At 47.4% G+C, this 984306-nt stretch overlaps 1 protein-coding gene across 2 annotated transcripts; it reads right to left on the bottom strand.

Annotated features, from left to right (window-relative positions):
* Window positions 1-194610: 194610 nt before the first annotated feature.
* On the bottom strand, window positions 194611-838292 carry LOC138511692 (survival motor neuron protein-like). Of its 2 annotated transcripts, XM_069627523.1 has the most exons (9): window positions 837975-838292; window positions 739659-739730; window positions 635016-635141; window positions 541594-541794; window positions 494513-494656; window positions 405507-405578; window positions 322274-322384; window positions 196154-196241; window positions 194611-195479 (listed from the first exon to the last, which is right to left on the bottom strand). In XM_069627523.1, the coding sequence occupies exons 1-8, from the start codon at window positions 838020-838022 to the stop codon at window positions 196185-196187; spliced, it is 831 nt and encodes a 276-aa protein (XP_069483624.1). In that variant the 5' UTR covers window positions 838023-838292; the 3' UTR covers window positions 194611-195479; window positions 196154-196184. The 2 variants fall into 2 exon arrangements, with proteins under 2 accessions (XP_069483624.1, XP_069483625.1); XM_069627524.1 differs by lacking the exon at window positions 541594-541794 and having other exon boundaries at window positions 195272-195479; window positions 837975-838115.
* Window positions 838293-984306: the final 146014 nt, after the last annotated feature.

Below are 984306 nucleotides of genomic sequence, written 5' to 3'. Positions count from 1 at the left end.
CACCATGGTAGAATGACTATATAGTCATTGTGTTCACTATGAACACAGTACACTGGCCATAAAATATGTGCCATCTTAATATGCGAGTATAGGGACAGAGAACTCCTCGCTCCACGTTGCATTTCCCTAATTAAAATCATGAATTTCTTTAAACATTTACTTGTGTTTGATTGCGCTAGTGCACCTTTCTATAACATGGGTAAACCTTATCAACCTTGACAAGAATTTTACCCATTACGTCCCTGGGTTTGTAATGTGTTACTCTAAAAGCCAAACACGGCACGACAACAAATTCATAAAACACCAAAGCTCTCCTATATAGATGTGGGACATAGTGCCCTCTAGTGGAGAAAAACTATATCTCTTTTAGTTCAATCTTATATATAAGGCTTTCACATGCTTGGAATAATTTCCATTGTGATTGTATTTATCTATAAAAGTGCATATCCATTTGGATGTTCGGTCTTATTTATATAAAAGACATGTATTTACCACCGCAGTTATAATTGCTAGACGTGACTAATGCATACTAAAAGGGACAATATTCTATTAATGATCCTATACAGCAAACCACAATATATTTACAAAAGCTATTCAATGTGCAAGTGCTCATAGTTTTCAAACTCAAACATCACATTAGATGATAAAATACTGATGTAATGAATCCTGAATTGTAATATAGTACTGCAACAGTAGTACCATATTACTCACTGAAATAGGTAATTCCCTCTTGTCAACAACAACAGCAATAAGGGGATATACCAAACTCGCTAACCAGGGTCCTGTTGTTACATACACTTACATAGACATCCATCCAATCTACTGGAGAAATACAAACATCTCTGAATCAGTGTTGAGTCCATTAGGCCTTGAGGTGTCAAATTTACAGATTAGAGATGCCTCTAATTGCCTAAGTTTCAGTTCTCGGTTACCCACTCTTCTGTGTTGTGGGACATGGGCAAGACCAACAAATGACATTTCCTCCACATTACCACCATGTTTCTCTATGAAGTGTCCTGTCAAAGGATTGGTTATATCTCCACTCTTAATGGCTCTATAATTTTGGAGAATCCTGAGCTTAAGCATTCCTATGGTCGATCCAATATAATGAAGACCACAGGTACAGGTAATAGCATATACTATAAACTTAGTCAAGCATGTGATTCTATGTTTATATCTCCATGATAAACCATTGGAACTGACAAATGGAGTTTTAGATACAAAGCTACACATTTTGCAGTTCGCGCATTTACGAAAACCTCCCAAATCCTGTTTCAAAAAGTGGCCTGACTTGGTAACTTCTGTGACCACCATACTTGGTGACAGTATATTCTTAAGAGTTGGCGCTTTACGGTATGTCACATTGGGAGCTTTATCTAGTACCTTCTCAAGATCAGGATCTGTCAGGAGCACATTCCAATGTTTTTTCATAATTCGTTTAACATTAGTAGCTTGATGATTATACCCTGTTATAAATCTGATCTTCTCCGGTTTCTTGCTAATTTGGACTCCAAACAATTCCGTTCTTTTCGGAACTTCTGCTTTCTTAAAGCAGTTTGTGACTACATGTTTATTGTACCCTCGTTTGACAAACCTTTTACCAATCTGCTTGGCTTCTGTCTGGTAATCTAATTCTTTACTACATGCCCTTTTTGCCCTCAGGAACTCTCCATAGGGGATTGAATTAATTAATGGGGTAGGGTGGTGACTCTTAGCATGCAGAGTGGAATTCGAACTTGTTTCTTTTCTAAATAACTTAGATGTTAAGCAGTTATTCTCCACAATAAATAACACATCCAGAAAGATCAGATCTTTTTTGCTATGTACACATGTCAATTCCAAATTCAGATTGTTAATGTTAAGAATATGGACATAGTTATGTAACTGAGTCTCGGTACCGTCCCATATAATAAACAGGTCGTCTATGAATCGGTACCAGACAACTATGTGTTTAGTAAATTCTTCCATCTCTTCTCTCCAAGCTATCTGTGTCTCCCACCATCCCATATAAAGATTAGCGTAAGTAGGGGTCATACATGACCCCATAGCTGTACCCTGAGTTTGTTTGTAAATCGAGGTACCATGTAAGAAATAATTATGCTCCAAGCAAAACTGAAGCATTTCCAACAACATTTTGTTGTGCTGTCGATGACTAATGGATCTAAATTCTAAATAGAATTTACAAGCTTCAATGCCCGCTTTATGTACGATAGATGTATATAATGAGACAACATCAAGGGAAACCAAAATGTATTGTGGTTCCCAATTGACATTGTCTACTTTAGTCAACAGGTCAGAAGTATCTTGTATATATGAGCTAAGACTGGTAACAAATGGTTGTAGGAAGTGATCTAGGAATTTAGAACTATTTTCTAGAAGGCTCCCTATAGAAGAAACTATAGGGCGACCAGGTGGATTAGTTAAACTCTTGTGAATCTTCGGATTAAAGTAAATTAATGGGGTAACTGGAAATGGATTTTTTAGAAACCAGTATTCCTCATCACTGATCAATTCCAGATCACACCACTTGCGTAACATTGAATAATATAATAAATTGGTATTCAATAATACACTGTTCTCTACCAGTGTATAATTGCTAGTGACACTCAATTGCCTCTTTGCTTCCATATTATATTGATCACTGTCCAAGATCACTATACCACCCCCTTTATCCGAGGGACGTATTACTATGGTATGATCGTCTCTTAGGTTCTCCAATGCCTTGTATTGCCGGTAGTTGAGATTTCTGGATGATGGAGATATCTTCACCGGCAGTTGCTTGAGATCTTTCATAACCAAACTTTCAAAAGTGTCAATCGGGCCACAAATGATGTTGGGGCAAAAAATTGATTTAGGTTTGAACTTGCTAGGGCAAGTGATATCTGTGGGTATACCAAATTCTCTTTCCAATGTTATATTGTCCAATGTTGACGCTAACTCCCATTCTGACTCAGATTGTGATCCCATTTTCGCAAGACATACTAGGCTTGTCATATCTTTGTCCGTGAGGGGAGATATCTCTCTACTGATTGTTTCTCTATTTTTAGTTCCTTCGCTGACCTTTGTTGCATAGAACTTAGTAAGTTTTAATTTTCTCAGGAATTTAAAGAGATCCACCCTCGTAGATGTATAATCATAGGGGTATGTAGGGCTGAAGGATAGGCCTAGGGATAATACCGAGTTCTCATCTTGTGTAAGTCTTCTGGAGGATATGTTGAAAATCTTTAATTGTAGGTTTTCCTGCCTCTCGGTTTCCCCCTCGGATTGTTGCCAGATCGTGTAGTCATGTTTGGTGCATTGCTTATGCTGGCATCCCCGCCTCGTCCTCTTTTTCCTATTCTTCCGGCTGCACCTCTTCCTTGTCCGGAGTATTGGCCCTTTCCCCTCTTGTCTGTCCTGCTGTCCAGATGCAGTAATTTGAATTCCTCTAAAAAATGTAACCTTTTTGAGGTGGCTCCATCTGTATCTGAGGACTCTACCTCTGAACTACTAGGTTCTACTGACATTACAGCCGACGGTTGAACATTTGTTGCCATTTGCTCAAGTCTTTGTCTAATCGGGGCATCGAAACGTTTAGCGAATGTATATATTCTGCCCTGTTCATAATCCAAACGATCTCTTTTGAATTTCTGTTGTTTTCTAATTCTGATTTCACCTTCGTATCTTTCAAGGTTTTCATCCACTCTTGGCATACGTTTCTTACATTCGTCCCCATCTTCAGAGGCAAACAGTTGTTCTTCCATTTCCTCAATGTCCTTTATCAGCTTGACTCTGTCAGTTTTAGCATATTTGATAAGGCTCTCAATCATTTTGAATGAACATTCATTAGTGTGTTCCGTCCATTCCTCTATTAGTTTGGGATCAATGTCCTCGAACGTGGGGATAGTTAAAATTCTTAAACCCCTTGGGATGCGTCGGACTTCCAGATACGTTTGTAGCGTCATCGCTTCCCACCACTTTGAAATTTCCTTTTTCTTTATTCTTTCCAATTTGTCTAATTTCTGCTGTATAGTTAAGCTTGCTGGTAAGCTCCCTTCCGCCACGTCTGCTGTGGCTGCTTTGTCATGGTTAAAAAGAATTTGTGCAGCGGCTCGTCTTTTCGCTTCAACCTGATCTGCCATCTTGGTTGGTTTGCAAGAAAGGTGCTGTTAAAAAACAGAAAACTGAGCAAGTAGGAGCTGAAAAAATCACTCTCCTCTCTATACACTCTCACTCCACTCCACGCGGCTGAGGTGCGCTCGGTCGGTCTCCCCAGTTCCAGATCAAATGTCTCCAAACCTTATGTTTCCTCTTCATAAATCTGGAATTTCATTCAAGAAAAACAGGGGGCTACACCATGGCCAAATGAAATGTTAAATAAATTTTTGCATTTTCACAGACTACGTGTCTTTAGCCATAGGAGGCGGCATCTAATGGCTATATATGTAAAAACAAAGTAGCCAAATTTAGTGCACTGCCTAACTCGTAGCTGGTGCTAGGAAAGGAAGCTTTGACTGAGCTCCTTAATGTATAAAAAAACACATATAAATGGAGGGTTGTAACACTACAAAAAACCCCACAAAATATGCCAAAAGTATTCCCAGCACTCAAGACCAAAACACCTTCTTACAAAAATACTTCGTTTTTATTCATTATAAAAACAAGCAGCCAACTGTGCAAAATATGCAATAAAGGGTAGGTATACATCAAAACCTCCCCATGGCATACAGGTTTAAACAACACTCACCCCCCAGGGTGGAAAATCGCCACGCGTTCCGCCTGGATATACCAAGCTTCCTCAGGCTGATCAAACTCCACATCCGTGTAAACACAACCCATTTAAAACTTAAGGAAAGCAACTCGAGCGAGCAGCTCCTCCCCCCTCTCATTGTCTCCGATCACGTGATCGCTTAATTCCGCATTGAAAAATACATCAAGCGGGCCACCATGGTAGAATGACTATATAGTCATTGTGTTCACTATGAACACAGTACACTGGCCATAAAATATGTGCCATCTTAATATGCGAGTATAGGGACAGAGAACTCCTCGCTCCACGTTGCATTTCCCTAATTAAAATCATGAATTTCTTTAAACATTTACTTGTGTTTGATTGCGCTAGTGCACCTTTCTATAACATGGGTAAACCTTATCAACCTTGACAAGACTTTTACCCATTACGTCCCTGGGTTTGTAATGTGTTACTCTAAAAGCCAAACACGGCACGACAACAAATTCATAAAACACCAAAGCTCTCCTCTGCATGCTAAGAGTCACCACCCTACCCCATTAATTAATTCAATCCCCTATGGAGAGTTCCTGAGGGCAAAAAGGGCATGTAGTAAAGAATTACCAGACAGAAGCCAAGCAGATTGGTAAAAGGTTTGTCAAACGAGGGTACAATAAACATGTAGTCACAAACTGCTTTAAGAAAGCAGAAGTTCCGAAAAGAACGGAATTGTTTGGAGTCCAAATTAGCAAGAAACCGGAGAAGATCAGATTTATAACAGGGTATAATCATCAAGCTACTAATGTTAAACGAATTATGAAAAAACATTGGAATGTGCTCCTGACAGATCCTGATCTTGAGAAGGTACTAGATAAAGCTCCCAATGTGACATACCGTAAAGCGCCAACTCTTAAGAATATACTGTCACCAAGTATGGTGGTCACAGAAGTTACCAAGTCAGGCCACTTTTTGAAACAGGATTTGGGAGGTTTTCGTAAATGCGCGAACTGCAAAATGTGTAGCTTTGTATCTAAAACTCCATTTGTCAGTTCCAATGGTTTATCATGGAGATATAAACATAGAATCACATGCTTGACTAAGTTTATAGTATATGCTATTACCTGTACCTGTGGTCTTCATTATATTGGATCGACCATAGGAATGCTTAAGCTCAGGATTCTCCAACATTATAGAGCCATTAAGAATGGAGATATAACCAATCCTTTGACAGGACACTTCATAGAGAAACATGGTGGTAATGTGGAGGAACTGTCATTTGTTGGTCTTGCCCATGTCCCACAACACAGAAGACTGGGTAACCGAGAACTGAAACTTAGGCAATTAGAGGCATCTCTAATCTGTAAATTTGACACCTTAAGGCCTAATGGACTCAACACTGATTCAGAGATGTTTGTATTTCTCCAGTAGATTGGATGGATGTCTATGTAAGTGTATGTAACAACAGGACCCTGGTTAGCGAGTTTGGTATATCCCCTTATTGCTGTTGTTGTTGACAAGAGGGAATTACCTATTTCAGTGAGTAATATGGTACTACTGTTGCAGTACTATATTACAATTCAGGATTCATTACATCAGTATTTTATCATCTAATGTGATGTTTGAGTTTGAAAACTATGAGCACTTGCACTTTGAATAGCTTTTGTAAATATATTGTGGTTTGCTGTATAGGATCATTAATAGAATATTGTCCCTTTTAGTATGCATTAGTCACGTCTAGCAATTATAACTGCGGTGGTAAATACATGTCTTTTATATAAATAAGACCGAACATCCAAATGGATATGCACTTTTATAGATAAATACAATCACAATGGAAATTATTCCAAGCATGTGAAAGCCTTATATGTAAGATTGAACTAAAAGAGATATAGTTTTTCTCCACTAGAGGGCACTATGTCCCACATCTATATAGGAGAGCTTTGGTGTTTTATGAATTTGTTGTCGTGCCGTGTTTGGCTTTTAGAGTAACACATTACAAACCCAGGGACGTAATGGGTAAAATTCTTGTCAAGGTTGATAAGGTTTACCCATGTTATAGAAAGGTGCACTAGCGCAATCAAACACAAGTAAATGTTTAAAGAAATTCATGATTTTAATTAGGGAAATGCAACGTGGAGCGAGGAGTTCTCTGTCCCTATACTCGCATATTAAGATGGCACATATTTTATGGCCAGTGTACTGTGTTCATAGTGAACACAATGACTATATAGTCATTCTACCATGGTGGCGCGCTTGATGTATTTTTCAATGCGGAATTAAGCGATCACGTGATCGGAGACAATGAGAGGGGGGAGGAGCTGCTCGCTCGAGTTGCTTTCCTTAAGTTTTAAATGGGTTGTGTTTACACGGATGTGGAGTTTGATCAGCCTGAGGAAGCTTGGTATATCCAGGCGGAACGCGTGGCGATTTTCCACCCTGGGGGGTGAGTGTTGTTTAAACCTGTATGCCATGGGGAGGTTTTGATGTATACCTACCCTTTATTGCATATTTTGCACAGTTGGTTGCTTGTTTTTATAATGAATAAAAACGAAGTATTTTTGTAAGAAGGTGTTTTGGCCTTGAGTGCTGGGAATACTTTTGGCATATTTTGTGGGGTTTTTTGTAGTGTTACAACCCTCCATTTATATATATATATATATATATATATATATATATATATATATATATATATATATATTTGTAAGAAGAGAAAAGCCTTTTGAAAAAAGCAAATCTAGTGGCATGCACTCCTGAGGGCAGCCAAGCAGTAACAGTGTCCACTCAGCAATAACGGAACATCACAGCATGTAAAGGTAGCACACACATTCCTACATTATTGCATGTGCACAGTAGAAAAACGAAACCTGGATGAAAATGATGCGTTTCGCGGTATACTAACCGCTTGATCATGTTTGTATATATATATATATATATATATATATATATATATATATATATATATATATATATATATATTCTTTTTTGGGAAAAAATCATTGTATGCATGCTATGCTTTTTATTTTCACGGTTGTTACCCCAGAGAAACACACACCTCTGCTCAATACTAAACTCCCCTCTTTAGCAAATTGACCAATTGACCATCAACATACCCCGGGACTCAACAATGTGTATACCTTTCCAGACCTCTGGGTATGCGGGTACTGTGCAAGCGAGTTTTCCCAGGGCTTCAGGAGCGGTGTGTGCTAGGCAGAATCTTATGCAGTTCCCTTAAGGAGCAGTACAGAAGATTAGTACTACAGGTATATGCAATAAATCCCCTTTGGTATCAGTCTGTACCAAACAGATTTAGTTGGTAGCTGTGGCTGAGCAGTCAGACGTATCTCAAGAGGGAGATGAGCAGTATTCAGGGTTTACACAATAGGACTACAATCCTATGGAAAAAGGAAACACTGACCAAAGCTTTGTATCAAAAAGAATATATATATTTATTTTACACACTCTTAGTTCAACACACAAATCACTATCATTAAAGCAAGTTAAAACAGTAAAGAAAAGTATACACAACTCCCTATTTAAATTGTAGACAAGTTTGAGCCAGAGGGAAAACTGAGCACAACGGCACAGTGTAAACCAAGCAGAAATGGCACTCTAACAATTTCTTCAGAGGGAGGGCAAGGTCAAGTTATACAGGGTTATACTCCTAAACACACCAGCAACACTTCCCAATTGGATTGTGAACAAGTTAGGCAAGGTAGTACTTAAGCAGAAGCAATACTTAGGTGAAATGGCACTTCAACAGTATATAAAGGGGAAGGAAAGGTGGTTATAAGAGTTTAGGTGAACCAACACATTTCTTGATGAAAAGCAATCTAGAGAAGGCTGTTGTAACAGATTTAGCCAGAGTCAATAGGCCTGTGCCAGAGTCAGTGGTACAAGGCAAAGTGCCCAGGATCAAACGGTTCTAGTAGCTGCAGTCAAGTCTTTGTTTAACGGTTAAAAAGGAGGGTGCAGAAGGTAAAAAGACAATGTTAGATGTAAGGGGGTCGGCCAGCCCAGAAGGTAAGTAATGGATTTAAAACACCTCTAGCAGTACCCAACGAAACGGGAGGCCTTTGCGGAACAATGTACCTTTAAAAGTGGAAGAGGCACTGGCGGTGGCGGCAGTTCCTGGCAGGTTCTGCAGTTCGAGAGGAAGAGAGGCTTTTGTCATGGAGGAAGGTTCAAGTCACTGCACTGCCCAAGGATGAAGCCAGCCGTGGTGATGCCAAACCGAATAAAAGGTCGCTCCTTTAAATCGCGGTCGTGGTGGACGGGTGCCTGGCTATCGGGTCTCCTAGTGCTTGGCACTGGCGATTCGACCAAGGCAAATCCTGGAAGGCGATTGGCGAACTGGTTGGGCCCACCAGCTCAAGGGAAGAAGGCTCTTGTAGATGAAGATCTTCTCTGTCGTTGGAGAAAAGTGGTGAGGATCTGCAGTAGGGCTTCACTGGTGGTTCAGTCGTTGCAGATGTCTTCGGCTTCTCTCCTCTTCGGATTTCTCAGTTCCAGTGGCGACGTCTTGTCCTCCAGTCCTCAGATCCCTGCTTTTATGCAGAAAAACCCCCTCTTCGCTCCTCTACCTCCAACTCACTCAGGGTCAGTGTTTTTTCCTAAGAAACGAGCTGGGGGTAGATCTCTGTCTTCGGCTGGGGCCTCCCTCTGGAACAGCCTCCCTGCCACTCTAAAACTTGAGGAGAACCATCTCCGGTTCCTGACGCACCTCAAGACCTTCCTCTTTTCTTCTGCCTTCACTCCCCCTCTCCCCTGCTGATCTGTTCTCTCTTGGCACCGTGCACCTGGCCACCCTCTGTCTTTTGGACCCAGGTACCTGCTCATCCTGCCACCCTCCCGCACTGCCTCCGGGACATCCCTTGCACTGCACTGGGGTCTGTATCTGTACCCATACAGCCCCCCTTTTTCTTCCTGCACTTATCAGACCTACCCTGTCTGCTGCCTTAATCCTAGCACTTGCAAATTGCTGGCTGCATTACCACTGTTTGTTGCCTTCATTATTTATTTATTGTTATTTATCTGTTTCTCCTCTGCTTCGCACTTTCCACCTCCCCCCCTTCCATGCACTTTTCCCCTCCCCCCTCTCCCATGCACTTGCGCGTTTTCAATGTCACTGGGCCTAGTAACATCGCTGTTTTGTTCTCTCCTGTTCCCCTCCCTTGCCTTGTCGCGCTCTGAAACACTTGTGTACGAGCGCGATAGAAATAAAATATCAATCAATCAATCAATCAATCAATTCATACAGCCTAGCTGTCACTCACGCAGTGGGGTGGCTATGCTGGCGGGATAACGCCCCAGCCTATCAAGGCAGAGTGCGACTTCGGTTGTCTAGGTAACCCTGTCCAGGGTGCCTACTCCCCCTCCCACACATCCTGTCTACCCCAGACTCAGTGGGGCCGAAAGGAGGGCTTCTGTGCAGAACCCCGCCAAAAGGACGAACAAAGGATCCCCGACCTGGGCTTGGATTACAGAGCGAGACACGAGAAAGAAATATTATTAAAGATTTGGCAGCAAAAAAAACACTGGATTAAAGTTAATATTAAAATAACCCGGCGGTATGGTAGAGGCTGTCAGTAAAAGTGGTAACCTCGAACAATGGGAAAATCCCATAGGAAAATATTTGCGGTCGAATATTAATGGTAGTAACCACTGCCACCAGCCAGAAACTTTGGAGAGAGGGACTGGACAGTACCCTCTCGAAAATGAACACCAGGAAAAAACTATTAACCCTTTCCAGTACCTCCATACGAAGATGGTTTGTACTGGTTTTGTTCATAACTATGGACTAGTCTCTATGACACCCCTGTTTTACTGCACTGAGGGTGCTGTGTAACACACATGTAAAAAGATGATACCTATGAGGGTGAGAAAAACCCCATAGACCATAAGCACAAAAGATAGCCTAAAACACACATCAGCAATATGTCTACGGGTGGGAAAAAGAGTCTCACTCTTAGCAGGAGAAAAAATAAACCCTCCAAATCCACCAAAGCTGCTGGGGGACTCTATAGGTAAGGGAAATTAGCCTTTTTAAGAGAATTCTCCCTAACAGTGTATACCTCCCTCCCAAACACCTTCTGTATATATACACGCTTCACGCCACACCCCTAAAGATTACCCTGCGCAGACATCTCCAGGCCCCCCGCGCAAAAACTGCGACACACTTCCGGGTCTTTGAGGGGGACATCCAGGGCAGAATGGACAACTCACATCCCCATAACCTCAAAGAGGTGTGTCTTTCAGGCGAAGCACACTAGACCACTTCCCAAATAGTTCACCCATCATGTTTGGACTTCTGGGGCAACCCACGGGGGCCTTAGGGACTATAGGCTTTGTGGGGGCCTTACAGCAGCACCTATGATGTCACATCTGGGGTAACACATCCGCTAGGGCCTAAGTTCCTGTTAACCATCACTGGTTATACCACTTCCGGGATAGTCTTCCAGCTAGGGAGGGACTTCCGGGTCACCCGCATGATGTCACTTCCGGACCGAGACCTCCGCTAGAGTGGGCCTTCCGGGGTCAAGGGGCGTGTCCACCTGTCATGCTTAATTAAGTGCTGATGAAAGGTATCATCTTATTCTACTATGGCCGCCACTGCGGCACCTCGCATCGATGGAGCTGCAGGCCCCACGCTCAGTCCGCCTCTGCCCCGATCTGACAGGCCAGCTGGGCCTAATCATCCTGGACTTCCTGGGAGCCGGCAGGCTTCGCCGGCCCCCACCAAAGGCCCACACTTAAGGTCAATGGTCTCCCCTGTCTGGCCCTGGACGAACCGTGACGGATTAACCCACCTCACAATGTGAGCAGATATTCACAACTAGACATATTCTTACATGCCTTACGTGCCTAATGTACTGCCGGCAGACAACACCATCCCGCCAACCTTATTTCTTTCTGGTGCACTACAAACCCTCATTACGATCCTTCCTTTGGCCACACATTATGCCGATTCAGGTTCCGTTATTCCTAGAGTGTCAGTTCCTTGCTGCTCAACTTACCATAACCTATGTCTTTCTGCCTGTACCACTCCTAACTCCTACCACCCTGCCAAATCCATGCCAACTAATAGGCGCAACAAGCGCATTAGCTCTAGAACAGTGTCTTGCTATAACATGCAACCATGGCCATGCTACACAAGCTCTTGTCATCGTTGCAGCTCCAGTAGTTTACCGAGCCTCGCAACAACCAAGCCCGCTCAAGAATCCTCTGCAACAAGCTGCAGCGACGTCAACATCCGAAGCATGGTCAACACGAACGCATATTCTACTCTAACTGCAACCACTACATCTAGCCTATTCAAACCCCTCCCACTCCCACCTAACATAGGGAAAGTTTGCCATAGATCTTCTCAGCATGCCTTTCTCAGTCAATCCACTTCGAACTATATTGCCGTTAGCAAGAAGTCTTGCCAGTCCAACAGCAATGTCTGCCTGCGCTATACATTCCCATGCAAATGCAACAGCCTGAAATGCCATTGTTATTCTATGTCTGCTCGTAGTCGCAATATCATTGTTTCTCACTGTGGGCCCACTGCTACTCTTGCTGAGCCTAGAATCCCTGCCAGGGCCAATCCAACTACAAACGACCCACCCCGGACGTATACTGGGAAAATGCCCTTTCCTGGGACTGCCCCCACCTCAACCTACCACCAGTCCACTATTATGACTACCAGCCTCGGCCCTAACCCCGCAATTAGGCCCCTCCACCCTAGCACCACCCCTCCTACACCCAACCTGGCTTCCCATAGCACTAAGCTAGGAACTCACAGTCCCCCATGCCCAAACCTCATCCTAGCTCTGGTCAATGCTAGCTCCCTGACTATGCATGCCCTGACATTCACGACCTCCTAACAGTGAATAACCTTGATGCCCTTGCCATTACAGAAACATGGTTGCACTCTGGCCCAACCTTATTCCATGCCCTCGCAACACAATCTATAGAAGCGATAGACTGAACGCTATGGGAGGCGATGTGGCCTTCATTGCGAAAGACCATCTACACATTAGGCAAACCAACATGTTACTAAACAACAATTGTGACATCCTCTCTCTTATGCTGACCACTTCCTCCAACAACACGATCACTGTTCATCTCATCTACCGCCCACCAGGCCCCATCCTGTCATTTGAAGAGGACCTACTTCCTATCCTAGGTGACAACATCAAGCCTCCCTCACAAGTACTTCTTCTGGGCGATTTCAACCTAGGCCTCAATGACTCTACCAACTCACTAGCAAATGCCCTTACCACTCTTGGTTTTAATCAATGCATTCTTGACCCTACGCCCAATAAAGGGCGCTTACTAGATTGGCTAGCTGACATCAACTGCCTCATCTCTATCATAGCTAGCTAACTCTCCCTGCCTGTGGTTAGACCACCACGTCATCACCTTCCCACTCCCCCCTGGCCCACATACCAAACCCTCCATCAAGATGCTTCCACCTTCCCTGGCCCAAAGCTCATGAAAACTTACCAAAGAATATGGCCTTTCCTATTCCTTAGTGTCCTTAATCCAGAGCTCCTGGATACCTCTGACACTAGGTACTTAGTGGATCTATACTCTGAAACCTTGGATACTGCCATAGACACCATCGCCCCACTAGTACTCAAAAAAGCCAAACCAGCAATCCATATCAATTCCTGGTACACTCACGATCTCACGGTCCTCAGAGCCGTAAAGTCTTGCTGAAACCTGTTGGAAAACTAACCCCTCTGAAGCCTCCAAACTAAAATGCTCGAACCTCTCCAAACAATACAAAAAAGCTATCACCCAAGCCAAAGCCACTACCTTCAACACCGGAATAGCCAATGCCAACTCATACTCTAAGGAATTATTCATCATCCTTAGAGAACTGGAAATCCCAGCCCCCCTAGTCTCCACCTTAACCAAAGACACCACTTGGTGCGACAGCATTTAGAAGGCCCTGTTGCTCAAAATTGACACGCTAAAAAAGAAAATACTCACTAAACAGGCTAGCCTTACGCACACTCGCCTGGTCACTCATGTGCCCACCTCCAACACTCGAGGAGCCCCCTTGTTTAGCTTCAGAAATATCTCCACACAAGAGACTCTACGCATCCTACAAAGTCTCAAGCCATCTAGGTGCAAAGGAGATGTCTGCCTGGCCCCCTTGATTAAAGATTGTGCTGAAGCGCTAGCACCCTTTATCACGGCCTTCACCAATGCCTCCTTCACCACAGTTGTGGTACCCTCCTGCCTCAAGGAAGCTTGGGTCCTTCCACTTCTAAAAAAACCTACACTCGACCCTGCCTCCCCTAACTACAGGCCCATCACGACCGTACCCATCCTTCTGAAAATTCTCGATAGAACTGCCTATATTCAAATTCAACACCATCTCGAAAAAACAAACCAAATTCTCGGACTGTGCCAATCTGGCTTCCCCACAGGCCACGGCACTGAGTCAGCATTCCTAGACTTGAAAAATCAGATGGATAAGATCAGAGACCTTCGTCTGCGATCAGAGAAGCTTTCTGTGCTTCTCCTCTTAGATTTGTCTGCAGCCTTCAAACTAGTCACAAACAACATGCTATGCCACCACCTTACATCTTCAGCTTCCTTCTCCCAGGAAGCAGCATCATGGATCGCATCCTTCCTCGAAGGAAGAGTGATGAACGTTTTTGCTGAGAATACCTGTGTGGTACCCTCCCCAAAGTCCCTCTTCAACCACCTGGTTTCTCTCAGTATAGCCTATACAAACTATGCAGATGGCATGCAGATTCTCCTTCAGCTCACTGGCTCCTATCTCGATGATATCACCACCCTGAGCTCTACTTATGCCACCATCCAAGCCTGGCTGGCGACCCCTGGCCGCTGCCTCAATGATGAGAAAACTGAACTTCTATCATTGGTCCTGCATCCGTGCTAGAAAAGTTGGATTCGCAGTACAAAGCCTTCAACATTGATGACTCATTGATCCCAGTTTCTTCAACCGTGAAAACACCTTGACTCCACTCTCTCATGAAACTGCCAAGTTAGTGCCATATCCTCCGCGGCAGCCTACTCAACTAAACTTCTTAACGCTGCAGACCCTTCCTCACCAGCAATTGCCTGACGATCGCCCGTGCAGTGGTGGGTGCTAGGTTGGAATACTGCAATGCCATATTCACCAGCACATCGGCTCTAAAAAAAGTCCTTACCATCCAAAATAATGCCCTGCGTGCTACCTTTAACATTCCCAGATCAGAACATATCTCAGCTGCCCACAGAGCTCTACACTGGCTGCCCATCAGAGAGAGAATCTCATTCAAGACTCTCAATCACCCACAAATGCATCTCCAAATCAGCCCCACCTTATCTGGTGCATAAAATCACTACATCTCAGTCGATCAGGCCCACCAGAACCCCATATAGCCACAGGCTAGTTCAAGCAAAGTTCAAAAATGCAATAGCAGGAGGCTCAAACTTCCCAGTCATTGCCGGAAAGCAATGGAATTCCCTCCTGCATGCAATAAGGGCAGAATAATCTTATTGGGCCTCCCGCAAAGCCCTCAAAACATGATTGTTCGACTAACTTGTTCAATTTGCAGTTCATTGTGACCTTTATGTAACCACTATTCATGCTATTGTCCTTGCCTACGGGCCTCATGTAACTGGTTCTTTAGAACCTTTTCAAAGAAGACATGCAATGATTCACAAAATCCTGTGTGCTCAGAACTAGCACACCCCTTTACCACATTATTATTTCTAATGAATGATCTGATTAATTGTATTTAAAAAAAGGAAATATGATTTAGTAATTCTCAGAATATTTCATATTCATATTAATTAATATGTGTATATAAATATTAAATAAAATGAATTCATATTTTATAAATATTAATATCATTTTTTTAAAGTAATATATATATATATATATATATATATATATATATATATATATATATATATATATATATTCTCTTTTGGAAAAAAGTCTTGTATGCATGCTATGCTTTTTATTTTCACTGTTGTTACCCCAGAGAAACGCACACCTCTGCTCAATACTAAACTCTCCTCTTTAGCAAATTGACTATCAAGATACCCCGGGATTCAACAATCTGCATACCTTTCCAGACCTCGGGTATCGCAGGCGCTGCACAAGCGGGTTTTCCCAGGGCTTCAGGAGCGGCGTGTACCTCCCTCCCAAACACCCACTGTATATATACACCCTTCACGCCACACCCCTAAAGATGAACCGGCGCAGACATCATCTCCAGGCGCTGTCAGCGCAAAAATTGTGACACACTTCCGGGTCTTTGGGGGGACATCCGGGGCAGAATGGACAACCCACATCCCCAAAACCTCAAAGAGGTGCGTCTTTCAGGCGAAGCACACTAGACCACTTCCGGAATAGGTCACCCATCATGTTTGGACTTCCGGGGGAACCCCGGTGGGGACCCTAGGGACTATAGGCTTTTTGGGGGCCTCACAGCTAGAATATATGATGTCACATTCGTAAATGGGCTTTTTGGAAGCCTATTCTTCTGGCACTCCGCTAGTTTAATGTGTGCGCTAAACTAGCGCAAATATACAGTACCCTTTTCGTGCCGTTAAACTGGAGGAGTGCCACAAGAAGCCTTGTTTGGTGTAAATGAAAGTGTTCATATACACCCGTGTTTTGTATATGGACACATTCATGTACACCAAAGCAAGCAGCTTCAATGTTGATGCAACGTTGAAGCTGCTTGCTTTGGTGTACATGAAAGTGTTCATATACAACACACGGGTGTATATAAACACATTCATTTACACCAAACCTAGCAGCTTCAACGTTGCATCCTGTAATGTTGAAGCTGCTCGCTTTAAATGAAAGTGTTCATATACACCGCACCGGTGTATATGAACACTTTCCTATACACCAAAGTGAGCAGCTTCAACAAATGTTGAAGCTGCTCACTTTGGTGTATAGGAACGTGTTAATCTGTGTTCTCGGCAGCATTTTTGTAAAATAACGAATATGTTGTTATTTTACAAAAATGCTGCCGAGATTGGACTGCGCCCGTAACACCTTAAAACAGGCGCAATCCTTACAGATCACTGTCGTGCTCTACGAGGGGTTCTATGTTATTTCGCTGACCTATTTTTCAACGTGGGACTTTTCATCGTCAGAATTTTCATCGCCAAAAACCCTGTTTTCTGTTTTTTTTTATTGTGGGGGTTTCCCCCCCAGGCCCCCTCTTTACTATTATAATCATACCCCAACCCCTACAAAACACCCCCCAAAATGAAAAATTGAAAAAACTGGGTTTTTGGCGATGAAAATTCTGACGATGAAAAGTCCCAAGTTGAAAAATAGGTCGGCGAAATGCGTGTATACCCTACGAGGACGCCCAGGCCCACTTGAGAATAGTGGTGGAGCTTGGTCGTCCTCTTTTGGTGCAGTGAATCGCGCTGTTTAGCACCTTCACTGCGCCAAGTTGAGAATAGAGGCAGTTCACCGTGCATAACGCTAGCAATACAACAAGCAGCACCCCTGGCTGCTAAGAGGCTTTTGAAACAAAAAAACATGTAACTTACAGTTACGAATATTGCACAGCCACTATAAAATAAATACCCACTTCATCACGGGCCTGTCTTTCCTCACCCAATTTTTTCTCTTTTGTCCTCCCTCTTTCTTCCCTGCTCTCTTTCCCCCTATTTGGCGCTCATATTGGAGTCACAGGTATTTTGACAGCAGGGACCTGTTACTTTTCCACTTTAGCGTAGATAGGTCCCCGTCGCCAAATTGTCCTTGTTTGCACGACCGAGTGCAAAAGCTGAGTGCAAAAAGGCGGCGTACACATTTATACGCCGCACTTTTGCACTCCGCCGTGCAAACAGAGTAAACTCTGCCTGCAATGTACTCATAGCAGGCAGCGTTTACAATGGATTCCTCTGGAGTCTGCTTGCTTTTTGAGTTGCAAAAGGCTGGTGGACGCCATAGTTATCACCAGTATTTGCACCAGCATGAAAATCCATGTCGCGCAAATGCTGGAGTATTTGTATGCCAGAATAGAAGGGAGCAGTGGAAACGCAAGTTACGTCCTGCCCCTCCCCTCTTCCAGTACATGAAAATGAGCCGTACTGTAAAAGAAATGCATAAAAGCCTTATGTAAGGCTTTTATGCATTTTGCTTACGTATGGCTCAACAAAAGTGAGCTTCTTGATATGATAGGTTATTTATAACGCGCTAAATACCCAGAGATTTCTAAGCACGGACCGGGGATCGAACCTGTGTTGCTCCGTGTCGTCTTGCTTCCAAGGTGAGCACGTTGCCCCTGAGGTGTCCTCCTGATCTCCCCATGGCTATCTCCCACTATCCTTTCATCTCTGCCCTTCTCCACCTCTGTCTCACTCTTCATCTCTTGCACACTATCTCGTTCTTTTCTTTCTCTTCCCCACTCTGTTTCTCCCACTTCTCATGTTCTCTTTCTTTGCTCCAGCTCTGCTCTGTTTCTCGCTTTCTTCTCTGTCCTTCTCATTCGCTCTATCTTGTTTTTTCTGTCTCCCTCTCTTTTCCCCACCCTCTCCCTCTTTATATATCCATATCTGTGTCTCCCACTCTCTTTCTCTCCCTTTCTTTTTCTTTCCCCCTCTGTTTCACTCTCCTTCTCTCTCATATTATCTCTTGTTCTTTCTCTGTCCATCCCTCTCTTTCTCCCTGGTCTTTCTCATTGCTCTATGTTTCCCTCCTCATCGCGCCATCTCTCTGGCTAACCCCCTCTTTTAAACAGTCATGCATTCATGTAGGTACTGAGCTATCTACGAGACACGCCTGTTGTCCAACAAACTTATCTGCAACTAAATTGCTGAGAGATAGTGTTCCTTGCAATCCTTTACATACTGTGGAAAAAGCAACACCTTATTGTGCGCAGTGCTTAGGGTTTACTACATAGGAAATGGCACGAGCCACTTTCTCTCATGGTTTTCAATGGGGCGGGTCCCTTTTGGAAACTGGCGGAGGTGGTGCGCACTGATATCTGGTGAATAAGGGCCTTCCAGGTCACAGGGTCAGACTGCTGTAAAATATGAGCTGTTTACAATGAGACATGCTTTCTGAGTAAACATTTGTTTCCTGTTGATGACAGTCCCCTGTGTGTATTTTGTCACTTAATCGTTTCTCTGCAAAACCGAATACGAAAATTATACATGGGTATTGCATTTATACAGAGAAAGCATTCTCACCATTCTCACAGAACATGTCAAAATAATGGATTGTACGTTTTAAGTTTTAAAGGAACAATGCGTGCTTGGCTCCCGTCAAAGCACGACTCCCGTAAACCCTGACCTGTCAAACAACAAACACCAAATCCCTGTCGCCAGTGCTTAATTTGTAAAAAAAAATAAGTGCCACGGCCCAAAAATTCTTGCCTCACTAATGCCAGCCACGGCACCAGCGGCCTGGCTCACTGCTAGATCGGCCCACCATGAGCCCATCACACTGCTGCTGCTCCATGTCACATCTTTGGCGCTGCAGCAACTCCCGGCACGGGACAGTGGGAAGGAGCACACATATCTATCTTTGTTTATTACACAACTTCTTTTGTTTCATGTCTTAAATCACTGAAAGTACCATGTGGTTAACTAGATTTTTCAGTTTGGAATTATCTTGCATTCTGGGAGTTATAGTTTACCATTAAAGCCACAGGCATATTCTTTTGGCCTAACATGTTGCTATACGTATTTAAATGCTGTCATGTGGCTTTATTATGCCATTTGTATTTTTTGTAAGGAAACTCTATAATACATCATTTCTGTACAGGGTAGTCCTTGAAATCCCACTATTTGAGCCCATCTTTGTGATCCTGGTCAGACCCCTTCCCCCCTTGACATCCCCCCACCATCCTGGCCATCTCTCCGACTAGCCCATCTCCAGCCGTGCCAGCTCTCCAGTCTGCTCACCTCTTTGTATGGACATGACCCCCGAACCTGTTTAATCCATCCGGCAGCCGACACACTTGCGGGCTCTAGAAGTTGAATATTACGTGTGTGTTTTTTAAATTGTGTTTTTTTTTTTAAATCCAAACACACTCAGCATTGAATATCTATGAACAACTGGAAGATCGGTCACAATACGTTAAGCAAGAGACCAGGTATTAAAGGGGCTGGCAGTGCATGGCCAGGTGTTATAAGGAATCAAATGTCCCTTGCCTTACGTAAAAGGAATATTGCAAGCCACATTTAGAAAATATCAGGTTACATGTATCTGTGACCAAAGGTGTATCCACATTATGCAAAGGAACCACTGAGCAGTTCCCATGTATGCCCTCGTAATGAAGTGTGCAAACAATGACATCTAAAGCGACCAGTGTGCATGTACTCTCGGCTTTACTACACAATGTTTTGAAAAAAGTTCACAACAGACACGCACCACAGTAAATGATGACCAAAGAAAGTGTTAGTTATTAGCAGTAATTAGTGATAGCCAATGATCCCATGTGTCTGTATTCATCGAAACATTTTTCCGAGGCGTCACATAAATATTATGTGACGCCTCGGACTCTGCATGAAAGTTGCACAAAAAGTAACATTTTTAAAACACATACAAGTTACACAAACCCGTTGCTCGCAAACGTTGTCATACAGTTAAGCATTTAAAGTGTGTGCCACAAGTAGAGAAAGGCTCATCTGTACTTACCAACAAAAGCTGTGGGGAAAATAAAGCCGTCCTTTGGATTCTGGGCTTATTTTCCGCACTTGAAAGGGAAGTGTTCCTTTTCCAGGTGGCAGGAAGCTTTTGGGCGGGCTGGTGAAAGGATTATAACACAATCCTTCAGGCTGCATGCAAAACTATTTTTTCCAGTCAGTCTGAGATAAACTGTCCTGTTAAGCAGTAATTACCATTCTGTGATGCAGACCAGGGCTCGGCTTTCGCCGTAAAAAGGAAACAGGCTTATCAGTGCGTTAACGTTCACTGATGCATGGGTCAAAGTGCACTCTAAAGTTATGAGCACGCTGATGGCAGGTCAGTTGATTGAGACCGAGAATTATGCTCTGCAGTTAATAATTGCGTGGCAGGCTTTGGTGCCAAAGACCCATCCTGCACTGTGAAAAAAGAGCCACTGGGAGCAAGGCGGCAGAGCTGCTCACTCGCAGTTCACGCGACCCACCCCCGCCCACAACAATTTGTTTTGGAGAGAGCGTGCTGCCTGAGCTGGGCTGCCTCCTGACTGGCGCCACGCCAGCCCGGCAGGTGGCTGGAACACTGACAGCAGAGCCTCATTCATCACAGAAAGTTAACACTTTGTTAACTTTCTTTGATGAATGCCTCTATCTCCGCAGCAAGCAGTGATTAAGGGCAGCTGTAGAGGGAGTGCCGGTGCCGAAAAAACAGTGCCGGTGTTGGTCACCGGCAAACACCGGCACAAATTAAGCACTGCGGTACCACCGGCCGGATCCATTTTGGTTGACCCTCCCTCACCACCCGTTCCCCGGTCCCCTCACTAATGGGGGTTTCACCCACTACACCACTGTCACCCTCCCTTGTCTGTGCACTAAATGGGGGGCTCCACGTGCACACTACTGCAAGACCCAGGCTGCCCTATGCCACCAAAGCCCACTCCCCCACCCTACCCCACATGCCCACTAACCCTATTCCCAACCCACATGCACCCAAACCCTGTACCAACCCCACTCCTTAACTGCAAGTCCTTTCCGCACTGTGCTTCACTTCCTGTCTCCACACAGCGAACACTGGATATAGAAAGCAGATAACGTTTTCAGCGACCATGTGTTCACTCTGCAGGCCAGTCCATGGCCCATGTCTGTCTGAATTGTGTTCCTTTATCCAGTTTGTGAGTCTCTCCATGTAATATACTTTCCAAACCGTATGCCCCCTGTTAGGGAGATATATCATTTGTATGCTTCATCCCCTCTATTGAGTGAGTGACTAGTGAGACCCCCAGCACCTTTTGCTGTACTTCTGGACCTGTCTCTTTGATCCCGAATGAGTGGAGCCTTTTTCCACTCATTCATTCTTATGGGCTCTGTCTATTGGAACTCTTTCCTTTGTATTTTACTGTCCTATGGAGTCTAGTTTTCCTCCATAACTCTTAAAGGCATCAGTGTTTTACTATTGCAGCACACAGCTCCTTATGGGCAGTGTTGCTGGGGATCCTTAGGGTCCTCCTTTGAGATTATTTTCTTAACCCTCAAATAACTACAGTTCTTAAGGATACTTAGTATATCTCCTAAAAGGTTATAGTCTGAGAAATTGGCACACACCACTTTCTGTGGAGAGCCAAAGGGATACTTACAATTCCCCTTCTCGCTGCTCCTGTGACCTTTATGAATCATAGATACTCTCCCAGTTATGGCTGGTGGCAGTGGATGTGTCCTACCTACTATTGTGTGATTTTACTACTGCAGATATGTCCATAGCGTCGGTGGTGCACAATAGGGGCACCTGAGTACCAACTCGGGCTACCTTCATTTTTCACCATTACTAGAGTGGTTGTTCTTTGTCAGCCCTGTCTACCATTCTAGGGGAGGAGACCTATGTGTGTGCTTTGCATTTTGGTGGTAACCCTTGGGTGTTCCTGCCTTGGCCCCAGAGTATCTGGGCAGGCAGGAAGTTGGGAAGGAGGTTTCCACCCCCCTGTCGTTTGTCTGTCAGTGGTGTGCCTGAATAGGACAAGCTCCCACATGGGGTCTGGATGTATTGATTGGACAGCCACCCACCCCTTTCTGTAAATGACTGAGAGAGATTGCAGAGGAGTGAGTGCTGGAACTCATCCAAATCTTTGCTGAGCCCTCAAGGATACTCCAGAGATCCGATCCAACTTGCATAGACCCCCTGAGCAGAGTGTGTGACTGTGAGAAGCAAAGAAGATTGACTGGATGAATCACATCCTTTGTTGGTGCTGCAGAAAAGGAGCCAAATCCACAGAGTGAACCAAGAAGTTGTCAAAAGCCGTGCCAGAGATCCTCCCTTGAGACTGCTGCTGAGAGATCTCATCCATTGTCCAGCCTTTTGTCATCACACCAAGGAATCCAGAGGTTGGGTCCAGCGCTGCCACATCGAGGAGAATCCAGCCACAATCCTTTCTTCTACCATAAGGTACTATGGTGAGAATAGTATTGCTTACCTTGATCCGTGATGTCGCTCCCAGAGGTGTCCAGGGTACCCCCCTCTTACCTTCGACTCAAGCTGCAGCTTGTTTCACTTTAGCAAGTCCTTAACAGGGTCTCCAATGTTGGTTTAGCCTTCTTGCATCTTATTTCCTAGAGACTAGAACTTATCCACAGAAACCTTTGACTTCTGCTTCTTTACAAGACGTTGAGCCTCTCCAAACTACCTTTTAGCTATGGTTGCGTTTTGGATTTGAAAGACTTGCTGTGTGTAGAAACTGCCTCTAGAACCTGAAGCTCTGCTAGTATAATACTAACCAACTATTTTCCTTCCCAAAAGTCACTATCTTATATGTGCATGCACAGTAAATGTCTTTACTGTATTTCTACTAAGATTCATGAGTGTGTTATTACTGATAATACGATAGAAGTGTCATTACTATCAAAAGTTGAAACAAATGTAACCGCAAGCAACTACAAACTAAGCAGTGGCCTTTGAAAAGTATCTTAAAGTATTCCTAAGTGTTTTGGTTCTATGTACTAAGTATTTAAAGTTGATTCTTGTGTAAAGATAATAAATATATATTTGAATATACATTTACACGTAAGTGTTTCATTGGAACTACATTGCTAAGATTCAGTGTACTTACCTACAGCTCACATCTTCCTCTTAAAATAAGCCTGACTGCTCTGCCACACTACCAAGGTTCCAGCAGCAGTACAGACTAATGCAAAGGGTTGGGGATCTACAAACCATTGGGATAGTTTACTGAAATCTTACTATCAAGTGGGACTTTTAGAAAACTCCCATAATGCCTCCATTCTGCTTCTGATGGGTGCAAATGTTCTCTTCCACACTGTTGCAAGACACTCGCTGGTGGCCAAGAACATGTGAAGGATCATTTGTTGCAGAGGGATCCTCTCCTCCTCCTCTCATAGGAGACCAAACTGCTCGAGCATTGGATCAAATGGCCTCTCTACTCCATCCAACTCCTTCACCCAGGAAACAACCTCAGACAAATAGACCGCATCCTTCCTGCAAGACCACCAGATATGCCAGAAATCAACTGGTTCTCAACAATTTCTCCAAAACAAATTGCTTGTGCCCAGAAACATTTTTGACAGCGTTAGTGTGGGGAGCTTCAAGCAGTGTAGCAGCTTTATTCCATCTACTTTAAATAGAAAAGAGATTGTGGACCAGTAAGCTCTATGACACATATCTCACTATAGGGAATATGGAACCTGGAATCCCAGGTCTGCCTGACAATGATCTTTCAAATTGGATAAGGAAGATTCTTTCCCCTCCAAAATTTTCACATACATCCTAGAAATACACCAAGCACTTGAGTATCTACATTTTTTAAAGGGCTTCAAAAGCTATTTATTGGCAGAATACCACATTTAAGTGTTTTAATCGCAAGTACAAAAATATTAATTATTTTTCAGTATATAGTTCCCTTTCAGGAGTGATTAAATCCAGGAATATACCCTGTTTCCACATCTGATCAGCTCGTTCAAGGCCTGCTTCAAACCAAGGCTGAAATCTTGCTGCGTTAACTACATTTGCCAAGAAATGGAGGAGGAGTGCATAGGGAGCTCAGAAGAGAAGGCCACCTGGAAAGTATGTGGGAAAACCTTAAAACCCAGCAGACCTACCACAGTGTAGTGAATTCAGGATGTTTCCTGATTGTGTTTGTCAGGGCTAACTTAGGTAATGTGGTAGGGCAAGAGAAGGAGACGGACCAAATGGTGGTATTGCAAATGTTGTTTCTTTATTCAAATGATAAGAAAATGGCCGTTCTATCCCTTTTCTACGGATTTTCCCTACCTGATAAATAACTAACTAGGATGTTCGTTATCAACAGTGTAGCCCAAAGCAAAGGTCTGTCCACTGTCCAAAACGAATCTATCCTGACCCTACCACTGAGCAAAAGAACAAAGGAAGTCCAGGAGAATGACCCCCTTTTCCTGGACGGGCTTTGTCAGCTTCAATAGCTTAATTTCAAATAGTTTGTGATAATTTCCTGACCCAGTTCCTTCAATTCTCTTCCACCTTCTGGTTGTCTCCTATTCCTTATGAACAAATTATTCTCAACTTTACCACTTTTGCCCTTATCCTAAACGGCAACTTGCAGTGTCTCTGTAAGATGCAGTGTCTCTATATCCCTTTCTTTACTGCGTCATTGGGATCTGTTATCACTCTTACAGAGTTGGCTCTCTGCCCATTAATATTATCCAGTCACTGGGATGATTATGCTGAGTACCTAAGTGCTCTTCACTTCTCTTGGTACGGGGACACGTATGTTTAACTCAGTAGTTACCTTCATTCTTCTTAGTAATGGGATGAGTATGAATGGCCCAGTAGTTGCCTGAACTATTCTTAGTACAGACACGGGTAGGATTACTACACTCCTTACATTCGTTTTCGTAACTGTGACTAATCCAGTAATTGCAATTATAGTGTTTGCCCTTTTCCCCGGGTCGCCTGCTCTCCCCGTTACCTCATTCTGAATGGAGCTGCGTCACCGTTCACTACTCTTTTCTCGTGTGTGCTCTTGTGGCCCAGCAGAGAAAATGCTTCAGTGGGTTCTGCATAGTTCAAGGACGGCACGGTCCACCTCTCCTGGGTCACTCCATGGCTTCCTGTCCTCTCTGTGCTTTCTTTTCTTGCAGGTTGGCCTAATCCTCTCGACTGGAGATCCCACGGGTTTCAGCAACTTCTTCTTCCTTGCATGTTTGAAACTCCCGGGCTTCAGGTTCCGGTTCTCTGGCAGTTAGTCCTTCTTCCTTTTTAACTTGCAGTAGCTGGGTCCTCCCGAGCATAGGACTATAGTCCTTTCTTCCTCTTTATAGAGCACTCTTATCCCTCTCTCGTTCTTCTTCTTCTCAGTATGGTTGGCTTCCAACCATTTAGCAATCTTTATTCCTTCTTTAATTTTCTTCTCTGTATTTTTTTTTCAACAATACATTTTATTAAGCATTTCAACAAAGGCATACATGTACACTGACAACAACATGGCATTTAGTTAAGCAATTAATTATTAAGCTGGGTCCTCAACCCGCAGTCCACTACAGGATAGGCGACATTAGGGGGTGAGGGGGATTGCTGCACTTCGCCGTGTCTCTGTACATTGTTTTTGGTTACCTCTACATCTCCATACATGCCAACATTCTGTGACCAAAAATCTGTAGGAATCTTAAAGTTTCAAAAATAGTCTGGCGAGTAGGTAATGATAGGAATAGGGCGCGTCAGCAGCCCATTGTCATTGAATGAGCTCGCCGCCGTGGGTGCATTCAATGACACTGAGGAGCCTGCCACGCCTTCTGCCACCACGCCAGCTCCGGGGAGTTCTTCAAAGACTCCCCCAAGCTGGCGTGGTGGGGGGCTAATGGCGCCTTTTGTCAAAGGCACCCGCGCCTTTTACATCAAAAAACCTGCACGCCGCACCTTCTCCCGCTATGCCAGCTCGGGGGAGCCCTTGAAAGACTCCCCCGAGCTGGCGTGGTGGGGGGATAATGGCGCCTTTTGTCAAAAGGCACCCGCGCGGAGCGGCGCATTTAGCATGCCGCCGTGGGCACCTTTTACATCAAAAGCCTGCATGCCGTGCCTTATCCCGCTACGCCAGCTCGGGGGAGCCCTTAAAAGACTCCCCTGAGCTGGCATTTGGGGGGGTAATGGCGCCCTGGGGGGTATGGCGCCCCGGGCGGTAGCCCGGCTCACCCCCCCCACTCCAAGGCCGGGTCTGCACCATAGGATGCTGATCATGCTGTGATGGGCCTCAGGCAGCCAGGCCAAAAAAAAAAAAAAAAATTGGTATTTGTTGCCACTAAATCGATAGGCAGCAGGACTGCTTAAAAAGCACTATCCTACCACCTAAATCGGTAGGTTTGGCAAGTATGCATCTCACGTCCTCCATCTGTGTTATAGTACGGATCGTTTTAGCAGCCAGCGTGTTAGCGGGGGTCTTCTGGTGAGAGCTGGGTATCTTTCTGAGTAGTCCATTAGTGGTGCCCACGTGTTTAGGAATGAGGTCAGATTCCCCCAGCAAATCACTGTAATCTTTTCCGCCACTACGATTTCCCAACATTTAGATCACCAGAGCGGTGTAGAGGGACCCTCTGCATTCTCCCATAACCGGGCCATGACACCCTTTGCTGCCAGGAGGAGGTGTGTGCACAGGGGCGCCATGTGTCCTGACAACGGGAATTCTCCTTCCTCTTTTACCCCCAAGAGTATTATTCCAGGATCCCACGGGAGTGTGAGACTGGTAATTGTTTTGATGTGCTCCACCACCTCTTTTCAAAACCCCTCTGCTTTTGGGCAGGTCCATACCATGTGAAATAGGGTGCCTTTCTCTGCACATCCTCTCCAACAGTTTGGGGGGGATGTCCGGGTTAGATTTGTTTAGTTGGTCTGGAGTGACATAATACCTATAACAAAGTTTATAGCCCCCTTCTCTATTTGAGACGCACTGAGTGCTCTTGTGAAGCCTAGACCAGACCTTCCCCCATTCTTCAATATCTAATTCACGACCCAGGTCCCTCTCCCAGTCGAGCATATATTTCTCTTTCGTGGGATCTGTTCGGTCCAATAGGCGGTAGAGTGTGGATATTTTCCCCGTAGTCGTTTCTGACCGAAGGTTGATCTCTAAAGTCGTCAGAGTTTGGAGCCCTTTTCCCTGACTCTTATGTGCGAGGCCCAGTGCCTCAGCTGGGTGTAATGGAACCTTTCTGCTTCAGTCACCTTAAATTTTTCTTTGCATTTTACAAAGGTGATAGGGGAGCCTCCCTCTAGGAAATCCCCCAGAGTTCGCCGGCCACCCTCTATCCATGCCGCAAAACAATGTGTGGGTACACAAGGTGTGAATTCTGGGTTATTCCAGAATGGTGTGAGTGGGCCTAGTGTGCCCTTACAACCCCATTTCGGAGCTGCCATTTTCCATTTTTAGGTAGTGTTTATTGTTGCTGTGAGGGGTCCCTGATTTGCCAGGGATTTTAGGGTCGTTAGGTGTGGGAGATCGGGCAGAGGGACCTGGCCCAGGCTTCGTCTATTTGTTGCCAGCTTGGCTGATCCTCTGATTGGACACACGTGTATGCATAGGATAATTGTGCTGCTAGGGAGTACCTTGATACATCCGGGACTCCAAAACCCCCAAGAGGCCTTCCGCGCAGCATGATTTTCTTAGCAATTCTAGGTTTCTACCCACCCCAGATACATTTTTGTATATTTCTCTGCAGGGAGAGTAGATCTTTTTCTGGGTTATGGACTGGGAGGGCTGCACAGTAATAGAGTAATCTGGGTAACAGGTTCATCTTTATCGCAGCTATACACCCGAGCCAGGAGATCTCCTGGACCTTCCAGTGCTCTAGGTCGCGCTTGAGCTAGTTAAACACCTGCGACAGTTGCTTTGGTAAACTCGTGAGGTATCCCTGGGGATCTGAACCCCCAGATATTTAATTGAGTCCGCCCACAGGATCGGCAGGGAGGGGCCTAAGTCTACCCTCTGTATATTTGCAGGAGTGACTGCCATAGCAGCTGACTTCGCCAAGTTTACCCTGAATCCAGACAACCTGCCAAATTCCTCAATCTCCACCCATAGGTGATCCAGAGATGCCCTTGGGTTGGTTGCAGTCACAAGCACATTGTCTGCGTATAGCGCAATCTTGTACTCGTGGTCCCCCACTTTGAGCCCCTTTATCTCCTTGTTTTGTCGGACCCTATTTGCAAATGGCTCCATTGACAGGGCAAAAACCAACGGTGATAGGGGGCATCCCTGTCTTGTTCCCCTGGAGATGTGTATAGTTTCTGATCTGATGCCATTGACTCGTAGTTGCGTGGTGGGGTTCTGATAGTTGGCCATTGTCCACTTAATGAAATTCGGACCAAACACCTGATGAAACAGTATGTTACTGATGTATCCCCAGTCAACCAAGTCAAATGCCTTGTGGGCATCCAGTGAGATGGCCAGTATTTCCTCCCTCAACCTACCCGAACCTTCTATGAGATCTATGGTGCGCCTGATGTTGTCGGGTGTTCCCCTCCGTGGGATGAATCCAGTTTGGTTATGGGCTATTATTTCTGGGAGATGTGGTTTAAGTCTGGATGCTAATACCTTCGAAAATATCTTCCTGTCGTTGTTCATCAATGTTATTGGTCTGTAGGAGGTAGGGTGTGTGGGGTCTTTGCCTGGTTTGTGGACTAATATAGTTAGAGACTCCGACATTGATTTTGTTATGGTTCCTGTTTTTAGAAAGGAGTTGAATAGGATTGTAAGGTGTGGGGCCAGTATATGTGAGTACATTTTATAAAATTTCGCTGTTAGCCCGTCGGAGTCTGGGCGGGTGGTTTTCAGTGACTTGATGGTTTCCCTGGTCTGTTCCAATGTAATATGGTCATCTAGGCTTTCCAGTTGTTGTTTGTGTTGTTGGGGGATGGTAGCTAGCAAGTAGTTGGGTAGCTTATCGAGAGGTGTGGGCGGGCCTATCATTACTGTCTTGTGGTGGTTCTCCATCACTTCAAATTTGTCCCTCTCTGTATATCGGAGTTTGCCATCTTCTCTAATTAGGCATGAAATATTGTTCCTGTGGTGTATCCTTTTGAGCTTATATGCTAGCATCCGGTTTGCCTTATTATTTCTACTGTAATAAAACTGCTTTGTGTAGGCCAATGATTCCGTGATCTGTCAGGACAGTGCATTTCTAGTGCTATTTTTGCTTTTTTCAATGCTCTTTCCCCCTTTCTAGACCAGCGGGTTTGTAACTCTTTTTCTAGTGATGTAACCGAACTCTCTAGTTTGGTTCCCAAGATTTTCGAGACTCTCCGCTGTTCGGCCCCTGCACTGATGAGTGTACCCTTAACTACTGTTTTCATGGCGTCCCAATTTACATCTATGGCGGTGTCAGCTACTGTGTTTTCTGAGAAATAGTTAGTGTTTCCGCAGTTTCCCTTTTAATAGCCTCATCTAACAGCAAAGCATTGTTTACTTTCCAGTATCTAATTGGAGCACGGGGGAGCCTTTTATGCTTATAACTGCAGATACAGGGGCGTGGTCCGAGATTGCCCGGGTTTGTATCTTAACATTGTCCAGGCAGGGGTATATTATGTTGGTGACTAACAGTAGATCTATTCTTGAGAATCCCTTGTGCGCGTGGGAGTAGTGTGTGTATTCTCTAGAGCCTATGTTTGCCAGCCTCCACACGTCCACTGTCTCTGTTTCCCTGAACAATTCGGTTAATGACAGTGCTTGGGTGTAATTTAGTCTGGATGGGGGAAGGGTTTTATCTAATAGTGGGTCAAGGACCATATTAAAATCTCTGCCTATAAGCAGGTGTCCCTCCGTGAATGTCAGGATGGTTGGGGTCAGGTTCGCTAGGAATTTGTCTTGAGCGCTGTTTGGGCCATAAACCACCACCAGAGTAATGGGCTGCTCCACCAGTAGACCCTTCACTAAGAGATATCTACCACCTGCGTCCCGCCTAACTGTGATTCCCGTTAAGGTGACATTGTCGCTCAGTAGGATGGCCACCCCTCTGTTTTCTCCCCAGATGTGGCAAAGAATGATTTCTTAAACCTTTTGAATCTGATGCATTTTTCGTCGGCCTGTAACAAGTGGGTCTCCTGGAGCAGCAATATGTCTCCAGCTAGTAAGTTGAGCTTATGCTCCACCGACCTACGTTTCCCCGGCAGGTTAAGGCCCTGGACGTTCCATGTAATGACATTGAGTTCCCTCTCACTATCCGACCCCATGAGGTTCCTTAGTGGGTTTAGTATTGCGTCTCTTCTTGCCTGTCCCAGTGCGCATTATCTGTCTGGTGTTGCTCTGGTTGTATGGTGTTGTGATGTCTATAGATGTCAGTATATTGTTGCTTTCCTTTCCCTGCGGGGGAGTGACCCACAGTATTCTCTCCCCCCTTGTTGATGCCTTTCCCTCCCTTTCCCCTCCCCCCAACCCCAAAAAAATGAGATCATTCTACCCAACGGGGCAACTGATAGCACTCCAACCTCGAGCGATATGGCCAACTGGGCCCAACTTGTCAACAGTAGGACATATTGTCCACTTGTGTTTTATAACAGGTTCTGGAATGTGATAACAGCTTCCCTTGGTCAGTTCCAAATCTGATATTGGGAGATTCTATGGATTCCCCTACAGCCTCCCCCCCGTATTGTGTCACATTTGCTTGTGCTATGCCCCCGGCAGATGAGTGTGTTCAATCGTCCATGTTGTTGGTCGTTAGGGGGCTCCAGGTGGTGTGGGGGATGGGACACTGACCTTAGACATTCATTTTGTTTTGTAGCAGTTCAATCTGGTTTGGGCTTTCGTCGTGGGGTTCCTCGGATTCTACGCTGTCTACCGACTCTGGTCCATGATGCTGGCCCTTGTTTATCGGGGGGGGGGTCTCGAACAGCCGCTTCCAACTTGGATTCCTCGCTTCCTCCTCCGATGCCCATGAATCTTTCTGCTTCCTTTAGGGAATTGATCTGTTGTCGTGATCCTTCCCAGGAGATTTTCACTGATGTTGGAAAACCCCAGTGGTATGGGAGCTTTGTTTCCCTAAGCCAGTCCGTCAGTGGCTTAATGTATTTCCTTTTTTGGAGGGTGGCGTTCACCAGGTCTTGGTATAGGAGGATTTTAGAGTCTCTAAAGGAGATTTGCTGCATTGCTCTGGCCTCTTTCATGATTTCCTCCTTTACCCTGAAGAAGTGAACCCTGGTGAGGACGTCCGGGGGCGATGTAGTAGACTGCCTCTGGATTGTTCTATGCACCCGGTCCAGCTCGAACAGGGATTCGTCTGGGAGTCTTATTATGAATCTGAATAGGTCTCCTACGTATCCTCTCAGGTCCGAATCGGGAACCGTGATAGGTATTCCGGGGAGTCGGATATTGTTCCTTCTTGATCTGTTTTCAGCATCCTCGTGCTTCGCCTCTAGTGCCTCACAATGGGCTTCCAGGGCTGCCATTCTGTCAAGGCCTTTCTCCAGTTCAAATGTCTGCTCAGATAGGGTGTTCTCGATGTCTAGGGAGTTAATTTTCTGAGTTACCTCATCTGTTCCTTTTTGGATTCCTTTCGTTATGGCTGTGAGTAACTCTCTCAGGTCCGATTTAGTGACTGATTGGGCTGGGTTAGGGGACTCCAGACCAGAACCAGGGATGGAGTTTTGCTCCCCTGCTGGGTTGCCTTTCTTCAGTTTCTCAGGGACCGTGCTGCCCATTAAGGTCGCTATGTCCATTTGTTTAGTTGCTTTACCGCTCTTTGCCATCGTTTCCTGTGTTTAAGCGTTCCCCTTTCTGGGTGAGTTATACATTTCTCCTGGATTGAGTGGGGAGTGAAGTTCGAGGACACCGTGTCTGTCACTGCTGTTGGTCCACCTAGCAGGTCGTTGTGGGCGAGCTGTAGCTTGACTCTTCCTTGTTCAAGACCCTAAAGGCGGTCTCCAGGCCCTCCTGGGCTACCGGGTTCCGCTTGCTCAGGTGAGTGTGGGGGCGGGATGTAGCTCGGCAGATCCCCTACACTGCAGGGAATCCTTGGGATTCAGAGTTTCCCCTCGGGTTGCTGTGTCGCTATTATTCCAGACTGATGTGTGCCGTGACAGTGTTAGGGACCAGTGGTTGCATCAATACATAGGTGCTGCCCTCTCATTAGCGTTTCAGAACTCCAGCTCGGGGCGGCTGCCAATTTCTATGAGGCTCTTCATCCATCTCGGATCTTCCAATGGAAAATCTATCTTCCCCACAGAGATTTGGCTGCTGATTTCTCATGCGACCCACGCTCTTTCCCTTCCTCCTTCCGATTCTCCAGCTCTTACTATTTCATGGGCCAGCACTCTGGCGTTAAGATGCTTATTGTTTGGAGTGCACCAGGAGCTTCTAGGGAGCCATGCCACTCGCGGCAGCTCCACAGGACCGAACAGGACCGAACATTTTCACTTTATTAGCCTGGCAACTCCCCAGCTCCACAGTTACCAGGGATTTTGCACCACTTCCGCCACTCCTCAACAGTGTTTGCTTTCAGTGACCAGGCCCTCCGAGTGGATTGTGTTCTCCCACGTTAAAAGTCCCCTCTGGTGATTTCAGCACACTAAGTCTGACAATAGGATGCCCAGGAGTCCATGTGGGACTCCTGGCAGTGCAGCTCTTCCTATTTTTGGTTTGGTGTACCGACCCATGGGATACCCTTATGGCACCCATGGGTGGGGATACAACCCTGTGCCCCTAGTGTATGTTTTTGGGCACCTGTGTGTGGCCCACAGAGCAGGGTATGGGCTGGTGGCAGCTCCATGTTAAATTTGACAGGTGCTCTGAGTATCCTCCATTTTGGGATACCCAGGCCCTGCCATTGGAATCAGTTGATTTCTGATAGGAAACAAGATGGCCCCTGTGGCCCTTGCTTTCTATTGCCTGTTACCTTGTTTTCCCAAAGTCCTGGGAAGCCCTGACTCTGTCCCTTCCCCCTGACTTGCTGTTGGGTGGAAGGTCCATATATGCTGTTGTTGTGAAGTCTAGGCCAGACTGGCTTGCGCCTTCCCAGTGACTGTATGTTGTGGGTAAATCCTGTGAGTGGGACATGGGTGAATGGAGTGTGTGACCAATATGCACTTCTTGTTGAGGATGTCTGGTTTCTGGTGTTTGACACAATGACTGAGACAGCCCTGTCTGATATGAATGCAATGTGTAGTGTTGAATGGCTGGGTACTGGTCCCAATACACATTCCTTGTTGTGAGTGTCTGAGAGGGAGGAGAATGGCCTGAATGCACTGTATGCCTGATTGGCTGACTGACTACTGAATGCCCCTCTGAGTGATTGGTTGCCTGAGTGTGACCCATCAGAATGAATGGGAGATCAACTAGTATATCTGGGGGCCTCTCACTGCTAGAAATCGTTCGGAAGCTGAAGTTGAAACTGACGCTTAATCTCGAAGCCGAGCCTGAAGAAGAAGGTTGACTGCTGTCTCCCTTTGCCGAAATCGAAAGCTGTTGAGACTGATCCAAGAGAGGACCTGGTTAGGCGCCCTCTTCCCGTGCTCCGAGGGACCAGCGAGCACTGCTAACCTTCGCCGAAGCTCCCTGAAAGTCAAACCCTCGAAAGGCTGCCAACCGGAGACAGGGACCGCCGAGGAGAATGAACATCAGTACCGGACATTCCGTCCACCGTCGTCGACCAGGGCTCGTAAGTTTGCTGTAACCGCTGGAGGCCCGTCGAAGCCATGTTGCCCAGAAGCGGGGACCGCTTGATGCCGTGCCACCGACGACCGGAGCCGCACGCTCCTTTGCCTAAGACTTTTGATTCACAGGCGCGCTCATCCGCACCGCCACCCGCCTTATCCTGCCGGAGAAGGCCAGGCTGTCAATGCGCCGAGGAGCAGCCAACGGTGGGTTTCCCGCCACCCAAAGACCGTAGAGACGCCGGACGACTCAACGCCCTTGCTGGGCCACAGTTCTTCACAAACTCTTTGCGGTCCTGAACAATCGACATTGAGGTGCCCCGCACGCCTCTTCCTTGCAGGACGTCTCGGCTTCATCGCCAACGATCACTGCTGGGACCGAAGCTGCCACCTCCACGCCGAGTTCCCATTCTTCAACGGATCGCAACGATCCGTGTCCCCTGCTTTAAAGGGAGCCGCTCAAGAAGAATCTGTCAATGACTTGCCGTCGAACTCTGCTATTCCAGGTACATTGGGGTGGTAGAAACATCATAGAAAGAAATAAGACTTATAGAGCAATATATGGACTGGGCTTGTGATATATCTTTACTTTACAGGTTGCCCTGGTAGGGGGATCTCCACAAGAACTGTGTTTAACGGTAGAGGCCAGTATTCTGCCAATTGTTCTAACCAACTGCGTTCCTCCTATGTCTAGTGTTGGTTACCTTTATTAAGTGATTTGTGTGACATTTAACCAGAGTACATTTGATGCACTTTAATGAAATCTAATAATAATTGTGGTACCACTTAGAACTGTATATATTTGCCATTGTAGATTTACTGAGCACAAAGTGAGTTATTGTGATAGTGTACATAACCTTGAACTTAATTATATAAAGACTATGTTTTAACTAATACAGTGTGTGGACATTCCTTTGTGGGGGCTTGGGGACTACAATGTACTTAACAACCAACCTGCATCACCTCCTGAGAAGCTAGGCCTTGATTGCTCGTCCACTGCTACCACAATAGAGAATCTTGGCTGGGGTCCTCTGTGCCTCTCCTCTACCATATAGAGAGCAGAAGTACAGACACTCCCCTCCAGTCTTTACACGGACACGGAAACTTCCGAACCCCAATTGATGCCAATTGACTTCAACAACTATCGATGTTCAGGCGCTCTCTTCAGGATTCTCAGCGGACCCCTTCTCCGTACACTCACAGAATTGGCTTCCAGGGTGCCTCGATGAAGAACAGCAGTTTTTGCACAATGGTCTCTCGTAGCTCAGGGAGAGGTCCTAGCCAGCTCCTCTCTTGGATCAGTCCTCGACAGACTTGACAGCTCTTGGATTAGATCGAAGGAAATGCAGCAGCAATCTTCTCCTCCAGCTGGGCTGTAAGGATCAGCTTCAAGTTCGACTTCAGCTTCTGAACAAATTGGTAAGTGAGAGGTCCTCAGATATACACATCTGTCCCTCATTCACTCTGGCTGAGTCAGGCTCAGTCAGCCAATCACACAGAAGTGCGTTCATGCATGCAGGCAGCCAATCAGGCTTGCAGGCATTCAGGCCATTCACTTCCACCCAGACACCAATAACAAGGACTGTGGACTGGGGCAAGCACCCAGCCTTTCAGGACACTACACTGCATTCTTGTCAGTTTTGGGCAGGGCTGTTTCATTCATTGTGTCACACACACAGAAACCAGACACCCATAGCATGGAATGCATATTGGTCACACACATTCCATTCACCCAAGTCCCACCCCAAGAGTGCACTGTTACGCTCACCTGGTCTCTGCGGGGGCGTTGGGGCACGGTTGGAGCCCTCCCTGGATTCGGCTCCCAGGGATCGGTTCTCACCCCCAGCTGCTGCCAAGTATACTGCTCTGGATGCTGGTACTGCCCCTGCGGGAACAAGAGAGGCAATGAGAAGGGTGTGGAGGTATTGTGACTCCCCTCTGACCTTTTGTGCCAAAATGAGGTATATAGGCTCACCTGATATATAGTTAGGGCAAGCTCTCCGTCCTGCCTCTCATCAGCATGGGCGCTTCAAGATGACCCAGTTGCTTCACTGGTCCATAGATGTGGTGGCCCAGGCCGGCTGTGACCGAACCACTTTGAAGGTAGGCGTCTTTGTGATGATTATTGTTTATATAAGTATTAATGTCTTGTCACATGATTTAAGTTCATACTAATGTCTCTGTATCCCTTATAGGTGATGGCAGTCCAGCAGAGCCGTTGCGCCGGTGGAGGACTTCGAAGTGTTCCGAAGAAGATGACTAGTTGGAATCCAAAGGTAAGCACTAGATGCGATGGCGCGCGACCTTAGCAAATGTCTCAATTAGGTTTCTACCCTTATTTGATCTTTCCTCCTGCAGGTATAGTCTGGCGGTGCTTGGAAAAGAGTTGCAGTGCGCGGGCCTGGCGGCGGGTGAAGGATGCCCTGCGACCGCGACGAAGCTGGCCGTGTAGAACTTCTGAATTGGTGTCCGAGCTGAAGGTCAGGTAAGGCGTGCAGTCGGTGGTTGTATTCCACGAGCAAGGTAAGTACGCTCTGGTTGATTGCGGATGGAGTCACTGCGTGCAGGTAAGAGACGCTTCAGCAACGATTCAGCTGGTTCTGATGGAGAAAACGGGTAAGTTGCGCCTCCGCAATGGTTTGGCTTGCTATGCAGGTAAGATGCTTCTCTGCAATGGTTTCACTGTAAGAAGCTTCTCCGAGATGGTTTTGCTGGACGACAGGTAAGATGCTTCCCGGAGATGGTTTGCTGGGAGTCAGGTAAGAGGCTTCTCCGAATTGGTTGCACTGGAAAACAGGTAAGATGCTTCTCAGGCGGCGGTGAGCGTTACGCTGCTTAAGCAGAATAACGTGAAGCCTAGGCATGTGGGCGGGGCAGGCTTAAATAGCCTTGTCCCAGCCACGCCCCCTTGCTCTGCTAGATGGTTCCACCCTGCCACTCCCAAATGATGCTGCACGTGCAGCTTCATTGATTCCTATGGCCACGCCCAGCCCAGATACACGTGGTTGACTGATATGAAATGGAATGATACGTGCCCAAGAGAAAAAGAGTGCAGAGCACACTTTCTTATGAACCTGGCGCCAAAGGCGCCAGGACTGGGTCCAACTGGACCCTTTAGGGGATGTGAACTGGGGTTCCTGTCCAGTGGCCATGACATGTACTCTGTACATACAGTCACTGGGAAGGCTCCAGCCAGTCTGGCGTTGATTTCCCCCACAATACCCCCACAATACCATATATGGTTCTTCCAACCAACAGCCAGTCAGGGCAAGGGACAGAGTCAGGGCTTCCCAGGACTTTGGGAAAACAAGGTAACAGGCAATAGAAAACAAGCGGCCCCAGGGGCCATCTTGCCGTCTATCAGGTATCCACTGATTCCTATTGCAGGGCCTGAGTATTCCAAATGGAGGATACTCAGAGCTCCTGTCATATCAGCATGAAGCTGCCACCAGCCCATACCCTGCTCTTTTGGGCAACACACGGGTGCCCAAAACATGCATTAGGCGTACAGGGTTGTACCCCCACCCATGGGTGCCATAAGGGTATCCCAAGGGTCTTTGTTTACCACAAACAAAACAAGGAAGAGCTGCACTGCCAGGGGTCCCAACTGAACCCCTGTGCAGAAAATAACACAGAACACACATAATAAGGGAGTGCAGGACAAGGACAGGGAGGCCCTGCCCCACCAATGTATTTCCAGCATCACAGTCGCCCCCCCCAGACTGAGGTTAGGGTGGTCTCATTTCCTAGGCGATTGACACCCTCATCCAGATGGTCAACATACCTTCTGGAAAGGCCATCTGCATTATCATGACTCTTCTCTGATCTATGCTCAATAGTGAAGTGTAGCCCTTGCAGGTTAATGGACCACCTGAGCAGTTAAAGGTTTTCACCCTTCATCTGCATAATCCACTTTAATGGCTCATGGTCAGTTTGGACCTTGAAGATAGACCCCGTAAGGTGAGGCCTAAAACGCCTAAGGCTCCAAACTATACTGAAAGATTCCTTTTCAAAAGTAGCTCACCTAAGTTTGCTACCTTTGAGTTGCCTACTGATGAATATGATGGGATGTTCAATCCCTTTGTCATCTAACTGGGACAAGACAGCTCCAAATCCGGTGTCACAGGCGTCAGTCTGAACAATAAAGGGTTTGCTGTGATCAGGAGCACACAACACAGGTGCCCTACAAAGACTTTCGTTCAAGCCAACAAAGGCCTTCTTGCAGTCGTCCGTGCAATTAACATTCCTAGGTTGCTTGGGTGATGTCAGATCTGTCAGAGGGGCAGCTATGAAGTTTCGGTACTACCCAGTGAGGCCCAAAAAATCTCTCACTTGGGTTTGAGTAGTGGGAGTCTCCCAGTCATGTACATCCTGTATCATCCTGTATCTTACTGGGGAGAGGTTTGATTCGGCCCCCTCCTACCTCATGACCAAGGTAAGTGAGCTATCTGGCACTTGGTGGCCTTGATAGTGAGGTTAGCTCTTTTCCAGGCCTGCAACACCGTATCCAAATTAGTCAAATGCTCATCCCAGGTGGAACTGTAGACAGCAATGTCATCTAGATAGGCCACACAAAAGGCCTCCAGCCCACTGAGTGGATGATTGACCAACCCTTGGAATGTGGCAGGTGCATTCTTCAACCCAAAAGGCATGACTCTAAACCGGTAAAGCAGCTCAGGTGTTGAGAACGCAGTTTTCTCCTTGGCCTGGTCCATCCAAGCTATTTGCCAATAGCCTGATGTGAGGTCAAAGGTGCTTACAAACTTGGCAGTACCTATGGTGTCCACAAGCACATCAGCCCTGGGCAATGGGCGAGCATCAGTCTTGGTGACTGCATTGACTTCTGTGTAGTCAACACAGAACCTCCAATCCTTGGTACCGGCCTGGGAACTTGCCTTTGGGACAAGGAACACAGGGCTGGACCAAAGACTGGTTGAGGGTTCAATTACACCCAGATCCAACATCTTGGCGACCTCGGCTGGATGTGGTTCTTAACAGTGTCTGACATCCGATAGCATCTGTGTCACCAGTGTCATTTTCGTACCTACACCACGGGGTAAGGCCTGGTGTCCGTGAGAACAGACGGGCATACTGCTGGAGCAAAGCCCAGCAGGCCCTCTGCTGCTCTGGTGTCAGATCGGGAGAGAGATGTACTCCCTTCACTGAGTCGTCCCGGGGTTGCTATGCAGCAAATAAGGAAGGGGCTCATTCTCATCCTCTGCTTGCTCCGAAGCTAGCAGAAGACATGAGACTTCCTCTCTTCTGTGGAAAGGCTTGAGCCTGTTAACATGGAATACCCGAGGGGCTATCTCAGGGACTCCCATGTCAACCAGATAGTTGACTTTGGCCATCTTGGTGATTATCCTGAAAGATCCAGTCCACTAATCTTCAAGAGTTATAGGCTTGGTAGGCTCCGTCACAAAGATCTACTGGCCTGTAATCCAATCCACCTGTGAGGTCTTAAGGTCATGCCAGTACTTATTTAATTATTGGCTTGCCTTAAGACTCACTGATGCCTGGCCCATTGTCTGTACCATCCTCCTTCTAAGGTCTAACACATGCTTGGCAGGACCTGGAGGTGTGGCTTCCAAACCTTCTCTGATTAAGGCAAGGGGCCCCCTCACTGGATGTCCAAAGAGAAGCTCAAAGGGGCTGAAACCAACACCCTCTTGAGGCACCTCTCTATTAGCAAACAGCAGGTATGGTAGGAGGAGATTCAATTTCCTCCTTAGAAGCTCTTCCAAAGCACCCAGCATGCCCTTGAGAGTCTTATTAAACCTCACAACCAGACCATTGGTATGGGGATGGTAGAGGTGGAGAACCTCTATATTACCCCACATTCCTTCCACTGTCCTTTTCAACTAACGCTCTCTACAGCCATGCCTCCCTGAAATAGAACCAGCCCCGCTTCTGACTCTCTTGCCCACGTTGGTCACCTGTCCCGTCTTTTTTTTGTTCCATTTCCTCTGTTTGTGCGCCCTGATGCGTGCGGGCTTCGGCACCCTACAAATAAATAAATACAATAAATGTAACTAGACATGAAGTGGATCCTCTGTCAGAGACCACCTCTTTGGGGAACCCAACTCTAGGAAAAATGCCCAGGAGAGCCCAGGCAACTACGTTGGCAATTGTCTGAAGGGGTATAGCCTCAGGGTACCTGGTAGCATGATCAACCAGTACCAGGATGAACCGGTTTCCACCTGATGTGGGAGGGTCCAAGGGACATACGATGTCGATGCTGACCCTTTCAAATGGTGTGCCAACCACTGGTAACGGCTGAAGCGGGGCAATGACTCTGCCTCCAGTCTTGCCAGACAACTGACAAGTTGGACAGGTCTGGCAGTGGGACAGACTCCACTTCTAATCCCATCCTGGCCCAGTAGAAATGTGCAGAGAGCCTTTGCTTGGTCTCCTTAGTGCCAAGATGACCAGCTAAGGGCACCTCATGTGCCAACTGCAGCAGGAAGGGCCTGTAAACTTTGGGTATCACCAACCTCTTGAGGGCACCAGGTTCAGGCTTAGTGGGCTCACTACAAAGGAGCTCACCCTCCCAATAGATCCTGAATGACCTAGGCACTTCACCTGGTGCCCGGGCCTGTTTCCTTAGACCCTCAAAAGAATGGTACTCCCTCTCTGACCCTTACAGAAGTCTCCCTAGATGGCCCACCTTCAGTCAGTAGGCAGTGAAGGTCAGGGTGATCCTCTGGGTTGAGTACCTCCCCTGAGGAGGGTCTTCTGGCTCTTCTGCCTCTGGAGTTGAGTATAGGGTTACCACTGGGCCCAGCCCATCAGGGGCTTTGACCCCAAACAGCAGGAAGAGAAGCAGCCCCCTTCACAGAGGTGGTCCTCTTGCTCTTCCCTTTTGCCTTGGGTCTCCCCTTTGGCGTGGGTAACTGACTAGCAGTCAGGCCCTGATTTGCATGAGACCTAATGACTGCAGCAGCAGTCAGGGGTAGCCCATCAGAGATCACCCCCAAATCTACTAAGTCATTCCTCAACAATATGTGGGCAGGCACATTGTCCTGAACCAGGACGGGAAGCTTTGCTGTTTTGTCCACAATCTGGATGGTGACTTGGGGTACAGGGAATAATTCTTGAGGCCCGCCAGCTAACCTGGTAGTTCTCAGAGGAGCACCTACATAGTACTCTGGCATGAGCAGGGTCCTGTCCACCACTGTCATGCTTGCCCCAGTGTCTCTCAAACCAGTGGACGGTTGGTCATCCAGGATGACAATTCGCAAAAATCGGCAGGTATTCTGTGGGATGATCATCAGTACTTCTGTGTACTGGCCCCAAGGGACAATAGGGAAATCTCTGCAGGAGCACCGAAGGTGATTCCTGGAGAGGAAGGGAGGACAGTGGCCTCCACCTCAGCCATGAATCAAGGGTATGTCAGGCTAGAAGCCTGGACTTCGAGTGCCTTACCTTTACACTTGGGGTCACCCTTCTTGTGGTCCAGAGCCCTACAGTCCCAACATGTGCCAGGAATGTGAGGTACTTTACTGGATCCACTGGGTGCCTACATTACAGCAGGATAACTGCTACTATTGCTCCTACCCTACTGAGACTTCTCCCCACTAGATATTTGGGTCTTAGGAGAGGGATGTTTAGGCTTATTCGACTGTGAGTGCTTATGGGACTCCTCAGGCTTCTGAGAGACCCCTTTCTCTTTGTCCTTGTCCTTGCCACTGGGATCCTTAGGGGACACCCAATGGGAGACCTACTGGTCAGCCATCCAAGCCACCTTAAAGGGATCCAAAATGTTGTGGTCCGCAATCTACTGACGCCACTCGGGTCTACCGGCTTTAGAAAAATGCGCAAAAAACAAAAAGGTGGGAAAATTCAACTAAAGTTTTCGCCTTTTATCCATCATTCTACCCCATCATGTTCATATGCGCAGCACTCACCCAGTCAACCCAAGACACATTCTCTCTCTTTTTATATTCCCTGAACCTTTTAAGGTATTGTGTAGGTGTCTTGCCAAACTTGGAAATCGAGGCAGCTTTCATGCACCCATACTGGCCTCTTTCTTCCACACTCAGTTTCAGAATACAGTCATAACCAGTCTGAGGTACTCTACTTAACAAACACTTCTATCCATTGGAGGATATCAGAACCCTACACATACACACCAACCAAATCTTTCATAAACTTGGTGGCAGGGGACCCGACACTCTCAACTGGTTTGACTGAAGTCTCCACTCTAGCTTTCTCTAGCTGGATTCTCTGACATTCAGTGTCTTTGTTTTTGAGTTTAAGATCCCTATATTTGAGTATCACTTGCTCTGCCAACTCCCCTTTCTTTAATTCAGCTTCAGTTTCCAACTTTTTGTATTCAAAGGCCAATTTCATCCTTAATAACTCAAGTTCCAAGGTAGTCCCTGAAGAAACAATGCTGGGTTTCAGAATAGAAGTGACAGGAGAGGTGGCAATGCCAGTGGCAACATCTGTGACTCCACCAGGGGCAAGGACCCCATCAGAGCCTACCCCATTTACATCATGTGTGTCACAATCTGCCTGCTAATCCACGAGGGCATCTATAAGTACTGCCCTAGACATATCAGTAAAATCTATTCCTCTCTCTTGACAAGCACTCTGGAGACCCTCTAAGCTCCTATATGGTAGGGTAGAGACACAGAGCACCCCAGCCAAGGTTCTCTATATGGTAGCTATGGACGAGCAATCAAAGCTTAGGCTCTCAGGAGGTGATGCAGGGTGGTTCTTAAGTACAGTGAGTCCCCAAGTCCCCATAGAATGTCCACACACTATGGTATGTGCCATCATAGTTCTTTATATAAAAATAAGGTTCAGAGATACATACACAATTCAATAACACACTTTGTACTCTGGTAATTCTATAATGACAAATCTATACAATTCTTCTTAGAAGTAGCCTATGAGCGCTCTATAAAACATTTGACATAACAAAACCAGCAGCATTAGGGGAAGGATATGTGATGAATCAGCAATGATTCCCCCCTAAAACCTGACCCGGGACCCTTCTCATGTGGCCAGGGAAGGGCAGTCACATCCTGATCCCGACCCTGGGGGTGGTGTTCTGTGGGAGGATCACATGAGGGGGAAACAGCTCAGGAAGACTGGGAAACCCCCTGTTTAACGTTGCCTGCAATCCCACACTTCTAATGGCTTTTCGCCAAGCAGGAGAAGAAAACCTAATTTTGGTAGAGGGCGCTAGAGAGCCGACCAAGATGGCCGCAACTCTGTGAGCTCCTGCGCGGCCCCGAATGAATCCTGTAAAATCCTGCTGATTTCCCGGGACTGCCGCAATCATACGATGGTATTTCACACATTAAAGGTGAAAGACTGCCAAGCGCGATGAAAAATCGGAACGAGAACGACCTCCACAGTGAACGAGGCCCAGTCATCCGACGAAACTCCCGGCGGCCCCTTCGCGGCCTGGCGTAACACGGCGCGGCCTGACCTCCGCCAACCCGCCAACCCCACATCAGACAAAATAGCAGAGCATGCACGAGACTGAACAAGCCTGTGCCAAGGGGATTTAGACGTAACGATCGAACAAGGACACCCTACACCATGCGGGGTTCGTGGACCCCGTGGTCGGGCCAGCTCTGAACCGGCACCCCCAGAACTCGGGGCCCCTGGCGGCAGAAGAGACGCTGCGGAGACAAGGCCAGGCCATCATCCTCCTTCGGTCAATGGAGCTGTAGTCGGAGTCCCGACATACCAAGAGTGCTCTTCAGGCGCCAGCCCAGGTACAGCGCATGCAAACCAGCAAGACAATAAACTAGACAAGCGCACAACATCCTACCTTCGCAGAGTCTCTCGCTTACGCGTACCCACCCAGCGAACATTCAAACGTCACCTCCCTGGCCGCCCAAGCCCTGGCCTCCGGAACTCTCCAAGAGGCGCTGATTAGACCCCCCTTTCAACACTCAACACTCGACACCGCATCCAGCAAGAGCCCCCGACCGTTAAAGTGTTTCCCTGAGGGCGATAAAGGAAACAAGTGCAAAAAAACTCAAAATCACTGGCACAAAACATCAGGACAGCTACGCATGCTAGAAAGCTTGGCGACAGGCGTGAGGTCAAACACTACAGCGAGAATAAACATTAACCCTCGCCTGAAATACTAGCTCATGAGGCCAGCCACCTCCATAAAAGGAAAATGGGGAAAACAGATAAATCCCAGAGGAAGCTGAATTTCGAAACAGGCTCGGCTCCGAAAACACCCAGACTGAACAACAAACAAGACCCCTTGTCAAGTGATATAGACCGAGAAGAGCACAGCTCCCACTCCACAGACATTAGAGAGCTCCTTCTCGACTTAAAAACCGGAATAGGGAACCTCAACAACAAAATGGACGGCCTCTCCTCCAAAGTCGACCAGCTCCAACACAGGCTGGATAACCACACCGAGCGCCTACAAGAGGTAGAACAACGCGTTTCTGGCTTAAATGATGGCACAGCAAGCATGATAGCCAGAGTGACAGCACTAGAGGCACAAATGAAAGCGGCTAATGCGCAGAGCGAAGATTTGGAGGGCCGATCAAGGAGAAACAACAAAAACAGACAAAAATGGAAGAGTACGTAGAAGAAATGTGTATCAAACTCTTGGGGTCCGAAGCCTTCCCATGCATGTTTGTAATAGAAAGAGCTCACAGGATCCCAACGACAAAACCCATTCCCGGAGCCCCGGCTCGCCCAATTATTGCAAAGTTGCTCAGTTACCGGGATCACGACACAATACTTACCTCGCTAGAGAAAAGGGGAACCTGCAGCTCGATGGGGATCAAATTCATTTCTACACAGACTTTTCGCCCACAGTACAAGCCCAAAGAAGATCCTTTATGAATATTAAGCAAAGGCTCGGAGACAACCAGATAACATACTCAATGCTCTTCCCGGCACGACTAAGGATACAGAATAATGGAAGGCTCCAATTCTTTCAAACAGCCGAAGAAGCCAATTCATATCTTGACCAAGCTGGATGCAGCGTACCGGCTAACCAACCACGCCCCCAGAGAGACAGATCCCAAAGAAATCTGCCATAGATAACCAACGGACAATGCAAAATCTCAAACACTCGCTGACAGTCCCAGCGGAACACACAAACTGAAATTAAGGCTGCAGGGCCGCGCACCTTGGGAGGCTCCCAGGGCCCCTTGCACAGCAAAGTTAACATTCACCAGTTAAGGTTAATGGGAGGGAAAAAGAGAAACAAGCAAGTTGGGGGTTGCTCGTGTGTTAGGAGGGATCCAGTTGTTTATGTTGTCCGATGTCAAGCCAAGAAGCCCACCACCTTATACATGTCCTGGCTGTGGCCACACCGGCCCGCACGAGACCCCACCCTGCGCCTCCTCATCGAAACTCTCAAGTCAGATGCCTGGTCGACTCCACGGGACTGGGAGCTGGAAGGCCTGCCTTAAATTCAGTAAACACAGAACCAAAGGCGGCAATCGACCAGCCAAAGTGCGGCAGATGACACAATACCTGCGCCACCACAAAGTTGACATAGCTCTTATTCAAGAAACACATTTGCAACCCTCCTCTGAGAATCGCTGGGCCAAAGACTGGGGATGCCATAGATACTTCGCATCTTTCTCGTCCTACGCTAGAGGGGTAGCGATCCTGATTAGTAAAACGATACATTTCAAACTTATCTCAACACAGAAAGACTCAGAAGGAAGATCCATACTAGTGCATGGAATGGTCAACGGAGCAGAAATACTCCTTGTGAACTCATATGGACCTAATGTAGATGGCACCAACAATTTTGACTGGGTAACAACACATCTAGAAACAGGACGACGGCCCACGATCATATGGTGATCTTAATACACCTCTTGATCCCAACAAAGACAAATCACACAGCAACGGACTCCCATGCTCCAAAGCAAGCCAACAAGTTAAAGAAATATGTAGAGCATATCATCTCATGGATATATGGAGAGAAAAACATCAGGACACCCGCGATTATACCTTCTTCTCCTGGGTCCACAAATCGAGCTCAAGATTGGACTATCTCCTGGTGTCAAAAGAAGCTCACTTACAATGGGGTGACTGCCAGATTCTTCCCAGATCCCTCTCTGATCACTCGGCCGTGACCCTGGAATACATTCTGACTCGAACAACTAATGTCAGACCACAATGGAGATTCAAGCCTAGATCAAGTTTTCACAGATGAACTGTCGAAAGAACTTACATCCTTCATAGAGACCAATCAGGGTTCGGTGGCCTAGGCGGGGATGCTTTGGGAGACCCTAAAGTGCTTCACAAGAGGGGTCTGCTTAACTAAGGAGAATGGCATTCTTAAGCTAATATGGAGAGAACTGGACTCAAGCGAGACACGGCTCAAAGATCTTGAACATTCACTCACTCTTGCAGACGACCCTCAAACACATGCAAAAGTAAAAGAGGAGTTGGGGACATTCAGGGCAGCCACCGAGAGGGAAATTAAATTCCTGACTAACAACTACTGAATCCGATAATATGGAGAGGGGCAAAAGCCTGGCTCGCTCTTAGCCAGGCTTATTTCTCCTGACAGAAAACCTACAGTGGTTGAATCGATCAAGGACCACGTGAGCAGACCCGTCTACGAATCTGAACAGATTGTCGAAACATTCCGGGAATACTACCAGAAACTGTACGACTCATACTTCACGGCAGATCCTCTAGAACTGAAGCACTATCTAGATTCAATTGAGCTGTACTGGGTGGATGCAGGACTTAGGGAACCACTTAATGCACCCATTACCCTTGAAGAAATCCTCGAGGCGATCAAAGAACTCCCTACTACAAAAGCAACAGGCCCAGATGGGCTAACAGGAGAATTCTATAAACACTTTGCAAACCTGCTTGCCCCAATACTACTACAAGTGTATGATGAAGCTTTGGAAAAAGAACAGCTACCATCCACACTGTACATGGCCAACATAATTCTTCTTCATAAACCAGATAAACCCAAAGACAAGTGTGCATCATATAGACCAATATCACTAATAAACCTTGACAATAAAATTCTGGCCAAAATATTAACCAAACGTCTAATCCCGCTGATGCCCGCCCTGGTCCTAGCAGACCAAGCAGGGTTAATTCCAGGAAGAAACACCACCTTTGTAATAAGGAGAATGTTCTGAGTAATCGAAGCCCTTGACCGAGAAGAAGCAGCCGCAATACTATTAGATGCAGAAAAGGCATTCAACTCAGTCAAATGGCCCTTCCTCTATGCAATCCTGGAGCGAATGGGCCTAGGCAAGAGTTTCATAAAACTAGTCTCCATTCTATACAAAGCCCCCACATCTAATATTCTCCTGGGAGCAAATCATTCGACGAGCATACACTTGCGTAGAGGAACATGGCAGGGGTGCCCGCTATCTGCCCTGTTGTTCGCCCTGGTGATGGAACCTCTGGCGTCAGACCTCAGACTGCAACACATCCACCGAGGCTTGACCTTCGGCCCCCACAAGCTGGTCATATCGCTCTACGCTGATGATGTCGCACTCTTCCTCCGAGATCCCAGTGAAAACCTAAACCCAGTGATGCGTACGGTACTAAAATTTGGTCACTGCTCAGGACTGAAAATTAATAATTCAAAATCAATAATATTCCCCCTAACCGCCGCAACCAAAGAGCTTGAGGACGATTTCGGCTTACGATGGCAGCACACAAAAGTCAGGTACCTGGGTATCTTCATGACAAGATCCAGTGGAGATATCCTGCTTGACAACTATGAGACAGTCATCGACACTCTACAACACAAAATAAACAGATGGAAATCACTCCCGCTCACACTCTGGGGAAGAGTGTCACTTGTGAAGATGGTCATCTTGCCAAAACTACTGTATCTCTTCACAAATATCCCGCTGATTCTGACGCAGAGATTCCTGAGACGCATCAAGAGCATGATCCTGGACCTAATCTGGGCGGGAAGGGTGGCAAGGGTAGCTTACAATATCCTAACCCTTCCTGTGAGACGGGGAGGCCTAGAACTACTAGACATGGAACACTACTACTGGGCCGCCCAGGCTCAATTTCTCAGCCACTGGTATACTAATGACTTTGTCAGACCTCATGTCCAAATTGAAAGAGCTCTAGCAACTCCACACTTACTGCGAGCTGTAATCCTGGGCACATTCCCAATGCCCCGAACACCGCTGAATGTGGTATATGTGACACTCTCCATCTGGAAGAAAATGTCGAAAGCAGGAGCAATACAGACCAGATACTCCCAACTCTTACCTGCGAAGTTCATCCCCGGAATCCCCATCACAGGGGAACAAGTCTACCAACAATGGACAGAAAAGCTACGCATCCAATCGATGCATGATCTATTCCCAGAGGGAGAGTTTCTCTCATTACAACAGGCAAAGGACAGGGGCGGCAACAATGCACTAGATACATTAATCTACTTCAGGACAAAGCACGCACTACAAGCTTTCTTTCCTTAGTTCCCGCAGCAACCCCCAGTATGGCCACTCTTGGACAACACGATTCAAGCCCAGGGCGAAGGACGCATAACAACCAATATCTATAAATCGCCACAATCAACCTCAGACTCATATAACATGAAAGCCAAAATAGGATGGGAAAAGACGCTAAATACCGAACTTACCGAAGATGAATGGAACTATATACTGAATCTTACCGAAAAAGTGGCGATAAATACCAAATTCAAGCAAACTCACTTTAACTACCTTCATCAACTATACCACATACCAGTGAAACTCCATTCCATGCACAAATCGGTCTCAGTTGAATGCAACCGATGCAAATACCCAGAAGCTGACTTCTTACATCTGGCATGGAACTGCCCCGCACTCACTACATTCTGGAACTCAGTCTTAGAAAAAACATCCGCAATAATCGACGTGGTGCTGCCCCCCGACCCGAAGTTGACAATGCTGGGATTGACCAGAGACCTCCCAGCCACTACCCGGAAACTAACAGACCTTTTGTTAATCCTTGCCAGACGAAGGATCGCATGCAGCTGGGGGAGAGGCCCACCACCAAACTTACAACGCTGGTTAAAAAACATAACATACTGCCAGGACACAGAAACCAGCTGCATAAAAACACTACCTCTTCATGCGCGACCTCCGGATATCTGGGGACCATATGTCGCCTACCTAATATCATCTGTGGATGAGGCGGGCTCACAAGCATCATCCCAGACAAATAGTCAAAATCCCATATCAGAGTAAAGACCTACAAAACCTGTGATTACAGGTACTGGACCTTCTGACCGGGCGCCAATTAACGGCCAGATGAGAGGACGACGCGGGGATGGAGGAGGGGGATCAGACGGGGAAAATGCCGGATGGCACATGGGGCTGGCTTGCATCATTTTTTATTGTTCCTTTTAATTTCTACTCTAACTGTATGTCCGAGTACTTGTGTTCTTATAATAATCAAAATGCCAATAAAGAAAGTTTAAAAAAAAAGAAAACCTAATTTTGTTGTCTGGGGCTACAAGTCCCATAATCTCTGAATTAGTGGGACGAGCAAGAGGGCTGAAGAGCAGTGTTACAGTAGAGGTCAGCCTATCAGGCTTAATGACCAACACCTGAGGGAAGCAGAGAGGCTTAAAAGGCCCCCTCATTAGCCCCCTCAGGCCATTAGATGGAGCTCTGGCTGGCGTGCTTGCAACAGCAGTAGTAGCAGAAAGAAGAGAGCGCAGTGTTGGCAATCCAGGCAGAAGTGGGAGAACCAAAGGGATGCAGGGATTTTGATCAAGCAGTTTTCAACTGTCTGTCCTGAGAGTGTACCGGTTTTCCAAAACTCTGAATTGCAGAGGTTACGCAGCGGAAGGCGTGAAGAAAGACTGCTTTCCCCATGTGAACCTAATTGCAGGGATTGCACAGCAGGAAGCGTACCAGAGACTGTGGCTAGAAGGTGTTGAAAAGCCGAGGGTCCTCGGATCGAGAGGGACTTCTTAATTCCCTGCCGGACTGAAAATACCTTCAACAAGGAAGGGTGTGGGTCCAAAAGAAGCCAGAAGTCGTAGAAGCCCTGCAGCACATGAAGGAAAGGAATACAGAAGCCAATGAGTGTCACCGAGCATTCTGATCCTTTGCTCAAACAATTGCAGGCAACAGTATCCAAATAGAATCAATTGCCGATGAGTATAAACAATGCAAAACTGACTGTTACTTGTCAAACAATGAAGAACTTGAGAAGTAGCACTCGCGCATAAGCATTATTTCTTTCACTTGCGTAACAGAGAAACGTAGTGAAACCTTCTAATTGAATATTAAACTTGCTGAAAATACACGAAGGAATGGTGATGTGTGCTTAAAAACAATTCTAAGATGAAGGGTAATCTCGGAATCAATTGTGAAGCAGTAGAAAACAATATAACAATAAAAGTTAAGTGACTTAACATTAACATTACACGTTGTAGAGAGCAAGCATTGCCCAAGCCAAGAGTGAACCAAGTGTTTCTCCTGCCAGGAGTGAAACTAGCCTTTCCCAAAGCCAATGCGCGGTGCAAGCATTGTCATACGTTAAAGATAAATACCAGCATTGCCCAAGCCAAGAGTGTACAAGCCTTACCTGAAGCCAAAAGAGACTGACAACAAAGTTTATGAGTAAACTCTTCTGGAGGGCAGAATGCAAAGAGGCAAAGGCAAGGTTGGGAAAAGGGAATCTTGGTGCTTGTGATTATTCTTTAAAAGCTGATACAACCTACTTGGCCAAAGCCAATAAGAGAAAGAGAGAAGTACATCCTAAGGGCAAGTTTGGATTGTTGTAGGCAGACAAGAGATTCAAAAGAGGCTGCCCTTCTGGAAAGTGAATGTTCAGAGGAAGCGTGCCTTGCTTACTTGAAGGTGTTGAAGTGCACTAAAAAGTGAATTGTGTCATACCTGAAACATTGTTCAAAGTCACAAAGATACAAAGTACTGAAGCTGAAGTGGTGCTTTTGGTTGTCAGTAGATTTGAAACTTCAGTAGCACAATTGGATGTATTTGTATTTGTATCTGTATTTATTGATTTATAAAGTACCTTACACCAAAGCGCTGTACAATGGAACAACATAATACATAAAACATAAACAATATAACGGTTGAAGCAATTACAATATGAATCAATCAATCAACAAAACAGTGAGGCTATGGGGTAGACAAGTAGACACTCATGGTGAAATCTTGCAGAAGTTAATCTAAGCTGAGAGTTGCTCAGATGGAAGTAGAAGTACTGTAAAGTCATCCTGACAAAGACAAACTGTAATTATAAATGCTACTAAGAAAGATTTAATAAGTGTTAACCAGAAGTTGTGCTTTATTACCCTTATCAGGAGTTGTGTCTATTTCAGCCTAACAAGGAACTGGGTTTCTTCTTGGACATTTATAAGTTGTGTCAAAGCATCTCGGCCTGAAATAAAACTGATGATGATATAATGGAAAGTCATTATTCAAGCACGAAGAGAAGCTATTCTGTTGTGGTTAACACAAAGTTCTTTTGGAAACATTGAAGGAGCCAAAAACTGAATTTAGACTATTATAAACCCATAATTCCTGATTTCTTTTTGTTGAGCATTGGAACTGAATTTACCTTGAAACCTTGACAAGGTGAGGTCATCCAGGTTACCAAGAAAGACTGTGAATATCATTGTTGATGTTATTGTGAAATGCCATATGTTTCTTTGGTCAAGTGGCACGGCGAGTAGAGCGCTCACTTTGGCATTCGTGCAAAGCTTGCTAACGCAGGTTCGAATCCCGGCAGGGCCAAACTCAGCCTTTCATCCTTCCGAGGTCAATACAAGAGCACCACACACCGTGGGTAATAATAAGCAGCGCTCAGATACCTGAGGGTTCGTAGCGCTACATAAATGCCAAATTATAATAATAATAATAATGATTATTATTATTATTATATAAATGCCAAATTATTATTTGTGTATTTGATGTTTAAGTGTGAGGGCATTATATCCTGTGTTAGAGTGTTTTCCTTTAGTTTTGAGAGGCACATCATCAGAATAGGTATAGTGAGGCATTTGATGAAACGTATACTTTAATAAAATGGCAAAATTTGAGAAATCATCCAAATGTTGTTCGCCTCACATTTCTGACCCCTCACATATGGTGTCAGCAGTGGGATCGAAGTCATTGTTGATTTAAATTGGGGAACCCTCACATTTGAGGAACCTAGCAAAAGAGCCTCTACTCCCACTATAGCTACTGAACAATTTATTGGTTTTGATATTTATAGCAGTAGTGAAGAGTTGATTCAACCAAAGGAAAGAGCTTCGATCCCCACAGATTTGATTTGTATTCCCCCTAAGGGTACTTATGCCCACCTTGCGTCTAAGTCAGAGCTAGCCTGGCGGTATGGTCTGGATGTATTGACAGGAGTGATTGATCTGGACTATAGAAGCGATGTTAAAGTGTTGATGCAAAATAATGGAAAGAAGGGATACCAAATTAAAGCTGGTGGGAGGATAGCACAAGGTATATTGGAACGTGCTATGTTCCCAAAGCCAGAAGAGTTTAAGAATTGTTTACAAACTAGAGGGGGAACTCAGGGTTTTGGAATGGCTGATCTTGAGCCACAAGCCCAAGTACATATAAAAATGGAAGAAGACATTATTCCGGATTTAGCTTTTGCACAGCATAATGATCCTTTGCTGGCAGAACCTTTTTTATAAGGTAACAAGTGAAGAAGAAATTCGGAAGAAAGGTGGTCCATTTTTTTCTCCAAAAGAATGGGTTGTTGTATAGGGGGGATGTGGATTCCTCAGGCAAACCAAAAACACAGATTGTGATCAATAGGAGTCACAAAGATATTGTAATGGAAATGGCCAATGTTCATTTGACTGCGGGACATTTGGGAATAACTAAGACCCAAACTCAAATTGCGAAAAGATTTTATTGGCCAAGTATTTATGCAGACATTCAGAAGTTCATATGTATGTGTGAATTATGTCAGAAGACCAATACTAAAATGCCACCTCCCCCTCCTTCACAACCCTTACCTATTATTGATGTTCCTTTTTCCCGAATCGGGATGGATATAGTAGGACCATTAGAAACATCGAAATTGAGTAATAAATACATCCTGGTTATTCTAGATTATGCAACCAGGTATCCTGAAGGCTTTCCCTTAATGAACAATACCTCAAAGCAGATTTTAAAACATCTACTGCCATTTATTCCCCAAATTGGTTTCCCAAAGGAAATTCTGACTAATCAAAGGTCTACTTTTATAGGTAAACTCATGGCTGAGGTAAATCATATTCTACAGATTAAAACTCTAAGAATCTCTATTTATCATCCCCAGTCTGATGGATTAGTTGAAAGGTTCAACCAAACTTTAAAAAAGATTCTTAAGAAATTAGTTGAGGCAGACGGAAAGAATTGGGATGTTAACTTGGGCTCTGTTTGCCGTTACGAAAACTCCTCAGTCATCTACTGTAGTATCTCCCTTTGGGTTATTGTATGAAATGGAACCCCATGATGTTTTGGATATGTAACGGGAAACCTGGGAAGAAAGGGAGAGGGACACCATTCCATTATCCCAAACGGCCCACAGATTGAAAGAACATATGACAGCAGTAAGAGAAATATAGTTCACCTTAATATGGTTAAAGCTCAGGAACATCAGAAAGAATGACATGATAAGAAGGCTGTGACAAGATCATTTTCCATGGGTCAGAGAGTGTTGGTACTTCTTCCCTCATCTGATAATAAGATACTATCTAGGTGGCACAGGCCATATGAAGTACTTGAACAGATGGGACCCTGTAATTACAAAATATCACAACCAGATCAAAACATTAAAACACATATCTATCATATCAATTTACTTAAAGAGTAGAAAGAACCTTTAGGGAAATGGACCTCTATGCTAACCAGCCCTTTATCAGAAGAAAATGTGAATAACCAGTTAATCTCCGCTGAGTTATCCCAGAATCGAAAACAAGATCTGTTGGACCTGTTACAACAGTTCGCTGATGTGTTTAGGCCTGAACCAGGAAGATTGAAAGGAGTGCACACTCCTCCGGGACATATAGTACACTAAAAGCCCTACCGTATCCCTGAAAGTAGAAAAAAAAACATTCAGGAAGAAGAGGAAACGATGTCGATGGTAGATATTATTGAATCATCACAAAGTCATTGGTCCTCCCTGATTGTTTTAGTTGCCAAGACAGACAATGCAAGGAGATTCTGTATAGATTTCAGAAAAGTTAACGAAGTGTGTTCCAGTTTGATAGCTACCCCATACCCAGAATAGAATATCTGATTGATAAATTAGGAGATGCCAAGTACTTTTCCACCACTGACCTAACTAAAGGTTATTGGCGAGTACTTGTCAATCCAGCCGACAAACCCAAGACTGCCCTTTCCACTCTTCTTGCATTATTTCAATTTAAAGTACTGCCTTTTGGGTTACATGGGACCCTGCTACTTTCCAAAGATTAATGGATCAAGTATTGAGACCTTTGTCATCTTTTAGTGGGGTTTATATTGATGATATCATGTGTAGCAAAACCTGGCCCGAACTTATGTTACATCTATACCAGGTTACCAGAGCATTGAGGAAAGCAGGACTGACAGCCAACGCAAAAGAAATCAGTTTGGCCAGATCTGTGCTAAAATACATTGCATTCTTTGTAGGGAACTGGTTAGTACAGCCCCAACCTGATAAAGTTTATGCTGTAATGATAACCTTACCCCCAGAAACAAAAAAGAATTACAGGCTTTTTTGGATCTTGTTGATTATTATCGAAGAGTTATTGTGAGGTTTTCCTGCATCTCTGCCCTTCTTACTGACAAACCTAAGAATGTAGCTCCACAAAAACGTAATGGCAACCAGAAGATCAGAAATGGTTTGATAAGTTAAAACATATATAGTGTAATGATCCTGTTCTGAAAGTGGCAGATTTCAACTGACCCTTCATTTTTCAAACAGATGCTTCACATATTGGTCTTAGGCAGTATTATCTCAACTCCATGATGGTATAGAACATCCAATCCTCTAGAAAAGTCAAAATGTAATTGATCAGGAAAAAAAGTATGAGAACAGAGTAAGTTCCCTATTAGGGAACTCCCGTCCCCTGCACACTATCTGGGGCTTATGGAGCCAAAGTATTCAAAGAGTATCTAATATAGGTATTTGGTATAGTTTTTGGTTAGACTTAAACCTAGCGCTGATTGAAACAAGTGTTTTTTTTGGCTAACATAGTTAAAACATAGAGACAGTTGTAGAATAGATATTCACTTAAGTACAAAAGACAACTTGTGACTTGATCTTTAGTTCAGGATTTATTGGTCCAAACAGGATTGCCCAACGCGTTTCGAGAGTTATTCTCTTCTTCAGGGGCTATATGCAATTCAAAACTTTAAATCTATTAAAAAAAGTTAAACAATGTTCTAGATTAGTTGAATAATTGATAATAATAATTTACATTCAATTGCAATATTCATTTTTACAAGAAGATATTCATTAGATAATAGAAAACCTCGTTATTTACAATTCCAGTATAAGCATTGATTATCGTGTAACAGTGATCCCACTGTCGCATATGTTCACAATTTTGGCAATTACACCATACCAAACCAAAACAGGTATCCATGATTCTTGTGGAAAAAACTTAGTTCATTGAAACCAATTGGTTTTGTAGCTAATATTAAAGTAACAGAAAGAAAAAGCACTAGTTAATCGCCATTTTCAGAAAGAAGGACATGGAGTAATTCCTAATTACATATTTTATTGTTGCAGCACGAGATCTCAAGGTGGTAAGGAATAGTGGTTGGCTTACCCTGTTTTTAGGTTTTAAACATTAGGATAAGAAGAACGATCCATGATTATGGGTCTGTAAAATATTTCACATCGGCAGTTTCAACAGGAGTCAATACGGTGTATAAGCCTGTGTAAAATAAAGTGATGGACCAGTCTAAGTACATTGGTATATTGATATGATTAAAGACACTAACAATCTAAACTGAGATGTTCACTAATGGGGATACATAATAGACTTACTTAATGGAGTTCAATCTCTAGAGATGTGGGAAAGATGGTCGTGCTCGAAGTCTGTAGGCATACTGCTACGTTACCGTAGTATCCACGGATTCTCCATTAGGAGGAGAGAAATGCCGGTGTGGCTTTTTTCTTTAATCTGGGGAATCGAAGAAACCCAGTTTAGGATCTAAACAGATTCTCTTAAGGTAAAAAAAGATTGGCTGAGGGCCGTTGTCAGCGTACTTACAGGTTTCTGACTGTATGACTCGACTGGAAACAGGTAACGTCCCGCTCCGTACGCTGGGGAATACAGAGTGTGAGACTAGGTTACAAGATGGCCGTATTTGTGGATAATGTAAACGTGACGTCTTCACGCGGCGTGCGTGCATGACGTCACAAATGTAAACAAGGAGACGGGTGCGTGACGTTAAGAAACGATTCAATCGAAACAACATACTAGATTAATATCTTAGTGCCGTGGTGTAATTTGTAGATGCGATCGGATACGACCCTATGGTGTATATCAATATAAGGGGTCTATAGTAGATGAACATTAAAAACAAAGGTAAAAAATAAAAGTACAAAAATGAAGGTAAAAAAATGGCGGACATGGTCTGCTGAGATACAACTCTTAGATGACGAGGACCAACTCTTAGATGTGAATAAGTTAGTTATAGTAACCTTGTCTTGAGTAGAGGAGAGCTACATGGCGATGCAAGAAACTCGAACGGAATTTATTGGGAAATGTGGGAGCAACATGTAGAGTACATATGCAAATTGAACAGATATTAAAGCTTTCATCAGATATTTTCAAATACGATATTTAAAGATATGGTCCACTCGGAGTATGATGGTAAGAGTACCAACACTACGCCAAGGACTATACTGTGATATTTTTGAAAAGAAGAAGGGGTATGGTCCTCTTAGCGAGTAATGGTAGACAGGTCAGGTAAAAAACAAAGTGCAAAATTGACACATATTTGTAATTATACTGCTGCCTCATTCAGATAACCTTCCTTATAGCCAGTTACTCAGATTAAAATGGATCACGTCTGACACAAGCAATCTCCTTGGGGTAGTGTTGGTACTCTTACCATCATACTCCGAGTGGACCATATCTTTAAATATCGTATTTGAAAATATCTGATGAAAGCTTTAATATCTGTTCAATTTGCATATGTACTCTACATGTTGCTCCCACATTTCCCAATAAATTCCGCTCGTGTTTCTTGCATCGCCATGTAGCTATCCTCTACTCAAGACAAGGTTACTATAACTAACTTCTTCACATCTAAGAGTTGGTCCTCGTCATCTAAGAGTTGTATCTCAGCAGACCATGTCCGCCATTTTTTTACCTTCATTTTTGTACTTTTATTTTTTACCTTTGTTTTTAATGTTCATCTACTATAGACCCCTTATATTGATATACACCATAGGGTCGTATCCGATCGCATCTACAAATTACACCACGGCACTAAGATATTAATCTAGTATGTTGTTTCGATTGAATCCTTTCTTAACGTCACGCACCCGTCTCCTTGTTTACATTCGTGACGTCATGCACGCACGCCGCGTGATGACGTTACGTTTACATTATCCACAAATACGGCCATCTTGTAACCTAGTCTCACACTCTGTATTCCCCAGCATACGGAGCCGGATGGCACCTGTTTCCAGTCGAGTCATACAGTCAGAAACCTGTAAGTATGCTGACAACGGCCCTCAGCCAATCTTTTTTTACCTTAAGAGAATCTGTTTAGATCCTAAACTGGGTTTCTTCGATTCCCCAGATTAAAGAAAAAAGCCACACCGGCATTTCTCTCCTCCTAATGGAGAATCCGTGGATACTACAGTAACATAGCAGTATGCTTACAGACTTCGAGCACGACCATCTTTCCCACATCTCTAGAGATTGAACTCCATTAAGTAAGTCTATTATGTATCCCCATTAGTGAACATCTCAGTTTAGATTGTTAGTGTCTTTAATCATATCAATATACCAATATACTTAGACTGGTCCATCACTTTATTTTACACAGGCTTATACACCGTATTGACTCCTGTTGAAACTGCCGATGCGAAATATTTTACAGACCCATAATCATGGATCGTTCTTCTTATCCTAATCTTTAAAACCTAAAAACAGGGTAAGCCAACCACTATTCCTTACCACCTTGAGATCTCGTGCTGCAACAATAAAATATGTAATTAGGAATTACTCTATGTCCTTCTTTCTGAAAATGGCGATTAACTAGTGCTTTTTCTTTCTGTTACTTTAATATTAGCTAAAAAACCAATTGGTTTCAATGAACTAGGTTTTTTCCACAAGAATCATGGATACCTGTTTTGGTTTGGTATGGTGTAATTGCCAAAATTGTGAACATATGCGACAGTGGGATCACTGTTACACGATAAACAATGCTTATACTGGAATTGTAAATAACGAGGTTTTCTATTATCTAATGAATATCTTCTTGTAAAAATGAATATTGCAATTGAATGTACATTATTATCAATTATTCAACTAATCTAGAACATTGTTTAACTTTTTTTAATAGATTTAAAGTTTTGAATTGCATATAGCCCCTGAAGAAGAGAATAACTCTCGAAACGCGTTGGGCAATCCTGTTTGGACCAATAAATCCTGAACTAAAGATCAAGTCACAAGTTGTCTTTTGTACTTAAGTGAATATCTATTCTACAACTGTCTCTATGTTTTAACTATGTTAGCCAAAAAAAACACTTGTTTCAATCAACGCTAGGTTTAAGTCTAACCAAAAACTATACCAAATACCTATATTAGATACTCTTTGAATACTTTGGCTCCATAAGCCCCAGATAGTGTGCAGGGGACGGGAGTTCCCTAATAGGGAACTTACTCTGTTCTCATATTTCCTTCAACCCATATGCCAGGGTTGCTATTTTTCTCCCCCGCACCTTGACTTTAGATAACGTTACAGAAACATAAAAAATAACTCACACAAAAGTCTAGATACATTTAGGTGTGCAAAGGTGTCCTTTTCTCCTTTGGTTCAGGAAAAGAAGTATGCCACTCTAGAGTTGGAAGCACTTGCCATCAAATGGGCTATAACATACTTGAAGTATTATTTAACAGGATGAAAGTTCAAATTGATAACTGGTCATGAGCCTCTTAAATGTTGAGAAAAGATACCAAATCTAGAGTCATGCACTGGTTTCCAAACCTACAGCCTTATTCGGTGGAACATCGAAAAGGAAAGGAACAAGGTAATGTTGATTTCCTTTCCGGATTTTTCTTAGAGGTTGAGTAAACGCTGTCTATGGCCTCTTAAATCAGAGCAGTATGTCGCGCCGGGCATCTCCAGCTTAAGATTCTGCGTAGGGGTTCTGCCTTTTCTGTCTTCTCATCTCAAACCTTTGGTATGGCCTCACTGCTGTTGAGCTGTTTCTACTATTGCAACTCTTTGTTTTTGGCTCAGCCAGTGGGGCTTGTCCACCGGCTTCAGTTGTTGCAGAACTTGGCAGCTAGAGTGGCTATCAACACCCCCCTATGGAACCCACATTACTCCGGTCCTACGTTCCCTCCACTGGCTTCCTGTTGCCAAGCATATTGAATTTAAGGCCCTTTGTGTATTCCATCGGGCCTTCTACCGTCTAGGTGCAGACTATCTTTGGGATACATTTTCTCCTTATCTTCCCACCCAAGGTCTTCTCTCTGGGAATGCCAGTCTGGTTTTTGTCCCGAGGATTCATTTATCAAGAGCCGGGGTCGTGCTTTTTTCGGTGGCAGCCGGCACACTATGGAGTGCACTTCCCCTTGCTTTGAGACATACCTCTGACCTTTTGCAATTCATGTGTCTCCTGAAAACTCTCCTATTCTGAACACAGCAGATAAGTTAGAAATGCTGATGTCTCTAGCTCCAAAATGCCTCCCGGCCTACGAGCCATCTATAAAACTTAACATAACAAAACCAGCAACATTAGGGGAAGGGTATCTGATGAATCAGCAATGATTCCCCTCATAGACCTGACCTGTGACCCTTCTCATGTAGCCAGGGAAGGGCATACGTTTCCTGATCCCAACCCTGGGGGTGGTGTTCTGTGGGAGGATCAAATGATGGGGAAACAGCTTGGGAAGACTGGGAAACCCCCTGTTTAAATTTGCCTGCAATCCCACTCTCCTAATGACTCTTTGCCAAGCAGAAGAAGAAAACCTAATTTTGTTGTCGGGGACTACAAGTCCCATAATCCCTGAAGTACTGGGACAAGCAAGAGGGCTGAAGAGCAATGTTGCAGTAGAGGTCAGCCTATTAGACTTAATGACCGCCACTTGAGGGAAGCAGAGAAGCTTAAAAGGCCCCCTCAGGTGCAGCCCTTTAGATGGAGCTGTGGCTGGAGTGCTTGCAACAGCAGTAGTAGCAGAAAGAAGAGAGCACAGTGTTGGTAATCTAGGCAGAAGTGGGAGAACCGAAGGTACGCCAAGATTTTGATAAAGCAGATTTCAACTGCCTGCCCTGAGAGGGTCCTGTGTTTCCAAACTCTGAATTGCAGAGGTTACGCAGCAGAAGGTGTGAAGGAAGACTGCTTTTCCCCATGTGAACCCAATTGCAGAGATTGCATAGCAGGATGTGTGCCAGAGACCGGGGCTAGAAGCTGTTGTGAAGCCAAGTGTCTCAGGAGCGAAAGGCTCCTTAATAGCGTGGCCAGACTGAAGATAACCTTAAACGAGGAAGGGTGTGGGTCCAAAAAAAGCCAGATGTCGTAGAAGCCCTGTAGCATGCGAAGTAAAGGAATAAAGAAGCCAGTGAGTGTTACTGAGCGTTCTGATCACTTGTGCAAACAATTGCAGGCAACAGTATCCAAATAGAATCACTTGCGTCTGAATAAAAGCGATGTGAAACTGACTGCCGATTGTCAGACAATGAAGAACTTGAAAAGTAGCACTTGCACCTAAGCAAACATTATTTCTTTCACTTGCGTAACAGAGAAACGCAGTAAAACCTTCTAATTGAATATAAACTTTCTGAAAATACATGAAGGAATGGTCGTGTGTGCTTAAAAACGTTTCTAAGATGAAGGGTAATCTCTGAATCAATTGTGAAGCAGTAGAAAACAATATAACAATAAATGTTAAGTGACTGAACATTAACATTACAAGTTGTAGAGAACAAGCATTGCCCAAGCCAAGAGTGAACCAAGTGTTACTCCTACTAGGAGCAAAACCAACCTTTCCGAAAGCCAGGGAGTGGTGTAAGCATTGCCATAAGTCAAACAGAATACTAGCATTTCCCAAGTCAGGTGTTCAAGCACTGCCTGAAGCCACAAGCGTCTGACAACAAAGTTTATGAGTAAACTATCCTGGTGGGCAGAATGCAAAGAGGCACAGGCAAGGTTGAGGAAAGGGAAGCTTGCTGCTTGTGATTATACTTTAAAATCTGATACAACTGAAATGGCCAAAGCTAATAGGAGAAAGAGAGAAGTATATCCTAAGAGCAAGCTTGGGTTGTTGTTGTTGCAGGCAGACAAGAGTGGGACAGAGGCTGCCCTTCTGGAAAGTGAATGTTCAGAGGAAGTGTGCCTTGCTTATTTGAAGGTGTTGAAATGCACTAAAAAGTGAATTTTGTCATACTTAAAACACTGTTCAAAGTCACAAATATACAAAGTACTGAAGCTGTAGTGGTGTTTTTGGTTGACAGTAGATTTGAAACTTCAGTACCACAATTGGATGTGGAACCCTATGGGGCAGACAAGTAGACACTCATGGTGAAATCTTGCAGAAGTTAATCTAAGCTGAGAGTTGCTCAGATGGAAGTAGAAGTGCTGTGAAGTCATCCTGACAAAGCTAAACTGTAATTATGAATACTACCGAGAAAGACTTAAGTGTTGACCAGAATTTGTGTTTCATTAACCTTATCAGGAGTTGTCTATTTGAGCCTTACAAGGAATTGGGTTGGCCTGAAATAACACTGGTGCTATTTGATGAATTCAAAGGTCATTATTCAAGTAAGAGGAGAAGCGTTTCTGTTGTTTGAACTTTGGTTAATAAAATATTCTTTCGGAAACATTGAAGGAGCCAAGAACTGAATTTAGACTATTATAAACCCAGATTTCCTTATTTCTTTTTTTTGAACTTTGGAAATTAATTTACCTTGAACTCACCTGCCAAAGGGTCAAAGGGTTGTTGTGGTAGGAGGTACCTAAGTATCGAATACGCTGATATTCCTATGCGGCAAGGGGATTTCTTGGACTTCGTAAATCATGTGCTTGTGGATGGTATCAGGTAATATTATTCCCGTATATATGGTCGCCTGGAATGCCATAGGCAATATTTTTTGGGGGGAATCATTTGTGGGAGCGGGGGCTGAGGGAGTGTCCCCCGCACATTTAAAAATAATGCAGGGTCCATGCCTCAATATTGCCCCAAAAATATGGGGATATTTTTGCAGGGATACTAACACATGGAACCTTGTGGATTGACTAGCTGTGTTTTGGCACTGAGATTATTACTGTGTGTGTGTTGTGAATTGTGATTCGGAACTTGCAATACGCTGTGGACGTTACACTTACACGTGCTGTGATTTATAAAGCAGCATGTGTCTTTTTTCTTGCTTGCAACAGACAACAGATTGGCCTGCTATTGACTTTGCTTACCAGTTGGTAGTGTGATAACTTTTGCTGATACCCGAGTGCTGATCCTTGTGAAGGCGATGGCTACTGCAATTAAACTCAGGCTGCTGAAAGTCTTTGACCTTGGACTACGTATCCCAGAAGCAACGGCACCTTTCAAATCGAAACGACAGGCGCATCAGCACCGGCGCTTCGAGAGTCAAGCCGGTCTTGCGCCGGTCCACTGTCCGCAGCGTCCACGGGCCAGAACTCTGGTTCTCATCCTTCTCCAGCAGTAATAACCTAAAACACGGTGAGAATGGGTTTTGATGAGGTGGGAAACCTTCTGACCGACCTACACGACCTGCAAGTTATTCAACAGCATGCGTTGCAGGTCATGGAACGGGGAAGATTACAGCCATATGACGCTTTGCCCCACACTGTACTTAAACCTGAGCTCTCCCTGGCGCAGACACTAGCACCTAAACGTCAGATGACAAAGCTTGAAACAAAAAAGGGCATAGACATTGTAAAACCTGTCAACCAGAATTCTACTACAAACATAAAGGCATGCTTGTTGAACACTCGATCTCTTAATCAAAACGCCATATGTATACACAATCTCATACTGGAGGAAACTATAGACATTATGTGGATCACAGAAACCTGGTTGCAAGACCCTATAGGCCCAACCTGCGCTATAGCGGTTCCTCCTGGATACACTATTCATTACACAAACAGAGACTCTGGAAAAGTGGGCGGGGTAGCCATGATAACACGTGACTCACTCCTCATGTTTCCCACACCATCATCCTGTCAAGGATATGAAGTACTACATCTGAAACATCGCCCTACAGATAATAACCGTGTGAGCATAGTTCTTATCTACAGACCTCCCTCCCTCACCTCTGAGTTCAATTATGAACTCACTCAACTGGTAAACCTACTGAAGGTTCCTAACACATCCACTCTGATTTAAGGTGACCTTAACCAGTGGCGAGGGGACCCAGAGGATAAAGAGGCCATAAACCGCAAGAAAGCTTTACACAACATACATTTCCATGTTATGAACTCCAGTCCTACTACGGCCAATGGAAACCAGCTGGATTGGGTAATAACTAACAATCTGGAGACAAATAGTTACACAACCATCCCGTTTTTGGTCTGACCACCGCAGAGTGTCATTCACACTGTTCTTGCCAACTCCAGTAAAGAAATGCGCAAATGAGACAAAGAAAGTTCTGTGTCGGAACTTCAAGAAAATTGAAAGACCGCACTTAGAACTTTGTATTAATGAAATTTGGGCTCACCTTAAGGAAGAGGACACGTGTGAAACTATCATAACTAAATATGATCAGCACGTTACGTCATTAATGGAGCAGAAACTCCACTCTTACCTAAACTAGTTAGACCAAACCCCAAACACCAAAAATGGTACACACCGGACCTCTCGATGCAAAAAAAGGAAAAAAGGCAAAGAGAATCAACATGGCTGAATATTCCTTCTGCTTGCAACAAGGAAAGCTGGAAGTAATCTGAGAAGGCCTATAGAAAGAATATCACAGAGGCAAAGAATTACTTCAATGCTCAAATACAGTCAGCTTCTAATGCGCCAGGCAAACTCTTTGAGATTCTTAAATCCATCGACAAGCTGGCCGCTTTGGTCTCTACATTCATCCCATCCCAAGTAGAGTGCGAAAACACCCAGGCAGCTTTCACTAACAAGATTACTAAAGCAAGGGAACTGATAGTTCATGCCTAACTCAATAAGACCAAATTGAACCAACCACCATTGAGTAGGCCAACTGAACACCCAGATAAATTCCACTTTCATGAGATTTCCATCGAGGACATGCTAACCTCATTGGCCTCAATGAAACCATCCTCATGTGCTGAGAATAAACCTGCCCCCAAAATATATATATTTTTTGATAACTCTGTTTATCGATTGAAGCATAGAAACAGCATACAACTCAGCATACAACTCAAACATCACAACATAGGGTCACATTACAGTCTCGAAAACATCTTTGACATCTCATATCAGATTTAGCTGAGTCAAGGGCAGTGCAGGGGGGACACAGGGGAATAACCTTTGGGGTGTGAAAGTAACATTAAAGCCATGAGCCTCCAGGGGTCGCCTGGAGCAGTACTCGGATCTACCCATTTCCCCCAGATATTATGAAACTTCCCAGGGCAGCCTCTGGCTGTATAAATGTGTCTCTCCAAGGATGCACATCTTTCCACCTCATTAAACCAACTGTTCATGTTCAGCCTGTCAGCCGAACCCCAGGTTGCAGCCGTTTGCCTCTATGTCGCCCTCAGGGCTACTGCTAGAAACGCCTTTTCACCCTTGGTAAAGTCTGATTCTCCCCACACACCCAGCAGCACCAGTTTCGGGTTGTGTGGAACCGGGGATCCCATGACTACAGATAGTTTATTAATGCATTTCCTCCAGAAGCCCTGAAGGACGTTACACTCCCATAGCATATGAAAGAAAGTACTGTCGTCACTCAACACCGAACGCTGCAGAGAAGTGAGAGCAATGCAGGATTGTTTCCCACCCCACAGCAGCTCACAGAGGATGCCATCAATTGCTATGAAGATTGCATGGGGAATGGGAAGCAGGGCATTCTGGAGAGCATACAGGAAATGTGGAAGCGCTAGCATCTTGAACAGAGCTGTCCTGCCTAGAAGAGTTAAGGGGAGGATTAGCCAGTGTGACAAATCAGTGGCTAATCTGTCTATTAGGGGCAGTAGGTTACTTGGGAGTCCTTGATGTGCATGCCAAGGTACGTGAACCCTAGTACCGAAATCTTGTACGGACAATGTTCAGGGATTGCAGCCTCTCCACCCTGAAGAGGAAAGAAGATGGGGCCTCATTACACGTAGTGCGGTAAGGGTTTACAGGTACCGGTAAGGGCACCGGTACTGGTAAACCCTTACCGCCTTACTACGAGGTCCCTTTGCGGGTTGGTACTTTAACGCCTGCTTTTAAGCAGGCGTTAAAAACCAACCCGCAAAGGGACCAGGGTGCTAATTACAGTACCGCAATTTGCGGCACCGTAATTAGCGACTTCCCCATTCCCATAGAGCCCTATGGAGTAAAAATGGGAATGGGGAAGGGCAATGGGGGAAGGGGGAATTACCGACCCGCCAACCTTGGAATAGGGCGGTAATTCCCCTTTCCTCCAAGGCGGTGCCGGTATTTTACCGGCATGGACCAAGGTGCTAATAGCACCTTGGTCCATCGCCTACCGTATAATGAGGCCCATGGTCTTTCGCTTATTCACTCGGAGCCCCCCGAATGTTTGGTATTCAGCGAGAATGCGGCACACTACTGGGCATGATGTCGCTGGATTACCAAGATATATGAGAAGATCATCTGCATTGAGCGAAATGCAGTCTTCTCTTCCCCAAGGCCAGGAGAATCCGAGCCAGTTCCTATCTGTTCTGAGGCGTATCGCCAGTGGCTCGATGGCGAGGAGAAACAACAGTGGGGAGAAGGGGCAACCCTGTCTGGTCCCACGACTCAGAGTGAATACTCTGGAGGATTTGCCGTTAACTTGAACGACTGCTTCCGGGAGTCATAGAGCAGTTTCACCCAAGACATAAACTCTCGCCCGAAGCCCATCTGCTCCATGATTCGCAAAAGGCATCCCAGTCCACCGTATCAAATGCCTTCTCAAAGTCCATGGCAAAAAGTTCCAGTGGGTCCGAGATGGACGAGGCCTGTTCCATGGCGAGGTGAAACCTACGAAGGTTCATCCGGTTGGACCTATCGGGCATAAACCCGCATTGGTCGGGGTGTACCAGGGAGCCTATCACTCCTAGCATACGATTTGCTAGGATCCTGGCCAGAATCTTAGTTTCTCCGTTAATTGATGATATGGGCCTGTACGAGGCACAGAGCTCTGTGTGCTTCCTGGATTTGGGGATTACCACAATAGTTGTTCTCCTGAGGTCTGGGGGGAGTTGTCCCTGTTCTTTGCAGCATATGAACATGCGCTCTAAGTGACTAGATGTGGTGTTCCCAAGTCTCTTCCAGATTTCCATCGGAAACCCATTGGGTCCGTGTGCCTTCCCAGACTGGAGCTGCGATAAGGCCGTCGCCACTTCCTATGCCGTAATCTCAGAGTCAAGATCAGGTGTCTGTTGCTCCGAGAGGTGGGGGAGTTCAATTGAATCCAAGAAGTTTGGGACGTCTCCCGCGGTTCCTTCTATGGGAGGGGGAGTAGAGCCTCTCATAGAAGGCGGCGAATGCCTCAGCGATATCAGAGTCCACCGTTACCTCATTCCCCCCTTCTACAAGTATGGCTATTACATGTCCTTTACTATAACTTTGTCTCTCTAGCCAGGCCAGCATTTTCCCAGCCTTATCTCCTGTCTGGTATATATGACATCGGACCGACCAATGGGAATTGTTTGCATTATCTAGCGCAAGGTTCTTCAAAACCTCCTGTGCCGTTAATAGGCCTTCTTTGGAGGCAGGGGACCCAGACTCTAATAGCCGCTCCTCCGCCCTGACTACCCGCTCCTCAGCCTCCACGATCTCCTGCGCGTGGCATCGTCAGTGGGTGGACACCAGGGAAACAGCCTCACCCCGTAGGACTGCTTTATACGCCTCCCACAGTGTTACACGGAATCCAGCAACCACTCATTAAGTTCGAAGAAGTCTGTGGTTTTGAGGGAGTGGCCCTCCATAATTTCAGGATTGCCCAGATAGTATGCATTTGATCGCCAGGTGGTTTTCGGGCCTCATTTGTCCATCTCTCAGTGTTATCAATAGCGGGGAGTGGGCCGAGATACCTCTCGCAAGGAACCTCGCTGCTAACAATCTGTAGGCAGCATTCTGCTAAATAAAAAGGTAGTCTAGCCTGGAAAATGGTTTATGTGCATTAGAGTAGAATGAAAAACCGGGCTCTGTGCCGTGTAGCGACATCCATGTGTCTATCAGTCCCATTGCTTCCGTAAAGAAGTATAGCTTGGTTGGGACGTCGCCGGTGTGTACTGTCCTTGTCTACCTCCATGACTTTGTTAAATCCCCCCCCCAGGACCCATGTGTCCGCCTGCTCGGCGAGCACTGCTATTGGAGGTCATTTAAAAGTGCCTTTGTGAGTGGAGGAGAAGCGTAAATTGCTATGATACGCCAGCTACTTCCTCACAGGTCACTAAGAATCAAGACAAATCTGCCACTAGGGTCGGTGTGTACTTTCTTCAGCCGGAATGGTATTCTCTTGTGTATAAGGATCATTGTACCCCTAGCACCCCTTGAGAATCCTGCATGATACGCCTGGGAGTAGTTAGATCTCTTAAAAAAATGGCACTCTGGGCCAACTAAGTGAGTTTCTGTGAGAAGGGCGAAATCGGGGGAGTGTCTGTTCAGAAATTGGAGGATCAATCTCCGTTTTATGATGGATCCCAGGCCGTTGACATTCCATCTCAAGATGGAAATTTCCCCTTCAAGTGTCATGTGTGGTCCTTTGGAGTACTGTTGGGCCCTGGGTAGATATCCCCTGTCTCGGATCCTGCCCTTTGTCATTATTGTATCAACGCATTTTGCTCTGCGTTGCCGGCATCCTCTGGTGTCATTGGTGCAATGTGACCAACTCATTTGAACCTTAGGCAAGAGCCGGCTCCTAACCCGGCCGATACCACCTCGCAACCAACCCCCCACCGAACACATCCCCCAAACATGAAGTGCCTATAGCCGAACACATGAAATTAAGAACTTACGTTTGCTCGTCTAAATGAACCAACTCTGAGAAGGGAAAGAGGAAACCAGGGAGGGGGGAAAAGGAAGGGAGGGAGGGAGGGGGCTCTTTCCGGAACCAGCTTGCGGGCTAATACAATGGCGGTCTCCGCTGCATCTTGTTTGTCCGGTATCTGTGTGTCGGCTAGAGTCTCACACAGCCAGTAGATTGTGCCCGGGTCGTAGGTCCCCATTTCAGGGGGTCTCTGCTTGTTCTGGCTCGTTCCGCTATGGTGGTGGTGGATGCCGCTCAGGAGGAGCTCTTCCTGGTCGGCAGCGAGATCTTCCGCTCATCCATTTCAGTTCCGGACCCCAGTCGCCCTCTAGGTGTCGTTCAGCCCAGCCCCACGCCTCTTGACGGTCTGTGAAATGCACCGTGGTGCCATTTTGGTGAATCTTCAATTGGGCTGGGAACAGTAGCCTGTATTTCACGTTCATGGCAAACAGTTGTCTCTTTAGGTGCTCAAAAGATTGCCTAGCTCTTTTTACCTCACGGGTGTAGTCGGGAAAAAAGGAAATCCTGGAGCTATTGTGTGTGATCTCCCCCTTCATGCGAGCCATCTGTAACACTGTGTCCCTATCCCTGTAGTTCAGGAGCCTGACAATCACTGTTCTGTATGGAGAGCTCGGGTTTGGCCTTCCCGTTGGGTTTCAGTGTGCGCTCTCCATTGAGATGAACTTAGAAAAGGATTTCGGAACAAAGATGTCAACGAGCAACTGTTCCAGGAAGAGCTCCATGCTTGGACCCTCTGTTTTTTCAGGGAGGCCGAGGATACGCAATTTGTTTCGGCAAAGTCTTCGCTCTCCGTCATCCACTCGAGCTTCTACGTCTTTAGGCAGGCCAACACTTGTCGGAGAAGTCCGTCCTCTGTCACTGCGATGCGTTGGTCAGCCTCTCTGGTACAGGAGGACAACTTCTGTAGATCGTGGCGGCGTAGGAAGGACACCTATCAACATCAAAAGGGTCACTATTACTCTGTTGACGGAAAAAACCCAACCTCGACCAACATGAACCTGGTAACCTTAGACCTATTAACAACTGCAATTTCACCTTGAAAGTAATGGACAAGATTGCCATTGCGCAATTACAGGCATACGTAGAGACCAATGAGATTTTGCATCCTCAATGGGTTTTCATGCCACACAGCACCGAGACCGGACTTGCAGACCAAAATGCTGGGGTTCATGGATAAAGGTAAGGCAGGTCTTCTTGTCTTGCTGGACCTTAGCGCAGCTTTCAACCTGCTTGACCATCAGTTACTGCAACACGCACTTGAGAAAGTTGCCAGTTGCTCCAAGGAGGCAATTGGCTGGTTGACATCGTTCCTCGCAGACAGAATATCAAGAGTACACTGGGGCAACAAATTCTTGCATGAGTCCAACATCTTCTGCGGTGTTCCCCAAGGAGCTAGTCTCTCACCACTCTTATTCAATCTGTACCTATGTTTCCTCTGTGAGGTATTAGATAACATCCAGGCCTTTTTCACCAACTATGCTGACGACACCCAGCTGGTGGTGGAACTGAGCGGGAATTAAGGACAGCAAATCAGTGAAAGACATTTACAACATCATATAAACATGGATGGATCACAACTGGATGTGTTTAAATGGTAACAAGACCGAGCTGATGGTTTTTGGCTCTAATCAGGCCAGGGTTAAACTATCATCAGAATACGAGTCATTTTCCATCAAAGACACACACATCAAAGTAGTGGGCAAGGTCAAAACCCTGGGCATGGCCTTGGAAGCTTCTATGAGCTCAGATGCTCAAGCCATGTACGTGAGCAAAAATTGTTCCTAATACATTAGGCTGTTGAGAGCAATTAAACCCTTACTCAATAAAGTAGATTGCACCACCATAGCCAGAACAACCATCTTATCCCACCTGGACTATGGTAACGCGCTTTTTCTTGGTGCTAGTAAACAATGTATGACAAAATACCAACGTATTCAAAATAACACGGTCAGAATAATCAAGAAAAAAGCAAGATCCGGCCATATCAGCAATGATAGAAGGGAGCTACCTTGGCAGAAGGTTGAAGACCGCATTTTGTTCAAATCGCTGACACAGACACACAAGTGCCTGTATGGCAAAGCCCCGGTCTACCTTAAATCAAAAATTGTCAGCTATACACCTGTCCGAGCATTGAGATCAGAAGCTCAGGGGCTCATTGTAGTCAACCCACACAAGAAAGCAAATGGCCTAGGAACAGCATTTCCCAACCGTGCAGCCGCTAGCTGGAACAAACTCCCTCTCAACTTGAAATTGGAACCCAATCACCTCAGTTTCAGAAAGAAGTTGAAAACGTTCCTTCTCAAATGAAGATAGCTCCCCTAGTTAAGTGACAGCTCCTCTCTCTGTATTGGCTTGCCAAGTGTCCCGTCCATCTATGTCTTGTATTTCTGTTTCATGTACTTGTCTTTATGTGGGGCGCCCGATGCCTGCAGGCTTTTGGCGCCTAACAAATAAATAAATAAATAAATAACCTTGAAACCTGGGGAAGGGGAGTTGACCCAGGTTACCAAGAAAGACTGTGAATATCATTGTTGATGTTTTTGTGAATTGTCATATGTTTCTTTGTATATTTGATGTTTAAGTGTGAGGGCCAGATATCCTGTGTTAGAGTGTTTTCCTTTAGTTTTGATAGGAAGGGAAATCCCTGTCAGAGTAGGGATAGTGAGGCATTTGTAATAATATGGCAAAAATTGAGAAGTCATTTAAAAGTTGTCCACCTCACATGTCTGACCCCTCACAGAGGAGTTTGGTTGTCTGTTAGATGGTATGGTTTTAGGGGATTCATTGGTGAGGTAAAAGAGGAGTTCCTCATCGGAACAGTTGTCCCTGTGCCCAAGGGGGGTGGCTCTCTCTGTGAGGTGGCGTTTGCCACCACCCATAAGATGAATATCACGTAGTGGGCTCACCTCACTAGCCTCACAAGGAAAGGCCCTCCCGTGGCGAGAAGTGAATGAATCCTGGGATGAGTTTGGCTTCCCCTTCTTGAGAGTTTATTTCTCTCCTTTGTTGTCTGTTTTCCCGAGTCCACATAGATGGTTCTTTCTTTCTTATCAAGTGTGGCCCCTGCGGCGTGCTGGAGTAAGTAGTCGCACAAATGGGTGTCATGTTTACAACAACCTTTATCTAAATATTAATGAAAAACAGCCCATCTTCCCTTGTCTCTAAAGGGTTTTCCCAACCGAACTAAAAAGGTACCTGGGTGCTCGTCAACAGGGTGGTTGTCAAACTCTAAATGTCCGCTCTCTGTCCAACTAACCTACTCTAGCCCTACTACTAACAATAAACACTAATAAAAAGACAATACCATGAACTGCTCCAGTAGAATGCCTCCATTCTCCTGGTGCAATGGGATCAGCCTCTGATAATAATTCAAGTCCTGCACTTGTAGAGAATACCAGGAGAATGACTCACTTCTCCTGGTCCCACAGTTTAACAGCTGCTATCTCCTACTGGTTGACCTGGTCAGCCTCCAAGCTGTTGTTTAGTAACCTTTTGCCTTCATTTCTGATTCAACAAGTTAGATGAAAGAACTAGGAGAATGACTACCTTCTCCTAGTTCAGTTGGTTCAGCCATTTGATTATTTTGAATAGTTTCCTGCAACAGTTTTTATCAACCTTTGCACTTCTTTCCAAGCTTCTCTTAAGCTTTGTTTAAAAGTCAAACACTCCTGTTGTTTCCAACACACAGTTATTTCTTGTCTTCCTTTCCCCTCCTCTTGTTGGGGAAACTGTTCCCGTAGTCCCCTTGATTTCTCCTAATGCATCGGCAAAGGAGATTGTTCTCGTGGCACTCTCTAGTCTGAATGTCTCTTTTGATGATAGAGTTTTTGAGGGAGATTACTCCCAATATGTTCTTGTCTTTCAGTCTGTTTGGCACAACTGCAACGAGGAAGATCAATAATGATGTAATCTTCACACTGGATACTTCTATCCCAACTCTGCAGACGAGGGAGATTACTAGATTACTCCTGAGGCTGTCTTTCCTTTCAATACACTTGATACAATCACTGAGACGAGGGGATTACTCCCCAGGCTTTCTTTCTTCTCAATACTCTTGGTACAATTACTGAGACGACGGAGAATACTCCCAATGTCTTCTTTAGCTTCAGCACCCATTTCTAATCCCCGGTGGGCAGTCATAATTTCGAAAAAAAAATGTCGACAGACAAAAATGTCGACAAAAAAATGTCGAAAAAAAAAATGTCGACTTTCGTTTTTTTTAATTATATATTTATTTTAGGGGTTCGGGATTTAAAAAAAAGGGAAAAGTTTAAAAAAAAATTTAAAAAAGGGGGTTGGGGGGGAACCCCCCCATTTCGAAAAAAAAATGCATTGAAAAAAAAAGTCGACATTTTTTTTTTCGACATTTTTTTTTCGAAATTTTGACTTTCGACATTTTTTTAGTCGAAATTATCACTATAAACCCTAATCCCCTACCGGGTCTCCCGTGACTCCCGTTACCTCTTTGTTGGAGCCATGTCGCTAGTTCTTCCTTGGGTGCTGGGTCGATGTGTTCCCTTGGAACCTTCTCTCTGCTTCTCTTCCCACTCCCCGCTGCATGCTTTGACTCTTTGGGGTCCCACGCCAGATGGTATTGGCACAGTTAATGGACCGCTCGGTCCACTTTCTCGAGGTCATGCCACTGTCGGGTAGTTTCCTGCTTCCAGTCAGGCCTGTTCTGGGTCGGTCTGTCTGTCAAAGACTCCTGCAATCTTCTTCTTGTCAGCGTCCTCCTGGCTGGGGGTTCGCTTACCCGATGTAGCTTTTTTCTCTCAGGTTTGAACTTCCCAGGTCTGCCAGGCTTCATGCCTGCTTCACTTCTGTTTGGGTCCTTTGTCTGTTGTTATTCTATGCAGCTGGTTCCTCCCCAGCGGTGTGTCAAAGTCCTTTGTTTGTGTCCATTGGGTATTTTTCATGCATCCTTGAGGCCACCTCTTCCCAGTAACTTCTGTACTTGCCAAAGGGGTCATTTGTACAACTCCATCAATCTTCTTGTTCACAGTACTCCTGGAAGATAACTTGAGAGCAGACTGTACGTGAATTGTAGTCTTCCTGATCTTGGTAATAGCAATATTTACAGGAAGAAAGGAAGGAGTATTACAATAGCACAGTAGTGCTTTCAGATTGTTTCCCAGCAGACTTTATGGATTTCATAGATTCAAGGGCAAGAGGGTTACAGAGTTCCATCACAGAACAGGAGTGCATATCCCCATGAGGGGACTGTCTCCCTGTGAGGTCCCGCTTTTAGTCACCCCTAGGGGGAATGTTGTGTAGCGGGCTCATCTCCCTAGCCTCACAGGGAAGGGCTCCCTCATGGGAAGAAGTGACGTGATCGCATGAATCATCACATACCCTTTTCTTAACGAGATTGCCTCCACCATCTGCACTTAGGGGAAATCTAGATAGGAAATCTACGTTCCCTTGTTACTTCCCGTTTCTATGCTCAATATGTGCAGAGGAGAATTGCCTAGCATTTTGGTGCTGGACTGCCCCTGGGCAGGACAAAGACTGATATCCGGGGACATTTCTTCTCTGTGAAAAGAACAGTGAGCTAAAGACTTGGTTGAGACTCTCTCAGGGGCCATCCACCCAAGAACAAGTCAATGGGGTGTGTTTGTGCTGGTAGAGAGTTTCCCAGACCCCCCTCTGTTTCAATAGAAAAACAATATTGTTGGAAATCTAAGAACCAACGGATAATACAAGGATTGGTGTCTTTCCTCAGACTTAGCCAAGATAAAGGGAAATGGTCAGTCACTAATCGAAATGTGTGACCTTTGAGGTAGTATTTTAAGTATGCTACAGCTAAGGCTCCCTGTTTTATGGTATTTATTTTCGCACCATTTCTGTCTGTATTTATCCATATTTAATTTTTGGTATTTGTAACTGTATTTATTCACATTTATTTTTTGCTATGTAAATCAATAACCTTTAACTATTATTTTTCCACATTTATTTACATGAAAAAAACACAATTGACACTTGAATACCTATAATAGGAAGCTCTTAGATCTGCTTTCATGTGCAATAAGTCAAGGGCTGCCCATCTACAGCCATTTAAACAACTTAAAAAGAAGTTAATTTCCCTGTTTAATCTCTGTTATGTTACTTTGCACAACCATTGACCTGCAACACATGATTGACAATTTAAAGACCAAAAGACATGAATTTCCGTTTTAATCCCCTTTTTATAAAGAACTACGGAAAGGAAAAAGAGTGATTTCTGTCTATATTTATGTGTGAAAATCAGTAAAAACGGAAAACAAGGAGACTCGTTTACAACCCATTTGATTGCAAAAGCCTCTAACTCAATAGTGGCATATTTCTTCTCATGAGGAAAGAGTTTCCTCCCGAAATACATGATAGGGTGCTCAACTCCTCATACTCTTGGGACAGCCCTGCGCCAAAGCCTACCTTAGACGCATCCATCTGCAGGATAAATTCCCTGTCAAAATTAGGTACTTTAAGAACAGGCTCACTGCAGAGTATGGGCCTCATTACGACCCTGGCGCTAAGTGGTTAACGGCGCCGTAAAATGCTGCGGCGCGGTTAACCCCTTAGCGCCTAATTACCAGGTCCCTTTGCTGCTCCCGACCTTAACGGCTGGTCTGGACCAGCCGTTAAAGTAGGGACCCGCAAAGGGACCTTGGAGGTAATTACGGTACCCCATTCCCATTGAGCCCTATGGGGCAAAAATGGGGAAGGGCCAATGGTGCATGGGGAATTACCGCCCCACCAACCTTGGAATGGGGTGGTAATTCCCCATTGCACCATGGCGGACTCGTTACAAGACCGGCAGTAACCATGGTGCTAATAGCGCCATTGGTTACCGCTGGTGTTGTAATGAGGGCCTATGTGTTTTAACATGTGAAAGGTGGCTTAATGTTATTTCCCCCATCTATGTTTCAGCATTTTTGAGTGTATCCGTTAGACCTTCAGTGATAGTAAAATATCTGGAGATACATTTGCGGTAATATCCAGTGAGCCCCAGAAACACAATAAGATCTCTTAGTTTTAGGGGGAGATGATTGTTGGACAGCCTTTGCTTTTTCCAATTGGGGCTGCACCAACCCATTCCCCACAAAGAACCCAAGGTACCTGCCAGTTGCCTGTGCAAGATAGCACTTCTTGGGGTTTGCAGTCAGATCAGCCTTCCGTAGGGCCCTCACTATTTCATAAAGATGGAAGAGATGTTCTTCCCAAGTCTAGCTATGGATTAGAATGTCATCCAGGTATGCGCCACAGAAGTGGCAAAAGGGTCACAATACCTTATTTATAAGCCTTTGAGAGGTGGCGGGGTCCACATGCAGTCCAAAAGACAGGACTTTAAATTGAAACAATGCCCGGAGAGTAGGAAAAGCTGTTATTGTCCTTGTCGGAGGCACTGGGAGGGACCTGACAATAGCCACTTGTCAGGTCAATCGTTGAGATGCATTTAGCCAGTCCCAGGTTGTCAATGAAATGGTCAATCATAGACGTAAAATCATTGTCAAACTGGACGATGGAATTTAGCTTTTGGAAGTCAATACAGAACCTCCACGACTGATCTGGTTTAGTGACTAGGACTAATGGCGAGGAACAAGGCGCATATCTGCCTGCAAAATGCTATCTAGCTCCCCAAGGATTGTTTCCTTCCGAGCCTCAGGGTTGTGATAGGGCATTAAATTCACCACCTTTCCTGATGGGGGTCTGATGTGGTGCATAAAGTTTTTAACCCTGCCAGGTTTTTCATTAAAGCCCTTGGGAAACGGAGACGATAGATCTTGAATATCCCTCTGTTGGTCATATGTTAAATCATGGGATAACAAATTAGGTTCTGGGCATCTGTCTGTCAGCAATGTGGCCATGGTCACAGAAAATGTTTCTACTGTGTCTACCTTCCACTCTTTTAAAAGATCTAATCTCTGATCAGGTTGGGAGATGATATTTCCAGTATCTCGAGGGGGCGTGGCTAACCGCCATGTGAAGAGGACGTTTGCTCCGCGCGCTCCGCCTGATGCGACCATCATAAGCTGCCATTAACTACATTTTTTGGGGGTCCTGAAGCCCACAAACCGCCTCACCGAGGGCTGATACCCTGCTGCTCCTGCGGGCCAACTCCCGTGGTTCTGAGCGACCGGCTTCGCCTTATAGACCGCGCGACATGATCCAGCGGATCGGAGCCAAAATGGCGGCTCCCTCACCCAGCACGGCGCAGCGGCCCGCACTCTAAGGCTGCATCCGCACCGCAACGCCCAAGCTGCTGGAGGGGAGAAGACCCCTCCGTCGTACAAGAGCGCCCGGCCAGACCGACGAGGGGGACCTGCGAAGCACTCGAGCGGCCGGGTGCGCGAACGAGAGGAGGCGTAACCAGGACGCAGAGCCCAGCCTGATACGAGCCGGACACGTGGGCTACCCACCGCGGAACCGTGAGCCTGGGTGTCGGAGAATCCTCGAGGTGAGCGGGGGGGACAAATCCAACTGCTATATACCGGCTGCCACCGCTGGCCCACGAGAGCGGCCCCCCCTCCCTCTTCCACCCTACATAGGCACAGTGTCCCCCTCCACGAAGCGCCCAGCGAACGTAGTGGTGACTTGCCAGCCGGGCCCTAACCACTACTCCTGAAACCCAGAGGAACGGCCCCGACGCACACTGACGAACACTGCCGGCCTGGCCTCTGCACATTAGCCATCTATCTGGGCCTCCGGAGCGGCCCATAACATACTGCCGCCCTCTACCGCTGCTTCCGTCCGGACCGAGCCGCACAACGGCTCAACCACTGGAGCGAGCACTGGGAACTTACGGCCTCTCCGCCTCATCACACCTTGACCACCCCTAGACCAGTGAAGCGCCTGTGGCCCAGTTGATATGTCCACCAAAAGGGCAAGGGCCAAGCAACGCCAGACCACCATTGATACCTTCACGGCGGCGGGGCCCACACGCCTGAGACCATGAACGGGGCACACGCCGCAGATCTACTCGACCCCTCAGGGCCAACGACTGAACCAAGCAACACACAGATCCTCGAAGCCATCAAACAATCTCAAAAGGCCGTGGAACATAAAATTGACGCAGTCGCCATAGACCTGAGCCTCCTACGCCAAGACGTCCGCTCTTTGGCCAGCAGGACGGATACGCTGGAAGCCCAGGTCCGCGAAAACATCGAAGCCAAAACTGTGCTCCTCAAAGATGTAGATGCACTTCAACAGAAAGTGAAAAACCTGGAAGACAGGGCCGAGGAGGCAGAAGGGCGCACACGCCGTAACAACATTCGCCTTCTGGGCCTCCCTGAGGGCATCGAGGGATCGGACCCCACGAACTTCGTCGAAAACCTCCTATTACAGGAGATAGGTGCAGAGAAACTCTCCCAGGGTTTCACAATCAAAAGGGCTCATCGATCCCTCACCTCGAAACCCCCCCCTGGCAACCCACCCAGACCAGGGATCGCAAAGGTACTTAATTACAGGGACCGTGAAACCATTCTCGCCTTCTCGCGATCAGGCGGCCAGATCTGCAGGGGCTCAGCCAAAATATCCATCTATCCGGACTATACTTTTCAGGTCCAAATGAAGAGAGCACTGTTTATACACACCAAAGCTAGACTGAAGTCTGCCGGTCTACGCTACATGCTCCTATACCCCTCCAGATTGAAGGTGATACGCAACAACAAATCCTACCTCTTCGATACCCCTGCCGAAGCTCGGGACTGGATGGACACCGAGCAGATCCCAGACATCGAAGTTGTCGACAACCACGCTGAGCCTCGTCCCTCAATGGCTATACCTTGCCCCAATGTCCCTCAGGGGCCCCACCAAGGAACGACTACACACACCGCAGCTGACTTGATTCCTCGAAACGAGACGCCCGGACGAACACTCTCCTACCCCCGGAAGCTCTTTCTTGTTAAGGGTACTTAGATACCCGCCCGTAGGGCACCATGCGACCGATTCTCGGTCTAAAGGAGCGGAAACGGGACTGTCATAGTGAGGGAGACCTCGCTTGACCTGGTTTATGTTTGGGACGTTCAAAGTTATGGGGGGGAGGGAAAAAGGGAGTTGGCACAGAAGTTAGGTGCCGGAATCGGGAAAAACCAAGACCACCAACAACCATTGGATGATGCACTTTCCCTATGCTGGATGGGATTGCAATTATCAGAGCTGAAGTCAAAAGACGCAGGCACCCCAATTGGGACCCACATCCATAAACCACCTAGACCTCAAACGAGCCCCACGCACCTCTCGCCAAATGCAATGCCTCCAGGTAAGCCTGAAATAGATACTGGAACCCCTGATTCCCATGGCTGACTCGATAAAAATCATGACATGGAATGTCAGAGGCATGAATAGCTTCGTGAAGCAACGCCGCATACTCGCCTACATCAAAAGAAGTAAAACCAGAATAGCCCTACTTCAAGAAACGCACCTAACGTCGGACAAACTGAAGGCATTGGCCAAAGCATGGCGTGGAACTCTGATAGGATCCTCCTACTCCTCTTATGCCAGAGGTGTCCTAATTTGGGTAGACCCCTCTATCCCCTTCAGATTAGTAAGCTCCAAAGTAGACGACGAGGGTAGGATGGCACTAGCATGCGGCACAATCGAAGGTAGGGAGATACGCCTAGTTAGCACCTATGCACCCAACCACGACGCAACAGCCTTCTTTCATTCCCTATATTCACGTCTCAGCCCTTACAGGGACCAAACCATGATATGGGGAGGTGACCACAACTGCACCCTAGACCCTCAGAAAGACAGGTCAGATGATAAGCAGACACGCCCTTCTCCGCCGGCCAAAATACTGTCCAGGCTGTTACAGCAGTTACAACTCTGAGACTTGTGGAGAGAACAACACCCAGACCTGCGAGAGTTCTCCTTTTACTCCCCTCCACACGCGGTCCACACTAGGCTAGACTATCTTTTCGTAAGCCTAGAACAACAGGCAATGTTTGGCGGGGCTCAGTACCTGCCCAGGGTGCTGTCCGATCACTCCCCACTACTGGCCGCCTGGGAGGTCTACCCGCCTAGACCCCCTGTCCCCACCTGGAGACTTAGAGCTGAGGCCCTCCATGACACAGCCCTCCGCGAGCACATTGCGGACAAGACGGAGGACTATTGGGAAAGAAACCTCAACAGTGTCAAATACATAGGCACCGCCTGGGAGGCATACAAAGTGGTCATGAGGGGTGAGATGATCGCAGCCATGGGTGGAGCACTAAGGTCTGTTACTTCCTCCCTAGAACACTCAGAGAGGGAGCTGGGAGGACTGGAAGGTTGATTAGACCCATCCCCAGAACACTTACAGAAAGTAATTGACCTAAAACAAACCTGCCTTACGCACTGGGAGTCCCTGGGAAGGCTGAGCTACGCCAAACACATTGAACGAACCCATGCCCTAGGTGATAAACCCGGTAAACTCCTGGCTTGGCTATACAAGAGGGAGACCCCCAGAACACCCATTTGCCAAGTACTCAAACCAGATGGCTCCTTAGTGCACACCCAGATAGAAATTAACTCTGTGTTCTCCGACTTTTACGGCAAACTATACGCCAAACCCCCGCCCATGGCCGACTCCGGCATTGAGGATGTCCTGGACGACATCGACCTTCCCAGGCTCGATCCTCAAATGACGGACATCCTAGACGAGCCCATCACCCCAGATGAGGTCAAGGTAATCATTAGATCGCTCCCGGCTGGAAAATCCCCTGGCTCTGATGGCCTCCCCGGGGAATTTTATAAATTCTATGAAGAGACCCTGGCCCCACTGTTGGCGCAAGTGTTTAATGAAGCTTACGAGCGTGGTGCCCTCCCTGACTCCATAAGGGAAGCTGTAATTATCCCCCTCCTGAAACCCGGTAAAGATGGATCGCACTGTGGTTCCTACAGGCCCCTCTCCATGTTAAACGTTGATTGCAAGATCCTAACCTCCCTGCTAGCGAATAGACTGCGAAGGGTGATCTCCCACCTGATCCATCAAGTCCAAACCGGTTATGTGCCCGGACGCTCCATAACAGAGAACCTGCGCAGGTTGCATCACATCATGTACAGCACGGAACAGAGGCCTCAGAGATACGCGGTTGCGTCACTTGACGCCACCAAGGCCTTCGATTCAGTGCGTTGGGAATGGCTATATGCCACTATGACTAGAATGGGAATCGGACCCGCCTTCCTGAAATGGACCCAGCTAGTCTACACCAACCCCACCGCTAGGGTGCGCACAAACAGGACTTTCTCAGACAAATGGTCCCTACACAGGGGTACCCGTCAGGGCTGCCCACTCTCCCCGATGTTATACATCATTGCCACCGAACCCGTAGCCGCATACCTCAGACAAGAATACGGAGATGGGGGGCATCGTAATAGACGGAGTGACCCACCTCGTCTCTATGTACGCGGACGATACACTATTGTACCTACACAACCCCGAACACCTCCTGCCCTACATTCTAGAAACCCTGGACGGATTTAGCAAATACACGGGAATCCAAATTAACAAGGACAAATCCTGCCTCTACCCTCTAGCTGCACTGTATAAAGAAGACCTAAGATCCCTTCCCCCCCTTGACCTAAAATGGCAAGTGACCTCCTTTAGGTACCTGGGAATCACTATACACCGGGACCCATACACGGAACATATACTCAACACGGTGAGAGCCAAAGACACTCTTGAAAAATCTATGGAATTCTGGGGCAAGCTCCCGCTCTCGATGGCCGGAAGGGCAGGTCTCCTCAAAATGGTTGCTCTCCCCCGCTTACTATACAATTTTACAAATGTTCCCTACAACATTCCCCCCTCCTTTTTCAGAAACATTAATAAACTATGTAGACGGTTTCTCTGGCAGGGAGGCAGACATAGGGTGGCGCTGGACACACTCCAAAGACCCTACGAGAGAGGGGGAATTAAAGTCCCCAACTTCGAATTGTACTATCTTGCAAGCCAACTAAGGCATGTGATGCGATGGATGGCCGACGAGATCTCCACAGACACCAGACTCCTCCAACCAGCATTGCCCAATCTGCTCCTAAGGGATCTACTCTGGGTCCAGAAAAGACTCCCACAGCCCTTCCCATACCCAATCAAACTTGGAATAAAGCTCTGGAACAGAGCATGCAGGACAGTGGGGTCAGCTGATCCCTACTCCCCACAAATCCCCATTGCAGCAGTTATGGCCAACCAGCCGTGGGGCTCTCTTGAAGCGCGCCCAGTGGGAATCCTATGGAGTTTGTTTGTTTGTTTATTTTATTTATATAGCGCACCAGACCCTGGAGTATAAGGGTGCTTAAGGACAGGTTAAAGAGGTACAAAATATAAAGAAGAAGCAGCTATACATTATGTAGAGAAGGTGTGCAAACTATGCAAACAGCGAGAATTAGATCATGCAGTTAGGACATTAGGATAGTATGTACAAAATATACAATGGTCGAGGTCTTAGTTGGGTATTGGATTGGATTTAGTTTTGTCTAATAGCCACCCAATGACAAACTTCCTGAACAGATGGAATGAGGTGGCCGATTTGATATTCAATGGCAGGGAGTTCCAAAGTTGAGGGGCGAGGACCGTGAAGCTTGCGCCGCCAGCTCTTTTAGAGGTGAATCTAGGCACAGTGAGGCAGAGAGTGTTAGAAGATCTGGTGATTCTAGTGTTCGGCTTCAAAGCCAGTTTGTTGGTGAGATATTGGGGGGCAAGGTGGTTTAGGGCTTTGTAAGTAAGGCAAAGTGTTTTTAGCTCAATTTTTTGTTGAATGGAGAGCCATTTGCAAGAAATTCTGGAGTGGCTACCCTAGGAGACCTAACACGAGACCAAGAGATCATACCCTTCCCCGATCTCACTGAGACCACGGGATTACCTGCTGGTCAATTCTTGCGCCATAGGCCAGTGATACAAGCCATAATGGTTAAATGGCCAGAGGCTACTACCCCAAAGACGGAAAACGAGGTCATAGAAACATTGTAAAATACAGCCGAAGGTGGCCATGAAACCTCGCGACTTTACGAAACCCTACTTCAGGGCACGACAAGCAACGAGCTCAAAAGCAAAGTAAAGTAGGAAACCGAACTAGGCCAGGACTTTGCGGATGAAGAATGGGAGAAAATAACCCACTACCACAAGAAAGTTTCTAGGAATGCCCGTTTGCAGCTCATTCAATTATACATCACCAACAGAGCCTACCCAACACCTGAGGCCATATCTAAATTCAAGGGGGCTGAGGCCCAAGTATGCCCCAAATGTAAGGAGCCCAGGGCGGGAATGACGCATATGTTTTGGGGCTGCCCAGAGATACGCAATTTCTGGACACAGGTACAGAAGAGGGTGGCGGACGCAGATATTGAGCTAGAAGTGAATAATCCCGCAGCCTGCATCTTGGGCAGATGCAAACGTAACTACAAAAATAAGCCTCAAACAAACTCAAAGATCTGATATACATAACTGCGAAGAGACGCATAGCCTTGGGATGGAAGAGCCCAAGGGCCCCGATCGAGGCACAGTGGTGGGGGGACCTTACGAAATGGATAACGGCTGAGACTGGCGCGTGGGAAACGGCAATCCTCGAACAGAGGCTGGACTCTAGTGGGGAACTGCATCGCTGGGTGGCGTTAACAGTGCCACTACTTCATCCTAACAATACGGACGATACCTCGGACGGTTCGGACTGTCCTAGCCATGAACCCGGTCCAATAAGAATGGACGATAATGTTGACTGTGGTCTTGAGTTGGGGGGGGGGGCGGGACGGGTAATTCTGTTGATTTGCGTTAAATATTACAAGTGATGCCGAATATGTTTGTTACACTGTTAAAACCAATAAAGACATTTTTTTTAAAAAAATGATATTTCCAGTATCTCATATGGCCCAAACCACTTAGAAATCATCTTTTATGTTGGAGGTTGGTTACAGAACTAACACCTTCTGCCCTATCGAAAAAGAGAAATCGACCAACTTCCGATCACATTGTGCTTTCTGTGTTTCCTGAGCCAATTCCTGGTATATGGTGACTGTTTCCCGAACAATGGCCATATGTTTCTTGAGGCGATGGGCCGGGGAAATTTGGAGAATAGCTTCTTCGCACTTCTTCGCTCTTCTCCCAGGTCGCATAAATCATGTCTAACACAACCCTCGGTTCCCGCCCATAAAGACAATGAAGAGGAGCAGACACTCTCTCTCGCCCTCTAGTGACAGACAGGTGAATATGTAATTTAGGTCCTATACCCCTCCCTCCTCTCCAATATTGTAAAGTCAGAAGCATTGTCCATTGAGACAGCCAGGCTCCCCTTATTATAGGCAGGTACATTAGTAAATAGGTGACACTGCAGACATTTATTTAGCATAACATACACAACACAGAATATAGCTCCCTGATGTAAGAAATATTACTCACACTCAATAAACATTAGGAAAACATATCAGAATCACAGCAAAGGGATCCATTCCTTTCAAAATGAATGCCACATTGTGTGTTACAAATAAGCTGCAGGCCTTAATTCAGAAGTGTTGAGCAAACAGAAAATAATAGTGGTGTGTGCAACTCAGGAAGGGAGTTTCTGGGCAACCCAGGTGCAGACAATCTGGCAGCATCTAATACAGAATATATTATTTTTAGCGATGTTGCTTACAAGTGAAACTGGCATAGAGTCAGAAATAGATAAGCAAAGGAGAGGTAACAAATAGAAAACCAAACAGCTTATCTAATTTTTGGACAGAATGTGCTAAGAAACTTGGAGCATGCGTCACGCTCAGAACTGTTTTTTTCTAGTTTAAAGTTGCAAACTATATCCTGTGTTCACTGAAATAGCATGAGTCATTGAGACATATGGAAATTAATGCCAGGAAATGGATCAGGGAGTTTCCATCTTAGAAAATATGTTTACCCAATGAGAAAAGTTAATGCATTTCATGAATAGGAGTTTGACCACTCCAGTGGAGATATTTTGCGCAGTATAAATATCCTTGTTAGGCAGAATCCTGTTCAGTTCCCTTGGGGAACACTGCAAAAAGATTAAGACCACAGGAGTAAGCAGTAAACCCAATTGGTAGCAGTCTGTACCACCCAGATTTACCTGGTAGCTGTGGCTGAGCAGTTAGACTTCTCTGAAGAAGAGTAGGGCAGTATGTAGAGTATACACAATAGGGCCAAAAACACAGTAGAGCAAACAAACACTGACCAGAGCTTTGTATAAAAAGTATATAATTATTTATTTAAAACACACTTTAAGTCATATACTAGCACTCTCAAACAAAAGCAAGTTAAAACACAGTCAGGTAAAGTATACACACCTCCCTTAATAACTAACAGACAAGTCAGGGTTAAAACACTACTATTTGTGAGAACAGAGGTGAGCGCTTAACCAAAATGGCACTCTGATAATGTAGTTAAAGGGAGAGAAAAAGGCAGAGCATAGTAATAAAACAGTACCCAACACTTTTAAGAGTTCAGAACAAGGGGAGAAAGGCAGGTTATGTTGTAGAACCAATGTTCATAAACCGGGTCCACTTTAAATGGAGCAAAGCGAAATGTGCCCAGGATCACACAGTTTAAAGTGCACTAAAAGTCTTTGCAGAGTGTTCAAAAGAGGTGGGGTGATTCAAAAGATGTAGTTAGGAGGCCTGGGGCCAACCCAGTTTAGAAGCCAAAGATTTAAGGGTCACCTTTAGCAATCTGTAGAAAGGGAGCCCAGGCAGGACACAGTACCTTAAAGAGAAAGGAAGCTCCAGCGGGGGCAGTTGTTCCTGGCAGTGATTGAAGTTCATGGTTCCGACCAGGGGAAGAGAAGAACTCGTCGAGGAGGAAACGTGGAGTCGTTGCATTGCACAGGGATGAAACCAGCCGCAGAGTTCCCGATTAAAAGGTGCAGTCCTTTTATTCGCAGTGAAAAGTGGTGAGCTTGGCTATCCGGCCGCTGGGGTGCTTGGCACAGGTGATTCAACCAAGAGACGTCTTTGGAAGGCGAAAAGGGTGAACCGGTTGATCCCACCAGCTCAGAGGAAGAAGACTCGTCCAGCAGAAGATCTTCTCTTGTCGTCGGGAAAGTGGTGAGGTGGCTGCAGCAGGGCTTCACTGGTGGTGTCGTCGTTGCAGATGGCTCAGCTTCTTCCCTCTTTGGATTCTTAGGTCCTGTGGCGACTTCTGAAGCTCCAGTCCCAAAGGCCCTGCTTTTATGCAGCAAAACCCCCATTCATCAGCCTAGCTGTCAATCACACATGCTAAGTGGTGAGCCGGGTGGCTCACCGCTGGGCCAATCAGAGTAGGGTGTGACTTGGGTTGCCGAGGCAATGCAGTCCAGAGTGCCAAATCCAACCTCCACCCTCCCTGTGGAACCCAGACAGAGTGGCACCATTTGGAGGGCTTCTGTGGAGAAGCCCGCCAAAAATTGGAACAAAGGGCTCGACCTTGGTCAGAGTTACAGAGACGGACACAAACGCCATTTTAGAAAAGAGTTCTGGAAAAAAGACCCAACCGGTGATTTAATATTAAATAAATAAACCGGCGGTATCTTTAACATTGCACCAAAAAGTGGTGCTTTTAAAATCAATGGGAAAATCCCAAAGAGAATATTCCGGTGGAATATTTCGCGTGGTACCCACTGCCACCACCCAGAAACTCGACAAGGGGGGACCGGACAGTGCCCCCTTGAAAACAGACCCAGGGGCAATCGAATTACCCCTTACCAGTACTTCCACAATATGATGGTTTGTACTGGTTCTGTTCACAATTTTGGACTAGTAAAGCCAATTGTGACTTTACATGCCCTGGGAGACAGTAGTCAGTCCCAGGGCATGGCGTCTATTTTTGGGGGTCACTGTGACACCCCTGTGTTACTGCACTGAGGGTGCTGTGTAACACACATACCAAAAAACAGATGATACCTTATGGAGTAAAAAGAGACCCCATAGCCCATAAGCACCTAACAAGTCAAAGACATACCTCAAATCATGCCTAAGAGTGGGAGTAAAAGAGTCTCACTCTTAGCAGGAGAAAAAAACAAACCCCAAAAATCCAGAAAAGCTGCTGGGGGACTCACAAGGTTTGGGAAATTAGCCTTATAAGATAATTCTCCCTAACAATCCTTTAACATTAGCAATGAAATTATAGAATTTATGTTAGGATAGAAATTATGTATTGTGTTTTGCTACACTATAAGTGTTGTCTCAAATGTAAGAAAAGCTGAGATATTCTTTTTTCAGCTTGTAAAAGACAGGTGGTTAAACAAAATTGCTCCCAGCCAGTTGTCTTTGTCCCCCTCTCTTGCATGATGTATGTTTTCAAAGGTGGCTGACTGCATTAGGGTATGTCGGAAGAGGCACACCTTGTTAGCAACGTTCAAAAGGGGATAACCCCAAAGAAGCTTGTGGGGATTTCCAAACCACAAACAGCACCCAAGGAATCATGATGTCCCAATTTCGCCCATCTGCTTCAACCAGTTTTTTTTAGGATATTCTTTACGGTCTGGTTGAATCTCTCTGTACGTTTGTGGATGGCACATGGAGGTGCGCAAGGTCTTAATTTGCAATATCTCCTTTACCTCGGCCATTAGTTTGGACACGATGGTACCGTCCTGGCCCATCAGAATTTCACAAGGAAACCCAGCCCTAGATAAAAACTGGATCAGATGTTTCAGAATTTGTTGGGAAGTGTTGTTTTTGAGGGGAAATGTTTCAGGGTGGTGTAATTAGGTATGACTGAGATATACTTATTTCACAATTTAAAAGGTTCTAATGGTCCTATTATGTCCTTTATGATCTGAGAAAAGGGTACCTCAATAATAGGGTACCTGAATAATAGGAAGAGGTTGTAATGTTGCCGGAGATAACAAAGAGGGCAGTTTTCTGACACAGAGAGCAAGTAGTCGCAACATTCTTTACATCTGCATGGACTCCTGGCCAGTAAAACCGTGGTATAACCTGTCCCTGACTTTTTGTAACACCTAAGTGTTCTGATGTAAAATAAGAGTGGGCAAATTCAAAGAAAATTCAGCGATGACTGCGAGGGACTACTAACTGGGTTTTTGATAGTCCCAAAGGGGTCACCTCGCCTCTTTATAGGAGTCTGTGTTTTAAAAAAAGAAAGTACCTACTTGTGCCCGGCCCTCAACCTCGGGGACAACTTTTAAGAAAGTTTCTGCTAAGATCGTATCATTATGTTGAGCAAACGCTAAGTCGGGAATGAGTTTTGTCTCTTCCGAGGGAGGTTTAGATTTTTCCGATATTACTATATCGGACTCACAAAACCTTTACTACCCCCTCTTAGTAATATCATGCTCCTGGATCTCTGCGGGTACGGGAAAAACTGCACCCTCTAAGATCCCTTGAGAAATATTTACTCCGGTTTTAACATGGTATGCCTGTTTCCCATTATTATGGTTTAGGATCTTGATGTCACCTCGTAGTCGGGATCTATTCAGTGGTTAATTTGTAAAAAAATAAGTGTCAGGGCCCAAATATTTTCTAGCACTCCTGTGACACTGCAGGCGGACAGTTCCCCACCACTGCTGCTACCACCCATGGGTGCTCTCCACAGTGTCAACATATATGGGGTTACACTACAGCTTGCACCTGCTTATTGTGGTTGATGGATGCGCTGACTACCATCACTTCATAATTAAAGTGAATCTGGGACAAAAAGTGCCAGGGCTCAAAATAAGTGCCAGGGCTGGGTCCTGGTAAACACCCCCATGAATTAAGCACTGGATATATTACACCGAACATGACATCCAGGCCATATTTCCAATCTAGACCTGACTTTGAGACCAGCCATATATACACGTTCTGGCTGGGGGAGACATTATAAGGCCGGTAGAGACACATTGTTGTTCTCCCACTTCGACAGTAACCTCACTGCTACTACAAAGATCAAAACCAATAGATTAAGTTGTAGCAACTGTTGGATTTGAGGCTCCAGTAGTTACTAAACTGAAGGGTACTGATTTCCCTGTTATCAAAAAAGCGTTTAAATCCAAAGCAAAGAGAATTGATTGGGAGTTTAATTTTACTTGTATGTATGAACTGAAACATTTTAAATATATTGAATGGATTGTACAATAGATTAAGTTGTAGCAACTGTTGGATTTGAGGCTCCAGTAGTTACTAAACTGAAGGGTACACCAATTTTTACCAGTCGGGCCGGATCCCACTTCTAATACCATATGTGGCATGCTGGAGTAAGGAGTCGGACAAAGGGGTGGCATGTAAACAACAATCTTTATTTAAATAATAATAAAAAAGGCCTATCTTCACCTGTCTCTAGAAGGTTTTCCCTACTGAACTAAAGAAGAACTTGGGTGCTCGTCATCAGGGTGGTTGTCAATCTCAAAATGTCCATCCTCTGTCCAAACTAACCTACTCTAGACCTACCACTAACAAAAAGACAATACTTCCAAGAACTACAGTGGGAGGCAAAAAGGAATTGGTGTGGATTTTTCCCTGTTATCAAAAAAGCGTTTAAATCCAAAGCAAAGAGAATTGATTGGGAGTTTAATTTTACTTGTATGTATGAACTGAAACATTTTAAATATATTAAATGGATTGTACATGAGTACTATGAACCTCAAAGATATTTAATACGTTGCCCAGACCGTTGGTCCGGAACTTTAGATTATTAATGCGAACCAACCAACTCCCGGTGAAATCTTCCTTCGGTCACCAATGGAAGATCTCGGAAAAAGATAGATACTGCCGAATGTGCCTGAACGTTGATGAACTAGAAACTGTTAGGCATATATTAACCTCATGTCCTGAAAGACGAAATCATTATATGTTGTATTATGGTCGATTTGTCCATAATATGAATTATGTACAATGAGAGGAATTCTGGAGATGGTGTCTGAATGTGCAATCAGAAGCTGTATATATTGCTTTATATAGAGTATGGAAAACAATTCCGCCTAGAAATATTGAAAGCTTTTAATACAAATTGGCTATTGACATGTAATAATGTATTAAGGAAATGTTCAGTAGCCTTTTAAGTACTGTACGGATAACTGTTCTATATTATGTATTGTATGAATGAGTATTTATTTTTCTATTTTTATACAATCAATGAATCTTTAGATAGTATGTAAAAGTTGTAAAGTTTTATGAACTGAAAAACAACTTAATAAATACATTTATATTAATTATATTTATATTTTAAAAAAAGACAATAACATAAACGGGTCCAAGAGAATGCCTTCCTTCTCCTGGTGGCAGGGGATCAGCCCCAGGGGTGTACTTCTATTAGTCTCTGATAATAGTTCAAGTCCTGCACTTGTTGAGAATACCAGTAGAATTACTCCCTTGTTCTGGACCCACAGTTTAACAGCTGCTGGCCCTCATTACAACACCGGCGCTAAACCAATGACGCTATTAGCACCATGGTTGCTGCCGGTGTTGTAACGGGTCTGCCATGGTTCAATGGGGAATTACCACCCCATTCCAAGGTTGGCGGGGCGGTAAGTCCCCTTTGAACCACGGCCCTTCCCCATTCCCATTTTCGCCCCATAGGGCTCTATGGGAATGGGGAAGATGCCAAGTACGGTACCGCAAATTGCGGTACTGTACTTAGCACCAAGGTCCCTTTGCGGGTCCCTACTTTAACAGCTGGTCTAGACCAGCCGTTCAGGTCGGGTCCCGCAAAGGGACCTCATAGTAAGGCGCTAAGTGTTTAACGGCGCCGCAGCCTTTTACGGCTTAGCGCCAGGGTCCTAATGAGGCCCGCTATCTCCTCCTGGTCATCTTGGTCAGCCCCCAAGCTGTTGTTTAGTAACCTTTTGCGTTAGTTTCTGATTGAACAAGTTACATGAAAGAACCAGGTGAATGATTCCCTTCTCCTGGTTTAGTTGGTTCAGCTGATAACTTTGAATAGTTTCCTGCAACCGTTTTTATTAACCTTTGCACTTCTTTCCAAGCTGCTCTTAGGCTTTGTTTAAAAGTCAAACACTCCTGTTGTTTCCAACATACAGTTATTTCGTGTCTTTCTTTCCCCTCCTCTTGTCGGTGACAACAAGGGAAACTGTTCCCATAGTGTACTTGATTTCTTCTAATACTTTGACACAGGAGATTGTTCTCATGGCACCCTCCAGCCTGAATGTCTCTTTTGATGATAGAGAGCTGGGGGAGATTACTTCTGATATGTTCTTCTCTTTCAGTCTCTTTGGTAGAACTGAGATGAGGAAGATCACTAATGGTCGAATCTTCACACTGGATACTTCTATTCGAACTCTGGACATGAGGGAGATTACTCCTGAGGCTGTCTTTCCTTTCAATACTCTTGATAAAATTACTTAGATGAGGGAGATTACTCCTGAGGCTTTCTTTTTCTCAGTGCTCGTGATACAATTACTAAGATGAAGGAGATTACTCCAGAGGCTTTCTTTCTTCTCAATACTCTTGATACAATTACTGAGACGAGGGAGATTACTCCTGGTGTCTTCTTTAGCTCCAGCACCCTTCCCCAATCCCCTACCAGGTCTCCTGTGACTTCTGTTACCTCTTCTTTGTTGGAGCCAGGTTGCCGGTTCTTCCTAAGGTTTTGGGTCGATGCATTCACATGGAACTGTTCTCTCTGCTTCTCTTTCTGCTCCCTACTGCAGTGCTTTGGCTCTGCTGGGTCCCCGGCCAGATGGTATTGGCACAGTTAATGAACCACTCAGTTCACCTCCTCGAGGTCACACCACTATCGGTAAGTTTCCAGCTTCCAGTCAGGCCTGCTCTGGGTCGACCTACCAAAGATTCCTGCAATCTCCTATTAGTGTCCTCCCGCATGGTGGTCCGCTTCCCCAACGTAGATTCTTGCTCCAAGGTTTGAACTTCCAGAGTCTGCCAGGCTTCACGCCTGTGTTGCTTCTCATTGGGTCCTTTCTCTATTTTTATTCTATTCAGCTGATTCCTCGCCAGAGGAGTGTCACAGTTCGTTGTTTGTGTCCACTGGCTATTCTTCATGCCTTCTTGAGGCCACCTTTTCCCAGTACCTTCTGTACTTGCCGAAGGGGTAGTTTGTATAACTCCATCAATCTTCTTCTTCACAGTACCTGGAAGATGACTTGAGAACAGACTGTATGTGCATTTCAGAGTTCCTGATCTTGGTGGTAGCAATATTTACAGGAGGAAAGGAAGGAGTATTGCAATAGCATATGGTAGAGCTTTCAGATTGTTTCTCAGCAGACTTCATGGATTTCATAGATTCAAGGGTACGAGGGTTATGGAGTTCCATCACAGAAAGGGAGTCCTTGACCCATAAGGGGAGTCCCTCCCTGTGATATCCTGCTTTCCACCACCCCTAAGGGGAATGTTGCATAGCGGGCTCACCTCTATAGCCTCACAGGGAAGGGCTCCTCCCTGGGGAGAAGTGACGTGATCCAATGAATATTCACACCCCTATGTATGTGTGTATGTGTTTGTGCATGCAATAACCTAGGGATTTTATCTTAGGGTCTGTCTGGGTGATCTGGGACAACCACTTATGTAACTTTGAGACATTGCTACCTATGATTAATCTCTTTCCCAAGATGGTTACAGGGATTTTAATCCAAGGGTAAGTCTCAATGTATCCATGGATGCACTGAACTTCTTCCTTTCATGTTCCTTTACATACCAAGGGTATTAATTCTGGACGTATAGCACATCCCTTGCTCCCACTATCTAGCTGGTTCCAAGGTTTCTATTGTTGGATGGTGGCGTGTGCTCTAAAGATGTTTTGGTTTCCCCCTATAGAAGTAGTTGTTTTTGCCCCTTTTTTCTGATTTTCTACCACTAGGGAAAGGATAATTAGGATCCACTTTCCAAATGTAGGGGAGTTTCTTCTTGGACTGCTCTGATCTTTTTGGGACTTTTTCTTGATCGTGAGGTGTGAGGAAAGCTCTCATTCAGGGGTTAGTACCTTGTGAGATGACCAAAGTCCCCACACAAATAGCATGCATGTCGATTGGTGGGAGATAAAGGTGGAGAAGGTATTATATGGTCACTCTCGCTTTCTCCATCAGGAGTATCAATAAGGTTTCGCTATCTCGAGGAGTCCTCGGTGGTTCTATTTCCCCCAGCTGCTTGGTGGTCTCGAATCCCTCTGAGCAGTGTATGGTGTTCTCTAGGCTAAGTTGTTCTTCCTCATCTTCATGTTCCACATCCCAGTGGGAGGACCGAGAGGGGGTGATCTCAAGAGTCTCAGGATTTTCTTTTTCTGTTAGGGAGGAGGTTTCTTTGGGTACTTGGGAATTAGAAGACCCTGGATTTCTCAAGGAGATGGTACATCCTGTCTTTAACAAGGTTAGGGTCTAGCTCACTCTCCAACTTTGTGCGAGCTGAAAATGATCCCCTGGATTTTTCTCTAATAGGTTGTTTTCCCGGGGTTGTTTACAACTCGTTCTCCTGGTTTGGTAGATTTTCCAGGACGGCCTCATATATTAAATAACCCACCAAATATTTCCCCTGAAGCTTAATCGAGTTGGTATAATAATTCAAGAGGATGAACTTCAACTCTCCCAAACAAAATAACAAGGGCAGCAACCTTAGACCGTTCTTCTGCCAAGATTTTGCAGGCTGAGTCACAAACACCACTGAACCGGTGGGGACAGCAACCTGAAGAACTAAAGAAATGATAGCCTTATCTCTACTGGAGACCCAGTAGTCACAGGGACTAAAGAGTTGATCATTATTCCCCTCTACATTTTTCCTAACAGGGAAAATAGCCTTGGGAGTTAAGGGCCTAACTGTTTTATGGCCTATCATTTTGTGCATAATAACAATATTGGTTGTGTTGGTGTTACAGTGGCCTGGAGATCCCATATCCACCTCCAATGGTTGCTATTGTTTCCCATTTTGATATGTAGCACTTCTTGCCCGATTTCTCCTGCTTCTAAGCACTGTAATAAGTGTTATTCCTACCAGATAAGATGATACTAAATTCATTACCGCATTATGATGAAAGGCTGATTTGGCGCCAGGCCACCCAGACACCATTTGTTCTGAGGTTTGCTGGTTAGATGCCGCGGACTGTCTCTTTAATTGTGCAGCATGTGAGTTTTATTCTCTGACCTATACTTTGGGTGTGGAGGTCTTGTTTCGTTTATAAGCAGTTTCAGCAGTGTTCAGGTACAGGAGGGTTGACTTCCTCGTGTTTTTTTAATCAAAAACCGTCCCTTGGCACAGAGTTGGTGATGGCTGTAGAGAGGAGCCGTTCCCCTGTGCACCAGTATTGCCGGGCTGCACAATCTGTTTTATGTAAAGGAGGCTGCCCCTTGGAAAATGCTCTCCAAAGGGCATTGGGACAGACGCTGACCAAGAACCAGTTTTCCTTGTAAGAAAGCTGTGTTGACGGTGGGCAGCACAATAACCCAAACAGATCCCACCGTTATCGTGTTTGTAACGCCCATAAACACAGCTAGATAGGACAACGCACACAGAAGGTGTTTAATGCGGTTTGCCTAATACGCGCCCTCTGCACTACCCAATATATGGTCCTCCAAAGGTTGGAAGGCCTCAGCCCACTCCTTCAGCCCTCTGCACATCCAACTGAGATTCTGTTGCTTCCTTTGTGGGAGAGGGTAAGCAGAGTACACCTCCTCGATTTCAAACAATACATCTTCGCTGTCAAATATGCACCATTGCAGTACCCTTCTAGAAAGCATGGTTTACATTAACGCTTTAAGCGCCATTAATACATTCACCTAGTCATTGAGGGAGCTTCAAGATGGAAATACAGTCAGACAACGACAAGATGCCCGACCAGCAATCGCAGATTGTTGTGGTGTGTGACCCTCCCAAGTGTGTTGCCCCTTTTAGGGGAATGTGTCCCTCCTCTGTGTATTGCCTTTCCACAAGCTACTAAAATGAGCCTTTGCAGACAGATGCACCAGAACGGCTGCAGACTCCCAAAGAGGAACACTAAGTCGTCTCTCATTTATTAGACCTGTGTGGGACCCTCGTGCCAGTACGATGGCAGAGGTCCGCATGGTCAGGGGCATGGCTCGCCCTGCCCCCTCTCCAAAGGGTGCTGGTGTCCCATAGCACCATGGGGCCTGCTGGATGCCCATAGCAGGCCCCAACCCCGAGGAACATTGGGTCTCCAGAGTGCTGATGTCCATATCACAGTGGCAGAGGTCCGCATGGTCAGGGGCATGGCTCACCCTGCCCCCACTCCAGAGGGTGCTGGTGCCCCATAGCACCATGGGGCCTGCTGGATATTAATGTTAATATTAAAGGTTATTTGTACAGTGCACTATCACCACCGGAGTGGTCCCCTGGCGGCTCTGAAAGAGGGAGTGGTGGGGGTGAGTTAGTGGGAATGAGCTGGAAAAGTGCAAGAGAGCAATGATGTGCTGTTGGCAGCCTCAACCCGGTGGGTCCGTTGGCTGGGCTTGGGGTGTTTTACAGTCAGTAGTCGTCGTGTGCTTTTGTGCAAGTCTATGTGTGGTTTGTTTTGTTGTTGCAGTGTAGTGAAGTTTGTGCGGATTGTTGTGTTGTAGGCTTGTGGTTGTGTTTGGTTAGAGTTTTAGAGGTGTATGCAGAGGGGTGAAATTTGTTAGTGGATTGGTTAATTGACATTGCTGTCCTTGAAATTATGTCTAGGTGTGATGCTTGCTATCATTCACTATTCCATCTGAGTGTGGCATTTGCTAATCTTCAATATCCTACCTAGATGTGAGGCATGCTTGTGATCACGATTCCATCTAAGTGTGGCACTTGGTAACATTCACAGTTTCATCTAAATGTGACGCATGCTAACATTCACATTTCTATCTAGATGCGACGCAGGCTAAAGTTAAGAATTCCATCTCAGTGTGGCACTTCCTACCATTCACATTTCTATATAGATGCAACGCAGGCTAAAGTTAAGAATTCCATCTAAGTGTGGCGCATGCTAACATTCCCATTCCTATCTAGATGCGACGCAGGCTAAAGTTAAGAATTCCATCTAAGTGTGGCGCATGCTAATATTCATATTTCTATCTAGATGCGACGCAGGCTAAAGTTTAGAATTACATCTAAGTTTGGTGCATGCTAACATTCACATTTCTATCTAGATGGGACGCAGGCTAATCTTCAGAGTTCTCTCTAGGTGTGCCACTAGTTAGCATTGGTGAGTATGTTAGGGTGTAATGCAGGTACCATTTACAGTCCAGCTGTGAATAGATTTAGACTGGTGGTCACAAATCTCTCTAACTATGCGTGGTGTAAGTCTATGGCAGTCTACGTTACGGAGAGGTAAGGTAGAGTGGCAGGGGCTTTCTGGAGTAGAGTAATTGCTCTACACCTGACTCATGCCACACCTACAGTTTTTGTTGGTGTCTGTTGACTGCTGGCTTTGTTGGCTTCCCCTGCAGACACGTCTTGGAGCTGCCAATGTTGGAGCCGCGCTTTGCGTTGGGGCCCTTAGCCGCAGGGGCTGCCGGGCAGTGGGCTGCCCTGGGAGGGTCAGTCAAAGGAGTCAACTGGCCAATCAGACTACAGAGGAGGGCTGGGAGGCGAGATGAGGGAGGAGAGGGAAACAGGAACACGGGCAAGCAACGCTGCAGGCAGGGTGCGGGGGGCTCAAAGATCAAAACAATGCCCAAATAACAAGGCCCAGGAGGGTCAGGCCTCACCCACGCTCACCTGAACACGCCGGGATGGTAAAGACAGTCAGGAGATGGGACGACGACTAGGTTCGCCGGCTGCATTCAACAGCAGCCAATTAAACCACGGGGGAGGGCTGGGAGGTGGGGTGAGGGAGGAGAGGGGAATCAGGGACATGGGTCGAGCAACGCTGCGGGCAGGGCCCGAGGGGCTCAAAGATTAAAACAATGTCCAAATAACAAGGCCCAGGAGGGTCGGGGCCTCACCCACGCTCCCCTGAACACGCCGGGATGGTAGAGGCGGTCAGGAGCTGGGACGGCGACTAGGTTCGCCGGCTGCATTCAACAGCAGCCAATCAGACCACGGGGGAGGGCTGGGAGGCAGGGGGAGGGAGGAGAGGGGAAACAGGGACACGGGGCGAGCAATGCTGCGGGCAGGGTGCGGGGGGCTCAAAGATTAAAACAATGCCCAAATAACAAGGCCTTGGAGGGTCGGCCTCACCCACGCTCACCTGAACACGCCAGGATGGTAAAGGCGGTCAGCGACTAGGTTCGCCGGCTGCGTTCAACAGCAGCCAATCAAACCACGGGGAGGGCTGGCAGGCGGGATAAGGGAGGAGAGGGGCAGCAGGGGCATGGGGCAAGCAACATAGCAGGCCCCAACCCCCAGAGAAATTGGGCGTCCAGAGTGCTGATGTCCTTAGCAAAACGGGGCCTGCTGAATGTCCATAGCAGGCCCCCACCACAATTGTGCTCAAATGTTTGCCAGTGGCACAAAGAATAAAGTAAGCTGGCTCAGTGTGGGGAAGAGTCCAGGACATGTAAAAAGGCCTGCTTTGCAACGAAAAATACGTTTGGTTCTTTTGTTTTAAAGGGGCAGACCCCACGGTGAGCACCTGTGGGGTGATGCACTTTAAATCTCCTACCTCTCGTCTCCTTTCCTCTCAGCTAACAATCGGAGATTCACAAAGCGAATCCTCTGGCAATGACTCCACCCTCAGAAATCATCACACGCACCTGCAGCAATGCAGTCAAGGAACAAAATCAACAGGTGCCATTTGTGCACTGTGCGGGAATGGTGTGCCTCAGTGAAAAAAGTAAGGGAACAAGAGGAACATCGTTCCCGCCCACTTTTACTTCTGGGGGTGCGGTTGTTTTCTGCTAATGCTTGGTCAGGTGTTGAGTGTCTGGTAGTTTCACTTCTATTGTTACCGAGCTACTGTACAGAAAGCAAAGCGACAACACTTTCAAACAGCAAGAGCCACGAAAAGCCTGTGCAGTCCGCGGGTTTCCATAAATCGAGGGCCACAGCAGCGGCCGTGGAACTAACACATTGCGGCCAAAGGACTCGTTAAATACAGGAAAAGAACAAGGTAAGTGCTGCTGCCGCGAAGCAAGGCAGATACCGGGAAGCTATTTTGAGCCTACCTCCTGGTGCCCCTGAAGCACAATGGCCTAGAGCAGGGCTTAAATAATACATTCACATCCTAATGGCTACCAAAATGTTACATCAGGCTATCAATGTGGTAACGTTTTTTACACCCTGGGTGAAACCAAATTAAATTATAAATGCCACCAGCATACTCCCTGTTGGGGGCTGTCCCGGATCACCGTACTCGGGTCGGGCAGCACCCGACGACACACGCTGCAGTGCGGCGATCACGCCGCTTGATGAAGGGTGGGGGTTCATCCCACCCGCTCCGGGACACCGGAGCTCCACACACGTGGCCAGGTCCACCTGGCCACCGCGGCCCCGGCTCTGGGGGCACCCAGGCCGGGGTCGCACCCCAACCCGCCTCACATGGTTGGGGGACCCACAGGGACGGCGTTGCCCGGCAGGGGCACCGTCCGGACGGCGTTGCCCGGCAGGGGCACCGTCCTCCAGCTGGGCCCCGACCTTGGGCCCAGCACACGTGGCGAGGCACCCCCCAGGCACCAACACAACACACCACGCGGAGTCAGGTTCGCTCGTGACTCCCGAGCCGGAATCGGCTCGGACCTTTTATTAGGTTGGTCACATGGGTAACCATGTGACCACATAACTCCATGGAACGTACCATGGCCCCTCACAGGGGTGCCATGCAACACTCCTCCTTTTTCATAACACAATGCAAAAACTCCAAAATTCCACCACGACTACCACTACTACTACTGGAGCCACTCTACTACTTTACACACCCTTTATTAACCTGGGTGAGTGGCTCTCATGTCCCTGAACGGCACCAGTGAGGGCTACTGGCACCACATAAAGCACTCGGAGCCTACAGGTGCGCACCACACAACACTGCCCACTAACTGGACCATTTTAAGCAAGTCCATGTCTGCCGGCTCACAGTCTTCCGGGGAATGTCACTTATGATGTCCATCTTCAGTATGGAGTCGCCGGAAACCAGCTCGCACCCTCACCAGAGTTCATTTAGGACAGTTACTACGATTACACCCAACACCGGCAAAGCCGCACCTGGGTAGGCCCAGGGGCCACATCGGCCAAGTCCAAAGTCTTCGGAGGAGGCCCCCTCCGCACGCCTCCCTTCCTCTCCTTCATGCCTGCCGTTTATTTGCCGTTGGGGGAAAGCCGGTAGCCCCCCTTGGTTGTTGCAGCTGCAGCCGCCACCACTCATCTTTTCCTTGCTCCTCGGAGTGGGCGCACACACACACACCCTCGCGGGCCTTCCCCCTTCAGATGGGAATGGGGACAGCGGAGGGGCAGCTGACTTCCCCACTGCGGCGGATGCCGCTCCATTGCCAGTAGGGGCAGGGCGGGCAGCTCCTCTGCCCGCTCCTCAGAGCGAGCACTCCCCTATTTATTCTCATCGCGGGCCCAGCTGATGATGGGCCCGCCTCTTTTTTTTTTTTTTTTTTTTTTTTTTTTTTTTTCCGGCGGCGATGTTTGCCGCGGCCTGCGGGTGGGGGGGGGGCAGGCAGCTCTCCGCCCGCTCCTCGGGGCGAGCACTCTATTGTGCTTGCGAGCCCAGCTGGTGCTGGGCCCGCCTCCTTCGTTCCTTTTGCAGGCCCAGTTGGATTCGGGCCTGCAGCACACATTTTTTTTTTTTTTCCATCGCGGGCCCAGCTGGTTTTGGGCCCGCCTCATGTCTCCCTTTACCGCGGGCCGATGGGGCCGCCGCGCGGTGGTGGGCGGCCAGCTGGCATGCTGGGGGAGGGGCCGCTCACCTCTCCATCCGGCGACACCGCGTGTGCTTGTCCTCCACTGCACCGCTCGCGGGCGCCCTCTGCCTTCCTGTTGGTGGTGGGGGAGGGGTACAGCCACCCACGCGGCCTATGCCGCGAACATTTTCCGGGTCCCTCGGGGGACGGGCGGGCCGCTCGCCCACCATGTTCTCCTTGCGGGCCCAGCTGGTGTTGGGCCCGCCTCCTTCATGCGGCGTCCCTCGCCGCTCCCATTTCGGCCCGCGGATCGCGGGCGTGGCGTCGCCTCCTCACTGTGGCCGACGCCGCAGATCCTACTTCCCCCAGATGGGAGGGGGGGGCAGCCCGCGCGGCCACCGCCGCACCCATCTGCATTGTGGGCCCAGTTGATGATGGGCCCACCCGTGCACTCGATCCTCGGGGCACGCAGGGCCGACCTCGTCGCCATTGTTGGGGGCTGTCCCGGATCACCGGGCAGCCCCGTACTCGGGTCGGGCAGCACCCGACGACACACGCTGCAGTGCGGCGATCACGCCGCTTGATGAAGGGTGGGGGTTCATCCCACCCGCTCCGGGACACCGGAGCTCCACACACGTGGCCAGGTCCACCTGGCCACCGCGGCCCCGGCTCTGGGGGCACCCAGGCCGGGGTCGCACCCCAACCCGCCTCACATGGTTGGGGGACCCCCAGGGACGGCATTGCCCGGCAGGGGCACCGTCCGGACGGCGTTGCCCGGCAGGGGCACCGTCCTCCAGCTGGGCCCCGACCTTGGGCCCAGCACACGTGGCGAGGCACCCCCCAGGCACCAACACAACACACCACGCGGAGTCAGGTTCGCTCGTGACTCCCGAGCCGGAATCGGCTCGGACCTTTTATTAGGTTGGTCACATGGGTAACCATGTGACCACATAACTCCATGGAACGTACCATGGCCCCTCACAGGGGTGCCATGCAACACTCCCTAAAACTAAGGTAGTATGACAGAATGACCCGAGGGCACATATGGGTTGCTCAAGAAGCACCCCTGGGATTGGGAGCCTTTTGGACTATAAACTCAAAATGAGTAAAAAAAGGATTGCGATGGCAGGGAGACTTCAATATAGAAGTCTTTCTGATTACCATACAAATGGGTTGGTGATCCAGAAATAAAAATAGGGAGAAATGCAAAAATGTAATGGGCCCCAAGAATTGCTCATAGGAACCCCAAAATGTCATTTCCATTGTACAACACATGCATCATAGTAGTCCTTGGTGTATTCAGGGGATAACCTCTTCAGTGGGCCCATGTTCATGTTGGGTTGCATGAACACCAGGTTTCTTTCACTTTATTTTATTTGTAATGCAGCCATAAACCCATAGGTGTGAGGGCGCAGACCAGACAACCAAAACACAAAACATTCAAAGTCCCAAAGGAGACAAGCGGTGGAGAATACCCACGCGATGCCGCCGGAAGTAGCAGAAAGGTGCTTCATGGAACAACCAAGCCTTGAGCTCTTTTCTAAACATGCTCAAGGACCGGGAGCTTCGCAGAGAAACTTCCAGGCGTTCCATAGTGTCGGACCAATACAAAGGAAGGCTCCTGCCTGGACTTTCTTTGTTTTACATCTGGGCAAAAATAAAATATTTTGGTTGCTAGATCTTGCAAACAGCAAGAGCCAGGAAAGGCCTGTGCAGTCCGCGGGTTTCCATAAATCGAGGGCCACAGCAGCGGCCGTGGAACCAACACACTGCGGCCAAAGGACTCGTTAGATACAGGAAAGGAACAAGGTCAGTGCTGCTGCCGCGGAAGCAAGACAGATACCGGGAAGGCAGGCACACAGGTCCTGCGAGAAACAGAAACCTGGGACTGATTCACAAAACGTTTTTCAATAGGATGTTCCCATTACAAAAACGCTTTTGTAAATCAGGCACACACACTGCAAATTGTGCATAGAACTGTTGCTTTCTTTCCACATACACAATACTCGTGTACTCCTCATACACCACTTCAGACAGGCATGGCTTCTAAAAGCTTGACAGGGTAAAGGACATTACCGGCGTAATGTCGGTACACGCTGCCACGAACTGATTATGGATTCAGGGTTGTAAGCAAGGAATGTCTGGGTGGCTCTAACAATTTGAGTACTTTTAAAACAAGTAATTACTGTATGCAATTATTAATGTTACTGCATGAAGTTGATCTGGCAAGTCACCTGGTGATGCGAAAAACTCTCATGTGCAGATTCCCAGAAAAAGAGAAAATATTCTATTAAAAAAAACATTTAAAACCTTTTTTATTTCAATTTTCAATCCCATTTTGGGGATTGATTCTGCACAGCATTGGCTACAACTATTCTTGTTTTGTAATGTAGGGACGCATCATGTTTACCCTTCTCTTCTTTAATTGTAAAAGGGGGGGTAAGATTTTACCCTTTTACCCCATTGGTGGTCCCAATGTACAAGGTTTTTTTCCTGCTCCCTTCATTCCATGCACAACATGCATTTTTTTTTTAAACAACTTTTATTTATGTTGGTTACAGCATAGCAATCATGATATTCATAATGGAACAGCTCCCGTAATTAGCGATGTGCATGAAATAAATTCAACCTCCCCCTCAGTGGCTCCCATCGTGCCCCCCCTGCCCCCATGTCTATGGTACTCTGATGGTCTGGAGATCTATCAGGGTTCTGGGGTCCCAAAAAGTTTGTCAGCAGGCGTGGCTGGAAAGTCAATGCTGGGAATCTGCTTTGATACTCCAACACTGGAGCCCAACAGTCGGTGAATCGATGGAGGGCCCCCCTCTTTTGCTCTTTTGCTGTTGTGACCTTCTCGGCCACTAGTATTTCCCAGACTTTTATCCACCAGAGGGGCAGTATGGGGCCCTCTTGTGTTTTCCATTTACGTGCTACTGTAATCTTGGCTGCCAACAGTAGCTGCGTCAGCAGTTTAGCAGCACGTCCTGTCTTAGGGTAGGAGTCCGATTCGCCACCATCAGGAGGATCACCTCTGGATCCATTGGCAGTTTACGTTGGGTGATGTCTTCAATAGATTGTATAATCTCCCTACAGAAGGCCTGCTCTGTCGGGCAATTCCACCACATATGGAAGAAGGATCCCCGTTCTCCACATCGTCTCCAGCAGCTCGGGTCTATGGACAGGTTGCAATGGTGTAAGCGGGCCGGGGAGAAGTACCAGCGGTGGAGGAGCTTAAGGGCGCATTCTTTGTTCATGACGCATCTGGAGGCCGAGTTGATCCTGGTCCATATCGCCAGCATATCTGGTCCTCGATGGGGTGTCCCAGGTCTGTCTCCCATCCGGCCATGTATGGGGGTCTGACCTGTAATATGTCTTCTTGAAGGAGACGGTACAGTTTAGTGATCCGCCCGTGGTGTGGGCTTTCCTCCAGTGCGTGTTCAAGGGGGCGCAGGTCTCGGGTCGCCCCTTAGCAGACCGCTGGTTGCAAGATCCAGTGGCGTAGTTGGGCATATGTGAACCTTTCCTTCTCCAATATCTGTAGGCGACTTTTGCATTCTTTGAAGTTGAGCGGAGAGCTGTCCTCGTAGGGTTGCGAGAGGGATCGAAGGCCTCCTGCGGTCCATCGGCTGAAGTTCGTTGCCTCCATACCTGGGAGAAGTCTGGGTTCCTGATGATCGGGGAGAGCGGGCCCAAACCTTTAGGCAGCTTTGTCCTTCGCCTGGCCCACGCCCATGCCTCTAGGGTCACCTTGGTGGTTAGGAGTATTCCTGGACCGCGGTTCCGGAGGGGCCCCGGGATGTGCAGTAGGGAGTGTAGCTGCGGCTGGGACTTAGCTTGTTCAATCCGGGCCCATCTCGGGGGGACCCCTGTTCCGCCCAGGCGGAGGTGCTGGCCAGTTGAGCTGCCAGGAAATAATTTGTGAGGTTGGGTAGACCTAGGCCGCCCCATTTAGCCACCCCTGTCATGACTTTCATTGGTATTCTGGCTCTACGTCCTTTCCAGACGAATTTTGTGAGCTTCTTCTGTAGTTGCTCCAGGGTCTGTTTCAGAGGGGGAACCGGAAGCGCAGAGCACAAGTACAGCAATCTGGGGAGTAAGTTCATTTTGCATGCTGTGACCTGCCCCAACAAGGAGATTTCCTGGTTGTCCCAGCGTTGCAGATCGTTCTCCAACTCCTTGAATAGGTGGGGATAATTGGTTGCTTAGAGTTTTTTGGGGTCTGCTGTGAGCCGTATCCCTAGGTAGTCCGATGAGTCGGAGTTCCATCTCAATGGGCAGAGGGTCTGAAGGGTGGTTATGAGTGGGCCATCCAGGTTGATGCTCAGTGTTTCCGACTTGGAGTAGTTCACCTGGAATCCCGCTACTTTTTCGAACGCCTTCAGTTCGGTAAGAACGGCGGGCAGCGAGGTCTGGCAGTTGGTGATGGACAGCATCACGTTGTCGGCATACAGTGATATTTTGAACTGCTCCCCGTTAATGTCCAGCCCAGAGATTTTGTCATTGGCTCGTGTCCTTTGGGCGAAAGGTTCCATGACCAGGGCAAAGATCAGTGGGGAAAGCGGGCAGCCCTGTCTTGTTCCACAGGAGAGAGGGATCAGGGTGGAGGTTTTTTGGTTGAGCCGTAATGATGTTTTCGGGGCTTTGTAGTTTGCTAGCAGCAACCTTTGGAATAGGGGGCCAAATCGGAATGCCTCCAATGTGAGCCGCATAAAGTTCCAGTCCACCCTGTCAAAGGCTTTGGTGGCGACGCGTCCAGGGTCAGTACGGCCAGTCCCTGTTGGTCTTGGGTCGCCACATCGATAAGGTTAAGTGCTCGGCGAATGTTGTCCGCAGTGCTCCTGCCTCTGATGAATCCCGCCTGGTCTTGGTCTATGATAGATAGTAGTACTTGGGCCAGCCTATTCGCCAGGACCTTTGAATATGCGTTTGCGTCCACATTAAGAAGTGATATCGGCCTGTACGATGAGCATTCCATTGGATCTTTGCCTGGCTTCAGGAGCATGATTGTGGTGGATTCTTGCATGGATGGGGCTATAGAACCTGTGTCTCGGAAGGAGTTGAAACGCTCTGTCAGTGGATTTAGACGCAAGGGGCGAAAAAGTTTATAGAATTTAGGCGGGAATCCGCTTGGCCCTGGGGCCCTGGGACTCAGGGATTTTAGGGTTTCTTCTACTTCTTCGGCCGTGATTGGGGCCTCAAGGGCGGTACTGACTGTTTCGGAGAGCCGCGGCAGATTGGCGTCTGCTATAAATTGTTCCTGGAGAGCCTTTGGGCCGGGGGCGGAGGACAGAGTGCTGGCTAGATGGGCTGCTGCTATTTGGAGTTTAGCTTCTTCTCCATATCGGATTCTGCCCTTCGGGTCCTTCAGGGCAGCCAGTTTACGTAATAGTACTGTTTCGTCCTAATCAGGGACTGCGCCGTGTCCTCGGCATAATAAGCCTCCAGTTTTGTGCGGGCCAGCCTCACCATTTTCCCTTCAGGATCGAGTCTGCCTCCGTCATCTCCTTTTCAAGCTGGTCCCTCCTCACGGCCTGCCTCTTCCTGTATGCGGCTGCCTGAGCTATTCATTCTCCTCTGATTACGGCCTTCATGGCCTCCCATCTCATAGCCGTAGAGGTGAGATCAGGGGGGTTCTCTTTGAAATAGTATTTGATCACTTTGGATATAGCATCACGGACCGACATGTCGTGTAACATCGGCTCGTATAGGGACCATCGGTGCCTTTCAGGAGGGTCCGGGTCAAAGACCCTTGCAGTGAGGAGGATCGGGGAGTGGACAGAGCCCTTGTGCCAATTACCACTTCATCTGTGAATTGTAGGAGCTGTGGGCTTGCTAGGATCAAGTCAATTCGGGATGAGGAGCGGTGGACATGGGAGAAAAAGGAGTATTCAGTTGTGTCTGGATGAAGGACCCTCCAGGTGTCCACCAGGCCCAAGGTTCTGAATAGGTGGCAAAGGCTCAGGGCAATCTTGAAATCTCTGGGCGATGGCGTGCCAGTTCTGTCCAGCTGGGGATTGGGGACCCTGTTGAGGTCCCCACCTAGGACCACCTGGCCCTCAAGGAAGGGGAGAAGAGATGACTCCAGCTCTGCAAAGAAGGTCTCCTGACCATCGTTTGGCGCGTAGACCGCGATCAGTGTGTGGAGCTGGCCATAGAGATCCCCCTTAATCACCACAAATCTGCCATCTGGACTCTGCAAAGTCCCTTTCTCTTTAAATGGGGTACCCCTTGCTAGGAGAATCACTGTGCCTCCTTTTTTGCTGGGTCCAGAGGCCAGGTATTGAGTTGGGAATGCCCGGCATCGTGGCCTCGGGAAGTCCTCTGCTAGGAGGGGCGTTTCCTGGAGGAACGCTACCAAGGCTTGGAGGTCCTGTAGGTGATGAAGGATGGACTTGCATTTTACTGGGGAGTTCAGGCCCCAGACATTCGTGGAGACATAGCGAAGCTTGGTGTGTGGGGGAGGTGGGGTGGAGAGTGCTGGTCACCTTCAGCGGTCAGACAGGCAGTAGTGGAGGGCTACTCGGTCGCTGATGAGAGACTTCCACAGGAGGGTTGTAATTGCAGGTCCGCTGTAACCAAGTTTTAATAGTAAACCAACCAAGGCCCAACGTGGCCTAGCAATTTAGGTGGCCGGACAGGTGGGCCCACAAACAGGCGGGCTGGGGGGTCCCAGCCTGGCAAAAAGAATAGAACCGAAAATTAACCAGTTGAGGCCTGAGAGGCCTCGGGTCAGAGTGGTGTTAATAGTTTTAATAGTAAACCAACCAAGGCCCAACGTGGCCTAGCAATTTAGGTGGCCGGACAGGTGGGCCCACAAACAGGCGGGCTGGGGGGGTCCCAGCCTGGCAAAAAGAATAGACCCAAAAATTAACCAGTTGAGGCCTGAGAGGCCTCGGGTCAGAGTGGTTGTCCATCCACTCGCCTGGGGCATTACGTGGGGCACCCGGATGCCGAGAGCGCGGGTTCCGGCATGGAGAGACAGACCATGGTCAGTTACATTTTGTGTGTGGCGGGGGGTTTCCCTCCCTTCGGGACTTTCATCCAGCAGCTGTGCTGAGGCTTCGGTGTCAGGCTCCGTATATGGTCCGACAGGGAGGTGGAGGAATCCTCCTTGGGGGTAGAGGGTTCACCGCCCATGATGCCATTGGATTCTTCGAGAGCGTGGATCACCCTGGTCTGACCCTCAAATGCGAACTGGAGCGAGGCCGGGTAGAGCCATCGATATTTGATCTTCCGATCCTGCAAGAAAGTTGTTAGCAGCCGGAGGGCTCTCTGCCGTTGGACTGTGGGAGCGGCCAGGTCTCGAAAAAGCTGAATTGTGGCTCCCTGGTATGTAAGGTCACCTTGAGAGTGGCTTGCCACCATGATTTCTTGTTTTCTGGTGTAAAAGTGGACTCTGGAGATCACCTACAGGGAGGCGGATGTCGGGGCATTCCTGCGACCTCGTAGTCTATGGGTGCTGTCCAGTAAGAGCAATACTTTATCACAGTCCGGAAGGACAGTCTGGAAGAGATCCCCGACATAGGTAGGAAGGGCTCGGTCTGGGTTCGAGGCAGGGACCCCTCTGATGCGGATGTTGTTCCTGCGGGCCCTGTTTTCCAGATCTTCCTGTTTGCGCTGCATGCTGCCAGAGTTATCCTCCAGAGACTGTAGTTTCCGTTGCAGGTCTGCAATCTGCGCCGAGTGTTCCAGGACTTGGTCTTCTGTGTCACCGACCCTGTGTTCTACATCCTCCACGCGGTTCTCCAGGCCCTCTATCTTTGTTGTGACCTCTGCCATACAATTGCGGAACTCGCCCTTGATGTCAGCTAGCAGGGATTAGATGTCGTCTTTCGTGGCCCATTATCCCTGGGGTCTAGAGGGCGGGGAGGGTTGGGTCGAGGGGGGGTCCTGCTGCTTTAATTTCTCCCTCAGTTGCAATAAGTTCGCTATGTCTGCAGATTTTGGATCTTTGTGTTTGGCCATTTTGGCGTCGGGCCGTCTGTTCAGGTAGGTGTAGGCTGTAGGCTGTCGCTGAAGGGGGTCCACCGGGCGGTGGGGAGCAAGTGCTGGCCGAGTGTCCTGTCTCCTCCTGGGTGGGCTTGCAGGTCCTTGCAAAGTGCTCTGGCAAGGGGCCCTACCTTGGTGGGGGGGGGTGTGCACGTAGAAGGGTTCGTGGATTTGAGGCACATAGTGTTTGTGGCGGCCTTGGAACATTGAGGGGTAGGAGCAGGGCTGTTCTGTCTCGCTTTCGTGGCCCTCTTATCCAGCTGGGGTGCCGGTGTAGCTAGCTATGGTGCCTTGTTGTGAAATCTACCCTCCCTGTGCGCGCAGCCACCTACTTGGTGTGTCCTGGGCTGCTGCCGGGGAGCTCGCCTGGTGGGGTGTGCTGGGTCGGTGTCTCCTGCAATTCCGGGTGGGAGGGGGGGCGCCTGCTCCTCGGTGCGGTTGCCATATCTACTACAGTGGGGTCCGCTGTGTCTCCGGCGTAGGTGCAGGCCCTCTGATTGAGGCCCGTGGAGCGACCCCGCAGCCGCGTTCCCGTCATGCCTCCCTGCTGCTCCACAACTGATGCTGTCAGTGGTCCGTGCAGGGGGTGGATGCCGGTGCGTGCCCCACTTTCAGAATGTGCAAGCGGTATGGCGGGTGCTTTGGGTTTGCCTCGCGCCAGGTGTGTAGGCGCCCCTCATCCGCTGTTTGTGTGTCGTGGGTCCATCCCCTTCCCAAATGTCATTGGAATTTTGGCAGGAGGACAGTTGGGCCGCTACCCTGCAAGCACTGTCTTCTGCGTTTTTGTTGCGCTTGGTGCCCTCTGGATCCAGGCTACGTTATAAATATTCTGAAGGCGTTTGCATTAACGTGATTGTGATGGAGGTGGGGGTCTCGTTGTTGTCTTTGGGCCTTTTTTAGTTGCCCCTGCCCAGTGGTTGTGATGGGCACCGGGGGTATTGTTATAGGTTAAGGGCCCCCATTGGGGGGTCGTGGTTGTTCTTTTAGGCCATGCCCGGCCTTAATTAGATGTAGGGGCTGTAGCACCCCAGGGTTGGCTGCAGGCGCCGGGAGGCTGGGGTCTGTTCTGTAGTGATCGTCCTTTTTTGTGGCCATGAGCGCATGGGGATTGGTGCTTATGGTGAGACACGGCTGTGGCAGGGACTTCAGCTGGGCACCACTCCGGTCGCAGCGCGCACCTCCTTCTCTCTGCCCCTCAGCAGGGGGCCCCCAGTGCCAGCCGGGTGATGTGGTAGAGGCTGTTCTCCGGGTGGTCTGAGGGCTGGGGCCTTTGGCAGCGTAGCCAGCTGTTGTGGTGGGGGTCTCGTTGCTGTCTTTTGGCCCTTTTTTTTTTGCTTCTGCCCGGTGGTTGTGGTTGAGGGCCCCCTCGGGGCATGACCACTTGTTTAGGCCTGGCCTTTATTAGATATAGAGGCTGTGGCTCCCCTCGGTTGTCTGCGGGCGTCTGGTGGTCGGGGTCTAGTTTGGTGTGATTCTCCTCACTCTGGGCTGTGCGAGCTTGAGGACTGGCGCTGCTCCTCCGGAGCTGGGTATGGGATGCGAGCGTGGGCGGGTGCGCGGTGGTTCTCTGCTGCAAGGGCTTCAGGGCCAGTGGCTGGACATGAGAGTGGGGGTGCGGGCTGTGGCAGGGAGTTCAGTTGGCCCCCCCGCCACTCGCGCAGCGCACTTACTTCTTTTTGCCCCCTGGCAGTGGCCCCTCAGCGCTTGTTGTGCGTTGACTGCCAGCCTTGTCCTCCAGTGCGAGTATCCTTCTTTGGGCAATGGGCTAACCACGTGAGTCTGGCACCACCCCTTTCCCAGTAAATTGTCACTGATGAGCACCTCTATTCTCGCTCCAGCAGTGAGATTGTAAGGTCCTAGCTCCACCAGGGTGAAGATTCTTTGTGCGGGGTTGTCAATGGTGAAATGTGGATTAGCTGCCCTGTGCAGTTCCCAGGGGTGCATGTATTGAATGGGGCAGTGCTGTTTCAATCCACCGTATCCCCTCACCTCCACATGCTCGTTATTGATCGAAGCAGGAGTGCTCTCTATACCGCTGCCCATATTCTCAAGGTCTATGGCGGAGAAAGAACAAGTGTGGCGCCATTCCGTGTCAAGCGTCGAGATCTGTGCTTAATGGGGGAGACTGGCGCATTCAAATTGACCAAAACATGTGTCTCTGTTTAACTGCGGGGCCTGATGTAGACCTCTCCAGAGCACTGCAGGGGTTCAAGGTGGGATCGCCCAGTGCGGTGTGTCTAATATCGTGGCATCCACACGTGTGCTCTTCCAAGTTGTAGCTCACGCGTCAGGCCTTATAGCATTGCTTGCGCCCCAAGCAATCTCTGCTGTTTGAGTGTCCAATATTTCTCAGTGACGCTGGGCCTTATTTCTATGATATGATGTACTGGGGGACCTTGTAGGAACTGCAGTGCGTTTGTGTCGTGGGGTTCCTCCTTTGGAGGGGGGAGTGAGCGACTAGCCCACCCTGCTCCGGTCAAAGTGCCCAAAAGAGTCGGGGTTGAGCCGCCGGGTTGCCGCACACCTCAAATATGCAGCGCGGGCTCAGTCTTGCGGGGCTTACCGTTAACCCGAGGGGGGCGAGGTGTCACCAGCCTCCTCGGCCCGACAAGCCTTAATGTCTGCTAGCACTCGACGGGTCCTCCTGGAGCGTCAGTGGTGGAACAGCCGTAGGTAGAGAGAGTAGCGTGCCACTCGAGTGTCAGCTGCGTATTGTCCTCCGCACAGCCCACTGAGAAAAGACTCCTGAGGGCTAGCGCTGGAGGCGTGTCCGGTTTCTGTGCCCAGTGCCGGGCTCGCTTCTCATCCTTCCAAAGCCCTGGTGGCACGGACTCCTCTTCACCACGGTATAACTCCAGAAATCTTGCACGTACAAGAGTGAGCCTTTTAGACGTCACTCATAACTATTTCATGACAAATCGGGCTATATTCTCAGGATCCCAACGTCTTTGGCCTCAGCCTTCACCGGAGCTCACGCAGGTCACTGCATCCAGCTACGCGCGCAACAGCGCCCCCCACCAACCCCACGCAACATGTATTTTTTACTTCAGGAGACATTTAAAATTTTAACTTTCACCTCTTGGGTGGAGGGCAGCATTGGAGTAAACTATGAAGTAGTTAACCTCATAATATCGATTACCACATTCAGTTAATAACACATAGGCCACAATGTGGAGGACAGTAATACACGTGGTATTTGTAAATACCCCCTGTTTTTATCCTTACCACCATACTCATAATGCAGGCCAAAGAGGCCCCCCGAGACCTTCGAGCACTCTCATGAAAGGTTCTTATTGTGAAATGACACATGACCCAACCCTTGGATTTTAGTGACAATCCTTAAATCACTACTCAGCAGGCACAATTCTCACACACAGGACCAGTTATTCTCACGGATCCTTATAGTTAGCTAGAAGTCTCTCTACACCAGCTTCCCCTGCTTGGGTGCTGAGCTGGAGGCCTGCTTAGTCTCTTCATAGGGGGAGCGCTGGGGTGCGACCGCTTTGCTACACCTCTGCGCGCCTTCTGCATCACTCACTCTCCCTCTCGCTCATCCCGACCTGAAGTCTCGAGAGACCCTTGTTTCCAGACCGCCACACTATGACTCTGCCTACAGGGGCCACTACGCCCAGCACGTCTGACCTTGCCGGGCGCAACGGTCCCGCTATGCACATTCATCACAGGAGCAGAGGCACTGTTAGCAATGGTGCCGGTGCTTCAGTCTCCCCGCTTGCATATGGGAATGGGGACTTACGAAATCCGGCACCTGACTTCTCGCATCGCCAGGACTTGTAATGTCCCGGTGGCACCGGGAAGTCAGGTGCCAGATTCCGTGTTAGGGGGTTGGCTGCAAGCCGCCAGTTGCACCGGCAGGTTGCCGCAAACCTCGTAATGAGGCCCTATGTCTCTACAGCTCTGCTTTTACACAACAGGTAGGATGGAGGCACTATTATAACGCAGGGTCTGTCGAGTAAACATATGCTTTCTGGGCCCCCCCACGTAGGGGTTGGCACCACAGGGGTCCCAAAGGATATCACGAGTAGATTTTCTGCTGCTTATACTTTCTATTAAAACAGTCGCCTTAATCCTTTTTTTATATTAGAAAACAGTCATGTTAATCCTTATTTAAAGAGTCTAGGCATCCTTTGGGCCTCCCTAGCTGGGCCAGCCCCTGGGTTTGAAGACCATTGCCCTACAGTGACCTGTGTTTGACATCAGGATCACGGGTTCTCTCCTGGTAGGACCACAATAAATATCTACTGTCAGCTCCAAGGTGTTTCACTGGGGTTGACACAATCTACTAATACTCCTGTTACAACACTAGGATTCAAACCTGGGGCCCACAAGTGCTGTTGTCCACCATTTTGTCCTGAAAAGGCGGTACCGCAGGACAAGGCCGTGGTGTTGAGCGACACAGGTGTGCAGGAGACGCTGCCCTACTACACGTAGCATGCAACTATACATCCACCCTTCCGAGCCTTTAAGAACCAAGGTTCGGACCCTCAGAGGCAAAGCCCTCACAGGACAAGGCTGCGGTGTGCGCAAGAGACACTGCCCGACTACACGTAACACGCAATGCTACGTCCACGTATCCGACCCTTTAAGAACCGAGGTTCGGATCCTCTGCGGCAAAACCCTCGTGGAACAAGGCTGCAGTGTTGAGCGACGCAGGTGTTTGGCGGTGATGGGGTAGCAAAGCAGATTATCAGAGCGGACAACCTCACCCTCCTTTCTGTGGCTGCAATGTAAGAAGGTGCTGGGAGTGTTAGCACTGCTACACTCCTCACATCCCCCTGACCTTGTGCCCCTTCTCCTTCTTGCATACGTGTTGTTCCCCCTGCTACCAGTCCTCGTCCCCCACCCCACGCTCCCCCGCAATCTACCTAAATCGCACGTGCTCCCTCGCAATTAAACTTAGACCGCGTGTGCCCCTTCGCAACTTTAGATAGCGTGTGCCCCCTCGCCACATAGTCAGGTTGTGCTCTCTCACAACTTTAGGCCACGTGGGCTACCTCGAAAATATAACTTAGGCCGCGTGCGCTCCCTTGCAACTTTACATTTTTTTAAGCTTTGTTTTTGTTTTGGAGTAGGGCGATTTTGTCAGAAAGGGCATTTTGGATGTTAGTGCACCAGGGCTGATCCTTGATACAGTGGTCCGGTTTTGGGGCTGGCGATTCAAGCTCCCATAATATGGAGAAGAGCTCTCTAGTGCTCGAGTGAGTGTTTTCAATTCTCAGATTATATTAGTTGCCCTTTGATTGGATGGTGGCTTCCTTGTATTCCATGGCTAAGGTATTGAAGTGTAGTTTGCGTCAGAGGGTATTTTTTTCCAAGCACACTTAGCAGTTCTTTTAGAGGAGCATAGGCTTTAGGGGCTAGCGGTGAACCAAGAATTATTGTGTGCTATAGGTTTGGCTTTGCGGTCGCCCAGGGGAGCAACTTTGTTGATGGCAGCTTGGACGGTTTGGTTGTAGAGAGTCACCATGGAGGTGGGGTTGGATGTGGTGTAAGGGTGGGTAGTTATTGGTAGTAGCAAAGGGAGCATGTTATCAGGCGTGATGTTCTGATGGCTTCTTGAGAGTGTCACCGGGGTGAGTTGAGGTGGAATATTGGGCTTGGTTATCACGGCGATGGAGAATAGAATGACATTATGGTCTGGGTATGGGTTGTTAAGCCAGTATGTTGGTGAGGCAGTTGAGGTCAGCTAGCCAGTCCAATATTCGTCCTTTGTCATGAGTGGGGTTGGAGATGCGATGAGTGAAGCCTTGTGTCAATAGTGTTGGCAAGAGTGAGAGCCGGGGGGTCTGTCGGGCCATTGAGCCTAAATTGAAGTCTCCCAGAATGACTATTTGTGACATGGGAATTGGTGTTAGTTGCAAGGAGAGAGGCAATGTCTTCTTCGAATGAGGTCATAGGGCCTGGAGGTCTGTAGACAAGGTGGAGGGTGAGGATGGATGTGGCAGAGAGTGAGATTTTGAACGACATCAATTCTCCCCAGGGAAAGGCGTGGTTAGTGGATTCTCTCAGACTGATGTTATTCTTGGCGATGAGCACCACTTCGCCTCCTTTGGAGATTGTTCTATCTTTCCTAAGGATGGTGTATCCCTCAGGGATAGCCATGGAGAGGACAGGGCCGGCTGCTGGGTGCAGCCAGGTTTCTGTGATAGCAAGGATGTCTAGATCACTGGTCCTAATGACGCCAGCGATGTCCAGGGCATGTGCCAGGATGGATCTGGCATTGATAAGGGCTCCCTTAATGTGTGTGTGGTGTCTGTATTTGTAATGTCCACAGTTTTGGTTTTCATGGAATTTTTATTGGCTTTTCCTCATCGGGTGCAGGTGAGCCGGAGTGGGTGACATTGTTTCGGGGTGAAGTAATGCGCGTAGATGTGTGCTGACTTGTTGATAGGCAGGTCTTAGTTCTGGAGGTGAGTAATTCATTTCCTCCGTACGATGGATGGGATGATGTTGGGGGGAGGGGGTGCTTGGGGGTTGAGGGTCTATGGGAGGATAGGCGTTTGTTTCTGTATTCGAGGGAGCAGGATGTCGTGCGGGTGGAGATGAAGGAAAGTGGAAATTCACGCGTGCGTGCGTGCGTGCGTGCGTGTGTGTGTGTGTGTGTGTGTGTGCGCATGCGTGCGTGCGTTAAAGGATGCACCTTTGGAAGAAAGTGAGTGGGTGGAATATCATACGAGTTGGGGAGTATATGTGCCATTTTCAATAGGTATGGGCATGGGAGGAGGTTATTCAAGCCATCTATTTGAACCATGGACTCCCGTGATTGAAAGGCCATTGGGGGAGCAAGGCTGGTCATTGCGTGTAGCCTTCTAACACGTTAGACAAATCACACCCAGATTTAAGAGATACCCAGGGCTTATGGCACATTAAATTAAAAAAAATGTTTAAATCACGCCTAGATTTGAAAGATAGCCAAGGGCTTATGACACATTAAATATATATATCACACACATTTGAATCGTACATAGATATGAATGGTAGAAAATTACTTTTTAGGTAGAAAAAACACACCTAGATTTGAATGATAGCCAAGGGCTTATGAACCTTTAAAATAAAAATCACACAGATATGAATGGTAGCCAAGTAGCAGAGTACTTTTTTGGTAGCAAAATAAAATCACACATAGATATGAGTGGTACCCAGGACTTATAACATGTTAAAAATCACACTTAAATTTGGATGGAAACCGGAGGCTTATAACATGTTAAGTGATCACACAGAGATTTGAATGATGGTCAAGGTGCTTGTGGCATATAATAAGCACAAATGGTTAAACAGGATGGTCTGAAGGTTTCGAAAACCTGTTCCTGCATATCAGCAAAACATGAAGTTCAGTAGGCTTGTGGTGCCTGCGGAGGTAGGCTTGGGTTAGCTGGGGTCGTTGGGCGACCATATTTGGTGTCCAATCATAGTTTCCAGTGCGTTATGGGATGCCCGTAGGCCTCAGTGTGTTTGTTGATCTGACTCAGAAGACCCTGAGGGAAACGTGCAGGTGCCTTGATAATGGCCAAAGTACTTGATGTAGAAAGGCTCTTGCGCGTCTGCACAGAGGTGGTGACTATGGTGGGGGTTTGGTGGGGACTGGGAGTCAACAGACGTTTTGGGGAGGTGGTATTGAACCAGTGACACAGCTCAGGTGACTTACTTGATGTACGTTGCGCCGGACCAGGCTTTGTAGGGCTTAGCTGACATTTACCTCAGCGGGAAGGGAGATAGCTGTGAGAGCGGAGGTGTCTGTAGCACAGCGCTACACACCTCCACGCTCTCACTGGCTCAGACAGGAGCCGTAGGAGTGGGTTCTTGGGAGGCGGGGCGGTATTCGCCTGCCGGCTACTTCTGATTGGCCTAATGTGGTATACACGGCTCAATCAGAAGTCAAGAGCTTTCTCCGGGCCCAGGCACTCCGGTGCCAAGAGGAAGGCAGCCATGATGGAAAGGGGGTGTTGGTACAGCCCATCACGTGTATTTGGAAAAAACACAATGAAATTTCGGATATTACTTGTGAAGAAGTGGACGCGCCTACAACATGCAATCGTCTCGCTCACAAGTGCTCTCTCATAATGAGGGACGGACGCAGGGAGGCCTGATCAAACACGTCTTTATTCAAAGCACACTTCTCAGGAACTGCCCGAGCTTCCACACATCTCGCCCCTCCCCTTCCCGTTGCCTCGTGTCCCTCTCCACGTGACATGAGAGTTGGTGATAACATCACACCCCCCCGATAATAAACAAAGTTCGGGATCATGGCATCTCCTCAATGATGTGTTTTTTTTCGAGTCCTTTGAGGTCTCTCACCATTTCTGTTACTCGATTCCTGCGACGGCCAACGGGGCTCATCTGTGCCAGAATCCTCCATGTCTCCTTCGTAAGGTGCATCTCTTTCCCATGCATCTCTTGGGCTATTAGGGGTATGATCCCTGGCAGTCTTCTGAAGTGAGAGCTGTTTCTTGTCGTGACACGGGTATTGCCTTCAGCCGTGATGAGAGACCCTTTTCTGTGGGTTATGGTGAGGGGTTCTTCGTTGAAGGCCACCATGTTCTTGCGGTTTTGTGGCTGTCTTGCAATGACAATGTCTCCTGGTTCTAAAGCATTCTCTTCGGCCCTTCTTCTCTTGTCGGCCGTTTCTTTCATGTCCATTTTCCTTGACGCATCTTGCTGTCTCATGTCTCATTTCGGCAACACCTTTGTATCTTTCCTCTTCCAGGCCTATGTGAGGAAGTCTGGTTCTTAAATTTCTTCCAAACATGACCTCCGATGGCGATTTGCCTGTGGTACTGTGTGGGGTGTTGCGATAGTCCCTCATCAATTGACACAGTAGTTTTTCCACTGATTCTCCAGTCAGGCGAGCTACCTGCGTGGCGTGCTTAATGTTGCCCATGAAACGTTCAACTGTACCATTTGCTTGGGGGCCACAACAGTGTTATTTTACGGTGATGGAAACCCATATATTCTGCAAAGTTTCTGAAGTCTTGTCCTGTAAATGGTGGCCTATTGTCTGATTTTAGTACTTTTGGAATGCCATATGTGGCAAACATCCGATCCAGCGCAGGGATGGTGTGATGCGCCGCCGTGGATGGTACGAGTTGCACATCAGGGAATCTTGAATATTCATCGATGGCCACAAGGATGTAGTCGCCTCCCTCCAGAGGGCCATAGTGATCTACTGCTATTTCTTCCCAGGTCCCTCTAGGTAACTCAGTCATTCTTAGTGGTTCTGGCCTAGTCTGAGGGTTAATGACCGCACAAGTGGGGCAGTTCATCAGTAGTTCTTCCACCTTGGTGTCCAATTGAGGGAACCACACTCTTTGCGGCAACATCCTTTTTGTAGACACTATCCCTCGGTGTCCTTCGTGTGCAAGCTCAAGGACTTTTTTTCTCAAGGTCTGGGGAGTTACTAATTTGGTTCCCTTGAGTAACAATCCTTCCTCTGTTTTGGCAAGTTCCTCTTTTACAGCCAGTAGGCATGTAATGTCTTGTTTGGTTTCAATTCCAACATTCTCCTTGAGGCAGCAGTCAGAAAGTGGAACAAAGCGGCTCCCCACTCTCCTACCGCGCCAAATCGTAAGTACACACCGGCGAAACATTTGTCATGCCTGATGACTCATCGGAGGAATCACTAACCGTACAGCTAACACCCGCCCGAGTAGCGCGCACAAGCATGACGGACAGCCTTATATCACATCTGCCCCCCAATTTTGATCTAAGTGACACCAGCACTTTGGGGCCCAGATGGAAGAAATGGTTAAGGGACTTTGAAGTATGTCTCAAAGCAGTAGGCCCCCTGGAGGATGAAAGGAAACAAAGCTTACTCACTCACGCCATAGGGTCAAATGTGAGAGACATCCTAGACAAACTTCCTGAAGACAATATAGACACCTACACCAACCTCAAAACGACCCTCACCGACTATTTCACGCCGCACACCAATGTGGACTATGAACGGCACATCTTCCACACCACAAAACAGTTGAAAGGTGAGACGATGGATGCTTTTGTAATGAGACAGAGTAAAAAGGAAACACTGCGACTTCAACAAATATTCAAATGAGGAGGCGCTTCGCTCCCAAATCATAGTGGGGTGCGAAAGCGGTGCTTTCAGGAGACGACTATTGCAAAAGCCAAGAAACCTTGAAGAGATCCTATGTCTGGCCAGATCGGAGGCGGCACTGACAGCACAAGTGGAAGGTCTTGATGGCATCACCATCACCCACGGGAAGCAAGAGATTGTACACAAACTTGAACACACCTCAAAAGGGGAATGCTGATCCATTCTGTTATCGTTGTGGGCATGAATACCCACATCAGGGCGCGTGCCGCGCCATGGGTCAAGTTTGCTCTGCATGTGGTGGGGAAAACCACTACAAGGCTGTATGCTTCATATATCGCAGCAGAATGCGAGGCAGCGGAAGAAACAGACATGCGACACCAGAAAGAGAGTCGAGGCGTCCAAGACCCAGCCGCGACTCATACCACCATAAAGACTCGACACGCCGCAGAAACAGGGAAGAGCCACCAGACCGAAGACAACCAAGAGCAACACAGGAATGGATAAATCACAAGCCCACATCCTCAGGGCGAAGGAGGCGTCCTCGGAGATCCGTCAGATGCTTGGTGTAACAGTCACAGTCAGACAGTGTCTCCAGTACCTCTTCAGAGGATGACCCCAGGAATGAAACGAAGCCAAGAAAAGGAGAACCATGGGTAAAAGGCTAGCTGTATGCACTAGGGAACCCCTCTGCGAAAGAAAACAGCCCCACACTCTTCATACAAGTCAACAAAGTGGCTGCCGAATTTCAGGTGGACACCGGAACCACGGTCAACGCGGTCAGTGAGGAGGTATACAACAATATACCAAATGCACCGCGTCTACAACCAGCCAGAGCGCTCATTTTTCCATACGGCTCCAAGACACCCCTAGCGTGGAAAGGCTTCTTCATGGCATCGTGTAGATACAAAGATCACACAAAAGAAATGCCCATGCACGTTCTAGAAGCTGCCACTGACAGTGGATGCATTCTTAGCTACAAAGCTGCCGTGGACATGGGACTAATCCATGTTCTGTACAGACTCATGATGCACAAACACTTGGATCCCACGGCAAACATTGACCAAGTTTTTCCCGCATTGTTTAAAGGACTAGGAAAATTGAAGGACAGACAGATTGAGCTGCACATAGATAAAAACATCCCGCCCATAGCACAACACTACCGGGGAATCCCCATCAACATACAAAAGCAGGTAGAAAACGAACTGATCAAACTCCTAGAGGCGGACATTATTGAACCCGCAGAGGGCCCCACTCCATGGGTGTCCCCCATAGTACCCGTACCAAAGAAAGACTCTTCAGACATCCGCATTTGTGTAGACATGCGCAGGACAAACTAAGCAATTTTGAGAGAACATCATCAATCTCCCCGGATTACAGATATGGTACATCTGCTCAACGGAGCCACTGTCTTTTCGAAACTGGATCTCAACAAAGGGTACCACCAATTAGAACTCCACAAAAGATCCAGGTACATCACCACTTTTGCTACCCATCTGGGTCTCTATAGATACAAAAGACTCAGCTTCGGAGTCTCTTCAGCAGCAGAAATTTTTCTATCAGAAATTCATAACATCATCAAACACGTCTTTATTCAAAGCACACTTCTCAGGATCTGCCCGAGCTTCCACACATCTCGCCCCTACCCTTCCCGTTGCCTCGTGTCCCTCTCCACGTGACACGGGAGTTGGTGACGACATCACACCTGTTTTCTTTTGTTTTCCTTATTTTTCCAAAGTAAATGGAAAGGTTTGGGCAAAGATTTGCTGCAGCGCCACATGCGCTTGGGTGAAGGTGGAGGGCCCCAGAAAGCCCAGAGGGCTTACCTTCACTCCTGCTTGTTAGGGGGTGAGCTTCCTCTGCATGGAAGCTGGGTAGGACCGTGCTGGCCGGAACTCTCCCGAAATGAAGGTCGGAAGGCTTTTCTCGTTCAATTGGTGCGGGCCCACGGAGGTGGGCCGGCATTCGCCTGCCGGCTCTTTCTGATTGGCCTAATGTGCGATACATGGCCCAATCAGAAGTCAAACGCTTATGAAATTTAGGTGTCAAATGTATTGAGTTATGCAATGTTTTAGATGTCTATACATGGGTCACAGTATGTATGTGTTTTATATGTCTTATACATTTTATATGTTTTGTAAAGGTTCATAAAGAATCAATACAAATAAATCATAATGTATCATCTGTGGGCAAAGTAGGGTGGGTGAACCACAAGCCCCTTTTCCCGTTAGGAATCTAATTTGTCCTTTCAATCGCTCATTGGAATCTTCCAGCCATCTTATCTTTATGCGTTTTGTTTTGATGTTGTCTTGTCCAACAACGGTGCATATGCACCTCCCACTGTCAAGCTTTTCTGCAACTCTAAAGTGGGCCTTAATGCCATCAGTTTATCCAGATTAAAAGTGCCTTTTACCTGAAATTGATTAGGTCTTATCTTGGGTCAACATGTGCCAGACCTTGCAGAACTCGCACGTGGCACTACCGTAATTGGCATACATTAAGTGATTAAGTGGGGCTTCCACCGGTTTACTTTGTTCCATTTGCTGTCCCGGTTTTAGTACCAATCATTCAGTTGCACTCACCCCTGTACCATTCACACTTTGACTCCACTCATGTGCGTCCCGAGAAGGGCTTTACTTAGACTCTCCTGAGGGGTCCTGAAAGGGTTTCGGTATCACTAACCTGTACTCTCCTGTGCTTGCCCTATTTATCTCAGACATTATCTTTACCCCCGTCCTGTATTTTCGCGTTACATACTCCTAGATAACTTTTTCTTTTCCTGTCACTACCTAATTATACCAGAATATCACAAATAGTTTGGGATCCACAAACCTTTATCAGACCATAAACGAGAATACACCAGAGAGCAGACCAGCTCTAACAGACCGGCCCCAACCATCCTAAAAGTCCAAGTATTTTGACAATTCTATATCAGGACATAAATATTTCCATCGTATATTCAAATAACCCTGAAACAAATAGATGTATTGTTTAACCATTGTGAAAAAAACTTGTCTTCCAGAGTTTCCCATAGAAACACACGACTTACAAGTGGCCTCCTCAGGACTACCACCTGGAGTTTTTAACCAAGACTCCTTAAACCTTTTCAGTTGTTCACATGGGGCATTCAAGAGGAGGCCATCGGCAAGCTCTTTGGTGTGCCCACGTTGCACAACTGTTCAGAGTCACAGTCATCAAACTGTCAGAGACAACCAGCCTCTCATTTCAATTTAGGTGGATGCCAAACAGAGGCGATTTATTCATTAGCTTGCACGTCATGGAGCATACCATCCTGCACATAATGAAACAAACCTGGACCTTAGAAACTTCCATTCCCTGACTCTCCTGACAGTTGGCTGCCCTCCTTTCTTCACCGGAACCTGTAAATACTTACCTGGTATGACAATGCAAATGCACCAACTACAGATTGTTTTTCTCTTTCCCATGAGAGGCAGCTTCCAATATATTACGAAAAGGTTCTAAGTAATTGAAAACTATCATTTACCTACAGCTTTTGATGAATATTTTAACAAGGGCTAAAGCTGGAATTTCTAAGCTGGTGGTTAGAAAGTTGTGTGCATGCTTTAGATTTTTTAAGCAGAGTTACTTTACTAACTTTTTCTTAAACCTGCAAACTCACATAGGTGTTGGCCACGTATTATGAATGGTTGTCCTTTTGACACCAAAACCTTTGTATCAATCAATACTTGTGTGTACTTACTTTAAGTTGATCCTGACTATGCACATTAATAGAATATTCACATTGCCTGTATTTACCTATGTGGCCAACACTTTAATTGATTACCTGTATGTGTCAAATATGTAACTTACACCAGTTTCCATGGCTCTGAAGAGTAAAGACTTGCTGATCAGTCAATTTTTATTTCAGATTTTTCCATTTACAAAAATTAAAACAAACATTAAAACACATATTGCAGAGCAATCTAACAATCTCCTAAATCAATACATTTGTAACTTTAAAACTCCAATACTTTCCAATTATGACCAGAAACAATATTACAATTGTTGTCAATTAAAACAACCAGTCCTTATCAAAAATTCAATGAGATTAGTCAAAAATAAATCTTCGTCACAATTCATGATATAACTTCTGCAGCTTTGCACGTCCTTATTCCATTGGCTTTAAAACACAGCGATAGATGCTGATCAGTCGAGCTTACCAGTGAGTTTGACCTAAGGTCAAGGGATAGCCTTGCACACTACGACGGTTGCTCTTTCTGAACCCCACAGCAGTCCTGTTTGACTAAATGTGGTTGCTGCCACAGGAAATTAGCCCATACAGGATTCTCACTGATGCGATCTGCACGATTTACATGGGCTTGCAAACAGGTGGTGCACATATAGCGTAAGCAAATGGCCGGATGGTGCAATGGATTCAACACAGATGAAGGTGCATCTTCTGAAGTGCCTTTCCTTCCGAGGTAATGTGGTACCCTTACCTTGGGCCAGCAGGTTGAGGGATTCCACAGGATGAATGAATAATTTAGGGCTTTCACCCAGCAGGGAAGAGGAGCAATCAACAGAGTAAATCAATTCCTCTCGCTAGGGGCACTTAAGAGCCTGTCTAGTTTAGCGGCCTTGCATCCTTATTTCCACTTCAACAATTTGAATAGAAGAATCCCTGGATTGCATAAGTGATAAGATTCTTGCAGTACTAGGTGCTATTTTGGCAGTCGTGTAGGAGTACCCCAGATGGGCGAGGCAGTACTTGTGTGGGTCAGTTCATGCAAACATGCAACAAAAAAACACTATCGTAAGTATTGATATGATACAAGTAATTTATACTGCGGCTGTACACAAGTGTTTCTGGGCGCGACAAGACAAGCTAGGGACACATAGGAAGGACGAAACAAACTGTTACTAGGCCTTGTGTCATTTAGATCATGCAAGTACGGGGGGGGGACTACCAGTGGGGTAGGGGGCAGGGGAAGGGAAAGGGGGAAGTGCGGTCAGGGTAGCATTGCTCCGGTGAAGTGCAGTCGGAGGAGCCTGCTCGGGGTAGAGCAAGGAGGAAAGGGACTGTAGGGTCACATAAACAACCCCTAAGTGTATAGAGGCCCTGAGGCAGTGCAGGTGCTTGCAAGTCGTGGGGGGAGCATGGTGCCCATAAAGATCTGAGGGTACTCCGGCGACCCATCAGCACAGCAGACAGGTGGGTCAGAAAAGGAGAGAAAGCAGAAGCGAAGAGGAGGGTCTTGAGCTGCTTCCCGAACCTGAGATGGTCCTGCTAGAGTTTGAGTGGGGCAGGGAAGAAATTCCAGAGGGAGGCCACTGCAGAGGAGAGAGATCTACCTCCTAATCTCTGCCTGGAGAAGCATCTGACCATCAGAGAGTTAGAGGTAGCTGAGCAAAGAGCTCGAGAAAGAAGATGTTTAGGAAGCGAGTTGGATGTAGTGCAGGTGCCAGCCCCAGAAAGCCTTGTGGGCAATGCAGAGGGTCTTTTACTTAGTCCTTGCAACCACCACTAGCCAGTGGAGAGATTTCAGGGCTGGAGATATATGATCCCTGAGCTTGAGGCCAAGGACAAGTCTCGCAGTCCTGTTCTGGATTAGTTCCAAAGGGTGGAGAGTAGAGGACGGCAGGTTGAGAAAGAGGCTGTTGCAGTAGTCCAGCCTAGAGAAAACCAGGGCTCTGGATATGTTGAGCTTCTGGGAGAAGGCGAGATAAGGCAGAATACCTCTGAGGAGGGGCAGCTGGTAGTGGGACTTCTTCGAGTGGTCCGTGATGTAAGGAGAGAAGGAGAGAGCAGAGTCAAACATGACCCCAAGGTTTTTCCCTCACAGGCATGCGCAAGGAGAGAGCTCAAGGAGGGCAGCCGGAATGAAAGCGGGAGCAGGGGTCCTAATGATGACCACCTCAGACTTGCTGGCATTGAGGCAGAGATTGTTGGAGGGGCACCATTCCAGAATCGCAGATTGACAGTCCTGAATCAGCGAGATAGGAGAAAGGCAGAGGGGAGCCTGAATGAGAGCAGATTGTCATCCGCATAACACTGCAAATTAGAGAAGGTAGAGATGAGGTGGGCAAAAGGGACCACATAGACGTTGAAAAGCCAGGGTGAGAGGTTGGAGTCTGGGGAACACCACATTTGGAGAGAGGTGGTGGAGAGAAAGGAACCCAGTTGGAACTGAGAGGAACGGTCCAGGTGGAAGGAGGTCAACCATGCAAGGGCCTGATCGGTGATGCCTGGCTCTCACAGAGATGATTGATCAGGATGGCATGACTGACCATGTCGAAAGCAGAGGGAAGATCAAGGAGGAGGACAGAAGGAAGGCTAGAGTCAAGATTAGTGAGCAGGTCGTCACAGTGTTTAAGGAGAGCAGTTTCCGTGCCTTTGGCTGCTCTGAAGCCAGACTGATGGTCATGGAGGCAACAAACAGATTCAGAGTGGAAAGTAAGTTGGGAGACGGTGGTTTGCCCAAGAAAGGAGTGATAGAGATCAGGCAGTAGATTGCCGGACAGGAAGGATCAGCAGAAGGTTTCTTCAGGAGGGGGTGCAGAAGGGAGTGCCTAAGGGAGAGGGGCAGTTCTAGTGGCAAACAAGTGATTCTCGAAATTGGCCAGGGCTGGAGCGAGTGTGTCGATGTGGTCCTTGATGGTTCTGGAGGAGCAGGAGAGCACCTGCTTCAATGACAAAGTAGCAGCAAAGGCCTCCACCGACACACGCTTCATGGGTCGGATGACCGAGAAGGTTGGTGGCAGTAGCTGGGGTAGGCTTCACCTGGAGGAGAGAGCTTCAGGTGGGAAGAGAGTAGAAAGTTATCAGTCCAAGAGAGATGAGTGGTGAGAGGGTTAGAGAGGGGGGTGTCAGAGGTGATGAGAACATCCAAGGTGTTCCCAGCAGAGTGCATCAGGACAGAGGGTAGAATAGAAAGAGTATTGCAGAGATTGCAAAAGAGCCCCGAGGAGGGATTGGAAGCATCCAGATGGATGTTGAGATCTCTGAGTAGGAGAAGTTGAGAGGTAGAGGCAAGGAGAGGAGAGATCATCCCATTCTGAAAGGAAGCGGGTGACCTGGCCAGGTGCCTCTAAATGGTGGCCACAGTTAGAGAGAGGCCAGGAGAGATGGAGAGCCTGCAGACCAGGCATTCAAAGGAAGAGTAGGCCTGCGTAGGGATGACAGAAACAGGGACCCACTCCGGAAAGATCAGGGCTACGCCATCCCCTGGACATTCAGTTTGGTTCTGGGTTTGGAGAGGATCTTGTAGCTCTCTGGGAGGAGAGTGTCAAAACTCGTGACAGAACTGGTCGTAAACCATTTCTCGGTGAGAGCAAAGACATCCAGGTCGAGTTCTTCACAGAGGTAACAGATGTCGGAGGAGTGTGATAGCAGAACGAGAGTTGAGAGTAGCGATGTGGAGCAGGTTGCCACTTTTGAAAGACTTATGTGGAGGGGTACGCCCTGCGCAGGTGGTAGAGGGGCCTGAGGGTGGATTTACGAGGGCCGAGAGGCAGAAGATGAGGGTGTCAGAGAGCTGGCAGAAGGAGTAATAGGTGAAGGGAGGAAGTTGATAAAATGCAGGAAGCGCCCATCAAAAAGGAGGCGATTGGTCTGAGGGCCCTGGACCAAGACGGTGCCATTCAGCTAGACATTAATGATGGTCGTTGAAGGAGGCCAAGAGGACCTCCCACCTAGCATCACCATTAATGGGAGAGGAGGAAAAAGGAGAGAGAACAGAGACCATATGAGGGGTTCATAGGCCTGGAGAGGGAACGACAAAGAGGATGTCGAGTGTGTCTGGAGGAAGCACTGGTGTAGGTATCAGCAATAGGGAGGCCTGGGTTGAAGGCCAGGATGTCCCTTTAACTTCTTCCTTCCAGATTTAGTGAGAGGGATAGTGTAGGAGATAGAGTAGCAGTTAGCGAAGATAGGAGAGACAGAGAGCACCATAGAGGGTGCTAGGAGAAAAGGAGGAGGGAGCACAAGCAGGAAGGTGCACGATGCGTGCGGGGGGTCACACAGTAGGGAACAAGCAGGGCAGTCCAAGGGGTGGGAGACAGCCCAAGTACGCAGATCACAGCAAACAGTTACACAGATGCACCTAAGGAGAGGGCTAAGGCACAGATCACAGCAAAACAGTTACACAGTTCAGGAAGGAGGGGGGCTGGTGGAAGAAGTAGAAGGGCTTGTATTGCCATATAGGCTCTCTAGGGTGAAATAGAAAAAGCAAAAATAAACGAAGAAAATAAGCATTAGCAAAGCCAATGGGTCATACATCGTAAATGAGTTTAAGACTGTTTTCCCATGGGTTTCACAAAAAACAAATTTCTCCCCTCTCCCCATATTTGCAAAGGCAGACCTATTGGGTTTTGCCATGGCCCGTTTCACCTCCCACAGTCCCATGTGATCAAGTCTTGTGTCACGTTTGCTACAGTAGGAACAAGATCACTACTCCCTCTGATAAACCTGGTAGATGACCTGAGCTATTTGTAGTAATAGTAAAAAGCTAGGACGTGACCTGCTTTTACCCAGTACAGCAAACACTAAAGCAACGTTTAAGCAGTGTGCCTCAATTTGATGCAAACCGTTTCCATATTGCAGTGTCTTTAGGTCTCGGACCTAGTACTTGTCAAAGTCTGAAAATTAACAAACAGGATAAACCCAGAAAGAAAACTTGTGGTTCTAGTGAAAAGGAGCTGACAAACTGTAGGCAGAGTTAGCACTTTGAGGAATTGACACTTCAACTTCCATCTTGCCAGCTCCACACCTCATCAAGCTACCCAAGTAGAATGCCTCACAGTGCTTCAACATCCTATTGAAACAAAGGTTGTGCTGCTGCCTCAAAGCAGGGGAGGGGCAGGATGGTGTGGGGTTTAATTGTTGGGCTGTGTATGTGTGTGCTGTGGGCCTGAATCCATGGTTGCTCTTCCCAGATCGCCCGAGTTTGCTCCCAGACTGGCAAAAATTCCAGGTATGCCCAAATGAGCATTTCACTGGAGGCAGTTAGAGTGGGAGTTGAGGTCACTGAGCCTACCACCAAACATTAAGAAAGATCTAGTGAGAGCCTTGGAGTCCCATATCTCAGACAGGCCTTTCTTTGAGGCTTCCAATAGCCCCCATCACTCAGCTCATGGTAATCAGCAGTCACCAGTCTGCCCTTGTCACTCATCTACCACTTACAAGATCCTTGTTCCACGCAGAGCACAGTATAAATTAGTTTTCAAAAATTGATTAGCAGAGTTTGCTAATAACATTATTTTTGATTCGCAAACATGCTGATTTGATTTGCAATTTTGTACTAATAATGTTAATGTTACCAGACGTTATTTGTACACAAGACATAAAATGAGCAACAATACAGCAGTTTTGTGTACCGCTGAAATAAGACAGTGAGAGGAGTCAGGCCTTTAAACTTCAACTAGACCTGCAGGTCGGGTAACTCAGTTTACCTATTCAACCTAAGAGAAATGCACTCGACCCATAGCAACGGAGGACAACACATTTACAATGTGTTTTCTTTAAAACGTTGCAAGTCCCTACAAACCCACTTTATGTTTGGCACACTGCTGCCACCCAGAGGCCAGCCATGCACAGTGAAACTTGTATTTGACATTTTTCTGCAAAGTAAATGTTAAATAAAAGTTTCAAACATCTCTTGCAGATGGTACTCGCCCTTTATAAAAAATTCTACTTGACTATGCAAGTGGGCGAAAAGACTTTGCGAGCCATAGATGACTGTCTGTAAAATGTTAGCTGCATGAATGGACACAAATATATATGATAAAAAAAAGGCTATGAAAACAGTTTGGCCAGCTGTCTCCTGCAGGTAGTAATATATATTACAATCATAAAGCAAAGCGTACTCTGCAGGCCAACCACAGTGTTTAATATTGCAGTAGATCTGTAGATGTACAGACTGGACAGAACTATTGATCACTATTTTGCGTAAGCACCTAGTTCGCTTTATGTATTCATTATCTAAGCGGTAAGAAAGAGACTAAGCAGAGCGGATTGCCCATCAGGCAGAGAACTGGGCAAACTAGGTGGAATATTGTAGTTTGTGGTCATTTCACTTCCAGGGACCTGGTTTAAACCAACAGAGTGATAATGCAGAATTTCAAGGAATATGGGTTTGCCCAATGGTTTGAACACCATTGCAAGATGTTAGAGAACTAGGTTTTCCATCAAAAAAATGTGATCATGTACATTTTCAAAAGTGTTCACTTGTCAATATGATGCATCTTTCCCAACAAAATGAAATACAGTGGACACTATGAAATGCAGATACACTAACCTTTACTGTAACACATGGAGATGATGCAGTGTGTAACAGTATAAATACTGTAAATATGCCTTATGTAATAACTTACATTTTAGGAATGGAATTGGATTAATCATTTTATATAAATATAAAGTTGACACATACTGGTCTTTGCCAGACAAGATATAGAAAGCTTAATAAAAGTATCCTCCTGATTACTTCTGGTTTGCAATTATTTGAAAAAGAAATTCTTGCCTAACACTCCCACATATGCCTTTGGCACTTAAGAGTGGAGGAGAGGATTACTGCTGCACTTTCTATCCATTAGCACTTGAAGTTAACAGAGAGAAAAAGAGGGTGAAGAGAACATCATGGGCAAGAGAGGAATGCAGGGTGAGCTGTGCGTTCATTGAATTAAATAGCTAACTTTGCTACACAAGTTAGCATTTGATTAGCAAACCTACAGAACTGCATAGCAAATTGCTATGCAACACTGCTTATTTTATGCCTTGCAGTGTGGGTGAATCTATTTATCAATACTTATTAGCCTTGCATGTATGATAAACATTAGATGCTCTCAATAACATCCCTACACTGTTTTTATCACTAACCCAACACTTGCGTGCACATACAATATAGTGTATTTTATAAATATATATATAAATAGAAACACAATAATGCGTGCACTCTTGTTTAGCATTTATGTATAATATATGACCATTATAAATAGACAAATATACAGTTCCTAATATTTTCAATAAAGTAGTTGTGTATATAGTGCATGGATACCCAATAACCCCCTTCCTATGCAAACTACACTGGCATCCTTTCCAGGCAAGTATACTGTTAAAGACTGCTGTATCATCTGCACAGCAGTCAAGTGTAGCACTCTAGCCTACCTGGAAGTTAAGCGCCACACATCTGGCGGTACATGCTCCTTGCACAGCATATCGACCAACCGGCACCCACTATTCTACAAAGCTTTCAAAACATGGCTTTTTCAACAATACCTGGCCAAGGACTAATCCCAGAGGATGTACAGACCGCTACTAAAAGTACTCCATTACTGTTAAGCCATCAGCCCATAACGCTGGCTATTGTGACAAATCCAAGGATGTCATTCTTTTTCCCTAGGGTGAGACCTTATCCACACGGACAAGGGTGGTGTGCCCACAGAACAACAGTCCCTCTGTGGGTGGTGCACTGAGGGAGGATCACATGGGAGAAGAAGCCCCTTATGGGATTGGGGGGAAGACCCTCCCCTGAGAATGCAGTATCCCTACCAATCACCTGACCCTAGACCCCTTCCTAATAGGCTCATATGTTGTAGTCAATCTACCATTCCCTTAGAAAGTACTGGGACGAGGAACAATAGGAGTTACCCAAGTGAAGATCGCTTTCTCGGTACTGTGACAAGGAAGATCCCAAGGACTCAGAAGGGAGTCATAAGATCAGTACTGTGACGAGGGAAAAGTACGGAGGAATGAGGACTACCTGCAAGAACCACATTCAGTGGTCTAGTGTTTGCCCAAGTCCTATTGGCCAAAGCCAATACAAAAGGGAAGCCAGGCCCAGGAAGTAAGAGTGAAGCCCTCCCTGGAGGAGCAAGGAGCAGGAATGCTGTGCTGAAGCAGAAGTAAAAGCAGAAGCAGCTGTGGCCGAGAGGCTCTGTCAGAAGGGGGAGGAACCTTTGCACGCCAGCAAAGTGCTGAGGACTGGGGGTAGCCCAGGAGAATTACTTTTCAAAAGGACCCGACGGAGAACCTAACACTGCCTGGAAGAACCAGGGGGACCACATGCTGCGGAGATGCCGGAGCACACCAGAGAAAGGGAAGAACACTGCAGAAGCCCAAAACCAAAGTGGAAAGACCCCAAGGCTGACCAAAGACTACCGGGAGAGACCCCAAAAGGTATAGGGGTGACCGGGATAGTTGGTAGGGGCAGAAGGGAGCAGTGGGATACCGTGACCCAGCTAAAGAAGGGAAACTCAGGGAAGCAAAGTAACCTTCCCAAGCCCCCAAGAAAGAAACCAAGGAAGACAGGTCTGAGAACCATGCCCAGTGAAGATAACCATCATCAGTCATCTTCATAGTTGCAGTACTTGGCAGGCTAGTGAACCAGGTCTGCCACACTATCTGAACTTTACAGGTTTGGGACCCATACTCTAGACTTGAAAGCAATGTGAAATAAGGTGAGAGAAAGAGACAAGGAAGGAGGACGGAAACGTCCTCCCTGGTGTTATGGGCACTACATGAAACAAAGCCTGGGAAAGGGAGATATTTGTAACCACAGTGTGAAGCCCCAGTGAGACCAAGAGAAGGGAACCATTCTCTTGGCATCAACCATTTGAGTTGGAACATCGCTTTTGTTTGAGCCAGAGAACTTTGCTACTTTGTTTCGGTGTGCTTTGGGTATCCCCCTCCCTCATAAACTGGAACTCCAATGTATTCTTCTGGATCAAGAAGATCCACATACTTTCTAGTTTAGTTGAGAAGATAAGGGACGTTAATAGGTTTTCGACACAGGATGGCAGACTATATACTTTTTACAGACATCCTGACATATCCTTAGTATTTGGTTGGAGACAGGGAAACCCCTCTTAGTGATAGTGCTTCATAGGTTTTTTCCTAATATTCTTTTGAATAAAAGTTTATACCAACAAACATGACACTACTGTGAGCTGTGCTTCTGCATCCTTACATAATCTTTACATAATCCACACCCTGTACAGTGCTCCACTGCTCTGGATCTAGTTAGGCACTTTAAACAATAACATTAAAATAAATACTCCACATCCTACTCTAATATTCGCTTATACAATGTTAAAAGGTGATGAGGGGCACAGGGAAGATACTGGAGTATGGGGCGCACGGGGGACCCACAGGGAGGGGGGATGCGGGACTGATGGCACTCCCCCTACGGCCTGCAACATACGCACGGGATATTCAGGACATGTGACAGAGACATTTCTCTGTTGACATGGAATGTCAACTGGCTGGGCTCCAGTATCAAGCGGAGATTGGTCCTCTAATTCCTTAATCAACACTTGCCCAGCATCGCCCTCTTAACAGAAACACATCTAGTCAGAACAGAATGCCACTTTAAGAGATCTAACTATTCGCAGGTAGATATTTCATGCAGGTTTCTCAAGGGGGGTCAAGGGGTACAATGATCCTTATACACAAAAGGGTACCGTTCCAACTGAGGAAGGTCTGCGCTGACCCACAGGGCCAATTTGTCATGGTTATTGTGGAAATGTGGGGAAGTAGCTGGGGCATTGTTGCAGTATAGGCACGCCCACTACTTACGATATGGAACTCCTAAATGATCTCCAAGCCGCAACACTTACCGAGCAGGCAGACTAGTGGGTCCTTGGGGGTGGGGGGGGACTTTAACAAGGTCATGGATATAGGCAGGGACAGATCACGCTGTGGTAACAGGAACCCAGAAACCACAACCAAATTACACTCCTTTGTTAAGGCACTGGGGTTGGTGAACACATGGAGGGTACTGCATGAAATGGAATCTGGGTTCTCATTCTACTCCAATGCACACAGATCACTTTTCAGGATAGCTAAACATAAATTCCACCGTAACATGGTTCACGAGCTGCTGTTCGCCACATTCCTAGTGCTGGTAATTTCAGATCATTCTCCCTAACTGATAGCACTAAAGAGCAGATGACCCAAACCCATTACAACCTGGCGCATGAACGCATATTACCTGGGGATGCCCAAGATAACGGAGGGCCTTTCCAAAAATATGACGTAATATTTCTCCCTCAGCGAGGGATCGGTAGACCACCCCATCACATTATGGGAGGCCTATAAACAGTGCTGCGGGGAGAGGCAATTTCTTTCGTAGCAGCCCATCGCCGGCAACACACACGGAAAATTGTAGAAGCAGAGGAACAGGTGTCTAGGAAGGAGCTGCAACTCCTTGAATTGGGGTCCCGTGCCTCACAGGAGGCTCTGATCATGGCACAAGAGGTCTTGAGAAACACTGCCTTAGATAATGCAAGGGCTGCCCATTGGTCTGCCCGCAGCCAAATATACGAGACGGGGGACAAGGCCGGCAGGACCCTGGTCTGGCTGGAAAAGCCCGCAGCCAAATATACGAGACGGGGGACAAGGCCGGCAGGACCCTGGTCTGGCTGGAAAAGCTGCGATAGGGCTAAAGGATAGGTACAAGCCATCCTAGGGGTAGGGAGGGAACTACTAACTGAGGACTCCGATATAGCTGAGGCATTTGCCACCTTCTATGAGAGGCTCTACTCCACCCAGGAGAGGATGACCGAGATAGCAGGCCCAAACTTCTTAGACTCGATTGAAATCCCCAGTCCCTCAGAGCAACAGACAATGGCACTAGAGACCGAGATCACAGAACAAGTGGTAGCTATTGCGCTGTCCCAACTTCAATCAGGGAAACCCCCCCGGACGTAATGGCTTCCCGGAGGAAACCTGGAAACGGCTGGGAGAGGCAGTGACTGGACACATGCACTACATCTTCCTACAAAGCAGGGAGGGGGGACGGCTCCACTCGGATCTCAGGAAGACGTGTATAGTAGTTATTGCAAAAGCAGGGAAGCGCCCAGAGCTCTGTGCCTGTTACAGAACTATATCATTAATTAACGGGGAAGCCAAGGTAATAGCACGAATCCTTGCAAATAGGCTACTGGGAGTGATAGACTCCCTTGTTCACCCGGACCAGTGCAGGTTCATGCCCGGTAGATCTACCTGGATGAACCTACGTAGAGTACAACTTGCAATTGACAAGGCCCCAGCAATCTCTGACCCAGTAGTGCTCTTTGCTGTGGACTTCGAGAAAACAATCAATTCAGTGGGCTGGGAGGCATTGTGGGACATAATGAGGCGGATGGGATTTGGGAACGGTTTTCTGTCCTGTGTTAAGCTGCTCTATGATTCTCCAGAGGCGGTGGTGCAGGTTAATGGGGTGTCCTCCAGGGCGTTCGCATTGGGCCGAGGGACCAGACAGGGTTGTCCCTTCTGCCCCCTACTATTTACCCTTGTTATCGAAACATTGGTGATAGGACTTAGGGCAGACGGGAATTGGACTGGATTCTCATGGCCTGGGGGAGGACCGGGTCTCACTGTATTGCAGATGACCTCATATCTTAGCAATCCCACAATCTCTTGCCCACTGGTATCCCGTATTCTTTCGGAATACCAACATTTCAGGGGGCTTCAATTGAACAAACAGAAAACTGTTTATTTCCTGCTTCACGGGGGAGACGCCGCAATCCCAGAGCAATGTCCATACCCAGTCTCGATCCTCGACTTTGTCTACCTTGGGATACACATCAGCTCCAGCCTGGATGCGTTTCCTCCGGCTCAACTTAAAACTGGTGATCGACAGATTTGATATGGACGTGTCCTATTGGCAGTCCCTCCCCCTAACACTAATGGGTAAAGCTGTCCTTTTTAAGATGTTGACACTCCCGAGGTTTTTATATGTCCTTCAGAATGCCCCGCTTCCCATCCCCAAAACAATTTTTACGTCCCTAAATAACATCCTCCAAGGACTGTTGTTAGGGGGGGGGGCTATGGGCGGAAGCAACTGTATCGGCCTTAAAACACTAACGCTCGGTTTGGGAGGGGGGCATCGGTGTACCTTGTCTTCGCAGATACTATTGGGCAGCACAGGTGGGAACAGTGAATTCATGGCTTCACAGGGACCTTGCGTTGCGCTCCCACACATTGGGGCTGAGATACTTGGAACAGGCTTGATCACACCCCTTCAGATATTTTATGGCGAAGACACCAAGGATGACACTACATATCCGCAAAACCTGGGAAGAGGCCCACCAGTGTATTGGGTGGGGAGCGAGACCAAAACTAGACAATCCTTTGTGGTACAACAGGTACCTTCCCGAGATCCGGAAATTGGGGCACTTCACAACCTTGTGCTACAACAGGTAACTTCCCGAGATCCGGAAATTGGGGCACTTCATGAGGGCCCATCCCTCCCAATGTGCTGGTTGAAGTGCTGGGACACAATCGTGGCCGAAAAGATCACAGCCACCCGGCTGGAAAACCTGAACAAATTTAACAGCACTTGGGCCGCTTTCCTAGACTACGCAGATAGATTTCCAGGGTTGACTCATCGGCCCACTGTGACTAGGTGGATGAAGTAATCCTACCAGAGCGGCAGAGGCCAGTCCTCCGACTAAGTGAACATTTAGCAATACACCAGTCCCAGTGTGGGCACAGGGATCAAAAACTCAACCCTGACAAAAAACTGCCCTAGAGCGCAGCTAGACCCCCAACAGGAGCAGGACCTAGCATGACCCCAAACTGCCACCTCTTGCCACTACCAAAGAAGCTCCACACCTACGCTCCATGTGCATGTATATGTGTATGGAAATTGTTGATGTTTACTTTGTGGAAATGCTCAATAAAAATGTTTTCTTGAAAAAAAGGACAAATGTATTTTTTTTTTAATTTATTTGTCATAGCTGGAAAACCAACTTTTCAAATGTTTTATATACACTGTTATACATACATTATTCCTCATCTTAAGAAGAAAAAAAAAGAAGAATAATTAAAACAATATTTACAACCCATCAAAGTCAGGACAAATGTGAAACACATGAAAAAAAAAAGTTAAATAACACATTTTTTAGCACTATGACTAAACAAAACAAAATGCCACAAAGTTATTAAATTGTCAACAGATAAGATCCTCCATGTTCTCATTTTGAGTCAACATTCACCGTTCCCTTTAAATTAGTGTGAGCAGTGTTTGAGGTTGAATTCGGATCGGGGAAGATTAGATTTAGAAATTGCACAATTGCAAGCTGTATAGTCAATCTTGGATTAGAAAACAAACAATTCCATATTTGCGCAGAACTGGTGCCATTTTGTACCAACAATTTATCCCAGAAGCATTTCACTCTAATATCATCTAAAATTGGGCATTCAATTATAAGATGTTGTAGTGATTCACATTGTCCATCAACTTTACAGTAACGGCAATAATTCTGCTCCTTTGATATTAACTTTCTTCTGAACAAGATCTCGTTTGTTTCATATTGGTTAAATCTAAATTTTAAATATTTCCGTCTGCATGCATGCGACGGTAATTTAAGCAAATATTCTGCTATTGCCCCATACCTTTTGTGGCCAAAAGCCTCAGGATTGAAGTCTTTGAGATTGTTACAAAGTTCCAGGTTTGAGATCCAATCTGCCTGATGAATTTTATTTTTAGCATGATCAGGGTTATTCAACAGAAGCTCTATTGACACAGAAGCATCAGCAGCTGCATTCAATGTATGATTTTTCCACAACCTTGACATACCCGTTTTAGCAGTTAATAGGTTTTGAGCTAATGCATTTATAAAGGTCGGTTTCCCTAGGCCATCTAGCATTTTTCGTAGGAGGGCACACTGCTTCCATACTACATGGGCATATAGGGAAACCAAACCTAGTTCAAATCTCAGCATCGCAAGTGGAGTTCCTGGGGAAAGTGATAGAACTTTTTTTCCAAAACCTATCTTCTATGCTATCCCAGAATTTGCGATTTTGTGGTACCAAGGCCTCAACTCCATAGAGCAAAATTGGGATTACTTTGGTCTTATAGAATAGCACTATATGTTTAACTGTAAACTTCCCATACCTTCTTAACATAATTTTGGATTGCGATATCAGGGAGCTTAGTTTCACCCGAATTTCAGATGTCAGAGTACTCAAGGTTTTCTTATGTTCAATATAAACTCCAAGATATTTATATCTAGGAACTATGTTTAGTATACAGTTTTGCAACCACCATTCCAAGTGATATTTTTTAGTGAACTTATTGTGGCAAACCAAAATTTGAGATTTGGTCGTATTGATCACAAGGTTATTTGATGTTGCATATGACCCTAATTGAATTAACATGTTCTGTAAACCTATGGGAGTGCGGGACAATAGTACCAAATCATCTGCGTATAATAAATAAGCAACCTTTTGAGATCCTATACGAGGCGCATCTACTACGCAGTTCATTAGTACAGGGCCCAGATCGAAAATAAAGAAGTTAAATAAAAATGAAGCCAGAGCACAACCCTGCTTCACTCCTCTATATGTGTGAATGGCTGGTGATAATTTGCCATTCATATTTAGTTTTACACGCATCGCAGTAGTGGAGTGTAGCAGTGACACTAGATTTACAAGGGACACCGGGCACCGATGTAATCTAAGCTTAGTTATCAGCATATGTCTATCAATGTAATCAAAGGCAGATTTAAAATCAATGAACTCCAAATATAAGGGGAGTCCGCCATCAACCTGCTCTGATTGCATCATTGAGAGTGCTAAGATGTTTGGTATTGTGCCCATGCCCTTTACAAATCCTGACTGGAATCGGTCTCTTAGACTCTTTTGGTCTACCCACTCATTGAGCTCCTTTAATATTATTCTACAAAATATTTTCGCAGGGGCATCCAACAAAGAGATTGGGCGATAGCTCGTTGGTGATTGGCGATCACCCTTTTTGTAAATTGGAACTGTAATAGCTTCCGTCCATGTTTTAGGTAATCTTTGATGTTTGTTTATTGCAGAAAATATTTTGTAGAGAATTGAGCTCCAAACTTCAGGGTGTTTTTTCATTAAAGAGTTCGATATTCCATCCGGGCCCACTGCACATGAATTACTTGAGGTCATAATTAGATGTTTTATTTCCTTGTGATCAATGTGTAGCCAAAACCTCAGTGCCTCACGTGTCTTTAATATCGAAATCGCATTTGGCGGTAAAGTATATACAGATTGGAAGTAATCTACCCATTGATGTGCCTCGACTATCGATGTCTGGAGATCTAATTGTTGGGCATTATTGGTTTGATTAATTATCGCCCACATTTTTGTGATGTTTTTATTCGCTAGAGTCGACAGCATAATTGCTCCCTCTTTTTGATAGAGACTGGCTCTATAACTTTTAACCCAGTTATTATAATGTAGGCAAACTTTTTTAATAAGGGGCAGTCTAATGGACAGAGGAAGTTTTGCCAAACTTCGTACTTCTGCACGATAAATTCTCTTCCGAGTAAATACGGTGGTATCAAAGACATGGATATGCCTTTCTTTTTTGGTATTCGCAGTGTTTTGTTGACTATACGATTACATTGCATTGCTATATGTGAGGCCTATATCTGAAGCTTGCCAGTTGGATGAGGCATTGGAATCATATAAAATTTGATTAAAATGCCACAAGGCATTCTCCGACCATCATAGGCGGTTTTTACCGCTATTTACCACAAGGCAACCACCTTCCAATGACCTGTGTTTCACATCAATAGCATTTACCATGGTTTTCCAAGTGGCACACAACATATTATGACCACTTGTTACAGATGGAGACACACAAAAGGAGCATACTGATGACCATAAAGCACCATTCACATAGATGAAATCAATTATTGATGTAGAGTTTCCTCTTTTCCATGTTGGTGCAGGTGGAATGTCTTCTTTAAAGGCTCCATTCAACATATGCAAATTTCTGTAGGAAATCATTGTGTTCCATTGTTGTAGCTTTCTACTCTTTTGCGCCCCATCTGTTGCAAGACAATTCATATTCAGATCACCCGCCAAGATAAAATACAAAATCTTGTCATCTGCAGATACTATGTCAAATAGTTTGTTCAGATCATTAAAGAAGGACTCAGTTGTGACTGCTACTGGATTCCAGTAAATGTTAAGGATGGCATAGATGTCATCATTGATTACTGCCCTTACAAGCAGCATATGTGCATTTGGTATAGCCCACAGCCTTGACGATGATCCCGGTTCATCTTTTAACGCCACCAATAGTCCGGCAGAAGGTCTGCCTATTATGGGCTTCCGTGCCGGATTCAGGTGTATTTGATAGCCTGCCCAGACAATGGGACTTAGCAACCAGGTCTCTTGCAACAGAATGATGTGAAATTTACCTAGGCCACTCGTATCGTTGTTTAGCAAGTGTTTAAAACCTGTTGAGTTCCAGCTGACCAAGGTAGTGGGAAGCAGTTTTTTCATCTTGGTCAGCTAATTCGAATTACTACTGCAATTGCAAGAACACAGAGATCTATCCTTCGAAGGATATTTTAAATCTTGGCCATTCGCTGTAACAATATTCTCTCTCGGCATAGAGATCGGGTTGCTTGCCATCTCCGGCTCAGATTCATTGTCCATTTCTAATTCGATCAGAAAACCTAAATCAAATAATGAGTTTTTTGCTTGCCAAACCAGATTACGAATTACTCTGGATTGCATCCATACCCGTACTGTGTTTAGGTTGTGATTGGATGTAAATTCCACTAAAGTCAGATCAGCTGAAGTTATGTCTTCCAGCAATGGTATGTCCGAGAAGATCGCTAAAATAGCACTTCGGTTCAGGTCGTATTGTATGCAGGGGGTAGGTCGACATTTCAGAATCATGGAGCACAGTGCAACTCGGGGGATAACCTTCCCCGTGCCCAGGCTTCCTTGTGTTTTGTTGTCCTTAATGGAGGTCACGTTATTTCTTTTCTCTTTTAGATTGGGGACTAAGTCCCCTAAGGCATCTTTGATCAAGGCCAATACGCCTTTTGTAAAGTCACTGGGTAGGCTCAACTGTGATGGTGCGACTAAATCAGAGTGAACCACAGAAGAGGACACCCCTTGGGTATTTGCATCAACATCCGCGGCGTGAACCACTAGTGCTGCTAAACCTTGGATTACGGGGAGAGACCCTCCAATATTGGGCTTTTTCTGGGCTTGTTTTACATTCTCCGCAGCCTTATCAACACCATCAAGTGTATTATAGATGGCGGATGCGGGCGCCGAGGCTATGAGTGGAGGAATGACAAGGCCTTGCATATAAGCATCTACTGCACTCCTAATTTCAGATCTCTGGGCTTTTTCATCTTCCCCACTATTCCGGTTCACATCGATGGTTCCAGAAATGTTGCTTTTTTTAGGAGGCAAATTTGTTCCCAAACACTGTGATTTCTGTAGCTCACTATGTGAGATTTCTTTTATCAGTGCATCCAATGGTGAATGTGGGTGGACTCTGATTCGCTTGTTTGTATTTGTGCTATCAATTGACTCATGATCGCTGGGTGCCACGAAGTGCTGTTGGGCACCATTTGACTTTTTCAAAAAGATAGGCGCGATCCTCAAATTAGAGTTCCTCGCCACTTTGGAAACACCATCATCTAGCAATACATTGGATTTCTTCTTTTGTTTACCTATCAGAAAGATGGGGGCCAGAGGGATTGACTTCCTTGGTCTAGACGAAGCTTGGGCCATCTGCGAACTCTCAAAAAGCTTTTCAGTTTGTGATGCCTTTGTATGCATGCTTTGTTCGACCATCTTTTTATTGGTGCCAGCTTTTTTAATGCATTCATGAACAGATAATTATGTCATTCATGTAATCAGTAGAAATCGTAGAACTGTCCATCCCGTTAACATTTGAAATGAAACCAATATTGTTGTCAATAGTCGCTTACAAATGAACTGACATGTTGGAACAGGATAGGACTTTTGCCAAATGGTGAAAGATGATGTTTTTCATAACAAATCAATTTTAGCTATCAGGCTGTTCTATTTAATTGCACTTGGCTGGTTTGCTTATATTAACTTGAATGTTTTGTATTGTTTACATAAACATCTTTGGATGCAGATCTGTACAAAAAAAACACTATGATATGCAGTCCACTTGCGATGTGATTTTGCAGTGTGCAATTAAATCTCACCACTACAATAATTTTGTATAGCAAACAAATTATTTTGTTTCAAAATGCTCCGTGTTGTGGGATGATTCTACCCACTTGTTACTCTGCCATGCGGCATCACTGTGTTCTGATGGTGCCGGAAACATCAATATGGCAGCAAAACTCTTGTGCGCGTCAAAACCTCTGAAAATCGCACTTTGCAAAGCACAAAAAGATGGCTGCCCAATCTACCATGCATGTTGTCAGCGGTGGAACCGAGATCACACTCCTGAAATATGTCACTGGGCTCCACAACATGTGAAGATGGAGTACAGAAGGAAAAGCAGTGCTTTGCTGAAGGAAACCCCAAAAATCTTGCTTTAAATCCTTTTTTCTTTGTTGCTGAAACTGCAGAATGTTGGTACGAAACACCCTCAAACATCCAAAATTCTTGCTGGGTGCTACAATTCACTTAGTACAAAAAACCATTGTGAATTTACAATGTCCCGAAAAGCTGAAAGCATCAAGGGATTTCCACAGCAAAAGTGGCCTGACTGGATCTGTCAAAATCTGGGCGCAGTATCCTTGGCTGCCTGAATGACAGCTGTCAGGGGCCTGCAGGATTAAAACGTAAAACATGTATAAACTAAAATCAAATGTTTGCAATCTAAGAGGCCTGTATTGAGAGTAACCCATCTTGTAACTGTTTTGATTCCATGGTTTAAAATCTTGAACCAGAATTCTAGCTGCTATTTCGATATCACAAGTTATGGGAACATTTATTGAACAGAATAAACAGTTAAAATAAGTTGGCTAAATCTACCAAACTGGAATAACAGCTTTCCTCACAGAGGTAAGGCCTCTCCCTCCAGTAGGAAGTCACACCCAAGTGATAAATATAGGGTGTGGGAAGAACCTGGTCTGTAGTGGGGGAGGAAACAATGAGCAGCTGCAAAGCAGGAAAGGCTAGGTGTAAGGGCCGTCGTAAAATGGCCTCTGCCAAGAGAACAGGGAGGAGTCTGCTCCTGAACCGAAGGGAGACAAAAACAGGTAGAGACAAACAACCATCTGTGGCTAAACATTCACAAAGAACATTTTGTTTAAATACATATAACTTGCCACTTTAAATTGTCAAAAACACAAAAGTAACGGAATTGTAAACCTAAATTTTGGCTGCACATTTCAAGAGGCGGCAAAATCGTGTGACATAATTTGGAAGGAAATGGTAGAAAATGTGATTTTACACCAAATGTATTTCTGCTAGAAGTATGAAACGTTATACACTTATGCCCACGTTATACACGCACACTTGTAGAAATTTGCTGATAAATGGGACATTGTGTTCCTGATGAAAAGGGTCAAATTCTGGCAAAAGCAGACACAAGATCCCACAGCTACGGGGTTTGGAGGAGTAGCTGCTGTACAAAAGATGTAATCTGTATATGTGGTTGTTATAGAGGTTGCACAGGTGTAAATATGTATTGTGTCAAAAGTAGATTTTGTGTTCAAGAGGCTAGGGGTGGACTCTAAGCCTCATAAACCCACACCATAAAGGTGACACCCTGTTTTCTCCTCCTATCAAGGCAGAGAGGAGATTCTGACCAATCCCTGTCAAAGGGGCGAGCTTAGGCTAAACCAGCACACACACACCCTGTATCATAGCATAAATAGAGACAGCAGAGGGCAGAAAAGGACAGATTCACCCACAATCCGAATGCTGGCAGAGCACCCTGTTGCAGAACTTTCCATCTTCCTTGCTCCAGACTCCAGAAACTTGGCAAAACAGAACCCATTGCATAACTGAACCACTTTCAGCTAGGCCTCAATTTCCAGAACCAGACCCAACCCCACAAACTGAAGGGGAACTAAAATACAGCCGGGCTGCGCTGTACTGCTTGTCTGCTGAAATAATTCTCATCAGAACCAAAAAGGGCAGATCCAATCCAGTCCTGTGCCGTGCTGTGACCAGAGTGCATTGCAGATCAGAACCAGTCCTGTGCCATGCAGTGTCCAGAGCGCCTTGACGCTGCCCAATCCAATGTTTCCAGCAGTCTGTCCTGACCAGAATCCTGACGGTTCAGTTTGAAACATATCTAGTGAGTATCCATAGATAGAACTGTGTCACTAGCATATGTATCCTGCTTAGTCCAATCCCTATCTTAAATCCATCCTATCTTGTCTTCAGAACCTGCATTTTTAGGAGTACTTTTGAATTGCCTGAACTCTCTATCCAATCCCTCCTATCTTACTCCTGTGCTAGTATTGCTAAAACTATCTTTGCGCTGATCTTTTCTCATCTGAAGAAGGCAAGTCCCGGGCAGGCAGTCGCCCTGATCAAGTGGCTGTGTTCTTGTGGGGATTTGTTTTATTCATAGTCCTCCTCTCGTGTTAGAAATCCCATTTGTCATTTTAAAAGCGCTACCCCGTTTTTCCATTCTTGCACTTATCTCGAAAAAATGACCTCCACTAAAAGCACATCCCAAATCCATACAGTTATCCGGTTATCGTGATTATCGCGCAGTGAAAAGTTTGCCGCAAATTTTGTTTTAGGGAAATTCTTACACATGTAAAACAGCTCATGCTTGCTCCCAACTTGAATTTTAGGATTTCAAATTGTTTCTTGGTATTAAATCATTGCTAGTGTTTGTGTGCAACTATCCAAAGCGGCTCCCATAAGCATTATAACAATTTCAGCAATTTAAACCATATTTAGTGTTTTGCCCAATCCATTTTCAAGATAACTTTAAAAGCCATTCAGACAGCTTGACAGTCAATTCTGTTTCCTCTTGTGTTAGCTGGGGGAAAGTGGGATTGCTATTTTGTTTACATTGCCTATTGGGGGTTGAAGGGTGTGCAGGGGAAACCTGTAACCACAGTGCTATCTGATCGGCACACACACACAAAAGTATTATTTCTGTGCTGAATTGTTTTGCTCATTATTACTCCTTGTGTATTAAAGAGATTATTCACTGTTAGATCCCCCCATTGGTGATTGTTGAGTACATATTAAGACATAGTGTGATTAAATTGCAAATACATAAATAAATATTTTAACTTTGCAAACCAGCCTGATTCCTGGTTCAGTGTGACCGGGGGGGGGGGGGTTCCAGTAGAGGGGCGTGATATGAGTGATACATCGTTCAGAATAAAGAACTTTTAGACAAAAATAAATACGTATTTCAGTTGTGCATTACACGCTAGGCGTTGAGTTGGGTGTGTGCCGGATTGAAATCACTTCCAGCTTGGGGGCTCATCACGAGATCCTGAATTAGACATACCACTTGTGACAGTCTAACACAATTGACGGGGTACATACACCTTGTTGGGCTACCACACTGTGCTACACTGTAAAAACACCCTTCAAGGGAAATACTCAAAGGAGTTGGGCCTGTTTTGAAAAAGTAAAATAACCCTGACATAAGTCAGAAGGAAATTAATATTTCCGGAATGGCAACCCGAGTGGAAATTAATATGGCAAAAGAACACCTACTGCACAAATTGTTTGTCAGGGGTGAATGGATTGAGCAGGATGAGAATGTTTGGCTGCAGGAAATCAAACAACAAGCCACTGCCACAGCGTTAGATATATGGCAGGACCAGGGTCCATTACACCAGGCACTTAGTGAACTGTATATGGCCCCAAGGGTAAAAGAAGAGCAATGTAAAATTGCCAAAATAGCGGCATACCTGTACCTCTACATTGGAGTAATACAGGAAAAATATGCTGAAAACCTAGACCTGGCAAAAAGGCAAGTACAATCCCTAGAGAAGACCCAAACTGATCTGGACTCTGCAGAGCAAAGGCTACAAAAGAGCCAAGAATCAGAGAGTAAAGATCTGGATCTCCTGCAGCAAGAGAGGGTAGAGCAAGACACCAAATTACTGACACTGCAAAAAGAGTGCCAACTAAGGTTGGATTCTCTACTACAGAGCCAACAAAAGCTGGAACAGCAATTAAATTATAAAAGGGCCTGTGCAGGGCAGATAATCGCCCTCGAAAATCAGATTGATGAGATAAAGGAGGAAAATACTAAATTAATTGTGAAGGAGTTCCACACTCAAACAGATTTTGATGAGGAGTGCCAGAAATTATGTGTCATTAGAAAACAAAGGGACGACCTGGCTGCACAGAGGGGTACTCTAATTCAGGAAATGGACGCCTTAGGCCAGGAAGTCAGCCATTTAAAAACCAAGGTGGAAGACAATCACCTGGCCCTTCAGGGATGGGTGAACTCAAAAAGGACTATGAAAAGCTGTTAGAGCACACCAGGAGGGTGGAGAATGCTCTGACAAAGAATGACCAGGCCAGTAAGGACAGGACTCAGGAGGTGAGTCTCCTGCAGCAAAAACTGACCCAATACTCCCAAAGCAGGCAGGAAGCACAGAGACAATGAGGCTCTCTGTGAGAAAAATGACAGGCTCCATAGACAAATAGCCATGCAGTAACAACTAATAGAGACCAGTAAGGCCTTAATAGAAGAACAAACGGGTCAGATTCTTGCATGCCATCTGGGAGTAGGGGCTGAGAGAGATGAGGTCAGGTGGGAAAGGGAAACCCCTGAGCATAACCTCAGGAACCCTGACACCAGAGACTTTAATCCTTACAATTCCATGGATTCTGCCACCCCCATGTCCACTGGCTCGCATGGCCCAAGGGCCAGGGGGATGGTAGACTTCAACCCAATGGGGAATATGGGGCTAATAGGTCAGCACCTCCCAGAAATGGAGAAGTGGGCATCTATGTACAGGTTCCCAAGTGCTAGGACCATCTTCTCTGATCAGGGAGACTCCAGTTAGGGAAGAATCAGAGAAATGGATCCTCAGAAATATAACTCATCAAGAGATCAGGCAGTGAAATTTGGTGGGGAATTCCATGAGACTAGGCCCACCAAGAGCATACTAAAAACCTCTTCCCAGCCAGGACAGTGGGGGGTACTCAACCAATCCTGGGAGCAAGGAAGAGTCAGAAGACTTCTGAGCGCCACAGGACCCAAGGAACTATGCCCCCACATTCTGCCAGCCATTCCCAAGCTTGCAGAATCCGGGAGAGTCTAGAAGACCAGACAGCCACCTCTGGTAGCAGTGCCTCTGAGTCAGAGGATGAGTGGACTAGGGTGACCATAACTAAAAAGGCCAACAAAAGTAAGAGAGCGTTACTCAAGGACCCCCTGAAACAAATAAAAGCTATTAGGAACGTCATCACGCCCTACCACAAAAATGCCAAATATTCGGTTTGGGAGCACCTTGAATTATTTGAGCAGATGATGGAGACTTTCCATCTGAAGGACAGCCAAAGCTGTATTCAGTATGTAAAGTGGACGTTTTCTTCCGAGTACTCCAGCATCTTTGCGGGACTGGAGGATCAGAACTATTCCAGATGGTCCACCTATATAGCGGCCATCCTGAAACATTTTTCCATTCATAGGAACCCTCAAGAGGCTCATAAGGCAGCCTACAATTTACAATGTGGGGAAGACCAGGCCCCACAAGAATTTGTTCAGGAATTGAAACGCGCCTTTGCGCAGACCACTAGAAGGGTGCGCACTGACAGTAAGGAATTTGTGAACACCTTCTTTCATGCTCTCCCTAAGTATATTATGACCCAGCTAGTGAGGGACTTTCATGAGAAAAGATCACGAGAATGGGTCATTGAACAAGCAACATGCATCTATGACGTACAAAAGCCGTTGGAAAATAAAAAATAGTAGCAAAAGCCCCAAAACAACCAACACCCCTGCTGCTGCTAAGGTGGCGGAGGTGAAGGTTGCCCCCATTTTAGATCTGGAGATGGAGGGGGTCCTAAGAACCTTCCCACACAGAATCTGCCAACCCCAGACCCAGAAGGCCCTCGGGCCAATCCCAAACAGGGAGCCAGGGAGGTAACAGGATTTTTGGGTAGGGTGGACACCGCTAAGTCTTTTAGGTAGTTCACCAATTTATTTTTTATTTTTTTGATGGTTTAGTTTGTTTGTAAACTTTTTCATCATTTGATCGTTTCCAAGTGGATCTCATGGTAGTTTTTTGTTGAGTTCCAATATAGAGCTTAAAAAAAGAGTGATTGTGTATGTGCATTTGTTGTTATGGCCACTGAGTAGAGCGGCCCATCTTTCTTGAGTGTTCATCTGTTGTGCTGAAAGTTGAAAAAACGCTCCAAATTGTTTACGCTGAGGAGAGAGTGATTGGCATTCCATGACAAGATGAAAGATGGTTTCTGGGATCTCGTGATCATTGCAGAAGCGACAGTAGTTGTTTGTGACGTCAATCTGTCTTGTTGTTGATAGATATGAGTTTGTAGGTAGGATGTTCAGACGTATTCTTGTGAATATTGTTCTAATAGTATTGTCTGGAAAGAGTTGCAGGTATATTGGTAACTCATGAATTTTCCTGTTATCTTTGGTAGACTGGAGATTCTGTTTATAAGTGCTTTTCTTCTGAATGGTCTTTATCCAGTTGTTCTGGAGAAGCTTTGGTTTTGCGTGTTGTGGGCCGAGGGTTAGTAGTTCTTCTGTGATGCCTTCACTTTCCATTTCGTTCCTCATTGTTTGTTTCCATTTTTCCATTACTGTGGTATTGAAGGTGTTTTCTTGAGATCGAAGTATTTGCATGCAGTTATTTCTCACACTTTGTATGGGAGCTCACCCTTTAGCCTAGGCACAATGTTATAGCATAATCCAAAAGAGTAGGAAAGAACAGCTTCCGTTCCTATATGAGCTCAATCACAAGACCCTGTCCGGGGTTCCAAACAATATTTGAATCAATTAACTCGCTTTCATATATTAAATTTGCTTTTAAATCATAAGTTCACGATTCCTTGTGTAGTTTTTCAAATATCGTTATTTATTCCTGACTCGTCAGTGTCACATAATATCAGCCAATGCATTTCGAGTCCGTCCATCATCAGGGCTATTAACACTGCTGTTTTTTCATCAATATGGATCCCTTCATCACAACATTATACGTTAATGTAATTCATTCCCAATTCATCATTTTTGAGTAAAATTCCACAGAAATCAAAAATAAGTAAATTGCACATACCCAATGATTGTTGCAGTGAAAGGTAATATTTAGAATAAAACGGAAAAAAGAGAAATTCATTGTAACACATTATCTCATCATCTGACCACTGTATTAAAGTATATAAATATGGCTTTAGTTCACTACCTGGTCGCCTTTAATCATCCAGAGTGTATTCCCACTCTGCTATGTTTGGAACCCCGGAAAGGGTCTTGTGATTGAGCTCATCCAGGAACGGAAGCTGTTCGTTCCTACTCTTTTGGATTAAACCAGGGAGGTAACCCCATAAATGGGACCCCAAAATCCCCTGACTACATCAGCCCACGCTACAAGGGAAATAGACCCATCCTGGGCTATGTGTGGACTCCTGCAGCCCAAAGGGGGGTGGATCCAACCAGACAGCAGGAAACCCAGGGAACTCCCCTACTAATTTTTCCCAGGAGGGCAGTAATTTTATACCAGAATATAAAATATATATGAAATACCAGACAAAATTTCTTTCCCCAATACCTGCCAAACTTCAACCCCCAAAACAACCCATCCTTCTTTTCCCACTTTCCTGAGCCCAGACAGCCCAATGCGGGAGAGGGGAGGCCAAGGGTGGAGGGGTACCCGAACTTTCCTAACCAGGGGTATTTTGCGAGAAGGGATAGTTACTCTTCCTGGGATCAACCCAGGGTTGACCCGAGGACCCCTGTATCAGCCAGAGCGGGTGTCCCAACTACAGCGCCAGGTCCAGAACATGGCACAGGATATGGGTTGCATGCTGAGGGCTCAACAGAACTCTCAGATGAGCATGGCGGCTCAGAACTCCTCGAATCCGGGGTCTGGTGCTCCAGAACAATGACGGGGGAAGAACCCCGACAAACCACCGGTTCCCTGGGAGGTGGCACAAGGGGAAGGGGGGTGTAAAGCCTTGAAGGAAGCTTCCTTCCCCACTTGTGAAAAGCCCCTGGAAGCCCAGGAACCGGAACCAAAATCTCCTGCCCCTGAAAGTCTCCAACCCCAGGAGCAGAGGGCGGGTAGGAGAAATAAAGAGCCTAAGAAGACCCATTTTGTGAAGGAGGTGCAAATCTTCCAGTTTGAAGGAGAGGGGTCCTCAGAGGATTCTGGGGAAAGGATCTTCTCATTCAGGGATGGGGGAACTCCCCCCAAAGAAAAATGGGTCCCAAAGGATTCAAATCCAGACTGGGTAGATGTGGGGACCGAGCTAAAACCGCCCATCATCCGTACCCAGAATTACCAGCATGAAAATCCCCTGGTTCAAACCCATCCTGCCCATCCTGGTGACTGCCTCCAAAAAGGGGAGGGGCAGAATCAGAACCAGGGGAACCCAAAACCTCCCCCGTATCTAGCGGTCACCTTTTTCTTACAGGGTCGCAAGATCCCAAACAGAATCCTGCCCAAATCCCCTCTCTGTCGGTATCCAAAGCAAGGAAATTAACCCACCAGTTGGCCAAAAATGTGCATTATCTTTGCCCCCTTGAGGAAAAGGACGGAATATTTTATGCCCCAGTCCAAATACAGGGGCAATTTATAATTTTGGCACTGGTGGACACTGGATCCCAAGCTACCCTTCTGTCAAAAAGGGCCTTTGATCAATTGAATTCGGGAAGGGGGGAGAAATACCAAATTCCTCTCACCCCTCTTCCTGGACAACTTCAGAACTTCGATGGGAAGGAAATTCCTGTTGAGAGGACTGCGGATTTAGACATTAAAATAGGGCGACACAAGGTGAAGCACCCGGTCATAGTTGCGACTCCAGGGGGCACACTATGTTTACTAGGGAATGACATCCTGCGTAGATTGTCTCCCCTCATAGTTTGTGTAAACAAGGTCCTCTGGACCCAGACTAACCAACCAACCAATAAAATTGAAACATAGTGTCAACCATGTTAGTTTAAATGTCACATGCCACATGGTTGAACAAAACCTGACCAAATCGAATTCCACTTCCAGAATAACCAAATCCCAGATGGGTCAGTAATTGCAGTAGGACAACAAACTGGTGATGGGGAGTCCTCTCTATTTCTGAAAATCAACCTTCCTTCCAGTCTAAGAAGGCATTCCACACTGGAAGGAAACACTCACATTCTATACAAATTCACAATCAGAAAATCCCATTCCTATAGTCCAAAAAGATGAGAAATCAGCTCAAAGCTTGGCTGATATTCGGAAAATTGGAGAGAAGTTGTTCATTCCTATTCAGTTAAATGAGGGGAAGGACTCTGTTCTCGCCCGAGTATGTGTGAACAACGGTAAGAGCTTCATCAGCGAGGCCAAGTTCCGCAAACTCCCAAAAGACCCAGCCATTCCCACATTTCAACTTTTAGACAAATGGGAAATGGACCTAGAAACACCCAATTCCAAACATCTCCTGCCTAGCAGGTGTATGCTCAAAGTTTCCATAGGCAACAAGAGTATAGTCCATAATTGTTGGGTCGTGCGAGATGTCCCTGCCGTATTTTACTTAGGCAGAGACATTCTCGATCGCTTTGCCATTATTTTGGACCTAATTAACTTCAAAGCTTGGTCCGGATTAGCGGGTAATCCCATGGATTTTGATGACCCAGAGAAAGCATTTCGGTCAGCTCAACTGCTGCCATATGCAGTTGAAATTCAGATTGGAGAGGAAATCACCATCCCAGAACGGACCCGACAATTCTCACTGAAAGTATAAATTAAAAGAGGACAGAAACTGAAAAACCCTGTCGCCTATGTATATCTTAATGCTCATTTCCAACAGCAAGGGTTGGGGGTAAACCCAACACCACTAGTCAACATAGAACACAACACCATTCCAATAGAGGTGGATAACAGCGACTTAAAGAGCATCACTCTGGGCGCAGGCACCATTATTGGAATAGCGGTTGATGACCGCCATCTTTCCATAGATTTAGGTAATGAACTGTTAGGACCAATCCCCAAGGACTGTTTTGACAGTGATAGCGACGATGACAACACCAGACAGGATCTTCACCCGGAATGGGGGGAATTTCCTGGTGTACTCTTCCTGCCCTTATGGTAAGGAAGATGTGACCTGTGACTTCAGGAGGGATGAGGTGATCTTTCAAGTCCATGAGGAATGCCTCCCCCACCTGAAGCCATCAGTCCAAATCAGTACTTTGACCAGGGACTTCTCCACCCAGCCCAGAAGGAGAAGGCCGTTGAGATAGCCAAACCAGAAGTCTTTCCAGGCTTCAGGCAGATGTTGAAGAGTGTCAACCTAGCTGATGCCTGTGAGACTCTGGAGCAAAAGCAAAAATTGAAACAAGTTTTCTTAGATTTTCAAGATCTCTTTGCGGTGGACTCATGACTGTGGTCGCACCGACATCCACACAACAACAATTCCCACGGACCCTGGCATGACTCCAGTGTTTGTGAGGCAATATAGCTTGCCTCTCACATCAATGGAGTCCCTTACTGAAATAATTAAGAACCTTGAGTCCCGTGAGATAATTCGTCCAGTCCACAGCACCTTTAATAAATTCAGTGCTGGGGATTTTGAAACCAAACGGCCAACTGACCTAAGGGAGCTCAACAGACTGGTCCATACTTCCTGATGGCCTCTTCCCTACATTGACCAAGGGCTGGCCCAGATCCAGGGGTCACATGTATTCACTGCCATTGACCTGACCAATGGGTACTGGACTGTACTTGTCAGTAGGGAGGACCAATACAAGCTGGCCTTTACCTTTGGGGGCAGCAGTACACTTGGACCCAGACTCCCAATGAATTTAACATCTTTCTACATAAGGCCATGCCCGACCTGGGTGAAAGGGGTAACCTGGCCTATTTAGATGATGTTCTAGTTAAAAGCTCAACTGTGTAGGAACACATAGCAGAGATCCGTTATGTCCTGACACAGTTGAGGGAGGCCGGAGCAAAACTCTCCTTTCAAAAGGCACAGTGGTGCAGAACCTGTGTCAATTTCTTTGGGCATGAGATAACTCCTCAGGTTCTCTGTCCCCAGGAAAAGAAAGTGGAAGCACTCCAGAAAATAAAAGACCCCCACAACTCTGCGGGAACTAAGGAGCCTCCTTGGACTAACTAATTACAGCAGAAAGTTCATTGAGGACTACGCAGAGATCACAAGACCCCTGTTCCATCTTTTGAAGGGGGGGTCAAGTGGGAGTGGGGTCCAGAACAAGCCGAGGCAGTAAGACAACTCAAAAGAAGCCTCTGACGAGCACCTTGCCTAGCTTACCCTGTCAAAAACAAGGAGTTCTTCTTGGAGACAGGGTTCTCAAATACATGCTTGACTGCAGTATTATATCAAAAGCATGACAAGGTCAATAAAGTAATCTCCTATGTGAGTAAGACTATCCTCTGTGGAGGAAAAATTCAACAATTTTAGAAGGCACTCCTAGCAATGGTGTGGGCATTGAAGAATTACTGCCCGTTTATGCAGGGAGAACACATCATAGGGGAGGCTCCACACCAACCTTTGCAATATCTTCAAAGTGACAGAATCTGGGCCGGAAATGTGAGTGATTCCCGAATTACTTCCTGGATTCTGTCAATGCAAGGCTTTCCTGTGGAGGTCAGATATGGCCAAAACAAGAAGCGTCCCCTCGCGCAAGGTCTGGCTGACTTGCATGATTGTGCCAGAGAAAACTGTCTCGAGGACGAAAGTCTTAAAATCAAGGACAACGTGGAGGCATACCTTAATTCCCCACACATAGTCTATGAAGAAGACCAGTGTGAGGGAATGACCAATGTCTATGTGGATGGGTGCTCCTACCATGTTGACAACAATGGGGAAAAGGAACTTGTGGCCAGTGTAGGTAATGCATGGGTGAATGATGCCCCAGAACCCTCCGTTGGGTACAAAATCGGTCCCCAAAGTAGTCAAGTGGCAGAGCTGATGGCTGTGCTGTCCAACACCAACTCCACGAACTGGTCATAATCACTGATTCAGATTATGTACGGAACGGGTTCGTGGAGCACCTGGTAAACTAGAAATCCAGAGCCATGCTATGTGCTAATAACAAACCATTGAAACATGGGAAATTAATACAAAATATTGATGATCTGGTCAGCTCGACTGGGATGACCATCTACTGGAAAAAGATCAAGGGTCATTCTAAAGTAGAGGGACCAGACAAAACTGGAAATGGCCCAGCTGAACAGCTGGCCAAAACTGGAGCCATCCAAGGGGATCTACTTGAGATCGATTCCCTGTTGGGGGAAATCCAGGTCACGGCTATAACTAGGTCCCAAACAAATGCTCACAATGAACTCTCAACTGCACAATGGAGTAAGGAGACTCCAGATGCTGATTTGATTACAGCTCAAAAAGGGGATCCAATAACTGCTAAGTTTTATCAACACATTGAGGACCCTGAGAACTTTCCCCCGACGGATCCCGATTACATAGGGAAAGAGGACCTCAGAGTGTTGATGAACTGTCCAAAATTGTTCTGAATCCAAGACGGTTTGTAGGTGAGGAGATCCATAGCTGGCCATGACCAGTCGGTGGTCCCCACCTCATTCCGAAGCCTGATGCTTCAGTCACGCCCATGATGCGGCCACAGCCGGTCATAGGGGGTTTCATATGACACTAGAAATCTTACGAGAGGTTGCATACTGGCCACACATGGGGCGGGACCTCGATCAATACTTGAAGGGGTGTCTTGTGTGTGCCCAATTTCAGCCAACATCACTCACAGACCATGCTCCCCTCCAAAAGAGAGCGATGACACTGGCTTGGTCAGATTTACAAGTTGTTTTTATCGGGCCCGTGATTCGCTCCTCTAGGGGGAACAAGTACATGTTGACCGTAACATGCTTGTTCACTAAATGGGTGGAATGTCTCCCAGCCCCAAATTGCAAGGCAGAAACAGCAGCTGCCCTGATGATCAATCACATCTTCTCACGTTTTGGACTACGCCAAAGGATTGAGTCAGAACGAGGTAGCCACTTCACTAGCGAAGTGATGACAAAGATGTGGGAGATACTTGGGGTAAATAGGAAACTACACATTGCCCACCGACTAGCCTCTAGTGGTGGAGTTGAGAAATGCAACAAGACTATTGTGAGCATATTAAAAAAAATGGTGGCAGATTCTGGGCTAAGTTGGGATATTTGATTACCTCTTGTCCTGATGGCCATCAGATCTACCCCTTCTTCTGCAACAAACATTTCTCAGTTTGAGCTGATGACTGGACGAAGGATGGTTCTACCCCAGTATCTGCTCTACAGAACCCAAGAGCAGACCTCGATAAATGCCTCCACAACTCATGAGTATGTTGAAAATCTGAGAAAACACATTCAACATGCTTTTGCCTTTGCTCAGCGGAATCTAGAAAGATCTGCAGACAGTATGAAGACCCACTTTGACCTTAAGAAAACTAAAAAAGAATACCAAGTAGGAGACCAGGTCTACTTGTACAATTTCCAAAGGAACCAAGCCAAACAGCGCAAATTTCTCCCAAGTTGGCGGGGTCCTTTCGAAATTGTAGACAAAATCTCACCAGTCGCCTACAAAATCTGCATCCCCAAGGGCAGTTTGGCAGAAGGGGAAGACAAGTGGGTCCACAAAAACCATCTGAAGAGTTGCCATCCCAGGTACACTTTGCGGCAAATAGAGGAGCCAACCGGAAACCCAGAGGGGGAAATTCCAGATCCCTAGAAGAATCCAACTGTTAAAACCATTCCACCTGCCAAAATCATTAGGAATTACAGGCAGGGAATATTGTAAATTGTATTCAATGTATGCATCTGCCCAACTACATGCTCTGTTCTGTCTCATAGCACTGAAACCAAGGATTCTAAGTACCAAGGAGGACCACTCGGGGACCGGGAGGAAAGATCCAAGGGTTCCAGAGTATTGCTCCATACTCCCATCCAGAACAGGCGAGGAGAGCATGTCGAGCCAACACTGATGGGAGAAGCAGACCATATTCTCCACCTGGACCAAAGAAAGAACATCCCAATCTCCCGACTTCCCCTTGACGGGCGGTCAAACTCAAGTCGTGAGGGGGGCTATGTGGGATGATTCTACCCACTTGTCGCTCTGCCATGTGGCATCACTGTGTTCTGATGGTGCCGGAAACATCAAAATGGCCGCAAAAACCTTGTGCATGCCAAAACCTCTGAAAATCGCGCTTTGCAAAGCACAAAAAGATGGCTGCCCAATCTTCCATGCAAGTTGTCAGCGGTGGAACCGAGATCGCACTCCTGAAATATGTCACTGGGCTCCACAACATGTGAAGATGGAGTACAGAAGGAAAAGCCGTGCTTTGCTGAAGGAAGCCCCACAATCTTGCTTTTAAATCCTTTTTCTTTGTTACTGAAACTGCAGAATGTCGGCACAAAACACCCTGAAACATCCAAAATTCTTGCTGGGTGCTACAATTCACTTAGTACAAGAAACCATTGTGAACTTACAATGTCCTGAAAAGCTGAAAGCATCAAGGTATTTCTACAGCAAAAGTGGCCCGACTGTGGATCTGTCAAAATCTGGGTGCGGTACCCTCGGCCGCCTGAATGACAGATGTCAGGGGCCTGCAGGATTAAAACTTTAAACATGTATAAACTAAAATCAAATGTTTGCAATCTAAGAGGCCTGTATTGAGAGTAACCCATCTTGTAACTGTTTTGATTCCATGGTTTAAAATCTTGAACCAGAATGCTAGCTGCTATTTGGAAATAACAAGTTTGTTGTATGCTAAGGGAATATTCGACAGAATTAACAGTTAAAATAAGTTGGCTAAAGCTACCAAACTGGAATAACAGCTTTCCTCACAGAGGCAAAGCCTCTCCCTCCAGCTCCCTCCACCAGGAAGTCACACCTAAGTGATAATTATAGGGTGTGGGAGGAACCTGGTCTGCAGTGGGGAAAGAAACAATGAACAGCTGCAAAGCAGGAAAGGCTAGGTGCGAGGACTGTCGTAAAATGGTCTCTGCCAAGAGAACAGGGAGAAGACTGCTCCTGAACTGAAGGGAGACAAAAAGAGGCGGAGAAAAACCACCATCTGGGGCTAAACATCCACAAAGAACATTTTTTGTTTAAATACATATAACTTGCCACTTTAAATTGTGAAAAACACAAAAGTAACGGAATTGTGAATCTAAATTTTGGCTGCACATTTCAAGAGGCGGCAAAACCGTGTGACATAATTTGGAAGGAAACTTTATACACTTATGCCCACGTTATACGCGCACACTTGTAGAAATTTGCTGATAAATGGGACATTGTGTTCCTGATGAAAAGGGCGAAATTCTGGGAAAAGCAGACAAGATCCCACAGCTACGGGGTTTGTAGGAGTAGCTGCGGTACAAAATATGTAATCTGTGTATGTGGTTGTTATAGAGGTTGCACAGGTGTAAATATGTATTGTTTCAAAAGTAGATTTTGTGTTCAAGAGGCTAGGGGTGGACTCTAAGCCTCATAAACCCACACCATAAAGGTGACACCATGTTTTCTCCTCCTATCAAGGCAGAGAGGAGATTCTGACCAATCCCTGTCAAAGGGGCAGCTTAGGCTAAACCAGCACCCCCCCTGTATCATAGCATACATAGAGACAGCAGAGGCAGAAAAGGACAGAAAGATTCACCCACGATCCGAATGCTGGCGGAGAACCCTGTTGTAGAACTTTCCATCTTTCTTGCTCCAGACTCCAGAAACCTGGCAAAGCAGAACCCATTGCATAGCTGAACCACTTTCAGCTAGGCCTCAATTTCCAGAACCAGAACCAACCCCACAAACCTAAGGGGAACTAGAATACAGCCGGGCTGCGCTGTACTGCTTGCCTGCTGAAATAATTATCATCAGAACCAAAAAGGGCAGATCCAATCCAGTCCTGTGACCAGAGTGCACTGCAGATCAGATCCAGTCCTGTGCCGTGTGGTGTCCAGAACGCCTTGACGCTGCCCAATCCAACGTGCTCAGCAGTCTGTCCTGACCAGAATCCTGATGGTTCCGTTTGAAACATATCTAGTGAGTATCCATAGATAGAAATGTGTCACTAGCATATGTACCTTGCTTAGTCCAATCCCTATCTTAAATCCATCCTATCTTGTCTTCGGAACCTGCATTGTTAGTATTTTACTCCTGTGCTAGTATTGCTAAAACTATCTTTGCGCTGATCTTTTCTCATCTGAAGAAGGCGAATCCCGGGCAGGCAGTCGCCCTGATCAAGTGGCTGTGTTCTTGTGGGGATTTGTTTTATTCATAGTCATCCTCTCGTGTTAGAAATCCCATTTGTCATTTTAAAAGCGCATTCCCGTTTTTCCATTCTTGCACTTATCTCGAAAAAATGACCTCCACAAAAACGTCCATAACGGCATCCCAAATCCATACAGTTATCCCGTTATCGCGATTATCACGCAGTGAAAAGTTTGCCGCAAATTTTGTTTTAGGGAAATTCTTACACGTGTAAAACAGCTCATGATTGCTCCTGACTTGAATTTTAGGATTTTAAATTGTTTCTTGGTATTAAATCATTGCTAGTGTTTGTGTGCAACTATCTAAAGCGGCTCCCATAAGAAGTATAACAATTTCAGCAATTTAAACCATATTTAGTGTTTTTGCCCAATCCATTTTCAAGATAACTTTAAAACTTTAAAAGCCATTCAGACAGCTTGACAGTCAATTCTGTTTTCTCTTGTGTTTGCTGGGGGAAAGTGGTATTGTTATTTTGTTTGAATTCTGCCATTCCTGAATACCTGCTCTCTCCTCCTATCTCTTTACATTGCCTATTGGGGGTTGTGGGGTGCGCAGGGGGAACCTGTAACCACAGTGCTATCTGATCTGCACACACACAAAAGTATTATTTCTGTGCTGAATTGTTTTGCTCATTATTACTGCTTGTTTATTAAAGAGATTATTCACTATTACATCACCCCATTGGTGATTGTTGAGTACATATTAAAACATAGTGTGATTAAATTGCAAATACATCAATAAATATTTTAACTTTGCAAACCAGCCTGATTCCTGGTTCAGTGTGACCGGGGGTTCCAAGAGAGGGGGGCGTGATATGAGTGGTACATCGTTCAGAATACAGAACTTTTAGACTAAAATCAATAAGGATCTCAGTTGTGCATTACACGCTAGGCCTTAACTTGGGTGTGTGACGGATTGAAATCACTTACAGTGCAATGCCGCTGTATTTTATTAACAATGCTGATAATGTGACCACTCGCTCATTACAATAAAGCAAAGATCATTAGCTTTGAAAAACTATTTTGCAAACGGTAAAAGTTAGAAGACCTGTTGCTTAGTCCAATCTTGTGCAGTTAAAACAGGTTAAACCCATCATGTATTGTGAATGGTTTATTAAAGTTCTGTATAATTTCAATTGTGCTTGAAAAGAGAAGCCTATCAAAGTCAATAGCTTTGAATGTAGTTTCAAATGAAACACTGTAAAATTCAATAAGAAAGCTGAAGACCTATGCAGCTTTGCTCTGTGACTGCCAGCTCCCTTTCATACAATCTGAAAGGTTCAACAGTGTTCTGTATAGGTGTCACTTGTGCTTCAAAAGAGAAAGCTGACAAAGCAAATAGTTGGAATGCACATTTGTGAAATGTATCATTGTCAAAGTCAACTGCAGTGTTTCATGTGTGGCTGCAGTTCCTTTGCAGCGCGGCGTGGCGTTTAGAACTGTAGATCTAAAAATACATTTTATGACAATATGTGGGCTTGATTATTCGCGCCCTTGGCTAACCTGCTCAATTTTCTACTGTACACTACAGTGCTCTCAGGTGCCCCACAGTGATTCTGCTCAGTGTTTTAGTTCTGGGTGTCCCACTGTAATTTTGCTACTGTCGTACTGTGATTTCACCTCCTGGTACCCAATGCAAATAGTGCCCTCCTGTGTTTTTACTCTTTAATGCCATATGTAACTCACTTGACTGGCTCCAACACATGGTAACTTGACATTGTGGCATGTACATTTGTTCCTATGGACTCTGTACTGTCTGGAACCTCTACTCTGTATCCCCCTCAGGAAATATTCCCACTCATTCTTTACTTGGTCTCTTGCAGCATGTTTGCTTATGTCTTCCACTCCGCCCAGTGCTCGTCCACACTAATCCAGGCCAAACTGCTCTAACCTTTCCACTGCCAGGTTACCTTACCAACCGCCTCCAACTGCTTCAAAATGCTGCTGCCCGTGCGGTTATTCGCCCCGCTTTTCGAGCCACATGACCCCGCTCCGCAGTAGGGATGTAACACTATACCGTTAAAGATACCATGAACCACTCAATTGAACAATAACAACCGTCACATTGTTTATACCGGTATACCGTTAAGTGTGCTTTTCAATCTGATTTGGAAAGCTGCAGTAAGCAAGTGCTGCGCAGTCTTGGTCTTGCACTGTTGGATGTGCTATCTGCCAAGTAGTTTCAGTTGAAGCAGTTTTTAATGCCATTCCATAAACTACACGTGCCTGACACAAAATCAATAAGTTAGCAATAGGAAGAATAAATACAGTGCCAAGAAGGAAAAGGGTTTACTTTGGGTTGGCGGCTTTGGGGTTTATATATTTATAATGTATAATGTTTGCTAAACATATGACAATGGGGGATGTCCCTGGTTCTATCATTGAATTAATATATAATAAGTCACACTGCGAAATTCACTCATCTCTGTGGGTATTCCCTGCTGCCATACCAAAGGGTGACATGTCCTTGATTACTGAACACCTTTTGGTCCACAAGTAAACTAAAGGCTGTAACGTAAAGAGAGCATGTGTGCGTGTGTGAGTATGCGCACAAGCTTATACTACCATCAGCCTCCATTAATCTGGGGCATGCATGTTATAAATATGGCAACACGTTCATCTTCACCAGTAGCCAGTGGGGGAGCTAAAAGCCTAAATGACCACTTAAGAAAAGCTATTCAGTTTGCTTTGCCAGTCGCAGCAGGGCTCTCCCCCTCCTCCTCTCCACACGTGTTTGTGTTTGGTGGAAGCAAGGGGTGGCATTTCAGTGAAAAGTATGTTGAAAAGCCCAATTTTGGCTCTGGGTGCCTGGTTTTGTTTGTGATGATAAATCTGACAATTTATGACCTTTTAGAAAATATTTGTTAAGATTGGTTAACTCCACCTGCTATACCGCGATAACCATGATATACCGTCATTTTGCAAGAAGGTTATCGTACCGTCATAAAACTAATACCGTGACACCCCTACTCCGCAGGCAACTTCACTGGCTGCCTATCAAGAAGCGCATTCTTTTTTAAATCCATGTGTGTTGTGCACCGCGCCTTCTACAAGCAGGGTGCAGAATACATCCAGGCTAAATTTCCCTGCTAGGTGCAGTCTCGCCCTTTGCACCTCAGTCTGCTCTCTTGATTTCCATCCCCCTCCCCCACCACCGAGTCAGACTCTCGCGCATTAGCGGCCGCGCCTTCTCCGTAACTGCCGCAAAAACCTGGAACATCATAAATGCCTCGCCAACCAAGCGTCCAGCTATTTGGCCAGTAGATTCTCTATCCATACTACCAACAGACCTCTCAGAAGTGCACAGACCAATTGCCTCTCCATACCCCGTTTCAACCTTCAGAGATCTGGCGGTATCAGTTTCCCAGTCATGGTGGCAAAACTATGGAATTCGCTGTCCAACCCACTTAGAGCAGAACCCTCCTTCCTGGCATTCAAGAGCAAGGTGAAAACCTGGCGGTTTGCCCAAGACCTGCCCTTGACTCAGACCGCTCACTAGAGATCTATCATGCCCCTGCTTGTGGCTTACTCTTGTGTAAATATGTAATTAAATGTCCTTACATTCTGAACCTGTATTTAATTCTGTAAATGCTCTATTTGCCTGCACTGCTTATTTTCCTGTTGTGCTATGCTTATACTTTCTTGTAACCTAAGTGATGCGCCCGGATGCCCTTGGGCCTGGTGCTCTATATAAATAAATAAAATACAAATACAAAAATAGTCTTCCTCTCTCGCTTCGTGCGGTTGACAAACATCTGTCCTCCCGCCAAACCCTAAAGACTTATCTGTATTAGGTTTCTCTTGACTGCTGCTGCCTCCTGCACCACCTAGCGCTAAGATACCTCCGGGTTTACGTGCACTTTAGAAATATGTATAACATAACAGATATCAGGCCACTCCTAGGTGCCTCAAGAGACGTCACTGCTCATCAGGCCCTCCACTAACCTCCTCACACCAACATCTCAACCTCTTTGCTCATTCACAATATAGGCATAACTAAACCACTCACAAATGGCCATTAAATAAACTTCCAACAGCTCTACAATCAACTTACAGACTCGAGTCCCAGGCAATGCATTCTAGTACCATAGGCACCCCTGTGGATACAAATGCCACTATGCTCTTGATACAGGAGATCTAGAATCAGACCTTCACGAAGAACTCCCAACTACGTACGGTCTGCATTCATCAGCACAAAAGCCAAACTATCTTGCATTTTAGCCCTCTACTCACTAATCTAACTCACCCCACTTTTTCAGATCCACCAGAGCGCCTGGAGACCCTGCAAATGACAGTGGTGTTCAGTATAAGTCCCAATAACTATGCAAAATATGATCAACACTACTTGGTTAGTGTTCACCCGCTGGGACCTTTATGCAAACGTACCATGCCACGTCTGTATCCAGAATAAAGAGCATAGTGGGATCCACACAATTCTACAAGCTACTGGGGCAGAACCTGTTCCTGTGCTTTTTCTCTTACATACATTTTTCCAATCTGGCAAATACTGAACATAAATTCTATGTCAAGACCGGAGGCTCACATTATGCTTCTCTTTCTTTATTTTTAACATATGAAAGAAGCTCAGCAGCAAGTATTTTTGTGCACCTGACTGCGAGCACACGGTATGCATAATACAGGTGCAGTAAAATACCAATGAAAAAACCTCAAAGTACTAAAGTTCAGTTTAACACTGTCTCTGAAGGAAGAAAAAACTCAATTTTCCATGAGGCACTCCATAGTTCACCCAAGGTCACCAACACGTGACTACTCCACCAAGGGAACTGAATCCTCTTTGCTTCTCTGTCAGGGAAAGCCATTCGCCAGACACACTTCCTTACTGCTCTCTTTGACCTCATGCCATGACCTAGTGTCACATGGACACTACCATAAGTCAGGCCTTTGTCAAGGTACCGACCACCCTTTATACCCCAATTGTTCAGGCCAAGTGCTAGAACGGTTTACCATTTTGTTCTGCTCCCCTGCCAGAAGCCCCATCTACCCCCACGCACTCCAGTCCTATCAAACCTCTCTTTCAGGGGAATGCAACAGGGCTTCCCCCACCCCTCCCCCCTCCAGCTTCCTGGGAAATACCATGCTTGAAAACAGCTGAATCAGAGGCCTTGCAAGTTACTTACCTGTAACTATTGTTCCCCAGCATGGGTCTGGCATGGATTCACATGCTCATGAATATTCCCCATCATCAGGCTGGGAAGCCTCTGTGAAAGAAAACTTTCACTTAAAAACTGTATTACTCCTCTAAACCAATCACTGTCCTCTGGGTCATACTGCCCCCTTCCAATGACAGTCCTCACCCTAAGCCCCGCCTATGGCAGCAATCTTCAGATTTGGTAAGCACGTAAAGTGGCAGTATGATCAAGAAGAGCCGCACAGGGCCGGAGGGATGGTTTGCATGTGAATCCATGCCAGACTCATGCTGGAGAACAATAGTTACAGGTAAGTAGCTTAAACTTTCTCCAACATGGGGTCTGGCATGAATACACAGGCTCATGAATGACGAATACACAGCAGAACCACATTACACAACCGCGGGAGGGGGCAAGACTCAACAGAAGCAATTAACACTTACCTGTGGAACAGACTCGCCTCAAGCTCTGCCTGGCCAACTCTAGACTCCTCCCTGGGACCCCTGTCGACGCAGCAGAACTTTGTGAAGGTTTGCGTGGACCTCCATGTCGCAGCCCTGCAGATGTTCCAGAAAGGAACGCTGTCGCAGCGATCGCTCTGGAATGGGCTCTTGGAAAGCCTGGCAGAGGCTGGCTCGCCAGCCAATGACTGTGCATGATGTAGCCAGAGAGCCACCTAGAAATGTAAGCCTTGGACAAGGCCTTCCCATGGCTCATAGGAACAAAGCTTACAAACAATTGAGAAGTCTTCCGAAGACTCTTATTGCATGTGACGTAAAACTTCAAGGCAAAAGCAAAGTCCAGCAAATGCAAGGCCCTCTCCGCCGGCGACGAAGAGGGCTTCGGGAAGAAAACAGGCAACACCAAAGGCTTGTTGAGGTGAAATTCCGACTGAACCTTCGACATGAAGGAGGGGTGTGTACGCAGTACCACCCTTGATCCGTAGAAAGTCCGATATGGTTGCTTGCAGGATAGGTGCTGGATCTCACCCACATGTCTGGCAGAAAGCGGTTTTCCACGAGAGAAACTTGAGTGGGGCTGGATGCATAGGTTCGAAAGGTGCCCCCATGAGCCTTATCAGGACCACGTTGAGTTCCTATGCCGGGGCAGGAGCCTTCACCGGCAGGAAAGATCGGAAAAGACCCTTGAGGAACTCCTTCATGAGCCTGTGGATCTACCCGGGGATCTGGTGTAGCGTGAGATGGCCGGCAGGTGTACATTGATGGAATCGTGAGCCAGTCCAGCTTTTGACAAAGACAGCAATTATTGAAGAGTCTGTGAAGCCGTGACCCTAAGAGGGGTAATCTTCTGTGACCGGTACATGTAGTAAAAACTCTTCCACTTATGGCATTAGCACTTTAGAGTCGACAAAGCCCTGGCTTTGGCGAGGACTTCCCTGTAGTCCACTGGACACACATAACCTCCAAACTCGAAGGCTGCAGGAGCCATGTCCTCAGGCTCAGCGATCCTGGGTTGTGATGAAGGATTGCGCCTCCCTCTCTGGTGAGCAGATCCGGAAGTACCGGCAACTTCACTGGACGTGACACCGACAGGCTGAGCAGGTCCAGATACCAAATCTGCCTCGGCCACGCCGGACTGATGAGTATCATCTTGCATCGACACGGAGTGTGTTGATTAAACGGAGCAGGAAAGGAAACTGAGGTAAAGCATACAGAAACAGGCCTTCCCACGGGAAAGACAATGTGTCCCCCAACTCCTTGGTTGGGTGGAATCTGCTGAATTTGGAGTTCACCGCCGTGGCAAAAAGATCGATGGGGCCTGCCCTATTTGAGGAACAGACAGTCCACCTGATCCTGATGAAGTTCCCACTCGTGGCAGAATCTTAGCTCCCCGCTGAGTGCGTCTGCAATGGGGTTCTTGATGCCTGCCAAGTGGAGAGGGACAAGGAAAATTCACTGTGCAATGACCCAGTGCCACACGTCCTGAGCTTCCTCGGAAAGTGCCAGGGGTCGAGGGTGGTGTCCATGAAGATCCTCACCACCTTGCCCTTCAGAGACGGTAGGAAAGACTTGAGGCCCCAGAACACTCCCCATAGCTTCAGGATGTTAATGAAGATCCTTCTCCTCTGGAAGCCACAGACCTCTGGCGTGTAGACGTCCGGTGTGAGCCCCCTAACCTGCCAGCGAGGCGTCTGTGGTGACCGTCTCCTGGTATGGAGGGGTTTGAAATCTCGTCCCCTGGGTGATGTGGGAGCACCCACCCCCCCACCACCACTCTATCGCCTGCCGGAACTCCTCATTCTGAGGGATCTCGTCTGCGAAACCCCCGGACACTTGTATCCAACGTGCATCCAAGAAGTACTGTAGGGGTCACATCCGCAACCTGCAGAGACAGACGAGGTAGATGTAGGACGACATCAAGCCCAGCATAGATTTGATGGCCCACACCATGGCCATCGTTGCACCTCGTTGCACCTCGATATATGATATGGCATTTATAACACGCCTGTACACGTGTTTCTAGGAACATATGTTCACTTGTATAGCCGCTAGCCTCCCAAGGCGACACCAGGAAACCCACCGTGTTGAGTCCGGCACCGAGGAACAGCGCATTCTACGATGGCATCAAGCAGGACTTCGGCTAGTTTATGGAGAGTCCCAGCTCTGTCAGAAGTCGGACGGTCTCTTTTGTGTACTCGTCAGGCCAGATCTCGTGAACGAGCACGTATCAGCCAATTGTCCAGGTATGGGTATATACGTGTATGCCCTGCAGACACAGATAGGCCGCCACCAGGGACAGGCATTTCGTAAGCACCCTTGGGGCCGATTTCAAGCCTAAGGGTAGGGCCTTGTACTGGTAGTGCTGGCCTTGCACCACGAATCGTACAACATTTGATGTTTCCTGTGGATGGGGAAAAAATACAAATAGCAAAAGGTAGAGAAAAATGTAATCAGCTACACCAACATGTTATCACAAAAGACATTTTATAAATCATTAAAAAACATCATAAAAACACAGATGTTAAAAAAGTTTTAAAAAATGCAAGTGACAAAAAAACTCAATGGTAACAAATCAATTGTGACAGTTAAACATCAGTCTTTGGCTAGACTAGAACGCAACTCCTGTGGTACAACTTCATATGACATGTACAGGGGAGGAAAAACTTTATGGTCAATGGAGACCCAGATACACAAACCAGATGTTCAAATAGCTGGTGTAATGCCTCGACATGTTTCAGTTCATTTATTTTCATTCAAACTTTCTTCAGGAGGATGGGGACATGGAAGTACGCGTCCTCTAGGTCCAACGATGTCAGGACATACCCTTCCTCCAGTTGGCCGAGCACGTGCTGCAACGTGACCATCCTGAATGTTTGGGACTTCAGGTACTTGTTCAGACGTCGCAGGTCCAGAATTGGTCTCTAACCCAGTCTTCTTTCTTACCAGAAAGTATCTGGAATAGACTCCAAAGCCCCAGAGTCATCGGGGAACAAGCTCCATCGCCCCTTTCCGTAACATGGCTCGCACTTCTTCCAGGAGCTGAGGGATGTGGAGCTCCGGACGGGGAACCGGTGGGATACGGGGGCACCTGCATTGGAACTCCAAGGTGTGACTCTGGGCGAGAGCGTCCAGCACCCATCTGTCAGTGGTGAACATCTTTCACTCGCTGACGAACCTCATCGGCCGGCATCCCACCGGGGTGCACAAGTGGGGGCCTGCCGTCTTGACCTGTTCAAACCTGTTTGGGCACCAGAGCCCTTCCCTGCTGGCGACGGCGACCTCCGCTACCGTAGGCCTGGGAGCGACCTCTGTAGGCTTCCTGCATGGAGGATTGGGGAGGTTGTCTGTATCAAGAGAAAAAACCTGATCTGCTCGATTCACCCCTGGAGGAGCGAAAAGACAAGCAATGCTGTTGAAGAGTGTCAATGGAACGAGCTGCCTCTGTAACGGCATGGTCCAACGTCACCTCCCCTTCCTGAAAGAAGGTGAGAGCTTCCATCTTCTTGTCGTCGGGGAGGAATTCCAAGATTGGGCCCAGCATGTACCAAAGCTCCCGGTTTTATCGGGCCAAGATGGCCAGTGCTTTAAACGCCTTGATCGTGGATGCTGGTGTGTAAAATCACTTTTTTTCCCCATTGCGCCCATCTTCTTTCCCTCGCTGTCCAGGGGAACTGATGACAAAGTCCGATTTATCATCTGCCACAAAGTCCTCATCTTCTGCTGTTCCCGTGGTCGTTACAGCCGTGTCCTTGCCAGAGTCTGTGTCCACTGGTGGAGTCGGGACTTGACGTGGTACAGGAGGCAGATGTGGAGGAGTCTGATGACGCTTTCTCTTTTTACACGGCAGCTGGTTAGGGGCCTGCAGCACCAACGGTGCCAGTGCTGGGGGCAACCTCTGCTGGATCTCCGTCACCAGGGTGTGGAGAGTTGACAGGATGTCCACGGATATGTCCCGTGGTTGTAAAGGAAACAATGGATCGCTAGGCCCTGCACCACAGTCGTCCTCGTGGACCGCATAGACGACTCCTTGTCGTCTGTGGATGAGCTGTCCACTGGTTGAACGTCAACCCTGGAGGGCTGTTTTGTGGCCTCCTTGCCCCCCTTTTCCTCCCCGAGGGTTTTGGACCAGTGTGCCCCCTCACCCCCCCCAGGGGGGGCCTGCAGCCTTCGCTGTTGCCTCAGCAGCCATTTCGCACCTTGGAGGTACGACATGGCTGCTTTTTTTTTTTACAACCCTTTGGGTCGTAGGAGCCACCCTCGTAGGATCAGCAGCTTCTGCCACCGCGGTCGTCACAGTAGGTGTCGCCAGAGTGGCCGACGAGGACTTTAGCTGCGCTGGTTGTACCTGCCTGGGCTGTGCTGCGGCCGGTCTTCTCTTCCTCCGGCCTAAACTTATCCAATTTCTCCCGTAACTTGGCCGGGGTGGACGACTTCCTCTTTGAGGAGCTCGATGGCAAGCTGGCTATGGAGACTGGAGGCAATATTAATCGCAGCCTATACAACCTGGTACCCGCATCAGAGGAGAACATGGTGGAATCGCGACCTCAAAGGACTTTGATCTATTTCCAGAGGGAGACCGCTCTTCGGACTGGCCAGTCCTGGGCTAGGCATGACCCTGCTCGGAACAGGGAGAAGGGGCCTTGTTCAAATTGAGCCATGCCGTCAGTCTGCTATGCCTGTCTTTCGTTGCCTTCTTTGAGAAGGGCAGACATATCATGCACTCTACCTCCTTGTGGTCCCGGTCTAGGCAGTAAAGACATTGTAGATGTTTGTCCTATACGAAGACGTTTCGTAGCCCGCATTTGGTGCAGGGCCTGAAGAGGGTCCTTCCCTCCTTTGTCTCCTCCGTCATGGTTGGAGGGCGCAAAGACGGTCCAATATGGCCTTCCAGAAACTTCGACGAATCTTCACCCTTGAGGGGCGCAAAACATCACCGAAAATGGTCCCCACTGCCAGCCGATGAAGAAAGAGCACAAGGGCTCTGGTGGAAACAAAAAAAATCGCACTTTCAATGAACAAACATGGAAAAAGCATACAAATAGCTCAGAGAGCAACTGGTGGACTCAACACTGAAGTGTGCGGTAAAAATCTGAAGATGGCTGCCAGAGGCGGGGCTTAGGGAGAGGACCGTCATTGGTTGGGGGCCATATGACCCAGAGGACAGTGATTGGTTTAGATGAGAAATACAGTTTTAAAGTGAAACTTTTTTCTTTTACCAAGGATTCCCAGCCTGACGATGGGGAATAATCACAAGCATGTGAATACATGCCAGACCCCATGCTGGAGAAGATACTAAGCATAAGCTCCTCTCCGTTACCTGTTCTTTGGTCCTACGGGTAAAGAATAACGTCACTCAATTGTAAATTACTTTTTCTCTCTTCCTTCAATGTTTTGGCCTAACATGGGTGTGCTTTATATCCCAAAAAGACGCTGAGCATGGCTTTGATGCATTACATCACCACATTTCAGAACTGAAGACTAGCCTATCTTTAATCACATTTCCAACAAATTCACATACAACACCCTTCAAGGACAGAACATTTCAAGTATGAAATCATACAGTACACAGTGATGTATGGACTGATTTTCAAGACTAGCCATCTAATATTTGATAATAGATAGTTGCCAACATGATCCATTACAATCTGTAGGTGCATATCCAGTCCTGGATTTAACTTTGCACTCTGGAACTTGTAGTCTGAGTTTTGTAACAGGAAAAGCAGCACTGCAATTCCCAGAAGGCAAAGAACAAATTCAGGATTGGATAAGCACCTACAGACTGGAATGGATCATGTTGGCAACTATGGATGATCTACGATTTAATAGACTGCATGTCATGGAAAAGACCTAGTGTAGAAACATGTTGGCAGGATATTTCAATTAGTGACAATAGACAAGTGACAATCCATGACTAATGATATTTATTTATATATTTAGATACCTAGACAAACAATGAATGTATTAAGATGGATGACATGGCGCCTTACGGTATACGATCACCTAACCTGTACTGTATACCCCGCAGCCTCCATGTGGTGATTTCAGAAGACCGGGGGCAATCAAACGATCAGGCATTCACAGCACCCTAAGATCGCATTTCTAACTCATCTACATATAGAAATCGCTGAATGCCAATATCTCCTGCCTGCAACGTCTACTAGGCTAACACCAATATACAATAGGTCACTCAAACACTCTTGCATTGATGGGCTGGCCACTAAGACTTCCACTGATTGCTCCCTCTTGTGCACAGAACCATGTTCTTATTTCATTACTGAACCTGTAAATATACTCTTACTGGGGATGGACTCTTCCTGGCAGGTGATGCTTGCAGCACCCTTGAACTGCGCCAAGGCTAGACCGAAAGGATGGGTGGGTGGGCTTGTGATTCTATTCTGGCAGTGCTACTAGTTCCTTTGAAGCTTATTAGGCCAGTTAACTATCCTCATGGCCAGATATACGGTTCCAAGAGCCTTTCAACCACTCTCACCCTCTGGGAGAAGTACATGAATGGGTAGGAGCTGAAACTACTCTTGTACATGCTGGCTGGATATCGGGATCTAGGTCTTTAGGCTGTGTACAAAAGGTTGCACCTGCGGATTCCAGCGCAAAAGCCTGCATTCCGCAGTTGCAGCCTGTTGTAACCGACCCTCTGCTTGAGTGTCCCTCATCTCCCTCACCCTAAACTCTCAACTGCTACACAGCACCCTCCCGCACTTACCTGCTCCATGTGCGGTCTACATACTACACTGCCAGAAGCCTGGTGCACAGCACCCTGCGCTTTTGTGCACTACCCTTTTTGCCCCGGGGATTCTCGACAGCATCCAGACCGCAAACGGCATATCTATTATGAAACAGTGACGATGCCCTCCAATATGCGTTATCCCTGTAGCCTCGCTAGTTGTTGTGGGCCAGGCCATTATGGGGGTCACTATCCAACAATGCCGTCCCCTCCAAGGTCAAGAAGCAGGGGCACAACCAAGGACACTAATAAACATATAAAAAAGATGTGCATCCACCGGGCTGGCTGGGTTCTATTTATTTTACTGCATTTTTCTTCCTCAGTTTTTTTACCAGCAATTTTTTTTTACAGTTTTTCCCACTCAAAATGCAGGCAGTTGGGGGGAGTGCAAGGGGGTTGCTTGTCCCCCCCTGACTTCAACCTGGTGCCCCCTCCCTAGCTCCCGCTGGGCAGTCGCTCCTACATCCGCCATGAACTTCAACACAAAAAAACTAGGCTCACGGTTGCACGTGTACTGTGTGTGCCTCAAGCCTGTAGCATGGCCCTGCTGTGGTAGCCCTTCCATTTGGAAAAATAGGGTCTCATTGCTGGCAGCAGCAGTTGGTTCGGGTACTGAAAATGTTGCAAATGCAATTGCCCCAGGGCCCACCCGGCCAGCAGCTGCCCAGACTATCTGGAGCCGTCACAGGCAGGCCGGCACCAGGCATGGCACATTTGCTATTATGCAGAAAATGATCAGCCCAGCCCAGAACAAGCAGCTGCCACCACCAGTTAATGTCATGGTACATGTGTGCGCACACGCCGGACAGCCACTCTCAGCCACGCACAAGGGCAAAGCTACGCCCAGCAGTGTCGGAGGAACTTCTTTGTACACGGTGCGAGGGACGCTGTGCTCCAGGCCCCCGCAGATCCCTGGGGCTTCTAGGTGTCTGGGAGTTGGACGCAAGTGGAGGGTGGGGGGGCACTCGGGTAAGAATTCCCCCAACCCCTGGCAGAGAAACTCGCCTTCCCAGTGTGTTGCTGGAAGAGGGTGACCTGGACGACGAGCCTGGACCAGTGAGGTGAATGAGGACTCCTACCCAATAGGGCTGGCCCGTTATGCTACATTTTGTGTGGGGGGCACGGGACACCAACACTTATTTCTTTCTCTCCCCCACTTTAAATCAGTATCTTCCTCTGTCTGTTTTATTTCACTTTCTCACGCTCTCCCGATCAAATTTACTAGGCTTTCACTTTCTTTATTGTTTGTCTCTGTTCATTTTTTTACTCTCTCGCTCTCTCCCTCCAACTGCCCCACACTCTTCTCCATCTTTCATCCCCACTATCTCAGTGGTATCTGTTGCAACTTCCTGGCAACCTTCCCTGCCACATATCCCCCAAAACACCACGGTAACGGTCCTCCCTGTTGCCTTTTCCATGGGCTTGACACACTTTGTTTGCAAACAGAGCTCCTTCGAATGAATTGTGTCCTCCCACGTATTCTCATCTTAGATATATTCGTATCGTCCGCTTTGCTGCTTTGGAAAAAATGTTTCCCACCAGGGAGCACGGTGCTCGAGGTCGCAGTGTCGATGTCCCTTGAGGGCTGCCATCGAGCGTCAACGTCATCCGCAGTATAAAGGGCTCAAGCTGCGCCCGTTGGCTTCAGTTCTGTTTTTCTGACAAAGCTTTTGCTTTGTGTGTGTACGAAAATGGCGCTTCAGTCTTTCGACAATGTCTTCTTCATCAAATCCTTCTACCCACCCCCCCCCCCCAAACTGGCTTTAAAAAGTGTCAGAAATGCAGGAAGAAAATGTCTATTACTAACCCCCCATCGAGTTTGCCTCCGGTGCTTGCGTCCGGACCATCGAGTTGATGAATGCGGTTCCTGTCAAGCCATGACCAACAAAGCTCTCAAGGAACAAAGAGGTAAATTGGCGGTGGGTGAGGAATCCTCAAAGTCATCTTCGAGGAAAAAGAAACACTGTTGAGTCTAGTGGAAAATCCCAACATAAATCTAAGAAATTTAGGTCGAGGAGTCGGTCTCGAAAATCTTTGTTGTCTTCTTCGAAGAAGGCGAAGAAGAGCCATCACCGACCTCCCGCTTCTTCTTCGTCGTCCGATACAGGGGTTATTGAATGTCCATCAAAGTACGATTCCCCTAGGAAATGGGAGGCGTTCAGAGCCTCGATGATGCAAATCTTTGAGAACGCAGCCCAGACCCCCTCGAAGAGATCGCATGAAGACCATGCCCCGGCTCGTTCGAAGAGTGACAGAGGGAGGTCAGAGACTAGACGCTCTAAATCCGGTGAAAAATCATCAAGGGTGTCGTCGAGAGAAACCTCTCCAACACCTCATAAAAAAAAGTACAACAGGCCTACTGGTGCATAAACTGGAAGCAACACAAGACAAAATGGTGTCAGGTACAAAACCAGCATCGAAGTCGGTGTCGAAGGTTTCCTCGACGCATCCGAAGACTTACTCAACGCCAGTGTCTAGGACAGCGTCGCCATCGTTCTCAACGGTGCTTACATCGAAGGCTTCTTCGACTGCGTTAAAGCCTGCGTCGACGCCATCAACGCCAATGTCGAGGTCAACGCCGATTCCAGCACCAATATCGACGCCTTTGATGAAGCCAAGGTATATGCCTCCACAATCCATGGGTAACATTTTTCTCCCTGTGCCTAGACAAGACTTTTTCAAGTCTATGGCCATTTACAAAGAACAATCTTCTGAAGAGATTTCCCCTTCTGAGGTAAAATATGGTAAAAGGGATGTTCCTGAGGAACTAATTGATCCTCACTCCAAAATTGCTGACCTCTATGAATGTCTGCAAACAGCTAGTGGTCTAGACAAGTCTCCTGAATTGGAATTTGATAAACCCGACCCTGCTGACCATGCAGCCTCAGGATATAGGAATCTTATCAATAGATTGGTAGAATTCATGGGGCGGAATAGAAATTCCCCAGTTTATGAGCAAGACGACATGACAGACATTCTCAGTGGAGATCCTCAAAAGAATCTTGTCCTTCCTTTTCACACTGCCCTTCAGAAGGTGGTTATGGCCACATGGGAAACCCCAGATTCTGGACCAGCGGTAAATAAAAAATTTGCAGGAAAATATAGGCCCTCTTCTTCTGACCCTAAATACTTAACTACACATCCTACGCCTGAGAGCTTAGTAGCCAAGCAGCCACAGCCACTAGACAATCAGCATACCCTTCAATACCCCCATATAGGGATAAGAGAATAGATGCCTAATCTGGCAAGATTTTCTCTTCGAGGAGCATGGCCTTAAAGTCAACAAATGTGACTTGCACCCTTACAAGATTCACATACACTCTGTGGGATTGTATTACTGCAGCAGCTGAACACATTCCTGAGGGCGAGAGTGTGTTTCCTCGCGATCGTAAAAGATGGAAAGGAGGCTATGGGGGAATGCCTTCAATCAGGACTGGACACTTCATAGCGTAAGCAGGTCCATGGCATCTAGCATAGTGCTACGCAGGTTTGCATGGCTGAGAAAGTCTACTCAATATGCCTTTTGCCGGCTTGAGGTTGTTCGGCAGCAAGGCGGATGAAAGTTTGGAGAAGCTGCAGACCTCTAAGGCGGCGGCTAAGTCGCTTAGCGCCTCCATACGACAACCTCAGCAACACTCCTACTCGGGATCATCTTCCTGGAGGGGTCGTCCTTTTCGATTCTACTCCGCATTTGGAAGAGGAAGAGGGCAGGCTAATCAAAGAGGACAGCAAAGAAAATGTCCTTGTGGTGGAAGAGGAAAGAGTGCTAGATCAGCCCCAGCTGCGGCAACTGTCCCCTCAGCTGCTGCTCCAGCCGCAAAGCCACTCGGAGGCCTTGAACCACAAAACCCCAGTGGGATGCAGGATCTCTCAGCATCTGAATGAATGGCGGGGCATTACTTCAGATGCCTGGGCATTGGAGACAGTAGCTCAGGCTTCCTTTTCAACAAAGGCCTCGGGACCATCCACCGGGAGACAACTCTGCCAAAATTCCAGACCTGCACCTTGTGCAGGATATTTTAACCCTGCTAGAGAAAGGTGCAATAGAACATGTAGCTGTAGCAGAGTGGAACAAGGGTTGGTACTCCCCTTACGTTCTCATCCCAAAGAAGGATGGAGGATTGAGACCCATCTTGAACTTAAGACACTTCAAGTTCCTCAGGAAGCACAAGTTCAAGATGGTAACCCTTTCTCAGATCCTTCAGGCTCTCCAACTACAAGACTGGGTGGTATCATTATACCTTCAGGATGCTTACTTATTGTGCCGATCCATCTCAAGCACAGGAAGTACCTTAGGTTTGCGGGTTTCATTATCAGTTTCGAGTTGACCTCCGCCCAAGGGTTTTCACCAAGCTGATGGCTGTAGTGGCAGCGAGTCCCAGGAGAGGGGGGATTCACATCTACCCTTACCTGGACGACTGGTTAATCAGGGCACGTTCACCCGAACGGGCCCAGAAACATCTGACCATGACCTGCCACTTCTTACACAGATTGGGCTTCTCCCTCAATTACAAGAAGTCACAAATGATACCATTCCAAAAGCTCTAGTTTATCGGAGCAGTCCTGGATACTTCCTCAGGGAAAGCCTCGCCTCCGAGGTCAGAGCTCTACACATTCTACAGATGGTAAAGTTCCAAAACGCCCAGCATCTGCCGGCCTTTGATTTTCCGAGGTTGCTCGGCCTCATGGCATCCTGCATTTTTCTGGTGTCAGAGGCCCAATTGAGAATGAGATCCCTTCAATGGGCCCTCAGAACTCAAGGGTCTCAATCTTCAGGGGATATGTCAGACCTTCGACAAGTTCTGTACAGAGTGGCTCAAGAGCTTCTATGGTGGACTTGCAAGGACAATATCCTCAAGGGGGAATCTTTTTGGCAACCATGGCCGGGGATAATGGTGGTGACGGATGCCTCACTCACGGGGTGGGAAGCTCACACCAGCGATCAACGACCACTGATTTTCAGATCTCCATCGGCTTCCAAACTACACATTAACCTGTTGAAGCGGAGGGCAATCAGACTAGCGCTGAAGGCCTTTTTGCCCTCTGTACGGAGAAAGAATGTTCTGATAATAACGGACAACACTGTGGCCATGTACTACCTCAACAAGCGAGGGGGTGTAGGTTCACTGCCACTGTGCAGAGAGGCAATGCAGCTCTAGTTCTGGGCAATACAAGAAGGAATCTGTCAGCAGTTCAGCTAGCCGGAGAGAAGATCACGGCGGCGGACACTTTGAGCAGGCAGAGCACAGTCTCCCACGAGTGGGAAATAGCTCAGGAAGTCCTTCAAGAGATCTTCGCCCTTTGGGGAACCCCTCAGGTGAATCTGTTTGCGACCAGTGTCAACCAAAAGTGCGATCAGTACTGCTTAAGGGAATTTCCTCCAAGAGGAGCTGTAGGGAACACGTTTGTAGTAGACTCGGAATTTCCACTTCTGTACACGTTTCCTCCAGTTCCCGTGATTCCTCACATAATCAGGAGGTTGAGAAAGTTCAGGAAAACCATGATCCTAATTGCCCCGGATTGGGCCAGGACGTCATGGTACCCGTACCTTCCAGACATGTCCATCTGCCCTCCAATACGTCTTCTACAAAGAGGATCTCCTTTTGCAAGAGGAAGGTCAGGTTCTCCATCCAGAGGTCAAGACACTCAGCCTTTATGCATGGTTTCTGAGAGGCTGAGATATAAGGATTGGGACCTCCCGGATGACATAATGGAGATTTTGCTTTCGGCCAGCAACAAAATCCTTGTACCGATGACGTTGGAACAAGTTCAGTATCTGGTGCAAGGACAAGAATGTGGACCCATTCCTATGTAATACACCTATGGTACTTTCTTTCCTTTTACACTTGGCCGATCTGGGGCTTCAGATTGGCACAATAAAAGGATACCTGGCAGCGCTGTTTATTTTTAAGCGCTCCTCAGAAGAAGGGTCTTACGTCAAGATGCCTTTGATTGTACAGTTCCTGAAAGGTCTCACTAACGTGTACCCTCCAGTCCCATTTCAATTACCCGTGTGGGATTTAAATTTAGTTTTAAAGTTCCTTACATGCATTCCTTTTGAGCCCTTGCACTCTTGTCCGCTAAGGCTCCTTACTTTAAAGACAATCCTTCTAGTGGCAATTACATCAGCCCACAGAGTGAGCGCGTTGTAGGCTCTCTCTTGTAAGCCTCCTCACACCATCTTTCATAAGGACAAGGTTATTCTTAGAGTCAAACCCTCGTTTTTGCCTAAAATAGTCTGACTTTCACCTGTCGCAAAAAATCACTGCCTTCTTTTTATCCTCCTCCTCATGCAAGTAAGGATGAAGAAAGACTACACAGACTGGACCCCAAAAGTGCTCAGTTTTTATATTGCTAGATTGGCAACATTTTGACAAAGTGACCAACTTTTCGTTGGATATACTGGACATAAATTGGGCCTAGCAGTAACGGAACAGACATTATCCAGATGGATAATTTTGGCAATTATCGAATGCTACAGATTATCTGGAAATGAGTCTCCAGATGGGCTAAGGGCTCACTCAACTAGGGGCATGGCAACTTTGACGGCTCTCCAGAGCTGTGTCCCGGTGCAAGATATTTGTGCAGCGGCCACTTGGTCGTCTATGCACACTTTGGTGAAACACTATTCTCTAGATTCCACCTCATCACAAGGTGGCCTATTTGCTAAAGCCGTTCTTCATACGGTCCACGATTAGTATTATCTAGTACTCCCTCCTCCAAATGTATTCTGCTTTGGGAGTCTAAAATGAGGAATATGTGGGAGGACACAATCCATTCGAAGAACAAGTTACTTACCAACTGTAACGTTCTTTAGATTGGATGTTCCTCCCAGTTATTCCTCATCAACCCTCCCAGCCTACCATGCTGTACAGTTTACATCAATTGCACTCCGAATTCCTTGAGAGCTTGAGGTCTAGAGAACGCATCAGCTCGGTATATCGAAAAAAACAGAACTGGAGCCAATGGGCGCGGCTCACGCCCTTCATACTGCAGATGACGCTGATGCTCAACTGCAGCCCTCGAGGGACATCAACACGGTGACCTCGAGCACAGCGCCCCCTGGTGGGAAAACATTTTTCTGAAGCAGCAAAGCTAAAGATACAAACATATCTAAGATGAGGAATACGTGGGAGGAACATCCAATCGAAAGAATGTTACAGTTGGTAAGTAACTTGTTCTTCTGTTGGGGAAGAGAGGCAGGGGAGGGCGGCCTGGTAAAGTGCTATGGGCTGTAGAATGGGTGAAAACCCCATAAAATAGCTTTGAGCAGAAATCCTCTGCCCCCTGATTAACCTCCCTAGCTTTTCAGACTTGTACTGTTGATTCAGGTAAATTAATTTAAAGCTTCATGAATATTTATAGGTGTTTATATCTATATAATGCACAGAGCACAACATATTTTATATAGTGTCATGGTTTCACTTTCATTTAATATGCTATCAAGCTGGCTGATACGCTATGATTTAGTATTGGTTGCCATCTTTTTCTATGCTGTTGCTTTGCCAAGCTATTCTTTACTATGGTATGTTTTAGCATGCTCTGAAATTCTATGTATGGCTAGGCTGCACTTTGCTTTTGTATGGTATGCTCTGCTAAGCTATGCTTTACTATGTATGCGTAATATCGACCATGACCACCTGAAGCGATTGAACCTTGCATCACGATGACTAATGCTCAATGAGATTCTGAGCAATGACGCTACTGAATACGATTACTAAGTCACTATTAAGCAAGCGCACGCTTGAAATCCAAATAGTTAGCACCTTAGATCATAACTCCACCCAAACACTCACCTCCCATATCACTGTGCTTACTCTCTACTCTACACCATCACAATTAGAGTGCAGTACACCCCTCGATCAATTTCTGCCTAGCTGCTCGCATATATTATCCCATGAACACCTCATTATTCTAATAAAACGCAGCTACATCCCATGATAAACCTGCCTAGCTGCACACAAGCATCCTACACAGGACTAACGCAGCCAGAACCCAGTCCTGGTGTCCACCCTCCAGACTGCACACATTCAACTGATATCAATACCACCACACCTAATGCTAGGATGCAGCTACCATCAGACAATTCCATCAGCTGCACACATAATTGGTGCACCAAAGCACCCTATGACACCTTACTCTCTCAACTGACCTGGACTACAGTCCCCGAGGGCATTCAACCTACCAGCGCTTTGAGGTCAAACCAATGATACATAGAGCGCTATATAAATGCCAAATAACATAACCATGCTACAATTGAGCATGTTACGACAGTCTATGCTATTCTAGTTACTGCTATGCTGTGCCAAGCTATGATTTACTATGCTAAGTTTGACCATGTTATGGCATAATGCGCTATTCTACGTATTGCTATGCTGCACTTTGCTTGTGTATGCTTTGCTATGCCAAGTTATGCTTTACTATGGAAGAAGTGCCCTCTGCAAGACCACTTTATACTATGTTACCACAAAGTATGTAATGGCACAGTATGCTATGCCATCCTATGTATAGCTATGCTGCACATGGCTTTTGTTTGCTATGCTTTGTTATGCGTTGCTAAATTAAAGTATTTGTTACTATGGTATAGTAAATTAGTCTATCCTTAGCTCTGCTAAACTATTCTATACAAAACTGTGCTGTGCTTTACTGTGCTGGGCACTGCTAGGGGTTTCAATGCGTTTTCATGCAATGCTTATACGAAACCAAAAAATAAAAAGAATACATTAAAAAAAATGGCATTCGAAGATTTTTCGTAACTTTGACTGGATACCATTTAGATAGCTCCTGAGGGGACCCCAAATGTCCTTCAGTCTGGAGGAGGCCATTAGTCCCTTAACATAGTACTCTTCGCATTCATGAACATACATTAGATCCTTCAGCCGTGCTTGTGAAGTAGGGGGGAGATTTTGCTTTCACACTCTTAAGTATGTTTCTTTCGCCACCGAAAAGTATCTGCAGCCTTTAACTGGCTCCTTGCCTATGCCCCCCAGAAAATACTTCAGTGGTGTAGCCAGAAAGTGTATGTCTAGAACGTCTCTTCCCAATATTTTCTAATAGGCGGGCATTCCCGATACATATGTATCGAATTTGGTGCTGGGGCATCGCATTTCGTGCTTGCTTAGAGGGATCACATTTAGACACTTTAATGGGAGTGATGTGCAGGTGGTTCAGCATTTTAAACTGGATTTATCTAAAACTAGCACATAAGGAGATGGACTTGGTGTAGTAGGAGTATTTTGCCCATTGTTGATCATCTATTGTGATGTCCAGGACACGTTCCCACTTCGCCCTCGCCTTATTACTGGATGGGGTATGTGTTTGTACCGCCTTAGCCAACGAGGATATACTGCCTATGAATACCACCTGGGTTAAAACATCAAAGAAACTGGTGGGTAATCTGTGCATTCGGGAATGATGGCCATTTATTTTTGCACGCCGCATTTAAGCGATATTGAAGGGTTGTGATAAGGCCTGTGCCCACTTTATCTTGAGCCTCCTCTAGAGTCACAAACCTCGCCTCATGGTACAGGTTTCCTAATCGCATCTCTTTTCCTGGATCCCACCTCCTCTGTAGTATAGTGTGGGTTCGACGCCTGGATAATGCTATAGGGGAGAGTGGGGCCAGTATGGGTCACTGCATTTCACCCTGCTAAATATTTTTGCCCAGGCTCGTACCTTGGAAATTAGCGGGTCTGCCACATCTTCCTCCTTTTTGATTGTGGAAAATATCATGGATTGTAAGCTTATGGGAGCAGCCGCAAATTTCTCTGCTTGTATGAGGGCATAGTGTTTTGTAGAGTCAGTCCAGTAATTTGCGAAATGCGCCTGTGCGGTGTAATAGAGCTGAAAGTCCGGGGCAGCCAGCCCACCTGTATCGTATTTTTCACGCAATGTGGACCAATTAAGTCTCACCATCCCCCCCCAACCCACACAAAACTAGTGGCTTTTTTCTGTAGTTTGTTAAAGAATTGTCGGCCAGGCCATATTGGAATGTTGCTAAATAGATATATCAGCTTGGGTACCACTACCATTTTTAGTAGGGCTATCGGCCCATATGCAGATGTCGGGAGCTTATTTCGGGTGTTCAACTTACATTCAAGCAGCGTTAGGTATGGTTCATAATTATTTGCGAATAGGGTACGTTTATCTGTTGCCATGATTATACCCAATTATCGTGCCGACGTCGGACCATCAGAAATGGGCAGTAACTTCCGATTGTGTTGTGGCCCGAGTTAAAAGAATAATTTCTGACTTAGTTTGATTTATTTTATAGCCAGAATACTTTGCAAATTCATTTATCTCTTGAATTACCGGAGGAAGGTTGGTCTATGGGTCCCTAATGTACAGCATAGTATCATTGGCATATGGCGAGATGAATTGGGGGGGCTCCCCTGATACGGATTCCCCTCCATGCGTGCTTGTATTGCAGTCTCGCTGCCATGCCTTCTATCGTAAGTGCAAATATAAGGGGAGATAAAGGGCTGCCTTGTCGTGTGCCTCTAAAGTTTGAACGAAGGCGATGGGTCTTGTTGGTTCTGATTCTGGCCGAGGGGTCTCGATATAATAGCCATATATAGCTCAGGAATCCCAGTCCGAATCCCATCTTATGTAGGATGGCACACATGAAGCGCCATGAAACGGAATCAAATGCTTTCTCAGCATCGAGTGCGACTGCCTGTTTTAGGGTCCAATTGAGAGGTGATGGCGAAAAATCTACATAAATTTAGGGCAGTGGAGCGAGTGGGGATGAATCCTGATTGATCAGGGTGTACTAGTTTATTCATATAGGGTAGTAGTGATTGGCTATTGCTTTGGTGAATATTTTGGTGTCCACGTTTATAAGGGAAAGGGGTCGATAAGAGGAGGGTTCATGTGAGAGTTTATGAGGTTTGAGGAGGACAGATTTTATGGCCTCTCTCATGGACTCTGGCAGTGTCCCGAGGCTTCTTCCCACACTTCCAACAATTTAGGGGTGAGCTCCATATTAAATATCTTGTACAAGTCTGCGGAGATGCCGTCTGACCCGGGCACCCTGCCCGTCTGCAAGTCTTTAATAGCCTGACCCAACTCCTCAGTACTCAGGGGAAGGTCCAAGAGCTCTCTAACCACCAATTCCAATACGGGGTGCGGGAACAAGTCCATATATTTTTGTAGCTCATCCAGTGAGACTTGGTCTAAATTTGCATACAGTTTAGTGTAGAATTCTAAGAACACCTCATTCACTTTACAGGCGTCCGTGTATACCCTACCATCATAGTTGGTTATACTCGTGATGTGCTTAATCCCTTGTTTGGCTTTGATGCGGTTGGCCAAAGTTTTGCCCTCTTTGTTCCCCTCTCCATACCTTCTGGCCCTCATCTGGTGCCATATAACATAGTGCCTCCCACAGTTCAGACACTATGTCACCCACGTATTATGCAAAGTTTAAACATATGGAACCCTAAACTGTAATTGTATTGGAACTGTCTCTTGAAACCACCATGCATTTCCTCGTTTTCATTGTTTTTTCCTTGTAACCAGCAATGTATATCCTGTAAAGGCGCCACGATGCCCATGGGCTGATGTGCGCTTTAAAAATACGAATAAATAAATACAGAATACCTCACGCTCCGCTAATGATCTAAACTTTGATAATTGGGCCTGTAATGGGGCCAGTGTGTCAGTCCCTGGTGCTCTTATGTGTGAATCTTTTAGCTCTCAGTATGAATTCGTTTGGGACAGCTTTTTACTCATTTCTCGAAGAGTGCCACATGACCGTGACATCAGATGTCCCCTCATCCATATCTTAAATGTTTCCCGGACCGTGCCAACCGATCTCACCGATCCCATATTGCGCTCAAAAAAATCTATTGTGTCTGTTCCCAGCGGTTCTATTAATGATTCATCTTTCAGTAATGCTGGTGGCATTTGCCAGTTATGTGAGGTTTGGTCCGAGTCTAACAGCTGTAAATCTAGGTGGTTTGGGGAATGGTCCAATAGCGTGCGAGGTAGTAAGGTGCATTTCACCATTTTAGGGATGTATTCAGGGGAGCACAACCAATCAATGAGAGAGCTGGATGCGCGCACGTGCAAATGGAATGCGTATTCTTGCTGAATTGGGTGCAACTCTCTCCACGCATCCGAGAGAGGTAGTGTTGCCATGGCTTGAAGGATAGTCAAAGCCGATTTGGTGTGGTTTCTGTGTTCTTTGGGCGACCTATCTTACGACAGGTCTAGTATTGCACTTAGGTCCCCCCCCCCATATTACTCTAGCGTCCCCCACTGGTGAAGTTAGTGCCAAAATCTGAAGGTAGAACTCTGGAGTGCATGTTCGGGCCATAAGTGTTGACTAATATTAGTTCCTGGCCATGTAGTGACCCCCATACAATTGCATATCTCCCCTCCACGTCCACCTTTGACCCAGTCAATTGGAAGCCGATGCACAAATGAATCACCGTTAACACCCCCTCCGTCGCTATTCTTTGCTGGCCCCAATTACGCGCAAATGTTTTGGTGACTTTTTGTGGCAGGAGTTTCTCGTAAAAGAAGGATGTCAATCCTATGTCCGTTAGCGTAAACTAGGATTTTCCTGGCTTTTATGGGGTTTGCCAGCCCTCTGATGTTCCAGGTTAGGAGTCTAATACCTAGGGTCATCCTGGGTGCTGCCATCTATGGTGTTTATCTACGTCTGTCTCAACCTTGTAGGCTTGTCCGGCACTTCAAGCACTTTATAATAGTCTGATTTTTAATACAAACAGTTATCCCTCGCCACCCCCAACTACCCCCCTTAAACTGAGGTACTGAATGCATTCATTGTAAGCACATTGTCTACACCATTGTTCTTCTCCCTACAGGCAACAGGCCCCCCAAGCCCCTCCCTCACCCTCGCCCACAACTGGACAGTGTAGACCCATTCTTTAACTTCAACTGTGGGTGGCTCTGTATGGTGGTTACCATAACGTTCAATTCAAACCGCTCTTAAGAGCCGCTGCGCTAATCTATGCTGGATCGGGAGACCTGCACATTGGGATTCCTACTCGGATTCCCCTGGATTGGTCAGATATTAGGCTGTGCCAGTGTGTCAGATCTGTTAGTGGGCAGGTGTCTCAAAAAAGTGTGCCCTCCCCAAGTACTGTTTATGTAACTTTTCCGGGAACAGCAGAGCGTAAGGTACTGATCTCATTCTAAGTGCCTTTTTGACCTGATCAAATGTGCAGTGGGCTGCTTGGAGTCTGCTGGAGAAGTCGGAGTATATGTAAATCTGCTCCGAGTCAAATGTTAGCGTGCCCTTTTTCACGAAAGAGACAAAGTATTGGGTCTCTGTCTCGATAGTTGAGTAGGCGCGCAATTATCGCTCGCGGTGGTGCACCAGGTTTTGGTGGGGGGCAAGAGATCTATGGGCTCTGCCAATAAGGAACTGCTGAGAAAAATTAGCTTCCGGGAGCATAGACTTATTTATTGCCTCCTCCAAATAGATCTCCATCGGTACATTTAAGGGTTTCTCAGCCATGCCCACCACCCTGTTACGGCGTGACCTGGAGTCTAAATCGTCACACTTTAATTTAACCAATTTCAGGCACTTCTTGATCTCTTCAATATCCTTGTTTTGTATGGTAGATGTGTCTTCTAGCACCCCTATTCTTGTCTCGGCCTTGGTGACCCTAGCATTTACTTTTTGCAGATCAGACTTTGAGGTTATATTGCTTCCAATGTTGTCCAGCCTGCTGTTAACCACTGCAAATCCAGCCTGTAGTGCTGTCAAGTAGGGGTCCATGTCCCTCTCCACCGGTGATGGGTTGCCCGGGGGGGCTCCGTTGTGAGGTCCCTGCCGAGCTAGCAAATGCGTCCATGGAACATCTCGTGTGTCCCTTGTTGCTCTACGTCATATCCTGGATTGACAATGCAGCACTATCCGTTCAAGTGCTAGCTCTGCCTAGTCGTGGGCCCACCACCTCATCCGGGACCCAGCGTTGTGCGACCGCTCCATTTCTGTGGGCGGTAGGTTCTCCGGACTGTCGGAGCAGCAACCCCCGTGAGACCGGTGTTAGTGTATGAGTATTGCTTGCCCGCCTCTATATGTTAAGTTGGAGTCCCTCCTTCGCTCAGGCCCCATGGAGGATGAGCCTGCCTTTATGTCAGTGATACCAGTGATCTCAGGAGCTCCGATCTGATCAGCACGTCACTGGGGATGTGATTGCCACTTACTTGATGCTCGCTGCATCAATTTCACATGACTGAAGTGGCAGGGAGGGCGTTGAGGAACTATGCCGTTTGTGCAGTGATTGGCAGATTATTGGAATTCTCAGGTACTTATCAATGTATGACTGCCCTAGGGATCTCACCTGGGTGTTGTTCCTTTGTCCCTCACTACTCGGGTCTTGTACTCTCCTGCTTCAGGCCACAATTGTAATTGCCATGTATTTTTGGTTACTGACGTCAACTTGTGGAGCGCTGTGCCCAGATCGCTGCATTGATGTGCCCAGTGGGCGTAGAGCGGGCTGCAGCATGTCAAGCCAAAGCGTTCTGCAGACCTTATTGGCTCCTGGGGTATAGGTGGACGCACACCTGCGGCAGGCCCCAAACTATTATGTTATGAGCGCGAGCGCACTTTTCATACAAGGAGTTGCGATTATTAAGTCACTCCGTCCCAGTTTGCAGGATTGTTTTTGCAGACATTGTCCCCAGCTCCCTGGGGGTTCCTACAGGTCACTCAAGTTGTTTTTTTTCAGCACGTATGTGGCTTGGAAGAACAAATTAGTATGCCTGCGGTGCACCGGAACAGCCCAGGCCAGTGCAGTACTCCAGAGACTCCCAGTGGTGACTGACACTCAATTCGACCAAATGCGGCGAAGGGAAGCAAGGCAGTTTGCCGCCCCTCGCAGGGCAACCGTGGCCTCAGCAGGCCTGCAGGGTAGCACAGTTGTGGGCGGTCATAGCTCTTATCGCTTGGGGCCTCTCCTAATCGCCAGTGAGGGCACGTACATTCTCCGATGGAGGTCCCGCTGTGTCTCTGCTTCCATCCTCCACTCCCTGCAGGACTCCATTCAAACTGGTTTGTGGGGCCCGGACCTATCTCACCACCTCAGCCTCTGGTCACCCTGCACCAGCACTTGAGGGGGGCTCAGGACGAGCTCCGAGGAGCAGGCTGGTTTTGGTGCGTGGAGCGCCCACAGGATATCCAGCTGCCTGCTACAACTTGGCCCCGTCGTGAACCTCCGAAGGCAGGGTTGTCTTCTCAGCTTCAGCTGCTTCCGCTCTGTCTGGCACTGATTCCCCTCCACCCCCGCACCTGGTTCTCCTCCAGGAGGGTACTCCACAGCTCCCACGTCATTTTCTTTTGTGATGTCTCCCCTCAGCTCCACCACTCCCCAACCGCCAATATGTCGACCAGCCCTCCGAGCAGGGGGCAAGTTTCGTATCTCAGCAGCTCCAAACCCCCACCCGTGCTGGGGCACCCTGCTCGCACTCAGCACGCACAGGGGATGGGCAGGGTGGGTGTTGCAACCACCGCCTGGATGTTCCGAGCGACGGTCAATCAGCAGGTCTATTGATGGATGGGCCAGCACCGGGTTTCCCACTTTCAATTCTTGTGCCTGTAACCTATACTGATTGTGTTTTCCTCCGCTTACACAACCAGAGCGTGCGGAACTGTCGGGTGCAACCTTGCATGCCAGATCTTGATGAAGGGCTCCGATCTGTGGATGGGGGCAGGGCAGGACGACCGTTACTCCGGATTCCTGCCTCGCTTGAGTACAGCACGTATTTTGTTCCGGACCCTCGTTCTCTGCAGCATGCCGCTTGGAACCGCTGCTTCGTGGCCCCAACGGTGCCCCAGACTTTCCGACACCTGAATCAGAACAAATATTCCGCTCAGGTCTCTCCGACCTGCAGGATTTTAATGACAGGATTTATGAACTCGCGCAGCACTGCTCTTAGGCAGCCATTTTAGTTGGCGCCCAACAGCACCCCCGAGTTTGAAGGATTTTGAAAGAAAGCAGGTAGTTCAATGGATTGTCCAACATGGAACTTGTACATGAACTTAGGTGAAAACCTAGGGTGTGTTCTTCGTACCAACTTGTCTTTGAGGATAACAAAGAAAGGGTCTTGCACAGACAAAGCTTGTAGATCACTGACTCTTCTAATGGAGGTGATGGCCACCTGAAAAGCTGTCTTGAATGTTAGGTGTTTAAGGCTGGATCTGTGCATCGGCCCAAAAGGGGACCTATGAGCTTTGAGAGTACTACATTGAGATCCCACCCTGGAGGTAGGTTGGAAATGGGAGGGGGTGACATCTCTTTACTCCCTCCATGAAAAGGGACTTTCCACCAGGACACCTTGTTTTGTTAAGTGGTGTACGTGGATAGAGCCACTAGGTTAACCTTGGCGTTGAATACTAGGCCAGAGTCTAGTAAGTGTAGAATGTAGTGAAGAATGTGTGATGGAGTATATTCTATCAGGTTTACATTTTTTGACTGCCACCATATCACACATCCCTTCCATTTGTTAAACAGTGTCTGGTGTTAGGTTTACATGCCTCCTTGAGGATTCCCATACATCTTTGAGGTCGTTTTAAATGACCAAACTCTGACTTCAGGAGCCAAGCTGCCAAGTTCATAGATTTGTGGATATGGGTGTAGTGTTTTCCCCCCGTGTTGGTTGAGCATATTGACTGGGCACAGAAGCTGGATTGTGTTGCACATCGCCAGTTTGAGCAGATGCAGAAACCAAGATCGTCTTAACCACATTGGAGCAACCAGGATTAGGGCATTGTGTGTTTTGGTTTGTGGCGAACAAGTCTAGAGGAGGATAGCCCCCGCGGAAAAAGATATTGTCTAAAAATCCACTGTTGAGTTGCCACTTGTGTTGTTCGTGTTGGGCATGTCTGCTAGAGAACTGAGTTCCCCTGGAATGTGTTGGGATACTAGGAACATGTTCCACTTAAGTGCCCACTTCCACATTTTCTGGGCTAGCCTGGACAGACTTGGAGAGTGCGTGCCTCCCTGCTTGTTTATGTAAAACATGGCAGTGGTGCGGTCTGTGAGGACTTGAACGGTTTAATATGTTAGATGTACGTGAAAGTCTTGTAGAGCTTCGAGTACTGCTAGTAGCTATAAAAGATTGATGTGATTTTGGGCTTTGATATGTGTCCAGAGGCCATGCACTGTGTGGTGGAGGTAATTAGGCTCCCCATCCGGAGAGTGGGGCGTCTGTTGAAATTATTGCTTGCACTGGAGGATTTTGAAAGGGTTTTCCTTTTAACAGATTTTCCTTTGTCCATGAGTGTAGAGCTTGAACTAGGGTTAGCAAAACAACTACATCGTCCCACTGACCGCTTGCCTGAGACCACCGTTTCGCTAACCACTCTTGCATTGGGCGCATGCGCAACCATGCGTGAGGAACTAGGTAAATGCATGAAGCCATCATCCCGAGCAAGCGCATTGCTTTGCGTACGGTTATTTGGCGACCAGCTATATATTGAGGTATTTGCAGCAGTACATTTTGTACTCTTGTTTGAAAGGAAGACAAGCGCCTCTTCTGTTTTTATGGTGGCTCGTAGGAACGGTTTGGTTTTGCTTGGAACAAGCATTGATTTTTTCTCGTCGATTAATAATCCCAATTGGAACAGAAGATTGATTGTCCTTTGGATATTTTGCTTGCAAATTTGAGGGGATTCCCCCGTTATCAGTCTGCCGTCCAGATAAGGGTACACTGGGATGGATTCTCTGCGTGAGTGCACCGCCACTACCTTTGTGAATACCCTTAGAACCGAGGCTATACCAAAGGGTTGCACTTTGAATTGGTAGTGTTGATTCATTATTTTGAAGCACAGGAATTTTCTGTGCGCTGGGAACATTGAAATATGAAAGTATGCATCTTTCATGCCCAAAGTTGCCATGTAGTTCCCGTTTTAGTAGTGGGATTATTCTTGTAGCATAGTCATGGGAAATTGCTGAGGCTTGACATGTGTTCGCAGGGCTTACCACTAGGACAGGGCGCATTGTGAGGTCTTTCTTTGGCACAAGGAAGTACATTGACCCTGGTTTACCTGGTTTGCCGGGACGATTTCTATGGCGTCGTTTAGTAACAGTGCTTTGACCTCTTACAGCACAGTGCGCTGTAAGGGAACCTGGAGTGGGTGGTCATTACTTTAGTGGGGTGGAGCCTCTGGAGAAGGATCTCCCTCTTCTCGACCTTCTGTGGCCCCTTTGAAAATGTTGTTGGGAGGATTGCCCCTGCGAGGAACCCCAAGATGAAGTATGCCTGCCCTGATTGTAGTTGGAAGACCGTTGGGAGTTTTGGCCTCTAAAACGGCATTTACTAAATGCACCTCTCTGCACAAAAGGTTTGTGAGTTGTCCCAGGGATTTGAGGGTGTCGTACTCCTCTTAAGCACTTTCCAGTGCGTCCTCAACGGCGTTCCCGAATAAGGCGTTAGGCTCAATTTGCATATTTAAAAGAGTGGCTTGGGTTTCCAGCTTGAAACCCGATTACATAGCCATGTATGGCATTTAATGAGGGTGCCCTCAGCTACTATTCGGCCTCCATTGTCTGCTGCGACCAGATTATTTTTCAGGATGCAGCTTGACACCCGTTTACCTTCAGCTGTTTTTAAAAGCTGTGTTTTTAGGGGCTCCGGGGCAGAGTCCATTTGTTGTGAGATCTCGTCACACTTGTGGCAATTATAACTTGCCAGGAGCGTAGTGTTGTTGGCTATCCTTACTTGGTAAGCAGCCGAGTAAGCTACTTACCTGCCAGTGTGCAAATCTGTTTGCTCTCCTTGTCAGGAGGGGCAGAAGCTAAAAGGTGTGCCAGCTCTTTTCCTTGTAGCGGTCAGCATGACAGAGTCGGGCTTTAGCTGCCCCCTGATGTACAATGGGGGTGACAGGGCTGGTCTAAACATTTTCTCAATGTGAGGGCTGACTGCCTTTGTCAGGTTGGCGGTAAGCAAAGAAGACTGAATGCGCCTTTGGATCGATTGGAGCAGTGGAATGAACAGTGCTGCAGATCTCTTATCCCAGAGGATGTCCTCTGCAAAATCTTTGTAGACTTGAACCTCCTGGCTATCGATTTTGAAATGTTCTGCAGCTTTTAAAAGATTATACTGCAGCTGGTTATTCACAGGGGAATCAGCCACAGGTTGGCCAATGTGGTCTGGAGATTGAATGATGTATAAATCATTACAATATTGCTCTGTATCCTCCATGTCTCCTTGGTCTGCTATCGAGCCAGGGTCCTGCAAACCTGTAGTGTCAAATTAGGATAGGTCATCAGATGCGTTTTGATAGGTAGAGGTACTAGGCTGTGTCACATCTAGGCGGCTGCTTATTAGCTACTTCGCCTTGAGGGAGACCCTGGAGATTGGTAAGTTTATCAGGGTGTTGATCAAAAAAGTTAACAAAGCTAGACATTCTCATATTTACTCTGTCAAACTGAGTGTTCTGTATCCTTTGAAACTGGTGATTTTGAAAGGGGCGTCAAAGATTTGGAGCTTTTCAATGTTTTGGATTTGAGGAGTGTGTCTGGGACATTTTTAATAAGGATCCCATTTTTGAATTAGCAAGGGCCGTTGACATGTCTTGACGCAGTCGCCAGTACCCGAGGACTTGTCTGATTTGCTTGCAGTGTCGGAAACAGACTTCAGCGTCTGTTTTAGGGGCCTGTCATGTGGGGAACGAGAAGCCCAGAGGACAGGGATTTTTCAGACCTTCCCTTCGACACAGCGTGTGGCTTTTTGGTCGACAAGTCAACTGTCGGCCATGGGGGTGCGTTTAGTGTGTCGTGCAGTGTGTGTGCTTGAGCCGCCGGGTGTAGTCTCTGTATCCAAACCGCTGGCCTGCCTGTTGGAGTCAGGGGCTCGCACACAGGAATCAGTCGGGTCCAGATTGCCCTTGGCGTTGCTTAGGACGCTGATGCTGCCATCGCTGGAGGCTCCCTCAACATCCATGGCTGCCTCTACCTGAATCGCGTGGTGGGCCCGGCGTTTTGTCTTTCGGTCCTTTAGTGTCTTGGGCCAAAACAGTTTACAAGACTCACACTTTTTTGGAATGGAGCCTAGGAAGGCAGAGATTACACACCCAGTGTGAATCCTTCCAGGGAAACTTCATATTACAGGAAGGACAATATTTAAAGGGTGTTTTCCATAGTATGGAAAGATGGCAGCTCGGCGATCTAAAAAGAATAGGGAAATGGGCATTCTCTAAATGAGATGAATTAGGACCTCCCACCTCACTCTCCCTACTGTGCAGGGATGAGGCCCGTTGGGGCCTAGATAGGCCACAGACAACATTCGTCGAGACGGGTGAGTCGCTGTTGAATGGTCTTGCCCTCGAAAGCCATCGCCGGAGATCTTGTGGTGTGTGGTGATCGAAAAGATAGGAAGAAAGTCTAAACTTAAATTTCGTATAAGTAATGGCGTTAGCCAGAAGAAGGAACTCTGCAACGTTTGTCCGACTATGATGGCAGAAAAACACAATCTGAGGGATCTCGCTGCGTGAAGGACAATGGGTACAGGAGACGTCACTAAGGATAGTATTACTGGCACGCCCTGTCGACATCCCTTTGAGTTTCAAAAACAAAAAATGTAATACTCTGCGAATACTAATAGATGTCGGCCTATGAATAGCATGTGATGTAAGGAGATCCACAAGCCTCAGATATATGATTGTTTATTTGTATAGCTCCTATACACAATGTGTTTCAAAGCACTTCAAGGAGGGAGGGAAAATGGGGAAATCGTTACATTCTTACAGATCCTTGAAACAAAATCAGAATGTGAGAATACCCATCATATCATAACCGATAGTACAAGTGCACGGCACAATAAGGGAGAGGAAGGAAAAAAAACAGACAATACTAGCAGTAACATTACTATGCCTGACGACAATTGTTGCAGTGCAAGTGTGACAAGAGGAGGGGAGGTGTGAGGAAGGGGAGGGAAGAGAAGAAGAGAGGAACAAAACAAGTGACTATCTTAAAGGGACAACGACTGATCAAGGTAGTGCTGGGAGGTAGGAGGAGAAGACAAGGAGGGGAAGGGGGGACAGACCAGCTGCTGTCAAGATCAAGGGACAATGATAAGTGCTAAAATAGTTGAAAGGTGAAGGGGGAGGGCGAAGATGGCTAACAAACTGACTCAGGGGGCCAGGAGGGGAACACACAGGCACACAGGGGCCAGTGGGTGCACACAGGGGCCAGTGGGCGCACACAGCGGGACACAGGGGCCAGTGGGCGCACGCAGAGGGACACAGGGGCCAGTGGGCGCACACAGAGGGACACAGGGGCCAGTGGGCGCACACAGGGACACAGGGGCCAGTGGGCGCACACAGAGGGACACAGGGGCCAGTGGGCTCACACAGAGGGACACGGGCCAGTGGGCTGACACAGCAGCTTGCGGCATACCGTGGTGGACAGGTATAGACAGGGCCTTTGTTGTGGGCCTTGTTTGGATGGGCTACAATACTCACCGTAATCTTATTTCTGATGCTTGTATCTGCTTATATTCACATGCTATGCACAGGCCGACAGGCTGTCTGTGAGGATCTGTACTGTTTGGCCTGACAGATGCACTTGAAAAGCGTATAGGGCTTTTAGCACTTATAGTAGCTCGAAGAGGTTTATGTGATTATGGGCTGTGATCTTGGTCCACAGGCCATGCGCTGTTTGGTGAAGGTAATTAACTCCCCACACAGTGAGAGATGCATCTGTTGTGACAATCGCTTGCACTGTATGTTTGTAAAAAGGTTTTCCTAACAGATTTTCCTTTGTCCACCAGCGTAGTGCTTGAAGTAGTTAGCGAAACCACCACTAGATCGTCCCACTGACCGCTTGCCTGAGACCACGGTTTCGCTAACCATTCTTGCAATGGCCGCCTGCCCAACCGTGCGTACAGAACCAGGTAAATGCATGAGGCCGCCATCATCCCGAGCAAGCACATAGATTTGCGTACGGTTATTTAGTAACCGGCTCAATACTGAGGTATTTGCAGCAGAACGTTTTACACTCGTTTGACAGAACGACAAGACCCTCTTCTGTCTTTATGACAGCTCCTCAGAACTGGTTGGTTTTGCTTGGAATGAGACTTGTTTTTTTCTAATTGATTACAAATCCCAATTGGAACAGAAGATTGATTGTTCTTTGGGTATTTTGCTTGCAAACCTGGGTGGATTACCCTGTTATCAGCCAGTCGTCCAGATAAGGGTACACTGGGATTGATTCTCTGCTTTGGCCGGCATGGCGGGCCCAGCGTTTAGTTTTTCGGTACTTTAAAGTTTTGGCCTAAACAGTTTACAAACTTGCACCGCTTTCCGGCGTGGTCCCTCGGGAGGCAAAGGTTACACACTCAGTGTGAATCCTTCCAGGGAAACTTCCTGTTACAGGAAAAACAGAATTTAAAAGGAGTATTTTCCGGAAAGTATAAAGATGGCAGCCTGGCGGAATACAAGGAAGTATAGGGGAATATAGATTCTCTAAGTGAGATGGAATATGAACCTCCCCCCCCACTCTCCACACTGTAAATGGCTGAGGCCCGTTGGGGCCTAGCTAGGCCCCAAACCAAGTTAGTCAAGACAGGCGTCACTGTCGACGACAGATGGTCTTGCCCTCGAAAGCTGTTGCCGAGGATCTTGCGGTGTATGGTTGACGAAAGGACAGAATACCAACTTCAAATGTTATCAGCCAAGTACTCTGATGTGTCCGACTACGATGGCGGAAAAAAACAATCTGAGCGACCTCGACGCGTGAAGGACCATGGGTACAATGGACATCACACTGGGGATGTTTGGGAGAATTCTCAGAAATGTGCTCATTCCCTCCACCTTAGAGACCCCCAGCGACTTTGCTGGATTTTGAGGACTTGATTTTTTTAACCTGGAGAGAGACCCTTTTTCCCACTTATGTATTTTAATGTGATTTTGTACAGTGTTTCTTTTGGTTGTGGAGTCAGACAATCTCCATAGGCATCATCTTTTACATTGGGTCACAGCACCTTCAGTGCAGTGGCTCAGGGAAGTCTCAGATTTCCCAAAGTTTTAAATACCTTCTCTTGGATAAACTACTCTTTCCAAGAGCAGTAACGTAAAATTGACTACTTACATTTGTAACTTTCTAGACCCAGCACTTCGACCTAAAAACCCTCTGCCTCACCTACAAAGCCGTCAACCATCTAGCCCCCCCACCTTATCAATAAATTCACCATGAAACCCTCCATCAGAACCACGAGATCCTCCAATACCTTATGTCTTCCAGTACCTAGATTTACCTCTAAAAAGCCAGAGGCTCGAGCTTCACTGTCCTCGCCTCCCAACTTTGGAACGCCCTGCCACTGATTATTAAGTCATCCAAATCCTTCCAGTCATTCAGGAAATTTGCCATTAGGTGGCTTCTGACAAAAAGTCAACCTTCAAGTTAGACTTAGCTACTGTACATATTGCACATGTTTCATTTTAACATTACTGGTTGCTATCACCTCCACTGTCTGTATATTCTTTATATAACTGTTGTTCAACTATCACTGTTTATTACCATGTACTGTGCCTTGTAACTTGTACAAAGCGCCCTTTTACTCCAGAGTCCGGAGCGCTATAGAAATAAAATAAACAAACAAACACACTATCTTACAATAGGGTGATGGAGGGGTTACACCTAGTACCCCTTTTGTCTACCTTCTCATGTAACAGTTACTCTTTCCTCACTGAATGGCCGGTGGCAGTGGTTTTGGTTTAACTACCATGGTGTGCATTTACCACGGGCTCCGTTTGCAGCTGCAGTAAAGCACCCAAGGGTGCCATTTTTGTCAAAATGGCCCCGGTCGTCTTTTTTCACCATTTCTTTGTGGAAAGGTCCTTCTTGAGATTTACTCTGCGTGCCAAACCAGGTTTGGTCCCATTGATCACTTTGCCTTTGGTGTGATTCATGAGTGAAGCCCGCCTCTGGCTCCAGGGTGTCTGTGGTAGGCAGGAAGTGAGGGAGGTGCCTGAAACTCCCTGTGCTTAGTCTTCTAGGAAACCCAAGTGCAATCTGTGGTGATTGGCCGGCTGACTATCCCGCAAGGACAGCCACCCTGCTGGGTGACTGACAGCTAGGCTGGAATGAATGGGAGAGAACTGAATAAAAGGGAAGGCTTTTGGCTTAGAAGGCAGAGTCGACCACTGGACGAAGGAACTGAAGAAGAACTTTAAGAGTCGCCTGCTGCAACTGCTGGACCGTTGGTTTGCCCAGCGAAGCCCTGCTGCAGTGCCGAAACACCAAGTTTGCATCAACAGAGAAGCCCCTGCAACTTCTCCCCTTGAGTTGGTGGGACCAATCAACTACAAAGTAAGCCACCTGGACATCCATCTCAGAGCTGGTTGAATTTCCACAGAGTTGCAGCTGGAAACCATATAGCCAGGGAGAGGAACACCACATGTGTGCGTTGCTTTTAAGCTGGCCAAGAGCACCAGGAAGATCCTCCGGAATCCCATGAAGCAGGACTGACCGTGCCTGAGCCCCCTCAACAGAGTTTTCCCCCACCACCCTGCTGGTCGCCTGTGTGTGCTTGAGCCCCCCCCCCTTCTCACCCCCTGTATCCCTGTGTTGTCCCCCACAACCCCTCTGGTTATACCTACCCTGCCCATGCATTACCTGTTGTCGCCACCCGTTAATACGGGGTTGGCGTTCATGTTTTATGCCACCATTCGTTGACCATTTGCATTACATGTTGTTGCCACCATTTAAGATGGGGTTGGCGCCCATGTTTTATGCCACTATTCTTTGACCAGTTGCATTACCTTGTTGTTGCCACCCTTTAAGATTGGGTTAGCGCCCATATTCTATGCCACCACTCTTTGCATTAGCTGGTGTTGCCACCCTTTAAGATGGGGTTGGCGCACATGTTTTATGCCACTATTCTTTGACCATTTGCATTACCTTGTTGTTGCCACCCTTTAAGATGGGGTTAGCGCCCATATTCTATGCCACCACTCTTTGCATTAGCTGGTGTTGCCACCCTTTAAGATGGGGTTGGCACCCATGTTTTATGCCACTATTCATTTGACCATTTGCATTACCTTGTTGCCACCCTTCAAGATGGGGTTGGCGCTCATGTTTCATGCCACTATTTTGACCATTTGCATTACCTTGTTGTTGCCACCCTTCAAGATGGGGTAGGCGCACATGTTTTATGCCACTATTCCTGGACCATTTGCATTACCTTGTTGTTGCCACCCTTTAAAATGGGGTTGGCGCTAATGTTTCATGCCACCATTCTTTGTCCATTTGCATTACCTTGTTGCCACCCTTCAAGATGGGGTAGGCGCTCATGTTTTATGCCACCAATTCTGGTCCATATGCTTTACCTGTTGCCACCCTTTTAAGATAGGGTTGGCGCTCATGTTTTATGCCACCAATTCTTGACCATATGCTTTACCTGTTGCCACCCTTTTAAGATGGGGTTGGCGCTCATGTTTTATGCCACCTAGTATGACCACATGCATTACCTTGTTGCTGCCACCCTTTAAGATGGGGTTGGCGCTCATGTTTTATACCACCAATTGTGACTATATGCATTACATGTTGTTGCCACCCTTTAAGTTGGGTTTGATCTCATGTTTTTGCTACCAATCTAACCACATGCACTTATGTAACCAAGCAAGTATTCTTAACAGTGCCACGATGCCCGGGGGCAGTTGTGTGCTTTACAAATGCAAATAAATAAATATAAGAGTGCGGAACAAGTCCATCTCGACAGCCAAGAACCGCAGTGGTGCTATTTGCGGTAGACGCGAGGAGCTGAAACACTGAACAGCCCCTGAAAGCGAAGTTTGCCGGTTGCGAGTTTTGACAGGCCCAGTGCATTGCAGCAGTCTCCCGATTTCCTCCCTCGTCCCTATGACTGAGACCCAGGAACAATGATGCCTGCAGAGCTGCACAGGAAAAGGAGTCATCTGCTGCATCTTTTCTTCATTTTAAAAGGTACTGTACAAAGTCTGAGAGAACTTACCTCTTGCTGTAGAGTTGCTTGCATCTTCTACCACTCACAAGTCAAATCAGCTTGTGGCCCTACATCGGATTCTTCTTTTCTTCAAATACTTCTAAAACATTGTGCAAATACTTTTCCATTTACCTACCAGAGGTGCTCAATCCTATATAAGACTTTTGCCCATTGACTTTGGCCTAGCCTAGTGTACTGAATGACTCTTTCTGGGGGGAACCAAAAGTATTTGACTGCTTAATATTTGTGTCCTGGCCTCTTGTAGGTTCCAAATAATCTTTTCCTTTTGACTTATTACCATATGATTGCAAATACAACAGTGATATATTAATGTCCCCAGCACCCTAGCAATTGTAGTCACCTGATGGTGTAGGTAGTGTCTGTGGGCCATCCCAAAAGGTTATCTGAGAGATATTAAGAGTGTGTATTTCATGAAGTGTATTTGGGTGTTATTATATTGCTCTCTTCTGAAGAAGGCTTATTCCAACTGATTGATAAATTGTTTATTCAAGAAACCTTCTGTGTAAGAGTTTATTTGAATACTTGTAACTGTAAATCTCTGTGTAACTCCACAACAGCTCACATTGACCCCTCTCGAGATAAGCCTGGCTGCTCAACACGCTACCGAAACTGTGAAGTACAAGCTTGGACTACACGTATAGGAAACCCACCCTTGGGTATGAGTTGTTTGTAATGTTCCCAGAGGGTACTGCATACAAACTTTGCCTAACAGGATACACAAGTGTCACGCCCTGTCGGCGTCCCTTTTCGAGTTTCAAAAACAAACAAATGTAATACTCTGCGGCTACCACTAGATGTCAGCCTATGCATAGCATGTGATCTAAGCAGACCTACAAGCCTCAGAAATATATCTATCATGTATGTAGGCCTATACAAGTAATCATGGTGACCTCCACAGCACATTTTGAGTGGTGTGTCAGCATGCAAAACGTGGTTAAGGAAACTATAATTACTTATAATAAAGGCCCAGTATACATATGTTGGTACTAGCAAAGATTGTAAACCATAATCTTGTCATTTCAAATTGCAAAGCATCATCCAAAGAATCACAATACTTGAACACATTACAAATTCAATTTGCCTGCCATAGGTATAATTGCACTATCTAAAAAAGGCGAGGGGGAAGCTGGTAATGGAACTTTCTAGGTGTCCGGCTCGAGAACGCATTGTACTGTGATGGCCTGTCCATCAAAAAATAAAAAAGAAGCCAGATCAGCACATCAATCTCCCACAAGTGTAAGGCAAGTAATATGCAGAAACTTTCAATGCACTCAATACACAAACCAACTCATTCCAAAACAGCATACGAAAAGTCATTCTAATTTCTTTCAAATAAATGAAGCCAAGATGTTATACGTTCATTGCAGTTTTAATGTGTTCAGGCTTTAAAAATAACTTCCAATAGTCCCTTCATACCACCTAAGGAAACTTTTTTTGATGATTTACTATAAGCGATTTAAAAAAGGCACCTAAAACACTCAAAGAATTTGCCATTTATAGTTTCCTTACAAAAAGGTATATGTTTATTCAATGTTTATCCAAGTTTAAAAAAGGAAATAAAATGAATAATTTGTATTGACTCCAAACATTACTAAATTAATCGGGCATCTTTCCCAGAGACCCTCCTCCACATCGTCTGCTTTGCACAGAATGTTCATTAGTTTCTGGTAACTATGTGGATACATTTAATTTCTGGCTGTCATCCAGCATGTCGCATGCATCTGCACAAATATTCGCTCCAAAACAAATCAGCAATTGTCCAACACAGGCCCTACAATGAGGTACAGTACGGTACGGTAATACACAGTATCTTGTAAAAATACAATTGAAGCTCTTTATCATTTGAAGTTAGGGCTGAATGTAAGTCTAACAAAACACTATTACGAGACATTGCCAAACAAATGTGAACCTTTAACACTGCATCCTCTGAATATTTCTGTGGACCTTCTTAGCAAATCCATTGAGGTTTCCAACGATGCCACAACATTAGAAGATTACCAAGAATTGGTCATTTATTTTTTTCTTTATCCTGGTCACATGTGTCTCAAGTTTCAGGATACTCTAACGAGTTATGGACCAAGATCAATATACTGCCACTAAAACTGATTTAGCAATCAATCTGTTGGCTGCCACCTAGTCTGTCTTCTTAGAAAAATGAAGTCTTCAGTCACATCAGTCACAGCACAAGTTACATTCCCTCTCCTTGGGAGAGATGTTACCTGTATTTCCAAGAAAAAGAATGACAAAACAATGAAATGTACATTTAGGCTCACATTGACAATCAAAATGACATCACTTCAAACATGACCAGAAATCACTCATAGGTGGTTGGCAAGAGATTTCACCTCCACTTTATGTTTATTCCTTGAAAAACAAACTACTTACGACTGGGCTGTGTGGCACATTTTGGTATTATCAACAGGTGGGGTCCTAAAGCCACAACTGCAGGCTTTCAAACGAGGTGGCAAGAAACAAACAGAACTAGAGACCATCTGCTTTCCTGTATGCAAATTTAACACCATTTGTTTTAAAAAATACATCCCCAACGGATGCGTGGAAATTACACTGAAAAATGTCAAACTCTTTCTGGTAGAAAATAACCAAGTTGTCAGTAATTATTCGATTCTCAAGGGTCAGACCACACTTATCTCCAGAGCACTTCACCATCATCAATTATTACCATATGACATTTGGTATTCAATTTCACAGAAATCTGAAAAGAATTCTGCAGGGTCACCTTTCTCAATACACTAACCTAATTGGTATTTCTAAAACACAAAAATCCCTTTTCTTTGCAAGGCAACCATTGTGCCTGGATTGGATGCAAGCGTGAACTGACCATATACAATTTTCCACCTTCAACATTTAATTAAAAATATAAAATAATACTCACAATTGTCTAGAAAATTTACTCATGGTGGTAATTATTTATGATGGGACGGTCTCGTCAAAGCAGCTTCCATCCGGCTCTGTTTTAGACCCTGTTTAACATAAGGAATGTGGTTTCATTAACTGTTTAATACATAGTGACTGATTATAACAAACCACATTTTTAACCACCATATGCCTCCTGTAATTCTTTAGGATCCGAATTAGACTCAAGATCGCGGACACAGGTTATTGCCCATTTCAGTCCAAGGATGTTCTTGAGTCTCTTAATAACTAACATCATCAATCATGCCACAAGGCAATTGCAGGAATTAAACAATTTGCGTTTGTATAATGTCACTTGTGCCTTAGCCTGCCACCCAATTCTAAGACTATTTTCCATATTACCCAAATCCCTTGAAATATTGGTAACTCCTATCTTGTATTTACACACAAACACACCAAGTTAATTGTTTCCACGACATCTTCACAGCCATCTCTCGTCCAGACTAAACACGTTTCATTCCTTGAACCTGCACGAGTAATGTTTCTCCTGGTAGCTGGCCTCTGCACTGTCTAGAGCCAGGGTCGCCAACCCGTAGATCACGAGCTACTGGTAGCTCGCCTGTGGCTCTGCAGTAGCTTGCTGGCATAAGACACCAAAATAAGCGCTCTGTTTATTTTGGTGTCCGAGGTCCTTGGGCCTCTTCACCTGCAACCCACTCACACCTCTCCCCGCAAAGTCAATATTCAAAAACTGCACAGTGAGCGGAGCAGATTGGCCTAAAGGACTGCAAATAAGACGAGCAAATGGGAAATGGGGGTTGTGGCGATTGCCATCAAGAGGTGCAAATGATGGCCAATTAGAAAGGGGAGGGGTGCATACATCTGCATGCCATGTGAAGCAAAGCTGGGGTGGTGATTGTTTAATTCTCACTGTTTCTTTAGATTTGTTTAGGTTAGCGTTACTTTGCATGCTGGTAATTGCATGCTTTCATTCAGGAAGTGGAAAAAATAAAGCTACAACTGCAATCGGTGTGTGTGTGTGTATATATATGGGATGCATTACTCACCGTAATCGTATTTCTGATGCTTGTATCTGCTTAGATTCACATGCTGTGCATAGGCCGACATCTAGTGGAAGCTGCAGAGTATTACAGTTTGTTTTTCGAAACTCGAAAATGGGCGTCGACACAGGGCGTGCCAGTAATACTATCCCTTGTGTGACGTCCCCTGTACCCATGATCCCTCGCGCGTCTAGGACCCTCAGATTGTATTTTTTCTGACATGAGGTAGCATATGGAGTAGCGTGAGTACAGATGATCCTAGAAGATAGATAAGACTACAAGCAACCATGCGCCTTCTCTCAGAGAGGAGGAAGGGTGGGTCGCATGTGAATCTAAGCAGATACAAGCATCAGAAATACGATTACGGTGAGTAATGTATCCCTTCTGAGGCTTGTGGAATCTGCTTAGATCACATGCTGTGCATAGATTAACGAGCAGTGTTAGAAGGAGGTGGGATTTGAGAAGGGTCATGAGCAAATAAATGTTTTAGAACCACTTGTCCCACTTGAGTATCTGTCTTGGAATGGGTGTCAATGCAGTAGTGCTGAGTAAAAGTGTGAATAGAGCTCCAAGTAGCTGCTTTGCAAATGGTGTCAAGGGGAACATTTGCAATGAAAGCCAGAGTGACCCCAATGCCTCTTGTCGAGTGGGCTCTGGGCGTAAAAGTCAAAGTTTTGTCAGAAAGAGAGTAACACAACTGGATACAGTTGACAATCCACCTGGAGATGGCACTCTTAGAGACGCGATCTCCCTCCTAGCCTGTGGCTACGGAGACAAACGGTTGATCTGTTTTCCTGAGCGGTCTGGTCTTGTTTACGTAGTAAAGGACCGCCCTATGCACATCTAGGGTGTGTAGTTTAACCTCAGCCAAGCTTTGTGGGTTTTGGAAGAAAGCAGGAAGCTCGATGGACTGGTTTACATGGAATTTGGAAATAAACGTAGGTGAGAACCTAGGGTGTGTCGGTAAAACCAGCTTATCCTTATGCACAGTAAAGAAAGGATCCTGCACTGACAGAGCCTGAATTTCACTGACCCTTCTTATGGATGTAATGGCTACTAAGAAGGCAGTCTTATAGGTCAGGTGTTTGAGACTCGTCTTATGCATGGGCCTCGAATGGGGGGGCCCATGCGTTTAGATAGCACCACGTTCAGGTCCCATCCTGGTGGTGGGTTAGAAATCGGAGGGTGAAGTCTCTTTACTCCTTCCATGCAGGCCTTAACTACTGGTACTTTCCATCACAACACCTTGTTATGGGAAGTGGTGTATGCTGACAGGGCTGCCATGTGTACCTTCAGTGAGTTAAAAACCAGCCCCGCATCCAGCAGGTGGAGCATGTAAGTAACAATAGTGGAAGGAGTGCAATCAACTGGGTTGATTTGTTTACTCTGGCACCAGATTACGAATATCTTCCATTTGACAAAGTAGCAGTGCCTCGTGTTGGGCTTCCTAGCCTCTTTTAGGATGTCCATACACCTCTGTGGTAATTTGAGATGTCCAAACTCTATGACCTCAGGAGCCATGCTGCCAGGTTCATTGAGTTGGGTTGAGGGTGCACTGTTTGACCTTGGTGCTGGGACAATAGGTTGTACCAGCTCGGAAGTCTGATGGGTTCGCACACCGCCAGTCTGCGTAGGTGTGGGAACCATGGTTGTCTCGCCCACATGGGAGCAACCAGGACGAGCGCCATCGATTCTCTGTTCATCTTGTTGACCACCTTCCTGATTAGAGGAGTTGGTTGAAAAGCGTACGCAAACATCCCTGACCAGTTCATCCACAGGGCGTTCCCCTGGGAGTCTGGTTGGGGGAACCTGGATGCGAATCCTGGGCATCGTCTATTTTCGCTTGTGGCGAATAGGTCTATATTGGGGAAACCCCACTGAGAGAAGATGTCTTCTACAACTTCTCTGTGTAGACACCACTCGTGTTCCTCTGGGAGGGGGGTCTCTGCTCAGAGCATCCGCTAGGGAATTGAGATCCCCTGGAACATGTTGTGATGACAGGAAGACGTTCCGTCCGAGTGCCCATATCCAGATTTTCTGGGCAAGCCTGGACAGATTTGGCGAGCGAGTCCCTCCTTGTTTGTTCAGGTAGAACATGGCTGTAGTGCTGTCAGTCTGGATTTGCACTGACCGGTTTAAAAGGTAGGGTTCGAAAGCTTGAAATGCTCTGAATACTGCCAGAAGCTCTAGAAGGTTGATGTGATTCTTGGCCACTGCGTGAGACCAGAGACCCTGAGCTGTGTGGTGGAGATGGTGAGCTCCCCACCCCGTCAGGCATGCATCGGTTGTGACTACCGCCTGTATTTCTGGATCGTAAAAGGGTTTCCCCTTGGATAGATTGTCTCTTGTCCACCAGTGGAGGCTTTGTACCAGTGTTGGCGAAACGACCACTAGATCGTCCCACTGACCACTTGCCCGAGACCACTGTTTCGCCAACCATTCCTGCATGGGACGCATGCGCAGGCGCGCATGGGGGACCAGGTAAATACATGACGCCATCATGCCCAGCAAACGCATTGCTTTGCGTACCGTTATCTGGCGACCGGACTGGTATTGCGGAATTTGCAGCAGTATATTCCAAATTCTTTCCTCTGAAGGAAAGGTCAACCCCTCTTGAGTGTCTAGGATAGCTCCTAAGAATTGTTTGGATGTGCTTGGCACTAGACTTGACTTTTTATCGTTTATTGAGAAGCCCAATTCGAAGAGGAGGTCAATAGTTCTTTCAATGTTTGTTCTGCAAATTACTGGGGTTTCCCCCGTGATGAGCCAGTCGTCCAGGTAAGGGTACACCGGGATTGCCTCCCTGCGTAGGTGTGCTGTCGTCACCGCTAGTACCTTGGTGAATACCCTTGGAGCCGAAGCTATCCCGAAGGGCAGTACCTTGAACTGGTAGTGCAGACTGTCCACCTTGAAGCGCAAGTATTTTCTGTGCGCTGGGAACATGAAAATATGAAAATAGGCATCTTTCATGTCCAATGTTGCCATGTAATCCCCTTTTTTAGGAGGGGGATTACCTCTTGGAGAGTTGTCATGCAAAACTTTTGGGGCTTGACATACTTGTTGGCAGGCCGTAAATCCAACACTAGGCGCATTGTCAAATTTTTTTTGGCACAAGGAAGTAAGTTGAATAAATACCCTTGTTTACCTGGTGTCCCGGGACGAGTTCCATCGCGTCCTTTGCTAGCAGATTGACAATCTCTTCTAGGAGGATCTTCTGGTGTTCCAAAGAATGTATTTTTTGTCGTGGAGGATGATCTCGGGGACGCTCTAGTATTCTATACAGTACCCCTCGGATACTGTTGACAGCACCCATCTGTCTGATGTGATCCCTTCCCAAGCTTGGGTGAAGTTGGAAATGCGTCCCCCTACTGGGGTTGCGTGAGAAGGGACCCTGAACAGAGCGTCACTGTTTCGGTGGAGGCATGCCGCCTCCTTTACTGGGGCTGCCTCTACCTCTACCACGCCCTCTCTTATTCCCCTTGCCGTAACCCTGGGTAGACTGCTGGTTATTATTGTTCCACTGTGTACCCTGCCCCTGGGAATAGTTAGAACCTCTTTGGGAATTTTGGCCGCGTGGGCGACGAAAATTGCCATTCCCTCTCTGATTAGGGGGTTTAGTGGTTAGCTGGCCTAGGGATTTGAGTGTTTCATACTCGTCCTTAGCATTCTTTAGTGCGTCCTCGACCGCCTTACCAAACAGATCCGGCTCCACCGGTTTGTCCAATAGTGACGCTTGTGTTTCAGCTTTGAAACCAGACTGGCATAGCCAAGCACGTCTCTTAATAACAGTTCCTTCTGCTATTAATCTGCCTGCGTTATCCGCGGCATCAAAGGTTGCCTTTAAAATGCAACCGGACACGGCTCTTCCCTCCGCTGAAACTCGTGCCAATTGGCTCTTTAAGGGTTCTGGTGCGGAGTCTATGAGTGCCGCAACCTCTTCCCACTGATGACAGTTGTAGCTGGCCAACAGGGTGGTGGAGTTGGCAATCCTTGCCTGGTAGGCGGAAGTGGAGGCCACTTTCCTGCCTAACCCGTACAGTCTTTTGCTCTCCTTGTCGGGAGGAGCCTCGGACGATGAGGGTGTTCCAGCCCTCTTACGGGTGTTAGTAACAACCAGAGAGTCCAGCTTCAGATGCCCTCATATATAGTGGGTCTGATTGGGCCACCTTGAAAAGTTTTTCAATCATAGGGTTCACTGCGCTGGTGAGGTTAGGATTGAGGAGTGACGGGTCTATTCTTCTTTGAATAGATTTTAGGATAGGGATGGCCTGAGCAACAGGCCTCCTCTCCCCAACTAACTCTTCTGCAAAGTCGCTTTCCTCCTGGGCACCCTGGGTGTCGATGTGGAAATGTTCGGCTGCTCGAGACAGCACTTCATTCAGGAGTGGCTGGTTGTTGACAGGGGAGTCGGTAATGGGGGCCTCTCTTTCTACTGGGGAGTCTACCCTGTAGGGGTCTTCCTCCTCCTCATTGTGATCCTCATCATCCCCATAGTAGCCTGTCCCAGTTTGTTCCTCCACCATGCCCAAATCTGGATCCTCAACAAAGGATGTCTCTCCCTGGTAATGAGAGTAGGGCTGGACGTAGACCCTGTTGGTGTTTCAAAGTGGGACCTTGCACTTGGAGGTATAGGATCCTTAGAGCCAGAGGGTGCTGACCCGTCGGGAGTATAAGCAAGAAAGTGTTCTGGTTTTTTTGCATAAAAATCTGCCAAAGATAACATTCTTGACATTACCCTATCTATGTCAACACTGGTCCATTCTCTGGAACTGGGAATGACCCTTTCTGGGAGTTTTCCAAATTTATCCCGAGTAGACTTGGTAGCCTGTGCAGGGGTTTTGGTGTAATTAGAAGACGTGGACTTGTCTGTTTTTGAGGAGTGGAGTGTTCTACGGGCTTGGAAGTGGGTAGAGACTGCTTCCTTTGCTGTTTCCCTCCCTCCTCGTGACTGGAAGAGTGTTTCCCGTGTGTTTTAGGGCCCTCTGAGCTTTTCGACCCCTGGCGTCGAGGTTTGGGGGTCTTGACCCTATCCTTCGAGCGTGGAGGTAGGGGTTCGGGATCTGTAGTAATTCGGTCTGCGGGCGCCGACTCTTTTGAGTGCGGCCTGAGGGTGGAAGTCGGCTTAGTCTCCCGACGATCGAGCTTCTGTGACCTTAGGGAGCGAGGCACTCTTGGCAATAGTGGATGCTTGCCTGGCGTCGTGTGGTGATCTAGATCGAGAGCGCCCAGAGGACGCCGATTCGGACCGTTCTCTACGTGCCTCTTTCCGAGAACTCGACGTGCGCGTCGAGTCTCGGTTGGACTTTGTGTGTTTTGTGAAGGTGTCATGGGAAGCGCTCGTGTCGCCGGGGGTGTTCCCCATAGCCGGCCTGCCAGTCGACCTTCCGAGGTCGGGGACTTGCACTCGGCTGCCTTTAGACACCATAAAGCCCTCGCCGTCCGAAAGTACGGCGTCGCTGCCGTCGCTGAAGGCGCCCTCCGCTGCCATGGCCTCTCGACGCCTGGCGTGGTGGTCCCAACGCTTGATTGAACAGTCCTTAAGTGTTTTAGGCTTAAACCTACTACAGGCTCTGCAATTTGCCTCGGGGTGGTACCTCGGCAAGCAGAGGTTGCACGTGGCGTGCCTGTCGACCCAAGGGTATTTGCGATTGCACTTGGGGCAGAATTGGAAAGGGGTACCCTCCATACGCACCTTGTGGCAACGGGCTGGTAAATGTAGGAATATATAAGTGTGTCTATATATTACAAGAGTGTAGAGTATGACCACCCCCCACTCTCCCTACTTGCAGGGCCTTGGCCAGCGGCCCAGGCCCGGGGCGAGACGGAAGTCTCGAGGCCCAAAGTCGTCGTGCAGTCGACGGTCGAAATCCTCTCCGATCCGGCGTCGAGTGTAGAAATTCGGTATCTCGACGTTGGGGTGGAGAAGGAGTAAAATTATCAATATTTTGCAAAATTATGGCTTAGTGCCAGGAACTCCACAAAATGCTTCCAACCAGTATGGCGGAAAAAAACAATCTGAGGGTCCTAGACGCGTGAGGGATCATGGGTACAAGGGACGTCACACTAGGGATAGTATTACTGGCACGCCCTGTGTCGAGGCCGAGTTTCGAAAAACAAACTAATACTCCGCAGCTTCCACTAGATGTCGGCCTATGCACACCATATGATCTAAGCAGATTCCACAAGCCTCAGAAATATATATATATATATAAAATATATGATCCATTACTGAGTTTGCAAGAAAAAAAACTAACTTTAGTGCTATGCGTTGCGTTTAGAATAGAACTGGGATTTGGTTTTTTATTTGAAGATGCAGAGTTCTCTGCTTTAAGGCAGTAAGTAGTACCCGAATTGTATTAAATGTGAATATGGCATTTGCCGTGATATGGAGCAGTTTACCTCCATGCGTGTCCCAATAAAGGAATTCAAGCTCCGATGTCCATTTTACATTTAAGCAAATGTGGAAAACTACTGGCTGCAAATTCATTCTGGAGCTTGTCTGCCTATATTTAAAACTAAACAGGAATGTAAACTGAATGTGCTGACATTATCCTAATTACGAGTTTGTTAGCAATTTGACGGTAAATCTGCTGAAGTACCAACAAACTATTACCATTACTCCCACTTGGTCTCACGATTACAAGTGGTTGTAGGACAGTGTTAATCCTCAGTTTCAGGGTCTATAGGACTTCATGGAGATTTCAGCAGAATTACCACAGGTAGTAAATGTGCCGGCTGTTATTCTGCCGATTTTGTCGATTTGTGGCAGAAACGAGAATGATTTACCTCCCAGTTTTTCCGGGAGGTAAATCCTCCACCTTACCACCAGACATGTACGGTAATGCAACAGTAACAGATTTACTGGGACCAAGAGAGGCTGTTTACAAAAGGCTGAATCCGCGGAATGCAGCCTTTTGATCTGTATACCAGAGGTTCAGCCTTTTGAAAACTTCATTAGTACCCGGCAGCGACATTCCACGGGATACAGTTAACATGGATTGGCTCGTTTCCGAGCCATACCACAGTGTAACCCCGTGGACGCACTTACGAGCATTGCACGCCGGGTACACTTTTTTTTTCTTTCTTTTCTGGCGACCATGGAAAGGGAGAAGGGACCACACGTAGTCCCTTCTCCTTTTTACCAAGGTGGCCAGTTTTCTCCCATTCATTAGTAGAGAGTGGGCTGGCCCAAAATGGCGCCATGTTGCTCTGTACTAACGAAGCAGTACGCGCGTTCTAGTGTTCCTAGAACTAACACGTACTGCAACGAAACCTTTTAAAGCGGCAAAGGAAAATGCTGCTTGAAAAGGTTTCGTCAGCCATTAGTATTCTGGGGTTGCAAACTCTGGAAAACTACTATCCCGAGCCTGCAGACCTGGAATACTAATGGCATTAAGCCCCTCGACGGCGGGCCAATCCCGCCCACGGTAATGCCCCTGGGGCCTTCCTTAAGGCCCTCGCTACTCTCGGGCCTGTAACTAAGGGCCCCGGGGGCATTACCTTCGGCCGTATTGGCCCGCCGTTTCAGGGCTTATTGCCATACTCGAACATAGATCCATATAAACTACCAATGTTGAAATCATGGATGCAGAATCAAGCACACCATCCAACAAAAAGGTAAAATATTACCATTTACATCCAGAGTAGGAGACTGATTTGTTTTCTTTTTGTGTAAATGGAAAGTGCGCGTCTTTAATCTACAGTGCCCACGTTACAGTGGAAAAAAAAGTAATAACGTTGAGTCATTTTGCACCGATGCAAACAAATAATGGAAATGTTCTGAAATGAATCTATCTGCAAACCTAAAAGAGTAAAATAAACGCTGCCCTACAGGTGCAATACTGTTTTTTTAACAAAGCCAGCAAAGAAAGGACATGCTGCAACAGAGGTATCCTTCAAAGTTGCTAATTTAACGAAAAACTAGGTTTAAGTTACTTACCTGTAACTATTGTTCTCCATCATGGGTCTGGCATGGATTCACATGCTCATGAATATTTCCAGTCAGGCTGGGACTCCTCAGTAAAAGAAAAAAACACAGTTTCACTTTCACGTAAAAACTATTTCTCCTCTAAACCAATCACTGACCTCTGTGTCATACTGCCCCATCCAATGACAGTCTGCTCCCTAAGCCCCTCCTCTGGCAACCATCTTCACATTTGGTAAGCACGTTAAGTGGCAGAATGACCAAGAACAACCGCAGAGGGGAGAATAGTTCCAGGCAAGTAACAAACCTTTCCCAGCATGGGGTCTGGCATGGATTCACATACAACATTACACAAACCCGGAAGGTGGAACAGGCTGCGTAGCACTGCTTTGCCGACTCTGGACTCCTCCCTGGAATCCCCATCGACGCAGTAGAACTTAATGGTGTGCATGGACCTCCACGTAGCAGCCCTGCAGATGTCCAGCAGGGGCACACCAGATAGGAACGCGGTCGTCGCAGCGATCGCTCTGGTGGAGTGGGCTCTCGGACGGCCGAGCAGCAGTTGGTCCGCCAACCGATTGTGTGTGATGCAGCCGGACAGCCACCTTGAAATGGAAGCCTTGGACAAAACCTTCCCATGGATTACAGGAGCAAAGTTCATGAACAGTTGTGAAGTCTTCAGAAAACTCTGTGTGCGTTACGTAGAACTTCAGGGCACAAGCAACTTAGTGCAAGGCCCTTTCCACCGGCGACAAAGGTTTCAGAAAAAAACCAGGTAGCACCAAAGGCTCGTTGAGGTGGAATTCCGACGGAACCTTCGGCACGCAGCACCACCCTCGATTCGTGGAAAGTCAAGTACAGTTGCTTGCAGGACAGGGCCTTTATCTCACCTACCCTTCTGGCAGAGGTAATGGGGCACAAGGAAAGCCGTTTTCCACAAGAGAAACTTGAGTGGGGCCTGATGAATAGACTCAAAGACCGCCCCCCTGACCCTTCAACCCCCCCTCCCCCCGCCATCCCCTCCTGGAGCACCGCCAGTATCACAATGAGTTACGATGTCAGGGCAGGAGCCTTCACCGGCGGGAATGATCTACAAAGTTCTTTGATAAACTCCTTGACGAGTCGGTGGGACCAAAATGAAGATCTTTCTGGGGACCTGGCGTAGCGGGAGATGGCCACCAGATGTACAGTGAGGTGTGCGCCAGTCCGGCCTTGGCCAATTATAGGAATTAATTAAGTGTTAAACGTACTCCAAGTCCATAGTCCCCTTTCCACCATCCTGTATGGGCGTCCCTCGAGAGTATTTTTCCACCAGAAAAATAAGTTTCCCCTTTAAAAATTCGCTGGCGCGCCGGGCGCTGCCCCACGAGCACAGCCTCCCTTAACCGCACCCACCTGCACCACACCTCAGTCCCCTTTTCATGCGTCGGCTATATTATGCTTTAACAACCTTACTGGTTTTATTAGTCTGTTTTGCAGACTACTGGAAGACTGCCTTGATAGAGGAGCAATTGTTTTGCCTGGAATCTACTTCAGCAGCACTGCGAGCCGTGTGGGCTCTTGCTGCATTTTCCTAACGCTTCCTGGAGGAGGCGGGTATAGTCGCGATCACGTGACTATTTCCACGGCATTTAAGCGAGGCATAACCGCCCGTGCGGGGTATTTTGTAGACTACTGGAGGACTGCCTTGATAGAGGAACAATTGTTTTGCCTGGTATCTACTTCAGCAGCACTGCGAGCCGTGTGGGTTCTTGCTGCATTTTCGTAACGCTTCCTGGAGGAGGCGGGTATAGTCACGATCACGTGACTCATCACATGACTATTCCCACGGCATTTAAGCGAGGCATAACCACCCTTGCGGCGTTAAGCCCTGGAGGCAGTAAGGGCTGGAGCCGCTGTTCTGCTGTGACTTGTGATTGTGCTACGGCCTTGTGAGTAACAGTCCTAGGTCCTACGCTCCACTATCAGGCCACTATTAAACAGTACTTCGGGTAAGGGGGGAGAGTAGGACTCTGGCCGCTCCTCGAGCTGTCGGGCGTTCCTTACCCTATTACTGGGAGCTCATCAAGATCTTCGGTACTCAATGGCTTCATTATTTAAGTATTGACCCTTTTATTCGGAACATTCAATTGACATACTTGCTGCTATATTCGCTTCCGATTTTTTATCCCAATATTTGAAGGAGATCTATATTTCATTGTATATTATAGTGTTTTCAACTGTATTTGTTGTACTAGCACATGTATTTTTGCAAATCTCGGTATTCAGTGCAATTAAAAAAAAATTGTTTACTATTTTATGGTTTACAGATTTTATCTCCAGGAGCCCCTCTACTTTATCACCAATAGATTTCTTTATTGTTAAACCCTACGGTTTTCTGCCTTAGTTCCTTTGTGTTCCCCACTTTCTTGAATGACACGTAAGGGACTTAGGAGTCAGGCAGCTATGGAGGCTTCTCTTAATTCTACTCTCCCTGTAGTGTTGGCTCCTTCTCCTTCCTCTATAGATTGTATTTCATCAGGAAAATCTATGTCTATTTCTTTGTGTAAACCACTACATACATCAGTAGAAACTCTAGAGGATTCTGTCTCTAAAAAATGTATGGCTCATGCCCAAATTCACTCGCAGGATAGGACTGACTTACTTAATCTGATAGGTATTATCCCACGTACCCCAGCCAATAACCGTTGCATCGCCAGCTGGGCGTCCTTACCTCAACTTCTCCTGGGGGGAAGCCAAATCTGATTCTGAATCTGAACTCGAATCGAAAAAGAATTGATCTGACGGAGCCTCTCGGGTGAGAAGATTGGGGCATCAAAGTATGATTGTGGGGAATCTGGAACAGTTAATGTGGAGATTTCTTTTTTTTCTACCTTTCCAACTTTGTAAAAATTGTTTTATACAATTAAATCAAATAAAAAAATAAAATAAATAAATAACCGTTGCATCTTTACCATAAATCTATATATTTCCATAGATGCACAAGAAGATCGTCTGGCAGCCACTATAGCTTTAAACTCGGAGGAAGGCGGCAGATGCACACTGATCACCTGAATGTTAGTACGGTGAACCCTGTGCACCCAACCCCTGTCCCACTCCAACCTAGGCTGCCTTTACCTAAGCTGCTGTTGGATGACTCTGGTGTGAATGGTAATGAACCTTCTGTTCTTTCTAAGGAGCCTACTGTCCAACAACTGCCTCCACCGGTGGCTGATAGGAACTCTGGTACTCCCGGTATTAATTTATCACCTGCAGCATTTTCCACAGGTAAGGGGGTTAACCATACTTCCTCTATTCATCTTACTCTCTCTGCTACACCTGTTGGCATTGCCAAAACACCCACAGTGAAATCCTTACTGTTTAAAACTCCACTCACAAAACCTTTGGTTAATTCCCCTAAAATAAAATCTTACACGGGCTCCCAGGGTAAACCTATTCAAGGGAAGAACATTCTAATTTCTTTGGAAAACGGACAGCCATTAGTACCCTTATCAAACCTCCACACTCAGTTTTAACAGTGGCCACCCTGGATCATATGCATTTGGCGGACGTATCAAAGAAGTTGGACACTGAAGACCCCGGAAATAATGATATCGATGATATCAGTATCATAGAGTGTGCAGATAAGGCAATAGCCGAGTCTCATTTGAATTCTAATTCCATTAACATAAATAATGTAACTCAGCAAACTTGTGATGCCTCGTATGTGGGTTCTCCTTCAGAACTCACATTTTATTGATGAGTATACTGAGAAGCAAAATTGGCTCCGAGAAAGGGGTTTACTTTCAGATTCACAAAAGGATCATGCTAGCCAAGTCCGTTATGCACCACACCATTAAAGAAGCAGATGACAGAATAAAATTAACTCAACCCACTTTATCTGCATTGAATATGGTTCTTAGTTCCTTTGTGAATCCTTATGACAATATATGGTCAGAGGTTAGATCACATTCTCTTTTACTCTCTGAAATCTATAACAGGCTGGAAGGTCTGGATAGATTTAAAGAATTGGTTAAAATTATTTAGGAGGAGCATCCATTAATAATAAAACAGTCTTCAGACTCTGCTCTACCTACCCACCCGTTTACGGAAGTGCCTTCGTTAAGATAACTTTAAGCGTTCAAACAGATAGTCTCCCAGTGGACCCCATTAATAGGGCCTCAGGGACTCCCCTTCAAGGTATGGACAGGGGGATTTCTAATCAACTTCCTCCGACCTCCCCTATGAAGGTCGAGTCCTTACAGGTGGGCCATATCCCTGATGTAGATCTTGCTACTACCCCTATAAAAGCAACTACCAAACCACTAGTAGAGAAAGCCCAAGAGGGCCTGATCCCTAAATCTTAAAGTCAAATGTCTAAGGGTTTATCTCCAGGACCTACCATTCAAGTAACGGCTGACTCACCTAAGGGAAATAATATTGTTCCGTTATTTGATCCAAAACTTGACCTTACTTTGGGAAAACCGGTAGATACTATCGACCATACTAAGGTCTCGGTACAGTCAAAGGGTTGTGCTCATATAGTTTAAAAAAAAGTATAATCAACAAATAAAGAAAACAAAAAATCAGAAGAATATGAAACAAATAAACTCTTATACTAATCAATTCTTCAAAAATCTTTTTTTGGCAAGTGCCCCTGCATGTGTAACAAATCCTACCACTTCTAAGGACATTAAGAATCTGGTGGAATTAGCAGTACCTGTGATCGCTACTTCAACTGTAGCTACTGCTTCTGCTGGACCAACCTCATTACCGTCTATAATGGCTATGCCTAGTCAGCCTGATCCTTCGGTACTTAGTCCTATACTAGGGAATAATATCCCTGGGGTGGAGGTTGGCTATAGTGGGCGGGCTGAGGAAATTCCTTTTAACTGCCTTTCAAAAATAGTTTCAATTCAACCGGAGCCCTTAAACAATATTGCTGTTACCTGCCTCCCAAAAATAGTCTCAACTCAATCGGAGTGTATAAACAATACTGCTCCAGTCATATTGGATGCCCAAATTGTATGTAAGCAGACAGCACCCGTTTCGGATGCAGTTCCCCTAGTTACTCTCTGCAATGCTTCATCTACTTCAGTTCCTATTCATCCTGCACCTACTGTCCCTCCGTTATCGGCAAATTTGGTCAACCTCAACATGGTAAAACAACTATTTCAGGAGCTTCTTAATACTAATTCATCTACTGGGGGGGCGCCTATTCCAACTACGTGCTTGGCCCAGGATGGGGCCTCTAATACCTTTCTGTCGCCTATAGTTGGCCTTCCATTTTGACACTCCGATGGTCACGTGACCAATATAGAGTCCACAATGGGGGGCCAGTGTTCTGGGATTTAGATCAGTGGAGGGTCTCTATGTTCCCAACTCTTAATTTAACTAATTCAAAGCCGCCAAATGGAGGTTTAATTAATGGTCATCAAAGCACTTTTACCTGCCCTGAACTCTCCCAAAATGAGAATTCCTCTAATTTGTCTGAAAGATTTCCTTTGGGACCATATGCCTTTCAAATTAGGTCTATATTAAGGGGTGCTAGGGGCACTGATCTGGAAGCTGATTCTTTAACTCAGTTTACTAAAAGTATAACCGATTCTTTACCGCATTCAGTGGAGGCTAAAGACTCTCTAGATATCTTGCAGCTTACTAGCCTTTGGGGTCAGGATATGCTTATCTGTCTCAATCGTGGTAATATATTACACATTTCCCATCAACTTCCCTCTCTTTCACTCATTTCGTGTTATGATCTGGAGAGAATTTCTTTTCCCCATTAAGGGACGTGTAGATTTGAGCAATATTGTTCTGAAATCTAGAGTGGTTTTAGAACTAATTATGGCCCAAAGGGATGGCCTATTGCAGCTTGGTTTTGATGTAAACTTGTTACAAGATAATCATCCGCCTGGTAAATATGGAGGGGGGGGGGGAGAAGAGTATAGGGGAAACCTTACAATGGTGTATCATCCGTGAAGGGTTCCACAGTATCAACGGAGGCAATTTACGCCCAGATATAATGGAAACGCAAGAAGCTGGGCCCAGATTACCTCAGGTCTGTGGAAATGATCTTTCTCCTATGTGCCCCGTTACATCTACTCATGCTCCGGACCCGAAATCGTTTTTTTTCTCTCCTGGAATTCGAGGGGAAGTACTCATCTTTTTACCAACACTGATACAGTATGTAGGATTAGTGCTTCACACTGTTTCTTCTTACAGGAAACATGGTTGCTTCATCCACCTGTAGTTGATGGATTTGTTATACATTCTCAAAGCGCTAAATCCGGTTTAGGAGGGAGGGCCTCTGGGGGCCTTCTTATTGGAACCAGAGCTTCTTTTGGTTTTAGGAGCAAGGTTATTGCGGATACGCCTTTTGGTTCACTTCCCTTGATGGTTTGGTTAATATTTCTTCTAATTAATGTATATTGCTGAACTTGAGTCGTTTTTGGAAAGTCTTACGGATATGATACTTACATGGAGATGATCTTATCCCAGGGGGAAGTTGATCTTGGCTGGCGATCTCAATTCTGATTGTTCCATTTCATCCGAGGCCAAATAGGATGATCTGGCCTTGGCTTGGGAGGACGATAATCGGCGAGGACAGAAATTTGATTGGGGTAAACTCTGGAATCTAGCTCTGGACTCAGTTGGGCTAACCTGCCTCAACGGTTTCTATGATGCTACTCTTCCATCATGCCCTACTTGGCATAGAGGTCTTTCAACGTCTATATACACTGTCTATGTAGACTATTCTTTGTCTTCTCTCTCACCGGAGGTTGAGGTTTCTTTTAACCTATGGAGTGACCATGGGTCTTTGGTGGTTATTTTTCCCTCTCCCTTTCCCATGAAGCTATTGCCCATTGGGGGTCCTTGCCATCTTAAAACAGCGCGACAAGGGACAGGGATACGTTGGTCACCTGCCAATATTAATCTCCTTAATTGTAAATTGATCTCCTTGTTTAACCATACTTCTCTCTCGTGGAAATTGGCAGTATTGAACACTTTACATTTTGACAGCTTTCTCTGTGCTCTCCATAGTATCATCTCTGGCTTTCTTAGGAAGGGTTTCCCTAAAAAATCTCATTCTCATAGGTTTGATCAGGAGTTGGCCAATGAAAAGGCATCTACTCGGAAACTTATTAGAGAGATTCAAGCACTCGACATTGACTGGGATAATAAAAAAACAAAATTAAAACTATCCGCCAAAAATATAAAAACTATTGCAAATCAGGAAAATCTAGTTTGCTACAAAATGATGCGGAGTCTATGCTTAGAGTTCTTGTTAAGAGATCTTAGGGCTTTTTGGGCCACTTTTTCTAGCCAAAATGATGTGATGGTGGCTGACCAGCTGAATGCCATTCCAGAGGATCAATGGGTCGAGCATTATACTGAACTCTATGGGACAGGGGGAGAGGGGCTAGAACCTAGTATAATGGGGCAGAATGATCCAATTGATCCTTGGGTCCCCCTTATTGACTATGAGATAATACTTGGCCTTATTTCTAGAGCTAAGAATTCAAGGGTCCCAGGGCCCAATGGCTTAACAAATAACACTTTCAAAGCAGAACCGGAAATTTGGGCAAAACTATTATGTTTGCTATTCCAAGATATTGTTGATTCTGGCAATGTTCCAACCAGTTGGCAGACGGCATACATTGTCGCCATCTTTAAGAGAGGTCAACGAACTGTGGTCAAAAATGATAGACCAATCTCTTATTGATGCGGACCGTAAGCTCTTTGCCTCTATGCTTCTCTCCCATCGTACTTTCTGGATTAAGGAAAATCATATTCTGCAAAAGCAACAAACAGGCTTCAGGGCTGGCCATTCAACCAATCTTAATGGTTTCATTCTAACTGCTCTCCAAAACTCAACCTGGGGAAAATATGGTGCTTCTCTGTATGTTGCCTCAATTGATTTGTCAAATGCTTTTGACTTGGTAATTAGGTCAAGACTTTGGGGAAAGTTGTCAAAGTGGGGGATCCCAGCAGTTCTTCTCTCCTTAATAATGGCAATGTATGAGAACTCAGGGGTCCATATTAGGATTGATCTTGAAGGAACACTTTACAGAAGGATTAGGACTCGTATCAGGGTTAGACAGGGCTGTTCATTAGCCCCATGCCTTTTTATCCTCCATCTTGCAGATGTTGAGGAATTTCTTGGAAATACAGGCATGGTGAATGCTAGATTGGGGGATCTTAGGCTCTCATGGTTGGCCTATGCCGACGATTTTATTCTTTTTGACCACACTAAAGTCGGCCTACAGAGGCTTATTTGCAAATTTGAAGAATATGCCACCCTTAACGGGTTAACGGGTCAAAACATAATCAGAGCACATAAAATTGTCTATTTGGGATTCCTTATTCTGGCTCAGCCATCGGCCATTGAATGAAGACGTTCCCTTAGACATACAATGTTCCCGCTTATTTCTCAATCGATTAAGCTTGATAAAAAGTATGGTATGTTCTCATTTAAACCTATTGTCGATTTCTTCAAGGGTAAGGTGACACCAAAACTAATTTATGGAATGGAACTGCATTATCTAGCCCTTTTGACCTTTTGGGATACCCTTGAGGGTATTTATTGGAGGAAAATTATGAAATGACGTAATTGTGTCCCAATAGTGGCTATAAGATATGAATTGGGCTTGGTCTCTCTGCGGGTCTCAATTCTTTGGAGAGCTCTAACCCTTTTTTCTGCTTTGCTCTCTCCTAAACTTGACACTCTATATGTTGATGTGGGTAAAACCCTCTTTGCTAAGGGTTCCTTAGATCGTAATCTATATCTTTCTAGTTTCTGTGAACTCTGTGATAGGACGCTATCAGATCTTTCCACACATAGGGATACCCTGTTAACGAACCCCAATAGAGTCAAGGAATCTCTTGTTAGTGCCGATTGGAGTAACACCGTTGAAAAGTTGCATGTTTACCCTTCTCTTAATAATTTACAATTTGACCACAAGAATAGAGGCAGTTTGTCTTTTATATTGACTCAATATCCTAACCGTCACTTTCGCTCACTTCTTCTTAAGCTCAGATGGAATCTTCTCCCTATTAGGGAAGTTCTTCACAGAAGGAAGGAGATTAGTGATTTAGATCTTTTATGCCGGTTCTGCCATACTCCTGGGGTTATTGAATCTACCAGACATCTCTTTTTAGACTGCATAGCTCAGAAAGGTCCTAGGTATCTTTATCTAGGAAGATTCAATACCCTGGGTATTTTGGGGGCAGAAGACCTCATCTGGTCTCAATGTCTTGCCATCTCTAATATTAAAGATGGTCTTGCTGTGGCTGGATTTATCACATTTTTAGATCTGTATGCGCCTTCCCTTTGATTAAACTGTATGATAATCTGTATGATGAAATTTGTAATCCTACTGCTATTTCTCTAAGATTGATGTAAAGGGAAGCTGCCTTTTAACCGGCAAAATTATTTTGCATTTTAACTTGCACTGAATTCTTTTATCTAAAATTGATTGTAATGCGTTTCTCATCCTCAAAAAGGGATAATTGGGTCTTTATGTATCTTTTTTTATATATGAAATGAAATTTTTGTTTTTTATTTAGTGTATTTTGTAAAGGTTTCTTTTGTAAACCATATACAATAAACATTTTTAAAAAACTGGTTGTATTATAGGGGGGTGGATGGTGGGACGTATGGAGGAAAGGGGACTATGGACTAGGAGTACATTGGTCACTAAGGTGAGTAACAATTACTCCTATGTCCCGCCCCCTTTCCTCCATCCTGTATGGGCGATTACAACTGGCACAACGCCCTGGCGAGGAGAGCCTGACCCTCTAAGCAAATGGATTACGCAGCACCGCTTGTCTGAATCCAGTATTTGCCTTGGCACTGGTATCCAAGCAGTAGTGCTTGCAAAACGCCAAAGGGGTGGCCCATGCAGTCGCAGGTAGACGTGGCTCTTAGCGCATGCATGCCCTACGGCAGGGCCTTACGTTGCACCTTGTATGCCTCCTGGATCGTCACCGTCATCCATCGAGCTATGGATGCCTTGGAGGCTTGCTACCCAGGCCTGGAACCTTTAAATGTTACAAACAGTGCATCCGTCTTGCCCTTGGTTCTGTCCAGATAGAATTTCAACGCTCTCCTGACATCCAGGCAGTGGAGTATTTTCTTTGCATCTTCCTTCGGGTTCGGGAAGAATCTGGGGAGCACAATCTCCTAGTTGATGTGGAAGGATGATACCATCTTCAGAAGAAACTTGGGGTGCGTGCGGAGCATGACCTGGTCTTTGTGAAATCCAGTGTATGGCTCTGAGGCGACTAACGCCTGGATCTCACTGAACCTGCGGGCTGACTTAAGACAAACCAGAAGGGCTGTTTTAAGAGTGACCACCTAAATGTGTTCTGTGGCCATGGGGTCAAACGGCTTGTGTGCTATAGCACTTAGTACTACATTTAGACTCCAAAAGGGATGCAGGCGTTTGACCGGGGGTGGGGGGAGGTACACCTAGTCAACCCAGTCGGGTGTTTTACTACGGGATTGGCCCAGAGAGTCAGAGTTCCTGTCCGCTCTGATAGTGGAAAGGTACGTTCTGCAGGTATCGGCCTGGACACCAGACCTGGCGAGATAGGCCGAGAATGATAAGACTTATTCAAGGGTGTATTTCAGTGGGTTCACCCCATGTTCGTGGTTCACCCCATGTTCGTTAGCCCAAAAGCAGAATCTTGTCCATTTACTTTTGTACTGCTTGCATGTAGCCCGACACCTGGCACTGAATGATCTCCAGATTGTCGCTGGACAACTGCAGGTGCTGGAGTGTTAGCTGCTCAGGAACCAGGCTGCTAGGGCTAGCCTCTCCGGAGAGGGGTGTAGCCCTGCTCTTCCCTGCTGTGCTAGTAGAGGGTCCTTCCCGAGGGGGGTAGGGCGGGGAAGAGTAATCTCTGGCTGAAGTGACATCTGTAACAGGTCCAAGAACCAAGGCCGTGCCGGGCAGTGAAGTCCCACAAGGATTATACTGAGGTTCCTGGAGTTCCTGATCTTGCTCACTACCTTGTGCACGAACAGTGTGGGTGGGAATGCATATGCCCACATCCCGTCCCAAGGTATCTTGAGTGTGTCTCCTAAAGTTGCATCCCCTCCCTCCCCAGGACACGAATTGCTGACACGTCCGATTGTGTACTGTCAAAAACAGGTCTGTTGTTGGGTGGCCCCATCTACTGCAAACTTCCTGGAGGACTCTTCCATTCAAGATGCCACTCGTAATTGTCGGCGGGCAGGCGACTGAGCCAGTCTGCTTCCAGATTGGACTCTCCTGCAAGGTGAACCACACAGAGCCACACTTCCTGGCTGATCGCCCATTCCCATATCTCCAGGATCTGGTGCCCCCTTGTCGATCTTGAACATGCAGGTTGTCTCGAGTGTCTGGATGCACAGCAATCTGCCTTTAATGGTTGGTAGAAAGGACCGGAGTGCCAACTGTATAGCCATAAGCTCCAGCCAGTTGATGTGATTCTGGCGGTCGGGGTCCAGAGACCATGCACAGAGTGCGTTCCCACAGAGGCTCCCCACCCATGTAGTGAGGAATCTGTGGTAATGGTGTACACTACGGGGGTGGACGGAACAGTCTGCCCGCTAGAATGTTCTCTTCCTGTGCCACCATCTGAGGTTGTGGTCCAGATGTTGTGGTATGGAAGCAGGAGCCCCCTGATGCCCGATTCCTGGTCCCAAGAATCCACAAAATGGTCTCCTGATGCAGAGTCTGGTATATGGGACTGCCAGTAGACATGCTGCTAGTACACCCAGAAGGTAATACCACCAGGCTCTGGTGATAGGCTTGCTGCAGAATTGGGGGACTACCGATAAAATTGCTGTCACCTTGTCCTCTGTGGGGAAAACCACCTGCTGTTGTGTCCCACAACAGGCCCAGAAACACTAGCGTCTGTGTAGGGGTGAGCTGAGACTTCTGGTAGTTGATCGAAAAACCCAGGTGGAATAGGGTAGAGATGAGCCTGTCTGCTGAGTCTCGAACCTGCTCCGGAGAAGTACCCCTGACTAGCTGGTCATCGAGGTCCGGGTAGACGTGCAACCGCTCCGACCTGAGGAGAGCCGACACGGCCTTCATGAGCCTCGTGAAGACACTCGGTAGCCGAATTTAACCCAAAATGCAAAACCTTGTAATGGAAATAACGACCCATGACCCAGAACCTGAGGAATGCCCGGTGAGGCTGCAAAATGGGAACATGGAGATACGCATCCTTCAGGTCCAGTCTCTCCAACATAGTATCTTGGCAATGAGCGCTGGCGTCACCATCATGAACTTCTGCAAGGGTAGGTAAAGATTCAGGGAAGATAGATCCAACACCACCCGCAGGCCCGCCTGGTTCTTCTGGATAGCGAAACTGCAGGAGTGAAAGCCCTGGCCCTGCTCGGAGAGGGGGGGGGACCTGCTCTACCGCTTTGCTCTCTACAAGGGAGCGAATCTCCCCTAAGAGTGATCGTGTGCCCATCTGTGGGAGTAGGAGGGAACTCTGAGGGGGAGACAGAAGAGGTAGCTGGAAGCCCCAGGACTTCACTGGAGATGACCCATGCATCAGCGAACTTCACCAGCCAAGCCGGTCTGTGCTGGGCCAGCCTGCCCCAACTGGGGTGCTGTGGAACTGAAACAAATGGTAGTTTCTTCTGGTCATAGGCTGATGAAGGAAGGGGACTGGAAGAACCCCTTATTTTATGTTTTGTGGTGTTTTCTCTGGTGCTGACTGGGAGACACGTCTGGCTTTGCAGTCCTGGAACCCGCGGAAGCAGCCAAATGAACACCCCTTGTCTGAGCGGGACGGTCTGTGCGAAAGGTTTAGCTGCCAGTTCGGTATAGGAAGTACGAAATCTGTGTGGCCGTGACCAGCACCAGGCAGCAAAACACTTCCACTTGTGACCATAGAACTTCAAGGTGCACGACGCCCTGGCCTTGGTGAGACCTCCAGGCAGTCCGCTGCATTTGATATACTCCAGACTCTAGGGCTGCAGGGGCCAAGCCCTCAGATTCAGCTATCTTGGGTCATGATGAAGGATTGCGCCTCCTTGTGAGAAGATCCGGATCTACTGGCAGCTTGACCGGAGGCAACTCTGACAGGCTGAGAAGGTCCGGATACAAAATCTGCCTCGGCCACGCCGGGGCGATTAGCATCATCCTCCAATGACACAGAGTGTGTTGATAACGCGTAGCAGGAGAGGGAAAGGGAGGAAACGCATATAGAAACAGCCTTTCCCACAGGAAGGAGAACGCGTCCCCAGGCTCCTCAGCTGGTCGAAACTGCGAGCAAACTTCTTGCATTTGGAGTTCTCTGCTGTCGCAAACCGATCGATTTGGGGTCTGCCCCATTTGACGAATAGGTGGTCCACCTGATCCTGACCAAGCTACCACTTGTGGCAGGAGAGCAGTTCCCTGCTGAGGGAGTCTGCAATGGTGTTCTGGATTACTGCCAGGTGGCGAGGGACGAGGAACATACCCTGCCAGATGGCCCAGCGCAACAAGTCCTGCGCTTCCTTGAAGAGCACTGGGGATCCAGTACACCTTTGCTTTCTGATGTAAAACATGGTGGTGGTGTTGCCCGTGAAGATCCTCACCACTTTGCCTTTCATAGACAGGAGGAATGACTTGAGGACCCAGAACACTGCACATAGCTCCAGGATGTTGATCTGAAGATCCTTCTCCTCCGGTAGTCACAGGCCTCGGGCGTGCAGATGTCGAGTGTGCACTCCCCAACCTTCCAGGGAGGCATCCATGGTGACCGTCTCCTGGTAAGGGGGGGGGGGCGCAGAGGGAGTTTGAAACCCTGTGCCTTGGGCGATGTTGGAGCGGCGGCCCCACCATCCCATCGCCCAACAGAACTCTTTGTTGAGAGAGATCTTGTCTGACACTTCCAGACACCTGTATCTAGCGGGCATCAAGGAATTCCTGTAGATGTCACATCTGCAACCTGTAGACACGGATGAGGTAGATGCAAGACAACATCATGCCCAGTAACGACTTGATGGGCCGCACCGTGGCTCCCTTCGTCGACTACAGCCGTTGCACCTTTACTTGAATGGCTGCTAACCTCTCCTCCGAGGGCGACGCCAGGCAATACACCGTATTGAGTCTTTCGCCTAGGAACAGCGCGATGGCATTATGCAGGACTTTGGATAGTGGACTGAGAATCCCAGATCCGACAGCAGTCAGCCGGTCGTTCCGTGTGTCAGACGGCCAGCTCCCGCGAGTGGGCCCGTATCAGCCAGTCGTCCAGGTACTGGTATACGTTTATGCCCTGTAGACGCAGATGGGCTGCCACTCGTGCCAGGCATTTCGTGAACACTCTGGGGGGGCGACTTCAAGCCGAAAAGGTAGGGTCTTGAACTGGTAGTGCTGTCCAGAAACTATGAACTGTAGAAATGTTCACTGTTTCTTGTGAATGGGATGTGGAAATGGGCATCCTCCAGGTCCAACGTCGTCAAAAAGTCTCCTTTTCCAGTTGGCCGAGCATGTGTTGCAACGTGACTATCTTGAACTTGTGACTTTAGGCATTTGTTCAAATGTCGTAGGTCTAGGATGGGCCTCCAGCGCCCTGTTTTATTTCTGACTTTAAATTATCTGGAATAGACTCCGGAGCCCCAGAGTCGTTGGGGAACCAGCTACATCACCCCTTTTTTCGCAGCATGGCTCGTGCCTCTTCAAGAAGCTGAGGGATGTGCTGCTCCTGACTGGGAACTAGAGGGATCAACGGACACCTGCGTCGAAACTCCAGGGTGTGTCCTTTGGCAAGAGTGACCAGCACCCATCTGCCTGTGGTCATCTTTGACCACTTACTGATGAACCTAGTCAGCCGGCCTCTCACCCGGGTGCAGGACTGGGGGCCCAACGTCCTTGTCGGTTCAGACTTGCTTCGGCTCCGCTGTCCTCTGCTACCGTTGGCTTGGAAACAGCCTCTGTAGGCTTCGGGCATAGAGAATCTGGAAGGCTGTCGGTACGATGTGGAGAACCCTTTTGAAGACCTGCTCGCCTTTCCCCTGGAGGAGCAAAAAAACAAGCAGTGTTGCTGGAGAATGCCCAGGGAACGGGCCGCCTCTGTATCCGTCTTGATGGCCTGGAGGGGATCATCAACGGCCTTCCCAAACAGATTCTCTCAGTCGAAGGGCATGTCCAGCACCTTCGGTTGGACCTCCCGACGGAAATTGGTGGTTTTCGTCCATCCTTGTAGACAAAGGCAGACAGCGTTCCTCATTTACCAGAACCCCTTGTCGGCGACGTCCAAAGCCACTGTGATGACGTGATCCGACACCACTTCCCCTTCCTGGAAGAAATAGATGGCCTCCATCTTATCGTTGGGAAGCAACTCCTGGATCAGTCCCAGCTTGTGATACAATTCCCGGTCGTACCTGGCCAGGATCGCCAGTGTGTTGGCCGCCTTGATAGTGGACGCTGCAGTGTAAATCACCTACTTCCCATGGCGTCCATCCGTTTCCCCTCGCTGTCCGGAGGGACCGTAGAGAACGAGGACGGGTTAGCCGTCAGTTTCCGTGCGGCTGCCAACACCACTGAACCCGGCGATGGTTGCAACCTCAGGCACTTGGTTGTGGAGTCCGGCACCCTATATTTCTTCTCCTGCCTATCCCAATTGGCTGGAGCTGTGCAAGGGATCTGCATGAGGGCCCGTCGTCCTCCCAAACAGAAAAGGCACTGCACTGATAGTCTTTCTCTTGGCCTCGCACCTTTGATACAAGAAGCCATCAGTCTTGGCTTCCTCAGGCACCAGCCGGAATAGCTCGGAGGCCCTGGCGATCATGGAGTGGAACAATCCCACTTCGTCTGGTGAGGACACCATATGTGGAGCATCCAGATGTGGTGATTCACCATCCGCTGCGACATTGTCTTAGTCATCATCCGTCGTCGTGGGCATATCCGTCCCAGTGTCTGGGTCTGCTGGGGAAGAAGGGACCCAACGTAGTAGAGCAGGCCGAAATGGGGGGTGTCGGATGACGCTTCCTCTTTGCTGGAGGCTGATCAGGGACCTGGGGGACCACAGGTACCGGAACTGGAGGCATCCTCATTTGTATCTCTGACACCAAAGTGCGTAGAGTCGACAGAATATGCAAGGAAATGTCCCTCAGCTGAGAAGGCAGAACAGGAAACCTAGGCACTGCGCCGTCGTCGTCCTCTTCAACGTCCTTGTAGACCAAATGTAAGCACTCTTGATCTTCATCGTCCGTGGACGAGACCTCCATGGTTTGGGCGGTGGCCTGGGAGGAGTTTTGGTGCCTCCTCGCCCCCCTTCTTCCCCCCTCAGGGTCTTGAACTGGGGCCTGGGCCAGTTTCATCCTTTCGGGAGTGCCTGCAGACTTTGCCAAAGTCACTGCGGCAGTGTCACGCCTTGGGGCAGGGACACTGAGCTGTTTAGCTTAGCCGGGGTAGATTACTTCCTCTTTGAAGAGGAACTTGATGGTAGGCCGGCAATGGAGGCAGAAGGCAATGCTGATTGCGCCCTATCCACTTTGGGACCGAACCAGTTGAACTCGGACTTGCGGCTCTTGGCCTTCCCAACGGATGAAGCGCCCTCAAAGGACTCCAAAGACCGCACCTCCGACTGGCCGATCGCGGGTGAGGCATAACTCTGCTCCGAGCACGGGTCAGAGGCCTTGGCGTTAAGCCACGCCGCCAGCCCACTCGCCCCGTCCCTCGTTTTCTTGGAGAAACTGAGACACATCTCACACTCTACTTCCTTGTGGTCCGGGTGTAGGCAGTAGAGGCACTGAATGTGCTTTTCCTCCACAAACACATACCGTAGCCTGCATTCGGTGTAAGGCCTGAATAGTGACCTTCCCTCCTCCTCCTCCATCAAGGTTGAAGGGCGCAAAGTAGACCGAAGAGGCCTTGTAGAATCTTCGATGGATCTTCGCCATTGAGGAGCGTGGAACTTCACCAACTGGTCCCCGCTTTCGGCAGATGAAGAAAAGAGCACACAGGCTTCTTTTGAATAAAAATAGAACCCTTTCTGCCGAAAGCACGAAAAAACGTACAAATAACTCAGAGAGCAAACTCGAGGACTCCAAACACTGAAGCGTGTGGTAAAAACATGAAGATGGGGTGTGGAATTTCTATAGCTGTTCTTTGTTGTCAGTGACAAAGATTTCATAAGCATATTGTCCTCTTGGCGAGTAGACAGCAGGAGAAGACTGTTTAGGTTTTTTGACTTTTGTGCACGAGAGAGCATCATAGCTACCAAGTGTGCCTTGGTGACTCCGCTACGTGGCTTCAGCAACTGTGTGCTTGTTGTATTTTGGTGCAAGAGTTCTATTGCCGGAGCAGTCACGTTTTTGTCAAAGGTCTCTGCAATTCAATATTGCAATCATTGTTAACAATGAAATGCTGGTCCAACTGCAGTTGCCCATTAAAATCATTGGATTGAAATCAGATCCTGATTTTCAATGAAGGACAAGTGTGAAGGTCTGATCAATGTAAAGGACTTTCAGTGGGGGTGTTTTTAATACTGGGAGAAGAAGCCAAAATGAGGAGGGGTTAACATAGGTTTGGTCCAGACTGACAAAATCCTAGAGAAAGGATCTAGACTGGTTATCTGGTTATGTCGCAACATATTAGCTGCGAGTAGAATCAGGGGACAATTAAGCAATTCTATTTTAGTGCATGCAAAGGTTCAGTTTCCTCAGAGAATTTGCCTTAATTTTTCAATTAATTGCACTTTATCTGAAGTAGTGATCATGCTTAAACTTAGTGCTGTATGAGTGGTAATAATGTAAAGCTTCTTTCATCTTTGTGCAGACTCAATCCTTTGTTTCGCCTGCAAGACCAGAGTATCATGTTCTCAATTTTTGCACTATGAATCAAACCTGCAAACTGTACTTCGAAGGGTACACTGCATATTTTTATGTGTAGACCTAAAAACTAATTTAAAAAAAATTACAATTAATTACACAATGGAGAATGAACAACTAGCTCCAAACCTGTTTTTTAGAAAAACAAGCAAGCTTGCGTTTTATAATCCTTCCATGTGTCTGCAAACTTCAATGCCCTGATGGCAGTAAACAAATAACGGTGCCTCTAGCAAACTAGTGACAGCAAGCATGCGGGAGGGGGCTTGTGTTTGATTATTCTTGCCAGTGTACTGAAGCATCAGAAACATGGAAGGATTATAAAATGGAAGCCTGCATTTTTAAAAATAAACTTAAAAAAAAGAATAAAGGTTTGAGCAAGTTGCACATTCTCCACTGTAACCGTGAAGCGACCACTGGTGTCCTGGCCCCGTTTCTTTATCGACAGAGGAGCTCCGAAGAGGACAACTCTTTCCCTTTGGTTGGTGGACCAACCAGTCCCAAGACTAACTGCAGATCAAGCCATCCCCAGAGTTACTTTGACGTTCCAGGACTGCAAACCGCAAATACGAGGGGACCTCCGACCCATTTACAGTGCAACAATGTCTTTGCGTGAACAAATCCTCCCAGAACTTTGGTCACATCCAGAGGCACGATATCCCACTCATCCAAGACCCTGCACCACAGTGGAGAACTGCAGAATCGAGGAATATCGACCGGGCAGTAACCGTTCATTGTTGGGGATCATAAAAAAAAAAAACAGACAGACATGGGAGACCAAAGAAATCCTTGCTGAGGGTCCTTTCTCGTGACTGCTGCTGTGACATCCCATTCAGAGTCCTTCATTTCGTCACCAGCCCGAGGAATCAGGAGACTGGGTCTGTCGCTGCTGCACAGGAAAGAAGCCAGCTGCATTTTCTTCAATCTCCCTAAGGTACTGTGGGGCTCAATGTAGAATTTACCTCAAGCTGAATAGTCGCTCCAGTGAAACTGGAGTGTGTTACAAGGTATTTGATGTCCACCCATACCTCTGGCCCAGGCTTAACAGCTTTTGCTCTTTTAGGGAGTACTTTGCAGGGATCTGAATAATAGTATTTTATTTAAGTAACTAAAGTATCCTTGCCTTTTCTGCTGCTGCCCAAAATTTTGCTCCCATCCTACATTGACTGATGAACTCAGTAGTAGTAGTAGGGGATTGGATGACTGAAGCATTAGGAACTTTGAAAAGTGTTGCTAGAAAGTAAATCACTGCTAATTTTGTTGAATAACCCTCCTTTTCCTTCCTACATACTTTGTCTGTGTGACTTTGTAAATTAATCAAAGTCATTTCACTGTAACAAATGCACCACTATTTCAACAGTGGAACTGTCATTACTGTCATCTTTTGTAAAAATTGTAAGCACAAGCAACTATCAAAGCGGTCACCCTTGAAAAGTATTGTTGATGTTTCCTACGTGGATTGGTTAGTCTAAATAGTATTTACTTACCTGCCTTGTGTATATAAAATAAATGTATTTTTTACAATGACCTTCAGTGTGTAAGAGTTTCTTTGGGCTATTGTATTGACTAGGTTCATTGTACTTACCTACAGCTCACATCCTCCACATAAGATCAGCCTGGCTGCTCTGCCATTCTACCAATCCTTTGGGTAGTGCAGCCTTCTACTAAGATTCGAGGACCTGTATACCAAGGGATAGTTTTATAGAGAGTCTTACCTCCAAGTGGACTCCCCTAACAGTAGGCACAATTGAAACAAAAACATTGAGTGCACCCATCCTTTAAATCTCAATGTGCTTTTTTCTTACTTCTCCCACATTCCACCAAGTGAAGCAACAATTGAACTTATGTTATTTTGGTTAACAAAAAATATTTGTTTACGTCTTCCTCAATGACCAATGTTACTTACCAGTAATAGTATTTGTGAGGCTTGCATCCACTTTAGAAACACATGCTTTGCATAGTCCATGGCTCGGAGTATAACCGTTTTTTAGAAGTTGAAAACTAGGGCATCGACAGGGGCACTCCTGTTCCACTGTTAGGAAACTTTTTCTAAATTCCACCCAAAGGGACTTTATAAAACTATACTTTGGGCAATAACAAACTCCAACTTTTAGTATAGGCCTATACCACTCAGTAAAGGGGTAGCTATGAAGGAGCAGCCAGGCTTATTTTAGGAGGGAGAGAGGTACAAACATCTTGTAGCATACATATGGTCCAAAGGACCCAATACACTTTTATAATGTAAATATAATGGCTTATTTTATATGCACATAGGCAAAGAGAATTCTTTAGAAAGTTAAGTACTATTATCATTCATAAACACAATTATAACACTATACTTATGGTATGCAAACCAAAGTATAAACCTTATTTGGAGTAGCAGTATGCAGTTCAAGGTGAGTTAAACCTAGTGATACTCCCAGTGATTGGCATACTGCCATTCTACATGTCTAACGCCACATTGGCAGACTTTTAGGATGCCAGTATGTTATTATAGACAAGTAACCCCTAGTGGTAGACGTTTAAACTTATCCAGTCTCAGGAATAATAAAGTAATAACACTGTTACAGGTAAAATCCGGCCCACTTGTATAGGCTATTCTGTTTCAGGAATAATCTAATTATACCAGCAAGCCAACAGGTAAGCACTTTCAGACATATGTAACATTTTCTTATTTCAGAAATGATAGTTACACCAGATTACCTTTCAGAATAGTGGTACACAATTCTAAGGTAAGCAAGAACTTACCATTTACTTTTCAGAGGGGCAGTATGCACTTCTTGGATAAGTCAGAACTCAGGCTACACATTTAGAATTTCAATAAGCTATTCAAGGTGAGTGAAACCGTATTGGTCATACACTCTTACACTATTTCTATTACAGGAATAGTTAGTTATACCAATGTTACTTTTCAGAAGAGCGGGACACAATTCGGATGTAATCAAGAACTCAGACTTTTTCAGAACGGCAATAAGCATTTCAAGGCAAGTAAGAACCTAATGTTACACATTTAGAATTGTAGTAAGCTATTCAAGGTGAGTGAAACCACATTGGTCATATACTCTTACACTATTGATATTACAGGAATAGTTATACCAATGTTACTTTCTAGAAGAGTGGAACACAATTCAAAAGTAAGTTAATAACTTAATCCATTTCAGAGGGGTCATAAGCAACTCAAAGGTAATAACATAGTAACACTTAGTAACTGATTTGGTTTCAGGAATCAAAGTTACACACCAACACCTTTACAAATAAGTACTTTGCAACACTTATTATATTTTCTAGACTGAGGTCTTACACTTTAAAGTCCTTCCCTATTCTAATGCATGAGTGATCTCAGAGGCAGACTAGGGACACTGGTGGTCCAGAGGCCAACGGTAGGCAGGTCAGTATAGGTCTCGGATGCAGCAAAGTCAGAGTTGCAGAGCATTGCTCGTCTAACAAGTACGTACAGACTTTAGACTTAGTAGAAAGTGTTAAGGGACTTCACAGAAGGGTCCCTAGAAGCATAACATTAGGCCTGGGCGAATGTAATGGGCAATCTCCCAAACACAAGAATCGCCACCCGAGCGACAAAACTTTAGTTATTACCCTCATCCACACAGTACTGCAGCAGTGAAGAAGTGCTTGCAGACAGATCCCTTCATGATGCAGCAGCACAGGACCAGGTCTCTGGATTCTTGGCCGTGGTGACAAAAGAATGGACACTGGATTGGAACTTGCAGCACCAATGACAGAAAAGGCTCCAAACAAAGGATTCTTCGTGCTTCGAGACTCTGGATTTGGCACCCTTTTCAAGGTACCAGATAAAAGGAAAGTCACAGCCGATCGGAATCGCCTCAATATCTCGGCCCAGCACTCTGGGGAGGGGCCTTCAAGTCTGGAGGTCCAGCAGGAGTCCACCAAAGTTTCAGCAGGATTTGTTCTTCGTAAGATGTTGCACAACATTCAGGCTCGAGGTCCCAGGGTATTGGCGATTTGCAGGCCAGGAAGGTCACAGCTCATTGTGGGATGGCTCGAAATGCAGGTCGTCTCAAGACTGATGCGACTTGTTATAACATATTTTATGAAGTCCAACTAAGGGCTTAGTAAAACCATACAACTGAACACAAAACTACACTCTTAGTATAAAAGGCTGTACAACTGGAGTATTTGGTAGCGTATACAGAGGGGCCAGGATTACCTTAGCAGGGAGAGGGGGCTGCAGGAAGGTACAAAGAACCCGTAGCATACAAATGGTTCCAAAGAAACACCCATAAATAATATACAAAATAAAGGTTTATTATAAATACAAGTAGGCCAAGTAAAATCTTGGTGGGTAAGTACTTTGTGTTGTGTTTTTATACTGTGTTTATGATCCTTTGACAAAGTATAAACCTTGTTCAGAATGACCAATTCTAGTTACGTCGGTCCCAATTATACCCATTAAGAAATTTAGAATAGAACACACCTGTTCAGGAAGTTTGGGGGGTGGGGGGTTTAAACCACAATTTACTTTTAGATTACTTTCAGTAATTCAAGGGTAGCGACCCTGTCAGTCATGCAGTGAAACTCGGCAAAGAAATCCATTAGTAAACCAACCCTGTTTCCAAAATACTTTTCTGAATAGTGGAACACAAATTCATGTAACAGTATAAACCTATAACTAACTTTAGGATAACCCTCTTGTTATACGAGGTGAGTAGAACAAGTTACTTACCAACTAGTAACGTTCTTTCGACTGGATGTTCCTCCAACATATTCCACATCTTTGACATGTAATGTCCACAGCTGTGCTACTTCGGACATTTTTCGGCAGAGGGCGTCTTGTGTTGATGGTGTCGGGTCCATGTCCCCTCGAAGGCCTCCGTCGAGGAAGATGTCACCGGATGTTATAAATATGACGCACAGCGCCTCAGATTATGTTCTTTCCTCCATAACGTGTGAACTGCTCTTACACAATGCCTGCTTGACTGCACATAGCCTTGAGGGAACGCAAGCTGCAATAGCATAGGAAATTCTCCAGAGGGGCAGGCCGGGAGGGCAATGTGGAATACGTTGGAGGAACATTCTGTTGAAAGAACGTTACCAGTTGGTAAGTAACTTGTTCTTCAAACGGATTGTGTCCTCCAACGTATTCCACATCTTTGACAGACTCTGAAAGCAGTACCAGAAAATGGAGAAGAATTTAGAATACCCAATCAGATGGCAGAATAAAGAACCGCTTTACCAAAGGCCATATCTTGACCATGGAGCTTATCCAGGGAGTAATGTTTGACCAAGGTGTGGATAGAAGCCCATGTCGCTGTGTCACAAATATTCCTAATAGGAACTCCCCTCTGCAGGGCTGTGGAAGTAGCCACGTCCCTAGTGGAGTGAGCTTGCAAACCCTCAGGAGGGTCCTTGCCCGCCAATCTGTAACATTCAGTAATGGTGAGGATAATCCACCTGGACAAGGTCTGTTTGGTAACAGCCTGGCCCAATCGGTGGCCAGCGTACCCCACAAAGAGTTGATTGTCCACTCTGACCCTGGACATCCCAGAAATATAAAAGCTCAGAGCTCTCCTAAAGTGCAACCTAAGGAGTCGCTCCTCTTCCTTCCCAGGATGAGGAGGAGGATAGAAAGTAGGAAGTACCACTTTATGGCTTAAATGAAAATCAGACACCACCTAAGGTGTAAAGGAGGGACATACCCTCAGTACAACCCTATCCTTGTAGAACACAGTAAAGGGTGGCTCACTGGAATGCCCTACCTCCCACTATCCGAGGTGACGCCTCCCTCTTCGCTTTCCGTAAAGCAATGAAAGCCATCCTCTTCTCATAAGGTCCCTCGTAGCAGCATGAATACTAACCATATGACCCACTGCTTAAGCTGTAAAGACCAATTGCATAAGCTGTAATAACTGTCTGTATCTATCTATAATGTGCCAACGACTGCTACCACGCCAGTAGCTCATGCAAGTAACAGCGCCTCAATGCCCGTGGGCTGTTTGTGCGCTATATAAATATAAATAAATAAGATGAAAGTGCCTGCAATTCACTAATTCTGCGAGGGGATGTAACCGCAATCAAGAAAACGGTCTTGAAAGACAAGAGTCTCAAAGGACAAGAGTGCAAAGGTTCAAACGGAGCACCCATCAGGAATTTCAAGACCAAATTCAGATCCCATACCGGCACCTGAAACGGGGACGGCGGGAACACATTAGTGAGCCTTTTAGAAATTGGGAAACCAAAGGAATCTTAATACAAAAACATTTCTTCAGACGAGTACTTGAAGATGGACAGCACTGCCAGGTAAACTTTAATGGTACTTAGGTGAAGACTCCTGTGGGCCAAAGAAAGCAAGAAAGACAGAACCATGGGAATGGAAGACTAAAAAGTATAGACATCGTGTCCTCTGCACCAGTCGCAAAACTTACGCCAACGGCACAAGAATTTGGTTGCCGGCCACCTGGCCGAAAGCAACACCTCCATCACGTCATCCAGGAGATCCCAATCCTTACAGCTCATCCTTTCAGAAACTAAGCATGAAGGTTGAGAGTCTTCACCTCTGGATGGAGAACCTTGCGCAAGAGAAGATCCTCGGTAGGGAAGATGGCGTGGAGGACAGATGGACATTTCTAGAAGGTCCGGGTACCACGCTCTCCTGGCCCAATCCGGAGCAATGAGTATCATGTGGCATCCGAACCTCTACAACCTCCTTAGCACTTGAGGGATGACTGGGACTGAGGAAACGCGTACAGAAGTGGGAATGACCAATCAACGATGAATGCGTCCCCTCAGGCTCCTCTCTGAGGAAATTCCATTGAGCAGAATCTGTCGCACTTCCGGTTGGCACTGGTCGCAAACAGATCCACTTGTGGGGTTCCCCAAAGGGCGAAGATCTCCAGAAGGACTTCCTGAGCCAACTCCCACTCATGGGAGATCGTGCTCTGCCTGCTCAGAGCGGCGACCGCCGCCTTCTCTCCGGCCAGATCAACTGCCGAGAGTGAAATTCCTTGCGGGATTGCCCAGAGCTGTATTAGCTCTCTGCACAACAGGAGGGACCTTTACCCCCCCCCCTTTTTGTTGAGGTTATGCATGGCCACTGTGTTGTCTGTTATGATCAGGCCACCCCCCCACCCCCCACAGACGGCAGAAAAGCCTTCAGGTCCACCCTGATGGCTCTCAGCTCCAACAGGTTGATAGGGAGTTTGGACTCCGATGGAGAACAACGACCGATGGAAGTCAGATCATCGGCATGAGCCCCCCCATCCAGTGAGTGAGGCATCCGTCACCTCCGGCCAAGGTTGCCAAAACGGCTCCCCGTTAATCAGATTCCCTTTTCTGGCCCACCACAGAAGATACTGCGAGACCGAGAGTGGAACCTGAACGGGATCCGACATCAATTGGAAAAGTGCTGGAATCTCAGGCAACAGACAGACGTCTTGCCTACCACACCAGCACAAAGAGCGACCGCTGCAACTGATCCTATAAACTGTTACACAATGGCCACGGATAAAGAGGAGCTCTTTAATTGTTTAAAAGGAATGGAGGCCAGGCTAACTAGCACCTTTCAAACCCAAAGGGGACTAATGAAGGAGGAACTGAAATCCACCCTTCAGGAGATGCAAAAGGAGGTGAATGAGCTGGGGGACAGAGTGGACACAGTCGAAAGCAGTTTATCAAGAATGGCGGAAGAAGCAAACCAAAACAGTATGCTGCTGGACCAAGTGGCTAGAGCTACGAACTATCTAGAACTCCAAGCCAAAGATCTCGAAAACAGGTCACGCAGATCCAACATCAGGATGAAAGGCCTGGCGGAATCGGTAACGGACGGCGATCTAAGGGCTACCATGCAACAATGCTTCAGCAACCTGCTAAACGACACTTAACCCAAAAAGATCGAATTCGACAGGATACACAGGGTGGGGTCCAAAAGAAATGACCCAGGGGCAAGACACAGGGATGTGTTGGTAGCCATGACCACCTACGGTCTGAAAGAGGAAATCCTGAGATCTGCAAGATCGCAAACCGATCTGACGATCAATGGAAGCCAAATACATCTTTATCAGGACTTGGCCCTAACAACGCTTCACAAACGTAGGCTAATGCATTCAGTCACAAAAGCCCTGCAAGCTAAACACATAGCATACAGATGGGCCTATCCATTCGGGCCGTCCTTCACCTGGGAAGGCAACACAAGGAGAATTGGCACTTGCGAGGAGGGCATGGTACTGTTGCACATGGATGAGGACCAGAACCAAGCAGAAGCTAGGCCAACCCAGAAAACCTTCATTAAGCAAGAGAAGGAGAACGAACCGTGAGTGAAAACTAACAGGCCCCAAAAACATCAAGATTGATTAAGTAGTTGGAACACAGATTCCCGCAGTATTCTGTGGGAATCTAAATGTGGCATGCTAACTGGCGCACCCATACGCAGAGTGTCTCAACTGAAATGAACCCGCACGGAGGTGGGAGGATCTGCCATCATAGAATCTAATGCAGGATATGGGAATGTGTCATGGCACAAGAACTTAGTTGAGATACTGGTGACCCAACGCCCGGGGATATCACAGGGGGGGATAAATACAATCCCTGGCCACAAAGTACCTCGGGGGGAGGTTGAAGTGGGGGGGAGGGACGGGAGAGGGTCGTGAGGGGGAGGGAAACGGGGGAGAGGGAAACAAGGATAACTAGGATAAGGCTTTTGGCTCTGTCACCACTGTAGATGCAGAGGGGAGGACAAGAAGACTTGGAAACGGAACAAGGGAAAGGGCAGGGAGACTGGGCTAATACGCAATGGCAGAAACAACAATAATATACCTCAATATGCAGGGACTGAATTCACCAGCGAAACGATGCGCCATCCTGGGCAGATTGGTAGCTATGCAAACGGCAATAGGGATTCTACAGGAAACATCTCCCGGTCAATGAGAAAAGGTTGAAATATAGGTCATTCCCTCACCAATTCTTTGCCTCAAGTGGCAAAAAGTCCAAGGGAGTGGCCATTTTACTTAGCCGCGATTTAGCGTTTAAAAAAACTACAATTAACCAGAGATCCCGAGGGGAAGCATCTGGGAGTCAAGGGCAGGATCAAGGGACAACTCTCCACGATAGTAGCAATTTATGTCCAATGAGAAGCAAGATCCATACATAACTGGAATATTACAAATACTGGGGGGATGGTGCGAGGGTCAAGTAATCACAGGGGGAGATTTCAACTGTGTGATGGACCCGTCCCCAGACAAAACGCTCCCACCCACAACCACAGACCAGAGAAATAGGCAAGCACTCTGGAAACTCTTCAGGGACTTGGGGGTAATTGAAACCTGGTGGTTTTTTAGGGAGGAAATCACTACTCAGCAGTACACAGAGGTTATTTTAGGTTCCCTGATTCCCAAGGTCACAAAGGTTGAGATAGGTCTCCAATATCTCTCGGACCATGCGCCAGTGCTGGTGAACATTGAGACAACCGGGGAGGGAGGCATCGCGCACACTGGAGACTGAACGAGGTGATCTTAAGGGATATAGCGCTTAGAGCACATATGGAGGGGGCCATAACCAACTACTTTAAGGAAATTGATGCCGGGCAGACAGATTGGAGGGTACTCTGGGATGCGGGGAAAGCAGTAATCTGCAGCGAATTTATCTCGCAAGCAGCAGCATACAACAAGGAGAGGGCCCTTGTCACACTGAAGCTAGAGGGGTTACTAAAAGAGGCGGAGAACCAACATGAGTCCCGCAAAAACACAAAGGTTGTTACGGGAGATGAGGAAAATCAGAGTGCAATTGGAAAACCACACAGCAGATAGGGTTGCCCAGACTCTACTGAGTACCAAACAATCATATTATATTCATGGGGGAAAGGCAAACAAATTTCTTGCAGCAAAACTGAAGAAACAAAAAACTCTGAATTATATCGCTCGTCTCAGGGATAGGCAAGGGGAAACACATACGGCAGAAAGGGAGAAGCTAGAAACAATGGTCCGATTTCACAACGACCTAAGGCCAGAGCTACTTGAACACGCAAACCAAAAAGCTTACTTGGCAGCTACGAAACGTCCTCAGATCACAGAATAGGACAGGGAGATACTGGGCGGGGGGTGGGGCAGGGTGTGGGGCAGGGATAACAGCCCAGGAGATAAGCGATGCAATACAAGCACTTCCGACAAACAAAACCCCTGGCCCGGATGGGCTAGGTAGCGGCTAGTATAAAACATTCCGCACACAGCTGCTAACACCTCTCACACTTATCTTCAACACCATCAGGGAGAAAGGGTCGGTATCGTCTGATATGGGGAAATCAACAACCATACTTTAGTTGAAACCGGGTGAGGATCCCTCAGAATGCTCCAGCTACCGCCCTATAGCGCTTTTAAACACAGACCCCAAAATATACGCTAAGATATTGGCGACCAGGCTGTCAAAGGTACTCCCCGGAATTATACACGAGGACAAGGCAGGTTTCGTTAGAGGTAAGAACACGCAAGATAATATAAGGTGGGTGATTGACGCTATTGAGACAGAGATGAGAACGAACCAGCGGTTCTCAATAGCAGCACTGGATGCCAGAAGGGCCTTTGAAAGCCTAGATTGGGAATATCTAAAACTAGTCCTGGAGGGGTTTGGATGTGGTCCAGCCTTTGTCAGGATGGTGCTGGCAAACTTCCAGCTCCTCTCAACAAATTTTATAGTAAACTGTCATAGTTCGACACAGGTTAACATACGAAGAGGGACACGACAGTGATGCCCCCCCCCCCCCCATCTCTGCTCATTTTTGCCATAGCAATGGAGCCATTTGCAGCGGAAGTCAGGAAGGACCCGGGAATAAGGGGGACACAAAATCGCCTTATACACGGATGATGTAATGATCTTCATGAAGGACAGCTCAACCACGATGCCCAGAGTAATCCAGAAACTCCAGGAGTTTGCCAGCATCTCCAGGTTTACCATAAATTACTTCAAGTCTAAAGCATTAAATATAACAGAAGAAAGAAACGTGATAGCAGCTCTAAAAGATTCATACCCCCTAGAGTGGGAGAAAGACATTTAAATATCTGGGCATAAAACTAACAAGGGAACCGCAGAGGTTATATAGAGCTAATATCACACCCCTCTGGAAGCAATTGCAAGAGGATCTGAACAGATGGGAGACTCGAACTGTCAAGGTTTGCAAGAATTGCGGCAGTGAAAAGGACCCTCCTGCCCCGCCTATTGTATGTGGCGGGGCGGCCCCGACAGATACCACCTAGCGCAATTCAGGAATTACAAAAAGTCATCACTCCTTCATATGTCAAAAGAAGAGACCCAGGATCCAAAGAAGGATCCCGACAAGAGAAACAATTTGGTGGTCCAATTAGCCCCGATACTCAAATGGGAAAAAAATAAAAAAAAATAAATAAATAAAAATCGGACACCTTGAATGGTTGGGGAGGGCTGGAACAAGCAGCCGCGACAATCCCACTGAAAGTGCTACAATCCCTCTCCAGGGGAGCTAGGGAAAGAGGTGGGAGGTTATTGGAAGCCACCAGAGCAGCATTACGTAGCTGGGATAAAGCCCTGGGCATGAAGAACATGCCCAGGGGACTGGGTCCATTCTCACGTCCGGCATATAATGCAGATTTCACCCCAGGTGTACAGCAGAAATTCTGGGAGGGGTGGGTGTGGGCCAGAGGGGACATGCTGACCTTAAAGGATATGTACCAAGAGGGAGCCCACTTATCTTTTATTGAATGTGAAAAATATTTGGTCTAGGTGAAAAAGAAAGCATGAACAAGTTACTCTCTTACCTAGTAACATTCTTTCTATGGGATGGTCCGACGACGTATTCCATATCTATGACATGTAATCACTACAGCTCTGCTGCTTTGGAAAATCTTCGGCGTCTGCGTCCTACGTCGATGACGTCGATACGCCGCCCTCGAGGACCTCCTCCGACGTCACTGGATGTTATAAGTAGGACGCACGACGTCCGAAGCCTCAGTTGTAGTTTTTTCCCAGAACGTATGGCACTAGTCTTCTGCCAGTCTGACACACAAAGCCTTGCAGAAACGTAAGCTGCAACCGCACAAGAAATTCTGTAGCGGGGAAGGCAGGGAGGGAGCGATATGGAATACGTCGTCGGACCATCCCATCTAAAGAACGTTACCAGGTAAGAGAGTAACTTGTTCCTCGAGGGGATTGGGTCCTCCAACGCATTCCATATCTATGACAAACCCCCAAAGCAGTACAAATGCAAGGAGGTGGGAAAAGAATTTAGAAAACAGAAATTTAGAATGCCCAATCAAATTGCGGAGTAAAGGCCCCCCTTGCCAAAGGCCAGATCCTGCCCACGGATGGAATCGAGGGATTAGTGACGTACAAAAGTATGTACCGAAGCCCAGGTGGCTGCATCACAGATGTTACGAATCGGAACACCCCTCTGCAGGACAGTAGAGGCAGCCATATCCCTGGTAGAATGGGCCCGCAAGCCGACCGGTGGGTCCTTACCCGCCAAGCGGTAACACTCAGAAATAGCCAAAATAAACCAGCGAGACAGTATGTTTCGTCACAGCTTGTCCCAAACGCTTTCCAGCGCAACCAATGAAGAGTTGATCGTCCACTCTGACCCGGGACATGCGTGAAATATAAAAGCTCAATGCTCTCCTAGGGTCAAGCTTATGGAGCCTCTCCTCTTCCTTACCAGGATGTGGAGGAGGATAAAATGCCAGAAGAATAACCTTCTGGCCTAAATGAAATTCCGACACCACCTTGGGAAGAAAGGAAGGACGAACTAGGACAACCCTGTCCTTGTGAAACACAGTGAAGGGTGGCTTAACTGAAGTGCCTGTAACCCACTCACTCTCTGCGAGCGGAAGTGACCACAACCAAAAATACAGTTTTAAGAGTTAACAGTCTCAAATGGCAGGAATGCAAAGGCTCAAACGGAGCACCCATCAGAAACTTGAGAACAAGGTTCAAATCCCAACCGGGCACCTGGAAAGTTGACGGAGGGAACACATTAGTGAGCCCTTTTAGAAACTGAGAAATTAAAGGAATTTTAAAATAGGAATACTCTTCAGACGAGCGCTTAAATATGGACAGCGCCGCCAGGTAACCTTTAAGGGTACCCCACATGCAAACCCCTGTGGGCCAAAGAAAGCAAAAAAGACAGAACCATGGGAATGTCACATGCAAAAGGATCCACATTCTTAACCCTGCACCAGTCGCAGACTTACCCAACGGTACAGGGACTTAGTTGCTGGCCGTCTGGCCGAGAGCAACACCTCCATCACGTCTTCAGGGAGGTCCCACTCCGTATACCTCAACCTTTCAGAAAACAAGCGTGAAGGTTGAGGGACCTGACCTCTGGATGGAGAACCTGACCTGTCATGATGCCTACCCCCGGGCATCAGGACCAAGGCCCTCAGCTCCGGGAGCAGGCATCCAGACATTTGTTTAAACCTCAGCAGCCCCTGCTAGGGGCTGTCTGGGTTCGGTCCTGGCGCCATAGGCGCCAGGCTCATAGACTTTACTTACCTGATGCAGACCATGCTGCAAAAGAGTCCAAGCCTACATGAGGCCAGGATGGGACTATTTTGTTACAGGGACAATTTTTTACTCGGGCGTGGCTCTAGGGAACCTCTTACCTGGAACTACTTTGGAGGCTATTTAAACCACACCCGAACAGCAGCACATGCTTTGCATTATTCTGCATCCAGCAGCGTGACGCTCACCGTGCCTGCAGCCAGCATCCAGTCTCCTGCCACGCCCGCGTGCCTGCAGCCAGCATCCAGTCTCCTGCCACGCCCACCTCGAATCCAGAGCTCCTAGAATAAAGAAGAAAAGGACAAGGTTAGAAAACGAACTTATTTCAAATTCCTCACCCAATTCCGGAACCATTTCATCTCCGGACCTGGAAAGTACATCAGTCCTGCACGCGTCGCTTTGCCAGCTCCAGCACGGCGCCATACTCACCAGTTCTCACAGCATCTTTCGATCCGGCACTGTCTCCATCATTTCTTTGCCGTAATCCGGCACCTAGGGGACACAAGAAAAAACAAGGTGAGCCAAGGGAATCAACAAATACAACCTCTTACCACCATAGACTTACCTGATTTACCACCGGCGGTATTATTCCATAACTCTCCACATTTTCATATGCCGCATCTGTAAAGAGGGAGAAAAACAACACGTTAATGCATGCAATAGTTACCGGACAGCGTTGGGTAACACAGACTCTTACCTGAACGCCAGCAGCAGCTACAAGACCTTCTCACGAACTCAGTTGCAACTTAAGGAAGGAAGGGGACAAGAGTGAACATCGGGCACATTGAACTCTTTGAACTTGATACTTACCAATCCCGTCAGGGACTTCAGAGTCAATACTTACCGGAACTCTCCCAAAGCCTTCAAACCAGTGAAGTAACTGGTATCTACGCGCCCCTGCAAGACACGCAGGATGGAGAGCTCATCTTTTACGAACACAAGGTGAGGTTACTAAGGGGATATCAGAGGTGATTAGTGGGGGAGAGCGAGAACAGTTGGGAGGCCATCACTAAAACCCACAAGTGGTTAATCCCCGTCTCCACTTGCAGGAAAATACTTCTTCGGGTCCAGTAGACAAGACTAGGCGGGCCAGTCCAGACAAACATCTCCGCACTACGCATCACGTTGAAGGAGACCGCAGCTGTCCAGGTCCGATCGACACCCCTGTGGGTTCCAGGTGAGCGTAACAGAACCCGATGCCCCTCCCGTGAGAGCAGATGGACAAGTTGAGAAGGTCCGGGTACCACGTCCTCCGGGCCCACGCCGGAGCCATGAGGATCATCCGGAAACCGAACCTCCGTAACCTCCGCAGTACTTGCGGGATGACGGGGACTGGAGGAAACGCGTACAGCAGTGGGTATGGCCACTCCACCACGAACGCGTCTCCTAAGGCTCCTTTTGGAGGAAATTCCCAAGAGCAGAACACCTCTCGCACTTCCGGTTGACACTGGAGGCGAAGAGATCCACTTGAGGGGTCCCCCAAAGGGCGAAGATCTCCAGGAGAATCTCCTGAGCCAACTCCCACTCGTGAGAGATCGCGGTCTGCCTGCTCAGAGCGTCCGCGGTCTCGTTTTCGTCTCCGGCCAGATGAACTGCCAAGATCGAAACTTCCTGCGGGGATTGCCCAGAACCAGAGCTGCCTCGCCTCCCTGCACAGAGGAAGTGACCCTGCACCCCCCACCCCATTTTTGTTGAGGTAGTGCATGGCCACCGTGTTGTCCGTCAGGATCAGGACATTCTTCCCTCGCACAGTCGGCAGAAAAGCCTTCAGGGCTAGCCTGATGGCCCTCAGCTCCAACAGATTGATATGGAGTATGGACTCCGAGACCAACGACCGCTGACTGTCAACTCGTTGGCATGAGCTCCCCATCCCGTGAGGGATGCGTCCGTCACGATCATCACCTCCAGCCAGGGTAGCCAAAATGGAGCCCCCGTCATCAGATTCTTCGACGGCCCACCACAGAAGGTCCTGGGCGACCGAGGATGGCACCTGAACAGGGTCTGACAACCTGCCGGAGGACTGAGACCACTGGAGCTTGAGTGCCCATTGCAAAAATCTCATCCGCAACCTGGCCCTCTGGCACCAGAAGAATGCAGGATGCCATGAGGCCGAGCAATCTCAAGAACTCGAACTCTGGGAGATTCTGGGCAAGCTAAAACTTTTGCACCATCTGCTGAATGTGATGAGCCCTCACCTGGGGAGGAAAACACTGCCACAGGGACGTGTCGAGCACTGCTCCAATGTACTGGAGCCTCTGAGTTGGTGTCAAATGGGACTTCTTTAAGTTGAGGGAGAAGCCCAGCTTGTGGAGGGAGTGCCAGGTGACTGACAGATGATCCAGGACTTGCTCGGGAGAGCGCGCCCTGATCAACCAATCGTCCAGGTAGGGGTGGACGTGAATCCCCACTTTCCTGAGGTGCGCTGCCACCACTACCATGAGCTTGGTGAAGACCCTCGGGCGGAGGTCAATCCGAACAGCAGGACCCGAAACTGAAAGTGCGAGTCGGCAACCGCGAACCTCAGGTACTTCTTGTGCTTTGGATGGAGCGGCACATGAAAATAAGCGTCCTTGAGGTCGAGAGACACCAACCTGTCCTGAAGTTGAAGGGCCTGGAGGACTTGAGAAAGAGTAACCATCTTGAACTTGTCCTTCCGGAGGAGTTTTTTCAAACCGCGCAAGTCCATGATGGGTCTCAATCCCCAGTCTTTCTTGGAAATCAAAAAATAAGGGGAATACCATCCCTTGTTCCTCTTCTATGGCGCCTTTCTCCAGCAGGGATTGAATTTCCTGCGCAAGGAGCGGGTCCGGACTCTTCAAAGAGAGATTCCCCGGTGGATTGTCCAGAGGCCTCTGCCGGAAAGATAGACAGTAGCCGTGGGTTATGATCTCCAGAACCCACACATCTGAAGTAATGGTGCGTCATTCAACAAGATGCTGCGCCAGCCTTCCCCGAACCATGGAACATGGCCTCAGGACTGAGCTGAAGCAGCTGCGGTGTTGCCTGAGGGCAAAGAGGCAACAGCCCGAGTGGCCTTGGCACCTCGAGTACCTTGTTTTCCACCTCTGGCACTCCTGCGGTGGCCCCTTTGATTGGCAGCTCCTATCGCTTTACCAAAGGATGAGTAATAACGAAAGGAACCGCCCCTCCATTGCTGTCCCCTAGGACGAAAAGGCGGAGGTTGGCGAATTGCAGCGCCCAACGACTTTGCTGCAGCTTTTGAGGTGTGCAACCTCTCAAGGCTCTCGTCAGCCTTGCTGCCAAAGATGTTCCCCGTCAAAGGGCATGTTGAGGAGCCGGGCCTGCACATCAGGAGCAAACCCCGACTTCCGCAAACACGCAAACCTGCGTATCACGGTGCTCGCCGCCATGGACCGGCTGACGCAATGTGCCATGTCCAAACCCGACTGAACGGCTTCACACATTGCATCCTTGCCATCCTGAACCATGGCAAGGAAACCATCCCGTTAGTCCCCTTCGGGAATATGTTCAGCCGCCAATGAAACAGTTCCACAGAGTGTGCGTGAAACATGACAAGGCACATACAGAGGTTGGCCGCCTGAAGTGCCATACCCCCTGAAGAAAACACTTTCTTCGATCAGCCGCCAAAACGTTTGTCGTCCCCATCAGGCAGGATGGTAGGATACGACGCCTGCTTTGCCGGGGCCGTAGCCGCCTGCACCACCAAACTCTCTGGAGTGGGGTGCTTGGTCAAGTAGCAGGGGTCGCTACTGGCTGGGCGGTATTTTCGCAGCAAAGACTTGCCCACTGCCAGGAGACTCTCCAGAGTAGTCCAAGCCGCCGCCGCCACCCTCCTCTGTAGAGCCATATGGAACGGCAGTACCAGGTCAGTTGGTAGACCTTGATCGAGGATATCCGTATGGTCATCCTGAAGAAACTCCCCTGGGGGAGCAGACCATCCCAACTACTCGGTGACCCTGGACATAAGGCGCCGGTACGAGGAGTCGGCATGAGTGCCAGGCGCAGGCCTACAAAACTCCACCTCCCAAGAGGTGCCAGCCCACTGGCATCATGCAGGGATTGCCGTAGGTCTTCAAATTGGCTATGACCCGAGAAAATCTCGTCTGGAACCATGCCCTCATCAGAGCCCTCATCCACCTCTGAAATAAACTCAAGCTGGTGGAGAGAAGGCACAGAATGAGGAACAAAGCCAAGCTTAACCTTTGCCAGAGCCTTTCTAGGCGGTTCCACCGAGCCCCGGGGAACCCCCGTCGAAACAGCCTCAAAAGGCGTAGAGTGAATTGGCGTCGACGCCGAACGCGGCACCAACAGCATCGATGGCGCCGACACAGTCCTCGAGGCTGGGGCCCTGAGCGTGTCCCTCACAGCCTGGGTGCCGATGGCGTCGACGACTTCTTCGAAGCCCGGGCCTCGAAAGAGTCCGTCGACGACCTCGGCGCCACCGGCGTCGAGGTCTTCCTTGAAGACACCACAGGTACACACGGTCTCGAGCGCGTCGAGGATCGGAACCTGGAACGGGCATGACGAGAACCATTCCCCTTGTCCGAGCAGGACCTCTCCCGCGAATCGTGCCGACCACCCGAGCCCGAAGGCATGCGAGCAGTGTTTCTCTCGACCGATCACGACCGACCCCACTCGGAGGTGCGGCCGGACCAGTGCCCTGCGATTCGAGAATCACCAACATTTTCTTCCCGAAGGAAGCCCATTCCTTCGGCTTGGTGGGGTAAGCGACCCGCCGACGGGAGGAGTCCTGGGATGAGGACGGTGAAGGCGACCAATGGCACTTCCGGGAGTGCCTCGAAGAGGCAGAGGAGTGGCGGGACTGACTCCGGGACCGAGACCCACTGGACTTCCGACGGCGATGCGGAGAGTCGCCCCTCGAATCGTCGGTCGAAAGCCCCGCAGACCTGGACTTCCGTGGCTTGGACACCTTACGTACCGATAACTTCTTACGCTCCCGCAAGGCTTTGGACGTGAGCGACTGGCAGTCGACACAGTCATCCGTGTCATGGGCCTCCCCGAGGCACCAGAGGCAGGCGTCATGCGAGTCCGTCACCGACATCTTGGACCCGCAGTCCCGCACTTCTTAAAGCCCGGACGCGGGGTGGAAGACGAGGTAGACATCTTCACGAAGAAAACTTCACAAAACGAACAAGTTCGAAGAACCGAGAAAGAACAAACTCCAAAGAGTAGAAGCGCGCCGAGATCTCCGAAGCGAACACGTTCACGGAAAAAACTGCACCGAGGCTACGGGCGTCGTGCGTCCTACTTATAACATCCAGTGACATCCGCCGTCGGAGGAGGTCCTCGAGGGCGGTGTATCGACGTCATCGACGCAGGACGCAGACGCCAAAGATTTTCCCAAGCAGAACAGCTGTGGTGATTACATGTCATAGATATGGAATACGTCGGAGGACCCAATCCCCTCGAAATAAATATACACAAGTAAGGCACTGGATCTCCCATCCACTGGTGAAAAGGGCGGGAACCAGACCCCCGAAAGGGTTACAATTATCCATGCAGGAGGGGTCCAGTTCGAAGGGGATAACAAGACTATACAGACTGTTGAACAACGCACAACCAGAGGACAAACTCTCATACAAGGACAATTGGGAGAAGGAGATAGGACAAGTACTCACGGAAGAGGAACAGAGCCGAATATGGCCGAGAGCACATAAGTCATCCAAGTGCACAGCAATCAAAGAGTCAATGTACAAGTTGGTCTTTAGATGGTATGTGTCCCCCAATCGGACTGCCGGAGGCAATGTGGCGAGAGGGGGGAACTATACCATATGTGGTGTACATGCCCCAAAGCAGTAGCATACTGGAAGGAAATATTGGGACATCGAAAGGAGATAACAGGAACAGAACTACTGTGGTCACCCAAAGTAATTTTACTGGGAGCAGTTGCAAAAGGGTATTTACCCAGCCTCCGGGAATAAAACCGCCTTGATCACACACCTATTGTCAGCAGCAAGAATGACACTCGCCCAGAGGTGGAAGACGAAGGAAGACGAACTGCGCCTTGGTGGTGGGTTAAGGTCTGGGGGTGATGGCCATGGAGAATATAAGTGCCCTAAAAGTGGGACAATACTTGAAATTTCTATCGATATGGGAACCCTTCCAGGACTTTGCAGAAGAAAGAGAAGCATACTTTTACATGCCTCGAATCCTTAAAAACTTTCAAGTACATTAAGGGTCAGACATACGGAAACAGTGCCAAAAAGGTTGCAAAACCGGGATTGTGGAGTTAGGGAGCGGGGAGGGAAGGAAGGGGGTGGGGACATTGCAATAGTTAAATGTTAAAACCTTCGGAAAAACAGATTCCATTTGCACCAAGGGGTAAGCCAACTTTATCGCATACCAGTCGGGGAGGGGTGCGTTTGCTTTGTCTTACATAATTGTACCATGTATAGCCTTCACTAAATAAATGAAAATGGATATAAAAAAAATAGGAAAGCCGGAAGACTCTGGGCATGTTGAAATTCGTCCACCATCTGTACAATGTGAGGAGCCCTTACCTTGGGAGGCGAGCACTTTTCCCAAGGATGTGTCCAACACAGCAGGATGTACTGGAGCTGTTGGGAAGGTGTCACATGCAACTTCTTGAAATTGAGGGAGAAGCCCAGTTTGTGGAGGGAGCGGCAGGTGAGGCTGAGATGATCCAGAGCTTGCTCGGGAGAACGTGCTCGGATCAGCTAGTCCAGGTAGGGTTAGATGTGAATCCTCCCTTGCCTGAGATAAGCTGCCACCACCATTAGCTTGGTGAAGACCCTCAGGCGGCGGTCAATCCGAATGGCAAGACCCGAAACAAACTGCGAGCTGCCAGCCGCAAACGGCAGGTAGGTACATTCTGTGCTTTAGATGAATGGACACATGAAAGTAAGCATCCTGCAGGTCCAGAGACACCAACCAATCTTCAAATCGAAGGGCCTGAAGGAACTGAGAAAGAGTGACCATCTTGAACTTGTCCTTCCTGAGGAACTTGTTCAACCAACGCAAGTCCAAGATGGGTCTCAGTCCCCAGTCTTTCTTTGGAATCAAAAAATATGGGGAATACCATCCCTTGTTCCTCTCCGCTACAGGCACTAGTTCTATAGCGCCTTTCTCCAGCAGGGTCAAGATTTCCTGCACAAGGAGCGGGTCCCGAAGCTTCAAAGAGAGACTCCCCGGTGTATTGTCATGAGGCCGCTTTAGGAAGGGGAAGGCAGTAGCCGTGGGCTATTGTATCCAGAACCCCACGCATCTGAAGTAATAGCTCGCCATTTTTCTAGATGTTGAGACAGTCTGCCCCCAACCGGCGAACAATGGAACATGGCCTCATAGCTGTTTTGGAGCGGCTGTTGCAATGCCTGAAGGCAAAGAGGCAGCTGCTTGAGCAGCTTTGGCACCTCCATTTCCCCAACCACCACGGGTACTTTTTCGTTGGTGCCTTTGATTGGCAGCTCCTCTCGTCCTACCAAAAGAGTAATGAAAGTAGCCCCCTCCCCTCCACTGTTGTACCCTAGGACGAAAAGGCAGAGGTTGACGCACTGCTGCGCTCAAAGCTTTAGCAGCAGCTTTGGAGGTCTGCAACCGCTCAAGGCTCTCGTCAGCCTTGCTGCCAAACAAATGAGAGCAATCAAAGGGCATGTTCAGAAGACTGGCCTCTATATCCGGAGTAAAACACGACTTCTGCAACCACGCAAACCTGCGTATAACAGTGCTCGCAGCCATGGTCCAGCTAACACGGTCGGCCGTGTCCAACCCAGACTGAAAGGATTCACACATGGCATCCTTGCCATCCTGCATGAGAGCAAGGAACCCATCCCTTTCTTCCCCCTCGGGAATTTGCTCAGCCGCCAAAGAAACACTTCCACAGTGTGTGTGAAAATCTTGCCAAGGCACAAGTGGAGTTGGCTGACTTCAGTGCCATACTCCCCGCAGAAAACACCTTGCGTGCCCAACCATCGAAGCGCTTGTCGTCCCTTTCAGGAGGGATGGTAGGGTACGCCACCTGTCTTGAGGTGGCCGTAGCCGCCTGAACCAACAAACTCTCAGGAGTGGAGTGAGTGGATAGGTAGCTGGGGTCGCTACTGGAAGGGCAGTATTTTTTATTTAACGACTTGTTAACTGCCGGAAGAGACTCCAGGGTCTGCCAAGTAGCAGCCACCCTTTTTTTGCAAAGTCAAATGAAAAGGCAACACTTGGTCAGTGGACTGACCTTGATCCAAAATATCAGCCACGCCATCCTGAACAAATGCATCCGGAGGACTAGAACAACCAAGATACTCAGTAAACCTAGCCATCAGTCTGCTATAGGAGGATTCAGCATGAGCACCCGGCTCAGGCCTGCCAAACTCCACCTCAGGAGATGTGTCTAATCCACTGGCATCATGTAATGATTGATATAACTCCTCCAACTGACTGTCCCCAGAAAAGACAGGAGCCACATCCGGCTCAACAGGGTCAAACTCCAAATCTGACCTCTCCTCATCCTCATAGATATCCAGAGGAAGAACGAACTCCTTCCTATGGACAGAAGTGGGTCTGGAGTCCCCACCAGGCTTCACAAACTTGGATTTAGCCTTCCTTGGAGGATCCACAGAACCAGAGACCTCCATCGGGAAAATTCTGGCCAAATGGCAACAAAGGCGTCGATGGCTTCGGCGTCAACGTGGACAACGGCACGGAGGGCTGGAGTGAAGGCAAAGCACAGACCTCTGCATCCGACAGACACGGCACCAACGAAGTCCACGCCGACCTCGAGCCCTTACCAGACTTCCGGATCTAGCACGTCTCTGGCGATCAACCTGAACCTTGTCCGAATGGGACCTCAACGGTCCCCGATGTTTATCGAGCTGAGGATCCGGGCCCGAAGGTGCGCGAGCATCAGACCGAGACCGCTCCCTGCCGGCTTTTTCCAAAGGCGCGGATGGAACTGTGCCCTGGGATTGAAAAATCGCCAGCATTTGCTCTCTGAAGGCCTCCCATTCCGCAGGAGTCAAGAATTTAGTGGGATAGGCCACTTTCCTCGCAGCGCCATCATCTGACAGTGTAGACTACCGTTGACGCCGCTTCCGGGAGTTCCAAGACGAGGACGACAAGTGGCGGGACCCACTCCGAGATCGATCGAGATCCACGGGACGCCTACCAACGAGGAGAGTCGCAACTTGAATTGTCAGTGGACATCCCTTTCGCAGCTTTTCGGGACTTACTGGGTTTAGTACCCTGACCTACCTGTAACTTCCCCTTTATGCTCCCGCAAGGCCTTAGCAGTCAGCGACTGGCAATTCGAACATTTGTCAGTGTCATGACTCTCGCCCAGACACCACAAACAAAAGCGGTGTGGGTCATTAATCGACATCTTAGACTTAGAGTCCCGGCAAGTCTTAAAGCCAGACCGCGGAGTCAGAGGGGTAGATGAAGACATTCACGAAGAATACACAAGGCGCGCAGAATTCTCGAAACAAACACGTTTGCGGAAAAAACGGAACTGAGGCTACGGGCGCCGTGCGTCCTATTTATAACATCCGGTGATGTCATCCTCGACAGAGGCCTTCGAGGGACATTGACCCTACGCCAACTACGCAGGACGCCCTCTGCCGAAAAACTTCAGAAGTCGCACAGTGGTGGACATTACATGTCAAAAATGTGGACTACATTGGAGGACACAATCCCTTCAAATAATTATTATATTGTTTTTTATAACGCGCTGGTTTCTAAGCACAACTCCGGATTTGAACCTGTGCTGCTAGGAGTTGTCTTTATATTCTAAGACACACATGTTGTCCCCGAGCTATCCTCCCAGCCAAATAAGACCCATAAGACCCAATGTTGTAATAAACTATTACAGTTGCTTTTCAGATCATTGGAACACAGTCCAAGGTAAGCAATAACTTGTTACACTAACTTAGGATGGAGCAAGGCATACCAAGGTTAGTAAAAACCCACAACACTTATTTAGAATGGCACACAGCTATTCAAGGCAAGTAAAACCCAAGGCAGCCTTAATTTAAACAGGCTATACAGCAAGTTAGGGGAAACAAGACCCAGTTGGTAAACTTATACACTTATTTCATGAGAGAAATAGTTTGGTGAAGCCAACAGCATTACTTTTGGGAAGTGGTGTAACCAATTCACAGTTGAGTAAAATAACGTTCTATATACGTTTAAGAATGATAAAACACATACAAAACTACTTGCTATAATTTGAAACAGCTCATTCTTCAGAGTGACAGTTACCAACCCAACTCGGTTACAAGTATGTAACTTTTAAACACCCATTACATTTTCTAGGCAAAAGGCTCAAACCTTCCAAGCCCTTCCCCATTCTTGGAGCATGAGTATTCTCAGGGGCAGGAAGGGATCACTCGTCTCTAGTGGCCAAAAGACACGTCAGGATAGGCAGAGATGTAGGAACACAACTATAGCACAGTACAAACGAGAAAAGAATCGTAGCCTCACGCACCCATCATCTCTAAACTTGAGCTCTGAGCAATATTGTAAAAAAGAAGCACAGTATTTGTATATTATATCTTAACCACCTTAAACTCATCAAGGATCAGATCCATCTTAAGGACAACTAAAAGAGGTCCTTAATATGTAAAAAAGATACTCGCAGCATAGGGTCGATTCTTAGAGGTAATATGCTCATTGACCAACGTAATTTACCTTCTGCAATTTCCTAGAAACGTTGGCAAACATACATCAGTGCAAAATTCGATTTACCTTTTCAGTATCTAGCATGCAATTCAGGGATTTTGCACTTAAGACCGACTGAGCGCTATGCCTTTTCTGTAGACATCATTTGGGCCATTGGGAAACTAAAAACAACTAAAGCGGCAGGGCCAGATGCCAAACCCTCTTGTATTTTGAAATCAGATCCACAATTTTGGGCAGAAATTTTGTTCACCAAATTCTATTGCAGCCTTTGATCTAACATCATTCCTGTTTCTTGGTGTGATGCTATAATCATCCCCATTTACAAGAAGGGTGATGCTTACATCCCTGCACATTTCCGCCCCATTGCCCTCATGGATGCGGCTGCAAAGGTGTTTGTGTTTGCAATCTTACTTAGAATACATCTAGAGAGCTTCATCTATGAAAACGACACCTTTTCAAAATTTCAGGTGGGATTTCGTAGGGAAATGGGTACATCTCTTAAAGGTTTCATTGTCGCTCATGTACTTGCGAAGTCGAAAATAACTAACTCGGGCCCCATTTACATCTCTGCCTTAGATCTATCCTCTGCTTTCGACTCAGTCGTCGGGGACCTTCTTTGGAGCAAGATGTTGAGGTTGGGTTTCCCTGGTCGACTTGTCCAGCCGATTGCGATGCTCCACTACAACACCACTTTTCAAGTTGGTGTCACGCAAGCTGGTGCCCTTACTCCACCTATCTCCATAATGACTGGTGTTAAACAAGGGTGCAATCTCGCTGCCACACTTTTTACATTTGTGACATGGACAAATTGTGGACAGATGCTTCTATGTATCCAGTAAGATTGGGCAAGTTAAACCTACATTGGATGTGCTTTGCGGATGATATCCTCTTCGGTGGGACCCCTCATGGTTTTCAGTTGAAACTTAACACATTTCAAGAATGTACCACCCATCACAGCTTACAGGCTAACTCTATTAAATATAAAATCATCATTTTCACCAATAGGAACACTCTTTGATATCCAGGTTACTCTTTGACTCAAATTCAGTCAAATCATGGTCCTCTCGCCTTAAATCTAAATCTCGCCCATTGGCATCTCCAATGAGAATTTTATTTATCAAACACTAGGTTTTCCCTGTTGCCCATCATTGATTTTTATTTAAAGAAGGTGGAACCAATTCTTTTGTTTGGGCTGGACTCATGTCTATTATACTTGGACACAGTTTTAAACTGCGTCCAGTCGCAACCATGGAGAAACACTTTGGGTTTAGCTGCGGCCCTGCCTCATTCGATCATACGGCACAAATTTGGGTTGTCATCTCTCTCATCTATACTTGTATGGCGTAGACTATCAACTTATGCCAACATTTTGGTCCCTTCCCTCAACTCTCTTTATCGAGATATTAATAATCTTTTGCAAGATGGTAATCCACCGTCAATAGTCGGCAGATCAAATCCTAGCGAAGAAAATTAATGCTTCAGCCGAAGACCTTAGCCAAGGTCTCCCAAGTGTAAAACGCAAATTGTATGATTGGGACTGGACTAAGACAATTGTGTCCAAAACTCCTGCAAAACTTATACTGAGTATGCTTTATTCCCAAGAAAAAGAGAAGACTGATCATCTTATATTGCAAAATTTCTGTGCAACAAAGCTAGAATTATTTAAACTAAACCAATTTTCCACCTGTGAACTTTCAAAACACTGAAACATCTTGTTTTATATTGTTATCTCGAACATCAGAGCTACTCTACTGGGCACATTTTATCCTGAAGCCACTGAGTTAGCGCGACAATCATTTTGGTAAAGATGTTTAAGACGAGACAAAACTCGGCTGCTTTTGTCATTAACTAAATTACTGTATAAGATCGAAGAATCACTGGTTGCGGCTAGCACCATCACAGTTTAATGTGTACTGGTATGTCTGCCATGATTTAAGAACTGTATGCAAACTGAGATCTGCATAGAGGTGCAACATGGACATACTTTCACTGTGCAATTTATACTGTATAGAACATTTTCATGTGTATTTCTTTGAATAGGTGTAAGGATGTATTAGTTTTAGGTCTTATGTTTCTTTTTCTATTTAGTCAAAAATCTGTATAGTTTATGTTATTTTGTTATAAATTTTGTTTTATAACTCTATTGTTGCTGATGTTAATTGAACCAATGCTTTAAAAAAGGTTTTGTTTTCTATTACTATTTCTGTAAACAAAGTGTATGTGGTTGCTATATCTCTGGATATGAATAGTGGTTTGGTGTATTGTTGATGCTACTGAAAATCGACTTGTTTCTTACAACTTTCCTAAATGGATAACCTTGTTAATGAGGATTGGCATCTTCATGAATGTAAATATTTGTAGTGGAATATTGAAACCAATATTAGTGGTTTTTATATTTGTGATTAACATGTATGTTTTACTGATTTATTTTTTGAAACGTTTTTCTTTTGTAAACCAGTAAAAAAAAATCCAAATTCTGTAGGAAAAAAGTTAGAGTTCCTGTGGAAAGCTGTTCAAGACAAGTAAGTATTTTACTTTACAGTTGGAGAAAGATTCCAGTGACTTCAGAGAATCAAAGAAGACACCCTAGAGGGTCTGGGTCTCCCAATCACATGAATCACCACCAAAACTTCACACGAATCACAAAAGGCTTAATGTAAGTAGTATCCCAGCCAACACAGTACCTCAGCACAGAAGAGTAGATTGCAATTGAACGTCTTCAGGATCTGCAGCAAAAAACCTGGTTGATGAATTCCTTTTCGTGAAGGCTGAAGAGCAGACACTGGAAGGGAATTTGCAGCAGGGATCAATGGGGAAGGCTGAAGCCAAATATTTCTTTGCGGCTCAGTGAAGTTGTGTGGTTTTGGCGCCCTTTTCAGGAGAAGACTGAATATCGCTGGACAAATTCTCATAACTAATCTGGTGTAGCACTCTGGTGAGGGGACTTCAGGAATTGAAATCAGGTCTCTGGAGGTCCAGCAGGATGTCCCCAAAGTTTCAGCAAAATTCAGACTTTGGAAGACTGTGCATAGCGTAATGGCTCGAGGTTCCAGGTTATTGGGGTATTGCAGTCCAGCAAGGTCTCTGCACACCGTGGGATGGCTCAAAATGCAGGTCGTCTTAGGTCTAGTGGACCTAACAAGGCTCTGAGTACTTTTCATGATCTCTATGTCACTTGGAAAGAAGGGTAACGGTAGGATCCGGTTACACAGCAGGCTCTCCAGTCGCTGGAAATCGCTACATCCATCTTGTCTTAGTCTTTGGTTTCAGCTCCAGTGGTCGACTTGTCAGCAGCTTCCAGTTCGGAGTATTTAACATGAACTACAGCACAAATTCTGCAATCTATCCCTGCATTTTATAGCAAGGGGTGGTCCGGCTGTCCAATCAGGACAACCAGCGCCCCACTGGGAGTTGGTTCCTTTCAGGCAAGGTGAAGGACAAAAGGGCTGCAGAGCTTTGGACCCCTCCCGAGTTTCCTGCCTTCTCAGACACTCTGGAGACTGGGCACCGAAGACAAAAACACCCACTTGGGTCATTTCCACCTACAATGGCAGAGGAAGACCTCAGAAACAGCAAGCACAAAAGAACTGGCAATTTTAACAAGATGGTGGCCCTTCTGTGCATTACAGAGGCTTAATTAACAGCCTGCGAGTAATAAATCTAAAAATCTAAGGTAAAACCACAGGTAAATACACTGCCACCAGCCATTCATGAAAACTCAATTGTAACAAAAATGTTACCAGGCAAGGAAGAACAGGGATAGATTGTATCCCCCCCAGCACTCCACATATGGTGGGGTGTGCTGGCTCACTTGGGAACCATATTTCACCCAGTTACATGAAAGAGAAATTAACAGGGGAGCCCAAAGGGCAACCAAGCCTAAGCCCAAAAGTTATAGGAAATTAACTCCAACCATACACTATAGAGAGACCTACAAAGGTCATCCATAAAAAGAGTAAAAAGACTAGGTGAGAGGGGAAATGGATTCCCACTCAACTAGGGACAAGGTATAGCAAGAGCCCTCATTTTGTCCAGGGTAGACTGCTTAAACATACTCTTGTTGGGTACCACTAAGAAAAATCTACTAAAATGCAACTTTTGCAGAACAAAGCCCTGAGAGCAGCACTTGGAATTACTACAAGGGAAAACATATCACAGTCTAGGAGAAGTGTACATTGGCTGCCCATACAAGCTAGAATACTCCACAAAACACTCACTATCAAACATAAATTTATCACCCTAAATGCCCCTATCTACCTCAACCAATGCCTCACGTGTAAAACGTCAACTAGATGTCTTAGATCCAATTCCAACACCCACCTACTCATCCCTCGCTTCAAGAATTCCAGAACAGGTAACTCCAGTTTCCCTGTAGCATCGGCCAGAATCTGGAACTCACTCTCATCCAACATAAGCAATGAGCCCTCCCATATGCACTTCAAGAAACGACAAAAAACCTGGATTTTTAACAAATTCTAACTCACCTGCGGAATGATTTAGTAAACCATTGTTTCAAGGCTATCGTACCAGAACCACTGAATCGATAATGTCAAATGTTATGTTGCTCTTCTAACCTCGTTTATTTTGTAACCAGAAAGCTTGTACGTAATCTTGTAACCTACGCCGTGACACCCCTGGGTTTGGGCGTATAATCAAATGCAATAAATAAAAGGTAAAATAATTACCAAGTGCAAACAAAAAGGTCTGGGGATGACACAGGTCAGGCAGATTAATTACTCATTTGAAAATCTTACCAAACAGGTCTCAACAGTCACTGGGTCGGAGTGGTCGTCTTCAGGACTCCTCTGTCGCTTCAAAGAAGGGGTCAGCACAGGCAGCGGTTACACAATGTGCATATCTGGTTGCTGAAAGTAGCTACAACAGACTTCTCCCTTTCTTCATCAGATCTTCTCTTCCAGTGGTCGATTTGGCTTCAGCTACAAGATCCAGGCCAGATATACAGCAACCCACACACAACCTCTGCAAAATCAGACTGCAGTTTACAGAAAGTAGCGGGTGGCTATCCAATCAGGACAGCCCCCACCCCCATTGGGAACTGGTCTCTCTCAGGCAAACCAAAAGACAAAAGGTGAGCAGAGTCTGGGACTGCTTACTCACTTCCGACCTTCACATACATGCTGGAGCCTCAACAGGCTACACAAAGGGTTCCGGCCAAAGACAAAAGAACAACTAGGACCACCCCACCCAGGACAGCAGATGAAGGACCAAGAAAGAACAAGCGCACTAAAAATTGTGAAAAAAGAAATATGCCACCATTCTAGCAGAACGGTGACCCTTCTGTGCATTACCACGGTTGGTATGACAACCAGCGAGTAAAAAAAAAAAAAATCAAAAAAAAAAATCACACACAAGTAAGTAAAGTAGGTCCACTGCCACCAGCCATAATAATAAGTTTGTCATTAACAAAAATGCTACACGAGCAGTGAGAAAGGGGAAGCCATGCATCTCCCCAGGACTCCAATAAGGTGGGGTGTGCTGTCTCAAAATGAAATATGAAAGGGGATGCACATCCCTCTCTACCCTTGAGAATAGGTATTCTGCAAGGCAAGTCATGAGAAAATAAAAAGGGAAACCCAAGGGGCTACCCAGCAACACTGCACAGAAAGTGCTGTGCGATGAAATAATAAAATGTAGATGTCCAAAAAGTCATAGGAAAGGATATATTCAAAAAACACATTATGGGGAGTCAGCAAAATGACAACCATAAAGAGTAAATGAAAGGGCGAGTGAGGAAAAAGGTTCTCACTCACTCAGGAACATGGAAAAAGAATCCACAAGTCCAGCAAAAAGTGCTAGGGTGGGGGGGGGTCTCACATGTGATGGTGATTTGGCATATACATGAAAATCTACCATAACACAGGCAAAGACAGCTTTACCTGGTTCAGGACAAGTGCTGAAGGATCCCAGACCCTGCTGTGACTCCAAGAGCTGAAATGCCGAAACAGATTGGATTAATACACTAGAGAAAGCATCAGCCTACAAATTGACCCAGCATCTGCCCACAACGGCCAGAAAATTGAATGAAGTTCAACCATTCCTTATAAAGCACCCAAACAGGAAAACAAGATCTACACTTCTTCGCGCCAGGCTGAATCTACTGCCCACAAACGGGATCCTGCAGATAAGGAGTCTCTGCGACTAACAGTTGTCGCTTTTGCAACTCAAATCAAACTATTGAAATGCTACAGCACCTTCTGCTATCATGCTCGGGCACAAATCTATACAGAACCCCATACATGCTACACCATTTGGAGAAAGCCTACTTGACAAAAGACGACCTGTGGTGGGAGCGATTAATAGGGGGGCCTTAGACCTTCATGGGCGATAGCAGCCACTAAAATTCTGAACCTAATTTTTAAGGACAAAGTAACGGAGCTATTGCCAGAGGCTTAGAGCCCTTTTTCATTCTACGATTCTCGCAACTTTAGAGCGTGCTGCCTCTCCTGTGAACCTCGGATTTACTGTTTTTAAATTGCTACTTATTTTACTACTTCTACTTTTTCCTTCTTTTTCATCACCTCTTCATTTTGGATTGATTTAACTACTAGCTTGTAAAAATCACTTTGGTGATTAAAACTTGTAATAAAAAAAAATGCGAGTGTGGCAAAGTATCCCAGCGGCGAGATTCAGAGTAGTAAACTTGCCTCTAGAACACTCTGGGAAGAAAAATGCAAGTGTGGCAAAATGTCACAGTGGCAAAATTCAACGTAGCAAGCCTAGATTGGAAACATTCTGGGAGGCAAAATGCAAGTGTGGCAAAATAATACAGTGGCGAGATTCAAAGTAGCAAACTTAAAATGGGTCAAAACAAAGAAAGCATTGAAGAGGAGTAGAAAAGAAATGGACTACCTCCCACCCCTCTGGTGAAGGACAGGTTAATATGTCATGGAGGGCCTGTGCCCCGCCATCCTGTCCAAAATAGTACAAGTAAGAAGCATTATTCATTGAGGCAGCCATACTGCCCTTATTCCCTGCAGGTACATTAGGAAATATGCACAATGTGACAAGAATAGGTGACACTGCATACATTAATTTAGGACAACACAAAGAACAAGTTACTTACCAAATGGTAACGTTCTTTCGACTGGATGTTCCACCAACGTATTCCACATTTTTGACATGTAATGTCCAGAGCTGTGCACTTCGGAAACTTTTTTGGCAGAGGGCGTCCTGCGTCGATGACGTCGGGTCGATGTCCCTCAAAGGCCTCCGTCGATGGCGACGTCACCGGATGTTATAAATAGGACACACGGCACCCGTAGCCTCAGTTTATGTTTTTTGACCCAGAAAGTGTGGCACCAACCTGCTGGACTGCACATAGCCTTGCTGTGGGGTATTTTGACCCACTCCAATGTGCCTCACTACATCACTTTACTGCAATGGTGAAAGAAACAGCCCAAAATGACCGCACTGACTTCAGTGCGCGCCAAAATCTTTAAAACTGTGTTTTATCACAACCAGAAAAAGGCTGCACACATCTTTCAGATGGGGTGAAAACCACATTCAACATGGAGCAAAGGAAAGAAGCAGCGTTACTGTGCTGAAAAACCTGAAATGCATCTTTTAAATGTCATTTTTCAACCTTCAAAGTGCTGTTTTGGCGCCAAATCCATTAATTTCTCATAAACCACTATGATCAAAAATGCCCTGAAATGCTATCATCCAGTGTGGCTCAGAGGAACCGGGCCTCATTTGAATGACAGCTCCTGGCAACAGTATCCTTTGAAAAGCAAACCAGGGACTGTGTTTTCATTCTTCTACAGAAACGCGGCTAAAACTTTGCAACAACTATCAAGAATCAGTTGTGCAGAGAGAGACTATAAACAAATGTCTGATACATGTATGCATACTGCCAAAATTCGAGCACTCAAGGGAAGGACTAGGACTGACTAATATGGGTATTTGCTGCAGAGGAAAACCGAATTTAAAAGAAATAAGTTAAATGTGCTTTTTCCTGCATGAAGAGCCAAATCGCCTATTTTAAAAGTATATCATTGTGTAAAGGCTTGATTATTCAAGAAAGTAAAAAGGATTTTCTACTTTTAGAAACACATATAAACTGTTTAATTCTATATTTTTAAAGTTAAGAGTTAAAAGTATACATCAAAGCAAAAACCCAGGCTAATTGTGAGCATGGGGGCTTTGAAACCCAAGTCAATGGGAGGGTTCCCTAGTGCATCAGACATTCGTCTTTTCCTAAGGCTGAGACAATGGCAGGCTAAGACACTCACCCTTCCAGTGGGAGGGGTAGGAAACTTCACTCTCAAGTGAGAGGCCCCTTATTCTACTTCAAAGGAATTGACATTTGCTTACTGTTGGGAAAAAGAAAAAAAACGGACAAGTGACATTTGGTGTTTTAAATGCCTATTTGTAATTGAGCTTTAAAGACATTTAACGTTGCCACAAGAATGAGGAGAAATCTGAAAGTTGGTAGTTTTAACTCTAATTTTATGCTCTTTCTTTGAAGATGTGATGGAAACCTGTACTGCATAAGGAACAGAAGTTGTGAAGAATAACCGTATGGAAATTGCACACATGACATTTTGTACACATATCCCAGGGGTAATTGCGCATCTATGGACGAAATTGGGAAATTTTAGGCCAAATCTTTCATGGTTAGAATTGCCAATATGTCGCAGAAAGCCTAAACCAGGACCCACAGACTGGTGATTTGGATTGAAATGGGACCCACACAATATGTGACCTGTGCATCTGATTTTCTCAGAGGTTATCACTGTATACGTGTGTATTTGTGGGCAAATTAGATTTTGGTTCTAGGAGCTGGTTGAAGTCCCTAGACATTGTGAAAATAACACCATAAAACATGGCATCCTTTTCTGTTATCCAACCAGCAAAGAGCAAGGCGGAAACTATGTTCTTGCCCAATCATAGCATCATGGGTGTGGGTTGTAAGCCTGCCCCCATTATATAATTTAGTGATGTCATTTGGCACGATAAATAAGGGAACCTCACAGCACACAAGACACTGATTCCTGACTTCATCCTGATTTTCTGCGTGGCGCCCTGTTCCTGAATTCTCCATCCTTGTTCCAGATTTCTGATTTTACTTACCAAGCTAATGCCTCAGCATTGCTGAACTCCTTTTCAGCTAGGCCCAAATTCTGAAGCAATCCCAAATATCCAAGTGAACCATCTGACCCAGCTGGCTTGCTACTACTAAAGGCTTGCTTGCTACAAACTCGCCATCCCACTGATCTCCCGTCTCCAGTAACCAGTGTATTCTCCAGTCCGAGGCACCAGTCCAGTTGACCAGAACCGCCCAGCTGACCCTATTCCGCCAGAGGTACCCTGCTACCCTTGGTTAGACTGGTCCGTGTGATGACCAGAACCATTGACGGTCCGAAATATTAAATTAAAGTGGACTAAGTATTAATAGGAAGCATAGAAAATCATAGCATACCTTGTTTTGTTCCACCCCAATCTCTAAACCATCCTATCCTTACCTTAAAAACTTGTCACATTGTCAGAATCCTTATTGCAATCCTGTCTTTGATCCATCTTGCTAAGCGCCATTTCTCTAGTCAGTTTCATCTTGTGCAAATCTTAACCCATCCATCCTAATTCAAGTGATCCGACTGGTTCCGCCAGGAGAGGACACTGGGGATTTTGGTGTTGAAGTCATGAATCAACTCCAGAGCTTTGTCTCTCCTTGGTATTCTAGCCAGAATGCTGTAGTCCGAGTAAAACTATAGTAAATATTTTCTTGTCCAAACTGAGTTCTTTTCTGTTTTCAGTGCCCAATCTTTCTAAAAAAGCACCTCTCATTGAACCTTGCATCTCTTCCTCTGTTTAATAGCTACAGACTTCATTTGAACACCGACTTATGTATAAGACCTGTAGCTACATCCCAACACAAAAACCGCACGCCAAAACCGTTTAGTGAATTTTAGATGGGAATTTGCATATCTGAAAAGTTTTACGTGTGATTTTCAATTATTTCCAAACTTCCATTAAGATTTAAAGTGTTTCATTTTGCTCAAACTATAGCTTATGATTGTTAGCATCTTTTCAATGTTGCTCCCTTAGAAATGTATACTGATTTAAGGATTTTTGCACACTTTTCATTGTTTTGCTAAGCCATTTTCGAATATCATTTTAAAAAGTCTAAGATTGCAAATCCGTTTTTCTCTCTAGTTTGGGGAGGGAAGGTTCTATTCAAATTCTGTTGACTGTTCTTTATTCCTGAATACCTGCTACTCACTTTCATTTGTTTAGAATTGCTTATTTGTGAGCTGAGGAATATCGCAGGTGGAAATTTGAACTCAAGCGCCATCTTTCAAAGAAGCCAACACTGTTCTTTTCTCTGTTTTATATTCTGTGTTGCTAAAAGTGAATTTAACTGCCTTCAATACCTTCTTATATGTTATTGTCACCACATTGGCGATTGCTGCTCCATATTAAAAGTATGTTTTGATTTGAATTTTAAATTAATAAGTATTACCTTAACCAACCAGCCAGATTCCTGGTCCATTGTGACCTGGGGGTATTTTGAGAAGCGGTGTGATATGATTGGTATATCACTCAGAATATTGAACCTATAGACATAATAAAGTAAGTATTTCATTTGTGCACTGCATACCAGGGTGTATCGCCTGACTGAAATCGTTAACATTGCGGAAACGTAAGCTGCAATCACATAGGAAATTCTCCAGAGGGGCAGGTCGGGAGGGCGATGTGGAATACGTTGGAGGAACATCCAGTCGAAAGAACGTTATCAGTTAGTAAGTAACTTGTTCTTCGAATGGATTGTGTCCTCCAACGTATTCCACATCTTTGACAGACTCCCCATCTTTATAATACTGCTTTGGAGGGTAAAGAATTTAGAGTACCCAATCAGATGGCGGAGTAAAGAACTGCCTTACCAAAGGCCATAGCTGTCACGACCCTCAGCCCTGATGCCCACTGGCAAGCCCATTGTCCTGGTGGATTCAGGTCTCAGATCATTAATAAGGCCGGGCATCCACGCTTCAGGCCCTCTTGGGGCCAGTCCTGGCGCCTTTGGCACCAGGCTCCTCAGTTAGGAAAGGCATCTGCTTAAGGGACAATTTATTTAGGCTTTCAGCCAACATGGAGGCATCCACATAGCTGGGTTCCTAGAACCAAGCTATGCGGTCTAGTGTTTTGGGTGTGGTGGCTTGGGGACTACTTTACCTGGACTACTTTACAGTGGCTATTTAAACCACACTCGAACAACACCACATGCTTCGTGTTACTTTGCTTCTAGCAACGTGACGCTCACTGTGTCCAGCTTTCTCTCGAACCTGGCGAATTCCAGACCTGAAGAAAACAAAGAACATCGTTAGCAGCAGAATCGTACCTGCAATCTTCATCCTTCTCTGCTCGCAGCTCCTGGGCAGCTATGTTGGAGGAGTTTGCTGCGCGGATCTAAGGGACCTGAGAAAAGGAGAAAGACATCATTAACGGAGGTACCAGAGACATTACAACCATAAAAGCGCTTAAAGACTTACCTGGCTGGTTGCTTTTCCACCGGCACTGCTCCGGAAACTCCATCTGCGCTGGGTACTCTCTGCGACCTACGAAAAGAAAAAAGCACAGGTCAGTGAGGACAAGGCATTGCTGCGCTACGCAAAGCGCCTCCTCACAGCATCATAGCGCTGTAACGTGCCATCATCTCCCGGTGAGAACCAGCACATCCCGTTCTCCCAGCGGACACTCCGCGCTCCTAGAGGAGATAAAAAGAGACATTAGAACAGACAAAAGGCATGCAGGAATTACAAGGCATCAATCGCAATAAGACCTACCAGAAAGACACTACAAGGGCCGCAGTCAGTGAAGTAACTAGACCGCCAGCGCCCACAAAAGACAACAAACCCCTGCCCAGAGAGCAGGACGGAGAGCCCACCGATTCCGGCAACCAGGCGGAACTCCCTCCACACCGAGACCACCAGGGAACCATTGGGAAGGGCATCAACGACCAGCTGGCTGGGTGGCGGCCCCGTGGATACAAGGTGAGCATAACAGAACACGAAGCCTCACATAAATAATCCACCTGGGCGCCATGGAACCATCAGAAATCGACCAATTGGCCCAATTGTTGGGGGACCTTCGAGCTGAGGTTCATTCAGCCCGACAAGAGACTAATGCACTCATGAGAGACCTAATAGTGACCAGGGAGCGCACCGACGAAATCAGCAGACAATTCTCGCAATCGCAGGCAGGGCAGACTCCTCTGCCTGGAGGAAATCCACTGATGCAAAATCCTGTTCCACCATCTCATACCCCCAAACCAGTACAGATCACGTTGCCTGGAACAGTTCCCCTGGCACCACCAGAAAGGTTTTCGGGCGACCCACGGAAGTGTGCAGCATTCATAAATCAGTGTCGCCTTCACTTCCTTTGTCGCCCTGGGGCATTTCCAAATGACCAAGCTCGGGTAGCTTTCATCTCATCATACTTGAGTGGAAGTGCAGCGGATTGGTCGGTGCCGTTGGTGACTCATAACAATCCGTTGTTACAGGACTATGGGGGGTTCCAGAGAGAAATGGAAAAACTATTTGCTCACCATACCCAGGAACAATCAGTGGATAACAAACTTGTATCCCTCCGGCAGGGCAACCAAGACTTGTTAACATACATTGCAACTTTCAATAGACTGGTTGCTGAAGCCAGGTGGCCAGAAAACAAAAGAACCACGTTATTCCATTGAGGCTTACGAGACGAATTAAAGGACGTCTTGGCCCAGGTAGTTGATCCCCCCAGATACTGTACCGAATTCATTAATCTGGTCGTGCAGCTAGATCATCGCTTGCAGGACAGAAAAGCTGACCGGTCCAAAGCAGACTCTCGAATAGTTTATGTTCAACCTAAAGACATTGCACCACGGGGGAAGAGAGGGTGACAACGCCGTAGAACCCATGCAGATCGGAGGGTTATGACCTCCATTAACAAAACAAGAGCGGGAAAAAAGAAGACAACAGCAACTTTGTTTGTATTGTGGAAAACCAGGACATTTTCTGAAAGACTGCCCAATTAAACCCCTAAGGAGGACAGTCGGGGCCACAGAAAAGGATGAAGTTAAGGAATCGGAAAACTACCAAGCGCGGCAACTATAGAGGTCAGTTTGTCGAGTGATGAGAAGGAGCCACTGACCTCACAGTTTGTGATACCTGTGATCTTAATAAATCACCAACGATCGTCAAAGATGAATGCCGCAGAAGCGTACATAGACAGCAGAGCAGTTGGGAACTATATAGATCAAGAGTTGGCCGCAGAGATGGGGCTCTCTTTGTGTTCCAAGTCTACCAGGGACAAGGTGACGACCGTGTATGGGACAGAAATCACCTCCGGACCAGTAATCCAGTGCACAACAGTAGTAACCTTGCTGTGCCAGGATGGGCATCGGGAGTGTATTTCATTCAATCTTATAAAGGCATCTCCATTTCGGTTGATACTAGGGATGCCATGGTTGGTTGCTCTCAACCCTTTGATAGACTGGTGGGCACGGAAATTAACCTTCTCAAGCAACTGCTCCCTAACTTGCTACTCTCCTGACCCGGAACCCGACTCCTGTGTCTCCAAGACTTCCAATATTAGAGCCTCTACCCTGGGAGTAACTAATACTTTGCCAGATGAATATCGTGACTTTCAGGATGTATTCCAAAAAGACCAGGCTAACACATTGCCGCTGCATAGGCCTTATGATTGTCAAATTGACCTTGTTCCTGGGTCACAAATCCCATGCCGCAGGATCTACGCTCTTACCGAGCCAGAAAACCTTCACCTGAAAATCTATTTGGACCAGTACCTTGCAAACGGATTTATCCGCCCATCTAAGTCCCCAGCAGCCAGTCCTTTGTTCTTCGTACCGAAAAAGGAAGGGGACTTGAGGACCTGTATTGATTACCGTGCAATAAACCAGATAACTGTGAAGAACCGCTACCCCTTGCCTCATATACTGGAAATGCTAGACCAAGTCAAAGATGCCCAGATCTATACCAAATTAGGCCTTTGGAGAGCATACCACCTTGTCCGGGTCAGAAGCGGAGATGAGTGGAAAACCGCTTTCTGTACCAAATATGGCTTGTTTGAGTATCAAGTCATGCCTTTTGGCTTGTGTAATGCTCCTGCAGCGTTTCAATATTTCATGAATGATGTCCTGAGAGAACTGATTGACGTTTGCGCCTTAGTATACATTGATGACCTCTTGATCTACTCAGCCTCAAAACAAGATCATATCAAGCATGTTCGTTCAGTCCGCGCCAAGCTCCGCCAACATCGTATGTATGCAAAGCTGGAAAAATGTTTTTCACGTCACCAAAGTAGAAGTCCTTGGTTTCATCCTTTTGCCGAAAGGCATCCGAATGGACGTACATAAAGTGGACGCAATTTTAAAATGGCCATCACCAACATCCCTAAAGGGGATACAGAGCATGCTAGACTTTGCGAACTTTTACCGCTGTTTTATTCCAGACTTCTCTCAGGTTGTGCACCCGATCACAGTATTGCTATGAAAAAGCAATAAAAAGTTTGCTTGGACTGAGGAAGCAGAAAGAGCCTTTCAGGAACTGAAACAAAGATTCACCTCTGCTCCAATCCTGTGACACCCTCGTCCAGACCTCCCTTATGTCGTAGAAACTGATGCTTCCAGTATGGCGATGGGAGCGGTCCTGTCACAGAGGGACCCAGAAACTGGCCAGCTGCATCCTGTGGCCTTCTGGTCAAAAAGGTTTTCACCCCTGGAAATGAATTACGCTATCACGGACAAAGAACTCCTAACCATCAAGTCTGCTTTCAAGGCGTGGCGACACCATCTTCTGGGAGCTAGACACACCATTACAGTGATCACAGACCACCGGAACTTGCTATATCTCAAAACAGCCAAAGCCCAGTCTTCACGCCAGTTTCGGTGGGCTGTCTTCTTTGCCGAATAGGATTACGTGATCACCTTTCGACCTGGGGTCAAGAATGGGAAAGATGACGCCTTATCTCGAATGGGCATCGATGAAACGGTGTATACAACTCCAGGCCCGGTACCAATCATACCCGAAGATAAACTCTTGGGCACCACAACAGCGTTATCACAAGCCAAACTACAAGAAAATGTGTCAGTCAATGAACCCGGATGCTTTCCTCGCATGCCAAACTCAGGGAGAACAGTATTGCATCAAGGATCAGTTACCTTAGAGATCGGCTATATGTACCTGAGAAGGAGTTACAACAGCATATCATTTCAGATTATGACTCCCTGATCGAAGGACACCCTGGAATCGCTAAAACTTTAGCCAAGGTAAAAAAAGAACTTTGGGTGGCCTACCTGGCGTAAGGATATTGTCCAGTATGCTCAGTCCTGCGGCATCTGTGCACAAAATAAATCACAGAAACCATCAGGTCTCCTACAACCACTGGACATCCCTCCCGCTCCATGGCACACTCTTTCCCTTGACTTTATCACGGATCTGCCACCGAGTCAAGGCTGTAACACCATACTCTTAATCGTGGATTTGTTCTCAAAGATGGCACATTTTATTAAGGGCCTCCCGGAAGCATCCACGCTAGCAGGAGTATTTCTGGAAAACATTGTCAAGCTGCATGGCTTTCCATCAGTTCTGGTCTCCGATCGAGGCAGCCAATTTGTATCCAATTTTTGGAGAAAGTGTTGCGCAATGTGCGCAATGGCTCAGATTGACGTCCGGCTATCCACCAGTCACCACCCCCAGACAGCCGGCCAAACTGAGAGGACCAACCAGACCCTCGAGCAGTATTTACGGTGCATGCTGCACCATGAATTGAGAGATTAGAAGGATTTACTGTGGATAGCCGAGTACGCATATAACAACTCTGTACATTCTAGCACGAGCCAAACACCTTTTTACACCTTGTATGGCAGACATCCACGTACATCAGAACTTGACCTTCCTGCCAACTTGGAAATGCCTGCAGTAAAGACTCTTCATACAACCATCACTCAAGCGTTCAGAAAGGCAAAGGAACATCTTATTCATGTTCAAGAAAAACAAAAACACTTTGCCGACCAGCATCGGAAAAAGGCCCCAGACTTTCAATTAGGAGACCAGGTTTGGTTAGCCGCCAAATACGTACCCATCAAAAGAACTCAGACCTTCCATCCTCGATATTTGGGACCCTATACCATCAAGGCAATTATCAACCCAGCAGCTGTCAAGTTGAATTTACCACCTAATCTACGAATCCATCCAGTATTCCATGTATCCCTTTTAAAACCAATGCAACCCGGTACACGAATCAAAACACCACCTCAACCTACACTAACAGATGGAGAACCAGAGGCACCCTGGACTCCAAGTACTCTAGAGCCAAATTGTCTCTCGTCGACTGGAAGGGGTTTGGGCCTCAAGATAGATCCTGGGAACCCAGTGAGAACATTCATGCACCACGTCTGATCAAGAAGTTTCATCAGAACTTCCCAGCCAAACCTGGATCAGGCAGAAGCCCTGAGGGTCCAGGTTTGCCCTGAGGTAGCCCTGAGGGAACTGCAGGCCAAGGAAGCCCTGCCTGGCCCTTGCGGGCCTCCGTGAGTGGATTTGCCTTTTTAACAAAATATTTGCTTTTCGTGCTCTGAGCGCGTTGTTGTGCCTGCTCCTGCTCCCCCCTCCCACTTCCTGGTCCTCCTCTCCCTTCCTGCCTCCCTGCCTGCCCCCCCCCCCTCTGATTGGCTGTGTGGCTGGTTCCCTTCTGGCCTACTCGACGGCCGCTCCCCCGCTCGCTTCTTTGTTCAGCTGAGCGTGGGAGAGCGGTCGCCCTGAGGGAACTGCAGGCCAAGGAAGCCCTGCCTGGCCCTTGCGGGCCTCCGTGAGTGGATTTGCCTTTTTGACAAAATATTTGCTTTTCGCGCTCTGAGCGCGTTGTTGTGCCTGCTCCTGCTCCCCCCTCCCACTTCCTGGTCCTCCTCTCCCTTCCCGCCTCCCTGCCCGCCCACCCCCCCCTCTGATTGGCTGTGTGGCTGGTTCCCTTCTGGCCTACTCGATGGCCGCTCCCCCCGCTCGCTTCTTTGTTCAGCTGAGCGTGGGAGAGCGGTCGCCGGTAGCCCTGAGGGAACTGCAGGCCAAAGAAGCCCTGCCTGGCCCTTGCGGGCCTCCGTGAGTGGATTTGCCATTTTAACAAAATATTTGCTTTTCGCGCTCTGAGCGCGTTGTTGTGGCTGCTCCTGCTCCCCTCTCCCACTTCCTGGTTCTCCTATCCCTTCCCGCCTCCCTGCCCGCCCACCCCCATCCCCTTCCTCTCCTCCTCCTGGCCTATAACCACCCCCCTCCTGGGCAGCCCTCTGCTCTGCAGCCCCCTGCGGCTAAGGGCCCCAGGCCAAGGGCGACTCCTACAGTTGCGGTTCACTGTGTGTCTGCAGGTGTCCGCAGGGGACGCCTGGCGCCAGTTTCACTTGCTATCTCCACCTTCCTCCGGCCCACCCAACTTACACCTGATCACTTCGTTTGCATGGTGTCTTCACCTCACTGTGTTCCACAGTTGTGGTAAACTAGGGTTTTCTCCCCTCGCAGGATTCTCAAACTTATGTGGCCCTGTACCTAATACGCATTACTGTTTGTTCTGAAATGTGGTAAACTAGGGTTTTTCTCCCCTCGCAGGATTCTCAAACTTAGGTGGCCTCTCCACTGTGTACCTAATACGCATTTTCTTTTTTTTTTTCTTTAATGTGGTAAACTTGTGCTTGCCGCTCACTTCCTGTCTGCGTGCTCTCGTATCGTCTGTCCACCCCCCCCACACCCTCCTACTCCATGGTGCTCTCTTTCTCGCATATCTTCTTCAACTGCTTCTCTATTGACTATCCTGCTCTTCTCATTAAATCTGGTAGGATAAAGTTTAAAAAGGACATCCTGGTCTCCAACCCAGGCCTCCCTATCGCTGACACCTACACTAGTGCCTGCTCCAAGGAAACTCTCACTGACATCCTCTTTTTCATGCCTTCGCTTGACCTATGGACCCTTCATATGGTCTCTGTGCTCTCTCCTTTCTCCTCTTCTCCCATTAATGGTGGCACCCGTTGGGATGTCCTCTTGGCCCCTTTTCCGCTCCTCTAAGGCCATCATTAATGTCTACGCTAATGGGACCGTCTTGGTCCAAGGCCCTCAGGCCAACCTTCACCTCTTTGATAGACGCTTCCCACGCCTCATCAACTTCCTTTCCTCTCCTGCTGTCCCCCCTCCTCTGTCCTCGGCTACCTTGCCTCTACCCTCACTCCCTGCCCCCTCTCGTGCTCCTTCACCTCCTTCTACACCTCCGCAGGGCGTACCTCTGATCTGTACCCCTCCCCGGAAGTTCAAGGATAGCAACCTTCTCCACATTGCCACTCTTAACTCTCGCTCTGCCATCAAGCCATCCTCTGATATCTGTCGCCTTCTTGAGGAACTGGACCTTGACGTCCTCAGTCTCACTGAGACATGGTTCACAGCCAGCTCTGCCACCAGCTTGGACACACTCCTACCTGACGGTTACAAGATCCTCTCCATGCCCAGGCCCAACTGTGCAGAGGGTGGTGTTGCCCTTATCTTCCCTGAGTGGATTCCTGCCACTGTCACTCATACGCAGACCTACTCCTCTTTTGAATGTCTTGTCTGCCGACTTTCTCTCTCTTCTAGCCATTCCCTTACCGTGGCTACTATCTATCGGCCACCTGGTCAAATTTCCTCCTTCCTCTTGGAGTGGGCTGACCTCTCCTCCTCACTCTTGTCCTCAACCACTCAACTCCTCTTTCTTGGTGACTTCAACATCCACCTGGATGCCTCCTGTCCCCCCACTGGACTCTTTCGTGACCTCTGCGACTCTCTCTCACTCTCTATTCTCCCGTCTGGGCCTACTCACTCTGCAGTGCACACTCTTGATGCTCTGATCTCTTCTGACCTTCCCCTCTCCGTCCCTCTCTCCACTCCTCTCTCCTGGAGTGGACACTTTCTCCTATCCTCCCACCTCACCCTCCCTACCCCACAGACAAAGCCAACCTAATCACTGCCACCCACCTTCTCAGTCATCCGACCCATGAACCGCGTGTCAGTTGAGGCTTTCGCTGCCACCTTCTCGCCCCACCCCCTCCCCCTTCGGCTGACTCCCACCCTGACTCAGCCCTCTCCATGCTCCACTCTGCTATATCTGATACTCTTGATATCCTTGCCCCCGTCATGAGAATCCGCCTGAAGCCCAAAGCCAAATGTAACTCCTGGTATGACTCGGATCTCGTCACCCTAAAACGCAAGTGCAGGGTGGCAGAGAGGAAATGGCGTGCTTCATGTTCATCCTCTGACAAACTGGCCTGCCGCCTGCTCCAAAGGCAATACCGGCTCTCCGTTCTCACCAAGAAGAGAGCCCTTATCCAAGCCCAAATCTCTGCGGCATCTAACAACTCGGCCGAACTCTTTAAAATCTGCAAGGAGCTGGCCAACCCTGCTGCAGTCTACCTCTCCTGTGCCCTCCCAGGCCCTCTGCACTGCACTGGCTTCTCACTTCATCTCTAAAACTCAGGTAATCCTGTCCTCACTCTTCTCCTATCACCACCCTCACCTCTCTTCCCGGCTCTTCCTCTGGCCATGCTGCAGCCACCCCTCCTCCCTCCTTCTCTGCCTTTCCCCTTTTTTCTGCTGACGAGGTTTCCAGACAAGTCCGATCTATGAAAGTCTGGTCTAAACAGGTTCACCCCTGTTCCTCCAAAACTATCAAGGACCACATCGACTCCCTGGCTCCTGCCCTGGCTGACTTTTGCAACCACTCCTTCGCCTCTGGAGTCTTCCCATCCCCCCTCAAGCACTCCCTTGTGCACCCTCTTCTCAAGAAACCCTCTTCCGACCCCTCCTGCCCGGCTAACTATCGCCCAATTTCCATCACTCCCTTCCTGGGCAAGCTCCTGGAGAAACTGGCCATCTCCCAGCTTAACCTCCATGCTGAATCTGTTGGTAGTCTTCATGACCATCAATCTGGCTTCAGAGCTGCCAGAAGCATGGAAACTGCTCTCCTGAACATCCGGGAGGACCTGCTCTTGAACCTCGACTCCAACACTCCGTGTGTTCTCATTCTGCTTGATCCCTCTTCTGCCTTTGACACTGTCAACCATGCCATCCTGCTCAACCGTCTCCGTGATAACCTGGGTATCACTGGTCAGGCTCTGGCGTGGCTGACCTCTTTCCTTTCCAATCGACCCTCCCAGGTCCAACTGGGGTCCTTCCTCTCTGACATCTTTTTCTCCACCTGTGGTGTCCCCCAGGGATCTAATCTCTCTCCCTGGCTGTTTAACCAGTATCTGGCACTCCTCGCCCACCGCATCGCCGCTCTCTGCCCCAACTTCCAGTGCTATGCGGACGATACCCAGCTCATTTTCAGGCTACCCTCGGCCTCCTCTCCTTCCCTCATCTCTGACCGTCTGTCTGCTATCCAGGAATGGTGTGCCGCCAATGACCTCTGCCTTAATGCCAGTAAGACTGGAGATCCTACTCATCGGCACACCCACTCCCTCCTTCCCTGCAGCTCTCTGGCCAGCCTCCCTTGGCCCCCTTCCTGCTCCTACCTGCAAGGCAAAAAACCTCGGGGTCATCTTTGACTCCACACTCTCCTTCTTTCCTCCTATATCTGACGTCTCTAAGAAGTCACACTACCAGCTGCACCTCCTCAGAGGTATTCTTCCCTTCCTCTCCTTCCCCCAGAAGCTCACTGTCTCCCGAGCCCTGGTTCTCTCGAAGCTGGACTACTGTAACAGCCTCTATCTTAATCTGCCTCCCTCCACTCTCCGCCCTCTGCAACTCATCCAGAACAGAACTGCGACACTTGTCCTTGGCCTCAAGCCCAGGGACCGTATCTCTCCAGGACTGAAATCGCTACACTGGCTCCCAGTGGCTGCGAGGATTAAGTTCAAAACCCTCTGCATTGTCCACAAGGCCTTCTGGGGCCTGGGGCCTAAATACCTTCAACTCTCTCACCTAAATATCTTCCTTCCCGAGACCTTCACTCATCCGTCTCCAACTCCCTCAGGGTCAGCCGCTTCTCGAAGCAACAAGCTGAGGGTAGATCTCTATCCGTGGCAGGGGCCTCCCTCTGGAACAGCCTTCCTGCCTCCCTGAAACTTGAGGAGAACCATCTCCGGTTCCGGAAGCACCTCAAAACTTTCCTCTTTACTTCTGCTTTCTCTCTCCCTCTCCCCTGCTAAATTCTTCACAGAAACTGCACTGAATCTGCAACTGGGCCACTCTCAGCGACCTCGGTCCTGGGCCCAGCCACTCTCCACTTGCACTGTCTCCCTGACAACCCCTGCACTGCGGGACTGTCTCTGTATCCCTACAGCCCCCCCCCCTTCCCAGAACTTGTCTGCACTTAGCTTGCACTTGCCACCAGCTGGCCAAATTTATTTATTTTTATTCTACTTACTTTGTACTGCACTTCCCCCCCCCCCTCCCCTTCCCTTTGCACTTCTTCCATCTGAATGACACCTGGCCTAGTAGGATCGTTGTCTGTCTTCCCCTGGTTCCCCCCTCCCTGCCTCGTCGCGCCTTGAAACACTTGTGTATAGGCACGTTACAAATGCCATATCATATCCTTGGGAGGGGCCTGGGGGGGGGGGGTGGAGTGCTGTCACGACCAGCGCCCACAAAAGACAACGCGCCCCTACCCAGAGAGCAGGACAGAGAGCCCACCGATTCCAGCAACCAGGCGGAACCACCTCGACACAGAGACCACCAGGGAACCATTTGGAAGGGCATCAATGACCAGCTGGCTGGGTGGCGTCCCCGTTGATATGAGGTGAGCGTAACAATATCTTGACCTTGGATCGTATCCAGGAGTAATGTTTAACAAAAGTGTGGATAGAAGCCAATGTGGCTGCTTCATAAATATTCTGAATAGGAACTCCCTGTTGGAGGGCGGTGGAACTAGCCACGCCCCTAGTGGAACAAACTCGCAACCCTTCAGTAGGGTCCTTACCCGCCAATCGGTAACACTCAGTAATGGTGAAGATAATCCACCTGGACAAGGTTTGTTTGGTAACCGCCTGGCCCAAACGGTGTCCAGCATATCCCACAAAGAGTTCATAGTCCGCTCTGACCCTGGACATCCTAGAAATATAAAAGCTCAGAACGCTCCCAAGACCCAACCAATGGAGTCGCTCCTCTTCCTTACCAGGGGGAGGATAGAAAGAAGGAAGAACCACTGACTCAAATGAAATTCAGACACTACCTTAAGTAGAAAGGAAGGGCATACCCGTAGTACAACCCTGTCCTTGTGGGACACAGTAAAGGGCGGTTTAGATGAAAGTGCCTGCAATTCACTTACTCTGCGAGCGAAAGTAACTGCAACCAAGAACACAGTCTTGAAGGACAACAATCTCAAAGGACAAGAGTGCAAAGGTTCAAACGGAGCACCCAGAAGAGATTTCAAGCACTTAAATATAGACAGCGCCACCAGGTAACCTTTAATGGTACCTACACGAAGGCCCCTGTGGGCCAAAGAAAGTAAGAAAGACAAAACCATAGTAATGGAATACAGAAAGAGATCAACATTTTGTCATCTGCACCCGTCACAAAACGTATGGTAACGGTACAGGGATTTTGTTGCTGGCCTTCTGAGGTGAAAGCAACACCTCCACCACATCATCCGGGAGGTCCCAAATTTCTTATAGCTCAATCTTTCAAATACCAAGCGTGAAGGTTGAGAGTCCTGACCTCTGCATGAAGAACCTGACCCCCCCCCTCTCGCAAGAGCAGATCCTCTTGGTAGGGAAGACGGCGTGTAGGGCAGATGGACATTGAGAAGGCTCGGGCACCACGCTCTCCTGGCCCAATCTGGAACAGTGAGGATCATGTGAGACCCGAACCTCCTTAACCTACGTAATGCTTGAGGAATGACTGGGACTGGAGGAAACTCATACAGCAGTGGGAATGACCAATCCACCCTGAACACGTCTCCTAAGGCTCCTCTCCGAGGAAATTTCCTTGAGCAGAATCTCTCACATTCCCAGTTGCCATTGGTGGTGAAGAAATCCACTTGCGGGATTCCCCAAAGGGTGAAGACCTGAAGGACTTCTTGAGCCAACTCCCACTCATGAGAGACCGTGCTCTGCCTGCACAGAGCGTACGCCGCCACTGCATTTTCGTCTCCGGCCAGATGAACTGCCGAGATCGAAATTCCTTGCTGGATGGCCCAGAACCAGGGCTGCATTGCCTCTCTGCACAACGGGAGTGACCCTATCCCCTCCTTTTTTGTTGAGGTAATGCATGGCCACTGTGTTGGCCGTCATGATCAGGACACTCTTCTCCCACACAGACGGCAGAAAAGCCTTCAGGGCTAGCCTGATGGCCCTGAAAAGCCTTCAGGGCTAGCCTGACGGCCCTCAGCTCAAACAGGTTGATGTGGAGTTTGGACTCCGACAGAGACAAACGACTGCTGGTGGTCAAGGCGTAGGCATGAGCGCCCCATCCTGTGAAGAAAGCATCCGTCACTACAGTCACCTCCGGCCATGGTTGCCAAAACGGCTCCCCCTTCATCAGGTTACTTTCGTTGGCCCACTACAGAACATCCTTGGAGACAGTGGAATCTGAACAGGATCTGACATCTTGCCTGAGAACTGCGACCACTGCATCTTGAGGACCCATTGCAGGGATCTCATTCTCAGTCTGGCCTCTGGCACCAGAAAAATGCAGGATGCCATGAGGCCGAGCAACCTTAAGAATTCAAAAGCCGGGAGACTCTGGGCACGTTCAAACTTGTACACCATCTGTACAATGTGATGAGGCCTCCCCTTGGGAGGCGAGCACTTCCAAGGATGTGTCCAACACAGCCCCTATGTACTAGAGATGTTAGGAAGGTGTCAGATGCAACTTCTTGAAATTGAGGGAGAAGCCCAGCCTGTTGAGGGAGCGGCAGGTGAAACAAGGTGAGTCAATGCTTGCTCGGGAGAGCTTGCATGGATCAGCCAGTCGTCCAGGTAGGGGTAGACGTGAATCCCCCCTCTCCTGAGATACTCTGCATCCACCAGCATTAGCTTGGTGAAGACCCTCAGGGCAGAGGTCAATCCGAATGGCAGGACACGAAACTGAAAGTGCGAGTCGCCAGCCGCAAACCTCAGGTTCTTTGTGCTTGGGATGAATCTTCACATTAAAGTAAGCATCCAGTAGGTCCAGAGGCACCAACCAATCCTGAAGTTGAAGGGCCTGGAGGACTTGAGAAAGAGTAACCATCTTGAACTTGTCCTTCCTGAGAAGTTTGTTCAACCAACACAAGTCCAGGATGGGTCTCAATCCCCCATCTTTCTTTGGGATAAAAAAGGGAATATCAACACTTGTTCTTCTCTGCTACAGGCACAATTCTATAGCACCTTTCTCCAGCAGCGTCAAGATTTCCTGCACAAGGAGCAGATCTGGAAGCTTCAAAGAGGTTTCCCGGTGGATTGTCGTGAGGCCGCTTTAGGAAGGGAAGGCAGTAGACGTGGGCTATTGTATCCAGAACCCACACATCCAAAGTAATGGCTTGCCACTCTTCGAGGTGCTGAGACAGCCTGCCCCCAACCGGCGAACCATAGGACATGGCCTCATGACAGTTTTGGAGCGGCTGTGGCAGTGCCTGAAGGCAAAGAGGCAGCTGCCTGAGCGGCTTTGGCACCTCCATTTCCCCGACCACCAATGTTAGGCAGAAACCTGTGCATTTCCCTTAGGGACCACTGCAAAAAGTTTAAGACTACAGGTGTTAGCAGTAAACCCAATTGGTAGCAGTCTGTACCACCCAGATTTACTTGGTAGCTGTGGCTGAGCAGTCAGACTTCTCTCAAGAAGAGTTAGGCAGTATATAGAGTATACACATTAGGTACAAAAATACAGTAGTACAAGCAAACACTGACCAGAGCTTTGGTATAAAAGTATATAATTATTTATTTAAAAACACACTTGTAAAAATACACTGGCACTAATATGTCAAGCAAGTTCAAACACAGTCACTGGAAATAGATACACCTCCCTGATTAATTATTCAACAAGTCTTAGGAAAAGAACACCACTTATTATCAACACAGAGCTGAGTGCTTAACCAAGATGGCACTCCAATAATTATTTAAAAAAGGAGAAAAAAGTCAGAAATAGGAAAACACACAATACCAACACTTTTAAAGAACCACAGAAAGTCAAGAAAGGCAGGGTCTACTGTAGAGCAAAAAGTTCATAGGCCAGGCCCACTCTTGCAGAGAGCAAAGCGGAATGTGCCCAAGATCACACAGTTGAAGTACACTTTAAAAGTCTTTGCAGATAGTTCAAAAAGGAGTTAGATCAGTTCAGAAAAGTTAGTTACCAGGTCCGAGGTCACCCCAGGATAGAGAGCCAAGGATTTACGGGACACCTTGGACAGTCTGTTGCAAGGGAGACCAGGCGGGACACAATACCTGAAATGGTGAGAAAGCTCCAGCGGGGGCAGTTCCTGGCAGAGGGTGCAAGTCAGTGTTTCGTCCAGGGGAAGAGAAGATCTTGGCGTGGAGGAAAGCTGGAGGTCGTTGCACTGCCAGGGAAGAAACCAGCCGCGGAGTCTCCCGGTTAAAAGGTACTACCCTTTTATTCGCGGTAGTGGTGAAGCGTGGCTATCCGGCCACTGGGGTGCTTGGCACGGGCGATTCAACCACAAGACGATCCAGGAAGGCGGAAAAGGGCGAACTGGTTAACCCCACCAGCTCAAAGGAAGAAGACTCTCCTTGAAGAAGATCTTCTCCGTCGTTGGGAAGTGGTGAGTCGGTTCAGCAGGGCTCCATCGGTGGTGTCATTGCAGGTCGGCTCAGCTTCTCCCTCTTCGGATTCTTTAGGTCCTGTGGCGACTTCTGAAGTTCCAGTCCCCAAAGCCCTGCTTTTATGCAGAAAACCCCCATTCATCAGCCTAGCTGTCAAGCAAACATGCTGAGTGGTGAGCCAGGCGGCTCACCACTGGGCCAATCACACAAGAGTGCGACTTGAGTTGCCAAGGCAACTCAGTCCAGGGTGCCTATTCCCCCCCTCCCACACATCCTGTAGACCCAGACAGAGTGGCACCACTTTTGGAGGCTTCTGTGCAGAAGCCCACCAAAAGTAGAAGAAAGGGCTCGACTTGGGTTGGAGTTACAGAGGCGAACACAAACGCCATTTTAAAATCGAGTCCTGGCAAAAAGACCCAACCGGGGAATAAATATTAAATAACCCAGCTGTATCTTTAACGTTGCACCAAAAAAGTGGTGCGTTTAAAATGAATGGGAAAATTCCATAGGAAATATTCCGGTGGAATATTTCGCGTCGTAACCATTGCCACCAGCCAGAAACTCGACAAGGGGTGACTGGACAGTGCCCCCTTGAAAAACAGACCTAGGGGGAATCGAATTACCCCTACCAGTACTTCCACAATATGATGGTTTGTACTGGTTCTGTTCCTAATTTAAGACTAATAAAGTCAATGGTGACTTTTCATGCCCTGGGAGACAGTAGTCAGTCCCAGGGTATGGAGTCTATGTTTGGGGGTCACTATGACACCCCTGTGTTACTGCACTGAGGGTGCTGTCTAACACACATACCAAAAACACATGAAGCCCCATGGAGTAAAAGACCCCATAGCCCATAAAACACATTACATAGTCAAAGGACATTGTCAAATCCTGCCTAAGAGTGGGAGAAAAAGAGTCTCACTCTTAGCAGGAGAAAAAAATAAACCCCAAAAATCCAGCAAAGCTGCTGGGGGACTCACTAGGTTTGGGAAATTAGCCTATACATAGAATTCTCCCCAACAACCAAGGGTACTTTTTCGCTGGCCGCTTTGACTGGCGGCCCCTCTCGTTCTACCAGAGGAGTCGTAACAAAAAGAACCTCTCCTCCACTGCTGTCCCCTAGGACGAAAAGGCGGAGGTTGACGCACAGCTGTGCTTAAATATTTTGCTGCAGATTTTGAGGTCTGCAACCTCGCAAGGCTCTCGTCAGCCTTGTTGCCAAACAAATGTGCGCCATCAAAGGGCATGTTCAAAAGATGGGCTTGCACATCCGGGGCAAAACCCAACTTCACAACCATGCAAATCTGCGTATAACGGTGCTCGCAGCCATGGACCGGCTAACACTGTCGGCCGTATCCAAACCGACTGAAGGGATTCACACATGGCATCCTTGCCATCTTGCAAGACAGCAAGGAACCCATCCCTTTCTTCTCCCTCAGGAATATGCTCAGCTGCTAAAGAAACAGTTCCACAGAGTGTGTGAAAACCTTGCTAAAGGCACAAGTGGAGTTGGTTGATTTCAATGCCATGCTCCCCGCAGAAAAAACCTTGCGAGCCCAACCGTCGAAGTGTTAGTCGTCCCTATCAGGAGGGATGGTAGGGTATTCCGCCTGCCTCGAGGAGTGGGGTGAGTGGATAAATAGCTGGGGTTGCTAACGGAAGGGCTGTACTTCTTTGACAATGATTTATTAACAGCCGGAAGAGATTCCGGTGACTGCCAAGCAGCCGCCACCCTTTTCTGTAAAGTGAGATGAAAAGTTAACACCGTGTCAGAGGACGGACCTTCGTCTAAGATGTCCGTAAAATAATCTTGTACAAAATCTTCAGGACGACTGGACCAGCCCAGATACTCTGTCACCCTAGCCATGAGCAGCCTGTATGACGGCTCCGCATGAGCCCCAGGCTCAGGCCTGCCAAATTCCACTTCCAGAGAAGTGTCCAACCCACTGGCATCATGGAGAGTTTGCCTTAACTCCTCCAATTGACTGTCTCCAGAAAAGACAGGAGCCACATCCTGCTCAACAGGGTCCTCAAAATCACACCTTTCTTCCTCCGCATATTATGTTATTTTGCATTTATATAGCGCCTTATATACTATTGGTATGGTCTGAAGGCGCTGGTAGGTTGAACGCCCTTGGGAACCGAAGTTCAGGTCAGTAGAGAGAGTAGAAAGTGAGGTGCATGTGAGCACCGGGTATGTGTGCAGCTGGTGCGGTATACGTGTAATAGCTGCTTTTTAGCGGTAGGTGTGGTGGTTGAGAGATCAGTAGTATGTGTTTGTTCTGGCAGGATTTATCCAGACCGAATGTGGCTGCGTTAGGCCTGAGGAGAACACCTGGCTGGGGGTGTGTAACCAGCAGTGTTTACTTAAAATGATGTGGAGTGAGCGGCGGATGTTGGTATGAGAACAGTTATACCGAATGGTGTCATAGTATCTGTGTTCTAGTTGAGTGGTGGTGTAAAGAAGAGAGTAAGCGTGGTGGTGAGATATGAGTTACATGCTCTTTTAAACGTTCTCTGCATTCCAAACCATACTATGTACATTACGCACCATGCATTCATCTGTTTTGCTCACTCACCCGCTCTACGCACTCGTCCGTTTTATGTCGTCACATGCACTATGCATTCACCCCCTCCGCGCTCTCAGCCCCTCCGTGCTCTCAGCCCCTCCACACAGAGGCTATTGGGCACACTTTTAAATTCAGCTTCTAAATGCATATCTAAATTCAACTTTCACAGAGAGGCTATTAGGCACACTTCTAGCTGCGCTTTCCACAGAGGCTATTGGGTACACTTCAAATTCTACTTCTAAATTCAACTTTCACAGGGAGGCTATTGGGCACACTTCTAAATGCACTTTTCACAGAGAGGCTATTGGGCACACTTCTAAATTCAATTTCTAAATGCACTTCTAAATTCTACTTTCACAGAGAGGCTATTGGGCATACTTCTAAATGCAACTTCTAAATGAACTTCTAAATTCTACTTTCACAGAGGCCATTGGGCACACTTCTAAATTCAACTTTTCACAGAGAGGCTATTGGGCACACTTCTAAATGCAACTTCTAAATGAACTTCTAAATTCTACTTTCACAGAGAGGCTATTGGGCACACTTCTAAATTCACCTTTTCACAGAGAGGCTATTGGGCACACTTCTAAATGCAACTTTTCACAGAGAGGCTATTGGGCACACTTCTAAATTCAACTTTTCACAGAGAGGCTATTGGGCACACTTCTAAATTCCACTATCACAGAGAAGCTCTTGGGCACACTTCTAAATGCAACTTTTCACATAGAGGCTCTTGGGCACACTTCTAAATTCCACTATCACAGAGAGGCTATTGGGCACAGTTCTAAATGCAACTTCTAAATGCACTTCTAAATTCTACTTTCACAGAGAGGCTATTGGGCACACTTCTAAATTCAACTTTTCACAGAGGCTATTGGGCACACTTCTAAATTCAACTTTTCACAGAGGCCATTGGGCACACTTCTAAATGCACTTTTCACAGAGAGGCTATTGGGCACACTTCTAAATTCAACTTTTCACAGAGAGGCTATTGGGCACACTTCTAAATTCCACTATCACAGAGAGGCTATTGGGCACAGTTCTAAATGCAACTTCTAAATGCACTTCTAAATTCTACTTTCACAGAGAGGCTATTGGGCACACTTCTAAATTCCACTTTGCACAGAGAGGGTATTAGGCACACATTCTAAAGAGTGTGGCAGATGCTAACATTCATATTTCTATTTAGATGCGGCGCAAGCTAAAGTTAAGTTCCCTACAGGTGTGGCACTAGCTAAAATTGGGAAGTAAGTTGATATGCATCACAAGGCAACATCTACAATCCATTTACAGTGTCTAAGTCTATGGCAGTCTACGCTATGGAAGGTAAGGTAGAGTGACAGGGGCTTTCTGGAGTAGAGTAATTGCTCTACACCATACCCATGCCACACTCACAGTTTTGTTGGTGTCTGCTGGCTTCCCCTGCGGACACCTGCTGACACTTCCTGGAGCTGCCTCTGTTGGAGCCGCCCTTGGCCTTGGGCACTTAGCCGCAGAGGGCTGCCCTGGGAGGACCGGTGGTGAAGGGCTCGAGGCCCAATCAGAGCGGGGATGGGCAGGTCGGGAGGGACAGAGAACAGGAAGAGGGTGCGGGGTGGGAAAGGGAAGCTTGGGTGGGTCTGGGGGCCTAGTCTAGGCCCAAAAAACACGAGTGCCCAGAGATGGGCTGCCTCACCTCACGCCGGCTTCCTTGCAGTGGATGCAGGGGCCGGTGTGAGGAGGGTCGCTAGACCCTTTCCAGCAGGGCTCGAGGCCCAATCAGAGCGGGGATGGGCGGGGCGGGAGGCAGAAGGGACAGAACAGGAAGAGGGTGCGGTGTGGGAAAGGGACGCTTGGGGGGTCTGGGGGCCTAGTCTAGGCCCAAAAAACACATGAGTGCCCAGAGATGGATTGCCTCACCTCACGCCGTCATTCAGAGGGAGGTGAAAACCTGGTCTGGGGACAGAAGAAGGCCTGGAGTCCACCACTGTCCTCACAGACTTGGCAGTAGCCTTCCTTGAAGGATACACGAGATCAGAGTGCTCCAATGGTACATTTCGGGCAAAAATCCACAAAGGCGCTGAAGGCTTCAGCAACGGTGCTGACGGCTGATAAGAAGCCAAAGCCTCGAGGTCCGATTCCGACAGACACGGTGCTGACGGAGTCGACGCAGGCTTCAAACCTTTAGCAGGTTTCTGCGGTATCGCTGGGGACAAGCTCTGAGACCTGGAGACATGCCTCTTGTGACTATCCTGTGCCTTGTCCGAACAGGACCTCGAACGTTCCTGGTGCAAGTTGCGTCAAGGACCCGAGCGTGAAGGCGTGCGAGCCACAGTACGAGACCGTTCCCTGCCAGCTTTGTTAGAAGGCGTGACAGGAACCGTGCTCTGCGATTGGAAAATCGCCAACATCTGCTCCTTAAAGGCAGCCTATTCCTCCGGAGTCGAGGACTTAGTCGGGCATGCCACTTTCCTCGAGGCACCATCCTCCGAGGACAACGGGGAAGGCAACCGTTGACTGCGCTTCCTAGAATGCCGGGACGAGCAAGAAGAATGGCGGGAACCACTCCGGGACCGAGATCCCCGGGCCTCCTCCCGACACAGTCGCCTCTCAAGTCGTCCGTGGAAACACACTTGGATGATTTAGATTTTCGGGACTTACTGGGTTTAGAACCCTTACCCACCTGAAGCTTGCCCTTACGCTCCTGCAAGGCCTTAGCAGTCAGCGACTGGCATTTCGAACAGTCTTTGGTGTCGTGACTCTCGCCCAAGCACCACAAACAAATGCGATGCAGGTCGGTGATCGACATTTTAGACTTGCAGTCCCTGCAAGTCTTGAAGCCAGACCGCAGAGTCAGACAAGTCGAAGAAGACATCACTACGATGAAACACACGAGGCGTGCTGAATTCTCGAAGCAAACACGTTTGCAGAAAAGGCGGAACTGAGGCTACGGGCGCCGTGCGTCCTATTTATAACATCCAGTGACGTCACCCTCGACCGGATGTCACCGATGCAGGACACTCTCTGCCGAAAAAGTTTCTGAAGTGCACAGTGATAGACATTACATGTCAAAGATGTGGAATACGTTGTAGGACAGAATCCATTCGAAATGCATACACTGCGTAAAACATGAATAAAAGAATATAGCTCCTTGACACAGAAATGCTACAGCAAAAGACATCCATTGTTTGTTTGTTTATTCACTTTTTATACGCGCCAGACCCAAGGGTAGCAGGGCGCAGTGGCAAGAGAATGCAAAGCTTACAGGTTACATCATAGCATAACATACAGTATAAAGTACAATAAAGGTCCCTGGAACACAGATAATTTCAAAATATACAAAATTCAAGAAAGGTCAATCAACTTACAGGTTACATCATGGCAAAATGTACAATAGAAAAAACCGTAAGGACATGGAACACAGATAATTACAAAATAAGTTCAAAGTGAGGACAATCATGGTTGTAGGTGACATAGTTCAACTAAGGTCAGCTGAGGTCAGTCGAGGTGAGGAATTGGTTGACATTTTTTCTAAAGCAAGGGTAGGGCAAGTCCACTCATGTCTTGTGGTAGTGAGTTCCAGATTTTTGCGGCCTTTACCGGAAAGCTATTTCCTCCAATCGTTTTGAGTCTAAAGTTAGGTATTGTCAGGCAATTAGAATTGACAGCTCTGGTCGGTCTGAGGGATGTTCTCCTGTGGAATTTGTCAATCAGATATCTGGGGGCGGAATTATTAAGGGCTTTGTGGGTCAGGGATAGCATCTTGAGTGTTATTTTGTTCTCAGTGGTCAACCAGTTGTGATAGCGTCTGGAGGCAGAGATATGGGATCTTTTGTTTATGCCTAGTGCTGCTCTCAGGGCATTATTTTGTAATATTTGCAGTCTTTGAGTTATAGTTTTATTCGCTCCGGAGTAAAGAGCGTTGCAGTAGTCAATTCTAGAGAGTATTAAGGCTCTAGCCAGGATTAAGCAGCTCTTATTGGAAAGGAAAGGTTTTGCACGTGTAAGCCGTGGAGGAGGCAAGGGATTTTAGCTGTTTATCAAGGGATAGGGTAGAATAAAGATAGAATCCCAGGGTTTTTACGTCCTTGGACACTTGGATGATATTCCCGTCTATGTTAAATGAGGAAAATGCCTGACCTAGTTTTTTGATATTAGCTTGGGTGCCCAGGATAATCAACTCTGTCTTGTCATCGTTCAGACAGAGGCCACGAGTGGCCATCCATGCCTGGATGATAAGATATACCTTGTTCACCAATTCCGTGTCTTTGGCATGATCCCCAGAAAGCGGGAGGAGGATCTGCAACTGAATGCAGGCCTTAAGCCTCACGAACATTCAAAATTCTGAAAACACATGTAGGGCTGTGTGGAGTGCAGACAAATAGCAACTCAAGCCAAGGTTATTGGGAACAGGGGGAAGCCTGGGCAAATGCCAGGTGTAGTGATTTAGCAGTATTAAATGGTAGGAAATTACAATTTTAGCGGTGCCATGGCGATGAGGGATTTTTAGACTAAATGTTGGCAGGCTGACGGACGCTCACGTCCTCTCAGAACTGTTATCCAGTTTTTAAAGTTGCGAAACATGTCCTGAGATTCATTGAGAAGGGGAAAACCATGTTTTATGCTGAACAGCATAGGATGAGGTCATTGCAAGAAGAAATCATCATGTCTTTCGGGAAGCGTTTATGCCCAATCAAAAAAGGCAATGCACTTTGCTTATAGAAACATGACCAATTAAATTTTAAGATTCATATTAGAACAAAACATGTGTGATGTCTTTTGTCCATAAATATATGTTGGTTGTAAGAGAATTATGAGACTTTCTTTGGTCAGCCTGTATTGCAGTTGTGAAGAGAAGTTCTCCGGAATGGCTTGTGTCCCCTATACGTATGTCAGCCCGAAGAATGAGAAAAGAGAGAAGCCAGTCACTGTTTGGCCAACCACTGAGGTGGACAAGTGTATTCCGCGTTTGGCAACAGATTCTCTCTTAGACAACGGTTCAAACTATCCGGCCGGTGTCTACGCGGATACAGGTGCCACATCACTAGACCAGATTGACTAATGATAAATGTCCAGCCTTGCCGACGTCATTATTGACAACACGACATAGCAGCGTCAGTCACGAAGTAAACTTGCATACCTGCATTAAGTTATGCAGACACACGCATGCATACATGAAGAACAAGAGGACAAATACATATACATGCTGTCAGAATCCTTTCCTTTTCATCAGCCAAACGCAGAAATGCAAGAAAGCAAAATGCACACAGAGCAAGCTTGTAACTGCTTTATTGCAACTAACCATATGGCGCTAAAGGAACGTATGAGGAACCTGCAAGGGCTTGAGTACTACTAAGGTCTAAAGAATATATAGGGAAACCACAGAATTACTGCATTGAATTTACATGAAGCCACAGGCCTCAAAACAGGGAAGAAGAGATGCAGACTATACAGTGTGAAGCACAGAGCCTGTGCTCGCAGCCAAAGACTAGGGCGGGTGGAAAATTCCTGGATCCCGGGGCAGGGAGCCACCTGCAAAATAAGAATAAAATCTTCAGTAAATGCAGCCCGAAGAGCTCAGTTTTGTGGTCCTCACCCACGTGACTCAGTTGAACAAAGGCCATTTACCTGCGGTGGGAAGAGGAGCTGTTTCCAGCGAAGCAGACAAGATTGTCTGCAGGTTACAATGTACGGTGGACAACACATGTATCACTCTCCCAGGCTAGGTTGCTATATCAGTGGCAACAATGGGGACACAGTCTTTCTCATTACTGTGAAAAGGTACACTGAGCTCTGAATAGAACAGGGTCCCAGGTCTGGGGAGACCCGGTCCAGCCAATCAAGACACTCAAATCCTGGTGTGGTGTGTGATGGTGCAAGGGCCCATGGTAGTCCTGCGACCCTGCAACAATGTAATAGATAGCTTTTGGGGAAGTCTCAGGGGAACCCACCCGACATGGGAAGACCAATAGAACAACCCATATAGGGGATCTCTATAGCGGTTATTACCCAAGCTACCCAATAGATTTGGTTCTTCGGTGTGTAGGAAGAATTGGGGATTGTGACATCACTACTGGATAAAAGTTCATGGCACGAGCTCAGAAGCTGAAATTTCCTGTACGATCCCGGTCCGTTTGGAAAATGAAAGACTGTTCTAACTTGCCCCATGGCTGAGTCCTCCGTCATTGCCAGAGGAGTGTTTGATGGGCCTTGCTAAGATGTGATTCTTCGACCCAAACCACTGGTCCTCTGGCATACCTTACAAAGTGGTAGAAAAGCATGGTTCAATCAGAACAGAGTCATCTCTTCCGTCACAAAACCTGTAGGGCTCTGAGGTGACCCACGGAGAACAAGAGCTACTTTGGAGAAAATTCTGCTCGTGGGACGTCCAGAAGGGCAGAGTGGCAGATTTGGGGAGAGCCGGTGGCCGAGCGACATCAGATCATCATGTAATGTTAGTTTAGACTCTGCCATACAGCAAAGGGAAGTGGTGAACAGATATTCGGTGGTAAAACGTAGAATTGGATGTTAATTGTCTGGTTAGGGAACATTCGTTCTTGAGGTGATCAGCTGCGGCAGTTGGCTTAGACAACTGATTCAAGGGTATGGATGACAGAAGTTTTGTAAATATTGGATTTCCTGTGGGGGTTGGGTGTTGTAGCTCTGGTCATGGATGACGATATCCCTGTGTATAGGACTTACAAGTGAAGCTAGTTTCACAGAAAATGTGTTCTTCTGGTTAAGTCTCATAGGGGTGTTTTAGCTACAAGGCGACGCTGTAGGTACAGATTGAGCACGTGAAGTATTGCTATCCCCTGTTAGGAGGCAGGAAGACAAGCGTGGATATATGTTTATATTTGTCGGGGTCTTGGTGTCACTGAGAAATGTTCATCAACGCTGCGAGTGGGCGGGTATCGACTATTGTTTCTTTATCCTTACGCACTATTGAGGGGACGTCACCAGTGAGGTTTGTGTATAGGTCTTGGAGCGCACAAGGTGGTGCAGAACTTTTTGACGATCAAGGATTGACAGAGTTGTGGTGGTTTGTGGCGTTGCGCAGAAGGCCAATGCGCAAGATTAGTGGGTGTGTTTGAGAAGGCGGAGAGTTGCAGAAGGGCTGTCCGCTCAGCACTCCCAGGATATGGTTGGGAGCCGGAGAGGCTTGTGATTTTGTGGATTGAAATGTTATTTAAATATTTGAGGTTAACATCAAGTTTTGTTTGTTTTATTTGCTTATATAGCACACCGAACCCAGGGGTATCTGGGCGCTTTACTTGAGGAACAAAAAGGTTACAGGTATAGTGCAACATACAGTGAAAATTTACATTAATTACAGTAATTTACAGTAACGGACATGAAAATGTACTGAAGTATACATAATGGAAAACTGGAGAGATTTTCAGTCAAAGCAATGATAGTATACGGAGATATATAACAGAAAATACAGTAAGAACAAAATTCATGAATATAGCATTAGGTCGCAAGCGCAGTGGGCGAAACAACTTTAGGCTAAGTGCGTAGTACGGAAGCTGGGTTCTGGAGTCACGCTTCGCGCCTAGTGGGACTGACTTAGATTGTGAGAACAGCCACAATTTCATTGTGTTACGGAAAGAGGAACATAGGGTCTGTCCTTAGCGTCAGTGGCAGTTTGTTCCAAGCCTTGGTTGCAAGCACCGGAAAGCTAGACCCTCCTGCTTTGGTCAGTTTGAGTTTGGGAATGTTGAGACAGTGGGTATAGTTGGCTCTGGTCGGTCTAGTGGATTAATTCCTGGAGAATTTTCCGTAACATACTTGGGGGCCGTATTGTTTAGGCACTTGTGAGTGATCATGAGTGTTCTGAAGATGATTCTGTCTTGGATGGGGAGCCAGTTGGTATTGCGTCGGATTTGAGAAATAGAATTGGATCGCAGAATGTTTAAGGCAGGTCTAAGGGCATTATTTTGCAGTACTTTAAGTTTGTGCAGATTTCTTTGGCCATCACCGAGGTAGATAGTGTTGCAATAGTCCAGTTTGGACACGATCAGTGCTTTGCCAGGGTGATGCAGCTGCTGGTGGACAGGAAGGGTCTGCAAGCATTTATCAGTTTTGATGTTTAGGCTGTTGTGGATGAGGTGGCGTTATCTTGATTTTGTAGCGTTAGTGCAGAATCTGGATAGAAGCTTATGGTTTTGGCTTCCTTGTCAACTTTGATGAAATTACCATCAATGTTCAAGGAAGAATATTTGGGGCCGAGTTTATAGAGTCTCAACTTTGACCCAATGAGTAAGAGCTTGGTTTTTTCGTCGTTGAGACATAATCCATGATTCGCCATCCAGGCCTGAATTTTGCGGTAAATATTATTCAGGAGATTGGCATCAGTTTGATAGTCACCTGATAGTATGAGTATTTGCATATTGTCTGCGTAGTTTGTGTAGGATATGCCAAGGTTAACTAGAAGGTCAAAAAGGAGCTTAGTGAATATATTATAAAGGGTGAGGGAGACACAGGAGCCTTGTGGGACTCCACATGTGATAGGGGTGGGATCAGCTGAAGCAATAGGGGAGAAGACCCTCATAGATCTATCTGAGAGGAAGAAGATGACCCAGGCTGCGGCTTTGTTGGAGAAGGAAGCCGCTGTGATTAGATGGTTGGTTAAGATATTGTGGTTGACAAGGTCGAACGCTGCTGACAACTCCAATAGGAGTAGCAGCACACGTTTTCCATTGCCACTAGCCTCGTCCATTTGGATTTTCAGATCCAGGAGGGCAGTTTCTGTACCGTGCCTAGGACGGAATCCAGATTGAGGCTTAAGAGATTGTCCTGAGATGATTCTGGCTCTGGATGCAGATTTTTTGAGTAAAGGGCTTTTTATTTATATAGAACGGTGGAAGTGTCGAAAGCCCAGACTCTGGTTTAAGGGAATATTAAGATAATGTATTGTGGCAGCAACGTAGGGGACAAACCCCCCTACAGCACATGTGCCGGTCCCTTCCGCGATATTAGGAAAACATTTCTAAATATAGCGCGGAATGGACACGAAGCATAGAGGGTAAACTGCCTAAACCATAGCCAAAGGTTGTGAGCTTATCCAAATGTGTGCAGCAACCATTACACGTACGTATATACAAGGTCTACAAGGGGAAGTAACTGAATAAGCAAATGGCTATATTCCAACTGTGGAAAATGTTCCAGGACGATGGAGGGGATGTGGCACAGCATCAATGCATGCTGAACCAAGAGGCCACGGTTCGAAAAACCCTCAGCCTCTAACCCTCCTTCTGAACATGGACGCAAAGGGGCAACAGCGAGGGAATTGAGAACAGCGGCAGGGTACACAAATTCAAAAGTTGCACCTGCAGCATACAGCAGGAGGAAAGGGCAGAAAGAAGCTGAACGAGGGAAACAAAAAAAAAAGGGAGAGAGGAAGGACCGAAGAATATAGTATCGAACAAGTGGGTAGGCGGACAAATATTGCTCAAACTAGACAGGAAAGTAGCGGGAGATCCTAATAAGGAAGTAATGGGTTGCAAGGATACGAGTGAAGCAAGGGAGTGTATAACGATAATGGAAGTAGAAAGACAAGAGGAAAAGGAGAGAGTACGAAGGGAGGAACAGAAGGCAGAAGGGCGAGAGCGCGAACTGCAGGGGATGCAGAGACAGAGCTCAAGGATATGGCGAGTAAAAGGGCAGAAGATCGGGAAAAGCAAGTACAGATGAAGAGGAAGTTGGGAGTGGAACAGCTCCTTAAAGAGCCACAGCGCAGGTAGGAGGATGAGCTTGCTGTGAGGGAAGTGCGAGTTAAGTTGGGTTTAGCATGTTTTTATGATAATGAAGGGGGAGGAGAGCGAGAACGAGGCAAGAGATATGGCAGGGCAGCCACGCTGCCAGACAGACAATAGCGGGTCTCCCGTGATGGGGGTGTGAAGCAGCGCGATTGGCACAGAAGAGCAGCAGGAAGGCGCAGTATTAAGAAGACCAAGCTTCCAAAATAATATTGACAGCGATGGTGGAGATACCGGGTTGGACGGAGACTTAGAGAGTGAAGACGAGGAAGTGGAGCGACCTGCCCCATCGGTCTACAGGGAAGAGCCCGGACGAGCCACAATGTGGGAAGCCGACGAGGACACGAGTGGACTACGAGGTGACAAGGTTGAGGGGGCACATTTTAGGGCTATATTGCGCCGCGCAGATAGCGTTACTCCATATACACGGAGGCTCAGGGACCTTCCAGCATGGAGGAGGCGAGAATTGGCGAGGGCGTTCACCACCACCAAAGACACCGGGAGACAGGGTAGGAAGACCGGACTGACATTAACTTTATTGGAGATGGGTCACCTCAATACAGACCATGGCAACAGATTGACAAAGACAATTTGAGGTGGAAGTTATCCTCGTTGACTGCAAGAGTGGGGAAGTGGATATATGTTAGGGAGAATTCTCTCTTTAGGCTGAATTTCATAACCTAGTGAGTCCCCCAGCAGCTTTGCTGAATTTCAGGAGTTTGTTTTTTCTCCTGCCAAGAGTGAGACTCTTTCTCCCACTCTTGGACATGATTTATGGTGTTCCTTTGACGGTTTGTGTTTTATGGGCTATGGGGTCCTTTACTCCATAGGGTCTCATGTGTTTTTACTATGTGTGTTACACAGCACCCTCTGTGCAGTGACACAGGGGTGTCATAGTGACACCCCACCATAGACTCCATACCCTGGGACTGACTACTGTCTCCCAGGGCATATAAAGTCACCATTGGCTTTACTAGTCCCAAATTATTAACAAAAACCAGTACAAACCATCATATTGTGGACGTACTGGTCGGGGCAATTCGATTGCCCCGGGGTCTGTTAGTCGAGGGGGCACGTCTCCGTCCCCCCTGATCGAGTTTTGGCTGTGGCAGTGGATACTACTTTTTATATTCAACCGCGAATATATCCCTATGGGATTTTCCCATTGTTCGAGGCTACCAACTTTATTTAATTCTCATAGCCTCGAACATACCGCCGGTTTATTTATTTAATATTAATTCGCCGGTTGGTATTTTTGCCAGGACTCGATTCTAAAATGGCTTTTGTGTTCTCTTCTGTGACTCCAACCCAAGTCGAGCCCTTTGTTCCACTTTTGGTGGGCTTCTCCTCAGAAGCTGTAACGCTCACCTGATTCCCGTAGAGGCGCCGGTCTTGACTGGGCGTATACCGTATCTTCAAAGGTGATGTGTAACACACGGCCGGCTCTTTGGGCTGGACCTCTGTGCACTGTATGTCTGACTCGAAGGGTAAGATGTCTGCAGATAGAAAATATGGGATTAAGGAACTGGGTTATTGAATGTATCTCTCTTCTTCCCTTTCTCTTCTCCTGTAGAACCCCAAAGGTTAACGCTCTCACCTTAGGTAAGTGAGCGCCGTGCTCTCCATCTGCCTCGGGGCAGGGTGCTGTAACCAGTTTCTTCACTGGATAAGGGGAGCAGGCCTCTTGACTTCAGAGGACTGCTGTCCGTCGTTTACTGCACGAACGGTAAGTTTCGAGTAATTCTAATGTCTTTAAAGTCTTTAGTAATGATGTTTCTTGTTTTGCAGGGTTCCGGCGATGGCGGATGACGGGCTGAAGTGAGTTGAAGATGGAGCCCGTGTGATGAATAGAAGCGCCTGGAAGCACGTAAGTAAGCGCTTGTTGCCTGCTTCACGATGCGCTCTAACTGTCTTTTTATTTTGCAGGTACAAGTTCGGAGCGGCTGCAGGGTGCCGGAATACCCACTGGGTTAGATGTGGAAAGGAGTAATGGCACGTGAGTATTTAAGTTCCCCAATGTCTTTAAACGCACCTTGTTTTGTCTTTCAGATGCGGGATGCAGCGCCGAAGGCCTCCGGAGCGTGCGAAGAGTTGGTAAGCTTTTGTCTTTCAGATGCCGGAATGCAGTGTGAAGACCTCCGGAGCGCACGAAGAGTAGGTAAGCCTTTGTCTTTCAGATGCCAGAATGCACCGCGAGGCGTTGGTGACAGCCGATGGACCAGGTAAGTGAAGAGCTGTCACTGAAGACCGTAATGCTAACCTGTTCTTTCTTGTCTTTATAGGTGTTGCTGAAGACTGGATTCAGGATGGTAAGCCTTTTTCCTTAGGCCCAGGATCAGATGCAGAAGACACGATGAGCGTTCTGCTGCAGAGGATGCAGAATAACGCCAAGCAAGATTCATCCATCGGGTGTGGTTTAAATAGCCTCCTGTAGTGCTTAGGTGTCTCCTTCCACAGCCACGCCTAGGTAAGAAAAGAGTTCCTGCTTTCCAGAAGAGTTCCAGTGTTCTGAATCCAGGGAGTGGCTCCTGCCCCACCCAACAGGAAAAGTAGTTCCAAACAGAAGAGGATCAGAGGCTCAACTGGCAGGCAAGTAAGCAGCATGGTCTGCTGCAGGTAAGTCCACCCAAGCATTATGAGCCCGGCGCATCCAGCGCTGGGACTGGGCATATTTATGAGCCTGGTGCCACTGGCGCCAGGACTGGGTCCAAAAGGTCCCAATTGGGACTGGTTGGCACTCGGAACCTGGGTTATGGATCTGCTTCCAAGGGAGTTGGGAAAACCCCGACCTTTTGGAAGCAGAGATCATGACAGTAGCCTCCCAAAGTGGTGCCACTTTGTCTGGGTACCACAAGGGGTGTGGGAGGGGGTTTAGGCACCCTGGACTGAGTTACCTTGGTAACTCAAGTCACACTCTTGTGTGATTGACCCAAGTGGTGAGCCGGCCGGCTCACCACTTAGCATGTTTGATTGACAGCTAGGCTGAGTGAATGGGGGTGTGCTGCATAAAAGCAGGGCTTTGGGGACTGGAACTTCAAAAGTTGCCACAGGACCTGAGAATCCGACGAGGGAGAAGCTGAGCCGACCTACCACGACGACACCACCAGTGGAGCCCTGTGGAACCAACTCACCACTTCCCGACGACAGAAGATTTCCCGGCTGGAGAGGCTTCTTCTCCCGACTGGTGGGCACAACCAGTTTACCTTCTTTTCCTCGCATCCCAGGACGTCTTGTGGTTGAATTGCCCGTGCCAAGCACCCCGGCAACCGGATAGCCACTTACCACTGGACCGCTCCTTTTACCTGAGAACTCCGCGGCTGGTTTCTTCCCTGGCAAGACAACGGACTCCTGTCTTCCTCCCCGACGAGATCCTCTCTTCCCCCGGACGAAGCACCGACTTGCACCCGCTGCCAGGAACAACTGCCACCGCTGGAGTATTCTCACCACTTTAAAGGTACTGTGTCCGCTAGGCCTCCCTTTCTAAAGATTGCTACAAGGTAATAATAATCCCTTAACCTTCTGGACTGGGCTGGCCGCCTTGACCATCTAACTGGTCTCTTTCTTTGGTCCAACTCTTTCTGAACCTTTTCAAGACTTTTGTGCACTTCAACCGTGTGACCTTGGACACATTTCGTTCTGATCCTCTTAAAGTGGATCTGGCCTTCTGAACTCTAACTTGGCGGTTTTACTTTGCCTTCTTCTCTTGTTGTGTTCTTGTGAAAGTGTTGGGATCTATTTCAAATTATACTCTGCTTTTCTCCCCCTTTTTTAAACTAATTATTAGAGTGCCATCTGCGTTAAGCGCTCACCGCTGTCTGAAAATAAGTGGGGCTTTACTTAATTATTGTCTAATATTCTTTTAAGGGAGTGTAAATCTTTTAGTGACCGTGTTTTTTAACTGCTTTACACTAGTGCCTGTGTGTTTTACTAGATGTGGGTTTAAATAAATAATTACATCTCTTTTACACCAAGCTCTGGTCAGTGTTTACTTGTTCTACTGTGTTCTTTTAACCTATTGTGAATACTTTGTATACTGCCTAACTCTTCTTGAGGGAAGTCTGACTGCTCAGCCACAGCTACCAAGTGAATCTGTGTGGTACAGACTGCTACCAAGTGGGTTTACTGCCAAACATCTGTAGTCTTAAATCTTTTGCAGTGGTCCCAGAGGGAACTGCACAGGTTTCTGCCTAACAATATACGAGATAGAAAGGCTAACAGGCATGATACTAGCGGTGGAGGATATGAAAAGTTTACCTTCAGTGATTCTCAGGGAGGTTGGCGAAGACGTATGTAAAAGGGCACAATGGTTCGCCGTTCAACAACTACCGCCGAGAGCCCGTGTGGCACGATCTGTGTGTACAATACCCAGACACTTCCGACATTAACACGATTATGGCACGCAAAATGGGGGAAGATTAAGACACCTTACAGTACATTCAAGCTATTCAGGAGAAATGCAAACTTGAAATGCGAGAACCGTGGGGCAAGACAGTGGGATTATTCCATCACATATTGTGTCAAGGGTTGCCATAGCAGGTGCAAAGGCAGCTCAAGAAGTTAGTGGGGATGGAAGCCAAACCGTGGTCACTATAATACACTATTGTAGGCCAATGCAAGGAAAAAGCACAAGGAAGAGAAGCAGGAGGCAGCAAAGTTGGTGCAGAAACTAAACAATGGAAGGGACAATGTTAACGAGCATGGAAGGACAAGGTGCCCTGCATGTGCTGTATAGACCACCCCCAGAGGGGAGGTTTCACTGGGCCAGGTGACGCGTATCACAGGTTCAAAGGAAAAGGGGTGCCACCTAGGGGCAGAGGATATGGGCACCAGATGCAGCACGGCCAAGAGGGATTTTCAGGAGGCTGTCCGAGGCCAATGGGGGGATCCAGCCCAGTGCTGGGTTATGTGGACAAATAGTAGCCATTTCCAGGGTGTCTAGAAGCAGAGTGGAATGCAACAGAATGGGGGGATGCAATATCAGTCCACATATCAGGGAGAACAGACGGAGTAATATGCTCGGGACCAAACTACAACAAGTGCAGACATCAGACGCAAACCTGCAGGCATACTAACTCATGGCACAGACACAAAGATGCACCCCCCCCCCCTCACAGCCATACTCAGACACCACCTGCACCGTGTTAGGGAGAATTCTCTGTTAAGGCTAATTTCCCAAACCTAGTGAGTTCCCCAGCAGCTTTGCTGGATTTTTGGGGTTTATTTTTTTCTCCTGCTAAGAGTGAGACTCTTTCTCCCCCTCTTAGACATGATTTGAGATATCCTTTGACTTTGTAATGTGTTTTATGGGCTATGGGGTCTTTTACTCCATAGGGTTTCATGTGGTTTTTGGTAAGTGTGTTACACAGCACCCTCAGTGCAGTAACACAGGGGTGTCATGGTGACCCCCAAACAGACTCCATACCCTGGGACTGACTACTGTCTCCCAGGGCATGTAAAGTCACCATTGACTTTACTAGTCTTAAATTGGGAACAGAACCAGTACAAACCATCATATTGTGGAAGTACTGGTAGGGGTAATTAGATTGCCCCTGGGTCTGTTTTTCGAGGGGGCACTGTGCAGTCCCCCCCTTGTCGAGTTTCTGGCTGGTGGCAGTGGTTACCACGCGAAATATTCCTTAAGAATATTTACTATGGGATTTTCCCATTCATTTTAAACGCACCACTTTTTGGTGCAATGTTAAAGATACCGCTGGGTTATTTATTTAATATTTATTCCCCGGTTGGGTCTTTTTGCCAGAACTCAGTTTTAAAATGGCGTTTGTGTTTGCCTCTAACTCCAACCCAAGTCGAGCCCTTTGTTCCACTTTCTGGCGGGCTTCTACACAGAAGCCTCCAAAAGTGGTGCCACTCTGAATGGGTCTACAGGATGTGTGGGAGGGGGGTTTAGGCACCCTGGACTGAGTTGCCTTGGCAACTCAAGTCGCACTCTTGTGTGATTGGCCCAGTGGTGAGCCACCCGGCTCACCACTTACCATGTTTGAGTGACAGCTAGGACTGATGAATGGGGGTTTTCTGCATAAAAGCAGGGCTTTGGGGACTGGAACTTGAGAAGTTGCCACAGGACCAAAGAATCCGAAGAGGGAGAAGCTGAGCCCACCTGCAACAACGACACCACCGGTGGAGCCCTGCTGAACCGCCTCACCACTTCTTCCAACGACAGAGGAGATCTTCATCCCGAAGAGTCTTCTTCCTTTGACTGGTGGGGATAACCAGTTTGCCCGCCTTTTCGCCTTCCCGGATCATCTCGTGGCCGCCTTGCCTGTGCCAAGCACCCCGGCAACCAGGATACCATGTTTTACCACTACCGCGAATAAAAGGGTAGTACCTTTTAACTGGAGAACTCCGCGGCTGGTTTCTTCCCTGGCAGTGCAACAGCCTTCAGCTTTCCTCCACGTCGAGATCTTCTCTTCCTCTGGACGACGCCTTGACTTGCACCTGCTGCCAGGAACAACTGCCCCCGCTGGAGGATTCTCTCCACTTTCAAGTTACTGTGTCCACCTGGCCTCCCTCGCAACAGTCTGTGTGGGGTGTCTCTTAAATCCTCAATTTACCACTTGGGTTGGCCCTAGGCTGGCTAACTGAACTTTTCTGAGCTGAACTAATTCCTTTTTGAACTCTCTGCAAGACTTTTCAAGCCTTTTAAACTGTGTGATCTTGGGCGCATTGGTGTTCTACTCTCTCTCAAGGGGGAGCCTGGCCTCTGAACTTTTTGCTCACAAGTAGACCGACTTTCCTGCCTTGCTGGGTGTTTCGAAAGTATTGTGTTGTGTGCTTTTCTAATTTCTGCATGTTCCCTCCTTTTTTTGATAACTTATTGGAGTGCCATTTTTAGTTAAGCGCTCACCTCTGTCTGAAAATAAGTGGTGTTAACTAAGACTCGTCTAATAAGGAATTTATATATATTAATAGTGACTTATGAACTTGCTTACAATAATAGTGATGGAGTGTTTAAGTGTGTCTTTTTAATAAATAATTATATACTTTGATACCAAAGCTCTGCTCTGTGTCTGCTTGTGCCACTGTATTTTGGTACATATCTTGTATACTTTATATACTGTCTAACTCTTCTTGAGAGAAGTCTGGCTGCTCAGCCACAGCTACCAGGTAAATCTGGGTGGTACAGACTGCTACCAATTGGGTTTACTGCCGCCACCTGTAGCCTTAAGCCTTTTGCAGTGGTCCCTAAGGGAACTGCACATGTTTCTGCCTAACAAACCAGATGCAGATAAATATGCAGTCACCATACATGGCACAGCAAAACGACAGGACACTGGCATGCATGGATTCCATGGGAATAACTCCCATTCGGAAATTAGGAGGGTTGATTGTGGTTGGGGCAATCGATTCGCAGGGAACAGAATGTCATTATACCCACAATAGGACAGCCCACAGACCCATCAATTACACCCAACCCGGCAGGGGAACCACGTATAGGGGTGACGATGGGTGGCAAAACCTTTCTTGTTGACACAGGGGCAACTAGATCCTGCATCAGGGAAGGTATCCAATGTCAGGTGATGCCATGAAGGCACAGGTATTTTCCGGGGCGATGGATTGGTTTCCTTTTACAGATGATCCTACACTTTCTATATGGGAGCATGACTTAGCTCTACCTCGGTTATATTCCCGGCACACACCAGTAAACATAATGGGGAGAGAAATTATGACCAAACTTAACATGACCATCTCATTCACTGACCAAGGGATAGTGCGTTCCCCACCTGGGACTCACCTCCTAAATGTGAGGAAAATTGTTCAAGCCTATTTCGGAGGAATGGAACAGGAGGGGATGCCAGCAGATTAAGAATTATTTCCGATATGGAGCAAAATTTATAATAGCATGGCTCCCAGGGCTTCAGGGGAAATGATGCTGCCTTCCAAATGAGTACATATCCAAACCAGAACTATAATTAGACGAGCCAGAGGGGAAGGTGATCCCACTAGAAATAGAGGAGGTAATAGTGGGGGAAGGTAGAATAACAGTACACAGGACAGATGACACTGGACGAACATGGAGGTCAATGATTGCAGTGGGAGAAGGGTACAAGTTGACTACTGTGACTGATCACGAGATGGTGTTCGACATTAGCATTACATACTGGGTGAAAACACACTACAGAGAGGTACCACAGAGGGTGGAGATGATGCTACAAGCACCGCCGTCATTTCTCGAGGTCCCCAGTGTCTTAAGGACCACAAGTCTCCATGACGCGGTGCTCTTGAAAAGGGATAGGAGCAGTAAAGATAAAGCTTTAGCAAGGTGCCATTCTACCAAGAGCAAAGCAATACCATCTGTCGAGGGAGGCAATTAGGGTATTTACGAGACCATTGCGGTCCGAGTCATGTGCAGGATATATTAAGCAACCCAAATGTACACTGAAAATAGAGCTTGGGGATATGTGGTGATACGGTCAAATCCAGCTATCAAGGTAGTGAGATGCCGACTTGTGAACCCGAGTCCATAGAGGAGGATGGCAATGCATTACTTACCGTAAAAGCATTTCTGATGGTTGTATCTGCTTAGATTCACATGCTGTGCATAGGTCCGACATCCAGTGGTCACTGCGGAGTATTGCATTTTGTTTTTCGTAGTCGAAAAGGGGACGTCGACAAGGTGTGTCTGTAACACTATCCCTATAGTGACGTGCGTTGTACCCATAATCCCTCACGCGTCGAGGTCACTCCGTTTGTATTTTTCTGCCCTGAGGGAGCCTTCTAGACGTGAGTGAGTACAGAAAAGAGAGATATAGAAAAGGATGTCTATGTTCCTTCCATCCGAGGGGGGAGGAAGGGTGGGCGCATGTGAATCTAAGCAGATACAACCATCAGAAATGCTTTTACGGTAAGTAATGCATTGTCTTCTGATGTTTGTTAATCTGCTTAGAATCACATGCTGTGCATAGACTAGCGAGCAGTAAACGGAGTTGGAGGTGGGTTGTGAGAAGGAACAGTAGAGAAAAGATCTCTTAATACTGCTTGTCCCACCTGGGAATCAGATCTAGAGTGGGCATCTAGACAGTAGTGTTTTGTAAAGGTGTGTACAGAACTCCAGGTTGCCGCTTTGCAGATGGACTCATGGGGAACATTTGCAATGAATGCTATGGATGCCCCAGTGCCTCGAGTAGAGTGTGCTCTTGGCTTGAAGGGTAGTTCTCTCTTAGCAAGAGTGTAACAGAGTGATGCATTGTACAATCCATCTAGATATAGTGGATTTTGAAACTGCATCTCCTTCTCTTCCTGCTGCCACCGAGACAAATAACTGATTAGTCTTTCTCAGTGGACTAGTTCTTTCCATGTAAAACATGACAGCTCTGCGCACATCAAGTGTATGCAGGCTCTTTTCTCCTAGATTTGAAGGATTTTGAAAGAACGTTGGTAGTTCTATAGACTGGTTGACATGGAATTTGGAGATGAATTTCGGTGCGAACCTTGGGTGTGTGCGTAGAACCACTTTATCCTTGTGAACTGTTACAAAGGGGTCTAAAACCGAAAGGGCCTGTAGTTCACTTACTCACCTAATGGAGGTAATAGCTATTAGGAAAGCAGTCTTAAGAGAGATCTTTAAGAGTTGCTTTGTGCATGGGTTCAAAGGGTGACCCCAGGAGCCTGGTGAGTACCACATTTAGATCCCAGCCGGGAGCTGGGTTTGCTATTGGAGGGTGTATTCTCTTTACCCCTTCCATGAAGGCTTTGATTACTGGGATCTTCCACCACGATACTTTGAGTTGTGAAGTGGTGTAAGTAGAAAGCGCTGCCAGGTGTACTTTAATCGAATTGAATACTAGACCCGAGTCCAGTAAATGGGTCAGGTACAGAATAATTTGTGTGGGAGAGCAGTCAACGGGGTTGATACTCTTCCCTCTACACCAGATGACAAATCTTTTCCATTTGCTAGAATAGCAGTGACGAGTGTTAGGCTTTCTGGCCTCTCTGAGGATGTCTATGCACCTCTGTGGAAGTTGTAAATGTCCAAATTCTATGACCTCAGGAGCCAGGCTGCTAAGCTCATGGTCTGAGGGCATGGGTGCAGTGTCCTGCCCCTGTCTTGTGACAGCATGTTGTACGGGCAGGGCAGTTTCACTGGAGGAGATAGAGACATCTCCAACAAGTGAGCGAACCATGGCTGTCGGGCCCACATAGGGGCCACCAGTATCATGGTAACTTGTTCCTGGTGCATCTTGTACACTATCTTGTTGAGAAGGGGAGTCGGGGGGAAAAGCGTAATCAAATTTCCCTGACCATGGAATCGATAGACCGTTCCCCTTGGACTGGTTCTGGGGGTACCTGGAGGCGTAATCTTGGCATTGAGAGTTTTCCAGAGTTGCGAACAGGTCTATTTCTGGGAAACCCCACTGTGTGAAGACGTCGAAGACGATGTCTTCTTGTAACCGCCATTCGTACTCTACGGGCAGGGGGAAGTCTCTGCTGAGTTCGTCTGCTAGCAGATTGAGTTCCCCTGGTACATGTTGTGATAGTAGGAACATGTGTTTGAGAGCCCACTTCCAGATGTTCTGGGACAGCTTGGACAGTCCTGGAGAGTGAGTGCCCCCTTGCTTGTTGAGGTAGTACATGGCTGTGGTGCTGTCTGTGAGGACCATCACTGTCTTTCCTTGTAGGTGTTCCTGAAAGGCTTTCAGTGCTTTGAACACCGCTAGTAGTTCCAGCAGGTTTATATGCTTGGATGCTAAGCTCGGAGTCCACGCTCCGTGAGCAGTGTGATGGATAGGTGAGCCCCCCATCCTGTAAGGGATGCGTCTGTGGTTAGAGTGGCTTCCACTGCGGGTGTGGCAAAAGTTTTCCCTAATAACAGGTTTTCTTTTGTCCACCACCGTAGCGAGAGAACCAAGGCCTGCGAGACCACCACTAGATCGTCCCATTGTCCGCTGGCCTGATACCACTGGCTGTTGAGCCACTCTTGCATTGGGCGCATGCGCAGGCGCGCGTGAGGTACCAAATAAATACATGACGCCATAATTCCTAGCAAGCGCATTGCTTTGCGTACCGTCACCTCTCGACCTGCCACATAATGGGGGATCTGAAACAGCATGTTTTGGACCCTCTCGTTGGAGGGGAAGACGAGGCCGTCCTTTGTTCGAATTAGAGCCCCTAGGAATTGTTTGATTTGGCTGGGTTCTAAGCTGGACTTCTTTTCGTTGATGGAGAAGCCCAGTTGGAACAAAAGGTCTACAGTCTTTTGGGTATTGGAGAAGCATGGTTCGTAAGAATCCCCTGTTATGAGCCAGTCGTCGAGGTAAGGGTATACCGGGATGGATAACCTGCGCAGGTGGGCCGCTGCCACTGCCAGTACTTTCGTGAATACCCTTGGTGCAGATGCTATCCCGAAGGGTAGGCAAACAAAGGGGGGTCTGGGAATCTCTCTACCAGCACGAACACAGCCCAATGACCTGTTCTTGGGTGAATAACCCCTGGGAGAGACTCTACCAAGTCTTTAGCTCACTGTCCTTTTCACAGAGAAGAAATTTCCCCGCATATCAGCCTTTGTCCTGCCCAGGGGCAGTCCAGCGCCGAAATGCTAGGCAATTCTCCTCTGAACAAGAGTACCATCAGTAACCCCATACACGTGTTTCAGCCTTGTTGGGCATCATCAGTGAGGTGAAACTGTTGCCTCTCTAAGAACAGTGAGCAAGGGGTCCACGTCTGGATTGCCCTGTTAACTTAGGGTGAAACCCAAAGTTAATGTATGCAAACAAAGGGGGGTCTGGGAATCTCTCTACCAGCACGAACACAGCCCAATGACCTGTTCTTGGGTGAATAACCCCTGGGAGAGACTCTACCAAGTCTTTAGCTCACTGTCCTTTTCACAGAGAAGATGGTGGTAGAGAGATTCCCAGACCCCCCTTTGTTTGCATACATTAACTTTGGGTTTCACCCTAAGTTAACAGGGCAATCCAGACGTGGACCCCTTGCTCACTGTTCTCAGAGAGGCAACAGTTTCACCTCACTGATGATGCCCAACAAGGCTGAAACACGTGTATGGGGTTACTGATGGTACTCTTGTTCAGAGGAGAATTTCCTAGCATTTCAGCGCTGGACTGCCCCAGGGCAGGACAAAGGCTGATATGCGGGGAAATTTCTTCTCTGTGAAAAGGACAGTGAGCTAAAGACTTGGTAGAGTCTCTCCCAGGGGTTATTCACCCAAGAACAGGTCATTGGGCTGTGTTCGTGCTGGTAGAGAGATTCCCAGACCCCCCTTTGTTTGCATACATTAACTTTGGGTTTCACCCTAAGTTAACAGGGCAATCCAGACGTGGACCCCTTGCTCACTGTTCTCAGAGAGGCAACAGTTTCACCTCACTGATGATGCCCAACAAGGCTGAAACACGTGTATGGGGTTACTGATGGTACTCTTGTTCAGAGGAGAATTTCCTAGCATTTCAGCGCTGGACTGCCCCAGGGCAGGACAAAGGCTGATATGCGGGGAAATTTCTTCTCTGTGAAAAGGACAGTGAGCTAAAGACTTGGTAGAGTCTCTCCCAGGGGTTATTCACCCAAGAACAGGTCATTGGGCTGTGTTCGTGCTGGTAGAGAGATTCCCAGACCCCCCTTTGTTTGCATACATTAACTTTGGGTTTCACCCTAAGTTAACAGGGCAATCCAGACGTGGACCCCTTGCTCACTGTTCTCAGAGAGGCAACAGTTTCACCTCACTGATGATGCCCAACAAGGCTGAAACACGTGTATGGGGTTACTGATGGTACTCTTGTTCAGAGGAGAATTTCCTAGCATTTCAGCGCTGGACTGCCCCAGGGCAGGACAAAGGCTGATATGCGGGGAAATTTCTTCTCTGTGAAAAGGACAGTGAGCTAAAGACTTGGTAGAGTCTCTCCCAGGGGTTATTCACCCAAGAACAGGTCATTGGGCTGTGTTCGTGCTGGTAGAGAGATTCCCAGACCCCCCTTTGTTTGCATACATTAACTTTGGGTTTCACCCTAAGTTAACAGGGCAATCCAGACGTGGACCCCTTGCTCACTGTTCTCAGAGAGGCAACAGTTTCACCTCACTGATGATGCCCAACAAGGCTGAAACACGTGTATGGGGTTACTGATGGTACTCTTGTTCAGAGGAGAATTTCCTAGCATTTCAGCGCTGGACTGCCCCAGGGCAGGACAAAGGCTGATATGCGGGGAAATTTCTTCTCTGTGAAAAGGACAGTGAGCTAAAGACTTGGTAGAGTCTCTCCCAGGGGTTATTCACCCAAGAACAGGTCATTGGGCTGTGTTCGTGCTGGTAGAGAGATTCCCAGACCCCCCTTTGTTTGCATACATTAACTTTGGGTTTCACCCTAAGTTAACAGGGCAATCCAGACGTGGACCCCTTGCTCACTGTTCTCAGAGAGGCAACAGTTTCCCCTCACTGATGATGCCCAACAAGGCTGAAACACGTGTATGGGGTTACTGATGGTACTCTTGTTCAGAGGAGAATTTCCTAGCATTTCAGCGCTGGACTGCCCCAGGGCAGGACAAAGGCTGATATGCGGGGAAATTTCTTCTCTGTGAAAAGGACAGTGAGCTAAAGACTTGGTAGAGTCTCTCCCAGGGGTTATTCACCCAAGAACAGGTCATTGGGCTGTGTTCGTGCTGGTAGAGAGATTCCCAGACCCCCCTTTGTTTGCATACATTAACTTTGGGTTTCACCCTAAGTTAACAGGGCAATCCAGACGTGGACCCCTTGCTCACTGTTCTCAGAGAGGCAACAGTTTCACCTCACTGATGATGCCCAACAAGGCTGAAACACGTGTATGGGGTTACTGATGGTACTCTTGTTCAGAGGAGAATTTCCTAGCATTTCAGCGCTGGACTGCCCCAGGGCAGGACAAAGGCTGATATGCGGGGAAATTTCTTCTCTGTGAAAAGGACAGTGAGCTAAAGACTTGGTAGAGTCTCTCCCAGGGGTTATTCACCCAAGAACAGGTCATTGGGCTGTGTTCGTGCTGGTAGAGAGATTCCCAGACCCCCCTTTGTTTGCATACATTAACTTTGGGTTTCACCCTAAGTTAACAGGGCAATCCAGACGTGGACCCCTTGCTCACTGTTCTCAGAGAGGCAACAGTTTCACCTCACTGATGATGCCCAACAAGGCTGAAACACGTGTATGGGGTTACTGATGGTACTCTTGTTCAGAGGAGAATTTCCTAGCATTTCAGCGCTGGACTGCCCCAGGGCAGGACAAAGGCTGATATGCGGGGAAATTTCTTCTCTGTGAAAAGGACAGTGAGCTAAAGACTTGGTAGAGTCTCTCCCAGGGGTTATTCACCCAAGAACAGGTCATTGGGCTGTGTTCGTGCTGGTAGAGAGATTCCCAGACCCCCCTTTGTTTGTATCCCGAAGGGTAGTACTCTGAACTGGTAGTGTTTGTTCTCTATCTTGAACCTGAAGTATTTTCTGTGCGCTGGCAACATTAAAATATGAAAGTATGCATCTTTCATGTCCAGTGTTGTCATGTAATCCCCCTGTGATAACAGTGGGATTACTTCCTGCAAGGTCACCATACGAAACTTTTGGGGTTTGACAAACTTGTTTGCTGGGCACAGATCTAATACAGGGTGCATGGTTAAGTCCTTTTTGGGTACAATGAAGTACACTGAATAAATACCTTCTGTTACCCGAGATAGGGGGACAGCCTCTATAGCTTCTTTTTTCAGTAGCTCTTCTACTTCTTGTAGAAGAATGGTGAGGTGTTCCGGTGTCATGCGTCGGTTCCGTGGGGGTCTGTACTTCGGGGAACCGTTGAATTCGATGCAGTATCCGTGGGCTATGGTGGATAATACCCAGCGGTCTGACGATATTCCCTCCCATGCTGAAAGGAACGATGTTAGCTGGCCCCGACCGGTGATGCATGGGAGGGGACCCGAATCTTCGGGTCATTTGTTGGTATTGGGCGTGGAACCTTTGGGGCTGGAGCTGCGACCTCTTCCCCTGCCACGGCGTTGGCCTCTTTGACTGAACTGGGTGTTGTTACCGTGGTTAGAGGGCCAGTTGGTAGCAGAGTAAAATTGCTGTTGGTTTTGCTGCTGGCGTTGGCCACGAAAGGAGCGTCTATTGCCATAGTCGCGTCTGTTAGGGGGCCTAGAAATTTGGTCAAGAGTTTTGATGGTATCAAACTCTTTCTTCGCATGTTCTAGGGCCTCATCAACTGCTTTCCCAAACAGATGTGTTTCTTCTATGGGCTTATTTATCAGGGAAGCCTGGGTTTCCGGCTTAAATCTCGAATTGCGCAGCCAGACATGACGTTTGAGAAGTGTTCCCTGAACCAGGGAACGGCCAGCCGTCTCTGCGGCATCTAAGGAGTTCTTTACGATGCCCTGGTTTACAAGAGTTCCCTCTGAGATTGTAGCTAACAGGCGTGAACGCAGGGGTTCTGGTGCGTCCTCTGCTTCGCTGCGCAGCTTGCTCCACTGTGCATCTGCGTAGCTAGCTAGTAGGGAATTGTTATTTGCAATCCTAGTTGAAAAGGCGGCGGACGTCGTGATTCTCTTCCCAAGTGCGTAGAGCTTTTTGCCCTCTTTGTCAGGTGGTGCCTCACTAGTGGATAGTGGTACCCCTGCTCTTTTCCTTGTATTATTAACTACGAGGGTGTCCGGAATAGAATGGCCTCTGATGTACAACGGGTCAGAGGGCGAAGGGCTGAAGAGCTTTTCTATCCGAGGGTTGACCCCTCTGACTAAGGCAGGATTGGAAAGGGAAGGAGTTATTCTTCTCTTTATAGAAGCCAGGAGCAGAATAGACTGACTAACAGGGGCTTTTTCTTTAATAACTTTCTCCACAAAGTCTGTCAGGAAGAGTCTCCCCTGTGTCTATTTCAAAATGCGCTGCTGCCTTGCGCAATAGTGCATTAAGTGAAGGTTGGTCATCTATGGGAGAGGTGTTTCCAATAGGTGAATCCTTGGGAGGAGAAGGGTGAAAGACATCAGGGTCTGAGTGCACTGATGGGGATTGCCAAGGCAGCGAGGTAGCTGTATCTTCTTCAAAAGCTCCTGAACTAGTGTAAGGATCTTCTTCAAACCCCTCTTCCTCATGTTCTTCCTCTCCACCCAAACGCTCATCATCTTCCTGGAGGTATTGCTCCTCTTCCGTGAGGTCATATATGTCTGTAGAAGGGGGAAACAGCCTAGGAATTTTGACCCTAGGGTCATCCTGGGGCCATTCTCTTAGTCTTTTGGGTGTGGCTGGGTATTGGTTTCCCAAAAACCTTTCCATTTTCTCCATACAAGAATGGAGTCTTTCAAGGGTCTCATGGGGGACCCCTGAAAAGTCTAGAGGGGGGAAATCAGTGTTTTCACCTTCCAAACGCTTAAAACGCTCCCACAACGTCGAAGAAAGGTTTCCGTCACCATCTGAAAAGCCCTCCGGTAGTTCCGAAGTGCCCTTAGATGAAAGGGGCAGTTCCTGGCTACTCTTATGCTTTTTCGGCGTTTCTATAGCTTTTTGTGCGGTATTCGACGTTTGTTTCGTCGTCGACTTCACCGTAAACGTAGAAAACCAGGACATCCCGAAGGTAAAGGAGAGCGCACTTGATGGGGGAGAAGTGCTTTATATTGAAGGGTCCTCAACAATAGAACAGACCACAGGAGAAAGACATACTGAGACGGCAGTAGTGAGGGTAAAGGGGGACAAGACAAGCGAGGTGGTAGTGATCGCACGCTTACCATCAAATTTTTCAGCACAAGCTGCCGTCCAAGTAGCTCTAATACTGGCTCTGGAGCAAAGCAAGAATAAGGAAGTGACGGTACATTCAGATTCAGCCTACATGACATCTACAGTGCATTCTGGGCTATCACGCTGGCTAAGGAGGGGCTTCTGCCATGCTGACGGGTCACTGGTGCAGCAAGTGCTCTTATTGGGCAGACAGAGGAGCGCTCAAATTCCCAATGAGCATAGCGGTCGCGAACTGCCAGGCCCAAAACAGGGGGTGGGGGGATCCAGTCTCCAGGGGCAACTGCACAGCAGACACGGAAAACACATTTTCATGACATCTTCGAGATGGACACCCCACCCCAGACACGTAATTATGTACGAACAATGGTGTTGAAGGAAGGGTATAACAGACGCAAATTATGGAGTTGCAGGGAGCTGCGCCAAAGGGGGAAAAGGAATTATGGTTGAGAAGAGGGATGTTCCATATCGCCAACAGACGCACTATGGTGTCAAGGAAGCACAGGGAAGGAAGTGATGTCATTATCATTATTACATACTACACTAACACAGTTACACCATCCTACCCATATGTGGAAAGACTTACTTGCCGCTCATACTGGAGAAGATTGGTTCTGTCCCAACCTGGCGAAACATGTGGCAGAATTCACGACCAATTGCATTGTCTGTAAACGTTTCACAGCAGGTCATACATTGAAGGTAGTGAGAGGAGTCCTACCTCGGCCAACTGGCCCATTCCAACACCTTCATGTCGACTAAGTTGACATGCTCCAAGTATGCCAGGGCTACCGCTACAGGATAGTGGATGTGTGCCCATTTTCCCGATGGATTGAAGCTGGTCCCTGTTCCCATCCCGATGCCATTCCAGCAGCAAAATTCCTGGTTAGGGAAATGTACCCACGACGGGGGGGGGGGGGGGGGGGGGGGGCGGGGAGGGTGTGAGGTCCTGGGGTCCGACGACGGTCCTCCCTTCGCCAATGAGATGTTTCATCACATCACTACTTTGCTAGGAATTCAACACAGATTCTCCTGTGAATATCAATCGCAACCAAACTGGGTGTGTGAGCACCTCAACTGGCTGCTCAAGGAGAATATAGCACAAATGAACAAGTTACTTTCTTACCTGGTAACGTTCTTTCGATGGGGTGGTCCGACGACGTATTCCATATCTATGACAGGTAATGTCCGCAGCACAGCTGTGGACATTACCTGTCAGATATGGAATACGTCGGAGGACCCAACCCCCTCGAAACAGATAATTCTGAATAAGAGCTGGCTACACCGTTTGCCTTAAGCTTTATTCACATTGCGCAAAAACCAGGGTCCGACCACCATTTAAACCCACACGAGGTGGTAACCGGGTGGCGCATGAGACTTCCCCTTGCTCCTCCCACTAGTGCTCTGACAGATGCACAAAAAATGTCTAATGTATTGGGGCAGGAAATGTACGATTACACTGCTGCCTTGATGGCTAGTGCCTCTTATTTCTCGCCAACTGCAGCCACAACGGGAGAGGCCTAAAGGTAAAGAAGAAAGTAACGCAGAAACAAACGAGGAATGACAACCACAACTATCCTGGATACCGTTCTCTTGCGCGATTTTAAGAGCACTTGGTTTAAACCCAGACTTAGGGTCCCCATCAGGTTGAAGAAATAACTGATCGTGCTGTGAAGATAAGGGGTAAGAAAGGTTGAACTACCATGGAGACGTTAAGCCCTGTCGAGCAGCGGCCTCTCCTAGCAATGACAGCGAAGGGGCCAACGTTCCACAAATGGAACAAGATCACCTAGGAGCATCGCAGCCAACCCATGATTACTCGCTCCCGAGCAAGAGAGATGGGGAAGGGACTTCTTACACATTCATAGTGAGGATAAACTTGTTTATTATTTTTATTTTCGCACACTAACATCATCCACCATGAAAGTTGCGACTGTTATTCCTCCATTGTCGCATGCTTCCCTGAAGACCCTCAACCCGCGACCTTCCAAGGCCAATTTGTCCTCTTCTGTAGGAGATTCAACCATGCAAGAAGACCCTCGCCCCAGTTTATTTTTCTGTGTTTTCCTGGCCTATCTGTCCCAAACATAACCACGACTCGAGGAAATTCGTCCGTACTTCAAGTGGTTCGTGACCGTAGAATACGCATTGCGTGGGAACAGTTATTCCCTATTACAGTAGAACAACATTGCGACTGCAGAGCTTAAAACAATAAGTACTAGCAGCAAAATAACACATTCTATTGCGTTTCAGGGAGCTCATCAATATCTTCAAAGCTACACAAGGTTCTGAAGCAAAGTAAGTAATTAATGCCATTAATAAGTGTGATAATGCCGATTTGTGACTTCTTTTCGCTTGCCATCTCTGCCTTCATTTTCTGGCGAATGTCTGTTTACAGAAAATAAGGCTGTGACCCATCCTAACAACCCCAATTCCGGCAGGTGTGGTTACCATGTCATGTCGGGAGGTAAGCACTGTCCAGTAAGCACTAGACCAGTAAGAAGAGGTAGACGCAGTGTTGATGTAGGAGTGGTTGATTCCCATTTCACCAATACTGCTCGACTGTCCAATAACATGTGGTACAAGCACATGACTAAAGTAGGTAAACAGGGCACTGGAGAGAGCTGCTATGTCTGCTCTTTCATCCCCTATGCCATGAGTTCCTCCAGAACATTTGTGGCTACTGAAATACCAGCAGCAAGAGCATAGTGCCTTATGTACCTATCAATGTGTACCACCCGAGGAAGATTCCATGTCCTAAGAAAGGACCAATAGAAATAGGAGGAGAACCAGGATGCTGGGAAAGACCAAAGATGCTTGTATATGGCCAAGTATGCACAGCCTAAGGATGCAAAGAGGGAGTAGTGGGAAACAAGGCGCATACGCTCCTAACCGTTTCAAGTTCGTACGGTACAAAAAGAAAATGACACATGCCAAAAGGAATGGGAAGCAAGTGCAAAACTACTAAAATGGGTCGAAAATGAAGCTGGTCACATAGCCATAATACCACTCAAAAAGGCAGCATTATGTTTCCAGAATGACAAAGCAGCAAAGGTTGATGAAAAAAAAGAATGCAAGCAGACAGTAAAAGCTCCAGGCATGAAGGTTGGGAAGGTAGTACTAATAGATCACTATTGGGCTTGCGGATCCAAGGCCTATGAAAAACTGCCATACAACTGGGAAGGAGTGTGTTCACTGGTGCACATCAACACACCAGCATTGGTAGTTCCACAGAAAGACATCAAAATAGACAAATTCCCCAACATGGACTCTGTCGAAAGAAAGAAAAGGTTTATCGAATTAACTAGGGTAAAAAGAAGAAACTACATATCAGCGATGGAAGACTCTCTGGAAAACATACCACCTGAGCATAGATTTTTCAGCAGACCAGAAATGTTCTTCGTGTCCATCATTCCTGCAGTACAGACATACACAAACGCAAAATGGCTCAAGATTACGAGATGGGAGCTGATGCAAATAAAGACAACTGTCAACAGCTTCAAATCCATAAAAGAGCAGCTCCGGGCAGTAAGGTTGATGGCCCTCCAGAACAGGTATGTTCTGGGTCTTCTCACAGCCATGGAAGGAGGAGTGTTACCAAGATTGGATCTTCTTGCTGCACGTTCGCTCCAGCAAACAATGAAGCTAACTGGACACTCATGGAGGCAGTTATCAGAGTATCGCAAATGCATGCAAAAATGGACGAATAATGAAACGGGCCTGAAAGGATGAAGGTGCGCCGTCATACATATTCACATGGGTACCTACATGGATGCCAACTGACTAAAAGTATTGCTTTCAGCATTAGTACTACTGACACTGTGTTACCAGGATGTCCTTCACACAATGCCAAAAAATGACAGAAAACGGTAAGAATGAAATTATTAGTAGAACCAACTTCCGAAGAAGATAAGATAATAGCATCCCGAGGAACAGAGAGGTGGTCAAGGCAGAACACACTATTGTTTGAGTCTTTCCTCAGTTCTGTTGGCAGTGAATCAGAGTTTTCCTCTCAAAACCCTGCAAGTCCACGGAGAGGAACAGAGGCAGCTAAGGCAGTCTTGGCGAGTTTGGCGCGAGTGTCTCAGTTGCTGCAAGCACATTTACATCTATGTCTACAGTGCTTAACTAGCAGCCCAAAAGATGACGCTGTATGCCTGCTGACATTGTAACTCTTTGAAAGGCCTGCCCCTCTGCCTTATTCACTCACTTACATCATTAACGCTTCCATTGTCGAAACCTCACCAGTTGAAAGTGTTCAAATACACATTAAATTATGCTGTTAAAGTGAATAACTATAGCTCATCACAGAGGGGTGTGCGGGAGTATGGACACAAAGGTGAAGTCTATAGCCTGCGATAGCCTGGGTGAGCGCACTGGTCGAACTACTCAAACTTGGACACACATTCCACAATTTGACACTTTTATTGACCTGGTCAAGTCACGGAATCAGTGGCAGTTCTGATGTTTGTTATGTGTAATCAAGAGGCACTGCAAAGAGATGTGGAGTTAATCATCTTATCTGTCTACAGCCATCACTGAGGTTTAAACACACAAAGAGCCTTTAACAACTCCCAACACAAGTTTATGTCACAAACATTGTAGCATTGTGCCTTTACAGGAATGTGTGCAGGAGTGTGGACTCAGAAGCAGCAAACGCACCGCTGAGCAATCATCACTAACAAACGCAAAGATGAATAATCACATACTATGCCTAGCGCCTCATGTGAATTTAAGGTAATTGAGTATAATGATGAGAGAATCCATCCGAAGGAGATCAAGTGCAAGCCAAACGGCATATGTGATCATGTTGTGAATGATCAGATCAGTGACTTTGAAACTCACAATGTTGAAAGGGTTGAGGTTCTGGCGCAGATTCATCTTAAATCGTCTACACAGCTAGACCCAATACTTAGCTGGACACAAAGGAACAATATACAAATTTGCCTAAGCGGGCTGATCATGATTTCTGTTCATTAACTCAGGCCGACCCGGAAGATCTTTTGACATGTGCAGAAAATAACTGTGTCCAAGTTTGCTGACATCGTTTGCAATGGCTGAAATGGGCAAACGTGTGAAACACTCATTGGGCCCTCCAACACAGCGTGCATTGCTACCTCAGACATTTCATGAAATGTATTTAACAATGCTAGTGCCAGTAAAATTTGCTTGCGAGAGTCAAATCTGGTGACTAGGCTGGTGAACTACTCCTTTAATTACTTAGAAACCGGTTTCTCAAATAAATCCCCCGTAGAACACACCAAGAAAGCCCTATCTTTCTAAATGATCCGATTGATGCTCAAGAGTTCTGCGAAAATTGCGCAATTACCCTCTGATGCTCACAGGAGAACCCCATTATCTACACCATTACCTAATAATAGTTCTTCTCAGGATCCCATTTCCTCTGATCTTTATTCATTTCCAATATTAACCAGAATTTTAAATTTATTGGACAAGGGCCACAATGACCACTCAGTACGAGATACGAAAAGTAAAAACATCTAAGACATTTCAGCCAAAATGTATAAACTGGAGGGGTTCATCTACGCCTGTGATACCCGAATAAATGCCAACCTTGGAAGCAATAAAACAATTGCTCCTGGTATCTTAAAAGCTACTCAAACTGATGTATTGGACAGGACAGTTCATTCCTGCCAAACATCGTTCTCAAGCGCCTCACAATCCTCTTCTACACCGTTTCCATGCAGGAGACTAATCAAGTCTCGGATGATGCTCTCCAGTTAAAATGGCAGAGATTTGTGGGATACCGTTAACATGGCTACGTTAATTGTAATTGAGTAAAGCATTAGATCATTACAATGAACAGTAGATAACAGCACTAAAATCAACGCTGTTATGCCTGTGTCCGATCAGGTAATAGAATATCAAGATTCCCATTCACCTAGCAGTCCCTCACCTTTGACGGACATCATTGAACAAACATACAAAGTGGCCGAACATAGGAGACTGGAGAATCCTTCTCTCTCGCCAGCAATCTCAAGTTCCCCGCCCTCTGAGGCCTTTACTTCTTGCAGAACAAAACTAAAAGAGATCAGAGCTATAAAAAAAAGGGCCAATAAGAACAGAAATAATTCTCTTATTAAAAAAAACTAAAAATAAGAAATCAACCAAAAATACTAGGACATAACTCGGCTATTAAAAACATATGTAAATTACCCAAAGAGGATGAGATAAAAGATCTCAATGAGAAATGCAAGCAGATTCCCAACAAACAGCAGAAGTAGATGGATCTAATTGGACAAAAACCTATTCTTCTCCTATATGTCAACCTAATGTAGCTGTAGTCAATGCAGAGCAACACTCAAACATCTCGTCGGTTGACTCGATGTCTTTGCCTACACAGTTCCTTATGGGAGGTATAGGCACGAAAAAAAGCAAAATGACAAGCTTCTTTTCCGTCGTGAGCAAAAAAACTTAAGGGGGGGGGGAATGTAGTTTCTGCATCTAACATGGAACCTACAACTCAGAACTTTGATACCCTGTCAATTCCAAGTAACCCTTTGTCAACCCAGAGTCTAATTACAAGACGGAACAATCTGATAGAAAAATAGATCTGACCCAAAACCTCTCCACAAATATTGTAGGGTGGGAGAGTGATATCAAAATGAATGTGGTACCAATAGAATCAACAGATCTCATATGCTTGACATATTCAGGCAGATTCCTGCTCTGAGACTTAATTTCCGATGATATGGATTGGGTGACGTTACCTTTGAATAACAATCGTATGATTTGTCAATTCCACTCAATTATAACAAAGCTGGGATCAACGAGAAGATCTATGGACGTTGGGATACCAACTCAGTCTTCTGAATTCGAAGGACAAAGCCCAACTATTAATTGAAACTCATAAAAGTGACTCCATCACTGCAAATGTAATTCAAGCATGCAGTGGGTCCCAATGAAATGCTAATGGCTCAATTATCAACCCTGGCAAATACTGTAAAGGATTGGTCTTGGGTTGAACTACGGATGAAAGCTTTTCTGACCATACAGCAAGGGAATTTACAATCCTAGCATTAAAGCACTAAGCTTCCTCGGTATGCAGTGATAAAATCACGGCAAAAAAAAAAATTAAAAAAACAATCGCCTGTAAAAAATAATTGTGGCAAAAATGGCGTGGTTTGACCCGTTAAAGGGGTACCCCATTACACCATTTAAGGGTTGCAGGGGTGTCCCCCCGCTTCCCTTAAATGGTATAATGGGTCCAGGGGTTGCGGGGGTGTACCCCTGCATCCTTTACATGGATTGCGGTGTCAAAACCACTGCATTTTTGCCGCAATATTTTGTGTTCATGCCCATTTTTGCTGCGATTTTAACACATGGAACCGCTTCCTCTTGTGGAACTCCTGTGGCTTTAACAATATGTATCCATGTTTTCATAATCAGGCGTTTGCCATTAAACCTACTGTCATACTATTACAGGAAACCATGAGGACTAAAAAGTTCAATCTAATAGGTTATGAAACACCTCCTTAGCGACTAGAGGCTTAGCTGGACGTCCTAGCGAGGGTTATCAATTGCTATTTATAATAGTATCAAAGCTAAGAAAAAGTTGATATTATCATCCGATCTGTTGGCCATTGAATTAGAATTAAATGATTCAGAGGACTATTTTTCTGATTAGCTTATATTGGAATCTGACAAAAGTTGAATTGTCCGATTTCCTTGTTAAAATAACAGCATCATTGCTTGAAGACTCGAGTAATACCAACTCCAACTATATATGTATTATAGGAGGGGACTTTAATTGTAACTGTGATGAGGGTGCCAAGATCAACAAGTATTCAAAGACGAAAAAGTTATTAACAACTGCTAATGGCAGGGGACAAATTTGGGACACATTTTTCTCAGAATGGGACATAACTCTGCTCATTTCTAGCAAAGAGACTGTTGTTCACTTGGTGCAGAAGCAGTGTTACATCTCAGATTGATCACTTAAGTTTCTGCAGCAATAATAACTAAGTGTGAAAAGGTTAACATAACCAATCCAGGGCTGGGAGAACATAAGATCATTCAATTTAGTTTTAAGCATCAAAACTTTGGGTTCATAAGATAAAACCCGCACTTGCCTAGCAGGAGCTCGAACGATCTAGGCTATCTGTTAGGTGGAACAGGACGATTAGCAATACATTGATGATGTTATTGAGGAGAAATCTGCAAATACCTGATGTTCTCTGTAACGGAGTTAATTCTTCCTGAAAGAGTAGAACTTATCAAACCATCATGCATGTCTCAGAACCTGTGTTGGTCTTAACCACAAAAACATCAAAGACATACCTACGATCTACAAGTTGCGGAAACTAAGCAATTAAAGAATAAAACAATTAGAGGTCTACTGACCCATAATCTTTCAGTCGTCTAATATCAACACGCAAAAAGGCATCTTGTTCAAACTCATTAAAACCTAGTCAAATCATTAACGATTGGTATGCATATTAGGGATAATCAGTCAATGATCAAACATCTCTGTAGTCATGACAACACATCTTTCTGGGCTTCCACAAGGAACACAGTTTGCAAGAAGACTGTCTATGGACTCAATTACAGTGGAGGCATGGGTTAACCATTTTATATACAAATACCAATTATCTACACCTTTTCTGCATATAAACAATCCCTTTATGGGAATGTCTCTTTTGGGTGCGTGCACATGGGAACCAAAAGACAATGAATGGGCAATTTCAAAATTGAATAACTCTAGAGCCACTGGCCCAGACAGCATACCTGCATGTGTACTAAAATCTGATCCTAGCTTATGGGCCTCCATTCTGAAATTGTACACTAAATTCCAAACCGACTATATTCCCGAATCATGGACAATCTCTCATTGTGCCGCTTAAAAAAAAAAAAAAAAAATAGTCCACTGCATGCCTCTAATTATAGACCAATTGCCCTAACCCATGCTGCATCAAAGGAATTCTCTATATTAATTTTAAAAGATCAAGAATATCATCAAACAATCTGCCACACACTCACGATTCCAAGTAGGATTTCACAAGAGGATGGGTACAGCACTCAACGTCACCATACTGGCTCATTTGTTAGAGACAGTCAAACGCAGCCAAAATGTGCCAATTTTTATGGCCTCTTTAGATATGACATCTGAGTTACACCGTGTTATTCCATCTATTCTATGGCAAAATTTGGTCTCCTTGCATCAGGATACAACATATAGAGGGTGGATTCATCAGGAGGGCTCGCTCACGAGTGCTATACAAACACACATAGGAGTCAAACAGGGATGTAACATGGCATCCCTGTTCTTTACCTCATGTGCTCATTAGGCATGACTTGGGGTCAAGTTCTTTATCAAAGATTCCTTTGGAGGTTATTGCTCAACTACTCCAATGTTTTAGATCCACCTGGTAATTCCTTACCTTGTTTAATATTCATTTGTGTGATCTCGATGAGATTGGGAAGGTCAGAGGATCACCCCAGTAAGATTAGGCAAATTGCGTACAAACTGGTTAGTGTTCACTGATGACTTGATTTTCTTTGATAGAACGCTGAGTGGGCTACAAATTAAACTACAGCTTTTCACGCTTTACACCTTAAAACATAACAGGCAAATGCTGATAAATCGAAAATTGTGTTTTCGGGTCGTAAAAAAATAAATACTATGACCTGGACTTGAACGCATTGAACGAGTATCACAACTACAATACTTAGGCTACAACTTGTGTAATACCTCTCCTATGGTGATGTGGAGGGATTCTTTAACACACAAACTAACACCATTGTTGTACCAGATGAAACTTCTCTTCAACAGGCTCTGTCAATTCACTGATGCCGGAGACTGAATATTGTCCAAGGTTGAACCAACATTGTTGTATGGTCTGGATATGTGCCTTTAGGAAATGGGTCATTTTTTGAATTGTATTCAAGGACGCCTTTGGAAGGAGGTCCTAGGTTTTTCCAGTTCTTTACCTCATGTGCTCATTAGGCATGAGTTGGGGTTAAGTTCTTTATCAAAGATTCCTTTGGAGGTTATTGCTCAACTACTCCAATGTTTTAGATCCACCTGGTAATTCCTTATATGAAGATCTAAATAGTATGCTAAAGGACATCCCTGCCCACTCAGTGGCAAAATTTCAATCAAGAGTGCAATCACTGCTAATCAACATAGGAGCCTGTGAAGATGAATCACACGACCTGAGTGTCAAAAATAAGTTAAACATACATGATTGGTCTTTATCAACTCCTTGGCAGCTATAATCTGCATCAGGAATACGTGTACTTGCCAGGCAAAAGACATCAGCGTTATTCCTATTTGATACGATTACCATGCTATATGAGATTCAAATGTACTCATTTTAAAACAGACAAAATATTGAGCTTCAACAATGAAGTGTGCACAGAAAGCAAATTGTCGATTTTTCTCAAATGTTACTCAATTGTAAACATTAAAACAGCTTGTCATCACATGTCCTCACTTTGAATCAGAAAGGCTTAAAACATTTGGTCTAGAGAATATTAGCAAAACCGAATTCGAGAAACCTTCTCTGAGTTTCATGTGGGGTGAAAACCAGTCGCTGATACTTGCTCTTACACGCTTTTTAACATTCATAAACATGAAACTGTCAATCTGAGGTCGATGATGGATAAATTCGACAATTTGCGCATGTCAACTTGATGAACAACTTTACTTTTGCATGGTGCATGAATGTGTGTAACCATGTAGTGATCACGATGCCTCGTTTTAGAATTACTTCAATTCCGATTAATGGCTTAAAACCATTTAAATTATCTTTTGTAATAATTGTAATCTAAATATGTATGATGTTCTTTTTATGTGGATGAATTTTATCTATTTTAGGTCATAACATTTCCAATGTTTTGTAAAGGTTTTTGCACAAACCAAATATAATGTAAAAATTAAAAAATAGCAGCCTGAAGTACCCAAATAACAGGGTATCCACTATTCCCAACTGGAATAGGGTTCAAGTACCCAAACGACTACAAAGAATATTGTGGGAAAGGGGTGTGGTGCAACCTGGAAGGAGACTGCAGTTACATGACATGGAGTATTGGATATATGGACATCTAGGAGGAGTGACGAAGATTTGGCTCCCGAGAGCAAGGGTGAATAGGTTTGGAGAAATGGCAGACAAGTCGACCAGAGGGGAGACTGAAAAGAGGGTCCGCAGAATGTCGCTCGTGTCCCCTATACGCATGTCCGCCTGATGGATGAGAAACGAGAGATGCCAGTCACTGTTTCGCCAACCCCAGGTGGACCAGTGTATTCCACGTATGGGAACAGATACTCTTAGACAACCGTTCAAACCCTATCCAGCCGATGTCTTCGCAGATACAGGTGCCTCATCACTGGACTAGATTGACAAATGATAAATGTCCAGCCATGCTGACGTAATTATTGACAACATGACATAGCAGCGTTAGTCACAAAGTAAACTTGCATAATTGCACAAAGTTATACAGACAGACGCATGCATACACAAAGAACATATACATAACACTCTGTAGACAGAGGACAAATACATATACATACTTTCAGAATCCTTTCCTTTTAATCAGCCAAACGCAGAAACGCACGAAAGCAAAATTCACACAGTGCAAGTTTACAACTGCTTTATTGCAACTAACCATATGAAGCTAGTGATGGAACGCTACGTGACTCTCTGGTATAGCGGTGAACGCCAAAAAATCATGCATGTTCCCCTTTGGGAGGTACAGAGGAGTCCCACAGGAGAATTTACATATCTTGCAGATAGCCTGGCAGACCAGTACATTCAGATACCTGGGGATTAATATATATCACACAATTGCAGACGAGCACAAATATAACATGGAGAGGGCAGTAGAAGGTATCAAGAGCAGCATGGGGTTCTGGGAAAAGCTCCCCCTAGCCATGGTGGGGAGGGCGGCCTTGCTTAAGATGGTGGTCCTGCCTAGGCTACTATATTTTTTCGTAAATATTCCACACATGCTGCCCAAATGCTTTTTTACTAAACTTCAGAGCTTATGCAGAGGATTCCTGTGGCAACTCCAGAAACAGAGTGGCCCTATGGAAGTTACAGAGCACGTATGACAGGGGGAATAAACCTGCCGAACTTTGAGATATACCACTTGGCAGGGCAGTTACAATATGTCGCTAGATGGCTGTCGGAAGATGAGACAGCAGAATCTAGATTGCTGAGGGGCGAATGCGACCCTTATTTCCTGAAACAACTGATTTGGCTACCCAAGCCAGAGTTGCATGGGCGATCGAGATTGCTGGAACTGGGCTGGAAGACTTGGCGCAAAGCATGTCAAGCTATGGGAAACCCGACCCCATGCTCCTCGCAGGCGCCACTTGTGGCACTACGCGGAGTGGATGAGCAACTGAGGAAATGGATCCTTAAACACTGGGAGCTGGTAGGACTAGCGACCTTGGGAGATATATGGCAAGAGGGGCAGGCTAGAACTAGACTTACAAACGATAGTGGACGAAACTGGAGTACATACGGGACAATATATAACATACTAGAATAGTTAAATGGGTGAAGGAAACGTGGTCCGAAATAGCACTAGCAGAACAACCTGATACTGCCATAGAAGGGAGGGCACGAAATATCCCAGATTTACGAACTGGTGATGTCTAGAGTGGGTAGGGAGCTGCTCCAATTGAGACGGGACTGGGAGGCGGCACCAGGAGAACCTATGCAAGATGGGCAGTGGGAAAGCGCTCAGAGATATCATAAAAAGGTGACTAGGAATGCGAGGCTGCAGCACATTCAGTTATATGTCACCCATAGGGCGTACATGACCCCCTGAAAGATCGCCAGATTTGGGAGTACAGAAGTACAAACTGCCCCAAGTGCGGGGAGGTGGATGCCGGGATGATCTATATGTTCTGGGCGTGCCCGGAGGTGGGAAAATTCTGGGAGGAAGTTAAGCTATGAATATCTGAAAAGGGAATCAAGCTAGATGTGGAATCTTTGTGGGCATGCATGATTGGAGGGGGGGAATTTACCAGACCATGCAACCTGAAACACGTGTACAAACTGAAGGACGTGGCCTACATTCTGGCCAAAAGGAGAATAGCCATGAGCTGGAAAGCACTGGAATAGCCCAGTGACCTAGATTAGAGGTATGGTGGAACGATCTCCTGAAATGGGCAGACGCTGAGACAATAGCATGGTATGAGGCAGCCAGCAGAAGGGAGGATAATGAAGTGGGACCTCTGATAGAATGGAGACAAATGGTAGCCAAATTGTAGGGATCCACCCATGCCAATTCCAGTGAACATGACACGTCTGAGAATGGCGAAGGGAATAACCCTAAGAGAGGGGAAGTCCGAAGAACTGAGGTGGAAGCTCGAGTTAAAGTGGGGGAAGGAGGTGGGGGACAGAAATAAATATGCAAATGTATGCTAAGAAGCTTGTAACTGGAAATGTCGGGTGTGATGGTTTTGTTTGTTGTAAAAATCAATAAAAATGCATTTTTAAAAAAAAATATGAAGCTACAGGAACGTATAAGGAGCCTGGAAGGGCTCGAGTACTACTAACCTCTAAAGAAAATAATAGGATACATAAGGAAACCATAGAAGGACTACTGAATTTACATGAAGCCACAGGCCTCATTACAGGGAAGAAGAGATGCAGACTACAGCGTGAAGCAGAGCTAGTGCTCACAGCCAAGGACAAGGGCGGGTGGAAGATCGCTGGCTCCTGGGGCAGGGATCAACCTGCAACAAAACAAGAATAGAATCTTCATTAATTGCAGACCAAAAAGCTCAGTTTTGTGGTCCTCACCCACCGAACAATGGCCATTTACCCGCTGTGGGAAGAGGAGCTGTTTCCAGCGAAGCAGACACGATTGATACATGTGTTGTCCACCGAACATTGAAACCTGCAGGCACTCTCCCAGGCTAAGTGGCTATATCAATGGCAACAATGGGGAGACAGTCTTTCTCATTACCTTGAAAAGTTACACTAACCGCTGTGAATAGAACAGGTTCTCAGGCCTGGGGAGACCCACTCCAGCCAATCAACATGCTCAAATTCTGGGGGTAGTGTGTGATGGTGCAAGGGCCAATGGTAGTCCTGCGACCCTGCAACAATGTAATCAATATTTCTTGGGGAAGTCTCAGGCAAACTCACCCGACATGGGAAGACAAATACAACAGCCCATTATAGGTGATCTCTCCATAGGTGTTTTTACCCAACCTACCCAGTAGATTTGGTTCTTAAGTTTTTTTGGAAGGATTGGGGATTGTGATATCACTAGGGGATAAAAGCTTTTGACACTAAGCTGTGATTGCCAGAGATTCTGAAATTTCCTGTATGATCCGGTTGCAAAGAAAATGACAGTTCTAACTTTCCCCATGGCGGAGTCCCCCTCCATTGCCAGGGGAGGTTTCCATGGTCCTTGGGTACTCTTCTAAGTTTGCGATTCTGTGTTGAGAACCCCAGGTCCTCTAGCATATCTTACAGTTCATTGAACAGAGCTCCTGGCTAGCCGTGGGGAAGCCAGATAATGTTTCTCTTTCTTGCACAGTGTGTGTCTTTATCCAGAGATGGCTGCATGGGGGTATGTCTAAGGAATGCCCCGCCCAATACAGCACACTACTCCCAACGCATTGAATCTGCGCCACACAGCCTCTCCAATGTCTCAAGCCTGTTTTTGCTATCTTGTTGCAGAGGACCTACTCACCACTATTGAGTCATGCACCCCAACTAGATCTCCATAGATCAACTCCCTTCCAAATACTACAAAGCAATCATGAAATATGGTGAACGGAAAAGCCCAGAGCAGACCTAAAGACTACGCTAGCAACCGCTGCAACAGAATGCCATCTGGTGAGCGCAGGATAGTGCAAGATTTAATTTTTAAAACAAATTAGGCAGGCAATTCAATTCCTGAAAGAGGCCTGCAAATCGGATCCCCTTTCATCAATGCTCCATGCCAAGATTATAGTGTACACATGTGCTTTTGCTGAGACAGCCTCCTGGCACAACCTCTACAGCGGCACAGAGCAAGTGGCTTTTTTAACTGTTTGCACATAATCCTAATGTATAATAATTGGATAATCTAGTCAGACTGGTGGCACGTAAATCTAAGCCATGCCTGGATTAGCATGGTGAATGCTAGAGTCACAGAATTAGAAAGCCACAGAAATTTGGTATCACTAGTGCCAGCTCTGTGAGAAGGGCCTAGCTATAAAAGGAGCAATGTGCATTGTCTGGTCGGACTGTCTCCACTACAGCCATGTGGAACAATGGCCAGGATGATACCCTTCCTGCAGGAGAATCAAAGAGGCAACACCTTGCTCCCAGGGATCAGAAACACTTGCCAATAGACTATCTGGGATCTGGTGAGTCAAAGGCAGGACTGACATTAAGTCTCTCACACCAGGGTGCTGAGCACTGGAGTCTCTTTGAAGTCTGCAACCATGGAAAGGGAGCATAGAGTAGCCAAAAGGGAGAGGTGGGCTGAGAGGTTCCACCATCTTGGTTTCCATTAAGGCTCACTTCCTGCTCTCCCTCCCCAAGCCCCAACTCTGGGTGTGATGTCAGAAGGCAAAGGGCACTTATTAGAGTAGACTTGCTTTGGACCAATTTCCTCTAATATTTTGCCTTTATAAGGGGAGGGACACCCTCCTTGTCCAAAGATTAATCAAAGAATGAGAAGGATTCATTGGACCTCAGGAGTTCAGCCTGATCCGAAGAGAGAGGTGAAGACAGAAGGCAACCAGAGGAGAGCTCTGTCCCCCACACCATCCTCAGGGTACTAGGAGGGTGAACTGCTGTTGGATTAAGGCCTCTCTGCTGGCTGGTCTGGAACCAGATCCCTGTTCACTGGCGGTGAAGGATCCCATGTAGGTGTCAGCCAACTTCCAAGAGTAGAAGTGCACAACTAAAGGACTCACCTTAACCTGGAACAGCTTGCAATCCTGTTTCAACTTCTCAAGACCACTTCAAACCGCCACAGGAACTGCATTGGTGCTTTTGGCACTGTACAAACAGTTTGCTGCATTTCGAGCAATCCAAATGCTGTCTCGAACCCATTGAAGAGACTGTCTCAACTTCGTGGTAGCAACTGACTCGAGCAACGATTAAACTGCTGGAAGCCATCAAACTTGGCAGTCTCGGATCCAGACTCGCCCCACCAGAACTATCATCTTGCCGCCGACTCAACTGTGGTAAAAGGGCCTAGTAACCTAGCTCGACTCTGCTGAGCATCAAAGACAAGAATAAAGGTAATGTGAAGAGGCCTTGTCCAACAAAAAGGACCATAGTGATTGTGAAGTCTCCATTTCTTTACCTTGTTCCTCAAAGACATCCTTCAACAGTGGCATGGATGGTATCTGTTGCCTGAACACCCCATTGCATCTATCCAGAGTGCCCTTTCACAAATTATTGCATGGTCTTTTTACACAGGTGTGTTTTTCTAGTGCTTCAGGACTAGTTTGCATTTTTATTTGACTAAAAGTCTATAAATGTTATAGTAACTTATTTTGGACCATTTGTGGCAATAGGAAATGAAGAGACTTACCACGTGGTCCAATAGCGGTTGCTATAGACTTATGATAAACTAAACACATCTAACCCCAACTCTAAGGGGGTTTGCCTACTTAAACTAAAGAAACTCTGGTGCTCATCAGGAAGTCTGTGCGAGTCAAAACAAAAAGGCACTGCCCCGGTCACAAAGGTCCCTACTCCATCCCTGTCACTATGACAAAAGACCATAAAGGCCAGCTACCATTCGTAATCCAGGAGAATGACTCACTTCTCCTAAATGTGAAGTGTCCAAACGTCTCTCAGGTTGTTCAAAGCAAAAGTACCATAAAGGTTCTGGGTTCTCCGTAACACAACAGAAAGCAAAATAATCACAAAGTTCTCGTTGGGCTAGGAGAAGATCTCCCTTCTCCTAACCAGTTCCCCAATGTCTTTCACAGTCCTTCATAAGGTTTGTAGCTCCCTTAGGGAGGTTTTCAAAATCTCTAGATTTTACACAATTCTTGATCCACCCCCACTGGGACGATGAAGCTGTTCCTAGAGTCCCTCTCGATTCTCCAGTACCACACTTTCGTTGAGCTGGCCTGGGAACTGTATCACAAAATGATTTACGGTTTTCTCTATAGTTCATAGTCTTGTTACTTCCCGTCCCCATCCCAGACTTATGAGTGTTCCTCTTTATCTTCTCGCAGGGAATTCTTCACTGGTTTTGTCAGGGTTCTCGGATCCACACTTATTAGTTCAACTTCTTCCTTTAGTAGTCATCCACGTCTCACCTCTCTCCACCTAGAGTTATTGTGGACCATTGCGATGTAGCTGTTGAAGTCCTCGGTCCCACCCGAAACAGGTTACGCCTCCACTACAGTCTCTCACTCTTTCCTGATAGTCATCTTTGCGGTTCTGCTGTAGGCTACAGTAAGCAGACTCAGCACCGTTGTCAACAGGTCATGCCACCACTGCTCAGTTTCGTCAAGTCTATCATGTGGGTTCCCAACTGACTCACAAGACACTTATCGGGCGTCCCGCTATTTCTCTTCTCAGCCTTGGAGACCAGCGTTTTGCTGCCATCTCCCAAAGCCCTGCACCAGCTTTCCAGGTTTCAATGCTGCCTCCTCAGTCACCCGATTGACCCTCTGGTCATCACAGCTTGGCAGAACCGCACAGGCCATTGTCAGACGGGTCAGAGGATGACTAAGAACACAGTCGCTCTTTGCTGTTCAGTTTAAATAGAGGGGACAGCCCCAGCGTAACATCCTTCCAATTGACAGAAGTTGCTCTACCTTTCATCCCGCCCAGATGTAGCATTTGTGAGCGCTTCTTTGTCTTAGTACTTCTGTTCATCAGGTGGGTTCGATATTTCACAATTCATAGTTTCGGAAGTATTTTATGTTAAGATTTGGGCTTGGTCAGCCTCCGTGGTGGGATTTCATATGGTTTGTGGCTCCCAAATGCGTCCTTGTCCCCACGAGATCCTCCAGCATGTTAACGCCCCTGGGGGACTATTGGTTGGCGGCCTCACCTCCCTAGCCTCATGGGAAGGGGTTCACCCCCGGGTATAAGTGACGCAATCTAAAGGATCGTCAGACATTGTACTAAACATTTTTGGATGCTACGGTTATCAGCTCACACCCCCACTTAAAGATATAGCCAGCCCTCGTCCCGCACCAAGACAACTACTCAGAACCTATCACGCCACCATGGAAGCCCCACCTTCCTCAAGAAGGAAGTTCCATCCCTACACTCCTTCTCAAACAACAATGCTGCGCTAGTCCTTGTCCTAAAATTCAATAAACCACACAAGACAGAGCTTCATTCTCGGTTATGGCAAGAAATGACAACACACTAGCTAAATATCTCCCCCTCAAAGTAAACCACCTGATCTTCAGGAAACTGCTCAAGACGTTTCTCTTCAACCAACTTTAAAGATATGAAAGAAAACTGCAACCAACCAAAAGCTAGGACACAGATACCCTCCGTAATCACACCAGACAAATGGAGAAAGGGTGCAGCATATCGTGCAAAAACGCCATATTGTGAGACTAACCCCTTTTACTACCGTTAATTAGGAGGATTTAGACCTATATTTAGACCTAGAGCCTCGCTGTCTAAAATCAATAAGGTGCAATCTGCTATTATAATACCTCAAAATATTCCCCTGGACCTTCAAATTGGAATTCTATTAGAATCCTGACCTCTCTAGACTGCCATTCATGAAATAACCTGCTAATTTGTCGACCCCGGCTTCATGACATTGAACCACACCAGAATCTCTTGAAGAAATGCTGGTAAGAGCCATGCAGCGACAATACCCCAACCCCTCATCTCTCAACTAGCCCCTCTTTTACTAAAAATCTCACCACCACTCTCCCCATCAATGTTTCACAACCAGGGGCGCTCTTTAGAACAAACCTGCACCCATCCATACCATGACAAAAAACTGTTTTCATAGCAGCACACAAGTAACGGATACTTCAGACTTGCACCGTCAATACAGGTTTTCTGCATATGCCTTTCCTGCTGTCCCAACCCAACTGACTTTCTTATAGAGCAATGCACAGCAAGGCCAACATTACAAGCAGATGGTGCTATAGAAGACCACTAAGCTTAACTTAGGGCAGAATACCATTTTGGGGGCTCTTTTGTCCTATTATTTGGGTCCCCCTAAACTGTGCCCTTTTCCTCCTTTGGTTTCTAGGATATCCAACTTATTTTTGTGGGCAGAGTGACGTCGATAAGTCTACTTGTCTATACAACTCTTCTTGAGCATATGGACCAATGACTCCTAGGACTGTTGTGCTTTTATTAAGCACTCTATTTTAGCAAGAGTGAATTTATCACCCTACATTGATTTTGGCGAGCAGGCTGGTGGCCACCACTGTAATTTAGTCGTCGATTGACCTTGGGTCATATTGGTACACAGTATGTTTCTTCGGGCAATGATGTGGATATAATTTCTAGGTGGTTTCATTATTTTAGCAGTGATATGGTAAGCTGTGTCAGGAAGAGTTTTAGATGAGTGAACACTTCTGTTCTTTAACAGAAGGGGCTGCTTCTCTAATTTTAGTCCGGTGTACCTTTGCAAAGCATGAAAGGTGCATCCACATATGGGCTGGGGGAAACTGTAGCCACCTTGTTAATTTGCTTGTCTGGCCTTATAAGATAAGTGAGCAACAAAAGCCTCTGTATAAAACATGACCTTGAGACGTGAAAAGAGTGGGAAACTAAGCTGTGAAAATCCTGGAGGGGGAAGTTAAGTGACAGAATAAGTGAGATATAGGTGGTTGAACACAGGCATCTTCGAGTGCAAATAAACAAAGTGGGGTAGAGTCAAGCAGTGAAAATTGGGAAACTGAGAAGAGGAATTACCACCCCACAATGGGCCATGTGGTTCATTATGAAAATCTACACTGACAGAAAAATACAAGGCATTGAATAACAGGTCAGTTTTGTGTTGGCAGCATTTGTGGATGAACTCGGACTGCGAAATTGGTCACGATAGATGTTCTTAGCTGTAGAAAGCTCTGCATAACCGGATTCCAAGCAGCAACACACAATGAGTTTGTCATGGCCCGATTCATAGAGAGCAGGCAGCTCAGAATCTATATCTGGACATTTGTAGGAAAACAAATAAGCCCAGTTTTGGAAAAACCTGCATCACATTTTGCAGAATAGTCCAATGATCCTATTGCAAGATCAGTTTCCTGCAAAGCGGGTCCGATTGGGCATTATCTTGAAAATTAATGGATGCAAGGATAAAAATCAAAGATTTAAACAAAACCACAAAAGGCCTTCTAAAAAGACAAGCTGAAACTAGCATCAGTCAGAAACGATTCACCATACTTTGGGCGTCTTGCAATGCAATCACCATGTACACCAGATAACTTGCAATATACTGCACACTATATGATGAAAAAACAGACCCATGTCCATGCCATGAGCTGAATAAGCATAAATACTGGTTCTAACAGGAGGATAAACTGTAACGGATGGGCCCAACTGCATGTAGCGAAAGCAGGCGTCACTTACCAGGTAGTAGCCAGTGTGATATCCACTCATGTACCAGGCAATTAACATGCTGCCAAGTGCCTCGTCATCTTCACTGGAATCTGGGCCCATTGGAGGTGGAGGTGGTATCATCTACAAATAAAAAAACAGGTTTCTTAATCCAAAATGATGTACTTGTCATGAGGTGGGTGGAACAGAACAGTCAGTATAATATAGATCACAAAGATTAATTCACAATTAAAGAAGGGCTTGCAGAGGAGGGACAATCATCAAAGTAATGCCCATATGGCATTTCTGGCTTGGAGCAAGAAAAAAAGAAGAAAAAAAGAAAAAGGTCCCTCCTTCACTCTTCCCAAAAGGTCTCTTTTGTGGGGTTACATAATTTGAGAGGAATACTGCACCCTCCTTTCTATCTGTAGATCATGTTCCCACCCCTCTTTCGTAAGTCAGTCTTCCTGGCTTGAGAATCTCAAGGCTTGTATTATCTTTTCACAAGTCTCAGTAGTAAATAGTTTTATTCGGATTCAAAGTCCATTAAAACACTCCCAAACAATTGCAAAAAATCAGAAATGAAAGTTACCCTATTATACAGTATTTGCTCATAAAAACATTTGAAATGATACAATTTCACATTACCAGTGTCCTGTTTCTATAAACCACCTTCAGGGCTGTCTTGATAAAATGAGCTAAATCATAAAAAGATCACATCTTCACAATCGATAAGAAAAGCCAAACTGTCCCTCCTTCACCACACCCAAGACCACATGGGCAAACCATATCCAAACCCAACCATGGTGCCCTTGTACCAAGTGGCAGGACATTTAGCTTGACCTGGAAGATGTTCGTTTGGCAAACATCAGTCTTTATTTTAGTTATAACAGGGGCATAGCTCGCTTGGGTGAGCCTAGGTATATACAATTTTAGGGAGGGTAAATTAATGCATCTTGCCAGGATAGCCTCAAATACCCCTTTAACACAGTTATGCACTGCCTGCGAGTTGCATCACCCAACACTTTCTTCCCTCAGCCTCCATCTTTTCAAAAGGCCAATTCTGCAATTATACCAACACCTCACGTCCTTACTAACATTTTGCATGGACTCTCTGAAAGCGATCATATTTGGGTTTGTAGAGGTCCTCAATTTAACATTGAGATAAAATTATAAGAACCTCTGCTGAGATTGCAATGATATACTAACGATCCCCAGCTCATGTCTTAATACATCCCCCAGGGCCTGTTTTCTAAGTCTAAGACTTCTTGGTCTGAGAATCGTAAGGCTTGTGTAACCTTTTCGCGAGTCTCAGGGTAAGGCAGGGAGTGGTGGGGTAAGCAGAGAATTCCTTAAGCACAAAACGTGCTGGGAGGGATCGAAAACTAAACTCCAATGAAACTCAGTCTAATGGATTTAGTGCCCCAATCTCAACGTTCATGCCAAAGACAATCATCCACATGGCTCAGATGTTCAAAGTACCACAACGGCAATTCTTGGTTCTGCATCGCAAGGCTTGATCTGGTCACCACTCTTTCCCTTGGTGGTCAGTCAGTGGGTAAACAATCACCACCTCCAGGGATGGGTTGATCATACCCACTGCCACCTTTGGCAAGAACTGTAGTACCTCTTCCATCCATACAGGTTTCAGTTACAAAGGGCAGGGCTGTGTGGCACCAATTTTCCCCATGGGTTCTTTGCAATGATCTGTTTGAAAGAATTACCTGTCCCCTCCCACCTCCACCAGGTATTTGTGGGTAGACTTTTTGCCCAAAGTCCCTACCGGTCTCTCCTTAACCAAACGTTACAATGGATTTCTAGAATCTGGTCTGGACGACAGATTTTAGGGGGCCACCCTGGTCATGATGAACAGGGAGCTCTGAGAGGTTAGCCAAAACCCAATCAAGGTATGTGGATGAGCAGTCAAGGGCAAGACTCAGGAAAATGGGGTCAGGGGCCCTCACAGTATGAAACACAATAATTCAATTTAGACAGTTATAAAAATAGTTATTTATTTTAGGCCTTTAGAATGAAGTGAAAAATAAAATGAGCAGGTAGTACTATCACAACACTAATACAAATATATATAATCACCATTAGGTTCACTTAATACCCATCAAATAAGTTAATCAAGCAATGCAGGTACGTGATATAGATGTGGTAAATGATGGGAACCAATCACAAGAACGGTATTCTAATTTTAGAAGTCCAAACCCCAAGTTGGGTGGGGTCTTGTGCCCAAATGTCACATGGTCCAACACAATGTTTCTCCCAAGTAAATATTCTCTGTAGAAAGGGTTCAATAGGCTTGTGGAAGTGAATAGTTTGAAACTATTTAAAAGTTCTACAACTATTTAGCTGGAGAAGCAAGTCGTTTTCTCCTTTCTTACCAACTCGAGGCTAACCCAGAGGCAGGATACCCAACGCAGGGCTGACGACCAAAGGTGAGCGGAATGGAGATAGGAGACAAAGGGTTTTGTTCCCAATGTTATCCTATGGCGGTCACTGGGCACAGGCAGACTGATACTTATTTCTCCCCCACTGGAGGCTCTCCATCTTCTACGACAATCATTCTTCCAGTTGTGGTCACAGCAGCTGCTCCAAAACATAGTTCCCTTGTGTTGGGGAGAATTTTCATTTCTGTGCCAATTCCCTTAGAGATCCCCAGCTCTTTTGCTGGACTGAGCTTTTTAATTTTTACTCCAGACTTTTTCCCCACTCCCTCATGTGTTTTTCTGACTAGGATTTGTGGTTTGCTACTGTTTAATGGAGTCTGGTAAACTCCATAGGCATCTGCTTTTTTCATGGCGACATAAAACACGTTCCGTGCAGTGCCACTGAGAGGTCCCTTGGACTTAATGTTTAAATACATTTTCTTGGGTGAACTACTGTTCCCAAGAATAGTAAGATGGGAACTTACTTAAAAGACAAGATTTTTGGGAGGAGTCGACCACTGGAGGACAACATTTGACAAAGGAGACGTGAAGAGAAGTCAGCAGCACCCTCCTGGACCGCTAATTGCCCGGTGAAGAACTGCAGCTGTGCTGACCCAGTTTTTGCTTTGACTGGGAAGACTTCCTCCCTCGGGGCTGGTGGGACCAACTAGCCTTGAGATAAGCTTCCTTTTGGCGCAACCCCAGATTTACTGTGAATTTCCAAGGCTGCAGAATCCAAATGCCCGGGGACCCCTGACCATCATCGAGAAGATGGTCTTCAGAAGTGCAAACCCGGGCAAACTTCGTGGGCATCCAGAGGACCCCATAGAGCAGGAAATCATCATCCAGAGTCCCCTTAGCAGTATCCAGGACCGTGGAATCAAGTAAGTTCCAACCGGAGCTGACATTCTTTGTCGCAGAGAAAAAGGCACCAAAACCACAAAAGGCTGCTGAAGCAAAGAGAATCCATTGCTGCAGAGTCCCTCTTTCGAGTGCTGCTGTAGCCTACCAGACGTCCTCCCTTTCGTCACAACAACCAAAGAGCAGGAACAAGGGTCTGACGGCACTGCAACAGGAAAGCATCCAGCTGGAACAAATTATTCATTTCTCTGGTACTGTGGGGCTTGCGGTACATCTACCTTTTGCCATTTGTAGTGCTTCCTAGCTTGGGGAGTATTATTTTAAACACTTTTTGAGTTGACCTCAACTCAGCTGTACTGGCCTCCCAGCGGGTGCTTCTTCAAGGTGGATTCCTATTGAGTTTCTGTGATTTTCTACTGAACTACTGAAAATTTTAAAACATTGTTCTAAGAAGAGTGCATCAGAACTTTGATCAGAATTCAGCGGCTTTGTGGTTTTGGTGTCTTTTTCTTGGCGCCAAGAAGAAATGAAAATCACTGGTTGGATTCTCTTCAATAACTCAGTCCTGAATGCTTGTGGAGGGACTTTTGGAGAAGAATTCCTGCTTTTGAAGGTCCAAACAGATGCCTGCAATCTTTCAACCGGATTCAATCTCCGCAAGACTATGCACTCACAAATGGTCCAGGTAGCCCGAGTATTGGCGTTCTGCAGCCCAGGAAGGTTGAAGGGCATCGGGGGATGGCCCAAATTGAAGGTCTTCAGGCTAGATAGTGCCGCCATGCTAAGGGAGGACGTTGCCCTTGGCAGGTCTTCACGGTCGAACTGAAAATGGGGTCAGCACAGCTGCAGGGCTTCACTGGTACGATTGTTGAAGGTGTTGCTGGCGTCTTTGCTGGTCTTCTACTTCGGATTCCTTGTTCCAGTGGTCGACTCAGCCTGTAGTCCAAAAAGCCTTGCCTTATATGCTGGAACCCATTAATTCACTCCTGGGGGTTGGCTGTCCTCTAGGACAGCCAGCCGCCCAGTTAGAACTGGTATCAACCAGGCACACGTACAGACAAAGGACGGCAAAGTTTCGGGAACTTCCCTCACTTCCTGCCTTACGATACACACTGGAGGCTGGGCAGGCTTCGGGCTGAAAAAGTTCTGTAAAGAAAGTTGATGGCAAATTAGACAAAGTTGTTCCGAGCCAAATGGATGGAGATCAATTGAAAGGTTTGTGTTAAAGCCAGTTTGTGTTACAATAGATACATTGGTCTGTCATGATTCCTGCCCTTCTTGTCCCCAGCCCTCCAAGATGTCAGGCTGGAGCCAGGCCACGATCACCTACATGGCCCTCAAGGGCCTCTCTATCCGTCCAAAGACTCACCTGGAGTCAGACTTGGCGCTTGTGGCACCAGACTCACTCACTCCCATAGGATAACATTGGGGATTGGACTTGTAATGCATTGATGGGGACAAGATGGATGCCCCCACATATTTCGGTTCCCAGAACTGCATGTGCGGTCTAGTCTTTTGGGTGTGGTTCAGCCCAGAGGCACCTGGGATTCCCAGAGACTATTTAAGCCACACCCAGGCTGAGAAGCATGCTTTGTGTTTTCTGCACCTGCAGCGTGACACTCACCGTGTTCGATCGGTCTCCAGTGGGCCTGCATCTTTCTTCTGCGCTCAGCTACTGCAAGAACAAGAACACCGTTAGGAACATCCTTACCTTGCAGCCCTTCTGCCCATCATTCAACGCTCCTTCTGTTCTGCGGGCATCTTCGGCGGTGTCATTCCCATCCCGGCACGCTGCTTCCTAATGAAGAGGAAAAGAACAGAGAAAAGGCATTAGTAAGCATTTTACAGCTCTTTGCTTTTTTTTTTTTTTAAATACTGAGCTTCAAATGCTTACCTGAATCCCAGCCGCTCTGTGGGAACTGTCTCCGGAACTTCTCATCCATCTGCGAGGGGGAAAAGACACTCCAGTTTAGCGTGGAAACATCTAGAGGCGCTGCATACCGCGCTTACTCACCGCATTTGTTCTTCATAACCGGCATCCACACTGACAACGTTGCGGCACCTAAAAGACACAGAAAAAGAACTCAGTTCAATACAAATACGAAAAGGGTGCATCGCACTCTCACTCACCTTCAGCGCCACTCATCTCAGCAGCACGCCGCCATCCCCGGACGCCGGCCCTCATCTAAGGAAGAAAGGAACGAAGTTCGAGAACTGTTCAAAGACTCATACTTACCAGTCGGACTCTCGCCAGTGAAGTAACTAGGCACCAACGAGCCCGCATCAATCAGCGCACCCCTGCGCTGAAAGCAGGACGGAGAGCACACCATCCAAGAAAACAAGGCCCAGTCGCCAGTCGAATAGCCTCCAGGGAAGGGTTCGAGGTCGTAAGAGCCCAGGACCGGCTGAGTGACGTCCCCGTGGATACCAGGTGAGCATTACATGGTCTGAGCCCGGCCGAGGGAGACCGATTGAAGATTTTGTGTTAGAACAGATCTGAGCCCGACAGGGGGGGTTCTGGGGAGTACCGTGAATCACACAAGAAATTGGATACGTGGAAATCCTAAGAAAATGGTGTATATGTGAAAATACAAACTGTGTCAAAGTGGATCTGAGCCCAGCGGAGGGGGATCCAAGGTGAACAGTAAATCACCTGAGAAAAGTGCATAGGAGAATCCTGGAAGGAAAGGAACTTTACTATTTGTTTGTTGCATCAGGCCCTTTGAAAGAAGAGACTTTCAACGGCAAAGAGACTTTGGCACAGAAGGCCATGATGTTGAAGTTTATAACTGCACCCTCGTGCTTGAGAAGGGAATAGTTTCTCATCTGTAACTCCATTACTCCAGCGTTGGTATCTTTCATGGATTCACATGCTGTGAATATCCCAAGTCATCAGGCTGGGAAACCTTAGTCACAGTGTCCTATCAATGTCCTTTTTGGGTGCTTTAGGCCCTACCAATAGGACGTATGGTATAAATAGCCCCGTCCCCACATCATCCCTTCAGATTTTAACCTCCAAAGTAGAGGAAACCCGAACCCGGTTTGCCAGCAGGGGCTGCCGGCGGGCTCATGTGAATCCATGAAAGATATCAACGCTGGAGAAGAACAAGTTACTTTCTTACCTGGTAACGTTCTTTCGATGGGATGGTCCGACGACGTATTCCATATCTATGACATGTAATCCCCACAGCTGTGCTGCTTCGGAAACTTTTTTCGGCTTCTGCGTCCTGCGTCGATGACGTCGATGCGCCGTCGTAGAGGAACTCCTCCGACGTCATCCGATGTGATAAGTAGGACGCACGACGCCCGTAGCCTCAGTTGTAGTTTTTTCCCCCAGAACGTGTGACATTAGTCAACTGCCAGTCAGACACAAAGCCTTGCGGAACGTAAGCTGTAATCGCAAAATAAATTCTGCAACGGGGAAGGCAGGGCGGGAGCGATATGGAATACGTCGTCGGACCATCCCATCGAAAGAACGTTACCAGGTAAGAGAGTAACTTGTTCTTCGAGGGGATTGGGTCCTCCGACGTATTTCATATCTATGACAGACTCCCAAAGCAGTACCAGAGCAAGGAGGAGGGAAAGAATTTAGAATCAAAATTTAGAATAGCCAATCAAATAGCAGAGCAAAGGACCGCCTTGCCAAAGGCCAGATCCTGTGCTCGGATGGAATCGAGGGAATAGTGACGTACAAATGTATGTACTGAAGCCCAGGTGGCTGCATCACAGATGTTGCGAATAGGAACACCCCTCTGCAGGGCAGTAGATGCAGCCATACCCCTGGTAGAATGGGCCCGCAAGCCAGCCGGTGGGTCCTTACCCGCCAAGCGATAGCACTCCGAGATGGCCAAAATAATCCAGCGAGACAAAGTCTGTTTCGTCACAGCTTGCCCCAAACGCTTTCCAGCGTAACCAATAAAGAGTTGATCGTCCACTCTGACCCGGGACATGCGTGAAACATAAAAGCTTAAAGCTCTCCTAGGATCAAGCCTATGGAGCCTCTCCTCTTCCTTACCAGGATGCGGAGGAGGATAGAATGCCGGAAGAACAACCTTCTGGGCCAAATGAAATTCCGCCACTACTTTCGGAAGAAAAGAAGGACGAACTCTAAGGACAACCCTGTCCTTGTGAAATACAGTGAAGGGTGGCTTAACTGAAAGTGCCTGTAACTCACTCACTCACTCTGCGAGCGGAAGTAACCGCAACTAAAAACACAGTTTTCAGAGTTAACAGCCTCAAAGGGCAAGAATATAAAGGCTCAAACGGAGCACCGTAAGAAACTTAAGAACAAGGTTTAAATCCCAACCGGGCACCAGGAAAGGTGACGGAGGGAACACATTAGTGAGCCCTTTCAGAAACTGTAAAATTAAAGGGATTTTAAAGTAAGAACACTCTTCAGACGAGCGCTTAAAGATGGACAGCGCCGCCAGGTAACCTTTAATGGTACCCACTTCAAGCCCCTGTGGGCCAAAGAAAGTAAAAAGGACAGAACTATGGGGATGTCACATGCAAAAGGATCCACATTCTGAACTCTGCACCAGTCGCAGAACTTACGCCAACGGTACAGAGACTTTGATGCTGGCCTTCGGGCCGAAAGCAACACCTCCATCACGTCTTCAGGGAGGTCCCAATCCTTATACCTCAACCTTTCAGAAGCCAAGCGTGAAGGTTGAGGGATCTGACCTCTGGATGGAGAACCTGACCCCCCTCCCGTGAGAGCAGATCGTCTCGGTAGGGAAGACGACGTGGAGGGCAGAAGGACAAGTCGAGAAGGTCCGGGTACCACGTCCTCCGAGCCCACGCCGGAGCAATGAGGATCATCCGGGAACCGAAATTCCGTAACCTCCGCAGCACTTGCGGGAGGATGGGGACTGGAGGAAACGAGTACAGCAGCGGGAATGACCACTCCACCACGAACGCGTCTCCTAAGCCTTCTTTTGGAGGAAATTCCTGCAAGCAAAACCTTTCGCACTTCCGGTTGACACTGGAGGTGAAAAGATCCACTTGAGGGGTCCCCCAAAGGGCGAAAATCTCCAGGAGAATCTCCTGAGCCAACTCCCACTCGTGAGAGATCGTGCTCTGCCTGCTCAGAGCGTCCGCCGTCACGTTTTCGTCTCCGGCCAGATGAACTGCCGAGATCGAAACTTCCTGCTGGATGGCCCAGAACTCGAGCTGCATCGCCTCCCTGCACAGAGGAAGTGACCCTGCCCCCCCCCCCTTTTTTGTTGAGGTAGTGCATGGCCACTGTGTTGTCCGTCAGGATCAGGACACTCTTTCCTCGCACAGTCGGCGGAAAAGCCTTCAGGGCTAGCCTGACGGCCCTCAGCTCCAACAGATTGATATGGAGTCTGGACTCCGACGGAGACCAACGACCGCTGACTGTCAGCCCGTTGGCATGAGCTCCCCATCCTGTGAGGGATGCATCCGTCACGATCGTCACCTCCGGCCAGGGAAGCCAAAATGGAGCCCCCTTCATCAAGTTGCCTTCGACGGCCCACCACAGAAGGTCCCGGGCGACCGAGGGCGGCACCTGAACCGGGTCCGACATCCTGCCGGAGGACTGCGACCATTGCGTCTTGAGTGCCCACTGCAAAGATCTCATCCGCAGGCGAGCCTCTGGCACCAGAAGAATGCAGGATGCCATGAGGCCGAGCAACCTCAAGAACTGGAACGCTGGGAGCGTCTGGGCATGCTGAAACTTGTGCACCATCTGCTGAATGTGAAGAGCCCTCACCTGGGGAGGAAAACACTGCCCCAGGGAAGTGTCGAGCACTGCTCCGATGTACTGGAGCCGCTGTGTTGGCGTCAAATGGGACTTATTTAAATTGAGGGAGAAGCCCAGCCTGTGAAGGGAGTGGCAGGTGACGGACAGATGATCCAGGACTTGCTCGGGAGAGCTCCCCCTGATCAACCAATCGTCCAGGTAGGGGCAGACGTGAATCCCCCCTTGCCTGAGATGCGCTGCCACCACCACCATGAGCTTGGTGAAAACCCTCGGGGCGGAGGTCAATCCGAACGGCAGGACCCGAAACTGAAAGTGCGAGTCGCCAACCGCGAACCTCAGGTACTTCTTGTGCTTGGGATGGATCGGCACATGGAAGTAAGCATCCTTGAGGTCGAGTGACACCAACCAGTCCTGAAGCTGAAGGGCCTGGAGGACTTGAGAGAGAGTAACCATCTTGAACTTGTCCTTCCTGAGGAGTTTGTTCAAACCGCGCAAGTCCATGATGGGTCTCAATCCCCAGTCTTTCTTCAAATCAAAAAATAAGGGGAATACCATCCCTTGTTCCTCTCCGCTACAGGCACCAGTTCTATGGCGCCTTTCTCCAGCAGGGCTTGAATTTCCTGCGCAAGGAGCGGATCCGGACTCTGCAAAGAGAGGTTCCCCGGTGGATTGTCGCGAGGCCTGTGCCGAAAGGGAAGACAGTAGCCGTGGGTTATGATCTCCAGAACCCACACATCTGAAGTAATGGCTTGCCACTCTACAAGATGCTGCGCCAGCCTTCCCCCAACCGGCGAACCATGGGACATGGCCTCATGACTGAGTGGGAGCGGCTGCAGTGTTACTAGAGGGCAAAGAGGCAACAGCCCGATCGGCCTTGGCACCACGGGTACCCTCTCGTCCACCTCTGGTACCCCTGCGTTGGCCTCTTTGACTGCCAGCTCCTCTCGCTTTACCGAAGGACGAGTAATAGCGAAAGGAACCACCCCTCCACTGCTGTCCCCTAGGACGAAAAGGCAGAGGTTGGCGAACTGCAGCGCCCAACGACTTCACTGCAGCTTTTGAGGTCTGTAACCTCTCAAGGCTCTCGTCAGCCTTGCTGCCAAAAAGGTGTTCACCATCAAAGGGCATGTTGAGGAGCCGGGACTGCACATCAGGAGCAAACCACGCAAACCTGCGTATCACGGTGCTCGCCGCCATGGACCTACTGACGCATTCAGCTAAGTCCAAACCCGACTGAACGGACTCACACATGGCATCCTTACCAACCTGGACCATAGCAAGGAAACCATCCCGTTCGTCCCCTTCGGGAATATGTTCAGCCGCTAACGCAACACAGTTCCACAGAGTGTGTGTGAAACGAGACAAGGCACAAATGGAGTTGGCCGCCTGAAGCGCCATACCACCAGAAGAAAACACTTTCTTCGCCCAGCCATCAAAACGTTTGTCGTCCCCATCAGGAGGGATGGTAGGGTACGACGCCTGCTTCGCCGGGGCCGTGGCCGCCTGCACCACCAAACTCTCCGGAGTGGGGTGCCTGGTCAAGTAGCAGGGGTCGCTACTGGTTGGACGGTATTTTCGCGACAAGGATCTGCCCACCGCCGGGAGACTCTCCGGAGCAGTCCAAGCCGCCGCCACCCTTCTCTGTAAAGCCATATGGAACGGCAGTACCGGGTCAGTTGGGGGACCAACATCAAGGATGTCCGTTAGATCATCCTGCACAAACTCCCCTGGGGGAGCAGACCATCCCAAGTACTCAGAAACCCTAGCCATAAGACGCCGGTACGAGGAATCGGCATGAGAGCCAGGCTCAGGCCTACAAAACTCCACCTCCGGAGAGGTGTCCAGTCCAGTGGCATCATGCAGTGACTGCCTCAAATCGTCAAACTGACTATGGCCCGAGACAATTTCATCTGGAACCTGACTAGGAACCAGGCCATCAGAATCCTCATCCCCCTCTGAAATATATTCCAGGTGGCGAAAAGAAGGCACCCGAGAGTGCTTGCTCTTAACCAGAGCCTTCCTAGGGGGTTCTCCCGTGCCACGGGGTACCTCCGACACGAAAGGCGTCGATGGCGTCGAGCGAATCGGCGCCGAGAGAACCGGCATCGAGGAAATCGGCGTCGAGGAAATCGGCGTCGACGTCAGATGCAGCGCCGCCAGCATTGGCGGCGTCGACACAGCCCTCGAAGCCGCAGCCCCGAGCGTGTCCCTCGACGACCTGAGCGTCGACGGCTTTGACGACTTCCTCGGAGCCGGAGCCTCGAGAAAGCCTGTCGACGCCCTCGACGTCTCAGACGATGTCTTCCTCGAAGACCTCACAGGTGCACACGGTCTCGAACGCGTCGAGGACCGGGACCTAGAACGGGTACGCCGAGAACGAGTCTCCTTGTCCGAACGGGACCTCTCCCGTGACTCGTGCCGACCACTCATGCGAGCGGTGTCTCTCGACCTCTCACGGCCGACCCCACTCGGGGGCGCGGACGGCTTAGTACCCTGCGACTCAAGAATCGCCAGCCTTTTCTTCCCGAAGCAAGCCCATTTCTCCGGCGTCGCACGGCTGGTGGGGTAAGCGACATGCCGGGCATAGTCCTCCGAAGAGGACCTGGAAGACGACCGGTGTCCGCGCTTCCGAGAATGCCTCGAAGAGGCTGAGGTGTGGCGAGACCGACTCCTAGAAGGAGACCCACGAGACTTCCGACGATGACGCGGAGAGTCACCCCTCGAATCATCCGTCGAAAGCCCTGCAGACTTCGACTTCCGGGGCTTGGACACCCGACCTACCGACAACTTCTTACGTTCACGTAAGGCTTTGGACGTGAGCGACAGGCAGTCGATACAGTCATCCGTGTCGTGGGCCTCCCTGAGGCACCAGAGGCAGGCGTTGTGCGGGTCCGTCACCGACATCTTGGACCCACACTCCCCGCACTTCTTGAAGCCCGGACGCGGGGTCGAAGACGAAGTAGAAGACATCTTCACACAAAGGATTTTCACAAAAACGAACAGGTTCGAAAAACCGAGAAGAACAGAACTCCAAAGAGTCGAGGCGTTAACCGAGATTCACGAAGCAACACGTTCGCAGAAAAAACGGAACTGAGGCTACAAGCGTCGTGCGTCCTACTTATCACATCGGATGACGTCAGACGTCGAAGGAGGTCCTCGACGACGGCGCATCGACGCAGGAAAAATGTTTCCGAAGCAGCACAGCTGTGGTGATTACATGTCATAGATATGGGATACGTCGGAGGACCCAATCCCCTCGAAATGGAGTTACAGGTAAGAAACTACTCCCTTCTCCAGCATTGGATCTTTCATGGATTCACATGCTGTGAATAGATTACATAACAGGCAAACCAACAATGAACCCTTAGTCACACCCATCAAGTGACAAAGTTCAAAATAAACACCCCGAAGCTGAGGGGCTTACCTTATTGGAACAGGCGCTGCAGAACAGCACACCCCACCTGCACATCATCCACATGCTGCTGCCCCAGAAAGTAATGCCAGCTGAAGGTATGCAGCACCACCCAGGAAACCACCTGGCAAATGTCCACCAGTGGAATCCCAGACCATAACGCCGCCGACAAAGCTGTGTATCTCGTCGAGTGAGCCTTAGGAACCCTCCTCAAAGGCTTCCCAGCTTTCAAGTGGCACAACAGGATCGTAGAGGAAACCCAACCTGAGAGTCCTTGTTTGGAAATAGCCTGTCCCTTGTTGGACGGACCATAAGCCACAAACAGCTGCTTCGACTTCCTGAAGTCTTGAGTGCGAATTAAACAGAACTTTAAAGCCCCCTTAACGTCCAGAGAATGCAGGGCCCTTTCCGCAGGCGTGGATGCAGTAGCAAAAACAAGGGTAAAGAAATGGAAGAGTTTGTGAAATGCCGTCAGCACTTTAAGGATAAAATGCGGGTTAGTGGCCAGAATAACCCTGTCCTTCAGAAATCTCAAGTATGGAGGGTCGATGACCAGTGCCTGCAACTCCAATATCCGCCTAGCTGAAGTAATTGCCACCAGAAAAGCCACCTTCCACGATAGAAACTTTAAGACAGTCGTCGACATAGGCTCAAAAGGCAGTTTCACCAAAACCAATAGTACCACATTAAGGCTCCACACCTGCGCAAACTTCTTCATAGGAAGAAAAGTTCGAAACAAACCTTTCAAAAAATGTTTCACTACCTGATCACTGAACAGAGGAGCCGCATGTCGCCTCCTAGTGAACCTGGATATCGCCTCCAAATGTACCTTAATGGATGACAATGCCATGCTCCCTTCCACCAAATGCAATAGGTAAGGGAGAACCTGAGCCAGAGAAATGGTCAAAGGGTCAACTCCATGGCGGGCCTTACACCATTCGCAAAGTATTTTCCATTTACGTCCGTAGGAGACATTGGTAGACTTGCCCTTGCTGCCTCCAAAATTTGCCGAAGTCCCGGGAAATATCTAAATGTCCGAACTCTGAGTGGTCAGGAGCCAAGCCGTCAAGCTGAGGGATCCCGGATTGTGATGCCAGACCTTGCCCTCGTCCTGAGACAGGAGATCCGGAGCTGCCCTCAACCGAATCGGCTCTTCCGTCAACATATGAAGGAGATCGGAGAACCACCTCTGTCTGGGCCAGAATGGGGCTAACAGAATCACAAGGCATTGGTATCTCCGGATCCACTGTAGGGTCCGCGGAATGAGCAGAAATGGGGGAAATGCATACTAGGGCTCCAGACTCTGGCTAAGCCCCCCTGCTAGCGAACTCCTGACACTGCTTGTTTTCTACCGTTTCAAACAGATCCAACGGAGGATGTCCCCATCGCCGGAAGATCATGGACACTTGCTGCCCGTTCAGCCTCCACTCATGCAGCTGGCCGGCAAACCCTGCTGAGTGTGTCTGCCTGCACATTCAACGCCCCTGGTAGATGATAGGCCACAATGCTGATCTCCTGAGCGAGAGCCCAATGCCAAACGTCCTGTGCCTCCTTTGACAGGACCCTGGAATGTGTGCCCCCCCCCCCCCGTTTGCGTAGATAAAACATTGTGGTGGTATTGTCCATCAACACCCTCACCACCGATCCACATATGCGCGGCAGAAACAACTTGAGGGCCCAGTGCACCGCTCTCAACTCAAGCACATTGATGTGGAACAGAGACTCCTCCCTAGACCACAGGCCCGCACCTGTGACCTGTCGAAATGAACCCCCCCATCCTGTCTGAGAGGTGTCTGCCACAATCGTAAACAAACTCCAGCTCCAACAACGGCATGCCCTGCACCAGATTGGCCATGCATGTCCACCAGCGAAGAGCGTCTACCAGACTTCTGTTGACCACCAACTTGTCCGACCATGACCCCCGAGACTGCGCCCATCGGTCCGCTAGGAACTCTTGCACCGGCCTCATGAAGAGACAATTTGCCAGAAGCGGGATACACGAAGCCATGGCCCCCCACAGCGACATGAAACTTCGGACCGACACCACTGTGCCCTCCTTCCACTCGCCTGCTCTCTCCTGCAACTTCTTGACACGCTCGCTGGAGAGCTTCATCCGATTGTGTCGGGTGAGAAACTCTGCCCCCAGAAACACCAACTCCTTGGACGGCATCAAAAAAGATTTTTTTGAAGTTGATGGTGAATCCCAGCCGTTGCAAAATCTGCATGGTTGCCACAAGACTGTCTTGCGTCCTCCCCGGTGACGAACCCCTCACCAACCAATCGTCCAGGTAGGGGTATACATGATGACCTTCCCGTCTGAGGAACCCTGCCACTGGTGCCAAACACTCCGTGAATGTCCTGGGAGATGACATCAAGCCAAACGGGAGGACCTGAAACTGGTAGTGTTCGTTGCCGACTACAAACCGCAGAAACCTGGTGCCGTCACCACATGGGAATGTGAAAATATGCATCCTGTAGATCCAACGACTCCAGAAACTCACCCGGCTGCACCGACCGGATGACCTCCTGAAGAGTGAGCATCTTGAACTTCAGGCGTTGCAGAGACTTGTTCAACGACCGAAGATCTAGAATGGGCTTCCGCTTGCCATTGGGCTTCTTCACCATGAAGTATCGGGAATAAACCCCTTGGCCCCGCTATGCCACCTGCACCAGTTCTATAGCCCCTTGCTCCAGCACGAGAACCACCTCCTGCCGCAGGATGTGAAGATGCGGCTGTAAGACATACACCGGTGGTATAGGAACCGGGGGACACGAACACCGAGTGGCCTAGACGCACCGTGTCCAACACCCAACGATCACATGTTATTTTGCTCCACGTGCATCGCCACTCTGCCCCCTAGCAGATTGCCCATGAGGCAGTCATTGTTGCGGTTTCGCTGGCCTCCCTTTAGATGCGGAGGACTGCAAACCCCTTTTTTCGCTGAGCCTGGAAGTCTCGATTTCTCTGCACCGACTGGGCTGACAGTCGACAACCTTGCAAGGAGTAACTGGATCGACTGCACCCACATTCCCTGGAGGAAGCAAAGCGGGCATTACCTGAAGCCCCCCGAAACGGGCAAAAGGAGCGAAAAGAGCACCCACTCCTAAGGACTTAGCCGTTTCCGTGTCCTCCTTCATCCCTTTCAGAGCTTCATCGATCTTTTCACCAAACAAGTGCTCCCCTTCACAGGGCATGTCTATGACTTTATATTGTACTTCCGGCCGAAAGGGAGTGCATTTTAACCAGGCCTGGCGTCGCAGCACCACCCCATTATTAATTTGTTTATATCCTGACTCCGCCAGGTCCACGGCAATATTTATGCTGTGGTTGGAGGCCGCCTTGCCCTCACGTACCAACAGCATGGCGTCTTTGCTGGGCTGCTCCGGCAGATGTTCTAGAATTGGGGCCAGCCGATGCCACATTTCGCGGTCATATTGAGCCATGGTCACCAGGGAATTTGCCACCTTGACCGTCGTTACTCCAACAGTCAAAATCTTCCCAAAGGCATCCTGCCTCCGGGTATCATTGTCAGGGGGCGTCACGCACTTGTGTTGACTCCTGGCCTTCCTGCTGGCCGCCGCCACCAACGACTCGGGTGTGGGCTGTGACACCAAGCATTTTGGAGTAGACTCTGGCGCCTTGAAGTTCTTTTCAAGATGACCTTTCACAGCCGGCTCCGAAAATGGATGGCGCATCGTGCGCAGGCCCTCCTGCCATACCGAGCCTTCCTCCTCTTGCCCATATGATCAAATAGGAAGCAGTCCTTCCGCTCCTCTTCTGGAGCCAGTCCAAACTCCACACACGCCTTAGACATCATGGCGTGGAACGCCCCAATATCATCTGGTGGAGAGGGTTGCGCCGGACTCCGGGGTGGCTCCACCTCTCCGTCCGTGTCCCACGCATCGTCCCTCGTCGGCGAAGACGAAGCAGTAGACGTGTCCCACGGAACACTGGCTCAGACTCCGGTAGCTCGCCTTCTTCTGGATGCAACAGTGGACGGCCTACCCCCAACGGCAAACGTGCCGGAGACTTCCTCGGTGCTACAGCAGATACTTCGACTACCGGCACCGCTGGATTCACATTTTGGAGGAGGCAACCTCGCATCCAGCTGCCCCCAACGACGACTGAAGTGTGGACAGGACTTGTAATGACAAAAAGGGACTGAGTTAACCAGCGGATAACTGGCCGGAGCAGCTCCCAGTCCACTTGACGTCGAAGGCCCCACACTTTGTAGACCCAAAGCCGACGGGCCCAGCACCTGGTCCTAGTCATCTTAAGCCGCTGACGAAACCGAAAAAGTCACTGGATCTTGGTGCAGAATGTTATCCAGAAGAAAAGAATCAAACACGGCAGACTGCCACGTCCCGCTCATCAACAATCCTTCCGTGTACCCACGTGTGGACGAGAACAGCATTGGTCCACTGTCAATTACTGTAGTGGCCGACACCGTCAACGACGGGATCGTAGAATGCAGCCCAACTGTCGAAGACGGAACCACTGTCGACGAGGTCGTTGACGGAACCACTTCCTTCTACGACGACTTCAACTGAGACCTGGCCTTCTTGGACGAACTGGACCGGTGTTTGGAAGACTCCCGGCTGGACGATAACCTGTGATAGTCGCCGGACGACAAGCGATTCGATGAAGATTCCTTCAGCTTGGCCAAACCTTTCTCCTGCGTCGTCGACTTCTCGGGCCTACCACCAGACCCCCGGGAATGGTCCAACCGACCATGCTTAGACAAAGAGGCACTTGCACCCTTCGACTGCGGCTTGCTTGATGAAGACTTACTGCTCTTCCCCACCTCCGACGCTGGCAAAGCAGGACAATATTTCTTCACCGGAGGCTCGGCCGATGCCGCATGGCGATGTTCCACGAACTTCACTGCCCGCTCCGAAGATAGACTCCGGACCGACCCCACCTCTGAAGCCGGGTACGCGCCCTCAATGAGCCAACAGATAAGCCGCTGATTGCGGTCCTTCAGAGCCTTTTGCGAGAACCACTAACAAATCTCGCAGGTGTCTGTCGAGTGATAGGGGTATAACTTTTGCATAACATTGTTACCCACACTATTTGTATTTAGAGGTAAGGATTGCCAATATGTTTATTAGTATAGGCCCTTTTATTTTGACAAGAGACCACTAGGACTGTTATTTGATGGTCGCAGCTTGCTCCCATCTTTACTTTTAGGATTAGATGGGCGTTTTTCAAACGCCAATGAAGTTCAATAAACACCCTTGAACTGTGGTCACTTGTGTCTGTCTTACTGTTGATACCATGCCTTTCTAACAGTGCTGGGTGTCCCAAAGTAAAAAACAGATGCCTGTATTAAACATATGGAATTCACCAGACTCCATCCCAGTTAGAGAAAAAGAAAGAGTGGTAAAAAGTTCCACTCACTCAGGAGATTAAAATAAAAAAGTCCAGAGTCCAGCAAAAGTGCTGGGGGTCTCAGGTTAAAGTGAATTCGCACGAACTAAAAATTCTCCCCAACAAGGGTCAACGGTTCTGGTGAGGTAGCCCACAAGAAAGTTGGTCAGTCCAGGGACACTTTCGAAGGCTATGAAGGGCTGGATCCTCGAGAAGGCATTAGGACTAGTTGGTCCCACTGGTCCAAGGCCTGAAGCACTGCAGAGGGTCCATGGGTTAACTGTTCCTGTGCGCTCACACCAGGAAGAATACAACCTGCAAGGGAAAAATGCCCAAGTAACTGCTTGCAAGGACAAGTATTTATTTTGACAAAATATAAATGCAAAGAACACTGCTGCTGCCAAACGTTCTACAAAATTGAGGATATACAGCAAGCTAAAAGGACACCTGGCGTCATCAATGTCGTCATCAGATACAGTAAAAACCTGCGAGGCTGGTTGGAGTGACCTTATGCATGGGTGGCCCACTACATAGGGGATACTAGGCCATTGGTCCCAGCCTTCCCATCATTCTCCGTCCACGTGGGTGCAGCTGGGCTTGTCATCCATGATAAAACAGGGCCTAACAAGCAATTACTTATTCCGAAAACAATGCTACTCTATCACTGTAATGGCGCCCCTGGAAAACAGATGGGCCCAGGAACAGAGCCAACGCCGTAACCAACGTGCATACTTCACTCACTCCCAGATGCATCAGCAGCCTCCAAGATCCTCCACTCTCATTTTGAGCTATAATTTCATCCCTCCCTGGCACCTTGCAGCACAAATCACGTGACCCAAATGTGAAGGCAAGATGGCCTTGCTTTCTAATCGATTACTTACAGCTTTATGTGGGCAGTCTGGGCCTGGCTGGCGACGTGGTATGTGGGGGTACTGCGATCAAAGCATAGGAAGGCTGTAACTCTGACCTGTGGGGTGTTGCCGCTGAGGGTTCATGCTATCTGTATCGTGGAATAGTACCTGCCAAGAGGTGCTATACCCCTTATCGTGGCCTTGTAGATCACATTCTTTGCAGGGAGCGAAGGCCTACAATCTCTAAGAAATGGCAGGCTTTAACTTGCAGAGGCTCACTTGTGGTGGGGGGTTATTTCTGTGTGGGCAATGCAAATCTACTAACACGTTTGTTGCTTTTGGACGCGCTTGGGCCTACGCATCAAAATGGCTGCCAAGAACTGGGATGGCATTTACACTGGTCTCTACTATATAGCTCCTAATGCATGCACTACGCGATCATACACTCGTGTGTACACCCTCCTCCCCTCAGCTCCCTCAATGTGCGGTTTACAATTTGTTTTTCATTCACAATCACTTCAGGGAGTGGGAAGACGCTCCTTCCCAACATATCCCCTTTTCGTTAATTCTAAATTAACTAATTCCCCTGTATTGCTGCCCCAGCCTTATCCCCCAATAATAGTTATTTTCCAACATATGTACTCTTTCTAACCCTCCAGCTTCCAAATAGGGTGGCAATCCCTCCTTAGGAAACCATGCTCTACAAACGCTGCTCAAACTTGCTCCAGACAAGGCATACTCTTCAGGTGTGCAAGTCATATATACATCCCCCATCCTCCGCTAGATCAACCCAATGTTCAGTATAATTCTCAGGGTCAGGTGGGGGCATAGTAATGGTGCCATGGGGGTGTAAGCAATGCTCAAGTCAGACCATGCGCGGCTTATTTGAGTCGTCTGTCTGGGGTACCTCAAGGTGCGTTGGATACCCCAATTGAAACCATCAGTCTAGCACCATTAGGTACTGCTTTGGTGCAGAAAATGACCAACACAAACACGATCACCGGTGCCAAACATCTTTACTATTGCTCCCATCCAGGACGGGGCCCAAGAAAAAGTGCTGTCAAACCAGTCCTCACTTTGTATTCCAGCTTCTTTTTTTAATGCATACTCCTAAGGTGTATACGGCTCCTATTTGCGAGAGGAAGCCATTCTCTGCATTATTAGGAGGAACGAATGTGCAACAGGAATCTCCAATCTTTTTGCACATGCCTCCATCCATCACCGTGAGGTCAAGAACGTAGCGGTTCTGCATCGCCATCAGCTGCAATGCTCAACTCCAGCTTTACGGCTTTGAACCCTTGTTCTGTGTCATTTGCCAATTGTGCAAGTTCCCAGCAGACTATTTTCAGCCATTCAGCGTTGGCCGCTGCTTGGACCCCAGGCAGTAACAGTGATGCAAAGAACGTTCCACATCATTAAATAGTCTGTACTCATCGGGTACCTCACTGAAGTCCGGATGAATCATGAGAAATAGTTTGCTCTTTTCTTCCTCTGCAACATCTTTCTTTCGCTTTCAGGGAGGATGCAGAACTCCAAGGCTTGTAATGGATTTCGGGTAGACCCTTCAGAGGTAGGCTCTGCCATTGGTGCAGAGTCAGCCGGCTCTCCTTGGAGATGGCTCTTCGGGTATTACAAGCAGTGCTGAGTGCAAGGTAGCTAGCGAACAGTAGCACCTCCATTATGGTGCAAGTACGGCTGCTGACGGCACACCCAGTAGTAGTCCATAACTGCTGCTATGCCTTTCTTGACGTCTGGAATGAGCAATGTCTTCTTACATAATTCATTGGCCCCTACAAAAACAGTCCCCTCATTGTAAAAGCATAGTCCATATGTTTCTTTTCTGTGCACCTTCACTGTTTTTTCCATGGCCTCTATCCATGTCAATTTTGCGATATGGTCAATCCAGAATAGTGCACATTCTGCATTCACCTGGGCCAGAACCTTGTCTTCAAACCCTATTAAGCCACCTGCCATACAACTCGTAGTAGTTTCTTGCCACTTATTCACTACGTCTTTAAGTCACTGTAACACCAAATATGGTCTTGGCAAGCACTGGACGCTTTAAGGATCCTTGTTGCATTGTAGTTGATTTGGGTCAGATACTTTGAGCCTTACAGTGTGTGTGTGCGTGGAATGTGCCTCTTACCCTATATAGTGCTAGATGTATTAGGCATCGAGCCAATAGAATGGGTACTTCCTGCGGCACTGAAACCTTGGGGGCCCCTGATGCACGCTTCCATTCACTTTTCTCTCCTCACAGTGGTCATGTCTTTGTACCAGCTATAGGATAATTCTGGGTGGCGTGCATCTTCTATAGCATCTCACCTTAGCTCATGGTAGGCATCATACTTCATCCTTTTGCCTTTTCGTGCACCTAAAGCTTTTTATATATCCATTAATAATTCTACAACTACCAGTACCAATAACACAGCTTGTATCTTGAATAGAATTGGGTAAAAATAAAGTCTAAAAACCCGGAGCCTGTGGGTGCACTTTTAACGGGGGCAGAGCCGAATGCTGCTTTGGAGTTGTGTGTTAGTGAAGATAGAGAACGTTTCATTTGCGTTTGTTGGATACATTAAGAATAGTGGTGTTTCGATAGACCTTGCACCTTCCCTACTAAATATATCCCTAATGCAAACAGTGTACACAACCCTGTAATGTACTGCAGAGCACACAAAGGTTGGGGGTAGTGAGAGAGACCGAGAGAAAGGGAGAGAGGAATAGAGAGAGAGGGCAGAGAGTCACTATGGAGTGCTCAGGGGTGCTTTTTGGACATCCGATAGGTTGGTCCAGTAGCGGAGCTTCCATCCAAGGCTGCTGGGCATGGAGAGTTACTATGGTGTGCTCAGGGGTGCTTTCCAGACATCCGATAGGTGTATCCAGCAGCGGATTCTCCTTAACCTTTACAGCAAAGGGAGTAGAAAAGACGATCCGATATGGCCCGTTATACCTGTGGTCGGTCCACCTGCGAATGAGGTTCTGCACGTAGATCAGGTCGCCTGGTAGCAACGGTTGGGTGGGTGGGGAATCCGATGGTGCAGCAGCTGAGGCGCCCGTTCCATCTGATCGGGGTGGTGCAATCTGTAGAGAGACAAGTTTAATGGCCAGCCTGTGACACGGTGGTCAAGCAGGTGTGAAACTCTGATGCTGCCCTGTGTGCATCTGATGCTCTTCTATCAGGAGTCAGGGGCGTATGCATGAGACGACCAGCGACCACCTCATGGGGTGACAAATGGTGATCTTTGCAGGGTTGTGTGTGCAAACTGAAAAGTGCCAACGGCAAGCAGTGCACCCAGTTTTCCTTCAACATGGTGCTAAGATTGGACAATTTGCTCTTTAGAAGGATGTTTATGCTCTCCACAAATCCATTGGCGTGGGGGTGGTAAATGGTGCACCTCCGATGTTTAATGCCAAGCAATGCTGCAATTTCTTTAAACAATTTGTTTAAAAATTGTGTGCCAAGGGAGACCACTGGGGGGCGCGGAGAGCAATGGCTGCCTGAGCGTTGGCTCCATGACCCATGGGACGAGGAGAGAGTATATCGTGCCGAATAAGCAGCCTGCTCACAGCCAAAAATGCAGGGAGAACTGTGAGATGGTATTGCGAGGGGCAAGTGCAGCACAGCAGCGAAAGTGTGGCTGCAAGGGAGAAGAGTACGGCGGAGTGAGATTGCGGCCTCCTTTGTCGGAGAAGGCAGAGATGCATGCCAGTGGGTCAGGGGAGCACTGCATGTGAGCCACGCCATGCCATCGGTCACCTGGGAGGCCAAGGAGATTGGGAGCAGCGCTGAGCTCCCCATGGCGCAGACCCGCTGTGGCGAGTGCTGTAAGTAGGTCGAGGGCCTCCGGAGCCACCAAACTCAGCCGCCCACAGAAGCAGAAGACCGGCAGCTGCAGTAAGTGAGAAGGCAGGGCAGTGCCGGAGAGAGTTGCAGCCTCCAGCCGAGAACAGCTGGGCCAGGGATAAGGTAGAAGATATCCTGGGCAGGCCAGACAGCAGAAGTCAGTAGTGGGGATAAGGTGGGCAGGCTCCCTCACACAGCCACCACCAGGGGAGGGAGATCCTGGCTCCAGAGGAGGATTGGAGAGCAGGAGACGGGCCCAATGAAGTCGCTACCCCAGGGGTAGTGCAGAGGTGAAGCCTCCACCCACAGATTGCAATGGGGGATGACCTGTCCAAGGGAGGAAAGTAAAGCACCATTGGGCAAGGATTGAGGGGCCCCAGAGGGACAAGTGCACTGCCAATTACAGGAACCCCATGCAGGAAACGAGGAGCACAAGTGGAGGGCTGCTGCAGTGCATAGAGGTTGCGCAGAAGCAGGTGCTCTGAAGGGGAGAGCGTTGAGGACCCAGCAGAATTTGGGGTCTTAGTACTGGAAAGGAAAGGAAGATGGTCGCAGAGCCTCAGGTGGAATTGGTCGCTGCACCACCTGTGCAGTAGGCAACCTGGCAGTGGAGTCGCTATCATTGCCAAAGCCTCAATTCCCATCAGATCCTACCCCTTTGAAATCCTCTCAAGCTACAAACTCCTTCTTGCCAAACTAGAACCTCATCCACAAACTACCATAAACTTCCTCCTCTATCGTCAACCTGGCCATACTACCTCCCCAAAGACAGACAGGACCCCCCTCCTCCTTACTCCACTTATCAAACCCAAAACCAAATTATTACTCTTCAGAGACTTCAAACTTCGTCTCCATGACCCAACCGACACCAAAGCCATTGCCCTCGCCACGTCTCTCTACAAGAGATGAACCTTACTCAAGCCATGAAGCTCTCCCACCCATATCAAGGGCCGAACCTTGGATTGGGTCTCAAGCATCAATCTGCCCAGCTCAGTCACAGCCATTGACACTGTCTTGGACCAACCACTCCCTGATCATCTTCCTCCTACCTCTGGAGCACTCCATCCAATGCCGGCAATCACCCTACACCCCCCCCCCGCCTTACCTCCCGACACACACGTAAACTCACTGCTGAGCTGCTCGAACCTACCATCTCATCCTTCCTCGCCACCTTACCTGCCCAAAACGACACTGGATCCATCCTCACTGCATATAATACCCAATACTCAACACACTTGACTCTCACACCTCTCAAAACTATCCAAAAGAAACCTCGCACCCAAAATTGGTTCTCCAACGAACGTATCTTCCCTACGTAAACACAAACGGGCCCTAGAACACCTATGGAAATAAAGCCCCTCTATCGACAACAAAGTAGCCTTTCACACCGCAGCCAAAACATACAAAACTGCTGTCATCTCGACCAAATCATCAATCTATGATTGCAGAATTAGCAAGGCCAGCTCAAACACTAAAGAGCTCTTCCAAATTTTCAAAGAACTCAACCACCGTCAAAACAGCCCTATCTGACAAAACAAAACATTGCGAAACAAAACCATCTTTAAGAAAACTAAGTTACTGCTGAAGTCATACCCATCTCCCTCCCCCAAGAACCACCACTCCACGCTCTTCCCCCATTCCAGTTCTACCCAGTCTCCCTCCCAAATGTCCTCTACATCATCCACTAACTGCAAGGGTGACCTCTGTCCTGCCCACATCACCAAAATGTGTGCCCAGTATCTGGTACCTATTCATCTCTAATGTCATCAATGCTTCCTTCCAAACAAGCTCCGTCCCAGCCTCTATCAAGGAAGCCTGGGTCACCCCCCCCCTCATCAAAAAACCCACCCTGGATCCCACCCTCCCTCCCAACTACTGCCCAATTATCACAGTTCCTTACCTACTCAAAACCTTGGACCAGATCCTATGCATTCTGAAATCTTAGTGCGGTAGATGCAAACTCCCCCTCCCTCCAGGAAAGAATGTGGGTTAGGATAAAAATGGACTACAGGCTTTCCCGGTTTTCACTAGCACTGGCAGCACACGAAGTGGCTCACCAAGTGTCTGTAAAGGGACCATACAGGCTAAAATGGGATTTACATGCTCTGTACGACAGAATGCAGTAATGGGACATAAGTATTAAGTATGGGGGGAACCTACAGGGCTCAGATAACATGAGTAGAATAGGGATAGAATGAATGCAAATGGTTTATAAATGTTCAGGTTTTCCTGGGGCTAGCCCTCAAAGTTTGTAAAAGTCTGCAGAGCTGCAGTGTGTCTGTATAAGGTAGCAAAATGTAGAATAGCATGTTCTGACAAGAATTGCTGACAACGGAGAAAAGAAGGCTTTGCAGCATCCGTAATATGGAAGGACGACAGTTTGGGATGAAGCTATGGTTCATATCCAGTGACGCCACTACAGCAAAACTGGACTACATAATCCTCTGCCTGGCACCACTTTGGCAGGAAAAAAAGAACGGAAAAGGGACAGGAGAAGACTGTTCAGACAGCAGAGTCCTTTGCTACCATCCTCATATTTGTAAGATTAAACTTGTTATCCTTACAAGATAGACTTTTGGCCTTATTTCCCTAGAGGGGTGTATTTATTCTGGTGTGAGCGTAATTCGAGACACCCTGCATACGTCCAACTCCAAGCATACCTTGAGCCCAACCACCTATTATCATCCACCACCACCACCACCACCACCACCACCACCACCACCACCACCACCACCACCACCACCTTCTCTGTCAAGACCGCCCCACCAAATGTAACTTCTCTAGAGAATCTACCAGCTGGATCGAAGCTCCTCTACCAGCAAACCTTCATGGGTCTTTGAAGGTTCAGAAGCTGCCGACCTCCTACCTGTACCCTATGGTGTCCCTCAAGGTTCCTGCATTTCACCCACCCTCTACAACATGTACACTAAGCCCCTCTTTGAACACCTCGGGATCCTTTATACAAACTAAGGAGACGACACCCAAATTGAGTAGAATGACACCCAAATTCTGCTAACTGGTAACCACGCTGACTCTGCTAACATCGACCAAGTCTATAGCATCAGTGAGGCCTGGGTGGCGGAATGCCATCTCTGCCAAAACGATGACAAAACCGAATTCCGCATAGTAGGCTCCCTGTACCGCCTAAATGGCTAGACCCAGTCGTTACATCCTTCTGCATTGACGGAAACCCCACCAGAGTCTCAAGCCATGTCAAAGCAGTGGGTGTTCATCTAGATGCAGAACTATCTATGCTCAAACACGTTAAGGCCCTCACCACCTCAGCAGCCTGCACCACTAGACTCATCAACCTCAGCAGAGAAGTCCTATCCACTGACAATTGCCTCAGCCTTGCCAGAGCAGTTATAGGCAGCAAACTGGACTACTGCAACACTATCCTTGCAGGCACCTCCTCAGAAAATCTGGTCATACTTCAACTGATACAAAACAATGCCCTCCAGGCTGACTAGGGCCTAAGCGCTCAGACCACATATCTCATGCCAGACATCACACCCGCTGGTTGCCAAGCAAAGCACAGATTAATTTCAAGATTCTCTCCATTACACATAGATGCATCCATAATGTGGCACCCTCCTTACTCACCCAACGCATCTCCAAAAGAAACAAACTCCCCTCATCCACTCAATTACTAGCCACGACGAGTTTATATAGAAAAAGAGCTGGGGGCACTTGCTTCACATTTATTGCCCCCACCTTGTGGAATGCCCTACCTCTCCACATCCAAGAGCAGCCATCCTGCCTCATCTTCAGAAAACTGCTAAAAACTTGGCTGTTTGACAGTTATGACTAACCTGAAACTGGGGTATCCCCACTACCTGACTATTTCGCAAGCATTTACCATCATGCTAATGTGCCTTATTTGGGGTTTTTCCACAACCTATACCACAGCATTTACCACCATACTTGTGTACCTTATTTGTGTTCTTTTTGCTTATCTATCAGCGCTGTGATACTCACGGGTTTGGGCACCGTCAACAAATACAATAAATTATATAAACAGCAAGAGCGTGGGCCCAGGATGCCAGGCCAGTGCCCCAGCCAGGAGAGAAGACGGGCGGGAGGCATGGTGGCCCGAGAGAGGGTGGAGGCAGCAGTCACGTCCCTCCAGAAGTATAGTAGGGTGGAGGCTTGTGGGGGCACAGCAGACATGGCCCTGCTTACGGCAGCCGTGAAGGAGGACATAGCGGGCATGATGGCAGAAATAAGAGCCCTCCATGGAGACATACAGACTTCCATCTCAGAGCTGCAAGAGCAGGTGGAGCGGATGGAAGAAAAGGTGGAAGGCCTAGAGCATAATCAGTTGAATGCTGACATGGTGGAGATGAGGCTAGACGCCCGGATGATGGAACTGGAACAGAGGGAGGAGGATTTCATTCTGAAGCTTGACGACTTGGAGAATCAGGAGCGGGGCAATAACATCCCAATGCTTGGTGAGGCAGCCGGGGAGACCCCAGCACAGGAGGAGCAAAAGGTGCAGGAGATAACCTTCTCTACGAGTCTAAGGGGGGAAGGTGGTCCAGCTGGAAAGAGCCCACAGGGGTAGAAGAGCCTTTGGAAGGAGCCTGCGCTCTTATCGTGAAGTTCCTGCGCTATAAGGAAAAGACAGGGGTGTTGGCCAGGGCAAAGAAGGTGCAGGAGCTAGACTATAAGGGGTCTAAGATAAGATTCTTACAGGACTTGTCAGGGGTGACGCTCGTAGGGAGGAGAGACTGCCACCCCCTGATGCAGTGGTTGACTGGGAAAGGGGTGCAGAATAGGTGCTTAGGCACCTGGAGAAGGTGCCGACTTCAGAGGAAAACAACCGGAATAGGAGCAGGCAGCAGAGTGGACCAGATCCACAGGAGGGCCCTCCAAGACATAAGATGAGTAAACTGGGCAGGCAGTTTATCAAACTGGTGCCTCGCCAACAAAAATCCTTGAAGGACATGGGAGTGACAAACAAGATGCACACATGACCAGTGGGCACTGCGTGCTACAGTGAATGTGCTGTGTTCTGGCGGGTCAGGCCCTCGATAAAGAGGGGAGTCTCAATGAAGGAAAAGTTTGAAAAGTGTTTTATGGTTAAATGTTATTTTGGGGAAAGAGAGGGGTACATGCACGTGGGCAGAAGGGAAACAGGATGAAACATGTAAGGGGACTGAGTTCAAGGGGTGAGGATCACGGTGGGGGCACAGGGGACTGCTACAGCTGGAGTGACCGAAAGATGGAGGGGTGAATGCAGGCTGCAAGTGGGATCTCTCAATGTTAATGGCCTCAACTCACCCATGAAAAGATCCTTGGTGGCGAGGGAGTTTCAGAGAACGGGCCAGGAAGTATTGTTTCTGCAAGAGACACACCCAAGGGAGGGGGGAGGAAATACCCCTTAGGGGAGGGTGGATTGGACAGGTGCACTGGGCATCCGCCACTTGTAAGGGGGAAGTGGGCATAATCATGCACAAACACTTATGTATGGCGGACATGCAGGTGACTGCTCGAATGGAGGGTAGACTCCTCATTGTACTGGGCCAAATAGAGGGGACGTGGATGGTGCTAGCATCTGTCTATGCCCCTAATCAGGGTCAGAAGGCCTTTTATATGCAAGCGCTCAATATGATCCTACACACGAGGAGTGGCATGGTGCCAGTGGGGGGAGATGTCATCTCCTGGGCGGACGCACAATGGGACTGGCTCCCGGGGGGGAGGGACTCCCGACTATGGGTGGATCCCAGAGGATGCTGTTGGGCGAGCTCTGGCCGACAGAGGACTTACGGATGTCTGGCAAGCTTTGCACCCGGGGCAGAGGGGTATACATTCCACTCAAGACCGCACCACCCATACACACACAGACTACTGTAAGGAACTCATGGTGGCAACAGTAAAGACGGACAAAAGTGATCGCAGTTCAAGGGCGTTTACTAAACTGTATAGGAAAGTTGGAAAAACACCTAATCTAAACCTAAATCTAAGATGGGAGCAAGTTACGACCATCAAATAATAATAAGGTAGTCCTAGTGGTGTCTTGTCAAATAAAAGAGCCTATACTAAGAAACCTATTGCGGAGCACAGCACACGCTCGAGCGTTCCCAGCACGAGCCAACAGTTCCACTCTCAGCTATCAGGGCCTCCGGTGGTTAAGTCTCTTTTCTACAAAAAAAAAGTCTCTCGTCTCCAAGGGGCGCTGATGTATCCTAAATAATAAACAAAAAGTACCTTTCCACATATGCGTTGGGTGATGACCTTTACCCCTAGATCCCCATCTTCTGGGCTCAGATCCACAAAATGTTCTTGGCAATATCAAAAAGTCTCTTGCCTCTGAGGGCCTGATAAGCTCAAAATCATAAACAAAAGTTCTTTCCCGATTGTACTTGGGGTGATAATTCCTCACCCCTCACTCCCCCTCATCCGGGCTCAGACCCCTCTCGAATCTCAGCCTACCTCCGTCGGGTTCACTACAGCTTCTCAAAACAATCTCATCTGTGACGTTCACAAATCTTAATGTCTTTTTAAACAGTTCACTGCGGACAACCCTCTGCCGGGTTCACTCTGGTCAACACACTATTCATTGGGACTTCAGGCTTCGCCCCCTTTTCATCTGCATCCCTCCGTCGGGTTCACTCTTGCCAAAACTTTTGACTGTACAGAGCATGCTACTAGACCCCTGTATGACCACTTTGACCCCTTTCTCGTACCTTTCCCAAGGCCTTCTGTTAACAGTAGTTTCAACAATAGGTTAATCGCCCAGAGTTTCCAGATTGAGCACCCACGTGGTGTTTGACTCCTCCATAGCTGTTTTTCCCCTCTCGTATTAACAGTTCTTTGTACTTTCGTCAATTAGCCGATTGCTACCTTTGTTCAACACAGTTCAATTTTTTTTTTCCCTTTTTTTTTTTTTTTTTTTTTTTAATCGGCTCTCCCCTCGACTCGCTGGCTGTGATGAACCGCTTTACTTTTCTTGTCTCTGGAGTCAAGGACATTACCACGGTGGCAAGTGCCGCTTACCGGCTTGGTTATCAGCAGAGGAGGGCTATGTGTACCATCGCGATCTGCTGCAACACACGTCAGCTATTGTTCGCGGTTCAACAATTCCTTCCACAGAGGTTGCACCGGGCCTCTGTTGGAAAGGGCAAGGTTGCGTCTCTCCTAGTCACCCTTTCGGTTGCCTTTCTCCTCCTCTGAACTGCCGTGCTGGGTTAGCTCTCTTGTCGTGCGGTCTGCCTTGCTCATTTCGTACTCTCATGCACAACGGTTTATCCCCCCCTGTGGGCAAGGGCTGTCAGATGTGCCTGATTCTGGTCAATTGCCCAACTTTGCCTGACCCTTGTGTTGGGACATGTCGGGTAAATGGCTCTGGTGTTTGTCCGTCGACTTTCGTGGTGTTATGTTATTTTGCATTTGTTTAGCGCCTTATGTACCATTGGTATGATCTCAAGGTGCTGGTAGGTTGAACGCCCTCAGGAACCACAGTTCAAGTCAGTTGAGAGAGAGAGAGTTCAACAATGGGCTCCTGGTTGTTGGAGCCTATTCTACCCAGAAGGGTTGCTTAGGAAACAAAAATTACAGTTTGTAAGGGATCACTCTGAACAGGAGTTAGGTTAACAAAAATGTGTCTTTATTGACTTCAAAAAATGGTAACAAAAAGAAAATTAAGTTGGGTAAAGAACCCTGCTTAGAGTCCAAAATTCGTTACCAGCAGGCTTGGTTAGAGAATAAGGAAAAAACTGTAGTTTAATCTTCGTATGCCTACTGGAACCTCTCTGCTGCTTCCTCACACTCTGCTGACCTCTGCAACAGAAAGGAAACGAATCCGTCCGCCTTTCCTTATTTCCTCCCTTATATAGGGGCTTAGACATTTCCACCCAATCACGATGCTTCCCCGTCCGAAAGCTTGAAAAGCCCCTCCAAGCCCCGCCCCCTTCCTTGGAGGATCCTGGTCGCCATAATGGAGCCCGCACTCGTGCCTCGTGGAGAACGCTGGTTTTCATTGAAAAAGTACACAGTAAGTTCTGTGATGGAATAATGCTGTCTTCTACAATTTTCTCTGGCGCATTCTTTTGTTTACTAACACGCTCGTATGGTTTTCTGTTCCGCTCATTATAACTGCGGTTTGACTTCGAAAGGAACTTGCTGCCCTTAATCTGAAAACAGTTTAAACAAGTTTCTCCCTCGGCTGCCTGAGCCCGCACGGACTTCAGAGGGAACGTGCTGCCTTTGATGTGTAAACTATTTACATGAGTCATGTCTTTTCCCGTGGCTGGCTGAGCCGGTGCTTTTATGAAGTCTGTAATCGTACAGCCGCGGTCGTGAATATCAGGGCGTGGGTGTGTTTCGTTTTCATGATCCAGCACCGTTTTATTTTCTGTCTCTTGTCCCCACCAACTCTCCTTTGGGTATTCCGTGCCTGGAGCTTCTGTCCGGTTGTCACTCACATTCCCTCCAGTATAAAGCCGATCGGGGGTGGAGATGTGGGGGGGGGGTGGCCATCGCACATGGAGTGAGGACGTGCTTTCCTCGCGCTCCTGCCAGAGATCCTACAAATGACCGAACAGTTCGGCCCACTTAAGTTGAACAAGCACAATTAAAGTAGCTACGGGAAGAAAAACCGTTTTCCTACCCTCGAAGTTTCTGCATGAAAATCGGACTGGGATACAAAATGGCGGCGCCCACGGTTCCTATCTGAGGCGCACTGTTGGAGAGCAGATAGCCTCCGGAAGGGAGAGAGGGAGGCCCGCTGCATCCGACCCGGCGATCCAGCGACACCCCGGGGTGGACTGCCCCCGCTGCAAGCTGCAGCCCAGGTCTCTGCCTCCGGGGCCGCGAGCCGAGGGGAGGAGGCGGAGGAGAGGACCCTCCGTGCGAGACCGCTGGGTGTGCCGTCTCCCTGGACCCCGCGCACGCAGCGTGGAAGAGGGGCCCCGAGCGGTGCCGGCTGGCGGGAGACCGCGAGAGACACGGAGAGACACGGAGAAGGGAGAAGACGACGGGCGGTTCCCTCCGGAACATCCACGAGCTGACGACTCCCAGTTTTCGGCGACCACCCTCGCAATCGACTCTACATACACGTCCCCGCAGAACTTGAAAAGGCTGCGGAATACACCCAAAGACAAGTGATGTCACCCCCCAAAAGCAAACTAAAAACTGCAACCATGGACTCCTTCACCATGGTCAGGGCTAAACAACAACAGTGAACAGAAGCAGCAGACGGCCCGACGACCAAGGAGGACGATCCAACAAATATGCAAGTGCTACAGGCTATAGCAGCGCTACGAACGTCCATCGAAACCAGGATTGATGAAATCAAGTCGGATATGCAGTTGATGAGACAGGATGCCCGTAACCTTACTGAAAGGGTGACTACAGCGGAGGCAACGCTGCAAGACAATGTTAACACCACCACAGAAAACTTAAATCTAAGGTCCAAGACCTTGAATTACAAGTAGCGCGATCAGAAGACGCAGAAGGACGCGCCTGCCGCGGCAACATTCGAATCCTGGGGGTACCGGAAGACACGGAAGGCCCAGACCCGACTGAATTCGTAGAAACTATGCTATTGCAAGAAATTGGGGCCGGCAAACTGACCCAGGGCTTCTCGATAGAACGGGCCCACAGATCACTACAGAAAAGCCCCCGGGCTCCCGAACGTGCCCAATAATTGCAAAAGTCTTGAACTCGCGACAGAGACTATATTGAGATTCTCAAGAGAAGGAGGGGAAGTCGAGAGACATGTTGCCAAAATAGTCATTTATCCAGACTATACCCCCGCGATGCAGCGAGCACGGAACTCATTCGTGCTGGTGAAAGCCAGGGTACGCAAGCTAAACCTCAAGTACATGCTAATTTACCCGTCCCGCCTTAAGGTACTATACAAGGGGAAAGCTATCTTTCTTGAGACCCCGGCAGCGGCTAATATGTGGCTTGAGGACAACAACCTTGCAGATGAAAAGGAAAGCACTGCGCAAGAAGTCACAGGCCATTGAATGCACCAAGCAACGGGAAAGAATAAAGGTTCGCACAACTGCCGAATGAACACCGGACCGCTTGAGATGTACAACTCCATGAACGCTACGATGGGCAGGAGCGCACCGACCCATGCGTATAACGAAGACGACGCACCCCCCTGAAACACGTGGAGGCCGACTGCCGACACACCACCTGCACCAGAAGGCCCGGAAAGGCCGGGAAGGATCGGGTGCCCCCGAGCGCTGCAAGTTTGAGGCAACTGCTGGGGGCAGTTCTGAGTTGAAAGGTTTGTTGTCCTCATTCACTAGAATGAAGAGTGTTAATGTTAATAAGTCTCCAAGTGATACTGGTAGGGGAGGAGGAAGAGAAGGAGGAAAGAAGGTGGCTCGCGCCCCAACCCCAACACAGACCGACCCCTGGATAGTAGGTCCAAGCCCAGGGGCGGCAGAGGCGGGGAAAGGGGAGGACAACGGATCCGTTACTGAACCCCTATGGCTGCGACCACCATAAAAATAATGACATGGAATGTAAAGGGTCTGAGGACTTATCTCCTAAGAAACAGGATTAAAACCTACCTGCACAGAAAAGGGATAATGATAGCATTACTACAGGAGACCCACTGCACGGCGGACTTGGTGACCAAGCTACAAACACATTGGAGAGGACAGGGATTTGGCACCACTTACTCTAATTACGCAAGAGGGGTCTACACCTGGATCCACCCACAGCTCCCATTCCGGGTGGACAAAACAGAGATAGACCCGGAAGGTAGGTTCGTAGTAATTTGGGTATTCATTGAACAGGAAGCAGTATACACCATGAACTCCTATCTCCCTAATAATAACATACCGTCCTACCTGAACACACTGTACCCGATAGTCGCACAGTATAGGAACGATCTCTTTATTTGGGGGGGGAGGAGATTTTAACTGTGTGCACGACCCAAGGCTAGACCGGACCACACCACAGTTGGGAGGCCCATCGACCGCTACGACAGCACTGTCCGCCATGTTGGGGAGGCTGGGCATGACAGATGTGTGGCAGGAAAAGCATCCTGAAGCACGCGAATACTCATTCTACTCATCTCCACATAAGCTACACACAAGACTAGATTGCATACTCGTAGACAGGGAACACTTACCCCGGGTGGAGGGAGCACAATACCTGGGGAGGACTGTCTCTGATCACTCCCCGCTCATGATAACATGGAATCACAAAGGGCCCAGCCCCCCCCCCCCCATTCCCATGTGGAAAATGCCCACAGACGCCCTGAAGGACCCAGTCTTCCGGGAGGAATTGCATAATTCTATTGATGCCTACCTAGAGGTTAACACCGGTAGTGTAGCTTACAATAGCACAGTGTGGGAGGCCCTAAAGGTGGTAACCAGGGGAGAAATCATTGCGAAGGCGGGAGGTATCAAGAAGCTGCTCAGGAAAGAACTAGACCTAGTGGAACTGCAAATTGAGTGACTCGAAACGACCCCCGTAGATCCCCAACAGAGAGAAGAGGAGCTTGTAAAACTTTGAGGAACACAACCGCGTGGAACAGGCTGGAAAAGTTCGACTATACTGCCAGAACAAATAGAGCACATGTTGAGGCGGACAAACCGGGCAGATTACTCGCCTGGCTCTGCCAAAAAGAACACCCCACCACCTCACTACAAGAGGAGGATGGAAACACACACTACACACAGCAGGGTATAAATGATACTTTCACTCGCTTTTACACCCACCTGTACTCGCATGAGGAGCTGGTCCCCCATGACCGGTTGGTAGAAACATTGGAGGAGATGGGCTCCCTAGGCTGTCCCCTGAGCAAGCCGACCCCCTTGAAACAGAAATCACGCCAGAAGACATTACTGATGCAATTAGATCCCTGGCCACAGGCAAAGCACCTGGTACAGATGGGTTGCCTACAGAGTTTTTTAAAACGTACGAGTCCTCCCTGACCCCCCCCTATTACAAGCAGTATACCAGGGGGCATACGAAGAAGGAATACTACCCGAAAGCATGAGGGAGATGCTTGCGATTCCGATCCTCAAGCCCAACAAGCCGGCAGACCAATGTGACTCATATTGCCCGATTGCAATGTTAAATTATGTTAAAATCCTGCCTACGATTTTAGCAAAGCGGCTGTCTAGAATAAAAGGGGATATAGTACACCCAGACCAGTGCGGCTTCGTGCCGGGCCGCAATACATCCATGAACCTACGCAGGCTACAACATATTATAGCGCAAACCGATAAAGACAAGGACTCATACGCACTGCTGTTTCTGGATGCAGTTAAAGCGTTTGACTCCATCTATTGAGAGTGGCTTGTAGCGGTGCTCAGGGAGTTTGGCTTTGGCCCCGGATTTATCAGGTGGATTAATATCTTTTATGCTAAACCTAAGGCAAGGGTGAAATCTGGGAAGTGTGTATCGAAGGCCTGGGATATATGCAGGGGGACTAGACAGGGCTCTCCACCATCCCCAATGCTTTATATACTGGGACTAGAACCCATAGCGGTCTACTTTAGAAAGCAGTTTTTCGATGCAGGCATAAGGCTGGGAGACGTGGATCACATCATCTCGCTCTACGTGGATGACGTTCTCATATACGTCAGGGACCCACACCTCAACGTACCAACCATGCTAGAAGTATTGGACAATTATTCCAAGGTCTCTGGGATAAGCTTTAGCAGGTCGAAGTCTTGCATGTTCCCCCTGGCGGCCCTGAAAGCAGTGAATCTAGAGGCACCCCCTGAGGTGGGGATCCAGTGGCAGAACACGTCATTCCGCTACCTTGGAGTGCACATCATGCATACCCCCGAGTTAATGCACGAACGCAACACAAAGGCAGCACTCCCAGCTCTACGCAAATCAATGACGTTCTGGGCAGAGCTTCGATAATCAAAATGATCGTTCTCCCACGATTCCTTTATGGGTTTCAAAATGTACACTACTATATACACAAACCCTTCTTCCGACTGCTCGAGACCATACTGCGAGAGTTCTTATGGGGGAAAGGTAGGCACAGGATAGCGTTGCAGTTGCTAACCCTACCATATAGCCAAGGCGGTATTCAACTTCCAAATCTAGAAAGATATTACCTAGCAGCACAGCTTAGTTTTCTGACCAAATGGCTAGATGACGAACCCACATCTGAAACACCATTGCTACAGGCCATGCTGCCCCATTTCCACCTGAAAGAACTGGTCTGGGCGCCGTCCAAACTGCTGGGAACTTTACCCTTTTTGGCTGATCAAGGGAGAAAAATTTGGCACCGGGCGAAAACGCTCACTAACTCACGGAACCCCTATTCCCCAGAAGTTCCCCTGATCGCAGACTTATGCACAACACTTTCTGACTTGAAACACATCAGGCTCTGGGAGAGGGAAGGGGTCTACACCTGGGGAGAGCTGTATGATGAGGGTACTTTCAGGGAGTTCATCTCGCTACAGGAGACGGAGGGCATACATACTGGCCAAATCCTACGGTAGCAAAGAACCCGTGCTGTGGCCCGACGCAAATGGGACTCGTGGCCGGAAGAACCAGCTACAGACCCACTCCTCACTCCGATGTACAACTTAGGAGAGGGCGGTAGACCCCATTTCGCAAATATATGGCCACCTGATCGACATACCAAACCCTCAGAGCATGGAAATGAAAAGCAAATGGGAGGTGGACATAGGCCGGGAAATGTCTGAAGGGGAATGGAACAGAGCTCTTACATTCCCCAAAAAGGTGTCCAGAAATCATAGATTCAGACAGATTCAGCTAAACATTCTGCATAGAACTTACCTGACCCCGTGCCGCATAGCCACCTTCAATCCCTAGGCACAACCGACCTGCAACTGGTGCAGGTGGGAAAAAGCGGATCTGATCCACATGTTATGGGAATGCCCCAGAACGAGGGCTCTGTGGGAGAAAGTTCAACAAACCTGCGAAAAAGCACGCCTGAGTAAATATAACTGGACACCCGATGAGTGCCTCCTGGGAACCTACCCCAGACCAACCAAACTCCAGCATGCGACAAGACTCATGGACATATCATGCATACTGGCCAAAAGAACAATCGCAATGGTTTGGAAAAAACCCATGGGCCCTCAGTTCAAACTATGGCACAAAGACTGAACGATGGGTGCTAGCCGAGACCGTGGCATGAGAGGACTGTGTGGCCAGATCCACGGATGACTCCAGTATGTCACTCGAGCCATGGAAGGAACTCGGACACATGTTCCACCCCTCGGATGATAAACCCCCCTGAATTGGAACTCTATCTAGGCCCATGTGGGACCTATCAAAGTCAGCAGTAGCGGAAGTGCTGCAGATGATAGACCTTTCGGAAGCCCTCCCCCTTTTGAAGTTGCCAGATGGTTCCCCTTCGCTCCCACCCTCCCCAGTAGCAGTTGACGATATATGAAACGGATAGAATATGGAGACAGTTATGGTTGTTTTGTTTTGTATTTTCTTGACGTTAAGTTAAACATATCTCTATTGCTATTTGAGAAAGGCACTATCGCACACAACTTGTTTGATATTATTGAAAATGCCAATAAACAAATTTGAAAATAAATAAAGCCGATCGGGCTGCTCTAGAATCCGTGACGAATAGTCGGGGACAACCTGAACCCCAGCTGGTTTGTGTACAATTTTGAAACAGTAAGCTTGGAGTGTCAGAAACCATCTCAGAACCCTCTGATTAGAATCCTCATGTCCGGCTAGCCATTGCAAGGGGGCATGGTCGGTGAACAATGAAGTGTCTTCCCAGAATATAATAGCGTAGACTTTCAATTGGCCATTTTATGGCTCGACATTCTTTTTCCAGTGTTGAATATGCCATTTCGTGTGGTAAAAGTGTACGACTAATAAACGCTACCGGAAACAAATCATCTTCGGTACCTTGTGAGAGTACGGCCCCCAAACCTATTCCTGATGCATCTGTTTGTACGTAGAATTCCTTCTCAAAATCAGGACATCTCAAGACCGGGATTGAGGCTATGTGTTTTTTTAAGTTCCAGAAGGCCATTTTTGCGGATGAATTCTGTGATACATCTTCTTTATAGGAAGACTTCAGGGCCTCTGTTAATGGACTGGCGATGCTGGAGAACAATGCTGGCTGGCGATGCTGGAAACCTTCGATAATAACCCACGAAACCCAAGAAGGCCCTTATCTGCTTTCGGTTGCAGAGCATGGGTAGTCTCATGATTGCCTTCACTTTTTCGATTTGTGGTTTGATGAACCCTTGTCCAACAAGGTATCCCAAGTATTTCGTTTCCTTGGCCGCCAAAATGGTTTTCTTTGGATTTAGATGTAATCCTGCTTTTCCCAACGCGGTGATCACTGCTGTTAGGTGCCTTAGATGTTCTTCCCATGTTCTGATAAATACAATGATGTCATCCAGGTACGCTGAACTGAATTCCTTGTGGGGAGCCAAGACCTGGTTCATCAAGGCTTGGAAGGTGGCAGGGGCCCAGTGCAACCCAAAAGGTAATACCGTAAATTGGTACAATCCTGAAGGTGTGGAAAACGCGGTTTTAATTTTGTCCTCTTCGCGTAGTGGCATCTGCCAATAACCTTTGGTTAAGTCAATGGTACTGATGTAGTGGGATGTGCTTAGTTGGTCTATTAGTTTGTCAATTCTGGGCAAGGGATAAGCCTGATACGTTGAAATGGCATTCAATTTTCTATAATCCATGGAGAACCGGATGCTTCCATCCAGCTTAGGCACCAATACGATGGGTGATGACAAGTGACTGTTCGAGGGTTCGATTACCCCCAATCGTAATATCTCTTCCACCTCCTTTTGAACTGCTGCCCTCTTTGCCTCAGGTAGTCTATAGGGTCTGACTCTCAAAGTTTGAGAGGTGTCCGTGTTGATGACATGTTCGACTAGATGTGTTTTTCCTGAAAAGAACGAGAAAACGTTCTCTAATGGTTGTAGCTGGACCTCCAGTTCTTTCTTCCATTTTGGACTGATTTGGGGTCCCCATTGAACTGCCTGCATTGCTGAGTCTGTTCCAGTTACCTATAGGGTGTTCATGTTGGTTGTCTCAGCCCCCTTCCATTCTTTCAAGAGGTTTACATGATAGTTTTGCTGTTTCTCTCTGTCTGGTTGCTCCACCAAATAATGCACGGGACCCAGAACTTGTATGATTTTGTAAGGTCCCTCCACTGTGCCAACATCTTATTGGATGACGTGGGCAGCAAAACCAACACGATATTACCCTCTTGGAACTTTCTAGCTCTAGAGTTATGGTTGTAGTAATGAGCTTGGGAGGATTGTGCTCTCGCCAGATTTTCTCTGGCCATCTCCCTTAGTTTGTTTAGATGTTCTCTCATATCCAGAACATAGTCCGTAAGGTGGGTTTCCTTCTCTTGTTCTTCCCATTCTTTCTTGGCTATATCCAGGATTGTTTTGGGTTTATGACCAAATAACTCAAATGGAGAAAATCCTGTAGACGATTGAGGTGTGTCCCTCAGTATCATTAATACCCACGGTAAGACTCTGTCCAAGTTTTTGCCAGTTGGTGCCGTGATTCTTTTGAGCATCATTTTGAGGGTTTTTATATATCGCTCCACCAACCCGTCGGTTTGAGGGTGGTATATGGAAGTACGTATCTGTCTGATATTCAGCTGTTGGCAAACTTTCTTCATCACTCCTGAGATAAAGTTGCGTCCCTGGTCCGTTACTATTTCTGTGGGCAAGCCAACTCTTGAAAAGAATGGAACTAATTGGTTGCAAACCTGTGTAGCGCTAATGCCCTTCATAGGAAATGCCTCAGGGTATCTCGTGGCGTAGTCTACTATCACCATGATGTAGGAATATCCATGACTACCGGGTTCCAACTGTCCAACCAGATCTATCCCAATTCTGGAAAAAGGTTCCTTTATAAGTGGCATGGGTTGTAAAGGAGCTTTTTTTGGTTTTATGTGGGTTGGTTTTTTTTGCATATAGGACACTTCGCAATATTTGGCCACTTCTCGGTATATTCCGGGCCAAAAGAATCTTTAGTAATTTCTCCTGTGTTTTCTTCTTCCCCAAGTGTCCTCCTACAGCATCATCATGTGCTATTTGTAGTACGATCTCTCTAAAGACCAGGGGTACTGGTAACTGTTCCAATTCGTCCTTTTGATTCAAGGTTACTCGATATACCAGATCATTCTTTGACTTGAACCACGGATAGACTCCTTCCTCATCTGATGTTGCTTGATCTTGGGCATGTTTTAAAGTCGGGTCTAACAGTTCACTCCGGAAGGACCTGGTCCCCGATTCTGGTAACTAGTCAATTATTCCTACATATCTACGCCTTTCATGCCACAATTTTTGTTTCTCTCTGACTTCTCTTTTTGTCTTCTTAGGTCTTGGATGTGACTTATCTTCGATCTCAGTTTGAGCATAGGGCGCTGTATGTAGCCACTCTTGCTCCCGTACACATTCCTCAAAGAAAGGTAGGTCTTTACCTACTAGCACTTGTGTCGGTAAATGGGGCATTATGGCGACCTTCATCCTCTTACTGACCCCATTTACCTCAAGATCTACTTCCTGGGAGGGATATGCCTTGTATCCCCATGCACACAGGTAATAGGAATAGTTGCTCTACCCTTCCCCGCCAACCCACTTACTTCCGGTTTTATGGCGGTCTGCTCACTTCCTGAATCCAGAAGGGCTTGTCTCGGTTTTCCATCCAGTCGTACTTCCATCAGATACGGATCCTTCCTTCTTTGGTAATCTCGTATTTGAGCATATCCGATTTCCATCGGCTCTGGTTGTCAGGGGCAATACCTGGCAATATGCCCCCATTCGCCACAGTCAAAACATTGTGGTTGACTGGTCGTCGTGTTCCATCCAATTCCTTGGCCTGGTTGACTGCTCTTTACCTCGGGAAGGGCTGTTCTTTTGGGCACCAGTTTGTTGGGGTCTACCGACGGTCGGCTAGCTCCTGCTTTTTGAAATGCTGTTCCGATAACAATGGCCTCTGCTAGGGTGGGCCTATGGTGTTGACGTACCCATCTTTGCATCGCGGAGGATAAAGCCTCTATGAATTGTTCAAGTTTTACCTTTTCCATTATTTCCTGTACTGATCCGGAGGCTGGTTTTAACCATTTGTCACAGAGATCGTGTATCCGGTAATACAGTTGCCTGGGGGTCTCACCGGCTCTTAGGTGGGTATCCCTTAGTCTGGCCCTGTAGGCCTTGTTGTCCACCCCCATTCGTTCGAATATGGTTTTCTTGATCTCCGTGTAAGTAACATCTCCTGTTGGATTAGCCGCCTGATAGGCTCCTTGTAGGGGACCAGTCAATAACGGAGCAATGAAGTGGCCCCATTTCTCCACCGGCCACTGCGAATTTCTTGCCACTCTCGAAGTTGGTAAAAAAATACCCTGTATCTTCACCTTGCTGATATTTTTGTAGTACATTGGTTGGGGCTATGGCGTTACCCCTTGTGGCTGTCAGTCTCTGTGAGGTGCTTGATGGCATCTTGCGTGGCTGCCTGTATCTATAGAGCCTGCTGTAACGCCTGCCGGTCCGTTTGCGCTTGATGCGACTGCTCCTGCATTGTCTGTTGCAGACCATCTGTAAGTGCTTTGATTATGGCCTTCATAGCGTTCTCGATCCCACCGCTGCCACCACTGATTTAAGGGATCACTCTGAACAGAGGTTAGGTTAACTAAAATGTGTCTTTATTGACTTCAAAAAATGGTAACAAAACGAAAATTTAGTTGGGTAAAGAACCCTGCTTAGAGTCCAAAATTCGTTACCAGCAGGCTTGGTTAGTCAATAAGGAAAAAAACGTAGTTTAGTCTTCGTATGCCCACTGGAACCTCTCTGCTGCTTCCTCACACTCTGCTGACCTCTGCAACAGAAAGGAAACAAATCCGTCCGTCTTTCCTTATCTCCTCCCTTATATAGGGGCTTAGACATTTCCACCCAATCAGGATGCTTCCCCGCCCGAAAGCTTGAAAAGCCCCTCCAAGCCCTGCCCCCCTTCCTTGGAGGATCCTGTTCGCCATAATGGAGCCCGCATGTCATGATCTCTGCTTCCAAAAGGTCAGGGTTTTCCCAACTCCCTTGGAAGCAGATCCATAACCCAGGTTCCGAGTGCCAACCAGCCCCAATTGGGACCTTTTGGACCCAGTCCTGGCGCCAGTGGCACCAGGCTCATAAATATGCCCAGTCCCAGCGCTGGAAGCGCCGGGCTCATAATGCTTGGGTGGACTTACCTTCAGCAGACCATGCTGCTTACTTGCCTGCCAGTTGAGCCTCTGATCCTCTTCTGTTTGGAACTACTTTTCCTGTTGGGTGGGGCTGGAGCCACTCCCTAGATTCAGAACACTGGAACTCTTCTGGAAGGCAGGAACTCTTTTCTTACCAGGAACTCTTTTCTTACTTAGGCGTGGCTGTGGAAGGAGACACCTAAGCACTACAGGAGGCTATTTAAACCACACCCGGTGGATGAATCTTGCTTTGCGTTATTCTGCAACCTCTGCAGCAGAACGCTCATCGCGTCTTCTGCATCCGGTCCTGGGCCTAAGGAAAAAGGCTTACCATCCTGAATCCAGTCTTCAGCAACACCTATAAAGACAAGAAAGAACAGGTTAGCATTCCGGCATCTGAAAGACAAAAGTTTACCAACTCTTCGCACGCTCCGGAGGCCTTCGGCGCTGCATCCCGCATCTGAAAGACAAAACAAGGTGCGTTTAAAGACATTGGGGAACTTTAATACTCACGTGCCATTACTCCTTTCCACATCTAATCCAGTGGGTATTCCGGCACCCTGCAGCCGCTCCGAACTTGTACCTGCAAAATAAAAAGACAGTTAGAGCGCATAGTGAAGCAGGCAACAAGCGCTTACTTACGTGCTTCCAGGCGCTTCTATTCATAACACAGGCTCCATCTTCAACTCACTTCAGCCCGTCATCCGCCATCGCCGGAACCCTGCAAAACAAGAGACATCATTACTAAAGACTTTAAAGACATTTGAATGACTCGAAACTTACCGTTCGTGCAGTAAACGACGGACAGCAGTCCTCTGAAGTCAAGAGGCCTGCGCTACCTATCCAGTGAAGAAACTGGTTACAGCACCCTGCCCCGAGGCAGATGGAGAGCTCGGCATTCACTTACCTAAGGTGAGAGCGTTAACCTTTGGGGGTCTACAGGAGAGGAGAAGAGGAAAGAGATAGGGACACCCCAATAACCCCAGTTCATTAACCCCATATTTTCTATCTGCAGACATCTTACTCTACAGTGCACAGAGGTCCAGCCCAAAGAGCCAACCGGGTGCTACACATCACCTTTGAAGATACGGTAGTCGCCCAGTCAAGACCGGCGCCTCTGCGAGAATCAGGTGAGCGTTACACCGCACTGGTGCCTCGTGGAGAATGCTGGTTTTCATTGAAAAAGTACACGGTTAATTCTGTGATAGAATAATGCTGTCTTCTACAATTTTCTGTGGCGCATTCTTTTGTTTACTAACACGCTCGTATGGTTTTCTGTTCCGTCATTACAACTGCGGTTTGACTTCGAAAGGAACTTGCTGCCCTTAATCTGAAAACAGTTTAAACAAGTTTCTCCCTCGGCTGCCTGAGCCAGCGCTGACTTCAGAGGTAACGTGCTGCCTTTGATGTGTAAACTATTTACATGAGTCATGTCTTTTCCCGTGGCTGGCTGAGCCGGTGCTTTTATGAAGTCTGTAATCGTACGGCCGCGGGGGTGAATATCAGGGTATGGGTGTGTTTCGTTTTCATGATCCAGCACGGTTTTATTTTCTGTCTCTTGTCCCCACCAACTCTCCTTTGGGTATTCCCTGCCTGGAGCATCTGTCAGGTTGTCACACAGTTGAATAGGTCCAAGGTAAATTTTGCTCAGAGTATACTCCTACTCCTCGTTACCCTCTGCATAAATAAAGAAAGTCACTTTTTCATACTCTATTTCTGAAGCCAATCTTGTTTTTTATATATCTAAAGTTGTGTAAATCAACATAAAATGGACATTTAAGAGATAAGACATCAAACGGTGCTTAACCGGAAATACAGACAAACATATTTACATCACACAGAGCCATTTTTTGGCACAACAGCCAATTTGTGTGTGCAAGACAAAACCGACCAGTTATGACCAGGTGAATGTACCAATCAGGGCATGATGGAGGAGAAGGGAGGGGATGGGGGGGGGGGGGACAGTGTGTTTCTGGGAAAAGGCCAGACACAAAGGACTACACCCCGCAGACTGCAACCTTTGGATGCAGCCCAGACCAGAAAAACGGCCACCGAAGCCAAAACACACACTAGACAGACACCAGATTAGCGCACAGTGCTCACCAAAAAATATAAATACATAAATGGTTAAGTAAATAAATAATAAAATTTGAAGAGGGAGAAATAAAAAAAAAATATTATAATTTGAAAAAAAACACTCACCACTCCAAAAGAGTGCATAAAGCAGGCCAAAAAGATTACAATCATTGTGAAACTACTCACTCACAATCAACCAGCACCTAAGGTTGATTCCAGACTGGAGTCCCTGCCACATCCTTCCACATGGCTCTCCACAAAGAAATGTTTAAAAAAAAAAAGAAAAAGACTACCCTCTTCTAGCTCTGGGGGGGAGGGGTCCACCTCCAGGGTAAGCCTGGCTCCTGAGTTGCCCTGTTCGGGTCATGGAGGGAGGGCCTTATGGAGAAAGGAGAAGCCACAGGATGGTGTCTGGGTCAGAAGCATTTGTGATATTACTTCAGCAGGGGAAGAGCACCGAAATACAGTGTGCTGCGTTCGCAGGAGGTTGTTACTGCTTGTGCTGGAGGAGTGTCAAGTGCCGCAGATCCCGTGACCTGAAGGAGACTCTAGGAGATGAAAACTCCCCTACAACAGGGAACATGCACAGAAGTGCACGGAAGTGCAGTCTGCCGCAGCCCGCTTGCAGGGCCAATGTCTGGCCCCTCCGGTAAGCGATTATCCTTCCATTCAGTGTAAGGTGGCTCCAGCTTCTTGGTCTGTATATTTAGATCTCAATCAATTTGTAAATGTGGATCTATACCCACTAAACCCACGATTATTTCAGCAACACCAGGCCACTAGGGAGTACACCAGTGGCTTGAAAGGTGTCGTATGCCATGGTAGTCTGGAACTCGAGAAGTTCAAATGCCGTTTAGAACTGCTTTCTTTCCCCCACATCATGACTAACGGGATCTTCGGAATCATCAACCTCGCTTGGAAATAATTAAACAAGAGCGTGGGAGCCCCTCTACTAAGAACGAATATGGATGAAATACCCTGTTCTAAGGACTTTCCTCCACTTAGGGTCTACAACCCCATTTTAGCTCATTGCAACCTTCACAGAGAAGAAATATCCATTCGCATATCAGTGTGGTCCCACCCACAAGGGCAGTCCAGCACCGAAACACTAGGCAATTGTACGCAATACTGGTTTAAATTGAAACACTACATTTTCTTTAAGCAAATCCAAAGCTTGAGTTGTGGAGTAACCTTATTTGAAACTAGGACATTGAGTAAAAACCGGCAAGGCTACCCCCAAACTCGCATCCTGGTCTGGCACCCGCAAATGGGCAATCACAGGGTCATGCCGACATCAGCGGACCTGGTAATTCCCCGTTCGTGGGCGACGGAGCCGGTACGTCCCGATTCCCATTTGAGCCCCACAGTGCTCAATGGGAATGGGGAGCTTGGATGCACCAGCACCGTTCATAATGGTGCCGGTGCATCCAACGAGTTGTGCTCGCTGATGCCGCACCGCCCGCCAGGTAAGACCCAGCGGGCAGTGCGGCACCCACGCACAACTCGTAGTAAACGCGGTCCGGATGAAAGTGTTCATGTCGGAAAAGGGCTAGGGAGGTAGAGTGTTTGAGTATCCTACGTGGTAGGATGGGGAAAAGGTGTTCTAAGAAGGGGGATACAGCGTACAGCGGCTCACCCGTCTGTGTCCCACTTTAACTCTCAGAGCACCCCCAACCCCCATCCAGGAGATCCTCCCGCACTGGTCCACCCCCAAGAACTGGATCCAATAGCGATGGCCGTGTCCTGGCCACTTGGAAGATAGATCCCCGGGGACTAGCAAGGGAGACACCTTCAGGTTTCTCACACTACCTACTAATGGGTTGGCAGCATACCTCAGGTATGCGGCTATGAGATACACCCTGTGGGGTGGTCGGACCATGATGTGTTGTGGGAATGGTTGTGGGCATCGCAGTGATGGATAGGGCAAAGTCTTGGTGGAGGTGAAATGACTCGCTATGGAGGGATATACATTTCACGGCACAGTTCTCCGCATTGGTGGAAGAACATTTTCAGATAAATGAAGCCGGGGACATGGATGACAACACGCTATGGGAGGTGGGGAAGGCAACGTGGAGGGGCCACCTGATCAGTAAGGGAGCCGGAAGTAAAAGGGAGCGCAGGCTGCTTGGCGACAGACAGCGTAAGGAAATTACGAGCCTAGAAGAAAGCATGCACAGGAAAGGAGTTCTAAGGAAACTGAAAGGGCATTCTTGCAGCAGAAGAGGTCAGAACTAAAGACGGAGGGAGTGGAAATGCTCAAGCAGATGTTTTATGAGAAGGGGATAAGACGACCTGTTGGTGGCTAGACAGAGCACAGAGGGCAGAGAGGTGGGTTGATGGGGTTAGGCTGGAGAGAGGGAAGTTTGAAACGGCCTGGACAGGATTGCGAGTGCTTTGCACTCTACTACGAGGAACTCTACATCAGTGGGGGCGTGTAGATCTGGCAGAGCTGCTGGAATACGTAGGGAGACTGGAGCTGAAGAGATCTCCCTCTATAGAAGTCCTGATCATGGAAGAGGAGGTGCAGGCAGCAGTGAACAGACTACCAAGTGGCAAGGCCCCCGGGGAAGATGGATATACTGTGGGCTTACATAAGTTTGCGAGGGTCCTGGTGCTGCACCTGGCTCACTTATATAATCGCATAATGTAGACAGTTGTTTAATGGAGCGCTCTCAGTAATCCCCAAAAAGGGGAAAGACCCCTGCAGTTGTCAATCATACCGCCCAATATCCCTGTTGTACTTCGATGAAAAGATTTTTCACAAGGAGGCTGGCAATGAGGTTGGAAGGCATATTACCCCGCCTGATCCATCCGGATCAGGACAGATTCATTATGGGACAGTAAGGGAGTGATACCATGAGGAAGCCTTTAGACTTGATGGAACACTCACGTATGGAAGGGGTTGAGGGGACACGTGTTGGCAAGTTTGGATGCTGAAAAGGCTTTTGACAGGGTGGAGTGTTGAGGTTCTGAGGAAGCAGGGATTTGGGGGAACGATTCATAAGGGGAGTTCAGGTCGTCTACACAAACTCAACTGCAAGTGTGATAGTCCATGGGAGGGCGTCCAGGGACTTCACCCTGGGGAGAGGTACTAGGCAGGGGTTCGCATTGTCCATTGAGCCCTTGGGTGCACAGATTAGAAGGGATGACAGGATAGAGGTGATCAGGGTAGGAGGGATAGAGTATAAAAAATTGGCATGTATGCAGATTATATGCTCCTCCACCTGGGAAAACCACTGGTCCAGATTCCAGCCACACTATGGGTGTTAAAGGAATATGGGCGGGTCGCAGGCCTGAAGGTGAATGCAGAAAAGTCTGTTCTTTTCCCATACTTTTGGGGGGGTGGAGGAGGGGGGTGGGGAGATGGGAGGGGATCTTCAGAGTCTGTGTATCCTGGTCGAGGAGACCACCCTACAGTACCTGGGTGTGATGGTGCCAAGCGACACCAGATACCTATAAAGGGTCAATTCTCCCCCCCCCCGCCCCCAGTACAGACCCTAGGGACCTGGACAGGTAGTCGGACAGGACCATGTCGTGGTTAGGACGCCTGAACGCAGTTAAGATTACATTGCTCCCTAAAGAGCTGTACCTACATCAGATGCTCATTGACATGCAAAGGGCACATTTAGCAGAGCTTAAAAACTGAATACGTTGTTTTTTGTGGCAGGGGCAGAAACTCAGAGTGGCTTACACGGCACTGATAAACCCAAGGAAAGGAGAGTGGTGGGACTTTTAGAGATGTACGATTACTATAGAGCCATGCAGTTCCGAGCACTGGTGCCGCACTTGAGAGGAGGGATTGAGAATCACCTGATGAGACCAGTAACGGTGGGGGAGTGTCTCTGGGCCCCAAAGGCGGAGATGCCTTGTAAAGTGCTGTAGCATAGAGTGCTGGGCCCACTATGGAGATTGTGGTGGGCAAAGTCCGAAATGAAGGGTGTCACAAGGTGGCCATCACAACATAGCCCTATACGGACCCCCTCACCCCCATTAGAGATGAGATTGATGAGCCACTGGCGCTTCAAAAATGGTTAGAAGCGGGCCTGGAAAAAGTGGTCCAGGTGGTCAAGAGACACTTTCATAACTTGTGAGGGCCTTCACTTGGAAACACTCTCAGTATTTCAATACATACAGTTGAAGGGGGTGTTTATGTCCGAAAAGTGGAAGGAGGGGATGCAAAGGGACTTGGCTGTGACAGAATCTATTCTTAGCGAGTCTACCTCGACGAAGGGCCTAATCTCTAGTTTGTATAGAGCCCTGTTGGTGGCAAGGGGAAGGCGACGGGAACATTAAGGAAGAGATTGGGAAAAGGATCTGGAACGGGAGCTGAGTGAACAACAATGGGAACACATCTGTAAGAAAGCACACAAAACTTCAATTGCACGCCAGTATATGTTACATGGCCTGAAGCTACTGTATAGATGGCAATACGCCCCAGTCAGCTTGTCGAAAATGTACGCCAGGGTGGATCCAACCTGCTGGAGGGGATGCAGTGAGAGGGCAGACTATTGCCATATGTGGTGGTCCTGCCCCAGGGTGCAGTGTTTCTGGAAAGAGGTGTTGGGATGGATCAAAGAGATAGTGGTTAAAGACAGGGCTGGGGATCCAATGCTGATGCCCTTTGGCATAGAGGAAGGGGAAAATAATTGGTTACGTCTTACGCACATGACACTTCCTGCTACTTGTGGCCAGGATAGGTTTGGTATTCAGGTAGAAATCCAAGAGCTACCTAGTAAGAGATGTGGGCCCGTAAAGCAAGGGGAATGTACGAGATGGAGAACATCACGGGGGCCCTACAAGATCTGCACCTGGCAAGGGAAATGGAATGGGCTCCATTTCATAGCAAATACAATGTGCGGCCTGAGGCAGATCCTCTACAGGAGGGCTCGGACAATGGGGGAGTGTGAAATGGGAAGGGCGGATGCATGAGCTAACTGACTATGGGCAATCGCCCTGGGCCCCATTCAAAAGAGAGATATTGAGTCCGTAACCATAAGCGGGTGCTGGATGGTGGTCACATGTCCGTAAAAGGGTTGGGGAACAGAGAAGCATGTTACGCCAGTGGGCGATGTGTTGGGGGCAGGGGTATAGGGGGTGTTAATTTGTTGTAAACCCACCTGCACTGGAGGGGAATATGTCCATACAGTGATGTGCTGTTTTGCAATGCTTGAAAATTTGCAAGGTTAAAATAAAGAATTTAAAAAAAATGTGTGTGCCATTATCTGACCTTAATACATGGCACACAGCCCATTGAGGAAAAACCTCACGGACTAAATATTTAGCTGCGCATTTGGCATTGGGATTCGCACAGTCCTGCCTCCACGCATCGGGAGAACGGACAGACAACTATCAAATATCGGGAACCGCTGCACCTCGCACCCATATCCGCGTAGATCTGTAACTCGCAGAACGGCCCAGAAGGGCGGGGCAGAGTGCCTCTTATTATTAGAGTGTCATTCCTGCACTGTAACTCGGATATGTGGTGCAAATAACTAAGCTTGTCAAGCGTTCCTTAAAATTTGGGACAAACTAGTCTTCCTGGATGTCCGCAGCAAAGTGCTGCTTAGAAACATGCGATGGATGATGAAGCAGGTCAAACGCCATCAGTAACTTGTGTGGCATAACTGTTTTTCCAGTTATCTCCTGTCTCCATAAATCAGGTGGGGATTGTTTGCACCCAGCATTCTTAATCGGGGAAAACTATCCTATGATCTTGGCATGTACGAAATTTATGAAGACATTTTGAATTTTTTTATTGTGTAAATAATTGATCCACAAGGAATTAATATTAGGAGACTGATTAATGCAATATATGTTTTTTAGATTATGTGCAAGGATCAATTGTTATGAAAAGTTTGTACCCAACTAAATCATAATTAAAAAAAAAAAAAAAATGTTAAAAACATTGCGAGTGCCTGTTGACATGCAAATTGTCCCTGCATTACTGCCGCTGTTGTACGCTCATGCTCTTTTGTGTCAGTACTGCAGTCATAAATTGGCCTTTGGAATGAGAAAAGTACAACAAGTCTTGTGCAGAGTCTGGGGTTGCTAGAACTCGGGCAGTAGACATTACTACTTTAAGGACCTCGAACTCGGCAAGAATGTCCTCTGTCCATGCAATCTTGTTGTCAGTCTTTTGGGAATCCTTGAGACCCTGCAGAAGTGCACTTGTGTATGCTGCACAGTCTAGTATCTAAGCCCTACAATTGTTACACAAGCCTTGACATTTTTGCATCTCCTTCACAGTGGTTGCCCGAGGGGTAGCGTGGACAGATCAGGCGCGATCAGGTATTATTCTTTTTCGATTCATGGTTATCCAAATTCTTGCAGTACAATGTCATTTAGGGGATCCAAATTCTGGATCATCCTCCAACTGCCCCACTTTGCCTTTTTATAAGGTAGATAACCATGTTGCATGGGGCCGAGGGTGGCACTATTATCCCCTGGTTCAGTAGGGCAGTGATGGTGTCCATCATCCCTTCCTCCGCCTCCCTTGATGGGAGATACTGTCACACGCGGGTCAGCAGAGCACCTTGCTTCAGTGTTATTTGCACTGGGATCAATCCTCGTAACACCCCTACATGATAGGCATTTGCACAAGTCTTTTGGGTACTTGCTCCAAGTCTCCATCAATAAAGTGGGGCGGTGCTGCAAGGGCCATGAGGGGGCATTCAGCTTTCCTGTACTGTACCATGAACTCACAGGGGATACAAAAAGCCAATACCATTTCACCATTGTACGGTTTGTCTTCAACCAATCAATTCTGTATCAGTAATTTCCCTAAGGGGCACTGTAGGATCAATACAAAGCACTGTGCGCCACCCGCACCCATCACGGTCAATCCCTATGACAATTCTATTTGCCGAAACTACCAGACCTTACAAATCTAGGGACAATATTGTTCCTGCCACTAGCTCGGGGTCACTACAGGGCAAAAAAAATAAAATAATAAGCCAGCATGAGCCAGTAACTCTTTCCAATTTGGGGTAGAGCCTCAAGAAGCACAGTGATCCCATCCCTTACATGAACATGCCTGGGTCCACGGGAATCCCACGAAGCACTGCGTCTCCTCCCGAGGAGGACCATTGCCCTCATAACACACATTCCGTGGGGTAGAACATATAATCCTGCTGTCTGTGAAAGAGATGGTCATGTTCAATTTGCTAAGCAGGTCGCAGCCAAACAAGTTTATCAGGGAACTTATCAGAATATAATAGCGGAGCCCACACCAACTTCCACCCGCCCTATTTTTATGTCAATCTCTTTAGTATATGGAACCGTGGTGGCAGCCCCATAGAAGCCCCATGTGTCAAGAGTTCACCCGATAGAAGAACATTTCCCTCACTGAAGCATGATTTTGTGGCACCTGTGTCAACCATGAAGATGAAGTGTTTGTTTCCCATCTCAACGCCCACCAAAGGTTCCTTGTCACAGTGGACTGTCATGGATAGTACAGGGCACGCAATAGCTTTCTGTGGGCTGTCCCAGTCAGGTTAAGTATTTGTACCAGGGAACAGAAAAGAAAAGGGTTACCTCTCATGACGCTGACCCCCTGGTAGGGTACTGCAGTGCCATCGAATACTGCATCACTTACGGGCATGTGTCCTCTGTGTAAAGTGTTGGGTGGGGGTACACATGGTTGAGCAGCTTGTGGGTTTTGCATTTGTGCACCTGGGGGCCGAGTGGATAGCAGTGTACTTCTGATGCATCTCATTTGATATAGATGTTGGTATTGTGAGTTGTCCTTGCTGCTGGGGCTTCGGCAGTGGGGAATAGTTTCTGTATGAGCTAGATCCCACCCCTGCCCTGCTCCTACATTCTCTTGCAAAATGTCCCCATTTCCCACAGCTCCAACATTGCAAGGGCCCACACCACCCCCTCGTGGTCTGTAAGAAATGCATGGTGGCAACAGTAAAGACCGACACAAGTGATACAAGTTCAAGGGTGTTTATTTAACTGTATAATGGTTGAGAAAAATGCCTAATCTAAATCTAAATCTAAGATGGGAGCAAGCTAAGACCATCAAATAATAAGGCAGTCCAAGTGGCGTCTTGTCAAATAAAAAGGGCCTATGCTAAAAAATGTATTGCCAATCCTTACAACGAAGTTACAAAATAGTATGGGATAATGTTCAAGAAAAGAAAGAAGTATTCACCAAATGATAAATCAGGATGGTATGGCTGGGGTCTCCCTTCCCCCACGTTTTTAGCACAGGTCAAGGCAGGACTCTTGAGCACAGCACACTCCTGGGCCACGCCTGCACAAGGTTATAGTTCCTTGCAATGATACCAGTATCTTCTGGGGCCAAGTTTCTTTTCATGCAAAAATCTCTTGCCTTAGAAGGTCTGGCGAACCACAAACAAACAAAAAGTATCTTCAATAAATCTTCACGTTGGGCGATTTCTCTTCACCCTTGGATCCCCCTCAACCAGGCTCCGATCCTTCTTGCAACCTGGACCTCCCTCTGTCGGGTTCACTACAGCCTTTTGCTCAGAATATTTCGCTTGTATTCACGAGTCTCAATGTCTTTATAAAAAATATTTCACTGTAGACATCCCTCAGCCGTGTTCACTTGTCAAAGTGTTCATGGGGTTATCGTACTTTACCCTGCTTTGCAGGCATCCCTCAGCTGGGTTCTCACTAGCCAGTTACACAATTCAATTTGCTTTACACAAAGCAGGATTTACTTCCCTTTGCTTTTCTCTTGGTTACAGGTCAAAGACTTTCGATTGTTCAAGGGGTTTTACTGAACCCTTGTATAACCACATTGTCCTCTTGCATAGGCTCTCCTAGAGCCTCCCGGGATCTATAGTTTTAACAAACGGGTGTTAGGAAGAATTTTCATTTCTGTGCAAAAATCCTCCCACCTTAGAGATCCCCTGTTCTTTTTGCTAGACTTATGACTTTTTAATTTTAACCCCTGAGTGAGTGGGACCTTTTTCTCCCCCTCATGTGTTTTTACCTGATTTGGATTTTGTGTTTTCACTGTTTTTCCAAGTCTGAAACTCCATAGACATCTGCTTTTTGTGTGAGGAGACAGCACCTTCAGTGCAGCGTCACTGAGAAATCCTTTGGATGTCTCATAAGGTTTAAATAACTTCTTGTGTGAGCTACAGTTCCCAAGAATAGTAAAGCAAAATTGACTTTACTTACCTTTTCTATCTGTAGGTCCAGCACACACCATTTATGTGGAGTGCTGGGGATTACATAGTACCCCCTTATCCTACTTTCCTATGTAACATTTGTATGTTACCCTCACTACTTTAAATGGCTGGTGGCAGTGGTTTAATCTTTCCCACCATTGTGCTTTTCTACCGCAGGCTGAACACTCAGCTGCAGTAAAGCACCCCTGTGTGACCATTTTGTCCAAATGGCCACGGTCTTCTATTTTCTGTTTGTGAGGTCAGGTTTTACTCTGTGCGTTGAAACCGGTTTGAGCCCTTTGTTGGTCTTGCCTTTGGCAGTCTTCAATCCTGAAGCCCACCCCTGGCTCCAGTGTGTCTGGAGGGACAGGATGTGAGGGAGGGTCCCAAAACTCCCCTGCCCTTTGTCTCTAGGAATGCCTGAATGACACTAGACCCGATTCCCTGGATGGCTATCCTTTCAGGAAAGCCACCCTACTGTGTGATCGAAAGCCTAGGCTGTGCATGAATGGGAGAAACCTGCTAAAAAGGCAAGCGTTTTGGGACTACAGACAGAGTTGACCACTGGAAGAACATCTGCAGAAACAAGCGCTGAACGAAGCTCACGGCAACCTCCTGGACCTTGGAATTGCCGGGTGAAGCCCTCCTGCTGTGCCGACCTGGAACAACTTCTCCCCTTGGGACCAGCTAACCCCAAGACAAACTCCACTTGGCACCCTTCGCGACTTGCTGTGCCTCTCCGTGGTTGCAGAAGCCCAATGCCCGGGGTCGAGGGACCATAATCAAGTGCAATGTCTGCCACAAAACGAATCTGGCCAAAAGCTCTAGGAGCCTCCTAAGAATCCTCCAGAAGCAGGACCTTCCAAGCCAGAGCCCCCTCACCAAAGTGCAGGACTGAGGGAGCATGGAAAGTCCAACCGGTGTCCAACGATCTGGATCAGTGCTGTTTAACAAGCAGAAAAGCTGCAAAGTCCTGCAAAGGCGAAAAGAGCCCATAGTTGCCGCCGACCTTCTCAAGTACTGCTGTAGGAACCCTCCAGACGTTCTTCCTCTTGTCTCCACGACCGACTTCTAACTAGAGGTACTGTTTGGGCTTGGGGGTACTTACCTTCTTGCTTTAAGTCGTGCTTTCTCACTTGAGGCTGGCACCTACTTACTTTGAGTTGATTTCAATTCCCTTTACACAGGCTTAACAAGTATGGCCCTACACGTGATTTTTCTGAGCATTTTAACTTTGTAAGAAGTGCATCACATCCATAGACTGTGTCCAAATGAATTTGGCTGTCCTGGCTCCCTAAAAGCACTCTTCTTAATCCATTGACTTTGATATTGCTTCTCCCCTTCTACCCCCGCCCACCCATAGGTTGGCACTGGCACTGCTGGGAAAGGCTTATCTAGACTTTATTGAAGGATTCAGTAGTCCTCACATTCTGAGAATCTGTTCCAATCTTTTTACAACTCTGAATCTGCAAAGTATGCTAGTGTAACATATATATATGTAAATACTATCCTTGTGATTGAAGTCACCTCCGGGTGTAGGAGAAGTGTATGAAGCATCTCCAAAGATTATTGAATGGCTTGTTGGATTCTGTAAAGTTATTTCAAAGTTTATTCGTAATTGTTACAATCTTTTACCTTTTTTAAGTATGCTTCATTAAAACTGACGTTAAATAAATAATTATTTATAACTGAAACCTTGAGTGTAAGTGTTACTTGGCTACTTGTATTTACAAATTTCAATTGGACAGCTCTACAGCTCACATTTACCCCTCCTGAGATAGGCCTGGCTGCTCAGTCACACTACCAACTTGAGTAGTACAGACCTATACCAAAGGTTGGGTTACCTAATACCAAGCAGAGAAGTTTCGTCTGACCTAACAACAGGGACTGGTCAGTCTTTTGAATGAGAGCCCACGTGGCACTGGACGACTCTGTAGCCGGTCGCTCCCTGGATTGTTTCAACTGTTCCGTAATACACAAGGTCTATGTTCTTGATTCACATTATGTGGCCCTTTTAAACCTTCACTCAACACAGTTCTGTTTACTATTGTTTCTTCCTCCTACTCACCAGCTGTGATGAACCGCTTGGTCCTACTCACCAGCTGTGATGAACCGCTTGGTATTTCTCGTCTCTGGAGTCAAGGGTGGTAGGTACCACAGTAGCAAGCATCTCTCCCTGACAACGTTATCAGAGGACTCTGTGCACCGTTGGCATCTGTTATAACCCAAGCTAGCTGTTCCCGGCCTTATAATTCCTTTCACAGAGGCTTTGCGGATGTGGGTCGAAAGGGGCAATGGCACTTCCCTCCTCGTCGTCCTTTCGGTAATCGCTGCATTTCTCCTCCTCTTGAACTGCCATCCTGGAATAGCTGTCTTGTTGTGCGGTATGCCTTGCTCAAAGTGTACTCTCGTGTTCCACCTTTTATCCCAGTGGGGAATGGAGAAAGCAATCAGCTGTGTGTGGTTATTGTCAATTGCCTGGCCCTTGTGTTGGGACATGACAGTAAATGGCCCTAGCATTAGTCTGTTTTACGTGGTGTAAGAAAGTATTTGTGTCGGAAGGGGAGATGGGGGGGGGGGGGGCAGAGTTTCTAAGTATCCTACAGAGTAGGATGGGGTAAAGGAGTTATAAGGAAGGGGGTTCTGCGTCTCAACCATCGGTGTCCCACTTCCACTCCCAGAGGACCCCCCAATCCAGGTGATCCTCCCACACTGGCCCACCGCCAAGAACTGGATCCAATAGCGATGGCCGTGTCCTGACCACCTGGATGACAGATCCCCGGGAACTAGCGGGTGAGACACCTTCAGGTTTCTCACAGGTCCCAACCCTCTGAATCCCCCAAAACCCCTCCTTCCCCCTCTGAACACACCTTACCCGCCAGTGACTGCCTTGCTGCCACTCGGTGCCGGGGTACTGATGCCCCGCCTCCCCACTGTCCTTGTCCTCCTCCTGGCCAAAATGCAGCCATCCTCACATCTGTGGGTGCCTGTGCATTCCCTTTAGTTTCCATCACTGCAGGTGCCGTCCCCATTTTAGCTAGCTTTTTCTGTACCAATCTTGCTTCCTCTGCATGTGTTTCACGCGCCTTAGTTCTTTTACAATGGTGTATTATCGTCTGAATTTACACCCACCGTTTTGCTTCAATGAAAACAAACATATCGAGCGCCTTCTGCACTTCCTTGGGCAAGCCCCTTTTTATAACGAAATAAAAGAGGAACTGATCGGTCCCACTGGTCTCCCGTCTCTGCCCTCCACATATCTTTAAGATTGATAATCTACTGCAATATTCTCTTACTAGGCACCTCGAAATAAAACCTAACCAAACTCCAAATCCTACAAAACAAAGCCCTCAGAGCAGCACTGGGCATAAATAGAAGATAACATATTACACAACACAGAAAAGAGGCACACTGGCTCCCTGTTCACGCAAGAATCCTCCACAAAACACTTAATACTAACCACAAATGCCTCTGACAATGCCCCCACCTACCTCAATGGATGCATTACACGCAAAGCCCCGCACAGAGCTCTCAGATCCAACGTCTACAATGAACTACACATTCCACACGTCACCGCCACAAGAGCAGGCAACTCTAGTTTCCCCATAGCAGCCCCCAGCATCTGGAAATAATTGCCACCAAATCTGTCCAATGAAACATCACTACCCAAGTTAAAAAAATTACTAAAAACCTGGTTGTTCAATAAATACTGAAACTCCAGCACTAGTAAGCCCGCTGAGCTGCAACCTTCCAAGTTCCACCAGATTACTGCATCATCTTATGATAACCAACGCAAATATTTGCTTGTACCATTCCTGCAAATCATAATGTATGCAACCTTGATATGTTAACAGAGATATATGTAACCTATGCTATGATACTCGTAACCTTCAATTACTTTGTATTGAAAATCAATGAAAACTAAGATATATGTAACCTATGCCGTGATACCCAAGGGTCTGGGTGTGTAACCAAATGCAATAAATAAACTGTGCGGGGTCCTCTTCTTCTCCCATAGTGTATTGCGTTATAGACTGTTAGGGACAATACTCTTATAAGGCTAATTTCCCAAACCTAGTGAGTCCCCCAGCAGCTTTGCTGGATTTCTGGGGTTTGTTTTTTTTCTCCTGCTAAGAGTGAGACTCTTTTACTCCCACTCTTAGGCATGATTTGAGGTATGTCTTTGACTTGTTATGTGCTTATGGGCTATGGGGTTTCTTTTTACTCCATAGGGTATCATCTGTTTTTTGGTATGTGTGTTACACAGCACCCTCAGTGCAGTAACACAGGGGTGTCACAGTGACCCCCCAAACAGACTCCATACCCTGGGACTGCCGACTGTCTCCCAGGGCATGTAAAGTCACCATTGGCTTTACTAGTCCAAAATTGTGAACAGAACCAGTACAACCCATCATATTGTGGAAGTACTGGTAAGGGGTAATTCGATTGCCCCTGGGTCTGTTTTCGAGGAGGCACTGTCCCATCCCCCCTCGTCGAGTTTCTGGTTGGTGGCAGTGGTTACCACGCGAAATATTCCACCAGAATATTCTATATGGGAATTTTCCCATTGATTTTAAACGCACCACTTTTTGGTGCAATGTTAAAGATACCGCTGGTTTATTTATTTAATATTAAATCACCGGTTGGGCCTTTTTGCCAGAACTCGATTCTAAAATGGTGTTTGTGTCCGTCTCTGTAACTCTGACCAAGGTCGAGCCCTTTGTTCCACTCTTTGGCGGGCTTCTCTTCTGAAATGCAAAGCACAATCCAGCGTGAAATTGTCTGTTTTGTCAACGATTGACCCAGTTTCCTTCCTGTGTAACCTATAAACAGCTGGTTGTCCACTCTAAGTCTGGAAAGTCTAGAGAAAGCTCTTTTTGGATCCAACCTGTGTAATCTTTCCTCCTCAGTAGGATGGGGTGGAGGATAGAATGCGGGTAAATGAAAATCAGATACTACTTTCGGTAAAAATGATGGTTTAACCCTCAACACAACTCTGTCCTTATGGAACAGAGTATAGGGTGGCCCAGAAGATAGTGCCTGCAATTCTCACTCTTCTTGCAGATGTTAAAGCAACTAAGAAGGCAGTTTTCCATGTTAATAATCTTAATAGACACGTGTGCATAGGATCAAAAGGAGCACACATTAAGAATTTTAGGACCAAATTGAGATCCAAAATCGGTACTTGAAATGTGTGAGGAGGAAACACATTAGTGAGTCCTTTTAAGAATTGTATTATCAAAGGAATTTTGAAGTAGGAGCATTCTTCCGACGAGCGCTTGAAAATGGAAAGCGCCGCAAGGTAACCTTTTATTGTTCCAACATTCAGACCTCTATGTGCTAGTGTCAGAAGAAAAGATGGTACTCCCGGAAAAGAACATAGATAAGGATCGATCTTTTCTCTGCACCAGTTGCAAAACTTTTTCCAACGGCAACGGTATAGAGACTTTGTTGCTGGCCTTCTTGCTGAGAGCAACACCTCCATAACATCATCTGGAAGGTTCCAATCCCTGTATCTCAGCCTTTCAGATACCAAGCATGAAGGTTGAGCGTTTTGACCTCTGGACGGAGAGCCTGACCCTCCATTTGAGAGAGAAGGTTCTCTCTCTGAGGAAGACCTACTGGAGGACAGCTAGACATGTCTAGAAGCCACGTTCTCCTGGCCCAATCTGGGGCAATTAGGATCATGCGGCTCCCGAAGCGTCTCAGCCTCCTGATGACCTGAGGAATGACGAGAATCGGAGGGAACGCATACAATAGCGGGAAATTCCATTCCACCACAAACGCGTCCCCCAGGGCTCCTCTCAGGGGAAATTCCCTTGAGCAATACCTTTCGCACTTTCGGTTGATACCGGTTGCAAATAAGTCTACTTGAGGGGAGACGATCTCTTGAATGACTTCCTGAGCCAGTTCCCATTTGTGGGACACTGTGCGCTGCCTGCTCAGAGCATCTGCCGTCATATTCTCCTCCCCGGCTAGATGAATTGCTGTTAAAGAGATTCCTTCCTGAATTGCCCAATACCAGAGCTGCATTGCCTCTCTGCACTGGAGGTAGTGACCCCACACCTCTTGTTTAGATAATGCATGGCCACTGTGTTGTCCGTCATTATCAGGGCGTCCTTTACCCTGACAGATGGCAGGAAAGCCTTCAGCGCTAGTCTGATTGCCCTCAGCTCTAAAAGGTTGATGTGTAGTTTGGACTCCAATGGAGACCAACGACCGCTGATTGTCAGATCGTTGTCATGAGCTCCCCACCCCATGAGTGAGGCGTCCGTCACTACTGGCATCTCTGGCCATGGTTGCCAAAAAGGTTCTCCTTTTAGGATGTTCTCTGTACAAGTCCACCATAGAAGATCTTGTTGAACTTTGTTCGGAATCTGGAGAAGATCCGTCATTTGACCCGATAACTGGGACCACTGAGTCTTTAGAGCCCATTGACGGGATCTCATCCTCAAGCGTGCCTCTGGCACCAGGAAGATGCAGGATGCCATGAGGCCGAGCAACCTTAAAAAGTCGTAAGCCTTGAGATTTTGGGCATATCGGAATTTGGAAACCATCTGAAGAATGTCTTGAGCCCTCGACTTGGGAGGCGAGCTCTTTCCCAAGGATGTGTCTAATACAGCTCCTATGTACTGAAGCTGTTGGGAAGGTGTCATTTGCGACTTCTTGAAATTTAGGGAGAAGCCCAGTCTGTGGAGGAAGTGGCAGGTGACTTTCAGATGATCCAGTGCTTGCTCGGCACAACGTGCCCTGATCAACCAATCGTCCAGGTAGGGGTAGACATGAATTCTCCCCCCCCCTCCTGAGGTGCGCTGCCACCACTACCATTAACTTGGTGAAGACCCTCGGGGCGGAGGTCAATCCGAATGGCAGGACTCGAAACTGATTGTGCGAATCGCTAACTACAAACCTCGGGTATTTTCTGTGCTTGAGATGAATCGGCACATGAAAATAAGCATCCTGGAGGTCCAATGACATCAACCAGTCCTGAAGTTGAAGGGCCTAAAGGATGTGAGAAAGGGTAACCATCTTCAACTTGTCCTTCCTGAGGAACTTGTTCAAGTTTCTTAAGTCCAAGATGGGTCTCAGTACTCCGTCCTTTTTGGGGATCAAAAAAATACAGGGAGTACCATCCCTTGTTCCTCTCCGCTGCAGATACTGGTTCTATAGCACCTTTCTCCAGCAGGGTTAGAACTTCCTGCTGTGGGAGCGGGTGCGAAAACTTCAAAGGGTGTCTCCCTGGTGGATTGCTTTGAGGTTGCGTTAGAAAAGGAAGGCAGTAACCTTGGGCTATTATTTCTAGAGCCCAAACATCTGAAGTAATGGCTTGCCATTCTTGCAGCTGCTGTGACAGCCTGCCTGCTACAGGTGTTTTGTGATGCAAGTCCTCAAAGTGGTTTTGTGGCGGTTGTTGCAGCCATTGATGGCAAAGAGGCTGCAGCTGGAGCTGGCTTTGCACGTTTTGCTCGTCCACCGCGAGTGACCTTTCTCTGGCCCCTTTGACTGGCCATTCCTCTCACCTTTCCATATGAGGAGTAGCAACGATAGGATCGTCCCCTCCACGATTGTTCTGGCGCACGAAAAGGCCGAGGTTGCCCAATAGCAGCTCCTAAAGATTTGGCAGCTGCTTTTGAGGTCTGCAACCTCTCAAGGCATGTTCAGGGGGGCGCTGTTGCGCACGACAAACATGGCTGCCTGATTCGAGCGCTCCGGCCCGAGAATTGTCCGTTATATGAAAAAATCCTGATTCGGAGCATGCTGCGGGATACCGACCACACCGAGACGTGCCGTGGGTGTTGAAGCACCCATACGAGAAATCCTGGAGGGATAGGTGCCTGGGCTGACGAGTTACGAGACCTGGTGTTCACCGCGAGGAGGAGCGGCGGACCGCGCCGATCCCCGGAACCAGGACATTGTGGCGCTGAGCTGCTGACGCTCTATCTGCTGGGGGCATAGAGAGGAAGGCCTACAAGGACGTAGTGAGCACGGACCAAGACTGCATCGGCCCGCCCCGAGCTGGTCGGCCTATACTCCCTTGCTTGGATATTCAAAAGCGATCCGAACACAGTGGGGCCGGATCGGCGCTACAGAGGCCCAAAAAGAACCACTCCCCATACGCCGTCTTCCCGAGGTGACGCGACCGAGCGCCGGAGAGGTGAAGTCCCCCACACCTGATGGCCAGCGGTTACGAAGGTAGACACAAGGCCCTTCAAAATCCGAAAACAATCCGGACACAGAGGGACAGGGTCGGCGCTGCAGCTGCCGGGGGAGGACTGTTCCCAGTGCGCTGCCTGGCCGAGAGCTGGAGAAGTGAAGCCCCCCCCCCGTGCTTGAAGGACCCACGGCTGCGGAGGCAAACACAAGAATCAGGGTTGGACGGTTTGAGCGCGACGCCAGTGTATCCTTTAACAAGAAACGCGGGAGAGCGCAATCCATCTGAAAAGATAGACGCATGTACTGGACTTGGCGGAGGGCCGTGACTGAGGTGCGGTGGCCCAACGATACATAGTAGTAGGTAATAACTTCATATTCCTACGATACCAAACTACGGCGAAGAACAATATCCCCTCAGTTTGGCCGGAACAGACCGCCAAGAGACAAGATGGTGGAGGGAGCGAGCGCCAAAAAGAAAGGACCGATGGACTCATACACTAGCAGCCAGGCGGGAAGCAGTGAACTTGAACCACCATTGGCGGCTAGCCCTGTGCCCAGTATAGAGGGCGAGGACAAGGTTGAGTACTTGACTAACATAGTCCAAAATGGTTTCCTATCGCTGAATGTGAAGCTGGATGACATCGTAACGACCATTGGCACATTGAAGACTAGAGCTGACAAACATGACCAGAGACTAACGGAGGCGGAGAACAGAATTGGTACTACCGAGGATACGGTTGCTCGCCATGACCAGGACATTGCCCAGCTCAAAGAAAGCTTGAACAAATTACAAAACAAGTGCGAAGACCTGGAATCGCGCTCGAGAAGAAATAACGTGCACATCGTTGGTGTCCCAGAGTCATTTGGTAGAGACAAAATGGAAGTATGGGTGGAAGCCCTCTTCAAAAACCCTGTTTGGAGCGGTCTCCTTTTCAGAACACTTCCTGATTGAACGTGCACATCGAACGCTGGCTCCGGTACCGAAGCCTGGGGCACCGCCCCGCACAATTATTGCAAGAATGCTCAACTACAGGGACAGAGATACGGTCCTTCGGAAGGCAAGAGAACTTGGCACGCTGCAGTACGAGGACAGTCGCATACACATCTACCCGGACTTTGCCACTGGGGTTCAGGCCAGCCAAAGATCGTATGAGCCAGTCAAAAAACTTCTGAGCGTGCAGCAGGTCCCTTATGCACTGATATTCCCGGCCAAATTGAGAATCCAATATGGAGGAAGGGCGCACTTCTTTGAAAATCCTGCTGCAGCCCAAGACTATGTGGAAACCACTATTCCGCTGCACCCGCGGGACCGAGGACCGGATCAGAATGGAAGACGCCCGCCTGCAGTGGAGGACTGAAACTTGGCTGAATAGCCCGGCAAATGCAAGTAATATTTGATGTTTCGGAGGTGGTCGGCCCCGTGGGGGCTCCAAGTAATTCATACCGGGTCGTGAGCCAGGTCGGGTGGCCTCGTGACTGCAATGAAGCACCCTCAGGAATGTTCCTAACGGTTACTAGGGTTCATCGTCAAGTTGGGGTGGATGATGTGGGTGGAGGGGGGTGGATGATGTGGGTGGAGGGGGGATAGGGAATGTGGGGATGTTTCAGGGATTCCTGTGATTTTGACCCTGTGAGCTGCAACGTAAGGGCCTGGGGGGCTATATATAAAAAGTTGAAAATAGAACTTCCATACAACCCTGAAATTCCGCTATGGAAATACCCAAATGTTCCCCCTACATTCAATACCAGTATACAGGAGGCCTGGGACCCCGATATGGAGATGAAAGTGGGAGACATGTTCATAGATGGGAAGTTCGTAACCCTTGCAGTATTCACTAGGGGTGTGGAAGGAGGCCCGCTCCGTACGTTACAATACTACCGGATGAGATCCGCATATCAAGCGCGATGGCCATCCTTCGCTGATGAACCTCCCTCCCACCCATGCATACAAATAGTTACAACCCGGGGAGGACTGGGAATCTCTAAATTGTATAAACAATCCAAACCACACCCCCACGTCCAATCGAGTGAAAGAGAAATGGGAAGTGGATATGAGAATGCAGATACCTGAAGACAAATGGCAAAGATATTGTGCACTTACAAAAAGGGTGTCCCTCAATGCGGGATTTCACCAAATACAGTTTTAAATCCTTAATAGATTGCACTACACCCCTGCCAAAATCGCTAAATTTACACCCGATGATCCAGGCAACTGCCCCAAATGCGGGACACCCCAGGAGGGATCCTATCATATGTATTGGGAATGCCTGGTCGTGGCAAGATTTTGGGAGAGGGTTACAACCATATTGACAGACATCACGCAGATTTCCCCCTGTCTGACCCCACAAAAATACTTGTTTGGGGATATTGGGAAATGCTCTGAAAAAGTTAGAAGACTGTTGAATGTATCATGTGTTATTGCCAAGAAATGTATATTACAAATATGGAAAAGCCCAAACCCCCCACCATGAACACTTATTTACGTGAACTAACTTATATCAATGAATGTGAGGAACAATACGTGCTAACTTTACCAAGTACGAGCCGAGCTAAAGACATTTGGGGCCCTTTCAGGGCGTACCTATGCGATATGCTCTCAGACAATGAAACTACTATGTAAGCTGTAGATTCTTAAACATGTGGTTAAAATATTGTTATATGAAGGACCATATGTTGTGTTAAATGAATGCTGCTGTAACTGTTGAGACCATCAATAGAGCTGCTTAAATAACAAAAAAAAAAAGGCATGTTCAGAAGGCGGTTCTGTACATCCGGTGCAAAACCCGACTTCGGTAACCACGCAAATCTGCGCATTACCGTGCTAGTGTCCATGGACCTGCTTACACTATCCGCAGTGTCCAATCCAGATTGAAGGGATTCCTGCATGGCTTCCTTTCCATCTCGAACGATGGCTAGGAACCCTTCCCTTTCTTCCCCTTCTGGTATGTTCTCCGCCGCCATTGCGATGCACTGCCACAGAGTGCAGGAAGATTTTGCCATGGCACATGTGGAGTTGGCAGATTTTAAAGCCATACTCCCAGCTGAAAATACCTTCCGTGCCCAGCCATCCACACGCTTATCGTCCCTGTCTGGAGGGATAGAAGGGTACACAAGTTTGTTAGAAGCTGTGGCTGCCTGTATGACCAGACTCTCGTAGTTGGATGTTTGGACAGATAGCCGGGGTCGCTACTGGCCGGGCGGTATTGTGAGGTGAGGGATTTATTTACCAGAGGAATAGAATCCGTAGTTTCCCAATTCTTGGCCACCCTATTTTGCAGGGCTACATGAAAGGGTAGTACTGGGTCTTCGGTGGGACCATGGTCCAATATATCTGTCAAATCATCCTGGATGAATTGGGCTGATGGTCTTGCCCATCCCAAGTAATCTACTACCTTCGTCATTAACTGACGGTATGATGGACGGGCATGCTCTCCTGGTTCTGGTCTGCCAAAGTCATTTTCAGGAGATGCATCAATGCCACTTGCATTGTGTAATGATCCCACCAAGTCCCTCATTCTGCTTTCTTCTAAAATTAAGCATTCTGGGACATTTGGGGTGCCATATTCTAGCCCAAAAAGTACATTTTCCTCATCAGATCTCTCCTGTTCCTCAAAAATTGAGGTCAGGGACTTTAAAAACTCCTTCCTGGGGAGAAGCTTGAAAACCTTCTCTGGGAGAGGAGGAGGAAGAGGTGTATTACAGGGCTCTGAGGATATTACAGGTCTTGTAACCTTATCTTTCCCTTTTTCTGGCTGCCCTGGCTTGGCTGGAGACTTTGGCGCCGAGGGCGTCGATAAGGGCGTCGGCAGGTTTGCTTCGAGGGCGTTGAGGCGCTCTTCGAAGATTTTCCTTTTGAGGTGTGATGGATCTCAGATGGCGTCCTCGAACGGTCGACTCAACTGGAGAGTTTTTGGCTCGGCGTCCTGGAAGGTTCTCCCTTTCCTTTTTTGATCACCCGGGCTCGAGGGCACGCAAGTGTCGGAGCGATGACGCTCCTGGCCAGCTTCCGAAGAAGGCGCGGACCGAGGCTTCACTTTCTGAAACACCTCCATCATTTTGACCCTGAATGCTTCCCACTCTTCGGGAGACAAATGTTTTGTGGGGCATTTCATCCTTTTCGGAGACTCGTCTGACAACGAGGTGGAGGGAGACCTGTTGCGTCGTTTCTTCGATTTTTTTTCATCCAAGACGAGCGATGGGAATCGCTTCGGGACCTGGATCGATAACTTTCGTGTCGAGGAAATTTCTCCTCACGGGACCTGGACTCGACGCTAGAGGCTTTACGATCGGTTTTGCGACCTACCTGTAGTTTTCCTCTCCTTTCTCGCAAGGCCTTCCCCCGTCATCGCCTGACACTTCGTACAGGCCTCCATGTCGTGGCCTTCTCTGAGGAACCACAAACACTCGGTGCAGGACCGTGATCGACATTTTTGAACTGCACGACTTGCACTTCTTGAAACCCGATTTTGGGGTCGTGGTCGGTGTCTATGACGAGGACATATTTCGTTATATTTATTATCTTCACAGAGCTCGAGGCGGACCGAATCTTCGAAGCAACGTATACTGCGGAAAAACGGAACTGAGGCCAACGGGTGCCGCGCATGCTACTTATATACCCGATGACGTCACCTTCGATGGAGGCCTTCAAGGGACCATCGACTCGACATCGACGCACGGCGCCCTCTGCCGAAAAGATTTACGAAGAGCAGCAAAGCTGGATGGAATACATCTAAGATGAGGAATATGTTGGAGGACACAATCCACTCGAAAGGGGCTGTTGCATTAGTACAGCCTAGAGAGAACCAGAGCTCTGGAGACAGTGAGCTTCTGGGGGAAGGAGAGGAAAGGAAGAATACCTCCGAGGAGGTGCAGCTGGTAGTGTGACTTCTTAGAGACGTCAGAGATGTGAGGAGTGAAGGAGAGAGTGGAGTCAAAGATGACCCGAGGTTTTTAGCCTTGCAAGTGGGAGCAGGAAGAGGGCCAACAGAGGCCGGCCAAAGAGCTACAGGAAAGGAGGGAGCAGGTGTGCCGATGAGGAGAATCTCAGTCTTACTGGCATTAAGGCAGAGGTCATTGGCGGCACACCACTCCTGGATAGCAGACAGATGAGGGAAGTAGAGGAGGAGGCCGAGGGTAGCCTGAAGATGAGCTGGGTGTCATCCGCATAGCACTGAAAGTTGGGGCAGCGATGCAGTGGGCAAGGAGTGCTAGGTATTGGTTGAACAGCAAGGGGGAGAGGTTAGACCCCTGGGGAACACCACAGGTAGAGAAAAAGATAGCAGAGAGGAAGGACCCAAGTTGGACCTGGTAGGGTCGGTCGAAGAGGAAAGAAGTCAGCCACGCCAGAGCCTAACGGGTGATACCCAGGTAATCACGGAGGCGGTTGAGCAGGATGGCATGGTTGACAGTGTCAAAGGCAGAAAAGAGATCAAGCAGGATGAGGACTCAAGGGGTGTTAGAGTAAAGGTTGGAGAGCAGGTCTTCACGGATGTTCAGCAGAGCAGTTTCCGTGCTTCTGGCAGCTCTGAAGCCAGACTGATGGTCATGAAGACAACCAACAGATTCCGTGTGGAGATTAAGCTCGGAGATGGCCAGTTTCTCCAAGAGCTTGACAAGGGAGTGAGTGATGAGATTAGGCGATAATTAGCAGGGCAGGAGGGATCAGCAGAGGGTTTAAGAAGGGGGTGCACAAGGGAGTGATTCAGGGGGGATGCGAATGAGTGATTGCAGACATCAGCCAGGGCAGGAGCCAGGGAGTCGATGTGGTCCTGGATAGTTTTGAAGGAACAGGGGTGAACCTGTTTCGACAAGACTTTCATGATCGGACTGGTCTAGAAACCTCTCATCTGCGGAGAACAGGGGAAAGGCATAGAAGGAGGGAGGAGAGGTGGTTGCAGGAGGGCCAGCAGAAGAGCAAGGAGTCGAGGGAGGGAGGGGATAGGAGGAGAGAGGACAGGATGTCCTGAGTTTTAGAGATGAAGTGAGAAGCCAGTGCCGTACAGTGGGCTTGGGAGGGGGCATGAGAGGAAGAGACTGCGGCAGGATTGGCCAATTCCATGCAGATTTTAAAGAGTTCAGCCGAGTTGTTAGATGCCCCAGAGACGCTGGCTTGGATATGAGTTCTCTTCTTGGAAAGGACACAGAGCCGGTTGTCTTTGGAGCAGGCGGCAGGCCAGTTTGTCAGATGTACATGAAGCACGCCATTTCCTCTCGGCCACCCTACACTTGCGTTTTAGGGTGACGATGTCTGAGTCGTACCAGGAGTTGCACTTGGCTTTGGGCTTCAGGCAGATTCTCATGACAGGGGCCAGGATATCAAGAGTATCAGATATAGCAGTGTGGAGCATGAAAAGGGCTGTGTCAGGATGGGAGTCAGCCAAAGGGAGGCCGAGGTGAGAAGGTGGCAGCGAAAGACTCAGCTGACGCGTGCTTCATGGGTCGGATGCCTGAGAAGGTGGGTGGCAGTGATGGGAGTGGCTTGGCCTGAGTGGTAGGGAGGGTGAGGTGGGAGGAGAAAGTGATCACTCCAGGAGAGAGGAGTGGTAAGAGGACAGAGGGGAAGGTCTGAGGAGATCAGAACACCAGGGTGTGCCCTGCAGAGTGAGTCGGGCCAGAGGGGAGAATGGTGAGAGAGAGTGGCAGAGGACGCGAAAGAGTCCAGATGGAGGACAGGAGGCATCCAGATGGATGTTGAAGTCTCCAAGAAGGAGGAGTTGAGTGGTTGAGGCCAGGAGTGGAGGAGGAGAGATGCGCCCACTCCGAGAGGCAGGAGGGAATCTGACCAGGTGGCCGATAGATAGTAACTCGAGGAGCCATCATTAGATGTAGTTGTAGATGGGGCGGATTATGTTGTTTTTCGGACCCCTGTGCTGCCTTCAAGCCGGCTTAAAGTGTTGATTTAACAGACAATTTAATTAGCCAAATCGAGTTAGCAATTGCACTCACAACTGGTAAATTGTATACTGGCTTATGTTGGCAGGACATTAGGACAATTGTCCCTTCTTGTTTTTTCTTTTCCGTAGGTGTCAAGTAGATTCAACAAAGTGGTTGTTTTTTTGTGGATGTATACTTTATAGAAAAACTATAGTGGCATATTGACTTCACGCCATTATGTACATTTCTATGTAGATAGAACTGAAATGTTAGAGACCCAATTGATGTGTTGGTTCTTGTGTTTTATCTAACACAGCGCCTTGTGGCGCTATACAGTGCACTATTTGTAGACATTGACGCGACAGTTCCCTGACGAATTTTCCTTTACTTGGCTTATACCCCTCTTTTTGGTGTGGTTGACGGAAAGAAACATGTTGGATGATTGTATGTTGAGAAGGGTGTGTGTCTAATATGTTGAATGATAGATTATTATATTGTTTGAGTAAACCCTGTTAATTTCGCTAAAATTTATTGCATATTTGCACTTGCACTAAGACACTGAGTACAAAATAGCTCAAACCTTGGAGGACAGTTACCTTGCCCTGCGCTCCCCACCCTAGACTGACTGTTTTTTTGTTTTTTCTATGATGTTGCACTGATGTCTTTCTTCTATTTTATTATTGTTGAAACTGAAGAGCAAGGGAGGTCAATAGAATAGAAACCAATTATATTGCTCCTCCTTTTTGAATTACACTTTGCCAGTACAAACCTTACATGTACTGCTCTGCGTGTTGTGTATTGTCCTTGCATATATTTTTATGAGTGACTTTTTGCTTATTAATACAAATTTATTTTATCTAGAAACTGCATGCTAATTTAATGAAATGAGGGTAGTTCTTTCTACAATCACGTTGTCGATCCAAAGGTTACCATTGTGGAATATAAACAAGATGCCTGTTTGAGCCCATTGGAAAGTACTAAAGGTTGTTGACCTCCATGAGGGTGGTCGGTTACGGGCTTTCTTTTCCCCTCTACCTCCTTTTGTGTTTTTGGTCCAAAGATAGTAGCCACAATGAGGGAATGGCTAGGAGAGAGAGTCTGCAGACGAGGCATTCAAAAGAGGAGTAGGCCTGATAGGGGCAGGAATCCACTCAGGGAAGATTAGGGCAACCCCCCCCCCCTCCAGAGCGGTTGGACCTGGGCGCAGAGAGGATCTTGTAGCCATCAGGTAAGAGTGTATCAAAGCTGGTGACAGAGCTCGCCATGAACCATGTTTCGGTGAGACCGAGGACATCGAGGTCAAGTTCTTCTAGAAGACGGAAGATATCAGAGGAGTGTTTGATAGAGCGAGAGTTTAGAGTGACAATATAGAGAAGGTTGCCATCCTTGAAGGACTTCCGGAGAGGGGTACAGATCAGAGGTACGCCCTGCGGAGGTGTAGAAGGAGCCCGAGAGGGGGCAGAGGGGGAAGGGGAAGGCAAGGTAGCCAAGGAGGAGGCAAGGTATTCACGGAAAGGGGATAGGGGATAGCAGGAGAAGAAAGTAAGTTGATGAGGCACTGGAAGCGTCTATCAAAAAGGTGCAGGTTGGCCTGAGGGCCTTGGACCAAGACCGTCCCATCAGAGTAAACATTAATGATGACCTTAGAGGAGAGGAAGGAGGCCAGGAGGGCGTCCCAACGGGTGCCACCATTAATGGGACAAGAGGCGAAAGGAGAGCACAGACCATATGAAGGGTCCATAGGTCTGGCGAAGGCACGACAAAGAGGATGTCAGTGAGAGTTTCTTTGGAGGAGGCACTGGTGTAGGTGTCGGCAATAGGGAGGTCAGGATGTCCTTTTTAAACTTCTTCCTAACCGCTTTACTGAGCAGAGCAGGATAGTCAATAGAGAAGCAATTAGAAAAGATAGGAGAGAGCACCATAGAATAGGTGAGAGAGGAGAGAGGTGGAAGGGAGCGGGCACTAGCGAGGACACGAGTGTAGGCAGACAAGACAGCGAGAGGCAAGCAAGTTGAGCAATAGGACAAGACGACGGAACTCAGGATTAAGGAGCTCACAAAAAGCACTTTATCGTTAAGACAGGTGAGGAGACAACCATGTTTGAGATTCCTGAATTGGGGAGAAAAGGCCTAGTTTTCACAAACAATTTTTAAATACTGGTACAGTGCATTTCATAACAAAAACATGCAAAAACACACCTAAGTTTGAGATTCCTGAATGGGGGAGAAAAAGGCCTAGTTTTAACGATGCAATTTTATAGTATTCGACAGTCACAGTCACACTTACAAACAGCCGGGGAGTGAACCTGCAGGTGGAAGGGGGGAGGCAGGGCAGTTGGAAGGGAGGTGACAGGCAGCTGGCATCCCCTGCAGAAACCTGCAGACACTAGCAGGGAGCCTCCAAGTAGGAGCCACCCTTTGCCTAGGTGCCCTTAGCCGTGGGGCTGCCCAGGGAGGGCCTGTAAGTAGGAAGGGCGAGCCAATCAGGGAGGGAGTGGGCAGGTAGGAAAGCGACCCTGGACTCTTCTCTGGAATGCCTGTCTCGATGCAGTAGAACCTCGTGAAGGTGTGCATAGACCTCCACATAGCAACCCTGCAGATGTCCAGCTGGGGCACACCAGACAGGAACGCTGTCGTTGCAGTGATCGCTTTGGTGGAATGGGCTCACGGACAGCCGGGCAGCGGTCAGTTTGTCAACCGATGAATTTGTGAAACAGCCATATAGTCACCTGGAGATGGAAGCCTTGGACAAGGTCTTGCCATGATTCACAGGACCAAAGTTCACAAACAGTTGAGATCTTCTGACAACTTTGTGCGTACCACATAGAACTTCCAGGCACGAGCAACGTCTAGGAGTCCAAGGCCCTTTCAGCCAGTGACGAAGGCTCAGAAAAAAACACAGGTAACAGCAAAGGCTTGTTGAGGTGGAATTCTGACAAGACCTTTGGCATGACGGAGGAGTGCATCCGCAACACCACACTTGATTGGTGGAAAGTCAGATATGGCTGTTTGCAGGATAGGGGCCGGGATCTCACCCACACACTCCTAGCAGAGGTGATGGCCACAAGTACAGCAGTTTCCGACGAGAGGAACCTGATGCATAGGCTCAAAGGGGGCACCCATGAGCCTCGTCAGCACCACGTTGAGTTCCCAGGCCGGGGCAGGAGCCTTCACTGATGGGAAAGACCGAAACAGTGGGACAAAAGTTAAGATCTTCCAGGAGACATGGTGTTACAGTAGATAGCCGCCTGATGCACCTTGATAGATGCGTGCGCCAGCCCCGCCAAGGACAAGTAAGGAAGAATCTGCGTGGCCGTGACCCTCAGAGGGGTGATCTTCTGTGACCTGCAAAATGTAGTGAAACGCATCAACTTGTGACAGTAGCACTTAAGAGTTGATGACGCTCTGGCCCTTGGCAAGCACCCCTCTCCCTGCAGTCTGCCGGCAACTCGTATCCTCCAAACTCTAGGGCTGCAGGAGCAAAGCCCTGAGGTTCAGCGAACCTGGGTCATGATGCAGGATTGCGCCTCCTTCTCTGGTGAGCAGATCCGCAACCACTGGCAGCTTGACCGGAGGCAGTGCTGACAGGCTATGGTCTGGGCATCAAATCTGCCTCAGCCACGCCGGGGAGACTAGCATCATCCTACATCGGCACTGTTTGAGTTGACTGATGACTTAGCAGGAGAGGCAAGCGGGGAAACGCATACAGAAATAGGCCTTCCCACGGGAAGGAGAACATGGCCCCCATGCTTCTCGGCTGGTGGAACCTGCTGGCAAATTTCTGGAATTTGGAGTTTGCCGCTGTCGCAAACAAATCGCTCTGGGGCCTGCCCAACTTGATGAAGATGCGGTCCACCTGGTCCTGCCGAAGTTCCCACTCGTGGCAGGAGTGCAACTCCCTGCTGAGGGAATCCGCGATGGCGTTCTTGACTCCTGCCAGGTGAACTGGGATAAGGAACATCTCTTGTCCGATGGTCCAGTCCCACACGTTCCGCGTCTCTTTGGGGATCGGGTGCCCCCCTGCTTCCTGATGTAGAACATTGTGGTGATGTTGCCTATGAAGATCCTCACCACCTTGCCCTTCATGGACGGCAGGAATGACTTTAGGGCCCAGAACAATGCCCACAGCTCCAGGATATTGATGTGGAGATCCTTCTCCGGCAGCCACATGCCTCTGGTGTGCAGACGTCTGGTGCGCGCTCCCCAGACCTCAAAGGAAGCGCCTGTGGTGACAGTCTCTTGGTATGGAGGTTTCAAAACCCTGGGCCCAGGCGATGTTGGAGTGTACGCCCAACCACCCCACCACCCAACGGAACTCCTCGTTGAGTGGGTTCTTTTCCGTGAAGCTTCTGGACACTTGGATCCAGCAAGCGTCTAAGAACTCCTGGAGGACACATCCACAACTTGCATAATCAGATAAGGTAGATTCAGGACGACATCAGGCTGAGCAGCGACATGATGGTCTGCACCATGGCGGTCTTCAGTGATAACAGCCGTTGCACCTTGCCCCGTACGGCCGCTATCCTCTCCTCCGAGGGTGACGCTAGGCAGGAGACCATGTTGAGATTGGCTCCTAGGAACAGAGCAGTCTGCAATGATGTCAAGCAAGACTTCGGATAATTGACAGAATCCCAGATCCGTCCGCAGCTGGACAGTCGTTACCGCATGCAACGGCTGCCTCTCTCAATTTTGCCCGGATGAGTCAGTCGTCGACGTACAACTACACGTGTATCCCTCAGACGTAGATGGGCCACCACTGGTGCCAGGCACTTCATGAACACCCTGTGAGCTGACTTTAGGCCAAAAGGGAGGGCCTTGAACTGTTTGTGCCTTCCTTCCACCACAAGGCGTAGGAACTTTCGGTTCTTCCTTTGAACAGGGACGTGGAAGTAGACGTCCTCCAGATCCAGCGATGTCAAGAAGTCTCCTTCCTCCAGTTGGCCACACACGTGCTGCAATGTTATCCTAAATTATGGAATTTGAGTTATTTTTTGAGACGCTGCATGTCTATAATGGGCCTCCAGCCCCTGGTTTTTTTGACTAAAAAGAATCTGGAGTAGTCTTGGAACTAGCTCTATCTCCTTTTTTTTAGCATGGCCTCAAACCTCCTGTAGGAGCTGAGGGATGTCCTGCTCCTGCCGGGTCACCGGAGGGATCCACAGACACACTTGTTTAAACTCCAGGGTATGTCCGTGGGCGAGAGCATAGAGCACCCATCTGTTGGTGGAGATCTTTTCCAACTCGCTGATGAATCCCGTCAGCTGACCTCCCACTGGGGGGCATGGGTGGGGGCCAGACGTGCTTCGGCACCTGCGTTCGGATTGGGGCGAAGACGGTGCTGACCACCTCCACCGAAAGCCTTAGAATAGCTTCTGGAGGACTCCTGGGTTGTGGACCAGGAGGGCGGACAGTACGACGAGGAGCCTCCACCAAAACCTTTTGTTGATCTGCTTGACATTCGGCCGGAGGGGCCGAAAGAAGAGCTGTTCTGTTGAAGTACCCAGGGCACAAGCCGTATCAGTCTTGATGGGCTGCAAGGACTCGTTGACAGACTCCCCGAAGGGCATGTCCAGTACCCTTGTCTGGACCTCCTGGCGGAAATTGGCTGAATTAACAGCCAGCGAGTAATAAATCCTAAAAGGTCAAAGTTAAAACCACTGCCACCAGCCATTCATGGAAACTTGCAATTGTAACAAAATGTTGGCAGGTAAGTAAGAAAGGGGACACACAGCACGTGTGTGTATAGTGAGACTGAGTTGTGCTGGGAAGGGGGCGGGGTAATCGGGGAAATATGATCTAGAACCGCTAGCTCGCTTATACAAAACGTAAAGGGGATGAAAATCCCTCTTTGCTACTTGGGAACAGTAGTTCACCCAAGTACATGAAAAAGAAATTAACAGGGGAGCCCAAAGGTGCAACCCAACCTAAGTCCAAAACTTATAGGAAACTGTTAGGACAGTTTTTCTGAAGTCCAACTAAGGGCTTAGCAAAACCATTAAACTGAGACAGTACAAGACTCCACTCTTAGTATAAGGCTGTACCATCTGAGTATATGGTAGCGTTGACAGAGCAGCCAGGCTTATCTTAGGGTGGCGAGAAGGCTGTAGGAAAGCACAATAAACCTGTAATACACCAAGGATTCCATAGAAACAATGAAACCAGAAGTAGTATACAAAATAAAGGTTTATTATAAAAACAAGTAGGCCAAGTTAAGTCTGGTCAGAGTCAAACACACATGTAAACAAACATACCACTATGCTTGAGTACACAGACCAAAGCATAACACCTTATTCAGAATACCGGACAGTAATTTTAGGGAAGTCAAACCTCTTCATACAAATTCAGTATAGGTGGCACCTATTCTTGGGGAGTAAAAAACATAACTTTTAGATTACTTTGCAGCAAATCAAGGGTAGTAGACCTTGTCATTTATGCAGTGACACTTCGCAAATAAATCACAGTGTATAAAACTTGCAAATACACTTTTCTGGATAGTGGAACACTCATTAAAGGAACAGTAAAAAACTATAACTATTATTCAGGATAACACACAGTTATACCAAGTGAGTAAGATCTTTTGGTGTAATATATAATTGCAGTTGCTTTTCAGCTCAGTGGAACACAGACTGAGGTAAAGAATGACTAACTTATTTTAGGAGGGGAGCTAACACAAGGCAAGTAAAACCAATATACTTTTTAAGGGGGCTATCAGCAACTTAAATGTAAGTATAACCGTAGGCAGACTTATTCTGCACAGGTTAACAGCAAGTCAGGGGAAGCAGGGCCCCATTGGGAAACTCATACATTTATCCTAACAGGACTAGTAAAGTGAAGCCAGCAGCATTACTTTTGGGGGAGAGGCACAACCAATTCAAAGGTGAGTACATATATACATACACATATATATATATACATATACACACATATATATATATATATATATATATATACACCGTAATCGTATTTCTGATGCTTGTATCTGCTTAGATTCACATGCTGTGCATAGGCCAACATCTAGTGGAAGCTGCAGAGTATTACAGTTTGTTTTTCGAAACTCGAAAATGGGCGTCGACACAGGGCGTGCCAGTAATACTATGCTTAGTGTGACGTCCACTGTACCCATGATCCCGTGTCACGCGTCTAGGACCCTCGGATTGTATTTTTCCTGACATGAGGTAGCATGAGGAGTAGCGTGAGTGCAGATGATCCAAGCAGATAGAAGATAGATAAGATTACAAGCATCAATGCTACTTCTCTCAGAGGGGAAGGAAGGGTGGGTCGCATGTGAATCGAAGCATATACAAGCATCAGAAATACGATTACGGTGAGTAATGTATCCCTTCTGAGGCTTGTGGAATCTGCTTAGATCACATGCTGTGCATAGATTAGCGAGCAGTGTTAGAAGGAGGTGGGATTTAAGAAGGGTCATGAGCAAATAAATGTCTTAGAACCGCTTGTCCCACTTGAATATCTGTCTTGGAATGGGCGTCAATGCAGTAGTGCTGAGTAAAGGTGTGAATAGAGCTCCAAGTAGCTGCTTTGCAAATGGTGTCGAGGGGAACATTTGCAATGAAAGCCAGAGTGGCCCCAATGCCTCTTGTCGAGTGGGCTCTGGGCGTAAAAGTCAAAGTTTTGTCGGAAAGAGAGTAACACAACTGGATACAGTTGACAATCCACCTGGAGATGGCACCCTTAGAGACGCGATCTCCCTCTTTGCCTGTGGCTACGGAGACTAAAAGTTAATCTGTTTTCCTAAACGGTCTGGTCTTGTTTACGTAGTAAAGGACCGCCCTACGCACATCTAGGGTGTGTAGTTTAACCTCAGCCGAGCTTTGTGGGTTTTGGAAGAAAGCCGGAAGCTCGATGGACTGGTTTACATGGAATTTAGAAATAAACTTAGGTGAGAACCTAGGGTGTGTCTGTAAAACCAGCTTATCCTTATGAATAGTAAAGAAAGGATCCTGCACTGACAGAGCCTGAATTTCACTGACCCTTCTTATAGATGTAATGGCTACTAAGAAGGCAGTCTTATAGGTCAGGTGTTTGAGACTTGTCTTATGCATGGGCTCGAATGGGGGGCCCATGAGTTTAGATAGCACCACGTTCAGGTCCCATCCTGGTGGTGGGTTAGATATAGGGGGATGAAGTCTCTTTACTCCCTCCATGAATGCTTTAACCACGGGTACCTTCCACCACGACACCTTGCTATGTGAGGTGGTGTACGCTGACAGTGCTGCCGGGTGTACCTTTAGCGAGTTGAAAACCAAACCTGCGTCCAGCAGGTGGAGCATGTATGTCACGATTGTGGATGGAGTGCAATCAACTGGGTTGATTTGTTTATTCTGGCACCAGATAACAAATCTCTTCCATTTGTCGAAGTAGCAATGCCTCATGTTCAGTTTCCTAGACTCTTATAGGATGTCCATACATCTCTCTGGTAAATTGAGATGTCCAAACTCTATGACCTCAGGAGCCATGCTGCTAGGTTCATGGAGTTGGGTAGAGAATGCACCTTCGGACCTTGGTGCTGGGACAAAAGATTGTACCAGCCCGGGAGTTTGATGGGATCGCACACCGAAAGTGTGCGTAGGTGTGGAAACCACGGTTGTCTCGCCCACATGGGAGCAACTAGGACAAGCGTCATCGACTCTCTGTTCATCTTGTTCACCACCTTCCTGATGAGGAGTTGGTGGAAAAGCGTACGCAAACATCCCTGACCAGTTCATCCACAGGGCGTTCCTCAGGGAGTCTGGATGGGGAAACCTGGATGCGAATCCTGGGCACTGTCTGTTTTCGCTTGTGGCGAATAGGTCTATAGTGGGGAAACCCCACTGAGAGAAGAGATCTTCTACAATATCTCTGTGTAGACACCATTCGTGTTCCTCCGGAAGGGGATCTCTGCTCAAAGCGTCCGCTAGAGAATTGAGATCCCCTGGAACATGTTGAGATGACAGAAAGATGTTCCGTCTGAGTGCCCATATCCAATTTTCTGGGCAAGTCTGGACAGATTTTGCGAACGAGTCCCTCCTTGCTTGTTCAGATAGAACATGGCTGTCGTGCTGTCCGTCCGTATCTGCACCGACAGGTTCAGTAGGTGGGGCTCGAACGCTTGAAGTGCTCTGAAAACTGCCAGAAGCTCTAGCAGGTTGATGTGATTCTTGGCCACTGTGTGAGACCAGAGACCCTGAGCTGTGTGGTGGAGGTGGTGAGCTCCCCATCCTGATAGGCATGCGTCCGTCGTGACTACCGCCTGTATCTCGGTATCGTAAAAGGGTTTCCCCTTGGATAGATTGTCTCTTGTCCACCAGTGGAGGCTTTGTACAAGTGTTGGCGAAACGACCACTAGATCGTCCCACTGACCACTTGCCCGAGACCACTGTTTCACCAACCATTCTTGCATGGGACGCATGCGCAGGCGCGCGTGGGGGACCAGGTAAATACATGACGCCATCATGCCCAGCAAACGCATTGCTTTGCGTACTGTTATCTGGCGACCGGTTTGATATTGCAGAATTTGCAGTAGTATATTCCGAATTCTTTCCTCTGAAGGAAAAGCCAACCCCTCTTGAGTATTTAGAACAGCTCCTAGGAACTGCTTGGAGGTGCTGGGCAACAGACTATTTTTTCTCGTTTATGGAGAAGCCCAATTCGAAGAGGTGGTCGATAGTTCTTTGAATGTTTGTCCTGCAAATTACTGGGTTCTCCCCCGTGATGAGCCAGTCGTCCAGATAAGGGTACACTGGGATTGCCTCCCTGCATAGGTGTGCTGCCGCCACCGCCAGTACCTTGGTGAATACCCTTGGAGCTGAGGCTATCCCGAAGGGCAGTACCTTGAACTGTTAGTGCTGACTGTCCACCTTGAAGCGCAGATATTTTCTGTGCGCTGGGAACATGGAAATATGAAAATAGGCATCTTTCATATCCAATGTTGCCATGTAATCCCCCTTTTTTAGGAGGGGAATGACCTCTTGGAGAGTAGTCATGCAAAATTTTTGGGGCTTGACATACTTGTTTGCAGGCCGTAAGTCCAATACTGGGCGCATTGTTAAATTTTTTTTGGCACAAGGAAGTAAGTTGAATAAATACCCTTGTTTACCTGGTGTCCCGGGACGAGTTCTATCGCGTCCTTTGCGAGAAGAATTTCGATTTCTTAGAGTAGGATCTTCTGGTGGTCTAAGGAGTGTATTCTTTGTCGTGGAGGGTGGTTTCGGGGACGCTCTAGGAGTTCTATGCAGTATCCTGCGGACACTGTGGACAGCACCCATCTGTCTAATGTGATCCCTTCCCAAGCTTGGGTGAAGATGGAAATGCGTCCCCCTACTGGGGATGCGTGAGAAGGGACCCTGAACGGAGAGTCACTGTTTTGGTGGAGGCGTGCCCCCTCCTTTATTGGGACTGCCTCTACCCCTACCACGACCTCTTTTGTTACCCCTGCCATAACTCTCGGTCGACTGCTGGTTAGTGTTCCATGTAGTACCCTGGCCTTGGGAATAGTTTGAGCCTCTTTGGGAGTTTTGTCCGCGAGGCCGACGAAAATTGCCATTCCCTCTCTGGTTAGGGGGTTTGTTGGTTAGTTGCCCTAGGGACTTGAGTGTCTCATACTCATCCTTGGCATTCTTTAACGCGTCCTCGACCGCCTTTCCAAACAATAGATCCGGCTCCACCGGCTTATCAATGATGCTTGGGTCTCGGCCTTCAAACCAGACTGCCGTAGCCAAGCATGCCTCTTGATGACCGTGCTTTTAGCAATTAAACTGCCGGCGTTATCCTCGGCATCAAAGGTTGATTTTAAAATGCAACCGGACATGGCTCTCCCCTCTGCCGAAACTCGTGCCAATTGGCATTTTAAGGGTTCTGGGGCGGAGTCTATGAGAGCCGCGACTTCTTCCCACTGGTGGCAGCTGTAACTAGCCAGCAGGGTGGTGGAGTTGGCAATCCTTGCCTGGTAGGCGGAAGTGGAGGCTACTTTCCTGCCCAAGCCATAAATCCTCTTGCTCTCCTTGTTGGGGGGAGCTTCGGACGATGACAAGGGTGTTCCCGCCCTCTTACGGGTGTTTGTAACAACCAGGGAGTCCGGTTTGAGATGTCCCCTTATGTACAGTGGGTCAGAATGGGCTGCCCTGAAAAGCTTTTCAATTCTGGGGTTTACTGCCCTAGTGAGATTGGGGTTAACAAGGGAAGGGTCTATCCTCCTTTGTATTGACTTAAGGATAGGGATGGCCTGAGCAACAGGTCTCTTTTCTCCCACCAATTCCTCTGCAAAGTCCCTCTCTTCCTGAGCACCTTGGGTGTCAATGTGGAAGTGCTGTGCCGCTCTGGACAGGACCTCATTCAGGAGAGGCTGGTTGTCGACAGGGAAGTCGGTAACCGCGGGCTCTTTCTCTACCGGGGAATCTACCCTGTATGTATCTAGGTCGTCGTCCTCCTCCTCCTCCTCTTGGTCCTCATCATCCCCATAATAGCCTGTCCCAGTTTGTTCTTCGAACATGCCCACGTCTGGATCCTCACCAAAGGATGGATCTTCCTGATATTGAGAATAGGGCTGTATATAGAAGTGGTCTGAAGACTGAGTTGGTGCTTCAGCCCGGGACTTCTTACTTGGGGGTATTGGATCCTTAGAGCCTGAGGGAGTTGACCCTTCTGGGGTATAAGAGAAAGTGTTCCGGGTTTTCGCGTAGAAATCTGCCAATGATGACATTCCCAGTTCAAGGGAATGGTCCAGTGATGACAGAGTAATGTCAAGGATAACTCTTTCCTGGAGTGCTTTACCTGTTTTATCCTGACTAGACCTACTGGCCTGAACAGGGGCCTTAGGGACAAGAGACTTGTCCATCTGTTTAGGTGGAGAAGAATGTAGTTTAGGAGTGGAAGTAGGCTGGGACTGCTTACTTCGTTGTTTTCCCCCCTCCCCGCAGGTGGAAGAGTGTTTCCCCGATTTTTGGGCCCTATCAGAGCTTTTCGGTGCCTGTTGCCGAAATTCGGGGGTAGTCTGTGTCTCTAGAGAGTGTAAGGGATTTGGTAGCAGCCTTCGCGCTGCCTGCAGACGCAGACTCTGAGTGCAGCCTGGGGGTAGAGGTCGGCGTCGTCCTCCGACGACCGAACCTCAGTCACTAAGGGGAAACGAGGCACTCTAAACAACAGTGGAGGGTTGCCTGGTGTCGTGCGGCGATCTCGAACGCGAACGCCCAGAGGACACTGACTTGGTGGACTGCTCTCTTCGTGCCTCTTTCCGAGAACTCGACGTGCGCGTCGAGTCTCAGTTGGACCTTTGTTTGCTGGAAGTGGTGTGGGTAGCGCTCGTGTCGCCGGGGGTCTTCCCCATAGCTGCCCTGCCGGACAACCTTCCGAGGTCGGGGACTTGCGCTTGGCTGTCCATCGACGCCACATTGCCCTCGCCGTCCGAAAGTACGGCGTAGCTGCCATCGCTGAAGGCACCCTCTGCGGCCATGGCCTCTTGTCACCTGGCGTGGTGGGCCCAACGCTTTGTCGAACGGTCCTTATGGGTCTTCGGTTTAAACAGACTGCACGCTCTGCAATTCGCCTCGGGGTGGTCCCTCAGCAAGCAGAGGTTACACGTGGCGTGTCTGTCAACCCAAGGTTACTTGCGGCTGCACTTGGGGCAAAATTGAAAAGGGGTACCCTCCATACACACCCTGTGGCAGCGGGCTGGGAGTGTAGGAATATAAGTAATGTACCCATATTAATCAGAGTGTAGGATATGTGCCACCCCCCACTCTCCCTACTTGCAGGGCCGAGTCCAGAGGCCTTCCGAGGCCTAAATCCGTATAGGTGGAATAAACAGGGAAATATATAACAATATTTGCAAAATCTGACTAAGTCAGGGAACTCCGCTCAGTGCTTCCGACCAGCATGGCGGAAAAAAACAATCTGAGGGTCCTAGACGCGTGAGGGATCATGGGTACAGTGGACGTCACACTAGGGATAGTATTACTGGTACACCCTGTGTCGACGCCCATTTTCAAGTTTCGAAAAACAAACTAATACTCCACAGCTCCCACTAGATGTCGGCCTATGCACAGCATGTGATCTAAGCAGATTCCACAAGCCTCAGAAATATATATACACATATACATACACTTTTCAGAATAGTGCAACACACATTCAAGGTAAGTAAGAACCTTTGTAACGGTTCACTCTCAGAGTTACCAACTAACTTCCAGAAGTTAAGTACTTTCCAACACTTGTTATACTTTTCCAGACAGAATCCTTTACTTATCCAGTCCTTCCCTATTCTATTGCATGAGTTCACTCCGGGGCAGTTGAGAGACCCAAGTGGTCTAGGAGCCTGCTGTAGGCAAGGTGAGATGGGCTTCTGTTGCTGGCAAACAGAGTTCCTGTGGAAGACTGTTCAATAAGTAAGACGTTCACTTTAAAGTTAGTTCAGGTCCAGGGACTTCAGAGAAGGCACCCCAGGAGGACTCCAGCAGGGGCCTGGATACACTGGTCGAGAGGACTCCCAATCACAAGAACACCCCAAAGCTTTACAGAAATCACAAAGGCTTCAGGTAAGCAAATACCCCAGTCACCACAGTACCTTAGCACAGAAGAAGCGTTCCAGTCAAAAACCTGGTCATTTAATTCCTTTATGAAGACATGCCACTGGAAGACCTTTTCAGCAGGGTTCACAGGGAAGGCTCTGGGAAAGAGTTTCTTCACTTCATGGCTGGATGCAGCTCTGTGGATTTTGTTGCCCTTTTAAGGAGCCTTAAGAAGACTGAATATCGCTGGTCGGATTCTCGTCGTTTGCAAGGTCCAGCATCTGGCGAGGGGACTTTCCGGACTCAATGCACATCTCTGGGGGTCCAGCAGGATGCCCACAACGTTTCAGCAAGACTCGGAATTTACACAATGGCTCGGAGGTACCAGGGTATATCAGCCCCACAAGGTTGCAGCACAACGTCGGATGGCTCAGAATTCAGGTCTAGCGTCTAGTAGATCTCACCAGGCTCTGGGTCGGGGTCCTCGTTTTCGGAGTCCCACAGGTCGCTTGGAAGGAAATCATCTCAGCCATGGTTTCTTCATCTTCAGATTTAGTTCCAGTGGTTGACTACCTCTTCAGCTTCCAGGATCTGACTTTTATGCAGGAATCCAGCCAAACAACCATGCAACATTCAAACTTGTGAGGTTGGCAGTGCTTTCAGGACAGCTAGCCTCCCAGTTTGAACTGGATTTCTTGCAGTTAGGCTGGAAGACATAGGGCTGTGGAGTTTTGGACTCTTCCCACTCTCCCCTCACTTCCTGCCTTCACAGACACTCTGGAACCTGGGCGGGCTTGACCGAGGTCTCTGGCCAAAAATAAAACTGACACAAAGGACTTTCCCACCCTGGAGGTTAGGGGGAGGAACAGGAAAGAACAAGAAACACTGAAATGGCAGAAAAAAGACCATACTATTTTGGTAAAATGAGCCGGGCTGTGTGAACAGCCCGAGGAAAAGGTGCACCAAATGAGTTAAAAGGTTCACTGCCACCAGCCATTAAAGCTAAGTGTGTCCCTGTAACAGAAATGTTACAGATAGAATGAGAAAGGGGATACACTGCATCTCCCAGCACCCCACATAAAAGGTGGGGGTGCTGGTCTCGACTAACAATGTAAAAGGGATCCAAAGATCCTTTCTATCCTTGGGAACTGTAGTTCTCACAAGCTTAGCCAGAGAAAGTTAAAAGGGGAGCCCCAAGGGGAAACCAGCAACAATAGGCTTTATGTGCCAGTTTTCAGAGGATAAAAACACGATACATTAACAGAAGAGCGGGTGTGCTAAAACACCCCCCTGTCTAATCCTTTTGTCACAGGGAAAGGCCCTAACCACATCTACGCATTGCAAGATGTTCTTCAAACAACCACTTGATCGCTCTCTGAAGGTTGATAGAAGCCCTTAGCAGGCTCATTTATTTCCATAAAAAGGGGTAGACAAAATTAAAAGTAAGCTCCAAAATCAACAAATAACACATAGAAAGTAACAAAACTTAAAATTACAGGTTTGGTAATAAGGCTTTGCAATATAAAAGCCTGATCAAGAACACTAGGTTTTCTTCTAAACCCTGTCTGCAAGTGCCTTAGGATCGGATTCTATTCAGCCCAACACTTTAAATAAACAAAAAGTTTAATTTCGTTATTTTGAGTAAAAGGGATTTTTACTTTACTTTCAGTATTCTTGATTTTTACAGGTACCACATTTTTCATTATAAGTAAACTTTCAGGTTACATTTTGTAGGAAACGTAAAAGCATGCTTTCAGGGCAATTCTAGCAAATACATTGAGTATCCAGTAACAGGCGGCTCAGTCAAAGATACTCAAATGCGCAGTCAGCTATTATATATGCTTATAAATTCTTAACTCACCGGGGGTCCGGAAGGAAAGGGTGGTGGCCATCCAGATAAAAAAGGTGGAGCTTCACTTACTTTCGTTCCAGGCTATTAAAAACAACAAAATAGGCAAATTTTATAACAATTGGTAAAATAAAAATAATAATTTACGTAACAAAAATGAATGTAGCACTTTCTGAAATTATTTATACTAGCAGCAAGAAAATAGAAAGGAGAAAACCTTTTGCACACTTCAGAGAAGTTTACTATAACAAGGCACGTCTCTTCTCGGAACCTACTCCATTTCCCCCATAGCTAATGATATAAACGGTTAACATTCTACTGGTACACAAATATATTTGACTTCGCAGATTAATAGGTAAAATACCTGTTAAGCTTTTATCTAAGAACATGGTTAGGCAGAAACCTGTGCAGTTCCCTTAGGGACCACTGCAAAAGATTTAAGACTACAGGTGTTGGTAGTAAACCCACTTGGTAGCAGTCTGTACCACCCAGATTTACCTGGTAGCTGTGGCTGAGCAGTCAGACTTCCCTCAAGAAGAGTTAGGCAGTATGCAAAGTATACACAATAGGCACTCAGACACAATAATACAAGCAAACACTGACCAGAGCTTTGGTATCAAAGTATATAATTATTTATTTAAAAACACACTGTTTGAAACACTCCAGCACTCTTGTTGTAAAATATTCTAAACAGTTACTATGGTAATATATACACCCCTTTTTCCTTATCAGATAAGTCACAGTAAAACACCACTTATTTTCATACAGAGGTGAGCGCTTAACTAGATGGCACTCCAATAAGTTTGTGAGAAAGGGAGGGGAAAAAGACAGAATATGGAAAGGTACACCACTCTAAGATTCAGGAACACTGTTAGCAAGGCAGAAGAGCAAAAGTCACTGGTGAGCCAAAGTCCAAAGGCTGGGCCCACTCTTAGAGCAGAGCACAAATGCGCCCAAGATCACACAGTTACACTAGGCTTAGAAAGTCTTGCAGAGAGTTCAAAAAGAGTAGAGAGGCTTAGGAAAGTTTAGCCAAGGTGTCCCAGGCTAACCCAGGTTCGGAAGCCGGGGGCTAAATCTACCCCGTACAGTCGGTAGCAAGGGAAGCCAGGCGGGACACGGTACCTTAAGTGGGAAGGATCCTCCAGCGGTGGCAGTTGTTCCTGGCAGTGGGTGCAAGTCGCGTCGTCGTCCAGGGGAAGAGAAGATCTCGACTTGGAGGAAAGATGAAGGTCGTTGCACTGCCAGGGAAGAAACCAGCCGTGGAGTTTTCCGGTTAAAGGTGGTACATTTTGTTCGCGGTTGTGGTAAAACGTGGTATCCCGGTTGCCGGGGTGCTTGGCACAGGCAAGGCGGCCACGAGGTACGTCGGGAAGGCGAAAAGACGGTGAAACTGGTTATCCCCACCAGTCAAAGGAAGAAGACTCTCCGGCGGGAGATCTCCTCTGTTGGGAAAAGTGGTGAGACGGTCCAGCAGGGCTCCACCGGTGGTGGCGTCGTGGCAGGGCGGCTCAGCTTCTCCCTCGTCGGATTCTCAGGTCCTGTGGCGACTTCTGAAGTTCCAGTCCCCAAAGCCCTGCTTTTATGCAGAAAACCCCCATTCACTCAGCCTAGCTGTCACTCAAACATGCTAAGTGGTGAGCCGGCCGGCTCACCACTTGGGCCAATCAGGACGGAGTGCAACTTGAGTTGCCTGGGCAACTCAGTCCAGGGTGCCTATATCCCCCTCCTAAGTACCCCAGACAGAGTGGCACCACTTTGGAGGGCTTCTGTGGAGAAGCCCGCCAAAAAGTGGAACAAAGGGCTCGACTTGGGTTGGGGTCACAGAAGAGAACACAAACACCATTTTAGAATCAAGTTTTGGCAAAAAATACCAACCGGAGAATTAATATTAATTAAATAAACCGGCGGTATGTTCGAGGCTACTGTAAATAATTAAATAAAGATAGTAGCCTAAAACAATGGGAAATCCAATAGGAAAATATTTGCGGTTGAATATGAAAAGTAGTATCTATCCACTGCCACCAGCCAAAACTCGATCAGGGGGGACAGAGACGTGCCCCCTCGACTAACGGACCCCGGGGCAATTGAATTGCCCCAGCCAGTACGTCCACAATATGATGGTTTGTACTGGTTCTGTTCAGAATTTAAGACTAGTAAAGTCAATGGTGACTTTACATGCCCTGGGAGACAGTAGTCAGTCCCAGGGTATGGAGTCTATACTGGGGGGTCACTGACACCCCTGTGTTACTGCACTGAGGGTGCTGTGTAACGCATCACAAAAACACATGAAGCCCTATGGAGTAAAAGACCCCATAGCCCATTAAACACATCTAGATTCAAAGAAACACACTCAAATCATGTCCAAGAGTGAGGGTAAAAGAGTCTCACTCTTGGCAGGAGAAAAAAATAAAAATAAACCCCAAAAATCCAGCTGCTGGGGGACTCACTAGGTTAGGAAATTCAGCCTAAACAGAATTCTCCCTAACAAACATTCATATGCAGATGCAATGAAAAGATGTTTTTGTATTTCTAGTTGGCTTATCTTTAAAATCTCAGATGAACGATGGTAGGAAACATTTTCCTTTTATAATTTTATTTCCCGCTTCATTCTTTCAGACGCGCAGAATTTCGGATGACTTTTTTTTAGTAACCCGTTTTGGAAAGCGAGGCGCTTTTGCTACCCCACTCGCGACGCCAAATTACTTGGTGGACAAGTACTCGTCAATCCCCAAGTCTGCCAGTACAGGGGAAACCAGTCCCCAACCTGCTTGTTTGCAGGACAACCTTTACCAATAGCAGTGCAGAGTGAACTTACCTCTTCCACCCCCCTACCCCCGCCCACATTTCATGGTTTTTAAAGCGTACTTCTCTGTTAGTGTCTCCATGACAAGCTGTGACAGTGGATCATTGCTATATATAGATTACAGGTGCGCCACTGCGCACCTGTACTTTAATCACAAAGGTGCCTTTTAGCAACTACGTGGTCAAAACTGCTACACTTTAGGGCCTATTGCTTTGGGCCACTGCCTTTATTGGCAGCCTTTCTCCAATTCAAGAATATGAAATGGCCATGCTTCTTCGCAGGTACGGACAGCTGCGTACTTCGAACTTGTGAGGACTGATTTATGGTTCAGACGCCCTGATGAATCACGCTCACCGTAGCACATATCACCGGGACACTTACTCTGGATTGAATAAGCCCCCTGAATGGTGCATTGTCCTAGATCTGTGTACTCGGGATGTTTGGCATGCTCCTGCCTCTTTGGGACCCCAGATACTGACAGGATACTGATCATGAATCACGGCACTGAGCTGCTGTACCTGTGGCTCCCTGTGCTGTGCGACACCACACATGGACGTCATGTTTGGCCCCACTGCTGCTCGTGTACTTCAGACCGAGTCTGCTCACCCAAACATTAGACCCTTATAGTCATTTATTCCCTCCTTGCCAGCAGGCCCTTGCTGGTACACCTGAAGGCATCTGCCCTTCTCCAGCATTTTAGAATTTCGCAGAGGCTTTGCAATAGATACTTCTACAGGCACCATCTAGGACTGGGCGCTCTAAATTGGAGACTGGAACAGCCCCCTTCCACACACAATCCTGACTACAAAACTCTCACATACAGAGCCTTCAGTGTAACAAACTGTCCTCCCCAGGGTCTGACTTACCTGGAGTCAGTGGTCGTCCTTGTGTGCGTCTCCTGCGTGTACTTGCATAACCTTTCCATCCCACCCCTCTGACCATGCAAATATCAACGTTCTCCCATTCAGCCATCCCTGGCCTCATGTCTTTGGTGGTGGAACGTGGTGGTAGGAATCTGCTGTGGGGACACCAACTTCCTAGATTACCAGCTGCTCTCCTTTTCCTCTAGGAACCTGCAAGTACTTACCACTGTGAAACACAATAAACAACACTTGCCTATTGACTTTGTCATACATTAGCGTATGGAGGACTTCAAATGGATGAGAAAATCTGATGATGTAAAACTGCTTACATGAAACTAACATATTGTAATGCAATTGCATACTGATTTCAAAGTGTGACGTGCCCTTCAGATAATACCAGATTTATATATTATTAAGATAGGTATCCCAAATCAGCCCTTGGCGGGAGGGGGGGGTAGAGGGATTTTGGGATGCCACCCTATTATGGTGAACAGGGAAGAAACGGAGGTTAGCAAAACCCAACCAAGGTGAGGTAGCAGAGCGGCAATGTTAAGTCTCACGAAGGTTTTGAGAGTGGTAAGAGGGCTGTGTAGCGAAGGCATGGTATCACAGGTATGACACTGACGCAATGGATACAATTTGTAGAACCTTTATTGAAAATGGTGGGGTCGGAGAAACTCCCATTTGGCTGGATAACTAAGAAGGGAGTAGTCTCAACCATCAAACGATAAACAAAACAGTCCTAGTAAAGTCTGTCAAATCAAAATGGCAGGGGCTAACAAAAACCTAATGGCTGCCCTACCTCTTGTACAAAAAGTGTAAAAACGAGAAATGTATGCAAAGGAAAAATCAGTGTTCAAAAGAATAAAGGTAGTTGAACCAGCTCTCCTCCTCACGTTAAACCACACAGAGTAAGGCTGTCCTTGTAGGCAGGATGACACTGGCTCAGTTTCTAACACTAAGCCGTTCCAAAGTGTGGATTGAGGCCCGCCTGGCCTTCCACGTTAAAGTCTCTTTCTTGACTTTCAAAATTGTATTCAAACGTAAAGGTCACCTCTGTCGGGCTCAGACATCTCACGTCACAGTTAAACACAAACTTGCCGGGGGGCTCCCTTCCCCAAGCTTATTGTACTTGGGGTATCCCTCAATCAGACTCTGACCCCTTTCGGATGTCGAAGACTTTCAAATGTATGTGTCTCTCTTTACAGATCACAGCAGGACCACTGACTTGTTCATTTATTCATTTAATCTATTTATAAAGCATGCAGCAGCCCAAGGACATTGTGGTGCTGATACAGAAATCTTAAGCATAGGATGCATAGCGTATATGTACAGTTGCACTAGGCAGTATAAAATACAGAGTGGTCGTATCGGAACAGCCATCATTTGAGTGCTTTGCGGAAGGCCCCATGGGAGCAGCGAGTTCCAATGTTTGGCCGCTATTAAAGGGAAGCTTGCGCTTCCTGCTTTGGCACGTTTCACTTTTGGGGATCAGTAGTCTGCAGGTGTACAGTGTTCTAGTGGGCCTGGAGGATCGGGCTATATTTTCTGGGAAAATGAGGCGGGGTGAGTTAGCAAGGCACTTATGAGTAATGGCTAATTAGTTCTTTAGTGTTTTCTCTCTCTCTCTCTCTCTCTCTCTCTCTCTCTCTCTCTCTCTTTCTCTCTCTCTCTCTCTCTCTCTCTCAGAGCCTATGACTGTTCAAGCTATGGCAACGCTGCTTGTTGTAGAAAGCAACGGTTTTGCTGCATTCAATAATTTGGTGGAGTATGCTGCAGATAAGGCGATGCCACTGACTTGGCTAGACAGAGGGTGGCATCTAGGTATACCCCTAGGGTCTTGACAGTGTGAGATATTAGGGAGAATTCTCATTTTTGTGCTAATACCCTTCAACCTTAGAGACCCCCCAGCTCTTTTGCTGGACTTTACATTTTTATCCTGGAGTGAGACCTTTTTTCCCCCACTCGCTCATGTATTTTTGATCTGATGTTTCTTTGTGCTTGGAGTCTGACAAACTCCATAGGCAGCAACTTTTGCATTGTGACAGCACCTTCAGTGCAGTGTCACAGAGAAGTCCTTTGGATTTCTCATAAGGTTTAAATACCTTCTCTTGGGTAAACTACTTTTCCCAAGAGTAGTAAAGTCTGTTTTTCCTATGTAGGTGCAGTACACCCCATCTTACATGGAAGTACTGGGGGGTTTCTTAGTAGCCCCGTTTCCTACTTACTCATGTAACATTTTTATGTTACCCTAACTACATTTAATGGCTGGTGGCAGTGGTTTAATTTTCCTACCATTGTGCGTTTTTAGCGCAAGCTGAAACCCAGCTGCAGTATTGCATCCATGGGTACCCATTTTGTCAAAATGGTCCCGGTCTTTTTTCACTATTTCTTCCTTGCAAGGTCTTTCTCGGGGTTTACTCTGCATGCCAAACCAGGTTTAACCTTTGTTTGTTTTGCCTTTGGCAGGATTCAATGCTGAAGCCCGCCTCTGGCTCCAGTGTTTCTGGCAGGGCAGGAAGCGAGGCAGGTGCCCGAAACTCCCTGTCCTTAGTCTCCTTGGTTACCTGAATGCACCCAGTGTTGATTGGCTGGCTGGTGTCCTTGGAGGACAGCCACCCTACTGTGCGAGTGACAGCTAGGCTGTGCATGAATGGGAGAAACCTGCCCTGCATAAAAGGCAAGGTCTCTTGAACAGAAGGCAGAGTCGACCACTGGAAGAAACATCCAACGAAAGAAACGAAGAGAAGCTTGCTGTACCATCGTAGACCATTGAAGTGCCTGGTAAAGCCCTGCTGCAAACAGACTACTACTTCCCTTGGGTTGGTGGGACCAACTGACTACAAGACGAACTTTGCTGGAACCCCTCTCCCTGCTGGCTGTACTTCCTTGCTGCTGCTGAAACAGAGTGCCAGGGGCCAGGAACATCAGAAACGAGTGCATCGTCTTTAAGCCAGACCCGACTTCCAGGAAGATCCTAAGGACCCTCCTGAGGCAGGACGGCCCAGGCCTGGGACACCGACAGACTGCTGGACCCCAGAAGCAAAGGGAGCCCTTCAAGTGTCCAAGAACCACAGTAGTGCTATTGACCGGTGGCTGGAACCGCGAAGTGCTGATGGTTTGGAAAGAGCCAATAGCCGCCACCGACCTTCGAACTGCAGTGCAGGTGTCCTCCAGACGGCCTCCCGCTTGTCCCCACGATTGAGGCCCAGGGACCCAGGACCTGCAGGACTGCAACCTGAACAGAAGCCAGCTTGATCCTCTTCTTTCCAACCCAAGGTACCGCCTTGACTAAAGGGGGTACTTACCTTTTTGGTCTGTAGCTTGTTTGTTCTCACTGGAGACTTACAGTAGCTGCTTTTTCTGCAGAGTTGCTTGCAGCTTTGCCATTCAGTAGCCTAACAGCTTGTGGCACTACAGTGATTATTTTTCTACAAACTCTGAATAACATTGTGCAAGACTTTTGTGCTATATGAAGAAGGGCCTCAGCTCCCCTAGAAATTATTCAATTGACTTTGGCTTTCCTGGCTCCCTGCAGACTCTTCTGACCCATTGACTTTGGTTTTGACTGTCCCTCATAGGTGGTGCATAAGATTAACTAATTGCTGGGAAAGGTCTAACCTAGAATTCATTGGAAAGTATTTACATGCTCTGAGAACCAGTTAATCCTTTTCCTTCGCTAACCTTTTCCACAACTTCAGTATTGCATTAAGTTTAAAGCGTGATATATTAATGTCCACAGTGTCCTAACAATTGTAGTCACCTATGGGTGTAAGAAGTGTGTGTGTGACATCCCAAAAGGGTATCTACTTGCTTATCTTGGAACTGAGGAAGTGTTATGAAGTGTATTTTTATTGTTGCATATTGCCCTTTCTAAATAAGACTTATTTTGGGGGTGCTGTTGCGCGTCTAACAAGATGGCTGCCGCCTGAGAAGCTCCGGCGACGGCATCCTTATCCTCTTAGAAATCCTCAGCCCAGAGGCTTTGTTTACCTTCCAGAACCTGGTCATAAGTGCATGGAACGACTGGGCTCCTCCTGAAACAAGTATCAACCCGGCGAGACATCCCTGTGGTCGAAACCAGCCCTGACTCGACTCTGGTGAACCCACTGGAGGAGAAGCAGCCACTTGGCTTGTTGGCGCAGAGGCAGAAAGACAAGCCCAAGGACAGCAGCCCCGATTCCCCCCCACCCGGGAGGAAAGGCGTGGGGGAAGATTAGATAAAGCACGCCTGGCACTGGCATCACCCAGAGACCCAACGTCAGTGCCTGGGAAAGTGAGCGGCACCCGGGCAGCTGCAAGGACCTGGCATGCTCTGCGTCTGAGGGTGACGGTGCCAGCACAGGGTGAACAGGGATGGTGAGCTGGAGGAGCCTGGCGGAACGGCGGGGGAGGCTGCTCATCCCAACGGTAAGCACCGGCTCTGCCAAACGTGAGCTCCCCATCCTAGACCCAATTGCAGCAAAGCCGCGAGGGAGACCCTGGACACCTGCTGTTGGGCGTACAGCCCAAGGACCAGGTGTTGCCCCCTCTGCCACTGTGCACACCCCACCGGCCCGAGACAGGGACCTGAGCGGCACCGACATATTCCTGATATTCCAGTACTAACAGAGGTGAGGAGCAGGACCTCACGCGCCTCACCGCTATCAAGTCGGGTGCGTTCCTTCAGGCCCATCAGAAGTGCTACAACACTATAAGTGACTGCCTGGGGGAGCACAGAACCCAGACCTACACGGGGGGAGAAACAACCTCTCCATTAAACTGATCAGTGGGGACGGCGGACATCCTAATCACTAGTGTTCCCAACCGCAAGTTAAAACACGTGGCACAGCACTGGGAACACCAAACTGGGTTGTCAGTATACAGCCCTGAGAAGCCCCGGCAGTCCCCGAGACAATACAAGCGGAGACAGCAATGCAGCATTGGGTGTGGAGGCAGGAAAGCCCACAAAGGTCATGCCCGACATCCTCAGCCAGCACAACTATATGGGGCAGAAGTCCAACATCAGAACTGGCGACTCGGCTTGGGGAGCACAGAACCCAACCTACACGAGGGGAGACAACCACCTCAACAAATAGGACAGTGGGGGCGGCAGACGTCCAAAGCAACAGCGGTCCCAAACGTAGCACGCAACACAGGGCACAGCACCGGGAGGGCCCCACTGTGCAGTCAGTATATAACCCTAAGCCACTGGCAGGCCCCGAATCGTCGCAGGTGGAGGACAGCAACACAGCACTGGGAGTGAGGGTAAGGACACCTATTAACGACATGCCTGGCACATAGTCAACTGTACCACTACATAGAGCGCCTAGCAGCTCCTGCGTGGGTAGGCAGCTGTAATCGGGCAAAGTGAAAGGCTCGCCCTTCCTACCAGTGGACTAAAGGATTGCAGGTACCAAGATCGGACCAAGCGACAAATCCACCAAGCCCACCTTACGGCCCATGGCCTGACCCCCGCAGAGACAGTCAGCTAACACACAGAAGTGCCCATTGACTCTGGGGTGAGAGGAAAGATACTGAGGCCGGGCGCCTATGAGACATGTAGCATAACAAACCCGTCCGGACTGGGACTCTCCTAGTCTGCCAGACGGCGGGGCCACCACCTGGCCGCCCTGGGGATACCCAACCTATGACTATATAAGAGCAGGAGGCGACATCCACCACTAGCAGGAAGGGTGGCGCAAGGTGGGTGCCTTACTAGCCCAATAATAATACAACGACAAAGACTCGACACCCTGATCCAACGTTGACACCCTCAAAGCGGACATCAGAGCACATTGAGAGCTACAAGCTGAGGCATCATGTACAGTTACCGAACAGCAAGACTAACATCAGCAGAGACGGCTGGGGGGGTGGGGTGACTACACGGAAGACAGCCCTACCAGTAGACCAATCGCAGCCAGCTCCACCCCAGGAACAGTCCCAGGCATCACCCAAAATAGACATCTCTACCCTGAATCTGAAATGAGTAGCCCTGAAAAGAAGCACTAAATAACTTAGGGGCCAAGATTGATGCCCTGGAGTGTAAGGTAGACATATCGGCTATACAAATTGACCAAGCTATACGGACGCATGTCAGAAGCTGAGCAACAGATAGGAGACGTAGAAGACAAAGTGGCCACTCTGCAATGCGAAATGGCGGAGCTACAACAATCCGTCAAGAAGGTGATGGCTAAGAATGAAGACTCAGAGGGGCGGTGAAGGCAGAAAAATATTCGTAGCCTAGGCGTTCCCTAGTCAACCCTGATAGACATGGAAAAGTTTGTGGAAACCCTACTCGTGGAAATCCTAGGCAACACCCCCCTCACGGCCATATTTATGGTGAAAGGGGCACAACGATCACTTGCGGCCAAGCCCCCTTGCCCACCACCAGCGCCCCAGAGTGCCCGATCATAGCTAAAATATTCAGCTATAGTGACAGGGATGTTCTGCTCCGCTAGAAAGAAGGAGCTGCGACGGGGATCCTCTACAGTTCGGCTATTTCCAGACTTCAGCCTGACGGTTCAAGAACAACGTAAAAATTGCCAAGCGGTCAAGAAAATTTTGCGAAAAAAGGAAATGCAATATGCAATACTGTTCCCGGCCAAACTCAGGGTGCAGTATATAGGTACGATCACCTTCTTTACTTCACCGGAGTCAGCAGAACGCTTTGCAATTACCTTCCTGCTCCTGGGGGGTCACCGAGACACTCGCCCAGGAGATCCGAATTCATTGTCACAAGGAAATATATCCAGGTACAAGGTCCCAACCCAGATGTTGGAATAAGTTCTGGGGGCGCTGAACGAGACCAAGGGGTGCTACTCAATGGCCGTAGCGTACTAGCCGCCCTTAGTGCTCCACTATCCGTCAATGCAGACTTTTTACGAAACGTTAAAGTGGGAAGTTTGGGAATGGGGAGGAAATGGGAGCCGGTAGGTTTTTGTTTCTGGCGTGGGAGAGATGGTTTGGGGACACGACATTGGTTAGCTACACCAATGCCAACAGTTACAAGGGTTTACAGGGGAGATCTGAGGGCTCACACACGGTATACACTTCAATCATACATAGTGGAGAATAACGTTACGCAGCTAATGTCCGCACTCTGTCTATGAACAAGTAACCCTAGTGCAGATGCAAGTATTGACACACAGTACACAGTATGAGTACACCTACCATAGGAGAGAGGTCTGATGGGGCACTATCAATACTGTTTTATAATATACAGGGACTCACCAACCAGAAAAAAACCTGCCTAATAGCAAACTATAGTCGAAATCACAGAGTAAACGTACTATGCCTGCAAGAGACCCACCTGGGCCAGGGGGAGTGGGCTCATCTGCCCAAACTAGCAGGATAGGGGGTCCCGCAGTGTGGCTATTTATATTCACGGGACTCTGCAATATTAACTACACAGGCAGATTAAGGATGAGGAGGGGCGATACATCATACTAGCGTGGGAGATCCACGGTACAAAATGTCTCCTTATAAACATTTATGCACCCAACACCGACTCCCCGGAGTTCTTCCTTCAGTGCGATAAGCATATCCATAAATTCCCTGGCTATGAAATCATATGGGTGGGCTACTAACATGGCCCTCATGCTGGAACTGGGTAGGTCCACAACTAGTCATCAGATACTCCCCCAAGCAATGAAAGCGCAGGCCTCCATTGCCAGCTACCAAGAACTACATGAAGTATGGCGTGGAGCGCATCCACAAAATAAAGGAACACCTTTCCTGGTGTACATAGCAGTTCCTCCAGGATCGATTACATTATGGCCACCACCTCTATTAACAGGAAGGTCTTGGAAGCGGCCATACTTCCCCAGACCCTGTCTGATCACTCGCCTGTCTTGGTTAGTTTCACCGACCTCAAGACCTCCGGGACAGCTCTGATGGCAGTTCGGAGCGACGGCTCTTGAGGACGTGGCTTTCCGCGCAGAAATCTGTCAGGACATACAGATCCATTTCCAGGCCAATACAGAATCAGTACCCGATCCTGGCAAGGTATGGAAAGCATTTAAAGTCTATGTAAGGGGGTGGGAGGTGAAGGCGCTGCAAAGGTCCACGTGGTCACTGGAGGAACCCATCCGGGACCTTGAGAATGAACAGAGCACCCGGGATACCCCTGAGCTGCGCAGAGACCTTAGGCCAAAGAGAAGAACTTCTACAGCTGGCAACCAGGGAGGAGAGGTTCCTGGGAGACCCAATAGTGGCAGCTAGATACGGGGAGGGAGACCACCCAAGTGAAACACTGACCTAGGCCATCAAACGGGGACACCAAACAACATTCATAATGGAGATTGAGGAACAAAATGGGGATTCCATTAAAGACCTCGAAGGGATCAATAACGCATTCCATGATTACTATGGTCTGTTGTACGCATCGCGGCCCAGTGCTGGGCACGATGCATTGATACAATATCTTGATGAGGTTGCCTTAGGCTGGCTAGATCAAGAACAAGGGGGTGCACTAAATGTCCTGATATCCGAAGAGGAGGTCCGTAAGGCAATACTGTCCCTCCCCAATGGTAAGGCCCCCGGGCTTGATGGAATAACAGCAGAATTCTACAAAACCTATGTAGGCCTATTAATCACCCCCCCCCCCACCATCTCCTGGGTATGTACGAGAACGCATGGTCAGGAGGCAGCCTCCCGGAATCTACTAGATCAGTGCTAGTGACAGTGCTTTTAAAGCTCAAAAAGAACCCCACCCAACCCCAGACACCTGTCGTCTTATAAACCATTGTCATTAATCAAAACTGATAAACTACTCACCAAGATACTGGCTGACCATATACTCCCACACATGCCTGCACTAATCCTTCCAGACCAAGCTGCTTTTATTCCAGGTCAGTCAACCCAAAACAACCTAAGACACCTATTCACCCTGGTGCACAAAGAAGGCCCAGATATAACAATGGCGGTTGCGGCCCTCGATGCAGAGAAGGCCTTCGACTGTTGAGTGGCCCTTCCTCTTAGAGGTCCTCCGACGCTCCGGTTTTGGCCTCACATATATCCGCTGGGTCAAACTGCTGTACACGGCCCCCAGGGCGGCAGTGTGTACAAATGAGGTGGTCTCGGAGTATATCTACACCTCCCAGGGCACACACCAGGGATGCCCCTTCTCCCCAATCCTTTTTGTCCTCGCCATGGAATCCCTGGCCTGCCACATCCATGAATTACATGCACACCGTGGGCTCCAAATACATTCACACCTCTCCATCATGTCATTATACGCTGACGATATTCTGACTGCATTAAACACCCCAGGTAGAACCCCCGCCCCCACCCCGTGACTCAAGAGATTGTCAGATTTGGGGAACTCGCTGGTCTAAGAATTAATTGGTCCGAATCCGAGGTACTCCCCACTGACTCCTGGGGTAACACAGACGAATTTGGGTGACTAATTCTGCTGGTGCCCCCAAGGGATACGCTATCTGGGCATTATGGTCATCATAAGGACAATTATATAAAAATGCTAGAAACATTAGAGCATAAAGTAGCTGCATGGATCCTACTACCCATATCCCAGGCCGCCCCTATTGCCCTTGCCAAAATGGTTATCCTGCCTAAACTTTTCAATAACGTTCCAATATGGCCCCTCTCACACTACTGGACACGCGTTTGTAGTCCAATGACTCGGTTGGTGTGGGCAGGTAGACAAGCCAGAATAGCTTACGATACCCTCACAAGGTCATACGATCAGGGTGGGCTGGAATACTGAGACATGTATTTGTACTACCCGACAGCGCAGGTCCAATACATGGCAGAATGGAGAACTCCAACGGCTGACTCCCCGTACTCTCTTCTAACTAAGGAAATCAATAGCCCAAACAACCTAATGGGTCTGATCTTGGGGGGGGGGGGGGGGGGTTTGGGGGGGGGGGGGGGACAGAAAAACGGTACCCAGATGCGAGATCCAACTCATAGCGGTGACATGCAGGGCCTGGGATCGGATAGGCCGACTCCTTGGGACAGAGACCTGCTACTTCCCTATCTCCCGGTATATAAAGTAGTTGGAGTCCCACTTACTCATGAAAGATCTTTCCAGACGTACTTCCAATCTCTGGGGATACAGGCCCTGGGGGACATGGTACAAAAATGTTGATTCATTAAATGGGATGAATTACGGACGAAGGAGAAACAATGCTGTTAAGTTGCTTCTCGATTATAGGTTCCGGGAGATAATAAAAACCAAATGGCCCATATTCCCACAAACCCCTACACCCCATCCTGCACAACAATATGCAATTAACCCATTATCCAACAGGAAACTATTCTCTACCATCTACAGGCTGATCAGGGGTGGGAAAGTGCAAGAGGAATGGCCCTATAGAAGAAGACCTATTTAAAACCTTAAGCATAAGCGTTACTTGATTACTTGTAATTGTGAATCTCTATTTTTCACCTCTACAGCCCACATTTACCCCTCTTGAGATAAGTCTGGCTGCTCAGTCACTCTACCAACTTGTGTAGTACAGACCTATACCAATAGGTGGGTTACCCATTATCAAAAGGACAAGGCTGGTGTAGTCTCCCACAGGGTTACTACATCCAATCTTGCCTAACAGGAGAGACCAGGATTTGTATGTGCGCCATCCACCAGGAATGTGGAGTATTGGTTGTTGAGTTTATCTTTTTTAGTGTCATCAGAGGCCCTATTAGAAACAATGCAATCTTCACTTGTGGGATCTGGCCTTCTCCACGTGTCTTTCGTGGTCTGACAGAGGCAACAACTCCAGTAGAGAACCCTGGGAGTTTTCGGCTGCTGCTCTCGTCCCTTGGTCCATTGCTCTGCTCCAGTAGGTGTGCCTTTCTCCAGGAATTTCTGCTCTTACTTGTGTTCCATCTTGCTCAGAGTATGTCTTTTTTGGGCTTAGCCTTTTATTCGTGTGAGGGGAACTAACTGGTATCCGGTGTATTCACTTAGTGTAAAGTGCCTGACCCGATTAACCGGACATGTACAGTACGATGTGAGAGTTAGTCTGGTACGCTCAGTCACTCTTCCTCAGCTCTGTGTTTGTGTAAAAAAAAAAGGGGGTTGGGACTTTGGAAAATCCTACAAAATAGGATGGGGTAGATGAACAAAAAAGTGGGGACTAACACGTCTCACCATTGGATGTCTCACCCCACGAAGACCCCTCACCAAGGTGATTTTCCTGCACTGGTCCACCCCCAGGAACTGTGTCCAAAAGTGATGGCCGTGTACTGGCCACTTGGATGAAAAGTCCCTGATGACTAGTGGATGAGACACCCTTTGGTTTCTCAGAGCTGCAATGTGTTCACAGAAAGCGACATCAGAAATTCCATTTAGACAGGCAAGTATTTAAAAATACAATTTATTCAGCCTTCAGTTACACAATAAGCAGAAAAAATATTAGGCAATATATTGCCACACAGAACAATTATGAAATAGGAATACATTCACCCTTGGAAGCGATAGATTAGCATTTGATTCACTGACCAGGGAAACACAAGCAAGTGGCCATATGAATAGAAAATGACCATATTCTTTAGAATCGGCATAAAACAGCTTTCCAAATTCTTATAAAGTCAAACCTTAAGAAGGTGTGGGGATTTTTGCCCAAAAGTCACCACTTCTAATATGAAAAAGTTACTCTCTTACTTGGTAACGTTCTTTCGATGGGATGGTCCAATGACCTATTCCATATCTATGACAGTAATCACCACAGCTGTGCTGCTTCGGAAAATCTTTCGGCGTCTGCGTCGATGACGTCGATACCCCGCCCTCGAGGACCTCCTCCGACGGCCGACGTCACTGGATGTTATAAGTAGGACGCACGACGCCCGTAGCCTCAGTTGTACTTTTTTCCCCCAGAACGTGTGGCACCAGTCTTCTGCCAGTCTGACCACACAAAGCCTTGCGAAACGGAAGCTGCAATCGCATAAGAAATTCAGTAGCGGGGAAGGCAGGGAGGGAGCGATATGGAATACGTCGTCAGACCATCCCATCAAAAGAACGTTACCAGGTAAGAGTAACTTGTTCTTCGAGGGGATTGGGTCCTCCGACATATTCCACATCTATGACAGACTCCCAAAGCAGTACCAATGCAAGGAGGTGGGAAAAGAATTTAGAATACAGAAATTTAGCATGCCCAATCAAATTGCGGAGTAAAGGACCGCCTTGCCAAAGGCCAGATCTTCCCAACGGATGGAATCGAGGGAGTAGTGACGTACAAAAGTATGGACCGAAGCCCAGGTGGCTGCATCACAGATGTTACGAATAGGAACACCCCTCTGTAGGGCAGTAGAGGCAGCCATACCCCTGGTAGAATGGGCCCACAAGCCGACCGGTGGGTCCTTAACCGCCAAGCGGTAACACTCAGAAATAGCCAGAATAATCCAGCGAGACAAAGTCTGCTTAGTCACAGCTTGTCCCAAAAGCTTTCCAGCGTAACCAATGAAGAGTTGATCGTCCACTCTGACCCAGGACATGCGCGAAATATAAAAGCTTAAAGCTCTCCTCGGATCGAGCCTATAGAGCCTCTCCTCTCCCTTACCAGGATATGAGGAGGATAAAACGCTGGAAGAACAACCTTCTGGCCTAAATGAAATTCCGACACCACCTTCGGAAGAAAGGAAGGACGAACTCTAAGGACAACCCTGTCCTTCTGAAATACAGTGAAGGGTGGCTTAACTGAAAGTGCCTGTAACTCACTCACTCTGCGAGCGGAAGTGACCGCAACTAAAAATACAGTTTTAAGAGTTAACAGTCTCAAAGGGCAGGAATGCAAAGGCTCAGACGGAACACCCATCAGAAACTTGAGAACAAGGTTCAAATCCCAACTGGGCACCTGGAAAGGTGACAGAGGGAACACATTAGTGAGCCCTTTCAGAAACTGAGAAATTAAAGGAATTTTAAAATAGGAACACTCTTCAGACGAGCGCTTAAATATGGACAGCGCCGCCAGGTAACCTTTAACGTTACCCACTTGCAAGCCCATGTGGGCCAAAGAAAGCAAAAGACAGAATCACGGGAATGTCACATGCAAAAGGATCCACATTCTTAACCCTGCACCAGTTGCAGAACTTATGCCAACGGTACACGGACTTACTTGCGGGCCTTCTGGCCGAAAGCAACACCTCCATCACGTCTTCAGGGAGGTCCCAATCCTTATACCTCAACCTTTTGAAAGGGGCCCCTAGGGGTCCCTCGTGATATGGAAACAAAGCAATAACCATACACGAAAAGATGCGCCAGACACGAGGTTCAAATTCCCAATGCTAGGGTTTATTGCAAGCAAAAATAGTCCCAATTGGCCAATTCTGGTCTCACGCCCCGCGACGTGAGTTTCCTAGACCTCGAGGGACGCAAGAGAGCGAATTACGTACATCAGTTACATATATACAAAATGCATATCATACAATCAGCTATGTCATGTTTAACACCCACCTTTATTAAGTTTCTTTGAACTCGGGATGACGACGGACATTTCCGACGGGTATGACAATTATGACACTTTCGATGTCTATTCTAGTAACAATGTGCAATTTAGAAAGTGCGGAGGCATCTTTTAGTTGTTGAACAGAACACGGCGGTGTTGTTCTTGGAGACAAGCTGCACACGGGGGAAGAGCCACATTCCATGCTTTGCTATCTATGAGGTACTATTCGTGTCCTGGGAGCCGACACGCTCTAAAGGGTTTTGCGAAGGGGGGCCGTAGGAAGAGCATAATTCAAGCCTTTAGCTGTTTTATTCTAACATATTCTACCATCGTACGAGACTGGCTGGCAGCTGTGAAGTGATTAAATGCCCTGCAGCTCTCCCTCAAGGCTACAGAGAGGGAGCGTGGGCATTCCTTTCTGGGCTACTCATGAGGAGTTTTCAACGAACAACTCAGTCCCGCGACCTTGCCCTTTCATATTCAGACAACAATGTTAACAGTTGAGCAGAGTAAGCAGAATCCGCAAGAATTGCAAGCTGCAAAGCAGTTTTAGACAGAAAGCAATGAGCAATGGTTAATAAGCAAAATGGCGATTCTTGCTACGTTTAAAATGGCCGCTTGTTGGTCAAGCATATCAGACTATATTTCTATAATTCGGTGCATAAGACGGTTGGCCTACGGCCATCAAGTTACGTCTGTCATTCAAATGAAGGGTATTCACTTTTCCAGATTGACACTTTCAGAAACCAAGTATGAAGGTTGAGGGATCGGACCTCTGGATGGAGAGCCTGACCCGCCTCCCCTGAGAGCAGATCGTCTTGGCAGGGAAGACAACGTGGAGGGCAGATGGACAAGTTGAGAAGATCCGGGTACCACGTCCTCCGGGACCATGCCGGAACAATGAGTTACCCAGGAACCGAACCTCCATAACCTCTGCAGTACTTGCGGGATGACGGGGACTGGAGGAAACCAGTACAGCAGTGGGAATGACCACTCCACCACAAACGCGTCCCCTAAGGCTCCTCTTGGAGGAAATTCCCACGAGCAGAACCTTTCGCACTTCCGATTGACACTGGAGGCAAAGAGATCCACTTGAGGGGTCACCCAAAGGGTGAAGATCTCCAGGAGAATCTCCTGAGTCAACTCCCACTCGTGCAAGATCGCGCTCTTCCTGCTCAGAGCCTCCGCCGTCTCGTTTTCGTCTCCGGCCAGCTGAACTGCCGAGATCGAAACTTCCTGCTGGATTGCCCAGAACCAGAGCTGCATCGCCTCCCTGCACAGAGGAAGGGACCCTACCCCCCCCCCTTTTTGTTGAGGTAGTGCATGGCCACTGTGTTGTCCGTCAGGATCAGGACATTCTTTCCTCGCACAGTCGGCAGAAAAGCCATCAGGGCAAGCCTGACGGCCCTCAGCTCCAACAGATTGATTTGGAGTCTGGACTCCGACGGAGACCAATGAAAGCCGACTGTCAACTCGTTGGCATGAGCTCCCCATCCCATGAGGGATGCGTCCATCACGATCGTCACCTCCGGCCAGGGTAGCCAAAAAGGAGCCCCCTTCATCAGATTGCCTTCGACGGCCCACCACAGAAGGTCCCGGGCGACAGAGGACGGCACCTGGACAGGGTCCGACATCCTGCCAGAGGACTGAGACCACTGGAGCTGGAGTGCCCATTGCAAAGATCTCATCCGAAACCTGGACTCTGGCCCAGAAGAATGCAGGATGCCATGAGGCCGAGCAATCTCAAGAACTCGAACGCTGGGAGACTCTGGGCAAGCTGAAACTTGTGCACCACCTGCTGAATGTGATGAGCCCTCACCTGGGGAGGAAAACACTGCCCCAGGGACGTGTCGAGCACTGCTCCGATGTACTGGAGCCTCCAAGTTGGCGTCAAATGGGACTTCAAGTTGAAGGAGAAGCCCAGCTTGTGGAGGGAGTGGCAGGTGATGGACAGATGATCCAGTACTTGCTCGGCAGAGAGCGGCCCCTGATCAACCAATCGTCCAGGTAGGGGTAGAGGTGAATCACCCCTTTCCTGAGATGCGCTGCCACCACTACCATGAGCTTGGTGAAAACCCTTGGGGCGGAGGTCAATCCGAACGGCAGGACCCGAAACTGAAAGTGCGAGTCCGCAACCGCGAACCTCAGGTATTTCTTGTGCTTGGGATGGATCGGCACATGAAAATAAGCGTCCTTGAGGTCGAGACACCAACCAGTCCTGAAGTTGAAGGGCCTGGAGGACTTGAGAGAGAGTAACCATCTTGAACTTGTCCTTCCTGAGGAGTTTGTTCAAACCGCTCAAGTCCATGATGGGTCTCAATACCCAGTCTTTCTTGGAAATCAAAAAATAAGGGGAATACCATCCCTTGTTCCTCTCCGCTGCAGGCACCAGTTCTATGGCGCCTTTCTCCAGCAGGGATTGAATTTCCTGCGCAAGGAGCGGATCCGGACTCTTCAAAGAGATTCCCTGGTGGATTGTTGTGAGGCCTCTGCCGAAAAGGAAGACAGTAGCCGTGGGATATGATCTCCAGAACCCACACATCTGAAGTAATGGCGCGCCACTCCAAGATCGTGCGCCAGCCTCCCCCCAACCGGCGAACCATGGGACATTGCCTCATGACTGAGCTGAAGCGGCTGCGGCGTTGCCTGAGAGCAAAGAGGCAAATTCCCCGAGCAGCCTTGGCACCTCGAGTACCTTGTTTTCCACCTCTGGCACTCCTACGGTGGCCCCTTTGACCGGCAGCTCCTCTCGCTTTACCAAAGGATGAGTAATAACAAAAGGAACCTCCCCCTCCATTGCTGTCCCCTAGGACTAAAAGGCAGAGTTTGGCGAACTGCAGCGCCCAACGACTTTGCTGCAGCTTTGGAGGTCTGCAACCTCTCAAGGCTCTTGTCAGCCTTGCTGCCAAAAAGATGTTCCCCGTCAAAGGGCATGTTGAGGAGCCGGGCCTGCACATCAGGAGCAAACCCCGACTTCCACAACCACGCAAACCTGCGTATTACGGTGCTAGCCGCCATGGACTGACTGACGCAATCTGCCATGTCCAAACCCGACTGAACGGCCTCACACATGGCATCCTTGCCATCCTGGACCATAGCAAGAAAACCATCCCGTTCGTCCCCTTCAGGAATATGTTCAGCCGCTAAGGAAACAGTTCCACAGAGTGTGTGAAACGTGACAAGGCACATACCGAGTTGGCCGCCTGAAGCGCCATACTCCCTGAAGAAAACACTTTCTTCGCCCAACCGTCAAAACGTTTGTCGTCCCTATCAGGAGGGCTGGTAGGATACAATGCCTGCTTTGCTGGGGCCGTAGCCGCCTGCACCACCAAACTCTCCGGAGTGGAGTGCTTGGTCAAGTAGCAGGGGTCGCTACTGGCTGGGTGGTATCACGGCAAAGACTTGCCCACTGCCGGGAGACTCTCCGGAGCAGTCCAAGCCGCCGGCACCCTCCTCTGTAGAGCCATATGGAACGGCAGTACCGGGTCAGTTGGTGGACCTTGGTCGAGGATATCCGTATGGTCATCCTGAAGAAAATCCCCTGGGGAAGCAGACCAGCCCAAGCACTCGGTGACCCTAGACATAAGACGCCTGTACGAGGAGTCGGCATGAGTGCTAGGCTCAGGCCTACAAAACTCCACCTCCGGAGAGGTGTCCAGACCACTGGCGTCGTGCAGGGACTGACGCAGGTCCTCAATTTGGCTATGGCCTGAGAGAATCTCATCTGGCACTGTATCAGGAACCATGCCATCATCAGAGCCCTCATCTACCTCCGAAATTTACTCAAGATGGCGGTAAGAGGGCACAGAATGCGGAACAAAGCCATGCTTGACCTTGGCCAGCGCCTTTCTATGGGGTTCCTCTCTGCCCCGGGGTACCCCTGTCGAAACAGCCTCGAAAGGCTTCTAGTGAATCGGCGTTGACGTCGAACGCGGCGCCGACAGCATCAACAGGCCTCGAGGGCGGAGCCCCGAGCGTGTCCCGACAGCCTGGGCGCCGATGGCATCGACGACTTCTTCGGAGGCGGAGCCTCGAAAGAGTCCTTCGACGACCTCGGCGCCACAGGCGTCGACGTCTTCCTCGATGATATCACAGTTGCACACGGTCTCGAGCGCGTCGAGGACCGGGACCTGGAACGGGCATGACTAGAACGATTCCCCCTGTGCAAGCAGGACCTTTCCCGCGAATCGTGCCGACCACCCGAGCCTGAAGACGTACGAGCGGGGTCTTTCGACCGATCACGACCGACACCACTCGGAGGCGCGGAAGGACCAGTGCCCTGCGATTCGAGGATCGCTAGCATTTTCTTACCGAAGGAAGCCCATTCCTCCTGCGTCGCATGATTGGTGGGATAAGAGTCCTCGGATGAGGACGGGGAAGACGACCGATGACGGCGCTTCCAGGCGTGCCTCGAAGAGGCAGAGGAGTGGCGGGACCTACTCCGGGACCGAGACCCACTGGACTTCCAACGACAATGTGGAGAGTCGCCCCTCGAATCATCCGTCAAAAGCCCCGCAGACCTCGACTTCCGTGGCTGGGACACCTTACCTACCGACAGTTTCTTCTTGCGCTCGCGCAAGGCTTTGGACGCAAGCGACTGGCAGTCGACACAATCATCCATGTCATGGGCCTTCCCAAGGAACCAGAGGCAGGCGTCGTGCGAGTCCGTCACCGACATCTTGGGCCAGCAGTCCCTGCACTTCTTAAAGCCCGGATGCGGGGTGGAAGACGAGGTAGACATCACGAAGGATAACTTCACAAACAAACAGGTTCGAAGAACCGATAAAGAACAGAAACTCCAAAGAGTTGAGGCGCGCCAAGATCTCCGAAGCTAACACGTTCGCGGAAAAAACAGAACTGAGGCTACAGGCGTTGTGCATCCTACTTATAACATCCAGTGACATCGGCCGTCGGAGGAGGTCCTTGAGGGCGGCGTATCGACGTCATCAACGCAGAAAGATTTTCCAAAACAGCACAGCTGTGGTGATTACTGTCAGATATGGAATACTTCGGAGGACCCAATCCCCTTGAAATACACTTTTCAGGTCATTTTATATATGATATGATATGATATGATATATGATATGGTATGGTATTTGTAACGCGCCTATACACAAGTGTTTCAAGGCGCGACGAGGCAGGGCGGGAGGGAAACAAGGGGAAAGACAGACAAACTATCCTACTAGGCCAGGTGTCATTCAGATCGCGCAAGTGCAGAGGTAAGGGGAAAAGGAGAAAGTGCAGGGGGAGGAGGTGGGGGGGAAAGTGCAGTACACGGTAAGTAGCGTAATAAAATAGTAATTAATAAATAATAAATAAAAGGGCCAGCTGGTGGCAAGTACGAGGTAAGTGCAGAGCAAGTGCTGGGAAGGGGGGCTGTAGGGATACAGTGACAGTCCCACAGTGCAGGGGGAGCCAGGGAGGCAGTGCAAGTGGAGAGTGGCTGGGCCCTGGACCGAGGTCGCTGAGAGTGGCCAAGATGCAGGTTTAGTGCAGAATTCAGAGGGGAGTTAAGCAGGTTTAGCAGGGGAGAGGGAGAGAGAAGGCAGAAGCGAAGAGGAAGGTTTTGAGGTGCTTCCGGAACTGGAGATGGTTCTCCTCCAGTTTCAGGGAGGCAGGAAGGCTGTTCCAGAGGGAGGCCCCTGCTGCGGAGAGAGATCTACCCCCAGCTCGTTGCTTCGAGAAGCGGCTGACCATGAGGGAGTTGGAGACGGATGAGCGAAGGGCTCGTGAAGGAAGATATTTAGGAAGAGAGAGTTGAAGGTATTTAGGCCCCAGGCCCCAGAAGGCCTTGTGGACAATGCAGAGGGTTTTGAACTTAATCCTCGCAGCCACTGGGAGCCAGTGAAGAGATTTCAGGCCTGGAGAGATACGGTCCCTGGGCTTGAGGCCAAGGACAAGTCTCGCAGTTCTGTTCTGGATAAGTTGCAGAGGGCGGAGAGTGGAGGCAGGCAGATTAAGATAGAGGCTGTTACAGTAGTCCAGCCTTGAGAGAACCAGGGCTCGGGAGACAGTGAGCTTCTGGGGGAAGGAGAGGAAGGGAAGAATACCTCTGAGGAGGTGCAGCTGGTAGTGTGACTTCTTAGAGACGTCAGATATATGAGGAGAGAAGGAGAGTGTGGAGTCGAAGATGACCCCGAGGTTTTTAGCCTTGCAGGTAGGGGCAGGAAGGGGGCCAAGGGAGGCCGGCCAGAGAGCTGCAGGGAAGGAGGGAGTGGGTGTGCCGATGAGTAGAATCTCAGTCTTACTGGCGTTAAGGCAGAGGTCATTGGCGGCACACCATTCCTGGATGGCAGACAGACAGTCGGAGATGAGGGAAGAAGAGGAGGAGGCCGAGGGTAGCCTGAAAATGAGCTGGGTATCGTCCGCATAGCACTGGAAGTGGGGGCAGAGAGCGGCGATGCGGTGGGCAAGGAGTGCCAGATACTGGTTGAAAAGCCAGGGAGAGAGGTTGGATCCCTGGGGGACACCACAGGTGGAGAAAAAGATGTCAGAGAGGAAGGAGCCCATTTGGACCTGGGAGGGTCGTCCGGAAAGGAAAGAGGTCAGCCATGCCAGAGCCTGACCAGTGATACCCAGGTTATCACGGAGACGGTTGAGCAGGATGGCATGGTTGACAGTGTCAAAGGCAGAGGAGAGGTCGAGCAGAATGAGAACACAGGGAGTGTTGGAATCGAGGTTCAGGAGCAGGTCCTCACGGATGTTCAGAAGAGCAGTTTCCGTGCTTCTGGCCGCTCTGAAGCCAGATTGATGGTCATGAAGATTACCCACATATTCAGCATGGAGGTTAAGCTGGGAGATGGCCAGTTTCTCCAGGAGCTTGCCCAGGAAGGGAGTAATGGAGATTGGGCGATAGTTGGCCGGGCAGGAGGGGTCGGAAGAGGGTTTCTTGAGGAGGGGGTGCACAAGGGAGTGCTTGAGGGGGGATGGGAAGACTCCAGAGGCGAATGAGTGGTTGCAAAAGTCAGCCAGGGCAGGAGCCAGGGAGTCGATGTGGTCCTTGATGGTTTTGGAGGAACAGGGGTGAACCTGTTTAGACGAGGCTTTCATAGATCGGACTTGTCTGGAAACCTCATCAGCAGAAAAAGGTGGAAAAGCAGAGAAGGAGGGCGGAGGGGCGGCTGCAAGAGAGCAAGAGGAAGAGACGGGAAGAGAGGGAGGGAGGAGAGAGGAGGAGAGCGAGGTCAGGATGTCCTGAGTTTTTGAGATGAAGTGCGAGGCCAGTGCAGTGCAGAGGGCCTGGGAGGGGACAGGAGAGGTAGAGACTGCAGCAGGGTTGGCCAGCTCCTTGCAGATTTTAAAGAGTTCGGCCGAGTTGTTAGATGCCTCAGAGATGCGGGCTTGGATAAGGGCTCTCTTCTTGGTGAGAACGGAGAGCCGGTATTGCCTTTGGAGCAGGCGGCAGGCCAGTTTGTCAGAGGATGAACATGAAGCACGCCATTTCCTCTCTGCCACCCTGCACTTGCGTTTTAGGGTGACGAGATCCGAGTCATACCAGGAGTTACATTTGGCTTTGGGCTTCAGGCGGATTCTCATGACGGGGGCAAGGATATCGAGAGTATCAGATATAGAGGAATAGAGCATGGAGAGGGCTGTGTCAGGGTGGGAGTCAGCCGAGGGGGGAGAAGGGGGCGAGAAGGTAGCAGCGAAAGCCTCAACTGACACGCGCTTCATGGGTCGGATGACCGAGAAGGTGGATGGCAGTGAAGAGGGTGGCTTTGCCTGTGGGTTAGGGAGGGAGAGGTGGGAGGATAGGAGAAAGTGATCGCTCCAGGAGAGAGGAGTGGAGAGAGGGAGGGAGAGGGGAAGGTCAGAAGAGATCAGAGCATCAAGAGTGTGCCCTGCAGAGTGAGTAGGCCCAGACGGGAGAATAGAGAGTGAGAGAGAGTTGCAGAGTTCGCGAAAGAGACCAGTGGGGGGACAGAAGGCACCGAGGTGGATGTTGAAGTCACTGAGAAAGAGGAGTTGGGTGGTTGAGGACAGGAGTGAGGAGGAGAGGTCAGCCCACTCAGAGAGGAAGGAGGAAATTTGACCAGGTGGCCGATAGATAGTAGCCACGGTAAGGGAATGGCTAGGAGAGAGAGAGAGTCGGCAGACAAGACATTCAAAAGAGTAGGTCTGCGTAGGAGTGACAGTGGCAGGAATCCACTCAGGGAAGATAAGGGCAACACCACCCCCTGAGCGGTTGGGCCTGGGCACGGAGAGGATCTTGTAGCCGTCAGGTAGGAGTGTGTCGAAGCTGGTGGCAGAGCTGGCAGTGAACCAAGTCTCAGTGAGACCGAGGACGTCGAGGTCCAGTTCCTCAAGAAGGCGACAGATATCAGAGGAGTGCTTGATGGCAGAGCGAGAATTTAGAGTGGCAATGTGGAGAAGGTTGCCACCCTTGAAAAACTTCCGGGGAGGGGTACAGATCAGAGGTACGCCCTGCGGAGGTGTTGGAGAAGGAGTTGAAGAGGGAGCAAGAGAAGGGGCAGGGAGGGAGGGGAGAGGCAAGGTAGCCGAGGACAGAGGAGGGGGGACAGCGGGAGCGGAGAGGAAGTTGATGAGGCATGGGAAGCGTCTATCAAAGAGGTGAAGGTTGGCCTGAGGGCCTTGGACCAAGACGGTCCCGTTAGCATAGACATTAATGATGGCTTTAGAGGAGTGGAAAGGGGCCAAGAGGACATCCCAACGGGTGCCACCATTAATGGGAGAGGTGGAGAAAGGAGAGAGCACAGCAACCATGTGAAGGGTCCATAGTTCAGGTGAAGGCACGAAAAAGAGAATGTCAGTGAGAGTTTCCTTGGAGCAGGCGCTCGTGTAGGTGTCAGCGATAGGGAGGCCTGGGTTGGAGACCAGGATGTCCTTTTTAAACTTTTTCCTACCGGATTTAGTGAGGAGAGCAGGATAGTCAATGGAGAAGCAGTTAGAGTAGATAGGCGAGATAGAGAGCACCATGGAGTAGGAGGGGTGGCAGGTGACACGAGTATGCAGACAGGAAGTGATATAGGTAATTGCAGTGCCATCTGTAAGGATTATGAAAGTCACAAAAGTCGATAAGTTTAAATTTGGACGCAACCCCTATTATAGTCCTAGGGAGGAATCCATAAACTAGGTTCCACCACCAAAGGTCAGTTAAGAGTGGCTTAGGTTCAGTACTTATGCCCTTGTAACCCTATGGCAGACAGGGTGAGCAGGGGAAGAAACAGGTATGTAGACATGCCACCCTGGCTCAGAGTTCTCCGGCTACCACTTGTGGTGGTTTCAGATTGTTCTTTTGTCTTGGTTCCTTTTGCGAGGGTCGTCTAGACAGAAGAGATACTTTGACTGAGATTTACTTTCATTTAGTCGTGGTGCTCAGGAATCTGTTCCAGACAGCTAACAAAGATGTGAAGATTTCTGCGGTCAGGCGGACATGGGACAAAAAGACAACAAGATTCAACTAAGGTCACAGCGGTCAGGTGACAACCGGTGATCTTCCAGCAGTGAGCACAGGAGAAAGCCCAGTACAGCTTCCCATGAAGTGAGACAACTGAAAGAAATGCAAGAACGGGCGACTTGTGGCACAAGCTGAAGATCTGCAAAGTGCCAAGGCTCTGCTAAGAACTGCAACGGCTGCAGCGAGGTAGCCCAGTTGAGAGTTGGCCAGTCCATCAGTTGGTCCAGGGACACTTCTGAATAATCAGCAGGCATGGATACTCAAGCAGGGGTCCAAGGCAAGTTGTTCCCACTGGTCCAGGGGTCAAAGCACCAATGCAGGCATTCGGAAGATCAGGACAGAGGACTAGGACTTAACTGGGAGAACACTGGTGTTGATGCTGGTCAGCTGCAGGGTTCGTCTTCAGGTCGTGAGCGGGCTTGCTCTTCTTCATAGAAGTCTTCGCTCCAACAATGATCCAATGAACAGTTGCAGGAGTCCTCCTTTTATCCAAGATACAATCTGGGAGCAAGCTCAAGCCCAACAATGGTAAGGATCTTCAACATTCAAAGAGCCAGTGTCCAATCATGGATGGCAACTGGTCACCACACCTGCCCGGCAACAGACTTTCAGGCACCAGAGACGTGGGTTGGGACTAGGCATTGCCAGTCACCTTCTCTGGGCCATTGCCAAAACACATACACTGCCCCCACACACCCCCACCAATACCCCTCACACACCCCTGACACGCTCACGCCCCCCACACGCCAACATCCACAGCAAAGGAATTTACATAAGGCATTTCCTGACCTAAGAAAGCAGGAAGATAGCCAAAGAACAAGTGAAAAACCTTGTGGCACGGCCATCTTGGGTGCTAAGCTAGAAGGATACTAAATATCCTAACTACTGCACTCCACTGTGAGGTGATGAGTGCAATTGTAACCATGCAAATATTCATCCAAGAGATATAGTCTCTCAGTACTGATAGTCTTAGGGACTAGTCAGCTTCCCCATAAGAATGAGAAAAACAGTCTAAGGAACCAAACCAGAAGATTTTTCTTGCCTCCAAAATCAGGACAGGGTTCAAAACAAGCAAAAGGAAATGGTGCTCCATAGAAATCTATGGAGGGAAAGTTGCAAAAAGATAATCTTTAATTAGAGTCACATGCTTTGCATAGGTCACCATCTACTGGTTGGTCTGCAATTTTTCAAGTGGTCTACTTCCAAAGTAAAAGGGCATCAACAGGACGTTTCTGCACACTATCCCGGTGTTCCATGTGCAAGTTCCCATGATGCTCTATGCCTCAACGTCCTCAGATGATGGTTTTTCTGACATAGCGCTAGTTGCATATGCAGTGAATTGCGTATGAATAGAAGGCAGGGAGTGAGTGTCTGTGCCTCAGCTCCCGTGTGGGGAGGAGGCGAAGTGGGCGCATGAGACTAAAAAGATACAAACCATTTAAAGACTAATAATAAACATCTGACTTCTAAGGCTTGCGACTCTGTATACACTGGTATGCTTTGCATAAACTAGCGAGCAGTACCTTAAGAGGGTAGAGAGTGAGCTGGAGGAACAGTGCAAACAAATTTCCTTGGGATAACTTGGCCTACCTGTAAAGCTACCAGTCCTTGTGTATATAAACATTTTTTAGGTTCAGGGTCGAGTTAGGCATAGTTTGACACCAGGTGAATGCAAGCGACCCCCCTTTGTTGCCCCTAAGGCACCTTTGTTTGCTTATCGTGTTCCCCTATGCAGCCTTTGCTGTTAGGTAAGTTTTTATAAAGTCCATCTGGAGTTGCACTTCGCTTATTATTAGGGACCCAACTCTTAATATAAGCCTGTACTACACAAGTCGGTCGAGTGGCTGATCATTCAGGCTTATCTTAGGAGGGACTTACGTGAGCTGTAGAGCAGTACAAAAAAATCTGTATATACAAAGACCCAAGAAAACACCATCACTTAAATTTATAGTAAAATATATTTATTTTACTATAACTTTAAAATATATAGACAAGGCATACAAGCAAATCTAAAATACAGCAACAATAACATTGAATTAGACATGGAATCAAATTATACAAGGAACAATAACGCAGGTGTGTAACTTTTCATATCATTTTCAAATGCAGCACACAGTGAAATCAGTTAAGGTCAGTAAAAGCACTTATATGCGTCACCTTTACAACATTGAGCATAGAGGGAAATAAAAGGTTAGACAGAACACATCTAGCAACTGTTAAAGTACACTTTCCCAAAGGGATTTAGGCAGTCTGTTTCATAACTATAAAAGTGTTCCCAATTAAAGTCTATGGAGGAAACAGCATCACCAAAACCAGTAGGATCAAGAATAAGACCTTTGGGAAACCAACACAGCTAAAGTCAAATGGAGAGTACCAATTCTGATGAAAATCTCCAGAGGAAAGTTAACCAGTCAGTGTTTCTTGAAGAAAACACAGGAGCTCAAGAGGGGCCTTCCCGATGGCACACAGGCTGTAAGACCTGCACAGAGGAGTTGGGGTAACTCCCAATTGAATAAAATCGCACTCCCAAAGCAGGGGGAGCACCGAAAATGACCCAAGGTACGTACAACCCAAGCCCCACCGTATCTTAAGAATGAAGAAGAATTTGTAGCTGGTCGGCAGCAAAGGATTCAGCTCACTCCAGCGGCTCTTTGTTGTTTTGGTGCCTTTTTCTTAGCCCAAGAAGAAACCAATATCCCTGGTTGGATTCTCTTCGATTACTCGGTCCTGATCCCTTGCGAGGAGACTTTTGGTGAAGAATTCCTACCTCTGGCGGTCCACACAGATGCCTGTAAAGTTTCCACCAGATTCGATATTTGGAAGACGATGCACTCGATTGGAGCCCAGGAAAGTCGCAGGATGTCAGGGGATGGCCCAAAATAAAGGTTGAGGCTTGTTGGTCCCACCAGCCTAAGGGAGAAAGTCGTCCTCGGCGGGTCTTCCCTGTCCAGATGAAAATGGGGTCAGCAGAGCTGCAGGGCTTCACCAGTACTTCAGCTGTTCTTGAAGGTGCTGCTGCCGTCTATTCTCGTCTTCTGCCTCGGATTCCTTGTTCCGGTGGTCGACTCCTGTAGTCCAAAAATCCTCGCCTTATATGCTGGAACCCATGCATTGCTCCCATGGAGCGGTCAATCACCTGGGGGGTTAGCTGTTCTCCAGGACAGCCAGCCGCCTTGTTAGAACTGGTTTCAGTCAGGCATTCCAACAGACAAACGACAGTGACGTTTTGGGCTCCTCCATAACTTCCTGCCGTACCATACACACTGGAGTCTGGGTGGGCTTCAGGGCGGAAGACGGCCGAAGGCAAACTCACAAAGGACTCAAATCTACTGAAAATTATAGAAGAGCCCAGACGGAACTGACTAACTAATAATGGCGAAAAAAGAAAACTGGGGATGTTTTAAGAAAATGGTCACCCATGGGCGCTTTACTGCAGTTGAGAAATAAGCCTGCTAGCAACCTGCACAAGAGGTAGTAAAATGTAACCACTGCCACCAGCCATTTAAGTTACGTCTGTGTAACAAAATGTGTCATGAGAAGTAGGAGAAGAAGTTACAAAGTAACCCTCCCCCCCCAGAACCCCACATAATGTGGTGTGTGCCTGACACACAAAGGAAAAGGTCAGTAAGATAATAGTTATCTTACTACTCTTGGGGACTGTTGCTCACACAAGATAATGTAAATAAACATTAAAGGAAAGTCCAAGGGACTCCTCAGTGATGCTGCACAGTGTGTACTGGGTGTCACAGTAAAAACAGATGCCTGTATTAAACATATGGAGTTAACCAGACTCCATAAAACAATAAAAATAAAAATCTGTGTCAGAGAAAAAGAATGAGTCAGTGGTAAAAAGTTCCACTCTCAGGAGATTAAAATCAAAAAAGTCCATCAAAAGTGCTGGGGGTCTCTAATGTTAAAGGGAAGTAGCACAGAAACTGAAAATTCTTCCTAACACTTGCCGCTTACCTTACTCTCTCCCTGCTTCCCTCCCCACCCTGCTCAAACACGCCCCCCCACCCCACCAGTATGGATTGGTTGTTTGGTCCGTGACCAGACCCATGAAGCGAGGTATTGAAAGCGCAACCTCCCAAATCGACCAATTTCACTTGGGGTTCAAGTTGGGCATAGTTTGCCACCAGGTGAGTGCAAGAGCCTTTTTTGCCCTTAAGGCCCCTTCATTTGCTCATCATGTACTCCTCTGCGGCCCTTGCCTTCCTCAATTCCTGCTTTCCTCCCCACCGGCTCAGCTCCCCCACCCCCCACCAGTGACGATTGGTCCACTGGTATAGAGGACTTCCTCTACACTGGCAGAAATAAGGCAGCCAGGCCCAGCAGCCTTCGGCTAAGGGCCACAAGGCAAAAAGCAGCTCCCTACTGAGCAGCTCCATTCCGTGTTCGCCCGTATTCGCCCGAGACAACCGACGCAAACTACCTACAGAGACTGATAAGGTAAGTGTAGTGTGGGCGGGGAGTACAGCCATTACTGTACTCCTGTACAACCCCACCACTCTTACTACTTAATACCATACACCTATATGTACCTAGCCTAATTACGTAACCAGTAGTCATTGCACTTCCAAAATTGAATGTTTTCTCTGGTGTTTTTCCATTGCTGCGCCAAAATATTTTCCATTGCTGTGCCAAAGTTAAATCTAGGTGCCTTTCCATTGCTATCCAAAACTTACATCTAGGTGTGCTCCACTGCAGTGCCAAAGTTGATTCTAGGCGGTTTGCCATTATTTAATTTATTTACTTGATTTAATCAAATTAATGATTTTTATAAAAAAAGAAGACGTAAAAGACAACAAGAATGAAGTCTTGTATTCGTTTTGCATTAGTTAGAGGGCTAAGATTTGTTTCAGCATCTGTGCTGCGGCAATTGTCCAAGCAGTCCTTTCGCCGTTCATTAGCCTGCCTCACCACTGCTCCTCGTCTTTGATGTAGGAAGCCGATAGAAGTGGTAAATACTTTTCCCCAATTGACTTTGTGCCAGGGCAGTTAAGTAACAGGTGTCGAATGGTTTCAATCTCCAAGTCGTCGTGGCAGAATCAACATTTAATTGAGTTGCTTTGCCCTCTAACTGCCAAGATCTAATGAGTTTTGGGGAGATTTAAGCAAGCCCTCATGAACACATTTCTGTCTGGTTTATTGGGAAATTTGCTCAAGTAGTTTGGAACAGAATTTAATTTGTGCAAATAGGGTGGTAAGTGACTGGTAGATTTTGCCACAGCTGCACAATCTAGAGTCCTGATCCAGTCCAGCTCAGCCATTTTCTTTTTTTTCTTCTTCGGGTTTCGAATGAGCACAGCCTCAGACGAGTGGATTTCAGTCAACTTAGATTTGCACGATATTTCCCATTGTCTCAGCGCACTGCAGCGCGTGCCTAGTGTTTCTGCTCCGATTAGATCTAGAATGTTTGCGCGATCCGGCAGCAGAGTTTTCCTGTAAAACATGTTTTTGGTTTCAATTATTGCTCCTAACCAGAGCAAACCTAGCTCGCTTCTGATTAGCAGCATTGATGATGATTTTGGCATGCCCAGAACAGTATGCCAAAAATAGCCTTCAAGCCTAGGGCACAATTGCACAGGTGTTTGCGGTAGCGCCTCAGCAGCGTAAGTAAGGGAAGGAACCACCTTCGCGCGGTAGAATCTCATCATCGGCACCAGAGAAAAACGGACATATTTGTTATCTAGGGCACGAGCTTGGGCGGCTAGTTACTTTACTTTTTCCAGGAAAGTAAGTTGCAGGGCTGCATTTATGCTCGAACAATCTAAGCTCATTCCCAAGTATTTGAAATGTTGTACTTTTTCAAGGGCGACCCCTTCCAGAAACCAATTCAATTTTTCCTTTGGACGTTTCGATTTTTCCAAAACTAATATGTTAGTTTTTGACACGTTGATTTGCAAGTCATTAGCGTGTATATAAGATGCCAAGTTGTCTAATTGGCGTTGGAGGCCAATCGGGGTGAGGTCCATTAGGATCATATCATCTGCGTACAGCAGACAGGTTTTCTGCAAGCACATAGATTGTGGAAAGGATCGGATGGTCTATTCGGAGTCCTTGAAGTCGCCCATGTAAGCAATGAAAAGGGCTGGGACTAGTGGGCAGCCCTCCTTGACACCTCTTCCAGCTGGGATTTCATCAGATAGTAAGCCAGTTTGATTTAGTCTCACTCGAAGCCTGGTGCTTTTGTGAAGAGCGCAAACTAGTTCATAGTTTTATGAACTATGTCACTAGGGCAATTCCACTGTCTCAGTTTTTTCCAAAGGGTCTCTCTATTGACCTGGTCAAAAGCTTGAGCCAGGTCAATGAAGGCCACAAAGACTCGAGGAACACCATCAATGATTTTACTCTTCAGCACGCTCAAAAACATGATGTTGGCCGAGGTCCCACTGTTTTTGGTGAATCCTGTTTGAAACTGGTCGGCACATGGGGTGTTTTTTGCCCATCGCTGGAAATGGTGTAACAGTTGGGCCCCAAAGACCTTGCCAATAGTGTCCAATAGTGCTACAGGATGGTAGTTCCTTGGCTCCTCTTTGCAGCCCTTTTTGAATATGGGGACCAAAATGGAAGTGGTCCAGGAAGATGGAATTGACTTGGACTCCATACAGCATTTAAAAATTGCGCTGATCAACGTTGACTATTCCTCCAGATTTTTTTTAAGGTCCAGATTGGTGATGCCATCAGGGCCGGGCGCTCTGGAGGTTTTAAGTCTGCGGAGAAACTTTGATATCTCCTCTTCATTGCTCAAATCTATCCAGGGTTCCAATTGGATGTTCTCCTCTATAATAGGGGGCACGGAAGGTGCCTGGAAGAGTTGCTTAAAGAGGTTCATCCAGATTGCCTCACCAATGTTGTTTAGAGGGACTTCCTCCGGAGATGTGGCCGTAGATCTGAGAAGTGGCCAAAGTTCTCGCGGATGATGACCACACACGAGCTTCAACATTGAATCTGCATCCTGTTGATACAGGTTTAGGCGATGCCTAACCCAGGACTTATAGATTGATTGTGCTTTAAGGAAATGGTCTTGCTTTTCTGACGAGGGCTGAACCCGCACTAGCCGCTTCAGTTTCCTCAGTTCTCGACGATTCTCCACCAATGTCTCGCAATATGCGTGGCTGTGAGGTCTGAGACTACGTCTGGCCTTACTAACAGATGAAGTATACAGGACCAGGAGCAGTTGATAGTCTGGGGGTGCTTGAACGTTCTTGATGCGACTCGCATACCCGTCCCTTTGATAGAGTAGGGTAATCTTCGCCAGTGAATCAGCAGACAGTTTAAGGCGATTTTTTTGATTGTTGCTCTCCACTTGTGTTGGCATGAAAGTTTTGAGCTGAGCGTTATTTCCACTTCAGAGCCAGCAAGTTGTGATCGCTGGCCATGCAATTGACTACTTCAAAAGAGGTGGCTATTGCCGCAAGGGGAGTACTCACAAAGATGTGGTCAGCATGAGAACTGTTAGGGAGAATTCTCTGTAAGGCTAATTTCTCAAGCCTAGTGAGTCCCCCAGCAGCTTTGCTGGATTTTTGGGGTTTATTTTTTTCTCTCCTACTAAGAGTGAGATTCTCTTGCTCCTACTCTTAGACATGATTTGAGGTGTTCCTTTCACTTTCCGTGTGTTTTATGAGCTACGGGGTCTTTTACTCCATAGGGTCTCATGTGTTTTTTTTTATGTGGGTTACACAGCACCCTCCGTGCCGTAACCCAGGGGTGTCGTAGCGACCCCCCAACATAGACTCCATACCCTGGGACTGACTACTGTCTCCCAGGGCATGTAAAGTCACCATTGGCTTAACTAGTCCCAAATTATGAACAGAAACCAGTACAAACCATCATATTGTGGACGTACTGGTCAGGGCAATTCGATTGCCCCGGGGTCTGTTCGAGGGGTCACGTCTCCGTCCCCCCTGATCGAGTTTTGGCTTGTGGCAGTGGATACTACTTTTTATATTCGACCGCAAATATATCTCTATGGGATTTTCCCATTGTTCGAGGCTACCAACTTTAATTATTGAATTCTTATAGCCTCGAACATACTGCCGGTTTATTTATTTAATATTAATTCATCAGTTAGTATTCTTTTGCCAGAACTCTATTGTAAAAATGGCGTTTGTGTTCTCTTCTGTGACTCCAACCCGAGTCGAGCCCTGTGTTCCACTTTTTGGCGGGCTTCTCCACAGAAGCCTCCAAAAGTGGTGCCACTCTGTCTGGGTACCACAGGGGGTGTGGGAGCAGGTTTAGGCACCCTGGACTGAGTTACCTTGGTAACTCCAGTTGCACTCTTGTGTGATTGGGCCGGCTCACCACTTAGCATGTTTGATTGACAGCTAGGCTGAGTGAATGGGGGTTTGCTGCATAAAAGCAAGGCTTTGGGGACTGGAACTTCAGAAGTCGCCACAGGACCTAAGAATCCGAGGAGGGAAAAGCTGAGCCTACCTGCAACGACGACACCACCGGTGGAGCCCTGCTGAGCCGTCTCACCACTTTTCCCGACGACAGAGGAGATCTCCAGTCCGGAGAGTCTTCTTCCTTTGACTGGTGGGGATAACCAGTTTCGCTTTCTTTTCACCTTCCTGGAGCATCTCGTGGCCGCCTTGCCCGTGCCAAGCACCCCGGCAACCGGAATACCATGGTTTACCACTACCGTGAAGAGAAGGGTAGTGCCTTTTAACCGGAGAACTCCGCGGCTGGTTTCTTCCCTAGCAGTGCAACGACCTTCATCTTTCCTCCACGGCGAGACCTCTTCTTCCTCTGTACGAAACACCGACTTTCACCTGCTGCCAGGAACAACTGCCCCCGCTGGAGCTTCCTTCACACTTAAGGTACTGTGTCCCGCCTGGCTTCCCTTGCGACAGATCGTTAGGGGTGACAGTAAAGCCTCGACTTTCTAACCTGGGCTGGCCTGGGACAACCTAGCTAACTTTTCCTGACTTTAATTTCATCCTTTTTGTGCAAACTATCTACAAAGACTCTTTGGGCATAACCCCAATGGTGAACCTGGACCCCTTCTGCTTGCTCTCTCCAAGAGTGGGCTTTGCAATTGACTTCCTTGCTCTCCAGTAGAACTCTGCCTATCCTGCCTTACTGTGGTTCTTTGAGAAAGTATTGAAACTTGTGTGCTTCTTTAACTCTGCCTTTATCCCTCCCTTTCTTTACAACTTATTAGAGTGTCATCTTATGTTAAGCGCTCACCTGTGTCTGAAAATAAGTGTTGTTTCTCATTAAGACTTGTCTAATAAGCAAATAGGGTTGTATATATATAATAGTGACGGTGTGCTGAAATTAATTACCTCTTTTTTTGCTAGTGTGATTTACAAGTGTGTTTTTAAATAAATATATACTTTTACACCAAAGCTCTGGTCAGTGTATGTTTGTACTACTGTGTCTTTGTACCTATTGTGTATACTCTGCATACTGCCTAACTCTTGAGATTAGTCCGACTGCTCAGCCACAGCTACCAAATGAATCTGTGTGGTACAGACTGCTACCAAGTGGGTTTACTGCCAAACACCTGTACACTTGAATCTTTTGCAGTGTCCCTAAGGGAACTGCACAGGTTTTTGCCTAACAAGAACTGCCCCTTGTCCAAGTAGGGGCTCGATTTTGTTTTTGGAAGAGGTCGCCTGCGTGGAGTAAAGCTCTTGAGGCCATAAGGGCGAGCCACTATTCGCTTCTCTCTTCTCTCAGAGAAGTAGCCATCGGAAGAGTGGTCATTTCATCTTGTGGATGGCATATGGCGTTAAGATCGCCGCATGTCATCATCAGGGCAGCTGGACACTGCACAAGGGCGTCATCGATGGCTTGCTCAATCATCGAGAGGAAGGTGTTATCATTCGTAGCTAGAGGGTTCCAGTAAACGATGATCAACGTCAGAGATGTTGGCATACAATTTTCTCTGGTTGGCTTATCCCAACGTAGCAAAACTGCGAGCAAGTAAGTAGATGTTTTCAGCGTTTTCTGGAGATGTAGCCCGCTGCCAGAACTAATAGCCGTTATAAGGCCGGAGAAGGGACGGCCCAGTGCCCTTTGTTTTGCTGGGGCAAAAGCTATTACATATCCGTCCATTGTTGGTTTCTCCAACAACCAAGACTCTCGAATGGAGACTGTCAAAAAGCCCTAGATTTAGGTCCCCCTCCTTGGTCAAGTGATGAAAGCCCCTTGTATTCCAGGACCCCAGCGACAACTCCTCCTTCGTTGGAGTAGGTCTGATGGTGAGTAGGTCCGGAGAACACCTGGCGCGTTGCTATTGCTTCCTGTTGATTGTAAGGGCCTTTGGAATCCAGGACCATAGTTGGGCGAGGGGAGCTTGCTTAGTGATTTGTTGAAACTCAGTTTCCTTCGATGTTAAAAATTTGTGTAATGGTTCGCTGGATTTTATCCAGTGGACCTGAAGGGAATCGCCCTATTCCTAATGGATCTTTGTAGACACATTCATCCGTAACCTTGCCCTGCAGATGCGGTTGATTGACTATCACCGTACGTGAGCTCTGGTGGGGGCTGCGAGTAGGGTTGTCCGAATGGTTGAGTCCCGATTCTTTGGGTCGAGTACCTGTGTGGTTGTTCTCAGTAGTCGCCCGTGAGAGTGGCTCTTGACAAGTGGGCTCAGGGACAGCCCAATTTTGAGGTTTTAGGGACCAACCACCTCGGCCCGATCCCCTTGTGGGGCTAATGGCTCATTGCCTGCCTGCTAATTCAAACAGATCAAACCCCAGTTTCAAGAGATTTTCTGCAGCATCGGAGATCCTGTTTTTTACAAAGTTAGAAGAGACATGAAGATAGGCAGTCGCTATCTTTCCCTCATGGAAAAGGCTCTACCAAAGCAATATCAGTCCTCAGATGCCTCAGCAACGGAACACATTTAAATAGATTGAGCACGAAGCCCCGATTCAGGACTACGTATTTTTGTTGTCCAAATGTTGTTCCAGCTTAAATGAGCGCTCGGATTTGACTCGAGTTGAAGGGTTCCGATGACTTGACTTTGGGCTTGATCTTTGGCGACGAGAGCTTGTTTTCTCAAAGCGGAGGGCTTTAGGATGGCTCGTCAAGGCAGAAGAGACTGTCACGAGTAGCGTGCACCCATCGATTTTTGCTTGAATAACGAACAAGGGAAGGGGGACAGGGTCTCACCTTTCTGTGGCCTGAAGGGGCGTGACGTGAGTGCCCCCCACCATCCGTTTTTTGGGGACGGCTTAAGCGCTCATGTGAAGGGCTCCTCGTTTCCACCGGGCTCCAGGTAGGCTGCCCGATGAGTTTCTTACTTCGATTTTCCAGAGTCTGGAAATGGGAGTACTCAGCTTCCACGTTTTGTATGCGAGGGGTTTTCCTCTTGAGGCTCAGGCGTTGAGTACACACTTAAATTCAGTAATTCGTCGTCAACATCAGCTTCCCCTGCCTTGGGTGGAGATGGACAGTCAGAGGGACCTGCTGCGCCTGCCGACTTAAGGTTCGCTGGCCGACCTCTGGTTGCAGTAATTTTGGTGCTCTGGACGATCCCTGCGTTCACGGGATTCGGGAGCCAGATGGAAGGTCCTCCCTCTTTGTTTGGCAAGGCCTCGGCTTGCGACCGGGACTGTGCGATAGCTGATAGTTTGTTTTCGGACTATCAAAAATTGAGAATTCTTTATTTGCGGAGACTTTAGGTGGCCGTTCAGGTTCTGGTACGTCCTCAATCAAGAAGAAGGAGGATCACCTCATTATTAATGGCGCTGTTAGTACTTTGACCGCCTGGCTTGCTCTTGTTGCTTGCCGACCCCAAACCTTTGGGCCTGGAGATTTTCTTTGCAGTAGGCACCTCTGATTTGTTACTTGAACAAGACTGTGGGGTCTGGGTGCTGGATTCGACCATCGATGCTTGGGTGGAGGAAGGAGGAAAAGGAGTCGTTGCCCGTGCCCCATGGGAAGGATCTTTCACCAGCTCACCGGCACCCCAGGGGCCCTTTTCCACTCTGTTATTAAGTGCGTTTATATAACGTTCAAGAAAGATCAAGCGGCTGTTCATCATGGCAGAGAAAGATGTATGGTCTTTTAAGGTTTCATTGATGGACTCATACAGTTTACAAAACAGGGCAAGGGCAATTGTGACCGCGGACCTAATTGACATTAAGTCCACCTTTTTCCCCGGCGAGTCTTTGGAAGTGTTTCCGGGAAGCTCGCTCAGTCGTCTGTTTCTAGGAGGGCTATTCTGAGTCTGAAGGCCTTTGGTCTGGTCAGGAGGCAAAACGGCTCTTGGGCCAGTGTTGAATCAGATTGGGAAACGAAGTTTATGCCAGGCGGCAGCGTGGCACTAGTATCAAGGGCCGACGTGGCAAGGTTTGGTCGAGAGTCCAATTCGACGTTTACACCCAACTGAGAACCCCCAATGTCCTTCGGGAGGGAAGGGTCCGCTGTAGGGCCAAAGGTGCAGGGTTCATTCAGAGGTGCCGGAGGTAATGGCGTGGGCGGTGCTGTTCTTTGCAGATCCCCATTTCCTTCCTTCCTTGTCTGTGATGGAGTGGGCTCTGTGTTTGCGCCGTCCATAGTTGAAGGGTGCAGAGGATGCAGGGCGGCAGAAGACGGAGAGAAAGAATGACGTCTCAGCAACAGGTAGAGATTTCAGTGGATTTCGGACAAAAAAGTTATTAGTGGACAAGGTAGGTGCAGGATTTAACGGTTCCCCCTTAGAGGGAGATCTCGGAGTTGGTGGCCGAGTTGAGCAATCTAGGTCGTGAACTCGGCTGCGCTTTGTTGCCAGATTTTTGTCTTAAGTGGGCACAGGGTTTTCTGCGCGCCGGTGCCGTCTATTTTCTGGTGACACTGGTTGGCAGAGGCTTATTTTTCTTTTAATTGGCTGCGGTGTGTCAGGTCCTTGACAGAGCTGTTTGAAGAAGAGGCCCCTGAGATTACCAGTTCATCCGACACTCCTGACTGGGCCACGGACTCAGGAGGTGAACTCGCCTGCACACCCGACAGCGCCAACGCCTCCACAGAAGGCAGGCGGGGATGCTGCTGAATGTGGACCACGGTTTGATTAGGAGGCGGTGGGCAGGAGGAAAAGGAGCTTGCCAGCCCCCGTGGCGATCCCCAGCCCTTGACACCCTCCACGCCGGTAGGTGAAGTTGATGGCATATGAGGTGGCACTGCACCTCCGATGGAAGTGCTCACAGGCAGCAGTGTAAGGGGAGGCACCGGCGCCCAGGGCCTGTCACCCACAAACACCTTCCCTCCTGATCCCACCCCCTCATCAGGGACGGCTGACGTCTCCACTCCTCCGGAAGGGAGGCCGTCGGACCTGCCTCGGACGGCGGGGGGTTGGAGCCGGGTGAAGGAGGCGAGGAAGGTTGGTGGGCTCCAAGGGCGCAATCCACGGAGTCTCACACAGGGGGTGTCCCTGGTTCGGTGTCTTCTTGCCACTGCACAGGCAGTGTGCACGAGGGCCCTGCCTCCTGGCCAGGGTTGTGGGACAGAGGCGATGAAATCGCCATATGCTTTCTGGAGCTCCGGAGGCAACGACCCTCTGCCTCTAGCGAGGGGGTTTCAGTCAGAAGCGAGGGGCAGGATCGAAAAGTACTTTTCCCTCTGCTTCTGGCTGCCCGCGCTGCCATAGACTGCAGAGACTGCTACTCTGCAGCTGCTCCACAGCGGGGGAGAGTTTTTGAAGCAAAGTTCCAGCTTCACAGTAGAGCTAGCAAACAGACTAGCAGCAGGGTCACAGAGGAAACATTCAGGAAGAAGCGTAGGTGTGACTGCAGAGACTGCTACTCTGCAGCTGCTCCGCGGCGGGGGAGAGTTTTTGAAGCAAAGTTCCGCCTTCACAGTAGAGCTAGCAAACAGACTAGCAGCAGGGTCACAGAGGAAACACTCAGGAAGAAACGTAGGTGTGACTGCATAAACTGGGCCAATGTTAAGTCTGAGTAGTTTTCAACTGCTGTGCCCAAGTTGAATCAGAGTGTCTTTACATTACTAGGCCAAAGTTACATCTAGGTGTGCTCCATTGCTGTGCCAATTCTAGACGGTTTTACATTACTAGGCCAAATTTAAATTTAGATGTTTTCACATTGCTCTACCAAAGTTATAGCCAAGTGGTTTTCAACTGCTTAGCCCTAGTTGAATCCGAGTGTCTTTCCATTGCTGCGCCAAAGTTAAATCTGAGTGTTTCCCATTGCTCTACCAAAGCGGATTCTAGTTTTCACTCATAGCCCTGCCATGCCGCCCCCAGATGTACCGGAACCCAGTCCCCCCCCCACCAAATTTTCTCCACACTCTCAGCAGCACACCCGACATTTCACCATTAAAACGGCAACTGGCAGCTCACTGGTGCACCACTCTCCAGAACACCATCAGTACTCACAAGCCCCCAGCTCACACAACTCCCCCCTGCCTGTCCAATTTCAACCCTGACCCATCCCGGCCACTCCCTGCATACCCACAGGAATAAGGCAGCTCGCTGGCACGCAACCCTCCCGAACCACTTCTTTGCATCCCAGCATACATCTCGTACTATAACCCACCCCTGCCAAACCCACACTCACCCGTGCCAATGATGCTCCGCCCCTCCACTCTACTCTACACCCCACTCCCTTGGACACCCAACACTTGCCCAGACCCCAGCGCAGCACAAGCCACCCTGGCCAACACAGCCCAGTCAACAAGCCCTCCTACTCACTCAAGCGCCCTACAAATCACAGACGGTACTCACCATAGACTGACACATTGCTCTCCCAGTCTCCTCCCTAGCGCACCCCCCCTGCTCTCCCTCCCCATTTTCCCCAGCCTTCCACACCCACCCCCAACCCTGTCCTAGCCCTCTTCACCTCCCCTCCAAAACACCCAGATCAACGCCCCTATAAACCTCCCTCCTTCTGAACTTCCCACCTTCCACTCCTACATAACTGCTCCCATCACCCACCCAACCAACCCCATGCCACTCCCAAAGCAGACCCTACACCAGAACTCTCAAACTATCCTGCATACTCCTCATTGCCAAACACTGAAAGCCCAGACATCCTATTCATCAATGAAACCTGGTTCACCAGATACTACAACCCCATCACACACACAAGGCCTTCCACCCGGCTACTCCCTGCTCATACATAACAGGCCCAGCAGAGCAGGGTTGGGTCTAGCCATCCTCCACAAACGCCACCTTTCGGTACAAAATGCAAAACTGTTATTGTTAAGTTCCACCTCAGCCCTTCTGTCACCCAGTTCCCTTTTATACAGGCCTCCCAGCTTAGAGCAAAAATTCACCAGGGCTCTCTGCGACTCCCTCTCAACCAACCATGCTGATCCAACACTGCATGCTCCCTTTGCTAGGAGATTTCAACATCTGGTTGGATGTTCCTGCCAGCCCCATGACCCGCTCCCTCACAGACAGGAAGTTCTTGGCTTAACACAACCTATTTGCCACCTGACCAATGATTGCAGGGCACACCCTCGATGCACTATTTTGCACATCCAGTCTAGTCTCCCCACTCCCCCCCCTCATCTGGACTGATCACCACGCTATAGCCATCTCAATTTCACACCACTCCCCCCACCCCACCAGTTCCAGCAAACATCAACCATCCCAGCTGCCCTCCCTCTGGAATAAAAATCATCATCAACCCAGACCTGGCCAATTCCCCATTTCACACACTTCCCAATGTCTCTTGGAAGGAAGGACATCACATCCATTGACCTCTTCAACCAATGGCTCTCTAAAGCTAGGACTCCCCGAAACCCCCCCCTAAACCACCCCATCCTCCCCTCACACCAACCTGTCACCCCTCCCAACGAGCAAACCCACACCAAAAGTGGTACACTCCTGCAATGAAAGCCCTCAAAACCCTCGAGCATCACCTAGAGCAAACTTGGAGGACAAACCCTACCTCACAAAACAGCCTTTGCAATCCTGAACAGGGCACATCTGTAAGAAAGAAATCAAATCAAAAAAAAAAAAAAACCATAACAGGAACAATCTCCAACAATCCATAGAGGGAACGCCACAAAATCCTTTGGGAATTTTATTCCCCTAGCTACCCGGCCGCTCTAACTCACAAGCTCTCTGCGCCGAATTTTCCAACCACTTTCATAACATTGCGCTTTAAAGAAATCTAACCATAACCACACAACTAGCTTGGATCCCCTCCACATCCTGCCCCTTCTCAAACCCAACCCTTGCCCTCCCTACCAACCAACTTCATCGCCATTCACACCTCTTTCCCAGGCTGGTTTCTGCAACCTACTAGCACTTACCCAACCCTCTGGCTCACCTGGAGATCCTTGCCACCCCCCACCACACACCCTTAAATAAATCCTTACCTCCACCTGTGCAGGCAGCATAGCCTGCTCCATCAAATCCCTCTCATCTGGCACCTTCCCGGAGACATTTAAAACCGGTCATGTCAAACCCCACCCTCAACCCACTCTCCTCATCAAACTACCATCCAATCTGCAACACCTGCTTTATTGCTAAACTAACTGACCTCGCAGGCATACAAGCAACTTGGCCTCGTCATACAAGCCAATAGACTGCTCGACCCAGCCCAATCAGGGTTCAGACCTGTGAGAAGCCAGGAATGAAACTCAGACAGAACAGATGTGTGGGTTTGGTCAAAGACTTATTAAAATAAAAGTGGGTGGGGAAATGTTTCTCTGTCCTTGCTGTAAGAGGCGTTACCCTAAACACAACCAAGGGTCTATCAATGTCAGAATGTCCAAAGTACTATTCTGGCCCTCACATTTTAACAAAAACTCCAAGGTGAAAAGGGTACAGTCTTTGGCCTTGAGTGGTTTATAAATGTTCAAAAAGGAAAATGCGTAACTCCAACACAAAAGTTCTAGAAGGATAGAGTTCCTTATTCCAGATGGTTGTTCCCTTCTACATGATTTCTCTTCCCTTTGTCTTATAGTCAAAGATCTCAGTTCCTTGATTTTCTCTTGATCCACAACATAATTGGTACACAAAACAACTTGGCTCATTATCTTGGGATAATATTGTACTCTCCTGACAGGTTTGCACTCCTTTGGTTTCACACAGGTTTTTATTAGTCCCGATATATCCTTCTCAAGAGCCCTTTAGGTGAAGTATTTTGTATACATTGCTCAGTGTGTCCTTGCCTGGTGTGTGTGTGTTTCTCTACAAGATCTTTCTTATGGGAATACACTTGCAATTGCCTGGTATACACTCTCCTTCCAGTGCTTTTCTCATGTGGTCTCTGCACACAATTCCAAACGTGATCTTTTTGTGTTTTTCTTGATCTTATACTTTATCTGCCCGCTACACCATCCTGCCAGGGCTTTTCTTAAAAGTGTATTGCATACACTCACATCGTCTATTTTCCCTTTTATATAAATGTTAATTGGCTCCTTTTAATTACTTATTTGCTTCCTTTACAATTATTCGCCTTCATCATGTATGCCAAAACGCCCTGTTGTCCCCGCTTCTCTTCCGTGGACTCACTGTGTATTTCAGGGTTACTTCATTCCTCTCGTGGCAAGCCAGTGGTGGTCGCTCAGCATTTCTTTCCGTCTTGCCACCTTCGTTCCTCAGCTTCTCTGCCTCTCACGGTTCCTGCAGGGCCTCTGCTTCATTTAAGGCTTAGGTAAGGCAAATGCTGCCGCCCAACATCTGCAATGCCCAGGAGACCTGTGCCTGCTTCTGGCGTTCCTGCAGCGTATTCTCTCTCTCAGCTTTCCTCTTCTTCCTCTTTGAGCCGGATGGCTCCACAGAACTCCTGGTAGCTCTACCGTCTGTCCTTGGCGAGAGATGCAGCTTTCTCCCTCCAGCAGGGCGCCTCAGTCAGCTGCTTCTGCTGTTTCAATTTCCCGGCCAGAGGTATGCACTCACAACAACTAGAGAACAGCTTGTGTTCTTGGTCTCTTCCACTCTGCATTACTCGGCTCATCTTCCTCGTCCCAGCATTCTTGCAGTTATGGAAATGGAAGTCCATTCTTGATGTTTCAAATGTAATGTCTGGGTAAGTGTTCTCAGTGGTCATTAAGGGCAGGTTAGCTCTGAAAGGTAGAGGTAAAGGTAGAGTCTGAGAAGGAAGATGTTTTCTTAGGTCTGAGGGCAAGTCAGATTGTGATGGCTTACATACAGATCTTGTTAGGTCTTCTGAGTCCTTCCGAGGTGGATGTGGGGAGGTGTAACAATATGCTTTGAAGGCATTGGGTATGGATGGGGTATCAGCGTTCGACTTGGTCAACCATGCAGTTCTGTGCAAACACCTAGCAGCGGCAGCCCACTTCGAGGGATGCTATAGCATGGGTCCAGTCCTTTCTAGACAATAGAACAAGGATCCCCTTCAGCATCGGCAGACCCTATCCAGAACACATGTGGCGTTCCACAAGGTTTGTGCGTCTCGCCAACCATGTACAACATATTTACCAATCCTATATTTGACAGACTTGGTGTCACCTACACGAATTATGCGGATGATTCCCAGATCCTCACTCCACTTTCGGCAATTATGACAAGGATACGGCCTTGGTAAATAAAATATACCTCCTCATTCAGGCATGGATGGCATCCCATGGCCTCTGCCTGAACGACGACAAAACGGAAATCCTAATTCTTGGATCTGATGCCAACCTAAAAAAACTGAACTCCAACTACTCCGGCTTTAGCATAGACGGCAATACAATCAAATTAGTTAAAGAAGTAAAAATCGTAGGTTTTTACCTCACCTCCACTTTAATCTTAAGGAAACAGGTAAATTCCATGGCATCGTCCGCCGCCTACAAATGCAAAGTCATTAGAGCCTGCAGAGCATTCCTATCTAAATCCAGCTGCATCATCCTCGCCAACTCCTTAATTTTGCCAAAATTGGATTATTGCAATGCCCTATACCTAGGAGCTAATAAATATTTCGGACAAAATCCAAACGTTACAGAACGATGCCCTCAGAACAGCTCTGAATATACCCAACAGAGAACACGTCTCTAAAATCAGAAGAACACACAACTGGCTAAAGATCAATGACAGGATCCTACTCAAAACAGTCTCACTGACATTCAAATTCCGCAACAATGCAGCACCCCCATACCGAATAGAGAGAATGGTTAGGATTACTTCGACCCGCCCCTCCAAAGTGGCCAACTCCTTTTGCCTAGATACACCCAGATTCAAGCGAAAAAAAATCTGGAGAAAGTAGCTTCCCAGTGAAAGCTTAGTCCTGGAACGCACTACCTCCAGCTCTCAGAGCAGACCAGTCCTACCTCAGCTTTAGGTGAAATACCCTAAACTGGCTGTGATCTAATGACACATGATCCCCTCTGAATCTAGCCCTGATGTATATACCCATGTATCTGCCTTATGTAACCTACTGTACCTCATCTCTTTATTTTCTTACATTATTCCCGTTTGCGTTACTGTACCTATTTCATTGTGTAACCAAGCTCCAAGTATCCTTGTCCCTTTGTTGCGCCCAGTTACCCAAGGGTTTGGTGTGCCCTACAAATCAATAAATGTCTTGTCCGATGGTGCCCTGCTACTCCCCCGCAGGTTGTCAGGATGGTAGACTTTTCAGTTCTTGGACATTCTGACAGATCCCTTAGTTTGTTGAGGAAGGGAAACCCCTCTTAGAGTTACGGCAAGCTAGATTTCTTTTTCATATGAATGTTTCTGCCAACCACCATGCCACCATTGTGTCAGTCGTACTTCTGCACCATTAGACAATTTGGGACGTAATGTACCTATCCACCAGTCTTGAGTGGTGGCTGACTGCTCTGCCATAGTTACAAGTAAAGGGTTCTTTTGGTTGGTGTTCAGGAGAAATGTCATTTCTTGTGCCAATTCCCCTCAACCTGAGACCCACAGCACATTTGCTGGACTTCAGAGAATTTTTGCTTCACTCTCCTGATTGAGTGGGACTTTTTACCACTCGCTCATTAATTCTTTCTTTCGCTTCGAGATGGGAACCCTTTTTTTTTAGCTCGGCTAGTATATTCTTTTTACATTTAATGAAGTTATGTATTTCACTAAAGGCATCTGTAATAAATTATTGTAGCACACTGCACCCTATGTGCAGTGTTGTTGGGGAGTCCCTTGGGCTTCTCTTCCTGTTCTTTATAACTTTTCCTTAAAAGTACTGTTCAAGTATCTTACTTTCTTTTTATGGGATCCACACACAGCACCTTATGTGGAGTGCTGAGGAGCTACATTCTAACTCCTTTGCCACTGCTCCTGTAACTTTTATAGTTACAGTGACAAACCTAAATGGCTGGTGGCAGTGGATACCAGTTTACCATTTGTGAGTTACTCGCATGCTATTTCCACCAGCTGCAGTACAGCACCCATGGGTGGCCATTTTCCCAAAATGGCCCCAGTCTTCTTTTATCGCCATTTTCTGTTTGTTCCTTCCTGGCCCTTCTATCTTTGCAGGTGGGGGTGGGTCCTTAGAGTTTTGCCTTTGGTGGGATCATCCCTTTGTGAAGCTCGCCTAGGGTACAGTGTGTCTGCAGAGGACCGAAACTTCCCTGGTCTTTGTCTTAGGGTATCCTCGGCTGGAACCAGATTGAACTGGGCAGCTGGCTGTCCTAAAAGGACAGCCACCCCAGGTGATTGACAGATCCGCAGTATTGAAAGAACGGGTTCCTGCATAAAAGGCAAGGCTTTTGGGACAGTAGGTCAACCTCTGGAACTGAAGCTCCGAAGAAGACTACCAGCACCTCCAGTAACCTCAGTGGCAAAGCTGAAGTGGAGCTGCTGTCCTGACTTTTTTTTTTTTTAACAAGGAAGCTCTGCCAAGGATGAGTTACTCCTCTGGGTTGGTGGGCATAACCAGCCTCAAGACAATTCAATTTGAGCCATCCTGTGACCTTCCTGGGCTGCAGAATTCCAATACCTGGGGTACTTCGACCACCTTGAAGTGCATTGCCTTTCCATTGACGAATCTCGCTGGAACCTCGGTGGCATCCATGTGGACCTCCATCCCCTCACCACAGTGCAGGACCAAGAAACCAATAAGATCCCAACCAACAGTGATCATTAGCTACCGGTGCTGAGAAAAATGTGCCAAAACCAGAACCGATGCAGGAGTACAGAACTTTCTGTGCTGGCGAGTCCCTCTCTCGATCACTGCTGCAGGAGCCCATGCAGGGTCCCCCCTTTCATCACCAAGGACTAGGAATTTTCAGCCGTGCATCCAGAAGGCGTTCAGCTTCATCACTCTCAAGCTACTGTAGGGCTTAAGGGAAACTCACCTGAAGCCGTTTGAGTCACTCCTTTGCTTTGGAGCACTGTTTTTACTGATTGGTGTTCACCCGTTTGCTGTTGCCCAGGACTAACAGCTTGTATCCCTCTAGAAAGGCTTGCCCTAAGATCATGAATATTTCAAGACCAACTAACTTGTTGCCTACTTGTGCTAAGATGATTTGCATCAGAACCTACACATTCCGATAGACTTGGGCATTGCTGGTTTCCTAACAGTAAATCCTCTTGGTTTGGGCTTTGCTTGCTTCCCTCCAAAATCCGAACACCTTTCTTGTTAGGGAAAAGGCTGCCAAACCTTATAATTGCTACTAGTATTGCTTACCTGTGATTGTTCTCAACATTCTTTAACTTAGCTAAACTTTAATACTGCAGACTGGATTTAAAAAGTATTTTTACTGACTTCAATTGAAGTCACTCCGCGTGTGGATTAGAAAAGTATAACCATTTAGTCACCCAATTTATTTCTATAAAATTCTACATTAACATTTGATGTTGCTAGTTGATACAATATTTCTTTGAGTTTATAACTGCCTTTGGTATACATAATGTTAAAGGATATTTGTACTGCACACTATCACCACCGGAGTGGCCCCCTGGCGGCTTTGAAAAAGGGAGAGGGGGGTTAAATTAGTGGGAATAAGCTGGAAGAGAGCAGTGATGTGCTGTTGGCAACCTCAGCCCGGTGGGTCCGTTGGCTGGGCTTGGGGAGTTTTATGGTCGGTAGTCGTCCTGTGCTGTTGTGCAAGTCTATGTGCGGTTTGTTTTGTTGTTGCAGTGTAGTGAAGTTTGTGCGAATTGCTGTGTTTTAGGCGTGTGGTTGTGTTTGGTTAGAGTTTGAGAGGTGTATCCAGAGGGATGAAATTGTTAGTGGATTGGTTAGTTGTCATTGCTGTCCTTGCAAGTGTGTCAAGGTGTGATGCTTGCTATCATTCACTATTCCATCTAAGTGAGCCACATGCTGACATTCACATTTCTATCTAGATCCGTCGTAAGCTAAAGTTTAGAATTCCATTTAAGTGTGGCACATGCTAACATTCATAATCCTGTCTAGATGCGACACTAGTTAACATTGGCTAGTATATTAGTGTGTATTGGAATGCAACATTTACAGTTCAGCCAAGAGTGGATTTAGGCTGGTGGTCACAAATCTCTCCAAGTATGCATGGTGTAAATCTATGGAAGTCTACGTTATGGAAGGTAAGGTAGAGTGGCGAGGGCTTTCTGGAGTAGAGAAATTGCTCTACACCCACTCATGCCGCACTTACTGTTTTGTTGGTGTCTGTGGGCTGCTGGCTTCCTTTGCTTCCCCTGCGGGCACCTGCAGACACTGTCTGGAGCCGCCAATGTAGGAGTCGCCCTTTGCCTGAGGGCCCTTAGCCGAAGGGACTGCTGGTCAGTGGGATGCCCAGGTCAGGTCCAGGATAAGGAGTGGTGGACCAATGGGAGCCCGGGGGAGGGCTTGGGAGGTGGGATTGGAGGGGAGGATGGAGAGGGAGTAGTGCAGACCTAGAGGGTCGGATTGCATTAGAATGAAGCGCTATATTGTTTTAAATGTGCCAAAGGCACTCGAAATAACATAACGCTTACCTGAAGCCAAGATGGAAAACTATTTTTTTTAAATAACGGCAAGTGTGCAAGTGTTTCCGTGGATCCATGTACTGGATTTACAGCTCACATTCCTCCTCCTTAACTGGACCTGGCTGCTCTGCCACTCTACCAACCTTGGGTATTACAGGTCTATTATAGGGTTATCTCCCTGTTCCAAGGGCTGTAACAGGGAGGTAACGGCCCAGCAGCCCAAGTTATCGGCCCGAGCGAAGCGATGGTGGACGCCCTATAATGGAGGGCATCGGGCCGTGAACTCCTGTTCCAGTCCTTAGAATAGGGGGTTAACATTATTAGCACCCCAGGTTACCAAAACTGTGACCCGGGTGCTTAAATAAATAAAAACAAAATGTAAAAAATAAAAAAAGTTATTGCATTCATTCAACGGGATGCCGTGTGTCTCCTGACGAATGAAAATACTTGACCAAAATGGCCGCCATGGTTATCTAATGTGCAGTTCCGTATGGAGCCCTTCTATGACCATGGCAGCCGCAAAAGGGAAGCTGCATCGGTGGAGGGCGGCGCCGCAGCCACAATCGGGTACGCGGGGGTGAGGGACGTTAATAGAAGTTGAGGCCTTGACACCAAGGGATAAGTCCCGTAGAGTCCAAAACTAAAGGAACTGTAGAAAAACGTACTCAGCAGTTGCAACCCTGTGTAAAGGTATAGATAGTTGCACGCTGCTTACAAGAGAGCTTTGGAAAAATCTCCCAAATACTTAATGCACATTTAATGAGCAGCAATTCTATTAATGGCTGCAGCAGACACGGCAAATAGCGCAAGTATTGTCCACATCTTTCGCAATGTCTTGAATTACAGGCAGGGGAACCATTATTAATCTCCCAAATTACATGCAAGAGGAACTGGGCCAAGGAAATCCCCTGCACCAGAAACAAAACCGAAGATTCAGCCATAGGACAACGTTTTACTGCATTTATTGAAAATTCAATGACACGGATTAAAGCATGAACAATGAAGCATTCTCCACACTTGCTCGTCTTGAATCAGTTGCCCAGAATTGTTAACATGACGATGTCATAAAATGAAGTTACAACCTAGAAAACCTAACATGGGTCGGGATTGGTTAGTGAGGTAAACTATACACATTCTATAGGGGGTTAGATTGATAATTGGGTAAAACATATCTGGTGGCTCCTCCTGAGACCACCTCTAAATGTAGCAAATACAAGAGTTACAGGTTAGGGTGCAGTGATAGGGCAGTGCAACAAAGCGTGAGCTTAACGCGGAAGGTGAATGGGGATTGTGCAAAAAGGGTCTTCTCATCCTTGGAGCTTTGGATAGTTACCAGGCCAAATGCAACTATTCAAGGCAGTGAGAACGGCCCAAAGGTGCTGCATGTTCTCAACAAGTTACAATCTCCAATCTCATAGGCCTTGAGACAAAACATTCAGCTTTGACACTATTACTTATTATTAACATGTCTTCAGTTCAATGGGAACAGCCACCTCAGTATGGCTTGAATAAATAGGCTCTGTCTTTCAGGTTCAGATCACATGTGGAGGGACCACAAAATGGATCTCTCCTGCTTGCAATTATGAGGATTTTCAGCATGTATTCCCTGCAGGTGTCCCATCTCTTCTGATGGTGGCCTGGTCTGCATGTTTCAGCTGGAACAGCCTGTCCGCCTGTCTCTGCACCTTAGAGTCCTTAGTTTCCTCCATTCATTACAATGTACTTGTGGCTTCCATCTTGATATACATGGCCACACATTTTAGTTGTGGTCAAGCATTTCATATGTATTCTTGTGCATCTTGTGGTTTCCACGTGGCAAAGGTGTACGTGTGTTACTACTTTATGTGAGTCATAAGCGTGTTCTTCATGTCTGCCAGCAAAAAATCTAAGTGTCTGCGTAACTTCATGCAGGGATGCCTATGCACTTCATGTCCAACGCATCTATGTCATGTGTCATTTGTGATGTAATCTGCTTTCTTCATCTACAGTCAGTCGACTTGTTCTATTGATCGCAGCTCCATATCTTCATCACCGTCATCAGGATATGATCTGAACGGTTGTCTGGGTGAATAGTGTTTCTCACACCTGCAATACATCGATGGCGAGGAAGGGCCCAGTAACGATTTACACCTTTTGTTTCTATGCCGCCTTGTTGAGAGCTGGATGGGTGCAACGAGGGCCACGTTAGGGTCTCCCCTTCAGTCTCAGTCCCTGTTAAGTGTTGATATGCAGAAGCATAACGCAATGCATGCCTTTGCCAAATAGTGACTACATGATAGTGGCTTCATCAGATGTGTTTCTGGGGTTTATGGGGGTTCGAGGAGCGATTCATGAATTGGAGTTTCATGAACTCCACTTTACAAATCTGCTTTTTTGTTTGACCTTTCTTGGGGGGAGGTTCTGCCAAACCACTGTTTTCCTCAACTCCACTACCTGGTCCCTAAACTACACTATTTGCTTGCCTCTGTTTGGGTTCTGACATATTTCATTATTAACTGTTAAGAGGAAAGCCCACTTATTACCTGATGTGGTAGCTCCATGCACATTTTGCTTGCTTTTCTGGATTTTAGACCATTTTTCTTCTCAGCCAGGCTTAATTCAATACCCTCTCTGTTAAGTCAGGTGGCTAGGCTAGTACTAGCATTTTCTTTGTTTAATGTAACTTCCACCTTGTGTAAAGCATTTTACCTGGTGGTCCTCTTTGACCCAGTCATAAAATGAAAATGGAGGTAGTCTGTTTGCCTCAAAGATTATCACTTGTCCTTCTGTGCACATGGTAGGAAGTGGATGTATTTGGTCACAGGGTGCGTATATGCCAAGACTGGGGGTTGTTGCTAGCCTGAATCCAATTCTATGACGAGACAGGAGGCAAGCATTTTGCTTTTCCTTCTTTATTACTGCTTCAACAGCCTTTCAAAAGTAAACTTTTATTAAAAATGTTTTTAAACTTGTCAACACGTTTTGAGTTTCCACAGAACCTTTTGGCTTTAAACACAAAAGGGATGACGTTTACAGCGAACAAAAAAAATATGTTATTTGAAATCTACCAATCCCCATAATCCTCGGGTCTCGTAGTCCTGGTGTGCCCCTTCACCCCATCTGGCACTGGCACCATCTATAAAAGCCCCTCCTTGACAGTCCAACTCCTCTTTCTTTGTTGCTGCTTCTCTAAAATAAACAGACTCCGGGCGCGCTGTAAGCTATTTATGTAGTTATGGGCGCCTATTACATATTATAATGCTATGTGGATTTACTATAGGCTACGCGCGCATTGAATAGTGTAAGCGCATATCATTGCAGTAGTGTGCTGGCGGGCAACCGCCCGTTATCAGGCAAGTAGGTGTGTGATCCGCGCCGAGGGATAGACGTTCTCTAGCGTTTTTCATCTCGTTTCGCTTACTAAAGCTACGAAGAAGCGGAGAGGTCAAACCGGACTTGCAGGCGATCGCACCCGCCCTCAGTGTTGCCAACTCCTCAGTGAAGAAAGTAGCTATTGGCTCCCCTAGAAGTCGCCAGAAGTAGCTAGATGACGTCACTGCCTAATTTGCATAATTACCTCCACTTTCCCCCTGCGATGTATGGCTTTTACTGTGGCCCCCTCCCCTTTTAACACCTCCCTTTTAAGTTATCAGTGTGTTTTTGCATTACTCCCGTTAGAAAACGGGCGAATGACCACACTTTTTTTCAATTGTTTTGGAAACTTGCATAAATGAGCAAGTCTCCAAACCAATTGAAAAAAGTAGCTAGATTTCTCGCTAGCCGCTTTTCAATGAAAAAGTTGCTAGGGGGGCGTACGTTCTCGCTAACTATAGCAAGAAAGTCGCTAAGTTGGCAACACTGCCCGGACTAGTCAGCCAGCCCGCCTCCTAAGGATTACGTATCGGAGTCTCCACAGGGGCTCAGAGGAAAAAAACACTCCCGCCGGCCTATAGGACCCCCCGGGAGCGCTTCTGACAAAGACCCGGGAGGCACCACGCCGAGGGATACAAAATCACTTCAAAGAGGTGTTTGTTTTCCCTGAAGGCACGGCGCACTCGGGAAAATACACAGCATAGTGCAAAGGCATATTTCAAACGAAAAAAAATAATGAAAAAGAGAAATAAACGCACAGACACCTCGTGGGCATATTTCAGTCAGCTGAGGGAATCAGATAGCTCGTGAGGGCGAGCATTGCATTATGGCACACTGTGGAGAGCACAGAGGGTCCAGAAGCACATCCCCTTCCCCTCCCCAGTGGATCTCAGAGGAGTGGGTTGAGGAGGTGGCTGAAATGGAACAAGACATCTCCCATAGTTTAAAAAAAGTCTTGGGTGACTGTCACAGGCTGTGGCTGAAGGAGTGCTACCTCTGGCAAAGATGTTAGACCACCTGGAAGCAATGCTCAACAAGCAGAAAGCAGAGCAGGAGAGGTCCGGGAAGAGGGCACTCCGCCCCAGTGAAGGTACCTCAGCTGGACACCCCAAGTCAGGGGTTGAGAATAAGGGCAGAAAAAAGGCTCGAAAGAGAACAGACTCTTTGACTCCCCTGAGCCAAACTAAGGGGGTAGATAATAGACCCCAAGAGGCGGTCAACCCAGTTTCCAGGCTGAAAGACGCCTTTATGAAAAAGGTTGATGGTGCCAGGCTATCAACCCCCTGCCCCAGGGTTTTACAATACAGGGGAAGAAGAGGATGCGGGTAATCCCCGGACAATGAGGAAGAAGCTCCTGAAAAGCTCAACGTCCTCTAGCAACCTCCTGAAGAGGATGGAGGTCTGACTGACATGTTTGACCTGGTTTTTATAAGGCACCCGAGATCCACAGATTTGGTGCCATCGCCCGGGTGCCGCAATACATGACTCAGCACATGAGAAAGACATTGGACAGAGAAGTCAGGTCCAGAATGCGGGCCGAGTGCCCTAGACCTTAATTGCCGGGCAAGATCTCGGACACCCCAGACCTCGATCTGAAAATTGTGACATTTATCACCAAATCATCAAAAGACGCAAGGAAAGGGGTAGGCTTGGCATGTAGGGGATGTCAAGACAAGCTCTTGGACATCGCAGGCCTGCTTGCAAAAATAATGGTCCTGGCCGAGAGGGCCTTGGACACAGGCATGCCAGTGGACCCTCGAGTCCTGGGGAGCTGGGCTCTACGGGCCGTCTGCCTGTTAGGAAACGCTTATTGCACATTGTCAGCAGAAAGGAGAGGTGCTCCTTTGAAAATTGATTAACTAAGCGACCTAGCCTCATATCAGGCAGGAGGAGACACTAAGGGTCTACTGTTTGGAGACGCTTTCATCAAAGAAATGGCGCAGTTCGTCAGGACATATTCCAACCTAGAAAAGGCACAAAGTTCCATTAGGAGGATATTGCCTGGGCGTTTTTTTTTTTTTTTCGCCGAGACCGGACAGCAAAGGGGCCGAGCGTCCGGTCCTTTTAGCTCACACAGGAGGCCCCAAAGTCACAGAACTCAATACTGAAAAGGCAGCCAGCAAGACAGCTTTTTCCCGGCCATAGCCCGCTTCCCCAGGAATCGCAGAGGGAGAGGCGCCTACAGGCAGCAGAGTGCACCAGGCAGGGAGTACTCTTCCGCAGACAGCCCCGACGCTGGCAGGACGCTGTTTTTGCCTGCATGGTGCACATTGTCCAACGATGCATGGGTTCTGCAAGCGATAACAGGCATGCGGCTAGAGTTAGTAGGTTACCCTTCGCAAGCGAATCAGCCACCGTCCATGTTCATGCCGCAAGACGATCAGAAGCTCCTCTTCGACGAATTGAGCAAGCTAGTAAGCAAAGGGGCAACAGAGCGGGAGGAGCAAGGGGACCCAGGTTTTCTCAGCAACATGTTCCTGGTGCACAGGGGAGAGAAGGTCAGGCTGGTGATAAACTTGAAAAGTCTGAACAAATGGATTACGCATGACAATTCAAGATGATGGGGATTCACCTTCTACGAGATTTACTCAGGACCGGAGACTGGCTGGTCCGTTTAGACTTGAAAGATGCCCATCTTACTATTCTGATAGCGATAGAGCATCGTAAATATCTCCGGTTTCTATGGGGTACGGAGATCTGGAGGTTCACTTGTCTCCCATCCACCCCGTGGGCTTTTACGCAGATTATCCGCCTAGTGGCGGCAGCCATCCGAGAGAGAGAGGCATCAGATTAATAGTCCATCTAGACGATATCCTCATACTTGGGCACAGTGCCAGCGTCTTTCGGAGACATGCCACGTGGGTATGCACCCCGATTTCTTCCCTCAGCTTTATAGTAAATACAGTAAAGTCGGATCTGCGCCCCGCACAGAGAATAGAGTTCCTAGGTTTCGTTAGACACCAGGTAAGACTCGCTCTAGAGCTGCCAGCGCTAAAGATAAAAGCCATAAAGGTGGGAGTGAGGACAGTGATGGTGAAAACGGTTGTCGCGCTTTGCAATCTGGCACAGATAGTGGGTCTCCTCGCAGCCTCGATACAAGCGATTTTCCCAGGTCAGCTGCACTACAGAGCTCTTCAGAGACTGAAGATCAGGCACCTCGGAGGGGGCCTGATTTACCATCAAATGGTCACCTTAGATCAAGAAGCTCTCACGAAACTGCATTGGTGGCTCCAAAACATGGAAGCCTGGAACGGCAGAGTGATCTTCGGCGACTCCCCAGACCTCTTGATAGAGTCAGACGCCAGCAGAGCAGGCTGGGGCGCACGATGCTTGGATTTAGAGACCAGAGGAAAATGTTTCGAAGAGGAACTCCGGCTCCACATAATCTGCCTAGAGCTTTTGGCAGGGTTTTTCGCGGTACAAGTATTCACCAGAGATCAAGCCAAGTGTTGCGTCCTCCTCAAGATAGACAATATTTCGCTGTTCGCTAGATAAACAAGCTAGGAGGGACCTCCTCCAGAACGTTGGCGGAGTTAGCAAACGTGTTTTGGCACCACCGTCTACAACAGCGGATATCTGTATCAGCAGATCACTTACCAGGAGCACTGAACTCATTAGCGGACTGGAACTCGCAATATTTGGTAGATTCCAGCGACTGGAAGCTACACCCCAGCATCTTCACTCAGATTCAGGAGTTATGAGAGGCCCATGGATACCGATCTATTCGCGTCCAGGTTCAATGCACAAATCATTGATGAAAAAACAGTAGAGAGATCCCAAATACCGCTCAAGGCGGCGTCCTACCTTGATTTGGGAAACAAGGCTAATCAATGCATAGAAAGGTAGGATAATACTAGACGGGTAAAACTGTTATTGATTCTTGTAAAAATGCAATTTGAATCAGATTTAGCCGCATGATCTCTAATAGTGTGTTCAAACTATGTGAAACACACAGTAAAAATTAGAAGCCAAGATGGCCGCCAGACGCTCAGGTAATGCGTGTGACGTCATCGCGCAACGTAACGCGTGACGTCATTGCGTGGCGCGGCATGATGACGTCATCTGTGCCCAAAGAATACAATGGATATTACTGATTCTTTTTTATGGTTTTGTCAACAGCTAATGCTCTTCCACTGAATAAGTCTTCAAAACTAGAAGATTCCAGACCAACTGTCCTTACTCTAAATACAATTGCCCTGACCACTCCTGAAGAAAGTCCCTACAATAATTAGGAGGACTGAAACATGTCGAGTTCTCAATTTAGAAATAATACTAAATTGTATGATAGTATTGAATATTGCATCTAGGGATTGTCCCAATCTAAATTGAACATTAGACAGAGAGAAAAACAGTGATCCAACAGGATCACAACCCCTATTTTGATAAGGAATTACAGCATAGGTTTGTACATAGATTGATATGATCGATATCTCTATATTTTAGAAATTGTTATGTTTTGTGCCCCGTTACATATATATACCTTTTTAGAGTGTCTGATGATGATTTTTATATGTATTATGTTCTTGATTTTTATAAGACTATATTAAAATTGACAATTTGTACTAAACATATGTAGTTTGTGATGAGTGAATAGCTGTTGACAAAAAACCAGTGTCCTACCTTTCTATGTATTGATTATCAATGCACAAATCCCCAGGTTCTTCAGTTGGAGGATAGATCCGGAAGCAGCAGCGATTTATGCTTTTCTGCAGCAGTGGGCAGGAGCAGTCCACCACACGTTTCCCCAGTTCGTCATGTCGAGGGTAATGGCGAAGATGCGCAGAGAGCAAGCAGAGATGGTGCTCATAGTTCCGATATGGAATGCCCAGCCGTGGTTTCCAGTAGCGACGGAACTTTCCACAGATTTCCTGAGAGTGTTTCCCCCCCCCCCCCGATGGCTTGCAAGGTTTCAGGCAACAATGGCAGCTACCAGGCATTTCGCAGCTCGCTGCCGACTGTATTAGAAACTCCTGGGCGCCTTCCACCGTCAGGAGCTATGCTGCCGCGTGGAGGCCTTGGGCCAACTACTGTGAAGGGTTCAGTGTTAATCCTGTTTCGGCCCCTTTAGTGAATGTATTGAACTCCCGGACAAATGTTTGGGGAAGGATGTGCATAAAGGACGATTGGTGTTTACAGATCCGCTATCTCAGCGGGTCACGACAGGATTGAGAGTAGGCCAGTGGGGGAACACCCAGTGCTGCTGCGCCTGCTGAGGTGAGTGAAAATGCAGAAGCCCCCCCGAGTAGTCGGTGCTCTGGGACATGAGTGGTCTTCCAACTGCGTTTGTCCTGGCCAGACAATGAGGCCCTTTCGAGGTCGCAATTATCGGGGAAGCTAGCTATGCTTTTATGCCTAGTTGGTTGTAGGAGAGTTTCAGATGTAAAAGCGCTAGAGATATACAGAAAGATTTTCTATCTGGAAGGAATAGCATTTAACGTGGTGCATAGGACCAAGTCAGACTCATCGATTATTTTTGATCCATACTTCCCAAATAAGCAGCTATGCGTTGCGCAATGTATTAAAGCCTATGAGGTAGCTGCAGCACCAGTAAGACCTATAGGAATTACTCAGCTTCTGGTTACGCGCAGGAAACCATTCCACGCAATAGCAACAGCCACAATTGCAAGATGGGTCAGGGAAGTAATGCACTGGGCAGGTATTGATTTGTCTCAATTTGGTGCGCATTCAGTGAGGCGCAATGGCATCTAGGATGGTTTCTGCAGGGGTGCCTTTTCAGGCTATTATGAGATCTGCGGATTGGTCTAATGACTCTAAAAACATTTTATTTTAAACCAATTTCGCAGATAACGAGTGCTGTGATTGACAGCTTTAAACAAGCACCATGCTCTCCTCCTGTCTTGTCACAGAATGAAGACTGCCCATGCGTATAGCGCTAGTCTTAATTCCATTAAAGACAAAGGAGGCGAGCATTATATCCCATCCTAAATAATTAGAGGAGTCAGGATGCCCAACCTGTATTGAAGACCTACTATGGTTTGTCTCTCCCTTATGATGACTTCTACGTTTGTTTCAGGAGATGAGCAGAAGGCAACCTGAATGGAGTCTGTCTAAGGGAAGAATGTTCTGTCGTCGGTGACAGAGCTGCGACTCAACGGATGTTCAAGTTCACCAGTTGGTTAATATCGACAGTTGGCGTTTTAGTTATGGTGGTGTGCGCTGCCAAAGAAAGGGGAGTTGGTCTGTCAAGGAGGGGCTTTTATAGATGATGCTAGGGCCGGATGGGGTGAAAGGGCACACCAAGACTACCTGAGACTCGAGTATTATGTGGATTGGTAGTTTTCAATAAACCTTTTTTTGTTCATCGATTGGAACTTTATACCCCTTTTGTGTTTAAAGCCCAGAGGTTCTGGGGAAACTCAAAACGTGTTGACAAGTTAAAAAAAAAAAAAAAAATGTTTACATTTGAAAGGCTGTTGAAGCAGCAATAAAGAAAGAAACGCATAATGCTTGCCTCCTTTGTCTAATAGAATTAAGACTACATAGCGCTATAAGCATGGGCAATCTTTGTGACTGGCACATGCAGATGCCTGTCTGGGATAGTGTTTGGCTGATCACCTCTCGCAGTGTTGGGCAGTGATCGATTGGGTGCAGTGTTCACTCACTGCATCATGAGGGGGTTAAAAGCAGACCTCCTTGCCCACTAACCCAGACTATTGCTGGAACTCAACCTCCTGGAAGGCCTGCTGCACAAGGAAGGGCCAAAGATCTCCACAAGGAAGGCCCCAGACTGCCACTACACCGCTAAACCCAGAAATGGGATGCTTTTTACTGCCAGACGCCTGAAGACTTGAAAGGTTCTTCGGCCCAGGAATAACCACTGCCAGGATGGTTTACCCCAGAAGCCTGCTGTTTGCAGGTGATGGAAGAGAACATAGCACCACAAGTATTGGACCAGTATAATCCCTTTTTTATTAAAGGTCAACACAATATATTAGAGATAGAATTCAACTGGGCGATAACATAAGATAGTCGGCAATAGAAGGCATCAGGAGCACGTCCAACATAGTCAACAAAATACATAGAAGAGTGCAGGATACCTAGAATTTGATAGAAAGACATTACACAGTGTTCCAGATAAGATGTGGGAGTCCTTTATTCCCTATTTTTCGGAGGTTTGGAGTAAAAAGATGTTTGGGGGAGTGTTCTTGGAGTTTTCATAAAGTCCACTTGGAGGTAAGACTCTATAAAACAGTTTCTTGGCATACAGGGCCATGAATCTTAGTATAAGTTGGTTCTAGCCGAAGGATTTGGTAGAATGGAAGAGCAACCAGGCTCATTTTATGAGGATGTGAGCGGTAGGTAAGTACACTGAATCCAGTAAATACAATAGCCCAAATAAACTCTTACACACGGAAGTTATATAAAATATTGATGAATTCTATATACACAAGGCAGGTAAGAGTTTATTTGGGCTACTCTATTGGCCGAGTTCAGTGCACTTACCTACAGCTCAGATCCTCCACATAACATAAATCTGACTGCTCTGCCATTCTACCAAATCTTTTGGTTAGTACAGACTTATACTTAGAGTTGAGGATCTGTATACCAAGGGATAGTTTCATAGACTCTTACCTCCAAGCAGAGTTTCAGAAAACTCCCCCAACACTGATGTTACAGCTGGTGGGATTGAGTAGTGTTGGCTTACATTGACTCCTGGTTGTACCCGTGTCCAAAGAATCCATCCACAAGGCTTGTTACCTGTACTGTGACTATTACATCACTAACAATGGAACATTTTCAAGCTGAGGCTCAGATTAATTTCACAGTAGAACTAACAGATCTGTAAATCTAAAGGCCTCAGTGGCAAAGGGAAGAAATGTGAATTGATCCAAAGTGTGTTGGATCACCAAAGTATTGTGAGTTGACCTGGAATCCCTACTCCAAGAAGTGATGAGTGAAGATGAACAAGGACAAAGTTTAACACTTAGTCCTCCTCTTCCAAGAAGTGAGGAAGATGATGATGTGGATACAGATACAACTGTCGCTCCACCACCAATTCTGCTAGCCTTACAGTTACCTCTCTCAAACATGTCACCAGAACCTGTTCTGGAAATTGAGAAAAATAATATGCAGCTACAGTACAGAAAACTGGAGATACAATCTGAAATACAAGAGAAAGAACTTAGGAATTGCAACTCAAAGGTGCAGCATGAGTACGATATGAAAAAGGTTGTCTCTTGCATCCCCTTCGGTTTCAAAGACTTCATTGCCAGATAACTCAAGGTTCAGGAAGCATCACCCCCCCAAGGATTTGGTGAGTATGTACGATGTAAAGACTGATATTCTGGATTGGCCAAGTACATTTGAATTTACATGTAAAGTGCAAGGTATATGAACAACGGTAAATACCCAACAAACAACCTTATAGGGCTAGTGAAACCTCTGCACCCAAACCAGCAGGTGGTTACCAGATACCCCCATTCCAGAGAACATTTGGGAAATGTGTGGTTTGTGGGTCTGATGACTATGTGAAAGGGAAATCCCAGATGTAAGGGTAAATGATTCAGGGATCCCATCTGTCTCCTTAGCCTTCACAAATGATGTGGAAGTTAAGATGTCAGGTGCTAGCTTTCACACTCGGGCTGAAGAACCCATTGGTGCTCAAGACAGTTTTAGTATCCCTTCGACTGTGGGAACAGAACAGGGGTCTATAATTTCATTCCAGATAATACTAGAGAATATGATAAAGACCGTGTTCTCGTAAATCATCAGGACACCCCTGCTATCAGAGACACTGGGGCCAGCATAATTACGGTAGATGAGTTTCTTTCAGCCTGAGGAGGTTGTGAATGCCCCCAAAAAGGTTTACCAAGTTAGGAGGTCCAGGCCATATGTATCCCATACTGCCAGCTAAAATGGAGTGTAATGACATGACTAAGAATCACAGTGTTCAGTCTGAAGTACCTGATAGGGTACTGTTAATCAATGACTTGAAGGCCCTGGGTGTAGCTTCAGGCACACCAAAGCCCCATTCTAAAAAGAGAAGGAAGCCGACAAGAAAGGCAAGGGAGGAAACCTTGAGACCTTCCCAATGAAACCAAGAGGAAATCCAGAGCCTTCAAAGGAAAAAAGGGCCTCAAGTCCAAACCTTCCTCAAAGAAGAGAGTTTGTGTAAGAGAAACTCCAGGTCACTCCTGTGACCTACCCCCTGCCACCGGCTGAGTTGGCAACTGAAGAATCCCCTGAATAACCATCTACTGATGAGTCCGAGATGGTGGAGATTCAACCCTGTCTTGAAGATCTGAATTCCAGAGACCATCCTGAGCTGCAGACTGCTTGCAGAATGTGGACCCTCTAGGACAGAGTTCAGCCAAGGACAAAGAGGATCCCTCTCTTCAAGGCCTGCATCAGAAGACAGCTTCCCAGAGTGAGGGGCAATAACCTGGGAAGCATAGGCTTTACTGGGAGGATGGCCTCCTCTGCAGTGAACCTATGGAGCCTATTCCAGGGGTACTCAGGAGACTGGTGGTACCACAGGAACAGAGTTCCACATTTCTGCAATTAGACCATGAGGTCCCTCTGGCTGGTCATTGGAGTTCAAAAAGGGCCAAAGAAAGACTATCATTGTACCTCTACTGGCACAAGATGGGAGCAGAAGTAGAAAAACATTGCAGGAGCTACCACCCTTGCTAATTTGTCTGAAAAGAGTGTATCCAAGAATGTGGCACCTTTACTGCCCTTCACAGTTGTAGCCCCTTTGAGCTCCTCTATGGTCATCCAGTCAGAGGCCTGTTGGCCCTGATTAAAGGAGGTCTGCAGAGTGCTCCAACCTTAACACCAGTACGAATTACTGACTATGTGCTAGGCCTGAGACAGAGAATGGCACACATGACGACATAGGCTTCTGAGCTCTGGTCAGATATTGGCATGACCAGAAAGCCAACATGGTGGATATTACTCCAGACAAAGGACAAATGGAAAGGACCCTTCAAGAGTGTAGCCATACTTGGAGAAGTTAATTATTTGGTAGGCTTGTGCAACCCCAAGGAGGCCCCTAGGGTCTTTCATACCAACCGCCTGAAGGCTTTTGTCTCTAGACCAGAGCTAGCAGCTTTGCTTCTCTTCTTCTTGATCAGAAGGTAGGACAGTGAGCCTCTCCCAAATCTTCTAAAGGGACACCCTTCAGATGGGTCTATAAAAGCAGTTAAACTTGCCTCTAATTTGACACTGCAGCAACAAGAGAAGTGCAAATATTTAACAACTCAGTTTCACCCTCTATTTTCCCTTACACCAAGCTTGAGGCCCTGTGGGCAGTATGACACACTGGCGATAGCGTACCTGTGAAAAGCAGGAACTATGGGATGTCAGATCATGTGAGGAATCACATCAAAGTAGAGGTCAACAAGATACTTGACCTTGGAATAACTGAACACTCCACAAGTCCACGGGCTAGCCTAGTTGGGTTAGTGACAAAAGCCGGTACCAAAGAACTTGCCCATCCTTTGCCAAGGACAGATGAACTGGTGGATAAGCTAGGCTCAGCCAAATCCCTCAGTACATTTGACAAGTGGTTATTGGCAAATTGCCATGACAAGGAGAAAACAGCATCTCTGCAGTCTGTGCTCCAGTTTCTAGTCTGTCTGCTGTTTCCTTTGTTGAAGGTGGTGCTTGCCTTTAAAGACTCCATTTGACCGAGCGAGCAGGAGAAGCTGTCTTTGCAGTTACCAACTGACCATCTGCATCCTAGTCGGCATTGCTACCCGCTCCAAAGAGGAAGGTGTCACGACCCTCGCCCAAAACCCCCTCTGGCAAACCCATTGGCCAGGTGGAGTCAGGACTCGGGCCTCTAGAGCCTAGCCTCCTCTTCAAAAGCCTTCATGGGGCCAGTCCTGGCGCCTATGGCACCAGGCTCATACACCATGAAAAACAATGTGCTTGGGAACTACTTTATTGTATGGTCAGCCAACATAGAGGCATCAACATAGCTTGGTTCCTAAGAACCAAGCTATGCGGTCTAGTGTTTTCGGTGTGGTAGCCTATGGACTACTTTACCTGGACTATTTTGTTGGAGCTATTTAAACCACACCCGAGCAAGACAACATGCTTCGCGTTACTTTGCAGCTTGCAACGTGATGCTCATGTTACGCTCACCTGGTTCCCACAGGGGCGTCGACCGGACCTGGACAGCTGTGGTCTCCACCAACGTTATGCGTAGTGCCGAGATGACTGTCTGGACTGGCCCGCCTAATCTCGTCTGCTTGATCCGTAGAAGTATTCTCCTTACGTTTTAAAATGATGAGCTCTCCATCCTGCGTGGATTGCAGGGGCGCGTTGATGCCAGTTACTTCACTGGTTTGAAGGCGTGGGAGAGTTCCGGAGAGTATTGACTCTGAGGTTCCTGGCAAGGTTCGGTAAGTATCAAGTTCATAGAGTTCAATATGTCCGATGATTCACTCTTGTTCCCCCCCCTTCCTTCCTTGTCTTGCAACTAAGATCGTGAGAAGATACGCCTCGTGGCAGTTGGTGGCGCTCAGGTAAGAGTCTGCATTACCCGAGGCCGTCCGGTAAATGTTGCCTGTGTTTAACGTGTTTTCTCTCTATTTGCAGGTGCGGCACATGAAGATGTGGAGTGTTATAGAATAATGCCTCCGGTGGTAATCAGGTAAGTCTATGATAAGTGTTTTATTTGTTGGTTTTCTCGGCTCACCTCGTTTTCTTTTGTCCCTCAGGTACCGGAGTTTGGCGAAGAAATGATGGAGGCAGCGCCGAATCGAAAGATGCTGCGAGGACCGAGTATGGCGCGGCGCTGCAGCTGGAGATGCGATGCGCACTGAAATGATGTTCTTTCCAGGTCCGGAGGCGAGATGGATCCGAAATCAGGTGAGGAATTCGAAATAGTTTGTTTTCTAATCTTGTCCTTTTCTTTCCCCTTGGTTTTAGGAGCTCCAGATTCGAGGCGGGCATGGCAGAAGACTGGATGCAGACTGCAGGCACGGTGAGCATTACGCTGCTGGATGCAGAATAACGCGAAGCGTGTGATGCTGTTCGGGCGTGGTTTAAATAACCTCCAAAGTAGTTCCAGGTAAGAAGTTCCCTAGAACCACGCCCGAGTAAAGAATAGTCCCTGTGGAAAAAATTGTCCCATCCAGGCCTCACGTTGGCTTGGACTCACTAGCAGCATGGTCTGCATCAGGTAAGTAAAGTCTATGAGCCTGGCGCCTATGGCGCCAGGACTGATTTCCATGATGAGCCTGGCGCTTAAGGCGCTAGGACTGAATCCAAACAGCCCCCAGCCGGGGCTGTTGGGGTTTTAGCAAGTATCTGGATGCCTGCTTCCGGAGCTGATGGGCTTGGTCGCCAGTTGGTATTTTTTGCCAAGACTCGATTCTAAAATGGCGTTTGTGTTCTCTGCTGTGACTCCAACCCAAGTCGAGCCTTTTGTTCCACTTTTGGCAGGCTTCTCCACAGAAGCCTCCAAAAGTGGTGCCACTCTGTCTGGGTACCACAGGGGGTGTGGGAGGGGGTTTAGGCACCCTGGACCGAGTTACCTTCAGGTCGCACTCTTGTGTGATTGGCCTAAGTGGTGAGCCGGCCGGCTCACCACTTAGCATGTTTGAGTGACAGCTAGGCTGAGTGAATGGGGGTTTTCTGCATAAAAGCAGGGCTTTGGGGACTGGAACTTCAGAAGTCGCCACAGGACCTGAGAATCCGACGAGGGAGAAGCTGAGCCGACCTACCACGGCGACACCACCGGTGAAGCCGTGCGGCACCGACTCACCACTTCCGGACGACAGAGAAGATCTCCCGGCTGGAGAGGCTTCTTCCCCTGACTGGTGGGCACAACCAGTTTTCCTTTCTTTCTTTGCACCCCAGCCCGGTTTGTGGTCGAACTGCCCGTGCCAAGCACCCCGGCAGCCGGATAGCCACTCACCACTGAACCGCGAATCACCGGACCGCTCCTTGTACCCGAGAAACTCTGCGGCTGGTTTCTTCCCTGGCAGTGCAACGGACTCCTGTCTTCCTCCACGACGAGATCCTCTCTTCCCCCGGACGAAGCACAGACTTGCACCTGCCCCCGCTGGAGCGTTCTCACCATTTTAAGGTACCGTGTCCGCCAGGCCTACCTTTCTAAAGATTGCTACAAGGTAATAATAACCCCTTAACCTTCTGGACTGGGCTGGCCACCTTGACCCTCTAACTGGTCCCTTTCTTTGGTCCAACTCCTTTTTTGAACCTTTACAAGACTTTTGTGCACTGCAACTGTGTGACCTTGGACACATTTCGTTTGATCCTCTTAAAGCGGATCCGGCCTCTTGAACTCTAACTTCACGGTTTCACTTTGCCTTCCTCTCTTGTTATGTTCTGGTAAAAGTGTTGGGATCTGTTTCCAGTTGTTCTCTGCTTCTCTCTCCCTTTTAAACCAAATTATTAGAGTGCCATCTACGTTAAGCGCTCACCGCTGTCTGAAAATAAGTAGGGCTTTACTTAAGACTTGTCTAATATTCTTTTAATGGAGTGTATATCTTTTAGTGACCGTGTTTTTGAATTGCTTACTATTAGTGCCTGTGTGTTTTTCTAGATGTGGTTTTAAATAAATAATTATATATCTCTTTTACACCAAGCCCTGGTCAGTGTTTACTCGTTCTACTGTGTTCTCTTGACCTATTGTGAATACTCTGTATACTGCCCAACTCTTCTTGAGGGAAGTCTGACTGCTCAGCCACAGCTACCAAGTGAATCTGTGTGGTACAGACTGCTACCAAGTGGGTTTACTGCCAAACACCTGTAGTCTTAAATCTTTTGCAGTGGTCCCAGAGGGAACTGCACAGGTTTCTGCCTAACACACATCTGTACACGAGCCTGGTGCCAAAGGCACCAGGACTGAGTCCAGCCAGGGCCCCTGCGTTTATGAGTCCCAAAAGGGACACAAGTTAGTCAAGTGACCCATTGCCCCCCATCACTAGATGGTGTGGTTTGTGTGTCCTGGGCCTGTGGCCATGACACAACAAAGTTGTCCTTAAGGACACAGACCTTTTCCCTGAACCTATACCTGATCATAAACTTGTACAAACCCCTGGGGGGGGGGGGGTGGGGGGACACAAATGCAGCTGCTAATCGTAGGAGAGTTTTGGAATTGTTGACATTCTGGTATGCCTATTAGCCCGAGGGGAGGGAATCACTCACTGCGGGGGATTTCAATGAACATATGCTCACTCCACCAGGGCGGGGGTAGTCAGACCCATATGCCAACATCCCAGCAACACAGGGTCGGCAGTTGACTCCAATATGCACTACAGTAGATGCCTGTAAAGATAGAGCCTCATCCTTCTAAAAGGTCCACTCCTCTTGCTCTCATCTATGCCAGCTATTATCCTGCAATGGGGCAGAGTACTGCATCTCAAGCCTGTGAAATGGCGGATCAACAGGTGTTCTTTCTTTACAGGCATCTACTGTAGTGCATATTGGAGTATTTAGAACCGCCTAGATAGGCACTGGTAGGCCGTTTAGGAAGTCGGATAGGAATATAATGGATGGCAATGCTATTGAGATCTGACTGTATCCAACTAAAGAACAGCCTGAACACCCGAGGAGATAGCAAACTGGTGTATATATAGGAAGAATCGACCTGGAGCACAGGATTACTTCTGCCCCTGATGAATGTCCGGTTATTTGAAACACAAAGGACAGAAACTTATATAAGTTGGGCTGGTTCACACAATGGGAAATTAGAAGAATCGAGTTGCCATTGTTGTGTTGATGAAATTTTTGGCATATAATTTTTGACACTGAGGTGGCATGATTTTAAGATGTATATGACTGTTGTGTATATGTTTTTTAAACAAATGAGTATTACTTGTGCTGAAGAGAGATTAATATATTAAACATGATATTTTTTTGGTAATACTGCCTTTGATGATTATTGAGAACACATAATGCAGCCCATATTTGTTAAGTGGTTGCTATAAGAAATTGCTGTCTGAGGGTATATACTGTTTGATGTAGTTTGTTATATGTTCCTTCCTTTTGTTTAAATACATATTATTTATCCTCACTTAGTAGGAGGGAATATCACCCCTGTAGAAAAACTATCATGATGTAATAAGTAGAATAGATCTGTGACCTTATTATATTATCATGTGATATTATAAATGCTCCCCTTATCTTGTGTTAAGGTTATTTTGTCCAACCAAAATGCACAATTAAAATAAATTTAAAAAAAGTCCACCCCAGAAGGCCTGTATCAGTTTAAGGCCATGCCCTTTGGATTGAAAAATGCACCTGCCACTTTTCAGAGAATGGTAAATCATGTTCTGAATGGGTTAGATAACCTCTGTGTGGCATACTTGGATGACATTACAGTGTTCAGCCCTACCTGGGAAGAACATATTATACACCTGGAACAAGTGTTGCAGGCCCTTTAACAGGCCAATCTGGCCATCAAAGCAAACAAGTGCCAAGTTGGTGAGAGTAAAGTGGTCTACCTTGGACAAGAGGTAAGAAGAGGTGAGATCAAGCCCTTACACAACAAGGTACAAGCTATGCTGGACTGGGCCACCCCTACTACTCACACTCAAGTGAGCCTTTTTAGGAGTCACAGGATATTACAGGAACTTCATTGAGAACTATGAGACCATACACACTCCTCTGAATACAGTGTCTTCTCCTAAATAGCCTAAAAGGGTGAACTGGAATGAAGACAGTGAAAAAGATTTTCAGGGGCTGAAAGATGCCCTATGTAAGGATGCAGTGCAGAGAGATCCAGATTATACTCTGGCCTTCTTAGTTCAGACTGATGCTTCCAACACAGGGATTGGTGCAGTCTTGATCTGCTTTAATAGAAAACTAAAAGAAAGAGAGAAACCAGGTGGGCTACAATTGAACATGAATGCTTTTCCATACTATGGGCCTTAAAGAAGTTTAGGTCATACCTATATGGGACTGCTTTCAGGATTCAAACAGACCACTAACCCTTAAGGGGGTTGATGCAATGAAAAGAGAAACCCCCAAATTGCTCAGGTGGCCCATAAAACTCCAAAGCTTTGACTTCACTATTGATCACAGGTCAGTTACCCAACTTAAGAATCCTGATTGCCTCTCCAAAAATTAAGACCAACTGGATCAAGAGATTCATCCAGGAGTGGATTACATCCTCCTGTCCCTAGATTGAGTCCGTGAGTGGAGGTAAAAGGGGGGTGGGGGGCATACGCAGACGAGCGTTAGCGAGACATATCATTTGTATGCTACATCCCTGTTAGCAGAGATTTGCCTTGGGTGCAATTTTCCCTCCATTTATGGACCCCCCCACCCCAAACGTGTTTTTGTTTGGCTTACATAACCTGACTTTTTCCAGTGGGGCACAGCCTTGAGCTGCACGCCTCTGGGCTTTTGCTCATTTGTTATGGGGATACTGTTGCCATTTCCTGTTTTTATCTATGTGCCAAGTACCTTACAGTACCGCGCATAGGGGTCCTTTTGTTTTATGGCCCTAGCCACCCCTTCAGGATGTCTTGTTGATTGTACAAATGTGCCTAGGATGAACTGTTGGCAGCAGTTTCGTATTTTTACTTTTTTGATGAACCATATCGCATTAACAACGTTTGGCCCAAGACTGTGGCTGTGCCACAAAGTCTTTTGTTCTGTCCTTTGGCCAGTTTGTCCCTTAGCCTTCCCCTAGGTCGAGAGACCCGGGTATTCCTTATTTGGGCATGCAGTCTTCTGCAAAAACCGCATCTTTCGTGGGCTCCTGCATGTCACGTGTGCTAGTGCCCAGGAAGAGGGTTGGGACTCTGGTCCCAATCCACACTACTGGTGCCAGTATATGTCTGGTAGGCCTGAATAACTGGAACCACTGTGGGCCATGATTGGCCAACGCCTGGCGTGAATGCAAGGGAGCAGATCTGCCATTGGCTATCCCAGATTTGAGCGCGAAACGAATCTTGGATAAGAGAAAAGGCTGTGCATCCATTCCAGGTCTGTCAACTGAAGTTCACACCGAACTACAGAAGGAGGGGAGCATCCTGAAACGAAAGAGTAGACTCGTGGAATTGCCGAGACGTGCTGGAAGGTTTGTGCAGTCGGACCTCTGCTTTTGTATCGATCACAGAAGGCCTGCACGGGTGCTATAACCCTCGAAAAAGAGCCTCTTCAGAAGCTTTCCTGGGCCATCCAGCGAACTGACCAGCGCGAACCTAGGGTATTGTATACGAGTGCTGTTGTCCCGAGTTGACACGCAAGACTTTGGGAATCACTAACTTGTTGTCCTGGGCCCTCTACCACCAAGACTCGTCCTAGCTCCCCCTGGGTCGCGATTTATGAGAGTGCACCACGCAGCGAGCATTTGCGGTCTCTGTGTGGCCTCGCTGTGGTGACTGTTGCTGTTGGAGCAATGCATACCTGCCCCCCTGTTCCCTGAGACGTGCTGCATTGGAACAGTCTTCCTTTCTTCTTCGAGAGCCGAGAAAAGGCTACTGTCTCGCCACAATCATCCCTTCTTGCAGCCGCTGAGAGCCAAAGCAACATGTAACTGCAGGAGTTAAACCTAAAAGCTACCTGGACTAGACTGGCAAAGTTAGGCCCGGACTGTGTCGAGGGTGGGTGAATAATTGCCCCACTTACTGGTGGCCCCCTGGCACAGCCAATTGTCATTCATGCACGAGGATCCCTGAACAGATACTCACCCTAGCTGGGCTAGTCTACGCTCCCTAGCTATTCCTGAAATCCGAAAGTGGGTAGACCATCCTCGAATAATAGGGCATTATTCTTCATCGCCTCAAGCCCCTTCATGAACTGCTACAAGACCCTGAAGAGGACCCGCTTTCGTCTCTTAAGCACAACCGCGCGTTAATGCACTGCTGTATTTTTTAGCACAGGGCTCCCCACTTCGTAAGGTTGGACTGCATAAGTTAGGGATTGACTTTGAAGAACTGCCTAATGTGATAATTGTGTTTGCCTACCTCTTCTATTACAGGTTGTGGTTGTGTTCTCCCCCTTATCTGCATTAGGTGAAACACATTTGTATATATGGCAAATGGTGTAAGGAGTATGTGGCAACTGTTTATTACGTTATTATTACTGTGGTTTATTCGTGTTTAGTTATAAGGCCTATAATAAAAATATTTTTGATATACACCTGTCTAAGAGTATTCTGTGGAGTTTTACTGTGTGTGCTCATTGTGGGCTTCCGAACACTCACCCCTCCTGAGACTTATTCTTGTTACTCTGTTCTCTATGTATTTGCTTTACTATGGAGTCTGCTTTCCTCCATATCTCTTTAAAGGCATGAGTGTTTAACTTTTGTAGCACACAGCACCATATGGGCAGTGTTGCAGGGAACCCTTGGGGTTCTCCTTTGAGATTCTTTGGCTATCCTTAAAAAACAACTGTCCTTAAGGATAGATGGTCACTTTGCATCCTTCCTAAAACTTTATACTATGAGCGATTAGCACGCAGCACCTTATGTGGAATGCTAATGGGAGGCCTAGTATCCCCCTTCTCTCTGTCCCTGTGACTTTCTAGTCACAGAGACAACCCTTCAGTTATGACTGGAGGCAGTGGACGTGTTCTACCAACTATTGTGCTATTTGTACCGCAGACTGTCTCCAGTGTCTCGCTTGTGCACAATAGGGTAAGCTATGTTCTAACATGGTGACTCCTTTATTTTGTTGCCATGTCTATTGTGGTTGTTCTTGTTAAGTCCTTCTACCATTCTGGGATGGGGAGGTATGGGGGGTGTGTGACACCTTTGGCAGGAACCCTTGGGTGGCCCAGCCTAGGCTCCAGTTTGTCTGCTAAGGCAGGAAGCAGGGGATGAGTTTAACACTCCACTGTCCTTTGTCTGCAAGAATGCCTGAATGGAACCAGTTCCCACTGGGGGTCTGGCTGCCCAGATTGGACAGCTGGACAACCACCCACTGCTGTAAATAGTACTGAGAATGTACAGAGAAGTGAGTGGGAAATCCGAATATACACTGAGGTAGAAGGAAAGTCTACCATTAGAACAGAAGAACCGAAGCTGAAAACGACCAGAGACGCCAGCGGACCCTTCCAGTGAGCGTGAAGTGAACACTGCTGTCCTGACCCAGCTTTCATATCGGCTCAAATCGAGGCATCTCCAGAGGTGCTGTGACCTTCCAGGGCTGCATACCAGGAGACCTCTGACCCATTTGCAGTGCAACGTCTTGGCGTGGACGAATCTGCCCAGAACTTTGGTGCGCTCCAGTTGGACCCCCACAGGCATGATCCCACTCATCCAAGCCCACTCAGCCGAGTGCAGGGCTGAAAAACAGAGGGAGATCAAGGGGCGATAACCGTCCTTTGCTGAAGCTGATAAAAAAGGCACCAAAACCACAGACCGGCAAGCGGCTGTAGAAATCCGAGCGCAAGTTCCTTTGTCACGACTGCTGCTCTGAAATCCCATTCAGAGTCCTTCCTTTCATCACCAGACCGAGGAATCAGGAGACCTGGTCTGTCGCTGCTGCACAAAGGAAGATCCAGCTACGAGCATTTCATCTAACTTAAGGTACTGTGGGGTGAAAGGTATAACTTCACTTGAATCGAGAAATCGCTCCAGTGTGACTGGCATGCATGAATGTGTCCATGGTGTCCACTCTACATCTGACAAGCTGGCGGCTTGTGTCCCTTTATGGAGTCCTTTGGCAGGGTCCTGCTCGTTGCGTTGAATTACCAAGTATCTTTCCCTAGAGACTAAAAGTATCCTGAGGAACTATGGCTGTTCTGCTGCTTAAGACTTTCAAATCACTCCTACACCGACTTTTTCATATTGTTAGGGATTGGACCTTTAAAGCATTAGTTTGTCCGAAAAGTGTCAAAGTTCTGCTGCTGTGCAATTAACCAACCTTGTTCGTACCTAAAAGACTATCGTGTGTGGTTTTCCAAACTAAATACAATAACCGTATATCTCTGTCTTAAAACGAGTACCAATAATACAGTAGAACTGTTATTAGTGTCAAACTAACAATTGTACTATGAGCAACATTAACACAATGGCCTTTGAAAAGTATTAGGCATTCCTATGTGTGTTGATTAAGTGACCTAAGTATTTATCTACCTTCCTTGTGTTAATATAACATTTGATGTGTGTTTCTTTGGACTGTTCTATTTACTGGGTTCAGTGTGCTTACCTACAGCTCACATCTTCCTCCTGTGATGAGCCTGAATGTACTGTCACTTTACCAAGGTTCCTCGAGTTGTATTGACTTATACCAAGAGTTGGGGACCTGTATTCTAAGAGATAGTTTCATGAAGTCTTACCACAAGCAGACTTTAGGAAAACTCACCTAACATTGTATACACAGATTGCTGCACAAATCCTTAACTTCATCCGGCCTACTCTCTTGCCAGGACTCTTACTTTACAGATATTCAGCTTCACCAATGATTTGCTTTTCAAATGTGCACAGTAATCCTCTTTACAGCCCCAACACACAATGATAACAACTTTTACAATTTGAAAGGCAATTATTCACACAACGCACTATCAGCTAAAATGTAAAATGGCTCGTTGGCCGTTTATGATCAGATCAACATACGTAAAAAGAAAACTACATAAAATGATTAATGTAGAAGAACAAGTTACTTACCAAATGGCAACGTTCTTTCGACTGATGTTTTCCACCATATTCCACATCTTTGACATTTAATGTCCACAGCTGTGCTGCTTCAGAACTTTTTCAGCAGTGGGCGTCCTGCGTCGATGTCCCTCGAGGGCCTCCGACAAGGGTGACGTCATTTTATTGTTATAAGTTGGATGCACAGTGCCTGTAGACTCAGTTCATGTTTTTTCTCTGCTGACAACGTGTGCCATCACCGCACATCAAGCCCCCTTGACTGCAAATAGCCTTGAGGGAACGCAATCTGCAATAGCATAGGAAATTCATTAGCGGGGTAGACTGGGAGGGCGATGTGGAATACGTTGGAGGAACATCCAGTCGAAAGAACGTTACCAGTTGGTAACTTGTTCTTCGAATGCATTGTGTACTCCAACGTATTCCACATCTTTAACAGACTCCCAAAGCAGTATCAGTGAGTGGAGGAGGGAGAAGAATTTGGATATACCCAATCATATGGCAGAATAGAGCACTGCTTTACCAAAGGCCATATCTTGACCATGGAAAGTATCCAGGGAGTAATGCTTGACAAAAGTATGGATGGAAGACCACGTTGCAGCCTCACAAATGTTAACAGGAACTCTGTTGCAGGGATCTGATGTGGCCACGCCCCTGGTGGAGTGAGCTTGCAAACCCTCAGGAGGGTCCTTGCGTAGCCAATCTGTAGCATTCAGTAATGGTGAGGATAATCCACCTGGACAAGGTCTGTTTGGTAACAGCCTGGCCCAATCGGTGGCCAGTGTATCCCATAAAAAGTTGGCCGTCCACTCTGAGCCTGGACATCCTAGAAATGTAAAAGCTCAAAGCTCTCCTAGGGTCCACCCTATGGAGCCTCTCCTCTTCCTTACCAGGGTGAGGAGGAGGATAGAAGGATACCACCTTCTGGCTCAGATGAAACTCAGACACGACCTTAGGTAGGAAGGAAGGACGTACCCTCAGTACAGCCCTATCCCTGTGGAACACAGTAAAGGGTGGCTGGACGAAAGTGCCTGCAATTCACTCACTCTGCGAGCAGATGTAACTACAATCAAGAAAACAGTCTTGAAGGTCAACAGTCTCAAAGGACAAGAGTGCAAAGGTTCAAACGGAGCACCCATCAAGATTTTCAAGACCAGATTCAGATCCCAAACCAGCACCTGAAAAGGGGATGGCGGGAACACATTTGTGAGGCCTTTTAGAAACTGGGTAATCAAAAAAATCTTAAAATAAGAACATTCTTCAGGCGAGCGCTTAAAAATAGACAGCGCTGCCATGTAACTTTTAATGGTACCCACTTGCAGACCCTTGTGGGCCAAAGAAAGCAAGAAAAAACCATCAGAATGGAACGCTGAAAAGGATCGACATTGTTTCCTCTGCACCAGTCGCAAAACTTACAGCAATAGTACAAAGATTTAGTTGGACGCCTGGCCAAAAGCATTACGACATCCGGGAGGCGCCCATTCATTGCATCTCAACCGTAAAGAAACCAAGCATGAAGGTTGAGTTTCGACATCTGGATGGAGAACCCGACCCCCCTCCTGCGAAAGAAGATCCTCTCTGTGGGGAAGACTGCGTGGAGGACAGATGGACATTTCTAGAAGGTCCGGGTACCAGGCTCTCCTGGCCCAATCTGAAGCAATGTGACCCGAACCTCCGCAGCCTTCCTTAGAACCGGAGGAATGAGGGGGATTGGAGGAAACGCGTACAGAAGTGGGAATGACCAATCCACGACGAACGCGTCCCCTAAAGCTCTCGGGGGAAATTCCCTTGAGCAATACCTCTCGCACTTCACCATATAATAGAGCTCAAAGTCTGGTGCTGCTATTCCCCCCGCCTCATACGGTTCTGTCATTCTTTCCCAACCGATCCTAGCCACCTTTCCGTTCCAAAGAAATGTCACTGCCATAGATTGAAGCCTGGAAAAGAATCCTCTACCCGGCCATATAGGGAAATTCACAAATAAATATAATAATTTGGGAAGTACAATCATTTTGAGAATGGCAATTCTGTGTAGCGAGATTGGGAGGTGCCCCAAGACCTGCAGTTTAGTATTGAGTGTTTGGAGCGCCTGATCGTGGTTGTCTGTATACAGAGTCCGTCTGCTGTTGGAGACCAGTACTCCCAGGCATCTGAGGTGTTTTTACGACCATTTAGGGCCGCACGTCCGATCAGGGCATTTCGTGGAGGGGGTAAGCGGGAACATTTCCGATTTGGTATTGTTCACCGTGTATCCGGAGTATTCTGCGAATTCGTTAATATCTGCCATTATGGGGATGATGTTTTGGTCTGGTTCGCGGACGTACAACAATGTGTCGTCCGCATATAGTGATATAAATTGGGTGGCTCCTTTCAGCGGTATGCCCTTGTTATTATGCCTCAGCCGCACCGCCGCTGCCATGTGCTCGATTGTCAAGGCGAAAAGGATAGGGGAGAAGGGGCATCCCTGTCTGGTGCCGCTGAATAACTCAAACAGCTCAGATATAGTTTTGTTTGCACACACTTTCGCACCTGGGGCTGTGTAGAGCAGTCTGACATATTTAATGAAGTAGGGGCCCACTCCGAACGCTTCCAGCACCAGGAAGAGGTACTCCCAGGAGACCGAATCAACCGCTTTCTCGGCGTCTAGGGACACCACAACTGCTTGCTTGCTTGCTTGCGTCGATTTGTGCCACTATGCCGAAAAATGTGCGCAAGTTTAGGGCGGTGGATCTTTGGGGAATGAACCCGCTTTGGTCCGCATGTACCAACACAGGAGTTATTGGTAGCATGCGGTTCGCCAACACCTTTGCAAATATTTTTGCATCTACATTTATCAAAGACAAGGGCCTCTATGATGACATTTCTTGTGGCGGGCGTCGGGGTTTGGATAACACTGATTATGGCCTCGCGCATTGTGGGGGGCAGTATTTGTTTACCCAGGGCCTCTCCCCATACCTCTAGCAGCACCGGGACCAATTCCTCCCGGAATTCTTTATAAAATTCTACACCCAGTCCATCCGAGCCTGGCGCTTTGCCGGACTTGAGCCCCTTGATTGCCTCTGTGAGCTCCTCTGCCGTGACAGGTTGCTCCAGCATCAATTTATGCACTTCTGAAAGTTTGGGGAGGTCTAATGTGGCGAAGTAATCTTTGATCTCATCGGGGGATTTCCTGTCCCTATTCGCGTACAGATTTTTATAGAAATTAACAAATTCATCATTAATTTCCTGCTCGCTTGTTATTATCTCCTTGCCTGCCGTTTGGATCGATATGATCGGATTCATTTGGTTTTCATGCCTAACCAGATTGGCCAACATTTTCCCTGCTTTATTCCCCTCTCTATATCTGCAAGCCCGAGTGGGGATTGCCATATATTGTACTTCCCTTACTGCGAGCCGATCGAAATCTCTAAGAAACTTGTGTATCTCAGCCAGGGTGCCGCCACTGTGTGTACGACCATATGATTCTTCTAAAGCGCTCAGTTCCCTCTCCACCCCCTCCAGTTCGCAGCGCACATCCCTCAGGAGACCCGTGGCTTTGGACATCAAGGCCCCTCTCGCCCAGACTTTAAATGCTTCCCACACTGACGAAATGTGATCCAATGTTGTCTGTGAAAAAGTTGGCCACTTCAACATGTAAAGTTTCAGCGACATTCAGTCTTTCTATATCTCTAGGCATTCTCCATCTCCTTGTTGGTCTGGGGGTTTCTCCAAGAGTAAACTCCAGTGTCACCGGGGAATGATCAGATAGCATGCGAGGGAGTATTTCACAGTTGTGTAGGGAATGTGCTATGTTTGGGGATACAAACCAATAATCAATATGAGACTCACTGTCATGCACAGAGGAGTAGAACGTATACCGCCTGCTTGTAGGATGGAGCATTCTCCAGGCGTCCACTAGGGACATTTGCGGGATGATCTGCCGTGAAGCGACTGTCGCCCTTGGAGGTGCCCTGGTTACTATGGTGGATCTATCCAGAGTCTGGTCTAATACTAGATTAAAGTCCCCTCCCCATAACACAGTGGACGTATCATGCTTAATGAGGATTTCGAGCATGTGCAAGCAAAAATCGGGGGTCGTCCAGGTTGGGGCCATATATGTTCATTAAAGATATTTGCTTCCCTGCTATTTCCCCCCGGACCAGCACATATCTACCCATCGGGTCCGCCAGGTGGCCCTTGGCTATAAAGCACAGTGAGTTGTGTATAAGGGTGCATACTCCCCTTGATTGCGATGAGTAATCCATGTAGTAGCGCTGCTTACCCCATGTTACCAGCATTTTCTCATTGATCGAGCCCTGTGCATGTGTTTCCTGCAACATTAAAATGTGAGGTCCATGTCTGTTTACATAATTACCGACCTTCTGGCCTTCATTGGATTGTTTAGGCCACGGACATTCCATGTCATTAGTTTTATCCTCATTCCCTCACCCATTTTCTATGCATATACATTGCATTATACCAAATTGGCCATTAATGCACAAGTAGCCAACGTCTGAGTGGCACCAGTGCCTGCGAGACCATATTTCAAGTGATGTACAACTTCTAACAGAACATGCCTTCCCTCCGGACTCAACCTTGTCCGGGTGGTTGCAAGAACTCAAAACATCCCAACCCCACCCTGTCCCCCCCCTCCACCCACATCATCTGCCCCAACTGGACGATGAACCCTGGTAACTGTTTGGAACTTTCCTGAGGGTGCTTCGTTGCCGTCACGAGATCAGCCGTCTGGTCACCCAGGTAGGAGACTCTACGGCCCAGTGACAACGGATCTTGGTCCAGTTCAGTTGTGCTTAGGTTTGCTGCGGGGAAGGTGCAATTTCATCCATTTACCGGATCCCCTCTGCCTTCGCCCGTCAGGTTCCGCATTTGGATCCCTCCTTCGATCTCTGGGGGGCAGCGGTATGGAAGCTTCCACATATGCCATAGCCTCTGCAGGATTTTCAAAGAAGTGGGCTCTTCCACCGTGCTGGATCCTCATTTTTGCAGGGAAAATTAAAGCATAAGGGACATTTCGGAGCCGTAGTTGTTTCTTGACCATCTCGTAGGATCTGCGTTGTGTTTGTATGTTCGCAAAGAAGTCTGGATATGTATGGATTCTGTTTTCTTTGTAGTGAAGCGTCCCTTTTTCTATGGACAGTCGGAGTATTGTATCCCTGTCCCTGTAGTTTAGAAACGTGCGATGACGGTGCGGGGTGGAGCGCCCGGCTTCGGAGGTGGTGCGATGAGCTCTTTCAACAAGGAAGTGGTTTGAAAGGAATTCTGCCCCCAGTATGGATTTCAGCAGTTCTCCCACCTGTCTTTCCATGGAGCCTTTACCAAACATTTCCGAAACCCCAACAATGCGAATGTTATTCCTGCGGGATCTAGATTCAAGATCTTCGCACTTGCTCTGGGTCTTGCCCAGTTCGGTCTTGAGTAGGGCTATGTCCCTGCTATGCTGCGTGATCACGTCTTCAGTCGAGCTTATCCTGTTTTCTGCTTCTGAGATTCGTGCGCTCTCCTTTTCCACCCGTGCCTTCAGGGATCCAATCGTCGCCACGATGTCATCCAACTTAACGTTGGCCGCCAGGAATCCATCCTGCACAATTGTTGCCAGGCGATCTAAGGGGTCTAGTTCTCTGCTTTCAGATGTTTGTGTCGTCCCTCCTGATGTCGCCTGTGGCTGGGAGCTAGCGAAGGAGTCCATTGGTCCAGTCTTCCTTCCACCAGTACCCTTCTTCTGAGTGCGGCCCATTAGGCAGATGGGCCACCTCTGGAGTGGGTTGTGTTCTCCCACGTGTGTGTGACTGCTGTCCAGCGACCAATGTCGCCACACAGCGGTAACAATGGGGGATGATGTTGCCGTCTCTGTTCTATCCCCCGGCTCGAGGTGTGTTGCAACGATGGGGATGGGGGTGGGCACTCATCACCCCAGATGCTTGTCCCCAGCGTGTGCAAGTGACAAGGTTCCTGTGCAGTTCTTAATATTGTAGCGACCAGGTGGCCACGTCCGGTCGCCTTGGCCCGTTGGCTCGCGTTCCCACACTGTCCCCGTGGTCCGGGGGCCCCGTGCCCACTCAGCTACCAGCCTGTCCGCTATGCCCTTGCTTCGATTATGTCTCAGGGCTCCCACCACTTATGCGCCTGTCAATCTGCGAGGGAGTTAAACGGGTATGGAAGCAGGTATCTCCGGGACTTTTATTTAGTCTAAATGTGCAGGATGTTCATAGTTCACTTGAAAAGTCTGGGTCTGAGTACTTCGAGTGTATCTCCCAGTAGCTGGAGGTGCCGTGCCGCATTCCACCCACGATAAAATGCATGAGGTGGCACCGGGTACGCCAAGTGATTACACACCCTGCCCCACACCTCAAACCGCCGCTGTCGCTGGGAGGTGCCTGCACGTTGTGTGCTTATCACCTCGCACCTGGGGGGCCCCGACAACACTCCCCCCCCACCGCACATCGCCCGCTTCGTTTCGCTATAACGGCGGGCTGTTTCGTTACAGGTCACCGTCGGCTTCAACTGAGTCATAAGGCCAGTGTCGCAGGGCACAGCGCGCACCCCCTACCCCCGCGGCCCACTTACTTCACCAGCAGCGTCCCTGCTGGGCTTCAGCCGCCGTCACGATTGGTTTCTGGGCACTCGATCATGTCCTCACACAGGATCCTTTGCGGGGGGATCCACCCCGGGGCACCAGCTCCGCAGGGGGAAGCGAAGCAGAGTGTCGCCGCACTCGAACAGCGTCTGTGTTGGCGGGCTGCCCCTCCCCCACCTGGCCCGCCCGCACTTGCCAGGACCGGGCTTGCGTGGAAGCGGCACGGAGCCCTCGGGCAGCCGCGTCACGGCCCTGCAGCCAATGCGATTTCGCCGGCTGATAACTTCGCTGCCCCAGTACTGGCGAGTCCCGTTTTTTCAGGGTTTTCTCCAAAGACCTTCCGCCACAGTTCACCTTGGGTGTTCGTCAGATAGCTGATGGTTGGCAGGATATTTTAGACAGAAGGATTTTGAACGGGCCGGAGCTCAGCACCTAGGTGGCCATTTTAGACGTGCGCAACAGCGCCCCTCGGAGATCTGACATTTTGCCTAAGAATTGAGACCACCGCGTTCTGAGGGCCCATTGCAGAGATCTCATCCACAGTCTGGCCTCTGGCACCAGAAAAATGCAGGATGCCATGAGGCCGAGCAACCTTAAGAATTCGAAAGCCGGAAGACTGTGGGCATGCTGAAATTTGTCAACCATCTGGACAATGTGATGAGCCCTCACCTTGGGTGGCGAGCACTTCCAAGGACGTGTCCAACACAGCCCTGATATACTGGAGCTGCTGGGAAGGTGTCATGTGCGACTTCTTGAAATTGAGGGAGAAGCCCAGCTTGTGAAGGGAGTGGCAGGTGAGGCTGAGATGATCCAAGGCCTGTTTGGGAGAACTTGCCCCGATTAGCCAATGGTCCAGGGAGGGGTAGATGTAAATCCCCCCCTCTCCTGAGATACGCCGCCACCACCACCACGAGCTTGGTGAAGACCATCGGGCGGCGGTCAACCCGAATGGCAGGACCCGAAACTTAAAGTGCGAATTGCCAACAGCAAACCTCATGGCATTTTTTGTGCTTTGGATGGATTGGCACATGAAAATAAACATCCAGTAGGTCCAATGACACTGACCAATCCTGAAGTCGAAGGGCCTGAAGGACCTGATAAACTGACCATCTTGAACTGGTCCTTCCTGAGGAACTTGTTCAAGCGACACAAATCCAAGATGGGTCTAAGTCCTCTGTCTTTCTTGGGAATCAAAAAATATGGGGAATACCAACCCTGGTTCCTCTTTGCCACAGGCACCAATTCTGTAGCGCCCTTCTCCAGCAGGCTTAAGATTTCCTGCAGAAGAAACTGATCTGGAATCTTCAAAGAGAGGTTCCCCGGTGGATTGTCGTGAGGCCGATTTAGGAAAGGTAGGCAGTAGCCGTGGGCAACTGTTTCCAGAACCCACGCATCTGAAGTAATGGCTCGCCACTCTTCTAGATGCTTTGACAGTCTCCCCCCAACCGGCGAACAATGAGTCCTGGCCTCATAATTGTTTGTCCTCAGGTGCTGCCGCAGCCGCTATGAAAGAGGCAGCTGCTTGAGCGGCTTTGGCACCATGCCAGTGTCCACCTCGAGGACCCTTACGGAAGCCCCTTTAACTGGCTGCTCCCCTCGCTCTACCAAAGGAGGAGTAGTAACGAAAGGAACCCCTCCACTGTTGTCCCCTTGGTCGAAAAGGGGGAGGTTGATGCACAGCTGTGCCCAAAGATTTAGCAGCAGCTTTGGAGGTCCGCAACCTCTCAAAGCTCTAGTCAGCCTTAATACCAAACAAATGAGCACCGTCAAAGGGCATGTTGAGAAGGCGGTTCTGCACATCCGGTGCAAACCCCGACTTCCGCAACCAAGCAAACCTGCGTATCACGGTGCTCGCAGCCATGGACCGGCTAACACTATCTGCCATGTCCAACCCGGACTGAAGGGATTCACACAAATGCTCATCCTTGCCATCCTGCACGATAGCAAGGAACCCAACCCTTTCTTCCCCCTTCGGAATATGCTCAGTCGCTAAAGAGAATTCCACAGACTGTAAAAACTTGGCCATGGCACAGGTGGAGTAGGACGACTTAAGGGCCATACTATCAGCCGAAAATACCTTGCGCACCCATCAATCGAATCGTTTGTCGTCCCTATCCGGAGGGATGGTAGGGTCCGCCGCTTGCCTCGAGGTGGCCGTGGCCGCCTGAACCACCAACCTCTCAGGAGTGGGGTCAGTAGATAGGTAGCAGGGGTTGCTACTAGATGGGCAGTATTTCTCAGTCAACGACTTGTTGACCGCCGGAAGAGACTCCGGGGTGTTCCAAGCAGCAGCCACCCTTTTCTATAACGTCTTGTGAAAAGCCAACACCGGGTCAGTGGACGGTCCCCGATCCAAAATATTAGTTAGGTGATCCTGATCAAATTCAACTGGAGGGCCGGACCACCCCAAGTACTCAGTCACCCTCGCCATCTATCTCCAACAGGAGGTTAAAGCATGAGCCCCAGGTTCTGGCCTCCCAAACTCCATCTCCGGAGATGTGTCCAGGCCACTGGCATCATGCACAGACTGATGCAGGTCTTCCAACTGACTATCCTCTGAAAAGACCAAGTCCGGAGCTTCAGGAGTATCCCCCAGGGCATCAAAAGGCACCAACTCAACCTCATCATCCTCATAAATATCTATTAGAGAATGAGAAAATTCCCCCCTTCGAACAGGAGTCGACCTGGAGTGAAGTGTAGGCCTCACAGACTTAGACAGAGCCTTCCTCGGTGGATCAACAGCCCTAGAGGCCTCCACAGGCAAATGCAGACCTATAGACCCCGATGGCGTCAAGGGCGCTGACGGCTTTGGAGTCAATGTCGATAGTGGCTCCGAGGGCCTGGTCGAGGACAAAGCCCCGACAGCAGTGCCCGACAGGCTTGCGCCAATGGCGTCGACACCTTCCCTGATTTCACCAGTTTCGCCGGGGACGAAGACCACGACCTGGAACGTCTCTGGCAAACTCCTGGAGCCTTGTCTGAACAGGACCTCAACGGTTCCCGATGTTTATCGCGCCGACCGCCCGGGCCCAAAGGCAAGCAAGCGTCGGACCGAGACTGATCCCCGCCGGCTTTAACTGAAGGCACAGACGGAGCAGTGCCCTGAGATTGAAAAATCTCTAACATCTTCTCCCTGAATGCCTCCTACTCCTCCGGGTTAGAGGATTTAGTGGGGCAAGCCACTTTCCTAGCTGAGCCATCAACCAACGAGGAAGGGGAAAGCAACCGGTGACGCCGCTTTCGGGGGTGCCTCGAACCACTCTGGGGCCGAGATCCCCTGGATTTCCTCCAACGGGGAGAGCCACCCCAGGAGTCGTCGATGGATAGACCGGTAGATTTTTTTAGATTTACTGGGTTTGGGCACTAGACCTACCTCCAACCTCCCCTTACGCTCCTGCAAGGCCTTGGCAGTCAGCGACTGACATTTCGAGCAGTCGGCGGTGTTGTGACTCTCGCCCAGACACCATAAGCAGATACAGTGCGGGTCCGTGATGGATATTTTGGACTTACAGTCCCTGCACTTCTTAAAGCCAGACAGCGGGGTCGGAGGGGTCGAAGAGATTATTTAAGACTATAAACACAAGGTGCGCCGAGTTCTCGAAGCAAACAAGTTTGCGGAAAAAACATAACTGAGGCTACAGGCGCCCTACTCATAACATCCGATGACGTCACCCTCGACAGAGGCCCTAGAGGGACATCGACCCGACGGCAACGACGCAGGACGCCCTATGCCGAAAAATGTCCAAAGCAGCATAGCTGTGGACATTACATGTAAAATATGTGGAATCCGTTGGAGCACAATCCATTCCAAAAATGGATTATACTTCACTGTTAAAGCGCCAGCCAGACAACTTCTCATCTCTGCCAGAACTGCACACAGAAACTCCAAACCAGACAAACAGAGATGTGTGCTTAACGGGCAATAGAAAGCAATGTGTTCACCCTTTCCCCCGAAGCGTCTTCCATCTGCCCAATCTGGCGCTTTGCAATTTAAACCCCCCACAAATGCAGGATGGTAATTTTCCAGAATGCTCCGACTTTCCAAGTCCACCTGTTACTCGCATCCATGGGCATTCGGCTGAAATGCCACATAGAAACTGCAAGAGGTAAACACTTCCCTTTCTCATGGGAGCACAAAAGACAGCAACTGCACTACTACGTTTTCAAACAACTGCTGGCATCTCTAGTCAAAACAATCCTTGCAGCAGTGCAAACTAGCATAGGCGAAGAAAGCATGTTTTCTAATGGAAGAATACAGACAGTGTTCAGATTTCGCATTAAAATGCAGATCTCACAGAGGAAGAAAAATGTCCATTGCTGCTCTGGAATCACCCCGAATGGACTTAAGACTCCATGTTTTGACATTTCAAAAGCATTACAACCGGGTAATCTCTTTGTTCAGAGTTTTATTATACAAACACTATTACACAAATCTTTAGCTTCACCTGATGCATTCGTCTTCTAGGTTCACCAGCTATTCCTGTTGTTGCTACACCGCAACCTTTGTTCACCAACAACCCGGTAACCCTACTTTGCTCCCAGGGCTTACGGCTGTCTGTTGTGCCTCAGTTTCTCTACACCTTGCTGTACTGCTCTCTCGTGTGCCTCCTCCAGCGCTGCAGTCCCATGGGGTCCATTTTCATGATGCGCAGTTTACAAGGCTTTCACTCTTTAAGCAGTGGGCCGCCCAAACCTTTGCTTCTCTGCTCCTTCGTCGGGACTGCTCTCTGACCTCTGCCACAGTGCTCCTGCCTTCAACACAGTGCTCAGCAACCTTACAGTTTGCAAGTAGATTTGGCATCTGCAGCTTTTCTCTCATATGTGAGGGGTCAGTAATGTGAGACTCACGACTGTTAAGCTTTCTCAAGGTACAGCATTTTATTTTAGACAAAATTATAAAATAAACCCTAACTAAACCTACTCTACCAGGTAATTCCCTACTTAGTCTAGGATCTACCGAATAACTTCCTAGCATTCACAATACAAACCCTTCCTCTAAAACAACAAACATACAAAGCAATGTTAAAGCAGCCAGGGGACTATTAACAGCCTCCCGATGTACAAGCAAGCGGAACTGGGCCCTGGAAATCCCCTGCACCAAGAACGGAAGACCCAGCTATAGAGCAAAGTTAAACTGTTTTTATTACACCTTCAAATGACAGGATTGCATCATGAACAACCTAACAGTCTCCACACGGTCTCAGTGTCTGGGCGGTTGTCAGCTGGTTTTGGTCGTTACTGATGTCACAACATGCAGTTACAGCTCAAAAACCGAACATACAATGGGATATGTTAGTAAGATGAGCTATGTAAACTTTCTATAGGTGTTGGCGCACCCATTAGGCAACCAGATCTAGTGGCTCCTCCTCAGACCACCTCCAAAAGTATCAAATACAAAGTTGCAGGTTAGTGAAAGGTGATTGGCTGATGCAACATTGTATGAACTCATCGGAGCAAGTCAATAGATATTGGACAGCCAGGGTCTTCTCAGCCTTGGATGGGTACCAGGCCAAGTGCAACACGCAATGTAATGGCAACGACTCTGAAGATGCGATGTGTTACCAAAATGTTAACTTCCCAGATCTCCTGTGCCGTGAGACAGAACATTTGTCTTTGAACCTGTACAACATTTGTATCTTCCTGTATTCAGTCCGGCAGGAACAGCAAACTACCTAGCTTAAATGAATAGGCATTGTCCACCATGTTCAGGTCACACGCGAGGACAAAGAAACTGCTCTCTTATTCATGTAATGAGGATTTTAGCTCTGGCATCTTGCAAGTGATCCATCCCTCTGCTCATCTGGAACCGTTCCCTCCCTCTATGTCCTCGGCCAACTGTGCGCAACGACTGCAATGGAAACCTGCTCTGTCAGCTTCAGCCGGATCATTCCATCAGCTATCCCGGGGTCTTGAATTCTCAAAGCTTCTCCTGTTCACTCCAATGTACCTATGTGGTCCATCTTTATTTACATGGCTTACCCTGGTAGTCGCACTAAGCTTTAGCAAGCTGGTCATATGTATTCTTATGCGTCTTGTGGTTTCGTGCTCAGCAGAAGGGGTCTATGTGTGTGTGTAAGTCATCCAACTATGTGAGTCACAAGCATATCCTTTGTGTCTTTCTGTAATGAACTAAAATGTCTGTAGCTTTTTGCCTGAAGGCATATATGCTTCATGTCGAGCGCATCTATGTCATGTAAGCCGTGATGTCATCAACCTGATGGGGCTGCAGTCAGTCGACTTGCTCTATAGATTGCAGGCTTGTTTCCTCTGTTGCGTCATCAGGATATGGTCTAAATGGCTGTGAGTGAATAAATCTCACAACTGCAACACATCGATGAAGGGGAGGAGGGGGTCATGAGCGATGTACATCTCGCTTTTCTCAGTCCACGGGCTGTCAGCGGGAAAGGTGCAACAAGGCGATGTGAAGATCCCTCTCTTCAGCAACATGAAAACATAAATGAAAAGGTTACCAAACAACCAATGTCACTTCTACTGGTGCGGGGCAGATCTTGCTCCCCAGAAATATATCAAAGTCAGTCAATTTCTTCCAAGGAAAGGAAAGTCTCAACCCAAGTCTTGAAAAGGTTCCAAAGAAATAAAAGTGAACACAAATAAAAATCCACTAGTAAAAGTCTCTTCGTTGCTTGATGAAATGATTTCCTTTTACAGTTCCACAAAGAAATTAACAGCACCAATGGAGGTTTCCTGCAAGATTTCCTTCCAGGAAAGAATACATAAAGTTGAAGACAAAAGTACTGCTTCCGTTTACATCAACTCCTCAGGCTTTCAACTTCTGCAGCATCTTTTACAGAGTTTGTCAGGATGCTTCTGGTTAAGGTTTGCTTTCTCTTCAGAAACTCCCTTCTATTATCACAACTACGTGAGCAGCCTCCTTTGCCCCACAGTTGGCTTCTGCTTCTACTTCTTCCAGCTACTAAAATACTGACAAGGATATGGACGATCAAAGTTGTACTGCTGCTACTACAACTTCTTATATTAGGCAAGTTTGCTGCTACTGCTCCAACTTCAACTTTAGGCAACATCAACAAGACTTCTTCGACTTCTGCAGGTTGGAAAGGCACTCTTCTCTCTTATAGAACAAGAAAGGGGCACCTCTTTGCATTTCCATTTGTCTTGCAGCTACCAAAAAGATATGCTTCTAGCTTTTAGACCACTTCTCCCTTCAAATAACCTCAGCCATCCAGATTTTAAATCAGCTTCTATTAAAAAGTATTCAACTCCCTTCCCTAGCTTCCTATACACAATTTGCCTCCAAATGTTACCCCAAAGCTGTAGTGCCACTCTTCCAGCTTGGTTACTTTTATTTGAGAGGACTCTAGGATTACAACAACTTCAAGAAATCCAGAATAATGTTATATAGTTCTTAATTGTGCGCGATTCATTTTTACAGAGTTCACTCTATGGGCTTGGGTAACGCTTGATCTTGGCTCAGCTTCAACCACTACTACTTTAGAGTGTGATATGTTACAAGATTTAAACTTCTTAAATAAAACAAAATGAGGCACAAGTGATTTAGTTTTACTCTTGAACTGCCACTTCAAAGAGATGGGCGTTCCCACCCATCGGTCAGCTACCAGATTCCAAGATATCTGGAAACATTGCGTCATGCGCGGCTTCTTAAAATGGTGCTTGTAACATCTGGCGGAAAGTCAGTTCTACTTCAAATAAGTTTACTGGCAACAAGCTTCTTGTTAACAGGAGCCACGCGACCGCTCAGCAACAAGGTATTTCTAATAGGGAAACAATGCTTTCACTATACACGCACACTTCACTGGTTTTACATAAGCGCGCATTATATTCCCCTTACTTAGGGATATAAAAGATCGGGTCTTTGGGTTTAAAAAAGTAAAGTCACTCCTTCAGCTATTGCCCTTTTACCCTTAGTAGGAGGTTGAGACATGTAGAAATGATAAGCCAATTCCTCCTCCAAGTCTTGCTTAACAGAATTCCTCTTCAGGGAAAAATACTGTTTCACACTGCGCAATCTCCCCACTTCCCTGGGCCTAATCTCCACCCAGGTGATCCTCCCACAGCACACCACCCGCAGGATTGGGATCAGGAAGAGTCTACCCTTTCCTGGACAAATGGGAAGGGACTCTAGGTAGGGTTTAAGTGGGAGATCGGCAGAATTCTCCACACCTGCCTCCTGTCCGCTGCAACCAGTCAGTATTCAAACTTCCCGGCCTGCTTACTCATTTCCCAACTAGAGCATTGATGACCAACTAGAGTTCGATGACCAATTCTTGTAATCATTACTTGGTCACTCTTCTTGGCGTTTGTGGTTTTGTAATTGGTTTCTGAATGACTTGGAGGAAGTGGATACTGGTTTTCTCCTCGAAGGAGTAGAAGTTGGAGAATTAGAAACCAACCGAATTAGGATGAGTTTCGACCTTCTCCCTTAAGGCATTACAGGCCATCAACTGGCAGGAGCCCCACTCAATCACTTTGTGCCCCTTACCGAGGCACCAGAGACATTCTGTGCATATCTGTGTTCGACATCTTTGAGTCACAATCCGCACACCTCAAAACCTTTTTCGGTGTAGACATTATTGAGAAATTCAATAAGAAATATGAAGTTAGAATTGCAGAGGTGAGTCGAACCTTTCCAAGAGCGTGCTGTGCATGCAGAAAAATGTAACTGAGGCAACAGGTGCAGTGTGTGCTATTTATACTCTCATCGATGTCACGTCCGGACACTGCAATGGTAACAGTCGAGGGACAACGACTATGCCGTACAGCACCCTCTACTCTCGAAAAATGTTTCAGAGACTGCAAAGCAGGATCTATCAAAGATGAGTAATCCATGGGCGAACAATACATTAGAAACAGTTTCTCAGTAGTTATAGTCTTCGGGACTAGTATGTTTCCCCATACAAAACGAGCAAGCAAAAGGAAAGTGAAGCTGAAGGCTTTGCTTACCTTGAAAAACGTCAGGACTGGTTCACAAAAAAGCAAAACAAAGGGTGCCCCATTGAAATCAATGGAAGGAAGGGTGCAAAAGAGGAAATCTTTCTTAACATGTGTGAACAAAGGTCACAGGATACAAGTGCATAGAAACATTACTGCATGTCGCACCAAGGTGTTGACAGCCACTGAGCTTCATGCTGTACACATGGACATGATTTCCAAATCAGTTGCTAGACAGTGATGCAAAACAAGGGGCAATAAAGGAAGGCTGACAGCAAAATAAACAATGCTGAGTCCCAACTTATTCCACGGAAAGCATGCTCTAGGTTCGAGTAGTATTTTTACTACAGCAGTAAAAATAGACTACAACAGTGTGTTAGTAGGTCACATACCCTTCCTAAGCCTGGCAGTGGAAACTGAGGGAAATGTGAGTTCCAAGCAGCAGTTTTCGGAACAGCACGACTAGGTGGTTTGCTTGCTGCACATCGGGACGACGGTTCACTCTCATCCGTTGAATATGGAGTATCAACTTCATTCTAGAAGAAAAATACCGTAGTAGTCAAGAGACAGCAAAACTTCATGCAGTCGCATAATTACAGTCATTATGGTCACAAAGTTAAATAATTTCACTGTGAATATTCAGATTCTTTGCCTCCTCACCCAAATACCACTTACAACTGTATCACACAATATATTAGGAATTAATAAGAAGTGGGCAGGGAGCAAAGCTAGCAGGGCGATTGGGTGCGAAAGTAGTGCACAATATGGTTGCACAGAAGGTTGTAATGGAAATTAATGCAGCAGGGCCTCGCTTCCGAGAGGAGGGAAGAAGGATAGATTACATGTGGGTGGGGCGCGGGTTTGAGTACCCAACACATGGGTTCAAAATTATGAGGGGGAGGAGGCATTTCGGTAGGGAACCATAGAGAGCCATGACACATCCTATGCTTCTCACTGTTCAGATGGATTTATAGAATCTGACTTGGTGGACAGGAGGCCCCCAATGAGTATACACAGAATAACAATTCAGCTTAGGATGTCAGTTATAAAAAAATAGTTATTTCATTTTTCAGTGTCTTCTAAAGGTGTAAATATATAAGGAGATAGTATCATCAGACAACACTAATACAAATATATAGAGTCACCAGTTTGCTCACTCACGATACAACAAATAACTTGCCATGTATAACAGGTAAGTAATACAGACGCAGTTCGAATGATGAGGACCAGAAACAAGTTTAATTCTCTAAACGTGTCTTTAGGCACATTTTAAAGTAATGAAGAATCCTATCTGTGAAAATATATGGGTGCTACAAAGATATTTCCATTACACTGCAGGGTTCGAAATTGCTGGGAGCTATTTAGCTCCCACTTCTAGCCAGGGAGAGTCTGGATAGCCTGGAACCAAGAGATACCAGGAGCTACTTTTGGCTCTCAAGACCAACTGGTGACTTACAAACATGCATATGTGACATTACCTTTGAGCATTTGAGAGTGCTAATACAGAAGAATTAGGACACATTTAAACATAATGGATCAGACAAAACAGGCAAAAAGTTTACATCTTATGTGGAAGCTAGATTTGCAGTGTGCTTTGTAAATCGATCCTGGTACCCCAGCGGTAGCTCCTGCCTACTAGGTGATGCCAGACACCCAGAAGCTGGTTTTAGCTCCTGGCCATGCAATATGAATTTTGAACCTTGTACTACATTGAAAGATGCTGTCTGCAATATGAAGAAATACAAGAATTCCAAAGGGAATCCGTTTCAAATAATGATAGTTTGCAGGACTGATAAGGTTCCCCATAACCAATGAGCAAAAAGCAAAAGAAGTGAAGCTGAAGGCTTCACAATTCCCTTCAAAGGGTCAGGACAGGATTACAAAACAGAGCAAAAAGAATGGGGGTTCCATATGAAACTATGTAGGGAGGGTTACAAAAAGAAAATCTTTTCAAACACTCACTGAATGGCAAGGGGGTGGACAAGGTGGGTGCATAGGAAGAATACTGGAATGGGTTCCACTCACCCAAAATTTGGTTGGTGATGGGAGGGAAGGTTTAAACAGGGTTCTTCGTAGACGCTTTTCAATGCGTAGGCAAGAGGGGGTTAGGAAGGGCTAATTCACCTTCCCTGGAGCACAGATCAGCCAGGAGGCATAGGTAGACCACACTTCCATTGTGCCGCTCGGTAGCGCTGGTGGGCTGGGTAATAGGTCTTTCCTACACCTGGTTTTGGAACAATGACTAAGTGCCAGGGCTATTTGGTCTACACCCATCTGATAAGAGGTCTGCACACGGCCAAAGGTGGCTGGGACCCATAGGGTTACTGGTCTACATAGGATTATGATTTGAGGAGTGTGTTAGCAGAAAGCGACTTTCTACTTATTTTGGCGAGTATGTTGGGGAGCAATTTCATTTCTGTGCCAATTCCCTTCAACCTTCGAGACCCCCAGCTCTTTTGCTGGACTTGGGACTTTCTAATTTTATCTCCTGAGTGAGTGGGACCTTTTTCTCAATCTCGTGTTTTTCCCGGATTTGGATTTTGTGTTTTCAATGTTTTTGGAGTCTGACAAACTCCATAGGCATCTGCTTTTTGTATAGTGACACACAGCACCTTCAGTGCAGTGTCAATGGGAAATCCTTTGGAATTCTCATAAGGTTTAACTACCTTTTCTTGTGTGAACTACAGTTCCCAAGAATAGTTAAGTGAAATGGACATTGACTTTACTTACCTTTTCTCCCCATAGGCCCTGCACAGACCATTTTATGTGGAGTGATGGGGGAGGAGGGGGGATTACCCAGTAGCCCCTTATCCTACTTTCTCATGTAGGATTTTTATGTTACCCTTAGTGTTAGGGAGCATTCTCAGAAATGTGCCAATTCCCTCCACCTTAGAGACCCCTAGCATCTTTGCTGGATTTTGAGCAACTTTGCTGGATTTTAAGACTTGATTATTTTAACCTGAGAGAGTGACCCTTTTTCCACCAACTCTCTCATGTACTTTATTGTGATTTTGAACACTGTTTTATTGTTGTGGAGTCCAAATTCCACAGTCTTCATCTTTTACATTGTCACACAGAACCTTCAGTGCAGTGAGTCTCTCAGATTTCCCAAAGGTTTAAATACCTTCTCTTGGATAAACTACTGTTTCCAAGAGCAGTAAAGTGAATTTGACATTACTTACTATTGTAACTTTCTAGACCCAGCACACCCTATCTTACAATAGAGTGCTGGAGGGGTCATCTAGTATCCCCTTTGTCTAGTTTCTCATGTAACATTTTTTATGTTACCCTTTGCGCACTGAATAGCTGGTGGCAGTGGTTATGTTTGAACTACCATGGTTTGCCTGTACCGGGGGCAGCGTTCTCAGCTATAGTAAAGCATACACGGGAGCCATCTTTGTCAAAATGGCGCCCAGTCTTTTTCGCCATTTCTTTTTTGAAAGGTCCTTCTTGAGCTTTGCTCTGCGCGCCAAACCAGGTTTGGTCTCTTTGTTCATTTTGCCTTTTGTCAGGGTTCACGAGTGAAACCTGCCTCTGGCACCAGGGTGTCTGGGGTAGGCAGGAAGTGAGGGAGGTGCCCGAAACTCCCTGTGCTTAGTCTCCCAGGGGACCCAAATGCACTCTGATGATTGACTGGCTGACTGTCCGGCAAGGACAGCCACCCTGCTGGGTGATTGACAGCTAGGCTGGAATGAATGGGAAAGAACTGAATAAAAGGCGAGTCCTTTGGCTTGGAAGTTAGAGTAGACCACTGGACGAAGGAACCGAAGAAGAACTTTAAGAGGACGCCGGCTGCAACTCCTGGACCGTTGGTTTGCCCGGTGAAGCCCTGCTGCAGTGCCGAAACGCCAAGTTTGCATCGACAGAGAAGCCCCTGCCAGGACTACTTCTCCCATTGAGTTGGTGGGACCAATCAACTCCAAAGTAAGCCACCTGGACATTCATCTCGGAGCGGAACACCAGATTGTGTGTTTTGCTTTAAAGCTAGCCTAGAGCTTTTGGAAGATCCTCCGGACGTCTGAGCCCCCTCGACAGAGTGCGGGACCCCAGAAGCAAGGAAAGTCCATCTCGACAGCCAGGAACCGCGGTGTTGCTATTTGCGGTAGACGTGAGGAGCTGAAACACTGAAAATCCACTGAAAGTGAAGTTTGCCAGTTGCAAGTTTAGACTGTTGCAGTGCATTGCAGGAGTCCCCCGACGTCCTCCCTCTTGTCCCCACGACTGAGGCCCAGGAACAGTGAGACCTGCAGAGCTGCACAGGAACAGAAGTAATCTGCTGCATCTTTTCTTCAGCATTAAATGTACTGTTTAAAGTCTGAGAGAACTTACCTCTCCCTGTAGAGTGCTTGTAACGTCTACAACTCAAGTCTAATCACCTTGTGGCCCTACATTCGATTCTTCCTTTCATCAAAGACTAAGAACTTGTCCATTTACTTACCAGAAGTGCTTCATCCCATACAAGACTTTTCGTTAGCCTACTGAACTGAATGACTCTTCTAGGAAAATCTAAAAGTACTTTGCTTAAGAATATTTGTGGTCTCTTGTTCTAATAACCTTTGCCTTTTACCAACTTTTAAGAGTATTCTAAATGCCAACAGTAAGATATTAATGTCCCCAGCACCCTAGTTATTGAAGTCACCTTTGGGTGTAGGTTGTGTCTGTGGGCCACCCCAAAAGGGCCTTTACTGATTCAGAAACTCAGAGTGTACAGTATTGAAGTGTGTTACTATTGTATTGCTCCATTCTGAAGAAGGCTTTATAACTGACTGAAATTAATAATTGTTTATGCAAGAAACCTTGAGTGTAAGAGTTTATTTGAATACCTGGAACTGTGAATCTTTGTGCAACTCCACTACAGCTCGATGCGCTACCAAAACTGTGTAGTACAAGCTTATACCAAAGGTTGGGTAGCCTATACCTGTAGTCAGAATTGTGTGTAGTGGTCCCAGAGGGTACTGCATACAAAGGCTGCCTAACATTCACTACTTTAAATGTCGTCTGGCAGTGGTTTAATTTTTCCTACCATTGTGTTTTTCTACTGCAGGCTGAACCCTCAGCTGCAATACAGCACCCATGGGTGATCATTCTGTCAAAATGCGCCCATCTCCCACCTTTTTTATTCCCCATTTTCTGTTTGTGGCATCTTTCTTGGGTTTTACTCTGTGTTGAGACAGGTTTGAGCCCTTTGTTTGTCTTGCTTTTCGCAGGCTTCAGTTCTGAAGCCTGCCCCTGGCTCCAGAGTGTCTGGAAGGACAGGATGTGAGGGAGGGTCCCGAAATTGCCCTGTCCTTTGTCTCTAGGAATGCAACCAGTCCTGATTGGCTGGCTGCACCCTGCTCTGTAATTGACAGTCTAGGCTGTGCATGAATGGGAGAAACCTTAAAAAGGCGGGCGTTTAGGGACTACAGGCAAAGTCGAACACTGGGAGAAGAACCCGACAAAAAAACCATGAAAGAAGCTTGCTGCAACCTACTGGACCTTTGAATTGCTCGGTGAAGCCCTGCTGATGTGCTGACCTCCTTTTTCACCTCGACAGAGAAGCTTTGGGCAGAAAGACTTCTCGCCTTGGGTCATACTTGCCAACATTCTGTGACCAAAAAGATGTAGGATTTTTGAAGTTTCAAAAATTAATAATTCCCATAACAAGGACTTCACGGGAAAATGCATAACATACATTGTTGGCACCATTGAAGTATTCTTAAATACACAACCCATCAAACAGCACAATATGGAAAGATGTTAAAAATGTATAATTCTGAACAGTAACTTAACACCAAATTCAATTACCTAACTTCACAGAAGGTAATTACAGAGAGCTGGTGGGCAACCTTTGCCACTGCTCTGTAGTAGCAGCCCAGGCAGTACATATTTATTGTACGTCGAACACTGAATGACATTGTGACTGATACCCCGCTTAGTCTAATAGGCAGATGTGTGAAGGTGTTACACTCTGCCACTTGCCTTCGTTGGTGGTTCATCTAAGGGCTGTCCCGGCCAGAATGCAGGACAGGCACGTAGCTGTCAGGTGAGTGGATTGGTCTGAGGCCAAAGTAATCACCTACTAGTCCACTGTACAGACATAGTAATTAATGTATTGCATGCTTTGTCCTGGAGCTTGCCTTATAGTCACATAAATTACTTGCCACTATAAAAAGCAGTAGGATCCGTCACTGAAATTTGTAGGCAGTAGGACTGCTAAAAAGCAGTAGCCTACTACCTAAATCTGTAGGGTTGGCAAGTATGCTTGGGTTAGTGGGACCAACTAACCCTGAGACGAAGTCCACTGGACCACCATCCTAGACTTGCTGTGCCTCTCTGTTGCTGTGACAACCCAATGCCTCGGGTCGAGTGTCCATAGTCCAGTGCATTGTCTGCTGCAGAACGAATCCGACTAGAAGCTCCAGGAGACTCTGAAGGACCCTCACCAGAGTGCAGGCCCGAGGGCGTGAAGGAACTCCAACCGGTGTCCGAGATCCGCATCAGTGCTGTTTGCCAACCACTGAAATCGCAAAGTGCAGCTGAACCGAAAAGAGCCCATAGCTGCAGACGACCTCCCAAGTACTGCCGCAGGAGACCTCCAGACATCCTCTTGCCCCCATGACTGAGGCTCAGGAACCCCTGTCTGCACTGCTGTAGCAAGACGGAATCCAGCTGGACCACTCTTCTAACCAGAGGTACTGTTTAGGTTTGGGGTACTTAACTTATTGTCTTTAGCCACGTTTTTCCAACTTGGAATTGCATTGGCTTACCTTTTGGAGTCGATTTCAACTCCCTTCTCACAGGTTTAACAGCTTGTGACCCTACAAGTGATTTTACTGAAAACTCTACCTTTGTGCAAGACTTTGATTCAAGAAGTGCATAAGATCCACAGACTGTTCCAAATGACTTCAGCTGTCCTGGCTCCCTAAAGGCACTCTTCTAAATCCACTGACTTTGATATGGTTTGTCCCTCTGCTAGGCAAGATTTGGTGCAGTACCCTTTGGGTGCACTACAACAACCGTGACCTCCTGGCAATAGTAACACAACCTTTGGTATAAGTCTGTACTACAAAGGTTGGTAGTGTGGCTGAGCAGCCGGGCTTATCTCAAGAGGGGGTCAATGTGAGCAGTAGGATGGTTACACAGAGATTGACAGTGACAACTATCCGAATATACACTTACACCGAAGGTTTCGTGATCAAACAATTATTAATTTAACAGTCAGTTTGAATAAGCCTTCTTCAGAAGGGGCAATGTAATATTAACACAAATACACTCCAAAATACACACTTAGATTCCCTAAATCAGCAAGTACCCATTTGGGATGGCACACAGACACTTCCTACACCCTCCGGTAACTTAAATAGCTAGGACACTGGACATTAATATATCACTGGTACATTTAGAACAATACCAAGAAGAATATCAAAGAAAGGGGATATTAGAATAAAACAAGAGGTCACACAAATATTCTGGAACATGTAAGTACTTTTGAACCCCCAATGCAAAGTAAGCTAACCCCTTACTGGAAGGAAGGTCAAAACACACAGAGGGAAGAAGAGTCATTCAGGTACCCAGGCCAGCCAATATCAATTGGGAAAAAGTCTAGGACAGCTGAGCACTTCTTGCAGGTAGGCAAGTCTTGCACAATGTTTTAGATGTCTTTGTAGAAAAAGTAGAATCAATGTAGGGCCAGAAGTTGAGAGGTTTGTGATGAGTAGAAGATGCAAGCAACTTTAGAGAAGCAACCAAGACGAGTCTCAACTGAGAACAAGTAAGGCTACCCAACAAGAGGCAAGTCCCCTTAGTTGTATAGTACCTTTGGTTAGAATAAATGGTTAAAGCTGGCTTCTGTTCCTGTGCAGCTCTACAGATCCTGTTCCTGTGCCTCAGTCGTGGGGACAAAAAGGACCACTTCTGGGGCCTCCTGGACTGCAATGGGACGATCAGCAACAGTAAAGGGCAAACTTGAATTCAGTGGCACTTCACGGTTTCAGCTCCTCTGCACTCAGCAAATAGCACCACCGCGGTTCTCGGCTACCAATTTGGACTTTCCTCGCATCTGGGGTCGAGCACTCCGTTGAGGTGGCTCAGGCTTGGTCAGTCCTGCTTCCTGGGAGTCCAGAGGATCTTCCAGCAGCTCGGGTCTGACTTAAAAGTGATGCACTCCAATCTGGTGTTCCTCTCCCGGTTCCAGCAGCAGTGAAAGTACAGCCAGCTCTGAGAGAATGTCCAGGCGAGTTCACTTTGGAGTTGATGCGTCCCACCAACTCCAGGGGAGAAGTCGTCCTTGCAGGGCTTCTCTAGGCGAGGCAAATTCGGAGCTTCAGCATAGCAGCAGGGCTTCACCGGGCAAACCAACGGTCCAGGAGTTGCAGCAGTCGTCTCTTCCAAGTTCTTTGTCTGATTCCTTCGTCCAGTGGTCGCCTCTGCCCTCCAAGCCTTAACTTTTATGCAGGTTTCTCCCATTCATTCCAGTTTAGCAGTCAAACAGCAGGGTGGCTGTCCTTGCCAGACAGCCAGACGGCCAATCACCTTTGGGTGCATTTCTGTAACCAAGTGGATTATGCACAAGGAGTTTCAGGGACCTCCCCTCACTTTCCGCCCCTGCCAGACACCCTGGAGCCAGAGGCGGGCTTCACTCGTGAATCCTACCAAAGAAGTGAACAAAGGGACCAAACCTGGTTTGGCGTGCTGAGCAAATCTTAAGGACCTTTCCAAAAAGAAATGCTGAAAAAAGACGACCAGGGCCATTTTGACAAAAATGGCACCCATGGGTGCTTTACTGCAGCTACGAACGCAGCCCACGGTAAAAACACAACGGTAGTTAAAAGTAAAGCACTGCCACCAGCCATTAATTGTAGAAAGGGTAAGATAAAAATGTTACATGAGAAACTAGACAAAGGGGATACTAAGTAACCCCTCCAGCATCCTATTGTAAGATAGTGTGTGCTGGTTCTAGAAAGTTACAAATGTAAGTAAAGTAAATTTCACTTCACTGCTCTTGGAAACAGTTTATCCAAGAGAAGGTATTTAAACCGTTGGTAAATCGGAAAGACTTCCCTGTGCCACTGCACCAAAGGTGTTGTGTGCCACAATGAAAAAAAGAATATGCCTATGGAGTTTGTCAGACTCCAAAACCAAAAGAAACAGTGTGCAAATCACAGAAAAATACGAGAGAGTGGCAAAAAGGGTCTCGCTCTCTCCAGGTAAAACATTAAAAGTCCTCAAATCCAGCAAAGGTGCTGGGGGCCTCTAAGGTAGAGGAATTAGCACATTTCTGATAATTCTCCCCAAGACCTTCATAAGTGGTAGCTTGTGTACTGGTACCGCTGGGAAAGGCTTATCTAGACTTCATTGGAGGATTTAGTTGTCCTCACATATTCTGAGAATCTGTTCTAACCTTTTTGCTTCCCTTAACCTTTACTTCTGCAAAGTATAACAGTGTGATATATATATGCAAATACTATCCTTGTGATTTAAGTCACCTCCGGGAGTAGGAGAAGTGTATGAAGCATCTCCAAAGTATTCACTGGCTTGTTTGAATCTGAAAGGTAATTTTGAAGTGTATTTGAATTGTTACAAGGAATTGCCTTTTTAAAGAATGCTCATTTAAAACTGATGTTAAATAATGACTATTTATAACTGAAACCTTGAGTGCAAGTGTTACTTGGCTACTTGCATTTACGAATTTCAATTTTACAGCTCAACAGCTCACATTTAACCCTCTTGAGATGGGCCTGGCGGCTCAGTCACACTACCAACTTGTGTAGTACAGACCATTACCAAAAGGTGGGTTACCTAATACCAACTGGATAAGTGTTGTGTAGTCTCACACAGTGTGACTGCACCAATTCTTACCCATCACTCAACCATTTTTGCCAAGTGAGATTTGTCTTAAGCGCCATTTCTATGGCTGATATATTAACCTACTTGGCTTACAGTGTGTTTTCTCTGAGCTATCTGGATTTTCCAACTGGTAGTATAGATAAGCAGGCAAGGCACACACCTTTAAAGGAGAAGGATGATTACAAAAAAGGTACAGCAAACCGTAAAAACATTCACAATTAAGAGGTCCTGTGACGAATCTGACAACTTTGTCACAGATTCCCTGGAAAGAAGCATCTCTTACATGGCCAGGGAAAGGCAGAAGCTACCTGTGATCAGGGGGGGTGGCTATCTGTGAGAGGACCACGTGGGAGAAGACAGGCTCCGGGGAGACAGAAAGAGTCTTCCTGTCCAGGTACATGGACAACAGGCAGAAAAAAGTGGGTGGGGGGGGGCACTACAGCACATGCTGATGTGACTTTTGCTCGATCTGCTGCCAAGCCTTATATGAGAGCTCGACCAGGTTGCTAGTGCTACCAACAAGATTTGGCAAAGTTAAAATCACTGCTCTCAGAAGTGCAGGTGATGCAAGGGGCCTCTCGATTTGGACATGTGATCTGGGTTTGGGGTATACCAGTACAACAGGAACAATGTCAACACATCAAAATAATAGGATTCGAATTCCGGGCACGCAAGCCCACCCCTCTCCAGTCGAGCCACCAGCTTGTCCCAGCGCATACTAAGCTGCTTACCCTGCCAAATAAAGCCTGAGATAATGGATGTCCCCTCTTTGAAAAAAAGACTTTGGTACCTCAATCAGTACATTCGGGAAGATGTACAACAATCTAGGATGGATAATCATTTTTACCAAAGATATACGCTCATAAAAATATAACGGGAGAGGTCTCAATCTTTCCACCTTGGTCCCAGCCTGAGCAAGTTTAGCCATATAAATAGAGAATCTCGGGGGATCGTGCAAGCTCAATTCTCAAAAAACAAGTGCTCCCCTCATGCCACTGGAAGGCCAGCCCCATCACAATACTGCACCAAGCTATCAGTAAATGGAAACAGCACTGACTTTGCTGGATTAACGTTTAGACAGGAATGCTTCCAAACCCAAGGACATCCACCATAATATGTTCCAAATGAACCTTTGGATTAGTAACCTAAGAGGTCATCTGAATATAATGAAATAACCAGTGCGTGAATAGGCCAACACCCCATTGGATATGCAGGGAGCTAACTCAACAAAGTTTCCACTGCCTGGGCAAACAGCAGGGGGGAGAGGAAACCCCCCTGTCGCATTCCACGACACATCATGATGGGGCCAGAAAGACGACAGTTCACTCTAAGTCGAACCACAGGAGATGTATGCAACATGGTTATTAATGAAATAAACCCTCAACTACACCCATACTTCGAAGCACTGTAAATCGGAAAGGCCATTGCACAAAGTCAAACGCTTTTTTCAACATCAAGAAAGGCTGCAACCACAGGGGAGCATTGCTTTAAAGCAGAGAGCAGGCCAAATACCCTACATAATCCTTACTATGTAGCTCTCCCGGGGATGAAGCCTGCTTGGTCCGCCATAACACTCTTAAACATTAGCGGCACAAATCTAGCAGCAAGAATCCTCACTAATATTTTCTTATGAATATGTAAAAGAGAAAATCGGCCTGTATAATTAACATTACTGGGCTTCCTTCCCCCGGATTTCAAGAAAAAAGTAAGCCTCACCCAATGACTCAGGGAGACTACCATCAGCGACCATAAGCCAATACATTTCAAAACATGGGGCACCAAAATCACTGCACAAATAATAAATAAATAAAATCGGTGGAATATCCGTCCGGACCAGGTGCACTCCCCTAAAAGTAAGAGCCTTGATGGTGCTATGGATCTCCTGAGCAGAGATTGGGCTGCCCAGTCAATCCCTTTAACTCAGAGTAAATCAATACAGACCAACCGGATTCAGATAGTTCTCCAGCGACGACTGGTGTGCCGTAATCTTGGAAGACTAGAGTGTGCTGTAAAATTCCTCCAGGGTCCCAGCTATTTTGTCATCGGTATGTATTGGGGCCCATGTCCAATTCCTTATAGTGGTAATATGAGGCCTAGGAGTTTCAACCCGAACTGCACGAGCCAAAAACCTTCCTGGGTGCTTGCCCTCACCATATTGGCAGACCGATGTCTGCCTGTGTAAAAACTTCACCTCGCTCTCAGTAGCTTCTCAAAACTTTCAGAGATCCTTATAAAATTGTGCCTGCAATGCAGGGTCTGAGGAAATCCGCATCTGATTCAGTACACTGTAGTAAAGATTCACCATCAGCTAGTTCCTCCTTTATGGCCGTAAGGATTCCTGACTCCTTAGCAATACATACAACATACATACACTTGGGATCACCAAAAGTTCAGTTAGTTTAAAAACGGTTAAAAAAAAGGCAGTTAAATCGTTTTCTTATTTGGCACAGTTCATGTACTTCACTCAGGCTTCCCTCGCTTGATTAAATGCTTTCCAGGGTAACAAAGTTCAGATTTAACTATGTTCCTGGGTGGATCTTTCAGGCTTTCCTCACCGGAGCATAGACCCGCTTTACGTTACTTTCAACTCTTTAGTAGTTTACATTACAACATTACATCATCTTGGTACACAGGGTTCACTTCCCCAATCTTCCTGCTTTCATCATTCGGTTTATGTCAGACTTTCAAAACATAGCTTTACTCATCCCCATGCCTGACCACTTATACACTGTTGCATTCTGGTTATCATATTCCTTATACTCTGTTAATCTTTCCTCAAATGTGCACCTTAGCACTCTGACAAGTTCCCCTTCTTGTCAATTCACTTAAACATTCAGTTCTGTTTCATCCGATGCCCCCGGGATCTTGTTTCACTCAATATTCTCTTCTGTAGCCTTTCCTGTCTGCTTTCACTTCCATTAACTTTATTCAACTTGCTTTTCACGTCAGCGATGCTTTGCTTAACATTCAAATTTACAAGGACTTTTGACAATGCAGTATTCCACAGGACCACTTGGTTACTTTGTTTCATCACAGTTCAAAACAATCAAAAGCTTTCTATCAACGTGTCTCGCTTCTACTTGCTTGCAACTTGGTAATCATTTGCGTCTTTACAGACCGGGTTCTCTGATCACTTAGAACTCACCGGTTGTACTTCAGCCTGTCCTTCACAATTATTTTATCCGAGGTCAGGGAGTCTCCCCTCCTGTCCCTCGGATTATCCTGGGCAGCCTCGCTGTCGCAATGAAACGAGCAATCTCTTGGCAGATAGTTCAGAGAGATTAACCAGCTTCTCGGCTTCCTTTGACAAATCCTTTTGACTTCTCTGAGAAACAGCTCCATTGCCACCCTTTCTCCTGCTTCAGCTTGTAGCGTCTCAGCACCCCATTCTCTCAAGCCTGGCTCTCAAGGGCCTCTGCTCAGCTGCTCGCCTGCTCTCCTTCTCGAACTCGCCCTTGCCTTCCTGGGTTTCCGTGCTCACTTTGTGAAACTGGGTTCAACCTTTTATACTTATTTCGGTTCTCAACTGCATTCAGGTGTTTGTGGTCGTAATTAAGTGCGTGACTTCGCCTGGCCTCATTAGAGGGACATTCATAGAAAGAGAAGAACAAGTTTCTTACCCATGGTAACATTCTTTCGACTGGATGTTTTTTATTTTGCATTTTTAAAGCACTCAGCCTGCAGGCATCGAGGCGCTGTTACAGGATTTTATTTTTAGTTGCGCAATTGTTTTTTGCGTATTTATAACGCGCTTAAATACCCAGCGGTTTCTAAGCGCGGACCCAGGGATCGAACCTGTGTTGCTTCGCGTCTTCTTGCTTCCAAGGCGACCATGTTGCCGCTGAGCTATCCTCCCAGATGTTCCTACCACGTATTCCTTATCTTTGATATTTCCTAATATCCAGCTTGCTGCCTCGGGTAACTTGTTTCCCAGTAGAGGGCGCTGGGTGTTGATGCCTGTCGAGTCGATGTCCCTCCTAAGGCCTCCGTGCTGATGTCGACATCATCACAGGTATAAGTTGTGTGCACAGCGTCTGTTGCTCAGTTCCGTTTTGAAGAGCAAAGCATTGTCTGGAGTTAGACGGTTACTAACCTTGAGGAAGCACAGACTGTAACCACAAGGGAGTTTTACTGCAGGCAAGGATGGGAGGGGCGATGAGGAATACGTGGGAGGAACATGCAGTCGAAAGATCACCACCATGGGTAAGTAACTTGTTCTTCCAATGGATTGGGTCCACCCACGTATTCCTCATCTTTGATAGATACTATCCCAAAGTAGTAATATAATCAGGAGGGGGGGAGTAAAATTTAAGTCTCAAGTCTTAGCTCTAATCTTCAAAGATGCCTTGCATTTTAGGCCTAGACCCCCAACCTAAGGAGGGTAATGCAGACACCCTACCAATCAAACTGTCACTCTCACCTAAACACACCATTAATATTCATGTTATTTACCTGCCCCCCAGGACTCCTGGCAGACTTCCAAGGACACATCACCCACTTACTCAGTAAAAATATTTTTTTAAAACTACAAAAGCCCTACTCCTAGGAGACCTCAACCTAGGATTCAATGACCACAAAGATAAAGCCGCAATCTCATTCACCAAGGACCTCACAGACTTGGGTTTCTCCCAGAAAATGAGGACCCCTACCCACTCCAAAGGCCGAACCTTGGACTGGGAGACCACAATTGTGACTCCACCATCATTTCCAACACGATCTACCCCTGGACAGACCATAGCTGTAGACAATTCACCATCCCCAAATACTAAAACTACTACTCATGCACCTGCTACTCTAGCAAGAAGCTCAAAAGAGTTAACTGCGGACAACCTCCGACCCTATCTTGACATCCCGTGCCTAGCACCTCCTTTCTTGCAAGACCCAAACATCTTAGCGGATATATTTAAGGACACTCTTTACTCACGCAATCAACACCATTGCCCCACTAGAAGAAAGAAAAGTAATTCCACTCAAACTCCTGGTTCACAGAAGACCTCCAAACCTTACGCAATAACAAACGGCAGGTGCTCAAAAACTGTCAGGCAAACCCCTTTGACACCACTAAAGAAAACTTCAAAGCTACTGCCAAAAAATACAAAGACGCCATTCTCAATGCCAAATCTGAAGCGTATAATCACTGAATATCCGACGCCAACTCTCAATCCAAAGAACTCTTTACCATCTTTAATGAACTCACAGATCCTCCTATTTCCACTGACGAGATCGTTAAAGATGAAGCATGGTGCACTAGCATTCAAGCTGCCATGCTAAAAAAATAGACCTTCTACAAAACAAAATTCTAGACCATTACAATGCCCTACTGAACCAGAACCAGCCAATATTGCATCAGCAAAAGTATTAACTTCCCTAAATTCACATTTAAAGACATCTCAGAAACAGAAGTCAAAGACATCCTCAAACACTTGAAGTCATCACAATATAAGGGCGATGTATGCGGCCCCTCCACCCCTCAAAGTTTATCAAGGAGTGTGCCAAGCCACTTGCTCCACTCCTAACCGCCCTCATCAATTCCTCCTTTAAAACAGGTTTTGTCCGAGGGAGCCTTAAAGAGGCCTGGGTGCGCTCCCTTTTAAAAAAGGGAACACTTGACCCCTCCCAGTCTGATAACTACCGGCCTATAACACCCGTTCTGTTTCTTCTCAAAGTATTGGTCAAGGCTGCTCACAGTCAGATCCAACTCTTACCTAGGATGGTGTTGGTTTCTAGGTAAAGACAGTCAGGATTCCGCAAAGGGCACGGAACCGAAACCGTGCTACTGGATCTAAAAAAAATCAAATCACTCAAAGCCTGGACAATGGCAAGCCTGCCCTCCTCCTCCTCCTCCTACTACTCCTACTCCTCCTCCTACTCCTCCTCCTACTCCTCGACCTCCTCCTCGACCTCTCAGCGGCGTTCGATCTTGTGGATCATAAAACCCTCACCACACACCTCACACATGCAGCACACTTTTCCGACCAATAAGCTTCCTGGATCACCTTCTTAGAAGGAAGAGCAAAGAAAGTCTTCTCAAACATAGCTAATGCAGCGCCCACCATCATTCACTGTGGTGTCCCTCAAGGATCCTTTACTGCTCCTGCGCTATACAATCTCTTCACATAGCCCCTTTTTGATAAACTTGATGCACTTGGGGTTGCATACACAAACTATGCTGATGATATCCAGGTGTTCCTTCCATTAACAGGCTCATATCACCAAGACGCTACAGCCCTAATCTACTTCACAATCCAGTGCATGGATGGCCACAAACGGCCTATGCCTTAACGGGGTCAAAACAGATTCTTATTATTGTTCAAAAGGCCACTTTAGCTAAGCTAGACTGTCTTTACTCCAACATCGACAACTGCATCATCCCAGTCCTATCCTCTGTTAAGACTTTAGGTGTCCACATTGATGCTACATTGTCTATGAACAAGCAAGTCAGCGCTATGGTCTCTGCCTCGCCCTAAGTACTAAACTCATTAACGCCATAAAAGCATTCCTAACTAAGGAAAACTGTCTCTCAATAGCAAGAGCCACCATAGGGGCCATGCTAGACTACTGCAATGCGCTCCTAACTGGCACCTCTATAAAAACTTAGACTCCAAATCACCCAAAATAACTCACTAAGAGCAACCTTAAGCATTCCAAAAATAGACCATATCTCGCAAGCAAGAAAGTCTGTTCACTGGCTACCAGTCAGAGACTGCATCACATTCAAAATTCTCACAACTACACATAAATCCATTAACCTCACAGCACTGCCCTATCATTCAGACACAATATCCAGATCCATCTCAAGCAGGCCTACTAGAACATGCTATACTAACCAATGCACTGTACCGCGCATTAACAGGCCAAAGGAGGAGGGATAGGCTTCCCATATTTAGCCCCAAAGCTCTGGAATGCGCTCCCCGCTGCCCTCAGAGCAGAAACGTCTCTCCCTGCCATCGAAAAAATGTAAACCTTTTCTCTTTAACTAACCGCTTGCTACTTCCCCACTCCTCCTTCCCCATCTACATGCTTTTACAAACTGTTCTATGCAAATTGTACAGTAAGTATGCCTGTATGTTTCTTATATGTAACTAAGTGATGATCACTCTGTAACTAGCGCCACAAGGCCCCTGGGCTGCTGCGCACTGTACAAATATGAATAAAGTCATTAAGTACGCACAGTGTGTAGTACTGCCTTTCCAAATTTAGATTTTTGGCTACTGGAGGAATCCAGACTATAGTATCTTGTAAAGGTGTGTGCAGATGACCATGTGGCAGCTGCACAAATATCCTTTATTGGAACTCCTCTTTGAAGAGCAGACAAAGCTGCGATACCCCTGGTTGAATTAGCCCTTATATATGTTCTGGGGGTCTTTACTGGACAATTTGTAAGATTCTGCAATTGTTAAAATAATCCACCTAGAGATGGTTTGTTTGGTGATGGCTACGCCCAATTTATGACCTGTGTAACCCACAAACAATTGGTCAGTTTGTCTCAATTTAGCAAGTCTGCTAATGTAAAAACTCAAAGCACACTTTGGATAGTGTCTGTGCAGCCTTTCGTCCTCTTTCCCCAAATGTGGAGGAGGGTTAAAAGATGGCAAGGTTATTTTCTGTGCGATGTGAAATTCAGAAACCACCTTGGGGAGGAAGTTAAGCTTCACCTTTAATACCACTCTGTCCTTGTGAAAGACAGTGTGAGGCGGCTTGCAGGATAGAGCCTGTAGCTCACTCACCCGTCGGGCAGATGTTATTGCCACTAAAAAGACAGTTTTGAGGGTAAGAAGCTTTAATGGGCACGAATGAAGAGGCTCAAAGGGAGTACCCATTAAAAAGTTTAAGACTAAATTTAGATCCCACACGGGGACTTGAAAAAGGAGTTGGGGATAAACATTAGTTAACCCCATCAATTGTATTACCAGAGGTATTTTAAAGTAGGAGACTTCCTCAGCAGTGCGCTTGAAAATGGAAAGCGCTGCTAGGTAACCTTTGATCGTACCAATCTGGAGGCCCAGATTTGCTAAATGCAACAGAAGAGAGAACACCAATGGTGTATTGCATGAAAAAGGGTCAATATCCTTATTTCTACACCAGCTGCAGAACTTATTCCAACAGCAGCAGTATAAAGATTTGGTTGCTGGCCTTCTGCCCCAAAACACCTCCTCCATTACGTCATCCAGGAGGTCCCAATCTTTGCATCTCAGCCTGTCAGAAACCATGCGTGAAGGCTGAGTCCTGATATCTGGATGGAGAGCCCGACCTTCCCCTCGCGAGAGAAGATCCTCTGTTTGTGGAAGACGAATTGGAGGACAGATGGACATGTCCAGAAGGTCTGGGTACCACGTTCTCCTGGCCCAACCCGCAGCAATTAGGATCATGGTTTACCTGAACCTCTTTATTACGTGAGGAATGATGGGGACTGGAGGAAATGCGTAGGAGTGGAAATTCCCAGTCCACCACCAATACGTCTCCTAGAGCTCCTCTCGGGGGAAAAATTCCCTGGAGCAGTACAGTTCGCACTTCTGGTTGGCATTGGTCACAAACATATCCACTTGAGGGGTTCCCCAAAAGGTGAAGATCTCTTGAAGGACTTCCTGAGCTAGTTCCCACTCGTGAGACTGCTCTGCCTGCTCAGAGCATCCACCGTTGTCATGTTCTCTGACTAGATGAACTGCTGATGGAGGGATTCCTTTTTGTATTACCCAGAGCCAGAGCTGCATTGCCTCTGCACAGTGGTAGTGACCCTACACCACCTCTTTTGTTGAGGTAGTACATGGCCACTGTGTTGTTCGTCATTATCAGGACATTCTTTCCCTGTACAGACGTCAGTACGGCCTTCAGCGCTGGTCTGATTGCCCTCAACTCTAAAAGGTTGATATGTAGTTATGACTCCAATGGAGACCAACGACTGCTGACGGTCAAATCGTTGGTATGGGCTCCCCACCGCGCGAGTGAGGTGCCGTCACTATGGTCATCTCTGGCCATGGTTACCAAAAAGGTCATCCTTTCAAGATGTTTTCCCGACAGGACCACCACTGAAGGTCAAGTGAGACTCTGTTTGGGATTTGTAGGAGATCTGACATCCTTCCCGAGAACTGCAACCACTGGGTCCTGAAAGCCCATTGGAGAGATCTCATTCTCAGGCGAGCCTCCGGCACCAGAAAAATGCAGGATGTCACGAGACCGAACAACCTCAGAAAATTACAGGCCGGAAGATGTTGGGCATTTTGGAATTTTGTCACCATCTGGAGAATGTCTTGAGCCCTCACCGGTGGTGGCGAGGCTTTTCCCAGGGATGCATCCAGGACTGCTCTGATAAATTGGAGTCTTTGTGATGGTATCATGTGGGACTTCTTGAAGTTGAGGGAGAAGCCCAGTCTGCAGAGGGAGTGGCAAACGTAACTTTGATGATCTAGGGCTTGTTCAAGGAGAATGGGACCCGATCAAGCAATCGTCTAGGTAGGGGTAGATGTGAATGCCCCCTCTCCTGAGACTCACTGCCACAACCGCCATTAACTTAGTGAAAACCCTTGGGGCGGAGGGTAGCCCAACTAGCAGAACCCGAAACTGATAGTGAGAGTTGCCAATTGCGAACCTCAGGTACTTTCTATGCGTGTGATGGATTGGCACATGAAAGTAAGCATCCTGAAGGTCCAATGATACCAAACAATTCTGAAGCTGGAGGGCCTGAAGGATCTGAGAAAGGGTGATCATCTTGTCCTTCCTGAGGAACTTGTTCAAGTCTCTTAAGTCCAAGGTGGCTCTCAATCCTCCATCCTTTTTCGAAATTATAAACTACAGGGAGTACCAACCCTTGTTCCTCTCCGCTGCAGCTACTAGTGTGATAGCACCTTTCTCTAGCAGGGTTAAAATCTCCTGCATAAAGAGGGGATCCAGAACCGTCAAAGAGTTATTCTCCGGTGGATGACTCAGTTGTTTGTAGGAAAGGCAGGCAGTCAACCTTGGGAAATTGTCTCCAATGCCCAAGCATCTGAAGTAATAGCCTGTCAGATGTGTTAATCTGCTTCCTACTGCAATCTTGTGATTGTAAGACCTCAGATAGGTTTTGGGGCGGCTAACGCAGATGCTAAGGGTAAAGTAGCACCTCTACCCAGTCCACCACTGGGGAATCGTCTTTGACCCGACTGTCCTCTGCCTCTTCCGAATGCGGAATTATAGCGCAAGAACCTACCCCTCCAAGGCGCACCTATGGGGCGGTTTGGAGTTTGCAGCTCCAAGGGATTTGGCTGCCACCTTGGAAGTTGGCAGCTTCTCCAAACTCATCAGCTTTACTCCCAAATAGATGTGTGCCGTCAAAGGGCATGTTGAGAAGTCTGGACTGTACGCCTGGGAAAAATCCTGACTTTCACAACCACGCAAACCTGCGGATTACTGTACTAGCCGCCATGGCTCTGCTGATGCCGGTCTGGAGGGATTCGCATATAGCGTCCTTTCCATCCTTGATCTGGTTCAAGAAACAGTCCCTTTCCTCCCCTTCAGGGATATGGTCAGTCGCCATCGAAATACAATCCCAAAGGGTGTGAGTAAACCTCGCCAGCGTGCATGTGGCATTAGCAGACTTTACCGCCATACTGCCGGCCCAGAAAACATTCTTGGCCATGGCATCATATTTCTTGTCATCCCTATCTTGAGGGATTGTGCGATAGGCATCTTGTTTGCCAGAAGAGGTTGCAGCCTGTACTACCAGGCTTTCTGGTGTTGGGTGCTTCGGAAGATAGAGGGTCCGAAGCCAATGCTCTATATTTAGCTGTTCATCTTTTGTTAACTGCAGGGATAACCTCAGGTGTTTGCCAGTTGGAAGATACCCTCCAATGTAGAGCTTTGTGAAATGGGACAATAGGGTCTTCCTGTGGTCCTTTGTCGAGAAGATCAGTTAAGTCAACCTGCTCGAAAACAGGTGTGGGTCTAGGCCACCCCATGTACTCCATCACTCTAGTCATATGCAGTCTATAATTGCCTTCAGCATGATCTCCTGGATCAGGTCTACCGAATTCAACTTCAGATGTTTCATTCGGAATCTTTTGGACAAGTTCTTCTGGAACAGAAAGTGTCCCATATTCAAGTCCAAAAGGTCTTTCCTCATCAGATGATTCTGCACCCTCAGATTGAGGAGAAGGTTTTGATATATTCTGAATGAGGTGGAAGAAGGCGCTATAGATGTCATAATTGTCGAAATCGTAGAGGACGTCAACAGCTTCGATGAAATTGTCAACGGCTTAGACTTCTCCGAAGTCGTCGACAGGATCAACACCAATGTCGACATCTTTGACCAAAGCGGTGAAGGTACTGTCTTGTACGGCATCGAGGTCGACATGCTAGGCGTCTAGGCCTTCTCCTTCGATGAGGGCGGCGAGGACACACTCTTCGGCATTACCGTATGGGTCGATACTGACTACTTCTTGTACATCACAGAGGTTTTCTCTCGACTAAAGGGTTTATCATGATCTCACAGTTTCCACAGCCGAGGTAGAGGACTCGCAGCTCCTGTGCTTCCCAGGTGTTTCGCCAGGGGTATCGCCTCTAGGTGTCTTTGGGGGGCGGGGGGGCAAGACCATGTTCTCGAACATCTTTAACATACTTTTTTGGAATTCCACCCACTGTGCTGGGGTACTGTGTTTCGAGGGACAAATGACCCACTGGTGAACTAGAGGAAGAGGTTGACGGCGACCTATGGCGCCTTTTCTTGCCATGCCTCAGAGTCATGGCAAGGAAGGATGATGGCATAGGAAGAATAATGCGATCCACTTTGAGAACGTGATCGAAGTGTTTTTTATGACGAGGAGACGAAGGCCTCGACTCGTCAGAAGATTTGCGTTTGGACAGGGTAATTGATTTCTCAGGCTTACCCCTCTCCAACTTCCGCCTGCGCTCCCTCAAGGCCTTGGCCGTCATTGACATGCATTCGGAACACGGATGCTCTGCCACAAGTCATCACAGACAGACCCAGTGTGGATCCGTCATGGACATCTCAGCCCCGCAGTTGCATTTTTTTTTTTTTAAACCGGACTAAGGCGTAGATGGAACCGATGAGGAGGCGATCTCGTCAAAGACTAGCAGAAATCTCACAAGACATTCGAAGAAATTCGATGAATACACTGAACTGAGCATTGCTTTACCGAAGCTGTGAAGCGTGGAAAAACGGAACTGAGCAACTGACGCTGCGTGCGCTACTAATACATGTGAGGACATCGACACAGAGGCCTCAAAGGGACATCAACTCGACAGGCATCGATGCATAGTGCCCTCTACTGGGGAAAAAAAATCTCAGAGGCAGCAAGCTGGATATTAGGAAATATCAAAGATAAGGAATACGTGGGAGGACAATTCATTTGATAAGTTATTTTTAGTGTAGGTGTTCCGATGTTAAGACGGGAGAAACAGAGGGCTCTGGGGTAATCAGGGGTCTGGCTGACCGTAAACTGAGGGGATGTCGGACAGAGGGTTATTTGAAAGGGGGGAGGGATACCATGTCCCGACCGTCAGCTAATCCCTCCCCAGTCCCAGCAAACCCTCCACCCAGGGGACCCTCCTTCGCTAGTCCGCTCCCAGGGTAGGGAATCAAAAGCGATGGCCCTACCCTGCCCACCTGTTTGGAAGGTCCCTTGGGAGTGGAAAGGGAAAAACCCTCCAGTTTTTCACAGTAGGTAATATGCAACATTGGAATGCCTCAACTCATGGCGCAGGGGGCTACATCAAGCACGCAGGAACTTATACAGCATTAGGATGGGTTCACATCACCATCCTTAAAGTAGAGTACTTCGGCAGTAAGGTAATGGAGTCAAAATCAGTGGTCAGAATATTTTTGCAGAGCCACTCCTATGGTATGGGGGGCTAATGCAAGAGAACAAGTAAACATAGCATGCATTTTCAGCAAGGTGCTGCAGATTCAATATAGACTGGTTACAAGTTATATTCTGGTACGGCAGAATGGTGCTGAACTCAAGTAGGGTATATGATGAGGTATGTCAGAATTGAGTCATCAGGTTGGTACGAGATTATGAGACTGAGTTAAATGTCTTGGACAAGATCACGTGTGGCACTGTGCCTACAGTGTTTTACAGTTAAAACGTAAACCGGGACGTTAGGCAAGCAAGACCGATACTTAAGAGGGCATGTACCTTACAGGCTACGCCAGTGGGCTAGGGATCGGATAAGCTGTAAAGCACGAGCAACAGTACATAACACAGGAACCGTTACACTTACTTGGAAGGCGACAAGGGTAAGCGGGTAAATGGAAACGGTATTGCATTGCTGGATGCGAGGCAAGGCCCTGAGAGATATGTTAGATAGGCTTGACGTGTGCCAACAGGCGCGGACAGTAACAGGCTAGTGTCTTTATCCCAGGCCTTAAACACAGGCTGGCATCGCCGGCCAGCTCGTTGGGAGGTGGGCAGAAAAGAATATGATGTGGCCAATCAGGTCGCAGATGAGCAATCCAAGCAGTCAGTAAAGTGGGCAGTGCAGCGGAATCCACCTTGGTATGAGCAGAAGCTTCTCATTAATGAGGGCAGTAGGTGGCAAGGTATGCTTGCAGCAACCTGGTATCCGAGGTCCGATGATAGAGGGCCTAGGACCTCACATGACAACAGTCTCCCATAGTGAGGTTATAATTCTTGAAAAAACAACCATTACTGCAACACCTTTTACCAAGAATATCCATAAGTGCCACCACCAGAGCATGATCCAACAACGTATGCGTCATAATTGTACAATCCATTACCCAGCCAGCAGCATCTGAGAAACCAATATATAATCCAGCCTGGAAGGTGAGTGATGTACCGTAGACCGAAATGTTATAACCTCTATCGAGTCGATGACCATCTCTCCACACATCCGCAAGTCACTAGTAGTGCAAATATGCTGAATCATATGCGTGGCCTTAGCAACTGATCTGGTGAGCAGCCCCATCTATCCAGGTTAGGAACCAAAACTGCATCAAACTCCCCCCCCCCCCGCCCAAATGATAACGTTGGCCGAATACTTCCAGGATTTGGCGAATGTAGCTTTGTCCGAGGGAGAGGTGTACGTCTCCTGCAATAATGCCACATCTACATGATGTGTCTGCATATATATATATAACAGTGCCTTCCTTTCTTTAGAGGGGCAATTAAGACAGCGGACATACCATGTAATACATTTAACGCTGCTACTAGCCATGTGGGACCCAATAAACAATTAATAGTTAAAGCAAATCTGCAACCCGTGCTCCACTGTTCCATATCACAAGAGGAATCATAAGAGAACAATTATAAGTTACTCACCGTAGTGACTGTCCTTAGTCCCATTTCCTCCATACTGCCTGGGCATCCATTCCAAGGAACGGGAGACGGAACTTTTCACCAGAAAAAAACCTTCCCCTTTAAATTTAGAGACGTGCAAGGGTGCGGCACAGGGAGCATGCGTTGCCCTGACTCCACCCTCCAGCGCCACACCTCAGACCCCATTGACGCGTCAACAATAGATTTAACATTGCCCAATGACACCAGTTTTATTAGGGGGGAGGATGGTGGGACGTATGGAAGAAAGATGACTAAGGACTACAGTGAGTAACTTCGAATTACTCTTGCGTCCCGTCCCCTTTCCTGCATACTGCATGGGGGATAACTGAATGCCGCCCCAGGGTGGAGTGGAGAGCCTCCTTAGGCAAATAAGTTCCTGATAACCGCCTGTCCGAAAGCCGAATCAGAGCTAGAGCTGGCATCCAAACAGTAATGCTTACAGAAAGCTGAGGGAGTGGCCCAAGTGGCCGCTCTGCTAATGACTTGCCAAGGGACATGGTGTTGGAATGCGATGGCCGTTGCCTTGGCTTCGGCTGCGTGGGCATGCATATTGGCCAGAAGCAGCTTGTGCTGGCCCTCGTATGCTTCTTTGATGGCCGAGACCATCCGGCAGGATATGGATGCCTTGAGACCTGGTAGCCTGGTCTTGCGCCTCCGAAAGTGACAAACATGGCGTCCGATTTGCAGAAGCCCTTGGTCCTGTCCAAGTAGAATTTCAGGGCAAGCCTGACATCCATGCAGTGCAGCACTCTGTGCTTCGTCCATAGGAACGGCAAAGAACGTAGGAAGGACTATTTCCTCGGTCAAGTGGAAAGCAGACGGCACCTTGGGCAGAAATGCTGGGTGTGTCCGCAGGACTACTTTGTCCCTGTGAAAGGTAGTATACGGTTCCGAGGCAACCAGCACATGGATTTTGCTGACACTAGTCTGCCTCACCTCGGCTCGTAGAAAGGCCATCTTGATGGTGACCAGCCGGATGACGATCGGATTGGAGGAGAAGGACCCCTCCTCCGAGTTCCTGTAAGCTCCAATGGCTGCGAGGTATGAACGGCAGGTGTCCACCTGCGCTGTCATGGTGCCCCCAAAACCCTGAAACCCGCGAGCCCAGCCCAGACTCTGGCTTCCTTTTGGACTTCCCAGGCCCCAGCTAGGATCACCTGGGCTCAGTCCTGGCACCGCTGGCGCCAGGCTCATGGTAAGCGTTAAATACATGGTCCATTTATTTGCCTCCGAGATGCTGAGCCATTCAGTACAGGGTGTGGCTTGGGACTATTTTTCCTGAGAGGCAGGATGCGATGAAGGGGACTATTCTCCTGTAACTACTTGCAAGGCTATTTAAACTGCACCTTGCAAACTGAACACGCTTCGCATTAATCTGCACTCCTGCAGCGTAACGCTCACCGTGTCATTTCTTGCTTCCTTTCTGCCACGCCCGTCCAGTGTCTTCTATCCATCGGCACCTCTGAAAATAGAAGAACAAGAGTTATTCAGGCATTGAAGGCCTTATCTGCAGAACATCCTGACCTCGCCTTCACGCTTATCCAAGGGCCGCCGCATCTGTGGAAGATCAGAATAGAAGGTACCCTATCGGGTAGCGACGAAACTGACTCGGCCTCCTCCAGGAACTCCAGCGAGCAGTTCTCCATCAATCTGCATCGCGCCGCATCTCGACACCGTCGGTCGGACCTTCCATCTTCTTCCTGGAAAAGCGCTGCACCCGCCGAACAGAAAAGACAAAGCAGGTTAGTCGCACACAAGAAGGCTAAAATAAAGCGAACTATTAGCGCAACTCGAATAGAACACTCGGTATTCCACCATTTTGGATGTGCTGCCGTCTCACATAGTTAAAACAACTTGGTAGCACAAAATCCTCATGCACAATCAATGTGCAATATATGTTACAAATAACACATGAGTGAAAATTGCGCAATTTAATGATCTTCGCATCCAGTATGAAGTAGCAAATGACAGAGTGATGTGCCAACACGTGTTTCGACCTCTCTCTGTCTTCAAGGCAAAACTCTTCCTATTCGAAACTGTAAATTTGGTCTAATCAGACATTCTGATTCAGTTAAACATCCCGCCTTAATTGGCATACAACCATGATATGTCATCTGCGTCCATTCGTTATAATCGAGACACAGCGCTTTACTTACCAGCAAGAATCCTGCACATCATTGTCAGGAGAGTCATCCATCATCCGAAAACCGCTTTTGTGCCGCACCTGAAAGACAAAAAAACATTAGATATCTTGCATGCAAGGACTTAAAGCAGCTATTTCAAGGAGTTATTGGAATAGAGACTTACCTGCTTACTCCGGTCCATCCACTGCAGCAACCTCCATCGGATCAGTGAAGTAACTATCCTGGAACTACTGAGTAACCGCGCACCTGCAGAGAGTGTGTAGGACGGAGAGCTCACCCATATAATAGACAAGGTGAGCCAGGGAAAGAGAAGGATAACACGAAAGGAGGTGAAAACCAAAACCAACTCCAACTCCACACAGTTGGCTAATATCTTGTTTCAACTTGCAGACGAACATCTCCTGAGGCAAGACAGAAGGGAAGATGCAAGCAGGGCCTCATTAAGCAGAACACCACCAGTGCAGACATCATCCTTCGCAGACGAGCACACCCCCGTGGAGACCAGGTGAGCGTGACATGCACACCAGAGTGGGCGAGTTGCGCAGAGAAGGAGAGCACGTCGTCCAAGGTACATGCCAGGAGGGTTGACTTCCTTGGAGCGTGCCCAGTGGCAGAATCTGTCCATTTACATTTATATACTGGGCCCTGGTAGCCTTGCTCCTTGCGCCCTGTACGATTTCCAGATTAGCCTGGGAAAGGCTGAGGTGCCGCAGTGTTACCTCCTCAGGAACCACGCTGTGAGGGCTAGTTTGAGGTGCAGGGTGGATGACAATGCCCCCCTGCTGTGCCATAAGATGTACTGGGCCCGTCGGGAGGCGAATCGGAGGCATCTCTGAGAGGCTGAGCAGCTCCAAAAAACAATGGCCTGCCCGGCCACCATGGAGCTATTAGAATGATGAGTTGGCGATACTCCTTGATCCTGCAAATCACTCTGAATTAGCGGTGTGGGCGGAAAGGCCCAAGCCCTCATGCCGTTCCACTGAAGTCGAAATGCATCGCCCAGGGAGCCGGGGCACTGTCCCTACAAGGAGGCGAATTGAGGATACTTCTTGCTGTGCCATGTGGCAAAGAGATGGACCTGGGGATGACCCCACCTGTTGAAGATCTCCTGAATAATGAGGTTGTTTAGCTGACACTCAATTTTCCGCTCCCAATCTGCTGAACCTGTCCGCCTCCAGATTGGATTCCCCGGGAGGTGGACTGTCGTGAGGTAGATATCATTTTCCAGGGCACACTCCCACATGCCGATTGCCAGTCTGTATAGAGGAGGGGATCTGGTGCCTCCCTGCTTGTTGACGTAGTACATGCTGGTCGAGTTGTCTGTCTTGATGAGGACAACCTTGCCCGTGAGAAGTGGTAGGAAGACTGAGCGCTAGCCAGATGGCGTTCAGCTCGAACCAATTCATGTGGTATTCCGGCTCTGCCGTGGACCGAGATGTTGTCCAGGGTGGCTTCCCAGCCCTCGAGCAAGGAGTCTGGTTATGGTGGCTTGTGGGGTGGGCGGCCAAAAGGGCTTGCCCGTCCGTAGGTTGCAGTCCCTGGACCACCGTGTTAGGTCCGGGTGAAGAGATGGAGGAACGGTGATCATCTCGGATTGAGCACCCCGCTCCTGGTACCATGAGTCAGCGAAGTACAGCTGAATCCTCATCATCAATCTTGTTTGTGGGACGGCTAATAGTACCGCCGCTAAGAGACCCAGGAGATGCTCTGCTGAGGAAGTGGGTGGTGGCCCTCTTGATGGCCAAGATGTTGTCGTCCGACAGAAATACCTTCTCGGAGCACGTGTCCCAGATGAGGCCCAAGAATGTCAGTCTGCGTGGGCTGCAGCTGCGACTTCTTGAGATTGAGCAAGAAGCCCAGACTGTGCAGTGTGTTCATAAGGACACAGGAAGAGTGGTAAACCGCTTCCGGAGATGTAGCCCTGTAGATGTAGATGTGGAGGCCCTGTGCTTCGAGGAGAACAGCCACTGTATTTATGAGCCTGGTAAAGACCCTGGTGGCCAAAAGGAAGGACCTTGTATTGAATTTGGTAGCCCATAATCCTGAACCGTAGGAAAAACGATGGAGCTGCCAAATTGGGACGTGTAGGTACGCTTCCTTCAGATCCAGGGAGCACATCCAGTCTCCCTTGCATAATGTCTCCACTATAAAAACTGGCATAACGTTCTTGAATTTCTGAAGGGGTAAGGAGAGGCTGATGGTGTAAAGGTCCAGTACAACTCTCAGGCTGTCATGATGCCTACCCCCGGAGCACCAGGCCAGGCCCAGCACCCCTGGGAGCAGGCATCATGCCCCCGGGTAAAAGCCCAGCGGCCCCTTATAAGGGCTCTTTGGACTCTGTCCTGGCGCCTTTGGCGCCAGGCTCATAAAGGAAGGTGTTTTGTGCACTTACCTGATGCAGACCATGCTGCAAGATTCAGGCCTCCCTGAGACCTGAAAGGGACTATTTTTTCATTGGGACTATTTTGCCACTCGGGCGTGGCCAGGGAAGGATACTTACCTGGAACTACTTTGGGGGCTATTTAAGCCACGCCCAGACAGTAGCTCATGCTTCGCGTTGTTCTGCATCCAAGCAGCTGAACGCTCACCGTGTCTGCTCCTGCATCTGGTCTCCAGCCACGCCCGCCTCGATCCTGGAAAACCTGTAAGGGAAGAAGAGAAGAGAAAGGTGAAAACCAAGAATTTTATCAAACTTCTTACCTGCATCCGGAACCTTCACGTCAGCGTTCCTGAGAAAAGACTTTCATTTAAAAGCACCGCGTTGCTCGTTGCAGCACCGCGCTTCACTCACCTGTCCCCGGGAGTTCTTCTGGCTCCACCGCGACTGTCTGCACAGGTCGCCACATCTCTGCGCCTAGGGGAGAGAAGAAGAGACAAAAGGTGAGCAGAAGGAACATATGAGGAAAGCCTAATTTTCCGCCATAACACTTACCGGTCTACTGTTGGTGGATCATTCCTCATTTCGGGTCGGCGCCGCTACGTTGGCAGGTACCGCACCCCCCTATGGGGAAAGGACAAAAGACATTACTGGAGGAATATAAAGACATTAAGAGGGATCGCCCCCATCGCTAACTCGCCCGAGTTTACCATCGGCAAGTCAATCCCTCAACACATCGCCTTCATTCTGCACCTGAAATAAAGGACAGATCACAGGTTAGGAAGGCAACAGAAAAGGAGGCTCAACACTTGAACTTTTGTAATCTTCATACTTACGGCATTCCGCTCGGAAAAGTCAAGTGGATTTTGCCAGCGCCATTCTGAAAACCAGTGAAGTAACTGGACAAACACGCGCCCCTGCACCAGAAGCAGGATGGAGAGTTCATCCTTTCAAACCATAAGGTGAGCTTCAACCGGGGATTTCGGAGGAAGTTCGAGAAGAACGAAGGGGCGACGGGGGGAGCAAGCACACTATTCTGCAGACTGTTAATCCCCTTTCTCATCTGCAGAAGGATATTCCTACGGGCCAGACAAGCAAGATTTAAGGGTACTGTTCAGTCGGTGTTCCGAGTTCTGCGCATCACGCTCGAAGAGGCCACAGCAACCCAGACTAGACCAGCGCCTCCGTGGGAGTCAGGTGAGCGTTACACAGGCCCACCTGGTTCCTCTTCTGAATGGCGTAAAAGCCCAAGCCTCGCTGGGAGGCTGGGACTTCCTCCACTGCCTGGCTCTCTATGAGTAACCAGATCTACGCCAGAAGAGTTGCTGTCCCAACCTGAGGGAGTGGAGGGGAGGAGGGAGGAGAGGCTGGGATAGGTAGGCAGTACCCCATGGATACTACAGAGAGGATCCAGGGGTCCGCAAGATTCCGGTGCAAGAAATGAGCATGGAGAGCATGCCTGCCCCCCACCAGAGACACGTGGACCCGAAGGGGCGTGTCATGCCTTCTTTCCCTTCAATGCTGTCACAGAGGGGGACTGGAAAAAGCCCTTACACACACCCACTTTTGATGCTTGCGCCGGTTCTGTGACAGCGAGCAGTCCGGCTGCCTGGATCTCTGTTCCTGGAAGCCGCGGAACCCTCCATATGTACGCCCCCTGTCGGAGCAGGAGCGCTGCTTTGACTGGGTGTACAACTTGGGCGTGGTTTTTGTTAAGATGGAAAAAGACTTGGCCGTTTGTGAACTGTTTTTCTTCTTGTCCAGTGTTAGGCAGAAACCTGTGCAGTTCCCTTGGGGAACACTGCAAAAGATTTAAGACTACAGGTAGAGCAGTAAACCCCTTTGGTAGCAGTCTGTACCACCCAGATTTACCTGGTAGCTGTGGCTGAGCAGTCAGACTCCTCTCAAGAAGAGTTAGGCAGTATGCAAAGTATACACAATATGTACCAAAACACAATAGCACAAGCAAACACTGACCAGAGCTTGGTTTCAAAAGTATATAGTTATTTATTTAAAATACACATAAGTTAAAAACACTCTAGCAAAATATAGTAAACACTTCAAACACAGTTATATCTAAAGTAGATTCAATCCTTTCTCCTATCTAGACAACTCTAGGTTAACACCACTTAATTAAAACAGAGGTGAGTGCGTAACGTTAGATGACACTCTAGTAGTTTCCAAGAAAGGGAGAGAAAAAGCAGAAATGGGTTAAACACACCACTCTAAGGTCCAGAACACTTGCAATAGGCTCAAAGAAGCACAAAAGTCACAGGTGAGCAAAAGTCACTGGGCAGGGCCCACTCTTAGAGTAGCCGGAGCGAAAATGTGCCCAAGATCACACTGTTATTAGGGATTCAAAGTCTTGCAAAGAGTTAGGAAGAGTTTAGAGTGGCTTAGAAAGTTTAGCCAGGGTGTCCCAGGCACTCCCAGGTTCGAAAGCCGGGGGCTAAATCTACCCCGTACAGTCGGTGGCAAGGGAAGCCAGGCGGAACACGGTACCTTAAGTGGAAAGGATCCTCCAGCGGTGGCAGTTGTTCCAGGCAGTGGCAGCAAGGCTCGACGTCGGTCAGGGGAGAAGAAGTTCTCGCTGAAGAGCAGAAGAAGAAGGTCGTTGCACTGCCCGGGAAGAAACCAGCCGCGGAGTCCTCCGGTAAAAGGGTTGTACCGACTTTCGTGGTTGGGGTAAAAGTGGTGGGGTTCCGGTTGCCGGGGTGCTTGGCACTGGCAAGGCGGCCACGAGATACCTCGAGAAGCGAAAAGAAGGTGAAAACTGGTTGTCCCCACCAGTCAAGGGAAGGAGCCACTCGGTTAGGAGTTCTCCTCGGTCGTCGGAAAAAGTGGTGAGACGATTCAGCAGGGCTCCACCGGGTGGTGTCGTCGAAGCAGGTCGGCTCAGCTCTTCCCTCGTCGGATTCTTGGTCCTGTGGCGACTTCTGAAGTCCCAGTCCCCAAAGCCCTGCTTTTATGCAGCAAACCCCCATTCACCCAGCCTAGCTGTCACTCAAACATGCTAAGTGGTGAGCCGGGCGGCTCACCACTTGGGCCAATCAGGACGGAGTGCGACTTGAGTTACCAAGGTAACTCAGTCCAGGGTGCCTAAATCCCCCTCCACCCCTCCTAAGTACCCCAGACAGAGTGGCACCACTTTGGAGGGCTTCTGTGGAGAAGCCCGCCAAAAGTGGAACAAAGGGCTCCACTTTGGGTCAGAGTTACAGAGGCGAACACCAACGCCATTTTAGAATCAAGTTTTGGCAAAAAGTCCCAACCGGAGTTATAAAAATAAATATATAAACCGGCGGTATGTTTAAGGCTACCGTAAATAAATAATTAAATGTGTTAGCCTAAAACAATGGGAAATCCCATAGGAAAATATTCGCGGTCGAATATAAAACGTAGTTTCCACTGCCACCAGCCAAAACTCGATCAGGGGGGACGGAGACGTGCCCCCTCGACTAACAGACCCTGGGGCAATCGAATTGCCCCAGCCAGTACGTCCACAATATGATGGTTTGTACTGGTTCTGTTCAGGATTCAAGACTAGCAAAGTCTTTGGTGACTTTACATGCCCTGGGAGACAGTAGTCAGTCCCAGGGTATGGAGTCTATGTTGGGGAGTCCCTAGGACACCCCTGGGTCACGGCACAGAGGGTGCTGTGTAACCCACATCACAAAAATACATGAGGCCCTATGGAGTAAAAGACCCCATAGCCCATTCAACACAAGGTTTGTCCAAGATAACACAGTTCAACATGTCCAAGAGTGAGGGTAAAAGAGTCTCACTCTTGGCAGGAGAAAAAATTAAACCCCAGAAATCCAGCAAAGCCGCTGGGGGACTCACTAGGGAGGGAAATTCAGCCTAAACAGAGAATTCTCCCTAACATCCAGCTCTTCGTCTGTGGTGGAGTGGAAGAGTCCTCCCTCCTCCCCCCCTCTAACGCTAGATCTAATATGCGTTCCTGGACGTCCGGGTTGAATTTCGAGGCCCAGAGCCAGGCTGTCCTTCTCATGTCCGTGGCGATACAGATGGCACTTCCAGGGGTGTCGATATGGGCCACAGTGGATTCCATGAGGTTAAGCACCACCAGCTTGGCCTCTGCCAGCCCCGCCTTAAAACGTGATTGGCTCTGCGTAGGGAGTTTCTGGAGGAAGTACGCAATTTCCCGCCATAGCCTCTTAGCGGCCGCCAGCATGGCGTTGGCCTGATGAAGATGCAGGAACGCGATGGAATAGAGTTTCTTGCTGTATGCCTCCAAGATCTTCAACTTGCCTAGTAGAGCCACAGGAGGAGGAGGCTGAAGACGACTGAGGCTTGGAGTATAGGGATGCTGCAGCGATCACCGAGTAGTGGTTGAGGATGGACCGAGAGCAAGAGTGTATCCCCCTCTTGCCTGTACTTGGCGCCCAGGCGTCGATTGAACGGCTGGGCCAAGTGGGGCTTAAGCCAACCCTTCTTGGCCATGGGGACTTCATCAGTCTGCAGAAGAATCCCTGTTTTGGCAGAGGGGCGTCGCATGAGGACTTCAGCCAGAACCCTGTCTGCCGGCTGCTCGACCTCAGGCTGGGGTAGGCCCAGGTATTCTGCCAGCCCAGCAAGACGGTCGTGGAAAGCCCTGGCTGAGGATAGTGTGTCCGGATCCTCATCCATGTCCTGTGGCTCAGGATGATCCTGTGGACGAGTAGTTTGGGCCAGAGGCTGGGTCACAGGGACCGCAGCTGGGGGCGTAGGAGGCAGCGGAGGCTGGTACGTAACCGCCTGAGGAGTCGGCTGGGGAGCCGGGATCAGCGGCTGTACCGGGGCCAGAGGCGCTTGTGGTGCCGCTAGCATAGTCAGGAGGACTTCCGTGATGGCGTCCTTGAGGATAGCCCCCATCCGAGGTGACTTCATGAACCTGAGGAACCTCTCGAAGAACCCCTCTTCACTGATCTGAGGGGGTTAATGTGTACTGACGTGGTAGCCGGAGGCTGCTGGAGCCGCTGTATACCCTGCCCGTATGGACGCATTGGTCAGCTGCCCTGCGCATAAGAAGGATAGGCTTTCGGCCACCTACCTGGTTGAGGCCAGTCCCACCTAGATACTTGTTCTTCGCCGAACTCCTGGAATGGCGTCGGACGGGGTGCCTCCGTCTAGCGTAGTGGCCATCTTGTCGAGCTGCCTGCCAAGTGCATGCAACGCGTTGCTCGGCTCGCTGGGCCCAGTCTCCTCCAGGACTCTTATGTGGATGACAAGGCCTACCTTGCTCCTCAGGCCTAGGCCCGGTCGGTGTGAAACCCTCGACCTGGGGGTCGGTAGAGCTGTGTTTAGGCACCCCCTCTGACGTATTGCCAGCCCCTCAGCCATATTGGTGGTACAAGGGTGAAGCCCCTCGGATAACGATCCGGTAAAAGAACCTTCTGGTCCCTCATCACTGCCACTAGGAGGATCCCTCGGCAAGAAGGGCCGGTAGCTGTAGCAGCCAGGGTGCACGTTCTGGTACAAGGCTCTGAACGGTCCCTCGCATGCGGTAGAGTCCTTGGGAAGGAGTCTCCTTTGCAGGGTGCGATGGAAAATAGAGGCCCTTCGTCGAGCCTGGCTCAGTGTTCCACGAAGATCTTGACGTCCTCTGGAGGAGAATTCTGGAAGAGCTCCCTCCACCTGGCTAGTCTGTTCCTCAGCGCTTTCGATGACAGCGCGCCACACGCTGAACAAGCTTGCCAACCGTGGTCTGGGCCAAGGCAACATAGGCAGAGGGCGTGGGGATCTGAAGCTGGGAAGAGCCCGTTGCATGATGGACACCTGCTGAACCCTGTGTAAGTCGACATGCACCGGGAGGAGCGTGGCGCCTGAGAACCGAGTACCTGAATGATAAAAAGACAAAAAAAAAAAGAGATTAAGAAGAATTACACGCATGGAATTACATGGCCGAAGTCAAACCCAGGAGCGCTGGTGAATTTGGCCCATTCCCATCGGCACAGAAAAGGGGACTGAGGTGTGGCGCCGGGAGTGCGTGGGGGGGGGGGCGCGGAATCAGGGCAGCGCATGCTCCTGGCGCGGCACCCACACGCACCTCTAAATTTAAACGGGAAGGTTTTTTCTGGTGAAAAAGGTTCAGTCTCCAGTCCCTTGGAACGGACGCCCATGCAGTATGGAGGAAAGGGGACGGGACGTAAGAGTACAGTACGGCCACCACCATTAGCACCTCTGTTGCTGAGTATTTCTAAGCGAATCAACAAAGCTCACTGAGCCAATACATCCCGCTATCTGAATAAAATCAGATGCAACCATACAACCCATACCCAACTCCATTCCCTTCTCCCCGTCCCCCACAAGCAAACTACCCCACTCCTTCAACCTTCACCCAACCCCCACCGGCAACCCCAAACAACCAGTTGAACCTCTATCCCAGAATCACAATGCCCCCAAATGCAGCTTCACATTAAGACCACAAGAAAGACGAGCCAACCCCACCTCACCCACGAGCCACCTACCCACACAGTACAGGACAATATCCGCAACCCCAAGGTAGGAGGTATACCCAACGACATCAGCCATTGTCTCTTAAACTGGATCCATCTGGATCATTACCACCCTTTGAAGGTTTAGAACCCCTAAGCGTCCAATCCAGAAAATCTGCTTTCTCCAGAGAATGAAAACACGTTGCCCTCCCTTTGCATTCTTCCCAGAGTTTAGCAGGGAAGAGCATGGTATACTTGGGACCATTATCACGCAGACTTCATTTGACATCAAGAAACTACTTTCGAGATGCTTGCACCCAATTGGAAAAGTCAGGGAACAGTAGTACTGCGACACCTTTATACTAATCTCCTAGCTCCCTAGAGCAACGCAGAAAGAAGTCTCCGCCTCGATAATTAAGCAACTGAGCAATGATAGGTCTGGCAGGAGCTCCGGGGACAGGTGTCCTCCCCCGGGGGATACAATAAGCCCTTTCCCCAACGAATAGCGGTGTAAAGCAATTTTGTCCAAAAGTCTTAAGAAGAATATGATACAAGTCATTTATAACGCGCCTGTACACAAGGCTTTCTAGGCGCAACAAGACCAGGGAGGAAAGACAAAGGGAGGACAAGACAAACAATCTTACTAGGCCTTTCAGATTGTGCAAGTGCGAGAATGAGAACTTCAAGCAGAAAGGGAGGTGGGGAGGGGAAAACAGTGCAGCCAGGACAGTGAAGCTCTGGGTAGTGCAAGAAGAACAAAGGACTGTAGAGTTACAGTTACTGGCCCCAAGTGCATGGTAGGTCCGGAGGCAGTGCATGGGTGACTTGATCAAGAAACAGCCTGGTACCCAGTGAGACTCTGAGGGTAGCCAAGCAACCAGTTGGTACAGCAGAAAGGTAGGTTAGGTAGGTCAGAGGGGGAGAGAGAGAGTGAAAGCAGAGGAGAAGAAAGTTTTGAGCGGCTTCTGGAACTTCAAGTGGTCCGGCTCAAGCTTGAGAACTAAAGTAAGGAAGACAAAAGGATCAACATTGTGCCCTCTACACCAGTCGCAGAACTTAAGCCAACGGTACAGGGATTTTGTTGCAGGCCGCCATCAGGGAGGTCCCAATCCTTATACCTCAAACTTTTAGAAACCAAGTGTGAAGGTTGAGAGTTTTGACCTCTGGATGGAGAACCCGACAGACACACAATCCCCCCCCCCCCACCACCCCTCGCACCTGGGAGCAGATCCTCTCGGTAGGGAAGATTGCTTGGAGGGCAGATGGACATTTCTAGAAGGTCCGGGTAACACTCTCCTGGTCCAATATGGAACAATGATGATCATGTGGGAACTGAACCTCCGTAACACTTGTGGAATGACGGGGACTGGAGGAAACGCGTACAGCAGTGGGAATGACCAATCCACTACGAATACGTCTCCCAAGGCTCCTCTGAGAAAATTTCCTTGAGCAGAATCTCTTGCACTTCCGGTTGGCACTGGTGGCGAAGAGATCCACTTGCTGGGTTCCCAAAAGGGCAAAGATCTACTGAAGGACTTTCTGAGCCAACTCCCACTCGAGAGAGACTGTGCTCTGCCTGCTCAGAGCGTCCGCTGCCACATTTTCTTCTCTGGCCAGATGAACTGCCGATATCAAAATTCCCTGCTGGATGGCCCAGAGCCGCATTGCCGCTCTGCACAAGTGGCGTCACCCCCCCCCCCCCCCCACACTTTTTCCTTTTTTGTTGAAGTAATGCATGGCCATTGTGTTGTCTGGCATGATCAGGACACTCTTTCCCCCACCCCCCGCACAGACGTCAGAAAATCCTTCAAGGCTAACCTGATGGCCCTCAGCTTAAACAGGTTGATGTGGAGTTTGGTCTCCAACAGTGACCAACGACAGCTGGCGGTCAAGTCATCGGCATGAGCACTCCATTGTCATGCATGCTGAACGTGGTCCTACCTCCTACGCTCGTAGAACAGCTAGACCGTTCTATTCCAAATGGCGGTTGTTCGATACGTTGCCGGGAAAACGACGTTTGCACTTTTCACGTCGCTAACTTCACGTGTATTCTGCTTCGTCACGTGAACTACGGCATTACGTATTTAAGCAGCGTGGAAACTTCACTCGCTGCTTCTGATCGAATCATTTGGCGTTGTGTAGCTGAACCTCCGGTCTGCTTCCTTGCAGGTTACTACAGCTACCTTTTGGGCCTTCTATAGCGTGTTTTCCGTCACACGCTGATTCCTGGAGCTGTTTGGTTGCGTGTAAATCCACACGCGCACGCTATCTTCAAGCTCTGCTGGCCTGGTCTGCGTGAATCCTGTTCGCGTGTAATCCACACGCGTACGCTATCTTCAAGCTCTGCTGGCCTGGACTGCGTGAATCCTGTTCGCGTGTAAATCCACACGCGCACGCTATCTTCAAGCGCTGCTGGCCTGGACTGCGTGAATCCTGCTCGCGTGTAAATCCACACGCGCACGCTATCTTCAAGCGCTGCTGGCCTGGACTGCGTGAATCCTAATCGCGTGTAAATCCACACGCACACGCTCTTTTCTTTGCGGCTGTACAGAACCGCGTGAACTTTGTTTATACCTTAAAAGGAGCGTTATTTCCAACTCCTGCACCTGTGATATTAACAGGGGGATTGATTCATTTCTATACTTTACTCTACGTGGGAAGGAAGCTTTTCAAGGATAATTGGAAGGTGACAGTGAACAGTACTTTGGACGCTATCCTGTGGTGCATCAACCCGGTATCTAGCGTGAGCCTCGTTCCGTTCGGGATAAGTCTCCCTTACTAATCTTCCCTTCCTTGTCGTTTGTTCTACCTTGGATTCCTCAAAAGACTCTGCTGGATTCGTCTGCCCTAGACTCAAGGTCAGTGTGTGCATTCATGACATTTTCTATTCCATCATATCCAGGTTGGGGCAGTTATTCATGATACTTTATTTTGTTCTAGGCTGACTTCCTATACCTTACCCACGCCCTTTCCAGTGATCCTTCGCTCTGCCTGTTTTACCGGTCAGAGAGTTGTATCATTTGGAAGGTCTTAACTTGACTTCACAACTATCAAAACGCGTGAACAGGGATCCGGAAGACCCTACCACCTGTATCCTTTTGAGTACCGTATCCTTTTCGGTTAATACTGTGGTGCTTTCTGACATCCATCCTGTGAGGGAAGCATCCTGCCATTGTTGTCAAAACGGCTCCCCCTTCTTCAAGTTCGCTTCGTTGGCCCACCACAGAAGATCCCGGGAGACCGAGAGTGGAATCTGAACGGGATCCAACATCTTGCCTGAGAACTACGACCACTGCAGGGATCTCATCCTCAGCCAGGCGTTTGTCTGGTGCCAGACGCAGGATGCCATGAGGCCGAGCAACCTTAAGAAATCCAAAGACGGGAGACTCTGGGCATGTTGAAACTTGTCAACCATCTGCACAATGGGATGAGCCCTCACCTTGGGAAGTGAGCACTTCCAAGGACGTGCCTAACAGCCCCGATGTACTGGAGCTGTTGGGAAGGTGTCAGATGCGACTTATTGAAATTGATGGAGAAGCCCAGCCTGTGGAGGGAGCGGCATGTGAGACTGAGGTGATCCAACACTTGCTCGGGAGATTGCGCCAGTCATCCAGGTAGGGGTAGACGTGAATCCCCCCCCCCCTCGCCTGAGCTATGCTGCCAGCACCACCATTAGCTTGGTGAAGACCCTCGGACGGAGGTCAATCCGAACGGCAGGACCCGAAACTGAAATTGCGAGTCCAAGCCACAAACCTCAAATACTTTCTGTGCTTGGGATGAATCGGCACATGAAACTAAGCATCCTGTAGGTCCAGAGACACCAACCAATCCTGAAGTTGAAGGGCCTGGGGGACTTGAGAAAGAGTAACCATCTTGAACTTGTCCTTCCTGAGAAGTTTGTTCAGCCAACGCAAGTCCAGGATGGGTCTCAATCCCGTGTCTTTCTTTGGGATCAAAAAATAAGGGGAATACCATCCCTTCTTCCTCTCCGCTACAGGCACCAGTTCGATAGCGCTTTTCTCCAGTAGGGTTAAGATTTCCTGCGCAAGGAGCGGATATGGAAGCTACAAAGTTTCCCCGGTGGATTGTCGTGAGGCCGCTGTAGGAAGGGAAGGCAGTTGCCATGGGGTATGGTATCCAGAACCCACGCATCTGAAGTAATGGCTCGCCACTCTTCAAGATGCTGAGACAGTCTGCCCCCAATCGGCGAACCATGGGACATGGCCTCATGACTGTTTGGAAGCGGCTGCGGCAGTGCCTGAAGGTAAAGAGGCCGTTGCCTGAGCAGGTTTGGCACCTCTATTTCCCCGACCACCACGGGTACTCTTTCGCTGGCCCCTTTGACTGGCGGTCCCTCTCGTTCTACCAAAGGTGTAGTAGTAACGAAAAGAACCTCCCCTCCACTGCTGTCCCCTAGGACGAAAAGGCGGAGGTTGGCGCACAGCTGCGCTTAAAGATTTTGACGCAGTTTTCGATGTCTGCAACCTTTTCAAGGCTCCCGTCATCCTTGCTGCCAAACAAATGTGCGCCATCAAAGGGCATGTTCAGAAGACAGCTTTGCACATTCGGAGCAAAACCAGACTTCCGCAACCACGAAAATATGCGAATAACGGTGCTCGCAGTCATGGACCGGCTGACACCGTCTGCCGTATCCAAAGCCGACTGAAGGGATTCGCACATAGCATCCTTGCCGTCTTGCATGAGAGCCAGGAAGCCATCCCTTTCTTCCCCCTCGGGGGGGGGGGGGGGGGGTGGGGTTTCGGGGCTCATCCGCTAAGAAACAGTAACAGAGTGTGTGAGAACCTTGCTAAAGCACAAGTGGAGTTGGCAGATTTCAATGCCATGCTCCCCGCAGAAAATGCCTTCGAGCCCAACCGTCAAAGCGTTTGCCGTCCCTATCAGGAGGGATGGTAGGGTATGCCGCCTGCCTCGAGGTGGCCGTGGCCACCTGAACCTCGTAGGGTGAGTGGATAAATAGCTGGGGCCGCTAACGGAAGGGCAGTAATTTTTTGTCAAAGATTTTTTAACAGCCAGAAGAGATTCCGGTGACTGCCAAGCAGCTGCCACCCTTTTCTGTAAGGTGAGATGAAACGGTAACACCGGGTCAGAGGACGGACCTTGATCTAAGATGTCCGTTAGATCATCCTGCACAAAGTCTTCAGGAGGACTGGACCAGCCCAGATACTCCGAGACCCTAGCCATGAGCCTCCTGTATGAAGGTACAGCATGAGACCCAGGCTTAGGCCTGCCAAATTCCACTTCCGGAGAAGTGTCCAACCCACTGGCATCATGAAGGGTTTGCCTCAACTCCTCCAACTGTCTCCAGAAAAAATTGGGGCCACATCAAGTTTATCAGGGTCCTCAAAATCAGACCTTTCTTCCTCTTCATATTTGTCGTCCAAAGGGAGTTGAACCCCTGCCTGGGGACAGAAGAGGGCCTGGAGTCCAATACAGGCCTCCCAGACTTTGCAGTAGCCTTCCTAGGAGGATCCACCAAATCGGGGTACTCCAATGGCAAATTTCAGGCAAAAAGCCTGAAGGCGCCAAAGGCTTTGACGCTGACAGCGTCGGCAACCTCGGCGTCAACGGCGCCGTGGGCTGATTAGACGGCAAAGCATCAATGTTCGAGTCGGACGACACAACGCAGATCGAGTCAATGCCGGCTTCGAGCCCTTAGTAGGTTGCAGCGGTCTCGCTAAAGACAAGGACCGAGACCTAGAAGCACATCTCTTGCAAACATCTGAAACCTTGTCCGAAAGGGACCTCAAAAGGTTCCCGATGCGAGTCGCGGACCACAGCACGGTACGAGACTGATCCTGGCCTTCGTTAGAAGGTGCGACCGGACCCGTGCCCTGCGATTGAAATATCGCTAACATTTTCTTCTTCAAGGCAGCCCATTCCTCCGGAGTCGAGGTCTTCGTCGGGCATGCCACTTTCCTTGCGGCTACATCCTCCGTGGAGGAAGTGGAAGGCGGCCAGTGACGGCGCTTCCGAAAATGCTGCGACGAGGAAGAAGAATGGCGGGAACCACTCCGGGACAGAGAACCCTGGGCCTCGTCCCGACGCAGAGAGTCGCCCCTCGAGTCGTCGGTGGACAGCCCTTTGGATTTCGACTTGGATTTACAGGACTTAATGTTCTTCGAACCCCTAACTACCTGGAGCTTCCCCTTCCGCAAGGCCTTGGCAGTTAGCGACTGGCATTTTGAACAGTGTGTCGTGACTCTCACCCAAGCACCACAAACAAATACGATGCGGGTCAGTGATCGACATTTTCGACTTGCAGTCCCGGCAGGTCTTGAAGCCAGACCGCGGAGTCGGAGGGGTAAAAAAAAAAAAAAAAAAGACATCTCAATGATGAACACACGAGGCGCGAAGCAACACGTTCGCGGAAAAAACAGCTGAGGCTACGGGCGCCGTGCGTCCTATTTATAACATCTGGTGACGGCACCCTCAACGAAGGCCTTCGAGAGACATCAACCCGACATCATCGACGCAGGACACCCTCTGCTGAAAAAGTTTCCGATGTGCACAGCGGTGGACATTACATGTCAAAGATGTGAAACACGTTGGAGGACACAATCGAAAGAGTTCATTGAAGTTCTCAAATCCTCTCATCAACCAACATTTACTGGAAAGAGCAAGACTGGTGAGTAAATAGCTTTAAGTAGGCCTAAACTTTAGAAGTCCAACCCTATCTGGGGAGTGTCTCAAAATTCTGAAGGGGACCAGTAACTTGTGGGCAGCAGAACAAAGGAAGGCAGATGCTGTCAAAGTTATGCCTACTCAGAAGATGCTTTGTGTAGTAAGTTATTGATTCAAAGGGTTTGGGGGGGCGAGGGTTTCAACCTCGAGGTCAGACGTCCTGAAGCCTTGGAAAACAAGTTGGGTTTTCCACCCCAAGGTGACTCTAGAAGCTCAAGAGGAGCAGACAGCCCAGGTAAGTATCCAGGAGTGCAACAGTACCTTATTCAGTGAAGAACCAGGTCACTTGTAGGACAGCAGCTGCAGTTCGGGTCTCGGGCCTTGCTGGCTGGCTGAAGAACTTTTGGTGGGAGCAGACGTTGAGACTCGGTCACAGGGATGCCGCCCAGTTGGTCTTCGCAGCACTTTGTTGTGGAGGCTCGAACAGGCTTTGTAGCAGCGACGGCTGTCTACCGGCGGATTTTTTTCCGCGGTCCACGACCTCGGCTGATAGCACTTCTATGATTAGGATGGAGTCTCTGTAGGCCCAGACCCATGAGTTTGCAGCCGAAAATTCGCTTGACGAGACCATGCACCACAGCAGTGCCAGAGGTCCCAGGTTATTCAGAGTTTTCAGGTCTGGAATGTCGCAGCTAGTCGTGGGATGACTCAGACTGTAGCTGGTCTCAAGACTGGTTAGGCCAACCAGTCCAAGAGTGGAAGTCGCCTGGTCTGGATCTTCCTTGTTGCACAGAGGAAAGGGCTGGAGCTGCAGAAGTCAGTCGGCTCTGGCAGTCACTGGAGATGGCTGCAGGTGTCCTTTCTTCTTCTTAGACATGGATCCTCCAGTGGTCAACTCTTGCTTCTGCATCAAGACCCTTGCCTTATATACAAGAACCCAGCCACTCAGCGGGCATGATACATTCAAACTTTGGGGAAGCTCTACCAAAGTGGCTGTCATAAGACACCCAGGGATTTTTTTTATTTGAAAGGGGGTGGCCTTCTCCCCCTCCTACCTTAAATGGTGGAGTATTATGTGTGGTTCTCCCTGGGGACATATTGGCACTGCAATTTGCCAATCTACCCCTAATAAGGGGTTTGTTTTTTACTGGGGGTGTCACTAGACTACCAGGGATGGCTTGAAAGGGGCATGCAGGCGCAGTGATAGTTCCAATTTGTTTTCGCTGGGCTGACCACAGATGATAAATGTTAGTTTTATTTATAGGTTTTTTTACGCTAGAAGCATCTGCTTTGTTATGAAAGTAGTGTATTTGTATTCTATGGTTAGGGCCCATTGTCAGTGGGGTGGGTGGGACTGGGCTGGATTGTTGGTGGTGGTGGGGGCGGGAGTGGACGTTCTGGGGAGGTATTTTGGTGGGCTGGGACACAATTGCAGGGTCAGGGCACAAATTGCCCCCCATGCCAGCAACATTGCTGTTTTCCTGGGATGGCAATGTGGCGGTTTGGCCCACTATTTTGATAACCCCGGCATGCAGCAATGGCCACTAGGCCATCTGGAAAAGTATGTTCTAGGTGGTGGGAGTTCCATATGGCCATTTCCCTCATCCACATTTCCCATGAGTTTGCAGTTTCCCTTCCTTAGCGGCAGATCAATGGTAGGGAAAGGTTTGTAGATACCTGGGCTGCATTACAGCTTTTTCCTCAGGGGAGGGATGGGACCCTGCTGGGTATCCCTGGGACTGCTGCTGTACTTGGGGATGGTTGACTTACATGGTAGACAGCCGCTCAAGGCCAGGGACATGATCCCCGACCATGCTGGATCTCTGGCTGGTCTGCGTTACAAAAATCTGTGGGTTGTCCAGACGGCCAAAACTAATTTTCCCCAGGGCGTCTGATGTACCAGCTGTTTAGCCCATTCCCTTTGCGTCCCGGTCAATGCACCGATATGCAAGGTACCGTTTTCGTCGGGACACCTGTGGGATTTGTTTTCTCTTGGTTTTCAGAATGTTCTCACACACTTCTTAATGCACTTTGTTACACAGCCCTTCCTACATTTAGTTGCTGCTTTAGGCACACTGCGCTTTTGTAACCTGCACAAGTCACCTATCCTTCAAAAAGGTCGGCCTATGCTCCTTCAAAAAATGTTGTATGCTTGCCATTCTTCACATTCGTTTTCCGTATTTTCAAATGCTAAATACGTCAGTTTAGTCATCAGCATAAAAATCCTGTGCACCATGGCTCAGTTTCTGGCTCGTGGTATTGCTCATTTTGTGAAACATTACCTAAAATGTGTGTTTTCCCAACTAGATGAGTTGGTGGAATGTAGCCATGCATTGCTTGTCTCAATATTGACAGAAGCCATTACCTTACCAGTCCAAACATATCCAGCACATACTTTTTTTTTTCCACTCACTTTTCCTGTTTTTTCCCAAATTATACAAATTGTAGGTACCTAGTTGCCTGACCTGCGCAAATCACCCCTTCCTGAAATTAGAATGTTGTCTACTTTTCAGAAATGTATGCCTTTATGGATTCCCATCGAGCTTTCCTACCCTCCCCGTACATTCCATTCCTTCCAAGCAGGTCCAATTGAAAAAAGGGAAAAATCACCTACCTCACACAAAACTGATGGTGACCTTATAAAAACATTTTTGTTTGTTTCCACTCAGCCTGTTCTCGAAAGCTTTGAAAATGGCAAATTCAGAACTGCAAACCATTTGTTTCTAGCTCTTACAAGAAAAAAAAACCACATGCTTCTTTGTACATTATATTGCATTTTCAGAAGAAAACACAAAATGTGCTCTTTTTTATTTTCTCTCACCCCCTACAGCAAACTAGGGTTCTTTGGTGGCGTTATGAACGCCTACATGTGGGAAGAAAAGGGGACACATTTGGCCAAGATATCTCTTGTAACAAAAAGGTTACAAGGGATTGAGAATGCAACATAACAAAATCTCTAAAAAAGGGCTCAGCACAGGGAGGGAAATCCCTCAGCAGTAAAGGGGTTAGTCTCCAGCAATGATGTGCTGAATATAAGTTAAAGCTGGCAGAATGGCAGTCAAACACCAAAATGGCTGGTTGCTGTGTAGGAACTATAAAACCTATGGGGCTCGGGCAATTACTGAACAGCATATTTGGTCAAAGGAGAAATGTTGCAGTTTCTTTGGACTAATTTTGCCGCCTATGTGTGAGGGGTGGGTTTAGGGAAATGTGATGGGTTAGGGGATGGTGGGGCTTGGGGGCTGTCTCCTCCAGCATATATATGTTGTAAAATCGGCCTGTCACAAAAAAAAGTTGTGGAATTCTTGTTAGGGTGAATTCTCATTTCTGTGCCAATGCCCTTCTACCTTAGAGACCCTGAGCTCTCTTGCTGGACTTTAGGAATTTGATTTTTTATCCTGAAGTGAGTAGGACCTTTTTCTCACTCATGTACGTTTCTCTGATTTGGACTCCTTTTGGTTTTGAAGTCTGAAACGCCATAGGCATCACCTTTTTGTATTGTGACACACATCACTCAAAGTGCAGTGTCACAGAGAAGTCCTTTGGATTTCTCTAAGGTTTAAATACCTTCTCTTGGACAAACTACTGTTTCCAATTTTAGTAAAGTGAAATTTACTTTTCTTTTTTTCTTTGCAGACCGAGCACACACCATCATATGTGGAGTGCTGGGGGGTTACTTAGTATCCACTTTGTCTACCTTCTCATGTAACATTTTTTATGTTACCCTCAGTATATTCAATGGCTGGTGGCAGTGGTTGCTTTTTCCTACCATTGTGAGTTTTTGCCGCAAGCTCAATCCTCAGCTGCAGTATTGCACCCATGGGTGCCCATTTTGTCAAAATGGCACCAGTCTTTTTTTGCCATTTCTTGCTTGTGAGGTCCTTCTTGAGTTTTACTGTGCGTGTCAAACCAGGTTTGGTCCCTTTGTTCGTTTTGTCTTTGGCGGGATTCACGGGTGAAGCCCACCTCTGGCTCCAGAGTGCCTGGCAGCACAGGAAGCAAGGGAGGTTCCTAAAACTCCCTGTGCTTAAGTCTCCTAGGTTACAGGAATGCACCCAAAAGGTGATTGTCCTCCATGGACAGCCAGCCAGCCAATCACCATGCTGTGTGAGTGACAGCTAGGCTGCGAATGAATGGGAGAACTTGCATAAAAGGCAAGGTCTTTTGCAAGGAAGGCAGAGTCGACCACTGGACGAAGGAACCAAAGAAAGAAACCGGACGAGAAGTTTGCTGCACCTTCTGGACCGTTAGTTTCCCTGGTGAAGCTCCAATTTTCGTATAGACTAGAGAAGCCCGAAAAGGATGGCTTCTTCCCTTCGGTTGGTGGGACCAACTGACCCCAAGACAAACTTGACTGGAACCCGTCTCCCTGCTGGCTGTACTTCTTTGCTGCTGATGGAACCGAGCGCCAGGGGACAGGAAAAAACCAGACAAGGGCATCGTCTTTAAGTCGGACCCGAGAGCCAAAAAGATTCTAAGGACTCCCTCAAAGCAGGACTACCCAACCCTGAGCCACCTCAACAGAGTGCTAGACCCCAGAAGCAAGGGGAGACCACAAGGTGTCCAAGAACCACAGTGGTGCAATTTGCGAATAGCTGAAACCGTGAAGTGCCGCTGATCTGAATTAAGCCCATTGCTGCTGCCGACCTTCAAACCGTAGTGCAAGAGCCCCCAGACGTCATCCCTCTTGTCCCCATGACTGAGGCCTAGGAACAACAGGACCTGCAGAACTACAACAGGAACAGAACCCAGCTGGACCCTTTCTTCAGACTCCAGGTACTGTCTAACTAGGGGTACTTACCTCTTGTGTGTAGCTTGCTTGCTCTCACTGGAGACTTGCATTAGCTGCCCTTTGCAGAGTTGCTTGCATCTTTGCTTTTCACAAGCCTCCCAGCTTGTAGCCCAACAGTGATTCTTTTCTACAAACTCTCCAACATTGTGCAAGACTTATTTGCTACCTTCAAGAAGTTCCTCCGCTCACCTAGACTTTGTTCAATTGGCTCTCCTGGCTCCCTGTAGACTCTTCTGACCCTTTGTGTTCATCTGTCCCTCAAAAAGTCATACGTAAGTTACTTGTATAGCTGGGAAAGGGGGTTAACCTACACTTCATTGGGGGATTGTAAAGTACTTACCTGTTCAGAGAAACCTGTTAACCATTGTTTCCTTGCCTTTTCCTTTTTCCATAACTCCAGTATTGCATTTAAGTGTTAAAGTGATATATCAATGTCCACAGTGTCCTAGCAATTGCAGTCACCTAAGGGTGCAGGAAGTGTGTGTGACATCCCAAAAGGGTATTTACTTACTTAACTGAAGTAGTGTATTTTTGAAGTGTATTTTATTGATACCGATTGCCCCCTTCTAAAGAAGGCGTATTTTAAAACTGACTGCTGAATTAATAAATAATTATTTTAATAAGAAACCTTGAGTATAAGTGTTATTTCAATACCTGTCAATGTGAATCTCTATCTTACACCTCTACAGCTCACACTGACCCCCTCTTGAGATAAGTCTGGCTGTTCAGTCACTCTACCAACTTGTATAGTACAGGCCTATACCAAAGGTTGGGTTCCCTATTGCCAAGAGGACAAGGCTGGTGTAGTCTCCCACAGGGTTATTACATACAGTCTTGGCTAACAATTCTCCTTCGACCAAATGTTTTTGATCAAATCACCCTAAACCAAACCTTTGCGTGGCAAATCATTTGAGTGGCAGAAAAACTATCTTGCTTCAATCTCACATTGTCAGCAGTTTACTCACCTCTTTTGAATCAGGCTTTGTATCCTCTGTGTCTGAATTACTTGGTGGCAGGAGGTCAGACAGGTTTTGTTCCTCCCGGTTTCCATATCCAGTGTAAACAACTATGCAGGTACCTCGCTTTGGATCAATAGAGACAATGGAAGCGGGATAGACGCTGCCATCCTCTGACCAAACAGCACTACAAGTATCCCCAACTCGCCACTGAAAAGAAAACACAAATATCGCAAGGATATCATGTTAAATATGAGGCTGTGTGTGTTTTTTTCTTTTTAGAAAATAGTTAAATCACATGAGAAAGTCATAAAAAGATAAACAATTAAAGGGGATGTTCTGATAAAAAGGATAGCTGGGAACAGTTTCATGTTTACAGAATAATGTTGAATACTTAATTCTTCAGTTCATGTGGATACACTGAAAACAATTCAATACCTTTTGGATCAATGTACTTGTTAAGAAAGATCTTCTCTTTTGGCAACTTTCCCCTCTATAAGTCTATGGACCCACACATGTTTTGCTTTTTGTAAACCTGTTCTGACATTTTACAGGTAAGTGAAGCCCTTAGTTTCCCTCCCCGGGCCTTTTGCTCATTTTGTTATTGGGAAACTTATCAGTCCTTCAGACCAGCAGTACTTGGAAACCATATTTTCCCTTTTACTTTTTGTAACTTGTTAACATTGCACACAGCGCCCATCACCATTGCACTGCATTGTAGCACCAAAGGTTTTTACACTTCGTATGTGTGGTTACTTTTGTATGTGCCTAATTGTGTTCTTTGTAGTGTGCACATTCGAGTTTACCATATATGGCCACGCAACGAGATTTGCGTTTGTTCTTTGGTCATCTTGTCACTAACCCTTCTTCTGGGCCTGTGAGGCCAGGAAAATCCTTTTATGGATTTCCAATGACCTGGAAAGCAGAGCAATTTCACAAGCTTCTGCAGAGCCATGTGTGTTTGCTGCCAGGAAGTGGGTTGGGACTGTTAGGAAAGATTTCTCTTTGCTGCACCATCCCATCCATTTGTATGGACCCCAAGCTTTTTGCTTTCATTTTTGATCCTGACCTGTACTTTTCACAGTGCAGTGAAGCCCTAAGCTTCACTACACTGTCCTTTGCTCATCTGTTATGGGGAAACAGATATGTCCTTCAGGCTGTCAGTACTGGGAAATATTGTTTCCCTCAGTCTTGTTACTTGGTTACTACTTTCAGTAATTTATCACTTGTGGTAACTTTGTATCATTGTACGATGCATCTTACAATGAAGTACAATGGGGTACACTTTTGCTTTTACCCTAGACTAAGGCTTTTTGGTTACTCTAGGTGTGCTAAATGGACAAGCCGGTGGCAGCAGTGACTTACCATTTTTTGGTCCTTTTCATTTTATCCTTAACGCGTTTGGCTAGTGACCAAACATGGCCATGGTACAGGTTTTTTTGCTTGTCCTCTGGCCATCTTGTTTTTAGCGTTCTTCCTGCCTGTTAGGGCAGGAATATCCTTATATAGACTTCCAGTGCCTGAGAAAGCAGATGCTTTTGGCAGGCTACTGGAGGGTTATGTGTGTGTTTGCTGGCAGGATGTGGGCTGGGACTGTCTGGTTCCAATGTGTCTGAGTGGTATGCATGAGTGTTCCCGCCAGTGGTCCTGATTGGACCACTGCTGGGGTGTGGGTGGAGCTAGCTCAACTACTGGGTGTTTCAGCCCTCACCTGGCTTTTGGGATAAGAAGAGTACCCCTGCACCAACACTGGAGATATCCTGGAGTAATCTGAAGGAGCCAAGACTCCTGTCCAGCTGCGAGATCCGTGAAGAGACCAGAGACTAGTTTTAAGGAGGCCTGGTGACCAACTTCTACTGCTGGCCTGGAGGAGCCGTGTCTTGCTATTGAACTCCAGCAATCCTCCAAAGGCACGGCAACCGTGGAGTGGAGGGAACATCCATTCCAGAAGTCTGCTCGGTACCCTGTGAAGAAGAGCTGTCAGGAAGTGTCCCGGACTGTTCTGTGGCTGACCAGCTCGGAGTTTGGGCTACCATGCTGCTGCGATTCCACGTTGAGGCCTGGACCTTGATGGATCCTCAGATTGTCCTACAAGACTTACACCTCAGCAGAATTACGCAGTCCTAGCGCAAGGGGACCCGAGATAGGAGGGAAAGTCTGACCGCGACAACCAAGTCCCTTTGCGTTGCCGTGCTGCAGTGACCACCATCCGAAACATATTACCTGAATTGAGTCCAGTACCGGGATGGGTCCTGCATCATGTTTTTCTGCATTCTTCATCCGAGAGTCCATGCACCAGTGAAAGACACCGACCGGAGATCTGCTCGAACCTGCAACCCCGCCGAATCAAGGAGGCTGATGGCAGGAAAAGCAACCTCAGACCTTCTTGCATCGACCTGCCAAGTCCTGTGAAGAATCGGAGTAAGGGGGGCGAGTTACAGTGGTTCTTACCTGCCCCTAAATTCCCTTTTAAAAAGTTTTGATAACTTTTATAAAACCTTTGCTATACTTTGGAAAATTGTGTCGAGCTTTTCCTGAACATTTGGCTAGAAGGCCCCAGACAACTTAGGGAAGGACTTTTGAAGTTGGTGTTAATTCTCTGCTGACTTGTAGTGCCTAAACTAATCTGTACTTTCTTTTACAGGAGTTTGATTTGTCCTACGCCCTACTCTATTGACTGTGTAGAAGTATTCTGTTAGAGTTGGGTGATACTTTCAACCCGTCACTAGTCCTTTTTCATAGTGATATTTGGCCATAAATAAATAACTATTTTTATACATACTGTTTAAGTGCAATTTGTGTACTGTGAGAAACCAGACGTTTTCTCATGTGCTAGTCCCCTGGGATCTGTCATCCAGGTGGCCAGGACACGGCCATCGCTTTTTGGATCCAGTTCCTTGGGGTGGACCAGTGTGGGAGGATCACCTGGGTGAGGGGGGTCTTCGGGGAGTGGGACACTGGATGGCAAGACGCAGGATCCCCTTCCCTGTAACACCTTTACCCCATCCTACCAGGTAGGATACGAAGGAACTCTTCCCCCACGCCCACCTAGAGAAAACAGACTAACACCCTAGCCGTATACCTGGTATGTCGCAATACAAGGGTCAGTCTATTCGTGATTACACACATCTGACTTCCATTACACTTCCTGCCTGACACGGATAAAAGGCGGAGCAAGGGAGCCCACAAGGAAGCCGCAGTTCCAAGATGGCAGTATAATACAAGGCAAAAAACAGAAAAACAGAAGGGGAACCGCAAGGAGGGAAGTGCCCTTGAACTTTTTGAGGGGAACCTTCGAGAATAGAAAGCATAAGACCAAGAAACAAGGCTGAAGAATCCTGCATTGTGAGAGGTACCCGGGCCTCTCCAGCGTCGATAACCAAGGCGGGGAGAATCGCTTTCCTTCGTGGTACTGTAATGGTCTCCTACAACAAAGCAGTGCCAGTGAAGTCAGCACAGCTGGTGAGTTGGGGAAACTGATACCAGACCAGTCTGTGTTGAAGCCAAGGTTGCAAGCGGCAACATTGTTTAGTGTACGCTGAAGCGAACAGTGTATGAAGCGCATGTGAAAATCCATGCGAGTAAACTTGGACAACAGATAAGTGATTGAACTTTGAAGCCAAGATCTGATACATTAGAGTGGTCCAGCACCACGTCCGTGCTCATTTGAAAGTGAATCGAAGTGGTCCTGCAACAGGTCAAGCAAAATCCTGTGCACAATCAAAAGTCTTCAATATTAATAGCGTAAAGAAGGTTGCTTACAAACTAGATTAAGTTGGTCTGAGCCCGGCACAGGGAGATCAGCTGAGAGCTTTTGGTTTTAAAGCGAGCTTGAGTTCAACTGAAATTGGTCCGAGCCCGGCAGAAGGAGACTAATTGAACATTGTGTTAAGAGGATCTGAGCCTGGCTCAGGCGGTTCCGAGGTGAATAGTGAATCACCTGAGAAATTGAGCACTTGTGAAATCCTAAGTGGAAAAGAACTTGTTAGTTTGTCGCATCAGGCCCTCTGAAAGAAGAGGCTTTGGAAGGCAAAGAGACTTGGGCACAGAAGGCCCTGATGCCAATGATTGAACTGCATCCTTGTGTAGAGAAATCAAGGGACTGTGCTTAGCTCGAGTGAACCGCCATTTCCCGTGCCGTAAACGTGGGGAAGGGAGGCAAACGGCCTGAACATCCCGACATATCATTTTGTGAACACTTTCCTTTTTCGTAACACTGTTTCCCACACCATTTGTTTTAGAGGTATGGATTGGCAATAGGTTTATTAGTATAGGCCCTTTTATTGTGACAAGACACATTAGGACTGCGTTATTTGATGGTCGTAGCTTGCTCCCATTTAGGATTAAATCGGATTTTTCAAACCCTTTTTGAACACCTTTGAACTGTGGTCCCTTGTGTCCGTTTTATTGTGGATACCATGCCTTCCTTACAGTATTCATTGTGGACCCTTTACAAGTTCACCACTTCTTCAGACTTAGCCTAGACCTCTCGTCGCTGCTACCTTGAACTGGTTTGGCTACAGCTCCCAACGGTGTCCCAGTCACAATATACGTTGGCCTTCTATACATCTGTCTAAATCAGTCCTAACAACTGTCTGGTCCAATCCACAAACTGGTTTTAGTGTGTCTGAGTGGTATTCATGAGTTGTGCCACCAGTGGTCCTGGTTACACCACTGAGGGGGGTGTGTGTGGGCCAGATCTTTGATAGGCTAGTGGGAGTTTCAGCTCCCTGGCTTTTTGGATAAGAGGATCCCTGCACCCACTGTAAGTCCAGAAACTACCCTACCCAGGAATAGTAGGTATATTATGTTGGCCGGAAACCAATCGCATCATATGACCAACATCGCAAACACAGAATAGTCAGTAGAACCACAGGGCATCCATCTCGTTTAACATCCGCCATTTGCTTTTTTCCTTTCTGTCAAATGCTTTGCAAAATGTATTATATTCTGAAAGCTAATACACGGTGCGAAGCCACAGCCCACATGTTGAAAGATCAACCCAGACAGGAATGCCAAACAGTACAGAAATACATTGTTTTCCTCCCTCACAAAGTCCTTGGAGGCAAGCTGAAACAGCATTTAATCAGCAGCCCAGGTGCCGGCCTGTCTCACTAAAGCTGCAGCAATATGCAGTTAAATTATGCATTATACTCTTCTAGTGGTCCTCCTTCACGGATCTTCCTTAGAACAGGCTGACCCCTAGTTCACGAATAGAAACTGGTAGATAACGTGCTTTGGAATGTGTCTCTCTCGCAAACACGATATCCTTGCTGAACAAGTGTTCTATGTTCTTTATAACAAAGAACTATGTCTGCAACTGTTGCCAAGTATAATAGATTGAGTAAAAAACCTACTGTGTCATAATTGTCATAATTGTCAATCACCGAACCCTAGCTCAAGAAGATACATTATGGGCGGTTTGATGTGCCTTCAAAGATTGCATGTTTGTATATATGTTACTGCTTGAATGATGTTCGCTCTCTTGCGTCTCACGAGGTCTGGGTGACACACGTTGCGAGACTTTAGACCCAGTCGGCCGACTGAGCACACTTTGCAATAAACCATAGTAACTTGGAAAATCGAACCTTGTTTGTCGTATCACTAGTATATGGTGATTGTGCCTTACTTTCCATACGCGGAGGGTCTTCAGGGCCTAGCACCACTGTTGATAGATCCTGGAAGAAAATGAAGGAGCCAAGTATCCTGTGCAGCTGCAAGACTTGCAAGGAGACCATGGACCCTTTGGAAGAAGGCCTGGCGACCAACTTCTGCTGCTGTCCTGGAAGTGCCCGGTCTTGTAGTTTATGTTCAGCAGTCCTGGAAAGGAGCTGCGACCCTCGGAGTGGAGGGAACATCCATTCTCAATGTCAGTTCGGAGTCCCACGAAGAAGAGCTCCAGGGCCGGCCAGTGGCTGACCAGCTCAGAGTTTGGGCTACCGTGCTGCAGATGTCACTGTTCCGATTTGAGGCCTAGAACTTTGGGGGTCCTCAGCTTGTGCTATAAGACTGGCCGCTGCGAAACTTTGTGGTTCCAGCATCAAGAGGGCCCCAGATATAAGCGAGTCTGAACACAACAAATTAGTCTAGCGTCAACATGCATCGGTGACGTCCAGTGCCGAGGGGCCCTGCATCGATTTCTTCTGTATGCATGCTCCAAGCTGAAGACCTTGCACCAGCATTTGTCGCCGACTGGAGTGCCGGAACCTGCAACCCCTGGGCATCAAGGGCAGATGATGACGGTGTGAAGAGACCTGCCAAGTCCTAAGAAGAATCAGAGTACGGGGGTGAGTTGTAACGATACTTACCTGAAACCCTAAATCCCCTTTTAAAAGTTTGATAACTTTAAGAAACATTTCCAACAGTTTGGCTTTGCCATTGCTTGCCCGTGCAAGCATTCCGAACTTTGGGGACACTTGTTAATTAGAATAAACTGTCTTCTACCACTTGGAACCCTTCATTGGACGCCAGAAGCCGTACACAATTTTCTTTCTCCATCTCACAAAGCTGTGTGGAACTTTGAGGAACTTTTGTGGACAAGGCCCCATACATTTTAGGGATGGACTTCTAAAGTTAGTGCTGTATCTCTGTGGACTAGTAGTGTTGCATACTAATGCTTACCTTCCTTTACACAGGTTTTATATATATTTTGCCGTACTTCAGTGCTTGTATATATGCATTTTATATTTCGTTGTGTGTGATAAAACACATGCTAGTAGTGATATGTAAGTGTTGTATGGGCATGAATAAATAAGTATTTTTTATAACTGATTGCCTAAGTACGTTCCCTGACTTTTCACTGTGTACTCATTGAGGACACCTTACAAGCTAAGCTCATCACTCTTGAGACTTAGCCTAGACCACTCACCTTGCTACCTTCAACTGGTTTGGCTACAGCTCCGAGAGCTGTCCCTGCCACTATACTAGGTTGGCCTTCTATACATCTGTCCACAAAGCCATAGTATAAAAAAAAATCAGTCTTAACACTTATGAAAGCACACTCACTCCAAGGCTGCACGCAGCAAACCTGCGGGTGCAGTCATGCCACAGAGTATAGGGTCTTGCACTGGGTTTGGAGGCCCAATCCCAGCCGCAAGAACCATCAGAAGAAGCCAAATACCTGAGCGGGCGCCCTAAGAAAACACCATCAATAGTGGCAAGGTACATATAATGCATCACTGCACCAGCCATAGGCATGTCTATCCTCACACATCAGCATACAGCAAGGGCTACAATATACAATAAAAGTCAGTTATGCTGTGCACAAACTTCTGCCTACTTACAACTCAACACCTCTTAGCAGAATGCAGCATAGACCTACGACAAATTTGGGGATGCTGAACATATGAAGTCTCTAACACAGACCCTACTCCTGAGCACTGTGAGAAACAGAGGGCGTCCTCACATCTACTTCCCTTGGATCCTCTTCTCAGGTAGCCAGGGAAAGTCCATCGCTTTTGGATCCTGACTCTGGGGGTGGAGAAGGGTTTGAAATTGAGATTCGATGAGCAAGAGCTAAAACCAGCTCCTGGGTGTTGGGCATCCTCCTGTAGGCAGGGGCTACCATAGAGGAACCAGGAGCTACCAGAGATCCTCTAACATTTTGTATGAACCATTGAGCGTAAAAGTATTAGAGGTCTAACATTCTCAAATACTCAAAGTTAATGTCACATTAACATGTTTGGAAGGCACCAGGTGGCCCTAGAAGCCAAAAGCAGCTCCTGGTAGCGGTTGGTTCCAAGCTAACGAGGCTCTACTATGCTAGAAGCAGGAGCTAAATGGCTCCCAATTTCGAACCATGACCTGGGCATAGGGTCCTTGGGGATTGAGCCAAAAATAAAAAAAAAAATAAAAAAAAGCTGTCGGCGGGAAGGTTTACAATGAATCTTAACCACTGACCAAGAAAACAAGAGGAGATATTACCAGTCCAGAAGCAGCAGCAGGAGGAGGAGGGTGAACAGGAGAAGGGTTAAGGGTGAGGTAGGTGAGGTAGATGAGACATGGTATCCCCTTTCCCTATTGAAGACCAACCTTACCCTCCCCCGGCCTTGATAGGCTACTGCAAGACAGCTCCCCACATTTGACCACAGAGTACTGGGAAGAGGAAACGGCGACTAAGAGTAATCAACACTACAACCTCATTTCACCACTCTGGTACTGGTATGAGGAAAATTACTGCAGAGTGTTTTAAAAGTCAGGAATGTCGATTTAACTATGGTCAGGCAAGTCCAATTGAAAATACACACCTGCAACCTGTCAAGGGGCTGCAGGTGGATAAAGGGAGACCAGTGGAGCAGCAAAGAGCAACATGGCGGTAGTTAGGGGAGTTTTCTTAAAGTCCTACTGGCAGTAAGACTTGAGTAAGTTATCCCAGTGGTTTGTAGATTTACCACCCGATGCCCCCACCCCGAACTCTTAGCATCAGTCTGCAATAGCTCGGGACCTTGGTAGAGCGGTCAAGTCAAGCTGATCTCAAGAGGAAGATGTGATTGGAGGCAAGTACACTGAATCTTAGCTAGACAGGTACAACAAAGAAGCACTTACACATATAGTTACATAAAAAGTATATATTTACACCAGAATCACTTTAAAAACTTCAGACATTTATACTAGAAAACTTAGGAGTACTTGATAATACACTTCAAAGGCCACTTTCACTTTTGGGTTTGTTCGCAGTTACATTTGTAGCAATGTTAGAAAGGGAAAAGACTAATGTTATCGTATTATCGGTTATTTCGCACTCATGCGGTTTTCAACGGTTTATACGGTAATGCATTTACCCTGCAAACACATATTAAAGTCACTTAAAGGGAGGAAAATGGTTAGTGTAGCATTTAATTCAAGGTTCTAGAGATCGTTTCTTCGCCTAGTAAGTCCTTTAAGTCCAAAAACATAACCCTAGCTAAAGGCAGTTGGGAGAGGGCTTGAAGTCTTGACAAGCAGCTAATTACGAAGAGTTCCTGTGAATTGCTTCACGTTGCTAGTGTTATTGAAGCAGCAAGTTAACTAACAAGGGAAACCTTAAAACTGACTTGAGAAGGGGACACAAGCAGCAGTTTGGGTCCAAGGTAAGAAGGGGTTGCCCTGGACACCTCCACTTGTCGTCCAATGCTTTGGAGCGACTTCTTGGAATCAGGTAAGCAATACCTTTTTCCCCCCACAGTGCCTTAGGTTAGAAGAAAATGTTCGTGCTGGATGCTTCGCAACGTTGCCGCTCTGGACCCAACCTCCAGATTCCTTGTTCTGATGATTGAAGGCAGGACAATGGAAGGGATCTCTCAGCAGCAGCAGTCTTGAGGGAGGACGTGTAGCACGACTTCGGCAACTTCTTGGTTCACTCAGTGGTTTTGGCGCCTTTTCTGCAGCACAAGCAAAGGGACACGGATTGCCCGGTCAATCGTCTTCACTTCCTGCAGTCCCCAGACTCTGGTGAGGAGGTCTGGGCGAGTTGGATCTGATCTCTGGGGTGTCCTTATGGGTTCAGCAGAGATTTAGACGGATTCGGCCTTTCCACGACGACACTCGAAATGGGTAGCAGGTCTCCTAGTATTGAGGTTCCGCAGCTCTGGAAACTGTTAGAGGACCTCGGGAGATGGCTTGTTTTAAAGTTCGTCTTGTGACTGGTTGTTCCCACCAGCCAAAGGGAAGGAAGAGTCCTCGTCAGAGCTCCTCTGCCGCACAGAAAACGGGGTCAGGACAGCAGTGGTCACTTCACAGTGTTGCAAAGGGGCTGCATGCGTCTCTGGTCGTATTCTTCTTCGGTTACTTCAGCTTCCAGTGGTCTACTTGCTTTCCAATCCAGAAGCCTCACATTTAATACAGTTCCAGCACACTCCTCTGCCTTCTCTCAGCATTTTACAGAAAGAGGCATTTGGCTGTCCAAACAGGACAGCCAGACCCCTGTGGGAGCTGGACCTATTCAGGCACTCTGGCATTCAAAGGACAGGGGTGTGGAAAACTCCTAACCCACTTCCTGCCTGCCCAGACATTCTGGAGCCTAGGCAGGGATACCCAAGGGTTCCCGTCAAAGGCAAAACACACACACTGACCTCCCCATCCCAGGATGGTAGAGGAAGGGCTAACAAAGAACAACCACCCTAGTTATAGCGAAAAAAGAAGGGAGGCCCCAAGTTGGTACTTGGGTGCCCCCATTGTGCACTAGTGAGGCTATGGACATAACCTGCCTTGTAAATAAATACACAAAAGTTGGTAGATGTTAGATATGAATTGATGCAGTCACACTGAGGCTACACAATCCTTATCTGCTTGGTATTAGGTAACCCACCTTTTGGTATAGGTCTGTACTACACAAGTTGGTAGTGTGACTGAGCAGCCAGGCCCATCTCAAGAGGTAAATGTGAGCTGTACAAATGAAATCCTGGAATACAATTAACCAAGTAACCCTTACACTCAAGGTTTCAGTTCTAGTTATTTAAATAAAATACATTTTTAAATAATCATTCTTTAAAAAGGCAATTTGTGTAACAATGTAAATTACTTTTCAGAATCAAAACAAGTTAGTGGATAATCTTTGGATATGCTTCTTACAAAAGTCCTACACCCTGAGGTGACTTCAATCACGAGGACAGTAACAGCATTTATAGATCACACTAGTTACACGACGACCTCCCAAGTACCGCCGCAGGAGCCCTCCAGACATCCCCCCTCTTGTCCCCACGGCTGAGGCTCAGGATCAAAGGTTCGCACTGCTGTAGCAAGACAAAAACCAGCTGGACCACTCCTCTTCAAACCATAAGTACTGTTTAGGCTTCGGTACTTTCCTCATTGCCTTTTTAGCTGTGCTTTTCTCTGTTGGGAACTGTATTTGTTTACTTTTAGAGTGGAGTCCAACTCTTTCTCACAGGCTTAACAGCTTGTGACCCTACAAGTGATTTTCTACAAACTCTAAATTTGTGCAAGACTGTTTCTGATCTAAGAAGTGATTTAGCACCATAGACTGTGTTCCAATTGACTTTGGCTGTCCTGGCTCCCTGAAGACTCTTCTAGCCCATTGAGTACCATCGTTTGTCCCTCATAGGTGGTAACTTGTTTTAGACTTACAGGTGGGAAAGTCTAATCTAGATTTCATTTGAAGATTCAGTTGTCCTCTCAATTACTGAGAACCTGTTAACCTTTTCCTTCCCTAAACCTTTATTTTCTGCAACCTCAGAATCTGCAAAGTATAACTCGTGTGATTTCCTCTTGAGATTGGCCTGGCTGCTCAGTCACACTACCAACTTGTGTAGTACAGACCTATACCAAAAGGTGGATTACCGAATATATAAGTGTTGTGTAGTGTCACACAGAGTGACTACATCAATTCTTACCTAACACTGAATGAGAGGACTCCCAATCACAAAAACACTCCAAAGCATTAAAGAAATCACACAGGCTTAAGGTAAGTAAATACCCCAGCCAACAGTACCTTAGCACAGAAGAAGAGTTCCAGTAAGAAGACTTCAGGATCTGCAGCCAAAAACCCAGTCGTTGAATTCCTTTATCATTAAGACCGGACATTGGAAGTGTTGGGGAGAATTCTCTTATAAGGCTAATTTCCCAAACCTAGTGAGTCCCCCAGCACCTTTGCTGGATTTTAGGGGTTTGTTTTTTTCTCCTGCTAAGAGTGAGACTCTTTTACTCCCACTCTTAGGCATGATTTGAGGTAGGTCTCTGACCATTTGTGTGATCTTGGGCTATGGGGTCTTTTTACTCCATAAAGTATCATCTGTTTTTTTGTGTATGTGTTACACAGCACCCTCAGTGCAGTAACACAGGGGTGTCATAGTGACCCCCAAACAGACTCCATACCCTGGGACTGCCTACTGTCTCCCAGGGCATGTAAAGTCCCCATTGACTTTACTAGTCTTAAATTATGACCAGAACCAGTACAAACCATCATATTGTGGAAGTGCTGGAAGGGGGTCATTATATTTCCCCCGGAGCAGTTTTCAAGGGGGCACTGTCCAGTCCCCCCCTGCCGAGTTTCTGGCTGGTGGCAGTGGTTACCACGCGAAATATTCCACCGGAATATTTCTTATGGGATTTTCCCATTGATTTTAAGCACACCACTTTTGGTGTAATATTAAAGATACCGCCGGTTTATTTATTTAATAATAAACCCACGGTTGGGTCTTTTTGCCAGAACCCTTTTCTAAAATGGCATTTGTGTCCGTCTCTGTAACTGACCAAGGTCGAGCCCTTTGTTCCACTTTTTTGGAGGCCTTCTCCACAGAAGCCCTCTAAATGGTGCCACTCTGTCTGGGTTCCACAGGATGTGTGGGGAGGGGAATTGGCACCCTGGACTGCGTTGCCTTAGCAACTTAAGTCGCACTCTATTCCGATTGGCCCACTTCGCATGTTTGAGTGACAGCTAGCCTGTTGAATGGGGGTTTTTCTGCATAAAAGCCGGGCTTTTGGGACTGGAACTTCAGAAGTTGCCACAGGACCTAAGAAATCCGAAGAGGGAAGAAGCTGAGCCATCTGCAACGACATCACCGGTGGAGCCCTGCTGCAACGAACTCACCACTTTCCCAACGACAAGAGAAGATCTTCTGGTGGACGAGTCTTCTTCCTCTGAGCTGGTGGGACCAACCAGTTCGCCCTTTTCGCCTTCCAAAGACATCTCTAGGTCGACTCGCCCGTGCCAACCACCCCGGCGACCGGATAGTCAAGCTTCATCACTTTGACTGCAAATAAAAGGAACGCACCTTTTACCGATTAACTCCGCGGCTGGTTTTATCCCTGTGCAGTGCATCAACTCCAAATTTCCTCCTCGACGAGATCCTCTCTTCCCCTGGTCGAAACAATGAACAGCAACCACTGCCAGGAACAACTGCCACCACTGGAGCTTCCTCTCTCTTTAAGGTACTGTGTTCCACCTGGCAGCCCTTTCTTCGGATTGCTTAAGGTGACCCTTAAATCCTTGGCTTTCCAACTGGGTTGGCTCCAGACAGCCAACTTTACTTCTTGAACCACCCAACCTCTTTTTGCACACACTGCAAAGACTTTTAGTGCATTTTAAACTGTGTGATCCTAGGCACATTTCGCTTTGCTCCATTTAAAGTGGGCCTGGCCTATGAACTTTGGCTCTACAGTGTATAATGCCTTTACTGACTTGCTTTGGACTTATAAAAGTCTGGGGAACTGTTTTAATTTTATGCTCTGCCTTTTTCTCTCCCTCTAACCTAACTATTGGAGTGCCATCTAGGTTACGCGCTCACATCTGTTTTAACAAATAGTGGTGTTTTAACTCTGACTTGTCTAATAGTTATTAAGGGAGGTGTTTATACTTCATCAAACTGTGTTTGAACTTGCTTTTGATTTAGAGTGTTAGTGTATTGCCTAAAGTGTGTTTTAAAATAAATAATGATATACTTTTTATACAAAGCTCTGGTCAGTGTTTGCATGTTCCACTGTGTTTTTAGCCCTATTGTGTATACTCTATATACTGCCTTACTCTTCTTGAGAGAAGTCGGACTGCTCAGCCACAGCTACCAGGTAAATCTGGGTGGTGCAGACTGCTACCAATTGGGTTTACTGCTTACTCCTGTAGTCTTAATCTTTTTGCAGTGTTACCCAAGGGAACTGCACAGGATTCTGCCTAACAGGAAGGACTTTTGTAGCAGGGATCACAGGGAAGGCCCTAGGCAAGAGGATCTTTGCATGGTTTACAGAAGAAGAGTTGATTGCAACGAGGGAGACTACAGGATCTGCGCCAAAAACCAGATCGGTGATTTCCTTGTCATGAAGATTGAAGACAAGACACTGGAAGGACTTCTGCAGCAGGGATCAATGGGGAAGGCTCGAGGCAAGAGTTTCTTCGTGGCTGGATGCGTTTGTGGATTATGTCGCCCTTTTCAAGAGCCAGAAGACTGAATATCGACCATCAGATTATTCTTGTTTGCAAGTTCCAGCACTCTGGTGAGTTGACTTTTCAGACTCGATTCACGTCTCTGGAGATCCAGCAGCTGCCCACAAAGTTTGTTCAAGAACCCAGGTTATTGGGTTATTGCAGCCCTGCAAGGTCGCAACACGATGCGGGATGGCTCAAAATGGAGGTCTTCTTGAGTCTAGTGGATCTCACCAGGCTCTGGGACTGGGTCGTCATTTTCGGAGTACCCAGGTCGCTTGGAAGGAAGGGTAACAGCAGGCTCTCCGGTCGCTGGAAATAATCTGTCGCGTTTTCTTAATCTTCCTCTTTGGATTTGGTTCCAGTGGTTGACTTGTAAGCAGCTTCCAGGTTGAGTTTTCATCAGGAACTACAGCACAACATCTGCATTCTCTCCCCGCATTTTACAGTGTTTGACTCCTCCCTCGCTTTCTGCCATCCCATACACTCTGGAGCCTGGGCGCGGAATCCACAGGATTCCCGCCGAAGACAAATCGGCCAATGTGGTCGTTCCCGCCTAGAATGGCAGGGGACGACCTCAGAAACAGCAAGCACACAATAAATGGCGAAAAAAGGAGCCTGTCATTTTAGAAAACTGTGGCCCTTCTGTGCATTATCGAGGTTGAATTAACAGCCTGCCAGTTATAAAAACTACAAGTCAAAAGGTAAAACCACTGCCACCAGCCATTCATGTAAAACCCGCAATTGTAACAAAATGTTACAAGGTAATTAAGAAGGTGATATGATATGATATGGCATTTGTAACGCGCCTATACACAGGTGTTTCAAGGCGCGACGAGGCGGGGAGGAAACAAGGGGAAACGGACAACGATCCTACTAGGCCAGGTGTCATTCAGATCGCGCAAGTGCAGGGGTGGGGGAGGGGGAAAAGTGGAAGGGGAGGGGGGGAAGTGCAGTACAAGGTAAGTGGCGTAAAGTAATAAATAAACAGGGCCAACTGGTGGCAAGTGCAAGGTAAGTGCAGAACAAGTGCTGGAAAAGGGGGGGGGAGCTGTAGGGATACAGAGACAGTCCCGCAGTGCAGAGGGGTTCCAGGGCATCAGTGCAAGTGGAGAGTGGCTGGGCCCAGGACCGAGGCCGTTAAGAGTGGTCCAGTTGCAGAATCAGTGCAGTTTCAGTGAGGAATATTAGCTGTTCAGCAGGGGAGAGGGAGAGAGAAAGCAGAGGCAAAGAGGAAGGTTTTGAGGTGCTTCCGGAACCGGAGATGGTTCTCCTCAAGTTTCAGGGAGGCAGGAAGGCTGTTCCAGAGGGAGGCCCCTGCCGCGGAGAGAGATCTACCCCCAGCTCGTTGCTTCGAGAAGCGGCTGACCCTGAGGGAGTTGGAGGCGGATGAGCGAAGGGCTCGGGAAGGAAGATGTTTGGGAAGAGAGAGTTGAAGTTATTTAGGACCAAGGCCCCAGAAGGCCTTGTGGACAATGCAGAGGGTTTTGAACTTTATCCTCGCAGCCACTGGGAGCCAGTGTAGAGATTTCAGTCCTGGAGAGATACGGTCCCTGGGCTTGAGGCCAAGGACAAGTCTCGCAGTTCTGTTCTGTATGAGTTGCAGAGGGCGGAGAGTGGAGGCAGGCAGATTAAGGTAGAGGCTGTTACAGTAATCCAGCTTCGAGAGAACCAGGGCTCGGGAGACAGTGAGCTTCTGGGGGAAGGAGAGGAAGGGAAGAATACCTCTGAGGAGGTGCAGCTGGTAGTGTGACTTCTTAGCGACGTCAGAAATATGAGGAGAGAAGGAGAGTGTGGAGTCGAAGATGACCCCAAGGTTTTTTGCATTGCAGGTAGGAGCAGGGAGGGGGCCAAGGGAGGCAGGCCAGAGAGCTGCAGGGAAGGAGGGAGTGGGTGTACCGATGAGTAGGATCTCAGTCTTACTGGCATTAAGGCAGAGGTCATTGGCGGCACACCATTCCTGGATAGCAGACAGAGAGTCAGAGATGAGGGAAGGGGGGGGGGGGAGGCTGAGGGGAGCCTGAAAATGAGCTGGGTATCGTCCGCATAGCACTGGAAATTAGGGCAGAGAGCGGCGATGCGGTGGGCAAGGAGTGCCAGATACTGGTTGAACAGCCAGGGAGAGAGATTAGATCCCTGGGGGACACCACAGGTGGAGAAAAAGATGTCAGAGAGGAAGGACCCCAGTTGGACCTGGGAGGGTCGATTTGAAAGGAAAGAGGTCAGCCACGCCAGAGCCTGACCAGTGATACCCAGGTTTTCACGGAGACTGTTGAGCAGGATGGCATGGTTGACAGTGTCAAAGGCAGAGGAGAGATCGAGCAGAATGAGAACACACGGAGTGTTGGAATCGAGGTTCAAGAGCAGGTCTCCGCAGATACATGGTATCCCCTCAGCACTCCACATAAGGTCGGGTGTGCTGGCTCACTATATAAAATGTCAAGGGGGATGAAAATCCCTCCAATACTTGGGACTGTAGTTCACCCAAGTACGTGAAAGAGAAATTAACAGGGGAGCCCAAAGGGGCAAACCAGCAGCCCAAATGTTGTAGGAAACTATAACTTCAACCATACACTAGAGGCATAAAAAGATCACCCATAAAAATAACTTTTTTTTTAAAGGAGTAAACGACTAGTTGAGATGGGACAAAGATTCCCCTTTGCCTAGGGACAGGCTAAAATAGTTACCTAGTCAAAGATAAAAGTTCTGGGGTTGACACAGGTCAGGAAGATTTATCATTGAAATTTCTGTTTTTTATTGTTTTGGCTTGTTAACAAACCTTTACAAAAGTTAAAAGAAATAAAATACATCATTGGACCCTCGAAACATCACAAAATTAGATCCTTCATAATGATGATAGAAATTAGATTTTCCTTTCCTCCAAATTACAGGGAATGAACACCATTGCAAGAGAAAAAAAAAAACACATTAAGTTATTAAAGAGTGGAACTGAAAAACTCCTCAAGTTGATGTTTGTTCACAGTTAATCAAAGCAGATGCATGATTACAACACGATGATGATTTACAAGATGTTAGACTTTTTTTTTTAAAATCGGACAATCGCTATCTTAAGTGATGTCCCAGATCCATGCAGCATCTCCCACCCTAACATGCAAGATATAACCCCTTAAATCGAATTTACAAATTTGGAGAAATATTCTATTCTGTCATTAATGACTTAGAGTCTATTAATAAATGACGTAGTGTTTCTTTTTCTTTAGGATGATGGCAAAACCTACAGGAAAACTCAGCTTGCCTCACGTCTTTCTGACTTTTACCAGAGCTAATTTCAAAAATTTCACCCGTGGCACATACGTTGAAGCGAAATCTCAGCCATTGGGCATGGCCAGACTGGGAAACTTCATTAGGTAGGGTTCCAAGTGGTCTACCGCCTTCTGGTGGGTGACTAGATGACCATATAGTTTAACATTTTTTGACATGCATCGGGTTCTCGAGTAAGGTCTCCTTTCCCACCCCTAGTTTCTGGAAAAGTTCCTCTCACAAGGCTTCCAATTTTAACAGGTGGTCTAGTCCTGATTGGCCACTCTTGAGACCTTTACCCACGATTCTATATAGATTGTCACCTGAGTCACAGATTAGTCTTCTGTATAGGGACACTTTACGCCATGACACCCAGAAGTTCCACATAAGCATTCCTAGCTCATGCTGTAATACTTCCACGGGAACTGATTTTAGTAACCAATACATAATCCCTTTTAGTATTTTAGACTCAATTTTAGAGAGTTCTTTAGTGGAATCCTCTGAAAGAATGTCGGTCTCATAAACCATTTTTGGGGTCACTTAGTTTGAAATAGCGCAGCAAAGGATGAGTTGAAAATTTGCCAAATTTGTTATCTATTTTTTTTTGTTGTGCTGTTAAGGGCACCGCTTTCTTCATAAGATGTTCTCGGTACATGCATTGAGTATGCGTCAAATATTGGGAAGCCCAAATATATCATTGCTGATTGCACACACAATGTTTCTTCATTTAGAAACCCGGAGTATCTTTTTCCCTTTTTTTATTGCTTTTTTGTTTGATAAAGTCATGATGATGGTTTTAGCTCCATTGATGGTAATTTTATTTACGCTTGTGTGCATATAAAAAAACGTTATTAAGAGCTGTAGGCCTTTGGGGTACTGATCTAATAAGAGGAGGTCATCGGCATAGGCTATCCATTCCACTTGCGTATTGCGTTTGGGGGAATGACGGCACTGTTGTCTAAACTGTCCCCCACGTCCGATACGTGGAGGTTAAAAGTGGAGGCAAAAAGACAACCCTGTCTTAGGCCATTCTGAATTTCTATCAGGCGAGAGAGAAGACCATCCATGTTTAGCCTAATCTGGATTCGGGAGTGGTGATGAAGGTGGATTAGAATCGATAGAAGATTGTTGGGGATATCCAACAATTTCAATTTTCCCCAAAGTACGTCTCTATCCACACTATCCAGTCGCCATGCTTAAATCCATGGCCGCCAGGTACACTGCGGTGGCATCTCTTTTCTGGGTCCTGTCTTGTAGAGTCTTCAAGATCATGCTGCCCACTTCCGTCCCAATCTCTTTTCTAAAGCCATATTGCAAAGGGCTTAAAATGGAGTTGTTATTCATCCAATGATTAATCTCTTTCAATACGAGCCCCGCAAAGATCTTCAAGTCTGCGTCAAGTATGCCGATTGGGCGGTAGTTTTTGGGCGAGCTCCCCTTTTTTTTCCAAGATCGGAATAATATAGGATAGGTGCCATGTTGGAATGGTTTTTGTTGCAATAATATCTTTGAACAGGAAATATAGAGCTTTCGCCCAGCTACTGGAATTTGCTTTAAATACCACGTTCAAGAGACCATTATGTCCTGCTGCTCTCCAAGAGCTTGCTAGCTTTATCTGGGACTCTATATCTGTGACACCAAAATTTAACTGCCATGGGACGGGTGGTATCTTGCTCCAGTTATTACCTAAATCTGTTTTATTATATATCGGAACGAAGTGACCCTTCCAGTCCTGTTCAGAAATTGCATTTGTTTGCACAGTAGATTGTGGCAATTCCAAGTTGTTGGCTAAAAGCCAGAATTGCCGCGAGGTACCATCCTTTAGTGCTGATATCATCCCCTTATTGTCTGTTTGATAAAGTGTTTATGACCCCTCAACCAATTTTTATATTTCTATTTTTTTATTTTAATTTTGAGATGTTCCAAATCAAGAGAAGATCTCCTGAGCAACCCAATTTCTTTTTGGAGGCATGATTTTTTTAAAATCTGACTGTCTCATCATAGGTATGTTGGTGTTTACCAGCCTTTGCTAAAACATGTTTGGTGTTTTTAGTCAGAGTATGTTCAAAAGTGGACCCTACAAAGTTCTAGAAGTTGTTATAAGTTAAGGAGGACCTGCTTTTCCTCAATTGTAGTTTCATCAAGAATTTTTAGGAAATGCCTATTGACTTTCTTGATGTTACCCTCATGCCATTTTACTCTTGTTCTAGACAAGTTTATTTCAATATTTCCAGTCACTCTTGATTCTTCCGGAAACGGTCCTCTGAAGGATATAGATATCATAAGCATGCTGTGATCACTGTTGATGAGTGTCTCAAAATTTGAGACCGCATCCAGTAAAAATTGTGAGACAAATATATAGTCTATCGTGGATGAATAGACCCTATTAGACCAGGTTGGGGAGGTCCAATCCTTTTCTGTTTTAACACAAGGCGAGGATAAACCCCAGTCTGTGACAAAACTGAACCATTGTCTCCCTTGCCTTAATTTTCAATTGTCTCTCCCCATTTCATGGACCAATATGTGATTGAAAAAGTCTAGGTCCTGTTCTGAGTGTAGATCAGTGAGGAGATCCGCATTCAAGTCGCCAGCGCCCAGATTTTGCAGGCCAGAATGATTGGACATTTCGTCTGAGACATGATCATTCAAGAGTTGTAAGGCATCTTCTAGATTGGATTTTGCAGGCCAATAAATGTTGATTAATAGCAAAATTTTATCTTTCAATAAAATTATGTCCAAAAGCACTGACAGGAAACCCGTGGCCACCAATTTCCATTTATAGACTTTCAGAGGACCCTTCATCTGAATTACAGTGAGTAATCCCCCAAACGGGTGACCCAGTGGGCCCTGTGAGGCCAGGTCCTGGTAGCGTTGGTAGCCGTCCAATGTGCAGAGTCCCGTCATCCAGGTCTCCTGTAAACAGATCACAGATTTCAGGAGAGTTTAACAGGTTAAAATGGCCCCTCGAGTTCCATGAAAGTGCAGATACAGTGCTCAAATTAAAAAGGGGGAGCCTTCATGTCCCTTAATTGGGCCATGGAATCTCTCAAGGACAAGGCCAGCCATCTCCAGCTTGTTTCTTCTGCGGCTGGTTCAGTTAAGTTGGGCTGGTCAGCTTTCTCACTCCCTTCATCCTTCATATTGCTTGGTTTTTCACTACAATGTGTCTGTCTGCTGTCCTTGAGAAAGGGTGTGAAGTCTTAGCCCACCCAATTGAATTCATCAGAAGCTGCTAAGAACACTTCATACATGGTCCTGGTATATAGGACCAGTCGAACACAATCAAACTGCTATGGGTGGATAAAGTCCACCAATTTAATGTCAGCTGAGGAGATCATTCTCAGTGATTCGATTTCATTACATAAAGATGGAACTCGGCCCCTTGTTAAAGAAGGCGGCCATCATTCTCAAATAAGTAATATAAGATTACCCAAGGGTAATCAGGGTGAACAGGCTTTCTCCATTGTGCCTGGTCCATATTATAATTGGGTAAATTGTTAGCTGTTTTGTCTTTATGAAAGGCCTCGCCTTCCTTCTCAAACTGGGAAACTCCAGGCTGAAACTGACTTGCAGGAGACCCACTGTTGGGGCTTCTCTCGCCGTTGAGCTGTTTAGTTGACAATTATTCTTTGGAGAGACTACAAACTTCTCTCTCAGTTTGTCCGGTAGGCCATGTCTTAATATATTCATGGTATGGATCGTCCCTTCTTTACTTTTTCCTACTGCCTCTTGTTCTTGGAGTAATGATTGCAAGATTGTTCTCATCGCCTCTGCTTTTTTGTTGACCGGTTCTTTAAGTGCCCTTGACAATCCCAAACCGTTCATGGCCAACTCACTCGACGTCTCACCAGTCAGTTCGATCTTTGGATATTCCTTTTGATCCATAGTTACAATGCGGGGGATCCTCATGTTTACTACTCCCCCTTCATTTATTTCTTGTGGTAGGATGACCTCCTCCCTGGTTTCAGGTGGGGAGCCGAGTTGGTGGTTGGCCTCCGGCATGCCAGTGGGATTTCCTGCAATTTTCTGGGTGTCTTTGCTATTGTCCGGACTCATGCAATTGCCTTTTGGGCTTTCTATACTCGACATTGTTAGGGGTAAGGAAATGGATTTAGCTGGTATGGATCTATGTGAAGAGCCGTGCGTTCTAGGGGAAGCCCGTCCCTATCAGCGGGAAATGCGTTTCTTGCGATTGTGTGTTCACTCTTTCACATAGATTTCCCTTCAATTTTTTTTTAGAAAAAATTCCGTTTTTTTGAGAGCTCACATAGAACTGTGCAACTTGAAGTGATTTTTGTTTCCCCTTAAAATTTTTGGAATACATCTTTGACTTCTAGGCTAAAGTAAGGGTGTCACTGGCCAGCTGTCCTCCCTCCCTTTGGCAGAAAGTATTTCCTTCTGCGCTGTCCGATAATTTATTCTTACCCACTGATGTGGGCTAGGTGGATTTAACTATGTTGTCAACCATCCCGAGGGCTTTTTTGCTTGCCTCATTTAATTGAGTTCGGTCCAAAGTGCTCTCTTCTCGGGGAGTTGCCTCGTCATATGTGTTTTGGGGAGTCCCTTTGGCTTTTCTTGTTTTCTTGCCCTTGTGTAGAGAGAAGGCTTCTTTTTCAGAAGCACAGTCTTTCAAGGATTTTCGTTTGAGGGCCTTCATATACAGTTGTTTCTCCTTTCGTGAGACAAAGTATCTGGGATTGCTGTCATCCTTTATCCCTTGATTGTCTATTTGTATGTCAACCTTTCTGGCAGATTCATGTGCCTCTTCTTCCAAGATGTCTATCAGCATGGTGGGACTATCTGGTTTTTCTAAGCCTCCTAATCCGGACTTTGCAGGGTGTTCCGGAGGGAGGGTTTGTGTGGATATAGCCTCAAGTTGAGTGTAAATGGCTTCCAATATTGCCGAATGGGCAAACTTTTGGTTAGCCAGTTTTTCCATTAAGGCTAGTTCTTCTGGTTTCGCATTGGGTTGATATAAACGCAATATGTGGAACTTCAAGTTTTTGTGTCCGATTCTCAGAGTCTGGGAAAGGCACAGAGTGGAAATTTAGTGAGTGGTACTTTCAGTTGTTTGCGAGCCCTTTGATAGTTTGGGCATCCAGGAAGGATCAGGGATTGGATCGGTTTTGAAGTTATTCAATAGGTCCTTAGAGAAGTTGAGGGCTTCAAGTTTGCTTACAATCGTAAGGACATCTATTAGCCTATTCTTAAGATCCTTAATGTCCTGGTGTGTGCACTCATGCCCCTTTTCAATGAGATTTAGAATCCGTGTTAGTACTGGGAATGAGGCTTCCGCTTCCTGTTCTTGAAGGAATGAAGAATCCAAAAGGAGGGGCCGCCTTGAAAGGAAAATTAGTTTGTGGGTGGAGGGGAAGGACAGGGACTTGCGCATGATCTCATCTTTTTTCTAAAGTCTGGTTCTTCCAAGTCAGACTGTGGCGAGCAATTGCTCTTTGGAGAAGAGTTAGGGAGTTTTTCCAAGTGTTTATCTGATCAATATGGGAGGGAGAAGTCTACCCTTGGATGAAAGGGGCTTCTGTGATCCAGCTTGTGGAAATGGACATTGTCTATTCCCCTCCCCTTGGCTGTATAGGTGTTGAAGGGCCAAGGGAAAGGCGAATGCGCTTGTCCAGTTCAGTACTCACCACTAAGCCCATCATAGATGTGTGAAAGTGGGGAGTGGGTGGGCATTTCCCTTTGAGGGAGACCGACTAGGTACATGGACGCAATCTTTAATGCTTAGAAAACTTTGCTGTATTGAGAGCTCTGGATCAAGGACTGCATTGAGAGGAAATATATTGGGCATCCCTTTTCCATTGTCCATTTCTCTGTCACCATGGATTCCTGGGACTTGTAAGCTCCCATAAGAAAGGCGAACAACAAGTTCAAACGGTACATATTCTGACACCCCACTGTTATCCAGATAATTGTCTGAGTTACTTTCTGTGCCCCCATCACCATTGATGTTTTTCGTTATGTCTTTTTTGTCCATTGTTAATGATATCACTTTGCCACTCTGCAGGGGACCTGCCATGTTTTAGCTGGTATTATGGAGGGGCACCGTTTAGTTTTATTCCTGCTAGACCACCTGTAGAGTGTTAATTACGGGCCTTAGTCTCGCAGCAAAGAAATGCTAAAATGGATCAGTACAAAAAGACTGAAAAGCCAGCAAGCTGGTGAATTAAAGGTAAGCCAGCTATGAGAATCAGGTGGCGATCAGGGAGTTTTACTTTCTCCCGGCTACAAGCCTTTATGAGTTTTCTCAGACCAAATCCGTTTTGTGCCAAGGTGTGAAATGTAATGTGTGTCACTGCATTGGCGGAGTCACAACGGAAATTTTGTTTGTGGGAGTTGCAGTCCCAGTTACCGTCAACGTATCTGTTGGAAGGAGAGGGTATTGCCTTTCACGTCTAAAGACGAGCTGATGCTCCGTTTTTTTGTTTGTTTTATTTATATTAGATGTTACGAGCTCAAAACAAAAGATCTTAACTGCAAGGCTACAATTAATAAGAGATTGTCCATAAAGCGCTCGCCATGAAGTGAGGGTAGGCTGTTATTCAGACATTCAACTTACACTCCCAATGCCTTCACGTTTTTCGTGGCGTACTGCCACTTTATTGATCTTACACAATCGAGACCCAGCGAAATGCTTAATCACAAGCTCTGGTACGTTAATTCTAATAGCATTTGGCTCACGCCAGAGTATTCACTTTTGTGTACAATTCAAACACGACTTAAGTGCTAGAGCTCCTCGTTACCTGAGACTCAGGCGTGCTCGCGTTAAACTTAACGCATTTAGGTGTCCCGTTAGCGTCAGGCTGGAGCTGAATCCTAAAGACCGACACCAGCTGGTGTCAAAACCCAGCTCAGTCGCAAGCAAAGTTGGACGGCAGAGGAGGTGTGTTAGAGGCAGAGCTGATAAGGTTAGCTGGCTGGGCTGTCGGCCAGGTGAGCCAGCGAACAGCAAAAGGCTCCGACTTGGCTCACGACTAGATGTGCGCGTGCGGTGATGCGCGCAGGAGCCTTTAATAAGGAATTCTGGGAAAGTGGGCAGGGCATACACCTAAAATATATAAAATATCGTTTCAGGAGCCAAATATAATATATACAAGTGTCCAAATTAATGTATACTATATATAAGTGTCTTTTCAATGATATACCAGAGTGATCCTTTGTATTGGAGTCCACGGGTAGTCCTTGAAGAGAATCTCGTGCCAGCAAACAGCTCTGACTTGGCTCACGACTGGATATGAAAATCCTACCCAACAGGAAGCAGCCGTGGTGGGACCTGGAGGACCTGTGCAGCCCAAGGCCAGTCGGGCTGTTAGGCTGCAAAATGTGAGGGAGCCTCTGTTGTACAGAGAAAGCAGCTGGCGTTGCGAGCAAGGGAGAAGGATGAAGGGATGCGGTCTGCGTCCGTGGAGAATAGTAGAGCTGCCGGCGTGTGCCAGGAGGCACACGGAATGCGAGCAGGGCTCACAGAGATCGGCACACTCGCCTGTGGAGCGGAATCGAAGCCGCATAGCTGCCAGTGGAGGAACACCAAGGACCAGTGAGTGGAAGGAGAGGAGAGGTCACTCAAAGCCGGGGGCACTCCTAGGGGCTATGCAGGAATATAAAAGTGCTTTATGACCTATATTAAATCCTGAACTGAATGAAAATTCGAAGCAAAGTTAAAGCATGCACATAGAATTCCGAACTGAGTGAAAACTTGAAACAAAACAAAACTACATATATTGAATATCTGATTGAATGAAAGAAAATGGGCAAAGCTAACAGATGATGAAAGCAAAAAGGGAAAATGCCCATCTCAAAACAACCCAAGAAAAAGAGAACAAGTGTGAAAGATTGCTACAGAAAGGTGGGGAATACATAAGAGCACCACAAAGTGAACTTTATGAATGGATATAGCGCAACGAGGCCAAAGACTGGCAAGAGATGTGTGACACGTTATGGCACAGCCAAGAGGCTAACTAGGAGAAGCCAGGAGTGTGTGGAGTTACACAAAGTCCAGAGGCCGACAGGAAGCAGCTAACAGCCTGTGTGGGCTGAAGAGCATCGGGTCCCTGGATGCGGGACTTGTGATGGGTGGACCGTGTGGTCCGTCAACTGTGCCTTGACCACAGAGCCCTGAATTGTGACAGCCAAAGACATTGTGAAATGAACCAATAAGGAGCACTGTAAGTGAGTTGCTGCAAACCAGAAGGAGGGTCAAGTTGGCCTTGAGTTGTGTTAAACAAGACTGAGACCAGTATCAGTTACTACGTTGATGTCTTGGGGAAGGGAGCCCTGTGGATTGTGTGGAACTGTGTTTCCTTGAACTTGGAGCAGGGAGTCCCAAGTATTTGTGGAACTGGTTTGAATTTGAGGAAGGGGAGCTGAAGAGGAAGCCAAAACATTGACAAAGCTCAGAACCTTGTGTTGATCACCATATCATATTATTGACATCCCTACATATTGTTTAGCTTTATTTGGGAGGACAAGGATTGGCTTTGGACACAGGCAGACTTGAACTCTTTGACTCAGACTACTTTCAGGTAGGAAAATCCCACCTTGGGATAGTAGAAGGCCTAACTTGCCCTATGCTGACATTTGATTTAATAAACCTTTTTATTTTGAACTTTGAATCTGTTGTCTGTATCTTGCTTCATGAGGCCTTCACTGCACCCATCCACGTGCCCGACCGCAGGGGTTGTTTCTCTCCCGGAGCCTGGCCAACCCTGCTAAGCCTTTTTTGGCCAAATGCACACACGCATCATAATCATGCTGCATGACCTCCAACACTCTGGGCTTCAATCCTCTGAGGGCACTCCCACTAACAGTGCATTGAGACTATACTGGCAAAAATGGTGCTATACAAATGACAAGTGCAATAAAATACAATATTGTATGGCCTTTCTCCTGCCTTGCCACGTCTGGACATGCTATACGAGAGTAGTGTACATACCTGGGAAAGCTGCAGCTTTCGCAGGCTAGTGATGCCAGTGGGTGGAACTGTCTGGTCCCACTCCACATTTGTGGTTCCAGTGAGTAAGTGTCGAGCATGAGTGAAACCAATAGTTGTCCTGACTGAACAATTACTGGCTGTTTGAATAGTGCAGATCCTTAACATTGGTGGGCTTGGACTTGCTTCCAGTAAGGATTTGGGATAAGAGGGCTCCTGCAGCCATTTCTTCAAATCAACATTGGCGCCAAGAATCCCCTTGTAGAAGAACAGCTGACTGAAGATGTGAAGACTACTGAAGAGGCCCAGCATCCCTTCCTGAGTCTGGACCGGAAAAGCCTTGTTGGACTACCTGATGTGTGAAGTCTGTGTGCAGTGCTTCAACCCTTCCATTGGTGGGACCAACCACTCTCGACGTGTTCAAGGCTCCAGTTGTCCTAAGCCTTGGTAAGTGCCCCTGATCACCTGGTGACTGACCTGCTCTTCAGTGGGCTACCTCGCTTGAACCATCACTGTTCCACATTTGCAGACGGAATTTGGTGTTCGCCTTCCCTGCCGAATTTCAGCCTCCCAGCTTCAAGGGATCCTGCTCTTGAAGACTTTCTACAACCACGACTGCAATGACGCCCATCGTCATCTGTGTGCATTGATGTAGCTGGAACACACCTTCCCATCCTGTGAAGAGTCCTGAAGAGGGCTGCATCAGTGCTATTTGCATTCCTCCATCACCAAGACCAGACGAAGAATTCTTGCACCCACAGCTCCTGGGCGTCTCACCGGAACCAAGGACAGGAAATCCAACCTGCAATATCCTCCAGTCTACCCATCCAGTACTCTGGGAAAATCTGAGTCAGCGGGTAAGTAAACGCAAAGCATTTGTCTCAACCTGCCCTCCATAGGATAACATTGAGAACAAGTCCCTTTGTATCCTTCTATTCCACTGTGTTTTGGTCATCGGACCTGAACATTAAAACCTGAAAAGCACTTTACTTATCTAGTAACTTAGTTGCATCTCTTCTTTTGATCAATCACCAACACAAGTAACTCACCTGCATCAGATATATTCTGGGGAGAAGCATTGCGACTTTTGGGCACAATGACCCACTCTTCATAGCAATTGGACTTCTGAAGCTAGGGAGTATCACTTGTGACTTGGTTTCATCTTACTGCTTCACTTTACTTAACTCTGTTGATTTAAGCCAGTGAATGTATTTTAAGAACATATGGTGACTGCATATGACATGCATTACTCACCGGAATAGCATTTCTGATGATTGCATCTGCTAAGATTAACATGCTGTGCATGAGAGGGCGCTAGAGGGCCAACCAAGATGGCCGCTGGGTCCAAGCTCCATTCAGCCCTGCATCAATCCTGAGAAATCCTGCTGTTCCCGGTGGTTTTGCAAGCTCTACCCTAGATTCCTGACTTTCTGATCTCTCCAGCTACTATACCCCGAAAACTGGGGCAAAATCGGCCCTTTTCTGCCAATAAACGGCCCACGCAGCCTCAAAGCCGAGCTTCGTGTAGCTGGCCTGCGGGGCACCGACTCACTCGCGGCCCCAAAGGAAACCCGAACACTCCCGACGCCGTGACCCGTTGGGGGCGCCCGGAGTGTTGGCAGAGAAGCGAGCGGGGGGCGTTTGCCGACCGTCGGCAGACAGGCGGAAGATCCGGTCTCCCTCTCCGGAGCTGGAAGACGAAGCGAGGCCGCTGCAGCACAGCTACTTGGCAGACAGCACCGCCGACGGCCGAGAACTCAGCGAAGGACGAGTGGTCCCTCCCCCCCCCCGTCCTCCCCCACATCCACCGCATCTGCTCGGGATTCCGGCGACCCATCTGCAGGAGCTCCCCACAGGACCCAGGAGCACCGTGTCATCTGAAGCAGACCCCGCCGCCTCAGGCCTGGGCCGACCAACCACGCATGGAGGTGAGGGAGGGAGGTCGCGCTGCTCCCCGAACGGAGCCAGCCTTGGCGCCGCCCGCACGCGCGTGCAGGAACCTACGCGCCGAGAGCTCGGCCGGTGAGAGGGCCCCGCGCGGAGACCCGCGGAATGCGGAGCCCCCGGCGCCACCAGTGCTGGCGGAGAGGCGGTCGTGACCGCAGTTAGATCAACGCGAACTTTCCTCTCCAAAACCATGAACACGGCTGCAGCTGCACGCACGTAACGTGCCAACCAAACCCGAGTGGTCCAAGTACTCCCCACACTCCGAAGGTCAACACCACCCTAATAAGGGAAGTCAGCCCTATCATAAAGGGAAACCCCCCACTACAACACACTAACAGCTGGGGGCCTTCACTCCCTCTCCTATACAAAAAGCAACCAGCGGTCAATACAAAGCAGCTTGTACCGAACACCTGCCATAAACTCCACTGATACACCCCCCCCCTCCCTGAAGGAGGGAGAAGTCATCAGACCTTTATCCACACCGAACACGCTCTGACACTCACTCCAAGAAAACAAGAACAAAATTGACGGGGAGTCCATTAACCACAATATAAGAAGACCACCCCACTACACGACCGCACGTCCATCGGTCCCAGCAACCAGGAGCCAACCTGCCCAGAGGTGAGTCCCCAGAGCACCTTAAACGTAGCGCACCAAATACTGGGTCCAACAGACATTACCAAAACCTCAGGCACGATGGGGAAAACCGATAAATCCCAAAGGAAACTGAACTTCGAGAGTGGCACAACTCCAAAAGCACCCCTCCAACAGGATGAACAGGACTCTGTTTCCCCCTGGTGTGGACAGTCTGACACTAACTATAACCCGTCCGAGGTCAAAGAAATCCTCCAACCTAAAAGAGGGCATTGGCAGTTTGAACAATAAAATGGATGGTCTAGCCTCTAAAGTCGACCTCCTGCAACACCGTATGGACACCCACTCTGAACGCATGAATGAGGTCGTGCAAAGAGTATCTAACCTTGATGATAACACAACAAACCTATCAAACAAAGTGTCACAATTAGAATCCCAAATGAAATCAACTATAGCCAAGTACGAGGATCTCCAAGGCCACTCAAGAAGAAATAATCTCCGGATCGTCGGAGTGAGAGAACACCAACCGCAAGGGAAAATGGAAGACTATGTCGAGTCCCTCTGCATAGCCCTTTTCGGCCGAGACACGTTGTCTCAACTTTTCGTAATAGGGAGCGCACAGGATACCTTCGACCAGGCCCGCTCCCGGCACGCCACCCAGGCCAATCATCGTAAGGCTGCTTAACTACAGGGATCGAGACACCATCCTTCGACTGGCCAGGGAGAAAGGAGATGACCTCCATGAAGGGGACAAAATACATTTTTACCCCAACTTCTCCCCCGCAGTACAATCACAGAGGAAAACGTTTCAAGGTTTCAAATATCAAGCAGAGGCTCAGAGACAACCAAATAGCCTACTCAATGCTCTTCCCAGCGCGGCTTAGAGTACAACACGATGGGAAAGTCCACTTCTTTCAAACTCCGGACGAAGCAAATGTGTTTCTAGACCGAATGGGCTGCCCAGAACAAAACCATATTCGCCCCAGACCACAAAGACAGAAACCACAGGAATCCACCATAACCAGAAGTGATGAGATGCACGCAACATGTTAATTTACCTCACCGAGAATAGCGGAATAACCACAACGAATGCAAGGCGGAGCTGGGATGCTTGGGAGGCCCCAAGTGCCCCTAGCACAGCAACTGTTTGGTTCACAAGTTGAGTTAATGGGTTGGATTACACCCGACGGCATGGCAACTCCATGGACCGCCATTTGTTCTTTTTTGTTGACAAGGGACCTCTCTGCGGGCCAGTTGGGGGTTGCCCACCCTAGGGAGGGAAGCAGTACAGGCCTGTTGGGGGTTGCCCATGGACAGCATTCACCAAGGGAACTAGGAAGGTTTCGCGCCACCCGTTCAACTCCGCCCTCCGACCCTCCACCCCTCGGCTCGCCATCAACGCAGCTACACCGTCCAGCTAACGAACCTCCAGGTAACGATCATAATACCAGGCCACACCTAGCCACAACACCATCGATCATTCAGAAAAAGAAGCGGATCAACATAGATCTCAACTCGTTCCATTCAAAGTCATAACCTGGAACATAAGTGGAGGCAATATCCCATCTAAAACCAGAAAAATCCTCCAATACCTAAGAAGACATGAAGTGGGCGTAGCCATGCTTCAAGAAACACACTTACTGCCAAGGAAAGATCACCAGTGGACCAAAAGCTGGGATTGCCACAGATACTTTTCCTCATACTCATCCTACTCCAGAGGAGTCGCGATCCTTATCCACAGGAGGACCAGCTTCCGGCTTGTTCACACGTCAAAAGATACAGAGGGGAGAGCGCTCCTAGTAAGTGGCATCATAGCGCACCAGAAAATAACCCTTGTCAACTCCTATGCACCAAACGTGGATGGCCCTGACAATTTTAGCTGGGTATTACCCACCTCTCCTCCCAAGACCCCGCAACCATAATTTGGGGAGGTGACATGAACACAGTGCTAGACCCAGTGAAGGACAGATCTCGGTCCACCCAACAGCCCCTATCCAAAGCCTGCCTTCAAATAAAAGAAATCTGCAGATCGTTCGACCTGAAAGACGCATGGAGAGCATCCAATGGGGAACTGCGAGACTACACCTTTCACTCCGCGGTACACAACACGAGCTCCAGGATTGACTCACTTCACCTCAACGAAAGGCCCATTCATGAGTGGCCAGTGTTGCATCAAGCCAAGAACTCTCTCCGACCACTCCCCAATAATCTTCAGTCTCAATCCATCCAACCCTAAATCCCCACTACAGCGGTGGCGTTTCAAGACCGGCTCGATGCGAGATGAGGTATTTGCCTCCGAACTGAGAGAGGAGATCGCAGTGTTCCCCGAAGCCAACACGGGATCAGTTCCCTCCGCCAGCACAATCTGGGAAACACTAAAATGCTTTATTAGTGGGGTCTGCCTTGCCAAAGAAAACGGCATCCTCAAACTCATTAGGCGCGAGCTGGCAGCCAGCGAAGAGAAGCTAAAACATCTAGAACTCCAGAACACAAACTCGGCTGACCCAAGAATAACAGCCGCTCTGAAAGAACAACTACTAAAATTCAGCACCACAGCAGAACGTGAAATCAAATTTTTAAATCACAGCAGTCAGGTCAGACATTATGGTGAATGCCAAAAACCCGGCGTCCTCCTAGCAAACCTAATCAGAGCGGACAACAAACTGTCTCTAATAGAAGGGATTCGGACCAACCAAGGAGAGATGGTCCACACCGACAAAGGAAGAGCGGAGGAATTCAGGCTCTTCTACCAAGATCTCTACAGCGCCAAATACAACGGAGACTCAAACACTCCACTGGAGTACCTTGAAGACACAGAGCTGTACTGGGTCGAACATCCCCTGCGTGAACCACAATGAACTGATCACGCAAGAAGAGATCATGGAGGCCATCAAGACCCTCCCTAGCTCTAAAGCCCCTGGCCCAGATGGCCTAACAGGAGAATTCTATAAAGCATTTGCAAACACCCTAGCCCCCCTCCTGGCCGCAGTCTACGAAGAGGCACTGGAAAAAGGGAACCTCCCCCAATCCTCCTGTGAAGCCAACATAATCCTTTTACACAAACCCGGCAAGCCACCAGAGGATTGCGCATCCTACTGTCCCATCTCCCTGCTTAACCTCGACAACAACATGCTCGCAAAGGTGCTCACTAATAGGTTGATGCCCCTGATGCCAGCCCTGGTGCTTGCAGAACAAACAGGTTTCATACCAGGCCGCAACACGACCTTTCGAATCAGGAGGCTGTTCAGCGTCATCGAAGCACTAGACCCCTCAAAACAGGCAATTGCGGTTCTTCTTGATGCCGAAAAGGCATTCGACTCAGTGGAACGGCCGTTCCTGTTCGCTGTACTCACAAGGATGGGACTGGGTGCCCGCTTCATCAAACTCGTATCTCTATTATACACCAAGCCACAAGCTAATATCATTGTAGGTACAGCAAAATCGGCCCCCATAGAACTCCAACGAGGCACCAGACAAGGCTGCCCGCTATCGGCATTGATCTTCGCCTTGGTAATCGAACCAATTGGCCTCCAATCTAAGAGAACGACAACAAAGAGGAGTCCCCATAGGACCACACAAGCTCATCATATCTCTATACGCTGACGACGTAGTACTGTTCATACGCGACCCCGAGGACAACCTGAACCCAGTCATGAGGGAAGTTACTAAATTTGACGCGGCCTCTGGATTAAAAATCAACCAATCAAAATCCATCATATTCCCGCTGACCCCGGCCACCAAGCCGTTTGCAGACGACTTCCAGCTCACATGGAAAACATCCAAAGTCTGATACCTAGGGATACAAATGTCGCTAAATTACCATGAGGTGTTCCATGACAACTACGAAGAGGTGGTCAAGTCCCTACAGGAAAAAGTGACACGTTGGAAGACCCTACCACTAACTCTCTGGGGAAGAACCTCGCTGGTCAAGATGGCGATCCTACCAAAATTGCTATACCTATTCCCCAAAATTCCTATATTGCTACCTCAAACTTTCCTGAAAAGACTGAAAAGCAAGGTCCTCGAGCTACTGTGGGCAGGCAAACCGGCTAGAGTGGCACACGCAACACTAACACTCCCGGTAACAAGTGGAGGTCTAGCCCTTCCAGATCTAGAGAAATACTTTTGGGCAGTGCTGGCACAATTCCTCAGTCACTGGTACGCCACTCAAGCAATCAGACCTCATGTGCAAGTGGAACGAGCCCTGGCAACAACTAACCTGTTAACTGCTGTCATCTTTAGACAGACCCCTGTCCCCAACACCACCATGAATGTAATGCTCTCGACGTACAAAGTCTGGAAGAAGCTAGCCCAAAAGTATGAGGTACAAACGCGATACTCTCCCCTTCTGCCCGTCAAGTTCATACCAGGGGTTCCACTGACGTCAGAGAAAGTATTCCACTAATGGGTCGAAAAGCTGCACATAAAGACCCTAGGAGACCTCTTCACTGAGGACGGCTTTATAACTCCGCAACAAGCAAAATTGAAAGGCGGCAACACCGCACTCGACGTATTCATCTACTTCAGGACCCGGTACACCCTGCAAGCACTCCTGCCCGACTTACCATGTCAGCCACCAACCTGGCAACTGCTGCACAACGTAAGACAGGCAACAAGGCGAAGGCAGGCTGGTGTCGCAAATTTGCAAATCTATTATCACCGACACAACCCCCAACATCACTCGCGCAAAAGCCAGGTGGGAAAAGTCCCTGCACATAACCATATCAGAAGGGGATTGGACCTACATCCTGAAACAGACACAAAAAATTGCCCTCAACTCACGCTTTAAACTAATCCACTTCAACTTCCTTCACCAAACCTACTACACACCGGCAAAAGCTAACAAACATCACCCAGACGCATCTGCAAAATGCGGAAGATATGGGACACAATCAGCAGACTTTGTCCATCTCGCATGGGACTGCCCCGAACTAACTCCTTTCTGGGACCAAGTCCTAGAGACAACAGCTGCAATTGTGGGAGAGGCGATACAACCGACCCAAACAGCAGCCCTACTTGGTATGACAAAACTACTTTCTGCTCCAATAAGGAAACTGGCAGGAGTTCTGCTGACACTAGCTCGTAGGAGAGTTGCCATGGCCTGGGGCCGAGGCCCCAGCCCCCCCCCCCCCAGCAATCGCTGCCTGGCGCAAGGACATCCTCTACTGCCAGGACATAGAAACAGAATTCATTAAACAACTGCACCTATATGCCCGTCCACCAGACATCTGGGGCCCTCTGTTACTATTCTTGATGAATGAATCAGAGGAGGCTCCTTCCTCCCCGGCTGACACTTCAGAAACAGAAGATACGCTTCGGTGATGACACAGACCTGGCACCTATGCCTCCACGAAACAAGAGACTGGAAAGATGCAATACATACAAATGAGGACACTGAACTAAAAAGGGGGGGGGCGAGGTGAGGGGGTGGGGGAGAACGGAGTTCGGCGCAAAGTTTGCGTCCACCCTAATGTGGGTGTGAAGTTGTATTATGTTATAAAAACCAAAATAAAGGTTTAAAAATAAAACATGCTGTGCATATAGTGCGACATCTAGTGGAAATTGCATAGTATTGTATCTTTCTTTGGAAAATCACAAGGGGACGTCGACATGGGCATGACTAACAGTATCCCCAACGTGACATGTAGTGTACCCAAAATACCCCACGCATCAAGGTACATCTGGTTGTGTTTTTTCTGTCGTGAGGGAGCCTTACAGCCAGCGTGAGCGAGTACAGAAGAGAGACGGTGTAGGAGGTCTACGTTCCTTCTACTCCATGAGGGGAGGAAGAGTGGGCACATGTGAATCCAAGTAGATACAATCATCAGAAATGCTATTACGGTGAGTAATGCACGTCTTCTGATGCTTGTTAATCTGCACAGAATCACATGCTGTGCATAGACTAGCGAGCAGTACCCAGAGATGGTGGTGGGATGTGTGAAGGAACAGTAGCAAAGATGTCTTAGCACTGCTTGTCCTACCTGAGAATCAGACCTAGAGTGAGCATCTAGGCAGTAGTGTTGTGTAAAGGTGTGTATAGAACTCCAGGTTGCTGCTTTTGTAGACAGAATCAAGAGGAACATTTACAATGAATGCTATGGTAGCCCCTGTGCCCAGAGTAGAGTGCGCTTTAGGCATGAAGAGTAGATCTCTCTACAGCATATATTGATGGAATGTGTTGCGTTATCATAGATTAGAGACAAACACTGTGATGATAATCAAGCTCGTTGATTCTCAACCCAGATGACCAATAGACATCTGTGATACTGGGGGAAAATAAACTTATTTTCAGAATCCTTCAATTTTGGTTAGGGACAACTACTTTAAAGAAATATTTGCAGTAATTGGGTGATAAGTGGAAATGTTGACTCGTGTGTATTGCCTCAGATATTTTAAAAATAGGAACTTATGAAGTGAGTATAAGTAAAAGGTTTGTAATAAATCAAAGTATTATTAAAAAAAATAAAATGATCTCTCTTGGCAAGAGTGAAACACAGTGTGATGCAGTTTACGATCCACTTAGAAATAGCTGATTTAGAGACCGGGTGCCCTTCTCTACCAGCTGCCACTGAGACAAAGAACTGGTTTGTTTTTTTATTGGCTTTTTCTTTTCCAGATAGATAACCGCTTTCCTTACATCCAGTGTGTGGCGGCTTCTTTCCGCCACGTTAGTGTGGTTCTGGAAAAAGGTGGGTAGTTCTATGGTCTGCTTTACAGGGAAATTGAGATAATGTAGGTGCAAAGCGAGGGTGTGTGCGCAAAACCACCTCATCTTTGTGAATCTAATGGGTCCTGAACTGAAAGGGCCTCTAGTTCACCAACTCTCCTTATAGAGGTGGAAGCCGCCAGAAGGGCGGATTTGTAGTTGAGTGCTTTAAAGCTAGCCTTGTGCATGAGTTCAAAGGGAGGTCCCATTAGTCTGGTAAGAACATTCAGGTCCCACCCGGGAGCTGGGTTGGAAATAGGGTGATGAAGTCTTTTCACCCCTTCCCTAAAGGCTTGGATTACAGGAATTTTCCACCATGAAAACTTGCTCTGGGATGTGGTGTATGCCAAAAGCGCAGCTAAGTGGACGTTAAGAGAACTGAAAACCAGGTATGAATCCAACAAGGTAGGTTAGGTAAAGGACGATATCTTTAGGTGAGAATTCAATAGGATGGATGCCCTTGCCACAACACCAGATGACAACACTCTTCCATTTGCTGGAGTAGCCATGCCTGGTGGTAGGTTTCCGTGCCTTTCAGAGTATGTCCATGCATCTTTGAGGGAGCTGGAGGTGCCCGAACTCTATGACCTCAGGAGCCAGGCTGCTACGTTGAGAGTTTGAGGGCATGGATGTAGTGTTTCCCCCATCTGGTCTTGAGACAGCATGTTGTACAGGCACGGCAGCTTCCTGGGAGGGGAGACTGACATTGCCATGAGATGGGAGAACCACGGTTGGTGGGCCCACATAGGGGCCAACAGAATCATCTTGACTGGTTCTTGGTGCATCTTGTGCACTGTTCTATTCAGCAGGAGAATCAGGGGTGGGGGGAGCGTAGATACATTTCCCGGACCATGCTATCCCAAAGAGCGTCGCCCTTGGCGCGGTTCTAAGGGTACCTGGTGGCATAAACTGGGCGTTCTCCAGAGTGGTGAATACGTATCTCTGGGAAACCCCATTCTGTGAAGAGGTTGAATACAATGTCCTCCTGTAGCCGCCACTCGTGCTCTACGGGTAGGGGGGACGTCTCTGCCGAGTATGTCTGCCAGAAGATGGAGTTCCCCTAGAACATGTGAAAGGAACATGTGTTTGAGAGCCCACTTCCATATGTTCTGGGACCGTTTGGACAGTCCTAGAGAGTTAGTGCCCCCTTGTTTAAGTTGTACATGGCCATAGTACTGTCTGCGAGGACAAACTCTTTTCCCCTTGAGGTTTGTCTGGAAGGCCTTCGGGGCCTTGAACATTGCTAGCAGTTCCAACAGGTTGATGTTATTGGATGCTACTAGTGGGGACCACACGCCGTGCCTCTCCTGTTGAAGGAAGTGGGACTCCACCACGTCAGAAATGTGTCTGTGGTGAGAATGGATTCTACTGCAGGGGTGGTGAAGGTTTTCCGTGACAGAAGGTTTCCCCTTGACCACCACTGCAGAGACTGAACGAGGGCTGCCGACACGACTACTAGACCGCCCCACTGGCTGCTGGCTTGACACCATTGTCTCGAGAGCCACTCTTGGATGGGGCGCATGAACAGACTAGCGCGAGGAACTAGGTAGACGCAGGAATCCATAATCTCCAAAAGTCGCATAGCTTTGCATACGGTCAACTAGTGACTGGCTACATAGTGAGGGATCTGGAACAGCATGTTTTGAACCCTCTCGTTGGAGGGAAAGACAAGGCCATCATTGGTCCAGATTAGAGCCCCCAGAAACGGTTTGACTTGATTGGGGTCTAGACTGGATTTTTTCTCGTTCATAGAGAATCCTAGGTTGAAGAGGAGATCTACCGTCTTCTAGGTATTTGTCTGGCATGTTCTGTAGAAATCCCCTGTTATGAGTCAGTCGTCGAGGTAAGGGTAGACTGGGATGGACTGCCTGCTTAGGTGAGCAGCTACTACCTCCAGTACTTTCATGAATACCCATGGTGCTGAGGCAATGCCCAAGGGGAGAAACGTGAACTGATAGTGGGTGTCCTCTATCAGGAACCTGGGGTACTTTCTGTGCACTGGCAACATTGAAATATGAAAGTATGCATCTTTCATGTCCAATGTGGCCATGTAATCTGCAGCAGTAGGATTACCTCCTGCAGTGTTGTCATCCTGAACTTTTTGAGGTTTTACATACTTGTTTGCTGGGCACAGGTCTAGAACAGGGCGCATGGTGAGATCCTTTTTGGGTACAAGGAGTACACTGAATACATACCCTTTTTTACCTGGAGAAGAGGGACTTCTATGGCACCCTTTTCCAGCAGAACCTGAACTTCTTCCAGCAGGATACGCAGGTGTTCTGGCAACAGGCGTCTGCTTCTCAGTGGGTGGTATCGAGGTGGCCGGAGAAATTCAATACAGTACCCATGGGCAACGGTCTTTAGTACCCACTGGTCTGAAGCGACCCCGACCGGGGAAGCGTGGGAGGGGACCCGAACCAGCTAGTCACTGAGGTGGAGGCCGGGGAGCCTCTAGGAGTAGAGTTCCTGCCTCTACCCTTGCCCCTACAGCGGCCTCTGTTGGTATTGGAGGCTACCAGATGAGCCTTGGCTGAAGGATGAGTGGGTATTCCCCGAGCCGTATTGTTCTTCGGGAGGAGCAGGAAATGGATTTGTCACAAAAGGACCAGTGTGAATTCGAGCCTCCACGCTGGTGGAAGGGTTTAGCTATGATCTGGCTAAGTGACTTTAGTGTTTTGTGTCCTTTCTTTGCCGTCTCTAGGGCGTCATAAATCGCCTTCCCCAAAAGGTTGGAGTCCTCCACTGGCTAATTAGAGAGGCTTGAGTTTCGAGTTTAATGCCAGAGTTTTTCAACCAGGCATGTCTTAAGTATGGTCCCCTGGGTTAGGGTGCACACTGCGGTTTCAGCCGAGTCCAGCGTGTTCTTCAGTATGTTATGTGTGGTCTGCCTTCAGCCACGACAGCCAGCAGGGTGGACTCTGGAACATCTTGAAGACCATCCTGAACTAGGCCCCATTGGACATAACTTGCCAAGAGAGTGGTGTTATTTGCGATCCTTGTGGAGTAGGCTGCAGAGGCGGTAACACGCTTACCTAGGGCATAAAGCTTCTTACAGTCTTTGTTCTAAGTGGGTTCTGCCAAGGACAGTGGAACTCCTACCCTCTTATGAGTGGTAGTAACCACCAAGGAGTCCAGTGTAGCATGACCCCTGATGTATGCAGTTTGAAAATTATCAGCTGCTCTTTTTAAAATGGAATTAAACAACATCTGGTCATCAACAGGTGACAAATCCCTCTGTGGAGGAGAAGGGGGATCTAGACACGCGTCGTCCGGGTCAGGGGTATGCGTTGGCGATGGCCAAGGGCCCAGATCCTCCACCTGATCCTGCTCCCAGTCTAGCTCCTGATCAGTTGGGTCTGCGCAAAAAGATCAAGGTCTTCATAAGAAGACTCCTGTGTTGGGTCATCTGGGACCCCCAGGATATCTTAATGGTGTCCCTGTGCAGAGATGGGTAATTTCTGCAAATTGTAAAGAATGGGGCAGGAGTCCTCTTCCCTGGGTCTTTGGGAGTAATGTACCGCTCTAAAATGTCAATGAACAGGGCCATTTTGTCCATGGATTGCTTAAACCTCTCCCTAGTCCATACAGAAGAAGCAGAAGGGTCTGGAGGAAAAGGCTGCGCAGGAGGGGGAGATTTTCCCAACAAGGCCTTAGAGAGGCTGAGGGGCCTCAGAATACTCCTCTCGATGAGAGGGGGTGCTCTTGTGGTCTCGGGCGGCCGAAATGAAAGCGGCAAGGCTATTGCAAATATTCGGCGGTTGTATTGAAGGTCTTGACAAGCCGGAAGACGCAGTTGATGACTCCGCTGAGGCCTTAGGCACTTCTGTGACCTTGGACCGTGTCTTTTTAAGGGTGAACGCCCATTCCAGAGGTATGCACAGTCGCAAGCCGCAAAAGCAGTTGTGTGGAGGGCGCCAAACTGCACGGTTCAGCAGGCGCTGTCTAAATTTTCAGCTGCCCTGTGCGTGTTGTGCTCTTCAACGGCTTCGAAGAGGCGTTGGGGGTTGTGTGCTTGTGTACAAGTGGGGTGTGGGTGCCCTTGTCACCAGGGTCTGATTTCCCCACAACAGCCCCGGTGGCCTGCCTGTCGGAGCTGGCCATTTGACAGCCCGAGGGCTCTGCTGAGAGGTCAATGGCTTCCAATTCGGAGCCATGGCTGCCGACAGATTTCCCACCGTCCGAAGCGACAGTGCCAACGGGGGGAAAAGCTATCTGACTGCATAGTGTAGGCCGCCCACCATGTAATCTGCCTGTCTAGCAACGTTTTCAGTCGAAAGAGCTTACAGGCCTTGCATGAGCGCTCATCGTGGTCGCAAGGAAGACACTCATTGCATCAGCAATGGGTGTCCTTCCAAGCAAACTTGGCGTTACACGACGGGCAGAATTTAAAGGGAGTCCTCTCCATAGCCGAGGGTAGCAGCAGCCAGACCAAGAAGAGACAGAGAGAGGTAAAAAAGACACTCAGACGAATAAACCCAGGGCCCCACTCTCTCCCTACTGTAGGGGCCTGGCCAGAGGGCCGAAGCCACGCAGTCGACAGTCGCCAAGCAGTTGTACATGCGTCTGCGGCAGGAAACCCACGAAGCAGTCCTCAGTCGTTGAGAAGGCTTGTCGGGAGACTAGACGACCATAGGTTGTGGGGGCAATTGAATATAAAACTCTTGCAAGCTTTGCATAGGCGACCAACTAGGTAGTCTGAGGGACCTCGACGTGGGAGGGATTTTGGGTACACTACACGTCACGGCTAGTGTTACAGTCACGCCCATGTCGTTGTCCCCTTTCAATCTTCGAAAGAAAGATGCAATACGCAGCGATTTCCACTAGATGTCGGACGATATGCACAACATGTAATTCTAAGCAGATTCACAAGCATCAGAAATAGATTTATTATTGACAGATGGACTGTTTAGCAATATTATCACCTGTTGGTTTCAATTTTTAGTGCGTCAAAGGGGCCTAGAATAAATACTGTATTTGTATACATCCCTGTCTAAACGTAATTAATGTGTGCTTTACTCTGTGGACTCATTGTGGGCCCCTGATCCCAATTCTCCCGATAATAGCCTTGATTGCTCTCCATTGAAACCTTGACTGGGTTTTGGCTAACCTCCGAGTTATCCCGGTTTGTTAGGGAGAATTTTGAGTTCTGTGCAAATTCTATTTAACCTTAGAGACCTCCAGGCCTTTGCTGGAATCTGGATTTTTTTAATTTATTTTTTTACTATTTAACAAATGGCATCAGCATACAATGCATGGTGTTCTCATACGAGTATACAAGGATGTTTTTATAGTCTCATGCTGTTGCATATACATATGAATTTTTACAACGGTATGTCTTTAGAGCACATTTTTCCATAGTGTCTCTTTTATGAGCCTGCATTATTGTCCCGGTTTAGTAACTGGTTTCGAATCGCCTTTTCCATGTATGTGCGATATGGGGCCCATGCGTCTTTTCTTCTTGACGTTGCCACTATAGTTTGCACGCATCCCTCTTAGTTTGCGTTCACATGCGCCAACTCTGTGAGCCACTGGTTAAGTGTTGGGGCATCTTTTGCTTTCCATTTTAGCAGTATACATTTTTCAGCAATAATACATCCTGTGTTATACAGTCTTCGGGTTTTGATGTCGGTTTTGCCAATATCGCCTAGAAGGTATTTCTTTGAAATTTATTTTTATTGAGCATTTTCTTAATACACAAATATTAATTGTCTCATATCTGCATTTACATTGCACAGGTATAAAATAAAAAAAAAGTTTCTCATTGCTTTTTTTTCCCTCATTTTTTTCCCTTTTGCTTAACTCCAACTCCCTCCCTACCCCCCTTTAGACAAAACAACACTAGGATGTTAGTCGTAGGGATGCTTTCATTAGTTCCCTTAGGGTAATGCCTTGCTTAAGTCATCACCAGTCATGTGTAGGCCTTGAGGAAAAGGGCCCATTCCATTTCCCTGCTCGTGGTTATTTCATGGAGGGCTCCTGTGATGTTCTCCATCTCGTAGAGGTCTGTCTTTCCGGGCCCAGGTCGATTCAGATGGGAAGGTCTCCGATTTCCAGCTTATGGTGATCCAGGCCTTTGCTGCCAAGAAGAAGAAGTGTCATATGTGAAACCCGTTTCCGGCGATCTTCGTGCTGCTCCTGTCCAAAAATTACCAGTCTGGCGTCACATTCTCTTGAGATGCAGTCTAGCTTTCTGATCCATGCTAGCACCTCCAGTAAGTGTGTGTTTTCGGGCATGACCACCACATGGGCCAATAGTCAGCGTGGGCGCCACACCCTCTCCAACATGGGGGCTTGTTTGCTGGAACATTTTAGAAAGTCTTTTGGGGTCATATTGCCACCGGCGCAGCAACTTTATTCTGTGCAGCTTGTATTGGGCTGAAATTGAGCTTTTGTGTGCTGCTCTTCACATTTAGGACGATAGCCGGTCTGACATCATTAGGCACAAGTCCTTCTCCCATCTTTTTTTTTAGACCGTCAATTCTGCTTCCTCTTGCATTTATCATGACTGCATACAGCTGTGAGATGAGGCCCTTGGTTTGGAGAGATAAGCTCAATATTTTCTCCATTTGAGTTAGGTATCTGGAGTTTCTCCTTCCACTTTGAGGCCAGCAATGCTTCTTTTAGTTCTAAGAACAAACACTCCCAGTGGTGCAGTTTGCAAGCCTGCTTCCAACTCTTGGATAGTTATAAAACCATTAGGTTTAACGACTTGTCCCCCTCTTTCTAGTCCTGCTTCATACCATTTCTGGTATCGCTGAGGGTCTTTGACTTCATTTCTGAAAGGGGGGACCCATATGCAACTCATGGGGGATAGCCATGTTGAAAGGCCCTTCATTTCACCCTTCTTCCCCCAGAATTGCAGGAGTGTTCCCATCGCGAAATACTTTATTACGCTCTTGGGGGAAGGTCTTCTTTGGTGCCCAGAGCCATTCTCCGAGTGTTACCAGCCGAAGTAGATGGTTCTCGATGGCAACCCATTGTTTTTGTTTGTCCCCTCTTAGGTGTGGCACTATGGCCCTGAACTGGGCTGCTCAATAATGTGCATAGGTCCGGAAGCCCTGTTCCTCCTTCCTACTTTGGTTGGATCAGGGAGTTATAAGCTATCTGCTACTTTTTCCCCTGCCATATAAATTTGAGGATTAAGGCTTTCATGCCTGTGAATTAGGTTTGTGGGATAGTGATCCGAAGCATTTGGTATTGGTTGAGAAATTTGGGGAGTATTACCATTTTTATGTCAGTCGGCCCAGCCAGGATATTGTTAGCTTGGCCCATCTTTCCAATTCTTTGGCCATTTCAGCTAGAAACGGTGGGAGATTTGCCCTGTATAGCTCCTCCGTCTCTTTTGTAATGTTGAGTCCCAGGTACTTTATGCTTTGGTACGGCGTTGGTATTCCCCACGTGGTAGCGTTTCTAGTATCAGGATGATCGGTCGGGTGTCTTGTACAGGAAGAGTTGATTTTTCCGCATTGAATTTTAGTCCGGTCCATTTGCCAAATTTTTGAATTGTCTGGAGCACTCTCAGTATAGCGGACCGGGGGTCCATTCAGTAAAGGAGTATGTAATCGGCGAACATAGCCAGCTTGTATTCCGTGTTGCCCACCACAATTCCCATGATTCTCTTTTCCCCATTCCACCCTGTCAACTGCTTTCTGAGTCCATGCTGAGAAGTGCATAGTCCCTGTCTATTCCCTTGGCGTGATACAGGATGTTCAGAGTTTCATGCATGGAGCTCGCTCCTTGCCTGCCTTTTATGAAGCCCACCTGATCAGGTTGAATCAGGCGGGGCAATATCTCTTCCTTACGTGTGGCTAGGACTCTCATATATACCTTGGCATCTGTGTTTACAATGAGATTGGTCTGTAGGATTTACAGCATTTGGGGTCTTTAACTGCTTTGGGGATTACCACTATGTGCACGGCAGAGAATATTGAGGGTGCATGGCCCGAGTCTCGCATCTGATTTAATAGGTTAGCTAGGTGGGGCGACAGGGTTTCGGTGAAGTGCTTGTAGCATCCCATGCCATAGCCGTCCTCCCCGGGACCCCTCCTAGAGGGAGTCTCTTGATTTCCACTTTCACTTCCTCTGGAGTTATGGCAGAGTCAAGGAGAGTCTGTTCTGAGACCTTGAAGTGTGTTAACCCCACCCCGTCGATGTTCTATTATCTCCTTTTCGGCCCGGTTTCCCTCTGTGGTGTATAGGCTTTTATACAGTATTTGGCGAATTGGTCAGCTATTTCCTCTGGGGATCGTGCCCAACCTCCCCCCCTCGTTCTAACTCCCTCGACCCATCTCTCTGCTCCTTGTGCTCTTAATCTGATGGCTAGCATTTTAACCGCCTTATCGCCCGTTTCATAGAATTTTTGTTTTAGTAGTTTTAGTTTTCTTATTATGTCTCCCTTCCCGAGTGCTTTAAGCTCATCCCTCTTTTGTTTGAGTTTCTAGGCGTTTTTTTGCAAAATGACCGTTGGGAAGGTAGTCTCCCTCGAGTTTTGTAATTTCCTCCGCCCACTTTTCCTCCTGTAATTTCCGCTCTTACGTTTTGCTCCTTCCCTCATCAGGTGACCTCTCCATACTGTTTTACCAGCTCCCCATACTGTTGTGATGTCCACTTCCCCATTTATGTTTATTTGAAAATAATCCTCCATCGTGGTTTTAAGTCCCTGGGAGAATAGCTTGTCCTTCCACAGGAAGTTGTTACAGCACCATCTAGAATCTCAGTGGCTAAGCCCTTCCATTTCCAGTGTTGGGGCGAATAGCGCCGTCATTAATTCTAGGTCTGGTTTCTTTGTTCATCAATAAATAGTCAATTCTGGTGAATGTATCGTGGATATCTGATTTGAATGTAAATCCCATTTTGTCTGGATTAACTGACCTCCAGAAATCCACCAGGGCCTCCCTGCTGGGGGTGTGTAAGAATTTGGAGACGACTGGTATTAATGATACTGAGCAAAGTCCTTTTAAACAGATCAACAATTCTTTATTGAAAGATTTGTGTTTGTATTTTATTTATATAGCGCTTTACACCAATGCGCTTTACAGCACAACAAGCAAAATACATTAAACATGGAACATAGAAGCAATAAAATAAACATGATTCAAACCAGAAAAACAGCATGTAGAACAATTACATTTGGGAAGGAAGAGAAGAGGAGAGGTATGGGAAGGAAGAAAGGGAGAGGGAAGTCAAAGGGGGGGGGAGACAGGACGAGATAAAGGAACAGGGAGGAGTGGGGAGGAGAAGGAAGAGAAGTTAGGGGCGAGAAGTCAGGGAGGAGGGTGAAGAACAAGTTACTCTCTTACCTGGTAACGTTCTTTCGATGGGATGGTCCGACGACGTATTCCATATCTATGACAGTAATCACCACAGCTGTGCTGCTTCGGAAAATCTTCGGCGTCTGCGTCGATACCCCGCCCTCGAGGACCTCCTCCGACAGCCGATGTCACTGGATGTTGTAAGTAGGACACACGACGCCCGTAGCCTCAGTTGTAGTTTTTTCCCAGAACGTGTGCCACCAGTCTTCTGCCAGTCTAACACACAAAGCCTTGCGGAAACGTAAGCTGCAATCGCATAAGAAATTCTGTAGCGGGGAAGGTAGGGAGGGAGCGATATGGAATAAGTCGTCGGACCATCCCATAGAAAGAACGTTACCAGGTAAGAGAGTAACTTGTTCTTCGAAGGGATTGGGTCCTCCGACGTATTCCATATCTATGACAGGCTCCCAAAGCAGTACCAATGCAAGGAGGTGGGAAAAGAATTTAGAAGACAGAAATTTAGCATGACCAATCAAACTGCGGAGTAAAGGACTGCCTTGCCAAAGGCCAGATCCTGCCCCCAGATGGAATCGAGGGAATAGTGACGTACAAAAGTACGTACCGAAGCCCAGGTGGCTGCATCACAGATGTTGCGAATAGGAACACCCCTCTGCAGGGCAGTAGAGGCAGCCATACCACTGGTAGAATGGGCCCGTAAACCGACCAGTGGGTCCTTACCCGCCAAGCGGTAACACTCAGAGATAGCCAAAATAATCCAGCGAGACAAAGTGTTTCGTCACAGGCTGTCCCAAACGTTTTCCAGCGTAACCAATAAAGAGCTGATTGTCCACTCTGACCCGGGAAAATGCGTGAAATATAAAAGCTTAACGCTCTCCAAGGATCAAGCCTATGGAGCCTCTCCTCTACCTTACCAGGATGTGGAGGAGGATAAAATGCCGGAACAACAACCTGCTGGCCTAAATGAAATTCCGACACCACCTACGGAAGAAAAGAAAGACGAACTCTAAGGACAACCCTGTCCTTATGAAACACAGTGAAGGGTGGCTTAACTCAAAGTGCCTGTAACTCACTCACTCTGCGAGCAGAAGTGAGCACAACTAAAAATACCGTTTGAGTTAACAGTCTCAAAGGGCATGAATGCAAAGGCTCAAACGGAGCACCCATCAGAAACTTGAGAACAAGGTTCAAATTCCAACCGGGCACCTTGAAAGGTGACGGAGGGAACACATTATGTGAGCCCTTTCAGAAACTGAGAAATGAAAGGAATTTTAAAATAGGAACACTCTTCAGACGAGCGCTTAAATATAGACAGCGCCGCCAGGTAACCTTTAATGGTACCCACTTGAAGGCCCGTGTGCCAAAGAAAGCAAAAAAGACAGAACCATGGGAATTTCACATGCAAAAGGATCCACATTCTTAACCGTGCACCAGTCACAGAACTTCCTCCAACGGCAACGGTACAGGGACTTTGTTGCAGGCCTTCTGGCCGAAAGCAACGTCTGCATCACGTCTTCAGGGAGGTCCCAATCCTTATACCTCAACCTTTCAGAAACCAAGCGTGAAGGTTGAGGGACCTGACCTCTGGATGGAGAACCTGACCCCCCTGCCGTGAGAGCAGATCGTCTCGGTAGGGAAGACGACGTGGAGGGCAGATGGACAAGTCGAGAAGGTCCCGGTACCACGTCCTCCGGGCCCACGCCGGAGCAATGAGGATCATCCGGGAACCGAACCTCCATAACCTCTGCAGTACTTGCGGGATGACAGGGACTGGAGGAAACGCGTACAGCAGTGGGAATGACCACTCCACCACGAACGCGTCTCCTAAGGCTCAGTTTGGAGGAAATTCCCGCAAGCAGAACCTCTCGCACTTCCGGTTGACACTGGAGGTGAAGAGATCCACATGAGGGGTCCCCCTAAGGGCGAAGATCTCCAGGAGAATCTCCTGAGCCAACTCCCACTCGTGAGAGATCGCGCTCTGCCTGCTCAGAGCATCCCCTGTCTCGTTTTCATCTCCTGCCAGATGAACTGCCGAGATCGAAACTTCCTGCTGAATTGCTGAGAACCAGAGTTGCATCACCTCCCTGCACAGAGGAAGTGACCCTGCTCTCCCCCCCCTTTTTGTTGAGGTAGTGCATGGCCACCGTGTTGTCCGTCAGGATCAGGACATTCTTTCCTCGCACAGTCTGCAGAAAAGCCTTCAGGGCTAGCCTGACGGCCCTCAGCTCCAACAGATTGATATGGAGTCTGGACTCTGACGGAGACCAACGACTGCTGGCTGTCAACTCCTTGGCATGAGCTCCCCATCCCGTGAGGGATGCGTCAGACACGATCGTCACCTCTGGCCAGGGAAGCCAAAATGGAGCCCCCCCCCCCTCATCAGATTGCCTTCATCGGCCCACCACAGAAGGTCCTGTGCGACCGAAGACAGCACCTGAACAGGGTCCTACATCCTGCCAGAGGACAGACCACTGGAGCTTGAGTGCCCACTGCAAAGATCTCATCTGCAACCTCGCCTCTTGCACCAGAAGAATGCAGGATGCCATGAGGCCGAGCAGTCAAGAACTCGAACGCTGGGAGAGTCTGGGCAAGTTGAAACTTGTGCACCATCTGCTGAATGTGATGAGCCCTCACCTGGGGAGGGAAACACTGCCCCAGGGACGTGTGGAGCATTGCTCCTATGTACAGGAGCCTCCGAGTTGGTGTCAAATGGGACATCTTTAAGTTGAGGGAGAAGCCCAGCTTGTGGAGGGAGTGGCAGGTGACTGACAGATGATCCAGGACTTGCTCGGTAGAGCGCGCCCTGATCAACCAATCGTCCAGGTAGGGGTAGATGTGAATCCCCCTTTCCTGAGGTGCGCTGCCACCACTACCATGAGCTTGGTGAAGACCCTCGGGCGGAGGTCAATCCGAACGGCAGGACCCGAAACAAAGTGCGAGTCGCCAACCGCGAACCTCAGGTACTTCGTGTGCTTCGGATGGATCGGCACATGAAAATAAGCGTCCTTGAGGTCGAGAGTCACCAGTCAGTCCTGAAGTTGAAGGGCCTGGAGGACTTGAGAAAGAGTAACCATCTTGAACTGATGAGTTTGTTCAAACCGCGCAAGTCCATGATGGGTCTCAATCCCCCGTCTTTCTTGGAAATCAAAAAATAAGGGGAATACAATCCCTTGTTCCTCTCCGCTACAGGCACCAGTTCTATGGCGCCTTTCTCCAGCAGGGATTGAATTTCCTGCGCAAGGAGCGGATCTGGACTCTTCAAAGAGATTCCCCGGTGGATTGTCTTGAGGCCTCTGCCGGAAAGGAAGACAGTAGCCGTGGGTTATGATCTCCAGAACCCACACATCTGAAGTAATGGCGCGCCACTCTGCAAGATGCCGCACCAGCCTTCCCGCAACCGGCGAACCATGGGACATGGCCTCATGACTGAGCTGAAGTGGCTGCGGCGTTGCCCGAGGGCAACGAGGCAACAGCCCGAGCAGCCTTGGCACCTCGAGTACCTCGTTTTCCACCTGTGGCACTACTACGGTGGCCCCTTTGACTGGCAGCTCCTCTCGCTTTACCAAAGGATGAGTAATAACAAAAGGAACCTCCCCTCCCTTGCTGTCCCTGGGACGAAAAGGCAGAGATTGTCTAACTGCAGCGCCCAACGACTTCACTGCAGCTTTGGAGGTCTGCAACCTCTCAAGGCTCTCATCAGCCTTGCTGCCAAAAAGATGTTCCCTGTCAAAGGGTATGTTGAGGAGCCGGGCCTGCACATCAGGAGCAAAACCCCATTTTCCACAACCACGAAAAACCTGCGTATCAAGGTGCTCGCCGCCATGGACCGGCTGACGCAATCTGCCATGTCCAAACCCGACTGAACGGCCTCACATATAGCATCCTTGCCATCCTGAACCATGGCAAGGATACCATCCCGTTCATCTCCTTCAGGAATATGTTTAGCCGCCAAGGAAACAGTTCCACAAAGTGTGCGTGAAACGAGACAAGGCACAAATGGAGTTGGCCGCCTGAAGCGCCATACCCCTGCAGAAAACACTTTCTTCGCCCAGCCGTCAAAAAGCTTGTCGTCCCTATCAGGAGGGATGGAAGGGTACGACGCCTGCTTTGCCGGGGCCGTAGCCGCCTGCAACACCAAACTCTCCAGAGTAGGGTTCTTGGACAAGTAGCAGGGGTCACTATTGGCTGGGCGGTATTTTCGCAGCAAAGACTTGCTCACTGCCGGGAGACTCTCTGGAGCAGGCCAAGCCGCTGCCACCCTTCTTTGCAGGGCCATATGGAATGGCAGTACCAGGTCAGTTGGTGGACCAATGTCGAGGATATCCGTAAGGTCATCCTGAACAAACTCCCCTGGGGGAGCAGACCATCCTAAGTACTCGGTGACCCGTGACATAAGTCGCTGGTACGAAGAATCGGCATGAGTGCCAGGCTCAGGCCTACGAAACTCTACCTCCGGAGAGGTGTCCAGCCCACTAGCATCATGCAGGGACTGCCTCAGGTCCTCAAACTGGCTATGGCCCGAGAGAATCCCGTCAGGCACCGTGTCAGGCACCATGCCATCATCGGAGCCCTCATCCACCTCTAAAATGAATTCCAGATGGCGGTAAGAAGGCACAGAACTGGAACCAAAGCCAAGCTTGACCTTGGCCAGAGTCTTAGGTGGTTCCCCCGAGCCACGGGGTACCCCCCGTTGACAGCCCCGAAAGGCGTCAAGTGAATTGGCGCTGACGTCGAGAGAATCGGCATCGACGACAGACGCAGCGCCGACAGCATCGACGGCGTCGACACAGGCCTCAAGGGAGGAGCCCCGAGCGTGTCCCTCGACATCCTGGGCGCCGATGACTTCCTCGAAGGCGGAGCCTCAAGAGAGTCCATCGACTACCTCGGCGCCACAGGCGTCGATGTCTTCCACGAAGACTTCACAGGCTCACTCGGTCTCGAGCGCGTCGAGGACAGCGACATGGACCGGGCATGCCGAGAACGATTCCCCTTGTCCGAGCGGGACCTTTCCCGCAAATTGTGACGACCACCCGAGCCCGAAGGAGTGCAAGCGGCATCTCTCGGCTGATCACGACTGACCCCACTCAGAGGCGCAGACGGACCAGTGCCCTGCGATTCGAGAATCGCCAACATTTTCTTCCCGAAGGAAGCCCATTCCTCCGGTGTCGCATGCTTGGTGGAGTAAGCGACCCGCCGACGGGCGGAGTCCTTGGAAGACGATGTGGAAGGTGACCGATGAAGGCGCTTCCGGGAGTGCCTCGAAGAGGCAGAGGAGTGGCGAGACCGACTCCGGGACCTAGACCCACTGGACTTCCGACGACGACGCGGAGAGTCGCCCCTCGAGTCGTCCGTCGAAAGCCCCGCAGACCTCGAGTTCTGGTGCTTGGACACCTTACCTACCGATAACTTCTTGCACTCCCGCAAGGCTTTCGACGTGAGCGACTGGCAGTCGACACAGTCATCCGTGTCATGGGCCTCCCCGAGGCACCAGAGGCAGGCGTTGTGCAAGTCCGTGACCGACATCCTTGTTAGGCAGAAACCTGTGCAGTTCCCTTTGGGAACACTGCAAAAGATTTAGGACTACAGGTGTTAGCAGTAAATCCACTTGGTAGCAGTCTGTACCACCCAGATTTACCTGGTAGCTGTGGCTGAGCAGTCAGACTTCCCTCAAGAAGAGTTAGCCAGCATGCAAAGTATACACAAAAGGCACTCAGATACAACAATACAAGCAAACACTGACCAGAGCTTTGGTATCAAAGTATATAATTATTTATTTAAAAACACACTGCTTGAAACACTCCAGCACTCTTATTGTAAAACACTAAACACAGTTACTATTATAATATATACACCCCTTATTCCTTATCAGACAAGTCTTAGTTAACACCACTTATTTCCAGACAGAGGTGAGCGCTTAACTATAGATGGCACTCCAATAAGTTCATGCAGAAGGGAGGGAAAAAGACAGAATATGTGAAGATACACCACTCTAAGATTTAGGAACACTATTAGCAAGGCAGAAGAGCAAAAGTCCATAGGCTGGGCCCACTCAGAGAGAGCAGAGCACAAATGCGCCCAAAATCACACAGTTACACTAGGCTTAGAAAGTCTTGCAGAGAGTTCGAAAGAAAAGTTTAGCCAGGGTGTCCCAGGCTAACCCAGGTTTGAAAGCCGGGGGCTAGATCTACCCCGTACAGTCGGTGGCAAGGGAAGCCAGGCGCGGGACACGGTACCTTAAGTGGGAAGGATCCTCCAGTGGTGGCAGCTGTTTCTGGCAGCGGGTTCAAGTATCGTCGCCGTCCAGGGGACGAGAAGATCTTGACTTGGAGGAAAGATGAAGGTCGTTGCACTGCCAGGGAAGAAACCAGCCGTGGAGTTTTCCGGTTAAAGGTATTACCCTTTATTTCGCGGTCGTGGCAAAACGTGGTATTCCGGTTGCCGGGGTGCTTGGCACAGGCAAGGCGGCCACAAGATGTGTCGGGAAGGCGAAAAGACGGTGAAACTGGTTATCCCCACCAGTCAAAGGAAGAAGACTCTCCGGCGGGAGATCTCCTCTGTCGTTGGGAAAAGTCGTGAGACGGTCCAGCAGGGCTCCACCGGTGGTGTCGTCGTGGCAGGTCGGCTCAGCTTCTCCCTCGTCGGATTCTTAGGTCCTGTGGCGACTTCTGAAGTTCCAGTCCCCAAAGCCCTGCTTTTATGCAGAAAACCCCCATTCACTCAGCCTAGCTGTCAATCAAACATGCTAAGTGGTGAGCCGGCCGGCTCACCACTTGGGCCAATCAGGACGGAGTGCGACTAGGCAACTCAGTCCAGGGTGCCTAAATCCCCCTCCACCCCTCCTAAGTACTCCAGAGTGGCACCACTTTGGAGGGCTTCTGTGGAGAAGCCTGCCAAAAAGTGGAACAAAGGGCTCGACTTGGGTTGGAGTCACAGAAGAGAACACAAACGCCATTTTAGAACCGAGTTTTGGCAAAAAAATACCAACCTGAGAATTAATAATTAAACCAGCGGTATGTTCGAGTCTTTCATAATTAAATAATTAAAGATAGTAGCCTCGAACAATGGGAATATCCCATAGAGAAATATTTGCGGTTGAATATAAAAAGTAGCATCCACTGCCACCAGCCAAAACTCGATCGGGGGGACAGAGACGTGCCCCCTAGACTAACAGACCCCGGGGCAATTGAATTGCCCCAGCCAGTACGTCCACAATATGATGGTTTGTACTGGTTCTGTTCAGAATTCAAGACTAGTAAAGTCAATGGTGACTTTACATGCCCTGGGAGACAGTCAGTCCCAAGGTATGGAGTCTATACTGGGTGGTCACTATGACACCCTTGTTTTACTGCACTGAGGGTGCTGTGTAACACATCACAAAAACACATCACAAAAACACATGAAGCCCTATGGAGTAAAAGACCCCATAGCCCATTAAACACATCTAGAGTCAAAGAAACGCACTCAAATCATGCCCAAGAGTGAGGGTAAAAGAGTCTCACTCTTGGCAGGAGAAAAAAATCCAGCAAAGCTGCTGGGGGACTCACTAGGTTAGGAAATTCAGCCTAAACAGAGAATTCTCCCTAACAATCTTGGACCCACAGTCCCCGCACTTTCTAAAGCCCGGTCGCGGTGTGGAAGACGAGGTAGACATCTTCACGAAGAATAACTTCACAAACGAACAGGTTCGAAGAACCGAGATGAACAACAGAAACTCCAAAGAGTCGAAGTGTACCGAAATTCACGAAGCGAACACGTTCGCGGAAGAACGGAACTGAGACTACGGGCGTCGTGCGTCCTACTTATAACATCCAGTGACGTCGGCCGTCGGAGGAGGTCCTCGAAGGCGGCGTATTGACGTCATCGATGCAGGACGCAGAAGATTTTCCGAAGCAGCACAGCTGTGGTGATTACTGTCATAGATATGGAATACGTCGGAGGACCCAATCCCCTCGAAGGAGTGTTTCTAAGGAGGAACGGAAGGAGGAATAGGTGGAAATGGAGCGGACAGAGAAAGGGAGCGAGTTCCAATATAAGGGAGCAAGGAGTTGGAAGGAGCGGAAACGAGAGGAGGCACGGGGAGGGGGGGGACAGAGTAAAATGTGATCAGCGGAGCGTAGAGAGCGAGAGGGGGCATAGAAAGAGAAGAGAGGTAAGGAGGGGCAAGGTCATGAAGAGACTTAAAAACGAGACAAAGGAAGTGGTCTTTAAGTTGGGAGTGGAAGTGAAGCCAGCCTAGGTTGGTAAGTGAACTGGAGATGGAATCATAGGGAGAGAGAAGACAAAGGGTGTGGATGGCAGAGCGGTAAAGGGATTTATTATTTGGATCAAGACCAACAGGGTCGCAACTTTAGGACTAATAAATGATTATTTCTTCCTCAGAGTGTCTTCAGGGTTGCATACAGACTATAGTTTGATAAGAGTTCACAGTTTGTCTATTACCCCTTGCCAATAATTCGGAGAACAGATTCTTTTGCTCTCTCAAAGTTCTTTTCAGTGGTTAGTTAGATGAGAAATCATCTCCCTATAAAGATTTGGTCTTTTGTTGAGTTTCTCCCTTGAGACCTTTATCCGGGTTTTATGCACTACTTTTCTTGTGATGATAAAGTTCCTTCTTTTAGTTCGTTAGCTTCTTTTATTCTACAACTGTCCCCTTTTCCTTACCCCACTCTGGAGTGCATTTCACTTTTAAGTGTTTATGATGCCCTTGTTTCTGAGTAATTGTTCCGAGCTATCTCCTCATCTCAAATGTCTCACGGGCATATTTTTACTATTTACGTGGCTGAGACAACCTCTGTAGTAAGAAAACAAATGCATTTATAGGATTTGTGTCACATTCAAAAGGATATGTTCTTTGTCTTCAGGATTCTGGCTTTCGACGTACCTTCTGAGCGACTTTACTGCCCTCTAGTGTCCATATAATTCCCTCGTAGCTGACGTACGAAATGCCGTCTCTGTAACGTTTCTTTTCCTCGCCCGGTTTGTTAATCTTGTTCCATTTGTGGAATTTGCATCTATAACAACTGGTTCCTCTAAGCAGCCGGTGTGTAATCTGGAATCTATGAAGTAGCTACGCGCACCTCGCCCCTTCCCTGACAGTTCCTCTTGTCAGCCGCTGGTCGCGTATTCAGTATGAATCTTCCACCGCTTCCTTCTCTTAGCATGCCCCCTCACAGCTGGGCTTCAACAACTTCAGTCCGCTTCACGGAAAAATCAAACCACAACGTTAAGTGTTCACACGCCGAACGTGGCGCTGTACTTTTAACTGCTTCAAACCAAACGTCTCCGGAGAGTTTATTTCTTATCAGGTGCGCTAGTACGCCCATTCATACGCTTCTTCATGCAGCTTGTAATAACGTAGAATACAGGTAGGTGGAAGTCAGCTTTATTCTTCAACCCGAACACCGTAAACATGCATCCCCTCCCAGCTCCTTCCTTTCAAAACCAACCGCCACCCCGAACGTGGAACACATGAACATTCCACGCGCCTGGAACCTTTGACAAAGGCTCGCGGAAGCGCGAGCAACTACTACACATCTCCCCCTGTAAACCTCAAAACAAAAGGAAATACATTCAATATGACATCAAGTATGGACATTGGGAAATAGGGAAGAAACAAGGTAATATGCAGAAAAAAGGCATATATATATAAGAATGCTGATTATGTACAGTCCAAGAATTAATCATCTGCAAATTCTAAAACATAATCATCGTACTTTGCTGGAATCTTCTTCATTCTGGTCGGGCGATTATTCACCTTGTTGGAGGCTTCTGCTAAGGCAGAATCCTCACATAGTTCCCTTCCGTGTGGAACCAAGACCGAATTATCTGACACAAGCACTGAACACTCCTCTGTAACCCTTGTCTCCACCCCAGTCGGGTCAAGAGCACATTTACCAGAATCAGACAAGACTCATCCGCCCCCTTTGCACAAGGTGCTCCATCTAATGGTGCAACACCATCACTCCCCGAGGCAGGCACCTCCATACCTCCCTGCACCACCCGAGTAGCCTGCCCAGGAACTACCACAGCACCCCTGGAACCCTTATCACTCTGTAGGGGAACCACACACTCAGACGCACACTCGGGACTACTTCCAACTGTACCACCACCTCCCTCACAACAGTGGTCTTTAGTATCCGCCACCTTTCCTTTAACAAGGACCACCCGCCTCAAACTCCATCTGGTACCATCTTGCAGTTTAACGTAACCACGACCTACTTTGGTCACAACACATGGCTTCATAAATTTGGACAAACCCTTAGCTACAAATTTTGGATTTTTCACTACCACCAGATCACCAACTTACACACGCAGGGGTTTACTCTTGGCAAGCTGAGATTCCCAAAAACGGGATTGTTTAATGCGCACTCTGTCAAGAACTTCCTGCATGTTGATGCAACTTTGCACACCACCCCCAAGAGCGGCTACCCGGAGTTTAGAGCCTGGTTTCCTACCTCGCATTAATTCAAACGGAGATACACCAGTAAATGATGATGGTGTAACCCTATAAGCCTTTAGGGCCTCAGTCACCACACTGCACCACGGCAAACCATTTGCGAGGGCCAACTGAACCGCCCCTTTCACGAACCGATTCATCCGCTCAACTAATCCATTGGCCTCTGGATTGTACAAGGCCACCCTATGGTGACGAATCCCTAGCTTGGAGAAGAATTCTTGCATGGCGACTGACACAAATTGGGGACCATTATCGGTGACTACTCCAGCAGGAACTCCCTCCCTGTCAAACACCGCCGACAAGAAGTCAATCACCTTCTCCGTGGTGACCGAGGATAGGGCCGTGGCCTCCACCCACCTAGATGTGTAGTCAACCAACACTACAAAATATCTGAAACCTCCTCCCAAAGTGTCCATGGGACCCATAATGTCTACGGCCACCTTTGACCACACGTCTTGCGGCACTTCTACAGGCTGAACGGGTTGTGGCGACGTTGTCCTACTCTTATCACTCTCTGAGCAAGCCACACAGTCCTTAACCACTTTCGCAACCTCCTCATCCATCTTGGGCCACCAATACCCTCCTCTAAGCCTTCTTTTCGTCATAGATCTACCGATGTGCCCTTCATGAGCCAACTCCACCAACTTGGCCTTAAGACATTCAGGTGGTATTAACCTGGTACCCCTGGCAATGCCCCACAGACAGTTCAGACCATACTTGTCCGAACAATTTATCCAATTCATGCATGCCAGCACCGGTAGCGAGAGCTGCCTTGATGTTGTTCAACACGGGATCTATTGCACACTCTCTACTCCATTCCTGCTCATTGACGGCCGGAAACACCTTGGCCACCAACACATATTCATCACTCGTCACAGCCTGTGCTGAGTCTTCCACACTTACATCATGGCGAGGAAAACGAGAGAGACCATCTGCAACCATGTTTTTAGTGCCCGGTAAATACTCCACCTTAAAATTATACTCACTCATGTCTGCGATGCAGCGCATCACCCTAGAGGATGCCTGGAACAACCCCTTAGATGTCAATACATGCACCAGGGGTTTATGATCGGTGCGTATAGTGTATTCCAACCCCCACAAGAATGTTCTAAAATGTTTGGATGCCCATATAGCCGCCAAGGCCTCCCTCTCTATGACAGCATATCTACGTTCTGCCTCACTAAGAACCCTGGACGCAAAAGCAATAGGGCGGTACGATCCATCAAAAAACTGCTCGAGAACAGCCCCTACACCATACTCACTGGCATCTACTGTCAAAACTGTCTTCCTTGATGGAGAAAAAGAAGCTAACGATGGAGCCTGGTCCACCTGATCCTTCAAGCCTTCAAATTCAAGCTGGCACGACTGACCATTCAAAACGTACACCCTTTTTGAGCAAGGCTCTCATGGCCACTGTCTTGTCGGAGTACGTGGGAATAAACCTACTATAATATTCAGCCAATCCCAAAAACAACCGTAATTGGTCTTTACTGGTGGGTGGAGACACTTCACATAACGCCTTCACCAATTCAGCCTTGGGATGTATCCCTTTGGCATCCAGTGTGTGTCCTAAATAAGTCACACTCTCCACCCTTATTTTACACCTACTCAATTTGACCGTTAGACCACTCTTCTCCAAAATGCCCAAAACTCGTAGAATCCTATCGTGTTCCTCACGTGACCTGCCCCACACCAAGATATCGTCCTGGAAATACTCCACACCATCCACTCCACAAAACAACTTTTGCATCACTCGCTGGAAAACCGCAGAGGCAGATGCCAAACCAAATGGCATACGCCGGAAGCGGAAGGCTCCAAATGGCGTAATGAACGAAGTAAGAGGGCGTGATTCGACGTGTAGATCCACCTGGTGATAGGCAGAGGACAAATCTAAGGTGGAGAAACAAGATGCCCCTCCCACAAGTGAAAGCATTTCGTGTATATTCGGTAAGGGATGCCTGTCTATCCAGATGCTTTAATTTAAATCCCTTAGATCAACGCACATCCTCATACCACCATCGGATTTTCGTGCCAATACAACCGGGGCTAACCACTCCGAAGATTCTACCTCCTCTATTACACCAGCTTCCATCAGCTTTTTAAGTTCTGCCTGGAGACTTCCACGTGCCATGATGGGTACACGCCTAACTCTGTGCACAACGGGAACAGCACTCCTCTTGAGCACGATCTTGTGTGAGAAACCCCGCAACTTGCCCAGGACAGAGGAGAAAACTGACGGAAACCTCTCTTGGAGAGTATCGGCTGTCAACGCACTCCCTTGACTCAAACCACCTTCACTTCCCTTGCTCACACACAAAACAGGGACAGCTTTGCCAGGGCGAACCTCCATTTCCAGGGCAGCCTGCTCATCCCACCCAATAACTGGATCACCCTTACAAGCTACATAGAGTTTTCCTCTGGTCTTCCGGCCATGAAATTCAATATCAACCCACTCGTATCCCAATACCTTAATCGGAACACGCCCATACGCACATGGATTAATGTCAGACGGATTCAAACTAGACACCTCCTTATGGAACTTAGACTTGTACATCTCAGGAGAAATCATGGTGTAAGGAGAGCCCGTGTCGACCAACACACTGAGAGGAACTCCATTCACACTAAGAGTAGCCCACGCACTCTTTTTTGACGGCCCCACACTCAACAGCGAACCTTCTTTTGGAAGCACATCCACAATAGAAGAGGGACTAACATATCCTACAACTGTTACATTACTATCATCTTCTTCAGGGTCCACCATCCGCACAACTTCCTTCTGTGGAGCAGCCTTACACATCTGGGCAAAATGTCCCCTTCCCTTGCATTTTCTGCACACAACAGCGGAAGCAGGACACTCCCTAGCTCCAGCAACATGACCCCTCCAACCACATTTCTTGCAGAAATCTCTGCTATTCGGCGTCGCTCTTTGATCCTTGTCCCTGGCTCGATTTTCATGTTCATTCTTGCGTGGCTGAACCATGTGTACGATGTCCGCCTTCTGTCACTTCCTCGACGCTCTTCCTTGATTCCTCCAGGGCACGAGCTATTTCTATCACCTTCTCTAACGGAGGATCCTTCTCTGTCCATAATCTCTCCCTTACTTTTGAGTCACTAGTCCTCATCATGATCTGGTCACGAATGTATTCATCCGCCATGCCCGTGAACTTACATGTAGAAATGAGAGTGCGTAGTGCCGTCACATACGAATCAATGTTCTCGCCAGGACCCTGTGCCCTTGAGAAGAAGGGATACCTCTCAAGCACAATGTTAGCTCTCGTGCCAAAGCGTGTCTCTAGATTCTTAAGAGCAGTCTCAAATGCCAAAATCACGGCCTCCCCCCCCCATCTCCTTCGCCTGAAGACAAGGCCAAAACATCCTGACCAGGAAGGTGCCTGAAGACCCTCAAACCCTCCGTACCAAGGCAATTGAGCAGAGTCGCCTCCTTGTCATCATCAGACATTCTGGAACCACCTGACGCTCTCAGGTATACCTTGAAGGTGTCCACCCAAAGCTCCCATGCAATGGGGGGCTCCCCAGGATTGGGGAGGAAGGCTGGAGGTGGGCGAGCATTGCTGTGCTGCATGGTCAATGGAACCGACATAGCCACTGACTGAGGTCAACGCAATGGAACAGATGAAAATGTCTGCACAACTTCCTTGAATAACAAGGTGCAATCACATCCACCCTGTCCTAACAGCAGACTAGTGTGAGAATTACTCCACTCAAACCTTTTACTGGCAGAGAATTCGTGAAATGGTTGTACAGTATGGCCACACAGGCAGGCACTAGTCACTTCCCTCCTCTTTGAACAGATGCGGCCAACAGAGGCGTGCAGATCCTGTAACGTCCGCACTCAAGGAGTTAACCCTCCTCTCCCTGAAGTCGACGTAGTGCAGACACTCCCACCAATGAATTGGAAGCCTTCGGCTCGCTTCCTCATGTAATGGGCAGAGCCGAACAGCGGGACACCAGTGGTCTATTATAGCGCCTTCCCGGCTATGAAGAGCGCAGGCTGTGCCCCCTCCCAAGGTCCACCTCTCACCTGCTATCCTCTTCAGTCCCCGACTTAATTAAGCTGCAAAGCGTCAGCCGCACACACTCCCTCGAGCCGCGCTCGACCTCCTCCGGGAGCGCGGCTCTGCCGGACACTCGGGAAAAGAACAGCGGCCGCTCAGCCGTAGACAACCGCTGCACTCCCCGCCGTGTGCCGCGCTCGACCTCGTCCGGGAGCGCGGCCGGCCGGATCGCTGAAAGTGAAGGTAGCGCTGGCCCCGCTGAAACCAATCACGCCGGGGGCCGCGCTCGACCTCATCCGGGAGCGCAGCCCGGAAAACCAGCTGAGGCACCAGACGATGTTTACGGCTTGGCAAGGCGCGTGGGTCAGGGTTGAAGAACCCTCGTCGCCAGAGTAATAACGTAGAATACAGGTAGGTGGAAGTCAGCTTTATTCTTCAACCCGAACACCGTAAACATGCATCCCCTCCCAGCTCCTTCCTTTCAAAACCAACCGCCACCCCGAACGTGGAACACATGAACATTCCACGCGCCTGGAACCTTTGACAAAGGCTCGCGGAAGCGCGAGCAACTACTACACAGCTCACCGGACTCCTGTAACGTTCATCAACAAAACAGACAGCCCAACACACTCAATTAATTAGAATAAAGTACTCTCATCTTGTTTCATAAGACAGTGGTCACTTCATCTGCCAGTCAATTTATCAGAGTCCCTCCCTTCAGGCTAAGCTCACACCCTTTCATTGCCATGATGCTCTGCGTTACTCAAGCCTTCCTCTTGGCATAGACCAGGTACATTAACACTTTCACAGGGTGGTTGAGAACTTACTAGGTTCCTCCCTGGAGTAGGCTTCGGTTTTCACCAGAGTTGGTTATCTATTTGTAGATTGGCACAGGTGTTGAAATCTCCCTCAATCACCACGGGGCATCTGCTACTTCCCATTATAGTGGATAGGGCTTTCTAATTGAATGCCCCCTGGCCTTGATTGGGCGTGTATCCCCGGCAAAGGTGATCTGAGTGGCCTGCCATTCTCCCTGAACCACCAGGAGCTTACCTTCCATTGATGCCTTCACTACTGGTTTGCTTAGTCTAAGTCGTTCGTTCAGTATTAAGCCCACTCCCCCTTTTCCTATGATCTGCCGATGACCAGAACGTTTGTCCCACCCCTCTCCCTCTCAGTGGCTTCTCTTCCCCCGATTTAAACCTGGTGTCTTGTATGAAGAGGACATCCAGGGCGGCTCCCTCAAATTCCCCCGTTACGAGGGACCTTTTTGTAGGGGAGTTTAGCCCCTTGACGTTGAGCGTGGCCACCTTCAATGTTGTTCTCACAGGCCCTGTGTTGGGGGCTTCTTCCACCCCTTTGCTGGGTCCCATCTTTTAGCCTGTTTCTTCTCATTTCACCCCTTTGCTCTGCTTGGCACATTATCCCCTTTGTCACCCGGTTAGTTTCACCCATCTGTTTGTCCCCAACTTCCCCCTCCCCCCCTTAACTGTCAACATAACTGTACCTACTAACTGGACCATGGTCATTGTGAATGTCCCAGGTCCTTTGGGTTGAAACGCCCTCTTGGAACTGAGGGCCACTTGGGCTGAAACTCATCCCTCTTTGGGTATTCCTTCTGATGGTCCCTTCATTTGCGTTTGGTATTTTGTGTATAGCATGTTACCCCTCCTTGTGTATGTGTTTCGTTCCCGTCATATCCACCTGCTCCCGTACCTTTTCATGGTAGCTTCGCTGGTGATGTTGGGTTAAGCTTCACATATCTCCCCCACCTTGCTAATTTGCCAGTGTGGTACATCCTCCCCCTTTGTGCAAAGGGGGGGGGGGGCTGGGGGTCGGGGGTTGGGGGGACTCGGATCACTGGGAGCTGGCTGGGCCTCTGGCATTGTGTTCCACCAAAAGTTTCAGGACTTGTTTCGCCTCCTCTGGTGTGGTTATCCTGTAATCCTCCCCTTTAAACTCAAAGGTCAGGTCAAAGGGGTAGCCCCATCTGTATCGAACTGCTTGATTCGTGAGCCACAGGGTGAGTGGTCTGCATGCTCTTCTCCTTCCGAGCATGAAACGTGACCGGTCCGGAAATATTTTTATTTCAGAGCCTTGGAACTAGAGGTCTTGTCTTTGACAACAATTTCTGATTTCTCCTTGTAGCTATGAAATTTCACTACGATTGAGCGTGGCTTTCCTCCAAAGGCTCTTCTTCCCCTGTGGGCCCTCTCAATTTGCACTTTTTTGCCACCCTCCTCTTCAAACAGCCGATTTACTATTTCCTGGGCCTTTCTCTCAACTTGTTGTGGAGTTTCTCCTCCAGTCCAAGCATTCGCAGGTTTAACCTCCTTTCCCCATTTCATCCATTTTGAGTGGTAGTTCTTCTCTTAGTTCTATATCATCATTCTGGCGTTTAACTTAATTTCCACTAAGTCCATATGTATCTGGTTGTGTTCCAGGTTCTCTATTTTTCCCTCCATATGCTCCACCTTCCCCCCTCATTTCCGAGATGGAGGTTTGAATATCAAATCGAAGTGCCCTGATTTCAGCCATGATTCCGGCAATGTCTTCCTTTGTGGCTGCGGCACTCATTGCGACAGTGTCTTTGATGGGGGTCACTGATTCGTGGGGGTCTTTTCTCCTGTATTGTTGCAACCTACGGAGGCTCCCTCCAGCGTGGGGCCCTGGTGTGTGACCTCTCCCTTCTAGCGTTATTGTGATGGCGGTATGAGGAGGATCCTCTGGAATCTTTATTCTGTTTTCCAGAGTTATCTCTTGCAGTGAGCACATTCTGTCGTGACAGGCCGGGCCCAAGGGTGTGGATCTCTCTAAATGGCCACTTAGGCGAGGGTTCATGCAGCTCTCTTTTTAGTAGCTGATTATTAACGCAGGGCTTCCCCCAACGCGGTCTGAAGTGGTTAGAGAGGGCTCCCTCACCCTTGTAGGTGTCCTCTGGCAGGGGGCCTCGAGGACTGACTTAATTGGACCTTTGCCTGCTCGTTTTCTCTCCCATCCCCCCAACCCCCCACCAGTAGTAGTAGTAGTTTCTCAGTCCCTTCTCTGGCCTGTCTCAGTTCTCCCCTTTTTTTTTAACTGGGGGGTGTCCTGTGGATCTGTTACTTGTTGGTTGTGGGCCCAAGTCTATGGTAGTCCGGGTAGGTGCAGGCTGGGGGCCCCCTCTCTCTGCATCACCTTTTCTCTCCCCTTTGTGTTATGGGTGGGGGGGGGGAGTGAGTTCGGGGCAGGGGGCTTCCCTCACCTGTTGGTCTTGCTGCATTGCCTCCTCTGGCGTTTCCTCCGCCGTGCACGTGCACCATGGCATCCATCTACTCCTGTTCTCTATGTCCGGTTGCCGCGTCGAGCCTCCGGGTTTTCTGCACTCTCTAGTTGAGGCTCCGACTGGGCACTCCTGGCATGAGTGCAGGTCTGGGCAATATCTCACGGGGGTAGGCCTCCGCTGTGGGTCCAGACGCACACGAGTCACCTTCTCTCTGGCTTCCCTCTTGCTGGTTGCTCCAGCAGAAGCCGGCAGTATTAGTTTGGGGCCTCGCCCCCTATCTGGGCTGTTTTCTCCTGCGTGGTCTGCTGGTGGCCCTGGTGGAGTAGCACACCAGCACTGTGGGTCTGGTGCCAATTTCCCTGTTGCTGTGGCGCTAGCTGATGGTGGGCATCTCTCCCTTTGCTATTACACTTCCCAGACCTGTGGCACTGTGCCCCTGCCTCTTCTGCTCTGTATGCCGCTGTGCCGGTCAATTAGTGTGCCAGCGTTGGGTTCTCGTCTTCTACCGGTGGGTCATCTGCGGTCGGGAGATCCATCTGTTGCTCCTCACTGGGCTGTCAGTCGGTCGGCGCTCGTTCACGACAGTCACCAGGTCTCCTGCTACGTGACTCAGGTTACCACCACACGGACCTTCCCGCAGCTCTGCTTCTGTCCGTGGGACCACCAGTGTCTCTCCGGGGTCTCAGATGGCCCTCTGGGGTGTTGATTTCTAATTGTCCGGGCTGCCTGCAGCTTTTGCCTTAACTCTTTCTGTTTGGCGCCTTTCACCGCCAGGCTGCCATCATAAGAGCTCTGCGGTGGGGGGATGGGCACCTTCCTCTTCCCTCGGTTATCTTTACTTCAGGCCACGCATTTATCACTTACACTTTCGCTTCTGACTCTAAGGGTCTGTATTATGCTTTAATAAAATTGTAGATGGGATCATCTCATTGTTCATCTCTTTAATCCCCTCCAAGCACGGAGCCGAGCTTCAGGCAGCCACTGCCTTCTCCACCACCTGGTGGTCTCACCTAGAAGGTATTTTAACAGATGGGACACAGGTGAGATTGCCAACATTTCATATAATGCTTGTGCAATTTGCTTCCAGAAATCGGCGATCGGCGGGCAGTTCCAAAGTATGTGTATTGTATCTGCCTCTTCGGCGCTGCATTTTGGGCAGGTTTTTATACATACAGAACTCCTCGTCGAGCACAATCCTGTCTGCGAAGCTTCAGACACCTGGACCCACCGAGCATCCAAGAATTCCTTAAGGGGCTGCATCCGCAACCAGCAGAGCCTGATCAGGTAAATACACAACATCATGCCGAGCTGCGACTTCATGGTCCATACCATGGCGCTCTTCAGTGCCAACAGCCGTTGCACCTTGCCCAAAATGGCCGCTATCCTCTCTTCTGAGGGGGGGGTCGCCAGGCAGGAGACCATGTTGAGCATGGACCCCAAGAACAGCACGTTCTGAGATGGAATCAAGCAGGACTTTGGATAGTTCACCGAGAACCCCAGATCCGTCAGCAGGCAGACGGTCCTGTCCATGTGTTAGACTGCGATTTCCCTTGACCTGGCACGGATGAGCCAGTCATCGAGGAAAGGGTACACATCTATCCCTTGCAGACGTCGATGGGCTGCCACACGTGCCATGCATTTCATAAAACACCATGGGCGCCGACTTCAGTCCAAAGGGGAGGGCCTTGAATTGGTAGTGCTTTCCCTGCATGACGAAGCGCAGCAACTTCCGATGCTTCTCATGAATGGAGTTGTGGAAGTAAGCGTTCTCTAGATCCAACGATGTCAAGAAGTCCCCGCAGTTTGAGAATGGTCCTCCAGCCCCCAGTCTTCTTTACCAAGAAGTATCTGGAGTAGACTCCAGAGTCGCTTTGAAACCAGCTCCATCGCCTCTTTTCTTTGCATGGCCCGTACTTCCTGCAGGAGCTGAGGGATGTACTGATCCTGCCGGGCCACCGGTGGTATCCGCGGACACTTCTGATAGAAGTCTAGAGTGTGTCGGTGGGCGAGCACGTCCAGCAACCATCAGTCGGTGGAGATCTTTTCCCCACTCGCTGATGAAGCCCGCCAGCCGGCCTCCCACCAGGGTGCATGGGTGGGGGCCAGACGTCCAGGTCGGTTCAATCCTGCTTCAGGCTCGAGTGCCACGCAGTTTAGTTAGCATTTTTCTCTTGCTCTGGAAAATGTCAGAACAGTTAAATTCACCAACAAACTCCCGGCACAAAGATGTATCTATTTTCTTTCCCATTTTACCAAAGTGTCTTTGGATAAGTGTAATTTAAACTGGGACAAGAGATCAACTCGGAGAAGAGAATAGAGCCTGGTTCTCTGAAGGTGATGTGGATGTGAATAAAAACCCTTCATTCCAGTTTAACATCCAAAATGGCAGCTGGCCCTCATCTATCTTTGTGTCAGCCCCCTGAGTGATCACTGGACCCCAGTAACAGACCAATTTGAGGACAGCACATCCCAGGCTACATAGGCAAAAACCCATCACCCTAGAGGTCACCCAAGAGGAGGAGGAGGAGGAGACGCCCTTTAAAACTCATCCAACCCTCCCCTTCTGTTTGCCCTTATAATGGAACCAATGGCACGGCACATAAGCAAGAATGACGCGATTCAGGGGCCTGGGGATTACGACTCCCTGCACAAGTTATCTTTATATGCCGATGACTGACTTCTTTCCATCAGGCATGCCGAGCTTTCGGTCAGGTAGCCAGATTCGAAATACATTAGGGGTTCCCAATCTACTGAGGTATGCAGAGGCGGCCCAGCTCTCCCACTTATTTACATGGACGACCGAAGCTCCCACACCGAGGTGGATGGAAATTGAGCAATCCAAAAGTTCTCTCCCCCTCCTCTTTCTACCTTTCATTCCCCATATGACAACCAAGTAATGGCCTCACCGGCTCTCATTGACGAAAAACTGCTCTAAAGGTATGGGACGATGTATTAAGGAGGAAAAAGATCACTAGGTGTATGAGCCCACTGAGGAGGAAAAAGATCACTAGGGGTCTGAGCCCACTGTCTCTGGTCCTCAGCAACCCAGCCTTCACACCGGGCATGCACCCGGGGGCATTCAGACAATGGAAAAAGGGGGCTTACTTACACTGGGACAGTTTGTGGAGGGCCTACTACGCTCATTTGAGGACTGGAAAAGGGTGTTCCACCTCTCGGAGTTAGATAGGTTCCCATACAGTCAATCACGACATTGGATCACTTACCTCAAAATAAGACAAAAGGCTACTCTGACCTTGAGCCCGCTTGAACTGACCGTCTGGGAGTGACTAGACAGGGAGGGATTTCAATTGTATAGACTTCTGAGGGATGATCGCCTAACCCCCCCCCCCCCCCCCCCCCACCACCCGGACTGCATGACCCGATGGGAAGCAGATGTAGGCCACCAGTTGGAAGATGTAGCATGGCCAGAGATTTGGACCAGAGGCCAAGCCTCATCCAAAAGCATGACAATGAATGTGCATTAAAACTGTTCCCCTGGTATTACCCTCCGGCACAGATTCACCACTTCCAGGACTCAATTCCCCCTACCTGTTGGCGGAACTGTGACGCTCATGACTCTTATTTTCATATGTAGTGGGATTGACCCCTGATTCGATAGTTTTGGGGGACTATTGTGCAGATCATAGAAGCTATTACAGGTAGTAAACTCCTGATGTGTCTGAAAACCTTGCTCTTGGGAGCTCTATGTGAGGTGATATAGCTGAAGTCTGTGGCCCGGGCAAAGCTGTCGACACATTTGCTGCTGGCAGAGCATATTACTGTCGCTCAGAGCTGGAAAACAGCAGAAGGCCCGGACCTGGGTCTATGGTGGATTAAGGTCTGGGATGTATTGGTGGAGGAGAAGGTGACAGCTGCAAAGGAGGGAAAGCTCCACCAATTTCAATCAATCTGGTTGCCACTACTAGATTATATAAAATTCCCGGCCTGGACATTCAAACCCTGTTTGGTGAAACTGTAATTGGGCCTGGGCGAGAATGGGTAACGTGGGCAGGCCGGACTGCGGGATATGTGATGAAGGACTTGGGGTTCAGGTGGGGCTAGGGGGGAGGAACTGCAGGTTTTGGGAACTCCCCAGCAAGTGGGAGCCAAAGGACTCCGAATATCTATTGTGTTGTACAAGTAAAAGATTATGTTGTCTTGTCAAATGCAAATGTTGTTGCCCCAACCGTTTAATAAAAATATATATTTTTTAAAACTCATCCAACCCAGTCAGGGATTGGCAGTCCTGGGCAGGGCACGAAGAAGACAACAGCTCTAGGAAAACCCCAAATACGGAGATACAGCTGCAGGAAGAGGGACCTGGGGAGAGCAGGCCAGAGGGAAGCAGCAGACCCAGACAGACCAGGACCAAAAAGGGTCTACCAGATTAAGAGTGTGTAATGTCAAAGTGCTGCAGGAAGAAGCCCTGTGGAGAGACAAGATTGAAGCTTTTGAAATTATAGAAGATCGGGGACTACAAGAGCAAAGCAGTAGAGACGAAGGGCACCAGCCTGAAGAGCGAGTGTCAAGTAGTACCATCATGGAAGAGTGTGACAGAAGGGAGTCTTGAAGTGAAAAGAAAAATATTGTGAATGGAGTAACAAGGGAACAGGCTTTGAGAGTCTAGGAGTACCACCTGGGAAGAGAGATTGGATGACAAGGAATATATATATATATATATATATATATATATATATATATATATATATATATATATATATATATATATATATATATATATATATATATATATATATATATATATATATATATATATATGAGAACAGACTGAGTTTGGTATCAGCTTTGAGAGAAAGTGAATGGGTACCCTCTTCGAAGCAAGAGCGAAATAGAAGAAAGACTTAAAGGGAACTGAAAAGAAAGATTGGCAGTGCAAAAATAGGAAATGGTATAACTTTGGAGAAGGAATGAGGGGTACACCAGCTGGGAAGTAAAAGGAAGCCAAAAGAGTGAAAGTGATAGTGGAAGACAGTGAAGTTGAAGGAAGAAACCGAACAGGAAAGGATAACTTGTGCAATGTCTAGAGAGCAAGGCCCCACAGAGGGAGAGCATTGTGGGTATGAAAGAGCACAGCAGATGAAAGGCATTCAAACAAGAAAAGTGAGAGCTATTGATTAAAGGGTGAAAAACAAGCAAAAATCCAAATAAGCGGGATAGAGCCCAACCATCAAGGGGAATAGAGAAAGTGACTAGTCTAAGAAAGGGAGGTTCCAGAAAAGGTTAGTCCAAAAGACTACAAAAGCAGGAGAATAGAGAAAGCAGTGTTACACCGGGGAACAAGAATGAACAGAAAGGGAGAGGGGGGGGGAAGCGTGTCTGGGAGAAGTCTGGAGGGAAGAAGGGGACAGCTAGGAGCAGAGCTACATTTCTCAAATCAAACCTCACCAGGGGTAGAAAGACCTGGCAAGAAAATCCCTGAGCTGTGGGAGAGCAGCAGAGTACTACAAGTAGGACAAGAAGAGAGGCAGAGAAGCCAACCACACTCTCCACAGACACAGGAAGAGGACAGGAGAGACTGCCATCAAGACGCATCCAAGATAATTCGTTTGGTCACAGGAGGATTGTTCATTAAACATTTTCTTTACCACAGCCTTGGGGAAATTGTAGTAGTTCTTCTGAGGCACTAGATATCACCGCAATTGCACCCTTTGGTACAAGGGAGGGGAGATGGATCTCATTACTTTGAAGTTCTTGATTGGATAGATCATTGACCCAGTCCTCAAGTTAGAGACAGACTTTGGAAACACTTTTGAGGACCTTACTGTGGACTATAGTTATCGGACACTTAGTATTTAGATTGACAAAACCCTGATATTAGGTTATTTTGGTTGCAAAAACACTATAAACAAACATTTGAAACTTATCTTAAAATCCATCTCAATTTCTGGTAGCACAAGTGACTAGCTTGAGAGGCGGTGCAGCCGACTTTACCACATTCATATCCTAATGTACCCTTATGGTAGCCAAGGGAGTTCTAACGTATTAATGTATATCCTACTCTTGTTTTAGCATTAGCTCATTTTGCTTGAGGAAACTATGCATCAGGCCAAAATGACAGTTGTGCACACATGGGCTCGCTTGAGCCCAACCTTGCTCCCTCTGTACTGGTTTAGAATGGTCCCAATACACACACTGCGTGGGTGAATCAGAGTGTTTGGCCATTTTTAGAGCCAGCTTTTAGGGGAGTTTTTCTAAAGTCCACTTTGTAGACTTCAGAAAATGGTCCCAATGGTTTGTAGATCCCCAACTCTTAGTATCAGTCTGTACTACTCATGGAACCTTGGTAGAGTGGCAGAGCAGTCGGGCTCATAAGAGGAAGATGGGAGCTGTGAATACATTGAACCTGGCGAGTAATGCACAAAGAAACACTTGCACATACATTTATATTAAAATATAGATTACATTTACACAAGAATCACTTTTAAATACTTAGCACAATAAACAAACACTTAGAAATACGTTTTGTGTCTGTCTACAACAGACAGACCAGGGAAAGCAAAACCCAGTGTTACACTTTATGAATGACCAAGTTATTCTAGGTAGGTAAAACCTAATGCAGACCTATTCCGGACAGGCTGACAGCAAGTCAGGGGAAGCAAGACCCAGTTGGGAAACATACCCACTAATTTTCTGAAATAAATAGTTAAGTGAAGCCAACAGCATTACTTCTGGCGAAGAGGCACAACCAATTCACAGGTTAGCAAAATAACCTATCCATGTTGGGCAAGAATTGATACAGTAACCATGTGGGAGACTACACAACACGTGACCTCTTGGTATTAGGTAATCCACGTTTTTGGTATAGGCCTGCAGAACACAAGTTGGTGGTGTGATGATCTGCCAGGCTTATCTCAAGAGGGGTAAATGTGAGCTGTAGAGCTGTATCAATGAAATCCATAAATACAAGTAGCCAGTTAACACTTATACTCAAGGTTTTTGTTATAAATAATTATTTATTCAACAGTTTTTAAATGAGCATTCTTTAAAAAAAAGGGCAATATATGTAACAATCAAATATACTTTAAAATACTTTTCCAGAATCAACACAAAGCTAGCAGATACTCTTTGGAGATGCTTATTACATACTTCCTAAACCCTGAGGTGACTTCACTAACTAGGACAGTAATGGCATTTATAGATGACTAGTACACTTTGTAGATTGAGGTTTGCAGAAAGGAAAGGTTATGGGAAGGAAAAAGGGTAAACAGGTTCTCGTAGCATGTGAGCACTTAAACCTTCCAATGAAGTCTAGAGAAAAACCTTACCCAGCAATAATAGTTTAAACCAAGTTATCACCTCTAAGGGACAGTATTTATCAAAGTAAAATGGACTATAAGAGTCTGCAGGGAGCCAGGACAGCCAAAGTCAATTGGAGCACAGTCTATGGAGCTGAGGCACTTCTTAGATAGCAGTGCCTTGCACAAAGTTAGAGAGTTTGTTGAAGAAAAATTACTGTATGGTCACAAGCTGTTAGGTAGAGCTGAAATCAACTCTAGCAAAGTAGCTACTGCAAAGTCTCAACTGAGAGGAGCAAAGCTAAAGACACTGATATAAGTACCTTAAGTCGGAACAGTAACTTTGGTTAGAAGAGTGGTCCAGCTGGCCTCGGTCTGGTTGCAGTGATGCAGATCCAGGGTTCCTGGGTTTGAGTCCTGGGGACAAAAGGGAGGACGTCTAGAGGACTCCTGCAGCAGCAATCCGAATGCCGACAGCAGCTACTTTTTCTTTTTGTATCAGCAGCACTTGGCGGTTTCAACGCTCCGTAAACAGCACCACCGCAGTTCTTGGACACAGGCTGTGCTTGCTTCACTCCTCGAGTACTGCACTCTGGTGAGGGGACTCGAGCTCTGGTTGTGCGGGTCCTAGAAGACTCCCAAGTTTCTGGCCGGATTGCAGACGTTGAACTCTACAACAGATTTCTTGACCCCTGGCACTCGGTTCCTGCAGCAGCAAAGAAGTACAGCCAGTCAGGAAAGATGGTCCAGTGGTGTTAGTCTCTGGGTTAGTTGGTCCCACTAACCCAAAGGAAGACGTCCCTTGCGGAGCTTCGCTTGTCATTCAGAAAAAGGAGTTTCAGCACAGCAGCAGGGCTTCACCGGGCAATTAAAAGGTCCAGGAGGATGCAACAAGCTTCGTTCAGTTTCTTCGTCGGTTTGTTCTTCCCAGTGGGTGACTGCTTTCAGTCCCAAAACCCTCGCCTTTTAAGCAGGTTTCCATTCATGCACAGCCTAGCTGTCACTCAAACAGCAGGGTGGCGGTCCTGAAACAACAGCCAGTCAGCCAATTAAGATTGGGTGCATTCGGGCATTCCTAAAGAGAAAGGACAGGGGAGATCCAGGAACCTCCCTCACTTCCTGCCCTTCCAGACACAGTAGCCAGAGGCAGGCGTCAGTAATGAACCCCGCCAAAGGCAAAACAAAGGGCTCAAACCTGGCTTGGCGCGCAGATTCAAACCCTCACAAACAGAAAATGGCAAGAAAAAAAAAACAGGGGCCAGTTTGACAAAATTGTGTGCTATACTGCAGCTGAGGATTCAGACTGCAGTAGAAAAGCACCATGGTAGGAAATTAAACCACTGCCACCAGCCATTTAAACTAGTGAGGGTAACATAAAAAATGTTACAGAAGTAGGTAGGAAAAGGGGCTACTAAGTAAGCCCCCCAGCACACCACATAAGATGGTGTGGGCTGGACCTACAAAGAGAAAGGGTAAGTAAAGTCAATTTCACTTTACTATTCTTGGGAACAGTAGTTCAACCAAGAAAAGGTATTTAAACCTTATGAGAAATCTAAAGGATTTCTCTGCGACAATGCACTGAAGGTGCTGCTTGTCACCATACAAAAAGTAGATGCCTATGGAGTTTGTCAGACTCCAAAAACAAAGGACACGCATAATCCAAATCCGGTCACATGAGGGAGAAAAAGGGCTCACTCACTCCAGGATTTAAAATTAAAAGTCCTAAAGTCCAGCAAAAGAGCGCAGGGTCTCTAAGGTTGAAGGGAATTAGCACAGAAATGAGAATTCTCCCCAACAATCCACTTTTCAGAATGGCAAAACAATTCCAAGGTAAGTAATAACTTAACTGTTCACTCGCAGAGTTACAGTTACCAACCAACTCTTTTACAAGTAAGTAACTTGTAAACACATTGGGCCTCATTCCGAGTACGGCGCGAACCAATGGCGCTATTAACGCCTTGGTTGACGCCGTACCCGGACCGGCAGCGCCTTGGTGGATGGCGGAATCACCTCCCCATTCCAAGGTTGGCGGGGCGGTAATTCCCCATTCACCAAGGCTCTTCCCCATTCCCAAATGAGCCCCCATAGGGCTCAATGGGAATGGGGAAGATGCAAATAACGGTGACCGTTCATTACGGTCACCGTTATTGGCTTGGAGGCCCCTTTGCGCCCTCGACAAAGCAGGCGTTAAGGGCGAGGGCGCAGAGGGAACTCGGAGTATGGCGGTAAGGGATTACCGCCACCGGTCTTGTTACCGGTGGCCGCTATCCCTTACCGCCATACTCGGAATGAGGCCCATTCTCTTTTTTTAGGCAAAAGGCCCAATCCTTTAAAAGTATTAGCCTTATTCTTGGAGCATGAGTGTTCTCAGTGGCAGAAGGGGGGTCACTAGCGGCTAGTGTCCAACAGGCAGTGTCAGGATAGGTTAAGTAGCAAAAGCCAGAGTTCCAGAGGAAGACCGTTCAAAAAGGTGAGTACTTTACTTTAAAGTTAGTTGAGGCTCCAAGGGCTTCACAGAAGATACTCTCTGGGGATTCCAGCAGGGGCCTGGGTGCACTGGACGAGAGGACTCCCAATCACAGAAAACACCCCAAAACTACACATCAATCACAAGAGACATCAGGTAAGTGAATACCAAAGCCAGCACAGACTTCAGGATCTTCAGCCAAAAACCTGGTCGGCGGATTACTTGTCACAGTGACTGAAAACAGGACCTTGGAAGGGACTTGCAGCAGAGATCAACGGGGAAGGCTCTAGGCAAGGCTTTCCTTGCGGCTGGATGCAGCTATGTGGATTTGGTGCCTTTTCGTCGTTTGCAAGGTCTAGTACTCTTGTGAGGGAGCTTTCTGAACTAGAATCATGCCTCTGGAGATCCAGCAGGATGCCCACGAAGTTTCAGCGAGATTTGGAAGACCGTACACCGCACAATGGCTCGAGGGTATTGGGGTGTTGCAGCATGGCAAGGTCGCACATGTGAATTGAAAAATTGGTTCCAGTTGGATGCCTTCCTGCTGCAGTGTAGCAGACCAATGTTCCTGGTCCTTGGTCGTGGTGACTAAAGGTAGGACGTCTGGCAGGCTCCTGCGGCAGCACTCGAGAGGGACTCTGCAGCAATGGATTCTCCTCGATTCAGCTGTATTTAGTGGTATTAGGCACCTTTTTCTCGGCGCCAAAGAAGAAAGACAAGCTCCAGTTGGAAGATACTTGTTCCCTCGGTCCTGGACTCTGGTGAGGGGACTCTGGATGAAGATTTCCTGCTTTTGTAGGGTCCTCTGAATGCCCACAAAGTTTTTGCCGAAATTTGCACTTCCGAAGACAATGCACTCGATGGTCAGGCATTGGGATTTTGCAGCCTTGGAAAGTCACAGTAAGTCGGTGGGTGCGCCAAAATGAAGCTCGTCTTAAGATTAGTTGGTCCCACCAACCCAAATGAGGAAGCCCTCCCCTTGTGTGTCTTTCCAGTCCAAACGAAAATGGGGTCAGCAAAGCAGCAGGGCTTCACCAGGCACTTCGCGGTCTAAGAGGGTGCCGTCCTCCAGTGGTCGACTCAATTCTAGTCCCAAAAACCCCTGCCTTTTAAGCAAGGTCCCATTCCTTCACAGCCCTAGGGCTGTCAATCACCCAGCAAGGTGGCTGTCCTGGTGTACAGCCAGTCGGCCAATCAGAACTGGTTTCACTCAGGCACATCTAGGGACTATGGACAGTGAAGTTTCAAGCCCCTCCTCCCTCACTTCCAGACACACTGGACCCTGGGCGGGCTTCAGGGCTGAAGCCCACCAAAGGCAAAATGCACAAAGGACTCAAACCCGATTCAAACAGTAAAAGCCCAGAAGTAACTGACAGGAAAGGGCGAAAAAAGAAGCCAGGTGCCATTTTGTGAAAATGGTCACCCTTGGGTCTTGTATTGCAGCTGAGAAATCTGCCTGCAGATACATGGCACAAGGTAGTAAAAAAGAAACCACTGTCACCACCCATTCAAGTTAGAGTAACAGATTGTCACATGAGAAGTGGAATAAGGAGTTACTATGTAAACCTCCCCCAACCTCCCAGCACTCCACATAAGGTGGTGTGTGCTGGACCCACAAAAGAAAAGATAAGACAGGAGTCATCTTACTATTCTTGGGAACAATAATTCACCCAAGAAAATGTAGTTAAACAGTGTGTAGCTTGCACAAAAGGTACTGGTTGTCACAATGCAAAAAGGTATATGCCTATGGAGTTTACCAGACTCCATTGAACAGTACAAAACACAAATCCTAGTCAGAAAAACACATGAGTGAAAATGGCGGCCATGGCGAAGAGACGTGTGTATGAGTCTCTCCGGCCGGGCCGCAATTATAAAGCACTTCAAATTTAGCATTGGGAACACAGAGCAGATTTTTCCCCACCCCAACGAGCCCAGGAGGAAGACCAGGAGTGAGCGCAGAGCACCAACCCCGGAATACAGCTGGGACGCACTTGGCGCTCAAACTCATCCAGAAGAAATCTGCAGCTCGCTCCGGAGGCGCACTGCAGGACGAATGAAGCACTGAAGCATTCAGGAGCCCCCTCACCCCTCCCCCCGTGACGACTCCTGCTACCCAGTGGGGGGGGGGGGGTGGTAGGCGAGGCCAGCATCTAAGGTGGAAGGTGGACATGTGAACGCCCCCAAGAAGGGGGGGGGATGCCACCAGGAGGGGCTGGGGGGGTTAATCGGAGGGCCATCACTTGGGAGGAAACTCAGCACCCCATGCGGGGTCCATCCATAGATGGCAGAACTTGGGGGCATCAGCGGGCAGGACTCAGCCCAGGAGGCACGGAGAAAAGGATCAGTTCAAGGGCTAGAGGTGCCCCATCCCGCCCGCCCTCGCCCAGAACCCAAAACCCAAAACATTGGAGGCAGAGTCCAACGCGCACCCCCCGGGCGGGCAACCAAGATCAGTGCCCGGACCTCAACGGTGATGAGCACTGACATAGGATCAGACGAAGCGACGCAGATGAACACAGACGCCCGCATCTAGGTGAGAGCACATTCCCAGCGAGGGGGGGGTCCATTACATCCCCTCCCCCCCCCCACCTACACCATCCACTCCCTTCCCGCTGGGAACAACGGGGACAGTAAGCCTCTCAAAAGGCAGGGGGACAGCAATGCTTCACAGAGGGGTCCCCCCCATCCCCCCCCCACGCACTCCCCCAAGGGACTACCTGAGCCGGTGGGGCGGACTTCTAAAAAAACAAAAAAGCGAACACGAGCGGGGACTCATTAGGCCAGGCATCCGCTCTGAGAGACCCCAATAAAGGCGCGGCATTGCAACGCGCCTCCCGACTGCACCACCCTAGGAGCACAGGATAATTGAAAAGAGCAGGACATAGAAGAGGCCCTACGTGACATCAGGCGGTGTTGGAGAGTGCAGCGAGTGGGTGAGGCACAGTGGCACAGATACAGTGGCACCCAGGGGCAATGGGAGTTCGGGGACACTATCCTCCTTCTCCGCCCCCCCACGCACCACCACAGCTAACTGACAATAAAAGGATTGGCAGAGCGCAGCATTGACACCACAAAGAGGAATTCCTAGATCACCAACGGAGCGCACCAGGCTGGCCACTGGGGACAGCTAGGAAGGCTATGGCAAGACCAAGTGGAGGAGCTAGGGCTCCTCAGCGCTCGAGGACACATGACATAGGCTGGACAAACTCCCACTCTACACATTGGAATCAGGGTTGCGCAAAACAGAAGAGGGAGGGACGGCGCAAGGAATATCAGGCTGCCATCGGAACTCCCCCACCCCCAACCAATCCCTCCACGGGACAGAACGGATCGGGGAGCGTAGTACAAGGTACAGTCACCGGCAGTAGCTAAGGAGCGCATCAGGATAGGACAAAAGTCCAACCCAGACGCAAATATGTCAAGGCAAAAGGGGGCGGGGGTGATACCCCAGGCACAGATCCAAACTCCCAAACTGGACGCGAGAGTGAACCAAATGTGGACCTCTGAGAACCCTACCAACACGAGGGAAAGCACATGAGCCACCACCTGAGGCGCAGAACCAGACACCCCCGCAAGCGACCCCGGCCTCGAAAGAAGACATGCAGGCGTGGTTTGGGAACTCCAGGATAAGTTTGTCCATGGTGCAAGACCAGTTTGCAACTCAGAAGCTATGAAGCAAGCGGTCCCGGAACTGCGGACGGACGTATCTAAATTAGAAGAGCGAATGGACCCGCTGGAGAGAATTGTCCAAAACATGGAGGAGGAAGCACAGCAAAACAGTGAAACGCAGGAACATCTGGTGCGGATAACTCATAATTTATAACTGCAATGCGAGGACCTGGAAAATCGATCCTGAAGGTCCAGCATATGCATAAAAAACATGGTGGAATCGGTGGAAGACCTAGACCTCAAGGTGGCAGTTCGAGAAGTCTTCAGGGATATTCTGGCAGCCAAAGAGTCCGAGGACATCAAAATTGATAGAATACATCAGGTGGGCACAAGGAGGACAGGCAACAGGGGGAGCACCCCAGCGATGTGCTGGTTGCCCTTTCCTCTTACCCCCAGAAAGAACAGACCTTAAGGAAGGCTAGAGGGATGGACCATATCAGGATGAATAGAGTGGATATCCAATTATATCCAGAACTAGCACTGGTGACACTACAGAAAAGTAGAGGGGTGGCACCAGTGGTAAAGGGGTTGGTGGCAAGACAAATAAGGTACAAATGGACCTTCCCTTTTGGTCTTCTTTTCTTGTGGGAGGGTAAGCAGCGAAGAGTGACCACATGCGAGGAAGGGCTACAGGTGATAGACATACAAGATGAGGATAGAGACAAAGGGAGCCAGCGGTCAAGGGAGGAGACACTCAGGAAGCCACGGGAATGGAAAACTGTGCAGCAAAAGAAGAAAATCAGGGGGGAGGAAGCAATGAGCGCAACCTATCAGTACCTACCCAAGTTAAAGGCATGAGGAGCACAGCGAGGCAAAAGCAGGTGCAGGCCCGGAGGGGATTGGTGACATAAGCAAACCATGGTCAATTTGGAAACGCGGCCCGGCGACGGGGCTTCACCGCCAGAATCCAATCGAGCAAAGTCAGAGGTAATGTGGGGTTTAGGATTCCCTGCAAGGTTTTAACCGAGTATGCAGAGGAAAAGGAGCGACGGGCCATGCACCGTAGCAACCGAAGGTCCCGGGGCCCTCCTTGCGACAGTTGTTGGATTGCTGGGGGAATTTATAGTTCAGGGGGGGAGGGCTCAGGAGGAAGGGGACGGGGAGGAGAACCGGAATCAAGTACAATAGGAGGATACAGGGAGTTACAATACCATGCTAAGGCTGTGAGGACATGGGGAAGCTGAAAATTTGCACGTTTAAGTTGAGGGGCCTAAATGCCCTGGGAAAATGCTAGAGAGGCTACTAAAAAGGGAAAAAGGGGATATTTTACTACTCAAGGAAACGCATCAGATCCCAGGATAAAACAAAACTGCATCGAAAAAGCTACAGTCAAATAGTGCAGTCCAACGCTCCAGACAAGAAAGTAGGAGTGCTGCTAGCATTCCATGATGGTCGGGACGTACAGCTTCAAAACACATTGGTCGTTAAGATGGGGCGCTACTATTTGCCAATGCTTTAATAGATGGGTTCCATCTCACAGTAGCCTCCATGTATGCACCTAACTCAGGACAGGACAGCTTTCTGCAGGAGACAGTGGGGAAATTGGATGAATTTGCAAGCGGGGAGATAATTCTAGGTGGGGACCTGAATCTAGCATGGCAGCCTTTACTGATAGGAGCACTGCAGGACACCAGGGACATGGAGCATACAAAAAAATCTCTACCTGGCGTTGTGCAATGTATGGCGGGAACTCAAAGGGCCGCAAAGGGGATTTACACACTTCTCCCAAGTCTATAACACAATGTCCAGGATTGACTATTTCTGGGTCTAATGGGGAAAATCCAAGGGCTAGAAATAGGCCCAATTTCGCTGCCGGATAACGCCCCCCCCCACCCCCAGGGATGGAAATCGCAACCCTGGGGAGAAGTCTAGGGCTGTGGAGTTGGAGGCTCCCACAAGAAATAATCCAAGATCCCATCTCAGAAAGCATTATTAGGGAAAAGATGGAAAAGTACTTTGCCCACAATGACAGGGGACGTTTCGCTGGGAACCGTTTGGGAGGCCTTTAAAGCTGTCATGCGGGGTCATATGATAGCCCTAAAGGCGAATAAGGATGAACAGAGGTTCCTATGGGAAAAAGAATTGGAGAAGAAGCTAATCGACATACAAGGGGAACTCACGCAGAACCCCAAATCTAGCCTGAAGAAGGCATTGAGGCATGTGCAGGGACAATTAGATGTCCTCTGTACAAAAAACAGAGAAAAGCCTGCATTACCCAAGACACTGGCATTAAACAAAGACCAAGAAGGCAGATAAATACCTAGCGAGACAACTACGGCCCAAACAAGTGGCGCTTGCGATCAAGAATATGCAAAATACACAGGGAGAGACACTAACTCGCACAAGGACATTAGAGACTACAACCAATCGATGTATGCAACAGGTAGCCCAAACAGCGCAGACCAAGAAACCTACTTAAAAGCCCTTTCCATCCCACAAATAACCAAAGAGAGCAGCATTGGAGGAGGAAATCAGGGAAGAGTAGGTGAAGAAAGCAATTTTAGGACTCCCGATAAACGAGGCAGCGGGCCCAGATGGGTATACTGCACCTTTCTATAAGAAATTAACCAGGTTACTCACCGTAGTTACCACCTTACTCCTAGTCCATAGTCCCCTTTCCTCCATACTTCTGGACATCTCTCCATCCTGTGGGACGGGACCGGAGCACTTTGTAAAAAGCATCCAACATTTTTTTAAAAAAATGTATCCTTCTCTTTCTTGCGCAGAGCCCGGCACGCGACCGTAACCCCACCCACCTTATGGGAGATTCCCAAGCACTCCTTACAGGAACTATGGGTGGATGGAAATACCCCTTACTGAAAAAGGTTCTTCAGCACAGCCTGACCAAACTGAGCATCAACTCTTGAGCTCATGTCAAGACAATAATGCTCACAAAAAGCAGACGGGGAGGCCCAAGTAGCTGCCCTACCGATGGACTCTCAGGGGACATAGTTCTGAAAAGCAACCGCGGCTGCCTTGCCCCGCATTAGGTGTGCATGAATACCCTTAGGAGGATTCAGCCCCTGGACGGTGAAAGACTCCGTAATGCAGGTGGCGATCCACCAGGATATAGTCGCCTTAGATGCCTGCTTACCCTGAGGGTTACCAAAGGTCACAAACAGTTGAGAAGAACTCCTAAGCTCGGATGTTCTGTCCAGATAGAATTTAAGAGCCCTTCTGACATCGGGACAATGCAGAACCCTTTCTGCCTCTGAGGCAGGGTTTGGAAAAAAGACTGGCAGGGAGATCGACTGATTCAAGTGGAACTCAGATACCACCTTCGGCAGGAAAGCGGGATTCGTCCGAAGGACTACTTTATCCTTGTGAAAGACCAAAAGGGGTACTTTACCGTCAAGGCCTGGAGCTCACTCACCCGCCTCGCTGACGTAACGGCTACCAAAAAGGACACTCTCCAGGATATGTACTTAAGGTCCACCGTGGCCATTGGTTCAAAAGGCTTATGGCACAACGCCGTCAGGACTACATTTAGATCCCACGGCGGGTGCAGACTCCGATTTGGAGGGTAGAGGCGTGTCAAGCCTGCAAAATGCCTCATAACCACTGGATTACACAGAGTAAGAGCATTGGTTCGTAGAAAGGTAAGCGGAGACCGCTGAAAGGCAAGTTCTGCATGACAGAACATGACCACCCGACTCTGCTAAGAAGGATGCGAAGGACAGCACCGTGTCAATCGTAGCCCCCTTGGGTCCAACTGTTTTTCCAAACACCAATGACAGCACCTGAGCCATTTACTTCTGTATTGGGATCTAGTCGAGGGTTTCCTGGCTGCCTGGATAATACGCATGTTATCCGCAGACAAGTTAAGATGTTCTAAAGACTTGAACTCTGGCACCATGCCGCCAAGCTGAGCGATTGTGGATATGGTTGCCACAGCTGCTGTTCCCCCTGGTGAAGAAGATCAGGAGTCACTGGCGACCTGATCAGCGGAAACACCGACAGGTGTTGAAGTTCTGAGAATCAAAACCTGGCCGGCCACCACGGGGCTATGAGTAATAGGGAACAGTTCTCTGAGTTCTTCAGCTTGCAAATTGCTTGGTGAACTAGAGGCAGAGGCGGGAAGGCTTAAGCTCTCATGTTGTGCCATGGGATCTCGAGAGCATCGCCCAGAGAGGAGGCTCCCAGCCCCCCTCTGGAGGCATACTGAGGAAGCTTCTTGTTTACCGCCGTAGAGAAGAGGTCCACCTCCGGTGTGCCCCAACGCAAGAAAATCCATGAGAGGACCTCCGCCTTCAACTCCCACTCGTAAGCTGACCACTGTCCGCCGGCTGAGGGCATCCGCTGTGACATTCAGCTGGCCCGGGTTGTGCACTGCAAGCAGCCAAACACCATGAAGCACAGCCCACTCCCAAATCTGGATGGACAGATCCATGAGAGGGGGAGACTTGGTTCCCCTTGCTTGTTGATGTAATATATGGACACCACATTGTCTGCGTGTATGCGGACCACCTTGTTGGCTATGATCGGTCTGAAAATCGCCAGAAGCTCTAAATGATTTATGTGGAGGAGCCTGTCCTGAGGCGACCCGAGATCCGAGAGCTGAAAAGGATCCAACGTCGCACCCCACCCCTGGAGGGAGGAGTCCGTCGTGATCGTCACCGTAGGGGCTGGTCCTGAAACCCTGCACCCACCGACAGGTTGCTGAGAGATGACCACCATTACAGGTACACTCTCATGGAAGCCGGATTCCTTATCAGCTTGTAGTCCAGGTCCACAGCCTGACGCCAAGAACTCTGAAGAGCCATCTGAGTCTGCCTCATCTTGATGCAAGCAAGAGGAAGAGCCAACACGCACGAGGCCATGAGGCCCAGAAGCCTCTGGAACCACCAGGCCGACATGCTGTCCGACTGCACAAACATCTGACATGTGGCTAACAGATCCGCCATTCTGTCCCCGGTCAGGTACACTCTGCAGTCTATCGTGTTCCAGCGAAAACCCAGGAAAATCAAGTCCTGCGAGACTGTCATGGAAGATTTCCATTGAGGGAGGGCGAGTCCGACAGCTGAAAAGGAGGGTTGAAAGGGGGGGTAGGGGTAAGCGGAAGCCCGCCCGAGCGACTGACAAGACCCATCTGTCTTTGGTGATGGTCTGCCACGCCTCCTAATGAGGACGCAAGGAGTCCTCCCACCGGGGTCTTGTGCGAGCACGGAGAACCCTCATTTTGTAGGTTTTTCGGTGGTGTTGCCACCTGAACCTGAGGAGGAGGCTGAGGAGGAGGCTGAGGAGTGGGAGAGAAACCGAGTCCATTGTTGCCTACGGCGGTTATTCCCCGAACGGGTATCCACTCCCAGATTTCCAGTCTAGGAAGCCCCTAAAGCCAGAGGAGGGTCAGCTTTGCGACAATGGTCTCTGGGTTTTGAAGGGGGTCTTAACAAGGACCGATAAGGACTTAGCTGTCTGAGTGCTATCCTTCGTCTTGGTGAGCTCTACATCTGTTGGCGAATGAAAGAGCTACTTACCATCGAACGGAAGGTCCAACACCCTGTCCTGCACTTCTTTTGAGAATTTAGTAGCATGCAGCCACGCCTGTCGCAAGTTATCAACCCCCAGCATAAGGTCCCGAGCCGAGGTGTCTACGTGATGAGCTGCAGCCTCCAGGAGATCCTGGGCCAAGACCCTGGCGTCGGATAATCCCCCTTTAAAGTCTTCCAGCTTCTCGACCGGGATGAACTCAAACTCCGACAGACCTTTCCACATCCGCATATTAGCCCCCGCTAAAACCAGTTCGGCATTGGCCTGCCTGAGCTGCAAGGCCGACTTGGCGAAGATCTTTCTCCCAAGGGAGTCAAGGAGCTTATCCTCCTTTCCCAGAACCTGAGTAGCCGTCGTGGAAGAGGATGCTGCATGCTGGAACTGCAAAGTGGCCGCAGCCACCACTGTGGAGGAGGGGGCGGACAAGACAACAGGGCCACCTCTTCCGAAGAATGCAGCCTGTATCGCGTGTCAATTTTCTCATCGACGAAAAGTCCAGTGTGTGGCTTTTCTCAGACCCTGCGGACCTCGGCCCGAACGTCCTTCAAGAACGGGCCGGTACGCTCCAAAGGAGACAGGGTGAATGCCCCAGAAAGCACGCCCCCCTGCGGAGCGGGTGCCTCAGGCACCGGAACATCTAAGAAGGACATGTCCAGTACCCGGTCATGAAAAGCTCTAATAGAGTGGGGCAGGTCCTTGTTGTCCTGATCGCCTTGTGCGTCATCCGACAGGTCAGGATCCTGCTGAGCTGTGTCAGGCGCTGCCTTGTCCAAGGGGGACAATGGGGGCAAAGGCGGAAGAGTCGTGGAAGGCACTGTAGGCAAGGGAGGCGCCGGTGGAACCGGAGGAACGGGTGGAGCCGGAGGCGCACATATCGCCCTAAAAAGCCCTTTGAAATATTCCCTCATGGGGTCGATCCGCATGAGCGTTTGAAATTTACCGAAAAAAGCATCCTCCAGGGACTGTTTTGGAACCGGAGGAGGCCTCTGAGGAGGATAATTCCAGGGACGTAGCGGGGAAGGGTGCCACACCGGCCCCTCCACCGACGTTTCCACATAAATCAAAGGTGCCGACCCCGCAGGCAACAAAACATTGTGCGAAAGGGGCATCCTGGCGTTCCAATCATACACTGGCCGATAAGGATGCGCACAAGGAACTATGTTCACCCACAGAACCAAGCCCTACACCTGAGGCCGATGGCGTAGTTGTAGGGGTAGCACTCAAAATGGCCGCCGCGGTCCTGGCGGGAACGGGCGACATTTTGTCATCGCCTGAGGGGAACTGCAGCACATGAGGAAGTGAGGCAGAGGTCCCCGTCGTTAGATCAGGGGTCTTAACTGTAGCCTTAACACAAGGAACCTCGGCAGAGCCGGTACTATGAGGCCTGGAATGTTTCTGCGACATACCAGCCGCCAAATTAGCCTTCCCAGGAAGGGCCTCGGCACTGCCGGTAAAAACTTCTTTCCTTCTTTGCCCCCTCAACAGATCTGGTGTCGCCGCAAGAGCAGGAACGGTGAGAAACAACCTTCACTGATAAGGCCTTTTCAGGCCTCTCAGAAATGTTGGTAACTTTAGCCTCTGTATGAGGGACCTCGGACCCAGGTCCGGTAACTGCCTTATTCGCGCGGGCCTCGAACATATGTTCGCTGATAGCAGGCCCAACCAAGGCCTCGGGGGCACACCCCGGTCTTATTCTTGAGGGAAACCGATATAGAGGCCTCAGAGCGAGCTCCGGGACCCCACGACTCAGTAGAACTGGGTCAACAAACAGACCCCACAGGAGGGGCCTCGGAGCGTGCTCTGGTATCCACAGGCCCCTTACGGAGACCCTCGGAGAAAACTCTGGTACAATTATTAGGCCCAACGGGCACCTCAGGGCAATCCCCCCGGTGACAGTGCGATCAACGCTCCTCCCGGCCCGGGAGGAACCTGGAAAGGTATCCCCTGGCCGGGGTGCTCTGACCAGGCGTTTTTTCTTTTCATCAATGAACACCTGAAAATGCGAAGGAGGAGTTCGCCGGAACACCTCCTCCCACCGCTCCAACCGACGTTGAAGTGCCCGGACCGAAAGCGAGTCGCAGTAAAAACAGGAGTCCAAACTGTGATCCGGACCAAACACTCTAAACAAAGAGGACGGGGATCCGCCCTCGCGAAGCGTCAGTGACACAATGAAAAATCTGGGAAGTCTAGTTTGAACGACAGACAGACTAGTACACGATCGCTAGCGAGAGCCAGAGAGTAAAAAAGGGAAGAAAATCTTGCGCGGATGCAAGTGCGTCCAGTCCCAAACGAGCGGAGAAAAGGACTGATGGGCGATGCGGAGCCAAGGTGGGCAGGGTTACGGCCGTGTGCCGAGCCCCGCGCAAGAAAGAGAGGAAGGACACATTTTTGAAAAAAAAATGTGGATGCTTTTTACAAAGTGCTCCAGTCCCGTCCCACAGGACAGAGAGATGTCCATAAGTATGGAGGAAAAGGCAAGAAGCCAGCACCCCCTGCCAGGGAGCTTCACAAGACCCTCACACAATTGCAGCTGGTGGACATCTGGAGGCAGGTACATGGAGATGGGAGAGGGTACAAGCACTATAGCGCACCTCATGGGGTATTTACACGAATAGATTACCTATTCACTGGCAGTGACTCTGATAGAATTCACGGGAATCGACATTAAAGCACGTACACTTTTAGATCACGCCCCTCTACTGGCAACATGGGCGCACACACACAGAAAAACCCCAATACCAACATCGCGCCTCCGTGCAGAAGCACTAGGAGAGGGCGAATTTGAGGCATATCTGCAGGAGGTGATAGAAGATTATTTTGAACAAAATGAGGGGAGCGTGGAGAGCAATGCCACGCTCTGGGACGCCTTCAATGTAGTGATAAGAGGGGCGGCAATTGGGAAAACGGCAGGGTTGAAGGGTGCAATCGTAGCTGAGCTGGACGAAATAGAAAGGGAGGTTAAAACAGAGGAACGAAGGGCGGAAAGGGTGGGCCGGGAGCCCAGGGAATTACTGGAGCCAAGAACGAGATGTATAGTACTCAGGGAGAAACTGGGGAAGCTGAATTATGGGAAATATTTACAGAGATTGCATGCAGAAGGGGATAAACCCAGTAGGCTACTAGCGTTGTTTACCAAACAGGACAACAAGAGGGACCCCATAGCAGTATTAAATGATGACACAGGAACAGAGGTTAGGAATCAGGAAGATATAAATAACCTGTTCGCCGGCTTCTATGAAGACATCCCAGACGCCCTAGCAGAGATTAGGTTACCGAAGCTAACGGCAGACCAGGCCCAACTATTGGGTGTCCCGATTACCGTAGAGGAAATCGAAATTGTGATCTGAGCTCACCTCGGGTAAAACCCCGGGCCCGGGTGGGCTCCCGGGGGAGTTCTATAAGACATACTAAAGTACCATTGCCCCAAAACTGCTGGAAACATATCAGGAGGCATACGAGGAAGCCAAATACAATTGCCAAATAGCATGTCGGATACGATAATAGTCCCGATCCTAAAGCCAGGGAAATCCCCAGTAGAATGTACATCATAGAGGCCGATCTCCCTCATCAACCAGGACACCAAAATACTTACAACGGTTCTAGCGAACCGTCTGACATCGGTTATATCCACGTTGATCCATTCAGACCAAACGGGCTACGTCCCAGGGCGAAACACGTCATGGAACCTCCGCAGATTACATTATGTGATAGAACAGACGAATCAGAGACGAGGGGAATGCGCAGTAGTGTCATTAGACGCCGTTAAGGCCTTTGATTCTGTGAGTTGGCAGTGGTTGCTGAGCGTCCTCGCCCACTTTGGCTTGGGGGAGGGATTTCTCAGATGGATTAGATTGTTGTACAGGGACCCTAGAGCGAGAGTAAAAACGGGAAGGCACATTTCAAAAGCTTGGAGGATATACAGGGGAACCAAACAAGGCTGCCCACTGTCACCGATGTTGTACATACTGGCTTTGGAGCCGTGGGCGGTCTTCCTCTGGGCAGAGTATGGGGACACAGGGCTTGACATAGACTGGGTGGTCCATCAGATCTCGCTGTACGCGGATGACATCCTTTTTTTCGTTGAAAATCCACGCACCAACCTAGCCTGCCTACTGGAGGCGGCGGATGCATACGCCAGACTTTCAGGGATAGCCATCAATAGAGAGAAATCGGTCTTATTCCCCTTGGCTGACTTAAGACAGGTCCCCCGAGACAGACTCCCAGATATGGGGATAGCTTGGGCTCAGGGCTCCTTCCGATATCTGGGAATAGAGATACACCATAACACTGCATAGTCTCACGAATATAATACACAGGCATCCCTAGATAGAATACAAAAGGCCATGGGTTTCTGGGACACTCTCCCATTGGGGATGATAGGGAGAGCGGCCATCCTGAAAATGGTAGTACTCCCACGGTTATTATACTATTTCACGAACATTCCCCATGCCATACCCAGAGCTTTCTTCATGAATTTGAACACAATGACAGAGGTTCCTATGGGGAGGGAGAAGGTGTAAAATTGCCATGTCAACATTGCAGAGGGACCACGAGGAGGGGGGGCATCAGGGTGCCGGACTTCGAAAGATACTACCTGGCAGGGCAACTCCAATACGTAGTTAAATGGCTGGGAGAAGAGGAATCAATAGACAAAATACTCTTCCAACCAGCACTGAGATCCTTTTACCTACGGGAAATCCTATGGATAGACAAACCTCTGCCCAACATGCTTAGGTTAGCAACAGAGCTCTGGTCGAGGGCATGGAGACTCCAGGGGCCCAAAGACCCTTGCTCGCTGCAGATTCCACTAGCGGGAATAATAGGTAAGGACACAGGTATACTTGCAATGTATAGATCCCACTGGGAAGCCAAAGGAATAGCGCAAATAGGAGATTTGAGGAGGGAAGACCAATGGGCGGAGTTCAGTGATATGGTGGAAGAATATGACATACACGAAGGCCAATTCCTCCTATATAATAGAATGATGCTGACAATCAAGAAGAGGTGGCCGGAGTGGCCAGAACAAGAGGATACAGGAGGAGAACTAGATACATGGTATGATATATTGGAAGGGGGACACACAACCTCCAGGCTATACGAACAGTTGCTAAAATCCAACAATTCACAAGTCCTACGAACAAGAGGGAGATGGGAGGACGAACTAGGAATACCCCTCAGCGATCATGAATGGGCTAGGGCGCTGAGATACCCCAAAAAAGTATCAAGGAACGCAAGGTTCAAGCAAGCACAGTTATTCACTACACACAGGGCGTACCTCACACCTAAGAGAATGAATGGGATGCTGCTGGGAGATCACCGCACATGCCCCCGCTGCCCGGAAGAGGATGTGGACATGACACATGTTCTGGACCTGCCCAGTGATACATGTCTTTTGGGATGGAATCAGAAGCAAGGTGGGGGGGGGGGGGGGGAGTGGACTCCAAATACAAGCGGGAAATCCAGAAATGTATCTGCTGGGCCTCTTCCCAAGAGGAGGCAAGAATAGGTTGCACCTCGCGAAAATGAAAGACTTGATATGCATACTAGCCAAACAGCGGATAGCGATGGCTTGGAAATCGAGAGAGGGCCCGAGGATAGACTCATGGTGGGCAGATTTTCAGAAATGGGCGATGACAAACAGCGGTGTGGATGAGGGCAGTACAGAAAGGTGAAGGGGAAACAGGACAAAAAATAATGGCACGGAACACACTGATGCAGAGCTCATTTGAAAACAGGGAGGAGAGCGGAGAGGAAGAACCGGGAGGGGAGGAGGAGCGGTAAAGGGGGAAAAAAAACGGTCAAACCTCCAAGCAAGGGTGGCCACAAACGAAGACACTTTCAAAACCACTGCGGGGAGAGAGACACCTTAAAGTGAAGAGATTCCTTGCTTACTCTAACATGAAACGATAAAGATTAACGTTCTACCTAGGTTGGTTTACGTCCTTCTTTGGGGCACTGACAAAAGTAATTGCTTCTTTTAAACGGAATAAGAAACCTTCAAGGGTAGCAAGAGCGGTGCTAACAGCCTCAATTCAAGAGGGGATGGGGGGGTGAGGACTCTTCCACACTTTTATAAGTACTATCAAGCCGTGCAATTGTGGGTTTTAAAGGAACGGATGGCGGAGGACCAGCAAAAAATGTGGGCGCTGCAGGTCAGGGCAGTGGCGAGATCCCCACTGGTAGAGCTGTTGTGGAAAGGGAAGCATTTCAGACAGACAAATCTTATAATTAGCAAGGTCATGAGAGCTCCACTGGAAGCCTGGGTCGAACAAACGCAGAAGGGCATCTTGACAGGGGCGCATGCCCCGTGTACTCCCATGTTTAGGAACACCAGAATTCCTGCCAGGAATGGAAAAGGGGGCGTTGAATAAAATGGGAGATAGCAGGGTGCATGAAAATAGGACAAATGATACAAGACCAGGATATTAAATCGTTCGAAGCTTATAGAACACAACTGAACCTTATGGAGTCAGACAGATACAAATATGATCAGTTTAGGCACTGGCTAGTGGCACCGACCATCAGACAAGCGGCCACAAGGGATCTCACTCCATTTGAAAAGTTCACATTGATTATCTCAGGGTCATCGAAGCTAGTTTCGTCACTATATAGGTTCATCAATGTGCAGGAAGAGGACCTCAAGTGGAGCTACATGCTGAAATGGGAGAGCACCCTCGGGGAAACCATCAGTCAACCACAATGAGAGGAGCTATGGAAAAATATTCCCAAACTGACACGCTCGGTCCAAATGAGGGAAATGTGGGTAAAGATCGTGACCCAATGGCACTATACCCCCCAGAGACTAAACTCAATGTACCCGCACACATCCAAACTATGCTGAGAGGCTGTTCAGGGGAGGGCAATTGGAGGCATATTTGGTGGGACTGCCACTGGATTCAGGGATTTTCGGCTGAAGTGAAGGAACAAATGCAGGAGATGTTTCCAAACTCTGGCCAAATAGGAGAGAGAGTTTGGTTATGTGGGTTAAAGGACCCGATCGCAACGAAATTCTGGAAAACACAATGGAGAAGCTTCATGGGCGAGCAATCGCCCAGAATTGGAAACAATGGGACCCACCGTTGGCGTTTGGCTAGCTACAGAAGGTGTGGACATTAGTGACAATGGAAAGACTAACCCATACAGGGCACAAGTGGTTCCTTCAGGAAGGAGTGGGGAGCGGTACTGGAATACCTCCAATCAGACGATATGGAGCAATGGTGCCAGCATAAAATAAGAATTTCTGACCTTTTCTCAGCATGAGAGATATCCAAACTGGTACTAAGGACAGTTCTTCCAGTGGGAGGGAGGTTGGGGGTGAGTTAAAGTTTGATATTCCTGTACACAAAAACAAATATACCTAAATAAATAAAACAAATGAGTGAGGAACAAGTCCCAATCACTCAGGGGGTAAAATTAAAAAGCCTGGATTCCAGCAAAAGAGCTGGGGGTCTCGAAGGTTAAAGGGAATTGGCACAGAAATTAACATTCTCCCTAACAAACATGACCACTGCCAACAGTCATAACTAGAAGGATTTCCAGGTTACTAAAATGTCACAGCAGCAGACAAAAGGGGGATAACTAGATATCCCCTTGTCACTAAACATAAGGTGGAGTGTGCCAATCTGTCAGGTGGGGCGTGACTAGCTCTTTGTCAGTTCAGTTCTACAGAAGCGTCTGCGTAATATACCTAGTTTCCCCTGGCAAAGAGTTGCAGTGGTTGTTAGGCAAGATGTTCATATTAGGAAGATCACTGGCATGCGTCAACCCCAGAACCTATTACTTTGACTTGGTAATTGTTTTACCTTGTCCGTAGGTGAATAGGAATCTTTTTCCCCCCTCACCTAGTCTTTTACTCTTTTTATGGGTGACCTTTTGAGATCTCTCCATAGTTTATGGTTGGAGTGATAGTTTCCTATAACTTTTGGGTTTAGGTTGAGTTGCCCCTTTGGGCTCCCCTGTTAATTTCTTTCATGTACTTGGGTGAACTGCTGTTACCAAATAGTAAAGGGGGATTTTCATCATTTTGTATAAGTGAGACAGAACACCCCACCTTTCTTACTTACCTGGTAACATTGTTACAATGTTGAGTTTACATGAATGACTTGGGACGGTGGTTTTGACCTTTATGACAGCCTTTATTACTCACAAGCTGTGAACTCAACCTCAGTAATGCACAGAAGAGCCACCATTTTGCTAAAATGGTGGGCTCCTTTTTTCACCATTTCTTGTGTGCTTGCCGTTTCTGAGGTTGCCCTCTGCCAGTCTAGGCGGGAACGACCTCAGTGGAAGGTTTGTCATTGACAGGTATACTTTGGATTCCCCGCCCCGGCTCCAGCATATGAGAAGGCAGTAAGCGAGGGAGGAGTCCAAAACTCTGCAGCCCTTTGTCTTTCATCTTGCCTGAAAGTAAACAACTCCCAGTGGGGGGCTGGCTGTCCTGATTGGACAGTCAGACCGCCCCATTCTACAAAATGCAGCAGTTGTGCTGCTGTTCCTGATAAAAATTCCAAACCTGGAAGCTGCTGACAAGTCGACCACTGGAGCTGAAAACGAAGAGGAAGACGTAGAAAAGACTGCTGTAACGAATTCCAGCGACCAGAGAGTCTGCTGTGTAACCAGAACCCGCCGTTACCCTTCCTTCCAAGCGACCTGGGCATCCTGAAAAGGACGACCCCGAGCCAGAGCCTGGGGAAATCCACTAGACTCATGAAGACCTGCATTTTGAGCTAACTATTGGCATGCTGCGACCTTGCCGGGCTGCAATACCTGAAGCCATTATGCAGGACCTCAAGCCATTACGCGGTGCACGGTCTTCCGAAGTCCAAATCGCGCTGAAACTAAGGTGGCAACCTGCTGGCCCTCCAGAGACTTGATCTGAATCCATGAAGTCCCCTCACCAGAGTGCTGGACCAGATTAGTCACGAGAATCTGACCAGCAATATTTAGTCTTGTCCTGGCTCCTGAAAAGGGTGCCAAAACCACAGAACCACATACTGCTGCAAAGAAACTCTTGCCTGGAGTCTTCCCCTTGATCCCTGCTGCAAATCCCCTTCCAGTGTCCCGTCTTCACGACAAGGAATTCATCAACCAGGTTTTTGGCTGCAGATCCTGAAGACGTCCAACTGCAAACTCCTCGTCTGTGCTGAGGTACTATGCTGGCTGGGGTATTACTTACCTTAAGCCTTTTGTAATTCCTGTGAAGCTTTGGGGGCGATTCATGGGATTGGACGATCCCTCATCCAGTTCACCCAGGACCATTGCCGATATCCCTCTAGGGTGGAACCTTTCTCGAACTCTAAAGTAAAATACTTACTTGTTTGAACAGATTTCCACAGGAACTCAGACTTTCAATACATCCGTGCCTAGCCCGACCTGCAAGTTGGCCACTAGATACCTAGTGACCCCAGAAACCACCCTCCTGCCACCGAGAGCACTCATGCTCCAAGAATAGGGAAGAAGTTGTAATGTTTGGGCCTTTGCCTAGAAAATGTAACAAGTGTTTAAAAAGTAAGTTACTTGTAATAGAGTTGGTTTGTTAACTGTTCCTCTGAAAATGAGCATTACCAACTATGTCTGCTAGGAAATTAATGTATATGTTCCCCAACTGGGACTTGCGTCCCCTGCCTTGCTGTTAAGCCGGTCTAGAATAAGTCTGCCTTGGGGTTTACTTAAGTTGAAAAGCTGTGTGCCATTCTTGGTAAGTGTACTGTGGATTTTAATAACCTTGGTCTGCCTTGTGCCATCCCACAATAGTGTAGGGAGTTCTTGCTTACCTTAGTCTGTGTTCCACTGATCTGAAAAACTGTCATAGTTTATTAAAACATTAGGTATTACTCACCTGGTATAACTGAGGGTTATCCTATTCCATTAATGTGTGCTCCACTATTCAGAAAAGTATTCTGGTAACAATGTATGTTTACCATGTGATTTCTTGCCGAGTGTTACGATGGACACAAGCAAAGGTATACCACTTGCTACCCAACTTCCCAACACACTGTGAGAGGGATGCGAATTCTTGTAAGTGATTATAATATACACTTAATGGCATGAATCACGTGAACATAGGTGTTTAGCAAAAAGAACAATTTTAATACATTTTCAAATTGTTAAAAACGACCATCTGTCAAGCTCATATACCGATGATCTGACTAAAAGACAACTCACAAATACAGAAATCATAATAAATCAGCGTTCTTTCAACATGTTTACAAATTATAGTCAAGATCTCAGTCTTGTACGTTTTCTCCGATGTATTGAAAACAACCACTTAATAGAGTCAGACTTTACAATTATCTGGTCTGGCAATTGTGATGTTAGTATCAAAGTGATTCAAGGAAAACATGACATCCTTTCTAATATCATGGCACCTTGCTGAGTGTTACTGCTTGACTGACAGGGTCTACTAAGCGTGCAGTAAAATTCTGAAGATAGCTGCCAGAGGAGGGGCTTAGGGAGAGGGCCGTTATTGGCTGGGGCAGTATAACCCAGAGGACAGGGATTGGTTTATGGGAGAAATACAGTTTTACAAGTGAGAGTGAACCTATTTTTCTTTTACCAAGGATTCCCAGCCTGACAATGGGGAATAATCCTGAGCATGTGAATCCATGCCAGACCCCATGCTGGAGAATTTAAAAGTAGCTTATGGTTTTACATCCCCTGAATAGGTGTGTTCTATTCTAAATGGGTACGATTATGGCTGACTTACCTAGAATTACTGTTAGTTTATCTGAACAAGGTCTATGCTTTGATCTGTGTACCTGTAAGCATTGGGTTGTGGTTTTATATTGGGTTTATGTCCATGGCAAAGTACTTACCCACCAAGATCTACCTTGGCCTATTTGTATTTATAATAATTCTTTATTTTTTCTAATACTTGCTTTGGAACCATTTGTATGCTACAGGTTCTTTGCATCTTCCTACAGCCCTCTCTCCCTCCCAAGATAAGCCTGGCTGCTCAGTCTACACCATCAAATACTCAGGTAGTACAGCCTTAACTAAGAATGGAGTTGTCTCAGTTGTATGGTTTCACTAAGCCCTTAGTTGGACTTTTTCAGTGGTTGTCTGGCCTTTTTGGATTATTTTTAATCAAGCAGGTTCTGGGTCACACGTCTCTGCAGACTTTTGCCTGGTAAGTAGCTTGAGACTTCAAAATGTTTACGGTAAACAGAATGCTGAATAGTCACACTGAGAAGGGGGGGAAAAAAGGATGCAAACGACCTAAACAATGGCATGCTGGAGGTGCAGTACGAGGAGAGAGTTGTAGACTCCAGTCTGGCATTTTCCTATTCAGAGGCTGTGGTTGGCCCAGATAAACAGTTGGGTGCAGAGCAAGATTGTTGCATGACAGCAAGGAATGTTGGGAAGCAGTAATTGCACCATTTGTGTAGCAGCAAAAGTACAATAGGTGTTTGTCACCAGTCAGCAGGGAACATGAAGAATTTAGGTTTAGAACAAGTCTGGGAGGAAAAATAGATTGTGGGGAAAAATTGGGGAACAATAACCAAGAAAACTGAAGACTCCATATGTGCTCCTGAATATTTGAGTTAGCTGTATAGGTTTATTAAATGAGTTGTAGGCAAAATCAGTACAACTGAATGATGAGGCGACATTAGTAGCCACCTTTCCCATTTAGGTGGGGATAGATTTACTGGCATGTTAAAAATACCTTCAAATAGAAAAGGGCAAATAAAATAAAGCTTTAACACAAGTAGTTGTACAAATTAAGGTCACGAGCTTAAGTTGCCAAAAAGTGTTATTTGATAACCATGAATAAACTGTTTGGAAAAAAAGTGCAAAAGAAAATCTGTACTGCCCCTTTTGGGGTGGGGCCAAGCCTGATTTTGATATGGTCTTTCCCCTTCTGTAATGGCTTGGCACGCGAAGAACGATGGTTTGGAGGGTTGCCCCAAGCAATGCCAGTGGTTAAGATTCAGTCTAAACCTTCCAGCCATCACCTCTTTGTTTTTGCAAAAGAAAATCTACTAATTCAGCTTTGGTTAACAAAACTAAGCCTTCAATACACTAGCTATCGTATTTAAAAAAACAAAGTTGTCACAACATATGTTACGAACACTTTCAAAGATTATATAGAAACGCCTTTCTGAAATTACACATAAAAACAATCCGTACAATAAAAGAGATGCATAAAGTAGAATTGAGTTCATGCCATTTCCTGTAAAGAAAGGTTAGCATGCTCAATAATACCTTTTCCATAACATTCATTGATCAATATAAAAAGGTACCTTTCTCAACAAAGTAGCATTGGTTTTCTTCCGACATTTGTTCTTTTTGTTATTTTTTCTTTTTGTTCCTGCTGGTTTATCAGATCTAGTTGAAGGCTCCGAACTGTCACCATTCTTAAGTGCATTCTAAAAACCAAAATGGAAAACTATTTAGTAGGGTCAACAAAATACACATGGTTGCACATTGGTTGGACACGATCTGAGAGCACACCAGTCTACTAATGATGCAATTACCTTTAGCTGTCAAACAGTTGGTTAACCAACAAGAAGCCAGAGCCTAATGCACATCACAGCATCATTTGTTGTATTCCTGGGAATCTTACATCTTACATTCAATAACTCAACAGTTGATAGGATTTTGAAGGATTGCCTTTTATTGTCTATGCTCAGTATTTAGGAAGTTGGAGGAATCCTCCTCCTTGGCTTAGACAGCTGTGTTGCAAAGATCACAGAGGACACTGAGAATTAAGCGTATTCACTTGTTCTAGGACACTGTGGCACTTTCAGTCAAAGCCCAGGGGGGCTGGGAGGGAAAATTGGGGTGGACTATACGAAGCCTGAAGGACAACGGGAGTGGGTGCCGGGATGGAGTGTGAGCAGATGAAGGGAAGGCCAGAGAGCACGGTGGTAGGTAAAAAGAGCGGCAGCTGTACTAGGGCCACACGCACAACTTAAAGCCATTGTGAGGTTTACGATGGTGATCTTCGTGTGCCATCTTTATTTTTGGTGAGGGAGATTATTAAAACATTAATAGCACAGTCATTGTGTGTTTTAGATCTATGAAAGAGAAAGCTTGCCGTTGATTTTACCACATCAGCCATAAAGGCACACCATCATCCATATGCAGAGAGTTACCACGTCAAAGGCTGGGGATCACTACTCTGAACTTACCAAAACACTAACTGGGGAAAAGTGAATGAGCAGCTGGTACCTTGTGTCTAGTGACAGCTAGCTATATCTTTTTAGTAGCAGGTTACACCAGGATAAGATGGACAAGGCAACGCCCAATGGTATGTACACCACCACCCTCGAAACACAAGCACCAAAACTGACTTGCACAGGACACTCAACCCAGCTCTGCTCCAATCATTCCACAACATAAAAGACCAGAACCTGTTACAGGCCTCCAGCGGCACACAAGCAGGTCACGATACAACATGATTGTTAGCATAACAGATTAACCCTCAAAAAACAAAATCAGCATCTTTTGAATTCATAATAATTTGTCAACAATGCCTCAAATGTTCCACAGAGAGACATAAATCCTTTAAAAACAGAAATCAGAGGGCAACGGCCAAGGTGGCAGATTAAGCAGTTGATGGCGTCCTAAAATGGCAGACTACTACTGCAGAGATTAGATCTGGTGCTTGTATGGAGTATTACAGGATAATGGTCAGAGTGTTGATGAGGAACCAGCAGAGATGAACGCTGGTGAAACCCTAAAAAGCTCCCTCCAGGGGGGGGCGGAGTAGAGGGCGCGGTCATTCTTGTCAGGAGTCATTCTGTAAACTATTTCACAACCAAACGAGAAGCAACGTACAAAACAGAACCATACTTTTTTTTACTTCAAGCTGGATAGAAAATGAGAACGGCCTTCATGGGAGGAAAAACACGGTATCTTCATAGCCTATGCCCAGAATGCAGGTCAAGAGGCTTTCATGCTAGATTTTCTTCAAGTTCACATTCAATTCTCTGAAGAGTGAACAATTGGAGGGGATGCAAGTTATAATATTGCATCCCAAAAGAACAAAATACAAAATCACAGAGCCCACTAGCCCGCATTTTGTAATTCAGTCTTTTAGGATTTTGGACGTGTGTCCCCCGCACTGCCTATAATGTATGTGGGGGACATCCCCGCAATCCCTGCAGCCCATAATACCGAACTGGAGGTGTGCCCCCCCCCCTCTCCGCTCCGCAACCCCTGTTCGATGTTATGGGTTTAGAGCTCATCTACTATGCCGAACGCGCTCTAAACGTGCATTCAGCATTTCAGATACAATCTTTTCATGTAATCCCATTGTAGGAGACAGGAAAATGAGATGGACAGGACTTGGAGAGATCTAGCATTGGCAAGATGCTTGGTACAGGAGAGGCATCACCCCAAACTCAGGGACACGGAAATCAACACTTAGAAATACTATGTAAAGACTTCACACATTGTTCGCTTGTACATTTATAACATTCTAGAACAGGCTAGGTCTTCCTGAAAGGAGTATTGGTGCTGATACAGAGCATGCATATAATCCCTTCAAGTTGAAGAAAGATTTCAGAGTCCTAGCGTCAAGGGGACCCAAGATAGGAGGCAGGCGTGCTGCGGTGACCACCGTCCGAAACAGTTTACTCAAGTCGAGTCCAGTCATGAAAGGGGTCCTGCATCATGTTTTTCTACAGTCTTAATCCGAGAGTCCTTGCACCAGTGAAAGACAACAACCAGAAATCAGCTCGAAAATGCAAACCCTGTGAATCAAGGACTGAGGCTGACGGCGGGAAAAGCAACCTCAGACCTTCTTCCATTGACCTGCCAAGTCCTGGGCAGAATCGGAGTACGGGGGGGTAAGTTAAAGTAGTTCTTACCTGCCCCTAAACTCCATTTAAAAGTTTTCCTAACTTTTAGAAAACTTTTGCTATACTTTGGCTTTGCCATTGCAAGCCTTACAAAGGTTAGGGGCACTATTAGTTAAAATACACTGTCCACTAACCCTAGGAACCGTTCACTGGACCCCCAAAGACCCTACCTTCATTTGTTCCAGCATCACAAACTGTCAGGACTTTTGGGCATAAGTCCCCAGACAATTTAGGGAAGGACTTTTTAAGTTTGGGTTAATTCTTTGGACCTGTAGTGCCTAAACTAATCTATGCTTGCTTTTACAGGAGTTTGATTTGTATTATGCCTTATTCTAGTGACACTATATATGTAATCTATTATTAGCGTTGTGTGATACTTCTACCGGTTAAGTAGTCCTTTTTCATAGTGATATTTGGCCATAAATAAATACATTTTTTATGCATACTGTAAGTGCAATTTGAGATGCCCATTGTGTGCATTTATTGTGGACCCTATACAACCTCACCACCGCTTGAGACTTTGTCTTGACCTCTCATCACTGCTACCTCGAACTGGTTTGGCTACAGCTCCCACAATTGGCCCCGTCACAATATAGGTTGGCCTTCTATACATCTGCCCACCAGGCCTAACAGAAACCCACCAGTCAACAGGGCAGCATAGTCTACCTACCTTCAGGCGCTAGGACCAAGAGGGTTAACATGGGTTATCATTTTTGCTTTTTGTAGGTCACCTAACAAAATGTTTTTTGTGGTTGATTTTAGGTGGCCCACAAAAAGCGAAAAGGGGACATTGCCTTGCCCCCCAGCCCACTCTCTGGCGGGATTTGTTCAAAATCTTGGGGTCCCCCCGCCCCAAAACTTAGCCCCTGTTGCTTCCCTCCCCACACAAGACTCACGCAAACCCAAACACACATACACAACACCCACACAACACACCCACACCCATTCTCCCCCGACAGCGCCTGCTGGTCCTGGTGTGCCAGTCAGCCCCTGCGCGCACTCGTATGCGGTAGGGGCGTGATATTTTGTTTTAGGAAGACCGCTCTGTGCAGTCACAGAGCAGTCTTTCTAAATCAGTCTTTTTTCTAGTCGACGAATAGATTACTCAAAATCCTTCTACCTTTGTGCCTTCTCTGCATTATCCACCTCTCTTGTTCGTGATCTTGTCTGTTCCTTCCCTCTGGTCCCCCTCCCCTCCCCTCTTTTTATGTCAAAGCTCTTGCACTCTCTAAAATGCTGTTAGGCCTAGTACGACAGTTCTGTTCTATGTTCCTGTGTCCACTGGTTTAATGTCCCCTAATAGTGTTTTTAGGTTTGTACCTTAATGCTTATAGCACGCCCATTCTAAACAAGCCAAGGCCCAGTAAGAATGCTGAGCCCATGTTTGCAATTATGAGTCTGCCTCATGGTCCCTATAAACCAAGAGATGGGCAGAAAGTAAAAGGGAGGGAGTAGGGCTTAAAACAATTACATTAGTAGCCCAATGATTAACATCGGGCTAATGCATTCAAACCAGCAGTGCCCCTGGTGAAACCAACACTAAATGACTGATCCACCAGCCCACTTCACAGCACAATTGTTTGATAATAATGTGGTGCTTAAAAACCATTCTTAAGAGTCATGTGGAATACCATAGGTGCACATAAAGGGTTGTACTGGCGGGTGGGCTTCAGTAGAAGTCCCTCTGAGCACAAAAATAATAGCCAAGCGCCAGGCAATAGACATAGCACTTCAAGAAACGCATCTCACTAGCAAGAAACCAAGTGCCCCTGCCATAAAATGGAGAGATAGAACGATGGGCTCACCATATTGAGCGTATGCGCGGGGGGGCATTAATATGGGTGGTGCCCACAGTGCCATTGAGGGTGCTCGGCACTGTTCAAGACAAAGAAGGCAAGATGTTTATAATGCGTGGTAAAGTTGAACATAGAATTCTGCATTGTTAACACATATGCGCCAAACCAGGATACTGCGGCCTACTTCTGCACGTTATATCCACAAATAAGCTACTGCAGGGATGGTACACTGATTTGGGGTGGAGATTTTAACTGCATGCTCAACCCTGCACTAGATAGAACAGATGACAAATTCATACATCCTGCCCCTTCGGACAACACCTGAAGTACACTGTTGCAGGCACTCAAACTTTCAGACATATGGAGGTCTTTTCACCCACTGACCCGAAGATACTCGCATTATACTGCCCACCCCCCACCCCCATTAACTATACACCAGATTGGATGTCTTCACAGGTGGGGAAACTTTGTGAGAATTCAAATCGGCGGGGTATAAAGCACGAGTGCTATCAGACCACGCCCCTCCAGTGGTCAGATGGCATGCTGCCCACGAGGGCATGCATCCCAATGTGGAGGCTTAGGAGCAATTCTCTGAGGGATGGAGCGTTCTGGGAACACTCGCGAGTAGGAGTAAAGGACTACTTATATAACACAAAGCATTGAATCTGCGAGCACACTATGGGAGGCCTTCAAAGTGGTGATCAGAGGGACAGCGATTGCTAAGGCGAAGGGAGTTCAAGCCACGATAGAAAGGGATTTATGTAAAGCAGAAGCTAAATTGGAAGCCATGAAAATCTCCGGATGCTGGTCTAGAGAAAGCACCAGGAAGCTGCCGGTCTGCAGCAGGAGTGGCCTCGAGCACTGGAATAGACTGGGTATGTTGAGCTATAAGAAATATGTGGAAAGACAGCACGCTAAATGGGATAAAACGGGACACCTTATATAAAAGCGAATCAGAGCGAGATATGATATGGCAATAGTAGCAGAGAATGGTGAGGTCTGCGAGACACAGGAAGGCATAAATGAATGTTTTCACGATTATTATAAGGCGTAATATGAGGAAACAGCAGTGTCCAGTCCAGCGGACATAGATGAAGCTCTGGCACTGATATGTCTTCCAAAGATAGATGCTAAGGCGGCAGACAAGCTAGATGCCCCCATCACCATAGAGGAGCTAGAATACACTATAAGAGGGTTGCCGAAAGGTAAGGCTCCTGGGGCAGACGGACTGCCAAGTGAATTTTTTAAAGAGTTCATGGCTGAGGTGTCGCTCTCATTAGCGATGGTGAACGAATCGCTAGTCAAGGGCATTTTGCCTTAGTCACTGAGGGAATCAATTATTGTCCCACTGTTGAAGGCCAACAGACCCGAAACCGATTGTGGTTCTAATAGACCCCTTTCGTAGTATTAGAGGTAACTGGAGGCAGATGCAACACATAGGTCACAAACAAACGATGGCTCTCGGCCACTGGCGGTAGCCTCGCTCGACGCAGTGAAAGCGTTCGATTCTGTCAGTTGGCCATGGCTACTGGCTGTGCTGAAATGCTTTGGTGTAGGTCCCACTTATATTAAATGGGTAAAGCGGCTATTTAGTAACCCAATAGCGAAAGTCAAGACGGGCACCAATTTTTCAGAATAATTGCGGTTAGGCAAAGGCACACGACAGGGATGCCCATGGTCCCCTATGCTATTTATAATGACCTTGGAGCCATTAGCAGCATATTTAAAGAAGGAATACCAAGAAGCAGGCATAACTGCGCAGGGAAGCAATCACCTGATTTCCTTGTATGCGTATGATATGCTCCTTTACCTACAACATCCAGAAACAAATGTGAAATACGTTCTAGATGTGTTGGAGCGCTATGCAGAGCTATCCAGTATTACAATCAATGCACAGAAGTCGTGCTTGTTGCCTCTAGCAGCATTTAGAGGGAAGCCCCAGAGTGCACTACCAGAGTTGCCAATTAAATGGGAAGTGGACACATTTAGATATCTAGGAGCAGATATTTATCACGATCTGAAAACAGAACACATACAGAATACGTTAAAGGTGGTTGGCAAAATTGAGAAATCCATGACTTTCTGGGCCAAGCAGCCACTCTCATTAATGGAGAGGGCCGCATTATTGAAGATCGTGGTGCTTCCGAGGCTGCTCCATTATTTCACTAACGTCCCATATGATATACCTAAAGCTTATTTTAGGACATTTAATAACATATGTCGGAGCTTCCTATGACACAGCTCGAGATGTAGAATATTCTTTGGCGAAATTAGAGATCCCACGAACGTGGAGCGATAAGGGTGCCGAATTTTGAGGCATATTTTCTAGCATGTCAACTTCAATTTGTCACAAATTGATTGTCAGATAAACAGACTCTGGACATGCAGTTGATGCAACATGCATGCACCCCTTTCTTTTTGAAAGAGGTGATCTGGACCATAACACCACGAGATTCTAAACCAACATTGCTGTTGGGCAAGAAAATTTGGCATCCGACTTGTCGCTTTTTCAATAAAAAGACCCACCTTACTGCCCACAGATACCATTGGTGGCACTAAATAGTGGCGACACCCAACTTAGGTTGAATTTGAGGAAACACTGGGAGCTCAAGGGGGTGGTGACAATAGGTGATGTGTTACGGGAAGGGAGACTGATGGCCTTTAGTACAGTCACTTCAGAAACAGGAGTCCAAGAAGGGCAACACATAATTTATGCCTCACTCCACCACGTAATAAAGAAGAGATGGCCAGGAGTAGACAGAATGCTCCAGGCAGATGAGACAATAGAAACGATCTATATTTCAGAGGCTGGACACGAAATATCAAGATTATATGAGTTGCTGATGGCTAGGCCGGACGATAAGTCAATACAGACCCGGTGTAGCTGGGAAGAAGCCTTGCAAGAGCAATTGTCAGATGAAGTCTGGGATAGGGCGATGGCATATCACAAGAAGGTGTCCAGAAATGCAGGGCTCCAGCTAATCTAATTATGTCACTCACAGGGCATACTTAACCCTGATGAAAATCGCTAAATTCTACAAAGCAACGGTGCAATCTTGCTCGAAATGTAGCCTGACCAATGCAGACCTGGTGCATATGTTCTGGTCCTGCACAAAGATACGTCAGTATTTGGGAGAAATAGCTCAGGCCCTGGTTAAGGGAGTCATAACAATCGATACCTAATCTCCCACAGCTTGCTTGTTAGGAATATTACCAAGACCGAAACATGTGACACACACATTAGTAAGTTGAAAGACCTAGCATGCATTTTGGAGAAAAGAAGGATAGCAATGGGTTGTGTAAAGGCTCACTCCCCGACTTACACATGCAAATTATAAAAATACAACACATCCCAAGTGGGAAATGAGACAAGGAGAACGGGTTGCAAGATTTAGTAAGTTTATATGAAGTTGTCATCCAGAGAACTCTGCTGCCTCGAGAGCGCTCTGGCAAATAATACAATTACATGGACTTATAATAGAAAAAAGCATCATCAGTGACATTACATAAGGGGTTGCAATTGCACAGGATTGGACGGGAAACCAGGTAACATATGTATCTTTAGGATCTGCTTCCTCAGGGTTGGCTGCTCTGTTGGTGGGAGGGCAAGCGTCACGAGGTCCATCTGCCTGTGTCCAGGCGGGGTGAGGGTTAGGTCACAGTGAGATAGGGCGGACACTAAGCTAGCATGAAAACTACCACTAGACATACAATAAACAATGATCATTAGTATACCTTTGAGTAAATCTTTACAAACCTATAAATTGCATGCATATGATTATACCATCTTTCATTGGGACCTTTACAGGGTACAACGCGTAGAGGGCTTGTCCTCTGTGATAACCTGGGAGACTGGGTGGTGCTTAGCACATCAAGGCAAGTGGAGAGTTGTAATGACATGTGTTGGTTTTAGGGCACAATATACTGAGACAGAGGTCTGAGTTTATTGGGGGCACTGTGGGGTGGGCTGCACAGCAAGGTCACACTCCTGGTACATCAAGAGAATACCTTAGGAGGGCACAGGGTTACATTGGCAGCAACTTAACAGCGGGGCCAAGGGGGCAGGGTTTGTGGAGATGGATGAGCTACAAGGAATGGTTTGAGCCGGTTCTCACACAGGACAGTGATCACAGAGGAAGAGTGAGATGATACATTAGTTTCTAATATCCCCGGCGTATCTGTGAGAAAGGGAGTTGTGAAGCTTTCAGACAGGGGAGAAAAGGTGGGGGCCATGAGCGTGCTGTGCGCGGCGCTGCCAAACGGAGAGAAGCCTTTTCGTACTATCAAAGTGAGGCCTAGTCCAAAGATTGAGTCGACGGCACACAAAATGGATGCCAAGTGTGTCCCACAATAGCCCCACTTATGCTAATGTTACCATACGGGCAATGGAGGCGCCCCCCGCTATTGTACGAGCAAGTGGTCCATAACGTGCAGAATGTGCGAGGGGGCCCAAATGACCCCTTGCTCCCACACAGTTGGAAAGCACACAAGAGTCCAGTAAGTGTGTGGCTGAGCGACCTCCAGAAATAGTTGCTGGCAGAAACTGCAGTGTGGCAAGAAGCATCCCAACGGGGTCTAGAAGAGCAGAATGTAGTTTTAGATTCTTGGAAACATATGCTGTATGATCTATTGACCACGGCACACGAGAACACCCAAACTCAAGACACAAGCACCAATGCACAGAGCAGAATAGGAATGTTGGTACACATGTATTGTTAACATTTGGTTGAAAAGAAAATGGGCCCAATACACAGCCATAAACATAAATATTATTTGGTTTCCCAAATCTGTATCATAACGGGGTGGATATACAAGAAATGGTGGCCGTTTACAAAACAGCCTTTATGGGCAAACATATGGAGTCAGAACAATGGCTTCACAAATAGAAGAGTGCTCCAAACGTACGTGCTAATCCTAGAACTAAATCTTTGCTTGAGGCCTACAATATGGTTTCCGTCGATATAAATAATACCTTTTCCTTCACAACCATTAGGGGAACAGACATTTCAAACGAAGGAATACTGGATTTCAGGTTCAAAACATGGAAAAAAGGGAATGCTCAAAAGTCGCCGACGTGTTCGAGGGAAAAATAAAGCTTTTGAGGATTGTAAAATATTTTACTTTAGGTGAAGGAGGGAGGGGGTACATATATTGCCATGTTAGGCATGAGTCATCCACCAGGCGTGCTTACCTTTGAAAAAAGTATAGCATGAGGCAGAATACTCTAAAAGGAATAATTAACATGTTCAGAAATCTGTGCTTTCAGGATTCGGTCATACACAAGGAGAAAATGGTAGGAATACATTGGGAAGTATATAGATGATAACATGCGAGTCATATTTAAAAGGGTCTGCGAGACTTAAGTCGGATTTCAACCCATTCAGTGCACACTGAAAATGTATATAGGTGGCATCTCATTTCCAATTTTAAAACTTGAATCGACGATGGAGGGATTGGGTTAAGGCGAAGTCTCTTGGGCATCTTTTTGGTAATGCCTGAAGCTCGGAAACCTTTGCCTTCAAGTACAATCTATAAATCAAAGAAATTGGGGGGGGGGGAACTGGACGTCACTATTATTTTAAGGTAGCTGACAAAGTTACATAACCTTTTGGAGATTTTATGGTTGCGAGGTACGCAATTGCTATGGCAGCTACAATGTGGGGGAATTCAGACTGGCCCATGCTGTCATTGTCATTTATTTGCACAGACCCGCAATAAAAAGCATTTCAGCAACAGTGAGAGATACAGGAGACATTCAGGAGACATTATATAGCACAGATGGCCTCCCTTTTATAGATTTTATGAAGAATGAATTCAGAAACCTCTCGTGCCCAATTAGACACAAAGCTTTCCATGTGTTTGATAACCGGGAATAGTCACAAGTGTGAACAATCAATAGCTGTTTTCTTGAAGAACCAATGCATGGTCACAAATCGGTTAGACTTGGAAAGAGGGGTGGAAAGAAGGAGGTGGATTAGAACATTGGACATGAGTTGAAGGTAAATGTTGACGAATCTGGATGTAAATGCTGTTGCTTCAACTCAAAAGTTTTGAGAAAATGTCAAATCATATCCTACCTTTTAAGCACAGTGGGACAGATCACCACTAAACTAACGAGCTGAGATGGTCTGTTCAGGTATTCTTATTCAAGGTGCTAGTCTGTCCTTTACAATTTTACTTTGATGATCCATATTCCCCAAGTCTGGTGATCTAGTCGGACTGCACATCCAAGCAGTGTCCCACACACCTTGACCTACTCAACTAATTTCTCCAATCTCTACATTTTTGTCTAATTTCTTTGCACTTTATTTACCAATTTGTTTGATTCAGAAGGTGTGAAATAGCAGGTTTCATTTTCCTCTCTCATATGGTTGAAATCCATGAGGCTCCAGCAAAACCAGATTGAGGAAGACTCATTAATTGAACACTCCCTGGTGTATAAAGAGGTTATAAAATACCATTTCTGAAACAGTCACATCAATGAGGCTACATGAATAAATAATTCACTAAACGTAAGTGCAAAACTAAACAAACATTATTATGATAACGAAATATGTGATGAAAAAAGTAAATTGCTTCATGGATTTAGGCTGATCAGCTGGTCGTTTGTGTCTAGTGTAGTCCACACTTGGACAGTTCAATCCCAACAGGCTCCTTCTACTAGTTGGCTAAAATCACATTGCAAAAAAGAATATTCACAAACAATGGAAAGAGCTTATCCTGGTATGTAGGAGTAACATACAGGTCTTTTGTAGGCTAGCAAATCCATCTGAATTGCCCTTGTCCCAGTTACTAGCGCATGTAGTGAATTTTGTGTTTAATATATCATTGAAACCATCGACATATTTTCGAATGTTCCCTGTAATTTAACCCTGCCATGGACAGATGGAATTACACATTAAAAATGGAGGAACTTCTGGAAATCATCTCCACTTAAAAACAAATCCTGTGCGCCAGGGCCTGATGGACTATGCAACGAGCCAAACAACCTGAACATAACTTGGTGGGGAAAGTTCCTACATGGGATATTCATTGCAGTAAGTTATTGAGGTTGTCTTCCTAAATCGTGGAGGGAAAGTATAAATTGTCCCAATCTTCAAGAAGGGACTGCGTACAGACTGGAAAAATTACAGTATTCTAGCTGTGCTAGATGTTCCTGGTAAAATATTTGCTCTAATCCTTTTACAGGAACTGTCTGAATGGGCAACAGAGTGTAAAAATCATTCCCAGGAATCAGACAGGTTTCCAAAAGGGAAATGGAATGTAACTCAACACATTAGCTTTGGTCTCCACAACAGAATATTCATGGAACATATTAAATCAGTCTCTGTATGTAGTATTCGTAGACTACAGTTCAGCATTCAATACAGTTATTCGTAAATTGCTCTGGAACAAGCAAGCCTCTTTGGTTATCCAGAGGGGATTACTCAGGATGCTAATTGCGCTGTATACCGAGACCAGTGTTACGGTTGGGTTGTCCCATACAGGCCACCTACCCGATCAAATTAATACTTTTATAGTACTAAAGCAGGAATTTATACTGCCCCCTGCTCTGTTCAATCTATCTTTCAGAGTTTGTGGATTCATTATCTAATAAAGCAGCTCTCTCCATCCCCCGCCCGCCACTAAGACTTTGCATGCATCGGATTCAAGGGTTAGGGTATGCAGAAGATTTGGTCCTGTTGCATTGTACTTTCTGCTTTTCAACAACAGCTTCATAATCTGCATTAATATTCAACCAAAAATGGCCTAACCATTAACGCGATGAAAACAAAAATCAAGATATACCAACCGGAAGCATTGTTGGCATATAGGCACTAGGCCCCTAGATATAGTAATACAATATGACTACTTGGGTACAACAATTGACTATAAACTTTCTTGGCAAACCCAGATGGCTATGGTAAAGATTAAGACCCATCAACCTACTGGAGGCATTCTGTCATTTGCTAGAAAACACGGGTTATTCCTTGAAGTGGGTCGTTGAGGTATATATACCCAAAATTCCTCATATTTGGTGTGGAAAGTGGGGATGTAAAAACCGTTCAAGCATTGAGAAGCTCGAAGCGTCTTGTCCAAGAATCAGATTGGGTTTTTGTTCTAACTTTTCCGTAGGATAACTATGCGGAATTGGGGATTATTAGCATAACAGCCTGCTGAAGGTTCAACACTTCACATTACACTGGCAACTTACCCATGCTGCCCCAGACTCACCCTAGCATAGCTGTCACATATTTCAAAAAAACATTCAGGTCGTTTGGGCACGACAATTATAGGAGTCCTTGACAAGGAAATATGCGCCTTAAATCACTACAGTGAGGCCACCTTTTTTAGGGAAACTTCAAATCTGCTTTCAAAAATAAAATGATGCTCTTGATCGCGATCAAACAAGAACTAATTTGGCAAGCAACTCCATGAGCACTGAATATATTAATCACTTCCCCAATACCAAGGATATCCCATTATTCATTTAGGAATTTGCATTGAATGATATAAAGAATATTTAAAAATAAAATTAAACATTCTTGTTGATTCATTATCAACAATGGGAGCTGAGGGCATGGGGGGGACAATCAAACGTCCCAACAGGTAGTGCAGTGGGAACTTAGTACTTGAGACTGCTAAACATTTACTGATCAAATACGAAAGTTTACAAAACTTACCTGTAGAGGAGCAGGTGGATGCTTTATCACTAGTTCCCGGCCCCTCACCGCTGTCATATTAGAAAAGCAGATGATGACCTGGGACCCCCCCTGTGTTATTACCATACTGCATGGAGTGTACGAGAGACGTTATGCACCAAGACAACCTTATAGAATGTAGCTTCGCAGTGAATAAGTAGCAGGATGTCATCATGCACCCATGGACATCAAGGAGCACTAAGTGATATCTGATGAGAGCAGAGTGATGTCGTGAAGATGTACGAACCTATGCTGAAAAGATATACTTACTTAATAAAGATGTAACTGAAGCACCAAGAGAAACATGTACCTAAACATAAAGTAATCATGAATACGAAGAAGCATTAAGTAACTTCGTGACTAATAACTGTAAATACGCAGTAACGCAAGGTAGAAGAGACCTATATAATCTTACCACAGAGGGCTATATAACGTGGCTAGGATGGCCAAGATAGGGAGATGGACAACTGCTCATGTTGAATTCAACCAAGCTACCTCAGAGACAGACCAAGGCTGCAGGATCAGGAAACGCTGGAGAACAGCCCTGTGTGTAAAACAAAGAGGAGTCTATGCTGACCTGGGAACGAAGGCTACTATAACCTCTAAAGTGCCAAGGACGAGGTATCTCGTCCTTGGAATTCCCTCCAGGTTGCCAAGGACAAGATAGTGTGTCCTTTTAGGCACTTCGTTTTGTGTGATCCCAGGGATCACACAAAACTGTAATCCAACCCCCGGGCTATGTGAGGGGGAGGTACCTCTTCATGGCCCGGGGGTTGGATTACCTTCAGTTTCACGTCGGCGTGCGTAACGCACGCTGACATGAAACAAAGTATTTTCACTGTGGCAGCCATTTCGGCTGCCGCAGTGAAGACAAAAGGTAAGCGCCCTTCTCCATCTCCCTCGATCTCCGGCTGTATTTCAAGCCAGAGATCGAGGAAGGGGTTGTTGGAAAGGGGAAGATTCTCCCCTTTCCAACACCACCTTTTGTGAAAGCATTGCTGGTCACGGATCGGGCGCAGAGCGCTCGTCCGCGGCCAGCAATGCCACTGGACCACCAGGGATCCCTTTATGATGCGTGGTGGGCTGCTTACTATTTAAGCAGCCCCCCCCCCTGAGGCCGCAAAGCATGGGGCCACAGCTATGGAGACCCCTGGGGGCAGATGGGTGATTATCTGCCCCCAGGGAAGGGGATATGAAGAAAAAAAAATACAAAATAAAATTTTAAAAAACTTAAAACGGGGATGTGGGTGGGGGGCCACCAGGTATTTTTTTTTACATGAAAGGGGGGGTGGCCCTCTCCCACTCACACTCCCCCAGGGAGGGCCGATTGAGATGGCCCCCTCTCCATTTGGTGTGGGGGGAGAAGGCCACCCCCCTTTACATTAGCGTGCCAATCTGACCCCAGGGTGCCCAAAACCTATTGCCCCACCCATTGGGGGGCCTGTCCGACGTTTTGTGGTGGCCCTCTCCACCCCACCCCAAATAGACAAGGGGGGCACCTCATGCAGCCTTCTCTGGGGTGAGATGGCCCTTCCTAAGAGCTGATATCTGCCACCAGGGAGGGCTGCATGAGATGGCCCCCACTCCATTGTGGGTGGGGGCTGGAGGGTAGAGGGCCACCCCCTTTTCTTTCCATTACAACATTCCCCAGCGGTTTAGGGTTCCCTCAGACACGCCCCCCCCGAAATGCAGCCTACCATTTTCAATTTATTTCTGTGTTTACCCAACTTCCGTTAGCGTAGATGGACACATTAGTATGCCAATCTGCCCCCAGGGTGCCCGAAACCTACTGCCCCATCCAAGGGGGGCAGTGGGGGGCCTGTCTGGGTGGTTTGGCATTTTTTTTTCCCCTTTACAGGTGCAGTTCAAGCTTCTCCCTTGTTATACAAGTATGGAATTTTTGTTATTTCAAAATTGTATATTACGCGGGGGGGGGGGGGGCGGATTGCTACTGGGGTGGGTGGGAACTGGGCCTGTAGTGTTGGTGGTGTGAACGGGAGTGGGTGCTCTGTGAAGGTATTGGGGTGGCCAAGGACACACTTGCCCCGGTAGCTCACAAACTGCCCCCCCCCCCCAGACCAACTGAACAGTGCTGTTCCCGTGGGAGGGCAGTTTGTCAATATGCCATCTGCACAATGTTTACATAGTGGTGTGGGTTTCCATACGCCCATTGGTCTTACTACCCTTTCCTATCAGTGTGCAGTTCAGCCTTCCGTGGTGGTAGATGACTGGGATGTGCCATGTATCTGGTGGAAGGAATCGAAATGTTTGTAGATAGCTGCCAGACAGTTTGGATGTGTTATTGGTAGGCGGAGTACTGAATGCAATTCTTTTTTGTTTCCTTTGCAGTTGCGGCTACTTGAAAGCTTTCGCTGACTTAAGCAAGTACTACATATATTACTTTTGTAGATATCCATTGTAATGTGGGGGTGGATGGTTAATATGATGGGAGGAACGGTGGCTGCAGTGTCAGTGGTATGGGTGGGAATGGGTAGTGGGGAGGTCCCGGGGGCAATGATGGGTGTGGCTTGCATAGAGGAAGGTGGCTGCTTTGCAGAAAAAAATAATTGGCAAACATAATTAGCATCAATGTTTCAAAATGTTTCGCGGTAGTAATGCAGATGGTCATTTCTTCTGAGCATGCAATGCACACTTGGTACAGAGCTCATTCCTTTTATTGCAACAGTCACCATTTGTGTCGTCCAAGTGCAGCAGCGGTCCCAGTAAGCCCTGCCAGAGTCCCCATCCTTTCGCAGGGGGCAAAGCTGTATCGCAGGGTAGCCAGAGTGGCAGGACAGTCGGGGGTGATGTCACAGGCCTTGGGCACCCGTCTCCCATGTGGGTGTTTTGTCCCCCAAGTTCAGCAGTAGTTACAGGGTGCCCCGGCAGGGTCCCCCATCCCTTCCTGGAGGGGAATCTGTAGCGCTGGCCAGGCAGAGATGTAGGATGGTTGTGGTTGATGTGTGTGACCTTGGCCGCCTCTCTGCCTTGTTGTCGGCTGCCCCCAAGTTCACCAATAGTCCTGGAGCTGTGGCCGAAGCTCTTACAATGAGACAGTCCAAAATTGCATCCATTTGTGATGAATGGTGCACATTCTGTCAGGGTGCCTATATTCAGAGAGCATACAAAGCACACTTGCGGTGGAGTTCATTTCCTCCGTCAGAATAGTCACCCTGCCAAAGTACAACGGTGCAGCATGTGCAAGTCACCTTAAAACCGTGCAGTGCAATCAGTAGCCCACAGGAGCAGAAACCTTCACGGATTACAATTGTGCCAGTACAACTGTGTCATTGGCACAAGGTGAAAATGTGTTCTTCGCCTCTTTCCCAGAAAGACATAAAAAGTGCATGTCAGATTGGGGTAAGTGTGTGTATGGGATTGTTGCAAGAGCCATGCGTTGAAGCAATAGTTGTGCTAATTGGTAAACTGTATCTCTGGCCATATTTAAGGGGGTTTTCCCGTTTCCATTTCCTAGTGAGGATGAGTGTTGCATGGATTATCGACCACTCTTTCATCCATAGGGCTGCACGACTTTTCAGAGGGCCAACCACATCTGGGTCTCGAAGGGATGGCCTTGCGGTGCATTGGTTTGGGGTGGGTGGGGGGGGGCATGCGCCTTCACCAGCTCAGCGAAGCCATCAGCGATGGCCAGGCAAAAGGAGATGTCCCCCTGACCTTATAGTGGTGTAACTGGGAGGAAATGATTTGGCGTCTGTGGGACGGAAAGGGCTACGGGAGTTGCTCATGGCAGAACTGGAATGGATTGCACAGAGGTTTCCAAACACTGTGGTGACCTGGTCCCAGATGATTCCCAGGAGGGATTGGAGAACTCCAGGAAATGCAAGGGTCATCAACTGCTCGGTGAGGAAACTGAATGAGGAGCTTGCAGGACCGGCAAAGGGCAATGACAGAATTCAGACAATTCACCATGGCTCCATCAAAGGTGAAGTGATGTTTCACTGAGACAGGGTGCACCTTTCAAAAAGAGGCATGGAGCTGTTCACTGATGACATTCTGACATTTGCCCACACGCTATGTTGCGGGGGGAGGCCAGTAACTGATGGACTTACTGTATTGTGTGACATGCTAATAAAAATGTAAGTAAATATGTTGACAGTGAGACTCCAACTTCCTAGCAATTGATTTATGTGCATGGCAATGTATTCAGTAGGTCTGTGCTGCTTATTTATTTGCTACCCATCACCACTTTCAGCAGCCTAATTCCACTTGCTTGCCCTTGCATTAATTCCGTCCTTGTGACCGCTCCCCCTTCTAACACAGAACCCTATGGGAATGAGCAGGTGTTTTTGTCAAAAGCGTGTCTGGAAGGGCCTGCCATGTACTTTCCTTGATTGCCTCTGCCTTTTGAACTCACCAAATCACCAATACATTTCATGGTTGCTTCTCACCTCCATTTCCCATCCACCAGCATCCCATGGAGAAGGGGAGGGTGCAGCGCACGTTGGCAGTCTATGAATTGGTACTGTGGGTGCAATCCTCGTCCCCACACTTGTATTTGTGTAATGTATAGCGGAAGAGGACATCTTTCTTATATTTTTTGTTGTCTTTGTTTTAGGTGCAGGTGTGTTGTAGCGGTCTACCCACTTGTAGGAAAGCAGTGAGGTGGTCCTTAGCATTTCACGCGAGTGTTTGCAAAATAGTACTCATTTTTTGCAGCGTACTGAGAGTACGTCATATTGCAGAGGGCTGCTACAGGTTGTGATCAAAGTCTGGACCTTTTGGCGTACTTGTGTGGTGTAGGTTTGTGGCATTGAATACCACTTACTGTACTACGTTCCATACTTTGAGAAGCACACATACAATTGTTTCAGTCTTCATCTGTTCTTTGGGCAGTGACGGTTCCATAGAGACAGTACTCATGGCTTCTCGTCGATCAATGTCTGGTGCACAGGCTTTAGCTGCAGCAATGGAGTCTGGCTTGGAGCAAGGCACAGAGCTGGATATGCAATCTGAAGCAGATAGTGCTTCTGAGGGTCAGCAGGAAAGTGATTGGGAAAGCGAGTTGTCCATGGATGGAAGTTCCTCCTACTCATCTGATGACCAAGAGGATGAAAGAGTACATTCACCTTTTCCCACACGCAGGGGACCTATAAAGGTGAGGGGACCTGTAAAGGGGATGGAACGTGCAGGGCGTGCAAGGAATGTGCCAGTTGCTGACATGGCTAAAGTGTCACAGTGGGTGCCTCCAGCAATGGCTCAGCCTGTTGCGCCCCCTTTCACTGGTATATCAGGGTGCACAGTGAATACAGATGGGTTTCAGCCTATTGATTTTTTCAACCTTTTTGTTGATGATAGGTTCATTGCAGATGTGGTTCAGCAAACCTATTTATACGCTGCACAGGTATAGAGGTTAAGGGGTCCCACTCGGAAACCCCCATTCCAGAGCACAAGCATGGGTTCCCACAACAGATGTTGAGATTAGAAAATGTTGGGGTCTCATTCTGCTCATGGGAATATAGCACAAGCCGCCTGTCTCAATGTACTGGTCTACTATAGTGGCATATTCAAGCCAGTTTTCTTCCAGTATAATGAGTAGAAATCACTTTCAAGCACTGCAACGTATGTTGCATTTCAATGACAACTCATGAGCATTACCCAGAACTGACCAAAACTTTGATAGACTCTTCAAACTTCAGCCATTTCTGAAGCACTTCACTCTGCGATTTGCAGAGGTGTATAGAACCTATCCATCGTTGAATCATTGGTGTTGTACAAAGGTCGGCTAGTGTACAAACAATACATTCCTAGCAAGAGAGCACAGTACAGGATCCAAATGTACATGTGTGAAAGTACCACTGGGTATGCCTGCAGCATGCGAGTCTACACTGGTAAAGACTCTACCCTAAACCCTCCAGGCTGCCCTGCCCATTGAGGGACAAGTGAGAACATTGTTTGGGTTCTTCTCACACCATTGCTCCACAAGGGTCACCATTTGTATGTGGACAATTTCTACACAGGAATTCCACTGTTCAAGGAATTGTTCACTGTGGACACACCGGCATGCGGTACAATCCGCAGTAACCGCAAAGGCTTCCCCAGACAACTTGTGTGTAAGAAGTTGGCCAAGGGAGCACGTATGGCATTGCAGCGGGATGACCTGTTGGCAATGCAATTCTGCGACAAAAGGGATATGTACATGCCAAGTACTATTCATGATGAAAGTACTTCAGCAGTCACTCCATGCGGGCAGACTCGGCAAGTGTGGAACACAACTGCATACTGGAATACAACAAGTACATGGGTGGAGTAGATAAAACAAACCAAGTGCTTGAGCCATACCATACTGAACGCAAGTTGCGCTTCTGGTACAAAAGGTTGGCCACACGCATTATTCATGTAGCAATGTACAATGCTTATGTGGTGTACCGTGCAGCTACTCCACAAAGAAACCTCTCCTTTCTGAACTTTTAAACAGAAATTGTTCAATCTCTCTCTATGGTCCATGTACAAATTCCCTCCTTTCCAGAGGTAGAAGATGTGGCCAGATTGCAAGATGGACATGAAGATACAATTTAACAGAAAATGTAAGGTGTGTACAAAACAAGGAAAGAGGAAAAGGATACTCAGGTGTACTGTCCCCAATGCCCTTCCAAGCCAGCCCTCTGCTTTCAGCCTCGTTTCCTTTTGTATCATACAATTATACAAAGGAAAATATTGGGAGATCGTCTGATTGCCGAAAATGCCCATCATTCCTTGATAGGGACCCTTAGGCTGTGAATTCGTGCATATCTCACAAAGGAGTGGCACTCCAGCTTCCTGCACTGGAGGTGTACCTTCGTTAAAGATGCAACAGCATTTCAACTCATTTCATTTAGCGTGCCTTCACAAGCATTGCTAGTCCTGCTACGTCCACTTGAGGCCTGCCTTGGAAAGGCACACCACTGCCGTACCTTTCCCTTGAGGCCTGCCTTCGAGATACATGTCAGTCTAGCTCCCTCAGCTCAAGGCGTGACTTGCAAAGGAACGCGATTCAGGCTGCTTCCATTTGAGGTGTGCCTGCAAAAGAAAATTCATTACGGATCCCTCCGCTCGAGGCGTGCCATGCACAAGAAATTAACTCCATTGTGGTTCACTCCCTTTGGTGTGCTTTAGCAAGCAATGCCAGTCCTGCTCCCTACACTTGAGGCCTGCCTTGAAAAGGCACACCACCCCGGTACCTTTCACTCGAGGTCTGCCTCAGAAGGAAACGTCAGTCTAGCTCCCTCTGCGCGAGGTGTGACTTGCAAAGTAACAATTCATGCTACTTCCAATTCAGGCGCATCTTGGAAAGGGATGCCACTCCAGCTACCTCCACTTGAGGCTTGCCTTGGAGAAGAAGGGAACACCACTCTGGTTCACTTCCCTTTGGGGTGACTTGGCAAGGCACGATAGTGCAGCTTGCTCTACTTTGGGTCTGTCCTAGAAAAAAACATCAGTGAAGCTCCCTCCGCTTCAGGCGTACATTGGAAAGGAACACGATTCCGGCTCCTTCCACCTAAGGTTTGGCATGCAAAGAAATGCCAGTCCCATCCCTCTACTCGAGGGGTGCGTTGTGGAAGACCGGAACACCATTCAGGTTCCCTCCACTCAAGGGATGTCTTTTGAAAGTAGTACACGCCACTTTGGCTCGCTCCCTTGAGGTCTAAGTGTCATGAAAGTGGTACTTGGATACCATCTGTATGGCGGCGGTGTCTTGCATATCTCATAACACCCTGCTTTCTTTATTGTTTTACCTCAACTAAGGTTATGTGTGGTGTACATGACGTGTCTTCTGTAGGAATTAATTGGATAAGATTGGTGTGTGAATGAGGTAAAGCTACATAGAACATGCAGATGTCATTTCTGTGAAAGCACTTTCCCAGCACTACCTGCAGAAATGATTGCCATGTTACAGGGTGTGTGTTTGTGGCTAAGGTTGCACATATGAATGTTTCAACATAGCTGCTATGGGCATACTCTAAGTTGGTGTGAAAGACAGCACCTGTAGGGCAGGTAGCCAAGTGAGCCAATGTGCACTTGCCATCAGTGTCAAGAAACGATTGCAGCCACATGACATTTGAATGCAGACATAGTTGATAGGCAATCGCCGGAAAATGATGTACAAGATATTGCTAGAGACACGGTTGCATTGTGAGCAGATGTCCACATGGTATAAGTGTGTAGATACGCTTGCTCTAGCGCAAGTTATTTGGAATAGGTGAGGCTGCTGAAATGGATGCCTACTGACTGCAGACACGAAAGGGGTACTAATGGCCAGTGATACAGTGGGTTCCTTGCCGTGGCATCACTGCTCAAAAGGACGATCTTCCTTGTGCTACACAAGGAGGTTCCTTCTCGTGCCAAATCCCACTTTGCCTGTCCAACTGCATTGTGACCTCTATGTATGAGAAGTGTGAGCATAGCTGCATGTGAATGGGCTTACTGACAGCACTTTACTCATTACTGAGCGCACTAAAGAGAAGTTACTGTACAAATGATTTACCCATTGTCACTCAGGTACGACACCAGCGCATACGAGGTCTGCCTCTCATTGGGACACCTATGGGAACGAAGGAAGGTAGGCCATGTGTTTGCGGCGTGTTTCCATGGGTGGCCAGAGTGAAATGTCTGACAACTGTGTTTCTTTTCCCCAAATTTCAGAGACATTCCCCTCTGCCCACCCACCCAAACACGCTGCCAACACCACATGGCCTACCATCCCGCATTCCCACAGGTTTCCCGACGAAAACAGTACTTCACATGTGTGGGTGCGTCTACCTGGGTGCAAAGGGAAAAGGCTAACCCCAAGTCTTTCGGCACAGCAAATTTGCAGGCATGTTGCTCATGTGGTTAACGTACAGATTTGGGCCTAGGGTGTCGAAGCCACCAAGGAAAACAGGGAACCCCATGCATTTCTGAAAAGAGGACACCCGTGGGAATCCAGAGGTCTGACATTTATTCATTTGGATTTATAAAGCGCCCAGTGGCCTGGAGGCATCATGACGCTGTTATAGAATATTCACTTGAAGCATGTTGTGACATTTGTTACATAGGAGACCGATATTAGAAAGACCGAGTAAATAGTTGTTCTGTGGTTACAGAGGAACAATGATAGGTGAAGTGCAGTAATGGTATGGTTTAGTTTAACAGCTTTGTTTTTAGAGCTTTTCTGAAGTTTGTGAGGGATTCTACCTTTCTTAAATTCAGCGGAAGGGAGTTCCATGCTTTGGGGGCTAGTACTTCAAAGCTGGTTCCGCCAGCTTTGGCTCTGTTGAATGTTGGGACTGCGAGTCTGTACGAGTACTGGTAGAGTATTGGTCTTTGGGCCGGAGCCTGGTGTATTCTTTCAGCTAGGTAGGCTGGGGCAATCTGGGCAAGGCATCTTTGCGTGATTGTTAGGGCCTTGAAGGTTATGCGTTCTTTGACCGGGAGCCAATGGGCATCTTTCCTTGCCTAGGAGATGTGCTCTCTCCTGGGGATGCTGAGGGCAGCTCTAAGGGTGTTTTGTGCTGTTTGCAATGTGCTGATGTTATTCGCAGAGGTGCCTAGGAGTAGGATGTTGCAATAGTCCAATTTTGTGCTGATGGTGGCTCTCGCGATGTTAAGGCAGTTCTCTGGTGAAAGGTAGGGTTTCACTGTGTTTATGATTTTAGCTGCGAGTGCTGCTGACGACGATATGCCGCTGACTTGCCTATCCATTGATAGGGTGGAGTCAAGGTGGACCCCAGGGGTTTTCACTATGGCAGAGGTGGTAATGATAGTATTCTCGATACTGAAATGAAAGAGCTGTATTTGTTATCTATTTTTTTTGTGATTCTTTGGTTCCTACCACTAGTATTTCAGTTTTTCTCCATTTAGACATAAGCCATTGGCAGCTATCCAGGCTTGGATGCGTGCATATGTGCCTTGGAGGGTTTTGAGGTCTTGCTCATAGGTCCCCGTTAGCGGGAGATGAATGTGTGTTGTCAGCATAGTTGGTAAGTCCTCTAGGTCGCTGAATAAAGGGACAGTGAATAGATTGTATAGGGTAGGGGAGGTGCACGAAGCCTGTGGGACTCCACATCCAATGGCGATGGAGAGGAAGATGTCTGGTCTGAGAAGACTCCTGGCTCGACCATCCTGGAAGGATGTGATCCAGGCAGTGGCTTCTTGGGAGAAGTGGGCCGTGTCCATAAGATGTTTACATAGTATCTTGTGGTCAACCAAGTCAAAGGCCGCCGGGAGATCTAGGAGTAGGAGTAGGAGGAGTGATGACTTGCCTTTGTCCATGGCTTCTAGTAGCTGGTTCTTGAGGTGAAATAGGGATGACTCAGTGCCGTGACGAGGGCGGAAGCCAGACTGCCTTTTTCCAAGGATGTTGTGCGTTTCTAGGTAGGCTTGGATCTGTAGATGAGTGGCCTTGTCCAAGATTTTGAACAGGAATCGCACAGTCGTAATTGGGCGGTAGTTATTTGGGGAGTCTAGGTCAAGGGTAGGTTTTTTTTAAGTAGTGGCCGAACCCAGGCTTCCTTAGAGCCGGAGAAAGGACTGTGCACACCGCCACATATCAAGGCTAACATCCCCCCCGGATCCACCCACTGGGTTATACCAACCGAGGTCTGCTACCTCTGAAAATATCTATCGTGCCGAGCCTGCCGGGGTTTACACTACCACCACGCACAGTGCAATCTGCCCAATGATCCTCCTGCACACGAATCAACACGGACACCACAGCGCGCCTGCGGCTTACCATTGAGCCACTGCTGGTGAGTAAAGAGTAAAGCCCCATATGCTGCACACTTACTCTGAACGCACGCACGGACCATATCAGTGTCTACCGCACTAGATCCGACTCTACTATAGTAGAGTATCTAGCCACCAGCTCGAAATCGAAAAAACACTTATTTGCAAACCTATGCCTACCACCATGACTTAACAGCCTATTCCATCTATACTAATTAACGTGAATGGTCGCTGCATTTTACCTAGCTTTGCACCGAATTAGCTTAGATCCACAACAGTTTTATCTCATGAATGCAGAACACGTGACTAGCCCACCATTGATTATTAACCCTGTGCCTAGTCTAATTATTTCTATGCACCTTGCCACTAGCACACTGCTAACTGCCTGTGCCTAGTATGTAATTGTTTCTATGCACCTTGCCACTAGCACACTGCTAACTGCCTGTATGTGTGCCTAGTATGTAATTGTTTCTATGCACCTTGCCACTAGCACACTGCTAACTGCCTGTATCTGTGCCTAGTCTGCAATTGTTTCTATGCACCTTGCCACACCAAAAACCCACGGTTGACTGCCAGTTCCTATGCCTAGCCTGCAATCCATTCCAATCCCTGTTACTAGCAAATACCCTAGGACTAGCCCACTACTGTCCGGCTAAACCCGGTACTACATGCTCACTTCCAGACTCACCCTACACTTTCTATAAACTCTTCCCCTGAAACATGGCACCTACAGTCCCATGCCCTTACAAGGTAGCACCTACACCCTTCCTACCAGCACTCAGACCTAACCTTAGTCCTAATACAGCCAACCATAGCACGCCGCCCAACTGCATCGTTAACTTGCCTAGAACTCTCCACAACACACAATATCACACGCATCCTATGCCTCTCCACCAGAGAAACCCAAGACTAGGCTGCCGCTCTCATCGGCTCATAGTTGCCACCAGGATACCCCCTAAAAAGCATTCCACCTTCGCCTACCACAAACACCAAACCAAAAATGTCCAGTAATACTAACACTCCTAAGAGCACTCCTGCAACAACTAAATCAGGGGACATCTGGATAACGGCTCCAATGTGCTCTTATCAACGCCTGCTCCATGCCAGCGCATGCCGCTGAGATTCACGATCTAGACCTAGACATACTAGCCATTACAGAGACCTGGCTACATGAATCCTCCGGTCCAGCCATATGCCAAACTCTACTAATAGAATACATCATCCTTCATCAAGACAGAACATCTAGCAAGGGAGGAGGTGTCGCCCTAATCATTAAGGAAACCCTCAATGCAAGGCAATTGAAGACCACTGAGGCTGACAACTTGGACATACTATCAGCCAAACTATCTCCTTCACTTAACCACACCATAACGATACACAGTCTACCGTCCACCAGGCCCAACTCTAGACTTCCAATCTGACATCACTCGCATCCTAGGGGTCACCCTTAAAACAAAATCTAGAGTCATCTTCCTAGGAGACCTCAACCTAGGTTTCAAAGACCCAAAAGACAAGAAAAGCAAAGCCCTTGCCAAAGCTCGCCTAGACTTAGGATTCACCCAACTGGTGAACGACCCGACCCATACCAAAGGTCGCATATTAGACTGGATTGCGCACAACTGTGGTACCACCATTAGCGCCAACACCCCTCACCCATGGACTGTCCGCCATCTATTGCACTTCCACATACCCCTAAAATCAGGAGGAAACCCCAACCCTCCCGCGCAACGCACAATGGCAAGATCCAAAAAACTGCTCACCGCAGACCGGATTCTCCCCCCTCCTCGAAACCTCCACTCTAGCACAGTCCACATCTAAAAACCCTACGATACTAGTTGAGATCTACAACGCCACTCTTAAGGTACTAGATGAGGGAGCTCCACTAGAAAAGAAAAAAGCCAAACTCTCACTGCATGCAAAATCTTGGATCACCCAAGAACTCCAAGATGCTCAAACCGCAAAACGAGCAGCATTAACCCTGCTGGCAATCCAAGCCTTCCACCACTACAAGAGAGACCTACCTTAAAGTCGCTAAACAATATAAAAAGGCCATCACAAAAGCCAAAGCAGCCACATACAATTCCAGAATTGAGAAAGCAAATTCGCAATCCAAAGAGCTATTCGCCATCTACAGTGAGCTAACAATCCCTGCCACCTCCACACAACCTGAGAAAAACAAATCGTGGTGCAACATCCAACATGCCATGCAAGACAAAATCAAAACACTCCAAAATAAAAACCAATTCGACAATTTGCCCAAAACCAACCCACCTCCACCCAAACTCCCACTCAACCAGCCAGCTGGAGGCATCCCTCACAGCAAACAAAAAAACCTGAACCATTCGATTTTGGCCTTTTTTTGTGACTTGCGCGAATTGCCCCAGATTGTATTACCCACAATACTTGACAAACTTTGATATTTGGTGGGAAAAAACACAATTTTCACTTTGGGCAATACATTCTGTGCCGATTTGCATAAGTCAGACCTCTGGATTCCCACGGGTGTCCCCTTTTCGGAAATGCACAGGGTTCCCCGTTTTACTTGGTGGCTTGGACACCCCAGGCCCAAATATGTAGAGTGTGCGCATGAGCAGAATTCCTGAAATTATGCTGTGCCGAAAGACTTGGGATTACCAGTGTTTTAGGCTTTCCCCTTTGCACCCAGGTAGGTGCAGCCACACATGTGAGGTACCATTTTTCATCGGTGGGAACACGGGAAGGTACAACATTACTTGTGTTTGCATGGTTTTCATAACGTTTCGACCCATTTGCTGCTGCTCTTTGTCACACAACCCTTTTATTTCCCAAATGTGACCTACATTTAGTAGCTGCTTTAGGCCCTATACACTTTTGTAACCTACACAAGTCACCTACCCCTCAAAAGGTCTGCCTGTGCTCTATCAAAAAATGTACGCTTGCCATGGTCCACCAGGACCAATCATGATTTGTTAGCGGTAGGCAGACCAGCGACAATGTCAGAAGACTGACCCACTTGACTGAGAAGGCCCATAAAAGTGGAATCCCCCTCTCTCCTTATGGCAATCGACGCAGAGAAGTCATTTGATCGAGTGGGGATTCCTCTTCGCAACTATGTATAGGATGGGCTTTGGTCCCAAATTCATGGATTGGATTAGGGCCAACTACGGACAGCCAACCCTCCGCCTGGCAGTGAATGGCCAATTGACAAACCCGATAAAAGTAGAGAAGGGAACTAAACAGGGCTGTCCGCTCTCCCCAATCCTGTACGCGCTGCACTTAGAACCCTTCCCTTGAAGCGGTCCAATCCAAATCAAGATATAACCGGAATCCCCTTTGCAGGGAAAGTCCATAAAACAGCAGCATTCGCCGGCGATATGATACTTTCTCTGACCCTTCCGAGCACTGACATACCTGCAGTTGAAAGGGAGCCATCCCAATTTGGCGCCGCGTCAAGCCTGAAAATCAACCCCGCTAAAACAGATCTTTAACCTCACAGTCCCGTCGACAGTAGCCCACACCTTGCATGATGACTCCTTATAAATGGGGTGACCAGTCTATGACCTATCTGAGAATAAAATTATCCATGTCAATTGACCAACTGTATCAAGCTAATTACCCACCCCTTATTGTGAAGTTAAACAAGATGGTAGACTGGGCCCCCTAGCGGTTTCTTGGTTTAGACATTAATGTGATAAAAATGACGGTGCTCCCAAAACTACTGTGTTTATTTTATTTTTTGGCCTTGCCGGTATGTATCCCCCGGCTTTTTTTTTTTTAGGACTCTGAACAAAATGACAGGCATGTGTTGGCCAACAAACCCCCAAGGCTAGCTGCCTGGGTAATGAGAACCCCCACGGATCAGGGCGGTATGGGCCAACCAGATTTCAGAGTGTACTATAGGGCAGCACAACTGAAAGTGCTCCAGGATTGGCAAAAGGATGACCGGGGGAAGGATGGAGGGCCATGGATAGGGCAGTGCTGGGAGAGGATCTCAAAGGAGTTCTGTGGACAGGACAGGTCGGCCCGGATGTACAGTAGTGCCATCTTAGACACAGTGTCACGAACTTGGGATGAGGCAGTTCACCAGGCTCATCTAACAACATACCACTCACCTTCCGTTGTTTGGTGACCCACAGTTTACGCCAGGATGCAACATGACTGCAGGGGGGGAGAGGGGGGTGCTGGATGATAAGGGACAGGTTCGTGGGGGGGGTGCAACTAAAGCAATTTGATCAATGTAAGGTGGATTTTTCACTGGGTGACACCGAAAGGTTTTGTTACTTTCAAATTAGGCACTGGCTTACCCATCCCACCCTAATGCAAGCTGCAAAACGCCAATTAACCTCTTTTGAGAGATATCTTGATAAGGAAACGGGAGACCAAGCAGCTATTTATAAGCATATGAAAGCAGGGGAGTATCCACCTCTAAGGTCCTACATGAAAAAGTGGGAGACAGCCACGGGGTCCACAATAGAGGAAAAAGACGGGTACTGGATAGGGGCCCAGATACCCAAGCTAACAAGATCCCTCCAGATAAGGGAGATGTGGCTGAAACGGGTCATTCAGTGGCACATGACCCCCTGCAAACTTAATAGATTATGTCCAGGGGCCTCCCGCCTATGCTGGAGGGAGTGCAGAGCGGTGGGTACTTGGGAACACATATGGTGGGAATGTCCAAAAATTAGGGAATATTGGGCAGGGATCATGGAGGCAATCAATCTGGTGTTGGATCTAAATTAAAGGGGGAATACGGGCTTGGCATTATTGGGATTGGGAGGGGCGTTGTCCTCAATTGAAACTAGAGCTGGCCACAAGCTCCATGTAATGATGATGATGGCAGCAGCAATGGTTTTGGCCCGAAGATGGAAAGCTAACGACCCTCCACAGGATCACGAATGGGTGGCAAAAATGTGGAGCCTCAGCACTCGAAAGGCTCACGTACTCCATCCAAGGGGACCATCTGAGATTCATTACTGATTGGTCATCCTTACTGAAATACTTGCAGGATGTCGTCGTGCCCTAGGAGCATGAAACTCCTGGGCATAGTAGCCTTGGACGACCCCTCAGGGGAGGCGCGCTCATGAAGAGGGGAAAATATACTGTCCGGCAAGAACAGACACCAGGAACTTACCATGTCTTGACCATGTAACTATCTCCAGGAAGAAAAGAACAAGCTGAGCTACTCTCTAACCAAGGGGTGGAGAGAAGGGGGAAGAGGAGGCGGGGGGGTTTATGGTTACTAATGTGTTACTGTTTATGGAAATGCCATTAAAAAGTATGTTAAAAAAAAATGTACGCTTGCCCTTCCTCACCGCATTTGTTTTCCTGATTTACACATGCTAAGTACATCTGTTCAGGCCGTAAGCATAAAACTCCTGTGTACCATGGCTCAGTTTTTGGCTTGTGGTTCTGGCTTGTGGTATTTCTTGTTTTGTGAAACATTACAAAAAATTTGCAATTTCCTAACTGCAAGTCAGGGGAATGTAGCAGAGCATTGTTTTTCTCAAAATTCATAGAAACCAATGCCGTACCAGGCCAACCATGTCCACCACATACTTTTTTTTCAGTCATTTTCCCACTTTTTCCCCCAAACTATGGAATTTTTCCCTATATAGTGGTTGTCTGGCATGCGCAAATCACCCCTTCCTAAACTTTGAATGTTGTCTACTTTTCAGAAATGTATGCCTTGCTCTCCTCCCATTCAGCTTTCCTACCCTTTTCTTCCATTCTGTCCATGCATTCCTATTGGAAAAAAAGGCCAAAATCGCCTACCTAAAATGGTTGATAACCATATCAAAAAACTCAACCGGTTCTTGAAAACCAGGAAAATGGGGAATTCAGCACAGCAAACCATTTGTTCCTGGCTCTTGCAGGGAAACCACAGGCTTCTTTGTACATAATTTTATTGTCATTTAAAAAGAAAAAAAAAAAAAAAAAATGATCTCCCTTTTTGGTTATTTTCTCTCACCCCCCTACAGCAAACTAGGATTCCTGGGTAGCGTTACAAGCGCCTACATGCAGGGAAAAAAGGGGCCAAATTTGGCTGAGATGCCTCGTAACAAAAAATAACACGCCATTGGCAACATACCGAAATCACCAAAAATGGCATTGGCACGGGGGCGGGGGGGGGGATTGGGTGTTTTGAGTTTGGGAGGGGGGGGCATGGCAGTTAAGGGGTTAAGGAATAATTTCAAGGCACAAGGGGAGGCAGACGGAATTGCTCTGAATGTGAGACCCATTTCTCTTAAAGAAGAATAAAACATTTGTAAGAGCTAAGTATTGGACAATTAAACTCAGGTCTATACAAGAGTGAGAAAGTCTGTTGAGGCCAAGCGGAGCAATAGCACCCAGCATAGCTGAATTAAATGTCAGTAAATGGCACGCCGAAATGGACAAATTTGTGGTCTCAACGCGTAATCCTGAAGTCGAAAACAAGGGCTATTCATTAAGCCTCAGACAAAGATAGTGCTGTGCTCACACGGACACAAATGTTCCAGAACAGTGAGCAGGCTACAAGGCCCACTACAGACAAGAGACTTTGGCGAATGGCCGACCGATGAGGGATGGATTAATAGGGAAAGTGGGGAGTAATCTGACATAATTTAAAAGCGCCTAGGTTTCATTTCACTTACGTGCTGCTAAAGACCCGAATGCGCAAGCTTGGGTGGGGATGCCAACCAATCAGTGTCTATGGGGCAACCGAACATACAACGTTGCATAGACCAATACTCTGCCATTTTATCCACTATACTCAGTATTATACGTATTTAAAGGTATTTCATGGCGTGCCCTACAGCCAAAGGGCAGCCAATGAAGTACTAATGCTTACATATATTCTATACGTAGACATGTTCCCCAAACCAATCCCTCCCCTCGATAGGTTTTATGATTTGCCACTTAGTATGATGTCACTGATGACACATTTGGGTATAAAACATGTGTAATAGAGTTTTTGTACGAGTGTGCATGCATCAGACCGATGTCTGTCAGTTTGCCCTGCTTTATTAAATGAGAATAATGTATTTTGCCATATTATTCGAGTCTATCCGGTTATTTGGTCTGTGACCTTTATTGGTAATTCCATTTAGCACAAGAGACGCACGAAGGTGCAAGACCACATTTTTGTAGCAGAGGCGATGGTTCAGGTGTTACCAAGACCACCTCTGGACGCTTGGCTACTACCGCCATTATCCCGACTCTGGCAAGTGGAAGCAGAAACAGGTGTAAAGATACGGTTGGCAGGGGCCCCCTTTGATGACATTCCTGTCCCTGCAGGTGCGCCGTGGACGGAAGACAAAGTGGTCAGTTGAGGGAGAGTTGATGCCGAGTGACTTGAGCTGAGCCACGGACGCAAGTAGAACATCGAGAGTGGCACAACTAGAGGGAGGGACTGTGTTGTAGAGTGCATGTAAAAGTAAGAGAATTTTTTGGGGATTATTAAGTCTATTCCTCGATTCCTGGTTTCAAGAGAGAAGGAAGGGTATGCACTAAAAGCCTCCAAATAGGGGTGCTAAGGGTTCCTGAGATAAAGCCAATAAGAAGAGTGCACATCAAACTCCAAAATGGAATAATATTTATGAGATACATTTACTAAAGATAGTAAAGGAGATCGGGGGCTTGGCTAGGTGGCCATGCTGTAGGAGGCACGATCGTAGAGCTCCGCCGAGATCCTGCTGAGATTCTAACCACACGGGCACAAAACGACTGGTAAACAGCCCAGACGAACAGATACAGACGTCGGAACAGTAGCAGAGCACTCACGGATTCTCCCGAGGAAAAATGGAGTAAGGATCGCGGAGAAAAAAGCAAAAGGCGGCGCTGCCTGCGAAAAACAAAATGGTGGGCGCGAGGACCTGAACAGCCGAGAAAGAACGTCGGAGCTCCGCAACCCGAAAGGGAAAAGTCCACAGGTGCTGCACGACCAACCAGGGAGGGAAACGCCCATAACAGCGGGGGCCCTCCGGAGAGGTGGTGGAGCCGAACCGGGGCGACCCAGGAGGCGGAACAAGGAGCGCGGACAAGGACATCGCAGGAAGACGAGGCCGAGGAAGCCCAGTGGGGAGAAAGGCCACCTGAGCCCCGATCCGACACGGGAGCGCAGTGCACCTGCCGCGACCGCCTCTCTGAAACAACAAGGGTCACACGAGTCGCAGCGCAGCAGGGACAAACCTAACAGCAGCGGATAAACAAGGACCCCATAGCGCCAGAGAACAGCTACAAATAGGAGGCGCGCACTGCACGGATCACAAGGTGAGGCGTTCACTTTGAGAAGGGGGAAAGTACATTGGGGGACACGAACGACAAAGCCCACGGCCGGAGACCTGGGAAATAAGCCCGGGACACCCATCAACTAACAGCGGACCGGACCTGGATCCATCGACCATTAGGCAGCATTCAATTGGACCCCAAAGAGAATGTCGAACCGGAAAACGGAAAGTAAATCAAAGCAAACCAGCATAGAAACCTTCACCAAAACACCCGGGAATACACAATCTGTTCAGCCCGACGCAGCAATGGCCTCCTCAAGCACAATACAACGGCTGGGAGACACGAATGACAGACCGATCCTAGAAGCCATAGCGGCCCTGCAAACATCCCTCGAGGCCAAAATGGACACAGCAATAGGCGCCCTTAAGGTGTCCTTAGAAAACAAATTCGACACCGTCATGGTAGATGTAGGCCTTCTCCGCCAGGAAGCCAGAAATCTGACTGATAGGGTATCGACAACAGAACAGCAAGTGCAACAAAACACCACGGGCGTTGCAGTCGCACAAACGCAAATGTCGGAGGTAATACAGAAGATCAAGATCCTCGAATAAAGGGCAGAAGGAAGGGCACGCAGGAATAATATCCGTATACTCGGACTTCCGGAGGGCGAAGAGAGAGGAGACCCCACAGAATATGTTGAGACTATGCTACTCCAAGAGAATGGTGCCGGAACACTGTCCCAGGGCTTCACGGTGGAGAGGGCACACAGGGCATTGACCAAAGGACCGCAACCCGGTGCCCCTCCAAGAGCGATGATTGCCAGGATTAAGAACTCTAAGGACAGAGAGAAAATATCGTTCTCAAGAGAGGGGGGAGTGATTGAGAAGGGCTCCTCCAAGATTACAATCTACCCAGACTATACAGCGATAGTTCAAAAGCAAAGGGCAAAATTTGGCCCAACTAAAGAGCGCCTCAGGACAGGTGGAGTAAGATACATGCTCCTATACCCAGCTAAACTTAAAGTAATACACCAAGGGAAATCACGTTTCTTCAACTCGACCGAAGAGGCCCACACATGGATGGATCAGCAGGGCTTCCCCCAGCAAAGTCGAAGAAACCGAAATAACTAGAATCAGTCTCACTGAAAACAAAAGAAGCGTTAGCCCAAAGAATACAACGTCAACATATAGAAACATGATCGTGCCAGATGCACAAGACGGAGGAGCGATTCGCCCCATTCCAGCAGAATGGCACAAGAAACCACCCCCCCTGAAGAAAGTTCAACAAGTTAGGATGCTAGGTTGGAAGCATCACGCTGCGGCAAACCAGCCCCACCTCTGTGGACAGAGCGAAAGAAGCGGCGAAGCCCGAGGAGGGGTAGGGTGGCTGGGCATTAGTTTAAAGGTTATGGTTTATGTATTGGTTAGCAGTAAGAATGGCCGACTGGCACATGGCACTACCGATCGGAGACAACTTCAGAGACCACAGAATGGCCTGAGTGGGTGGGGAACAAGAAGACATACAGCAACAAATCAAGGGAAGTTACCTCAAATGCAAAGGCGGGGTGGCCCTGGAGAGGAGAGGAAGACCCTGAGATCTAGAAGGAAGAAAGATAAGCAGAGCAGTGCACAAAACAAAGGCTATGGGACGACAGAGCCGAAACAAGCGTAGCACACATGGGCCCTGATGAGATAACAATAGCAACCTGGAATGTGCGAGGCCTCAATGCGTATGTTAAACGGCTCAGAGTGTACGCCTGGTTAAACAGACTGAAAGTCAAAATAGCAATGCTCCAGGAGACGCACTTGACATCAGAAAGACAAGCACCATGTATTCGAACTATGCAAGGGGAGCGCTAATATGGATTGCGCCAGGAGTACCGTTCCAGCTAATAAAACAAGAAAGTGACACTGGGGGAAGACTTGTGCTAGTGCATGGTATGCTGGAAAATAAAGAGGTATGCTTGATCAATACCTACGCTCCGAACCACGACGCAAAGGAATTCTTCAGAAACATAGCGCCCAAATTGGCCCAATATAAGGAAGCTACGCTCATCTGGCCAGGAGACTTTAATTGTACTTTGAACCCACTCCTTGACAGATCAGATGACAAGTACAGAAAACCAGCTCCCCCTGCCAGGGAGCTCCAGAAAACCCTTGCACAACTGCAGCTGGTGGACGTCTGGAGACAGGTACACGGAGGCGGGAGGGGGTACACACTATAGCGCACCCCACGGAATATTCACACAAATAGATTACCTGTTTACGGGTGCCGAATCTCTAATAGAATTTACAGGCATTGACATTAAGGCACGCACACTCTCAGACCACGCCCCGATACTAGCAACATGGGCGTATACCCATAGGAGAACCCTGATACCGACATGGCGTCTCCGAGCGGAGGCACTTTGGGACAGCGAACTGGAGGAACATTTGCAAGTGGCGATAGAGGACTACTTCGAACACAACGAGGGGAGTGTGGGAAGTAGTGCCACACTCTGGGACGCGTTGAAGGTAGTGATAAGGGGGTCGCCGATTGGGAAGACAGGAGGGCTGAAAGTAGCCATGAGAGAACTGGACAAACTAGAAAGAGAAATTAAGGGGGAGGAAAGAAGGGCAGAAAGGGTGGGTGAAGAACCCAAGGACAAGATGTATGGAACTCTGGGAGAAACTGGAGAAGCTTAATTACGGGAAATACAGAGGCTGCACGCAGAGGGAGACAAACCGAGCAGGCTCCTAGCATGGCTCACTAAGCAAGAAAACAAAAAAGACCCCATAGCAGTACAGACGAAACGGGGGCAGCGGTCAGGAACCAAGAACACAAACACCCTCTTCGCTGATTTCTACGAGAAACTTTACGCCCCTAACCCGGAAGTGGAACCGGAAGACATTCCGGATGCCCTAGCGGAGATAAGATTACCGAAACTAACGGCAGAACAAGCCCAACTATTAGATGCTCCTATTACAGTAGAAGAAATAGAGACCGTGATCTCCGAGCTCCCCTCAGGTAAATCACCGGGCCCCGATGGACTTCCGGGGGAGTTTTATAAGACATACAAGAGCACTATCGCCCCGAAGTTGTTAGAAACATACCAAGAAGCATATGAGGAATCACAACTGCCAGACAGCATGTCGGAAACGACAATTTTACCGATCCTCAAGCCCGGGAAACCCCCAGGGGAGTGTGCATCATATAGACCAATTTCCCATATCAACCAAGACGTCAAGATACTCTCAGCGGTCCTAGCGAACCGCCTCAAATTAGTGATACCCACACTGATCCACTCAGACCAAACGAGCTATGTCCCAGGGCGCAACACGTCATGGAACCTCCGCAGACTACATTATGTTATAGAACAGACAAACCAGAGACAGGGCGAATGTGCGGTAGTGTCATTAGACGCCGTCAAAGCATTCGATTCAGTTAGCTGGAAGTGGCTGCTGAGTGTCTTGGCCCACTTTGGCATGGGAGAAGGGTTTCTTAGATGGATTAGATTGCTATACAAAGACCCCAGGGAAAGAGTGAAAACAGGGAGACAGATCTCGAAAGCATGGAGAATATACAGGGGAACCAAGCAGGGCTGCCCTCTATCACCAATGTTACACATATTGGCCCTGGAGCCATGGGCTGTGTTCCTCAGGGAAGAATACGAGGACACAGGAATAGATATAAATGAAGTGGTACACCAGGTCTCACTGTATGCAGACGATATCCTCCTCTTAGTGGAAAATCCGCGTGTCAACCTACCCTGCCTCCTAGAGGCGGCGGAAGCCTACACTAGACTCTCAGGGATTGCCATCAAAGAGAAATATGTCCTCTTCCCCATGGCCGAAGTAAAACGAGTGCCCCAGCATGAAGTCCCAGACATGGGTCTGGCGTGGGCGCCGCACTCCTTCCGGTATCTAGGAATCGAAATACACCACAACACTGTAGAGTCACATGAACGCAACACACTAGCAGCCCTAGATAAGATACAAAAGGCTATGGGCTTCTGGGGGACACTCCCACTGGGGATGATGGGTAGAGCGGCCATTCTGAAAATGGTGGTACTTCCAAGATTGCTATATTACTTCACAAACATTCCGCACGCAATACCCAGAGCCTTCTTTAAGAAGCTGAACACAATAACACGGGGGTTCCTGTGGGGAGGGGGAGGTGTAAAATCGCCATTACAACGACAGAAAGAGTATGAGGAGGGGGGCATCAGGCTGCCCGATTTCGAAATGTACTATTTAGCAGGGCAACTGCAATTTGTGGTCAAATGGCTGGGAGAAGACGAATCAATAGATAAAACACTCTTCAAACCAACATTGAAATCGTACTATCTACGTGAAGTCCCATAGCTCGACAAATCCCTGCTGAAGACCATACCAAACATGCTGATGCTCTCAATGGAATTGTGGGCGAGGGCGTTGAGACTACAGAAGATCAAGGATCCTTGTTCAGCTTTTTTCGGCGTCTGCGTCCTGCGTCGATGACGTCGATGCGCCGTCGTCGAGGACCTCCTCCGACGTCATCCGATGTGATAAGTAGGACGCACGACGCCCGTAGCCTCAGTTGTAGTTTTTTCCCCCAGAACGTGTGACATAAGTCAACTGCCAGTCAGACACAAAGCCTTGCGGAACGTAAGCTGCAATCGCAAAAGAAATTCTGCAGCGGGGAAGGCAGGGCGGGAGCGATATGGAATACGTCGTCGGACCATCCCATCGAAAGAACGTTACCAGGTAAGAAAGTAACTTGTTCTTCGAGGGGATTGGGTCCTCCGACGTATTCCATATCTATGACAGTCTCCCAAAGCAGTACCAGAGCAAGGAGGAGGGAAAGAATTTATAATCAAAATTTAGAATAGCCAATCAAATAGCAGAGCAAAGGACCGCCTTGCCAAAGGCCAGATCCTGCCCTCGGATGGAATCGAGGGAATAGTGACGTACAAATGTATGTACTGAAGCCCAGGTGGCTGCATCACAGATGTTGCGAATAGGAACACCCCTCTGCAGGGCAGTAGATGCAGCCACACCCCTGGTAGAATGGGCCCGCAAGCCAGCCGGTGGGTCCTTACCCGCCAAGCGGTAACACTCCGAGATGGCTAAAATAATCCAGCGAGACAAAGTCTGTTTCGTCACAGCTTGCCCCAAACGCTTCCCAGCGTAACCAATGAAGAGTCGATTGTCCACTCTGACCCGGGACATGCGAGAATCATAAAAGCTTAAAGCTCTCCTAGGATCAAGCCCATGGAGCCTCTCCTCTTCCTTACCAGGATGCGGAGGAGGATAGAATGCCGGAAGAACAACCTTCTGGGCCAAATGAAATTCCGTCACTACCTTCGGAAGAAAAGAAGGACGAACACGAAGGACAACCCTGTCCTTGTGAAATACAGTGAAGGGTGGCTTAACTGAAAGTGCCTGTAACTCACTCACTCTGCAAGCGGAAGTAACTGCAACCAAAAACACAGTTTTCAGAGTTAACAGCCTCAAAGGGCAAGAATGCAAAGGCTCAAACGGAGCACCCATAAGAAACCTAAGAACAAGGTTTAAATCCTAACCGGGCACCAGGAAAGGTGACGGAGGGAACACATTAGTGAGCCCTTTCAGAAACTGTGAAATTAAAGGGATTTTAAAGCAAGAACACTCTTCAGACGAGCGATTAAAGATGGACAGCGCCGCCAGGTAACCTTTAATGGTACCCACTTTCAAGCCCCTGTGGGCCAAAGAAAGTAAAAAGGACAGAACCATGGGGATGTCACATGCAAAAGGATCCACATTCTAAACTCTGCACCAGTCGCAGAACTTACGCCAACGGTACAGAGACTTTGTTGCTGGCCTTCGGGCCGAAAGCAACACCTCCATCACGTCTTCAGGGAGGTCCCAATCCTTATACCTCAACCTTTCAGAAGCCAAGCTTGAAGGATCTGACCTCTGGATGGAGAACCTGACCCCCCTCCCGTGAGAGCAGATCGTCTCGGTAGGGAAGACGACGTGGAGGGCAGATGGACAAGTCGAGAAGGTCCAGGTACCACGTCCTCCGAGCCCACGCCGGAGCAATGAGGATCATCCGGGAACCGAACTTCCGTAACCTCCGCAGCACTTGCGGGATGACGGGGACTGGAGGAAACGCGTGCAGCAGCGGGAATGACCACTCCACCACGAACGCGTCTCCTAAGGCTACTTTTGGAGGAAATTCCCGCGAGCAAAACCTTTCGCACTTCCGGTTGACACTGGAGGCGAAGAGATCCACTTGAGGGGTCCCCCAAAGGGCGAAGATCTCCAGGAGAATCTCCTGAGCCAACTCCCACTCGTGAGAGATAGCGCTCTGCCTGCTCAGAGCGTCCGCCGTCACGTTTTCGTCTCCGGCCAGATGAACTGCCGAGATCGAAACTTCCTGCTGGATGGTCCAGAACTCGAGCTGCATCGCCTCCCTGCACAGAGGAAGTGACCCTGCCCCCCCCTTTTTGTTGAGGTAGTGCATGGCCACTGTGTTGTCCGTCAGGATCAGGACATTCTTCCCTCGCACAGTCGGCAGAAAAGCCTTCAGGGCTAGCCTGACGGCCCTCAGCTCCAACAGATTGATATGGAGTCTGGACTCCGACGGAGACCAACGACCGCTGACTGTCAGCTCGTCGGCATGAGCTCCCCATCCCGTGAGGGATGCATCCGTCACGATCGTCACCTCCGGCCAGGGAAGCCAAAATGGAGCCCCCTTCGTCAAGTTGCCTTCGACGGCCCACCACAGAAGGTCCCGGGCGACCGAGGACGGTACCTGAATTGAGTCCGACATCCTGCTGGAGGACTGCGACCATTGCGTCTTGAGTGCCCACTGCAAAGATCTCATCCGCAGGCGAGCCTCTGGCACCAGAAGAATGCAGGATGCCATCAGGCCGAGCATCCTCAAGAATTCGAGCGCTGGGAGCGTCTGGGCATGCTGAAACTTGTGCACCATCTGCTGAATGTCAAGAGCCCTCACCTGGGGAGGAAAACACTGCCCCAGGGAAGTGTCGAGCACTGCTCCGATGTACTGGAGCCGCTGTGTTGGCGACAAATGGGACTTCTTTAAATTGAGGGAGAAGCCCAACCTGTGAAGGGAGTGACAGGTGACGGATAGATGATCCAGGACTTGCTCGCGAGAGCTCCCCCTGATCAACCAATCGTCCAGGTAGGGGTAGACGTGATTCCCCCCCTTGCCTGAGATGCGCTGCCACCACCACCATGAGCTTGGTGTGGTGAAAACCCTCGGGGCGGAGGTCAATCCGAACGGCAGGACCCGAAACTGAAAGTGCGAGTCGCCAACCCCGAACCTCAGGTACTTCTTGTGCTTGGGATGGATCGGCACATGGAAGTAAGCATCCTTGAGGTCGAGTGACACCAACCAGTCCTGAAGCTGAAGGGCCTGGAGGACTTGAGAGAGAGTAACCATCTTGAACTTGTCCTTCCTGAGGAGTTTGTTCAAACCGCGCAAGTCCATGATGGGTCTCAATCCCCAGTCTTTCTTCAAATCAAAAAATAAGGGGAATACCATCCCTTGTTCCTCTCCGCTACAGGCACCAGTTCTATGGCGCCTTTCTCCAGCAGGGCTTGCATTTCCTGCGCAAGGAGCGGATCCGGACACCGCAAAGAGAGATTCCCCGGTGGATTGTCGCGAGGCCTGTGCCGAAAGGGAAGACAGTAGCCGTGGGTTATGATCTCCAGAACCCACACATCTGAAGTAATGGCTTGCCACTCTACAAGATGCTGCGCCAGCCTTCCCCCAACCGGCGAACCATGGGACATGGCCTCATGACTGAGTGGGAGCGGCTGCGGCGTTACCTGAGAGCAAAGAGGCAACTGCCCGAGCGGCCTTGGCACCACGGGTACCCTGTCGTCCACCTCTGGTACCCCTGCGTTGGCCTCTTTGACTGCCAGCTCCTCTCGCTTTACTGAAGGACGAGTAATAGCGAAAGGAACCACCCCTCCACTGCTGTCCCCTAGGACGAAAAGGCGGAGGTTGGCGAACTGCAGCGCCCAACGACTTCGCTGCAGCTTTTGAGGTCTGCAACCTCTCGAGGCTCTCGTCAGCCTTGCTGCCAAAAAGGTGTTCACCGTCAAAGGGCATGTTGAGGAGCCGAGACTGTACATCAGGAGCAAACCCCGACTTCCGCAACCACGCAAACCTGCGTATCACGGTGCTCACCGCCATGGACCTACTGACGCATTCAGCCAAGTCCAAACCCGACTGAACAGACTCGCACATGGCATCCTTACCATCCTGGACCATAGCAAGGAAACCATCCCATTCGTCCCCTTCGGGAATATGTTCAGCCGCTAACGCAACACAGTTCCACAGAGTGTGCGTGAAACGAGACAAGGCACAAATGGAGTTGGCCGCCTGAAGCGCCATACCACCAGAAGGAAACACTTTCTTCGCCCAGCCATCAAAACGTTTGTCGTCCCTATCAGGAGGCATGGTAGGGTACGACACTTGCTTTGCCGGGGCCGTGGCCGCCTGCACCACCAAACTCTCCGGAGTGGGGTGCCTGGTCAAGTAGCAGGGGTCGCTACTGGCTGGACGGTATTCTCGCGACAAGGATCTGCCCACCGCCGGGAGACTCTCCGGAGCAGTCCAAGCCGCCGCCACCCTTCTCTGTAAAGCCATATGGAACGGCAGTACCGGGTCAGTTGGGGGACCAACATCAAGGATGTCCGTCAGATCATCCTGCACAAACTCCCTTGGGGGAGCAGACCATCCCAAGTACTCAGAAACCCTAGCCATAAGGCGCCGGTACGAGGAATCGGCATGAGAGCCAGGCTCAGGCCTACAAAACTCCACCTCCGGAGAGGTGTCCAGTCCACTGGCATCATGCAGTGACTCTCTCAACTCGTCAAACTGACTATGGCCCGAGACAATTTCATCTGGAACCTGACTAGGAACCAGGCCATCAGAATCCTCATCCGCCTCTGAAATATAGTCCAGGTGGTGAAAAGAAGGCACCCTAGAGTGCTTGCTCTTAACCAGAGCCTTCCTAAGGGGTTCACCCGTGCCACGGGGTACCTCCGACACGAAAGGCGTCGATGGCGTCGAGCGAATCGGTGCCAGCGTCGAGAGAACCGGCATCGGCGCCGAGAGGATCGCGTCGAGGAAATCGGCGTCGACGTCAGATGCAGCGCCTCCAGAATCAGCGGCGTCGACACAGCCCTCGAGGCCGGAGCCCCGAGCGTGTCCCTCGACGACCTGAGCGTCGACGGCATCGACGACTTCCTCAGAGCCGGAGCCTCGAGAAAGCCCGTCGACGCCCTCGACGCCTCAGACGTCGATGTCTTCTTCGAAGACCTCACAAGTGCACACGGTCTCGAACGCGTCGAGGACCAGGACCTGGAACGGGTACGTCGAGAACGAGTCCCCTTGTCCGAACGGGACCTCTCCCGTGACTCGTGCCGACCACTCTTGCGAGCGGTGTCTCTCGACCTCTCACGACCGACCCCACTCGGGGGCACGGACGGCTTAGTACCCTGCGACTCAAGAATCGCCAGCATTTTCTTCCCGAAGGAAGCCCATTCCTCCGGCGTCGCACGGCTGGTGGGGTAAGCGACGTGCCGGGCAGAGTCCTCCGAAGAGGACCTGGAAGACGACCGGTGTCGGCGCTTCCGAGAATGCCTCGAAGAGGCTGAGGAATGGCGAGACCGACTCCTAGAAGGAGACCCACGAGGCTTCCGACGATGACGCGGAGAGTCACCCCTCGAATCATCCGTCGAAAGCCCCGCAGACTTCGACTTCCGGGGCTTGGCCACCCGACCTACCGACAACTTCTTCTTACGTTCGCGTAAGGCTTTGGACGTGAGCGACTGGCAGTCGATACAGTCATCCGTGTCGTGGGCCTCCCCGAGGCACCAGAGGCAGGCGTCGTGCGAGTCCGTCACCGACATCTTGGACCCACACTCCCCGCACTTCTTGAAACCCGGGCGCGGGGTCGAAGTAGAAGACATCTTCACACGAAGGATTTTCACAAAAACGAACAGGTTCGAAGAACCGAGAAGAACAGAACTCCAAAGAGTCGAGGCGTTTAACCGAGAAACACGAAGCAACACGTTCGCGGAAAAAACGGAACTGAGGCTACGGGCGTCGTGCGTCCTACTTATCACATCGGATGACGTCAGACGAGGTCCTCGACGACGGCGCATCGACGTCAGACGCAGACGCCAAAAAAAGTTTCCGAAGCAGCACAGCTGTGGTGATTACATGTCATAGATATGGAATACGTCGGCGGACCCAATCCCCTCGAAATACATTTTACAATTGAAGGCGATACCATTAAGATACATGCCCTTACATTGACCAACAGTTAGATTCAGCAAGCGGAGTAATTAGTGGCAGGAGAACCGGGAGATGTTCACACGTAGCACACTGACTAGTTCACTCCAAGTGGTCACAGAGTAGCACGTTCACAAGTTGAATTGCAGTGCTCAAAGATGTTCTCATGGTAAATATCAAGTGGTTTATAAAGAATACCAAAAAGGGGCGTTTTAATGAATGAATGACGTGTATATGTTGTGGGGGCGCGGCCTCCTGGAAGGGGAGTCTGCCTGGAGACACGGGGTCTGAGGAGGCCATGTGAACAATGGCCCCTGGTCGTAAGATCCCTTTTGAAGTGTACTTGTTGTTTGGCACCTTGGACGTTTGCACCCCTGCCAGCACACTTACACTGGTGCGAATTGATAGCCGCCTCCCTTAAGTTATTTTATATTTGGAAAATTAATCAATCCCCATTACCCAACTATAAAGTCTCTGCTCATAACTATAAAAGAGCTATTACTGAAGCCAAGAAATCCTATCTGGATACTAGAATCCTACAGGCTACCTCGAATTCTAAAGAATTATTCAAAATTCTTAAAGAACAAGAGACTGTTCCAGAACCTGCAGTGTCAACAATTACAAAAAATGACAACTGGTGTTTGAATATTCAGAATGCCATGGCTAATAAACTCAATGGTATTCGAGAATCTCTACCCACAAAAAAAAGTGCTCTTGACACACAGGGCACTCACATGGTCAATAACATCTTTATCAGGGATCCAAACGTACCTATCTTTGACTTTGTTCCCATATCAGAGGTGGAGCTTACCGCTATTATCGACAAACTCAAAGCTACTAATTGTACAGGGGATCATTGTGCCTCTACCATCATTAAAACATGCCCTCCCCACGTTGGTACAGGCTACATGTAAATTCGTTAATGCTTGACTTCAGAGCTGTACGGTTCCGGATGACCTGAAACAAGCCTGGGTTACCCCATTATTGAAAAAACCTAGCTTAGATCAAGGAGTACCCACAAACTATAGGCCAATAACTAATACCCCTTTCCTACTAAAGATACTGGATCGGGTTGCCTATACTCAGTTGGCTCAACACCTTAGCTCATACACCATTCTCAATGCGTTCCAGTCAGGGTTTAGACATGGTTTCGGCACTGAAACCTCTTTACTGGATCTCAAGTCACAACTGCTTCAAAGAATGGAAAATCAAAAGGCCTCTCTTATTTCTCTGGACCAATCGGCAGCATTCGACCTTGTCGAACGCAGCATTTTGGCAGAAAGGCTTATGTCTGTAGCCAACTGCTCGCAGTCCGCCACTAATTGGCTACTCTCCTTTCTATCCAATAGATCCAGTAGAGTATGCGCCCACGATGCCAAAGCGCCTGCTATTAAGATACACTTTGGTATCCCTCAAGGAGCCAGTCTGTCCCCGTGCATATATAATATCTTCACGACTCCCTTCTTCGCCCACCTTGCCCAGGAGGTTATTTTATTCTCCAACTACACAGATGACACAATGTGTCATCCCCCTCACTGGTCAACACAACCAGGAAGAAAGAACTAAATTGCATATTCACAATCATCGAACATTGGATGATGCTGAATAATCTCGCCTTAAATCGAGGAAAAACTGAACTTATGGTTGTGGGTTCTGACAACCTCTTGTCTAAATTAGACCCACCGTATAAACATTTTCAGCTGGGAGATGCTCTAATTCCCGCTCTCCCTAAAGTTAAGATTTTAGGGGTGGTGCTGGACCAATTGCTTACCATGAATTCCTATGTGGCTAGTACAGTGTCCTCGGCCACCTACTACATTAAACTGTTATCCCATATGCGATCATTTATCTCTCAACCTAACGCAGAATCCATTGCTCGTGCCATCATAGGATCTAAACTGGATTATTGTTGCAGCCTCTTAGCAGGTGCTAGCAAAAAAAACAGTCGTTTTCAGGTGGTGCAGAACGGAGCGGTCAGAGTTATCGCTGGTCTGGCCCATAGAGCACACGTGTCTGAGGCACGCCGCGCGTTGCACTGGTTGCCCGTGGACGCACGCATCACCTTCAGACTCATGGTTATTACCTTTAAATGTCTCAAGGGCACTATGCCCACCTACCTTCAAAGATATATAGGAATAAAACCTAATTGCAGACATCTTCGCTCCAACAATCAGAACCTGCTCCATCAGTCCAAAGTTAAAACCAAAAAAGCCCAATGGGGTGCCTTCGCCTTTGTGGCACCAGCTATCTGGAACACCCTACCACTACAGTTGAGACTCTGTAGCCCTGAGCAATTTCAAAAGGACCTAAAAACGTTTCTTTTCAAGTAGTAGTATATGATCCTTAATCTCCCCGTCTGCTTCCGGATCTACTAATTTTGCTTAACCTTTGTCTGCGCCCTCACACCCATGGGTTTATGGTTGCGCACTAGAAATGTAATAAACATAGTGGGGGGGTGGGCTGTATGGGCCGGGAGGCGTACAGACAAGGCACCGGAACACTGCGGAATGGAGACACACTTAGGTGGATTGCAGGGGCGCGGTCTGCTTCAGGGGAGCCTGCCTGGAGACACAGGGTCTGGGGAGGCCATGTGAACAATGGCCCCTGGCCGTAAGATACCTTTTGAAGTGTACATGTTTGACACCTTGGCCGTTCGCACCCCTGCCAGCACAGTTCCACTGGTGCAAACTGCCTTTGATAGTGGGGGGTGGGATAGATGGGTCAGGAGGCGTGCAGACAAGGCACCGGAACACTGCGGAATGGAGACGCTTGATTCACTTAAAAAATGAAACAACCATTGATAAATAATATGTTGTGTTTTATTTGGTTTCTTATTTTGATGGCACAAACTACTAAACATTGTAAAGGTCTGGTTGCAGCTCAGCGAGGGAAAACCCCCTCTACTGACCGCTGTCCTTGGGGAAAGTTTGTCTAATGGCACCAACGACACAGGCAGGTATTACTCGAACGCGGTGCCCAAGCCTCCCATGAAGCCACCATGTGTACGAACGATAGGCCACCAGCCGGTACCATCTGTGAACGAGAAAGATACAAACTGTTTTTAATTGACCAAGATAAGTTTATTAAACCTTAATTGTCAATGATAAATCTTGTATCCGATGGCATTATTGCCAGGGCAAATGCTAACTAGACACTGCACAATATTGAACGACTTATGCGACTTTTACTAGAGAATTGCAAGACTAAACTGATATGACAATGATACATAGAAGTTATGAGAATATAGGGGACAAACATGAAATAGTAGTAGCCTGACATCACAACCAGACTACACTTAATCGTTACTTGGATTACGAGGCCGAACTGTTGCGAAGTTCGTGCATAAGCACCATCAAAATCCTCAACACGGACCGTGTGAGGCAGACTGCGGTGAAGTCTGGCAGCTCGGTAACGCATTGCGGTTGTGGATCGCCTTGCGATATGTAGTACAAGCATCCAGAGTTTTCTCGGCAGCAGCAGTTCTCCTCAGTTGGCATTAGCGCACAGATTGCAGGTACACCAGGTGGAAACACCGTCCATGCAACTAGGCCCAGGCTCTTCATCTGTTGAAACGTCCGCCCAACTGTTGTCCGAATCCCCATCATTTACCCAGCTTTCTCTTTCCAGTAATTCCTCCTCGGAATACTCAGGCTCGTACAGGTAGGGCATTATTGTAGCCATTGTGTGGTAAACAAACGAAAATAATTTATAGCGGTGGTACTGGTATCTGTTCACACGGGCGACAAGCAACGAAGGTAGCTGACCAGAGCACAGAAACAAGTCACAAAATACTCAAAGAAATACAGTGTGAGGAATGGAATAGAAAATCTGCTGCTGTGTGTTGTGAAACGGTCTGTTTATATTGGTCTAGGAAAGAGGCTTCCTGCCGTTTCCATGGCGACACGTCATTAGCTGAGGCGCAGAGAATGTTGACACGAGACGCGCTTTGGCGTTCTGAAATGGGCGGTACGCGTCTAGTAATGTCAGGCTCAGGGGCGGGGGATATGATTTAGTGCCGCAAACGCAGGTCAACCAGGGCAAGTGATAAGATTATCACAAAATTGACGCGCCCTGCTGCCTGATTTGGCTTGTGTTCAAGAGACGAAAACTCGGGTAAGGTGCATAGGAAATGTTTGTACGATCGATCGCATTATTATTAAAAACACATGGCCGAACCATAGGGACAATAACATTTTTTACCGAACCATTCCTTTAACAAAAGCCAAGACGCCATCCCTTGGCAATATGCTTTGCCGCCATAGATATGCAATCCCACAGAGTATACCAAAGTTTTACAAGGGCACAAGTGAAGTTGGCCGATTTCAGTGCCATGCTGCCTGCTGATAATACCTTTCTCCCCCATCCACCTACAATCTTGTCCCCATCAAGAGGGATGGTAGGGTACTCTGTTTTGAGGTCGCTGTAGCCGCCTGCACCACCAGACTCTCCAGAGTGGGGTGTTTCAACAGGTAGTCTGGGTCAGTAATGGAGGGGCAGTATTTTCTTGTCAGATTGGTCTCCGGAGTTACCCCAATTTGAAGTCACCCTTTTTTGTAATGCCATATGGAAGGGCAAAACAGGGTCAGTCTGAGGACCCTTATCCAAAATATCAGTTAGATCGTCCTGTTCATGAGGGAGTGGTGGTCTGCTCCCTCCTAGGTACTCTACAACTGTGGACAGGAGTTGTCTATGTGGCACGTCAGCATGTTCGCCAGGCTCTGGTCTACCGAACTCCAGTTCGGGTGAAGTATCTACTCCACTCGCAAACTGTAAATTGTCATACAAATCCTTAATCCTGGACTCCTCCGATATCAGACACTCTGGAACATTTGGTGTCCCATATTACAACCGAAAGGAAGCATCTTCCTCATCAGAGCGTTCCTCATCTTCATAAATTGAAGTGAGTGATTTGAAAAGCTCCTTTCTGGGAATAGGAGCATGCATTTTTTTCAGACCTACCCTTAAAGGCTTACTTTGAAGGCTCGGTAGGAGCATGACCTTGCTTTGAATATTTTGAACATTTCCTTTTGGAAAGCCTACCATTCAGCTGGGGTCATTTTTGTGTGGGATATGCCACCCATTCGGGAGGGACATCGGACGAAGGCAACCTACGGTGCCTTTTTTTCATGGACAATGAGTGGTGGGAGCCACTCCTAGACCTAGAACGCTTTGCCTTCTTCCTCCCTGGAGAGTCTCCTCTTGACGCATCGGTCGAAGGCTTACAAGGTCGGGGATTCGGGTAATTTCCCTACCTGGAGTTTCCCCTTCCGCTCCCGCAAGGCGTTTCCCGTCATGGACTGGAACTTGTAACAACTTGCCGTGTCGTGGCCCTCTCCGAGACAACACATGCAAACACAGTGCGGGTCAGTCAGGGACAATTTGGACCCGCAGACTTTGCATTTTTTAAAGCCGGTCGTCAGTGTCGCTGGAGTGGAAGACTAAGAATTTCTCAAAGAAAACCATACACAAATGAGGTGCGCTGAACTTGGTAGTCGAAACAAGCTGTCGCTGAAAAACAGAAAGGTCAACGGGCTCCGAGCATGATAGATATATATATATATATAAAGTTTTCCGAAGCAGCTGAAGCTGGACATTAACATGTCAAAGATGAGGAACATATTGGAGGACACAATCCATTTGAAATGGAGTTACAGGTAAAAAACAACTCCCTTTTCCAGCATTGGATCTTTCATGGATCCACATGCTGTGAACAGATTTTGTAGCAGTATAACTGTTCGGAGGTGGAAACCAGGCAAACGAAGATTAGATACTTTAAAATTGTCTGCATTAATGCAAAAAGAATATATCTTCAAGTAGAGAAAGGAAATAACCCGGGAAGCTGCAGGGCTGACCTTACTGGAACAGTCCTTGAAGGTATGCCTGTCCCATCTGCACATCCTCAGCCTATTGCTGGTCTAAGCAGTAGTGCCTGCTGAAATTGTGGGACACTGCCCATGTTGCCACTTGGCAAATGTCCCTGATGGTTCCCCAGACCAGAGAGCCGCAGAGGCAGCCGTGGCTCTAGTGGAGTGCACTCAAGGGGCCGACTGGTGCGGCCTATTGGCCTTAGAGTGGCAGAAAGAGATTGTAGATGAAAGCCATCTTGAAACGCCCTGTTTTGATATGGATCTGCCTTTATTGGATGGACTAAAGGCTACAAACAGCTGCTTAGTCGCACTAAAAGATTTAGTGCGATCCAAATATTTCAACGCCCTTTTGACATCCAGAGAGTGCAGAGCCTTTTCTGCTGGTGAAGTAGCATTTGGAAAGAATGTGGGTAGAGTTATGGTAGCATTTTTATGAAACTCTTAAGGTATTTTAGGGATGAAATGAGTATTAGTGGAGAGAACCACCTTGTTTCTCATGAACCGTAGATAGAGGGTCTATAACCAAGGCTTGGCGCTCCAAGACACATATAGAAGACATAATGTCCACTAAAAAGCCACCTACCAAGTTAGAAATGTAATGTGGGTTGTCGATAAAGGATCAAATGGAGCCTTCATAAGCCCTGCTAGGACGAGGTTCAGGCTCCATACAGGTGGAATAGTTTTCTTTGGTGGGAAGGTATGAAAAAGTCCTTTTAAAAAGCATTTGATTAGCCTGTCACTGTAGAGAGGCGAATATCTTTTCCACATAAACCTGGAGATTGCTGATAAGTGCATTTTGATGCAAGAGATCACCAGACCTCTGTGGCTAACCTTAGCAGATAAGGATCTGATGAGGTTAGGCTGCTGTGCACAGCATGCTGAGAATGGCTACAGGAAAGGTTGTTAGAAGGGGCTCTAGCTGCTGCTAGAATGAGCCGGCAGTTCTGAGGGATATTCAAATGACCGCATTCGGAGTGGCCAAGAGTCACGCTGGTAACAAGAGAGCCTGGGTAGTGATGAAAGATCATACTGTTGTTCTGGGACAGACGATGGCCTGAGATACTAGATGAATTGGATAGTCCGCTGCCAACTGAAGATCAGAGAACCAGGTCTGCCTGGGCCAATAAGGGGCTACCAAGATTATCCTGCAACAACCTTTGCATATCATCTGTATCATTTTCCTTATGAAAGGAAAAGGAAGGAATGTGTAGGCAAACACGAAGGGAACGAAAATGCGTCCCCCCCCCCCCCCCCCAGAGTCAGGATGTGGATTCTTGCTGGCAAATTTTTGGCACTGCTTGTTGTTGGCGCTGGCGAAAAAAGTGTAGGGGGGGGGTGGATGAGCCCCACCTTGATAAAATGTTGGCTATCTGGACGCAGTGTGTCTGCGCGGAGTCTCTGTTGAGGGTGTCTGCTTGCGTGTTCTGCATCCCGGGCAAGTCGAAGATCTGAAGTAGAATGTTGCGCCGTATGGCCCAATGCCAGATGGTCTGTGCTTCCTGGGACAAAGTGTGTGTGTGTGATCGCCATCCTTCCGTAGATAAAACATTGTGGTCGTATTGTCCGAGGACTCGCACCACCAAATTCTCGATTATAGGAAGGAAGGATTTTAGAGCCCAGTGCACTACTCGTAATTCCAGTACATTGATGTGTATTAATACTTCCTCTGGGGACCAGAGGCCTTTGACCTGGAGCTGGTCCAAATGAGCGACCTCATCCCGCCTGGAAGGTGAGTCACAATGGTAAAATGGTAATTTGGCTCTATCAGTGGCATTCCTTTGACGATGTTAAAAGGGCATGTCCACCATTTGAGCGAGTTTGACAGAGTCCGGGAGATGGTTACTGTGATGCTGGAAATGCATCGGAGGGACAGGGCCTCTGTACCAATGTCCTTTACTGCTTTTTATCGTGTGTTCTGGTCTGTTTTCCGCGCAGGAGTTCATATGGGACTCCTGGCGGTGGAGCTCTCGCTTTTGGTTTTGTGAACAGACCCATGGGATTCCCTTATGGCACCCATGGATAGGGGTGCGACCCTGTGCCCCTAGGGCATGTTTTTGGGCACCTGTGTGTGACCTACAGAGCAGGGTACGGGCTGGTGGCAGCTCCGTGCTGAAATGCCTGGTGCCCTGAGCGTCCGCCATTTTGGGATGCGCAGGCCCCGTCATTGGAATCGGTAGATTCCGGATGGAGAGAAAAAGGCCCCCATGGCCTCTTGCCTTCCATCACCTGTTACCATGATCTTCCCGAAGTCCCGGGAAATCCTGCCTCTGTCCCTTCCCCCTGACTGGCTGTTGGGTGGAAATTCCTTATATGGTAGTGTGGGGATGTGCCAACCAGACTGGCTGGAGCCTTCTCAATGACCGTATGTTGTGGGTGGGACTTGTTTGAATGGAGTGTGTGACAAATATGCATTCAATGTTGTGGCTGTCTAGTATCTGGTGGTTGACACAATGGTTGAGACAGCCCTGCCCGAAACCGGTATGAATACAGCTTGTAGTGTTGAATGGCTCGGTACTTGTTCCCAATACACACACACAACTTGTTATGAGTGTCTGGAGAGAAGTGAATGCCCTGAATACCTCGTGTGCCCGATTGGCTGTCTGCCTGCATGAATGCCATAGTCGTGATTGGATGCTTGAGTGGGACCAAGCGGAATGAATGGGAGATCAACAGTATATCTGGGGACCTCTCACTGCTAGGAATCGTGTTCAGAAGCTGAAGTCCACTATGACGAGTAACTGGAGTAACTGAAGCTTGAAAACCTGCTGGACGAGAAGAATTGCTGTTGCCCACCTTCACAATCTGAAAGCTGCTGTGCTTCAAGAACTGACCCAGGGAGGATCGGGTAAGGCGCTGTCTTCCCGAGCTACGAGGGACCATCATGCACAGCAGATCTTTGCCTAAACTCGCTGGTAGACAGACCTTTGACAGGCTGCGAACTCCAAGGAGAAGCGCCCGGACTGTTGTCGCCATTGTCGACGACCGCCGTCGCCGACTGGAACCGCCGTGCTCCCGTTCCCTAAGAACTTCATTGATCCAAGGACACTTGTCCGCATCGTCGCTGCTGTATCCTGCTGGAAAAGGCCTGACCGTCGACGCACCGAGGAGCATCCACTGGTGGGTTTCCCGGCACCCAAAGACCACAGAGACGCCGACGACTCGATGCCCTTGCGGGGCCACAGTTCAAATCTTTGCAGTCCAGAACTATCGACGCAGAGGTGCCCTGCACGACTCTTCCTGGCAGGACGTTTATGCTTCCCCGTGAACGAGCACCGCTAGGAACGATGCGGCCACTTCACCGTCGTAGCTCGACCTGTTCTCCGTCGGACGTTCGACGACCCGTGACTCCTGCCTTAAAGGTAGGGCACTCAAGAAGGGTTGTCAATTTCCCCGATGAGGAACGATACAACGGCAGGTACTTTTGGGTTGCAGAACTATTGGAAATTCTAGTGTGAACAATATATGGACTGGGCTTGCATCTTTCTTCTACAGGTTGCCCAGGTGGGGGGGGATCTCCACACAGAACTGTGTTTAACGGTAGTTACCAGTATTCTGCCTATTGCTCAACCATCTTACTTTCCTTCCTCTCTCTACTGCTGGTTTCCTCTTTATTCTGATCTGGGTGTCATTCAGACCGTATGCACTTTAATGAGGTCTAATAACGTTAGTGGTACCACTTTAGAAACTGTATATATTTACCATTGCTGATTTTCAGAGTACAAAGTGAGTTATTGCGATATTGTATATACCGTTGAGCATTAATTATATAAAGACTGTTGTAACCGATACAGCGTGTGGATATTCCTTTGTGGGTGCTTGGAGGCTACACTGTACTTAAGAACCAGCTCGCATCACCTCCCGAGAAGCTAGGCCTTGATTGCTCGTCCATTGCTACCGTAATAGAGAATCTTGGCAGGGGTCTCTGTGCCTCCCCTCTACCATATAGAGAGCAGAAGTGCAACCCCCCCCCCCCCCGCCCCCTCCGGTCTTTACAGTTATCTTGTCTGACCAGGAACACCGGGTTTGGGGAAAAAGCAGAATGCAAGAGGACATGGTTCCCAGAAGAGGCATGTATGAGCAGACTGACAAGTTTGTTTGGCTTGAACGAACTTGCTAGAGTTATCAATGTTTTGATTCTTTCCACAGAAGTTTGACTAGATTGTGGCCTGTAAGGAATTGAGCTCCCAGGAAAACCAAGCCCCTTGAGGGAACTGGACAGGATTTCGTATGATTGTAAAGCCCAACTACTGGAGAGGCGTCTGTTTAGTTGCGAGATGATAAGGCTTGTTGATAAGTTGACCCTCGAACTAGCCAATTGTCCAAGTACGGGTAAACACGGTGGCCTTGTTTGCAGAGGAAGGCTGCTACTGGTGCCAAACACTTCGTGAATGTTCTGGGTGCGCTTTTTAGGCCGAAAATAAGTACCCAAAATTGATAGTGGCTTTCACCAACTACAAATCGGAGGTACTTTTGGTGCCTTTGATGTATTAGCACATGGAAATAAATATGCATCTTTTAGGTCTAATGCCCCGAGGAATTCCTGGGGCTCAACTTTTATGACCTCCTGGAGCATTACCATTTTGAATTTTTGTTTTTTGAGGAGTCTTCGTAGATTCAGAATAGGAAGTCACTTGCCGTCTGTTTAATAAAATAAAAAAAATAAAAAAGTACCTGCAGTATACTCCCTTTCCTTTGCTGAGGGAGGCACTTTTTCTATGGCCCGTTTTCTTAGCATTTGACGTATCTCCAGCTGCTAAACAAACATGAAGATGCGGATGAGATACCCATGTGGGGGAGGAGGGGGGGGGGGAGAGATTTGTGGGCGTATGAACTCCAACAAGTGGCCGTACAGGGTTGCATCTAGCACCCACCTGTCGGTCATTATTGTTTGCCACTCCACCACATTCGCCCCCCAACCCCCACCCGACTGTTCTTGGGGCAGTCATTGTTGTGCCTTACTTTGTCTACCTCTCTGGGAGGTGGTAGATCCGTGCTTTGTTTGCCCTTGGTATTCTCTATTGCACTGGGAGGATTGATAATTGCGCTTCTAGCCTTGAGTAATAGCCAGGCCTACTGTAGCTCTTGCTGTCTCTGGAGCCTGAGAATTGTACATTTCCAGAGGCTCCGTGAAAGGAGCAAAAGGACCTCCTGCTTTGAAGGGCAGTGAGAGATCTAGCTGTGTCTGAGTCAGCCTTCATGGCTTGAAGGGCTTCATCTATTTTCTAACCAAACAGATGTCCCTTCACATGGCAGATCTATGACTTTGTAATGCACTTCTTGGCTAAAGTCTGTGCAACGTAGCCATGCCTGGCGTCTAAGAACCACCCAGTTGTCTATCTGCTTGAAGCCAGTTTCAGCAACGTCTACAGCAATGTTGATGCTGTGATTCCAGGCGGCTTCTCCTTTGGGCACCAGTATTATAGCCTCTTTTCTCTGCTGGTCAGGCAAGTGTTCCAATAAGGGTCCCAGACAGCGCCACATTTCTCGATCATATAGAGCGACTATGGCCAGGGAATTAGCTGCTTTAACAGTGGTTGCCCCAATGGTGAGAACCTTCTTTCCAAAGGCATCTGATTTTCGTTGTCCGGCGGAGTGGCACACTTATGCTGTGTTGAAGCCTTGTGGCTTGCTGATGCTGAGACAACTGTCTCTGGAGCCGGTTGCAAAGTGAGGCATTACTGAGTGCTATCTGGAGACAAACTTCTTCTCCAACCTTTGTTTAACAGGCTGCGTAAAAGGGTGTTTCATGGTACAAAGGCCCTCCTGCCACACGCGATCCAGAATGGGCATGGAAAAAAGACCCATATGGTCAAAGAGGAAATAATAGTCGTTCTCATCTGGCATTAGGCCAAACTCCTGGCATACCTTGGACATCATGGAGTGAAAAGCTCCAATATCGTCCGGAGGTGAAGGTTGAGACGGGCTACCCGGTGCATCTTGGTCTGGATCTGGTTCTGCGTCGGCTCTCCTTGGGGACGAGGAGGCGGTGGAAGTTGTATCCACCGGGTCAATGTCCTGGTCTGTGTCAACCAATTCACCTTCCTCTTGTTCCCTCCAACGTGAGCTGAATGCACGTGGTGGTCTAGAAGGTGTCTGCATCCTATGGCGTATGCATTGGTCTCTAGAGGGATAGGTGTCTCCCTCCGTTGAGGGGTAACGGGTGGTTTTCCATAAGGTTGATCTGTTTGAGTAAGAGGAAGTCTGGCATCAAGCTGACCTAATAGAGTCTGCAGTTTAGTAAGGACCTGCATGGAAAGCAGGGATTGAGGATTTACAAGGGGCGTATTGTATCTGTATACCGCCTATTCCTGCAGATGTTGATGGCAGAGTAGGTGTAAGACCGTAGAGGCATGTTTACCACTTCAGCGGGTCCCTGGATAGGACTATCGGAAGGTCCTTCTTCCGGATCCGATTCAAATACACCCGGTCATTCGTATAGCAGAGGCTAAAAATCCAACGTAATCTCATGCTGCAGAATGTCTTCTGGTATGATAACTGGGTACTCAATCGGAGACTTTCCCAGGGGAGCCTGGTCGCGCTGCATCATGGTCCCAGTTGGGGTTTTCAAAATACCCTTAGGGGACAACACGTTGCCTTCTGTCGGCAACTCTGAAACTTCCAACCTGGTGGTCAACGGACGCCTAGGCTTTTCAGCAGACTACTTTCTTGGTCATCGATGAGGTGGTCGTCAACTGGATACTAGCCGTAGACCCTGACGAAGATGTCATCGTGGTTGATGCAGTCAATGGTGTTTTTGTCGGTTTGGATGACGATTTGGTCCTTGACGTCTGTCTTGATTCTGACTCATGGCCGGAGGAGGATCTCAGATTCCGATAACGAGTGGTGTTTTCTGCTACTCGAAGTAAACTTCTTCAACAACGAGGTTGAGGAGGACGCTGTAGCCGGTTTGGTTCTATGTTTGTCCGTCGACATAGGAGATTTCCTGCATGGGTCTGCAGATTTTGAAGATGGGTGCAAGCCCTCGTCCCTAGGTTTTTCCCGACGGAGACCAACAACTGACCCTTGGAAGAGTGTTTGGACCCTGAATGGGACTTCACCTGTAAAGAAACCTCTGCCCAGTAGTGAAAAGAGTGTTTGGCTTTATCGTGTCCCCCGAGGATGATTTTGCCTCACCTGTTTTTTTGTTTCGTGACTGACCTGTCAGAGGTAGTGGTTGCTCTCCCATTCCGTGACGAGCCAACCTTGGAAGCCGGATAGGCCCCCCTCACTGAGCCAGCAGATAAGGCGTCGGTTCCTGTCCTTAAGGGTCTTTTGAGAGAACCCTTCGCAGATGTCGCAGCCGTCAGCCGAATGGTTCGGGTATAGGATGTAAAAGGGACTCTGTGTGCGTGTCCCCTTCGTAAACGTTTTTTAGGCCACAGGTTTCACACAGCCCAAAGAAAGACATCTTATGTCCTGAAGTTTCCATGGTTCGAACTGGAAACCAATATATTTTGACGTCAGTTGAACCAAAAGACGAAAATTTGAAGAAAAAGAAGATTTTCTCTTAGAAATGCAATTCTCTCAGGAGAGAAACGCAAGGTATCCCAACAGCTCGGAAGACGGTTGAAATCTGAGGAGAAGCTGCTGGGGCGGAGCTAAACACTGAAAGTCCCATTGGGGGCTACCAATAGCACCCACAACGTCGATGGGACACTCAAGCTGTCAATTCTTTCCACAGAAAAATTACTAAGTCAAAGTTATCAGTGTCTCCCAGCATGACGACTGGGAATATTCACAGCATGTGAATCCATAAAATATCCAATGCTGGAGAATGAGGTCAATCAAGAGGGTAAAAATCAAAGGAAACAAAAAGAAGAGACTCTTACAATACCAATAAACAACGAGATAACAGAAAATGATAGAAAGTGCAAACAAAGGAACAAAAAGAAAAGTTATAGATTTTTTTAAATATTTTGACTTCCGGATTATCAACGATTGATGGTGCCTGCTCCAATTGATCAGTGTGGTATATTTTATCAAATAAATGATCGAATAAACAGGTTGGTATCATGGGACACACTCCTCTTCTACATCTATGCAGGACATAGCCAAGATAGACAACTAAAATGAGGAAATATCCTCCGGAGTGGGTTCACGCATGACCAATAAGACATTCATGCCATGTCCTCAAGAAAGTTCGCTGTCAAAAACAGTATTGCAGCATATGACATATTTGCATGCCACATAGAAAGGAAAAGTTGCAGAAAAGGCTGGCTGTTTTAGAATTGTCGAAATTATATCTGAGCGAGAGAGAAGATCCAGCCGTGAGGGAGTGAATGCTTAAATCAGCATAAAGGGGAGGATGCACCGCATTCGGCTCCCATTTCACCTCCTGAAAGCAAGAGTGTTGATACAGAGAAGGGGTTTTATCCTTTAAAGGAATTGAAAGCAGAGGTGGGCTATTCAGCCCCCAGTTATAACAGTGAGGACAATGCGGAAGAGAGCAAAAGCAGAAATATACATCAACACGCGATGAAAGTAAACAGTGTAATGAGAGAAACGGACAAGGTAGACAGATGGAGAAAGAAGCAAGGATGCAGAAGGAAATAAAGACAAACTAAGGGTCTAGCACCAGTACAGAATGAATGGAAGGACAAATATTGCTTAGACTAGATGGCATTGATGGGGTTCGGGAAAGAGGAAAGAAGAACAGGAAAAAAAGAAAAGGAAGAAGAGAGCATCCAAAGAAGAGGGACAAAGAAAGCAAATGGAAGAACGACAAAGATACAAGGCATCTTTATGTAGAGACTACATGAAAAGAAAACAGGAGGAAGAAGCACAAAGAATGAAAGTACGTACGTTGCAAAGAAGAGAGAAGAAATGAACAAGAGTATGGGATTAAAAGATGAGATAGAATATCCGTCATAAAAGCACAGTGCTGGTTGAAGCACAAGAACGATTTGAGGATGTGAGAGGATCACAACGGCCCAAAGGGAGCTGCAAGGAATGCAGAGATTATCAGCATGGGCTGATGAGCGAGATACAAAAGACATGGGGGGAAAAGACTAGGGAATTTATAAAGCAAATGAGGGGAACAGAAGGTTATAAAACCCAAGAGAATACAGAAAGATCATTACCGAGGGAAATGGGTGGAAGGTCGATGACATAACATACGATCATAGAATGCCGTCTTTGTAGATTAGTTCTTGATGACGCAGAAAAGGATAACAGCCATATAAGCTGGGGCATATCAAATGAAGAAACTGAAGAAAAGGAGCTAGTGCGAAGGGAGGGCGCATGCAGATTTTCAAGAGTGTAGAAAAAGAAGTAAAATTGTCAGATTTAGAGGACTCCAAAGAGAGAACACCAGAATCAACATCATACACTGAGCGACCACAAGCACGATCGTGCAGTGCAGGGGACGTATCCCCAACTAATGTAAACAGATTAAGGGCACTAGCAGGACAAACTGGCGAGACTAGCCCCGCCTGGAAAACAACAGGTATGATTTTAGTTCAGCACTTTCACAATTCCCACTATTAGAGAAGAACAAGTTACTTACCAACTGGTAACGTTCTTTCGACTGGATGTTCCTCCAAAGTATTCCACATATTTGACATGTAATGTCCACAGCTGTGCACTTCAGAAACCTTTTCAGCAGAGGGCTTCCTGCGTCGATGGGTCGGGTCGATGTCCCTCGAAGGCCTTCGTCGAGGGCAACGTCACCATATGTTATCAATAGGATGCACAGCACCCGTAGCCTCAGTTTAAGTTTTTTCCCTCAGAATGTGTGGCACCAGTCTCATGCCTGCTTGACTGCACATAGCCTTGCGGAAACCTAAGCTGCAATCGCATAGGAAATTCTCCAGAGGGGCAGGCTGGGAGGGCTATGTGGAATAGGTTGGAGGAACATCCAGTCAAAAGAATGTTACCAGTTGGTAAGTAACTTCTTCTTCGAATGGAATGTGTCCTCCAACAAATTCCACATCTTTGACAGACTCCCAAAGCAGTACCAGTAAATGGAGGAGGGAAAAGAATTTAGAGTAGCCAATTAGATTGCGGAATAAAGAACCGCTTTTCTAAAGGCCATATCTTGACCATGAATCGTATCCAGGGAGTTTTTAACAAAGGTATGTAGTGAAACCCATGTAGCAGCATCAAATATATTCCTAATAGGAACACCCCGCTGGAGAGCGGTTGAAGTAGCCACTCCCCTAGTGGAATGAGTTCGCAGCCCTTCAGGAGGGTCCTTAACCGCCAATCGGTAACACTCCGTAATGGTGAGGATAATCCACCTGGACAAGGTCTGTTTGGTAACAGCCTGGCCCAATCGGTGTCCAGTATATCCTGCAAAGAGTTGATCGTCCACTCTGACCCTGGACATCCTAGAAATGTAAAAGCTCAAAGCTCTCCTAGGATCCAACCAATGGAGTCGCTCCTCTTCCTTACCAGGATGAGGAGGAGGAGGAGGGTAGAAAGATGGAAGAACCACCTTCTGACTCAAATGAAATTCAGATACTACCTTAGGTAGAAAGGAGGGACGTACCTGCAGTACAACATTGTCATTGTGAAACACAGTAAAGGGTGGCTTAGAGGATAGTGCCTACAATTCACTCACTCTGCGAGCGGAAGTAACCACAACCAAGAACAGTCTTGAAGGAAAATAATCTCAAAGGACAAGAGTGCAAAGGTTCAAACAGAGCACCCATGAGAAATTTCAAAACCAAGTTCAAATCCGAAACCGGCACCTGGAGAGGGGACGGCGGGAGCACATTTGTCAGTCTGTTAAGAAATTAAGAAATCAAAGGAATCTTAAAGTAAGAACATTCTTCAGGCGAGAGCTTGAAGATAGAAAGCGCTGCCAGGTAACCCTTAATGGTACCCCACTTGAAGTCTCCTGTGGGCCAAAGAAAGAAAGAAAGAAAGAAAGAAAGACAAAACCATAGGAATGGAGCAGTGAAAAGCATCAACATTGTGACCTCTGCACCAGTTGCAGAATTTACGCCAATGGTACAGGAATTTTGTTGGCGGCCAACTGGCCGAAAGCAACACCTCCATCACGTCATACGGGAGGTCCCAATCCTTATACCTCAACATTTCAGATACGAAGCGTGAAGGTTGAGACTTGACCTCTGGATGGAGAACCTGACACCCACCCGCCTCTCTGCACAACGGGAGTGACCCTTACCCTGCCCTTTTTGTTGAGGTAATGCATGTCCACTGTGTTGTCCGTCATGATCAGGACACTCTTCCCCCCCGTACAGACAGCAAAAAAAACCTTCAGGGCTAGCCTGATGGCCTTCAGCTCTAACAGATTGATGTGGAGTTTGGACTCTGACGGAGACCAACGACCGCTGGCGGTCAGGTCGTTGGCATGAGCACCCCATCCTGTGAGGGAAGCATCCATCACTACAGTCACCTCCGGCCACGGTTGCCAAAACGGTTCCCCCCCTCATCAGGTTCCCTTCGTTGGCCCACCACAGAAGATCCTGGGAGACGGAGTGGAATCTGAATGAGATGCGAAATCTTGCCGGAGAACTGTGACCACTGCATCGTGAGAACCCACTGCAGGGATCTCATCCGCAGCCTGGCCTCCGGCACCTGAAAAATGCAAGATGCCATGAGGCCAAGCAACCTTAAGAATTCGAAAGCCGGGAGACTCTGGGCATGTTGAAACTTGTCCACCATCTGCACAATGTGATGAGCCCTCACCTTGGGAGGCGAGCACTTCCAAGGATGTGTCCAACAAAGCCCCCCCCATGTACTGGAGCTGTTGGGAAGGTGTCAGACGAGACTTCTTGAAATTCAGAGAGAAGCCCAGCCTGTGGAGGGTGCGGCAGATGATCCAACGTTTGTTTGGGAGAGCGCGCCCGATCAGCCAGTCATCCAGGTAGGGGTAGAAGTGAATCCCCCCCCAGCCTGAGGTATGCTGCCACCAACACCATTAGCTTGGTAAAGACCCTCGGGCGGAGGTCAATCCGAATGGCAGAACCCGAAACTGAAAGTGTGAGTCGCCAGCCGCAAACCTCAGGTACTTTCTGTGCTTGGGGTGAAATCGGCACATGAAAGTAAGCATCCAGTAGGTCCAGAGACACCAAGCAATCCTGAAGTTGAAGGGCCTGGAGGACTTGAGAAAGAAACCATCTTGAACTTGTCCTTCCTGAAATGTTTGTTCAACCAACGCAAGTCCATGACTTCCGTCGGGTATGCCATTTTCCTCGAGGCACCATGCTCCGAAGACGGGGAAGGCGACCAGTGACAGCGCTTCCTAGAGTGCCGGGACGAGGAAGAAGAATGGTGGGAACCACTCAGGGACCGAGATCCCCGGGCCACCTCCCGATGCGGAGAGTCGGCCCTTGAATTGTCGGTGGAAACCCCCCTGGACGATTTAGATTTTCGGAACTTGCTAGCCTTAGAGCCCGTACCTACCTGGAGCTTCCCCTTACGGCCCCGCAAGGCCTTGGCAGTGCGACTCGGAATCCCGGCAAGTCGTGAAGCCAGACCGCCGAGTCGGAGGGGGTCGAAGAAAAAGACATCTCAATGATGCACACGAGGCGTGCAGAGTTTCACGGAGCAACGCGTTCGCTGAAAAAACGGAACAGAGGCTGCAGGCGCTGTGCGTCCTATTTATAACATCCAGTGATGTCGCCCTCGACGGAGGCCTTCGAGGGACATCGACACAACGTCATCGATGCAGGACGCCCGCTGCTGAAAAAGTTTCCCAAGTGCACAGCTGTGGACATTACATGTCAAAGATGTGGAATATGTTGGAGGACACAATCCATTCTAAAGGGGGAGGGCGACCACAGTATATTCCGTGGCCACAGATGGATAAAGAATTTAAAATTTAAGTTACTGAGTTCTACTTCTGGGGCGGGAAAATGGATCTATGAGTTAGAGAGAATGACATCAGGAATGACGTCAGCCATAGGTAACATAAAAGGCATGCTCGCAGCTATTCTCGGAGGGAGAACCAACGACATTTGGCAGCAAGCAGGATACGCAGGTGTGACTGCACAAAATACGACACATGATGGAGCGCCATTTAATATTTGCAGAGCAGCTATATGGCGGGCATTTACAGCGCAATATCCAGATACATCAGATATTGGTCCAATTAGGACTAAGATGATGGGGGAGGATGAATACACAGTCGCCTTTATTCAAGATATTCAAGAGCGATGCCATCTGCAACGCGTGAAACGTGAGATAAAAAAGTGGCATCATTTTACTTTAACACATCTGGTGGCAGAGATTGCCCGAGCCAGTGCAACGGCAAATGAAGAAGCAGGTGGGGATGGAAGCAAAACCATGGCCAGAAATACAATCGACAGTCGTGCACGACTGCCATTTGTTGCACAAGAAGAATAGAAAGAAAGCCAAGAGCAGGTGCAGGCGAAGGTGAAGTTAGTTCAGAAAAAGCGGTCAAAATGCGCCATATAGGGAGCGTTATTGAGGAGTAACAAAATGTGTTGCGACACAGGAAACGCAACCAGTGCAGCAAAATAACGTAGAATATCCCATGGATCAGGGTGGGTACAATTTATGTCCAAGAGGAAGAGGGAATGGGCCTAGAGGAGGAGGAGGATTTCAGACCACCGACGGAAAGGGAGGTTTTAATGGTGGACCGCCAAAACAATGTCGGAATTGAGGAAGAATAGGATACATAGCAAGCACATGTAGAAGTAGGAGGCATGCAGCGGAATTGGCAAGTTCCAAGAAGGTGGGATGGGTTATGCTACCAATATAATGCAGAACCACAGGAATAGTATGCCCAAGATCACATGCAGGCTCAGATATATGTACCGCAACCACAGCAAGCGCTAGTTCAAATTCAAGCACCCATGCAAACGCAGCAGGCACCCATGCAAACAGCAGGTACAACCCAAGCAAGCACAGACACAACAGGCTATGGTACCACAATGGAAAATGGTCACAGGAGCCTACGCAAGCACCTGCACCCAAATTAGGGAGTGGGACTGTGGTAGGATGAAAACCTTTCACAGGTAAAGTGATGAATTTATATCCACAATAGGGCAGCCCACAGAGCGACCTAATGTGTTCAGTACCATCATTGACACCAGAGCCCCCCCACGCCCACCCTCAAGAGGATCGAAGGGTCAAGGAGACTATAGACAGCAAGTTATTTTCATTTCTTGTAGACACTGGAGCAACTCGTTCTTGTGTCCATGAATGTCGGTTATTGTCATGAATGCGCAGGGATTCTCTGGGGCGATGTTTAGTTGCATTTACAGACGAATTACCAATCTCTATAGGCGAACACGATAGGTCACTCAATGAAGGATAAAGGCTGACAGATTGTAGACAAAGCTCTTTAGAGATGATTACTCAGATGATGAATTAGTGTATTTATCATTTATTGGATTAAAGTAGAGAACCTAGAAATACCACAGAGAATGGCGATGGTAAAAAAAGACCATCATTTTTCCAGGAAGACTTACAAAAAGTGCCTAATATGATGTTGGTCTCTTAAAAGGGATAAGAGTAGTTAAAATCAACCCAGCAGAACTTTTGCCACGAGCAAAGCAATACACCATGTCCAGCGAAGTGGATGAAGGCATATTTGAGAACATTTCAGCTTTATTTAAGCAAGGCATATTGGTGCCACCCGATTCTCCATGTAACACGGCTGTGTACCCAGTTAAGAAATCAAAGGGGGGTCGTGGAGATCTATAAAAAGACCTTCGCCCCTAACAATATAGTCAAAGCAGTTTCCCTTAGTTCCAAATTCGGCGACAATACTGTTTAATATCCCATCTAAATGATAAGGAGGAGTCCGAATATATTAGGATGCAAAAAAATATATATATTAAAAAAAAAAGATTTTTATGAGCTTACCCAATTAAAAAAGGTAGACATCACAGTTTGTCAAGTTAGCGCAAGACATTTACATATAATTGTTTAACTAAGCGTGTCACAGGAAAAGACAAAATAAAGCAACAATACAGTGTAAGCATAGAAAAATTAAACATGTAAAAAACTGCAAACAGTTTTTACAAATGCAGGAGGGTTCCGTTATATTTGTTGGGAACCACAAATCATTCTATCTGCTGAAAAAAACAGCCTGATAGACAGTATGAACAATCAACAGTGTATAAGGAGGTCGACAACTCTTTCGGCCACAAGGAGCTCTTGAAAAATGCGATCAGTAAGGCGGCCTTCATCAGGATGGGTGAAAATGATCTGTGTCCAGTTAATGAGTATTCCTGTGTGCATCTGCAAACAATGAAGAATTGTTTTGTAAGCACAAGATGGGAGTCAATATTTGGGTGTTTTAAGCAACAAGATAGCGGTCAGATAGCACAGCAAGTAGAGCACTCATTTTGACATCTGTGCAGAGCCCGACGACACAGGTTCGAATCCCAGCAGAGCCAAACTCAGCCTTACATCCTTCTGATGTCGGCAAATGAGCACCACACACTGTGGGAAATAAGCAGCACTCAGACGCCCGAGAGTTCATAGCGCTATATAAATGCAAAACAAAAATGAAAAACTCTCTCTAAAGCTACTAATGCTAATTGATATTTCTAATTGGGGACAAATCCCTGGAAGGGCTTACCGTGCACGTATGTCAATGTACGACTGTCGGTAATCGCTAGTACTCGTTTGTAGGGGATCTGGGGATATATATAAATATACCAAAAGTGTGCGTCAGTAAAAACTGTGTCACCACCGTTAGTTAGGCAAAACAAAGGGTAAATGCACCACAATACCTGGAGGTGCGAGTAGCTGGGCAGATCCTGTTATTCAGGCAGCACGTTACTGAGCTGGCCACTTTTAGAATGTGTGTACGCCTAACAGAAAAAAAGGGAGAGAGACCACAAGTCGCCCGGACAGTTGGAATGGTCTGGCTTTCCCCATTCTAAAATGTGCGCTTGTGCCCCTTCGTATTGCTTACAGAAAAGGCTTGCACAAAGCTTAGGTTATGAATGGCATGGAAAAGCCCCTTCGCATAGGTGCCAATTGCTTAATAAAAAACACGTACAATGATCACTCTTACTCGGTGGGTGATAGGGATGCATCCTGCGCAGCAAGCTTCTAAATAAGTAGAAAAATGCCAGCCTAAATATGGGTCTGGACAGTCTCCTCATCAAAGTGCAGCATGCGTCCAATTTTAAAATACACAGGCGCCAGTTTGGAAAATATTCTGGTCTTGCTCTGCATGCAAAATCCTCATGTTGCTCATGACCCGTGGTTGAGAAGGGATGCATCTTACCAAAGTTATATCTAGTCCGGTGAGCACTCGAATGGTGCACGTTTACCCAGGCTCTCCAGGGCAGTGCAGATGGCCGTGTGTGTCCCATGGTTGATGTGGTGACCATGGCAATGGAGCAAAGCCGCATTTGCAAAAAAACGTCTGGCCCCCTTTGAACGGACATTGTTGTTGAACATGCAGCTAAACGCAAATGTAGACACGTGGGTACTCAAAGTATGTAAGAAAGCCAGATGGTAAAAGATAGGACTGGTCGGTCCAAATTGTCGTATTTATCTGGAAACCGCCATATTTGTCACCAAGTAAAAGTCACTGAATCCAAAAATAAATCTATAGGAAGTACCCAAATTGTAAATAGGGGCCTCCCTATATGTCATGCGTGGGATGGCCCTACATATTGGTGGTGTGATGTCAGTCATTTCATGATATGGGTGTAATCAAACTCTTATTCCCCAAGCGATGGGACAAGTTATACCTCTTTACAGATGTGGCTGACAATGTCTGAGAGAGAGGGTATGGCACTGCCATTGGTGGGCCTCTGTATGGATTAAGAGGTCTCTTCAGATATGCAGAAGCAACTCAAAATAAAACACAACCAGAGAAGAAAAAAAAAAGAAAAGACAGAAAAAACATTGCGAATAGATTCTGCATAAAAATAGATTGCTTGTGCGTTTGCAGACATGATTCAAACCTCTGGCGAACGTTGTGGATTTGATTTTTGACGTTTGTTGTCGCTGACCTGCTACCCCAGATATTGTGTCTTCCCAATTGCTGTTTGTTATAAGAAAGTTTGAAGAAAGAAGCACATAAGGTGCTCATGCTCAAATTGTGTAGTGGTTGTAGTACTACCGTGCCACTAAAAGGTGGTTCCACACCGAGATATTGGCCATTTTTGGCAGTGTCCAATCGGTGTATCCAACTTTGTCCTAGTTGTGTCAAATGTTTATATGCATCGTCCCCCATCTTGTTTGTGCGGTCCGCATCTTGAGGTCTTTGTCTGAATGCTTCTTCTGAATGTAATGTTCCACCAGAGGTCTTTCAGGAACTTTGTTACGGATGCAGGTTAGGTGTTCCAAGATACATTGCAATGTTCAACCGCACGTATCATTTTTCCTACATATAATAGGTCACATGGGCACTCTATGATGTAGATCACCATTTTACTATTGCAATTGGTGTGCGTTTTGGAGGACACACCGGATGTTTCCATGTTCAAAGGTTTTTCTGTTTTCTGTAAATTTGCAGGCCACATAGTGGCCACATTTGTAGTGTCCCTGTACTGGGGTCAAACCCCGTTGTGTTTCAAAGGACAGGGATTTCACTGGTTCCTAATATGTATGGAGTAGACGTTCGCAGAAGTTAGGATTTATCTTGAAGGCAAAAAACTGTTTCTTGGAGAGTGTTCCTTTGTTCTTTGTAAGGTGCCAGTTTTTATTGATGGTACTCTTGATGTTGCTCAAGGGGCTGTAGGTGGTCACACATACCAATCTTTCCAATGGTTCTTTGGTTTTTGGTGTCGAGCATATTTCTCTGCACAGGTTGGCTGCTCTTTGGCTGGACTGTTTGACGCTTTCTTCGGATAGCCCCTTTGGATGAGTCTCTTTTAGAGGCCTTCTGTATGTTGTAAGAACTTATTTTAGTCTGTGCAGTTTCTTCGAATCCTAAGGCATTGTTCATATGCAAGATTGTTTTTTAATCCTATAGGATGATAGCAAGAAAAGTGAAGGAGGCTGTTTCGGTCTTTTTTTTTTTTACAGAACAGTTCTGTTTTGAGTCCTGGGCCGTACAGATGTGGAGGACCAACAAAATAAAATAAAAATTAAATTGATAAATTACAAATATATATATATTTTTTTTAAAACGTTGATCGTGAACTTGATGTGTGTTATTACATGAGTTTAACCAAATGTGAAATAACAGGAGTTGATTTGCAGACGCTGTACACATCAAGAGTACATCGTCGATGTATCGACGCCCGATCAAAATGTGTGTCTTGAAGGGGTTGGATTTAGCGTAGATGTAATCAGTCTCGTATTGTGCCATGTACAGAGTGGCTATATCCGGGGCAAAAGTAGCCCCCATACTCGCGCCTTTTGTAGATTTGCTTGAATAAAAAGACACCCTCGGTCATGGCCAGCCTGGTGCACTAAAGGATGAAGTCAGTCGTGACCGTTGGATGGGTTGGTTGGTCTTGTGTCAAGGACAGTACGTAAAAGATCTAGGCATTCGCGTTCGGGGATTGATGTGTACAGGGCCTCAACATTAAGAGTGGCTAGAATGTAAGGTTCCGTCAGGGTGACATTCTATAAATGTTTAGAGTCCCAGTAGTGTTCTTACTGTAGGACGTCATTTTGGTGACAAATGGTTTTAGGAAGACGTCTGTGTATAAAGACAATGGTACTATTAGAGAATCTCAAGCTGAGAATGGGGCGACCAGGAGGATTGGTCAGGTTTATATGTACCTTTGGTAAAATATAGAAAGCAGGAATCCTAGGGTGTATTTTATTGAGGAAAATCCTTTCGTCTTCACAAATCCACCTTTCGTATTCAGCGTGTTTGCCAAGGCTCTGGGTTTCTTCTTGTCGCCTCACGGTAGGGTTACGATTCAATTTTAGATGGGACTTGGTGTCTGATAAAAGCTGTGTACATTCTTATGAGTTTTGGATCACTATGCCACCCCCTTTATCGGCTGTGTTGATGGTGATCGTTTTGTTGTAATTCTCTGGTAAGATTATCTTAGTAATAGTTTTTGTTTTTGATGTTGTCCAGTATTGTTCTGGTCACTATGTTTACAAATGCCACACATTGGCTGGAATGGAGTAGGGTGGAGGATTAAAAGACGATTTTCTCTTTAGTCCAGTGATATTGGTGTTGATAACGTCAACATTGGCTGTTTCTTCTTCTTGCTGGCTTTGCTGGTGTTCTGGAAGGTAAACCTCGAAAACATATTTTAATCTTGTGTTTCTAAAAGGATCTCTTCAGTTCCAATTTGGTTTCAAAGCAATTGCCATTAGTGGCAGGGAAAAACACTAACTTTTTCCAGAACCCCCCGCCCCCGGTGGTAATTGGATGTGTAGATCCATTAAAAATGGGGATGGTGTCATCGTTCATTGGTTCGAATACCATTGGTGTCTCCTCAATCATTATCCTGAAACTGGGCCCTCCTCTTGGGTCGTCCCGGTTGCCCTCTCCTCTGAAAAAATGAATGCTGTGGTTGTTGTCCAATGTTGCTGCCTGTGTTACCCAAAGTACCTTGGTCGCCATCATGGTCACTGGATGAGGCTGATATGCCTGAAAAAGTCACCTCTATAGTGTCTGCTGAATCTTCCTGGTTGTTGGTAGGTGTAGAAACCGTCACGTAGGAGCTAATATGTTAGTTCTTCACTATAGTTCTGTACATCTTTCTTTAAATTCTGTACCTTCTTATCCACTGTGATGAGCTTGAATTCGGCGCTTGTATTAATACTCCACGTGGACAGATAAGAGAATTGCCATGAGCCCTTTAATTTACACATCCCATCTAAAGCCAAATATTTCACAGTTCTAGTTTTAAAAAATGCATTCTTTAAAATTCCCCTCCATTTGACCTCATTTTCGTACAGAAATAACCACCTGAAATGTACTTGGTTGGCCCAGGGGCACTAGGAGTCCCACTTATTCTTTAACAGAGTCCTTCAGATGGACTTGGGTACCATTGGGTACCATTGCTGTTCACATTGTCTATCGCCCTCCAGGCCCAATAGGCGACTTTCAAGCCTCTCTCATCCACCTCCTTTCAGACAACCTTAAAAAGAACTCTAAAGCCGTTCTCCTTGGGGATGTCAACCTAGGCCTCCTTGACTGCAAAGACTCAGCAGCTAAATCCCTTGACTCAGCCCTCAAGGCACTAGGCTACAAAAACACCATCTTCAGCCCTACCCACACCCAGGGACGAACTCTCGACTGGATTGCAAAGCACAACTGTCCACTCACCATCACTGGTAACACGCCCACCCTGTGGTCTGACCACCATATCATCACCTTCAGCATCCCCACCACCAGCCCCTCCACCCCGGCACCCCAACCCTTCCCACCCTGCCTCGCAAGAAGCTCCCGTCAGCTCACGAAGGAAAGGCTACTGCCTTTCCTCCAAGGCCCAGCCTTCAGACCTCCTTTCTCCACAGACCCAGAAATACTTTCAACAGCATATGACAATGCCATCAACTCCATTGCCCCACTGAAACCTCGCAAATCCAAACCCACCACCCACTCCAACTCCTGGTTCACTCCAGACCTTCTCACACTCTGCAACGAGAAAAAGGTTGCACTCACACAATGGCAAACATCCCACTCGGACAAAGATAAGATGATCTTCAAAGCCCTCTCTACCAATTACAAAAACGCAATCACCCAAGCAAAGGCTAAATCCTTCGAATCCAGAATCTCGGAGGCCCGATCTAGCACTAAAGAAATCTTTGCTATCTTCAGGGAGCTAGAGACACCCACTCCCGCCCCCCAGAATTTCAACAAAGACTGGTGCGACGAAATACAAACTGCCATGCAAGCCAAACTGAACCTCCCCCAAAAGAAAATATTAGCCACTAAACAAGCCATGCCTAACACACACATCTCTGTCCCCCGCCAGCCTCCGACCCTTTCCCCCAACCTTTCTCTTTCAAACCCATACAGCAAAAAGACATCAACATAATGAGGAATATCAAACCCTCTAACTGTAAAGGTGAAGCATGCCTAGCTACCCTCATCAAGGACTGCACTGAAGCACTAGCTCCTTTCCTCGACAGCCTTTGTCAATGCTTCCTTTGCCAAGGGGAAAGTCCTCGCCTCCCTCAAGGAAGCCTGGGTCCATCCTCTATTAAAAAAAACAACTCTTGATCCCACCTCCCCTAACAACTATAGACCCATCACCACTGTCCCATTCCTCCTCAAAATACTGGACAAAGCAGCCTATCTGCAGGTTCAGCATTTCATTGAAGAGAATAAACTGTTAGGTCTCTGACAATCTGGCTTCCGCCCCAAACACGGGACTGAAACCGCACTACTTGACTTGAAAAACCAGATGGACGACGCCAGAGACATGAGCAAACCAGCACTTCTCCTACTTCTCGACCTATCAGCGGCCTTCGACCTTGTATTCCATGACGTCCTATGCCACCACCTCTCTGCCACTGATAAATTCTCCCCTGAGGCCACAGCATGGATCACGTCCTTCCTACAAGACAGAACCATGCAAGTATTCTCCGACTTAACCTCCGCCTCATCCACCATCATCATCTGTGGTGTGCCCCAAGGCTCCTGCCTCTCCCCCACTCTCTAGAACATCTTCACACGACCCCTCATCCTCATCCTCGACGCCATGGGCATCTCCTACACCAACTACGCTGATATCCAGATCCTCCTCACCCTCACTGGCAACTATGACACTGACTCACTGACCCTCAACAACCTCTACAACACCATCCAAGCCTGGATGGCAGACAATGGACTATGCCTCAACTCCGACAAGACCAAACTCCTACTGGTAGGCTCCCCCGATACGCTAAAAAATATAGACTCCCAATTCAGTCATTTCACCATTGACTCCATTAAAATACCTGACTCCGACTCGGTCAAAACTCTTGGTGTCTATTTGGATTCCAACATCTCCATGGACAGACAAGTCAACGCAATAGCCTCCTCAGCTGCGTACCACGCCAAACTCATCAACGCAGTCAGACCCTTCCTCTCCAAAGAGAATTGCACAAAGATAGCCAGAGCAATCACCGGCTCCAGGCTAGATTACTGCAATGTACTCTTCCTAGGAACTTCCAACAAAAACATAGAAAGGCTACAAATCATACAGAACAATGCCATCCGCGCTGCCCAAGTTATCACGAAAAGAGAACATCTCTGAGGCCAGAAAACTAGCCCACTGGCTACCAATAAGGGAAAGAATCATCTTCAAAGCTCCGACACTGACCAACAAGTGCATCCACCTCACCGCCCCGGTCTACCTCTCACAAAGAATCCACCCCGTCTCCTCCACAAGGCCAACCAGGTCACCATATACCAACATGCTCTGTATGCCACTAGTAAAAAGAGCCAGAGCTGGAGGATCTTGCACCATCACACTGGAATGCCCTACCTCCCACAATCCGAGGTGAGCCCTCCCTCATTGCCTTCCGGAAAGCTACGACAACCATCCTCTTCACATAAGGTGTCTCGCAGCACCATGTTCGCCAATAAACTGTCTGTAATGTAATAACCAAGATGCATGAGCTGTAATGACTAATCTGTTTGTAGCAATCATAATGTGCCAACGACTGCTACCAATCCTGTACCCTCTGTAACTAAGTTCCTGCAAGTAACAGCGCCACAATGCCCCTGGGCTGTCTGCGCGCTATATAAATATAAATAAAGTCCACTTGAAAGCGCAATAATGCAGAACGTGAATGATTTTTTGGTGTGCAGCGAGACAGAAGAAAGATGCAGAGAAGATTCAGTCAAACACATGACTATGCTCTCAGAGAATGGTATAATGTAGACAAAGAGGCGACAACATTGTTAGAAAGAGGTCTGTATCTCTCGAGAAGTGAGAAAAGACACCCGAGAGAGCAGAAGCAATTATGAAAATCTCAGCACATAAAACAGTGAGGGAAGAGCAACAATGTCTAGGCCTATTTAACTATTGTAGGGCCTGGGTTTTCAATTACAGTGGATACTTTCAACCACTTTTCAAAACTTAAAGCACAGGTGGGCAAATGTAAAATAACATGGACAGAGGAGATGACTGAAGGACTCGAAAGTATAGCCCCTGTGTTAGGAATCCCAGATTATAATGAAGAATTGTACCTATTCTCTCATTGAAACTGAGAAGTTACAGCAGCAGTCCTCAACCAAAATAAACGACATTAGGACATGTACATAAGCCATTTGGCTTATTGCAATGGGATTTTTGTTCGTTATTAAAAGGACACTACCACTGTAAGCTATCTTTAGCTGATGCTGCATTCGCAATTGAAAATAACAATGGGTTGTCCAATAACATTTGTGGAGCACCCATTATTTGCGACTTTAGAGAAACCGAAAATGACATTAACCACACAAAGTGCGTAGGGGCATGAAGTGATCCAACCCTGCGATTAAAATGGTTAGATGTAAGACAGTGAATCCAGCAACGTTCATAGCAAACCAGTAGAAGAGGACGATTATGTACATGATTGCACAACGTCAACTTAATGTTATGAAGATATTCACAAGCTTGAGAAAATGCCCTCAGGAGGGTGGGATTTTTTTATTGATGGGTCATCAAGAATTTACCAAAAACTGGGAAAAGGCATACTGTATCAGCGGTAGTAAAGCAGAACCGACAGGGTGGATTTGAGGTAGTGACAAGTGGGAGAATGTCCTTGAATTGCTCAGCACAGGCTGCAGAATTAGTTGCACTCATCGAAGCGCTGCAGAGCTTTGAGGAGGGGGAAAGGACGGTGTACTCCGACTCTGCCCATGTGATGTCAACCGTAAACCCAGGTTTGTCACGCTGGAAAAGGAGGGGCTTCCTCCACGCAGACACCATTCCAGTGAAACATGCAGCCCATTTGCATAGGCTTATATAAGTATTGTTAGGTAAGAATTTCATAGTAATGATAAATCTTACCGACCTGTGCCAACCCCAGAACTTTTTGGCCTTTACTGGTGCATCAATTCTTATACCACTTTGAGTGGGAACCTTTTTCCACACCGAGTCTTACTCTTTTTTAAGGGTGTCATTTTTTAGACTCTCTATAGTGTTGTTTTGAAATTTATCCTCTGACAACTTTTTGCCAATAAGTGCCTATTGTTGTTGGGTTGCCCTAGGGGCTCCCCTTTTGACTTTCTCGGTCTAATTGTGAGAACTACAGTTCCCAAGGGTATCTTTGGATTCCTTTTACATTTTATTGGGTGAAACCAGCACACACACCACCTTATGTGGCATGCTGGTGAGATACAATGTATCCCCTTTCAAACTAAAACTGTAACAATTCTGTTACAAGGACAAGCTTACCTTTAATGGCTGGTAGCAGTGATACATTGTATTAATTCGGTGCAACTTTACCGCGGACTGTGTGCACAGTCCTGGTAAGGCACCCATGGGTGCTCATTTTACCAAAATGGATGCGGTCTTGTTTATTCGCCATTTTAGTGTTCCTTGTCCTTTCTTGTTCCTTCCCCTGACATATAGAGCGGGACATTTCTTTGTGTTATTTTATCTTCGGCGGCACCCTCTCCTGCCCCCCCCCCCCCCCAAGGCTCCAGAGTGTCTAAAGGCAAGAAGCGAGGGAGTAGTCCTCATTCAAACTAATAAGCTGGCTGTCCTGAAAAGATTTCCGCCCCCCTCCCCCCAAGTTTGAATGTTGCAAGGCCGTTTGATTGGCTGCATTCCTGCATAAAAGTCCAAACCTGGAGCTGAAGAGGTAGTCGACCACTGGCACCAAAGAGGAAGATGAAGAATTTGTGGCGGAGATGAATTCCAGCGACTGGAGAGCCTGCTGTGTAACCGGATCCTGCTGTAGACCTTCCTTCCAATTGACCTGGGGACTCCAAAAACTACATCCCAGACCCAGAGCCTGGTGGGACCCACTAGACTCTAGAGGAGCTGCATTTTGAGCCATCCCATGCCGTGCTGCAACCTTGCGGGCTGCAATACCCCAATAACCTGGGACCTCGAGCCATTGAGCGGTGCACGGTCTTCAGAATTCCAAATCTCGCTGAAGCTTTGTGGGCATCCTGCTCGATCTCCAGTGACACGAAATCTGTCCGAAAAATCCGCTCAGAGTTCTGGACCTTTGCAATGAGAATCCGACCAGTGATATTTTGTCTTCTTCTGTGCTCCTGAAAAGGCACCAAATCCACATAGCCGCATCCAGCCGTGAGGAAAACCTTGCCTAGAGCCTTTCCCGTTGATCCCTGCAGCAAGTTCCCTTCCAAGGTCCTGTTTTCAGTCACCAAGACAAGGAATCCACCGACAGTTTTTGGCTGCAGATCCGGAAGTCGTCCTGCTGCAAAGAACAAGTTACTTACCAACTAACGTTCTTTCGACTGGATGTTCCTCCCACATATTCCTCATCTTATGATATTCGTATCCCGTCAGCTTCGCTGCTTCGGAAAAAGAAAATTCTTGGCAGAGGGCCCTGTGCACGAGGTTGTGACATGGATGTCCCTCGACAGGCTCCGTACCGTGTCGACGTCACCATCAGTATAAATAGCTTGTCCCGCGCCCGTTGGCTTCAGTTCTGTTTTTTCGAGGAACACCCAGGTGTGCCTCATGACCGATAGACTGTGAGAGGAAAGTTTAAGTAACGTAAAACGTACTGCGGGGTAGGATGCGAGGGGCGATGAGGAATAACGTGGGATGAACATCCAGTCGAAAGAACGTTACAGTTGGTAAGTAACTTGTTCTTCAAATGGATTGCGTCCTCCCACGTAGTCCTCATTTTATGATAGACTCCCATAGCAGTGGCAATTTTGGAGGTGGGAGTACTAGTTATTGTTCTCATGGACGGAATGAAGTACCGCCTTAGCAAATAAACCCTCATTGGAGGAAAAGGCAGCTAAGCTATGCTTGATGAAGGTATGCATTGATGCCCATGTTGCAGCTGAACAAATATCTGCTGCAGGGACTCCCCGCTTCAGAGCCGCAGAAGTAGCCATCCCCTAGTGGAATGGGCTTGCAACCCATCCCGTGGGTCTTTTCCCGCCAAACTGTAGCACTCAACTATAGCCAGAATGATCCAGCGGTATATAGTTTGTTTTGTCACTGCTAATCCTAATTTATGACCTGTATAACCCACAAAAAGTTGGTCATCTCGACAGAATTTTGACATTCTTGAAATGTAAAAACTGAGCCCTTTTTGGGTCCAGTCTATGCATTCTCTTCTCCTCTTTGCCCAAATGAGGAGGATAGAATGTTGTAATATGTTTTTTTTGTGACAAGTGTAAGTCAGAAACTCCTTTTGGTAAGAAAGAACGTTTAACCTTAAGAACCACTTTGTCCTTGTGAAAAGTAGTATATGGAGGTTTACGAGAGAGACTAGTTCACTAACCCTGCATGCTGATGTTAAGGTCACAAGAAGGACAGTTTTCAATGTTATAAGCCTCAAGGGAGAGGAGTGCAGAGGCTCAAAAGGTATACAAGTTAGAAACTTAAGTACTAGATTTAAATCCCAAGTTGGGATATGAAAGGGGACTGGAGGGTTTACATTAGTAAGCCCTTTCAGGAATTGAATTATCAATGGAATTTTAAAGTAAGAAACCTCTTCCGAGGAGCACTTGAAAATGGACAGCGCAGCAAGATATCCTTTAATTGTTCCGATCTGGAGCCCTAGATCGGCTAGATGCAATAGGAAAGAGCACCACTGAGTGCCACATTGAAAAATGTCCACATCCTTATCTTTGCACCAGTTACTGAATTTGTTCCAACGACACTGGTACAAGGATTTTGTTGCTGGCCTTCTGTCCGAAAGCAAAATCTCCCATTACGTCATCCGGAAGATCCCAATCCTTGCATCGCAACCTCTCAGAAACCATGCGTGAAGTTTGAGTGTTGTTATGATGCAAGTGTAAGTTAAAACAAGTTCATAAAAATGTATTACCAGATCCTAGTTAAACATTGAGCTGCACTATGAGCTCATTAAGTTCAAAGAATGTTATTCTAAGAATGTTGATGGGTTACAGTTCAGACTGCAGGGAGAGAGCCATGTTGGCACTCGGCTCTCATAGGCCGCTGTAATGAAATAAATTACTGTTTCTTCATCACTGCTGCCTGGAGCCCTTATTTCCTCATTGGCGACGAGGATGGCTCTCAGCAGTGTCTCCCTACTCCTTTGAAGTCTCGTCATAGCGCGGCCTGCATTATTCCACACTCCCGTGCGACAGCGGACGCTGCAGGAAGGTCAGGAGGAGCGGAACAACAGGTCAGCAGGCGCGTCCCCTGGGGGTGTAACCTTGCCTTCCCCATTACTGTATTGACTCTGTCTCAAAGCAACAGTGTTTACTTTCAAGGATCCCCCGCTCGAGCACTAGTCACTGAGCAAGGAAGTGGGCGTGGCCTCCATAGCATTGACATTATCGTTGCTGAGCAACCTGCCCATGCAGTTCTGGCAAGTTTCCGGAGCCAGCCATTATGACATGTATCCATTCTGTGGATGAGCAGCCATCACGTCCCAATTCAGACTGATGTAAGGAGGATTGTGACATCATACACAAGGGATTGTACTCGTACAAGACTGATCCCTTTGTCTGCATAGCACAGCACTGTCACTGCTCAGTCTGTGCATCCACTGGGCATACTTGAACTGATCCACAGTCTATTGGTTGCATCTAGCAAGACCACTCTTTACCATTTTTTTACCGCTTAAGACATGGCAGCTTCAATACCTCCGCCAATGTCATTTTTGAATGAACCTGGACGCCCCCAAGTTAGGTGGGACAGGTGGAAAGACATGTTTGAAAACTACCTGGTGGCAATGGGAGGAGAGAGATTCAGCTCAACTCACAAAAAGGCTTTATTACTTCACAATCTTGGTGTGGAAGGCCGTGCAGTGTTTGATGGGTTAGGCAGCGCACAAGCTGGTGAAGCGGAGGACACAGATGAATATGCCCTTGCGATTAAACAACTCAAGGATCATTTTGAGCCAAAAAAAAAATGTTACATTCGAGAGGCACAAGTTCTTTCAGCGTACGCAGGAGTCCTCAGAATCCGTGGAATCGTACATAGCCTCATTAAGAACATTAAGCCACTCCTGTGAATTCGAACATCTATCGGACTCGTTAATTAGAGATCAGTTAGTGAGGTGCATAAATAATATTAGGATACAGGAGAAATTGTTGGCAAAAGACATGAAGTTGGATGAAGCAGTGGACCTAGCCAGAAGCATAGAACAAACCTCACAATATGTCAAAGAACTGAAGTCTGACAAACAGAGTACCCAAGCTGTGTGCGCAGTTGATCACAGGAAGAGACTTAATGTCAATACAAGCAGGAAAGGAACATGGGGTGCGAAGTGTACCAGATGTGGCAGTGTCAAGCATGGTCCGAATTACCCTTCGTGCCCAGCAAGGAATGCTGAATGTTTCAAGTGTAGGACCAGAGGACATTTCGCTAATGTATGCAAGAGGTCATCAATAAATCTCTTAGAAACCAGAGACAACCAAGAAGAAGGTGCTCACTCAACTTACAACATACAGGAGATATACTCCTCGCAAGACAACCCCAGACAGGTCGTCGAGTTTTCGACCATTGGAGGAGGAGACAGCAAAGGTCCAACAGATGTTTTTGTAATTGATGGTCAAGAAATACTCATGTAAGTTGACACATGTTCCCCGTGGACCATCATTTCTAAAGAGACATTTAAATATGTTCTAAAAAAGGATGAATCAATGCTGGATCCACCAAGAATTCGGCCCTGCGGCTATGCGGAATCCCCTATTGAGATGCTGGGACAGTTTACTGCAAGTGTGCAATACAGAGGTGGAGAATGCATAGCTGACATTTTGGTTGCAAGAAAGGGAGCCTCCCTTTTAGGTTGGGAGGAACAAAGGAAGTTGAGTCAGGGTGCAAGCTAGTGCCACTGAGCCTGTCACCATTGCCGAGATTGATGCTATGTGGTCAAGAGAGTTCCCAGAGGTCTTCACCGAAGGTCTGGGCAGACTCAAGAACTTCGAACATCATATTAGACTAAAGAAAGAATCTCAGCCTATTGTTCATAAAGTGAGACATGTGCCGTTAAACATGAGAGCGCAACTGCGCAGTGAACTCGATAACTTAGTAGATAAGGGTGTTATTGAACCTCTTGAGGCCACAGAGTGGTTGTCCCCCATTGTCTTAGTGGCCAAAAATAATGGTAAATTAACAGTGTGTCTTAATCACAATATTCTGGTGGAGAGACATCCCCTACCCAACATTTCCGAGACACTCCACTCTTGGCGAACCCAAATTGTTCTCTGTCATTGATCTCTCTGCTGCCTATCACCAAGTTCCCCTTTCCCGAGAATCGCAACATCTCACTGCCTTTATCACACCTGAAGGCACCTATAAATACAATCGCATGCCATTTGGGTTGGCCTCGGCCGCATCTGTGTTCCAAAAGGTGATGGAGGAAGTGTTAAAAGATTTGGAAAATGTTAAGGTGTTTCAAGATGACATTCTGATTTTTGCAAGTAATGAGCATGAGCATGACAGAGTACTTAGGGCAGTACTATGCAGACTGAAAGAGGCTGGGTTAACGGTCCAAAGAAGCAAATGTAAAATAAGTGTTGAGGAAGTGGAGTATCTGGGACACAAAGTTTCGAAAGAAGGTATTTCTCCCAAAAAGTCACTCATAGAAAGTATTAGTAATACTCCTCAGCCCCAACACAAGGACCAACTACGTTCTTTCATGGGACTAGCGGAATATTACCATAAATTTGTGAATGGCTTTGCATCCATCTCATCTCCATTGAGGGAGTTACTAAAAAAGAATGTGAAGTACACATGGTCCAAAGAGTGTCAGGAAGCATTCTTGCAAATCAAAGATTGTATAGTCAAGGCCCCATCCTTAAGTGGATTCATGTTTGGCAGGAAAACGTTGCTTTCAGTTGATGCTAGTACCCTTGGCTTAGGAGCAGTATTGACTCAGGCAAAACTGAATACACAATTGCATTTGCATCCAGGCCACCTAGAGGAGCAGAAAAAAATTACTCGGTCATTGAAAGAGAGGCACTAGCAGTATTTTGGGCAGTCACGCACTTCAAGTTCTTTCTATGGGGTCGACCGTTTATTGTCAGATCAGATCACAAGCCTTTGGTTCAATTGATGAACGGTTCTGAGTGGGCCAAAGGGTCTCCAAGAGTTTCGAGGTGGATGGTAGAACTCTTGGGTTATAATTTCAAGGTGTGTTACATTCCCGGGAGGGAGAATGTGGTACCAGATTGTTTATCCAGATTACCTGTATGTGATGGTGAATTGGAGGGAGCACCTGAATTTCAAGATGTGAGCATTGCAGAAATTGAGCATGATGCCATTGATAAAGAGATGTGGATAAGAGCTGGTGAGGAGGATTTAACATTGAATCAAGTTATGATTTGGATCAGAGAAGGATGGCCTCAGAAGAATATTGTGGTAAAAGAGTTTGACAGATATTTTGGTGTGAAGGACGAGTTAAGTATGTCTGAGAACGGATGTAAACTTAGAAAAGGAAATAGGATAATACCCCCCCAGTGGAGTCAGATCTCATTTAGTAAATATAGCACATCAAGGTCACCTGGGCATGGGAGGAACAAAGATATTTGCGGCAATATTTCTGGTGGCCCGGGATTGACATCGATCCAGAGAAGTGTGTTAGGGGTTGTAGAGAGTGTGGTAAGAGTGACAAGACCAAGATGGTTAGAGAAGTACCAATAAATCCTGTCAAAGTACAGAGTGAACCATGGCAAAAAGTTGCAGTTGATTTGATAGGACCATTACAAAACCTTGACAATGGGTATAAATACATTGTTGTGTTAGTAGACTACCACTCCAAATGGATTGAATGGAAGGCTTTGCGTGAGGCAACCACTGCAGAGATGGTGTTATTCTTCGAGGAAGTGTTTTACAGGGAGGGTTTCCCGACAGAATTAATCACTGATAACAGAGTGCAATTCTGTTCTGAAAGGATGTTAACTTTCTTGAAGAAATTTTGCATCAGACACACTAGAACTGCTTTATATCATCCAAGAGCCAACGGCCTCGTTGGGAGAGCCAATAGGTTCATAAAGGGTGGTTTGCAATTGGCCATGGCTTCTAATCTAAGATGGTTTGGTGTAGTAAGAGAAATGATATGGAACTACTGTACCACACCACACTCAGTTACAAATGTATCTCCGTTCATGTCATTGAAAGGGAGACAACCTGGAACAAAACTATGTCCAGGGTGGATGGACTTAGCCAAGAGTTCCAACATTGATCGCAAGAGAATTATGACTCATCAAAGAAGCACAAGATGTGTACAAAGAAAGATTTGATGAGGACAAGAGTGTCAAAAGTAATACCTGGAAAGTGGGAGAGTGTATTCTCATAAAGAACCCTAGATTCACTCCCAAATGTGTAGAAAGCAAATACTTTGGTCCCAAGAAAATATCTGCAGTAAGAAAGAATGTAGTAATTGTAGAAGGGGGGGGGGGTAGTGTTGGTCAATGTCCAGAATTGTGAAATGTCCAGAATGCATGAAGGACAATGCACATGATAAACATGACAATAGTGAACATGACAATGGTGAATTTGCTAATAACAGTATCAGAGACTCTAGTGTCATATATAAGTGTTCCAAGGATGACAACAATTCAAGGTCTGCAGCAGAGACACATTCAAATAGAGTCAAGAACAAACCCAGCTGGTTTAAGGATTATTATGTGGAGTAAACAGCTGTATGCACATAAGGGATGAAGAATCTCCCATTACGTCATCCGGAAGATCCCAATACTTGCATCGCAACCTCTCAGAAACCATGCGTGAAGTTTGAGTGTCTTGACCTCTGGATGGAGAACCCGACCTTCCTCTTACGAGAGAAGAACCTCTCTTTGCAAAAGACGTATTGGAGGGCAGATGGCCATATCCAGAAGGTCCGGGTACCACGTCCTGCTGGCCCAATCCGGGGCAATTAGGATCATGGTTTTCCTGAACTTTCTCAACCTCCTGATTACATGAGGAATCACGGGGACTGGAGAAAACACGCACAGAAGTGGAAACTTCCAGTCCAGCACGAACGCGTCTCCTAGAGCTCCTCTTGGAGGAAATCCCTTGAGCAGTTCTGTTCGCACTTCCGGTTTACCGTGGTCGCGAACAGATCCACTTGAGGGGTTCCCCAAAGGATAAAGATCTCCAGAAGGACTTCTTGAGCTAGCTCCCACTCGTGGGAGACTGCTCTGCCTGCTCGGAGCGTCTGCCGCCGTGTTCTGCTCTCCGGCTAGGTGAACTGCCGATAGAGAGATTCCTTCTTGTATTGCCCAGAACTAGAGCTGCATTGCCTCTCTGCACAGTGGTAGTGACCCTACGCCACCTCTCTTTTTGAGGGAGTACATGGCCACCGTGCTGTCTGTCATTATCAGCACATGCTTTCCCTGTACAGATGGCAGGAAAGCCTGCAGCGCTAGTCTGATTGCCCTCCGCTCCAATAGGTTGGTGTGTAGTTTGGACTCTGATGGAGACCAGCGACGGCTGATTGTCAGATCGTTAGTGTGGGCTCCCCACCCCGTGAATGAGGCATCCGTTACTACTGTCATCTCTGGCCATGGTTGCCAAAAAGATTCTCCCTTGAGGATGTTGTCGTTGCAAGCCCACCATAGTAGATCCTGAGCAACTGCGCTCAGGACTTGCAGAAGACCTGACATACTCCCCGAGAACTGGGACCACTGAGTTCTGAGGGCCGATTGAAGGCCTCTTCTATCTGGCCTCTGGCACCAGAAAAATGCAGGATGCCATGAGGCCGAGCAACCTCAGAAAATCAAAGGCAGGCAGATGCTGGGCATTCTGGAACTTTGTTACCATCTGCAGAATGTGGAGAGCTCTCACCATGGGAGGAGAGGCTTTGCCCGAGGAAGTTTCCAAAACTGCTCCGATAAACTGGAGCTTTTGGGATGGTATCATGTGAGACTTCTTGAAATTGAGGGAGAAGCCCAGTTTGTGAAGGAAGTGACAAGTGATCGACAGATGTTCCTGAGCTAGTTCGGGAGAACGCGCTCTGATCAACCAATCATCCAGGTAGGGGTAGACGTGAATTTCCCCCCCCCCCCCTTCAACTGAGACTCGCAGCCACAACCGTCATCAGTTTGGTGAACACCCTCGGGGCGGAGGTCAGCCCGAATGGCAGAATTCGAAACTGAAAGTGAGAACCGCCAACCGCGAACCTCAGGTACTTTCTGTGCTTGGGATGGATTGGCACATGAAAGTAAGCCTCCTGAAGGTCCAATGATACCAGTCTTGGCAGTGCTCCAGATAAGAGTTTGCGGTGGGAATATTTTACACATGCTTTTTCAAATGAGAGCAACTGCAATTTCAAGAGAGTAAAAATTTCTTTTCTCCTCTGCAAGCGAGTAAAACGTATCCAACACATACTATCGATTAGTATATTTTAAAGCACAATATGCAGAGGTGATGGAAGTCATTCTTGAAAGTAACAGCTTTAAAGTTTTACTGCGTTTGTTCCAAGTACATTTTTCTGAAAAAACAAAGTAAAACTTTTAACACTGCCAGTTTCGGGTAAAGGCTTCCCTCACCTCTCTGCCCAACAAAATGCAAGTGCGCACATCCAGGGGTGCACCTAGGCAAACTTTTAGGCAGGGGCTAACCCTTCAAATGTTGGAAGGGGCACCAACTTCAGAGACGGTGGAGGAGTGACAAACTTACTTGTGTAGGGTCATCCAACTACATTGCTCATTGTAATGAGACTATTCCAGTGCAGCCTCAATGTTACAATCAGTTAACTCTCTCAGTTTAAGTCTGAAACACCCACTTCTTGCAGATCCTGAAGGTCCTAGAAAGTGTGAAAATGGCAGATTGAGTGCAATGAAAGATTCAATATCACAGCATAACAGGACATTGCAGAGTGTGGGGCAGTTCTCTGGATGGCCCAAGCAACTTCAGTGGCTGGGAGCAACAGGGGAGAAAATGTAATGTTGCTTCTACAACAGTCCTTTATACCAGAATCTCTGGTGTACTGACTGGATGGTGAGACTGTCTGCCTGTCGAATCCACTGTTATGAGACTGGGGAGGGCCAGTGAAGCAATAATGCAATTCTATATGCCACATATAGAATTGCATTATTGCTGCACTCTTCCTATAGGAAGGAGGGGCTCAGGGAGAAACTGTCACACAGTGGCTGAATCCACCTGTTATTGATGATCAAGCATCTGCATCACCTGGACGATTTGCAGATTCCACTTGTGAGGCTGCTAGGTCAGCCTCTTTGTAATTGCCCGACCTTTGAAGAGATTTACTGCACTGTTAAAGTCAGCTGTAAATGCACAGGATTGTGTGACTAATTCTGCTGTGCGGTGTTGCAGAGCTTTGAATGGGTTTGCTAGGGTCACGCTTAGCGGTCTGGTTAAAGGCCCTGCTTCTATCACTGAAGATGAATAAATCATATTCAACTCAATGTTAATGTTAAAGGCTATTTATACTGTGCACTATCACCACTGGAGTGTTCCCCTGGTGCTCTGGCGGATCTGAATGGAAAAAGGGTAGGATGAGTTAGTAGGCTTGAGTGTGAAAAGTGCAAGAGAGCTGTGATGTGCTGTTGGGAGCTTCAGTTCGGTTAATACCATTCGCTGTGCTGTGTAGACATCACACAGGTCCCACCACCCAGAAGCTGTATTTCCACAGTCTGCTAAAGACAGCACTAATATGTGAGGGACATGGACAATTGCGCAGGCTACAATAGCCGCTGCAGAGCCCTGTCATTTATTCCATAGCTCTAAACATGCTTAGTGTTCTCCTTAAACAGAAGATAGCCCATGAAGAACACTTTAGAGAGTTGTCTGCTTGGGGGATGATGCCATTAAAGATTACCCGAAAGATTGGGCTTTTGTCGAGGCAAAATTAACATACCACATCCAAAATAAAAACATGTTATGTCCCTTCTCCATGGGTCGAACAGGAGTGGTAGCAATTAACCCTGTTCAGATTCAGCCAAATAAATCAAGGACCATGCATGAAATTGTTGGTACTTCTGTTTCAGGCCGGTCCCCGTCCCCAATCAAACTCACCGGACAGAACCTGTGCGTTTTGAAGAATAGATTTTAAAAAGCAACCACTTGCAGCGATTCCTGTGCTAAGCACAACCCTTTCCACCATGCCCAAAAGTGTGCGTCCTAATCCTATTACAGTAATATGGCACAGCAGTTCACACAAAGCTAGCATTTGCTAAATATGTGTTCCAGCGTCATCTACTGGAAAAAAGGAATAGGGGAATTCTCAAATAAGTACTATCGCCAGCCTGCGTAAATGGTACGAAAATAAAAATAAAATGTGGCGTTTTTACATTATTTTACTGCGTAAAAAGCCCCATTACGCTCCTTATCTGGAGGGCTGAGTCTTGGAGTTGGAGAGCCTGAAGGATCTGAGAAAGGGTTACCATCTTGAACTTGTCCTTCCTGAGGAACCTGGTTCATGTTTCTTAAGTCCAAGATGGGTCTCAATCCTCCGTCCTTAGGAAAGAGATAGTAGGGGCGAGTACCAACCCTTGTTTCTCACCACTACAGGTACATGTTCTATTGCACCTTTCTCTAGCCAGGTTAAAATTTCCTGCAACAGGAGCGGATCTGGAATTTTGACAGAGCTGGTTCCCGGTGGATGGTCCTGAGGCCTTTTTAGGAAGGGAAGACAGTAACCTTGAGCTACTGTCTCCAGTGCCCAAGCATCTGAAGTAATGCCCTGCCATTCTTTCAGATGCTGAGAGATTCTGCCTCCCACCAGGGTTTTGTGTGATAAGGCCTCAGAGTAATTTGGAGGAGGCTGCAGGAGTGGCTGAGGGCAAAGATGCCGTTCCTGAGGCTGGGTTTGCACTTTTTCCTCGTCCACCACAAGCAACGTGCCTCTTTGAATGGCCTGTCCTCTTCCTCTACCAAAAGAGGAGTAGTACCGAAAGATGAGCCAGAATAAGGTTTGAGGCTGTTGCATGGAGGCACTAAGATTTAGCCGCTGCTTTTGAGGTCTGTAGTTTTTCTAAGCTTTCCTCAGATTTACTACTAACAGCCTCAAGCCATCAAAAGGCATGTGCAGTAGTCTGGCCTGCACATCTGGTGCAAACCCAGACTTTCTCAACCACGCAAATCTGTGTAGCACTGTGCTTGCAGCCACGGATCTGCTGATACTATCAGCAGTATCCAGTCCAGACTGGAGACATTCCCACATTGCCTCCTTTCCATCTTTGACAATATTCAGGAAGCCTTCCCTTTCCTCGCCTTCCAGAATATGTTCAGCCGCCGCCGAAATGCAGTCCCACAGGGTATGGGTGAACCTGGCCAGGGCACAGGTGACAAAGTTGGTTTTTTAAAAAAGTTTTTTTATTAAATCCAACAAAACAATACAAACCAAACAGGCAGAGCATGTGTCATCAGGACATTTCACATTAATGCCCTGCCCCCCCCCCCTCCCCACCTCCCCAGACCGAGCCCAACCCTCTTCACAGTCCATATCTGCATCCTGTGGCAGACACTCCTACTCCGTGGATTCACCTGGGTCCGGAATTGACCGAAGCAGTTCCGCTATTAGTAATTTCCAGGCCATCAGGGACTCCGTTCCCTCCGATCCCCCCAACACTGCTTGCCTCCTGCCATACCATAGTTTCCGCCTCCGCCCATTTCTGCAAGTCTTTCCACCACACCTCCACCCGTGGTCTATGACATGTCTTCCATCCCATGGCTATTCTCCTTTTTGCCAGCACGTATGCCAAGTCTTTCAGTTTGCTCACATGTGCTAGCTTCTTATGTCTTGGGAACACCCCTAACAAACAGGCCCACACCGTGTCTATTACAATCTTGACCTCCTTCTCGGCCAATTTACGTTCCACCTCGCTCCAGAAGCATGCGATGACCGGGCACGCCCAGAACATGTGTACCATGCCCGCATTCTCCTCATCACACTTGGGGCATGCCTGCCGACCCACATTCGCGAACTTCGATATTTTTTGGGGTGTCATATATGCCCTGTGCGTGACATACAGTTGTATCTGTTTCAACCTAGCATTTCTAGATACCTTCTTACGATACCCTTTTGACCGTTCCGACATCCCGTCTTCCATTGGGGCCCCCACTTCTGTTTCCCAGTCCAGTCTCAGTTGGGTGACCTCTTTCCCCACTCTTTGCATCAGCATCTCATAATCTACGTATCTCATGCCCCCCTTCCGCTATGTCGTAGATCGTGTCTAATATGACGTCTGGCTCTCCCTCCAGCACGGTTTCAGGCCATATTTCTTTAAATCTTTTCACCATTCTATAGTATCCGATATACTGACCCGAATGCAACCCAGAAACATCCTGCAACTCCTCAAAGGCAACAATTGAACCCTCCTGCCAAATATCTCCCATGGTTACAAGCCCCATCGGCTCCCAGTGGTTCCTGATTATCTTCCTTAACTGTGCATCCGCCCCAGTCAGTGCAACCAACGGTATCTGCGGAGAGCATGCAGTTGTATTTTCCAACATCATGCACGCTCTGCGCCACATCTTCCACCCCCAGCAGCAGCATCATCATCCTGGGACGCCCCTTCAGTTCTGCTCTGGGTACCCACATCATTTCTTTCAAGTAAAAGGGTGTGCAATCTTTACCAAACAACCTGGTTTCAGAGGTTTCGTCATCAGAAAGCCATTTAGCAACATACTGCAGTTGGCTTGCCACATAACACACCTCGTAGTTGGGCAATTTTATCCTCGCTCTCTCATGGAAGTTCTGTAACTTCCATAATGCCACTCTGCTCCGTGTGCCATGCCACAAAAAATCCCTACACATACCATTGAGCTTCTTGAAGAACTTCTTGGGGATCAGATATGGGATGTTCGCAAAATAGTGCAGGAGCCTAGGCAGGACCACCATCTTGAGCATCGCTCCCCTCCCCATCATAGCTAAGGGCAACCTCACCCAAAACCGCATGCAATTTCCAATCTTTTCCAGAGCCACCTCAGTGTTATGCCTATGCTCTTCTTCCACGGTGTGGTAAATGTCTATCCCTAAGTATCGGAACAAATCAACCGCCCATGGTACCGGTAGTACAGGTAACCTCTCCACCGGAATTCCCGTATACCTGCCGGCACAGGTGACAAAGTTGACTTGAGAGCCATGCTAACCGAAGTAAAGCCCTTACGGGCCCAGGCATCCACCTCCTTATACACTCTATCCGGGGGAAAAGATGGATATTGCAGCCTGAATAACCAGACTTTCTGGAGTGGGATGCCTGCTTAAATAATCAGAACTAGAAGTTCTATACTTCTTTGGAAAATTACTGTTGACTGCAGCATTAGTATCAGGAAGTTCCCTGTTTTTTTTCTACTGTTATCTGAAGTGCCCTATGGAAGGGGAGAACTGGATCCTTCTGGGGGCCCGGATCAAGTAGGTCAGTCATATCCTGATCAAAAGTGGGTGAGGCTCTACCCCAGCACATGTATTCCACCACCCTATTCATTAACCTCCTGTACCCTGAATCTGCATGTTCTGCAGGGTCTGGTTTTGCAAACTCCAGCTCATGTGACGTATCATGTCCACTAGCAGAGTGAAGGTTATCACACAGGTCTCTCATTTTTGATTCTGGATCAATTAATTCGTCTGGTACCATATTGTACTCCAAAAGGAGAAACCGCTTCTTCAGAGCCACTTTCTTCAAAAATAGAAGACATGGACTTAAAGAAGTCTGACTTAGGTAAAGGGGTAAACCTCCGTTCCTGCTCACGAGTTTGGGTCGAAGGAATTGAAGGAACCTTCAATAGTATCAAAGGAGTTTTAGGGGACACCAATGAGGTCTTTGACAAAGGCGTTGTAAACTCTTTTGGCTTTGATGTCGAAGCAGTCGGCGCCAATGGCGTCGACGAAGTCGTGGAGGGTATCAACCATTTTTGTTTTTTATACGATGTCCGGGAAACACTTGATTCTCAAGGATTCTTCGACGATTTGACGTCGACTCGAGTCTTACGAGTTTGACCCATACTACTGGGTTTTACCACAGTAGTTCCTGACTTCCCCGTGTCGTCCAAAAGAGCGACCGGGTCTGGCTCTTGAGGCTTCTTGGGGGTCAAGGCCGCATTCTCAAAGACATCCATCATCTTCCTTCTAAATTATTCCCATTTTCTTGGGGAATCCGACTTAGTCGGGCATCATACCAATTCGGTAGATGTATCGGAGGATGAAGAGGGAGATCTATGTATCCTCTTAACCTTTTTTGAAGAGGAAGATGAAGAGTGTCTCGATCTACTGCGAGATCGAGATCAGAGTGTTTACGATGATCCAATGCTTTCGAATCGCTTGACTTCTGCCTTTTTGACGAGGCCTTCGAGGAGGCCTTAGAAGCTTCCCGCCCCACCGCCAGTTTACCTTTCCTCTCACAAAGGGCCTTCTCCGTCATCGACTGACAAAAGCCACAGTCGCCAGTTCTATGGTCTGAACCTAGGCACCAAAGACAAACGCATTGAGCATCTGTAGTAGACATCTTAGATCCGCAGTCGAAACATTTTTTTGAACCCGGTCTTGGGGATGGAAGATGACATTTTCAGTAGAAAATTTCAAAGCGTGCCGTTCGAGAGCGAAGCAATCGGAAAAACTGAACTGAAGCCAACGGGCGCAGCCCAAGCTATTTACCGATGGTGACGTCAACACGTTATCGGCACCACGACCTCGTGCACAGCGCCCTCTGGCGAGAATTCTTTTTCAGGAGCAGCGAAGCAGGCAGTATACTAATATCATAAGATGAGGAATACGTGGGAGGACACAATCCATTCGAAAAATTCTTCTGTTCTGAGGTACTGTGCTGGCTTGGGCATATACTTACCATAAGTCTCTTGCGATTCATGTGTATTTTGGGGGGGGTTTCTGTGATTGGTAGGCCTCTAGTCCAGTGAGGCCCCTGGACCCTCAACCAACTCTAAAGTAAAGTACTTACTTTTTCCAACAGTCTTCCTTAGGAACTCTGGCTTTTGCTACTTAGGAACCGATCCTGAACTACCTGTTGGAAACTAAACCCTAGTGAACCCCAGTTCTGCCACTGAGAAAACTCATGCTCCAAGATTAAGGGAAAGACTTTAAGGATTGGGCCTTTTGCCTAGAAAAGAGATTAAGTGTTTAAAAGTTCCATGCTTGTAAAAGAGTTGGTTGGTAACAAACTCAGAGTTAACCGTTACAAATGTTATAACTTACCTTAGAAATGTTCTGTCACTTTGAAAAGTAGATAAGGTTTTTTTACTCACCTGTGAATTGGTTGTGCCTCTTCGCGAAAAGTAATGCTGTTGGCTTCACTCAACTATTTCTTTCAGAAGATTGGTATGCAGGTTTCCCAACTGGGTCTCACTTCCCCCGACTTGCTGTCCGCCTGTCCAGAATAAGTCTGCATTAGGTTTTACCTACCTAGAATAACCTGGAGTCATTCATAAAGTAACACTGGGTTTTGCTTTCCCTGGTCTGTTTTAGACAGACAAAAACAGTCTTAGGTTTACACCTGCCTTTAAGTTGCTTATAGCTCCTGTAAAAAGTGTGTAGGTTTTACTTACCTGGAGTATAACTGTTATCATAAAATAAGTTAGAGTTATTGCTTTCCTTAGTCTGAACTGAAAAGCAACTAATTGAATATTACACCCCAAGGTCCAACTTCCCTAGAATAACTTAACTTGATTCAGTTATAGGTTTTTAATGTACCTAGAATAAGTGTTCCAATATTCACAAAATGTATATTGTCCAGTTGGTTTACCAAGCAATTTCCTGCTGAGCGTCACGATACAACTGATCGGGTCTACTATCCTGGTATTACTGAAATCTAAAAGTAACAATTGGTTTTGACTTCCCTAGAACTCTGCTTAGGTGTTCCAAAAAAGGTTATATGCGTTGGTTGGTGTACCTTCAAGCATAGTGTTTGTCTACAATATTTTTATATGATCTGTGATGGTACTTATTTCCCCCAAGATTTATCTGGATCTACTTGTATTTAAATAAACCATTTATTTTTCAGTTGAATGGTTTTACTAAGCCCTTCGATGGACTTTAGAATAATCTGTCCGAACAAGTATGAAGTCTCTTATTGAAGTATCAAGTCTCCCATTGACTCTAGCAGTCGTAAAATGTGCAGCACATTCTAAGAGAACAGACGTAATCTCCTGCAGAAACAAAACCGCAGAGGGCAAAAAGGCAGTCTATTATCCATCCATGTCTACTTTGAAATAGAAGATGTTAAACAGATGACAGGACGACGCAGATTAGTAAATGAGGGCTTTAACATGTTGTCTATTGTTCAGTTAATGGAGCTACACAGTCGAGGTCCGCAAAAAGCAGGGGTGTTCTTTATCCCCCACCGAGGCAATTTGGAGACAAGGTAACACTGGAAAGACCGTTATGCCTCTAGCATTATTGAGGGTAGCGCTGGAGCCGTTTCACTACCCAGCGCACACAACTCGATAAAGTCTGCTGCTACCATTGCAGAAGAATGGTTTTCGCACAATTTGTTAGAACATGTGGCACAGTTCATTGTAAATAGCATTGTGTGCCAGAAATGTACTGCAGTGCACACTTAAACAGCGAGTGGAGCAATTCCTAGACCCAATCACCCATTTCAGCATCTACATATAGATGATGTGGGTATGCAGCGGCTACAGATCTATGCTGCTCATGATATGTCCATTTTCTAGATGGATCGAGGCAGGTCCATGCGCGCACCCAGACGCCACATGTGCCGCCAAGCTCCTTGTGTGCGAGGTGTTCCCGACATAGGGGGTGTGCAAGTTCATGCGGTCTGACAATGGACCGCATTTTGTAAATGGAAAGTTCGAAAAAACAGTTCTCCTATTTGGTATTAAGCACAAGTTTTCTTCTGCTTATCACCCAAAGGGGATTGACATCAGCGTGTAAACGGCTGGACCCTGAATAAGGGATGGCTGCACTGCCTATCCATTGCTTTATACGCTTTAAGAAATCAGCCTGGTTCAGAAGACTAGCCCCTCATGAGTTGGTGACTGGACGCTGTATGAGAACACCCCCTTGCTCCTCCAACTTTGTGAAGGGAGGAGAGCTCTGTGGCAACGTGCTGGTCTTAGAGGCAAGACCACGCTGAGCAACAGGTTCGAATCCTGGATCTGCGCTGGTAATCAAGCGAGTTATAAATAACTTGCACAATCTCAAATGTACAAGGCCTAGTAGCATCGTTCCACCCTAACTCACCCTCCTGACCTTGTTGCGCCTTGAGACAAACATGTGTATAGGCACATAATAAATTACCTATAAAAAAAAAGTAGGATAAGAACGGATGCCCACAGTGTAGCGAAGGCAATTAGGTGACGAGATGCGCGATTACCCAACAATGACTGCAAATGTTTTTCATGTCTCAACAGGTCAAGAACAGAAGGGTTGGGTCAAAAAGAAGTGACAAAGACAATCAACCCATTGATTCAGAGTATTTACTAAAGCCACCTATTCCATGCACATGGGACCTGGTGCTGGTATGCAAATTTGTACACAATTGGCACACGGCCTGTTTTGAAGGTCCCCATGTGTGGAAGAAACTAGCCCCAAAGCAGTTCAATTGTAAGGAAGAAGAGCGTGGCTGCACTTGTACGACATCAATACATACAAAGGAGAAACAGCGTCCCCTCCTGCAGCTGCCCACAGTGAAGCAAGAGAAGTAGTTCCACGCATGCCGACTCTTTCTATGGACAAGAAGAACGAAGAGCACGAAAGCCCCTTAAACAAAGGATCAATATTTTCTAAATTTCATTAGGAATAAACAGACTTGCAGCTATCCCGGACCTTTTTTAAAAAAAAATTTTTTAGACAAGCTAAGCAAACAATGGGATAAAAGAACCGGCACCAGAAGAAAAGCACACCGTCTTTCATGGTAACTATTGTAGAAACGATACACACTCTTGTATGTTGTTTTTTCCTGCTGCATATTCCATCCAGCTCTAATTAGACGATACGCAAACAAAGACATTTTTCAGCAAACCTAATAACAATCACATCATTTTTAGAGTAATAATACCAAGTGAACACAAAATGCAAAGAACAATACATATATGGAGGATGTCAATGAAACTTACTATTGTTTGCACTAGAGGTACAGACTGCCTTTTTTATAATATTAAACACCTATGGTATCGGTTTAAAAGAGATGTTGAAGAAAAGCATGACTATATAAAAAAGTAACTCGACAATTCGGCTCATTTAAAAAATAACCCATGGTATCAGCACATGATAAAGGTGGGGAGAAGAACGTCAGATGAAAGCTGCCATGTGTGTTGCCTCATACCTTATGCTTTGGGAACCTCTAAAATATTCATAGCAACAGAAGTATCAGTGAAAAAGGCACATTGCCGAACGCATCTTGCACTTTGCCTGACAAGAGGATAATTCCAAGCAGGACAGCATCCATAGTATTGGTGGATAAAACGACATCCCAAAGAGAAGATAATTATGTACAAGATACAAAGAGAAAAGCAAAAAACAAAGCATCAAATAAAATGCAAACAGCCGGGAATAAATGGAGCAGGAATCAAAATCGAAGATGTTACAATGTGAGGACAAGGCTGGAGAGGAAAGAGGAGAATGCTGGTAAAGAGGCCAGCTACGAATTAAAGGAACAGTGCCCACTCCAGAAGGATGGGCCGATGGATTGGTTGTGTGCAAGGCGCTGGCATTAACAAGTCAATAGGACTGCAAGATTGTTAACATGGATTGACGATGAGGGGGGAATTGCAAATATTACCGGTGAAGAATGCGTCCCCATGTTTCAGAAATAATGGCACGTTGGAGAACATTTCAAGTGTGGTCGCGTTTTTATGTGCCAGTGATGGAGGAAGAACCAGCAGTCCTGATGGACCACTACTGGGTCTGCATATCAAGAGCATGTATGAAGTTAGCACCAGAATGGGGAGGAGTCTGTTCATTAGTACGGATAAGCATGCCAGCCTTTGTGGTACCACAGAGTAGCATACAGATCACCGACTTCCCGAAGATGGTCGCACACCTGCGGACGAGAAGATCGCTCAGTAGAAGCCAATAAAGGAGAATTACTTCTAAGCAAAATCTGTCATGAATCACTAATTCCACCCCTTCTGGACAACATGGTCTCTCAAACATCTTAGTATTGCATCCAGTGTACTTCCAACATGGCTGGCGCCACTGGGAATCTCACGGTCTAGTCTCCCAGCTATACCTGCTGCTTCCTTGAAAACGGATAGGCCCCCGCGGCTCGGCGTGTCTCAACGCTTGCCGTTCCGCACCTGTTAGTACCAGCAAGTTTCAGCTCTGAATTTTGTCATTATCCCCCTTCCCAATCCCTTCGGCTTCCCAGCGGTGAACCGTTCTTTCTTCCTGGTATTCTGTTCTGATCAGCTCCTCGCATTCTCTGCCTCGCTGTTCCGTGCGAGTTCCTTGATCATTTCTGGATTAGTCTGCTTCTCTTCCTGGACTTAGCCAATTCTCCCGCGGCAGGAGACCGAACTGCATCGACCCACCTGCATACTGGCAACAGAAGAGACACGTCCCTTTCTGCACAAGGATCGAACAATCAGGAAGAAGGAGAGTCCTTCAAACACCAGAAGGAAGACTTCAAAAAGTAAACAGGTGAGCCAAGAGTACGAGTGTGACAATCAGTAGAAGCTTATAATATTCCAGATGAGCACAAGTAGTTCAGCAGAACAGCAGTGATATACACAGCTATCTTCTAGCCAGGAGTTCAGACTGCAGTGGACACCAAGTGGTTACAGATAACAGGATAGAGCAGTTACAGACGATCAATAAAATAAAAGGATTCAATGCGATCAGAGAACAATTGAGGGTAATCGGGCTCATGGCCCTCCAGAACCAATGGAAGGAGGTTTGTGCGCCAACATCAGGCCTTCTTGCTGTACATTTACACCTGCCCATGATTAAGAAAATGGAACCCTGACAGAAGCAATAACGATGTTGCCAACCCTGCACACAAAGATGGTGGATTAAGTAGACGAGACCAAGGAGGATGACTGGTTTTAGTCTTTGTTTTCATGGATTCAAAACCTGGTTTCCGAATGCATTCAAGCTACTTGGAGCGATACTATTGTTTGTATTGCTAGGATTTGTCTTATAAAGATCATCTTGGGACAATGCCAGAAGACAGCCAAGAAAGCTATTGGAATGAAAATAATGATTGACAGAGATACTGAAACTGGTGAATAGATGCAGAATGAGGAAAGCACTTGTGAGAATATGAAGAAAAGTCCCCTTGTACCCCAGGGAACAAAGTTCTACTACCCTAAGGATCAGAAAAGAATATGTAGGACGTCAGATATTCTGTCCATCTGCAGATTGCTGTCACAGGACCTGGAGTGTGGGTGACCATATAAAGAATGCAGGTCACCTGAAGGGGGTGACAAAGATATGGATCACAAAGAAACTATAGTTTGATGACAAGATGAAGGCGATTGAAAAAGAATTTGGTCAAAAATTCTACCAGGGAGGGGGGTGTAGATGAGCAGGTGGATGCTTTCTCACTAGTTCCCACCCCCCTCACCGCCGTCATATTGGAAAAGCAGAAGACTAGCTATGAATGGGACCCTATACCGCATTGAGTGTACGAGACACATTATGCACTCAGACAACCATATAGAATGTACCCTTGCACCGAACAAGTGGAAGGATGGCACATAGAAGGATGTTGGCACGCACCCATGGACATCATGGAGCGCTAAGTGAAATCTGACGAGGGCAGAATGATGTCATAAAGAAGATATACAAACCTATGCTGAAACAATATGGAAATACTTAAGAGTAAAACTAACTGAAGCACCAAGAGAAACATGCGCTAAAGATAAAGTAATCATGAATACAAAGAAGAATTAACTTACTGTGCAATAACTGTAAATACGCATTAACGCATGGTAGAAGAGACATAGAAGCTTGCTATAGAGGTATATATAACGTGTCTATGACGGCCATGATAGGAAGTTGTACACCGGCTCCTGTTGAATTCAACCAAACTACCTCAGAGACACACAAGCCTGTAGAATCAGGAGACGCTGGAGAACAGCCCTGTGTGCAAAACAAAGACAAGTCTATGTTGGGCTGGATCAAGGAAACTATTTTAAGGAATAATTGCAAGGCACTAGGGGAGCCAGACGGATAAGCCCTGAATGCGAGACATATTTCTCTTGGATTAAAGAAGAAAACAATTGCAAGAGCCAGGAACTGGCCAATTAAAAGTGTGTAAAGTCTGTACAAGAGAGTGAGCAAGCCTCTAGAAGCCAAGAGGAGCAATAGCACCCAGCATAACTGAATTAAATAGCAGTAAACAGAAGGTCGAAATGGACATATTCGTGGCCTCAACACGTAATCCTGAAGTAAAAAACAAGGGCTATTCATTAAGCCTCAGACGAAGATAGTGGTGTGCTCACACTTCCTCAAATGTTCGAGAACAGTGAACACGCTTCAAGGTCAACAATAGATGAGAAACTTTGACTTATGGCTGAGGGATGATGGAGTAATTGGGAAAGTGGGGAGTAATAGGACGCATTTCCAAGCACCTAGGTTTCCTTTCGCTTACGTGCTGCTAAAGAGCCAAAAGTCCAAGGATGGGTGAGGATGCCAACCAGTGGGTCTATGAGGCAACTAACATACAATGCTGTATAGACCAATGCGCTGCCATGTTGTCTGCTATAAATCACTATTATTTTGTTTATTTATTTGGTAATGCGCTCCGAGCCCGTGGGCATCTGGGCGCAGCAATACAAGAGGACTCGAAACTTAGTTACAATGCCTGACACAGGCTATTACAGAAAAACAATGGTTGCTTACAATGGGTGATACAGATACAGTACATATAAAATAACATAGGTTAAGCGCGTAAGAGTAACACCTTAACAGGTTGTAGCATTTCCGCTAGGATGAGGATCGTTGCATGTCATTGTTGTGCAGCCATTTGAGGGCGTAAGATCTGAATCTTGTGTAGGGTAGAGGGCGTCTAAAGTCGGATGGGAGTGTGTTCCATGATTGTGCAGCTCTAACTGGGAAGCTCGCACCGCCCGCTGTGGTAAGTTTGAATCTAGGGACTTCCAGTAGGAAGGTGTTGGCAGATCTCGTCAGTCGGTTGGAGGGTCTCCAGTTGATTCTTTCCGCTAGGTAGGGGGGTGCTCGATTGTTGAGGCATTTAGAGGTGAGGGAAATAGTTTTAAGGAGGATTCTGTCCTTTATCTTTAGCCTGTTGGCTTCTGTCCGGTGTTTGGAGATATGCTCTCTGCATGGGATGTTCAGAGCTGCTCTGAGAGCGTTATTTTGTAGTCTCTGGAGTTTGTCAGTGACCGACTTGTTTGCGCCCGAGTATAAGGCGTTGCAATAGTCGAGTCTGGACATGACAAGGGCATTGGCCAGGGTGAGGCAGCTGGCACTGGACAGGAAGGGTCTGGCGGCACGGATCAGTTTACACGTGTAGGTGGTTGAGGAGGCGAGGGAGTTCACTTGCTTTTTGAGGGTAAGAGCTGAGTCAAGGTAAAAACCTAAAGTTTTAACCTCGCGCATAACCTTAATAGTATTGTTATCGATGTTAAATGAGGCATAGTCCGGGGTGAGTTTGGATAAGTTGTGGTCTGAACCGAGGAGCAGTTTTATCGTCGTTCAGGCAGAGGCCATGAGTGGCCATCCATGCTTGAATGAGGATGTAAATTTTATTCACCAGAGCCAAGTCCGCTTCATAGTTGCCCGAAAGAGGTATGAGGATCTGGGTGTCATCTGCGTAATTAGTGTAGGTGACGCCCAGTCTGTCCAACTTGTCGAACAATGGCTTGGTGAAGATGTTGTACATAGTGGGTGAGACACAGGAGCCCTGTGGGACTCCACATGTGATTTGGATGGGATCGGCACAAGTGGAGGGGGAGAATACTCTCATGGTCCGGTTGGCTAGAAAGGATTGGACCCAAGCTATAGCATCTCTTGTGAAGTTGGCAGCCAGCTTGAGGTGGTTGCATAAGACTGCATGATCCACCAAATCAAAAGCTGCTGACAAGTCCAGTAAAAGTAGCAGCGCTGTTTTCCCATTATCCTTAAATTCCTCCATTTTAGTTTTAAGATCTATCAGGGCTGTTTCAGTGCCATGGAGTGGGCGGAAGCCCGATTGGCGCGAGCCTAGTAGATGATTAGCTTCTAGGTATTCTTGAATTTGGAGATAGGCTACTCTGTCGATAATTTTTAGTAAGAAGGGTACTGTGGTGATTGGCCTATAGTTAGTCGGGATAGATGGATCGAGGGTTTGTTTTTTGAGAAGGGGGAGGACCCAGGATTCTTTTAAGTTGGCTGGCATGTGTTGGATTTGAAGGATGAGTTGATAAGCTTCGAGATGAAGGGGGCTAAGTCTCTGGCAGCGTCCTTTATTATTTGCGCTGGGCAGCTGTCGCCCTTACAGTTGGAGGGCTTAAGTGAGAGGATAGCCTTTTCAGTGTCGATGGAGATGGGTTTAAAGCTAAAAGGGGGGATGGTGATAGGTTCAGTTGCTAGGGGCACTTGTTGATCAGTAGGGGAGAGGGTGTCTTTTTTGTTCATTATTTTCAGTTGGAGGGTGGAGATTTTGTTCGATAAGGCATTCTGTATATTAGTGCACCATATCTTGTCCTTAGGGACCGTATCAGTAAGTTGGATAGGGGATTCCATTTCCCGGAGGATGGCAAAAAGTTCCTTGGTATTCGATTTGGCATCGGTAATTCTGTCATTGAATACGTTTTTTTAGTGTAGATAATTTCTGACTTGTAGTGTTTTGTAACTTGGGTTAGCTTAGTTTTGTTGTCATTGGTGGGCGAGTTACGCCAGATAGTTTGGAGTTTTCGTTTCTGCTTTCTAAGGTCCTTCAGCTGGGGGGTGAACCAGGCATTGAGGTGGGTTTCTTGCTTGGCTTTGCGGAGTTTTGCAGGTGCAATGGTGTCTAATGCGTGAGACATGGCTTTGTTGAAGGTGTCTACTAGTATGTCTGGGTCAGTGTTGTCCTTCAGACCGTTGATAGTGGGCAAGAGGAGGGGGATGAGTTTTTCTGTAGTAATGTCTTTTTTACTTCTGGTAGGGAGTGGTGGTGGTATTTTGATGGTTTTAGGGCTGGGGAGGTCAAGTGTGGCAGTGAAGTTTATTAGAGAGTGGTCAGTCCATAGTTATGGGGTAATGGCAGTGATGACTATGTTGCAGTTGAGTTCTGATACCCAGTCAAGGATTCTGCCTTTAGCATGTGTGGGGGAGATAACTTTTTGGGTGAGGCCTTGGTCATTTAGGATAGCTGTCATAGAGAGGGCGTTTTTATTGTCTGGCTCATTGAAGCCGATGTTAAAGTCGCCCAGCAGCAGCGTTTGCGGGTGACTTTGGGTATTGTTCGCTATGAGGGTGGTAAGATCATCTTCAAAGTTTCCCAGGGGACCTGGGGGCCTGTAGATCAAGTGAATGGTTAGCGTGCGGTTGTTGGAAAGTTGCATTTTTGCTGAGAGTACTTCGCAGGAAGCACAGGGTGGTGAGTCTGATAGGCAAGGTGGTTTTCGCGATGATTGCTAGGCCACCGCCTTTAGCATTGGGCCTGTCTACTCTATGGATCTGGTAGTTGTCAGGTATGGCTAACATCAGTGACGGTCCTGCTGCCTCATGGAGCCAGGTTTCTGTTACGGCAAGGAAGTCAATGCTACTGTTGTTTAGTATGACAGCAATTTCAATTGCATGGGCTACCATGGATCTGGCATTGATAAGGCCTCCAGTAAGTGATAAGGTGTTCTTGGGAATAGGGTGACTTACAAGTATGTCTGTACGTTTATTTGGGCTCCGGCGTTTCGTTTGGTGGAGGTGAGTAGGAGTTAGGGTTGGAGTTAAAGGTGACGTAGTTAGAGTTTGCTTATCCATGTGTGTCTGTATAGATGGGAATCTAGCAGTATTGTTAGTACTGTTTCTTTTAGGTTCGTATATGCAAGGTAACCTTGCCCTGAGTCTCAGGTTTCTGTCTGTGGGGGGACGAGTGCTAAAGGTAGCAAAGGTCATGATTGTAACTAGGAGGGTCAGGGAGGCCAAGTTTCTGCACATGGTAGTTGGTGTGGTTCCCTTGTTTCGCTAAGATGTCTGGCTAGGGTGACGCAATGTGTAGTGCAGATGGCTAGTTGAGGCCAGGGCTGCGCCTAGTGTTAAAGGGCATGATGAAAGGGCCACAGCACAATCAAGGTGGTCCGTTAGCGACTATGAGGCACAACACAGTTAAAGTGGTCCGTTAGTGACCATAAGGCACAACACAGTAAGGTGAGCCATAAATACCTAGGTATAAGTAGTACCAAGAAAACTAGGGTCTAAGTATGAGGACACAGCTATGGCAGTTATCGTGGGTACGGGTCTAGATCAGATCATGCAAACATGAATCGGTGCATTAACAATGCAATGGGACACAAGTTAAATGCATAAGTCAGGGGTACCTAGATTCGATTTTAGCAGGATGAACTTAAAGTTCAGTGGGCCACAAGATCAAAATGTATGAGCAAAGAGAAAAAGAAGAAAAGAGCACAACAATGTAAAATGCCAGAGGGTGAATGGGCATAATAAGCATAGTAGAGATACTCATCAGGGTATGGCGAACGTAGGTCAGGCTATGGTGGCGCAATGTTATGGCAGTTTAGGCAACCTGGACGTCCCGTGCAGTGACTGCAGCGCATGACATGTGGTAGAAAGGCAATGTGGAGAGCCGTTTGGGAGGATAGAGCAGGTAATATATCTTAAGGCAGATATAAGTTACTCACTGCCTCAAACGGGCAAGGGGTATGGCCCTGGGCTCTGGCCAGCTCAGGACAGTCTCTGGACAGTTGTTGGCCTTGCCCTCAGGGCCTTTCCAGGAAGGGCCGGCTCACGCCTGCCGGCTTCCCATAGGCTGTAGTAAATGAGGCTACAACCAATCAGCAAGAGGCTATCCTCTGCTGGGTTGGTAACACAGGCACATCAGGCCTGCAACACGGGCGGCCATCTTGAAATAAGAGACACCTCGTGTGTCGTAATGGCGAAGTAAAAAATAAACAGCTTGCATGTGGGCAGCACGGATGTGTGCAAGACAGATGCCTAAATAGGGCGTACTCACAGTTGCTGGGATTATTGTCGGCGGCTACCGCGCGGAATGCGCTAAGAATAGCCAAATTGGTGCACGCGTTTCGTTTTGCGTGGGAAGGGTCAGCAAACCTCCAGATGAGGTCCGCTTCATCGGAGGATGGTGATCAGCTGCTCCTGCAGCGATCCGGAGCTCCTGCTCCAACTCTGGCTGGAGTACGAGAGGCTTATTTAGAGGTAGTTCAAGGCATGCCCTACAGACAAGGGGCAGCCAATGAAGTACTAATCCTTATATATACACCATATGTAATTAGGTTTCCCTAACCAAGCCCTCCCCTCTATAGGTTTTATGATTTGCCACATAGGATGACATCAGATTACGCATATTGGGGTACAAAACCATTGTGTAGTCAAGTTTGTTTGAGTGGGCATAAATCAATCCAATTTGTCAGTTCGACTTGCTTTATTAAATGAGAGAAGTCGTATTTTGCCATATTCTTGGAGTCTGTCCGGTTATTTGGTCTGTGATCATTATTGGTAATTAATGCAGATGTCCATTTCAGCTGCATTCTCTTGCGTTATTCCCTCAACCAGACATGAGTAATACAATTTTAGACTTTTTTTTTTAGATAACCACCATTATGAGTTGACCATTATGTTTTGATTGGACCCTCTTTGCAACTCTATGCACTGTGTATGTTTAGCTTGTACTTTACTTCAGTTACTGGTGATCTAAATGTAGTGTTTAATTGCAAATGTAAATTTATATATGTTAATGTTAAAGGTTCTTGTACCGTGCACCATCACCACCGCAGTGGTCCCCTGGTGTTCTGGCAGATCTGGAAAAGGACAGTGTGAAACGGGGAGGGTGTGGGAGCAGTTAGGGTGCAGTGGGAATAGGAAAGTGAGTTTCAATGTTCTGTTGGCAGCTTCAGTTCGGTTTGCACCATTCGCTCAGCATAGGTGTGATTTTCGTGTGCTGAGCGATTCCCATTTGCTGTTGTGCAGGGTTATGTGTTGTTGCAGTGTGGTGAAGTATGTGTGGGTTGCTGTGCAGAGATGTGGTCGTCTGAGTTTCTGTAGGAGACGTTTGTGGAAAAATGAGGTTTTAGTATTGGGTTAGCAGGGGGTTTTTTTGTTGACCTTTTTGCTTTGGTTTATGTGGCGGGCATCTATGACCATCCTGTGTGCTTTGATATTGTTTGCATCCTAATCGGCAAGTACGTTGCAGTGTGGTAATTGTTTTCTTTAGAAATCTAGTAGTATGTGGAGATGGGTTGTGGTGGTGTTCCCACCCCCCTTGGGTTAAAGATGGTTAGGTTAGGAAGGTTATGGGCCAGACCCTTGACTTCTAGTGGGGGGTCCCAGCCTACTGTGGCATTGGCAGTGTGTGTGCATGAGAGGTCCAAAAACGTCCTCCCTACGCCCACCAGTTTGGGATGATTAGGCAATGGATTGTGGGTCCCTCCCTGGGCTTCCCGTTTCTGCCAGAATGTAAGATTCCTACTTATTCCCTTCCGATTTTGGGGTGAAGAGCCACGTTTTTAGTTTTCTGAATTCCAGATGATCCCTTGTATTCTGTATGTTTCTTGGTAGACAATTCCATGATTTTGGAGCCAGGTATGAGAAAGATCCTCCAAATATTATTTTATTGTATGGTTTTGGTTCTAGGGGCAAGTCGTGTCTTGAACCGAGTGGTCTTGCTGGATAGTAAATATTTTCTAACTCTGCTCCTCGGCCGTGGATTGCTCTGTGTGTTATGCACATTGTTTTGAACCTTATTCGTTTTTTCTGTAGTTGTGTATTATTTTCAGGGCTGGGCTAATGTGTTCTCTTCGTATAGTTTGAGCATGAGTCTGGCTGCTGCGTTTTGAATACGCTGAAATTTCTTTAATAGGCGTTCTGGCCTTCCTAGGTATAGGCTGTTGGCATAGTCTACTCTGGACATGAGTTCGATGATGGCAAGTGTTTTGTGGGTGAAGGAGAGTAAAGGTAGGAAACATTTCACTCTGTGCAGGAGGAAGAAGCATTTCTTGATTATAGCATTTACATGTGGCTCAAGTGTTAGTTCGCTGTCTATCAGCACTCTGAGGTGCTTTACTGATGGTGTCAGTGCTGTTCCTAGTACTGTTGGCCATGGGATGTAGTGGCTGTTTCTGGATATAACCATTATTTCTGTTTTGCGAGGGTTGAGTTTGAGGTTGTGTTCATCCAGCAGTAGAGTTCAGGCAGGCATTCTTGCAGGTTTGTGCGTTTTCTTTCCATGGGTTTTGTACTTTGTAGATCTGTGCGTCATCAGCATAGTTGTAGCATGTGAAGCCATGTCTTTTAATGAGATTGATTAGTGGAGCCAAGTATATGTTGAAGAGCAGCAGAGATGGGGAGGATCCTTGTGGTACTCCAGAGGTGGATTCCCTGGGGGTGGATTTGTTGAGGTCTTACACGTTGCCTGCTGTGCCTTTGAGAAGTGGCTTGATGTATGGCGATTTGAATGATCGCTGTACTTTACCTGTTAATAGTGATTGGTTGAAAAGGTTTCTGTAGCGTTCTATGGGCGCTCCTTGCGTGAGGATTGATTTGTGTATGTATGGGGGGCAGGGATCCATGGGGGAGCCGGCTTTGTTGCTGTTTCTTACTAGCTTGACAAATGTCTCCGCTGACATTTGGGGAACGTTTTGTAGTTTGTACGATCCTCGGCTGGCAAGGCTGGTTGCGCTTCGTGCTAGATTGCTCTGCTTTGTATGATTTGGTTTTGCTCTTGAAGTGATCTGCGAGTTCGTGGCATAGTTTCAGTGAGGGCATGGGTGTATTGTTGCAGCCAAGGGGGTTTATCATTTTGTTTAACAAACAGTTCTTTGAGTGTTGGCAGCTTTGGAGATTCAGTGGTCGTAGAATTTCTTTTTGGCCTTGTGGATTTCCTTTTTGTACGAGTGGATTTGTCGTTGGAATTGTAATTTGTCTGGTTGTATTTTTTCCCTCCACTATAGTTCCAAGCGTCTTGTTTTGTCTTTTCATGTTGCCGAGTAGCGGGCTAAACCATTTTTCTGTTGCTCTTTTGCGTGATGGGGTGAATGGTTATTCCTTGGAGACATCGATTGTTTCGGCGATCCACTTAGGCAGTAGTTCTGTATTATGTCGATGTCAGCTTTGTCCAGGGCCGTTGTCGGTGGTTTGTTGATGTCCAGTTCTATAAGGTTGCTAGCTTTGATGGTCCTCCAGTTTCTTTTCAAGAGTGAACAGTTTGTCCGGATGTTTGGCTGTTGTCCTGGGTCGTGATTATGAAAGGGATGAGGTGGTCGATCCAGAGGATCTATATTGGTGGTGATGAGGTTTTTGTTGGCAAAGATTGCGTCTAGTGTATGACCTGCTGCGTGAGTTGCTCCTTTGACTAGCTGATGTGGTTTCATTGTCTTCAATTGTTTCGCTAGTGATTTTTGCGAGTTAGCAGTTTCTTCTTCAAACCAAATGTTGAAGTCTCCTGGATTATCAGGTGTTCCTGCTCGATGGCTAGGTTGGTAATGGCTTCTGTGAAGGCGTCCACAAAGGTTGCATCATATGTCGGTGATCTGTAAACTAGAACAAATTTGAGGTTTGTTTTGGGGTTTGCGGTTAGTTGAACGATTAGGGAGTCACAGTTTGATGCTTAGTGGTTTATGTATTTTAATTTTCAGGTGTTCCTTTTAAGCTACTGCCAGTCCTTTTTTGTTTTTACTGTTTGCCTGTGAGCACTTGAAGTTGTCAGGTAGGTAGTTGTGGCGTGTGATTTTGTAGTTTTCTTCCAGCCAAGTTTCGGTTATGAATAGGATGTCAAAAGCCCTGTGGCACAGGAGGCAAAAATACTCTGTGGCATGTTTGGAAATGTATCTTGCGTTCATTAGGTTACAATGGATCGTTGACAGTGTTCTGTCTATTTTTATTCTTCATGTTTTATCTTGCAGTATTTCTGTTGGGTTTCTTCTGTTTTCACAAATTGATTGGAGCTCTGTGGGTTCTGCTTCGTCGTTGAAACGTTCTGTTAGATAGCTGTGTTTAAGAAATCTTCTACTTTTTCATCTCATATGTTTTGCTGCAGTTGCTGACCCTGCCCTTGTATTTTTGTGATATAGGGAGTGATTTTGTTCCTCTCTTCTCAAATCTTCTCTTTTCCTGCGAGGCTCCAAAAGTTTTTCTGTCTGCCTAGAACTGCCAGAGGCATTGGGGTGTTGCGGTGTGGAGGCAGTTGAGAGGTACGGTGTTAAAATATATGGGTTTTTCTCTTCTCATGACATTTGTTCTGTTGGTCGTGGTGTTTGTAGGATGTGTTCTGTATTTGTGGCAGTTTCTACTGGAAGAGTGAGCAGGTGCGTCTTTGACAGCGTCCTGTTCTCTTGTCTGGGCATCTTGTGGGCCTAGGTGGTCGGATGGCTTGGATTTTTTTGGTTTGTGTTTCAGGGGCTGTAGCCCATCTGTACGACCTCTTGTGGTTTGGATGGTGTTGAGTCTTGTCCTTTTGCGTTGGGATTGCACTATCTGACCTTGCGTCTTGTGTACAGACTTATAATCCGGGGGTAGTTGTGCTATAGTGGGCTGCTGTTGTAGCTTGGCTGGGGTGTCCACGTATGACTGATTTTTGAGATATTGGGAGATTCTGGGATTGGGTTGTTCTAGGATTCTGGTAGTTTGTTAGAGGTTTCCCGTGTGGCTGCCTAAATAGTGGATTTGAATTTTGGATCTCTTTCCTGTGGGTGGAGAGTCTAATTGCGGTGGTGTTGGGCTATTAAGCGTTGGAGAGACGGTAGACAGTTGGATTATCCATCGGTTGTGGGAAGTGGATGACCTGACGTTGGTTCTTAGTTGGGTAGTGATCAAGCTATGGTTAGTTGCTTTCAGAGGGTAGTCTGATGTTCCTCGACGGTTGGTGAAGGCCTGGGTTTCACAATAAGGAGAATTCTCAGAAATGTGTTGTTAATTCCCTTCTACCTTCGAGACCCCTAGCTCTTTCACTGGACTTTAGAACTTTTAATTTTTATCCTGGAGAGAGGGAGACCCTTTTCCCAGTCTCACATGCATGTTTATTTGATCAGAACCCTGTGTTTCTTTTGGTTTTGGAGTCTGACAAACTCCATAGTCCTCTTTTTATATTGTGACACATAGCACCCTCAGTGCAGTCACAGTCCTTTGGATTTCTGCTAAGCTTTAAATACTACTGTTTCCAAGAGCTGTAAAGTGAAACTGACAATTTTTTTTTTTTATTTATTTTTTTTTTTAACAATGTATTCACCAATTTGTTTCTTCCAGAAGGTGTTCAAGATCAGATTTTATTTTCTATTTTTTAAGGTTGACGCTCCTTTTGCTTTCCAAGTTACCCATCAGCAACCGTACTACAGTTCAAGGTTAAAAACGTCTTGCTTTCGAAAAGATCCTTTCCTAGACGAGCCAACAAACTAAGGGTGACCCCAAAACAGTCTTTGTAGCAGTGCAAATTACTTCAATACAGCCAGATATATTTTGTGTAAATCAGCTCAATAGGCCACTGACATTTCCTGGCTTGGAGCTAAATTAATGCGAGACAAAAACATGTGCAAAAAACATGTTAAAAAAAATAAAGCAAAAGGAACAACTACTAGCATAAAAGATAGAATTGCAACGTTTGAAACATCAAAAAATACATACAGATGGATAACAAAAGATTACCTTAAAAGAAGCCACTGCCTTATCATATGCCTTTATCAAAGCAGTATCATCCCATATGTCAGAGTCATCACTCTAAGGAAAGAAAGAACCTCCATTACAGAGCTAGAATGCATAGGTTTGTCATAGAGCAAGGCATAAAATAGTTTTCAAAAATTGATTAGCAAAGTTTGCTAATTACATTTTTCTTGATTAGAAAACAAACCCATTTGATTAGCAATTGTGTACTAATGTTTTTAATGCCACCAGAAGATACTTGTACCCAAGATATACAATGAGCAACAATACAGCAGTTTTGTATACCGCTGAAGTAAGCCATTGGTGAGAAGTCAGGCCTTGCAAATTATTTCTGTAAAATTGCGCATGTCACCACAAACCCACTTTAGTTTGGCACACTGCTGCCACCCAGAGGCCAGCCATGCACAGTGCAACTTTTATTTGACATTTACTGCAAACAAAGTAAAGTTTCATTAAGTTTCCAACATCCCCTGACAATAGTACCGGCCCTTCTTAAAATCTACTCAACTATGCGAGTGGGTGAAAATACTTTGCGAGGCCTGGATGAGCTTCTGTAAAAAGGTTAGCTTCATGAATGTACCCAAATGATAGATATGGTAAAAAGGCTCTCAAAACAGTTTGGCCAGCTCTCTACTGCAGGTGCAAATATGTAATACAATCATAATCATAGAGCAAAGTGAGCTCTGGATGCCAACTATAGTGTACAGTTTTGCAGTAGGTCTGTAGATGTACTGACTGGATGAAACTATTGATCGCTACTAGTAAATATCAAGTTAGCTTTGTGTATTCAAATGTGTAAAAGACTAAACAGAATGGATGGCATAGCAGGCAGAGAACTGGGCAAATTCGGCAGAATATTCTAGTATGCGGCCATCTCACTTTCAGGGTAGTGGGTATGAACCAACATGGTAAGATAGAATGTCAAGGAGTATGGGGTCAGCTCATGGGTTGAGCACCAGTTACAAGCTGTATGTAATAGCAGGCCACAGGACTAGGTTTGACAACAAAGCATATGGCAGCGTGGTCATGTACATTTTCAAAGGTGTTCACTCGTCAATATGATGAATCTACGCCAACAAAATGAAATCTAGTGGACACAGATTTAGATACAATTCACTGTAAAGCATGGAGACAATGCTGTGTTTTACAGTATCAATACTGTAATTATGCATTAAGTAACCCATTTCATTTTTAGAAACAGAATTGAAAGCCTTTTAAAAAATAAACAACATACTGGTCTTTGGCAGACAGGATACAGTTAACTTAATAACAGTATTATCCCAATTTATTTCTGGTTTGCAATTATTTGAAGAATAAAATGTGTGTAGCATTCCCACAAAGGCCTTTTGGCACATGAGTGAAGGGAATGGTTACTGCTGTACTCTCTCCATTAGCCCCTTTGAACTTAGTGACCAGAGAAAAGAGGGTGGGGAGAGCTCTGAAGGCAAGGCTGTGCTTTCATTGAACAGGGTAACTTAAATAGCTAACTTTGCTACTCAAGTGTCAATTTAATTAGCAAACCTACAGAATTGCATAGCGAATTGCTCAGCGACACTGCTTATTTTATGCCTTGTAGGGCAATATTAAAAAGGCATCCAATTCATCTCCCCTTAAATAATGTCAAAGCAATACAAATGATTTGCTACTCTTTAATTGAACACTACCACATCCCATTGGCTAATTTCCAGCAAGGTGTTTGAGAACATTAGAACAATGCATCGAGATAATTAGGTACGACAAACAAGTAAGATGCATGCCCACTGGGGAGCCTGTGCGGAACCTCTAGGTCGCAAGTTCTTAGCCCAATGGTATGGATTTGGACGTCATTCCCGAAGAGAGACAAAAGGATTAGCGTTGATAGTAAACACCTGCCCATTAATATTTGGCTGCCACAAAATTATTTGTTAAGAGATCAACAAACTTACAGTATGATATGGAAGGAAATGCATTATACAAATTCACATTGAATATTTGCTATGCAGCTAAAAATCAAATTTGTGTTCAAAATTAAGCGCTCAATATGTGCAAACCTGTCTACATTCTTTCATGTTCACTCCCTTATTCGTACATTGAAAAACCACTCCCTGTCAATATTCACTTATAATTGGGACAACAAAATACATAACAAATGCAAACAAAATGTGTCAGCAGCCAGAATTGCACTCGAGAAATAATTCCTCAGTTGCATCAATAAATGGTATGTTTGAAAACAGAAGAATATTTCTCAAAGATATCGATATTCTGAGGTGAATTAATACGCATCACACATCTTATTTTACAGACCCATGAGTGATCATTGTTTTTTTACAACTCATGTCTCTAAAAATGACCTTTCCATCAAGTCACAATTAAAGAACTCTAATGCGTCAAGTGTTGAAACGTGGGTGGGTGAGAAAATAAATGCTCCTCAAAAAGATTAATGGTTCACCCTGGGATGAAGGAGATCAGAAAAAAAGGAAAAGGAGCAAGTGGAAATTATAAAATGTTTAACAGGCAGACAGAGGGTACAACAGCAGAAGTCTGAAAATGTGCATCTATTATAGTGCGGTAGTCACCGCACTAGAATTAAGGTGTGTACCTACTTCTATAGGAAAACCAAAAATTTCATTTGACTTGCAGGATGGATTTGGCTGATATTTCGCAAACTAAAGGTTTGTCCCGGGACCACCTAGACTGGAAATTATGAGAAAGGTTAGTTTAAAAAGAAAAGTTATTAAGAAGGCAAAAAAAGAAGAACAAAAAATTGTTGGGTCTATTCCCCCATTTACTTTCAAATAGAGAAAAAGTCCAACTTTTTGCTCAGGGCAAAAACGGATGATGGAATTGGACCAAATAAGAAAAAACTTGGGCACAAAGCGTTGACTCAATTTCCAGAAGTTGTCTGGAGTTATTGCATCCAGTAGTTTTTAAAATATTTGAAGGGGAAGAGGGTACCCGCTTCCCTCAAAATTATACCTATAGCTCCCATAGTACTTTGCAGCAGAGACACTTCAGAAATGAAAATTTTGTGTTTAGAGAGAGGTAACCGCAGTTCAAATGGGGTTAGCCAAAAGGGAACTGGGTTCAAAAACTATTTAGAGAAGAAAAAAGCATCAACAGGTGTTAGGGTATTGGTGTGGGGGGTGGGGGCGTAGTAGGACACCATCTGAAATTAGTGAGTTTGGGATGAAGCAGATCAGGATAAGATTAAAGCAATTTTTTCTATAACCACAACCATATAATGCAGTTATTTTAACATGATTATCACGTTAAACATGTGAAATGGAAGTGTGTCCGAGGAAAGATAAAGTGAATAGTAACGGGCAGTGCTGTGGGATTAGGAGGGGGGGGTGGTAGAGTGGGTTTGGGCACAACAAGTTAAGAGAGAAAGGTTTAGGAATAAGGGAAGGTAAAAAGGAATGGGAAAAATAAAATTTGTCGGGTTGAAATTTGCTTTTGCAGGTGGAGGGGAAAGGCTCTCAACTAAAGACAAAGCAATGAAAGAAACATGCAAAGTTCCTGCAAAGTTCCTGCGGATGTGGCGAAATAACCGCTGTTATGATGCGGACCAATCAAACGCTGCGGTGCCACGGGAGACGTAAAGTTCACTTGGTGTACGTGGTTTCATAGCCACGATAATGGGCAGAATAAACGGAGGAAAAGAACACCAAAAGGAAGGATTTAAATAATTTTAACAATATTAACTGCCCGCATTTGTGGTGTGAGCCATCATAATGTAACTAGAAGAACAAATATAAAACATGCTTCAGATCACCAGTATAGCTGCAGATATTACACGTATGTCCGTATAGCGGCGAGGACACATCCAGGGTATAGGCCTATGGGAACTTGGTGCTCATTGCCACGATAACATAGCCTCAGGGATTTTACCAGTTTGTAGCGTTCCTTTCATAGCCACAGTAACAGGCTGTGCACACTGAGGAAAAAACAGGACAATCCTCTTAGTTTTAGGGTCAATGGCCCAGAAAGGTCAGATTGTGTCGTGGGCTAGGGTTGTGTCGTGGGCTAGGGTTGTTTGTATCACAAGTGCTATTTTAAAGTTTGTTACAGAATGGTGTGTAGCCGTGGGAATACTGCGTTTATGGACAAAAATGTTTCCCCCAGTAACTGCAGGAATAGCACATGGGTTCAGATTGGCGTGTGGCGCGGGGATCTTACCGGCCAATGCGAGTGCGATTATCAGAGCCACGGTAACTGGTAGAAAAAGTAGAATAAAAAAATTTTTTAAAAAAAGGAAAATATTTTTCAGTTTGAATGAGTTTCCAATGTTTGAATGTGGCTTGGCCCGGGGTAGCTTGGCAAATGTCATTTTAAGATCAGCAGTGTAGCCGCAGTAATAATGAGGTTACCAAAGCCGCCGTGAGGAGTCCATCAATAGGACGTTGCATATTTTGGCAGGTTTCGGTTTCCGTGCCTATATCGGATGCACTGGTAGCCATGGTTAGAAGGTTATGCCTGCATATATTATAGCCACAATTATACAGCCAAAAAAAAGGCAAAAAGTTAAGACCAATGAGACCGTTTGAAAAGAATGTGTGATTGGTTGATAAAAGTATTTTGCAAGATGAACAAGTTACTTACCAACTGGTGACGTTCTTTCGACTGGATGTCGCAGGGATTCCACATCTCCAATGTATTCCACATCTTTGACATGCAACGTCAAAAGCTGTGTTACTTCAGAACATTTTCCGGCAGACAGCGTCCTGCATCGAGTCGATGTCCCTCGAAGGCCTCAGTCGAGTCCAACGTCACCGGATGTTATAAATAGGATGCACGGCGCCCGTAGCCTCAGTTTATGTTTTATTCTCCACAATATATGACCTGCTCATACACAATGCCTGCTTGACTGGACATAGCCTCGAGGGAACGCAAGCTGCAATAGCATAGGAAATTCTCCAGAGGGGCAGGCTGGGAGGGTGATGTGGAATATGTTGGAGGAACATCCAGTCGAAAGAAAGTTACCAGTTGGTAAGTAACTTGTTCTTTGAATGGATTGTGTCCAACGTATTCCACATCTTTGACAGACTCCCAAAGCAGTACCAGAAAATGGAGGAGGGAGAAGAATGTATAATACCCAATCAGAAGGCAGAATACAGAACAGCTTTACCAAAGGCCATATATGTTGACCATGGAGTATATCCAGGGAGTAATGTTTGACAAAGGTGTGGATCGAAGTCCATGTTGCTGCGTCACAAATATTCCTAATAGGAACTCCCCGGTGCAGACCTGTGGAAGTAGCCACGCCGTTACTAGAGTGAGCGCGCAACCCTTCAGGAGGATCCTTGCCTGCCAATCTAACATTCAGTAATGGTGAGGATAATCCACCCGGACATGGTCTGTTTGGTAACAGCCTAGCCCAATCCGTGTCCAGCATACCCACAAAGAGGTGATCGTCCACTCAGACCCTGGACATCCTAGAAATAAAAAAAGCTCAGAGCTCTCCTAGGGTCAAACCTATGGAGCTGCTCCTCTTACTTACCAGGATGAGGAGGAGGATAGAAAGTACCACTTTCTGGTCTAAATGAAACTCAGACACTACCTTAGCTAGAAAGGAAGGACGTACCGTCAGTACAACCCTATCCTTGGGGAACACAGTAAAGGGTGGCTTAGATGAAAGTGCCTGTAATTCACTCACCCTGTGAGCGGATGTAACCGCAACCAAGAAAACCGTCTTGAAAGACAGTCTCAAAGGACAAGAGTGCAAAGGTTCAAATGGAGCACCCATTAGGAATTTCAAGACCAAATTCACATCAGCACCTGAAACGGGGACTGCGGGAACACAGTAAGCCCTTTTTTTGGGAAATCAAAGGAATCTTAAAATAAGAACATTCTTCAGACAAGCGCTTGAAAATAGACAGCGCTGCCAGGCAATCTTTCATGGTAACTAATTGAAGGCCCCTGTGGGCCAAAGAAAAGAAAGAGCACCATCGGAATGGAACACTGAAAAGGATTGTGTCCTCTGCACCAGTCGCAAAACTTGGGCCAACGGTACAGGGATTTGGTTGCCGGCCGCCTGGCCGAAAGCAACACCTCCATCACTTCATCCGGGAGGTCAATCCGAATTGCAGGACCCGAAACTGAAAGTGCAAGTTGCCAGCCACAAACCTCAGGTACTCTGTACTTTGGATGAATCTGCACATGAAAGTAAGCATCCTGTAGGTCCAGGGACACCAACCAATCCTGAAGTCGAAGGGCCTGGAGTACTGGAGAAAGTATTGCAACCTCTCAAGGCTTTAGTCAGCCTTGCTGCCCAACAAATGCGAGCCATCAAAGGGCATATTCAGAAGGTGTAACGCTCACCTGGTATCCACAGGGACGTCACTCAGCCTGTTCTGACCTCTTACGATCTTGAACCTTTCCCTGGAGGCTATTCGACTGGAGACTGGGCCTTGTTTTCTTGGATAGTGTGCTCTCCGTCCTGCTTTCAGCGCAGGGGCGCGTCGATTGATGCGGGCTTGTTGCTGCCTAGTTACTTCACTGGCAAGAGTCCGACAGGTAAGTATAATGAGTCTTTTGAACAGTTCTCTAACTTCATTCCTTTCCTTCCTTAGATGATGGCCTGCGTCCGGGGATGGTGGTGTGCTGCTGAGATGAGTAGCACTGAAGGTGAGTGAGAGTGCGATGCGCGATGCACCCCTTTCGTATTTGCATTGAACAGAGTTCTTTTTTCTGTGTCTTTTAGGTGCTGCGACGTTTTCAGCGGATGCCGGTTATGAAGAACAAATGCGGTGGGTAAGCGCGGTATACGGCCCATCTAGATGTTTCCACGCTAACCTGGAGTGTCTTTTCCCTCTTGCAGATGGATGAGAAGTTCCGGAGACAGTTCCCCCAGAGCGGCTGAGATTCAGGTAAGCATTTGAAGCTCGTACAGTATTTAAAAAATAAGTGAAGATTTGCAGAATGCTTACTAATGCCTTTTTTCTGTTCTTTTCCCTTTTCCTTAGGAAGCGGCGTGCCGGGATGGGAATGACACCGCCAAAGATGCCAGCAGAACAGAAGGAGCGATGACTGATGGGCAGAAGCACCGCAAGGTAAGGCTGTTCCTAACGGTGTTCTTGCAGGAGTTGAGCGCAGAAGAAAGATGCAGGCCTACTGGAGACCAATCCGAACATGGCGAGTGTCACGGTACAGGTGCAGAAAACGCAAAGCATGTTTCTCAGCCTGGGTGTGGCTTAAATAGTCTCTGGGTATCCTAGGTGCCTCTGGACTGAACCACACCCAAAAGACTAGACCGCACATGCAGTTCTGGGAACCAAAACATGTGGGGGCATCCACCTTGTCCCCATCAATGCACTACAAGTCCAATCCCCAATGTTATCCTACGGGAGTGAGTCTGGTGCCACAAGCACCAAGTCTGACTCCAAGTGGGTCTTTGGAGGGATGGAGAGGCCCTTGAGGGCCACGTAGGTGATCGTGGCCTGGCTCATGTCAGCATAGATACAGGATGGAATGTTCACGTTGCAATTGATAGAGACTAAGACATGGCCCCATGTTCCCCTGTGACAGCCAGGGGGTCAAACTCTGGCTCATGCCTTAGGCCACCGTTTTCCTAAGGGCAGTGCTCCTCCGTTGCCCCTCATTAGCACCCACACTCTCTACAGCACCGTACCGATGGTCAGTTTCACCACTTCCATACGGGCACAGACCGATGCCCCGGCCCTTCACTAGAGGCACGGCCGTGTCTCTGGGCCGCTCGTTCTTGTCGGAATGTAATACATCTTGCTCTGCCCGCAGCGACACACGCTGGCAACTATTATTTCTTTATACAGAACGGGCGAGATTGCACCGCCCATACTATTGCCGCTTACAGCTTTGCATCTATTGATCTGCACAGTGCCGGCATTTCTTTACCTTGTTACTACGGCAACCATCAGTGCTCTTCCGTATATGCAAGGACACCATGACTTGCGGACACCGGGCCTTCCTGGCTCCGCCTGCAGCCCTGCCGACGCCTACCGATAACTTGTGACAAGGTCATCCACACGTGACCTCGTTACTACAGCAACCCCTTTATTTACTTCCGCATACCATAATATGCTATATCTCCACGGCATCACGTCGTTCCAGCCTGAGACCTGTTTGGAACCTGGAGGTATGTGCTCCACATACGGCGTATTGACATAGTTTAGGCGTGTCTATGGCTCGCAGAAAGTCGTCTCAAGAGCACAGATTTTTAGGCACTTAGTTTCTGGACTCGGCTCTGATATATGTTGCACTCTCACAGTTACTTTCGCTATCACATGGCTTAAGAGCACAGAAATATTTAAAATGTGGTAGGTCCAGATGCATGAACAGAGATTATGAATTTATCCCATGTCGGGGACAGGGGCAGATTGGGGGCCACTATTTTACAACGAACAGTTCGTGTCAACCCTCCCATTTAGGTGCATCACACTGAGAGCAGCCCGAGCCCGCCATTATTTATGGTCCCGACCCAGACGCTGCGTGAAACCCAACATGCGACCGATGTGTAACAACTTCTCCCCTGCCACACAGGTACAATGGAACTTTATATTTACAAAATATGGGTCCTATTCAGAATTTTACTGCATAGGTCACTTATACCGATACTTTTCAATTTTAGGCACTTTACACTGTGTGCAGTTGCTGGCTATGAATGACGTCTCCATTTCAGCGCCCACAGGCATCAATTGCAATGTGAACATTCCATGATGTATCTATGCTGACATTTGGATATTTAAGGTGAGACATCACTCGCCCTTTTGTCCCTGCAGACCCAATTGTTTGAAATAATCAATGTAACTACCAATATGTGATTAACTGATAAGGGGCTCAATCTGGAATCCTTGTGGACGTGCTAGAAAAGGGCTCATACAGCTAGGAATTGTTTTTCCGTTGGGTGGTACTCATTCTATGCTGTTAGAATATCACCATGCAGGGAAATCAACATATAGCTTTTTAGTTGTCCTAATTAATAAAATACAAATAGTTATTTATCTTTTATATATATCTTTTAACTTGCACATTTCTATATCCCCCCACACAGGTTAGCCCGCTTCCAGGCAAGCAGTGATGTATATCCACTTTCCACACTCTTAGTCTTTTCTCCTTCTCTGTTTGCTCTTCACAATTACAGGGTCCGGTTTACCACTGCCCTGATGAAGGCGGATCTTCCTGACTAAGGACTTGAACTCTCATGTTCATACCGCCAAAACGTATGGTTATGAGAGGGGACTGAAGATCCTTCTATTAGACCTTAACATAAGTTTGGGCCACTAGCGATAACGGGTCCAAACAACTGACGGATTTTCCCTCTTTGGCCCCCCCCTCCTGCATTGGCAGACCCAATTTCAGTTAAAGAATTATCTTGACTCTGGAATATCAAAGAGGAGCGATTTATTTTCTCTCCATCTTAAACCTTTTTCATTTTAATTTACAACGTTTGGGTTTAAGAAACTTCCTGTTCAATTGGGAATTGAACAGACTGCGTAGACATAAGCTTTACGCTACGTGTTAAAAATAACGGCCAACTGTAGCCGATGATGTAAAATGTATGATTATGTTTTTTCTTGCTTTTCTCTCTTATGAATGACTTATTTTCCTGACTCATTTTATCAATTCAATGTATATATTTGTACTTGTATATGCTTAAGTGCCCCGTGAGTTCAGGCTTATATTTATTGCACATTTGTTTTGCTTGACTATCACATTGTATTATTTCTTGTATTGTGCTGAAAATAAGATATGACAATTTCTACACCTCAATGGTTGACATTGTGTTTTTCATATAAGGGGATATGAATTCAATTGAGTTGCACTAGGACACTTGATATGAATGATCTGACCTAGTGACCTATCTTTCCAACAAACAGTCCCCCCCTCTTTGTGATATAATCTCACAAACTGAGGTCAGGGTCTCACCACTTGCTCCTCAGGCACTCCTGTGCCAGCTCCTCCACCCAGGGAAAACTAGCACTTGCAGAACCAAACGGGAAGGAGCAACACTGCATACGGCTTCCTTCCTCCGACGTCACTGGTTCCCTGGAGACTAGGCTCCCTCGCCAGGCATCCGCAAAGCGCCTTGCTCTGAAAGTTCCAGTGCTCTCGCATTTCGCTCTCCTCCCGTTCCCAAATGTCCGTCTAAGCTTCTCCACTGCCCACTTCCTCCTCCTGTCATGATCTCCGCTTCCAAAAGGTCAGGGTTTTCCCCAACTCCCTTGGAAGCAGATCCATAACCCAGGTTCCGAGTGCCAACCAGTCTCAATTGGGACCTTTTGGACCCAGTCCTGGCGCCAGTGGCACCAGGCTCATAAATATGCCCAGTCCCAGCGCTGGAAGCGCCGGGCTCATAATGCTTGGGTGGACTTACCTTCAGCAGACCATGCTGCTTACTTGCCTGCCAGTTGAGCCTCTGATCCTCTTCTGTTTGGAACTACTTTTCCTGTTGGGTGGGGCTGGAGCCACTCCCTAGATTCAGAACACTGGAACTCTTCTGGAAGGCAGGAACTCTTTTCTTACTTGGGCGTGGCTGTGGAAGGAGACACCTAAGCACTACAGGAGGCTATTTAAACCACACCCGGTGGATGAATCTTGCTTTGCGTTATTCTGCAACCTCTGCAGCAGAACGCTCATCGTGTCTTCTGCATCCGGTCCTGGGCCTAAGGAAAAAGGCTTACCATCCTGAATCCAGTCTTCAGCAACACCTATAAAGACAAGAAAGAACAGGTTAGCATTCCGGCATCTGAAAGGCAAAGGCTTACCTACTCTTCGTGCGCTCCGGAGGTCTTCACACTGCATTCCGGCATCTGAAAGACAAAAGTTTACCAACTCTTCGCACGCTCCGGAGGCCTTCGGCGCTGCATCCCGCATCTGAAAGACAAAACAAGGTGCGTTTAAAGATATTGGGGAACTTTAATACTCACGTGCCATTACTCCTTTCCACATCTAATCCAGTGGGTATTCCGGCACCCTGCAGCCGCTCCGAACTCGTACCTGCAAAATAAAAAGACAGTTAGAGCGCATAGTGAAGCAGGCAACAAGCGCTTACTTACGTGCTTCCAGGCGCTTCTATTCATCACACGGGCTCCATCTTCAACTCACTTCAGCCCGTCATCCGCCATCGCCGGAACCCTGCAAAACAAGAGACATCATTACTAAAGACTTTAAAGACATTTGAATGACTCGAAACTTACCGTTCGTGCAGTAAACGACGGACAGCAGTCCTCTGAAGTCAAGAGGCCTGCGCTACCTATCCAGTGAAGAAACTGGTTACAGCACCCTGCCCTGAGGCAGATGGAGAGCTCGGCATTCACTTACCTAAGGTGAGAGCGTTAACCTTTGGGGGTCTACAGGAGAGGAGAAGAGGAAAGAGATAGGGACACCCCAATAACCCCAGTTCATTAACCCCATATTTTCTATCTGCAGACATCTTACTCTACACGTCAGGCATACAGTGCACAGAGGTCCAGCCCAAAGAGCCAACCGGGTGCTACACATCACCTTTGAAGATACGGTAGTCGCCCAGTCAAGACCGGCGCCTCTGCGAGAATCAGGTGAGCGTTACACCTCTCTGCTGCCAGGCTACCGTTTTATACACCAGTTTCCCATCAATGGTGTTCAGATGTGCATCTCTTGCCCATTTCGCCGGATTCCAATACGACCAATTACTGGGACATGTCTGACCTTCAGCTCTATAGTTTTTAGACTCCCCCTTCTTGGTCCAAGTAATATAGTGGTATTTCCAATAGGAAGCGTGCATTACTCTAGGTTGTCTCTTCCTCATCGCAGTACTTGATGTGATAATACAGGGAAAAGCTGGAAAGGATGGAAATTATCCCATAAGGACTGAGGGCGGGTTAGTAAAGAGGATATCATGTCTCGCCTTCAAGTACCCTATGCAATTCCCAAGGACCCTCAACCCAGGTGATCGTCCCCCTTACATTTAACCCCGGGATCGGGATCTGGCTGCCTCATCTTTCGAATGGATGGTGTCATCCCACATATTCCTTATCTTTGATATATTTGTTTCGAAATTCAGAAAAAGAATTTCAGCCGATGACGACGTGCGCCAACTTGATGTCCCTAGACGGCCTCCGTCCCTAGGTCGACGTCATCCCTTGTACATATAGCATGGCAGTTAGCTTTAGTTCTGTTTTTCTGCGATAACGAACACTTAGAAGAATTAGGCCATGCTTCGGTTCCAGGCTTAAGAAAACTCCGACACTCTCGAACACTATGGCCTCTTCATCGACACCATCAACCCCGAAGACAGGGTTAAAAAAATGCCATTATTGCGGCACCAAACTGTTGCTCATGGACCCTCACCAAGTGAGTCTGTGGTATCTTGGCATGCATCATGACAAAACAAACTGTCCATCCTGTCAAGCAATGACCAGTAAGGCGTTAGCGAATAGGACGAGAAGAAGGCACCTTCTTTCACTTTCTATGGGAATGTGATCACATACAACAATATCGTCAGGCATGCTGCGACAAGCTATCTAGGGTCATGGGCAAAACAATATCGAGAGAACCAAAGCAGCTATTGCTGGGGGTGGAGGACGAGAGCGATCTGACAAGATACAAAAGTTATTTCTGTCAACTGCCACGACAATACTCAGAAGGAACATTGCACAGCAATGGGGCTCGGAAGTCACTCCCAGTTTCGTCCAGTGGGTTACAGATGTGGACATATGCGTTGCAATGGAACACAGGGTGTACACCGCAAGAGGTGGTCCTGACAAGCAAATCAAATATGGCAAAAATGGGAAGACTCACACTGACTGGGATACTGCCTAGTGAGGTATATACAGATATAAGTAAAATGCAAAACAGGAACAGAACATTGCCCAACACTGCCAGCGACTCTGTGCTCTAGTCTGCTCTACTGATGCCCAAGGCACAAGGGGAGTTGTGGGGTACACAGAGAGACTATCAGTAAATGTACTTTTTAAAATGTATGTGGAAAATCAATAAAATTGATTAAAAAAAAAAAAAAGCGAATAGGGAAATTAGCAGCGGGTAGGCCCCAAACTAAATCCCCCTTGACGACTCTAAAGAAATGCTTGTCCAACGAGTCGAGAGGCGACTTCCCTTGAAGGAAAAAAAATTCTAAAAGGCGTTCTCGATCCGGAAGTGGGTCACACCCTTTAGAGAACAGCTTCCCGGTCAAAGCTGCTCAATTTTGGAACTCCCTCCCGCCGACCTCAAGACTTGACCAAACATACCCGCACTCAAGATCAAATAGCATAAAGTGGCTCAAAGAAAATGAGCCATAGGTGAGCCTACCAACCAACTGACCAATAGCCAAACCGACCTTTCCACTGTTTCTATCTGCTATGTAAATGTATTACCTGCTATATAGTCATTGATCTGTAAGTTTTTGTGATTGTGTAACCTTGTAACTTGTAAGCCTAAAGTATTCTTATCTTTACGCCCTGATGCCTTTGGGTCCGGCACACGTTACAAATAAAGAAACAAACAAGATGAAGAAAAGACGCTATAGTTTAGCTATATATTACCTTTAATCTCTTCCGGCTCGTCTCCTGAGAGAACAATGTCTTGCCGGCCAAATTGTCCACTCCTGCTGAATGGTAGGTATTCAGACAGGAATTTCACAATATTTTCACGAAGGAGGTCCCAACCTGATCGAAAGAAAAAACCAAAGGTCATGCTCCTGCTGCGTTGTTAAAGATGGACAACCTCGCCTCGATGAGAAATCGTAAAAGATTGAATCGGGGATCAAGCCCCTTGAGGAGTTTGATAAGGTCTTCAAATTCATCAACACGGTTAGTGTCGAAACCATGGACGCCACAAGCGTTGAAGCCATTGATGCCATCAGGGTCGAAACCATCTGCAACATTGGTGTCGAAGCCAGCAACACCTTTGCCCTCTAAACCTGCTAAGGAAGTTGAAAAATAATTTAAATGCTTACCAAGGAGCGATTTCTTCAAGTCTCTGTCTTCAATTTATGAAGAACATGAACACTCAGATACCGCTTCTTTTGGTTTGAAGTATGGCACCCCAAAGGTCGCAGAAGCCCTGATCTCAGGAGAGTAAAGGCTTAAAGATTTATATGAAACTCTTCAGTCAGCTAGTGGGATTGACACATCACCAAAGCTTGAACCCAGCAGAACACGCAGATGCCCCAGACATCTTATTTCTAGGGTAATAGCATTTCTAGTATGGGGCAGACCTGCTCCTCCATTTGAGCAAGATGGCCTGACCGATATTCTCGATAAAGGGCCCCAGAAGGATCCTGTCCTCCCTTTTCATATTGCCCTGCAAAAAAAGGTTAACAGGAAACTGTGAGGCACTGGATACAAGCCCAGCGGTGAGCAAAAACCTCACCAAAAAGTACAGCCCGTTCGGTAGCGATCCTGACTATTTGTCTAAACATCCTACACCAGACAGACTGGTTGTTCAGGCTGCGACATCACCTCTAAACAAACAGCTTATCCAACAATTCCGCCAGACAGGGATAAGCATTGAAAAGCTTGGGAAAGCAAAGCATTTTCTGCTGGCAGCTTGGCTCTTAAATCTGCAAATGCCACTTGTGCCTTAGCTAAATGTACGTTCACCCTGTCAGATTGTATAGCCATAGTGGCTGACCATATTCCCAAAGGAGAAGAAAGATGGCTTCCTGAACATTGTAAGAGATGGAAAGGAGGCTGTGTGCGAGTCTTAAATCAGGAATGGACCCTGCTGACCGTATCAGCAGAGTAATGGTGGCAAGCGCAGTAAAATGCAGGTTTGCGTGGTTGAGGCTGTCTGGGTTTGCACGGGACATACAGTCCAGGCTCCTCAACATGCCCTTTGACGGCAGCCAGCTATTTGGCAGGAAGGCTGACGAAAGCCTAGAAAATCTGCAGACCTCAAAAGGTCACAGCCAAATCCTTTGGGGCGGCTTTCATACAGCAACAACCTTCTTACTCCAGCGGATCATCTTGGAGGTGTAGGTCCTTTCGCTTCTTCTGCTCAGTTTTAAGAGCGAGACTGGGGAGCCAAAGAATATTCCCTTGTGGAGGAAGAGGTGCCAAGTCCCCCCAAGTAACAGCTACTTTGCCATCAGCCGCTGCTTCAACCGCCTCAAAACCTGAGGCCTTAACACACAAAACCCTGGTGGGAGGCAGACTTTCTATGCATCTGCAAGAACGGCGAGTTATTACTTCAGATGCACGGGCGTTGTAAGCCAGGGTTACTGCCTCCCCTTTCTAAAAAGGGCCTCGGGACCATCCAGCGGAGAGCCACTCATTCAAAGTTCCAGATCCGTTCCTCCAGGCCATTTTGAGCCTGCTAGAGAAAGGTGCTATAAAATCAGTGCCTGTAAACGAGAGGGACACAGGTTGGTACTCTCCTTGTATCCTAATCCCCAAGGACAGAGGATTGAGACCATTCCTTGACTTGAGATGCTTGACCAAGTTCCTCAGGGAGGAAAGGTTCAAGATGGTCACAGTTCCTCAGATCCTTCAGACACTGCAGCTCCAGGATTAGATGGGGTCATTGGGCCTTCAGGATGCTTAATTTCATATGCCTATCATCACAAGATATGATATGGCATTTGTAACACGCCTATACACAAGTGTTTCAAGGTGCGAAAGTACCGGATGTTCGCCGTTGGTGGTTGAGTTCTGCTATTCAAGCTGACCTGCTTTCACCAAGCTGATAGCAGTGGGGCAGCGAGTCTCGGGAGGAGGGGGGGGGGGGGGGGGTGTGGGAGGGCAGCTTTTCCCGAACAAGCTCTGGAACATCTCAGCAACACCTGCCACTCTCCAGACAGGGCTTCTCCCTCAATTACAAGCAGTCCCACATGATAACCATTACCAAGACTCCAGTTCATTGAAGCAGTATTTGATGCATACTTGGGAAAACGTCTTGCCACCTGATCAACACATTCTGCAGATGGTCATCAAATTTGAGAGTACCCAGCGTCTTTCGGTCTTAGACTTTTTGAGCTCTGCCTCATTTCATCCTGCATTTTCGTGGTGCCAGTGGCTCGCCTGAGAATGCGATCCCTCCAAAGGGCTCTCAGGACTCATTGGTCTCAATTCTCAGACAAGAGCTCAGACCTTCAGGCCTCGCACAGGACCTCCTGTTGTGGGTCTGCAAGGACAACATTTTGAACTGAAAACGGCAACCATGGCCAGAGAGAACAGTAGTGACGGACGCCTCACTCAAAGGGTGGGGAGCCCAAGCAAACAATCTGACAATCGGCGGTCGTTGGGTCCCCATCAGAGTTCAAACTACACATCAATCTTTTGGAGCCCTCAACAAAAGAGGAGGGGTGCCAACCACTGTGCAGAGAGGCGATGCAGCTCTGGTTATAGGCAATTCAAGAAGGAATCTCCCCATCAGCAGTTCTCCTGGCTGGCGAGGAGAACACAGCAGCGGATGCTCTGAGCAGGCAGAGCACAGTCTCCCACAATTGGGAAATAGCTCAGGAAGTCAAGAGATCTTCACCCTTTGGGGAATGCCTCAAGTGCATCCATTTGCGACTAGTGTCAACCTGAAGTATGAACTGTTCTACTCCAGGGAATTTCCCCCCCCCCACCCCGACAGGAGCTCTAGTGGACGCGCTTGTAGTGGACTGGGAATTTCCACTCCAGTATACGTTTCCTCCAGTCCCAGTCATTCCTCACATGACCAGGAGGTTGTGAAAGTTAGGGAAATCCATGATCCTAAATTCCCCCGGATTGGGCCAGGAGGATGTGGTACCCGGACCTTCTGGACAGGTCCATCTTCCCTCTAAAGTGTCTTCCGTAAAGAGGACCTGCTCTCGCGAGAGAAGGTTCGGGTTCTCCATCCAACACTCAACCTTCACAGATGGTTTCTGAGAAGTTGAGATAAGGATTGGGACCTCCCAGGTGACGTAATGGAGATTTTGCTTTCGACCAGAAGGCCAGCGACCAAATCTTTATACCGCTGCAATACGTTCTGCAGCTGGTGTAGAGATAAGAATGTTGACCCTTTTTATATGTAATGCACCAATGGTGTTATCCTTTCTCTTACATCTGGCAAATGTGGGGCTCCAGATTGGTACAATCGAGGGATATCTGGCAGCGCTTTATTTTGATGCGCACTTCAGAGGAAGCGTCTTACTTTAAGATTCCTTTTAATAGTACAATTCTGAAAGGGACGGGCTAATGTTTTTCTGCCAATCCCGTTTCAAGTACAACTGTTGGATCTTAACTTGGTGTTAAACTTTTTGATGGGCGCTCCTTTCCAGCATTTACACTCTTGTCCCATACGACTTAACTCTAAAAACTGTCTTTTTAGTGGCAATTACATCAGCCCGAAGGGTGAGTGAGCTTCAGGCTTTATCCTGCAAGCCTCCTCATACTGTCTTTTATAAAGACAGGTTGGTACTAAAAGTGAAACCAACTTATCTCCCCAAAGTGAGTTTCACCTTACTCAGAAGGTAACGTTACCATCTTTTTATACTCCTCCACATTCTGGAAAGGAAAGACTTCACAGGCTTGACCCTAAACGTGCACCAAGCTTTTGCATCTCCAGATTGGCAAGATTAAGACAGTATGATCAGTTATTTGTGGGCTATTCAGGTCACAAATTGGGACTGGCTATTACAAGCAAACTATATCCAGATGGATTATACTAACTATATTGGAATGCTACAAACTTGCAGGTAAAGATCCTCCAGAACACCTAAAAGCTTATTCAACCATAGGCATGGCAACCTTGTCTGCTTTACAGAGGGGAGTTGCGATAAGGGATATATGTGCAGCTGCCACATGGTCATCTGTACACAACTTCACTAAGAATTACAGATTAGAGACTCCCACGGGTCAAGATTATGCATTTGGAAAAGCAGTGTTGCATTCTGTGCATACAAAACTATAAAATACTCGCGTCATTCTAAATTCTACTCCCTCCTCCAAATTACATTGACTGCTTTGGGAGTGTATTAAAGATGAGGAATATGTGGGAGGACACAATCCTTTTGAAGAACAAGTTACTTACCCCCTGGTAACGTTCGTCTGGATGTTCCTCCCACGTATTTCTTATCGCCCCTCCCAACCTACCACGCAGTAGTTTTCCTTGCAGTTGCAGTCTATGCTCTCTCGGGGGGGAGGGGGGGGGGGGGGGGGGGAGTAACCGTTGAACACAAGATAAATGCTTCACTCGTAAAAAACGTAAATGAGGCCAACTGGCGCTACGTGTGCAACATTGTTTTTTTATTTATATAGCGCGCCTGACCCAGATGTATCATACCTGCAGTGATGTCGACATCGAGACGGAGGCCTTTGAGGGACATCAAGTCAACGGGCATCGACGCACAGTACCACCTGATGAAAACAAAATAAAATTCTGATGCAGCAAAGCTGGATATTGGCAATATCAAAGAAAAGGAATACGGAGGAGGAACATCCAGTCGAAAGAACGTTACCAGGGTTAAGTAACTTGTTCTTCCGTCCTTTACTTAAAACTAAACTAGAGATAAAGTCGACCTTTCTGGTATAACTTCGCCTGGACTGGGGATGCAAGTTCACTTCAAGGTTGAGACACCTTCTTAGACGAATGACTCGCCGCGTCAAAATTGTCCTCCAGCACTTGTCTCTGTCAGGCACACTGCACACTTTGTATCCAAAAGTGATTTCAGCTCTGCTTACGGGAGAATGACTCCCTTTTTCTGGTTTCTGGATTTTACAGTTCTAAACAAGCAGGGGAATAACCCCGTCCTTGGTTACAAGGAGGATTACTTCCTTCCCCTGTTCTCTTTTCAATTGGTTGCACAATTCAACTTCGGGGGGGGGGGGGTGAACACTCCCTTCCCCTGGCCTCCTTCACTTTGTTTTTACAGTTAAACACTTTCAGCCTTTCACTTTGAGGGTCTCAAACCCAGCCTTCTCCGTCTTCAGACTTGGTTCATTCACCTGCCAACTGCTGTCATGAGGAAGATGATTTGTACGCCTTCTGTTTCCAGATGGAAAACCCGACGCTCCTCGCAAAAGAGGGTCCTCCCTTAGTGGAAGACGTATCAGAGGGCAGATGGACATGTCCAGAAGGTCTGGGTACCACACCCTCCTTGCCCAATCCTAGGATCATGGATTTCCTGAACTTTCTCAACCTCCTGATTACCTGAGTAATGACGGGGACTGGAGGAGTGGCAATACCCAGTCCACCACAAATGCGTCTCCTAGAGCACCTCGGAGGAAATTCCCTTCAGCAGATCTCTTGAAGGACTTCGAGAGCGTTCCCACTCGTAGGAGACTGTGCTTTGCCTGCTCCGAGCGTACGCTGTCGTGTTCTTCTCTCTGGCTAGATGAACTTCTGACAGATCCCTGCTTGCTTTGCCCAGAACAAGAGCTGCATTGCCTCCCTGCACAGTGGTAATGACCCTACACCACCTCCCTTGTTGAGGTAGTACATGGCCACGGTGTTGTCTGTCATTATCAGGACATTCTTTCCTCAAACAAATGGTAGGAAGGCCTTCAGCGCTAGTCTGATTTCCCTCAGCTCTAACAGGTTGCTATGTAGTTTGGACTGCGATGAGACCAACGACTGCTGATGGTCAAATCGTTGGAATGGGCTCCCCACCCCTTGAGTGAGGCGTCCATCACTACTGTTCTCTCCGGCCATGGTTGCCAAAAAGGTTCTCCTTTCAAGATGTTCTCCTGCCAGGCCCACCACTGAAGATCCAGTGAAACTCTGCACGGGATTTGTAGGAGGTCCGACATCCTTCCTGAGATTTGTGACCACTTGCTCCTGAGAGCCCATTGGAAAGATCAAATTCTCAGGTGAGCCTCTGGCACTGGAAAATTCAGGACGCCATGAAGCCGAGCAACCTTACAAAATCAAAGGCTGGTAGATGCTGGGCATTCTGGAATTCTGTCACCATCTGCAGAATGTCTTGAGCCCTCACCTCTGGCGGCAAGGCTTTTCCCAGGGATGCATCCAGGACCCTTTGGAATGGTATCATGTGGGAGAGAAGCCCAGTCGGAAGGGAGCGGCAGGTATAGCTGAAATGTTCCAGTGCTTGTTCTGGGGAACTGGCCCTGATCAGCCAATTGTCTAGGTAGGGGTAAACATGAATTCCCCCTCTCCTGAGACTTGCTGCCACAACCGCCTTCAGCTTGGTGAATACCCTTGGGGCAGGGGTCAGCCCAAATAGCAGAACTCGAAACTGATCATGAAAACCGCCAACGGCGAATGTCATGTACTGTGTCTGCTTGTGATGGATCGGCACATGAAAGTAAGCATCCTGAAGTTGAAAGGCCTGAAGGATTTGAGAAAGGATCATCATCTTTAACTTGTCCTTCCTGAGGAACATGTTCAAGTCTCGTAAGTCCAAGATGGGACTCAATCCTCTGTCCTTCTTGGAGATTAGAAAGCAAGGGGAATACCAACCCTTGTTCCTCTCCACTACAGGTACTGGTTCTATAGCACCTTTCTCTAGCAGGGTTAAAATCTCCTGCATAAGGAGCAGATCTGGAACTTTCAAAGATTTGTTCCCGGGTGGATGTCTGAGTTTTTTGCAGAAAAGGGAGGCAGTAACCTTGGGCAACTGTTTCCAATGCCCGAGCATCTTAAGTAATAGCCTGCCATTCTGTCAGATGCTGCGACAATCTGCCTCCTTCTGCAGTCTTGTGTATCAAGTCCTCAGAGAGGTTTTGGAGCGGCAGACAGTGGCTGAAGGTAAGACAGCCACTGCTGTTGCAGTCTTAGGGCTTCTTCCCCATTCACCACTCGGGAATCGCCTTTGTCCTCTGAGCCGGCTGTCCTCTGCACCTTCCAAATGTGGAGTAGTGACAAAAGGACCTACCCCTCCAGGGCGTACCCATGGGGCGGTTTGGAATTTGTCTTATTGCAACTCGAAGGGATTTGGCTGCTTCCTTGGAAAATTGCAGCTTTTCCAAACTCATCTGCTTGATTTCCAAATAAATGAGGAAACCGGAGCGTGGCAAAGGAGTACAAGTCTTTTCAACCAATGTTGGCATATTTATTCTTACAGGAGCTGAAATTGTCGACGTTCACACGTTTATGGCTTTGACACGTGGGGTTGAGGAGGTCGACACTCAAGGCGCTGATGGCTTCTCCACAGTTATCGGCGCCAATGGCATTGATGACGCACCTGTCGGCCCTGTCGGAATTAAGTCCTTCGGCGTCGAAGACATAAATGGCTTAGTCCTCGAGGGGACTATGGGATCGCTCTCGAGGAGACTTGGCTGCCGGGTCCGATGACGCACCGCTCTTGTGCTTCTTTTGACCGGAGCATCGCCTTTAGGGGCAATTGGGGGTTGGGTGGCTCCTTCTCGAAAACCCTTAACATTCGGAGCCTAAACTCTTCCCACTGGGCCAGTGAACTAGATTTAGTGGGGCAAACTACCCATTCCGGTGAACTAGAAGACAAGGAAGATGGTAATGTATGGCGCCGTTTCTTTCTGTGTCTCTAAGTCGACGAATGGTGTGAACCACTCCGTGAACTGGAATGTTTGGGCTTTTTTCAATGAGTAGAAACTGTTCGACTCGTCTTTTTTGTTTTGATGTCGTCCAGGGGGATTTTTGGGCCTTACCTGCCGCAAGCTTCCCTCTACGCTCTCAGGGATTTGGCCATCATAGATAGACCGTCCTTGCACTCCGAAAACGGATGAGTCGACCACAGGCAGATCCTGTTAGGGTCCGTCATGGATATCTTTGCACCTCACTCATGGAATTTCTTTAAGCCGGTTTGAGGCGTGGATGACACCGAAGATGAAGCCATTTCACATCCGAACTCCAGAAATATAGAAATTATCAAAGGTATTCCTGTCAGGAACGAGGCGTGGAAAAACGTAACGGAGGCCAACAGGAGCTGCGCGTGCTACATATCCCTGCAGTGACGTAGACATTGAGATGGAAGCCTCCAAGGGACATGAGTCGATGGGCATCGACACACATTTTTCCCCTGGTGAAGAAAAAAATAAACAAATTCCAAAGCAACAAAGCTAAATATTGGAAATATCAAAGATAAGGAATACATAGGAGGACAATTCATTCGAAGTAGGGTTTTCACACAGGACAGTGGATTATTGGTTTGCACAGACATCGACAGAGCCCTTAGTGTTTTAGTTCAGGCAGGGAAACCCCTTTTAGAGAGAGAGGGAAAGTTATGTTTTCTCTTCATTTTCTTGACTAATAAAAAAATCATAGCAATCACCACGCCACCTGTGTGCCAGTCTCCTCTCTCTACACCCTTACATGTAGTATGTTTTTAAATTGATTGCATCTCATTTTGCTGAGACAATTTCATGATTGAGGGTTCAAAATTGAGGGCAGCTGGGTGCTATTCATCTACCGTTTCTAGCATAGTAGATAGAGCCTGGTCAGCTTGAAACCAACAGCTGCAAAGAGCTGCAAACACGTAAGGCGGACATTAACTTTGGGTATTTGAAAATGATGAAGAATTAGAACACATCCAATATACATTTATACACAATGGTTCATACAAAATGGAAACATAGTTAAAAGGAGCATCTCACAGGGTGATGCCAGACACCCAGGAGCTGGATTTAGCTCCTGCTCATCGAATCTCAATGTATAACCCTCTGATGGGAACCGGATGTGCAAATAGTGAGGTTTTCTAAAGTTGCTGCCGCCCCATTTTTTGCATTGCACTGTGGGAGAGTAAATCAACAGGGCAGAATTCGGTGTATATGCATGTACACCATGGGTTAGTTTACACATTTGCATTCCATAGTGCAAAGTGAATAAATTGTAGCCGATTATCTTTTATTGTGAACACCGTTTGGCATGTTTACATGGTAAACAGCACTCACAATAGAAATGTAACCGTTACAGACATAATTGCATAGAGAAAGATGCATTTGTAATTCTGAACAGTTATGTGCGCATGGTAAGCAATGTTCCCATATTATAAATTAAACCCTGCGCAACATGGAAACCAGTCAGGGAAGGTTTATTTAGAATTGTGCACATAGTCATGCTTGCATGGTATGGAGCATGTACAATGGATCGCCATGTGGTGCCTGCGTTATGCTGCTGAATACGGATCTCCAGCACTTTAAATGCAGTATAAAGTCAAAAACAAATTAAATGCATTGGCAAACATAATAGTTTTTGAAAATAGACATTTACAGCTACTGCCATTATATGCTCAGGTACTGGCCCAAATCACAGATCTATTGCATGCAAGTACAGTTATAGCAGTTCTCTCTTTCATACAAAGAATCTGAGCTGTGGTGTACATGTATCAACGCCAGCTCACTATGTCAAACCTCACAAATGTATATTGGGTGTAAGCACATGCTGTGGGACTAATGAATGATGTATTGAGTGAAAAGTGTGAGGAGTCCGGAATGAAAGCGACACAAATTAGCCAGGTTTCTGGTTAAAGACTTATTGAAAAAATAAGGGTTGGGAAGAGGCCTCTCCGACCCTGCTCCAAGAGGATTTTCCCAACCTAAAACCAAAAACTAAGGATCTGTCTGTCAGGATTTCAAAATCAAAACTGACCTTATGTCCAACCGTTTTAGTCCGACCCTCACACTTTAAACTAAACTATAAGGTGACAAGGGAAAGGTCTTTAACCTTAGGTGCTTGGAAAAAAGTTTGAAAAGGAAGAATAAATAGTTCCAACACAAAGGTGTGTGTTGACGTTTACTGGCTCGTTTGCAGTCAACCATGCTTTTCTCTCAGGATTGCTTTCTCTTTGTTCTTCCGTCTCCCGCAGCTCCTCTTCTGCACGCCCGCCTCAGGCTCCGGTAGGTAAGAAGTTGCTTTCTGTGGTCAGCGAACAACCAGGAGTCGTTCACCGGCTCCTGGCATTTCTACAGCAGGGCCTATTCTTGCAGCATCTCCCGTCTTCCTGGATGGTGAGCCAACCGGTTCCACCCCACTCGCCTGTGCTTTACAGATACTCTAGCCTCGCAGAAAGGTGAAACGTTCTCTCGCCAACAGCAGCAGCCTCTAGCACTTTGCGTCTGTTCTTTAATTTTCCAGGCACACACGTTTTTTGGGAAACTATAGCACTTGCTGGGCTTGTGGCTTCTTCCCCTCTGTACTGATCTTTCACTCTTCCTCGTCCCAGTACTTGAATGATCCAAGGACAAGTAGTCCTTTGTTGACGGTAGGTTTAAAAGTTTGTATCACTTTCAATAGTTCTAAAAGGTGGGGGGTGGGGGGTGCTGTTGAGCAGCCCAGGAAATGGCTGCCAAGCTCTTGAGCTCTGTGCGGCATCAAATTGCATCTGGCTCCAACGGCGGAAATCTCTTGCATCCTCCTTTATGTCCTGCCACTACCTGCACAGGAGTACTCGTGGCGGGTCTGCCGTTAATCCAGAGTGAAATTGGTGCTCCAAAACCTGGATATAGCCATATGAACTTCGCCAGGAGTGGGGCCTAGCTGTTGACTGGTGTGGTTGCGCTGCCTGACCCGTCGGGCCGCCGCCGACTGCGGGGCCACCAGCCTTACCCCCTCTGTGAGGGGGGGCTGTGGTATCGGAGCATTGGCCCTGCTGTCCTGGTGCAGAGGGCCGAGGGGGCGGACGTGGCCTTGGCCGGCTCCGGCGTGAGGGGAATGCCCGGTGCGGCGTGCCTGACCTGGGTGGCTCGGCGCCATGGGATTTGTGCCTGGAGCCGGCACCTGTGTGCACTACGCTTGGCCCGCGGGGGACCCTCTGTCTGCACCAACCTACTGCCTGCCTTCAACAAGCATCGCCTGCGGGACGCAGAGGTGGCCGTCTGACCTTGAGCCTCCTTTCAAGTGGGATCTGGAGCACGTCGGAGGCGGCTCTCCCCTGCCTTCAGCCACAGGTGAGCTCGCGGCTGGGGTGGGTCGGGGCCCGACATGCAGCTGCAGCAGTGTCCTCTGTGTGTGGGCAGCATTGGGCCCGTGCTGCATTGATCCCTGCCTCTGCAGCCCCTGTGCTGCACCCAGTGCCGGCGCTCTTATTGTTACAGAGGCACCAGCACCTCCATTAGCAATAACTACCTTACTGCTGGGATCTGCGCAAAGGGCCCTTCCGAGTCCTGTGGGCCCTGCGGTCTCGGCGTAGCGTGGCGTGGCCCTTCTGTACCTCCCCCCCACTCATCCGCCCATTGTGGCCCTGCACTCCTGTTCCACTCTCATAAAAATCGGGCCCCCTGCTGGGAACTGCCCCACTTGCACTCACGTGCGACTATATCACTGTGGCTTCTCATTCTGTGCCATCACGCCGAGTCTCAGCCCTCTGTACTACAGTCTGAACTTTATGGGTGCATACTTAACATCCCTGCACTGCTGCTTGGTTGGGCCTTTATCCTGATCTCCCATCATCCTATGAGGCATCCACAGTGTATCAGGAGACCTCAGCTTTAACTGCTTGTACTCACCACATAGGATATTACACATCTGGGCCCCCACTGTGGAGTCAACCAAACAGATGTTGAATTGTTCCCGATGCACCAGCAAAGTAGGGGCAATGGATAAATTCGCTAAGGTGGTGCCCAGATCGGAGCCAGATCACTCACCACTCAACCCAGAAGATCCGGTCTCGCCTCCTGGCACACCTGCCCCAGATCTCACTGCAATGATGGAGTCCATGGCTAAAAACTTTGCTTGCTTTCACGAGAAGCTTGACGACATAAATGCCAACGTTGCATCACTTCAATCCCAAATCGATCATACTGGTACCAGGATAACTGAGGCGGAATCTCGAATAGGAGCTAACGAAGATGTGTTGCATTCCCTCCAGGACACCGTCAGCTCGCTCACGCGTGACATGAAGTCTGTAAAGGCTAAATGAGATGACTTTGAATCCAGATCACGTAGGAACAACATACGTATCATAGGTGTTCCGGAAAATGCACCCAAGGGCCGCATGGAATTGGCTGTCGAAAACCTGCTTAAGGAACTCCTTGACAACCCTGATCTGTCCCCCTTCTTCACTGTTGAATGTGCACATCGCGCTCTAGCCCCTCGACCCAAGCCCGTAGACTTCCCTAGGCCTGTTGCAAAATTCGGAACTATAGGGACAGGGATCTCATTCTCCGCCTTGCACGTGAGAAGGGGGAACTGCGCCTTGGCTCCCAAACCAGACGGATTTTCCCCGACTTCTCGGTGGGTGTTCAGCAGGACTGACCTACTGTGGGTCTACACCGGTGTTATCTATAGTGGCTGTTTAATGGTTCATCTGTCTCCTTGTTATCCACGTCTGTTCATTAATATGCATTCAATAATGTGATGGTAATATTGGCCATTCCGGCTCTTCTCCGATATAATTGCTTGGTTATTGTTAGCTATGGTACATTTGTTTATTCGTTTCGGCTCCGCATTGACCCGACCACTACTCCATTAATCCTCAGGTGACTCATGGTCATGCTCACAACTGTGGCCAGGCCTCTTGTTCGCATGCCGCTTGATGCTGTTTGGCCACATTAACTCATGCCCTACTGACGTTTCCTTTGATGCACATATTAGTAACCAACTGTTTGATTGTCATGTACTCCGCTGATACATGTACTGCCCAGGTACTCTGTTGCTCCTGTTTTTACTTAGGTGTCCGCACGGCAACAGCGCACCCCATTCTGATTGCAGTGGCTAATCTAGAGGGGTTCCTGATTGTTGGCCCTTGTTGGGTCCGCAGAGCAGCTGGACCAAGTTGTGATGAGTCGGCTGACATCTGGGGAATTGAAGGTCATTGTGGGTGGGGCGTGGATGTGGGCACTGCCGATTGTTGTTGGGTGGTGAGGGGGTAGGTTATGTTTGGGTTGAATTTATAAAAAATGGCAGTAGTAAAGCAGCATCTCACGTCATGAAAAAGTTGCACAATTGTAATGACGCTTGCTGGGGTTGCACACTAAGCCATATGTGCTGGGATGTACCCTAGACCTGTGTAATGCCCACTAAAGGTAATGTCCGGGGCGTAGGCAATTACACCAAGTCTCGTAAGATTGTCGCTTAGGCCCAAAGACATGGTAATAGAATACTCATGCTGCAAGAAACATGCTCGAACTCACCTGGTAACTACCATCACACCATATTGGGGACCCAACAGATTTTACACAACCTACTCCACACAGGCTAGAGGTGTATTGACTTTGGTACACAAATCTATTAAATTTACTCTCCTATAAAGTTATGTTGACCCTGATACATCATACTACACTGCATGCTGGTGGATAGGGAATATATCCTGGTAAACACCTACGGCCCCAATGTGGATTCCCCCGATTTTTTTGATGCCGTGGCTACAATCCTGCTGGGCTATGTGGGGGTCCAGATCATCTGGGGGGAGGATATGAAACTGGTACTTGATGTCAACTTTGATATGACGGGATTGGTACCTAGGGCACTATCATGAGCAGCACGCAAACTGCATTCACATTGTGCTGCGCTCGACATCTGCGACGTCTGGAGAACTTTCCATCCCCAACTGCGTGAATACACTTACTACTCAACTGTGCACGATAGCTCATCCAGAATTGATCTCTTCTTGGTGTCCAATGGCCTCGTTGGTAGGGTCCATGAGGCCCAGATACTGACCCGTACGATATCCGACCACGCACCCGTTACTCTGGTGTGCTTGGATGGCCGGTTCCTACCTGTAGCACCTGGCGTTTTAAATCTGCGGCCCTCCTGGACATTTTATTTAAAGCCGACATGCTAGCAGACATCATTACCTATTTTGAATGTAATTCCGTACAATCCACCACCGCTAGCGTCCGTTGGGACGCAATCAAGGTATATATCAGGGGATGTCTATCTCCAGGGAGGCTGTTGTGTCGAAAACCATTTAGGCCAGGCTCTGGGACCTAGAGCGGGACTGCACCACTGCGGCCGACCCCGCTAAACTGGCGCAAATAAACAAGGAACTCAGTGTCTTCGATGCGCATGCCACCAGGGAGGTGCGCTACTTCAGTCGGCCGCAAGGCGCGCGTAGGTACGGGGAGGGGGACAGACCCAGGAAAACAGTAGCCAGGCTAACAGGGGAGTGGTGCCAGACCCAAATTGTGTCCATCAAGGATGTCGGGGGTACACCTCAATGGTCATACCAGCGGATACTAGAAATCTTCACTGATTTCTACACCAACCTTTACGCAGTGCCCCCAGAACATAGCGAGCAACATAAGAGGGACCCCCTCGCCCAGATACCTGACACTCATCTCTGGTTCCACCAGGGATCAACTCGACTCTCCGATCTCACTTGAGGAATTGGTCGAGGCAATCTTCAATCTCCCGAAGGGTAGGGCACCCGGGCCTGATGGGCTTACACCTGAGTTTTACCAGGAACATGTTGCCATCCTCGCTCCCAGACTCTTGGATGTCTGGGATGAATCACTCCGTCTCACTGTCCTCTCCCCACCCCCTCACTGTGTGAGGCTATCATTATGGTGCTGCACAAGCATGGCAAGCCAAGTGATGAGTGTGGCTCATATAGACCCTTTTCACTGATGAACATCGACACAAAAATGTTTGCTTAGGTGATTGCTAACCGCTTCCTTCCGCTCATGACACACGTGGTACATGAGGAACAGTCAGGGTTTGTGCCAAGGTCGTCTACTTCCCAGAACATCCGGCATGCTTTTTAATGTAATGGCCAGAATTGACCAGGATGCCAATGCCATTGCCCTCGATGCCCAGAAGGCATTTGATATGGTTTTGTGGAAATGTATGTGGCTGGTTCTGGAGACTATGGGTATCAGTCCCAATATGAATAGATACATACAATGATTGTACACCGACCCGGTAGCCAAGGTGCGGGTCAGTTCTTTGACTTCTACGATGTTCACACTAGGAAGTACCCGCCAAGGCTGCCCGTTCTCCGATACTCTTCGCACTGGTTATAGAGCCTATGGCAGACCACATTAGAGCATGACACACTCAAGGGGTTCGATTGACTGGCACTCCCAAAATAATATCCCTGTACGCCGATGATGTATTATGTATTATATATTAGAAATCCCATCACCCACCTTGACCCCATCCTTCAAGACATCACACGTATTGGCATCTGCTCAGGATTTACAATCAACTATTCCAAATCGGAAATGTTCCCACTTACTGCCAACACACCACAACCTGCCCCTGAATATCCACTCCGCTGGTCCCCCGGCGGTATTCGATGCCTGGGTGTCCAGATGGCCCTTTCTGGGTCCACCCTGCTGGCAGATAATTATGTGGCTGTTGCACAACTAGCTGAGTCCAAGATGGCCAGATGGCGCTCCCTCCCATTGTCACTCACCGGGAATCTCTCCCTCATCAAAATGATCCTGGTCCCCAAGTTGCTATGTGTTCTGTAACGTAACGATTTGGCCCAGGAAACACTACTTTATGAACCTACATAAAACTTGTGCACAGTTCCTGTGGCATTCGGGCGCGGTCCGCAAGAAATGGCTTGACATGGTGCTCCCATAAAAGTGCAGTGGGCTAACAGCGCCTCATCTGATGCTTTATTGGTTTGCTGCGCAGGCCCAATATGCTACATACTGGTACCCGAGTCCCTTAACCGGTCCCCATGTTAAGCTGGAAACATTGGCTGCAGCTGGGACCAACATCATGACCCTGGTATTCCAGCGAGATTTCTCGTCCGACTCCCCAGTTGCGGCCACCTTACTTGCATGGGGCCGCCTCCTTCACACAACAGCCGACATATGCCCCTATTATAAATGGCTTCCCGCTTGGAGATTTCCCGGGCTGGAACCCACACACGATGCTGCTCTTGCCCGCCACTGGGCGGCTCTGGGATACCAGGCAATAACAGACTTCTTCCCTAACGGGAGGTTCATTGATTATCACTTTTGGAGGCAGGGCCACACAGGGTCCACGCTTGAAATGTTACAGTATTACAGACTCCGCGCCACTTCCCGTGCCATGTGGCGCACCTTCCATGACGAGCCTCCCGATTCCCCAGAGGTTGCCTTCGTCAACTCCAGCGGCACCCGCTGCGCGGTTTCCTCCATTTACAAACTATTGTTGGCCCGGATCCCCCCCCTAGCCCTTCCGTGCACACACTGAGTGAGCAGATGAGCTGGATCTAGAGATCTCCAACCATCTATGGAAGATGTGTTCCCACACCAAAAGAGTATCTCTTAATTTCCGCTATCGCCTCATCCAGTCTAAACTCCTCAACAGACTGTACTACACTCCTCGCAGACTCTCCAAATTTGCTGGCACTGACACACACGCACACACACACGCGCGCACACACACACGTGCCCGCTGCAAGGAGGAGGGTGCAGACCACTTACATATGTTCTGGTTATGTCATAAACTGGCGGACTTCTGGAAGTGGATACTGGGGGCCCTTGCTGACATCACGGGTGTGGTGATCGACCCAGACCCGTTAGGTGTCTTGTTTGGAGTGTGGGAATCCGAGAACACTAGACGACAGGCTAAATTTCTTGACATAAGTTGCATGGTGGCCAAGCAGTGCGTGCTGCAGCGCTGGAAAAGTCCCCTCCCCCCCGACCTTTCAGAAATAGGTCAGTGCACTTACATGGTCTCGTACCTGTGAGGAAGAGTATCTGACAACGCTCCCGCCCCAAGAATGTGTAGTCAGCCTTTAATAGTTAAACACCAACCTCGGTCACTCCCTAAACAGACATACACAGAACCCAAATGGGAAATAGCAACAAAAGGAGGTCACCATAGACAGATCACATACTCAGACCGAGACGAAAGCCCTTAAACGACTCATCCACTGCCTCCCGGCCGTACCATATCCAAACCCCCGGCAGACACATTTAGATAGAAATTTAGTGAGAGGAGACCACAACACCAGCTCCAGCATCCAAGGAGGAGGATAGGCACCCAAACCACACCATTCAATCCATCAGCATTAGAACTCCTACAGAACTCGCTAGACTACAAAGGCGAGGAACAATTAGAACAGTTACAGAGCACGTTAGAACAGCACAGGGAGCGCCTCACACAAACCTAAAACCCCGCCAGGCGTACCCCCTTCGCCCACCCTGATGAGATAGGGAGGATTGGCAACCGCCACACTCAGTTCTGAATGTTAGCATGTTAAACTTCATACAACCCACTAACAAAAAAACTCAGCATTTTTGCAGACGTCTCACTCAAAAATCTCACACAACCACCTCTCGCACAACAACCCGCACGCACTTCACAACACCATAAGATGCACCAACAGCACACAAGGACTGACATCGATCCAACACTCACACCAAAGCTGAGCACCCGGTGAATACCGAGTTGAAGCTGCCAACAGAACACCACTCCTCTCACCATCCTACTGCCGCTTCACCTACCAACCCATCCCTCCTTCTCGTTTGCGGATCCGCCAAAGCGCCTGGGGACCAACTCTGTTGGTGACGGTGCGCGGTATAAATCTCTTTAACATTTAACATTAATCAATCTGAAAGTGTGTCTGGTGGCGACTCTCCCATTGCCTCATAGTTGTACTCTTATATGCTATGCACCGGGCAGCTCCTGTTCTCTCCTTAACTGATGCATTCCCTGGTCGTCATGTGTGCTATATATCATTAATGCATTTACTAAACAATGTACTCTCACATGTGTGGTTGTGGTAACTTCTGCCTATAAATTAAAATAAAAAAAATGTTTAAAAAAATTCTAAATAGGTAAATCAGCTCTGGATGATGGATAATTGAAACTGGAGAAGGCGGTCTTGTAATTTCCAGAAGGTAGAGCCTAGTCGGACGTTTGGTCTATGATTTTGGGAAAGGTTTTCCCTATCCTCCCCTACGGGGAGATGTAGGCGTATGACAAGAGGCCATGAGGGGTTTTGGTACGAGACGATTATCTTCAAGGGCAAATGTGGTTATTCCATGTCTCATCCAATGAAGCCATGACATCTCCCCAGATGTTTTCTTCTCCCATGTGATCCTTCCTCAAATAGCCACCCCCAAGGTCAGGATCAGGTAGCGGCTGTCGTGCTATGGCCACATGGGAGGAGGTGCCCGCTGGGAAATCAGTTATGACGCCATCAGATTCATCAAAAAAGACTGATCAGGAAGATCAATTTTGATTGGGGGGTGGTATTTAGAGTGTGCGAACAGGTACATGGGTTTAATATTGAGCATAAAGGGGTGGCTATATAAAGAAAGTATGCCTCAGCTTTGGGTGCCTTTTTATAATGATATCTGCCTCCTACCGGTGTTGAAGGAGATTATTTGTGTCCTACTGTTGGCATTAATTAAGTGTGAAAACAAGGTGCTGTGCATAAAGTGTAGTTTTTATTTCAGAACTGTAGTATTTTGTGGTAACCACGTCGAGCAGCAAATAGCTCCCAGACTTTGTTCAATTACCAGTTTTTACTGTGCTGGTTAATTACAGTGTGACTGCATATAGTACACTTAATATATATTCAATGCTTCATATGTGTGTACATTGGTCTTGAAGTTTATTCTTTTTTCCTGGAGTATATATAAAAAAAAGCCTTCTAAGAAACATGCTTTACTCAAAAGAAGAAAAGAATAACGTTTGCAGGAAAATAAACTTTCCATATCTGAAAGTGTCAAGGCTGATGTTTCATGTTCTGTACAAAGCTGTAATGAAAGTAATTGGTAATGTATGGCAAAGACCAAATATGGGAAAAATGTACAATACGAGAGAGAAGCCATGTCTACTACTGAACCCAGTGGAATCACTCCGATTTCAATAAGGCTGTTAATAGGAGGAGTCTATCAGCATCATTACAGCGAAGAATAAACAGGAGGGATTTAAAAAAAGGGTACTGCTTTACTTTTAAGAGACAGGATTAAGAATGTGCATTAAAAAAACAAAAACAAAAAACAAAAAAACTTGGGTTTGCTCAAGTGCAAGGTATAAAATAAGCAGTGTTGCATAGCAATTTGCTATGCAATTCTGTAGGTTTGCTAATCAAATGGGTACTTGTGTAGCAAAGTTAGCTATTTAAGTTGCCCTCTTCAATGAACGCATAGCTCGCCCTGCATTCCTCTCTTGCCCATGATGTTCTCTTCACCCTCTTTTCTCTGTTAACTTCAAGTGCTAATGGAGAGAAAGCGCAGCAGTAATCCTCTCCTCCTATTAAGTGCCAAAGGCATGCGTGGGAGTGCTAGGCAGGAATTTCTTTTTCAAATAATTGCAAACCAGAAGTAATCAGGATGATACTTTTATTAAGCTTTCTATATCCTGTCTGGCAAAGACCAGTATGTGTCAAATTAATATTTATATAAAATGATTCATGCAATTCCATTCCTAAAATGTAAGTTATTACATAATGCACAAATACAGTATGAATACTGTTACACACTATCATCTCCATGCATTACAGTAATTTTTAGGCTAGTGTATCTACATTTTTTATAGTGTCCACTGTAATTCATTTTGTTGGGAAAGACACCATATTGAAAAAAAGTGAACACTTTTCAAAATGTACATGAACAAATTCTTTTGAAGGCAAACCTAGTTCTGTAACCTGCAGGTTGCATTCGTCTTGCAATTGGTGTTCAAATCATTGGGGAAACCCATATTCCTCCTACTGTAATGCGTAAGCCAACAATGAAAAGGCTGGTATAAAGGACGTAGGTTGTCAAGTGAGACATGAAAAGCGAAGTCTCAAGCACATGAAACAGTCTTGCAAAACTGCAGAGAAAAATCATTTTATTTTTGCCTTTTGCATTTCTTGCCATGGTGTACAGAGTGATCTACTTGGAAGTTTTCCATCTTTCAAAGAGTCATTTCGTGCAAATAAAGTAAATATGTGCAAAAAGTATGAACAGTACTTGCAACTACTGCAGCCAAATTGGCAATTGATTCCCATGAGGGCAGTCAAAAATCTGTTTAAGGGAGTGAAACTGTTAGGAGACCCAATTATTCAAACAGATGTGGAGCTTGCCATGGAAAAAGTGGAGAATGAAATGCAACAAAATTATTCTGGGAGCGTTAGTAAGTTAGTAAGTTATTAGAAGAGCAGAGGGATATGTATGACAAGATAAAAGATAGGTTTTGGTCTTCAACACGATAAACATGAATGGCCCTGTGTCCACTACAACCCTTTATTGATGTAGGTTAGTGGACAGGCTGGTCCGGAAAAAACATTTCCAATTAATGCATTGAGAGCAATGATACAACACGTGACATCGTTGATCTGTGTCATTTATTGGGACTACTCCCACAGCTTTAGCAGCATTCAATATAGGTGCATTACCTTACATCGATTGTTGATGCTGCCGGTGGAGCATGATAATAAACCTGGATATCAGAAACTTCGATAAAATGCAGCACAAGATGTAGGGCAAGTTCTGAAAAAATGCAAGGTCTTGATTGTGGATGAAGTGAGCATGGCATTGATGTTACCTGTCATTCACTTGCAAAGGCAAGAGGTCTTGAGGACATAAATGAGGTTTTGTTTGGGGTCAAACAGGTCCTCGTTTTTGGAGATCTGTCTGTGAAAGGTCAACCAGTCAAGATTCTTCAATCAAATTAGGTCAGTAGTATTGGTAATGTCAACCTTTGGAATTATTTTGAATACAAGGAGCTTACCAGTAGCCAATCTGCAGATTTACAGTATGCAGACATGCTAAAAAAAACAAAAGAATTCTATAGGAGTGCTTGAGGATGATCTGAAAACAGTCTTAAAAAGGTAGACTGATTTCTAACATGTTTCATGCAGGTTGCACTGGACATGATGTCATGTTTAATCTGCAACAAAAGAACATTGTTTGTGTTACTTTGTCCAGTTTTTGCCCAGGTATTATTTATATACAAGAGGAACAATGCTCTTTTGATCACAAAAGAACGTACAATAGATAAGAAATCAGATTTGACGGAAGCAGCGATATTCTTACAATGGGGTGAGTTTGAGGGATATTCTGACAGGTTGTGGAGGGGAGTAAATGAACAGTCACCGGGGACAATACACAAGTGGACATAAATTAAGGACAACCAACATTGGACAGAGGTAGGTTAGCAGCGATGGAAAAATAATGTTAGCCAGCAGGCAGATGAAAGCTAAGCGGGTAACTCAGACGCAAGGAGGTATGCTTTTAGTTTGGTTTTGAACATATCCGTGTGGATTGTTTCTCGGATGTCCGGGGAAGAGAATTCCATGCAAGTGGAGCAAAAAGAGTGATGGGAAGCACATGGTAATGTTCTAGATGGGCACTTCATGCCACTATAATTGGACTAAAAAAGCAAAAACGCAATTATGTCAATTAGGAAATAGTATTTCAAAAACAGCAGGTCAAGAGTATATTTTAAAGCTGCGCATAAATGCAAACGTTCTGTTAAAGCAGAACTTGAATATTGAAATTGGTCTGGTGAATGGAGCAATGGAGAGAGTGGCTGCATGAGTCTTTTCCCACAGAAGTAAAATATATACTTGTAAAGTTTGATTGATTGTGTAAAGGAACCTCGCTTGGTTCGTCATAGTTCTGCACAATTTTTGAAGACATGTTTGTAAAAAGAGCACAATTTCCATTGTGCTCTTCACATGCAAAATACTGCAAAAATCACAAGGATTGCCTTTAGAAGCTGAACGGATAGACATGGGTCACTTTGTTAATAGAAGGAATGTCATATATAGCACTGTCAAGAGTTAAAAAAAAATAAATTATGTTTAGTAAACTTTGATGAGTCAAAAGGAGAGAGCTCACATTCCATGTATTCAAGAGTACAATAGGTTATGTGCACTGTATGCTCATCTTACAGTATTATCAACTCCTGTAAAACTTACATTGACCACAAATATGCAACAGGTGAAGGTACATTCAAACGAAATTGTTCCTATACCTACTGTAAAGGAAAGCAATATAAACAGTGTTGGGGGGTAAAGTAGATTTGAAGTACTCCCATTGTAGATTAAGCAATGAAACAGGAGTTGAATGTTAATCAAATGCTGCTTTGTGTATGTTGTTATCACTCGTGCAAATAGTAACTTCAACAGCAGAAATAAACCAATGTGTAGAACTTTCAAGTCTTAAACTGATGAAAGACCACAAACGCATACATTCTGTAATGTCAATTTGACATGCAGTAGCTATAGAAATGGGAGAATTTTTCAGGAAATACTCAATATGCCCAAGACATTTTGAGTATTTGAGGTGTTGTGGAAAGCGACAGTGTGGACAATTTCATAGGAATGTCTTACGAGTGGAACCATGACTGTCCACAATGTCAGAAACATTTTAGAAATGTTTTTATATCTTGCAGTACCAGATCACTGAAGTGTATATTTTGCTGATCTGTTAATAAAAGCTCATCATGAGATGTTGTCATGGTCATGAAGTCAGGGGCACAGGCATGCAGGGGTCGCATGCACAGGAGACCTTGGTGGACACTGTCCTGGCGCCTTTGGCGCCAGGCTTATGAACAAAAGTAAACAAGAACATCCATTTAACACCAAAAAGCTTTAATTATGAACATAGCACTTCAGATGCATTAACCTGAAACATTCCATCCATTAAGCAGGATGCATTAACCTTGAACATTCCATCCATTAAGCAGCCTCAAGTGTATTCTTGGGTGTGGCTGCTAATGGATTGCCTTCGCGTGTGCTCACTCTCTAGGAGTGGCAGGGTGTGGCTGGTAAACTGGCCCTAATGGGCGTGCCCACGTTCTCAGCTACATAAGCTGTCCCGATCCTCAAGACAGACGCTTCGCGTTATTCTGCACTTGTATGCAGCGTAACGCTCACCGTCACCTGAGGTCATACTTACCTTTGAATATCCTGCTTCCTGGACATCCTGCTTCCTGCCAGCATGCTTACCAACTGGAGGAAGCCGTTTATACCTGTACATCTCTTCGGCGAACCAAGTATTCATCTTTACACTTTCCGGAACGCCGAAATCTTCATTTTGGCACCACAGCACGACACGCTCCATTGTCGACAGCAACACCTGCAAGGAAAAACAGAAGACAAGGTTAGACAACTAAAAAAAAGTCTGTTTAAGGTTGCACTTCATCATACTTCGCGCTTTCCTTAAACCATCACTTACCTGCTGTCGAACATTGTGGTAGCATCCATCTTCCATCCGGCCGCGTCTCGCATCTCACAGCTGCATTGAGGCAGCATTTCCATCTAGGGGAAGAAAACAGAAGAGACATTATTGCGGGCATAAATAGGAGCAACATATAAAAGACATTAAACAGAACGAACAGCATCACAAGACCTCAAGAAAGACTTACCAATCAAGGAGAAGCATAGTCGCAGCTGGACTGGACTAATCCTCATCAGGGATCAGCGAAGGAGCTAGATCCCATTCGACACACCCCTGCCAGAAGTAGCAGGACGGAGAGCTCATCTCCCATAATTCATAGGTGAGCTTTATGGGTCGGCATATGCTCACAGAAACCGTACTTTGCGGTGAAGGGTTCGAGAGGTACAACAATCCCAGATTGGCGCACTCACTCATCTCCACGCAGGAGCAGCATCACCACGTACCACCGCTCGCAGCTTTTCTACTGAGGGAGAGGCCTTAAGGGGGGTGATTCAAGTTCAGGGAGGGCTGCAACCATGCCCCAACGCCTCCGCAGAGACCAGGTGAGCGTAACAGATGTAGTCGGTGTGGTTTTGATATGCACTCATCACTCACACATTTTCATTATGTTCCATAGATACACAATGGATGGTACACAGATTCATACTCCCAATTTTAAACTATGTGAATTCTCAGGTGTCAATTTGTAATAATATGTTTTTAAAAACATGTGCAATTATATTTCATCAGTGTGCATCCATTCCTAGTAGACATTTCACTACATGGGTGCACACAGAAGTATAATGGCTTGTCAATGTCACACTAAGCTAGAGTGCCTAAAAACGTGGAGACCTACATCATATTATTAGAACAATAACAGTAATACATTCTGGGCCGATTTGCGCAAGTCAGACCACTGCAGATTCCCACTGGTGTCCTTTTAGGAAACGCATGGGGTCTCCGTTTTCCTTGGTGACTTGGACACCCTAGGCCCAAATCTGTAGGGTGTTTGCATGAGCAGAATTCCTGAAATTATGCTGTGCCGAAAGAAATGGGGTTACCTGTATTTTAGGCCTTCCCCTTGGCCCCAGGTAGGTGCACCCACACATGTCAGGTACTGTTTTCATCAGGACACCTGTGGGACGGTAGGCCATGTGTTGTTGGTGGTGTGTTTCGGTGGGTGAGCCGAGTGAAAAGTGCGGACAATGCGTTTTTATGCCACATTTCGGGCTTTTCTGGGGTTTCTGGGTAATTAATTCTGGGACGATTTGCGCAAGTCAGACCTCTGCGGATTCCCACAGGTGTCCCCTTTTCGGAAATGCATGGGGTTCCCCGTTTTACTTGGTGGCTTGGACACCCAAGGCCCATATCTGTATGGTGTGCCTGTCTGGAAAAATCGTGAAATTCAGATGTCGGAAAAGACTTGGGGTTAGGGATGTGTTCGGCTTTCCCCTTGGCGCCCAGGTAGGTGCACCCACACGTGAGGTACCGTTTTCATTGGGACACATGTGGGAACGCCTGAAGGTATGGCATTTGTTGTGTTGGTATGGTTTTCATAACGTTTTGACCCATTTGCTGGTGCCCTTTGTCACACAACCCTTTCATTTCCCAAATGTGCCCTAAATTTAGTCGCTGCTTTAGGCACCATGCACTTTTGTAACCTGCCCAAGTCACCTACCCTTGAAAAGGTCTGCCTGCGCCCTTTCAAAAAAATGTATGCTTGCGGTTACTCACCACATTGGTTTTCCTGATTTACACATGCTAAATACGTCTGTTCTGGCCGTAAGCATAAAACTTCTGTGTACCATGGCTCATTGTTTGGCTTGTGGCATCGCTGGTTTTGTAAAACACTACAAAAAATGTGTGCTTTCTTAACTTAAGAGTCGAGGGAATGTAGCGAAGCATTGTTTTTCTCAAAATTCATAGAAGCCATTGCGGTACCAAGCCAACCATGTCCACCACATACCTTTGTTTCAGTCATTTTCCTGCTCTTCCCCTAATCTATGGCATTTTCCCCATCCTAGTTGTTGCCCGACCTGCACAAATCACCCCTTCCTAAACTTGGAATTGTGTCTACTTTTCAGATATGCATGCCTTTCTGTCCTCCAATTCGGTTTTCCTACCCTTTTCTTCCATTCCGTCCATGCATGTCCAATTGGCAAAAAAGGCCAAAATCTCCTACCTCGCACAAAACAGTTGATAACCACATCAAAATAAAATAAAATAAAAATCTTTCCACTCAACCTGTTCTTGAAAGCCAGGAAATTGGGGAATTCAGCACAGCAAACCATTTGTTCCTAGCTCTTACAAGGAAAAAACCACAGGCTTCTTTGTACATCATTTTACTGGCATTTTTTGAAAAGAAACACATTTTCGCACTTTTTGCTTATTTTCTGTCACCACCCTACAGCAACTTAGGATTCCTGGGTGGCGTTACGACCGCCTACATGTGGGGAAAAAAAAAGGGGCCAAATTTGGCCACGATATCTCATGTAGCAAAAAAGTTACAAGGCATTGAATGGCCACATACCAAAAAAGGCCTTGGCACTGGGGGGGGGGGGGTGGGGAATACCCATGGCACTTAAAAGGGTTAAACTGCATAGCCCCGCTAGAACTACGCAAATCCAAAAAGCGCGCGCATATCAACTCCTGGTTTACAGCTCAGCTGAGAGACTTGCGTAAAGCCAAAAGAAGTGCAGAATCACACTGGCAAAGCCATCCAACAGATTCTAACAAAAACAATATGATCTGTGCATCACAGATCAAACTACAAGGAAGCAATTCTTACAGCGAAAAAAGACACCTACAATATGCGGATTCTTCAGGCAGAATACAATACTAAAGAGCTCTTTAAGATCCTTAAAGAACTCGAATCGCCCATAACCCCCAACAAACAAGTGTGACAACAATGCCGACTGGTGCTCGAGTATACAAAAAGCACTTATGGACAAAATTACAACCTTGAAAATCAAAATCAACAAAAACATAAAAAATGTAGTTTGTTGACAGACCCCGTTTCAACGGTACCCTCTTTCAGCCCACTAGAACCTACGCACTCCTGTAAACCCCGTCGGCTTCTGTCCTCTCTATTTGGGAAGGGGAAAATATAAAAAAAACTAAAACCCTCTAACTGTCAAGGCGACTCATGCCCAGCACCTATCAAGGAAGCTGCCCATGACCTAGCCCCTTTCATCACCTCCCCTTTTTTAAGCTGGCACGGTCCTCAACAATCTTAAGGATGCCTGGGTTATCCCCCTCAAATAAATAAATAAATAAATTAATAAATAAATAAATAAAACACACACACACACACACACACACACACACACCCCTAGTAACCCATCCAACTACAGACCAATCACCCCAGTGCCTTTCCTCTTGAAGATCTTAGATCGAGCAGCCTATTTACAAATTCAGGAATACCTTGAGGCTAATAAACTCCTCGGTCTCCGACAATCTGGCTTCCGCCTGAAACATGGCATATCATATCTCAAAACACAAATCCAGGACATTAAAGACAAAAGGCAAGTTAGCTTTACTACTACTACTTGACCTCTCGGCAGCGTTCGACCTGGCCGATCATCAAATTCTCTGCCGCCACCTAAAACTGCAGCCCACTTCTCAGACAAGGCCTCATCGTGGATCAGGTAATGCCTTGCGAACGGAACAATGCGTGTTTTCTCACCAACCGCATCTGGCGTCCGGTCTTAACGAGGTCTACTCAGTCATACAAGCCTGGATGTCACATCATGGATTATGTTTAAACAATGCTAAAACCGAGTTACTCATCTTAGGTTCCCCATCTACGACTCAACAAACCTGACCCTGCTTTTAAAGCCTTAATCATCGACGGTAACACCATTAAGGTATCAAATAACACCACCAAAACCCTTGGTTTCCATTTAGATTCCACCCTCTCCTTTACAAAACAAATTAACACAGTGGTTTCAGCGTCAGCCTACACTTGTAAATTGGTGACAGCTTGCAGACCCTTCATCTCCACTCCTAACTGCACCATCCTTGCAAGAACCCTTGTAATGGCAAAAATGGACTACTGCAATGCCCTTTATCTAGGAACTAGCCAAAAGAATGTTAACAAGCTTCAGGTAACCCAAAATAATGCAATCAGAGCAGACCTCAATATCCCTAGACAAACGCACATCTCCGACACTAGAAGGAACCTCCATTGGCTCCCAGTGGCACTCAGAATTTCACTCAAAGCCCTCGCACTTACACATAAGTGCAAAGCCTTTCAAGCCCCTGAATACCTGGCTAACCGCTCCAAAGCACATACACAACCACTTCGATCTGCACAATCACACACTTGTTATACCCAGATTTAAATCACAACACAATGGGTTTGAGCTTCCCAGTCCTTGCCCCCAAATTGTAGAACACATTTCCCAATTCACTGAGATCTGAACCCTGTTACACTACATTTAAGAATACTGCCAAACTCTGGCTCACTGAACAAGATTTAGCCATGTGCGCGCATTTGGAGGAAGTGCCTTTGAGAAGTGCTGTCGGCTGTGGAGGAGACTGAATGCCCGTTTTACTTGGACTCTGGAATATTGTTCAAAGCTTGGGTAAAGGCACAGAGAAAGAAAAGACTTTCATTCAAACTCTTTACTACACTAAAGGTAGTGTTATGTATATTATATATCCTGTTATTTCACTTATTTACAGAGCTACAAACTTAAGCTCTGCCCCTTTCTCCCACAATCAACGAGCCGTGCGCATTTGGAGGAAGCGCCTTTCGAGAAGTGCCGTCGGCTGTCTGCTGGCTGAGGGTCTGAGGGCTGTGGGTAACCAGAAAGTTCTTTTTCAAATTCTGAAGCACTAAGATTTGACTGTTTACCTTTTCGAGCAATTTGGTTTGCCAGTGTGTGCCTTATTCTGGCACAATACTAGAGCAATAGACTTGAATATTTAATTATGTGTCTAGAGGACAAGACATTGTTTCCGCCATTCGAAAGGAGGCGGTTACGGGTGAACCCGCAGGCCTTTGATTGTTGAAAGTGTGGACTGATTTTCTGTGCTGTGACATCCCCTGCCTGTAGCATCTAAGTTGTTACTATAAGCAAAATGGTAATGACTTTGCACACAGGGATGCCGTCAAAGGAGGTCATCACCGTGTGCGCAAGGGAAGCCATTTCCACGCCCAAAATGTCTTCGAGAACAATAAATCTCATGCGCGTCAGTAAGTCAGCCTCTAGCATAAGAGCTTGGCGGGGGTGGAACCCCTAAATGAAGTGATAGCAATCTCACCTGGGTCACAACTTAGCCACGAACATAGTGATGAGGAATTTGGGATGAATGCTCCTGTGATTACCATTGAAAGTGGGAATGTAGAAAATATTCATTATGACCATGGCTAGTTCACCAAAGGCAAAAGAAACTAGTAGTCACAAACAGGTCTTAGATGATAGCGTAAATAGACAAGACCTATACCAATCACCTTTGATGTTTTCCCCTACGGCAAATGCATCCTCTGTAATGTCTTGCTCCTTTGCCCAACCAACCCCTCGTCGGAATCATTCTGCTCCAATTGAGAAAATACAAGCCATACCAGGAAATGTCGTAATAGGTCTAGAAACATCTTTACAAACCATGAATGCAGCATTGTTCTCACTTACACGTTTATATGACACTTTAGATACCAAAATAAATGAACATACGCTATTGATTAAATTATTACAAGGAAATGAATCCAACGAATCCCACTGTGTATGCTGTGAAAAACAAAGCACCCTAGTAAATAGACCAAATGTGGTTTTGGACCCGAGGATTGAAGAGATAAAAACGAATCATGATGAGGTACTGCTAATTGATTCTACACAAAATCAACAGGCGGTATTGCAACTGGGAGCAAAAAAAAAGGAAATCTGTTCCTTCCGAATTGCATAAAGTAGAGAGTGTGGAAAGTGCTCCAACAAATACTACCCAAGAAAAAAAAAAAAACATGAATGTAAACCAGGGCAGTCATGCACTAAAAAAAAAGAAAGCCAAGTCCAAGAACTTGGAAATGCCCATAAAGCAATCCCTGAAACAGACGGAAAATAATAGTGTGGCTCAACCTGCTCCAGAGGCATCGGGGGATAGTAATGCCCTAAAGTGCAACATTTTTGATACAAGAAAGAAAAATGAATACCATTGCAAATCCTGCAACAAAAAAAACAAAAAATAAATTTGTTGCGACTATTGCAAATTCTAAAATTACAGGTATGAGGCAGTTTATCCGATAATTAACGCTGCCCAAAACTGCCACTGCTATAGCTCGTACGGCCAATCGCTAACAAATATCGAAATGTGATACTACAAAAAGCGAGTCAAAGTCGGCAGGTACAAAACATGCCTACAGCGTACGAGCCCTTGGACAATTTTATTGTTTTGGCAAAACAGCAAAAGGATGTTGTATCTGATAATACTCAAGGGAGCAGGATAGAACGGACGCTAACAACGAACCAAATGCCACAGCTAACTCATTGTCGTGTCAGCAAACTAGTGATCTAAATCACACAGAGAAAATCAGTGGGACAGATATCAGAACAAACCTGCGAGGGGGGGTGGATGATACGACACAGCGGAATTGAGCCAGGAAAAGATAATCTTAATGAGCGAATGGAAAACTGAATTAGAGCAATCTTTAAAAAGAATCATTGCCCAGGCGAATATACAAGAGAATCCAGCATTAAATGTTATGAGTGGTGTGGTCCTAACACCCATGATCAACACTGCAAGGCAATCTCATTTTCAGTACCAACCGAAAGTAAGTTATGCAACTAAAGCTGGGTTTTGTACCCCATCGAGAGATTCAACCTCAAATTGTTGGATGATGCAGTGTCGCCCCCATCCCTTTCGCAGTTTTGACCTGAATAGACAAACGGTGATGAATATATTGGCAGAGGTTTTAGCTCTTGAAGGGATATGCTCGAGTGACAGACCAGATAGAATTTCCTCACAGAAATAATTTGTCTATGATAAAACTATGGATGAAATCAAGTTTTGCCCAAAACGCTGCGTGGCAGGCGAGAGATTACTTGTATGAACTGAGTTTCCTTCTGCTGAATCCAGCTCTATTTGACCAACAACAGCTCCCTAACTTGAGAAATCAGTATGTTTCTAAACCTAATGTGTATCCGAAAGGCCAAAGTCGAAATTCCGAGACAGACTTGGCAAGAACAGATGGACAAATGTTGGATAGCAGAGAAATGAGAGTGAACAACAACTAACTAGTCCAAAATTTGAATACCCTTTCCCTAACCTCTTGGAACACAAGAGGCTTTAAGCATCTTACCAAATCCAAACATAGTTTGCTGACGAGTTATGACATTCTGGCCTTTCAGGAAATCTGGCTTTCCACCGTCCCCGTTTCCCTGTTTGGGATAAACATGTTGTACTAATGATTCCAGCTATTATGCCAGTCAGTGGTAGACCCATGGCAGGTCTAATGGTAGCTATAAAAACATCTCCCAATATGCAAATTGAGCCTTGGTTCTCCCCGAATAGTTTTCTCCAGATAGTAAAGATAAAATTTAAGTCAACAAATATTGGTTTAATAAACATTTACTGGAACCATGTTGCAATAAATGATACTGACTTTTTCGATGCAATGGATGAATTACTAAAACTAAATACTGGACCCAATTTGTGCTCATGTAATAATTACTGGTGACATAAACCTAACATGCATAGCTCAAGTGGGGAAACCTCTGACTCCGACAGCTGTAAAATGGAATGCTTTCATGAATGAACGGCAGTTCCTAAAATTAAATGGAGCCAAAAAGGGTGACATGCCACCCCTGAGTACATGGCATAGAGGCACACAAACTGTTACGATTGATTACACCTTTGTTGACAGAGGACTGTTCACTTACATAACTGAATACCAAATTATATCTCAGAAAATAAGCGACCAGGACATCACCTGTAGTGCCTTATGGTCGCCCAGAGACCACTGTATTATTGTGTAGTGCCTTATGGTCGCCCAGAGACCACTGTATTATTGTGTAGTGCCTTGTGGTCGCCCAGAGACCACTGTATTATTGTGTAGTGCCTTGTGGTCGCCCAGAGACCACTGTACCATCACTCTCAGCCCAGTATCTGACCTCGGTTTTTAGACCTACATCTGACCGTCGCACTTAGCCCAATATCTGACTGCTACTCTCAGACTAGTACGTCACTGCTGCATTAATCTCGCTAAGTATTTGTGAACTGTACTCTGCCAACTCTGCCCCGTATCCATCCACGGCAACTAAGTCCAGCCCACCTAGCTCAGCTAGTAGTAACAATATGTACTTCCACATGCCCAACCCAGTTCACCTTGCACAATTCTTCAAACTGACAATTATCCTTACCATCATCTACACAACCATGCCTACAGTTCTGCCTACAGAGGGCCTTGGTGCCCACATACAACTCATCTCTAAACCCTGCAACTTAGAACAAAGGAAGCTTAGACTCCGGGCTCGACTACCTAAAATATTCGAACCTATTACTAAATATAACATTAACCTAGAACACCTCCGACCCAAAATATGCCGACCACTGGTAATCACCGCCCCTCTCAGACACCAACCACACCATAAAATCAATAAACTTATAGCCAAACCTCCGCTCACAGCACAGCTAGAACCTGAACTAAAAGCTGCTCTAATCAATGCCAGATCACTAGTCGCCCATGCCACTGACATAGCAGATATCATACGGGATAATAGCCTTGACTTCATTGCCATTACTGAATCTTGGCTCCACGATGCAGCAGGTCCAGCTCTCACTCTGGCAGTCCCAGAGAATTATACCATTCTCAGAGCTGACAGACCAGACTTGCGCGGTGGAGGAATTGCAATTATCGCCAAATCTAATCTCTCTATGAGGATCACACCCACACCCTCCCTCAAATCCTGCGAGCTTCTCTCTATCAAATTACCGACTGCAAACTCCCAAACACTAAATATCCACCTTATCTATAGACCCCCCTGGCCCCGTCAGCACCTTCACCGAAGACATCACCACTGTTATCTCTGAGAAGCTAAAAGAATCCTCCCAAACACTAGTACTAGGAGATTTCAATCTAGGGCTCAACGATATCAACGACCATCATGCTACTGCCACAGGCAATACTCTGTCAGTGCTAGGCTTCACGCAGTTCGTGAATACTTCCACACATATCAAGGGAAGAACACTAGACTGGATTGCCAGTCACAACTGCTACCCCTCTATAACAGCCATCACCCCCCAAATATGGTCTGACCATTACCTTATCTCTTTCACCCTCAACACCAAAAGACCCACAGTCTTAACACCCACGCCAGCCACACCCACCTTAACGAGAAACAAGAAAAACATTACAGCCGACAATATTCTGCCCCACATCCTACCCAAACTAAATTCCCTACCTGACCACTCTGACCCAGGCATCCTAGTGGATGCATTCAACGCAGCCATGTGTTCTGCTCTTGACAGTATTGCTCCATTCAAACTTCGGATCAGTAAACCCAAAAAGCATTTGAACTCATGGTTTACACCCCACCTAAAAAACCTAAGACTACAGAAGAGAAAATGCGAAACAGCTTGGAACCGACATCCGACCGCTGAAAATAAAACTAACCTAATTAACATCTCCTCGCAATACAAAAGAGACATCATCCTGGCCAAACAAGAAACCTATAATAATAGGATCTCCCAATCCAACTCCAGCATGAAGGAGCTATTCTCCATCCTAAAGGAATTGGAAACTCCTATCACAGTACAGGATGACTCCATCAAAGACAAAACTTGGTGCACAGACATACAACTGGCACTAACCAACAAAGTATCCAACCTCCAAACAAAAATTGCCCTAAAGAAAGCCTCTCTGCCAACTCAACCTCTGACAGTCAAAATTCCCTCATCCAACAACCCAGAATCCACCCAATTCCGTTTCTCCAAGGTCTCAGTAATTGAGGTAGAGAAGACCATTTTGACCCTCAAACCTTCTAATTGCAAAGGCGACCAATGCCCCGCACAACTGATCAAGGATGCGGCTAGGGATTTAGCCCCCTTTATCACAAAACTTATCAATGCCTCCTTTACTACGGGCACCATCCCCCGCAATCTAAAGGAATCTTGGGTACTCCCCCTCCTAAAAAAGCAAACATTGGACCCCAACATTCCTACTAACTACAGGCCCATCACCACGGTTCCCTTCCTACTAAAAATATTAGACAAGGTAGCATACACCCAAATCCAGAACTTCCTTGAGATGAACCATCTCCTCGGCACCCGCCAATCCGGTTTCCGTCCGCAACACGGCACAGAGACTGCCCTTATCGACCTAAAAGCCCAAATAGATTCACTCAGAGACGAGGGAAAACTAGCTCTCCTCCTCCTTCTAGACCTCTCAGCCGCCTTTGATCTGGTGGACCATAAAGTCCTATGTAATCACTTGGACTCGGCTGCCCACTTCTCAGAGGAGGCTATAGTCTGGATTCAATCATTTCTTAGTGACAGGACCATGAGGGTGTTCTCCCCCGCAGCGGCAGCAGACCCTATCCCAATCACTTGCGGAGTGCCCCAGGGATCCTGCGTCTCGCCGACACTCTATAACATCTTCACCAAGCCACTCTTTGACGATCTTGATAATCTGGGTATCACCTACACTAACTATGCAGATGATACTCAGATTCTCTTACCACTTACTGGGGATTACGTCGAAGATCTGGCTCTGGTGAATAGAGTCTACAGCATCGTTCAGGCATGGATGGCCAACCATGGCCTATGCTTGAACGATGACAAAACAGAGCTCATCATCCTGGGCACGGCAGCCCGTATCTCCAAACTTAACCAAAACTACTCCGCCTTCATCATCGATGGCAACACTATCAAGGTCGCCAGAGAAGTAAAAACCCTAGGTTTTTACCTTGATGCGACACTATCTTTCACCAAACAGGTGAACTCACTGTCATCATCCACTGCCTATACATGCAAGTTAATACGAGCTGGGAAACCATTCCTTTCAGAGGACAGCTGTCTTATTCTAGCTAGAGCCCTCATTTTATCGAAACTAGATTATTGCAACGCCCTCTACATAGGGACTACCAAACAAATCATCCACAGAATCCAAGTGCTCCAAAACAATGCACTTAGAGCGGCCCTAAGTATCCCCAGAAGTGCACACATTTCAGAAATTAGACGAAAACACAAATGGCTTTCCACCCAAGAAAAAATCAACCTTAAATCTGCGTCCCTTATCCACAAATGCCTAAACAACAAAGCTCCCCGATACCTCTCAGAACGCTTCAACAGGAAAAATCCAACGAGACTCACAAGGACAGCCAGCCCCAACTGCCTCCTAGTGCCCAGATTCAAACTAGCCACCATTGGAGGTTCCAGCTTCCCAGTTAAGGCAGCACAGTTATGGAATTCCCTACCCCTTGCACTCAGATCTGACCAAACCTTCAATAACTTTAGAAAGAACACCATAAAATGGCTTATTGAGAATGCGACATAGCGTATGTCACTTTATACGTAACGTCTTCTTATAATGTTTGCACTAACCTGCTCTTACTGTTTGATCGCCATAGATTTGACTGTTTAGCTACGCCTTATCTGCACTTGCACTTGCCCTACCCTGCAGATTCGAAATGTCCACTATGCCTGTAACCTGTTACGTTAACTAATCTGTAACCTGTAAACGTTAACTAAGCTGTAAACCTCCTTGTTCTCTTGCGCCCTGCTACCCTAGGGTCTGGTGCGCACAATAAATAAATAAACAAACAAACAAACAAACAAACAAAATGGTTGTGGCTTCTAGAAACTAAAACATGAATCTTGCCTAGCTCGTAACATGACGATGAACACTGCACAAAATAGGTTCTATTGGACCCCTCTCTCTTTAGAGACTTTAAGCAGAAATGTAAAGCGGTATCTGAATAGTGATGTGCATCATGGCTCTAATATGTTCCCTTCTTATGTCGAAGAAATGCAAATCTTTATAACAAAGAAAAACAACCCTAACAGAACAGGTTATAGAATTTTGCATACATATGACTAGGAAGTGGCTCCATAAAACTCAATTTAGAGTTCATACAAGAACAATTCTAAAGGAAAATCCTCCCCATTGCTTGATCCAATTGAACGCTCTAAAATGTAAACATCAAAATTGGGTAAGAGCAAGAAAGGCCCTGATGTACGTGATGCAGAGGCCATGCCAATGAGTTTACAAGCAAAGAGCTTGGCAAAAAATATGGTCACACTTAAAATACACTCAAAATAAAATTCAAATGGTGAATCAAATAAATCCGATTCCTCAAGAAGTGTGGGCAGCCTTCTATACAAGTCCTCATATGCCGATACAATAATTCGTAGGCATGAGGACACTGGAGTGGACCAAAATAGAAGATCTTGTTTTTGGACATTGATGACATACTACTACTATTCCATCTCAAAGTTATCTACATCTCGTGCTCAGGGTCCTGATGGGCTTTCCAATTTCATGATCAAAAAAATATCCCACTGCATGGGCTCAAATTCTAGTCACCATTTTCAAACAAATTGTAATAACTCGGTGTATCCCTGACTCCTGGAGGAAATCCATCACTATACCCGTCCATAAAATGGGGGACAATGAAAATCCAAGGAATTATAGACCTATATCTCTGTTGGATATACCGAGTAAAATATTTGCACGACTTCTTCAAAGAGATCTCAATAAATGGCTGGATGGAACAGGAATTAGAGACCCAAACCAAACGTGCTTCATGACAGGGATGGGGACGGCAGTTAACCATCACATGCTTGAAGTTATAAAGAACCAAGAACAGCAGATGGGTCAGGTGGTTTATATGGCCTTTATTGACTTCCAGGCCGCTTTCGACTAAGTATACAGGAAACTTCTGATAAACAAGTTGAAGGATGCAAAGTGTCCCAATTATCTCATATTCTGGGTGAATGAATTACACTTGGAAACCACAGTCCAAATTAGATTGGCTTTAGACGGTACGCTGTCAGACGCAATTGAAACGTTCCGTGGGTTAAAACAAGGGTGCATACTAGCGAGTACCTTGTTCAATTTCTTCATGTCGGCGGTGCAGCAAGAGTTCACGAACACCAGATCTGATGCACCCCGCTAGGAGGTCATGCAGTCCCCTGGTTTTTCTATGCAGACGACCTTGTGTTGCTAGCTAAGACACCAGGAACCTCCAAGCCTTACTATCATGCTGGAGTACTTATGCCGAGACAAATGTGTTGAAAATTAATCAAGACAAATGTAAAATCATGATACTTGATCCTAATAGGAAGAAGGCATTCAAATTCAAAGAGTGGTATATACAAAATATAAGTATTGGAATTGTTACTGAATACAGGTATTTGGGAATAACCATCAGTAATGACCAGCAAGATAAACCATATCAAAGAGAAGTTGAACATAAAGTTAACACAGGTATAGCCAACACAGGTATAGCCCAGACAAAAATAGTACAGGCTAAATTTGGAAAATTTTCGATATTACCAGCCATCATATTTTACAAGCAAAACGTTACACCTATAATAATTTATGGGGCTGAAACCAGAGATATTGTCCCCGAGAGTGCTTGGATAAAATTGGAAGGTCGTTTTTGGAAGAAAGTTTGTGGTCTTCCAATGTCTATATCAATGTGTCTACTAAGACATGAAATGGGGCTAGTATCCTTGTATGTAATATATTCATGGAAAGCTCTGACATTGTATCGGAAATACTCGATCGCTGTGAAAGAAAATGGTATAATGTACATTATGGGAAGATACATGTTGGAATCAATAAATCCCAACATTCTGAAATGGAGCAAATGGATAAAAGTATTAATGTAGATGTCCGGAATTAATGAGGACCTTATTAATAATCCCCAAAGGGCCAAAAAGAAACATTGGTTATATGACTGGATCCAAACCAGAGATGCATGCATGAAATTGAAATTGTTTAAATACCAAGCTTTTGCAATCATAAAACTTCATGTAGTTGAAAACTATCTGATTAGTTTCCAGATCCCAAGTCCAGATATACATATATGAGAATCAGGTTGAACATCTGCCTTACGAATGAAGTGCGCTTTATGCGAAATAAAAATAATACATTCTATGCTAGCTGTAGATTCTGTCTTGCACCATCAGATATAGAGATATTAAAACATCTAATCTCTGAATGTCCAGCGCTACTACGGCAAATATGTCAAACGTTTAAACATATTTTTGTGGGCTATTCCATGCTGACTCAAGAAAACTTTTGGAACATTTTGTATAATAGTCAGTCACCAAAAATGAACATTGCAGTTCTTTTGTTTATTGAATCGTTAAGTTTACTGAATCAAACTGATACCATTGACCTCAAATTGTTGCAACCCATCAAAACACTGCTCTTGAAAAAAGTGTTAAGTGTCTAAGTTAAGAAATGCATTTATTAGATATTGTATTGCTGAATTTTTATTGTAATTATTTTTATACTGTGTGATGTTTATTTTCGAAAGGCTGTATTTTACAGCTACATCAAAATAAAAATAAAAATTTAAGAGAAGGTTTAGCCACTACTAGAACATAAATGACGCTCACCTTCTTGCTACAGCTATGCCTGCACTAACGAGACCCTCATTAGCGGACTGCTTTAGCTAATTGTCACAACATTGCGAATGTTCATGTGTATATCACGCCTGTTCTCCGCTTCATATGTCCCTCCGGTTTATATGTCCCTTATGAACCGCTATTACCTGTAATATGTACCTGTACCTCAAGCAATGTTAACCTGGAGGTTGTCATCTGTAACTTGTGCAAGACATGCGCCCAGATGACCCAGGGCCGTGTGCGCAAAATAAATAAATACCATCATTCTGTTGCCGACAGGGTTGGTTGCATGCTCATTATAAGACTAGATATGGACTTAATGGGTGCACACTTTGGCAGTGGTGAAGCGTAGGTGCCTCCCATGAGCCGTCAGCATTTAAGCTTTCATTATGTAAGTCAGATTATCGAGTGCCTAAAATACTTCATAGGCACTGAACAGTCACAAGATGAACACAGTCTGTGCTATAACTTGTCATAAGTTTTTACACTATGATATTTATAGGCTACAATATAGAGCCAAGTTGTCCGAATCAGGCTACCGCCATTAGTTGGATCGAATGCATGCTTAGAGGCGCGCCTATATCCAGGTTATTGTACCCATTCCGTTAAGGTTTCAAAGCCCACTTGTTTATGGCAAACGGCTGAAGAGCGTCTGGGTGGGATTTTCTCGATAGCCTAGAACTTTCAATAGACAAACACGAGTCCATCTCATCAGACGACGTTGCACAAGAGGAGAGTAATTGGCCACTATATAGAGTTCAGTAACCCAACACGATTTACACTGCCGCCATCAGTTGCAACATTTGCATGCCTAATGGGTGGTCCCTTTGTATACAATTCGGTAATGTTTCGCAGCCTGACTTGTTTATGGTAAATATTATGCCACCGATATACTGCGTTTACAGGAGTGCGTAGGTGTGGGTGTGTTGACTTTTTACACACCATTTCCTAATGGAGTACTGTATTATGCGCAGCACTTCTATATGGTCCACACTTGTTGGTGAGAAGACTTGTACTCATGTATTTTATTGGTGGCACGGGCACGGTGCATGCTCAGCATAATGCTCACTTGTGGCCTTTAGGCACTCTGGCAGATCACTGGGAGATGACGGGCATGATTAGCAGTAATCCTACATATAGCTTTTTGGAAACACTGGTCAATCGCAAGAGCTCTTCACAACAGAGCGCACGGGAGCAGCACATTTGAGGTAAATAGATTGGAATTCGTTTAGTTACAGGCAACAGCGGCACTGAGCCATCAGACTTTACTCAGTTGTTTTGCAGTCTGCAATATAGATACCCTTTCCACTGACATCGTTAGCTTCCCATCAAATGTGAGCTCCCTTCTACAAAAGGAGGCTTTATTTATTCAGAGATTACCGCCCGCACTAAGAGACACCACTAGTTGCACCAACCGAGTCAGGTGAGAGTACACTTTACCAAGTAAGTGTCTGTGTATAGTGACAAATTAACATATTACTTTCCTTTCTCCTCACGTACATCCAATGTATTAGCATACAATGTACTATTGTGATGTTGCTTTTATGTGTATAACGACTTATATGGACTTGGACTAGATGTATTATGGCACCGGGACGCTATAATATGTGTGTCGATCAAAAAGTGGTTTTTGTCCATAATGATCTTTTGGCTCACCGCACCACGGGGCGGTTGGTCCTTTCTGGACAATAGTATAACATGATTTGTACAACTTAAAATTACATGACATGTGGCCACCGATACGCGTCTACTATGCACACCCTGGGCGTCTCTGCCTACTATACTGCGTATGTGGCACCACTTGTGACTATGACTTTGTGTATTCCCATACTGCTATATGTAAACATTCACTGTTTGGGGGTTCCTGTGTTCTCCCCATTTAGCTGCCCTGATGGACCACCAGTCCGAAATGCTTTGGCATTCTTGTCAGTCTAGAAATACAGATACCTCTACTTTGAGACCGCAAATGCATTTTGGTGGCCGTGGGCCAACCGTCTCATGCACGATATGACAAAATATAGGTTTTCGAGTTTGCCAATCAACGGCCATTTTGATGTAACAAGAATCGCCATTTTGTTTTCCAACCATTGCTCATTGCTTTCTGTTCCTATTGCTTTGCGGTATATTTTCCGCTTACACTGCTCGACTGTGAAACATTGTTGTCTGTATGTGAAAAGGACAAGACCGCAGGGCCGTGAGGATAACAAGAGTACGCTGAAACACAAACGTAGGCAGCGCCAGGAAGAATGCCCGTCTCCCTCCCGAATGTAGCCTTGAAGCAGAGCTGCAGGGCATTTAATCATTTCACAGCTGCCAGCCAGTCTCGTTATATGGTAGAATATGTTACAATAATACCGGTAAAGACTTGAATTATGCTTTTCTTACGGCCCCCCCCTTTGCTGAGCCCACTAGAGCATGTCGGCTCCCAGGACGCGAATAGCACCTGATGGATAGCATGGTCCGGAATGCAACTCCACCCGTATGTAGTTCGCTTCCAAGAACAGAAGCGCTGTGTTCTACTCAATAACCGAAAGATGCCTTCGCACTCACAAAATGCAAACTGTTACTAGAATAGATGTTTGAAGGTGTCATAGTGGTCGGAGATGTCCATCATCACACCAAGTTCAAAGAAACCCAATAAAGGGGGGTGTTAAACATGTCATAGCTGATGGTTTGATATGCATTTTGTAGATGTAACTGATTTACGTAATTCACTCTCTTGCGTCCCTCGAGGTCTAGAGATACACATCGCGGGACGTGAGACCGAGTTGGCCAACTGAGACTTTTACTTTGCAATAAAACCCTAGCTTTGGGAATACAACCTCGTGTCTGGCGTGTCTATCGTGTGTGGTGACTCGCCTTGTTTCCATAGACGTCAGGGTCCCCTAGGGGCCCCTTTCATTCTTACCACATTAGTTAGGACTGGCCGTATTGAAACTGACATACTAGTGTTATGCAAATATAGAGTTTGTTCTCCGACTCCACCATTGTTCTGCATTTTTCTTATGGATTGTAAATAGTCCATGTGAATCTCAGCCATGTCACTCTAGCGATAATGCTAGGCCAAAAGGTGTGAAGCCCTCACTGCAGGCCTTTCTAGCCAAGGTCCACAGTCCTTTCTGATATCAGATATCTGGGCCACTTGTTTTTGTTCACTTACATGTCTAGGCTAGTTTTTATTTTTACTGACAATGAGAATTTTAAAACCTTCTTATGATCTTCTTAAAGTACTTTGCATAGACTTTGATGTGACCTCATAGTGCACATAGATGGGGCAATAAGCAGGCCTCAGGCAGAGAATTAATTTGTGCACATGATAATCAACTCTAATGTTAGTTATTTTTTGGTGCGGTTTCTTCCTTACTTTAGTTTCCCTGTATGTGGCTCTAATTTGAATGCAGTATGCGTTTTTATGTGTATTTTTTGTACCAACACAACAAGTATGTCACAAGTTTGAAATTGTTAGCTATTTATTCCATGTTTAACATTACGCAAAACTTTGATAAGGTAGCAATTATTTTTTTACTATCGGAAATTAGCAGATTAAAAATATTGTATTTTTTGGCATATGCTGCAGCCATTGCCTATGTGTATGCATGATTAGGTTCCTGTATTAACAGCAACACTTGAATATAATGTTTTCTTTAGATGAGAACTTTAATACATTATGTAGTTTATGATAGATCTCTCGATCACCCCTGACATCTTGGTACCAACATTAAACACTACGCCTTGTAGGGACTGTTCATGAAAATTATTTCAACATGTGATGTTATCAGTGATGTCATCTTTCATGTAATGGGTGTTCGTCTTAGCAGTGCACGGTGGTGGCGCGCGTTATGGTTGCTTAGTCTACCATAACTGGCGAATTTCTGGGGATTTCGGTTTTACTTGTAACCATACATAGTTACATAGTAATGAATGCCCCGCGGGCATTACCTTATGCAGTAATGGCCCGCAGTCAATAGGCTTATTGCCATTAGTACGCCAGCCTGTTAGACCGGGGTACTGATGGTGATTTTTTTGTAGTAGAAAGTAAAAGTAGAAGTAAAACAAATGGCTGCAGCGGACAGGAAAACGTAGTCTGTTCTCTTTCTGTGGTGGCCATATTAAACAAAGAAAATGGCCACCATGGAATGGGAGAAGGGACATTAAGTCCCTTCTCCCTTTCAATGGCAGACCAAGCGCGTTCATGGGGGAGGCGAAAGAATAAAAGGGGGACCAGTACGACCATACAGTAAGACTCGGAAAAGGACCAACCAGTGAATAGAAACACGATCCTTACGGTGCACCAGGTACTAATGGACAATTGTATACTAGAAAAAAATATAGAAGGACAAACAATTTTCTGTCCCAAATACTTTTCTCTAGGATACAATAAGGACCATAATCGATTGACCTTTATAACTATCCGCGGTCTCCACAGTCCCCTTTTGGGCATGGTTCATTATAAAACTCAGATGGCACATGGACACCATCACACAGGGTATCCCTTCTACCCTTTTTCATTTTTTATTTGCAATACTCACTCAATGCCTGCTTTCAAACCGTCACACATCCATCCACCAATCATTTCCAAAAATTGTACATATGACCATACTACGCTTCCACACACCAACTGCCACTTAATCTTCTACAAATCTCTTGCATCTGCATTTCCCTTACTTATACAAATAACATTGTGCACAGTGCTCCTATACATGCACAGGTTTATTTTTACATTTGTAAAGCGCCCAAACCCTGAGGCACCAGGGTGCCGTTGCGTAAACCGGTTGCATGATGCATAAAAAAAGATGACCAAATATTACAATACCACAGTGGGGGTATTCTTGATGGGCGAACAAGCGTCTATGACTCAAGTGGGTTAATCGGATTAGGTGAACATCCATGTTTTTAGTGCTTTGCGGAATGTCTAGTAGGAGCTTGCGCGCCCTTAGTTCCAAGGGGAGTGAGGGCCAGTGGTTGACTGACACTGTTGTGAAGCTGGACCCTCCTCCTTTCGCTCTTAGTTTTGGGTACGGAGAGGCGGTGGGAGTAGATGGCTCTAACGGGTCTAGTGGCGTTGGCTCTTTTAATTTTCTGGGCCAGGTATTGCTAAGGCATTTGTGTGCCATGGAGAGCATTTTGAAAATTATTCTCTTAAGAGCCAATGCACTTCTTCTGGCGGCGGAAATGTGGTCTCTATTTGGGATGTTTAGGGCAGCCCGCAGGGCATTGTTATGAATGATCTGGAGTTCATTGATGTTCTTTTTTGAGGTTCCAGCGTAGAGAACATTCCAGGTTTTGCTCCAGTGGTGGCTCTAGCGACATTAACACAGCTTTCAGTGGTTAGGAATTGTCTTGCAATGTTGATAAGCTTGGCTGTGTATGCCACATTTACTGGTTTGGGGAGGGAGAGGGCTGAGTCTAGGTAGACAACCAGTGTTTTTACTGCGGCTGAGAGCAGGATCTGGATGCCGTCTATGTTGAAGGCGCTGTATTGGGGGCCAGGTTTCTTCAACATTGCAGGTGGGCCTGCCAATAAGATCTCAGTTTTGTCATCGTTTAGACAGAGGTAGTTTGAGGCCATCCAGGAATGTATTGTAGAATACGTTTTGTTAAGCAGATAAGAGTCTTTTTCGTAGCAGCCTGACAGGGAGTCATTGGCGTAGTTGTATAGGAAATGCCCGCTTCATCCAGTATGTTGAACAGTGGTTTTGTGAACATGTTAGAGTGAAGGGGAGACGCAGGAGCCTTGTGGGACGCCACATGTGATGGGGGTGCTGGCTGTGTCTGAGAAGACCCTCATAGTTCTGTTTTCTAGGAATGAGGCTATCCATGAGGGGGCATTAGTTGAGAAGTTTGCTGAGTTGATGAGGTGGTGATATGGAATGGAGTGGTTTACAAAATCGACTGCGGCTGATAAGTTTAACAGAAGAAGGATGGACGGTTTGCCTTCATCTCCGAAGGAGAGAGTTGGATTTTGAGGTCCAATAGTGCGGTTTCGGTACCATGGCCAGGACGGAAACCTGATTAGCGAATACCTAGGATGTGGTTAGTTTCAAGATAGGATCAGATCAGATTGTATGCTGCTCCGTCTAAAATCTTCAGCAAGAAAGGTACTGTAGCTATAGGGCAGTAGTTGTTGGATTAGAGGGGTCAAGTGGTGGTTTTTTTGAGTAGAGAGCGGATTGAGTATTCCTTAAGGCTAGCTGGTACAGTGTTGGAGGCGAAGGAGGCATTCATGAATTTGGTTATGAAGGGCATTAAGTGTTAGGAGCAGTCTGATTGCGGCAGCAGAGCATTTGTCTCCCTTGTAGTTTGAGGGTTTAAGGTTATTGATGATAGCTGTTTCTGCTTCTGATATTTCTCTGAATTGAAAGGCAGGCGCTGGATATAATGTGCTGAGGGGTGGTGGGTTAGAGGGGCTCAGTGCATTTTGTTTTGGTTCAATTTTCTTTTGTAGTGGGCAGATTTCTTCCCTCATGGTGTTCTGAATACCTACACACCATGGTTCGTCTTTGTCAATAGGGGCAGTGGCCGGTGTCTCTAATTCTCTAAGGATTTTAAATACTTTCTTAGAGTTCGAATTGGCTTTTGCTATTCTGGAGTTGTATACTTGAGCTTAAGCCGCTGTGATGGCTGGTTTTTATTCAATGGTGATTTTGATGAAGGCTGTTTTTGTGGGCTTAGTAGGAACCCCCCACCCCCAGAGTGTTTCTGCTAGTCTTTTCTTGCTTTGCAGGGTTTGGCGGTCTGAGGTGAACCAGGGGTTAAGGTGGCAGGATGGTTTATCCTTCCTAGGGAGCAGAGGAGCTACCAGGTTGATGGCATTGGTAAGGGTGCTGGCATATAAATCAGCTAAGGCTTGTGGATCAGTTAACCTCAGGGGGCACTGTGCTAAGGGGCTTGAGTGAAGGTGCAATGGAATCGCTGGTGATTTTCCTGGAGCTGTGGGCTCGGGTGGGAGGGAGAGTGGGTGATGGGGCATTGGGTTGGATGGGAAGGAGGTGGTGATATGGTGATCGGCCAGGGGAAAGGACTGTTCGCGGTGATGGCGACCTGGATGTTGAGATAATCTATCCAGTCGAGAGTTCTACGTTTGGTGTGGGTGGGAAAAGATCCGCCGTGCGGGAACCCAGGGTCAGAAAGTATGTGGCGGTGGCTGAGAGGTTGGAGGGGTCATGTAGGCCTAGTTTTAGGTTGCCTAGAACTATGATCCTAGAGGATGGTTTGATGTTACTACCTATGTGGTTGATATATTCCTCGAATGCAACTGTGGGTCCTGGCTGATGGTAGATAAGTGTAGGATGTAATTCCGTGGGGGATGTGGCGAGTTTGATGGCCAGGTGTTCACAGTATTCCTCAGTGTAGCTGCTGTTAAGTCATGGTCTCCCTGTAGATAAAAGCGACGCCACCCCCTCTAGAGTCTGGCCCGTCGCACCTCAAGATGGTGAACTCGTCTGGTAGTGCTAGGGATAGTGCAGGGCCGGAGGCCTGGTTGATGGCTCAGTGATGACTAGGTCTAGTTTCTGTGGCTTGATTAGGTTGATATCTAGTACGTGGGCAGGGAGTGGCCTGGCGTTGATGGGGGCACAATGGATGCTAGAAGGTGGTGTATTGTGGTGGTTGTTTTTGTGTTCAGGGGGACAGCTGCCAGGGTCTTGTACCCAAAGGCTGAGGGTATTTGCATGGGAGTTGGGTTTAACTTGACTGTGCTTGGGCTGTGGCATGTAGAGATGATGGTAGCTGCTTGTTGGGAACAGTAAGAGGTGGGCAAGTGATTGCTCTTGAATGCAGGTGGGCCTTTCTGTATGTGGTGCATGCTGGTAAGTTTGTGCTCCCGATAGTCCTGGAGCTTAATCTGGCATTCCTGGCAGCGACTTGAGGCTGCCTGGCGCAAACGTTGGGAATACACTGTGTGCACAAGGATGTGTAGTGGTGGGGTGTGGTAGCAGTGGGACTGTGAACTAGTGAGTTAGAATTAGCCTGGCGGTTGGCCGTTGCCGAGTGGGGTGGTCTATGGATTATGGCTGAGTTTAATCCTTGTAAGGTCTGAGAATTTGTTGGCGTGTGTAGTGTGTGCTGCGATTGGTTGATAGGCGAGTGGGGATAGTGGTACAATGAGCTGGTACAGTACACGTATGCGGGTCGCTCGAACGAGCTTTGGGGCGTGGCTGCTTGCAAGGCAGGTTGCGCTTGGGAGCTTAGTGCCTATCTGAGACGGTGTTCGTCCCTCGGAGGAGGGATGAGCATTGCTGTGCTGTTCAGGACTTTCCGCTGCAGTTGTTTGTGGAAGGTGCGTCGAGACGTGCTCGGCAGTGCGGCAAGTACGCAATTAGGACTGGCGTAGGGTGTAGCTGTGTGGGCGATGTGAATAACGGGTACCATTAGGGATTTCGTGTATGCTACAACAGGAGGTTTGGCGGCCTTCAGGTAGGGTGTCAGGCAGGGCTGAGGTGCAAGTTGGGCACATGCAAACATGGGTTGAGCTTTATCAAATAAGAACAAAGTGCCGGTAGTGCAAGGCAGTACGCCAGGCTTGCCTTTGTTTTCTTTGTATCTGCGTGTCGCACAGGATGACACGGCAACGGGCAAATGCGGCAAGCAGTGGACAGCTGCAGACATTTCCTGCAGTCTTCGAGGAGTGTCTTGGGATGATGCTGGCTCCACCAGCAGGACCCTTAGATCCAATAACCAGTTTCTCTTGAAAATCCCGCATTACAAATACAAAGCAGGAGGTAGCAGCTTCAGAGTCCTCGCCCTTACTCATTGGAATGCCCTACCATTCCACATCAAAAATGAGGAGACCACTTTAGGCTTCAAAAAAGCACTGAAAACTTGGCTGTTCAACCAACCTTAACCTTGTACACTATACGGCTAGGCTCCAACTGCGACATAGGGTGCCCTGGACCTAATCATCTGTAACAATGATTGTACGATTTGTCTATATGTATGCAAAATGTTTTACTATGTTGAAATGAGATTCGCCAGGTGAATCGCCATGTTTTCTTCCGATTGACTAACACTGTATAACAAACATAAGCGGTCTGTAACCTCGCTGTGATACCTTTGGGTCTGGGTGTGCAGCAAATGTAATAAATAAATAATAAATATGCTTTGTGCAGTGAGAGAAGTGCATAAATAGAAGCAGCATTACGGATGAGAAAGTGCTCACAAGACCCAAGGAGGGAAATGCCAAGGGATGCCAAGGTGGAACGTCATTGGCCAACTACTGGAGCAGAGGAGTCCCAAGAGTGAGATGCATCTTAACTGCAACATCCCTTGAACAACATTTTTTCTGTCAATTTAATAGGTTTTTATACGCGTAAATGTTTCATGGTGTTATATCACTGTATAGAAGTTATTAATAAATCCTCTTCTCATATATATGAAACTATAAACCGCCTTTAATAAACATTTTTTGCAACACATACTTATGTCTGTCATTTTCAGCAGTGCATGCAAATCATTGTTCAATCGCCTACGGCATAAGGCTCAACCATGACCCCAGTACAACCAAACCACCCCCATTATTCACTGCACCTACCCTGCATCCTAGCTCAGTGTCCACTATACCCTAATAATGTAACCAAAGGCCAGTGCTCATGGCTTGAAGCCATGGCCGGTCTCCAAATCCATGGGGTATGGGCTTCAGCCATGCCGCATTACCCAATACGTAAATCAGAGTACACATTTATGTTTGTCGAGGGCCAGTACCACTAACCAGACACCAAACGTATCACAGGTTTTCCTACGTAAATTTTTTTTCACTTTCGAAAAATTAAAAAATTCCAAAAACATGCTTTCAGGTCCTTGCTAATGCTCGCCGCAGGTTGGTTTGCTGTAATCTAGTACACCACTTCACGCTGTAACCGCAAACACAATATTTCTTCCCATTCAAATCTACTGCTTCGCCCATGATGCAAATCCCAACATTCTGAAATGGAGCAAATGGATACAAGTATTAATGTAGATGTCCGGAAATAATGACAACCTTATTAATAATCCCCAAAGGGCCAAAAAGAAACATTGGTTATATGACTGGATCCAAACCAGAGATCATGCCCCAATAAGCAAACTACAATACACATTTCTCCTTGCTGACTGCCAAGCCCATTGCCCAGACACCAATGTTCTATCGCTGTGTTGTGTACATTTTCAAACTTTCCAAAAAATAAAAAACACAGGACATGATTTGCAAAACCATTCTTTGAAGTTCTTGCTGACCCACATAGTGCATATTTGCTGCAATACCATCCAGCTCTTCAAACAGTACCAAGCAGATTTTCATTTTCCCATTCAAACCTATCCCAGTTTAAAAAAAACATTTACCACATAGCCAGTCCTTGTGTCCATGCCCACTTTTACCCCATTGCTGATCCCTCATGGTCACGGTCAGGACAACCTGACCACCGTCCATGGCCACAGACTCACCAAAAGCTTTATCACTCTCTTTTGTACCTACATGATACCTTTTTTGTTTTATTGGTTAAATAGAAAATTAAACAATTCCGTCGGTATCATTTCCCTTTTCCCACCCTCCTTCAGGGTCTTCACCCCTCCCACGGAGTTCATATTAGCCCTCTTTTAGTCCATTTAAGATCGATTCTATGAATCTTAGTGCTTCCAGGGTGGGGCTGATTTTTTGCACCGTCAATATTCGTTCCCAATACTCATCGTCCGTTGACGTGTTTATATTGACCACCCATTCTCCCAAATATAGATTCCTTTGGGCGTTTAGTGCAGGACAACCTAGTATCCAATATTTTATTGATTCCAACTTGTCTGTGTCATTACAGAATCGACATCTGGCCTCCTCCACTGGTATTTGTTTCCTTAGGTAATGTACCTCCCTGGTTGGCAAGATGTTTAGCCTACATCTCATCAAAAGATCCCTATATTTTGGTGAAGGGAACCTTCGCAAATACGGCGGGGGGTCATTCAGAGCCTTTCGTTCCGAAATGATATTGTGACAGTTTATATTCTGCCTCTTTGAATTGTCTGTTAATTCCCAATCCTTTTCCCGTAGCTTTTTCTTTGCTCTATCCGGGTTTTCTTTTAGCGTATCTGTTGATATTGTAGTGCTCCAAGATTGAGGCAATTCTGTTTCCAAATATTAAAGTTGGGGTCTGGATTTATTACCTCTTTATTTGCCAATAATTCAAACGGAATAGAGGGTTTATCTAGAATGCACTTCCGAAATAGCAAGAGTCTTCCACAACACTATCGACTCCATCGATTGCAGTCTCAATTCGTGCCTTATTGTAGACACTGGGAGGCAATTTGGGAGCCTAAGTACCCTTCTCCAGAAGAGTGCCTCAAGCACACCCCATGTCTTCCAATGAAGATTTAGCAGGGATTCAGCCTTGTAGGTTAAACTCGCCACCACCTTTTGCTTGTAGAAGAGAATAAGTGGCAGCATTGAAAAGGTTCCGTAGCGTTGATGTAAGGCACGGGCTTGATTAGATAGTTTTATTAACTTTTCTTTGATAAAGTTCTGTTGTGCCTGCTCGTTGATATTGTTATTGATTAGGACTCCTAGGTAAACTGTTGACTCCACTATTTCCAACAGTTGATTATCCAATGACCAGATAAATCCTTTTTGTGCCGATTTGGGACCTCAAGCCGACTGCATTACTAGAATCATAGATTTTTTCACGTTGACCTTAAGATGATTTTTGCCTAAATAGGTCTTGAATGCTACCATGCGTCTTTGGAGACCGATGGGGTGTTGGTCAACAAATACGACATCATCAGCATATAAAATCCATGAGAGTTCCTCATTCTGAAATGCTGGGGGAAATGCACAAATTTGATCCTGGGATTCCTTCATGTCTGCTAGATACAGCATGAACAGAAAAGGAGCCAAGGCGCAGCCTTGCTTTATGCCTTTTGATGTCAAGATTTTTTCTGTCAAGTCACCACCTTTGGAGACCAATACTTGGACTGAGGTGTATAGTTCTTGTATGGCCTCGAGCAAGTCCTCCCGACAGTTCCATTTTCTCAATTTGTGGCCCACAGTTGTTCTCTACAGATCCCGTCAAAGGCCTGTTCGAGATCGATGAAACCCAGGTATATGTTCCGTTTTTGCTTCAGTGCCCGAAGTTTTAGCATATTCAGAATGAATAGGTTCAAAGATGTGCCAACACCACTCATGAAAGCCGTTTGTCGCTTGTCTAGGATTCCAGATCTTATTGCCCAGCTCTTTAGGTCTCAACAACATGGAACAGTTTTCCTATGGAATCGAGGAGAGCAATAGTTCTATAATTCCTCGGGTTGTTACGGTCCCCTTTTTTATATATTGGCACGATTAGGGCCTCTTTCAAGGACTGTGGGATAGTACTTGTTTTTAGTATCTGCTGGAATACTACTAAAAGCAAATCTGCCCACTCTTCCATGTTTTCCTTCAACATACAGTTCGAAATGCCGTCTGGGCCGGCTGCTCTTGAAGAGCTCAGATTTTGTATCCTCGATAGTATGTCTTCCCTATCAATGTTAATAAGCCAATCTATTCCAGATTTATGCTTCATCTTCATTGCATCTTTCTCCTGGAAGAGGTCCGTGTAGAATTTTACCCAGTGCTCCTTTGACACATTACTTGACGTTAGGGCTGTCTGGATATCTTCACCTTTGTTGATCATCTCCCATAAAGACCTTGTGTTAGATGTACTTATTGCTGCCATCATTTTTTCGGCATCAACCTGTGTTCTCCACACCCTGGAGGATTTTAGCCAGTTCTTATAAGACTGCTTACAATGTCTTATGCGTTCCTCTTTATTAGGGTCGATGCTTTTCTGTAGTCTCAGTGCTGTGCGATATTCCCTTCGTTTTTCCACCAGGGATTTATTGCATGCGTGTTTCCTTACCAGGTCTTTCTTCTTATTTGTGCCACTCTTGACTTCGAACTCTTTCAATAACCAGCCATATTCTACTGTTTCATGATTCTCTTTGAAATTATGGGTGAGCCGCTCTGCCAGGTCGGGGATGGCTCGTGTTTTTATTCTTACCCTATTCCTTCCCCAGGTTACTTCCATTTCGGGTACATTACGATATTTCAACTCATCCGTCTTCCACAGGAGTTCTATTTCTAATAGAGCATGATCGCTAGCTCTCTGAGGGGTTACTTTCAAAGAATTGATCCATGGCAGAGTATTTCTAGCAACGAAGCAATAATCCAGACAGGCGCTTGCTAGATTCGCAGACCAAGTATCGGCCCCTGGGAGATCACCTGTTTGGCCATTCAACATCGACATCTCTCTAGTGGCCATTTCAACAAGCCAACGTTTTTCATTAGATGCCAAAGTGGATGTTCTTTTCAAGAGGCCATTTTTATCCAGCAATTTAATGTTCAAATCACCACATATGATGATTAATTGTGCCTCATCCTCTACCATTGAGGCATCAATGGCCGTCATGATATCCGCTAGATAATTTCCTGTTTCTGACTCGGGGGTATTCCAGTATGTATTAATTGGGAGTAGTCTCCTTTCATGCCGTCCTCGATTTTTCACTATTTTTGTGATCTGTAAGAGAGGGTTCGGAGTCCGGTGTTCTAGGACTTGAAATTGGGAGTCATCTTTTACCAGGTTTAAAAGCCCCGCACGTGGTCTCCCTAGGGGTCCTTTCTTTGCCGGATTTATAAAAACCTGGTAGCCTTCACGCACACCTGAGTTGTTCTAATCCAGGTCTCTTGTAGGCATATTAGTTTGTATTTTCCTTGAAAATTACTTTCTCCTGCGTAGAGATGACGCTCCCCCCTCACCCCCCCCACCCGAGTATTCCATGAGGCCAAGAGAGGTTTATGCCCCTCTCTACTGGAAGCGATCTACTGCCTCTTTCTCCGATCTAATACTGGGGACGCGTGGTCGCATCTAGTCTTTCTTCTCGGATTTCTCGCTGCATTTGCAAAACCATGCTTTCAGGTCCTTGCCAATGTTCTTTACACGAGTTTGCTCCAAATCTGTGCACGTTTTATTTTTTTTTTTAAAACTGTCAAAATGTAAGTACATAAAACAGTCATATAATTTAGTCCCCACTTGACAATATCCATTCAGACTTTGCACAAACATTCAAGGTTGGGTCTATGAACTTTTTGAAAACATTTGTCCACAAATCGTCAAATGGCAACAAAGTTATAAGCCATTTAATAATGTTGAGACTGCCCCCCTCTAATTTTGCACAGTCTTGACAAAATCCCACCAAAAAGATTCATTTCTAGGTCTAAAATCTTTTTGCAAACTTTGGTGCAGATCGTCAAATGGCACCACATTTATAAGCCTTTCAAATTTTTAGGACCCCCACCCCAATCTAATTTTGTTGTCTTGGCAAAACAGCACCACACTGCAGAACCAGAGTCATGTCTAGAATAACATTCAAAATGTACATGCAGTTTCATTGAGAGGTGCCAAGGTTATAAGCCATCCAAAAACTGCTTTTCACCAACCCTGTAATGCAGAAATAGGCATAGATGTTCCCGGACAGCTGTACTGTTCGCCGACAGCAGAGTTAAAAAGCCGCCTGTTTTTTGGGCTTTTCAAGGTCATATCCCATCCTCATCACCCCTCAACTCCCCAGTCATTGTTTCATTAGTTTGACAAGTGCAATGTTGTGTTTTTTTAACATTGTTTTCACTGCAGTGTTCGCGGACGGCGGCTGTCCACATGGCAGGCGTTTCCAAAAATCTGCACCTCACGCTTTTCATCATCCAAGAAGCTGGCGGGACCGATGTCTGCGGACCTCACACCACCCTCTGGGCTAATCGGAGGCCCGTCTGCCGACCAAACGGGGAAGTGGTGCTGCGCACCGAAGCCAGATAGCACACTTTTTTTTTTAATCGAAGATTTAAACCAAATATATAAAATCACGCTGCTACAAATGTGGTGAAAATCCATCAAGTAGTTTGGGCTGTAGGCTTGAGGAAGCATTGAGTCTATGGGAAAAACCACACATTTTGGGACCCCCACTATAACTTTGACCCACCCCGTCCACCCGGACCTCTCCCCCTGCAGGAAACCTCACCCAACTTCACAGAAACAATCTGATGGGGCCATATACTTGTTTGGCAAAGTTCGGAAAGTTGCACTTTGCCAAAGATTTGTTTACCCTATATAATGCAGTAATTTACAAAGTCAATTTGTTTGTGCTCTTGATTTATTTTCCTGATGACAGCCGACACGCGTTTCGACACTTGGTCGTTTTCAAGGCAACTAGTATCCCATACGAGTTGTATCACTAGGTCTCTATGGTCCAATAATCCTGTTCTAGCACAGTTTCAATCCGTGCCATAGGCTCGCACAGTGCCGGGAACAATCCCAAAAGGACTTTTACCATGCCTATTAAAGGATTGGAATTTTGCTAGAAGAGGGTACCCATGAGATACTATTGACCAGTGCAGAAAAGAATAAGCAGCCTTGGAGTACCTTGAGAAGAAGCATATCAGCGGGAATCACGTGGAAGAGTACACAATATTATTGGACCATAGAGACCTAGTGATACAACTCGTATGGGATACTACATCCAAGACTAATTGCCTTGAAAACAACCAAATGTCGAAACACGCGTCAGCTGTCATCAGGAAAATAAATCAAGAGCACAAACAAATTGACTTTGTAAGTTACTGCATTATATAGGGGAACAAAATCATCTTTGGCAAAGCACAATTCTTCAGCACAAGATTATCAGTTGTAATATTTAGCAAAGGGACATTATAGTTACTTTGCACTAATAACAACCTATCCATATTATGGTTACAAATACAACCGAAAAACCCCAGAAGTTTGCCAGTTATGGTATGCTAAACAACCACAACATGATATCACATGTCTGGCTCACTCTTTTTGATCACCGACATATCTAGGACAGGTGATTTTCTTCACTGACAGTCAGGAATTGAAAAAGGTATTATAATTGTAGACCTTCGCCTTCTCATAGGTTCTTACACTACTTGCCTTCGGGTTCAGGCACATCATATGATACATATACAAAGGGGAGGAAGCAAGGCAGAAACACAGCAATCATTTCTGTGCATCAAGATAATCAGTTATGTTATGAACACTTTGTGGTAATACTGCTGCTTTTTTGCTTACTTTACTTTCCCTGTATATGCTCATATTTGTATGTGGTGTGGTCTCTAGGTTTTGTGTGTAGTAGTACAATTATATAGTAAGTGAGGCATTGGTAGCTACTTATTACATGTTTCACAGTACGCAAATCTGTAAAAAGAAAGCATTGATCATTTACTATCCAACATGGCAAGATATTTGAATATTGCACCTCTATGGGGCATGCTGCAGACAATGGCTACTTTTCTTCGCGAGTAGGTTCATGTACTGGGAAGAAGTCTGTAATACAATGGTGTTTATAGCCATGCATTGCTTAATGTGTTTATAGCCACGCATTGCTTCATGAACTATGCATCTCATGATAGTTCTCCCAATTACCTCCGATGGTTTTCTGCCATCATAATGACAATCCCTTGTGGAGGATTTTCATGAAAACTAAATGCAGATGTGATGTCAGTGATGTCATCAATGACATTTGTGATGGCACAGGTGTTAGTCTTAGCAGTGTACAGGGGTGGCGCAAGTTATTGTTGTTTAGCTTACCATAACTTGCGAATTTCTGGGGGGGTTTCGGTTGTACTTGTAACCATAATATGGCTAGGTTGTATTAGTGCAAAGAAACTAGAATGTCCTTTTCAAATGTTTTACTGAATTTGGTAGGTTTTTCTTACAGCAACTTAACCATAACACCCCTATAACAACGTTTTTAGTCAGTGATTTATAGGTTTTTCAGTAAAGGGGATAGGTTTTTAGTAGCGCAACTTAACCAGAACTTCTCTTTAATAATGTGTTTTTCACAGGATACTCTTAGTTTGTATAGGATGTACTGTACAGCATACTGAAGCCGGTGGCTCTATACCAATAGCCACAGTGGTTGCGAACAGTGTTTCTGTTCGTGGACATCGGGTGGAGTCCAACCTGCCAAGAAACGGAGGGGTGGTCGTACAAAGTGGTACCATGCAGCAAAAACAAGAAACATATACAGACAGCAAGTGTGTGAATGGGAAGGGAAAATGCAGTAGCTGCACAAAGTCTGTACTTTCGAAACAGAAAGCGCAAAGGCTTAGGGTATGCTGCATAATGGAATGCACCAGAAGTAACGTTTGCCTTCAACAATCTTACCGCACAACTGCTTCACATTCCAACAAAGGACGAAGTGGCAGTGTTAGGGACGCTAACTACTGAGAGCAGAACGTCACTGCAACGTGGTAAGTACACTAAAGTTTGTTATAATTGCACAGGTCCTGTAGTCTACAATAGTAGTAAAGCATGATTGTGTGCAGCAATGGCAAGCACCCTAGAATGGCTGGAAGAGACTTTTTCGCATGATGAAATGAGTGACCATAGTAACCCCATAGGTAGGGAACGCAGTGTGAAATGTAAAAATTACAATATATTGCTGCATGTATACTTAACACATTTGTTTTTCTCTAACAGAACATACGGGAATGCAAAGGATTCCACCAGAAGCAGCACCTTTTCCACAGCAACATACGGCCACATAAACCGAAGGAAACGCTGTAAATCTAAAACTAGACCGACTGGATGCCAAAATGGAGAAAATAAGATACAACTGCCCCACCTGCACATGCCCCCCCTTCCCCATTTTCCAGCTCCCCCATCCCAGCAGATTGTGTGCCATGACAGACGCTTCAAAGAGACCTCAATCCCCTCACCACCAACTAGTAGAAATGTCGAAATCCCCGGTATATATCGGTTTCTGGTCCCCCTTCCCTTTCCGAATAGTGGCTATGAATGTGCACCAATAACAAAAGGTGGATATGTAAATTGTTACTGAATTTACATGTGCCTTTTCCTTTGTTTTAAGAAGCCGATTGTTACTGAAGGGGATAGCACTGGTGGGGATGATCGCAAGTGAGGAAAATGGAGGAGTCGTACGGCCGCCGCACCTGGCTGCCCTATGTGCAAGCCCTATGCGCAATCAAAATGTAAGCATCCGTAGGACGCCACATGTTTGCATGCACAGAACCGCCTGTAAGTAGTTGTAGGACCGTACGTTTGTTGGTCGCACAACTTTGCACATGCGTATTTCTTCCTGTGACCCCTGGTAACGCCGCCCCTGGCCAATATATGCGAAGAAACGTGTGATGTAGTTTTAGTAGGTAGAAGCGCTCATCCATGTCCGGCGAGTAACTTTGCACATGAACATTCCATCTACTGTACCGAGCACACACCGGGCTTATTTAGAAATGTTCAGTGCGCATGTGCCGTACATTTAAGTAGTCCCGGGATGCCAAGGGTATCCATAGGAGACCTATGCACGTGGCCACAAACTATTCCAGCCACTATGGTCCCGCGGTCAGCTGTCCAAATGCAGAACAACGGCGACGTCACCATGGGAACGGAACCACGCTGCGCATGGGCCATTATTTGGCAGACACAATCTGAACCCGTGCACATCGGAAAAGGACTATTTTCTGCAATGTATGGAGTGTTACAGTGAGAGTGCACCCTTACAGAGGTTCTACACTCTACCTTCTGCATCTAGTTATTGTAGAGAAAGATCTAGGGCCACTTACCGGTTGCACGTGCCCCACAACAGTTCTATAAAAGGGCACACCCCACAACTGCGCCGCAATCAGTGTTTGGCTTTGCAGAAAGGAGCAGCAGTGCACATTGGTTCGTGCAGAAATAGCTTTGACCAATTCTGCGCCTGGAAAGTACCTCTCCAACTAATAGCCACCAGGGCGTCTGCTACTACCTCCACCACCTCCTTCTGAAGGGCCTGAGCAAGGGAACAAGTGAGATAATGTGGACGGACATCAAAAAGGAAACGAGGATAAAGTAGAGGGAATCTCTGTTGCCTGCAGTCAGCGTGAGTCGTGGGTGTGGAAACTATTTACGACCGTTGGAGATGTGCCCAAATCTTGTGCAAACCAGGTAAAATGCAGTACTCAGTCGCGGAAAACCTTGCTTGTACAGCTACAGCACCACCTACATGCGGCGACACCTGAAATCGCACCACAACGGAGGGTTGTCCCCTTCCAAGAAGGCAGTAGGTTACTTTTCTCTTCAGTATCCTCCGCATCGGCTCCTGCCACCACTAGGGACACTCCAGTGGGCCAGCGCTTCCCACAACCGGCCATACGTACCGCAACAGACTCGTACCTTTCAAAGGTCACTGTCTTGTGCATGTACTGCGATGCGGTACTGTGCAGGGGGAACAATTTCGAAGTGCTTTTGAGGCTTCAGTCCGGGTGCGTGACAAAGAGTGCCCCCCCCCCACCCAAGTAAGGTCCACGCAACATCTTGTGCTCTCCACGTGCAATTTCTTATCCCTGTGGTGAGTACCCTTTGCCAAACCTCCCTTCCATTCCTATCCTTCTGTGGCGTCTTTTATAACAGGAAAAATGCAACACAACCAGAAAGGGTGGGGGGGGGTCAGTAAAAAGGCTCTTTTCAGACCTTGCACTGTTCAAAAATAGAATTTGATTGAAAGCATGCAGGAGGTGGTGCAGCGTATGAGCGCCGCGTACACGGTTGTCAACAATGGGAGGCGGGACACCGTCAAAAACATTGTACGCATTCGCATAACTTAAGTGGTGGCTCTGAAAAGAGCCGGATTGTGCCGTTTGTGTTTGCAACGTTTGAAGTGGTGAACACCCACAGGGAAAATGCTTGTTAAACTTTGAGGAAGTGCTGTACTGCATTTTGGCGATTACGCAGAAACAGCTCATTGCCAGCATCAGTCAGATGAACTCCATCTGAACGCAAAATGGTGCTACTACGAAACCTAATGTCATTGTGGAAAGAGAACATGCCAACGTCTCTCAAAAAAAGCACAAACAGCCTTGTTCACATTGCGCTGCGCTTTCTCCATTTGTGGCTCACACCAGGAAGAACATAGCCACATCAGTCTCTGGGCAATGCAAGAAAATATTATGTGCGACTTTAGAAACATTTCCATGAGTTGCCGAAAGGTCTCCATCGCAAACTGCAGTGAGATGTCACTAACATGTTCTAAACTGTTCCATCCACAATAAACAATAATAATGTCTAGATGAGCGAGCGTCAAACTGGCACAAAGAGGACCCACATGGGGCCACTTCATCCCACATATTCCGTACCAGTGAACATCAACATTATGGAACCCAAGGTGTTCTGCCAGTGCAGAGCATTCTGCGTAAACTCGTACCCAATGTATCCAGGAGTCGCCCAAAAGCCAGATAGTCCGCCTACTTAAGGGCACAACCCTACCCGTAGCCATCTCCACTCCTATTCTTAAACACACGTTCTGGCACTTTCTGTTGCTACACACCACACCCAGGAAATCTTATTAACCAATCCCAACTCCTGCACAGTCCCATTTCCATTCCAGCCACCATGAAAAAACCTGGATGTAGCATGTGAGCAACTCCAAATGCTGCAGCTTTAGCAAACATTGTCCTGTGGGGGGGGGGCTACGCAAAACACATTTGAAGCATGATGGAGAATAGCCGCTTTGTTGGTAGTTCTGAAAAGTGTTTATATTTTATTTTTGTAAAGCGACGTGTAAAGAAACACCTTTTTGTGTGGTAGTTGGTTATTGATCTCAGCTTTTCCTCCTTACATTATTGCACAAGTTTCTGCAAACTACATTTTACATTGTGGAACAGAAGACTAATTTCAATAGGGGAAAATAAAAAAATAAAAAAAAGATTACCTCCACCGACAAACATCACACTAGAAGCACCAAGATTCTCATGGGGAGAGAAGAACATCCTAGCATGGAACAGAAAAGCAGACATACGCATGAATCGATAATCTGTAGTCCCATTTCCACGGCAAGCATACGAAGGACAGCATGTAGCATGTGTGCTTCTCCTCAAAACACCTCCCCCAAATACTGCGAGGGCCGCGCCCCAGTAAAGCAGGACCACTCCTTCCCTTTCCAGGAGCCTTTTTCCCCCAGCGCTCCCTCATCGGCTACTGTTAAACGGTCACATACACATCCACCAATTACATCCAAGAATCCTGCATCTAACACTATCACCTCTTTTGAACAGTCCATACCAACCGTTAAACACTCAGAGTTCAAGCGTCTTATAAATGAAAAGCACCTGCACTGGAAAGTACTGTAAAAGGATCTACGTGTTCTGCATCCACATACATCGGGATCGCTACCCATCACCATGCCTCGTACGTATCACTATTTTTTGTACAGTACATTTGCAACTGTGTTCTAAGTTTGTTTCAACATGGTACCTGGCACTGAATCTCCATAATGTACTCAAAATTCATACAATTTCTCTCATCACCTACCATGAAATAGCTCTTAACAGTGGTAGGTGCTGGCAAATTTCCATTTGCCCATAGCAGCCATTGTTATATGCAAATGGTTACTCTGTTCCATCAATTGTACAATGCTTTCCCCATTAATGCACCTCCTATCAAATTTGCACACACAAAAAGAAGCTTTTGCACATAAAGGATCATTCAGTGTATCCCACCAAACTAAGCCAAGTGCATAGATCGCATACATAACAGCTTCCTGCCGCTTACCTTTCACACTTCTTAAAGAAAAATCGTATGTGTGCATTGACAACAGTAACACTCATAAATGTGCAGAAGGAAATAGTAGACCGGAAACAATGGAGATAATAGAGAGAGAGAGAGAGAGAGAGAGAGAAGTCCTACACTAATATACACACACTTGTTCAATAAGACGTCATACACAGTCCCAAATAACCCACCTATTCCCCCCAAACAATCTTGCTTATGCTTCCAAGTCCCCATTCATATCTCAACCCAGCCATCCCATTCATATCTTAACCCAGCCATTTATACAAACACACACACATTCTCTTCCTGCCAAGACATCCCCTATAAGTTTTAAAGAATGTATTGTACAAAACAAACCTAAGCACTGCACCATTAGCCAAAATATGTTCTTCCCATCTTCTTATACAGGTGCAGTACCCACCTCTCTCCGGAAAGCCACTGGCTGTAACACTCACCTGGCTCCCACAGAGGCGTCGATCTGGACTGGACTGCTGCGGTCTCCACCAATGTGACGTGTAGGGCCGAGATGACGGACTGGACCACCTAGCTTAGTTTGCTTGGCCCGTAGGAATATTCTTCTGGAAGTGGAGAAAGGGAATTAACCACCCGTGGAGTTGAGCGTAAATCCCCCCCACCCCGCTGTTCTCCCCACTGATCACCTTGGATGTTCCCTCTTATAGTCTCACCTAATGATTTGAAAAGATGAGCTCTCCATCCTGCATTGAGCGCAGGGGCGCGTAGATAACCAGTTGCTTCACTGGCTCGAAGGAATTGGTGAGTTCCAGGACAATATTGACTCCGATATTCCCGGCAAGACGCCGTAAGTATGTAGTTCGTAAGAGTACAAATGCCTGACTTTCACCCCTGTCCGATTCCTTGCAGGTTGCAGCTTGACCCTACTGAAGAGTTCCTCGTGGCAACCGGTAATGTTCTGATAAGGATTTGTATTATCCAACACAGTTCGATAAAATAATGTCCATATGTAACCCGTTTCTTTCTCCCTTATTCAGGCGCTGAGAGGAAGTATGAAGTCTCGGGGAATAATGCCTCCGGCGGTAAAATTAGATAAGTCTTTTGTGGTGAGGAGGGATCCCCTTGTTAGTCCCTTGTTTCACCTTGCTGTCCTTTTGTTTCCCCTTAGGGGCCGGGGTTCAGCTAGGATGCAGTGGAAGCTGCACGGAACTGTGAAGAAGAATAGTACCCCTGGTGGTAAAATCAGGTAAGTCTATGGGGGGTATTCCTCTGTGTATTCCCTTGGCTCACCTTGCTGTTCTTGTCTTCTCCAGGTGCCCGAGTGTGGCGGTAACATGCAGGAGGATGCAGTGAATGTGAAGATGCTGCGAAGGCCGGCGAGTTCAGCGCGGCGCTGCAGCAGGCGAGGCGACGCGCATATAACTTCTTTCCTCCAGCTCGAAGGCGCGATGGATCGCGAATTCAGGCAAGGATCAAAGGTATTGTTCTTGTTCTAACCTTTTCTCCTTCATTCTCCCTTTTTCTAGGAGCTCCAAACTCGAGGCGGGCGTGGCAGAAGACTGGATGCAGACTTGCAGGCACGGTGAGCGTTACGCTGCTGGATGCAGAATAACGCGAAGCGTGTGCTGCTCTTTGGGCGTGGTTTAAATAGCCTCCAAAGTAGTCCCAGGTAAGTATTCCTCCCCAGCCCCACCCGAGTAAAAAATAGCCCCTAGGTAAAATCGTCCCTTCTAAGCCTCGTTTGGCTAGGAGCTCTTGCAGCATGGTCTGCATCAGGTAAGTTTTAATCTATGAGCCTGGCGCCTATGGCGCCAGGACTGCACCCAAATAGCCCCTATCAGGGGTTGTTGGGCTTGCTTGGGGTAACTTGATGCCTGCTTCCGGAGTTGCTGGACTTGGTCTGGGTCCCCGGGGGTAGGCATCATGACACTGGCATGTGCACTTCAAAATACAACCTGCAATAAACCTACTCTCAACAAGCAACAAAGTAGTACAATACCATCATAATGTTGTACATCTTACTGGAAGAGTGCACTATTGTTGTATTGTAGCATATAGATTTGCGGCAATCCACCAGTATGTACTTCATGGTTACTCATGACACCTCTACAGGTGCTCAGTGTTTGTTATGTCACCACCATTAGACTAATCCCCAACTGTAAGTTAGAGGCCATTACACAGTGACACTTCCATTTATATGCCTACACAGACATTTGAAAATCTGCACACCCACACTTACCATTCTTCGCCAACAGCTACTACACAATGCCTACCAAAGTGCAAATCCATAGAAAGCAACGCAGAAATAGAGCCACGCAACCTAAAAACATAGAAAGTAGTCATCCACCGCAAGCAGAACTTCTACAGAAAGTTGAAAGAGAAGAGCTAATCTAGTCATTCAGGAAAACAGATGCATCTACTAGTAAAGACAGTGTAGTTCATCTGTCAAAATGTGACAATGAAAACAAAATCACTAAAAACAGTGCAACGTGCCCTACTGCTAACAGAGCACGTACACATGGTAATGTAACCACAAGCAAGCATTCCAAAAAATTAATTTTACAAACGTTTTTCCACCACAGAGTCCTTCAGAACCTTATAAATAAAGGGCAGAATCATGCTCAACCCTCAAAACCTACCGCAGAAAAGTCATCCTCGAATTGCTAAACTGCAAGCACTCATTCAAAACAAACGCAATATCAGCATAGACCTTTGGCCACATCTGTACAGGGGAGTGGAGTCACACCACCAACACAGAGCCATACTTCACAGCCATCAACTGTTTATAAGACACATACAGAAAAGAAATACAAAAATTCAAAAGCACTTCTGCTGAAATGCCAAACCAAGTATGTGTGTGTCATAGAACTTTCATAGAAAGAGCACCAGAACTATAGATATAATGCAGAAAATAGAAGACAATGAGGAATCCCAATGGTTTCAATTAGCTCTGTACCTTATAGCTGAAAACAAATACAAAATTACGAACACCTCCATACTGTGCACATACTACACTGCAGAACTTGACAATAACCAAAGGCCTTCACGGGCAGTCCGTAATAATTAGGAAGTATTTCCACTGCCAAATGCACTGGAGCAGCTTAATTTGTAAGAGCATTATAATCCAACAATGCACATATTTCAAACAATAATACGAATTCAACCAAAAATGGCAAAATTGCCTCTGACCGAATTACTGTAAGGCATTTGTGGGAAAGTAGTTTATTTTCCAATAGATCTGAAAGAAAATGTAGACACTACGAGTACAAAGGCCAATAGAAGAATCGTTGATTATCCGAGTAAATGGTGTACCTATAAAAGACAAACATTTGGCAGCAACCAGTGGACCTAAACAAAGTTAGGGAAGCCTTGCAATGCCTTAAAAACCACAATGAATACTACAAAGACAAACGTTGCTGACATAAATGACTGAAATAATTCAGGACTCATCAGCAACTGGCCAATTTCAACGTCTACATCCAACTGCAGCCATCAATATTTTAGATTATACAATTCACCAACTGCACTCCAAAGACACCATAGACGATGCACTCGAAACATAAAATGCGGCAAGCCGAGGGAGCGCCAATCAGTATATGGGAAAAAAGTGTAGAAGCACAAGTCTTTCCTCTACTCTTCCCAAAGGGAAAAGGTGGAAGATATGATGAAAGATGCACACAAACAGCAGCATCAGAATACCGCTGCTTACGCATGTATTCTGAAGACCCTAGATTTAGACAAAATGTGTAGTACATATTCCACCTCCTCTTTGAAAGTGAACTAGCAACGCAATGTTATGGAGTTGCACACACATTCAAAAGAGGTTCCCATTTTCAAAACATGTCTGCTAGCAACCACCTCCAAAAGGTGCAAGACAAGGATGAAGTTTTACAGTCAAGTATTACAAATCTCTTGGCAAGCATGCGTGGTACAGAAGAGTACTGGTTCAGACGGCACGCAGATGTACGGTGTATGCTATGCAACCTTGGTCCACCCACATGGTTTTTCACTTTAAGCTGTGCAGAGTATGCATGGGAAGACTTGCACACTTTCCGACGCATAGCAAACACAAACAAAAACAGGTGTAGACATGAACAACTGGAGAACTTTGCTCGTTTGATCCTGTAAATGTTTCACGCTACTTCCATCATGGTTTCCTTGCCATGCTGCACTTTATCTGCAACAAAGCACTTCCTCCGCTCTGAGAAGTGGAACACTTCTTTTGGAGAAAAGAAGAACAAGCCAGAGGAGCACCACACATCCACATGTTTTTGTGGATAGAAAAATGCTCCTACATTTGTTGAGGAGAGTGATGAAACTGTTTTTCAATTCATTCACAAATATGTCACTTGCGAAATCTCTTCAGAATATACACAGTTACCTACATGCACAAATTTTGCAGTTCCAAAGAAACAACTGTGGCAAGTATTGGCGCAAATATAAAAAGAGGCAAATACTACACCAAATGCCGCTTTGATTTCCCTAGACCAGTTTCAGCAACAGGGCAAGTAAACTGCTTCATGTCTTTGGTTCGACAGCGTGAAAGGGAAATCTCCGAAGAACATACTATATAAAAAAAGAGTGAAGCATCAAAGTAAATCAATGATTACAATGCAATATTTGTCCTCCTATGGAATGCTAATGTTGATGTACAGTGCATTGAAGACAATTCCACTGCAGTTGCACGGTAGGTCGCAGCCTACATAACAAAAGCAGAGAAAACCGAGCTCAAAGACCTCTGGGATGACAGATCATCTGACAAAACAATGGTGCAAAAATTCGGCATAAAAATGCTGTCCCAAAGAGAATGTGGCTCCTACAAAGCCACAGACCGTTTAACCGGCACCGCGTTATATGGGAAGTCTGAAAACAGTGCAGCTAAGCCTTGGTCCTGCTGCATCCAGAAAGAGTATTGAAATCGTACAAAGACATACAAACAATAGCCACAAACAATAGCCAAAAACAATCCCAAAAGCCAGGACATTTTGAAAAACAAATTATTGGACACATACTACCCAAACATGAGTATTACTTTAGAAGCCATGTCCCTATACCAGATAGCCCAAAACTTCTCATACAAACGTTAACATTAAACAAGATGAGGAAAAAAGGTAGATATAGTGTGAAAAGTTGTGAAGGCAGCCTGGTGAAACTTACAAAACGCAGCCTCATTAATCATATGAAATTGTCATTAAAAACTCCTCAACACAAAGACCTGTACTACATGGCTCTACTGCAACTTATAAAACCATGGAGAAAAGAAGAAGATTTATTAGCCACCTACGCCTCCTATAAAGATGCTTTCAATGCAAGTGAAAGTACAATTACAGATAGAAACTTTACACAGTGCAAAACCATATTAGACAATGAATGCCAACAAGAAGGTTGTACTACTAGCACAACTAAATGTAGACCCTTCTGAGAGCAGTGAACCACCTGTAAGAGGCAGCCAAGAACCACTTGGACAGCCACTCATAGCAAATAAGACAGAATTAGCCATGACGGAAGTAACCACCACCAGGTTTCAGTATGAGCAATCTGCTGAAGAGTTAGCTGTACTGAAATCCCAACTGAACAGTGAGCAGCATACCATTTATCTAGAAGTAAGTGAGAAAAAATGAACATAGTATACAGCACGAAAGTATAACTTGTACCTGTGACAACTACAAACCTCTACCGCTGTATGTAAGTGGTGAAGCTGGGTCAGGGAAAACATTCTTAATAAATATTATCAGCAAATACCTCCAACAATTAACAAACAACCACCTTTCAGCTGTTGCAACCGCCACCATAGGTTTAGCTGCCTACACACTCATTACTAATCCTTCCAGTAGAACACCAAAACAAACTTGAGTACTATAAAATTCCAGCAGAATGTGCTATGGAGCTACGCAAAGTTTTGAAACAAATGAAAATGCTCTTAATAAAGGAGGTGAGCATGGTTTCTAACCTAATGTTAGCTTTGATTCACCTCAGATTACAAGAGATCCTCAAATCAGACTACGAAGAACTGTTTGGAGGAAAACAGGTCATTGTTTTTGGAGATCTCCTTCAAAACCTTAGGACAAAATGTGCCGTAAAAGTCTTGGAAGCATTGGGAATGTAAATCTCTGGCAACATTTCCAATAAAGAGAAATCACTCAAAACATGCGTCAGTCTGCAGACCTCACATACGCTAACAAAAACATACGGATTGATGTACTATCAAAGGAGACACAGTCTACCCCCAACACTAGACGCATCCATGAGCTGTATGGGCTAACACATGTGCTACTGATGTGATTGAACAATTAGCTCACAGAAATGTCACCTGTATGTCCTTAATGCCAACTCTAGCAAGCTGTGCACAATTCAATGCAACAATGCTTAAAAAAGAAAACCAACCACCAGTGAAAAGTCATGCCACAGACAAATAGACGTACACTGTATGCCAATACCTATGTGTGAACAAGCCATAGCACGACTAAATACCTTAGAAAACTACCTCCAACACAGCTGGTTTGGACAAAATGAACATTATGTGTGAACTGTAGAGTCATGCTAAAGCGTAAACTTGACGTTGAGCAAGGTTTTGTTAATGGAGCACTCGGTACAGTTGTTGGCTTCGACACATACCCACGGGACGACAGCATTCAGTTTGTCAATATCCAGTTTGACAAACATTCAGAAGTTAAAAAGATAGGACGCACAATGGCTCGATTCCTTCTTTTCATAGACATGTATGTACGTAGAGACAGTTTTCTCTGTCGCTAGCGTATGCAGTAACCATCATAAATCGCAAAGGTCTAACCTTAGACCAAGCATCGATTGATATTGGCAGCACAGTCTTTAAAGAAGGCATGAGTTACGTACCACTGTCACGGCTATGTACACTGGAAGGACTATTTCTAGTGAATTGTGATGCAACTGCAGTCAGCGCAGACATTCCTTCATTCCTTGCATCATAGAGTACAATAGACTATGTGCACTCTACACACCCCATCTGAAAACGTACCCCGTTCCTCACAAACCCAAAGTTTAGAAAAGAAAGCTCATTCCATCAGAAGTGCTAAATAATTAGGCAACAGTACCACCAAAGAAATTGAAAGCAGCTCATACTATAACTACCAAAAGCACAGACAAAAGGAGTAAAAAAAAAAATAATCATTAACAAAAAAAAAAAAACACAAGACATACCCAACTCCAGACACAAAGAAAAGTACCTCTTCAAACACACCACGTACCCTTTCAAAGTACTCAGAAACAGAAGAACCTTGGCTATTCAAATTTTCTAATACAACCGTTAATTGCTATGCAAATGTACCAATGAATGCTCTATTCCAAATGCCAGAAATTGTGAACACGTTTATATAAATGGCGCAGACCAGTTTTGTTTGCAGATGCTTGTCCTTCACAGAAATGCAGCAAGTAATCCCGACAACATTTACAATGTCTCAGGAGTAAGACAACAACTGGACTACTATGCTGGAATGGTGAAATTCACGTTAAACCAACAAGACTATCCACAGGAATTTCTAATCTACTTACTACAAATACTGGAAATGAAAAACATACTCCTAAATGAAATCTTTCACATTTCCTACATGTGAAAAGATACATGCAGTCTCTGCAACCATGTAATTCAGGGGGGGGCAAGGCTTGGGCATCCATGGAGTAGGACGTGCTTCCCGTGCAGCTCTGGAGGATCCAACAGATGATCTGTGAGAACTACCTTTAAAAGTGCGCCACTGGTTCCAGAATTGATCACACATGCACGGGAACGTATGTTCTGCTCACTGTATAAAGACCAAGAGAATCGTAAGCGGGATTCTGGAGGAATTGCTCGGCAAACGACAGCAGCTGTTCGGTCCATTGTCATACAAGATGGCCGACAACAAAGGAAACGAAACTAGAGCACCCAAAGAGGACGAATAGAGGAGGCGGCCACGGGGAAAGAACGGCGATGGCGAAGTGGAGACGGAGCGAAACCCCTGTGGCGGTGGGCCTGGGGTTGCGAAGGCTTGGGTGCTGACCCGGACGGCAGGAACCCAAGGGCAGCAGAGGTGTGAAAAGACAGGCCACACCACGACAGGCACGAGAAGCACTCGCTCGGCATTGACGAGCAACTAGCAGCGGTGAGAGGAGGTGGATGTCGCGACTGCTTGAAGATCACCACAACAGCCGATAAGAGTGGAAAAGACGGTTGGGGAGACACGCGGACGCTGAATCGCAATAGAGAGGCCCAACGAAGGCCGGAAAATGTCGGCGCGAGGGGCCGTGGGCAAGAAGAAGAACAAACAACCCACAATGGATATTTTTGCTAAAACACAACAGTCTTCGATGGCACAAGCTGAGGGCACCACAGCGGCTGATAATCATCAGATTTTAGAGGCCATTATGGAGCTGAAAGACTCTTGGGGGGGGTTGCCATGTTGGACCTGCACACTTCCCTGGAGGCTAAAATTGAAGCAGTGGGCATTGAAGTCTTCCTGCTGAGACAAGATGTCAGGGGGCTGGCGGAACGTACAAGCAGCCTAGAAGGTGCAGTGAAAACTAACACGGACACCAGCACCAACAAAGCAAAGGAGATCCATGTCCTTAAGCAACAGGTGGCCAACTTGGAGTCTCGAGCAGAAGAAGCGGAAGGGAGAGCGAGGAGAAACAATATCCGCGTGGTGGGTTTGCTGGAGGGTGAAGAGAGCCAGGACCCGACTGATTACATCGAGAACTTGCTCCTACAAGGAATTGGGGCCGGCACACTCGCAGGGATTTGTAGTGGAGAGTGCACACAGAGCCCTCATGAGGAAGCCGAGACCAGGGCCCCTCCACGAGCGATAATCACCAAAATATTGAACTACAAAGACCGCGAGAAAATATTGGAGTACTTCTGAAAAGGCAGAACAATCGAGAGGGCCTCGAGCACCATCCCGGCGTACCCGGATTATACTATGCTGGTCCAAAGGCAGCGGTACAGCTATGTAACCATCAAAAGGAGGCGGCGGGCGGCTGGGATAAAATATAGGCTTCTGTACCCTGCGAAATTGAAGGTGGTGCACAAGAGCAAAATGCATTTTTTTGACACTCCGTAAGAAGCAACGACATGGCTGGATCTGCAGGGCTGCCCGGAACAAGACAAGGAAGAGACCCAATATGGATGCGATAAGTGACCGGGATACGGTATGCATACTGTTATGGCGGCGTGTGAACATCCCAAGGGCGCCTGGGCGAAGGCTAAGAACAATGGGCGCGGCTGTAGGAGGCTGACATTCGATAAAATACTGCTGATTGTAAGGGACTTGATGGACTGGAATATAGTGGCGGGTACATATATTTAAATTGTATGGCAATGTGTAGTTATCCGATGTGCTATGGGAGCGGCAGGGCGAAAGCACCCTACCCCCCCGAATTATAGTTGTAGGTTGGCCACTAGGGCGGCCTAACCCTGCGGAGCTTCGAGTACAGGCGAGAGCTAGAAAGAGCTAGATGCGGGGGAGCCTGAGATCCAGGGATGGAGCTGGGCAACAGTTGGGGGAGGGGGGATGATGTTGGGGAAGGGACGGGATGTGGGAGGGAGGGGTTAATCGGGAAGTTTGGTGTGTTTTTGGTTAAAGGGAATTTAGAATGGGATGCAAGCCTATACAGATTGGATTGGAACTCAGTCAAACTGCACCTGGAGGAGAGGGAATGGGACTGCAACAGGCCATGGGGGACCTTACAATACTCACATGGAATGTGCAGGGGCTTAATAGCTATTTAAAAAGGAACAAGGTTATGTTGTATCTGCGTAGGCAGAAAATAGATATTGCATTGCTGCAGGAAACCCACCTTACACGTGAGAGGATGGACAGGATTGCGGAAAAGTGGAAGGGGGTGTTGGTTGGCTCATCGTACTCGGCCTACGCAAGAGGAGTACTTATATGGGTGGCGCCACATGTCCCGTTTCAGCGATTGCAAGTGGTGGCTGAGACAGACGTGAAGATGGTTATGCTGAGGGGACTGGTGGAGAACAGGGAGAAAGTATTGTTAACACGTATGCCCCGAACCAGAACACAGCGGCGTACATTAGGAAATTGAGTGCGAACCTGAGCGCATGTGTAGAAAGCACGGTGATCTGGGGAGGGGACTTCAACTGCGTATTGAACCCGAGGGTGGACAGATCGGATGGGAAATTGGATAGACCGGCCCCTGCAGCCAGGGCGCTACAGACATTGCTTGATGACTTTGGGTTGGAAGATGCATGAAGAGTGTGGCACCCCCAGGAAAGGCAATATTCACATTATTCTGCCCCACAGCAGTTACGAGGCTGGATTATGTCTTCCATCACCTGAAATGATAGCGGAGATTGCACAGAGTATAGGGCCAGGGTCCTCTCGCCCTTGATTCTTGCGTGGCAATACTGCACCCCCCGAGAGCGAGGATCCCGACATGGCGCCTACGAGCGGAGGCTTTGCGGGACCCCTTCTTTAAAGAGGATTTGAGGCAGGAGATCGTAAACTATTTTGAAACAAATACTGGGAGTGTGGACTCGGCGGGAACACTGTGGGAGGCCTTCAAAGTTGTCATGAGGGGTGTCGGCCATAGCGAAAATTAGAAGAGGCCTTAAAGGCCGGAGACGATAGGGGTGGAGAAGCTGGAAGTGATACTTAAGCTACAGCAAAAATGTGCGGAATATTGGGAGAGGTTGTGTAACCTTAATTATAAAAAATACAGAGAGAGACAGCATGCGGGAGGTGATAAACCGGGGAGACTTTTGGCGTGGTTATGTAAGAGTGAGACCCCCAGAGCCACAATCAGAACTATAGAGAGAAGACGGTAGCGTAGAGGACACCCAGGAGGGAATTAATCAAGCGTTTGTGGATTATTATAAAGTATTATACGGAGAAGATGGGGAAAGTAGCCATGCAATGATGGAAGAAACGCTTGAAGATATGGGGCTGCCCAAGATAAGCGAGGAGGAGAGAGGAATTGGACACCCAGATTACCTTGAAAGAATTGGGGGAGGTGGTGAGGCAGCTGCCTACTAGTAAAACCCCAGGGACAGATGGGTTCCCAAGCGAATTTTACAAAGTATATATAGAAGAGGTCCTCCCCCCCCGCTGCTAGAGATGATAAACAAAGCGTTCGAGATGGGACGCTTACCGGAGTCACTGAGAGAAGCTGTCATAGTACCTTTCCCTAAACCTAATAAACCTGGGCGCAGCTGTGGTTCCTTTAGACCTGTGTCAATGCTGAATCAAGATGGCAAGATATTAACTGCTGTCTTAGTGAATAGACTGAAGAGGGTCATTAGCAAATTAATACATCATGATCAAACGGGCTATGTCCCCCATAGAAACATTACCGATAATCATAGGCGACTCCAGAGAATGATTGAATTTGGCAGAGAAAGTGATGAGGAAATGGCAATCGTGTCCTTGGATGCAATCAAGGCCTTCGACCGCGTCAAGTGGGCATGGCTGCTGGCGGCCCTAAAGCACTACGGGTTAGGGCCTGGATATGTAAAGGGGCGAAAATGTTGTATAGTGAACCGCTGGCTAGAGTTAAGACAGGATCTGTGATATCAGATAGGTGGCAGCTCAGCAGGGGTACTAGACAAGGATGCTCGTGGTCTCCTATGCTCTACATACTGGCCCTGGAATCTCTGGCGATTTATCTGAGGCAGCAATATGACACCATAGGCATCGAGGTGAAAGGGGAGCGGAATTTGATCTCCCTATATGCAGTTGACATGCTGCTGTACGTGCGATTCCCAGAGGAAAACCTCCAGTACATTTTGGAAGTGCTCGGGAGATACGCTGTGCTGTCCGGCATAGCGGTGAACCCCCAGAAGTCTAGCTTGTTCCCATTGGGGGGGGGGGGGGTTCATAGGGATTCCAGTGGAGAGGTTACCGGTATTGCAGGTACCATGGGCGGTTAGTACTTTTCGGTACCTGGGGATAGAAATATCACACCGTGGAGGAGGAGCATAGGTGTAATACAGAAGTAGCCATGAAGAAAATTGAGAAGTGCATGCAGTTTTGGGAAAAGCTGCCTTTGGCGATGATGGTGCAGGGAGCGATGCTAAAGATGGTGGTCCTGCCGAGGCTCCTACATTACTTCGGGAATATACTGTACCTGATTCCTAAGGTGTTCTTCACCAAAATAAATAGCATGTGTAGGGACTTTTTGTGGCATGGCACGCGAAACAGAGTGGCGTTATGGAAGCTTCAGAACTTCCATGACAAAGGAGGATTAAAGCTCCCCAACTATGAGGCGTACTATGTGGCAAGCCAGTTGCAGTATGTTGCCAAATGGCTCTCTGATGAGGAGACCTTAGGCTGTTTGGGCGTGATTGTGCACCTTTTTATTTGAAAGAAATGATGTGGGTACCCAGGGCGGAAATGGTGGGACGCCCTAAAATGATGCTACTGGGGTGGAAGGTGTGGCGCAGGGCATGTCAAACGATGGGGGACCCGTCCCCATGCTCACCACAGATACCATTGGTTGTATTGACGGGGGCAGACGCTCAGCTGTGAATAATACTCCGGACCCACTGTGAACCGGCTGCGGTGGCAACGATGGGTGATATTTGGCAGGAGGGCTCAAGTATTACTTTTGAGGGCTGCGGGAGGAACCTGGGTTGCACGAAGGCCAGTACATCACGTATCACAGAGTGGTACAGCGGATTAAGAGAACATGGCCTGAAACTGTGTTGGAGGAAGAATTAGACGCCACCATAGACGTAATATATGATATAGCTGAGGGGGGTCACGAGATTTCCAGACTGTATGAGATGTTGATGTCTAAAGTGGGGAAGGAGGTCACGCAGTTGAGACTAGACTGGGAAATGGAGGTCGGGCCCCAATGGGAGATGGGATGTGGGAACGGGTGCAAGGGTATCATAAGAAGGTGTCCAGAAACGCGAGGCTGAAACAGATACAGCTGTACATAACACACAGGGCCTATATATGACGCCTTGAGGATATCGAAGTTTGAAAATGCAGGATGGCAGGCATGCCCCAAGTGTGATGAGGAGAACGCGGGCATGGTGCATATGTTCTGGTCATGTCCGATCATAGAGAGGTTCTGAAGGGGAGTGAAAGAGAAACTAGAAGAAAGAGGGGTCAAGATAGTAGTGGATATGGTGTGGGCCTGTCTGCTGGGGGGGCTCCCCAGACCACAGAAACTCAGACATGCAAGTAAGCTGAGGGACCTGGCTTATGTGCTCGCAAAAAGAAGGATTGCCATGGGATGGAAGTCATGCCATGTGCCGAAGATAGAGGTGTGGTGGAAAGACTTGCAAAAATGGGCAGAAGCCGAAACCATGGCATGGCAAGAAGCGTGTAGCACTGGGGGGGGAGGAGGAGACTGAGTCCCTGATGGCCTGGAAATCACTGATAGCCGAACTGTTTGGGTCATTAGCTGACCTGGCTGAGCCTGTAGAGGAGGAGACCGAACCACAGGATGCGGAAACTGAAGGTTTAATGCAATAGACTCGCAAGGAGGGTGGGTTAGAGGAAGTAGTGGTTAGGAATTAGGAAAAGTGTAATGAAACTGTTGGAACATGCACTGTTTGTTTGGTTTATATTGTTTGTAAAATTCAATAAAATCTTTTAAAAAAATAAAAAACATGTAATTCAGCAGCAAGTCCCCAACAAATGTTTTGTCTATATACCAATACTTAACTGCGACTCCATTCCGTTTCAGCAACTGGTGCAAAATGCAAACCATACCATCTTGTGTAGTCAATATGTAATTGTAATGCTCTTAAGATACAATGCCGATGGAACCAAAAACAACTACAAACGTACTGCATTCACACATGGCCAGGTATCAATATGGCAAGAAAACCGTAGCCATAACATACCACACAGGCGACACAACCAGTGGAGGCCACTATACTGCATACATTAGAAAGCAATGCTCATGGTGGGAATGCAATGATACTTCCATCATTCCAAAGCAGAGATTACCTGCATATCTTGCAAATGCCTACTTAATATTCTTGAAGCCAAAATGTAGGCATTGATGTACAAAACTACTATACCTTACTCCCCAGCACCAACCAGTACTCTCATAATGGCACAAATAAAAAATTACCTTCCACACTGTCGACCTAAAGCAACTTTGCATACATCAAGCATTCAAAATAATGCATTAAAGTGTGTGTTGGATAGTTTTATCCCCAATGAACCCAAGGAGTACACTCAGACAAAGAATACATGTACACAAATGACAGTAGCAGTATTTCCACATGATACGTAAAAGGGACAGTACTAAGTATGAGGGTTCAAAACTATCCTCAGTAACCTCTGAAACCACCAAGTACACAAATGAGTCACCGCCTCTCTAAGAATACTCAAGTAAATGCTATACATATGGAACTATCACTACATAAACCCATAATGGTACACCACCACTTCAGAATATACACAGATGGGAAAGTAGCAACAGGAATGCACAAGCTTGTAAACGTACCCTATGGGACACTGTAAACAGTTAGAATACGCCACCTGGTAACTAACTGCAACCAGAATACTACCATGCTATTTGCTGCATTAAAACAACCCAACTCAACCTTCAACGACTGTGCTACAAACATATCCTCAAACACTTCCAAAGTATGAGCAATTACAGTACGCCAACAGGTACGTAACTACCGTCAGAATTCTGCAGTAGCACAGTACAATGCCACAATACTTCAAAACACCAGCAGCAACCAAACGCATAAAGAAACAGTGCTACAAAAACGAAGCCGGCCAACAGCCAACTATTTGAATTAACTGTGCACTTGGGACAATCTATAAATAAACATTAGGACACATCTGTGTGACATTTAAGGGGTAAGGGGCAATAGATAATGATACAATTATATGTTTGCATTTTATTTTGAATTTAGATTTGTGCAACGCTATATACTAGCTCCTAGTTCCCAAGTGGTAGCTATTGATGCCTGGTTACTGCTGAAGACCCAAAAGCTGCTTGTAGCTCCTGCTTTACCAATCCTAATTTCAAGCACTGTATTTCTAGCAAATCAATCTCAGGAGCTACTTGAATCAGTCACTTTGGCTCCTGTGTGGGTGGACTGGCACTCTAGCCTGACCGATCAATCAATGGGGTCAGGGTGCAGTTGAAGGCCTCTCTCAATATCAAAAGAAATCCCCTAAAAAAATCTAACAGTTTGGGTATTAATTATGAATGGTTCCCCCCATTCATCTCTACCGTCAAACATCCTGCCATCCCTGCCTTTATATCCATTTTCTAACCTGAGCAGAATCAGATTTTCACAAGATACTGACACCCTTCTAGGGTAAGTAAGTACAGCAAAATCATGTTCCTGCCCATCTCTTCGGCAGCGACTTTTTGTCTGCCTGATTAAATAGGTTTCTTGCAGTAATGCCACAGAGGTTTGCTTTCTTTTGAGGAATGAGTTGATTTAAGTTTCTTTTTTTTTAGAGTGGTTAAGACCACGGGTGTTCTAGGTCAGAATATTAATGCTAAATCGCAGCTACTCGATATGCAGAAGGCATTCAACTGTTTCATGGCGCCATCTATGGCAGGTTCTTGAAAAAAGTAACTTTGGTCCCCGTTTTCAGTCCTGGATTAAACTCCGGTACTCCTCTCCCGTCGCCAGGGTTTGCACCGAAAACCGGCGTTCGGACCAATTCCAAATAGCCAAAAGCATGAGGCATGGTTGCCCATTCTCGCCGTTAAATATTTGCCATAGCCATTGAGCCCTTCGACCGACAGGATACGCCAACAACAGGCACATAGAGGCAGAAGATTTTCTGGTACCCACCACCCCCCAGATCATCTCTCTTTATGCGGTCGACGCTGCCCTTTTCATCTGCTCTCCTGAACATAACCTAGCCCCAGTATTAGAGGATATCATACTGTTTGAGTTTTCGTGTCTCAAAGTAAACTGCTCTAAATCTGTATTATTCCCATTGACAGAAGCCACCCATGACCCTCTGGGATTCGCATGGTCACAATCCGAGATTACATATCTTGGAGTAGTGGTCACACGTCAGCAGGACCCCTTGTACGAAGCCAACTTCGGGAAGTACCTGGGCACCCTTATCCGAAAATGCACAGGTTGGGCTAAATTGCCGATCTCTCTGGCCGGTAGGATCCCCATCCTTAAAATGATAGTGCTGCCCCAACTCTTATACAGATTCCTGAATGTCTCCCTATGGCCAGGCCGCGAATTCTTTAAAGCACTGACCCGAACTATTAATACCTTCTCATGGCACTCCGGTGCGGTCTGCCCGAAACTGGAAACACTAACCACCCCAATGTCAAGGGGGGGATTCGGCGCCCCCAACTTCGAGAGGTATTGGTTGGCTGCTCAGGCCCACTGTGTGTCACACTGGTTCGTAGCCACTTATCCCCCTCTCCATGTTAAACTCAAACGCCTGGCCGTAGATGGTCACGATCTCTGCTCCTTAGTTCACCCCTCCCATTGCATTAAATTTTAACCCCTTGACCGCGCTGGGTCCACAGCACTGGCCTTAAGCTGTGCAAACAGGCTAGCACTACACGCCTCTTCCATAGTGACTTCACCCCTCTGGAACTTTCTCCCGGAATCTCCCCATGTAGACCCCACAAAACAAAGTCCCTGGGCTAGTGCAGGTCTTGGTACTGTCCGCAATGTTTTCACAAGAATAGGTGCCCGGACTTCCCCTCAATCCCTCCAGATGATTCGATGCTATCCAAAATCCTGAATACCACGACCTTCAGGGGGGGAAGTCTCCAGATTGTACACTCCCCTTCAGAGTAGGGCCGCCTCTCCATTTGTTAAACTCAAGACTCCTGAGGTGTGGATCTAGGTATTGAAATGACAGACCAAGGCTGGGACCGCATGTGTGCTCCTATTCACTCATTTAACCGTGGATTTAAACTGATTCAATTTAAGGTACTTCATAGATTCCACTACACTCCGATCAGATTACATTGCATGTCAAAAGACCATCCCCCCCCCCCCATATGCCAAGATGTGGAACGGATGATGCAGACTATATACAGATGGTGTGGTCCTGTTTGTGCCTCTCCCAGTTCTGGGAGGAGGTATTCACTACCATATCTAAAATATTAGACTGCACTATTACCCCATCTACATTGACCCGTCTCTTCTACGACCTTCCCCGGCTTGGGCATGACTTCAGGAAATTGGCTGGTCTATGTATGTTACTAGCGACCCGTTGTATTCCACTGCTTTGGCTTCACCCTGGGGCCCCCACACATACTCAATGGCTTTGGGCTGTCACCTGGGCCCCCGCTACCAAGGAGTGTTGGGCAAGCCTGCAACCAGCAATGTCTAGACCCAGGAACATTTGGACTCCATTCATATGGGTGCAATACAGAGACGGAGACAGTCTCCCCTGATTTGCAAGTAAGTCAGCGCTCAGCCACAGACATCGCAGAGGTCAGGCAACCACTACGTCCTACTGGAACATACAGCTAACTCGGGAAGCAGGAGACCAGTAACAGCGCACCCATCCGGCAAGCGCACCGGCACCTGAGCACCAACTGCGGGCTCCCCACTAGCAAGCCCGCACATGCAGCACCTCTCTGGCGGCCATTGACATCCCTGTTAAGACAGGGAGAAAGCCCGCAGGTTAGCGAAAGGACTAGCGGCCAACATAAGGGAACCTCATTTCATACCATACCAAGGATGGGAAGCTATCCAGACCAAGAGCCTGGAGCGCAATATTCCTAACATGTTAATACCTCTGTTCGATGCATTCAGCAGAAACTGCACAGACAGGCAAGGTAGAAGGTGCCCCCAGAGACTAATCCAAAGCCTGTAAATAAGTAGTAGGGGGGGGGGGGGGAGGGTGTAAGCTGAAAAGAAGCGCAATCTCACCCAAAGAAGCGAGGACAGCAAAGCCGGGGGAAAAGAAATATAGTCAGATTGTGCAGAGGGGCGGCCGAGACATTGGCAGAGGCATCAACTAGCATTGGACACCGCCTAACCAACAGCACCTCATCAACTCGCCTGGGAAAACACCCCTACCTGCCCTCAGACTTGACCTGCATAGGAGGACGACAGGCAGCCTCACAGATCGCCACGCACGCGGCAGGCCCACAAGGCCCCACGACCAGGCAAGCTAGTCCCTACAATTGATCCACAGAAACCAACCGTGCCAGCCACCACAACAACGCACCTCAAGACCCCCCCCACGGGCCATCCCGTAAAACAAGTGCACAGGAGGGGGCATGCAACAAAGATCATGCAGCCCAGAAACCATAGATACCCCAGATAACGCCCTACCCGGGGGGGTACCAAGGCGATCAGCGAGAAACAGGCCAGATATGGAAGTCCAGGCCCAACTGCAGGCCATATTGGCCGAAATGAAGCCAATAGGCCAATGCACGCAGGAAACAAACAGCAGTGCTTGAAATTAAGCAGGACCTCCAGAAGTGCAAAACCTGCTAGCAACACAAGCTGAAAGGACCACAGAAAATGAGCAGCGAATTAGTGCCCTGGAGGACAATCTGACTACCACGGAATCAGAGCTAGATGGAGTGATGCGCGAGGTCCAAAGATTGGGCGAGAAAATGGAGGATCAGGAAAATAGATCACGCAAGAATAACCTGCGGGTGGTCGGCGTCCTGGAAAACTCTGAAGGGACGGAAATTGAATCATTCATCTACGAACTTCAGAATTCACTCCACATGCCCAATGCTAGGGACATCATAGAATGGGTATATCGCGCGCCGATCCCCAAGCCAGCATCCACTGACCGCCCAAGAGTCATAACGCGATTACAAAATCTCCAGCACAAAGTGGCCATCCTGAAAGCATACAGAACTGCATCCCGATACACTTGAACGGAACAGAAATCAGAATATTCAATGACTATTCTATAGAGGTTTCAAGAAGGCAAAGAAGCTTCAACCCCATATTCGAGGCACTTAAAAACACTGACCACAGGCACTATCTTAAATTCCCAGCAATCTGTTGCATACAGTCGACAGACAGTGGCAGTCATTTGAGGACCCTGAAACCACGATTCCTTCAACAAAAGAATCTGGTGTCGACGGACTTGGACAGTGCATAGACGGAAAAAACAAACACACCCCCAACACCGCCAGGTGTGCGCACCGACTAGGGGGAAGTGGCACAAAACAAGCAGAGGGCCCCGCGGTTGGGACACTGAAAAAAGGAAGCGCACCAGCCGACCCTGAAGCTGACCTAATCTGGAGACAGATCGACAACTGACCCTCACACGCTTATCCAAAGACCAACAGTGGAAAGCTGGCACTCTGCTAGGGACAAACAACTATTGAAGCGGAAAGGAGGCATTTCAAATGTGTCCCCAAAACACAACAAGGAAAGAAACGCAATTAAAGGCAACCTCCCTCACAACTGCTATCTCCCTCCATGAAGGTCCTGAGGAGAAGAGGCAGCAAGTCTCTGGTTTGCTCCAACCAACCCCATATATGGGCTCATAAACCTAGTATTGGGCAAGAGCCAGAGGACAGGCTCACCCAATGTTACAATGTTTGGTTCCTAAAGGGCCTATGTTTTGGCCCATGTTTGAGAGTTGTGGGGCTGTTGACCCACGAGTTGTAGGTTTATGAAAATGGGAAAGGTACGTGCTCAAGACGGGTGGATCCACATACAGATCAAGACAGCACAGGACCACCTGGGCCAGAACCAAGAGCTACACATACAAATGCACAATGACAACTTGTGTGACCCTAAATAGCCAAGGGCTATGCCACCCCATCAAGCGCAGGCGTTTGCTTAACTATATAAGATATACAAGGGGATATTGTCTACCTCCAAGAGACCCATCTCAATAGATAAACTGTCACATGGACGGGTGGGCACCCCAGCACACTCGCAAAGTCATGGGAAACAGGGGATCTCAATCTTAGTGCACAAATGGGTACCCCTCAAGTCCAACATACCTGTAATGACTAGGGACGGTTCGTACTGCTACAAGGGCAGATACAACAGCAACCAATCACCCTACTAAACATCTATGGCCCCCAACCCTGACACGCAGGCCTTCTCACGCATGTTTGCCAAATGCGCCCAATACATGCAGATCACCACATGAGGGGACATGAACATTCCCTTGGCGATCAAGGTCCGGGTTGAGGGCAAAGCGCTCGACAACACACCCAAACCGAAGGAGAGCTCTTCCCTCCACACACACCGATAACCAACTTGCAGTTGGTGGACATATGGCGACATACACATACGAACCGATACAATTACCCATACTATTCCCACTTACACAATAGCTATTCAAGATTAGACTGCACATATGGTATTGGAATGTAACATCCTGCCGATCACATCTCAGATCATGCCCCGGTGACCCTACATTTATCAATCCCGGACATGCCCCGCAAACCCCCGGCATGGTGCCCGAACCTGCGTTCCCTACAACACCTCGAAATAGTAGAGAAAATACGTGAGGAGTTCTGGGAAAATAATGAAACCCAGGGATTTACACTGCGTAGATGCTGGGACACCTATAAGGCTTACTTGAGGGGGCAATGTATCTCAAGGTGGGCATTCAAACAAAAGGAGTGGGGGGTTGGAGGGGGAGGAGGCAGCCCGGTTGACAACGGAGTTTAAGCATCTGGAGGCACAACACAAAGCGTCCTGCGATGGGCAACTTCAACCCCAGCTCTGGTATCTTACAACCAGAGATCAAACAACTCTCCACAGCCAGAGCTCAAAAATCATACACAAGCCGGTCACAGCAGTACTTCTATGAGAGTGAAAGGCCTCTTCACATGATGGCCTTAGTACACAAACCGGGACAAGCCGCACAAATGATCACCGCCATCAGGGACAGCGCAAACAGGCTGGTAGTGGGAGATGAACAGATTAGCGCGAGGTTTGCAGAATTCTGCTGGGAACGGTATACGCCGCCCAACACTTACTTCCCCCAGGCTATAGATGCCTTTCTCGACTCTGTACTCATCCCTAAAATATCTGAAGATAAATGCGACTAACTCAACGCCAACATCAGAGCAGCAGAAATAACGCAAGCTATATTATCGCTATCCCATGGTAAGGCTGCAGGGCCCGATGGGATACCAATTGATCTATACAAAAAGGTGGCGGATGCACTAGCCCCGAAATTGGAGGCAGTATTCCAAGAAGCGCTTGCCCAAAACCAGCTCCCGAAATCTATGCTAGCAGCCAACATCAGTCTTTCATAAGGACGGGAGAGATCCGGAACTCTGCGGGTCATATAGACCAATCTGCCTAATACACTCAGACGCCAAGATTCTGGCGAAATGCTTAGCCCAGAGAATAGAAAGCACCTTATCACAAATAATCCACAAAGACCAAACAGTATTTATAAAGGGCAGACACTGCAGCGATAACATTTGCAGGCTATTACATGTTATAGCCAGCAACAGGGACCAACATGACGCCATACTAGCAGTCGAAGCGGAAAAAGCGTTCGAAAAAGTCTAATGGGAGTTCATGTTCCAAGTCTTACCCAGATATGGCTTCCCCCTGCGTTTAGTCCAGCTAATTAAGCTCCTCTATACCTGCCCAACAGACTCTATAGTCACAAATGGGGTGGCATCCACCGAATTATTCCCTGCAATCGGGAACCAGACAGGTCTGCCCTCTTTCACCCCTACTATACACGCCCTGTCCATTGAGCCCCTAGCAATAATATTACGCATAGCTCCAAGGTGGGAGGGCATAAACCAAGGAGCATAAGATATCGCTCTATGCGGATGACCTACTGTTATGTATCAGCAAGAGTCGGTCTACCCTGCCCTTTATCAATTCACTGCTCCAAGACATAGGTCCGATGGTGGGATACAAAGTGAATTGGACTAAATCGTTGGTGTTGCCTCGATCGCCAATCTCCGTGATCTTAACTTCCCACCCGTCCTCTGCAACATCAAAGCGGACCTCGAGAGGTGGAACCACCTGGTGCCATCCCTAACCGGGAGAATAAACACCTTAAAGATGAATTCCTATCCAAAGCTAATCTATATAAATGATGCTCCCAAACTGCCCAGCCCCTAGCGTACTTAAAGAATTAGACTCAGCCGTCACAAAATTCATATGGTGAGGAAAGAAAGCCGACTCAGTCTCCCGATCTTACAAGCGAGCAAAGCCAAGGGGGGCTGGCAGCCCCCTCATTAATGGCCTATCAAGCGGCTCAAATCACATGGATGAAACGATGGCTAAACTAAAGCGATGAATTCAGTTGGCTGGCCATGGAATTAGATGCAATGGCGCTCGCTTACTCCCACTGAGATAATGGCCACCCCACCACTGAGGCTCAAAACACAACCCACCATTGGACCAACAATCCAGCAATGGCACAGACTCTGGGCAAAACAGTGGGTTCCCACCAAAGCAACTTCGTCGTGGGCCAGCGTAAGGTCAGTATTAGCGTATGGAGCACCACAAATCATTCACCCGAATCAGGGGCGCAGGTGGGCAAACCTACGAGTTATGGATGTCATGGAGGATAATGCGAGGATAGGTTTCCGAGACGCACAAACCATCCTAGGGCTCGAGAGGAGGACTGGCTATGGTACCGAACCATCCAGGCTAGAATATTAAAACACACAACAGGTGAATCTCACCTACTTCCCCCCGCGCCATGTGAGAAAGAAATGGAATGGAACCCGAAGCATTTCCGCGAATCAGCACATTTTATACCATGTCCATACCAGACAACAAAAGCCATACTCAAGCTCTGGCGGCACAATGGTCAGAAGGCCTTGAGACACCAATTAGCGACTCGGACCTACAAACTGGATTCGCAGCCATCCCGGGCGTCTCCCTCTGCCATAGGAACTGAGAAATACAGTATAAAATCCTTCACAGAATATACTGCACTCCAATCAAGCTATACAAAAACAAAATGGGGCTCCAACCCACGGGTATGTGCTTCTGGTCCGGTCCCAAGCTAAATCCATACTGGTGCAAAGTCCATCAAAGGCTCACAGAACTGGAGGGGGCGGACATTGCATTTATTCCCATCGCCACGCTTCTGGGCGCCGGCGGGTTGGCACCCAAACTTATGAACCTGATCCTGTTCACAGCGCGCAAACTCCTCCTAGTACACTGGAAAGCGGTAACACCACCATCATACAACGAATGGATCACTGCACTCTCCAAAACATGTAGACTTGAGAGGGCAGCCTTCAAGAGACAGTCTGATCTGGTAGACCCATACATCTAAATAGGTAAGGCCCACATAGTGAATCTGACGCAACTAACGCCACGACAAAACACAAGGACAAACCTGGCACAAGCGGACAGCGCACACCAATTACAACCAGGACAAGAGCACGTCCTAGGGATTGGAGGGGGGCAATAGGGTTGTTATAAACCGTACTTATTCTGAGAAGATCTATCACATATCGCTATCTCTGCACTGTGCCCGCTGATTATGCGTTTAAAAAATATGTGAACACCTGTAACTGTGACAACATTTTTCAATAAAGAGTTGGAGAAAAAAAAAAGTTTAAAAAAGTATGAAGTCCAGCTCTGATGAAAGAAGTTAAGGGTGCCAGGTGGGAGATAGAAGTGGATGATGAAGTTGGACAGTGAAAGGGGAGGCTGATTGAGTGTCTTTCCTGAGCACCACCACCTTTTCTTAATGATGCAAGGGGTGTGAATAACGGTAAAGTCAGCACGAAGGGTGAAGAAGCAACAGTGTTGTGGAGTAAAGAGATCCAAGTCTCAGTGACGGCCATCACAGTGTGTTTGAGGCAGTAGGAGTCCAAATGGTCTGTGAGCAAACACATTTTGCTACAGATGGAGCGGGCATTCCAGAGGACCGTGTTGAGGTCTGTGGAGGAGTTAGCCGGCAGAGAGATAGAAAGGGGAGTACATGATACAAGAGGGACGGTGCAAGCCAGCGAGGGAGATGAGACACAGCAACCAGAGCCTTTTTTTAGGGGTGGATTGGGGTAGGTAGAAGCACGATGAGGAGAGTAGGGTGGAACAGCAGGAGCAGGTGTTCAGTCAAAGGGCTGATAATTAGAAAAAGTACGCAGATCTCGGTGTGGTGGGAGTAGTAGCCAACAAAACCTTAAAATTCTAATTTACAAGGAAAGGGTCATGGGTGACCAAAAGCAATTCGGAAGTATACATAGTGCAGGGGTTTTGCGTTGAAGAGAAAAATGTGAGTCATATGCGGCCAGATTTTAAATACCCTAGACTCAAGTTCATACACCGATAGTGCATCACGCATGCATGCCTACAGCCAACCATATTTGGTAAGTGTGACCAATCATACTCAACCGAGAACCAATGTATTCCCACGCCCGACAGCTGAGCAGACTTATCAGGATTGCAATCAACCTGTTACTGCTGTTGTGAATGGATTAGAGCTTCAGTGCTTATATGCGGTGGAGGAAAGGTGGACGGGGGGGGGGGTGACAGCAACTTTATTTGAGACACCAGCTCTAGGGTGCAGAGTAACCTCGGCAGGCATCATCAGACACACATAGAAGAAAGAGGGAGTCTATACAATGTTGACTTTTCTATTAAGATAAGCAGCAGCAAGCCTTAGATTGGGGGCCTGTTCTGTAATATTTGGTATCCCATACGGCATTCTGAGCCTGGCCCCATCAACACTACAAGCGGCTCAACATTGGGTCTGCTTGCTATTCAAATATCATTACGCATAAACATCCAGATTAGAGTGTCAAAGTGCAGGCATTCTTTGTATGCATGGCTGCGTGTAAAACTCCAAAACAAGTATTTTACTGATGCAATTCTCAAACTCTTTTCCTTAAAGAAGAAAATGCTCTCACACATTGCCTTACTTGCATTGACCCACATAAAAGTGCTATACATTCACACCGACTACTCTTTTGTTTTTAAATAGGTTGCTGAGAGGTTCACGAGACACTTTAATACATAGAAAAACGGTGCGGTATAGCACGCATACTCTGTCGCTACATCCCTTGTACCTTTGCTTATAAATGTAGCCAAGTTGCCTTGAAAGGTTTAGAGCTTGGACGACAAGGGGGCGGATGAACGCACAGGTTCAATGGCCACCCCTTTTTCCAATGCTAGCCCTAAAGCCCCCCCCCAATGAAAACATGTCATCTGGACGATCAGATGTACCAGCAAACCAGGCGTAACTACTCAAAAGAGCAGACCAGCTCAACCCAGAACTGCTCTGGGCAATCCAGATCGCAGTATGGATGCGTGTTCACGGATAGAAACACAGCTAATCTTAATGATTGGCGACCACACACCGAAGACTCCAGAAAAAAGCACCATCAAGAGACTAAATAGGCAGAGACCAGAGCCGGAAGACAGAACACTGGGTACTAGTGACAGTACTAGCACTGAAGAGATATCCGCGCTGAGTGCAGTAATCGTAGTCGCCCAGGTAGGCGTCCTACACTGAGGGGACAGAAATGTCATTAGAGAAACGTCCCCTACTGAGTCTCTTTACCTGCCCTCCACCCCGTCTGAAGAGCGTGGCTCCTACGCTGTCCGCCATAGTGCTGCTCACACCGGCAACGCGCACGCCCACGCAGCCAATATTCTGCGCGGCTACAACACCCAATCACACAGGGCGCGTCATCTGCGAGCGACTGGCTCAACCATAGGAGGCGTGCCAGGCAACCGGGTCACTGGATGTGCTGTGTTCAAGGCAAGCGTCGTGCTGATGAACGAGTAGATCCTTATGGGAGTTCTGACTCTGCACCACAGTCCTGGAACGGAGCTTCTGTCATTGTCAGCTCAGGTGGAAACCCCGTCGATCTTTCATGAACCCGATTCCTCAAAGCTGCCTTTTTAGGGTTAGCTTTCTATTTTCACGAAGAGGCAACGCATTACCTCCGCGTAACGCGTTCTCCTCCCAGTGTAGTTACATTTGTACATGTGATGCCCATCTCCCTCACAGGAATTTTTCTTTTGAGGTATAACAATCTCCTACTTATACATAATCCTCACTTAAAAAAAGGTCCTGACCTTCCGCCAGAAACGGACTATTTCCCTGGTGGGGTGACCATATTTTCAGGAAGGAAAACTGGGACAGCCAGCAACATAAATAGACAACTGTACCATCCCCTCAACGGGCATCGCGCCCTGCATTTTTCGACCCCCATCTGATTGATATGAGGAGCCTTTGTGTTAACTCGTTTCCCAATGGATCTCTGTGGCCAACCAGCTGATGCTTGTGAGTGGCACCTGAAAGGTTGGGGGTTCGAGCTCAACCTGCCATGGCAACATTCTTTTAGTGTTATGATGTGTATTTACTTTATAATTGTAGGCAATTACGATTTAGTTAAGTTGTCAGCCTCCCTTTCCCCAAAACCAGGCCTGTCACGTCACTCATCTTTTCCCTATAACCCGCATGGGGTCTCTCGGGAAAAGGGAATAAAGGGCCCAATCCTGGGACATTCCATGCAAAACCGGAACATTTGGTCACCCTAGATATGGGAAGCAACATGAAGATGTCCCTACGGTTCCTCCTCCAGCTGGGTGGAAGAGTTTTCCAGGGCAGGCGGGAGTTGTGGCCTGGCAAGGATGAGTCTCTCACACAAATACTTTGTAAAGCATCTTGAATGCTAAAACTATGTACAAACTAAACAGTTCAACGCACTGTCTGCATACAACACGTCCTTAGATTAAGCATTTAAAGTTCTGTACTTCTTAATATGGATATATGCATAAATTCAGGAGGACTGCTCTCCTCTGCAGGCCACTTCCTTCTGATTCTCTGTAGTGTCACCTCATGAGATCTTGGCTGGAGGCTGGTGACCCGCATACTTCCTTTTCTTGAGAAAGGAGATCTCATCAATTCATCACAAAATCATTGTACTTCTCTGGATTCCTTCTCAACTGCTGCAGACGGCCACCATCAATCATCACCACCCTGTACTGCTTCTTATCTGTGCCATGTCACTTGGCTCCACATCCTCCTCTCTGACACCCCTTGATGTGTCTCTCCATTGGTTCGCAGACCGGCCCTTATTCACACCTTTCACTTCTTTCTTCAATCTCCATTTGTGGCACTTTCCCTGTTTACTTGAGTGTGAGATGATTAACCTCTTGCCTCAGCTGCACCTTTTGCAAACACTGCTACTCTCTCTAAATGCCATCTTTTTCCATCCTGGGTGCTGTGAGAAACCTAGGGGTATTCTCCCATTTGGACCCAGAGAATCCTCTATTCGGGTGGCACGGGGAGGGACGCCGCTTTCGGATCCCAACCCTGGGGGGTGGACGAGCACGGGAGGATTACCTGGGTAGGGGAGTCGGGTCATTCTCATGAGAATACCCTAGGCGAAACATGGTATCCCCCTTTTACCAGTTATCCACAATCGCACACTGCCTCTGTCTTTTGGGGGTATTTTCAAACACACATCTCCCCCTCCACATTTTCGCATAATACTGGGAAGAAGGAGAGACAACTGAGAGTAGCAAAGATTACCTGTATGAAACACCTTGCAAAACAGAGGAAAGACTACAACCAACTACCCTCATGTCCCACTAATGAAGTCAGGCAAGTTCAAGCAGACCCATCCCTGATCACACACCTGCAGCCCATTAACATCACATAGGTTTATTAAGGGAATCAGCTGAGGGACAGAACTCAGATGCAGTTTGGAGAGCAGGAGGGAGGTGTCGGGTACAGCACTCGCCACCCCCTGAGTCTCCTCACCTGGATCCCTAAAGGCCTGTTCTTGAAGGGTCTTCTCTTCCTTTCTTCTCTCTTTGTTAGAAGTCCTTTGTTCTCTACCAGTCTCTATGGTCTTCTTGCCCTTTTTCCGTTCCAAGAGATAGGTACGAGCTCCACCCGAGGTACCTTGACAGTGTTTGTGACTACAGTCAGGCGGACCCAAGGGAGCCTGCCCCAATACAGGGAAAAAGCCGGTTAAGGCATAAAAAACCCTGTGATGTTGTTGCTGAGTCCAATCCTGCAGACTGATGATGGTAAGGCCGGACTGAAGGTAGCCAATAGGTACGACCAAGGGTGCAAGATAGAATTGAGGCTGCTGGAAGGTTTACAGAAGGCTTGGTGAGAAGTCGTAGAGGAACTCGCAGGACTAACGCAAGAAGTGACAGAGTGTATAGGTAATCAGAAGGAATAGCCCCCAGAAGACCCCAAGGCAAGCCTCTACCGGAGAAGGAAGGTGGAGTCTCTGTAGAGTGTAAATACAATAGTGGAAACAAGGAAGACAGTCTAAGTAACAATCCGTCTCCCGGAGTGCCAGGGGGAGGAGAAGCAGACTGGATTATAAGGGAAAGGATCGGGCTACGGGGCTATAGATGCCAGCCGTGTAACCCGTACAGGAAGAAGGAAAAGAATACACTGAAGGAACAGCACGGAAGAAAGGACTGAGCGAAGGAGAAAGACAGGTAAGAAGAGAACACTTGAAAAAACAGAAAGGAGGAGGAGCTGAGAAGGAGGGAGAGAGATACAGGGACCGATAGAACGGACCTACAGGAGGAAGCCAAAGGCGGGCGAAAAAAAAGCTGCCGAAGGAAGAAACAGACTAGGACAGAAGGAAAAAAAGGCCAAGACTGAGCAGCCTACAGAGACGCGCTCAAGAGAGGGAATCCAAGAAGCTTGGAAGAGACACAGCAATGCGTACACACGGAGCCGTACGGAAGACTGAAGCGAGCAGTTGCAACGCGACAGGAAGGGGGCGTGGCTCCTCTATTCTCACAAGTCTCTCCCCTTCTCACCTGCTTTTGTTGTTTGCTTGCGACCTTCTGTGATGTGTTCTTTCTCACGGTCCGGGATTTGTACAAACCCGAGCGCTGGTCCTCGGATTCCAGCGTGAGGTTCACTACCCAACTTCCGGGCACGTGCAGAAGTCCAGGGTGGATACCGGGAAGGAATGATGTTCGCACTCGGAGGCACATGACGCCGTGACCCGAGCGTGGAAGAAAATCCAGGAAGATCGGAGGTAACGTAGAGGAAGGGGAGGAAGGAAGGGAGATTCAAGGAATCGGAAGAGAGCCCCAAGCGAACTCCGGCAACACACGTCCGACTACAGCAAGCGTTAGCGTTGAGATGCGCAGAGCCACGGGGGCGTGTGTTTTGTAGAGCGTAGTGACTGGCCAGCAGCGTTCCGTTTCAAGCGGCCATGTTGGAAGGATCACTGTATTCAATCCCCTATGGGTCAGGGACCAGGAAGTCCAGAAGGGACGCAGACGATGGTTCATGACACCTATAAACCTTGGTCTGGAAGGCTAGAGCGCTGCTACAGTTCCGGTGCAGGCTCAATGGAGCCCCCATATTTGCCACACCTTCCAGGGGCAAGTTGTGACAGCATGCCCCCTCTTCATCGGGTTTCCTCCGGGCTTTCCCGGGTGGAAACAGTGAAACAGCCGGAGAAGACGTGGCGCATGGATGTGACTTCTTGGTTCCCACGTGCGTTCCACTGTAGAATAACCCTTCCATTGGACCAAGTATTGTAGGGTTCCATTCTTGTATCGATAATCAATCAACTTCTCCACCTCATATTCTTCGGGTTCAGGGTTCCTTTGGGCCAAAGGGCGGAGGGCCTTACAGCCATGAGGGTCAGGATGATAGGCCTTAAGGAGGGAGGTGTGAAAAACAGTATGTATTCTCTTAAGGCAAGGGGGTAATTGTAAATGGAAAGCCACTGGATTGATTTGAGACAGGATAGGGTATGGGCCTATATAGCGGGCTGCTAATTTTCCAGAGCGAACCCACCGAGGGAGATACCTTAGTTCCAATCTCCCATTTCGGATTTTGCGTTCTCTTTCTATCAGTGTACCTCTTATACTGGGTTCTACTGACTTCCAGCCTCTGTACAGCGTCCTTCTGAATCCGCCTAAGGTCGTAAAGATGTTGGTCAACCAAGGACACAATGGTAGGTGCTAGGCCGTGGTAGGGTATGTGCTTGGAATGGAATCCGTAAGTAAAGAGGAAAGGACTAACCCCTGTGGCTGAGTGGGTACTGTTGTTGTATGCAAATTCAGCCATTGACAAAAAGGATGCCCACCCTTCCTGTTCCTGACTACAAAAATAGCGAAGATACTGTTCTAATGTTGCGTTGGGGCGTTCGGTCTGACCATTACTTTGTGGATGAAAACCAGATGATAAAGATCGCTTGATGCCCAAAGTACTACACATAGAGTACCAGAACTTGGAGGTAAATTGTGTACCTCGATCAGATATTATGGCGCGGGGCAGGCCATGCAACCTTACCACGTCTCTTAGAAAAACAGCTGCCGCTTCAGGGGCAGAGGGTAAGCCCGGCAGTGGGGAGAAGTGAGCCAATTTACTCAAGGTGTCCACCGTGACCATAATCGCCGTGAACCCCAATGAAGGTGGGAGGTTTACAATGAAATCAGTGGAGATCTGTTCCCACGGTTGGGATGGTAACCTTTGTTGTTGCAGAAGACCTATGGGCTTTGAAGTGGAATGTTTGCATGATGCGCATACAGGACACACTGCCACATACTCCTTGACATCCTTCTGTACGGTGGACCACCAAAAATATCGTGAAATAAGGTTCAGGGTAGAACCTTGACCTTCATGACCAGCAGAAGGCAGATCGTGACACCAAGACATTGCCTGTATACGGAGTTCTTTAGATGGCAGGTACAATTTCCCTTGATGAAAGTAGAGAGTTCCCCTTTTCTCCAATTGCTGCAAATGTGCTTGTGGAATCAATGACGTTCTGGTAGCAAGTTCTACTTCCTGCAAAAAAGAGTGAACCGTCCCCAAGAATCTTTTCCCCAAAAGTATACCTTCATAGACTGGGTGTTCACCAAGTTCATCTCCCTGACTCCTGGATAGGGCATCTGCCGGGATGTTCTCCTTTCCCGTGAGGTACGATATCTCAAAATCGTACTGTGAAAAAAAATATGCCCAGCGGGCATGTCTGGAATTACGACACTCCATGTCCTGTAGTACCTTCAAATTATGGTGTACCGTACGGACCAGAAAAAGGTGAGTAGAACCCTGCAGTAAATGTCTCCATTCTAGACACGGTTGGCGAATAGCCAGGAGTTCTCTTTCAAGAACCGAATAATTTATTTCACTCGCTGTAAGCGTTCGGGAATAATATGCCATTCGAACTTCCTTTTTTAAAGGCAGATGAAAGTTCTCATCGTTCACAGTCTCATTGATTCACAATCTTCATGAAGCAGAACCATCATCCAGTCTTTCAAAAATGAGTCCATGGTGTTGTGATTAATCGGCGTGAGTTTGTCATACGTAAAGATCACCCAGAGTTTTGCTAACAGTCAGCGTTAGAAGGCATCACAGAGCATTTCCACTTCTTAGCCAAGGCAAGCCTCCCCGCCCGCAGCATGGCCTGAACCACGCGTGACAAAGGTTCATCACCCTCATCCGAGGCCAGAATACCAAAGAGAAGCACACGAGGCCACAAGGGTAGGTCAGCCCCCGTAATCTCCTTAATCCAGCTCAGGAGTTCAGACCAAAATAACTGGACAGAAGGACATCCCCACCAAAGGTGGAACCAGGACCCTCGTTGACCACAACCTCTCGGGCAGAGCGGGGAGGACCCCGAGTACATTTTGGCAATTCTCTCGGGTGAAAGGTGCCACGCATGCAGCATCTTGAAATTATGTTCCACTGCCGCTGTGTACAGGGATCCTGAAAAAAAGGACCTTAAAAATGGCCGACCAAGTAGCCGCACCTATTTCCCCCTCCACCCAGCCCTCCCAACGTTTCATAAAGGTCTGCCTGGGCTCTACGTCTGCCGTAATCAGTGCTTTGTAAATTTTAGAGAGGGAGCCTGTCCTACTTTTGGAATCGATTATCACCTTCTCCAATGGAGTGGGCGGCGGGTTAGGTCTTCAACCCACTGGGGATCAGTCATAATACCTTTAACTCGTATGTAGTCAAAAATAGAAATTGAAGGAGCGCCCAGAGATTCCACATGGCTATCATAGTCTGTGAATACACCCTGCCTAAATAACTGGGCTGCTCGTTCCAGACCTCCCGTCCGACCATCTCTGAGTCCCCTGAAGGTTTCTTTTACCCAAATCGAATGGGGGTGCCCACACCGAGGACAGGGGGAAGGGCCAAGAAGAAAGGGACGCATTCCCCCATCCTTCTTCCACAGCGACCACAACACAGACAAGGTGGGATGTACTTTTACTGCCCTAGGAAGGGGGGTTCCTACTGCCCACAGGAGGTCTCTCACTTTTCTGGGATGACCAGTAAGTTCTCATCCCATCCCTCAAGTGCTCCAGGAACACCCTTAACTGAGCCGCCTTATGGTACCGACAAAAATCAGGCAGGCCAAAGCCCCCGTACGAACGAGGGAGAGTTAATGTATCGTATCTAACCCTCGGCTTCTTTCCCCTCCAGATAAAGCAAACCACCTCCGACTGAAGAGCTTTAAAAAATGACTCTGGGATAACGACCGGGAGGGAGGAAAACAAGTAAAGCAGACGAGGAAGAACGTTCATCTTGATCGACACCATACGGCCGAACCAAGAAAGCGCCAAGGAAGACCAGCGTCGGAGATCAGCGAGAATCCTCGCCAGAACCGGAGGGAAATTGACCTCAAAAAGCTTTGTCAGGTCTCTCGGGATCCAAACCCCCAAATAAAGCGTTGCCTCCTACTCGACTCTGATACCCTCCCAAGTAGTCCTCTCCCCCACCTCTAAGTCAGAGCTGCCCATAGGCATCAAGCACGATTTTGTACGATTAATTTTCAACCCGGAGAAGTAACCAAAAGCGCTCATAAGATTGAAGAGACTCAGAAGCGATTGCCTAAGATTAGTCACATACACCTGAAGGTCGTCAGCAAAAAGCGAGAGTTTAAAGACCAGATCACCACACCTGACCCCTGATATACCCCGATGTTCTCTAAACGCTATAGCTAGAGGCTCAATCGCCAGAGCATAAAGCAGAGGTGAGATCGGACAACCCTGGCGAGTTCCACGGGAGAGAAAGAAAGGAGATGAGGACACGCCATTGACTGCCACCCTGGCCGAAGGGCCATTATACAAAGTTGCTATCCATCTACGGAATCTAGAACCCAGACGCATTTTCACCAGAACCTTGCTCAGGTAGGCCCACTCAACCCGGTCAAAGGCTTTTTCCGAGTCCAGAGACAGCAAATAAGCCTCCTCCCCGGTCAGGGCCACCTCATGCATCAACCCGAGCAACTTCCTAATATTGTCGCTTCCTTGCCTCCCCGGGACAAAACCCACCTGGTCACCATGTACCAGGGCAGGGAGGTGAATCGCTAACCTGTTCGCCAAGAGCTTGGCTAAAATCTTCACGTCCGTGTTAAGCAAGGAGATGGGACGGTACGACTGACAACTTCTTGGGTCCTTCCCTTCCTTAGGGATTACTACAATACGGGCCGAAAGCATAGACGGGGAGAGCTGACCCGAGTCAAGAACACCATTAAACAATTTGGCCAAGAAAGGGGTCAGGCACCACGAAATTGTTTTATAGAAAAAAACAGTGAACCCATCATCCCCCGGGGCTGTACCTGATTTCATAGCACCTATAGTGTCTATCACCTCCTGGGGCGAAATGGGGTTTTCCAGGGGGGTGGCTTTCTCAAGGAGAAGGGAAGGAATTGGCAATGCCTCCAAAAACACGTCTATGTCCGCCACATCTCCTTTATATTCAGATTTATATAGGCTTTCATAATACCTCCGAAATTCGTCTGCTATCGCAGGATCCTCTCGGCAGAGCTTACGATCTGGAAGAGCAAGAGCCTCCACTCGTCTACTCTCCCTAAGCCCACAGAGTCTCCATGCTAGGATTTTGTCAGCTTTTTCACCCTTCTCCATATAATTTTGCTTAAGCAAGGACAGCTTCCTTTCGGTCTGCCCCACCAGGAGAGCAGCTAGCTTCGCCTTAAGCTGTTGGAGCTCGGCGAACTTCCCCGGGAAGATCTGGGATCTCAATTTACCCCTCGGCTGGATAGCCTCAATTTTATCCCTAAGAAGCTTTTCCTCTTTACCCCTCTCTCGCTTCCTCGCTGCCTCCAACCCAATAAGGACACCCCTGATCGTTGCCTTGAAGGCTTCCCAGACCCCCTCCAGGCTCACCTTCCCATTAATATTGAACTCAAAAAATTCCCCAAGGGAGGTCAAGACAGTCTGAGCTAGCTCCTTTATCTTTCAGCAGAAGGTCATTGCAGGTCCACTGCCTCGGTCCTGGGAGTAACAGGGGAATCCCCAATTGGACCCTTAGCAAGTCGTGGTCAGACCACGGAGTCACCTCCACACGAACCTCCGAAATTCTGTCGTAAAGCCCCTTATCAACCAGGATATAGTCAATTCTGGAGAATGACAAGTGGGGTTTTGAGAAAAAAGTAAATAGGGGGTCAGGACCTCCCCGGGCCGAGTGCGAGTCCATAAGCCCTAATTCATCGTTGGTGCTCTGGAAGGAAGACGCAAGGCGCCTTTGCAGCTGGGAATCCGTAACCGGGCGACTGGGCAACCTATCGCACAAGTAATCAAGAACCATGTTAAAATCACCCCCCACCATTAACGCACCTTCAGTAAAGGTAATAATTTTGAGCTTCATCTACGACCAGAAGCGATCTTGGGCTTCATTTGGCGCATAAACGGAGATCAAAGTAACCTTGGTTCCTCTACGATCTCCCTTGACCATAACAAAACACCCCTCAGGATCACTGACCTGGGCTCGAAGAGAGAAATGGGCCTTCTGGGAGATCACTTTCGCCACCCCTCTCTTCTTGACCTTGGAGGACGCATGAAAGTCTCTTGAAGAAACAAAATGTCAAGTTTCAACCTATTGAGCTCCTTTACCACCAAAGACCTTTTATATGGAGAGTTGAGGCCTTGCACGTTCTACGAGCCCAGCGCCAGTGGGAAATCACATTCACCCATTCAAAAAATAAAGTCTAGGCATTGGTCCCCGAAAGATTAAACTCGCCGAAAAAAACATTGTCAGATGACTCTCCAATAATTCCCCCAAGCATAAGCAACTACAATAACCAGTAACACCCCAAACCACTTGAAACCAAACTGACCCCCATGTCCCACAAAAAACATACCCCCAGATCCCCCCACCCCTGCTTTACCGAGCGCCTGGCTAGACAGCAAAATCCAACCGCTGCCACACCAGGCCACCATTGGCCGCCTCCACCTGGGCCGCCCATGACATAAAAAGTATCACATCATTTTGAGCCCTTCCCCCACGCACACATTGCACAAACTCACTCCATGACCCCCATTCACCATCACATTTTCCATGCTAGCTTAAGCCACCCTCTTCAAGACGTAGCCAACACCAGAGAGCCCCAAGAACCCCCACGACTCCCTCCCCCCCCATTGAATAATGAATCCTGGGAACACCTCAGAGCACCCTATGAGAAAGAACCTTCCCAAATAGGTTAAGAGGCAGGCTGGCTCGGAGAAGGCGGTGTCACCCTAATAAATTTCCTATGACCTCGGACGCAGCGCCTCTCCACAAATCGTGAGCGCTTCCGCTGTTCAGTGTCTTTTCCAATTCCATCTGAATTTCCAGCACCCCCATCTGAGTCTCCTAAGAGTTCACCAGTCACCCTCTGTATGTCGGCTTCCGTGACAAGGGAGTACTTATAACCTTCAACTTCAAATGCGAGAGAAAAGGGATGACCCCATCTGTATCGCACTGCCTTAGACGGCAACCATTTAGTCAAGGGGCCACAAAGCCTCCGGCGCGCCAGAGTAAATGCCGAAAGATCCTGGTAGATCATTATTTTAGAACTCTCCCAGGCAATGTGGCCTTTCTTCCTGGCTAAATCCAGGATCTTGACGTTCTCGGAGTAATAGTGGAACGTGACAAGGACTGACCTAGGGGCGCCAGCACAACCTCCTGCTCTATGAGCTCTGTCAATTGTCAGCTCACTAGTATTACCTCCGTCAAAGAGTTTACTTATAATTGCTTTGACTGCTCTCATGATGTCTGACTGCGTTTCCCCATCCTGCTCCAGAATGCCTAGAAATCTTAGGTTAGAGCGCTGTTCCCTATTTTCCAGATCGTCCAATTTAACGGAGACCTTCTCCTCACTTCTCTCCAGCTCCGCTAGGCGCATATCGAATTGGGTTTCAAAGAGATCTGATGATGTTTGATTGGCCTCCAAAGCTTGGACCCGATCATCAACAGCATCTAGCTTCTTGTCAAGGGAATCAAGTCTCTTGCTGATGTCTGCTCTGAAGCCTCTTATCTCCTCCAATAGAGCAGCCATATTCTGACCCATTGTTTGCACCTCCATAGCATCCGACTGGGACACAGGCCGTGTTTCGCTCCTATCCATGCTGTGCTCAGGGGAGCGCCGGAACCTCTGTAAAGATTGAGACAAGTCCATCAGAAAAGGGGAAAAAGGCAATGAAGAGCAGCAGCTCTAAACAGCGGGTGGATGGCCAGGCACAAGAGGGCCGACGGCTGGGCAGACCCCCAGGCAATACCGTCGCAGACCCCTTGTCTGACTCGATCAGCAGCTCCACCCCAATGCCAGTACTCCAAGGGCCCCCTCACCAACTCCCGGGCAGAACCTCCCACCAGCAGAGCCAGGGAGACAGCCGGGCCAAGCCGATACGAGTGTCTTTGGGCCTTGGAGAAGTTCCTTGCCACACTACCTCTAGCGGAGGAGACCAGGGAACCTGAAGACTCTCCTCTCCCCACTCAAGAAAGGGACCGCCCCAGGCCACCGCAGAAAACCAGGCCCGGGGCAATGAGCTCTCTGACAGGAAAACACCGCAATGGAAGAACTCGACCAGCCCAAGCAGAAGGGCGCCGCCACCCCGAACAGCTCACTCTTACCGGGCCAGCTCCCCTAATACACAAGTGCCATACTGCAGGGTTGAAGGTATGCTTGGCATCAACACCGGCAGCGCAGATTTTTGAGGAAGGAAATCAGTTCAACAATGCTGTCCCTGTCTTGTTCCAGGTGTGTATTGAGGGTTTGGTGGTCTACAGTATTGTAGGACACAGAGGGTCCAACGGGGTGTCCACTGCAGGGCGATCATGGTCTGGGGTTCTTCAATTGTTGATTTTGAGGTTATTGCTCTGCTTGCTTCTGGATGGCCTGAAAGCTGATTTCTGGTCGTATAGGAGAGTCTGTGCCTGGCTCTATTTATGTAGCAGGTCTATGACCTTGAATGCATGTTGGCAATTCAACAGACGTCTGCAAGTTGTTTCAGGTCAGCATTGGGCTACCTGCTGAAGGGGATGGCTAGGGTTTTCTGAAGGCAGAGAGGATCACTCTGGATAAGTGAGATGAGCTACAGACCATTGGAAGACTAAGGGAAGTGAATCCCCCCGTAGTGAGAAAGCAAAACGAAGTAGAAGGAACTGTGAGGCTGGCAAACGTGAACCCTATGAAGGGATGCCTACTGAACGGGGCGAAGCATGATGCCCAATGAACATTGTGTCAACCCAACAAAGGGATGTCCACAGTGAATTGATTAAAAAGACATTAAGACTTGTGAATGCAACAGGTGAAATTGTACAAGAAATGGCCATAGTGAACCCGACAGAGGGTAGCCAAACACTGAGAAGGTTCTGAGCCTGAAAGTGGGGGATCTAGGGGTGAGAAACCATCACCCAACGACCCACAAATGTAGCAGATGTAATCTTGTGACCACAAGCCATAGTGAACCCGACGGAGGGAGGCTGAAATTTGAGAGTGGTCTGAGCCCGGAAGAAAGGGACCCAGGGGTGAAGAGTCATCACCCAAGTGCAATCAGAAAGAAACTTTTGTTTATAAATTTGAACATACCAGGCCCGGAAGCAAGAGAGCTAACCGCCGAAGGACCTGATATCGCTAGGAAAGATTTTTTGGATCTGTGCCCGGAAGAGGGATCCAGCGGTGAAAAGTCATCACTCAACTTACATATGGAAAGGAACTTTTTGTTTGTTAATTTGAACACATCAGGGCCTCAGAGGCAAGAGTATTTTTTGTAGAAAAAAGACTTAACCACTGAAGGTTCTTATAGCTGAGAGCAGAACTGTAGTCTCGTTTTGGGAAAGCTCGAGTGTGTGCAGTGCCCCGGAGACCCGCCTTGTCCCGTGCTCAAAACATGGGGAAGGGAGACCCCTGTATGACCACATCCTGACTTATCATTTGTGAACACTTCTTTCTTTCTTTCTTGTGAACACTATCCCACACTCTTTTTGGTATTAGTTGTAAGGATTGGCAATAGGTTTTTCTTAGTATAGGCCCTTTTATTTGACAAGACGCCAATAGAACTGCCTTATTATTTGATGGTCGTAGCTTGCTCCCATCTTAGATTTTGGTTTAAATTAGGTGTTTTTCCAACCTGCCTATACAGTTTAATAAACAGCCTTGAACTGTGATCACTTGTGTCTGTCTTTACTGTTGCCACCATGAGTTCCTTACATATGGTGCCAGGACTGGGATATGATTCAACTGATAAAAATTGAAACCCATGTTAATAATGTTAGTATCACCAGAAGGGTAAAATAAAATAGTTGATCTCGTAGATTCTGACCGTGTATCCACACTGAAGGAGGTGTTGTCCTCTCAACTGCTTGTCCGACCTAGTCAACTGGATCTATTCTTTATAACTCAAGTGTTGCTACACACCCTTCCTCTCTCCCATTACAACATACAGCCTTGGTATCGGATAATCCTCAAAGTTCGACCTGTGTTTTCTTTTATCAGACCTAGTGCTCTGAATCCATCTCCCTCCGAGCCTTTTTTTTCATGGTACCCAGTCTTCATCCGTTGCGGGACTACATGGGTTAAAAGCTAATTTACCCGGGGGGCACTGTTGCGCACGGAACGAAATGGCGGCTTCCGTGTAAGCTCCATCTGAGTCCTGGGCCGCAAAGCCTGATTACAACATTTTCCCACTCCGGTTCGGCATGATTTTCATGAGAAATGTGCATCATTGATTCGAGATAGCCCACACGAAGTTTGGGCTAAAAAGGAGCAGCGGTTCGCGAAAACTGGACCTGGTGGCTGGTCGGAGCTCGCCCGAGATTGAGAGGAGGAGCCCGGCGCTGAGACTACTGGAGCGGAGGCCGCGGCCGATAGACTCATATTCAACAGCATGGGGGGGGGTGTCGCGGGTGCTCCGATATACGTTGAGCGCCCGCTGGCCCCTCACCGCTGGCGCTGCAGCGGCATCCCGCCGCAGGAATGAAGCACCCGAACACCGTCCCGCCTGCGGCAGAGAAGGTAGGCTGCGCATACTACTGCCGCACGTCCCCACGGCCTCCGCTTGGTCCGCAGGCGGAGCCGCTGAACTGTTGAAGGGTGGGGGGGACAGGCAGACGACCACTGCTTTTCCTACACATGCCTTGGGAATCGGTGAGTGGGGGCCTGTGCGGAACGGGGCTGGTGGACCCCTCCCACCTCCTACGAGCAGTGTTTGACAACTGGGCCACGGACACTGTTAACCTACGCATATCAGCACTGGCCAGGCCCACATCTCCTGGTTAGACACACAAGGAGCCTGTATGTTTGAGGAGCGAAGCGGCTCGCTCGCTCGCTGGTCCCCCCATCCAGTAAATAAAGAGACTGCTGGAAATCTCACATGACACAAGTGCTCCAGCGGCCACATGGGGAAAGACATTAAATCTGAAGCATAAATAATGTTTCCCACTGCACTACAAAAGGAACATTGAACTATAAAGAGCCCAACTCTTAGCGAATCCAAAGAGAGGGCTAAGGACAACACAGAGTGAGGCTGTGGTAGCCTTCTGTGGGGGTGGTGGGCAAGGGCCCCCACACTGTACTTTGATGAATAAAATCCCCCTGCTCGGCCCATAACACCTCGGCACGAGTAGAAATCTGCACATGAAGTACTGAGATACCGATCAGGCCCATACCAGGTGAACATAGCAGCACGGTATATTGCAGAGACATATCCCGGGCTCATAACATTCGCGCCCCTGCAGCAGAGGGCACCGACATACTTCTCAGACCAGTAACGATGCCCAAAAATGTTGGCCCGAAAAGGAACAAAGGAACTATCGAGAAGTACCCAACCACAATGCAGAAAGGCACCGAGCCCGAGGGAGAAGTGGAAATGCTAACACAGGTTGAGCAGACCCCCCCAGTTTACATGATGGACCCTCAAGCGGTTTTCCAAGCTATGCAACAGGGATTTGCGCACTGACAGACAAGCTGGACGGAATCACGGCAAGTGTTGCAAGTATTAAAACACAGCTTGACAAAACAATGGCTGTTATGACAGAGGCAGAAACCAGAATATCGGGAGTGGAAGACAATATGGAGACACTAAAGAACACGGTATCCACGATGGCTATTGATCTAGGGACAGTGAAATCTAAGTGTGAAGACTTAGAAGTGAGATCACGGAGAAATAATGTCTGTATAATTGGAGTTCCGGAAGGGGCAATTAAAGGGACGATGGAGAAAGCGATGGAAGATCTTCTGCGAACACTGCTGGGAGATCCGGGATGGTCACCTGTGTTCATGGTGGAAAGGGCGCACAGGACATTAGCCCCGAAGCCCGGAGCATACCCCAGGCCCATTATAGCTTGCATACTTCATTATAGAGACAGAGACCTGATCCTAAAAACTGCGAGGGAGAAACAAGAGCTAAAATGGGAAACCAGCACAATACGCATCTTTCTAGACTTCACCTTGGCAGTCCAGCAGGAGAGAAAGCTTTTCTCAGGAATCAAAAAGATGCTACGTGAATGACAGGTACAATATGCAATGCTTTACCCCGCCAGACTCAAGATCCAGCATCAAAATAAATCATACTTTTTCACATTCCCTGAGGAGGCCGCGAGCTTCATAGAGACACACATACCTCTGAATAAAGAACAATCCTGAAATAAGAGTAAAGCTATTAAGAGATATCCGAGACAGGATCGCAGACATTATGTTTATGAGGAAAAAAGGATTGGCAAAGACACATGCTCCCAGTGGGGAGCCACATACTGCAGTTGTTAAGAAACCATGCTCAAAATCATAATGCAAATGCTAATCCGAAGATGCCAGAATAAGGGAGAGTAACAAACCAGAACTGGAGACAATACATATAGCTAATGATGGCTTAGGCACAGGAAAAGCCGCAGCCCCCCTGTAGAAGGTGCTCGAGATGATGTCGGTAGGGGTGGAGGGGGAAATCCAAAGCACAGTTGAAGTTTGGGGAACTGTGAGGGAGGCGGAGGGACACGTTTGGGGAAGTTTGGTTACTGTTTTAAAAACAAGGTTGTAAACATAAAAAAGCACACAGGTTCTGGGCACTGAAACATTTAGGCAAGCAACGCAGACGCATCGGGATACACGATCTGGCAAATACCCAATAGTGCCAAGGAGTTCCCCCCTTCTCACCTGTGTCCGGTGCTTGCCGGTATCTTCGATCGCTGCCTTCTTGCGAACGCTCCTGGTCTTGAACAGTGCTGCTCGAGTCTCGTCTGGTTCCAGGTTGCATTTAGTTCCGGGAACACGGAGTCCAGGAATCCGGGAGTCTTGGAAAAGCTAGTAATGCTCGGAATCAGGAAGGGGGAAGGGTCAGGAGCAGGTAATAGCACTGGGACAAAGGAAACAATACCGCGAGCTACGAACACACGTCTGAGGCTACTCTGCAATAGCATTGAGACACGCGGAGCTGCGGAAGGTGTGGTCTATAAATAGATCACGCCGCATTCAGCACATGAAGCGAGCAAGGGCTTCAGCTCCGGACGGCCATTTTGGAAGTAGTACGGAATGTAAGCCCCGTTGAGACAAGGACCAGGAGGTCCAAAAGGGGCGTGATCTGAAGTTCATGACAGCATGCCTCCTCTGAAGGCCTTTTCCTCCAGGTTTGCCCGGGTGTATTAGGTGAAACCTTCTGAGCAACCGAGGAGCCTTGATATTTGAAACAGGTTCCCAGGTCCTTTCGCTAGGAGGATATCATTTCCACTCCACTAGGTATTGAAGATGGCCCCGCTTATACCTGGAGTCACAAATCCGGGACACCTCATATTCCAGTTGGTTGTCAACCAGTAGAGGAGGAGGTCTACTGGATTTTCGAGAGGATTGGATGTAGGCCTTCAATAGGGATGTGTGAAAAACTGGATGAATTATTTTCCAGGAGTCAGGTAGCTTGATTCGATATGAGACAGGATTGATAATCTCCTTGATGGGAAATGGACCATAGTAGCGGAGCCAGCTTGTTTGGACGCAAGTGTCGGGGAAGTAGTTTTGATGACAACCACACTCGGTCACCGACCGTATAGGAAGGACCTGGTCTTCTCTTGGAGTCTGCATACCTCTTGGTCTGTAACCTGGCTTTTTCCAAGTGTTCTTTAGCCTCCCGGTGAATGTTGATAAGAGTTTCTATCCAGGAGTCAACAGTTGGTACTGGTGTAGGGTAAGGAAGAACCAAGGGTAAAACCGATGGATGGAACCCCTGACTAGAATAAAAGGGGCTGGTCTGTAGCGCTGAGTGTTCGGAATTGTTGTAAGCGAATTCCACAACGGGTATCAGGAGTGACCAGTCACCCTGGACCTTGGTGGCAAAACATTGGAGATATTGTTCCAGGGTCTGGTTTGCACGTTCTGGGGCTCCGTTGGTTTGGGGGTGATATCCTGAAGAGAGGGCACGTTGGATTCCTAGAACTCGACGGAGGTGTTTCCAGAATTGTGAAATGTATTGGGGACCCAGGTCAGATATGATCTTGGAAGGAAGCCCATGTAGTTGGAATATGTGTTCCAGAAATATTCCAGCTAGCTCTGAAGAGGAGGGTAGTTTCATCAGTGGCGTAAAATGGGCCATATGGGTAAATAAATCTATGGTGACCATGATGGTAGTATATCCTCAGGAAGGTGGTAACTCCACTATGAAGGCTGTAGCGATGATTTCCCATGGTATAGAGTGGGCTGCAGAAGAAGACCTGCCGGTCTTTTGTTATCATGTTTATTTTGGGCACAGGTCATACAAGCCTGGATGTATTGCTGTACGTCAGACTTCATTTTAGGCCACCAGAACTGTCTCTGTATAAGACGGAGGGTGTTGGTGATACCTCGGTGCCCGGAATGGAGTGTGTCATAACAAAGGTTTATTATTTTCTGCTGTAACTTCCGTGTAGGAATGAGTAGTGGATTGTCCTTGAATAAGTAGCCTTCCTCAGCTCTTAATTTCAAGTGGTTTCTTGTTGAGATGTCCTTCCACATTTCCGAGGATTGGGTTTGCGATCGGACTTCTTCCAGGAGATCAACTGCTTGGGCTACGAAGATCGTGGGAGAAAACATTTTAGGAAATGCCTTATCTTCAGTGGCCACGTAGTCAGGACGGCGAGACAAAGCGTCAGCGATCAGGTTCTGTGATCCAGGGACATGAGTAATGTGGAACTGATACTGGGCAAAAAAGTAGGCCCAACGTGCCTGACGACTGTTCCTGCACTCCAGTGACTGTAGAATCTGAAGGTTTCGATGATCAGTACGGACTTGGACAGGATGTCTGGCTCCCAGAAGTAGGTGTCGCCATTCAGTGAAGGCTTGGCGAATGGCTAACAGTTCCTTTTCCAGGACGGAGTAGTGTGTTTCACTCGGAGTTAAGGTTCTTGAAAGATAAGCAACGGGGTGTTCCAAATCGTCCTCCATTTTCTGCTTCAACACTGCTCCTATGGCGTAATTAGAGGCATCCGTTTCCACTAAAAAGGGTCAACTTGTATCGGGTTGAGCCAAAATGGGAGCTTGTGTAAACTCGGTCTTCAAATGCTGGAATGCAGTTTCTTGTAATGTTGACCAGACAAATGGGGTATCCTTCTTTAGCAGAGCCACTATAGGTTGTACAATTTCGGAAAAGGTGGCTATGAACTTTCGGTAGAAATTGGCTAGTCCTAGGAAGGATTGGACGTGGGAGTAAGCCATGCGAGAATGGCCTTTACTTTTGTAGGTTCCATGCCAATCCCCTCTGGACTAAGGATAAATCCCAGATATTGCACAGAGGTAACGTGAAACAAAAATTGTTCAGGCTTGGTTAAGAAGTGACGTTCCCGGAGTCTTTGTAGAACTGCCTTATCATGTCCTTCATGCTTCAGAGGGTCCTTGGAAAAAATCAATATGTCGTCCAGATAGACAATGACGAAGAGAAACAACATGTCAGGGAACACCCTATCCATAAAACGTTGGAATACTGCTGGGGCTTTGGCTAGTCCAAAGGGCATGACCAGGTACTCGTAGTGTCCAAAGGGTGTTCTAAAGGCGGTCTTCCACTCATCTCCTTCCCGGATACCGATCAAATGGTAGGCACCCCTGAGATCCAATTTGGTGAATATTACTGCACCTCTCACTGCTTCCAGGATATCTGATATCAAGGGTAGTGGTTATCGGTCCTTAAGAGTGCATTGATTTAGGCCATGATAATCGAGGCAAGGTCTAAATTCCTGGGTGTCTTTCTTAGGAACAAAGAACAATGATGCGCCTGCTGGTGACTTTGAAGGTCTTATGGTACGGTTTTCAAGGTTTGTATCCAGATATTCTTTGAGGGCCTTTTTCTCAGGTTCGGAAAGAATAAACATCCTACCGAAAGGGATCACTGCCGAGGTTTCCGTTTCAATTGCGCAGTTTTCGGGTCTGTGTGGAGGGAAAGCCTGGACTAGGGCAGTGGAAAAGACATCGGCGAATCCTTGGTAGGCCTCCGGAACCTGTATTATATTGGAAACCATGAGTGGAGTTTCTTGCTCCTTAGGAGGTTCCTGAGGGGGTGTTAAAGGAAGTTCCAGGGATAGACAATGAGACATACAAAACTCAGAGCCTAGGAATAGTGATCCTGCTGTCCAGTTTATATACGGGTTGTGTTTTTGTAACCAGGGCATACCCAATACCATGGGGTAGTGGGCGGACTTAATGATATCGAATCTGATTAGCTCTTGATGGTGGTTTGAGAGCTGGATTTCCTTGGTGAGTAGGCTTATGGGCCCTGAACTGAGGGGTCTTCCATCGATGGCTTCCACAGGCTGCATGGTGCTTCGTGCCTCATATAGGATTTGATGACTGACAACCCATTCCTGATCTATGAAGGTTCCCATAGCTCCACAGTCAACCAAGGCCAGAATGGGGCAGATCTTACTCTTCGAGGGTGAAAGAAATGCCTGGAGAACGACCAGTCTGTTTTGTCCAAGAGAGTTCAAGGATGGAATTGATGTGGAGCAAACATCTCTCTCCCGAATCCCTGCTCCATTTAAGATCGGGAGCTGGCGTTTCCCGAACGCCGAGGAGGTGCCAGAGGACATTCCCTGACCAAATGTTTGTCTGAAGCACAATACATACACAAACCCGTATGGATCCTTCTCAACCATTCTTGAGGTGATATGGGTCCACGAAAGGCTCCAATTTGCATGGGTTCAGGTTCTGGGGCTGGGCTTGGGTTTGCGTCCGTTCTGGCTGTGCTCTCAAAGGACGTCTTGGGTGGGTTTTCCTTGGATTTCTTCTTTTCAGCCTTCCTTTCCTGAATGCGAAAGTCTATTTGCAAAGCCAGGTCCATTAGTGCTTGGAATGAATTTGGTTGAGCCACCCTGGCCAGTTCATCCTTGATCTCATCGTTCAGGCCTCTCCTGAACAGGTTAAAACTAGCCTCAGAGGACCAGTCTGCTTCCTTAGCCAATTATTTAAATCTGGTCACATAAGTGAGCATATCTTGGGAGCCCTGTTGAAAGTCCAGCAAGCGTTCTTGGGCAGTATAAACCTGCTCTGGACGGTCAAACATGCCTTTAAGGGCCTGTATGAACCCATCATAGTCATCTAGGAGGGCATCGCCGGAGTTAACAAGGGGTGTTGCCCAAGTTAAAGTGTTGCCGGAAAGGTGGGATATGGTGAAACCCACCTTAGCCCTAGGAGTCGAGAAATAATAGGGCTTAAAGGTAAAATGGACCAGGCATGAATCCAGGAATCCGCAAAGTGTTTTTGCCGAACCATCATACTTGTCAACAATACCGCCCAACAGAGCACTCTCCTTTGTAGCAGAATCCCGGGATAAAACCAATTGTTTGAGCGCAGCGTTTTCCGCCTTAAGATTTTGGACCTCGGTTGATCATTCTTGCATGCGTCGCATTAAGTCCTGCACGGCGGCTTCCATCTCGTTTTTAGGTTCGATCGGGTGGCGTCTCAAACTGTGAAGGAGTTCCCCCCTTCTCACCTGGGTCCGGCGCTTGCCGGTGTCTTCGATCGCTGCCTTCTTGCGAATGCTCCTGGTCTTGAACAGTGCTGCTCGAGTCTCGTCTGGTTCCAGGTTGCGTTTAGTTCCGGGAACGCGGAGTCCAGGAATCCGGGAGTCTTGGAAAAGCTAGTAATGCTCGGAATCAGGAAGGGGGAAGGGTCAGGAGCAGGTAATAGCAATGGGACAAAGGAAACAATACCGTGAGCTACGAACACACGTCTGAGGCTACTCTGCAATAGCATTGAGACGCACGGAGCCACGGAAGGCATGGTCTATAAATAGATCACGCCGCGTTCAGCGCATAGAGCGAGCAAGGGCTTTAGCTCTGGACGGCCATGTTGGAAGTAGTACGGAATGTAAGCCCCGTTGAGACAAGGACCAGGAGGTCCAAAAGGGGCGTGATCTGAAGTTCATGACACATAGATAATGGATAAGTCTAACAAAGAAATTATTAATGTACTGAGCTGGAATGTCAGGGGGTTAGGCTCTAAGATTAAGACACAGAAGATTATGGCCTACCTCAATAGACAAAAAGCTAGGATAATCTTCCTCCAGGAGACACACATAGGCCCCCGACAGGGTGAACAATTGATTGTGAATTGGGGCACTCATCAATATTTCACAACTTACTCCACTAGAGCGAGGGGCGGTGATACTAATACACAAAACGCTTCCGTTTGTTTGTAATGGGACCGAATGTGACCCTGAGGGGAGGTATGTTATATTACATGGTATGCTCCAAGATAAAGAAATAGTTTTTTTAAACATGTATGGCCCAAATATCGACCAACCGGATTTCTACTCCACAGTTTTTGAAAAACTAGCAAGATACCCTACGGCCCGGGTGTTATGCGGAGGGGATTTCAACACAATTCTGGATGTGCAGCTAGATCGTACATCAACGCAGACCAGAACACTAACCAAGGCAGCACAGACAATACTCACACAAATGTCAGATCTACAATTAAAGGATGCTTGGAGAACATTACACCCCGGTAGGAGAGAATACACATACTATTCCACAGTCCATGACATGCACTCCAGGATCGATTTGTGGTTAATAGACACAGACAGCATGGCTTGGGTAACAAAATCCCATATATATCCCAGGACTTATTCCGATCATTCCCCGATACATTTAGCATTGCAAATCCCTGACAGGATCAGTGAAAGACCACCATGGAGGTTTAAACCAGCAGCCTTAAGAGACCTAGTATATAAAAACTCAATAGCGCAATATATACAAGACTATTTTCGAGATTAATGAACACTCTGTCTCCACCCAGGCTATACTGTGGCAAGCATTCAAAGTTTGCATAAGAGGTCAATCGATATTCATGGAAGGGAGAATCCTCAAAGATATTAGGGCTAGACTAGAGAGGATTGAAACACAATTAACATCACTACAAACCCAGTATGCCACGACCCCGACCCCTCAATTGGGCACTGAAATTAAGACCAAATTTGAGGAGTATCGTGAAGCGGCGGACGAAGAGATAAGATATTTTGATAGACCCATAGCTGCGCGTAGATATGGAGAGGGGGAGCGCCCTGGGAAACTATTAGCCAGGGCAGTGCGTGGAGAAAGAGGACCCACTAGTATACCCTGCATACAAATAGAGGACGGTACAATGTCCACAAATCAGAATGAAGTAAAGACACATTTTACAAGTTCTACAAGGAATTATACACCTCCCAGGGTACAGTCACTGACATCGAGAGCAATACCTTTCCGAGATACCAACAACGCTTATTGCAGATTTGACTAGGGAATTGCTAGAAGCAACCATTACTGAGGCTGAAATATATGAAGCAATAAAAGCTCTTCCCAATGGGAAAGCTCCGGGCGCAGATGGGCTGGGAGATGAATTCTATAAAGAATTTAGTCAACTCTTAGCACCCAGATTGCATGCTGTTTGGAAGGAAGCTCTGGATGTAGGAGAACTCCCCGAGACCACCAGGGAAGCAATAATTACACTCTTACTTAAGCCAGGCAAGCCCCCGGGGGAATGTGGATCATACCGCCCATTATCATTAATAAACACCGACGCCAAGATCCTGGCAAAATTACTAGCAACAAGACTCACACCATATATGCCATATATGGTGCATGAAGATCAGGCGGGATTCATAATGGGCAGATCTACAGCCACAAATATTAGACAATGTCATCAGATAATGACTTCCATACCCACTACAACTCAAGGGATAGTGGTCTCCCTAGATATGAGAAAAGCATTTGACACAGTCTCATGGCCCTTTCTTTCTGGAGTGCTACGAAACTATGGGTTCGGCCCAAAATTCATAAAGTGGATTCAGATACTATACACGCAGCTATACGCGAGGATCAGAGTATGGTCGCTAAAGGCCACTCCTGCCATTATTGATTGCGCCCTGGGTCGCTCCTAGACTACATTGTAATAGTATTGTGCCTTATGGTCGCTAAAGGCCACTCCTGCCATTATTGATTGTACCCTTGGTCGCTCCTAGACCACATTGTAATTGTATTGTGCCTTATGGTCGCTAAAAAGGCCACTCCTCCATTATTGATTGCGCCCTTGGTCGCTCCTAGACCACATTGTAATTGTATTGTGCCTTATGGTCGCTAAAGGCCACTCCTGCCATTATTGATTGCGCCCTTGGTCGCTCCTAGACCACATTGTAATTGTATTGTGCCTTATGGTCGCTAAAGGCCACTCCTGCCATTATTGATTGCGCCCTTGGTCGCTCTTAGACCACATTGTAATTGTATTGTGCCTTATGGTCGCTCATCTGCGCTCCTGCCTGGGCCTCCTGCTGCTCGCAAGCTACATTGACATCTCATAAGTACCTTAGAATGCTTTTTAGCCCACTCTGAACCTATCTGTTCCTACCTACCTCAGGCTAAGGCCACCCTACCCTAGCTGACTGAGCCCTCCTCTACCCACAGCCCCTCCCAGCATACAATCATGCCCTTAGCTTCCTGCAAGCTCGCCGCTGCCACCACCACGCTGCTCACCCTCCTTGCAATACTCACTGCTCTCCAACTCAACACATCAATCCGTCCCACCACACCCACGCCACTCAGCCCACTCCCCAATCCCACGCAGGACGCACCCCTTGCACCTTGTGTCGCAATAATGTATAGATTGGAAAGACTTAGAGCTTGCACACAGACCACAAAATTCTGCACACAACCCCCTCCCATAGACTACAGAAACTACAGACTGAGCTCCCGCACCATTTCCAAACACACCCCTCGCATTGGACACCCACTTTCCCTCAAACAACCACCCACTAACCAAACCACACTCCACAATATCACCACACATAACATATCAAACACGGCCACCACGCACACCTCCACAAACAAACCACACACACCTCACATCAAATGTGCCCTCCTCAATGTCCGCTCCCTCCCAGCTCATGCAGCCGATATTCATGACCTCATAACCAACAATAACATTGACCTAATAGCCATCACAGAAACATGGCTACATGAAGCATCAGGCCCCGCCGTTGCACTTGCACTACCACCTGGCTTCACCATACTCAGACAAGACAGACCAGAACGAATAGGAGGCGGGGTAGCCCTTATCTACAAGGAGAACCTCCAGCTCCGACTTGTCAGTCACTCCTCGACTAACAACTCTGACCTCTTATCGGCCAAACTCACACTGTCACCCAACAGCACCATCAACATTCACCTACTATACCGCCCCCAGGCGTCACCCCTGACTCTCAGGAAAACATCATCCACATCCTCAGCAATAATATAAAAAGTTCCACCAAAACCCTTCTACTAGGAGACCTCAATCTGGGATTCAATGATGCTAAAGACAAATCTGCAGTCACCCTCACCAAGGAACTTAGTGACCTAGGCTTCACCCAAAAAGTAGAAAGTCCTACTCACGCCAAAGGCCGCATTCTAGACTGGATCGCAGACCATAATTGCCTCTCCACTATCACCTCTAATTCCTCACTGCCATGGACCGACCACAACTGTATCGAATTCTCTATTCCTATCACCAAAAACCACAAAACTCTGACCCCTGCTATCGCTGCACAAGTCAGAAGTTCAAAAAAACTCAAAGAGGACAACTTGCGCCCCTACCTCAACACCCCCGAACTAGCACCCCCATTTGCTAATGACCCTAATATTCTTGCAGACATCTACAAAGATGTAAAGTCAGAGAAAAACACTGTGGGTTCGCAAACAAGGGTCTGTGCGCTAGTGATCACTGATTACACTGAGGTATCGTAATACAAATTGTAGTGCAAGCAGCAGAACCACCTACGCCAGCCAGTCCACCGTGGCTGGTACTGGAAACTGGTAAAGGAAGAGGTGAGGTGGTAATGTGCTTTACACTCAAAACAATAAGGCACAATGATAAGATTGTTGATGCTTTAATTGAAACAGAAACAGCCGACACGTGTTTCGACACGCAGGTCGTTCTCAAGGCTGAATTAATTTTGTGTACACAAAGCCGAAAGCAAATTATCATGTTACAAAACACAATTGAATATGGTCAAAGCCATGAAAAGATTAATGACAAATCAAGGATAAATACAAAATAATACAACAACCAACATTAAAGGTCATAAACATTACACATATAGAGATATGTAAATATATTAGCGTACCACATACCCGGGTTGAAGAGTGGAGCAAAGGAAGCGAAGACAGTTGCAAAGAAAAGAAAACAATATGATAAAACAAAAAAAAAGTAATGGAGTGTACGGTAATGTAACCATGAAATATATTGACATGTATTAAGAACTCACTGAATATATACATCATTAGAATATATAGTGGGGGGTAGCTGAAAAAACCCCATAGGATGCACAAATCACGGAGCCACCACTTGTGCACAGCAAGCGCCAATCACCTTAGTAGCAGTAGTGTAAATAACAACAGAAACACTAAAATCTAGTAGATACCCCATCAAAAAGTGGATGGAGCAGGAGGCATGAACAGAGCTACTCCAAATCCAGTGCAAGCATGCATGCTAGTAAAATAAGTAAACCACTTATCAACCGTAGGTCAATTGTACAACGTATAATATAAGGATCCGAGTCATAGATCAAAACAAATCAAGAATTGACATATAATGTCACAATGAAACCACATACCTAATGGAGCGTTCGAGTAATCAAATGGGAAACTGGTAAACCGTGCCAAAGAAGTGTAGACGCCACAATGGCAGTATCAATATATAACCTGTAGAAAAGTTAAAGGATAGTTCCGGGACTTTTTTTTTATTGTCCCTACGGTTCGGCCATGTGTTTTTAAGCATAAATCGGTAGATCGTAGAAAACTTTCCTATGGACCTTACCCGACTTTTCGTCCATTAACGCACTCGAAATCAGCCGCCATTTTTGTCATAATCCTATCATTTCCCCCCATCGACCTGGCTCACCTGCGTTTGCGGCACTAAATCAAATCCCCCGCCCCTGAGCCTGACATCAGCAGACGCGTACCGCCCATTTCCCAACGCCAAAGCACGTTTCGTGTCAACAATCGCTGCGCCTCAGCTAATGAAGTGTCGCCATGGAAATGGCAGGACGCCTCTTTCCTCAATAAGTATAAACACACCGTTTCACAACACACAGCAGCAGATTTTCGATTCCATTACTCTCTCTGTGTTACTTTGAGTATTCTGTGACTCGTTTCTGTGCTCTGGTCAGCTACCTTCGCCGCTTCTAGGCCTTGTGAACACCTGTACCATCTCTGTAAATTATTTTACTTTCTTTACCACACAATGGCTACAATAATGCTGTATATGTACGAGCCCGAGTACACCGAGGAGGAACTACTGGAAAGGCAAGCACGCGAAAACGATGGGGATTCGGACGGCAGTTGGGAGGACCAGTCAACGGATGAAGAGCCTGGACCATGTCGCATGGACGGCGTCTCCACCTGGTGCACGTGCAATCGGTGCGAGCTAATGCCAACTGAGGAGGAGAACTGCTGCTGCCGTGAAAATTCCGGGTGCTTGGCCTACATTTCGGAAGGCGAGCCAAGTCCGCAATGCATCACCGAGCTGCCAGAGTTCAGGGAAGCCTGCCTCTCACGGACCGTGTTGAGGATGATGATGGTGCTTATGCACGAACTTCGCGGCACTGTTCGTCCGCGTAATCCGAGTAACGAGTAAGTATACTCTGGTTGTGATGTCAGTGATGCCACTACTATTTCATGGTCGTCTCCCACATATAAAATTACATCTACATATCATTCGAACGCATGTAAATTGGTTCCATATTGTGCATTTTCTAGATAGAATTTTTTTCAAAGCAGAATGACATTTTTTACCTGAATCGACATTGATAAGAAAGTTTTGTCATTTTAATACAGTTTGCATCTTTCATTTTCACAGGTGGTACAGGCTGGTGGCCTATCGTTGCTTCACCTGGTGGCTTCACGGGAGGCTTGGACACCGCGTTCGGAGAGTAATACCTGCCTGTGCGGTACTTGCCATTAGACAACATTTCCCCAGCGACAGTGGACAATACCGCGGATTTTCCCTGGATGTGCTGCAACCGGAACTTTACAATGTGTAATGTTTATTATTTATGTTCAATTGAAGTTAAGATCTAAAATAAAACCCAACATATATTTTAACAATGGTTGTTTTGATTTTTTAAATGAATCTAGTGTGTCTCCATTGAATAGTCTTCCTGTGCCTTGTCTTGTCACACCACATGTCTCCGGCCAGCATCCTCCCTCACGCTGGCCGCCCACCTTCAATTCACATAACCGTTGAACCCATATGCAGCAGACATACATATGTTATTTTGCGGGTTGGCATCAAGCCTCCCGGCCTTGCCTCCTCCCCCAAAAATACTTACCACACCACTTTGTTCAAGCGTTGTGTTAGGCGATCCTCGGCACACCAGTCCGCTACACACCAGAACACTGCTCACATTTCCCCAACATCTCCTCCCACGGTTCGAGGCTCAAGTGATTCGGTGAACACAAAGGACCGGAAACTCCGTACCAGCTATGGTGTACGGGCTCGATTGCAACCCTTTCTGCATTGGCAATTGCCTTGGAGAACGTATAGCAGAAGGGGCGGTGTTACGTCTCCACGTCGATCACATGATCCAGAGTGGCGTTCCTCACGTGACCTTGGTGGACGTCACATGACCCAGAGACGTCACATGACCCAGAAACGCACAGTATAAAGGTCTGAGAGACAGAACACTCATTGCTTCTCAGCTGTCTTCAGACTCTGTTTGGCGTTACGTATTGCTCCACTGTTACCTTGATCACGGAACTCTACCTCGGACTCCTTCGGATAACCTTTGTACCTTTGCTTGGAACTGTTTACCTGTTGCCGGACTTTGGACTACATCCTGACTTGTCTTTGGATCATCCCTTGGTACTTCACTGAACTCCTACGCCATTTCCCTTCTGGGGATCCAAGTCACGCCTTCACTCCTACAGGTGGCTGATCCTACATCCACGCTATCTTACGGTCCTACTATTTCAGGGACCGCCGCATCATCTGAGTCTCGAACCTCTACTAGGTTTCCTGGGTTTTCCTAACACCCGATAGGTAAGACCTTTTAGATCCTTTGATTTACTGTATATGTATTGTAGTTGCCTGGTACTTAACCTCGTTCCTTTTTGACAGCAGCATCGGTGTTCCAGAGGTTCCGTGGATCTGGGAAGTCATCTCCCACCTGTGGCCTCAAAGGTCGTACAGCGGGTTTCTTTTAGTTCCCCTGTACGTCACTTGGGGACGGAGGTCTCATCGGTCTACACGACACTCAAGTCAGAACACGTTGGCAATAAAAGGCTGTTGGATTTTATTGATACAAAACATGGTTATAGGTAAATAATCAATATGGTTGATCATAATAAATCATCCTTTTGGGCACCGGGTACAGAGATGACCCCCTCTGGCCCGTGCCGCCTTCCCACCACAGGCCAGCCTGCTGCTGACTAACTGCCTAGGCATCCAGGGTCTCCAGGGTGAACTGCACCCATATATTCTCCTGGGAGGGTGAGGTATTTATAAACATCCCCCCTGCCTTCCAAGTATTAGATCCTGCAGCCTGCCTCTTACATGCAGTTAGATGGCCTCTCCTTGGTGAGGCCCTGCGGCAAACGAGTCTTGTCTGCACGACCACCGCCCCAATCCACCCCCCGCCCTATTAAAGGCAGTTCGCACCGGGGTACTTGCGCTGGCAAGTGGAGCTGTCAGGGAGCGATAAAGGCCAAGAGGTGCCAAAGACCATGTACACTTCAAAGTGGTCTATAGAGCATGGGTTGTTGTTCCCATGTCTACCTCCAGACCCCGTGTCTCCTGCCAAGCATCCTCCCTCACGCTGGACGCCCCCTGCAATCCACATAAGTGTGTCTCCATTCACGAGTCTTCCTGTGTCTTGTCTGCACGACCACCGCCCCAATCCACCCCCCGCCCTATCAAAGGCAGTTCGCACCGGGGTACTTGCGCTGGCAAGTGGAGCTGTCAGGGAGCGATAAAGGCCAAGAGGTGCCAAAGACCATGTACACTTCAAAGTGGTCTATAGAGCATGGGTTGTTGTTCCCATGTCTACCTCCAGACCCCGTGTCTCCTGCCAAGCATCCCCCCTCACGCTGGACGCCCCCCTGCAAACCGCATAATGCCACGACATATACACGTCATTCATTCACAAACACACCCCTGTTTCGAATTCTTTATAACCCACTTCATATTTCTAATGAGAACTTCTTTGCGCTTTGCTAGTCAACCCGTGAAGGTGCTGGTTATCTGCTCTTCGTCTCTGTGAACTTCCGTGACCACTTCGAGCAAACTCGTCAGTTTGCAACCTGTGAACTGCTCCCTGTTCTACGACAAGAAACTACTCTGATCCCTGCATCTAACTGTTTGTTCGTCAAGGTAAGGCCATGTACCATAATCATTTTGCGTCCAATATTTTAATTTATATCTATTTGCTAGTAGTCATCAAATTGCATCCATGTTTTCTTTTCGTTCAAGACAGTACATGCAAGGAACTAGTCACATGTTCTGAGTTTAGTCAAATTATTTTTCTATTTTTTTAAACTTATTCAAATACTTATCCGCATGTGAATAACGTGTATAGTTCCAAGAACCAAAACGAACCTTGCATTGAACCTTTTATGTGTCATTTAATTTTTTAACACATTGGTATTCATAGAGAATTGTTGATCTTTACTTTTCAGAACTTTCCACAATGCCTGCCTGTTCCATTGGCGGTTGCCCTTCGAAGACCCATAAAAAATCTGAAGGTACTATAATGCATGTTTTCCCTAAGACAATAGATCAGATAAGAGAATGGGTCCGATATTGCGGATATCCACCGTCTGAGCTTGAAAGTAGAGTCCTAGAAGTCTTTGCAGACAAGAGGGGTGATCGATACCGCATCTGCAGCAGGCACTTTAGCTCAGACATGTACTCCACATCATTGCTAATAAAGAAGAACACACCGCGAGCGAAGCGAAAATTGCTCTCAACCGCTATTCCCACTCTATTCGTCCACATCCCTCCACTGGTGAGTCAAGTTTACGGATTTAGCTCTCGGCCTTGCGGTAGTGTGTAGCATTAGCTAACAATAATTTCCCCATTTATGTATCCACTCAATATGAAGGCGGAAGATTCTCCATCCGTGTCGTTATTGCAGTCATCAGCCACTTCAAGCGCCTATCGGGTAATCTTACTTAGCTATTCTGCCACTGACTTGTTTAAGGCATGTAAATCAATAGTTTTAATTTATCGTGTAATTATTTTACCTAATGTTACACCCTAGTACTCGTCCTCTAGTCTTTGTTTTCAGTTATAATTATTGTTATCCAAAATAATGCAAGTACTGTCTTTCAGGGAGATGCTGAGGAGTCCAACGCATTGACGACAACCGTTGATGTCACTCAGATGCTCGAGGTACGTTTCCGGACAGTTCCATCGATGGAGATCATCAGATCTTGCATTCTTGTAGCGTGATTGTTACACACAATGTTTCTTTCGTTTTTAGCCATTGATATGTCCTTCTGTCGTCGCCCTCCTATGTGTCTTCTTTTTTCAATATTGTGTTCATTACTAATGAAAGTCCTATGTTTCAGGGAGTCGATGGAGCATTAGTCCAAGAAGAAGGGGGAGCATGCAGTTACGGGTCGGCGCAACAGCTTGCAGAAGTGTGCACCGCAGTTACAGCGTCCCTTGATGTTCTTATGCATTTCGAGGTATGGATACTGACAGTTCGATCAAGCGAGATCATATGACGTGATTACACCCGCTATACTTCCTTCTTTATTAACGCAAGTACTATGTTTCAGGGAGATGACGGAGCTTCTTCTACAAGAACATCACCCCTAGTAGTTGATGCAGATCTCTGGGTGGTGACACTTCCAACGATCGAGCAAATCGAATCATATTTAGATATCCATTATTTATTTTAGACAACTGATCATTTGTGCAGGTCTATTTAGATGAGCGGTTGACGCCTGCACAAAGTTTATGTTCTTTTTAACAAAATAGAAAACCATACTAATGCAATTACTGTGTTTCAGGGAGTTGATGAAGCGTCATCTTCAATAATATCATCAATGGAAGTCTATGCGGAGCCCAAGGTATGGATCTTGACAGTTCCATCTAACTAGATCAACAATGCGTGAATAATTCTCGTTTGAATGTTCTACACAATGCGTTCATTCGTGTTTTGCTATTGAGATGTACGTGGGTATTGGTCCCCAAGTACATTTTGTGTTTTCAATATTATTATACATACTAATGAAAGTTCTATGTTTCAGGGAGTCGATGGAGCGTCAGTGCGTGATGGATGTGCTTATCATGAAAATATAGTCGTTGCAGTCGAGTCGGAGCAACAGCGTCCTGATGTTCAAGTTCGAGGCAAGAAAGTTTCAAAGAAAAGAAAGCAAAAGAAGGTTAGTGTCCTGGTCACTATATTATGTTGTTTTTCACTGTTAATAGTTCAATACTGTAAGTTGTGTTTAAACTGAACATCCCTTTTCCAATCTGTCCTCTAGTTGCGAGTGGGTGTACGAACTAGATCTACACAGACAGTGAAGCGAACGAGAGATGTTGCTTGTCAAACCTTTTGGCAGGGACTTGAGACTGGAGATGCATCGTGCCAATGGGAAGAATATGAAGTGATTGACAACAGAGCTATACCACCACCAGCCATTGATAGTGAATGTCCTCCTGGTAGTTCGGATGCAGTCGGAGATCAATTCACAGAATCCACACCCGCAAAAACTAAGACCGCGAGAAAGTTGAAGAAATTGTTTTATTCTCCCATCGCCGGAGAAGGAACAGATGTTGCAATGGAAGAGAATGAAATGGACGACAATGAAACACCATCAATATCACTGAACATAGCGGAAGACGATATCAGAGATTGTACCTTTAATGTGAGTGACATGTCCTCAACGTTACAGGCCGAACCAGCTGGGATGCAGAGTGACAGTATAAGGAAAGAGGCCAAATTCATTGTATTCGATAGTTGTTTGATTGATATTATTATTAAGATGAAATGTGGGCATTCGGTTGGTGGGGAAGTATGTGGGGAGCCATTGATTAATGTGACTCGTGCAATTCGAGGCACTAACCTTAAAATACATGCCACCTGTGCACAATATCATCCGTTCTCATGGTCTGCACAACCCATGCTGGGGCAACTGCCAGCAGGCAATCTACTTTGTGCAGCGGCCGTACTTTTTAGTGGTTCAAGTTTTAAAAAGTTAGAGTATTTCTTTCAGTTTGTGGGAATCCATTTCATTGCGAAAACTCAGTTCTACAAATACCAAACCGATTATCTATTTCCAGCCATTAGCGAAGCTTGGAGAATGGAAAAAATGTCTATTGAAAGTACATTCGCGGGCAAACGGTTCAGGCTAGCCGGTGATGGACAGTGCGACAGCCCAGGATTTTCAGCCAAGTACTGCACCTACCACTTTCAGGACATGGAAAGTAAGAAAATTGTGAGTTCGATGGTCGTGCAGGTGTCACAAAGTACATCCTCAGTGGCCATGGAGAAAGTTGGCTTTGTAGCATCATTGCAAGAACTACAATCGCGGGGAATGGTGATCGACCTGATAGCCACGGACAGACACGTTTCAATTGCCAAGACAATGAGAGAAGAGTACAAAAATATAAATCACCAATTTGACGTATGGCATCTTGCAAAAACAATCAATAAAAAAATGTCGGCTGCAGGTAAAAAAAAAGATATGCAAGGTATTTCACAGTGGTCCAAGTCAATCAGCAACCATCTTTGGTGGAGATCAAAAACATGTGAAGGGTCGTTGGAAATTCTACTGGAAAAATGGCGGTCAGTAATGCTACACTGTAGCAACGTTCACCGCTGGACCACAAACCAACATTTCCACAATTGTGAACATGGCCATTTGTCCACAGAGGAGGCACGGAAGAAGAAGTGGTTGATTCCTTCATCACCCACTCACAAAGCCATTGAAAAGATTGTATTTGATAAAACTATAACAAGAGATTTGAGGGGACTCACGGAATTCTGCCACACAGGAGATTTGGAGGTGTTCCACAATATGTGCCTAAAGTACAGGCCAAAACGATTGCATTTTGGCATGGAGGGCATGATAAATCGGACTCTTCTAGCGGTCTTGGCACATAACCATAATGTTGGCCGTCAACAAAGTAGGACGACCGGAACTTTAGGGACGCTTCGCTACAATAAGGCCTTCACTAAAAGAAGTAAACAATGGGTGATCAAACCAGTGTTTGAGGATATGCAATATGAGTTTATTGAGAGACTTATTGTTGATGTCCTAGATAGGCACATACATGGAGTTGTGAATGAACCTGTGCAGGGGACAACTGCATTGCCACCCAACATTGCCTCTGTTCCATGTCCACCTAAAGCAGAGCTCATTGAGAAATACACATCACGGTTTAAATGATTGTAATTTGATTGTCTTTTCTCTCGAGTCTCCTCATGTTGCAGGCCCATTGAATATGTGTATCTATGTAATGTGTAAATAAAAGTGATTGCTCAGTGTACATGCAATGTGTCTATCCAACCTTGTTCATTTGCGCATTAAATTAAACCAAACAGTAATATAAATCATTTTTCAAAAAATATAGAATGTCTCCGTATTTATGGTTCTCTGGGGCTGCAAATGCATGCAGACAAAATGCAAAGATGGAGTGTAAATTTCAAGTCCTGTGAGATGGCCTTACACTGAATGTAGCTAACTAGGAATGTGTGCTCGTTCAAAGTGAAGGTCAGCTGCTTTGATTTTTTGCTCGGGTGCCGGAATGGCCCACGACTCAGTATAAGGTTCTATTGTTATTTGACCTTGACAGGCCGGGACCATCCCGAAAGACTTCTTTTTGGGGGTGCAATAACGTAAGAAACGATAATGAATATAATTTCAGAAACGAAAGCCATTTAATGTTCGTTCATTAGAAGAAATAACGTTGGCATAGAAGGAGTGGTATTTCGGGGCTGCCCTACGCACAGACACAATGGAAAATGCAAATATAATGTAAGTAACTCTTTAGATGAGTTTATACCGCAATTTAATTACTATACAGTAGCTTTAAAGACGGGTTAAGTTGTACTTGTTCGTTCTATGTGGCATATTGTTTTGTACCGCGCACTATCTTGAGGAGAACCATCTCCTTTTACGGAAGCACCTCAAAACCTTCCTCTTTGCTTCTGGTTTCTCTCTCCCTCTCCCCAGCTACAACTGGTCCACTGTCTGCGACCTCGGTCCTGGGCCCTTCCACTCTCCACCTGCACTGCCTCCCTGTCAACCCCTGCACTGGGGGACTGTCTCAGTATCCTACAGCCCCCCCTTCCCAGCACTTGTTCTGTACTTACCTTGCACTCGCCACCAGCTGGCCCTATGTATTTATTATTTTATGCTACTTACCTTGTACTCCACTTCCCCCCTCCCCTTCCCCTTGCACTTTTACCTTCCCCCTACCCCTGCACTTGCGCGATCTGAATGACACCTGGCCTAGTAGGATCGTTGTCTGTCTTCTCCTTGTCCCCCCCCCCTGCCTCGCCACGCCTTGAAACACTTGTGTATAGGCGCGTTGCAAATGCCATATTATATCATATCAGTGACGAAGTGGTCCACTGGCGCTCAGGCGGCTCTGAAAAAGGCGGAGGAGAGGGGGTGGGTTACTGGAAATGACGTATAATACCCAGTTGCACTGTCCTAGCTATGAAATAATTTCCCGACCTAATATATAAAATGAATAATTTTAATAAAGATCTGATGGTGAGACTAATTTCATTTTTTATGTTTTTAAAACAGGTACATCCTTCATTATTGTATGTGTCACGAGTACCAGACACCGGTGGATGGCTTTTACAACCGCCAGTTTCTTCTCCGCGTGAACAACGTTACCACCCTGACCATTTTATGGGACGATCGCCAAGTACAAGTATGCCCTTACGTGGTACTAATGGCTAGATGCAACATACACACCGTTGTGGTGGCCTAGTGCCTCGTTGTTGAAACAGCCATGCGATTATCAGTGCGACCGAAGAGCTTATTTTATTGTAAACCAACATCCTGTGTACTGCACACGAACATCGCTTGCCTCAAGACGAACTATTTTGGATCGAGAGCAAAGAAAAATGCAAATCGCTGAATATTCTCTAAACATTTGATGTCAAATAAATGTACTTTACCAAATTTACAATCTTGCGGTTTGATTTAAAAGTACAGTTTCATATTCCGAATTGTGGCGCGCTGTGTTGTGAGCTGATCTGTGTTGGTTTCCGGGTTCTGTGTGGAGTCGCGTAGAAGACGCCTGGGCGCGTTTGCCTACGCAGCACAGTCACGTCACGGATAGAGGCGGGGAATATGAATGTTTTGATAAAGTCTGTTTCAGGGGCGGGGGATATGATTTAGTGCCGCAAACGCAGGTGAGCCAGGTCGATGGGGGGAAATGATAGGATTATGACAAAATGGCGGCTGATTTCGAGTGCGTTAATGGACCAAAAGTCGGGTAAGGTCCATAGGAAAGTTTTCTACGATCTACCGATTTATGCTTAAAAACACATGGCCGAACCGTAGGGACAATAAAAAAAAAGTCCCGGAACTATCCTTTAAGGGCCTGTATGAATCCATCATAGTCATCTAGGATTATTGAAGCTATGAAACCTAGAAATTATGAACCCCACCTTAGCCCTGGGAGTCGAAAAGTAATAAGGCTTAAATGTAAAGTGGACCAAACATGAATCCAGGAATCCACAAAGGGTTTTTGCCGACCCATCGTATTTGTCAACAATGCCGCCCAACAAGACGCTTTCTTTAGTGGCCGAATCCCGGGATAGGACCAATTGTTTGAGTGCAGCGTTTTCCGCCTTTAGATTTTGGACCTCGGTTGATAGTTCTTGCATGCCACGCATCAGGTCCTGAACAGCGGCTTCCATGTCGCTATCGAGTTCGGTCGGGTGGCGTCTCAAACTGTCAAGGAGGTACCCCCTTCTCACCTGGGTCCGTTCTTTGCTGGAGTCCTTGGTCGCTGCCTTCTTGCGGACGGACCTGGTTTTGAACAAGGCTGCCCGAGTGTCTTTCGAGTGCGTTCAGTTTCCGGGACGCGGGTCCAGGAATCCGGGGAACTAGGAAAGGTGCAACTAGCACACGATTCCAGGAGATAGGAGGAAAGGAAGGGGCAAGGAACGGGTAGATAGACAGGTACAAGGAAACAATACCGCCAGCTACGGGACACACGTCGGATCGCTACTTTGCAATAGCATTGAGACGCGCGGAGCCGCGGAAGGCATGGTCTATTAATAGAATACGTCACATCCAGCGCGTGGAGCGAGAAAGGGGTTTCACGCTGGACGACCATGTTGGGAGTATTATGGAGTGCAAGCCCCGTTGTGACAAGGACCAGGAAGTCCAAAAGGGACGTGTTCTGTAGTTCATGACAATTACGAGGACATATGTGTTGCCCAGTCCAGACGTTTCTAAAGTTCCAATGATGTCCATCCCAATTCTTGAAAAAGGAACTTATATGATTGGCAAAGGATTCAGAGAGGCAGGCAATGGGATGTGAGTACTGGTTTTCTCACATATTTCACACCTCTAAATAAACGTTTTTATATCAGCATGGCTACCAGGCCAGTAAAACTTCCAGCTGATGTGTGCCTGGGTTTTGGATTGTCCTAAGTGTCCCCCAGACAAATGGGAAGCGCAATCTTGAGCATGATCTTTCGGTGGGTTTTACTCAAGCCTTCTGTGGATGTTTCTTTTCTATATAGCAATCCTTGCTTTAAGAAGAAGAAAGAGCTTCCCTTCTCTACACCTTCTCCTTTGAGAATTGCTTGTAAAAAAAGTCTCAGCAAGGGCTGGGTGAAGGCTAGGTCGAGATAGATGGTAGGCTCTTCTCCCTTTTTCTCTTCAGTGCTCGATGGTTCATCAGCTTCACCAAAGCCTAAGGTACCTCTCTCCGTTTCTTCTGGTTCACTTTCTCTAAAATGGGGAAATAGAGCTTTTTCAAGAATCCCTTGGGCAATTTTGTCTCCACAATGTACTTTAAATGGGATCTCGCCATGGTTCTGTAAGAGAACCTTTATGTCTCCCCGGAAGTCTGGATAGATGACACCTGCTAGAACGTCTATACCGAACTTCCAGACCAGGCCAGATTTTAGGGCCATTCTTATATAACACCCAGGAGGGGGTATCAAAACTAAGTCTGTGGAAATCATTCCTCTTTTCCCAGGAGGGATTGTGGTCTCTCTACTGCTACAGACATCAAAGCCTATTGATTCTTTCGTGGCAACAGAGGGGTTGGAGGCTCTATGAATAAGCTTCAGGAATTGTAGGGTTCCCCAATTTGTTTCATTTGGGTCACATCCCACTCCTGACAGCACATGTAAGAAAGTCATGTTATCAACAGTAAGATAGACACAAGTGACCACAGTTCAAGGGTGTTGATTGAACTTTGGCAAGGGTGAGATAAACGCCTATCTAAACCTAAATCTACAGATGGGTGCAAACTACGACCATCAAATAATTATAACGCAGTCCTAGTGGTGTCTTGTCAAAATAAAAGGGCCAATACTAAAAACCTATTGCCAATCCTTACCACTAATTTATAAAATAAGGTGGGGTGATGTTCATGAAAAAGAACAACGTGTTCACAAAAAGATATGTCAGGATGTTCGGGCCTTTAGCCTCCCTTTCCCACGTTTTCAGCACAGGACAAGGCGGTTTACTTGAGCAAAGCACACACTCTGGCTTCTGCGGCACAAGTATACAGTTCCAATTTCACAATTCAAGACCTTCTGTGTTCAAGCATCTTTACTTTTTACAAGTCTCTTGACTTAGAAGGCCTGGTATACAAAAACAACATAAAAACGTTATTTTCCTTTTCCAACACTCAATTTGGGTGTTCACCCTAGATCCCCCTCAGCCACGCTCAGATCTTTCTCAAAACAAAAATGTCAATGTTGGACCCCCTCTTCCAGACTCAGATCCCTTTAAAACTATGTTCAGATAACTCATTCTCGAGTGACTCACGGTTCACCCGGTTCACCCCTCAGCCAGGCTCAGACCAATTGTGTTGTACTTTAAACTATCAGAGACCTTCGAATGTGCACTGGATTTAGCAAGACCTGTGCATGACCACTTTGATATCCGCATTCCTTTTTCTCAAACTCAGCATCAGTTGGATACCTAACAGAGACCTTCGAATGATCGCCCATGTGGCGCCGGACCATTCTGCGTATGGTATCTTGGGTTGCCTCCTAAAGGAGATACCACGTCTCGCCGTCCGGTGTCCCACTTCCACTCCTGAGTACCCCTCATCCAGGCGATCCTCCCGTACTGGTCCACCCCAGGAACTGGATCCAAAAGCGATGTCGGTGTCTTGGCCACCTGGATGACAGATCCCCTGGTATTAGCGGGTGAGACACCTTCAGGTTTCTCACACCAGAGAGAGAAACCCAGACCTACACCAAGAGAAGCCTGAGAGGTCTGGTTTGAAATATTGATGTGCCAGAATTGTGATGAGTCTTTTTTGTTCTTTGAAATCGAGGCAGGGAAAGCCTGACAAGATTCTGTTGTGAAAATATTTATGTCAAGGAAAAACTAACATTGTGAATCGTACCAAGTGGTTTGATTTGTGCTAATCCTATGAACTGTATGAGCCAGCCACCCGGCAAGAACTCTTTAAAACCCCCTGTGATGTGAACTTGAGGAAGGGAGTTACCCATGTCTAACACGGACATCCTGACATTTCTTTTGAACACTGATTTTCCTTTTTGTAACTACACATCCCCTTTTAACATTTATTTTGTATTAGAGTAAGGGCAGGCATTCGTTTTTTTATTTTACTATAGGCCATTTTTATTTGACTAGGACTGTTTTTTATTATATTGATGGTTGAGATCACTCCCATCTTAGTTATAGGGATAGATAGGAGTTCTCCACCCATCCAAACATTTGATAATAAAGGTTTTGAAACTGTTCTCTTGTGTCAGTGTCATACTTGTGATACCATGCCTCTCTTACAGTGCACACATGATGTGTGCCCCTCCTGTGTAGCAGGACCCTGTAATCCAGTCCTTGTGAGGTAGCCTGATCTTCACCAGAGGCCCTCTTCTACCTTTACTTTACTTTATTTTAATACATTTTTATCACACACCAAGTGGCCCGGAAGCATACGGGCGCTAAACAGACAACAAACACTTAACAGTATTCCCGTGCGGCAGCCACAGGGGCTGAGCATGTTGGCATATTCAAATGGAATCGGGGAGATTATCTAAAGAGCTGGGTTTTTAACTTCTTCCTGAAAAGTTATGTAGATTTAATTGCTCTCAAGTCAAGGGGTACCGTGTTCTATGCTCTAGTGCTACTGCAAAGAACGCACCCTTAATGACCTGTGTGAGTTTACATCTAGGCACCTTCAATAGGTTGAGATTGTTAGATCTGAGATCTCGTATGAGCGGTTTGATCTGTAGAGCCTCACCCAGGTATGCCGAGCTTGACACCAAGCAGTTTTGGGTGATCAAAAGAAGACAGTATTCAATCCTGGCTTCAATAGGGAGCCAATGTAAACCTCTCCTAGCGTCAGATACATGGTCCCTCTTTTTTAGACCAGCAATAGGCCTCACTGCACTATTTTGTATTACTTGCAGCCTTGCAGAATCGTTTTTGTAAATCCCAGTTCTTTGTGCTGCATGGCAGTTGTCATGCCACTTCTTCATGTAATCCTTACTTTTCATGATGCTCCACACTACCTCTTACTTATTTATTGTATCAACCTCCCTTGAAAAGCAGTGGTGCAAAGACTGCAGCCTCAAATCCCTGCTTACTGTGAGGGGTCAGAAATGAGAGGTAGACACAAAGTTGGAATATTTTCAATGTCAGACATCTTTATTAAAATAAAAAGGTTGGATAAAGGCCTCTCGTTCCCTATCCTAAAGTAGTTTCCCTACCTAGGAAATTAAAGCTAAAGATCAGTCTGTGTCTCGTCAAACATATGAACTGTACTTGTGTCCAAAACATACTACTCTGACCCTCACACTAAAATGAACACTAAAAGTTTAATTTAATTTAACTTTAATGTGATATAGATTTGAAAAGGAATTCAAAACTTTACACATAATATACATTACATACATTAACAAAAATAAAGAGCAAGTCATAAAATAAGAAATCAAATCATACAATATACCATATAACATATGGAATATCAACCTAACAACAGATATATATGAATCTATATATATTAAAACATCAGACATAATTTCTTTAAAATGAGAATAAGATAAAATGATAGGACTTCATTATAACAGATCTTTAACCGTTATGTTTCCCAAGTCAGTACAGTAAATACGGACATTACATCTCTCACCCACAGCTATCCTAACCAAAAGATGCCATAGATATAGAGTTCCATCAAGTAAGGGTGCTTTAAAAAAATAGCATGCTTATCCAGCACATACAGCATCGGCAATCTTTTAGCCCACCATGATCAGACATTTCAGATCAGAGTAAAGGACCCAGATGTTTTTCGATCTGTTGCCACACATTGTACAATGCAATAAACAGGTGCATATTGTTGGTATTTGTGCAATAGCGCCAGAAGGAGGTTCTACGTATGTTAAGTGGGTCGTGTACGAATTCCCTAAGATATTTAAGTATTGGCTGTTCCAACATTAAGCACTCCGTTAGCAGATGCTTAGCTGTTTCCACACATCCAGGAGATTTGCATATACGGCAAACTCTGTCACAAGGTGCAATTTTTTCTCTGACTCCTATGTTATAAAAGGTAGGTAGTTGCTCCATTCGGAACAGAATAATGAACCGTCTAAGCCTTTTGGTGGGGCAGAGATATAAATATGCTTGTGGTTGCATTAAGGTATATAATCTATATTTAATGAAGTGGTAGGAATTTAGGCTACTTAAATGTGAGAAGTTCTCTAGCCAATCCCACATATCCACCTTTTTACCAAGTGCTATTAGCACCTCCTTAGAGACTGTTTCCTCTCTATGCATCCAGCCTATGTTCGTAAGAAATTTGGTCATTTCTTTCAGGAGGAGGGAGGAGGAATGTTTTTTACTCACTTCTTGATGTATCACCACCAATAATTGGTTGGAAGTGCCACCCTTCATTTTCAAATAAAATCCTGCTCTCCTCTTAAGTACTAATGCTTTAAGAGAGGGCAGGCCGAGTTCGAGCCTAATCAAGGCCATAGGGACACTAGGGGGTAAGCCGAGTATCCGGCGCCAAAATTTGCCCTCTATTACTTGCAGCCAGGCGAGGTCAGTAGAGAGAAGCGTCTCCAGGCCATAGATGATCATGGGCGCAAACACTTGAATATATAGCTGTCTTGTCCCCCATAAGGTAAAGCCACCCTGCTTATTTGTGAAAGATGATATTAATGCTATTACTTGCATAGCCCTGGTTATGCGCCCTTGCCTGCACAGGGCATAATCACCCAGTGGCTCAATATCTACTCCAAGGTATCTATAGGATGGAGCATAGAGTATATTATTGTTATATACCCATAGGTTCACTCTGGAGACTCTTCTCCTGGTGAATCTAAGTACCTTTGTTTTGTCTAGGTTTATAGACAAGCCATTAGTCTTAGCATAATCCCACAGAGTAACCGCTGAACGCCTCAGTCCGGCTATGGTGTTATCAAATATGACCAGGTCATCAGCATATGCTAAGACACTACAGGGAGCCTCACCAATTTTTGGGGGGCAATTGTTTGTCTCCGCCAATGCTGCAGGGATGTCGTATACATATAAATTGTAAATAAGGGGAGCAGTTACGCATCCCTGCTTTACCCCCCTATTCTGGATCACCTGTTTAGTCATACTGCCTTCCTGATTTAGTCTGAGGTAGGCGGAGGTATTATGATGTAATTGTCTAAGGTAATATAATAGGCCCGGCGGACAACCCATTTTTTCCAACTTCATCCATAACCTTGCTCTAGGTATAGTGTCGAACGCAGCCCTGAAATCTATATATAACGCATATAGCGGGGGCTGTCCCTTACTGAGTGCGCGTGTGCGTAGCATATCCATCACACAAAGGTTATGGGAGGTGGAATAGTCACGCCGGAAGCCACATTGGAACCTACTGAGGATGTTAGTATGTTCCACCCATTTCTGTAGCTCATTGAGCAGTAATGCCGCAAAAAGTTTACCAGTGATGTCCAGCATAGAAAGGAGCCTATAGTTATTAGGGTCTGTGCGGCTACCTTTTTTAAACACAGGTATCAGAATAGCCGTTTGCCAAGAGCTGGGAATAATCCCCTGGACTAGGATCTTCTTGAAGAGAATAGAGAAGAGGTAAGCCCAGAATGCAGGGTAGTTCTTTATGACTACATTTGCCAACCCGTTAGGGCCAGGGGCTCTGGAGGCCTTAAGAGCAACCATTTTCTTATAGATGGCCTCAGTAGAGACATCAAAAGGCGGGGGAAAGGGAACCTTCTCTAGTGTTATCTTAGTGGTCTCATCTTCTTCCAAATTTCACCCTAAAAGGAATGTTATCCATGTTTCTTCGCCTATTGGATTAGCTAATGGTCCCTTAACCTCCTCTCTGTTCTCGTTTAGGAGTGACCATATATTACGAGAGTTTCTGGTACAGATAGTTTGTATGAGCCTTTGATGTCTGTTGTTCCTTTCTGACATTTTTATGCTCTTAACACAGGCTCTATATCTGGATTTCGCTTTTCTAACTTTCTCATAATAGTCCTCTCCCACCATGTTCATGCTCCTAAGCCCCCTTATCTCCGCTCTGTATGCTCTCTTAGCATCCCGAATACCCTTATTATAGTAGGGAATTCTGCCCTTGGGCTTTAACATGCACCTAGTTTTTGTTGTAGCATGTAGGCCAGTAAAACCCCGAATCCAATCCTCTATGTCGTTCGATGTCATATGTTCGAAGTGAGGAAGGACCCGTGCATCAGCTGATTTGAGAGCTTCAGAGGCCATCATTATATTCTTCTCTGACCAAATTATTCTGGTACCAGAGCAATTGGTTTGTATGTTTCCGATATTAGAATGAGAGATAGAGGAAGTGGGGAGACGAAGAGAGCAAAGGTGGTAGAGAGCACTAAAAGTGCAAAGAATTGTGTCTGACTTATTTTTGGCAAAGAAGTAAGGCAAATAGACAAATCTAACAAAAATAGTCTTTTCCAGGAAAGAATCCTTAGATCCAGAGGGTAATTTCCTTTCCCCTTGATTATTTAAATTTGATAGGAAAAAGTGTCTCTTCAAATAACAGTTCCTTAAGGATAGCGAGAGTGTCTCTTCCAAACAACAGCTACTTAAAGTTAGTGAAAGTATCTCTTTCAAATAACAGTTCCTTAAGAATAGTAAGGGTGTCACCTCCAAAGAATAGCTCCTAAAGGGTGGCAAAAGTGTCTCTTTTAAGTGATAATCCTGTGAGGATAGCATGAGGATTAGACAATACTGGGAAAAGATTACCCAAGCTTTAGTGTGGGTGGCTGTCACACTAGATACTGGATCTCCCGGGGCTTGTTTGCTGGGAGGCTTCACAAGACCAAAGAGGGCGAGACAAGTGATTAAGTTAAAAGATCTGGCATATATGCTTGCGAAACGCAGAATAGCGATGGGGTGGAAAGCACATAAGGGGCCTGAACTACGGGTATGGCAGGCAGACCTTCAGAAATGGACGATAGCAGAGACCTCAGTGTAGCAAGAAGCTTCCGGTCGGGGTCAGGAAGAGAGGAATGTAGATTTGGACGCTTGGAAACAGATGGTAGCTGAGATAGTTACCTCTGGGTACAGCGACACAGGTGCAGGAGAGTAAGGAGGGGCGCAGTCGCAAAAGAGGCTATTGTAGATGTTGAGGCAAAGCAGTTGCAATGTGATAATGGTACTGTAGGTGGAGTAGGCTGGGAGTTGGGGATGTGGGCGTTGGGGGACAGGGATAACAGAAAAAGACAGTTTGATAAATATTATAATGTGTATGATTAAGTAATGTCTGTAAATTACTTTGTTGAAAAACTAATACAATTGTTTTTAAAAAAAAGAATTCTGTGAGGATAGCAAAAGAAATGTGTCTTTCAAATGAACAACTTCTCAAGGATGGCAACATGTCTCTTTCCAAACAACTGCTACTCAAGGATGGCACAAGTATCTCCAGTGTACTTCTTTACCATATACTTTGTAAAACAAATAAGTTTCTTCATACAACTTTGATTGATCTCCTGGTATACTTCGCTGCCAGGAATCTTTCCACTCTTTGTACAACTTTAATGAACCTACTGGTATACTTCCTACCAGGAATCATTTCAATCTGGGTCTTACAGATACCCTGGTATACTCTCCTGCCTCTCAATGTTCACTCCTTGGTGGGTTCCTTTCACCAGGACTTCTTGAGCTCACGGTCCTTAAATTAAATTCAACACAGCTGTACTACTTCACTGTGTTTCTGCTTCAATGACTTGAGGTACTACTTGTTTCAAGCTTCCCTACACTGACATCTCTTGTATGGGGATTTGTTCAGGTTCTGCCTTTTTATATCTTCTTTACTATTCATTTGTATAGGGTGGGGCTTGTTCCAACTTTCCCCACCTTGACATTTCATAAATGGGGAATTAGTTAAATTCATCTTTTCACTTCACTTGGTTGGTATTCTAAATAGTTGCTTAATTGCTCCCAGTCATGTCAGCCCACCCCGGGGTCCCCAACGACTCTGGGTGGACTCACTGGTGTACTCAAGTGCTCCCAGGCCCTGGCAGGCCATTGCCATGAAGTTCCAGCTTTGGGATAGTCTCCCCTACACAGCAGGCCTCCTTTCCACCCTTCGGGCAGCTCTGTGCTCACCCGTCTGCACACAACCACTGTCCTTCTGCATCACCATGCTCCCGGTAGCCTCTCTGATGCTGCCGGTCTTCAGACAGCTTTCTCTTGGTGCCTGCAGTGTCCCCACCACTCTCGTGCCACACTGGCATGTAATGCTTGCAAGCGTCAGGATAGAGGTGCCTGCTTCCTCCAGCTCAGTCCCTTTCCGTACAGGGTCCGACTTCAGCTCTGCTTCTCTCGTCTCTGAGTCTGCTTGTTTCTTCCCCGGCTCTCGCTCTCTTGAAAAGCGGACACCATCTTTAAATGTTGCTCTCACCCGGACCTCCTCAAAACAACTAGTTGGCATGTTTGTGTTTCTCTTGATCTGCATTAACTCCTTCTTTCTCTTCCTCATCGCAGTACTTGAGGCTTTCTGGGAGTTGGAGTTTTACAGAATCTCTATAACTTCCCACGTGATATTGTTTAGGATTTTTGTTCAAAGAATAATTAAAGATAGTAGATAAAAAAAGAATGTGTATAGGAGGTATGAATGATATTTTGCCTAGAGTGATTTTCAAGAACGGTTTTTGGGGGTTTACCATGGGAAGGACTTGTATAGTGACAACAAGTCATCAGAAACGCAAGAACGATGACGTCTTCTTCATTATGAAAAAAAGAATATCACGTCTCTCCGGAGGGGGCTACCTGCTTTCCCCGACAGTCGTCTCCTCCCACATGATCCTCCCCCATAATGCCACCCCCAGGGTCAGAATCAGGTAGTGGCTGCCTTCCACTGGCCACATGGGATTGGGTCTTTGTCTGAGAATTAGTGATGACTCCATAGGATTCATCACCTTACCCAAGGCAGACACATGATCACTGAAGCTAAATCGGCTTACTAAACTTCCACCATTGAAGCAGTGTGAGGAGTCAGAAATGCGAGATGGACACAAATGTATAGCTTTCTCAATGTTGGCCATTTATTAAATGAAAAGCGGTGTGATAAACACCTATCTTTCCCTATCCTAACAAGGATGTCCCGCCCTAACAAACTGAAACTAAAGAAACATGACCTAGTGTCCAAAAAGTCTCTGACCCTCATACTAATACAAATATTCTTCAATTCATCAAAACACACTTGGTCTTCAGGGCGCCATTTGAGTTTCTGGGGTTCTGCATTCCTAAGCTTGTCTGTTAGATGGCACATGATGGATGCAAAGTTAGGAATTAATCGCATATAATAGCTGACTAAGCCCAGAAAGGCCCTTAGTTCTTTCTTGGTCCTAGGGGCCTGGGTTTCTTCAACAGCTATAAATATTTCAGTTTGTGGCTGAACCAACCCATTCCCTACAAAGAAGCCTAGATATTTTACTACAGACCTGGCCAGATGACATTTCTTTGGATTGGCAGTGAGTCCAATTTTCCTTAGAGCCCAAGTCACATATAAATGGGACATATGTTCTTGCCATTATTTACTGTGGATGGTAATATCATTAAAATAAGCTCCACAAAAAGAAGCATATGGTGTAAGAACTTGAGCCATCAGTCTTTGGAAGGTGGCCGGGGCCCCATGCAAGCCAAAGGGTAAAACCTTTAATTGAAACAAACCAATAGGACTGGAAAAGGTCGTCTTTGGTTTATCGGCTGGATTGACTGGAACCTGCCAGTATCCTTTGGTCAAATCAGTTGTGAAAGGTACATTGCATCCCCCAACCTGTCAATAAGATCATCTATCACCGACATGTGGTAACTATCGAATTGTGACACTTTATTAACCTGTAGAGGAGCAGGTAGGCGCTATGCTGTCAGTCTCTGCCCTCTCGCCACCGTGACATTGGAACAGCCAGAGAAAAGCTATAGATACGACCCCTTGTATCGTTCCTATACCGCATCGTTCCTATACCGCATCAAGTGTATGAGAGGTGTTATGCACTGAGACAGCAATACAGAATGTACCCTTGCACTGAAAGTGTGGAAGTATGTCTCAGGAAAAAGTGGTACATGGAAGGATGTTGCCTGCCAAGATGTCAGAATGCATCAGTGAATGTCGTGGATGGATGTTAAATGATGAAATCTGACAAAGAGAAAGTGAGGTCATAAAGAATATATATGAAACTATGCTGAAACAATATGAAAATACTAAGTAATGAAGTAACTGAAGTGCTAAGAGTAGCATGAACCTGAAGTTAAAGTGATCATGAATCTAAAAAGAAATGAAGCAACTTACTGACCAATAACTATAAATAATGTATGGGATGCATGGTATCACAAGTATGACACTGCCACATGAGGTACAGGTTCAAAACCTTTATTCAAGCTTCAGGGTTTGGAAAAACACCTGCCTTGCCCTATAGCTATGATGGGAGTAGTCGCTAACATCAAACAATAAAAAAAAACACAGTCCTAGTCAGTCACTGTCAAATCGAAATGGCCTATACTAACAAAATCTAATGCTTGACCCATCTCTTATACAATAAGTGTGTAAAGGGGAATATGTATGCAAAGGAAAATCAGTGTTATAACATAAAGGATCAAGATGACTGACTCAGCTCTCCTCCCCACGTAGGACTGCACGGAGTAAGACGGCCACCGTAGGCAGGATGACACAACAAAGGCAGTTCAAAAAGTTGATCGAGGCCCTCCTGGCCTTCCACGTTAAAGTTATTAAATCCAGATTTCAAAAGTTCTTTCACAGTTCAACAAAAGTTCACACAGGTCAACCAAAAAATACCTAATTCAACGTGGATCTCAATCAATCGGGCTCAGACCTCGCAATCACAGCACTTGCAGGTGTTCCCTTCCCCAAGCTTATTCACGTTCTTTAGGGGTTCCCTTACCCTAACTTATCACACTCCCAGTCTCCCTCATGTCGAAGACTTTTGAATGTGCAAGGCCTTTGCTATAGACCTCCGCAAGAATACTTTGACTTTTCCTTCAGCTCACACTCTTCTGTTATTTGCCCCAGTGTCTCTTGGTCTCGGTAGTTCAGTATCATAAGCATAGAAGTTCACATTCACCTTTCACACCCCTTTTGACAGGGTTCATCTTGACCATTACGCATTTTAGAATTCATTCAGTTTGTCACTTTATAGCAAAACATTACACCTCCGGGCCCAGACCTCACAATCACAGCACTTGCAGGTGTTCCCTTCCCCAAGCTTATTCACGTTCTTTAGGGGTTCCCTTACCTAACTTATCACACTCCCAGTCTCCCTCATGTCGAAGACTTTTGAATGTGCAAGGCCTTTGCTATAGACCTCCGCAAGAACACTTTGACTTTTCCTTCAGCTCACACTCTTCTGTTATTTGCCCCAGTGTCTCTTGGTCTCGGTAGTTCAGTATCATAAGCATAGAAGTTCACATTCACCTTTCACACCCCTTTTGACAGGGTTCATCTTGACCATTACGCATTTTAGAATTCATTCAGTTTGTCACTTTATAGCAAAACATTGCACCTTTCGCTGAAGCCTTCGAGTGGGCTACTTCCTTTCGCCTGACCACTCTGCTACTCTGCATCATTGACTTCACAGTTATCAGTAATTTAAAGTTCACCACAGGTGGTCTGCCTTCCTTCACGTCTCATCCACACGCCTGCAGCCTTCAATTGTGAGATATACTGTTGCAACTTCAATCTTTCCTTAGCACACACCAGCCTTTCATGTCGCTCACCAACTCACCGGCTGTGTGCATTCCTTTCTTGTCTTTGCGGTTTTGAATTCACGAGTCAAGGGTAATACCACAGCCTTGGCCTCGCCTTCCTAACTCTCTCATTCACCCGGGAGGGTCGCTGGTGCCCTTGAAACACAATGCAGTCTTCTTGTCTGGGATTTGGCCTTCTCTGTGTATCTTTCATGGCTCTATGGACGCAATGACCTCCTGCAGGGATCTCCTGGGTTTCTCTGCCCTTTGCTCTCGTCCCTATGTTGGTCGCACTGCACCAGTAGGTACTCCCTCGCCCTGGAAGTTCTGTTCCTTTTCGTGTTCCACCTTGCTCAGAGTGTGTCTCTATGTTCTGACTTTTATCTGTGTGCAGAGAGCTAATGGGTATCAGATGTATGTGATTAAAGTCAAGTGCCTGACTTTGCCTGACCTGAATAGCGGGAAATGTACAATGAGATATGGTAGGGTTAGCCTCTTTACTCTCAATCGCCCTCTTCCTCTGCCCAGTGTTTGTGCAGAAGGGGTGGGTTGCAACATTGGAGAATCTAATAAAATAGGATGGGTCATGGGTACGGGAAAGGCAGGAATACTGCATCTCACCATTGGTTGTCTTACCCCTACTCTCTGAAGACCTCTCACCCAGGTGATCCTTCCGTACTGGTCCACCACCAGGGTCTGGATCCAAAGGCAATGGTCATCCCCTGGCCACCTGAGAGAGAGATTCCCGGGGACTAGTAGGTGAAACACCCTTTGGTTTCTCACTTCCTCTATGCAATGTAGCCACATTCTCCTGTTCTTTACCTTTTCGGTGTTCCACAGTGAAACAGTAGGGTTGCAGGTCTAAGAACCATCGCATGACTTGAGGGTTAGAGCCCTTTTGTTGACTTATCCATACCAAAGGTGAGTGGTCAGTGATGTGAGATACTGGAAGATGTCTTACCCACTAGTCCCCGGGGATCTGTCATCCAGGTGGCCAGGACATGGCCATCACTTTTGGATCCAGTTCCTCGGGTGGACCAGTGCTGAAGGATCACCCGAGTGAGGTTTCTTCGGGGAGTGGGACAATGGTTGGTGATATGCGGTATTCCCTTCCTTATAACACCTTTACCCCATGAACACTTTCTCACGGATATCCCGTTATGAGTGAAAAAGGACTAATACCGGAGACGGATACCTGATGTGTCCCAATAGAATGGTCAGGCAAGGTCAGGCAATTACTGACCATCACACACACCTGACTTTCATTAAGCTTCCCCACACAGATAAAAGGCAGAGTACAGGAGCACACTCTGAGCGAGGCAAAGCACACAAGGAAACAGCAGTTCCAAGACGGCTGTTTAGCAAGAGGAGAAAGACAGTGAAATAGAAGGGGATTGCAAGGAGGGAAGTTCCCTTGACCTTTTCAACAAGGAACTGTTGCTGTCATGAGCCTCGAGATTGGAAAGTGTAAGACCAGTAAAACAGGCTGAAGAATCCTCCACTCTGTGTCAGAGATACCGGGGGCCCTCCCACGTCAAGAATCAAGGCGGGGAGAATTACCCGCTGTGGTACTGTACTTGGCTCCAAGAACAAAGCAGCGTCAGTCATATCAACACAGCCGGTGATTTGGGGAGTCCCATACAAGACCGGTCTGTGTTGAAGCTAAGGTTGTGAGTGGTAACATTGTATGGCGAGCGCTGGAACGAACATTGTTGAAATACGGGTGATAAAAGACACAAGTACATTGAACTGCTGATTAGTGATTGAACTTTGAAACGAAGATACGAGACCTTTGACAGAGTGGTCCGGCACCATGTGGGTGCTCAATCGAAAGGTCTCTGTAAGGTATCCAGCTGAAAAGTAAAAGGTTTGTAGAGAATTGTGAATTGAAGTGGTCCTGTGACGGGTCAAGCAAAACTCTGCGCACAATCGAAAGTCTTCGATGTTGATACAGTACAGAACATCTGTGGCAAAGTTGATGAAGTTGGTCCGAGCCCAACATAGGGAGATCAATTGAAAGCTTTATTTTAAAGTGGATCTGAGCCCGACAGCGTGGGATCCGGGGTGAAGCGAAAATCACCTGAGAAGGTTTTTTGTTGAAGTGGGTATGAGCCCGGCGAAGGGGGACCCAGTGCGAACCAAAAATCACCCGAGAATTTGTACATGTGAAACCCTAAGGAGAAAGGAACTTTGTTGTTTGTCGTATTGCATCAGGCCCTCTGAATAAGAGACTTTGAATGGCAAAGAGACTTTGGCACAGAAGGCGATGATGTTGAAGTTTTGATCTGCACCCTCGTGCAAGAGAAGCCAAAGACTGTGCTAAACTCGAGTGTGCCGCTTTGTCCCGTGCTGAAAACATGAGGTAGGGAAGCCAACGGCCTAAACATTGTGACATATAATTTTTTTAGCACTTTCCTTTTGCATAACATTGTTTCCCACAATATTTGTATTTAGAAGTGAGGACTGGCAATAGGTTTATTAGTATAGGCCCTTTTTATTTTGACAAGATAACACTAGGATTGCGCTATTATTATTTGATGGTCTTAGCATGCTCCCATCTTTAGATTTAGGTTTAAATAGGTGTCTTTCAAACCCAATTGAAATTCAATAAACACCCTTGAACTGTGATTACTTGTGTCTGTCTCACTGTTTGTTGCCATGCCTTCCTTACACAAGGTGTTAGGGGTGGGATGCGACTCAATTGAGACAAATTGGGGAACCCTAAAATTCCAGAAGCCTAGTCATAGAGCCTCAGATCCCTCTATCGCCACAAAAGAATCCATACGCTTTGATATCTGTAGCAGCAGATAAGTGACTATCCCTCCAGGGAAAAGAGGAATGATTCCCACAGATGTAGTTTTAATACCCCCTACTGGGTGTTATATAGGATTGGCTCCAAAATCTGTCCTGGCCTTGAAGTTCGGTCTGGATGTCCTAGCGGGCGTCATAGATCCCGACTTCCGGGGAGACATAAAGGTTCACCAACAGAACCATGGCGAAATTCCATTTGAAATACATTGTGGGGACAAAATTACAGAGGGGAATTCTTGAAAGGGCTCTATTTCCCCATTTTATTGAGAGTGAACCAAAAGAAACTGAGAGAGGTACCTTATGCTTTGGTGAAGCTGATGAACCATCTACCACTGAGGCAAAAAGGGAAGAAGAAACTACCATCCTTCCCGACCTATCCTCTGCCCTGCGTAATGACCCAGCACTCGTAGAGGCTTTATTGAAGGTGATTCCTGAAGGGGAAGGATTAGCAAAGGGAGGTCCTTTTTTCTTCCTAAGGCAAGGATTACTGTACAGAAAGGTAACCGCCACAGAAGGCCTAATTAAAACTCAGTTAGTAATCCCCAAAACCCATCGGAAGATTGTGCTAGAGAGTGCACATTCTCATTTGATAGGGGGACACTTAGGACAAAGACCCAGGCACACATCAGTGGGAAGTTTTACTGGCCAGGTATCCATGATGATATAAAGAACTTCATTCAGATATGTGAAATATGTAAGAAAGCCAGTACACATATTCACTTGGCTGCCCCTCTGAACCCTTTACCAATAAAAGAAGTTCCTTTCTCCCGGATTGGGATGGATATCATTGGACCATTGGAAACCTCTAGACTGGGTAACAAATATGTCCTCGTAATCTTTGATTATGCGACCCGATACCCAGAGGCATCCCCATGCGGAACAACACAACCCAGCAGATTTTAAAACATCCATTGCCATATTTTTCCAGGGTTGGGTTTCCCAAAGAAATTCTAATGGATCAGGGATCCAATTTTATGAGCAAACTCATGGGTGAAGTCAAGGATTTGCTCCATATTGCCATATTAAGAAACTCAGTTTACCACCCACAAACGGACAGATTGGTAGAAAGATTTAACAAAACACTAAGATGATCCTAAGGAAGTTGGTAGACAATGATGGGAAGGACTGGAATCGCATGATTCCCTGGGCCCTATTTGCAGTAAGAAAGACCCCTCAGGTGTCCACCGGATTCTCTCCTTTCAAACTACTTTAGTAGAGAACCAAGAGATGTTCCGGGCTATCAGCGCCTGCTTGTCTGCCGTGAGATGTGTTTCTTGCAGCATGGCCATATCCACCTTACCCCTCTTGAGGTATGAAAATACCCTGTTATGATTAACAAAAGTGTTCAACCCTCTCACGTTCCAGGTAAGTACTGTTAAAGTTCCTGCCATATTTGTTTGTCTACCCTTACCCGACCAGCCACTCCCAATCTCACCCACGCTTCCTCCTCCTCCTCCTCCCTTGTAATATTACAATCCAGAATGCAATACCGCTTATCCCATTTAACATGCTAGCAGGCCACCCCTCTGCCTTCTGATCCGCCCAACTTTCCCCAACTAGAAACAACTGCCCAGCATTGTTACCCTTCCTTGGGCCATAGCCACGTCCCACATTCGCTCCATGCAGTCCTGCATGAGGCTTGTGCACAGGGGGTGGGCACAAAAACAGGTGCCCCCAAAAAACAGAACAAAAGGGACATGGTAGGCGCCGCCATGAGTCTGGTCCGCTCCTGTGTACCATGAACCATTAACAGATAGTGACCAATAAATGTTTCCTGCCATTTAACTGTAAGACAGTTACGCCATCGAGTACCTGTTCCTAAAGAAAAAAGGATGTCTGAAGTCCCCTGGCTCCGGACTATTTGTATGCTGGCTGTTCCTTTGGCACATGCAGTCCCCCATCACTTGCGGTCCAACTCGTTGCTTTCGCGCAAGTCCTCTGACTGAATAGGACTTCCTTTATGGGGTATCCAACTATCTTCTCCTTCTCGCTCACCCTAGCCAATCTTTTCCCTGTCCATCCATGCCTGCTTATCCTCCGGGAAGTCAAATAACCAGGTCTTGTTTTTATATAGAATCTTGAGTCGTGCAGGGTAGATCAAAATATATTTCAGGCCAGCCACACAGAGCCTAGCCTTTGCTGCTGAGAATTGTGCTCTGCTCTTCTGCACCTGAAACGTGTAATCCGGCTAGACCGCCAAATTCGCTGAGGCCCTCATCAGTTCTCCCCCTTGCCTTGAATACGCCAGAATCTTTTCCCTATCCTTATAGTGCAGGACTTTGGCAATGATTGGTCTTGGGGGTGCCCCTGGAGGGGGCTGCCTAGTCAGTGTGCCCCGTGTGCTCTTTCAATTGTGAAACCCTGCTTGTGGCCAATTTCTTGTAGCAGCATATTCTCTATATACGTCGTCGGGTCGGCCCCTTCCTCCCCTTCCGGCAGGCCCACAATGCGTATATTATTTCTCTGTGCCTGTCCTTCTGCTTCTTCCACTCTATTTTCCAGTAGGACGACCTTCTGCTGTAGGACGTGGACATCAACTTGCGTTTCCCGGAGTGCGCCTGAATTCTCTGTCACCCGTGTCCCCAGAGTTGTGGTTCATTCTGCCAAGCTCCTCGCATCCTGACGCAGGAGACCCACATCTACTTTCAATGCTTCAATCTGTGTCCCCAATGATGCCGTCAAGTCAGCTATTGCTAGCTTCACCTGTTTGTGCAGTTCCATGGCCCCATACCAAGGTCCCCATCTAACCCTTGCGGTTCCCGACAATTATTCCATCCTTAGGGCCGACAGACCCAATGCCCACGGAGGAGGTGTAGCTATCATATTTAAATCCTCGCTTGACATTAGATCTGTTACCTCCCTCCCACTGAAATCATGTGAGCACCTCACCATTAAAATACAAACCACCCCTAAGAATTCCATCACTCTAGAACTAATATACAGACCCCCTGGTCCCACAGGTACCTTCGAGGAAGACATTACCTCTCTCATAACTGAGAATTCTAAGCCTCTCTCACAAAATATCATTCTAGGGGACTTTAACCTGGGGTACAACGACCCTAACGACATTCCTGCGTCCTCCCTTGCTAACGCCCTCTCTGAACACGACTGCACTCAACTTAACACATTACCCACCCATCAGAAAGGCAGAACCATTGACTGGCTCGATGCCCACAACTGCAATATTACCTGCAAAGCACCCCAACCTCTCGTATGGACTGACCATCTCCTCATATCATTTGACATTAGCATTAACAATCAGAACCACAAACAGTGCCCCCCTGCACCGGCCTGCCTGACCAGAAACAAGCGTAACATTACAGCAGAAACCCTTATACCACTGGTTCTCCCTACCCTAAATACGCTCACTGCCACCGCTGACCTTAATCTACTAGTAAATACCTACAATGACGCCATGACCAAAGTCATCGACACCGTTGCCCCATTAAAACTACGCAAAGGCAAACCTAGAGCTCATCTGAACTCTTGGTATACACCTGAACTCAAAATACTCAGAAAAAAGAAAGCCAAGTTGGAAAGCTTATGGAAAATGACTCCATCAGCTGAAAATAAAACTAACTTCACGAATATCTCCTCCCTCTATAAAAAGGAAATAATCCGCACTAAGAAGGAAGCCTACAACATCAGAATAAACAATGCAGGATCCAGTGCTAAAGAACTCTTCACCATCCTAAAGGAGGTAGAAAACCCTAACCCACCAACGGACACGTCTGTAAAAGACAAACCTTGGTGCGCCAGCATCCAAGATGCCCTTGCTAATAAAATCACTGGCCTACAAACTAAAATTGAGGTCAAAAGACTACAACTTTCCAACAACTCCTCCACCACTAGCATACCTACTACCACCAATACCACCTCTGGCTTCACATTCAAAAAGGTAACTATACCAGAAGTCCAAAAAATCCTAACTTCCCTCAAACCGTCAAATTGCAAAGGGGACAGCTGCCCCGCACAGATCATCAAGGATGCAGCAAGAGACCTATCCCCTTTCATCTCCAAGCTAATAAACCTTTCATTCTCCACTAACTAAGTACCCAACAACCTAAAACAATCATGGGTTCTCCCTCTTCTGAAAAAACAATCGCTAGACCTAGCCATTCCCACTAATTACAGGCCCATCACCACGGTTCCTTTCCTGCTAAAAATCCTTGATAGAGTTGCCTACCTGCAAATTCAGGACTACTTAGAAACCAACCAACTGTTAGGACTGCGTCAATCTGGCTTTCGACCTCAACATGGAACAGAAACCGCCCTTGTTGACCTCAAAAGTCAGATTGATGACATTAAAGACAAAGGAAAGGCTGCCATCCTACTCCTTCTAGACCTCTCAGCAGCGTTCGACCTGGTCGACCATAAAATACTATGGGCCTCATTACGACCCTGGCGGAGTGGGTTTACGCCAGCGTTATTCGCGGCGGACCCGTCCGCCCTACTACGAGTTTCCGTAGCGCCATGGAGCGTTTTCCGCCTGGTTTTTCCGGGCGGAGAAATCCATGGCGCTACGGGACCTTGTCGTTAATTACGCCACCGTATTTTGAGGTGGCGTAATTAACGCCTTCCCCACTCCCATTATACCCTATGGGGCAAAAATGGGAATGGGGAAGGGTAAAATGGGGGATGGGGATTTACCGCCCCGCCAAGGTCGGAATGGGGCGGAAAATCCGCCAACCCCCATGGCGCTATCGGCAGCTTTCCGCCGTGCTCCATGGTGCATTTTGCACCGCGATTTCCGCCAGGGTCGTAATGAGGGCCTATGTAACCACCTCTCCTCCGCTGCCCATTTCTCCTCCTCTGCTGTCACATGGATACAATCCTTCTTGGCCAACAGAACCATGAGGGTCTTTTCTTCCGTGGCAGCAGCAGACCCTATTCCCATCACCTGCGGTGTCCCACAAGGTTCCTGTGTTTCCCCCACCCTATATAACATCTTTACAAAGCCTCTCTTTGACAAACTGGACCATCTGGGTGTCACCTACACCAACTACGCAGATGACACCCAGATACTCCTTACCATCTCGGGCAACTACAGTGCTGATGTCACTAGGATAAACAAAATCTTTTCTATCATTCAGGCATGTATGGCCACACATGGCCTTTGCCTGAATGATGAGAAAACTGAACTTCTCATTGTTGGATCACCTAATAACTTGCAAAAACTGAGCCCTGACTACTCCAACATCATCATCGATGGCAACACCATCCCAGTTGCTGAAAATGTGAAAACCCTCGGCTTTTATCTCAACGCCAATACCAACCTCACCAAACAAGTTAACACGACTGCCTCAGCTACCGCCTACACAGGGAAACTAATTAGAGCCGGTAGACCTTTTTTATCCACCAATAGCTGCCTCACGTTGGCTAGGGCTCTCATACAATCTAAGCTAGACTATTGCAATAGCCTCTACCTAGGTGCCAACCAATCTATAATCAACAAACTACAGGTTCTCCAAAATAATGCGTTACGAGCAGCATTAAACATTCCTAGGCGTGAGCATATATCCGCCATCAGAATATCATGCAAATGGCTTTCCATTCAACAAAAAATTGACTTAAAAACGCTTTGCCTTACCTACAAAGCCCTTAACCACCTAGCCCCTCCCTACCTCACCAACAAACTCACCATGAAACCTGCCACCAGAATCACTAGATCCTCCAACACTCTATGCCTCACCGTGCCCAGATTCACTGCTAAAAGAGCCGGCGGCTCAAGCTTCACGGTCCTTGCCTCTCAACTCTGGAACACCCTGCCTTTAAACATTGAATCAACTAAATCCTTCCTATTATTCAGGAAACTTGTCATTGGCTGGTTATTGACCAAAATCCAATCCTAAGTTTGACCCAGCCTATCAAAAAATGGTATATATTGTACATGCCTCATCAAAAAATGGTATATATTGTACATGCCTCACCTATGCTTCAACTGCAAGTCTTAACCTCCTCTGTCTGTATATACTGTACATTATTTTACTACTGTATTACCTCAAATTCTACATATATTGTGCCTTGTAACTTGTCCTAAGCGCCCTTTTACTCCAGGGTGTGGAGCGCTATATATATATAAAAATACCCCTTCTCCTTCTCTGGCCCCATATCTTTCTCAAGTGCTTGCTTCTTAGAATTAGCGAAGCCGTCCAAGGTTGGTTGATTACCTTTGGCCTTGACCGATTTAGGAGGCATTCAGCCAGCTGCCTTCAACCCCAGTGGTCCACAAGCTCACCACTGCCTGTCATTCGTCTCTTCAGGAGATCTATACTTGGTTGTCACAACATGTGCTGCCCTGGCAATCCCAAACAATGCCTAGCGGGGCCCAACGTCCACTGCCCTTCTGAGTGGGCCAAGCTCAGGTGGTGACTTGGAGTGTGGGTCTGTCTTCATATACTTCTGACCCCTGTGGCGACTCAGCATACTGTGCTTTGCACTCCTGGATTGTAACTTCCTCGCACTGCTGTCCGCCTCAGGTGCCTGGCTCTTTGTTCTGCTCACTGTCCTTAGGAATGAGTGAGAATCGTGTTGTTAGTGTGGCTGTGTCACCTGCCCCCAAACAGCAGGTCTACTATGTCTTGGCTTTGACTGCCGCAACACCAGCTCAACCAAGGGCTCCTCTCAGGGTTCCCACCAAGGATCAAGTGTTCATTTCTCTGCCACTTCCTTTGCCACAGACTGTGCCGGCCTTATGCAACTCAGACCTTGTCCCCAGTATCACCTCACAGCCCAGGGTCCTATGTGCACTTAACCAATCATCTCTCCCTTTCAAGGCTCTTGGTCCTTTTGTTCCACCTCCTCTGCCCCTGCTTCAACTGGGCCGTCTGACTGTTCTCACCACTGGGCCCGGGTTGTATTTTGGAGCTTTCAGGCCTCTCCACCTTCCATCCACAGTCCAAGTCCCTACTTCAGGGGGCAGCGCTCCACCGAGAGCCCACACCTGTTTGTCAGGACTCCTTCAAAGTTCTGCTGCATTCGCCGAGTACGGACTGCGGCTCTCCACATTGTTATCAGCTCCAGCTGCTGGCGAGTCCAATGATCCAAGGGGCTCCGCACAGGTGCTTCCTCCGGCGCCAGTCCCTCTGTCTGCCGTCTCTGCAAGCCGCGCCAGTGCCCAGAAATCTCCGTGAGCCCGGGCCTCCAGTCGCAGAGCTCCGCCAGCCCCTTTATGCACTCAGGATGATTTTGTGCCCTGTTTCTCCCATGCTGGTCAGGCGGGCCGGCGCACCTCTCGACGTAGCTCGCTGCACAGTGCGCACTGCTTCAGTTTCGCCTTCCTTTCGTTGCTACATTTCTCAGCACCTCATGACTCTCATTGACGGCCTGTCTCGCGGCTGCCCCTCACAACGTCCTGTCTGTTAGCCGGCACCCTTAATTACACAAGTGCCCGTTTTGTGCCTTTGTTCGCCTCATCTATCGCCAGCCATCGCGCTGTTAGGCTACACCAAGGGGTACTCAGGGTCACACGGCGTATCTCCTTTGCCTTTTGTCCACCTCTTTCTCCACTTCAACCACGCACTCTCGAGAGGTTCGCACTGGGCAGCTGCTTTGGAACTTCATATGTTCATATATACTTATATTTTCCTTCGGATCAGGCAGGAGCGGTCACGTGAGCCGACCTACTCCATCGGCCACAAGCCACGCCCCCCATAGTCTTCGCTAGTTGATGCTAATTGAAATTGGTCCGAACCAGGCTGAGGGAGACTAATTGCATTAAGAAGGGGATCTGAGCCCAGCTGAGGGGGATCCAGGATGAACCGTGAGTCACCCGAGAGAGAATATCCTATGAACATTGTGAAAGAGGATCTGAGTAGGAAGAGGGGGATCCAAAGTGAAGATTGTTGTATGAAAGGGATCTGAGCCCGGCTGAGGGGGATCCGGGGTGAATATTGAATCACCTGAATTGAGTACTTCTAAGAAGAAATGAACTTTTTGTTTGTTTTGTCGTATCAGGACCTCTGTATGAAGAGACTTTGATAGGCAAAGAGACTTGGGCACAGAAGGCCCTGATGCTAATGATTTGTACTGTATCCTTGTGTGAAAGAAGCCAGAGATTGTGCTATGCTCGAGTGAACCGCCTTGTTCCGTGCTGAAAACATGGGGAAGGGAAGCCAACGGCCTGGACAACCTGACATATAATTGTTTTGAATACTTCTTTTTTTTTCATAATCACTACCCCCCCACTATTTGTATTTAGAGGTAAGGATTGTCAATAGTTTTTTTTAGAATAGGCCCTTTTGTTTTGACAAGACACCACTAGGCCTGCTTTATTTTTATTTGATGGTCGTAGCTTGCTCCCTTCTGTAGATTTAGGATTAGATAGACGTTTATCATACCCTTGTTGACGTTTAATAAACACCTTTGAACTGTAGTCACTTGTGTCTGTCTTACTGTTGATACCATGCCTTTCTTACGTGTGGTGTCAGGAGTGGGATGTGACTCAAATGAAACAAATTGGGGATCCCTAAAATTCAAGAAGCTTAGTCATAGAGCCTCAGACCCCACTATTTCCACGAAATAATCAATATGCTTTGATATCTGTAGCAGTAGAGAGGCTGCTATCCCTCCAGGGAAAAGGGGAATGATTCCAACAGACTTAGTTTTGATACCCCCTCCTAGGTGTTATATATGATTGGCCCTAAATTCTGGCCTGGCCTGGAAGTTCGGTGTAAACGTTCTAGCAGGCATCATCGATCCCCACTTCTGTGGAGACATAAAGGTTCTCTTACAGAACCATGGTGAAATCCCATTTGAAGTACATCGTGGGGACACAATTGCACAAGGAATTCTTGAAAGGGCTCTATTTCCTCATTTTAAAGAGAGTGAACCAGAAGAAATGGAGATAGGTACCTTAGGCTTTGGGGAAGCTGATAACCATCTACCACTGAAGAAAAAAGGGAAGAAGAACTTACCATCTTTCCCAATCTGGCCTTCGCCCAGCGAAATGGCCCAGCCCTCACTGAGGCTTTCTTACAAGCAATTCCTGAAGGAGAGGGAGTAGAGAAGGGAAGTTATTTTTTCTTCTTAAAGCAAGGATTGCTGTATAGACAAGAAACACCCACAGAAGGCCTAAATAAAACTCAGTTAGGAATCCCCAAAACCTACTGGGGTTTTGGGGACTAGATCGTTCTAGAAATTACACAATCTCATCTAACAGGGGGACACTTAGGACAATCCAAGACCCAGGCACACATCAGTGGGACGTTTTACTGGCCAGGTATTCATGCTAATATAAAAACAAAAGGAAACAAAAGATCCATCTACATCACCTAAATCTCTTTAAAGAGTGGAAGGAAAATCTATCTGCCACCAATGCCACGATACTATCCTGTTTGGTACCAGAAGAAATAGATAACTTTGAATCAATTCCTCAAGAGCTATCTAATCAACAACAAGAAGATTCAAAGGATTTAGTTATATAATTTCCCAATGTATTCTCTGAGAATCCAGGAAGAGTGAAAGACACTTATCACTACATTTGAACACCCAAAGGAAAGGTGGTCCATCTGGAACCATACAGACTCCCGTAAACCCGTAAACAGATAGTGTCATGAACTTCAGATCACGCCCCTTTTGGACCTCCTGGTCCTTGTCTCAACGGGGCTTACATTCCATACTACTTCCAACATGGCCGTCCAGAGCTGAAGCCCTTGCTCGCTCCATGCGCTGAACGCGGCGTGATTTATTTATAGACCACGCCTTCCGCGGCTCCGCGCGTCTCAATGTTATTGCAGAGTAGCCTCAGACGTGTGTTCGTAGCTCGTGGTATTGTTTCCTTTGTCCCAGTGCTATTACCTGCTCCTGACCCTTCCCCCTTCCTGATTCCGAGCATTACTAGCTTTTCCAAGACTCCCGGATTCCTGGACTCCGCGTTCCCGGAACTAAACGCAATCTGGAACCAGGCGAGACTCGAGCAGCACTGTTCAACACCAGGAGCGTTTGCAAGAAGGCAGCGAGCGAAGACACTGGCAAGCACCGGACCCAGGTGAGATGGGGGAAAACTCCTTGACAGATAGTGTTTGAGAAAGTGAACAAAATGTTAAGAACAAGTATTATTGAACCCTCTTGAAGCCCATGGTCCTCCCCTAAAGTATTGGTCACAAAACCTGACCATTCTTGGAGGTTTTGCATAGACTTCCGCCAAGTTAATGCCATTTCCGATTTCGATGCCTATCCCATGCCATGCTTCGACGACCTGATTGATAAACTTGGAAACGCCACTTTTCTATCAACCCTAGACTTAACCAAGGGGTACTGGCAGGTCCCAGTGTATGGACCTGATAAGAAAAAGACAGCTTTCTCTATGCCCCTGGGACTGTTGCAGTTCAAAGTCCTCCCTTTTGGCTTACGTGGTGCTCCAGCCACTTTCCAACGACTTATGGACAGAATATTGCAGCCTGACTCTGATTTCTGTGAAGCTTATAATGACGATATAGTCATTTATAGTAAAACTTGGGAAGACCATCTTTTCCATCACTTTACTATTATGAGAGCCCTCAGGGAAGCTGGCCTAACTGCCAATCTATCCAAATGCAGACTGGCCCAATCAGCCATGAAATACCTCGGCTTCTTTGTAGGGAATGATATTGTCCAATCTCAACGCGAGACAGTGAAGGCCATCCTAGATACTCCTACGCCTAAAACTAAACGAGACCTCGGAGCCTTCTTAAGGTTAATTGGCTATTACCGTAGGTTAATACGAAACTTCTCAGACAGGACAGCTAGGCTGATAGACAAATTAAAGAACACCAAACCAAGACTTCAAGATGGCTGCCGATGGCGCTCCTGAGCCGCGCAGCTTAACAACATGGATCCACCACCCCGTTAAGGCTGTGTAAACTCAGTAACAGAGGAGAAATAATCGAGGACACCTTGGGCGGAGATTAGAGCAAGAACGAAACAAGTGCAGAACACCAATGGGCTGAAGCAAGGGGAGGAGAAAAGTTGACCCCAGCCCAGGACGGCAGTAGGCTGTGACACAGACCGCGGCCCCAGCAGAGAAAGGTGGCGTTCTGCAGAAGAGAGAAGGTGATTGAGGAGGCAGCACCATAAAGCGACCTCGAAATCGGGACGTCCCCGGCCCAAAAAAAGAAACGGCCAACAACCTCCATGCGCAGCAAGAGGGGTGGCGCAGCGGGAGGGAAGGCGACACCGGGAGCCACGGTCACCCTAGGTGGAGAGCGGTGAAGAGCGGGTGATAGGAAGTGGCCGTACCACCTGCGAGGTGGCGGCCCCCCCGACGCGGTAATAGAACTCGGGCAACCCGGCCCGGGAAGGACAGTGGACCACAGACCCCCAGACAGGGAAAGAGGAGCGGCCCAAAGGGGGAGACAGGGACCTCCAAGGCAAGGCTGCAGCCGGTGAAGGAACGCCCGCAGCACAGGTGCAGAGGACGCCCCATTCTTACACGGGAAGTTCCAAAATGTTGTAGAATAGGGGCCATAAGTGACAGGCAAGCCAGGGAGAACACAGGGTTACAGAGGAGAGAGCCCAAAGGGGGGCGAAAGGCACCGGAGACTGGTGGAGAAGGTTCGCCGGAGGAAGAAGGGAGTGCTCAAGGTGGGGGAGGTCAGCAAAGGAGGCCGGGCTGAGGCTGAATAGCTGGCAGAAAAGGAGGCATGCGAGCCCGATAAGGAAGAGCGGATCGGGAAACTAAGTAGTGCACCGGGCCGAGAGGGAGCGCAAGCAGCAACAGAGAAGAGGTCATCACAAGAGAGCGGCAACACAGCTGAGCCCCCCCCAGGGCCCTGTATGCACCCCCAGTCATCACCGAAGGGGGGGAGAGCAGAAAGGAGGAGGGGAACCCCCTGCAAGGCAACGGGGAAACGAAGCGCCCCATCAGAGCCACAAGCATAGGCATAGAGGCGATTACCCCTCCCCCCTAGACCCTCGAGGGATAAAACCACTCGCTCTCGGGCAGACAAGGGCACCCCATGGAGCGGAGGAAGGGGCCAAGGCCACATAAGGAAGGCATACCCAAGAGAGGGCAAAGACCGCTGAAGAAGCAGCACACCTAAAGGGGGCCCAAAGGCGGCGCATACATCGCCCCAAGAAGAAAATACCTGTTACACAGCGGATGCAGAAGGGGACACGACAATCTACTTAACACTAGCTGCATTGGAGAGGGACCGGACCCCTCCAAAGGCGGTAGAAACCCATAAAGGAACGAGAGAGAGTGAATAGATTGAGAAGCCTAGGATAACCCTCATCACAGGCTAGGAGGCAACACCTCAGTGAGGGAGAGGAAAAAGGAGAGACACAAAGGCACCTCAGAGGGGGAACTCCCCAGCAAATGAGGACAGGGTCACCAGACCCATACCAACAGTAAAGGCCCAAGCCCACGTTGGAAGAGGCAACAGGGGGCCTCTTAAGAGTCAAGGAGAAAGGAGTCTATCAGCAGAGCTAGGCAGGGTATCAACAAATCCACCCCCCCCCCTAAACCCCTCCGGGCCACCCAGTAATGTCGACCAAAGCCAAAGGCTGAATGAGCAAAGGAGGACCGTCGCAGAGGGACACCCCTGGAACACTCCAGACATTACGGCCATCTAGAGATACTAATGAAGCACATAAGAGCTCCCAAGAAGGAGCAACAGGATGTAGCTCTCCCGAGAACACAGAACGAATGACTTCAATAACTTGCCACGACCTGCACAGGGAAATGCTCTCCCTGCAGAACACACTAGCAAGGACCTTCCAGGACCAATTGCAGCTGGTCTGATCCAACATCAACCAGGCTATGGCAGAGATGAAACAGGAAATGGGGCAGCTAGGGGAGAGAACGGATTTGCTGGACAAGGTCTACAGGAGGTGGACAGGAGGTCGACAGAGAAACAACGGCAAATAGTGAGGCGATTGAAAGACTAGACACAGCAACACAGAATCAAGAACTCAGGATGGAAGACAAGTACTCCGGTCCGGAGTTAACGCCGCCGGTAAAACCATACCGGGACCTTTCCACGTCCGCCCAATCATGACCCGCGGCCCCGGAATTAGCACCTCCCCCAACCGCCACCGCGGAGTTAAGGGTCCCGTAAAGTCCACCTGCACGGAAACCCCTCTGTTACCGGCAATACGAAACACTGCGAGCATCACAACTAGCGCGGACACGGAAACACCGCCAGAAAAATGGCGTTAAAACCGCGATCACAGTGGCGGTACCGACGGCACCGCGAACATGGCGTTAAACAGTGCCTGCTGAACTGAATCAGGGCACAGGTGCACCAAATCAGCACAGCTGGACCCAGCAGCACACTGGGAGCCTACAAAAGGGCCACACACAGCCCAACACAACACAGAACCATGCAGGCAGCAGCTCTAGTAGCACTTGGACTGGGCCTACTCAACCAACAGGCAGCACTGCACATGATGGCAGTAATGGTGCAGAGGAGGAGGAGGAGGCGGTGGCGGAGGAGGCGCAGGCGCCAACCAGGTAACCCTGCATCTATGGCAAACCCCATTGTCCAGCCGGCACAACCCCGCAGGCAGCCTGCAATACCACACATCAGGGCCTCACCCTGGAACCTTACCCCAGGACAGATCCACACACTATACCGGCTGGACCGTCCAACAATCCTGTACATCACTGCCATGATTGAGGACAACATCAGCAGCCACATAGACACCACCACCGCCACCCCCCCTCCTGAAGGTCGTGTCTGTGCTGCATTTCCTTGGCACTGGCACCTATCAACACACTGTCGGTGAGCTGCACGGCATATCACAACCCTGTTTTTCTAAAATCCTGGTACAGGTACTGGATGCCCTGTTGCACCATGTGTCGGAACACATAGCCCCACCCCGTACCCTCCCCGAGGTCCTTGCCACCAAGTTGGCCTTCCATGCCATAGCAGGCATGCCAAATTGCATAGGTGCAGTTGACTGCACCCACATTGAGCTGACAGTACCACGTGCAATTAAGATGGTGTTCCGCAATAGAAAACAGTATCACTCGTTGAATGTACAGATGGTATGTGATGCCACGCTACTGATTACACACTGCTGCGCACGTTTCCCAGGCTCAACCCATGACTCAATGGTACTGCGGAATTCCACGTTGCCACGGTACATGGAACGCTATGCTGGACAAAACACATGGCTATTAGGTAAGTACAGCTGACAATGCTCCGACCCTGTTGAAGTGGTGTGTGTGTCTCCAGGCCAATGAGCAATGTGAGTGTGCCGCTGTGACCGCACATGCATCACCCCCCCCTGCCATCAACCAAATAGACAGCGGATCCCAAACATCACAAGGGAAGACATGACAGGTCAACACAGTGTGCCCGTACACACCCTGCCACATGACACACACAGCCGATACTGTCACTGTCCCATACACCTTGTGCCACTGCAAACACCCACCCACAAATGGAACACTGCCCTCCCAATGCACATGATGCCTGTAAATGAGACGTCCTGCATTAACTACTTCATTACAGTGGAGTGACTCCGCCATGTGTGCACATCACTGCACTATGCCATACTCACAATCAAATGTCACCCGCAGGGCAAAGTACACATGCACATAAATGTGTAGGTCAATATCCATTTGGCTACATCCACTGTGATGGCCAATAAACACTTCCAAGCACTGCATGGCACACATGCATGAATGAACAATGATACAAAATAGCACAGCATCAGGTGAAGACATGATACAACAAACACTGACATGTCCCCCCATCTACATCCCATGTAGGTGATGCTGGATATGCACTCACGCCATGGATGATGACACCTGTACGGAGACCAAGGAACAGGCATGAAGAGGCGTACAATAGGGCACATGTCCGCACACGTGGAATGATTGAGAGGACATTCGGACTGCTGAAGGCCCGGTTCCGCTGTTTGAGCAGATCTGGCGGATCACTGCTGTACAGCCCAGTGAAGACGGGAAAAATCACGCTTGTATGTGCCATGATGCACAATCTCTGCCTGCGCAATGCCCCCAGACGCAGAAGAAGAAGATGGGGATGGAGATGGGGAGGGGGATGGGGATGGAGATGGAGATGGGGATGGGATGGCACCACCTCCCCCTGGGGGTTCACTTGATGGCCAAAGAGCACGGGATGAACTGATTCGCATTTACTTTTGAGACACAGCACATTCACAGCAATGCATGGACATGGTGATGACAATAAATGATTTGTTGTACTGCAAATGAAATGATAGATGTCCACACATGTATGTTTTGATTTCAAATGATGATATATTGATGAATTAACAACAGGGAAGGAGGTGCAATGGTTAGGGAAGCTGTACACCCGTGCCCACCCACCACCCAAACGTACCCACCCCCACCCAGGCCCCAATGTTCAAACACCCAAAACAACCTCCCTCACCACCCAAACGTACCCACCCCTCACACCCTTCAAGTCCACGTGTGTCCTGCAGTGCCCCACACACATGCCATCACTTCTGTGTGCGCTTCTGTGCCTGTGCATCCTTGCCCGAGAGCCCTGTTAGCCGACACGAGCGCCTCCTTGGACTGGCAGTATTGGAGCTGGATGGGGTGGTGGTATTGGGTGGCACAGAATCAGGTATAGATGCCATACGTACAATATTTGCCTGTTGCCCAATCAACATGGACTCTATGAACCTGGAGGTGTTGTCATTACCCTCCCGCACATGGCGTGCCAGGGTGACAATAGTGCTGGCAAAGCGTCCAATGGACCTTGATAGGCGACGCACTGACGTGCTGTAGCACTCCCTCTGCAGCCTAGATTCCTCGAGCTGCCTCTCCACCAGCTGGGTGAGGGTAGCCTGCTGCTCCTCCATCCGCTGCATGTGGGAATTAAGCTCTGCATAGATGGGGTGGGTGACCTCATGGGACTTCGGAGGGATGTGGGACTAAACTCCAGATGATGGAAGGATCCCAGGTCATCAAAGGTGGGCATCTCCCCCTGTGGCCCAGTATCGGAGTGCTCTGCCGGGGCACTGTTGTCACTACAGGCCGCCTCCTCTGCAGTGCAGCTGCCTTCTGTGTTGGTTTGGGTGGGCACGATGGGTTCCCGTGGCACCAATGTTAACTCAGGCAGCGTGGGGACACTGGGGATGTTGGTGGTGGTGGCCGGCACATTTGTTGCAGTTGGTATTGGGGGCAGAGATGCCGAACTGCTGGCAGCATCCTCTTGTGCAGGGGCGGTGGCTTGGACACGTGCCGGTGCAGATTGCCTGGCCTATTGTGCAGTATCACTGTCACTTGATACAGCTGTGGGGACACAGAGGACATGCAATTAGTGTTGTGGTGGTGGCTGATGGGTGCATACAGGTTGATCATTCAATAGTGTTAGTTACATGCATCTGATTGTTGGGGGTATGCATTGTTGTGATATTGGTTGCCATACGGATCATGATGGGTCTTTGGCCCAGTCATGCACTGCTTGGAGGGGGGTTGTTAATGGGTCCTTTGGCCCAGTCATGCACTGCTTGGGGGGGGGTTGTTAATGGGTCCTTTAGCCCAGTCATGCCATCAACATATTCTCATGTGGCATTCATGTTTCACCACTTACCAGCATCTGCAGGTGGGCTCACTCCCCGATCCCATGAATGCCCTCAAGGTGGAGGACACTGCTGCAACGCTCCTCCCATGCTTGCAGCCTCAGTGGGGAAGGGGGTCCTCCACCTGTCCCACTGCTGCATTGGCGGTGTGTTGAGATCAGGTTCCGAACCCTCAGCCTGAGGTCGTCCCACCGCTTTTGGCAGTCCTTGACGCTCCTCACAGTCATGCCCACAGCAGTGCACTTGTGTGCTGCTTCCGCCCACACTTCCTTCCTCCGCTGCTGTGTGGCACGACGTTGATCGGCACTGAACAGCATCTCTGCATGCTCCACTATATGCTCCACCAGAACAGTTAGCTCTGCCTCACTAAAGCGCTGTTTGCGCTGCCTCTGAGCTGGAATCCTGGCAGACATGCTGGTGGTCCCTTTTGCCTTCTCACAGTGTGGATTCTGCTTGTGCTGACTCTGGATGGCAACGGATTGTGCTTTATATGATGGCCGCCTCTCTGTTTACTGTTTTGGCGATCATGGTATTTCCGGTTCCGTGTCCGCGGCGACGGAGGCGGACACAGTTTTTGCGCTACTTGTGGCAGCGCTATGTCCATTTCCGTGGCTTTTTACGTGATGGCGGTAACAACGTTTCCGCGTCCATGTGGTGCGCGCGACCGACAGCATGTAATCGGACGGTCTTTCCGCAACCTTGCGGACACGGAAACTTTGTGCCCGCCGTCACGGGATCACCGCGGTCCAAACGTGACAGGTTGTAATGAGGCCCACGGAAAATAGGTCCAGAAGAATCAACACCAGGCTGAAACTACTGTCAGAAACGATAACTGACAAAGAACTGAAAGGAACTATACAGGAGATCTGCGCCGAGCTACTAGGTGAATCGACCCCGAACATAATTGAATTAGACAGAGTTTACAGAGTGGGACGTCTCAACAGGAGCCCCAATGCCAGACCAAGGGATATACTCGCATTCACGAGATACGTCCAGAAGGAGGCAGTCCTGAAAGCCGTCAGACAAAGAGAACCCGTACAATACAAGGGACAACGAATTGAGCTGTATCAGGACCTGGTGTCAGGCTTCGACCCTGGAAGCTGTGGCAGAGGTGGAAACATTGACCTCAGACTGAGGGTTACATAGTGTGTCGGTCTAGTCCTCATCCATCATGGCCGCCCTGTGGATATCTACGCTCAGTTTACCCCGGAACAGTGCGTTGTATCGTCATTTCTAATGTTCCACGCTACGTTGTGCTTTCACAGTGCTACTGATTCCTCCACCTTACTGTTACTCTTGGCCATCTGCTGTATCTCCCTTTTCTCTTATCGTGTTTGTGAGTATATTTGTGCGCTCTTGTTCATTTTTATGCTGTCTTCCGCGTTACTCCGAACGCCGCCTTGTCTGTACTTCTTCCGGCAGTAATCTCTCTTTCTGTGCGGCCACTTCTCTCTGTTTCTTTTCCGGCTCTTTACCTTTCTGTGTTTACCTATCTATCTAATTTCTTCCGCGTCCTAGCACTCAATCTGTTCCTTTCCACTCCGTCTGACTTGTCTTCCTTCGTTCGCATTGAGATCACTTCTCAACGGCAGTGCAGCGACCTTTCTCTGCCCCCGATCTCTCTTCGATCGCTCTTCTGGGTCTGGTCTATCGGTCACTGTATCCAGCCTGATCTTCTCCTGTCTCCTGTCTCCTGTTTCGCACAGTTACCTCCTTCATTGGGTCAGCCCACTTCAAGGCGGATCTGTATCGGCTCAAGCATGGGCTGAATCCTGTCAGCTCGTTGGAGGTATCGAGTCCTCCTTCCTTTTAATAATATTGAACTGCTCCAGACCATCAAGGATTACTCCTTACTCTACTCATTTGGGACCAGCATTCCAATCAACACTGTATCCTCCAGGGTTTTCTGTTGCCATTCTGGCTTTTTCCCTGGTGAGGGGTTTGTCTCCTTGGAGTTCCCCAGGACTTGGTAAATTACCATTCACGGTGGCCTACGAGGCAGGCAGACCTTATTTACACGACAAAAAGGACAGAAAGAAAGGACCCCGACACAAGAAGGTCTCGAAAGAAGAACCCAATAGAACTTAAGGACAGCTCCTCAGAAGGACGAGGTGAGGAGGCCGTTCGGGAGGGTACTTCCTTGCAAGACAAGCCTGACAGAATACAACGCTCAGATATTACTATGGCTACCATGGAACAATATCAGGAGTTGGTGGTCGCCTTACAGAGTCTGACAGTGGAGGTACAAGCCCTCTGTACCGAAAACATAGCCCTATGTCAACAAGTGGTAACTCGTGATGGTAACCGGGGTGACCTAGCTCCCATGGCTCTGGCAGTAGGAAAGTTCGATGGGAATCCCTGACAACTTAAAGAATTCTTAGATGTATTTCACTTTCAGACCTCGGGCCTTTGAGACGGCTCGGGCCAGAGTGGGCTTCTTGGTGTCCAACCTAACAGGCAATGCCCTGGCATGGGCAACACCTCTGGTGACTGCTAATGATCCAGCTCTCGATGATTTTGATCGTTTTACCACCCCTTTGAAAGACCGGTATGACAGACCAGTAGTCCTGCACTCTTCGCTCTGATGTCCAGTCGTATGTTACCCGCTTCCAGAAACTGGCAATGAGTACAGGCTGGCCAGATTCCGCCCAACAGGCGATCTTCTGGTGAGGATTACACGAGGATATTAAAGATGAGTTGGCCAGGATTGCCAGGCCAACGTCTTTCCAAGAGCTAATGACAATGTCATTGCAGATCGAGTATCAGATGGGAGAAAGATGCCTCGAAAGAAGAAGATTAAGACTTGACCCTCCTCCAAACCCTTTCTTACTTGTCCCTAAGGAAGTCATACCTACTGAAGAATCCATGCAGATCGGGATAACAAGAGGACCATTGACCCCTGAAGAGCGCAAGAGACGCAGAGATGCAGGGCTGTGTATGTATTGTGGCTCTTCCAAATATCTGCTATGAGACTGCCTGGAGGTGCCTCCCAGGCGTAAGGGAAACACCAACCCCCGATTTTACGCAAGGGAGATTTTGGGAGAACACGCAGCAGTCTTTGCAACCACACCAGACCAATAGACGAAACCGAGGATAATAGGCTGATGGTGTTTACAGTTTGTGTGCAACTGCCAGGTTCCAGGTCGATCGAGGCCCTGGCCATGCTAGATTGCGGCGCAGCTGGCAACTTTGTGGACCTTGAATGGGCCAAAGAACACCAGATATCTCTGCAGGATAAACCCAAGCCTATTCCGGTAGAAGGAGTAGATGGTTGTCCTCTTTCCTCTCGACCCATAATCAAGGAAACCACTCCATTACAGATTGGGTTGGGCGGACACCAAGAAGTCATGATGTTCGATTTGATCAGAGCAGCCCATTTCCCATTTATTCTTGGCATTACGTGGTTACGCAAACACAATCCCACGTCGATTGGGCAGGAAATTGGTTAAGTTTTGACTCCCACTACTGCCAACAACACTGCTTGGGGGCCTATAGCACCGAGGTGGCGGTAGAGAAGTCCCAGTGTTCGCCTAGAAAGACAGTATCCTCGATACCCTTACATTATCAGGAATTCTCCAAAGTCTTTGAAGATACCACTCCCAGACTCTTACCTCCACATAGGGCGGAGGATTGTGCTATTGATCTTGTACCTGACGCCATTGTTCCTTTTGGCCGTATGTTCCCTCTTTCCCTGCCGGAACGTGAAGCGTTGAAGGAGAACTTAGACCTCAACATGAAGAATGGCTTAATTCAGGAGTCAAGATCACCTTGTGGGGCTTCCCTCTTCTCCATTCCTAAGAATGATACAGTAGAACTATCGGGGTTTGAATCATGTGACCATCAGAGACAGGTACCCAATGCCTCTCATAAGAGACATCTTAGAGGCGGTTCAGGGGGCATATGTCTTTACAAAGCTGGACCTCAGGGGGGACTACCACCTTCTGAGGATAAGAAAAGGCGACGAATGGAAGATAGATTTACAGACTCCCTTGGGGCTCTTTGAATACAGAGTCATGCCGTTTGGTCTCATGAACGCTCCAGCTGTTTTCCAAAGATTCATCGACAAAATCTTTTCTGACATGCTCTATCTGTCAGTAGTAGTATATTTGGACGACATCCTGGTTTTCTCTTCTTCTGTACACGAACACAGAAGACATGTTGAAGAGGTACTCCGCCGTCTACAAGAAAACCAGCTACTGGTCAAGCCAATGTGGCAGATTTGGAAACATTGACCTCAGACTGCGGGTTACATAGCGTGTCGGTCTAGTCCTCAGCCATCATGGCCGCCCTGTGGATATCTATGCTCTATTTACCCCGGAACAGTGCGTTGTATCATCATTTCCGATGTTCCACGCTACATTGTGCTTTCACAGTGCTACTGATTCCTCCACCTTACTGTTACTCTTGGCCATCTGCTGTATCTCCCTTTTCTCTTATCGTGTGTGTGAGTATATTTGTGCGCTCTTGTTCATTTCTATGTTGTCTTCCGCGTTACTCCGAACGCCGTCTTGTCTGTACTTCTTCCGGCAGTAATCTCTCTTACTGTGCGGCCACTTCTCTCTGTCTGTTTCTTTTCCGGCTCTTTGCATTTCTGTGTTTACCTATCTGTATACTTTCTTCTACGTCCTAGCACTCACCCTGTTCTTTTCCGCTCCGTCTGACTTGTCTTCCTTCGTTCGCATCGAGATCTCTTCTCAACGGCAGTGCAGCGACTTTTCTCTGCTCCCGATCTCTCTTCGATCGCTCTTCTGGGTCTGGTCTATCGGCCGCTCTATCCGGCCTGATAGTCTCCTGTCTCCGGTTCCGTGCGGTTGCCTCTCTGTGTCCTTCATTGTGTCAGCCCATTTCAAGGCGGATCTGTATGGGCTCGAGCATGGGCTGAATCCTGTCATCCTCACTCAGCTCGTTGGAGGTATCGAGTCCTCCTTCCTTTGAATAATATTTAACTGATCCAGACCGTCAAGGATTACTCCTTACTCTACTCATTTGGGACCAGCATTCCAACCAACACTGTGTCCTCCAGGGTTTTTTGTTGCCATTCTGGCTTTTTCCCTGGTGAGGGGTTTGTCTCCTTGGAGTTCCCCAGGACTTGGTAAATTACCAGGCACGGTGGCCTCCGAGGGAGGCAGACCTTATTTACACAACAAAAAGGACAAGAAGCCTAAAGAAAGAAAGGACCCTGACACAAGAAGGTCTCGAAAGAAGAACCCAACAGAACTTAAGGACGGCTCCTCAGAAGGACAAGGTGAGGAGGAGGTTAGGGAGGGTACTTCCTTGCAAGACAAGCCTGACATCTAGCAAATAGCACTCTAATGAAACGGCGCCAGATGGGCCCGATCCTCAGAACACTCAAGGAAAGAGGGATTAGATATAAATGGACTTTCCCCTTAAGTCTCCTTTTTGAGTGGGTCAGTTTATAGAAACGAATAACCACACTGTAAGAGGGGGCGGATATCCTGCACCTGGACCTGGAAAAGGAACACCATGGGGACAAGCCAGAATCAACGCCTGAGGCAGCAAGCAGACGGACACCCGGGCCATGGGAATGGACCATGGTGGGAGAGGGTTGGAAGAGGAGGCCCACACTAAGTGGCCCTCGCTGGAAGGAAAGAGGAGAAGAAGCGAATGCGGAAGTGGGAGCAGAGGCCAGCAGACAGAAGCCCTAAATAGGTAAACTGACAAAAGGGGTGGTGGACACAAAGGGAATCAGGGGGGTGGTGGGGCAAAGGGAACAAACATCATAAGTATGGGTGAGGAGGCCCGGGGGGAGGGATGAGAAGGGACGTAGAGAGGAAGGACTCTCAATAGGGGTAAGGGTGTAAGGGGGGAGGAGGGAGGCAATCCGAGGAAGATGGGCGGATAAGAGCGGAGGGGGCATGGGAGTGAGGACAAAGGGGCAAGTAGGAAGGGCACCAAAGGGGACTACACGGAAAAGGGAGAAAGGGGGAGGGTGTCAAGGAGTTCCCCCATTCTCACCTGGGTCCGTTCTTTGCTGGAGTCCTTGGTTGCTGCCTTCTTGCGGATGGACCTGGTTTTGAACAAGGCTGCCCGAGTCTCTTCCGACTTCAGAGTGCGTTCAGTTTCCGGGACGCGGGTCCAGGAATCCGGCGAACTAGGAAAGGTGCAACTAGCACACGAGTCCAGGAAATAGGAGGAAAGGAAGGGGCAAGGAACGGGTAGATAGACAGGTACAAGGAACAATACGGCGAGCTACGGAACACACATCGGATTGCTACTTTGCAATAGCATTGAGACACGCGGAGCCGCGGAAGTCGTGGTCTATTAATAGAATACGTTACTTCCAGCGCGTGGAGCGAGAAAGGGGTTTCACGCTGGACGACCATGTTGGGAGTATTATGGAGTGCAAGCCCCATTGTGACAAGGACCAGGAAGTCCAAAAGGGACGTGTTCTGTAGTTCATGACAGCATGCCTCCTCCGAAGACCGTTTCCTCCAGGTTTGCCCGGGTGTATGAGGTGAAATCTTCTGAGCAACCGAGGGGCCTTGATATTAGAAATAGGTTCCCAGGTTCTTTTACTAGGAGGGTATCCTTTCCATTCAACCAGGTATTGAAGCTGGCCCCGTTTATACCTGGAATCGCAAATCCGGGATACCTCATATTCCAGTTGGTTGTCGACCAGCAGAGGAGGAGGTCTACAGGATTTCCGGGAGGATGGAATGTAGGGTTTCAATAAAGAGGTATGAAAAACTGGATGAATTTTCTTCCAGGAGTCTGGTAGTTTGATCCGGTATGAGACGGGGTTAATAATTTCCTTGATGGGAAATGGACCATAGTACCGGGGGGCCAATTTGTTTGGTCTTAGATGTCGGGGTAGTAATTTTGATGACAACCATACTTGGTCACCGACTGCATAAGAGGGGCCTGGTCTTCTTTTGGAATCCGCATATCTCTTGGTCTGCGATCTGGCCTTCTCTAAGTATTCCTTGGCCTCCTGGTGTATGTTGACGAGGGTTTCGATCAAGGAGTCAACAGTAGGTACCGGTGTAGAATGAGGAAGAACAGAGGGTAAAACCGATGGATGGAACCCTTGACTACGATAAAAAGGACTGGTTTTGAGCGCTGAATGTTCGGAGTTGTTGTAGGCGAATTCAGCAACGGGTATCAGGAGTGACCAGTCATCCAGGACCTTGGTGGCAAAACATCAAAGATACTGTTCCAGGGTCTAATTCGCATGTTCTGTGGCTCCGTTGGTTTGGGGGTGATACCCTGAAGAGAGGACACGTTGAATTCCCAGAATTCGACAGAGATGTTTCCAGAATTGTGAGACGTATTGAGGTCCTCTATCAGATAGGATCTTGGAAGGAAGTCCGTGCAGGCGGAATATGTGTTCCAGAAAGATTCCAGCTAGTTTGGAGGAGGATGGTAGTTTACTGAGGGGAGTAAAATGAGCCATATGAGTGAACAAGTCTATGGTAACCATGATAGTAGTGTATCCTCGAGATGGTGGTAGTTCCACAATGAAGTCTGTAGCGATGAATTCCCATGGCCTAGTTGGCAGTGTTGGTTGCAGTAGAAGACCTGCCGGTCTCTTGTTATCATGCTTATTTTGAGCACAGACAACGCAAGCTTGGACGTAGTGCTGTACGTCAGTCTTCATCTTAGGCCACCAGAACTCTCTCTGTATAAAACGGAGGGTATTGGTGATGCCACGATGCCCGGAGTGAAGTGTGTCATGACAGAGGTTTATTATTTTCTGTTGTAATTTCTGTGTAGGAATGAGCAGTGCATTGTCCTTGAATAAATATCCTTCCTTGGCTCTTAGATTCCATTGATTTTTCCTTGACATATCCTTCCATAACTCAGAGGATTGGGTTTGCGCTCGGATTTCTTCCAGGAGGTTCACTGCTTGAGCTACAAAGATCGTGGGGGAAAACATCTTAGGATATGCCTTATCTTCAGTGGTTACGTAGTCAGGACGTCGAGACAAGGCGTCAGCAATCAGATTTTGTGATCCAGGGACATGAGTGATGTGGAACTGGTACTGGGCAAAAAAGTAGACCCAACGCGCCTGACGACTATTTCTACATTCCAATGACTGTGAAGATTTCAATGGTCCGTACGGACTTGGACTGGATGTCTAGCTCCCAGAAGTAGATGCCGCCATTCAGTGAAGGCTTGGCGGATGGCTAACAATTCCTTTTCCAGGACAGAGTAGTGTGTTTCACTCGGAGTCAGGGTTCGTGAAAGATAAGCAATGGGGTGTTCCAGCTTATCTTCTAATTTCTGTTTCAACACTGCTCCTATGGCGTAATTAGAGGCATCCGTTTCCACTAGAAATGGTTGGCTTATGTCGGGTTGGGCTAAGATAGGAGCTTGTGTAAACTTGGTCTTTAAACGCTGGAACGCTGTGTCTTGCTGTGTGGACCAGATAAAAGGGGTGTCCTTCTTTAAGAGACAACGATCGGTTGAACAATCTCGGAAAAGGTGGATATGAACTTTCAGTAGAAATTGGCAAGTCCCAGGAAGGATTGAACTTGTTTCACGGACGTGGGAGCAGGCCATGCCAGAATGGCCTTTACCTTTGAAGGGTCCATACCAATTCCCTCTGGGCTAAGGATAAATCCTAGGTAGTGAACAGAGGTAACGTGAAACAAGCATTTTTCGGGTTTGGCCAAGAGTTGGTGTTCACAGAGTCTTTGTAGTACTGCCTTTACGTGTTCTACATGCTTTTGAGGGTCTTTGGAAAAGATCAATATGTCATCCAGATATACAATGACGAAGAGGAACAACATGTCAGAGAACACCCTATCCATAAAACGTTGGAAGACTGCCGGGGCATTAGCTAGTCCAAAGGGCATGACCAGGTATTCGTAATGGCCAAAGGGTGTTCTAAAGGCGGTTTTCCACTCGTCTCCTTCCCGGATACGGATCAAATGATAGGCACCCCAGAGATCCAACTTGGTGAATATTACCGCGCCTCTTACTGCTTCCAGGATATCTGAAATCAAGGGTAGTGGGTATCGGTCTTTGAGGGTGCATTGATTTGGGCCACGATAATCGAGGCAGGGTCTGAGTTCCTGGGTATCCTTTTTGGGAACAAAGAATAACGAAGCACCTGCTGGAGATTTTGAAGGTCTTATGGTGCCATTTTCAAGGTTGGTATCCAGGTATTCTTTGAGGGCCTTTTTCTCGGGTTCAGAAAGGATGAACCTCCTGCCGAAGGGAATCACTGCTGAGGGTTCTGTTTCTATTGCGCAGTCTTCAGGCCTGTGTGGGGGTAAGGCCTGGACTATGGCAGTCGAAAACACATCAGCGTAACCTTGGTAGGCCTCAGGGACTTGTATGATATTGGAAACCACGAGTGGTGTTTCTTGGTCTTTATGTGGTTCCTTAGGGGGTGTTAATGAAGGTTCCAGGAATAGGCAGTGAGACATGCAAAACTCTGAGCCTAGGAATAGTGATCCTGCTGTCCAGTTGATATACGGATTATGTTTTTGTAACCAGGGCATACCCAATACCATAGGGTAGTGGGCTGACTTAATGATGTCGAACCTAATCAGCTCCTGATGGTGATTTATTGAGAGCTGGATCTCCTTGGTCTGCAGGTTTATGGGCCCTGAAGTGAGGGGTCTTCCGTCGATGGCTTCCACAAGCTGCAAGGTACTTCGTGTCTCGTACGGAATCTGGTGACTAGCAACCCAATCATGATCAATGAAGATCCCCATTGCTGCGCAGTCTACCAAGGCCAAAATGGGATAGGTCTTGCTCTTGGAGGGTGATAGAAATGCCTGCAGTATGACCAATTTGTTTTATCCAGGAGAGTTCAAGGATGGAATTGATGTGGAGCAAACATCTCTCTCCCGAAGCTCTGCTCCATCTAGGATCGGGAGCTGGTGTTTCCCGAACGCCGAGGGGGGCTTAGAGGACATTCCCTAACCAAATGTTTGTCCGAAGCACAATACATACACAACCCCGTATGAATCCTTCTCATCCTTTCTTGCAGGGATATGGGTCCATGGAAGGCTCCTACCTGCATGGGTTCTGGTTCTGTGACTGAGCCTGGGTTTGTGTCCATTCTGACGGTGCTCTCAAAGGACACCTTGGAAGGATTTCCCCTGGATTTCTTCTTTTCAGCCTTTCTTTCCTGGATACGGAAGTCTATTTGCATGGCAAGGTCCATTAGTGCCTGGAATGAGTTTGGTCGAGCCACTCTGGCCAACTCATCCTTAATCTCATCATTCAGTCCTCTCCTGAACAGGGTGAAACTCGCCTCAGAGGACCAATCAGCTTCCTTGGCCAAATATTCTAATCGGGTCACATAAGTGAGCATATCCTGGGAACCCTGCTGAAAGTCTAACAGACTGGGCACTAAAGACCTGCTCAGGGCGATCAAACATGTTTTTAAGGGCCTGTATGGACCCATCATAGTCATCTAGGAGGGCATTGCCGGAGTTAACAAGGGGTGTAGCCCAGGTTAAGGCATTCTCGGAAAGGTGGGAAATTATGAGCCCCACCTTAGCCCCGGGAGTCAAAAAGTAATAAGGCTTAAATGTAAAGTGGACCAAACATGAAACCAGAAATCCACGAAGGGTTTTTGCCGACCCATCGTATTTGTCAACAATGCCGCCCAACAAGACACTTTCTTTTGTGGCCGAATCCCAGGATAGGACCAATTTTTTGAGTGCAGCGTTTTCCGTCTTTAGATTTTGGACCTCGGTTGATAGTTCTTGCATGCCACGCATCAGGTCCTGAACAGCGGCTTCCCTGTCGCTATCGAGTTCGGTCGGGTGGCGTCTCAAACTGTCAAGGAGTTCCCCCCTTCTCACCTGGGTCCGTTCTTTGCTGGAGTCCTTGGTTGCTGCCTTCTTGCGGACGGACCTGGTTTTGAACAAGGCTGCCCGAGTCTCTTCCGACTCCAGAGTGCGTTCAGTTTCCGGAACGTGGGTCTAGCAATGCGGGGAACTAGGAAAGGTGCAACTAGCACACGAGTCCAGGAAATCGGAGGAAAGGAAGGGGCAAGGAACGGGCAGATAGAAAGGTACAATGGAACAATACCCCGAGCTAAGGGACACACGTCGGATCGCTACTTTGCAATATCATTGAGCCGCTGTAACGCTCACCTGATTCTCGCAGAGGCGCCGGTCTTGACTGGGCGACTACCGTATCTCCAAAGGTGATGTGTAGCACCCGGTTGGCTCTTGGGCTGGACCTCTGTGCACTGTATGCCTGACGTGTAGAGTAAGATGACTGCAGATAGAAAATATGGGGTTAATGAACTGGGGTTATTGGAGTGTCCCTATCTCTTTCCTCTTCTCCTCTCCTGTAGACCCCCAAAGGTTAACGCTCTCACCTTAGGTAAGTGAATGCCGAGCTCTCCATCTGCCTCGGGGCAGGGTGCTGTAACCAGTTTCTTCACTGGATAGGTAGCGCAGGCCTCTTGACTTCAGAGGACTGCTGTCCGTCGTTTACTGCACGAACGGTAAGTTTCGAGTCATTCAAATGTCTTTAAAGTCTTTAGTAATGATGTCTCTTGTTTTGCAGGGTTCCGGCGATGGCGGATGACGGGCTGAAGTGAGTTGAAGATGGAGCCCGTGTGATGAATAGAAGCGCCTGGAAGCACGTAAGTAAGCGCTTGTTGCCTGCTTCACGATGCGCTCTAACTGTCTTTTTATTTTGCAGGTACGAGTTCGGAGCGGCTGCAGGGTGCCGGAATACCCACTGGATTAGATGTGGAAAGGAGTAATGGCACGTGAGTATTAAAGTTCCCCAATGTCTTTAAACGCACCTTGTTTTGTCTTTCAGATGCGGGATGCAGCGCCGAAGGCCTCCGGAGCGTGCAAAGAGTTGGTAAGCTTTTGTCTTTCAGATGCCGGAATGCAGTGTGAAGACCTCCGGAGCGCACGAAGAGTAGGTAAGCCTTTGCCTTTCAGATGCCGGAATGCTAACCTGTTCTTTCTTGTCTTTATAGGTGTTGCTGAAGACTGGATTCAGGATGGTAAGCCTTTGCCTTTCAGATGCCGGAATGCTAACCTGTTCTTTCTTGTCTTTATAGGTGTTGCTGAAGACTGGATTCAGGATGGTAAGCCTTTTTCCTTAGGCCCAGGACCGGATGCAGAAGACACGATGAGCGTTCTGCTGCAGAGGTTGCAGAATAACGCAAAGCAAGATTCATCCACTGGGTGTGGTTTAAATAGCCTCCTGTAGTGCTTCGGTGTCTCCTTCCACAGCCACGCCTAGGTAAGAAAAGAGTTCCTGCTTTCCAGAAGGGTTCCAGTGTTCTGAATCTAGGGAGTGGCTCCAGCCCCACCCAACAGGAAAAGTAGTTCCAAACAGAAGGGGATCAGAGGCTCAACTGGCAGGCAAGTAAGCAGCATGGTCTGCTGCAGGTAAGTCCACCCAAGCATTATGAGCCCGGCGCTTCCAGCGCTGGGACTGGGCATATTTATGAGCCTGGTGCCACTGGCGCCAAGACTGGGTTCAAAAGGTCCCAATTGGGACTGGTTGGCACTCGGAACCTGGGTTATGGATCTGCTTCCAAGGGAGTTGGGAAAACCCTGACCTTTTGGAAGCAGAGATCATGACAGTACCCCCCCTCAAGGCCCCTCCCAAACCGGGCTTCTCCGGGGGTTTTGGCTTGTCAGGAAATGTTTGGTGAAATCTTTTGATTAGGCGAGGAGCGTGGACATATTCAGCAGGTTCCCAGGATCTCTCTTGGGGGCCGTAGCCTTTCCAGTCAATTAGGTAGAATAGTTTAGATTTGGAGATCTTGGAGTCCAGAATGCTTTTAACTTCAAACTCAAGTTCTCCATCAACTAGGATAGGTTTTGGAGATTTGGTTAGTCGGGTTTGAGGTTGCACGGGTTTTAATAGAGAGACGTGGAAGACCGGATGTATCTTCATGTGCGGGGGCAAGTCCAACTTGACCGCTACTGGGTTTACTATGGTAGTGATGGAATAGGGACCAAGGTATCTTGGGTTGAATGTGCGTGGCCCTTTTAGAGATAGATATTTGGTGGATAACCAGACTTGATCCCCTACTTGATAGTGAGGGGCTTCCTTCCGATGTTGATCTGCTCCTTTCTTGTATTGTTCTTTAGCCCTTTGAAGGTGAGAAACAGCTTCCTTAAAGGCTTGGGTGATTGTAGAATGGAGGTAGTCTACTGCTGGTGTTTCAAGATCTTGGAGGGGATCCAACTCTGAGGTTCGAGGGTGACTGCCGTACAAAAGAAAAAACGGGGTTTTCCCAGTTCCCGAATGGACAGAGTTATTGTAGGCATATTCGGCTATCCAAAGGATATCTTTCCAAGTTTTTTCAGTTTGTTGCAGCATGCAGCGTAAATACTGTTCCAGAGTTTGATTGGTCCTCTCGGTTTGTCCGTCGGTCTGAGGGTGGTGACTGGTCGATAGTCTCACATCAATTTGAGCCGACCGACAGCAACTTCGCCAAAAATGAGAAATAAATTGACTACCTCGATCCGAAATTAGAACCGAAGGAAAACCGTGCAGTCGGACGATGTTTTCGAGAAATTCTCGGGCCAGAGTTGCTGCTGTTGGCAAGCCTTTGAGCGGAATGAAATGCGCCATCTTGGAGAATAAGTCCACGATTACTAGAATCGTATTGTATCCGGAGCATGGAGGTAGATCGGTGATGAAGTCCATAGAAAGCGTATGCCAAGGGCGAGGTGGGATGTCAATAGGGCGTAAGAGGCCTGCTGGTCTTTCCTTTTGACTCTTGTTTTGGGCGCATACTCCACAGGACATTATAAAGTCTCTGATATCTTTCTTCCAAGACGGCCACCAGAAGTAGCGTTTGATCTTTTCTGAGGTCTTGGCCATACCGGGATGACCTTCCATTAAAGAGTCGTGATAACAAGAGATTACTTTTTTCTGTAAATCTGTGCTGGGTAGGTATAATCGTTCTTGGAAATACAATAAGTTGTCCTTTACTGCAAAGTCCTTTCCCTGCAGATGCCAATTCTGTATGTCTGCTGGAGTTACAAGTTGCCTGGCTTTATCCTTAACTTCCTCTATGGATTCGGTGGCGATTACACCCAGAATTCTTTGTTCGGGAATGATTGGTACAGGTTTGGGGTTGATCAAGTGTTCTTCCACTCCCATCCGAGAAAGGGCATCAGCTTTACCGTTCTTTGTACCAGGTCGATAGGTAATTATGAAGTCAAACTCGGCAAAGAATAATGCCCAACGGAGTTGTCTACAGGATTGGGCTTTTGCGGTTTTCAAATATTGCAGGTTTCGGTGATCCGTAATCACAGTAACGGTGTGTCGGGCCCCCAGCAGGTAATGCCGCCAAGCCTTAAAGGCAGACTTGATAGCCAGAAGTTCCTTGTCAGTAATCGTGTAATTGATTTCAGGAGGTGAGAATTTGCGGGACCAAAATGCCACGGGATGCAACTGATTGGTTACCGGGTCCTTTTGTGATAGAACTGCCCCCATGGCAAGGCTTGAAGCATCAGTTTCCACGATGTAGGGGAGTTCGGGGCGAGGGTGTTTTAAGATTGGTGCAGAGATAAATTTAGTCTTCAAATCCATACGCACTCCGCCAGGTGATAATATGAATCCCAAGAATTCAACTTCAGTCACGTTGAAAACACATTTTTCCAACTTAGCGAAAAGTTTGTGTTGACGCAATCTTTCGAGGACCATTTTCACGTGTTTCCGATGTTCAGATTCCGATGAAGAATAAACGAGGATGTCGTCAATGTAAACAACAACACATACATCTATGAGCTCTCTGAGGACATCGTTCATAAAATATTGAAAGGCGGCCGGGGCATTGCAAAGTCCGAAGGGCATGACCTGATATTCAAATAGCCCATACTTGGTGCGGAAGGCCGTCTTCCATTCATCGCCCTCTTTTACTCGTACCAAGTGGTAAGCTCCTCTAAGATCCAGCTTTGTATATATGCATGCTTTTCTGACTTGGTCCAGGAGTTCAGGGATCAAAGGTAACGGATATCTATTCTTAACGGTGATCTGGTTCAGGGAGCGATAATCGATACAAGTTCTAAGGTCTCCTTCCTTTTTTGGAACGAAGAACAAAGCTGAAGAAGCAGGGGACTTGGAAGGACGAATAAACCCATTTGCCAGGTATTGATCCAGGTATTGTCGAAGGTGAAGGTTCTCAGGCTCGGTGAGGGCATAAATTCTACTACAAGGAGGAGTAGATCCAGGTATCAGGTCTATCTGGCAGTCATAAGACCTATGAGGAGGTAGAGAGTTAGCCTGATCCTTCCGGAAAACATCTTGGTATTCTAGGTATTCGGGAGGTAACTGGGGAGTCTCTGAAGAAATTGCGGCCAGTGCAACACCAGGTGGAGGGTGACAAGTAGAGACACATTCTGGAAACTGGACCGTTCTTGCTCGCCAATCGATCAGAGGATTGTGTTTCTCTAACCAAGGTATTCCTAGAATAATCTGAAACTGAGGGGCCTTGATCACATCGAACACGATCTTCTCATGGTGTCCATCTTGACTTACTAGCGTCACCTCTTGAGTGGTATGCGTTACTGGCCCGGAGGCTATCTCCGTACCATCCACCGTAGTAATGACGTCCTTTACAGCCTTGGGACAAAGAGTTAGATTCATCCTCAAAACCATTTCATGATCCACATAATTGCCGATGGCACCGCTGTCGACGTAAGCTTCAATTGCATGTAATCGATCCGGGTTATCAGGGCTAATGAGGACCATAGGTATAACGAAATGCGAGGTCACGGAACTGGTTTTCACGCTCGGCAAGAGGACCTCTATTCTTGTCGGGCGAGGTCGTTTCCCTGCTCAGAGTTTGTAACTTTGGTAACTGCAGCTCCTACTGCCTTCTTGGCAAGTTTCACCGGACAGTCTCGAAGAAAGTGCCCTGAGTTTCCGCAATATAGGCATAATTGCAACTGTTTCCTCCTTTCCCGCTCCCTTTGTGTTAGAGGACCTTTCAGACCCCCTATTTGCATGGGTTTCCCGGAGTCTACTCCTTTGGAAGGAGTTGGCGGTTTGGAAAATACTCGAGCATCAAACTTGGAACGATCGGCCTTCCTGTTCTGCAGCCTGTGATCTATTTGAACGACCAAGTCTATATAATCCGAACAGTCTTGTGGGGGATTCACTACTTGGGCTAAAACGTCTTTGAGCTCTCCACGTAGACCTCTATAAAACAGCGTAATCCTTTTGTCCTCAGGCCATTGAGTTTCCACTATTAGTCTATTGAAAGATGCAATATAAGCCAAAAGGTCTTGATTACCCTGTCGCAACGAAAGAAGCTCATTGTCCAAGGCCTGCCCCTGTGAATGTCTTGCGAACAGTTTTTCCATACTAAGCTGAAAGGCTTGAAAATCATGGAGAACCAGATCATCTTGATTAACTAGAGGGATCGACCAGTCTGCCGCATTGCCACTAAGGTACGAAAGTACAAAAGCTACTTTTGCTTGATCAGTTGGAAAGGCTGCTGGCCGGCATAAGAAGTGCAACCGGCACTGATTGATAAATACTGCAAACCTCTTTGGGTCACCAGAAAATCGTTCGGGCGGAGCCAGAGGTACATTCCCAGGTAGGTTGATCTGCACTGGATTCATAGAGGATGTAGAAGGAAGATTTCCCCCAGATGCGGGTAACGGGGTCTGTCCGGCTTGTGACTGTAGCAATTGTCTAGCGAGATCATCTGTTCGCTCCTTGGAAATAATCAGTTCCCTTCTTAGAGCGTTAGTTTCCTGACGGGCTGCATGCACTTCTGCCCTTAGTTCCCCAAGTAACTGGGCTAGCTGGTCGGTATCCGAGGTTTCCATAGCGCCTGGACGGGAGTTTTGTGGTAGGCTTTGCGTTCTGTAACGCTCACCTGATTCCCGTAGAGGCGCCGGTCTTGACTGGGCGTATACCGTATCTTCAAAGGTGATGTGTAACACACGGCTGGCTCTTTGGGCTGGACCTCTGTGCACTGTATGTCTGACTCGAAGGGTAAGATGTCTGCAGATAGAAAATATGGGATTAAGGAACTGGGTTATTGAATGTCTCTCTCTTCTTCCCTTTCTCTTCTCCTGTAGAACCCCAAAGGTTAACGCTCTCACCTTAGGTAAGTGAACGCTGTGCTCTCTTTCTGCCTCGGGGCAGGGTGCTGTAACCAGTTTCTTCACTGGATAAGGGGGGCAGGCCTCTTGACTTCAGAGGACTGCTGTCCGTCGTTTACTGCACGAACAGTAAGTTTCGAGTAATTCTAATGTCTTTAAAGTCTTTAGTAATGATGTCTCTTGTTTTGCAGGGTTCCGGCGATGGCGGATGACGGGCTGAAGTGAGTTGAAGATGGAGCCCATGTGATGAATAGAAGCGCCTGGAAGCACGTAAGTAAGCGCTGGTTGCCTGCTTCACGATGCGCTCTAACTGTCTTTTTATTTTGCAGGTACAAGTTCGGAGCGGCTGCAGGGTGCCGGAATACCCACTGGGTTAGATGTGGAAAGGAGTAACGGCACGTGAGTATTAAAGTTCCCCAATGTCTTTAAACGCACCTTGTTTTGTCTTTCAGATGCGGGATGCAGCGCCGAAGGCCTCCGGAGCGTGCGAAGAGTTGGTAAGCTTTTGTCTTTCAGATGCCGGAATGCAGTGTGAAGACCTCCGGAGCGCACGAAGAGTAGGTAAGCCTTTGTCTTTCAGATGCCGGAATGCAGCGCGAGGCGTTGGTGACAGCCGATGGACCAGGTAAGTGAAGAGCTGTCACTGAAGACCGTAATGCTAACCTGTTCTTTCTTGTCTTTATAGGTGTTGCTGAAGACTGGATTCAGGATGGTAAGCCTTTTTCCTTAGGCCCAGGATCAGATGCAGAAGACACGATGAGCGTTCTGCTGCAGAGGATGCAGAATAACGCAAAGCAAGATTCATCCATCGGGTGTGGTTTAAATAGCCTCCTGTAGTGCTTAGGTGTCTCCTTCCACAGCCACGCCTAGGTAAGAAAAGAGTTCCTGCTTTCCAGAAGAGTTCCAGTGTTCTGAATCTAGGGAGTGGCTCCTGCCCCACCCAACAGGAAAAGTAGTTCCAAACAGAAGAGGATCAGAGGCTCAACTGGCAGGCAAGTAAGCAGCATGGTCTGCTGCAGGTAAGTCCACCCAAGCATTATGAGCCCGGCGCTTCCAGCGCTGGGACTGGGCATATTTATGAGCCTGGTGCCACTGGCGCCAGGACTGGGTCCAAAAGGTCCCAATTGGGACTGGTTGGCACTCGGAACCTGGGTTATGGATCTGCTTCCAAGGGAGTTGGGAAAACCCTGACCTTTTGGAAGCAGAGATCATGACACACTCCGACCTCATTCGTGACCTTACTTCACTTTCCAAGGGTTTTCTAATGTGCTGGGCCATGTATGCTGCCACTCTGGGTGACGGCACCCAATCCGATGATTTGGGATGCCGAATGGCCTCTGGATCGAACATGTCTGTTGTATCGTTGATGCTGTGGGGGTCTTCTACATCTTTATCGATGTCTTCCTCCTCCTCACCCCCTTCATCGTCGGGCGAACAGCCCTCGACTTCGTCCCCTAGATTATACACCCCTGGGTCAGGGGGTCTGTCCTGACTTTCTTTTTTCTTTGCCAGGAAGGCTTCTTTAAGCCTGGCGACAGGGTCACCTTCCAATTGGGGAACAGTGTTAACCCTTTCAGTGATACCCGGGGGGGTGAAAGAGTGCTTGCTCTTCCGGGCTACTTTACACCCCTTCCTTTCAACCCCTTTCTGGGGGTGTCCTGCTGACGTTCCTTCCTCAGGGCTGCTAGCTCGTCTTTTCCTGGCTGTAAACTGTGTCTGCTGCTTAGCCATAATCATTTCTAGAGTCGCAAGCCTTTTGTAATAGGTTGCACCCCCTGTGAAACAGCTTGTGTCAAGGAGTCTCCAAGTACTTTTATAAAACTTTCTGACAAATCAGAATCTTGTTGGGAAGGGTCTTGTACCCACTCTTCTTGGCTCCATTCTGGTGATGTAGAAGGAGTGTTAGTGGGGGTGCCAAATGTAGCCATGTCCTTGGTGTTGGCAGAGCCAACTGTGAGGAAGTCAGCAGCTGGAAATGCTTCTGCACACTTCTTAACACGTGCTGTATATTTGCAAGCAACGTGTGTGTGAAAGCAGCTTCTGAAATGAAAAGCACTTCTTTTTTTTTTCAAAAATCTGACTGGAGCTCTAGTAAACCAACTTCCTTTGTTCTCTGTTCGTGTACAATGCGCGCAGAAGCTGGATTCCCAGGGGACGCTGGGAACTGTGGAAGGTTCCTGCTCCCCTGAGTCCTAACAGCCGCCGTGTTCGCCGGCGCCGAAATACAGAAAGAGAGAGAGCGGGGCACGGCAGTCTAACGCGGGCTAAATATGCACGTGACTCCAGCCCCAGCTCCCTCCCAACACTCTTCTTACCTGCGGTGTGCGGGAAACTCACTGCGCTTGCACCGCCCTAATGATACGCGCCACGGTAAGATCACGTGCGCGTTCTGAGGTGAATATAAAATCATTGTAAATGCGTTTCGTTTTCATGCACGAGCCGTTGAAAATGGGCAATATGCACTCCTAGTGTACTACAATCCATAACCAAGCATTTAATACACATATACGGGTATTATAGAGTTTATCTAGCTCTTCTACTGAAGAAACAATACATCATGTCACTTATCTGTTGGCAGCAGAAAGAAAGAAGAAAGGACCTGGTCAGAGGGGTTCTTATGGAGAGGGCTGCCCTCGGATAGGTGCAGAGGGGAAAGGTCAGGACTACCTCAGACCTAAGACTCATGGGGCTTGTAGTTCCCTGATGCGGGTTAAACAGATAAGACTATGGACTAAAGGATCTTTAAACTTCTGCATTTTATTTTCTAAAACTTTGTTTCTAAAAACAGAAATGTTCACTATTAAAGTTGAAAGTTTTAAAGTGCTGACATGGCAGTAAATAAAGTAAGAAATAGCATAATGCGAGCCTCCCGTCTTGTCATAGAATGTAATTTCAACATAGTCTTTGTCTATACTTGATATACCCTCATTTCAGGACTTCCTCATGTGATCTACTTTACACATTTGCCAACTGGACTTTGCCTGGTATATTTTGCTTTCTGGGTTTTCTCGTAGGCTTCACTTGACACACTTGAAAACGTCAATCTGCCTGGCATATTCTGCTGCCAGGGTTTTCTCATAGGCTTCACTTGACACACTTGAAAACTTGAATTTGCCTGGTATACTCTCCTGAAAGGGCTTTCTCATGTGCTTCACTTGTGTGTGGGGTCATTACCCTTTTTCTAATCTCTGCCTTTTGTGGTTCCAAACATTTTTGAATGGCTCAAAAAAATAACCTGGGACTAATGTTGGGAGAGTCGTGAAGTGGTCAAGTAACTGGGGGAGGATAACCATCTTCAGTACATTGATCCTACCTATCTATGATATAGCTAGTGTACCCCAATCGATCAGTTTGCTCTTTATGGCCTCTAGCCGGTGCGGGTAATTAGCCGAGAATAACATCTCCGTTGTATTGTTATTGTGACTTCTTCTTCTTTATGGCCTTATCAACCCATCTATAAGGGACGGCCTTCTTAAGCTCTTTTTCCAACTGTTGCATCTCTTTTTCCATGGCTTTAAGGGAGACTTCCGGCGCCGTTAACGTTAGTAACATATCATTCACAAAAGCAGCAATTTTGTGCTCCCTTCCTCCAAACGGTATCCCCACTATGTCTGTGTTAGCGCTTACTGCTGCCAGTAAAGGCTCAAAATGGATTGCATATAGCAACAGTGATAGGGGGCATCCCTGTTTTGTGCCACTCTGTATGTACATTGATGGCCCCGGACATGTTGGCCATGAATTGCTAAGCCTAGTGATAGGTCTTGGTAGTTAGCCTTAATCATTGCTAGAAGTTTTGGGCAAAATCCCATCTTCCTCATGGTGAGGAACATAAATTGTCCCTCTACCCTATCAAAGGCCTTTTCGCTTAACATTTTCTATGAGATGTGCTATCCTTCTGGTATTGTCACTCGTCTGTCTGCCCCTAATTAAGCCTGATTGATCTGTATTAATGATACGTGCAAGAATTTGGTCTAGGCGGGTCACTAACATTTTCGTATATATATCTTGGCGTCCACGTTAATTAGAGCGATCGGCCTAAATGAGCCACATGTATGTTCGGGAGAATTCTCTTATAAGGTTAATTTCACAAACTTAGTGAGTCCCCCAGCAGCTTTGCTGGATTTTTGGGGTTTGTTTTTTTCTCCTGCTAAGAGTGAGACTCTTTTTCTCCCACTCTTAGGCATGATTTGAGATATCTCTCTGACTATTTGTGTGGTTTTGGGTTATGGGGTCTTTTACACCATAGGGTATCATCTGTTTTTTGTGTATGTGTTACATAGCACCCTCAGTGCAGTAACACAGGGGTGTCATAGTGACCCCCAAACATAGACTCCATACCCTGGGACTGACTACTGTCTCCCAGGGCATGTAAAGTCACCATTGACTTTACTAGTCTTAAATTGTGAACAGAACCAGTACAAACCATCATATTGTGGAAGTACTGGAAAGGGTTAATTATACTGCCCCTGGGTCTGTTTCCAAGGGGGCACTGTCCAGCCCCCCCTTGTCGAGTTTCTGGCTGGTGGCAGTGGTTACCACGTGAAATATTCCACCAGAATATTCTCTATGGAATTTCCCATTGATTTTAAACGCACCACTTTTTGGTGCAATGTTAAAGATACCGCCGGTTTATTTATGTAATATTAAATTCACGGTTGGGTCTTTTTGCCAGAACTATTTTCTAAAATGCCGTTCGTGTCCGTCTCTGTAACTCTGACCAAGGTCGAGCCCTTTGTTCCACATTTTGGCGGGCTTCTCCACAGAAGCCCTCCAAATGGTGCCAATCTGTGTGGGTTCCACAGGATGGGTGGGGAGGGGAATTGGCATCCTGGACTGTGTTGCCTTAGCAACTCAAGTCGCACTCTGTTCTGAGTGGGCCAGTGGTGAGCCACCCGGCTCACCACTTAGCATGTTTGAGTGACAGCTAGGCTGTTGAATAGGGGGTTTTCTGCATAAAAGCAGGGCGTTTGGGACTGGAACTTCAGAAGTCGCCACAGGACCTAAGAATCCGAAGAGGGAAGAAGCTGAGCCATCTGCAACGACGACACCACTGGTGGAGCCCTGCTGCAACAAACTCACCACTTTCCCAACGACAAGCGAAGATCTTCTGCTGGACGAGTCTTCTTCCTCTGAGCTCGTGGGACCAACCAGTTCGCCCCTTTCGCCTTCCAAAGACGTCTCTTGGTCGAATCGCCCGTGCTAAGCACCCTGGCGGCCGGATAGCCAAGCTTCACCACTTTGACCACGAATAAAAGGAACGCACCTTTCATCGACGAACTCCGCGGCTCGTTTCATCCCTGTGCAGTGCAATGACTCCACGTTTCCTCCGACGAGATCCTCTCTTGCCCTGGTCGAAACAATGAACTGCAACCACTGCCAGGAACAACTGCCACCGCTGGAGCTTCCTCTCTCTTTAAGGTACTGTGTCCTGCCTGGCCTCCCTTTCTTCGGTTCGCCCAAGGTGACCCTTAAATCCTTGGCTTTCCAACTGGGTTGGCCCCAGACCATCTACCTTTATCTTCTTGAATCGCCCCAACCTCTTTTGAACATTCTGCAAAGACTTTTAGTACATTTTTAACCGTGTGATCCTGGGCACTTTTCGCTTTGCTCCATTTAAAGTGGGCCTGGCCTATGAACCTTGGCTCTACAGTGTATACTGCCTTTATTCCCTTGCTGAGAACTCCTAAAAGTGTTGGGACCTGTTTTATCTCTATGCTCTGCCTTTTTCTCTCCCTTTAAATTAACTATTGGAGTGCCATCTAGATTACGCGCTCACATCTGTTCTAACAAATTGTGGGGTTTTAACTCTGACTTGTCTGATAGTTATCAAGGGAGGTGTGTATACTTTACCTGACTGTGTTTTAACTTGCTTTTGATTTAGAGTGCTAGTATATTGCCTAAAGTGTGTTTTTAAATAAATAATTATATACTTTTTATACAAAGCTCTGGTCAGTGTTTGTTTGCTCTACTGTGTTTTTAGCCCTATTGTGTATACTCTATATACTGCCCTACTCTTCTTGAGAAAAGTCTGACTGCTCAGCCACAGCTACCAGGTAAATCTGGGTGGTACAGACTGCTACCAATTGGGTTTACTGCTTACTCCTGTAGTCTTAATCATTTTGCAGTGGTCCCCAAGGGAACTGCATAGGATTCTGCCTAACACTGGTGTACAGCGGTGGGATTTGTATTGAGTATACATTTTAGAGTGCTTCTTATACTTTAGTGCAACTAACCACAAAGCTTAGCACTGTAAAAGCTATTTTTTAACAAGTCAACTGTCATGATGCCTGCCCCCGGAAGACCAGACCAGGCCCATCAGCCCTGTAAGCAGGCATCATGCCACTTGGAGCATGCCCAAAAGCCCCAGTTAGGGGCTGTTTGGGTGCAGTCCTGGCGCCTATGGCGCCAGGCTCATAAAGATAAAGTCAGTCCTGGCGCCATGGGCGCCAGGCTCATTGTTGATAACTTACCTGAAGCAGACCATGCTGCATACTCACCTGAGGCAGACCATGCTGCATGAAGACTCAAGCCAAATGAGGCTTAGGAGGGACTATTTTACTGAAGGGACTATTTTGTTACTTGGGTGGGGCTGTGGAAGAATACTTACCTGGATCTTCTTCCAAGGCTATTTAAACCACGCCCGGACAGCCACACGTGCTTCGCGTTATTCTGCTTGCTGCAGCGTAACGCTCACCGTGTTTTCAGCAGCTCCAGTCTTCAGCCACGCCCGCTTCAGTCCTGGGACTCCTCAAACAAGAAGAAAAGAAGGATAAAGGTTAGAACAGGAGTTTTAACTTTAATCCTTACCTGAATCCTGATCCATTTCGCCACAGAACTGAAAGACAGTAGTCTTTGAAGCATCGCTTCGCATTCCTACGGCGCCGCGCTGAACTCACCTGCTTGGCGGTACTTCAGCATTCCATCACGCTCTCTCCATCTCGCGGCCGCCCTCCGACACCTAAGGAGACAAAGACAGCAAAGTGAGCAAGGGGACTCTCTAAGGCTATACAAGCTACCCCCAAGGACTTGCCTGATTTACCACGGGAGGTACTCACCTCATCTCGGGTCGGCGCAGTCAACTCTGCTTCATCGCCGTACCCCAGCCCCTAAGGGGAGAAAGCAAAGACAATGCCAGTTACCCCCCACAAAACTTACCTGATTTACCACGGGGGTCTCACCTCATCTCGGGTCGGCACAGTCAACTCTGCTTCATCGCCGTACCCCGGCCCCTAAGGGGAAAACCACAATAGACTTACCTGAATCTTACCAAGTGCCATTTGGAAATCTTCGAGTGGATTAATCGGCAACCTGCAAGGAATCGGACAGAGTGAAGATCAGACATTTGAACTCTTATGAACAATTGGACTTTAGAGTCAATACTGGAACTCACCAATTCCTCTACGCCAGTGAAGTAACTGGTCATCAACGCGCCCCTGCGGTCGACGCAGGATGGAGAGCTCATCCTTCCAAACCATCAGGTGAGACTAAGGAGGGGACATCAAGAGTGATCTGTGGGAAGACAACGGGAGTGGGGAAGGTGGGTTGACACTCAATTCCACGGGTGGTTAATTCCTCTTCTCCTTTGCAGAAGAATATTCTTGCGAGCCAGACAAACTAGGCTGAGCGGGCCAGTCCAGTCAGTCATCTCTGCGCTACACGTCACGCTGGTGGAAACAACAGCGGCCCAGTTCCGGTCGACGCCCCCGTGGGAATCAGGTGAGCGTAACAGAACGCGAAGCCCACCCACAAATACCCACCTGGGCGTCATGGAGACCTCGGAAACTGATCAGTTGGCCCAATTATTAGGGGAATTAAGGGCCGAAGTGCATTCCGCCCGCCAAGAAACCAATGCCCTCAGGAGGGAACTGATAGTGTCAAAAGAACGAACTGATGAGTTGGCCAGACAACTATTACAGAGCCAGGCTGGACAAACACCTCTACCAGGACTTGGGGCAAGTCCAGCTCCTGTACCATCGAGTAACCCGGTGCAAATAAATTTACCTGGAGCCGTTCCTTTGGCTCCGCCTGAACGCTTTGCCGGAGACCCAAAAGGGTTTGCAACATTCATGAATCAATGCCGCTTGCACTTTTTATGTAGACCTGGAGCTTTCCCAAACGATCAGGCCAAGGTAGCCTTTGTACTGTCATATCTCAGCGGCAGTGCAGCGGATTGGTCCATTCCACTAGTTAACCAGGATGACCCGATTCTTCGAGATTTCCAGGGTTTTCGAACAAGCATGGAAAGACTATTCGCCCGACACTCCCGAGGACAGGCTTTGGACAACGAACTTTTATCCCTACGTCAAGGTAACCAGGATCTTTTATCTTACATTGCGACTTTCAATAGATTAGTAGTGGAAACCGAATGGCCTGAAGCCAAGCGAATCACATTATTCCATCGAGGACTTCGGGGAGAACTCAAAGATGTTTTGGCCCAAATCGTGAACCCGCCTCAAGACTGTGCTGAATATATAGATCTAGTGGTCCAGCTCGATCACAGACTTCAAACCAGGAAGGCTGACCGAACCAAGTTTGAGAACAGGGTGTTGGTTAAAACCCACGTAAGCTCCAAGGGAGTAGATGTCTCAGAACCTATGCAAATCGGGGGGGTTAAAGGACCCTTAACCCAGAAGGAAAGAGATAGAAGATGGCAACTGCAATTATGTTTATATTGCGGAACTACTGGTCATTTTCTTCGGACTGCCCTGTAAAACCACCCAAGAAAGTTATAGGAGCAGCAGACGAAAACCATGTGAAATCTGACTCGGGAAACGACCACGCCCGGCAAGCGTAGAGGTCCGCTTGCCGAGCTTAAAGAAGGGCACTCTGACCTCGCATTTCACCATACCCATAGTCCTTGTAGATCCAGAGCAGCCATCACGCATGCACGCGGTAAAGGCGTACGTAGACAGTGGAGCCATAGGAAATTACTTGGACTGGGAATTGGCTACCAGGATGAATCTATCTCTCACCGGCAAGACCACGGCCGATGTTGTCACCACTGTAGATGGAACGGAAATTGCCTCTGGACCCGTAACTCATTCCACTGCAGAGATGACATTGCTGAGTCAAGATGGGCATCGAGAGGCTATGATGTTTGACTTAATCAAGGCCCCACAGTTTCAGCTGATACTGGGGATACCTTGGTTGGAAAAACATAATCCCTGTATTGATTGGCGAGAGAAGAGACTAACCTTCCCAGAATGTGCTCACACCTGCTACCCAAGGAAAACTCAAAACTCAGTCCTGGCCCCAGTAATTCCAGTAGCCATACAATTACCTGTTGAATACCAATACTTTCAGGATGTCTTCCAAAAGGAACAGGCAAACACCTTACCACCTCACAGATCGTATGATTGTCAAATAGATCTTGTACCTGGAGCACAACCACCTTGCAGCAGAATCTATGCCCTTACGGAACCCGAAAATCTCCATTTGCGCCAGTACCTAGACCAGTACCTTGCTAATGGCTTCATTCACCCGTCCAAGTCCCCTGCATCTTCAGCTTTGTTCTTTGTACCCAAAAAGGAAGGCGACCTTAGAACATGTATAGACTACCGCGCACTGAATCAGATAACCATCAAGAATCGATACCCATTGCCTTTGATCCCAGAACTACTAGACCAGGTGAAGGACGCTTGTATATACACGAAACTAGACTTTCGGGGGGCATATCATCTGGTACGTGTCAAAGAGGGTGACGAATGGAAGTGTAACGCTCACCTGATTCCCGTAGAGGCGCCGGTCTTGACTGGGCGTATACCGTATCTTCAAAGGTGATGTGTAACACACGGCTGGCTCTTTGGGCTGGACCTCTGTGCACTGTATGTCTGACTCGAAGGGTAAGATGTCTGCAGATAGAAAATATGGGATTAAGGAACTGGGTTATTGAATGTCTCTCTCTTCTTCCCTTTCTCTTCTCCTGTAGAACCCCAAAGGTTAACGCTCTCACCTTAGGTAAGTGAACGCTGTGCTCTCCATCTGCCTCGGGGCAGGGTGCTGTAACCAGTTTCTTCACTGGATAAGGGGAGCAGGCCTCTTGACTTCAGAGGACTGCTGTCCGTCGTTTACTGCACGAACGGTAAGTTTCGAGTAATTCTAATGTCTTTAAAGTCTTTAGTAATGACGTCTCTTGTTTTGCAGGGTTCCGGCGATGGCGGATGACGGGCTGAAGTGAGTTGAAGATGGAGCCCGTGTGATGAATAGAAGCGCCTGGAAGCACGTAAGTAAGCGCTTGTTGCCTGCTTCACGATGCGCTCTAACTGTCTTTTTATTTTGCAGGTACAAGTTCGGAGCGGCTGCAGGGTGCCGGAATACCCACTGGGTTAGATGTGGAAAGGAGTAATGGCACGTGAGTATTAAAGTTCCCCAATGTCTTTAAACGCACCTTGTTTTGTCTTTCAGATGCGGGATGCAGCGCCGAAGGCCTCCGGAGCGTGCGAAGAGTTGGTAAGCTTTTGTCTTTCAGATGCCGGAATGCAGTGTGAAGACCTCCGGAGCGCACGAAGAGTAGGTAAGCCTTTGTCTTTCAGATGCCGGAAAGCAGCGCGAGGTGTTGGTGACAGCCGATGGACCAGGTAAGTGAAGAGCTGTCACTGAAGACCGTAATGCTAACCTGTTCTTTCTTGTCTTTATAGGTGTTGCTGAAGACTGGATTCAGGATGGTAAGCCTTTTTCCTTAGGCCCAGGATCAGATGCAGAAGACACGATGAGCGTTCTGCTGCAGAGGATGCAGAGTAACGCAAAGCAAGATTCATCCATCGGGTGTGGTTTAAATAGCCTCCTGTAGTGCTTAGGTGTCTCCTTCCACAGCCACGCCTAGGTAAGAAAAGAGTTCCTGCTTTCCAGAAGAGTTCCAGTGTTCTGAATCTAGGCAGTGGCTCCTGCCCCACCCAACAGGAAAAGTAGTTCCAAACAGAAGAGGATCAGAGGCTCAACTGGCAGGCAAGTAAGCAGCATGGTCTGCTGCAGGTAAGTCCACCCAAGCATTATGAGCCCGGCGCTTCCAGCGCTGGGACTGGGCATATTTATGAGCCTGGTGCCACTGGCGCCAGGACTGGGTCCAAAAGGTCCCAATTGGGACTGGTTGGCACTCGGAACCTGGGTTATGGATCTGCTTCCAAGGGAGTTGGGAAAACCCTGACCTTTTGGAAGCAGAGATCATGACAGGAAGACTGCTTTTCGCACCAAGTACGGACTATTTGAGTACCAGGTGATGCCCTTCGGACTATGCAATGCACCAGCAGCCTTCCAGTTCTTCATGAACGATGTCCTCCGAGAGCTTATCAACGTTTGTGTGGTCGTTTACATCGACGACATCTTAGTATACTCTTTATCAGAATCTGAGCATGTAAAACACGTCCGAGCAGTCCTAGAGAAGTTACGCCAGCATAAATTATATGCTAAACTGGAAAAGTGCATCTTCCACACTACGGAAGTGGAATTCCTTGGATTTATTCTGACCCCGAGAGGAATCCGGATGGATACACGAAAAGTGGATGCCATTCTTAATTGGCCTTCGCCAAGTTCAATCAAAGGAGTTCAAAGCATGCTTGGCTTTGCCAATTTCTACCGCAGGTTTATCCCGGACTTCTCGCACATTGTACATCCCATTACAACGCTATTGCGAAAAAACAAACGCTTTGTGTGGACAGAGGAAGCCGAGAACGCCTTCCAAGAGATAAAAGCTAAATTCACATCTGCTCCCATATTAAGACACCCGCGCCCCGAGTTTCCCTACATAGTGGAAACAGATGCATCCAGTTCAGCCATGGGAGCAGTCCTTTCCCAAAAGGATCCCGAAACTAACCAGCTTCACCCAGTGGTGTTTTGGTCAAGAAAATGTTCAGCCCCCGAATTAAACTATGCCATAACCGACAAGGAGCTGCTGGCCATCAAGTCCGCCTTCAAGGCTTGGCGGCACTATCTACTGGGTGCCAGACATACCATCACGGTCATCACCGATCACCGCAACTTACAATACCTAAAGACAGCCAAAGCCCAATCTTCGCGCCAACTCCGCTGGGCATTGTTCTTCTCCGAGTTTGATTGTGTAATAACCTATCGACCTGGTTGTAAGAAAGTAAAGCAGACGCCTTGTCCCGGATTGGAATGGGAGAAGCAGAAATAACTTTAGAACCCGTACCCATAATTCCGAAACAGAGAATCCTTGGCCTGACATCCATACAGACACTGGAGGACATTCAAAGCAAGATCCACCAAATCTTTGATTCCGTTGCCCTACAGGACTGGGCAAAGAAAGGTCCAGAGTACTCTGTCATTGATGATTTACCTTATTACCAAGGCCGGCTATTTTTACCGCAAAAAGAACTACAGGAACTTGTCATTTCCCATTACCATGACACCTTAATAGAAGGGTATCCAGGTATTGCAAAAACCGAAGCTAAAATTAGGAAGCAATTTTGGTGGCCCACCTGGCGAAAGGATGTCAAGTCATTTGTCATGTCTTGTGGCATTTGCGCACAAAATAAAGGGCAAAAGAAAAAACCTGCTGGATTATTGCAACAATAAGACATACCACCTACCCCTTGGCATACCTTGTCATTAGACTTTATCACGGATTTACCCCCGTACCAAGGTTACAATACCATTCTAGTTATTGTAGATCTTTTTTCTAAAATGTCCCACTTCATTCCTTTAAAAGGGATACCTTCAGCTTCAATCCTGGCCAAGGAATTCCTTGAAAATGTTGTCCGCCTGCATGGCTTTCCTTCAGTGTTAATTTCAGATCGGGGCAGTAAATTCATTTCACATTTTTGGAGGAAATGCTGCCAACTGGCACAAATTAATGTTAGGCTTTCGACCAGTCACCACCCTCAGACCGACGGTCAAACGGAGAGGACCAACCAGACTCTTGAACAGTACCTCCGTTGTATGCTACATCAGTCTGAGGGGAATTGGAAAGACATTCTGTGGATCGCAGAGTATGCGTACAATAATTCCGTACACTCAGGAACTGGACAAAGTCCTTTTTTTACCATTTATGGGCACCATCCTCGAACCTCGGATTTGGACTCACCCCAGCATTTAGAGATGCCTGCAGTGGACCATCTCCACGCTGTTATTACACAAGCCTTTAAAGAAGCAACCATCCATTTGCAAAAGGCTAAGGAAAAATACAAAAAGGATGCCGATCAGCACAGAAGTGAAGCTCCTCAATACCAAATAGGGGACCAAGTATGGTTAGCCACTAAGCACTTACCACTCAAGGGGACTCGGACCTTTAACCCCAGGTATTTGGGAGGTTTTTCTGTCAAGGCAATTATTAACCCAGCGGCCGTCAAGTTGGACCTACCTGCTCATATGTAAATCCATCCCGTCTTCCACGTGTCTCTTTTGAAGCCAGTGCAACCAGGAACTAGACTAACCACTCCACTTGAACCTATCCTCATAGACGGGGAGCCCGCGTTCGAAGTCAAGAATATTTTGGACTCAAAAAGAGTGAGATCAAAACTCTTTTACCTAATTGACTGGAAAGGTTATGGTCCGCAGGAAAGGTCTTGGGAACCTAGTGACCACGTGCATGCACCTCGTTTAGTGAAGAGGTTCCATCGGGAATTTCCAGACAAACCACAGCCAAGGGGGAGAACGACTTTAGGAGGGGCCTTGAGGGGGAGTGTGGTCATGATGCCTGTCCCCGGAAGACCAGACCAGGCCCAGCAGCCCCGGAAGCAGGCATCATGCCACTTGGAGCATGCCCAAAAGCCCCAGTTAGGGGCTGTTTGGGTGCAGTCCTGGCGCCTATGGCGCCAGGCTCATAAAGATAAAGTCAGTCCTGGCGCCATGGGGCCAGGCTCATTATTGATAACTTACCTGAAGCAGACCATGCTGCATACTCACCTGAGGCAGACCATGCTGCATGAAGACTCAAGCCAAATGAAGCTTAGGAGGGACTATTTTACTGAAGGGACTATTTTGTTACTTGGGTGGGGCTGTGGAAGAATACTTACCTGGATCTTCTTCCAAGGCTATTTAAACCACGCCCGGACAGCCACACGTGCTTCGCGTTATTCTGCTTGCTGCAGCGTAACGCTCACCGTGTTTTCAGCAGCTCCAGTCTTCAGCCACGCCCGCTTCAGTCCTGGGACTCCTGAAACAAGAAGAAAAGAAGGATAAAGGTTAGAACAGGAGTTTTAACTTTAATCCTTACCTGAATCCTGATCCATTTCGCCACAGAACTGAAAGACAGAAGTCTTTGAAGCATCGCTTCGCATTCCTACGGCGCCGCGCTGAACTCACCTGCTTGGCGGTACTTCAGCATTCCATCCCGCTCTCTCCATCTCGCGGCCGCCCTCCGAAACCTAAGGAGACAAAGACAGCAAGGTGAGCAAGGGGACTCTCTAAGGCTATACAAGCTACCCCAAAGGACTTACCTGATTTACCACGGGAGGTACTCACCTCATCTCGGGTCGGCGCAGTCAACTCTGCTTCATCGCTGTACCCCGGCCCTAAGGGGAGAAAGCAAAGACAATACCAGTTACCCCCCACAAAACGTACCTGATTTACCACGGGGGTCTCACCTCATCTCGGGTCGGCACAGTCAACTCTGCTTCATCGCCGTACCCCGGCCCCTAAGGGGAAAACCACAATAGACTTACCTGAATCTTACCAAGTGCCATTTGGAAATCTTCAAGTGGATTAATCGGCAACCTGCAAGGAATCGGACAGAGTGAAGATCAGACATTTGAACTCTTATGAACAATTGGACTTTAGAGTCAATACTGGAACTCACCAATTCCTCTACGCCAGTGAAGTAACTGGTCATCAACGGGCCCCTGCGGTCGACGCAGGATGGAGAGCTCATCCTTCCAAACCATCAGGTGAGACTAAGGAGGGGACATCAAGAGTGATCTGTGGGAAGACAACGGGAGTGGGGAAGGTGGGTTGACACTCAATTCCACGGGTGGTTAATTCCTCTTCTGCTTTGCAGAAGAATATTCTTGCGAGCCAGACCAACTAGGCTGAGCGGGCCAGTCCGTCAGTCATCTCGGCGCTACACGTCACGCTGGTAGAAACAACAGCAGCCCAGTTCCGGTCGACACCCCCGTGGGAATCAGGTGAGCGTAACATGAACTATGGAAAGTTGCAGCCACGAGTCCCTTTCTGCAAAAACTGCTGATTGTTTAAGAGTTCTTTGTAGACATAAGGATCTTCCTGTAAAAGGCAAGAAAATTGAATTTATAGAAAGATTGTTAGAGAATCAAAGTCTGGGTAGTGGTTCAGAGGAGCCTACCTCCCCAGCAAATGTAAACCACAGTCATGAGGATGATATGAATCAAAGTAATGATAGTATTGTTGTAGAGTTAGAAGAGGAAGAGGAAACTAATGTAACTGTTCCCCCTGGCCCTCTGCCTGCTCTAGCACCTCAGGCTGCGTCTACTGGACCTTTGTCAGGTCCCACATTAAGTCCTGCATTCATTGAACTGGAAAAAAATGAGACTTGAATTAGAGTTCAAAAGAATTAGTGCCCAATCTGAACAAAAGCACCAAGAACTAAGGCTCAGAGAAATGGAGCTCAAGCATAAGCTAGAGATGAAGAAATTGTCTGTTGAAAATACTTCTCTCCCCGGATCCTCTAGGAGTTCCAGTCCCAAAAGACCCTGGATGCCTAAAGAGAGTGTGGGTATGTATGAACCTAAGTTGGATGTGTTAGATTGGTTGGCTATGTTTGAGTATAATCATGGGCTCCAGGACATCACAGGGAATCAGTTGCTTCCCTGGTTGTTCTCTAGGCTCCCCCTGTTGCATCTGATGTGGTAATGGAGTTGGGGGTGGTGGATAGGATGGACTATGAATGTGTGAAGCTAGCTTTAATAGCTAGATTTGGGAAGACCCCTTCCCAGTACCTTAAGAAGTTTAGGACCCTCAAAAAGAATGATGGTACCCCTCGAGCTACCTGGGTGAATGAAAGTTTGACGAACTTAGAGGGATGGATTAAAGGTTACAGAGTGAACACCTATGAGCGAATGAGAAATCTTTTTATGTTGGAGTCAATTTATGATGCCTGCTCTCCAGAGCTCAGACAGCACTTAGCTGATTCAAAGGAAATAGATCCTAGAAAGCTAGCCAAGGCTGCTGACTTGTGGGTTGCCAACAGGTCTACTCACAAGGATTCAGGGGTCACTCAGAAAAAGGAGGAGGGAAAGCAGCCACCAAAAGTGTACCCAGAGAATTCTAATACCTCCCATACCAAAGAGGTTCACAAACAACAAAATAACCCAGGTAAGCCACCAGGGAAACCCCATCAGGCTAGTGTACCTTCTGGTCACCAACCAGAAGTAGGTCAGAACAAGCCACCATTCCAGAGAGCATTTGGAATATGCTATGTCTGTAAGGCAACTGACCATGTCAAAGGAGATCCGAAATGTAAGGGTAGACCTACAGGGATCAGCACAGTCTCCTTAGCCTTCACTCCTGAGGAGGAAGTACAAGCGGCTAGTACTCACTTTGAAGTCTTTGCTGAAGACCCCTTGAGTCTTCAAGCAAGTGTATCATTAGAGCCTATGGGTCTGGTTAGCAGCCAGAATAGGGACATCTATGACTCCCTCCCAGCAAACTCTAAAATGTATTATATGGACAGTGTTCTTGTCAATGGCCAGGATACTCCTGCCAGAAGGGACACTGGGGCTATCAGAACAGTAGTGGATGAAAGCTTTTTCAAACCTGAGGATGTGGCTCAGGCACCCAAAGGTCCCACTAGAAATTCTGGAGGCCCTGTCCAGATGGTTCCTATTCTACCAGCCCTCATTCAGTGTAATAACATGACAGTGAAGATCCCTGTCAGTGTTAAGACTGAGGTGCCTGGGAGAGTCCTGTTGGGGAATGATCTAAAAACTCTAGGAGTAGTATCCAGTACCCCCAGGCCTCCCAGTATGAAGAAGCAGAACCTAACCAAATTGGCTAGAGAGGCCACCTTAAGGGACCACTCTAAGCCTGTGGGAACCTCTACTGAGTACTGAGAACCCCACTACAAACCCTGGTGTTAGTGAGTTGACCTCTAACCCAGGCAAATTTCAGGCTAAAATGTTAGGGAAATGGGAGCCCGAACTAAGCTCCATCATTGTTCCCCCAGTTATAGATCCCTGACTCCCCCTGCTTCTGAGGAAGAGGTGGATAGACCAACTGGACCCCTACGTAGGCCTAAGAGAACTGGTAATTCTCAGTGCTGGTGGAAAACCAGAAAAGAGAAGTCTATGGCTAAGAACCTTCAGACTGTTGGATCTTCTACTGAAGACTCCAACTCAAATCCTAGTATTGGGAGTGAAGCTCCTAAAGTAGGTGAGGTAAGATCTAAGGGGAATGGGAAGCAGGTTCAATGCCTTACCCCAACCCCTCCAACCAAGAGGCCTGAGATCCAACCTGCTCCCAACAGAGAGGTGGTGAGGAACCTTGGAGGCCCCTCTAGATCTAAGGGAATCCTTTATAAGGACCCCTTGAAAAAGCCTAACACAGGTTCAGAAGTTGTACCAACTTCTGAGGGACTGGTCAACCAGATCCCCTATAGATTTAAAAAGGAAGATGTTCCTCAAAGGGATTGTAGGTCATATAGCTTACAAAGGAAAACCTTTGATTTTTCCATTGAACACAGGTGAAGGTGTCGCCACCAAAATGCTGATTGTCTCTCTAGGATGTTTGTAACCGACTAGAGGTATGAGATTCATCCAGGAGTGGATTCAATCATCCTGTCCCTTAGTCTGGGGAGGGCGAGTGTAATGGAGAATTCTCTTATAAGGCTAATTTCCCAAACCTAGTGAGTCCCCCAGCAGCTTTTGTCAATGTCCTCCCTCGAATCACCACTCTCCTCACCTGATTGTTCGGAGTCTGTCTCCTTGATTCCTTGTCGGTGAGCCAGATAGTCCTTCTTTGATTTTGATGCCTGGATCCTGTCACGAGAAGTAGCCGTGGTGGATCCCAAACTGGACCACTCCACGATTTCAGTCCCTGAAAGCAGGAAATGTATGAGGGAAAAAGCCAAAGGTGGAAAAAACCCTGTGGATATCCCTTGTTGCTGGCCAACAGGTACAGTTAAATCCGAAGTCCAAGGCTGCGCAGAATGTAGAACCCTGTGGAAGTGGAGCCGGAGGCAGGTAGCGCTAAGAGGAAGAGAGCACAACAATGTGCGGAGCGGTGTCTGACACGAAGTTCCACTACCAGAGCGGAAAGAAAATTCCAAGCTGGGGCAAGCCAAGGCGGTGGCAGAAAAGCAGAAAAGGGTAAGCAAGCTGAGCAGGTACGAGGCAAGAGGAGGAAAGAGTGGAAAAATCACAAAGCGAGCGTGCCGAACGGAAGGAAAAAGAAGGGCAGAAAGAACAGGTACGGAAAACAACAGAGAAAGGCAGGCTTCTGTGTGAAGCGAAAGAGGAGAAAACTAGCGTGTGACCGTAGGAGCAGAGCTAAAACGGTTGCAACGCGCAGACCGCAAGGAAAGCTGGGAAGAAATACTTCCGGCTGAGGCGAGCAGGAAAACCACTAGAACGTTACAGCAGCAACGTGAGAAGCGTGATGGCACAGATCAATGGTCGGCGAAGCCGTAACCGTGGTAACGACCGCCATCCGAACGGGTTCATGACAGTATACCCCCTCTTAATACTACCTCCACCAGGTTTCCAGGGATGTAATCGGTGGAAACGAGACACCAGTCTGGGAGCTTTAAGGAAGTGCACTGGTTCCCATGAGTCTTCCGACCTAGGATATCCTTTCCGAGATACTAGGTATTGGAGTTGCCCTCTGAAAACCCTGGAGTCACGGATCTTGGAAACTTCATACTCGCAAGATTTGTGACTGACCAGGTCTACGTCGCGTCTCAGGAGGAAATTCTTTGAGAAGGGAGGAATGAAAAACTGGATGTATGCGTTTGAGATGGTACGGTAGCTTGATCTTATAGGCAACGGGGTTAATCCTCTCCAGAACAGGAAATGGACCCAAATATCTGGGGGACAACTTAGAGGGTCAGATCCATCGAGGTAGGAATTTGGTAGAAAGGCACACCTTTGTCCCTTTTTCCCATTCCGGGGTTTTCGCCCCGATGAGCATCAGCCTGTCTTTTGTAGACGCTCAGGCTCCTTTCCAAACTGCTCTTGGCTGTCTTATGGGCTTCAGCAATCTCAGATATGATAGACTCCACTGAGGGGAATTGCTTGGTAATGAAGAGATGGGAAAAATTGCCCTGGGGTGAACACCATAGTTGCAAAAGAAAGGGGTCATACCTGTAGCTGAGTGCTTAGAGTTGTTGTAGGCAAACTCGGCAGTGGGAAGGAGCTGAACCCAGTTGTCTTGCAGGTGGTTGGTGTAACATCTGAGATATTATTCGAGGGTGGCGTTAAGTCTCTCTGTCTGCCCATTTGTCTGTGGATGGAAACCAGAGGACAGAGCTCGGTTAATGCCCAACCGTCTGCACAGCGGTTTCCAAAACTTAGAGACGTACCGACTCCCTCTGTCCGAAGTAATCTTATCTGGGTGCCCATGCAGGCGAAAGATGTCTCTGGCAAAGACTTCGGCCATTCTAGTAGCAGTGGGTAATCCCTCCAAAGGAGAAAAATGGCCCATCTTTGTAAGGGAATCCACTGTCACCATTATACAGGTACAAGATTCGGAGAGGGGAAGATCCACAATAAAATCTGTGGATAGATGCCCCCAGGGTTGTTGAGGAATCTCTGGCTGAGTGAGTAGGCCAAATGGTTTGTCTGTGGGATTCTTAGACATGGCACATATCGGACACGACGATATGTAGGATCGGACTTCCTCCTTGAGGTTTGGCCCATAAAAAGAATGTCCAATGGCCTGCGGTAAAGCTGTGGTGGCACCAATTTATGATCTGCTTGCGAAGATGACCCGATGGGATATATAATTGATTCTTGTAGAACCAGAGACCATCTTTGAGTTGATATTCCTGTGAAGGCGTTTGGTTAAGGTTCAAAGGCTCCAATTCCATGGCCTCCTTGACCTCTTGTAAAATGGTGTTGATTTGGGCTACAATCTGATGTCGTTGAAACATGGGTTCTGGAGAAAGCGGATCAGATTCCGCAGTAAGCTCTTTGCGAGATAAAGCGTCCGCCAAAACATTCTGTGAACCCGGAAGGTCGGTAATTTTGAAGTTGTATTGTGAAAAAAAATACACCCATCGGGCCTGGCGAGAGTTCGAACATTCCAAAGATTGCAGGACCTTGAGGTTTTTGTGGTCGGTTCGAATGACGAACGGAAGGTTGGCACCGAGTAAGAGATGACGCCATTCTTCACAGGCCTGTTTCATGGCCAACAGTTCTTTTTCCAAAACCGAATAGTTCCTTTGGCTGGAAGTGAGAGTATGAGAGAGATAGGCCACAGGATGTTCGACTCCTTCCTTTTCTTGGAGTAGGGCTGCACCAATGGCTGATGAAGAGGCATCCGTCTCAACAATGAATTGTTTTGACTGATCCAGTTGTAACAGAATGGGAGCAGAGCAGAAAAGCGTCTTAAGATGCTTAAAGCTGTCTTGAGCTGATGTCGTCCACACAAAAGGTCTGGATGATTTCTTGAGAAGAGAAGTTATGGGTAGTACCGTTTCGGAAAACCTGGGAATAAATCTTCTATAGAAATTAGAGAGACACAGAAACCTCTGAACCTCCTTGATAGAAGAAGGAGAGGGCCAATCTAAGATGGCTGATACCTTGTGGGAGTCCACAGAAATACCGTGTTCTGATAATATGAATCCCAAATACGGAATGGTAGATACTCCGAAATAGCATTTTTCGGATTTGACTAGAAGACGGTTTTCCTTGAGACGGTTCAGTACCCTCCGAACCTGTTCTTCATGTTCTTCCTTGTTGATGGAGTATACCAATATATCATCCAGGTAAATGATTACCGAAACATACAATAGGTCGGAGAACATGCGGTCCATAAATCTTTGAAAGATTGCTGGGGAGTTAACCAATCCGAATGGCATCATTCTATATTCGTACAACCCGAAAGGAGTACGAAAAGCAGTCTTCCATTCATCCTCCTCAGCTATGCGTAACAAATGGTAAGCATTGCGCAGATCCAACTTGGTGAATACCTGTGCCCCTTTTACTGCCTCTATGATATCCGCTATGAGGGGCATAGGGTAGCGATCTCTGATCGTTACCTTGTTGAGACCCCGGTAATATATACATGGCCGCAAATCTTTTGAGTCTCTTTTAGCTACAAAAAACAATGGAGCTCCAGCAGGAGATTTTGAGGGTTGAATGAGGCCGTTGTGTAGATTAGCGTCCAGATAGGTGCGTAAAGCACTCCTTTCTGTCTGGGATAATGAGAACATCCGGCCAAACGGAACCAAAGCGTTGGGCTCCAGGTCTATTGAGCAGTCCTCCGGCCGGTGGGGTGGTAATGCAGCAGGACTAACCTCGGTGAACACCTCTTGGAAATCATCACAGTAATGTGGCAATGCGTGTATGCTTGAGGTTTCTTGACAAAAAGCCGGAACGGGTTGTAGCTTCGTGAAAGACTGGTGTGGAAGACATTGTTTCTTACAGTACTCTGATTCGAAGCTTAGTTGGTTAGAGACCCAGTCAATGTGAGGATTGTGTCTCTTTAGCCAGGTTATTCCTAGAATGACCAGAAAATGGGCCGCCCTGATTATGTCAAATCTTATTCTTTCGGTATGCTGAAAGATTTTAATTTCCAGGGTCTCGGTAGCCTGCGTGATGAGTCCTGAGGAAAGTGGGGTATCGTCCACTCCTTCCACCTTCTGATCTTCCAACCGGGGTAGCCTCTTAAGACCCTCCTCGTCGGCCCATAGAGTATCTACGAAGTTTCCTGCAGCTCTGAAGTCCAGGAGGGCTAAGGTACCCACCAGTTTGTCTCCGACCTAGATGTTGACACTGACCACCATCAACCTGGAATCTTCTTGGTTTACTTTAGTAGAAACAGACAAAGACACATAGGGACTGGATGCATCTGAAAACCCCGGGACACTCGTCCCTTTTAGCTCCGGGTTTGTTCGTTTCCCGATCGTCGTTGAGGCAGTTCAGGACATTCCTTCAGAAGGTGCTTGTCTGAACCACAGTAAGCACATAACCCTCTTTCTCTTCGCCGTCTTCTTTCTTCAGAGGAGAGTGGAGACCGAGTGTTTCCTCTCTGCATGGGTTCATCCCGAGAAGCAGACAAAGGTGAGAAAGAACTTGGCGGGAGCTCATTGCTTGCTACACTTCCTCGGTAGCGTCTTCTTTCATGACGTCGTTCTTGTAGACGATGTTCTATCTGTAGTGATGCAGATAACAAATCCGAGAATGTTTTAGGACGAGGAAACCGGACTAATTCGTCCTTTATGTCCTCCTTAAGACCTGTACGTAAAATGGCATATTGAGCCTGTTCTGCCCATCCGGCACCTGCAGCCAAGGTCTTAAAGGTGGTGATGTATGAAAGAACATCAGAGGACCCTTGTCTGACATCTAGGAGGTCCTCGGTAGCAGTGTACGTGAGTTCTGGTCTCTCAAATGTATCTTTAAGAAGGGTCTGAAACCCACCATAGTCCTGCAAAACTGGGTCACCTCCTGTCACTAAAGGAGTAGCCCTGACAAGAGCATTGCCGATCATATTAGAGATGAGAAATCCCACCTTTGCTTGATCAGTAGAAAACATTTGGGGCCTGAATGTAAAGTAAACCGTAGCCGCCTCCAGGAATTCCTTGACCTTCTTCGAAGAACCATCAAATTTGCCTGAAGATAGGGCCATTGGTGGTAGCTCAGGAGGTGCCTGTTCTCGGTTAGAGATCAGTTGTTTTAATACCACATTTTCAGCCTTAACTGTCTGTAGTTCTTGGGAAAGGCTTTGTAATGCCTTCCACAATTCTTGCATCTGTTCCTGAACCTGTTCTGGAGTGCCCATCGTAGGTTTTTGGCGTTGCAATCTGTCAATGTCCTCCCTCGAATCACCACTCTCCTCACCTGATTGTTCGGAGTCTGTCTCCTTGATTCATTGTCGGTGAACCAGATAGTCCTTCTTCGATTTTGATGCCTGGATTCTGTCACGAGAAGTAGCCGTGGTGGATCCCAAACTGGACCACTCCATGACTTCAGTCCCGGAAGCAGGACATGTATGGGGGAAAAAGCCAAAGGCGGAAAAAACCCCAGTGAATATCCCTCGTTGCTCGCCAACAGGTACAGTTAAATCCGAAGTCCAAGGCTGCACCGAATGTAGAACCCTGTTGAAGTGGAGCTGGAGGCAGGTAGCGGTAAGAGGAAGAGAGCACAACAATGTGCGGAGCGGTGTCTGACACGAAGTTCCACTACCAGAGCGGAAAGAAAATTCCAAGCTGGGGCAAGCCAAGGCGGTGGCAGAAAAGGAACAGAAAAGGGTAAGCAAGCTGAGCAGGAACGAGGCAAGAGGAGGAAAGAGCGGAAGACTCGCAAAGCGAGCGTGCTGAATGGAAGAAAAAAGAAGGGCAGAAAGAACAGGTACAGAAAACAACAGAGAAAGGCAGGCTTCCGTGTGAATCGAAAGAGGAGAAAACTAGCGTGTGACCGTAGGAGCAGAGCTAAAACGGTTGCAACGCGCAGACCGCAAGGAAAGCTGGGAAGAAATACTTCCGGCTGAGGCGAGCAGGAAAACCACTAGAACGTTACAGCTGCAACGTGAGAAGCGTGATGGCACTGATCAATGGCGGCGAAGCCGTAACCGTGGTAACCACAGCCATCCGAACGGGTTCATGACAGCTTTGCTGGATTTTTGGGGTTTGTTTTTTTCTCCTGCTAAGAGTGAGACTCTTTTTCTCCCACTCTTAGGCATGACTTGAGATATGTCTCTGACTATTTGTGTGATTTTTGGCTATGGGGTCTTTTACTCCATAGGGTATCATCTGTTTTTTGTGTATGTGTTACACAGCACTCTCAGTGCAGTAACACAGGGGTGTCATAGTGACCGCCAAACATAGACTCCATACCCTGGGACTGACTACTGTCTTCCAGGGCATGAAAAGTCACCATTGGCTTTACTAGTCTTACATTTTGAACAGAACCAGTGCAAACCATCATATTGTGGAAGTACTGGAAGGGGTTAATTATATTGCCCCTGGGTCTGTTTTCAAGGGGGGCACTGTCCAGTCCCCCCTTGTCGAGTTTCTGGCTGGTGGCAGTGGTAACCACGCGAAATATTCCACCGGTATATTCTTGTTATGACCGGCTCTTGGTCATAGGGTTCACTCCAAGGGACACTCAGGATACACAGGCCAGGTACGCATAGTGGTTACTTTATTAGCTTCTTAGGTTACAGGATCAGATGTCAACAAGTCATTAGGAGATAAAGAGGAAAGGGACAGGAGCCCACTGGCTCCCACCACCCAGGCTCACATAATCTAACTGCCTGGGTTAGAACCCATTCAACCCCAAACATTCTAATCTCACACTCCAGACTCACAGCCTACATTCTGATGGTGACATCAATCCTGGCTCAGCACACATGCAAGTATAAGAGCCAACCCTAACACCTCCTTTCCTACAACAAACAAACACACCTCAAACACACACTTAGAGAAAGCAACCCTAACACCTCCTCCTCTTGCATAAAGAACAACACACACTTTCACAACAGCAAGACACACCTCACTCTCAGCAGAGTTCCGCTAACCCCAGAGATTGAACAAACAGGCGTAACTAACATCCTATGACAGTCCCAGCCGCCACAACTAACATTCCTAACCAATCAAAACATCACAAATCGCCTTCTGTTCCCGCCTGCCACAAAGGAACCTCGAACTGCCACTTTCGAGCACTAACCGCCCACCTCGGCAAACAAACCACAACACTACCAAGACCAACCAAACACAAAGCTCCTTCCGTTCCTCTCTGCCACAAAGGAACCTCGGACTGCCACTTCCGAGTACTAACTCCCAAAACCGGGAAAAACCAGGTACTGTCATAACTGCGCAAGATACTTACTAACAACCCAACAATCTACCTGGGTCACCAAGAAACCACAGTCACAACTCATGCCGCTGTCAAATCCATTCGAAAATTCAAGCAACACAGACACACCTAATCACCAGTCACTCACCTCATCACACCAATAAAGAAACGCAACCAGCTGTCACTAAACAACCACCACCAGCATAACGCTACAAATGTTGGCCAGACAAATGAGCCCTTCAAAACCAAATAAACACCCCAAAGTGAACACAGCTGCAGATGAAACGTTGCCAGGCTTCTGAAATTAATCAAGAGCGGACTCAAGAACAATTCCAAAAGTCACCTAAAGTTAAAAGAAAACACTAAATGCAATGTAACTTGCATCTCCAGAATTCCAAGCAGTCCCTGGACCTTAACAACTCCAGGGTCACCAAAAACATCAAAGCTTCACACAGCTTCAAGTAAACTCCGCAGAGCTAGACACCTTCAAAAACAACAAAGAAGCTTCACACAGCTTCAGGCACTAGTTCCCTGCTAGATGCCTCTGGACTGCTCCGCAGAGCCACAATCCAAAACAACATAAAAGCTTCACTAGGTTTCATGTGAACTCCTCAGAGCCACCAATCATCACAAAAACACAGCTTTGCAAAGCTTATGGTACTAGTCTCCTACTAGGTACCTCTGGACCCCTCAGAGTCACTAACTTATTCATCAAAGTTCCAACTAGCTTCTATGCTAGCCTACCACTAGTAACATCACTGAGCCCGCAGGGCCTCAAAACACCAAACACCTCCAACTCCAACCCTGGTCATGTACATCAATTAAAACACATTCCAAAAAAGTCCCAAAAGATTTCAAAACCAAACACTGGTCATGCACCAACACTAAAACATTCACATACTACTCCAACACACACATGAAACACAGGATGTTCAAAATACAGACAACCCCGGCATAGAATGTTAACTGCTAAGGAGCGCTGCAGTCACTCTGGCAGTCATCATGGGTTGCACATCCATACACGCACAAACAGAACATCACGCCTTCAATGCCTCAAAAATGGTTATAGTAAGCATTGCAATGACATATCAATAATCACATTATAAATTGCAGATCTCATTTCCTAAAAGTCCATGTTGCCAAAGCATGGGCAACTCTAAATGCTGAAATGACTCAAAGATTGTGGTAACCATTAATGACCAACATCACTCTTATTGTGCTTTAAGATCACAAATCTCACACCACACACACACAAGCAAAACATAGTCTTAGGATGATCAGAACATTGAAACATAGTACATCCAAGTCACATTTTCTAAAAGTCCATGTCGCCATTAAACAGGTAACCTAATATGCTAAAATGCCTCAAAACGTTATACTAAGCATAATAGGATCAACACCCTTTGATTGTCCACCTCAATCAACCTCATATGTGCCACTCACACACAACCCCTGTCACAACACAAATGTGGAAACCAACTTTAAATGAGACCTAAACGTCCATGTTGCCAACTGGGGCCAACTCTAAAACCAACCTGCAATGCCTCAAAATGGATACATCTAAAATAAAATGCATCTCCTATTCTAAGTGCAACATCATTCTCACTAATACTTCTCATGGTAATTCACTACTAATGCACAACAGTACTCTTCAGTCACTGCTTGCCACATCATTGCTCAATCCATTATGACATTTTACTTTTAAATGAAACTCCAAAATTTCTTCTGCAAGCATAAACTAATCATCCCCAAAAACTACTATCATACCCAAACCCAAACAGTAATCATTTTCTCATTGCATGGTCCCCACCTCAGACCAAATCAGCATAGCGTCTATTCTCATTAAAACCTTTAGCCTCCAGGTGCATAAAAGGCACAATTACGCTTACTTGGCATGGAAATTACACTTCCCCTTTTTAAATAATGCTGGCATAGTCACTCAGGAAATGGTGGCACACTTGGGCAGCCTCATGCAACCCTGCCAATGTCTCCTCATGTACCAGGGGGCCTGTTCCTGGCAGACTCCAACAGGCCATCCTTGCCCCAGGCTCCATGGGGCAGGATGCTTCTGACACCCCTGGGTGGTCGCCTGCAACAGCCCTGGGTGCTTTGCATTTCTCCAGACTCTTGGACAGCCTCTAATGACTCCTGGCCTCAAACAGGGCACTCTCCCTTCTTCCCAGGGGTCTCCTCTGACAGACTGTCCCTTCCAGCCCTGGGTGATTTCCATTTCTCCAGACTCTTGGACAGCCTCTAATGACTCCTGGCCTCAAAGAGGGCACTCTACCTTCTTTCCAGGGTTCTCCTCTGACAGGCTGTCCCTTCCAGCCTGGTGGACTGGCTCAAACAGCCCTGGGTGATTTCCATTTCTCCAGACTCTTGGACAGCCTCTAATGACTCGTGGCCTCAAAGAGGGCACTCTACCTTCTTCCCAGGGGTCTCCTCTGACGGGCTGTCCCTTCCAGCCCTGGGTGGACTGGCTCAAACAGCCCTGGGTGGTGGGTGTAACCAGTCTATGGGGGGCAGTGGGCTCTCCCTCTCTCCTTTCATTTACTTGTCCTCTTGCCTGCACCCCCCGCAGCAGAGTCTCTTCTCCTCTCTCACATGACATCACACAGGTACCTGTATCTCCTTTTGCTTCACTTGGTGTCCACTCCAAGGTCCTCCTTCACCATACCTTGGACCATCCTCGTCGCCAATTGTTATGACCGGCTCTTGGTCATAGGGTTCACTCCAAGGGACACTCAGGATACACAGGCCAGGTACGCATAGTGGTTACTTTATTAGCTTCTTAGGTTACAGGATCAGATGTCAACAAGTCATTAGGAGATAAAGAGGAAAGGGACAGGAGCCCACTGGCTCCCACCACCCAGGCTCACACAATCTAACTGCCTGGGTTAGAACCCATTCAACCCCAAACATTCTAATCTCACACTCCAGACTCACAGCCTACATTCTGATGGTGACATCAATCCTGGCTCAGCACACATGCAAGTATAAGAGCCAACCCTAACAATTCTCTATCGGATTTTCCCATTGATTTTAAACGCACCACTTTTTGGTGCAATGTTAAAGATACCGCCGGTTTATTTATTTAATATTAAATTCACGGTTGGGTCTTTTTGCCAGAACTCTTTTCTAAAATGGCGTTTGTGTCCGTCTCTGTAACCCTGACCAAGGTCGAGCCCTTTTTTCCACTTTTTGGCGGGTTTCTCCACAGAAGCCCTCCAAATGGTGGCACTCTGTCTGGGTTCCACAGAATGGGTGGGGAGGGGAATTGGCACCCTGGACTGCGTTGCCTTAGCAACTCAAGTCGCACCCTGTTCTGATTGGGCCAGTGGTGAGCCGCCCGGCACACCCCTTAGCATGTTTGAGTGACAGCTAGGCTGTTGATTTGGGGTTTTTCTGCATAAAAGCAGGGCCTTTGGGACTGGAACTGGAACTTCAGAAGTCGCCACAGGACCTAAGAATCCAAAGAAGGAAGAAGCTGAGCCATCTGCAACGACGACACCACCGGTGGAGCCCTGCTGCAACAAACTCACCACTTTCCCGACGACAAGAGAAGATCTTCTGCTGGACGAGTCTTCTTCCTCTGAGCTGGTGGGACCAACCAGTTCGCCCCTTTTGCCTTCCAAAGACGTCTCTCGGTCGAATCGCCTGTGCCAAGCAACCAGGCGGCTGGATAGCCAAGCTTCACCACTTTGACCGCGAATAAAAGGAACGCACCTTTTATCGACGAACTCCGCGGCTCGTTTCATCCCTGTGCAGTGCAACGACTCCATGTTTCCTCCTCGACGAGATCCTCTCTTCCCCTGGTCAAAACAACAAACTGCAACCACTGCCAGGAACAACTGCCACCGCTGGAGCTTCCTCTCTCTTTAAGGTACTGTGTCCTGCCTGGCCTCCCTTTCTTCGGTTCGCCCAAGGTGACCCCTAAATCCTTGACTTTCCAACTGAGTTGGCCCCAGACCTTCTAACTTTATCTTCTTGAATCGCCCCAACCTCTTTTGAACATTCTGCAAAGACTTTTAGTGCATTTTAAACCGTGTAATCCTGGGCACATTTCGGTTTGCTCCATTTAAAGTGGGCCTGGCCTATGAACTTTGGCTCTACAGTGTATACTGCCTTGATTCCCTTGTTGAGAACTCCTAAAAGTGTTGGGACCTGTTTCATCTCTATGCTCTGCATTTTTCTCTCCCTTTAAATTAACTATTGGAGTGCCATCTAGGTTACGCGCTCACATCTGTTCTAACAAATTGTGGGGTTTTAACTCTGACTTGTCTGATAGTTATCAAGGGAGGTGTGTATACTTTACCTGACTGTGTTTTAACTTGCTTTTGATTTAGAGTGCTAGTATATTGCCTAAAGTGTGTTTTAAAATAAATAATTATATACTTTTTATACAAAGCTCTGGTCAGTGTTTGTTTGCTCTACTGTGTTTTTAGCCCTATTGTGTATACTCTATATACTGCCCTACTCTTCTTGAGAGATGTCTGACTGCTCAGCCACAGCTACCATGTAAATCTGGGTGGTACAGACTGCTACCAATTGGGTTTACTGCTTACTCCTGTAGTCTTAATCTTTTTGCAGTGTTCCCTAAGGGAACTGCACAGGATTCTGCCTAACAATGTAGTCGGGTCTTTGCCCAGTTTTGGCAATAAGACCACTTTCCCCTCACCCATGGTTTGGGTGATTTTCCCCACTCTCCCAAATTTGTTAAAGAGGCGTACCAAGTATGAGATTAACGTTCCTTAAAGGACCTGTAGAACTCAGACATGAATCCATCCAGTCCTGGGGATTTGTTGGATTGTAGCAATGCAATGGCCCTGCGCACCTCGTCCGTAGTGATATCTTGTTCCAGTGCCTCGCTCTCCTGTCTTGTTATTTCTGTTACTTCACATTTATCTATATATCCCGCCTGTCTCGCCTCTTGCGGATATTCCGACCTATATAGCTCGAACTAGGATCTAGAGAATTCTCGAGATATATCGACAGTTTCAGTGCTTGTTCTCCCCCTTCCACTCTTATCTTTATTATAGATTTGGCCTTTTCTTCCCTTCTCAACATCCTGGCGAGAAGCCTATCCGATTTATTTGCTTTTATGTAGTATTTTTGTATAGGAAATAGCAGGGAATGCTCTGCTGCCCAGGCCTGGATTATTTCCAGTTGGCCCCTTATGGACCTATATTCCTTCCTCGTCTCCCCGCTCGCTCCCACTCCCATCCGGTACATTACTACTTTAATTTCTCCTGCAGTTTTTTTTCTACTATTCTAGTTTCTCTGTCCCTCCTCATCTGCTGTGTCATGTCCCTGCAATTACTGTCTTTGAAAAAACCCTCTATCCCCTTTCTGGCCTCTTCCCTTTATATGTCTTCTTTGAACAGATATGCGGGGTATCCCCATTTCCACAACCCTGGAGGTCCTGTTCTCCTTCTAAGATTCAGGGTTAAGGGTGCATGATCTGACAAGGTTATTGCCCCCACTTCTATGTCTGACACTCTCTAAACAACGTGCACGAACACCATATATAATCTATCCTAGATAATGAGCGATGGACATGTGAAAAGAATGTAAATCCCTCTTTTTCCCCTTCCTTTTCCCACCATACATCCACCAATGCAAGCCTTTCCACTTTCTCTACCAGTTCTTTCAAGGGTTTGCCCTCTGCCCCTAGAATGTTCCTACTCCTATCCTTTCCTGGGTCCCAGTCCACTGTCAATACTATCGGTCCCTTTGCAAATCTTTCAGATTTGGCCAGTGACTTTTGGAGGAAACCATCTTGTCCAGTGCTAGGGGCATAAATTGTGGCTAACGTATACCCCTCCACCTCCCCTTTAAATTCAGGGCTAGGTATCTCCCCAGAATTTAAAGAGGAGGTTTCGATGACAAGGGCAAGAGGGGTGGAATGTTGACAGGCCTGTGGAAATACCAGGACATCATCTTGTTAGCGGTGACTGTGATGTCCTGGTTATTCCACAGGCCTGTCAACATTCCACCCCTCTTGCCCTTGTCATCGAATTGGTAGATTTGACGGACGCCCCATATTCCCACTTTGTCCCTATCCCGGCATTGCACATGGGTCTCCTGTAAATTCACTATATCTGGACCCTCCCTCTGTAGGTATCTTTCCAATTTCTTCCTTTTCATAGGGGAATGTATCCCATTGATGTTAAGGGAGATGTAGCTCTTGATTGGACTGCCTACCCGACCCTTCCCCAGCCCCCCCCATCAACCCTGTCATTCTTCCCACCCCCTCTCCTTCCCCCGTCCCCTTCACTGGGATTGCTCAACCGGCCTCTCGTCCCCACTAGTCTCGAGGATTGAGCCCCTCTCCAACCCCAGCGTAAGCAACTGCGGGTGTTCCCAAACCCATTCTGAATTCTACCCCCCGCCCTCATCTTCTCCCCGGAACCATTATTGTACTACCTTTTGTGCACCCTCCCCAGGTAAGGTTATAGATTAGGTTGAGAGGAAGTGGGGATGGATATTTTAGACTGATAAATCGTCAAATAAATTTGATCAAATGTGATTAGGTCAAATGTTTCAGTTCAAATAGACCCAAAACTGTAACGCCACCACCAGATCCTCCCTCATTTTGTCCATTTGTCTTTGGACCGTGTCTGCGATTTTGTCACCAAAATCATTGAAAAACTGCTTAAGGGCCTACTGCGTCACTGGTTGTTCCTGGTCCTCGTGTGTTTGAGGCCCCCCATATTCTGTTTGCTCATGGACCTGCTCTGTTTGCTGGTGGGGGGAGTCGTTTCCAGGCCCCACATCTTTTGCAAATTGCTCTCTTGGGGCTTCCTGGCCCCTTTCGACGTGGTGGTGGTTCCTTTCCCCTGTTTTTTGACATACTTGTTTGTGTCCCGCTCCCGGAGCAGTTGTGTCCCCTCACAGTTAGCCGCTTCCCTTCTGATAGGCCTCCTCTTCCTCCACCTCGCTTCTGCTGCAGACTGGGCTTCTTACTGGCTGTTTATCGCTCTCTCTTGAAAAGACTCCTCTTGGAACCTATTGTGGGGGGGATGTCTTGCCTTAGACTGAGCACAGAGGGCCTAATTGGCTTTTATTGTGGCTTTTTATTTGTGAGTACAGACATTCTGGAGATTTCCTTTCGATTTGAGCCCAGTTTCTTGCCAGGGAATCTTACCAAGTTTTTTCTCCCACTGCTTGGTTGTGGGAGGTGGTGCGTAGTGCTAGGTATATCGCCGGGTAGTGGGTGGGGGTTGATTTTCCACTGTGGGCCTGGCGTTCCCTTAGTTGCCTGCTCTGTCTTCCCCTTCAGTAGTTTGTTAGATGTGTCCTTTTATACACCTCTATGTCCTTCCTCCACTTATTATTACCATCCTCAGAGGTTCTCTGGGTCTCTGGTTCACTTGCTTCCTGGGGCAGCGCCCCAGTTGTTCGTCACACCTGACCCTTACGAGGTAAGCCTTTTCCCCCTGGCCGGGCTCTAATCCTCCTCCGTGTTCCCCCGGGCAACAGTTTTTATTTCCAACTCTCCTCTCCCGCCGCTGCCGCTAACCGCGAGGTCTGCTCTGGTACACGCAATTCTCTACTTCGGGGGCTGCTTGCCATTGGAGATCTCTCTCTGTTGCTCTGTCGGTCTCGTTGATGCAGCCTCGCCCTCTTCGCTCGCTCGATGGCTTCTTGCTCTTGCTCCTGGGTAGTCGGGTAATCGCACGCCGCAGGGCTTTGGAGCGCTCACCTCCTCTTGTGGGTTGCGCTCTTAGGGCTTCTCACTTGCCTCTCTCGCCATAGTTCTCACCGTTAGTCTGTTTCCACTGTCTCTCTCCTGGCTCACACAGCAGCGTGTTCAGGAGTGGGCTGGCTGCTGGGCGGCTGGGATAGGTTCCAGCAATTTCCGACTTTGCTCTTTGGGGTCGCTCTTTTCCCCTGGGGGGAATTAGGTACCCCCTCTCCTTCTGACCATGATTTCAGTATTTCAAAATACCCAGGGAGGGGGTTATTAGCTCATGAAATCGGTCACAGGGTTCGGTAGAGTATTGATTACGATGCTCTCCTGTCAGCGGCCATCTTGAAATCTTCGGGAATCATTCCTAACAGAAACAAATTGGCCCTCACACTAAACAACAAAACATATAAAGTAAATGAACAACAATATAAAAGAATGAATAATAAACAACCAGTAATTTGGATGATCTTCACCTGTCCTGTGTAAATCCCTTCCCCAGGATTGTTCAATTTTCCCAAATGTTCGAACAAAAGAATAAAGTCTTGAACCAGTTCTTGTAAGTTCGAAATAAAACAAATGTTTACCAAATAAAAATCCACGGGTAACAGTTATTCAGCTTCCAGTGAAAAAGATCCCAATGGTAATCCTGGCCGTCTTCCTTCCAGGATTGCTTTGTTACAGTTCAGGAAATACATTAACCACTTCTTCTTCTACAATTCTACAACTGTTCATAACCTCTGCAGTATAGCTGGTATAATTGTTGTACTCCTCTTAACAACCACTATTGCAGACCGCTGCCTGGGCAGGAGCCCCCTCCGCATCATCCTCTGCGCAGGATCTGCCAAGCCGACGAGCGCCGTGGCCCCACAGCAGCGTCCGAGCTGCAGGGACACCGTATCACCGGCTCCCCACCATCCAGAGCCCTTCTTCAAGATGCATGGAAAAGCCTACCTACACCGCCGTGTGCGACCCGTTCCAGCTGCTCGCCAAGGCTCTCGTGAGTGCACAGCCCTCCATTGTCCACGCCAAGCCACCACGAAGCGGGCACAACCTAAGATGGCCACCGCCCGACAAGCCTACATTTTGTTTACTGTGGTTGTATAGCAACCTGATCGAGGAAGGCTACTTAGCTAATCCTCTGCGACCGGAGGCGGAGGCCAGCCTAATCGACGAAGGCCTATTGACTAAGGCCACTCCTGTCCGTGCCCACACTATTGCAGACCGCTGCCTGGGCAGGAGCCCCCTCCGCATTATCCTCTGCGCAGGATCTGCCAAGCCGACGAGCGCCGTGGCCCTACAGCAGCGTCCGAGCTGCAGGGACAGCGTATCACCGGCTCCCCACCATCCAGAGCCCTTCTTCAAGATTCACAGAACAGCCTATATACACCGCCGTGTGGGACCCGTTCCAGCTGCTCGCCAAGGCTCTCTTGAGTGCACAGCCCTCCATTGTCCTTGCCAAGCCACCACAAAGAGGGCGCAACCTAAGATGGCCAGCACCCGACAAGCCAACATTTTGTTTACTGTGGTTGCCTAGCAACCTGATCGAGGAAGGCTACTTAGCCAATCCTCTGCGACCGGAGGTGGAAGCCGGCCTAATCGACGAAGGCCTACTGACTAAGGCCATCCCTGTCCGTGCCTGCCAGTGCTGGCAGGCCGTTGCCCGCTCTCCCTGTCCCTTACCTGTCGATTTACTGTGCACAACTCCCATGCAGACCTTATGAACTCGGAGCCTGCACTGCTGCACGTAAAATGCACACTGTAGGACCACGCCTGCAGGTAACATTCCAGCACCGCATATACGTGCCACGTGTCCTCTCTAACATCACAATTCAGTGCTTAACGAATGCATACATCGGTCTAGCCCAATGCATGTCCTAGTGCATATATTGAATTAGCTATCTGTATATCCTCATTTGAACTATTGCATACTAGCCTACTGCATATTCAAAAATAGCCTACTGCATACTATTATAAAGCTGCGTACTGCACACTTGGAAGTAGCCTACTGCATATTTGAAACCTGTCCACTGCATATTTGGAACTAACCTACTGCATACTTGGAACTAGCCTATTGCATATTTTACACTAGCCTTCTGCATATTTTAAACCTGCCTACTGCATACTTGGAACTAGGCTACTGCATATTTCGATATTTGGAACTAGCCCACTGCATACGCTGTAACCTGGGTCCGCGTACCGACCAGGGCTACCCCCACTGAAACAGCACCTGTACTATGTTATACCTTATCCTATCCATGGCCTCCATTCTCTTCCTCACCAACTCACTCCCACTCCCAGGCAACCTGTATATGCAACCTGAACCCTCAATACTCACCCACACTGAGCCCACTGGCCTTAACTGTTAAATAAATCACGCAATGAGCTCACCCCTCAGCCCGTCAAATGGATCAACCGATTTGCAGCCCCACCTGATCCCTTGGCCCCATGTCCAGTGGAAGTAAGAAACCGCAGACTCAGCTCCCGGATACCCCTACGGAGGATTCCTTTTCAGAGAACCCATCAACCCTGCCTGTCCAAGCCTGCAAGAACCAGCACACACCCTCCCACCATTACAGGGGCACTCATCAATGCCCGTTCCCTGGCCGCCCACGCCCTATTTTATTTATTTATTTATTTATTTATTTGTAACGCGCCAAAGCTCGCAAGCATCAGGGCGCGGAAAAAGACACAAGGACGAAGATTAACGGGACGACACAAAAAGAGAGCAGAGAGAGGAGGAGCAGAAAGATGGCAACATGATGCGGTGTAGTAGTTGCCTAATTATTTGAAGAGAAAGGTCTTCAATTGCTTCCTAAAGAGTTGGATGTTGCTTTCCAGTCTGAGGCTGCAAGGCAGTTTCTTCCAGTGGGAAGTCGCCAGGCTCGGAAAAGCTTGACCGAGACCAGTGGCTTTAGCTGGAAGGCTGGGATTGATCAGTCCTTGTTTGGCGGATCTCAAACTACGGCTCGGCTCATACCAGCTGAATTTTTTCCTGAGGTATGCTGGCGCCGTGCCATAGAGACATCGGGGGTTAGGGTCAGTGATTTAAACAGGATTCGTTCCTTCACTGCCAACCAATGGAGATCATTTCTGTCCTTGGTGATGTGTTCACGCTTAGATTTGTTAGTGATGGACCTGACAGCATTATTCTGGATAATCTGGCATTGTTTCAGGCAGTTGTTGCTGGCGCCAAGCATTAACGCGTTCCCATAATCCATGCGAGACAGAATGGTAGCTCTCCCTATCGTGGCACTATTCTTGATGTTTAGAAATGGTCTGATCTGGCAGAGAAGCCTTTGGCAATATTGACAATTTTGCTTTAAATAAGCGGTTTGGGCTTCTGCACCTAGGGAAGATTGTAAATAAGTACCTAGGGATTTGACCTTATTTGATACCTTAATGGTGGAGTCTTTTATAGTGAAGGTGGAATAGTCCGAGCCAAGATTGTTGAAGGCTTTAGCGCTTCCAAAGGTCATAAGTTCTGTTTTGGAGCTATTAAGACACATCCAGTGTGTTATCATCCAGTTTTCAATGGTGTTGTAAATAACCGATAACTTATCGTTGTCTAAGGAATGGTTTCCACTCAACTCTAGAATGAGCTGTGTATCGTCAGCGAAATTGGTGAAAAAGATTCCAAGCTGAGATAGAAGTATACAGAGGCAACGGGTGTATAAGTTGAAGAGCAAGGGAGAGAAGCTGGTTCCCTGAGGGACGCCACAATCTATCGGTTTGGGTGAGGTGGAATGACCTGCCCAATTGATTTTTGAATTCCTGTCTTCTAGAAATGATGATACCCAATCTATTGCATCATGGGAGCAGTTACCAGCCCTAGACATCGCTGACCTAATCTTGAGTACGACCTCCATTTCCTGGCTATCACTGAGACCTGGTTGCATCAGGCAGCAGGTCCAGCTCTATCATTAGCCATCCCAGAGGGTTACTCAATAATTAGGAAAGACAGGGAGGACAGCAAGGGAGGCGGAATCGCCTTCATCGCTAAAACATCCCTCGGCCTCAGAGCCATCCCCACAGCCAGCCCAACATCAACCGAGCTTCTCTCAGTTAAGCTCCCTCTCTCAGCAACCCAAACCATACTCATCCACCTCATCTACCGACCCCCATGTCATATTTCCTCCTTTGAGGAAGATATCTCCGATCTACTAACTAATAACACGAAACCTGGCTCACAAATAATCATACTTGGGGACTTCAACCTATGTCTCTCCGACCCCAATGACCCCAATGCCTCATCCTTGGAAAACGCCATCTCACAACTTGGCTTTAACCATCGTGTGACAGCCCCAACACATAACAAAGGCAGACTTTTTGACTGGTTGGCATATCTCAATTGCACTACAATCATCCTCCAAAACACCCCCACTGCATGGTCAGACCATTACTTCATATCCCTTTCCATCCAAGGAAATGTTCCTACTCCCCCACCCCCCTTGCCCTCCCACAAGTTCTCACTAGGAATAATCGGAACCTAAGACTCCATAATCTTCGACCCTTGATCCAGAATGTCCTCGACCCAACTGCCTTCAAGGACCTGGACCCAATTAAGCTAGTGGATCTCTACAATAACACCCTTAAGGCCGCAGTGAACAGCATCGCCCCCATCAAACTAGCCAAAGCCAAACCACCGGTCCACCTCAACAAATGGTTCATGCCGGAATTAAGAATCATTCAGAATGCAAAAAGAGCGGCAGAAACACGCTGGAGAAAATCACCCAACCTCACCAACAAAGCCCTATTCTCCGCAGCAGCCGCATCTTACAAATCGGCCATACTCAGCGTCAAAAAAGAAACCTATGACAACTACATCCTTAGCGCCAAGTTTAAGACAAAATAACTCTTCAGTATCCTCAGAGAACTAGAGACTCCAGCACCACCCTCGGAAACCTGTTCCAAAGATGCAGTCTGGTGTGCCCTCGCAGACAAAATCACTATGCTCCAAGCCAAAATTGAACAAAAATAGAGTAGCCTGGCAAAAAAAAGAGTAGCCTGGCAAAATACTCTATCCCCATCTCCACTCCCCCAACTACAACCCCAAACTGCCCACCCTTCTCCTTCTCCCCGGTCACAGCAAACGAAGTAGAAAACCTTCCAAATGCCAAGGCGAACTATGCCCAGCAACAATCATGCAGGAAGGTGCAAAGGAGCTGGCCCCTTTCATCGCGCCACTAATCAGCGCCTCCTTTGAATCCAACACAGTACCCAACAACCTCAAGGAAGCCTGGGTTATGCCCCTCTTGAAAAAACCCAACCTAGATCCCAACACCACCACAAACTATAGGCCCATCACCACAGTTCCCTACATCCTCAAGAGCTTGGACAGAGTGGCCTACCTCCAAATCCAGAATCACCTGGAGGTCCATAACTTACTGGGCCTTAGACAATCAGGGTTCAGGCCCAGACATGGAACGGAAACAGCCCTCTTGGTTCTAAAAATAAAAATGGACGAGGCAAAGGACAAGGGTAAGCTTGCTATGCTACTGCTGCTAGACCTGTCAGCAGCCTTCGATCTTGTCAACCACAAGATCCTCACTGATCACTCGTCTACAGCAGCTGCCTTCTACAGCAACGCCACCTCCTGGATTCAATACTTCCTGTCTAACCGCACCACCAGGGTCTTCGCACCCTCCGCCGCAGGAGATCCAATTTGCATCCATTGTGGCATTCGACAAGGCTTGTGTGTCTCGTCAACACTTTACAACATCTTCACCAAGCTCCTGTTTGACCGTCTCGACAACCCGGGTGTCACATACACCAACTACACTGATGACAGCCAGGTTCTCATCACGCTCTCAGGTTGCTATGAAGATGATTGTAAAAAAATAAATGAGATTTACCTGGAAATCCAGGCCTGGATGGCAGATCACTACCTCTGCCTTAACTACGACAAAACCGAGCTCCTAACCGTCGGTTCCCAATCCCGCCTGAACAAATAAGACCCCTGTTACGGTTCCATCTGCATTGAAGGAAATCCAATCAAAGTGGCCAAAGAGATTAAATCCTTGGGAGTTTACCTGTATTCCACACTCTCCCTCAAGAAGCAGGTGAACGCTACCGCTTCCTCACGGCCTATACAAACAAACTAATCAACGCCTGCAAACAATTCCTCTCACCTAGTAGTTGCCTTACACTAGCCAGAGCACTAGTGCTATACAAAATCGATTACTGCACCTCCGAAAGGAATCTCAACAAACTCCAAGTGCTACAAAATAATGCCTTAAGAGCTGCCCTAAGTATTCTGAGATCTGCGCACATCTCTAGCTTCAGAAGGGATGCCCACTGGCTCCCGGTACATGACAGAATAGCTCTCTGCACCCGTGTCATCAAACACAAGTGCCTCTCAAACACCGCCCCCAAATACCTAGCCGATAAAATCAACCTACGCCAACATACCAGACCCACCAGGGTCATCTACTCCCACTGCTTAGCAGTTCCAAGATATTTATTAAAAAGATCAGGGGGAACAAGCTTCCCAGTACTAGCGGCCAAACTGTGGAATGCACTTCCTCTTAGCCTCAGGACTGAACCTACATTCTGGCCCTTCAGAGCGAAAGTAAAGAGTTGGTACCTTAAGAATCTCCATGAAGGATCAGCCACTGACCCGGCTCAATTATAGCTCCTCTCAGAATGCTGTTTGTGTTAGTTGCTTTGCTCCATACACGACCACCTTGTAATCACGGTCAACCTGCACTTATCACAGTTGTGTTTTCTGTACTGTTATTTTTCACCTGTGTGACAATTCTGTAACCTTTGCATTAGATTAAGTTCCCAGTTACCTGAGGGTTTGGTGCGTGATACAAATAAAGAAACTAAACTAAACTAAACTAAACTAAACCACCTTTCTACTATCACTATGGAAATGGATTCCTTCGTTCCATAGCAGACCACTACTTCCATCAACTTCAATATGACATCCGCTGACAATCTTATACACAGCCACAGTTCTGGTACTTCTGCTTCATCTTTGTATATGAGAATGGTTAGGCATTTTAAAGACAAGACACTTCGTCCTCTACAGGTAGGCAAGACACTCTTCTTTTCTATGTTCCACGAAAAGGGCAGCCTATTTGCCTCTTAAGTCTGCCTTACTGCCACAAGGATGACCTGCCTCTGCTTCCAAGCTGACTATCTCCCCACTTCAACAGTCTCAGCATCACAGGTTATTTGTTTAATCTTCTTGTAAGCACCCAGGTCCCTTCGCCAGCTTTATATACAACTTCTTGGTTCCAGAGGCTACCTTTCAAGTTGTATTGCCACACTACTACCTTTAGATAACGATGTCTCACTTGTATGAGAGGATACTGGACCTTTAACAACTTCCCTGTTAGGTGTATTGGTTTAAACAGGGTTTCCTACACTATAGAAAGGGTTTGCCTCTTGGCTTGGGTAATGCTTGTTCTCCTTCTTAATACAACAACTTCTGCTTTTAAAGAATATTCGTTTGTGGAGTTACAAGGTTCAGTCTTCAAAGGAAAAATGATTTGTGGTATACGCGACCACTCTTTCAGGTAGATCTGCAACTTCAATTGTCTGTAGGAGTTTGTATTCGGAATGTTAACCATAGATTTACAGATTGCGGGCGCTACTCCTTCCCTAAAAATTATATTCTTAAAGAGATGGAAAAAATCGTGGACCACGAGTTAACATCGACCTTCAAGATTGAATATGATAGGCCATTTGGTCCGGCGGCCCATGAGTTGGATGATTTTGTGATAAGTTCACAGACAACAAGCCGCGAGACACAATGAGACCAGGCAACGTCCAAGTGAACAGTTTCCACATCCCATGCAATTTTCCCAGAGATTCAAAATGAGCACGCCAAAGACCCTCCAGCAGCGGTCCAGTGTAATTCCTCAGCCATTAAAGAATATTACGAACATCGGTCTGACTCCGATCCATTTGTAACCTCACAAACGTACATATGATTTTCCTGTGATCTTTGAAGAACAGTGCAGACGTGTTGGATCATGGAAGATGAAAGAATTTGTATTGTGGCGACTGATGGGATCTCGCCACTTCTCCCCAAAGGGGAGCCTTTCCCTGTGAGGCTAGGGAGGTGAGCCTGCTACACAACATTCCCCATAGGGCTGGCAGTAAGTGGGACCTCACAGGCACAGACTCCCCTTTTGGGGACAAGCACTCCCATGCCATCAAGGGACTCCCTACCCAAGCCACTAATACCATCAGAGCTTAAAAAAAAACCATCCCAAACAAGTCATTGGGGTCATTCCGAGTATGGCGGTAGGGGGTTAACGGCACCGGTAAGGATGCCGGTGCTGTTAAACCCCTACTGCCACATTCCAAGGTCCCTTAGCGGATCCCACCAGGACCGGCTGGTCTGATCAGCCGTCCTTAGCGGGACCCGTTATTAGCTCCTTCCCCATTCCCATTGAGCCCTATTGGGGCTCAAATGGGAATGGGGAATGGTTTTCGAAATGGGGACTTACCGGGTCCGCATAGGTCGGAATGTCCCAGTAAGTCCCCATTCCGACTGAACGGACCCGGACCCGAGTTTGGAGGCAGCCATGGTGCTAATAGCACCATGGCTGCCCCCAAACTCGGAATGACCTCCACTGTTTGTTAGTGTAACATCACACAATATAACCAACAGAAAGACAAACATAATGAGAAGAAGAGTATGCCAGAAATGAAGATTACTGAGTGGTTGGATGCCAACCATACTGCCAACCATACTAGGACAAACAAGATTGAGTGGATAGCAAAGAATGCTCAAGGAACAGAGACAAAGGACTACAGGTCTAGGCTGGGGAGGACCCAGCATTTCCCAATAAAAAGGAAAGAAGAACCAAAATACGATGTTGGTGGAGCTTGGGAGTTTCAAACCTTGAGAGCGAGAGAATCCCAGAGAGTCTGGGAGGATGCTGGCAACCGAGAAGGGAAGGAAACACAGAGAGGACAGGGAGCCTATCTCTGTATGCCCGAGAAGGAAAGTCGAGGCAGTGGCATAACCCAGAGGTGGTGGACCCGCTGGTCCTTAAACAATGCTGAGGTGGCTGTGAAAGGGGGTCAGCAGAGCTGTGCACTGGAGCAGGAAGAAAAAAGAGACGCTGGAAGTGTGCAATCTATGAGAGAGAGCCTGACCCCACAGGAAGACCCGGTGACACTAATTAGGCAGAATGAAAGTAACGGGAGCGGCGGGAGACTCAGGAGGGCCATTTGTTGTGGTGAGAGCCGCTTCAGTGTTTCAGAAAATCAAGCATAATCTATTCAAAGGGGTTACATGGAGTGGTGGCATTTCAGGATGTTGTTTTGATTTACGATAAAAATGAGGAACACAACTGTATTCTGAATGAAGTCTTACCAATTTTGGAAAGAGGTGGCATGACCCTTAAAGGTGAAAAGTGTACATTTGGCATTAAAGAGGTAGAGTATTTAGGACAAAGTATTTCGGGAGAAGGTATCAAACCAAAACAAATCACATAGACACTATACAAGGAGCACCAGCTCTTGCGAATGTACAACAGTGAAGGTCATTTCTGGGCTTCACAGAGTTTTATTCTAGATTTGTGGAACGTTTTGCACACAAAACAGAACCTTTGAAGAAATTACTCATAAATGGTACAGTGTTTGAGTGGACTCAAGTGGAAGAAAGAAAATTCAAGACATTGAGGAGGAAATTAAAGTGGCCTTATCACTAAAACACTTGGAGAGTGGGAAAAGGTGTGTGTTGCGTGTCGATGTGAAAGTAACGGTTTGGGCACAACCCTATCGCACAAAGATAATGGTTGGTTACGAGTGGTAGCATATGCATCTACAATGTTAACTGAAGGTAAACAGAAGTGTTCCGTTATTGAAAAAGAGGCTCTCGTCTGTTCATGGCCAGTGGAGCATTACAGAATGTTTATGTGGGGAGACTTAATTTACAATTAAGACAGATCAAAAGCCATTGTTACATGTATTGGCCCCAGGAGGAGGCATGAACCTAACTGCAGAGGTTAGTGTTCAAACTTCAAAGATATAAATTCAAAACAGAATACATACCTGGAAGGGATATTATGCAGGCTGATTGTCTGTTTAGATTACCAATGGGTGTAACTGATGATATAGTTGAGGATGAATGTGAAGTTGCCTGGATCGTTAATGAAGACCAAATAGGTACAGAAGTGGGGTGGCTAGGTGGAAAAGCAATTTCAGGAGATGAATGGTGTGAAGAAGGAAGGAAGGATGAGGTTTTAATTCAGGCTAGTGAGTATTGTGTCAAGGGTTGGCCGTCTGAGAGACGACTGAGAGGTGAAGGTAGTTCAATGAGGAGAATTGCTGACAAAATGTGTGTTCTTAAGACAACATGTTGTGAGAGGTGAGGTGTTTATTCCCCTTCTGTCCTTAAGGGCAAAACTAATCAGAAATGCGCATGATGGATATCTGGGTATATCGGCTACAAAGAGAAGAATTAGAGCAGATTTTTGGTGGCCGAGTATGGATTCAGAGATCGAAAACATGGTGAGTCCTATAATCCCTGTGGATTTGTTAAAGGCCCATGGAATACAATAGCAATAGACATAGCAGGTCCATTCCAAGTGTTACCATAGGACTGCAAATATTTGGTGTGCGTGATGGATTACTATTGTAAGTGGCCTGTTATTCAACCCATGAGAGAGGTGAATACTGTGAACATGATGATTCGTTTAGAGAAATGGTTTGCTGATGAGAGTGCACCAGAGACAATTGTGTCAGATAGCAGGGTACAACTTAAATCTAGGGAGGTGGTGGATTTTTGAGTGAACATAATGTGGAACATGTGTGTACTTCCTTATATCACTCACAATCTAATGGCATGATTGAAAGGTTTAATAGGAGATTGAAAGAATTGGTCCAGATGTGTGTGCAGAATGACTGGAACTTCAAGAGAGAGCTGGTTAGGTTAATTGTTTCTTACCGAACTCCTACCCACAGTGTAACGGATATAACTCCTTTCCAATTAATGCGTGGAAGATTGCCTTGCTATAGATTGTGTCCAGGATGGGTGAGAGATGAAGGAAGACAATACAAATGGTATGAAGGAATGCCAAGAGAGTTACATCAGAAAGTACAAGATTAACAAATGGAGCAGAAAAGGTATACTGATGACAAACGAGGTGCTACAATGCTTGGAATACAAAAGGAAGATTAGGTCAGAGTGAAGTTAGCCAGAAAGATGGTAAAGCGATTGTCAAGATTTTGACGTCCCAAAAGGATGAGGAAGTGTAAGTAAACATATGTGCGTTTGGAAAATGGGGATATATGGAACATGAATATGATAACATCAAGTCATGGTGGAAGAAGTGCATGGGAAGATGGAATGAGTGGTTTGTGGCAGGATTTGGTGGAATACCATAGAGAGAATGATCAGATGGATACTCCAGTTGTGGAGGAGAATCAAGTGCAAGGAAATAACAGTGAGAGTGTGCAAGATGAGGTGAGGGACAGAACATGTAATGCAATTCAGAGGAAGATCAAGATCCATGTTGAGGGGTCTACCTATGAAATTCAAGGATTACGTAATGTACTAAAGTTCTTGTTTCAATATGCTGTTGCTAATGGAAAAGAAGATGTGTTGCATCCTTGGCTCATGCTGGTTTCCCTTTCCTCAAGACCAGCGTGAGCCACTGAATGTTCTAAAGTTGATGGTTGAGGCAGAGAGGCAATGGCTCTGTTAGCCATACCTCTCAACTCACACACATTTGGCCGGTGTCATCTGCCACTTAGGCAGCTCTCTCGCCCGCCAAGGCCCTTACACACCCATAGGAATCAATGGGCACTCACTCGCCAAATGCAAAATCTGATGTTTTCACCTGCTCAAGGGCCATGAAAGGTTGAGAGCTATGCTATTAGCTCTGGCCGCCTCTCTCCCTCAGCTCCATAATTACAAAAATAAAAGTGCTTAATACTTCTTCAGGTGGCTTTCTTTATTCCCACACTAGCAGACACCAAGAATATACGGAACACAAGAAAAGAAACCACCTAGTATTCAGGAAACTGCTCAAATCCTGGCTCTTCACTGCATAACTAGAAGACCACCAACAAGAACGTCCACTCTGTTAAAACAACGATGAATAAAGATGAATGAACAACCAAACACAAACAGAATCCAAGGAAATGCACTCCACGCAAGGAAATGCACTCCACGGCATACCATAAGACACAATTGGCCTCATTCCGAGGTTCGCGTTAAATTACTGACTTTACCGGCATGGTGGAAATACCGTATCCGCGTTGGTAGCAGGGCGTAATTAGCACCATATTCCGACCTCGCGGGCACGAGCTTTCCGCCATGCCGGTAAACTCCCTAGCGCCATACCGGTAAAGGGCGCGTCAAACCCCTTACCGACAACAACCGAGACGTAACTAACACTACCGCCCTCCACGTAGTGCGTAAATAGCGGTGCCCGTAATTAACGATGACCGTAAATTACGGGCACCGGTAAAAACCGTTGTCATGATCTCTGCTTCCAAAAGATCAGGACTTGCCCGACTCCCTTGGAAGCAGACCCATAACCCCGGTTCCGAGTGCCAGCCAGTCCCAATTGGGACCTTTTGGACCCTGTCCTGGCGCCAGTGGCACCAGGCTCATAAAGATGCCCAGTCCCAGCGCTGGAAGCGCCGGGCTAATAATGCTTGGGTGGACTTACCTGCAGCAGACCATGCTGCTTACTTACCTGCCAGTTGAATCCCTGATCCTCTTCTGTTTGGGACTACTTTTCCTGTTGGGTGGGGCAGGAGCCACTCCCTAGGTTCAGAACACTGGAACTCTTCTGGAAAGCAGGAACTCTTTTCTTACCTAGGCGTGGCTGTGGAAGGAGACACCTAAGCACTACAGGAGGCTATTTAAACCACACCCGATGGATGAACCTTGCTTTGCGTTATTCTGCATTCTCTGCAGCAGAACGCTCATCGTGTCTTCTGCTTCTGATCCTGGGCCTAAGGGAACAAAGGCTTACCATCCTGGAATCCAGTCTTCAGCAGCACCTGTAAAGACAAAGAAAGAACAGGTTAGCACTACGGTCTTCAGTGGCAGCGCATCTCTTACCTGGTCCATCGGCTGTCACCAACGCCTCGCGCTGCATTCCGGCATCTGAAAGACAAAGGCTTACCTACTCTTCGCATGCTCCGGAGGTCTTCGCACTGCATTCCGGCATCTGAAAGACAAAAGCTTACCAGCTCTTCGCACGCTCCGGAGGCCTTCGGCGCTGCATCCCGCATCTGAAAGACAAAAGAAGGTGCGTTTAAAGACATTGGGCAACTTTATTACTCACGTGCCATTACTCCTTCCCACGCCGAATCCAGTGGGTATTCCAGCACCCTTCAGCTTCTCTAAAGCTCCGAACTTGTACCTGCAAGATAAAAGGGACAGTTAGTGCGCATCGTGAAGCAGGCTACAAGCGCTTACTTACGTGCTTCCAGGCGCTTCTATTCCTCACGCGGATTCGATCCTCAACTCTCATCAGCCCGCCATCCGCCATCGCCGGAGCCCTGCAAAACAAGAGATATCATTACAAAAGACTTTTAAGACATTTGAAGTGCCCAGAACTTACCGTTCGTGCAGTTAACGACGGACAGCAGTCCTCTGAGGTCAAGAGGCCTGCACCCTTATCCAGTGAAGAAACTGGTTACGGCACCCTGCCCCGAGGCAGATGGAGAGCTCGGCGTTCACTTACCTAAGGTGAGGGCGTTAACCTTTGGGGTTCTACAGGAGAAGAGAAAGGGAAGAGGAGAGAGGCACCCAATAACCCCAGTTCATTAATCCCATATTTTCTATCTGCAGACATCTTACTCTTCGAGTTAGACATACAGTGCACAGAGGTCCAGCCCAAAGAGCCAACCGTGTGTTACACATCACCTTTGAAGATACGGCATTCACCCAGTCAAGACCGGCGCCTCTGCGGGAATCAGGTGAGCGTTACAGAACGCAAAGCCTACCGCAAAACTCCCACCCAGGTGCTATGGAAACCTCGGATACCGACCAGCTAGCCCAGTTACTTGGGGAACTAAGAGCAGAAGTGCATGCAGCCCGTCAGGAAACGAATGCTCTAAGAAGGGAACTGATTATTTCCAAGGAGCGAACAGACGATCTCGCTAGACAATGGCTACAGTCACAAGCCGGACAAACTCTGTTACCCGCATCAGGGGCAAATCTTCCTTCAACATCCTCTACGAACCCAGTGCAGATCAACCTACCTGGGAATGTACCTCAGGCTCCGCCCGAACGATTTTCTGGTGACCCAAAGAGGTTTGCAGTATTTATTAATCAGTGCCGGTTGCACTTCTTATGCCGGCCAGCAGCCTTTCCAACTGATCAAGCTAAGGTAGCTTTCGTGCTTTCGTACCTTAGTGGCAATGCGGCAGACTGGTCGATCCCTCTAGTTAATCAAGATGATCCGGTTCTCCATGATTTTCAAGCTTTTCAGCTCAGTATGGAAAAACTGTTTGCAAGACATTCACAGGGGCATGCCTTGGACAATGAGCTCCTTTCATTGCGACAGGGTAATCAAGACCTTTTGGCTTATATTGCGTCTTTCAACAGACTGATAGTGGAAACTCGATGGCCTGAGGACAAAAGGATTACGCTGTTTTATAGAGGTCTACGTGGAGAGCTCAAAGATGTGTTAGCCCAAGTAGTGAATCCCCCGCAAGACTGTTCGGACTATATTGACTTAGTCGTTCAAATTGACCACAGACTGCAGAACAGGAAGGCCGATCGTTCCAAGTTTGATGCTCGAGTATTTTCCAAACCACCAACTCCTACCAAAGGAGTAGACTCCGGGGAACCCATGCAAATAGGGGGCCTGAAAGGACCACTAACACAAAAGGAGCGGGAAAGGAGAAAACAGCTGCAATTATGCCTCTATTGCGGAAACTCGGGGCACTTTCTTCGAGACTGTCCGGTGAAACCAGCCAAGAAGGCAGTAGGAGCTGCAGTTACCAGGGTCACAAACTCTGAGCAGGGCAACGACCTCGCCCGACAAGAATAGAGGTCCTCTTGCCGAGCGTTAAAACCAGTTCCGTGACCTCGCATTTCGTGATACCTATGGTCCTCATTAGCCCTGAACATCCGGATCGATTACATGCGATTGAAGCTTACGTCGACAGCGGTGCCATCGGCAATTATGTGGATCATGAAATGGTTTTGAGGATGAATCTGACTCTTTGTCCAAAGGCTGTAAAGGACGTCATTACTACGGTGGATGGTACGGAGATAGCCTCCGGACCAGTAACGCATACGACCCAAGAAGTGACGCTAGTAAGTCAAGATGGACACCATGAGAAGATCGTGTTCGATGTGATCAAGGCCCCTCAGTTCCAGATTATTCTAGGAATTCCTTGGTTAGAGAAGCACAATCCTCAGATCGATTGGCGAGCAAGAACGGTTCAGTTTCCAGAATGTGTCTCTACTTGCCACCCTCGACCTGGTGTTGCACTGGCAGCAATTTCCTCGGAGGCTCCCCAGTTACCTCCTGAATACCTAGAATTCCAAGATGTTTTCCGGAAGGATCAGGCTAACTCTCTACCTCCTCATAGGTCATGACTGCCAGATAGACCTGATACCTGGATCTACTCCTCCTTGTAGTAGAATTTATGCCCTCACCGAGCCTGAGAATCTTCACCTCCGACAATACCTGGATCAATACCTAGCGAATGGGTTTATTCGTCCTTCCAAGTCCCCTGCTTCCTCAGCTTTGTTCTTCGTTCCAAAAAAAGAAGGGGACCTTAGAACTTGTATAGATTATCGCGCCCTGAACCAGATCACCGTTAAGAATAGATATCCGTTACCTTTGATCCCTGAACTCCTGGACCAAGTCAGAAAAGCATGCATATATACAAAGCTGGATCTTAGAGGAGCCTACCACTTGGTACGAGTAAAAGAGGGCGATGAATGGAAGACGGCCTTCCGCACCAAGTATGGGCTATTTGAATATCAGGTCATGCCCTTCGGACTTTGCAATGCCCCGGCCGCCTTTCAATATTTTATGAACGATGTCCTCAGAGAGCTCATAGATGTGTGTGTTGTTGTTTACATTGACGACATCCTCGTTTATTCTTCATCGGAAATTGAACATCAGAAACACGTGAAAATGGTCCTCGAGAGATTGCGTCAACACAAACTTTTCGCTAAGTTGGAAAAATGTGTTTTCAACGTGACTGAAGTTGAATTCTTGGGATTCATATTATCACCTAGCGGAGTGCGTATGGATTCAAAGAAGGTCGATGCAATTCTCAAATGGCCATCGCCATCCTCCGTAAAAGGTGTTCAAAGCATGTTAGGCTTCGCTAACTTTTACCGCAGGTTTATCCCCGAATTCTCTCGAATAGTCCAGCCCATCACCGCCTTGTTAAAGAAAAACAAACGTTTTGAATGGTCTACCGAGGCGGAACAAGCTTTCCAGAATTTGAAGACTAGATTTATCTCTGCACCGATCTTAAAACATCCTCGCCCAGAACTCCCCTACATCGTTGAAACTGATGCTTCGAGCCTTGCCATGGGGGCAGTTCTATCACAAAAGGACCCAGTAACCAATCAGTTGCATCCCGTGGCATTTTGGTCCCGCAAATTCTCGCCTCCTGAAATCAATTACACTATTACTGATAAGGAACTTCTAGCTATCAAGTCCGCCTTTAAGGCTTGGCGGCATTATCTTCTGGGGGCCCGACACACCGTTACTGTGATTACAGATCACCGAAACCTGCAATATTTGAAAACCGCAAAAGCTCAATCCTCTAGGCAACTCCGTTGGGCACTATTCTTTGCCGAGTTTGACTTCATAATTACCTATCGACCTGGTACAAAAAACGGTAAAGCTGATGCCCTTTCTCGGATGGGAGTGGAAGAACATTTGATCAATCCTAAACCTGTACCTATCATTCCCGAACAAAGAATTCTAGGTGTAATCGCCACACAATCCATAGAGGAAGTTAAGGATAAAGCCAGGCTACTGGTAACTCCAGCAGACATACAGAATTGGCATCTGCAGGGAAAGGACTTTACGGTGAAGGACAACCTATTATATTTCCAAGAACGGTTATACCTGCCCAGCACAGATTTACAGAAAAAGGTAATCTCTTGTTATCACGATTCTTTAATGGAAGGACATCCCGGTATGACCAAGACCTCGGAAAAGATCAAGCGCTACTTCTGGTGGCCGTCTTGGAAAAAAGATATCAGAGACTTTATAATGTCCTGTGGAGTATGCGCCCAAAACAAGAGTCAAAAGGAAAAACCAGCCGGCCTCTTACGCCCTATTGACATCCCGCCTCGCCCTTGGCATACGCTTTCTATGGACTTCATCACCGATCTACCTCCATGCTCCGGATACAATACGATCCTAGTAATCGTGGACCTATTCTCCAAGATGGCGCATTTCATTCCACTCAAAGGCTTACCAACAGCAGCAACTCTGGCCCGAGAATTTCTCGAAAACATCGTCCGACTGCACGGTTTTCCTTCAGTTCTAATTTCGGATCGAGGTAGTCAATTTATTTCTCATTTTTGGCGAAGTTGCTGTCGGTCGGCTCAAATTGATGTGAGACTTTCGACCAGCCACCACCCTCAAACCGACGGACAAACCGAGAGGACCAATCAAACTCTGGAACAGTATTTGCGCTGCATGCTACAACAAACTGAAAAAACTTGGAAAGATATCCTTTGGATAGCCGAATATGCCTACAATAACTCTGTCCACTCGGGAACTGGGAAGACCCCGTTTTTTCTTTTATACGGTAGTCACCCTCGAACCTCGGAGTTGGATCCACTCCAAAATCTTGGAACACCAGCAGTAGACCACCTGCATTCTACAATCACCCAAGCCTTTAAGGAAGCCGTTTCTCACCTTCAAAGGGCTAAAGAACAATACAAGAAAGGAGCAGACCAACATCGGAAGGAAGCCCCCCAATATCAAGTAGGAGATCAAGTCTGGTTATCCACCAAATATCTACCTCTAAAAGGACCACGCACATTCAACCCAAGATACCTTGGTCCCTATTCCATCACTACCATAGTAAATCCAGTAGCGGTCAAGTTGGACTTGCCCCCTCACATGAAGATACATCCAGTCTTCCACGTCTCTCTATTAAAACCTGTGCAACCTCAAACCCGACTAACTACATCTCCAAAACCTATTCTAGTTGATGGAGAACTCGAGTTTGAAGTCAAAAGCATCCTGGATTCCAAGATCTCCAAATCTAAACTATTTTACCTGATTGATTGGAAAGGCTACGGTCCCCAGGAAAGATCCTGGGAACCTGCAGAATATGTCCACGCGCCTCGTCTAATCAAAAGATTTCATCGAACATTTCCTAACAAGCCCAAACCCCCGGAGAAGCCCGGTTTGGGAGGGGCCTTGAGGGGGGGTGCTGTCATGATCTCTGCTTCCAAAAGATCAGGACTTGCCCGACTCCCTTGGAAGCAGACCCATAACCCCGGTTCCGAGTGCCAGCCAGTCCCAATTGGAACCTTTTGGACCCTGTCCTGGCACCAGTGGCACCAGGCTCATAAAGATGCCCAGTCCCAGCGCTGGAAGCGCCGGGCTCATAATGCTTGGGTGGACTTACCTGCAGCAGACCATGCTGCTTACTTACCTGCCAGTTGAATCCCTGATACTCTTCTGTTTGGGACTACTTTTCCTGTTGGGTGGGGCAGGAGCCACTCCCTAGGTTCAGAACACTGGAACTCTTCTGGAAAGCAGGAACTCTTTTCTTACCTAGGCGTGGCTGTGGAAGGAGACACCTAAGCACTACAGGAGGCTATTTAAACCACACCCGATGGATGAACCTTGCTTTGCGTTATTCTGCATTCTCTGCAGCAGAACGCTCATCATGTCTTCTGCTTCTGATCCTGGGCCTAAGGGAACAAAGGCTTACCATCCTGGAATCCAGTCTTCAGCAGCACCTGTAAAGACAAAGAAAGAACAGGTTAGCACTACGGTCTTCAGTGGCAGCGCATCTCTTACCTGGTCCATCGGCTGTCACCAACGCCTCGCGCTGCATTCCGGCATCTGAAAGACAAAGGCTTACCTACTCTTCGCATGCTCCGGAGGTCTTCGCACTGCATTCCGGCATCTGAAAGACAAAAGCTTACCAGCTCTTCGCACGCTCCGGAGGCCTTCGGCGCTGCATCCCGCATCTGAAAGACAAAAGAAGGTGCGTTTAAAGACATTGGGCAACTTTATTACTCATGTGCCATTACTCCTTCCCACGCCGAATCCAGTGGGTATTCCAGCACCCTTCAGCTTCTCTAAAGCTCCGAACTTGTACCTGCAAGATAAAAGGGACAGTTAGTGCGCATCGTGAAGCAGGCTACAAGCGCTTACTTACGTGCTTCCAGGCGCTTCTATTCCTCACGCGGGTTCGATCCTCAACTCTCATCAGCCCGCCATCCGCCATCGCCGGAACCCTGCAAAACAAGAGATATCATTACAAAAGACTTTTAAGACATTTGAAGTGCCCAGAACTTACCGTTCGTGCAGTTAACGACGGACAGCAGTCCTCTGAGGTCAAGAGGCCTGCACCCTTATCCAGTGAAGAAACTGGTTACGGCACCCTGCCCCGAGGCAGATGGAGAGCTCGGCGTTCACTTACCTAAGGTGAGGGCGTTAACCTTTGGGGTTCTACAGGAGAAGAGAAAGGGAAGAGGAGAGAGGCACCCAATAACCCCAGTTCATTAATCCCATATTTTCTATCTGCAGACATCTTACTCTTCGAGTCAGACATGCAGTGCACAGAGGTCCAGCCCAAAGAGCCAACCGTGTGTTACACATCACCTTTGAAGATACGGCATTCACCCAGTCAAGACCGGCGCCTCTGCGGGAATCAGGTGAGCGTTACAGAACGCAAAGCCTACCGCAAAACTCCCACCCAGGTGCTATGGAAACCTCGGATACCGACCAGCTAGCCCAGTTACTTGGGGAACTAAGAGCAGAAGTGCATGCAGCCCGTCAGGAAACGAATGCTCTAAGAAGGGAACTGATTATTTCCAAGGAGCGAACAGACGATCTCGCTAGACAATGGCTACAGTCACAAGCCGGACAAACTCTGTTACCCGCATCAGGGGCAAATCTTCCTTCAACATCCTCTACGAACCCAGTGCAGATCAACCTACCTGGGAATGTACCTCTGGCTCCGCCCGAACGATTTTCTGGTGACCCAAAGAGGTTTGCAGTATTTATTAATCAGTGCCGGTTGCACTTCTTATGTCGGCCAGCAGCCTTTCCAACTGATCAAGCTAAGGTAGCTTTCGTGCTTTCATACCTTAGCGGCAATGCGGCAGACTGGTCGATCCCTCTAGTTAATCAAGATGATCCGGTTCTCCATGATTTTCAAGCTTTTCAGCTCAGTATGGAAAAACTGTTTGCAAGACATTCACAGGGGCAGGCCTTGGACAATGAGCTCCTTTCATTGCGACAGGGTAATCAAGACCTTTTGGCTTATATTGCGTCTTTCAACAGACTGATAGTGGAAACTCGATGGCCTGAGGACAAAAGGATTACGCTGTTTTATAGAGGTCTACGTGGAGAGCTCAAAGATGTGTTAGCCCAAGTAGTGAATCCCCCGCAAGACTGTTCGGACTATATTGACTTAGTCGTTCAAATTGACCACAGACTGCAGAACAGGAAGGCCGATCGTTCCAAGTTTGATGCTCGAGTATTTTCCAAACCACCAACTCCTACCAAAGGAGTAGACTCCGGGGAACCCATGCAAATAGGGGGCCTGAAAGGACCACTAACACAAAAGGAGCGGGAAAGGAGAAAACAGCTGCAATTATGCCTCTATTGCGGAAACTCGGGGCACTTTCTTCGAGACTGTCCGGTGAAACCAGCCAAGAAGGCAGTAGGAGCTGCAGTTACCAGGGTCACAAACTCTGAGCAGGGCAACGACCTCGCCCGACAAGAATAGAGGTCCTCTTGCCGAGCGTTAAAACCAGTTCCGTGACCTCGCATTTCGTGATACCTATGGTCCTCATTAGCCCTGAACATCCGGATCGATTACATGCGATTGAAGCTTACGTCGACAGCGGTGCCATCGGCAATTATGTGGATCATGAAATGGTTTTGAGGATGAATCTGACTCTTTGTCCAAAGGCTGTAAAGGACGTCATTACTACGGTGGATGGTACGGAGATAGCCTCCGGACCAGTAACGCATACCACCCAAGAAGTGACGCTAGTAAGTCAAGATGGACACCATGAGAAGATCGTGTTCGATGTGATCAAGGCCCCTCAGTTCCAGATTGTTCTAGGAATTCCTTGGTTAGAGAAGCACAATCCTCAGATCGATTGGCGAGCAAGAACGATTCAGTTTCCAGAATGTGTCTCTACTTGCCACCCTCGACCTGGTGTTGCACTGGCAGCAATTTCCTCGGAGGCTCCCCAGTTACCTCCTGAATACCTAGAATTCCAAGATGTTTTCCGGAAGGATCAGGCTAACTCTCTACCTCCTCATAGGTCATGACTGCCAGATAGACCTGATACCTGGATCTACTCCTCCTTGTAGTAGAATTTATGCCCTCACCGAGCCTGAGAATCTTCACCTCCGACAATACCTGGATCAATACCTAGCGAATGGGTTTATTCGTCCTTCCAAGTCCCCTGCTTCCTCAGCTTTGTTCTTCGTTCCAAAAAAAGAAGGGGACCTTAGAACTTGTATAGATTATCGCGCCCTGAACCAGATCACCGTTAAGAATAGATATCCGTTACCTTTGATCCCTGAACTCCTGGACCAAGTCAGAAAAGCATGCATATATACAAAGCTGGATCTTAGAGGAGCCTACCACTTGGTACGAGTAAAAGAGGGCGATGAATGGAAGACGGCCTTCCGCACCAAGTATGGGCTATTTGAATATCAGGTCATGCCCTTCGGACTTTGCAATGCCCCGGCCGCCTTTCAATATTTTATGAACGATGTCCTCAGAGAGCTCATAGATGTGTGTGTTGTTGTTTACATTGACGACATCCTCGTTTATTCTTCATCGGAAACTGAACATCGGAAACACGTGAAAATGGTCCTCGAGAGATTGCGTCAACACAAACTTTTCGCTAAGTTGGAAAAATGTGTTTTCAACGTGACTGAAGTTGAATTCTTGGGATTCATATTATCACCTAGCGGAGTGCGTATGGATTCAAAGAAGGTCGATGCAATTCTCAAATGGCCATCGCCATCCTCCGTAAAAGGTGTTCAAAGCATGTTAGGCTTCGCTAACTTTTACCGCAGGTTTATCCCCGAATTCTCTCGAATAGTCCAGCCCATCACCGCCTTGTTAAAGAAAAACAAACGTTTTGAATGGTCTACCGAGGCGGAACAAGCTTTCCAGAATTTGAAGACTAGATTTATCTCTGCACCGATCTTAAAACATCCTCGCCCAGAACTCCCCTACATCGTTGAAACTGATGCTTCGAGCCTTGCCATGGGGGCAGTTCTATCACAAAAGGACCCAGTAACCAATCAGTTGCATCCCGTGGCATTTTGGTCCCGCAAATTCTCGCCTCCTGAAATCAATTACACTATTACTGATAAGGAACTTCTAGCTATCAAGTCCGCCTTTAAGGCTTGGCGGCATTATCTTCTGGGGGCCCGACACACCGTTACTGTGATTACAGATCACCGAAACCTGCAATATTTGAAAACCGCAAAAGCTCAATCCTCTAGGCAACTCCGTTGGGCACTATTCTTTGCCGAGTTTGACTTCATAATTACCTATCGACCTGGTACAAAAAACGGTAAAGCTGATGCCCTTTCTCGGATGGGAGTGGAAGAACATTTGATCAATCCTAAACCTGTACCTATCATTCCCGAACAAAGAATTCTAGGTGTAATCGCCACACAATCCATAGAGGAAGTTAAGGATAAAGCCAGGCTACTGGTAACTCCAGCAGACATACAGAATTGGCATCTGCAGGGAAAGGACTTTACGGTGAAGGACAACCTATTATATTTCCAAGAACGGTTATACCTGCCCAGCACAGATTTACAGAAAAAGGTAATCTCTTGTTATCACGATTCTTTAATGGAAGGACATCCCGGTATGACCAAGACCTCGGAAAAGATCAAGCGCTACTTCTGGTGGCCGTCTTGGAAAAAAGATATCAGAGACTTTATAATGTCCTGTGGAGTATGCGCCCAAAACAAGAGTCAAAAGGAAAAACCAGCCGGCCTCTTACGCCCTATTGACATCCCGCCTCGCCCTTGGCATACGCTTTCTATGGACTTCATCACCGATCTACCTCCATGCTCCGGATACAATACGATCCTAGTAATCGTGGACCTATTCTCCAAGATGGCGCATTTCATTCCACTCAAAGGCTTACCAACAGCAGCAACTCTGGCCCGAGAATTTCTCGAAAACATCGTCCGACTGCACGGTTTTCCTTCAGTTCTAATTTCGGATCGAGGTAGTCAATTTATTTCTCATTTTTGGCGAAGTTGCTGTCGGTCGGCTCAAATTGATGTGAGACTTTCGACCAGCCACCACCCTCAAACCGACGGACAAACCGAGAGGACCAATCAAACTCTGGAACAGTATTTGCGCTGCATGCTACAACAAACTGAAAAAACTTGGAAAGATATCCTTTGGATAGCAGAATATGCCTACAATAACTCTGTCCACTCGGGAACTGGGAAGACCCCGTTTTTTCTTTTATACGGTAGTCACCCTCGAACCTCGGAGTTGGATCCACTCCAAGATCTTGGAACACCAGCAGTAGACCACCTGCATTCTACAATCACCCAAGCCTTTAAGGAAGCCGTTTCTCACCTTCAAAGGGCTAAAGAACAATACAAGAAAGGAGCAGACCAACATCGGAAGGAAGCCCCCCAATATCAAGTAGGAGATCAAGTCTGGTTATCCACCAAATATCTACCTCTAAAAGGACCACGCACATTCAACCCAAGATACCTTGGTCCCTATTCCATCACTACCATAGTAAATCCAGTAGCGGTCAAGTTGGACTTGCCCCCTCACATGAAGATACATCCAGTCTTCCACGTCTCTCTATTAAAACCTGTGCAACCTCAAACCCGACTAACTACATCTCCAAAACCTATTCTAGTTGATGGAGAACTCGAGTTTGAAGTCAAAAGCATCCTGGATTCCAAGATCTCCAAATCTAAACTATTTTACCTGATTGATTGGAAAGGCTACGGTCCCCAGGAAAGATCCTGGGAACCTGCAGAATATGTCCACGCGCCTCGTCTAATCAAAAGATTTCATCTCACATGAAGATACATCCAGTCTTCCACGTCTCTCTATTAAAACCTGTGCAACCTCAAACCCGACTAACTACATCTCCAAAACCTATTCTAGTTGATGGAGAACTCGAGTTTGAAGTCAAAAGCATCCTGGATTCCAAGATCTCCAAATCTAAACTATTTTACCTGATTGATTGGAAAGGCTACGGTCCCCAGGAAAGATCCTGGGAACCTGCAGAATATGTCCACGCGCCTCGTCTAATCAAAAGATTTCATCGAACATTTCCTAACAAGCCCAAACCCCCGGAGAAGCCCGGTTTGGGAGGGGCCTTGAGGGGGGGTGCTGTCATGATCTCTGCTTCCAAAAGATCAGGACTTGCCCGACTCCCTTGGAAGCAGACCCATAACCCCGGTTCCGAGTGCCAGCCAGTCCCAATTGGGACCTTTTGGACCCTGTCCTGGCGCCAGTGGCACCAGGCTCATAAAGATGCCCAGTCCCAGCGCTGGAAGCGCCGGGCTCATAATGCTTGGGTGGACTTACCTGCAGCAGACCATGCTGCTTACTTACCTGCCAGTTGAATCCCTGATACTCTTCTGTTTGGGACTACTTTTCCTGTTGGGTGGGGCAGGAGCCACTCCCTAGGTTCAGAACACTGGAACTCTTCTGGAAAGCAGGAACTCTTTTCTTACCTAGGCGTGGCTGTGGAAGGAGACACCTAAGCACTACAGGAGGCTATTTAAACCACACCCGATGGATGAACCTTGCTTTGCGTTATTCTGCATTCTCTGCAGCAGAACGCTCATCATGTCTTCTGCTTCTGATCCTGGGCCTAAGGGAACAAAGGCTTACCATCCTGGAATCCAGTCTTCAGCAGCACCTGTAAAGACAAAGAAAGAACAGGTTAGCACTACGGTCTTCAGTGGCAGCGCATCTCTTACCTGGTCCATCGGCTGTCACCAACGCCTCGCGCTGCATTCCGGCATCTGAAAGACAAAGGCTTACCTACTCTTCGCATGCTCCGGAGGTCTTCGCACTGCATTCCGGCATCTGAAAGACAAAAGCTTACCAGCTCTTCGTACGCTCCGGAGGCCTTCGGCGCTGCATCCCGCATCTGAAAGACAAAAGAAGGTGCGTTTAAAGACATTGGGCAACTTTATTACTCACGTGCCATTACTCCTTCCCACGCCGAATCCAGTGGGTATTCCAGCACCCTTCAGCTTCTCTAAAGCTCCGAACTTGTACCTGCAAGATAAAAGGGACAGTTAGTGCGCATCGTGAAGCAGGCTACAAGCGCTTAATTACGTGCTTCCAGGCGCTTCTATTCCTCACGCGGGTTCGATCCTCAACTCTCATCAGCCCGCCATCCGCCATCGCCGGAACCCTGCAAAACAAGAGATATCATTACAAAAGACTTTTAAGACATTTGAAGTGCCCAGAACTTACCGTTCGTGCAGTTAACGACGGACAGCAGTCCTCTGAGGTCAAGAGGCCTGCACCCTTATCCAGTGAAGAAACTGGTTACGGCACCCTGCCCCGAGGCAGATGGAGAGCTCGGCGTTCACTTACCTAAGGTGAGGGCGTTAACCTTTGGGGTTCTACAGGAGAAGAGAAAGGGAAGAGGAGAGAGGCACCCAATAACCCCAGTTCATTAATCCCATATTTTCTATCTGCAGACATCTTACTCTTCGAGTCAGACATACAGTGCACAGAGGTCCAGCCCAAAGAGCCAACCGTGTGTTACACATCACCTTTGAAGATACGGCATTCACCCAGTCAAGACCGGCGCCTCTGCGGGAATCAGGTGAGCGTTACAACCGTAGACGGAAATTACGTCATCGAACAGGAACGGGAAGCATCATGGCGGCCATCTTTAAAATCACAATCCATTGCAATCCTCTCCATACAGGACTCGTGGGCATATTGTGATAGGCAAAATAGACTCCAGAGACCAGCATCATGCCAAAAGCATTAAAAAAGGGTGCTGCGCGCATCAGGAAGGAGAAATTCTCCCAGGATGAGCTCCAGGTACTCGTTGATACTCTGCATGAACATGCTGAGATTGTTTTCAGCAGCGACATGCGCAGGCCCACCATCCTCAGGAAGAAGGAGATATGGGAGCTGGTCTTGCAGAGGGTGAGCGCTGTCGGAAACACCCCCCGCAGCACGACGCATTGCCGCAAACGCTGGGATGACCTCCGTCTGAGGGTGCGGGCCATCCTCTCAGCAAACCGCAATCTGGCCCCAGAGACAGGAGGAGGCCCAGCCTCACCCATAAAAATGATGCCCTGGGAGGAAACATGTGCAGAGATGATGGGCACAGAAGCCATTGAAGGTGTCGGCGATATGGATTGCGGTGATCCTTCATCAGCTGACGCAGGTGAGTGCCATGAGTGTAAACAGTACATGCATCCCTAATGCAAGTCATCGCCAAGGGCTGGTGAAGCAGTCACATCATGTTTGGGTAAACTCCCCCCCCTCCAATGATGCCGTAACAACTGGGACCCAGGATGATGTCAGGTGCAAGGCTGACACCCATATTGGGCATGCCACACAAAAAGCTGGTCAATGTCAGTCACCACAGTACTCCACCAACATGAGTGACCCTGCCGACAGTATGCTTTTCCCATCCAAGCAAAGATCACAGTCCCACTCAGCACCCAAATGTCACCAAAACGCTGCTATCCCATCGTAATACCATTGTCTGGAAGTAATTCTGACCCCCAGATCATTGCTCATGCCGTCTCTCTCTTGCCCCCCACAGGCACCGGTCATGAAAGTGAGGACCAGGAAGGCCCCCGGACAAGTACCTCCCGGGGCACAGGCAGGGGACAGCGCACACCTGCAAGCAGGAAGAAGGCACATGCCACACCACCTGCCCCAGCAACCCCCATGCAGGGTACACAACCCCCATCCGCGGCCCTGGACATGCCTGCAGTTCTGCGGGACACATGCCCCACGCTGCACCATGAGGAATCGAGTGCGTCAGGGGAGAATGCTGCCATGTGCATCCTCTATGTGCCAGGCAGCACATCACCAAACACCATCGACAACGTGGAGGAGCCCAATGACTATGTACAGAGCCCAGACACTCCCTCGTACAGCCAGGTTGCCCATAGCGACCCTGGGTCAAGTGACGGCCCAGGGCTCACAGGCGAAGGGGATACACCTGTCTGTCATGAGCCCACTCCCCCTGCAGGAAGTCCTGAAAGTCCTGCAGGCACAACAACACGAAGCCTGCCGACCACATCGCCCACATCGGCTGCAGAAACAGTGCGCTGCCAGCACCTCACGGGCATGATAGAGGAGTTTCTCCGGGACAACCGGGAATCAGGGTCGGTGCTTCATAATGACCTTCAGGCTCTGGGCGAGATCATCAGTACCAGCACAAACCGCATCTGTGAGATGCTTGGCAGGATTGCTGATGCCCTGGAGGCAGCACCCCCCAGACCACAGCCCCAGCAGGAGGTGCCACCCGCCCAGAGCTCCTCCACGCAGACCAGCCCGGTCCGTAGGTCACTGCGCACGATGCGCCGGAATGGAAGGGATGCCCCAGGCTCTGGCAGTGCCCATTGACCGTGCAGCCACACACATGTGGCCAATGCTGCACTGATGGGAACATTGTAGGGTTGTTGTGGGGGGAGGGGGAGGGGGTTGAGGGTGTGTGTGGGAGTTGGGGGGGAGGGTGAGGGGGTGAGGGTGTGTGTGGGAGTTGGGGGGGAGGGTGAGGGGGTTGAGGGTGTGTGTGAGAGTTGGGGGGGAGGGGGAGGGGGTTGAGGGTGTGTGTGGGAGTTGGGGGGGAGGGTGAGGGGGTTGAGGGTGTGTGTGGGAGTTGGGGGGGAGGCGGAGGGGGGTGAGGGTGAAGGATCTGTTGTACACGTTTGGACATCATCATACAATACACAGTTTGGTCTATCCTACAATACAGAGTGGACATTCATTATTGTGCATGTGTCTTTTAATGTCTCACAGTGCATGTAGTACATGTATCCCCACACCCAGTGCCCAATGCCCTGTCATCCTCACCCCCTCAGTTGACTTGTGATTCAGAAATATTGCTCGATCAATGCTTGTCGCACGGAACGTCCCTCCCGTGCATCGGCACCGTGTTGCTGTTCTGCCATTCCTTCCTCCACCTCCTCATCTGGTGGTAGCAGTCCCACGCCAGGGGGCAGTGGCATGTTCCGACGGATGCACATGTTGGGCAGCATTACACATGCCATGGTGATCTTGGACACCTTCTCGTGGCTGTAGATGAGGGCCCCACCTGACCGGCTGAGGCAACGGAATCGTGCCTTCAGAAGGCCGAAGGCCTGCTCTATGACCACCCGTGTACGGGTAAGAGATCTATTATAGTCCTCCTCGTGCCTGTTTTGGGGGTTGCGGACCGGGGTCATGAGCCACGGTTTCAAAGGGTAGCCAGCATCACCTGCATGAGAGTGGAATGAAGGTAAGTGTTAGTACATTCATGGTGGAGAACTGTGCTAGTCTTACATTGCAGCGGGTGATGACTGGCCATGCACACATGTCCCTGGATACAGTCAACCCATTACTGGTCCGGCCATGTGTGCTGGCCAATGGAATGATGGAGGGGGTAGCTTCTCCCTGATGGGTCATGGTGCGCACTCATGTCTTGTTGCATGTGCATTGTTTATGCAGCAGTGTTGGACTGCATTAATTGATGACTTGCAGAAGACCTGATGTAAGGGTGTGTTGGT

Source organism: Ambystoma mexicanum, chromosome 6p, assembly GCF_040938575.1.
Source record: "Ambystoma mexicanum isolate Mex_15411 chromosome 6p, UKY_AmexF1_1, whole genome shotgun sequence".
NCBI classification, from domain to species: Eukaryota; Metazoa; Chordata; class Amphibia; order Caudata; family Ambystomatidae; genus Ambystoma; species Ambystoma mexicanum.
Note: the sequence above shows the minus strand (reverse complement) of the source record. Positions and strands in the feature narration are given on the sequence as shown.

Excerpts from the sequence above, each read along its gene's own strand:
- LOC138511692 (XM_069627523.1), bottom strand. The coding sequence starts at position 838,022 with ATGGCGGACAGCGTAGGAGCCACGCTCTTCAGACGGGGTGGAGGGCAG. Across the intron at positions 739,731-837,974 it reads TCAGACGGGGTGGAGGGCAG|AGTGATGACTCTGACATATG; the intron begins GTAAAGAGACTC and ends TTCTTTCCTTAG. Across the intron at positions 322,385-405,506 it reads CCTTTCCTTCCGGACCCCCG|ATGATACCACCTCCACCTCC; the intron begins GTGAGTTAAGAA and ends TTTTATTTGTAG.